The sequence below is a fragment of the Ambystoma mexicanum genome, chromosome 10 (assembly GCF_040938575.1).
Source record: "Ambystoma mexicanum isolate Mex_15411 chromosome 10, UKY_AmexF1_1, whole genome shotgun sequence".
In the NCBI taxonomy this organism is placed as follows: domain Eukaryota; kingdom Metazoa; phylum Chordata; class Amphibia; order Caudata; family Ambystomatidae; genus Ambystoma; species Ambystoma mexicanum.
Window position 1 is genome coordinate 530,775,373 of NC_090932.1, and position 920,111 is coordinate 531,695,483.

General features: G+C 48.3%; 1 protein-coding gene across 2 annotated transcripts; it reads left to right on the top strand.

Moving 5' to 3' along the window:
* Positions 1-83,906: 83,906 nt before the first annotated feature.
* PPP1R7 (protein phosphatase 1 regulatory subunit 7) lies at positions 83,907-819,444 on the top strand. 2 transcript variants are annotated; one of them, XM_069618102.1, is made up of 10 exons: positions 83,907-84,042; positions 208,709-208,831; positions 232,474-232,529; positions 244,362-244,427; positions 348,395-348,525; positions 430,506-430,668; positions 430,816-430,932; positions 587,923-588,027; positions 646,568-646,654; positions 817,885-819,444. In XM_069618102.1, the coding sequence occupies exons 1-10, from the start codon at positions 84,036-84,038 to the stop codon at positions 818,059-818,061; spliced, it is 1,032 nt and encodes a 343-aa protein (XP_069474203.1). In that variant the 5' UTR covers positions 83,907-84,035; the 3' UTR covers positions 818,062-819,444. The 2 variants fall into 2 exon arrangements, with proteins under 2 accessions (XP_069474203.1, XP_069474204.1); XM_069618103.1 differs by lacking the exon at positions 208,709-208,831 and having other exon boundaries at positions 83,930-84,042.
* Positions 819,445-920,111: the final 100,667 nt, after the last annotated feature.

The window sequence follows — 920,111 nt, forward strand, 5'->3', positions numbered from 1 at the left end:
TTTATTTTAACCCTATGTTGTGCAGGGAAGTGCATTAACCCGTCAGAAAATGCTTTCTGCCGTCAGAAAATGCTTTCTGTTCTACGGGGCAGGGGCAGCTGTACATTAACCCTATGTTTCCACAGGGCATATTATTTATTTTAACCCTATGTTGTGCAGGGCAGTGCATTAACCCGTCAGAAAATGCTTTCTGCCGTCAGAAAATGCTTTCTGTTCTACGGGGCAGGGGCAAGGGGCAAGGGGCAGGGGCAGCTGTACATTAACCCTATGTTTCCACAGGGCATATTATTTATTTTAACCCTATGTTGTGCAGGGCAGTGCATTAACCCGTCAGAAATGCTTTCTGCTGTCAGAAAATGCTTTCTGGTCTACGGGGCAAGGGCCAGGGGCAGCTGTACATTAACCCTATTAACCCTATGTTTCCACAGGGCATATTATTTATTTTAACCCTATGTTGTGCAGGGCAGTGCATTAACCCGTCAGAAAATGCTTTCTGTCGTCAGAAAATGCTTTCTGGTCTACGGGGCAGAGGCAGGGGCAGCGGGGACAGGGGCAGGGGCAGCTGTACATTAACCCTATGGTTCCGCAGGGCATATTATCTATTTTAACCCTATTTTGTGCAGGGCAGTGCAGCATAACATTAACCCGTCAGAAAATGCTTGCAATGGCATTTTTTGACAGTGTTTTTTGTAGCCAACCATATGTTGTACGGAGCAGTCAGCATTAACCCTATGTTAGCAATTTTGTACCCTATGGTACATCATTTATGGTGAGATTGCAAAATCAGACGGCAGCCTAAGCAAATTCTGACGGCACATAAAATGCAATTTTCTGCTGCCCTGCAAAGCCGCCTGTGAGGAATTGTGCCAATATAACCCTATGGTGGCTTGGCGCCGTCCTTCCCGGGCAACTGGAGCTGTGCCTCAGCATTTTTAACCCCATGTTGCATCATTTCGCCAGCCTAAGCAAATTCTGGTGGCGAATCCGCTGTGGAATCGCGGGTATTGAGTCCTTTCATTTTTTCTTTTGTTCTTTTAGAGTATTAAGGCTGTTTTTGCTTAGAAGTTTACACATTTTACTGTTAATGTGATGATTGTTTTGCAAAGGTAAATTTTAACCAAACACAATAAAAAATGTTTTTTTTAAAAAATGGAGTCATTTCCTTTCCCCAGCTGTACAACCTGCAGGCTTGTCTGGGCCCATTTTTAATTCCAAGGCCCCCCCCCCCACACCTTTTGGTGTTATCTATTGTGGCGGTTGCCCTCCCCGGGCTTTCATTTTGCCTTAAAGTTTAGCCTCCCTGGTGATTTTATTCTGGTTCTGGGCCTCTCGGACCCCTCTAGCCTCTAGACAGTGCAGAACAGCATCATCTGATACAACATGCAGCTCTTTTACTTAAGCACTTAACCAAATTCCCTACTTCATGTTGACCAGTACAAGTCCTGTGCAATTTGTGTTTCTGTATAAAGCCTTCAAGCATGAATGGGCTTCAAGATCTTAAACCAACAATCACTTTGCCTGTATAGTGTTCTTCACTTTTATTCCAGCAATATTTACCCTAAATATATATTTTCTATTGGAAAACAACCTATTTATTATGTCCTTGATTTAAGGACTGAAAAGGGCTGTTTTGTTACGGTAAGAACCAAAAAGGTAAAAATTAATGATTTATACTTTGTACTGAATAAATTGTTAAGATGCATTTTGCTACAAAGATATGGCACAAGAATTCACTGTAAACCCAAATAGTATAATTTGTAGCCAATGAAAAATGGACGAGGAGTGTTTATCCAGTTTGTGTTTCTGGATAGCATTGCAAATGGGTATATATATACATATATATCTATTTTGACTACAAAAAAAGTAAAACCTAAAAGAATATCTCCCTTTTGTGTAGAACCCAAGAAACCAATGTTTTATACACCTAGGGTCCCATATCCGCCACATGATCAAAAATATTGTAACAGGAGCGATTAACATGTAACCTTTTCTGTCCCTTCTGTCTCTAAAAGAGTTAAACCTTATAATTCTTCTTTTAATATAATCTGGGGAGAAAATCCATTCTAACATCCTGTGAAGAAGATAAATAACATTTTTCTAAATCATTCTACAAGTCCCAGAATCACTCAGGGAAGAAGAAGAGGGCTTAAGAGACAGGTAGAAGTCCATGTCAGGCAGGCAAGCCTACTGACTCTAAACAAGGCCAGGCAATAAATCTTGAGGGCCTGCGCCTGAACTTAATCAGCCCACCTGAAAAGTATAAAAAGCTACCTGAGAGAAGCAGTAAAAAGAAGCTGGGGCAGGAGCTGAAAGGTCGGAGCTGGCAGAAGCAGAGCACTGAGACAACATTCCAATTGCAAACTGAGTTGGTCCTGTGCTCACAAACCCTGAATAGCTGTGGCAGCACTGGAGAGGAAAAAAAAAGCAGCAAGCAGTCTTTCCAGGCGCACCTCATTGCTGTAATTGCAGTTGTTCCTAAGGCCTGTGTGCAGAGTCAAGCCGAGGGAAACTGGAGAGTAAGAGGCTCTTCCTTAATGAGGCTGGATCGAAGACACCCGTGCAGCAGAGGGGTGTGGATCCCAAGCGTGCCTGCAGTGCTAGCAGGAGAAGAAGCAATGTCTGGAAGCCGCAACAGACGGCATGCTTTATCATTGGGTGTCAGAAAAGGAAGCTCTGTACTCCTGAGAAGCAGACATTCCTTGCCGGTAACTGTAGCCAGCTTTCAATCGCTCTCACATTGCAGTACGGGCGAGTAGAAATCAACTGCAGAAGTGGAAAGTCGTTTTATCAATGGGAGAGTAACACACGCTTAACTGAAACGCTCACGTGTAATGAAAAACCTCTCTTTCCCTGATAGCAATAATACTTTGTTGCCGAGCGTTTGCGTGTCTCAGGTTAACACAGAGAACACTGCCGGTAGCACAATTAAAGCTAAACAGACTTTTCTGAAGCGTTGAAAGTATTGTTAAAGGGACCGGGTGCATGAGACAATGTTTCCAGATACCCTGGAGGCTGAGAGCTGACTGAAATGTGGGAACGCGTCTCTCTTTGAAGTGGCAGCTCAATACTAAAATGCAGTCGCGTGTGCCTAATTCTGATTCCAATTGAAGACACACATGTTGCAACACATCAAATGATGAAGCAGAAGATTGTAGAAGTAGCTCTTGGTCACAGGAAACAAATGCTTGATATATTGCGATGACCAAGAATTCTCTGTTAATACATCGATTCAGGTATCTGTTTAGCTACTCTCTCTGCTCATTGTTCTCGCTATGGTGCTAAAATGGTTTGTTTCTACGGTGTGATATTTGTATGCATTTTGTAATGGTTTTATGGATTGTTTTTAAATGCAAATCTAAATAAACTTGGTAATGATGATGAGAAGTAGTAGACGAAGTCAGAACAAGCATTACCCAAGCACATAGAGGGATATCTATGAAAATGAAAACGCATGCATATAAGAACTGTATACTGTGAGGAACTCATGGTGACAACATTACAAATGGACACAAGTGATCACAGTTCAAGGGTGTTTATTGAACGATGAAGTTTGTATGCAGGGTGGAAAAACACAAAATCTAAACCTAAATCTAAGATGGGAACAGGCGTCGACCATCAAATGAAAAATAAGGCAGTCCTAGTGGCATTGCTTCACAACAAAAAGGCCTATACTGCGAGGGCGCTGTTGCGCCGAAGCAAGATGGCCGCCTAACAGCAAAGCTCCGGGCTGGGAGAGCACATAATCTTTGAAAAAGACCCCATAAATGCGGCTATCCTCCTCTGCGCCAACGTTGCTCCTTTGAGAACACTTCCGCTGCTGCCCTGTGGATTTCTGGACCGCTCTGCCCTCTGGGGACCGCGCTGCAGCCCTCTGATCTCGCCGGGACTGTGTGAGCCTGGCCGCTCCGCGGCTCCAGCAGCTGCGGCTCTCCCTCCCACCTGAGCGTGCGGCGCTGCAGGCTGCTGTGGGGGAGGGGTGCCGGAGCCCTCCTTGGCGACCTGGGCCTGCCGGCTCGCGTGGTCGCCCTGCGCTCCATCAACCACCCTCACTGCTCTTCCAGAGGACCCCACGACCATCTGCTTCTACGGGCTCCTGTGGCGCTTGAGACGCCAGACTTTCCCGCTGCCCTGTCTCGCGCCGCGGAGAGCGGAGACATCACCGTGGACCCCCGCAGCCCCACACCACATGCCTTCCGTCCTCCGCCGCCCCCCTCCTACGGTGCATAAGTCTTGATCCACGATAAGGTAGGGGGGAGCGGGGCCATTTGGATCACCCGGCTCCTGCGATCCTGGGCGGTCGTCCTGGCAGCCGCCATTGACCCGACCTGAATTTAAATATATACTGTGACCTGGTCTGGCCCGGTGACATCGATATCATTCTCCTGATCGTTGCCCCCCCCCCCCCCGGATTTGAGTGGACACACATGGTGGCCTGACCACCTAGCCACCCCTCTCTGGTTCTTGTCACTTGTTGTGGTCCCATCGCCCCGCTGTGCTGCATCGCACCAGTAGCTACTACCTGCCATATTCCTCTGTCACAGGGGCAACGCACATCAAACCCCTCTGGGCTCCGGGGCTGGGGTCAGCGGGGCTGCTCTTACAGGCGTGACTCCACCAACCGCCTGGCCTGCTGCACCAGTTGCAGGTGCGGACCCCTCGTGGCCCTACAGCCGCGTGGGGTGGATATTTGGCCCCCAGAGTGACCCCGCACCCCCTATAACTGCACTTACCACTTGGACATCACCTGCAATCCCCGCCTGGAAGCGACCCCTCTGCCCTGTTCGTTGTGACCAACTCTGCTCATAGCTCCCCACAGAGCTATATTACCTACATTTGGAGTCTCGCAGACCTCGCCCCAGGGGCCCCTACAGCCATCGTCCCGAGTGTTGGTTCTCCCCCCTTGTGCTTCTCTGTTCACACTGCTCTTGAAGACATCAGACCCACAATGCTGGGTTAACACACAAACCTTGCAGACACCGGCGGATATATTGGTGCCTTGGGGTGCTGGGGGTCGCTACACAGGCACTGCGTCAGCTGAGCCTTATCACCACTCACCTGGCGTTCCCACCCCCCCCCGGGCAGTCATCATCTTGGAACCCGTTCCCCTTGACCGCTGACGCCGAACATTGCCTCTTCGCCTTCTCGCAGCAGAACAGCTACACCAAGCCTCCTTCGGCTGTGCCCCCATTGTTTTCAAATAAAGAACACCTCGACTTGCAGCTCTGCTTTCTGGGGCCTCCTGCCACCTCAACTATACTGGCCTATACCCGTGTGCCCACTCGCCACCCCACTCCTGTGCTAACTGCATATATGTTCCACGCCCCATGACCTAGTGTGGGTGGCCGCGTTGGCACCTAGTTTACCTTCTTCAGCCTCCCCGCAGAGGCTGGAGTGCCTCAACCTGGACTCCACTGTACCTTTGCACAGCCTACCCTTCAGCCAGCAGCCTGTACCACGTCCTCTTGCGTCACATCACCGATTCAACGATCCAGTGGCAACATCACGTCTGGTCTACCCCTCCGGTCCCCGTGGCCTTGCCGTCTGGCTCGGTGTGCTCTGGTGGGGACCCCTGGAGTTCCCCCCAGCCTCATCAACCGCTTTCCACACCTTGCTGTCCTCCCCCCCTGGGCACTCGGCCGGGCTGCGATTGGAGGGCCTCCCGCTATATCTATACTGAGCCCCGGTCGCCGGACGCAGCCTATAACCATGACTAAGGGAGCTGGGTATAGCAAGAAGCAAAGTTCACTAAATATGTTCGCAAAGACTCCCTCCAAGCCGCGAATGGACCCTCCGGAGGAGTCACCATCCACCATGGCACCCTCAACCTCTGATGACTCGCAGAAAATGCTTGAGTACATGCGAGAGGGCTTCTCTACGCTCCACACAAAGTTAGACGATATGAATGGGACCATCTCGTCCATAAAAGCCCATATTGAAAGGACAGACAGTAGGGTTGCCGAGATCGAGACAAGGGTTGGTACCACGGAGGACGACCTGGTCTCCTTACGCGCCGCTGTGACCAGCCTGGTCTACATGGTTGAAAAGAAAAATGATGACCTCGAATCCCGCTCCAGGCGGAATAACCTCTGCATTGTTGGTATACCGGAGGATAACATTAGGGAGCACATGGAGGATTACGTGGAACATACCCTTTTAACACTCCTGGATAACCCCAAGCTTTCGGCACAATTTGCAGTCGAGAGAGCTCACCGTTCCTTAACTGCGAAGCCCAGGCTGGGTGCCCCACCCCGCCCCATCATAGCCAGAATCCTCAATTTCCGTGACTGTGATGCCCTGCTCCGGGCGGCCAGGGCCAAGAGGGAGCTGCATCTTGGGGCGGCGAGGGTACACTTCTACACCGGATTACTCTGTGGCTGTGCAACAAGAGTGTAAAACCTTCCTTGCGGTAAAAAAGAGACTCCGAGACTTAGGAGTCAAGTAATCCAAGCTCTTCCCCGCCAAGCTGAGGATCGAACACTCCAATCAAACATACTTCTTCACCATCCCGGAAGAGGCTTCGAAATTTCATAGACGAACACATTCCTGGTTGATTTAAACAGTGTTAATATAAGTCTCATGTTTTTCAATATTGCCATCATGCCTGGCCGCGGGGCTGGACCGCCACGGCGCTTCCTCCACCACGATGGCCACCATTGATCGTAGTTTATTGTTGTACTTGTTGCCAATATTGCTCCATTACCATTCTGTGTAGGTAATGTTTCGCGCCATGCTGTTGCATCGTAGACTGTGATATCCGTTTCTTGTTGGGTTCCCGGCTCGGAGCTACCCAGTACTTCAACCCAGCCACTTCTGTGATTATGCCCCGGGATCCTGCCCCGCCCGCAATAGGACCACACCCAATTCTTCGATGCCGTGCAGGGCACACGGCTGCACCCCATTCTCCCATGGGACCTTGCTTATAGATCTGGTCCCGATGTAACCCACACCCACTCTAAACGTCCCGCTTTATCCTACTACGTAGCATAACTCACCTTACGCTCTTCCCAGTCCGGCCCGCCATCGCCCGGCTGCTAACAGACCCCCAGGCGCTGATGCCTAAAAGTTTGTTTGTTTTGGTTTTGTTCGGGTTTCGTCCCTCTGATTGGGGGAGGGATGTGGGTGGGGGTTTGGAAGGGAACATTATTGTTTTTCAAAAATGGCTGGACAACCTCCAGAGGCGCCGCAGGCACCGTGCCCAATCAATTCATATATGTAGTCAGGCGACCGCAAACACCTAGTGTACACGCCTTTCATTTCACTGGAATCCACTTTTACTTATTCCACCACCACCCCTTTAAATATGGCTGACACTACTCTGACCTTTATGAGCTGGAACGTCAGGGGATTAGGCAACCATAAAAAGATGAGACAGATTCAGCTCCACGCTGAACACCACGGAGTAAAGATCCTATGTTTACAGGAAACCCACGCTTGCTCGGAGCAATGTAAACGATTCGCCAAGCAATGGGGCCCCCAGAGGTATTATACTAATTACTCCACTCAGGGCCGAGGCACCCTTACCCTAATACATAAAAGCCTCAAGTTTACTTGTCAACACTCCCACATAGATCCACTTGGAAGGTTTGTGCTCATCACTGGTATATTACAGCATCAGGAGATAGCCATCCTGAACATATATGGTCCCAGCGTCGACGACCCTGACTTCTACCTTCACCTGGCCACTCTACTTGAGAGCTACCCCCGATTCCTATTTTATGGAGCGGGGACTTCAATACGATAATAGATGTCAACCTGGATAGATCGGGTTCTCGTCCTCGCCAACTGTCTAAGGCAGCATATTCTATCCTGACTTCGCTCCCCCGCCTGGCACTGGTGGACGTTTGGCGCCTGATGTATCCTGAGGACCGTACATACTCCTTTTACTCCTCAGTGCATGATTCCCACTCCAGAACAGATAGATGGCTCGTCACAGACATACTGATTAGATGCGTAACCCACTTAGCCATTCTCCCCAGGACACTATCAGACCGCTCACCGGTACTCATCTCCTTAAACTGGGGATTAGACGCTAACAAAACAAGACAGTGGAGGATGAGTCCTCGTGCGCTTCATGACCAGGTTTTTGCCTCCAAGCTTGAATCCTCCATTGAGGAATATTTTTATCTTAACAAACTCTGTCTCAACACAAGCTGTGCTCTGGGAAGCCTTCAAAGCACACAGGAGAGGGGTCACCATCTCCAAGAGCAGCGGCATCCTGAAGAGCATCCGTGCCGACATCACTACCAGCGAATCAGCCCCATCTGTCTATGAATCCCAGTATGCTGTGGATCACTCCCCGGCTACTTTAGCGATGCTGGGTTCTGAGCTGGACAGGTTCCGTGGCCTTGCCGAGCGCGAGGTTAAGTTCCTAGACTCCCCTCGATCGGCGAGGAAATACGGCGAGGGTGAGCGCCCCCGCAGAATGCTAACTAGGCTGCTACGTCACAAATTCAGTGCCCCCAACATACCGGCCATTGCTAGACCGGATGGCACACTCGCCACCTCCCCCCAAGACATCAATTCTGAGTTCCTCGCGTTCTACATCACCCTGTACTCAGAGGTTGATAGTTCCCAGATTTCTGTAATTGATTCCTATTTAGATAACCTCCCTTTGTCAGTCATGTCAACCGACACTAGCACCTCCCTCGAGAGGCCCTTCACCCTAGAGGAAATTGTGGAGGCCATTGAGTCACTGGCATCCGGGAAGGCTCCCGGGCCCAGATGGGCTCCCGATGGACTTCTACAAACTATACAAGTCCCAACTAGCGCCGCACCTCCTGACCCTGTGGGAGGAATCGTGGATAGGGGCATTCTTCCACCGTCCCTCCGGGAGGCATTCATTACAGCGCTCCTTAAACCTGGTTAAGACCCCCATGCAGTGTAGCTCATACCGACCCCTCTCACTGATTAATAGTGATATTAAAATATTTGCAAACTACTTGCCAACCGCTTAGCCCCATTCATGTCCCACATTATTCACCCACACCAGGCCGGCTTTGTCCCTGGTAGGTCCACCTCCCTAAATTTAAGAAGACTCTTCAATGTAATCAGCAGAATCGACCCGGCCACACAAGCAGTGGCAGCCACATTGGACATGCAAAAGGCATTTGATTCAGTTTCCTGGAAATACCTGTGGTGTGTTCTTGAGAAATGCAAATTCGTCCCTAACTTCCGCACCTGGATAAAGCTCCTTTACACCGCCCCGTCAGCCGAGGTCCGCACGGAAGACGGGTGCTCCTCCCCCTTCCAGATATTTAGAGGTACACGCAAGGGATGCCCCTTTTCCCCACTCATTTTTGCTATAGCCATGGAGCCCTTCGCTGACATGATTCGGCAATCACACTCGCACAGGGGGTTGCGCACATCAGGCCAGACCGATATAGTCTCTCTTTACGCTGACGATACCTTGCTGTATGTTCGATCCCCTGAAGTCAATCTTTCACCTATACTGACAGATGTGGCTCGAGTTGGTGACATATCCGGTTTGAGGGTTAATTGCTCCAAGTCTACATTATTTCCACTCACAGATTTGACACAACCCCCCCCCCCCCGATCTACATGGGTTCAACTGGTCTCCTTCGAGCTTCACCTACCTGGGGGTGGTGGTCTCCCGGCACACGTCACAGCTGCGTGACGACAACTATCAAACTTATCTAACTAACCTGGAGGCTAAAACCTCCGGCTGGACTAAACTTCCCCTCTCGCTAGCAGGCAGAATTGGAATACTCAAAATGATTGTATTACCTAAATTACTGTACCGATTTACCAATCTGCCTCTGTGGCCCGGGGATACCTTTTTTCAAACACTGTGCAGCATATGTAACACCTTCCTCTGGCACTCTGGGGCCGTCCGCCTCAAATTATCCACACTAACCGCTCCTAAGGCATTGGGCGGTTTTAGCGCACCCGATTTTATCAGATACTGGGTGGTGGCCCAATCACAGTTTGCTGCATACTGGTTCAATACCATTGATCCCCCCCTACATGTTTGCCTCGAGAAGCTAACTGTGTGACCGAGTGATCGGATCCCTGGTCCTCCAACCAATCTCCCCTGACTTAAACTCTGCGAATCCTGTAGCCAGTACATCCTTGGCTCTTACCAAATTTGGTCCATGGTCGACACACCCCACCCATTCCACAGGGATTTTCCCTCCCGATGTTCCACACATTCCACTTTCGGTGGTCACTCGCTGGGCCGCTGCTGGCTTCCTGACGCTGCGCGACGCCTTTGAACAGGGAAACTTTATAGAATGGTCTGACCTTCCTCCCTCAGGCGCCGACCCTCTGTGTGGCTACAGTACTCTTCACTTCGCGCACATCTCAAGTCCAGATATTCAGACTTCCCCGCCTTGCCCACTGATGAACCTATAGTGGAGCAGCTCTGCTCCTATCTCTCCTTCAGAGGCAAGGTGTCGAGGCTCTACTCCTTACTACAGACTAGAGCGGCCCCCCACTTCACCGAGCTGAGACGCAGATGGGAGGACGACATTGGTTCTGAGATCACCGAAGAGAGGTGGACTCGGATGTGCGCTCCTACCCACGAGGTCTCCTACAACACTAAATTTAAACTCGTCCAGTTTAAATTCTTACCCAGGTATCATCATACACCTATGAGACTCCACCGTATGTTTAACGCCAACTCCCCCTCCTGTCCTAGGTGCGGCGCAGATCAAGCCTCCTATATACACATGTTGTGGCTCTGTCCCCGACTGTCCCAATTTTGGTTAGACATTTGCTCTAAACTGTCTGACATTCTGGAACACCCAATCACCCCTACCCCACTGCACTGCGTATTCCATGACTTCCCGCAGTTGCCCCGTGATTCTAAGAAACTGGCAGGTCTCTGCATGCTACTGGCAGTTCGCTGTATATTACTCTGTTGGCTCCACCCTAGAGCGCCTACCTATACACAATGGCTCAGATCGGTCACATGGGCTCACGATACGGAGCAGTCCTGGAGTGCGATGCAACATCCACACTCTAGGCCGAGGTACATCTGGTCGAGATTCCGAGACTATATCTCTGCCATGGCCTCACCGTCAACTTCTCCCTCTACTTCCCCAGGTGGTTCCCCTTAGATAGTGACCCGTTATGGTATATGTATCAAAACCATGTATATTGCCTTTTATAAATCTGCTACATTTTACGCAATATGTATTATCATTCGCATTGCTTGCTTTTAGCGCTGGTGCCATGTGGCTCCCTCAGTTTCTTTGTTGTGCTGTCAAGTCAATAAAAAGTTTAAAAAAAAAAAAGGCCCATACTAAGAAACCTATTGCCAAACCTCACAACTAATACAAAAAAGGGTATGGGATTGTTTTCAGGAAAAGAAAGAAGTGTTTGTAAATAATATGTCAGGATGCGGTAAACTGGGACTACCTTGCCCACGTTTTCTGCACAGGGTAAAATGGGAGTCTGGAGCACAGCAAACACTTTAGCTTTCCCAGCACAAGTTAACAGTTTCAATGGCAGCAATCGGAACCGTTGATGGCCAAGTCTTGTTTCTCCTGAAAGTCAATTGCCTTTGAGGGCCTGATGTATCCAATAACAAAACACACAAAGTTCTCTTTCACAGTTCACATTGGGTGCTGACTTCACCCCTCTGTCCCCCTCTTCTGGATGCTGACTCTTCACTCACAAATATCAATGTCTTTTCAAACAGTTCCGTGCACATCCGTTGTTCGAGTTTACCTTTGTGAGCACCCTGTTTTTCGGGACTTTAGACCTTGTCCCCTTTTTGTTAGCAACCCTCTTATGGGTTTAATCTCACATTCATTTTGACTCTCAATGTTCACGGGATTCACTTCCCTTACTTTCTCAAATGTCTAGATCAAAGTCTTTCGATTGCACAAGGACTGTACTAGTCCTCCAGTATGACCACTTTGACCTCTTCTGGCGGCTCTCCTACGGCCTTCTGGTTTCTGTAGTTTCACTGAGTCTCTCAGAGTGACACCCACGCGCTGCTGGTTCCCTCTGCAGCTGGTCTACCCTCAGAACTTGTACAGTTCTTTCCAAGTTCGTTAAACTAAGTTCAAATTTGCCACTTTGCTTGCTTGTTTGTTTGTTTGTTTTATTAATTTATAATGCGCACCAGACCCGAGAGTAAGAGGGCGCAGCAGTACAGGATATGCAAGGCTTAGGTTACATAGTTACACAAATGCTAATAATATATACAGGCCGTGGCAGAAATACAGTAAGTTATAAACAAGATATATTACAGGTTACATATACAGGTAAATATACAATAGATATATCAGTAAGATGATGGGGGAAGGAGGTACTGACTAGATGCTCGATTGCTTCAAGTGGTTGATGTATTTAGCCCTGAATTTAAGGTAGGATTTCTCCTCCGTATAGTGTGTGGCAGAGAGTTCCATACTTGGGCCGCCCGGATGGGGAAGCTGGCGCCTCCGGCCTTGGTCAATTTAAATCTGGGAATAATAAGTGTGTTGGCATTGGAGATTCTTGTGGGTCTGGAGGATCTTCTTTCTACAAGCCTATAGGTTAGATATGGAGGAGCCGCATTGTTCAGGGCTTTGTGTATAATTGAGGCAACTTTCAGTAGGATTTTGTCTTGGGTTGACAGCCAGTTGTTATTGCGCCTTATCTTGGAGATATGTGATCGTCAGGAGATACCAAGAGCTGCCCTCAAGGCATTATTTTGTAAAATGTGTATTCTGTGTGGGATATATTTGTTGGCCCCAATATATAAGGCGTTGCAGTAATTGAGTCCAGATAGAATGAGAGCTCTAGCTAGAATCATGCAATTGTCGTCTGAGATAAAGTGTTTACCTACTCTGAAAAGCTTACATATGTAAGCTGTAGCTGAAGCCAGTGACTTTACCTGTTTGTTAAAGGAGAGGGTGGCATCTAGATGGAAACCTAGAGTCTTCACTTCCTTGGCTACCTTAATAGTATTCCCGTCGATCTCAAAGGCAGAGTAATCCTGGCTTAGTTTTTTAAGATTAGAATGTGTGCCCAGAATGATTAGCTCTGTTTTGTCATCATTCAGGCATAGACCGTGAGTTGCCATCCATGCCTGGATGATGAGATACACCCTATTTACCAAGGCCAAATCCTTCTTGTAATTCCCTGAAAGTGGGAGGAGGATCTGGGTATCATCTGCATAGTTAGTGTAGGTGATACCAAGAAGGTCCAGATCATTAAAAAGGGGCTTAGTAAATATGTTGTATAGTGTCGGAGATACACAGGAGCCCTGAGGAATGCTGCACAGGATGGGGATCGGGTCTGCCGCGTCCGATGGGGAAAACACCCTCATGATCCTTTCGCTAAGGAAGGATTCCACCCATATTTGTGCAGCAGAGTTTAGGTGGTTACAGAGGACTTTGTGATCTGCAAAGTCGAATGCGGCCGAGAGATCCAAGAGTAAGAGGAGGGCTGTTTGACCTTTGTCTCTTAGCTCATCAATTTGGGCTTTCAAGTCGATGAGAGCGGTCTCGGTCCCATGTTGAGGACGGAAGCCAGACTGCCTTACTCCTAGTCGTTTGTGGTCTTCTAGGAATTTTTGTATTTGGCTATATGCAATCTTGTCCAGGATCTTTAGCAGGAATGGGACTGTCGTAATGGGGCGTAATTGCGCTCCTCATTCAACACAGCCCAGCTCTTATCGGTTCTCCCCTCGACTCACCGGCTGTGATCAAACGCTTGTCTTGCTGCTTTACTGGAGTCAAGGCTGGTACCACGGTAGCAGGACTTTCCCTCGCTTCCGCTTATCAGCATCGACACACTCTGTGTACCGTTGACCTCTGCTGCAAGACACTTGTGCTATTGTCCGTGGCCTTAGGCTCTACTCCACAAAGGTTCTGCGAGTCTGATATGAAAACGGCAAGGTCACTCTCTCCTCACCACCCTCTCGCTTCCTGCCACCTTTCTCCTTATCTTGAACTGCCGTGCTGGATTAGCCATCTCGTCGTGCTGTCTGCTGTGCTCGTAGTTTGCTTTCTCGCTCCACCCTTTATCCCTGTGGGGAAAGGAAAGGGCCGTCAAGTGTGTGCGATTCTGGTTAATTGCCTGACCCTTGTATTGGGACATGTCAGGTAACCAACATTAACATTAGTTCATTTTCTATCACAGTAACAAAAAGTATTTGTATTGGAAAAAGAGGGTGTAGAGGTTTCGAGTGCCCTACGGGTAGGATGGGGAAAAGGTGTCACAAGAAAGAAAATGGTTGGTAGACTAAGAATGACGAGATGGGTAGGATTTGTGGGGCAAACGACCTACGTGGTAGGATGGGGAAAAGATGTTGAAAGAAGGGGGATACCGTGTCTCACCCGTCGGTGCCCCACCCCCACTCCCGGAGGACCTCCCCATCCAGGTGTTCGTCCCCCACTCGTCCAATTCCAGGATCTGGATCCAATAGTGATGGGAGTGTCCTGGGCACCTGGATGACAGATCCCTGGGACTAGCTAGGGAGACACCTTCAGATTTCTAACAATACCAGTACTTTGGAGCTGAGGAGTGTATTGTTTTGGAAGAGTCTTCATCCAAAGTTGGGAGTGTGTGCTGCAGCCACTTTGGGGTAACTATAAAAAGCTGGGGAAGGGAGCTAGGTATTTGTTCCTTAAAGCTTTTTGCATTGTCTGCATGTCAAAAACTGTTTAAAAGAATGAGTAGCCTAGAAGCCTGAAGCAGATTCTATGGTAGCTGCAAGACAGGCAAAGAGGCTGTTATTTCTTAAGGATATAAAGAGGAGTGGCTTGCCAACCCTTGGAGGTAGAAGATGTCTTGCAAAGTTGCCCATACTTGAAGTTGCCATTGTAGCAGTAGATTGCAAAGCAGTAGAAGTTGTAGTAGTAGTTGCAGGACTGTGGCTGTTAGTATTGGCCAGAACTGTTGAAGCTAACTGTGGAGCGAAAGACCCTGTTCTCACAGTTGCAGCTTAGAAGGAAGTTGCTGAGAAAGAGAGGTCAATCTCAATTGGGAACATCCTGACAATTTTTATATAAGACACTGCAGAAGCTGAAAGTAAAGAAGTTGTCGTCAAAGTGAGAGAAGATACTTTTGTGAACTTCATCTATGCTTTCTTGGAAGGAAGTCACCCACGAAACTCATTTGGCGCTCTTGATTCTTTGTGGAACTATAAAGCAAGGAGGTTTTCACCAAACAAAGAAGAGACTTTGACCAGTGGATTTTATTTGTGTGAATTTTGTTTCTTTGGAACTTTTCAAGACTTTGGTTAATATGTTTTGGTCCTTAGAGAAAATGACTTTGGGACATTCTTGGGGGAGCAAGATCTGCACAGGATCACAAGAAGTCATCCAAGACACTCTGTGTTTGGTAACCTTTTCTTTGTGTTGTACTTATGTTGTTTTGAATGTTTGTATTCTTTAAGGTGAGGGTTATTTTTGTGAATGCTAGGAGGTTTTCCCATAGAATGCAGAATAGGTAGGTAATCCCATGGGAGAGTTGATTTTGTTAGGATTTCTGTTATTATATTTTGTGTGTAATAAAATGGCAAATCCTGCGAAAACTCAATACAGTCATGAGCCTCTCATTACTGACCCCTCACACCTGACAGAATTGGTTCGAGAGCCGTTCTGCCATGGGGCGCAGATGGGCGTGTGAAACCAGGAAGAAGCAGGATGTCTTCACCCCTAGTAGCTGCATGGCTTTCCGTACTGTTATCCAGCGATTGGATATATACTGAGGTATCTGGAACAGGTTTTGAACCCTCTCTTTGGAAGGGAAGACGAGACAGTTTTCTGTCCGCATTAGTGTTCCTAGAAACTGTTTGACTTTACTGGGGACCAGACTTGACATTTTCTCATTGAGAATCCCAGGTTGTAAAGGAGATTTACAAGCTTTTGAGTGTTCTCCAGACACGTAATGTACGAGTCTCAAGTTATGAGCCAGTCGTCAAGATAAGGGTACACTGGAATGGATTGCCTGTGCATGTGAGCTGCTGCCACTGCTAGTACCTTTTTATACCATTGGAGCTGAGGAAAGGCCAAAGAGGAGTACCTTGAACTGAAAGTGAGTGTTCTCTATCTTGAACCTGAGGTACTTTCTGTGCGCTGGCAACATTGAAATATGAAAGTATGCATCTTTCATATCTAATGTGGCCATGTAATCCCCCTGTTGTAGCAGGCGGATTACCCCCTGTAGAATTGCCATCCTGAACCTCTGATGTTTGACGCAGATCTTAAACAGGGCGCATGGTTAGATCCTTTTTGGGTACAAGGAAGTACATTGAATAAATATCCTTGTTTACCTGAAGACGTGGGACGACTTCGATTTCTCCCTTTTGTAATACGATCTGGACCTCTTCTAGCAGGATTTGTAGATGTTCCGATGACAGCCGTCTGCTCTTAGGTCAATATCGGGGCAGTTGCAGGAATTCTATGCAGTAACCGCAGCTGACGGTTTTGAATACCCACTGATCCGAAGTGATGCCCTCCCATGCATGGGTAAAAGATGTTAATCGCCCCGCTAATGGGGAGACATGGCAGAGGACCTGCACCGCTGAGTCATTTGTTGGCTGGGGCAGTGGAGTGGGATGAATCATACGGATCCATCACTGAAACCCTGCCTAAAGTTTCCTCCCAAGTGGCCAGGGAAAGGCAGACACTTCCCGATCCTGACCTTGGGGATGATGTACAGAGGGAGGATCCGCTGGGAGGAGACAAGACCCAGGGTGGTGAGGAGATCCTGTGGGATGAGACACGGTATGTGCCCTTTGAAAGGGAACATGTTTCTAAATTTCCAAAGCAGGTAATGGCTTATTGCCATTATAATATATCTGAGCCACACATCAAATCTGTGCCTCTGGGCACAAGTACTATAAAATCTGAACACCACTTACCCACAGAAAGACCCTTTCAAGTATTTAAGGATAAACACCCTCCTTACTCCCAAAAGTATAATGGAAAGGAATATAGAAGTATTGCCTTAAAATAGACTCTCTTCCTCTGTAACTACAAATTCTAATGATGTATCTTTATTATTAAAACTTTATTCAATGGTCATGTATTCAGCTCATACATTTACAATTACAAACATTTGGTGCATAGCGTAATATTAATAAATACAGCAGCTGTTTCATTCAGAGGGGTGCATCATCAGGGGCATCAGTACCTTCGGTCTCAGAGTTCGTCTCGTTCAGATATAGTCTGAATGGAGCACAAATATCTTTAGGGCGGGATGCTGAGGATACGGACAGGACACTTTTCTCTTCACACTCTTTCACATATGCTAATTCACGCAGCCATACCTCAAAACTAGGAGCATTTTTCGACTTCCCAACACATCAGTATACATTTGTTCACAACTATACAAGCAACATTAAACAATCTCCTCGTAGTTTCTGCTGCTTTGCCAATATCCCCACCTTACCCCAAAATTTCAACAGTGGGGAGCATGCCCAATGCATGTCGAAGGCGTCTGCCCTCGGCCCTCCGCACTTCAGGCATTCACCTGTGAAACCTGGAGTTAACATAGCCATTTGGGCGGGGGTGTAATGTAATTGGTTCAACACCTTAAATCGGATCAATCGCAGCCCAGCATTGAGGGATACTGATTTGGTTAATAGACAATATTCGCTAAATTTTTCATCCCCTATGGAGAGTCCCACTTGTTTTTCCCCACTCTTCCTTGACAGTATTGTGGATGGGCAAGTGTGTTTGTATCAATTTATATAACCTAGACACTCCACATTTCGTGCCATCATCTCATACCAAAGCATTGATACAGCTGTGTGTCTCTGGCACTACCGGGAAGGATGGCCACCTCCTACGTAAAGCACCTCGCATTCGATGGTATTGAAATACCCTCAGCTGACCTCCCCACAGGGTATCAATACATTTGGTCTGGGATACAAATCCTCCCGCTGGGTACATATCCCCAATCTTCATTTGTCCCAGGGGATCCCATGTTCTCTGTAGCATTTTATCGAATGTGGAGGAAATGCCCGGATATGGCCACAATGGACTCTCTCTGCTGTAGGTTGCCTCTAATCCAATTTTCTTTATATATTCTCGACCATGCCTTGACAGTTGTTCTCACAGGGTCGAAGGTGCACGAGTCGACGTATCCATCACTAAATATAACTGAGTGAATCTCCTTCGGGGACGCCCTATATTTCTCTAAGGGTATATCTACCACAGTGTCTCCTTCACGATACACGTGTCGTGCGATTTGAGCTCTAATGATGTATCTTTAAATAACTTTAAGGGGACTACATCTACCCTTATAAGTCAAAAAGTTATTTAAAATAACTAACTTAGTTGTTGGGGACTACTAATCCCATAAGTACTGGAACAAGGAAGAGGGCTGAAGAGGTATGTTGTAGCAGGAGTCCGGCAATTAAGCCTAACAGCCGACACCTGAAGGAACCTGTGAGGCATAAAAGGCACGTTCAGATCCAGGCAATCAGAAGGAGCTGGAACTGTGACTCGAGTGTGTGCTGTAGGAGCAAAGGTAAACAAAAGGGAGGGCCCTATGTATTGGGAAGGTCAAAGGAAGGCCATCAGAATGCTGTTATACGGAAGGAGAACTGACCTACCCGGACAGATAGTTACACACACTATTACTTTACGTGTGATTGCTTTCAAATAAACGAGGCTCGTGACTAGTTTGCCTCTAAAAGCACCAAATGTGGAACCCAAGTGCTCTGGATATACAACTCGTTCTATATCTCAGGCTGCCCCGAAGAGTCCAATGTTACTGGTCTGGAGCAAAAGAACAATTGTTCAAGTGGACTACTGCTGTGACATTTTAGCCATTTTTAATTTTGGCAATTATTATAACGAAAGCAACATTTTTCTCAAAGAGAGGTACTGCAAAGGTTACACTTTCAGGGAATCACCAAGTATTGGTGTGCTTTATGAATTTCATCAAACAGTAGTGTACATACAAACAAATGTTAGCAAAGAAAGAGCATTTTCAAACAAGGACCATTCAGAACATGTATAGCTGGATGTGCAGTCTATCCAGTACAGAGGTAAAAAATGGAAAAAGTAAAAGCCCCACACGTTTTAGTTGTGTGTGGTGTAAAGGGGCAAAACATCGGTAATTGTATTCCTGCTGGTTTAGAGGTGGGCCGTATTACAATTACGTGTCCCATAAGACGTTTCGGCGGGCAGTAAAGGCTACCTTCATCTGGACCTACGGATGTCGCTCTGGAAAAAGGGGGTGGCTCCTGTTCTCAATGCAGACAAGTAGAAGGCCCGCACAAAGCGTGCGAGGGCGCTGGGTGAAGCTGATGCAGCATAAATCGGGGTCCAGTGCAGCGCAGAGGGGGGGAAAGAAGTTGGGACCCAGTTCCTCAGAGCTAGGACGACTTCAAGCTGGACACCTGTCATGATCTCTGCTTCCAAAAGGCCAGGGTTTTCCCAACTCCCTTGGAAGCAGATCCATAACCCAGGTTCCGAGTGCCAACCAGTCCCAATTGGGACCTTTTGGACCCAGTCCTGGCGCCAGTGGCACCAGGCTCATAAATATGCCCAGTCCCAGCGTTGGAAGCGCCGGGCTCATAATGCTTGGGTGGACTTACCTGCAGCAGACCATGCTGCTTACTTGCCTGCCAGTTGAGCCTCTGATCCTCTTCTGTTTGGAACTACTTTTCCTGTTGGGTGGGGCAGGAGCCACTCCCTAGATTCAGAACACTGGAACTCTTCTGGAAAGCAGGAACTCTTTTCTTACCTAGGCGTGGCTGTGAAAGGAGACACCTAAGCACTACAGGAGGCTATTTGAACCACACCCGATGGATGAATCTTGCTTTGCGTTATTCTGCATCCTCTGCAGCAGAACGCTCATCGTGTCTTCTGCATCTGATCCTGGGCCTAAGGAAAAAGGCTTACCATCCTGAATCCAGTCTTCAGCAACACCTATAAAGACAAGAAAGAACAGGTTAGCATTACGGTCTTCAGTGACAGCTCTTCACTTACCTGGTCCATCGGCTGTCACCAACGCCTCGCGCTGCATTCCGGCATCTGAAAGACTAAAGCTTACCAACTCTTTGCACGCTCCGGAGGCCTTCGGCGCTGCATCCCGCATCTGAAAGACAAAACAAGGTGCGTTTAAAGACATTGGGGAACTTTAATACTCACGTGCCATTACTCCTTTCCACATCTAACCCAGTGGGTATTCCGGCACCCTGCAGCCGCTCCGAACTTGTACCTGCAAAATAAAAAGACAGTTAGAGCGCATCGTGAAGCAGGCAACAAGCGCTTACTTACGTGCTTCCAGGCGCTTCTATTCATCACACGGGCTCCATCTTCAACTCACTTCAGCCCGTCATCCGCCATCGCCGGAACCCTGCAAAACAAGAAACATCATTACTAAAGACTTTAAAGACATTAGAATTACTCGAAACTTACCGTTAGTGCAGTAAACGACAGACAGCAGTCCTCTGAAGTCAAGAGGCCTGCTCCCCTTATCCAGTGAAGAAACTGGTTACAGCACCCTGCCCCGAGGCAGATGGAGAGCACGGCGTTCACTTACCTAAGGTGAGAGCGTTAACCTTTGGGGTTCTACGGGAGAAGAGAAAGGGAAGAAGAGAGAGACATTCAATAACCCAGTTCCTTAATCCCATATTTTCTATCTGCAGACATCTTACCCTTCAAGTCAGACATACAGTGCACAGAGGTCCAGCCCAAAGAGCCAGCCGTGTTTTACACATCACCTTTGAAGATACGGTATACGCCCAGTCAAGACCGGCGCCTCTACGGGAATCAGGTGAGCGTTACAACACCACATCTGCAGCTAGCATTCACATGATTCAGAAGAAAGGGTGTGGGACAGAAAACACCCAGTGGGGGATCAAATCAATCCAGGAAGGGCATCAGATTGCTGCTGGAACTTCCATCTGCTGGTGGCACAACGGTGGTGCTTCTAACGAAAGGCAAGGTCAGATGTAGTGTGTCGGTCCGCGTCCCGAGCTGTAGGAGCAAAAGCAGGCACAGAGCTGGCAAACCAAGCAGAAGTGGGAGAATCAGAGGGACACTGGAACGTGGATGCAGCAGATTTCACCTGCTTGTTATGAGAGGGTCCTGTTCCCCCAAACTCTGAAGTGCAGAGGATGCGCAGCGGAAGACGTACAGGAAGGCTGTCTTTCCCCATGTGAGCCTGATTGCTGTGGTTGCTGTGCAGAGAGCGCCCCGCAGACCGAGGCGAGGAGCTGTTGTCAAGCCGTGGGTCTCAGGAGCGACAGGGGCTCCAAAAACATATGGCCGTACAGGAAACACTTTCAGCAAGGAAGGGTGTGGGTCCCCATGAAGCCAGAAGCAGGAGAAGTTGTGGCAGAAGTTGTGCAACCAGCAGGACATGGGTCGAAGCCATTGAGTGACACCTGGCATTCCAATTTCTTGCGCGAGCACCGCAGACAACAGTATCCAGTTTCCTATTCACTTGAGTATAGTCAGAAGCGAGCTGAAGTTATTAATTGAAGCTTTAATAAGGGAACAATGGAAAAGTAGCACTTGCGTGTATTGGGTAATTCGCATGAAGAGCAAACGCTGCTAAAGACCATTGTTAAACCCTTAAAAGACTGTAAACCTTATGAAGAAGTGGTCGCGAGCCTCTCATTATGAAGAGTACATGTTGCGAAGGCCATTGCTGAACATTTAACGTTGCTAAGACCATTGTTAAACCCTTAACCTTTCAAAACTACATAAAGAAGTGGTCATGTGTGCCTAATTGTACTTTCCAAAGGAAGACTGAACTCTATCCTTTATTTCACTCAGACATTAATTTCTTATAAAAAAGAAGTTAAGCAGTTAAACATTGTATCTACAATTGAAGAGAAGAACAAGCATTGCCCACGCCAAGAGTCTACCATTACTAAGATTGAAAGCAGCCTTTCTCAGTGCCAACAATCAATCCAACTCTTCCAGTGAAGCCAATAACAGTTCAACCTTGCCTAAAATACAACAGTGCAAGCATTACCTAAGATCAACAGAGTGGCACCAAGGCTTCTGGGCAATTACTTGGGCTAACCGTTGGCAGAGAGGTGAAGGCAAAGTTGGGGAAGGGGAACTTGTTGCTTGCAAAGATGATCTGAAGTTGACACAACGTATATTGCCAAAGACTGTGAAAGAAAGTGAGAAGTGTGTCATAAAGGCAAACCTAGGTTGTTATTGCGGCAGACATACACGAAAGGCAACAAGGCTGCCCCTTTTGGGGAGAGTATTCAGAGGAAGAGTGCCTTGACTACTTGAAGTTGTTGAAGTACTTTAAAGTGAATCCTGTCAAAACCTGTCTGGAATCCCAAGTTACTGAAGCTGTGGTAGTAGTCCAAAGTACTGAAACTGTAGTGGTATATGTAGTTGTCCGTAGATGCAACATTTCAGTAGCCTAAACAAAGTGGAGTACTATGAGGCAAAGGAGACTGTTCTCATGGTAAACCTGAGTAGAAGTGAAGTTGTTGAAGTAGAAGCAGCAACACTGTGAAGTCATCCTGACAAATATACCTATTGTGAATCCTAATCCTGTAACTAATTACATACTGACTGTTAACCAAGAGCTATGTTTAACTGACAGTGGTAGAAGTTGTACTTCCTTTTGAACTGTGGCAAGCTTCTTGGATTACTGAAAGTGGTGGCAAAGCATTGTAGCTGGGAATACCATTAGTGAAGTGGAAAGTTCATCTTTTACCAAGGAGAAGAGACTTGCTATTGTTGGAACTTTGGTTAACAAAACTTGACCTTGACATTGAAACATCAAGAACTGATTTGAGACTATTCTATCTTCAAGGATTTCCTTGTTTCTTTTTATGTGTGAACATTGGAGTGGCGTTCACTTTGAATCCTGGGCAAGGGAACTCGCCCAGGATATTGAAAGGTTATCAAGAAACTGTGAATGTTGTTGATGCTATTTGAATTGCCATATCATTTTCTTTGTACTAGATATTTAGTGTGAGGGCCAGACATCTTGTGTTAGAGTGCTTCCCTTTAGTTTTGATTAGGCAGGAAAATCCTCAGCAGAGTAGGGATAGTGAGGCATTTAATATTATACAATCAGCAAACAGTTGTCACCCTCGCATTGCTGACCCCTCACATGAGCCTCTGGCTGCAGAGTTCCTCCCTCTACCTTTTCCTTGCTGAAATCCCTGTTGTTTAGTGGTCTGGAAACTGCTGGAAGTGCAGTAACGCTCACCTGATTCCCACAGAGACGCTGACCCGAACTGGACTGCTACTGTTTCTTCTATCGTGAGGTGCAGGGCCCGGAAGATGCTCTAGACGGGGCCTCCGAATTTGGATTGCCTAGCTTGTAGAGTAAGTTTTCTGCAGGTGGAAGAAAAGGGATTGATTACCAGCTGGGGTGGATATGTGTTCCCACCAATCTCCCGTTTCTCACTCTTCTTGACCCCCAACTTGGTTTCTGCGAGCTCTCACCTTAGGTATTGTAAAGATGAGCTCTCCATCCTGCTCCAGGTGCAGGGGTGCGTAGAATCCAGTTACGTCACTGGATGGGGAAATAGTTGCGGACACTGTGTCCTTCGTTTCTCCTAAGGTAGACGTAAGTATGAGTGTCTTTTCTCCACAGGAGCCGGGGCCCAGAAACCTAAAGCTGGTAAGTCTCTTGGTGAGTATTTGTTCTCCGTGCTTAGTTAGTGCTCACCATGTATTCCTCTTATGCAGGTGCTGGGATGTAGCTAGCGTTGTAGCCGCGGTGGAGGAAGGTAAGTGAAAGAAAAGCGACTGCTTACTTCTAATGATTGTCTTTTTCTGCTTACAGGTGCCGAGATGCTGCCGGCGTCGTGGCCGCGGTGGAGTTCGGTAAGGCCACTGATGGGTAAGGCAAGGCGGCGCGGCTGCGAGCGTTTGAGAGCGCTGCTAATCTTGTACCTTTCCTTTGCAGGATCGTCGGAGGTAGGATTGCTGAGGCCGGATTCCGGTAAGTAATTTCTAATGCTCGCCTTCTCTTTTCTTGTCTGTTTGCAGGTGTTCTGGGTGCTGGCGGGCGTGTCAGGAGCCAGGATGCAGGAGCTGACTCGGTGAGCGTCCTGCTGCTGATGCAGAATAACGCGAAGCACGTGTATTCCATCGGCGTGGTTTAAATAGCAGAGAAATGCTTCAGGTGTGTGTTCTTCCACCGGCCCCACCCAGGTAAGAAAAGAGTTCCTGAATAGAGGAAATAGTTCCTCCCAGCCCTGATGGCTGGGGACTTCAGCCAGACTGGATTGTTCTGGGTAAGTATGCAGCATGGTGTGCCTGAGGTAAGTCCACCCAAGTATTATTACACAGTTTATCAATAAGCGCCGGTACTGAAGTCCTTTATGAGCCTGGCGCCAAAGGCGCCAGGACACGGTCCAAAGGGCCCCTGTAGGGGTCTGCTGGGTCCGGAGATGTGGAAGAAGGGTCTGCTTCCGAGGGCGCTGGGCCAGTCCTGGCTCCTCGGGAGTAGTGCTCATGACAAGTGCCTTGTCCGGAATACCAAGGAGTCCCTCCTGTTCCATAGTTCCCTTGAGAGGAGCGGGAAAAGGATTGCCCGTGAAAGGACCAGCGGGTGTTAAAGGTGGCTCATTGGACAAAGGGCTCGGCTGAGATCAAGTTCAGCGATTTCACAATCTCATGCTCTTTTTTAGCGGTCTCAAGGGCCTCATCAACCGCCTTACCAAAGAGAGCAGAGTCTTCTACAAGCTTGTTTATGAGAGAAGCCTGTGTTTCTGGCTTAAAGAATGAATTTTTGAGCCATGCATGGCGCTTCAATAAGGTCCCCTGTGCGAGAACACGTCCCGATTTCTCAGCTGAATTCAGGGTATTCTTGAGAATGATATGCGTCACCTGACACCCTTCCGTCACCACTGCTAAATGTTTTGTACGATTAGGCTTTGGAAGGTTTTGGGGGCCCTCCTGCACAAGTATTCATTGGACATCGCTATAGCTCGCCAGGAGCGTGGCACTATTAGCGATCTGAGTGCTGAATGCAGTCCAGGTGGTGATCTATTTTCCCAGAGCATAAAGCTTTTTACAATCCTTGTCCGGAGGAGACACAGATGAGGATAGGGATAGCCCCGCCTGTTTTCTGGTGGTTGTAACAACCAGGGAGTCTGGAACAGCATGACCTCTGATATAGAAGGGATCCAAGGGCACTGGACGGAACATCTTCTCAACTCGAGGTTTGACGGCCCGAGTAAGTGAGGGTGTAAGTAAAGAGGGAGCAAGGTGTTTCTTTACTGAGTGCAGTAGAGGAATTGTCTAACTAACTGGGACGTTTTCTTTGAGGATATCCTCAACAAAATCTGTGTCAGGTATGGTCTCCTGGGTTATGATTTTGAAATGGTCAGCAGCCTTCTTAAGGAGGTTATTGAAAAGCATCTGATCGTCAATAGGTGATGAGTCCCGGGTCTGAACGACAGGAAGAGTATCCAAGACAAATGTTGTCTGGGTCAGGCTCATGGACCGGGGTAGTGGGCCTAGTACCCTGGCATTCAGCAGGGTCCCAGTTATCTGGGTCTTGCAAGATATGGTCCTGTGAGACGTGATCTGGATCTGGGACATAGTAGATGTCGTCATCAGATTCATCCTGGTCTTCCTGGAAGACATCCACAGGAGTTGCGAATGGGTGTGGTCTAGACGGGGATGCAAACTGTGCACCTAGAGAATGGAGCCATGGGGATTTAAAAGATATAGGGCAAGCGTCCAAAGGCTTAGGTCTCTTAACCACATCATCAAATTGCTCTGCAAACATAATCAATTCAGACATCCTCTCCCATACACGACTCGAATCTCACCCTAGTCCACCCAGAGGGGGAGGAGGATGATTCATCAGGGTGGGCGGTGAAGCAGCTGAAGCAGGATCCTGTTGCAGGGCCTGAAATAGGGAGGGAGAGGCTAGCGAATATCCTTCTGTTGTATCCTTCACTTATCCATAAATGGGCTGTGCAGCCCGAAGGGTTTATGCTCAAGTCTTATCCAGTGTAGACTCATGTTGTAGGCATACCCAGTGGTACTTTCGCACATGTACACCTTGATCCCATGTCGTGCTCTCTTGCTCGGAATATACTGCTTGAACAGTAGCCGACCTATGAACAATACCAATGATTGATCTATGGATATGTTCTGGCTAGGCACATACACCTCAGAAAATCGCTAGTAAAGTGCTTCAGAAATGGCAGAATTTTGAATAGCCTATCACAGTTTGGGTCAGTTCTGGGTAATTATTATTATTATTTATTAATGTGATACAGTTTTAAACAAATGTAAAAAAACTTTACACATAAATTAACATCAAATATCTCAAATACAAATTACAATACAATAAAATACAATACGATTTCGAATCTTAATAAAATCCTTGGTTCCATTTCTGGATAGTTAATTTATAAGGATTTGAGTCTAAATCTAAGAGAAATGGGAAAACGTTTTAAACTGAATCGTACTAAAAATACAATATTTCATATTTACACTACAAAACACAATAACATTTACTTATCGGGGAAAGACCCCCTTGGGATTAATTTCATGAGAGCGGCTGCTATTTGCCATACCTGATAAAGTGCTAAATGCAGTTTAGGGTTGTTTGTGTTAACGCATTGTTTCCAAAAGTCTGCTTGGCCCATATAGTCTGTATTGTGGACAAATTTGCCCAGATACTTATTGTATTCTATTCTCATCTTACCACAGCTTGTCAGCACATGTTGGGCCGTCTCAGGTTCATTAGGAAGATCACAGATCCTGCAGTATCTTTCTGCCAGGTTAGACCCCCGTGCAGGGCCCTGGGTAGATAGAGTCGGCAGGTAGTTAAGGCGCATTAATAGGATAAACCGCCTCAGATGCTCTGATGGGCACTGATTTAGATAAAGTTGCGCTTTTCCATAGGTATAAAGTCTGAATAAAATAAGGCTATAGCTTTTCAGGCTATTAAGGTGTTTAAAATTGTTCTGCCAGTCCCACAGATTAAGGCGATTGCGCATGCTGGTAATCAGGTCTTCATTTTCCCTGCCCCATTCGGGAGACCAACTGATTTCTTCAGTTAGGGACCGAATCTGATTTTCAAATTTAGCCTGTCTACCAGCCGCACAATCTTCCCTGATCGTCTGAAATAGTTTATTTGTTGGTTTGTTGTTGAGCTTAATATGGAATTCCATCCTCTTTCTTATTACCATGGCTCTGAGGGAAAAGATTCCCATCTCAAGCCTAATAATAGCCATGGGAATACATTGCGGAAGGCCGAGGATTTTCCTCCAGAACTTACCCTCTATCAGTTGTAACCATCCTAGATTCATATTTATAGGGGGTCTAAACCATACGTCACCATAGGAGCCAGACATTGAATATATAGCTGACGTGCTGCCCATATTGAGAATCCACATTGCTCACGTGTGAATTTATAAACTAAGGCTGTAAGTTGAGCAGCTTTTGTTTTGCGCTCCTGGATGCAGGTAAAGTAGTTTCCTTTGTTATCGAATTCCACCCCCAGATATCTATACATATGCGTGTATTGAATTTCGTTCACTCCCAGCATCATTCTTGGTCTAGCCACTCTGCCAGCCGTATATAGCAACAACTTGGTCTTACTGTTATTGATAACTAGTTCATTGCTTTCAGCATAGTTCCATAACTGTTTGGCTGATCTCAGGATACCACTAAAAGTGTGGTCCATGATCACCAAGTCGTCTGCATAAGCTAGTAGTGGACAGTGATAGGAACCTATCTTAGGCGGACAATTATTAGTCTCTAGGAGGCATTTAGGTATGTCGGAAATAAACAAATGATATAATGTTGGAGCAGTGACACAGCCTTGTTTTACTCCTCGCCTCTGAGGAATGGGTTTGGTCACCGAACCCAGATTGTCCAGCCTAACTTGGACTGTGTTATTTGAGTGTAATAGCTCCAGACAGTACAATAGAGGTTCAGGGCAGCCTAGGTTCCTCAGTTTGTTCCATAGAAGGGAGCGATTGACCGAGTCGAAGGCCGCCTTAAAATCAATATATAGTGCACATAGAGGGGGATTAGAGCGAGATAGCGCCTTGTTTCTCAAAGTATCCATAATAAATATGTTATTGGAAGTGGAAAAGCCTGCTCTAAAGCCACTTTGGAATTGATCTAAGATCCCAGCTTTCTCTACCCATAATAGTAATTCTTTCAGAATGAGTGCTGCAAACAGTTTCCCAGAGCAGTCCAGCATAGATAAGAGCTGGTAATTCGTAGGATCGGCCCTGCTACCTTTCTTGAAAACAGGTATGATGATGGCTGTCTGCCATGATGTCGTTATATTACCTTCATGTAATATTTTATCAAACAATATTTTCAAGAGGTTTGCCCAAAAGGGGGGTTTACTCCTCAGCACTATATTAGAGAGGCCATTAGGGCCTGGAGCACGAGAGGTGTTTAAAGCCTTGATTCTTATCAGCAAGTCCTCCTCAGAGGTAGAGAATGGAGGAGTGAGGGGTTTGCTAGCCCTGGGGATGTCGGTCACATAGTTGCTTCCCGTATTTCTTGTTTCTAGAAAGGAGATCCATTTATCTTCTCCTAAAGGATTAATCATACTAGGTAAAGTTTTCCCCTTCGCCTTCCCCAGTATGGACCAAATTTTGCGAGTGTTCTTACTACATAGTGTCCTGACTGTATGTTGCCACCTTTCTAACTTCCTTGTGTTTTTATGTATTTTTAGCCATATTTGGTAGGTGGCCTTCAGCTTTCTTATTTTAAGGGCAATCTCCTTCTTAGGATCAGGGCCGTTTCTTATATACCTCTTATCTCTTCTAAGCTTACGTTTCCTATCTCTGATCGCACGGTCAAATTCGTTAGCGGCCTTGCCCACCATCAGGCCCATTTTACGAGAACCATGTAGCGCAGAGAACTTACTTATCCACCTTTCTATTTGTTCCGGTGACTTGTGCATAAACATATTTAGTTGTTTGCTACCCCACTCTTCAGACGCCCTTGTGGCTTTTAGAATGTTATTCGTTGACCAGGAGATGCGATTTAGGGAATGGTTAGTTACAAGATCTCCCAGGTTTACCAATTCGGCATTCGGGTGGCTAAGTCCCAGTGATAATATCAGAGGGTCATGATCACTCCATTTGTATTCGCACACCTTCATGTCTTTGACAATTAATGCGATCTCTACACTAGTATAGATATAGTCTAAAGTGCTCATACTGCTCCCGTTCTTCCATGTAAATTTACCCGGGCTATCGTTTCTAGTACGACCATTAATTATTTCAAGGTCCCAGCAGTCAAAAAAACCCTTCCAGCACATCCCTTCTATGTCCGTAACAGCCTGATTCCATATACTGTGACTTGTTAGAAGCTGATTATTACTACTGCCACCACCGCTATTGATTCTACAATTCAAGTCCCCAGCCACAGTAATAAAATCTCTACCGTTGGTTACATTCCAATCACTAAGGAGCTTATGCAGGTTATCCTGTATACTTTCTCTGTGTTTTGCGCCCGGGGGATTATATATATTAATTAGTAATATTTCTTCCCATCTTGCTTTAATCCTAAGGGTAAGAGCAGCAGCACATAGATAGTCACTATCCACTGGGACCATTCTGCTTTTCAGCTTATTTGAGATCCCTATCGCTAGACCTCCATATGGTCGTCCACGTATGCCTTTCTTCGCAAGGGTATGATAAATAGTATACCCATCCATGGCTGTCTGCTGTAGCAGCCATGTTTCTTGTAATAGAAAGATGGGGAATTTACTTATCATTGATAGAGAGCCCTTGTTAGTGAGGAAATGCTGGTGACCATGTGTGTTCCAGCTTAGGAGGGTTTGATCTCATGATTGTTGTAGGACTAGGGGCAGCGACTCTGCCAGCCATTTCAGAGTATTTTGGATGTCTGTCATCTGCACGTTCTTTCCCGTTTTTTGTGGGGGTGTATCATTCTTATTTGTGGCTGTTGTTGGTTCATCACTTGGAAGTAGCGGATCTTCCTTCTCTTTACAGGCATCTACTTCCACCCCTACCTGTAGTAGACATTGTTTGTGTGATCGAATCAATTGGGTAGATGCCAGAACACAACAATGGAGGGCTGACACATTGGGGTTGCGAACAGAGAGCGGTTCTACAAAGGAGAAATCCTCCGAGCGGATTACCCGCAATTGTGGGATCAAATGCAGTTTATTTAAAACCTCTGTTCTTGTCAACCACTTATCCCTCTTCTTTTGATTTAAGTTTTTGATGATACATATTTTACTTGTATTAGGGATATCGATTTCAATTGTTTCCAGTGGTGTAGGAGGTCCCTTGTTGTCCACCTTATGCTGCTCGTCTTGGTGTACATATATAGAGTCTACTTCAGCTGAGTTAGTTGAAAGGTCAGGATTGGAATCTTCTATAATCGTGCTGGTGATTTCCTGTGTTATATCCGGGATAATCCAACTTGTTAGGGTCCCCATCCCTTTCTTAACATTATTTTTAGTTTTCCGCTTCTTACGTTTAGATTTTTTTGTACGTATTGTTGGAACGTTAGTGGCAGGTAAAGGGGAGGCTATTTCCGCAACCAAGTTTTTTGCAGCTAGGCTTCTTTGTTGACGTCGCTGTCTTTTTGTCAGGGGTATTACCAAGGCTTTCACTGTAGATTTTTCCAAATTATCAGGTATCTTCTGTGGGTCCTGTCCCTCATCTCCCATAGAGGGATGTTGGTTGGGTAGATCTTGCCCCATAGGAATGAGGGGATTGGAAAGCCCCAGCTGTATTATTGAGTTTGCATGGATCCTCCCGCATAGTTTTAGCAGAATTTTCATAGCAAATTGGAGGGAGGCTACTGAGGCTTGCAGATCTATAATGGCTAGATTGTTACCAACTTCCAAGTTTCCATTATCTCCTTTGTCCATATGTTCCGGATCATCAGAGCTTATATACAGATTTGGGGAAGTTGATAGCCGTTCTTCTGCCAGAACTACTGGGGAGGTAGGGGAGGGGCGCATGGGGAAAGAGCCCGATAAATTTGATGTTGAATTACCAGGTTGCCTAGGGCTAATAGGACCTCCAGGCTTTTGCTGTCCCCCCTGAGCTGTATTTTGAACCTGTTCCTCAATCACAAGTGGATAATCATTAAAAACTGTGAGAGGACTGTTTAGTGGGGCCATTGATTTTTGAATTGATAGGCATAGATCTAGAAGAGAATTGTTATCAATGTCATTGAAGTTAGTATTATCCAAAGAGATACTGTTGTTATGCATTACTGGTGGTTGAGGGTTACTGGCTTCTGTTCCTAATTTATCCCCAGCGATGGTAGTCTTGGTGTGGATTTTCCCAAACATAGCTGGGATAGTTCCTTTGATCGATCTGCCCTCCTCCTCAGTAGTATTGATGTTCTTATTAGTTTTCTGTTGAGGAAGGTCCCTAGATCCTTCTTGGCTCTTACGCAGGTTATAACGAGTTTTGTTCTGCCTGGTTTTGGCCATGGGCTTTGATAGTTTTAGTCACCCTACTCCTAAGTAAGAGGTAGTAGATGAATAGGTACAATCGGGTGAATAGTGTCACGCTTCAGTTGTGTCAGGTTCCACCATATATGTGGGCAGGAGTACACTGAGGCACTACTGTATAGATTTATAGTATAAATAGCTCACCTTTGCAGGTTCCAAGCTGTAAATGGCGCCACAGCACCAAACAGTCACAAAACAGTCAGCGCCCTTCACCCCTGTCGGGCTTAACGCCGCAAGGGTGGTAGCCTGAGTCTTTTGGCTGCTCCCGAAGTCACGTGATGGATCACGTGCCGTGCGTAGCTCCGCCCCCTCCAGGAAGCGTGTGGCACGGCTGACGGCGGCAAGAGTCGAGGAGCGACTCGCAGTGCCGGTCAGTAAGGCAGCGCTCCAATTAGCTACAATTCAGGGTCTCCAGGAAAGGCACAATAATTCTGGGTAATGCTGCCGAGTGGTCATTGAAATGCAACATACGTTGCAGTGCTTGGAAATGATTTCTACTCATCGTTGCTGGAAAAAAAAGGGTTTTAAATACTGCTTCAGTAGACCAGAACATTGAGATAGACAGATTCAGTGATATCCCCATGGGCAGAATGAGACCCCAACGTTTTCTCATCTCAACATTGGTAGTTGGAACCCAAGTATGTGCTCTGGAATGGGGTTTGAGAGTGGGACCCTGTGACCTCAAGAACTGTTCAGCGTACAAATTGGTTTGGTCAATCAGATCTGAAATTAACCCACCATGCACAAAAAGGTTGGAAATTCAATAGGCTAAAAATCATCTGTATTCTCTGTGCACCCTGATATTCCAGTGAAAGGTGGCACAACAGGCTGAGCCATTACTGGAGGCACCCAGTCCGACTCATCAGCCATGTCATGATCTGGCACATTCCTTGCACGTCCTGCATATTCCCTCAACCTTGTAGGTAACCTGTTTGTGGGAAGTGTTAGAAGAGGTGCATGTACTCCTTCATTCTCTTCCTCATCAGAGGAGGAGGAAGTGGAACCAGCCTCAACCGAAAACTCACTTCTTGAATCAACTGCCTGCTCACCCTCAGAAGCAGATTCTGTTTCAGATTCCACATCAGACATCTGACAAGAAGCCATGACTACTGTCGCAATGTAACCCTTTACTGCCCAAAGAACAGATAAAGACTGAAACAATAAGTATCTTTGCTTCTCAAAGTATGGAATCTAGTAGGGTAAGTGGTATTGAATGCCACAGACCAAGACCACACAATTAAGCCAAAATGTCCACAAACTGTAGAAGCCCTCTGCAATGTGATGTACTTTCAGCACACTACAAAAGTAGTACTCATTTGTTAACACTCACGTGAAATGCAAAGGACCAACTCACTGCTTACTTACAGGTGGTTAGATGGCTACAACACACCTGCACCTACAACAAAGAGAACAAAAAATCTAAGCAAGATGTCATCTTCAGCTATAAATTACACAAATATAAGTGTGGTGAAGAGGATGGAACCCCCACTACCATTTAAAAGACAGCCACTGTGCGTTGAACCCTCCACTCCCCATGCAGTGCATGTGGATGGGAAATACAGGTGAGAAGCAACATTGCAATGTATTTGTGATTGGGTGAAGTGGAAAGGCAGAGGCGCACTGGACGCAGACAGGGAAGATGAGGAAAGTACATGGCAGGCCCTTCAAGACAATTGCTGGCACACTTGGCAAAAAAAACTCTTCACATAGGGTTGTGTGTGAAGGGGGGGGGAAGGTCACAAGGACTGAACGCCTACAAGGGCCAGCAAGTGGAATTAAGCTGCTAAATGTGGTGATGCTTTGCAAAGAAATAGGCAGCACTGACATATTGAATACATTGACATTCCACCAAAACAAAGTACTAGGCAATTGCTAGGAAATCAGAGTCTCACTGCCAACAGATTTAGTCATCATTTTATTTTCATGCCACACAACCCAGTAAGTCCATTAATTATTGGGATCCCTCCCCCCAACATAACATATGGGCAAAGTTCATAATGTCCTCAATGAAAACATCCATGCCACTCTTAGAAAAGGGCACTCCGTCTCGGTAAAGCATCAGTTCACCTTTGATGAAGCCATGGTGAACTGCTGAATTCTGTCATTGTCTTTGGTCAGTCTTGCCAGCTCGCCATTTCCTCACCGAGGAGTTGATGGCCTTTTCCTTCCTAGGAGTTCTCCAATCCCTCCTGGGAATCATTTGTGACCAAGCCACCACAGTGTTTGGGAAGCTTAATGAAATCCACTCCAGTTCAGCATCAGTAGCTCTCGTACCCCTCTCTGTCCCATAGAAGCCATATAATGTCCTCCTAGATACACCACTATGAGGAAAGGAGGTGGAACATCTCCTTTTGCCTGGGCATCGCAGATGACTCTCTTAACTGATGAATAGCGTATGCCTCCCACGCCCTCCCGACACCAAACCAGTGCACAGTCACACCATCCCTCTGAGACCCAGGTGTGCTTGGGCCTGAGAAGTATGCTACAGCCCTTTGGATGAAAGAGTGCCTGACAATCCATACAACCCTCATCCTCACTAGGAATTGGAAACATGAAAAACTAACATGGATAGGGCCAGCCGTACAGTTTATCAATTAGCACAACAAGTGCATTAACACATGTCTCTTGCAAAAATCCCAGAGGCACACTTCCCCCCAATCTTACATGCACTTCACATGAGAGAGAACAATAGGTCATTACGTAATTGGCACATACTTTTCAGGGAAAGAGGTGAAGGACACATTATGTCACCTTGTGCCAATGACAGTTGTGTAGGCACAGCTATAAGTGAAGGTTTCATTTCCTGTGGCCCACCGTTTGTACTGCACAGTGGTAAGAAGAGTTGCACGTACTGCACCGTGATACTGAGGTATCAGGGGAGGTAAATGGGTGCGAGATTCCGCCAGAAAAGACGACTAAGGCTCAGTGAAGTCTACATGCCTAGCATTGCTTAGGGCACTGTACAATACGCATAATTCTCCCAGAACCTACCTACTTGCCTTCTTTACACCGCACACAACACAACACTCCTTACCACCATACGCTTCACACAGTGCGCCCAATAACTTCCACACCTCCTCAAACAGCAGATCACACCAGTCCAACCTGCCTCCAAACTTTCCACTACAGCCCAAGCACAAACAATAAAACTGTTCAATACCTTGCACACATGTTGGCAGGGTGACTGTTCTGACAGAGGAAATGAGTTCCACAGCAAGAGTGTATTGTAGGCTCTGTCAATATAGGCACCCTGACAGAATGTGTGCCAATCATCACGAATTGATACAATTTTGGACAGTTTCATAGTGAGAGCTTTGGCCAAAGCTCCAGGACGGCCGGGGATACTGTCCCTGGCCTTGGACATCTGTCTCCAATTTCGGTTAACCATCCCCAAGTTGAGCAGTAGTCCCACGAAGCCCCGGCAGGGTCCATATCCCTCCTCAGAATGAGAAGCTGTAACGCTGCTGCACTTGGGGATGGTCGACCAACAAGGGAGCTCTGGCTAGGCTGTGTTACAGCTCTTCAATCGGAGAAGGGATGGGGACCCTGCCTGGGCTCTCTGAGACCGCTGCTGAACCTGGGGACGGTCGATCAACAAGGGAGACAAGCGCCCAAGGCCAGGCACGCCACCCCTGACCATTCTAGACCTCTGGCTGGGCAGCGTTACAGCTTTCCCGGCCATGAAAGAATAGTGACCCTGCCAGGCCACCCTGGGACCACCACTGGACATGGGGATGGTCACCCTGCATGGGAGACAGGCACCAAAGGCTGGGGAGGGGACATCATCCCAAACCACCCTGAAGTTCGGGCTGGACGGGCACCCTGCAGGGGGTCCATGGGACCGCCACCGCACTTGGGGACTGTTGGCCAACAAGGGAAGCAGGCAGCCAAGGGCGGGGCCATAACCCCCAACCATCCTGAACCTCTGGCTAGGTTGTGTTACAGCTGTTCACTCATGGAAGGGATGGGAACCCTGCCAGGCCTCCCTGGCACCGCTGCTGAACTTGCGGGGAGGATCGACCCAAGGGCAGCGATATCACCCCCTGTTATGGAGAATTATCAAGTATGTGCTAATTTCCCTTACCTTTTGAGACCCCAGCAACTTTGATGAATTTCTAGGATTTTATGTTTTACCTGGGAAGAGTGTGAGCTTTTTTCCCCACTCTTCCATGTATTTTGATGTGCGTTTTACTTTTGTATTCTTTTGGTTATGGAGTTTTAAAACGACTCCTGAAGCAACATCTTTTTCTGTGTGTCACACAGCACCTTCAGTGCAGTTGCACAGGGATGTCTTTCAGACTGCCCAAGGTTTACATACGCTCTCTGGGACCGACTACTGTCTCTCAGCATGTAAAGTTAAATTGACTATACTAGTCTCTTTAAATTTACAGACCCAGCACCCAGTATCTTCCTATAGAGTGCTGGAGGGGTTGCCTAGCATCCCCTGAGTCAAAACACTAATTTAACAGACAAATGTTGCCCTTTCCTACTTGAAATGACAGGTGGCAGTGGTTTAGATCACTACCATGCTTTTTCCCAAACACGAACAACGGTAGCTAAAAATAAAATCTAAAATATATATATATCGGGTCAGCCATGTTTTTCAATAATGCGCCCAAGAACTATCTGTAAAAACAGACTCCGGTCGACTTCTTTTTCGCCATTTCTTTTAGGGAAGGTCCTTGTGTTTGTCTCTGTGCACCAAACCAGGTTTGATCCCTTTGTTCATGGCCTTTGGCGGGCTTCAGTGCTGAAGCCCTCCTCTGGCGCCCGAGTGTCTGGGATGGACAGGATGTGAGGGAGGTGCCCGAAACTCCCTGTGCTTAGTCTCATAGGAGACCTGAATGCACTCTGGCGTGATTGGCCGGCTGGCTGTCCGGCAAGGACAGCCACCCTGCTGTGTGAGTGACAGCCAGGCTGGAATGAATTGAGGGAAAACTGTTTAAAAGCAGGTCTCTGGGACTTGGAAAGCAGAGTCGACCACTGGTGCGAAAGAACCGAAGACGAGCTGAAGGAAGAGGACTGCTGCAACTTCTGGACGACTGGTGAAGCCCTGCTGCAGGTCCGAATTGCCTGAAACTCCATCGACAGAGATGCCCTTCAAGGTTAACTTCTTCCCTTGAGTTTGGTGGGAACAACCAACTCGCAAGCCACCTGGACACCATCCCCATCCTGGTCGAATTTTCTTCAGAGTGCTGTTGAAAACCAGATAGCCAGGGGGAAGGAAACCAGCTTGTGGACTTTAAGGAACTCGCACCTTAAACCAACCTTTTGCCAAGCTTGTGGCCTCATCCCTGGGCAGTGCAGGAACCTCCCGACGTCGTCGTCCTTGTCCCCACGACTGAAGCTCAGGAACAGCGAGATCTGCTCGAACTGCCAGGAACAACTGCCTCAGCTGCAGCTCTTCTTTACTTTAAAAGGTACTGTGCAAACGCAGACCGGAAATCTTTTAGGCCACAGTGAAAGTTTGTGAAATTTTCCCGACTTTGGAGGCTTGTTCTTCCCTAAACATTAGTCTAACTTTTCGCCTGACCAAATTCTTCTAAGATCCGTGGCAAAGAGTTCACTGTTTACTACCAGAATTGTGCTATCCTATACAAAGACTCTGAACAATTGACTTTGGCTCAGGCCTATGAACTGAATTGCTGGTTGCAGTTTACTGAAACCCTTTGCCCTGCCTATGAAAGTATTTGTACTATTGATTTTTAGAAGCTTGTCTTTGTACCCCTTTTTAAAATATCTGAAGTGCCATTTTGCTCCCACTTCAGGGGAGCTGAACTTGTTCAGTAACTTATTGGGTGTGTATTTGTAGTATATTAGTATATGGTATTGAGCTGCTCTTGCTAGTGTAATGTTTTCAAACTGACTGTGTAAATAAATGAATATTCTTTTACCAAGAAACCTTGAGTAAGTGTTTGTTTGAATCACTGTATTTGTTGGCCCTTTATGTAACTTGTTCTACTGCTCACTCATCTCTTGAGATAGGTCTGGCTGCTCAGCCACTGCTACCCACGAACTGTGTAGTACAGGCCTGTACCAAAGGTGAAATTGTATTGACACTTGTCTTAATTACATGTAGTGTTCCCCAAGGGTACTGCATGTGATTCTGCCTAACACCCCCTGACTGTCCTGGACCTCTGGGGGGTCTGCGTTACAGCGTTGGCCTTTGGAATAGGACAGGGACCATGCCGGGGCTCACTGGGACCACTGCTGGACTTGGAGATGGTTGACACAAATGGTGACCTTTTTAATAAAAGGAAAGGGCTCCATACCAAGTGTGCATTGCATGCTCAGAAGAAATGAACATCTGCATTGCTATCGCAAACATGTGTAAGAAAGTGGCAGTCATTATGTTTACTAAAAATGTTTTCATACAAAGCAGCAAACATCCTCCATTCGGAGCAAAACCCATCATTCAACACATTACCTCCGCACCACCCATACCACTGACACTCCAGCCACAGTCCCACCCACCACACTAACAATCCACCCCACAATGACAATGCTTAATAACAAAAGCACATTTTGTATTACTTACATAAGTCAGCGAAAGCTTTCGATTAGCCACAACTGCAAAGGAAACAACATTAAAAATACATTTTAAAAAAAATATTACAATCGGTATCCAGCCAACCAATAACGCATCCAAACTTTCAGGCTGCTATCTGCAAACTTTCCATAACTTGGGCCATATACATGGGACATACCAGTCATCTGCCACCAAGGAAGAGTAAACTGCAAAGTGATAGGTAATGCGAATAAGGCCAATGGGCATATGGAAACCCCCACCACAAAAAATAAATTGTCCAGATGGCCTAGTGCCAAATTGCCCTCCCAGGGGAACAGCACTGTTCTGCTGATATGGGGGGCAATTTTTGGCCTGACCCTGCAAGTGTGTCCCAGCCCACCACATTAACTCCCCTGAGCACCCACTCGGACCCCCAACAATCCTGCCCCAGTCCCTCCCACCTCACTAACAATCCGCCCCCCGGCATAATATACAATGTTGAAATAACGCAAATTCAATATTTACATAACAAAAGGAGAAGCTTGAACTGCACTAGACCTGTAAATGGGTAAAAACACATTTATTATCAGTGTCAGCCCAGCAAAAACCAAACTGCCTTGCTCCCATCTTCAACTTGCGCTACGGAGCAATGGGGAGTAGTCACAACATTAATTCCTTTAAAACGCCCAATGCACACTTATTATGGTGCTCACTTCCCCTGTCCAAATACTGTGCACAGGAAGTAAGCACCACACCAATGTGTAATGCCATTGCTAGGCGCAGATCCAGCAATCCACAACGAGCAATGCACTTGGTTTTCTTGCAAAGCAGCCAGCGCCCTTCTATTCCTGGCCACACTCATTCCTGGTGTCTAGTGGCCCCTCCACCCCCAGTAAAAACAAACGTACTCCCCTTCCTAGGGGCAGATCACACTGCCAACTGCCCACAGGGCAGGCCTACTTTACATGCCCTATTAATTTGGGGCAGGAGTGGCAGAGTGCCACTGTTAGGGAGAATTCTCCAGAATGGCTAATTTCCCTTAACTACTGAGTCCCTCAGCAGCTTTGCTAGATTTCTAGGATTTAATTTTTTCACCTGGTAACATTGGGAGCCTTTTTCCCCACTCTTACATGTGTTTTGCTGTTTGTTTTACATTTTTATGTTCATAGACTGTGGAGCTCACCTACTCCATAGGCATCCTATTTTTACTGTGTGTCTCACAGCACCTTTAGTGCAGTGACACAGGGTTGTCTTTTTCAGACTTCCCACTTTAAACTCCATTTTCTGGGACTGACTACTGTCTCCCAGAACATGTAAAGTTGCCATTGACTTTATTAGTCTTTTCAAATGCACAGACCCAGTATAAACTATCTTCCATAGTGTACTGGAAAGGTTTAATAGTTATCCCTTTTTGTCTGTCTCTCATGGAACATTATTTTGTTCCCCTTTCTTTAAGATTTGGCTGGTGGCAGTGGTATCTACCCTTTTTTTCCTACTGCGGTCTATGTAAATAGCCTTGGTACTGTTTTAGGCTAAGTTAGTAGCCTCAAACTTAAATTCGCTGGACCCCATTTACTTTTATTTGGTTCCAGCTGGGTTTTTTGACCATATCTTTTTGTAAAGGTCTTTCTCGTGTTTTACTCTGTGCGCCAAACCAGGTTTGGTTCCTTTTTTCGCCGTCCTTTGGCGGCCTTCTGCACAGAAGCCCTCTTTAGGTGCCTGAATGTCTGAGGGGGACAGGAGGTGAGGCAGGGGTTTGAGACTCCCTGCACAGGGTCTCCTTGGAGACACATGTTGCACTCTGTATGATTGGCTGTGGTGACTGTCCTGCCAGGACAGCCACCCTTGTGTGTGATTGACAGCCAGGCTGTATGAATGGGGGAAAACTGCATAAAAAGCAAGTCTCTGGGACTAGGAAGGCAGAGTCACCACTGGATCGAGAGAACCGAAGAGAAGCTGAAGGAAGATGACCACTACCACGACTGAACCTCCTGGTGAAGCCCTGCTGCGGGTCCGAATCTCCAAACTTCGACAACAGAGAAGATCTGCAAGGAATCTTCTTCCTTTGAGCTGGTGGGACCGACAAGTTCGCCAAACACCAAGCAAGGCCCCTCTCCTCCTGTCGAATTTGCTGTGCATCGCTGCAGTGAACCAGATAGCCAGGAGGACCGGACTCGGTTTGGGTTTTAAGGAGCGCACCTTTTATTCATTGCTTTGCTCTGCTGCTGGTTTCTTCCCTGGGCAGTGCAGGACCCTCCAGTCTTCCTTCGTGTCAGTCCGACAGTCGCTTCAGGAAACGTGAGCTTGCAGGATCTGCCAGGAAATTCTGCCTTAGCTACTGCCTTCTTCTCCATTTAAGGTACTGTTCTAACTCGGTTGTTTGTTCCGTCCTACCGCGGTCAAAGTGTTTGAAATCTTTCGCCAATCTGACGGCTTGTCCTTCTCTACTCTTTTGTAACTTTTCTTCCGACCAACTTCGTTTCAAACTCTTGGCAAAGACTTAACCGCGAACTACTCTGAACTGTGTGATCCTCTGCAAAGACTCTGAACAATTAACATTGGCCCAGGCCTATTGATTTGAATCCTCATTTTAGCAAGCCTTCTCTAGATTGCTCTGCCTACTTACTTGTTAGTACTGCTTAATTTTGTCCAACTTTGTCTTTCCCTCCCTTTTTAATTGCTGATGTGCCATTATGCTCACACTTCATTTTGAGCTTAACTTGTCCAGAATTCATTGGGTGTTCTGTAGTATATTCAGAGTGTGATTTTTCTGCTGCTTTATTTAGTGAACTGTTTTATAAATGAATGTGTAAATAAATGTATATTCTTTTATTCAGAAACCTTGAGTCAGTGTTTGTTTGAACCATAGTAATTGCTGTCTTTTGTGTAACTATTGCTACTGCTCACTTTACTCTTGAGATAAGTCTGGCTGTTCAGCCATCGCTACCACTTTTACTGTGTAGTACAGGCTTGTACCAAAGGTGAATTTGTACTGTCACTTGTAGTCTTAATTGTGTGTGGTGTTCCCAAATGGTACTGCATATGATTCTGCCTAACAGCCACCCCCACCCCTTTAATACAAGCCATCCCTGGTGGTCTAGTGACTCCAGCCCCCCATGAAAAACACACTGCCCCTTCCTATGGGCAATCTGCCCCTAGGAACGGCTAAAAGACATTGCCCATCCACTTGGGGAGGGGGCAACTTTCCCCCTTCAAACAACCCATCCCTGGTCATTTAGGGACTCCCAAACCCCAATTACGACAAATAGGGGCAAATCGGCAGCCTACCCTACCAATCTACCCCCGGGGGGGCTACTTGGCATGCCCTCCATCCATTTTGGGTGGGGGGTTGGGGAGGGCCAGCTCCCTTTCATTGCAAAGTTCCCTGGTGGCCCTCTCCCCTCACCCCAAATGGATGGGGGCATCTCATGTACCCATTCCTAGGGACAGATTGCGCTAGCCCCATTACACTACAAATATCCATTGTGGTTTAGTGTGCCACCCCACCAAAAACATGTTTTATTTTTGTTTTTTGCCCCTTGCCTAGGGGCAGATGGGCACATGAGTGTGTCCATCTGCTCCCAGGGTGGGCAAAATGTACTGCCCCATGCTTTGGGGGCCAGGGGGAGGGGGAGAAGGCCGCTTACGAAGCACCTCCCTCACCCCCCCTCCATTTAAAAAAACAGATCCCTAGTGGTCTAGTGGCATAATACTTAAAGGAAGGCATTGTTGGGGAGCGTCTCCCCTTTCCAACGACACCTCCCTCGATCTAAATGGCACAATAATGCCAGAGATCGAGGGAGAGAAAGGTGGAAACCTACCTTCTCTTTCACCGCCGCAGCCAAAAATGGCTGCATTCTTCAGCCTAGAGCATATAACAGGGTGGCTAACAACAAAGTCCCCTCCCTTTTAGTGGGCTGATTCTGCAGCTGATAAGTGTGCACCTTTTTACCATGCTGAACTTGCATTTTTACCACAATATTCACCCCCTTTATTGATTTATCAATAACTAACTTTTTCTTCCTCCAGTTCCCACTCTGCTGCTCTCTTTTTAAGGATCAATACTCTTTTTAACCTACTCATGTCACCTCCATTGTCTTCCCATTCTTCTAATGGTCCCTCTATCAGCACACAGCCCTGCCCATGCTTATTAATAAATAATAATAATAATAATAATAATATTAGATTAAATCCAATAAGCATCATAGTTTTCTATATTTTCTGGTGGTATTGTAACCCAGTCAACTTAATCATCAACCTTTTCACCTTTGGTTAGTTTGTTAATAGGCTTATTTTGTATAATGTATCCCTTTAACATTCAGGGGCAACATACATTTATTAGTATAGAGTCTCAAAATAGTTTTGCCGATGCAGAAGGTGACTAGCATGAGGACCAATGCGGGGATAGTCACTTTAAATACTCATGAAAGCCAAGCAGGCACCCAGGCGAAAAGTGTGCCCACCCAATTGTTTAATTTCACCCCATAAGCTTAATTTGTCAGCTTCTCCTGGAGTGTCTATTTCATAAATAGCTGCTCAAGGTTCCACTATGGTACAACAGTTGTTCCGGATCTTGGCACAAACTCCTCCCTCTAGGGCAGTGAGAAGGTCCAACACGTACCTATTCTGGTACTTAGTGCCCTCAGCTCTTCCTTTTACTGCATTTAGTCCCTTTGCTGTTGAGTTGGCCAGTTGCAGTAACTCGTATCTGGTGAGCTGCTGCCACTTGGCATGATCTGCACTTTGCACTCCTGGAAGCAGTAAAGATACGAAAAAAGTGGTTGCCTTGTTAAACAGTCGAAACTCAGAAGGAATTGCTCCCAGATTTTCTGCACTCTTCTAGGACCAATAGTTTGCCCTCTTCTTTGTTTATTTTTTTTATTGTGTTTTTAGTTACCAAAGCAACCTTACACAAAAAAAAGAAACATAGTGAAACAAAGCAGATTCAAGCGAATAAAAGATACATTCCTCATTAAATGAAAAAAGAGAAAAAACAACGCCATTTCACTACATAAGAACAGAAATGCATAATACCAATTGATACAACGATAAAATGAGCGAAAGTTTGTGTCCCCACATTAGACAAGACCAAAAGAGGTTAAATAGAGAAATCATCTTCCCCTGGACATTTAGTTTGAAGAATCGCTCTCTATTTCCCTGAAAGTACGGACAGACAGTTACCCAGTGCTTGAGGGTTTCTTGAGCATACATGCCATCACAAAACCTACAGTGAATGTTGTCAAGTAAGGGACCTTGGCCTTTCCAGTGTAGAATACGTTCCTTGGAATTGAATGGATTAAGGCAAATATGTAGGTAATCTTCTCTGACTGCTACAGGGAAGCCCCTGTAGATATTGCGGGATGCGTTCAACTTTGTGTGCAAATTTTGCATATTCAGTATAAGTACTGTAAAGTCCAATAGCATCAACTTTATCAACCCAATCTAGTCTGCACAATTTAGGCTTAATGCATCCCGGGCAATATACTAGTTCCTCTTCAGTTCACCCAATACAGATCAAAATATCATTCATACTCTTAATAAAGGAATTCACAGAGGGAACTGTGGCTTCCGAAGCAATATTGGTGTTGAATAGATCCATATACAAACTATTAGGGGATGGGCAGAGAATCTTTCAATAGGAGGCCAACATATGCCAAGTGTATCGTGCCTTGAGTGAAATGAGACAGAGCTCATTACTCACAATACAATTGCGAATAGCACTGGAGAGACCCAAAACTTTTTTCCACAGTTTACCTTGAACCACATTGAGAAAATCCTCCCCATGTCCAAAAGACAAAAATCCAAACCATACAAGAACACAGGTTCAACCTTTGCCAGATAGAAGCACCTAATGGGTAGAACAGAGAACTTACATACCCTTCTATACAAACATTTCATTTTCGAGGTCAAGGGAGAGAGTCTACTTTTAAGACAAGCGTTCCAGATTACACATGAAGACCGGTTGGACAGATTATAGCCCAAATACCTTAGGGAGTCCACATAATCCAATCTCTCCCCACCCAAATTCCAAGAAAAGTGTTTGATTCTCTTACATCCCTTAGAAAAAAAAGACAATTTTTGATTTGCTCCCATTAGTGGATAAGTTGTTATTGATACAGTACTGAGCAAAAAGGTTAAGTTTGGTTTGCAGGCCCCTCGGGGTTCAATCAAAAAGAATAAACTCATCAGCGAAAGCTACTCAATCAAGTCTAAGACCACCTAATCTAGCCGTTGACAACATCTTCCTCCTCCACAGATGTTCAACATCCCGCACATAAGGATTGAAGAGTACTGGGGCAACAGTACAGTCCTGCTTCAAACCAACCCATGTACAAATGTGTGAAGACAGGGAGCCCTCCATGTAAGGCGCACCCTCAAAGAAGTGCCTGTACGGAGTAGTGCCAAAAGCTGGACCATTTTTTTGATACACCCCAGCTGAGCAACTTGTTCCACAATTTAAATCTTAACACACAATCAAAGGCACTTGAAAGATCTAGGGATGCCATATTCACCTCCCCCAATTCTTTGTTATGTACATTGGACAAAAGATGTGCGAGTATAGTGGCCTTAGTGGCATTGAGTTGGGTGCCCATGTGTTTCCTAAACTCAACCTGATATTTCGAGAATAATCCCAGATGCCCAATATGATGGTCTAGATCCCCAAGGAGAAGAATGGAAAATACTTTGCAGGAGCCCTCAATAAGGGCAATTGGTCTATAGTTAGCCAGGTCCGCAGGCTCGCCCTTCTTATAGATTTATATTACCAATCGACTGTACCATTGACAGCAGGATAATGTGGCAAGAAAACATAGCATCAAAGAGTGGCTTAAGTAGGGTCGCCCATACTGAAGGAGAACTAGTACAAAAGGGGGAATCCCATCCGGACCAGGAGGCATAGAGGGTTTAAGACATTCAATGGCCCAGATAATATCTGACACCTCCCATAGGCATGCCCCCAACTCCATTGGATCCAGGTCCAGGTCTACACACAAGGCCCCATCCACCATAAGCAAATATAATAAGCAAATATCTGCTTCCACCACAGGCAGATATTTGGGCTTATAAAAAAGAAAAGAAAAAAAAAAGCCATCCAAGTGTCCTCTGAAATGAGTCTGTATTAGAAGTTCACACCCCAGCCACAGAATTGAGACACGCCAGAATGTAGCCTCCTTACCCACACATATGCTATTCACCATACGCCGATTGTCTCTTTCGTAAGACTCGATAGACAATGATTTAACAACACTTTTATGAGTACACAGCCTTCTTTCTAGCAGATAGGTAATCCTCAGCATTTAGTCCCAGTCTCTTGAGCCCACCGATAATATGCTGTTTGGCTTGCTTGGAGGCCAAAATCCTAGCATCGAAGGTATGGCGTTTTCTCCCTGCAGTTAAAATAACCTTGCTATGCCCCAGGTCAGCAAGACATTCACTAAGAATGCATTGTATAATGTGGACCTGCTCGGCAGGAGTTTCCAAAAAGAGTCCCCCATCCCTCATTTCGTCACACCTCTTGACAATGTGTTGCATAAACCTGGAAACAGTCTTATAATTCCAAGTAACTGCGTCTACCGTTGTCCGGATGGATTAAGGCCAAATCCAGCCTGAATTCCAAAGAGCAAATTAAATGTCCAACACAAGTGACTAGAGTAGATGGTCACCCAAACCGAGATCCACAGGGGTCAAAAGACCACATCAAGTTCCTAGGGTTGTGACAACAGATATAAATCAATACTAAATCAAAGATTCACCCTGTGCCATGTGTACTCCAATTCAGAGGTGGTCAGATCCTCCAATAGAAACATACCCCATCCACTCAGGAACGAGTCCCATTTAAAGCCCCAATTAACATTAAGTGAGTGGAAATTTGCATCACCATTGAAGTTGTTCAGCACTTCTCCCTCGCGACAATTCAAGTTAAAATCCCCAGCTAGAATAATATGGGCACCATTGCCTTTGGCGTACCAGTCCTCAAGTCATTGCCCTAAGCAATTGGTCAGATCCACAAAGGTCACCCTAAAAGGGTTCCAGTATAGGTAAGCATCCCCTGTTCCAATTTGCATGATTTTAAAAGCAAGGAGCCATTCTGATAATGAAAAAAGGTACCAGCTTAAGTCTTAGAGCAATGACCACTGCAAGCCCTCCCCCTGGACACCCCAAGCCAGAGCAGATGGCTGGTCTAGTAAAGGTCCGATAGCCATACATAAATAAATCGAAATGTGCCGTAGACATGGTTTCCTGTAGGAGTAACATTTTGGGGCCCTTCAAGTTGTCTGAGGTCAAGCCAAAATGTACGCAAATTGGTCAATCCACTGACATTTCAGTTTATCAAATGTGCACCAATATTGCTAGGAATGTCCCAATCCTTGTCTAATTAGATCAAAAGTTGTGAGGGCCAGCCCCACCCATGACCAATCGCTGGCCGGCCGTCTGTAGAAACTTAGAGACAATAACCTTAGGTTCGACACCCCGTTATACCCTGAAGTTTCCAGAGCCCCAGTTGTAGATTCAACAGCCGTCTCTGGTAAGGTGTACTCCACAAAAGTCTTAACCTCTTTGTCAACTTGTAGAGGCCATAATTCATAGCTAAGCCATAATTCATAGCTAATCAACATAAAATTGGCCCTCTGATCCCATACCATGTTGGTCACAATATCTGAGTGGAAGCAACTCACCACACGCGAGTTATTGACTAGTGGCATGGTAACACAGTCAATATCATCTGAGATAAACAATCTGTGGTGTGGGATCATTCTAAAGACATCCAGGATGCGTGATCTATTCAAGGATGTTATTCCATCAATTGTCTTGCCGACCACCCATCCCATAAGAGTTCCACAGATTTCATCCTTCTTACTTCCACCCTTTTTAATCTCCGTATTACCCACTTTAACCCCAGCTTCTAAGTGCCCAGGATGTGCATTTATTGGGATACCTCCAATTGCCACAGCCAAGGCCCCACCGGAGTCCATCTGAGTAGTAACAACATTACCCCCCCATTACTTTGTTAGTATTTTTAGCCCCTCTGAGGTTACGTTTTTCCTTCCCTCTTGCCAAACCATTCCCTTCCACAACCACCACATCAGCCCTACTTCAGTTGTGTTTTTTCTTTCTCTTTCCTTTTCCCAAAAACTCCTCCTCCACAATCACCATGTCATCAGCCCCACATAGTTGACACGGCAGACCATTTGTCTCAAGGCAGGCCATTGCCTCCACAAGACAAGAAGGGCTATCCGGTGCAACCAGCCGTTCAAGAGGAATTGAGTCCATGTCACAGTTGGTGTTAGGAAAGATTTCGTAATTGTAGGGAATTTTCCTTCCATGTGGCAACCCCTAAACTTTTTGCTATTGTTTTTAACCTTGTTCTTGACTTTGCCAGAGAAGTACAGCCTTCTGCCGCACTTCTCTGGGCTTTCGCTCCTTTTCTTATGGGGAAACTGACATGCCCTTAAGACAGTCAGTACCGGGGAACGCTGTTTCCCGTAGTTTCTTCTATCGTGTTGCGGCTTTAGTGCAACATGACACAAGAGGGCACTGTAAGCTAAGTTACAGCTCTCTTGGGTCTCTAGCCTTCTACAGACCCTAGATACTCTTTTAGGATGGTATTTGATCGGTGCAAGTCATTCAGGGACTCGAATGGTGGCAGCGATCGTTTTGTTTATTTTGAGCTCCTTTTGGCGTTCTGAGCACGTTTTTGCCCTGAACCCAAAATGGTGGCCTGGCTCCCAAAATGGCCAGGCCGCGAGGCTCCTTTGTCTTGTCCACTGACCGTCTTGCTCCCTTCACCTTCCCCAGGTCAGACGACCCGGGGCCTTCCTTATTTGGGCATGTACTTTCCCGCGAAACGTGGTTGCTTTCGCGGGCTTCTACATGTCGTTTGTGTGCCTCCAGGGTGTGGGCTGGGATGTCTGGTCCCAATACACATCCTGGGTGCCAGAGAGTCTGGGGTGGTGTGAATGCCTGGGACCACTGTGGTCCGTGATTGGTCCACGTATGGTATGTGTTTTGATGAGCGGATCTCCCATTGGCTCCCCTCCGTTTTGGCGCGAAGGGAACCGTGGATAAGAGGGAGCTGGAAACACCACTACCATGTCGATCTCCTGAGTTCTCACGAACGAAGGAATACAGGAGCCAAGTATCCTGCAACTACGAGGCTGGACCGAGGAATCGCTGGTGACCCGCTGAAGGAATCCTCCTTTGCACTGCTGTCGTCCGGAGAGCCCCTGTCCTCCTTTGATCGAACCAGAAGGCCTGTACTGGTGCTTCGACCTTTGGAATAGCAGGAACAGCTATTCCCGGCATCTTCAACCATCTCCTGCCAAGTAAGCCTTCGGAAGCGTCTCTGGGCCATCCAGTTGACTGACCAGCTTACAAAGGAGTTTGGCTCTGCAACCGCCGCCAGGTTGGGTTGTATTGCGAGTCCTTGTCCCTCTCCCACGCTTCGTACGCTTGGCGTCCCCAGGTCTGAAGGGAGGAGGGTTCATTTGGCTCGAGTACACCCGGCCGCTCCGTTGTCCTGTGCGGCAACAAAACTGTGCTGGTTTCGTCGATTGGGACGTCTTTTTGCTCTACACGACTACGAGGCGTTCCCTGCTCTTCTGAACCTGCCAGCTGCTGAAACTATCGTGGAGAAGCCTGGGTCTGCTTGCTTCGGGGACCGGTGAGTAGTATATCTAGGATCTGGTCGCCCTCCTGCAGTATCCCATTGCTTTTCCCTGCTGTGTAAAAACAGCACCCTTTTTGCCGCGCTCGCGCTCTGCTTCTGCCCGCTGTGGAGGCTGCGCTTGAGTTGCGGAACCTGTTCTTCTTCTGCTGTGCACTAACGTGAACCGCCTGACTTCCTCCGAAGAGCTTCCCCTTGTGCCCGTCGGCACCGGCGTGGCAGGTACTTTGAGCACAAGGCTCCACTCTTCGCAGGGCTCGGACTTCCATCTAGTTAGGTGCCTATGAAGGCGAACTGAGTCGAAAGCATTATCGCACTGCCTGTTTTCCTTCCCTGGCAGGTGGACTACATATTTCGTGCTTTAAACACTTGCGACTGTGTATTTGTATATATATTGTGTTGATATGGTATGTGTTGGTTTAATATTGTGATATTGTGATTTTCTCGCTACGGTCGTTGTTTTAAAGGCCTTATAATAAATGTGTTTATATTTTTGATATAACAACTGTTTGGAGTAGTTTGTAAGCGCTCTTGCTTTGTGTGCTCATTGCGGGCTTTCAGTCACCCTCACCCCTCTTGAGACCTAGTCTTGACCGCCGCGATCGCTACCTTGATTGGTCTGGCTTGTCCAGAGGTTACCCTGTTCCAAGTAATTAGGTTGGCCTTCTGAACTTCTGCGCCACCAGGACAGAGTTCAGAAATCCGTCTTAACAAATTGGTGGCAGCGGTGGGATACGACTGAAGGTATCCAGTGTTGCGCTCGAACTAAGGCATTTCAGGTTATTCCAAACAGTACACGTAGTGAATTGTTGTAATATAACTTTAAAAAGGCCATAGTCCTATCAAACAGTATGGAAACAAATACGTTGTTAACTTTAAATGCTTCCAAATCAGAAACGCTGAAAAAGATGTGTGCGGAGAGAGGTGTTTCCTCTCAAGGCACAAAATTGGAAATGATCCAGAGAATCGTGGCGTGGCAAGAAGCGCAGCTTGACGCTATAACTTCCGAGGACAGTGCAGAAGGTGGTGGGGCTGCTCTCACTGGTAGAACCGACGGTTCTGCCGCTGCACTGATCCATCGCGACCACGAGGACAGGGAGGATGTAATGTCTAATGTTTCCTCTGCCAGTGCTGATGGGGAGGCTATGCTTGAATTCAAGAAGCAAGAGCTGCGGTTTAGGCAGCAGGAGCTTGAATTCAGCATAGCCAAACTAAAAATCGAACAGGCAGAAAAACAGAAAGACAGGGATCACCAGTTGGAACTGGCCAAGCTTCAGGTTGCAAATGGATCCAAGGGTCCTAGACATGGGTCTGGGGCTTCCTCTCATCCACGGTTTCCGAAAGATCTGCTCAGTGTGTATGAAGAAAGGAATGACATTATGGACTGGCTGAATGCGTTTGAGTATGCATGCGAGGTTCAAGAAGTTGACAATGCTGATAAGATTGCGTGGTTGCTCAGTAGACTGCCCCATTCTGGCTGCAGTGCCATTATGGAAATGTCGAAGGCTGAGCGGGCTGATTTCGCAATGTTAAAGCAAACTCTCATTTTAAAGTTTGGGGAGACTCCGGCCCAATATTTAAAGCGTTTTCGAGAGTATAAGAAAAAGGAAGGTGGTACTTGGGTATCTTATGTCGCTGAATCTTTGAAAAACTTAACTGGCTGGGTTGAAGGTTATAAGGTTTCTACCTTCGAAGGCATGATCAATCTGGTCATGCTGGAACACATTTTTGCTTCTTCTTCCCCGGAGCTTAAGCAGCATTTGGCCGATTCGAAGGAGATAGATCCTAAGAAGCTGGCCATTGCAGCAGACTTATGGGTGTCACATCGAGTGTCCCATAAGGACAAAACTCATCCTGGTAAGCAGGAGGAAGGGAAAAAGTCCAAAGATATGGAGGGTGGGGAATCTGCTAAATCTTCTTCCCATAAGGGCCACAAAAAGAAAAACAAGGGTAAGACACAAGAGAACTCACAGGGTAGTGGAGGTCAGCCTCCAAAACAGAACTCTGGTTACAATAAGCCTCCCTACGTAAACAGACCCACTGGGGCTTGTTTTTCTTGTGGAGCAACTGACCATGTGAAGGGGGATCCCCGTTGTAAGGTTAGACCTTTGGGGGTCCACTCCGCTAATCTGGCCTTCTCCTCCTACGAGGAAGAAGAGATTACAGGAGCATCCTTCTCCTCAGACTCATTTCCCAGCGGAATAGAGGCTGAGGTAGTTTTAGTGTCCCTGGGTTCCTGGGAGCCTAAAGTCGCAGAGGCTTATGCTAGGATTCCGGATAATACCAAGCATTACTTTAAAGACAGTGTGCTGATCAATGGAGTGGATACTCCAGCTCTTAGGGATAGTGGGTGCAGTCGAACTGTAGTGGATTCTACCTTGGTAGACTCAGAGGAAGTTGCCAGAGCTACTCTGATGCCCACTAAGTTGGCTGACGGCCCCCTCCGTATGTTTCCCGTGATCCCTGTAAATCTTACTTTAAATGGTACAGCAGTCAGGATTCCAGTGAGCATTCAGAGAAACGTCCCGGGAAAGGTCTTGTTGGGCAATGATCTCAGAGCTTTAGGGCTCGTAGGAGACACTGCCGAAAGACCCTACACACGGTCTCAAGCACGGGCAGCATTGGCCAAGTCCAATACGCCGCCCCAGCCGAAGGGGAAACCCAAGGCGAAAGGAGTTTACAAGTCAAGACGAGGGAAAGAGAATATTCCCCCGAGCTCACCTACCACTGCGGTGGAGGAAGTTGGTCAATCGCCCGGGCCTGACGAGGAGGTGGCGATGCCTGAAGTATTCGACCCCAACGATCATCCTGAACTAAAAGACTTGTTAGTTGAAGGAGGTCCTGATAGGGACGAATTCAGTAAAGGCCAACGAGAGTGCCCATCTCTGGAAGGCCTAAGGAGACAGGCCTGCTCCCAGCTTGAGGGTGAACCTCCTGGGAAGCATAGGATTTATTGGGAAGGTGGACTCCTGTATAGTGAGCCCACAGAGTCTACAGAAGGAGACCATAGGAGGTTGGTGGTTCCCCTTGCTGTTAGGCCCTTCCTCCTGCAGTTGGCGCATGAAGTTCCCCTTGCTGGTCACCTTGGTATGAAGAGGACCAAGCAAAGGTTATCCATGCACTTCTACTGGCCCAAGATGGGGGTGCAAGTAGAAAGTCACTGCAGGAGTTGCGCCTCCTGCCAGTTGTCTGGTAAGGTTGGCGCGACAATCCAAGCTCCGTTGGTACCGCTCCCAGTTGTGGGGGTACCATTTGAAAGGGTAGGGATCGACATCGTCGGTCCCCTTGACCCGCAAACATCCTCGGGCAATAGGTTTATCCTGGTGCTGGTCGACCATGCAACCAGGTATCCTTAGGCCATCCCATTGAAAACTGTAACTGCCAAGTCAGTTGCAAAAGCTTTACTCGGCATATTTACTAGGGTTGGCTTCCCTAAAGAAGTTGTGTCAGATCGTGGCAGCAACTTTATGTCGAAGTATATGCAGGCTATGTGGAAAGAATGTGGGGTCACCTACAAGTTCTCTTCTGCATACCACCCCCAGACCAATGGTCTGGTGGAACGTTTCAACAGAACGTTAAAGAGCATGATTGGGGCTCTGGAGGAGCCCCAGAGAAGAAAATGGGATCTTCTTTTACCATGCTTGCTGTTTGCCTACCGAGAGGTACCACAGGAGGGGGTTGGCTTCAGCCCCTTCGAACTTCTGTTCGGTCATCCCGTACGGGGACCCTTAGCCATCGTCAAAGAGGGATGGGAGATGCCCACTCCCCCGGTCACTACCAATGTAGTTGACTATGTGCTAGGGCTCAGAAAACGGATGGTACTTATGATGGGCTTGGCTAGTGATAAATTGAAGGCAGGGCAAGCGCTGGTGAAACATTGGTACGACCAGAAAGCTTCCCTCATCAACTTTACACCTGGTCAGCAAGTCCTGATCATGAATCCAATAAGGCCTCGCGCTTTACAGGACAAATGGTCAGGCCCTTACACAGTGGTGGAGCCCCTGGGTGAGGTGAACTATTTAGTGGACCTTGGAAGGCCTGGACAGGCTCCAAAAGTGTTTCATGTGAATAGGCTGAAGGCTTTCGTCCCAAGAGTCGAAATCGCAGCACTGCTACTGGCTTCAGATGTTGAGGAAGAGGAGTCAGAACCTCTCCCCGACCTGTTCCAGAGCGGTCCTTCAGATAGCTCCGTTGAGGGTGTCCGAGTGGCCCCTCACCTGACTTCTGATCAGCAGGCTGAGGTGAGAAGTTTGCTTAGGCAGTTTTCCCCCCTGTTTTCACAGTCGCCTGGTTTGACACCTTGGTGCAAACATAACATTGACACAGGAGACAGTGTACCTACCAAAAGTAGGGGATACAGGATGTCGGATAAAGTACGGTCTTATATTAAGACCGAGGTCAACAAGATGTTAGACCTTGGGGTGATTGAACCCTCTAGTAGTCCTTGGTCCAGTCCAGTGGTTTTGGTTCCAAAAGCAGGCACTTCTGAATTGAGGTTCTGTGTGGATTACAGGGCTCTGAATGCTGTCACCAAGACAGATGCACACCCCTTGCCTCGAACAGATGAGCTGGTGCATACTTTGGGTGCCTCCAAGTACCTCAGCACGTTTGACCTCACTGCTGGCTATTGGCAAATAGCTTTAGCAGAACATGCCAAGGAGAAGACAGCATTTTCTACTCCAGACGGCCTTTACCAATTCCGGGTAATGCCGTTCGGGTTGAAGAATGCACCTGCCACTTTCCAGAGGCTTGTGAATCATGTGTTGAATGGGTTGGACGAATTCTGCCTTGCATATCTGGACGATATAGCAGTTTTCAGTGCCACCTGGGAAGACCATGTGAAACACCTCAAGATTGTGCTCCAGGCTCTTCAGAAAGCCCACTTGACCATAAAGGCTAGTAAATGCCAGATTGGACAAGGCTCAGTGGTTTACCTTGGACATGAAGTAGGTGGAGGGAGGATACAGCCTCTACCCAGTAAAGTACAAGCAGTACAAGACTGGCCTACCCCCACTACGGAAACCCAAGTGAGAGCCTTCTTAGGACTCACGGGGTATTATCGCAATTTTGTGGCAGACTATGGCACCATAGCTGCTCCTCTGACTGCCCTCACAACTCCGAAGAAACCCAAGAAGGTAACTTGGACCGACGAGTGTGAGAAGGCCTTCAATGGCTTAAAAGACTCCTTGTGCCAGGCCCCTGTGCTCAGGGCCCCTGATTATCAAAGACCTTTTATCGTGCAGACGGATGCCTCTGACACTGGGATAGGAGCTGTACTATCACAAGTAGATGAGAAGGGTAAGGAACACCCTATCGGTTTTATTAGTCGCCAGCTTAAGGACAGAGAGCTCAGATGGTCCACGGTAGAGAAAGAATGTTTCTCTGTTGTGTGGGCCCTAAGGAAGCTGAGGCCCTACCTCTATGGGACCCACTTCACTGTGCAGACTGACCATAAGCCGTTAAAGTGGCTAATGAACATGAAGGGGGAGAATCCAAAGTTGCTTAGGTGGTCCATAAGTCTACAAGGCTTCGACTTCACTAATGAGCATAGGCCAGGTGTCCAACATAGCAATGCTGATGGGTTGTCCAGAATGTTTAACCGACCTGAACAAGAGACTCATCCAGGGGTGGATTAGTTCCCCCTGTCCATAGTCTGGGAGGGGCGAGTGTTAGGAAAGATTTGGTAATTGTAGGGAATTTTCCTTCCATGTGGCAACCCCTAAACTTTTTGCTATTGTTTTTAACCTTGTTCTTGACTTTGCCAGAGAAGTACAGCCTTCTGCCGCACTTCTCTGGGCTTTCGCTCCTTTTCTTATGGGGAAACTGACATGCCCTTAAGACAGTCAGTACCGGGGAACGCTGTTTCCCGTAGTTTCTTCTATCGTGTTGCGGCTTTAGTGCAACATGACACAAGAGGGCACTGTAAGCTAAGTTACAGCTCTCTTGGGTCTCTAGCCTTCTACAGACCCTAGATACTCTTTTAGGATGGTATTTGATCGGTGCAAGTCATTCAGGGACTCGAATGGTGGCAGCGATCGTTTTGTTTATTTTGAGCTCCTTTTGGCGTTCTGAGCACGTTTTTGCCCTGAACCCAAAATGGTGGCCTGGCTCCCAAAATGGCCAGGCCGCGAGGCTCCTTTGTCTTGTCCACTGACCGTCTTGCTCCCTTCACCTTCCCCAGGTCAGACGACCCGGGGCCTTCCTTATTTGGGCATGTACTTTCCCGCGAAACGTGGTTGCTTTCGCGGGCTTCTACATGTCGTTTGTGTGCCTCCAGGGTGTGGGCTGGGATGTCTGGTCCCAATACACATCCTGGGTGCCAGAGAGTCTGGGGTGGTGTGAATGCCTGGGACCACTGTGGTCCGTGATTGGTCCACGTATGGTATGTGTTTTGATGAGCGGATCTCCCATTGGCTCCCCTCCGTTTTGGCGCGAAGGGAACCGTGGATAAGAGGGAGCTGGAAACACCACTACCATGTCGATCTCCTGAGTTCTCGCGAACGAAGGAATACAGGAGACAAGTATCCTGCAACTACGAGGCTGGACCGAGGAATCGCTGGTGACCCGCTGAAGGAATCCTCCTTTGCACTGCTGTCGTCCGGAGAGCCCCTGTCCTCCTTTGATCGAACCAGAAGGCCTGTACTGGTGCTTCGACCTTTGGAATAGCAGGAACAGCTATTCCCGGCATCTTCAACCATCTCCTGCCAAGTAAGCCTTCGGAAGCGTCTCTGGGCCATCCAGTTGACTGACCAGCTTACAAAGGAGTTTGGCTCTGCAACCGCCGCCAGGTTGGGTTGTATTGCGAGTCCTTGTCCCTCTCCCACGCTTCGTACGCTTGGCGTCCCCAGGTCTGAAGGGAGGAGGGTTCATTTGGCTCGAGTACACCCGGCCGCTCCGTTGTCCTGTGCGGCAACAAAACTGTGCTGGTTTCGTCGATTGGGACGTCTTTTTGCTCTACACGACTACGAGGCGTTCCCTGCTCTTCTGAACCTGCCAGCTGCTGAAACTATCGTGGAGAAGCCTGGGTCTGCTTGCTTCGGGGACCGGTGAGTAGTATATCTAGGATCTGGTCGCCCTCCTGCAGTATCCCATTGCTTTTCCCTGCTGTGTAAAAACAGCACCCTTTTTGCCGCGCTCGCGCTCTGCTTCTGCCCGCTGTGGAGGCTGCGCTTGAGTTGCGGAACCTGTTCTTCTTCTGCTGTGCACTAACGTGAACCGCCTGACTTCCTCCGAAGAGCTTCCCCTTGTGCCCGTCGGCACCGGCGTGGCAGGTACTTTGAGCACAAGGCTCCACTCTTCGCAGGGCTCGGACTTCCATCTAGTTAGGTGCCTATGAAGGCGAACTGAGTCGAAAGCATTATCGCACTGCCTGTTTTCCTTCCCTGGCAGGTGGACTACATATTTCGTGCTTTAAACGCTTGCGACTGTGTATTTGTATATATATTGTGTTGATATGGTATGTGTTGGTTTAATATTGTGATATTGTGATTTTCTCGCTACGGTCGTTGTTTTAAAAGCCTTAAAATAAATGTGTTTATATTTTTGATATAACAACTGTTTGGAGTAGTTTGTAAGCGCTCTTGCTTTGTGTGCTCATTGCGGGCTTTCAGTCACCCTCACCCCTCTTGAGACCTAGTCTTGACCGCCGCGATCGCTACCTTGATTGGTCTGGCTTGTCCAGAGGTTACCCTGTTCCAAGTAATTAGGTTGGCCTTCTGAACTTCTGCGCCACCAGGACAGAGTTCAGAAATCCGTCTTAACAGTTGGGCACCCCCTGCAGCGGGGAAACCGATTGTGGCCCTCACCTCCTTACGAACCATACTTCATGTAGACTTAGTTGTCAACAGATCAAACACAATAGAGATTGTTTCGTCCAGCTTGACTAGCCTTTTTTCATTGGCATCTACCATTTTAGCAATACCACCCCATTCATCAGATTTGAGAAAGGAGCCCCAACAAAAGCCCTCCAAGTAAAGAGGCTGGGTAGACAGATCATTAAAGGCAGTTTGTTGATCCACAAGCACACCGCTAATCAAATCCTGTTTTTCAGCCAACATTTTAAGAGCCATATTTAGACTACTATGCTTTTTTTTTTTTTATTTGTTTTGGCTTTACAGTAACCTTTACAAAATATAAAAATCAGATAAGAACATGCATAAAATTGCATTACATAAAATTTCATTACATACGATCCAATACATACAATATGACAAATCCTAATTTTTACAGAAAAGAATAAATGACTTGTGCAACAAACTAAACCACAAAAAGAGCATAGAAATACTAGTTATCTGAAGAAACCTTCATTCACGTCCAGGCAACCTCCTATAATTCACATTTAACTTTTAAAAAGCATAGTACCGCCAATTGTAGTTTAACCCTTGAGCCGTACAGCATATCATTCCAGAGGGCTTCCAAATCAACACACTCTAGGTTGGGCACATACTTAATAAAATATTCAATGCGTGCAAGTCTTAGTCCTGAACATTGTGTCAGTAAATGTTGAAGAGTTACTTCGCTTAGGTTTACCTCACAAAATAGACATTTAGCTGTGAGAGTAAACAGACATTGCCTTATGCTCATAATTTGGCCCGTTGCCAGGACATTAAAGCAAAAACGCAGGAATTCCTGTCTATGCCCTTTGCTGGGGAATCTTCTGAGATAGGGTTCTGTTGTAGCAATTTTTTTATGATTACCAACCAGAAGCGCGTATAGTTTTTTGCTTTGTATTAGGTTAACTGTAAGATTCCAATCTGCATATTGCAGAAGTATCTTCACCTTGTTTGGATTGCTAATAAGCAATTCTTTGAGACCCCTACTAATGCCAGTACTTCATGAACCTCCTTTTCCAAACCCTGCACTACCACGGAGGATTCCTTACCAGCGACCAGGCACCGTCCAAGGATTCCATACAGGGTGGATTCCTTGCTCACAAGCAGTTTCCTTAACAGCGATACTCTACGCCAAACGATTACACTAGATAGGGAATATAGCCCAAGTTCGAACCGTATTGCCACTAGTGCACCCAGAAGTACTGTTTACTGGGGTGGCGGGTTGCTATCAGCTGGCGCTGGTGATCCTTTGAAGTGTTGTGATCCTTCTATCCAGCAGGACGACTCGAGGGAAAACCACTTGAAAACCTTCTGGAGGACGTCTTTCTTTGATGCACCTGGCTGCCTGGACCTAAACAAGATAAAAAAAGGTGACTGTTGGCACTCGCGCACACGTTTGTAATCAATTTCGTGCATGTTAGGAATTACGTTGCACGTTTGGGACCGTCTCTAGAGACTCTGTTTTTTCCGTCTATGGTCCTGATACTGTTTTTTTTGTTGTGCATTTCGTTTTGATAGGTCTGGCACTGTGATCTTGGCTCCGCCCCCTGGGCATCTGCGCCGTCCTCCTGCGTGGACATAAGCCCGCTGACCTGCGCACCCAGAAGTACACACAAGTACTGTTTACTGTTCACGGTGCGCGGCGTGGGTCACGGGGGGCTACTTTGGGGAGGAATTTTACAGGGCAATACTGGTATAGGGCAAGCCTTGTTTGAGAGGCCTTCGGGGTAACCCTTGAAGCCTGCATTTACTTGATGAGAAAAGTTTTCTTTTTGGCGAGTGCTGTTCTGGAAGCTTTATGGTTAGTGTCTTCTTGTGGGCATAATGGGGCATCTTTAATGTGCTTTCTGCATTTCTGCTTCTTCGTTTTATATTTTGAATATGTACTGCAATTGCAGTATGGAGGAAATCTACACACCTAATAGGCACAGGAAAGTGCTGGATGTACCCTATTCCTCCGTGAATTGTACGGAGTGCAAGCAGTTTATTGCTTCTGTGGGGGCTTATGAAAATTGATGCAGGTAGCAAGGTCTCGCCTTCCCTGGGGATTGTGCTGCCCTAGTATTTAACTGAGTAAGATCAGTTCCATTGCTTTCATGTTGGAGTATGGTTGGTACACTCCGAAACGGAAAACTGGTAAGACCCAGGCAAGTAGTTAAAAAAACCTACTCCTTGGCAAAACCGGTCTTTGTGTTTAAAATGGATAGCCTGTCGGCAGAAGGTCCACAGTCTGATCCTACCCCAAAAAATGGCCTTAATGGTGATTGTAGACCAGATGAAGAACTGCCCCAAGCAAAGGGCATGGTGACATGTATGGGTGCTACCGCCTCATCTCAGGAGGAAGAAAATTCAGGGAACAAGCACTTTAATTGTTTGACTAACTGTACGGGTATTGTCTTTTCATCCCGGGTAGATGACATTTTGGGAGATAAGTATTCTAACACAGGCCCGCTAGCTGCTCTCGCACAGAAGAGTTTGTCATACACAAATGAGACTTCCCGAAGATACTCCTTGGGGCAAATAGAAGAAGGAGCAAAACCTAAAAGAGGGGCCGATACATCACTTCTGGCGCCTGTGGTTCGGGCAGAACTTGACAGGAGGGTCAGGTTGTCAAAGGAGCCATCTACACCCATTAGACCCAGAGCTGGGGGCTTTGACAATGTCCACTTACACGAACCCACTGAGGAGGCTCCATTATCCCCCCAGCCTTTCCTCACGTTCGAAAAAGAAAATGTGGACATTGGTGGTGGGGCCAAGGAGATAGAGTCACATACAGGGGATTGTGGGGGGCAGGGTGGTCCAGTGGCAAATCAGATAAAATCCTCTAGTCCAACCTCCCTTACGTTCCCCCATATTGAAATCAGTCTTTTGGAACTATTGATCCCCTCACAGGACCGCTATTTGATGGCATCAATCAAGAGGACACGGCCATGACATATGCCACGTTTCCTGTATTAACCAGGATTTTGAATCTTCTGGACAAGGGCCACGAACGAACCCATTTAGATATCCAGGAACTCAGATCCATGTTACTGGTTAATACAGAAAAGATCTGTAAAGTTGAGGGCTTCCTTTTGGCAATGGAAAGATGTGCACTGATGGGGGGGCATGTTAAACCTCAAATTTGTATAGTCTCCCACGATCAGACAGTGCAGACAGATTGTGAGACTGAGGTTTGTTCTAAATCCTATGCAGAAGCCCTCACCCAAGGAAACAATGACTCATTGGCTGCCCTGCTGAGTGGTCTGGCAGAACGTAAAGTTTTGGTGTCCACTAATGGTACTGAGATTATGAGTCTAAGGGAGAAGACCAAATTGGTTCATTCAAACTTCACAAGACTAGATGAGAAGCTAACATCTAGTGTAAGCAACTCAGAGGTTCCATTGAATGCTCCCGATATGGATAGTCCATCTGTATTACTAAGGGCTCTAGAGGAGGGAGGAGGGCCTGATGGTGAGGAAGGGGGTGCCTTAGATGGGGACACCACCTTAGAATGTTCAACTAACCATAATTCACCGCTATCTCTAAGAGAGAATAAAATGAGGGCCAGGGCCATTAGATGTAGGTGGCTAGGACAAATGGCAGTGTTAAAACCAGCGAGAAAAAAAAAGTAAGAATTTACCGGCAATAAAAGTCCACAATACCAACGCTAACTTGAAAGATATATGTGGATTGGCTGTTGAAGGCTGTATTGACCTGTCTCAACTTGATGATGAAAGCAAAAAAGCCCTAGAATTGAAAAACTGGTGACCCCAAAAAAAGCTAATCAGGGAGAGCCTGACCCTCAAACTCAGTCCTTCAAGCTCATTAGAAATTGTAGAAGACGGTTATGGGGAAGCATCTGATACTCTGAATGGTGCTATGACCCATAAGGAAAAGGCACAGGTTCGTAAACCAGTAATAAAAAAAAAAAAGAAGTAAATAAAAATGAACAAGCCCCTGATAAGAAACTGAGGGGAAATCTGTCCAAGGTACTAAAAATGGCACAAAAAAAATCTAACTGTAGTAAGAAAGCAAGGGTTGCAAACGACAAGATGGAAATCAAGCTCTTTTACACCCCAAAAATTAAAAATGGCTCTCTTAACAGTGTGGAGATTAAGAGTTGTTCACCAACTCCCAAAATTACTCCTTTAAAACAAGGAATTAAAAATCCACCCCCCGTTGAGCAAGAGAAGAAGAACATTGAGAATGTAACCATTGAAATGCTTAGGGGTGTGGGGCACCCTATTAACACTGGGGGGAAAAGCTTGGGAGGGGACGCCCACACTTCTGAAAACACGATGGCCGAGATAAAAACATCCTGACTCAGACTCGGGAGACCTTATAGGGCAAGGTGAGGAGGCAAATGCTCCACTTTCTCACCCGGCATTTGTAACCCTACCCGGCCTGGAATCCGCCAATCGGTCACCCAAAGCATGGATGAATTTGGTACAAGCTGCACATCATTACGAGGGGGGAAACAGCAAGACGCATTTGACAGAGGTACGGGTCCCCGGTAATGAACTGCAGAAAGAGGTGGAGAATAATACACGCGCCGAATACTTGTCAGGGAGGGAAAAATACAACGCTCAGAAATCCACTAAACAAGCGGCAGACAACAGGTGGCTTAATAGAATGGATTGGAGACCTCCTGCCTTCACTGGTTGTCCTAGCATTATGCTTTACTCCATGTTTCGGCAAGGGGGCTCCACCTCTTTGAATCGGCATAGAATCTTAACTTTATTCAGCGAAGTCCGAGGATTTCCATGATCTCTTCAGGTGATATCAAACTGGTTGATTTTATGAATCCCTTGAGACTTGATTGTGTTAGACTGGTATTTTTTTCCCAGGCTATATTATCTCCATGCAGAATCTAAGATAAGGGTACGTCTTAATACTGAGGGAACTCTTTCAGAGGAAATTAATACATGAAATGGTCTTAGACAGGGGTACATATTTGTGCCTACTGTCTTTAATTTGTATTTGTCAGATTTTGGCCCGTTCCTGGAAGAAGCATCTTTTGCTGCACCAAAAGTGGAGGGTACGAGGATTGTGTGGACTGCATATGCAGACGACATATTATTGTTTGACTTAACGCCTTTGGGCCTGCAACGTGTTCTGTCGGCTTTCAAGAAATACACGGTGGAAAATGCATTAGTCATAAATCAAACAAAAACTTTTATCATGCAACTGAGCTACAGGAAAAGGTTATCCAAATTTGCATGGTTTTTGGATCACGTGAAACCAAGAAACGGTTTAATTGCCATTGTTATTGTGATATGAACAAAATATCATTTTTTATATCGTTTGTGAATGTGATGAATGCATGAAGAAGTTGTGAATGAAGTTTGTTTGGAGGGATGTGTTTGTTTTCTAAGTTCAAAGAGCCATATTTTATATGAATATATTTTTCATTGTGTAATTTGACATATGGGTTGTTGCAAAATAAATAGTTAACGATTACAATTTGAAAGAGTAATCAGTTGTCATCTCTGGTCTGGATGGTCTAATTTTCTTTAGTGCTATACTCAGCATCCTTACTTCCTCTTTCTGTTTAGTACCCCTCGCATTGTTTGCTCCTTGCTTTGCTGCACCACTTTTTCCTTCAGCACAATTGACTGCTCCTTTACCGAAAACTCCATGTAGTTGTTGCTTCGGGGCACCACCAGTGCCGGGCAGCGTAACAATCCCACAAACCCCATTCCAATCAGGAGGAAGCTGGGTCTAGGCCTTCGATCCACATGCCCACCACTGGTCCACTAGGACGGCTCTGTCCCCTTCATCAGCGCCCCAATCCTATTCACCTTGGCATAGCTGGTGTTAGTTCCCAAATGGATGGACCCACTGGACCTGAAACACAGAGGAAATCGTGTAAAGCTCTTTATGTAAACTGGCTGATGAGTTTCACCTATCCAAGTCAATGCATGTACAGATTTCCAGTATCTTTGTAAACCTCTTCCCCTTCATCCACCCACTGGACAGAAACACTTGTTCCCTAAAATAGACGACTGGTTTTGCAGAGGGATAGGTACATTGGTCATCCTGCTAGCTCATATGATACAGCCTGAAATCTGAAAAGCTTGTACGCCCCCCCATTACGCCTGGGATGAGTGAGCAGACGTAACAATGTGCCTGTAATAGCGTGGAGCTGGGAGACATTGGTGCCTCAAATAATAGTTATTTATTCATGGAAAAACAAGAAACAGCACAGAACCGGGTTGGGTCAGCCGTTGTCTGTATCAGAAGTCTTCTATATGGGTGGATTCTCGTCTGGTCATTGTCGGTTGTTCTAATAGGTCCACTGGTATCCACTATTCCCCAGTTGTTCGTACTCTTGTTCCTTTCAAAAACCAAATGACAATGAAACAACGTATCACACGGAAGATCAAAAGAAACATCCCTTTTAGTTCTTAACCAATCTAATACCCCCATGCATGACGCCGGACGTGGGAAAGACCACCTGACTTGGTTCCCTCCCCCAAAGGGCGTTCTTCCGCACTTGATGTGTTGCTCTTCCAACATAATGTTTTGGTTCCGTACTGTCACTGACAGGCAAACAAAGCAGCTTGGGAGTATACGGAGCGAACAAGGGTAAGGAGGAGCCCTTTCCCCCCATTTGTCTTCATGTATAGGGGTATGCTGTAAATCTCTTGTTTCGTTGATTCCTTGGTGTCCAATACGTCCAAGATCAACCCGCTCTATTCTGTATATACGCACTCCCTCTATTCAATAGGTTCGCCCTGACCACATTCTCACAGTGCCATTCGCCCTTTCTCCTCCCACATGTAACATTTCATTGTACCAGACGTTTCCAGCTAATGAAAGCTGATGTATGCTCCCCATCACTTTGCGCTGTGCCTCCCTCTCTCCAGTAGGAGCTGGCGCTTTTGTACCTGTTTACATCAGTGATGTGAATCCATCTTAGATCATTATAGCCAGTCCGATAGCACAGCAAGTAGAGCGCTCGCTTTGACATCTGTGCAGAGCCTGCTAACGCAGGTTCGAATCCCAGCAGAGCCAAACTCAGCCTTTGATCCTTCTGAGGTCGATAAATGAGCACCACATCCCGTGGGTAATAATAAGCAGCGCTCAGATAGCGCTATATAAATGCTAGATTAAATTATTATCCTCTGCGACCTTCACTGTTGTTGGTGTTGAGTAGGTCACTGTGTAAGGGACTAGTAAAATGTTCTTCTTTCAACTTTCTGATGTGTTTTTTTTATAAATACTTTATCTCTAGAGTAGAGAAGTGCTGTTTGCAGAAATACCCTTGCATGCTCGCTTCTGTTTATTTTGCCTGCTTGCTCGGTCTGTATTCTTAGATTTGTCTGTTGGGATATATAGGCAAGTTATCTTGGAAGTTCTGTGAGGTACATATAAAACTCCTCCCCCAAAATGTTAGAAGAGTTAGAATCTGCAATTGTATGTGCCAGAGAGATAGGCGCATGCATTCTCTGACCAGTAAAAATTTCATGAGGAGTGAGGTGATGGTCTCCTTCAGGCGAATTGCACAAAGCAAAGAGAGCAAGAGGTAAGCAGTGCAACCATGTCTTACCAAGCGTCAGTGATAGCTTATCCAAGCGATCTTTAAGTCAGCCATTCATTCCCTCAGCCACACGGTTGATGGTAAATGGTACATAGCTTGTGCTGTATTCTCAGAAGAGCAGTTATTACCCCAATAAAATCATTGGTAAAATGCAGACCATTTTCAAGAGCGTATTTCACCTGGGATTTCCCCCTACCTCGGAAATACCTCCCTCACCAAAACCTTTCCCGCTGAGAGGGCGTCATTACGGACCCTTGGACCAGCCTCAATCCAACGTGAAAACGGACATACAACAGTAAGCATGTATCTAGAAGAGGTACATCTGTTTTGCATATCAACAGTCTATATGCAAGTGCCGGAAGGGCCTTTCCGATCGCTGTAATGTTCCTTGTATCAATCTCAAAGTGTGTCATGACCCACTTCCTGAAACCCCCCCATCCCCGGCAGGCCCATGGGCCAGGAGGGGACTCGGCTCGGGCCCCCAACAAGCTTAGGCATCCTTTGCCTAGGCCCTCTTGCGGCCAGTCCTGGCGCCTTTGGCATCCAAGCTCATACTTAATGAAGACTTGTGCTTGGGAACTACTTTATTTCAATGCCAATCAACATGGAGGCATCCACATAGCTTGGCTCCTTGGAACCAAGCTATGCGGTATAGTGTTTTGGGTGTGGTAGCCTAGGGACCATTTTACCTGAACTACTTTCTTGATGCCATTTAAACCACACCCGACTTGGAGAACACGCTTCGAGTTACTTTGCAATCCTGCAACGTGACGCTCATCGTGTTCAGCAGCATCTGGGAACCTCGGAAGAACAGCACCTGAAAAACAAAAGGGACATCGTTATTAGCAGCAGTTTACCTGTGATTCCACCGCTAGCTGCCCTCTGCTCCTGCAAACAGCATCCAAGGAACAGCGAGCCTCCCGGACCGTCGGATCTGCAAAAGGATTGATTGATTGATTTGTTTATTTATAGAGCGCTTTACACCAAGGCGCTGTACAATGGAACAACTCATACAATTAATAACAATAAACATTGGGAGCAGAATTACATAATGAATCATTCGACAGCAAAACAGTGCAAAAAGCAATTAACTGGGGGGAGGGGAAGTGGAGAAGAGGTAGGACAAGTGAGGTGAGGGGGAACAGAGAAGGATAGAACAAGTGAAGAATAGAAAGGTGGGAGAATGAAAAGGGAGTGGGGATTGAGGAGTTAGAAGAGGGAGAGAGGGGGGATGAAGAGAGAATACGGAGGTCTTCAAGGAGGAGAGTGGAGGAGAAGGGATTTAAGGGATGTGCGAAATGAGGGAAGGGTCGTGGAAGAGCGGAATGAGAGAGGGAGTGAGTTCCAGTGAAGAGGAGCAAGGAGTTGGAAGGAGCGGAACCGGGAAGAAGCACAGGGGGAAGGAGGTACAGTGAGGAGGAAATGGTCAGCAGAACGAAGAGAGCGTGAGGGGGAGTAAAAGGTGAGAAGGGAGGAGAGATAAGGAGGAGCAAGACCATGTAAGGATTTAAAAACAAGGCAGAGAAAGCAGAATTTGAACTGTAAGTGGAAGGGTATCCAACAAAGATGAGAGAGCGAGGAGGAGATGGAATCACGGGAGGTAAGGAGACAAACAGTACGAACAGCAGAGTGGTAAATGTATTTAAGGGGGGTAAGCTGGGATGCAGGAAGTCCAAAGAATAAAGGGGAGCAGTAGAATAGTCGGGGAAAGATGAGAGAGGAGATAAGGAGTTTGGTCGCATAGAATGTGAGGGAGGGACGGATTTTGCGAATGTTGTATAGGTGGTAACGGCAGGAGCGAGAGGTAAGTGAAATGTGTTGTGAGAAGGAGAGAGTGGAGTCAAATATAACGCTCAGATTACGAGCATGGGAGGAGATAGGGAGGTTGGAGGGGGGAAAGTGGATGAATGGGGGAGGAGAAGGAGGATGAAGTGAGTTAGAAGGGAAGAAAAGGACTTCCGTCTTATCAGTGTTAAGAGAGAGGAAGCGGGAGGACATCCAGTTCTTGATAGCTGTGAGACAGGAGGAGAGTTTGAGATGGAGGTCAGGTGTGAAGGAGGAGAAAGAGAGAAAGTTGTGTATCATCAGCGTAAAAGTGATGGGAGATGTCAAAGGAGGAGATAACAGGGGCGATGAGTGAGGTATAAAGAGAGAAGAGGAAAGGAGAGAAACAAGACAGACATTTACAATTGTGCCAGCAGCTTAGCTCTGAAGTCGCCCATCGACCAGCACCGCCTTGGGACTTCTTGCTCCGGGTAAGCACTGCAACCTACGGGAACAAAAGACAACAGGTTAGCAAAGGCAAGGCATCATAGCGCTGCACATAGCACCTACTTACCGCATCAAGGCGCTCTCGAAACACCATCACCTACCGGTGAGTCCAAATTCAGCCAACGTTTCACAGCGAACTTCCGCGCACCTAAGGAGAGAGAAAAGACATTGAATCCAAGAAAAGCTTACAGTGTAACAGTAATAAGACCTACCTGAAAGACTCTAAAGGGCAGCATCAGTGAAGTAACTAGATCGCACTCGCCCACAAAGGACAACGCGCCCCTGCCAAGAAGGCAGGACGGATAGCACGCCAAAATCCATAACAAGGTGAGGAAAGTTCCGGGGAGAGGTTGCGGGCATACTGGGTGTTGGGAGGCTCTTACCCCAGTTGCCCAGTCTTGAACATTGCCCACCTGTTTTCCAGGCAGAACTTCCCCGCTGATTATACCAGGGAGTGGCTGAGAAGGGCACCAGAGTCCCTGCAGCTGGGTGGCGTCCCCGTGGATACCAGGTGAGTGTAACAAAGTGTGGCTGGAGAAAAACTTTTGACAAACTATACAATTGTTCACAAATTCAGACACACATTCATGTAAATTCAGCTCAAACTAATCCTCACTTATCCCTGTAGCCACATGCTCTTTGGATATGTAGGCAGGGTAGTGAAGCTGTTCCGGGGCCACACTCAACTTTCTTGGCATTACCAACTTGCCGCTGCTTTCTTGCTACCAAATCAAATCTGTTGGAGACAGAGAGCAGCCCCTTTTCTTGCAAAGCTCATTTTCATCATTGAGTGCTTCTCCCTGTAATTACATTATCTGCATTATTGGTGTTGCATTAAAGCCCTCTGGCAGTGCATTTTGTTCTTTAGTTGTTTAGTGCTTCAAGTAATGCCACCAATTCTGCCGCTTGTGCGGAGTAGTGTGCTGGCAGTCGTGTTTGGGAGAAAACTATGAACTCCCATTGCTTGTGTATTTCCTGTTTGTGTCCTACTACTGCTGAATCTGAATGCCTCTGTCCCGAATATGGGTCAATTATTAAAGACCCATTAATAAAGATCCTTCCCCCACCCCTCACTCAACTACTACTTCTTTTACCAGGGGGTTCCCTTTGTTCATGTCCATGCATGCCACACATTCATGTGTATATTCTCCCTCCTTTATTAGGTCTGCAATGAATTCTGCTGAATTTACCGTCCTGCATCTTACAATTTCTATTGCAGGGTTTGTCTGTATAATTTCATAACCTGATGCTCTCCAGGTTTTCAATGTTGATTTGGACCTTTCCAGTGCTGCAAGGAATGCATGTTCCACGTACAAAATTACTGGGCATCCCATTAGGATTGTGGATGCCTTCTCAACTGCAAATGCAACAAAGCAAAGCTCACAAGGAAAGTGTCCCTGCATCACTGGGCCTAGTGACCCACTATAATATGCCAGTGGGTTACGTCCATGTTCTTCTTTTGTATCAGTACGGCTGTCTTTATCGTCTTAGTGAGAAAACAAATTAAACTTCTCTTTGTAATTGGGTGCGGCCAACAGTTGTGCATGTGCCAGCTCAATTTTGAGCTTTTCTAAATTTTCATTCTTCTCAGCTGTCCATTTTATGTTGCTTTCGTTTTTCTGAGCTTCCTTAAATGCTTGGAGGAGTGGCCTGTTGTATATGATGTAATCAAAGACCCATGCTCTGCAGTAATTGCATAGACCCAGGAACTGTTGCATTTCTTTCACTATCTTAGTTTGGTGTGTTTTACGCATTTCTTTAACCCTTTAGGGTGTTATTTCTCTCCCAGCTGCTGATACAATTTGCCCCAAGTAAACCATTGCTGTTTGACAATACTGCAGTTTTTCTTTGTCCGCTTTTTACCCCTCGTCAACCAGCAACGTTAGTAGTGTGACCGAGTTCTCCCTGCACTCATCTTCTGTTGTGCGAGACACTAAAATGTCATCCACGTATTGGATCACTGTACTTGCTACTTGCAAATTGCTCACGTCCCTTTGTATTACTCTTTTAAATATGCTGGGTCCCTCACAGTACTCCTGGGGCATTCTTGTGTGTTCAAATCTGGTCAGCAATACGTAAACGCGGTGAGATACCTGGAGTCTGGGTGCAGCGCAATGGAGAAGAAAGCATTCTTCGAATCCACTACTGTGAAGTAGCGTGCATCTGCTGGGATGCTGCAAAAAATTGTCACAGGATTTGGAACTAGTGGGAATTCCGCTTCGATGACATGGTTAAGAGGGCAAGGATCCTGGATGAATCTCCATGCCCCACCCTTTGGTCATTTTTATCGGATAGCTCGCTGTATTGCACGGTGATGTAGAGTACTTTATATTTTACTGCCATAAGGCATGCAAAGTCTCATATATGCCTTCATCTGCTTCTTGTGAGAGGGTACATTAATTCACTCGCAGCAGCAGTGCTCCTTCATTCATCTTAATGCACACTGCTTCTGCCTCTTTCAATATTCTCACGTCATGGGTTCCTTTGGTCCATACATTCTTTGGAGCTTTTTCCATGTCCTCCTGCATGTATTTTGTCTCTCTTTTAACCATTTGTGTCATCAGGGGCACTGCTCTTTCCTTTATCTGTAATGGACAGGGTATGCTCAACTGAAACACTATCTCTCCCTCCTCTTCATCTTTTGTAGCGAACGACTGTCTGTTACTCCGGTCAGTGTTAGTGTGGGATCGATACACAGTACTGATCACCACTCCATGTTATCGGCATCTGTAGCAACCAGTTTAACCATATCTTTTCTCACTACTACTTAATCTAGGTATAGCAGTGTGCATGTGCCTGATATGATGGTTGAGGCGCACCGTGGTCTGAATACAAATTCATTGGACAGTTAAAAGACCTTTCCTTGTACCCCTGGGACCCTTTCCTAGCAGTATTTGCACTCTATACAAGAACATCTGTGTGTGTGTGGATATCCCTCTCAATGTTCTGTGTGCAGGGTATGCTTGTATCAACACTGCCACCCTGGCTGATAAAATCCCTGGTGTGGCATGCACCATCCCTTTCTCAGAGAAATTGTGGCATTCAATTGCTTAACAAAGCTCTTCCTAATATGTTGAAATGTGTATCTTTTGAATACAATAATGGCTACAATGTGTTGCATCCCGATTGTCAGTGGTAAATCTTTTGTTAGCGGAACCGCTTATATGGTCCCCGAAAAGCCTTGCATGTCCAATTTCTTGTTGGATAATGGGACCCCCCTCCTTCTTTTATACAGGATCTAGTTGCTCCAGTATCTATTAGAAAGGAAAAGTCCCTCCTTCCTATTTGAACTGCTACCTCGGGCTCCCCTTCAGGGTCTTCATTTACTGCTAGGACAGGACATTCTGTCCCAATATGGTCACCATCTCTTGTGCGTGTGTCTCCGCTGATGCCTGTAGTACGCTTACAGTACCCTGTGATCCAGCTACCATTCCCCCTTGGGCCGATACTTGTCCCTGTGTTGGTATGACAAGTCTGTATATATGCTGCAGCATCATTTGCATTTGTTGAGGTTGTGTGGATGTCTGCATGTATTGCTGCTGTGGCTGCACACCTCCTTGCTGTTCTGTTTGTAGAATTTCCGCAAACAAAACACTGTCCCCCAAACCTGGGCCCCATACCCCTATATCCATCTCCCCTTGGATAATATCCCCTTCCTGTCTGATTTGTCCCAGGTACTAGTTTACTCATCCTGCATATGCAAATCCAGGCTGGTGTGCATTTGTAAATCCGGGCTGCTATTTCATCTGTTGTACTCCCCATTATGGGTAATGTGGTGCTTGTGTATATCCCGTTGCTGTGCTACCGCTGTTAATGGAAGCCCCCCTGTTGGGCCGGTGGAATGCTAACTGGCCCCTTCCATGCTTAATTTGGCCAATTGTGTTCTGCACAAGTTTATTTTCTGCTTTTACTGCCTCCTTGTCTTTTTCCTGTTTTCTTTTACAATAATGTACGATAGTCGCCTGTATCTTGGGGCATCCTTGAGCTTCTATCCCTACTACTTTTCCCAAGGAAGCCTGCACATCGATGAGGCGCCCACTCACTAGATTGTGATAGAATAAAAAGGTATTTTATCTTCCCATGACTGTTTATGCTCTGGTGTGCATATTTCTTGTATTGATCGTATGTATTCTGCAGGGTCCTCATCTGGCAACATTTTGCATGCTAATATATCCGACGTATCTGGATACAGCTCTCTCAGAGCTTAACACACGTGTACTCAGTAATTGTTAAAAGGTGCCCAGTCATGTATGTTGGTGCCTAATTTTACCCCTGTATACCCTTCTTGCTGCCATATCTTGCCACTTCATTCCTCGACCAGGACTGCCAATAACCTCTTAATGACCCCTATGGCCAGTGCCATCCCTGCTGTCTCCTCTCGAATACATATATCCCACTTGCTGGCCCCTGCCATTAGTGTAGGTACATTTTAGACCAAATTATCCCTGTCCATCATCTGCCAGGGTATGTAATGTACATCCCCCTTTGCCTTCTGTAGCCGGGACAACTGAGTTTGTGCTCTGGGTTTAACTCTTTGTTGCTGTCGCTACTGCCATCCTTACTTTCCTGTTTCAAAGCCTAATTCCCAAGTTGTTTGTTCCTCTCTTTCTTCTTCTTCACCTTCTTCTACCTATCGCAAGCCTCAAATTGGTCATCCCAATTGTCATGGTCACTGCTGTCCTTCCAGTCTGATGCAGTATTATTACTTCTGTATTGTCTGGCTCATTCTCTTCCATGTCCTGTGCCCAATCAATTTAAATTGTATAGGTCCTGCTGTCCATCCCTGCTGGCCCTCTCCCTTTCTTCTCTATTTCCCTCTCCATTAACTTTTCCGCTTCTCTAATCATTGAGTCCAGTTGCTGTTGTGTACTTTCCTTAATGTTGCTAAATATGTTTTATTCCCTTTCACCGTCTTATCCTTCGAATGAGATTCTGGCTCTGCCTTATTTTTCTTTGCCTTCTCCCTGTCTGGAGAGGCCCGCCTGGGATTTGTATATTCTGCAGTCGGCTTTAATAGTGGAAACGATCGATAGGGAGGGATGGAACACTAGCTTTCTCCTCTTCCCCTTCTCCCTTCTTTTTCTCTACTTTAGTTTCTACGTAAAGTTTCCAGAGACCTAAAGTGTCCCTTTTTAAGCTTTGCACCGTTATAGGTTGCTAACAGATATGAATGCATACTGTCAATTATATCATTTTGAAATGTTCCAACTCCGGACCATTTCTGACAACACATTCCACCTGTATCATTCATCTACTGAAAGTGTTATTTTACTATTTTATCACGATATTGGGGCCCGTGTTTGCACATATGATAAGGGGTGAGTCCCTATAATAGGATGACATTACTGCGCCCTTTCCCCAATTTTCAGAGTGCTCATTTTGCCCCCTTTTATTCTTGCCCCCCCTTACTCTCATCTCAAAATACTGTTGCCCCTTTACTCACTCACTCAATCTTATACTTACCGTCTTACTTGTTCACCCTATTTTATTCACACTAGCATTCTCCCCAGGCCCCGGCCTTTTGCACCCATTACACACAACTGGCCTTCTCCACAGGCCTGGTACTTAACAAATATGCCCTATGTTAATGTGCCTAGGGTTTGGTTGCTCCTCCCTCCGCTCAACCGCGCCCCCTGCAAGTGCTACAAAGCTCCTCCATTATTTACATACTGGTTCAGCTCTGGCCCTTCTGCAATTTCCACAGCAACAATAAACATCAAACACAAAACTACTACTGTTTCCAAAAAAACACCAACGCTTATGCCCTTTCTCCTTGATATGATAGTCTATTTATATAGCGCCTATACACAATGTGTTTCAAAGTGCTTCAAGGCAAGGGAGGGAACAAGGGAAAATACAATGTCATTCTTACAGACCATGATCAGTAAGGATATGAAATTAACTATCGTACTCGGCCTGACGACATTTCAGATAGTGCAAAAGCTAAGACATAGATAAGGAAGGGAGGGGGAGAGTGGGAAGGAAATGGAAAGGCGACTACCGCACTAGGCCCAACAACATTTCTGGTAGACCTATTTGCATCTACACTGTCAATTGTTTTATACCCACTTACTCTGCCTTGCAAGACTGTTACCGTTCAGAACCTCAAGGGCTGTGAATGGCTGTTTTTCTCCCCTTGTTCCCTCCCTCCTTGAGCGCTTTGAAACACTTAATAAACAATACCATACACAGAGATGATCCCTAACTAAAACTGTCCAGCCCTAAGTTGCCTGGGGCCTTTTGCCCAACAGTTAAATTTACAGTTCTACAGAACTTAGGATGCAGGGAAAAATGCAGGTATGGTCTCTGGGGTCCAGTGAAGGGTTCAAGTTAGACTAATGCCAAAAAGTTGCCCCAACAATCCGATGTCTTGCGCAAGCAAGCAATGGCAAATCCAAAAGTGTTAGAAATAAGCTTTATTCTAAGTCAATTGACTCACTTCTAATGGGACTATAGGGGTAGGTTAGAAACTCTAACTTCCCCCCGTACTCCGATTCCTCCCCAGACTTGGCAGAACAAAGGAAGATGGTCCGACGTTGCTTTGTCTACCAAAAGTCGAAGTCCTCAATTCCCATGGGCTGCAGGTTCGAGCTGATCTCTGGTTGGTGTCTTTTACTGTTGCAAGGACTCTCGGTCGAAGAATGCAGAAAAAAATATATTAAAAAACAATGAAATCGATGTAGCACCCATCTCAGGACTTAACTTGACGGTGGTCACTGCGCAGAGCGACGCAAAAGGACTCAGTAGCCGCCATCGGACTTTCCTTCCTATCTCGCAGGAGGTAGTCTTGCAGGGCCAGCTGAGGATCCCCCAAGTTTCAGGCCAAAACTCGGTACGGTGACGCCGGCAGCACGGTAGCCTAAAACCAAAGCTGGTCAGCCACAGACGGTTCCAGGGCACTTCCGAACGCTTTCTTTGGCAGGTCATCGAGCAGACGTCAGGAATGGATAGTCCTTCCACACCAAGGGTTGTAGCGTCTTCGCAGGACTACTAAAGATCACAAACAAGACAGGGCTCCTCCAGGACAGCAGCAGAAGTTATTTGCTAGGCCTCCTTCAGTCAGGCCTCCGGTTTCTACCCAGATCTCACAGCTGGACAGGATACCTGGCTCCTTCAGGATCTCTGAAGAATGGGTGCAGGGGTCCTCTTATCCTAAAAGCCAGATAAGAGCTGCTGCCTTCACTAGCCAATAACAGGACTAGCCCACACACACACACCCCAACAGTGCTCCATTCAGGACCATTGGCGGAACATTCATGCATACCACTCAGACACACTGAAACCAGTTTGTGGATTGGGGTCAGACAGACGCAGCCCACATTCTGCAAGCAAACACACACAGCCCTCCAGTAGCTCGCCAAAAGCTCCTGCTTTTCCAGGCACTGGAAGTCCTTAAGGATTTTCCTGGCCTCTTAGGCCAGGAAGACGGCTAAAGGATAAGATGGCATAAGAACAGGTGAAAAATCTTGTGGCACGGCCATGTTTGACCAGTAGCCACGGTCAGTAGCCAAATGCGGTAACGCAGTGAAAATCCCCAAAAAGTAGGGAAAAGTCACTGCTGCCACCAGCCTATCCTCTTAGCACACCTAGAGTAACCAAAAATTCTCTGACTGTTAGTCTATGGTAAAACAAAAATGCACCCCATTGTACTGCAGTGTAAGCATATTGTACAATGATAAAAAGTTATCACAAGTGATACAAAAGTAACCAAAAGTAGGAACACAGTAACACGACTAAGGGAAACAAGGTTTTTCCAGTACTGACAGCCTGAAGGACTTATCAGTTTCCCCAGAATCTTAAGGCTTCACTGCACTGCAAAAAGTACAGGTCAGATTCAAAAATAAAAGCAAAAAGTTTGGGGTTCCATAAAGATGGAAGGAATGGTGCAGTAAAGAGAAATCTTTCCTAACACTCCACAAAAATAAGAATAGGGAGTACAAATACTCTCAATAAAAAGACATGTAGAATATTGCACCCCTGCTTTCACCCTCACAGCTCCATGTATAGGTTTGGACCAGTAGTGCATGTCGCGCCACAGAAAGAAACTATTTTAACTGCCCTATTGGAAGAAATAAACGTGTATTTCAATGTGCATGTATAACTAGGTGCAAAAAAAAAAAATTACTAAAACATTTCAATTTTTCAGTTACTCGCTTAGAAAATATTGGGAATTTTACTCCCATAAAAAATAATTTTACTCCCAATTTTTAAAAACAGGGATTAAAATGCTCCCACTTCCAAATCTTACATGGAGCACTGGATCTAGTATTCAAAAGCATGATCTTAAGGTGATGCATCTCACTACCTCCTGGTTGATCATCTTTACTTGACCCAGTGTCCGTGGTTTGTGGCCTCTTGTCTTCTTTTCTCCCCGACATGTTGCTGTTATTGGTATTACCAAACTGGCTACTTAAAGGCAGAGGCTCATTTATTTCTGTGGCTGGTAAGACAAATGCATCAGGACTCATGTTAGTCTGGAACGGTGTACCCCTTTCGGGTTCCGAATGTCAGCCTCCGTGGCAAGTTGTTACTAATAAGCATGTTGCTCAAAGGATGGCTACTGGGAATGGGAAGGTCCCAAGGCTCTGCCTTGATGCTCACGGGTTCAGCTATGCCTGGGCTGTGAGTACACATGACTGTTTGCAAGGTAACTTTCCCAGCTTCCTCCAGACATCTCTGATCTATATTTAAGGCACAGGCCGCCTCTCCAGCACAAGCAATGCCATTCTCGCCCATGAGAAGAGGCGGGGGCAGCCCGATTTCCACCCCAATTCCCTCCCATGAAATTATGTGAATGGGCAGTCCCTGTGATGCCTATTGCTCTTACTTGTTCCTGCTCGGGCCTCAAAAGCCCCCTTTCAATTCCATATTGACTTGTTGCTGTACCTCAGCCCGTGGTGCTAGACCCATTGGGTACAACGGTATTTCATCGCCCGTTTCTTTTTGCCGAACAATTTCGGCCGGGGAAAAAAAATGAAAATAATAAATGAATAAATAAATAGACAAATATGGGGGCGTGAGTGTGATATGATATGGCAATGGTAACGCGCCTTTACACAAGTGTTTCAAGGCGCGACGAGGCAGGGGGAGGGTCAAGGGGAGACAGACAACTTTGTAAGGGCATATAAGATCTAGGGGTGGTGCGAGGAGTGAGAATAAATCAAAGTGAATGTGGTTTGGGGGAAACCCCCAAAATAAAAAGAAAATAAATTTGATGATTTTTTTTGGCAGAATCATGTCTGCAAAAAATAATCTTGGTGTGATGTCACATGTTTCGCGGGAGACCGGGGTCACGTTCTGGGGGCGGGACCAGAATAATAAAGGAATCACCGGAGCTGCACAGCAAGTGTCAGTCCGGATGTATGCACTATACGCACTGGTTGGGTCCGATTTATTGCCTCACCCCAGCTGACACGCCCGTGCGGGCATATGATCATTAGCAGGCCTCCAGCACTAGCGTAGGCCGACGCGGTCCTCCACGTCCGTGACAGAACACTGGCGACGAGCAGCATGTCACACCACGTGTGCCTGATCAAGGTCTCAGGCAGCCGCCACCACACGGTCTGGAGCAGAGACACGCGACCTGTCACAGCAATCTCCCTGAAGCTGTCCGAACGCTCCGGAAGGCCAACCTCTCTCCGTTAAGCGTTTCGTTTCTTGGGGGCCCCTCTGAGTAACACACAGTGCATGCGGGCTAACTCGCTAGGACACGGCCAGCCCCAGCAGTCACGCCTGACTGAACGAACGTTCCAAGGCCATCGTGCACGTTCCACTACCAGCACCAGAAAATCACGTCAGACTGCATGTAGCAGACATCCTAGTGTTTTGGGACATTTCGAATCTCACGCTGCCACTGTGGAACACCTCTGTACTTGCCTGCACATGCCTATTAGACAGCACAACCTACCCTGTCAGGATCTGGATATAGCAAGGCCTACCGGCTGCACAACCCTAGCATAACACGTGCGCGCACGTGCCACAGCCGGCTCATCTAACTGAGGAGGTGCAACACACGCACGCCACGACAACACCATGTGCAGCACAAATGCAAGCCCAACCAGGTTAGGGTCAGGTGCCTCGGACAGCAGAAGCATCAACCTTAACCCTGATCGTCAGGACCCTGCACAAACCACCCTCATGGGGCCATTCGACCCGTTTACCACAGGAGCCGCAGTTCGGTGGGGCATCTGGCTCCAGCAGTTAGAGGCCAGAGAAATCACAGAGAACAGGACAAAATGCACACTCCTTCTGCTCAACATTGGGTCAGTAGCCCTTCGGCTCTTCAATACGCTCCCCAACAACGGCACCGCTGATGACTACGCCACAGCCAGGGCGGTACTGACCAACAAGTTTAAACCAGACCTCAATCCGGACTACGAAAGATTCCATTTCTGCATGGCCAGACAGCGCGAAAATGAAACCATGGACAATTTACACGCAAGGCTGCAAGAAATGGCTGTCGGATGCGAATTCCCTGATGAAGAGTTTGGGATCCGCCTCCAAGTCATTAACGGACTATCCTCTGAAAAACTAAGGAGAGCCATACTGTCGGAGAAAAACATAGCACTGTCGCGCATCCTTGAGGTGGGATGCCTGCAGGAACGCACAGATGACCAAGTGGCCGTCATAGAAGCGTCAATCCAATGCCTGCCTCTGGACAGCCCCCAGAAAAGTGATGAAATCGCAGCCACTAGGAGATGACAACCGGCCAGAGGACAATGGGGAAAAGGCCCAAACGCACCCATGCCTAACCAGCCTCCGAGTCAAGATGAAACATGCAAATGGTGTGGGGGCCGATGGCATCGAGGAGAAACATGCCCCGCATGGGGCTCGATGTGCAGAAAAAGCAACCGCCTCAACCATTTTACAGCGGTCTATCTACACCCGCCCGGCTGGAAGGAACGCAAACAAGCATCACAACCACAGAAGATTCACCCCCAAAAGGAACCTTCCCGACAACAAAAGGGGAGAGGAAGGGCGAGAGCAGTGGACTGCCCACAAAGGTCACCGAGCAGCAGTGAAAGCTGAGAGAGCGAGGAAAGCGTCTCACCAGACAGATACGAGAAAGAAAGGCAGAAAAGGTCAAGCAAAAAAGTACACCGGGTACACCTAATATCTGCAGTAGAACCACAAAAAACCAAGCGAGGGAAGAACAAGTAACAACGAAAGCGACCTTCCTGCACCGTCATCTCGGACGGTAACCCAATGAAAGTGGTCATAGACAGGGGTGCAACTGTCAACGTGATGCCAATACAGGCATTCCACAAACTCAACCCGAAGCCAGCGTTCCAGGACAGAAAGGTTCAACTATTTGCATATGGCTGCAAGAAGCCTCTGCCAGTCCAAGGGTCCTTCCGATCCAATCTCTCACACAATAACACAGCATGCCGCACAAGAATCTACGTCGTGGATGCCGGATGCAAGACTCTCCTGAGCTGCAGGACAGCAGAGAAACTGCGTCTGATCCAGTTCGCTTTCAGCATCCAGCCCACCAAAATCGACCACCTCATCAAAAAGCACAACCACGTTTTTCAAGGCATAGGATGCCTTCGGGGCAGGTCTATCAAGCTACAAATTGACCCCACCATTGAGCCCAAGGCAGTACGGCATCGCCGGGTCCCTTTTCACCTGAGGGAAGCCGTTGAGAAGGAATTGGACAAACTCAAAAAGGGTGGCATCAATATCTGGACCAACCCCCTGGGTGTCGCCCATGGTAGTGGCACAAAAGCCAAAACAACCATATGCAGTGAGAATCTGTATAGATATGAGGCTCCCGAACGCAGCGATCGGAAGAGAGCGGCACATCACACCAACCATTGCTGAACTCATCGTCGACATGACCAGACCCAAATTGTTTAGCAAACTAGAACTCAGGGCGGGGTGGCACCAACTACACCATAACGAAGGAGTCGAGATACAACACCACATTCTCCTCGCACCTCGGCCTAATAAGATACAAACGCCTAAACATCAGAATATCTTCCGCCGCCGAGGTGTTCCAAAACGAAATATGAAAAGGTCCTGAACGGGCTGGAAGGCACAACCAACATAAGCAACAACATCATAGTATACGGGACCAATGCAAAAGAACACCACACGCGCCTTGCAGCAGTTCTGCTGCGGCTTGAAGACACTGGACTCACGTTGAATGCAGAGAAATGCGAATTCTGCAAGGAAGAACTCAGCTTTTTCGGCTACATCTTAAATTCCAATTGAGTGTCACCGACCCAGCAAAGGTGAGTGACATCAAGAACACCAGAGCCCCAACATCAGCCACCGAGGTGAGGAGCTTCATGGGAATGGCAACCTGCTGCACGAGGTTCATCCCTGACCTCGTCACCCTCGCAAGCCCCCTGCGAGAACTGACCAGAAAAGATCAGAAATGGGAAAGGACAGAGCAGCACCAGCAAGCATTTCAGCAAATCAAAGACTTGCTGTCCAGCTCCACAACCATGGCGATCTTCAACATTGAGCGTGCAACCAAGCTCCCAGTGGTTGTTTTAAGCCCGGTAGGCCTAGGGGCAGTCTTAACCCAAACCGACAGCGATGGCGGCGTACACCCCATTGCTTTTGCCAGCTGTGCACTGACCAAAACTGAACAAAACTATGCACACATTTAAAAGGAGGCACGGCCAATCCTCTGGGGGTGCCGCCACTTCAAGGTCTAACTGCTGGGATAGAAAGCCAAAGTCCTCTGTTACCACAAACCCTTCATCCCCATCTTCAACGGCTCAGCACCACATCTCCCCGCACATATTGAAAAATGGATGCTGCAGCTGCAACCTTACAACACCGATGTAGAGTACCGAACCGGGGAAGGCAACCCTGCAGACTACCTCTCCCACCATCCGCGGCCAGCCACAGAGCGGGAAGAACGTCATGTGGCGGAAACAGAGGAACACGTATGCCACGTGGTCGCGTGCGCAAGGCTGAAGTCCCTCGCCTTACAAGAAATCGCAGAGGAAACGAAAGCAGACAGCTTGACACAGAACATGCAAGCTGTACAGGCAGAAAGTTGGAAGAACTACCTAACCACTGTAGCGCAACGAACACCATCGGCTCAAGAAAAGCTAGAGGCCCTATTTGGGATCCGCCACGAACTGACGATAGCGTCCGAAGGAGTGCTACTAAAGGACACCGGATCATACTGCTGACAACGCTGGAGGAAAGAGCACTCAAGCTAGCCCACAGCAGTCACCAGGGTATCGTCAAAACACTCTCCTATCTAAAGTCCAGGATGTGAATTCCCCGCATGCAACAACGCGTAATGAACCTCATTGTATGCTGTGCCTCCTGCCAGTCTGCGAGGAAATCCGCAGCACCAGAACCACTCATCAGCATCCCACAGAGCAACACACGATGGGAGTCCGTCAGCATCAATTTCTGCACAATTGCAGGGGAAGGATATCTGCTGGTCCTAGCGGATGAATTCAGTCGCTATCTAGAAGTCGAGCACATGAAATCCACCAACGCTGAAACCATGATCATGGCACTAGAAAAGATATTCGCCATCTACGGAATACCAGCCAAAATAAAGAGCGACAATGGCCCGCCTTTCACCAGCCAGGAGCTGAGACAATTCTTCCAAGACCTGAGCATAAAACACAGGAAGATCACACCATATTGGCCACAGGCAAATGGAGACGTGAACGGTTTATGGGGTCATTGACAAAGAACAAAACCACCCTTGGTTGACCGCCATATACTGGTTCCTACTGACTCACCGTCAAACCCCACACACCTCAACAGGTGTCAGCCCTGCAGCACTCATGTTTGGTGTGCCTATCCAAACTGGGTATCCCCGGAACCGGACATTCCTCTCATAGAGGCGAGACGAGCAAGAAGAAATGAGCAGAGAGCCTAGCTCGCAATGCCAAACATCGAGAGTTACAACCAGGAGACACAGTGCTAGTGAGAAATTGGGCTCCACCCAAGAAGATGTCATTGAACTTTGAATCCAGACAATGGACAGTACGTGACGCTAATCATAGCATGATTACGGCTACCAGAGACAACAAAGCAGTGACCAGGAACATATCGCACTTCCAAAAAGTCACTGCAACGATGTGGGAAGAAGGAACAGGAAGCCCCGGAAAGGAGAATGAACCACCCGGCCGAGCAGAAGCCACAGGATGGGCCAGGAAGGACAAAGCGACCCAGGACTCCGGAGAGGTGACCTCTCGCTCAACAGACACCATGCTCAGCCCGCCCCCGTGATGAAGGAGCTTACCGGGCTCACCCTTGCTAACATCTGAGAGCAAGACCGCAGCAGTCATCCCGCTTTCATGGGTACGTCGTACAAGGCGTGTATCGCTTAACGTGAAGAGATGGGACATGATCAGGAGAAACTAGAATATAGTTAAAGAGTTATAAACTTGTCGCTGGGAAAAGCATTCTAGGTTTGGGAGGAATGTGATGTCACGTGTATCGCCGGAGACAGAGGTCACGTGCTGGGGGTGAGACCGGAATAATAAAGGAATCACCGGAACTGCGCAGCAAGCGCCCGTCCTGGTTTATGCACTATACGCACTGGTTGGGTCTGATTTATTGCTGCATCCCTGCTGAAGTGCCCCCGCTGGCACATGATAATTAGCAGGCCTCCAACACCACCGGATGCCGACGCAGTCCCCCACGACAGAACACTGGGGATGAATGAACATAGACCCACCCAGGGATAAATAGTGTTGAAGTATGTTGTGTGCATTCTAAAATGTTGGCCTTGCCTTAATGGGCAGCGCCTCATGAGAATAACAAGCCATTGGATCCCTATTATCCATCCCAGGTGACCCAAGCAGCAGCGCTACATGAGGAAAAAATAAGACCACACTGTGTATCCGTATTCAACCTGTAGCACAGACATCCCGGTGTCCAGTCGCAGACTATCACAAATGCGCCAACACAAATGTGCCGTTGACGGAATGAAATCCCAGACCCCTGCTGGGAACTGTAGTTCTGAAGAACTACCAACGGGTTGCCACGTGTCCAATCACACTAATTCTTCCTGCAATCAAGTTAGAAAGGCTAACCAGTGATGAAAAACTGGTCAACTCGATCTAGGTAATAAATTACAAAGTGTTTACTCACAAAACAGTTTGTTCTAAAAAGCAGTAATGGAAAAACTCATGTGTGCTAGTGATAACGTGTGCATACAATGCTCAACAAAAGGTTCTAGTTTCCATGGTTATTTGGGGCCCTTAAACCAGTAGTCCCTGCGAGTTAATCAGGCCCAAAGTTTTCAATACAACGCTCTTCTTTGGTGACAGCACAGGGATTGTAGTACGAGGGTATTGTGGGCAGATTTTATTCAACCAAGGATCTCTGGCTACATTATTTCAGACTGGCAAAGTGTTCATGTTTGACATTTGAATGCAACCAGAAGTCACACATTTAAATTCCAGCAGGGTGGTCTAGGCCTTTTATCCTTCACAAGTAGATAAAAAAAAGAGTACCTTGAAGATCCTCCTTCTTTCTCTCTTAACAAAAACTATGGAACTCCATGCCCAGGTAACTCTGCAAAGAGGATGATTATCTACTCTTTAGAAAATCTCTCAAAACATGGCTGTTCACTAGACTGTAAAATACAAGCCTGCACAGCACCCTTAAAAGACTGGATCAAGGAGTACTTTTGGACCTCTAACTTTCAACCTATAACCCCATCCCATGCTGGGACTTTAAGACCAACCACAATCACTCGGATGAACCAGCAGGGTCGTGCAACTCCCAAAGTATTGACCACTTGGATATTTGCAACATAATAGCCATCCCACATCTGGACACAAAGACTGATCAGAGCACTATACAGGACAAAATATGGACTCTCCGACATGTGCAATACACCTCTGCACAAAACTTAAAATCATGAACACCTTGGAGATAGGAACCGTTGTGCAAGCCTTCACAACCTTTTCTCCCAACACACATAAGACACTAACGCCACCCCACAACCATAAAATGGAACCCATAACAGTACCAGCACCTCATGAAAATGGATAACAACACAATTTGAACTCTACGGATTCAGTCTATCTAAAATTCTAATGGGACTTCTCAGGAGCCTCAAATCACCTCCCGTTTCCACAACCTTTCAGTCTACTATCACTGTTAACCTGGGACTATAACAAACACATCAGTTTTATGACTGCTAGCACCATCCCAACCACAGGAATATTGGGGATCAGCTCAGAACTAATCACGCAGCCTACTACATCTTTAGCTATATCACATACTGTGCTCTGCCAGGGGTTCTCTCAGTGTTGTTCCTAATAGATAGAACACACACTCAAGTGTTATGCCCACAAACCACCATAAAACCATTTGGGACTCTGGGACTTCTGGACCACACTCATCAATGCCACATGATTAGTACCTGCCTCTCTCTTATTACCAACCCTCTTTTTTGGCAAAATCACACAACACCAATTGCAGAGATGCACTATACAAGACTACTTTAAGTTATACAACATTACCATTCATTTGGATATTTATTGCAGCACTTAGAAGAGAGAGAGATCTCTATAATGTAGACTAGACAAAATTGTGATAGTATCAAACATGAAATAATGTACCAGGGTTAGATGGATCAATGTCATACATTATGTTTAAAGCATTGAGAGAACACCTTAAGGAAGGCAGTTGAACTGTGCAGTTCGAATTGTAATATGTACATTTGTCTGGGATGCCAATCAGGGTGCACGGGGTTGGATCTTGAAGGTACCTGATCAAAGGGAAAAGTGGGTGATGGTGTTTATTTCAGACTTAAATGTATCCATTGCTTTAAAGCTAAGCAACAAATGATAAAAGGTATTCCATGAAAAATATACAGTAAAACACTTGTTAGACACATGCTTTTGAACGTTTTTTTTTTATGGTCTTTTTCAACTGTTGAACAGGAGTTACATTTTTAGGGTGGATATTAGCACACTTGCCAACATTCTGTTACCAAAAACATGTAAGATTTTTCAAGTTTGAAAAATAATTCCCTTAACAATGACGTCACAGGAAAATACAAAACATACAAACAGCACAACATGGAAAGATGTTGAAATGTTAATGTATAATTCTGAATGCTAACACTAAATTGTCGGCAGATGTTGTGTGATTGTGTTACACTCTGCCACTCGCTTTAACTGCTGGTTCACCTAAGGCCTGTCCCTGCAAGAGTGCAGGACAGAGCAGCTGACAGGTCAGTGGATTGGTCTGAGTGCAATCAAAGTAATCACCTACCAGTCCACGTATAGACAGACTAATTAATGTGTTGCATGCTCTGTCCTGGAGCCTGCCTTAGAATCACATAAATTACATGCCACTGTAAAAAGCACTAGGGTCTGTCACTGAAATCTGTAGGTGGTAGGGCTGATTCAAAAGCAGTAGCCTACTACCTAAATCTGTAGGGTTGGTAAGTATGTATTAGTTTGATTCAAAACTTTTATTGTCTTCAACTAACGCCCACCTTCCCCCCTCCTTTAGTACATTGATTTCTAGTGACGCCATGGCGCACAGCACTTTGTCTAGAAACTGCCCCGGTCACAAGTCTCAATGAGTAAAGTGGTCTACTGCAAATGTACCTGAAATTCACTTTGCACTGCAGAGAAAAGGCCCTGCAAACACGGTACTAACTCGCCCCGAAGCCATCCTCCCTACGCATCTAATGATAACTTGGTGCTGGAAAAAATAGGATGGCCTCCCCAGATTTAATTTTCGCGCTTCTGTAGTCACGTGGTGCTTTCGGTCGCAAGCTTACGAGGTAGCGTAAGACGTACATTTCATGAACGTAACGTGGGACATTCGATATGGGGAGGAGGCGGAGTATTGTATTGATTGGGTCTATTTCTCAGATGGGAACAAGACTCTATTTGCAGGGAGGCGTCTGAGGGTGATCGCGAGCAAGAAATGGAAGGTAAGCCGGGGTACTAGTAAGGTGACGCTATCATTTTGCTGTAAATAAAAACCAAAGCAATAAGAAGCAGTATGCGATGGCGGTCTAAGGAAGATAGGGATTTCAGTAACGGGAAGTGGGCGTGGGCAAGAGCAAAGGGTGTTCATGCTTACTATATGATCTATTTGGTAGATTTATCTGGTCGCTTTCCTGTAGTTATATGAACGGAGCATTTATTTTATTACCTGGAATGGCCATTCCAAATTCGCAGCAATACAAACAGTCCGTACGTACTAAACTATGAAGTTGAATAAGATCCAGGTTTCGTCACAATTTTAGTATTTCTATTCCAGCCCTGGTGCTAAAATTTTTCGAGCATTGTGTTTTGGGGATTCTAAAATTAGCCTTCTTTTACAATGCCCTAAATTACACAGAAAATGCGCCATTGCAAAAACCACCACTGGGTTACGAGTAGAACACTAATTTCAGACCAAGTTTAGTTGAAGGCACCTGCTGCGTTTTCAGCCACCGCCTTCTGAAAAGAGGGCAGAAAAGGACCAGATACTGTTTTAATTCATGCTCCCCTCCCCACCTCAACGTTACAAGTCACAGTTTCCAAGGGAAGTGTACCTATACTAAACTTGATGTGTATAGCATTAGTTGCGGGGTCATACGTTATAGGCATTTGCGTCCACATACCTCTATTATGCAGATAATGGCATCCACCCGCAAAGCAGTCCATGGCATAGCCCAGGAGAGATCTTCGGTCAAGGACCCAGGAAATTCCCACCCTTCTAGGCGACCAACTTTTCAACGAACAACCTTATTGTGTTGGATTCGCAGAAGGCTGCCTGACAGCTTAAATTAAGCCTTTCGTAGATGGTAGGGGTGCTTCTGCTCAGAGGCAAGTAGCTTTTTAGAAACGTATCTCCCCCCCCTAACCCATGTGTCTGTAACCCCTATTGGCGCTACAAAGCGGTAACCCATTCTGTTTAGTCACTGTCCCCGGCTAGAGATGTTTTCCTAAGCACAGGCTATCTAAACTCCCTTGTGGACTATCTAGCTGTCCATTCTCTAACCATGTTTATCGTTCTATTGGGAAATACTGCCTTACACTTACTCAATTGGATTGAGGCTGGTCTGCTCACCTCTTTTACTCTCTGTGCAGCCATGCTTTCACTCCTCCCACCACTCTGCTGCCCCTCCATGTTATCTCGGCTCCACCCTTTGATCCTACTACACTCCTCCCACTACTAACTCAGATGCCCTCCTTCACCCTGCACCAGACTTCACGTTCACTTCTTCACACTACCCTCTCTACTCGTTTCGCATGCACACTCGCACTGCAGAACCAGTATCTCATCTGCTCCATACATCTTTTCTACAAGGTGCCCTGCTCCCCTCCCCCCTCTCCCCCACCTGACCTTGCCCAAAAAAACCCACACTACCTTGTTTCCTGTCCACTGCTTAAATACGCCTGTCCTTGTGAGGATTCGTCAACTTTACCTGCCCAATCTGACCCTGTCTTTCCCACCCAAAGAATGCATGTGCAAGCAAGTCTTGAAAAGGTGGCTGCGCCCGTCCTTTTCCTCCATGTGGGCTCACTGTGCAACAAAGATTGCAACGCAGAGTCTAAAGTCCAAGCAATTTTATGGTTTCGGGCCCCTTTCCTGTGGGGCATTTAGGTAAACAGGATCCCTTTGCACTGCTTTGTCCCTGATAGTCTAAGGGACCTTTCACAGACTCTGCTGGTCCCTCATGGAATCTGTGCGCATCTGGTGTGTCTCTCGCTGGGGTTCTGCTGCGATCAGGTTTCTGCAGGCTGTGGCTGTTCTTTGCAGCTCTTCCCTTTGTGGGGTGCTAATGTTGGTTCGCTTGCTTGGCCTTCCCTGTTGTCCTTTTGCACCGGTCTAGGGTTCACTTAAAGCGAAAGCAAACACTGGCAAGTTTCTGAACCATGATGCATTGCTGGAGATTAGGGTCTGCAAACAACATGCCTGCACAATGTGGGGGGCCTGGAATTTGTGCCCTTGTTGCAACATTTTCTTCGGGCTAGGGCTTACACTCGATTCCTCCCTGCACCTCCCACCACATGTGACTCTTTGGATGAGGACTTGGACATGTCACACTTCAAAACTTAGTTTGATCAAAAATCTCTTAGTCAGGGAGACATGCCACAACCATTTGTAGGACGGCAGCATTTAGGTCAAGTGATGACCCTTTCACTGCAGAAATTCGGAACTTCCTCTAATCCCATCTGTCTGGACTGAGCCCCTTGGTCAACTGGCCACTTATCTAAATGATTTGTATTCACTTTAAATTTGCGATATCACTTGGTTCTAGCATTCAACATCGTATTTCAGGACCTGAGATGCCTTCTGGGTTGCTCTTTTGTTCAGTTGTGTGGATCTTCAGCTTGCGGGACACCTTGCTAGACCTCATTAAAGTTTATGTAATATATGTCTCCCAGCAAGAACTAACTTCCCCTTGCCTTGGGCATTCTGAAGACTATTACCCATTGAAATAACCTTCCCAGCCCCACCGCTTCGCTGTGGTGCTGAGCAGACTGAAAAGCAAACCTACCCACTAGCCAAAAACCCCACTTCTGGGCTTGGACACACAACATGCTTAGTCTTTGTGTCTTACCTTCTGGGTTACTGACTCTCGCCAGAGATTGGGCCATAGTCCCCAGCAGGCTGGCCCTCAAACTTGTCTCCTGAATTGTGTTCCTAAGGCCAGGTTCACGGTTCTAGCCCTCCAGTAGGTTTTCTGTAGTGTTATTCTTGTTGTGCGATTTGTCACAGTGGCTGAAATATAGCTTGCACTAAACTGTGACTCTTAATTTTCACCTTTACTCCTTCTGCACCTAGACAGCCTTTCTGGATTGCCATCCAAACGCCCTAAAATCCTGATCTCTATTCCTGATCTACTGCTTCACTAGTGTCTCAATAATGCCTCAGCTTGGCCAAGCCATTTGTTCGTGCCTTTGTTGCGCCTTTTTCCCCCATGTGTTTCCCCTACTTTCAAAATGGTTAACACATTGTGTTGAACGGAGGATAGCACAGGGGCAACGCACTGGGCTTTCAAGCAAGACCACGCAGAGTAACAGAGGCTTGAATCACGGGTCCGCGTTTAGAAAGTAAACACGTGGGCACGTTATTTTAAAAAAAAACAATTAGATAAATTCCACTTACCTTCTATGACTGCAATCATTTGATTGGCAATTATGGCACAGGCCGATGGTTAAGAGCTTGCTTTGCTTTGTTGTCTTGGAGTCGGTCATGGTGTCAGTTCAGCTCTGCAACTTTGCTCCCTGTGCTAGCTGTGAACTCCTTTTACCCCTCTGTCTCCTTTTGCACATGCAGGCTCTGGAGCTGCTTTTAACTTGTACTGCCTGTGCTACACGCTCTTGAATCTTTTGGACACTAAGATATGCAAACTGTTGACCGCTCCATGTTTCCTGAAGTAATGTAATTTGGTGTTTTTAACCTACCTGGATAATTCATTGCAGTGGATTATGTGGAGGGGAGGAGGGCCCTGGAGATCGTCTTGTGGTGTGGGCTGCTTTCCCTGGCCTCCCCTTGTAACAATAGTTAACTGCACAGGTGCTCTGCAGTCTGGTGCTCCTCTAGTTAGTTCAGAGGAGTTTCTAGTCCGGCTCATTGTGTTTGAGACTCTTAAGGTTTTTCTGGGCATACTGTTAGATGCCTGTCTGCAGTTAGTGTAAGGGCTGCGCTAATCCAATTCATTGTGCCCGACTGATGGTCAAGGAGCTGTGCAAATGGATCTTCATGATGGTACAACTAAAAGCTAATGACGTTGAGGTGTATATGCCGCTCAGCAAGGAGGCACATTCATTGTGTAGTTGCAGTCACCCTTTTTAATCACAGGTATTCGTATAGGTTGTTGCCATGTGTTGGTGATATGATTGAGAGACCAAATATTTCTGAACAGCTGATGTAGAATAACAGACCACAGCCAAGGATCTAAAGAAGATCACATTAGCTAAGCCATCTGGGCCTGGCACAAGCAAAGTTTTAACTTTTTGACAATTTCGTATAGGTCTTCAATATTTAAATTGTTTGCTTCTGCCTGTAAGCACTTTCTATAATCTGAGTAATGACAAAACTTATAATGTGGTTCATTCATGCTTTTTCCTCAATTTGGTTTAATTTCAGGTTATGCAATGGGAATTTCTCCTCATTGATGCCATCATGCTTTTTTTTATCATAAGTTGCCAGCGTACCGTTTTAAATGAGATTTTGTGGGTTCTTGGCCAATTCTGGTATGAAGTTTTGACATGTTGTATGCACTTTATATACTGCTTGCGTAAAGGGCAGTCATGAGCAGGAAACTGTTTTTTAATATCTGGTTAACCTTCTCATGAGAAATCTTCTAGATGCTATAGCAGCATCATAATGTGGATATCTAACCACGCTGCCTCCTTCTATCTGTAATCGCCAGTGGAGGAGCTGCGTAGGCCCATTTTTAGTCTATATGCTTCATACCATTAGTGGATTCGGGGGTCAAATTTGTGGGCAACTAAGTTTCAATGTGGCAATTGAACTTGCTTATTTTAGTATCTGCCCACATAATTATGTACCCATTAAAGTAACATATGCTTTCTATAACAACTTTCATTTTTATGAATGGAAGTGCTTGACTGTCTAACATTCTAACATTTTTAAATAAAGTTAACTTGTACTGGTCTTTGCCATCATATAGATAGCTTAATAAAAGCATCATCCTGATTACTAAAAGGCCATTGGCACTTTGAAGAGTGGAGGTGAGTATTACTGCTGCATTCTCTCTCCATTAGCCCCTTTTGAACTGCAGGAAACGGAAGAGAGACTGGGGCAAGCAGGTAATGCATGGAGAGTTGTTTTCGTTGAACAGGGTAATTTAAATCGCCAGCTGTGCTACACAAGTGTCAATTTAATTAGCAAACCTACAGAATTGCATATCAAATTGCTATGCGACACTGCTTCTTTTATGCCTTGATGTTTTGCCCGGACTGATGTCTGTTACTGGGCAGAAGTGGTGCAAACGTCAGTTTGAAGGGTGCAGGTCCATCCTATTGGATGGCTGGGGTGATCCCCCATATTAAATTTTGGATGAGAGGAAAAGGTATGGCTCCTTCATTAGGCCATCTTATAAATTACTTACATCGACAGGAGCCAAGAATCTGGAGAAGACCATGCTGAGAAGACGAGGGGAACTGCAGCAGAAGCAACAGTCATTGCCAAGTCAATCAGTTGTGGATCATTTGCCTAGACGTCCAAAGCCATTACCGTATAATTCACTAGGCAACCCCAGGCAGCAAAGGTAGAGGCAGGATTTATTTCCACAGCTGTGCAGAAATTGACAGGGAAACTTGCATATTGGGCCTGGCCACTGAGCACAGAAATGTTGTTTATTTATTTTTATTTTTTTTAAACTCTTCTTATTGAATTTTACTGTATTGAACAACAGGTCAAAACAAAGAAAACCGAGAAAACAGCCCCTCACCCCCAAGTGATAAGCAAGTCCACATCCTCCTCCTCCTCCTTCCAGACAGTTCCTCCGCTCTATTGTAGCTCAAGCATTCTCGGGCGCTGCGGGCACCACATCTCTATAGTCATCTCCCCCCAATCCGCAGCAAAACTTTGCACTTTATCTTCCATGGCATAAGTTGCCCACTCCAAGGCCACTATGTCCCAAACTTTCGGTAGCCAATCTTGTTCCAAGGGGATTTCGGGGCTCTTCCACCTCAGCAATCAACAACAAAGCCGCAAGAGCCAGTATTACTTTTGCTTTCTCCCTTCCCCTTATTCTCCCCTCACCTGGGTCCCCACGAATACCCAAGAGGATCTGCATTGGAGATCGAGTTTCCCCCGGACCAAAGGCCTGTTCCTGCGCCCTTTGTACATCAGCCCAGAAAGTGTAATCACTTCCACCAAACATGGTCAGCAATGCCCGCCAAACCATAGCCCCTCCAACAACTGCCCGACTTCGTGTGAAACATCTTGTGGGGCCGGAGTGTAGTGCCACCCGAGTATAAGCTTATACCATGTTTCCTGGCGCTGAGACACTCTAGCCTCTTTCACATTTCTGCATATAGGCCCACTGAGGCTCCGAAAGTGAGCAATTCAAAATCTTTTATAAAGATTGGAAATGAGGCCTTTTGTACCGTTGTTGGTTAATAGAAATCTTTCAAACTAGTTGCTGCCTTCCTGACTCCCAGGTCAAGTACCCAATGTCTTATCTGAGCATATCTCAGCCTTCTCTTGTATTGCAAAAATGCGTTTACAATGTTCGAACGACAGCAGTTCCCCATCTCGAAACATGTCCCATAACTTTCTACACCCTCCCTCCTGCCCCCTCACAAAGGCTCCCATCTCTAGGCCCGGGGTAAAGTCACTGTTACCAAAAAGCGGTGTAAATGGGGATGGTTATGTAGTGATTGCCCTAGCACTCACCATATTATCCCAAATATCTGCCATTAATTTAGTTGTAGTGCTTTCGTAAAGGTGTCGAGGTCTATGCTCTTTCGGGAGCCAAAGCACCTCCGAGATTGCAGTGAGCCACCGCCCTATCCATTCTCACCCAGATTTTCTCCTGCTGACTTTCTTGCCCCTTCAACCATGTTTCGCAGCTAAGTTGCTCGTGATATCGCCGAAAGTTAGGTAATGCTAGGCCCCCTTCTCCCTTGGGAGCCATCAATAAACTCACACTCACCCTTGTCCTCTTCCCTTCCCACACAATATCCTTAGACAAAGTCCCCAGTTCTCTAAAGAAACTCGAGGGAACAGGCTGCGGGATCGCCTGAAATAAATATAACAAGCGCGGGAGTGTTACCATCTTCACCGCTGTTATCCGCCCTAACCAAGATACTCTAAGCCGTCTCCATCTTTGGTAATCCCTCCCGATTGCTTTGAGGAGAGGAGGAAAATTTGCCGAGTACCACCCAGCTAGCGTCGCCGTGATTCTCACCCCTAAGTATCTAATCCCTCCCGGGCTCCATAGTAGCAGCGTACTATTCCTTAATTGGTCTCGTTCCATTCCCCTAAGCGTTAAGTTTAGGACCTCTGACTTCTTAGCGTTAACTTTTAGCCCCGAGGCTTCCCCAAACTTTCCTAACAGAGCCAAGGTAACTTGAATAGATTCCCTTGGCGCCAACAACATGAGTAACATGTCATCAGCGAAAGCTGCAACTTTCTGTTGTTCCTCCCCCGCCCCCCCCCCCACTCGATGCCCTTTATTTCCGGCAGCTCCCTAATCGCTTGCAACAGTGGTTCTAGATAAATCGCGTACAGAATAGGAGATGATGGGCAGCCTTATTTAGTTCCCCTCTGTAGTGTAACCCTTCTGGTGGCCCTCCCATTCACCATTCTTCTAATCTACGGGGCTTAGCCTCGAAAGCCTGCAATTGTTTCACACGAAAGGTGGTCGCTGCTTTGAGGTCACCCCTGATAGTAGCTTTAAAAACATCCCACCGCACCTCCTCTCCCGTGTCCTCCTTCCTATTAATCTCGAAGAAAACTTCTCTTCGATGTCCCCCCGAACTTCGGGTCTCTCAGGATCGCCATTGGGAACTTCCAACCCCATACGCCCCTTCCCCTTTTATCCAAGACTATCTTATGGTCAGCTATTCCAATCGGACCCGCTTGCACCTCGCAAATGTCTCCCACTAATGCCCCCGAGACCCATATGTAATCTATCCTGGATTGCGACCCATGGACCCCCGATATGAATGTGTAACCTGCTTCTTCCCCCCCCCCCCCCACCTCTCTCCACACATCCCTCAGACCCAGCCTACCAATCTTTTCCTTCAACTCAGCCGACATCACTGCCCCGCCACCTCTCACACTTGGACCATTTCTGTCCCTCTCCCTGTCCCATGTGATATTTGGGTCTCCCAACAGAACAATCTGCCCCAAGGACTGTTCCTCTAGCAATTTCAGTATACGCAGCAAAAATTGTTCCTGACCCGAGTTGGGGCCATATATCACAGCAAGAGTGTAAGGGGTGTCGTGAAGCTTCCCTCTGACCACAATGTATCTTCCCCTCTTTATCTCTCGTGACTGCTTCTACTCTGAAGTCACCCATATTTCTAATGGCTAGCGCTACCCTCTTCGTTCTGCTTTGTCCTGAGGAATGCAGAATCTGATCAAAGCCCCTCAAGTTTAACCGTCCCTGATCCCTGGATAACAGATGCGTTTCCTGGAGGCCCATAATGTCGGGTCTTTCCTTCCTCACAAAGTGCTCCAACTTTTCCCTCTTTAGTGGGGAATTCAGCCCTCTCACATTATGCGTTACGCACTTAAGGAGTCAGAGAATAAAAGAGCTTTTCTATGAGCCACTGCTCTCTCCTCCCTCCTCTCCTTGAATGCTTCGTCCCCCCCTGAATTCCTGTTTGGACATCGTAACCTGTTCCTCAATTGCTCCCTGAATGAAGTCCGCTCCAGGCTTCTCTCGAGCCGACCCGGGACCTTCCCCCGAGGTGTGTACTGGCCAAATTGCAGGTAGTGTGCCCACTGCGTCGCCTGCAGTTTGCGCCCCCTTCCCTCCTTTGCTTTTGGGTTTAGTGGACATGCTGCTCTTTGCCCTAATGGTCGCTCCTTTGTATGTGCTCTGAAAGGCGGGTCGTAGGTAAGCTTCAGTCCGCTGCCTCCTCACTCCGACTGGTGAGGTAGAAAATTGACGCCACCAATGGATTATGGCAAGAGCCACCGCTGCCCTCTCTAGGAGGGTAAACCGCAGAGTGCCGCTTCTCCTCCCCCCCCCCCCCTCAGCTGGGTTATCAGGAAAACACCAAGCTTTACCTTGCACAGTGCAGTACTGTCCCCTTGTTTGCTTCCACCTGATGCAAGCAGTGGATTTCCCATGTCCCTGCCTCCCTCTTGTCAACTGCAAAGGGGAGCCAGGGCACTTGCTTGTGTCTATTCTCAAGTCCCCTTCACGGCCGCAGTGCCGGACAATCCACCCCCTGCGCGGCCCTCAAACTCTCCTCCAAACACTGCGAATTTCCTCAATGTTCTTGTCTCTGGTGGGAGTGGAATTCTACCCCCCAGCCTCGGCAGCTTCCCCACTCCTCCCTCGCCCTTCGGGCCTCAACCCAGACTCTGGCAGACTCTCCCACCTCGCCAGCTTCCTCCTGCGCCGTCTCCACTCACTTGCTTGGGCGTAGATGGGCGGCCCACGGCGACCGGTCCCACAACCCGGAGAGCTGCCAGGCCAGGGGGCGGGTGCGTCTCCACAGTCCCCCCCCCCCCCCCCCCCTCGCCCGATCCCTCCTTTGGGCCCCCGCACCTCTCCGGGGCTCCTTCTTTCTCCTGCAGCGCTTCACTTCAGCAGGTGGGGGGGCCTTGGAGGCGGCCTGCTAGATCGCCTCCGCGGGGGCGCTCACGCCCGCTCCCTTGGTTCCGAGGGGCTTACTGCTCACTCCGCACTGGCACCCCTGCTTCAGAGTGACCCCTTCCCGGCCCTTCACATCGCTGCGGCTCCTCCGCTCTCACTCCTCCAGCTGGACACAGTCCCCTCACCCTTTTCCGCAGCTCAAAGCACCAAACGCTGCACCGGCCGCCAGCCCACGCCAAAACGCTCCCTGACTCTTCCACACTCGCCGGGGTCCTAAACGGCCGCGGATGACACCTATTGATGGGGCGGTGGGCATCGCGCATCAAACCGGGTCCTGAGAGCGCCGTCGGCACGTCTACTCGGTGCTGGCGGCCATCTTGGAATCCGCAGAAATGTGTTTTTATTGGGTTTTGCACAATGAGCCTTTTAGAGAAAGGGTTAGTAAGATAGCTTTAGTTGGTTACATTGACAATTGGCTTCTTAATTGACATCCTCCGACCTTGGAGGGCATGGCTCTGCAGTACCATTTGATATGGGAATATTTCTGCTCTGCGTACCCACATGGCATAAACCATTGCCTCTGGTGGATTGTTCCATTACAATTAGTCTAACCGGACCAGGCGCCTAGCTCCCACTTCACCCCTATTCTGGTCTCAGATTGCTAAGCACACCTTCATGTGATGATTTGAGTCATTCTACTGGGTGTACCTATGCCTCTGACGGAGGTTAATGTCGTCCTGGCCTTATGGATCTTTATTTGCATGCCAACCAATGAAACCTCTCACAATGCCACCACCCGAAAATGGCAGTGGTCTCTACGTCCTTCTTTTAAATTTGTTTTTTTAAATTTTTTTTATTTGTATTCGATTCAAAGAAAACTTGAACTTTTACAAAATACAGTTATTACTCGTTCCACTTAAAACGAAACAAAAAATTGGGATTTAGCTAATGTCGTTTTATCCTTGTAAAATAAATTAAACTATTTACACATCCTAAAATAAAGACAAACCGCCTTCAAACACCACATAATAACTCATGTACCGCAAATTAAAACAAGAGAAATCAAACTTGCAAGAAAAAGAAAGTAAAAGAAACCTCATCGATTCTCATATTGGGTTATTTCACTTTCAATGTAGTTACAGAAATTCACAAGGGTGTATATTAAAGGTCTATACTCCCCACTCATCATTCTTGCCCAGAGTGTTTCAGGGCAATGCTCATAGTTTGTATCAGTGAATTTCATTAGTAGGATGGTTCTCTTGACTTTAAAATAGGAACAGTATAAAATTAGGTGTTTCAGCGTTTCTCTTTGTTCTACACGCAGGAAAAAACGACATTTTTCAATCACTATATCCCCATTGTCTTTGTTTAGTCCTTTCTCGAATGTGATACAAATTAAATTTTAAACCACATATACTGCTTTCTGTAATGACAGGGAAAACTCTCAATGCACACGTTTCCTAATGTACTTGCAATATTCCAAATACATTTTGTACTTTCCTATAGCTGCAATAGTTTTACACCAGTCAGTCTCATGTAATTTTTTCTTAGCATATGCTGGTCTTCGACATACGTCTTCAGTTGTAATAAGTTCTGCAAGGGAATCTTGCATTTCACAGTGAAAAATGTTGATTGAAGGAGTATTAAGTAATTGAATATGTTTTCAAATCGTGATACAAGGAATTATATTGGGGGAACACAATTTTGGCATTGTTACAGAGTTGACGCCATTTCCTTCTTGAGGACAAAGCAATAAGGCCCATTTTGCGTCTAAGGACACAGTTTGGAAGGCTCAGTGGAAGGTTCATTGCAGTTTTCAACAGTAATCCCTGAAGACTGTCTAAGCAATTATCCATTGCAACAAGACAATTATCCCAGGAATACAAAAGAACACTTTCAATTTCTAGGGTAAAGAAGTCCATTATCAGTACCAAAGAATGTTTGCAATATTTTGCATGAATTAACTTCAACTGAGAGAGCAAAGGGCGGCTTTTAAGTTTTAATAAAGCTGTCCAATTTTTGAGTGAATTAGCCTCACTTATACTATAACCCAGATAAATTGTATTTTCAAGCAATGGTAGAGGTGTTTGCTTTAAGTATCATTGGTAGTTTTTTAGTTTTAGAATTTATATTTGCACCAAATTTCATTATGGCTGTTTTTGCTGGGTTTGGTGATAAATTATGCTCTCGTGCAAATTCCTCAAATAAATGAAGTTTATTTTGAAGACCCATTGGAGTGGGATCGAAGATAATTATATTGTCTGCAAAGGTGAGCCATTGCAGACGTAGTATACCTAGTTTTACCAAGAACAGACTTCTTTCAGACAAAGAATAATCCATATCTGCGATGTACAAATTGAAGAATGAAGCAGCCAGATTACAGCTTTCCTTCAGGCCTAGTGTGGTCTATATCTGGGCCGTTCTCCCATCAGCTGAGATGCATATCTTCTATGATGTGTTTGTGTAATTTAATGAACCAGTAGAATAGTCCACCAGGAATACCCATTTTTACAATTTTTGCCCTCAATAGGTTGCGTACAACAATATCAAAGGCTGCAGACATGTCAATCATGGCCATATACACCGGGTATGAGTTCTTAACCTTTGTCCCTGCTTTTATATGAGCAATGATTGTCGCATTTAGGATGGTGCTCATTTCTTTACGAAAGCCTGTTTGGAATTTAGAGTATAATACAAGGTTCCTAATAACCTTTTCTAGCTCAAACGGAAGTAATCTGGTAAACATCTTTGCTTCCTTGTCAATAAGCAAAATAGGGCCATCATTTTCTGGTAAGGAAGGATCGCCCTTTTTAAAAATGGGAATAATGTTGGAGGCTGTCCATGATTGAGGAATATGTCCGGTCGCAATTATATTATCAAATTTGTTTTTTAGAATGAAGGACCACAGATTTACGTCGGTCTTAGACACATAGGGGGGAGGGGGGGTAACCCATTGGGTCCTGCAGATTTTGAATAGGATAGATTATTTATTGCCCATTTTATGTCAACGTTTATCCATTGGTATTGCACAAGGTCACTATAGCACACAGACGTATTTGGGAGGTTCCTGTATGCTTCTGGCAATTGGAATTTACATGTGATATAGTCACACCACAAATCTTCTGGGATGTAGTTCGTAAGTGGAGGTATCGGGTGATTATCGATGCTTTTTATAGTTTGCCATATTGCTCTTGCCGTGTCTGCATATGACCTTGCTTAAATTGCAATTCACTCTGTTGTAGCTAAGGATTCTCAGGTGTCTAAGGTTGTTTTTATATTTCACTATTTGTTTGCGCAGCTTCTGATAGTTAATGGAGTTAGTACCTCCATTCCTTAAATTTCTCAACTCTTTCTTCCCCCCCCACCCCCTTCTTTTTAAATTTTAATGGATGGGTCAAAAGGGTGTACATCTACTTTAGGTTTGCACTTCTCACGAAAATATTCTAGAGCAGTTTGAACTATCCTAGAACAAATTCTCTCCATATTAGAAATTATAACCTGGTCTTTAGTGTTATGTTCCGATACGTACCTAGAAAATTGTTTGCATAGGTTCATATTCCATCTAAGTGAGATATGGGGGAGATCAATTTCAGGATGGACTAGAGAAGGGTCTACTGGTAAAAGGGGACAGACACTGGCAAACTCAATGTGCCCCCTCTGTCGTTTGTAGTGGGTTTTAGGGTGTGTTACATTTTGAGCAATACCAGTTTTAATATATGCATGTACTTCTACCTTTTTGATATGAACTTTGTGGGGAAGATATGAAAGCTGTTATGTGCTCAGACAACCATATCGAATGTACCCTCATACTGAAGTGCAAAAGGTAGTCTTCTGACACCACTGAACTAGATGTAAAATCTGACAGGTGTAAAGTGACGTCATGAAGAGAAGAGGGGTGGCGCTAGAGAGCCTGACCAAGATGTTGGTCTCCTGTTCCGCGCAAGGGCTCCCATAAATCCTGAAAATGGCGATCCGAGTCAGCCTCAATTATCCACCTGGTGTATGCAAAATGCAGTGTGCATCCGCCCCTCCTGCCTGTATTTGAAGGTCCTGCTACGTTCACACCGCAGACTCGGCCGCAACAAGGGACCGCTGTGGGTGTGGGTCCTGGGTCGGCTTCTCCCGCTAGAGTGACTTGAGGTAATTCCCCCACCCCCCCCACAAAACCCAGACGGCGAAGTAAGGAGGCGGGGTCCGGTTTCTCCTGCTGAGGGAACGAGGTGGCGCTCCCCCCAACCCCCCTTTGAACAAGGTGAGATTGGGGGCAGCTGGGAGAGAAGCGCTGCAGAAGTCGTGCTGTGGAGCAGAGGCAGTATGGAGCCCGATGCCAATGACATTGCCCAAGGATACCGGAGCAACAGGACAGTGAAGTAAGGGACCTGGGAGCACCAGGTGAGACGGGGGGCCTGGCCATTGCTGGAGGGATGACTGGGGTGGACTCCCACCGGTGAGCTGGTGGGCCAAAAAAGAAAAGCGGGAAGAGGTGCTGCAGTGTATCGCTTAATAGCCAGGGGGAGGAGGCAGTTTAGAGCCCGCTCCTGGCGCAAGGCAGCGTCAGCCAGGGCTGCCGGTCAGATTTCTGCTCCCCGCACCCCCTCCACCCAATCCGGATACCAGGGAACGTGGGAGGTCAGCTCTCGGACTGCCTGGGAGGCCGCCCAGAATGTATGCCAGCAGATTAAGTGGACCCGAGCAGAGTTGGGGTGCTGATTGGCTCTGGGGAGCGGGGCTCAGGTGGAGCTGGGTCTGGGGGCCAAAACTCATGCAGCCATGGTCCCCTAATGATGGGCTCTCTGTAACATCTTGTCGATAACGCGACTCAACCACAACCTTGGCACAGTCAACTTTGAGGTCACACAAGATAAGGAGCCTGCCTGGGGACGATGGTGCGCCTCTGCTCGGGCTGGGGCAAAAAAAGAAAACACTAAACCCTGAGGGACCATCTGTCCTCCTGCACCTTCAGATGAGACCAGGCACCAGCTGACACAAATATCTCCCAATGAGAGTGGATGGCACAGGGACGAGGCGCAGCTCAAAATTCTCTTTTCTTGTGTTAGGGGGGGGGGGGGTCAGCTTCACCACTGCATTTCTACGTCCCTTGTGGCCACACCACAACACCAGCGGAGGTCCTATTGTCCCATGCTTCTGCCAGACTAATCACACATCTGCTTCACTGGAGCACATTGCATAATCCGTGCCCTAGGCGAGTGTTTCGGTGGTGGCCGCAGTCTGTCCTCTTAATATCGCTGAGCCCGGCGTAGGACCGTCAATACCCTGAGATCGGGCCCTCTGACAGGACACACTTCACTAGTAGCCTGGGTTCTGCGGTGGGCCTCCCTCAATAAGGGGAAATCTGACAAAATGCAACGAAAGCTTAACTTTGAAGGGGGGACCTCCTCCAAGACGTCCAAACCACAGCACCAGGTGGAGACGCCAGAACCGATGGAGGCGATGACAGACTGAGCCGTCCAGATCCCAGAAGTGGACATCAGGGAAATGCTGCTGGATCTCAAAGGTGGTCATTGCAGGGCTGGACTCTAAATTTGACTCCCTCTCCGCCAAGGTCAACCTACTGCTTCACTGACTAGACAAACATGGTGATCGCTTAGGTGAGGTGGAACAGTGTCCCTGGGCTGGAGGATGGGTCGGCTTCATCGTTTCCAGGGTGTCCTTACTTGAGGTATAGATTAAGTCGGTGACTGCCAAGAATGAGGAGCTGGAAGGAAGCTCCCGGTTCAAGATGGAGGAATTTTTAGAAAGTTTTTGTGTATGGAGCTCTTTGGCGGATCCAAGATTCCCACCCTCCCCCACCATCCCCCCCCCCTCGTTTTTTCATGTTTGTTTGTTTATTTATTTTTTTTTTTTTTGTGGTGCAGAAGGCCCACCTTATACAGCAACTCGATACCTGGCGCAACCTCTTGCCCCGCCATTGCTCGCCTTGTGAACTATAGGGACAGTACGACGGGGGCAAAATTCTGATATACCTAGATTTTTCAGCTGTTCCCTGCAAAACTCCAAATTTAGCATGACCGGAAGACACAATTATTACTCGCCAGAGGCAGCAAGGTGTGTGTTTTTTTTTTTTTTTTTTTTTTTTTTGAGATCGGCAGGCGTCCTCCCTGTACTAACCCAAAATGGTATTGGAGGCCGAGGCCGGGGGGGGAGGGGTCGAATGCACCATTGATGTTGGGACTCATATAATGGTTGCAACGAAATAAAGTATGGAGGTTAAATAACACTGGGCGACCACTGGCTTCTTTGTCTTGTAGACCCGGCTGCCTCAGTTATTTGTGTACCACCTACAGGTGGTGGAGCCTTGCAAGATTGGCAGGGCAGTAGCGCCCCGAGCACAGCATTATTTTTGGTTCATGGTTTTGGGGAAGAGGGGGCGGGGGGTCCAGCGAGTGGGTTGGGGGTTGCCTGTGGGGGAGGAAGGACTGGGAGGGTAAGGGCAGGGTAAATGAGGGGGTGTTACAAGGGGGCCCTCTGGCCAGTTGTGGGTGGCTCATGGGGGCAGGTTGTGGGGGTGGTTAGGAGTTAGTTCAGGAGGGAGAGGGATTACTTGGCTTGACGGGAGGGGGGAGAGGGTAGAGGGTTAAGAGTTTTTGTTTTTTGTTCTGTTTGTCAGCAATACAATTCTCAACCCGGCATTTCATCGGCATGTCCTTCAATCGCAGCACCAGTACACATAACCAGCGATGGATGCATGAGTGAGAGGAGGCTGTCTCCAACAATTGAGAACCCTTTCAGCAGATGGCATTCCGGGTAGGAACATGGAACACTGGGGGAGGTGGGGCTGGAATAACCCCTCCAAGTCCAGAAGGTTGCACTATACCTTAGAAGACATCTGGTAGAGGTGGCCTTCATCCAGGAGAGCCATCTCACCCCCTCCTCTGAACACAAATGGGGCACCCATTGGGGATGTCACAGGTATTGCTCCTCCTATGTGAAGGGGGGGGGGGGGAGTGTGGCTATTCTGATCGGTACGTTTCTTTTGGTCTCAAAAGCAAGAGGATGAAGGGAGGGCCCTGCTGGTGTGTGACTTTTTGAGGGTGTACTGGTGGCTCTGGTAAACTTGTACGGCCCCAACGTAGATGATCCTAATGCATTCAATTGGGTCATGGTGAAACTGGCCGGATATCAGGGCGCCACCTTTGTGTGCGGCGGGGGGGATGGGGGATCTAAACACAGCGATGGACCCTCTTAGATATGGATCCAGGTCAGGGCCTTGTGACCATGGAGAGTTTACAGGTGCAATAAACCTGCAAGACATATCTCAGACAGTTGGCGACATCAGCATAGGGACGAACGGGGACTACACCTTTCACTCCTGGGTTCACAGATCCAGCTCTAGGCTGTATTACCTACTGGTATCTTGCGAAGGAGAGTTTAAGTGGGGTGATAGCTGGATACTCCCTCGAACACTGTCTGCCCATCTCCTGTGCTCCTGGAGTGTGTGCTTGGTAAGGTGGAGAAAGGGGGGAGTCACTCCTGGCGATTCAAACCTGACGCACTACTGGACCAGGTGTTTTGCCAGGAAGTACGAGAAGAAATTCAATCTTCCTTCGAATCAATTGGGGCTCTGTCTCCTTGGTCGGGGTGTTTGGGAATCTCTTATTAGAGTGGTGTGGATGGCCAAAGAAAATGGGATCCTCTGGGGTATTAGAAGGGGACCTTACAGAAAGGCAATCCCGGATTAAGGATTTGGAGGCAGAACATGCATTTGCGGCAGAACCCCATACCCTAGCGAAGCTCAACAAACTTGGGGCAAATGCTGACCAGGAAATTCGATTCTTGTGCCAAGGTCATCCGATATGTCCATACGGGGAGGGGGCAGAAACCAGGGGCCCTTCTGGCACGATTGTAGGTGGCTGATAGGCGACCCCCACATGTGGACTGCATCAGGAACCCCCAAGATAGGCCAGTTCATAAAGAAGAGGGTATTGCTGTGGAATTCCAAGCATTTTACAGGAACCTATACGGCATTATCCGGGGGCGGTGGAGCTATACTTGGTGGAGCCATAACTCTGTGCCTCTTAATCTGGAGGTATCATTGGAAGAACTCATAGCGGTAATTGGAGAGCTCCCGGGATCAAAATCACCATGGCCTGATGGTTTAACCGGGGAGTTCTATAAGGCATACGCTGACGTTCTCGTTCCGGTGCTTCTGCGGGTATATGAGGAATTGTTGGAGGCTGGGATGCCCCCAAAACCTCCATGCTGCATGAGGCAAACATTGTACTTTTGCACCAACTGGGGAAACCACCTGAAGATAGCACTTCATATCCGCCAAATCTCTTTAGCAACTATTTTGTTGCCCACATTAATTAAAGTCTTAGCCAATCGACTGCTCCCATTGATAACCGGCATGGTGCTAGCAGACTAGGCTGAGTTTATCCCTGGAAGAAGGACTACGTATGGCCTATGTCGTCTCTTTGGGGCTATAGAGGCACTTGAACATGCATCCCAGGTGGTTGTCTTTTTTTTTTTTTTTTAGATGTAGAAAAGGCCTTCAACCTTTCAAATGGCCCTTCCTGTTTGCAGTGCTCTATGTTAGGGCTTGGCTCCCACTTCATCAAACTGGTCTCTCTCCTGTATGTTAACCCCTGGGTGCAGATTGTCGTGGGGCGAGCGAGATTTGATAGCTTCGAAATGGGAAGGGGAACACGGCAGGGTTGCCCGTTCTCCTCACTCCTGTTTGCCCTTGCAATGGTACCATTGGTGCTGATCCAGCGTGAGCGACACATTCAGACGGGACTGAGCCTTGGCCCGCACAAGATGATGATATCCCTGTGTGCCGTGATGTGACCCTCTTTGTCGACAACCCAACAGATATTTTGAGCCCCGTGATTGGGAGGTGCTGAGGTTTGGGGAATTTTCAGACCTGAAAATCAATCATAGCACATCTGTGATGTTCCCACTTAAAGAGGGAACAAGGAGGATTGACGATGAGTTTGGCCTCGGATGGGAGACTACCGGTGTCCGCTATCTGGGAGGGGGGGGGGGGCTAGTGTCTCGCATTCGAGGCAACCTGTTTCGTGATAACTATGCAAGGGCAATTGGGGAAACTACAGGAAGCGGTAACAAGATGGCGATCACGTATTTCCATTGTTAAAATGATCGTGCTCGCTATATTCCTGTACTCATTTATTTATTTATTTATTTATTTTTATTTTTTATTTTAAAAAAAAATCTTCTCAATGTTCCCTTGCTAGTGTCGTGTAGCTTCTTCCAGCGTCTGTGCGGGCTCATCTAGTTGATATGGGCCGGAAAGCCCAGAAGGCTGGCATACACAATACTGACACAATCTATGGTAAAAGGGGGCCTAGCTTTACCAGATCTTGAGTGGTGCTATTGGGCAGCACAGGCTCACTTTCTTGGACAATGGTACACCACAGACTTTATAAAACCACATGTACAGGTAGAGAGGGCGCCCTGGGTACACCCCAATACCATGAATATTGTCAAGATTAACTGCACATCTCCATGGCTATCTCCAATCTCCACTTTGTATTCGCCTTTCCTCCCAGCACTTCATATACCCGGGCTAGCCATAAAAAGTGAGCGCATCTATTTATAGTGGGCAAACAAACTTGGTGTCGTAACACTTGGGGATCCGTTATTTAGTGGGGTATTTCTCTCGGTTCAGTGGGCAAGGGTGCGTGGTGATGACTCTGCGCTGAATGTTTTTCTTTATTTTCGCTTAAGACATGCGCTTAAAGCGCTAATCACTTCACTTCCTGCAAACCCTTCCCACCCCCCCCCCCCCACTCCGATGTGGCCGTTGTTACAAGGGGTGATCCAGTCCCAGGGAGAGGGAAGCTTGGCTTAACGGATATATAGTAGCATCATGTTGGCTACGCCGTGGGAGGGTGCGACCCTGAGGAGATGGTGGCAGCCCTGGGGAAAACTCTACAAGAAGACTGGGCATATGTGCCGAGACAAACCCCGAAAGTATCTTTAAACTCCAGATTCAAGCTAATACATTTAAGCTTCCTACACAAGATCTATCGCGCTCCAGGCAGGCTCCATCGACATTTCCCTACCACTCCAGCTGCCTGTGCTTAGTGTGACTTTGCTCTGGTAGGATTTCTCCCTTTGGCCTGGGAGTGCCCGCGGGTTTCCAAATTCTGGGTAGAGGTATTGACCAAAATCTCCTTAATTATTGGGAAACACTGGAACCGGACCCCGTCTTGGCTCTATTGGGATGTACAGGGGCCCATGTACATGAGGCGCTTAGCGGGCCTATTGATTGTGGTAGGTCGTAGAAGGGTGGCCATGGCTTGGAGGAAGGCCCCCTCCCCGGCTGTTTAGGGATGGCTTCAAGATGTTGCTTACTGCCATGATGTAGAGACTGCTTTTACTCTGACTTTACCATGGCCTGCCTGCCAGCCCGTCGGAGTTATCTGCGGCCCATACATCCATTACTTGCTGGCAATGGTAGATTGACAATGCAGAATGGACTATGATAAAATCAATATACCATGTGTCACGAATGTGCATTCGTTTTATGCTGGGTGGACAGGGGGTGAAATTGGACTTCTTGTATGGTTTTTTTTTTATTAAATGAAGAGGGTACACAACGCTCTGAAATGATGTAGAATGCTACAAGAAAGATGGTGTGACTGAAGTAGTAAAGTAGTCGAATATGTAAATGCGAAGAAATCCGACACTAAGAAGAAGAGATGCCTTAGATGTATATACACAGGAATGCAAGGTAGATGAGCTATGTAGAAGCATGATACAGTAGACATTATAACGTGGGTAGAGCAGCCATGATGAAAAGATGGACGTTGTTTCGTATAATAGTAAGCTAAAAACCCCAAGGAGAGAGACCAAGGCTGCAGAGCTGACTGGCACGGAAATACAAATTCATGTAAGAACAAATATTTGTTTGTTTGGTTTAGGATCAAGGATGCCGGAGTGAAAAGTGACTGCAAGGTACAAAAGGAGTCCGAGGATAAGCCATGTACGTAAGACATATATAACTCTTTTTATAAAAGGAGTTAAACCTTTGCGAGTGCCACCTATTGGAAAATGAAAGATGCATGAAGTATAAGTAAGACGGAGCAGCCAAGTCTCTATAGGCCAAGAAGAATAATAGCACCCAGTATAATTTAATCAAATGGCACTAAATAGGAGGACAAAATGGTTTCTTTATACATGGCGTAAGACCAGAAAACGAGGCCTATTCATAACACTCCAGACAAAGATGGCAATGTACCTTCACTCCAAAGTTCTGCATAAAAGAACCGTTGGCGACGTCAACTACAAAGAAGCGGCTTTGGTGTAGGGCCGAACTGATGGGAGATGGTAGGCTAATTGTGCAAGTGGGCAGTTGTCCGATGTTCTACGGACCTGGGTTTCGTTCTGCTTGCATGCTGCTAACGAGCTGAAGTCCACGGTTATGATATGATAGTTTATTTATATAGCGCCTATACACAATGTGCTCCAAAGCGCTTCAAGGCAAGGGAGGGAACAAGGGAAAATACAATGACATTCTTACAGGCCATGAACAGTAAGGATGTGAAATTAACTATTGTACTCGGCCCAACAACATTTCAGATAGTACACGAGCTAAGAAATGGGTAAGGAAGGGAGGGGGGAGAGTGGGAAGGAAATGGAAACAGTACCGTACTAGACCTGACAACATTTCTGGTAGAGCTGGAGACAACCAAAAGGTGAGGGAGAGGGGTGTAGAAAGGGGGGGGGGGAGACAAAACAAGTCACTATCGTTCTAGGCTTAATGACATTTCAGATAGTGCTGGAGGGGGTACGCGGGGGTGGGGGGGCAGACTAGGTTGCTATCATAGTAGGTCCAGAGACAATTCTGATGGAGTAAGTGCATAGAAGAAAGTAAGGGGAGGAGATGGGATAAACGAGAGGAAGAGAGAACCGAGTAAGCAGTCAAGTATTATTATTTATTATTATTAAGAGTGGAGAAGCAAGAGGGGAGTGCAAATACAATTGCAGAAGTCTGTAGGTACATGTTAGGCGGAAACCTGTGCAGTTCCCTCTAGGACCACTGCAAAAGATTTAGGACTACAGGTGCTTGGCAGTACCACACAGATTCACTTGGTAGCTGTGGCTGAGCAGTCAGACTTCCCTCAAGAAGAGTTAGGCAGTATGTGGAGTATACAATATAGGGCAATCTACACAGTAGAACAAGCAAACACGGAACAAGGCTTCGGTGTAAAGATATAAAGTTATTTATTTCTAACAACACATCTATAGAAAACACTCTGGCACTAATACGGCAAACAACTTCAATCACAATTACTATGCGAAGAAAAAGATCAATCCCCCTAACAATAGTTCGACAAGTCTAGGTTCACCGGCATCACTTATTTGCAGACAGAGGTGTATGCTTTAACCTAGATGGCACTCTAGTATTCGTTAGGACGGGAGAGAAAAATAAGGCAGGTTATGAAATCAACTTGGTACCAATACTTTACGGACAAATTCAAGGCAAGTAAGGCAGGGTATACTGCAGATCACAAAGTTCAGAGGCCAGGCCCACTCGGAGAGAGGCAAGGCGATCTGTCCCAAAAAGTGTCTCAGTGGAAATGCGCTTCTAGTCTTTATAGAAAATTGTTATGAAAGATTGGACCAGTTCAGAACAACACGCTAAAGAAAGCTTGGAGGCGACCCAATGGAAAGGCGAGGATTAAGACACCTCACTCTAAGTCCGGTGCACCACCAGGGAAGAGACCAGCCGCGGAGTGCTCCGTCACAAGGCACCACCTTTTGGTCTCGGCCGAGGTGCTCTGCACGGGCAATTCGACCACTGCGTCCTGGAGCGAAGAAAAAGCAAAGGGGACTGGTTGTTCCCACCAGTCAGGGGAAGAGACTCTTCGGCAGGGAGATCTCCTCTGTCGTCGGGAAGTGGTGAGTCTGTTCCGCAGGGCTCCATCGGAGGTGTCGTCGTTGCAGGTCGGCTCAGCTTTACCCTCGTCGGATTCTTGGGTCCTGTGGCGACTTCTGAAGATCCAGTCCCAAAAGCCCTGCTTTTATGCAGAAAACCCCCATTCATTGTTGTTTGTTTGTTTATTTAATATAGCGCAAAACCAAACCCGCAGGTAGCCGGGCGCAAACATTACAAGAATACATTCAGCCTAGCTGTCACTCAAACATGCTAAGTGGTGTGCTGGGCGGCTCACCACTTGGGCCAATCACACTAGAGTGCGACCGGAGTTGGCAAGGCAACTCGGTCCAGGGTGCCTAAACCCCCTCCCACACCCCCTGTGGTAACCCAGACAGAATGGCATCACTTTGGAGGGCCTCTGTACAGAGCCCGCCAAAAGTGGAACAAAGGGCTCAACCTTTGGTTTAGGAGTCACAGAGACGAACACAGACGCCATTTTAAAAACTGAGTTCTGGCAGAAAATACCATCCGATAGACTTATTTAAGATAAGTAAATAGGTGGTATGTTAGAGATTAACGAGGAAAAGTATCAATCTCCAACAATGGGAAGAATCGGGTTATATTCGGGGTCGACTATAACAAGTAGTTTCCACTGCCACCAGCCAAAACTCGACGAGGGGGGATGGGACAGTGCCCCCTCGAATAACAGACCTAGGAGTAATCGAATTACCCCTACTAGTACGTCCACAATAGGATGGTGTGTACTAGTTCTGTTAGTAAATTTGGGTCTAGTAAAGCCAATGGTGACTTTACATGCCCGGGGAGACAGTAGTCAGTCCCCGGGTATGGAGTCTATGATGGAGGTCCGATAGGACGCCCCAGTGCTACGGCACGGAGGGTGCGTTGTGACACACATAGCAAAACATATGAGACCCTATGGAGTAAAAGACCCCATAGCCCATAGGACACTGACATTCAAAGGAATTACACACATTCATGTCCAAGAGTGGGAGAAAGTCTCACTCTTGGCAGGATGGAAAAAAAAAAACTGCAGAAATCCAGCAAAGCTGCTGGGGGACTCACTAGGTTAGGAAATCCAGCCTAAACAGAGAATTCTCCCTAACAGTACACATAATGTAAACCAGGATACAAGATGAAGATGGGAACCGCATGATTCAGGGCTACCATGAATGCAAGATGCAAAGGAAGTGCAGCATGACAGTTGAGAAAGGTTGACGCATCGTGAATTAATGAAGTCAATAAAAGTCAAATCCAGCATTGGCCACAAGATAGTGATGGTGAAACCAGAATGGATCTGGACAGCCTCCTGCAGAAGTAGGCTGGAGGGGGTGGGGTGTGGGTTGGGAGCAGGGTAGAAGAATCGAGCAAAACAGGCAACACCTGTGTGCGAGAAGGGTGGGGGGGGGCACAAGGGAACATCACGGGGGGTGGAAACCAGAGGTGGTGGGGATAGCATGTGGGGACCGAGGGAGTAAACGCATGTTGGTGCATGCTTACCTGCTGTCTGAGCAGGGAGTCGTCCCCCGGGTCCAAACAGGAATTTCCCTTTTCTTCATCTGCCCTTCGCGTCAGACGCCCGGGCGAGAGATGCTCTTGATCTAAGAGCAGGAAGGAAGAGGCAGGGCTAAGAAGGTGGGTGCGGTTTAGGCCAGGCGACCTACATCCACTTGCACCTGCTCCCTATCTGCAAAGGAAAAGCGGCTGGAGGGCTCCTTAAGTTGGGAAAAAGAGCAGCAACCAGGAAGGCAACAGGTGGGCGGGGCTTGCTAAGTGGGGGAAAAAGAGCAGCAACTTGGAAGGTGCCAGGTGGGCGGGTCTTAGGCCAGGTGACCTAGATCCACTTGAACCTGCTCCCCATCTGCAAAGGCAAGGTTGGAAGGGTGCCAATACGATCAGGATGGCCTATGGGATGGTGGACCACTGTAAGGTGCAGGGTGGCCATCGTAAGTGCAGGGTGGCTGAGAGGAAATGGAGGGCTTCTTCACCTTCTGACAAACTGGCCTGTCGCCTACTCCAAAGGTAATACCAACTCTGTCTATGCTAAGAAGAGAGCCCACATCCAAGCGCTTGTCTCTTCAAAATCTGCAAGGAGTTGGGCAACCCTGCCGCAGTCTCTACCTCTACTGCTGCCTCCCAGGCCCTTTGCACGGCCCTTGCCTCTCACTTCATCGCTAAAACCCAGGACATCTGTCCACCCCTTTGTCCCCTGCCCCTCTTCACCCTTCGTCTGCGAAGTCTGGCCCTCCTGCAGCTGCCCGCCACCCTCTTTCTCTTCCGTTGAGCTTTTCTCCCCTGACAAGGTTTCTAGACGAAGTCTGATCTATGAAAGTATCGTCAAAATCCATTCCTCAAACGGTCAAGGACCAAATTGAAGCCCTTGCTCCTGCCCTGGCCGGTTTCTGCAACCTCTACTTCACCTCGGGAGCCTTCCCCACCTCCCCCTGAAGCACTCCTTTGCACCCTTTTCTCTAGAAACTCACAGCGGACTCTTTTTAACCGGCAAACTATTGCCCGATCTACATCACACCTTTTCTGGGAAAACTCTTGGAAAAGCTTCCCATCTCGCAGCTTAACCTCCACTCCGATTCTGTTGGTTGTCTCCATGATCACCAATCTGGCTTTAGAGCTGCCAGAAGCACTGAAACTGCTCTCCGGGACATCCGTCAAGACCTACACTCTAACATCCCTTCCGTCCTCATCCTACTAGATCTCTCTTCTGCCTTCGACACAGTCAACCATACCATCCTGCTGAACCGTCTCTAACAACCTGGGTATCACCGATCGGGCTCTGGCCTGGCCGACTTCTTTCCTCTCTGACCCTCCCAGGCCCTACTTGGGTCCTTACTTTCCTCCATCTCCCTCTCTACCTGCGGTGTTCCCCAGGGGTCGAACCTCTATACGTGGCTTTTCAACCAATACCTGGCAGCTCTCGCCCATGGCATTGCCTCTCTTCTCCAATTTTCAGTGCTATACAGATTGACACAACTCCTTTTCAGGCTTCTCTCAGCCACCTCTTCTCCTTCTCTCATCTCTGACTGCCTGTCTGCTATTCAGGTGGTGTGCTGCCAACGATCTCTGCCTTAATGCCAGTAAGACGGAGATCCTTCTCTTCTGCACACCTTCACCTTCCTTTCCTGTCACTCTCTGGCCTGCCTTCCTTGGCCGCCCTCCTACTCCCACCTGTGAGGCCAAGAACCTCCGGGTCATTTTCGACTGCACTCTTTCCTGTTCTGCTCACATCTCTGATGTCTCTAAAAAGTCAAACTTCCAACTGCACCTCCTCAGAGGTTTTCTGCCTTTCCTCTCCTTTCCCCCAGAAGCTCACCGTATCTCGAGCCCTGGTTCTCTCTAGGCTGGATTACTGCAACAGCCTTTCTAAGTCTACCTGGTTCTACTCTCCACCCTTTGCAACTAATCCAGAACAGGACTGCGAGACTTGCTCTGGGATCCTATTTCTCGAGCCCTGAAATCTCTCCCTTGGCTCCCAGTGGCTGCAAGGATTAGATTCAAGACCCTTTGCACTGTCCACAAGGCTTTCTCGGGCCTGGGTCCAAAATACCTTCAACTCTCCCTCTGCAAATACTCCTCTCGAATATCTAAACAGTTCTTTCTCAAATAGCTTTGGGTGGTGTCTTTCCACCCCTGGATCTCCCTCTGTCTGGTTCATACCGCTAGGTCTCGCTCTGCCAGGCTTGGACCCCAAATGCAATGCTTCTTGCTTTCACAAATCTTCACCAACATTTCCTCATGGGCCTTTTAGACTTTGCCCCTTTCCATTAGCATCCCTCGGCTGGGTTCATTCTTGCTAATCTTCACGAAACACACTTAACATGTTGTTTTTCAACATGCGGGATTCACTTCCCTTAGCTTTCTCTACAGTTTCTTAGGTCAAAGGCTTTTGACTGTACAGGGATTTAGCTTGACCGCCTGTGTGACCACTTTAACCTATCTTGGCGGCTCTCCTACGGCCTTCTGGCATTTTTAGTTTAACTCAACAGGGGATTGACCAGTCTCTCTCGAGTCAGCACCCGAGTGCTGCCGGTTCCCTCTGCAGCTGGTTTTCTCTTTTTACAATTCACAGTTCTTGGAACTGTCTTCAAATGGCCACTTTGCGACTTTCATTCAGCACGGTTCAGTTCTTATCGGCTTTCCCTTCGACTCACCGGCTGTGATAAACCGCTTGGCTTTCCTTGTATCTAGAGTCAAGTGCCAACGGGCAAAAAGGGGAGTCTCTTCGAGGGAATCAGGCAGTTCAGTTTAGTGCACAAATGAAGAAGAACAGTTCCGCGACTCAAGCGCAGCCTCCACTGTGGGCAGAAGCAGAGCGGGAGTACGGAAAGGCGTGCTGTTTTGACACAGCAGGGAAAAGCTATGGGCTCCTGCAGGAGGGCGACCAGTTCCTAGCTATGCTACTCACCGGTCCCCGATGCAAGCAGACCCAGGCTTCTCCGCGTCAGTTTCAGTCGCTGGCCGGTTCAGGAGAGCAGGGGACGTCTCGTCGTCGTGTTGAGTCTGCAGCAGCAGAGTTGAGTAGAAGACGTCCCAAACGAAGTGGACCCGCACAGTTTGTTACACACGGCCGCTCCGTTGCCCTGCTGTGGTATCTGAGCCAAATGTACACTACTCACTTCAGACCTGGGAACGCCAAGTGTACGAAGCGTGTGAGAGTGACCAGGACTCGAAATACTACACAACCTGGCGGCGGTTACAGAGCAAGGCTCCTGTGTAGGCTGGTCAGTCTGCTGGATGGCCCAGAGACGCTTCCGAAGGCTTACGAGCAGGAGATGGTGAAGATGCCGAGAATAGCTGTTCCCGCTATTCCAAGGGTCGAAGTACCAGTACAGGCCTTCTGGTTCGTTCAAAGGTGAAAAGGGTTTCACAAGGCGACAGCAGTGCAGAGGAGCAGTCCTTCGGCGTGTCACCAGCGATTCCTCGGTTCAGCCTCTTGGTTGCAGGATACTTGGCTCCTGTATTCCTTCATTCGTGAGAACTCAGGAGATCGACATGGTAGTGGTGTTTCCAGCCCCCTCTTATCCACGGTTCCCTTCGCGCCAAAACGGAGGGGACCCAATGGGAGATCCGCTCATCAACACTCGCACCATACGTGGACCTATCACGGACCACGGTGGTCCCAGGCATTCCCACCACCCTAGACTCTCTGGCACCCAGGATGTGTATTGGGACCAGACATCCCAGCCCACATCCTGGAGGCACACAACAGGCATGTAGAAGCCCGCGAAAGCATCCATGTTTCGCGGGAAAGTACATGCCCAAATAAGGAAGGCCCCGGGTCGGCTCGACCTGGGGAAGGTGAAGGGAGCAAGACGATCAGCGGACCGGACAAAGGAGCCTCGTGGTTTGGCCATTTTGGGAGCCAGGCCACCATTTTGGGCTAAGCGCGAGAAACGCGCTTAAAATGCCAAAAGGAGCTCAAAACACAAGAAACGATCGCTGCCACCATTCCCGTCCGTGAATCACTTGCACCGATCAGTTACAATCCTAAAAGAGTATCTAGGGCCTGTAGAAGGCTAGAGACCCAAGAGAGCAGTAACTTAGCTTACAGTGCCCTCTTGTGTCATGTTGCACGAAAGCTGCAACATGATAAAAGAAACTACGGAAAACAGCGTTTCCCGGTACTGACTGTCTTAAGGGCATGTCAGTTTCCCCGTAAGAATGGAGCGAAAGCCCAGAGGAGTGTGGCAGAAGGCTGCACGTCTCTGGCAAAGTCGAGAACAAGGTGAAAAACAAAAGCAAAAAGTTTAGGGGTTGCCACATGGAAGGAAAATTACCTACAATTACGTAATCTTTCCTAACACTATTGTCCTTGGTTTTATGTTTCCTTCTGCAGAGGTTTTGCGGTTCTGCATCGAAAAGGGCAAGGTAGTGTCTCTCCTCGTTAGCCTCTCGCTATTCGCCGCTTTTCTCCTCCTCAAGAACGGCCGGGCCTGGATAGCTGTGATGTTGTGTGGTCTGCCTTGCTCATACTGTGCTCTTTTGCTCCACCTTTTATCCATGTGTGGGAAAAGAAAGGGCTGTCCGGAGTGTGATTTTGGTCAATTGCCTGACTTTGCCTGACCCTGGTATTGGGACACGTCGGGTGAACAGCTCTGGTGTTAGTCCGTTGTCTTTCAAGTGCTTGTGCAAAGAAAGAGGGCGGAGGGGGGCAGCATTTTTGAACGTCTTATGGAAGAGGATGGGGGAAAAGGTGTGCAAAGAAGGGGATACTGCATCTTGCATGTCAGTGTCCAACTTCCACTCCTGATGACCCCCCATCCAGGTGATCCTCCTTAACTGATCCACCCCCAGGAACTGGATCCAATAGTGATGACTGTCCTGGCCACCGGGATGACAGAGCCACGCGGTTTAGCTAGGGGGACACGTTCAGGTTTCTCACACCATACACTGTTGCAGAAGCCAATCCTCTGCTATTATTCTACTATTATCTGTTTTATACGCCGATGGAGGTAGTTCCAGGCCTACTTACTTTAAAAGGGGTAGCCAATAATGTTACTAACACCTAAATAAGTTGTCGGTATACTTGTTCCATTAACCAATCCCTCCGCCTGATAGGTTTTTCTATTTCCAACGTAGGATAACATAGCTGACTTATATTTAGATTTGAAGTCTTTGTATAACTGAAATGTATTCAAAAGTGTGTAAACTGTGACATGTTATGTTTTCCAGATTTTCCTACTTTATTGAACTGATAATAAAGTAGTACGTTGCCATATTCTTTGAATCTGTCTGGTTATTTGGGCCTGAAACTAGTTATTGTGTTAATCCCGTCCAGCACTTGATACGCTCCAGGTGCTGGTGCACAACCTGCTTGGTAATTTATGGTTCATCTAACAGCAGCTGCAATCTGGTAAGCGCAGCATCATAACCAAGACTGGTGTTCAGCTTGGCACCACATGAACTGGACTTGCTGGATGTGGTGGTCTGGCACAGATTAACAGAAGGTATTTGGAGGGTGGGGGGTGGACTCGGGGCTGATGCTCTTTGATTCTAACCTGTCTCTTACACTCTGTGCAGGTGTCCTCCAAGGCATGTCTCGTGTGTGTGTTTTTTATTTTTTTTTTAATTGCCAAAGTGCACTGATGAGTGTGATGCAGCCAGCCAAGGCCATGTTTTGTGCAGCATGCAGCGCTACTGTCCACTGCACTCACGATTTTAAAGGGTGCAGAGTTCGACTTACATGGGGGCAAAGTAGCTGGGCTATTGGCCAGGACCCTGATCTCAATCCCGCCCTCCATTCCCTTACAGCCGGAGATAACAATTTTCAGTTTGTCTGTGCGAGTGTTGCACTTTTGCAGGCATAAAGATTAACATGTAATGCAGTTACATTGAATTTGAGCAATATCGGGGGATCCGCTCTTACACAAACCTTTATTTTTGGTTTGATGTTGGTGAGTGGTAAGCGAAAATAATGGTAGCGCAGCAGGTTTAGTAACTGTTGATTAGATGACCGTGCTTCTACCTACAGATTGGATTCCAGGCATTTTCCAGTCAATCTGGGTAGGTATCATCCTTCTTCGGTTTGTTTGATTCCGGAGTGGAGGTATTTCTGTACTGCAGTGAAAAAACGAGTTGACCCTGTAGTTGCGCCCTTTTTTTTTTGAATGTTCACTTCACGCACTATTTCTCTGAGATGATTACAATGAGAAAAGCTCCAATTTGAAGCGGGTTTAGCAGTGCCTAGCCTTCTATGCTGAAGCATATTGCTTACATCTGCCATTGAAGTCAACCCTTAATCTTGCAGTGCACAGATGGACTGGCACTAACTCACAGAAGGTATGGGGAGGGACGGAGCTGGTGCTTCTCGACTGTTTCTCATGTGCACACCGATGCCCTGCCTGGCATTTGTCTGTTTTTTTTATTTGTGTCTCACTTCTAAAGTGCCCTCATGATTGCACCCCCCGCCCCCTGCTGTAGCATTCAATTCTACAAAATATACTTTTCAGAGCCATCATGAGGGACGACCTGGGGCAAGTGGTGTCTTCTGTGCCTGAGCATGCATGCAAACTAGCCAGACTATTAAGCCTGGGAACCTCGCTGTGCCCCTGTAGAGAGCGACTAGATGTTTAACAGTGTTCAGTTCCTGGTCATAAATGAAGTGATCTGTACCAGTGTAAATTTCACTTGAGAGATCAAATTCTATTGGCTTTAAGTCCTATAGATGAACTTCATGATTGCAGTGATTTTGAGCAGTATCGGGGGAGCCACCATCAAAACACACACACAGACACACACGCTGCAACCCCACCCCCAAGTTGTTTTTGATAAGTGAAAAGCTGCAAGGTAGCGCATCGGGTTTGATAACTGTTAAGATGTCAGTACTTTTGCATGTAGATTTTAGGACATTTTACCCCTCCCCATTCCATCGGAAAAATGTGCTATAAAATGCACTGTTTCAGTCTGTGTAGCGGTCAGGCTTCCTCTATTTGAATACTCTCCGAAGGAATTCTGCCTCATAGTGAAAATCCAATGTTGGCACTGCAGTTGCACCCGTCTTGAATGTTGTGTCCCTTCATCAGAGATTGCCATGAGGAAGACTCCAATTGAGATCAACTTTACCATTGACATCCTACAATTGCTGTTGAAGCCAAGCTCACAGTGCTCGCTCACAGTACACTTTTATTGCAGCAGGGGTGCAGGCTGGGCAAGCTAGTTTTTTTTTTTTTCTTTTGTTGGTCGTATTTACCCTGATGATTTGCGTACTCGTGCAGTGCGTAGTTATTCTCAAATGAAGCTTGTGCCTTTATAGGTTCGTCAGCCTTTGTAAAAGATCTCTGCTAGATGCTCCTTTTTATTTTCATAGCTTTACATAGTGCTTGGGGTCGACTCGACAGTGTTTCAGTCAGACCTGTTGGGGAATCCAGTATGAAAAGAGCTGCTAGTACATATAAAATCATGGCTCCCAAACACATTTAAGGAAGGGGAGGTGTCGCTGTCTGTGCTTTAGAAATGACTGGATATAACAGGTCTTGACAATCCCATTGAAGGCACTGCACACATGGACACTTCAGGGCCGACACACAGTATTGAGAGAAGATGTAATTTACTTCATATCATTTTATATCTTTGTTAGCACCGCAGCCAAACACTGACTGCAAGCAATTATTGTGTATGACGGTGGCACACCACAGCGTGTGAAGTGTAGCAGTGATCAGTAGGGTGTACTAGAAGTGGTTGTGTGTCCACTAGTGTCTGCACGTACTATATCGCTATAACGACGGTATAACACGCTTTAATATTGAGATCATCACACCGTCAAAAAATCAATACCGTGACACCCCTACTTCTGACCTAGTCGCACATCTACTACTGGTTCATTGTACAGTTACAAACATTGCAAGATGCCATGAAGAGAGCGGCGTATCGAAAAACGGAGTCCTGAAACAGCGAATCTGGTGGACGATAAGGTGTGGCTTTCGACTCATAACTTGCTATAGCAGGATTTAAACAAAGTTGGCACCCAAGTAAACTGGGTTGTTTTGCATTGTGCCCCGCATTTCCCATGTGGCGTTTCATCTCTAGCTGCCCGACTCGTAGTGCATTCTGTTTGTCACATGTCCTGAGTCATCCGGATCGTTTTGCCCGCACATCATATTGTCCCAGACCTGTACTGGTCTCCAGTGCGCCGAATGAGGTCCACTGCATCTGTGATTCTTGCCCATGGAGAAGGCATCTCTTCTACCTGGTGTACTGGAAAGGCTATGCTGCTTGTGAGAGTTCTTGGGAACCTGCTTCTCGCGTCCATACGCCTGCTTTGATATTTCTACCTGCACATTATTTATTGTAAAACTTGAGCAGCCGCACGCCTATGTGTCTCGGGGCGCTCAAGGTCCCAGGGCTTTCCCTTGTCACCCCACACCTGCTCCACCTCGTGGCTAGAAGGTCTGTCCGCGCTGGTGGCTGGGCAGAAAGCACCGTTGCTTGGACACACCGACGCACGTCGTATCCCTGTGATAGCGGGCCGTCATGCTTGAGGCTACACGCATGAATGGGGGAAGGCCTCAAGATAAGCATCGTAATGGTACTTTTTTTTAAATCGTGTAAATAAGGACACCTGTTATCGTTCTATGCATACCGTTTACGCACCACTATAGAGCATAGTGCAATACAAAGGGCAAGTGACTTTATGGAAACAAGAACATCTCTTTTGATTCTTATGTGCACGGATAAAATTGAAATCCATGTAGGAATAGTTCCGAAATGTTTCTCTGTGATGCACGCACAGAGCCAGTCAGAAACGGCACACAGTGAAAGGAGGAATAGTTTCTTTCTGTTACATTTCTGTTGTTTTGGGTCTGTAGATGCTCATGGAAATTATGCATTTCATAATGCATGCATATTTTCGTAGCTTTTTAGGATCATGGCAGCAATAAAATGGACAACTTAATACATTTGGGGAAGATTTCTTTGAACACATTATTGTTTTTAGTGAATACTTGCATTGAACCAAATTATTTTTTCAGAGTTTCTGTGTTTTGTGCATTTAACATCCATTATAATGGCAATGATGTTTTATTAGATAGGGCTGTTGCCAAAGTGCTGTGTATATGGAACATGTTTATATGCAATTCACCCAGCCGTAGTTGATACTCATTTATCGACCTCTGAAGGATGAAGGGCCTAGTTGGCCTTGCTGGGATTCAAACCTTCGACCTGCGGATTTCTGACATCACAGCGAGCGCTCAACCTGCTGAGATCTTACTGGTGCATGACTCATCAAGATGCATCTATGTGGTGTGTTCATACATATTAGTGTGTGAGCGAAGGTTTTTCACTAAGGTAATTATTACTTGTTTGAAGCTAGGCTGTTTTACTTGTGTTCTATTCATTTTCTACTTTAATAATGTTCTGGTTGCATTTCATATACTATGCCTACGGGAGGATAGCTCGGGGCAACGCGCTTGCCTTGGAAACAAGATGGCATGGAGCAACACAGGTTTGATCCCCGGGTCAAAACCTCCTGGGTATTAAGCGCTTTATAAATAACAAAGTATAATTACATTTACACTTTCTCCATGTAAAATTATTTGTACTCTTACAATTTTTAATTTACAATTTTATTAAATCCGTGTATACATTTACTGCCACCTCAAAACCTGTGTGTGTGTGTTCGTTTGTTCACCGGCCACGTATATGCATCTAGTGTGGTATTGCCCACCCAGTTTTAGCTTCTGAGGTGGGGGGCGGGGGGTGTTTAAAATATTAGGCTTAATCACTAGTGAGCAGGTGGAATCCTAACCATTAATCACAATCTTGGGATATCTAAGGAATATTTTGGGGCATGTACGAAGCCTAGCTGGTTTCTTGGATCTTGCGAAGGGGCAAGTAGCAATGGCTTGGGGACGTGGGCACCCACCTACATTTGGTAACTTGTAGAAGGACCTAATGTACTGCCATGATATGGACGCAGACTACATACAAGCTTATAGCTCACCCGAGTGCGAGACCCAGGGATATATGGGGGCCATATAAACACTATTTGATGACAAAAGCACTTGTAGCCTCTGAACAGTCTGGTTCTGACCCAGAAAATATGTAATACTTGTAATGCACATGGGAAGGTACAATTGATACATTGCTGTCTATTTGATGGGTTGCAAATGCTGTTGTATAAAATAATAGAGAAGTAAAAAATGTGGTAAGTGGTCAACCGCATCAGATCGTCAAAATTACACTTTAAACATTCAAAACATGACTACAGTCATTGCAAGCAGTGTTATAAAACAAAAATGAAATGGTTATATTTGTAATGAAATGGTAACTCAGTAATTCAGATAGGTATTTAACTGTTTTATGCAGCGCTTCATGCAGGGTTCCTTCAACATCTAAGCAGTGTGATTTATTACCACCTCAGTCGATATTTTAGTGACCTCTGAAGGGTTTAAGGGTAACCCGGGCCAGGCAACATTGAACATGAGATCAGACATAGATTTTAGCATTGAGCACTTACCCCTCTGCACTATCATATCCCAACACTGACCTATCAACAAGTAGAACTAGTTCTAGTAAATGTAGACTTTAATCATCAGACAATTTTATATATACTCAAGACATTGTACTCTAACAGTAACATGTAACCTTGTACCAACTACTAAGCACAGAATGTTCTGTAAACACTAGAGCTTACGACAAATCAAATAAATACACACACATATAATACAAGTTATGTTTGCTTTACTGTGTAATTGGCCAGGTTTGGCTGCGTCTTGAAAAGTAAAATCTATACAGAAGCGATCAAATGTGCAGGAAAACAGTCGTATTGAGTGACTGATCCTCATGTAATATTGGCATCCCCTTCTGCAACATGCTTTAGGGAATGAACCAGCTTTATAGCGACTGGGAATTGGTACACAAATCGTTTGTTGTTCAAAGGCTGAATTCCTTCTAATTATGATTTACTAACTTTTTGAAGCATTTAATCTAGTAATTACCAATGCTATATTAGTTCTATCTGTGAGGCGCTTGCTCTGCACAGGCAACTCACTGTTCCTGTTCTATGTTGGTGCTGCCCCGCTGCTAGTAAGCTATTCCTATTCTGTGTGAGGAGAGCTTGGATCACTGCTGGACAAGTTCTTTGTGATGGGAATTTGGACTGCGTAGGCCTATGCTGTTCCCTTTCTATGCAATCTAGCTTGCATTTGGGGCCCTTCATTTACCTTTTCAGTTTGGCGGTGCTTGCACAGCTCCATCCCATATAGCTTCATCTCTATGCAAGTGGAACTTCTACTGCCTTCTCTGTGCTAATTAATCTTGTATGGTGGAGACCCACAACATTCCTGTTACATGTGAGTAAAGCATGATCTACTGCGACCCATGGCATACCTCTTCTATATTGGGGAGTGTGCCCTCCTGACAAATGTTGCACCTGTTCTATGTGAAGGGAGCTTCTACTGCAGAGAACCATTCCTTATCCGTTCTGTGTGGGTACCTCCTACCCTTGCTTTGCCTTGCATGGCTACATTTCACCTGTCCTACATGCTCCTGCATTTTCAGCCTTCTTGCATTAACAGAAGCCAAAGGGTGTTGGGGAGATTTCTCACACAAGTGCTTAATTCCCTCTATCTTAGAGCCCTCCAGCTCTTTTGCTATATTTTGGGGCTTTGAACTTTTCATTTTCATTGTGCTTTACTTTTGTGTTCTTTGGTTATGGAGTTTGAAAACAACTACATGGGCCTCACCGTTTTCTGTGTCACACAGCACCTTCAGTGCAGTGGCACATGGGTGTCTTTCAGACTCCCCAAGGTTTAAATCCCTTCTCTGGGACTGACTACCGTCTCCCAGAGCATGTAAAGTTAAATTGGCTTTACTAGTCTCTTTAAATTTACTGACCCAGCACACACTATCTTCCTATAGAGTGCTGGTGTGGTTGCTTAGCGTCCCCTGAGTCAAAACACCATGTAACAGTAAAATGTTCTTTTCCTATTTTAAATGTCAGCTACAGTGAATTTTCCCGACCGCTAACAACGGTAGCAAAAAATCGGGTCCGCCATGTTTTTCTATGTGGCGCCCCAGACCTGTCTGTAAAAACAAGACTCGGTTATCTTTTTTCGGCATTTCCTTTAGGAAAAGTCCTTCTTGTGTTTGTCTCAGCGCGTCAAACAAGGTTTGGTCACTTTATTTGTTGGCCTTTGGCGGGCTTCAGTGCTGAAGTCCTCCTCTGGCGCCTGATTGTCTGGGGTGGACAGGATGTGAGGGAGGTGCCCTAAACTCCTGTGCTTAGTCTCCTAGGAGACCTGAATGCACTCTGGCGTGATTGGCCGGCTTGCTGTCCGGCCAGGACAGCCACCCTGCTGTGTGAGTGACAGACAGGCTGGAATGAATGGGGGTGGGTGGGGAAAAGCAGGTCTCTGGGACTTGGAAAGCAGAGTCGACCACTGGAATGAAAGAACCGAAGACGAGCTGAAGGAAGAGGACTGCTGCAACTCTTGGACGACCGGTGAAGCCCTGCTGCAGGTCCGAATTGCCTGAAACTTCAATCCACCGAAGCCCTTCAAGGTTAACATCTTCCCTTGAGTTTGGTGGGAACAACCAACTCGTAAGCTCCCTGGACACCTTCCCCCATCTGGTCTAATTTTCATCAGAGTGCTGTTGAAAACCGGATAGCCAGAGGGAAGGAAACCAGCTTGTGGACTTTAAGGCACTCGCACCTTAAACCGACGTCTTACTACAGCTTTTGGCCTCATCCCAGGGTAGTGCAGGAACCTCCCGACGTAGTCCTTGTCCCCACGACTGAAGCTTAGGAACAGCGAGATCTGCTCGAACTGCCTCAGCTACAGCTTTCTTCATTAACAAGGTACTGTGCAAACGCGGTCCAGAACTATTTTCGAGAGTGCGTGAAACTTTCCTCAACTTCGAAGGCCTGTCCTTCTCTAAACATTCGTCAAACTTTTCACCTAGCCAAATTCTTCTAAACTCTGTGGCAAAGACTTTACCGTTATCTACCAGAACTGTGCTATCCTGTACAAAGGCTCTGAACCATTGACTTTGGCCCAGGCCTATGAGAAGAATTGCTGGTTGTATTTAACTGAAACCCTTTGCACTGCCTATGAATGTATTTGGGCTGTCAATTCTTATAACCTTGTCTTTTTATCCCTTGAATATGTATCTGAAGTGCCATTTTGCTCCCACTTCACAGGAGCTAAACTTGTTCATTTACTTACTGGTTGGATATTTGTGGTGTATTAGTGTGTGATATTGAGCTGCTTGTGCTAGTGTAATGTTTTCTAACTGACTGAGTAAATAGATGTATATTCTTTTACCAAGAAACCTTGAGTGTTTACTTGAATCACTGTATTAGTTGGTCCTTTGTGTAACTTGTTCCACTCTCGATAAGTCTGGCTGCTCAGCCATCGCTACCACTTGTGTATTACAGGCTTGTACCAAAGGTGAAATTGTGCTTACACATGTATTCTTAATTGCCTGTAGGGTTCCCAAAGGGTACTGCAGGTGATTCTGCCTAACACAGGGCCTGCTCCTTAGTTTGACCCAGGAAGATCGCCTGTCGCACCTGACCACGGTGCCTCCTGTTGCAATCTGTCATCTTCGCATCCTAGGGGTTGTCAAAAGATGCACAGGACACACAGGTAGGTTTGGGGGTGCTATGCTGATATAAGGGGGCAGGCAAATGCATACAGCAGGAGGGAAAAAAAAAATAAGGAAGAACAGACCAGGTAAATTGGAGGAGAACGGGAAGAAAGGGCAGACCTCGATGGTTAACAAAAAAGGATGGGAACCATGTATTGGTCAACCAATGTGGAATCCCACTGTGGGTGTACACCAGTTGGGCTTGAGACTACCCACAAAAATAAGGGAAGCTCAATGCCGCTGTCTAAATTGTCTTACAGGTACCACACCCTGCATGCCCACGGAAGGGGGCAGCAAGAGTGAATTCAGTATCTGGATTCTAAGGCACAAACCAAGCGCGGGAACAGAACGCCATGCACTGTTACATGAAATGCACTAAAAACTGCAGGTAAAATGAGAATAAGGAAGGGGTAGAGATTTTCTCCTATGTTATAGGACAAAAGATTACACAAGGCACGTGTGGGGAACCCATAAAGACACTTGAGCCCCAAAAGGGAAACGAGTTCAGAACAGAAAAGCGGGAACTAGGAATGCAGAAAACTGTAACCTAGAGCCAGTACCAGGTAACTGCGTCAAGGGGCTGGTACCAGGTAACAAAAGCTGGCAGCAAAACTGTACTGGAAACACAAACTATACAAGGCAAGACTGGAAAACAGGACTAGAAATAAGGGAACAGTGGCAAGATAAATCGAGACCGACTAATACAATAAAGCTTGAGACTAAATCGACCTGAAAGCAAGGGAAGGACTCTCTGGTTCGACAGGTTGGTCAATTACAATGTCTATACCACTAGCCCACTCCTCACCTGATGATTCCGTGTGGGACTCGGAAGAACTCTCCTCCTTCTCCAGGCTGTTCTTGTCTTCTTGGTGAGGGTCTTGCCCTTTCTCTTGAAGAGATGAGGACGGGCTCGCCTGGAGGCCACTTTGCCTATAAGGCTGTTTGCCCGGAAGCAGGGACTCCAGGGATCCCACCGCAAACCAGGGAAAAGCCGGATTGAAAAACCCTGGTAGGTCTTGTTGAGGTAGGTTGCGGTTTGTGAAGTTCATGGAGTAATCCAGCAGGAGAAATGGTGCAGGTAAGTCTGTAGTTATTGCCTTCAAATACCAGAATGCACTGGTATGTCGCAGTAGAAGAAAGCAGCAAAGTCTGAGGAGTAACTACAATGACCAGCATGCACTGGTTCCACCAATGCTTGAGCAAAGCTCCAGTGCTCACAGCAGTAGTCCTGGGGAAACACTATCGGATGCTAAAGTAGTATCCCGGGAGGCTTGTGGATAAAACACGGTACGAATCACCCGATAGTGAAAGGAGGGGCCGTGAGTGAGGCACACACGGTAGCGGCGCCAGACGCCGCACACAGAAAACAGCGAAGGCTGGAAATCCGCCTGGAGTGGAAGAAAGCACAGCAGAAGCCGCTCGAAAGTGGAATAGGAATGCCACTGACGAACAACACAAGGGAAAACGGAACAACACACAAAGGTATTGGGAATAACGGGCAAGGACACGGGAAGGAGTGTAAGCAAACTCACTGAGGTAACAAAGTAAGGAAGTTGCAACGCACAGATGCTTTTCATTAGCAGATATTTAAAGCAGCTACTGAAGGAAGACTAGAGCGCACCGTGCGTTGAAATTGAGTAATTAGTCGTTTTTCCATATCGCCCATCTTCTCCATAGCTTCCATGGGCGATATGTGACCAGGATGGAGCAGAGGAGGAGACTGAATTGAAACAGTGCAAGTAACAGAGGCTGAAAGCTACAGGAAATCAGGACAAGCAACAAAGGTTGATTGCTGCTTAAGAGCTACAGTACAAAGGGAAGTGAACGTAGGGTGTTTCACTGAGCCTGGAAGGCAAGGCTTTACGAATTAGAACAAGGCAGTGGAGTAGCAGGCCAGAGTCGCAGGCAAAGCACAAGGCAGAATAGTCAGCAAGGCAGAGAGGGATTCCAAATGGGTTGCAGCTGCACAAAGTTCAGAATGCAGTTCAAGAACTGGGGGCTTCAGGGTGTGGCAGCTTATAAGGAGTGCTGGCAGGGAGAAAAGTGTGGGTGGAGCTGCATGATTAGGCTGCACGCAAGCAGTCACTGGTGTGGTTACTGGAAATCCCTAGTCTGGAGTTTGGAAGAGGATCCAATGCTGACGTCCAGTAGTTTTTGTATAGAAACCAAAGCACAATCATTTGTGTGGAGTTTTTGTTGTAGTCCATTGAAAGGTGTCTCTTTCCAGTCATGATGAAACAAGTGTGCATGAAGCTCTATTTCAAAATATTTACGGATTAGGCTGCTGGGGTTTCCAGATATTTTGCAGGTGCATTCTAGGAATGGAAGTCCATGTTTGCAGAAAAACAGATGGTGAAAGGAAATATAAATATATTTTCTATCTTTTATTGGCTTTTACATACACTTCAACCGGGGTGTTACTGTTTCACCCACATCTCCTTCAGTGAACTGGGTTTATAGTAAGCTTTACATCCCGCCAGTTCCTCTGTGCCCTCCTCCCTGCCCCTCCCCATCCCTCTTCTCCATGCATCTGATTCCGCCTTGCCCCATCCGTGCATGTCTCTCCACCAATCTTCGATTTTAGGGTCTTTTAGAGATTTCCATGCCATAGCAATCCTGCGTTTTTAGCCAGGATATACACCAAACCCTTCAGTTTGGTAACCCGTCTTCCCCTCTTTGGGTGTGAAAATTGGCCCAACAAGCAGGCCCCCGGGGAAAGCGCATCTAGCTCCAACCCCCCTCTGTGTAGTCTATTCGACACCTCCTGCCAATATGCCCTTGTTACTGAGCAATCCCAGAACATAAGCAGCATCCCTGCATCTGTTGACTTGCATCTGGGACACCTCTGCTCACTCGCCCCCTGGAAACCGCAAGATTAGCTTTGGCCTCATGAATGCTCTGTGTCACCAATAATTGTCTCATCTGCAACCTCGTGTTCCAGGACACTCTCTTGTGATATCTTAAAATCTCCTTCCATTGTGCCTCCGTAAAAGCCACTCCCAAATCCGCTTCCCATTTATCCTTTATAGCCAGAGGGGGAACATACTAATTCGCCAGCAATAGGGCATATATTCATGGTATGGTATGGCATGGCTGTCCCCCTTATGTCATATAACACATCCACTATTTCGTGTTTCGCCATTAACTCGCTATATGCGGGCCAGCAGCGTGTGATCTTGGGCTTCAAAATGCCATGTACCATATATTGACCTACTTGAATGCCTGTCTGTTCAGCCAATTCCACGGTGTATGTATATGTTGTCGTGCAGTAAATCCCCTACCGTGGCCACCCCACAGGTTTCCCAGTAGCTCTGTACTGCTGTCTTTGCATGCGCCAGGTGTGGCACTACCTGAGGAATCTGTGTCAATATAGGATCGGCCAGTCCCAACAGTACCATGGCTCTATCCCGCACCTTCACCCCCAAAGCTATCAGGTGGGACCACTTCTACCATCTAGGCTTACCCAGCCACGTTAACTCCTGGAAATAATAATTCTACACATTGGCTTGCAGCATCCTCATATCTAGGTTTGGATCCTCTGCCATCCAGTCCACCACGAATTGCAGCTGCCCTGCTATGAAGTATATCTCGCAGCATGGCACCCTGATTTCCCCCACTTCATGCGGCCTGTACAAGGTTTTTTTTTTTTTTAAAAATATTTTTTATTTTCAAAATAAAACAATACAAACCAAACTTGCAGCATTATACAATACAACCGTAAACATCAGTTAATCCCATGTTACTGCACTTCAACCACCCCCCCCCCAAGAGCTTATCAACCTTACAGTTCTGTGTACACTTGGTGTGGCTGGGCGTCGCCTCCCTCAGAAGCAGCAGGGTCCATTTCCGTGCCAAACAGTCCCGTAATTAACATCCTCCAAGCCGCTAGGTTGCCCACATCTTCTTCCCCGCAATTGCTACACGCTTCCTGCCATACCACGGTTTCATCCTCCGCCCACTTCTGCAGGTCCCGCCACCATATCTCTATTCTTGGCCCATGGCATTGCTTCCAACTCATGGCTATCCTCCTCTTAGCAAGTACATACGCCAGGTCTCTCAGTTTCCCGAGATGTTTGGTGTTCCGAGGTTTGGGGAACCCTCCCAGGAGGCAGGCCCAGGCCGTGTCAATGCGTAGCAGGACCCCCTTATCTGCTAATTTCTGTGCCACTTCACCCCAAAAGCCTTCAATCACTGGGCAGGACCAGAACATATGTGTCATGTCTGCGTCTTCTTCATCGCATTTCGGGCATGCTTGTCTACCTGCGTTGGCAAACTTGGCTATTTTCTTCGGGGTCATATATGCTCTATGCGTAATGTATAGCTGTATTTGCTGCAATCTAGCATTCCTGGACACTTTCTTATGGTATCCCATGGCCCGTTCCCACATCCCATCAGTCAGCTGCGCCTCCGCTTCCCAGTCCAGCCTCAAATCCATCAAGTCCTTCCCCACCCGGGTCATCACCACCTCATATAATCTAGAGATCTCATGTCCGCCCTCTGATATATCATATATCGTTCCGATCAGGGCGTCCGGATCTTCCGCCAGCACCGTCTCCGGCCAAGTCTTACGGATGATCTGTACCAACCTTAGGTACGTAACATATTGGCCCCCGTGCAGCCCTGTTTCTTCTCCCAGGTCTTCGAATTCCCTAATGGCCCCATCCTGCCATATGTCTCCCAATGTGGCCAGCCCAACTGATTCCCAGTATGTCCTGATTATTTTCCTAAGCTGGCTGTCCCCCATAGTTAGGGCGACCAGTGGCACCTGTGGGGAACACGGGCACGGGCTCTCTATCAACTGGCACGCTCTGCGCCAAATTCTCCACCCCAGCAGCAACATACTTGGGCGTCCGATCTAGGGACCCAGACAATCTCTTTTAGGTAAAACGGGGCGCAGTCCAGCCCAACCAGCCTAGACTCAGGAGTTTCCTCATCAGAGAGCCATTTAGTCACGTATTGCAACTGGCTGGCCACATAATAGGCCTCAAAGTTCGGCAGCTTGATGCCTCCCCTATCGTGGAAATTTTGCAGTTTCCACAGGGCCACCCTGTTGCGGATGCCGTGCCACAGGAAGTCCCTGCATACACTGTCAAGTTTGACAAAGAACTTCCTGGGTATCAGGTATGGTATGTTACTGAAAAAGTGCAAAAGCCTAGGCAGGACCACCATTTTGAGCATCGCCCCCCGGCCCATCATTGCCAACAGCAGCTTCTCCCAAAACTGCATAGTCTCGCGGATTTTCTTCACAGCCGCCTCGGTATTGTGCAAGTGTTCTTCCTTCACAGTATGATATACATCAATTCCGAGGTAGCGGAAAGACTCAGTTGCCCAGGGCACAGGCAACACCGGCAATCGTTCCAGAGGGACTCCTGCGAAGCTCCCCAGTGGAAACATGCTCGATTTACCGGGATTAACCGCTATGCCGGACAGCTCCGCATACTTTTCCATGACCTCTAAAATGTACTGGAGGTTTTCCTCCGGATACTTCAGGTACAATAACAGATCATCAGCATATAGGGATATCAAATGGTTCTCTCCTCCCACCTCGATGCCAACCAAGTCATATTGTTGTCTGAGGTACACCGCTAGGGGCTCTAGGGCCAATATGTACAACATCAGAGACCAGGGGCATCCCTGTCTGGTGCCTCTACTGAGTCGCCACCTTTTGGATATCACTGATCCCGTGCGCACCCTGGCCAGGGGCTCGCTGTACAGCAGTTTCGCCCACCCCACGTAGCCAGGCCCAAACCCGTACCCCTCCAGGGCCGCCAGCAACCACGGCCACCTCACTGAATCAAATGCCTTAACTGCATCTAGGGACACTACCACCATCTCTTCATCACTTCTGTTCCCCTCTTCAATCACCCGGTGGAGTCGCCTGTGATTATGAGTTATGTTTCTATTGGGGACATAGCCTGTCTGATCCGGGTGTATCAGTTTACTGATGACCCTTCGTAGCCTATTGGCCAGGACCGCCGTCAGGATCTTGCTGTCCTGGTTCAGCATCGACAGCGGCCTATACGATCCACAGCTTTGTCTCGGTTTGTTAGGCTTGGGGAGCGGCACTATCAGCGCTTCTCTGAGCGTTTCCGGTAACCGACCCTTCTCGAAAGATTCGTTGAACATCTCTAGCATCGGAGGGAGTATCTCTGCCCTATACACTTTATAAAACTCACTCGGGAGTCCGTCTGTGCCCGGGATCTTACAGGTGGGCAATCGTTTCACTACCTCCTCCAGTTCCTCCAGTGTAATAGGTGTGTCCAGCTCCTCCCTCTCTTCATCACTAATCCTGGGCAGTTCTATGTCTTCCAATGTGTTTCTGATCTCTGCCTGATTTCCTCCCCCTTTGTCCTCATACAGTGCTCTATAATAATCAAAGAAGGCTGCATTAACTCCTTCTTGGGTGTCTACCTCCTCCCCGTCCTCTCTAACTATCATCCTGATCGGGGGCCTAGGGGTTTCTCTCTTATATAGCCATGCCAGTAGGCGACCAGTTTTGTCTCCACCCGCATGCTGCCTCTCAACATATTTTCTGTAGTTAAGGTTACAGAGCCTCTCCCAAAGCTCCAAACACCGCTGCTGCAGCTCAAGTACTAAATCTGCGTCCCCTCCTGCCTTGCTGCATTTGCGCTCCAGTTGTCTCTCTGCCTTCTCTAGCTCTATCAGAACCCCACCCTGCAGGCCCCTTGACTTGGAAATGGCGTCCCCTCGCAACACAACCTTGAATGCCTCCCAAAGTGTACCAGCCGAATCTACACTGCCCGTGTTAACCTCAAAGTACCGCTGAATCGCTTCCCTGATGTCCTCCCTGAAGACCGAGTCCCTAAGCGCCTCCGCACGGAGGCGCCATGTAGGTATCCGCGCACGAGGGCGGCCATACTGCCAGGTCAACACCAAGGGCGAGTGGTCCGACAGGACCCTCGCTCTATATTCAATTTGAGTGGTCGCCATCACCACCTCTGACGTGGCAAAGAAGTAATCCAATCTCGTGTGTAGGTGCTGTGGGGCAGAGTAGTGCGAATACTGCGAGGTATCAGGGTATTTCAGTCTCCAAACATCCGCCAGCCCAAAGTCGCCCAGCAAAGTCTGTAATACTCTGGCCGCCAGGGTGGGCCGATCAATCTTACCGTCGGACCTGTCCGCCCTTGGGTCGAGAACACAGTTAAAGTCCCCTCCCCAAATAATCGCTCCCCCCACACATGTGCATAGGGTTCTGAAGTATGCAGCAGCATTCTGGTTGGGAGCATGTGTGTTAAAAATGCAAACCTCTGTTCTCTACCAGGGCTCTGAGCATGACCAGCCTGCCCTCCGTGTCCACCTCCTCCCGTGTAACTCTGAGCGGAACGTGCGGTGCTACCCAGATTAGCACTCCCCTGGCATAGGCAGAGTACCGGGAGCCCACCACCGTGCCACTCCACTTTTTCCCCACCAGTTCCAGCTTGTGCCGGGTCAGGTGTGTTTCTTGCAGTAGTGCAATGTCAATCCTCTGTCTTTTGAGGTACAACATGACTTTGTTCCTTTTTAAATAACTATTAAGTCCCCTGACATTCCAGGTGACAATCTTAAGGTCTCCCATGGCAAGTACGTTTCTTCCTGCCTCCCATGTAGCGATTCCCAACTGCCCACGTGACACAGATGACGTCTCGGTCCAGTAGCTCCTCATATAAGCTCAAACTCCCTTTAACTATACACACAACAAAACCCCTGCTTCCCTCCCCCCCCCCCCGTACCTTCCCCAACATCGCACACCCCAACTGCTGCCCAGCTCCAGCCTCAGAGCTCAGGCACCCCCACATCTAGCTCCGCAAGCACCGGTCGGTGCACGGAGCCCAGTAGGGTGAGGTCACCCTAGTGGCCACCCAACTTAAACTATTGTGGGGTAAAGAGTATCGCCCTGTAAGGCTCCCGGTCAAATAAACATTAATCACAGTGTCCTTGACAAATAGTGCAATCATCTGACCTACTTTACCGAAGGTGTCACACCGACTATATTCAAGTCCCACGAACCACGCCATCTTGCGACGCCATTTTACGCTTCCCGTATCTCTTCCGAGCCCTTTCTGGGCCGAACTTCTGATTCCTGGGGGCATCCTTGCGCATCGAGCCATCCATTGGCATCCTCCGGGGTCTCAAAAAACAAAGTTTTATGTGCATGAATAACCTTCAATTTTGCAGGATAAAGTAACATGTATTTGTGGCCCGCTTCTCTCCGCCTCCGCTTTACAGACCCAAAATTCATGCGACTACGCTGTACAGTCAAGGTATAATCTGGATAAGCCGTGATGTTTGCCGCTCCTCTCGTGATCGTCCCTCCTTTACGGAAGTATTCCAGTATCCTCTCCCGGTCGCGGTAGTTGAGGATTTTGGCGATCATAGGCCTAGGCGGGTTCCCCGGAGGCGGCCTCCTCGTTAGGGCTCTGTGTGCTCTTTCTACTGCAAATCCTTGAGATAGGGCCCCTCCAGGTATCTCCTGTAAGAACATGGATTCGATGAAATCCGTAGGGTCACGGCCCTCCATCCCCTCCGGTAGGCCCACGATGCGGATGTTGTTGCGACGGGCTCGTCCCTCTGCCTCCTCCGCTCTCCAGGTTGCCCACCCTTTGTGTCAGGGCGTGCAAATCGGCCTTATGGGTGGCGCAATCTGCAGTATTCGGGCCAACTTCTTTTTCGAGGGACTCCGTGCGCTCCGCCAGGGCCCTGACATCCTGTCGTAGCAAATTAACGTCCTCTTGGACCTCTCCAACCTTGCGGTCCAGCGCCGTTTTTAGTTCAGTGACGGCCAGTTCCAGCTTTGATTCCCAGGCCGCCCTCAGATCCGCAATCGCCGCCAGGATTTCTTGGTTGGTGCACGAAGACGTCACGCTACTCGCAGCCAGCGCATCCTTACTTTTGGTAGTGTCCTGGCTCGGGGACGTCCTAGTGAAGTCGTCTAAGGTGCGCTGTTTCACCTTCGATCGCACTGGCTTGCTCGACATGACTCAGGGAATCAACCGGCTGCTCAAGTAGCAAGTGTGCATACAGTGCACCTTCACAGCTGGGCCACCGTGCAGCTCGCTTCTATTCCTGTCCCGGGCCCTGGTCGGCCATTTTGAGTCGCCCTTTGTTCCCGGCGTCTTTTAACTCGTCACCGATCTCCGTCGCCGTTAATCCTGTGCCCTCCAGAGGTTCACAGTGCGTGGCCAACACCTTCACACACCAGCATGTGTATCGTCGGTGGTCAGTGGTCCGTCGTACCGCACATATTTGCCCGGATCGTTGTAGGATCTCGGGAGCTCCTCCAGAACGCGTCCTCCTACATGGCTCTCGTAGCCACGCCCCCATGCTGCCTGTACAAGGTTGACTGCGCTATCCTATTCCTCCCGTACATCCATAGGAAAGTTCTACAGATACCCTCCATGGCCTTGAAGAAGGATCTCTGCATAAAAAATTGTACGTTAACGAAGTAATGCAGCAATCTTGGTAGTACTACCGCTCTACCCATCATAGACGAGTGTAGCTTAGCCCAGAATTGTATCGCTCCCGTGATCACCTGCAAGGTCTGCAGTGTATTATGCATGTATTCATCCCATGGGTTCCTGGTATACGTTGATCTCCCAGATATCCAAAAGTACGCACCGTCCATTGCAGAGCTAATACCGGCAGCTTGTGTTCGTTACTCCCACGCAGTCTTGCTAATGGTAATGGCGCTGATTTGTCCACGCTAATTGTAATTCCCGACTACTTGGCGAACTACAATGTTTCCAATAACTGTTCTAGATTATCCTCTGGGTTCTAAATATATAAAAGCGTATCATCCGCATAAAATGATATTAAATGCCTATCTCCATCTATTTCAATCCTGGCCTCTTTATATTCTGCTCTCAGATACTGGGCAATCTGTTCCATGGCTATGATGTACAATAATGGTGATAACAGACAGCCCTGTCACGTACCTTTACCTAGCTCCCATGCCATGGAAATGTGCTTCCATGTCTTGACCCTTGCCATTGGCTTAGTGTACACCAGTTGGAACTGATTTAGGTCGAAACAACCAAAAGTTATAAATATGCTACCACCAAAGGATCGAACACCAAAAGTTCAATCCTTTGGTGGTAGCATTGAAAAAAAGGCTGTCCGTGTTAAAAAAAAAAAAAAAAAAAAGACCCTGCAGAACTGGTTCCCCATCACGGAAGTGAAAGGGAACTGGTGTTGCAGGAACCAGTGTAAAGATGGAGGTAAGTGGGGTTTGTTTATGCTGAGGGTGTGGGTGGGGGGGTGTTATGATGTGTTGTGTGTGTTTTCGCAAATTATCAGGGCTGAAATTTCCGAAAACAAAGTGTATGAACTTTTGGTCATTCGAGCACTTTGTTTTCAGTTATTTCAGCCGCGATAATTTTGCCTTTGTTAAAATCACTTGGATTTGTCGCAACCATTTAAAAACACCTGGCCAAATCCAAATCTCTTCAATGTTGCTTGTAGCCAGTCCCAGTTCACTGAGTCGAACACTTTAACTGCGTCCAATGTGGCTATACCCAGGCCGCCGTTTTAGCCAACACATGGTAGCCTCCTCAAGTTCCAGGCCATGCTGCGTCCTTGGACATAGCCTGTCTGGTCTGGATGCACCAGCTTAATTGCCATTTCTTTCAACCTAGTTGCTATTATGGAAGTTGGTATCTTGCTATCCTGGTTCAACAACAACGAAAGTGGCCTCTGAGCCACAGTCCAACGGGTCTTTATGGGGCTTAAGGAGTAGTATAATTATGGATTCGCTTAAGCTAAGGGGGAGAATCTCCCTTTTATAGGTTTCCTTGAAAGTAGCTAGCAGGTGAGATGCCAGACCTTGCTCGTTTTCTTTATAAAACACTAGGTAGCCCATCGGAAAATCTGGTGTCTTACCCGTCAGCAATCCCTTGATAGTAGCTTGTATTTCTTCCACTGTGATATGCCCCTCCAATCGGGCCCCATCATCCTCGCTCAGCACTGTGAGCTCAATCTCTCCCAGCACTTTTTTCAATGGAGAGCCTAGCACCTGGGGCCCGCTCTGATACAGTTGTTAGTAAAACTCGAGAAATGCATCATTAATCCCGTTTTGAGCGTGACCTGCTCCTTTCTGTGATACATTTATAGCATGTATGGGACTCTTTTTTTTAACCACGCTAGCAACCAACTAGGCTTATCACCCTCTATATGCTGTCTTTCAATATACTTTGCAAAGCTATGTTTACCTAGTCTATCTCAGCAGCCCACACATTTCTGTTTTAATTCCTTCCTCCTTGCCTTATTACTTGTATCTAGCGCCTGGTTTTGTCCTATTCTCCTCAGTTGTTCCTCCTCAGTTGTTCCTCCGCAGCGGACAACTCCTTAGTTACATTGCTTGAATACTGCTGGACCCCGCTACGGCAGCCCTTCTGATCACTACAGAGCTTCCCAGAAAACTCCAGCCCTAGTTACACTACCCATATTCAATACATTATAGCAGATGCTATCTTTGATACTATCCCTGAATACAGGATCTTGCATCGCCTCGCTGGCACAAGTCCAGCCTGCCCTCCTATCCCACTCAGTCACTGGATGTAATGCCAACCCTTCATCCACAGCTGCTAAACAAATACCTGCACGGCTGTTGCCTCCTGGCCAATGAGGTATATGTTCTATAACACTCTTCTGCAGGAGCTGTGGCCTCCTCCCCCCTTCCTGTCTGCCTTCAACAGGGGTATAATGGCTTTTGTCCGAGGAACCAGGAAATTAATGCAACACTGCTTATCTTGTATCTCTTGTAGCAATACTGGGACAGATTTTCGATTGTCCCGTCTCTATATCCAAAGACAGATTTTCCCCAGTCCACCCTACGTCTGCTAATCAAATGTGGTCTTGAGTTTATCCTTGATGCACCTCACGGCATGGATTCTGCTGAGTATGCCCCTCACCGTCCTTGACTGCAATCTGAATGTCTGGTTCTCATCAGCGCAGCGGTTCCTGCTACTGCCACTTGCTGGGGCTGCTATTGTTCACCCGTGACGGCTCAGGCTCATCAGATGCAGCATGCCGAATGCCAAGTGTCTGAGTTGCGCCCTTTTTATTTTTGGTATTTATTTAATAAAAAAAGTTTACTTCCGTTCGCTGGCCTGTTGAACGCCGTCCTTGCGCTCTGCGGGTGTGCAGCTCTTGTTCTTTCGCGCCCTCCCCCTGTCTCACATTCAGTACCTTTCTGCTCTGTAATACGGATGGGATCTCGGGCTAACCACAGGGTTAAACACTGCACTTGCGTGCAGTAGTCTTTGTATCCCGGCCACCCGGCCCGCCGTGGTCTGCTTTTACAATCTCCTGACCTTCACCTCCTGCACACTGCTGTCACGTCGGTCCTTGCCTGCAGCAGTCACTGCCACTTCCGAACTGCACCCGTTTAGCTGGTGTCCCGGGCACTGTCCTCAGATTCTTTGTCTCCTTCATCCATACAGCGCCATCTTGGGTATCGCAGCTGCCCACCATCTAAATGATCCAATATCTCTGCGTTCTGCAGCTCAATCCCCTCTGCGTTTCAGCTGGGCTTCGCTGGGACCTTTACACACAAGGTCTTCAGTTTATAGGCAGTATCACACTTCGTGAAGCAGTGGTTTATGAAGGGTCATCGCGGATCAGATGGGCTCCCACGAAGAAGCCGCCTTACACCATCAGCTGATGGACACGTCCCCACTCCTAGGAAATGACTAATGATTTAGGGGCTTCTCTGGTGATGGTTGACATCCCACGTGTCTACAGACGGCGCCACCAGAGACAAAGATGCAGAGACTGGTTGAGGTTGCCTGCATCGCAGACTTCTTAATCTTTTCTTTGTTTGGGTTTTCTGGTGGAAGGTGTCTCAAACCAATTCTCAAGCACTCCGACTGACAACTTGATGCTGTCTCCGAAATGTACCTTTGCAGCAACTCGACCGGGCCAAGAAAGGAAGACTGTCCCCAAAGAATTCTGGAAACTTAGCAGTTGTGTCTGGAGAAATCTGAGGCGCAGGAGTGGTGGGGGGCAGGGGGGTTTACTTAACATATCTGTTCCTTCTCCCCACCCCGTTGTCCATGCGGTTACATGGGCGTACAGTGCTGTCCCTAAACTGCCCATTCCTGACGTTTGTTGGCAAAGTCCGGGTCATGGATACCTTCCTAGGCCTATGCTAGTGATTGTGGCTAATCTAGGTCTCTATAGTGGATTTGATGCATGTAAGTACTTGGCTGTGCTTCACTGGTTATTGAAGTATATACTTTTTCTTCTCTTAAGGGCGAATATGTATTTCTGTTTTATTGTAAGTTTGTGACATTTATGATGATAGGAAAGGTTTTCTTTTTATACCTTTTGTGCTAGTTTTGAACTCTGTCCTTACGTTTATGAGGTCAGTAAAAATGTTGGCTTTTTATGGATTCTTATGTCGAATTGTAAACCTTGGAGTGAAGTGTAGTTAGTATACTTTGTATCCTTTAACGTTTTATAATAATGGCTTTTAGGATACTTTTGACAATATGCATAAGTCCAGCTGCACTAGACTAGAGCATAGTACAAAAAATTATACACATGGTAATTAAACCTAGTGATGGACAATCCTTTCAAAACCGTAGCCAAAGGCCTCTTAGAATTAATGAGACATTTTAGAAACTGCTACCTTTGCAGTACACTTGAGGGACAAATATTTACAGTCAGCAAAATTAGTTACATTGTGTCAATACGTTCACAATGAGAGACGTGCAGAACGTAACTTTAAATCTCTAGTTCTTGGCCCAGAACTCCCTCAACCCCTTATGGGTACAGGTGAAATATCCACAATGATAGGGTAGTTAAGTACCCCAGAGTCACTTATGGGGTGTTCCAGTATAGGCAGAAAGTTATATACGCATCAATTGGATACAAAGTGGCCTTTCACTTTAATGAAGGTAAGTCTGGTCTACCCCACAGGTGCAGAGTCCATGGCAAACAACCCTAGGAAGGACCAGAGAAGACCCACACGAAGACGCCCAGAGGTTGGAGGACAAACCAGAAGCGGCAGGAGTAAGAACCTTCTCCCCTCCCCCTTCCAATATAAGGCTATGGGAAATCTGGACCCTGCCCCTCGAGTAGGAGGATCTATAATAATCACCCTCCCTAGGACGTAGAGGCAAGTACTCGTGTCAGTTTTGATGAAAACATCTCCAGCAGGGTGAAACGACCCGGCTACGTGCCGGCTTCTTTACAAAGTGCTGTTTACAGGATCTGATGCCTAGGGCCTTGCATCCTGAGCCAGCAACTACCCTCATGTCCCAGAAAATGAGCAAACCGCCTTCAAAACATCAATCCTCAAGGCTCGGGACACGATTCCTGAGGGGAAGACTTTGTGAAGTAGAGGGAACCTGTGAAGTAGTATTCCTTCAGCTGGGTGCACAGCAGAAAATAATCAGAGGGCGCAGGTAATGGCTGGAAGCATCTTTGGACATACCAAGCAGCTGATCGGGTGTGGTGTTGGGAACCTTCTAGGCGGTGGTAGCGACGTGGAGCCAAGCAGATCTCAGCGGTATGCAGTGGTAAACGGCCCCGAAAAAGATCCAGCATTGAGGAAGCCTAGAGTGGACCTCGAGAGGCAGAAAACCTTAATTGGGCTATGCCCAAACCCAATTTACCCAGCCAGTATGGCCAGGTAAAGGTTACAAACCGCGGGGGTGGGGGGTGCTTAAATCACTGGAGGTGCCTGGGTGCAAAGAGTCAGATGACCAACCATACTGATTGGTGAGTAGGACTGCCACTCCGCCTCAACCACCCATATGGTAGAGATGGAGAACCTACCCCAGGGTTTGAAATTGAGGGGAGTTGGGAGCTAACCCCCCCCCCCCCACCCCCCCTCCCCCCAGTGCTACACTCTTCTTGCCATGCCATGGTTTCGGCTTCTGCCCATTTTTGCAAGTCTTTCCACCACACCTCTATCTTCGGCACATGGCATGACTTCCATCCCATGGCAATCCTTCTTTTTGCGAGCACATAAGCCAGGTCCCTCAGCTTACTTGCATGCCTGAGCTTCTGTGGTCTGGGGAAACCCCCACCAGACAGGCCCACACCGTATCCACTACTATCTTAACCCGTCTTTCTTCTAGTTTCTCTTTCACGCCCCTCCAGAATCTCTCTATGATCGGGCATGACCAGAACATATGCACCATACCCGCGTTCTCCTCATCACACTTGGGGCATGCTTGCCGTCCTGCATTTTCAAACCTAGATATCCTCCAAGGCGTCATAGGCCTTGTGTGTTATGTACAGCTGTATCTGTTTCAGCCTCGCGTTTCTGGACACCTTTTTATGATACCCTTGCACCCGTTCCCACATCCCATCCCCCTTTGGGGCTACGACCTCCATTTCCCAGTCTAGTCTCAACTGCGTGACCTCCTTCCCCACTTTAGACATCAACATCTCATACAGTCTGGAAATCTCGTGGCCCCCCTCAGCTATGTCATATATCACGTTTATGGTGGCGTCTAATTCTTCCTCCAACACAGTTTCAGGCCATGTTCTCTTAATCCTCTGTACCACTCTGTGATACGTGATGTACTGGCCTTCGTGCAACCCAGTTTCTTCCTGCAGCCCCTCAAAAGTAATACTTGAGCCCTCCTGCCAAATATCACCCATCGTTGCCACCCCAGCCGGTTCCCAGTGGGTCTGGAGTATCATTCGCAGCTGGGCATCTTCCCCCGTCAATACAACCAGTGGTATCTGTGGTGAGCATGGGGACGGGTCCTCCATTTGGCATGCCCTGCGCCACACCTTCCACCCCAGTAGCATCAATTTAGGGCGCCCCACCATCTCCCGAGCACTTCCAGAATGTACTGGAGGTTTTCTGCTGGGAATCACATGTACAGCAGCATGTCATCTGCATATAGGGAGATCAAATGCCGCGCCCCTTTCGCCTCGATGCCTATGGTGTTGTATTGCTGCCTCAGATAAATCGCCAGAGGTTCCAGGGCCAGTATGTAGAGCATAGGAGACCACGGGCATCCCTGTCTAGTACCCCTGCTGAGCTGCCACCTCTCTGATATCACAGATCCTGTCTTAACTCTAGCCAGCGGTTCGCTATACAAAATTTTCGCCCACCTTACATATCCAGGCCCTAACCCGTAGTGCTTCAGGGCCGCCAGCAGCCATGGCCACTTGACGGAGTCGAAGGCCTTGATCGCATCCATGGACACGATTGCCATTTCCTCATCACTTTCTCTGCCAAACTCAATGATTCTCTGGAGTCGCCTATGATTATTGGTAATGTTTCTATGAGGGACATAGCCCGTTTGATCCGGATGTATTAATTTGCTAATGACCCTCCTCAGTCTATTCGCTAGGACAGCAGTTAATATCTTGCCGTCTTGATTCAGCTTTGACACTGGTCTAAAGGAACCACAGTTGCGCTCAGGTTTATTAGGTTTAGGGAGAGGTACTATGACAGCCTCTCTGTGACTCCGGTAAGCGTCCCATCTCGAACGCTTCGTTTATCATCTCTACCAGCGAGGGGAGGACCTCTTCTATGTATACTTTGTAAAATTTGCTTGGGAGCCCATCTGTCCCTGGGGTTTTACTAGTAGGCAGCTGCCTCACCACCTCCCCCCAATTCTTCCAGGGTAATGAGGGTGTCCAATTCCTCTCTCTCCTCCTCGCTTATCTTGGGCAGCCCCATATCCTCAAGCATTTCTTTGATCATTGCATGGCTACTTTCCCCCCTCTTCTCCGTATAATACTTTATAATAATCCACAAACGCTTGATTAACTCCCTCCTGGGTGTCCTCTATGCTACTGTCTTCTCTCTCTATAGTTCGGATTGTGGCTCTGTGGGTCTCACTCTTATATAACCACGCCAAAAGTCTCCCCGATTTATCACCTCCCGCATGCTGTCTCTCTATGTATTTTTTATAATTAAGGTTACACAATCTCTCCCAATATTCCACACATTTTTGCTGTAGCCTAAGTATCAAGTCTAGCTTCTCCGCTGTATCGTCTCCGGCCTTTAAGGCCTCTTCTAATTTTACTTCCGTCTCCCGCAGTTCAGCCGAAACCCCACCTTGCAGGCCCTTGGATTTTGCTATGGCCGCCCCCCTCATGACAACTTTTAAGGCCTCCCATAGTGTTCCTGCAGAGTCCACGCTCCCAGTATGTGTTTCAAAATAGTTTACGATCTCCTCCCTCAGATCCTCTCTAAAGAAGGGGGACCCGCAATGCCTTCGCTCGTAGGCACCATGTCAGGATCCTCGCTCTTGGGGGGTGGGGGGGGCGGGGCAGTATTGCCACGCAAGAATCTGGGGCGAGTGGTCCGAGAGGACCCTGGCCCTATACTGTGTGTACAATCTCCGCTATCATTTCAGGTGATGCGAAGACATGATCCAGCCTCGTTGATAACTGCTGTGGGGCACAATAATGTGAATATTGCCTTTCCTGGGGTGCCACACTCTCCATGCATCTTCCAAACCAAAGTCATCAAGCAATGTCAGTCTATCCAATTTCCCTTCAGATCTGTCCACCCTCGGGTTCAATACGCAGTTGAAGTCCTCTCCCCAGATCACCGCGCTTCCTACACATGCGCTCAGGTTCGCACTCAATGTCCTAATGTACGCCGCTGTGTTCCGGTTCGGGGCATACGTGTTAACAATACTTATCTCCCTGTTCTCCACCAGTCCCCTCAGCATAACCATCCTCCTGTCCGTCTCAGCCACCACTTGCAATCGCTGAAACGGGACATGTGGCGCCACCCATATAAGTACTCTTGCGTAGGCAGAGTACGATGAGCCAACCAACACCCCCTTCCACTTTCCCGCAATCATGTCCATCCTCTCGCGTGTAAGGTGGGTTTCCTGCAGCAATGCAATATCTATTTTCTGCTTACGCAGATGCAACATAACCTTTTTCCTTTTTTTAAGTAACTATTATGCCCCCACACATTCCATGTGAGTATTTAAGGTCCCCCATGGCCTGTTGTAGTCCCATTACCTCTCCTCCAGGTGCAGTTTGACTTTGAATTCCAATCCAGTCTGTATAGGCTCGCATCCCATCCTAAATTCCCTTTAACCAAAAACACACCAAACTTCCCACTCCCCCCTCCCTCCCACCTCCCGTCCCTTCCCCAACATCACACCCCCCAACTGTTGCCCAGCTCCATCCCTGGATCTCGGGCTCCCCCGCATCTAGCTCTTTCTGGCAATCGCCTGTACTCGAAGCTCCACAGGGTGAGGCCGCCCTAGTGGCCAACCTACTGCAACTGTAATTCGGGGGGTGGGGGGGGATAGGGTGCTTTCGCCCTGCCGCTCCTATAGCACATCGGCTAACTACACATTGCTATACAATTTAAATATATGTACCCGCCACTATATTCCAGTCCATTACAATCAGCAGTATTTTATTGAATATCAGCCTCCTACAGCCGCGCCCATTGTTCTTAGCCTGCGCCCCTGGGATGTTCACATGCCGCCATAACAGTATGCATACTGTATCCCAGTCACTTATCGCGTCCATCTTGGGTCCCTTCCGTGTCTTGTTCCGGGCAGCCCTGCAGATCCAGCCATGTCGTTGCTTCTTCCGGAGTGTCAAAAAAATGCATTTTGCTCTTGTGCACCACCTTCAATTTAGCAGGGTACAGAAGCATATATTTCATCCCAGCCGCCCGCAGCCTCCTTTTGATGGTTACATAGCTGTACCGTTGCCTTTGGACCAGCATAGTATAATCCGGGTACGCCGTGATGGTGCTCGAGGCCCTTTCGATTGTTCCGCTTTTTCGGAAGTACTCCAATATTTTCTTGCGGTCTTTGTAGTTAAATATTTTGGCGATTATCGCTCGTGGAGGGGCCCCTGGTCTCGGCTTCCACATAAGGGCTCTGTGTGCGCGCTCCACTACAAATCCCTGCGAGAGTGTGCCGGCCCCAATTCCTTGTAGGAGTAATTCTCGATGTAATCAGTCGGGTCCTGGCCCTCTTCACCCTCCGGCAAACCCACCACGCGGATATTGTTTCTCCTCGCACTCCCTTCCGCTTCTTCTGCTCGAGACTCCAAGTTGGCCACCTGTTGCTTAAGGACATGGATCTCCTTTGCATTGTCGGTGCTGGTGTCCGTGTTAGTTTTCACCGCACCTTCCAGGCTGCTTGTACGTTCCGCCAGCCCCCTGACATCTTGTCTCAGCAGGGGGACTTCAATGCCCATGGCTTCAATTTTAGCCTCCAGGGAAGTGCGCAGGTCCAACATCGCAACCCCCCCAAGAGTCTTTCAGCTCCGTAATGGCCTCCAAAATCTGATGATTATCAGCCGCTGTGGTGCCCTCAGATGGTGCCATCGGGCCTTTGGGTGCGATGGCCGCAGGAGACCGTTGTGTTTTAGCAAAAATATCCATTTTGTGTTGTTTGTTCTTATTCTTGCCCACGGCCCACTGCGAAGACTTTTTTCGGCCTTTCGTTGGGCCTCTCTATCGCGATTCAGCGTCCGCGTGTCTCCCCAACCGTCTTTTCCACTCTTATCGGCTGTTGTGGTGATCTTCAAGCAGTTGCGACATCCGCCACCTCTCGCCACTGCTAGTTGCTTATCAATGCCGAGCGAGCGCTTCTCGTGCCTGTCGTGGTGTAGCCTGTCTTTTCACACCTCCGCTGCCCTCAGGCTCCTGCCGTCCGGGTCAGCACCCAAGCCTTCGCGACCCAAGGCTCACCGCCACAGGGGTTTTGCTCCGTCTCCATTCCGCCATCGCCATTCTTTCCCCATGGCCGCCGCCTCTATTCGTCCTCTTCGGGTGCTCTAGTTTTGTTTCCTTTGTCGTCGGCCATCTTGTGTGACAATGGACCAAACGTCGTTCGCCGAGCAGTTCCTCCAGAATCCCGCTTACGATTCTCTCGGTCTTTATACAGTGAGCAGAACACACGTTCCTGTGCATGTGATCAATTCTGGAACCAGTGGTGCGTTTTTAAAGGTAGTTTTCACGGAACATCTGTCGGATCCTCCGGAGCTGCACGGGAAGCACATCCTACTCCATGGCTGCCCAAGCCACATCCCGTATCTTTTAATATGCATGAATAACTAGGTGCAAAGAATCATTATTACAAAAACATATCCTTTTTTCCAGTTAAAACAGATGTGTATTTGCATATAAAATACTCCCATTGGGAATTGGACTTAACAAAAACATATGGAGCACTGGGGGTAGTATAGTCCTTTTACAGACATTATTATTTTTTTATCTGCTGGTTATCTTCGGCTCTATAAGGATATGACTCCCAAGTACCGGTAACATTCCACTTTTTCAAGCATCTCTAAATTCACCATACACTTAAGTTGTTAGACCAGGTTTGTTTCGTATTTCTCAGAAAGGCCATCACCTTAGTTTTTGCAATATTAATCTTTAGCCCATTCTTTTCTGAGAATTGAATCTGAAAATTTTGTGTAGCCCTGCAGGCGTGTAGTCTAGCAGGACCAAGTCATCAGCGTATCCTAGCCATGGGAGATCTGTCATACCCATCTTCACTGGATTGACCATTCTTTCATCTAACTTGCTCATGCAATCGGCCAGATAAAGATTAAACAGTGTGGCTGCTAGCCTACAGCCTTGTTTTACTCCACGTATTGTGGGAATTGCTTGCGAAAGACGTCCTTCTCCGTCCAAACGTACTCTAACAGAAGTGTCAGAGTATAGTAGTTGTATCATATATAGTAACTCTTCTGGTATCCCCACAGCTTCAATTTGTTCCATAATTCCTCTTACCACCGTATCAAACGCGGCTGAGAAATTTATGAACACCACATACACTGGTAACTTGCGAACATTCCACGAGTATTCAACTGCTGATACTAAATTGATTATATTGTGGGTAGTAGAGGATTTCGCTCGAAACCTGATCAATCGGCAGAATCTTATTCCCCTCAATCCATATATTTAGATCATCCAATAATACTTTTGTTAATATTTTTGCTGGAATGTCCAGCATAGCCAACATTCGATAATTTTTAGGGTCTTTCCATTCGCCCTTTTTGTATATAAGCAATATATTTTCGTGCCATGTTTTGGGATCATCCCATTCATACCGATCCATGTGAACAGTATATTAAGTTCTTTTGCCCATACTTCCGGTGCCAGCCGTAATGGAGCATTGCAGGTCCCATCAGGGCCTGTGGCTCTTGAGGAATGCAATTTTTCAATCATGGTAACCAGAGAAGTTTCCGAATAATTGCCGACCCGTGTTGCCTGACTTATCATCAACCCAACTTTTTTAGTCTCATCAGAGCCCAAGGTGTTTTTACATGCATGATCCAATCTTTTTCCGGCACATATCAATTGGAAGAGTTTTTTTTTTTAAATTTATTTTTTTATTATAAATCATTTCTTGCTCTCCACATCCCCTGCTGATTATTACTTCTCGCTTGTGCTGCAATGTTTAGCCATGTTTCACATGCTTTATTTTTTTTATGGTTTTGTAGCCACTTCCTATGTTGTTTTTTTAACCATTTTATCTGTTTGGTGGCATCATTACTCTTGTCTTCAGCAGTTTGCTTAATAGCTTTCCTAAGCACATGTTTAGCTTTATTAATTGCTGGATCATAAGATTTGTGCTTGCCGTGTGTAAGATTCAATTTTTCACGGTTGCTGGAATACTTCCGCTTTTGGGAGGCAGCTTCTTTGATCTTACTTATGACCACTTCATATTTTCATCTATCATATCCCACCACTATTGTAATTCATTAACTGCTACCGCATTCACGTTTTCTAATTTTGTGGGATTCCATGTGATCTGATTTGCGGCTTCATTTACTTCTATGTTTCCAGCCATGTGATAATCTGCCTCCTCTTTCGGTATTCCAACATTACAATTAGTGGTAAATGGTCACTTTCTTTTGTTTCTTTCGCCATATCAATGAAACTATTGGCCTTTTCATTCACAATAATGTACACTATACTTGCAAGTACACAGACCCAAGTATAGACCTTATTTGAAGTACCTAACAGTAGTTCTAGGGAAGTCAAAAACGTTGCATACGCCTTCAGTTTAGGTCAAGTCTATTCTTGGGGAGCAAAAACCAATGGTTACTTTTTACAATTACATTCACTAATGCAAGAGCAGTAGACCCTTCCAGTTGTATAATGATTCTCAGTACAAATCACTTTCGAGGGGATTGTATCCTCCGACGTATTCCACATCTATGACCGTAATGACCACTGCTGTGCTGCCTAGGAAATGTTTTCGGCGTCCTGCATCGATGACGTCGATACACTGTCCTCGATGGCCTCCGTCGAGGGTCAACGTCACTGGATGTTATATATAGGGCGCCCGTAGGCTCGGTTCTGTTTTTTCCACGAACGTGTTCGCTTCGGAATCGCGGCACGCTCGGTTCTTCTTCGATTTGTGAAAATGTCTTCTACCCCGGTCAGGCTTCAAAAAGTGTCGGGACTGCGGTTCTAAAATGTCACCCGCACAACGTCCGTCTCTGGTGCCTCAGGGAAAGCCACGCCAACGACTACTGCGAAAACTGCCAGTCCCTGTCGTCGAAGGCCTTGCAGGAGCGGAAGAAGTTATCGGTAGGTAGGGTTTCTAAACCCCGTAAGTCAAAATCTACTGGGCTTTCAAAGGGCGACTCTCCGCATCGGCGTAAGTCCATGGGGGGGGGGGGGGGTCTTGGTCTCAGAGTGGTTTCCGCCATTCCTCTGCATCTTCTAGGCATTCTCGGAAGCGTCGTCACTGGTCGCCTTCCCCGTCGAAGGACTCTGCCAGATGGCGGGTTGCTTGTCCCACCAAGCATTCATCTCCGGTGGAATGGGACGCATTCCGCAAGGAGATGATGGCAATTTTTGAATTGCGGGCACCAGTCCGTGCGCGCCTTCGAGAGAAGCCGGCAAGGAATGAGCTAGAGCCACTGCTCGCACGCCTTTGGGCTCATGTGGTCGGCTGATAATCTGGGGAGCCGTCTAGGTCCCGATCGGACAAAGTTGATTCGCCATAGCCGTGTCAGGTCCAGGTCCCGGTCCCAGTCTTAGAGACCGTCTGAGCCTGTGAGGTCTTCTAAGAAGGCATCGATGTCGTCAGCGCCATGTCCGTCGAGGGACTCTCTCGAGGCTCCGGCCTTGAAGCAGTTGTCGAAGTCATTGATGCCTCGGTTGACGTCTACACAGATTCCATCGGTGCCCTAGATGCTTTTTTGAGGAGAATTTGCCGGAGGTGCCCAGGAGGACGGTGGAAACTTGGAGGAAGGCCGTCTGTAAGTCAGTGAGGCCTGTTTTTGAGCCCTTCTCTGGTCACCCCAACCCTGCCCCCCCCCTCCCCCCCCTTCCACCCTCCCCCAGGATGGATTTATTCCAGCCTTTGGATTACATTTCAGAAATGTAGGAAGGGTCGGATGAGGAGGGGGTTGTGCCTCCTGAGGTTCCTGATTACCTGTTGTCTGGTCACAGCCAAATGGAAGACCTACGTCTGTCCTTGCATGACGCCAGTGGTCTGGACACCTCTCCGGAGGTTGAGTTTGGTACACATGCAGAGTCCTCGGACAGGCGTCTTATGTCGAGGGTGACTGAGTACTGGGGGTGGTCTGCTCCACCTGTTGATTTTCTGCAGGATGATCTGACAGACATCCTGGACCAAGGTCCACCCACTGACCTGGTGTTGCCATTTCATATGGCCTTACAAAGAAGGGTGGCCGCGGCTTGGACTGCTTCGGAGAGTCTAAAAAAATACCGTCCAGCCAGTGGTGACCCCTGCTACTTGTCTACGCACCCCACTCCGGAGAGTTTGGTGGTGCAGGCGGCTACGGTCCCAACGAAGCAGGCTGCGTACCCTACCATCCATCCTGATAGGGATGACAAGCGCTTTGATGGTTGGGCGAAGAAAGTATTTTCATCTGGGGGTATGACTTTAAAGGCAGCCAACTCCGTTTGTGCCTTGGCAAGATTCACTCACACTGTGGAATTGTGCATCTTTGGAGGCTGAACATATTCCCGAAAGGGAGGAACGGGATGTTTTTCTAGCCCCCGTTCAAGATGGCAAGGATGCCATGTGTGAATCCGTTCAGTCGGGTCTGAATGTGGCAGACTGTGTCAGCCGGTTCATGGCGGCGAGCACCGTGATGCACAGGTTTGCGTGGTTGTGGAAGTCTGGGTTTGCTCCAGATGCACAGTCCCGGTTTCTCAACATGCCCTTTGATGGTGTCTATCTTTTTGGCAGCAAGGCTGACGAGAGCCTTGAGAGGTTGCAGAACTCCAAAGCTGCAGCGAAGTCCTTGAGCACTGCAGTATGTCAACCTCTGCCTTTTTGTCCTAGGGGACAGCAATGGAGGGGAGGTTCCCAACCTCCGACTTTTCGTCCTAGGGGACAGCAATGGAGGGGAGGTTGCTTTCGATACTACTCTTCCTTTGGTAGATCAAGAGGAGCTGCCAGTCAAAGGGGCCAACGTAGGAGTACCAGAGGTGGAAAACAAGGTAGTCTAGGTGCCAAAGCCGCTCGGGCCGTTGCCTCCTTGCCCGCAGGCACTTCCGCAGCCGCTTCCGCTCAGTCATGAGGCCATGGCACATGGTTCGCCGGTTGGGGGGGAAGGCTGGCGCAGCATCTTGTAGAATGGCGTGCCATTACTTCAGATTTGTGGGTTCTGGAGATCATAGCCCACGGCTACGGTCTTCCTTTCCAGCAGAGGCCTCACAACAATTTACCGGGGAAGCGCTTTGAAGCGTCCGGATCCACTCCTTGCGCAGGAAATCCTATCCCTGCTGGAGAGACACCATAGAACTGGTGCCTTGAAGAACAAGGGATGGTATTCCCCATATTTTTGGATCCCGAAAAAAGACGGAGGATTGAGACCCATCATGGACTTGCGTTGTTTGAATAAGCTCCTCAGGGAGGACAAGTTCAAGATGCTTACTCTTTCTCAAGTCCTCCAGGCCCTTCAACATCAGGATTGGTTGGTGTCTCTCGACTTCAAGGATGCTTACTTTCATGTGCCGATTCATCCCAAGCACAGGAAATACTGTAACGCTCACCTGATTCCCGCAGAGGTGCCGGTCTTGACTGGGTGAATGCCGTATCTTCAAAGGTGATGTGTAACACACGGTTGGCTCTTTGGACTGGACCTCTGTGCACTGTATGTCTGACTCGAAGAGTAAGATGTCTGCAGATAGAAAATATGGGATTAATGAACTGGGGTTATTGGGTGCCTCTCTCCTCTTCCCTTTCTCTTCTCCTGTAGAACCCCAAAGGTTAACGCCCTCACCTTAGGTAAGTGAACGCCGAGCTCTCCATCTGCCTCGGGGCAGGGTGCCGTAACCAGTTTCTTCACTGGATAAAGGTGCAGGCATCTTGACCTCAGAGGACTGCTGTCCGTCGTTAACTGCACGAACGGTAAGTTCTGGGCACTTCAAATGTCTTAAAAGTCTTTTGTAATGATATCTCTTGTTTTGCAGGGTTCCGGCGAGGGCGGATGGCGGGCTGATGAGAGTTGAGGATCGAACCCGCGTGAGGAATAGCAGCGCCTGGAAGCACGTAAGTAAGCGCTTGTAGCCTGCTTCACGATGCGCACTAACCGTCCCTTTTATCTTGCAGGTACAAGTTCGGAGCTTTAGAGAAGCTGAAGGGTGCTGGAATACCCACTGGATTCGGCGTGGGAAGGAGTAATGGCACGTGAGTATTAAAGTTCCCCAATGTCTTTAAACGCACCTTGTTTTGTCTTTCAGATGCGGGATGCAGCGCCGAAGGCCTCCGGAGCGTGTGAAGAGCTGGTAAGCTTTTGTCTTTCAGATGCCGGAATGCAGTGCGAAGACCTCCGGAGCATGCGAAGAGTAGGTAAGCCTTTGTCTTTCAGATGCCGGAATGCAGCGTGAGGCATTGGTGACAGCCGATGGACCAGGTAAGAGATGCGCTGCCACTGAAGACCGTAGTGCTAACCTGTTCTTTCTTTGTCTTTACAGGTGCTGCTGAAGACTGGATTCCAGGGTGGTAAGCCTTTGTTCCCTTAGGCCCAGGATCAGAAGCAGAAGACACGATGAGCGTTCTGCTGCAGAGAATGCAGAATAACGCAAAGCAAGATTCATCCATAGGGTGTGGTTTAAATAGCCTCCTGTAGTGCTTAGGTGTCTCCTTCCACAGCCACGCCTAGGTAAGAAAAGAGTTCCTGCTTTCCAGAAGAGTTCCAGTGTTCTGAACCTAGGGAGTGGCTCCTGCCCCACCCAACAGGAAAAGTAGTCCCAAACAGAAGAGGATCAGGGGTTCAACTGGCAGGTAAGTAAGCAGCATGGTCTGCTGCAGGTAAGTCCACCCAAGCATTATGAGCCCGGTGCTTCCAGCGCTGGGACTGGGCATCTTTATGAGCCTGGTGCCACTGGCGCCAGGACAGGGTCCAAAAGGTCCCAATTGGGACTGGCTGGCACTCGGAACCGGGGTTATGGGTCTGCTTCCAAGGGAGTCGGGCAAGTCCTGATCTCTTGGAAGCAGAGATCATGACAAATACCTGAGGTTTGCGGTTGTCGACTCACATTTTCAGTTTCGGGTCCTGCCGTTCAGATTGACCTCCGCCCCGAGGATCTTCACCAAGCTAATGATGGTGGTGGCAGCGCATCTCCGGAAAGGGGGGGGGGGATTCACGTCTACCCCTACCTGGACGATTGGTTGATCAGAGCGTGCTCTCCAGAGCAAGTCCTGCATCACCTGTACGTCACCTGCCACTCCCTTCACAAGCTGGGCTTCTCCCTCAACTTAAAGAACATGCCCAGAGTCTCCCGGCGTTCAAGTTCTTGAGGTTGCTGGGCCTCTTGACATCCTGCATTTTTACTGGTGCCAGAGGCCAGGCTACGGATGAGATCTTTGCAGTGGGCACAGTTATCCGGCAGGATGTCGGATCACGTTCAGATTCTGCGCTTGGTCGCACAGGATCTTCTGTGGTGGGACGTCGAAGGAAATCTGCTGAAGGGTGCTCCATTTTGGCAACCGTGGACGGAGGTGACGATCATGACGGACACATCCCTCACGGGTTGGGGGAGCTCATGCCAACAAGCTGACAGCCAGCGGTCGTTGGTCTCGGTCGGAGTCCAGACTCCACATCAATCTGTTAGAGTTGCAGGCTGTCAGGCTAGCCCTGAAGACTTTTCTGCCATCTGTGCGGGGGAAGAATGTCCTGATTATGACAGACAATATAGTGGCCATGCACTACCTCAACAAAAAAATGGGGGGCAGGGTCACTGCACTGTGCGAGAGGCAATGCAGCTCTGGTTCTGGGCCATCCAGCAGGAAATTTTGATCTCGGCAGTTCATCTGGCCGGAGACGAAAACGCGGCGGCGGACACTCTGAGCAGGCAGAGCGCGGTCTCTCACGAGTGGGAGCTGGCTCAGGAAGTTCTTTTGGAGATCTTCGCCCTTTGGGGGACCCCACAAGTGGATCTCTTCGCCACCTGTGTCAACCGGAAGTGCGAAAAGAATCTGCTCGTGGGAATTTCCTCCAAGAGGAGCCTTAGGGGACGCGTTCGTAGTGGAGTGGTCCTTCCTACTGCTGTACGCGTTCCCTCCAGTCCCCGTAATTCCACAGGTGTTGCAGAGGTTTGGTTCCCGGATGATCCTCATTGCTCCGGCATTGGCCAGGAGAGCGTGGTACCCAGACCTTCTAGACATGTCCATCTGCCCTCCAAGCCATCTTCCCTACCGAGATGATCTACTCTCATGGGAGGGGGGTCGAGTTCTCCATCCAGAGGTCAGGTCTCTCAGCCTTCGTGTTTGATATCTGAAAGGCTGAGGTATAAGGATTGGGACCTCCACGAGGACGTGATGGAGGTGTTGCTTTCGGCCAGAATGCCCGCAACAAAATTCTGTTGCCGTTGGAGAAAGCTCTGCGACTGGTGCAGGGTACAGAATGTGGATCCTTTCCAATGTTCCATTACTTTGGTTCTTTTTTTGCTTTCGTTAGCCCACAAGGGCCTGCAAGTGGGTACCATTAAGGGTTACCTGGCAGCGCTGTCAATGTTTAAGCGCTTGTCTGAGGAGTGTTCTTATTTTAAGATACCTTTGATTTCTCAGTTTCTAAAAGGGCTCACTAATGTGTTTCCACCGTCTCCTTTCCAGGTGCTGGGATGGGATTTGAATTTGGTTCTAAAGTTCTTAATGGGAGGGCCATTTGAGCCCTTGCATTCTTGCCCGCTGAGACTGTTGGCTTTTAAGACTGTATTTTTAGTTGCGGTTACTTCCGCACGCAGAGTGAGTGAGTTGCAGGCACTTTCCGCCAAGCCACTTTTCACGGTGTTCCATAAGGACAAGGTTGTCCTTAGGGTTCGTCCTTCTTTTCTTCCGAAGGTTGTGTCGGAATTTCATTTGAGCCAGAAGGTAATTCTTCCGGCGTTTATCCTTCTCCGCATTCTGGTAAGGAAGATTAGAGGCTCCATAGGTTGGATCCTAGGAGAGATTTGAGTTTTTATCTCTAACGGATGTCCCGGGGTCAGAGTGGACGATCAGCTCTTTGTTGGATACGCTGGAAGGCATTTAGGTCAAGCTGTTGCCAAGCAGACCTTGTCCAAATGGATCATTTTGACCCTCTCTGAATGTTACCGTTTGGCAGTTAAGGACCCTCCAGTAGGCTTACGGGCTCATTCTACTAGGGGTGTGGCTGCCTCCACTGCTCTGCAGAGGGGTGTTCCCCTTCGTAATATTTGTGAAGCAGCCACAGGGGCCTCTGTCCATACTTTTGTGAGACACTATTCCCTGGACTCATCCATGGGCAAGATTTGGCCTTTGGTAAGGCAGTTCTCTATTCAGCAATTTTATTGGGCATTCTAAAATTCTAAATTCTTTTTCCCACCTCCAGGTGTTGGTACTGCTTTGGGAGGCTGTCATAGATGTGTAATACGTCGGAGGACACAATCCCCTCGAAGAACAAGTTACTTTCTTACCTGGTAGCGTTCTTTCAATGGGATGTTCCTCCAACATATTCCACATCTAACCCTCCCAGCCTGCCCCTCTACAGAATTTCTTATGTGATTGCAGCTTACGTTTCCGCAAGGCTTTCTGCAGTCATACTGGCAGGAGATTGGTGCCACACGTTCTGTGGAAAAAAAACTACAACTGAGGCTAAGGGCGCCGTGCGTTTTATATATAACATCCGGTGACTTCGACCCTTGACGGAGGCCCTCGAGGACAGCGTATCAACGTCATCGACGCAGGACGCCTACGCCGAAAAATGTTCTGAGGCAGCTCTGCTGTGGTATTCCTCATCTATGACAGTAATGACGTTGGAGGAACATCCCAATGAAAGAAAGTTCCCAGGTAAGAAAGTAACTTGTTCTACTCAGTCAACTGGACAATATACTTTTGGTGAATAGTGACACACTTATTCTAAGTGCAGTAAAAACCTAGAACTACTTTTGTCATAACACACAGTTTTACTAGGTGAGTAAAACCTAAGGATGTAATCTACAATTACAGGTGCTTTTTAAAATCCGGGAACCCCAGATTGAGCTAAACACAAGATAAGTAAAACCCACATACTTTGTTCCCCTCACAATGGAGGGGGAAAGTAAAACTCTATGTTAAACTTTACTGAATAGTTATTCTAGGTAGGCAACAACCTAATGCAGACTTGAGGACAGGCTAGCAGCAAGTCAGGGGAAGCAAGACCCAGTTGGGGGACACGCATACAATTATCCTCAAGGGACTATCTGGTGATACCAGCACTTGCTTTTTGGGAAAAGGCACAATCTAATCACAGAGTAAAATACCTACATATCTATTTATTTGCATTTGTATAGCGCACTTACATCCCTGGGGCATTGAGGTGCTGTTGCATGAAGTCTTACAAGAAAGTTGGATTTGAGCGTGTTACAGGTGACCAAAATTGGTCTCTTGGGTACAAGTGCATAAATGTAGTTTATTAAGTACATGACAGTTGGGTGACTTAATAAAGAAAAAACATAATCAAGTGGGTATGCAGTAACTCAAGGATACACCAGCAATAACACGTGAGGGAGTTGGACGCCAGTTATACAAAGAGCTTGGTTTTAATGGATTTCCGAAAGGCTTGGTGGGACTCGATCAGTCTATTGATTCTACTTTCTATTAGACTGGCAAAACAGTGGCTAAGGAAGAAAAGATGTCAACCATACTTTTAAGAATAGTGCATCACACATTCAAGATCCGTAAGAACTTTTGTAACTGTTTACTCTTAGAATTACAGTTCCCAACCAACTCTTTACAAGTAAGTAACTTTTAAAACACTTATTTTCTTTTCTAGGCAGGAGTCCCAATCCCCTGACAGTTTATCCCTTATTCTTGAAGCATGAGTGTTTTCGGTGGAAGAAAGGGGTGTGGGGGGGCACTAGGACTAGTGACCAAAAGGCAGTGTCAGAATAGGTTCTTTAGTAGCAAAAATCAGAGTTCCTTAGGAAAACTGGGCAAACGGGTAAGTACTTCACTTTAGAGTTAGAAGAGGGTCCAGGGGCTCTGCAGAAGACCTAGCAGTGGGACTGGGTGTACTGGACGAGGGACCTCTCAATCACAGAAAACACCACATAGCTACATAGAAATCCTAACAGGCTTAAGGTAAGTACATACCCAAGCCAACACAGTACCTCAGCATTCAAGAAGATTTTGCAGCACGAGAACTTCAGGGTCTTCAGCCAAATACCCGGTCAGTGGATTCCTTGTCGTGGAGACTGAAAACAAGACCTCAGAAGCGACTTTGCTGCAGGTATCGATGAAGAAGGCTCTAGGCAAGGGTTTCCCTCGTGGTTGAATGCGGTTCTGCAGATTTGGTGCCTTTTCAAGGAGCACAGAGGAAGACAGAAAGTTTTAAAGGTCCAGCGCTCTGGTGAGGGGACTTTTTGGACTTGATTCGTGCCTCTGGATATCCACCAGGATGCCCACAATGTTTTAGCGAGATTCGTAATTCGTTGGACCGTGCACTGCATGGCTTCAGGTCCCAGGGTATTGGGGGTATTGCAGCAACGCAAGGTCGCAGCAAACTTGTGGGATGGCTCGAAATGCAGGTCTTCTTGAGTCTAGTGGGTCTCACCAGGCTCTGGGTCGGGAGCGTCGTTTTCGGAGTCCACAGTGCGATTGGAAGGAAGGGCTACAGCAGGCTCTCCGGTCGCTGGAAATCTTTTCCGCCACTTTAACTTTGTCATCCTTTTCGGTTTAAGTTCCAGTGGTCGACATATCTTCAGCTTCCAGGTTCGCAGTATTTATCAGGAATTACAACACAACCTCTGCATTCTCTCCCTGCATTTCACAAGAAGGGGCAGTCTGGTTGTCCAATCAGGACAGCCAGCCCCCCAATGGGATTTGTCCCTGTTCCAGCAAATCGTAAGACAAAGGACTGGGGAGGTTTGGACTCCTCCCTCACTTCCTGCTCTCCCAGACAGACTGCCATGGCAAGAAGTCCAGGGGACTCCTGCCGAAGACAAAAATCACACAAAGGAATTTCCCGCCCTGGATGTCGGGGGAAGGAACAAGAAAAGACAAACGCTAAAATGGCAAAAAGACTGGGGCCATTTTGGTAAAAATGGACACCCTTAGGTCCCTTTACAGCAGCTGTGAACACAGCCCACAGTAAAGGTGCACCACATTAATACAAGGTATCGCTGCCACCAGCCATTGAATGTAAGCTTGTCATTTTAACAGAATTGTTAGTTTTAGTGTGAAAGGGGATACATTGCATCTCCCCAGCACTCCACTTAAGGTAGGTTGTGCTGGTTTCACTAAATAAAATGTAAAAGGATCCAAAGATCTGGTCTACCCATGGGAACTGTGGTTCACCCAAGGTTAGCACATGAAAGTTAAAAGGGGAGCTCCTAGGGCAACCCAGCAACAACAGGCACTTATTGCCAATAAGTTGTTTAAAGATGCTAACTTTAAAAAGACCCTATGGAGAGTCTTAAACATGACACTCCTAAAAAGAGTTACAGATTATGTGAGTTTGGAAAAAGGTTCCCACTCACTGAGGTATTAATGAAAAACATTCCACTAATAAAGCAAAACGTTCTGGGGTTGAACCAGGAAAGGAAGATCTACTAGTTCTGTGGAAATCTTAACTAACACTTAGTTTACCTTCGAGTTTAATTTGTGACTTTATTAAAATATCTTTTTTTTTTTTGTTTGTTTTTTTTTGTGATGTATTTTCTGGAAATGTGTGTTGACTAGGTGTAACTTTTTCCCAGCCTGCTAGGCCTGAAAGTGTAGGCAGTTACGCTGTATTTGTATGTTTGGCGATTTTTGCTTTTTCTTTTTCTCCCGCAAAAAATTGCGGGCATACCCCTCGACCCTACCACACCCCCTCTATACACTTTACCGTCTATACCTTTGTGGTGGAGATAAAGGGCTAAAATTGCCAAGAAATGCTATCTGGCAATTGTGAGTAATACCCAGTGTGAAGCCTTGTCGCTCTGTTCATGTTGCCTATGTTACAAGTGGTTTGGCTTCCCTATCTTATCAGGTGTGTAGTTGGCCTATTGCGGTTAGGGGTTGTAGTACCCTTAACGGAGGTCGGTACAAAAACTGCCTTAACCGCGTTCTAGGAAACGCTGAGTTGAGCTGTAAAATGTAAGGTTGGTGCTTGAGGTTGGTCGTAGCCCTTCCCATTCTTTATTCTTTGGTACTACATTTTCATATCGTTTCCTTGCACAGCTTTCGGTATACTTAATGTTAGCCCACTCTTGAGTTGGGTGCTCCCTTTTCAGTTGCCTTGTGCTATCATCATTTGGCATCCGCTCTGGCAAACCTTACAAGCTGATGTCACTTGTCAATAGACGCACTCGATTGCACCAGGAAAAACCTAGATAGTAGGTTACCAAACACTCACAGCATTTGCACGATTTCCTCACAGCTACACCACTAGATTTCTCCTTCACCATGCCCAATTTCTAATCTTCATAGTGCCTTATTCCTGTGTTCATTCTCTTTTTTTTTTTTTTTTTTGGAATATCTATTTTTTTTTTTTTTGGAATATCTATCTTTGAGAAGAAAGTATTTCTCATCTGAGCTACTGGCGAGCAAATAGACAAGTATCCCATCAAGCGGCATTCTGAGCATGGTGATATACAGGTAGTTCCTCAATTGGCACCATTGCTGGCCTGTAGTGACTGCATTGGATTCAAGTGGGGACATCGCTGTACCACAAAGCTGTCGGTTGTCAGCAACACCCGAATGGGAAAGTTCACCTAAATGAAACGGTCCTTCCGGTGGGTCTCTGGAAAGGATGATTCAATGCTACAGGTTCCTCTTGGACCTGCGAATACATTCCACAACTTTGACTAGCTGTTAACAGCAGTGCAGTATCACGTCAACCACTAGCTGGATATTTCTTCAGCTCAATGGCGGAGCCTCTTGTAAATGAATCTGTCTGCCAAATACAGGATTAATACTTGTTAGTGGGTTAGCAGTGCCTTGTATCCTCATTTTTGCAGTTTTGTATTTCCGAGCACCATTTTGTCTCCACCGCTTTGCCGATTTTGAGTGACGGCAGTGGAACCTCTATTGAATGTTTAGTACTTTATAGAGGTCTTCTAAGAATTTTCCTGTGACATGCCTTCCCCGGTCACTTAACTGATTAATCCAGGGAATTTGTCCCCCTATCCCCAAGGGGGGGAGCCATTTCCTTTGGCACTAGGGAGTAGACCCTATGGGACAGGGCAAGTGGGGTCCCACTGGGGGTGTGCTGCCCCCCCCCCTTTGGTAGACGGGCAATCCCTAGATGGGTATGTTACCCCCGCCCCCTTATCTTGAGAATAAAATAGGTTTGATGGATGGGAATTGACATATGCTATGAGTTACCACTTTAAATTGGTATGGTTTCTAACCTGACCCAGAGAACAATATAAAAATGCACACCCTTCCTGCCTCGAGGGAGAGGAACTCGCCCACATCCATGAAAAGCAGGATACAGGCCAACAGAGTCCCACAGGAGAACCCCCTCCTCATGGGCAGTGTAGCCTGGAGGAACAAGCCTGAACCCAATGGGAAGAATGCAGTACATTGTGCAGAGAAGTCACAGCACAGAACCAAGAGCTCAGGGAGAGGAGAGGAGGCCCAGTGGAGGGAGCTAAAGCTGCAGACGAGCTGCTCCAGCAGAGGTCGAAGGAAGCCCGCGGAACAAGACTGCACCACATTCCCAAAACGACCATCCAGATTAGCGCTGCTTGAAAAGAAAAGGTACGTGGACCTCAGGAGAACCAGGAGGTGGGTGGTAAAGTCAAGAACTGCAGCAAGGTGGGCCTGAGCATCAAACAACCCCAGGGTCGGGGCAGCGGTGAGAGCCATTCAATGACTCGATGGCGAGGTAAGAATAATTCAAAGTCTGGTCGAAGAGACAACGCGCAGGTTGGCGGCACACAACCCGAGACCCCAGGGAATTGCAACTTGAGTGGAGAGCAGATTATCTGCATCACTGGAAAGTGAGTCTAGGGGAGCACCCCGAGCTTGACTTCAAAGTCCCAGCAATCCTACGTGTATCACATGCCCGTGAATGGTACAAAGTGTCTGGCAAACCCAAATCAGGAATAAAAGTCTGAAGTGGAACAGGTGAAGACATTCAATGATTTCATCCAGACACTTCTGTTTTTCCAAGAAGCAGCAGTAATGGCCAGAGAATTCCCCATATAAATAACTGACCAAAATTGGTCAGCGAGAACCATTTTAAATGTTGCAGAATCTGCTATACCCCTCCTTGTACTGGAGAAGGGAAACTTCGCAGTCAGTAAGGATATGATGAGCTGTTCTGTGTGAGCAAAACCTAGCTTACACTTACGTTTTCCTCTTGGTATCCCCTTCCACATGCAAATATATTATTGCACTGGCAGTATATTCATACGCAGATATAATCTAGATCTGCGCAGCTTTATACTACTCCATTTAGTGACGTAGCTCACTGGGGAATTCAGTGGAAAACTGCTTTTACATATTCAGGATATCTGTTTTTCTCATTCAGTTCTATATCTTCCATCTCATCACTGTGTGCTGATTTCACTTTGAACTTTACCTTAAAATGCTCTGTGTCCTCTGCATCTGTCGGAGGAATACCCACAGCATTACAGTGCAATTGTGCAGTGGTTCCTTAATAAAATGGGAGTGTTTGATCAATGCCCCATGTAACTAACTTCTCTGATAGATGTGCTCTCTTTATCCGGTCCAATGCACAGCGTTTTCCTAATCTCTGCCAGCATTAACTGCATGTCCCATATGCTATGTGTAGTGCTACAACCACTATGAAAACCTGTTGGATTCATGTCAGGCAATCCTCTGCCCTCACACCATTTATTGAGTTGTTTTAAAATAATTTTCGCAAAGATTTTGCTGCTAGTATCCAGCATTGCCAGCAGTCTAAAAATCTTCGGATCTGCTCTTGAACCTTGCTTAAATACTGGTATGAGAATAGAGTATCGCCAGCTTTCCGGAAGTTTGCCACTCTTTATAATGTCCTTAAAAGCCCTGATGAAAGAACTTTGCCCATAACATATATATATCCATCCATCCATTTGATCTGGGCCTCTCTCCCCTTGACCAATTTGAGTTTTCTCAGTTTTTGCTAGGTCTTTCCAATAGATATTATATCATTAATATATTGTACCCAAGAGTCTTCCGTTATGTTGGTTATTTCTCGGTGTTCACTTTGCGCTATGTATGAGCGGTGTCCTTTGCTATATTGCACGCTTGTGTCAAGGCAAGAGTTCGGCTATCTGTGTTTACGTGTAGGTATCGGAGTTGTCCGTTTTCATTCACTTCATACTCTGTATGTACAGCATAATCAGAATTTTACTCTTTTGTATTCTTCAAACAGGATCCCTCCACACAATACTCTTTGAGTATGATGATGCAACCTCTGACTTGACGTGGCATATTTTGAGTGATGCTGTGGGTAACAAAACAATCCTGGGACTTCCCATCTATTTGAGGTGGCAAAAGTGATGGTGTATTGAACACTGAACATTTTGATAGGGTTACATTGGTTGACTTCAGTAATGGCTCGAATTTAATTAGTCTTTATGCTGGCAAATGTTTTTGTTTTTGGATAACCTGCAATTAGGGATATGGGTCGTTTGACCGACGTCAACAAATTAGCGGGGGAATTGACGGTAGTCGATTTTCGCCGCAAATCAATTTGACCTTTGGCAAAATCCCTGGCCTGCCAGCAGCCCTATATCCATCCCTCTTCCCCTACTTACCTTATTGCCGTCCGCCGGTGCATCTTACACCCTGCAACGAGGGTCGGATATAACCCAGCAATGTCCCATTTTAAAAAGTCCCCCGCTTCCAATGTCCCGTAAGCAGGGGACACCCCCGGAACCCCTGTTCCCATTATAGCGAGCAGGGGACATGGCTTAGTTGAGCGAATTTTTGGATGTACGCTCATTTTGTACAGCCTAAATTTGGGCAACTAAGCCATACAGTAATTTTATTTTCGGTCAAATTGACCAATTCTGCAATTAACATATGTTAATGCACCAATACGGGATGATCTAGCACTAGGTACTCTGGGACCTCTACTAAGATGGCACCAGTCACTGACCGCAAACAGGGTGTAAACCATGTCATCACATGATGTAATGCTATAATATTGTAAGTGATTGAACAATGTTTTATCATTCATGCATCATAGTCAACCCTCTTGATCACATTCAGGGAGGCGTTGAATTGGACTTCAAAGTTTTTCCCGAAGTGTTATTCAAAACAATGTTTTTAGCACACAAGAACACTTATTGGGGTCCACCTTTTCAGTGTGGAGGCTGATCCTTATTTTGGTACCATTTAATGGGTGACCTCAGAGGATGGATTTCACAGAAGATTCCTCATAATGTATGGGGGCGTCCTTAGGCATGGGGTGCCTGGGGCTGTTGCCCATTTCAGAGACAATTGTGTGGTTTCATAAGAACTTGGGGCCACATTTCAGTGAGGAACTATTTTTACTTTTTATTCGACCTTCATAAGAAGTATGTAGTCCCTGAGTTATACGTCACTCGGTAATTCTTCAAGAGTGAGGTTTTTGTAGGAAAAATTTAAAAGCAACGAACTTCGTCCATAGTGCAGAGTTATATGGTGTTGTTCACAGGGTATCCCGGGTTGGTTTTTGGGATATCCTTAGTTTAAAAAGTGGTCGACCGGTTTCGATGAATTTAATTGATCGTCTTCTTCAGGACCTTGATTTTGGCTTGTCTCTATGAGATCAGGGGTATGGAAGGGGCACCGTCATCCCTTTTACCTTATATATAGTCGCTCACAGCCGGGTCTTTTTTGTATCATGCGTGACTCCAGTCCGTGTGTCACGAATGCTTGCTGGTGTCTGTGAGAAGGCTAAAACTGAACAACTCCTTCGTCTCACAGACACCAGCAAGCATTCGTGACACACGGACTGGAGTCACGCATGATACAAAAAAGACCCGGCTGTGAGCGACTATATATAAGGTAAAAGGGATGACGGTGCCCCTTCCATACCCCTGATCTCATAGAGACAAGCCAAAATCAAGGTCCTGAAGAAGACGATCAATTAAATTCATCGAAACCGGTCGACCACTTTTTAAACTAAGGATATCCCAAAAACCAACCCGGGATACCCTGTGAACAACACCATATAACTCTGCACTATGGACGAAGTTCGTTGCTTTTAAATTTTTCCTACAAAAACCTCACTCTTGAAGAATTACCGAGTGACGTATAGCTCAGGGACCACATACTACTTATGAAGGTCGAAGTAAAAATAGTTCCTCACTGAAATGTGGCCCCAAGTTCTTATGAAACCACACAATTGTCTCTGAAATGGGCAACAGCCCCAGGCACCCCATGCCTAAGGACAGGAGTCCCCATACATTATGAGGAATCTTCTGTGAAATCCATCCTCTGAGGTCACCCATTAAATGGTACCAAAATAAGGATCAGCCTCCACACTGAAAAGGTGGACCCCAATAAGTGTTCATAGTCAACCCTGCATAACGCATATCCCTGTTCATGACCATACTTAACAGCTTTTGGTAATTGGGTCACCAATGTGCGGGTGCAGTGGCCAAGGCTTGTTTTATTCCTATGAAGTCTTTCTCTGCATCCTCTAACCGATGTAATGGTTTAGGTATGTGGTGTTTCTTGGAATGGAACCACTCTTGTGGTATAACCTAATGAGTTGCATGTGATTATAACTAATGCAATCATAACCAATGAATACAAATAATTCCAAAAAGAAATTCGTTTTTGTTGTTTTTTGGGGGGGAAGTTCCCCCCCAAACTACCCACTTTTTAAAAAAAATAATACTGCCCCCCCCCCCTCCAACACCACTATTCCCTCTCACCCCATTTTAGTTTTTTTTCAAAATGAGTTATGTAGGTATTAGTAGTTTTTTCATTTGTTATTTTTTCATTAGTTTTGTATTTGATTTAAAATCGCTGCATACCATCCTAATGTCCACTGACAAAAATACCTTGTATTCCTCCCAAAAGGATCTCAAGTGGCTAATCTGGTTTACTTGGGCTGTTTTTAAATTGTATTCCCTGAGCAAGTTTGTGCTTTTTCATGTGTCCTAAATAATGCACCTTTTTCCTTGCATAGCTGTAATTTCCTGTTTGGATGCTCATGTGCATGGATTTGTTTTGGGGACGTTTATTCCTTTTTCAAATGACTAATCAATTCCGACTGAAATGCCTTATTCTGCCTCTGCCTTTAATAGATATTAGAGTTTTCTTCCTAGGGGCTCAATAGTATCAACTTGATTACACACTGGTTCGACTAAATATCTGCTGAGATGGGGCCAACTGACAGTAGTAAGGATTCTGTTATGGGATGTATCACTGGGTTATTTTCGATAACTACAGCTTGCACAATTTTAGAGGTAAATGGAACACTGGAACACATGCTAAATCTTTGTTACATTGCTGAACAGTTTGTCCCTGTGTATTTTATACAGTGCATTTTTCCCAATTTATTTCATGCTACACAAAGGGCACTTTGGTCTACTGGAACCAATGTCTGTAGAGAAGCAACTTTTTCCTCGACATTCCATATTGTTTTGTTGCTTAGGCTGCGGCTAGAAATTTTTTGCGATCCCGTTTGGAAAAGGAGAGGCAGAGACATCAGCTCCTGTGACTTGGAGTTTAGGCCGATTTAGGTAATCCAACTTCCTCTGTCCCTTGTGTCTTCAGTAGTGTTGATCAGTACTATTTTGTACCACAAAAATAGACTACATACAAGGACTGGATAATGATGCACTTATTATGAATCAATGAGCAGATGGAAGATCAGCATTAATAGTGTGTTCTGGAATGTAAAATGTAAGGTAATTGCAAATGGTTGCAAGCCCCTGAACTCTAGATGACTGAGAAGTGACAGGTTGAAAAGCTACTGTGAATCTGATGGTGCCATCACTCCTCCTCCTTTGGTAGCCTTTCCCCATGTGGCCAGGGGACGACAGCCACTACCTGATGCTGACTTTCTGGACGCCTATATGAGGGAGGGCCACATGAGGGGAGGGGGATGTGGAAGGTGATCCTCGGGGTGTGGGTTGGGGGGCATCATTGGAAGAATGCACATACTCCCCTTTCCCTTTTAGGGATGGTAATGCTGTCTCTCAGGCTTTTATGGCTTATTGTGAAAGTTTCCTTACACTGCCCACAAAACCTGCTAAAGACCTCTTTTTAGTATTATGAAAAAAGAAAACCTAGGCAAGCCCAACATTTCCATATATGTATACTGAGACGAGGAGGCTGAAGGTAGCAATGCAGATCCACAATGCTGAGAACTACAGAACGCGCTCTAGTAGTTGCGAGTGCCTGACGGGTGCTGGGAGATTTAGAATGCAGAACCTGAATGAACACTGTTAGAGATACCTGGAGAAGTCGCATCTGCTCTGTCGATCGAGGGACTGCTGCGCCGCTGTGTAGGGGTCCGTGGAGCCAGCCAGCTTAAGGTTGAAGGAGGAAGGCTGCAGCAACTGGTGTGCCATGCTGGGACCGCACCAGAGGAAGAAGGCAAGCCTGGTCGGCGGCCGTGGCATGCAGGGAACTGCGCCTCTACGACAGGAACACAGATAAAGGCTCAACCACCAGGCGTGAGACACAAAGGACGTGGAAGCCGGCGAATGAGGACTGTGAACCTACAAACTGGAGGCAGAGCACAGAGATGCTGTGCCCTGCTCACCGCGAGGGAACCGAAGAGCGCTGAAGAAAGCCTGAGAGTCCTGGAGAGCGAGATTGGGACACCAGGGCTTTTCGGCAATGATACCGAAGAAAGCTAAACAATTGTAAATGGAATGAAAGGGGATCATATTGGGAGGCGAAACCCGAGAGTGGTCAAGGTGGGAGAAGAAAATCCCTCACCTTGTGAACCTTTGCAAAACTGCAAGTGTGTGTAAAGTAAAGCACGTTGAAACCTCTGGCAGGAGAGTATACCACGTCAAAGCTAATGTTTGCAGTTGTAGAAAATAGACCACCCAAATAAGTCCTGCCACAGGAATACACCAGGTATATCCAAGAACATGAGAGAAGTAAAAAAGAACCTGGCAGGGGAGTACCCAGGTATCCTGTATAATTGGAACTTCAATCGAAAAATGTTTTGGAATACAAAGTGTTGTTGTTTGGAGGTTGAGGAATCGTGAACAGCAACCTGGGGAACTGATAACATTATCCATAGTGTTCTTTTTCTGCTGGAGTGCCTTTATTTTTTTCTGAACATGAACATTTGTGCACCTTTCAAGACTAGAGACATTACTCCATTGCGCAGTAGATTTACTTTAGAATCTGAGGGCAAGGATAGAATTTCATACAGAGGATAGTTTTGCTTTGGACATCTTGACATTGGGCAGACCCTTAGTTTTTGTTGCAGTAGGGAAATAACTCTTAGAAGTAGGGACAGAAGGGGATCCAAGATGGCAGCCAAGCTGAGAGTTCACGGCATACCGAGCTCTGTGCCCCATAAGAAGCATTTAATTCTTGGTTGTTACTCTAGAGTTTGCTCATAAACCCATACTGCCCATAAAGGAAAAACAGCACGCCTTTTGCTTGATAAAGCAATGTTTTTATATCAAAAGTTGTCCTTTTATGATGACACGTGTTTCGACGGATGACCGTCTTTTTCAAATCAGTGCTATGTTTACCAAAAGAAATTATGTTGCCAATATATAGTGATTTCAAAGTAAATTAACATAAGAAGCAATCAATGTGAATGGTGTTGAGTTAGGAACACTCTGCGCATCTTAACAACAATGTCAAACTACATCAGTTCTGGAGGCGAGATGCTGCTGATCTGGGGACATTTTGCCCACTGTCGTTGGAGGACGCGAGCTGCGCCGAAGTTGATTCGGCCCCCTGTGGGACGGCACACGGATGCAGACAATCTCCGGATGTGAGCAAAGTGAATACGCAAGCTCCTCTCATGCTCCCGGCACTGCAGCGAAGATGGGAGGAGAGAGTTCCTTTAATGCGACCCCGGTGAGGTTTTGAGGGACCACACCTACGAGCAGCGGGAGCCCAGGGAGTCTTACTGGTTGCAGTGATCCTGGCCAAATCCTTTATGGCATCGGGTGAGTGATCTCCCCACTTGTTATATTACCTGGCCCAGTTATAAGCCCCCAGAGACAACACTTTGCAGTAAAGCGATCAGCTGAGCCACAGACCATATACCACATTACTGCTTTTGTTGAGTACTTTAGGCCGTTGTGCTTAACGGCACGGTTCTCTGAAACACTACATTGTATGGAAAAGACACAGTATGGTTTGAGAAATGGGGCATTTATTGATAGCGCAAAGTGCTAAATTTAGACCTCTGGAGAGACGACTCGTATGTTAGAAATGTTATAGGGAGAAGACTGCTAGGCAGTAGGAGGATAACTCCTATAACTCCAAGTTTTTTTTCTTCACTCCCATGATGCCAATAGGTGTGACCCACCTATATTAACGGCGCCTGAAAGAGCAGTAATTCAGAAATTAGAAGTACAATTTTTTTTTATAGAGTTGTTATCCCCTCATTTGATTTGTGCACAACTAAAGGCAACAACACTAATGGGGCAAAGCTAAAAGAGAGATGAGAATTCTGAAATTCAGGTTGATTCGGAATCAATACCACCATTAACAGGATAATCCTGAGCACGCACATGGTCCGTGTCAGAACCACTTCCTCCTATTGTCAATCCAGTTTGGCAATTGCTGGCTCCTGACAGGCGGACCTGTAAAGAATCTGGAACATAAGGTTGAGCTGGACAAAGCACACCAGGTCATCCCAGACAGTGGCCTCAAAAGATGTGACAAGCTGGCAGCTTCTTTGCAAACACAATTTGACAATTTTACAACAGAATTCAAATCCTCCCTGGCAGACATAAGAAAAGATACTGCATCTCTGGAGGAATGAACTGCTCAAAACAATCGGGCATTACAAGATTTAGCACAGGAATCCACGAAGTAAGAGGTGCTCCTGGAACAATTGGCACGGACAACATATAATGTGGAGTAGCAATGTGAGGATCTGGAGATGAGATCTATGCTGTCCAATATTTGCATATGGAACATCCCGGAATCCGTGTCGGACTCTGCTTTTAAAAGAGGTGGTCACTGGGGTCTTTAGGTAACTTGGAGGGTAAAGTTGTGGAAGGAGGCGGGTGGGCCTGTACACGGAATCATTATCAAGAGGAAAGAAGGGAACGGACGGAACAGCATATTCAAGCAGGAGGCCATGCTGTAATGGTTTTACCCCTGTGTGTTTTGACACTTAATGGGCTGAATATAATAGAAGTGGCTGAATTACCCCTGTAAAGAGGAGGACATTGGAACGGCTATATGCACCAGCCTGATCTTATAGCTTTACAGGAGATGCATATTACATTTCTGGACCGTATATGCCCCAAACACAGGCCAAGAGGGTTTCCTGAAGTTGGCCCTGTCAAACTTGGAACAGTTTGGTCAGGGAGAAATTCTAGTGATGGGGGGCGTTTGAATATTGCGTTGGACCCTTCACGGAATAGAACCTCTAACACCACACACATACAACCTGCCCTCAGACAGAAATTTGAGCAATTGACTCTCTGGGACACGTGGCCTTTGAAGGGAGGTGAATGCGCATGCACATTGTTTTCCCACGTTATCAAATCCTTTTCCAGGATATTATTTTAGGGCTACAACTGGCTTGATAGGAAGGGTGATGCAGATCAAAACACATGCAATTACCATTTCAGATCATGCCCCTCTAACTATGGACCTTAACCTTACATTAGCACGACGCAGCTTCTAGAGCTGGAAATTTTAGAAGGCGTTAATTTCCGATCTTCTGTGAAGACATAGAGGGGAAAATTGTGGAATATTTCGATTTGGCTGGAAATGGAATTCTAGACCTGGTTTGGCACGCTTTTAAAGCGACCCTGCGGGGGAGCTTATCACGATACAGGGGGGGAAGCTTAGGCGAAATATGGACAATGAGTTGGAATCTGAAGTAAGGGAAACTGTAAAACAAATGGAATCGGACACATCCCTGAACCTTTATTGCCGATACTGAATAGCTATGGGTAAACTAGATCTAATGCACACCAAATAGGCAGACAAAACCTTACTATATCTAAAGCAGAGGTTTTATGTTAAGGCAAATCGGGCAGATACTATGTTAGCCAGAAAACTAACAGAAATTAGCGTCTCCGATAATTCAAGGGATGGAAGATTCAATGGGAAAAGAAAGTAACAGTGACGGAAGACATTATAGCCCAGTTTCAAGTATTCTATTCTAGGCTCTATGAATCTGATTCTCCAGATCAGTCGGCACAAAATTATCCAGAGGCGAGCCAACTGGAGAGAATTTTCGGAACAAGATGGAGGGAATTTAGATAATGATATCACCCAAGAAGTAGTACTGTCAGTTATAATTAATCTCCCAATAGATAAAGCGCTGTGCCCGGATGGGTACGCTGCCTCTTTCTATAAAATGTTTCGAGTAACTTTGGTCCCTAGGCTAACGGAACTCTTAATTCCTTTGCTAGAAGCGTTAAAATCACAGCGTCAATCGAATAGGCTAAAATAATTTGAATCTCATAGCCAGGGAAGAATTTAGCTAAATATGGCTCATATCGCCCGATTGCGCTCATGAATATTGATGCAAAAATATATACAAAAATTCTAGCAAACAGGCTTAATGACCTAATGCCTAGTCTTATACACCCTGATCAGACAGTCAGACAGGATTTATTAAAGGGCGACAAACCCATGACAATATACAATGAATTTGTCACCTAATTAAAAAGGTGAATTAGAAAGAGGTGAGCGGTCCTGGTGTCATTAGACGCCAAAAAGACAATCGACCGGGTAGAATGGTCCTTTCTTTTTAACACTTTACAAATCATGGTGTTTGGTTCTAAAACGATGGTCCCGGCTCGCTATGTGCATCCCTCGGTTAGATTGCTCATCAATGGTCAACTTTCCCCTAAGGTTTCTCTCTCCAGAGGTACGAAACGGGGATGTCCCCTTTCACCTCTTATATGCACTGCATCTGGAACCTTTACTGGCACAGCTTAGACAAGTGGAGCTAGTAGAAGGTATATCCTTTGGGGAGAGACGCACATGTTGATGACATGCTCCCAGCGATCTGCAACCCGAGTAGATCATTACCTGAGGCCTTGGCTCAATTGGAAAGTTTCGGAAGAGCTGCAGGGTCTCAATGGTACAAATTCAGAAATTTTGAACCTAGGTCTTAAACCAGGTGAATTAACTAAAGCGATGACTGATGCATTGCTTCGATGGATGCCTCAGAGTATGATATGGCATTTGTAACGCGCCTATACACGAGTATCCAGGTTTTAGGACTGAACAGAACACGCTCACTTGACAAAATATACTCTGCAAACTTTTGCCACTTCTTAGATGAAATCAAAGTTTCTCCAGGCCTGGTGTCATTGCTTGGGCAGATTTACTCAATTAAAATGGTGATTTTACCCAAGGTGCTGTATTGGTTTCAAGCTCTCCAGATCCCGGTCGCCCTCCTTCCGAACGCTACTTAAAACCATGTCAATCTATATATATATATATATATATATCTCTGGCGGGCATGTGGGACCCAACCCAAAGAGCATACAAAAAAGCACAACAGAGGAGTGAGGACGCTAATCATAGAGGCATGGCTGACAATAGGCCAGCACTGGAAACAAAAGAATCCACCCACTAAATTTGACTGGCTCCAAAAAGTGTGGAAATTCGTCTCTATGGAATGGATGACGTGCAAAATCCAAGGAATCCCGGAAGTCTTTCGCTCAGTGGGGTAATATCCTTTCATACCTCCAAAGCCACTATGTGCTCCAATGGTGCCCGCACAATATCGCAATCCTGGACATTTTGTGATCTTAAACGCAGCAATGTTCTATGGAGGGGGGGGCTGGAAAAGAGGTGGGGAGTTGTTGATGGTGATATGAAAACATGTAAAAACCAATATTTTTTATAAATATATATTCTCCCCTAGGACAGCATTGAGTACTCTAATGCTTCCTCCACATAAAGGTGGGTTGGGTCTGGAGTATTATCGTTCAGCTGCATGTTATCAGGGATTGGTGTTGCGGGGACGCAAAAAAGGTGGAAGCAGATGGAAAGTGCTATTGTGGGTCCTAGAATGGGAGAGAAACTATGGTTACCAGACCCGACGGACCTCGAAATATTTGCTGTAGTATGATCACAGGGGTAGTGGGGGATACATGGGATCAGACTGTCCAACAACACGTAATTACATAATTTCCCTCCCAGTTTATTGCTCACTTCGCAAACCCACGTTTCACCTGGGGATTCCATGCTAGTTCATTCCCCGAATGGAAAAGGGAGGGATGCATAAAGTTTCAGGATATGTTCTTGGACCAGGAGATTAAGTAAGTATTTCACGTTGTGTAAAGAGGAGTTGGCCCTCCAAGAGAGGCATTGCTTCCAATATTTTCAAGTCAGCCATTGACTGTTGGCTCCACCCAACAAGTCGGCAGCGTTGAGACCACTTGGACCTTTCGAGCAATTTGTATCTTCTAGCTCCGGAGATAGGCGCGTGATATCCAGACTATATAAGCTTCTAATTGATGAACCTCCACCAAAAGTTCCCACATTTTAACTGGCTTAGGCAAAATGTTGGGGTATATGCCTACTAAGGAAGCATGGTCCCGTTTATGGTTGGACATCCTGAAAATGACGAGATCTATACAGGTCAGGGAATTTTGAGTTCAATTAATGTAGCAATGGCATTAGACCTGGGAAAGACTACATAAAATAACCTCATCGATTTCGGTTTTGCATTAGAGGGGTTGTGGGGAGAGGGGTGATTGGGTGCATATATGGTTGGGTGCATATATGGTTGTCATGTTCTAAGCTATCACAGTTTTGGGAGGTGGTGCAGAACATGAAGGTAATGTTTGGGTGTAAGACAGCAAGACCTCTTGGAGAAATTCTTTTGGCCCTGGCACAACAAGACTATGAAGAGTGGCCGAAATATCGGAGGAAAGCATTTGATCTCCTTCAATTGGCTGCACTATTGGTCATAGCTCAGAAATGGAAGTAGACAGATCCTCGACATATACAAGACCGGTATTATAAATTATGGACTGTCGTGTTATTGGAGCGGATTAGATATACAATCCAAGGGGAACAAGCTAAATTCTGAAAGCAATGGGCCCCGATTCTTCTGAACTTTCTTCATGGAGACTTTACGGAACAGCACTGTCTGCAGAACCTGTGCATTCTGACTATTCTTTGACTTTTATTTCTCATGCAATGTTAATATTCAGTGTACATGGGATAGTTGGTGGGTGTGTGAGGGTTGAGGTGACGGGGAGGTTAGGGGGATGGGTAGAGATATGGGAGTTGGTTTTGTATATTTTCATTTCTGTGGTGTATATTTTAAAACCCAGTAAAAATAAACTTTAAAAAAAGTAGGGACACAGCAGCATTTTCCAACCCCTTATTTAATAGTCTGCAACCACAAATGACTTCTGCGTCTCATTCTTGACTCCTCACACTACTGATTGACACTAATAAGAAGTGTCTCTTTATCCAATCCTCCGTATGTAGTACGAACAGAAGGAGCATACAAACATCTACACGTTTACGCTGTGCTTGACCAGGAACGGGAATCATATTAACTCCCCCCCCCCCCCCCTCCCCCCCCGTAATTGTAGATCTTAGCAAACTGTATTGGTCCTGAACAATGTGGTGATAATGTGATGAAAAACTGCTGAAACCAGCCGACCTTGGAATCTATGAGTGAACCCATGGGATATCATTCACTTAGGATTACCTGGCTCACTCTATAAATGTCTTTTTTAATGGCTCTTATTCCTTGATATTTCAATATAACAGATGAGGGGGAGTAATACAAGTTAATTAACTTCCTACCTGTTTGAACCCTGCATCATAGGCAGTAGTTTTGTAATGGTATTATGTCATGAAGAGTGCTCCAGATAAGATTTGGAAGTGGGAGTATTTTAAGTGGCAGTAAGTAAAAAAAGATTTTTTAGGGAGTCAAAATAGAAGTCAAGTTCCTAATCAGAGTATTTTATAAGCGAGTAAAAGTATGTTTTAACTGAAATGTTTTTAATTATTTCTTTGCATCTAGTTATTCAGGCACATAATAAAACCGGTTTACTTCTTCTGATCAGGTAGTTATAATAATTTCTTACTGTGGTGATACATGCATGACTTGTCCAAGGATATCCATGGAGCTGTGAGGGTGAAACCAGGGGCACAAGATTCTACATATATCTTTCCTATTTTTTGTTGCCAGTATTTTTACTCCTTATTATTTTTGGGGAGTATTTGCTTATTTTTAGAGTAAAAGTGGCGGATACTCCCCTTATTTGTTGGGCTGGTCATGATGGTTGTGGTCTTGTGCACATGCAAAGAAATATTGATGTACACATGCCTGGGAGTTCTATGAATGTACATATTATTCAAAAAGGTCAGCTTCTCTGATCTGCCGCCTATTTTTTTGGCTAGGGGGCCCACCAGCGCTTTCTAGGGAAAGTTTATACAGGTAGGATGACCTAGCCTTTCGTTGGGGAAACCTAGCCACTGACAGGCTTTGAAACTGAGGAAGAATAAATATGGTGGTTCTTATTTTTGTGGTACATATATATGTGAATTGGGGAGAACCTGTTGGCTTGTTGAGACGGCCTCCCGAAGTGTGCGTACGTACTCCATATTACTAAAAACCAGTCTGATTTATTTTGTGGTTTGTAGACATTTTCCAAACCTCTAGCCCTTCCCCCTGATCGTCCAGTTTCTTAAAGTCGCTGTCCCCTGGCCTCCAGATAAATGTCGTACAATGCTCTTTGACTCATTAACTTGTAACTATGACACCTTTTTACCTTTCTATGTGTGCAATTTGTGCACCAGTTGAGGGCAGTTAACTTAACAGAAATTGGAACGCATATTTTGCTTCTTATCTGCATGGTTAAAATTGCAGGAGTGGTTCAGACATTTGTCTGAGCTCTGTGAGCTGAGCCTGTCTGAAACACATCACACAATGCGATGAGGAGTAGGTTCTTTCTGTTCAACTTCTGCTGTGTTGTCTGTAGATGCTCGCGGAGGAGCATAATACATGCATATTAATTTTTATAGGATTTTAGGGTTGTACCAGTAATGAGATGGAAAACGTAGTCACATTTGGGAACATTCATTTTAACCGGCAAATAAAAATTTTTCATTGAATGCTTGTTAGCATTGCACAAAGATATTTTTGGGAGTTCCTGTATTGTGTTCATACACATTAATGTGAAGAACTTTTTCCACAAATGTAATACTTTGTTTGAAGCCCGACATCTTTGCCGCACAACTGTTGTGGTTGTGTGTTCTGTTAATTTTAAAGTTTAATTATGTTCTGATTGTCTGTTGGATACTTCTTACACTCTAGCTGAGGCAAATTATTTTTACTCTTACTATTTAATTTATACTGTAATTATTAAAACCGTGTGTAAAATACTCTCACCTCCAATATCTTATCTGGAACATAGATGGAGTCAATGTGGTAATTGGGGAGTGACTGTTATTACACCAATCACAGAGGTCACAGCCTTTTCAAATCTTAAAGACGACACTTAAAACATTTCTAAAACCGGACTGTAGCCAGTTCAAGCGCTGTTGCAAATCAGCAATGAAATGGTTGCATTTATAAATTAAATAGAAACTCGGATAAACCTGTCCTTGTAGTGGTATTTAACATTTGTATGTAGCGGTTCATGCAGGATTCCTCCAACTTCGAGCGGCCTGCGGGAGGACGACGCTGTAGCCCGGACCTTCGTTCTGGTTGAGCTCCCGACCAACGGCACGGCACAGCACACAAGCCGGATACTGGGGGTGCCATGGCCCAGACCGCAGGGAGAAGGTAAACTGTGCTCGGCATTGCCCCCCCCCCCCCCCCCCCACTTGCTGGTGAGCCGGGTGGAAGAGCGGTCCATGATCCCAAGCCTGAGGCAGCAGTAGGTAGTTTGGGAGGGCCTGTGGCCAACCTTGAGCTCGCGGGCGAAGTGGTTGAGGCCCTGGAGATTGACGGCGGGGTCCCAACCTTGAGGACAGGAGTGACTGGTGCCCAGGGAGACCCAGACCGGCAACAGCCTAGTGTGGACTCTTGGGCTGACTGTACCCATTACAACGGCAGTATGAAAAATGGGTATAGGTCCATAACATTGGAAAGGAAGCATTCTGTTTTTAGCCTATGGAAAGGGCTCCTCGACTTCGAAAATTATAGGATATTAGTACTCTTAGATGTCCTGAGACAAGTGTTCCCTGGAGCTCCACTAAGCAAACAATTGAATTGTTCAACACAATAGTAAATATCTACAATGTAAAGAGACTGAGCTGGGCATTCTACAGCAAAGACCTGTTTGACTCGTTCCCTGCTCACCTGTATTGCACTCATTCAACTGAGGTACATTTTATGCACCTTTCCTAATGCTTGCCACCCATTGTGGCCAGTAAATGAAATTCAGTGTGGGCAAATAATGAGCAGTGCAGCAGCGATCGGCGGAGGGCGCCATGGGGCCAGGACAGGCCCTTGACCCACAATAAAGTGCAGGCCACGCGGGATGGTGGTCTGAAGCCTAGGTACCATACAGACCATGGAAGGTGTTGGGAAGACAAGACCCTGCTGCCAACAGAGCTAAGGACTTGGAGGACCTTGCAAAGCATTGCCCTGGGGCAATAAGCGAGAAGCGCTAGATACCCACTAGGGTTGTAGGGGCCCCAGACTCTACCCAAATTCGTGAGCAGAAAGCGGAGGCATTTCTTGAAGACCGGAGGGGATCAAGACCCCTAAAGACAAGGTGGAGGGGGTGATGGAACTCTGGGGAGGGCTGGAAACTCATGCAAGAGTCGACGGACTTCTAGGAAAAGGGAAGCTACAGCCCTCAACATCTCGGACAATGCGGGTTGGAGGAAGGGAGCACTATGGTGAAAGTAAAAGGGAAGAAGGGACCTCTGCAAGCAAAAATGTGCCTTTTACTGCCTACCCCCACCTCCGCAAGGAAACCGCAGCCTGGGCCTGGGCGCGGAGTGGCTACTGGAGGAGAGGAGGTGGGAGCGCCACCTTCCATGTGAATAACGGACTCCAAGACCTCGCTGCAAAGAAAAGTAGACACGGTGGGAGCGGAGGTGAGTTTCTTGAGGCAGGACATGCCAAAGGTATTGGCCTGGGTGGGGGAGGCAGAGCAAAGATTTTTGGGTATAGATGACACTCTGCAGCCCATGAAAAAAAGATATTCAGGAGCCTCAAAAGTGCTGGAAGACAGAGTGGAGAACACAAAAGGTAGGGCCTGTCGGAATAATATCCTGGTCCTGGGCCTTAATAAAAAAAAAAGTTGTCTGTGGAACTGTACCTAGAGAAGTGGCTGACAGAGTGGATGGCACAGACGGACCTCTACAAATTCTTCTCTGTGGAGCACGCACACAGAATCCCCAATGGGGCGATACGGGGGGGGGGGGGGTCCAACCAAGGCCTGTCATACCTAAAATATTGATTTATCGAGACCGGGATGCGATCTTACAGGCATCCAGAAGGAAGGGCCCAGTAATACTCCAAGGGACCAAAGTGACAATGTAAGACTTCACAAGAGCGTCCAGAAGGCGAGGCATTCATTTGAGGAGGTTTAAAAAGAATGAGCCAAAAAGACTATTTAAAATCCCGAATGGGAGATTTGGCCGAATTTGGCCGTTTGAAAATTCTGAACGGCCAAAAAAAGTTAGACCAAATCCCCCATTCGGTGGCAAGGGCTGCGGGAGTGTCCCCTGCACCCTTGTTCACTATACTGTGAGTGGTGGTTGTGGGGATAACCTGTAAAAAGTTAAAGGAAAAATAGAAAAAAATGAAAGGACCCAGCGGCGCCGGTTCCTGATCACGGAAGTGATAGCGAACAGGCGTTGCAGGGACACAGCGAGTCGGCGGCACACAGTGAAGTGTGCGGCCGCAAGGCAAGAAGGGGGTGGGAGTATGGGTGTAAGCGCAAAGTATGACATGTTCGGGGGTGGGGGCGGTGAGAGCAGACCGAAAGTTATTTTCAATAACTTTCGGTCTTTTCTCCCTTGAACATTTCAGCCACGGGCTTCAACCTAAATTCTTTAAAGAGACTGCGAACAGTCGACATGAAGTATGCCATGCTCTTCCTGGCCACCCTTTGGGTGGTGGGCCCGGGAGGGGTTTAATTTTTTCAAAGCCCGATGTAGTTCTGGGACTGGGCAGACCAGGGGGGCCTAAACTAACAGTACAAAGACAGTGGAGGAAAGCAGGCCCCACTGATGGCCTAGAACAGGATACCAGTGAAATGTCTTTGGCTCGGAGATGTTACACGAGCGAGCTGGGGTAAAGCGGGGCCTTGTTGCAAAATACCTAGCACTCCAGCAACCTGATATTGTGCTGCTACAAGAAATTCATGAATGGGCCAATGTGCAAGTTCCTGGGAAGGGGTCGGTACACGACAGTGGAGCAGGCAGGATTCACTAGAGGATCCATAGGGGTAGCAGTTCTAGTGAAGAAATAACTACCTCTGGAAGGTAGATGCATAGAGAAAGACCGGGGGAGGGCGCGGAGGGTACCCTGTTTGCTGTGGAGGGAAACGATATGCCTCATCTGCGTGTATGCACCTCTGGTATTACAGGGGATATGCTGTAGTTCGGCCAAACCTGGTTGGCAAACTATCAAACTATTGGGGGGGGGGGGTGGTCATCTCATTAGTAGGGGGGGGGGAACTTCAACGACAGTGAGGCCCGAAGTAGACAAGCTAGCGTACCAGGGGGACATTCCCGCACCAACCACAGAACATTTATGGAGGCTACAGGGTTGACAGATGTATGGTGGGACCTACACACGGTTGAGCAGGGCTTCTCGTTTTATTCAAACGCACACTCAGCCCAATCCCAAATAGACTAAATGTTTCTGCCCCACACATTGGCTGGTGGAGCCGTTTTGGCACAGTCTCCCCAGAAGGGAGACCACTCCCCACTGATAGTTAAGATGAGGGAGGGGGAAGGTGCAGAGTGAAGGGTGCGTCTCAACGCATTTTACTTGAAGGAAGTGAAGATTTCGGATGCAATTTGGTAGGCATCTGAGCAATGTATTTTGAATACAAGGGGACTGTGTATAAGAACTCCACCCGGTGGGAGGCCTACAAGGCAGTGGTTGGAGAGAAGGCTATGTAACTGGTCAGAGAGAGAGAGAGAGAGAGAATAACTATCCTAACAGGCAGTTTTATTACAAGTCGGACACATAAAAGACACTGGCAGCCTATCTCCCAGGCGTCTACTAACCAGGTTAGAACATGCACATATGCATTCCAACACTCGGGTATAAACACTCCACATGACATCACAACATTCCTTCTGCAAAGCCAAGCCATACACAAGTTCCAGTGTAAGGGGGGGGAGGCAGGAGCTAAAGGGAGTGGAAACGAGAAGAGACACATGGGAAGGGGAAACTGAGTAGGAAGAGATCGGCAGATCGGAAGGAGCTGGAAGGTGTGTAGAATGAAAGGGGAGAGGAGAGATGAGGGGGAGCAAGATCATGAAGAGATTTAAAGACAAGTCAGAGGAAATTAAATTTCAGTTGGGAGTGAAAGGGAAGCATGTCTGGTACACTGCAGGTACACTGCTTGGGTGTGAGTGTTTTCTCCCAGAGCGGGCTGGCCGGGTGGAAGCGTTTGTAAAGGGAATGGGGAAGGGGAGGGTTAGCGGTAAAGTTCCCATGTATTGTACCTGGTAGCATGGGGGTAAAGGTGTTACGGGGGAGGGATACCGCATCGTGCCATCCGGTGTCCCATAACCCAAAGACCTCTCACCCAGGTGATCCTCTCGCACTGGTCCACCCCCAGGAAGTGGATTCAAAAGTGATGGCTGTGTCCTTGCCACCTGGATGATAGATCCCCGGGGACTAGCTGGTGAGACACCTTCTGGTTTCTCACAATACTTACTGTCTAGCTTGAATTAAGCTCTATGTGAACTCATTGTATACCTAGACCACACTCGCACCTTTCCTGAGACTAATCCTGGACTGCTCGCTCACCTGCCTTCGTTGAGTTTTGGCAAACTTCTCTACCATAAAGAGGATGGCCTCCAAAAATTCTCCCCCCACTTTCCCGGGAGCTTATTTTGGAAATCCACCTTCCCAAATTCCTTGATTTTTGTTATCTGCTAATAGGTTGAGCACAAGTTGCACAGATGAACGAACCCAGCAGGTCACAGAACTAGGTTTGCCATCAAAAACCTTTGGCAGTGTGATTTTCAAAAGTGTTCACTTGTCAATATGATGCTCCTTCCTTAACGAAATGAAATATAGTTGACACTGAAATTTAGATACTGTAAGGTGTCAAGAGTAAGACTCTGACACAGTGACATGTTTTTAGGCATGTTTTTAGTTTTGGTTAGAACCCTTCTATTGTCAAAATGAGAGGTTGGGGGAATCCTATCTACCCCTAACTCTGAGGGGTTTCCCTGCTTCAAGAAAACGAAGGAACGTCTGTTACGTTAAACAAAACCCGTCTTCAGTCCTGTGTCCAAACTCCTAAACTGACCCTTACACTCTAATTTTAAATACAAGGTGAAAATCGGGATGTGAAACTTCAAGGGTAAACTTTAGCTCAAACATAAAGTTCTGAGGTGCACTAGGAAAGGGGACTTCCTTCTCTAGATTTCGTTTAGTGGATTTTGCACAGGTTTAATGTTACTCTACAAAGTCACAATCTTTAAGGAGAATGACTTCCCCTTTTCGCTCCTTCAGTTTGTCCTCTGCTGATGGATTTCATACTAGTAAAAAAAAAAAAACAGGGGGGGGTGGGCGGGGAAGGGGGGGATTGTTTTCCTCTTTGCCCCTTATTCACATTCAATGTTCTCTTTTCTCTCTGTATGTTTTGAAATTATTTCGTCACGGCTCATCAAAATAACTCCTCCCTTTTGGCTCATCAAAAGTACAGTTTTCTTGAACCACAACCGTTCTCTTGAATCACACCATAGTTCTTTTGAATCTTTAAAGGGGTAGAACTTTCTCTCTTACACACATACATTTTGACCCCTGAGTTTTCTCAATCCATCTTCCTTTCCATGGTTTACTCGTCTGCCAGGGTATTGTCACTTTCTTGCTTGGGTGTGAGTCCCAGTCTCACTGTTTGCCTGGTTTACTAACCTGCCGGGGCTTCTGCACTCTGTTCTGTTTCTCTTTTATTGAGCTCAAAACACTTCTCCAATATTGGGTCAGCGACCTTTTCTCATTAACTCCACTGCCTTTATTCAGGTTTTTTAAATCAACAATGTTCGTGTCTGCAATAATTTCACTGCCTTTTGCTTACTCTTTCTCTCAGTAATGTTTGTAATAATTGCACTGTTTACTTGGGCTCTTTCATTGATCTCAGTAATAATTTCAGTGTCTTTACTCGGGCTCTCTAACGTAGGACGCGGTGCATGGCATTCGCCCAGTGGCCCCATGGTAACCCACTCACTCGTCTTCAGCGTTCCTTGTGTTTCACCAGCATCTGCGCACCTGGTCCATTGACTGGAAGTGCGCCTTGTGAGTTGTTTGCTTCCCTCTTTGCCTTCCTCTGTGTCCGGCATCTGTCTGGCCGAAACAGGAAAGGAGTGAACTTCTGACCTGGCTCCTCTGCACCCCGTGACCGTTGGCCTCTGCGCTGCACTCTTGTTTGCCTTCAGCGTCCTCCTCTGTGTCTGCATCCATTAGGTGCATGTCCAGTCCCTGGCTCTCTCGCTCTTTTTCCATTTCAGTTCACCTGTGTCCTTTAAATGTCCCAGCTTTACTCTGCAGAATGCCCAGGTCCTTATCTCCAGTTTCCAATGACTGGAACGCAACATTGGCTTACCGCGTCCAGTCATCCACATGACTCCATCCTTCTTCCTAATCTCAGTACCAAAAAGGGGCTGGGGCGGAGATAAATGAAGTTCAGGGCTAGAAAAAACCTGGGAAGTCTCACTCTATATTACAATAAGCCATGTAGGGTGTTGCAATGACACATGGTTGTCAGTAAAAGTTATGACTGAAGTGTTATCTTGTCTCGATCTTTTCCTGTCTACCTTTAGCTTGTCCTCTCCCACGTGGTCCTCCCGCATAAAGTCACCCCCAGGGTCTGTCAGGTAGCTTCTGCCTTTCCAAGGCCATGTAAGAGAGGCTTCCTTCCAGGTAATCGGTAACAAGGTTGTTAGATTCGTCACAATACAATAATCTAAACTTAACTGAAAAACATGGAGACCATGCAGTGTTTTAAAGTAAAAATAGTTTAATTATTAATTATCTAAAAAAACTTTTTAAGAATGGAATTTCAGGACTGTCTTTTAAATAATTTAACACATTTGTATTTGCCAAACGGAATACAGTTAGCTTAATAAAAGTATCATCCCGATACCAATTATTTGAAAAGTAACTTTTTTCTCGTAGCAAGCCCACACAGCACTTTGGCACTTTCAGATAAGAGATGTGTATTGTTGCATGCTCTCTCTCTCTCTCTCTCCCTCCCTTGGCTGCTTTTGGAAATTTCAGTGAACAGAGAAAAGAGGGAACTCTGCAAGCGAGAGGAAAATGCAGGGTGAGCTGGACGTGCATTGAACAGGGTAATATAAATAGCTGGCTGTGCTACACAAGTGTCAATTTAATTGGCAAAACTACAGAATTGCACAGCAAATTGCTATGCAATACTGCTTATTTCATGACTTGAAATTAGGCTTTTCATTTATTAACGGACAATTCCATCAAACCTCAAAACACATACTAGTTATGTTTGCTTTACTGTATAATTTGCCACGTTTTGTTTGTGTCTTAAAAATTATAGAGGGAGTCAGATTATTTGTGCCCCTATTGCTAGTCAGGCTTGCCTTGCTTACTGCATTTGTTGCTGTTAGCCTTATTTAAAATGGTAATATCGCTGAATACAGGTAAGGAGGAGAAAAATTAAATCTGCTAAAAGATTACTAAACTCATTGACAAGGCCAATGAGACGACTAATGAAATTGCTAGTCTTTTGTATGACATTGACGCCCCACGGTGGATTGAGCTTTCTGGGACTCTGCGTGGAACTATGAAGTCTAATTGTGTTGTAAATCTAACCAATCAATTACTGGCAATGGGGCCAGTAGCCCCCCAGGAGGGAAGCAGATGTGGTAACAGTAGGTAGGTGTGTGTGGGTTGGTGTACTGAACAAAAGTTATGCGAGCGCTGGCAGGAGACATTAGAGAGGAGGAAGTTTGCTTACTGGCCCTCCTGCTGGTGGGGCAGATTCTCTTGGCTATGAGGTGCCAAAGCCAGTTAATCAACAAAAGGGGAAATATCCCTGTTGAGGTTGTTAGCAAGGCACCAGGCGTTGCAAGTGCAATGCTTTTGTAGTTATTCGCTCCCCTTGGAAGATGTGGCAGTAACGTTGACCCTTCCCCATACTACTCTTCACCCCCCACTACTCTTCGCCTCCATGCACTCCACACCCCTGAGTTTACACACAGTAATAGGTTTGACCCTCTCCATACAGTTTACGCATCTGGTGAGTCCCATCGGTAGGTGGGGGGGGCTGGAGATTGTAACATGTCAAATACCACACTTGGATGGTGTTATCACACCTAACATGCAGTGTGAGGGGTGCAAGATGCTATACTCTATGATGGCACAAGAGCTAAAAATGACTCCTTGCACAGGAATCTGGAGGTACTTGGCAGAAGATCACTGAAATGAAGGGATGCATGGGTAGGGGAACATCAGATGTTAGTCCTCCAGAGGCTCAAGAGCCACGCATTTGGTACAGCCGGGAGTAAGGTGGTGGGTCCGGTGAATGACATTGAAGAAGTAAATAACAAGTTTATGTTCTTAAACGCCCCAAGTCACAGTAAACACCTAGGTCTTGGAAACTACTCTGGCAGTAGTCTGTTGAATAACCAACTGGTGCGCTCATTATTGCAGAAGAAGTTGGGTAGTGGCCAAGTGGGTAGGAAGTCGGTTTTCCTAGTGAATGTCCTCAAGTTGAACAGCAAGTATCAGGAGCCCAAGGAGTGTGGGATAATGTTCAATTGAAGTTCACAGAATATGTCAAGGTGGTATGGCTGGGTCTCCCTTCCCCACGTTAGAAGCACGGGACAAGGCGGGACTTTTGAGCACCTGGGCTTTGACAGAACGAGGTTCACAGTTCAGTACGACAGTATCAAAAATCCCTTCAGAGACTAAGTCTCTTTCCTTAGAAGGTTTGCTGATTCAAAGTAACAAACAAGAAAAGGTTCCTTAGGTACTCTTGTACCTTAGGCGATTGCTCTTCACTCCATGGATCTCCCTCTTCCGGGCTCAGATACCTCTTGCAACTTGGTCCTCCCTCTGTCAGGGTCACTAAACCTGTTCTGATATTGCTTGTAATATTCAAATGCCCTTTTTAAACGCATTCCCACTGCGGACAACCCTGACCGGGTTCCCCCTTGTCTGTACAATATTCACGGGTGTATTACTCTTGATTCACAAACGACAAACAAAAGTGCTCTCTGTGGTATTGTACCTTGGGCGATTGCTCTTCACCTCTAGGATCTCCCTCTGCTGGGCTCGGATCCTCCTTGCAAGCAATTTGACGTGACCCTTGTCACTCTCTTCACGCCACCCTTTCCTAGAACCTTGTGGTTCTAGTAGTTTCAAAAACGGGTCCCGGTCAGAGCCTTTCGATTGAGTGCCCACCTGGCGAAGGACCCCTCTGAACTTTAAAGAAAGCCCATTTGAGGTCCAGGTGCAAACATACACACCCGTTCCTCTTGTAAATTCCTTGCATCCAAAAATGTTGCTACTTGCAACCATGGCTCAACACCGTTCGGTTTTCTATCAAGTTTCCTCCGACTCGCTGCCTGTGCTGAACCCGTTGGCTTCTTTGTTCCCTGGAGTCAAGGATAGTACCACGGTTGCCAGCTTGCCACTCCGCCTGCGTTATCAATGCGGGAGGCCATCTGTGTACCATTGACCTCTGCTGCTCCGCATGCCAGATGTAACTCCCGTCTTATGATTGCCCTTTCGGAAGCTTCGCTGGTCTGAGTTGAAAAGGCCAAGGGCAAATCCCCTTCGTCATCCTTCTCGGTCTTTCCTCTTTTCTCCTCCCGTTGTACTGCCGGTTTGGTGTAGCTGTCTCCTTGTGCGTTTAGCCTTGCTCAAAGTGTGCTTTTGTGCTCTGCCTTTTATCCCTTTGGGGTAGGTAAAAGGATGTCTGGTGTGCGTGATTGTCAATTGCCTGACTCTACCTGACCAGAGTGTTGGGACATGTCCGGTAAACGGCTCTGCCGTTAGTCCGTTGTCTGTTACCGTGTAAGAATGTGTTTGTGGGAAAATGGGGTTGGCGGGGGGAGGGGTAGAGCCTCCAAATATCTTACAGGGCAGGATGGGGAAAAGGTGTTACAGGGAAGGGGATACCGCATCTCAACCCTCAGTGTCCTACTGTCTCTCCTCGTAGACCCCTTTCCCAGGTGATCCTCCCCCACTGGTCCACCCCCAGGCCCAGGAACTGGATCCAATAGTGATGCCAGTGTCCTGGCCACCTGTACAACAGATCCCCGGGGACTAGTAAGTGAGACACCTTCGGGTTGCTCACATCTTTGGGTTATTTTCCACCTTTGGTTTACATTACTGATCCTCCATCTGTCCCTCGTGATGAAAGCTTGTATTGCTGTTACCTTGATTGTGTGAGGGAAACCTGAATGTCTCCTACTTGTGCTGAACCAGCCCCACAGATAGGGGGTGTATTGGCCACTTTAACTCCCAAAAAATTGGCTAATTACTCCCCCAAAAAAAAAAGTAAAAGTACGCCCAACTAAAAATGGGAAACGCAGCTCCATGGATCCGTTTGGACCAATAGTGCCACGGGAAGAAACTACTATTGTTACTGCCAGATTCAAATGGGTAAATCTTGATCTTTTAATGTGCATGAATAACTAGGTGCAAATAAATATTTAATACAAAACATTTTGGATTTATAGTTAAAACTTACTTTTACTCGCTTCTAAAATGCTCCCACTGGAAATGGGACCTACTTTTTACTACGTAAAGTATAATTTTACTCCCAACTTCAAGAAGTAGGGAGAAGGAGTAGGGAATAAGGAGTTCAAAATCTTATCTGGAGCACTGAGCTGTAATGTTCTGTGTAAGGAAAGTGTTAAAGCTTCTAATGTGTGATGGTGATGCTCGGTGTTCGTGGTCATCTGTTCCGTTTGTGAGAGGTTTTGTTCTACAGAGCAATGTTCTTGATCTGTTGTGAGAAGTCTGCTTTTCTGTCCTATGGACCGCAGCCGCTTGAAGAAAAACTTCCGTGCACTTTAACTTTTTGCAAGTGTCGGCTGGATGTTACATACTATTTACACCCTTGTGAAGAAGAAAACATGTTTTTACTCCATTGAAATCACATTTACTCTGTCTTAAAATAGGAGTGCAATTCTCCCACCTCAATCTTATATGCATTCACTGCATTCATAAACAGTCAACCGGCTCCTGTGCTGCTGCTGCTGGAAAGGTTGAAATCGAAGCGCAATAAGCTTTCTTTAATTAACTTCTTTACTTTAATCCTAATGAGAAACACAATTTTATTTTTGAGTTTTAGAATGCGCTAACTTGCTGATGTTCCCCCTCAAAGTGGCAGAAAGAACAAACGTACATGCATAAAGAAAAGAGCATGGGATGAGTTTACTCACCCAAGTAGTCTGCTGAATTACAAACTGTATAGGAGATTTTAGTTATCGTTTTCAATGTGCCAATCTGCTTTCTATTGGTTTGGCGGAGTAACCTAGTAGTTAAGCTTTCCATAGGAAAGCGGCTAAGTTTATTAACTACAGCGCTTTGGGTCTGGTTATTCACTTGTATGGGAAAATGTGATGGGGATAAAGAGGAAAGCTAAATCGTGGCTTGGTTAGTGTTAGGCTAATGGATAGGCTTGTAGCAGCCATCTATAGCGGGTAGTTTGGGCTGTAGTGCAGTGTAAGCTGGTGGGATATCTTAGATGGGAGTCTGTTAGTCTGGGTAATGCAGGGGATAAGGCCTTACAAGGCAAAACAACCACACCCTTCCATCCGGCAAGGAATTATTCCTGATGAATTGAGAAGCAGAAAAGAGGGAATGTTGAGTGTGGATGCCTCAAAGTGCAGCACCTTTGCCTAAAATGGTGGCGTGATATGATACGATAGTTTATTTATAACGTTCCCATACACAAGTGTTAAAAGGCGCGACGAGGCAAGGGAGAGAACAAGGGGTGGGGACAAGACCACAATCTTACTAGGCCAAGTGACATTGAGATCACGTAAGTGCAGGGGAGAGGAAAGGGGAAAGTGCCAAGGGAAGGGGAGGAGGAGAAGGTGCAGGACATAGGATTTAACAATGAAAAATTGCAAGAAGTATGGCCAGCAGCTGGCAGTGCAAGGTTAAGTGCAGAACAGCTAGTGCTAGGTAGTTCAGGTAGGGAGACTGTAAGGTTACAGATACAGCACCAAGTGCAGGGTTGCCAGGAGGCAGTGCAGGTGTGCAACTAGGAGGCCGGGACCTTGTCCCATGATAGAAAGGGTAGCCAGGTAACCAGTGCAGTAGCAGACGGGAGATGAGCAGCGAAGAGGAAGAGACAAGACGGAAGCAAAGAGGAAAGTCTTGAGCTGCTTCCGGTGGCTGTTCCAGAGGGATGTGCCCGCCGAAGAGAGATCTGCCCCCAGCTCGTTGCTTGGAAAAGCGACTGACCTTCAAGGAGTTGGAGGAGCAAGGCCTCTAATAGAAAGATACTTCTGAAGGGAAAGCTGGAGATATTTTGGTCCCAGGCCCCAGAAGGACTTGTGGACAATGCAAAGGGTCTTGAACTTGATCCTTGCAGCCACTGGGAGCCAATGGAGAGATTTCAGTGCTGGAGAGATACAATCCCTGGGCTTGAGTCTAAAACCAGTCTCTGGATTAAATGTAAGGGCGAAGAGTAGAGGCAGGCAGATTTAAAAAGAGGCTGTTATAGTAGTCCAGCCTGGAGAGAACAAGAGCTCTAGAAACTGTGAGCTTCTGGTGGAAGGAGAGGAAAGGGAGAATACCTCTGAGGAGATGCAGTTGGTAGTTTGATTTCTTGGAGATGTGAGGAGAGAAGGAGAGTGTGGAGTCTAAGATAACCCTCAGGTTCTTAGCCTTGCGTGTGGAAGGTGGAGGGCAAGGGAGGCCGTCCAGAGAGTGAGGGGTAAGGAGGTGCAGGTGCGCCGATGAGGAGGATCTGTCTTGCTGGCATTTATGCAGAGATCATTGGTGGTGCACCAATCTTGGATTGCAGAGATAATCTCCGTGATGAGAGAAGAGGTGGCAGTGGGGAGCCTGAAAGCGAGTTGGGTATCGTCTGCATAGCACTGGAAGTTGGTGCAAAAAATCAGCAATACGGTGGGCGAGATAACCCAGGTATTAGTTCAACAACCAGGGAGAAAGGTTAGACCCTGGGGGGGGTGGGGGGGTGTGGCACTGCAAGTGGAGCGAGGGAGAGAGACCGAGAGACCGAACCCAAGTTGGACCTGGGAGGGTCGGTCAGAGAGGAAAGAAGTAAGCCAGGCCAGAGCCTGATCGGTGATACCCAGGTCATCATGGAGCTGGTTGAGCAGGATGGCTTGGTTGACTTGTGTCAAAGGCAGAGGAGAGATCAAGTAGGATGACGACAGAGGGGAGATTAAAATAAAAGTTAGAGAGCAAGTCTTCACAGATGTTCAGGAGAGCAGTTTCCATGCTTCTAGCTGCTCTGAAGCCAGATGGTCGAGGATGATGGAGATCGGGCGATAGCTAGCGGGAAGGGAGGGTCCGACTGAGGGCTTCTTGAGAAGAGGGTGCACAAGAGTGCTTCAGGGGGGAGAGGGGAATGTTCCAGAAGCGAAGGAGTGGTTGCAGAAATCAGCCAAGGCTGCAGCAAAGTTGTCAGTGTGGTCCTTGATGGCTTGATGGAACCGCATGTTGGTAGTGACGGAAAGGGGTTTTGGGCAGAGAGGTAGTATGGACCTTCCAATGGCAAACTCGAGATTGAGGTGCTGTCTCTTTGACCCCTTGCTAGCTAACGGTCTCGAGTGGTGGCGGCATGGGGATTCCCTTCCAAATTAAGGAACCGGGGGCAAAAACAACCCCGCTCTAATATAATCTCTATCCCCTTTTCTCGTACCTTCACAGCAATACAACCATGTCCTCCTCCGGGATCTCCTTACCCAGCAACTTTTCCCAGTCCATCCTCGAAGACATTGCAGACGGTGACCTGCCCTCCGACCCCTTTGCATACAGCTCTGAAAGCAATCTCTGATCCAGGTCTCCTCACCACCCTGTCCAACAGTTCCGCCACCTGAGGCTGCTCAGGAAAAGTCGGGAAGAGCCGCTGCAGTGCCACCCGGAGCCTGTAGTACAGAAATACATCCAGCGCCGATAGAGCCCCCCCCCCCCCCCCCACCCTTCAGCTGAACAATTGTGATAAAGTTACCCCCTGGGAACAGATCTGCAAATTTGGCGAGACCCATCCGCTTTGTCATGGCAACATGGCTTGCTTCACTGGTCACGGGCACCCCAGGGATAAATTTAACCAGGAGTTAAGTGTACCATCCCCGGACGCATGCTCTAACCAAGACCAAGCTCTTCACGTCAACTCCACCAAGTTTCGAGCGAGCCCGGACCGTTAGAATAACTGACCTCAACAATGCCGGGGATGCAATTGACTGCTCCACCTCAACATACCTATGTTCAGCCGCCAGCCCATACCAGTACCTTAGATGGCTAGCCTGAGCCACATAGTAATATAATTCAAAGTCGGCAGTGCCAGACGCCCCCTGCAGACAGGTGCAGTGAGCTTATCCCATGCAACTTGCGCCTGCTTCCCAGCCCAAAGGAATTGAGTCACTGCTGATTTGAGTTCTTGAAAGAATTTGTTAGGTACCCGAATGGGGACATTGAGAAACGCGTATAAGAATCGGGGCAGAATGGTCATTTTAACTACCGAGACCCTGCAAAACAGGTTAAGCAGGAGCAAAGCCCACCTTTGCATCGCTTCCTTAGCCTGCTGCAACACCGCTCCATAGTTGCTGCAGGACACCTCATCTTCAGACCTGGCCAGGGTAATTCCCAAGTATGGAGTACTATACATATCCCACTGAAACCCCCACCCATCTTGAAAACGAACCAGCCCTTCCGTTAAAGGAAATATGACCGACTTAGCAGGGTTCACCTTCAGCCCCGAGAGTTCACCAAAGTGCTGAATATCGAACATGACAGGGTTCAGATTAACCACAGGGTGGTGCAGAAATAAGACCATATCATCCCCATACAGTGAAATCGCCACTCGATGGGTATGTAATTGAATCCCTGCTATGAATATGAAACTCCCGCACACTCTTGGCCCAAGATTCTATCGATAGAGCGAACAATAAGGGGGACAGAGGGCACCCCTGGCGCGTTCCCCTTTCCAATGGAATAAATGCGGTCATCTGCCCATTAACCCTTACTCTGGCTTTTCATATAAAAGAGATACTAAAGCCAGGAAGGCCCCCCCCTAGACCCAATCTATGTAAGACTTCGAATAGAAATGGCCACTCGATAGAATCAAAAGCCTTAGTGGCATCCAACAAAACTGCGGCAGCTGGGTCCGTACATGGCAGAGAAACCATCAGTCAAAAATTTGCCTCAACCCGAACTATGTTGAACGTCCAGGGATAAAGCACGCCTGATTGGCCCTAACCAGTGTAGGCATTAGCAGTGTTAAACGGGACGCTAGGATCTTGGCCAGGATTTTATTATCCAAGTTAATCGGGGATTTCGGACGATATGAAGAACAATCCCCTTCAGGCTTTCCTGGCTTCAATAACACCACCACTAAAGCCTCTCTGAGAGATTCCGGTAACCGACCTGCAGTCACTGCCTCTCGTTATACCCGCTGTAGATAGGGAGCCAATTTATCAACAAAACATTTATGAAACTCTGAAGTAAACCCGTCCAGGCCTGGGGATTTCCCATTAGGCAGCGACATTATGGCCTCCTTCACCTCAGCTAAAGTCACCGGCTTGTTCAGCCACTCCCTCTGTTCCTCCGAGCACCAAAACAAACCCACCTGATCAAGGTATGCCTCGATATCCGCCTGTGAGGCACGGGACTGGGCAGCATACAGACGAGTATAAAATGTATGGAACTCACGAAGTATCGCCTCATCCTCGAAGTGATTAGTTCCCAGCTCATCCGTGATTACCGCCACCCTGCCTCACGAAGTGCTCAAACGCGTGACCTGAGCCAGCGACCTACCTGGAGCCTGACCCTCACCATATCTCCGAGGGGCTGACCTGTCCCAGAGATAATTAACCTCCCGCTGGGCCAGAGTACGGAATTACTGAAGGTTCCTCATTATCTCCCCTTGCTGAAGTTTAGAAGGGACAGGAGCGGCCTCCTGCAAGGCGCGCATCTCCTCCTTTTCCACCAAATCCTTATGCATATTTTTCAGCATACCTGCCTCTTGGGCAATACACCGCCCCCCCTCCCACCCCCCCGTATCACACATTTAAACCCTTCCCACAGGATACCCACCGAGGACACCGTTCCCTCATTCACCTTAAAGTAATTATCGATGGCCTTCCCCAGCTCCTCCCTAAACTATATCCGTAAGCTTGTCACTTTTAAATCTCCACAGCGGCTTCCACCTCGGACCGCCCCCTCAACCGGACAGCTAATGCAACCAGAGCATGATCAGAGAGAGTGCGAGCCAAAATCTCCACCACGGTCGCCTGCCCCAGAAGACTATCGGACACCAAGAAATAATCCAGTCGAGCAGCCAAATTGTGTGTCGCAGAGTAGTGAGTATATTGGTTCACCCCCGGATTCCTCGCTCTCCAAACATCTGCCAATTGCCACACATCCTGCATGCCCCGAAGTTTAACAGAGCACCTACTGTATAAACGCGGATGCTGCCCCGTCCGATCCCGTGCAGGGTCCAGCACCGCATTGAAATCCACCGCTCATAGTACCTCCCCTGCAGGCATATCCACCAATGGCCGTTCCACCCGCTCCAACGATCCAATTGTGTCCTGATTAGGGCCATAGTAGCAAATAAACGTATAGAGCCTCCCTTCAATAATCCCCTGGACTAAAAATGCCCTCCCCTCCTGATCTCTCAGCACCTTAGACAGTCGGAACCCTACTGACCTGTGCACCAAAATGCACACCCATCTAGAGAAGGAAGAATATGAAGAAAAATACCTGGTGCACCCCCAACATTTACCAAACATTGTCTCGGAGTCCACCGTCAAATGTGTTTCCTGGAGAAAGGCCACCTCCACCTGATGGCGCCGCAAGTATTGCAGCACCTTTTGGCACTTCGGCGGATTAAGGCCCCTCGCATTCCAGGTCAAAAGTTTAAGTGTCGCCATTATCAAACCTCCCAGAGCCTACTGTGCGTGTACCGACCAACCTCCCCCAGACTTGTGTTTCATGTGCCATTGCGCCCCCCCCCCTCCCCCTTTCAACAACCCCAATCCCCCTACGGACAACCCCCTCCAACTTGTCGGTGCCATTCCAACCCCCCCCCCTTCATGCCAGACACCCCACACCCCAACCCTCTGGCAATACAATCACCCACAACATAATCGGACAGCTTTCGCGCTGGGGGGGGGGGGGGAACTATCAGCCCGACCCTCCGGCACCCTATCGAAGGTTCCCCGACTCCTCCTTCAGAATCCAAACCCAGAGGTCACGGCAGCCCCAACGTTCCAGGACCAAATGTATTTTGGCCCCCACATCCATCAAATCAAATTGTTGCCTCATGGATCAGGTTCCACCGGCAACATATCCAAAAAGGATGCCGCTTCCCCAGGAGTTTGAAAAAAAGAGCGACTTGCCCTTATGCTCCACCCAGAGTTTGGCAGGATATAGCATGACATATTTCATGTTCTTATCTCTCAACCGCTTCTTCACATCCCAAAAAGTCTTCCGGACAGCCTGCACCTTATCCAAAAAATCTGGGAAAAACCGGATGACGTCCCAAGTCACCGTGCTTTTCTCCCTCGCCTTCCAGAGCATGGTGTCCCTGTCTTGATAATTCAGCAGGCGAGCTATCAACGGCCTCGGCTGGGTGCCTGGAACCGGCCGTCTTCTCATAGGGATCCTATGAGCCCTCTCCACTACACATTGAGGAGAACCCTTCTGAACCCAGCGCCTCCTTCAGTATATCTTCAACCAGGCCTTTCATGTCCCTCCGATCCACCGATTCTGCCAGGCCCACAATCTTAACGTTATGCCTCCTCGACCTCCACTCAGTCCTCCTGCTTCTCCCTAAGCTCAGGGCCCTCTGCACCTCAGCCATTGCTTCTGACACTGAGTTTGCAGTGTCCTCCACACTGGAGATCCGCCCCCCTGCCTCGTCCAGCCTCTCCCCATGTCTATCCAGTCGGACCTGCATATGATCCACCTTGCAGGTCAACGTGTCCAACTTCCCATCAAGGGACTGTATGCCGGATTGCAGCTGCGTGAACATGACCTTGATGTCCTGAAACGCAGAGGAAGTGTCTGTTCCTGACGCCAGAGCACACTGCTCTGATAAATCCACCATTGCTCCGCTGGATTTAGCCTGGCCCGGGGCCTCAAAATGCAGTTTAGTTGGGTGCTTACTACTCTTGCCTGACTTCGACATAGTGCATAAACTGGGAGAAGGGGGAGGGCAAAGGCACAAGCGGCGGGCAGTTGTGTTAACCCGAGGATCTCTCCTGCGTCGCCAGCTCCACCACAGTGCCACCTATATTCTGGATGGTTCTTCCCTCATCCAGACCCGAAGGCCCATCCACTCGCCGGGGGGTGGAGGGGGGGGGACAGACGCGAGGCAGCCACAGCACCACGGGTGTATAGTGCCCAGTCTGTGGGTACAGCAATGACTTCAGACACTAAACATTCCCCTGAATGAGAGTCCACAGGCCCAGCTCCCCCAAGTCCAGCCTACCAGCCCAGGACGGCCCCGTCAAGATCAATCTATGCGTACACAGCACCCCCGAGCACTGGGGAGCACCAGGGCCCCACCTGCCTCAGAGCCTGAACTGCACAAAAGAAACAGAGCCCGCCGGGGGCCCCCACTGATCGCACCGGCGCTCGCATCTCCCCGCCGCAGACAGCTGCTCTCAAGGCCTCCAGGAGGGGAGCGCGGCACCAGCCCCCCGGGCACCGGCCCGTGCCTCCAATGAGGACTCACTGCCCGAAAGCTCCTCCACACCAGAGAGCTTCACAGACCTGCAGCCATATTGGTCGGGCTCTCGAGTGCCCCCTCCCCCTCTTATCTATATTTAAAGGGATGTTTTGTGAAGGGTATGGAGTTGGGTGAGATTAGCAGATGTGCAATGTTACCAAAAAAGTATATTATGCTATGTGACAAATGGAGAGTATTCGGCCCTTCTCCCCCAGGGAGGGGAAGACACCTGCTTCGAGGCTAGGGGGGCGAGCCTGTTCCCCAAGACTCTCCCTAAGGGTCTGGGCAAGTGCGTCCTCACTGGGAGTAACTCGCATCTAGGGGACAGGATTGCCTTCAATCACAAGTAATGTGCCTTCATTTTGCAATTTTGCCACAATTTGAATTCGATAAAACAACCCAACATGTTTAAACGACCCAAATTCAACCCCCTACTTACCTTTTATTCTGGCTGCCACTTCTCCTATACCCCTGCAGCATCAGGTCTGTACCTCTAACGTGGGTTGGATTTGACACAGCTGGGTTCCTTGTTCATTTTGTTTTCCATTTTTTTTTTCTTTTTGGGGACACCCCAGCAACCCCCAGAGCCGAAAATACCAAACATGGGGAACGGGGGGGCATTGTGTATTTTCGGCTTTGTATGAATGGTACTGGCCAAATTCAGTCCGATGTACCATTCGTACAAACAATTCGGGGCGGAGAAGTGTGAAGTCTGTGAAGGAAGGAATACCAGAGGAAGATGCCAGAGGCCTGTTGCAATGGACAGTGGGTAAACCTCTGTCAGGACGGAATTTTGGAGATGCATAGGTGTGACCATGGAAAAGCTGTGGTGGGTCTGGGGCCCGATCACTGTCGAAACATCACGTCGCTGCCATACGCCAAGCACACCAACCCAGTGAGACGGAGAGGGAGTCTGCAGTGGAGTTGAGAAGGAGACAGTCGAGGAAATACACCAGTCCCGATGCCAAATCCCATAACTCCGCCCAGCACAACTGAAGGTCCTGGGGTGGAACAGAGAAAGAGGAGGCAACCGGGCCTAAGTGAGAGAAGTAGCCAAAGTTGTAATAGTGATTATGGGGAATTGAGAGAGCCTGAGCATACATATTGTAAAGATGCCAAGGAGAGTTGTATCCAATATTGATTGTGAAGCCTTCTGAAAGCCTGAGCATACCTATTGGGAAACGCCCAGGAGAGTTGTAAGCCATATTGATTGGGGGGACAGAGAGAACACGAACAGAAGGGCTGGCAGATACCAATGAAGGATATCCTCCAACATTGACTGCAAAGCATTAAGAAGTATGAATGTGTGTATAGGGAAAGGGGAGAAAATTACCAAGTGGAAGTGTGGGTCAACAGTGGAAGCCATTACAAGCATCGCTAACGAAAATCAAAGACTGTGAGAAAAGGGAACTCGGTAGAGATCTTCCAGGACTGGTGGTGTCATACCATTGTTGCGGTATACCAAACACCAACCAAAAGAGCATCCAGTATAAAGAGTCCTATACAGAGGAAGGAATGTAAAAGACTGTATCCAGAAAGACCGAAAAAAGGGTATTGATGGGTCTCATATGGTCTGGCATAGCCGACTTATGAATATACAGCAGGTACTGCAGGGGCTCATGAATGACACTGGGAACCAAGATCGGTAGTTTCTACTAACTTATTTCCATTCAGTGGCAAAATAAGGCTTGTTTCAAGTGAAAAAGCTATGAAATAAAACCCCAAGACGTATGGCTAAAGGGATGGTGGCAGAAGATCTAGATTTTGGCAATCTTTAGTTATTCGTTTTGATGGTAGGGCCAGATAGAATTAGTTTTTGCACGGAGGACATTCTTCTATGGACATTTTGATGACCTACTAACGCCTTTTAATTAGTTTGGTTAGTTAGAGAACATTTTCGTAGTAATAGGGTGAGTTGGACATTTTTCTTATTTAACCAAATGAGTTCAATGTCCAACTTGAGTCAGACTCCATATGCCTTGCCACAGCTAACAATGCTGTACATTGGATTGCACCCCTGGTGAAGTCGACATTAAGTTACAGCTGCCACCAGCCTACCCCTAAAACCAATATAAGCCCCTCAGGACCATATACTTTTAAGGAGTGATAAAGGGTTGCAATGTTAAGACAACTTCAATAGAAGACCCTCAGTCTACCAAAAATACAGAGGGTGAAAACAGAAATTCAAGGCAACCCTAAACGTCCTACAGAATTCCCAAAAGGGAAATTATCTTCACACCTAGGAATGCTCCCACCATTGAAGAGCAAGTCCAGCCAGCAAGTATGACCAGGTGGAGGATGAGTAACAGCCCCAGAAGGACGCTCCACAGCTGAAAGAAGAAACTGAGCAAAGTACAAAAGACCCAGCCAGTATTGCTAAACCGGGCTGCAAGTAGTCCCCCACCCCCACTTACCTGGAAAGGTAAGTAGGGGGACTGAGGGGGAAAGTGGGGGAGTGGTGCAGGGATGAGACTGTGCAGCATTGTAGGGGTATGGGCACAGAGACGTCTGGGGACGACTCCGGCAGCTGACCAGCAACAACTCCAGTGAAGTCTCGGCGAAGCCTTGCTTCTTTAACTGATCAAGAAGACCCTCATTGGTGCTTCGACCCCTGAACCATTCGACCCCTGAACCAGTGGGAACAACCAGTCTTGACCTCTGCTCGAGGATCGTGTCTTTGGAATTGTCTCTGGACCAACCAGTGAACTGACCAGCTCTCTCCTGGACTACCTGGCTGCATTCATCGCACTTCCAAGTGCATCCATTGAACTTGGAGGATCTTCAACTTGTACTACAAGACTTCTGCCCCTGCATTTTCAGCCTTCTATGAACGGAAGGCGTGCAGAACCTGCTCCTTTGTTCTTCCATAGATGATCTCTTGACGCTGCCTGATCGTGTGACTGCTGTTGCAATCCATCTTCTTCGCTTCCTAGAGGTGTCCTGCAGTCGCTGCTCTGCAGAAGTCGACATCTTTTCTTTGCAAGGGTGTTCAGCTGGAAGGTGTCTGGAACTGAGATCTAAGCACCATGACCAAACTGAGTAAATCCAGCGTCCGAAAGAGACCTCTGCCCCTGCAACTCCTGTCTTCCTTGACTGGACCAAACAATGAAGATTTTGTCCCCAATGGATTCCAGAACCTCAGCAGTGGTTGTTAGGAAAGATTTCTTAATTGTGGGTAATTTTCCTTCCATGTGGCAACCCCTAAACTTTTTGCTGTTGTTTTCACCAGGATCCAGACTTTGCCAGAGAAGTGCAGCCTTCTGCCGCACTCCTCTGGGCTTTCGCTCCAAACGTTGTTTTCCGTAGTTTCTTTATCATGTTGCAGCTTTCGCGCAACATGACATAAGAGGGCACTGTAAGCTAAGTTACTGCTCTCTTAGGTCTCTAGTCTTCTACAGGCCCTAGCTACTCTCTTTAGCTACTCTCTTTGGATTGATAATGAACGGTGCAAGTGAATCACGGACGGGACTGGTGGCAGCGATCGTTTCTTTGTGTTTTTGAGCTCCTTTTGGCATTTAAGCGCGTTTCTCGCGCTTAGCCCAAAATGGTGGCCTGGCTCCCAAAATGGCCAGACCACGAGGCTCTTTGTCCTGTCCGCTGACCGTCTTGCCCCCTTCACCTTCCCCCAGGTCGAGCCGACCCGGGGCCTTCCTTATTTGGGCATGTACTTTCCCGCGAAACACAGATGCTTTTGCATGCTTCTACAGGTCTTGTGTGTGCTCCAGGATGTGGGCTGGGATGTCTGGTCCAAATACGCATCCTGGGTGCCCGAGAGTCTAGTGTGGTGTGAATGCCTGGGACCACCGTGGTCCGTGATAGGTCCACGTATGGTGTGAGTGTTTTGTGAGCAGATCTCCCATTGGGTCCCCTCCGTTTTGGTGCGAAGGGAACCGTGAATAAGAGGGGGCTGGAAACACCACTACCATGTCGATCTCCTGAGTTCTCACGAACAAAGGAATACAGGAGCCAAGTATCCTGCAACTACGAGGCTGAACCGAGGAATCGCTGGTGACCCGCTGAAGGACTGCTCCTCTGCACTGTCGCTTTGTGAAACCCTTTCTACCTCTGATCGAACGAGAAGGCCTGTACTGGTACTTCGACCCCTTGGAATAGTGGGCACAACTATTCTCGGCATCTTCACCATCTCATGCACGTAAGCCTTCGGAAGTGTCTCTGGGCCATCCAGCAGACTGACCAGCCTACCCAGGAGTCTTGCTCTGTAACCGCCTTCAGGTTGTGTTGTATTCCGAGTCCTAGTCACTCTCACACAATTCGTACACTTGGCATTCCCAGGTCTGAAGTGAGTAGTGTACATTTGGCTGAAATACATACGGCCGCTCCGTTGCCCTGCTGTGGTAACAAACTGTGCGGGTTCACTGTGTTTGGGACATCCTCAACTCCACTTCTGCTGCTGCGGAATCTACACGACGCCGAGACGTCCCCTGCTCGTATCTGAACCTGCCAGCACTGAAACTGACGCGGAGAAGCCTGGATCTGCCTGCATCGGGGACTGGTGAGTAGCATCGCTAGGAACTGGTCGCCCTCCTGCAGTTGCCCATAGCTTTTCCCCGCTGTGTCTAACAGCACGCCTTTTCGTACTCGCGCTCTGCTTCTGCCCACAGTGGAGGCTTATCTTGAGTCGCGGAGCTCTGTTCATCTTCATTTGTTCATCGAACTAAACTGCCTGATTCCCTCGGAGACTCCCCTTTGCCCGTTGGCACTAGCGTGTGCTGGTACTTTTGAGCACAAGGCTCCACTCTTCGTAGGGCTTGGACTTCCTTTTAGTTAGGTGCCTCTGAAGGCGGACTGGGTCTAATTATTATCCGTACTGCCTGTTTTCCTCCCCCATCTAGGTGGTCTACACATTTCGTGCGTCTAACTCGTTAGACTCGTTTGTATTTGTGTATATATTGGATTTGATTGGTATGTGTTGGTTTACTTGAGTTTTACCGTGATTCTTTACTATGGTCAATGTTACAGAGGCCTTGTAATAAATGTGTCTATAGTTTTAATATAACACCTGCTTGGAGTAATTTGTAAGTGTCCTTGTTTTGTGTGCTCATTGCGGGCTTTCAGTCACCCTCGCCCCTCTTGAGACCCAGTCTTGACTGCCGCGATCGCTACCCTGATTGGTCTGGCTTGTCCAGAGGTTACCCTGTTCCAAGAAACTAGGCTGGCCTTCTGAACCTCTGCCCCTCCAGGATAGGGGTGTCACGGTATTAGTTTTCTGACGGTACAATAACCTTCTTGCCAAATGACGGTATATCATGGTTATTGCGGTATAGCAGGTGGAGTTAACTAATCGTAACAAATATTTTCTAAAAGGTCATAAATTGATTTATCATCACAAACAAAACCGGACACCCAGGGCCAGTATTGGGCATTTCAACATACTTTCCACTGAAATGGCTTGCTTCCACCAAACACAAACACACGTGTGGAGAGGGGGGGGGGGCTGCTGCAACTGGCAAAGCAAACTGAATAGCTTTTTTTGTGGTCATTTAGGCGTTTTGATCCCCCACTGGCTACAGGTGAAAATGAACATGTTGCCGTCTTGATAACCTGCATGCCACAGATCAATGGAGGATGATGGTAGTATAAGCTTGTACACACACGCGCACTCGCACGTTCACACAACACGTTACAGCCTTTAGTTTTGGTACGGCAGCAGGGAATACCGACAGATGAGTGAATTTCGCAGTGTGACTTATTATATGTAAATACAATGATCGAACCAGGGAAATCCCCCATTGCCATATGTTTAGAGAACATTAGCCATTATAAATATATAAACCCAAAAGCCGCCACCCCAAAGTAAACCCTTTTCCTTGGCACTGTATCTATTCTTCCTATTGCTAACATATTGATTTTGTGTCGGGCACGTGTGGTTTATGGAATGGCATTAAAAACTGCTCTAACTGAAACTACTTGGCAGACGGCACATCCAACAGTGCAAGACCAAGACTGCGCAGCACTTGCTTACTGCAGCCTTTCCAAATTAGATTGAAAAATCACACTTAACGGTATGACGGTATAAACAATGTGACGGTTGTTATTGTTCAATTAAGTGGTTCACGGTATCTTTAACGGTATACCGTTATACCGTTACATCCCTACTCCAGGACATACTTCAGAAATCCATCTTAACAGTGGTCTCTAGAGAAATCTGAGCCTGGGGGTTACGTTACATACCTGTTCCTTTTCCCACCCTGTTCTCCATAGTGTTACATGGGTGTAAAGTGTACTGTCCCTAAATCACTCCTTGATTTTGGTCCATGAAAGCCTGATCAAGGATCTCCTCCTATGCCTATGCTAGTATTTAGGTTTGAGTGAGTTTACTTATCTGAACTTCACTCACTTTTTTGAAATTTGTATCGTAAACACTGGTCTCATCCAATCACATAGTAAATCTACCTAAAAAGTATAGCTTTGGAACTGATGCCCTTGGGGCACAAAGCCCATATATCTTAGGGATGGACCTACAAAGTGTTAGGGAATTGGTTTATAGTTACATAAAGTTCTGTAGAAATACTTTATAAAGTAACTGTGCACTTAACTGGTTACACTGGTTATTGAATCAAATACTTTCTGTTTTCTCCTAAGAGTGAAGGTATATATCTGTTTTCTGCTAAGTGTGACAATATTTGCTTAAGGTTTCATTTTTGTATTTTGAAGGCCAAATAGATGATTGTACATTTTTGTATTTCCTGTCTAACTGGAATTATTGATGTTTGTGTGTAGCTCAAGAACACCTCTTGCAGCCCTCCTAGTATAAGCCTTGCCACTTTGCTACCTTACCTTGATTGGGTAGACTTCGATGTCTTCCTTTTCACTTTAATAGGTTGGCCTCCCAAAATCCATCCCAGGGTGGATTTTGGAAATTCATCCCAACAAAGAGCAGACAGAAAACCGTACAGCAGTCTATACATACCAAGCCCACAATGTGGCCAGCACAACGCCAGCGCCAGCCAATGCACAGAGAGCTCGAGCTTAGTTTAAACACTTCGAGACATTGTACGGACTTGCAAGGAGGCCATATGAGTATTACTTACCAAGCCGGCATCTCTGGTTGGGAAGCCCTTGTATGACCGTGGACACTGAATGCTTTGGGCCACAGTTCCCTGAGACTGGAAGACCTGTGTATAAGAATGGGGTAGGGTGCAAGATGCCGTTTGTATGTGCTCTTGTCTGCAACACTTGAATTGGAAAAAGTGGAGTCCATAGTTGAACCTGTGAACAAGCTGTAGGAGAAAGCCAATGGAGGGAGGTTTGATAAAAGGGAGGACTGGTAACAGGAAGGTGTGGGTTATTCTGTAGACCCGAGAGACCAGACAAAGTAAGGAGGAGCAGAGTAGCGTGGAGAAAAATTGCTGAAGGTCAGGTGTTGGCTAATGGGTGAAAGTGGTTCTTTGGGTTGTGTGTGAAATATTAATAGGGAGCAGTGAGTGAATGAAGAGGTGACGGGATTGAGAGGGTGATTGTGGGTGGTGGAGTGAGATTTGTAGTGGTAGAGTGGAAATGGGAGAGTAATAATGGAGTGGAAGCATAGTAAGAGGGGAGAGGTAGGAGTGTGATGGTCAGTGTAGTAGAGCGGAGGAGGACGACAAATCTTACTTTCACAGGAGATGCATACTTTAATTTGCCTATTGTATGATCCATTATGTTTAAATGTGTACTAATGTGTCTTTATTCACATTCTCTAATACTCCAAGTTAATGTCACATATGCATGTTTGTAAGGCACCAGTTGGCCTGGGAGTCAAAGGTTGTTTCTCTTATCTGTTGGTTTCAAGCTAACCAGGGTCTCCAAGGCTTGAAGACTCTACACAGCTCTCAGCAATTTCGAACCATGTAGCAGGGAATGAATGAGTGGGTGGAAGATAGTTTGTGTTTCAGGAGAAAGGGATTGGACGGGTGATGAAAGCTCAATTCTGAAAGCTCAATTCTTACATTTTGTGTCTGTGAAAGGTAGAACAATGCATAGGCTTTCGAAGCTCCACAAACCACATCTTCTGGTGGTGCATAGTCAAAAATTCTCTAAGCGAAGGAAGGAAAAGAATATTTTAATCTTTTGGCAGAAGGAACCGTATGCATGGAGTGCAGGTCTGGAATTACTTGTCTAAAAGACTAAACTACTGGAGCAGGGAAAACATAACTGTTTGAAAACAGTCCACATTTATAGTTGAGAGTAGCATTTTAAGAGAATATTTCACATGTAACTGTTAAATGTAATGCATTTTAAAAGTTAGGCATAGGCAGTCTTTAAGACTTTCAATTGAAGGATTACACACATTTAAGGACCCTCAAGTTACCTGCTGTATTGGTGGTAAAGATGGAGGGCACATTTTTGTGATTGTATGCTGCAGACGCTTCTTTGACCTGTCCCTTAATTATATACGGCAGTACAAGCTCTAATGACCGTGCATCACCCTTCAGGATGTAGAGGAAGCAATGGCTTCTTCAAAAAATGGCAAGGCAGCAGGCCCAGACTTCATTCCATCGGATCTGTACAAGGAAGAGGCTCTCATCTGGGCTGCTATATTGGGGCATGTTTTTAATGCAGTATTGCATTTGGGCAGGATCCCAGACTCGTGGCGTAGGGCAGTTATCATCCTGCTATATTAGAACAGTGTTTGGGACAGTCCTGCTAACTTTAGACCAATCTGCCTGCTAGATGGGGCTGAGAAACAATTCTGAACCCCCTCCAATTATGGGTCAAAATAAATAGGGTCATTGGTGTCCATCAGGCAGGGTTCCAAAAGGGTTCTGTGACAGTGGATCAGTGTCTCGTGCTATGTCTCATTTTTCAAAAATACTCGGTCCTACAGAAAAGATAGCTGTATGTATTGTTTTTGTCTCTCAGGACAGCATTCGATTCTGTTTTCCGAGAACAATTATGGCAGGTGCTGGGAAAGCGTGAAGTACCATATTTGATTAGTATCATATCATCACTCTATTCAAATACTGTGTCCGCTATAATATGGGGTGTGATCAAACAACATACTCTAGGTGTCAGGCAGACCCTCCCTCCCCTCCTATTTAACCTCTACATACAGGAGATCATTGTGATGGGGCCCCTAGGGGACCTTCGCGTATGGAAACGAGGCACAATCGCCACACACACACAAACTGATACGCCACACACGAGGTTCAATTACCAATATCTAGGGTTTATTGCAAAGCAAATGGTCTCAGTCGGCCGACAGGGTCTCGCATCCCGCAACGTGTCACCCAGACCTCGTGGGGCGCAAGAGAGCGAGCATTTTACATCACATATATACAAAATGATCATCCTGTTATCAGTAGTGACGCATTCAAAACCGCCCATAATGTATCTTTCTTTGCAATGGTTCGATGATTGACAATTATGACGAATATGACGCCCTTCAGACATTTATTCAGCAACAGTTGCAATTTGCAAAGATGCAGGCACCATTCTTTGTTTTAGGGAACATAATGCTCTTGTTCTTACATGGAAGCTGCGTTCAGGGGAGAGACGCACATTCCAGGCCTCAATATCTTCAAGTTTCTATTCGTGGGCTGGAGGTCAGCTCGATCTACAGGGGCTCAGTTGGGGGGGCGGGGGGAGGGCCCCGCAGGAGAGGGCCCCGCAGGAGAGGGCCCAATTCAGCCTTTAACTGTTCATTTCTACAGTTTCTGCCGCTCCAGCGAGACTAGCTGGCACCTGTGTAGTGATTTAAATGCCTTCTGCTTACTTCCAAGGACTTGTGAGGGAGGGAACCGGGGCATTGCTGTTCTGGGCTGTCTGGGCTAGTTTTTCAACATGCAACTTGTGGCCTTGCTCTGTGCATGAGAAAAATGAAATAGAATTCACTTACAACAAAGCAGATTAAACAAATGCAAGAAAAGCAAAAATTACCAAAATGGCAAATTCTATTCCATACAAAATCAATGCTATATGGTTATGCTAATGATTCTATACTGGCGATGCTAGATATATGATGCGGTTGGTTTTAGGCCAACATAATAATCCGTTTATGCTATGGAAGGGTATTTTTTCTAGACTCAATTGAACTATTAAGGGGTGTTGCGGAGGGTCGGGGGGGCTTTCGGACTGCCCTAAGCTGCCTACAACTAAATAGCCGGCATTATTACGCTGTCGCAATAGCAACACAACCACAGAGCCTGAAGGAATCCCTATCCATCTTTCTAAGGAAATCTAGTGAGCTGGATCTCTGAATTAATGCTGCAAAAACAAATTTGAGGGTCATAAAGCAGAAATATGGAAAGAATGTCTCGATCATTTTAATTGAACAAGTTGATAGCTTTGACTATTTAGGAGTGAGATTTCAAGCAAATCCAGATTGAGCCCATCAGATAAATAGGGCTGCCGTCACTTTGAATACTTTTAGTGGGGTTATTTTAACCTTTTTCACCTATGGGAGTGGTGCAACTTCACCCTCATTAGAAATGTATCAAAGGCAGGCGGTTTCAGCCGCCCTTTATGGTTCAGAGCTATGGGGGGTTTGAGGATGTTGAGCCGATTCTAAGAAGGGAAAACAATTTCTTGAAGAAATTGTTATTCCCACCCAGTGCTCTGACTGCATTTGTTCATTTGGAATACGGCACCCTCTTCCTGAGCTCTGATATTATGTTTTGGCCTGTCTCGCTCGGGTCAGTCTGGTTAGAACCAGCTCTGGAACCATGCAGGGACGCACTCTCACATATCCTGTCCCTCGAAGGAGCCAGCGGCCTGAAATAGCTCTCCCATATAAAAAAAAATGTATTACTCTGTCTGAACTTGGGTGAGTTTTGTAATGACCCTTGAAGCCGTGCTTCGTGCTACAGCCAATTTAAGCGTCTTGTAAGGCGGAGAGCAAGGGACTTGCTCCGCCTCGAAGCTTCAAAGTTAAAGCTGGGCCCAGACATCTGGATAAAAGGCACATGGAGGGCTTCAAAGCCAATCTGGATCGGATCAGGCCTGCTATGCTTGATCACTATACATGAGGCTTAGGATCCTGCCAATTACCGCTTTTACTTCCGAATCTAAGAGCCCTGATACAACAAGTTGCCCATCGTGCAGGACCACCGAGGAGCCAATTGCACATTTCCTATAATTTTGCAAGCCCTACCAGTGGCTAAGGCAGTTATATCTGAGACCTGTAGTGCTGGAGGCAGGTATTAAGTCTGTGGCAAGCCTTAGAATTTTTGGTCCAAGGCACCAACTCCCCAACAGCATGCTCTGTGGCCTGCTACTTGCACAGAGCATGTTTGCTGAGGAGAAAGAAGGCAGCACTTTAACCGGGCTATAGGCTGAAAATATTTCTCTCCTGGCGCCAAACTGCTTTTGGGTATGGTTCTGCCAACTTGTTTGTTATAACTGAGGCCTTGTGTTGTTGTTGCAACCCTTTTTAGTGATACATTCTAGAATTTTATTCAAGTTTTTTGCCGTATGACTATTTATGCATTTTACCCATTTTGGAATGTATTGTGACCCGATGACTGTGTGTTGAATAAAGGTGTTGGGATAATGGATTTAAACATGCATAACTGGAAAGGAGGGTCAATATTGCCTTTTTCACAGTCTAAAAATGTGTTTTGCAGCTTCTACCCAGTGTCGGGACATTGTAGTGATTTCAACACAGCTGCAAGGTTTCCCGGCTGTTGCACAATGTGACACTAAAATATGCTTTTGAGGTTTCGAGGTTGAAATGGTGCAGTCTTCAATGGTACCACTGTGTGCCACTAGCTTTACAATGGTCTTCTGGCTTGCATACAGTAAGGCAAATGCAAAATGTGTTACCCATTTTTTTAATGGTGCAATGTCTGCTGTTTTTCAGTGTATTTAATTCATGGAAATGAGTGCCAACCATTGGCGCTTGGCTGCCTAAGATTTCTGTTGATCTGTGCGCTCTCCCATTAGGGTTCCTTAACTGTAGTGTCCAACAGCTGTTGGGGAGAGATGGTATTGGAGAGTTGTCTCCAGGGCCTCGAAGTTGGCCACACCACTGGGTATCATGGATGTGTGTATATGTATATATATATTTCTGATGTTTGTTAATCTGCTTAGAATCACATGCTGTGCATAGGTCCGACATCCAGTGGTCACTGCGGAGTATTGCATTTTGTTTTTCGTAGTCGAAAAAGGGGACGTCGACAAGGCGTGTCTGAAACACTATCCCTATAGTGACGTGCGTTGTACCCACAATCCCTCATGCGTCGAGGTCCCTCAGATTGTTTTTTTCCGCCCAGCTTCTGGTCGCCTTCACGCGGAGCTCCTCGAGAGACATTGCAACTCCTCGACCTTTGGTTGTTTTTTTTATCATAATATTAATAATACCTCCCTCGACGCAGTGTAAGCTGTTCTCCGCCGAGCAAGATCTTCGACGGAGGGTCGAGCGGAGGAAATCCTTCGGCGCAGCCGAACACGTGGCCTGGCCTCGCAGGCCATATACAGTAGGGAGAGTGGGGTCGTGGGACATCTCTGGGTCTTTCTGAGAATGCCTTTCCCTTTCCTTTCCCTTGGGGTGCTTATCGCGATTTATTGCCTCGGCTATGGAGAGGACTCCCTTTAGGTTTTGCCCGCTTTGCAAAGGCAAATTTACTTGGAAGGACAAGCATTCACGGTGTAACCGCTGCTTGCCCCTCGATCACAAGGAGGAAGGTTGCGCGGCTTGTCGGCTTCTTAAGCCTAAAACTCTAAAAGACCGTAGGGTTAAAAGGTGGGCGGCCTACGCGATGTCGAAGGCCGAAGGTTCACCCGCCGCTGCTACCACCGACAGTGACGAGGAACGCGATAACACGACCTCCGCTACGGAGGTCGAAACCCCCTCTAAGGAGCGCTCGCGCGCTTCGTCGTCTGTCCCCGGCCCCGACGGGCTCGGCTCACGCCCTGCTTATGGGGATGAACACCCCGGCGACATTGACGCACACAAAGACTCACATAAGCACACAACCCACGGCTCTTCTTCGTCTAAGATGAAAAGAGCTTCGGCGCCCAAGGAGACGCCGGTTCCACCGGCGGCCTCCTCAGACCGTTCGGGTTCGAAGCCCCTCTCGCAACCGCAGCCGCGACCAGCGACTGGGCTTTCGGCAAATAAGGGCGCCGCCCCCAAACCATCGGCCGGCGCGCATCAACAGAAGGCGCATACCGCCATAGAGCGTTCGACACCCATAGCGTCGAAAACGCACGCTTCCGCCGACAAACGAGTCGCCGAAAGCTTGGCGAGGATCGCTGTAGCCGACGCCCACAAGCGTACGCCGAAGTCGAAAGACACGCCGAAAAAGGCCGAGGAAAGGCAGGGACTACCCCCTTCTGTCGGGGGATCACCCAGCACACCTGAAGGCTTTTCGGAGGGCGCCGGGACACTTTCCTCGACGCTTTGGGAGAGGTCGAGCCGTTTCCAGTCAGAGGACCCTATTTTTCCCCCGCCAGACCGCTCTGGGGTACCCCATGAAACCATGGAAAGACTCCACCTCTGTATGGAGAGGATGGAAAGGTTAATGGATACCCAGACCTCTCGAACTCCCAAGAGGACTAGAGAAGGGCCTCAGGAGGACCCCAGGGCCAAAAACCCGAGGCTAGTCGATCCCCAGGTGGACACAGCCTCGGACTTCCAAAACGTATACGACCTCACTGGGGAGGAAGAATACTTGGAGGAGGAGGATGATTTTATAGACGATCAAGTAGGACAGAACCGGGAGGAATGTCTGGAAGACACGCCAGACATTATAGAAGAAGGCTTCCGAGAAGACTCTGAAGAAAGACCTTCGCACCCCTGGCAATCCCCATCAGTGTATTCCGACACTGATGTCCTAAACCTAAATCCTCCTGACAATTCACCGGTTAGGAACACGTCTCCGATTGACGATCAGCCCACTTTCAATGCCCTGTTGCGCAGAGCAGCAGCACATTTCGAACTGGACACTGGGGAGCTCTCTCCAGAATTAGACTTTGTGGAACAAGTAATTAAGGAGAAACCCCCGGTCAGCCAGACCATTCCCCTCCTAGCTTCAGTAAAGAGAAGAATCATCCCTTCACTGACCACTCCCGCATTGATCAGAGGGGTCAATCCAAGAATTGAAAAACTTTTCACTCCTTCTCCCTCAGACCCACTCTACATTAGGGGTCATTCCATTCCGGATTCCCTAGTAGTATCTAATACTAGAAAGAGGGCAGGGGTACCACTTTCCACCAGTGAGGCACCCCCTGACAAGGAGGGCAAAAGGCTTTATGCCCTTGCAAAACGAGTAACTTCCTCGGCTGCCTTCTCAGCAAGAATTGCGAACAACAATTCTTTGCTTGCTAGCTATGCAGACGCGCAGTGGGCCAAACTGCGCAAGGACGCCGAGGAAGCACCGGAGCCTTTACGTACACGCCTACTTTCAACTATTGGCGAAGGAACCCAGGTGAACCAGAGCATTGTAAAAAACTCTCTGGACGCGGCTGAAACAGCGGGACGTTCCCTGGTGCAGGGAATACTTTTAAAACGCCATGTATGGCTGCGCAACTCAGGGTTTAAACCGGAGACACAGGCGTCTTTAATAAATAAACCTGTGGAAGACTCTAACCTATTCGGAAAAGCGGTGGATGAAGCTTTAGAGATGGCGAAAAAAGAGTTCGATACTATCAAGACTCTTGACCAAATCTCTAAGCCCACTACCAGACGCGGCTATGGCAACAAACGCTTTTTTCGTGGCCAACAACAACAACAGAGTCAGCATCAACAATACCCTGCCACCAATTACCAGACCAATAGTGGGCAGTACAGCCAAAGAGGCCAACGCCGGGGTAAGGGGAGAGGTCGGGGATCCACCCCCAGAGGCTCCCAAGCCCCCAACATCTCCAAGTGACGCGAAGATTCGCGTCCCCTCCCATGCAACACCGGTCGGGGGCCGGATAACATCCTTTCTTCCTGCATGGGAGGAGATAACGTCAGACCGTTGGGTACTTTCCACCGTAACCCACAGATACTGTATCGAATTCAACAGTACCCCATCTTACAGACCCCCGAGGGGACGTCGCATGACACCGGAACATCTTGCCATCCTTCTCCAAGAAGTACAACAACTGCTGGAAAAAGGAGCCATAGAGGTCGTGCCTCCATCTCAGGTAACGGAAGGTATTTATTCAGTGTACTTCCTTGTACCCAAAAAGGATCTAACCATGCGCCCTGTATTAGATCTGCACCCAGCGAACAAGTTTATCAAACCCCAAAAGTTTCGTATGGTAACTTTACAGGAAGTGATCCCACTGCTATCACAGGGAGATTACATGACAACATTGGACATGAAAGATGCATACTTTCATATTTTAATGTTGCCAGCGCACAGAAAATACCTCCGGTTCATGATAGAGGGCAAACACTACCAGTTCAAAGTGCTACCCTTCGGCATAGCATCAGCACCAAGGGTATTCACAAAGGTGCTGGCAGTGGCAGCGGCCCACCTGCGCAGGTTGTCCATCCCAGTTTACCCTTACCTCGACGACTGGCTCATAACAGGGGATTCTTACGAAACATGCTTCTCCAATACCCAAAAGACTGTAGACCTTTTGTTCCAGTTGGGCTTCTCCATCAACGAAAAGAAGTCCAGCCTAGACCCCAGCCAAATCAAACAATTCCTCGGGGCTCTAATTCAAACAAAGGACGGCCTCGTCTTCCCCTCCAAAGAGAGGGTCCAAAACATGCTGTTTCAAATCCCTCAATATGTAACCGGTTGAGAGGTGACGGTACGCAAAGCAATGCGCCTACTAGGTATGATGGCGTCGTGTATTTATTTGGTACCTCACGCGCGCCTGCGCCCTATGCAAGAGTGGCTCAACAGCCAGTGGTGTCAGGCCAGCGGACTATGGGAGGATCTAGTTGTGGTCTCGCAAGCCTTGGTTCTCTCGCTACGGTGGTGGACAAAGGAAAACATGGGAAAAGGGAAACCCTTTGCCACACCCGCGGCGGAAGCCACTCTAACCACAGACGCATCCCTCACAGGATGGGGGGCGCACCTATCCCATCAGACTGCTCACGGAGTGTGGACTCCGAACGTAGCATCCAAACACATAAATCTTCTGGAGCTACTAGCTGTGTTCAAAGCGCTAAAAGCCTTCCAGAAACACCTACAAGGCAAAACAGTAATGGTCCTAACAGACAGCACCACAGCCATGTACTACATCAACAAGCAAGGGGGCACCCACTCTCCAGGCCTGTCCAAGCTGGCCCAGAATATATGGAAGTGGGCTCTCAAACAGGACATGTTCCTACTATCACTACATGTACCCGGGGAACTCAATCTGCTGGCAGACAGTCTCAGCAGAGATTTCCCCCTGCCCAAAGAGTACGAATGGCGCCTGCACGAAGACATCGTCTTCGACGTCTTCACACAATGGGGATTCCCAGAAATAGACCTGTTCGCAACCCTGGAAAACTCTCAATGCCTAAGTTACGCCTCCAGGTACCCCCAGAACCAATCCAAGGGGAACGGTCTGTCGATGCAATGGTCAGGGAAATTTGTTTACGCTTTTCCCCCCAACTCCCCTTCTCAACAGAGTGGTGCACAAGATGCACCAGGAACAAGTGACCATGATACTAGTGGCCCCAATGTGGGCACGACAACCATGGTTCGCTCACTTGATGGAGATGTCTCTATCCCCCCAGTAAAACTCCCCTGCCCGTACAACATGCTGTCTCAGGACAAGGGCAGGACTCTACATCCATGCCCCCAGAACATGAATTTAGCAGCTTGGCTCCTGAGATCATAGAGTTCGGACATCTACAACTCCCGCAAAGATGCATGGACATCCTCAGGGAAGCCAGAAAACCGAACACTCGCCACTGCTATTCTAGCAAGTGGAAAAGATTTGTCATCTGGTGCAGGAGTAAAATCATCAACCCTATTGACTGCTCTCCCACACATGTAGTCCTATACCTGACCCACCTATTGGATTCAGGTCTAGTGTTTAACTCCATTAAAGTACACCTAGCGGCACTTTCTGCATACACCACTTCCCAACTCAGTGTCGTGGTGGAGGATCCCTGTTAAAAAGGCCTTCATGGAGGGAGTAAAGAGAATACACCCCCCGATAGCTGACCCAGCTCCCGGATGGGACCTTGATGTGGTACTTACCAGACTCATGGGCTCTCCTTTCGAACCCATGCACAAAGCATCTCTTAAACACCTCACGCTTAAGACTGCTTTTTTATTAGCTATCACCTCCATCAGGAGAGTAAGTGAACTTCAGGCTCTTTCTATTCTAGACCCCTTCGTTACAGTTCACAAGGATAAAGTGGTTCTACGCACTCACCCTAGGTTTGCTCCAAAATTTATTTCTAAATTCCACGTAAACCAATCTATAGAACTACCAACGTTCTTTCAAAATCCTTCCAATTTGGGAGAAAGGACTCTGCACACACTAGATGTTCTACATGGAAAGAACCAGACCACTGAGAAAGACTAATCAGTTCTTCGTCTCGGTGGCAGCAGGAAGAGAAGGAGATGCGGTTTCAAAATCCACTATTTCTAGACGGATTGTCCAATGCATCACTCTCTGCTATACTCTTGCTAAGAGAGAACTGCCCTTTAGGCCAAGAGCACACTCTACTCGAGGCACGGGGGCATCCATAGCATTCATTGCAAATGTTCCCCTTGAGTCCATCTGCAAAGCGGCTACCTGGAGTTCTGTGCACACCTTTACAAAACACTACTGTCTAGATACACACTCTAGATCTGACTCCCAGGTGGGACAGGCAGTATTACGACACCTTTTCTCTACTGTTCCTTCTCATAACCCACCGCCAACTCCGGGTACTGCTCGCTAGTCTATGCACAGCATGTGATTCTAAGCAGATTAACAAACATCAGAAGAGAATGCATTACTTACCGTAAAAGCATTTCTGATGGTTGTATCTGCTTAGATTCACATGCGCCCACCCTTCCTCCCCGCTCGGATGGAAGGAACATAGACTTCCTTTATATATCTCTCTCTTTTCTGTACTCACTCACGTCTAGAAGGCTCCCTCAGGGCAGAAAAATACAAACAGAGGGACCTCGACGCGTGAGGGATTGTGGGTACAACGCACGTCACTATAGGGATAGTGTTTCAGACACGCCTTGTCGACGTCCCCTTTTTCGACTACGAAAAACAAAATGCAATACTCCGCAGTGACCACTGGATGTCGGACCTATGCACAGCATGTGAATCTAAGCAGATACAACCATCAGAAATGCTTTTACGGTAAGTAATGCATTCTCTTATAATGTGTATGTGCTCATACCTCTGTCTTTTAGGCTAAATATCTTCCGGTACTTGAGAGCTCCTTCATACTTCTGTGTGTGATATTTGTGAGGTCACCTTTTAAAACAATCACTGATTGCAGAATGTATGTGTAGTGTCGACCCATTGTTTGTGTTTGGATTCGAGATGGTGCATCTGGTTAGTTTCATCCTTTCACACATATCTTTGCTAGTCTCCTTTACATACTTTCCTTGCATTGAATGATCGAGTCTACATTGCCTGTTCCTTTTATCTGTATTCTGTTCTGTACAGTTGTTGGGGCAGATCCAGTGCAGATGTGTTGGCACGTTTTGCATCTCCTGACTTTGCATGGTTATGTTCCAGGTCTTATTTGTTCTTGATATAGTGGAAATGTACTTCTGGTCAGAGTGACTGATAGGTTTCTTGGTTGCTTGTGCAAAATTAGGGGAGCAGCTTCGAAGAGGTCTTACAGCGCATGACTACTGCTAAATGTTGGTTGTAGGTTTAAAAAACATTTAAAGGTTGTCATTTACAAAACATCATATTAACAAATTATATCACACATAAGAACCCTTCCACACACTGAGGTTTATACAATTGCACTCCAATTATTTAGCCAAATCTACATCATTGTGCTGGCAAACAATTTAAATATATCCTGGATTAAATATCCAAGAATCTTTCCCAAATTTGTTCAAATAGATTTCTCCTATACAAGATCGCCCTCTCGAACGTTGACATTTGCTGTAAGTATCAATCATGCAGAGACCGAAGGCATTAGTTCACTCTTCCAGTTTCGTAGGTTCTTAACAATCCTATTTTGTTGTGTAGGTGCTAGATGGTAGGTGACACAGATATATCGTTTCTGTATCCCTGCTGTCTCTGTATTGTAGCAGGTTGTTCTGGGTTTTTTTAAATGCACAATCAAATTCCCTGTCAATTTGTCTGGCTGAGTGATCCTTTTACAAGAAGGGTGTAGGGAGTGTGGCATGTTGGTTGCCTCTTGCATTTCTGACTGAGTATATGTGTTGGTACTGGATGGCATGGCTGTGGATACGTTTTGTGTGGATTTGATGGAAACTTACCCTTCACAGGTATTTGATCTTGTCCATGGGTTTATTGTATACCACAGTTTCGAGATGGCCATTCATTATAACAGGTATTTCGAGGAAGTGCATGCTTTTCTTGGAGTATTCCATGGTGAACTTAATGAATAAGCGGAAGCGATTTTAGTGATTCCGGGAATTGTGTTCGAAGAGTTTTTATGGTCTTTCAGATGAGACCGCAATTCCAGACCTTTCCTTCGCTTTGTGAATGAATTATGCAGTGGGTTTTTCTTTACCAATTATTTCCCTCTGCACCATCTGAATAAGAGTTTTGTGGAACTTCAAAAAGCATAGCTTTGTTCGATCTTTGCATAGTATTTTCAGTTGGACTTATGAAGTATCAAAACCTGCATGTTGTATGATTTCAAAACTGGACTAATACGACACAAATCTTGCAAGTATAGGTGAGGTTATCTGTGGGGTGAGAAGATCAGAGACAAGGAGAGGCAGGAGACCTGAACTCTTGTTCGAGATGTGATTAGTTTTAAAGTGTTTAAGAGGCACGTATTTAGCTGCCACCTCTATTATTGTTTCATTTAGTTGACAAGAAAGTGGAGTCCGAAGATTCGGGGGATGAAGAAAGCAAGAAACCTATTAATCAACTGGTAACGCTTCACATCCGACAGAGAAGTCATGATGATTTAAATGGAGACATCACTCCAGGTACTGCTTCTCCTTGCTGAGGTGCAGGGATTCTCTTTGGATTAAGATATAGGTATAGGGTTTTGTAAATGACGACAATGCAAATCGTTGAATGTTCAGACATTTTAACAGGGATTTAATTGTAGTTTGCCCAGAGCTCATGGCAGAAACTGGGCCCAGGGACATTGGAGGTGCAAGTATCTCATTTGTATATTACCTAGCATGTTTTTATTTTATGCTGGAAAATGTCTTATGTACGGCTGTCAAAGAATACTAACGTATTTGTTGCCAAGAAAAAAATATATTTACATATTTAAAGTAATAATGGCCAATCTAAAGTGAAGAAAAATCAAAGCTTAACAAATTCAAGATTGAGTCAAGAATCTGTAAGGACTAACCAGTAAGGCTACAGTAAGAGCCTTTTTCTTTTGAACTAGGAATGTACCGCGGCTATAAGGAGGCCATTCTAAAGTAAATCCTTTTTCTCTTTTTCTTTTTTTTTTAATTGTAATTTTTTTAACCTTTTTGTTTATTGATTATTTTTCCTCTACCAACGGTGTCTGCGACCTGCAGGTTTACAGATATTTGGAAATGGCGCTCACATGTTCCCTGACCATTTATTATGAGGTCTAAGGCTGATGGGAGTTGGAAAAAAATCTCTGAGCCAAAGTTGTGCAGCCCTGTTATACGATGTCTAACAAACGGGCACAGAGTGAAGACTGGTGTCTGTTTTCCTTTACCTCTTGCCCCCCCCGTCATGCTTTGTTTGCTAACGTTTAGTGATAAAACCACAAATGTCATTTTGAAACTCTAGTGACTTGGAGGTCCCAAAATGGCTGCATGTGGCATGCAAGCCAGATGCTGTGCACCATTGAATTGCACTATGCTGCAATCTGTGTTCTCCTATATTGTGATGCATAGATTAATTCAAAATGATGTTTTGTGACATTGCATGTCACAGTTCAGTTACAGCTATAATGCTCACCATTTAATTGAGCGCAGGGATCCATTCATTATAATGTATTTCATGCTTCAGCTAAAAAGTTTCATAGATTAGAAATTAACAAACTGAAAATAAACGCTGACGGAGCAGACACACCAGTCACAATTACATTACAAGCATGTCATACCATTCCAATATGGCAGTAAGTGAAACAACTGCTTTAGCAAGACTGCAAAGGCCCAATGAAAGAGTCTGTATTTCAGAGTAGCTGAATGGTATTGAGAACCTGTGTATTACATGATTTAACTACACTTACGGTGGCAGCCATGTAAAAATAAAAATATACCAATCCTGAATAGACCAACCAGTATAAAAAACTAATATCGCAAAATAAATGTAATGCCTGATACAGTGTTTAAAAAAAAAACCACCAAGTTGCATGGAAGCAAAGGAAACTCTTGAAAACGAGACCCGGCAGCTTCCCCCCCCCCCAACTTAAATGGCTCCACTTGATTTTACAAAATGGCTGCCTCTATAATGAAGGTTTCACAATGGTACTCTCGTTATGTATCACAAGGTTCCTCGTATCTATATCTTTATAAACTCTGGCAGCGCTCAAGCTTTCTAGCTAGACCTAAAAATTGATTTCTGACTAAACGGGTAGGTAGATTCCCTAACCAGGCGTTGGGTTTAGAGACTGCTTCGACACAATTGACGGTGGCTTTTTCATATACAAAAGGGTTTTTAATTCTTTCAGATACATTGTGCTACTCCATGGAGACATTGTGGTCATACTAGGAATTACATATGCCTGCCAACCGACCTTGGTCCAGAGGGTTTGGAAAGGATTTACATGCCCACCTCTCAGGGACGTCATTTCACCAAAATGCCAGGGGTAGTGGAAGTGACATCTTATGACAGTTGACCTCTGGCATCACAGGAAGAGATGTCATTTGACCTGCACCCAAGTGATATCACAGGAAGCGATGGAACACGACAGTTCACCCCTTGACAAAACAGGAAGTGGTATCCCATAGCATTGTTCCCAAGTAAAGTACGAGAAATATGGGTCCAATACCACTATAATGTGATATACATTTCATACAAGAATGGATCGCCATATGTATCGTTAAGAGCAGTGTGTATAGGCCCATATTACCAACTTACTGTAAATGCAAGCAGACGTCCATGGCCAAATGATAATGTGTTATAGCACCTACGCTTAAACGCTTTATATAGATTACATATAATATCACCCAAACTGTGTTGGTATTGATACTCATTTATCTACTTCCGAAGGATGAAAGGCTGAGTTCAGGCGTTTAAGAACAGACTAAATCAGTGACTCACCCCCTGAAACGTGCCTGAAATAAACCTTTAATGAGTCTAGCAATTATTTTATAGAATTCCAAAAAGACAAATTATTTGGTATTCAAATTCCTTCTTATTTAGGGTCACTGCTGAAAGTGTTAGACTTGTGGAAGCCCTGTTCTTCTTCTTTTTTTTTTCTTTTTTTTTTTTTTTTCTTCCCATTGCTGAACAAGAAAGCCAGCCACTCCAGAAACAAAGAGCCACATGGCGTTGGCCACAGCCCAGGAGTCTTTTGATTCAGTTTTTATTTTATTTTTTAGGGGTAGCAAGGGAGGCCTCGGGGGTCACAGTTGCGACCCCCTAAATGACGTCCCTGCCACCTCCTGCATTTTTTCTTCTTCCTGAACATATAAATATTCCTTTTTTCCCTTCAAGTATACTTCAACCCAAGTGATAACGTGATGAGATGTGTTATGTTAGCAATAATTGTAGCACAGCTATCACCCAGAGGTATCTAAGCACTATGACCGGAAGGGCCCAGACAAGTCACCTAAAGGGAAAGTACTACAAAATACAGAAAGCAAGAAGTTATGCTATTTAGGATAGAGAAATGTGTTAAGATCCTTTCAGAACCTGGGATAATCATCCATCAACCTCAAGGCTAAGGGTAGAGCGCTCCAGAGGGGGCGGGGGGGGGGCTGAGACTGAAAAAGCTTGGCCCCCCCCCTACAGTTGTCGTCTTGGCCTGTGGGACAAGAAGATGATTAGCTGAACGAAGGTCGGTAGCAGGTACATATAGAAGAATAGTCTCCCGAAGATAAAGGGCCACTTGACCATGTAATTTATTTTTTAAGTTACTTTATTGCCATTTTCATAGTAACAACAACAAAAAACCAGGCCACAAACAACCCATCCCCCACCCCCCCAACATGACACGAGATATTCCACAAACCCGAAATCAGGCCGAAGTGCATAGGAGTAAACCACATAGTACAACAATGCAGAGTTTATATACCATTCCGCGGCATGTCTCTAGGCACATGCATAATGAGGCGGGGGACACAAGACAGTACAACCCCTCATTCCCCCCTAGTGGACCACCAGTTCAAAGTCATAAAACTGTCCCGTGTTGCCCACAGCAGGCGGACCTCTCAGCTCCGTGACGGCGAGGCCATAGGTGTCCGTGGTGTAGTGGTGTCCAAACGCCCATCACTCCCATGAAGGAGGTATGACGTATATGCGTCCCACATCCTAGTATCCCCCCAGGTGTTCCCCTTCATCACACCCCATCTCAGTTCCATATCGTTGCAGTACATGATATCCCCAGACCATTGGGCAATTGTCGGAGCCACAGCACTACCCCAGCCCATAGCAACCCTCCGCTTGGCTAAGATCAGCAGGAGAGTAACCAACTTCATAAACCCTTTCGGTACCTGGGCAGTGTATCCCAACAAGCCCATCATCGGATCCGGAGGGTACCGCTGACGCACGATATGCCCTATCACATCAAACACCCCTCCCCAGAAGCGGCCAAGTGATGCACAGTCCGATGCCACATGGAAAAACCCTGCGGGTTCATACCCACTCCTATTACAGGCCACGGACCTGTGGGGGAAATAACGATGTAAACACTCCGGAGAGTAATAGTATTGATGTAGAAATTTGTAATGTACAAGCTTGAAATTGGTGTTAATAGCCCCCTTCCGCGTGCCTTCACAGCAGTATAGTCACACGTCTTCCGAAACCTCCCTTCCCAACAGCTGTTCCCACTCTACATGCAGAGATGATACAGACAGCGATCTGCCCTCCAGCCCCGCTGCATAAAGCTGCTTGACCAACCCTCGATCCAAGTCTCCCTTGACCACACTATCTAACGGCTACGCCACCGGGGGTTGCTCGGGAAAGGTCAGAAAGAGCTGCTTCAGCGCCACCCTGAGCCTGTAATATGTAAAGACATCTAACGCGGACAGAACCCCTTTGTTTCGCAGCTGATCAACGGTAAGGAATGTGCCGTTCAGAAACAAATCTGCAAACTTAACGAGACCCAACAGTTTAGTCATGGCAACATAGCTTGCCTCACTAGTCACAGGTATACCAGGGACAAATATGACCGGGAGCTCCGGCGATTAAAGTATACTATTCGCAGGCGCATGCTCCAACCGAGACCAAGCCCTACACGTTAACTCCACCATGTTTCGCACCACCCGCGAGCGCATCGGAGCCGTCCGAATAACCGACCGGAGCAAAGCAGGGGACGCAATGGATCGTTCTATCTCTACGTGTCTATGCTCCGCCGCCAGTCCATACCAATACCGTAAATAACTGGCCTGAGCCACCCAGTAATATAATTCAAATTCGGGCAACGCTAGGCCCCCACGACGGACAGATGCGGTGAGCTTATCCCACGCCACCCGCGCTTGTTTCCTGACCCAGAGAAATCGAATCACTGCCGATTTGAGGGCCTGAAAGAAACTCTTAGGTACCGGTATGGGAACATTAAGAAACGCATACAAAAACTGGGGCAGAATGGCCATCTTGACCACGGAGACTCTCCCATACAGATTGAGCGGAAGGGAAGCCCACCTCTGCATCGCTTCCTTAGACCGCTGAAGCACCGCCTCATAGTTAGAACGAAACACCATATTCCTAGACCGAGCCAAAGTAACACCCAGGTACCGAGTACTGAGCATATCCCATTGAAACCCCCACTCATCTTGAAAGCGAACCAGCCCGTCTGTCAAAGGAAATATCACTGATTTACCTGGATTCACCTTTAGCCTGGAGAGCTCCCCAAATTGCTGAACATCTACCATAACCGGGTTTAAATTGACCTCAGGGTGGCGCAGGAACAAGACCATGTCATCCGCGTACAGCGAAATTACCACTCTATGGGAAAACAACTGAATCCCGCGGTGAAGATGAAGCTCCCTCACTCTCTCAGCCCAAGGCTCTATGGCCAAAGCGAACAACAGAGGGGACAAAGGGCACCCCTGGCACGTCCCCCTTTCGAGCGGGATCCGCGCAGTAACCTGCCCATTGACCCTCACCCTTGCCACCAGTTTTTCATATAAAAGTGATACCATGGCCAAGAAGCAGCCCCAAGACCCGATCTGCGCAGGACCGTAAATAAAAAGGGCCCTTCGATAGAATCAAAGGCCTTAGTGGCATCCAATAGGACTGCCACAGCTGTATCCGTACTCGGGAGGGCGGCCATCAACCAAAACATCGGCCTCAAACAAAACGACGTCGAACGCCCCGGAATAAAGCCCGCCTGATCTGGCCTCACCAGCGTGGAGATCAGCGGTGTTAAACGGGACGCCAAGATCTTAGCCAAAATTTTATTATCTAAATTTATCAAGGAGATCGGGCGATAAGAGGAGCAATCTCCCTCCGGCTTCCCTGGCTTTAAGAGCACTACCACCAGGGCCTCTCTCAAGAACTCCGGCAACTGACCCGTAAGTACTGCTTCCTGGTACACCCGCAGCAAATAGGGAGCTATTTGTCCGCAAAACATTTATAAAACTCGGAGGTGAACCCACCGGGCCCGGGGACTTCCCATTGGGCAATGACCGCATAGCCTCCCGCACCTCCTCAGACACCGGCCAATTCAGCCACTCCCTCTGCCACTCCGAGCACCAGTACAGGCCCACCTGATCGAGAAATGCATCAATATCCGCCTGCGAAGCGTGCAGGTGGGTATAAAACGCGTGAAACTCATTAAGGATCGCCTCATCCTCAAAGTGATTTGTCCCATCCCCGTCCGTGATGACCGCCACCCTGCCCCCCGAGGTATGCAGCCGCGTGGCCCTAGCCAACAGCCTACCCGGAGCTTGAACCTCGCCGTATTTCCGAGGTGCCGACCTAACCCATAAATACTGGACCTCCCGCTGGGCTAGGGTACGAAACTCCTGAAGACCCCTCATTATCTCCCCCTCTTGGGCTCTGGAAGGAACAGGGGCAGCCTCCTGCAACGCATGTATTTCCTCCTCGTTCCTCTCCAAATCCCTGCGGATCTTTTTCAATATACCGGCTTCCTTAGAAATACACTCCCTTCCCCCCCGTATCACGCACTTAAACCCCTCCCATAGGGCACCCACAGAGGACACCGAACCCTCATTCACCTCAAAATAGTCAATAGCCTTCTCCAGTTCCCCCCAAAAAACCTCCTCTGTAAGCTCGGCACCCTTAAACCTCCACAGTAATGTCCCCCCATCCGACCCCTCAACCGGACATCCATGGAAACCGGGGCATGATCGGAGAGAGTGCGAGCCAGGGTCCAAACCCCTAACCCCTGTCCCAAAAGAGCCTCAGACACCAGGAAATCTAGTCGCGTGGCCGCATTGTGTGGCTCAGAATGAGTGTACTGGCATACCCCGGGGTTTCGCACTCTCCAAACATCCGCCAATCCCCAAACCTGTTGCATGCCCTGAAGCTTAACGGAACAGACTGTGAGAGTGATGCCCAGTGTGATCCAAAGAGGGGTCAAGCACTGCATTGAAGTCCCCGGCCCATAGTACCTCCCCCGTGAATATCTCCGCCAATTGCCGCTCAATCCATTGCAGTGACTTGCAGGGTAATTCATAGAATTTTGCACAAAAAAATGGCGCACGCGGCTGGCGCACAGTGTGTGCGCGCGTGAATGTCTGCGCCAGCCGCGTGCGCTAAAATCGATTTCCGCGCAAAGCGTATTCATGGATTTTAGCCTCCAAAACCAGCCATGGCGCAGCGACCCTGTAGCAGCGCCAGTTACGCCCCCAAGAACTTGCGCAAGGAAAAGCCATCAAAATTCCCAATTCATTGCAAAGGGCTGCGCTAACCCTGGACCAGTTTACAGGGCTGCCAAACAGCAACCGCCAAGCGGGGAACGTGTATTACTGGGGTGCGGGGAAGTTCCACACGGGATTTCAGCAGGGTACATGTATTTCTGGGGTGCGGGGAAGTTCCACACGTGATTTCAGCAGGGTACGTGTATTACTGGGGTGCGTGGGAAGTTCCACACGCGATAGGCCCTGTGCGAGTGGGGTACGTCTATTTCGGGGGTGCAGGGGAGTCCTACACGTGAATCGGCAGTGTGGGTCCTCCCAGGTGTTCCCTCTACACCCTCCATGGCCCCTGCAAGCAGACCACACCACAGGGGACTACCCTGCACCCCTGGTCATGTCCCGCAGGCAGCCCATCCACCATGGGCATGCCCCCCCCAGCCAAGCCACATGTCACCTTGCACTAGTGATCACCAACGCATTATCCCCTTGCACCCCCAGCAGTGTGGGGCACCTGCCAGCAGGCCCCCACTCATGTCCCCCAGTACACCCACCCCCCAGCAGTGTGGGGCACCTGCCAGCAGGCCCCCACTCATGTCCCCCAGTACACCCACCCCCCAGCAGTGCAGGGCACCTGCCAGCAGGCCCCCACTCATGTCCCCAGTACACCCACCCCCCAGCAGTGTGGGGCATCTGCCAGCAGGCCCCCACTCATGTCCCCCAGTACACCCACCCCCAGCAGTGCAGGGCACCTGCCAGCAGGCCCCCACTCATGTCCCCCAGTACACCCACCCCCCAGCAGTGCGGGGCACCTGCCAGCAGGCCCCCACTCATGTCCCCTTGCACACCCACCCCCCAGCAGTGCGGGGCACCTGCCAGCAGGCCCCCACTCATGTCCCCTTGCACACCCACCCCCCAGCAGTGCGGGGCACCTGCCAGCAGGCCCCCACACATGTCCCCTGCACCCCCACCCCCCAGCAGTGCGGGGCACCTGCCAGCAGGCCCCCACACATGTCCCCTGCACCCCCACCCCCAGCAGTGTGGGGCACCTGCCAGCAGGCCCCGACACATGTCCCCCAGCCAACACGTCATCACAATCTAGATCCCTGGCCCTTATGGCCAGCCTCCACATGCCAAAGACCCACCCAAGTATTGCATCCACCCACATAGAAATGCCAATTACATGATACAACCCCAATAGCAAGTATGTAAATGAACACCTGTCCGTCGCACACAACCAATGGGTGCAAGTGAATGTCAAAACCCATATCATGACATGCATGAAACCAATGAGATGATGACACAAATGGAAGTATAAAAAATATATATTAAAGATAACATGAACGTAAATCAAATTAAACACACAACAATGGGAATAACAAAAGAAATGGTCCATGTCTGATAAATTATGAAAATCAAGAAAACATAAGCAAAAGAAATCCTAAAAGAAATGTTGTCCTAAGTCACAGTTCAAAAAATAAATCCAAGGGAAAATTAAAAAGTAAAAACCATTGCTCCATGGTGAACACAAAAAAAATATTAAAGATGAATCCAATGTAGAACTATCAACAATTGAAGAATCCAGGGTCCATGAGCCCAATTTAAGAAATGAAACCTACAAAAACTACCTAATAAAAAAACTATATACAAAAATGTGGTCCATTGTCCAAGCGGTCCAAAATAAAGAAAAAACTAAAGGAAACCTAATAGTAACTATTTACAAGGGCAGCGGGCAAGTCCAACGGGTCACATGTTGATGACCCGGGCCAGGGTATCATGGAACTCCTGCTCGATGTCCCGGAGGCGGTCCTCTTCCATGGCCCTGAGGGTTCGCAGGGACGATGACAGCTGGAACTCCAGGTCCCTGCGAATGGCCTTGAGGCACTCGGCCAGCCTCAGGGCCCTACGCATGGAGTTCTCCGCCCTGACCATCGTGAGCCGTGCCTCTTCCGCCCGCTGCCGCTCCGCATCTATCGCATGGCCCAACAGCTGCCAACCGGAAGACACTTCCCGTCCAGGGTCCTCCTGCCCTCCGGCCGATGCCTGACCCTCCGATGTTGATGGCCCCGAGCCATCATTGCTCCCACCTACAGCCTGCTCCTGCTGTCCATGTGCCCTGTCCGATGGTGCCTGCACATCCTCCATCTGCTGGTCTCCAGTTGTGGTGTCCACCCCTGCTGGACACCCAATTCCCGACAGGCAGGGATGGGATCTCCACCAAGCTGGCTGTGTTGGTCAGGCCTGGTCCACAGGGGGCCCTGGTGGAATCTGGGCCGGAAGAAGATGTGGAGAACGACCGGCACATAGCCTCCACAGAGGAGGAGAGGTCCGCCAGAGTGTGCGTCACATGTAGGAACCCACCGACCAGGGTCCTCCCAGCAGTGCCACGTCACGACGCTGCTCTTCGTGATGGCGTGCGGTCTCCGCCCAGGAAGAATGCACGTCATCACAAATGACACGCGTGTGCAACGCGACACCCACCAGGACGGATCCCATATGGTCGCGGGACCCCTCGCCTGCAGGTAGTGGAGAGGCAGGTGATATGGCACTCTTTCCCCCCCCCCCCTACCTGCGGACGGGCCTGGGACTGGGCCTCACTGCTGGTGCATGATGGTGCAGTCACAGGGTCAAGGACGGCGACATGCAAAGGCCCCTCCGCGGTGACCTGTGCTGCCTCCTGACCCTGGCCCTGGACTGCACCACTTGCACCAGTGGTACTACCCCCCCCCCCCCCACCAGGCCCCATGTGCGGCTCAGTAGCGGGCTCCTCCTCCTCTGTGGAGACCACCAACCTGGATGTCTCCACACCGTCTTCCGCCATTGGAAGCCCCTGTGGGGGCTCACCCGGCCCTTCCGCCACAGCCGTTGTGGCAGACGCAGCACCAGCCCCCTTGCTCCCGGATGATGGTAATTCCTGGGAGGTTGGCTGGGCCATGCGTCGCCGCCCAGTGGAGGCATCCCCGCCGCTTGGCTCCACAGGGCCGTCTCCGCCCTCTTCTTCACTTGACGCTGCGTAGAGGGAGACATGGAACGCAAGCATCAGGGTACAGCACAAAATACCCTAGACAGGAAGCAATAACACATGAGTGGCACTGTCAAATGTCGCTTCCATCCTGTCCTTCCACAAGACATGGGTCAATGCATGCAACAGACATGCAGAAACACTCCCGGCACCTGCACTCAACATCAACACCCCTGTAAACCAAGATGTTGCCTTCAAAGTCACATGCAGCCATGGCGTTTCATAGTGAAACACACACTTCTCTGGCGCACACACATGTGCACCATACATGTATATGACATCAGCACCCATTCCTCATTCCCCCTCCATGTCCAGGAACCGAGACTGGCATACTTTCAGGTGTGCATTCTGCATAGAGGGCCCCATGTTGCATGAAAACACATGCACCTACCATGTGGTTCACAAATAACTGGTCCCACATGCATGACCATGATGTCCCTGCACACACATATCCATACATGGCCTATGTCACACATACAGGCAAGTATCAGACTGCCAGCACACTGCAACATGCCCTGTCTCACCCAGCAATGCTTGGCCACTTACCGCTCAACTCCAGACGGGTCTGCCTCTGAAGGATCTGGGCATGGAGCGCTGGGCCTACACGTTCCAGGACCCTCATCTGGATGTTGCTCAGGCTGACCCGGCCCCCCTCCGCGAGGCGCCGGGCCTTGTTGAGGGTCCTGGACCTGAAGTCCTCTCAGCGCTTCTTGACATGATGGAATTTGCAGACTGACACCCCCTCCGCGTTGATGGCAGTCATGATGTCCGTCCAGATCCTGGTCCGTCCTTCCTTGTTGGCGCGCCTTGTTCCGAAGAGGGCATCATAATGCCCCAGGACATGCTCCACCAGGACACCAACTTCGGTGGCAGTGAAGCTGGTGGCCCTCTGCCTTTCTGGCGGGGGGTTGCCAGTGGTGCCAGATGGTGTAGTGCCCGACATGGCAACCCCAGCGGCAGGTGTGGGTGGGCAACTGGGTCCTGGGGCTGGGCTGTGGAGCGATGGAATAGCAGTCGGGAGTCTTCGGTTCCAGCAGGGGTGGTCACAGCAACAGCACCCCTGGCTGACGTGCAGGCAGCAAATGGCAGGGCACGTGGGCAGCAGGCAATCGGGCAGCAGATGGCAGGTGGGAGCGTGCTCGGGGCTCTGGGGGGGCAGTAATTCGGCCTTCTGGGCAGGAGCGTGGTCTTCTGTGTGTGAACGCATGGCCAGCTTGATACGGAGTGATTTGGCACGTGAAAATCTTGCACGTCAGCGTGTAATTCGAGGAAAGGCCTTTAGCGAGTCAGCGCACGTACACGATTTCATTGGACCAGAAGGCCCTTAGCGCATAAGGGTGTCTGTGACGTGACACGCGCAGGTGTTTCCCTCATAGCACGTGATGACAGAGCACACGTGGAAAAGCTGCACGTCCGAGTGTCAGCGTGTGTAATTTGAGGAAAGGATGCATACACGCATAAGTGACGTGTACGTGTGAGCCGGTTTAAAAGGTACGCGTAGAACGCCATTTTCTTGTACGTGCTTTTCGTGGAGAGCGAGTGGGTGAATTCTGTACTTCTTGTCGGTTCACACGCGATTACTTTACAGCGTTTCTAGTTCGTAGTTACCTCTGACAACTCATTTTTCTACTTTTTTTGGGCCTGTTTCCTCAAACAGTGTTCACTTCTTCTTTTGTCCTGTCTCCTCAGACAGAGTACAATTCTTCTTTTGGCAGGGGTGTTGCCAACGCGCGCACGCGCGTATTTTTCACGTTCTTATTCCAGGCAGACGGTGAGTTCTGCACGTACTTAGCAACTGTGCTTGCCCCGTGTCTCGCACTCCCCTTCAGAGGTCATTGCAGGCTGCGTGTATTACGCGTACGCTTATTTTTGTTTTTCTGGGTGCCACAACGTAGTGCGGGTTCATTTTTCCACGCACGTGGTCTACGAGGGGTTGCGTGCACGTTTATTTTTGTTTTTGGGCTGCCTGTGCGTTGCATGACCCGTCATCTTCCCCCAGGGGTCACAGACCGCCTTGTTAGAGCACTAGGGTACGAATTCCATCTAGTACCCTGCCCCTTTGACCCCCAATCGCCCAGGACAATAGTTTACTGCTACTCCCATATGCACAACATCAGTGCCATGGTTGGGAGGCGACCAAGCGGTAAGGGAGGCAAAGGTGGCTGACCTTCAAAAGGTGGACGTGGTGGGCGCGGTAGGGGACGTGGCCAGGATTTGCTGGGTGCCCCTAGACCCCCATGTGTGGAGGACCAATCACGGACAACCATGCTCCCACACCCCCCCCCCCCCCCCCCCATGGTTGAGGGGAAACGTGGCTGAGACCATCCCAGATCAGCCCCTGTTGGACCAGCCCATTGTGGCACCTGACCTGGCACAGGATGACTCCCTGGCTGACTTCCAGGTCAGCAAGTCTAGGCCACGTGTGGCTGTGCAAGTTGTCAGCAAGGCACGTGGATCTGGGACAGCTATGTCATCTGCTGCCCCAAGTATGCAGGGTGGTGAGGCTGCAGGGGCAGCTGCAGCTCCATCAGCCCCAGGTCTGACACTCCCAGCCAGGACCGTGTCGGTCCTGGTCCATCATACTGATGTTCCCCCTGCCAACATCACACTTCAGACAATGCCTGCACCAAGTCATATGGTCAATGTGCATTCGTACACTCCAACATCCCAGTCAACCGGTGATTCTGCCCCTACTGACCAGAGTGCGTTAGCAATTCTGGCTCCGCTCCACCTTCTAAAAAGTGGAAGAAAGGTGCTGTGGCACGACAGGCTGAGACCCCAGGCACGGCTACACACTCCGGCACGTCCAGGAAGCCTTGCTTTAATGACGCGGAGCTTAAAGCACTTGTGAGCTATGTGTCGCAACATAGCCACGAAATGGTAGTGACTGCAGGGTCCAAGACCACACCTGGTCAATGTAAGGCACACTGGCAGACCATCGCCAACCACATAAGTGCCCTCGGATCTGTGAGGCGCTCAGCTGATGATTGCTACAAGCGGTGCAACGACCTGAAACGCAGAGCAAAGGACAAGCTGGCCTCAAATCATGCCGCTACTCTGGTGACTGGCGGTGGGTCTCCACAAGAGGACAACAAACTCACTGAACATGAGTCTCTTGCTGGGACCTTTGTCACAGAGGAACAGATCCGAGGTATGGGAGAACTACCTGATTACGAAGCATTGTCCGGTGAGTGCCCATGCGTGTGTGTAGTGCATGTGTATGTATTTTGGGTGACGGGTTCTGATTGAGTGCCAGGTGAGGGTGTGTACTCCAGAGTGTTATAAGTCACCCATTTCCTTCCTCACATGGGATCACGTGCCTTGTATTTGGCTATGACTGCATCCCTTCTGCCCACAGTATCCTATTAGGTCCACAATTGTGCAGTTGACCTTGTACTGCCATCTTGCAACTACATTGGTCAGAATTTGTAAGTGTGCCTTCAGAATAATATTTTCCACTCTCCCCTTTTTTGCTAGACATTTATCAACCATATTGTGACATATGTGATATGCTTCGGTCATTGTTTACTGGCCACACTGGGGCAATGCTTTACCTGGTTATGTACACAATGAGACCATTCAGGCTGATGGAGTATTGGCCAGCACAAATGTTTAGATGAGTGCCTGTTTGCATGTGGAAAATGACAGATGTTTCCTGCGATGTCAATGTGAGGGAAAATAGATCAGCCAACTATTACTGTATTCTTGTACCTTGCATGTGTTGCAGTGAGTGGCACATGTGTACTTAGTCCCAGTATGCAGCATTTTTCATGTCATCATGTCCATCTCACATGGATGGGTGACAGTACTCAATCACTGACATATGGCTGTACTTGTCAAATGTTCCATGGCTATGCTAAATGCCATCTGTGTGCTGCCATGTGTCATGTATGTGTATTGGACATGCCACTCACAGGCCAATGTGTGATGGCAGTGCTACCCAGCATGCAGCAAATTTGTTGCTCTCCCATATTGGTGTCATCAGTGTCTGCCTTTTGCCTCCCCTTACTACTCAGTGACAGTGCAGGCATGGGAGGGTTATAGTCATGTGGGACATGTGTGACATGTGTGACATGTGTGAATGATGTACTGGTTCTGTAGCTTGACAGGCCTATTTGTGTGCTATGGTGCTAATGCCCGTTTCCATTTTTTCTCTCATGTTTTTGCAGGGGATGACGCACTTCATGCCGTTGAGGTGGAGGAGATGGTGCAGACCCAGGAGGAATCCCAGGCACGACCGGGCACCAGCGGGGGACTTGGTGTGGTGGTGGGTGAGAACCCAATCCTCCTCCAGACCATACTTTCGAGGGGTGTCTTTGGGTGCACCTCCCCAGACCTCTATTCAGGTGCTGATTCGGATGATGAGACCTATGTGCCGTCACAGGTAAGTGTTTCTCGCAGGGATTCTGTTCTGGGCAACCCACCTGCACCAGGGGTAGATCCCTCTATGGAGATGTCAGTGTTGGTAGAGGCGCCTTTGGCGGTTACGGATGCAGGGTCACACTCCACAGCATCTGATCCTGTTCCTAGGCCAGCAGATCAGAGGGGGAATACAGTCCTGCAGCCTCAGGCGTTGCCAGCACAGCAAGGTGCACATCGCCTTGCCCCAAACAGGTGTGGTGCCCGTCGATGCAGTGGCCGTACGCCACCAGGCAATAGCGTATGGGAGAACTCCATGTACGCTATGGCAACCCAACAGTCGGCATCAGTTGAAATTATGGCTCAGGCAATGGAGAGGGTGGCCACTTCCATTATCCCCCCCTGAAAGGCAGATGGAGCAACTGTAACGCTCACCTGATTCCCGTAGAGGCGCCGGTCTTGACTGGGCGTATACCGTATCTTCAAAGGTGATGTGTAACACACAGCTGGCTCTTTGGGCTGGACCTCTGTGCACTGTATGTGTGACTCGAAGGGTAAGATGTCTGCAGATAGAAAATATGGGATTAAGGAACTGGGTTATTGAATGTCTCCTTCCTTTTCTCTTCTCCTGTAGAACCCCAAAGGTTAACGCTCTCACCTTAGGTAACTGAACGCCGTGCTCTCCATCTGCCTCGGGGCAGGGTGCTGTAACCAGTTTCTTCACTGGATAGGTAGCGCAGGCCTCTTGACTTCAGAGGACTGCTGTCCGTCGTTTACTGCACGAACGGTAAGTTTCGAGTAATTCTAATGTCTTTAAAGTCTTTAGTAATGATGTTTCTTGTTTTGCAGGGTTCCGGCTATGGCGGATGACGGGCTGAAGTGAGTTGAAGATGGAGCCCGTGTGATGAATAGAAGCGCCTGGAAGCACGTAAGTAAGCGCTTGTTGCCTGCTTCACGATGCGCTCTAACTGTCTTTTTATTTTGCAGGTACAAGTTCGGAGCGGCTGCAGGGTGCCGGAATACCCACTGGGTTAGATGTGGAAAGGAGTAATGGCACGTGAGTATTAAAGTTCCCCAATGTCTTTAAACGCACCTTGTTTTGTCTTTCAGATGCGGGATGCAGCGCCGAAGGCCTCCGGAGCGTGCGAAGAGTTGGTAAGCTTTTGTCTTTCAGATGCCGGAATGCAGTGTGAAGACCTCCGGAGCGCACGAAGAGTAGGTAAGCCTTTGTCTTTCAGATGCCGGAATGCAGCGCGAGGCGTTGGTGACAGCCGATGGACCAGGTAAGTGAAGAGCTGTCACTGAAGACCGTAATGCTAACCTGTTCTTTCTTGTCTTTATAGGTGTTGCTGAAGACTGGATTCAGGATGGTAAGCCTTTTTCCTTAGGCCCAGGATCAGATGCAGAAGACACGATGAGCGTTCTGCTGCAGAGGATGCAGAATAACGCAAAGCAAGATTCATCCATCGGGTGTGGTTTAAATAGCCTCCTGTAGTGCTTAGGTGTCTCCTTCCACAGCCACGCCTAGGTAAGAAAAGAGTTCCTGCTTTCCAGAAGAGTTCCAGTGTTCTGAATCTAGGGAGTGGCTCCAGCCCCACCCAACAGGAAAAGTAGTTCCAAACAGAAGAGGATCAGAGGCTGAACTGGCAGGCAAGTAAGCAGCATGGTCTGCTGCAGGTAAGTCCACCCAAGCATTATGAGCCCGGCGCTTCCAGCGCTGGGACTGGGCATATTTATGAGCCTGGTGCCACTGGCGCCAGGACTGGGTCCAAAAGGTCCCTATTGGGACTGGTTGGCACTCGGAACCTGGGTTATGGATCTGCTTCCAAGGGAGTTGGGAAAACCCTGACCTTTTGGAAGCAGAGATCATGACAGCAACTACAGCAGGCAACAGACTCCATTTGCCAATCACATAGGGAAGACATGTTGGCGTCCAACAGGGACCGACGGGCGGCACTGGAGACTCTGCGCCAATCCATCTCAATTGAGTCCCAGGCACACAGGGAAGCCCTGTGTGAAGAACTCATAACCTCAGGCAGACTCTTCTTGAGCTTGAGACTTCCGCTAATTTTATGGCAGAACAGCGGCTGGAGCACCTCACAAGTACGCTCTAAGCTGAGATGCGGGCAACTCGGTAGGAGATCCGGGCATCATGTCAGGTGTTGCATGGGGATCTCTGCACTATAATCCTCCAGAACGAGACCTTCCACACTCACATGCTTGCTGCCATGGAGGACCATACCAGGGCTTTGCGTGGGGTGCCTCCCATAGCACCACCACCTCCTGATGCAGCAGCAGATGGTCATGAGAGCGACGGCGGCAATTCTCCCACATTGGCATAGCCATGCAGGCCATGAGCCCATGAGGTGTTTTTTTTTTCTTCCCAACATCCACACAGGTGGCTGTTAGTGCGCACCCTGTCCTCGGACCTCCTGGGTGGCCTCCGCCCCTGCCCCCCACATGGCCATTTTTGATTTTTAAAAAAAATCATTTGACAGTGTGTTGCCTTGTGTGGCTCCCGTGGGCATCCACTGTATTCCGGCTGGACACATGCAGGCTTGTCCTGAGTTTGGGTTAGATGCTTGGGTTCATGAGACACACACCCCTCCTGCTTCCCGTTTCCATGGGCTTGCAAAGGGTATGACCAAGGGACAGTGATGTACACAGTGACGTTGGGCTTCCTTGAGCTGTGTGGGCAGTCTGTAGTCAATACTGTGTAGACGTTCCTTGTGTATATTGTTGTTGTATTGTACACTGCATGGTGTATTAATGTATGATTTTGCTTCCATGTCTCCCTCTGAATTTGCAGGTTCATTCCTCATGTCTTCACAAGGCCGTCTACTTTGGAGATGGAGTTCATGTTGTATGCAGTACACAGACCAATTTTGAAGGCTGCAAGACTACAGTTTGAAGGGGGCGATGTGGTGGCATATTCAGGTTGTATGACTACGACTACTTTAACTTAGTACTGTCATGTGTTAGAAATGTTTGAACTTGTCTAGATGCATTGTTTAGTTGGTAAGTATTTGGTCATGTGTGGTGTTAGTTCAACATTACTAGGAGCATATTGTGTGTGGCCAGTTTCCATTAAGGACACTGTACTTTGTGACACTTGTGTCAGGTTTTTGGGATTGCTTTGTTTGCTCTCACATAGCATGACATGCCATGGTGTGTTAGGTGGCGGTGCTGGGGAGGGGTTGGGTGACATGGCACTGTTCTCATATTGTATTTTGCAAGGGGGTCATGCATTTAGCAGCAAATGTGTCTTTTGATGACACAGCATTGGTGGTGTTTCTGTAGGTAGGGATGCACACATTGTGACACTTCCAGGTGACCAATCTCAGGATGGTATGGTTGTGACAGTTGACTGTCCCTCATGTCATCGATTGTCAGCTGGTATGTGGCAGGGCTGTGTGCACTCCACAGGGGTGTGATTCTAAGTGAAGTAATTAGCCACCAGCTGTGTTCGGGCTGCCTCACCCCGTGCCCTTCCCCTCCCATGCGCAGCGGGCGTGCATGTGGTTGGGGATGTGGGGGCACCACCATGTCCACCGGCAGGCCCCGGTGTGTTGCAACGTTGTGCAGGACACATGCTGCCACTATGATCCTGCACACTACTGGGGGAGCGTATAACAGCTGCCCACCAGAACGGTCAAGGGAGTGAAAGCGTGACTTGAGCACTCCGAATGTGCACTCCACTATGCCCCGGGTTGCAAAATGGGCTGTGTTGTATCTTACCTCGGGTGGCGTGGTGGGGTTCCGAATTGGCGTCATCATGTGGGTGCTCAGAGTAGGCACTGTCCCCTGGGGAGGTGGTGATGTGTATCATTAGTGGGGTTGTGACATTACTCAGTATCTGGCATGCATGCATGTGCTGTGGCATTTATACTCGCCAAGCAGCCATGTATCGCCATGCCGCCCAGCTTCTAGGTCCCGGTTTAGGGTTGACATTCTGTAAATGAAACTGTCATGGGTGGACCCTGGATAGTTGGCATATACTGAGGTGATGATTCCCTTTGCATCACATACTACCTGCACGTTGATGGAATGACAGTGCTTGCGGTTTCTATAGATGTGCTCTGATGCCCTGGGGGGGACGTAGGGCCACATGGGTGCAATCAATGGCACCTAGGACTTTGGGGAATTGTGCCACCCCATAGAAATCCTGGACGACAGCCTGCCTTTCTGCAGGTGTTCTGGGCAGGTATATGTGCCTGCGCACTGATGGGCGTGCAGTCATGATGGCCAAGACCTGGTGTAGGCAGCGTGACTGCGTGGCCTGTGACACACCCCCCACTATGGCACTTGTCCTCTGAAATGAGCCGGTGGCCAAAAAGTGCAGTACATTGAGGACCTTCTCCAGGGGGCTGAGTGCTTGGGAGCACAGGGTGGGTGATGTGAGGTCATCCTCCCACTCACTGACCAGGTCGAGTATTATGTGAGGTGGAAACCTGTACCTCGCATACACCTGGTCATCAGGCATGCCAAAAAGGCTTGTTCTGGGTGTGAAAATTCTGGGCCTGACGATCCTCCTCCTCCGGTATCCCATGACCACTGCTGCTAGGAACGGTATGTTCATCCTGGCGTCTGAGCTTGCTTGTTGTTTGCGCGCACTTTTAAGCTGCGCGGGTACACATACGCCTGCTTCCTGCTGGCGTACGTGTTTCCGGATTAGCACGTCTTTTTTTTGCGCATGCGCGTTCTGCACATTTGCTTCCTGTACTTCCCCGCCCACCCAAGATTTAAATGTACCCCGCTCGCCCAGGCACAATCGCGTGTGTGAAACTGCCCGTGCACCCACGAAATACACGCTGTTGTTGACACAGCGGGTGTCCGTGTTTGTCGCGTACCCCTTTGCACGTCATTTGTCCTGGAGGGCCACAGTATGGGAAATTGATCAGAGCTGTATATACGTGCTTTTTGATAGCGCACATTTTTTTAATGCGCAGGGACGCTACCGCCTGCCTTCGTGTGGGGACATGTGTTGATGTACATAGTAGACTTTTGGTTTGTGTCATGGAATCGCCATTTCACTGCTGGGGCGTGGGGGTGCAGGGGAACATGCGTTGTTGATCATATTGCAAGGTGACATGTGCCTTGGCTGGGGGGCATGCCCATGGTGGATGGGCTGCCTGCGGGACATGACCAGGGGTGCAGGGTAGTCCCCTGTGGTGTGGGCTGCCTGCAGGGGTCGTGGAGGGGGTAGAGGGGACACTTGGGGAAGGGGGGGGGGACCACCACACTGCCAATTCACGTGTAGGACTCCCCGCGCACCCCCGAAATACACGTTCCCCGCTCTGACAGCAAAATCGCGTGTGAAACTTCCCAAGCACCCCAGATTTACACGTACCCCGCTCGCCCAAGGCCAATCGTGCGTGAAACTTCCCGCGCCCCCACGAAATGCACGCTATTGTTGACACAGCGGGTGTCCGTGTTTGTCGCGTACCCCTTTGCACGTCATTTGTCCTAGAGGGCCACAGTATGGGACATTCATCATGGCTGTATATACGTCCTTTTTGTTAGCGCACATTTTGGCGCACATTTCTTTCATGCGCAGGGAGGCTACCGCCTGCCTTCGTGTGGCGGACGTGTTTGGCCTGTGCGCGTCTTTGCCCGTGCGCTGGTTTGCCCTATTCGATTCCATGAATACGTGTTGTAGGCGAGCTTGTGGGCGTTCTTCCCCCCGTAACGCTCTAATTTTCACGCGTTGTTCCCCATTCCGCGTGTCACGGCCCGTGTTAAGCCTACTTTTGCGGTGTGTGCCACGTTATGTGCACTTTCGCTGTGCGCTTAGCGAACGCGGTTTGAAGACGTGTGCGCCACGCAGTATTTTGGCGCACATCCTGGAATTTCCTCGCGCACGTACTTCCATGAATCGCTGTGCGCGGGTTTCGCTGCGATTTTCGCCCTGGCACTGCGATTCGCTGAAAATTTCAGCGCACATTATTTCCATGAATCGTCTGTCGTGTCCTGGTTAGGGCCATAATAACTAATAAACATGTACAGCCTCCCCTGAATAAGCCCCTGGAGTATAAGCGTCCACCCCGCCCGGCCCCTCAGTACCTTGACCAGTCGAAATCCCACCGATCTATGCACCAGAATGGCTACCCCCCGGGAAAAGGAGTACGACAAGTATCTGTGGCACCCCCGCATTTACCAAACTTCGCTTCTGAGTCAACTGTAAGGTGGGTTTCCTGGGGGAAGGCCACATCCACCCGATGATGCCGCAAATATTGTAAAACCTTACAGCATTTCGGCGGAATATTAAGGCCCCTCACATTCCAGGATAAAAGCCTAAACGACTCCATCACCGAGCAACCAAAAACTCATGCAAACAGCCATCGACCTCCGGTGGCATTGTGCATCCCGTGTCACGACCCACTTTACCAACAACCCAACAACCGCCCAGCCCCCCTCCCCTACCGACAACCCCCCAACTTGTCGGTGCCACCCCTGCGCCCTACCCCCAAACGCCCACCCAAACATCATGTCAGCGACAATGTAGCGAACCAAACACTTCTCGCCCCCAAACAAGCCCAATGTAGTGCCTCACTGGCCAGGCTCCTCCGGCAACATATCCAAAAAGGAGGCCGCTTCCCCAGGAGACTGAAAGAACAGCGCTTTGCCCCCATGCTCCACAGGAAGCTTAGTCGGAAACAGCATAGCATATTTAATATTCCTGGCTCTCAGCCGCTTCTTCACATCAAAAAAGGTTTTTCGAACAGCCTGCACCTTATCCGAAAAATCCAGGAAGAACCTAATGACATCCCCCTTGTAAGACACAGTACCCCTCTCCCTTGCCTTCCAGAGAATAGTATCCCTGTCCCGATAGTTCAGGAGGCGAGCTATCAATGGTCTCGGTGGGGCTTCCGGAACGAGCCTCCTACCACTAGGTATCCTATGAGCCCTCTCCACCACACACACCGGAGAGAAGCCCTCCGAGCCCAGTGCCTCCCTCAAGATGTCCTCTACCAGGCTTTCCATATCCTTCCGGTCCACCGACTCCGCCAGCCCAACAATCCTCACGTTATGCCTCCTCGACCGCGACTCAAGTCCTCCTGTTTCTCCCTGAGCTCCTTCAGGGCCCTCTGCACCTCCGCCATCACTCCGGACACTGAGTTCGCAACATCCTCCACCCCGGAAATCTGTTCCTCTGCCTCATCCAGCCTCTAACCATGCTTATCCAATCTGACCTGCATATGATCTACCTTGCAGGTTAGAGTGTCCAGCTCCCCATCAAGAGACTGAATCCCGGATTGCAGTTGCAGAAACATGGCCTTGATATCCTGAAAAGCAGAAGGATCTGTCCCAGCTGTCAGGACTCCTTGTTCCGAGGAGTCCCCCATCGCCCCACCGAGTTTAGCCTGAATAGGCGCCTCAAAGTGCAGCTTGGCTTGATGTTTCCCACTCTTTCCCGATTTTGACATGGCGGACAAGGGTGGTCGGGAGAAAGGCCAAAGGTCCCACAAACAGGAGTGCACCCGGAGCAGAGCCCCCCCCCCCTGCACCCCAACAGGCCCCTCCTGGAGTCACCAATGTACCGGTTGGACCTCTCCGCCACCAGGCCTCCGGCCGCGAAACAAGAGGAGGCAGGCGCAAGGCAGCCCCAGCACCACCAACCAATGCCCTGTAATCCGTGGGCAATAGGTGTATTCCGGGCACACAAGTCAGGTGTATCGAAGAACACAGTGCAGCTCCCAGGCCCCCCTTCAGCCCCCGAGGTCACTCGAGCAATCTGCACCCCGAACCCGCCAGGACCTCCAGCTGCAGCAACAGTCCTCTCCGGCATCCACGCTCCTCGGCCGCGGGGAGGGGATCAACAAGGGAGCGCAGCCACCTCCCAAGCAGCGCCTCCCCAAGCTCCTCCAGTGCAGAGGTCCCGGCCGCGAATCTCACCAGCAGCGCCACGCCGCTGTGCCCCCGCTGCGGCCAGGAGAGTCCACCCCACCAACAGCGCCACCTTGGCGGACCTCCTCCCGGGCCGCTCACGCCGCCGCCTCCACTCTTCACCGCGGTCGCGGCGTACCCGCCCAGCTACCTGGGTGCCCCTCCGAAGCTCCTTGCGGCTACACCGGCACACCGCAGCCGCCCGCCAGCACAGGACCGGGACCTCCCTGCCACAGCCAGCGACTCTCCCGCACGGCAGCTCCACTTCAAGGCCGCTCGGCTTCCGCGCCGGAGCCCTGGGCGCCAGTCCAGAACTGCGCCCCTTCCCACAGACCAAATCAGTGCCAGCAGGGGCCGAACAGGATCAGGCGCCGACACACTGCAGCAAACGGTGAGAAACCTCACAAGTCTACAGGATATCTTGCCGGATAGCCGGGGGTGCCGAGGAGCTTCACAGACCCTCGGCCATATTGGTCGGGCTCTCGAGCGCCCGCCGACCATGTAACACTTGATTCACCAGACAAAGGGCCTGGAACTTGACCCTGCCCTCAACCGGCAGCGACTATAGTTTGTTATTAAAAACTGGGGAAACTTGAGCATACCTTGGTAAACCAACAGAGCTACTGAATTCTATACTATTGACAGTATTTTCAGATAATATTTAGGCTGGGCCAACAGGGTGGCATTACAATAATCCAGGATTCCCTTTATGGCATACGAGACCACAGGCCCTCTCAAGTAGAGAGGCAGAAAAGGAATTCCCTTTTTATGTTTTAAAACAAAGCTACATCTGGCGCAAACCTGGAGGTCTGTGAAAGGGAGGCCGGATGTTTGAACCCCAGATTCTTTACAGAATCCACCAGTGATGGAAGTACACCCAAAGAAGGGGGCTGACAATCCGTGGACCAGGTGCCTGAGAACAGACTAGTAGGACCTTGTTTCTGTCGCCGTTAAGTTTTAACCAGTTGTCATTCATCCACGTACCAATGTCTGCTAAACTACCCTGCAAGCGCATGGTTGAAACCCTGATTGATGGGGTTTGAGAATAGAGGCTTCCGCGGCTGAGGAATGTGATAGGGAAACCTTGTTTCACTTGGTAAAGGTTAAACCTGTTTGGCAGAAAGAAAAGCTGCTATTATGACACGCAAAGAAGATGCCCTTCTTTTTTTTAGTGATAATGAACACATTTTTTTATTTAATGAAGCATCACATGCTAGTAAAATCCACTTTAGGGCACTTACCTGTCCAAAACAGTCTCCTTCGGAAGTGGTTCTAGAAGTCTATGCATTTCCGTATATAGTTTCAGCCTCTGCTATTTTTATATGCTGAATGAAGTTTTTTAAGTCGTCTCTTGTTGTAATGTAGCGTTTGTGTTTTTCAGTTGATCATCCTGCACAAGTGGACGCAGAGCCCATCCATCTGGACCCCGAAGCTGAGGTAATGGGATCATTATGGGGGTAAACTTCAAGTGATCTCTGCTGGATGTATCCATTTGTGCGTGGTCCTCTTCCATTTAGAGATTTGGCCAGATTTTCTCACACAGTTCTAGTGTTACACGTGGTCTGATAAATAGCAAGTAGACCTATCCACTCCAGGTTTCATTGCTGATCTCGGAAAGCTTTGGTTCTTTAACGTGCTCGGGGTCACTTAACTGTTTAATGAAGGATATATAGCTTGCATTTATATGGTCCCATGGGGCAAGCTCATCCAAGGAGCAGGTAACTACTCAATAAGGCATGCACTCCTTTACATTTTTTTTTTGTTTTTTTTGTTTCAACATTCGGAAGCTTAAAGTCAAGAGAATTCAGATATGGTATATTTAGAAAAATACATTTTCTTCTGCATGTGAGTGTATGTGTATGTGTATGCGCGCATTTGGAAAGTGGATTTGTCTGCTGTCTCGCTGTCATGCTTTTTGGCTGTGTTCTGCTGTGACATGCTGCCGCTGGGCTAAAGAGGCTGGACTTGGTGTTTGAATACGTGGAGAAGCGCTGATTGGACTGTACTAATCCCGCCTCTAAAACCTGAAAACAAAAAAAGGAAGGTGTGCACGTGCATTTGGAAAGTACATTTGTAAGTGGAATTGCCTGCTGTCTCGCTGTCTAGCTGGAGAGCAGGGCGTGTGGAGTAAATTCTACTTATACAAAGTAAGACACAAAGTGTAAAAAAAAAAGGGGGGGGTCTTCATTGTGGGCTCTAATATTATAGATTAAAAAGGAAAAACGGGTGATTGAGCACTGACCAGGAGCATCAAGTACAAGGGTAAGAGGTATCTGATATTGCTGCTTTACTGTGTACGAAGCAATAGGGAAGCACATTTTTTACCTAAGTTTGAAAACACCCTTTGGAAGCATACATTGCTAAGTAGCTTGATGCTTTTGTTATAAAGTTAAGTGTATTCTCAAGCAGACTAAAGTGTGTTGGTTTCATATCATTTTACAGTGAAAGAGGCCATTTGGTGGCGTATACAAGTGAATAGTAGGTTCTTAACAGTGCTAAAATGGAAAAGGGACCATATACTTTGAAATCTGGCATGCCGGTTGTGAATATTTCATTATTTAAAGAAGGAACCACTTTGAACCCAAAAGACACTGTGGTAAACCCGCACACACCAATGCACTGACCGCTAAAGAAAAAGGTGATAGCTCGCCTAGGTGATAGGAAAATGGTGAATAAAAACAGGAATCGTTTGACTTTGAAGGGGTCTGACATCCGCTTATATTATAATCAGAATGTGGGCCTGGGGTATGAAACCAGTCAAACGCAGCAGATGAAAAGTAGTCTTGCAAGTCAAGACAAACTCCTTGAGTTGAATACCCGACTTGACATTGAAGCAGCCGTGATTAAAGCCAATGTGCCAGCGATGTTACGTTCGGGAGTTGGTAATATGATATCAGACACCACTACGGAGAACGAAAGTAAACGTTGTGAGGATGATAAAGTACTGACATACAAAACCCTTGAAAAGATTGTTGAGTCCTCCCAAACTCTGTTCTGTGGAGTCACAACGGACTAAGAGAAGCCTACCAGCATTTGCATATCACAGGACAAGTAGATGAGAAAGCGATCAATTTCATGAATTTGATCTCTGCCTCTGTCAATGAAGAGGAAGTTGTATTTGTCCACTCTAACACGGGGGACTTAATGCAGGTAGATAATCTGTCACCAATTCAAAGGCAAAATCCCAGCAATTCCATCATGCCGAGATTTGAGGAGGAGAACGTAACGGAAACACAAGTGAGTCGAAAGACCAAAACCTCCTTGGACTTTTCCGAGTGTTCAGAAGAAGCTTTTGTAAATTCACTTTTTTGTTCCCCCAACTCCCAGGCAGCCGACAAAATCTTGTGAAGGATCTCGATCATTGAGGTCTGCTGAAAATTATGCAGAGGAGGCCATAGGCTAGGCAGATGCGAGTACGACTTTATTGGCCATGAATACAGCTTTATCTTTAGCCAAGTTATACGAAGCTATGGATCAAAAGCTAAATTATCAGACTGTACTACTAACTAAATTAACAAATCAAAATAATGGCGTCCAGGCAATGGGTGAAACAAGAGTGTCGACCGCAGTATGAGATATTTAGACACTGCGGGTCAAAAGACTCGGAGGCTCGGACTGAATTTCTACATGAACAAAGAAATAAGACATTACTGCAGTTGAAACAGTTTAACTTCAGTGGGGTAACTCTCCTTAAAGAACATGTGGAAGCTTCAAAATTACAACCACAGAATGGTGTAAATTGTGATAGTGGTGGGCAGCACAAAAACAATATAAATAGAGATAATTCTTGAGGATACTATTAGTGAGAAACAAAATGAGCTGCTTAGTGTACCCCTAAAAATGCATAAAGGGCATAACCACCACACTAAAGAGAGGCAAGCACCGTAAAATAAGACAAAAAGGGCAATTGCCGCTGAGAAGGCCTGTAAAGTCAGGGTAAAAAATACACATTTTGAAGATGACAAATGCTGCAAAAGTAACTACTGAAAAGCCAAAGGTGGGCGATGAAAGTAGTGGTCAATTGTTACTTCTGGCTGAAAGTAACAAAGATAGTCGCCCCTAGTTTGTTTTACAAACCATTAAATGATCTAGTGGCTGAAGAAGCTGCTATGAGGGAGAAAGAAAGACCCTAATCCCAGATACCCCTGATTGTTGAACCTTTAGAGCCAAGGCTGAGTGGGTTAACTGAGGATCAAATGAGAGATGAAATAAATATGACTGTAGAACGATACATGGCCAATAGGCTAAATCAGAATACTCAAATTGTAATGGAGAAGGAGGCCCAAAAAAAAATCTGACATACTGTTCCTCAGTGGGAGGCCCTAAACCCAACTTGACAACTTCAAGTAGGAAGCCATTGGATACCGACAATATGAGGTAATCCTTGCAATGGAAAAAAAATATGAATACGATTAAAGATTACAAATTTATATCGAGAGCAGTTGCACAAAACAACCATTGCTTCCTATTGGAATGAGACCACCCATTCCAACAGTTTGATTTGAATTGATCAAGTATTATAAAAATCTGTAAGGAGATACCCCATTTGAGGAATATAACAGCGTCAGATATCGACAGAGTGGAGTTTTTGGACGATCAAGAGCTTTCTCGATCCCAAATCTACATCCGTTCGACATTTGTGGACCAATGTTTGGGAAACTCTTCTGATGATTCAAGTAGATAACTAGAAATAGATGACAATGTAGAGGTGTCTCGTGTGGAAAGCAAGCATTTGCGTAATGAGGCGCATAAGCGCCAATTATGTAGGGCAGATAATGAAATTAGGCCCAATTCATATCGCATCATCACCCCGGGAATACATTGTGGTAGACGCATAATGGCACGCTAGAATTTGGATTCTATTAAATTAAGAAATCCAGAGGGAACAATTTGCGTTTCTAAGCCATAAAGAATAGTTGGGACAACATTTTGATTACAATATACGAGAGCTGCTTTAATTGAAAATTTGCCATATTTGGCAACAATTATTCGTGTTTGACAGATTGCCAGAGATAGCTTCTGTTCTTATTCAGCTGCGACTATAATGTAGGACAACCGTCAAAAATAACGCCCAAATAAACATAGTTTGGAACTATCTTTATGGGCGTTCCCTCTATTTGCCATTCTAACAAATGCTTGCGTAGACCTTTAGGGACAAACGTAACAATCTGTGTTTTAGCAGTATTTACTACTAATTCATTTTCTTTGAAGTAGCAGCAAAGTACTGACAACAGATTGCGTAAGCCACTGGGTGTTTTTGACACTAGGACAAGATCATCCGCATACCATAATGCATTGATTTTGACACCGTTTAGTTTCGGTGCATCAGCCATTATTTTGCTAAAATTCCAGCGTACGTCATTAATAAAAAAGTTAAACAGGGCTGACGCTAAACTGCACCCCTACTTCAACCCTCTGTGCGTGTAAACTGGAGATGTTAGAAGGCCCTCAGCATTTAATCTTACAAAGACCTTGGTTTTTGAATGAAGAGCAAAAATGATATCAATAAGAGTAGAGGGACACTCCGCCTTGATTAATTTATCAATGAGTTTTGGTCGTGATACCGAGTCAAAGGCTGAGTTTTAAGTCCAAAGCCAAGTGCAATTTCTGGTATGACTCCGACCTAGCAGAGCTGAGAGGAAATGGATGACTTCTTTTCCATCCTCTGACAAACTGGCCTGTCGCCTGCTCCAAAGGCAATACTGACTCTGTCCTCACCAAGAAGAAAGTCCACATTCAAGCCTGTGTCTCTGCGGCATCTAACAACTCGGCCAAACTCTTTAAAATCTGCAAGGAGCTGGCCAACCCTGCTGCAGTCTCTACCCCTCCTGTTGTGTCCCAGGCTCTTTGCAGTTCCCTTGCCTCTCACTTTATCTCAAAAACCGAGGACATCCTGTCCACCCTCTCCTTCCCTACCCCTCCTCTCCCCTCTCTGTCTGTGCTTGCTGATCCTACTTCAGCCACCCCCCACCCTCCGTCTCGTCCTTTCCTCTTTTCTCCCCTGATGAGGTCACAAGTCCGGTCTATGAAAGCCTTGTCAAAACAGGTTCATCCCTGTTCCTCTAACACCATCAAGGACCACATTGATACCCTTGCTCCGGCCCTTGCCGATTTTTTTTCAATCTCTCCTTTGCCTCAGGATCCTTCCCCTCCCTTCTGAAGCACTCAATTGTGCATCTTCTTCTCAAGAAACCCACAGCTGATCCTTCTTGTCCGGCTAACTATCACCCAATTTCCATTATTCCCTTTCTGGACAAACTGCTGGAAAAGCTGGCCATGGCCATCTCTCAGCTTAACCTTCATTCCGATTCTGTTGGCTGTCTCCATGACCACCAGTCTGGCTACAGAGCTGCCAGAAGCACGGAAACTGCTCTCATGAACATCCGTGAAGATCTGCTCTCCAACCTTGACTCTAACATTCCCTCTGTTCTCATCCTACTTGATCTCTCTTCTGCCTTCGATACGGACAACCATACCAATCTGCTCAACCGTCTCTGTGATAACCTGGGTATCACTGATCAGGCTCTGGCCTGGCTGAACTCTTTCTCTCTGATCGACCCTCCCAGGTCCAACTTAGGTCCTTCCTATAATCTATCTCCCTCCCTACCTGCAGTGTTCCTCAGGGGTCTAATCTCTTGTCCTGGCTTTTCAACCAATACCTGGCAACTCTTGCCCACTGCATTGCCATTTTCTGCTCAGATTTCCAGTGCTATGCTGACACAACTTATTTCAGGCTGCCCTCGGCCCCCTCCTCTCCTTGTCTCATTGCCTAACTGCCATTCAAGATTGGTGTGCCGCCAACGATCTTTGTCTGAAGGCCAGCAAGACGGAGATCCTCCTCATCGGCACACCTTCACCATCCTTTCCCCTCACTGTCTGGCTGGCCTCCCTTGGCCCTCCTGCTAACCCACTTGCGAGGCTCAGAACCTCGGTATATTTGACTCCACACTTTCCTTCTCCGCCCACATCTCTGATGTCTTTAATCAGTCAAACGTCCTACTGCACCTCCTCAGAGGTACTCTTTCTTCTCCTTCCCCAAGAAGCTCACTGTCTCCCAAGCTCTGGTTCTCTCTAGGTTGGAGAATTGTAACAGCGTAACAGCCTCCTTCTAAATCTACCTGCCGCTACTCTCTGCAACTAATCCAGAACAGGACTGGAAGACTTGTCCTTGGCCTCAAGCCCTGGGATCGTATCTATCCAGCTCTGAAATCTCTCCATTGGCTCCCAGTGGATTTAAGGATTAAATTCAAAACCCTCTGCATTGTCCACAAGACTTTTGGGGGCCTGGGTCCAAAATACCTTCAGCTATCCCTCTGGAAATACCTCCCCTCTCAAGCTATTCGCTCCTCTAACTCCCTCAGGGTCAGTCGTTTGTCAAAGAAACCAGCTCGGGGTAGATCTGTCTTCGGCTGGGTCCTCCCTCTGGAACAGCCTCCCTGCCTCTCTGAAACTTGAGGAGAACCATTTCTGGTACCCGAAGCACCCCAAGACCTTCCTCTTGCTACTGCCTTCGCCCCCCCCACATCTCCCCTGCTGATCTGTTCTCTCTCGGCACCGTGCACCTGGCCACCCTCTGTCCTCTGGACCCAGATACCTGCTCACCCTGCCACCCTCCTGCACTGCCTCTGGCCCACCCCTTGCACTGGGGTCTGTATCTGTACCCATACAGTCCCTGCCCCCCTTTTTTCTTCCTGCACTGATCAGACCTACTCTGTCTGCTGCCTTAAACCCATCACTTGCAGGCTGCACTACCACTGCTTGTTGCCTTTATTATTTATCTGTTTCTCCTTTGCTCCGCACTTTCCACTTCTACCCCCTTCCATGCACCTTTCCTCTCTCCCTCCCATGCACTTGCGCGTTCTCATTGTCTCTGGGCCTAGTAAGATCATTTTTTTGTTCTCCCCTGTCCCCCTCCCTTACCGCGCTCTGAAACCACTTGTGTACACGCGCGATAGAAATAAAATATCAATTGAATTAAATACTGATCTCTGAAGACCCTCCATGAGTGCTTCAACCTTCTGGACCGCTAGGTACAACTGGTCCCGACGTCTTCTGGTACCCAAGCAAGTTGGAGCCCCCTGAAGTGTCCCTGGACTAACCAGCCCCAGATTGGGCTACCGCGACAGAAGCGCTGACTATCCGAGTTTCGGTTCTGAACTCCATGGGTCTTCAACGTGTGCGATAAGAGGTCTTCCTGCGTAATGTATGCTCCCTGCCATCGACCTGAGATAGGGGGCCTCATTCGACCGCAACAACTGTGACTGGTGTCCCTGTAACCTGCTTTCCTGCGCCTGCTCTAGTGCCCAGAAAAGTACAGCAGTGGTGGTTCTTGCATTGTAGCTCGAAGAAGTTGCACCAATCTTCCATCCACAGCTGGAACTCTTCGTGCACACTCTGCTCCTGGATACCAGCGACTGGAACCAAACGTGGGGAAGCTTACCTCGGGTGACCCTCTGGCGACACGCCAAGTCTGAAGAGAAACGAGTATGAGTGGTAAGTTGTAGCGATTCTCATCTGCTCCCCTATCTTCTCCCTTGAAAAGTTTGCATAACCTTTACACTTGTTTGGCTTTGGCACATCTTGTTGCTAAAAGCCCTCAGAAAGCTGGGACCTGTTTTATTCACTAGAATACTACTTCATCTAACTTTTGGACCCATCTTCAAGTCCCCGGGACCCGTCCTATTTTTTTTCTCAACTCTTAACTACTGGAAAACTTTGAAACTTTGGGCACAAGGCATCATACAATTTTGGACTTCTAAAGTAAGATTGTGAATATTGTGGACAATAGGTGCTAACCTAATCGCTTGCCTTCCTATACAGGTATTGGGGGTGGGTTTGTTTTATTTTGCACCAACTACAATGACTATGTATGTTTTATAGTGTTTAGTATTGTGTGATATTACTTGCCAATAGTAATTTTTAATATTTTTTCGAGGTCTATAATGTGTTATTTTTGTATAACTGTTTAAGTGTAATCCTTGATGTTTCACTGTGTGGACTCATTGGGAACCCCTCCCATCCCCCCCTCCCCCATTCGCCTCTCCCGAGATTTAACCTTGGCCTCTCTCCATGCTTTCTTGGTAGGTTTGGCTAAACTCCCAGTTCACAATAACAAGGGTGGCCTCTTAAACATTTGTCCACCAGGCCAGAGTTTAGAAATCCACGTTAACAATATTGCTTTGCACCTAGTTACTCATGCACATTAAAAGATGGTTTTACCCCTTCAGATCAGGCAGTAGTTTTTTCCTGTGGCACTACGAGTGCTACTGGTCCAAAAATAATCATGGAGCTGTGGGAGTGTAAAGATTGGACATGTTCCAATGTATCTGTTTAATATTTTTAGTTGGAAGTGTTTTTATTTCCTATTCTTTTTTTGGCAAAATGTATCTAGTTTTAGGCAGCAAAAGTGGCTACACCCCTTATCTCTAGGGCTGGGATTCAATTGAAGTCCATGGAGAAAAGTTTTACATTGTTTTGCCTAGCACCCTTGTTAATTAATGGTTTGTTTTGATTATGCAAGAAATAAATGTCTTCTCTGTCCACTGGAACTGGATGAATTGAAGTGCTGTTTAAAAAAATATCGACTTGGAGGGAGGTCAAATAAACCAGCATTGCTAAAAGCAACAGTTTGGGTGCTTTTGTGTTACACTGCCGTAATGATACAGCCTAGCCACAAAATGTTAACAGATTGCACAATGGTGCGATTATCTGATCATGTGATAAGTGCCTGGCAAATGCTTATACTCTAGCCAAAAATGTTAGCTTTGTCATTGCTGCTTTTAACAGGACTTCAGTGCAAGAAAGGCACACTTGGTTGAATTATTTTATTAAACATGTAGCATATTTACAGCTGTGATTAAGCCATTAGCTCTTAGCAAACGGCATAGAAATAATAATGACATGCCAGAGTTGCTGTTAGATCCAAGGATGTGTTTGGGGCATATGGCGGGCGTAGATGGCCATGGGCAGTTAATGGTTGGGAAATTACCAAATACCCACAAGCTATATGTCCCTCAGGTCATCTCTCTCCTGTCTGTACTCTTATATAACAATTCAGCTTATAAGTGGCTCTTAAGCATCACATAGTAGCAAACACACAAAAGGCAGGGGGAAGTTAATCATTTGGTTTGCATTACTCCAGAATCTTGCACACCAGATTAGTGTTTTCTGATCATTTTGAGACGTGCTTCATAAACGATTGCTGTAAGGATGTTGCTTGTAGTATTTTGCGATGGGCATAAAGCTGATGCCGCTCCACTGACCATTGGATGGTGTGTTTGATTTGTGTTTAGGCTTTTTTCTTTTTTTTTTTTTAAAACCATAAGGCATAGGATGATGCAGAGGCTTGCCCCCTCGGGGCAGGGCAGCAAATAAGTGGCGTGCCATGTGTACCATTCCGTTGGTGATTATACGAAGTCTCATTGCATGGACTGTTTGAGGGAATTTTCTGGATTCCCCCTTCATGGACTAGTGAATTGAGGCTTATTTTCTCATAAGCGCACAGCCAGTGTCCTTGATTCCAGAGCAAGTTAGGATGGCTTGATGTGATTGTTAGGGGGATATATCAGTCTGATGCTTAATACCCTTTCTTAGAGAAATCCCCAGCACTTTTTCTGAACTTCTTTCATGTTCTCCTGAATGAGGGGAGCCTTTTTTCCCCTCATTAATTTCATCTTGCTCTGATCATGGGAACCCTGTTCTTTGTGTTTTACTTTGGTTTATGGAGGCATGATTTCGTCCATATTTTTTTTTTTTTTGAGGCATCTGTATTTCACTTTTGCAGCACACACTATATACTTGCAGTGTTGCTGGGAGCCCTTTAGGTTCTCCTTTTTATATTCTTTAATATTCCTTCAGAACTACTGTTCTTAAGGTAAGGGGGATACTTTTTATCCTTAACTTTTCATTTTGAGAGATCAGCACACACCACCCTGTGTCGAGGGTTTACCTAGTATACCTTTTCTCTCGGATCCTGTAACAGATCTCTTACAGTAACAACCCTATAGTTATGGCTGGTTGCAGTGGACGTGTTCTACTGACCTTTGTGCTATTGTTACCCGCAGACTGTATTCACAGCTGCGGCAATGCCCTGGTGCATTGTATTTGTTCCACCATGGTGGCGTGTTTTTTTAAAATTTTATTTATTTATTTATTTATTGCAATTTCCTGTGTGGTTGTTCTGTCTTAGTCCTTGTATGATCCTGGGAGGGGGAGGTCCTGATTTGAGTTTTGTCCTCAGCAGGAATGTTTGTGTAGCTTGCTGAGGCTCCAATGTGTCTGTGAGGACAGGAAGCACAGAAGGATCTTGAAACTACGCTGTCCTTTGTCTTCTAATGTGCCTGAAAGGAACCAGTTGGGGACGGGGGGTGGGGGGGAAATCTGGCTGTCTGTCCTAATTGGACAGCCACCCTCCTCTTTCTGTAAACTGCAGGGAGAGTTTGCAGTGGATGAGTTTGAAATCCTAATAAAAGGTGAAATTCCTGAGGCAGAAGCCAAGTTGACCACTGGAACAGAAAATCTGAACAAGACAACCAGAGAGGCCTGCAGCCCTTTCCAGTAACTTTGAAGAGACAACTGCTGTCCTGAAACCATTTCTGAAAAGACTGGGGAGCTCCGAAGAGGACTCCTTCCCTTTGGCTGGTGGAACCCATTGACCATAAAACAACCTGCAGAACGAGCTATCCCTCGACGTGAAGTGACCTTCCTGGGCTGCAAACCGCCAATACCAGGGGATCTCTGACCCAATTGCAGTGCATCTTCACATGCCTGAATACTTGCAGAACTTTGGTGAGCTCCAGCTAGACCTCCAGAGACCAGATCCCAGTCCTCCAAGTCCCCTCAACAGGGTGCAGGACCGAAGAATCAAGGCGGAATGACTGGGTGGTAAACGTTCATCATTGGAGCTTGTAAGAAGGTGCCAAAACTGCAGACTGTCGTGGTAGTATGAAGAATTTCTTGCTGTGTCCCTTCTCTCAAACTCTGCTGCAAGATCCCTTCCAGAGTATCTCCATTCATCACCACGACCAAGGAACAGGAGGCCGATTCCACCATGAAAGAATCTAGCTTCATGTTCTTAATCAGTCCTAAGGCACTGTAGGGCTTGGGGTACTACTTACTTGAAGCCGTTTTCACTCCTGTTACTAGAGTGCTGATTTTGGTGTTTGGGTGTTCACCCATACCGTTTGCCCAGGCCCAAGGCTTGTGCGCCTATAGGAAGCCCTTTCAAAGGTCCCTGATAACCTTCTGACCAACAAAAGCATTCTATTAATTTATAATCTGAGTATCCTTTGGAACTTTACCTTGTCTGCATTCCCTCCAAACTGACTCTGAAGAACTCGCAACTAGTTAGGGATGGACTGCTAAACGCCCTGTAGCCCATGAAAAGTATTATACGCTTATTAAAGTATTTAACTGCTATTGCTGAATAACCCTTTTTATTCCTACAACAGAACATTTCTTGAGTGACTATAATCAGTGATTTTACTTATCATTGAACTGTGTTCATAACTGGTGCAATTCATTGCTATTGGTTTACTCGCCTGAAGTATTGCTGAGATTTTCTATTGTGTTGATTAGTTTAAATAGCAAAATACATGTCTATTTTACTAGAACTATGTGTGTGAGAGCTTCTTTGGGCCCATGTATTTACTGAGTTCTTTGTACCTTCCTACAGCACACGTCCTCCTCCTAAAATAAGCCTGGCTGCTCTGCCATTCTACTGAACCTTTGGGTAGTACAGACATATATTGAGCGGTTGGGCCTACATAGTAAGGGATTGGTTTATAGAGTCTCACCTGTTGGTAAACCCTAAGAAAACTCCCTTAACACTGCTTCATTCATGAATGTTAAGGGTGCTGCACCATAATACACCAGAGCAATCCAGGTCATTGGAAGACGCAGTAACCCTGAAATGGAAACTGTTTGCCATAAAGATGTGTGGTAGACTGAAGGCCTCCTGTAGTGTGATGGACTGGTTTTAATTTATTTTTGTCCTGGTATATAGCAAATGGGAACTGTAGGATGGATTTGGAGAGGATCTGCTTTTTGGGTTTTGCATTTGTGGCACTGTCTGGTCCTTGCCATTCTTCACTTAAGCAATTGAGGGGTCCCTTGGAGGTGTGCACTTGAATTACCTCTTGCTTGTTTGCCTGATGGAATAGTCCATGATCTTGTTTCCTCCAGATAGGCCTGGGATCTTCAGAGTGGGATATGAGTGACTGATCCCTTACTCTTCTACATGATAAAATGCGTCCTACTCTTCTGTTTCAGGATGTCGACTTAAGCCACTTGCAGATCGGAAAAATTGAAGGTTTTGATGTGTTGAAAAAAGTTAAGGTGAGTAGGGCAACATTAACCTGGAAGTGTGGGGGAATAGTTGTTTCTCAGTAGATATTTCCAAATGTAACCTTTGATTGCAGTTAATTTTCCCTGCACATTTGGCCCTTTGCCGTTTCGGAAAGATCACCTTTATTGCAGTAATGTACTTATTCCTAAGCCTTTTCCACCTTGACCTTTTATAGGGCTTCCTGATGGGTGTGAAAGCAGTACATTTTCCATGTACATGTAAGTCTTGGTTTAAGAGAGCTACTGTAGGGGATTGATCTGAGATGACCATAATTCAGACTTTAGACATTCAAATCTGATAATCGCCCCTGTTGCCTAGCCTCAGTAGTCCACAGTAACATTTTCTACTGCTATGCCCTTTCCCTTTACCCAGTCCTTGCGGGCATTAATCTGGTCTGATGCTAGATCCCGATGCTCATACTGTAACTGTCCGATTGAAATGGTTAACTTTTTACTCTTCCACAGTAGATGCACATTTTTTTTACTGCTGGTGTTAGGCTTGTTTTGTGTTCGTTGGTGGGTGAGCGCACCAGTCAAACATTATTTTTAGAATCAATCTTTGGCCAGATTCTGAGGGGCCACCCTATTCTGGTGAACAGGACGGTTAGGGTAGATTTCTCTTTGTGAAATCCAAATTCCCTGCGAGACGACTCGCACATTTTGCTGGACACCTCAATTTTGGGACTGGGTGAGTCGGAGCCATTTCCCACACTTGTTTCTCCTTTTACTCTGATCTAGGGACCCTTTTTGGCTCCTTTTTGGAGTTCTGCTTTCCTCCAATTTATTAATCTTCATTTTTTTAGAAACACACAGCACCTTCTGTGCAGTGTTGTCAGAAGCCCCAGAGCTTTTCCTTCATTTTTTTTGTTTCCCTGATTAACTCTTGTAGTTACCAGAGCAGAGGGATACTTTTTTAATCCTACCTTAGTTTTCTTTTGCGAGATCAGCACACGCCACCTTATCTGGAGTACTGACTGGATACTGTGGGCCTCATTACAAGTCCGACGGTACCCTTGCCGGTAAAACAGTAGTATTTACTGGCACCATAGAACTCAATAGGGACCACTGAAGCACTGGCACCATCAATGATGGTGCCAGCTTTTCCGTGAAACGCTGCGGCCGGGTGCCGTTCGGCCAGCCAGGTCATACCCTGGCGGGCTGGACGGAATCTAGCCTCAGGGTTGTAGTGTGCCGGTCTGATAACTGTGCCGGTAGGCATACCAGCACAGCTGTTACCAGACCGGCACACTCGTAATGAGGCCCTATGTCCGTTTTCTCACCTCTCCAGTAACAGTGATACTGTGACAAGCCCATCTGTTCAGGCAGTGTACTTTCTGCACAACTTTTTTTGTACTCGACATCAGAGGCTGCTATCGCTGCTCTGAGAGGGTACATAAGGCACACCATACACCTAAAAATGGTGCCTTGTTTTTGAAGCCCTGAAGAAGATGGCTTGTCTTTTACAGTCTATGCTTTTACCATGCAAAGTGAGGGAGGGCCCCTTTGCCCTCTGTCTTCGCCGGGCTTCTCATGGAACGCCTCTGAAGCTTCCCTGCTTTTCTGGCAGGATGGGAAGTGAGTGAGGTCGACCGAAACTCCCCTGCCTCTCGCCCTGCAGTGTGCTTTTATAAAACCTGTTCAGCCAGGGAGACTGGCTGTCCCCATTGGACAGCCACCCCCAAGTTTGAATGGTACATGATTGGTGGACTCGGCCGGTGTGCCTGGATAAGTTCTGAGGTACTGGAGCAGAAACTCTTGTCGATCCCTGGGAGAAGAAGATTCTGAAGAGGAGGACAAAGGACGTTGCTAATACTTCCAATACCCGCCATAGCCTGTTGAGTCGCAGCTGCTGTCTAAACCTAGTCACTCCACTTGATGGGAAAGATCTGAAGACGACTTCTTCCCATAGACTGGTGGGCCTATCGATCTTGAGACAAAGCTACAATTTGCGCCATTCCCAGAAATGCTGCGACCTCCTTGACCTGCAAACCTCCAATATCTGGGTTCCTGTGCTGGATCGCTGTGCAGGTTCTCTCTGAAGTGCAGTTTCACATGCAACTTCGAAGGCATCCTTAGATGGTCAAGTGGCACAGCGAGTAGAGCGCTCGCTTTGACACCCGTGCAGAGCCTGCTAACGCAGGTTCGAATCCCGGGGGGGCCAAACTCAGCCTGTCATCCTTCCGAGGTCGATAAATGAGCACCACACACCGTGGGTAATAATAAGCAGCGCTTAGATACCTGAGGGTTTGTAGCGCTATATAAGTGCCTAATTATTATCCTTCCAAGTCTGCAACAACTTGACTTGGCTCCAGAGAGTCCCGTCACCAGAGACGAGGACCAAGAAACTGAGTAGAGTTGACCGTCGCAGAAGGCACCAACAAGCCATCACCTGGATAATCACTGTGGGAGGTTCCCCTACACCAATGCTGTCGCTAGAGCCACCAAGGTGACCCACCTCCAAGTCGCCAAGAACGAAAAACAGGATATCTGGTCTGCTGTCACTTCTTCGCTGGAACCGTCCTAAGGCAACTGCTTCTTCATCTAAAGGTACTGTTCACCCCTGGTATAACCTTCCTGGGCAAAAAACAAGGGGGTCCTGGTAGTCCCTCTGCCGGACATTATTCCCGGTTACGAGAGCCTTACCTATCGGAGGGACCCCCCCCCCCTATTTTTTGCATAACCTATTTGGGGCCTGCTTGAGTGATCTTGTGACTCTGGGGGGGGGGCTGCAAATAGCTTGTATCTTGCTACCTCTCAGGTCTCTATAGAGTAACATGGGGGTGGGGGGACGACAACCCTTTGTACTCTTATAGGTAAAACAGCCTGCCCTTGGGGCATCCATCCATTCAGGTGGTCATCCTAATCTCCCTGAGCTTATTTGTAACCACCGTTTTACTTACAAGCAACTTTAGGGGGTCCCTCCTGGACCCTAGAACTCTGAACACTGTTTTGCTTCTTCCTGCCTTTTTCTGGCCATCCTTCAGCCACTGGTGGCCCATCTGAACTTTGAGAGACTCATACTAGACTGGGGTTGGACTATTAAGACTGGATTGGGTTGAAGTTATGGAAAGTTATGAAGAGTTTGGAAAGTTTTCATATAAGTTTCTGGTTGGTTTACTATGTGATTTGTTACTGTAAAAGCTACAAAGTGTATTGCTTGAAGGTCTTTGTACCGAACTACAGCCCTCCTTCCTGATAGGACTAAGCCTGGCTGCTCGCCACTCTACCATACCCTTGGGTAGTTTAGGCTGAATGTTAGAGGTGTAACCCTTTTCATCCTTGGTGGGCTTTCCTAAATCCTGTCCCAACAGTGACTTTTGAAACTATAAAGTTAGTGCGACGGAGCAGTAAGGCTTAGACTTAGCAGCGTGTGGGGTTTAGTTAAGCAATCCGTTATGCAAAATGTATACAAATATAGTCCTATATTACAGTAAAAACAGTAACAGGTGAGTGACTTTGTTGGAGAGATTACATAAACTAATGCAAAATGTTTTTGACTATCTGTGTGTGTGTGTGTGTTTTTGTGTGCGCTCTCTCAGATTGGGCACTGGTGAGGATCTTCTCTGTGATAATTAGGAGGAGCAGGCTTTCTCTGTGTCGAATCCCAGTTTGGTGGCTCCCCGGCTGCCTCACATGGCGCCCTCTTATGGGATATTGTGATGAAAACAGGTTTTAGAGCTGTAAACGGAAGATGGCAGTCTGTCTGCTGTTAAGTGTTCAGTGAAAGTCGGCACGGTCAGGCAGTGATGGGCGATTGTCCCTGAGGCAAACACAGAAGCACCCCCTTGAAGTGAGATGGCTGAAAATGCAGGAGCAGGTCTCTTGTGACATCAACTGAAGATCTGGACAGTTCCAAGGCTCTACTCAAAACTATGCCGACTGCAGCGAGGTAGGCCACGAGACATCTGGTCAGTCCACAGGTTGGTCCAGGAACACTGTCAAACAGAGTTTGAGACAGTTTGTTACCACCAGTCTAGGGGTTGTTAGGATGATGAGGCAGAGTCACGTTACCGTTGGAACAGTCTTTATTTATAAGCTATTAAGCATAAAGACCTCCAGCTCAGCCAGTGCAGCCTCAGAAAGACCTGCAACCCTCCAACTGCTAAAACATGGAATCATCGCAAATATAAACAACAAACCTTGAAGCCTGGCAACACTCTACATGACCAAGGAACATTCAGTAGGACATCGCCATGTTCCACCCAAGCCACATTATAACGGGGGTTAAAGCACCAACAAGGGTTTCTCATCGGGCAGGAGAGCAGGGCGTCATCGGGCCAATCACTGGCGCCAATGCTGGTCAGCTCCAGGGGTTGTCCTGGGGTCAGCGGGTTGCTCGTCTTCAGAGAAGTCTTGGCAACAACGGTGATCTGAAGAACAGTTGCAGGAGTCCCCCTTTTTATGCCGTCTGAGTGCAGGCCCAAGCCCACTAATGGTAAGGATCTGCACCATTCAAACAACCAGGATTTGCCAAATCCTTGACAACTACTGGTCACCACATCTGCACAGTAACAGACTTTCATGAGGAGTGGGCGTGGCTTAGCAGCCATGGGATAGGACGTGCTTCGAGCGGTCTCCTGCCAAGATCCTGAGATCTACATTCACTTAAGCATTATTTTTTAAAATTTTTTTTATTGTATATGGTTTGCAAGAAACCTTTACAAAAAAGAGACTTTAAGAAGCAAAAAGACATTAATTACATTTAAATTTCAATTATACTAATAAGCATTAAAACATAGATCCAATTTCCAATTAAAATTTCCGGAGAATAAGGGACCAATTTAAATTTAGATTTGAAAGGTTCAGTGCAGCATTCAAAAATATACCGACTTTAAAATTTTCAAAATTCTAATAGAAATAAACCTGCAGGGGAAAAAAAAAAAACATTTCATAAAGACGAGCATAATCATAACAGGCATAATCATAGCAACGGGGCATATAAATCTAAAGCTTTGATAAAACCAGCCACAGCAAGTCCATCCTTAGTATTTGAAATAGAGAGACACTGTGACCAGATCAGATTGTCCGCCCCCATTTGCCCCATTACATTAAAACGACCTAAATATTTGTCCCTTAAAGATGTCAAAGCAGTACAGTCTAAAAAGAGATGCCGAGCAGTTTCAATCACCCCCAGAGTTTTGCAAAAACGACAGATAGGATCTAAATCAGAAAACTCCTTCCTTTTTATGTAGAACTTCCCGAGTCGGAAGGAGATTCCATCTGAGTTTAATGAGAAGGGAGCGATAATATCTGTTGGGAAATTGATTCAGAATAAGACAGCAGGCCTCTTTTCTTATGGTCAAATTGTAAATCTCTAAAAGAGGAATACGAATGTAATTTTTCAATAGTGTTATTCCAGTCATGACTGAAGACACTCCTTGACCTTGTTGGGATTCGTTAGTAGGGTGTACCTATCAGATGAAATATCCAGCAAGGTCTTGTCACAGAGATCATTAAAAGCGTTAAGATATAAATTCTGGACTAGAGGTCTCTGAGAAGAAATCATGTGGCCCACATCAGCATAGAGAGTATCAGGTTTAGGAGAGAGCAAAGCTGAAAAAAGTGAAAGAACCCTCCAGGGAATCCTGGCTCGGAATGAGACTAACCCTAGTTCATACCTAATAGCCACTGTTGGAATGGAATTTGGCAGTTTCAGAATTTTCCTCCAATAGATACCCTCTAGAGAGTCCCAGAAAATCAAAAGTGCCGAGTAGTGGAGTTCCATTCCATACAGAAGCTTTGGAGTAACCTTACCCTTAAAGAAATCTACTACAGGCTTAAGGGAGAACATGTCATATTTATTGTCTAGTCTAAGGGATTGGGAGATGAGTGGGAGCAATTTGTGTCTAAGAAATCGTCTAAGTTCGATCGCCGAGGGTTGGGCCAAAATCAAATAACCAAGGTAGACTATTTTATTTGCTTTGATTATATTTTCACCACCTATTTTCCATACTTTGTTATTCCCCATTCTCCCCTTTGAGAAGACCATAGTACAGGTTTTGCTCGGGTTAATCTTAAGGCTATTAAGAGTGGCATATTCTTCAAATTTGCAAATGAGCCTCTGCAGGCCCACTTTAGTTTGGTCAAAAAGAAGAAAATCGTTGGCATAAGCCAACCATGAGAGCCTCACATCCCCTAGATTAGCACTCACCATGCCTGCATTTCTCAGTCATCAACATCAGCCATATAGAGGATAAAGAGACCGGGAGCTAACGAGCAACCCTGTCTCGCCCCAATACGTGTCCTTATCCTTCTGGAGAGGTTTCCTGCCAGGTCAAGCCTGATATGGACCCCAGAATTTTCATACATAGCCATGATAAGAGTTAAAAGCCCGGCCGGAATGCCCCATTTAGTTAATTTTTCCCATAGTCTAGACCTGATAACCAGGTCGAATGCATTTGACAGGTCGATGGACGCAACGTAAAGAGAGCCATCATATTTACCCCAGGTGGAAGTCTGCAGGGCGCTGAGAATAAGACCATTGAGATTAGTTGAGTGGCCTGTCCTAAAGCCTGTTTGCTGTTTGGGGAGAATATGATTTTCCCTGATCCAAATGTTAAGGTGTGAGAGCAACAAGGAGGCAAAAAGCTTACAATGCGCATCAATAAGCGAGATAGGCCTATAATTTTTGACCTCATTACGCAAGCCTCTTTTAAAGATTGGTACAATATGAGCAGTTTGCTCTTTCAAGATGTCGTTAACTCTGGGAAGGTACCCATTAGTTGGCAAAGAAAGAAGGTTAGTCCAGAGATCTGTCTCAGCTTTAAATGTATTGTTAGTGAGGCCATTAGGCCCCAGAGCCCTAGATTTATTGGCTTTGGAGATGAGTCCTAGTACTGTCTCGGAATCAGTAGGAGGCTTCCATGAGTCCCTAGAGGGGTTGTTCCCCAGCAGACAGGAAACTAATCCCTCACCCCCAATGTCAAAGAGTTTAGTGTAGTGCTCAACCCATTGAACCTCAGGGATGGCATTCAGCTGGTCGGCCACCGCCGCATTGTCTAAGCTAGATACCGTAACCCAAAATGCCCTTCGATCTCGTTTTATGAGCACTGCAAGCATATGCTCTGCGTCATTTTGTAGCATAGTAGCTTTTCTAGACTTAAAATAATTTTTATATTTTTGGCGAATAGTTTTAATTTTTGTTTTTTTGTCAGCCCATTCAAGATCTAGGGCTTGTATATCTCTAATGAGTTTCCTAGTGAGACCCTTTACATTGGCCAATTCTGGGTCAAATCTATGAGGGTGAGATAATTTAGAAACACTTTTCCTGAGCTGGCCATGAATACTACACTGGAGAGCATTGAGAAAGCTATCAAAATGAACTGTATTAAAAACTGCTAATTTCCAACTGAGAGAAGTATGGTTAAAAGAAAGAATCAGTTTACGATTAAGTACACTGATATGAAGAGGAGTCCAACGTACCCCTGTCCCTTGTCCCACAGTTTGGAGATGGGTAGGGCCCCCTACGGGCAAAAACTTAGTGGGAAAGGGACAGAGAAATGAGACCCGGAGGATACCATGATCACTCCATGAATTGAAAGAAACCTCGACATTAGAGGAGAAAGGAATAAGAGTGATCTACAAACACGTAGTCTAAGGTAGATATTGATGGAGATCTACGCCATGTGGGACGAGGTAAATTAATAGCGTCATAAAAACCATTGAGACAAGTTAGACCCACTGAATCCAAGGCGAGATTCCAGCGGCGACCCCGTGCGAATTTCAGGCCTAGGCGAGAATCATCCTCCATAGCCAATCCCAAGTCGTCATATTTGGATTCGGAAAAGATGGAGCAATCCGAATTAAGATCACCTGCCAGGATCAGTTTACCTCTGGGGTACAAAGATCTCCAAGAAAGAAGCATATCCGTTAACTCTTGCAGAAACGGCTCAAGAGGAGAGATTCCCTTTTGCCAGTATACATTAACTAGAAGTAGAATAACCGTTAGATCAAGAGAGAACACCTCCAGGGCCAAGATACCAAAAGGCGTGTCCACAAGCACCTTAGTCCTAAAACCTAAAGAAATTCTTAATCCTATAAGAAGACCACCCAACGGCCTTCCTCCCAAGCTGGGTTTAGCATTTTGAGAAAAGATATCAAACCCATCTAAAACGGGAGTTGAGAGCATCCAGGTTTCTTGGAGAAAGAAATAATGTGAAGCCCTAATCAGAGTGACAGTGTCTAGGTTCGTAAGGAGGTGAGAATTACCTCTAGAATTCCAGGAGAGAAACCCAAAGCTATTCACAGGAGGAACATCTGGAGAGAGTTCTGAATTAATCAGAGGGTACTCATTTCCACAGACCTGCGGTAACCTTTGCCCAGTTGCGAAAGTTTCCATTTGATTTGGGCATAAATTGCCTGCGTTGGGGCTGTGGGGTTCTTTCCGGATGATATATCATAGTGAGATTACCCCTATATTCTGCACCCCCTCCATTGTTACTGGAGAACTGAGTGGGTTCCAGTAAATTTGCTTCAAAGCCAAGTTGCTTTAATCCTTCCCTATGCCCCATGATCAAGTCCAGAACCACTCTTGATTTAAGAATATTACTTACATCTACCCGATCCTGAATGGGGAAGAAAATGCTATCCATGTCATAGCTACAGATGAGCGAGCGAAGTTGATGAAAAATCTTTAAAATATTACCACGATTTAAACAGATTGGCGTATCTTGACTCCAAAGGCTGGTAAGCTGTATAATGTCACAAGGAACTTTCGATTCTGATAAGTCAGGTAGAGAATCGGAGATCTTTTTAGTAAACGGAGTTAAAGAATCAACCGCCAAGTCGGGGCCCCTAGCACCTCTTAGTATAGTCCTATTTTGAATAACATTTGGACCCACAGGAAATCTTTCACATAACTTGAAAGGAGTGTTGTAATGAACAGAGTCGGGCCCAAAGGGGACACCTTCACGGCCCATAGTCGGGGCCCGCAATAGGCAAACTTAAAGAGGATGGGTTAAAAGAGAGGGGCAGACGAATCCCTCTGTAGTTGAACTCCCGTGCCACCGTCCCTCGTTATAAGATCAATATTAGCAGAAGGACCCTCAGTAACAGAAATGAGCGTTGGCACCATAAGGTAGGGGCGGGGTAGAAGAAGCCCCATCCTGGGACGGGCATATATTGGGCTTAGGCACTGCCCCACATACAGTTTTAGGAACCAGTATCTCCCCGAATAAGTGTTTGACCATATCAATGTTAACCAAGTTTGCTGTAATTGTTGGCAGAGTAGTCTCTGAACGGCTCTGATCTATCCCTGATATCCAATTAGAAGGAATAATAGGGAGTACTACAGCAGAAGAGGAATCCTTTGCAATGATATTGGTGGTTAGCACCGTAGAGGCATTGATGGAGGTCGGCTCTAGTGGAGTTGGAGCTGTTATCAAAGTACTAGAAGCCACAGAGTCCACTGCCCCCTAATGTTAGGTCCCACTACTAGAGAAGGAGTGTTGTTAGTCGAGGGACCATCGGCCAAACCATCCGGTAAGGGAGATAGAGCTGCTGTAGTGGGAAGTAAGTCGGCAGTGGCTGCAGTAGCCACCATAGTAGGAATAGGGGTCAGAGAAACCACTGGTTCAACAGAATTCCCGGTCCCCTTTGGAACAGCAGTCGTAGATGAGGAAGCTAAAGTATTTGCCAGGAAGAGATTTTTGAAAAATTGGTTCGTATATGAATTTAGATTTTTCACGTTCTTCTGATTTTTAGTTTTCTTCATTTGCTGAGTAATTTTCCTTTTCCTTCCTATACAGGGCAAAACTTTTTGATGTAAAATTTCTTTGATGGGTTCAGTGGAAACGGATGGATTCTCTAAAGTCGGAATAGATATGAATTCCGATGAAGAGGCGTTGAGGGCACCCTTAGAAGTATCTACTGGTTCTAAAGACCTACCCACAAGGGGAAGACCTTGAACAATAAGATTAGGAAGCGGACCAACCGATTCCTCTTGAACTTTCTCCTCCATAAGTACCATAGTGAGTTTGGTGTGAGGGGTAAGATGTACTGCCTTCGATCCAGTGACCTCTCGCATACCCTCGGGAATAGTTGTCAAAATCATAGATGGATGGCTACAGAAATCCAAAGCTGGGCCTTGAGGGACCGTAGGAGCCAGGCCCTTAACTAAAACTACATCTTGTATACTTGGCGTGGTCGCAGTGAGCCCTTTATGTACGATATGGGCTTCATACGGTAGTTGATTAGGAGGAATTGGGTCGGGACCGTGTGTGGTCAAAAGTGGATGTTCTTCCTTAATAATTTTAACTAACTCTTCAAATCTGTCAAGGCCCTCTAACCTAGAATAGATTTCCGATAGGAGGAGAGAGTGAGATCTGACCTCAGACCATATATTATCATTCTAACTCACAAAGGAACTCAGAACCATATTAAAAGCCGAGATAGTAGGTTGAGAGTTTAATTCTTTCATCTGCCTCTTTAAGAGTATGATGTAAGATAGATTTGCTGCCCTGATCCTTTTTTGAGTCTGGGATTAGACCCCTTTCTTTCAACCAATTTTGTTTCTCTGTGTATTCATCAATACAATTGATGAGATCAGAAGGAGAGCCTGCAAAGGAATCATCACAGATTTGCTGGGTGACATTATTTGTAATATTACAATTGGGGCCCAGGTGACTATCAGCAATTGCCTTGTCTGCACATTCTATAATGCTGATATCGTCAATATCCTGAGCTAAAGGGTCTTCAATCTCCAATTTCTTAGCTACATCGACTAGATTAGTGTGGTCTAATGAAGACACTGTTGGAAGTGAGTGTAGAGATTTAACAAGGGTACTAGATGTAGTCCTCTTTCCAAAGAAGTGTGAAATATTTTTCCCTTGAATTGGTTTCCCTAGGGTACCCAAATTGGATTTTGTTTTGAGGATGGGATTATGGGTTTTGTTGAATGGAGTTTTGAACAAATTAGGTATAGACTTCCCTGTAGGAGTGTATGGAGTTCCAGCCACATTAGTAGATAGATTGACATGAATAGTCGAAGTATGGTTAATGCCCCTAGCTGCGGAATTAACCTCTGGCGAAGGTTCAGTGGGAGGAGAAACAATGTTCCCATTGACCGTCACCATAGGTAATGCAGAGGCATTAGCTACAGAGTCAGCCGCCATAACAGACAATATAGGCGTCCTGGGATGAGGGTGGGCAGGTGTTGACAGAACAATATTAACCATACTGTTGTTAGAGTAATCCAAGTGGCCCTTATCCTTTTGAAGAGTAGCAGCTTCCGCAAGATTAGAGGCTAAGGTAGCTGCTAGACGTTCTTCCTGTGTATCTATCGAGATATCATGAGTTCCATTAAAAATGCAGCTATTGTAAGCTGTATTGCGTGGAATAATACCCATAGCATTGAGTACCTCAGACCTATTGCTGACATGAATTTGAGCCTGGGCCAGGGTTTTAAGGAGTAAAGGGTTATAGGGGACAGCTACAGGAACATGATGTAAATTCCCCAGTATAGCCGGGGAGGGAGCATCTAACAGAGTAGTAACTGGTGAAACAGAAGGTAAATTAATAGTAGCGGACAGAGTTGAAGCCAGTGAGGCCTCCATAGCTGTCTGACTTTGCAGTCCCTTACGTGTCATTCAGAGAGAACCAAGACCCAGGAGGGAAATACAGGTGACTTGAGAAAATGACAATGCTAGGCTAGGCTAAAACTAGATCTAAAATACAATGATTAATTTTTTCCTTAAAATACACAAAAACAACATGCACAACAGTCGATAAAATTATGAACACTGCGCTCTAAAAATATAGCACTAAAAAACCAGAGGCAACCTCAGGCAAAAATGACAATTGTCCCAAGAACACTCTTGGATTAAAAATACAAAAGGAAATGGATCTATGCAGCCCCTCCACCCAAAAAAATAAAAAGAACAGATGTATTATGAACTAGAGTTGATAATGTTCTTAATCAATACATAATCAGAATATATTGATTTTTAGGAATAGCCACAATCGTCAAAAAAACCAAGAGGAGCGCTCAGTCTCAGAGTAGGGAACGCCCGACAGCTTGTGGAGCTGCCAGAGTCCGACTCTCCACCCTAAACCCTTAGAGCTGAAGAGGTGCTTGAGAATTAATTATACAGCACAAGACCCAAGTTCCAGTTACTCACAGGTCACAGCACAACAGCGGCTCCAGCCCTTACTGCCTCCAGGGCTTAACGCTGCAAGGGTGGTTAGTCCGTAGTTAAAAGGACCTTCAAAGTCACGTGGTCCGCCACGTGACCGCAGTCGGGTCCGCCTCCTCCAGGGAACAGAAGGAACGTCGGCAAGAGCTTCGCTCGCAGTGCCGAGTAAACAAAAGTGCTGCAAATGCTGCCGTGGAGCACAAACGTTCTGGCAGACAAGCGCTCCTTCCAAACCATTGTATAAGCATTATGCAAATGCACCTGGAATTGTATTAAACTATGGAACATAGGAAAAACGCCCCCTAGAAGCATACCGAACCATTACAGAGCAGTTGTGAGAAGAAAAGCGGCAAGCGTACACTGCAGTGGTTCTGGGGAGAAAAAATGGTGTCCTGCTCCGCCTAAGAACAAAGTACGGTGCAGACTGTTAAGTAGTGAGCCAGAGACAAGTAGGTAAGGTAACAAATGAGGTTTTATTTGTGCAGACCAAGGGTAATCAGTTCGGGTATAACCGGTCGTCTCTTCCAGAAACTTCAGCAGCGTAATAAGGCAAAAAAATAAAAAATGGGTCTTCCAGGCTGCTCGTAACACAAAACTCAAGAATGGCAAATTCCTTCTTCCAAAAATGACGATTATAACGTGTAGCTTAAACTTACAGTGTTCTAAACTAGATGCAGCTCATAACGTGGAAACACACACAGGACTGGTAGCCTTCCTTGCCTTTCGTTCCTTGCAAACCATCGGAGTAAAAGTCCTCCTTGATGCAACATGTGTTAGGGGTTCAAGCGTTTTCAGTCCACGCTTGAATGGTTCAGAGCCTCTCCTCCACGCTCTGCTGCAGGTTCCTGGACACAGCCGTTTCTGCGCTGTCCTCGGCTGCAATTCGCTAACTAAACAAAACTTTTCCCTTTTTCCGCTTTTGAGATTCCTTTCTCGTCAGGCGCCTTCAGCAGCTGGGCAGTCGGGAGTGACTGCAGGATCGGTACGGGGCACTCCGGTGAGAATTCCTTTTCCTTCTAATATGCCCACCGATATGGGTTAATGGTCTCGTCCCATTCAGAGCCCACTCCGTCAGCCTCTTTCCACTCCTGCAAAGCGAGAGACAAAGTAAAACGTTTTTGGGTGCTTTTAACCCCGATGTGCCTCCTCCCAAGTAATTAGTGTTGTGCCGTTCTAGCCCGGGGCTCTTCACACCTGATGCTAATGCCTCTCCTCCCGGCTTCAACCTTATGGAGTCAGTTTCGTTTTTAACCCCTGATTGCCCAGAACCCCCAGTGTATGGAAACGTGGCTTTTCGTCTTTTCTGTCTGTTGCCTATTTTCCTTTCCTGTCTTTCATTTTGGTTATGTGTGTAGTGGGACGTGCTGTCATGTATTATTGGTGTCTTTTCTTCTCCCGTTTTCCTTATTTTTGGTTGTGCTTTGATTAGTCTTACATTAGACTGTTGAGGCATTCTGGGAGATGTAGTCTCTCGCTCATTCATGTTCTTCAGTCGGTGTATTACATGAATTGGGTTGATAATAGATACCCCCTCGTCCCTCCTGTCTTGTTCAATAGTGGCCGCTACTATGTCCTCATCACACAGACCCTTGACAAGACTAACCCACTATGAGGGCGTCATAGACCATGCCTGTGGCTGTGTGCTAACGCGGCATACATCAGGAGATCAACGGTGGAACACACCCGATGGATCTACAGTGAGCGGAAAGTACGGAAAGAGCATGGAGGCCGTTGTGTGAAGCGCTGGACCGGGACACATTACGTACGGCGCAGCGCTTGGAGGGATGCAAGGTTTGCTGGTAAACAGCCGGGGGGAGGGGGGGTCGGTCGGCCCACAACAAACAGTCCCAGTGAAGCACGGATCCGAAGGTGGACGCCAGTGTTGCCAATTTAGCGACTTTCTCGCTATATTTAGCAACAAAGTATGCCCCCCTAGCGACTTTTTCATTGAAAAGCGGCTAGCGAGAAATCTAGCTACTTTTTTCAATTGGTTTGGAGATTTGCTCATTTATGCAAGTTTCCAAAACAATTGAAAAAAGTGTGGTCATTCGCCTGTTTTCTAACGGGAGTAATGCAAAAACACACTGATAACTTAAAAGGGAGGTGTTAAAAGGGTAGGGGGGGCCACAGTAAAAGCCATAAATCGCAGGGGGAAAGTGGAGGTAATTATGCAAATTAGGCAGTGACGTCATCTAGTTACTTCTGGCGACTTCTAGGGGAGCCAATAGCTACTTTCTTCACTGAGGAGTTGGCAACACTGGTGGATGCTTAGAGCGGCCCCTAACACGTAAGGGGACAAGAGCGATCCGCCACTCTAAGACAGTGAAAAGGAAACAAAAATGAAAAGCCGCGGCTAATGAGGGCAGCAATGTAATGCATGCGATGCTCGGTAACACCCAGCCGTATTGTTACAACAAAGCAATGTACGGCCTGGCATTGTGCTCGAATGCTGGAAATTGTGTGGACGCCTGTAACATCCCAATTAATTGGTAGCTGTGAGCCCGCAGCTCCAGAAAAGCGAAGTATCTCGCGTGCAGGAATGGGCATAGTCAGCCCACATCAATGTGCTACCCGCTGTCTGCGCCTAATTGCACTTTAACTGGATCCGAAAGCAGTGAAACTGAAGAGGCATTCAGTCGAGCGGGCCAGAAGTGGAGGGATAATGGTTACTAGCACAACTCCGGCTAGTACAGTTACACTATGGAGATGGACCCTTGAAGGCAGGCACAAGTTAGTGACCCTGCAACGCAGCGCTCCCAGCCCCTGCAGTGTGCCAAAGCAAAGCAGGGAGGGGGCTAATAGGGCCTCCCAAATTACAGGGACAGGTGCTAACAGAAAACATTGCCCAGGTGACCTGCCAGCAGAATTTGGTGCAAGGTGAGGTAAGAGTAGTACTACACACATGGACAAAATAGCAGTCAGTGACTGTAGACTTGCATGGGTCGGAAGGGAGCAGCAAAAGGAGGAGGAAGCAGACCAAGTGGCTGGCACGGTACCCCACGGCCATTATTGGTAATAGCTGGACATCAGGGGCAGCGGAAGGCCATTGGCGTGAAGGTTGAAGGGCCCTGCAGGGGGAATAGAAGCAGACGCGAGTACACGCCAGCTGCGACACTCGGCCACCATCTTGCTCCACTGTATATCCAGTCTAAGACTAGCAAACTAAAGGCAAAACAGCCAATTGACATCTTTGCCAAATCCATCCAAGCATCAGCTGACACAAATACTCCGGAGCAACATGCACCGGGAGAGGCAATCCCGACGTGGGACGATGACCAGATCCTAGCAGCTTTTGCGGAACTAAAAGCGTCATGGGGATCCAAGTTTGACACTGCAATCGCAGAATTGAAGACTATGCTGGAATCCAAAATAGAAGCCGTTGGTGTGGACGTCAACCTCCTTAGACAAGACGTCCGAGCTATATCTGAACGCACCAGAGAACTGGAGAAGGAGATGGAAGCAAACACGACCACTTGCACCACGAACGCTAAAGAGGTTCACGTACTGCAGCAACAAGTGCGCCACCTGGAGAACAGGGCAGAGGAAGCAGTGGGACGGGTGTGTAGAAATAACGTGCGCATCGTTGGTTTGCCAGAGGGAGCTGAGAACCTGGACCCGACGAACTATATAGAAAATATGCAGCTACAAGAAATGGACGCCGGGGTGCTCACCTAGGGGTTTACCGTAGAGAGAGCCCATCGAGCCCAGACCAGGAGGCCGCCACTGGGAGCCCCTACGCGTCCCATCATTGCAAAAATACTGAATTATAAGGACAGCGAGAAGATTCTCTAATACTTCCAGAAAGGAGGGACTATAAGCAGGGCATCAGCTGATATCACGGCGTACCCTGAGTACACCTTCCTGGTACAGAGGCAATGGCTGAGCTATGCATCGGTGAAGACGAGGTTGCGCGCATCCGGATTTAAGTACATGTTGATATATCCCATAAAGCTGAAAGTATTGTACAAAGATAAAGGAAGCTTTTTCGACTCCCCGGAGGAAGTGACCAAATGACGGGATACGTTGAACTGCCCAGCAGGTGCAGATGACCAGGCAGACGAGGGCCAGCAGACCGGATAAGTGAATTTGGGTTTCTCCGGAAGATACTGTAAATTGAATATGGGTAGAGACGTCACACTTTGCCATGTGGACTAGAATATAAATCGTAGTATGGGGAGTTTAGAGACTGGATTACAGCATCAGTATATGGTGGAGCCGGGAGAAAAGTCACGAATAAAGATGTAATCTGAGCGGCAGACGTTGGCATAATGCAGGAGACACACGTGTGGCGTAGTATAATCGGCGCCAAGAGACACGCTATCACCCCCATAGGTAGTTTAGTCGAGATACTGGTAGTATGGTAAACTCCTGCTGAACTTCGAGTAGCGGTTACACCGAGAAAGGGCTAGATGTGGGATAGCCTGAGATCCAGGGATGGAACTGGGCAACAGTTGGGAGGGGTGGGGGAGGGAGATGGGATAGTTCGAATGAGTTGGGTGGGGGTGGGAAGGGAGTTGGAAGGGGCGTTAAAAGTTGGGGAGCAAGCTTATGCCTATACACCACTGCACAGGGGACAGAAGGAGGGGGGAGTTGGGGAATTTGACGGGGGGGTTATTGTTTGGTGAGAGAGCTTGAATCTACACACCACTGCTTTTGGAGCAGAAGACTACAGAGGACTTGGCATGAACTGGGTATGGATGGAATGGGTGACCTCAGAATAGCTACCTGGAACGTCAGGGAGCTCAACAGTTACTTAAAAAGAAATAGGGTCATGATATATTTAAAGAGACAGAAAATCGATATCGCCTTATTACAGGAAACTCACTTAACAAAAGAAAAGTAGGATGTGGTGGCGAGGAAATGGAGAGGGACCACCATAGGGGCAACATACTCAGCGTACGCTGGGGGGTGGGGGGGGGTTATCACGTGGATAGCACCACATGTCCCCTTTCAACTGTTAGTCTACCATAGACCCGGATGGGAGGATGGTACTGATAAGGGGCTTGGTAGAGAACGGAGTATCATCAATACATATGCCCCGAACCAGGATACCGTGGATTATTTCAGGACCTTATATGGCAAGATCAGCCCATACATTGGGGGAGCAGTTATATGAGGGTGGGGGGGAGACTTTAACTACATTGGACCCCGGGACGGACAGATCAGACGGGAAGAAGGGGATTTCCCCCCACTACCCCTGCAGCTAATGCCCTGAGGACCCTATTGGAGGATTTTAATTTAGTAGATGTATGGAGGATGCGCCACCCACAAGATGGGCAATACTCACTATTCGGCTCCACAGGAACTACACACAAGGTTAGACTATCTATTTGCTACTCCAGAGTTGACAGGGGAACTGATGAGATCGTCCTCTCAGACCATTCGCCACTGTTTGTAGCATGGCAATATACACCACCCAGACAAGAATCCCGACGTGGAGACTTGGAGCTGAAGCTCTAGAGCGGACTTAACAAAGAAATGGTAGAATACTTTAAACACAATACCGGGAGTGTGGAATCAGCTGGCTCACTGTGGGAGGCATTTAAAGTGGTGGTGAGGGGAACAGCAATCTCTAAATCCAGGAGTCTACAAGGAGGGATAACACAGGAGTTACACGAGGCAGAGGTGAAATTGGAAGCATTCATGCATAGAGACAAACACTCCCCTGAGGAGGATAGTACTATACGCCAATTGCAACGGGACTGTGGAGAATATGGGAGATTGTGTAATCTGAATTATAGAAAATATGTGGAAAGACAGCATGCGTGAGGGGATCAGCCGGGCAGGCTATTGGCCTGGTTATATAAAAGCGTGTCACCCAGACAACCCATTGGAATGAGGGGCAAATACTTGATACTCAAGAGGGGGTGACCAAGGGCTTTGCAGAGTTTTACCAGCAATTGTATGAGGATACTGGGAAGGGAGATCAGATTGATGCGACAGAGACCTTAGAAGTTATTGGCCTTTCCAAATTAGATACGGTGGAAAGGAAGAGCTTTGAGGTCCCAATCACCCTGGAAGCAGTGATCAAAGTCTTGCCCACTAGTAAAGCTCCAGGGGCGGATGCACTCGCCAGCGAGTTCTATAAAACATACAAGGCTGAACAGCTCCCACCCACTGCTAGCGTTGCTTAATGAAGCTTTGGATAAAGGGGTACTACCAGAATCTGAGGGAGGCGATCATTATTCCACTGCTCAAACCCAACAAGCCACGCATGGTTTGTGGGTCATATAGGCCACTATCCATGCTTAATCAAGATAGCAAAATACTCACGGCAGTGCTTGCGAACAGGCTGAGACCGGTTCTTAATAAACATATACATCCCGATCAGACCGGGTATGTTACGTGCAGGAGCATATCCGACAACCTTGGACTCCATTATATCATTGAACAAACGGACGAAGACCCACAAGAGGCTGCAATAGTTTCCTTAGATGCAGTGAAGGCCTTTGACTCTGTTAAGTGGCCATGGTTGAAGGCGGCCTTGAAGGAATATGGGATTGGGCCTACATACTTGAGGTGGGTACAACTGTTGTACAGTACACCACTGGCCTGAATTAAGACGGGGGGGGGGGGGCAACCATTTCAGATCAATGGCAATTAGAGAGGGGCACTAGGCAGGGATGTCCATGGTCCCCAATGCGATTTATCCTAGCACAGGAACCCCAGGCGATATACCTGAGGCAGCAATTCAGAGAGGTGGGGATCAACACAAAACTGGAACCACACCTGATATCTATGTATGCTGATGATATGTTGTTGTATCTAAGGTATCCTGAAGAGAATTTACAATATATATTGTAATTAATGGAGCGATATGCGATGGTCTCTGGCATAACCGTAAACCCCAAGAGATCATGTATATTCCCCCTGGGTAGATATAGAGGGATACCTCAACAGGAACTTCCAGTATTACAGATACAATGGGAGACTGAGACCTTTAGATACCTGGGAATTGATGTATATCACGCAGTTGAGGTAGAATACATGAGTAACACAGAGAGGGTGGTGGCTAACATTGCAAGCAGCATGAAGTTTTGGGCAAAGCTCCCCCTGACCATGATGGGGAGGGTAGCATTGATAAAGATGGTGGTACTACCCAGGTTGTTGCACCTTTTGGGGAACATACCACATACGATACCCAGGTGATTCTTAAACTCCAAAGTATGTGTAGAGGATTCATATGGCACAACACTAGGAACAGAATAGCACTGTGGAAATTGCAGAACACATATGACCAGGGTGGCATTAATTTGCCCAATTTCGAGATTTATTTCCTGGCCAGTCAGTTGCAATATGTGGCTAGGTGGTTGTCGGACGATTCAACATCAGAGTCTAGGTTGTTGAAGGCTGAGTGTGCCCTATTCTTCCTGCGAGAATGTATATGGTTGCCCAAGTCACAGCAGAGGGGGCGCACAAAAATGTTAGTTGTGATGGAGAATCTGGCAAAGGGCTTGCCGGGCCATGGAGTACCCGGCTCCGTGCTCCCCACAGATGCCATTAGTGGCACTGACTGGAGCAGATGAGCAGTTGAGGAAAATGATACGAAAGCATTGGGAATCGACTGGCATAGCTACACTTGGGGATATATGGCAGGATGGGAAAGTATTGGAATTTGACACACTGGTAGATGATACCGGACTACACCGAGGACCGTATGTCACTTGTGCTCGGCTGGCTCTGAAGGTTAAAGACACATGGTCAGAAATAGTGTTGGAGGGCCAGCCCGACGTGGCTTTAGAAACGATTTACGATGCATCAGACGGAGGCCATGAAGTCTCCCGAATTTACAAACTGTTAATGTCTAGGGTGGGGAAGGAGATCCTCCATTTGAGACAAGACTGGGAAGAGGAAGTTGGAGAATCCATGAATGATGGGTTGTGGAGGAGGGTTCCGAGATACCACAAAGTGTCCAGGAACGCTAGATTGCAACAAATCCAATTATACGCCCTGTGGGTGATAAATATGACCCCTCGGAGGATTGCACAGTTCAAGAATGCAGGGTTACAAATATGCCTGAAATGTGGTGAGGTGAACGCGGGATTGGTACATAAGTTTGGGGCGTGTCCGGAAATTGGGAGATTCTGGAGGGAAGTAGCCCACCGTCTGACTGAGAAGGAGATTACATTGGAGGTGGAATCCATGTGGGCGTGCATGTTGGGGGAGGGGGGGGGGGAATTGTCTAGGCCATGTATATTGAAAAGACTTGGCTTATATACTTGCCAAGCGCAGAATTGCCATGGGCTGGAAAGGTAAAACTAGACCAAAGGTGGAAGTGTGGTGGTAAGACCTTCAGAAATGGGTAGACGCGGAGACAGCGGTATGGAGCGAAGCAGTCAACAGAGAGGGAGTTGAAACGGGGGAGACATTCATGGCTTGGGGACATCTAGTGGCCACACTGTTTGGGTCGGCCCAAACCTGCTCTGATGATTCCTCGATAGGCGCGGACGGGCAAGCACCCCCAGAGATAATGATAGATTATGGTGAGGTAGTGTAGGCTTGTGTTTGGGCAGGGGTTACGGGGAGTCAGGGGTTACTTTGTGATGTTGTTGGTTTGTTTTTGGCTGTTTCTGTTTGTTAAAATCAATAAAAATTGTAAAAAAAAAATACTTTCAGGAGCCAGTGTTTGTGAATTGTGATTTAGAATGTCCCAGCACCTCCTCTGGCTTACAAACCTCCTTAGCCTGTGAAACTACAGCTTTCCCTGGGAAAGGGATTTCAATATAAGGCATTTCGAAGGGATTGTGTCCTCCGACGTATTCCTTATTTTTGATATTTCGTCTCCAGTTTGCTGGCCTCGGAATTTTTTTCTCTGTAGAGGGCGCTGCGCGTCGGCGTCCGCCTAGTCGATGTCCCTCGACAGCCACCGTATCAGCACCGACGTCACCATGCCCATAAATAGCCACGCGTGGCGTCCGTCGCTCAGTTCTGTTTTTCCGCGCTTCGTGGGGCCTCGGAATATCGTTGCTCAGTTCAGTCAGATAAACCTTCTACATTTACTCGAATATACCAACTCGTTCTCGATGGCTTCTTCATCGGAACCGACAACGCCGCGATCCGGCTTCAAAAAATGTCGAGACTGCGTTAAAAAAATGTCTGACGGATCCACACAGGATCTGCTTGTGGTGCTTGGGAGCCGAGCACCATTGTTCGGAGTGTGAGGACTGCATGCCCATGACGGCGAAAGCCTTGAAGCAGGGCAAGGGGAAGCTTGAGAGAGGTAAGTCAGTCAAAACCTCCTCGAAAGTTTCTTTGGCTGAGTCGAGGCATTCGTCTCCTCGCCGTCGAAAGCATTCCCATTCTAGATCTCGAAGTAGCTCCCACCATTGGTCGAGATCGAGACACTCAAGAAGGAGACGTCGAAGATCCCCTTCCTAGTCATCTTCTGTTTCCCCAGAAAGGGTCTCGTGCCCCACAAAACACAGCTCTCAGGCTGAGTGGGAGGAATTCAGGAAGAAAATGCTAAGCGTCTCCGAGAAAGCGGCCTCGACAGCCACCCCCCCCCCCTCGAAGACAGCTGAGGGTGATACCCCGGGTGAAAAACCCAAAAAATCGAAACGCCGCTAGTCACTGCGCCCGCCGAAAGATTCACCCGAGAGCGCCACGGGCCATCGGGTAAGAAGGCACCGTCTTCGCCGTCGTCTAAGATCCCTTCGACGCATGGATCAGCGCCATAGACGCCGTTGTCGAAGGGTTCTTCGACGCATTGGTCGATCGACTCGACGCCATCATCGACGCCTATGAAAGAGAAAACCATGACTACTTCACAGCCAAAGGTGATACCAAGAGCCTCCGGCACGGCGCCGAGACCGTCGACATCCTCGAGTAGGATCCCGATCCTCTCGAGTTATTCAAGGTCTCCAGTTTTCTCGGCGCCTTCGAAGCCTGTCACATCGGCGTCGACATCAACGTTTTTTTTGGCCCAAAATGATGAGCTTGACTCCTTCTGTCTTCGAAATGGGGTTTACACCATTTCCGAGGTCAGAGTACCCTGGATTATCTTCAATCTATGAAGAAGGAGGATTCTGACCAGGAAACCTTGGGTTGCAGAGGACCACACTACCTGTTTCGGAGGATTTTACCTCTGAGGAAAGAAGGTTGAAAGACCTACAGGAGTCATTACATGAGGCAAGTGGGCTGGACACTTCCCCAGAAGTGGAATTTGTTAAACCAGACCCAGGGGAACATGCTGAAACACCCTATAGAACCTTGATGGCAAGGATTATTGAAATTATGGGTTGGTCTGCGCCTTCACCTGTTTATCAACAGGATGACCTGACAGACATATTAAACAAAGGTCCACAGGAGGATCCTGTGGTCCCCTTCCATGCAGCCTTACAAAGAAAGATTTAATCTCATTGGGAAACTCCTGAAGTTATCCCTGCAGTCAATAAAAGATTGTCAGCCAAGTATAGGGTAGCGGCTGCTGACCCTGAATACTTATCAAAACACCCGACTCCAGAGAGCCTGGCGGTTCAAGCGGCAACTTCATCAAGCAGCAGGTCCGCTTACCCTACTGTCCCACAGGATAGAGATGACAAGAGGTACGATTCTATGGCAAAGAAAGTCTTTTCTGCTTGTAGTATGGCGTTGAAGTCCATCAACGCCACCTGTACGCTCGCCAGATTCAGTCACACACTGTGCGAGTGTGTATCAGCGGCTGACTGCATACCCGAAGTAGAGGAAAGGGAAGCCTTCCTTAACATTATTAAAGATGGCAAAGATGCCATGTGCGAGTCACTTCAAACTGGCATCGATTCCGCTGACAGTATCAGCAGGGCCATGGCGGCAAGTACGACAATCCGCAGGCATGCGTGGTTTGAAAGTCTGGCTTTGCTCTAGATGTACAGGCCAGACTTTTGAATATGCCCTTTGACGGCTCTTCTTTATTCGGTAAAAAGGCTGATGACAGTCTGGAAAAGTTGCAGACATCTAAAGCAGCGGCAATCTGCCGAACTCCTTTTCGCCCCTCAGGAACCTTTGGAAGAGGAAAGTCCTTTCCCTATTATTCCGCATTCTGGAAAGGCAGAGGACAGCCGGCTCAAAGAGGCCAAAGGAGATCCACCCGAGGTGGACGGGTCAAAAGTACTAAAGCCGCAGCCGCCGCAGCAGCAGCAGGTGCCTCTTTACCCTCGGCATCTGCATCAGCCGCCCCCAAACCACTCTGAGGTCTTTCCACACAACACCTGTAGGGGGAAGGTTAACTCACCATCTGACGGAATGGCAGGCTAAAACGTCAGATGCTTGAGCATTGGAGACAGTTGCCCAGGGTTACTGCCTACCCTTTCTACACATCCCTCAGTCATCCACCGGGGCACAGCTCTCTAAAAGTTCCAGATCCGCTCCTCTTGCAGGAAATTATAGACCTGCTAGAGAAAGGTGCCATAGAACCAGTACCTGTAGCGGACAGGAACAAGGGCTGGTACTCACCACACCCACTCACCCCTACTTTCTCATACCAAAGAAGGACGGAGGGCTGATACCCATCCTGGACGTACGAGAATTGAACAAGTTCCTCAGGAAGGACAAGTTCAAGATGGTAACTCTCTCTCAGATCCTTCAGGCCCTCCAGCTCCAGGACTGGCTGGTATCTCTGGACCTTCAGGATGCTTATTTCCATGTGCCAATCCATCTCAAACACAGGAAATACCTGAGGTTCGCAATTGGCGACTCATTATCAATTTCGAGTTCTGCCATTTGGGCTGACCTCCACCCCGAGGGTCTTCACCAAGCTGATGTCGGTAGTGGCTGCGAGTCTAAGAAGGGAAGGGATCCACGTCTACCCCTACCTGGATGATTGGCTGATCAGGGCTGTATCTTCAGAAAAAGCTCAGATCCAGCTAGATTATGTCTGCCACTTCCTTCACAAACTGGGCTTCTCCCTCAATTTAAAGAAGTCACAGATGATACCATCACAGAGACTCCAGTTCATTGGAGCGGTCCTGGACACTTCCCTGGGAAAAGCCTCACCACCAGAGGTGAGGGCTCAAGATATTCTGCAGATGGTCAACAAGTTCCAAAATGCCCAACGTCTCCCAGCCTTCGGCTTTTTGAGGTTGCTAGGCCTCATGGCATCCTGCATCTTCCTTGTGCCAGAGGCTCGCCTGAGAATGAGATCTCTTCAGTGGGCACTGAGAACTCAGTGGTCGCAATTCTCAGGGAGAATGACAGATCTCCTCCGGATTCCGGACAAGGTAGCCCACGACCTTCAATGGTGGGCCTATCCAGAGAACATTGAACTGTTTTGGCAACCATGGCCGGAGATAACCGTAGTCAGACGCCTCACTCACGGGGTGGGGAGCCCATGCCAACGACTTGACCATCAGCGATCGTTGGTCTCCATCGGAGTCCAGACTACATATCAACCTATTAGAGCTGAGAGCGATCAGACTAGCGCTGAAAGCTTGCTTGCCATCAGTACATGGGAGAAATGTCCTGATGACGGACAACACGGTGGCCATGCACTACCTCAACAAAAGAGGAGGCGTAGGGTCACTGCCACTGTGCAGAGAGGCAATGCAGCTCTGGTTTTGGGCAATTCAGGAAGGAATCTCTGTCGGCAGTCCACCTAGCCAGAGAGAAGAACTTGACAGCGGACGCTCTGAGCAGGCAGAGCACAGTCTCCCACGAGTGGGAGCTAGCTCAGGAAGTCCTTCAAGAGATCTTCGCCCTTTGGGGAACCCCTCAGGTGGACCTGTTCGCCACAAGCACCAACAGGAAGTGCGATCTGTTCTGTTTAAGGTAATTTCCCCCCGAGAGGAGCTCTAGGAGACGCGTTCGTAGTGGACTGGGAGTTCCCACTCCTTTACGCGTTTCCAGCAGTCTGTTATTCCTCAAATGATCAGGAGGTTGAGAAGATTCCGGAAAACCATGATCCTAATTGCCCCGGACTGGACCAGGAGAACGTGCTACCCGGACCTTATAGATATGTCCATCTGCCCTCCAATCCGTCTTCCACTCAAAGAGAATCTTCTCTCGCAGAAGGGAGGTCGGGTTCTCCATCCAGACATCAGAACCCTCAACCTTCATGCTTGGCTTCTGAAAGGGTGAGGTACAAGGATTGGGACCTCCCTGATGACGTCATGGAGGTGTTGATTTCAGCCAGAAGGCCAGCAACAAAGTCTTTATACCGCTGCTGTTGGAACAAATTTTGCAGCTGGTGTAGAGAAGGGAATATCGACCCTTTTTCATGTGGTACACCAACAGTGTTATCGTTTCTACTCTACTTGGCAAACTCAGGCTTAAGTTGGCACTGTAAAAGGCTATCTCGCAGCGCTTTCAATCTTCAAGCGCACTGCGGAGGAACCATCGTATTTCAAATTACCTCTAGTAATACAATTTCTCAAGGGATTAACTAATGTTTATCCTCCAAGACCATTCCAAGTTCCCTTATGGTACTTAAATTTAGTCTTAAATTTCCTAATGGGTACTCCATTCGAACCACTCCACTCTTGTTCGCTGAGATTTCTCACTCTTAAAACTGTTCTATTGATAGCACTAACATCTGCTAGGAGGGTGAGCGAGCTACAAGCTCTCTTGTAAACCCGCCCATACAATTTTACACAAGGACAAAGCTGTCCTACAGGTGAAGCCTAATTTCCTCCCAAAGGTGGTTTCTGAATTTCTTATTACTCGGAAAATTACCTTACCTTAATTCTATCCTCCTCCCCATCTGGGGAAAGAGGAAGAAAGGCTACATAGGCTGGACCAAGGCGAGCTCTGAGCTTTTACATCAGCAGACTGGCTAGGATTAGGCAAGCAGACCAACTGTTTGTAGGATACTCGGGTCACAAGTTGGGACTACCCATAACAAAACAGACCATTTCCAGGTGGATTATTTTGGCCATTCTGGAATGTTACAAACTGGCAGGGAAAGAGCCACCCCAAAATCCGAGGGCTCATTCAACCAGGGGTATCGCAGCCTCTTCGGCCCTCCAAAGAGGGGTACCGGTCCAAAACATATGTGCGGCTGCCACATGGTAGTCTGCACATACGTTCACAAAATTTTACAACCTGGATTCCTCCGCTGGTCAAGAGACCAGATTTGGAAAAGCCGTATTACATGCGGTTCTGTCCTAAAAGGGATAAATGACATTATTACTCCCACCTCCAATTACATGCCACTGCTATGGGAGTCTATCAAAGATGAGGAATACGTCGGAGGAACATCCCATTGAAAGAACGTTACAAGGTAAGAAGTAACTTGTTCTTCCTGACTATAGAAGACCTAAGAATAATATGGCTAAATGAGCTGAAAATGTTGTGACCCGGCCATCTTCAGGTGCTAGACACCTTTTAGTAGCCCTTTGCAGTAAATGGACAAATGCACAAGTAAAATATCACAAATATTTTTATTTTTTTTTAAATCACACGGCTGGGGAGGGCGTGACTAGCCGGGAACCCAGGAACATGCTCTATAAGGCCCTTTAGCCCCCCCCTCTCCCCAAGGTGTCTGTTGAATATTAGCATATACGCACCCACAGGACTGCCGCAAAGGGGGAGAAAGCATATTCTGAAACACACGTGCAACTGAAACCTAGCGGGCAGAACAGGTGCTGCGCCATATGGGTGAAAAGCACCCGGAAATAAACAACCGGTGTAATAATTGGACTCGGGCGACCGTGAGTAGCACGAAAGAAAGGCATGGATCACGTAACACAGAGCCCATTAAGATGGAGGAGATGAATACAAGCTGATGGAACAGCATTGAGCATGTGAGTACCCAAGGCACTTTTTGGATGGGAAGGACGAAAAGCGCATATGACGTCATCAAGCATAAGAGGGAAGCAGACTCCTCAACATATTAAGTGGAGCCTGCACCTTCCTTAAGGGGAACCACTCAAATCATACATGGCAGGCAACAAGAATACACTATGAAACCCTGCAAACCCAGCAAGAGCTACACTACGCAATTGTGTAAAACACGTGCTCAACGGGAGAAGCACGGCAACCCATATAAAGAGGCCACCCAGAGCATAAGCAGCTGGCAACAAGAGGATATCCAGAAACCCCATGCTCACAGTAAGCGGCAGGCTATGTAATTGGGGGGGGGGGGGGTAGATTTTCAGTGACAGAACAACGCTTCCACACAAACTAACAACATTGGTGAAAGGCACATTCCTGGGAGCAAGCACCCTCAGAACAGCCCACAAAGCTGTCAACATTGGCAAGTCCTGCAGTAAGTGGTGAATACCCCTCCTCATCCATTCCATCTGAAGTACTGGGGCGGAATAAACACTAGAAGCAGGGTGCAACGGGGGGATTACAAGTAGGGAGAAGGAAGATAATAAAGGATAAATATTGAAGGAAGGTAGAAGTGAAACGGGAATCCTTGAAGAACATGGCAAAAAACACAAGCAAAACAAAAGCTCCTCTCTCAGGGGACATACAAGCTATGGTGCAGAGTCGAGAACAGACAAAGAAACAAATACAGACCTCAGTACAAATCCACTCACCAGCGAGGTCGGATTGTGCAACAAACGGAGGATCCACCTACGAGATGATCAGACCTACAAGATATGCTGGCGGAAATCAAAAGAGAAATTAAGTACTGCGCCATAGGCCTCAACAAATCCATTACGGAGCTGTAGAACAACAAATGGACTGGGCGGTGGCCAGGCAAGAAGATGGAGAAAATAGATCACGGAGGAATAACATTAGACTTGGAGGCATGCCAAAGGCTATCTTGGAATCCGACTTACAGGAGCTTGTCCAGGTATTGGACAATGCAGGAGGCAAACCGATCATCCTAGACGGAATGCATAGGATATATAATGCCTACCAACAAAATAATTACCTGACCTCCGACGTAATTACAAGAGTGCATGTTGGGGAGAATTCTCTTAGAAGTCTGATTTCCCAAACCTAGTGAGTCCCCCAGCAGCTTTGCTGGATTTTTTTTTTCTCCTGCAAAGAGTGATACTCTTTTCCTCCCAGTCTTGGGCATGATTTGAGTTATGTCTTTGACTCTTTGTGTGCTTATGGGCTATGGGGTTTTCTTTTTACTCCATAGGGTATCATCTGTTTTGTGTATGTGTTACACAGAACCCTCAATGCAGAAACACAGGGGTGTCATAGTGACCCCCAAACATAGATTCCATACCCTGGGACTGACTACTGTCTCTTAGGGCATATAAAGTCACCATTGACTTTACTAGTCCTAAATTGTGAACAGAACCAGTACAAACCATCATATTGTGGTAGTACTGGAAGGGGTTAATTCGATTGCCCCTGGGTCTGTTTCCAAGGGGGCACTGTCCAATCCCCCCTTGTCGAATTTCTGCCTGTTGGCAGTGGTTACCATGCGTAATATTCCACCGGAATATTTTCTATGGGATTTTCCCATTGATTTTAAACGCATCACTTTTTGATGCAATGTTAAAGCTGCCGCCGGTTTATTTCATTTTATAACGGTTGGGTCTTTTTGCCAGCACTCTTTTCTAAAATGGCGTTTGTGTCCGTCTCTGTAACTCTGACCAAGGTCGAGCCCTGTGTTCCACTTTTTGGCGGGCTTCTCCACAGAAGCCCTCCAACTGGTGCCACTCTGTCTGGGTTCCACAGGATGGGTGGGGAGGGGAATTGGCACCCTGGACTGCGTTGCCTTAGCAACTCGAGTCGCACTCTGTTCTGATTGGGCCAGTGGTGAGCCGCCCAGCTCACCACTTAGCATGTTTGAGTGACAGCTAGGCTGTTGAATGGGGGTTTTTCTGCATAAAAGCAGGGCCTTTGGGACTGGAACTTCAGAAGTCGCCACAGGACTTAGGAATCCGAAGAGGGAAGAAGCTGAGCCTTCTGTAACGACAACACCACCGGTGGAGCCCTGCTGCAACAAACTCACCACTTTCCCAACGACAAGAGAAGATCTTCTGCTGGACGAGTCTTCTTCCTCTGAGCTGGTGGGACCAACCAGTTCGCCCCTTTCGCTTTCCAAAGACGTCTCTTGGTCGAATCGCCCGTGCCAAGCAACCCGGCGGCCGGATAGCCAAGCTTCACCACTTTGACCGCAAATAAAAGGAACGCACCTTTTTCGACGAACTCCGCGGCTGGTTTCATCCCTGTGCAGTGAAACGACTCCACGTTTCCTCCTCGACGAGATCCTCTCTTCCTCTGGTTGAAACAACGAACTGCAACCACTGCCGGTGTTAGGGATAATTCTCTGTTTAGGCTGAATTTCCTAACCTATTGAGTCCCCCAGCAGCTTTGCTGGATTTTCTGGGTTTATTTTTTTCTCCTGCCAAGAGTGAGACTCTTTTACCCTCCCTCTTGGACATGTTTGAAGTGTGTTTCTTTGGTTTGCCTTGTGTTGAATGGGCTATGGGGTCTTTTACTCCATAGGGCCTCATGTGTTTTTGTGAGATGGGTTACACAGCACCCCCAGTGCCGTAACCCAGGGGTGTCCTAGGGACCCCCCAACATAGACTCCATACCCTGGGACTGACTACTGTCTCCCAGGGTCTGTAAAGTCACCATTGACTTTACTAGTCTCAAATCCTGAACAGAACCAGTACAAACCATCATATTGTGGACGTACTGGCCGGGGCAATTCCATTGCCCCGGGGTCTGTTAGTCGAGGGGGCACGTCTCCGTCCCCCCTCATCGAGTTTTGGCTGGTGGCAGTGGAAACTACTTTTTATATTCAACCGCGAATATTTTCCTATGGGATTTCCCATTGTTTTAGGCTAATATCTTTATTTATTTATTTACGGTAGCCTTGAACATACCGCCGGGTTATTTCTTTATTATTATAACTCCGGTTGGTATTTTTTGCCAAAACTTGATTCTAAAATGGCGTTGGTGTTCACCTCTGTAACTCTGACCCAAAGTGGAGCCCTTTGTTCCACTTTTGGCGGGCTTCTCCACAGAAGCCCTCCAAAGTGGTGCCACTCTGTCTGGGGTACTTAGGAGGGGTGGAGAGGGAATTAGGCACCCTGGACTGAGTTACCTTGGTAACTCAAGTCGCACTCCGTCCTGATTGGCCCAAGTGGTGAGCCGGCCGGCTCACCACTTAGCATGTTTGAGTGACAGCTAGGCTGGGTGAATGGGGGTTTGCTGCATAAAAGCAGGGCTTTGGGGACTGGAACTTCAGAAGTCGCCACAGGACCTAAGAAGCCGAAGAGGGAGAAGCCGAGCCGACCTGCCAAGACGACACCACCGGTGAAGCCCTGCAGAACCGTCTCACCACTTTTTCCGACGACAGAGATCTCCCGCCGGAGAGTCTTCTTCCCTTAACTGGTGGGGACAACCAGTTGCTGCCTTCTTTTCGCCGTCCCGAAGCATCTCGTGGCCGCCTTGCCTGTGCCAAGCACCCCGGCAACCGGGATACCACTTTTTACCTCAACCGCGAAAGAGGGGTAAAAATCCTTTGTGACCGAAGAACTCCACGGCTGGCCTCATCCCTGGTAGTGCAACGACCTGCAGCCTTCCTCCCCGTCGAGATCACCTCTTCCTCGGGACGACGCCGCGACTTGCACCCACTACCAGGAACGACTACCACCGCTGGAGGAATCTTTCCACTTTTAAAGGAACTGTGATCCGCCCGGCCTCCCTTGCCACCGATTGTACGGGGTAGATTTAGCCCTCGGCTCTCGAACCTGGGTAGGCCTGGGACACGCTAACTAAACTTTTCAGAACCGTAGTAAAACCTTTTTCTCTCACCTGCAAAGACTGATGACATTGTGTGATCTTGGGCACATTTTTTCGCCTGGCTCCCTCTAAAGCGGGCCCCGAACTAATTCTCCTTGTTCCACCATTGACTGCCTTTGCTAACCTTATGTGAAAAGTGTTTTGCCTTACTGCTCTCTTTATTTCTGCCTTTTCCCTCCCTTTTGGTAATACTTGTTGGAGTGTCATCTAACGTTAAGCGCTCACCTCTGTTTGGAAATAAGTGGTGTTAACTTAGAATTGACCAACGAATGATTAGGGATGTACATATGAGTAATAGTAACTGTGTTTGACTTTCTTATCTTTTCTAGTGTGCTGGTGTAATTTATGAGTGTACCTTTAATAAATAAGTTTATACTTTTACACCTAGCTCTGGTTAGTGTTTGCTTGTGCTACTGTGTCTCTGTACCTATTCTGTATTCTCTGTATACTGCCTAACTCTTCTTGAGGGAAGTCTGGCTGCTCAGCCACAGCTACCACAGTGAATCTGTGCGGTGCAGACTGCTACCAAGTGGGTTTACTGCCAACACCTGTAGTCTTAAATCTTTTGCAGTGGTCCCAGAGGGAACTGCACAGGTTTCTGCCTAACAGCCGGGAACAACTTCCACCGCTGGAGCTTCCTCTCTCTTTAAGGTAGTGTCCTGCCTGGCCTCCCTTTCCTGTTTGCCCAAGGTGACCCTTAAATCCTTGGCTTGCCAACTGGGTTGGCCCCAGACATTCTAACTTTACCTTCTTGAATCACCCCAACCTCTTTTAACCATTCTTCTAAGACTTTTAGTGCATTTTAAACCGTGTGATCCTGGGCACATTTCGCTTTGCTCCCTGTAAAGTGGGCCTGGCGTATGAACTTTGGCTCTACCGTATATACTGCCTTTATTCCCTTTCTGAGAATTCCTAAAAGTGTTGGGGCCTGTTCTATTTCTATGCTCTGCGTTTTTCTCTCCCTTTACCTGAACTATTGGAGTGCCATCAGGTTATGCGCTCACATCTGTTTAACAAATCGTGGTGTTTTAACTCTGACTTGTCTGATAGTTATCAACAGAGGTGTGTATACTTTACCTGAATGTGTTTTTAACTTGCTTTTGATTTAGAGTGCTAGTATATTGCCTAAAGTGTTTTAAATAAATAATTATATACTTTTTTATACAAAGCTCTGGTCAGTGTTTGCCCTACTTTATTTTTGGCCCTATTGTATATACTCTATATACTGCCCTACTCTTCTTGAGAGAGGTCTGACTGCTCAGCCACAGCTACCAGGTAAATCTGGGTGGTGCAGACTGCTACCAATTGGGTTTACTGCTTACTCCTGTAGTCTTACACTTTTTGCAGTGGTCCATAAGGGAACTGTACAGGATTCTGCCTAACGGTGCATTTCTACCAAGTGAAGGAACGGATAATGAGGGGGGGGGGGTGGCAATTCTACTCGGAGCCTCATTGATGTTCAGGAGGCAGTTCTGTTATAAAGACCCCAAGTGGGGATTCTTTGTCCTTAAAGGCACATTGGGATCCCCCACATGTTCACCGTGATAGCGCTGTACGGCCCAAATGACAAATGGGACATCTTCCTGAATACAGTATTGCAAAAAATAGGTAGCTGGTGTGAGGGCCAGGTAATGGTTGGAGGAGACTTTAATTATGTGCTGGACCCCAACCTGGATAAGACGCCCCAGCCCCCTTCTAATAATGACGAGAGGAACCGACCGGCCCTGGGGACATTTTTCCGTGACCTTGATCTAATCAAAACCTGGAGATTTTTTTTTCGTAGCAATGACTGGGAATATACACATTACTCAGCGGTACATAAGGGTTTTTCACGTGTAGACATGATTTTAGTTTCAGCCACTGTCATACCCCAAATAACAGCCATAAACATTGGAATAAAATACCTCTCAGACCACGCCCCAGTAATAGTCCAAATTGAAGTGCAGCCAGATAACCGGGGCAAAATGGAGTGGAGGCTCTACAAGTTCATTCTGAAAGACACAGCCCTAAGAGCCCACGTGGAAGAAACAACTATTTTACCGAGAAGGATACCGGGAAGGTTGCCTATAGGGTGGTATGGGATGCTGGGAAAGCAGTGATGAGTGGTGAATTAATCTCACAAGCAACCATATACGCTAAAAATAGAGGGGTCACCTGAATCGAATTGGAAAAGGAATTAGAAAAGACAGAAATGCAACATAAGACCAACTAAACGCGGAACTCACTACAAGAACTGCGGAAACTGAAAGCCCAACTGGAAGCACACACAGCCGAGTGCTCGGCACAATCCCAGTTGAATACTAAACAAATTAACACTTAAGGAGGTAAAGCTAATTGATTACGTGCAGCAAAACTACAAAAGAATAAAACCCGTAATCATATTGTACAGTTAAAAGAAGAAAAGGATGACCTACAGGTGGTGGAGGAAGATAAAATAACCATTTATGGAAAGGTTTCATGCAACCCTGTCAAAACGAGAGGTGTTAGACCCAACACGTCAAATTACATACATTAGAAATGTGGATCTACCATGGCTGAACGAGGAAGAGAAAGAAACCTTAGAGAGGCCTATTGCAGCAGAGGAGGTCAACGAAGCTATAGCCATGTTATGCTCCAATAAAAAACCAGGGCCAGACGGGTTCGTTAATGGCTATTATGAAACCTTCAGAACGCAACTGCTACCTCCCCCGACATGCTTATATAATACAATCAGAGAGGAGGTGTTGGTAACCAAGGACATGGGCAGATCCATTACCGTGCTAATCCATAAGACCGGTAAAGATAAAACGGAATGCGCCAATTACCGCCCAATCTCCTTACTAAATAGCAATGCAAATATATACGCCAAGATACTGACAAGGGGACGCGCGTTGGTACTACCAAGGATTATACACGAAGACCAGGCAGGCTTTATATTGGGCAGACACGCACAAGACGATGTCAGACGAGCTTTAGACCTGATAGACCGAGGCACAAGGACAGAACAGAACACAAATTCTCAATAACGGCATTAGACGCGAGAAGAGCATTTGACAGCCTGGATTGGGGGTTTCTAGAACAGATGCTGACGAAATTTGGCTGTGGACCAGCATTCAGAAGCATGATATTGGTAAATTTTCAACTGCCATCCACAAGACTCATGGTGAATGGGGAAACCCACAGCCCAGATAATAATTCGGAGGGGGAACCGCCAAGGCTGCCCATTGTCACCGTTAATTTTTCGCTATGGCAATGGTGCCGTTTGCAGCTACAATTAGACAGGATCCACAGATTCTGGGGATAGAAGTCAAAGGAGGGACGCATAAACTAGCCCTTTATGCAGAGATCTTTCTCTTCCTGAGGGACACAAAACAAACCCTACCGCGAATAATGCATAGACTGCAAGAATTTGCAGAGGTTTCGGGGTTAAAGATTAATTTCAACAAATCTAAGGCCCTTAATATTACGGATAATCAGAGCGAAATCCGGGAATTAAGCAGGGATCACCTGCTGTCTTGTAAAGACCAAACACTAGAGTACTTGGGGATTCAAATTAACAAGGAGCTATGAGGCATTATATGGGGTAAACATTCCCCCCCCCTCTGGAAGGCGCTTAGAGACGACCTACATAGGTAGGATGCACAGGAACTCTCATGGTTGGCTAGAATAGCCGCAGTTAAAATGACCATTATAACTCGGCTACTATGTCAGTAGCTCTCTCCCTATAAACATATCGGCCAAAATGATAAAAACCTTACAAAATGAGATTACCTTTATCTTGCATAAAAAGAAACCCTGGATTCCGACAACTGTCCTACTCCGACCATTGCGGGAGGGGGGGGACTGGGAGTCCCTGATGTGAAAAGGTGCATTTTAGCAGCCCAGATTGCACCCATGCTACGATGGTCAAACCCAGACTTGCATCAAGGATGGAGTAAGATGGAACAAGGAGTAACCACTATCCCCTTGGCGTGTTACAATCGGTACGTATCCAGAACAGGGCAGAGGGAGGTCAATTACTGAAGGCAATGATGGAATCACTGCGAAAATTGGGCGCAGCACTGAAAGGGGATGGGGAGGCATTGGGACCACACAGCCCAATGTGTTAAAACGCAGATTTCTCCCCATGCAAACAGAGAACCCTACTGGGAGAGGTGGGAGGGAATCGACACATTGAAATTAGGAGATTTTTACCAGGAGGGTAACCCGCTCCTCTTTGAGAATGCAACTAAAAATCTGCATAGGGGAAGGCGAAAGATACAAATATATTCAGATCAGACACTGGATCTCTCAAAGGGAGGTGAAGAAAGCTGTTAAACGAACCCCGGTGGGACTGGAACTGAATAATCAAGAAGGGATATTTGCAAAAGGGATCTCGAGGATATACAGACTGTTGGATAAAACGCAATATTCAGAGGACCTTCCATACATGATCAAATGGGGTGAAGAGTTGGGGTTTGACATCACGGAAGAAAAATGAGGGCAGATTTGGAGGAGGGCACAAACATTGTCAAAATGCACAGCCAAAAGTGTTGGCCTATAAAATATGCCACAGGTGGTACCCGACACCCCAGAGACTGAACGCAATGAAAAAAGACCCTGTGCTGGAGGGAATGTTTGGAAATAGGAACATTGGGACACATGTGGTGGACATGCCCTAAAATATTTAGGAAAGATCCTGGCTCATATTAAAATGATTACAGGGGCGCAATTAACTGAATTTCCTGTGGTGGTACTTCTGAGGGCAGAGGTGGAAGGGGTGTACGCAGTTACGGGAGGAAACGCTACACTTATTACTCACCTCTTAACGGCAGCCCCCATGACCCTTTTCCAAAACTGGAAAACACCAGAAGGCCCTATAATTGCATGCTGGTGGGTTAAGACCTGGGATGTACTAACAATAGAGAAGGTGTGGTCTCAAAGCTGGGACATACCAAACATTTCTGGAGACCTGGCTTCCCTTTCATGAATACGTCTGGGATAGAGAGCATCATCTTCATAAGCCACGCATGCTTGGAAATATAAGTGTAATTAATGCACAAGACCCCTGCTTCAACTACACTTCCCCTCGCTGAATCAGAGCCTTGATCTCCATGCAAAACACCCTACAGGGAGACCTGAAGCCGCAACAAGTGCCTTTTTGTCATTATGAAATGGCCGCCTCATTGTTAAGCACACGTTGCCAAGCAGTGCTTATCGGCTACCCCAACGCGCTCCCATTGGTCTGCAGTACACCTTTTTACACCAATCTGGTGTACCGGCAGGCGGAAGACGGCCATTCTAAAAGGCCAAGAGCCTGTCTGGCCCGTAACAGAGCTGTGGAATCTAACACTGCCTGCAATCATTACGATGTGCCTCCACATACCTCGGTAAGCTATCCGAGTTCTGCCACTCATTCACTTGGTCAATGAGATCCACGGCCCTTCGCCATAGCAACCCTTTCACATGAACTCGATCTACTGACAATCTATGTAAATTTGTGATTTAATCTTTGTACCCACTTTCATATCTTGCTAGTATTCCATATCATGCTCACAAACAACTGTCCAGTTACTAGCGTTTCCACACCTTTGCCCTTACTGTGTCACATTTGCCAGCCTGCTGTAACATTAGATTAGCTAGCTCTCGTAATAACTTCTGCATCTGTGACTTGAACCTATTGATCTGTTGCCCGTTTTACATGTATTATGTCTATCAACTGTTATATTATGCGATCTGCACAATACGAATCGATGTCTGCAAAGAAATGTAACTCAGCCCTTGACATTGCCAGACAGGCTGGCTTCTGTTTGCCTCTTTGTCCCTCGCACTTGCCAGCTACATCTGCATCTCGCAATCCGGCCCAATTTACCTGCCACCTGCTAACCTGTTTAACAACTAATATCGGCCACACCGCATAGACCACAGAGTGCGCCTTTCACTTGCTAGCCCTTGTGTTATCAAACAAACGGTGCTGAAACAGTTATATATTATATTGAAACCGCCATACAACTTTTTAAATTGTGCTGAAACTGTTTTTACACATGTGCTGAAATCGCCACACACAGGATAGAGCTAACAGATTTTCTGCGCAGCACGTTAGCCTATGTTCACATCTCCAGTCATGTACAATACCCTGCCCATCAGAGCGTCTAACCAACATAGTTTTAAAACTTTGCAAATACTAAATACTAACACTAATAATCAACCTAACTTCCTACCTACCCTATTCCCTGACTCGAGACAGCACTCCTGCCACCAGTGTGCCTCTCACCCACAAATTTAGGATCTCTCACCATGAGCCTTACACACTACCACAGGCAGAGCTCATTCAACCCACCCCATTCCTGCCACTGTGCCCATCAGACCCTCCTAACACCACACAGCATCACATCCTACGGAACACACTGTCTGCTCATTTCCAAAGCCCACTCACCAGCCCAATGGATTCAGCGATATGCTACCAAACCCACGCCTAACCAACGTTGCTCCGTCAGCGGTAGGAATTCCCTGCTCCGCTCCAGGCTCTTCACTGCCCCTACAACGCCACCTATACATAAAGTTAATTTCGAGTCAGACCCCAAAAAGAAAGTTACACCGAACTCAAAATCCCCCATTAATAACGTACGCTCCACCCTCACCACTCCAACACACAACCAACCAGACCACCCCACATCAAAGGAGCATTAATAAATGCCAGACCCATACCTGCCCACGCCCTAGACATTGCCGACCTCATCGCCAACTAACTAGATTTCCTAGCAGTTGCAGAAAATTGGCTGCACACTGCCTCAACTTCACTTCACTTCCCTTCCTGTGAACTCCTCAAACTGCCCCTTTCACCTTTAAGTACCATAACAGTTCATCTCATCTACTGCCCTCCTGGCCCCATCTCATTCTTTGAGGAAGATTTTACATCCCTGCTCTCGTCTAACACCAAGCCCAACTCTCAAATCATCACACTTGGAGATTTCAATGTCGGCCTCCACGACATCAACAGTACATCTACTCTAGCTAACATTATCACTGAACTCGGCTTTACACACCGGATCAAGCTCCCCACACCCAGTAAGGGAAGGACACTAGACTGGCTTGCCGATTTCATTTGTGATACCGAGATTACCTCCAATGAATAATGCTCCTGTACTGACCATCACTTTATCTCCTTCACCCTCTCGGTCAAACCCTTAATCAGTCTTTTCTCCCAGTGCACCAGCTGAACCTATACGCATCACCTGTGGTGTCCCACAGGGATCGTGTAGCTCACCAAATCTGTATAACATATTTCTCCAGCATTGGATCTTTCATGGATTCACATGCTTAGAATATTCCCCGTCGTCAGACTGGGACCCTCGGTACACATATATAGCCTTTTCCTATAGGAAAACTTCCGACACTTTTGTGTCCTATCTACGTCCTTTTAGGACCCGCCTACGCATACTCCGTAGGCCGCCCCAGTATAAGAGGCCCGCCCCCGCGGCTCCCCTTCAGATTTCAACCGTCTCCAAAGTAGTGGGATCTCCTCGCGTCGTCTTACTATTTTGTACAAGGTTGTGTACCTGGAGTTGGAGTTCGAGGAAATTTTTCCTCAATGGCAGGAAAAACGCTGTTCCGTCCATGCGCGACGTGCAGCTTGAAAAAGGTTTACGAGGGGGACGGACATATGGATTGTATATACTGCCTCCACCCTCATTCGGCTGATAACTGCGACATATGCAAAGGGTTTTCTCAAAAGACCCTCAAAGACCGAAATCGTCAGCTGGTGGCATGGCTGAATGATGGAGCGGGGGCATACCCCCCTTCAGAGGTAGGCTCCACACAATCGGCGAAAACATCACACCGTGCTGCCTCGTCGGAACCACCGGCGAAGAAATCTCGACCGACGGAAAAAGAGTCATCTCGGAGTCATTCAGCTAGAGAGTCCTCGTCGAAAAAATCGTCATCTTCATCAAAAAAGTATGACCAGGAAAGGCCGAAATCCTCCTCGGGCGATCACCATAGATCGACTTCGAGTCGAGTAAAGGCAGGCCAAGTGTGGAAAAGGCAGGACCGCCTAAACCACCTGCTAAGTCACCGTCGTCGACGGCGGTCCAGTCATCGGCCACCCTGCCACTGACTCATGTGGTATCCACCGTCCCACCGTCAACGACTGCGACAGTGGCCTCGTCAATGGGGGTTCTACAGGAAGCCTGGAGGCCTGAAGTTTTTGATCCGATCCCCCCGGATACTTTACTGCAAGAAAAGGCTGTGTCGGTGTCCTCAGGGGAGGACGAGAGCGGGAGAATAGCTGGCCCGGCAGACCTAGGGCTACGAGTGGTTGACAAGTCGTCGACTAGGGGATCCGGTATACCGGTATCTGCCCCTCTTCTCAATCCTCAATCTGTTTTGTTGTTGGAAATTCTGTCCACGCTTCAGTCTTTGGTACAGTTGTAGGACCAGAGACTACCTCAGGCAAACCTGCCACAGTCACCCGTCGCCGGGCCGTCCCGTCCGACGCACTTACGCACGCCAATCTCAGCACTGGCACCCCAAGAGGAAGGTGAGCTGCCAGATTCGGAGTCTGACAGGGGAGCCATGTCGGATATCTCTTCATCCCCCTCCAGGGATCCAACCTGGGAGTCAGAGGTGGAGTTAGAAACCCCAAGAAGCCCAGCTCACCCGTCCCCTCCGGACGACATTGCATCATTCCATTCTATGATGGAGAAGGCGTGTAAGGAATTTGGTTTGTCCCAGGAAGAACAGAAAAAGGACTGTTTTTTGTTCGACCACATGGGTAAGAGAAGGAGGTCTGTGTTCTCAATACCAATACTAGACCACGTGTGGAAGGAGGGGTTGCAGACAATGCGTCACCCCTTTTCGGAGCCGGCAGTGAAAGGACGCCTCGAGAAAAAATTTAAGGCTCCAGAGTCTACCCCCAAGTGTTTATCCTCCCAACCAACGCCGGAATCGGTGGTGTCGGCGGCAGCGGCGAGGAAGGCGAAGGCCCAGCACAAGTGCACGACTCCGCCTGAAAACGAAGCAAGACGCCAGGATGCCTTTGGCAAAAAAGTGCTCTCTGTGGGAGCAACCACAGTAAAGGCCGCAAACTCTCTGACTATTGTAGCCAGATACGACAGAGAGATGTGGCACAGGCTGGCGCCGTTGCTGGATCATCTTCCGGAAGAGCATAGGAAGGCAGCGATGTTACTTGTCCGAGAGGGTGAGGAAGCCTCCAATCACGCAATAAACAATGCGGTGGACCTCGCTGAGTCAGGCTTCAAGCAAGTCAATAATGGGGTCGTATTACGACGACAGTCATGGTTTAAGTGTACCTACTTCAGACCAGAGGTACAATACAAAGTTTTAGATATGCCTTTTGAGGGAGACCTTCTATTCGGAGAGAAGGTAGATGAGGCCCTAAAGGGAATGAAAGAGGACTTGGACACGGCACGTTCATTGGGTGTCCTCCAGAGTGGCCGAAGATACAAGTCTTTTCGTCCCTTTAGAGGGGCTTCAGGTAATTCCAGATTCTCTGCGTCTGGAGACAGATCCTTTGGCAGGTCGGCTTAACCCTCCCAGGGATACAGGCGTGCTTCCCAAACGGCAAACCGACGCCGGAACTTCCAGACATCCAGGAAGAGACCATCCTATTCGTCGTCGAGAGACCAGCAAAATAAAGATCAGCAGTGACAGACAACACACCGTTCTGGGGGGAAGAGTGTCAGCATATGTCGACGAATGGGAACGAATAACGACGGATCAATGGGTGCTGGACACTATAAGAAACGGGCACTCTCTACAATTCAAGCACAGCCCTCCGCACATTCCACCTGCGTTCACCGCTCATTCCCATCTGAGGATACTGCAACAAGAGGTAACTCTCATGTTAGCAAAGGGCGTGATAGAATTAGTTCCAACATCACAGAGAGGTCAAGGAGTCTACTCAAGATACTTCGTCGTAAAAAAGCCGAACGGCAAATGGCGTCCCATTTTAGACTTACGCGATCTCAACAAGTCTTTAAAGAGCCTAAAATTCAAAATGCTCACGCTGCAGGAAGTGATCCGCGCCGTTCAAGAAGGGGATTTTCTAGCGTCCCTGGATTTACAGGATGCGTACTTCCATATTCCAATGTGTCGGAAACGCAGGAAATTCCTGAGATTTGTAATAGGGCGGACTCACTACCAGTTCACGGTTCTTCCCTTGGGGCTCAAGACCTCCCCCAGAACGTTCACAAAATGCCTGGCCCCAGTAGCGGCCTGGCTAAGGAAGCAAGGCCAGCACGTATACCCATACCTCGACGACTGGCTGGTAAGGGGATCCTCCCCAGCGTCGACCAACACAAGTTTGCAAGCCACCATGCAGCTTCTACAACAGCTGGGATTTGCCATACACTTTGAAAAACCCACTCTGCGGCCATCGAGAACTTTGGTGTTCCTGGGAGCACAGTTCGAAACCCAGTTAGGGCTAGTGAAGCCTTCTCTCGACAGAACCTCAAAACTCAATCAGCTGGCGAACCGATTACGACAAACCAACGGGCTCTCAGTGAGGAAATACGTTTCGGTCCTAGGGGCCATGGCATCCTGCATCCATCTAGTGGCAAACTGTCGCCTATTCATGAGGCCAGTCCAGGAATTCCTCGCGGACCGATGGACGCAGGCCCAAGGATCGTGGTCAGACAAGATAACCATCGACGACGACGAGCTGCTTCGGACCCTTCAGTGGTGGCAGAGTTTCCACAATCTGAACAACGGTGTACCCCTACCGGAACCGGAGTTTCAGCGAACCATAGTAACGGATGCGTCCCTGACCGGATGGGGAGCTCACATGGGTACTCTTCAAACGCAAGGTCGCTGGTCTCCAACGGAGTCACTCCTACACATAAACGTGTTAGAGCTCAGAGCAGTACGATGGGCCTTGAAGGCATTCCTATCACACATCAAGGGATCGCGAGTACGAGTACTGACCGACAATATGACGGCCATGTTTTATTTGAGAAAACAAGGAGGGACGCGATCAAGAACTCATTCCATGGAGGCCCAGAAAACATGGCATTGAGCATTAAAGCACGAGATTTCCATCGTGGCTCACCATCTCCCGGGAGTGAGGAATTCGCAGCAGATTCCCTCAGCAGAAGCATGGCCCAGATACACGAATGGGAAATGGAAACAGTTCAGCTGATAGTCTTCGAGAAATGGGGTCACCCCCCTCTGGACGCTTTCGCAACCAAGGACAACAAGAAATGCGAGCAATTCGCAAGCAGATTGCCTCAGGAGGGTTCCATGGGGGAGGCATTCTCCTTCCCATGGACGGACATGTTCCTTTATGCTTTCCCCCGTTCCCCCTCATACGGAGGACAGTACAGTGGATACGCAGATACAGTTGCCGGGTAATTCTAGTGGCACCGTACTGGCTGCGGCAACCGTGGTTCTCCGACCTGCTTCACCTCTCGCTGGAACATCCAATAGCGTTTCCGAGAGTCCCGAACCTACTATCCCGGGACAAAGGCACGGTGTGGCATCACGACCCGGACAGTCTCAACCTTGCAGCCTGGCTCCTGACTTTTCGGAGTTCGGTGCCTTAGACGTTTCGGAGGATTGTCAAAAAATTCTGCAGGCGGCTCGAGCCCCTTCTACCAACAAATCTTACACCTATAAGTGGCGGAGATTCTGTGAATGGTGTCGAGGACAGCAAGGCCTACAACCGTTGACGGTGACGCTGGAACAAGTTCTACCTTACCTGCTTCTCTTGGCGGAGAGGGGTTTATCCTTCACATCGATAAAGGTGCACCTGGCGGCCATCTCGAGGTTCACGAGGAAGAGACAGTCGTCTCCTCTATTCAGCGACAGACTTGTGAAACACTTCATGAGGGGTTTATTTCGAACTTTTCCCCCGGTAAAACGTTGCCCTCCAACTTGGAGTCTCAACACAGTGTTGGCAGGCTTAATGAAACCGCCCTTTGAGTCTATGGCCACGTCGGACATGAAATTCATATCGTGGAAGTTGGCATTCTTAATTGCTATCACATCAGCTAGGAGAATCTCGGAACTGCAAGCGCTGGTCGTAGACCCGCCATACTTAAGATTCTTTAAGGACAAGGTGGTCCTGGCAACTAATCCTACGTTCGTCCCAAAAGTTCCGACAGTGTATCACAAACACTCGTCCATCGTTCTACCTACTTTCTTCGCGACCACATCATCGGCAGCAGAAAAAGCTCTTCATACCTTGGACGTTAAGAGGGCTCTGAAAATTTACCTACATCGTACACAGGAACTCGGGTCTACTCGACAACTGTTCATCGCATATGGTCCGTCGACGAGGGGAAAAGCGATCTCTAAACAAGGATTGGCTCGATGGGTCTCATCGACGATTGCGTGTTGCCACTCCAAGGCCGGAAGACCGCTGCAAGGGCATCCTAGAGCCCATTCTACAAGATCAACGCCTCCTCAGCAGCATTATGGGCAGGAATTCCGCTAACGGGTATATGCCAGGCTGCGGCATGGTCAATGCCCCACACGTTTACCCGCCACTAATGCCTTGCCAGGCAGCTTGCGAACGAGGTGCAGATGGGAAGAGCTGTCCTGCGCCATCTGTTTCAGTAAGGTAAGCTCCCCGCTATGGAGAATCTGTTTTCTACCTTCTGATGACAGTATACTGTATGTGGGGAAGGTTATATGAGTAAACTTATTCCTGCGGTACATATGCATTGTGTATTATGGTGAGGGTATATTACATTACATTCTCACCGCCGTTTCAGGTGTTACTGCTATACAATCTATTCTAAGCATGTGAATCCATGAAAGATCCAATGCTGGAGAAGGGAATAGTTTCTTACCTGTAACTCCATTTCTCCAGCATTGGTATCTTTCATGGATTCACATGCGCCCATCAACCTCCCCGGAATGCAATTTATTTGCGTGATAAGTTTAACCCTTCCTACTTTGGAGGGGCAGAAATCTGAAGGGGAGCCGCGGGGGCGGGCCTCTTATACTGGGATGGCCTACGGAGCATGCGTAGGCGGGTCCTAAAAGGACGTAGATAGGACACAAGTGTCGGAAGTTTTCCTATAGGAAAAGGCTATATATGTGTACCGAGGGTCCCAGTCTGACGACGGGGAATATTCTAAGCATGTGAATCCATGAAAGATACCAATGCTGGAGAAATGGAGTCGCAGGTAAGAAACTATTCCCTTACTAAGCCCGTGGTTGACGCCCTTGACAACCTGGGGGTCATCTACAGTAACTATGCAGATGACACCCCGTATCACATTGGCAAGAGCATTGATTTTTATCAAAACTAGACTATTGCAATGCATTATATCTAGGTTCTAGTAAATGCAACCTAACCAAGCTCCAGACCTTACAGAACAATGAGCTAAGAACTATGTTCAATATTCCTAGAACGCAACATATTTCAGCTATCGGATGCAGCACCAACTAGCTTGCAGTCAGACTCCAGCTCAAATCCCTGACTCTCACACACAAATGTCTAGCCAACTCTGCGCCTACATAGCTAGTCGACAAAATTCACTAGAGAAACGTCAGAACCCCCACTGAGATCTTTGCACTCAGATTGCCTAAATGTACCCAGGTATAAGCTACAAAAAGCTGAATGCGGCAGCTTCCCAGTGATGGCCGCTATAATTGCGAACTCGCTCCCCATCGACCTCAGATCTGAAGCCTCATATTTCAGCTTCAGAAAGAACACCACATCCTGGCTAATTGCACAAGATTCATAAATTCTGCTCTCCACCCAGCCAAGAACAAGCAATTGAATGTATCTCCTGCTTATTTGTAATTACCTTGTAAAAATTCTCGTGTGTGTGTGTGTGTGTGTGTGTGTGTGTGTGTGTGTCTACTTGCCTACTTGCCTGTAACTACCTTTTTGTAAATACTTTGTCTGACTGGTTTATGTAGACAGTCTTTTGTCTACATAAACCACAAATGTATGTACTTTTGCGGTTTATGTAGACAGTCTTTTGTCTACATAAACCACAAATGTATGTACTTTTGCAACTTGTAAAGCACCTAGATACCTCCAGGGTTTTGTGCGCTCAATAAATAAACAATCTGAATTTATACAGAGGTGTCCTATGAAACGTAGCTAAAGAAATGTGACAGTCGGAAAAACTTGTAATGTTCATTAGACTGTTATGTTGGGGGGGGGGTGGTGGGTGGGACAGGGGCCAGTTCACCTATTTTCTAACTTTTTTTTTTTAACATATTATATTGATAACAATTGATGAGTTAATTGTTTGAAATCTGGTTCATTGGCATCAATAAGACAAAAGAACTCTATGCACTATGATGAGACACCTTCGAGGAAGCTCAAAACCTGAATTCCTTGGAATTGATGTTATAATGGTTAATAATGGAGCATATCTATGTAATGCTGTAGTAAATGTTGATGCATTGAGTACATAACAGTGATATTTTTTTTTTTTTTACAAACTACACTGATACCCCCAGCTTGTCTTAGGCATATTGTATCCTTATGAAACTTTGTAGATAATGGCTTTTTGGTTACTTTGACAAAGTATCCTAACTGCACGGTGATGTGTGCAATTGTAAAGATACAAGAATTCATAAAGGGAGACCAAGTATGTGTGATGAATCTAGTTATGTCCTCACTACTTTCCTTTAGGCTGCTTCCTCCTATCTGGCCAGGAAACGGAGGCCACTACCTGATCCTGACCAAGGGGACGTCTACACGAGGGAGCAACCCCTTGGGGGAATGATGCGGCATGGTTGAGGAAACCACATACCCCCTCCTCCCCCCATCATTTTAAGGATGTTACCTCGATTTCCCCAGACCATAACAGCATGTTGTCATATCCCTCCTCAAACCTTTTAGTAGGTTAACTTCAGCCCCCCTCCGCTCAGATCCGATTAAGGACCACAAACTAACATGATGAGGTAGAGACCAGGAGTACAAAAGATTACTCCTAATGAAGCTCAGCAGTTACTCCGTCGGTGCCATCCAAGAATCGGGTCCATGGGCCCCTGACACGAGCAAGAACAGAGGAGTAATGATTACTAGGACCGAAATAGTAAACTCAACGGTCTAGTTGTTGGAGGAGTAATAGAATTGGGAAGTTTTAAATACAACCTGATAAGCAAGGGAAGGAGAGACGAGAGAAGGAGAGCTGAGAAAAGGGCAGTCTGGGAGGAGCGAAGAGAGCTGCAGATGCAGGTCTGCCTGCTGGTTGGGAACGCAGCTGAAAACTAACTGAAGGGAAGGCACGCTCTTGCAGACAGCAGAGACACCGACCTGACTTCGGAGGAGCGAGAAGTTGTCGGTGGTTCACGGCGAGGAAAGGAAACGCTGCTGGAACCATGTAACAAAAAAATCGACACAGAAGCAAAACTGCACTTAACAGGGCACACACGAGCCAGTGCTGAAAAGCAGACAGAGGTGAAACGGCGCCAAAGGCAACCAGTAAGCCCAAGAAAAGTAAAAGGGTTGCTGGTGCACCAAAACCATTACTTAGACACTAATCGAAAGGAAAGTGAGGGGAAGCCTGTAACTAATGAGGAACGCAAGATTTATGAAATGGAAGCTGGATGGTATAATTTATTCGAGGGAATTGGGTCCTCCGACGTATTCCATATCTATGACAGGTAATATCCACAGCTGTGCTGCTTCGGAAAACTGCGTCGATGCGCGACGTCACCCGATGTGATAAGTAGGACGCACGACGCCCATAGCCTCATTTCTGTTTTTTCCGCTAACGTGTTCGCTTTGTGAATCTCGGTACACCTCGACTCTTTGGAGTTTGCGGTTTTCTTCTCAGTTGGTTGAACCTGTTCGGTTTTTTGTGAAGACCTGTTCGTGGGGATGTCTACTTCGTCTTCAATCCCGCGTTCGGGCTTCAAGAAATGTAAGGACTGTGGGTCCAAGATGTCGGTCACGGACTCGCACGACTCCTGCCTCTGGTGCCTCGGGGAGGCCCACGATACGGACGACTTTGTCGACTGCCAGTCGCTCACGGCAAAGGCATTGCAGGAACGCAAGAAGCTGATGGTCGGTCGGGTGTCTAACCCCCCTAAGTCTGGGTCTGGGGGGCTTTCGACGGATGACTCGAGGGGCGACTCTCCGCGTCATCGTCGGAAGTCCAGTGGGTCTCCTTCCAGGAGTCGGTCTCGCCACTCCTCCGCCTCTTCGAGGCATTCCCGCAAGCGCCGGAATTGGTCGCCTTCCCCGTCCTCTTCTGAGGACTCCGCCCGTCAGCGGGTCGCTTATCCCTCCATCCAAGCGACACCGATGGAATGGGCTTCCTTCGGGAAGCAGATGCTAGCGATTCTTGAATCGCAGGGCACCGGTCCGTCCGCGCCTCTGAGTGGGGTCGGTCGGCACCGGTTGAGAGACACCGCTCGTACGCCTTCGGGCTCGGGTGGTCGGCACGGCTCGCGGGCGATTTCCCGCTTGGACAAGGGTAGCTGTTCTCGCCATGCCCGTTCCAGGTCCCGGTCCTCAACGCGTTCGAGACAGTGTGATCCTGTGCCGTCTTCGAAGACGATGTCGACGCCTGTGGCGCCGAGGTCCTCGACTATTTCTCTCGAGGCTCTGCCTCCGAGGGGGTCGTCGGCGCCTATGTCGTTGAGAGACACGCTCGGAGCTCCGGCTTCAAGGCCTGTGTCGATGCTGGCGGCGCTGCAGCTGACGTTGACGCCGTTTCTGTCGACGCCGACTCGTTCGGTGCCCTCGACGTCTTTCGAGGCGGTGGTGTCAGAGAGGCCCCGTGGCCTGGGGTTAGTCCCTAGAAAGGTTCAGGCTAAGGTCAGGCACTGCTTTGGTCCCCAGAGGTCTTCCTCTCCCCGCCTGGAGTACATTTCAGAGGGTGATGAAGGCTCTGACTGCTTGGTTCCGGTTCCAGATGAGCTTATCTCGGGCCATAGCCAATTTGATGACCTGAGGCAGTCACTGCATGATGCCAGTGGACTGGACACCCCTCCGGAGGTGGAGTTTTGTAGGCCGGAGCCTGGCACTCCTGCCGATTCTTCATATCGGCGCCTTATGTCTTGGGTCACCGAGTACTTGGGTTGGTTAGCTCCCCCAGGGGAGTTTGTTCAGGATGATCTCACGAACATCCTTGATCTTGGTCCCCCCTACTGACCCGGTTTTGCCGTTTCATATGGCTCTGCAGAGAAGGGTGGCTGCGGCTTGGACTGCTCCGGAGAGTCTCCCGGCAATGATCGGATGAACCTTGATATTAATGAATTCCAATCGAGTTTGATTGGAAAAGATAAAGAGGCCTCTAATAATGATGTCCGCTCTGAGAGCATCAAACTTGATGCACCATCTTTAAGTCCCGATTTACCTGTCTTATCTAGAATTCTCAACTTACTGGATAAGGACCATGAGCGCTCCCACTATGAAATAGGAATCATGAGAGAAGCTATCGCTGACTTATCTAACAAAACTAACAGAATTGAAGGCCTACTGTTTACTTGTGACGCGGTGGCTGCTCTAACTAACAGACTACCCAAGAAAAAGGATATGGTGGATAGTGCCATTCAATTTGATGGCATATTTAACATACCTACGCAGAAAAGATGCTCTTATGCCAGTTCTGCTATCCCCAGATCTTTGAACTCAACCTGTACACAGACTGATGTTATTGTTGACGACTTGTGTAAAGTTCTGTCCACTGTCCAAAAAATTGAGTATCATCTGGATAAAATGCATACAGTCTTCTGCAACTCAAGCAGTGATCTCTCCTGCTGTCACCGGGGTTGAATACATGAACATATCCCAAAGTCCCGACAGCCCATCCCAGCTGATGGATTTAATTGATCTAGCGGGTGAATGTTCCATGATGGGAGACCCTAAAATGTCAGAAACTAGTAATGGTGATCTCCCACTGAAACCTATACCAGTTCTAACCCGAAGAGAAAAAAGGCTAGCTGGCAGGGCTTTGAAAAGGAAAGCTAAAGCGTCGGCCTTGGCAAAGAAACATGGGAGGGCCGCGCTAAACGCCCAAACTAAAGCTATGCCGGTTATTCCTGAGAACGACGCGGTGATTAATCTTTCTCAACTTGATGACGAATCAAGACTGTTACTTGATATCAAGCCCCCTAATAAAAGCAAAGAAAAAACAAATGGGGATAAAAAACAAGAGTATCCAGGAAATTGTTAATGTAAAAAGGAATGGTGTAAGGACTGATTGTTCCTCGAACCATCAATCCAGTCCACTCCCCTCAGGCATCTCTGGGGGTGGGAGGCAAATGTCACTTTCTCAATTCTACCCGATAAGCCATAAACAAACTTCCGTCTGCAAAGGGAAAAGTAAGGTTACGATACCCAGGGCTTGTCCCTCTCAGCCTGCTGACAACAACCTTCCAGAGGGTTCCTCTACTGAGCCATGGATGTTTGGTGTATTGGGTAGGGATCCATTAGGGTCTCTGGGAGGTTCAAAGATCTTAAAAGTTGACATAGGGCCTATGCCTCCACCGCCTAAAGTTATGTCCTGTAAAGAAAATGAAGCTTTAGCACCAACTGAATTAGTTGACTTCAATGTGGCGAGTTGTTCTAATAGCAGCCCGAAAGCGGACAACAATGAGTTTGAGTCCATTCTTGATCCACCGTACATACTTGGTTGGGAAAGTGACCCCAATGTTAACGGCAAATTAACTTTGAATAGGTCATCCCTCTTAAAAGCATTTCACACAATACCCTGCCTGAGAACCATAGTATCAGATGATATTGATTGGGTAAGACTAGCTAACAGATACAATAACAGGATGACATGTAAATTCTATTCCAGACTTATTATGAAACTTGTTTGGGAACAAAAAGAAAACTTTGAATTTATTGGATTGACCCCCTTTTTATTAGTCTGATTCGGATGATAGAATGTTCCTTGATAAACCACTTGCTTCCATAGTCACCAGTGACCATAATACGATGCTACTGCAGCCTCTCCAAATCAGTGGTAATGTGGTTAAACAGTTATTAGCAGTGGCTGCTGTATTATCGGGTTTAAATACACTTCCTCATTCTACATCGGCGACTATCGGTGGTGCCACCCTAGCCCTGCGAATTTACAATCAATTGAATGTTTGTCATGGAACTGTTGTGGGTTGGCTAACCTGAAAAGATGGTGGGGATCCACCAACCCAAGTGAACTTCCGGCTATTTTGCTATTACAAGAGACAATGCATGCCTCCCAGCTGTTGTTTGATGGTTTTGTTTGTTACTCTCAACCTGCAACCCAAGGAGTAAAGGGTAGACCGTCGGGTGGTCTTGCAATTTTAATAAATAATGCTTGTAAGTATCTAACGGAACTTGTCTATAAGGATCCGAATGTATTAGCCATAGAAATAGCACCAGTTTCTCCGCAAGGAAAATTTCTCATCCTGTTGTGCATATATTGGAATAGATTGACGATAACGTTTAATGAAATCACTGATATTCTGGATGCTATCTTAGAAGGTGTTTTTGCTCGACACAAGGAGGTTTGTGTAGTGGTTGGTGGCGATTTCAACTCTTCATGCTTATGGCAAAAGCTTTGTCCGGGATACCAACCCGCTCCTAATGCGCCTAGTTCGGCTAGGAACGGGTTGAATTGGATAGAGTTTTTCCTTAACTGGGACATTCAGGTAATTCCTACTAATTCAATGTATTATGCATACACTTGGTCTAGGGGAGGTTGGTATTCACACATTGACCACTTTTTTACATCCTCGAATACTTGCCTCTTAGCCGACAATGTGAATATCAAGAATCTGGGATTTGGTGATCATAATGCTATTTCAATACAATTGAAATTAGAGGGTTGGGGTTTTACCCCATCTTACTCTCTAAAGTTGGTCGAGAATGATCGCCCAGGTTTAACGGTCAGATGGAATCCCTCGGTATGCTTCCAACTTACGGAGCGTATTAGAGATGAATTGGGGTTGATCAAATGTTTGAATGTTTCTCTCCAGGACCCTGCAGGTGTTGACCAGCATATCTCTAAAATGATTGAATTCCATCTGCTGGAAATGTCCAAGTATAGAAAACCGCTGCTGGTCATTAAACCACACCGCCACAAATTTAATATTGAAATTTACCACCTTAAGAAGACCAGAAATTATAAGTTACATAGATTATCGAAGTTGTTGCTTGATCCAACACAATATCTCATGCAAAGAAAAACTATTCTAGCTACACATAAAATTGCTGTGAAAAATCTAAAAACGCAGCTATACATGAATGACAACTATAATATGCTGTATCACATCTTGAAAAGTGATACACGTAAAACTTGGGCTTTGTTAAGAATGATAAATGGTAACAATGAAGGGTTGAAAGAAAATGCTATCTCAGCTGATCGATGGGTCAGTTACTTCAGGCACAAATATGAATTACCCACAACGTTCTTAAATTATCCTTACCTAGTGACCCAGAATAATATACCTATGTGCTCCCCTTGGAGCCTAGATGATATTTCCTGGGCCATTAAGAAATCTAATCCCTCTAGGGCCATGGGCCCTGATGGAATCCCGCTTGTCTCTATAGATCAGATATACAGTTGTGGGCCATGATCCTGAAAAATAAATTTGATGCAGTATTTACTTCTCAAACTATTCCGAGCTCATGGCGCTCCGCTAATATTATACCTATATACAAACATGGCCCTATTGATGACCCCAGTAACTTTCGCCCCATTGCGCTAACCGACGCGTCCTCTAAGGTATTTTGTCTACTAATTCTGGAAGAACTCCAAGTATTTATGAAAACTAATGCCACCCTTTCTAAATTTCAGACTGGTTTTCGCCAGCAAATGGGATGCACTCTTAATGCTACCATTATCGCCCATATTGAGTGGACTTCCAAGCATAATCACTCGAGCAGTTTACATGGCTGCTCTTGACTTGTGCTCTGCTTTCGATACTGTGGTAAGGGACCTTCTGTGGCTAAAGATGAAGGTGTTGGGCTTCCCTGGATATCTAATACCGCTTATACACCTACTCCATATTGATACTACTTACAGAGTACGCCTCAATAAGGAAGGTATGCTAACCGGACAGATACCATCTAAAGTGGGGCTAAAAACAGGGGTGTACTCTAGCAGCCGTATTGTTCAACTTGTATACCTGTGGTATTGAGGAATGTTGGTCAAACGAAGTGATTTATCCAATTCGTATAGGTCGAACTAAATTGAACTATATTGGCTTTGCGGATGACATCCTTATTTTTGACAAAACTCCTTTTGGCCTACAGCACAAACTTAATGCTTTCAGCTCTTATGCCAATGCCCATAATTTGAAAACTAACCATTCCAAATCACACATTTTGATCTTTAAAGACGGCCATAAAAAAACTTGCACCTACACATGGTTTACGGAAGATACTCTGATTGCTATAATTCAAGAATTTAAATACTTGGGGTATCCACTTTCGAATTCATTTTCAAAGTTTTGGTTGAGAAATAAAATATGTGAAAAAATTAAACCCCTCATATCCCAAATGAGAGTAATAATGGGTAAATACTGTGGGTTTTCGCTCTTGCCCGTTCTTCAATTTTACACCCTAAAAGTGGAACCTTCAATTCTTAAGACTTAAATGAGCATCTTGCTTTGGGTTGCATGAAATCTTTGTCAAAATACGCTGAAAAAATGAATGATCTAATGCAGTGGTATTCAAACTGTGGGTCGCGACCCCCTAGGGGTCCGCGGGTGCATCCCAGGGGGGCCCTGAGAGCTCCGCATGAAAAACATTTTTTTTAATTTTTTTTTTTTTTTTAGATTGGAAGAAATGGGCAGGGGTGGCCCACATGGGCGGGCTGAAGCATGAAACTGTCTCAGGCAACAATGAAAAAGTGGCCCACAGTTGTAAATGGATATTCATTCCTTTAGTCACAGACTGGGCCTCATTACTACTATGGCGGACCAGTAACAACGGTGCTGGTAAGCTACCGGCACCGTTGCTACCGTTCCGCCATAGTAAGAGTTGTGCTCGTGGGTGCTTGACAGCCCCCGCCAGGTCTGACCTCAGCTCGTCGGATGCACCGGCACCGTTATTAACGGTGCCGGTGCATCCGAGCTCCCCCTTCCCATTTGAGCCATATGGGGCTCAAATGGGAATGGGGATCTACCGGCACCTTCGAAAGGGCAATTATCATGTCCGCCTAACTCGGCATGACCTAGTAATTGCCCATTCGCGGGTGCCAGACCCGGATGCAACTCCAGTGGCAGCCGTGCCGGTTTTACCGGCACAGCTACCGCCAGAGTAGTTATGAAGCCCACTGTTTCAATAGTACCCAAAGGGGTGCTTTGTGTTAAAATGTAAGTAAATTGTGATATATTCAGCAACAATGGTCAACATTACTAACTGCATAGTGGCCCCTCACCCATTATGGAGGAGCTAAGGAGCCAGCCCAGTGAAACAGTGAGCACTCCCTCAGCTGCTTTATCCAGCTAATGGAGTGCTCCTGGGCTGGCTGAACACTGTTTCCCTTTGACAGTTCAGTTTAGTTCCCCAGCCGCACATGCTCACTGAGCCATGCAAGTGCTGGGGCGTTTTGCTTCGCCAGCATTGCATAGCTCATTGGAAATGCTGGCTGGGGCACTGCATGTCTGTATGTCCGAGGGGGAGCTCCTGCGCCTCCTCGCACATACGGACAGAGCAGCTGGAGCAGCACCCACACACAGGCCAATGCAGAAGGTACGTTTATGTTCATTGTTTTTATTTAAACATGTGTATGGATGCGTTATGAGTGAGTGTATGGTGATGGATGCTCATGTGAATGATAGAGTGATTGCTGTATGAATGTGCAGCGCCTTGCATATACACATAATCATGTTCATTGTGTTAGGACCAGTGGGGCCCAGGGGACAGGGATGGTATCTTTTTACCGGACATCTATCATTCAAAACTCTCTGCCTTGTCCACAAGGCTTTCTGGGGCCTCGGTCCAAAATACCTTCAGCTATTCCTCCGCAAATACCTCCCCTCTCGAGCTCTTCACTCCTCTACCTCCAACTCCCTCAGGGTCAGTCGTTTATCAAAGAAACGAGCTGGGGGTAGATCTCCGTCTTCGGCTGTGGCCTCCCTCTGGAACAGCGCCCTGCCACTCTAAAACTTGAGGAGAACCATCTTTCTTCCTGCACTTATCAGACCTACCCTGTCTGCTGCCTTAAACGTAGCACTTGCAAATTGCTGGCTGCACTACCACTGTTTGTTGCCTTTATTATTTATTTATTGTTATTTATCTGTTTCTCCTCTGCTTCGCACTTTCCACTTCTCCCCCCTTCCATGCACTTTTCCCCTCACACTTGCGCGGTCTCAATGTCACTGGGCCTAGTAAGATCGCTGTTTTATTCTCCTCTGTTCCCCTCCCTTGCCTTGTCACGCTCTGAAACACTTGTGTACGAGCGCGATAGAAATAAAATATCAATGCCTGCCCCCTGGACTCCCAGCAACAATTGCAAACTGTTTGGCTATTTACCCATTTTTTGTTAAAAGTATGCTCTACAATGCAACATTTTAACCTATTATTTAAAAAAAAATTCACAGGGGGAAACCCCCCCCGAACCTCCCCTTAATGCCCCTCCACTTAAAAAAGATTCACCAGCCGCCACTGGCCCTCAGACTGTGTTGGGAACGGGATGGGGGAACCGAGGGACTATGGTGGGAGCACAATGGGCGGGAACCATGGGATAGTGATGGGAGCAGAGTGGGGAGAGCCCTGGGTGTGTGATGGGGTGGGGAGAGACCAGCGACTGGGTAGGAGTGGGATGAGGGAGCCCAGCGACTTTGATGGGAGCAGGTGACGGCGCGCAATATATACTGTCCATTTGGCATTTCTGGTGGGTCCCGACCTGCCCAAATTTTGCTCAGGGGGGGCCCTGGCCAAAAAAGTTTGAAGACCACTGATCTAATGGGTCTTCTTGGAACCCTGAAGGAGGATCTAATGTTAGGTCTTCCTAGTTGCAAACAAAAATTATACCTGTACTACTGGAGCTGCCAGGCTGATAGAATTGGGTCCTATCGATCTTACTATGAGTATGCCCGGTTCAGAAGAAAAATGGGTGAGCAACCAGGATATATAATGCAGTTTCCTTCGGCCTTGGGTCGCAACTCATACCTAAGATTTAAACTTAAATTTGTTTTATACTAATGAAAGTTTGTGTAAATGGGGTACTGGTGAAACTGAATTTAATAATGGCAGCTGTCGATTTTGCAAAGAAATGACCATACTTGAGACTCTTAAACACCTACAGGCCGATTCATGGAAATAATGTGCGCGGAAAAACCGGCGCACGCGTGCGAAAACGTGCGATTCGCAGTGCCACAGAAAAAATCGCAGAGTATCGCACAGAAAACAGCGCACATCCATTCATGGAAGCACGGGCACGAGCAAAATGTGGGATGTGCGCTGAAAAAGTGCGCGCCGCATGCTAGCGCACAGGTCATCTAACGCTGTGCGATAAAGCCACAGCGAATTCGCACATAGCGCGGCGCACATCCCAAAAGTAGGCGGAAAACGGGGCGTGACACGCGGAATGGGGAACAACTCGTGAAAATGTGGGCGTCACAGGGGAGGACCAGGAGGCAAGTGCGCGGAACGGCCAGACGATCGCCTACAACAGGCATTCATGGAATCGAATCGGGTAAAACAGCGCACGACCAAAGACGCGCACAAGCCCATACCCGTACGCCACAGAAAGCAGGCGGTAGCGTCCCAATACATGTGCGCCAGAATGTGCGCTTAAAAAAATACCGTATACACAGCTCAGCGATTGTGCCTGGGGGAGCGTGTGCGTGCATTTCAGGTGTGTGTGCGCGCGTGCGAAGTCATACACGCGTTTTGGCTGGGTGCGTGTACATCATGGGTGCGCGAGAGGTTTCACACGCGTTTTGGCTGGGTGCGTGTATTTCAGGGGTGCGGCAGACGTTTCACACGCGTTTTGGCTGGGTGCGTGTATTCCAGGGGTGCGCGGGAAGTTCCACACGCGATTCAATCAGGGTACGTGTATTTCAGGGTGCGCGGGAATTTCCACACGCGATTGGGCCCGTGCGAGCAGGGTACGCGTATCTCAGGGGTGCGCGGGAAGTACCACACGCGATATCAGCAGGGTACGTGTATTTCAGGGTGCGGGGGAAGTTTCACACGTGAAATCAGCAGGGTACGTGTATTCCAGGGGTGTGCAGGAAGTTCCACACGCAATTCCATCAGGGTATGTGTATTTCAGGGTGCAGGGGAAGTTCCACACGTGATTTCAGCAGGGTACGTGTATTCCAGGGGTGCGCGTGAAGTTCCACACGCGATATCAGCAGGGTACGTGTATTTCAGGGTGCAGGGGAAGTTACACACGTGAAATCAGCAGGGTACGTGTATTACAGGGGTGCGCGGGAAGTTCCACACGCGATTCCAGCAGGGTACGTGTTGTGCAGGGGAAGTTCCACACGCGATTCCATCAGGGTACGTGTATTTCAGGGTGCAGGGGAAGTTACACACGCGATTCCAGCAGGGTACGTGTATTACAGGGGTGCGCAGGGAGCACCACACGTGAATTGCACGTGTGGGCCCTCCCAGGTGTTCCCTCTACACCCTCCACGGCCCCTGCAGGTGGCTCACACCACAGGGGCCTACCCTGCACATGTCCTGCAGGCACCCCATCCACCATGGCCATGCCCCCCAGCCAACCCACATGTCAACTTGCACTACTGGCCACCAACGCATGTCCCCCTGCACCCCCAGCCACCAGGGGCACCCTCCACCAGGCCCCGACCCATGTCTCCCACCACCCCCACCCCCCCAGTCACCAGGGGCAGCCTCCACCAGGCCCCCACCCATGTCTCCCACCACCCCCACCCCCCAGGGGCAGCCTCCAGCAGGCCCCCACCCATGTCTCCCAGCACCCCCAGTCACCAGGGGCAGCCTCCACCAGGCCCCCACCCATGTCTCCCACCACCCCCACACCCCCCAGTCACCAGGGGCAGCCTCCACCAGGTCCTCACAATCCCCAATCATGTGCGTTATGGTCAGCCTCCACAGCCAATAAGCCCTACCAAGTAACCCATTCACCCACATGGAAATTGAAATTACATGTTACACCCCCAATGTCCATAAAGCAAATGAACCCATGTCCGTCACACACAATGGTTGCAATTGAATGGGAAAACACCCAACATGACATGCATGAAACCAATGAGATGATACCACACAGTGAAGTATGAAAACAAAATTGTATTAAAAAAAAAAGCAAATGAAAAGAAACTACAATGTCAATGAAAAAAAGAGAAGCTGCATGTCCGTTTAAAAAAAAAAAAATACTACAAATCCAAAAAAAAGTTGTCAAAAGTCACATCAAAAATAAAATCAATCCAATGAAGAACTATGTACAAAACATCCAAGGGTCCATGAGCCCAACTGAACAAAGGAAACCTACAAAAAAGCCTAACTAAAATGCAACTATATACAAAAAGTGGAGCAGTGTCCGTCGACTCCAAATCATAATAAGAAAGAAAGGAAACCTAAAACTAAAGAACTATATACAAAGGCGGCGGGCAAGTCCAGCGGCTCACTCCGTGGTGTTCCGGGCCAGGGCATCATCGAACTCCTGTTCGATGTCCCGGAGGCGGTCCTGTTCCATGGTCCCGAGGGTCCGCAGGGACGACGCCGTATCCTCCTCCAACCCCCTGCGGATTGCCTCGAGGCACTCGGCCCGCCTCAGGGCCCTCTGCATGGAGTTCTCCGCCCGGACCATTGTGAGCCGCACCTCTTCTGCCCGCCGCCGCTCCGCACCTATCTGCTGGCCCAACCGCTGCCACACAGAAGACACACCCCGTCCTGGGTCAACCTGCCCTCCGGCCGATGCCTGCCCCTCCGATGTTGAAGGCCCCGAGCCTTCATGGCTCCCACCACGTTGCCGCTGCTGCTGTGCCTCTGCCCGTGCACTGCTGCCTGCACATCCTCCGCCGGCTGGGGTGCAGTTGTTGATGTGGCCAACCCTGCTGGACGTCCGACTCCCGACTGTGGCAGGGATGCCTCCTCCACCAGCCTGGCCGCACCGTCAGAGGCAGCTCCACAGGGCACCCAGGTGACTGATGGGTGGGAAGATGGCACAGAGGACGACTGGCGCGTAGGGGGTCCAGTTGAGGAGGGGGTCGGAGCAAGCCCCATCAGACGGAGGAATCCGTCCTGGGTGACCTGTCCCAGCAGGCTGACGTGGTCAACGAGCCATTCGAGATGACGTGCAGTCTCTCCATGAAAAGACTGCAGGTCACCTCGCATGGCCCTTTGACGCAACGCCACACCAGCCAGGACAGGCTCAACCCGGACCTGGATAGCCACGTCCGCAGGCAGAGGAAGGCCAGTTGACGTGAGCTCATCCCCTGCCTGAAAACTGGTCTGGACGTAGGCATCTCTGCTGGTGCAAGATGATGCAGGGATAGGATCGGGGACAGGATTGCACACAGGCACCTCCGCGGCGGCCTGTGCTGCCTCCTGTCCCTGGTCCTGCACTGCACCACTAGCACCAGTGGGATCCCCACCTCCAGACCCCGTCTCTGGTGCTTGCACGGCCTCCTCCTCCACCAAACCCCCCACCAACCTGGATGACTCCGTGCCATCTTCCCCTGTTGGGCCCTGTGGGGTCCCAGCTGCCCCTTCTGCTGCTGAGGAGTCCAACTCCAACCTCCGCCTCTTGGACCTCCCCCCGGCAGCTGCGGCCTGGGACGCGGCACCGGACTCCTCACTCCCCGACGAGATGACAACCTGGGAGGGGAGCCGGGCCTTGCGTCTCCGGCTGGCGGTGGGATCCCCGCCGCTGTGCTCCACAGCACCTTCTCCGCCCTCTTCATCAGTTGACGCTGCAGACAGGGAGAAACAAAACACAGGCATCAGGGCACTGCACAATGGACACATACACACATGACAGTTGCACATGAGTGGCATTGGCAAACCTCAGACATGTAATCACAATCCCCAACACACATGTCATTACAACTCGCACACATGAGCCATACCACAGCCATATCGCAACTGCCACCACCATCCACACACATACAACAGCATGAGCAGCCAAAGGTGAGCCAGACATCACATGCAACACAGGAAGTGCACCACACATGTACACACACCACCACACTTGCATGCATGTGTACACCTCTGCCAAGTGTCGCACTGTTCAGACGGGCATCCATGTCACATCTGCCAATCAGGCTTCCACATACCGCTGTCACATGCATCCATGTTGCATCACTGTTGCACCCTTGTCAAATACACACACATGCACATGTACACAGTGCTGATACATGCAGCCGAAAACAACATGCATGCGTGACATCACGGACATGTCTACTTACATACACATTCATCCAAACATGTGTGCCCACACAACTGCATTTGGCATGCAAGCCTACACACACAAGCACCATCCATGTCTCGCACATCACAGCCCTCGCATGTGTTAGCTCCACGGCCCTGTACACCCCCACCCATACTCGACCCCATACAAACAGATGTGCAACCTGCACACTACTGAATAATCACCACACGCACTGCTCACAATCAGGATGCATGTACACTCACCGCTCGACTCCAGACGGGTCAGCTTCTCTAAGACCTGGACGTGGAGCGCTGGGGATATGCATTCCAGGACCCTCATCTGTTCTTCCGACAAGTGGCCCCGGCGCCCCTTGGCATCCGCTGCCTTCAAGAGGTGCCGGGCCTTGTTCAGGGTCCTGGACCTGAAGTCCTCCCAGCGCTTCCTGACATGTTGTAAGTCGCAGACTGCCACCCCCTCCGCGTTGATGGCAGTCATGATGTCAGTCCAGATCCGAGTCCATCCTTCCTTGTCGGCGCGGCAACTTCCGAAGAGGGCATCATACTGCCCCAGGACTTGCTCCACCAGGACACCAACTTCGGTGGCACTGAAGCTGGTGCCCCTCTGCCTCTCTGGCTGGGGGTTGTCAGTGGTCACAGATGGTGTTTGGCCCGACATGACAACCCCAGAGGCAGGAGTGGGTGGGCAACTGGGTCCTGGGGCTGGGCTGTGGAGCGATGGAATCCCAGTCGGTAGTCTTCGGTTCCAGCAGGGGTGGTCACAGCAACAGCACCCCTGGCTGATGTGCAGGCAGCAAATGGCAGGGCACGTGGGCAGCAGGCAGTCGGGCAGCAGCAGATGGCAGGTGGGAGCGTGCTCGGGGCTCTGGGGGGCAGTAGTTCGGCCTTCTGGGCAGGAGCGTGGTCTTCCGTGTGCTTACGCGTGGCCAGCTTGATACGGAGTGATTTGGCACGTGAAAAATCTGCACATCAGCGTGTAATTCGAGGAAAGGCCCTTAGCGCGTAAGCACGTCTGCACGCATACGCATTTCCATTGGACAGAAGGCCCCTCAAGCGCTAGAGCCCCTGTGGCGTGACGCGTACAGACGTGCATGGCCATTTCAGCGCGCGTGAAAAACTGCACGTCCGCGTGTAATACGTGGAAATGGCCATGCACGTCTGTACGCGTCACGTCACAGGGGCTCTTGCGCTTGAGGGGCCTTCTGTCAAATGGAAATGCGTATGCGTGCAGACGCGCTTACGCGCTAAGGGCCTTTCCTCGAATTGCACGCTGACGTGTAGATTTTTCACGTGCCAAATCACTCCGTATCAAGCTGGCCACACGTAAGCACACGGAAGACCAGGCTCCTGCCCAGAATGCCGAACTACTGCCCCCCAGAGCCCCGAGCACGCTCCCACCCGCCATCTGCTGCTGCCTGACTGCCTGCTGCCCACGTGCCCTGCCATTTGCTGCCTGCACATCAGCCAGGGGTGCTGTTGCTGTGACCACCCCTGCTGGAACCGAAGACTACCGACTGGGATTCCATCGCTCCACAGCCCAGCCCCAGGACCCAGTTGCCCACCCACTCCTGCCTCTGGGGTTGTCATGTCGGGCCAAACACCATCTGTGACCACTGAAAACCCCCGGCCAGAGAGGCAGAGGGGCACCAGCTTCAGTGCCACCGAAGTTGGTGTCCTGGTGGAGCAAGTCCTGGGGCAGTATGATGCCCTCTTCGGAAGTTGCCGCGCCGACAAGGAAGGACGGACTCGGATCTGGACTGACATCGTGACTGCCATCAACGCGGAGGGGGTGGCAGTCCGCGACTTACAACATGTCAGGAAGCGCTGGGAGGACTTCAGGTCCAGGACCCTGAACAAGGCCCGGCACCTCTTGAAGGCAGCGGATGCCAAGGGGCGCCGGGGCCACTTGTCGGAAGAACAGATGAGGGTCCTGGAATGCATATCCCCAGCGCTCCACGTCCAGGTCCTAGAGAAGCTGACCCGTCTGGAGTCGAGCGGTGAGTGTACATGCATCCTGATTGTGAGCAGTGCGTATGGTGATTATTCAGTAGCGTGCAGGTTGCACATCTGTTTGTATGGGGTCGAGTATGGGTGGGTGTGTACAGGGCCGTGGGGCTGACACATGCGAGGGCTGTGATGTGTGAGACATGGATGGTGCTTGTGTGTGTAGGCTTGCATGCCAAATGCAGTTGTGTGGGCACACGTTTGGATGAATGTGTATGTAAGTAGACATGTCCGTGATGTCACGCATGCATGTTGTTTTCGGCTGCATGTATCAGCACTGTGTATTTGACAAGGGTGCAACAGTGGTGCAACATGGATGCATGTGACAGCGGTATGTGGAAGCCTGATTGGCAGATGTGACATGGATGCCCGTCTGAACAGTGCGACACTTGGCAGAGGTGTACACATGCATGCAAGTGTGGTGGTGTGTACATGTGTGGTGCACTTCCTGTGTTGCATGTGATGTCTGGCTCACCTTTGGCTGCTCATGCTGTTGTATGTGTGTGGATGGTGGTGGCAGTTGCGATATGGCTGGCTGTGGTATGGCTCATGTGTGCGAGTTGTAATGACATGTGTGTTGGGGATTGTGATGACATGTCTGAGGTTTGCCAATGCCACTCATGTGCAACTGTCATGTGTGTATGTGTCCATTGTGCAGTGCCCTGATGCCTGTGTTTTGTTTCTCCCTGTCTGCAGCGTCAACTGATGAAGAGGGCGGAGAAGGTGCTGTGGAGCACAGCGGCGGGGATCCCACCCCCAGCCGGAGACGCAAAGCCCAGGCTCCCCTCCCAGGTTGTCATCTCGTCTGGGAGTGAGGAGTCCGGTGCCGCGTCCCAGGCGCAGCTGCCGGGGGGAGGTCCAAGAGGCGGAGGTTGGAGTTGGACTCCTCGGCAGCAGAAGGGGCAGCTGGGACCCCACAGGGCCCAACAGGGGAAGATGGCACGGAGTCATCCAGGTTGGTGGGGGGTTTGGTGGAGGAGGAGGCCGTGCAAGCACCAGAGACTGGGTCTGGAGGTGGGGATCCCACTGGTGCTAGTGGTGCAGTGCAGGACCAGGGACAGGAGGCAGCACAGGCCGCCGCGGAGGTGCCTGTATGCAATCCTGGCCCCGATCCTGTCCCTGCATCATCTTGCACCAGCAGGGATGCCTACGTCCAGACCTGTTTTCAGGCAGGGGATGAGCTCACGTCAACTGGCCTTCCTCTGCCTGCGGACGTGGCTATCCAGGTCCGGGTTGAGCCTGTCCTGGCTGGTGTGGCGTTGCGTCAACGGGCCATGCGAGGTGACCTGCAGTCTTTTCATGGAGAGACTGCACGTCATCTCGAATGGCTCGTTGACCACGTCAGCCTGCTGGGACAGGTCACCCAGGCCGGATTCCTCTGTCTGATGGGGCTTGCTCCGACCCCCTCCTCAACTGGACCCCCTATGCGCCAGTCGTCCTCTGTGCCATCTTCCCACCCATCAGTCACCTGGGTGCCCTGTGGAGCTGCCTCTGACGGTGCGGCCAGGCTGGTGGAGGAGGCATCCCTGCCACAGTCGGGAGTCGGACGTCCAGCAGGGGTGGCCACATCAACAACTGCACCCCAGCCGGCGGAGGATGTGCAGGCAGCAGGAGGCAGTGCACGGGCAGAGGCACAGCAGCAGCGGCAACGTGGTGGGAGCCATGAAGGCTCGGGGCCTTCAACATCGGAGGGGCAGGCATCGGCCGGAGGGCAGGTTGACCCAGGACGGGGTGTGTCTTCTGTGTGGCAGCGGTTGGGCCAGCAGATAGGTGCGGAGAGGCGGCGGGCGGAAGAGGCGCGGCTCAAAATGGTCAGAGCGGAGAACTCCATGCGGAGGGCCCTGAGGCGGGCCGAGTGCCTCGAGGCAATCCGCAGGGGGTTGGAGGAGGATACGGCGTCGTCCCTGCGGACCCTCGGGACCATGGAACAGGACCGCCTGCGGGACATCGAACAGGAGTTCGATGATGCCCTGGCCCGGAACACCACGGAGTGAGCCGCTGGACTTGCCCGCCGCCTTTGTATATAGTTCTTTAGTTTTAGGTTTCCTTTCTTTCTTATTATGATTTGGAGTCGACGGACACTGCTCCACTTTTTGTATATAGTTGCATTTTAGTTAGGCTTTTTTGTAGGTTTCCTTTGTTCAGTTGGGCTCATGGACCCTAGGATGTTTTGTACATAGTTCTTCATTGGATTGATTTTATTTTTGATGTGACTTTTGACAACTTTTTTTTGGATTTGTAATATTTTTTTTTTTTTAAAACGGACATGCAGCTTTTCTTTTTTTCATTGACATTGTAGTTTCTTTTTATTTGCTTTTTTTTTTAATACAATTTTGTTTTCATACTTCACTGTGTGGTATCATCTCATTGGTTTCATGCATGTCATGTTGGGTGTTTTCCCATTCAATTGCAACCATTGTGTGTGACGGACATGGGTTCATTTGCTTTATGGACATTGGGGGTGTAACATGTAATTTCAATTTCCATGTGGGTGAATGGGTTACTTGGTAGGGCTTTTTGGCTGTGGAGGCTGACCATAACGCACATGATTGGGGATTGTGAGGACCTGGTGGAGGCTGCCCATGGTGGCTGGGGGGTGGGGGTGATGGGGGACATGAGTGGGGGCCTGGTGGGGGCTGCCCCTGCACTGCTGGGGGGGTGGGGGTGGTGGGAGACCTGAGTGGGGGCCTGGTGGAGGGTGCCCCACAGTGCTGGGGGGTGGGGGTGCAGGGGTACATGAGTTGGACATGAGTGGGGGCCTGCTGGCAGGTGCCCCACAGTGCTGGGGGGTGGGGGTGGTGGGGAACATGAGTTGGACATGGGTGGGGGCCTGCTGGCAGGTGCCCCACAGTGCTGGGGGGTGGGGGTGGTGGGAGACATGGGTGGGGGCCTGGTGGAGGCTGCCCCTGGTGACTAGGGGGGTGGGGGTGGTGGGAGGCATGGGTGGGGGCCTGGTGGAGGCTGCCCCTGCACTGCTGGGGGGTGGGGGTGGTGGGAGACATGGGTGGGGGCCTGGTGGAGGCTGCCCCAGCACTGCTGGGGGGTGGGGGTGGTGGGAGACATGGGTGGGGGCCTGGTGGAGGCTGCCCCTGCACTGCTGGGGGGGTGGGAGACATGGGTGGGGGCCTGGTGAAGGCTGCCCCTGGTGACTGGGGGGGTGGGGGTGGTGGGAGACATGGGTGGGGGCCTGGTGGAGGCTGCCCCTGGTGACTGGGGGGGTGGGAGACATGGGTGGGGGGCTGGTGGAGGCTGCCCCTGGTGACTGTGGGGGGTGGGGGTGGTGGGAGACATGGGTGGGGGCCTGGTGGAGGCTGCCCCTGGTGGCTGGGGGTGCAGGGGGACATGCGTTGGTGGCCAGTAGTGCAAGTTGACATGTGGGTTGGCTGGGGGGCATGGCCATGGTGGATGGGGTGCCTGCAGGACATGTGCAGGGTAGGCCCCTGTGGTGTGAGCCACCTGCAGGGGCCGTGGAGGGTGTAGAGGGAACACCTGGGAGGGCCCACACGTGCAATTCACGTGTGGTGCTCCCTGCGCACCCCTGTAATACACGTACCCTGCTGGAATCGCGTGTGTAACTTCCCCTGCACCCTGAAATACACGTACCCTGATGGAATCGCGTGTGGAACTTCCCCTGCACAACACGTACCCTGCTGAAATCGCGTGTGGGACTTCACGCGCACCCCTGAAATACACGTACCCTGCGGAAATGGCTTGTGGAACTTCACGCGCACCCCTGCAATACACGTACCCTGCTGAAATCGCGTCTGGAAATTCCTGCGCACCCCTGAAATACACGTACCATGATGTAATCGCGTGTAGAACTTCTCGTGCTCCCCTGTAATACACGCACCCAGCCCATTCGCGTGTAGGATTTCTCGCGCACCCCTGTAATACACGCACCCAGCCCTAATGCGTGTAGAATTTCTCGCGCTCCCCTGAAATACACGCACCCAGCCCTAACGCGTGTATAACTTCTCGCGCACCCCTGGAATACACACACACAGCCCAAACGCGTGTGATACTTCTCGCGCACCCCTGAAATCCACGCACCCAGGCCGATTGCGTGTTACCACGAAACCCGTATTACATTTTCCCCGCTTTGGCAGTCCGGTAAACTGGTCAAGGTTTGGCGCAGCCCTTTGCGATGTTTTAGCGATTTTGATGGCTTTTCCTTGTGGGAGGGCGTTCTTAGGGGCGTAACTGGCGCTGCTGCAGGGTCGCTGCGCCACTCTGCACCACGGCTTGTTTTGGAGGATTAATCCATGAATACGATGTGCGCTGAAATGGATTTTATCGCACGCGGCTGGCGCAGACATTCGCACGGGAACACTCTGCGCCAGCCGCGTGCGAAACTTTTGACTGTATTTCCATGAATCGGCCTGCTAGTGATCTATTGCAAATATTTTGAAGACCTGAGACATATCAGGTTTGGTGACTATATGATCACCAACTCTGTCCTGTCTCGTGAAACTTTATGGAGTAGATGTATGCTGGGTGAAAGCACAAAGTTAACATTGAAATTATTATCGGTTTTAACGACCATTGACTCGAAACTGATGGGAGTGCATTGAAAGATAAGATGTCCACTCAGTCAATGTATTTGATATGTGAAGGATTGGATTACTACTATGCGAATTTGTGTGATATCTTTTGTTATGGTATTTTAATGCGCAAAGAAGAATGTTTTGTAAATAATGTATTTGTAAAGGTTTTAAACCAAACGCAATAAAAAAACGAAAAAAAAAACTTGGGTGGTATTTTAGGAAAACTCCCCAAACAATGACCCGGCAAGGGAGTGGTAGCGTTAGGACTTTGAGCCTTTTAAACCGAATAGAAGGTTTGGGGAGAGTAGAACTAAGCATGTAAACTCGCCCCATGAGCTTAGATTCTGTCAGAAAGCACTTCGAGGCTTCTGCATTAGCTGCAACACTTTGCTTTGTGTCCTAGTTCTGTTCGAGAGGGACACTGGTGTAGAGGTCCATTTCTGCATCTGGATTTAGGTCTGGCTTGTCGGCAGTGTCTTGCGCTGGTGAGACGGTTCCTGAAAATAGACAGCTGTAAGACCCTGGTACAATGAAGAGCACCACAATGATGATGACCTCCAGGGACCACAGGACATAGACTGAAGGCAGATGAACACTGCCATCAGGTGACAAACAACCGTTGGGGTGGAGATAAAAAAAAAAGCGGATCCTGCAAGGCATCTTTGTGCTGCAGAGCTGCAACTGTACGGGATGTCCTTGGTTCACAATGTTTAGTCGCAGCACCTGACGCGACAAAGTCCAGGTGGGAGCTGGTAAGTACACAGGGTATTCCTGAGACACCTCTGAAAGCTTATACAGGTGCGAGACTGGGACTGTTCCCACCATTACACTGGATAAATCACTGATGAAGGCCTTCTGGGCATAAGACGAAGGAGCAGGGCTTCACTAGGACAGTTGCTGGAGGCAATTCTGGTTGGTTGCAATGATTATCCACTGGTTTTTAGTGGGATGTTCCTAGTCCAAGAGGTCTTGGTTCCAATGACTATCTGAAGAATGGCTGCAGGAAGTCCTCCTTTAATCCAAGCAAAAGTAAGGTTCTCCAGCATTGGATCTTTCTTGGATTCACATGCTGTGAATATTCCCCGTCGTCAGGCTGGGAACCTCGGTCATTTTAATTTAGTGTTTTCCTATGGAAAACCATGACACTTTAGTGTCCTATCAACATCCTTTTTGGGTGATTTAGACCCCAACAATAGGACGTAGGGTATAAATAGCCCTGCCCCCACAGCTTCCCTTCAGATTTCAACCGTCTCCAAAGTGTTGGGATCACCTTGTGGTTTTGTGCACACGCTTGTGCTATGGTGTTTTGTGTTGTCTTCTGGTCCGAAGAAGTCTCTGTTCTGGCCCTGTGCGACTTGTGGGCTGAAGAAAGTGTATGAGGGGGACAGGCATATGGACTGCATCTACTGTCTTTACCCTCATCACTCTGCTGAATCTTGTGAGATTTGTAGAGGTTTCCCGCAGAAGACCCTTAAGGACCGCAATCAGCGGTTGATTTGTTGTCTTAATGATGGCACCTACACCGCTTCCGAGGTGGGGTCGGTGAGGAGCTTGTCCTCTGAGCTGCCTGTACAGGTGGTGGATCATCGCCGGGCGGCGTCGGCTGGGCGCCAGCAAAGAAATCTCGACCTGCTCCTGGGTCAGAGGTCGGGATGAGTGGTGGAGCCTCTTAGAGTAAGCACCTGTCGAAGGGGGCTGCTTCGTCCAAACAAATAGTCGGTCGGACCATTCCTGGGTGTCGAAGTAGGCCCGAGAAGTCCCGCTCCGGCAAAGGGGCGTCTCAGGACAAGGCCAAGAAAGACTCTTCGTCGAAGCGCTCATCTTCAGGGGACCATCACAGGTCGTCCTCTAGCCGAGAGTCCTCGAAGCACCGGTCCAGCGTTGCTAAGTAGGCCGATTTGCCTGGATAATCTGCGCCGCAGGTGGCGGTTGCGACGACGTCCTCGTTGATGGGAGTTCTGTTGTCATCGGCTCCGGTTACAACCGGGTTTGATAAAGGCCTTTATTTAGGGTGGATACGGAAGAATTGGTGCCGACTAGTGGCGCCTGGCAGGCTTCCGCGTTTCCGTCGCTGATGCCAGACGTCATTCTGCATCAAGAGACGGCTGCTGTTTCAGTGTACTCGGAGGTGGACGACGACCGGGAGCCGGTGTTGCAACCATCGACCTTGGGGCTGCAGTGTGTTGGATCTTCGGGGGCTGTGGGGGCTGGTCCGGCTAGTTACCCACTGGTGAAACCCGCAGGCTATGTTATCGCTCCAGGTTCTGGCCACATTGCAATCCTTGTTGGGCCAGCTGGATTTGAGGTTACCCCCTCTACCTGTGGTTCCGGTTGGCCTGGTCATGGACGCGGCTGGTGTTCCTCCGCATTTGTCAGCTACGGCGGGGTTGCTTGGGCCTCTGCCGGTGAGTGAATCATCCACAATCCTACCCTGAGGATGGTGAGCTGCTGGAGTCGGAATCGGACAGTGTGCGTTGTGTGTCCATGTCTACTGGCTCGTCGTCATCGACGAGGGACGCAACATGGGATTTGGACAGGGAGGCGGAATAGCCTCGTAGTTCGTTGCAAGCGTCCCCTCCCGATGATGTTGGGGCGTTCCACGCCATGATGGCTAAGGCGTGTGTGGAATTTGGTTTGACTCCTAAGGAAGAGCGCAAGGAGTGCTTCCTGTTCGACCACATGGGCAAGAGACGGAAATCTGTATTCTCCGTGCCTATCCTGGACCACGTGTGGCAGGAGGGCCTGTGCACGATGAGACATCCCGTCTCGGAACCGGCTGTCAAAGGGAGGCTGAAGAAGTTGTTTAAGGCCCCGGGCTCTACTCTGAAGTGCTTAGTGTCGCAACCCACTGCGGAGTCTGTGGTATCGGCGGCGGCCAGTCGTAAAGCCTGGAGTCAGCACAAGTGTGTTACCCCTCCGGACAGTGACGCCAGGAGACGGGATGCCTTTGGGAAGAAGGTTTTGACTGTTGGGGCGACGACGGTGAAAGCAGCCAATTCCCTGGCGATCATGGCGCGCTATGATCGTGAGATGTGACATCGGCTGGCATCTATTTTGGAACATCTGCCGGAGGAGCACCGCAAGTCTGCCATCCTTTTGGTGCGTGAGGGGGAGGAAGCTTCCAATCACAGTATTAATATTGCTGTGGACCTAGCGGAATCCGGCTTTAAGCAGATTAACAGAGTTGTGCTGCATCGCCAAGCCTTGCTTAAGTGCATGGACTTTCGCCCTGAGGGGCATTATAGGGTTCTGGACATGCCTTGTGAGGGGGAGCAGTTGTTTGGAGAGAAAACTAATGAGGCCCTCAAAGGTATGAAGGAGGACACTGAGATGGCTAAGTCGTTGGGAGCTTTTCAGAGTGGGCGCTCCTTCCGCTCTTTTCGTCCGTTCCGAGGGGCTTTAGGAAATGCCCAGTTTACTTCCACCAGGGACTGAGGTTATGTTCGATCTGGGTATTACTCCCAGGGGTATAGGAGATTGACGCAGTCGGCGCAGAAGATTCAGGACTTTCAGGCCTCGAGGAAAAGAGATGCACAGTCCTCCTCCTCTAATGGGAGACAAGCTAAGCCACAACAATGACTGTCTTCAGGGAAACCTGCTGGGGGAGGGTGGCACTGCACATGGACGAGTGGTGCAAGATTACGTCGGACTTTTGGGTGTTGGACATAGTACGTCTGGGCCACTCCCTGGAGTTCAAGTGTTCCCTGGTTTCCATTCCTCCAGTGTATGCCGGGCAACCTCATCTTCACATCTTCACATCTTAAGGCAAAAAAGAAAGGGGCTATAGAATTGGTTCCAGTGGCCGAGAAAGGTCAAGGGGTTTATTCCTGTTTTGTCGTGAAGAAACCCAGCGGCAAGTGGCGGCCCATTCTGGATCTTCAGGCGTTGAACAAGACTCTGCAACGCCAGAAGTTCAAGATGCTCACTCTTCAGGAAGTCATTCAATCAGTGCAGTCGGACGAGTTTCTGGCGTCGTTGGACTTACAGGACGTATACCTCCACATTCCCGTGTGTCGATGGCAGTTCCTAAGATCATTACAAGTTTCGGGTACTCGCGTTTGGTTTAAAGTCGTCTCCCAGGATGTTTACAAAATGTTTGGCGGTGTGGCTCTGACGGGAGGGGCATCATGTATACCCGTACCTGGATGACTGGCTGGTGTGGGGTTCGTCGCCCGGGAAAGTCTCGGCGCTACCATGCAGCTGTTGCAACGGCTGGGCTTCGCGGTAAACTTCGAGGAGGTCTTTTCTGTCGCCTTCCAAAGACTTGGTGTTTCTGGGGGCAGAGTTTCAGACTCGTCTGAGACTTGTGTGAAGCCTTCGGGCGAGAGGGTGATGAAGCTCTGGCAAAGGGCGGCGGAGTGGAAGACTGGTGCAAGGGTGTCGGTGTTGGGGGGGGGTTTACCTCTTGCTCCTTGAGCCTTTCCTTTCGTATTTCCTTTCTTTTCCCGGTCCATCTCCGGTCCCCGCCTTCAGTACTCTTCCTCCTTCCTCCTTTCACTCCTTCATTCCCGGCTTTCTGCTTCTTGTTTGTTTACCATCTTTTCCGGTGTTGCTGGAGTTTATGTATCCCGGTGCTTCCTGTTGCTGCCTTCTCCCATCTCTCGTCCGCTTTCCACGAGCCCAGCTCGCCTATTCTGGCTTTTTTCCCCTTTTTTGTCCCTCCTGGGACACGGTCAGGGCGTATTTACACGCTCTCACTGTGGCTTCCTCTTGTGGGAGACACGCTCAGCCTGGAAAAAAAAGAAAAGGACTACACGGCACACCGAGCGCTCAGCCCAGTAGAGGAGGATTTCGACTCCACAGGTGAGGAGGTTGAAGAGATAGAGGGGAACTAAAATTGTATTAGAAGCCGGTGCTGACAGTTTGCTTCGGCCTCCACCCCTACAGAACGGGCTTTGCATTTCCTGGATGTGAGGAGGGCGTTTTAAGTTTTATTTGAAACGTACTCTAGATTTCAGACAATCTAGACAGCTGTTTGTGGCTTATGGGCCGTCCTTCAAAGGGTGGGCAAACTCCAAACAAGGACTTTCTCGTTGGGTGTCCTCTATTTCGTTCTGCCACACTAAAGCTAGAAAGCCTTTGGGAAAGACTCTTGAGGGCACACTCGACGAGGTCTACGGCTTCGTCGGCGGCATTATGGTCGGGGATTCAGCTGGTGGACATTTGCTAGGCGGCCTCCTGGGCGGTGCCACATACCTTTACCCGACATTACTGTCTGGAGCAGCAGCATGGTGAGGATGTGCAGGTGGGACGGGCGGTCCTGCAACGCCTGTTTCAATAAGGTAAGCCCTGCAGCTTTGGGGTATTTGTTTTGAACTTGATCACTGGATGAGTTTCTTGTCTCATGTATGTGATTCTGTTTCTGTATCGGTTTGCCTTTACACTCCATCATGCATGATTGGTACTGCTATGTAATCTATTCACAGCATGTGAATCCATGAAAGATCCAATACTGGAGAAGGGAGTAGTTTGTTTTTTATTTTTTTATTTTAAAAACATCTATTTATTAGCATGTCACCAAATACAAATCATATCAATATGATACAAGGGTGTTTAGATTTTAGCAGAAGCATAAACACTAACTACATTTCAATAAGTATATAATGCAAAGCAAACATTACAATCCAACACACCCCCTTAGACACACTAAATCACTTTGTGTATGTAAACAACAACATTCTCAAGAAAAATGTAACCACCCCTCCTATCAGAAGACATACATAGACACGACTCCACGTAGACCAACACCAAACCAATACACTAAAAAAGAGTGCAAAGAAGAAAGATAAGAAAAAGTAGAAAGAGGGAAGAAAAGAGAAAGAAGAGAAAAAAAAAAAATTCCCACTCCTCAATATTAACCACACCTTAGATATTTAACCATATAAGGCATTGAATGGCCGCCACATCGAAATGTATTCCTCCTCCTCCTCCTCCTCCTCTCTCGCTTCTAATGACATTTTATCATAAGTAGACAGGGTCTGCAACTCCATTAACCAGTCCTCGGTTGAGGGCTTCTTCCTGGTTTTCAAACCCGAAGAATCAGTCGCATCGCAACTAACAAAGCTTTATCAATCCAATTGTTATATTTCATAGAATCTCTACATCTACCCCTATGTAGAAGAAGGATTATATTAACTGTTGATCTCTGCAAAATTACTTTTAGTGTCAATTCAACTCTATCAATTACTTCATTCCAAAAGCTACGAACTCTCGGACAACTCCAAAAAAGGTGTACCAATGTACCCCTGTCTGTCCCACACCCTCAGCATAAATCTGTCTGTAAGTTCAATTTATACATCTTAACCAGCGTCTAGTATACTCTACCTATTATCTTCTGTCTGATCATACGTAGATTTAAGTCCGCTCCTAGACTGGCACCTACTCTTAATATATCTCTCCAATCTCTATCCATAAAGTCCACATTCATATCCCCTGACCATATCTCTCAATTTTCCCCAAGCTTCAACATGTCCAATTTCCAATTGCATAAAGTTCATATATGTGCGAGCATTATACTCTTGTCCCAAAAGTAGCTGACACAAATCCGGTTTAGTTCCCATGCAACCATTGAGCATGCCTTTCCGACAATTAGTGTGACTAGATCCACGTATCTGTTTCTTTCTCTAACATGCAGACCATATTTTCTCTGCATCTCCTCAAATGACAGCAAATGGTCTCCATGAAGTAAATCCCCTAAAGTGAGAATACCCCTCTTCATCCAACTTTGCCAGTTAAGGCATCTATTGAGTTTCAGCACCTCATTATACCACAGAGAGGTTTCCTCACCAAATCCATACAACGGTTTATTCTCTCCAAACCACATCCCAAAAACGTGTCTACTAGCTACTATTGATTTTAGCTGTATTCTATTGGTCGACAAATTTCCCATGGTATAAAGGCTTTTTAAACGATACGGACTGCAGATATCTTTTTCTTTACCATGTGCAACCTAAAATCATCATCTCTATAATAAGAGCCTTTTTTAAGCAAAAACGCCTTACAGTATTTATGTAAGTCTGGATAGCCAAACCCCCCCCCCCCCCCCAAATCAACCTTCTGCATCAAAATATACCGTGGGATTCGTGTTCTTTTATCCAAACCCCACAAAAAACTTTATAAAACCTTATCAACCCGCATAATCTGCTTTTTACTGATTAAAAATTGATTTGACTGAATAATATACAGTACTTTTGATAATAAGACCATCTCAATGGCGTTGATTTTTGCCCATAAAGAAAATGTATATCTTTCCCATCTTCGTATAGAGTAAGATATTTTGTCTAATACCCTATCAATGTTGTTCTGCACAATTTCGTTTAGATCCCCAATAACATAAACACCAAGATATTCAACACCCTCGGTGAACCATTTACAATTACACATATTCTGAATTTCTCTTATGAATTTTTGACAGCGGGAAAATCTCAGTTTTGTCCCAATTCACTTTATGTCCAGATAGTCTACCTACTTCCTCAAACATCTGTTTCAGTAATAACCTACAAACATCTGGGAAGGATAACAGGACCACCATATCATCTGCATAGGATAAGATTTTAACCTCAAGTTTCCCAACACACAATCCCTTTAATACTTTCACATTAACTAATATAAGCAGCTAATGGTTCAAGTGCCAGATCAAATAAAAACGAGGATAGAGGGCATCCTTGTCTCGTTCCCTTAGGCAGTGGAAAACACTCAGAAAGCAAACCATTCACAGACACGCTTGCCTTGACCTCATGATGAATACATCTAATCATGCTCATAAAAGTTGGCCCAAAACCCATCCTCCACAAGGTATATTCCAAAGATCGCCAATTAACCCTATCCACTGCTTTTTCTGCGTCAAAAAACCCTATGATTCCTTTTGAAACCTTATTATAATGCTTTCCAACAACATTCAATACCGTCCTGATGTTATCATAACCATGTCTCCCTGGGATGAAACCCACTTGGGATTCATCCACCAAATCTTCCATATTAACCGTAAGCCTATTTGCCCATATTCTTGTAAATATCTTAAAGTCCACATTTAGTAATGAAATTGGTCTATAGCTCCCACATTTTTGTGATCCTTAGTAGATTTTGGAAGATTATAGCATCCTTCATTGATGCACATATAGTACCAGTCAAAAAATAATTAAAAAGCGTGCACAGAATAGGCGACAACTGACCAGCAAATTTCGTATAAAATTCTGAAATGATCCCATCAGGCCCCTGAGATTTCCCCTCTTTCAACTGTAGGATAGCGGCATTAACCTCCGCCTCATCTATCATAGATTCAAGTAACACATTTTTATCCCCTCTCAATTTATTAAGATGAACTTTATCAAAAAAAGCTTGCAGATACGTATCCTCAGGATGCGAGTCCTCTTTATATAACTTCTCATAATATGATCTGAACGTTTCACAAATATCCACACTCCGGTGAAACGATTCCCCTTCATCATTTTCAATGGTAGAGATGCACGTATCGGTCACTAGAGCTCTAAGCTGATTTGCCAATAACTTTGACATTTTTGTCACCAACCTCGCAAAACAATTGCTTGTAAAAAAACAACCCTTTCCCTGTGCGTGTCTGCTCTAAATTTCTCAGTTTTCTAGTTTTTTCTATTTTAATTGTTTGAACTCCAATTCAGTACGTGCACAACATTTCTGTAGTTCCATCGCTTCTTTTTCTAGTTGCTAAACTCTTTTCCTTTTTTTTTTTTCATGCGAGGCTCTACAAATCATTTCACCCATCAAATCATTTCAGCCCTCAACACTGCCTTAAACAATCCCATACTATTTTGACATTTGAAGTGCCAACATTTTCCATAAAATATCTTAATGAAAGCATCTAAATCCTTACCTATTAATGAATCTTTAAGGGCATTCGCTTGCATTCTCCACCTGTTATTTATCTTACCCATATTAGCCAAATTAATGTTCAGGTCTATTAACGCATGGTCTGAGATAATCCTCTCGTTAATACTAGAGTGTCTGATCAACCAATTTGTCACTTATTAAGAAAAGATCTATACCTGAATACAAATTATGAACCAATGAGTAAAAGGAGTATACAAGATTGTACTTGGACGCAAACCGTTTCAATTCTGTACTAAATCGCTTACCATTGTACCTGCAGTCAGATCTCCTGTCCAGATTAATATCCATTACTAAATTAAAATCACCGCCCAAAATTACATCTCCCCCCTCCATTTCATTCAAAAGACTTTCAAATTGTCTAAAGTTTAAAGTTGGTGTACATGGAGCATATACTGTCCCAACAGTTATTTTCCTCCCATTATATACCACATCAATTAATAGAATATTTCCCTCTTCATCTTTCAATACCTTTTCAATTTTAATTGGCAATCCTTTTCGAAACAATATGCTACTCCCCTAGATTTAGAGTCGTAGTAATTTGAGACCACTTGTGGATATCTAAGATTAGTCAAATATTCCCCAATTTGCTCATTTAAGTGTGCCTCTTGAAGAAATACCACATCCACCCCACCCCCCCACACTCCTCCAAATTCGGGGCAGAACTTTACGCTGTTTGATCACACATCCAATGCCCTTCACATTCCAAGAAACAAAAGTTTAACGGACTAATATCTCACTATACAAGTACTGCAATGTTTACCTGCCAAAGTAAATGATCTTTAATATGCTTAAACATCCCCAAAAACCATTGTGAGATAGAAGCAAAGCTAAAAGTATTCAACGAGGAGTGGGAATGGAAAGTAATGTGAAAAGAAAAAGAAAAATAAGACGAAACACATTACACCCACACACACAGAAACAACAAACATACAAAAGCATTTATCTAATCCAAAAGTCCAACAACCATCAGACTTGTAGTAAGCAGATTTATGTACATCCAAACCTTCATTCCGAACTGTCCTCACTAGTCACCGCAGACCATATTGAACACATCATATTTCAAGTCCTTTCCCTACTTCAAACAAGAATTACCTTAAAACTACCCCTATTTAAGTAATTAAACCCAAAATTTAAATAAAAAGCTCTGAACAACCACTTTTCAATACAATCCATCAACAGACCTCGTCTTATTGCTGATCACCAAAAACCACCCACACAAACATATACCCATACTCTATCAACGCTCCCAATAGATTAATCACACTTTTAATGTCCATTTGCAGAAGACAAATTGATATTGCATAGGAATTCAAAATCCACTACTACCCCTTTTCCTCAGAGAACTGTCTTTTATCAATGTCAACCGCCCCCAAAACCAGCTCATACAGAACTGTAGCATATTGATATATGCATCAAAAAATCTTCCAAGCGCAAACCCTGCACGCTAACTAGTCCACATGGATGTAAGTACCTCCCAACTACCAAAACATCCACAGCAACTATAGCCACTCACTCATATATTCCCTATTTTATCCATGTTTCTAAACAATAACCACTTTCCACACTTATACACACATTTCCTGAAGTCACTCAAATCCTGAACTATCATTAATATGCATCACAACCCATGCAGTTTAAATTCCCCCAAAATAAGACCGTTGACTCATTTCAGTATATAAAGGGGGTATACACATCCACTGCCAAACACACTGACAAACAAAATCAATTTAGCATATCCTTCTTGCCTCGTATAGGCTCCATAAAAACCTCAAGAATCACAACACTTAAAATTACAATAAGTCACACTCATATTGAATCATACTAATAATCTGTAATGCACCACTCCTAACATCCTCACATGAATGTTCTAATTCATTATCTGTAGTATAGACGCAACAAGTACACTTTCTAACCAAATACAAACAGATGCTGCATGTACTTGAGAACGTAAACCTAGCAAGCTTAACATGAAACTGATTTACAGCTGCGAAATTGTTAAATGCGCTTATTCCATTGAGTCATCACGAAAAATTGTGTTCAGTTTTTTTCCTTTTAGAAATACATCTCTACCCCAACATCAAGTAGAATAAATAGCCAATTCAAGTTCTACAGTCATTCTCCAATATCAAGTTATCCAAACGCATGCACTCAATTGCTTCTCACACACCAAATTCATAAATGGCATTGAAGATGGCATCTCATCCTGTCTTGGGTTCAATTTTACCTTTGTTAATTGCCATCACTATATCCTTTTCATATGGAGCATGGAGCAGTAAGTGCCTTCCACCAGCATGAGACTACTCTTGGTAACTCTCAAATCACCGGGCGCTTCCCTTTAAACTATATTGCTGTCAGCTCATTCCATTCCGATGTTTCCAAACAACTCGTCCATAGATACCCACCAAACACATAATAAATGAAAAATATTTAGCCGTACTAGCACCGTAGCATTTACAGTGCCGGTTAAAAAAAAACCATGCCAATGGGATTCTGCCCCCAAGTACCACCACACACACAAACTGACAGGTCTAGACACCAGTGTGTGCATCTTTCCACTATACTCAATACATACTCATGCAATAAGAAATTAGTCAATTTTAACAGAACCAATAACTGTGGATGAATGTTTGAGAGAATCGACCTCCCCAGTTATGACATAGGTAGGTGTCCATCCACACATTGCGAAAGAAGCTGGAAACTGTGTCCCTCTTCCTCCACCCACGTCCCCATTAAAAAATACCATGGCGTTGCACCACCTAGATGGCGTCACTCAACAAAAAGAGTACGTTATTTAGTTTCTCTCCTCTCCAAGGGCTGGATTGCGCAAAAAAAACTGCCCCCAGCAGTGTCAGGTCACTGGACAGTACTCCAGTTATGAAAAGTTTTGCATTTAGTGTTCTGTGGGAGACACATCTGCGGGACCCAGAGAACCCATATGCCACCCTGAATCCTGCCGCATGACTGACCTTACGCATCTCTCCCCAATGCAAATCCGGCACTGCAAGGTCAAATCATTTCCGCAACGGAGATGCAGCTATATCTCAACCCCATGCATTGCTATCAAGCCACTGGCTTTCCAACTTTCTTGTCAGATGGAAGGGAACTCCCCCCCCCCCCCCCACCCCCCCACCCCCCCCCGGTCAAGGGTTGTGTATGTGTGCGCCTTCACCTGCCAGCTGGAGCTCTGCCAGAAAGCGCACTGAGCAAGGGGTAATGCCAAGGGGCAGGTGGAGTTTACCAAAATGTTGGACAGGTGCCAGGAGAAGGCATTTTCGTAATAAGACGGTACGATGCTGACGATGAAGCGCCTTTAACTTCAATACGAAAGTTATGCACCATCATCACGTTATTGGGCAGACTTACTCCAGGTCATCAGGAGCACCTCCGCTGCACGCTTCAGTAACAGACCGCAGGCAGCCTCTAGGCATATTCATCCCACTGTTTCCATAACATGGCAGGCAGCAATGATCAAAATATCCTGCGGCCTCTCCCCTCTGCTGTGAACTTCCTCATTACGTTCAGACGCACGCGTTGCAGGAGGAAGGTTCTTTTTTCAAATCGTTCGATTTTCAAGCTAGGAAGATTAAGTAATGCATACATAATTCCATATCCTCACGTTACGAAAGGAAAAATTCCAAACAGTCAAAGCAACGGGCAAAAGGTGGCAGCCATTTTAATTATCAAAAAAGATATTAAACTAATTAGATATTGTGGTCAAAATAAAGAAATTAATGCAAACCTTAAGTCCATGTAACCCAGACCTTGCTTTCTTCCTCGTATTTCTGTTTGTAGGTTTAAAGTCAGATGAAGTGCCCTCCAGTGGATCCAGATCTTAATCCGTTAAAAATGCCTCAGCTGACTTGCATTCACTGAATGAATGTAGTTGCCCCTCAACCACAACTTTAAAAATGGCAGGATAGACCACATAATATTTTAGGCCTTTTTCCCGTGCCTTCACTTTCGCCTTATCAAATGTTTTCCTTCTTTCCAGAACATCTTTGCTGAAATCCACAAACACCATAATTTTGTTTCCTCCCCGGGCAAGATCCTTCAGTTCCCGGCTTTCTTTAAAATAAGTTCTTTCACTGGGAATCTTACGAACTTTACAATAATATGCCTAGGTCTCTCACATAAGGAGGGTTTGGGTCCAAGCCCTCTGTGCTCTCTCAATTTCCAAGTTGATGGCAACGTCCAGCTTCAGTATTTTTGGTGAATTCTTTTGCAAAAAGTCCTCTGTGTTGCCCCTCTCAGCATTTTCTGGAAAGCCAGCCCAGACTGAGGTTATTACTTCGGGAACATTTTTCTTGTTCTGACAGTTTCAAAGTGATCTTTTCATTAATTGTCTAAGTCTCTAATTTGGTCCATTAATTTCAGAGTCCTTTCATCCACAACAGTCAGGTGTTCCTCAGCTGGAGAAATGGAGTTACAGGTAAGAAACTACTCCCATCTGCATCATTCAAACTAGCAGGGGCTGTCCAAACATACAGGCTCTAGCCACCACATCTGCCCAGCAACACGCTCTGACCAGGATGTGGACTGGAACCTGTGTCCCATCCCCCACATCTTGCCACGAAAACATAACACTGCTTTGCCCAGCAACAGGCTTGCCTTATATGGAATGTCCGACCCTAAGATGGCAGTAAAAATTCTAGAAGACAGATGGCCATAGGACAAGGAGAATATTGTAACAAAGCTATTTTATAGTATATGGTACTCTAAAAGGCATTCTGCAGTAAAATGTAAAAGTGCACACATGTATAAAACACAGTGGAAAAATATCTTCTGCCACCAGCCGTCCTGGACACACCATGCAAGTAATAAAAATTAGAAAGGTAAACAAAATACCCCTACAGCTGTCTGCCCGCGCCCTGGTCGCTTTGGCAACACTGGAAGTGCTGCAGGCCAATCTCAAGAACACCTGGATTATGTTGTGCATACATTCTCACGCCAAGGTGGCACCACGCATTTGTTTCTGCAGAGATCCTACCATCTTAAGCCCTCAGTTAAGATGGTGCATCGCAACACTGTTGCTCTTGTGCTACTTCGTTTGCTCCTCCAGTGCTTTGTCCTTCCTATTTCCTCTTTGCCATTCCGCTCCTGTTCTTGTGATTCTTACCTCCTTTACCTGGTTCTCTTTCCTTTTTGCCTTCGACTTCCCGTGTGCTTCCTATGCTCACTTGTTTTGAGTTCTCCTCAGACTCCCATGCTCTGCCGAGTTACATCTCGCCTCCTGTACCAACTCTACTTCCTGTGCTTTTCCACCTCTTTACAGCAGTCCTCCATATAAACTTGAAGTTTTTCCCCTTTGAGGTTTTTCCAATGTTCCGGGTCTGATCCGCCAGGACAGCACCTGCCCTCTGTTCACATCAGAGACTGAGATGGCTGCCAGTAGGGACCGGCCATATCTTTCCTCTGCAAAGACGTGTGTTCTACCCCAGGTAAGCTGGTCACTGATAAGATAACCGCACCTCACTGTAATGTGCACAGTTGTTGGGAAAGATACATTTTTTGCAACTTACCCTCCATATTCTATTAAAAATGTTTGCTTTGTTTTAGAACTTGTCCTGGCATTTTAGGGGGAAGTGAAGCTTTTAGCTTGCCTTTTGCTCATTGCGTTATGGAGAAACTGATCAGTCCTTCAGATTATCGGTACTGGGTAACTTATCCTTTTCTCTTTTTATTTTTTACACTTTTGATATCCTTTTGACAGTGCGCAAAGCATCTTATAATGCAGTGCAGTGGGGATACTTTAGACTTTAACACTAGGGATTTTTGTTTACTTTTATATGTGCCTAAAAAGAGCAGGTGACAGCAGATACCTTTTAACCCTTGTTGCGTTATTTTTAGTGTGCACATTCGCATTTACCCCATATGGTACCTTAACGTGCCTAGTGCCCCAAAATGGCCAAGCCACGAGATCTTTTGCCTCCTGTCTTCTCAGGTCACGAAATCCTTTATATGGTCATGCATTTGCCTGGGAAAGCTGCTGCTTTCACGGGCATCTGCTGGCTTGGTGTGTGTGGACCCCAGATGGTGGTGGGACTGTCTGGTCCCATTCCACCTCTTAGGCGCCAGAGGCTAGGTGTGGGTCATGAGTGAAGTCCACAGTGGTCACATATTGGACCACTGCTGGCTGTTGGAATGGTGTAGATCCTTAACATTGGTGTGCTTGGACTTGACTGCAGCCAGGATTTAGGATAAGGGAACTCCTGCAGCCATTTCTGTAGCTCAGCTTTGGAGCCAAGTATTCGGTGTAGAAGAGCAGCCGAGTGAAGATCTGTGAGTGACTCCCGAAGAGGCCTGGCACCCCTTCCTGCGTTTGGTTTGGTGAAGCCCTGCTGAACTACCTGATCTGCAAAGGCCCTGAGCGGTGCTTCAACCCTTGGACTGGTTGCACCAACCAGTCTTGACCCATTCACAAGGATCCATCTGTACGGGGCCGTAGGAAGCGTCTCTGGCAGCTGTCCAGTGGGTTACGTTGGTAGAATCATCATTGCAGCTTCATGTTGGCTAATTTACCATAAAAACGCATACAAATTAAATGGCAAATTCATTAAAATGCAAACATAGATTTCCCTATTACATTCCTATAAAAGCATCCCATTTGTATAGTACATTAAAACAACCCTATCGAAACCTAAAAAACAAGGCTGAATTCAATGAAAAAAGTTTAAACACTTCATACAGAGGATACAGATAATCAAAGCTAAAATACATATATGCCAAAATGCTCTGGCACACAACAATTTCTCTGAGGCCTGAAGAGGACATCATTATTAAACACGGACATGCCCTCAAACCTACTATTGTAACATTTTAAAAAATCTGTCTGAAGAAAAAATCATGAATGGGAAAAGATTCATTGTTTGCAAGTGCTTAAATACACTGAGTTGAAAATCAATTCTCCAACCCTTTTGTGCAATTTAAACATCTATGCTAAAATCCCACCTAGGCCCAATTAGGAGGCATTCAAAAACTACATGGGGGTTTAAGCAGGGACTCAAAAAATATCACATCCAAAGCTGAGCGACAAATCTCTTGTCCCTCTCAGGAGGGGAGGGGCCAGCTTCAGATTAGAAGCATCAACCATAATAGATTCACTGTCTCTTGACTACAGCATTTTCCAAATTCTTAATCCCACAATTCAATCGTGCCCAAGCTTTGAAGAGTAATCTTAACATGCGATAAACATTTTAAACTCTTGCCACCCTCCAAGGCCATAAGATGGAGCAGTGCATCCCGGTTTTTCTCTAGGCCATGTTTCCACAATCTGGCCCAGAAAAAATATGATTTGGCAATAATCTGAAAAACGACAAGGCACTAACAAGCTCCAGATAAACCAGAGCCGAGGGAGCACTTTGGGGAAGCAACAACCATTATTTTCATAAATCCTCAATTTAGTAACATCATAACCCCACAATTTTGAACCATACAGTGCAGCAGGTAGGGCTTGCTTGTGGTAGAGGTCCTAGGCTGGTGAAACAGCACCACTACCATGTTTTATATAAAAAAGACAGAATTGCTGAACTTACTTTCTCCAATGTGATAGATTTATTTCTGTGCTACCCAGCCACCGGACTCCTGAAATCTCACCCCCAAATAGTGGACATAGTCAACCTGCTTAATAGGCAAACCCTTGACGTCCAACCCCAGACTTGCGTTTGGAGATTTGTGGTTTAAATACCATTACCTTAGATTTATCAATGTTTAAATTGAGTTGCAATTTGTTGCATTTATTCCAAGGTAGAAAAAGATTTCCTCAAACCTTGCATATTAAAACTGCATCATCCGCAAAAAATAGTCCTGGGTATTTCTCAGATGCCAATTTAGTGCAGTGTAGGTACTTAATAATGCATCTATAATCTCTTGGATATAAATATTAAGAAGGAAGGGGGCCAAGAGGCAGCCCTGTCTAATATGCCCATATTGACATTGAAGGATTGTCAACTCCCCTCCTTGCCCACAGTGTACCCTAGCTTTACTTTCTGAATATAGCTGACAGATTATAGAGATCAGATTGATTGGGGGCCTTACGAGTTCGGATGCTCTGCCAGAGTGTCTCTCTAGAAATAGTCAAACGCAATCCTTCAATCTAAGAATACCACATAAAGGTACATTTCTTTAAGACTGTATATTTTTGAATTAACAGGAAAAACATAACACTGGTTTTTCGTACCCCTGCTTTCCCTAAATCCAGCTTGTAAATCACTGATTATACGTTTCCCTAACAGCCCATTTCTGAAGATGTTTTAAAATAAAATAACTTTCCTGAATACCTTTCCAGCACCATTTTAAGAGGGACATTGGACGGTAATTGCCTGGGAGATATCTTCCACCTTTTTTGTACACTGGTAGGATCACAGCTGAACGCCAAGATGTTAGCATTTCCTCCTTACATAGAATAGCATTGAAAACCTTACATGGCACAGGTAGACTCAGTAGAATAGTCTGCGTTCTTCGCTGGAACTCTGGTGTTCACCAGTCTGTCACAAGTCTCCTTCCTGCAGTGTTTCAGCTTCCCATCTTCAAGAGATCCTGCTCTGGAAGGTAATCTCCGACAGCGACTGGAGAGACGCCTGCCATAGTCTCTGTGCTGTGACAGTCAGTGGAAGTCTTTTCCCTATGTCCTTTGAGGTGTCCAGAAGAGTCCTTCATCAGTGAATACTGGTTTCCTTCTTCGCCAGGGGTGCATTCAGAACCGGCAGCAGACCAGAGAAATTCTCGTGCCCACAACTCGTAGATATCCTGCACCGGAACAAACCGCATGATAACCTACCTCAAGCAATCCCCAGTCGACCCATCTACTCATCTTGCAAAATCCGAGTTGGTGGTGGGGGGGTGGGGGTGGGAAGGTGTGGGGGGGTGTAAATAATTGCAACACATTCTCCTCCTCCTGTTCTCTGTAGAATACACTTTGGTTATTCCATTGCGTCACTTTTTGCTGGTCTGATGTAAAAGCTTGTATGTAAAAGATGGGAATATAATTTTACTAACCTGTAACGTTGTTGAATATCTTAAGGAACATTTCAACACCACAAGAACTCCCCCCTACGTTAGTCCCCTCTCCTAAGAAGAAGCTGTGTGACTTTTGGGCAAAATGCTCCATACATCATATGGATTGGACTTGTAAAGTTGGGAGTATAATTCTTGTTTTGGTTTCATTCTGTTGCATCACTACTTTACCTTCTGTTGTGTAAATTATTGATTGCATTTCTAAGAACCTGAACGTGACTGTATATATGTTTGATAATTGAGTATTGTTGACATTACTGCCTACTTATTTCATTTTATATTGTGTGTTCTGGGCCAATAATAAATTAGTATTTTTGTTTTTGCGTTTCTAAGTGGAATTATTGTGTGCTTCGATGTGTTTAGTTCAGTTCATTCATTTGTAACACGCACCGATCCAGAAGGCATCTGGGCGCCCAACTTGCATGTTGCGACAAATTATAGCAGACATTTACACAGCATGAAATGCACGTACAACGAATGATCCATACAGAATAAAATATATACAAGAGAAACTGAATATGATACATTGTTAGTTATATCACAGGCAGGCGATTACTGGGTTTGGTCAAGAAGACCCATGTTCAACGCGGGACAGAATTATGCGGTCGAATTGGGGTCTTGCTCCTGGAGCCAAACTTTGATCTTTTTTCGGAATATAAGGTAAGAAAGTTCCTCTTAGGAATAAAGGTAGGGTATTCCATTTCTTGGCAGCGAGAACTCTGAAGCTAACCCTGCCTTCTCGGTGTTGCTTAAATCGTGGTATGTTGACGCAGTGTATGTGCTGTTATAGTGGGCCGTGTCTTGAGATGCTGTTGGATAGGTATGATGGTGCATGATTAGATAGGCACTTGTGCGTAAGGGACAGTGTTCTGAAGGCAATTTTTTGGTTAATGTTGAGCCATTTCAGAGTGTCTTGTATCCGAGATGTGTTGATTTCTAGGGATGTTAAAAGCAGCTCTGATGGTGCTATTTTGCATGACTTGCATTTTGTTGAGGTTTTGTTTTGACGTGCCTAGATAGAGCGCATTACAATAGTCTAGTTTGGATAGCCAAGTGCTCTTGCTATTGTGAGACAGTTGGGCGTTGACAGGTAGGGACGGCAGGCAGTGATAAGCTTGCACGTGTAGGCAGATGAAGAAGCTAGGGCGTTTGTCTATTTAAATTTAAGGCAGAGTGGGAACTCATTGTGGGAACTCATTGTGGGACCATGACCCCACTCAGTCTCCTGAGAATAGCATTGACCACTCTCCATGCTTACCTTGATTTGGTTTGGCTAACCTCTTGAGTTTTTCTCTTAACTATAACTAGGTTGGCATACTGAAATCGCTCTACCAGGCCAGATTTTAGAAATCCATCTTAATAGCAGTGTCAAATAATTTCGTAATGTGGGACATGGTCCCCTTGCACCGAGGCTATGACTACTGGAGTAACACATTTCTGTTTGTCTGATGTACTCATGCCGGCAATCCACACAGCAATTTCATGCTGATAGTGTGTCACGGAATAGACCTTTTGAGACCATTTGTCTCCATGGCAACGCTTGCAGTGTCCCACCATACTGACTATGCAAAATAATATTGGGAAGTGTACTTTTCACAGCCACCGCACTCCAGCCCCGGCGATACCAGTTTTCTACACTAACATTTCCATTTTATGATTTTCTCATACATGGAGCTGACTCAAGTCCTGCCGATGCACAGATTGATTTCACATGGAACAGCACCAGTTTCCCTCATCCAACCAGGGACTTGTATTCAGTCAATTTTTTGATTTGATATAATCCCATTTCCCACTGCCTCCCCCTCCCCAACCCCGCACCATCCCCCACTGAGGCTCTCTTGCTTGGAGTTTCTTCAAATGGGTCCTGTATTCAGCCCGACGAAGGCGGTTAATCCTAATCAATACCGCCGAAACGTGGAAGTTTGGGTATTCTACTTGAATGGCATAAATAAGACTCACCCGGATACGTCTGTGATTCCACACTCAGATTTGTAATTGGATATCCTGCGTTTTATCGATACACTATTGACGCAATTTATTAACTATTCTCTCTAGCCTCTTTGCTCAAATAACCATTATTTTTTTGGTTTCTTCCTCTCAATTACCCTGCACCTCTTCAGTGTCTTCACTGCCTTTGGGTCAACTATCCCTTGAAAATGTCTCTTTTGTAAATGTATTTCCTTTATGACCAACAAGTTGATCTCTTATAAGATGAATTTCTTAACTGTTTAAACATGCCTTATTTATGAATACACATTGCTACATTTCAACAATCTGTGTCTAATCATACTATATAGATGTCCAGCAGGTGCCTCAATTTAAGAACCTCTTTTAAAAATAGCATGTATGATTCAAACTAAGCGCTTATTTACCAGTGGAATATTTTTGTTTCCCTTGCACTGAGAGCCTTGGGTACTGATCACTACCTCTCAAATAGATGTGCTAAGCAAGATAAGTAAAAACAAAGAAGCTTTACTTGCCTTCAAAACAAAAGCAAACCGTTGATTGGGGGGGGGGGGTCCATAAATATCTATGGAGTGAAAGTAGCAAAAAGAGCAGCGTTCCTAAAAACCTTGCCTTATAAAATAAGGCCCCTATCACTTGGAGTCTTTACCTGGTATGGTAAGAGTCCCAAGTAAAAACTTGTTACAGTGAGTTGGAAGTCTGTCAAGTGAAGAAACCAGTATTGACACAGCCAACAGGCAGGTCAAATGTTCCAGATGTGAAACAAAAGGTAGTTCCAAAATCCCACCACTGTGTGGGAATCCTGGGAAGCAAGCCTAGTCCAGAATGGCAGCGATCATGGCCAGTCAGGGAGAGGACTTCATCTGTACAACCCTATGGTGGTGGGGGATGTTGATGAGCTGTATCATTTGTATGCTTCATCCCCACTTCTAATGAAACCCCCAGCACTTTTGCTGGACTTGTGGACCTTTTTCTGGAATCCTGAATGAGTGGAGCCTTTTTCCAATCATTCATTCTTATGTGCTCTGTCTTTTGGAACTCTGTTCTTTGTATTGTACCTATCCTATGGAATCTATTTTTCTCCATAACTCTTAAAGGCATTTGTATTTTACTATTGCAGCACACAGCTCCTTTATGGGCAGTGTTGCTGAGGACCCTTGGGGTCCTCCCTTGAGATCCTTTTTCTGTATCATTGAGTCACTACTGTTCTTAAGGATACAAAGATTCTTAGTATCTCTTCAAAAACAGTCTGAGAAATTGGCACACATCACCTTATGTGGAGTGCCAAAGTGATACCTAGTATCCCATTTCTCTCAGTATCACGTAATATCATCCCCAGCAATAAGGTCACCATATATATGGTCGTCTGGAAAGGCCATAGACTACATTATTGATGGGCTTAATGTTGGGTTTAAATGGGAGCGAGGGTTACTGGGGTGTCCCCAGCTCCCTTTAAAATGAATATAGGGGTTGCAGTGGTGTACCCCGCAGGTTACATGGGTTAATATCGCCACAAAACACGACACCATTCTTGTATGCCGATATTTCTGTGGGGATATTAACACATGGAACCCTTCTCCCTGCTCCTGTGACTTTTTGGTCACATAGACAATCTCCTAGTTGTGGCTGGTGGCAGTGGGCGTGTTCTTCTAACTATTGTGTGATTTTTCTAGTGCAGGCTATGTCCATAGCCTTCACAGTGCACAATAGGGGCACCAAAGTACCAACTTTGAGGCTCCCTTCTTTGACCATTACTAGGGTGTTTGTTCTTTGTTAGCCCTTCTACCATTCTGGGAGGGGGAGGACTGTGTGTGTGTTTTGCCTTTGGCAGGAGCACTTGGGTGTCCCCACCTAGGCCCCAGAGTGTCTGGGCAGGCTGGGTATGGAAAGGGGGGGGGGGGAGAGTCATCACCCCCCACCTCCCATCCTTTGTCCGCCAGAGTGCCTGAATGGGGCCAGGTTCCACTGTGGGGTCTGATTGTCCTGATTGGACAGCCAAACACCGCTTTCTGTAAACTGCTGAGGAAGATTGCAGAGAAGTGAGTGCTGGAACTGTATGAAAAAGTGAGGCTCCTGGAGTGAAAAGCAGGACGACCACTGAAAGCAGAAATAACCAAAGACTAATGGAGACGCCTGTAGACACTTTGCAACACTGTTAAGCAGTCACTGCTGTCCTGACCCCATTTTCTGTGCGACAGAGGAACTCAGAAGAGGACGACTCTTTGCCTTTGACTGGTGGTAACAACCAGTCACAAGATGAACTTTGATTTGAGCCATCTCCTGAGGTCCTGTGAGTTTTCAGAGCTGCAGAACCCCAATACCAGGAGACATGCCAATTTCTAGTGCTTTGTCGTGAAGAGGCCAAATCTGTCCAACTCTTTGCTGAACCTGTAAGGACACTCCAGAGACCCAATCCTACTCGACCAGACCCCCTCATCAGTGTGGTACTGCAGGAACCGAAGACGGTTGACCAGGCAAATCATGTCTTTTTGTTGGTGCTGCAGAAAAGGCTTCAAAACCGCAGAGTGACCAGAGTAGTTATGAAAGCCGTGCCAGAGGTCCTCCCTCAAGACTGCTGCAGCACAAAGGTTTTCTTCAAACCAAAGCTACTGTGAGGAAAAAAGTATTGCTTACCTTATTCCAGAAAGTCGCTCCATAGCGTTGGAGTGCATGTAGAGGTGTCCAGGGCAGCCCACTCTTAACTCTTACTCAAGCCGCAGCTTTTGTCCCTTTTTTAGGTCTCCAACATTATGATATGGCATTTATTTATTTTTTTAAAACCTTTATTTTTGGTATTTCCAACAGGTCATACAATAACAACACAACAGGAAACGTCATAACATGCGCCTTAGCATCCGCACCCCTGCCACCCGCTCCCTCCCTCGCCCTCCCCCGCCGAACCGGATCTGCTGCGTTTTTCAATCAGTGGCCGATCTCATCGCCGTCCCGATCTGCAGACTGGGCATTCTCGTGGGTGGTGGGTCCAGGGTAGTCTTGGGAGGAGTTGTCCGAGGTGGACATTAAGTAGGTGATGTATGGGCCCCAGATATCAGGGGGTGGGGGGGGGGGGGGGGTCGGGCATGCAACGGCAAAAGCCTGATGAAGTTCGATTCCATATACTGACAATGTTATGTCTTTCAGCCGCTGACGTACTGTTGGGGGACCTTTTTTCCCATGACATTGCAATCCTCCTTCGAGCTAGTATCAGTAACTGCCTGCACAGTTTGCGCACTGAGTGTGGCAAATGTTTAGTCAATCAAGAAGTGTGGTTTTTTTTTTTTTTTTTGGGGTCGGGCTCAAGGGGTGTGCCTATGATTGCTGCCGTCTTCTCCAGTACCGTTTCCCAGAATTGATGTATGGTCGGGCACGACCATGCGAGATGGATGAAATCTGCCAATGGGGCGTTGCAACGGCTGCACGATGGCGGGATAGTGGGGTGGTGGGAGTGTTGTGACGGGGGTGTGATATGCCTTGTGTACGCATTTAAGGTGTATTTGTTTATATCCAGTGTTTAGTGATACTTTCTGTGTTTGGGCTAGGATGTAGTCCCAGTCCTCATCTGGTATTGCCGTGTGTAGGGATTTCTCCCATCTTGCCCTTGGTGCTGTGGGCTGTAGGGTCGTATCAGATAGTAGGGTTTTATAGATAGACGACACAAGTCTGGCCTCCCCTTGTGATTGGATTACACCGTGCAGAAGTTGCCATGTTGGTGGTGGTTGTGGGATACCGGGGATTCATCTTATCGGAAGTAGGGGGGAGAATCTGACCTGGATGTCGCATCTGTGCCATTTTCTTCCAGATTGAAATGGTGGATAGTACAGTGTTTAGAGTAGTGTGCGGGATGGTTGTTTGGCCGATGATAACTGCTCTCAGTAGATTAGGTGATGCGAGGGCTAGTTCGAGCTGGACATGAGGTCGGATAAAATGAGTGGCGTACCAGTGGCCAAAAAACTGGGCCTGTGCTGCCCAGTAATATCGCTCTAGGTCAGGGAGTGCCACCCCCCTTTTGTCACTGGTTGGATCAAAGCCTTGTACGCTATTCTAGCTGGTTTGCCCGCCCAGAGTAGTACCAGGACCATGCTGCGAATGTGTTGGAGGTACTTTTGGGGCACTAGTAGAGGGAGGTTCCCAAACAGATATAGAAGTTTGGGGAGGATTACCGTTTTGACCAGCGATACCCGGCCCCAAAGGGTGAGTGGTAGTGTTTTCCATCTGTTGATTTTATTCTTGGAGCGCCTCTGTTACTTTGCTGTATTTATCCTGGAAGAGGTTCTGGTGGGTTCTGGACAGTTGAATGCCCAGGTACCTGACGTTAGTGTGTTCCCATTTGAAACCATAGTCGTCTGGGAATTCTCGGGTCGCTGGGTTAGGGGGAATATTATCGACTTGCTGTGGTTTATTCTCAGGCCTGAGAAAGTGCCAAATTTAATAATGTCGTCTCGCATTACTGGATTTAGATTCTCAGTAGGATCACGTATGTAGAGGGCGATGTCATCTGCGTATAAGGAGATTAATTTACGAGGGCCAAAGGAGAGGCCTCTGTGTATGTGTCGGGCACGAAGGTCTGAGGCAAGGGGTTCCATCACTAGCGCAAATAAAATGGCCGACCTGTCTGGTCCTGCGCTGCAGGTCTATGGGCGCTGATCTGGTTTTACCCAGGGTTATGTGTGAACGGGGTTGGTTTGTACAGAAGGGCGGCCAGCCTGATGTAGTGGTTACCAAGGCCCATGCGCCTCAGGACCTCGAAGAGGAAGGGCCATTCGATGGAATCGAAGGCCTTTTCTGCATCAAGGAGTGTCGCTACCGCTTGGTGGGATGGGTCTAGTGCTTCTATGACTCCAAACATGCGCCTTATACCATATGACGTATTCCAACCAGGGATAAATCTTTCCTGGTCAGCGAGTACCAGTGCGGGCATCAGGCGAAGCAGTCTAGTGGCAAGGATTTTGGCTAGGATCTTATCAAGATTGATCAGTGAGATTGGTCTATATGAGCTGCATTCTTCTCGGGGTTTCCCAGCTTTGTGCAGCAGTATCATATTCGCTTCTCGGAGAGTCGGGGGGTGGGGATAGGGATCCCGTCTCGAGTGCCCCCTCAAAGACCTGCAGTAGTGTGGGGGCAAGGAGGGGAGCAAATGCTTTATAGAAGTCACCGATCTGTCCGTGTGGGCCGGGGGGCCTTGGTGTTCGGGAGCTCTTTTATTGCTTGAAGGATTTCCTCTGGCGTGATGGGTTGGTTCAGTGGCTCTTAGTGTGGCATTTACCCAATAGAGTTCAATCTGTTGAGCGCTTCTGGGCTGGCAGTGTATTTAGACTTGTACTTAGCAGCCAACAGAAAGCCCCCGGCCATAGAACAGATATCAGTCTTGCAAGAATGGCACCCGGTTTCTGCCCCTCCCCATATTGCCGGATACGGTGACCATGTGATAGGAATTTTATTTCGCAGTCTGCTGCCGCCCTTAATTTGTCCAGTTCTTTTTTCAGCTCTGCAGTTGTGTGCGGGTCGGTTGATGCGGAGTGTTGCCGTTCAAGTACTTTCAGGAGGGTTTCACTTTGGGTAAGTTCTTGTTTTGAGTTTCAGCATTCTGGGTTCTTTGGTTATGCATACCCCTCTGATGTAACATTTCAGGGCTTCCCCGAGCATTCCAGCAGATGATAAAGATCCCTGGTTGAATTCAAGAAAAGAAATGATCTCAGTACGGAGTTCGTCTGCAAACACTTGGTGCTGTAGCGCTCCCGGTTTGAATCACCAATGACGTCTCCCCTCCGATGGGTCGGGTGGGGTGCATTCAAGAGTAACTGCAGAGTGATCTGATATTGTCCTTGGGAGGATATTGCACTGGTTCCATTGCAGATGGCTACGAGTTGACGCCAGGAAGTAATCGAGGCGTGAACTTGTTTTGTGGACCCAGGAATGAAACGTGAAGTCATGGGTGTCTCCCTGTTGGCGTCTTCCAGGCCGTACGCCCTGCAGATTTCTTGAATTTGAAGTGCTGCCTTGGGGATAGGTGCTACTGTTGCCTGGGATTTATCTTTGGTGGGATCCAGTATGGTATTCAGATCACTGCCCCAGATAATTGTTGCTGACTCTGTTCCCGCCAAGTGCGACATTACCCAGTCATAGTAGTTTGCCCCGTCTGTGTTTGGGCCATAGGAGTTTACAAGGATGACCTCTGTTCCCTCCACGATTCTATGTACTAGAATTGCTCTGCCGTCTGTCCTTACTGGACAAAAGTAGTTTGAATTTCAGTGTTTTATCATGATGGCCACCCCTCTGGAATATGAGGAGTATGACGAGAAGTATCTGTGGCATCCCCATTCTCGTGCCCAGTGATTCTCTGTTTCGGGGGAGAGATGGGTTTCCTGAATCAGTGCGATATCCACTTTTTGCCTCTGGAGATATTGGGTTACCGTTCTTGTTTTGGCCGCGTTATTGCCCCCCTAATGTTCCAGGTGGCTAGCTTGAATGTGCCGGGCTAATGACTTGTTTGTGCGGTGTTAATATAAGTTGTATTGGACCTCTGATTAGTTTATTGGTGTGTGGGAACCGTTATCATCCGGCCAAGAGCTTCTTCGGTGCATTCGTCGGGAGACAGTGAAGGCGGGTGGCGTGGCGCAGACCTGTTGCAGGCACGTTTCCTGAACTTCAAACAACTTCCTCCCCGGCACAGGCAACCCTAACATGCCTGTGAAATTTCCCCTGCCTGATCCCCGAAACAAAAAGGAAGCTGTGCTTGGGGCGCTAGTGTCCTTCCAAGGTCTAGAGCACCCTATACCCTATTCGCACTTTTTTAAATTTCCAGGAGGGCAATTATTTAGTTTGGGGCTGTTGTTGACGCACAGGAGAAGGAGTCACAGCGGGTCTCTTCCCACCTGTCGTGTCTGGGGGGTCTCGGGTTGTTGACAGCTTGTCCGCAGCCTATACTGTCAAGGAAGGAATTTGCCTCCTCAGGCGTGCTGAAGAGTTGGGGCTTTCCGTCGTGCTGGATCTGGAGTTTGGCTGGGTATAACATAGAGTACAGCATTGGAGCTGCCGATTTACTCCGGTAAAAGTCTTGCGTTGCGCCTGAACTGTTGGGGAGAAGTCTGGGAAGAACTGTATGTTGTCTCCTTCGTAATTCAGGGCTCCTTTCTCCCTTGCCAGGCGGAGGATTGTGTCGTGGTCCTTAAATTAAGGAGTTTGGCTATGATTGGGCGGGGGGGCCGCACCTGGGATGGGGCGGCTGGTGGGGACAGCGCGGAGTCCCCAAACATCGTTTTGGAGGAGGTTTCAACAAAGTCTTCCAGGTTTTTTAGTATGGAATTGTGTTCTTTACCCTATGATCCTAATGTTGTTGCGGCGGGAGCACCCCTCGAGGTACTCATTTTTAGCTAGAACGGCCTTGATTTGGGATTCTGGTGTTGACATCCTTGTTGACAGTGTGTGTTGTCGTCCAAGTCGGAGATCCTCTGTTTGGCGGTGTCCAGCCTGTCTTCATGCTTACCTAGGCGGTGTTGCATCTGATCCACTTTGGTGGACAAGGTGTCGAGCTTGCTGTCTGTTGCCTATACTGTTTTTTAGTTCGAGGAGGTTCCCCATAATGTCTATGGCTTGATCGGCTATGCTGTTGTGGGCCATTGTCGCCTCGGGGATGTCCGGCCGGTCGTTTGCTTTGGGGGTCTTGACCACAGCTCCTGCTTCAAATGTTAATTTCCTCTGTGATTTGTCCGATTTTCCCATCCTGGGGGGTGTTGCCGTCCGATGTCCATTTATTCACCCTTGTTTACCCTCTCCTGTGGGTGGGTGGTGGTCGGGTGGGGAAAGCCTGGAGGATGTCACCTGTTGAAGGAGTCGTAGGTGGACACTGGTCCTCGGCGAGCTCCACCGGACCCCGACCATGGAGGCGTCGCTTTGAAGTTGTTGTAGATGGCTGCGCACACGAACCGGGCTGTATTGGTTATTGGCCAGAGGGCCGCCCGCGTGGTGTCTGCTGCGATGGGGGGAACCCCAGGCGTCGGTCCGCAGGCCAGAGTGCTCTGGTGGAAACTATGGGGTGTGCGGCGACACGCTGCGGTATGAGTCTAATGCGGTTTGTGGCCCAATAGTGGGGTCTTATCTGTTCCCTTATGGTGTTTGACTTAAAAGGAGTTGTTTGGTTAGAGGGCCTATGGGTCTAGGCTGGGTTTGCTGGCGCAGCCCGCTGGACTACGTGGGCTTGTGACCTGTTTGGTTCGTTCAGATGGGGCGGGGGGGTCTCAATCCGAATCCCCTGCGCCAGCCCGCCTCCCGGGTTCATACTGCGTACCCCCTCAGTTGTCGTGAGCCGGGGGTAGGAGGCGCCCGGACAGTCTCACCTTAGGATATGTTGTCGCCTGGTTGCTTCCCGGTCGGTGTCCGCTGTGTTGAGCGGGTGTTGTGGGCTGGTGGTGTGCAGCGTGACGCAGCTGCGCAGTTGTGTTGAATGGGAGCCGCTTGTCCCCTGGCTCGCCTCTGATGTGGATGCTTCCACCGCTTGTCCCCACGCCACCTGGCGTCTCCTGTTGGTGCCTACGCCGGTGGATGTGGGATGTGGATTAGCTCACTCCTGCCAGCACGGGGCCGGAGACTGATCACTGCCGGAGAGGCCGACGGCGCCAGGCTCTTCCCGCGGCCTCTCAGGTCGGGTGCTGCAGACGTAGTCTCCCACCTGCCCTTGCTTGGCCCGCCGGCTCGTCCTCCGGGGGGGAAGGCACGAGGGGGCGCAGGGCACCCACGGGACTCATCGGTCAGTTCCCCGTGTGTTAGGGAGAATTCTCTGTTTAGGCTGAATTTCCTAACCTAGTGAGTCCCCCAGCAGCTTTGCTGGATTTTTGGGGTTTATTTTTTCTCCTGCCAAGAGTGAGACTCTTTTACCCTCACTCTTGGGCATGATTTGAGTGTGTTCCTTTTGACTCTAGATGTGTTTAATGGGCTATGGGGTCTTTTACTCCATAGGGCTTCATGTGTTTTTGTGATGTGTTACACAGCACCCTCAGTGCAGTAACACAGGGGTGTCATAGTGACCCCCCAGTATAGACTCCATACCCTGGGACTGACTACTGTCTCCCAGGGCATGTAAAGTCACCATTGACTTTACTAGTCTTGAATTCTGAACAGAACCAGTACAAACCATGATATTGTGGATGTACTGGCCGGGGGCAATTCGATTGCCCCGGGGTCTGTTAGTCGAGGGGGCACGTCTCCGTCCTACCTGATCGAGTTTTAGCTGGTGGCAGTGGATCCTACTTTTTATATTCAACCGCAAATATTTCTCTATGGGATTTTCCCATTGTTCGAGGCTACTATCTTTATTTATTTAATTACGATAGCCTCGAACATACCGCCGGTTTATTTATTATTAATTCTCCGGTTGGTATTTTTTGCCAAAACTCGGTTCTAAAATGGCGTTTGTGTTCTCTTCTGTGACTCCAACCCAAGTCGAGCCATTTGTTCCACTTTTTGGCGGGCTTCTCTACAGAAGCCCTCCAAAGTGGTGACACTCTGTCTGGGGTACTTAGGAGGGGTGGAGGGGGATTTAGGCACCCTGGACTGAGTTGCCTAGGCAACACAAGTCGCACTCCGTCCTGATTGGCCCAAGTGGTGAGCCGGCCGGCTCACCACTTAGCATGTTTGAGTGACAGCTAGGCTGAGTGAATGGGGGTTTTCGGCATAAAAGCAGGGCTTTTGGGACTGGAACTTCAGAAGTCGCCACAGGACCTAAGAATCCGACGAGGGAGAAGCTGAGCCGACATGCTACGACGACACCACTGGTGGAGCCCCCTGCTGAACCGTCTCACCACTTTTCCCAACGACAGAGGAGATCTCGCGCTGGAGAGTCTTCTTCTTTGACTGGTGGGGATAACCAGTTTCACCGTCTTTTCGCCTTCCCGATGCATCTCGTGGCCGCCTTGCCTGTGCCAAGCACCCCGCAACATAATACCACGTTTTACCACGACCGCGAAATAAAGAGTAATGCCTTTAACCGGAAAACTCCGCGGCTGGTTTCTTCCCTGGCAGTGCAACGACCTTCATCTTTCCTCCAAGTCGAGATCTTCTCTTCCCCTGGACGACGCCGAGACTTGCACCCGCTGCCAGGAACAACTGCCACCGCTGGAGGATCCTTCCCACTTAAGGTACCGTGTTCCGCCTGGATTCCCTTGCCACCGACTGTACGGGGTAGATTTAGCCCCCGGCTTTCGAACCTGGGTTAGCCTGGGACACCCTGGCTAAACTTTTCTGAGCCTCTGAACTCTTTTCGAACTCTGCAAGACTTTCAAAGCCTAGTGTAACTGTGTGATCTTGGGCGCATTTGTGCTCTGCTCTCTCTAAGAGTGGGCCCAGCCTATGGACTTTGGCTCACAAGTGACTTTTGCTCTTCTGCCTTGCTAAAAGTGTTCCTAAATCTTAGAGTGGTGTATCTTCCCATATTCTGTCTTTTTCCCTCACTTCTTCATGAACTTATTGGAGTGCCATCTATAGTTAAACACTCACCTCTGTCTGGAAATAAGTGGTGTTAACTAAGACTTGTCTGATAAGGAATAAGGGTTGTATATTTTATAATAGTAACTATGTTTAGAGTGTTTTACAATAAGAGTGCTGGAGTGTTTCTAACAGTGTGTTTTTAAATAAATAATTATATACTTTGATACCAAAGGTCTGGTCAGTGTTTGCTTGTGCTATTGTGTCTGAGTGCCTATTGTGTATACTTTGCATACTGCCTAACTCTTCTTGAGGGAAGTCTGACTGCTCAGCCACAGCTACCAGGTAAATCTGGGTGGTACAGACTGCTACCAAGTGGGTTTACTGCTAACACCTGTAGTCCTAAATCTTTTGCAGTGTTCCCAAAGGGAACTGCACAGGTTTCTGCCTAACACCATGCGGGTCTGTGGAGCGCCAGATTCCCCTGGTAACTTGGAGGGCTGGTGGCGTGCGGCGTGTCGCAGCAGTGCAGTCGATTTGCCTGGGAGTGCCTTGGGGGTCCCCTTGAGGCTCGCCGCCGTTGTTGAGGATGCCTCTGCCTGTCTGCAAACCACCAGCGCGTCTCGGGGGGGGGGGGGGGGGGTCTCCTGCTGGTGACTGTGCCGGCGGATGTTCGCGCATCAGATGCTGTTGGGAGCAGCCCGCTCCTGCCGGCGCTGGGCTGGATCTCGATCTCTGCTGGAGAGACCAATGGCGCCAGGCTCCCTTCACGGCCCCCTGGTCTGGGCGATGCTAACTTTATTTCCCCGCCCGCTTCCTCCTGGGCTGTCGGCCCGTTCTTCGAGTGGTAAGCGCAGGTCACCTGCGTGTTCCTGCGGTTAGCCCCTCTGTGTGCCGGGCTCCATCCGGGTCTGTGGGGCAACGGTTTCTCCCACCTCAGGGGATCGCCGCACTCGTGATGGGCCTCTTGCGGTCTGGGCTGTCGGGGTGGGTCTCCGGCATCGGAGACGGGCGGATCACTGTGCCGGGTGCCCACAGATGCGTTTTGTGCAGATGGTCTGAAAACAGTATTTTCAGGATTAATTGCGGGTGCTCTATTGGAGCTCGCGAAGTAGCGGCCATCTTGGTTGGCACTCTAGCGCCCTGATATGGCATTTATAACGTGCCTATACACCAGTGTTTCAAGGCCCCACAAGGCAAGGGAGGGGTACAGAAGGAGGAAACACAACGATCCTACTAGGCCAGGTGTCATTCAGATTGTGCAAGTGTGTGGGAGGGGGCAGGGACAGTGCAGTACATGGAATAGATAAAACAATAAGTAACGGCAAGCAAGTGCATGGATAAGTGCAGACAACTGGTATCAAGGGATGGTAGGGGGGACTGTAGGGATACAGAAACAGTCCCCAAGTGCAGGGGTTGCCATGTGGGCAGTGCAGGTGAGTAACGCTGGCGGGGGAGGGTCCTGGGCCCAAGATCAGAGGGTGACCAGGTAGCCAGGGCAGTTCCGGTTACAGTCGGGAGGTCAGGAGAGGAGGAGAGAAAGCAGAAGCAAAGAGAAAGGTTTTGAGGTGCTTCCGGAACCGGAGATGGTTCTCAAGTTTAAGGGAGGCTATTACAGAGGGAGGTACCAGCCTAAGAGAGATCTACCACAAACTCGTTGCTTGGAGAAAAGACAACCTGGGGGTTAAGCATTCTTGCTTCTTCCATCCAAGATGCTAGAAAGTATCCGCAGGAACTTTTGATGACTTCTGCTTTTCAAGACTTTAAGCCTCTCCAAACTGCCTTTTAGCTATGGTTGCGTTTGGGACCTTGGGAAACCGCCTCCAGAACCTAAAGCTCTGCCAGGATAACACTAACCAACTATTTTTCTTCCCAAAAATCAGTATCTTATGTGTATGGTGACTAAATACAATTACTGTGTGGGTGTGCCTTATTACCGATAGTACGTTAGACCTGTCAAATTCCTGTAACAATTGTGTGCGTTCAGCAACTAGCAATTAAGAAGTGGCCTTTTTTGAAATTATTGTAAAGTAAACCGACGTGTGTTGGTTTCTTGTGCTAAGTATTTAACAGTGACGCTTGTGTAAATATAATCTATATTTTAACATAAATGCATGTGCAAGTGTTTCTTTGATGTGCATTACTAGCTAGGTTCAGTGTACTTACCTACTGCTCAGATCTTCGTCTTAAGATAAGCCTGACTGCTCTGCCACTCTACCAAGGTCTCTGAGTAGTACAGACCGATATTAAGAGTTAGGGATCTACAAACCACTGGGATAGTTTACTAAAGTCTTGCCTCCTAGTGGGACTTAATACTCCCCTAACGGGGGGACGAAGTGGAAACTGGCATGCAAACTCACCCCCTTACTCTGTCATCAGAAGCCACCCCTAGGGTTCCAACATTCGCTGGGCCCACTTAATTTGATCAACGTTTCCTTTGCAAGGGGTCCAGGTGTTGCAGGTGCAGAGGTTATTTTTGGGATCTGGATTGGGTCCGGTTAAGCGACAGTTCTAAACTCACAGAATGGATCCTGATGTTTTGCAGCTGGATGACCAAGGCAATCCGAGATGCAGGCCTCCTTGAGTCCTACGACAGGAATAGACTGCAGCGATCAACAACGCACCCAAGCTGCGGTAGGCGACTCGCATGATTGACACCAAAACTGCTGCAAGAAGGCCTCTTTTGGAGAGAACCAGCTGTAGGACTGTTATTGGATCATAAAATGAAGACCTGCAGATTTCAATGGCAAAACCCAGAATGGGAACCTGTTAGGGAGATGTATCCGTTTTATGCTTAATACCTTCTCCTTGTGAGACCCCCAGCACTTTATGCTGGACTTCTGGACCGTCTTCTTGCTCTCATTCAATCTATTTTGCTCTGATCATGGGAACCCTATTCCCTGTTTCACTTTATTTGATGGAGCCTTGCTTTCCTCCATGCCTTTAAAAATGTATCTGTTTCACTTTTGTAGCACACAGCACCCTATGTGCAGTGTTGCTGGGGACCCTTTGGGTTCTCCTTTTTATACTGTTTTAACTCCCATGAGAACTACTGTTCTCCAGGGTAGAGGGATACCTTTTATCCTTCTAAGATTTCCTTTTGAGAGATTGGCACACACCACATATGTGGAGTGCTGAGGAGTTACCTAGTGACCCCCTTCTCTCTGCTCCTGTACCTTTTTGGTTACAGTAACAACCCTATAGTTATGGCTGGTGGCAGTGGATGTGTTCTGATTTTTGTGGAATTTTCCACTGAAGGCTGTATTCACAGCTGCGGCTATCCAAAGGAAGATTACCTATGTTTCCAACATGGTGGCTCCTTTATTTGTTTGCCATTTCTTGTGGTTGTTCTTTCTTGGTCCTTCTGCACTCTGGAACTGGGAGGTCCTGATTTGAATTTGGTCTTCGGCAGGAGCCCTTTGTGTAGCACGCTGCGGCTCCAGTGTGTCTGTTGGGGACAAGAAGTATGGGAAGATCCCGAAACTCTATCCTTTTGTTAGGATATGAATGTAAGGCTCACAACAATGTTGTAAGTCTGAACCCTTTATTTTAAGCAGCAAGTTCCTTGGCAGCAACCACCAAGCACACTATATTGCAAACCATCTTCCACTGGAACCTCTGCCCACTCGAGAGGTTGCAGGTTCTGTATGTGCTGGGCACCATGCTGTCCATTATGTGCAATGCCATGAGATGTTCAACATTAAACACTAACTGTAAAGTAATAACAAATCAGAGAGCGCACTCCTAACACCTCCCTTCTTTCCACTAAATGAGTCCTATCCCTTTTTCTGATAACAGCCACTCTCCTTGGTCCACACTTGACCATGACTGATGCACCGAAATCTTTGACAACTTCCATCCACTTGTCAATGATAAATCTTCTTGACCTGTGTCAACACCAGAACATTTTGCTGGACTGGTAGACTATTTTTCCTTATACCTCAGTGAATGGGAACCTTTTTCCACACTCACAGAATATGTTAATCTTTTTATGGGTGTAATGTTTAAAACTCTCCATAGTGTCTTTAAAAGTTATACTCTTTGACAACTTTCTGGCAATAAGTGCCTATTGTTTCTGGGTTTCCCTAGGGGCTCCCCTTTTAACTTTCTCTGGCTAACCTTGTGAGAACTACAGTTCCAAAGGGTAGAAAGGATCTGTGGATCCCTTTTTCGTTTTGCTAGGTAGCACGCCCAACCCTATGTGGAGTGCTGGGGAGATACCATGTATCCCCCTTTTCATTCTATAAAACTTTTGTTACCAGGACAAACTTAAGTGGCTGGTGGCAGTGAACCTTTTTACCAAATCGGTGCACCTTTACTGCGGGCTGTTCACCCAGTAAAGGCACCCATGGGTGTCCTTTTTACCAAAATGGCCAGTCTGTTTTTTTTCCTTCTTTTTTAGCATTTCTTCTCCTTTCTTGTTCCTTCCCCCTTCCTTTGTGTGATTTTATTTATTTATTTTTTTAAATCTGCGGCGGTAGTCCTGTGAACTCCCTGCCTAAGCGAGGGAGGAGTCCAAAACTCTATAGCCCTTTGTCTTCCAGCCTACCTGTGAAAATCGAGTTCAAACTGAGCAGCTGGCTGTCCTGAAAGGACCGCCAACCCCCCGCCCCCCATGTTTGACTGTTGCAAGGCTGTTTGATTGGCTAGGTTCCTGCATAAAAGTCTGATCCTGGAAGCTGAAGCGTTAGTCAATCACTGGAACTACAACTGAAGAGGATGATGAAGAAAACCTGGCTGAGATGATTTCCAACGTCCGGAGAGCCTGCTGTGTAGAGTGACTGCTGTTACCCTTCCTTCCAATCGACCTGGGGGCTCAGAAAAAGACGACCCGACCCTGGTGATATTCACTAGACTCGTGAAGATCTGCATTTTGAGGCATCCCATGCCGTGCTGAGACCTTGCAGGGCTGCAATACCCTGGAACCCTCATGCCATTGTGCGGTGCATGGTCTTCTGAATAAACTTGCTGAAACTTTGTGGGCATCCTGCTGGACCTCCAGAGATGTGATACGAGCCCCCTCATCATAGTGCTGGTCCTTGAAAACGACGAGAATCCTACCAGCGATTTTCTGTCTACTGTGCTCCTGAAAAAGGTGCCAAATCCACAGAGCCGCATCTAGCTGCGAGGAAAACCTTGCCAAGAGCCTTCTCCGTGATCCCTGCTGCAAAGGTCCTTCCAGTGTCCTCTCTTCTTGATGAAGGAATTCAACAACTGGGTTTTTGGCTGCAGATCCTGGAGCCGTCCTGCTGCAAAATCTTCTGTGCGAAGGTTACAGTGCTGGCTTGGGTATTTACTTACCTTAAGTCTTTATTGATTCCTGTGTAGTTTTGGGGTGTTTTCTGTGATTGGAGGTCTCTCGTCAAGTTCACCCAGGCCCGCTGCTGGAATCCTCCTAGGGTATATTCTATGAAGTCCCTTGACCACCAACTAACTCTAAAGTAAAATATTTAATTTTGTTTGAACGGTCTTCCTCTGGAACTCTGAGCTTTTCCTGCAACTGAACCCGATCTCACCCTGCCTACAGCTGGCTCCTAGACCACTATGGTCCCTGTTCTGCCTCTGAGCAAACTTGTGTACTAGAATTGGGAATGGCTGGATACTTAATATAAACAACCTTTTACGGTTTCATAAGGACAAGGTTGTCCTTGGGGTCAATCCTTCATTCCTACCCGAGGTCATATCCGATTGTCATTTGCAACACAAGATTTGACCTACTTTCTACCCTCCACCTCATCCTGGCAAGGAAGAGGAGAGGCTGCACAGACTCGACCCACGTGGGGCTCTGAGTTTCTACATTTCAAGGATGTCCGTTTCATCTGGATGACCCAACTCTTTATAGGAAACACTGGTCATAGGTTGGGACAGGCTGTATCCAAACAGACCTTGTCCAGATCGATTATTTTAGCTTTTACCGAATGCTATAGGCTGGCCGGGAAAGATTCCCCCCCCTCCAGCCCCCCAAAGGCTTGAGCACATTCCACTAGGGTTATGAACACTTCTTCTGCTCTGCAAAGTGGTGTTCCTATAAGAAACATTTGTGAGGCAGTCACCTGCTCTACAATTCACACGTTTACAAAGCAATACTGCCTTGATTCCACCTTAAGTCAGGATGGAAGCTTTGGGGAAGTAGTCCTCCGTTCCGTTCATGATAACCATTGATTACAAAACTCTTGCTCCCGCCTTCAAAATAAACACTGCTTTGGGACTCTATCAAAAGATGGTGAGGAATACATGGGAGGACACAATCCATTCGAAGGACAAGTTACTTACCCCTGGTAATGTTCTTTCGACTGGATGTTCTGCCCACGTATTCCTCATCGCCCCTCCCAGCTTATCCAGCAGTAGAATGTCCATGAGCTTACGCCCCTTCAGAGCCTAGTATGGTCTAATGTGCTTTAATGCAGGTATTTCTACTTAAGAATGACACAAAAAAACAGAAATGAAGCCATCGGGCGATGCGCGTGCTATATACTTTTTTGATGACATCCTTGAAACGGAGGCCCTCAAAGGACATAGTCAACCACATCGACGCACAGCGCCCTCTTCCGAAGCAGCTGAAGCTGGATATTGGAGATGTCAAAAGATGAGGAATACGTGGGAGGAACATCCAGTCGAAAGAATGTTAATATGTTAATGTAAGTAACTTGTTCATTTAAGTGTTGTGTGATATTACCTGCTTGATTAATTATCCTAGTGTTTCGGGGTCTGTAATAAATGTGGTGTTTTTGCACCTGTCCTAAGTGGAATCATTGTGTATTTCACTGTGTGGACATATTAAGCCTTGACCACTCTCTACGCTTACCTTGATTGGGTTTGGATTACCTCTCAGGGTTCCCCAGTTCACTGTAATTAGGGTGGCCTCCTGAAATCTGTCATCCTGGCCAGATTTGAAAAATCCAGTTTAACAATTGACAAATGGATTATAAACCCAGAAGGTAGGTGAAAAATAATTCTTAAAGAATTATTTTAAATGTGTACTGGCCATTGAAGAGTGATAATGTAATATTGAGTAAGGAATGGTGTGCTATGTGGAGAACTGGAATTCACAATGGGGGCCATTTGACAGGTTTACTCCTGCACACCATAAAAGAATAGTTTGATTTTAACAGTCCTACAGAAATAGTATCCTTATGTTGTACATGTGGAATCCATATTCTATAATAGAATTCTGTGCCCATTATTTTAAAGTTGGTGTTGCGCATTAGACCATGCCCTAGTGTTTGTTTGAATCACCCCTCCAAAAACGCTGCATCGTATTGCAAAAGTAACTGTCACATTTACCATTCAATATTTTTCTATACATTTTTCAGCCTTCAAAAAAAGCACTGAACAGCATAAAACACATTTCTGGTGTGAATTGTCAAAAATAAAATTAGAAAGTGCAATACTTGATTTGTAACACAACATTTGTAGAATATGAAAAGTTTCTTGGCATTCGAAAATCCTGATTGTGAACACTACACAAATGATAAATGGAAGCAACTGAGCCCCCTTTTTGTTAGATAAAATTATAATCTAATTTATTATGACCAGATTAAGAAGAAAAAAATGATCTAAGGATACCAGACCTATTAAAAAAGAAAAGGATGTGAACATAGCGGAAGGACTGCATGTGTTATTTATGCATGTAACACAAAGATGGGACTCGGTTTTGAATAGCAAAAAGGTATCCATTTGTAGGCAAGTATTTGCCACAAAGGCGTAAAAATATTAGTTTTTATATATTGTCAAAATAGTAGCATTTCCATTCGCCGTTGAATTTTCCTTAACATATTCTCAGTTGATTTGCACAATTCCGGCAGTGCCCCTATGCACAGTCAGCTAATTTTATGCCACATGCAACACTGAAGGCAACATATTTCAAGACTCTGAGGAAGTTGGATGTCATTAACACGCAATGCTTTCAACAATGAAGTAGTGGTTTCTATATATTACAAAATTGAGTGACCGAACTACAGGCTGATACATGGGCATGTTCAGTATTACGTCATTTCTTCCCTGAACAGTAGCACAAGGTACATCATAATATTCGTTGAGCGGGAACAAAAATCAATACTTGCAGATCTAAAATGCCCCAGTGAGCCTTTCGCACACAATGGGTGCATCTACTGATGGAAGAGGTCTCTTCTCCACTCACAATTCTATGCTGTTCTCTCATTCCAGATCCTGTGCCTGCGTCAAAACCTAATCAAGCATGTAGAAAACCTGGAGCAGCTGATTACTCTTCGAGAGCTGGACCTCTATGACAATCAGATCCAGAAAATCGAGAACTTGGATGCCCTGACACATCTTGAGTGAGTTTAGTTGATAGGCCATGGTTTGTGTGGGTAAGCAGATGACCTTCCTTACTGCAGTTATGCAGAGGCCAAGTGATTCCTGTGGGTCAATATGCGAATGGGATTGTGGTGCTTGAGCAGAAAAAGGGAGATATTGACTGACGGAGCACCAATTGGGCATGATTTTGATTGGGTGCGATGGGACCACCATCTGCAGGAAAGATTAAGTGGAAAGACTAAAACCATCTAGTGTGGATGTTGGAAAGTGAGAGATGGGGCAATCTCAGATTGGACGACTTGAGGAAGCGTAGCACGTGTGGGAGCCTTGCAAGACAAAAGGATGGAAGCCTGTGCACACAAAATGTATTAATCTGTGAAAGGACATTGACAAAATGGATAGACCTCATAAGGGCCTCCACAAAAGCACTGATGAAAAGGACTGTTAGGAAATATTTTTTTTCAGGTCAGGAAATGTGATGTATATGGAAAGCCCTTTCCCAGGTAAAGCCTCAGCAGTGTTAGGAAATATTTTTTTGTTACTTACCCTTCATAGCATCTATGGTATCCAACTTGATGATGCTGTTTTGTGCCTGTCTCGACATTTGGAGGCAAGTGAAGCCTTTTTACTTCACTTGCCTTGCTCAGCACATCGGTGTTGATCAGTCCCAATGGCTCAGTGCAGGACAGCTGTTCTCCACTGCACTCTTCACTTTACATTGAGGTACGGTAAGGATGCTTGGTGTCCCTATAGCTTGGTTTGTCATACCTGTATGGTTACTTGCACGATGTATTCAAGCCAGGCTATTGGCAATGGGTCTTTTTCTACTGTGTTGCTTTTGTCTCATGCACGTTTGCTTTTTATTGCTTCGTTTTGCCTTTTTATAGTACCATGTTCAAACTGGTTCCAGCCAGTCCATACCTTCAAAGGCCAGAGATGTTTCTGGCTCCTCCCTCACTTTCTGCCTGAGAATACACTCTGGGGCCTTGGAGGGCTTTACAATGGAATCCTGGCAAAGTGGAAACTGAAAGAGGACCCACCCCCACCTGAAATGTTACAAGGATCAAGAAGGAACACAAACTAGAAATGGCAATAAAAGAAGACTGGGGCCATTTTGGGAAAATGGTCACCCAAGGGTGCTGTGCTGCAGCTGTGGAAGCAGCCTGCTAGTAATTTACACAGCAATAGTAGAAAAATGTGTCTGCTGTCCTCAGCCGGTTTGGTTTGTATGTTACTGTAACTAAAAAGTCACAGGAGCAGTGGGAAAGAAGTTACAATGTATCCCCTCAACACTCCCCATAAGGTGGTGTGTGCGGATCCCGCTAAAGAAAGGTAGGTAAAATATAAAAATCCTACTATCCTTGAACAGGGAATCCTGGGAATACTGCCCACACTTGCCCCTCGAGCTGCAGGCCGCTAGTGTCATCCACCAAGATGCCCACAAGTCTCCAAGTTCCCACCTCCCTGCAATGCCTGCTCATCGTGCCAGGTCCCAATGCTCCACCTGCCGCGCACCCCAATACCAAAGCCGCCCCGTTTTTACTGCCCACTATTGTGAACATGTACTTCACGCTTTCTGTTCCCAAAATTGATTATGACCTAGTTCATGAAATTGTTGAACGTGAACTTTAACCATCTTATGCCTGAGATCATACCTGACCTTTTGCCGCTGATCATTGATAAGCACCTTAATCATCTTGTGTCTAAAGCTGCTCCTGCCTTATTGCATTTGATCATAGACTTGCATTTCATCCATCTCTTGACAAAGATTACTCCTGATAAACTGCCCATAACTGACAGGATGCATGTTAACCTTTCTCTGCCTAGGTTTGATCCGGATTTTCGAGCTATTATCTTTGATTTGCATTCTTACCTTCACATGCTGAATGCCACTCTTGTCCTGCCACCTATTCCTGCCACTATACATACCAGCTAACCTGTAACGCAAACTGTCATAGATAACCCACTCACCATTACTGCCTCCACCCCTGATCTTCCTGTGTCTTCAGATGACCCCATTGGAAAGTAACATAAAATAAAAAGGTGAGTTCAAGGGACTCCCATGACACTGCACATATAGTGCTGTGGGCTGCATAAATCAATTCTAGATGTCTGTAGTGAAATACATGGAGTAAATCATGACTCCATTAAAGTATACAGAATTGCAGTGGCAGTACAACAGCGGTTTCATGTCGTAGCAAAAAGAATTGAGTGGCAAAAAGTTACTCACTCAGGAAAACGAGACTTAAATAAAAATCCCAGAGTCCAGCAAAAGTGCTGGGGGCCTCTGGTTGAGGGGAATTGGCACTGTTTGGGGAAGTTTTCCTAAAGTCCTACTGTTGGCAAGACTTTAGTCGGCTATCCCAGTGGTTTGTTGCTCCGGGAGAAGGACAATTGGATCCCTCACCTTTTGACAGACATTCGCAAATACAAGGCCAGTGACTGAATATAACTGGACCTTCCATATAACCTAAAAATTAACTAAAGGAAAATCACTCTAATAGTAAACACCAAGTTTGGCAAAAGAATATGAAACTCTCCTGATGATCCCTTTTGACTATAAAAATGGTGAAACATGTGTAGAGAGTCTTGAAACATGAGAGATTGGAAATATTTTGAATAAAAAATCCTTTATTTTGAAAAATAGAATAGCGTGGAATCCCAATCTTTTGGCTCTCACCTACTAAAGTCTAACACTCTGTTGGTTTGGCGCAACTGGGAGTATACTCAAAACTGAATCCCAACTCAGGACCTTGATAGAGTGACAGAGCAGTCGTGCTTATCTTAAGAGGAAAATGAGAGCTGTAGTTAAGTATACTGAACCTAGTTAGAAATGCACACCAAAGAAACTCTTAAATTTATAATTTGTTTTAACATATCTTTATTCGGCTTAAAACCATAAAAGCATTTTAACATCACAAACCTATAAAACCTAGTAGCACCATAATCCTTCAAATACATTTCTGCTTAGCACCGGACTAATTTCATATACTATGCAAATAGAGATGTTTTAAAAATGTTTAAAAGCCTAATTATTTCACACTATAATTCATTGATAACATGATTTCTGATCAGACTCTAGCTTTGCACTTTTACTCTTTGTAGCCAGGCTCTATGGAGGTACTTGGAGACAAAATAAAAAAAACTGAGTTTAAGTCCACAGCACTTTTACAAAATGTAACTGCTGATTCAATCGATCTAATACCCCTCAGACCAAAAAGTGGCAGCAAGTAGTATTTCCTCAATCTACTGTACCCTGGACAGAATAACAAAAAATGGTTTATGGATTCCTCCAGGTTCCTGCACACTTTATATTGTGCATCTGTTGTGTTTGACCATTTTGCTGTAAAAACCTCTGCCTTCAGGATATTATTGCACAGTTGAACAAATACGGCTTGTGCATATGCAGGGGACCACACAATACAAGTAAGGTTCAAAGCCATCTAATTGCTTGGACATATATGTCAATACTTTAGACGTTTACACTAGAACACTTAGGAATACTTGAGAATACACTTCAAAGGCCACTTTCACTTTTGTGTTTGTTCGCGGTTGCATTTGTAGCAACATTAGAAGGGGAAAAGCCAATGCTACTGTATTATCGGTTACTACGCATTCATGCGGTTTCCAGCAGTTTAAACTGTAATGCATTTATTCGAGGGGATTGGGTCCTCCAACGTATTCCCTATCTATGACCGTAAACGCCACAGCTGTGCTGCTTCGGAAATTCTTTCTGCGTCCTACGTGGATGACGTCGATACGCTGTCCTCGAGGTCCTCCTCTGACGGCTGACGTCACCAGATATAAGTAGGACGCACGACGTCCGTAGCCTCAGTTCCGTTTTTTCTGTGAACGTGTTCGCTTCGGAGATCTCGGCGCGTCTCGCCTCTTTGGAGTTTCTGTTCTTTCAGTTCATCGAACCTGTTCGTTTTGTGAAGTATTATCGGGATGTCTTCCCCTTCTTCCACCCCGCGTCCGGGCTTCAAGAAGTGTGGGGATTGCGGGTCCAAGATGTTGGTGACGGACTCGCACAACGCCTGCCTCTGGTGCCTTGGGGAGGCCCACGACATGGATGATTGTGTTCACTGCCAGTCGCTTACATCCAAGGCCTTGCGGGAACGTAAGGAGAAGCTGTCGGTCGGTTAGGTGTCCAAGCCCCGGAAGGCGAGGTCCACTGGGCTTTCGATAGACGATTCGAGGGGCGACTCTCCGCATCGTAGTCGTAAGTCTAGGGGGTCTCGTCCTGGAGTTGGTCCCGCCACTCATCTGTATTTCGAGGCACTCCTGGAAGCACCGTCATCGGTCGCCTTCCCCGTCCTCATCAGAGGACTCCGCCCATCGGCGGGTTTCTTATCCCACCAAGCGTTCCTTTCTACCTTATTCAATGCCCACTTTCCAGCCTATGGATTATTTTTCCGAGGTGGATGAGGGTTCTGAAGATGGGCTGGTTCCTGACACGGTACCAGATGAGATTCTTTCTGTTCATAGCCAGATTGAGGACCTGCGTCAGTCCCTGCATGACGCCAGTGATCTGTACACCTCTCCGGAGGTGGAGTTCTGTAGGCCTGAGCCTGGCACCCATGCCGAGTCATCGTAGGGTCGAGCGTCAAAGACTACTTGGGGTGGTCGGTGCCACCAGTTGATTTTGTGCAGGATGACCTTACGGATATCCTCGATCAAGGTCCGCCCACTGACCCGGTACTGCCATTCCATATGGCTCTGCAAAGAAGGGTGGCAGCGCTTGGACTATTCCGGAGAGTCTCCCGGCAGTGGGGTAAGTCTTTGCTGCAAAAATACCACCCAGCCAGTAGTGACCCCTGCTACTTGACCATGCACCCCACTCCGGAGAGTTTGGTGGTGCAGGCGGCTACGGCCCCAGCATTCTACCATCCCTCCTGATAGGGACGACAAGCGTTTTGATGGCTGGGCGAAGAAAGTGTTTTCTTCAGGGGGTATGGCTCTTCAGGTGGCCGCCTCCGTATGTGCCTTGTCACGGTTTACGCACACTCTGTGGAACTGTATTTCCTTAACGGCTAAACATATTCCCAAAGGGGACGAACGGGATGGTTTTCTGGCTATTATTCAGGATGGCAAGGATGCCATGTGTGAGTCCGTTCAGTCGGGTTTGGACATGGCAGACTGTGTCAGCCGGTCCATGGTGGCGAGCACCGTAATATGCAGGTTTGCCTGGTTGAGGAAGTCTGGGTTCGCTCTTGATGTGCAAGCCAGGCTCCTCAACATGCCCTTTGATGGTGAACATCTTTTTGGCAGCAAGGTTGACGAGAGCCTTGAGAGGTTGCAGCACTCCAAAGCTTCAGCAAAGTCGTTGGGCGCTGCAGTCAGCCAACCTCTGCCTTTTCGTCCCAGGGGACAGCAATGGAGGGGAGGTTCCTTTCGTTATTACTTATCCTTTAGTAAAGCGAGAGGAGCTGAAAGTCAAAGGGGCAACCGTAGGAGTGCCAGAGGTCGAAAAAAGGTACTCTAGGTGCCAAGGCCCCGCGAGCATTGCCTCTTTGCCCTCAGGCAACGCCGCAGCCGCTTCTGCACAGTCATGAGGCCCATGCTTCACCGGTTGGGGGAAGGCTGGCGCAGCATCTTGTAGAATGGCGTGCCATTACTTCAGATGTGTGGGTTCTGGAGATCATAGCCCACGGCTACTGTCTTCCTTTCCGGCAGAGGCCTCACGACAATCCACCAGGGAATTACTTTGAAGAGTCCGGATCCGCTCCTTGCGCAGAAAATTCAATTCCCTGCTGGAGAAAGGCGCCATAGAACTGGTGACTGTAGCGGAGAGGAAGAAAAGATGGTATTCACCTTATTTTTTTATTTTGAAGAAAGACTGGGGATTGAGACCCATCATGGACTTGCACGGTTTGAACAAACTCCTCCGGAAGGACAAGTTCAAGATGGTTACTCTCTCTCAGGTCCTCCAGGCCCTTCAACTTCAGGACTGGTTGGTGTCTCTCGACCTCAAGGACGCTTATTTTCATGTGCCGATTCATCCCAAGCACAAGAAGTACCTGAGGTTCGCGGTTGGCGTCTCACTTTCAGTTTCGGGTCCTGCTGTTCGGATTGACCTCCGCCTGAGGGTTTTCACCAAGCTCATGGTGGTGGCAGCTTATCTCAGGAAAGGGGGATTCACGTCTACCCCCTGGACGATTGATTGTTCAGGGCGCGCTTTCCTGAGCAAGTCCTGGATCATCTGTCCGTCACCTGTCACTCCCTTCACAGGCTGGGCTTCTCCCTCAACTTAAAGAAGTCCCACTTGACGCCAACTGAGCAGCTCCAGTACATCGGAGCAGTGCTTCACACATCCCTGGGGCAGTGTTTTCCTCCCCAGGTGAGGGCTTGCCACATTCAGCAGATGGTGCACAAGTTTCAACATGCCCAGAGTCTCCCAGCGTTCGAGTTCTTGAGGTTGCTTGACCTCGTGGCATCCTGCATTCTTCTGGTGCCAGAGGCCAGGTTGCGGATGAGATCTCTGCAATCGGCTCTCAAGCTCCAGTGGTCTCAGTCCTCCGGCAGGATGTCGGACCTCGGTCGCCCAGCACCTTCTGTGGTGGGCCGACCAAGGCAATCTGATGATGGGGGGGAGGGCTCCGTTTTGGCTACCCTGGCTGGAGGTGACAATCGTGACGGACGCATCCCTCACGGGATGGGGAGCTCATGCCAACGAGCTGACAGTCAGCGGTCGTTAGTCTCCGTCGGAGTCCAGACTCCATATCAATCTGTTGAAGCTGAGGGCCGTCAGGCTTGTTCTGAAGGCTTTTCTGCCGACTGTGTGAAGGAAGAATGTCCTGATCCTGACAGACAACACTGTGGCCATGCACTACCTCAACAATTTTGTGCAGGGAGGCGATGCAGCTCTGGTTCTGGCCCATCCAGCAGGAAATTTCGATCTCAGCAGTTCATCTGGCCGGAGACGAAAACGAGACTGCGGATGCTCTGAGCAGGCAGAGCGTGATCTCTCACGAGTGGGAGCTGGCTCAGCAGATTCTCCTGGAGATCTTCGCCCTTTGGGGGACCCCTCAAGTGGGTCTCTTCGCCTCCAGTGTCAACCGGAAGTGCAAAAGGTTCTGCTCGCGGGAATTTCCTCCAAGAGGAGCCTTAGGGGACGTGTTTGTTGTGGAGTGGTCCTTCCCATTGCTGTACGTGTTTCCTCCAGTCCCCGTCATTCCGCAAGTTCTGCGGAGGTTGGAGGTTCGGTTCCTAGATGATCCTCATTGCTCTGGCATGGGTCCGGAGGACGTGGTACCCGGACCTTCTAGACTTGTCCATCTGCCCTCCACGTCGTCTTCCCTACCGAGACAATCCCCTCTCACAGGAGGGGGGGGGGGTGTCAGGTTCTCCATCCAGAGGTCAGATCCCTCAACCTTCACGCTTGGCTTCTAAAAGGTTGAGATATAAGGATTGGGACCTCCTTGAAGACATGATGGGAGGTGTTGCTTTCGGCCAGAATGCCGGCAACAAAGTCCCTGTACCGTTGTCGTTGGAGCAAGTTCTGCGACTGGTGCAGGATTCAAAATGTGGATCCTGTTTCCTGTGACATTCCTGTCGTTCTCTTTTTTGCTTTCTTTGGCCCACAAGGGCCTGCAACTGGGTACCATTAAAGGTTACCTGGCGGCGCTGTCTATATTTAAGTGCTCGTCTGAGGAGTGTTCTTATTTTAAAATCCCTTTAATTGCTCAGTTTCTGAAAGGGCTCACTAATGGGTTTCCTCCATCACCTTTCCAGGTGCCCGGTTGGGATCTGAACCTTTTTCTCAAGTTTCTAATTGGTGCTCCCTTTGAGCCTTTGCACTCTTGTCCTTTGAGACTGTTAACCCTTAAAACTGTATTCTTAGTTGCCGTTACTTCCGCACGCAGAGTGAGTTAGTTACAGGCACTTTCAGTTAAGCCACCCTTCACTGTGTTTCATAAGGACAGGGTTGTCCTTAGAGTTCGTCCTTCTTTTCTTCCAAAGGTGGTGTCGGAATGTCATTTAAGCCAGGTTATTCTTCCGGCATTTCATCATCCTCCACATCCTGGTAAGGAAGAGGAGAGTCTCCATAGGCTGGATCCTAGGAGAGCTTTAAGCTTCTACATTTCACGCATGTTCCGGGTCAGATTGGACGATCAACTCTTTATTGGTTACTCTGGAAGGCATTTGGGACAAGTTGTTACTAAGCAGACTTTGTCTATATGGATTATCTTGGCAATTTCTGAAAGTTGCCGCTTGGCGGGTAAGACCCTCCGGTAGGCTTACGGGCCCATTCTACCAGGGGTATGCCTGCCTCTACTGCCCTGCAGAGGGGTGTTCCTATTAGTAACATCTGTGATGCAGCCACCTGGGCTTCGGTCCATAAGTTTGTACGTCACTACTCACTCGATTCTATCAGTGGGCAGGATCTGGCCTTTGGTAAGGCGGTCCGTTACTCTGCAATTTGATTGGGCATTCTAAATTTGTACATTCTAAATTCTTTTCCCACCTCCTTAAGTTGGTACTGCTTTGGGAGTCTGTCATAGATATGGAATACGTCGTCGGACCATCCCATCGAAAGAACGTTACCAGCTAAGAGTAACTTGTACTTTGTTTACAGTGGTTCCGGTCACGATCGGCTTGATTTTTTTAAAATACAGAGGATAGTCTCTTAAGTTTCTTTTAGAAGCAAATAAACCTGTCGGCATCTCTCCTGATGAACCATAGGAACCACTATTGGGGAAACACGTGTTGAGAGATGAATGAACAAGTGTATGAATAAGCAATTGAAGAAAGTAAATTGTATGAAACTAATACAACATAACTGAAAATAAATGAAATAAACACTAATAAGTACAGAATTAAGCATGTATGTGGTTTCTGAAGATAATTTTCATCTTTGAATTGTTAGCGCACAGTCCAAAAGTAGCAGACACAATTTAGCTGTAGTGCATTTACTCTGCAAACACATATTGTAAAGTCACTTAAAGGGAGGAAAATGGTTAGTATAACGTGAGCTTGGTTCAAGGTTCTAGAGAGGGTTTCTTCACCTAGTAAGTCTTTCAAGTCCCAACATGCAACCCTAGCTAAAGGCTATTCGGAGCGGGCTCAAAGCCTTGACAAGCGGATGAAATATGAAGAGTTCCTGTGGCTCTCTTCCAGTCTCTAGTGTTATCGAAGCAGCAAATTAACAACTAATAACGGAGACCCAACAAAGGACTCTAGGAAGGGACACAAGCAGCAGCGTGGGGCAGAGTTAAGAGGGGAATCCTTGGTCTATTCACTGAAGACGGGACAATGGATGGGATTGTTAGGCAAGATTGTATGCAGTAACTCTGTCTGAGACTACACCAGTCTTGTCCTCTTGGGTATTAGGTAACCCACCTATTGGTATACGTCTGTACTACACAAGTTCGTATAGTGACTGAGCAGCCAGACTTCTCTCAAGAGGGGTAAATGTGAGCTGTAGATGTGTAGCATCGAAATCCACACATACAAGTGTCCAAATAACACTTGCACTATAGGTTTTCTAGTAAAGTAATTATTTAATGGTCAGTTTTAAAAGAGCATTCTTAAAAAAGGGCAATGTATAACAAAAATACACTTCATAACACAATCTCAGAATCAAGATAAGTAGATACTCTTTAGAGATGCTTCATACACACTTACTACACCCGGAGGTGACTTCAATTACTAGGACAGGTATTGGCATTTATATATCACTTGTTATACTCTGTACAATTCTGAGGTTGTATAAAGGAATAGTTAATGGAAGGAAAAAAGGTTAACCGGTTCTCAAAGCATGTGAGCACTTTTTAGAATCCCACAATGAAGTCTAGATGGAACTGTTCCCAGCAATACTAGTTAAAAACCAATGTACCACCCATGAGGAACAGTTGGAATCGGTCAATGGGTCAGAAGAGTCTACAGGGAGCCAGGACAGCCAAAGTCAATTTGAACAATGTCTATGGAGCCGAGGCACTTCTTAGATGGCACACAGTCTTGCACAAAGTTAGAGAGTTTGTAGAAAATCACTGTTGGGCCACAAGCTGGTAGGCTTGTGAAAGTCAGAGCTGAGATCAACCCTATAAAAAGCAGCTAATGCAAGCTACAGACAAGAGGTAAGTACCCCTTAGTCAACACAATACCTTAGTTTAGAAGAAGAGGATCCAGCTGGCTTCTGTTCTGGTTGCAGGGTTGCAGATCCTGGGTTCCTGGGCCTCAGTCGTGGGGACAAAATAGTAATACACAAATAGACTTCAATACAGTACACTTAGTTTCTAAATCAGTAAAGGCCCTTTTGGGATGACCCACAGACACAACCTCAGGTGACTTCCATTGCTAGGGTGCTGGGGACATTAAGATCTTACTGTTTGCATTTAGAATACTCTTAGAAGTTGGTAAAAGGAAAAGGTTATTGGAACAAGAGACCGCAAATCTTCTTAAGCAGGCAAATACTTTTGGATCCCCTAAGAAGAGCCATTCAGTACAACAGGCTAAGCCAAAGTCCATGGTCAAAAGTCTTATATAGGATGAAGCACTTCTGGTAAGTAAAGTCTTTGCACAATGTTAGAGAAGTCTTTGAAGAAAAGAAGAATCAAATGTGGCCCACAAGCTGATTAGACTTGTGAGAAGTAGAAGATGCAAGCAACTCTACAGCAAGAGGTAAGTTCTCTCAAACTTTGTACAGTACCTTTTGTATTGAAGAAAAAGTGCAGCAGATGACTTCTGTTCGTGTGCAGCTCTGCAGATCTCACTGTTCCTGGGTCACAGTCCTGGGGACAAGAGGGAGGACTCCTGGGGACTCCTGCACTGCAATGGGACGATCACCGCTTGCAACTGGCAATCTTCAAATCGGTGGCTGCTCAGTGTTTCAGCTGCTCACGTCTACTGCAAATAGCAGCACCGTGGTTCCTGGCTGTCGAGATGGACTTTCCTTGCTTCTGGGCTCCTGCACTCTGTTGAGTGGGCTCAGGCTCGGTCAGTCCTGCTTCCTGGGAGTCCGGAGGATCTTCATGGAGCTCTAGGCCAGCTTAAAAGCAACGCACACAATCTGGTGTTCCTCTCCCTGGCTATACGGTTTCCAGCAGCAACTCTGTGGAAATGCAACCAGCTCCGAGATTGATGTCCAGGTGGCTTACTTTGGAGTTGAGTGCTCCCACCAACTCAAAGGGAGAAGTCGTCCTTGCAGGGACTTCTCTGTCGATACGAATTTGGAGTTTCAGCACAGCAGCAGGGCTTCACTGGGCAAACCAACGGTCCAGGAGTTGCAGCAGGCGTCCTCTTCAAGTTCTTCTTCGTTTCCTTCGTCCAGTGGTCGACTATGCCTTCCAAGCCAAAAGCCTCGCCTTTTATTCAGTTCTCTCCCATTCATTCCATCCTAGCTGTCACTCACCCAGCAGGGTGGCTGTCCTTTCCGGACAGTCAGCCGGCCAATCACTACAGAGTGCATTTGGGTCTCCTAGGAGATTAAGCACAGGGAGTTTCGGGCACCTCCCTCACTTCCTGCCTTCCTCAGACAAATGGGACCAAACCTGGTTTGGCGCGCAGAGTAAATCTCAAGAAGGACCTTTTCACAAAGAAATGGCAAAAAAAGACTGGTGCCATTTTGACAAAAATGGCACCCTTGAGTGCTTTACTGCAGCTGCGAACGCAGCCTGCGGTAAATGCATACCACGGTAGTTACAATGAAACCACTGCCACCAGCCTTTCAGTGAGAAAAGGGTAACATGAAAATGTTACATGAGAAGCTAGACAAAGGGGATACTAGGTAACCCCTGCAGCACCCTATTGTAAGAGTGTGCTGGGTCTAGAAAGTTACAAATGTAAGTAAAGTCAATTTCACTTTACTACTCTGGTAAACAGTAGTTTATCCCATAGAAGGTATATTAGCACATTTCTGAGAATTCTCCCTAATGTGCACCAATGGGACGTCCAGTATAAATAGCCCTGCCCCGCGGCTTCCCTTCAGATTTTAACCTCCCAAAAATGTAGGAACCCCAACGTATGTTTGCCTCAAGGGGGCGGGGGGGAGGCCAGAGGGCGCATGTGAATCCATGAAAGATACCAACGCTGGAGAAATTTGATTTACTGGTAAGAAACTACGCCCTTCTTCAGCATTGGCTCTTTCATGGATTCACATGCTGTGACTAGACTACATAGCAGTAAGGTGTAACAGTGGTGCAGAACAGGCAAACACCCATGCCCCAGGAAATCATGAACCACAATATACAACCATGCGTTTGTAGTAATTAAGACTGAAAGCATCAGTAAAACACAACCCCAGAAGCTGCAGGGCTTACTTTATTGGAACAGGCGTTGGAGGACCACACTGTTGGAGGACCACACGTCATACGCATGCTGTTGACCCAGACAGTAGTGTCTGAAGGTGTGCGGCACCGCCCATGTTGCTGCTTGGCAATGTCACTGAGTGGAATTCCTGACCACAGCATTGCCGACAAAGCCGTGGAACTCATAGAATGGGCCCTGGGTGTCGCCTGCAATGGTCTGCTGGCCTTGACGTGACAAAAGGAAATCGTTAAGACACCCAACGGGAAAGACCCTGCTTCAAAATCGGCTTCCCCTTGTTGGATGGGCCGAAAGCCACAAACGGCTGTCTCGAAGGCCTGAAGGACTGTGCCCTGTCCAGATAGAACTTCAACACCCTTTTGACATTTAAGGAATGTAGTGCTATGTCTGCTGGAGTGGAAGCCTTTGGAAAAAAGGCGGGCAAGGCTAACGTTGCGTTCTTCTGAAACTCCGACAGAATCTTCGGAATAAAGTGAGGATTCGTGGATGGGGGAACCTTGTCCCTGATGAAACGCAGATACAGTGGGTCGATCACCAAAGCCTGAAGTTCGGAAACCTGCCTGGCAGATCTAATGACCACCAAAAAAAGCAACCTTCCACGTGAGAAACTTCACCACTGTCGTGCACATAGGCTCAAGCAGCGGTTTCATGAGGGCCGAGAGTACCAAGTTGAGACTCCAGACTGGGGAAAACTTCAGGGGAACCGTCTTGAGAAGGCCTTTAAGGAAATGCTTAATCAACCTGTCACTGTTCCGAGGAGTAGAGTTGCACTGCCTTGTGAACCTGGAGATGGCCGCCAAGTGGACCCTGATTGAAGACCACGCCAGCCCCCCCTTTGCCAACAGCAGAAAAGGCAGAGGTTGTGGGGGAGAAACCTTCAAGGGCTGTAAGTTTGGGTGCTGCAAGCACAAGGTTCCAGCAACAGCAAAGAAGCACAGCCTGCAGGGAGAGGGGTTTCAGTCGTTCGTCTTTGGGTCAGTTGGTCCCACCAACCCAAGGGAAGAAGTCATCCGTTCCGGGCTTCTCTAGACGATACAAAAATTGGAGCTTCAGCACTGCAGCAGGGATTCACCGGGCAAACCAACAGTCCAGGAGCTGCAGCAAGCTTCTCTTCCAGTTTCCTTCTTCGGTTCCTTCGTCCAATGGTCGACTCTTCTTCCTTGCAAAAGACCTCGCCTTTTATGCAAGTTTCTCCCATTCATTCATAGCCTAGCTGCCACTCACACAGCAGGGTGGCTGTCCTCCAAGGACAGCCAGCCAGCCAATCCCCTTTGGGTGCATTCCTGTAACCAAGGAGATTAAGCAAAGGAAGTTTCAGGAACCTCCCTTGCTTCCTTCCCTGCTAGACACGCTGGAGCCAGAGGTGGGCTTCACCAGTGAATCCTGCCAAAGACAAAATGGACAAAGGGACCAAACCTGGTTTGGCGCGCAGAGTAAATCTCAAGAAGGACCTTTCCAACAAGAAATGGCGAAAAAAGAAGACCAGGGCCATTTTGACAAAATGGACACCCATGGGTGAAATACTGCAGTTGAGTATTCAGCTAGCGGTAAAAACACATAATGGTAGGAAAAATAAATAGCTGCCGCCAGCCATTAATTGTAGTGAGGGTAACATAAAAATGTTACAGGAGAAAGTCGATAAAAGGGGATACTAAGTAACCCCCCAGCACTCCACATAGGATGGATGGTGTGTGCTGGGTCTACAAAGAGAAAAAGGTAAGTAAAGTCAATTTCACTTTACTACTCTTGGAAACAGTCATTTATTCAAGATAATGTATTTAAACCTTTAGAGAAGTCCAAAGACTCATCTGTGTCACTGCACTGAGGGTGCTGTGTGTCACAATGCAAAAAGATGATGCCTATGGAGTTTGTCCGACTCCAAAACCAAAAGAAACGGAGTCCAAATCAGTTAAAAATACAAGCGTGAGAAAGATCTCGCTCACTCCAGGATAACAATTAAAAGTCCTAAAGTCCAGCAAAAGAGCTGGGGGGTCTCCAAGGTAGAAGGGAATTAATACAGAAATGAGAATACTCCCTAACAGTGTTGGGGAGAATTTTCATTTATTGTGCCCGTCAGGGAGATGCATATCATTTTTATTCTTCATCCCCCTCTCCTAGTGAGACCGCCATCACTTTTTGCTGGACTTCTGGAACTTTTTCTTACCTTTTTGTAGGAGAACACTCACTATGAGTTAAAGACACTCCCCTTCAGCATTGCCTCAACTCCGAGGGTGTTTACAAATGCATAGGCAGTGACAGCAGCTCACTTGCACAGGCAAGCCAAAACTGTGTATCCTTATCTCGACAACTGGCTCATAAATGGAGACTTGCATCAGGCATGTCTGGAGAACACCCAAAAGACTGTAGATCTTCTTTTCAATATGGGGTTCTCCATCAATGAGAGAGTCAAGTCTGGTCCCCAGTCAAGTCAGACAGTTTCTAGGATCACTAATTCGAACAGACGACAGACTCGTCTTCCCCACCGACGAGAGGGTTAGAAAGATAATCCAGATCCCTCAATATGTGGCTAGTGTTCCAATTACCTTACGGAAAGCCATAATCCTGCATCTTTTAATTTGCACATGCCCGTCCTATGCAGGAGTGGCTCTCGAACCAATGGTGTCGGGCAAGTGGGACGATCAAGTGGTTGTCTCAACTGCCCTTGTTCAATCTCTGCAGTTTTGGTCCAAGGAGAACTGTCATGATGCCCACCCCCGGGGACCCAGACCAAGTCCAGCAACCCTGGAAGCAGGCATCAAGTTAACCCAAGCAAGCCCAACAACCCCTGCTAGGGGCTATTTGGGTGCAGTCCTGGCGCCTATGGCGCCAGGCTCATATGGAGTCAGTCCTGGCGCCATATGCCATAGATTAAAACTTACCTGATGCAGACCATGCTGCAAGAGCTCCAAGCCAAGAGGCTTGGAAGGGACTACTTTACCTAGGGACTATTTTTTTACTCGGGTGGGGCTGGGGAGGAATACTTACTTGGGACTACTTTGGAGGCTATTTAAACCACGCCCGAAGAGCAGCACACGCTTCGCGTTATTCTGCATCCAGCAGCGTAACGCTCACCGTGCCTGCAAGTCTGCATCCAGCCTTCTGCCACGCCCGACTCGAGTTTGGAGCTCCTAGAAAAAGGGAGAAAGAAGGAGAAAAGGTTAGAACAAGAGCAATACCTTTGATCCTTACCGGAATTCCCAATCGATCGCGCCTTCGAGCTGGAAGAAAAGTGATTTTATGCGCCTTGCCTGCTGCAGCGCCGCGCTGAACTCACCGGCCCCCGCAGCATCTTGACATTCCACCGCATCCTCCTGCATGTTCCCGCTGCACTCTGGAACCTAAGGAGAAGACGAGAACAGCAAGATGAGCCAAGGGAATACACAGAGGAATATTAGTTACCCCCCATAGACTTACCTGATTTTACCACAGGGGTACTATTCCTCTTCACGGGTCAGCGCAGCTTTCCACTGCATCTTCAACGAACCCCAGCCCCTAAGGGGAAACAAAAGGACAGCAAGGTGAAACAAAGGGACCAACAAGGGGAACCCTCCGCACCACAATAGACTTACCTGATGTTACCGTCGGAGGTATTATTCCCCGAGACTTCATACTTTCTCTCGGTGCCTGAATAAGGGAGAAAGCAACAGGTTACATATTGACATTATTTTATCGAACTGTGTTGGATAATATAAATCCTTACCAGAATATTACCGGTTGCCACGAGGAACTCTTCACTAGGGTCAAGCTGAAACCTGCAAGGAATCGGACAAGAGTGAAAGTCAGGCATTTGAACTCTTACGAACTACATACTTACGCCGTCTTGCTGGGAATCTCGGAGTCAATATTCTGGAACTCACCAATTCCTTTGAGCCAGTGAAGCAACTGGTCATCTACGCACCCCTGCGCTCAATTCAGGATGAAGAGTTCATCTTTTCAAACCATCAGGTGAGACTATAAGAGGGGACATCAAAGGTGATCAGTGGGGAGAACAGCGGGGGTGGGGGAATTTACGCTCAACTCCACGAGTGGTTAATTCCCTTTCTCCATTTGCAGAAGAATATTCCTACGGGCCAAGCAAACAAAGGTAGGTGGGCCAGTCCAGTCTGTCATCTCGGCCCTACGCTTCACATTGGTGGAGACCGCAGTTGTCCAGTTCAGATCGATGCCTCTGTGGGAGCCAGGTGAGCGTAACAAGAACCTTCTGAAAGGGAAACCTTTCACCACCCCTGCAGTGAAAGCCACTCTCACCATGGATGCATCCCTGTTGGGATGGGGAGCACACCTCCAAGAAAAGACGGTGCACAGCATGCGTTCACCATCAGTAGCAACCACACCTATCGGTCTGTTGGAACTACTTGTGGTGTTCAAAGCCCTAAAAGAATTTCAATCACACCTACGGGGGGGGGGGGGAACTGTTCTGGTCCTTACAAACAGCACCACGGCCATGTATTACCAAAACTAACGAGGGGGCGCTCACTCTCCAGGACTATCCAAACTGTCACAGAACATTTGGAAATGGGCACTCAAACACGACATGTTCCTCCGCTCACGGGGAACACAATCTTCTGGCAGACATACACAGAAGAGGCTTGCATCTATCTGTAGAACACGAGTGATGCTTGCAAGAACACATTTTACACAATATCTTTGCATAATGGCGTCCTCCAGACATCGACCTGTTCGCAACGCACAATGCCCAGATTATGCCTCCATGTACCCTCAAACAGTCCAAAGGGAACGGTCCCTAGATAACATGGTTAGGGAGATTTTCCTACGCTCTCTCCCCCCCCCCCCCATCCGTTACTCAAAGGAATAGTTCACAAGATGCACCAGGTGCAAGTCGCACTGATCCTGGTGGCACCATTGTGGGCTCGACAGCCATGGTTCTCATCTCATGAGAATGTCAGTCTCTCCACCCAGGAAACTGCCTTGTCCATACAACATGCCTTTACAAGACCTTGGAAAAACACGGATCAGGGTTGAAAGCCAGAGATGGAAATGTTAGAGGGAGAAAAGACCGAAGATTATTTTTCCGAAATAACCTTCGGTCTTTTCTCCCCTGAACATTTTCGACCCCACCCACACCTCCACCATATTCCCCCCCCCTGCACCCCTGACTCGCTGTGTCCCTGTGACACCTGTTCGCTTTCACTTCCATCATCACGAATCGGCGCTGCAGGGACGAATCCTCACCAAACTTTGCAAAAAAAGTATATGGGCCACTCTGAATTTTTTTGCAAAGTTTGGTGATGTTTGGTCCAGGGTGGGAAGAGTTATAGGGGGGAGGGGTCCCAAAACGTCTTTTTTGGCCATAGACTGAATGGGGGAAAATCTTTGCGCACGCCCACAGACCAAACCGCTGGATTGATTTTCACCAAATTTGCGGCAGGAGCTTGGTCCCGAAAGCGTGCTTTTGTAGATTTGGTGCCAATCCGTCTATTAGTTTTCTTTAAAACGACCAAAAAGTATGTCTCAAAAAATGTGATATCTGTCTGCTCCGCGGTCACACTTCCCTGTTCACTCTGCAGACAAGATAACGATTGGCTAATGGGCTCGTGCCATGACTGCGGACACGCGAAGTATCCGCCGATTGGCTGGAGTGAGGCGTGATGTGCGTCAGATTGTTTGGATGCACCCGACATCTTGGATCCGCTGACAGCGCGGTGCCGAACAGAGACAAAATGCTGTTTTGGGGAGTGTTTTGGTGTGTCAGTGCTTGGGGAGGTTTAGAGAGTAAGATGGGTGAAATACTGTATTTGTTTAGGCGGCAGGTGCTTATGATGAATTCGCAATGCCTGTGCTGTCCGGGATGTTTGTAATTACTGAAAATGAAGGGTCTCATAAGGATAATATTTCCATCCGTGCAGTGCTCAGGCAAGTTGAAACTGTTCTAAGGTCACGCGTGGTGTCAGCAGCCATCAAAATTGAGTACATGCCACAGTTAAAATTTTTGTTTCTATGGGTGTGGTACTGACTTATAAGCAGTCATGGGTGTGATATGCTGCGGTGGTTGTGGCCAGAGCCTAGAGTCTTGGGTACATAGCCGTAGGCCATACACCCAAGACTCTAGGCCCTCCCCACAACCACTGCAGCATATCCCAGCAATAGATACACCCGTAGTATCGAATATCTATTAGGTGGTTGTGGGGAGGGCCTAGAGTCTTGGGTGCATGGCCAACGGCCATGCACCCAAAACCAAAGTTAAAAGTACTGAAGTTATAAGCCACTATGGGTGTGATATGCTATAAGGAGTAACATTATAAGCCACCATGGGTTTCATATACTTCAGTGGTTGTGGGCAGGACATAGTTTTGGGTGCATGGCCGTAGGCCGTACACCCAAGACTCTAGGCCCTGGCCACAACCACCGCAGCATATCACACCCATACATGACACACAACATCGAATATCTATCTGGTAGGTGTGGGCAGGGCTTAGAGTCATGGGTGCAAATTGAGTATATGCTGCAGTTAAAATGTGTCATTCTATGGGTGTGCTAATGACTTATAAGCCACCATTGGTGTGATATGCTGCGGTGGTTGTGGCCAGGGCCTAGAGTCTTGGGTGCATGGCTGCAGGCTGTAGACCGTAGGTTATACACCCAAGACTCTAGGCCCTGGCCACAACACCACACCATATTACAGCCATAGATCACACATATAGATTAGAACTTGTATGAAATGTTTGAAATTATACTTACTGTTTCATTTGTTGAGATTCAATATATTTTTTACATGACTTAAGTACTTGGAGGAAATATTCTTTTTTAATTTCTGTGATAAAAGAAAAGAGCATGTTAGTCTTTGTATTTTATAAAGACTTCTTACATTGCATAGTAGACATTTTAGCTTTTTTCCCCCTTCATAATTAGTTTACAAACCAGTGTACTGTGCATTTTGCTCAGTTTCTGTGTTTGTTTTTCAAATCATTGGGTCTGGGGGAAATCCTTGTCGGATTAAAAAAACCTTTTCTTTGCTATGCTACAAACTATTTGTTTGTTTCCTTTGAGTGTTCACTTGTTGTTTCTGGTTAATGTTCTATCTGTTGGCTTGTTGTAGATTTTTGAAGCAGTTCGATACCTGTTAGCATATTCTAATTCTTTATGGTCTTTTAATTGCATTTTTGTTAATGTTGAAGTACAGATTAGTTATTAAATTTTAGCTTTAAGAAGATTAAATAAGCGTTTAAGATTTGCTGGTAATCTCTGCTTTAGAGTAATGGTACTATCACTACATTCGAACCATCCACATTTCTTTTTAATATATGCAGTGTAATGACCTGCATTGGTTGTGGCTCCTTCGTGGTAGATTATACCTTTTTGTTGTGAAGATTTTCTTACCAATTGACACTTGAACGTGTGAGAGTCCAGTGAGCTTGCAGTTGTTTTTGGTACCATCTGCATTGTAACGTAGAAGCATTATTATTACTTAGTTAATATGTTGTTGTATTAGTAAGGTGGAGCGATTATTTGAATTGCAGATAGTACATAATCTGCAATGGTTTGCATTTTGTACAAGTTGTTGAAATGGAATGGATTCACAATTGGGTATGGATACATATACAAAGTGCTCATTAGGAATTTGTTCCTGTGTCACATTGTTGCAGAGAGTGCATGTATGTTTCCACATGTATGAAATCTGGAAGATTTCATTTATATGTATGTTTTGGTTTTCCAGTACTTTTAGTAAGTACATTAGAAATTCTTGTGGATCTTGTGAGTTTATAGTGTACCTCACCATTCCAGCACAGTAGTCCAATTCTTGTCTTATTCTGTGAACACTATACGTGTTGTCAGGATTGTTTATTGCGTTTCTATGAAGGACTAACATTTGCAAACACAATTGGTCTGTACTGTGTAAGTTAATGTTGTCAACAATTTGTCAGCAAATGAAATAGAATATTCATTGCTACATTTGCCTAGCAACTTACACCAGTTACATTTGAAAATTTGAATGGACCAGATGGTTCTGTGTCCGAGTCATTTTTTCGGAGTTTGTGCTTGCTTCTTTGAAGAAGTACCGGAGTTATTTTCAATAATAGGTTCTTCTTTGGTTGTGGTAATTGATGAAGTATTAGCTTCTTTTACTCTCTTTGAAGGATTTGCAGTCAGATCCTGTTGCATTTCTGTTTGAATTAGTTTTCTTTTGTTTTCCTTTTTGTGGAACAGGAAATGATTTCAGATGGGGGGGGGGTGTACAGTGAACGTAGTCTATTGTATTCTAAAATGCAAGGAATATCAGCGTTTACTTTACTTGCATCAAAATTGATTAGAAATACAGTCAAGTGTACGTAAGCGAGATAGTGCTACGTAGCTCATGCCTTCTTTAAAGACCGTGTTCCCAATACCTATCAATGCTTTGTCTAGGGTAAGACCTTGGGATTTATGAATGGTGACTGCATATGCAAGAGTTAGAGAAAATTGTCTGCGTACATACATGTCTTTGAAGAGAAGGAATCGAGCTGATGAGTGCCCTATCCTTTTTACTTCTGAAAGTTTGTCAAAGAGAATATTGACGAAGTGAATGTTGCTGTCACGTAGGTATGTTTGAAAGCCAAAAACTGTACCCAGTGCTCCATTAACTAGTCCTTGCTCCACGTCAATGTAACGTATAAGCATTACTCTACAATTTAAGGATAATTTTAATATTTTTGCCACTCCAGCTGTGTTTGATATTGAATTTTCTAAGGTATTTAGTCTTGTTGTGGCTTCTTGACACATGGGTAGTGTCATAACATGTACGTCCAGTTTGTCTGTGGAGCAAATTTCAATTTTTGGTTGCATTTCTTTTTTTTAACATTGTTTCATTGAATTTGGAACAGCTTGCAAGAGTTGGCATCAAGGCCATACAATTGACATTTTTGTGCACTAATTGTTATATAACATCAGTAGCACATGCGTTATCGCCATAAAGTGAATGGATGTGCCGAGTTTTCGGTATTGCTTGTGTTTCTTGAGATAGTACACCAACTCTAATACTTTTTAAAATGTTGGCGTAAGTGAGGTCTGCAGATTGACACATGTTTTCTGTTAATTCTCTGTATTGGAAATGTTGCCAAAGGTTGACATTTTCTATGCTGCCAACAGTTTTACGGCACAGTTTGTGTCATAAGGTTTTAAAAATAGATTCATCTTTCACTGGTGTCAATTGCAGAAGATCTCCGAAAACAATGTATTTTCCTCCAAAGAGTTCTTCGTAGTTTGTTTTAAGTTCTTCTTGCTATCTGAGGTGAATCAAAGCCAACATTAGGTTGGAGACCATGCTCACTTCATCTATTAGTAGCATTTCCATTTGTTTTAATACTCTGCGTAGTTCCATTGCAGCTTCTGTAGAAAGTTTGTAATAGTCTAATTTGTTTTGGTGTTGTACTGGAAGGAGCAGTAATCGGTGTAAAGTGACACCGCCTATGTTGTAGGCAGCTAAACCTGTGGGGCAGTTACAACAGCTGACAGTTTGTTGTTTGTCAATTGTTGAAGGAACTTGCTGATGATTTTGATAAAGAATGTTTTGCCTGAACCAGCTTCACCATTGACGTACAGCAGTATAGGTTTGTAATTTTGGCAGGTACATTCTTTATTTTCGTGTTGTTCACCATGTGCAATTTCTTTTATTACTTCTTCAAAAATGGTGCGCTGGTAAGTTTTGATTGTAGTACAGTTAAGTCTTCTGTATCTTCTTCATAGGGACACATGGTGTTTTCTACTTCTGTCATAGCTAATTCTGCCTCATTTGCTATTAGTGGATGTCCTAGTGGTTCTTGGCTTCCTGTTACAGAAGGTTGACTACTGTCAGCAGTGTCCTTATCTAGTTGGGCCTGGAGTTCTTCTTCGTGTTGCTGTTCAATGTGCAACATTGTGTACTGCATAAAGTTCACATCGATGATGGTGCTTTGAAAGCGTCTTTATAGCAGTCAGTTATCTAGTATCTCCTTCTTTTCTCCATGGTTTAAAAAGTTGTAGCAGGGACATGTGATATAGTTATTTCTGCTGAGGAGTTTTTAATGACAATTTGACATGATTAAACTTTGTTTGGTAAGTTTCACTAAGCTGCCTTCACAATCTGTCACTCTATATCTCCCTTTGTTTTCATCTGGTTTTATATTATTTTTGTATGCAAAGTTTTGGGCTGTGTGATATACACATGGTTTCCAAAGTGGTACTCCTGTTTGGGTAGTATGTGTCTAGTAAAAGCAGTACCGGTTATACGAACTGCATCTTCATATGCACCACATTCTCAGGGAGCATTTTTATGCCTAGGCTGTACAATATCTGAGATAGTTTTGTCTGATAAGTCATTTCAGAGGTCTTGAAGCTCTGTTTTTTTGGCTTTTGTTAAGTAGGCTGTAACATATCGTGCAACTGCAGTGGAATTGTCTGCAATGTACTGCACATCTGTTTGCATTCCATAAGAGGGCAATGATTGCATTGTAATCATTGATATAGTTTGATTCTTCTGTTCTTTTTATGAAATACGTGTTCTTAGGTGATTTACCATTAACACTATGTCGAACTGAAGACATGAAGTTGTTCACTTCACCTGTTTCTGTAACTGGTCTAGGGAAACCAAAGCGGCATTTGGTGTAGTATTTCCCTTTGTTTTTGTATTTGCGATGACAATATTTCCCACATTTGTGTCTTTGAAATTGTACAATTTATCCATGAAGGTCACTATGTCTTGTTTGTGAAGGGATTTCACAAGTGACCTATTATTGGATGAACTGCAAAACAGTGGCTTCACTTTCCTGACCAAATTTAGGTGCACCTTGAATCCGTAAAAGCATGTGGATATGTGATGCTCCTCTGGCTTGTTTTTCTTTTCTCCAAAATAAGAGTTGCACTTCTCCGAGCGGAGGAACAGTTTTATTACAAATAAAGTGTAGCATAGCAATGAAACGATGGTGGAAATATCTTGAAACATTAACAGGATCTAGAGAGTAAAGTTCTCCAGGTGTTAGTATATCTATATTGGTTTTGTTTTTGTTTGATATGCGTAGGAAATTATGTAAATCTTACCATGCATATTCTGCACAACTTAATGTAACAAACCAAGTGGGTGGTCCAAGGTTTCTGATCATACAACTTACATCTCTGTGATGTCGGAACCAGTATTCTTTCGTACCACGCATGTTTGCAAACAGATTTGTTATGCTTGATTGTAAAACATCATCTTTTTCTTGCACTTTTTGTATTAATTGCGTAGCTGACATATTTTGAAAGTGGGTTCCCGATTTCAATATCTGCAATTCCGTAACACAGGGTTGCTAGTTCACTTTCAAAGAGTAGGTGGAATATGTATTCCCAGATATAGACAAAATGTGGATCTTCAGAATACATTCGTAATGAGCAGTATTCTGATGCTGTTATCTGAATGGGTCTATCATCATATCTTCCTCCTTTGCCAGTAGGAAATAGTAGAGGAAAAGCACATGCTTCTATACTGTTTTCCCATATGCTCGTTGGTTTGTCGCATTTGGTAAGTTTCTAGTGCATCTATGCTGTCATTAGAGTGCAATTAATGAATTGTATAATGGTCCAAAAGAGTGGATACTGCAGCAGGATCCAGAAGTTCAAATTGACCAGTTTCTGATGACTTTTGAATTATTTCAGTTGTTTCCCTTAAGCTTTCTTCAATATTTATGTCTTTGTAGTATTCGTTATTGTCTTTCAGATATTACGCCTGTCTAACTTTATGTAAGTCCACGAGTTGTGGCCAAATATTTTTGTCTTTTGTTGGTACACCATTTACTAAGACAATTAAAGATTGCTCTATTGGACGTTGCACTCCTAGAGTGTGCACATTTTCTGTCAGATCTAAAGGTAAATAAACTACTTTGCCACGAATGCCTTTCACCAATTCAGAGGGAGGTAATTTTGCTGTTTTTGGTTGAAGGCGTATTATTGTTTGAATTATGATGCTCTCATGCAAATTGAGTTGTTGCAGGGGTTTTGGTAGTGGGAATAATTCCAAGTTATTTGTGATAGCACGTGAAGGAGTTTGGTTGTTGTCAAGCTTTATAGTGCAGTAACTGCAACATATTAAGGGTTCACTGATTTCATATTTGTTTTCTGCTAGAAGGTAGAGAGCTAATTCAAACCATTTGGAATCTTCATTGTCTTATATTTTGTATGTTATGTCTATAGATTTTGTTACATTTGTGTAAAGTTCTGCAGTAACACACCAAAAAAATGGTTTGGTACTTCAGCGGAGGTACTTTTTACATTTTCGTATTTCTTTTTTGTATGTGTGTAGTAGAAGGTTGCCATGTCCAGAATTGTTGCTGGTCTCTTCTAAAGCTATTGCATTTTGTAAGTGGCTTTCACTTCCAAAATATTTTCTCTGGATACGGTCTATTTCTTCTTGTAGGTATTTGGGTGTACCATGCAGAAGAATTATTTAAATTGGCTAGTTCTAAAGCAGGACTTTTAGCATAGTACAGATTATACACTAGATTTCCTACATTTGAATGATGTTTTGATATCATTTTAATATCATGGAAGGTGCTTTTGCAAATAGGTCCTGAAAAGCAGGCTAATGAATGTCCTTGTAGTCCTGTGGATTTGCGCACTGGACAGGTATCTATATTTTGCAGCACTTTCATTTTGATTTTGTCTTTACCTTTCACATACTGATTGAGGAACTGGCGTAAAGATTTGTTGGGAATGTTACACATTGACGTGCACGGCCATTTGTATACTGGACATTCTGGTTCAGTCGAATGGAGAGGTCATTCTGAGTTTTCTGGGGATACTTTTGTAAGTAGTGTTTCGAAGGGATTGTGTCCTCCGACGTATTCCTCATCTTAGATATCTCCTTCCAGCTCTGCTGGCCTCGGAAAATTTTTCTCTAGAGGGCGCTGCGCGTTGACGTACTCTGAGTCGATGTCCCTCGACAGCCGCCGTATCGACTTCGACGTCATCCTGCCTATAAAGGCCGCGCGCAGCGTCCGTTGCTCAGTTCCGTTTTTCCACGCTTACTCAGTGCCTCGGAATACCGTTGCTCAGTTTTGTCAGGTTAAACCTATTTACCTCGAGTTATTCGATCCGCACTCGATGGCTTCTTCGTCGGAACCGACAACTCCTCGATCAGGCTTAAAAAAAATGCTGAGATTGTGGGGAAAAAGATGTCGCTGACTGACCCTCACAGAGTTTGTCTGTGGTGTTTGGGAGCTGAACACCATTGTTCGGAGTGCGAGGACTGTATGTCCATGACGGCTAAGGCCCTGAAGGAGCGTAGGGGGTAGCTGGAGAAAGGTAAGACTTTTAAAGCTTCTTCGTCGACGAAGTCGAGACATTCGTCTGCTCGTCACCATTCGCGCTCCAGGTCGCGGGGTGGGTCCCATCACTCCTTGAGATCGAAGCACTCGAAGAGGAACCCCAGATGTCGTCCCGGCAGTAAATAAAAGACTGTCTACAAAATACAGGGTATCCTCTACAGACCCGGAGTTTTTGTCTAAACACCCATCCCCAGAAAGTCTGGTGGTACAGGCAGCATCCTCTACCGATGTCAAGACGGCTTATCCTACCGTCCCACAGGACAGGGACGATAAAAAATATGATGCTATGGCAAAGAAAGTTTTTTTCGGCATATAGCATGACGTTAAAATCTGTGAATGCTACTTGCACCCTTGCTAGATTCAGCCATACACTTTGGGAGTGTGCTTCTACAGCGGCTGACTGCATCCCGGAGGGAGAAGAAAGGGAGGCGTTCCTGAATATCATACAGGACGGTAAAGACTCTATGTGCGAATCCCTCCAGACGGGCATTGATTCGGCTGACAGTATCAGCAGAGCAATGGCGGCAAGTACAACAACCAGGAGATTTGCTTGGTTGAGAAAGTCTGGTTTTGCCCCTGATGTGCAAGCCAGGCTCTTGAACATGCCATTCGATGGCTCTTCTTTGTTCGGGAAAAAGGCGGATGACAGTTTAGAGAAACTGCAAACTTCAAAAGCAGCAGCAAAATCCCTAGGCGCTGCAATCCGTCAGACACCTTTTCGTCCCACAGGAGCCTCTGCGAGGGGCAAGTCCTTTCGCTTCTACTCCGCATTCGGAAGAGGTAGAGGACGACCGGCTCAAAGGGGACAAAGAACTACCCGAGGTGGACTGGGTAGATATTCAAAAGCCGCAGCAACAGCAGGTGCTTCTTTACCATCGGCATCCCCATCAGCCGCCCCAAAACCGCTCTGAGGAGTTCACTCACAGGACACCTGTAGGAGGCCGGTTGACTCAACATCTGGCGGAATGGCAGGCTATCACGTCAGATGCTTGGGTATTGGAAACAGTTGCCCAAGGTTACTGCCTGCCTCTCCTACGCATACCTCAGAGTGGATCAGCTCTCAGAAAGCTCCAGATCCGCTCCTCTTGCAGGAAATTTTGGACCTGCTAGAGAAAGGTGCCTTAGAACCGGTACCTGTAGCGTAGATGAACAAGGGCTGGTACTCCCCTTATTTTCTCATTCCAAAGAAAGACGGAGGACTGAGACCCATCTTGGACTTGCGAGAATTGAACAAATTCCTCAGGAAAGACAAATTCAAGATGGTCACTCTTTCTCGGATCCTCCAGGCCCTTCAGTTCCAGGACTGGTTGGTATCTCTGGACCTTCAGGATGCTTATTTCCATGTGCCTATCCATCTCAAACACAGGAAATACCTGAGGTTCGCAATTGGCAACTCACTATCAATTTCGAGTGCTGCCATTTGGGCTGACCTCCGCCCCGAGGGTCTTCAAGTTAATGTCGGTAGTGGCGGCAAGTCTAAGGAGGGAAGGGATTCACGTCTACCCCTACCTGGACGATTGGTTGATCAGGGCTGTCTCTTCGGAACAAGCTTAGATCTAGCTAAATCACGTGTGCCACTCCCTTCACAGACTGGGCTTCTCCCTCAATTTAAAGAAGTCACAAATGATACCATCGCAGAGACTCCAGTTCATAGGAGCGATCCTGGACACTTCCCTGGGAAAAGCCTCGCCACCAGAGGTGAGGGCTCAAGATATTCTACAGATGATTACCAAGTTCCAAGATGCCCAACGTCTCCCAGCCTTCGACTTTTTGAGGTTGCTAGGCCTCATGGCATCCTGCATTTTCCTAGTGCCAGAGGCTTGCCTGAGAATGAGATCCCTCCAGTGGGCACTGAGGACTCAGTGGTCACAATTCTCAGGGAGAATGACAGATCTTCAGGTTCCCGACAGGGTGGCTCGAGACCTTCAGTGGTGGGCCTGTCAGGAGAACATTTTGAAAGGAGAACAGTTTTGGCAACCCTGGCCGGAGATAACAGTAGTCACGGATGCCTCACTCACGGGGTGGGGAGCCCACGCCAACGACTTGACCATCAGCAGTTGTTAGTCTCTATCGGAGTCCAGACTACATATCAACCTGTTGGAGCTGAGAGCCATCAGACTTGCGCTGAAGGCGTTCCTGCCAGCTGTACAAGGGAAAAACGTTCTGATAATGACGGACAACACCGTGGCCATGCATTACCTCAACAAAAGAGGAGGCGTAGGATCACTACCCCTGTGCAGAGAGGCGATGCAGCTCTGGTTTTGGGCAATCCAAGAAGGAATCTCTCTATCGGCAGCTCACCTAGCCGGAGAGAAGAACTTGACAGCGGATGCTCTGAGCAGGCAGAGCACAGTCTCCCACGAGTGGGAACTAGCTCAGGAAGTCCTTCAAGAGATCTTCGCCCTTTGGGGAACCCCTCGGGTGGATCTGTTTGCCACCAGCGTCAACAGGAAATGCGATCTGTTCTGCTCAAGGGAATTTCCCCCGAGAGGAGCTCTGGGAGACGCGTTCGTAGTGGACTGGGAGTTTCCGCTTCTGTACGCGTTCCCACCGGTCCCTGTCATTTCTCAAATGATCAGGAGGTTGAGAAGATTCCGGAGAACCATGATCCTAATTGCCCCGGATTGGGCCAGGAGAACGTGGTACCCGGACCTTCTAGACTTGTCCATCTGCCCTCCAATTCGACTTCCACTCAGAGAGAACCTACTCTCACAGAAGGGAGGTCAGGTTCTCCATCCAGACATCAAAACCCTCAACCTTCACGCTTGGCTTCTGAAAGGTTGAGGTACAAGGATTGGGACCTCCCTGATGATGTTATGGAGGTGTTGCTTTCGGCAACGAGGCCAGCAACAAAGTCTTTATACCGCTGCCGTTGGAACAGATTTTGCAGCTGGTGTAGAGAACAGAATATCGACCCTTTTTCATGTGGTACACCAATGGTTTTGTCCTTCCTTCTATATTTGGCGAATTCAGGCCTTCAGTTGGCACCATTAAGGGCTATCTCGCAGCGCTATCCATCTTTAAGTGCACTGCGGAAGAACCATCCTATTTCAAGTTACCCTTGGTAATACAGTTTCTAAAGGGGTTAACCAATGTTTATCCCCCAAGACCATTCCAAGTTCCCCTATGGGATTTAAACTTAGTACTAACTTTCCTGATGGGCACACCTTTCGAACCACTCCATTCTTGTTCGTTAAGATTCCTTACCCTTAATACTGTTTTATTAATAGCACTTACATCTGCTAGAAGGGTGAGCGAATTACAAGCTGTTTCTTGTAAACCCCCTCACACAATATTTCACAAAGACAAAGTTGTCCTGCAAGTGAAGCCTAATTTCCTCCCAAAGGTGGTTTCTGAATTCCATATCACTCAGAAGATTACCCTACCATCTTTCTATCCTCCTCCTCCTCCTCATCCGGGGAAAGAGGGAGAGGTTACACAGGCTAGACCCTAGAAGGGCTTTAAGTTTTTACATCAGTAGACTAGCCAGGATAAGACAGGCAGACCCGCTGTTTGTAGGTTACACAGGTCACAAGTTGGGGTTACCAATAACTAAGCAGACCATTTCCAGATGGATCATTCTAGCCATTCTGGAATGTTATAAACTGGCAGGGAAAGAGCCCCCTCAAAACCTTAGGGCTCATTCGACCAGAGGTGTTGCAGCTTCATCGGCCCTCAAAAGAGGCGTGCCGGTTAAAGACATCTGTGCGGCCGCTACATGGTGGTCTGTCCATACCTTTACACGATTTTACAATTTGGATTCCTCCTCCAGTCAAGAGACTAGGTTTGGAAGGGCTGTACTGCATTCTATTCATCAATAGAAGACAGCGTGAAGTCAGTACTCCCTCCTCCAATAATAGAATACTGCTATGGGAGCCTATCTAAGATGAGGAATACGTCGGAGGAACATCCCGTCGAAAGAACGTTACAAGGTAAGAAGTAACTTGTTCTTCTTGTTCCATGATGGTATTATTAATGTTTTCATATCCTCGATCACTGCTATGGATGGCAATTGTTTGTTTGGTCTTGTTTGTATGCTTCATTAAAATATGGTTCTGTGATCGTCGTGTGACTCCATTCACCTCCACAGATATTTAAGAAGTTATTTTTGTTGACTTTCCGTTTATTGAGAGGTTTCTTTTGTAGTTTAGTACTTAGTTTTGTTAGTGGTTTCATCCTTTTTAAAACAAAAAATAAATAACTTCCTTTTGAGAAGGATTGCACTGTCTACGAGAGCTTCTAGGATTAATTTTCTACGGTAGGGTTTAAGGGTTGTGGATGATTTCGCTACTCTTCCTTTTAGATTCTGAAGGACTCTGTGGCGGAACATTTTTGCTAAAATACTTTTTTTTACTATGGTTTCTTGCTACTATATGAGGATTTATAGGAGCCGTTTTAGCAGTGGTGGTACCCGAATTCTTGTTAAGCATTTTCTGTTTCGTGCCACATTTTGATAGAGAAGGCAAAGTTTTTGTAGTTGAAGCTTCTTTTGTTTCGCTAAATGACTGCATTACTTGTTTTGTTTGAACGTTTTGTACAAACTCTGGTAGGGATGGATGCTTATTTTGGACACTTATTTTCATTTGCTCTATTTCTGCGTTGCTTCCTACATACTTGCTTTTTGGTAGGCATTCTTTGGGGTCTGTTGAAAAAAAAAAGAAGGTATGCGTTGGTCTGTTTTACAATGTATGTGTGCTGTGTGTGCATGAGTTTGATGGGCAAGATGTTTGTGGTGGTGTGTGAATGTGCATTGGGCAGTTACAATGAGTTGGGAAGGCTATTTTTCTGTTTGTATGTTACTACTGTGCTTCAGATGAGAGTAGAAAGTGAGCTAGTGGTGAGGAGAAGCATTAATAGTAAATGTAATGGTATAAAATTAAACAGTTATTTGTTTTGTAGTACTAACATTCTAAGGCTTGAGTATTTTATTTGTGTTCCAATAAAATGGGGATTTGTGTGCCATTCTGCCTGTTAATCTTTGTTTAATAAATGGGGATTTGTGGGCAGAATGGTTCAACAATCAATGTTTTTGGTGCGCAAATTACATGAATGAACCATACAGTCTCTTTGAGGAACAGTAAGAAGATAAAGGTAGTAATGTACTTACATTTTTTGTGGAATGAGCAGGTTTCTTCGGATAGGTTGGTAGTTTAGATGCTGTTGATTTTCAGGAGAGTGGTCTTCGTTGCAATTGTAAAAGGAAGAAGTTAGTAATTTTGTGTGTTTATAGCACTGATGTTAATGTACACGTTGATTTTTATGCGTTCGTGGTAGTATTCTCGTTTGATATCTGAGCATAGTGTATGTGTGCATTTCATTTGACTGTGTGCAGCCTTTGTTATTTGCAGTATGTTCAACCTGCTTCGCAAATGAGTAGAATTTCAAGTTCATGAAATTCCCTTGTTGTTTTGCAGATGTGTTGTAGCTAGCAGAGAGGTTTGTAAGTGATGGTCCATTATAGTAGATGGGAAAACTTTGAATAATTTCATATTATAACTAGACATGCGAACAATCGGGAGCACCTGAGAGGGAGATTTCACCACAGCAATCGTGAACGTTTATTTTTCTCATACGTTAGCATTAATTTAGGCGGGAGACAGTAAAAAAGTGTGACACTTTTTTAATGAAATGAGTTTTGCACGTAAATCCGGAGGGTTGGCATGTATGTATAGGTTATGGGGGAGATAGTAAAAAGAAGTGCATTTTTTCAATGAAAAATCGGGAGTCTCGCGCTTAAAGCGGGAGCGTTGGCATGTATGTATTGGCTATGCAGATTTAGTGGCCTTACTTTGTTTATATGGTATCATAAGAGTTGTCCATGTACTCTGAATAAAATATGCATACTTGTACTTTGTAATCATGCATGTGGATCTGCATGGAGCTGTAAGTAGAAATCTTCGACTTGCACAGTAGTTTTTGTAGTAGGTGCTTTACAATGATATGAGACTTGTATTCAGAGTGATCAGCAGTACATTTGAAGTGCGGAACTCTGATGGAGTTAGATGTAGAGGTCTTGGATGTGATTGGTGGATGGATGTGTGATTGCTTAGCTGTGTCCAATGAGGGAATGGATTTGCGAGTAATGTCGAAAGGGTAGAGGGGCTGGCTAAGAGTTACGTGCCGCACGGACACCACGCCTGTCCGCGGGTAGGGTGTGGCACATACAGGGTTTTACAGCAAATACAGCATGGAAAGGGGACTGTAGGGATCAGCAAATCAAATGTTGAAGTTGTTGATTTGTGTAGAAAGAGAGTGTGTAGTGAAGATGGCAGAGGTGGAGACAGTCAGGGTGTTGGTGCTCGGAGATATGTTTGTCCATGGTTTACAGCACTATTCTCAATGCAGGCATGTGGCAAACAATTTCGACGTTAGAGGAGTGGAGGTGGTGTAGAGCGCTGCGACTGACTGCAGCTTAGAGGCAATTCTCCAAGTTTGCAGAGATATGTGTAGGATGAACAGTTCCCATGTGGTAGTTTTGCACTATGGTGCTTTCCATTTGGGCTACCTGAGTTCCCCTACTTTGTTGGGAGATTTGGAACAGTTGATTCAAGCAGGAATCAACATCCTTCCAAATGCGATTACTTCCTAGAGCAAAATGGGATAACAGTTCTGTTTTTTTGTCCTGATCAAAGCATTGCTACGTGTGCAATCAATCGCGGCATGCGTGCTTTCATGCTAAGAGCTGGTATGTTTGTCTGTAGCCACGAGAACATTGTTTCGAGTAATGCAGCTTATTTCGAAGCAGATGGTGTTTCTTGATCTTTTTTTGGAAATGCGGTGTTCTTTTTGCAAGGCTTGCTTTGGAACAGGTTATGTGGTGATTTTAGGAGTAAACTAAGAACCCCCTCCCAAAATACAAAATAACAGGTGTCTTGTCAGGCATCTGCAAAAAATCCACAATAAACGGCTCTTTTCAGAGCCCACCTTAAAGGGGAAATGGAGAACACTATTTAAATGTACATTCGCCACGCTCAGATCTTCTACATGTCCGCGGACATGGCCGTAGTCTGCGGACAGCGCGTCTTACATACAGGGATTCTGGGGTGGAGAGGCATGCTAATGAGAATGAGCGGAGCTGGGGATTGATGAGTAAAGTTTAGTGGGTGTGTTGTGTACGGAGAGATTTAGTGAGGACGTCTTTTTCCTGAGAGAACAGACCGCTATGGCTGTGTGCTCAGATTATCTGGGTTTTGGGAGACTCATGGATACATTGGTTGAAGGTGCATGCAGAACGTTGTGGTATATCTGCAAACCTTGGATTCCCTCATGTAGAAGTGCACTGGTATGGAGTGCGTGGAATGAAGTGGCTGGACTTGGTACCTCTCTTTGCTACTTTACAGAGAGCATCATCCAGACATAATTATATATCATTGTGGAGGGAACAGTTTAGGACGTGTGTCTGGAATTTCTTTGCAATTTGCAATGATGGAAGGACTTGAGAAGGTCATGGACATGTTTCCAAATTGCCAAGTAATTTTTTCTCATATTGCGCAAAGACAAATGTGGCTGCGTTCTTCATTTGGTCCACAAATGGAGAAAGCGAGGCACAATGTCAATAAGGCTTTTTGTGCCTTTCTAAGAGATGTTGGCATGTCTTCTTTCCACAATGAAAATATTATGTTTCATAGCACATTCATTTTTCGTAGAGATGCAGTCCATCTTACATATTCTGGCAATCAGATTTGTATTCGAAATGTACTAAATGCATTGCGACCTTTTTTGGTATTATAGTCATCTATTTTGCATTACATGTTGACGAATCCCAGTTTCTCAAACACACACCACCACCAAAAGGCTCTTTTCAGAGCCACCACTTACTCTCAGAGAAAAGTACAATTGGTTTTGCTAGGGTTGCACCCCAAAATGTTATCTGTCCTAGGACTTTTAAAAAAAAATGCGCAGGGGCCTGCGCCGTTTACTTGATAGTTTTATTTTTAAACTGAGACAGGCGGCTCTGAAAAGAGACTTTTTTTATTTATTTTTTTAACTTTTTGTTTTATATATTTTTCGACACACTAGGAGAGGAGGGGATAGGAGGGTAAGGAAGGGACACCAACCCCGGGGATAAGAAAGGACAGTTGGAGAGAGGAAAGTGTAGGGTGGGTCTTATTTAGGTAGGTAGCAGCTCTTCTGGTGCTCGGTGACGGTAGTCTCGAAAAGCACTACACAATATTGTGACCCTCGAAAGGTAACGGTCAACAGCATCGCGAATGGACTGTGAAGCAGTTGGAGGGATGCGCTCTCGCACAGGAGTGTCGCTTGTGGTGAGAGGATCGGAAACGGAGGATGCTGCGGAGGAACTCCACCGACTACGTTCTTTACATGGTACGATCTTGCGAATGTCTGCACCTTGGAACGAAGTTGGGTATTGGTTCATGGTTGTCGTACCAAAGCTGTACGAACCACGTCTCCCACGACTCAGCACCAACTTGCACTGGTTACAGGTGACCTTGTTCGCACGTGCTTTTGGTACGTTACCATGAATGGTAAACAACCGCCACACCCACGACTCCCGGTGAGTGCTGGTAGTAGGGAGTTCCTCATTCTCTTCATCCTCGATCTCTACATCCTCAAGCTTATTCCCCTTTGTAGGCCCTTGGGGAGGTGGTGGAGGGTTTGGGGGTGGTGCTGAGGCTGATGTAGCAACAGCAGCCATGGATGCCATTAGGTTTGGTGAGGTAATCTCCGCTAGAGCACTAAAGGCAGCAAAAGTCAATCTCCAATGGCCAGAAGTGCAATGAACATGAGCTCTGGGGTGTGGCCTTTTATAGGGGTGCGCCTCGTTACCATATCGAACACTCAAAAGCGTTGAAAAAGTTACAAAAAATATGTGGAAAGCTAGGGCCATTGTCTGGGACATGTGAAATGGTGTTTTTTTTTTTTTACTGTAAAATAATTTGGATTGTCTGGAGAAGTTCTTTTAAAATGTTGGGGAAGCGGACAAAGTGCGCAAATAGGGACACACGCTCAGTGTGGATGTGGTCACATGATGTCGTCGTGAACAGGCCTGCGATGGAAATGGGTGTCCGCAGGACACCAAATGCACAGGAATGGTTGTGCGCATGCGTGCGGGTGTTATACGGACAGTGTTCGGGTCCTGAAAGTGCGACACAAGTGAGACGGACAGTTACGGACAGGCGCGATGTTCGCAGGACTTACGGGTGTGGTGCGCATGTGCGTGGATGTTCTGCAGACTGTACGGCCAGGTATAGTGTCCTTAGGACACCCCCACTTTATTTTACGGACATGCCGGACACCTAGTGTTCTAAGAACAGTTTCATCTTGGTTGCGAATGGTATGGATAGGTGTAGTGTCTTTAAGACATCCATCTTTTGTTAATTATGGACAGGCCGGACAGGCGCTTTGTCCGCTGCAATTTTAACTGTTTTTAAAAAAAGAAATTGGACACAAACAATTTAATTAAAACTAATATATCATTTATTTTATTATACACATATACAGCAATTAAGAAAGCGACAGGGAAGCAGAAACTGAAACAAATATAGGGGGATTGGGGGTTTAAAGAGGATGGTTGTGAGCGGGTGAAGGGATGGAAGTTTCGTCAAAACGTTTTGTTCTTTGTGAGGGTTTGGGGATACTTCACTGGGACATGGAGAGGCGGGACAGGTACAGGTAGTACAGTGGTATCTACTTTTTCCTTTGACGTACTCCTCCACAAATTACCTTAAACCATTGAAATTATCTTTCAGCATGTCCACTTTCTGTTCTCTGCGTTGCAGGGTGTCTTGTATTGTCTTTTGGTGGAATTTCTTCAATTTGATTATGCAGAGAAGTGTGTACCATTATTATCGCTATCTTCCGACATTTTGTCACATGGAAAATTCTCCTCGAGCCACTCCAAAGTACTGCACGTTTCTGTGTGAAACACACAATTACATTAATTGTTCTGTACCTCATACAAAAAGTATACAAATAAATAAGAAAAATGAAGTATACTTACTAGTTTCTGGGAATTTGTATTCGTTGAGTTTGTGTACTGTCGCTCCTAGCTCTGCAGTTTCTGTGAGGTAATTATGTTGGAGGAATTTCTTTTTTGTTATGGTATAATCCATTTAATTACATATGGTATTTAAATGTATGGTTGATGTGTTGGACGTGTAGGTTCCACTGCTTATTTATTATTAATTATGTGTTTATGTGCTGCTTTTTAAACTTGTGCAGTTTTTATATGGTATGATAGAACAATTTCAGATACCCCCTGAGTGTTTGGGTAGTGTTGATGTCGTCATTAGCAGGGCGGTTCAGTATGTTCTATGTTATATGTATATAAAGTAAGTGAATTCTAGTAAACTTCTCCCAAATTTTGTTAAAGGGATGCTATGGTTAAGTTGCGCTGCTAAACACCTGTGAAATTCAGTAAAAAAACTTTGTTAAAGGGACATTATGGTTCCAAGTTAAACTGAAAAACCCTTGAAATTCACCAGTTATTTACACCAGGGTGAGCTAAGCAACCATAACTCGCGCCACCACTGTGCACTGCTAAGACTAACACCCAGGACATCATAGATGACATCACAAATCTTCGGTTCCTGCAGTCGGTCTGGATGAGTTGGATTGTGTCTCTGGAGTGTCCTTGTGGGCTCAGCAAAGGCTTGGATGAATTCGACCTTTGCATGACAATGCACTCAAAATGGGCAGCAGGTCTCCTGGTATTGGGGGTTCCTCAGCTCTGGAAGCTCACAGGACCTTGGGTGATAGCTCAAATGAAAGTTCGTCTTGGGACTGGATGTTCCCACCAGTCAAACCGAAGGAGTTGTCCTCTTAAGAGTTCCTATGTCGCACAGAAAACCGGGTCAGGACAGCAGTGGTTGCTTCACGATATTGAAAAGGGTCTACAGGTGTCTCTGGTAGTCTTCGGTTAGTTCATCTTCCAGTGGTCGACTTGCTTTTCACTCCAGGAGCCTCGCCTTTATCCAGTTCCAACACTCACTCCTCTGTATCTTCCTCAGAAGTTTACAGAAGGGGGTATTTGGCTGTCCAATCAGGACAGCGAGACCCCCAGTGGGTGCTGTTCCCATTCAGGCACTCTGGCAGACAAAGGACAGGGGGGTGGAAAACTCCTCCCCCCACTTCCTGCCTGCCCAGACACTCTGGAGCTTAGGCAGGGACACCCAAGGGTTCCTTCCAAAGGCAAAACACACACATAGGCCTCCCCCTCCCAGAATGGTAGAAGGGCTGACAAAGAACAAACACGCTAGTAATGGTGAAAAAAGAAGGAAGGCCCCAAGTTTGTACTTGGGTGCCCCGATTGTGCACTACCGTTGTTATGTACATAGCCTGCAGTGGAAGAATTGCACAATAGTTGCTAGAACAAGTCCACTGCCACCAGCCATAACTAGGAGATTGTCTATGTGACTAAAAAGTCAAAGGAGCAGTGAGAAGGGGGATACTAGGTACCCCCTTGGCACGCCACATGAGTTGGTGTGTCAATCTCTCCGGCTATAACATTTTAGGACCGATTCCTCCAGAGGCTTACCTTCTCTAGAGCCCTGGTTCTTTCTAGACTGGACTATTGCAACAGTCTTTCTTAATCTTCCTACATTAACTCTCAGACCATTACAACTCATCCAGAACAGAACTGCAAGACTTATCCTTGGCCTCCAGCCCAGGGACCGCATCTCTCCGGCACTGAAATCCATCCACTGGCTCCCCGTGACTGCAAGGATCAAGTTCAATACCCTCTGCATAGTCCACAAGGCTTTCTGGTGCCGGGGCCTGCACTATCCTCCGAGTGAGCCGATTCTCAAAACGGAGATTTTGGGGTAGATCTTTCGTCTGCAGGCGCTTCCAACTGGAGCAGCCTCTCTTCGCCTTGAGCTAGATCCCCTTATGGTCTGGAAACTCCTCAAGACGTTCCTTTTCTCTTCTTCCTTCTCTCCACCTCTCCCTTGCTAACCCCCCCCCTCCCGAGTCCTGCCTACTTCCCTCCCTCTCTCCCTAACTCAGCTCAGTTTTCTGACTTGTTGCCTGCTGCACCTCCAGAGCCACACAGGTCTCGGCCTCCCCACCAGTCCTCTCACTTGCCCTCAGGCCTCTGCACTCCACCCACCGCTTTCTGCACTTCCTTACTCATTCCTTCAGAAGGGTAACCTCTCTGCACTTAAATCACGACCGTGGACTGGGTGAACTTGTTCTCACCCCCCCACACCCCCCCCCTTCATTCCGTGTCTAGTATGCATTGGACCTGGTACGCCAGGCTTAGTATGGTAGTTTTTGTTTCTGTTTGTACTTCTCCCCCCACTATCGCCTTAGCATCAATCATGCACTTGTACTATTGAAACGTCGTTGGCCAAGTACGGTAGCTTAATGAGTGTTCTTTTCCCTCTCCTCCCCCTGTGCTCCTTCCTTGTCTTACACCGCACTTGTAGTAAGGCAGTCGGGCCAAGTTTGCTAATTTATTTTTGCAAGATCATTCGGAAATTTCAAGGCCTAAGAATGTCTTTGGTCCCCTGTTCCCTTCTCACCTTGAAGGGCTTTGAAGCACTTCACCTGTGTATAAGTGCTCTATAAATTTACAATTGCTAAGTATCCTTGCCGTTGTCCAAATTTGGCTCGAGTGCAGCCATCAGAGACCGCCCATGGCTGAAACTGCAGCATCCTTCTCCCTAGCTAGGACTGCCCCATAACTCCGCCTGTGACAGAAACAAGAAAATGAGCAACCTTTACAAAAGCATGACAAAACCTAGAAACGTACACACTTCGAAGTCTGCTGAAAAGCAAAAGAAATCGACAACCTTAAATTTAATGAGCGAACTAGAATACATAATAAGCAAACCTAACCCTTGCTTGCCTATCACTGGAACAAAAAACCCAGAACTGCTCCGTAACTTCCATCGGCTCCGGGTATCCTACAAATTGGCAACCGTTAGAAAAGCATGAACAAAACAATCTGGAAACTTCCTCCCAACTGCAGCCAAGATGACCTGGCTGGGCCCAATGCACACCTGGAGGAGGGCCCCTTGCATACTGTGAGCCCTATCTGCTTCCCCCTTTCTCCCGTGAGGTTGGGCTGCCTTCAGAAGCATTGTAAACATTTTTATTTCAAAAAAATGTATTTGTCTTTTTGCAAAATAAAAATTTATTTTTGGGTGCCCCCTGTGTGCAGCGACCTCCGCGCTCCTCCTGCTGCCCATTAAACATACTGGGGCATCGTGCATGGTGCCAAAGGGGTGACTGTTGCATCTGTGCCCTTTTTTTTTGGGCTGCCTCGTGGCTACTCCATCATGGCCACCTAGGAAAAGGCTTCCTTGGAGAAAGCTCATAGCCCTCCCCCACTCATCTTCTGCATCACCATTGGCCCGTGTGCCTACCTTGTGAGCCTGTTGGGGACCGGTGGGTTTTAGCCGGCCCCCTCACCAAAGGCCCACATCGAAGGCCCCTGTCTGCTGCCCGTTCGGGGCGTGAGGTCTCCTTGGACCCCTCTCAAGCACTTTGAGGGTATTGCTCACATTTTCCTGGAAACCTGAACTACCGTGGCAGTATCACCTCTGCAACCATGGGATAGTCACCCCTATCACGACACTCTACACCCGACTCTTCCTCCTTCACCCCATCTCACCCTTGTTCCCAAATTGCCTGTGACTGGACTGTGTGTGGTACCATTTGCTGCTATCTTAAATTTGGTTAATACCATCTGCTGGTATTTTGAATTTAGCTGTGCCCAGTGACTACCCTTTGGTGCCCCACCCTCCCTCCACTACTCTTTTCTTCACCCTTCTCCTCTGTTTCTCCATTGACTATCCTAACCTTCTCACTAAGTCTGCTAGGAAGAAGTCCAAAAAGGATATCTTGGCATCTAACCCTGATCTCCCTATCGCTGACAACTACTCTGGCGCTTCCTCCAGACAGACCCTTACCAACAGCCTTTTTCTCATTCCTTTGCCGGACCTTTGGACTCCTCATATGGTCTCTGTGCTTTCTCCCTTCTTTTCCTCGCACATTAATGGTGGCACCCGATGGGAGGCACTACTAGACCCCATCCTCTCCTCTAAGGTTATCATTAATGTCTACTTTAATGGCACCGTCATGGTCCAAGGCCTTCAGGCCAACCTTCTCCTCTTTGACCTACTCTTCCTACACCTCATCAATTTCCTTTCTTCTCCTGCTGTCCCATCTCTCCCTTCAGCTTCCTTGCCTCCCGCCTCTGCCTCCTCCTTGGCTACCTTGCCCTCCCCTCCTTCCCCTCGGGCTCCTTCTACACCACTGCAGGGCATACCTCTGATTTGTATCCCTCCCCAGAAATCCTTCAATGATGGCAACCTTCTTCATATTGCCACTCTCAACTCAGCTGTAAAACTCATGACATCTGCCGCCTCCTTGAAGAATTTATCCTTGGTCTCACCGAGACATGGTTCCCGGCCCGCTCTGTCACAAGCTTTGACACCCTCATCCCTGATGGCTACAAGATCCTCTCCGCGCCCAGACCCAACAGTTCCAGAGGTGGTGTAGCCTTGATCTTCCCGGAGTGGATTCCTGCCTCTTGTCATTCCTATGCAGGCCTACTCCTCTTTTGAATGCCTTGTCTGAGGGCTTTCTCTCTCTCTCCTGGCCACTCTTACCGTGACTACTGTCTTTTGGCCACCTGGTCAGATCTCCTTCCTCTGAGTGGGCATACCTCTCTGCCTCCCTCCTGGCCTCAACCACTCAACACCTCCTTGGAGATTTCAACATCCATCTGGATGCTTTCTGTCCCTTTTCTGGACTCTTTCACAACCTCTGTGACTTTGTATTCTCCCCTCTGGCCCGACTCAGTCTGCAGGACACACTGTCCATGCTCTGATCTTTTCAGACCTCCCCCTCTCTTTCCCTCTGACCACTCCTCTCTCCTACGGGGGATCACTTTCTCCTTTCCTCCCATCTCTCCCTCTCTACGCCTCAGGCCAAGCCAACTCCTACACTGCCACCTACCTTCTCGATCATCCGACCCATGAAGTGTGTATCAGTTGAGGCTTTCGCTACCACTTTTTCTCCCTCTCCTCCACCTCTGGCTGACTTGCATCCTGACACAGCCCTTTCCATGCTCTACTCTTCCATCTCTGATACTCTTGATGCTCTTGCCCCTGTCATGAGGATCCGCTTGAAGCCCAAAGCCAAGTGCAACTCTTGTAACGACTCTAACCTAGTTAACCCTTATGCAAGTTTAGGGTGGCTGAGAGCAAATGGCAGTCTTCGTATGCATCCTCTGACAAACTGGCCTGCCGTCTTCTCCAAATGCAATACGGACTCCTTGTCCACACTAAAGAGAGAGCCCATATCCAAGCCTGCGTCTCAACAGCATCTAACAACTCGGCTGAACTCTTTAAAATGTGCAAGGAGCTGGCCAACCCTGCTGCAGTCTCTACCTCTCCTGTCACCTCCTAGGCCCTCTGCATGTCCCTTGCCTCTCATTTCATCAAACAAATCCAGGACCTTCTGTCCACTCTCTCGTCCCCTCCTCTTCCCCCTTATCTCTGATGCCTCTGGCCGCCCTGTAGCCACCTCTATGCCCTCTTATCTTTTTTTCTGTTCTCCCCTGACGAGATTTCCAGACAAGACTGATCTATGAAAGTCTCGTCAAAACTGGTTCTTCCTTGTTCGTCCAAAACCATCAAGGATCATATTGTCACCCCTGCTCCTGCTCTGGCCGACTTCTGCAACCACTCCTTCGCCTGTGGAGCCTTCCCCTGCCATCTGAAGCACTCTTGTGCACCCTCTTCTAAAAAATAAAAACACAGCCGACACCTCTTGCCCCGCTAACTATCGCCTGATCTCTATCACTCCTTTCCTGGGCAAACGCCTGGAAAAGCTGGCCATCTCCCAGCTCGACCTTCACACCGATACTGTTGGTTGTCTCCATGACCATCAGTCTAGCTTCAGAGCTGTCAGAAGCGTGGAAACTGCTCTCCTGAACATCCGTGAAGACCTGCTCTCCAACCTTGATTCTAATATCCCATCTGTCCTCATCCTACTTGATCTTTCTTCTGCCTTTGGCAGTCAACCATGTCATCCTACTCAATCACCTATGTGATAATCTGGGTATAACTGACCAGGCCCTGGACTGGATGACCTCCTTCCTCTCCAACAGATCCTCCCAGGTCCTACTTGGGTCCTTCCTTTCCTCTAACTTTCTACCTGTGGTGTCCCCTAGGGGTCTAAACTCTCTCCCTGGCTCTTGAACCAATACCTGCCACTGCTCGCCCACTGCATTGCTTCTCTCTGTTTAAACTTTCAATGCTATAAGGATGCAACCCAACTTGCTTTCAGGCTCACCTCTGCTACTTTTTCTCCCGCTCCCATCTCTGACCGCCTGTCTTCAATCCAGGAGTGGTGCGCCGCCAACGACCTCCGCCTTAATGCCAGTAAGACAGAGATCCTCATCGGCACACCGGCACCTTTCTTTCCTGTTCCTCTGTGGCCGGCCTCATTTGACCCTAAAATTGTATATCTCCAGCCCTGACATCTCGTAATTGGCCCCCAGTTGCTGCAAGGATTAAATTCAAGACTCTTTGCTTTGTCCGCGAGGCTTTTTGGGGCCTGTGTCCACAATCCCTTCAGCTCTCCCTCCTGAAATACATTCCTACTCGAGCTCTTTGCTCCTTCACCTCCAACTCCCTCAGGGTCAGTCGCTTCTCCAAGCAACGAGTTGGGGGTAGATTTCCTCAGCTTGGGCCTCTCTGGAACAGCCTCCCTGCCTCTCTGAAACTTGAGAACCATCTTCGGTTCCGGAAGCACCTCAAGACCTTCCTCTTTGCTTCTGCCTTTGCGTTTCCTCTCCCCTGCTAATGTGTCTGCTTTGTCACCAGGCACCTGGTTATCCTCTGATTTTGGGCCCTGATCCGTGTCCTCCCAGCCACACACTGCACTGCCTCCTGGCAACCCCTGCACTTGAGTCTGTATCTGCAACCCTACAGTCCCCTTCCAGCACTTATCAGACACCCGTTGTCTACACCTTATACTCGCACTTGCCACCTTCTGGCTGCACTACCTGTTCCGTCACGTGTTCAGCACTTTCCACTCGCCCCCACCCTCCTGCCCCTTGCACTTTCCTCCTTCCATTGCCCCTGCACTTGTACGTTCCCAATGTCACTGGGCCTAGTAAGATCGTTATTTTGTCCCCCCTTGCCTTGTTGCGCTCTGAAATACTTGTGTATGGGCGCGATACAAAGATAATATATCTATCTTTTAAGCACTGTAGTCCCTCTAGGATAAAGAAAAAGAATCTCAAAGGTGGACCCCAAGGGTACCCAGCAACACTGCCCATAAGCAATCGTGTGCTGCAATAGTAAAATACAGATGCCTTTAAGAGTGATGGAGGAAAATAGGCTCCATAGGACAGGTAGAATATGAAGAATATAGTTCCAGAAGACAGAGCCTTAAGAATGGATTAGTGGAAAAAGGCTCCACTCTTTCAGGATTTCAGAAAAAGGTCCAAAAGTCCAGTAAAAAGTGATGGCGCTCTCACTAGGAGAAGGAATGATGTATATAAATTATACATCTCCCCACTCTAGGGGAAAGGGGGCTGGCTGAACTTGGTACAGCAACCCGTGCAGTGCTTTAGAGCCCAGTAGAAAGCTGGTCAGTTCACAATGTGGCGCAGGGATACCTCCGAAGGCTGAGCACACGCACCCTAGAGCAAGTGTATGAAGGACACACAGGCCCTTTTTTACGCCCAGGTCCCCCACTACAGCCATCCTCGCAGAGGGGTGAGGGCAGGAGCCTGCCCAGCCCAGCCCAGAAGCTGATCCGAGCACTTGCAGTGCTGCAAGGCAAGCTGCCTCGACGTAGAAGGGCCTGCCTGTCTTCATACTGTGCCTGACTCGCGCATGCCGGGCACTGCGCTGCACGATAACGAGGCTGAACCTCTTTCTCGACTCGAAACATCCGCCGGTAGGCGGAGTCGCCGGTGGCCAGCCACGAAGGCCACACAAAGGCCCTGTTTTGCACCCGTTCGGCGCATGGGAGGCACGGCGCGGCCCTTTCCCTTGTTCCTGTTCTCCATAGATGCTTCGTAAGGAACCGTGCCCTCTTCTATGACTATGATGGGCCCCCACCACCACGGTAATCCCTTGGGCTTTATTTTGTACCTTCAGCTGGAAAGTTAAAAATCTGCTAATTTAGTTTTTTCATCCATTGTCGCATTAATGATAAAGGGCCTTTCTGTAACCCTTTTTGTGCTTCTGCGAGCAGTGCAGATTTAACTCTGCCCACTATCCCACAGATTAGACAGTCCTATAGCACAAGGTTCTCCATTCCATAATGGCCGCTCTTCCTCACTTAGGTGCTCCTCACCTGTGCTGAAACCAGCCTCTACAAGGCTGCTTAGGACTGCCTACTACAGCTCAATAGGGATCTATAACGTGCTTTCCCTCGCGCCTAGCCAGTGATCTGGCCAGTTTGTAAGACTATATGATTGCTGTATGCCAGTTTCCCACTGCCCACAAACGTCGCAACCGAACTACCACACCCACCAACCAGTCACACGTTTCACCTGGTACATCCTAAGTCACATGTATGCACTGTTAAATTCACTAATAGTACTAGTTATCTCATATGTTTGATCTCTTATGGTCCTGTGGATACATTTCTTCTGCTCATGCCTCTGCCCTTGCTTTTGCCTTTGTTGCCTGCACTGTGCCTATGCTATTTGTAATGTAATCATTATAGACTATTGTGCCTATGTAATTCAGTCATTGTAGCCCACTGTGCCCATGCTGGACTTTGCCTACTGTGCCTCGTGTAATTCAGTCATTGTAGCCCACTGTGCCTATGCTAATTCTGCTCATTATGCCCATTTGAAGTAGCCGTTTCCAGCTTAATGTGCCTATTGGAACCTAGATTCACATAATGAGTAGCACACCCTGCGGCCTGCTAGTGTACTTACTCCTCTTAATTATCACCCACCAGAGAGAGGATTGTAGGTTCTCCAGAGCTCTAAACCAATCTTCCATGACCTCACCAGCTGCCGGTACCACTATGGAATACCAAGATCTGAGTCCCTCATTTGAGTTTCCTAGTAACCCATGTAGTCTACTCCTCAATTTCCAGGCTCCGAGCTAGACTCTCGAGACTTCATGAGCCCCTGACTAGACCCTTACCTCCCACCAACAAAAGATCTACCATCCAGAAGGCTAATATTGTCCATCTCAATTGCCTGAGGCCTCTACCCACACCTACCAAAACAGATCCGTCACATCAGACTGCCTCCCCTCTCAAAGGAGGACTAATAAATGCCAGATCCCTGACCGCACATGCTAGACATCTGTGACCTGATAGTGCTCCATAACTTAGACTTCCTGCTATCAGAGTCATGGATGTATGACTCAGCAGGACCCCTACTCTCCCTAGCAATCCCGGAAGACTATACGATACTTTGGCAAGATAGAACCAATATGCGCGGTGGCGGCATTGCCATCATTGCAAAGACTAGCTTAGGTATGAGAACCACGCCTACCATAGTATCCGATTCATGCGAAACGCTCACTATCAAACTCCCATTAGCTAGCTCCCAAATACTGACTATCCACCTCATCTATAGACCACCTGGAGCCATAGGGACATTTGAGGAGGACCTTCACAACCTACTTTCTAACAACCTTAAAACCTCTTCCCAACTACTTGTCCTAGGGGACTTCAACTTGGGTTTCAATGACCCTCTAGATAAAAATGCCACCACCATTGCCAATTCTCTTTCCAACCTGGGTATAACGCAAAAAACGCCAGAACCTACTCACAATAAAGGGAGAATCCTTGATTGGCTAGCAGACTACAACTGCACCGCTAATATCAAAGCCATTGTCCCTCAACCCTGGACAGACCACTTCCTCCTGTCATTTCAGTTATCTACTTCCAGACCACCCCTGCCACTATCTATCATAGCCCCGCCATGCCCAACAAGAAATAAAGAGCATCCCCAGAGATAGTGATCCTGGCGATTCTACCCATCCTTAAACGCTTAGATCATTTAGACCCAGAAACATTAGTCAACGAGTATAACAAAATTATGTTAACCACCCTTGACAATATCGCGCCTCTGAAACTCAGACCAAGTAAACCTAAATCCCACCTAAACAAATGGTTTACCCCTGAACTAAAGGATCTGCGACTACTTAAGAGAAGTTGCGAAACAGCATGGAGGCTTACCCCCCTCAGAAGACCATAAAATGAAACTAACAGAAATCGCTTCCCAATATAAAATAAAATCCATTTGGCCAAGCAGAACTCCTTCAATAAGCGTATATCCAATGCCAACTCAAGTTTGAAGGAACAGGTCACCATCCTTAAGGAACTAGTCACCCACCCCCACTCCGGATATATGGTCCAAAGACAAAACTTGGTGCTGTGATATTCAACAAGCCTTATCGAATAAAATCTCCTTACTCCAAACGAAAATAGCCAAAAAAAGCCTCCCTCACACAACCATCCAAGACTTGCAACCCAATTATAGACCGTGCTCCTAAGGAACAGGACCCAGCTACACGATTTATGTTCTCTAAAACCTTTATCCTTGAAGTGGAAGGAGGGAGGGGCGTGGCTTGATGGCTACGTGAGAGGACGTTCCTTGGAGGAGCTCCCGATGATCCGATCCTGATCCTGGGGAAAAAGTGATGGTTTTTGGCGGACTTTCGAGTCCACGGTGCATCTAAAGGCGTATGAAAGTGGGGGGCACACGGTGTGTGCCCTCCCCAACGGCGAGACTGCATATTCACGGGACTAGACCCCGAAGAAGGTGGCGGTCGCGCAAAGGAAGGGGAGCACCCAAGATGGCCGCCAGTGGACAAAGGGCCATAAAAGGTCCGACGAGCTGAGGAAGACCAGCTTGGTCGGAACGTGGGCGAGCCCAACCAGATAGATGGGTCGCATGTGCCTCGGGCTGAAAGCAAGAACATAAGGGCGAGCCCCCACTGCAGAGGCCATGGGTCGTGGCGGGCTATCAGAGTGAACCCAGGTTCAGCGAAACCTTGCTGAGAAGGGGCCGGCGAGCGAACCCCGTGAGGATACAGCTGGGCGCGTGGGCCCAATCGACGCAACAGGATGTCTTCCAATGTTGTGCGACCCCGGATCAAGCAGCCTACGATGGAGACCTATGCTAGGTCGCCCTCGGGCAGGGGTAAGAGCAAAGAAACCCCTGCGGCAGCGACGGACCCACTGGGTACCATCCAGGAGGTGCTGGCAGCAATTGTTGACCTGAAGGTGGTCTGGGAGACGAAGCTGGGCCTGGCCATGAAAGAGTTGCAAGAGGGCCTAAACCTCAAGATAGGAGCGGTCCGAGAAAAAGTGAACCTGTTGCGCCAGGATGTGCGAACGATCGCGGAGCGCACTGGGGAACTGGAGAAGGAGTTGGCCCCGACCGTGGAGGCGTGCAATACACACGCCAATGAACTTCATGCCCTCGTGCAGCGAGTGGGCAATTTGGAGGACAGAGCAGAGCAGGCGGAGGGGCGCGCCAGGCGCAATAACATTTGCATAGTGGGGGTACCGGAGGGAATGGAAGGATCGAACCCCACGGATTTCGTTGAAACCATGATTTTGCAGGAGATTACAGGCAGAGAGCTGACTCAGGGGTTCGCGGTCGAAAGGGCGCACAGGGCCCTGACAAGGAGACCGGCCCCAGGAGCCCCCCCGCGGCCGTTGATTGCAAAGATCTTGAACTATCGTGACCGCGAGAAGATTCTCGAATTTTTCCGGAAAGGGGGCACGATAGAAAGGGGGTCAGCAAATATAACAGCGTATCCGGATTACACGCTGCTTGTACAACGGAGTCGAATGAACTTTGGAACGGTGAAGAGGAGGCTCAGAGAGGCAGGCCACCGCTACATGTTGCTCTACCCCGCTAGGTTAAAGGTGATTCATAAGAACAGATCCATCTTCTTTGAGACGCCGAGTGACGCGATGGAATGGCTGGATATGCAAGGTCAACCACAGGAATCGGATGCCCAGACAGAAGCGGATGGAGATAAGTAGCACGCTGCAGAGGCACCCGTGAGGCCATAGCTATGACCTTGGGACTAGAATATAGTTTGTGCTTGTGTGGGGGAAGTCACAGCATCTGCCGGCGGGTCCCGTTGAATTCACTTCTCCTAAATAGATGACTGGGAGCTCCTGGGGAGCAACCTCTGCACCCGATGCTGAAATGATATATGGCATTTGTAACGCGCCTATACACAAGTGTTTCAAGGCGCGACGAGGCAGGGAGGGGGGAACAAAGGGAAGACAGACAACGATCCTACTAGGCCAGGTGTCATTCAGACCGCAAGTGCAGAGGTAGGGGGAAGGGAAAAGTGCAAGGGGAAGGGGGAGGGGGGAGTGCAGTACAAATAGTAGAATAGAAATAAAATAATAAATAAATGGGGCCAGCTGGTGGCAAGTGCAAGCTAAGTGCAGACAAGTGCTGGGGAGGGGTGGGGGGGCTGTAGTGATACAGAGACAGTCCCGCAGTGCAGGGGTTGCCAGGGAGGCAGTGCAAGTGAAGAGTGACTGGGTCCAGGACCGAGGTCGGTGAGAGTGGCCCAGTTGCAGAATCAGTGCAGTTTTGGTGAAGAATTTAGCAGGGGAGAGGGAGAGAGAAAGCAGAAGTGAAGAGGAAGGTTTTGAGGTGCTTCCGGAACCGGAGATGGTTCTCCTCAAGTTTCAGGGAGGCAGGAAGGCTGTTCCAGAGGGAGGCACCTGCCGCGGAGAGAGAGATCTACCCCCAGCTCGTTGCTTCGAGAAGCGGCTGACCCTGAGAGAGTTGGAGACGGATGAGCGTAGGGCTCGGGAAGGAAGATATTTAGGAAGAGAGAGTTGAAGGTATTTAGGCCCCAGGCGGCCTTGTGGACAATGCAGAGGGTTTTGAACTTAATCCTCGCAGCCACTGGGAGCCAGTGTAGAGATTTCAGTCCTGGAGAGATACGGTCCCTGGGCTTGAGGCCAAGGACAAGTCTCGCAGTTCTATTCTGGATGAGTTGCAGAGGGCGGAGAGTGGAGGCAGGCAGAATAAGATAGAGGCTGTTACAGTAGTCCAGCTTCGAGAGAACCAGGGCTCGGGAGACAGTGAGCTTCTGGGGGAAGGAGAGGTAGGGAAGAATACCTACGAGGAGGTGCAGCTGATAATGCGACTTCTTAGAGACGACAGATATATGAGGAGAGAAGGGGAGTGTGGAGTCGAAGATGACCCCGAGGTTTTTTGCCATGCAGGTAGGAGCAGGAAGAGGGCCAAGAGAGGCTGGCCAGAGAGCTGCAGGGAAGGAGGGAGTGGGTGTGCCGATGAGTAGGATCTCAGTCTTCCTAGCATTAAGGCAGAGGTCATTGGCAGCACACCAATCCTGGATAGCAGACGACAGTCAGAGATGAGGGAGAGGAGGAGGCCGAGGGTAGCCTGAAAATGAGCTGGGTATCGTCCGCATAGCACTGAAAGTTGGGGCAGAGGGCGGCGATGCGGTGGGCAAGGAGTGCCAGATACTGGTTGAACAGCCAGGGAGAGAGATTAGATCCCTGGGGAACGCCACATGTGGAGAAAAAGATGTCAGAGGAAGGACCCAAGTTGGCCCTGGGAGGGTCGATTGGAAAGGAAAGAGGTCAGCCACGCCAGAGCCTGACCAGTGATACCCAGGTTATCACGGAGACGGTTGAGCAGGATGTCATGGTTGACAGTGTCAAAGGCAGAAGAGAGATCGAGCAGAATGAGAACACACGGAGTGTTGGAGTCGAGGTTTAAGAGCAGGTCCTCACGGATGTTCAGGAGAGCAGTTTCCGTGCTTCTGGCCACTCTGAAGCCAGATTGATGGTCATGGAGACTGTCAACAGCTTCAGCATGGAGGTTAAGCTGGGAGATGGCCAGTTTCTCCAGGAGCTTGCCCAGGAAGGGAGTGATGGAGATTGGGCGATAGTTAGCCGGACAGGAGGGGTCGGCAGAGGGTTTCTTAAGGAGAGGGTGCACAAGGGAGTGCTTGAGGGGGGATGGGAAGACTCCAGAGGCGAAGGAGTGGTTGCAAAAGTCAGCCAGGGCAGGAGCCAGGGAGTCGATGTGGTCCTTGATAGTTTTGGAGGAACAGGGGTGAAACTGTTTAGACGAGACTTTCATAGATCGGACTTGTCTGGAAACCTCGTCAGCAGAAAAAAGGGGAAAGGCAGAGAAGGAGGGAGGAGTGGTGGCTGCAGAAGGGCCAGAGGAGGAGCAGGGAAGAGAGGGGGGGAGGTGATAGGAGGAGAGTGAGGACAGGATGTCCTGAGTTTTAGAGATGAAGTGAGAGGCCAGTGCAGTGCAGAGGGCCTGGGAGGGGACAAGAGAGGTAGAGACTGCAGCAGGGTTGGCAAGCTCCTTGCAGATTTTAAAGAGCTCAGCCGAGTTGTTAGATGCCGCAGAGATGCGGGCTTGGATAAGGGCTCTCTTCTTGGTGAGAACAGAGAGACGGTATTGCCTTTGGAGCAGGCGGCAAGCCAGTTTGTCAGAGGATGAACATGAAGCACGCCATGTCCTCTCTGCCACCCTGCACTTGCGTTTTAGGGTGACGAGATCCGAATCATACCAGGAGTTACATTTGACTTTGGGCTTCAGGCGGATTTTCATGACAGGGGCAAGGATATCAAAAGTATCAGATATAGCAGAGTGGAGCAAGGAGAGGGCTGTGTCAGGGTGGGAGTCAGCCGAAGGGGGAGGGGGGGGCCGAGAAGGTGGCAGCGAAAGCCGCAACTGACACGCACTTCATGGGTCGAATGGTGGCAATGATGAGGGTGGCTTTGCCTGTGGGGTAGGGAGGGTGAGGTGGGAGGATAGGAGAAAGTGATCACTCCAGGAGAGAGGAGTGTAGAGAGGGACAGAGAGGGGAAGGTCAGAAGAGATCAGAGCATCAAGAGTGTGCCCTGCAGAATGAGTAGGCCCAGACGGGAGAATAGAGAGTGAGAGAGTCGCGGAGGTCACAAGAGTCCAGTGGGGGGACAGGAGGCATCTAGGTGGATGTTGAATACCATATCATATCATACCAAGAAAGAGGAGTTGAGTGGTAGAGGACAGGAGTGAGGAGGAGAGGTCAGCCCACTCGGAGAGGAAGGAGGAAAGTTGACCAGGTGGCCGATAGATAGTAGCCACGGTAAGGGAATGGCTAGGAGAGAGAGAGAGAGTCGGCAGACAAGACATTCAAAAGAGTAGGTCTGCGTAGGAGTGACAGTGGCAGGAATCCACTCGGGGAAGATAAGGGCTACTCCCCTCCCTGCACGGTTGGGTCTGGGCAGGGAGAGGATCTTGTAGCCATCAGGTAGGAGTGTGTCAAAGCTGGTGACAGAGCTGGCCGTGAACCATGTCTCAGTAAGACCAAGGACGTCAAGGTCCAGTTCCTCAAGAAGGCGGCAGATATCAGAGGAATGCCTGATGGCAGAGCGAGCGTTGAGTGTGGCAATGTGGAGAAGGTTGCCATCCTTGAAGGATTTCCGGGGAGGGGTACAGATCAGAGGTACGCCCTGCGGCGGTGTAGAAGAGGGAGGTGAGGAAGGAGCAGGAGAGGGGGCAGGGAGGGAGGGTAGAGGCAAGGTAGCCGAGGACAGATGAGGGGGGACAGCAGGAGAGGAAAGGAAGTTGATGAGGCGTGGGAAGCGTCTATCAAAGAGGTGAAGGTTGGCCTGAGGACCTTGGACCAGGACAGTCCCATTAGCGTAGACATTAATGATGGCCTGAGAGGAAGGAGGCCAAGAGGACATCCCAACGGGTGCCACCATTAATGGGAGAAGAGGAGAAAGGAGAGAGCACAGAGACCATATGAAGGGTCCATAGGTCAGGCGAGAGCACGAAAAAGAGGATGTCGGTAAGAGTTTCCTTGAAGCAGGCACTAGTGTAGGTGTCAGCGATAGGGAGGCCTGGGTTGGAGACCAGGATGTCCTTTTTAAACGTTTTCCTACCAGATTTAGTGAGGAGAGCAGGATAGTCAATAGAGAAGCAATTAGAGAAGATGGGCGAGATAGAGAGCACCATGGAGTAGGGGCGGAAGGGGGGGGAGACAGACGAGACAAGAGCTCACAGGCAGGAAGTGAGCGGCAAGCCCAAGTTTACCACGTTTAGACAGTGAGTGCGTATTAGGTACAAATGCCACCTAAGTTTGAGAATCCTGCGAGGGGGAAAAAAACCAAGTTTACCACATTTAGACAGTGAGTGCGTATTAGGTATTAGTACATTTAGTTAGGTCATTGTTAGATTGGTGACACCCCGCGGGGTCCTTGTTCTTGGTCACGAGACGGGTCCAGACGCGGGTAGGCCTGAGATCCAGGGATGGAGCTGGGCTATTGTTGGGGGTTGGTGGGGAGGGGGGGGGGGGTTGTGTGCAGTGGTGGAAGGAGGGGGGAGGGGGGGGCACGGTTCGTTAACAGAAGGGAAGGAGCCAGGAGAAGACCCTACATGGGGAACATTATGGGGAGGGATGGGACTGAGATAGACCGACTAGATGGCATCGGGTAATCTCAGAATTGTGACCTGGAATGTACGGGGCCTCAACAGCTACCTTAAACGCAACAAAGTGATGATGTATTTAAAGAGGATGCGCATAGACATAGCCCTGATGCAAGAGACCCACCTCACTAGGGAAAGGCTGGAGGTGGTCGGGAGGAAATGGAAGGGCACCGTTGTGGGGGCGGTGTACTCAGCGTATGCCAGAGGGGTTGTCACTTGGGTGGCGCCCCACGTGCCGTTTCGAGTTCTTGATTCTACGGTGGACCCGGAGGGTAGAATGGTGGTGGTAACAGGTCTCTTGGAAAACGGAGAAATACATATCATAAATTTGTACGCCCCCAATAACGATACAGCGGCTTACTTTAGGACCCTCTACAGTAAACTTGGCCCCCTGGCGGGGGGGTACGGTAGTGTGGGGGGGGGGGACTTTAACTGTACCGTAGACCCCAGTATGGATAGGTCCAAGGACAGGGCAGGAAAAACGGCACCGGCGGCTAAAGCGCTGAGTACCCTACTGAAAGACCTAGGCCTAGAGGATGCGTGGAGAAGGCGGCATCCCACGGATAGACAGTACTCACACTACACAGCGCCACATGATCTGTACACAAGGTTAGACTACATGTTTGTAACAGCCGGGATAGTGAGAGAAATAGACGGCGCAGAAAGCAAAGCCCGAGTGCTGTCGGACCACTCGCCCTTGGTGGTAGACTGGAGACACCAGCCCCCACGCCCGCAGATCCCTACATGGAGACTTAGGACCGAGGCTCTGCAGGATGAGGGGTTGCGGAAGGGCCTGAGGGACGCCATTGAAGAATATTTTGATACAAACACGGGAAGCGTAAGCTCTGTGGGCACACTGTGGGAAGCGTTTAAGGTGGTGGTGCGTGGGGTAGCTATTTCCCAAGCTAAAGGGCTACAGGGGGGCGTCGAAAGGGAGCTCCAGGAGGCGGAAAGGGAGCTAGAGGAGCTCACGCGTTGCATGAGCACCGCTCATGATAACAGAACCAAAGTAGAGGAGCTACAGTTGTCCTGCAGTGCACTCTGGGATAGACTCTGCAGACTCAGCCACAGGAAATATACGGAGAGGATACACGCAGGGGGCGATAAGCCGGGCAGATTGCTGGCTTGGCTGTACAAGAGTGAGACCCCCCGTTCGGTGATTAGTGAGATTCAGGGCGAAGGAGGTAGCATATGCAACACCCAGAAAGAGGTAAATGAGGAATTCCTTAAGTTTTACAGACACTTGTATGAGGACACGGGGGAGGATATGGGCCAAGACATACTAGACACATTGGGGGACATTGAGCTGCCCACCTTAGATGATCTAGAACGCTCTGAGTTGGACGCACCCGTCACCTCAGATGAGCTGGAGGTAGTGATTCGGAACTTGCCCACTTGCAAGGCGCCGGGTTCGGATGGGCTGCCCAGCGAGTTCTACAAAACATACCAGCAAGAGTTGCTCCAGCCACTGCTTGCCACTTTCAACGAGGCCTATGAGAAGGGAGAACTCCCGTTGTCCCTCCGTGAGGCTGTAATCATCCCACTCCTGAAACCAGGCAAGCCGGCCGTGGAGCGCGGGTCTTACAGACCGTTGTCCATGCTCAACTAGGACAGCAAAATACTCACGGCGGTGCTGGCTAATAGACTGAAGAGGGTGATTAAGAAACTGATACACCCAGATCAGACGGGATATGTTCCGGGCAGGAACATCACCGATAACCACCGGAGGCTACACCATGTCATAGACCAAACTGAGGAGGACACGGGCGAGCTGGCTATAGTGTCGTTAGACGCGGTCAAGGCCTTCGACTCGGTACGATGGCCCTGGCTGAAAGCGGTCCTGAAGGGGTATGGAGTGGGACCCAGATAACTCAGATGGGTACAGTTGTTTTACAGCACCCCGATGGCGAGGGTCAAGACAGGGTCCACGGTCTCAGATTCTTGGCAACTGGGCAGGGGGACCAGACAGGGATGTCCCTGGTCACATATGCTATATATACTGGCATTGGAGCCACTGGCAATATGCCTGCGTCAACAATATGGGGAGGTGGGCATAAACACGGCCAGTGGAGAGCATCTGATATCATTATATGCGGATGATATGCTCCTTTATTTAAGCTACCCAGAAGAAAACCTACAGTACGTCCTAGAGGTGATAGAACGGTACGCCATCCTCTCCGGTATATCGGTGAACCCTGGAAAGTCCAGCCTGTTCCCTTTGGGCAGATATAGGAATGTCCCGGTGCAGAGGCTGCCTGTTCTGCCAATACCATGGCAGCCCGTAACATTTAGGTATTTGGGAATAAACATTTACCACAAGATCGAGACAGAACACAAGCACAACACGGAAAAGGCGATAGAGGGGATTAAGAACAGTATGGTATTTTGGTCCAGACTGCCCCTGACCATGATGGGGAGGGCGGCCTTGCTCAAGATGGTGGTCCTGCCTAGACTCTTGCACTTTTTTATAAACGTCCCGTTTCTGATACCCAGGAGCCTATTCGCGAAACTTCACAGCGTGTGTAGGGGTTTTGTGTGGGGCAGCTCTAGGAATAGGGTGGCTCTGTGGAAGCTCCAGAACCCGTGCGACAGGGGGGGGATAGGCCTGCCTAACTTCGAACTCTATTACCTGGCGGGGCAGCTGCAGTATTGTGGCCAGGTGGCTCTCGACTGAAGATTCGGCGGAAGCTAGGCTCCTGCGCAAAGATACAGCCCCATACTTTCTGATGGAAGTGGTGTGGTTGGGCAGAGATAAACTGGTGGGCAAGGGGCGGTTACTGAGGTTGGGCTGGGAGATCTGGCACAGGACATGGAAGATTGGGGGGGACTTGGAACCATACTCCCAGCAGGCCCCTTTGGCGGCTGTGTGTGGGAGCGACTCAACTACTTGAATCGGTCCGCAGATACTGGGAACAGGTAGGCCTAGCCACCCTCGGGGACATGTGGTAGGAAGGGGAGGCGGTGGACTTTCAGCGGCTGCAGGAAGAGACAGGAGTACATGGTGGCCAATATATAACCTACACTAGGCTGGTGAAAAAGACTAGAGAAAGATGGCCGGAGACAGTGCTCGCGGAGGATCCAGATGCCTCCCTGGAAACCATGTATGATGTATCGGAGGGCGGGCACGAAATATCGAAGATATATGAGCTCCTGCGAGCAAGGGCAGGGAAGGAGTTGCTCCAATTGAGACAAGATTGGGAGGAGGAGGAGGTGGGAGGACCGATGACGGATGGGCAGTGGGAACGGGCCCAGAGGTACCATAAAAGGTGTCCCGTAACGCGAGATTCCAACAGCTTCAATTGTATGTTACCCACAGGGCTTATTTAACCCCCGGGAAGATTGCAAAGTTTGGGGGATCAGCTATACAGCAATGCCCCAGGTGTGGGGAGGTGAACGCGGTACTGCTACACATGTTTTGGGCTTGCCCGGAGGTGCATAGATTTTGGAACGAGGTCAAGACGAAAATGGCTGGTGGGGGGTGGTGCTTGGATTTGGAATCAGCCTGGTCATGCTTGCTTGGACTATTCCCTAGACCCCGGCATTTGAAACACATAAGCAAGATGAAGGACCTGACCTATGTCTTGGCCAAACGTAGGATCGCCATGGGCTGGAAGGCGGCCCACAGACCTAGGGTGGAGTTATGGTGGACAGACCTCCTTGAGGTGGGCGGAAGCTGAATCCGTAGTCTGGTTTGAAGCGGTCACCAGGGGGGGGGGGCGAAGAATAAGTAGGGCCCTTGCTGGCCTGGCAGCAATTGGTGGCCTCGTTGGCAAACCCTCACCAGGGTGACAACGAAACAGAGGACCCGGTTGATGGCTGTCTAGGTAGTGTGCCACCCAGTTCCCGTAAACGATATGTGAGAACCGGCTCTAGTTTAAAGGGGGAGGGGGGAGTTGGGGAGTTTGAAAATGTGTTGAAATATGATGCTTTCTATGTTTTGAGACAGTTGTAGTGTGTTTGTTTGACCTTAAAAAATAAAATAAAAATATATTAAAAAAAAAAAATCCTTGAAGTGGAGAAAGTCATCCTCTCTCTCAAGCCTTCAAATTGTCAGGGCGATACTTGCCCTGCCCAGATCATAAAAGATGCCGCCAGGGATCTTTCCCCATTTATTGCAAAACTTGTCAACTCCTCATTCACGTCTGGCACTGTGCCTACTAATCTAAAACAATCTTGGGTACTACCACTGCTTAAAAAGCAAATGTTTATACCCGCAAACTACCGTCCCATCACAACAGTTGCCTTTCTGCTTAAAATCATGGACAAGATTGCTTATAATCAAATCCAAAGTTTTCTGGAACAACACAAACTCTTAGAGCGTCAATCAGGATTCCGTCCCCAACACGGCACAGACTGCCCTTATTGATCTGAAGGCACAGATAGATGAACTAAGAGACAAATGAAAAATGGCTCTCTTCCTGCTGTTGGACCTTTCGGCGGCATTTGACCTCGTGGACCATGAGGTACTTTGCAGCCATTTAGACTCAGCTGCACATTTCTCCAGAGAGGCCATAACTTGTATTGAATCCTTTCTTGGCGACAGGACCATGAGCGTGTTCTTCCCATCGGCAGCGGCTGTCCCGATCCCCATCCTGTGTGGAGTTCCTCAGGGCTCTTGTGTCTCCCCGACTCTATACAACATATTTACTAAGCCCCTTTTTGATGATCTGGACCTTCTCGGTATCACCTACACTAACTATGCAGATGATACCCAGATTCTCCTCACACTTTCCGGGGATTATAGTAAGGATTTGGCCTTGGTAAATAGGGTGTATATCATCATCCAGGCATGGATGGCAACCCATGGTCTATGCCTGAATGATGATAAAATGGAGCTTATCATTCTAGGGACTCATGCTTACCTCAAAAAACTAAGCCAGGACTACACCTCATTTGAAATCGATGGTAATATCATCAAGGTGTCTAAAGAGGTGAAGACACTTAGCTTCTATCTGGATGCCACCCTTTCTTTCGACAAGTCTCTGGCATCGGCCACTGCTTACACATGTAAGCTCATTAGAGCGGGCAAACACTTTCTCTCTGACAGCAACTGCCTTATCCTCTCTAGGCTCGACTATTGTAATGCCAATTGGCGCCAATAAATCCATCACCCATCGAATTCAAATTTTACAAAATAATGCCCTGCAAGCTGCCCTGTGTTTCTAAAAGATCGCATATTTCAAAGATCAGGCGCCAAAACAACTGGCTTTCCACCCAAAATAAAGTTCATTTAAAAGTAGCATCCCTTCTTCACAAAGCCTTGAGTAATGCTGCACCGAGCAATCTCACAAACAAACTTACCTAAAGAAACCATACATGCCCAGCCAGAACCTCAAATGCCATCAGCCTCATACCAAGATTTAGGTTAACTAAGGCGGGGGGGGGGGGGGGAGTAGCAGCTTCCAGGTTTGAGCGGCCCAACTATGGAACTCTTTGCCCCACCCTCTACGTGAGGAGCAGCCCTTTCCGAAATTTAGATCGAACTACATTAATCTGCTGCGGTTCGCCAATGATTAGCCCACTAGTGCCTACTCATCCCCACGAGACCCTTGTATATACATTATGGTGGTCAGTCAAAAAACCGAAAACAAAATCTCGAACTGCAAAAATATCGAATCCAAAATCTCGAAAAACAAAAATCTCGAATTATTTATTTATTTAGTTATATGTGTTTTTGGGGTCAGGTAAGTAAAAAAAAAAGGGTTAAAATAAAAAAATAGAAAAAAAGGGGGGTTGGGGGGGAACCCCCCCATTTCGAGATAAAAACGTATTAAAAAAAAAATTCAAGTTTTTTTTTTCGAGATTTTGAACTCGAGATTTTTTTTTTGAGATTTTGTATTTCGGTATTATCACTATAAACCATACATTATCTTGGTCTTGCTTACCTTTCCTCTTTGGACCCCCTCACGCTGCCCATCTGGCAGATGAGCTAATATCCATCCAGTGCCTGTACATTTACTTTCCTCACTGTACCCTGTACTCTCCATGCCTGCTTGTAAACTGCCTTCGCCGTCTACCTGTAATATACTGTATTGTGTATCCTGTATTCTGTATGAAAAAACAGGGACTCAGGCTACCCCACCTATCTAACACTGGTCGGGTATGGATCCAGCACACTTTAAACAGAGCCCTGCAAGTGGTCTGTAAATCGGAGAACACCCAGGATACTTTCAACACAATATATTTTATTCATGTGAGTTTAAAAATAGCATAACAAAGCTATCTTCCGAAACCTTTTCATTGCCTGTAAAAGACTGGTTATGCATTGTTTAGGACATCTCAAAAAACAATCTCATGCATTGATTCTTTGCATACAATCGTTTGCAGTGTGGGTTAGTTCATTGGGTGACTTTAGAATGTGGTCAGGTTGACTACACTTCTGTCTAGTCGACACTAAATGGTGCTTCTGGCACAGAGTCGGTGGCTTGGGTTCTGGTGCTGTCTTCAGGACGAATGTAGTGGACTTGGTGGTGTCACCGATGTATCAGAGTTAGGACATCTAAAGGTAAGGAGGTACAAATTAGAACATGGGTGTGTCTCTGCCGGGACTATGGTGCCTGGAGAATGTGCTGGGTAGCATCCTACCTGAGCCTTTACTTTTCAGTGTCACAGGTAGGTGAAGAATCTTGCTCGGATACTTCACTCCAAGTGCCTTCTGTGCACTGTATCATTTGATCCTGTGTATCTAGGATCTGGTCTGCAGCTCAAAAGGCTGTTTAACAAAAAGATAGTAAATATCTGGTGAGACATAGCGTTGACAAGTGGTGTCTACACTGGTATACGTGTTTATTGCACCTGTGCTGGCTGTGATATTGGCCGACTAACAGTGCTCGCTATTTGGCCGTGGTGGTCTATGAGCCCAAACGGTATCTGTCCCATGTATTCATGCTGGTCTGTGTTGGATCCATACCCGGTCAGTGTTAGACAGGTGGGGTAGCCGGAGTCCCTGTTTTCATGTTTCTGAACCCCCCCCCCCCTCCCCCCCACATGACTTGGGGGGGGGGGGGGGGGGGGCCCCCTCTAACAAAAAAGAGGGCTACATACTCCACCTATATTCCGAACATCCTGTATGCTGTATGTAATCCTTGACCCTACCCTGTATCTTAAGCTTTGCATTTTTCTGTACTGTTGCGCCCAGCTACCTTCGGGTTTGGTGCGCATTATAAGTGAACAAAAGAAACAAACACGTTACTGGACAGGTTTTTCCACCAGTCCAAGGGTCCAAGCACAAACTAGGGTATTCTGGAGATGCATAGCGAGGATCTGGACTTTGCTGAAGGCTGCAACAATTGTCCTCTGGTTGTCAACTGGCTAAACTTCTTCATAGGAGTCTTGGTTCCAACGATGATCAGTCGAATGACTGCAGGAGTTTTATCTAGGATTTAGACTAATCTCCCTCAAGCCCACTATTAGGAAATATTTCTTTTTTGTCATCTTCCCCGCCTTATTTGTTGCTTTCTTTTTTTAATTTGTCCTGACTTTTTACAGGGAAGTGAAGCCTTCAGCTATACTTCCCCCAGCCCTTTGCTCTTATTGTTATGGAGAAACTGAGTCCTTCGAACAAGGTTTCCCTTTTATCCTTTACTTTTTTTGGTAACTTTTTAACAGTGAAGACCGCACCTTGCAGTGTAAGGGTAATACTTTTGTATCAACCTAGCTTTATACACATGGGATTTTTGGTTACTTTTATTTGTGCCCTACAGACAAGCTGTGGTTAGCAGGTATCTTTATAGAATTGTTGCATTATTTTTGGTGTGTACATTCACGTTTACTGTGTTTCGCTACTAAATGTGGCTATTGCCCTTAAATGGCTGTGCCACAACAAATGTGCTTGTACTTTGGCCATACTGTAGTTTTTCCTTCTTCCTGCCTTCCCAGGTAAGGAAACTCCTTAGATTTGTCCAGAAAAACTGCTGCTTTCGCGGGCCAGTGATGCCTTTGTGTGTTTGTGGGACAGGAAGTGGATGGGACTGTCTATTCCCCATCCTTGGAGCCAGAAGGTCTAGATGTGGGATAAATGTAAAATCAGCAGTATTTGTGCCTGACTGGACAACTACTAGCTCTTTGAATGGGCAGATCCTTACTACTTGTTTCGAGATCTGATTTTGTATAGGAAGAGGACCTACAGTATTTTCTTCAGATTATCGCTGGAGCAACGAATCCCTCAAAGAGCCTCCTAAAAAGAGCCGAAGATGACTCCTGAAAGGGCTCAGCATCCCTTCCAGTAACCAGCTACGTGAAGCCCTGCTCCTCTGCCTGATCTCCGAAGACCCTGAGCAGTGCTTCAGCACTTGGACTAGTGGGACTAATTAGTCTCTACCTTCTCAAGGATCCTGCCTTTCTAAGCCTTCAGAAGTGTCCCCGACAATTTTGATGTGATGGCAGGAAATCAGCGGGACATCATCTCCATGTTTAAGATAGATGTTGGCTTAACATTAAAGCATTGCAGCTCGTCTCCCTGCTCCTAATAGGTTTCCTTAATAAGGGGCTCCCCATTGCTTGGGTGCTTTTTAATATTTCATGCTAGCAAAATTGTCTCCTGAAGGCTTGTTAATTGGTAAAAACTGCCTCTCCAGGTCCTTGGGGTTTCTCTAGCTGTTTAAAAATATCAAACGGATTCCATGAATTGTTATCAGGCTTCTCTATTTGATTATTTAAACACTTTTTTTGTTTCGTGAATTTCTGTTTTGTATTCTTTCTCCCATCTCTTCCATTCCTGTTTGTTTTCGCTAGTCTTGTTTTTTGCTCATCTTTCAGATTTTCTTTAATTTTTTTGAGGGTGGTGTAAACCAGTTGTTTTGTTATGGTTCAGCACAAACAGATCTGGTTTTAATAGGGTCAACTCTATTCGGAAGTGGCTTTATGTGCCTAGCATATATTTCCACCAATTTTGAGGGCATGTCTTGATCAGAAGAGTCTTTAATGATTGTATCTAAACAATCCGCTAAATCTTCTGCCTTAAGACTGTCCTTTTCTGCTTCTCTACTTTCTTTCAGGGGGAGGGATTATTATTATTTAAACTAACTGAAGACTGTCTTCAGGCTGGTTATGCCCATGGAACTTCCCTGTCAGTTCAAAAACTGGGCCGGGACAGCAGCAGTGCTTCTGCAGTTAGTGTAGGTGCGGCAGGCATCTGTGGTCATCTTCAGAGCTACAGTTCCAGTGGTCGACTTAGCCTTCTGTCCCAAAAGCCTTGCCTTGTATGCGGACCCCATTCATTCAGTCCTATGCACCTGTCAATCACATGAGGGTGGCTGTCCAGGCAGGACAGCCAGCTGGCCAGTTCAAACTGGTTCCAGCCAAGCATACCCTAAGACAAAGGTCAGGGAGGTTTCGGCTCCTCCCTCACTTCCTGACTCGGCAGACCCATTGGAGCCTAGGCAGCCTCACAAAGGGATCCTGTCAAAGGCAAAACTCAGAGCACCCTCCCCCAACTGGTATGGTAGAAGTGCCAACAAAGGACAGACAAATGGAAAATGGTGATAAACGAAGACTGGAGCCATTTTGGGAAAATGGTCACTCATGGGTGCTGTACTGCAGCTGTGGAAACGGCATGCAACAAAAATAGAAAAAAGGTATCCACTCCCACCAGCCATTTAGGTTTGTCTGTCACTGTAACTATAAAGGTTACATGAGCAGTGGGAAGGGAGTTGCAAGGTAGCCCCACAGCACTCCACATAAGGTGGTGTGTGCTTATCCCACAAAAAAGGTAATATTTTTAAAGAAATAAATACAAAATAAATCTCTGCATGCAAAACAGTCGAGCTTCAGGTGGAAACATGGGACTGAAAACGCACTCCTCGGTCGGCAAACGCAGGTGTTTGGTACTATTGAGGAAAGTAAAGCCGGGATGCTAATCCTATTGGGATTATCTGCGGCATTAGATTTACTTGACCACAGATGCCTACTACAAAAATTGTCAGGTGCAGGAAACTGTTCCAGAAACACCATCGAATGGCTGAAATAATTTCTGAGTGATAGAACTTCAAGTATTAAGTGGGGCGGGAGGGGGGGGCGTGGGTGCACGCTACCTCGGAACCAGTTCAAATAGAATATGGTGTACCTCTGGGTGTGTGCTTATCTGTGCTTTTTAACATCTGTATAAAACCACTGTGACCAGATGGGACAGATGAGCCTCGTCTATACTAATTAAGCAGACGACATCCAACTGGTGAAGGACCTTAGTGGATGATCGGAAAAATACATGGAAAAGCTGGTTAACATATATGGCTCCTATTAAGAATTGGATGCAGAACAACTGGATGTTTACTCTGAACAGTTAAAAAACTCATGTTATGGTATTTGTTTCAGCACAGGCCAGGGCTACATTGGGCCCAGAATACAATGTTTTTGACAGGGACGCTCAATCCCTGTGTTAGTCAAAACTTTAGGGATCCACGTGGACTCTTCAGTGGGTGCCACGGCCCATGTTGATGCTGTGAAGAACTCGCATTATTATCTACGTCTTACAGCAAGTTCAGCCATTGGTGACGCATACAAACTGAAACGCTAGTAAGAACTATGATAATGCCAAGGCTCGACTACTGCAATGACCTATTGGTAGATGTTGGCTAAGATTTTCATATCAATGATGCATCTTCCTGACCCGGCAACCCCAGACCTTTTTACCTTGTCCCTAGGTGAAGAGGAATTTTTTCTCCCCCTTTCACCTTGTCTTTTACTCTTTTATGGTTAACCTTTTTATGGCTATCCATACTATATGGTTGAAATTTATTTATTTGTATTGCGCCGATAGCCCTTGGGCATCAGGGCGCCACATAAAGACGCCATTCATGAAAGACATAGAATGACTGGACAGTTGTCATTTGAGTTACGGGAACAATTATGTTAAGCTGGTCTTTTTGTGGCCTGTTAATTTGAAAAGAGAGTTACTTTTTTTTCCGAAAACAAATGAGATTGGGTTCTAATCTCAGATTCAGAGGTAGGTTGTTCCATTTGCCGGCAGCAGCTGATGGAAAAGCTCTGCCTAATCCATTTGCTTTCTTATATTTGGACACCACAATTTGGCCCGTTGTTTCCGATCTCGGGGCTCAACCTGGCATATATCGAGACATTTTGGATTTAAGATAAATCTGGGCTTTCCCGTGGAGACATTTATAGACCAGAGTCCTTGCTTTAAACTGTACCCTGACTTCCACCTTTAGCCAGTGTAATTCTCTTCTAGCATTGCTAAGGTGGTCGGTCTTAGATTTCTGCTTGACGACTCTGGCAGTATTGTTCTGAATGTGCTGGAATTTAGCAATGCATTTTTTATTGGCATCAAGCAATGGGGCTTTCCCGTAGTCGAGGCGTGAGAGGATGATTACTGTCTAGAGCGGCACAGTTCTCCTCACTTAAGAGTGGCTTAATTACTCTTAGAAGTCTTGAGTAATATGAGCAGTCCTCCAAATATATTCCCAGATTCTTAACTTTGCCCATTACTGGGATTGGGAGATCTTTAATGAGGAAGGACTCATATTGGGGTGCTAATTTCGCTCTCGCTTGGGAAGTTGGTTCCCTACAACTTTTGGGCTTAGGCTGGGTTGCCCCTTTGGGCTCCCCTGTTAATTTCTCTTTCATGTACTTGGGTGAACTACAGTTCCCAATTAGTAGAGGGATTTTCATCCCCCTTTACATTTTCTATAGTGAGCCAGCACACCCCATCTTATGTGGAGTGCTGGGGGGGATACAAAGTATCCCCTTTCTTGCGCACCTGGTAACATTTTGTTAAAATTGCAAGTTTCCTTGAATGGCTTGTGGCACTCTAACTACTTTTATGACTTGGTGGTCTTCATTACTCGCAGGCTGTTATTCAGCCTCAGTAATGCACAGAAGGGCCACTATTTTGCTAAAATGGTGAGTTTTTTTTTTTTGTGCTTGCTGTTTGAGGTCTTCCACTGTCATTATCAACCTCTGTGGCTTTTTTGTCTTTGGCGGGAATCCTGTGGATTCCCCGCCCAGGCTCTACAGCGTCTGGAAAGGCAGGAAGCAAGGGAGGAGTCCAAAACTCTGCAGCCCTTTGTCTTCCACCTTGCCTAAAGAAAACCACCCCCAGTGGGGGGTGGGGGACTAGTTGTCCTGATTGGACAACCAGACCTCCCCTAACTGTAAAATGAAGGGAGAGAAAGCAGAGGTTGTGCTGTAGTTCCTGATAAAAACTCTGAACGCGGAAGCTGCTGATAAGTCCACCATTAGAGCGAGAGCCGAAGGGGAAGATGAAGAAACACCGGCCGTTGTGATTTCCAGCGACCGGAGAGCCTGCTGCGTAACTGGTGCCTGCTGTTAACCTTTCTTCCAATCAACCTGGGGATCCTGAAACAGACGATCCAGAGCCTAGTGGGATCCAGCTGGCACCTAGACCACTAGGATCCCTTGTCTGCCTCTGAGTGAACTCCTGCAGTAGACTAGGGAAGGACTGGATAAGTAAAGGATTCCGTCTTGGAAAGAATAACACATATTTGAAAAGTACTAACTTGTGAAGGCGTTAGTTGGTAACTGTAACTCAGAGTGAACAGTAACAAATGTTCTTGCTTACCTTAAATGTTTTTTGCCATTCTGAAAAGTATATGTAAGGTTATTTTACTCACCTGTGAATTGGTTATGCCTCTTTCCCAAAAGTAATGCTGTTGGCGTCACTAAGGATTTCTTTCAGAGTATAGATGTATGTTTCCCAACTGGGTCTTGCTTCCCTGAACTTGCTGTAGAGCCTTTTTATAATAGGTCTGCCTTCGGTTTACCTACCTAGAATGACCTTTAAGTTGCTGGTAGCTCCTTTAAAAAGTATATAGGTTTTACTTGCCTTAAGTTAGCTGTGTGCCATCCTAAAATAAGTTGGTTATTGCTTACCTCAGTTTGTGTTCCATTGATCTGAAAAGCAACTGTAATAGTATATTACAACATTAGGTTTTACCTGCCTAGAATAGCTGTGTGCCTTTCTTGGAAAGTGTTCTTTAGGTGTAGCTGACCTTGGTCTGCCTGGTGCAATCCTAAGTGAGTGGTAAATGTTCTTTCTCATCTTAGTCTGTGGTCCACTGAGCTAAAAAGCAACTATAATTGAACGTTACACCAAAAGGTCTTACTCACCTACTAGAACTGTGATATTATAAATGTAGTTCTAGGTATATACTGTTCCTTGAATCTGTGTTCCACTTTTCAGAAAAGTATCCTGGTTACAGGGTTGGTTGATTGTGATTTCTTTGCTGAGTGTCACTACAGAAAAATATGAACACCTATAATACTGTCTATATTGACAGCCAGACTTTAATCTACTGGTCATCTAAGAGTCGCTATAAATTCTTCTCAAAGAATCATTCTTTAGGCAAAATGTTCATAAGTGACATTCATATTTAATAAAACATAACCATACACAATGTTCCCAAAAGTATGTGTCAAACATAAAAACTGCTCACTGTGTTTCCGGAGAAACCCTTCTTCGGGAGCTGATTTGTTTTTCATCTTCAAAATTCAATATTATCTAAAGAATACATTAGAATATCATGATCAATATTTTCAAAGTTCAGGTAACTTAAAAAGATAAAGAATGGGATCTAAAAAATCAATACTTGATAAGGCACACTCACATGTCCATAGTTTTATGATCAGGGTGCTTCTTGTAGATACAGATGTGGGTTCATTCCAATTCTACTTGTTCAATGGTGGATACTCAATCTTCATGATATCGCGTGATCTGGTAGAAGATTAGTGTTCATAACAAAATATATCTCTATGTATTTATGGAAGGTCTCTTCTATCATTTGCTTCCAACACTAGTATGCAAGGTGGTTATAATCTAGGTAAAACGCTTACCATCTCCAGGTTTGATAGTCGTTGGACGCCTTCTTCCTCATGTGAGTTCAACCGCTGTCCAAAATGGGCGCTATTAATACTGCGTCACGTTGGACACTGTAATGCGATGTCATCACGTTTGTTTACAGAGATGACGTTACGCATCCTGTCTTTCCGCAGACATCCTATAAACAGTGCTACCACCTTTTTAAAGGTGTTATAAATTGAGTCTGAAAATTAAAGCTTTTATGTGCAACTCATTGATGCTCAATGTGTAATATGTATGTTAAATTAAAATGGGTGTCCTCAGTATAAATTTGCTGATCAAAAGAATTATATCTGTTAACAAGGTAAATTTAACCACAGAAGAAATATTGAACTGATTTAAACAGAGGGGATATCCAGATGGGATATTGATCAGAGCCAACACAAGGTGCATGTCCCAGAACAGAGATGCCTTGCTAGGACCAAAATTGCATGAACAGACACCCGAATTGATTCATAACATTTTCAAGACTGAGTAACCAAATAAACAGATTACTCCCAAAAGACTGGACGATTACAAAATTGGACCCTCTACTGAACAAACTTTCATAAACCACTGATGGTAATATATACAAGAGGGCAACATTTGAAAGACAGCTTGGTAAAAGCAGAGCGAAAAAAAATCTAACCATTTTTGCCGAAACCAAAACCGGGAACATTCCCCTGCCTACATTTGGGACACTGCAATAACATCCAAAAAGGAGATTACATTAGGCACCCAAACACAGGAAAGAAGATAATGTTAAGAGATTATGTGACATGCGATTTAAAAAAAAAAGAAAAGGGTTCTAGGCTCGGATTTGTCCTTGTGGGAAACTGTACATAGGCCAAACATCACGTAAAATAAAGGAACGGAGAACGGAGCATAAATCCAATATTCGCACACAGAATGTTAAATCTCCAGTGGCCAGATATTTTACATCAATGAATCATGCCATATTGCAACTACGATTAGTAATTTTGGAAACTATCAAATCGCCCTCCTGAGGGGGGTATTTAAAAAATTTGATGTTGAAAAGAGAAATGTTCTGGATTCATAATTTAGACACAGTAGATCCAAAAGGGATGAATGAGGAGTTTTCACCAACACCATTCTTGTAAAATGTGAATACCAGAATAGAAAGTCACTGTTTGAGAATAATCATACACTGGTAATGAATTTAGCATTGAAATAATTGTATTAATGAACGTTCAAATTTATATGAACCACCTTTAGGAACCGGTGAGAAAGAAGAAAATATAGCATGTGTCTACAATGTCAAAAGGAAAGGAAGCGGATAGAGGATACAATAATGTAACACCGTATTTATGTAATAACTTGAGTCAAAGTTTGACATGAGAATGATTACATTGCACATGATCAGAAAATGTGGAAAATGGGTGACTTAATGAACCATTTCAACTCATTGAGACATGAAACTCCTACTGTGGCAGTCAACTGTAAATGTGGGATATGGGGAAATTTGGAACCTGCAAGGATGAATGCCATGTTGCGTTTATCCTTGTTGGGTAAGATTTTCATAGTAATGATAAATCTTCCTGACCTGTGCCAACCCTAGAACATTTTGCTTTTACTGGTTGATTATTTTTCCTTATACCCGAGTGGGAATCTTTTCCCACACTCCCAGAATCTTTGACTCGTTTTATGGGTGTCATTTTAAGACTCTCCATAGTGTCTTTGAAAAGTTATCCTCTTTGACAACATTTTGGCAATAAGTGCCTATTGTTGCTGGGTTGCCCTAAGGGCTCCCCTTTTAACTTTTTATGGCTATCCTTGTGAGAGGTACATTTCCCAAGGGTAGAAAGGATGTTTGCATCCCTTTTACATTTTATTAAGCGAGTCCAGCACCCCCCACCTTATGCAAGTGTTGAGGAGATACTGAGTATCCACTTTCTCAATTTAAATGTAGCATTTATGTTCCCTTTAATGGCTGGTGGCAGTGAACTTTTTTATCCTGTGCACCTTTACCGCCGCTGTTTGCACAGCCCCGGTGAAGGCATCCATGGGTGCTCATTTTATCAAAAAAGCCCCTGTCTTGTTTGTTTGCCATTTTAGTGCTCCTTGTCCTTTCTTGTTCCATGCCCTGACATCCAGGGTGGGAAATTCCTTTGTGTGATTTTTAGCTTCGGCGGGAGTCCTGTGGACTCCATGCCCAGGCTCAAGAGTGTTTGTGAAGGCAGAAAACGAGGGAGGAGTCCTAAACTCTACAGCACTTTGTCTTCCAGCCTCAGTGCAAGATTCCAGTTCAAACTGGAAGGCTGGCTATCCTGAAAAGATTGTCAATCCCACAAGTTTGAATGTTGCAAGGCTGTTTGATTGCTGGGTTCCTGCATAAGTGTCTGATCCTGGAAGCTGAAGAGGTAGTCGACCACTAGAATCAAAACAGAAGAGGATGATGCTCCGAGAAAGATTCAGGCCCCAGGATGTCTTTTAGAAGGTGTTCTACCCGCCGCTCCATGTCACCCTTGCCAAAGGTCTCTGCAACCCCAACAATCCGGATGTTTTTTCTACGGGATCTGGATTCCAAATCCTCGCATTTACTGAGTTTTACAAAGATCTGTTTTGAGTTGGGCTATGTCTCGGCCATGTTCAGATATTATGTCCTCGCTTGCACTGATTCTATTCTCCGTTTCCGTTATTTGTGAACTCTCCTTCTCCACTCTGGCCTTCAAGGATCCGATTGTCGCCATTATATCGTCCAGCTTGACGTTGACAGCCATGAACGCGTTCTAGACCATCGTCGCCAGGCATTCTAAGGGATAGTCATCCTGCTTGTCCAGGGGTTGATGCGACCCACCAGGCACCCTGCACGACTGGGAGTTAGCGAAGGAGTCCATTGGGCCAACCTTTTTGCCTCCTGCACCATTCTTTTCAGTGCGGCCCATGTAGGTAGATGGGTGGCCTTGGAGTGGGCTGTGTCCTCCCACGTAATGAGTCGTTGACGAGGACCAAACAGTATGGGGCTCTGTGTCTTCCACACCCACTACTGGGCTCGGATATCTGCTCACCTCCGCTTGTTCCCCCCCGTCTGAACGGGTATTGCAACCAGGCTGACCCACCCAAGGCACTTAGGATGTCCAGTACACTTTAGTCCTTAGCAGGGCGTCAAATTGGTCCACCACGGGAAGCCAGCCCAGGCCTGAAATTGCTGTGTCCACTCAGGGTATTGATGGGTCTCCCGGGTCACTGCAGGGTTGATTGTGGAGCAGGCGGCAGTGTTTCACCTCTCCCCTGGGTGTGCAGGGTATCGGTGACTGCGCGGTCCCAATATGGTCCCTCCGGATCTCCACGTTGTTTCTACACAACGTGGCTTCCGCCGTGTTTGCCGGGCCGCGTATTATGCCCGTGGGAGGGCGGGGGTGGTGGGGGTTCCACTCACTTGTGCCGCCAGGCCGGCCGTGTCTTTCCGCCCCTTAACCAGGCGCCCTGGTAGTAGCAGGTCCAGTCCCCCAGGAAGACTACGCTGTCGCGGCTCTCATTAGTCGGGGCCCGGGGCTCCAACAGTACGCCCACAGGTATTCCCCCCGCACGCTCGAGCAGCAGGGCTATCTCCGTGTGCTAGCCCAAGGAAACCGGGTCACCGTGGCTCCTCCAGGAGGCTCTGCACCACTGCGCGCACAGCCGCGCCCCTCCCCCACTGCGGTTGGGTCTTCCGCGTTCCTCCTCCGGCCTCCAGTGATTGTTTCGCAGAGCTGCTGGGCGGCGACGCAGCTTACCCCTTGCCAGCACTTCTTCCGGACAGGATATCTCAGCAGTCCAACTATGGATTTGCCCGATTTTTGGAGGGTATATGCAGGAGACCCCGACACAGGAATCTTCTCTTCAAACGTGCGCAGAGCAGCGCAGGAAGGATATTTATGCACAGGATTTTTGTATGAGCCGGAGCTCTCCCTTCAGGCAGCCATCTTCGATGCGCGCAACAGCGCCCCCTCAAAACAGAAGAGGATGATGGAAAAGTGGCTGAGATGTTTTTCAGAGACCGGAGAGCCTGCTTTGTAAGGAAGCCTGCTGTAGCCCTTCCTTCCATTCGAACTGGGGACTCCGAAAACGACAACCCAGAGCCTGGTGAGACCCACTAGACTCAGGAAGACCTGCCTTTTGAGCAATCCCATGCTGTGCTGCAACCTTGCAGGTCTGCAATACCCCAATATCCTGGGACCTCAAGCCATTGTGCTGTGCACCATCTTCTGAATCTCGCTGAAAGTTCCTGGGCATCCTGCTGGATCTCCAGAGGTACGATTCCAGTATGAAAAGTCCCCTCACCCGAGTGCTGGACCTTGCAAACAACGAGAGTACAACCAGCAATATTCTGCCTCTTTCTGTGCTCCTGAAATATACAGAGCCACATCCAGATTCGAGGAAAACCAGCCTAGAGCCTTACCTGTTGATCCCTGTTGCAAAGTCCCTTCCAAGGTCCTGTGTTCAGTCAAAATGACAAGGAATCCACTGACAGGATTTTTGGCTGCAGATCCTGAAGTCGTCATGCTGCAGAATCTTCTTCTGTGCTGAGGTACTGTGATGGCTTGGGTATTTACATACCTTAAGTCTCTTGTGAGTTCCTGTGCAGTATTGGGTGGTTTTCTGTGAATGGGTGTCCTCTCAACCAGTGCACCCATGCCCACTGTTGGAATCCTCCTAGGGTATCTCCTGTGAAACCCTTGGACTCAACTAACTCTAAAGTAAAATACTCACCTGTTTTGAACAGTCTTCATTAGGAACACTGCCTGTTGGACACTAGACCCCAGGGACCCCTTCTGCCACTGAGCACACTCGTGCTCCAAGAATAAGGGAAATTGTTAATGGATTGGGCCTTTTGCCTAGAAAAGAGAATAAGTATTCAAAAGTTACTTACTTGTAAAATAGTTGGTTGGTAACTTTAACTCTGAGTGAACAGTTATGAAAGTTATTACTTACCTTAGAAATGTTCTGCAATTCTGAAAAGTAGATAAGTGTATTTTACTCACCTGTGAATTGGTTGTGCCTCTCCCCCAAAAGTAATGCTGTTGGCTACACTGAACTATTTCTTTCAGAAAATTAGTGTGTACGTTTCCCAACTGGGTCTTGCTTCCCCTGACTTGCTTTGCTGTTGGCCTGTCCAGAATAAGTCTGCATTAGGTTTTACCTACCTAGAATAACTGAGCAATTCATGAAGTGTAACACTGGGTTTTGCTTTCATTTGTCTGTTTTAGACAGAGACCAAAGAGTCTTAGGTTTACACCTGCCTTTAAGGTGCTTAAAGCTCCTGTAGAAAGTGTATAGGTTTTACTTACCTTGATTATAATTGTTATCCTATAATACGTTATTGCTTCCCTTAGTCTGTGAACTGAAAAGCAATTGTAATTGAATATTACAGCCCAAGGTCCAATTCCCATAGAATAACTGTTATCCTGAGTCAAAGTTATAGGTTTGTACTGTTCCTAGAATCTGTGTTTCGAGTGGATTGTGTCCTCCAACGTATTCCTCATCTTAGATGTGTTCCATCCAGCTTTGCTCCTCTTCAGAATTTTTTTCAGCCGAGGGCGCCGTGCGTCGATGTCGAGTTGATAGTCCGTCGAGGGTGACGTAATCGGGTGTATAAGTAGCACGCACGGCGCCCGTTGGCCTTAGTTCCGTTTTTCCGCAGTACGTTGCTTCGGACATTCGGCGCGCCTCGAGTTCTGTCAGGAAATATAATATTACGAGAAGAAATAATGTCCTCATCATCGACGCCGACCACGACCCTGAGATCGGGTTTTAAGAAATGCAAGTCGTGCGGCTCAAAAATGTCGATCACGGACCTGCACCGCAAGTGTTTGTGGTGTCTCGGGGAAGGCCACGACATGGAGGCCTGTTCAAAGTGTCAGGCGATGACGGGAAAGGCCTTGCGAGAAAGGAGAGGAAAGCTACAGGTAGGCCGTAAGGATCGGAAAGCCTCTAGCGTTGAGTCGAGACCACATGGGGAAAAATCTCTGACGCGAAAGGCATAGATCCAGATCTCGAAGCGTTGCTCATCGCTCATCATTTTCGTTGAAAAAGTCAAAGAAACGACGCCATAGATCTCCCTCCACCTCGTCATCAGACGAGTCTCCGAAAATGAAATGCCCCACAAAACATTCGTCTTCCGAAGAGTGGGAAGCATTTAGGGTCAAAATGATGGAGGTGTTTGAGAAAGCGAAGCCTCGTTCCGCGCCTTCTTCGGAAGCCGGCCGGGAGCGTCATTGCTCCGACACTCGCGCGCCCTCTAGCCTGGGTAATCGTAAAAGGAAGGATGGAGAACCTTCCAGGACGCCGATCGAAAAACGCTTGTCGACCGCTCGAGGTCACCAACGCCGTCCGAAACCTTCCACATCTCGAAGGGGAAACTGTCAAAGGCTGCCTCGACGCCCTCGAAGCAGACCCTGTCGATGACCACGATGTCATCGACGCCTTTATCGACGTAGACACCGAAACCTTCAGCGCCAAAGGCTCCACCAAGCCAGGGCAGCTAGAAAAGGAGAAAACTGCAAGACATGTATCTTCTTCAAAATCTAGTATTACACCTCCTCCTCCTCCTCTCCCTCTCCCAGAGAAGGTTTTGAAGCCTCTCCTTAGGAAGGAGTTTTTCAAATCCTTGACCTCAATTTTTGAGGATCAGGAGAGATCCGAAGAGGAAGATGTACCTTTTGGGTTGGAATATGGCACCCAAAATGTCCCAGAATGCTTATATCGGAAGAAAGCAGATGAAGGATTTGGTGGAGTCCTTACATAATGCAAGTGGCATTGATACCTCTTCTGAGAATGATTTTGGTAGACCAGATCCAGGAGAGCATGCCAGTCCATCTTATCCTCAATTAATGACAAAGGTGGTAGACTACTTGGGATGGGCTAAACCACCAGCCCAATTCGTCCAGGACGATTTGACGGACATATTGGACCATGGTCCCACTGAAGACCCAGTTTTACCTTTTCATGTAGCCTTACAAAACAGGGTGGTCAAGAATTGGGGAAACTCCGGATTGTATTCCTCCGGTGAATAAATCCCTAGCATCAAAATACCGCCCAGCCAGGAGCGACCCCGGCTATCTGTCAAAACATCCAACTCCTGAGAGTTTGTTCATACAGGCACCCACAGCTTCCAACAAACTTGCGTACCCGTCTATCCCTCCAGACAGGGACGATAAGCATGTGGATGGTTGGGCACGGAAGGTATTTTCAGCCGGGAGCATGGCATTAAAATCTGCCAACTCCACATGTGTCTTGGCAAAATCTTCGTACACTCTGTGGGAGTGCATCGCAAAGGTGGCGGAGCACATACCAGAAGGGGAAGAAAGGGAAGGTTTCCTAGCCATCGTTAGAGATGGAAAGGAGGCCATGCAGGAATCCCTTCAATCTGGATTGGACACTGTGCATAGTGTAAGCAGGTCCATGGGCACTAGCACGGTAATGCGCAGGTTTGCGTGGTTACGGAAGTCAGGTTTTGCACCGGACGTACAGAACCGCCTCCTGAACATGCCTTTTGACGGGTCTCACCTTTTTGGCAACAAGGCTGACGAGAGCCTTGAGAGGTTGCAGACCTCAAAAGCAACAGCCACATTTTTAGGAGCTGCTATTGGGCAACCTCAGCTTTTTCCTGCGCAAGGACAATAATGGAGGGGATGATCCTATCGTTATTATACCTCATACGGGAAGACTAGAGGAATGGCCAGTCAAAGGGGCCAAAGAAAAGCCACTTGTGGTGGATGAGGAAAACGTGCTAAGCCAGCTCCAGCTGCAGCCTCTTTGCCATCAGCGGCTGCAACATCCGCCACAAAACCACTTTGAGGACTTGCACCACAAAACACCTGTAGGAGGCAGGCTGTCGCAGCATCTGCAAGAATGGCGAGCCATTACTTCAGATGTTTGGGCTCTAGAAATAATAGCCCAAGGCTACTGCCTTCCTTTTCTAAAGCAACCTCAAAGCAATCCACCAGGGAGACACCCGTTGAAGTTTTCAAATCCGCTCCTACAGCAGGAAGTTCTAACCCTGCTGGAGAAAGTTGCCATAGAACCAGTACCTGCAGCGGAGAGGAACAAGGGTTGGTACTCCCCTTATTTTTTGATCCCCAAAAAGGACGGAGGACTGAGACCCATCTTGGACTTAAGAAGCTTGAACAAGTTCCTCAGGAAGGACAAGTTCAAGATGGTTACTCTTTCTCAGATCCTTCAGGCCCTTCACCTCCAGGACTAGTTGGTGTCATTGGACCTCCAGGATGCTTATTTTCATGTGCCGATTCATCTCCGGCACAGAAAATACCTGAGGTTCGTTGTTGGCGACTCACACTATCAATTTGGAGTCCTGCCATTCGGGTTGACCTCCGCCCTGAGGGTCTTCACCAAGTTAATGGTAGTGGTGGCAGCGCACCTCAGGAGAGGGGGGATTCATGTCTACCCCTACCTGGACGACTGGCTGATCAGAGCGCGCTCTGCCGAGCAAACTTTGGATCATCTGAAAGTCACCTGCCACTTCCTCCACAAACTGGGCTTCTCCCTCAATTTCAAGAAGTCACAAATGACACCTTCCCAACAGCTTCAATACATAGGAGCTGTATTAGACACATCCTTGGGAAAGAGCTCGCCTCCCAAGATGAGGGCTCAAGACATTCTTCAGATGGTTTCAAAATCTCCAGGCTTAAGACTTTCTACGGTTGCTCGGCCTCATGGCATCCTGAATTCTTTTGGTGCCAGAGGCACGCTTGAGGATGAGATCCCTTCAATGGGCCGTAAAGACTCAGTGTTCCCAGTTCTCGGGTCAAGTGACGGATCTTCAGATTCTGAACAAGGTCAGACAAGACCTTCTATGGTGGACCTGTGCAGAGAACATCTTAAAGGGAGAACACTTTTGGCAACCATGGCTGGACGTCACAGTAGTGACGGACGCCTCACTCCTGGGGTGGGGAGCACATGCCAACGATTGGACATTAAACGGTCGCTGGTCTCCATCGGAGTCCAAACTACATATCAACCTTTCGAGGGGATTGGGTCCTCCGACGTACTCCATATCTATGACATGTAATCACCATAGCTATGCTGCTTCGGAAACTTTTTTTCGGCGTCGATGCGCCGTCGTCGAGGACCTCCTCCGACGTGATAAGTAGGACGCACGACGCCCGTAGCCTCAGTTCCGTTTTTTCCGCGAACGTGTTGCTTCGTGAATCTGGGTTAACGCCTCGACTCTTTGGATCGTCTTCGACCCCGCGTCCGGGCTTCAAGAAGTGCGGGGAGTGTGGGTCAAAGATGTCGGTGACGGTCTCGCACGACGCCTGCCTCTGGTGCCTCGGGGAGGCCCACAACACGGATGACTATCGACTGCCAGTCGCTCACGTCCAAAGCCTTACGCGAGCGTAAGAAGAAGTTGTCGGTAGGTCGGGTGTCCAAGCCCCGGAAGTCGAGATCTGCGGGGCTTTCGACGGATGATTCGAGGGGTGACTCTCCGCGTCATCGTCGGAAGTCTCGTGGGTCTCCTTCTAGGAGTCGGTCTCGCCACTCCTCAGCCTCTTCGAGGCATTCTCGGAAGCGCCGACACCGGTCGTCTTCCAGGTCCTCTTCGGAGGACTCTGCCCGGCACGTCGCTTACCTCTCCAGCCGTGCGACGCCGGAGGAATGGGCTTCCTTCGGGAAGAAAATGCTCGCGATTCTTGAGTTGCAGGGTACTAAGCCGTCCGTGCCCCCGAGTGGGGTCGGTCGAGACACCGCTCGCAAGAGTGGTAGGCACGAGTCACGGGAGAGGTCCCGTTCGGACAAGGAGACTCGTTCTCGATGTACCCGTTCCAGGTCCCGGTCCTCGACGCGTTCGAGACCGTGTGCACCTGTGAGGTCTTCGAGGAAGACATCGACGTCTGAGGCGTCGAGGGCGTCGACAGGCTTTCTCGGGGCTCCGGCTTCGAGGGCTGTGTCGACGCCGCCGATGCTGGCGGCGCTGCATCTGACGCCGATTTCCTCAACGCCGATCCTCTCGGCGCCGATGCCGATTCGCTCGACGCCTTTCGTGTCGGAGGTACCTCGTGGCACGGGGGAACCCCCTAGGAAGGCTCTGGTTAAGAGCAAGCACTCTCGGGTGCCTTCTTTTCGCCACCTGGAATATATTTCAGAGGCGGATGAGGATTCTGATGGCCTGGTTCCTAGTCAGGTTCCAGATGAAATTGTCTCAGGCCATAGTCAGTTTGACGATTTGAGGCAGTCGCTGCATGATGCCAGTGGACTGGACACCTCTCCGAAGGTGGAGTTTTGTAGGCCTGAGCCTGGCTCTCATGAGGATTCCTCGTACCGGCGCCTTATGGCTTGGGTTTCTGTGTACTTGAGATGGTCTGCTCCCCCAGGGGAGTGTGTGCAGGATGATCTAACGGACATTCTTGATGTTGGTCCCCCAACTGACCCGGTACTGCCGTTCCATATGGCTTTGCAGAGAAGGGTGGCGGCGGCTTGGACTGCTCCGGAGAGTCTCCCGGCGGTGGGCAGATCCTTGTCGCGAAAATACCGTCCAGCCAGTAGCGACCCCTGCTACTTGACCAGGCACCCCACTCCGGAGAGTTTGGTGGTGCAGGCGGCCACGGCCCCGGCAAAGCAGGCGTCGTACCCTACCATCCCTCCTGATAGGGACGACCAACGTTTTGATGGCTGGGCGAAGAAAGTGTTTTCTTCTGGTGGTATGGCGCTTCAGGCGGCCAACTCCATTTGTGCCTTGTCTCGTTTCACACATACTCTGTGGAACTGTGTTGCGTTAGCGGCTGAACATATTCCCGAAGGGGACGAACGGGATGGTTTCCTTGCTATGGTCCAGGATGGTAAGGATGCCATGTGTGAGTCCGTTCAGTCGGGTTTGGACTTAGCTGAATGCGTCAGTAGGTCCATGGCGGCGAGCACCGTGATACGCAGGTTTGCGTGGTTGCGGAAGTCGGGGTTTTCTCCTGATGTGCAGTCCCGGCTCTTCAACATGCCCTTTGACGGTGAACACCTTTTTGGCAGCAAGGCTGACGAGAGCCTGGAGAGGTTGCAGACCTCAAAAGCTGCAGCTAAGTCGTTGGGCGCTGCAGTTCGCCAACCTCCGCCTTTTCGTCCTAGGGGACAGCAGTGGAGGGGTGGTTCCTTTCGCTATTACTCGTCCTTCAGTAAAGCGAGAGGAGCTGGCAGTCAAAGAGGCCAACGCAGGGGTACCAGAGGTGGACGACAGGGTACCCGTGGTGCCAAGGCCGCTCGGGCAGTTGCCTCTTTGCCCTCAGGTAACGCCGCAGCCGCTCCCACTTAGTCATGAGGCCATGTCCCATGGTTCGCCGGTTGGGGGAAGGCTGGCGCAGCATCTTGTAGAGTGGCAAGCCATTACTTCAGATGTGTGGGTTCTGGAGATCATAACCCACGGCTACTGTCTTCCCTTTCGGCACAGGCCTCGCAACAATCCACCGGGGTACCTCTCTTTGCAGAGTCCGGATCCGCTCCTTGCGCAGGAAATTCAAGCCCTGCTGGAGAAAGGCGCCATAGAACTGGTGCCTGTAGCGGAAAGGAACAAGGGATGCTATTCCCCTTATTTTTTGATTTCGAAGAAAGACTGGGGATTGAGACCCATCATGGACTTGCGCGGTTTGAACAAACTCCTCAGGAAGGACAAGTTCAAGGTGGTTACTCTCTCTCGTCCTGCAGGCCCTTCAGCTTCAGGACTGGTTGGTGTCACTCGACCTCAAGGATGCTTACTTCCATGTGCCGATCCATCCCAAGCACAAGAAGTACCTGAGGTTCGCGGTTGGCGACTAGCACTTTCAGTTTCGGGTCCTGCCGTTCGGATTGACCTCCGCCCCGAGGGTTTTCACCAAGCTCATGGTGGTGGTGGCAGCGCATCTCGGGCAAGGGGGGGATTCACATCTACCCCTACCTGGAAGATTGGTTGATCAGGGGGAGCTCTCCCGAGCAAGTCCTGGATCATCTGTCCGTCACCTGCCACTCCCTTCACAGGCTGGGCTTCTCCCTCAATTTAAAGAAGCCCCATTTGATGCCAACAAAGCGGCTCCAGTGCATCGGAGCAGTGCTGGACACTTCCCTGGGGCAGTGTTTTCCTCCCCAGGTGAGGGCTCTTCACATTCAGCAGATGGTGCACAAGTTTCAGCATGCCCAGACGCTCCCAGCGTTCGAGTTCTTGAGGTTGCTCGGCCTCATGGCATCCTGCATTCTTCTGGTGCCAGAGGCTCGCCTGCGGATGAGATCTTTGCAGTGGGCACTCAAGATGCAATGGTCGCAGTCCTCCGGCAGGATGTCGGACCCGGTGCCGCCCTCGGTCGCCCGGGACCTTCTGTGGTGGGCCGTCGAAGGCAACGTGATGAAGGGGGCTCCATTTTGGCTTCCCTGGCCGGAGGTGACGATCGTGACGGATGCATCCCTCACGGGATGGGGAGCTCATGCCAACGGGCTGACAGTCGGCGGTCGTTGGTCTCCGTCGGAGTCCAGACTCCATATCAATCTGTTGGAGCTGAGGGCCGTCAGGCTAGCCCTGAAGGCTTGTCTGCCGACTGTGCGAGGAAAGAGTGTCCTGATCCTGACGGACAACACAGTGGCCATGCACTACCTCATCAAAAAGGGGGGGGGCAGGGTCACTTCCTCTGTGCAGGGAGGCGATGCAGCTCGAGTTCTGGGCCATCCAGCAGGAAGTTTCGATCTCGGCAGTTCATCTGGCCGGAGGCGAAAACGTGACGGCGGACGCTCTGAGCAGGCAGAGCGCGATCTCTCACGAGTGGGAGTTGGCTCGGGAGATTCTCCTGGAGATCTTCGCCCTTTGGGGGACCCCTCAAGTGGATCTCTTCGCCTCCAGTGTCAACCGGAAGTGCGAAAGGTTTTGCTCGCGGGAATTTCCTCCAAAAGGAGCCTTAGGAGACGCGTTCGTGGTGGAGTGATCATTCCTGCTGCTGTACGCGTTTCCTCCAGTCCCCGTCATCCCGCAAGTGCTGCGGAGGTTACGGAAGTTCGGTTCCCGGATGATCCTCATTGCTCCGGCGTGGGCTCGGAGGACGTGGTACCCGGACCTTCTCGACTTGTCCATCTGCCCTCCATGTCGTCTTCCCTACCGAGACGATCTGCTCTCACGGGAGGGGGGTCAGGTTCTCCATCCAGAGGTCAGATCCCTCAACCTTCACGCTTGGCTTCTGAAAGGTTGAGGTATAAGGATTGGGACCTCCCTGAAGACGTGATGGAGGTGTTGCTTTCGGCCCGAAGGCCGGCAACAAAGTCTCTGTACCGTTGCCGTAAGTTCTGCGACTGGTGCAGAGTTCAGAATGTGGATCCTTTTGCATGTGACATCCCCATGGTTCTGTCCTTTTTACTTTCTTTGGCCCACAGGGGCTTTCAAGTGGGTACCATTAAAGGTTACCTGGCGGCGCTGTCCATCTTTAAGCGCTCGTCTGAAGAGTGTTCTTACTTTAAAATCCCTTTAATTTCACAGTATCTGAAAGGGCTCACTAATGTGTTCCCTCCGTCACCTTTCCTGGTGCCCGGTTGGGATTTAAACCTTGTTCTTAAGTTTCTTATGGGTGCTCCGTTTGAGCCTTTACATTTTTGCCCTTTGAGGCTGTTAACTCTGAAAACTGTGTTTTTAGTTGCGGTTACTTCCGCTCGCAGAGTGAGTGAGTTACAGGCACTTTCAGTTAAGCCACCCTTCACTGTATTTCACAAGGACAGGGTTGTCCTTCGAGTTCGTCCTTCTTTTCTTCCGAAGGTAGTGACGGAATTTCATTTGGCCCAGAAGGTTGTTCTTCCGGCGTTCTATCCTCCTCCGCATCCTGGTAAGGAAGAGGAGAGACTCCATAGGCTTGATCCTAGGAGAGCTTTAAGCTTTTATGTTTCACGCATGTCCCGGGTCAGAGTGGACGATCAACTCTCTATTGGTTACGCTGGAAAGCGTTTGGGGCAAGCTGTGACGAAACAGACTTTGTCTCGCTGGATTATTTTGGCCATCTCGGAGTGTTACCGCTTGGCGGGTAAGGACCCACCTGCTGGCTTGCGGGCCCATTCTACCAGGGGTGTGGCTGCATCTACTGCCCTGCAGAGGGGTGTTCCTATTCGCAACATCTGTGATGCAGCCATCTGGGCTTCAGTACATACATTTGTACGTCACTATTCCCTCGATTCCATCCGAGGACAGGATCTGGCCTTTGGCAAGGCGGTCCTTTGCTCTGCTATTTGATTGGCTATTCTACATTTTGATTCTAAATTCTTTCCCTCCTCCTTGCTCTGGTACTGCTTTGGGAGTCTGTCATAGATATGGAATACGTCGGAGGACCCAATCCCCTCGAAGAACAAGTTACTTTCTTACCTGGTAACGTTCTTTCGATGGGATGGTCTGACGACGTATTCCATATCGCTCCCGCCCTGCCTTCCCCGCTGCAGAATTTCTTTTGCGATTGCAGCTTACGTTCCGCAAGGCTTTGTGTCTGACTGGCAGTTGACTAATGTCACACGTTTTGGGGGGGAAAAACTACAACTGAGGCTACGGGCGTCGTGCGTCCTACTGATCACATCGGATGACGTCGGACGTGGTCCTCGACGGCGCATCGACGTCATCGACGCAGACGCCGAAAAAAGTTTACGAAGCAGCACAGCTGTGGTGATTACATGTCATAGATATGGAATACGTCGTCGGACCATCCCATCGAAAGAACGTTACCAGGTAAGAAAGTAACTTGTTCGTCTCAATGTCTTCCTATATTTGGTGTCTTCAGAAGTGTCTCTGGGCCGTCCAGTAGGCTGACCAACTCCAGTTTGGCTACTGTGGTAGAAGCATTGCCGTTCCGCATTTCAACTCGGAACCTTGGGTCTTCAGCTTGTCCTGTAAGTAGCCTCTGTGAAATTACAGCTTCTCTGCATCCCCAGATAGAAGGCTTTCTTCACTGCAACATCTGTGATTGCTGTTGCCTTGCATCAGTAACAGTTACTGAAACTGGCTTTCCCGCTTCTGGTCGAGTGCCTAAAGGAGGCATGCATCAGTATTTGCTGCATTCATCCACAGGAACAGGTTGCACCAGCTCCTGTACCTGACCAGCACTTCTCTTCAACCCGCAGCTCCTGAGCATCTGAGACCAGGACCAAAGGTGTGAAGATGTTTATTGGGCGACCCTCAACAACCCACCAAGTCTGAGGAAAAATCGCAGTACGGGTGGTAAATTACCCTTTTAAAAATGTGCAGAACTATTACATTGTTTTACAACGCGTAGCTTTGGCAATACTTGTTTCCTGCTTCCCTCCAAAAGCTAGTAAAGCTTTTAATCGCCAATGAATGTCTTCATCTCCTTTTGGACCCATTTTCACATCCTCTGGATACTTCCCCAACTTTTTCCTAACTTCTAAAACTCTTTGGAAAAACTGAACCTTTAGGCACAATCCCGTTCAATTTAAGGTTGGACTTATAAACTAGGGTTGTAATTCCTGTAGACTGGTGGTAGGTACTAAATATAATTATGCTATTTGTATAATTCCCTATCTGTGTAATCCTTCATTGATTCACTGTCTGGACTCGTTGAGTCTTGGCCTTGACCACTCTCCATGCTACATTGATTGGTTGACAGGCCAGAGTCTAGAATTCCATTCTAACCGATTGGTGTACAGCGGTGAGGATCCGGTCTAGGATACCCCAGTGTTGTCCACTGGTGTTTTATCTGGATTATACCTACACAGAACACTGAGATTGTCGTCTCCTAGAATTGAAATCCTGCAAACAGTCACTGCATCCACTTTGAATGCATCGAAAGTAGATCAATTGAGAAAGTTGTGTTTTGAAAGTGAACTTCCATCCTCTGGAAACAAAGCTGAACTGATACAGAGGATATTATATCTGCAAGTAAGATAGTTTCTTTACCTTCATGTATGACTCTTGAACCCTGAAAAAACATTGATAAATTACTTCCATGTGATCTGCACAATATTTTACTTGCCATCTCAGAAGATGAGCTGTTACGTTTAGAACACCTTTGTCTGGAAAGTCACTTATTGAATGTTGGGAGTGTTTCTGTACCTTAAACCACTATGCTTCTATCCAGAGTTTCATCCTTGTTTGCTCAGCCACCACTAGGTGAACCAAGGACAGGTTAGGAGGAAACTTGTTGCTTAACTGTGTCTCTGCACCCCTCACCCTTGAATAGAGCTGAATGATTCAATCCCACCAAAAGCATTAAAAAAAATGGTAGACCATATTCCTTTGCTTACTCTGCCTTTCCTTTTTCTCTGCCCCCAAAACCACCACTCCTCCCGCCCTAGGATTCTGGACTTCTCTTTTAATCTCCTGAGACAAATAGAGGGCCTGCAGCAACTTACCCAGTTGAAAAAGTTATTTTTCGTCAATAACAAGATAAGCAAGATTCAGAATGTGGGCCACCTCCAGCAGCTACAGATGTTGGAGCTGGGTTCAAACCGGATCCGGGTAAGGACAAGTGAGAAACATAAAAAGTACAGCAATGTTAAAGGCAGTGATTTGGACAATGAGAGGGTGGGAGAAAAGACCTGGACTTGTTAAACTGAAATTACTGTATGTCATCAGCTAACTGCTTTTGCTTTGTTTATATCTTAGGTCATTGAGAATGTGGAGACACTAAAGAGCTTGGAGAGCCTGTTCTTGGGAAAGAACAAGATCACACAGATCCAGAGTATGGATGGGTTAACGAATCTAACTGTGCTGAGCATACAGGTAACCCCTCACATTCCCCACCCCCCCCCTCCCTGTCCCGGTTATAATTAGGCAATATCTGCAACTTAAGGGACTATTGGCAGCACAGGAACTTTGTACACACAGTGTCTCACAGACCAGCTCATTGAGTCCAGTCCTCAGATTTTATTCATTTGGGCCATTTGTTCATCAAGCACTCGAAACAAGCTGTCCTCTAATAGGTAAGATTTTGTGAAGTTCAACTGATGTGGGACTTTACAAGACGTATCTGCTTGGTATTAGGGACCCAACTTTTAACATAGGCCTGTACTACACAAGTTGGTGGGGTGGCTGTGCAGGCAGGCTCATCTTGGAAGGGCTACTGTGAGCTGTAGAGCAGTACAATGAAATCAGTAGAGACCAGTAGACAAGTAAACACACACTTTTAAAGTTATACTAAAATAACTAATAGTAACATCAAGCAGAATTTCAGAATCAAGTTATTCAAGTAGTCATAATGCAGGTGAATACATTCTGTGTACTAAAACATTTCCAGCACACAGACACCAGTTAAGGTCAGTAGTAGCATGTATAGTTAACCATACAATATTGAATTTGGAGGGGAAAAGTTTGAGTAGAATAAAACACTGTAGCACTGTAACAATAGTCTTTTCTCCCAGAGGGATGTAGGAAGTATTTTCCCCAGCAATAAGAGTGTAAAACAATTAAAAGCTTTATAGGTAACAAGCACTGCCAAAGCCACTAGGGTTCAGAAGGCAGGTGCCTTTAGGGTGCCTGGATAGACAAATTCAATATGACCGTTCTAGTTCTGGTGCAGTCTTCTTAGAAAAAGTTAGTTGAACAGTCAGTTCATTAAAGAAAAATCCAGGAGCTCAAGAGAGCCTACCTGAGGTGTGCAAGCTGTTAGCCCTGCACAAGTGAATTACAGAAATTCAAGAGGATGGAAAGGAGCACTCCCCAAGCTAGGAAGTACTAAATATGGCTAAAGGTGGTTGAACCCAGAGCCACACAGTAGCTTAGAATTGAAACAGATGTTCCAGCTGGCTTCCTTCTTGATGCAGCGATGCAGACCCTTGTTTACTGGACCTTGGTCTTGGTGACGAAAAGAAGGACCTCTGGTGGGCTTCTGCGGCAGCACTCTTGACAAGGACTCTGCAGCAATGGATTCCACTCATTTCAGCGGCTCTTTCGAGTTTTGCTGCCTTTTTCTCAGCGCCAAAGTGGAACGAATAGCTCTTGTTGGAGTTTCCTTGGTCCCTGTGTCATGGACTCTGTTGAGTGGACTCTGGTGAGTGGACTCTGGATGTAGAATTTCTGCTCCTGGAGGTCCTTGAAGATGGCAATGAAGTTTTGGCTGGATTCATTCTCGGGAAGATGTTGCACTCGTTGGTGGTCCAGGTACACTGGGTATTGAGAAAATGCAGCCCAGGGAGGTCGCAGGGACCTAGGGTTTGGCACAGAACGAAGCAAGTCTTGATGCCAGTTGGTCCCACCAGTCTAAGGGATGAAGTTGTCCTTGCCGGAGCTTCCTTGTCTATGGGAAAACAGGGTCAGCGCAGCTGCAAGGCTTCACCGCTGCTTTCGTGGCCCTGGAAGTTGCTACTGGTGTCTCTTTTCATCTTCAGATTTGGTGTTCCAGTGGTCGACTCTGCCTGTAGTCCCAAAATCCTCGCCTTGTATGCAAAATCACATTCGTTCACAGCACTAAGCTGTCAATCATACGGGGGCGGGGGTTGTCCTCTAGGACAGCCAGCCGCCCAGTTGGAACTGGTTTTGGCCATGCATGCCTACAAAGGCCAGAGAAGTTTCTGGCTCCTGCCTCACTTCCTGCCTTCCCAGACACTGGAGCCTGGGTGGGCTTCAGGGCTGAAGCCTGCCAAAAGCAAAACGGAGGTTAAAATCAAAAAGTTCCCAGATTCCAGCAAAAGGGGGGCGGGGGGGCTCCTAAAGGGAATAAGCACAGTAGCTGACAATTCTCCCCTCATCCTCTGCATACTTTTTTGTTTTGGTCCGTTGGTGGAAAAGATTTTCTTTTTGCTGCTTTATTCTGACTTCTATGGTACACCCTTTCTTTTCACTTTGCTGTGAATGCTGACCTGACTTTTTGGAGTGCAGTTAGCCTTTTGCTTTACTTCACTTGTTTTTTTATCATTTGTATGGGGAAACCGATTAGTCCATAAGACTATCAGTGCTGAGGCACTATGTCTCTTTATGGATTTCTTGTATTTTTAAAGTGGTTAGGAAACTTTGTATTTTTAACCACAAAGTAAAATAAAAGTTAAGGATAAAATGTGTCCATGATGGGCTGGCGGCAGCTGATATGTTTCTATAGTGTTCAAATGTTTTCGAATGCACTTTTACAATTACTGCACATGGCTACTAAGAGTGGCTAGAAATTAGATGGCCGTGCCACAAGATTTTTGCTGGTCCTTTGGCCACATTTTATTTTGGCCTTTTTCCCGCTCTCTGGTCCTGAATAGCCATATACGGTAAGCCCTTTCCTGGTAAAGCTTCTGCTTTCCCGGGCAAAGTGGTCTGTGTGCAAGTCCTGGTTGTTGGTCCCAGTCCACATCCAGGTGCCTAAATGTCTGTTGCTTGGTAAATTGTTTGGCCTGTGGATATCCATTATTAGCCACTGCCCGTTTGAGTGGTTTAGATCCTTTCTGTCCATATCTTGGATAAAGGGAGGACCATACGACAGATCATTGTTGGAGCCAAGACCCCTAAGAAGTGCAGCCCACTGATAATTCTTTGGTGACTGTTGCAGCTGTCCAGCATTGCCTCAGACCAAGTCCTGGTGAAGCCCTGCTCCTCGGCCTGATCTCAAAAAGACCCTTGTTGGTGCTTCGCCCTCTGCATTGGTGGCAACAACATGTCCTGACCCCTGCTCAAGGATCCGTGCCTGCTGAGCCTTCAGAAGTGTCCCTGGGCCAACTGGTGTACTGACCAGCTCTCTCCAGGGGTACCTCACTGCAGCCGTCGCTGTTCCGAGTGCATTGTTGGAACTTTGAGGATATTCAACTTGTGCTTCAAGACACCTGCTCCTGCATTTATTAAGTCATCCATGGCCTGCTCTTTTGTCCGGGCAATTGAAGATCGCCTGTTAACATCGATTTCTAAAATCTACCCTGGTCGGCAGATTTTAGGAGTCAACCCTAGGTATGGTGAACAGGGAAACTCGGAGTTTAGCCAAAACCCATTGAAGCTAGCGTGGTGAGCAGTCTCCGGCGAGTGTGAGCATGGTCAGGGGCCTCAATGAGTCCACACAAAATAACACTCAATAATTCATCTCCGTCAGCTATACACTTGGAATTGTTAGTTAAGGCCTTTAGGACACACTAAGGAATGAAACTAGTAGGTTGTAATATCACACAAAACCATGTAACGCCAATATTGACATTCATCAGTAAGTTCCTTTACAATGCATCTCTAGATATTTCTTTTAGTAACTTTCCTCCATAGTTCTATGGACACCCAAATGTGTTCCTTTTGGTTTTTGAACCTGTCCTGACCTTTGACAGGTAAGTGAATCCTTCACTCCCCTGGCCGTTTGCTCATTACCCTGCGAGTGGATATATGAGGGAGGGGATCACATGGGGAAGAGACAACCTCTGGGAGTGGCAGTATCCAAGGACCAGTATTCCCCCCCCCCCCCACTCCCCTTTTTCCCTTGCAGGATGAATCGCCCATACACAACACCTTAATGGAATATTGTGATTCTTTCCCTGCTCCCTCAAAGGAGAGTTGAATTTCTCGAAATCAAATCAACAAAACAACTTTCAAACATTGACTTGCCCTCAGAACATACCATTGCTCCAATGTTTTCATGCAAGTTAGCTAAAAGGAACAACTATTCACAAAAACACCATGATTCTGCGACGAGGAACGTGAATTGGGGAATACAGAACAGAGGAAGCCTCGAGCACAGGCAACACTTTAGTTTTTGGCTGCATGTACCTGTGCCCGGTACGTTTAAAATGGGATCACTAGAAGAAATGGTAGACTGCTGGTGGGAGCGGGCTACGGTTGTTCTTGCTACAGCGGGATCGACAGAAAAACTTTGGAGACAACCAGCTCATTCATTGACCAGAAGAAGGCTGTGCAAAGATGCTTCCATGCACAAACGCCAGAAGCAGGTGCAGGGCTCCTGGGCAATTGCCGGTGGAAAGAAGCAGCACGAGACTCACCTGAAACCCATGAGGAGAAGAGGAGCCCAGCTGGGACCACGGGGAAACAGGAAAGCCAAGCAGCGCGATGAAAAAAGCAACCAGCGGCTGTCATTGGCAGGTTGCGAGCATACCGGGAAATGCCACAAAGAGCTGGTGTCTCCATGCTGGGACAAAGGTAACACTGGGGTGTATTGGTGAGCATGCCGCATGTTAAAAAAATGAACAATACAAAGCTGGTGAAGGAAGGAAACCGTTTACTTGCGCTGAACGCGAGAAAGTAAAGGTACATTTCCAGCAGAAGGGAATCTTTTGAAGTTTGCCCTTATGTGCAGAGAATAATACAGTAATTTAATTTCGAATGGATTGTGTCCTCCCACTTATTCTTCATCTTTTATCTCCATTTCCAGCTTTAGCTCCTTCGGAATACCAGCAGGGGGCTCTGCGCGTCAGTGCCTGTCATCGATGGTCTATACTGCGAGCAGCGACTGTTGGCTTCAGTTCCGTTTTTCCATGAGAGCTAACTCTTGGATTATCGGGGCACTTTGGTTCCTTGACTAAAACCTTTCGTTTAATGAAAATGGCATTGTCGTCGGCATCAACTCCGAGGTCGGGGTTCAAAAAATGTCATGACTGTGGGGTGAAAATGGCCCTTACGGTCCCCCATCGGGTCTATGGTGCCTGGGATACTCTCATTCAACTTCGGAGTGTGGGTCCTGCCTATCGGTGACAGCAAAGGCACTGAAAGCACGTAAAGAGAAGCTAGCTGCAGGTAGGCCCGATAAATCCCCTTTGACAACCGCTTTGAATAGGTGATCCTCTGACGAGTAGAGATGACTCTCCTTGTCAGAAGAAAGCTGAAAGGTCCCTATCACGCAGTGGCTCACACCACTCGTCATCTTCCATCGCTGCAGTCGAAAAAAATGCGCCACAGATCGCAATCTTCGTCATAGAGTGCCTCCCTGGAACGGTTCTATTGCCTGATCCAATCGGCCTCACCAGCCTAGTGGGAGAAGTTCAGACTAAATAAGCTCCAAGTATTTGAGAAAGTGGCCTCAAACCCTTCGAAGAAAGATCAGAGCCATGCCAGTGTTGACAAACATGACAAAAAGAAGGCAAAGGACAAAACCTGTGCACCCTCGGTGTCGAAGAGAACTCCTCAGAGGTTCCCTCTAGTAGAGACAAGACTCTTTCGATGTCAGAATCATCAGCGCCGAAAGACTCCACGTCGATGCCTACAAAAAACCCTTGACGCCACAGGCGTAGAAGCCCTCGAAGGATGCTGGGAAAACAGTCACTCCACTGGCAAGGCAGGATTCCCCAATTTATGAGGATGAACCATCTTCAGATGAAACACGGTTGCAGTATGGGACACATGTTCCAGAGACCTTAATTTCAGAGGACTCGAGAATAAAAGACCTACATGACCACTTGCAATCTGCAAGTGGGTTCGACACTTCTCTAGAAATAGACTTTGGCAGACCAGATCCCTCGGACCATGCTAAAGGATCTTTCATACAACTGATGTCTAGAGTGAGGGAATATCTGGGACGGAGTAGGCTTGCACCACCCTTTTGAGCAGGACGACCTGACTGATATTTTAAACAAGGGACACCATGAGGACCCTATTCTACCATTCCATATAGCTCTGCAAAAGAGTAAATGCCAACTGGGAGATGCCGGAGTTAATACCAGCTGTGGCAACAAACTGACAAGTACTGTGCGTCAAGTAGTGACCTGTACTAGGCATAAAATAAGCAGTGTTGCATAACAATTTGCTATGCAATTCTGTCGGTTTGCTAATTAAATTGACAATTGTGTAGCAAATTTTGGCTATTTAAGTTACCCAGTTCAATGAAAGCACTGCTCACCCTGAATTCCTCTCTGGCTCTCAAGGCTCTTGCCATCCTCTTCTCTGTTTGAGAGGGAAGGGGGGATGGATGGAGGGAGGGAGAAAGGGAGGGAGGGAGGGAGGGACTGAGACTAACTATATCCTCTTTGGCAAAGACCGGTATATAACTTTATTACCAACAGTCATGCAATTTCATTCCTAACAATTTAAGTTGTTGCATAATGCATAACTACAGTATTGCTTCTGTGAAACACTGCATTGTCTCCATGATTTACACACAGTAAAGTTTAGGTTAGTGTATCTAAATTTCAGTGTCCACTAGATTCTGTTTTGTTGGGGAAGTTGTATCACATTAAGTGAATGTAAATGATCCCATGGCCAACTGCTTTTAATGGCACATCTAGTTCTGTGACCTGTTTGTTGCATTCATCTGCAACTGGTGCTCAACGCACGAGAGGTTTTATACAAATTACCCTAAAAGTGAGATGGCAGCAAACTACAATATTCCACCTAGTTTGACCAATTATCTGCCTGCTATACCATCTACTCTACTCTGCTTAGTCTTACTTTCTTTCCTCTAACATAATGAATACACAACGCTAACTAGATGTTTAAGCCAAAAAATGATCAATTGTTCCATCCAAACTGTATATCGAAACATCTACTGCAATACCACACACTGTAGTTAGCCTCCAGAGCTCACTTTGCTCTAGGATTATGATTGCATTATATATTGGCACCTGTGGGAGAGAGCTGGCCAAACTCTTAAGAGCCTTTTTATCGTATCTTTTTTTCTTACACCGAACCTTTTACAGACACTCAGCCAGAGCTTGCAAAGTCCACTGGCCCGCTCCCATTTGCAGGGGTTGTTTGAAACTTATTTAACATTGACTTTTTTGCAGTAAATGTCAAATGTTTCACTGCGCTTAGCTGACAGCAGTGTGCCAAACATAAAGTGAGTTACTAAGTTACTTTATCTGGAGGTCTACTATTGGAATTTTAAAGAATTTGCAAAGCCTGATTCGTCTCACTAATAGCTTACTTCAGTGGTGCAAAAAAATGCTGTATTGATGCTCATTTTATGTTTTGGGTGCGAATAACTTTTGGTGACATCAAAAATATTAGTACAAAATTGCTAATGAAATGGGTGTGTTTGCTAATCAAGAATATTTTCATTTGCAAACTCTGCTAATCAATTTCTGAAAACTAATTTATGCCTTGATCTAACAAAACATCCAACTCCTGAAATCTTGGTAGTTCAGGCTGCCACTTCTACATTCAGACAACGGGCTTACCCAATCGCCCCTCCTGCCCCCAGACAAAGATGACAAGCGTTATGACGCTTGGGCCTGAAGGGTTTTCTCTGCAAGGAGTATGGCCATTAAATCGGTAAATGCCACGTGTGCATTGGCCAAGTTCACTTTCATTTTATGGAACGGTATAGCAATGGTGGCTGAACATTTCCCTGAAGGGGAAGAACGAGGCAGCTCTTTTATTTTTTCCAATAAGTTTTTATTAACAAATTTTCAAGGAAACAAGAGCAATAAGGTCAACAGCCTAGCCCCTAAGCCCCCTCAACTACCCCATCACCCCCCCTCCCTCTCCTCCCGTCCCCTCCCAGAGGTTCAGAGATAGCACAAAGTCAACTTGCGACATAAACAACAATCAAGGTAGGTTCACAAATCTGATTCGTCTTGAGGGCAAATTATGCCCAGGAGTTCCATCGCTTTGGGGAACCAGGCACGGCGTGCACCTTCCCTTAGAAATGATAGAAGACTGGCCCAGTCTGTGTAAAAGCACATATGACACCCCTGGATCGAGTAAGTTAACCATTCCGTAGCGACCAGTGACCAAAGCTTCGCAAACCACTCGTGCGCCTGAGGTGGGACCCTCGAATTCCACCTTCTAGCTAAGACCAGAGCAGCAGACAGCATCATTATCACATAGTTTACGATCCGCTTTAGAAGACAGATCGGAGAAGACCGCGTTTAAGCCCTACAAACTTCTACCCCTGTCAGCAGATTCCCGAAGCCCAGCACCTGGGCCGTAGCCCGTTGAACCTGTGACCAGAAAGCATCAAGTTTCGGGCACTCCCACCATATGTGAGACCATGAACCCACCTCACCACATTCCCTCCAGCATTTCTCTGAAACCGTGGGGAACATTTTATGTAGCCTAAGGGGGGTGTGGTGCCATCTTAGTAGGAGCTTCACTCATCCCTCGTGAATTTGAATAGACTTTGCAAGTTTTGGGATTTGGGACCATAGCCTAAGCCATTCCTGTTCCTCTGTCTAACCTGAGATATTGCGCCCATTTACTCCTACAGTTCCTAGAGTGTATCGGTTCCTCACGTTTTATTAGTCTGTAAATGGAGACAATTAACCCCTTATCACCCGACTCCGTATCTAGAAACTTTTGAAAATGGGTAAGGGGGCGTGAACCCGCCTGCTTTATTGATGAATGGGAGAGCCAGTGCCTGATCTGGAGATACGAGAATCTCTGCTTGTCCCCCACTCCAAAGTCCTTCTTACACTGCTCAAACTGCTTCACCTGCCCCCTCTTTAGCATATCACGAGGCAGCTTTTTTAACATCGTCAAGGATGGAAAGATACAATGTGTGAATCCCTCCAGACTGGTCTCGATTCTGCGGACAGTATCAGCACAGCAATGGCGGCTAGCACTGTAATGCAGATTTGCCTGGTTGAGTCTGGTTTTGCTCCAGATGTACAGTCTAGACTTCTTAGCATGCCCTTTGACGGCACTCATTTATTCGGCAGCAAAGCTGACGAGAGCCTGGAGAAGCTGCAGACCTCCAAAGCTGCAGCCAAATTCCTTGGCGCATTAATCAGCCACCCACCTACTCTCCCCACTGTTACAGCTTGGAGGGGCAGGTCCTTTTGCTATTACTCCTCAGTTGGAAGAGGGAGAAGACTGTCGAATCAAACAGATCAGAAAAAATTCCCCCGTGGTAGACTGGGAAGAGGTGCTAAAACCGCCCAGGCAGGAGCTACTTTACCATCAGCCACCTGAAAACCACCTCGAGGCCTTAGTCCACAAGACGCCGGTGGGAGACTCTCACAGCATCTGAAAGAATGACTGGCTATTAATTCAGATGCTTGGGCATTGGAAACTGTGACCCAGGGTTACTGCCTTCCCTTTTTAAAAAGGCTTCTGGATTATCCACCTAGGATCTACTCTTTCAGAGTTCCAGATCTGCTCCTTATGCAGGAAATCTAAGCCTTGCTAGAGAATTATGCTATAGAACCGGTACATGTAGCGGAGAGGAACATGGGTTGGTACTCTCCTTACTTCCTAATCCCCATGGACGGAGGATTGATACCCATCTTGGACTGAAGAGACTCAAACAAGTTCCTCAGGAAGGACAAGTTCAAGATGGTTACCCTTTCTAAGATTTTTATTTTATTTATACTGCACACCATTGATCCTAAGGCATGAGGGCGCCGACAAACAAATACAGAAATTAATAGCCCGGATACAGAGCACACAATATAAAACACATGGGAAAGATAAACATGATCAGAGAGATGAATAAAAACATACAGGAGTAAACCAATCAGTTCAGAACAATTCTTCGCTTAGTGGGCAAGGGCATGTCCTGCAGTTTTGTAATTCTATTCAAGAACAGAGGCAAGCTACTGAAACAACATCCAATAACGGTACAGTCAGTGTTGTCAATGGAGCACCAATTATTAATTTGTGTTCTGCGGAGGACTTTCAGGTCCTGAGTTCGAACACAGTTGGGACCCACTTTTTGGTTAAGCCAGGCTAGAAGTTTGTTCTTAAGTGCCTCCCTTGATTTCATATTGTCTAGGCTTGTCTATATTAGTAATGATATTTCTGGAACACAAAACAAAGCTCCTTAAGCTAGAGTCCATACTTTTAGCCATTGTTGATTTCTTTTTTTTTTTGTCGGATATCCTTGGAAAGTGAGGGAGCAGATAATGGAACAGGTTTAATGGGAGGCAAAATGCCATCCGAGGGAGCTGCACCCCCCTGGGCAAGGAGCAGAGGCGGGGGGCTACCTTTTCCTGCAAGGATGAATCTATATTGGGAGACTCAAAAAGGTCTATTTGGCAGCCCTGATGAAACACATTATGAAGGGGAGTTGGGGGGCTGGGGGGGATTGGGAGGAATTATCCATTCCTTTTAAGTTCCGTTTGTCTAGGCTTCTGCGAGTTAGACAGATGTGATGAAAACATTTTTGGACCAACAGACCACCCAGGACTGAAGTTCCTCGAAGTTTATGTATGGCGCAAGGTCCTGCAGCATGTGTTCCTTTAAGAAGCAGCCAGTTTTCTGGTGCCTTGGGGTCACCCAACCCCCTCTCAGTACTTTCTACAGTCTCTTCTCCAGGTTGATTTCCCCCCCCCCTTTTTTTTAATTGTCTGAGCTGACAAGAACTGGGCGCCCATATGGAACATGGCCTTCTGATTTGTTGGGTTCCTTGGCCTCGAACAGCGCCCCATTTATCCTTCCATGGGCATCATGGAGATCAGGTACCTTTAACTGTAATTGCAAAGGTGCAGGTGAAAGGGAACAAGCAGCACTGGCATCACTCTTGAAATCTTTATTAATAAGCAGGAGATTAGAGAGCAAGAGATGTTCTTTCTGAAGCTTTTGTCTCCTTTTAGCACGTAGTGCTAAAACTTCAAATAAACAGCTATCACTCCTGTGGAAAGCCGGGGATGGCGATTGTAGGGAAGGTTCCACCCTGCCCACGGCATCAGACTGGTTACTGGCAGACCCCAAGCTAGAGGCAGTAACCGGTTCAGGTGAAAAGGTCTGTACTCTTTTTCCTGATAGCTATTGTCTGCATTGATTGCAACCTCGTAACTTGCATGCCACTAAAGAAAATGGTTTTAGGCTCCCAAAAATGAAACGAGGCAAAGCACAGTTAGAGGCAGGGAGGATAACGGGCGCTTACATGCACATACTGCCCGGAGCCCGTCGGAGCACTGAGCACGTAGCTGGGAAAAGTGCTCAGAAAAATGCTACCGAAGCTTCCTCTGGAATGCCAGGACTAAAAACCATGCCATGACTCAGACATCAGACCCTCCAGCTTCAGGACTGGATTCCATCATTGGATTTTTATTTTCTGTGCTCGTGATAGATTGGCACGTGAAAGTACCTGAGGTTCGCCTTTGGCAGTTCTCATTTTCGAGTTCGGCCATTTGGGCTGACCTTCGCCCATGGGTTTTCACCAAGTGGATGGTGGTGGTGAGTATCAGGAGAGGGGGAATTCATGTCTAGCCCTACCTGGACGATTGGCTGATCAGGGCATGTTCTCCCGAATGGGTCCTGAAACTTCTCTGCTCCGCCCGTCACTTCATTCACAAACTAGGCTTCTCCTTCAACTTCAAGAAGTCCCACATGATGCCATCTCAAAGGCACCAATTCATCGGGGCTGTCCTTGATGCATCTGTAGGGGGGTTAGGAGGGGGGAGGGAAGCCACGCCACCCGAGGTGAGGGCTCAAGACATTCTGCAAATGGTCCAAACGTTCCAAAAATCCCAATCTTCCGGCCTCCAATTTTGAGGTGGCTCGACCTCCTGGCATCCTGCATTTTCCTGGTGCTAGAGGCTCGCCTGAGAATGAGATCCCTCCAGTGGGCTCTCAGGACTCAATGGTCATAATTCTCAGGCAAAATGTCAGACCTCCTTCAGGTTCCAAGCGGAGTAGCACAAGATCTTCTGTGGTAGACCTACCCAGAAAACATTCTGAAAGGAGAACCTTTTTGGCAGCCATGGCCAGAGATAATCGTAGTGACGGACACCTCACCTCCGGGGTGGGGAGTCCACACTAATGATCTGAGAATCGGCGGCCGTTGGTCTCCATCGGAACCCAAACTACACGTCAATCTTTTGGAGGTGAGGGCGATCATTACGGGGAAAGAATGGCCTGATGATGACTGACAACACAGCGGCCATGTACTACCTGAACAAGAGAGGAGTCGTAGGGTCACTACCACTGTCCAGAGAAGCAATGTAGCTCTCTGGGCAATTCAAGAAGGAATCTCTCTATCAGCAGTTCACCTACCCTGAGAGGAGAACACGGTGGAGGAAGCTCTGAGCAGACAGAGCACAGTCTCCCACGAGTGGGAACTAACTCAGGAAGTCCTTCAAGAGATCTTTGCCCTTTGGGGGGAACCCCTCAAGTGGATCTGTTCACGACCCAGGCCAACCGGAAGTGCAAACTGTACTGCTCCAGGGAAGTTCCCCCAAGAGGAGCTCGTGTTTCCACTCCTGTACATGTTTCCTCCAGTCCCCGTCATTCCTCACGTGATGAGGAGGGTTGAGAAAGTTCAGGGAAACCCAGGATCCGATTTGCTCCGGATTGGGCGAGTACGACGTGGTACCCGGACTTTCTGGACATCTGCCCTCCAATGTGTCTGCCACAAATAGGGGACCTTCTCTTGCAAGATGAAGGTCGGGTTCTCCATCCAGAGGTCAAGACACTGCATCTTCATGCATGGTTTTTGAGAGGTTGAGATATAAGGATTAGGGCATCCCGGACAACGTAATGGAGATTTTGCTTTTGGCTAGAACAGCAACGAAGTCCTTGTACCACTGCCCTTGGAACACATTCTCCAGCTGGTGCAGGGATAAGAATGTGGACCCTTTTACATGCAGTACACCTATGGTGTTATCGTTCTTGTTAGACCTGGCTAATCTGGGGCTCCATGCTAGTACAATTAAAGGGTATTTGGCAGTGCTATCTATTTTTAAGCGCTCCTCTGAAGAGGTATCTTTCTTCAAAATTCCACTGGTCATACAATTCTTGAAAGGATTGACAAATGTCTGTCCTCCGGTCCCTTTTCAAGTCCCGGTTTGGGAGCTCAACCTAGTTATAAAATTCCTAATGTGTTCCATTTGAGCCTATCCACTCCTGTCCATTAAGATTGTTGACTTTAAAGACCATTCTTTTAGTGGACCTTACATCAGCCCAAATGGTCAGTGAACTGCAAACCTTGTCCTGGAAGCCTACTTACAGTCTTCTTTAAGGATAGAGTGGTCCTTAAGATTAAACCTACCTTTCTACCAAAGATTGTGTCTGAGTTTCATTTTACTCAGAAAACAAAACCTTTCTGCCTTCTTTCTAACCCCCACCTTATCCGTGAATGGAAGAGGAGAGGCTTCACAGGCTTGACCCAAAATGTGCACTAAGCTTTTATATTTCCAGAATGTCTAAATGAAGACAGGACGGTTAACTTTGTTATTGGATATACGGGCCATAAATTGGCTATGGCGGTTTCAAAAGAAACCTTGTCTAGGTGGATCATTCTTGCAATCTCCTTAATGCTACAGGTTAGCTTGAAAAGATCCTCCTCAGGGTCTCTGGGCACATTCGACCAGGGGCATGGCTACTTCCTCTGCCTTAGATGGGTGTCCCAGTGCATGATATTTTTGCAGTGGTCAGATGGTCCTCAGTCCACACATTCACCAAGCCCTATAGTCTGGGCTCTTCCTTTGGTCGGGAAGGTCGTTTTGGGAAGGCATTGTTACATTCTGTAAACACAGGCCAATAGGAACGCCTCAATTATAATTCGAAACTGAAAATTCTGACTCTCTCCTGCAGAAATACAAATACTGCTTTGGAGTCTATCCTAAGATGAAGAATACATGGGAGGAACATCCACTCGGAAGAAGGTTACTACAGGTAAGTAACGTGTTCATTTACCAGACAATGTAAATTACCAATCGGTGAATTACCAAGATTGGCAGTGTGGGCAAAATACTATCGTGGCAATACACTATGAACACAAGGAATTTACCAAAAGGGCTAATGTGATTAGTTACCAAAAAGTGTTTCTCAAGGGTGTGAATACAAGAAGCCCTGGCATGAAGAGTATACCAGGCAATCACAAGTGTGTGAATCTAGGGGAACAGAAAAACCCTGGCAGAAGAATTTACCGGGTATCGTGACAACCCAAAGCAAGTTATACAGGATGTTGGTTGTATTAACCAAGAGGAAGGACCAGTACTGTTGTTGTCAAACTTTGAAGAAGAATCTGGGGGAAGGGAAGGGAGAGACACCCTCTGGATTTAGGTGCAATATTCTTGAGAGACTTTGTGTTGGAGTTATTTATTCCTTTTTGGTCACTTTTGGAACACTGGAGGCCAAAGACGTTATCCTTTTCACTTATGATCTATTTCCTTAGAATGTGAGGGTCCGAATAGTACTTTGGACATAGGACAGGTTTTGTTTTGGACATTCTGACATTAACAGATCCTTAGTTTCGCGTTTAGCTAGGGAAACACTGCTAGTGCAGGGACACTGAGGTATTTTAACAACCCTTTGTTGTGCCAATAAAGGTGTTTAGTCAAAACCATGTCTAAAGTTTGTCCTTGTTTGATTCCGGACTCTATACACACCCTAGTCTTTTAGACATGGGCTTTTGGTTACTTGCTGTTAGAGTGGATTTCCAAACTCTGGCCTAGGGACAGAGTTTAGGAGGCCACCTTAGTTATAGCAAACAGGGAGCAATGTCTGGGAGTTTAGCCAAACCAATCAAGGTAGCATGGAGAGCGGCCAAGGCTAAATCTCGGGAGAGTTGAGTGTGGGGTCAGGGGTCCAAAATGAGTCTACACAGTGAAGCATGCAAAGATTATACTTGGACAATAAGTTACACTAATTATTTTTACTATAGGCCCAAAAACACATTGAGAAAACTATTTTGGAACAGGTAATATCACTGTTGGGGAGATTTATCATTGTTATGCTTCATCCCCTCTTCTAGTGAGACCACCAGCACTTTTTGTTGGACTGCTGGACCTTTTTCTTTCAATCCTGAATGCGTGGAGCCTTTTTCCAATTATTCGTTCTTGTGGGCTCTGTCTTTTGGAACTCTATTCTTTGTCTTCTACCTGTACTACAGAGTCTGTCTGCTCCAGAGCTACCATTGCAGCACACAGCTCCTTGTGGGCAGTGTTGCTGGGGACCCTTGGGGTCCTCCTTTGAGATTCTGTTAACATCCTAGAGGAACTACCATTCTTAAGGATAGAGATACTAAGTATCTCTCCCAAAACTCTATAGTCTGAGAGCCTTGCACACACCACTTTCAGTGGAGTGCCAAAGGGATACCCATCCCTCTGCACTTGAGACATTTTAGTCACATAGACAATCACCTAGTTATGTGGGGGCAGTGGACGTGGTCTACCAACTATTGTCGTTTTTGTACAGCATGCTATGTGCATAGCCTCGGTAGTGCACAATAGGGGCACCTAAGTACCAACTTGGGGCCGCCTTTCTTTTTTCACCATTGAAGCAAGCCATCTCCCGAGGTCCTAGGAGCTTCCAGAGCTGCGGAACCCCAATACCAGGCGACGTGATGCTCATTTTGAGTATCGTCTTGGAAAGGCTGAATCTGTCCAAATCTTTGCTGAACCCATAAGGACCCACCAGAGATTCGATCCAACTCGCCCAGAACACCTCACCAGAGTTTAGGACTGCAGGAAGCTAAGAAGATTGACTGGATGAGCCAAGTCCTTTGTTGTTGCTGCAGAAAAGGTGCCAAAACAGCAGAGTGAGCCAAGAAGTTGCTGAAAGTCATGCCACAGGTCCTCCCTTTTAGACTGCTGCCGAGAAACACCATCCATTGTCCTGCCTTTCGTCATCAGTCCAAGGAATCCGGAGGTCGGGTTTGGAGCTGCAACATCGCGGAGACTCCAGCACAAACATTTTCTTCTAACCTAAGGTACTTTGGGGGAAAAAGTTATTGCTTACCCGATTCCAAGTAGTCGCTCCAGACCCTTTAAGTGCACATAGGTGTCCAGGCAACCCCCTCTTACCTCTGGCCCCAGCCACGGCATGTGGCTTCTTCTCAAGTCATTTTTTTGGTCTCCTTTGTTGGTTGCTAACTTGCTGTTTTGATAACTCTAGACACTGGAAGAAATACACTGGAACTCTTCATAATTTGCTGTTCTGTCAAGACTTCAAGCCCTCTCCGAACTGCCTTTAGCTAGGGTTGTGTTTTTGGACTGAAGACTTGCCAGGCCAAGAAACAGTCTCTAGAACCTTGAAATAAGCTCATGTTGTACTACCTAACCTTTTTCCTCCCTTTTTTAAGTGACTTTTCTGTGTGTATTTGCAGAGTAAATGCATTACTGTGCTCAATGACCGATAATACGATAACCTTATTTTTTCCCTTTCTAACGTTGCTACAAATGTAACCGCAAACAAACGCATGTGAAAGTGCCCTTTAAAGTGTATTATCAAGTGATTCTAATTGTTCTAGTATAAACATATGAAGTATTTAAGAGGATTCTGGTGTAAATCTATATTTGTTTTATATAACTATGTGGAAGTGCTTCTTTGTTGTGCCTGTCTTGCTAAGATTCAGTGTACTTAGCGTGAGCTCACATCTTCCTCTTAAGATGAGCTTGATTGCTCTGCCGCACTACCAAGGTCCTGAGCTAGTACAGACTGATAGTAAAATTTGGGGGCTCTACAAACCACTGGGATAACTTACTAAAGTCTTACTGCCAGTAGAACTTTATGAAAACTCCCCTAACAGACACGTCCCTTTAGACTCGATGGGACATCCGATGTAACACTGACTATTTTGGTTTCAAGAGGATCAAATTTTATCACGTTTTCTGAATCGGCATGAGTATTTCATTAGGCTAGTGAATTATCAATATTGATGTCTCAAAAATCCATATTTAGTCCTCCTGTCCTGAAGAAGTCTGGGCTGTTTAAGTTGGAGCTCATTATTTCCAGTCGAAACTACTAGAGTTGACAGTTGTCTGAACAATTGTCTTATTTTTTTCAAGATCTTTTGTTTCTATTGTACTGAACAACCGAGCATTGATTTACTTGGATATCACAGATTATGATTGAATAATCATTTTACATGCAATGAAAGGTTATGTGGTGTACGTGTTGACGCGTGCGGCTCGATGTGTTCAAAAAGGTTTTTTTATATTATGTTATGGGCTCTTGGTGTTCCATTTCATTGTTGTGCATAGTGTCTTGGTATGCGGGTTTATTTCTTTAGTGCATTTTGTTTTTGTCTTTGGAGAAGGGTTTCACAGGGGGTTCTGGTTGTAATTTGAAGTAGTTTTCAGGTTAGAATTGTTGTGTAACTTGTGCTGTTTTTGCCATTCTTGTTTTCTTAATGCTTTTTTAAATATGAATACATTGAAAATAAACAGTGTTCATAACTAATCACTTTGCAATATGAAGTCTATTTTTGTGGGATAACATTCTGTTCCATCAACATGTGCTAATGTGACGCTGTCTGAGCTTTGCTCTTAACAGAGACCCTCCTTTCTTTGGATGTTGGACTTGCTTCCAGGCAGAATTTTGCATAACATGATGTTAGGACAGTTTTTCTGAAGTCCAACTAAGGACATAGTAAAACCGTACAACTGAGACAGCACCAACTCTTAGTATAAGGCTGTACTACCTGAGTATTTGGGAGCATAGGCAGAGCAGCAAGGCTTATCTTAGGCGAGAGAGAGGGCTGTAGGAAGGTACAAAGAACTTGTTGTATTCCAAGGATTCAACAGAAACACTTAAAACCAGAAGTATTATAAAGATATAAAGCTTTATTATAAATACAATTAGGCCAAGTTAAGTCTTGGGGAAAAGAACTTTGTCATCGACATAAACACATTCTAAAAACACAACACAAAGCTTGAAGGTGCACAGATGAAAGCATAAACCTTCAGAATAACTAACAGTATTTCGAGGCAATTCAGACCTTATCAAACACATTTAGTATAGGACATTCATGGGGAGTAAAACCATAGGTTAATTTTAGATTACTTAAAAGTAAGTTAAGGGTAGTAGACCCTGCCAGGCATGCAGTGACACTCTGTTTAAGAAATCACTTATTAAACCAACCCTGTTACCAGGATACTTTTCTGAATAGTGGAACACAAATTCAAGCAACAATAGAAACGTATAACTACACTCAGGATAACAGTTATACTAGGTGAGTGAGACATTGTGGTGTAATATACAATTACAGTTGCTTTTCAGATCAGTGGAACACAGACTAAGGTAAGCAGTAACTCTTTAACTTATTTTCGGATGGCACACAGCTATTGAATGTAAGTGAAACCTAAGGCAGACTAATTCTAAACTGTATCAGGTAATATTATCCCCACATTATTTAGGGGGATAATATATGGGGTAAATGGAGCGGTAGTTGCAGGGGTGTCCCCGGCTCCATTTAAATAAAATGTGGGGTTGCAGGGGCATCCCCTGCAGGTTCCATGTGGTCATATCGTCGCCAGAAAAAGCACCATTCTTGTATGGCGACTTTTTTGCGGGGATATTATCACATGGAACCTTCTAAATGGGCTAAAAAGCAGGTCTGGGGAAGCAAGACCCAGTTGATATGCCTTTACATTTATATCCTAAAAGAAATGGTAAAGTGAAACCAACAGCATTACTTTTGGGAAGAGGCACAATCAATTCACAGGTGAGTAAAATAACCGTATATATACTTTTCAGAATGGCAACACACATTCAAGGTAAGTGTGAACTTTTGTAACTGCTCAACTCTGAGTGACAGTTACCAACCAACTCTTTCACAAGTACACTTTTAAACACTTATCTTGTCTAGGCAAACAGCCCAAACTTTAGAAGTCTTTCCCTATTATTGGAGCATGAGTGATTTCAGTGGCAGAAGGGAGGGTCACTAGGTCTCTAGTGTCCAACAGGGAGGTCAGGATAGGCACAGAAGTAACAAAAGGCAAAGTTCCTGAGGAAGACTGTTCAAACAAGTAAGTATTTCACTTTAGAGTAGTTGAAAGGGTCCAGGGACTTCTGTGAAGACACCCTTGGAGGATTCCGGCAGTGGGCTAGGATGAACTGGATGAGGGGCCTCCCAATCACAAACACCCCAAAGTTATACAGACATCACACAGGTTTAAGGCAAGTAAATACCCCTGCCAAGACAATACCTCAGCACAGACGATTATGCAGTGGGGGAGGCTTCAGGATCTGTCGATTGAGTTCCTTGTCATGAAGACAGTACTCTGGAAGGTATTTTGCAGTAAGGATCAACTGGAAAGGCTCCAGGCAAAGGTTTCTTCACGGCTGGATGCAGCTCTGTAGTTTTGGCACCCTTTTCAGGATCCAGGAGAAGACTAGATATCGCTGGTTGGATTCTCGTCTCTAATCTGGTCCAGCACTCTGGTTAGGGGACTTCAAGGACTCATATCGTATCTCTGGAGATCCAGCAGGATGCCACCAAAGTTTCTGCTCGATTCGTACGACAGTGCACCGTACAATGTCTCGAGGTCTGAGGGTATTAGGGTGTTGCAGCCCAGCAAGGTCGCAGCACATTGTGGGATGGCTAAAAATGCAGATCTTCCCGAGTCTAGTGGATCCCACCATGCTCTGGGTCGGGGTCGTCGTTTACGGAGTCCCCAGGTCGCTTAGAAGGAAGGGCTACACAGCAGGCTCTCCGGCTGCTGGAAATCATCTCGGCCACGGTTTCTTTATCTTCCTCTTCGGATTCAGGTCCAGTAATCGACTAGTCAGCAGCTTCCAGGTTCGGAGTGAACAGCAACTGCAGCACCAGTTCTGCAATCTCTCCCTGCATTTTACAGAAGGGGGGCTATTTGGCTGTCCAATCAGGACAACCACCCTTCCCTTGAGACTGGGCTCCTTTCAGGCAAGGTGAAAGACAAAGGGGTGCAGAGTTTTGGACTTCTCCCTTCCTGCTTTCTCAGACACTCTGGAGCCTTAGCGGGGAACAAAAAGGATTCCAGACAAAGACAAAACTCCCACGGAGGTAATTTCTGCCTAGAATTACAGGGGAACACCTCAAACTAACAAGCAGGCAAGAAAAGGAGAAACAAGGAGACCACCATTTTAGAAAAATGGTGGCCCTTCAGTGCATAACCGAGGCTGAATTAACATCCTGCGAGTAAAATTGACAAATTCATAAAGATAAAACCTCTGCTACCAGCCATTCAAGCAAACTTGTAATTGTAACAAAAATGTTACAGGTAACTAAGAAAGGGGATACATTGTATCCACCCAGCACTCCTCATAAAGAGGGTGTGCTGGCTCACTATATAAAATGTAAAGGGGGATCAAAATCCCGATTTACTACTTGGGAACTGTAGTTCTCCCAGGTTTAGACAGATAACATGTAAAAGGGAAGCCCCAAAGGGCAACCCAGCAACAATAGGCTATGCATGACAAAAAGTTGTCAAAGTGGATAACCTTAAATAGTTACCATGGAGAGTCTTAAAAATGACACCCATAAAAAAAGTAAAAGGATATGCGACTGTGGACAAAGGTTCCCACTCAATGAGGTATAAGGAAAAAGAATCCACCAGTCCAGCAAAGTGAGGGCAATAACCTCAATCTTACCCAGCACCCCCTGACTCGGATTTTACCAGATTTGGGGGCGAGGAGGAGGAGGAGGAGGAGGAGGAGGAGGAGGAGGAGCAGGAGGATGACCTTCTCCTGGTATTAGTTGTGCGAGAACATTCCTTTTGAACACTATCAAAGAAGCAGGTGAAAGGAGCCACTCTCCTTAAAGAGGGAACTTTCTGTTAGTTTAGTTGTAGTGTGAGATGTTAGAAGTAGGTTTTCACACAGAATGGTGGAAATTACTTTGAAGGACATTCTGACAGGACCCTTTAGTATTAGTTTTGAGGCAGTGAAACCCCTCTTGGAAGTTTGAGATAGTGAGGATCTTTTCTTGGTAACACTACATAATATCCCCAACAAAAATATAGCCGTAGATATGGCAGTTTGGTTCGCCATAGGCGATCTTTTTGTTGGGGATGTTATGTGGGAGCGGGGGTTGTCCCCCACACATTCAAATATGATGCTGGGGTTGCGTGGGTGTCCCCCGCAAGGTCCATGTGTAAATTTTGCCGCAATACTATGGCGATATTTTTGCATTGCAATATTTTTGTGGCGGAATTAACACATGGAACCCTTTTCTTATCCAATTTAAAAGTCTGTAACCAAAACCATACCAACTTTGTGTCAGCTTCCTTCTTTGACACCCATTCATTAGTTACCCCCCCCCTCTCGTCCCCCGACTCTGATTCCTCCCAGGGGTCACAATGAATCATAGAAGTTGCTAGGAGCATAGCCCATTCTTTGTTCTGGTGGGACATGCCCAGTGGTTGCAGGTTCAAGTGCTTTTCCTGTCTGGTTCAACTGCATTTTGCAAGCACAGTCGATAAGGAAATGCAGACATCGTCCGGTAACTTCACAGGATTGAGGAAGACCAATTCCAGTGACGAACACCTTTTGCAGGTGACGACACGCGTCCTTCCAGTCGCTGGTCAAAGAAGCCGCTCCAGAACAGGTTCCCCTGATGCTAGGAAGCGGACATTCCGGAAGACTGCAGCTTATGGCACAAGTTGGCAAATGCCAAAGTTCCAGACTAGAACCTGGAATGGTGATGATGCTATTGAAGTTGCCGACGCGGGAGCTGGTGAGTTCACAGGGCAGTCCAGGGACACATCTGAAAGCTCTATGGACATGCAACCTTGACGTTGAGACTTGTTGGTTCCACCAGTCCAAGGGTTGAAGCACAGATGGGGGTCTTCTGAGATCACTGAGGGCTTCACCGGCCGGTAAACTGGAGGGAATTGTGGTTCACTGCAGAAGTCTTCCTTGCGTCGTCAACAGGCTGCTCTTCTTTGAAGGGCTCTTGGATCCAACGTAGATCTGAAGAATAGCTGCAGGAGGAGTGCTCTTAACCAAAACTGTAGCTGAAAGCAAGTCCAAGCCCACCAATGTAAATAATCTGCACCATTTAAACCGCAAGTAGTTGTCCAATCGGGAACAACTACTGGTTTCACATCGGCCCCAGCAGCCGACTATGGCACCAAGAAGGGGGACTTGGACTAGACAGCCTCTGCCTCCTTTCTGTGGCACATACACAAATCATCACTAGCTCACGAAAGCAGCAGCTTTCCCGGGCAAGTACATGCCTTATATGGGATTTCCTGACCTAAGAAAGCCAAACTAAAATATGGCCAATGATCAAGCAAATATCTGTGGCATGCCATTTTAGGGCACAATCAACTTTCAGTAGCCATACAGCGTAAATGCGAATTGGCATATAAAAAATGTAGCACAAACAGTAAAAATGTAACTACTGTCACCATCTTGTCTTTAGGCACTTGTAAAAGTAATCAAACATCCCTAATGGGAATTGAGGAGATGAAAAAGTATACTTGTTACATTGCTCTGTAAAGGGCTGTGTGTAATTTAAAAAAATGCAAGAATTCAATGGGAAACCAAGTTTCTCAGTACTGATAGGCTGAAGGGTGAGTTGTTTTCCCCATAACAAATGAGCAAAAGGCAAGTGACTCTGAAGGCTTTACTTCCTTGAAAAAGGCAGGGCTGGATCAAAAACCAAAGAAAAAGAATGGGTGAGAGTGTAGAAGTAGGAGACTGACGCAGAGGTGGCATATTGTTGCCTATAGACTTTTTTTTATTGTGTAAAATAAAAGAGCAAACCGTATCTGACCCTATTACTAAGAGGGGTTTCACGGTCTCAACCAAATACCAAGGACTCTGTCAGGATGATCTTATTGGTCCAGACGAATGGCTGCTTTCTTCTGGTTGATGAACCAAAGTTAATTTTCAGGTGATGAAAAAGAAAATGTTCATCAAACAATTAAAACAATCTTTCACAAGCTTTCTTGGCTTGGTACTGTATAAACGCACACGAAAAAGAAAGTCTTGTATCTTGGGTGTTAAGGAGGGAATTTCTGGGTAGTAGATTATGGGCCGCTTTGCGCAAGTCAGACCTCTGTGCATTCCCACGGGTGTCCTCTTTTGGGAAATACATGGGGTTCCCTGTTTTCCTTGCTGGCTTGGACACCCTAGGCCTGGGGTCCCCAACCTTTTGTGTGCAATGAGCAAAATTGGCATATCAAATTAAATGGTGAGCAACATCAATTTTTCGACTGAACATATCGGCGCACAGTTGGCGGACAAATTGTTTGCAACACAAATTAGAAATGTAACAAAGTTAAAACTGTGTATAGAACATTTCATTTGGAGTACTTAATAGTTATCTGGACCATGTGTTATTCTAGTCAAGGAAATACGGAAGGCCTTTAACTTCATTTGACGTTTAGTGATTTACAAGAAATGTTGAGGAGATTGAGTGGTCAGTAGTACATTTTTAGACAAATAGGACCAGTCCAGCTGTTCAAAAATAGAGTAGGAGTAAGTAAACATTACCAGGGGTTTCAGGTTCCTGAGCAAAATATTAGTGCAAATGTATGGACAGTAAAAAGGGCCACAAACGGGGCACTGATTTTTCAGGTCTACTGAGATTCTGCCTAGGAATTTATGGGATCTTTAATGGCAAATGGTGCATTCCTAAGCATACGAGATCAGCAATACTGTTCCACAGTCATTGATGACTGTATTGTGGATGTTTTCTTTCTTCAGGAATGTTATGAAATGTTACTTCTGATGTTTGTTAATCTGCTTAGAATCACATGCTGTGCATAGGTCCGACATCCAGTGGTCACTGCGGAGTATTGCATTTTGTTTTTCGTAGTCGAAAAAGGGGACGTCGACAAGGCGTGTCTGAAACACTATCCCTATAGTGACGTGCGTTGTACCCACAATCCCTCACGCGTCGAGGTCCCTCAGATTGTTTTTTTCCGCCCAGCTTTTGGTCGCCTTCACGCGGAGCTCCTCGAGAGACATTGCAACTCCTCGACCTTTGGTTGTTTTTTTCTCATAATATTAATAAATACCTCCCTCGACGCAGTGTAAGCTGTTCTCCGCCGAGCAAGATCTTCGACAGAGGGTCGAGCGGAGGAAATACTTCGGCGCAGCCGAACACGTGGCCTGGCCTCGCAGGCCATATACAGTAGGGAGAGTGGGGTCGTGGGACATCTCTGGGTCTTTTCTGAGAATGCCTTTCCCCTTCCTTTCCCTTGGGGTGCTTATCGCGATTTATTGCCTCGGCTATGGAGAGGACTCCCTTTAGGTTTTGCCCGCTTTGCAAAGGAAAATTTACTTGGAAGGACAAGCATTCACGGTGTAACCGCTGCTTGCCCCTCGATCACAAGGAGGAAGGTTGCGCGGCTTGTCGGCTTCTTAAGCCTAAAACTCTAAAAGACCGTAGGGTTAAAAGGTGGGCGGCCTACGCGATGTCGAAGGCCGAAGGTTCACCCGCCGCTGCTACCACCGACAGTGACGAGGAACGCGATAACACGACCTCCGCTAAGGAAGTCGAAACCCCCTCTAAGGAGCGCTCGCGCGCTTCGTCGTCTGTCCCCGGCCCCGACGGGCTCGGTTCACGCCCTGCTTATGGGGATGAACACCCCGGCGACATTGACGCACACAAAGACTCACATAAGCACACAACCCACGGCTCTTCTTCGTCTAAGACGAAAAGAGCTTCGGCGCCCAAGGAGACGCAGGTTCCACCGGCGGCCTCCTCGGACCGTTCGGGTTCGAAGCCCCTCTCGCAGCCGCGACCAGCGACTGGGCTTTCGGCAAATAAGGGCGCCGCCCCCAAACCATCGGCCGGCGCGCATCAACAGAAGGCGCATACCGCCATAGAGCGTTCGACACCCATAGCGTCAAACGCAAGCTTCCGCCGACAAACGAGTCGCCGACAAACGAGTCGCCGAAAGCTTGGCGAGGATCGCTGTAGCCGACGCCCAGAAGCGTACGCCGAAAAACACGTCGAGCGCTACGCATAAGTCGAAAGACACGCCGAAAAAGGCCGAAGAAAGGCAGGGACTACCCCCTTCTGTCGGGGGGTCACCCAGCACACCTGAAGGTTTTTCGGAGGGCGACGGGACACTTTGCTCGACGCTTTGGGAGAGGTCGAGCCGTTTCCAGTTAGAGGACCCTATTTTTCCCCCGCCAGACCGCTCTGGGGTACCCCATGAAACCATGGAAAGACTCCACCTCTGTATGGAGAGGATGGAAAGGTTCATGGATACCCAGACCTCTCGAACTCCCAAGAGGACTAGAGAAGGGCCTCAGGAGGACCCCAGGGCCAAAAATCCGAGGCTAGCCGATCCCCAGGTGGACACAGCCTCGGACTTCCATAACGTATACAACCTCACTGGGGAGGAAGAATACTTGGAGGAGGAGGATGATTTTATAGACGATCAAGTAGGACAGAACCGGGAGAAATGTCTGGAAGACACGCCAGACATTATAGAAGAAGGCTTCCGAGAAGACTCTGAAGAAGGACCTTCGCACCCCTGGCAATCCCCATCAGTGTATTCCGACACTGATGTCCTAAACCTAAATCCTCCTGACAATTCACCGGCTAGGAACACGTCTCCGATTGACGATCAGCCCACTTTCAATGCACTGTTGCGCAGAGCAGCAGCACATTTCGAACTGGACACTGGGGAGCTCTCTCCAGAATTAGACTTTGTGGAACAAGTAATTAAAGAGAAACCCCCGGTCAGCCAGACCATTCCCCTCCTAGCTTCAGTAAAGAGAAGAATCATTCCTTCGCTGACCACTCCTGCATTGATCAGAGGGGTCAATCCAAGAATTGAAAAACTTTTCACTCCTTCTCCCTCAGACCCACTCTACATTAGGGGACATTCCATTCTGATTCCCTAGTAGTATCTAATACTAGAAAGAGGGCAGGGGTACCACTTTCCACCAGTGAGGCACCCCCTGACAAGGAGGGCAAAAGGCTTTATGCACTTGCAAAAAGTAACTTCCTCGGCTGCCTTCTCAGCAAGAATTGCGAACAACAATTCTTTGCTTGCTAGCTATGCAGACGCGCAGTGGGCCAAACTGCGCAAGGACGCCGAGGAAGCACCGGAGCCTTTACGTACACGCCTACTTTCAACTATTGGCGAAGGAACCCAGGTGAACCAGAGCATTGTAAAAAACTCTCTGGACGCGGCTGAAACAGCGGGACGTTCCCTGGTGCAGGGAATACTCCTAAAACGCCATGTATGGCTGCGCAACTCAGGGTTTAAACCGGAGACACAGGCGTCTTTAATAAATAAACCTGTGGAAGACTCTAACCTATTCGGAAAAGCGGTGGATGAAGCTTTAGAGATGGCGAAAAAAGAGTTTGATACTATCAAGACTCTTAACCAAATCTCTAAGCCCACTACCAGACGCGGCTATGGCAACAAACGCTTTTTTCGTGGCCAACGCCAACAACAACAACAAAGTCAGCATCAACAATACCCTGCCACCAATTACCAGACCAATAGTGGGCAGTACAGCCAAAGAGGCCAACGCCGGGGTAAGGGGAGAGGTCGGGGATCCACCCCCAGAGGCTCCCAAGCCCCCAACATCTCCAAGTGACGCGAAGATTCGCGTCCCCTCCCATGCAACACCGGTCGGGGGCCGGATAACATCCTTTCTTCCTGCATGGGAGGAGATAACGTCAGACCGTTGCGTACTTTCCACCGTAACCCACGGATACTGTATCGAATTCAACAGTACCCCATCCTACAGACCCCCGAGGGGACTTTGCATGACACCGGAACATCTTGCCATCCTTCTCCAAGAAGTACAACAACTGCTGGAAAAAGGAGCCATAGAGGTCGTGCCTCTATCTCAGGTAACGGAAGGTATTTATTCAGTGTACTTCCTTGTACCCAAAAAGGATCTAACCATGCGCCCTGTATTAGATCTGCGCCCAGCGAACAAGTTTATCAAACCCCAAAAGTTTCGTATGGTAACCTTACAGGAAGTGCTCCCACTGCTTTCTCAGGGAGATTACATGACAACATTGGACATGAAAGATACCTACTTTCATATTTTAATGTTGGCAGCGCACAGAAAATACCTCAGGTTCATGATAGAGGGCAAACACTAGCAGTTCAAAGTGCTACCCTTCGGCATAGCATCAGCACCAAGGGTATTCACGAAGGTGCTGGCAGTGGCAGCGGCCCACCTGCGCAGGTTGTCCATCCCAGTTTACCCTTACCTCGACGACTGGCTCATAACAGGGGAATCTTACGAAACATGCTTCTCCAATACCCAAAAGACGGTAGACCTTTTGTTCAAGTTGGGCTTCTCCATCAACGAAAAGAAGTCCAGCTTAGACCCCAGCCAAATCAAGCAATTCCTAGGGGCTCTAATTCAAACAAAGGACGGCCTCGTCTTCCCCTCCAAAGAGAGGGTCCAAAACATGCTGTTTCAAATCCCTCAATATGTAACCGGTCGAGAGGTGACGGTACGCAAAGCAATGCGCCTACTAGGAATGATGGCGTCGTGTATTTATTTGGTACCTCACGCGCGCCTGCGCATGCGCCCTATGCAAGAGTGGCTCAACAGCCAGTGGTGTCAGGCCAGCGGACTATGGGAGGATCTAGTTGTGGTCTCGCAAGCCTTGGTTCTCTCGCTACGGTGGTGGACAAAGGAAAACATGGAAAAAGGGAAACCCTTTGCCACACACGCGGCGGAAGCCACTCTAACCACAGACGCATCCCTCACAGGATGGGGGGCGCACCTATCCCATCAGACTGCTCACGGAGTGTGGACTCCGAACGTAGCATCCAAACACATAAATCTTCTGGAGCTACTAGCTGTGTTCAAAGCGCTAAAAGCCTTCCAGAAACACCTACAAGGCAAAACAGTATTGGTCCTTACAGACAGCACCACAGCCATGTACTACATCAACAAGCAAGGGGGCACCCACTCTCCAGGCCTGTCCAAGCTGGCCCAGAATATATGGAAGTGGGCTCTCAAACAGGACATGTTCCTACTATCACTACATGTACCCGGGGAACTCAATCTGCTGGCAGACAGTCTCAGCAGAGATTTCCCCCTGCCCAAAGAGTACGAATGGCGCCTGCACGAAGACATCGTCTTCGACGTCTTCACACAATGGGGATTCCCAGAAATAGACCTGTTCGCAACCCTGGAAAACTCTCAATGCCTAAGTTACGCCTCCAGGTACCCCCAGAACCAATCCAAGGGGAACGGTCTGTCGATGCAATGGTCAGGGAAATTTGTTTACGCTTTTCCCCCCGACTCCCCTTCTCAACAGAGTGGTGCACAAGATGCACCAGGAACAAGTGACCATGATACTAGTGGCCCCAATGTGGGCACGACAACCATGGTTCGCTCACTTGATGGAAATGTCTCTATCCCCCCCCAGTAAAACTCCCCTGCCCGTACAACATGCTGTCTCAGGACAAGGGCAGGACTCTACATCCATGCCCCCAGAACATGAACTTAGCAGCTTGGCTCCTGAGATCATAGAGTTCGGACATCTACAACTCCCACAAAGATGCATGGACATCCTCAGGGAAGCCAGAAAACCGAACACTCGCCACTGCTATTCTAGCAAGTGGAAAAAATTTGTCATCTGGTGCAGGAGTAAAAGCATCAACCCTATTGACTGCTCTCCCACACATGTAGTCCTATACCTGACCCACCTATTGGATTCAGGTCTAGTGTTTAACTCCATTAAAGTACACCTAGCGGCACTTTCTGCATACACCACTTCCCAACTCAAAGTGTCGTGGTGGAGGATCCCTGTTATAAAGGCCTTCATGGAGGGAGTAAAGAGAATACACCCCCCGATAGCTGACCCAGCTCCCGGATGGGACCTTAATGTGGTACTTACCAGACTCATGGGCTCTCCTTTCGAACCCATGCACAAAGCATCTCTTAAACACCTAACGCTTAAGACTGCTTTTTTAATAGCTATCACCTCCATCAGGAGAGTAAGTGAACTTCAGGCTCTTTCTATTCTAGACCCCTTCGTTACAGTTCACAAGGATAAAGTGGTTCTACGCACTCACCCTAGGTTTGCTCCAAAATTTATTTCTAAATTCCACGTAAACCAATCTATAGAACTACCAACGTTCTTTCAAAATCCTTCCAATTTGGGAGAAAGGACTCTGCACACACTAGATGTACACAGAGCGGTCATGTTCTACATGGAAAGAACCAGACCACTGAGAAAGACTAATCAGTTCTTCGTCTCGGTGGCAGCAGGAAGAGAAGGAGATGCGGTTTCAAAATCCACTATTTCTAGATGGATTGTCCAATGCATCACTCTCTGCTATACTCTTGCTAAGAGAGAACTGCCCTTTAGGCCAAGAGCACACTCTACTCGAGGCACGGGGGCATCCATAGCATTCATTGCAAATGTTCCCCTTGAGTCCATCTGCAAAGCGGCTACCTGGAGTTCTGTGCACACCTTTACAAAACACTACTGTCTAGATACACACTCTAGATCTGACTCCCAGGTGGGACAGGCAGTATTACGACACCTTTTCTCTACTGTTCCTTCTCATAACCCACCGCTCGCTAGTCTATGCACAGCATGTGATTCTAAGCAGATTAACAAACATCAGAAGAGAATGCATTACTTACCGTAAAAGCATTTCTGATGGTTGTATCTGCTTAGATTCACATGCGCCCACCCTTCCTCCCCGCTCGGATGGAAGGAACATAGACTTCCTTTATATATCTCTCTCTTTTCTGTACTCACTCACGTCTAGAAGGCTCCCTCAAGGCAGAAAAATACAAACAGAGGGACCTCGACGCGTGAGGGATTGTGGGTACAACGCACGTCACTATAGGGATAGTGTTTCAGACACGCCTTGTCGACGTCCCCTTTTTCGACTACGAAAAACAAAATGCAATACTCCGCAGTGACCACTGGATGTCGGACCTATGCACAGCATGTGAATCTAAGCAGATACAACCATCAGAAATGCTTTTACGGTAAGTAATGCATTCTCATTTCTTATTGAACAAAGAGTAAACACAATCCTATGGAGTTCATTTTCCAATGGCCAGGGTAGGCACCACAAAGAAGATATCTGACAGCCAGAGCGGCTGGTTGGCGATGCCTACGCTCAAAAAGGAGGCATTGGAAAGAATTACTAATTCACAAGAAATAAAGATATTCTCTTAAAACTGTTGAACAGTTCAGAGGCCACAAAGGAAAGCGTGAGTTTGAGTCTTTAGGAGAAACTATCCAGGACACAGCTATTGGCAAACCATGCCCCCAAGTTTAGGAGCTCCAGGTTATAGAAAGGGATGCACCATGGTTCGATGCAGAATGTAGAATCTCAAAAAGAAAACTGAACCATGATTTAATGAGGGGTGTGTACACTGCTGTTCAGATTTAGTTTCAAAATGGCATAAAAAATTGCCTTAAGTTAACAATAACTTAATTGGATTGTAATACAGGGAAAATTAATTATGAAAAATGTGGGCATGCATTTCCGTATCTGCCCATTAACCATGTGCCAGATGGGCACAGTATCAAACGATTACCATTTTCCCACTAGAACACTATGTAATATAAATACAGGTGACACCAAAATGAATGTTGTCGATAAATATGGTGGCATCAAACACAAACCTCACTTGTACAGAAAGTGTGCTTGCACATTATTTAATAAAGGAAAGTTGGGTATGCATACCACCTCCTTGTCCACTATGTTCATACTAGCTGTACCAAGCAACGGAATAGGCCAATTTTCTCCATGATACAAACATGGTTCAAATAATTTACTCATTAATACATTTATCAGCTGGGCAAAGTAACTGGAGATGACAGGGTTTTAGCAATGAGTCTACCATAACTAGTAAGGACATTTACTGTAAAATTATGTGCATGGTGGCACCAAACACAAATCTTGCATGTATAAAAATAAGCCAGCTGGAAACACAGCGGCTCATTGGTCAACATTCTTGCACAGTCCGGGACTCTGTACTGACTACAGTGCTACTGAGGTCTCATCCATTCAGCACCTCCTTCTAGGCCTCCACACAATGGCACAGAGCAACTGACGAGCAACAATTTAGGGTGCCGCGAGCAACATGTTGCTCCCGAGCTACACGTTGGGGATCCCTGCCCTAGGCCCAGATCTGTAGGTTGCCCACATGAACAAATTGTGCTGTGGCGAAAGGCTTGGGGTTACCAGCGGGTTACCCTTTTCCTTTTGCGCCCCAGTGGGTGCACCCACACATGAGGTACCTTTTTCGTCGGGAGACCTCTGTTGTTGGCGACGTGTTTCGGTGAGTGGACACAGGGAAATGTCACTGAAATTGGCTGGAAATGAAGACCATTCTCAGACATTTCACTCTGGCCACCCACCGAAACACACTGCCAACAACACATGGCCTACCTTCCCGCGTCCCCACACATGTCCCGATGAAAACTGTACCTCACATGTGTGGGTGCACTGAAGGAAGTGGAAGCGACACAGACTTGAACTTTGGAGTCCTTTATTTACGGAGCTCCCTGGAGCCCTCAACAGCTGCTCCTCTCAGATTCGTATCTCGCGTCCTCAACCGTCTCCCCGTGGTCACGCGGCTCTTCGCTCCGAACACTGACACAGAGCGCGCGTGACCACCGCGAGCCGAAATCAATACATGCAATTCCCTACACATCTTCCCCTTTATAATAGAATACAAGATTTTAACCACACAAAGAAGAGACGGTCAACAAAATAACTAATGTAACTGATCAACCTGAAAACATAGGAAATGCGATCACTCCAGGTAATAATTAAAATGTTACTACTAATCTTGCATTTGCATTACCCTTTCATGTAATGAGATCAAGGTATTTTAAGTTTCATAATCCCTCATCCACACAGGTTTTGACCTGGTCCTATGCGACCCTCCTTCTTTAGCTCTCTCCTCATTATCAATTTCGACATTTTTTTCCGTCTACATCTTCTTTCCTCACCCTTCCTAACGTACTGTATCCAACCTTCACCACACCTTCCCTCATTTTCTCATCCGACCTACTGACATTCACATCACCTACTTTCGCCAACCTTCCTTTTGACCACACTTCACCTCCCTCCAAAATAACCACATTACTTTTTACTGCACTTATCTTCTTCGGTCCCAGGAACTTACTTTCCACACATTTGTTTACTAATCTAGGATTCTTAACATACACCTCTTCACCAACTTTCCATTCCTGTTCTTTCACCCTCCTCCTGTCATCAAACAATTCCTTATTTCTCTCCTGACTCAATGTAATAAGTTTCATAATGTGTTCCCGATCAACATTTACCACTTTGGCCATTCCCAACCATCCTGGACAAAGCCTTGTCCCAGGTTCCCTGCCTTTCAGTGATACGAAAGGAGACACACCCGTCACAGAGTGTGGCGTGGTGACGTAATTCCACGTCAGTAACCTTAATACTTCCCTCCACGGTTGTCCCGAATTCATGGCCATCTGCAGACCCCCTTTTATGTACCTATTTATTCTTTCAACAAGACCATTTGCCTTAGGATTATACAACGCTGTCCTTGTGTGTTTAATGCTATAACCTGCAAGAAATTTCCTCATATTCTAAGATACAAATTGTACCCCATTATCCGACACAATTTCACTAGGCACCCCTTCTTTAAGGAACAGTCTCTCTAAAAAACAAATCAACTCCTTGGCTGTAACCTCTCTCACCGCTTCCCACTCAAACCATTTAGAATGAAAATCCACTGCAACAAATAAAAACTTCTGGCCACCTCCCAGCCCTGCTACAGGCCCCATAATGGCCACCGCCAATTTGCACCAAGGCTGGTCTGGCACCACACTTGGTATCAAAGGGGCCTCCCTCACTACTCTGCACTTCTCACTCATTTGACAGGTCATGCAATCTTTGACAAACCTTTCAGCACATCTATCGATTCCCGGCCACCAATAATTTTGCCTCAATTTTCTCTTCATGGCAGCCTCTCCCGGATGACCCTGATGAGCCAAACTAACCAGCACTGACCTGATAGACTGCGGAGGAACAACAAATCTTCCTCTTCTTAGCCTGTCCCACCTTATTGGTGGTGCCCCGGGTTCAGCCAGGAACGGTGGTGGGGGTGCCATGCTAGCTGCAGCCATCTTTATGTGTGTCTAGGTGCTTTAATTTCTCTTAAATGTCACTTAGTTCACAGCTAGACAACATTTTTCACTTCTTCAGGTGCACTAATCTCCCAGTGATTAAGCTGCACTGTGGCACTTCATTAATTATATATTCATTTCCCCCAACACCATCCTTTGTTCTGCCGCCTCTTTGCCTTTCCAAAGTCTCAATGTCTCAGTGGAGACGCCCCCACACTGTAATAGCCAATTATTGTCCACCTTTCTGGTGAGCCTCCCCCTCTGGCTGTGCCCAACCTCCCTTCTCCTTGCTCCTCACCTCTTTATCCAATGAGCCAGGGTGGGCGGCACCAACCAGGAACTAGCTGTTTGCTTCTTACAGCTACTCGGAGCAAGAGAGAGGAGGGGAGACTGTCCCCCTGCAGCGCTCACTTCCCAGCGCCGCTGAGACAGCCTCTGCAGCCCCCCTCCCCTTCACCTCGGCTCCTCACACGTTTGTAGAGGCCCAATCTCCTCGCCTCTGACGGCAGCGCACTTTCTTTCCTGGCTGTAAGGAAGACGTCACCAGGCTCCGCGGCGAGCTCCGTGTGTGTATATCCTCGTCGCCACTTGAAGGAAGTGGAAGCGACACAGACTTGAACTTTGGAGTCCTTTATTTACGGAGCTCCCCGAAGCCCTCAACAGCTACTCCTCTCAGATTCGTATCTCGCGTCCTCAACCGTCTCCCCGTGGTCACGCGGCTCTTCGCTCCGAACACTGACACAGAGCGCGCGTGACCACCGCGAGCCGAAATCAATACATGCAATTCCCTACATGCACCTACCGGGTGCGCAAAAGGAAAAGGGTAACCCACTGGTAACCCCAAGCCTTTCGCCACTGACCATTTTGTTCATGGGGGCAACCTACAGATTTGGGCCTAGGGTGTCGAAGCCAGCAAGGAAAACGGGGAACCCCATGCATTTCCCAAAAGAGGACACTTGTGGGAATCCACACATGGCCAAATTGGAGGGGCGGCCCATCTTATGTAGCCCTACCCATGGGCAGATAAGGGGGGCGGGGCTGTCCTGCACTCCTCCCTGGGCTCAGGCGTCCGTTCTTAGGAGCAGATATCTGGTCCCAGGGAGGGCTGCATGACATGGCACCCACTCCATTGCGGCTGGGAGGGAGGGGGTCAACGTCCCATCCCATTAGAAAATTCCCTGTCCCTTTGGGGTGCCCCACAGCCCCCTCTAAAATGCGTTCCACCATTTTCCATTTTTTTCTTTTACGAAACTTGCCTTGGCGCAGACGGGCACATTGGTGTGCCAATCTGGCCCCAGGGTGCCCAAACCTCCTCCCCACCCACTGGGGGGGCCTGTCCCACCATTTTTGGGGGCCCTCTCCTCCTCACCCCAAATGGGTGGCGGGGGCACCTCATGCAGGCATCTCTGGGCCTCCTACAAACGGCTGTGTGAGGTACACCCCCCTCCATTTGGGGTGGGGGGGGAGAGGGCCCCCAAAAATGGTGGGGCAGGCCCCCCAGTGGGTGGGGCAGTAAGGTTTGGGCACCCCGGCGCCAGATTGGCACACCAATTTGCCACTCTGCGCCAAGGCAAGTTTCGTAAGCAAAAAAAAAATGGAAAAGGTACACTACATTTTAGGGCGGGCTGAGGGGCGCCCTAAATCGCCCAGTAATTTTCTAATGTACTGGGGGGGTGACCCTCTACCCCCCCCCCACACCAAATGCACCAAATGCTGGGGGGCATCTCATTCAGCCCTCACTGGGGGCAGATGCCCCTTCCTAGGAGCAGATAACTGCCCGCAGGGAGGGCTACAAGGGATGCCCCCATTTCCCCTTGGGGTGAGGGGGAGAGGGGCACCCCTCTTTTCTGTAAAATGTCCCTGGTGGCTAGAGGCCCCCCACTCCCACCCAAAATCCCCTATTTTATTTTTTATTTTGCCCCCTTCCCTGGTGGCAGATGATCAGCCACATGCCCCTAGGGGGGCCCATAAACTGCAGGCCCCATCCTTTGGGGGTGCCTGCACACTTCTTCCTGGTGGCCATCGCCCCCACCCCCAAATGGATGGGGGGGCCACCTCATGTACTCCTGCCTGGCGGCATAAATCTGCCCCCAGGGAGGGCTACAAGGGGTGGACCCCCCTTTCAACTTGGTGTGGGAGGGGGAGGGCCACCATTTCAGGGGGGGAAAAGTCCCAGGGGCCAACCCCCACCACCACCACCACCCTCCATCCCGTTGCTTTATTTTAATGTTTTTATTTTTTGCTGCCTTCCCTGGGGGCAGATGATCAGCCATCTGCCCCCAGGGCGGGCCTAACCTGCAAGCCCCATTCTTTGGGGGGCCTGCACTTATTCCTGGTGGCCCTCCCCCCCTCCAATTGGATGGGGGGGGCCACCTCATGTACACCTGCCTGGGGGCATAAATCTGCCCCCAGGGAGGGCTACAAGGGGTGGACCCCCCTTTCAACTTGGTGTTGGGAGGGGGAGGGCCACCACCCTTTTGGGGGGGGTCTGCCCCCAGGGTTCTTTATATCTGTGCCCCTATGCTTTGGGGGGTGGGGGGGAAGAGGGCTGCTTACTGTCACAAACGTTTCCCTGGTATCTAGTGGGCATTGCTAGGCACGGATCGAATGCCCTGTGCCCGATCCGCGCCCAGCAATGCTGTCACAAAGGGCGTCGTTGGAAAGGGGAGAATCTCCCCTTTCCAACGTCACGCACGCCGACGTGAACCTGAAGGTAATCTAGCCCACTGGCAGTGAGGGGGGACCTCCCCCTCACATAGCCCGGGGGTTGGATTACAGTTGTGTGTGAACCCTGCTTTGCAGGGATCGCACAAAACAGAGTGCCTGAAAGGACGAGCTATCTCGTCCTTGGCAACAAGGAGGTAATCCCAAGGACGAGATAGCTCGTCCTTGGCACTAATGAGGTTAAAGACCAGAAGACGAGCATTATGCTTTCCTTCTTTATTGCCACCAATCCGGCATTTCAAACATCAAAACCTTTAAACATATATTTTTTTCTGTTTGAGTAACAAAAAAGAAGACATTTCCAGTTTAAAGTTTTAACATCAGTCTCTAAGGCTCCATCCTGCCTAAAACTGCCCATCCCATGAGCCTCTCCTCTCCTGGTTGTCCAAGGCTAGCCACTTTCCACCTATCCGGTGATAGCTTCCCTTATAAGAGACTGCAGCTTGAGGTCCATTCCTCTTTCTTGACTGCCATACGACAACTTTCAACTCTTAAACGAACCAAAGTCTAACAACCACTGGAAGGTAACGCTCCTTCACGGTCTCAGCCTGCCATGGTCCAACGGGACAACTCGCTCTGCTTCATCCTGCTGTTTCTGTTGCCATCAAGCGGGCTTCTGCTCGTCTCCTAAGATAGAAGAACATAACATGAGCGGGCGGGAATGCTACTACACGCCACAGATGAATACACATCAGCAAAACCAAGCCTAATGGTTGCATCGCATTCAGCTGGGTGGGATATAATGCTCGCCTCCTTGTCTTTCATAGAATCAAGACTGACCAGTGCAGTTAGCATGGGCAATCTTCATTCTATGTCAAGACGGAGGCGAGCATTATTATGCTTCAAAGCTCGCCACCACTCTATTGGTCAAGTCTGACACAGGTTTAAAGTAGAATGTTTTAAACGTGGACTCAGAGGACCAATCGACTGCTCTCATATCTTACAGGGTCACTCCAGCCGAGAAAGCTCTTGAAGCAATCACTCCCCATACAGAGTGGGCGCCAAACAAGGTTAGGTCTATGCCTGCCCATTGCATTACTTCCCTCACCCATCTGGCTATCGTCGCTGTAGCTATTGCATGATAGGGTTTCCTACGCACAATCAGCAATTGAGTGGCGCCTGGCGGCCTAATGAGCGCTGTCGCTGACTTGTAGTCTTTGATGCACTGTGCCACACACAGTTTTTTATTGTCCGGGAAGTACGGGTATGAGATCACTCTAGAATTTGTCTTAGTCCTCTGCACTATGGTAAACGCTACCCCTTTCTGGTAAAATATCTTCCTGTCTATCTCTAGGGCTTTCACATACGAAACCCTTCGACACGTCGTCAGAGTAATCTTTCTAGCTTCCGTGAGAGCTGAGAAGGTGAGATTTCCGAGAATCCTAGCGAAGACAGCAGGGAAAAGATCTAGCGGACATGCCTGGTCAGGGAGCTCTTGTCCGCCCCTAGCACTCGCATGTCATCTAGGTATATTATCCGTATTCCCCTCTTATGGCTGCGGCTCCTGGACGCATCAACTTGGTGAAGGCCCAAGGTGCCGAGGTGAGCCCGAAAGGTAGGCACTTGAAGCGCCATACCTCTGTTCCAGCGGAAGCGCCGGAATCTGATAGGCTTCCGCTATGGGTATTGTCAGGTAGGCGTCCTTGAGATCTAGACGTGCTAGTCAGTCTCCTGTGCGTGGCAGGTCTCTGAGGAGATGGATACCCTCCATCTTGAAGTGATTGTACTTTAGCCATTCGTTCAGGCTTTTCAGGTTGATAACTGTCTGTACTTTTTATTTTCTGTGCACCAGAAACATGTTGCTGATAAATCCACGGCCAGCTTGGGTCTCTCGCTGTATCACGCTCTTTTGTTGTAACTTCATTAATTCGCTCTGGAGCAGCGCCGCTTCTAGAGATGACCTGTGAATCGGCTGTGGCTCACGCTCTTGGATACGGTCACCCAGGAACTCTATGCGCAGCCCCTCTACCGCGTGGCGCGCCCATGCATAGCTGGATAAGGTATACCATGCGCTCAAAAATTGAAGGGTTATGCCTCCTACTTGGCAGTCTGATGTACTCGCCACCGGCGGCACCAGGGTGCCGATATGCTCCTCTTTGCCTGCGGCCTCTCAGGATTCGTGCCCTTGAAGGGAAAAGGCCATCCTGCTGCCTCCCTTCCCAGTATTGTGCACAATGGCCTAGGGGTCTGTGGTGTGAGGCAAAGCGACTCGACGACCGACCCCTCTGACGTCCGGTCCCTGAAAAACCACGACCTGGGAAGATCCTGCAAATCAAACTCTGCTTTCTCCAGAGCAGAGTAGGGTCCCACAAATTGTGCCATTTCTTGGCGAAGGCCTCCCCAAATAGCAGACCCTTAGCGCCTTGGCTGGCTTCATACGACGCCAAGTCGCTCAGCTTGGAATCGATCTTTAAGAGAATATCTCTCCTCCTCTCCGAAGAGAGGGCGCTGTTGGCGTTACCCAACAAGCAAACTGCGTGTTGCGCCCAGTTGGCTAGAGCAGTGGGGTATATCGGGGTTCCCGTGTCTTTGGCCTTCTCTGCAAGGTCCACGATTTTGGCCAAAGGCCCGGCTAAGTCGAGAACTTTGTCCTGGTATCCCGGCCAAGCCCTGTCTACCCCTTTCTGAATGTCTCTGGAAGCCTTAGTCACAAATGTGACCATCTTTGCGTCTAAATCTGGGGGATCCGACACTTTATTGGGCCAATCCGGGCAGGGGCATTCTGCTCTCATGCGGGAGCGCACCTCTTTGTCCAAGGGCTTCGTCAAATGCTGTGTCATGTAGAGCGCCCCTCTGGGTGACGGCACCCATTCGGCTGACTTGGGATGCTGGATAGCATCTGGATCGAACATATCGTTCGTACCTTCCTCTAGGGTCGAAGTGTCTAACGTTGGGTTCCCGGGGAGGTGGTCTTCTCCTCCCTCATCGTCGGGCGAGTAGCCCTCATCAATGTCCCCTGAATTGTTCACCCCTGGGGTAGGGGGGTCTGAGCTGGCAATCGGTTGTTTCTGCCAAGAAGGCCTTCTTTAGACGAGTGACAGTCATCCGCCTCTTGTGGGTCAGAGTCAACGTTTCTTTCCTTGCTCGGGGGGTCAAAGAGTCTCTGCTCTTCTGAGCTGTACGCCCCTTTTCAACCCCTTCCTGGGGGTGACTAGCCGGCGTGCCTTCTCCCGGGCTCAGCGCCCTCTTCTTTCTGGCGGATCTTGGATCTTTCTCAAGCATCCATGCTTCTAACATGTCTAGCCTGCTTGCAAGAGGCTGAACTCCTTCTGAGACAGTGAATCCCCCACACTTTCTTAAAGCGGAGTGTGAGCTCTGTTTCCTGCTGGGAGGGTTCCATCTCCCATTCTTCTTCACTGTACTCCGGTGTGGTGGAGTGATCCTCCTCATATCTGGCCATTATCCTTGAGTAAGCTTCGCTAACAGATTGAGTGTCGGCCGATTGGCGCACCAACATTTAGCAGCTGTGCTCTGTAGCTGCAGGCCTTCAATATGCAGTAAGACTGCGGCTTACAAGAGATAGATCGCTCATAAACAGGTGTTTGTCTGCGCTGTGAGCGCTGTATCTATATTATTTCCAGTTGAGCCTGATATGCCCTCTGGTCGGCTCGTGTTCACTTTTTCCCTTAATTTTTTTTTTTTTTTTTCCACAAACACTCCCCAGCCCAAGCGCTCTGCTTCACATTCGAATGGTAGCGCGTATCACGGGAGTCACAATAGAATACCGCCCAGGATCAGACAACCCGGCAGATTACCTGTCCCGCCATCCGCGGCCAGCCACTGACAAGGAACAACACCACGCAACAAAAACAGACGAACACGTCTGCCAAGTGATAGCGTGCGCCCGGCCACGAGCAATGACACTGCAAGAAGTAATACAAGAAACTGCAGAAGACACGGTCCTGAAGCATACAACAGCAGCTATTCAGTCGGGCAACTGGAAGACATACCTCATGTCAATGTCTCACCGGACAACCGCAGCCCAAGCTAAACTCAGAGCGTTGTTCGGCATCAGGCATGAACTATCCGTAGCACCAGAAGGCGTAATACTGAAAGGTCACAGGATCGTATTGCCAGAATCCCTCGAGGCCAGGGCACTCAAGCTGGCCCACAGCGGACACCAAGGGATCGTCAAGTCAACCGCCTACTTAAAATCCCGGATGTGGATGCCGAACATGCACCAGAGAATGGCAGAAATCGTAGAATCCTGCACAGCATGCCAAGCATCACAGAGACCAGCAAACCCCGAACCTCTCAGCTGCGCCCCCCGAAGCACAAAACGATGGGAGGCCGTCAGTATGGACCACTGCACCATCGCCGGAGAGGGGTACCTGCTAGTAGTAATAGACGAATTCAGCAGATACCCAGAAGTAGAGCATGTAGCCTCGACAAACACCGAAACCACCATCCTCACACTAGAGAAGATATTCGCAACTCACGGCATTCCCAAGAAAATCAAAAGTGACAACGGCCCGTCGTTTGCCAGTCAGGAACTAAAAGAATTCTTCAAAGAGGTCAACGTCAAACACCAACGCATCACCCCGAGATGGCCTCAGGCAAACGGTGACGCAGAGCGTTTCATGGGATCACTGAACAAGATCATCAGGATCGCCAAGAATCAAGGACACCCCTGGCTAAAAGCTGTATTCCGATTTCTGAGGACACACCGTCAAACCCCTCACTCAGCCACAGGAGCCAGCCCAGCGGCCCTTATGTTTGGAGTTCCAATCCAAGCGGAGCTACCGATACACCCGGACTGGACAGCACCTGACCCAGACATCACCGAGATGGAAGCAAGACGAGAAAGACACAATGAGCGGGAAAGCGTCGCCTGACGAGCACAACACAGAGAAATAAACCCGGGGGACACAGTCCTCGTCCGGAACCGGGCAACACCGAAGAAAATGTCCTTAAACTTCGAAGCCCGCCCGTGGACTGTCACGACCACCAACCACAGCATGATCACAGCAACCCGAGGAAAAGAGACGGTGACCAGAAATATCTCCCACTTCAGGAAAGTACCGCAAGACATGTGGGAAGAGCAACAATCGCCCCAGAGATATGAAGTAGCACCCTCACCCCAAGCGCACGCACCACAACAGACCACTGACGCACCGGAAGAAACTAATGGTGAAGAAGAAGCTGCCACGGAAGACGCGCCAGGAGAAAGAAGCACCCGGTACTGCCTGAGAGACAAGCCCAGGCCGTCTTCCCGCCTTCAAGGATATGTCGTGAATGAGATATACCGAAGGGAACGGCAGCAAGGACCGAGACTCTCACCTATTCAGAAGTAAGACTCAAAGCCAGAGATAAAAGATTAAAAGAAGGGGGAAATTTTGACTCTAACTTGGGGAGGAATGTGATGTCACGTGTCCTGAGAAGCAGGGTCACGTGACAGACTGCCGCCGGATATGAGATAATAAAGGTATCACCGGAACTGGCGTCTCAACGCCAGTCCGGGTTTATGCAACTACAGTGGCAGTCGTGTGAGTTATTGCTGCGCCGCCCCCGCGCACCGCGACTCCAACAGGGCCACGCGCGCAGGCCGCATCTCCCAGCTGTCCTGCCTGCAGAGGCCTGCAGGTTTACACCACACCCGGGGGACGCCGGGAAGGCTGACCGCCCCCCCCCCCCCCGGCTCCTCTGGGTCCTAGAGCGCGTTGCCTGTAATATGTGGAGCGGGGCTGGCTGCCTACTGCCAGCGTGTGGCGCTCCTGCCCCGTCTCCACAGAATCTCAAATACAACTGCGTGTGCGGCCGCAGTCGCTCAAGAACACTGAAGGGTGGGGTGGCGTAGGTGCCTCATGTCGGGCTATCACTGTTAAGATGACACTAATAATATTATAATAAATATTATATTAAAATATATGCCTAGTTAGGGATATTAATACCAGCGCTGAAGCGCAGCCTTAATAGCAAAATTGTAAAACAAGACGCATGCGCTGCGCCCTACGAAGAGAGCTGTATATAGGGGTAAAGAGGTGAAGCACTTAACTGACTGGCAACAAAAAGAAAGGGGAATGGACCTCGAGCTGCAGTCTTTTAGAAGGGAAGCTAGCACCGGATAGGTGGAAAGTGGATAGCCTTGGACTACCAGGAGAGGAGAGGCTCATGGGATCTGTAGTTATAGGCAGGATGGAGCCTTGGAGACTGATGTTAAAAACTTTAAACTGGAAATTGCTTCCTTAAAAAATGTTGATTAAAGGTTTTGATGTTTGAAATGCTGGATTGATGGCAATCAAGAAGGAAAGCATAATGCTTGCCTCTGTCTTGCCATAGACTGACCCCCTTCCCCTGGTCTTTCTCAGGCTCTTCAAAACGCCAAGAGAATGGCTCCCTTCTATTGGCTTCTCTCACAATTTCATCATACACCAAGGGGGTATGGCTCCCTAACACTGGCTTTTCTCAGGCTTTGTGTGTCAAGCATAACCCGCTGACTTGTTTTGGGCACACCTGGTATACTCTCCTGGCAGGTACTGCCCCGAGGAAGATGCACATTGGAGGAAGTCTTTCCCTTTTCTGTGCATCCCCTATACCTGGTTCACTATCCTTTAAGTTATAGGCGTTTCCCCATTTCTTCCTCTTCCTCTTTCTTCTCTTTGGGCCCGAGACCCTCTCAGAAGCTTCTTGATCTGTACTATTTCTGTTCGGGTCCCAGACCTCAGTTTCTCTTCTCAATGGACTTGGGATATTCTTATGCCAAGTACTATGACGATGGAGCAAGTATTTGGAATCCTTATACCCGTACTGTCGTTGCCTCCCGTGTTAGCTTGCACCTGATGGTTCCTAAACATTGCCTGTTACTGTTGGTGTATGCTGGGTGCTCAGCCAGTTGTTGCCGGGGTCCTCTTCTGCTCTTCCTTCGTTGTGCAGCGTCTGTTTCCGTTGCCTGTCCTTGCTGGTTCTCTGGCTCTGTTTCGTTCTGGATGGTGTCAGTGTTTGTCCCGTTCACCACAAGGCAGCTCCCTTTTTTCTGCTGGAATTTGGCAGCGTCTTTGGGAAAAGTAATCCTGCAATACCGGGAGTGAGCTGCTCTTGGCCCTCCCTCGCCAGCTTTCCTTTGCACTTCCTGGGTTTCTCAGCGTCTTGCAATTGGCTGCTGCTTCTTTCTTATGTTCTCCTTCATACGTTTTTATACTCTTACAATGTCCATATAGACTCGGATGCTCACTTTGGTTCCCCAGAGCGTTCTTCATAACTCTGCACATCTTCTTCACAGTATAATTATGATCACTCTGTTGAGTTTGCTGGACTCTTCCTTGTCCCCGTTTTACAGCATACTTTGGGCACATAGTCCCTACTCCTCCTCGTCTCAGTGGTTTTCACAAGGGTTTGACTGTCTGCTTGACACAAGTATATGGAAGTGGGGGGAGGGGGCCTAGTTTATTATGTCGAGGGAATGAGGGTGAGGGAGGTTGGTAGATGTATTATGAACATACCGTGTACTCCCTGAGAAGTTGCCCTAGTTCTACAGGGGGGGTCCTGCCCATGATATCCTCCTGCCAAGTACACCCCCATGGGGAACCATCAAATAGTGGCCACACCTCTCTGGCCCCATGGGAAGGTACGAAATCCGAGGATTTGTCACAAGTTCCATAGAAAAATATGAAGGCAAAGTTACAAAAAGAAAATCTTTCCGAATGCCTATCGCCAACTGATGGTGTTGATTTCCATTGCAACCAGTCTTCACTCCATGGAGGTCTCTGGAGTTCTCCTGCTCTGCAGAAGATTTGTTCCTTTGGTCTCAAGGATGCTCTGCTGAAGTCTGCCTGCAACTGTTTAAAGAGATTTCCAAAATTGGCCATGGTGGCAGGATTTTGAGAGGCCACCCTATTATGATGAATAGGATGGACACTGAGGGGTTAACCACAACCCAATCAGTGAGTGTTTTTGGAAAGATTTTATTGTTGCACCTTTCCCTTCATAGATTACTGTTCCCAGTGTTCTTGCTTGTTTTGGAAACCTTTTTTTTTTTGGGTTTTTTTTTTTTTATTTTTTAGGTCAGTGAATCTTCTGCTGTAGGGAAACTGGCTTGTCCAGAAGACTGTCTTGTTAAGAATCGAGCGTATCGCTCACTAAAACCATTCCTAAAGTCTCCTCCCCAGGTGACCAGGGGAGGGCTGACTCTGCCTGATCCCAACTTTGGGGTTGGTGTACTGCAGGAGGGTCACCTCGGTGGAGACGGGGCCCAGGGTAGTGAGGAGATTCTGAGGGATGTGACAGTATTTCTCCTCTGAAAGGGATATTTTTACCACTGTGCCAGAAGAGGCTATGGCTTATCGTAATTTTAAGATCTTTTACCGCCTGATAAAACTGAGGTTAAATCCTAAGGTTGTCGCCATTACAACATATTATACCAGAAGAACAAATCTTTACTATCACAAATGTCCTCCTCAATACCAAAGGTACACTATAAGGAATGGCGGAAATGTTGCTGTCTCTATATCTTCTTCCTCTAATAGTTAAAACCAGAGGCATGAAAGGCTGCAGCAGTTGGGGGAGGAAAGGAGAAGACGCAGGAGCTGGAAGGCTGGCAGAAGAGCACGAGACTGGCAGTTTGTTAGGACAGTGTTTTAAAGTCCCAACTACGGGCCACATAAAACCATACATCTGAGGCTGTACATAAGCTCCACTCTTAGTATAATGATATACCACCTGAGAATGTGATAGCATGGACGGAGCAGCCAGGCTTATCTTAGGAGGGACACAGGGCTGTAGCATGGTACAAAGAAATTGTAATATATATTTGGTGAAATAAAGCAGTTAGAGCTGCGGAGGCCTCTTTTTTAAGGGGCTGTGTGGCAAAAGACTAATATAAATCTATAAGGCAAAAAGAATACCACAAAAACAGCTACCCGCCTACACACGTGCCAGGTGTGTCTAGTTGCACAACGGCTACCTTTCATGTCGGTCAATTATTTGCGACAGAGAACATAGAGAAATACATATTTTAATTCATGGATACAAAACACTTAGAAAAATTTATAAGAAAAATTTATATTAAAAACAAGAGGGACAAAAATTCACATAACATTCCATAAAAGAACCTATACTGAAAAACAATTATCTTGACCAGTTGGTTTTAACTGAACACATTCGTCAGATACTGGTGATGTAGTGAGGTTAGTAAACAAATAAGGTGACATCCTATTATTAAATGAAACCTCGATACAATTCACTATCCTTGACTTTGTCAATTTTTCTGTCCTTGACTTTGTCGACACCAAAGAGTGTGTATCTGGGTCCTGGCAAAAGGTGGTTAAACAGGCTCAGTAGCTAGTTATTTAATGCTATCAGGCATGCGTCGGACCCGTCTTCAGGACTTGATTTATATAGATCTCCCAAATTGGAATTTCAGAAATAGTTCATTGGTAAATTTCCTAAAAACCAAACGAAAAAACCGTGTTGGTAACAAGATAAAAACAAAGTGTAGTGTCTCTGTGTGTGCACATGCAACTGATTCAACTAACCTTTTCGTAGTTTATTTGGCGTGTGTGGCCTTGATTTTAGAACAAATGCGTACAGGATTCACTGGTCCCAACTGTCATTTCTTTTCAAAGATTTGGAAACTGCAACAAACGAAGATTATTTTTATGAAAAGTTTGTTTTCTCTTTTGCGCTACATTCACTATAAGGCAAAAGTTCAAAAATGACTGGCAATAGAGCCACCTAAATGAGCCAAATAGAGTTCATATTTAAAGCGGTACAGACTGCCTTTGAGTGTTTGTCTTTTATATTACATTCGTTAGAAAGCAGGAGTTCAAAACGAAAATGGAAGTGAAATAGCAGCGAAGCCCACTAAATGAGCCAAGTCAAGTTCGTATCTAAAGTGATCCAAACTGCCTTCAAATCAATTATGTTGCACTATTGTTTTGAGCATTTTTTAATAAAATACTACATGTTTTGTTGAAAAGGGAGGAACATACCTCTTGATCCAAGCGGAGATATTCTACGATATAGCTTCATTCGCGGACACACATGTCACGCATGTGGCGTTTTTCGTATTGTAAATTGAAGTTTACTTAGTTTGTTAAAGGAAATACGGAGATGTAACGATCCGTATGTAGCTAACAAAATAGTGCTCTTTGCATATCACAAAAGCGCGATATGAGTACTTACAATTGCTGTTTTTCAGGGAACTTGCTTGATCACAAGTGTTGTTGCTTCCACTCGAAACAAACGCGGGTAGTTACTGCCGGGTTCGCTTTCACTCGCGTTAGAAAAAGGCTAGACTCACTGTATTTATAAATTCATCTAATCGCGACCGCCATCTTGGAAGGAACAATGGCAGACGCGGCCAGATTACTAAAGGGAAACGGGCTGCAATGACTTAATGGGCTGAGAAAAAGTATGCTGCACAAGAATGAGGCATCCTAATTGCAAACATTAAATAAAATTGCTTAATTGTACTTTGGTAATATTCTATTTGTTATTTCAAAGGGAATGTGGAAAAAATGGTCAATACATATTGTGACATTTCCACCCAATATTGTGCACTGAGGGCATTAAAAAGCTGTGTTGTAAGCATGCATATTTGATGGCTCAGCATGCACTAATGAATGTTTTACGTGTGCTTCATGAATGTCACTTGCGCAAAAGAGTTACTTGTGTAAAAACAAACTCCATTCAATTCCGATGTTGAGGCCAGCCTGAACAGTGTTTAGATTGTAAATCCACTTCTGTTCAAGCTGCCTCAGCTTTCGGTCGCGGTCTCCCCCACGAGGGTGTGATGGAACTGTTTGAATAATATACCACTCAATATCCTCACAGGTGTGTTTTGCTTTTACAAAATGAGCAACTAAAGGTTTCTCCGGAACTGAATTTTTAACACATGACCTGTGCTCGCAGATTCTCTGCTTTACAGGTCTTTTTGTCTTCCCAATGTAAATTAATTTGCACGTGCAGATGATAGCATAAATTGCCCATGTTGTATTGCAATTGGTGAAGGCTTTTAAGTGCCATATTAGACCCTTTAAGTTGACAGTTTTCACGTTTTTTGTCAAACGACACACCGAACAGTTACCACATTTAAAGTGACCGCTCACTGGCGGCAGATGCCACAGTGTAGCTTGTTGTTGTACTGTTGTTGTTTTTGGCAATTGGTATGTATGTACCAATTTGTCTCGTAAATTGGGCATACGCTTGAACGCAAATCGGGGTTTGTTTATAGAAAAGTCTTCAGTTTGAATTAAAGACCAGTTTTTTAGGATCCTGCGACGGAGGTCGTTGCTAATTGGGGAAAACGTGGAGACACATGTTATTTTGTCGTCTTGTACTCTATGGCGTTTCTCCAGACATTGGTCTCTGTTTGTGCTCCTTGCTCTTTTAAGTGATCGGCGGATCACGTGAGATGGATATCCTTGTTCTTTTAGTTTTTGCGACAGGTGACTACTATGCAGGTCAAAGTCTTCCTTAGTGGAGCAATTACGCCTAATGCGTAAGAATTGACCAAAGGGAAGATTTTCCCGCAGTGATTGCGGATGAAAACTTTTGTATGACAACAGTGTGTTTTTATCTGTTGGCTTTTTGTATAGAGTGGTTCTTAATAAGCCTTGAGATGTTTTATACATTTCTAAATCTAGAAAGGCTGTTTTCTGATGATTGAAACTCATAGTGAAATTTATGCATGGGCTTTTTGCGTTTATCCACTCAAGAAATTCTGTCGGTTGTTTCACTTCCATGCCATAAAAGGAACACATCATCTATATACCGATGCCAAGCTTTGATGTTTAACTGGAAAGGGTTGTTTTCATGATACACAGAATTTAATTCTAAGTTGTCCATAAATAAGGTCGCTAAATCGGGAGCAAAGGTAGCACCCATGCTTGTTCCGTGTAGTTGTTGGTAAAATTTATCTTCCACCATAAAGAAGTTATTGACCAGCGCTATTCGAATGCATTCGCAAATGAACTCAGACGGGACTGAAAGGTCTTCTCTGGTTTCGAGATACGAAAAAATAACTTGAATGCATTGTAATGGTGGAATACTGGTGTAGAGCGACTCTACATCTAGAGTGACCAGAATATCGTTTGTGTCCTATTGAAACCAGCCTTCTTAGTAAAGGCTTATCATTTGTGCTTACTGATAATGCTGATCTGTTTAAAACAGAAACGGAGATGCGCAACTTCTTTCGCATTGTAAGACTGAAATACTTTTTCCGTGACAAAGAATCCACATCGGACAAGAGATCGAGTGCCACTGGTCTCAAACCTCCGTCCTCCTTCATCCCACCAATCTCAATGATTTCGCCTGAAATCATCAGTTTCGAGAACAAAGTCCTTTGAGAGATGAGAACTCTAGTTAAAACTAAAAACAGATGCACCAATAATCTATCAAAAGAAGAAAAGCTAGCTCTTGCTAATTTAGAAAATAATGACCTATTCGTCATTAAGCCGGCGGATAAAGGAGGAGGTGTGGTACTGTGGGACACTCAACAATATAATAATAAAGTTCATAAACAATTGACAAACAAAAAATTCTATAAACAGCTGCCAGGCAACCCCACTAACACCATACGGGATGAAATCAGCAGCCTTCTGTCTCATGCACTACACGAGGGATGGAAGAAAAAGCTTTTCTCACTAGAAGTCAACCCACCACCCCAACTTTATATTGTTTGCCTAAAATTCATAAAGATGCCAGTCAACCACCAGGGCGCCCCATAGTAGCCGCCATTGGTTCATTACTTGAACCATTATCAATTTACACAGATTCATTTCTTAGACCCTTTGTATTAAAAATGAGGTCGTATGTTCAGGACACCACGAACATGATTAAGATCATTGATGAACTTGCCACGGACACAAACGATATTCTGGTCACCCTAGATGTAGAGTCTCTCTACACCAGTATTCCACAATTACAATGCATTCAAGTTATTTTTTCGTATCTCGAAACCAGAGAAGACCTTTCAGTCCCGTCTGAGTTCATTTGCGAATGCATTCGAATAGCGCTGGTCAATAACTTCTTTATGGTGGAAGATAAATTTTACCAACTACACGGAACAAGCATGGGTGCTACCTTTGCTCCCGATTTAGCGAACTTATTTATGGACAACTTAGAATTAAATTCTGTGTATCATGAGACAAATTGGTACATACATACCAATTGCCAAAAACAACATCAGTACAACAAGCTACACTGTGGCATCTGCCACCAGTGAGCGGTCACTTTAAACGTGGTAACTGTTCGGTGTGTCGTTTGACAAAAAACGTGAAAACTGTCAACTTAAAGGGTCTAATATGGCACTTAAAAGCCTTCACCAATTGCAATACAGCATGGGCAATTTATACTATCATCTGCCCGTGCAAATTCATTTGCATTGGGAAGACAAAAAGACCTGTAAAGCAGAGAATCTGCGAGCACAGGTCATGTGTTAAAAATTCAGTTCCGGAGAAACCGTTAGTTGCTCATTTTGTAAAATCAAAACACACCTGTGAGGATATTGAGTGGTATATTATTCAAACAGTTCCATCACACCCTCGTGGGGGAGACCGCGACCGAAAGCTGAGGCAGCTTGAACAGAAGTGGATTTACAATCTAAACACTGTTCAGGCTGGCCTCAACATCGGAATTGAATGGAGTTTGTTTTTACACAAGTATCTCCTTTGCGCAAGTGACATTCATGAAGCACACGTAAAACATTCATTAGTGCATGCTGAGCCATCAAATATGCATGCTTACAACACAGCTTTTTAATGCCCTCAGTGCACAATATTGGGTGGAAATGTCACAATATGTATTGACCATTTTTTCCACATTCCCTTTGAAATAACAAATAGAATATTACCAAAGTACAATTAAGCAATTTTATTTAATGTTTGCAATTAGGATGCCTCATTCTTGTGCAGCATACTTTTTCTCAGCCCATTAAGTCATTGCAGCCCGTTTCCCTTTAGTAATCTGGCCGCGTCTGCCTTTGTTCCTTCCAAGATGGCGGTCGCGATTAGATGAATTTATAAATACAGCGAGTCTAGCCTTTTTCTAACGTGAGTGAAAGCGAACCCGGCAGTAACTACCCGCGTTCGTTTCGAGTGGAAGCAACAACACTTGTGATCAAGCAAGTTCCTTGAAAAACAGCAACTGTAAGTACTCATATCGCGCTTTTGTGATATGCAAACACCACTATTTTGTTAGCTACATACGGATCGTTACATCTCCGTATTTCCTTTAACAAACTAGGGAAACTTCAATTTACAATACGAAAAACACCACATACGTGACGTGTGTCCACGAATGAAGCTATATCGTAGAATATCTCCGCTTGGATCAAGAGGTATGTTCCTCCCTTTTCAACAAAACATGTAGTATTTTATTAAAAAATGCTCAAAACAATAGTGCAACATAATTGATTTTGAAGGCAGTTTGGATCACTTTAGATACGAACTTGACTTGGCTCATTTAGTGGGCTTCGCTGCTATTTCACTTCCATTTTCGTTTTGAACTCCCGCTTTCTAACGAATGTAATATAAAAGACAAACACTCAAAGGCAGTCTGTACCGCTTTAAATATGAACTCTATTTGGCTCATTTAGGTGGCTCTGTTGCCAGTCATTTTTGAACTTTTGCCTTCTAATGAATGTAGCGCAAAAGAGAAAACAAACTTTTCATAAAAATCTTCGTTTGTTGCAGTTTCCAAATCTTTGAAAAGAAATGACAGTTGGGACCAGTGAATCCTGTACGCATTTGTTCTAAAATCAAGGCCACACACGCCAAATAAACTACGAAAAGGTTAGTTGAATCAGTTGCATGTGCACAAACATAGAGACACTACACTTTGTTTTTATCTTGTTACCAACACGGTTTTTTCGTTTGGTTTTTAGGAAATTTACCAATGAACTATTTCTGAAATTCCAATTTGGGAGATCTATATAAATCAAGTCCTGAAGACGGGTCCGACGCATGCCTGATGGCATTAAATAACTAGCTACTGAGCCTGTTTAACCACCTTTTGCCAGGACCCAGATACACACTCTTTGGTGTCGACAAAGTCAAGGACAGAAAAATTGACAAAGTCAAGGATAGTGAATTGTATCGAGGTTTCATTTAATAATAGGATGTCACCTTATTTGTTTACTAACCTCACTACATCACTAGTATCTGATGAATGTGTTCAGTTAAAACCAACTGGTCAAGATAATTGTTTTTCAGTATAGGTTCTTTTATGGAATGTTATGTGCATTTTTGTCCCTCTTGTTTTCAATATACATTTTTCTAAGTGTTTTGTATCCATGAATTAAAATATGTATTTCTCTATGTTCTCTGTCGCAAATAATTGACCGACATGAAAGGTAGCATGTTGTGCAACTAGACACATCTGGCACGTGTGTAGGCGGCTAGCTGTTTTTGTGGTATTCTTTTTGCCTTATGAATATATATTTGGTGCAAAGAAACACTATGTATTGTAAAAATAAAGGGTTTGTAAATAAAAATAGACCAAGATAATGCTTGGCTAAGTAAGTATTATAACGTCATATACACAATCCTAAAATCCAACTCCATACCTATGGTATGCAAACAAAGGTATAGCCATATTTAGAGTAGTCGGAAGCTAGTCAAGGTGAGTCTAACCCAAGGTTATACATCCAGGATTGTAATGTATCATCTTTTGCGAGGCAGACCAGGTTAGATATACTTTTAGAAAACAATCAGTATTTCGATAGTCGTTGACCCCGTCAGTCATGCAGTGACAAGTTATGAAATCAAACCAACCCTGTTACCAGTATACTCCTGGCAACATTACATTTTAGAACTCGGTTCGGAACTAGTAAATCCACTCATCCTTTCTGGAGGGCCCTTCAGCTACTCCATGATAAGTATGAACACTTGACAACTATTTTAGAATGCACTAAGCAAATTGGGGAAGCAAAGAGAGACACAATGTATTTCAAGGTAAATAATTGACCTATTGGTACATCAGCAACCTAATAGTTAGTTAAAGCCAGTATACGTTCAAGAAGTGTATAATATAGTTTCTAAGGTAAGTAAGAACTTTATGAAACTATTTTAAAATAGCACCAAAGCAATTTAGGGAAGCACAACCCAGGGTTAAAGGTTTAGAAGATCATCAGCTAATCAAGTTGTGTAAGACCTATATACTTATAAAAGGGGTTGGAAACCAGGAAGTGGGTTGGGACTGTCTGGTCCCAATCCACAAACTGGTTTCAGTATGTCTAGGGTGCATGCGTTAGTTTGCAGACAAAGGAAGACCGATGGACCCGTCCTGAAGAGGCCTGTTGACCAACTTTTGCTGCTGCCCCGGTGGAGCCCTGTCTTTCTGGCTACTGATTTTAGGAGGCCCTCTTTGGTGCTTCCATTTGGATTGGTGGGAACAACAAGTCTAGATGTATTCTTGCTTCTTGGTGCCCTGCAGTTTGGAGTCTTCGGAAGCGTTCCTTCCCCATCCAGTGGACTGACCGAATCCAATTTGTGCTACCATGCCACTGCATTAGTCTTCTTCTGATCTTCAGGCTGTGCTTCTTCGAGGGATTGTTGTCTCCAACGATGTGAAGATGATATATTTTATTCATAGCGTGCCTAAACACCAGTGTTTCAAGGCGCGACGAGGCAGGGGGAGGGGCACAAGGGTGGGGGGTGGACAAGATGACGATCTTACTTGGCCCAGTGACATTGAGATCGTGCAAGTGCAGGGGAGAGGGAAGGGGAGAAGTGCCAGCGGAAGGGGCGGAGGAGCAGGAGCAAGACATAAGATAAAACATTGAAAACAAAAAGCGCGGCCAGCAGGGTTAAGTGTAGAAAACAAGTTTTAGATAAGTGCAGGTAGGGGGGGATTGTAGGTTTGCAGATAGAGCCCCAAGTGCAGCGTTGCCAGGAGGCAGTGCAGGTGTGCAACTGGGAGGGCAGGGATCTGGGCCTGTGTTTCAGAGGATATTCAGTTGAACTAGTGCAGTATCAGACAGGCGATCAGCAGGGAAGAAGAGAGAAGGCAGAAGCAAAGAGGAAAGACTTGATCTGCTTCCGGAACCGGAGATCGTTCTGCTCAAGTTTCAGAGGGGCTGTTCCTGAGGGAGGCACCAGCTGAAGAGTGAGAGATCTGCCCCCAACTCGTTGCTTGGAAAAGCGACTGACCCTGATGGAGATGGAGATGGAGGTGGAGGAGAGAAAAGCTTGAGTAGGAAGATATTTCAGAAGAGAAAGTTGGAGATATTTGGTTTTGAGGCCCCAGAAGGCCTTGTAGAAAATGCAAAGGGTCTTGAACTTGAACCTTGCAGCCACTGGGGGCCAATGGTGAGATTTGGAGAGATACGATCCCTGGGCTTGAGGCCAAGGACCAGTCTCGCAGTCCTGTTCTGGATAAGTTGCAGAAGACCGAGTAGAGGCAGGCAGATTTAAAACGAGGCTGTTGCAGTAGTCTAACAAACACTGGTAAATACACTTGCACACCAAAAGTAAATGTAGTTCAGAAAAAAATATATATGTAAGCAAATATAAACAGAATATTATATAGTTCAAGGTGCAGGGGAGAAAGAGACAGCCTTGGTATCTAGGCTGGATACATACAAAGAACAAAGAAGGAATCTAATGAGGATAGCTACGTCTCCTGCACACTTTCTAAATGGCCAATAATGGCCTAATGGAGATTAAGTGAACAATTTGGAAAAATAGATACAATCTCTTAACTTTTCATATGAGGGAATTTATAAAAAAGAATTCAATCAAAGGTTTGAATTTCTACAAAATAGTTTTTGCTTTTTATTAATATCTTGATAGGCCCAAGGCGTTTCGAGTTGTGAACACTTCATCAGGGGCAGCATATTACATAATTATAGTCTACAAAAAGAGAAATTACATACAATATTGTATTAATTGTAAAAACAATTTTGGTGATTCAATCAAGCAACAATAGTCAATCTTTGTACATCAATCTAAATTCAATATGGCTACAATTTTGTGAAATCAAAAAATCATCATTAGTAAGGCACTCCAGTCTTTTAGACAATCAAATCCTGTCTTCAATCTTCATTAGTAGCCCATTGTTAACTCATCGGAAGAGCAAATGTGAATGTTGAATGGTATTCATATGAGCATTCTGATAAAGTAGTATAACATTTCTACACCTATTTATTGATGGCATAGTGTTACAAACTTAAGTACTCCATATGTGGTCAAGAGAATAGTTAGGTGCAGGGAGAGGTTTAAAAAAAAGGGTGCACAGATTAGAGGTGATGCGTGTATTAGATATGGCGATATCAAGTGTCAAAAACGTTGTAATCTTACCGATAAAATTCTAAGTACAGCTGAAGCTGAAAAAGATGAAGCTGAAAAAGTGGCGGATAGAGGCTGATGGATGCACTCAAAGCGTTTTAGCAGGTGCGGAAAGTATAGAGAGAAAAATCTGTTTTTAGAAGATCGTATATCCCTAGAGAGAATTAATTAAAGGTTAAGGAGACATCTAAGTATTTAGGTGGTAGCAAATAGCTGCTGGCTAGAAAGGTACTTACAAGAGCTGCACCGGTAAGTAGAGGCGTCCAGTAGCGGTCAGGAACCGCGGATGAATGAGATAAGTGACTGTGCGTTCTGTAATATGTACTAATCGCGGCTATGACGTCAAAGGAAAATAAGCAAAGGAAGAATACCTGAGGAGTTGCAGTTGGTAGTTTGACTTCTTAGAGACGTCGGAAATATGAGGAGAGAAGGAGAGTGAGGAGTGGAAGATGACCCTGGGGTTCTTAGCCTCCCAGGTGGGAGAAGGAGGAGGGCCAAGGGAGAGCCGGCCAGACAGTTGCGGGAAAGAGGGGTGCAGGTGTGCCGATGAGGAGGCTCTCCGTCTTGCTGGCATTCAGGCAAATATGATGGGTGGCGCACCACTCCTGGATTGCAGACAGACAATCCAGGATGAGAGTTTGAGAAGAGGCTGCAGAGAGGAGCCTGAAAGCGAGCTGGGTGTTAACTGCATAGCACTGGAAGTTGGAGCTCAGAGCAGCAATGCGGTGGGCGAGAGGGGCTTGGTATTGGTTGAACATCCAGAGAGAAAGGTTAGACCACACGGGAGGGAGAGAAAAAAGAACACACACCTGGGAGTGTCGGCCAGAGCCTGATCATCGATACCCGGTTATCACAGAGCCGGTTGAGCAGAATGGCATGGTTAACTGTCAAAGGCAGAAGAGATATCAAGTAGGATTAGGAGAAAGGGGAGATTAGTATCAAGGTTAGACTGCCTGTCCACTAGTCTTGGTGAGCTGCAAACAACCTCTGCCTCAATTCCACTAAAACTGAGATTGTTTGCATTGGGACCCCTACTCCCACTTTCTCTCTCGCCGGCCTCCCTTGGCCCTGCGCCCGCACCCACCTGCGAAGCAAGAAACCTTGTGGTCCTCTTTGACTCCACTCTCTCCTTCTCCACTCACATTTCAGACATCTCCAAAAAGTCTTAACTATCAGCTTCACCTCCTCGGAGGTACTCTACCTTTTCTCACTTTCCCCCAGAGGCTCACTGTCTCCAGAGCCCTGGCTCTCTTCAGGCTGGACTATTGCAACAGCCTCTTCCTCAATTCTGCCCTGCGCCCTATGAAACTCATCTAGAACAGAACCGTAAGACTTATTCTTGGCCTCAAGCCCTGGGACTCCATCTCTCCGGCGCTGAAATCCCTTCACTGGCTCCCCATGGCTGCAAGGATCAAATTCAAGACCCTTTGAATTGTTCACAAGGCTTTCTGGGGCCTACCTACCTGCAACACTGCTTATCTAAGTACTGTCCCTCAGGAGCCCTCTGCTCATCTACCTACGAGTGAGCATGTTCTCCAAGCAGATTTGGAGCGAGATCCTTCTCAGCAGGTGCCTCCCTCTGGAATAGCCTCCCACCGTCTTGAGCCAGATCTCCTTAAATTCTGGAAACTCCTCAAGACTGTGCTCTTCTCCTATTCCTTCTCTCTCCCCCGCTAACACAGTTCTGTTCTTTACCTTTCTCCCTTACAGCGTGCTGACTGGCCGCCGAGTGTACCTCAGTCTCACTGGTCCCCGGCATCCCTGCCATTCCTTTCTCGCACTTGCCCCAGGGCCCTATACCCCAACAACACTCAATGCACTTGAGAAATTAATCGCAGAGTGGCTCTCTCTGCACTTACCCCAGTCTCAACTGACCAGGAGCACTTGATCCTCTCCCCTCCCTGTCACCCTCTGTGCACTTGCACGATCCGTACGCACCGCGCCTGAAGATCGCCTGTCTGTTCTCCCTTGTCTTCATTGCACTGTTAAAACTGCAGTATCGCTGTCAGGCCTATTTGCTGTCTCCCAAACTGTTAAATTTATTTTTTACGCACATACTCTACCTGTGCAGACTATTGTCTCAGAATTTCAAGGGCTCTTACTGTTCCCCCCCCCCCCCCATGTTCCCACCCTCCTTGAGCGCTTTGAAACACTTGCCTGTGTTTAGGTGCTATATAAATAAACCATACCAGAGGGCAGGTCTTCACAGATGTTCAGGAGATCAGTTTCCGTGCTTCTGGCTGCTCTGAAGCCAGACTGATTGTCAAGGAGACAACCAACAGATTCAGTGTAAATATTAAGCTGGGAGATTGACTGCTTTTCCATGTGTTTCCCCAGGTAAGGAGATCGGGCGATAGTTAGCCCAAAGGGAGGGGGTCGGCTGAAGGTTTCTTCAGAAGAGGGTGCACACGAGTGCTTCAGGGGGGAGGGGAAAGTTCTGTAAGCAAGAGTGGTTGCAGAAGTCAGCTAGGGCTGGAGCGAGGGTGTCCATGTGGTGCTTGATGGTTTTGGGAGAACAGGGAAGAACCTGTTTTGATGAGGTTTTCATTGATCAAATTTGTCTAGACACTTTGTCAGGGGAGAAGAGAGAGGGAGGTTCTACGGGGGGCTGGAGGAAGAGGAGAGACTGGAGGGAGAAGCTGAGAGGGTGGACACGATGTCCTGTGTTTGAGATGAAGTGAGAAGCCAGGGCCGAACAGACGGCCTGGGAAGGGACAGGAAAGGTAGACCCTGCGGCAGGATTGGCCAGCTCCTTTCATATTTTAAAGAGTTTGGCCGAGTTGCTAGATGCCGCAGAAACACGGGCTTGGATGTGTGCTTATTGAGGACGGAGTCTGTATTTCCTTTGGAGCAGGCGGCAGGCCAGTTTGTCGGAAGATTTGCAGGATGCCAACCATTTCTTTTCAGCCACCCTACACTTGCGTTTAAGGGTGACCTGAGTCGTACCAGGAGTTGCCCTTGATTTTAGGCTTCATGCAGATCCTCATGACAGGCGCAAGTACATCGAGAGCATCAGAAATAGCAGAATGGAGCATGGAATGGCTGTATCGGGGTGCAAGTCAGCCGGAGGGAGAGAACAATGCAGCGAAAGCTTCAACTGACACTCGCTTCATGGGTCAAATGAGAAGGTAGGTGGAAGTGTCGGGGTAGGTTTAGCCTGAGGGTTGGGGGGGCGTAGGGGGGTAGGGAGGATGGGAAAGTGAATTGTAAAGGTCGCAAAAGAGTCCTGTGACGGGACAGGGACCATCAAGGTGGATGTTGAAGTCTCTAAGGAGGAGGAGTTGAGTGATAGAGGCCAGGAGGGAGAAAGAGAGGTCTGCCCACTCGGAGAGGAAGGGGGTGATCTGACCAGGTGGCCGTAGATGGTAGCCACTGTAAGAGTGGTCGAGAGAGAGAGAGCCTACAGATCAGGCATTCAAAAGAGGATTAGGCCTGCTTAGGAATGATGGAGGCAGGAATCCACTCTGGGAAGATCAAGGCTACACCCTCACCGGAACAGTTGGATATGGGCGCAGAGAGGATCTTGTAGCCATCAGGAAGGATAGTGTCAAAGCTTGTGACTGAGCTGGCCATGAGACAATAGAACAATTGACCTCAGAAGGTGAGATTGGAGACACTTTTACATATACAACATCAATGTGGCTAATATCGCAAAATGTATTTATTAATACACTATTAACAAAGCTTAAACATTGTTTATTCATATAGCATACCTCTTCCTTCGTAACCTCTTCACATCCACTCATCTATACTACCACTCGTACCACTATTCAATCATACTCATCAATTCATATCTATACACAGTATGGGTTATAGGAGAACCCTGCAGCACTCATACAATCAAAACAATTCCTCACAACTATATCCACTATACATGGGTTTTCACAAGCAAATCAAATAGCATTCCGCTTATTTAATAACATCGACATGTGTTTCTGTCGTCTGGTGGCCACTACTAGGGCCAAGGTTTTAGGGTGACCTTGAGGATGGGTAGGTAATGCATACAACCAAACCCCCAACGTGTCATCTGGCGGGGGATGTCATCTAGCAAACATCTAAACACAAACAATATTTCATATAGTATCTCCAATCTCCAATTTTATCGACACAGTTTACGTTTGTGTGTGTATATATCTATTAGTGCATATACTAGCTGGCACTCACTGCCAATGGGCAACAATGGAGGTAGTGTCAACTCTGGAGTGTGTCCTCAATGCTCCTGGGAATAATTTTTGAGAAGCTTGAAAGAGGAAAGAAATTGAGGCACAAAATGAGCCCCATTCTTAAAGACTGGCATGTGGCCTGATGGAGAGATCAAAAAGGCACCCTTACCTGATCACGAGGTCAGATAGGGTCCTTCAGATCCCTTGACATCAGACATGGCATCAGCTAGAAGTCCGATAAATGCTATTGCCTTCGATCACTTGGCTAAAAAGAAAAAACACACCAGGGGACGTGTTAACACCAAATTAAGTTAAGGGGACGCATATCCACTCAATCGTGTCACAATATAACTGTGTAAGGAATGGGCTCTGTACTTACCCGTATTCATGGCTCTTCTCTGCGAAAACATGACTTTCATGTTTGACCTCAAAGGCCCCGTATTTACCGTGGCGTCTGATTAATCCAATAATGGCTAGACGGTATGGATAAAAGAATCGATTATTGCATGCCCAATGCAGAATGGATGCTACCAAAGCAGAGTAATGGGCATGCAAGGGGGTTCAAACCTCCTGCTGTTAAGATTTCGGCCCGACGCCTCTCAAAGTAATGTCAGCGCCCGTAATCTCATGGGTGCACTATGCTCATGAATTGAAACGTAAGCTATTTGACGAGGCACCCCAGTTTAGTGCACAGCACGTGTTCTCTGTCAGGGTGAGTCATATTACTAAACAAGGTGCTGTGCACCAATAATACGATTAAGTTCCATGAAATGTTTGCGAATACTCACGGAAAAAGGACATCAATCCAATGAATGAATCTGGAGAGAGTTGTCTCAGTGAATGGTCAACACACCAAACACCTGTAAAAGAGGGGGTGTGGCTACGTCACGCTCTATTAGTAGGGACAGTGAAAGAGGACTACACGCAGTGCACCCTAGGCAATGAAGTCATGACTTCTGACCGTCCTTGCCTATGTCCCAGATCATCTGGAATGGGAAACTTGAATATATGGTACTAAAATGCAGTGTAGAGTGAAATACACTTATATGCTCGGTCAGCGGGAACCCTCAACCATGCAGTCGAGAGAGGATCCAGCGCCCCCTTCAGTTTAACGTAAACAAAGCGCTCCTAGTGCACCAAAGCTATATAGTGGAGCATATAAAGACGTCTCTGGACGGTGCAAGCCTCCTAACTGCTGCCTTGTGAAAAGGCTGTCTATCCATGCCACGGTAGCCTAGCGTGTGGATCTAATAAGGGGCATTATTCAGAGTGATGTATAAACATAGTATGGGGCTGATACCATACTGACATGCTGCCCTACATTGAGGGCCTAAGTATATATATAAGGACAGCATATGGGTGTCTACTGGGCCCGCCAGATTGCAGAGCTGTGCTCAGCCAGAGGGGATTTTTTTATTTATCCGATGACCAATTTGTTCCATTCATTGGACTCATTCAGACCCTTTTTTCACTGTGTCCAAAGAGTGGATCCATCTTTGTTCGACCCTGTGTAGCATTGCCGACATATCCCCTCCTCTGGTAGGCATTTTAATAGTCTGCAATACAAACCATTTAATCTCTGTATCAGTGTGTCCCATCCTCTGTGCTCCACCATAGGTTTTTCATGTACTCTGTTCCTGATACATGATCGATGATCCGAGATTCTTTGGCGCACTTGTCTAGTGATTTTTCCAATGTATAGTAGTTTACAGGGGCATGAGATCACATAAATGACATTTTTGCTGAGACAATTTGTGTGCCCTTTTAACCCTTTAAGTGCCATGGGTATCCCCCCCCCCCCTCCCCAGTGCCAAGGCCATTTTTGGTGATTTCGGTATGTGGCCATTCAATGCCTTGTAACTTTTGTTACATGAGAGATCTAGGCAATACTTGGCTCCTTTTTTCTCCCCACATGTAGGCGGTCATAACACCACCCAGAAATCCTAGGTTGCTGTAGGGGGGGTGAGAGAAAATAACCAAAAAGGGCGAATATTTTGTTTTTTCAAAAAGTGTGAATAAAATGATTTACAAAGAAGCCTGTGGTTGGTCCTTGTAAGAGCTAGGAACAAATGGTTTGCTGTGCTGAATTCCCCAATTTCCTGGCTTTCAAGAACAGGTTGAGTGGAAACAAAAAAACATTATCTTGATGTGGTTATCGACCGTTTTGAGAGAGGTAGGCGATTTTGGCCATTTTTGCTAATTGGACATGCATGGACGGAATGGAAGAAAATGGTAGGAAAACCGAAATGGAGGACAGAAAGGCATATATTTCCGAAAAGTAGACAAAATTCCAAGTTTAGGAAGGGTTGATTTGCATAGGTCGGGCAACAACTAGGTAGGGGAAAATGCCATAGATTGGGGGGAAAAGCGGGAAAATGACCGAAAAAAAGGTATGTGGTGGACATGGTTGGCTTGGTATGGCAATGGCTTCTATGAATTTTGAGAAAAACAATGCTCCGCTACATTCCCCTGACTCTTGCAGTTAGGAAAGCACACATTTTTTGTAGTTTCACAAAACAAGCATTACCACAAGCCAAACACTGAGCCATGATACACAGGTGTTTTATGCTTACGGCCTGAACAGACGTACTTAGCATGTGTAAATACGGAAAACCAATGTGGTGACGAACAGCAAGAATACATTTTTTGAAAGAGCACAGGCAGACCATTTCAAGGGTAGTTGACTTGTGCAGGTTACAAAAGTAACCGCACAAACACAACAAATGTCATACCTTCCCGCTTTCCCACACGTGTCCCGATGAAAACGGTACTTCACATGTAGGTGCACCCACACATGTGCAGTACCATTTTCATCGGGACACGTGTGGGGACGCGGGAAAGTAGGCCATGTGTTGGCGGCGTATTTCAGTGAGTGGACACAGGGAAATGTCTCTGAAATTGGCTTGAAATGAAGACAATTCGCAGACATTTCGCTCTGGCCACCCACCGAAACACACCGCCAACACATGGGCCTACCTTCCCGCGTCCCCACACATGTCCCGATGAAAACGGTATCTCACGTGTGTGGGTGCTCCGGGAGCGCAAAAGGAAAAGGGTAACCCACTGGTAACCCAAGCCTTTCGGCACAGCACATTTTGTTAATGTGGGCAACCTACAGATTTGGGCCTAGGGTGTCGAAGCCAGCAAGGGAAAACGGGGAACCCCATGCATTTCTTAAAAGACAACCGTGGGAATCCACAGAGGACCGACTTATGCAAATCGGCCCATAATTTATTACCCAGAACCCCTGGCAAAGACCCACATGGGGAAAGGGTGCCCAAGGCCAGGGATATTACCGCCGACTTTGCTGGAGCCCTGGCTGCCGTGTGTTACAGCTTCTCCCCACCAGGGAGTCCCAGAAGTGTGTCAATACCTCCCCGAAGGGAAAAGCTGTAATGCAGCCCAGCCGCAACTCCAGGACAGTTGGAGGAGATGTCCCTGGCCTTGGACATCCATTTACCATGTGGGTGTACAGTCCCCTAAGCACAGCAGCAGCTCCAGGTAGCCCCGGCAGGATCCCCATTCCTCCCCGGAGGTGACATCTGTAACATAGCACAGCCAGAGGTGGAGCCTGGGCTTGCAGATAGACAACCCACATGAGAGGGATCCACTCCCAGGAAAACGCCAATGTTCTGCTGGCATGGGGGGCAATTGGTGGGCTGGGACACAATTGCAGGGGCAAGCCACAAACATATCTGCCCACACGACCCATTCCTACCCACACCACCACCACCAACAATCCAGCCCCAGTCTCACCCACCCGACTGACAGTGGGCCCTAACCATAGAATAATAAAAAACAGTACTCGCATAACGTTGCGGCTGCTTGTGTAGAAAAAGCTGTAAAAAAAAAAACATGTTACCTACGGTCAAACCAGCAAAAACAAATCATTTTCAAACATGCCCCCCCCCCCTGCAAGCCCCCCAGTGAAACCCCATTTGCCCCTTCCTACGGGCAGATATCTGCCTCCAGGCAGGCCTGCATGAGGTACCCCTGCCACCTATTTTGGGGGCGGGGAGGAGAGGGCCCCCAAAAATTGTGGGACAGGCCCCCATTGGGTGGGGCAGTAAGGTTTAGGCACCCCAGGGCCAGATTGGCACACCAATGTGCCCCTCTGTGCCAAGGCAAGTTTAGTAAACAAAGAAAATGACAAAATGGCAGGTTGCCCTTTAGCGGGGGCTGAGGGGCCCCCTACACCGCTGGGGAATTTTCTAATGTGAAGGGGGGTACACCTCTGCACCCCCACCCCAATTGGAGGGGCAGCGCATCATATATAGCCTTCCCCCGGGGGCAGATAAAGGGGGGGGGTGTCCTGCACTCCTCCCTGGGCTCAGGCATCCATTCCTAGGAGCAGATATCTGGTCCCAGGGAGGGCTGCATGACATGGCACCCACTCTGTTGCGGGTGGGGGGGGGGGGTCAATGCCCCATCCCATTAGAAAATTCCCTGTTGCTTTCGGGTGCCCCACTGCCCCCCCTAAAATGCGTGCCACCATTTTAACTTTTTTCCTTTGGTAACCCAACTCCCCTTGGTGCAGAGGGGCACATTGGTGTGCCAGTCTGGCCATGGGGTGCCCAAACCTTACCACCCCACCCACTAGGGGGCCTGTCCCACAATTTTTGGGGGCCCTTTCCCCCCTCAGGGGGGGCAGTAAGGTTTGGGCACCCTGGGGTCAGATTGGCACACCAATGTGCCCCTCTGTGCCAAGGCAAGTTTCGTAAACAAAGAAATGGAAAATGGTACACTACACTTTAGGGCGGGCTGAGGGGCACCCTAAACCGCCAGGTAAATGTTTTATGTAATGGTGGGTGACCCTCTGCCCCCCCCACACCAAATGCAGGGGGGGCATCTCATTCAGCCCTCCCTGGGGGCAGATAAGAGGGGGGTGTTAGGCAGAATCCTATGCAGTTCCCTTAGGGAGCACTACAGAAGATTAACGCTACAGGTATATGCAACAAATCCCCTTTGATATCAGTCTGTAGCACAAAGATTTAGTTGGTAGCTGTGGCTAAGCAGTCAGACTTATCTCAAGAGGGAGATGAGCAGTATTCAGGGTTTACACAATAGGACTACAGTACTATGGAACAAGGAAACACTGACCAAAGCTTTGTATCAAAATGAATATATATATTTCTTTTACACACTTAGTTCAACACACACATCACTATCATTAAAGCAAGTTAAAATGTCAATAAAAGTATACACAACTCCCTATTTAAATTGTAGACAAGTTTGAGCAAGAGTGAAAATTGAGCGAAACGTCAGTGTAGACCAAGTAGAAATGGGACTCTAGCAATTTCTTCAGAGGGAGCGAAAGGACAAGTTATACAGGGTTAGACTCCTAAATACACCAGCAACACTTCCCAAGTGGATTGTGAAAAAATTAGGCAAGGCAGTACTTTAGCATCAGCAAAACTTAGGTGAAAACCGAGCAAAATGGCACTTCAAAATATATAAAGGGGAAGGAAAAGGTGGTTATAAGAGTTTAGGTGCACCAACACATTTCTTGATGAAAAGCAATCTAGAGAAGGCAGTTGTAACAGAATTAGCCAGAGTCAATAGGCCTGTGCCAGAGTCAGTGGTACAAGGCAAAGTGCCCAGGTTCAAAAGGTTCTAATAGATGCAGTCAAGTCTTTGTTTAGCTGTAGAAAAGGAAGGTGCAGAAGCTAGAAAGACAATGGTGATACGGGTGGCCAACCCTGGAGGTAAGTAAAGGATTTAAAACCCCTTTAGCAGTAGCGAACGAAACGGGAGGCCTGGCGGAACAATGCACCTTGAAAGTGGAAGAGGCTCCTGCGTTGGCTGTAGTTCGTGCAGTTCGGGAGATCCAGCAGAGGAAGAGACACTTGTCGTGGAGGAAGGTTCAGGTTACTGCACTGCCCAGAGATGAAACCAGCCGCAGAGCTGCCAAAACAGTATAAAAGGTAAGCTCCTTTTAAATTGCGGTCGTGGTGGACGGGTGCCTGGCTATCCGGTCTCCTAGTGCTTGGCACTGGCGATTCGACCAAGGCAGGTCCTGGAAGGCAATTGGCGAACTGGTTGGCCCCACCAGCTCAAGGGAAGAAGACTCTTGCAGGTGAAGATCTTCTCGAGTCGTTGGAGAAAAGTGGTGAGGATCTGCAGCAGGGCTTCACGCGTGGTTCAGTCATTGCGGGTGTCTTCATCTTCTCTCCTCTTCGGGTTTCTTAGTTCCTGTGGCAACGTCTTGTCCTCCAGTCCTCAGGTCCCTGCTTTTATGTAGAAAAAACCCCATTCATACAGCCTAGCTGTCACTACCACAGTGGGGTGGCTATTCTGGCGGGATAACCCCCCAGCCTATCGGGGCAAAGTGCAACTTGGGTTGCCTAGGTAACCCTGTCCAGGGTGCCTATTCCCCCTCCCACACCTCCTGTCTACCCCAGACTCGGTGGTGCCGAGAGGAGGGCTTCTGTGTAGAAGCTCGCTTAAAGGACGAACAAAGGATCCCTGACCTGGGTTAGGATTTCAGAGAAAGAAATATCAAAGATCTGGCAATAAAAAGCTACCGGAGTAAAGTTAATAATAAAATAAACCGGCGGTATGTTAGAGGCTGTCCGTAAAAGTGGTAGCCTCGAACAATGGGAAAATTCCATAGGAAAATATTTGCGGTTGAATATTTACGGTAGTAACCACTGCCACCAGCCAGAAACTTTGGAAAGAGGGACTGGACGGTACCCTCTCTAAAATGAACACCAGGGAAAAACTATTAAACCTTTCCAGTACTTCCATAGTAAGATGGTTTGTACTGGTTTTGTTCATAACTATTGACTAGTAAAGTCAATGGTAACTTTACATGCCCTTGGAGACAGTAGTCAGTGACCCCCAAACATAGACTCGATACCCTGGGACTATGAGACCCCTTTGTTACTGCACTGAGGGTGCTGTGTAACACACAGGTAAAAAGATGGTACCTATGAAGTGAGGAAAAACTCCATAGCCCATAAGCACAAAAAATGGGCTGAAACATGCAGCAGAATACAGATAAGAGTGTGAAAAAGAGTCTCACTCTTAGCAGGAGTAAAAAAAAAAACCTGAAATCCAGCAAATTTGCTGGGGGACTTTATAGATGAGGGAAATTAGCCTTTTAACAGAATTCTCCCTTACGAGGGTATCTCATGCAGCCCTCCCTGGGGTCAGATGCCCCTTCCTAGGAGCAGTTATCTGCCCTCAGGGAGGGCTACAAGGGGTGCCCCCATTTCCCCTTGGGGAGAGGGGGAGAGGGCCACCACCCTTTTCTGTAAAATAAATCCCTGGTGGCTAGAACCCCCCCCCCACTCACATCCAAAATTCCCTTAGTTTTTTTCGTTTTTTAGCCATCTGCCCCCAGGGGGGCCCTAACCTGCAGGCCCAATCCTTTGGAGGGCCTGCACACTTATTCCTGGTGGCCCACCCTCCCACCCCCATAATTGGATTGGGGGCCACCTCATGTGCTCCTGCCTGGGGTGTAAATTTGGCCCCTGGGAGGGCTACAAGGGGTGGCCCCTCCTTTCCACTTGGTGTGGGAGGGGGAGGGCCACTACCCTTTCAGGGGGGCAAACCCCCCCACCCCACGCACCATTGTTTTTCTTTTTATATATATTTTTTTTATTTTTCCCCCTTCTCTGATCAGCCATCTGCCCCCAGGGTTGTACACATGTGCCCCCATGCTTTGTGGGGCAGGGGGAGGCGAGGGCTGCTTACTTTAAGCAGCCCCCACCTCCCCCCGCATTCAAAGACATCCCTGGTGTCTAGTGGCCATTGCAGCCCGCGCATCGAGCACCCTGTGCCCGATCTGCGGGCAGCATTGCTGTCACACAGGTTGTCCTTGGAAAGAATCTCCCCTTTCCAAGGACACCCTTTCTGAAAAAATCCCTGGTGGCTAGGGCCCCCAAACCCCCTTCCCATCACTTTTTTTTTCCCCCCGTTTGTTTTTTCTTTTTTTTCTTTGTCCCCTTCCCTGGGGGCAGATGATCAGCCATCTGCCCCCAGGGCGGGCCCTAACCTGCAAGCTCCATCCTTTGGGGGGCCTGCACTTATTCCTGGTGGCCCTCCCCCCTCCAATTGGATGGGGGGGCACCTCATGTACACCTGCCTGGGGGCATAAATCTGCCCCCAGAGAGGGCTACAAGGGGTGGACCCCCCTTTCCACTTGGTGTGGGAGGGGGAGGGCCACCACCCTTTCGGGGGGGGGGCAAAGAAATCCAGGGTTGTGCAACTGTGTGCCCCCATGCTTTGGGGGCTGGGGGGAGGGCTGCTTACTGTAAGCAGCCCCCCCCAGTCACAAACTTATCCCTGGTGGTCCAGTGGCATTGCTAGGCGCGGATCGAGCGCTCTGCGCCCAATCGGCGCCCAACATTGCTGTCACAAAGGATGTCGTTGGAAAGGGGAGAATCTCCTCTTTCCAACGAGACCTCCCTCGATCTCTGGCTTGAAATACAGCCGGAGATCAAGGGGGAGAAAGGTGAACACTCACCTTTTTATTTTCATCACAGCAGCCCGAAATGGTTGCTGCGGTGAAAATTACTTACTTACTCCGGTGAAACTGAAGGTAATCCAGCCCCCTGGCATTGAGGGGGGACCTCCCCCTCACATAGCCAGGGGGTTGGATTACTGTTTTGAGCGATCCCTGCTTTGCAGGGATCGCTCAAAACAACGTGCCACGTCCTTGGCATTCTGGAGGGAATTCCAAGGACGAGATACCTCGCCCTTGGCACTTAAGGGGGTAATAGTCACTTTCTGTTACCATACTCAAATGTTGTTCTCGTTTCGTAAAACACAACACAGTGACCACATTTATAGTATCCTGTGTTAGCTATCAAACCCCATTGGTTCCTGATGGTCTGATCAGGGTCAGTTTCAGTATAAGTGTGAACCAATTACTGTCTTAAGTTGATGTTGCGTTTAAATGCAAACATGGGCTTGTTGGCCAAACTTCCTGCTTGTTTTACTAGATGGCAATTTTTATTGACCCACTTCTTGAGAGCATTACTGATTGGTGAGAAAGTAGATACACAAATCAATTTTAGCCTTCTCTTTCGTCAAACATATATAGCAATGCGTGTTCAGAGCACGTTTGTAGTTTTGTTTTACCAGTTTTTTAGGGTATCCCCTATCCATGAGTCTCCCCTGTAATTTAGTGGAGTGATTAACAAACTCTGCCTTGTCAGAACAGTTCCTTCTAATCCAAAGGAACTGTCCACATGGTAAATTCAATTTTAATCCGGCAGGGTGAAAACTGTAAAAATGCAAGAGTTGTTTTTCTGTAGTGTCCTTTCTAGATGTGCATCCTTTTTAAAGATCAATAGATCAAGAAAGCTTACTTGAGTCTGATTCCATTCCATGGTGAATTTTTATGTGAATCGCACGCGTTCAACCCATTCAAGAAAGGCTAGCAGGGAAGCAGTAGATCCTCTCCATATGAGAAACACGTCATCGAAGTGTTTTCATACCACTAAGTTGTTTCTGAAGGTTTGTTGGTCCAGACCCTTGTTTGGCCCTAAGATATATTCATTCTTGAAGTTTGCCATATACGAATTCGCCACGTCTGGTGCAAACGTGCCACCCATGCTGACACTGCCAAGTTGTTTATACAGGTGTTTTATTAAGAAAAAAAGTTTTTGCACATAGCTAGACGTGCACATTCAAGTATGAACCCTGTTGGAGGAGCAAGGGGTCTCACGCTTATCCAAAGTAGTTCTCAGTATCTCGAGACTGCATCTGCAGAATAGAAGTGTACATTGATTCTACATCCATGGTAACAAGAATGTCACCAGGTTGTATAATGTTATTAATGATCTTGATCATGTCTGTCGTGTCTTTGATGTATGCAGGCATACCTTCTTCGAATGGTTTAAGAACATATTCAGTGTATATTGACAGTGGTTATAATAAGGAATCAATTGCAGAGACTATGGGTCTTCCCGGGTGGATGCTCTGCATTTTTTTGCACTTTCGGAAGTGTATAAAATGCGCCTTTTATAGGATGTCTTGCACAGAAATGCATGTTCTTCCTTACTTATCCATTCCTCCTGCAAGGCATGTTTCATTAGGTTGGAAATTTCATCTTGGAGAGCTTTGGTGGGATCTTGTTCCAACCTTCTATACGATCTCTCCTCCAAGGAGTCTCAGGCATTCCTCATCATATTTTTCAGTGTCTATTAGTACGATACCATTACCTTTGTCAGCGGGTTTGATTGTAATATGGGGATTCTCGCAAAGTTTCTTCAGTGCTTCCCGTTCGACTCTCTTAGATTATCTTGATGGTAATTTTTATGGCATCCTGGATCTGTTTCTTCACAATGTTTTCAAATGCTAGAATTTCTGTCGGGCACACATGTGGAGGAGGTGTAAAATGTGATTTTTATTTTTAGGCTGTGATGTTTTTCAATTTGTCATCCACCATCTGGACAACCGCTGAGTTAGATCTATTATCCAAGGGCCTCTCGTTTGTACCAGTATCCAAAGTGGATCCATTCACCTGCGAAATTGAACACTATTGTTTTTTTCGTGAGATACGACTGAAACACTACTTTGAAGTATTTCTCCCTAGTCTGCACACAGGGAACAGCAGGACCTGCAGGGAGCCAGAAGAAGTGAAACATCACATGCCTAAAAATGAAACCACATTTTACACCTCCACATGTGTGCCCGCCAGAAATTCTATAGACTTTTTGTTAAGTGTATTAATAAATATATTTTGTAATATTAGCCATGTTGATGTTGTATATGTAAATGTGTCTCCAAACTCACCTGCCAAGGTCCATTGTTCTATTATCTCATGGTACTTACCTTACCTGGAGGACTGGCAGCATTACACGTACCCTTATTTCTGAATGTGAGCTGGCCATTAGCCAGGTCTCGGTGAGACTAAGGTAGAGTTCTTCCAGGAGACGGCAGATGTCAGAGGAGTGTTTGACAGCTGAGTGAGAGTTAAGCATGGCGAGGTGGAGAAGGTTGCCATCCTTAAATGACTTCCGGGGAGGGGTACAAACCAGAGGTACTCCCTGCAGAGGTGTAGAAGGAGCCCGAGGGAGAGTAGAGGAGGTGGGAGGAAAGGGCAAGGTAGCCGAGGAGGAGGAAGAGGGTGCCAGAAGTGGCAGAAGGTGAAGGCAAGGAAGCCAAAGAAGGGCGAGTGGCAACAGCGGGAGTGGAAAGGAAATTGATAAGGTGCGGGAAGCGTCTACCAAAGAGGACTTTGGCCTGAGGGCCTTGGACCAAGACGGTGCTATTAAGTTAAAGGTAAACATTGATGATGACCTTGAAGGAGTGGAAGGAATGGGAGAGGAAGATTAAGGAGAGAGCACAGAGATCATATGAAGGGTCCATAGGTCTGGCGAAGGAACGATAAAGAGAATGTCAGTGAGGGTCTGTCTGGAGGAAGCGCTGGTGTAGTTATTGGCAATGTGGAGGCCTGGGTTCGAGACCAGGATATCCTTTTTGAACCTCTTGCTACCAGACTTCGTGAGACGGGTAGGATAGTCAATAGAGAATCATCTGGCGAAGATAGGGGAAACGGAGAGCACCATAGGTGCTGTGGAGGAGGGGGAAGACGAAAGAGGGGGTGAGAGAAGGGAGGAGGTGGGGGATGGTGGAGACATTGGGGAGAACACAGGGCGGGGTGCAAGCCAGAAAGACTGAACAAGTCGAGGAGCAACAGGACAGATGAGAGCACAATGCAGCCACTGGGCACAGCAAGAGGTAATGAGAATGGGAGTCCAGGTGAAACGAAGTGAGGGTGGAACAGTCAGAATTGTAAGAAGTGCTACAGGGAAGTGAAAGTGTCAAAATGTTTTCAGTGGGCGCTGAGGAGCCAGGGTCACATCAGCTGCCTTGTATTAATGTGGGGTGCAGAGGAGGACCCCAGACCTGTCAAGGCAGCGGACAGGGAGCAGACAGAGCCATAGATGCAGGCCATTGATTTCCTGGGCTGGCTCTCTCCTCCCGGTTCGTTTTATTTTTATTTATTTTTTTTTAAATCTTTTTTTATCTTTCTGGAATGTTTTAACTGGATTTTGATATTAGCTTTTATTTGTCGAGTGTTATTCTTGTAGCGCCCTCAAGCCTTGGGGTCCATGGCCGCGCTTTATAAGTAAAGTAAAGATTGGCAGATGACTGATCTGATGAATGGCTGCAGAGTTCCTCTTCTTGCACAAAATCGGAGCTGGACAAATGGGGAGTAGTCTGTTGGGATTCAAACACCTAAATTTTGTGTCACGTACATGTTGCTAAGGAGCTGAAAGTCCAAGTTAGGAATAATATGCCAACCAATCAGTGGGGTTGGGGACAACCTGTTAGGCAAGATTGTATGCAGTGCCCTTTGGGTGTACTACAACAACCCTGACCTCCTGGCAATAGGAACCCAACCTTTGGTATAAGTCTGTCCTACACAGGTTGGTAGCGTGTTGAGCAGACAGGCTTATCTCAAGAGGGGTCATTGTGAGCTGTAGGGGAGTTACAGAGATTCACAGTGACAATTATTCAAATAAACTCTTACTCACAAGGTTTCTTGATTAAACAATTATTCATTTATTTGTCAGTTAGTGTAAGCCTTCTTCAGAAGGGGGCAATATAATAGTAACACACAGATACACTCCAAAATACACAGTCTTCGGTTCTAAATCAGTAAATACCCTTTTGGGAAGGCACACACACTTCCTGCACCCTCAGGTGACTTCAGTAAATAGGACACTGTGGACATTAATATACCACTGGTTGCATTTAGAATCAGAATCAGACTTAAGAGTATGTCAAAGAAAAAGGTTATTGAACAAAACAAGAGATCACGCAAATATTCTGAAGCAGGTAAGTACTTTTGGTAACCCCAAAGCAACGTTAGTTATCCCCTTCCTGTAAGGAAGGCCAAACGCAATGTCAGAGGGCAGAAGAGTCATTCAGGGAACCAGGCTAGGACTAAGTCAATTGGGCAAAAGTCCAGGTGAGCTGAAGCACTTCTTGCAGGTAAGTAAGTCTTGCACAATGTTTTAGAAGTCTTTGTAGAAAAGAAGTCGTCAAAGTGGGGCCATAAGCTGTTTAGGCTTGTGAAGTAAAGAAGCGGTCAGCAACTCTACAGAGCAGCCACAACACGTCTCACCAACAGAACAAGTGCCATTACACGACAAGAGGTAAGTTCTCTTAGACTGTACAGTACCTTTGGTTAGAAGAAAAAGGGCTTTGGCTGGCTTCTGTTCCTGTGCAGCTCTGCAGATCCCATGTTCCTGGGCCTCAGTTGTGGGGACAAGAGGGAGGACGTCTGGAGGAATCCTGCACTACAACGGGACGATCAGTGACAGAAAAGGACCAACTTCTATTCAGTGGCACTTCGCGGTTTCAGCTCCTCGCGTCTAAGCAAATGGCAACACCGTAGACTCTTGGCTGTCGAGATGGGCTTTCCTTGCATCTGGGGTTCAGCACTCTGAGGTGGCTCAGGCTCGGTCAGTCCTGCTTCCTGGGAGTCCAAAGGATCTTCCTGGAGCTCTTGGCCAACTTAATTGCAACGCATACAATCTGGTGTACCTCTCCCTGGCTATTCGGTTCCAGCAGCAACTGCAGTGGAATTTCAACCAGCTCTGAGACGATGTCCAGGTGGCTTGCTTTGGAGTTGATTGGTCCCACCAACTCAAGGGGAGAAGTCGTCCTTGCAGGGCTTCTTTAGTCAAAACAAAATGTGATTTTCAGCACAGCAGCAGGGCTTCACCGGTCAAGCCAACGCTCCAGGAGTTGTAGCAGGTGTCCTCTTGAAGTTCTTCTTCGGATTCCTTCGTCCAGTGGTCGACTCTGCCTTCCAAGCCAACGCCTCGCATGCAGGTTTCTCCTATTAATTCCAGCCTAGCTGTCAGTCACCCGGCGGTGGGGGGGGGGGGGGGGCTGTCCTTGCCGGACAGCCAGCCGGCCAATCACCTAAGAGTGCATTCCTGTCTCCTAGGAGACTACGCACAGGGAGTTTCGGGCACCTCCCTCGCTTCCTCCCCCACCAGACACCCTGGAGCCAGAGCCGGGCTTCACTCGTTAATCTCTGCCAAAGACAAAACGAACAAAGGGACCAAGTCTGGTTTGGCGCGCAGTGTAAATCTCAAAAAAGGACCGTTCCACAAAGAAATTGCAAAAAAACTGGGGCCATTTTGACAAAATGGCACCCTTGAGTGCTTTACTGTATCTGCGTACTCAGCCCGCCATAAAAGCACACCACGGTAGTTCTAGGTAAACCACTACCACCAGCCATTAATCGAGGAAAGGGTAACATAAAAATGTTAAATGAGAAGCTAGACAAAGGGGATACTAAATAACCCCTCCAGCACCATATTGTAAGATGGTGTGTGCTGGGTCTAGAAAGTCGCAACTGTAAGTAAAGTCCATTTCACTTCACTGCTCTTGGAAACAGTAGTTTATCCAAGGGAAGGTATTTAAACCTTTGGAAATCTAACAAGACTTCCCTGTGTCACTGCACTGAAGATACTGTGTGACATAATATAAAAGATGATGCCTATGGAGTTTGTCAGATTCCATAACCAAAAGAAATGGAGTTCAAATCACATTAAAAATACATGAGTGAGGGGGGAAAAAGGGTCTCACTCTCTTCAGGTAAAAAGTTAAAGTCCTAGAGTCCAGCAAAAGAGCTGGGGGTTTCTAAGGTAGAGAGAAATTAACACATTTCTGAGAATTCTCCCTAACACAACCTAACGTACAAAGTTGCAAGAGCCAATCCCCTTATGTCTTGTCCATCATAATCAGTACCGTATGCGTTTAGATGTAGTTCAAGGCATGCCCTAAAGACAAGGAGTAGCCATTGAAGCACTTATATATTTTATAACTAGATATGTTCCCTTAACCAATCCCTCCGTCTTAGATGATGTATATTGGGGTTTAGTACCCAGCGAAAGTCAAGCAGAATGCAACACGCATTCTGATTGGCTCTGGCCGGGTCCTTACCCGGCCGAGAATCCTTCGATTCTCGGCCGGGATTCCAGCTGCCTTGTCCTCGGCAGGGGGCGTGGCAGCCCCTCAGCCAATGAGGAGGCTCAAAGCGGGGCCATCCCCGCCCCGTGCCTCCCCACGACTGGGAGGCTGCCTTTGTCCCCCGCTGGGGACTCGGGTAAGCCTTTTTTTTTTTTCTTTTTTTCTTCCCTTCCCTCCCTCCCTCCCCACCCCACCCCACTTACCTGCTTGCTCCTGCATCCCCGGTGGGGGACGATAGCAGCCTCGAGCAGTGTGGAGACTATGAGCGGGGCCACTCCGTTTTCCCTTTGCATGGTGGCCATTTTCTTGGTCGTTTTTTTTTTTCCTGTCCCGAAACGCCGCAGCGTTTCGGGACAGAAAAAAATGCTTTTAGTGCCCCGGTCACGCACATAATGTGGGCCGGGGTACTAAAAGCTATATGACCCTCGCGGTGGGGGCATTACCGACTCAGGTAATGCCCCAGGGCCTTCGTTAAGGCCCTCGCGATAACTATGGGCCCCGGGGCATTACCTGAGTCGGTAATGCCCCCGCTGCTCGGGTCATATTGCTTATATAAGACCTCCATGTAATCCAGTTACTGAGTGAGTGTGCAAACATCAGTCTGATTTCTGCCAGATGATCCTGCTTTATTCAACTGATAATAAAGTATTACTTTGACATATTCTTTAAGTCTCTTTGTTTATTTGGTCTAAGATCTATTATTGTAATTCCATATAGCACAAAAAAAAAAACTTCAAGGTGCTAGATCACACAAACCAACAAAGACGATTTCGTAGATGCAAAGGGCGGGGCAGAGTTGGAGCCTCTATAGACTCAGCTACCCCCACCAGGAAATAACGCTCCGATTCACGTACCCTCCCTTGCTTTCCTGGTAGGGAGTCGCATATACTCATTCACCCACATATGGAAGGGGATAACGTCAGATCACTGGGTGCTCACAAACGTGGCAAAACGCTATTCAATCAGATTTCTCGAAACACTGCCACCATCCTTGTACAAGAAGAATGTCAACAGAACATTTCCTAATTGTGGAAGAGGAGTTTTGAACTTTACTGCAAAAAGGAGCTATATGGTACATGTTTAGTCACTGAGACTTCTGGAGTATGGAAGTAAATGTCTTGGGAGCCACAGATCTAAACGCCCTCAAACCCAACAAGAGCTCAGCTGCTGGTAAGGTAAACACTAGAGAGTACACCTCGCTAAGTGCAGGAGTGCTACTTGATGCACACCCTTCCTGAAGGCAAGCAAGGACGCCATACGCTGGAGCTGGAAGGGGTGACAAACGAGCTGAATAAATAAACCAGGTAGAGGCAGAATGAAGAAGGTACAAACACAATCGGGTTATCAAGGCTTACTTGGGGAAGATGCGTGTCCTGCTTGAACCTGGAGTCTTGAATTTAAGGAGTAAATGATCCTGAAAGAAGTCAATTAATTCTATGTACCTAACTCTAAATACTTGATCTGTAGACCAGAGAATTCAGGAGCATGAGGATACCGTAAGGGTTTACTGGTGGCTTGAGGGTTTAGCAGAGTGCTCCGTTACACAACCGTTGCAAGAATAGTGGGTCTAGCAGTGTGAGAGGGCTTAAGTAATGCCCATTGACTGCTATTCTGGCCCCGGAAGCGGCGCGCTTTGAGTAAAGCACCCAACCGCGTGGGTGCGCACCACGTCTGGGTCGAAATAGCAGATGAGGAAATTCAGCGTTCGGAACTTTGACGGTGGACCACTGCATATTCCCGGAGCTACCACAACAATCTGTGCTGCAGCAGAGGCCGGTGCTCCTCTGTCACGTGAGGTTGCAGCGGTGAGTCCTTAACATTACCACCCCTAAAAGAAAATTCAGGTGTTTATTCAGTGTACTTCCTTGTTCCAAAGAAAGATCAGATAATGTGACCAGTTTTAGACATGCGCCCTGCAAACCTATGTCAAGCCACACAAATTCAGGATGACTATGCTGCAGGAGGTCATTTATTTGCTAAAACAAAGTGATTACTTGGCAACATTGGACATGAAAGATACAAACTTTCAGATTTCAATGTTGACATGACACAGAAGATACCTATGATGAATTGTGGGAGACTAACACTACCAGCTCCAAGTTCCTAGCAGTAGTGACCGCTCACTTACAAAGGCAGTCCATTCCAGTGTACCGTTACCTAGACGACTGGCTAATAACAGGCATCACCCCTCGAATGTGTCAACAAGACTCAGCAAACAGTCAACCTACAGTTTCAATTGGGCTTCTCCATCAACACGAATAATTGAAGTCTATTGCCCAGCCAGGTAAAATAGTTTCTAGGGGCACTAATTCGAACATACTGCGATTTAGCATGGTTTGTACCCACGTTGGAGGGGAAGACTTTCAAATCCCTCAATAAATAGACGGTCGTCAAGTAATTGTGCGAAAAGCAATGCGCCTTTTAGGAATTATGGATTCCTGCATTTACTTAGAACAACATGCGCATGTGTCTTATACAAGTGCGGCTGGCGAAACAATGGTCACAAGTAAGCGGTTTGTGGGATGATCTAGTTGTGGTTTTGCAACCTCTGGTTCTATTGCTGCAGTAGTAGTGGTCTGAAGAAAACCTTGTAAAAGGAAAACCTTTCAACACACCAGCTATCAAATCCACTCGCTACAGACGCATCCCTAACAGGATGGGGCGCACACTTTCTACATCACACTGCGCACAGTGTGTAGACACAAACTTAGACCCAAGATTTAACCAGAAAACACATCAACCTTCTGGAACTGCTAGCAGTCTTCAAAGTGCTTCAAGCTTTCTAACCTCACTAGTACAAAAGACAATCCTCATTCTAACACTGCACCGCAGCCATGTTCTATATAACAAACCAGGAGGGACACATTCTCCAGGGCTGTCCAAACTAGCCACAACATTTGGCTGTGGGCACTAGAACTCCTACAATAAAAATAGGGCAAATTATACACTCTAAAACATACTCCTCAATGTTACTGGGGGTTAGTAGTGGGTGACTTGTACATCAATATTTGACATCACATGAATATTGTCAGTGCTCCAGTATTCAGTTTTGTTGGTATAGTATATGATCTGAGATTCGTCTGATACAAGTCAAGTGGTCACTGAACTTCTAACAGTTCTTGGTATTTAAAGATGAAAAAGAGAAAAGAGACTTATAATGGAGTCTTGTCGTCAACACATGTTCCGGCCTTGGGCATATAAAAAGATTGAGGAAAGTTGACCATCAAAATTAACCCTAAAAGGGGTGCCCAGACTATAACACAAGAATGGGTGAGTGTGGAAAAAGATTCCCACTCACTCAAGTCTGGGGGGGGGGGGGGGAACCAATAGTCCTGCAAAAAGTGCTGGGGGACTTGGGTGGAATTTCCATCTTGTGTAATAGCCTCCTCACCCAACAGCAGTGCATAGGAACCTGTTATAGGCAGCTTCCAGTAGAAGACCCAAATGGGGAAAGATGAAGACTTATGCATTGCAGACCTTCACAGGATTAAAGAGTGCTGCAATGGGAGTCGCCACGGTAAGGTGGTGGCATGCGATCTTGAAGCGCGAACACTGGAGCAGGCCCAGCACAGATTCCTTTGCAGTGAGACGGCTGAAAATGCAGGAGCAGGCCACCTGTGGCGCAAGCTGAAGATCTGCAAAGTTCGAAGGCTCTGCTCTGAACGATGAAGATTGCAGCGCGGTTGCCCAGGAGAGCGTATGTCAGTCCACCAGTTGGTCCAGGGACACTTGTGAAAGCTTAGAAGGCATGGTGTCTCAAGCAGGGGTCGATACTGGTTGTTCCCATCGGTCCAGTAGTCGAAGCACCAACAATGGCCTTCTTGCGCTCCGGACGGAGGAGCAGGGCTTCACCAGATCAACACTGGAGTAGATGCTGGTCAACTGAAGGCATCGTTTTCGGGTCATCAGTGGGCTGGGCTGCTCTTCACGGTAGAAGGCTTGTTTCCAGCGATGAACAGTCGCAGGAATTCCCCCCCCCCCCCCTTATCCAAGATTCAGGCTGTGAGCAGGCCTAAACCTGCCAGTGGTAAGGATCTGCACCATTCAAACAGCCAGTGTCTCTACAATAATGGATAGACACTGATCATCACATCGGCCCAGCAACCGACTCTTTGGCACCAAAGATGTGGCTTGGGACTAGACCATCCTGGTCCCCTTCCCTGGTTCACACACAACACCCCTTAGCTTGCAAAAACCTATGCTTTCCCCTGAAAAACTATTTCCATACAAGGAATTTCCTCACCTGAAAAGGTAGGACTAAGGCCAAGGAACAATATGGCCAAAAGTGAAAAATCTCATGGCACAGCCATTTTAGGGTGCTAGCCACCTTTAGTAGCCACTCATGGTAAATGAAAAAGTGCACAATTAAAATAACACAAACGGTGCAAATTACACAGCTGCTGTCAGCTTCTATTAGGCACATTATCAAAGTAACCAAAAAGCCATTATGATATAACTTTATTTCGGCTTATTGCCCTAAAGGTTTTTACAACAAAGCATACATTTCAAATAATATGTAACCAAACCCTTAGACATGGGCACAGTAAGATGACATGGAGCAAGATGCTCTTAGTAGTCGAGTAACTTCTTTACACAATGTGTTGAATTCTTAGACTAAATCGAGCCCTGTCCACCGCAATGGGCCGTGGGTGGAAAAGGCCCAATAAAGCTTTATCCCAATGGGGCTGCATTTGCTCCAGTCAAACTCCCATGTGGCTTTGTACCCCAAGAGTATGGGCTCACTGTGATTGCACTGTTTGTTTATATCGCGTGCCAGACCCGAGGGTATCCGGGCGCGTGTTCAAGAATACTTTAAGCTTACATATTACGGTTACACATTTCAGGAAAGTTACAGGGTGCATTTGACAGTAAGTGATCACAATATACATGGTTACATACACTGGTGATTGTACACTGGTGATTGTACACAGGGCTGTATACACAGTATACATTGAGAGTCGAGGAGCAAAGGTGGATTAAGCGGGGGTGATGAGCAAGGAAGTAAGCGTTTCGCTGTAGATTAACAGGTGGGTCAGGCGTGAGTAGTCCTAGTGTGCTTACAAGGGGGCTAGTAGTCCACTGCTTACAAAGGGGTTAACCGAATGAAGTCTTCAAAATGCCTGTAGTCCTATTAGTATCACAAAGCTTCGTCTCATTCAAATTTATCGTCGCCTGGGTTTGAAGTCCTGAAACGGTGTACAACCTGCTCCCTGTGTAAAAAAAAATGACAGCCCCTCACTCAGCGGAGCCAATGAAAACATTTGTTCTGTATTGCTTCCCTTATTTCAAGCCGCTTTATGACCAATTTGGGTACACTGTGCAGAAATACAGTGCAGGATGCAAAGGCCCCTCTGGGCCTAATTGGGTTGCAAGGTACATTTGATGGATTTTCATCCTTGGCGTTTATTGGCTTCCCCAGAATCCTATTGGCCCTGGGGATTGTTTCCTTGTAAGCTACAGATTTGCCCCAACGGGCGTGGGGCTACTGGGCGTGAGGACCTTGCGGGCGCGGGGCCTGGTGGAATTGGGTGGACCCTTTGCCCCTATGGGCATGTGCCCTGTTTGAATTTGCTCTGCTCGCTTTACAGTGCTTGTTCACTCCCTTGCTTGGATCCAGTAATTCAGTGCAAGGATCCAGCTGACTGTGCATCATTTGACATGATCATCGCCCTTTTGCCTGCCCCCCTCATCTCCCGATATAACCTGGGGTTCCTGACTTTGGCTATCATTCCGACAGCTTCCATTAGGGACGGGAGCACGTTTTTGACGGTCAACAGTTTGGAGCGCACAAGACTGTGGCCGCAACAGCAACACTCCTTTGGCCCTGGGCCCACCTCCCCTTTTTCTACAGGGATGATGATGGCTTCTCCTTTTGTGGTTGTTGATTGGGTCTGCGAAATATCCGGCAAAACTACATTGACAGCCCCTGGTGCTTGCACCAAATTCTCCCCTAGCACATTACACACGCGTGCATCCTCTGGGCGGGAAGACTGAGGGAGCAGCCCGTGAGGAGTGGGGGTGGAGGTGGGAACAGTGGCAGGTTCATTCAGCCTGCAACCACGGTTACTGTAGGCAGGTGTAGGTGATGGTACAAAGAGCTCAGCAATGCTGTTAGGGCCCCCTAGACACAGTTGTTGGGTGTGTGGGGTTTGTATAGCAGGCCAGGCCCCCTCCATGCACTCCATGTTGGGGTCAGAAAAAGATGGACAATTTGGGGTAACGAATGTTATGATGTATGGTATGATATTTTATTTATATTGCGCGAATTGGATGGCAGGTGGAATATCTGTTGTTTTGGCAGTTGTTTTGACAACAGGGTTATGATAATGTTCTCATTTTCATTTTCAGGGACAGTGTCAAGACTAAACCCCCCCTCCTCACCCCGCCATGTAGCAGGCTACCCAGAACACTGGCATTCCTGCAGGGGACAATAGCTTCAGTTACACCCAAATCAGTTGTCACAACAGCAGATGAAGAAATCAAGGTAGATGGCTTAGTGATTTGTAGCTTCCTTTTTAGGGTCAACATTTTCCGTTGGGGACCCTGGCCATCCCCGGGTCCAAACAGAGCCCTGGCCCATATACAGGGAGTGATAGTGGAGTCTCCACAAGTTCCAATGTATTTCCCTGATCCAGCTCCCAAACCAATGGCGCTGCCATAATGGGAGTATATGGGGTGTGTCGGTGGCTAAGAAGAATAAAGTTCAGTTGTTACCATAATACAGTGTGTCCTGACATTAGGCGACAGCCAACAGTTATTACGTTTTCCGTAGTTGATCCACGTTGTGAGCACCATGGGGTGATCCTCGGAGTAGTTCCAGGAAGTAAGGGGTGCAGATCCCCCTTGGTCCGCTAACACCCCCGGCGAGACTCCAACACCCTGTGCCCTTGACTCCCTGCGGGCTTCACCCTCGCGTGGGAGGCTGGGAGCTCTTATGGCAGTGAGCAGGCGGGAGGGGCTTGCGCCAAACAGCAGCAGAAATGGCGGGGCCAGCTAGACGCCAACACCCTGCCCCCTTGACTCCCCGTGGGCGTGAAAGGGGATGTTCAGAGTCCAGCTTTTAGGTCACACTACAGAAACCGCCTGAGGGATGGGGCACAGAAGTACAGGAAGGGAAGAAAGTGGAAGAACAATATAATGAACAAATGCCTTTTTAATAAATATCCAGAACAAGCTAGCCAAGAGCAAAACACAGGTTGGCTGACTCTTAGCAACAGGTTTGATTAAAAAAATGGTTTAAAAAAAATTAAAAACAAACCTGGATTTTTGCGTTTTGACTATGTCCTAACTCTCAATTGAAACACGCGTGTTCACTATTGTGTAATGAGAAATTGATTGCATTATGAACCGTACACCTTACAAAGGGGAAACTTGGAAAATGTTGCACAAGTCCTCTTGTTCTGATCTATACACACCATTGCCAGCACAGTTCCACATGTGATTCCTACAGCACATGACCGCCAGGAGGTGCAGGGATGTAAGAGTAGGCCAGTCCAGTGGATGAATGGAGCAGCTTTGGGTTTGAGGGGCTCATCTGTTAAATAAAATCAGTTTGTAGGACAACACATTGGAAATGCTGTGCACAGTCAGGAATTTGAGTCCCCCAAGCCTAGGAATACCATTTGAACGCTTGAGAAAGGCAATGTACCTACTTGGGCATCCGACTATTTAAAAATTGTCTTAGATTTACAAACATGCTTGGGGGAAAGAAAGTGTATCACACCATACATAAGTACAATATCTACTAGCAACATCAATTCAGATATCAACGTAAAACAAAACACAGTTGCATAGGTACAAAAAATATTTTAACACACCTTCAATATTTCATGATTAAACACTATTTCACAAGGTTTATCTGTGGTTGAAACAAGCCGGCTGCATCCACCCGTTTCATCAGCATCACATGGAGTGCTATTCTGTCTTTACCGTAGGGATGAATTGGAAAAAGGGGGTGTAGAAAAGTGTGAGCACACCAGTGGAATTGAAATTCAGCAGCAGAGGCGTTGCTATGGGGGGGCTGAAGGGGCTACAGCCCCATGTCTTTCGGTTGTAGCCCCAGATAAAAGCTCAGGGACTACACCCACAAGGCTATAGAGTCTCGCCAGTCAAAACATTAGCTTAGCCCCTGATATTTCCAGACCTAGCATCACCCCTGTTCAGCAGTATGCATCATGCCTGGAATGGACAAAAGCAAGCACTGTCCGCTGACACGTATAGCACATACATATATTGACAGAAGGCAACTTGAATTCTGGAAAAGACTGACAGACCAGCTTGGAAAAAAGTTTTCATGCTCCAGGATTTCGAGAGGATTCCTCTTAAACTAGGATTCTCCAGGTTCACCTTCCATTGTGCGCACAAGCACATATAGTTCTGCCAAACCAACCACCGAAAGCCACAATGACAGCTGACATCAGCTTGTCTGCCTTAATCTGCTAGAGCATCATATCGGGTGAGCTCCTGGTTGTTGACATTCCGCGTAATCTTGTTGTACTCATAATTTGCAAGATTTGCCTTCAGTTTTTCCAAGTGGGTCAGAAGTTCTGGATTCCTTGTGGGTTTCACCACCTCCTGGAGATGGAGCTGTTTGTCCTGCAGCAGCTCGTGCAGGTAGGTATACAGGAGAGCCACTATCACTCTGCATCCCTCACATCTCCCGCAGGGCTTTAAAGGACACCAGGCTGGGTCTGTCTCCACTCAATGACGACTCCAGTTCTGTGGGCAGCTCTGGGGAAAAGGCAGGCATTGTCCTCCCGCAAAAAGCCATTACATAAAAAGTTATAAGCTTACAAAGTAATTTAAGTGCACATCACTGTAAGGTGATGTTTCTTTATACATGATGTGCAAATACAGTATTTCATAAAGAGAAACTTATTCTCTTAGGACTGACAGTCTTGGGGACTAGTCTGTTTCCTCTGTGATGAATCCGATGGAGTCATCGCTGTTTTCCTGGCTGTGACCTCCTCCCATGTGGCCAGGGGATGGCAGCCACTACCTGATCCTGACCCTGGGGGCAGCTATTTGAGGCAGGAACACATGGGGAGGGGGAAGACAACCTTCAGGGAAATATCATGACTCCATCGGATGCGACATTGTCTCTTGAGGATAACCCTTCAATACCCGATACCCTCATGTCAGTGCCATTCGTCTCCTCATCCATCTATGAAGGGTATTAAAAACCTTTCCCCAAGACCCATAGGCCAACCTTCAAACCCTGATCTGCCTTGTGAAACATATGAAAACACCTTAGATTTCACATACAAATCATCCAGGACTGACTTGCCCTTGAAAACCATTATGAATACTTATCCAGGTGTATCATGCAAATAGTCAAGGGACTTCAATCCCATAGCTATCAAAATACTGGGTTGAGGAAGAGAAATCGAGTAATGCAGAACAAAGGAGGCCACAGGCCCAATTGGCACTCTAGTTGTTGTGCATGCACATCTGTGGCCGGGAAATGTAAAGAGCAGAGGCAGCAAGTGGAAGTGTGCTGCAGGTGAGCAAATACTGCTCTCCTTGGTGTAGACCTAGAAACTGAAGGGCTGCAACACAGACAGTGGAGCCGACCGGCTCGAAAGCCAAGAAGCATCAACCTGTCGCAGGAAGACAACCCGCTGTGGGAACGCCAGGAGCCATTGGAAGACTCCTGGGCTTTCGCAGGTGGTGAGAGGCCACATCTGATTTACTGGAGCTTGGAACGAAGCAAGCCAGCCCAACAGAAGCAGCAAGATACCGGATCACCAAGAGAACGCGACCGTGAGAAAAAAAGCACTTAAAGACTGTCACGCTGCCCACAGGAGGAACCAGAAATGCCATCAAAAACTGGCGAGTCCATCCAGGGACAGTGGGGACATCGGGGCTTATCGGCGGCAATGCCGAATGCAATCGATTGTAAATAAAGAGGCTGAAAGAGAGAGGAAGAGCTTTTTGTTGAAAAGGGAAACTAATCGCAAGTGAAAAACTTTCAAGTTTGTTAGTTTATACAATACAGATATTAGAAAACCCAGACAGGATAATATATCAAAAATATACATTCTCAAACAAGGGAAACCTGCGAATCGGAAAGTGCGATTACAAAAATCCCTGATTGGAGAGTGAAATATCTTCTCACACCACTTTTGTAGTTTTATGTTTATTTAAGTATAGGATTAATAACCCACCGGTAACATAAACAGCTTCATAACTGAGGCTTTCCTGTGCATCATGCCTACAACCAATACATTCTAACATTCTAGTATCCTGGCTTCCCAGTACATTCTACATTCCATACCTATAGCCCATCTGTACATATGAATAACAATGTAAAACAGAGCACTATTGAATTACTAATGATTTACACAATAAAATACTACACACCTCCCTTCTTTACAGTGACTCAACAATAAATGTAACATCTGTACAGCAAAATATACACCTTATGTTGAAGTATTCAGATTACTTAACAAGTTGAAAGTAACTTAGATATACAATGCAGTACCTGACGGAGATGTACAGAATAACATGAGATACAATTTCAACTTGCATTCTTTCAGATACAATGGTCTTGTACATATACGTTTATTGCGATCATTCTTACAAACTTGAATGTCTGTTTTGTTCCACTTCCTTTCTAACCTTAACTTGTCTTTTCCCATCATTGCCTTATTTTGAGCATTTACATACTCTATTGAGATTCCACACACTCCCATCTGATACCTTTATGGCACCATGAAATATTTTAACTGTTTGAATGGGATCAGACCATTTGATCAAACCTCTGGCATTGACCCCTGGGAGTTTTATTCTCACCCAATCACCAACTTTAATTTGGGACTCCCTAACTTCATTTCTCACATCATACTGCTCTTTATTATATTCCTGCCTCTGCAACACTTTTCTGCTCACTTCTTCACAATCAATGCTCTGCCCAACCATGCTGGACACAACCTGGTACTGGGTTTCCTACCCCTTAATATCTCAAATGGTGAAATCCCTGTAGTGAAATGTGGTGTAAATCTATGAGTAACTATGGTATCTTCTACCGCCTTTTTCCAAACGGTATTGTCACTTAATGCACACCTAATGCTGTTCTTAATAGCCTTATTGAATCTTTCTACCATTCCATTACTCTGGGGATGATGGAGCTTGTCCTGTGTTCAAATCCATTCTCATTAAGAAACACTAATTTCTTGTGACAATAATTGTACACCGTTGTCCGTGATAATCATGGTTGGATATCCCTCGCGTTTGAAAATGTTATCCAAAAACGCCATCACATCTTTCAAGCAAATGTTTTGCACCCGCTCAATTTCTGCCCACCTCGAAAACATGTCTACGAGTACCATGCAATATTTCAAATTGCCCTGACTTTGGCATAGTGGGAATTGAGGTTATAGTAATCGGAATCTGCCTGGTTACATAGTCATTAGCTGAGTCTTCACAGGTACAACAATCACGAAAGAGTCTTTCCACTTCCAGGCAAGAATAAAAGATATCTTGTACCTACAAACCCTGCAGCATTAATTGCTTTGCATAGAAACAATTACATGAGGGACAATTTTTTTTAAAAGTCCCCACTTTTGGGAGCCATGATGCTAAATATCTATTGAACTATTACCAGGCATCTGTTTCTTTTTGCATCCCATCATTTGCTACATATGTTTTTTAGTGCATTAACTAAATGACATTGCTCTCTTGTTTACTGTTTCTGCTTTTGCCATATGTTTGTCTCACAACATTCCTTTGTACTTTTTGAATTCTTCACTGTATGTACCATGTGGATGTATTTATTTCCTTTTATGCCCATGGTTGAGATTGTAATCGCATAGATTTTTTGTTATACCGTTTGCTAAAAATATATGATTTACACTTTTTATGAATTTTAGAGTTGATTGTTTTTTTTTTCCTATTCTTAGTGTTTTTTTACCTGTTAACAATTGTCATTACCATTTAAATGCTTGTCGTTGAAACATACAGCAAGTACACTTCATGAGTGGAAATTTCTGAATTGCGGCTGATTTAGTCTTAGGATTTCCGTATTATGGAAACTTTACTGTGTTAAGGTTAGCTGACAGATTTATAGAATCAGATATCTGTTCACCCTACATGTCTGTGTTGCTTCTCTTAAAAGAACTATTCTTAGTATGGGTACATTCCTATGTGTGGAATTAAGCTCGGAGACAGGTGGATGCTGAAACAATATTTTTAATCACTGGTTGAAGGATAGCGTTATGTTTAGGGAATTATTCTCAAGTCCTCCCGGTTAACTTCACCGGTGTCTTGGCCTTCCAAAATATAACGACGTTAGTCCTGGTCTGGTCTTATCTTGAGGTGTCCGGATAGGCCCACCACTCTGGTTCTCCCCTCTCTCCTTTCTCTGTGTCCTGTGGAATGAGAGCAACCCATTAGTTTGGTTTGGCGCCCTTTTATCATAACAGGAGGTTTCAAACCCCCTCCAATCACTGGGAGCCTGGGCTAAACCCCTTCTCATTGGTTCCTGGGACGTTGTCCCGCCTCCCTTAAAGGTTGCCGCCCTGGGCTGTCGCCCTTCCCGTTTCCCTTGAGGTGGTGAGGGTTCACGTTGGCCATGCAGCCGTGGCCGCGTGGTGTAAGGACGCATCCGGACGATGGGCGTCCTTCTCCAGCCACATGAAGTCCTGGCTCCATCAGAAGGAGCACGGAGGCGGCGATCCGGTCGCTGCTCTCCTGCGTCCCGGCACCACCGCGAGCACGGCTCCCCGTTCCCCGGACCGGAGTGGAACCCAGGTGAGTGTTCCGCGGGCCCGCCGCGGCTGTCCGCAGAGGCTTCTCTCACGGCTTCGCCGCGGATGTCTATAGCGGCTCTTTCCGCAGCGTCGCCGCGGCCGCCAGCAACGCGGCTGTCCGCGGCGGCTTCCCCCTTCCTTGATACACCGGGAAGGGCGGGCATGCCGCCAGGGTGTCCAGCGTCTCCGGGCTCGTGCGGGTTGAGTGCACGCTGCGGCACCACCCGAGGCATGACTCCACACTATGTTTAGATGTCTCACCTTTGGCCACGTACCCTTTCTAGCAAGGCCATCCCCTACTAACCCCTAGTGGGGTTTTCTTGCTACCACTTGCAGATCAACAGCAGGCCACCAACAATCCTGTCCAACTCTCTGCTTAGTTTTGATCATCCCTTGATGTCCCTCATGGGCTATTTGTAATAACGTCTTCCTCACTCCTTCAGGAGGAAATAATTTTCCATTCCTTAACACCAAATCATCCTGTAAATGTAACTCATCAAATGCATGTCTCACTGCATCTGGCAATACACCTTTCCTGATCTCACTACCTTCATACCACGTTTTAGTAATTCCCTCACTTTAGTGAGAGTTGCATCTAGATTCATTGCGGTCAACCATTGCTCCTCAGATGGAATATCTTGGCATATACTCAAAATGTGGTCCTCATCATTACTCTGCTGCTTATCATCCACACTTTCAACCACATTGGTTAATCTCGACAGACAATCAGCTGATTTGCTTTTTACTCCTTGCACAATTTCAACATCAAAATTGTATTCTTGTAGACTTGCTACACCTTTCCTAATTCTGGATGACGTCTTGTAAAGTCCCTTAGTAGTGAGAATTTCCTTAAGGGGGTTGTGGTCAGACCTAACCACAAACTTACTTCCCCATATACATTTTCTACATTTTTCAACAGCCCATCTTACAGCTAACAACTCCTTTACAATTGTGTAATAGTTTGTCTCTGCTTGTTTTAGCACTCTTGACACAAACGCAATGGGAAACTCACTTCTACCATCTATTTGCAACAAAACAGCACCAAGACCGTGATAACTGGCATCAGTTGTAATAATACTAGTTTTGTTTGGATTGAAAGTTGAGTGGGTGCAGCATTCAAATCTAACTTGATATTGTGGTTCTCATTTTCACATAACTCATTCCAATCAAATCTCATTTTTTTTTTTTTACTAACTTCCTCATTTGAAATGTCTTACTGGCTAGTTCAGGAATAAACTTTGCGTAATACTCAGCCATCCCTAAAAATGAAATAAGTTTCTCTTTGTTTTCTGGACTAGGAAAATTCAGGATGTTATTAACTAAATCCTCTTTAGGTCTAATTCCCTTTTCTGATATGTCATGACCCAAATAAGATATGGTAGATCTATTTGAATTACATTTATCTTTACTCAAGGTAAGTCCAGCATCTTTAAATCTATGTAATATCTTGTATATTCTATCATCCTGTTCCATTTGATCTTTACCATAAATCAGGACATCATCCTGAAAACACAAAATTCCTTGCATTTGATTAAAAAGATGATACATCACACGTTGGAACACCGATGCCGCTGATACAAGACCAAAAGGCATCCTTTTGCACAGAAACAAATTTTGACTGGTAATGAATGCCGTATATTTCTTGACATAGGATGTAACCTTATTCGGTGGTAAACTGACCTTAGATTTAACGTACGCATAATCTTAGCATTTCCAATGGTACCTAACATTTCAGCTATATTTGGTAACTGGTTGCTAGGAAGAATTCTCATTCAATGGCTAATTTCCCTTACCTAGTGAGTCCCCCAGCAGCTTTGCTGGATTTCAGGAGTTTATTTTTTTTCACTTGGTAAGAATGTGAGCTTTTCCCCCACTCTTACCCATGTTTTGCCATGTGTATTTCATCTGTTTTTGTGATTGTGGGCTCTGGAGTACACCACTTCAGTAGCCCCCTGCTTTTGTGTGTTACACAGCACCTTCAGTGCAGTGACACGGGGTTGTCTTTTAGACTTCCCACCAACTCCATTTCTGGGGCTGACTACTGTCCTCCAGAAAAGGGATAAAGTTGCCATTAACTTTACATAGTCATCTAACCACAGGTCCAGTACACCCCATCTTACATGGAGTATTGTAAAGGGTTAATTCTTAGCCCTTTTTTTATCTGTACCTCCAAGAGCCTTGTTTTGATCTTTTACCATTTAGACTTGGCTGGTGGCAGTGGTACCTACCTTAACTTTTCGACCGCGTTAATACTATATAAACGCGGTACTGTTTTAGGCTATTATATTAGCCTCGAACATAAACCCGCTTGACCAAATACTTTTTCTTTTGGCTCCGGTCGGGTTTGCCTTCTTTGTCCACTGTCTTTTGGCGGGCTTCTGCCAAGAAGCCCTCCTCTAGGCGCCTGGGTGTCTAGGTGGGCTGAATGTGAGGGAGGGGTGTAGTCGTACCCTGCACAGTGTATCCTAGGAAACCCAAGTCTCACTTTGCCATGATTGGCTGAGGTGGTTGTCTGGGCTGGACAACCCCCCCCCTGCTGCGTGATTGACACGCTCTGTGAATGGGGGATTTTTGCATAAAAGGCAGGACTCTTGGGCTGGAAGTTAGTCGCCACTGGAACTACAAGGAACCGAAGAGAAGCGGAGAAGAAGCCGGCTGCTGCAACTATCCTGTTCCGGTGAAGCCCTGCTGCAGTCCTGAGCGATCTACCCTTCGACGACCAGAGAAGATCCAGTCCGGAGTTCTCTTCCCTTGAGCCTGGTGGGGATAACCAGCTCATCTTCTACAGCCAGAGGATCCTCTTCTTGGTCGAAATCACTGCACACTGCTGTAGGGGTCCAGATAGCCATCTGAAGAGCCTCTCCTGTTTTTAAGGAGCGCACCTTTTATTCACCGTCGCTGCTGCTGGCTTCATCCCTGCGTAGTGCAGACCCCCTTCAGACGTCGTCCTTCTTGCCGAAGCTCCAGGAACCGTGGGTCTGCAGGAAACTACCAGGAACAACTGCCGTGGCACCAACTTCTTTCTTGAATAAAGTACTGTGTTCTGCTTCGAGGAACTAGGGTGAATCCCTTTTCTCCTCCTCCAGGGCTTGTCCTTATCTTCCCTCTTTCTTATAACTTTTGCTTCCTCTGTTGACAATATCTAAGTACGCCTGGCAATGTTGAATCTTTAACTGTCCGACTGTGTGATCTTTGACAACAGGAACCCGGTTCCACCTGACACTGGCTCCGGCCTATTGACTCTTGAATTTGTCAACTAGTGTTCTCGGATTCTGTTTGCCCTGACAAAAGTATTGCCTATGATTTTTGCCCCCAACTCTCTCTGGTTAACTCGGGTGCTAAGTGTGTTTTTGCCCCGGTAATATTTCTTGCTGCAGATACGCACATTTTTCATAAGACCGAACTGTCATTACTGTCAAAAAGTGATTGTATATCTATTCCCGGTAACGTCTTTTGTTTCACAACACCATTCTCTTAAAACATAGGGTACTTACCTTGAGTTATTCTCTACCAAGTGAATTGTTTGGTTGTAGTGTATTTTACGTGTGGTTTTGAATTAATAAAAAAAAGTGTTGTGTTTATAACAAACGGTTTAAAAATAAATGTACTTATATTTTTTACCTGAAACCTTGAGTCAGTATTTGCTTGAGTCACAGTAATTGTGGTCCCTTTGTGTAATCTCTGCTACTCCTCATATACTCTCGAGATAAGCCTGGCTGCTGTGCTACTGCTACCACTTTAACATAGTAGTACAGGCTTGTATCAAAGGTGAACTTGTATTACCACTTGTAGTCTTAATTGTGTGTAGAGGTCCCTATGGGCAATGCACAGGATTCTGCCTAACACTGGTGCCTATCAGGAATCGCACATTTATTGACACTTCTAAGGTCTATGCACAATCTCAATTTTCCATTTGGTTTGTACATTTTCAACAAAAGTGATACCCATTCTGAAGAGTCTTTTCTCTCAATCACACCATCACTAAGCAATCTTTCAAGTTCTTCCTTTACAGCTGGCTTTACATTCAATGGAACTGGTCTCAATTGCTGTACTACAGGTATTGCATCATGCTTCAATCGATTTTTGTGAGAATCTTTTAACACACCCAGTTGTACTCTAAATACTATATGATCATCAAAAGTCTTTAAATGTTCTGCTACCAGTGCCTGATCCACCGCATAAACGGATTCCTCCGCAGCCACATCCAACTTAATCTTCAATCTAGCCTGGTGAGACAGCTTAGTAGTGGTTGCATTCCTTTCACTGTAACATATACTTTTCCTTTTGCTGACCTGTCCTTAAATATCATTTCTGCCCAAAACCACACAATAAGATCAATTCGCTTTCCTCCATACGCCACTGGGTTAATGTCCATCACATTTAGGTTTACACTCGTTCCAAATATTTTCTCAAACATATAGTTAGGCAATAGGGTATATTTTGTACCAGAATCAATTACCATTTCCAGTTTCTTACTATTCAATTATATCGTAGCCATGGGCCTTTCCTTGTCAGCATCCTCATCATTCTTGTCTCACAATGAACAACCTCTTCCACCGAAAATGGTAATTCTTCAGAACTTTCACATAGTTCTTCCAAACAATTCGTTTTCCTTTTTAGTTTTACAAAACTTGCTGAGATGCCCTCTCCTATTACATCTCTTGCATAACTCCTTTATGGCTGGGCATTTATCACTTGAAGCTAAATAAAACCGGCTATTGCACCTGTAACATCGACGTGTGTCATGTTATTCTCCTTTGTCTTTAGTCTTTATATATTTCTTCACGTTCATGATTTCTTTCTTGATAAAACCTTTTCTTTGTATAGTAATTTCCCTCCATAGCCAATACTTCTGGAATCTGTGCCATTTCCTCTCTTATTATCATCATCAGTTCTCCTTTCAAGTTCTTTCACACTTATTGGTATGCTCCACCTCTTTTGCAACTCTAATTACTTCTTCTATAGAAGGATTTCCCTTTGCCCAAAGAGCTTCTCTTATTTTGCTATCTTTGCATTCTAACATGAACTGATCATGAAGTCTTTCATTAAGTGTAATCCCAAAATCACAGGATGTGGCCAAACCTTGCTAAGTAGTGATATATTGCTCAACGGTTTCATTCTCCTCTTGATTTCTCTTACCAAAATGATATCTTTCTAGAATGATGCTGACTGTCTTGTCATAATGGCGATCTAATATTTCGATACATTTTTCATATTCAGTAAGTCCAACAGCATCTTCTTCAGAAAGTGCTGGTAAACTCTCAAATTGTTCTTGCCCATAATTACCCAAACAATGTATCAACAGACATTTTATTAGAAAAGTTTAATCCATGGGCAGCAAGAACATAATGATTGAATCTTTTTTCCATCACTTCCATGGAATGTTTGGTTCACCCTTTGTATTCATGAAATAATCGGGAGGTGGTATACCTTACATAGTGTCTAGTTATGTTTCTTTACTTGGAAGAATTATTTTTCAGTACATATATCTTGATGTTTGTTATTTATGGCTTACTCCATATACCTTTTATGTATATTATGTCCAATTGTTTCAGCAGTTCTGATTTAAAATTGTTCACTTTATCATTGTGATTGTTTCCTTATCACCTTGATTTCTTGTAGAAGGTGTTAATCTTCATATGTTCCTTTCATTCTTGCATTGTAATTATATGGGATACAGCAAATTTTAAATGTCATTTTCGAGGGGATTGTGTCATACGGCATATTCCACATCTATGACAGTAATCACCACAGCTGTGCTGCCTCGGAATTTTTTTCTGCGTCAATGACGTCGATGTACTGTCCTCGAGGGCCTCCGTCGGGGGTCGATGACACCGGATGTTGTATCTAAGAGGCACGGCGCACCCGTAGCTTCAGTTGCGTTTTTTCCGTGAACGTGTTTGCCTCCGAATCTCGGCGTGCTCGATTCTTCTACTTCGTTTGAGAAAGTTTGAGAATGTCTTTGTCTTCTTCTACCCCGAAGTCGGGCTTCAAAAAGTGTCGGGACTGCGGTTCCAAAATGTCCATCACGGACCCGCACGACGTCTGCCTTTGGTGTCTAGGTGAAAGCCACGCTACAGACTACTGCGATGACTGCCAGTCCCTGACTTTGAAGGCCTTGCGGCAGCGGAAGAAGTTGTTAACGATAGGTAGGGTATCTAAACCCTGTAATTCGAAATCTGCTGGGCTTTCGACCGACGATTCAAAGGGCGACTCTCCGCATCGGCGTAAGTCCCGGGGGGGTCTCGCTCTCGGAGTGGGTCCTGCCATTCCTCTGCCTCTTCTAGGCACTCTCAGAAGCGCTGTCACCGGTCGCCTTCCTCGTCGGAGGACTCCGCCAGACGGCAGGTAGCTTGTCCCAACAAGCATTCATCGCCGGAGGAATGGGACGCATTCCGGAGGAGATGATGGCGATTTTCAAATCGCAGGGCAACGATCCGTCCGCACCTTCGAGAGAAGATGGCAAGGAACGAGCTAGGGCCACCGCTCGCACGCCTTCGGGCTCGGGTGGTCGGCGTGATCATCGGGAGCCGTTGAGGTCCCGATCGGACAAGGTTGATCGCCATAGCCGTGCCAGGTCCCGGTCCTCGACACCGTCAAGACCGTCTGAGCCTGTGAGGCCTCTTAAGAAGGCATCAATGCCGTTGGTGCCATGTCTGTCGAGGGACTCTCGAGAGAGGCTCCGGCGCCAAGGCCGTCTAAGGACACGCTCGGGGCTCTGGCCTCGAAGCCATTGTCGAAGTCGTCGGTGCCTCGGCTGACGTCGACCCCTATTCCATCGACTCCTTTTGAGGAGGATTTGCCAGAGGTGCCCAGGAGGACAGTGGAAACTCTGAGGCAGGTCCTCTGCATGTCAGTGAGGCTTGTCTTTGAGCCTTTTTCTGTTCCCTCATCCAGAGTGGATTTATTCCAGCCTTTGGATTACATTTCAGAGGTGGAAGAAGGGTCCGATGAGGAGAGGGTTGTTCCTCGGGAGGTTCCTGATGACCTGTTGTCTGGTCACAGCCAGATGGAAGACCTACGTCAGTCCTTGCATGACGCCAGTGGTCTGGACACCTCTCCAGAGGTTGAATTTGGCAGGCCTGAGCCTGGTACACATGCTGAGTCCTCGTACAGGCGTCTCATGTCGAGGGTGACTGAGTACTTGGGGTGGTCTGCTGCACCTGTGGATTTTCTGCATGATGACCTGACCGATATATTGGACCAAGGTCCACCCACTGACCCGGTGCTGCCATTTCATATGGCCTTACAAAGAAGGGTGGCGGCGGCTTGGACTTCTCCGGAGAGTCTCCCGGCAGTGAATAAGTTGTTACTGAAAAAATACCGTCCTGCCAGTGGCGACCCCTGCTACTTGTCTACGCACCGCACTCCGGAGAGTTTGGTGGTGCAGGCGGCTACGGCCCCAGCGAAGCAGGCTGCGTACTCTACCATCCCTCCGGATAGGGACAACAAGCGCTTTGATGGTTGGGCGAAGAAAGTATTTTCAACCACGGGTATGGCTTTAAAGGCAGCCAACTCCATTTGTGCCTTGGCAAGATTTACTCGCACTCTATGGAATTGTGTATCTTTGGCGGCTGAACATATTCCCGAAGGGGAGGAACAGGATGGTTTTCTTGCCCTCGTCGAGGATGGCAAGGATGCCATGTGTGAATCCGTTCAGTCGGGTCTGGACGCGGCGGACTGTGTTAGCCGGTCCATGGCGGTGAGCACCGTGATGCGCAGGTTTGCGTGGTTACGGAAGTCGGGGTTTGCTCCTGATGTACAGTCCCGGCTTCTCAACATGCCCATTGATGGTGTTCATCTTTTTGGCAGCAAGGCTGGCGAGAGCTTTGAGAGGTTGCAGACCGCAAAAGCTGCAGCGAAGTCGTTGAGCGCTGCAGTACCTCAACCTCTGCCTTTTCTTCTTAGGGGACAGCAATGGAGGGGAGGTTCCTTTCGATACTACTCTTCCTTCGGTAGCTCGAGAAGAGCGGCCAGTCAAAGGGGCCAATGTAGGAGTACCAGAGATGGAAACAAGTTACCCGAGGTGCCAAAGGCGCTCGGGCAGTTGCCTCCTTGCCCCTCAGGCACTGCCTCAGCCGCTTCCGCTCAGTCATGAGACCATGGCCCATGGTTCGCCCTTTGGGGGAAGGCTGGCGCAGCATCTTGTAGAATGGCATGCCATTACTTCAGATGTGTGGGTTCTGGAGATCATAGCCCCCGGCTACGGTCTTCCTTTCCGGCAGAGGCCTCACGACAATCCACTGGGGAAGCTCTTTGAAGCGTCAGGATCCGCTCCTTGCGCAGGAAATCCTATCCCTGCTGGAGAAAGGCACTGGTGTCTGTAGCGGAGAGGAACAAGGGATGGTATTCCCCAGATTTTTTGATCCCGAAAAAAGACTGGGGATTGAGACCCATCATGGACTTGAGTGGTTTGAACAAGCTCCTCAGGAAGGACAAGTTCAAGATGGTTACTCTTTCTCAAGTCCTCCAGACCTCTTTCTCAAGTCCTCCAGACGCTTCAACTTCAGGATTGGTTGGTGTCTCTCGACCTCAAGGATGCTTACTTTCATGTGCCGATTCATCCAAAGCACAGGAAGTACCTGAGGTTCGCGGTTGGCGACTCGCATTTTCAATTTGGGGTCCTTCTTTTCGGATTGACTCCGCCCTGAGTGTCTTCACCAAGCTAATGGTGGTGGTGGCAGCGTATCTCAGGAAAGGGTGGTTTCATGTCTACCCCTACCTGAACGATTGGTTGATCAGGGCGTGCTCTCCCGAGCAAGCCCTGGATAATCTGTCACCTGCCACTCCCTTCACAAGCTGGGCTTCTCCCTCAACTTAAAGAAGTCTCATTTGACACCTACCCAGCGGCTCCAGTACATTGGAGCAGGACTCGACACACCCCAGGTGAGGGCTTATCACATTCTGCAGATGGTGGACAAGTTTCAACATGCCCAGAGTCTCCCGGCGTTCGAATTCTTGAGGTTGCTCGGCCTCATGGCATCCTGCATTCTCTTGGTGCCAGATGCCAAGCTGTGGATGAGATCTCTGCAGTGGGTTCTCAAGATGCAGTGGTCGCAGTCCTCTGGCAGCATGTCGGATCCCTTTCAGGTGCCACACTCGGTCGCCCAGGATCTTCTGTGGTGGGCCGGCAAAGGCAATTTGATAAAGGGAGCAGCATTTTGGCTACCCTGGCCGGAGGGGACTATCGTGACGGACACATCCCTCACGGGATGGGGAGCTCATGCCAAAGAGTTGACGGCGGTCGTTGGTCTCTGTCGGAGTCCAGAATCCACATTAATCTGTTAGAGCTGTGGGCTGTCAGGCTAGCCCTGAAGGCTTTTCTGCTGTCTGTACGGTGGAAAAATGTCCTGATTATGACGGACAATACAGTACCCATGCACTACCTCAACAAAAAAGGGGGGCAGGGTCACTCCCACTGTGCAGAGAGATGATGCAGCTCTGGTTCTGGGCCATCCAGCCGGAAATTTTGATCTTGGCAGTTCATCTGGCCGGAAGCAAACGCGGCGGCGGACGCTCTGAGCAGGCAGAGCACGGTCTCTCACGAGTGGGAGCTGGCTCATGAAGTTCTTTTGGAGATCTTCGCCCTTTGGGGGACCCCACAAGTGGATCTCTTCGCCACTAGTGTCGACCGGAAGTGCAAGAGATTCTGCTCGCGGGAATTTCCTCCAAGAGGAGCTTTAGGAGACACGTTCGTAGTGGAGTGGTCCTTCCCACTGCTGTACGCATTTCCTCCAGTCCCCGTCATTACACAAGTGTTACGGAGGTTCGGTTCACGAATGATCCTCATTGCTACAGCATGGGCCAGGAGAGCGTGGTACTTGGACCTTCTCGACCTGTCCATCTGCCCTCTACGCCGTCTTCCCTACTGAGACTACCTGCTCTCACAGGAGGGGGGTCGGGTTCTCTATCCAGAGGTCAAGTCTCTCAGCCTTCATGCTTGGTTACTGAAAGGTTGAGGTATAAGGATTGTTACCTCCCTGAAGACGTGATGTAGGTGTTGCTTTAAGCCATAAGGCCCGCAATAAAATCCCTGTACCGTTGCTGTTAAAGTTCTGCGACTGGTGCAGGGCACAAAATGTGGATCCTTTTCAATGTTCAATTCCTGTGGTTCTGTCTTTTTTGCTTTCATTAGCCCACAAGGGCCTACAAGTGGGTACCATTAAGGGTTACCTGGCGGCGCTGTCAATATTTAAGCGCTTGTCGGAGGAGTGTTCTTATTTTAAGATTCCTTTGATTTCTCAGTTTCTAAAAGGGCTAACTAATTGGTTTCCATCGTCACCTTTCTAGGTGCTGGGATGGGATTTGAACTTGGTTCTAAAGTTCCTAATGGGAGCTCCGTTTGAGCCCTTACGTTCTTGTCCATTGAGACTGTTGTCCTTTAAGACTGTATTTATAGTTGTGGTTACTTGATTTGTAGGCACTTTCCACCAAGTCACCTTTCACTGTGTTCCATAAGGACAGGGTTGTCTTTTGGGTTTGTCCTTCTGTTCTTCCGAAGGTTGTGTCGGAATTTCATTTGAGCCAGAAGGTAATTCTTCCGGCGTTGTATCCTCCTCCACATCCTGGTAAGGAAGAGGAGAGGCTCCATAGGTTGGATCCTAGGGAAGCTTTTTAGTTTCTATATCTCAAGGATATACCGGGTCAGAGTGGACGATCAGCTCTTTGTGGGATACGCTGGAAGGCGTTTAGGTCAAGCTGTTTCTAAGCAGATCTTGTCAAGATGGATCATCTTGACAATCTCTGCTACTGTTTGGCAGGTAAGGACCCTCCAGTGGGCTTACGGGCTCATTCCACTAGGGGTGTGGCTGCCTCCACTGCTCTGCAGAAGGGTGTTCCCCGTCGTAATATTTGTGAAGCAGCCACATGGGCCTCTGTCCATACTTTTGTCAGACACTATTCCCTGGATTCAATCCATGGGCAAGGTTTAGCCTTTGGTAAGGCGGTCCTCTATTCAGCAATTTGATTGGGCATTCTAAATTCTTTTCCAACCGCCATACGTTGGTACTGCTTTGGGAGTCTGTCATAGATGTGGAATACGTCTGAGGACACAATTCCCTCGAAGCACAAGTTACTTTCTTACCTGGCTACGTTCTTTTGATGGGATGTCCCTCTGACGTATTCCACAACGCACCCTCCCAGCCTGCCCCTCTACAAAATTTCTTATGCAATTGCAGCTTACGTTTCCGCAAGGCTTTCTGTAGTCATACTGGCAGAAGATTGGTGCCACATGTTCTGGGAAAAAACTGCAACTGAGGCTACGGGCGCCGTGCGTCCTAGATATAACATCCGGTGACGTCAACCCTTGATGGAGGCCTTCGAGGACAGCGTATCGACATCAACACAGGACGCGTACGCCGGGAAAAAAAATCCGAGACAGCACAGGTGTGGCGATTACTGTCATAGATGTGGAATACGTCAGAGGAACATCCCATCGAAAGAACGTTACCAGGTAAGAAAGTAACTTGTTCTTTCATTTGCAGCATGTTTTTCAATCCATACATTTATTGGGAGTTCTGTTTGCTGCTAATGAATTGTATAGCTGTTCGATGTATCACTTATTTATGAAGCTCTTTGAATAATGCTTATCATGTGTTTCAAATAAGGCAACTTCAGCTATATGGTCTGCAATGGTGCCGTATGTGGTTTTTGTTCACAATTAAACCATCTTTAATATTGGCACATATGCAGTATTTCGAGTTTTCCTCCACTGGCACACATTTATTTTCTTCTGAAAACATAAGGCGTGTGTGGTACTTTCGCATTTACTCCATTTAAGTAACATTAAACTCACATGAGAGATCCTTTAAGATTGAAAACTGCAACTCCAGTAGAGATATTAAATACAGGCACGGCTCAATCTCATGCCTATTCTATGTTTAAAACACACACACTCTGGATATCTTAATACAATGGGGATACTAGTTCACTGCAAAGTGCCTGACTGACTTTTTCTCAGTGAAGCTTCTCTTTCTCCAGATGTGCCTCTTTGCCAAATCCAAATTCCTCCATAAACAAATGAAGCAGTGTAGTTACAGAAAAGTCTTCCCACATTTCCAAGACACTTCTTTCTTCCTTAAAATGCGTAATCTTCCTGATAATGTTTTATAAGCAACGGCTACTCGTGGGTTGCCTTTTTTGAAGTATCCCATCCTCGTTGCCACGGAAATATCTTCTCACACCGCTTTTGTAGTTGTATATGTTTAAGTATAGGATTAATAACCCACCGGTCACATCATGAACAGCTTCATATCTGATGCTTTCCTGTGCATCATTCCTACAACCAATACATTCTAACATTCTAGTATCCTGGCTTCCCAGTACATTCTACATTCCATACCTATAGCCCATCTGTACATCTGAATAACAATAGAAAACAGAACACTATTGCATTACTAATGACTTACACAATAAAATACTACAGAGTATACCAGGTTATTGCAAGTGAGAGCACATGAAGCCCTGACAAAATTAAATACCAAGCAGTTTCAAGTATGTGTGCAGAGAAAGCCCTCTGGGGTGTGGGGGGAAGGGGCTGTACCAGGCAAGGATGAACTGGACAGTGTACAGAAAGTTCTGAAGCTACAGAGGTCCTGAGAAAAAGGATTGGTAACCAGGAGAGGAGCAAAACCTGGCAGGAGAGTAACCCAGGTGTCCTGACATGACAAATGTAGGAAACAGTTTTGTTTATCAGTGTGGTTGCTGGACCAGAAAGGCGCAAGAGACCGCTACTTGTGGAAATATCAGAAAGTAAAGATGAATCCAAGGGAAGGGAACCACTCGCTGGAACAAGGATCCTTATCCTTCAAGAATTTTTACGTTGGAGATGAATTATTTTGAACACTTTTCTGAGAACACTCATGGACTGTAACGCTCACCTGGTATCCACATGGACGCCACCCAGCCGGGTTATTCGCTGGTATGCTTCTCAGCTTTGCCCTGATGTGGTCTGCGGGGAAGTTTCTGCCTTGTGGTAGAATTAGGCGTGCTCTCCGTCCTGCCTTCTTTGCAGGGGCGCGTTGTCTTTCATGGGCGAGTGCGGTCCAGTTATTTCATTGACGCCGGCCCGTTTGATATTGTTCAGGTAGGTCTTATTGCTGTTCTTTAGTTTTGTTGCTATCCTGCATGCCTTTCTTTGTTTAAAATGTCTTTTTTTTCTCCCTTAGGTATGCAGAGCTTCAGTGCGGCGAACTGGCTTGGTTGAGCACCGCTGGTAAATGATGGCGCATTAAGAGCGCTATGATGCGGTAAGTAAGCGCTATGCGCAGCGCTGCGAAGTCTTGCCTTTGCTAACCTGTGCTTTCCTTCCCTGTAGGTCGCGATGTTCTTCAGTGCGAGTGGAATGTCCAGAGTGGTGCCAGCCGAGAGGTGACCAGCTAGGTAAGCCTTTTGAGCAGTTCGTAATTTGTAAATGTCTCTACTGCTTTCTTTAATGTTGCCTCTATCTTCCTCTTTCAGGTTGTTCTGTCCGGGAGGCGTGCAGATTCGAGGAAGCTGTTCTCAGTAGCTGTGAGTGCTTCTCCAAGGTTCGATGGAATAGCTGGACACGTTGAGCGTCACGTTGCAAGCTGCAAAGTAACGCGAAGTGTGTTGTCTTGCTCGGGTGTGGTTTAAATAGCTCCAACAAAATAGTCCAGGTAAAGTAGTCCCTAGGCTACCACACCCAAAACACTAGACCGCATAGCTTGGTTCTTAGGAACCAAGCTATGTGGATGCCTCCATGTTGGCTGATAATACAATAAAGTTGTTCCCAAGCACATTGTTTTTCATGGTGTAAGAGCCTGGCGCCATGAGGGCTTTTGAAGAGGATGCCTGGCTCTAGAGGCCCGAGTCCTGACTCCACCTGGCCAATGGGTTTGCCAGAAGGGGTTTTGGGCGAGGGTCGTGACATGGACAAAGACATTATGCTTTTCACCTTTAGAACTTAATTTATTAGTGTGAAGGTCAGAACAGAACTTTGGACATTCGGACACTGACGGATCCTTAGTTTTTGTTTCAAGTCGGGAAACTCCTCATAGAATGGAGTCTTAGAGTTGTTTTTCCAAACCCCCCCTCATTATTTTAAGAAGTCTTTGCCCAAAACCGTAAACAGGTGTCTGTGTTTCATTCCTGACTTATCACACCCTACAAATAAGCATAACTGGCATGGGAAGTAAAGCAGAAGGCTTTATTGACCTCCAAAAAGTCAGGACAGGGTTCAAAACAAGCAAAGTGTGGAGGTCCCATAGGGAACATTGGAGAGAAAGGTGCAAAAAGCAAATCTTTCCTAACCGTAAGTGTGAGACTGTATTTGACTAGGGGTTTTACTTGCTTGTTTTTTTTTTTGTTTTTTTTTTAAATGCCAAATAAATCATTGTATATCCTGTCTAACTTGATTTATTGCTGGTGTTTGGACTCATTGTAGCCCTAGACCATTCACAACTCTCCAGAGACTAAGATGTGCCGCTCTGCTACCTTACATTGCTTGGTTTTGGCTAGTCCTCTGCATATTTTCACCATAATAGGGAGGCTTCCCAAAATCCTCTCCCAGGGGTGATTTTGGAAATCCTTCTTAATAGGCAGACTGAAGGCACGGTAGTGGGAAATAAAAGAGGGGGAGAAAGCTGCAGGAGAAATGCAAGAAGAGAATAGTGCAGGGGTTGAGCCGGTCTAGAAAATAAAAGGATTGCAGGAGGTGAGAGTAGGAGAAAAAAGGGAGAGCTGCTAAACGTAAGGTGGTAAAATGGATTTCTAGTATCTGGCCTGGTGGACATATTTTTGGAGGCCACACTAGTTACAGTGAACAGGGAACTCGGAGGTTAGCCAAAATCCAATCCAGGTAAACGTGGAGAGCAGTCAAGGCTGTTGGGGAACATTTTCATTTCTTGTGCCAATTCCCCTCAACCTGAGGACCCCCCAGCACTTTTACTGGAAGTCTGGGATTTTTTGATATATTCTCCTTAGTGAGTGGAACTTTTTATACCACTCACTGATTCCTTTTGCTCTGACTTGCAACCCTATTTTTCTGCTGCTGTAATTATTTTGACTTTTAATGGAGTCATGCTTTCCTGCATGCATTTCCCTACAGGCACCTGCAATGGATTGTTCTAGCACACAGCACCCTATGTGCAGTGTTGCTGTGGAGTCTTTTGGGCTTCACTTTCTATCTCTTATTACTTTTCCCTGACTACTGTTCCCGAGGATAGTAGGATACTTGTATCTTACTTACCTTTCTTTTTGTGGGATCATCACACACCAGCTTATGTGGAGTGCTGAGGGGGCTATACTGTAAAACCTTTGCCACTGCTCCTATAACTGTTATAGTTACAATAACAGACCAACCTAAATGGCTGGTGGCAGCGTATACAGTTTTTATTTAAGCCATTTTTGTCAGTTACTCGCAGGCTGTTCTCACAACTGCAGTCCAGCACCCATGGGTGGCCATTTTGGAAATGGCCTCAGTCTTCTTTTATCTCTGTTTTTCATGTTTGTTTCTTCTTGGCCCTTCTTCTACTGTTCCAGGTGGGGGTGGGTCCTCTTTGAGTTTTGCCTTTGCTGGGATTCCTTTGTGACGCCTGCTAAGGCTCCAGTGTTTGCTGAGGCAGGAATTGAGGGAGGACCCTGAAACTTTGTATACCTGGCTGGAACCAGTTTGAACTGGGTGACTGGCTGTCCTGCAAGGACAGCCACCCCCAGGTGATTGACTGGTCCATGGGACCGAATGAATGGGTTCCTGTGTAAAGGTAAGTGGGACAGAAGCTAAGTCCACCACTGGAACTGAAGCTCTGAAAAAGACAAGGCCCAGAGACTCCTGTAGCACCTCCAATAACATATATAATGAGTGGTAATGACACAATTTTTTGTTGTCGGGGGAAGAATTCTCAAATGGGTAGATTCATAGAAAGCAGGAGTGCCGAAGCACAGAGAATTAATTACCCCTCTACCAAAAAGATTCTTATGTTTCAGGATTCCTTCCTCGCCTATGTATATGATGTAAATGTACTCTAAGGAAAGTATTGTAACTTTTTTTGTTCCTGAGTGACAGTGAAGAAAGGCACCTGGCTTAGATGTCAGTGAACTACAAAAGAGGGAGGTACACAGGTGATGTCATCAGTGATGGCATCAGTGACATTTGTCATGTCATCTTTGATGTCCTGGGTGTTAGTCTTAGCAATGCACGTAGGTGGAGCGAGTTATGGTTGCTTAGCTTACCATAATTAGCGAATGTCAGGTGTTTGTCGGTTTTACTGTAAAGTATAACATCCATTTAACAGTTTTTTTACTGAATATACATATATATATATATATATATATATATATATATATATATATAGCAGTGAACAAAAACAAAGGGGCTAAACGTGATGTCGGTGATGTCATCAATGACATTTGTGATGCCATCTTTCATATCCTGGATGTTGGTGTAAGCAGTGCAGAGAGGTGATGGCAGGTGTGGGTGCTTGGCCAACCATAACTGGCGAATTTCAGGGTTTTTTTGGTTTTACTTTACACCATAATGGCACGTTTGAAAAAGTTTTTTAGTGAATGTTACAGGTTTTTAGTAGGTCAATGTAAGTATAACGTCTTGTTAATAAAAAAAAAATGTTGTACTGAATGCCACAGATTTTCAGTAGGGCAACGTAACCATAACGGTCCTTTAGCAAGGGTCTTTTGCTAAAAAATCTAGACCTTGCGAAGAAGCCACATCACAATATGCGGGCGTACAGCACAGTAACATGTCCCAGAATCAGTACACACTTAACAGTAAGATCTATGCCTCGTGGACAGTGTGAAAATACATTTGGTATTGATGTAGGAACGTCCACCTTCAACATTTCCCTTACACAACGCCAACACGTATTGGTATGCAGCGATTACCAATGCACTACACATTATATATCTTTAGCTGAAGTTGTACTTATCTGAAAGTGACATCAGCTAAAGGCATCCTTCCTCCCTAAGAAACAGTACCATTGCTGTGATGAAGAAGCATGAGAAACGGTGCCTTTACCTTGCAAATAACAAACGCAAAATTTATCGCCGTACATGTACTGACCCATATTACCGTTTCCTCTTTGCTCATTGCCGTTTGCAAATTGCCTTATTAGCTGCTGTACCAAAAAATAGTCATCCGTAAACAAAGTTAAGAATGCGTTAACGGAGGCGTGGCTAGCAGCACGATGAGGAGGACATAGCTGTCCGTCGCTCCCGCGATCGCCGCATGAATCCTGATAAATCGCCTGATATCGCTAATTATAAAACTTAAAAATTACCTCTATGCTTAGCGGGAACCGTGGTGCTCACTCGGTCCAGGAACGAACATACGTCGAGGCGAAGGTGGACTAAGAGTCGCCTGGCGCTCTCCTAAGATGGCCGCCTGAGTGAAGAGACTTAACGAACGGCACGCACTGGGTGACGAGGTGCTACGACAGTCTCGCCGAGGAAAAGACAGCGGAAGGAGCTGGGCGCTCCTACGCGAACCTTAAGAGGCGGCCTCATGACGAACCGGACCCGGAGCTGAGCGGTACGGCGGGGGAGGTGGACGACTCGCCCCGGCCCTGAATATCCAGGCCCGGGCCTCGCCCCGTGTCAAGGCGGCCGAGGCAGGACCCTGCAAACGAGTGCCTCGGGCGCTCCTCTTCCCCTCCCCCCGGGACGCAAACTGGTTTCCCCACCCGCCATATCTGTGAAGAGCCGGGCCTCGTCGAGAGCGGCTCCCGGGTCTTCCCCATTGATCCGCTCCAATGTGCAGTGGATCCGGCGAATTGGCCACTGGAGGAACGGGGTGGCCTTGACGAGCGGAGTACAGATCCTGAAAGAACTCGCTGTACCGAGGCACCAACTCATACACTACTTGCACGTCATGCCTTGCATTGCAGAACCAACGCTCGCAGAGGGGGTCCCCCGAGAAGAAGAACCGGCAACATGGGCCTAGACGTCAGGCGCTGAGACCACAGCCCCGGGACACGGAGCACACAGAGATGGGGTGGTACACAGTCGGGAAGAACCCAGCGGCGCCGTGGTTGGAGAGCAAGAACGTTTTAAATCCCGAATCCCGGCATGAGTACACCCGGAGGCCCAAGTCACGGTACACATCCTGACACATTTTAAGGGCCACGAAGCTGCAGATGCCCACTGAGGGGTGACGTCACCTTGGCAGGCGGTGGGCTCTGCCCAACCACACCACCTTTCTCCCTGCAGGAGGCCGCAAAGACGGGAGATGGACCTCGTACCGCAAATCTAACGAGACCGCTTCTCGGCTTTGCCACGGCCCGACTGAGACGGGATCGACCCAGCGAATACCACCGAAGGCCCTTGGTAATAACACTGTTATCGAGCTACTGCCCCAGGATCGGGGTGCGACCATGGGGAAAGAAAAGACGAGGAAACCCAGCATGCAGAACAGAATTGAACAATATACTGTGCCTTCATCACAACAGACGGATTCCCTATCACTACATCCTGACGGGATGGAAACTGAACGGGCGCTCTCGCTTAAAGACATCATGGCGGCCATTGCAGATTTCTGCTCATCTATAGAGCAGAAGATAGACCGCATAAGCCTCGACGTCTCCCTCCTTAGACACGACCTCCAAAAGCTGTCCGCGCGCACTGGAGAGGCAGAACAACGGATTGCGACGACAGAAGACGGTCTACACAATGTGCAGCAACAGATCCATGGAATCTCGGCCACACTCAAGACGCTGGGGGCCAGGGTGGAGGAGAGCGAGGGAAGGTCCAGACGCAATAACGTTGGCATCCTTGGTATCCCTGAGAAAGAGCCCTGCATGGAACTCTTTTTGGAACAATTTTTAACAGACCTGTTCGACTTGCAATCCTTTTCAAAGTTCTTTTCCATCGAGAGAGTGCACCGAATGCCCGCAGGTAGACCACTGCCCGGCGCTCCCCCACGCACCGTGATCGCGAGGTTCTTAAACTATCGAGACTGGGATGCGCTCTTAAAACTCGCAAGATCCAAGGGCACAATTACATTCAACGGATCTAGACTGGCCTCCTTCCCCGACTATACCAGGGAAGTACAGAAAGCGAGACAGTCCTTTGGGAAGCTTAAGAAGCAACTGCAGACATTGGGAGTCAAGTACGGCCTCCTGTTTTCCGCACAATTGAAAATTTATCACAGAGGCACGATGGTCCACTTCGATGATCCTGGAGAGGCATGGCGCTGAGCGGAGCAGCACATTGAAGGAGACTGGTCCGCACCCCGAGGTAACAATAACAGACGGGAACCCCAGACCATCACCGGAGCAACACCCCAGGCCGGACTGGCCACCACTACCAGACCCGCTAGAAGATGGGGGTGATGGGCCACCGTCCTGAACGCGCCGAGGGCCTCGCCCACGGGGTACCCACTCTGTGGTCACTGACAAAACGAAGCCATGGGACTACCGAAGGCAATTTCACACTCTTGTAATGCGGTAAGCGGGGGATCGCTGCTCTCCCACTTGGGTGTTTAAGAGGGGGTACAACACCATCACAACCCCCCCCCCCCGACTTTCTAGTTGAACTTTAATAAGGGCAGTTAAAGCTGACAATCTACTTTTGATTGTCAGCAATGTTGGGTCGACAGGTACTTCAAGTTGGGGTGGAGTATAGGGAGGGGGAGGGAGGAGTTAGTTGGGGAACTTTTTTTGTTATTTCAGGACCGACCCTCCCTGGTAGTTCTCCAGGGATGGTGGAGTTCCTGGCCAGTTGGGACCGCACCACACAGCAACAGCGCTTCAGACCTCAATCTTTATCTCTCTTGCACCGCATGTTCACACACCGGGGCTGCACCCTCGGGGGCAGCCTGCTTATCCCTCTTAAACCTCTACTATATGCCACTTGACCAATCTCACCCATCCATGGCCACGCGCCCCAGCTCTCTCAAGGTTCTCACCTGGAACGTGAATGGGATGGGCTCCACGATCAAAAGACGTCTGGTCAAGCAGCTACTTTCCAGATACTCCCCCGACGTGGCTTTGCTCACTGAAACACACCTTGCGGGGGCACACTGTAAATTATTTCTACGCACCAATTACAAGACCGCCTTCCATGCGGGAAATACCATGGGATCCAGGGGCACCCTCATTCTCATACATAAACGGGTCCCGCTTGTCTTACATGCACTAGAGCAGGACCCTCGCGGACGCTACGTGATGGCGCTTGGGACACTCCGGGAAGAAACACTGGGACTTGTTTCCATTTATTCCCCACCTGGGCTGGGGCAGGAACTCCTTGATGACCTGACCTCCTTGATGGGTAGGCACCAATCGGACAAGTGGTTCCTGGGAGGCGATTTCAATGACGTCATGTGCAACATCTTAGATCGCTTGCACCTTAAACAACGCAACCCGAACCTCCCCACGAAGCTGTTTAACTTTGTGTCTGCCCTGGGTCTTGGTGATGTATGGCGGGTACTGCACCCGGGAACCAGAGGCTATTCGTTCCACTCTGGGGCCCATGGATCTCTTTCTAGGCTTCATTACCTATTGTTCCACACACAGACCTGTCTAATATGCTCTCAGCAAACTTGCTCCCCCGGGGGGTTTCGCACCACTCGTCTCTCCTGGTGGAAAAGCGACTTCAGGGAACACCCCTCCCCCCCTAGAATGTGGCGATTGAACACTTAATATTTAGGCAGCTCGGATTTGGTGGACCGCCTTACGGAGGTCTCAACTGAGTACTTCGAGATTAACGGTTCTGATGAAACCGACCCAATGGTGCTGTGGGAGGCCTACAAGGCTGTGCTGCGGGGAGAGATAATCTCTTGGACAGCGAACAAAAGAAAAGAGAGGCTCCGGAGGATAGCTGAGGCAGAGAAGGAGGTAACCCACAGAGAGAATGAGCATACCCTAGACCCTACCCCCAGACCCACATGTCCCTTCAACGCGCCATTGAATGCCCCCGAAACCTTACGCTAGACAACGCCAAAGAGGCCCACTGGGAATCCAAAGCCCGGATATATGAGCTTGGGTATAAAGCTGGTAAGCTGCTGACTTGGCTTGAGAGGAGGGATGAGGGTCGGCCTCGGTCTGTGAGATCACCCCCCCCCTGAGACCCCCCTCCCTGCAAGGCGAGATCTGTTGGTCAGACGCCGAAATAGCAGAAGCCTTCACCCTATTTTATGCTGAACTATACCATGCCTCGGAGCTACCGCTGGACCGGACCCTCCTTGATGGGGTGGTGCTCCCCACCCTATCGGCGCAGCAGCGCGAGATGCTGGACTCTGATCTTTCTGAGGCCGAGCTGGTAGAAGCCCTGGGACAGCTGCAACCGTGGAAGACCCCTGGTCCAAACGGATTCCCCATAGAAATATGGCAGAAACTGGGAGGTAATAACGTAGCACCTCCCCTGCATCAGATGCTGCTGGCCGCGCTAGAGCGGGGCTCCCTCCCGGACGACCTGTGTAAAGCCACCATAGTGGTCATCCCCAAGCCGGACAAACCCCAAGAGCAATGTGCGTCTTATAGGCCGATCTCGCTAATCAACGGCAAAGCCAAGGTCCTGGCCAAGCTCTTGGCTAACCGATTTCAACGGGTAGCGGACACACTTATACATCCAGACCAGTGTGGCTTTATGCCTCATAAATCAACCAGGATGAATCTGCGCCGACTCCACCTAGCGCTAGAACGTGCCCCCATCCTTGATACCCCATTAGCACTGCTGGCAATAGATTTTGAGAAGGCATTTGATTCTGTTCGTTGGGATTGCCTTTGGGAAATCATGGCCCGTATGGGATTTGGAGACCGCTTCCTAGGTTGGGTAAAATTGCTTTATACAAACATCCGGGCAGAAGTTAGTGAATGGATGGACCTCCAGAGCCTTTCCCTTAGGTAGAGGCACGCGGCAGGGCTGTCCCCTTCCCCTCTCCTCTTCGCCCTCGCCATTGAACCACTGGCACTGTGGCTTCGTCAAAGCGGGGCATGGAAGGGATTCAAGTGGCCCGAAGGGCATGAAGACCGCATATCTCTCTATGCAGACAATCTTCTATTATACCTGGCTGACCCAGTTCGGAGCTGCCCCATAGTAACTCAAATGCTAGTCACTTGCGGGGAATTCAGTGGGTTGAAAATTAATTGGAAGAAATCCGTAATGTTCCCGGTGAAGGGGGTGGGGTTGGGGGGATGTTGGGGGGGGGGGGGGGGGACCAGGCCGAGTTACCAAATTGTCCATACCGGCTTGAACGGCAGGGCTTTAAATATTTGGGGATCTGGCTAACGCCTGACCTCACTAGATATGCAAGACACAACCTCCAGCCAATCATGGATAGGTTGGTCAACGACGTCCACCACTGGAAATTCCTCCCTCTGACCCTTATGGGGAGAGCCGCACTATTTAAAATTGTCATTACCAAGATTCCTCTGTTTTGCAGAATGCCCCGCTTGCGATCCCTGCCCCTGAATTCAATTGTATAGAAACCCTTCTTAGGGAACTCATCTGGGGGGAGGCCGTTCACGCATTGCATTAAGTACCTTGCAGAGGTCAGTCTGGGAGGGGTTGGGGATAGGCGTACCCCGTCTCCAGACTTACTATTGGGCTTCTCAACTCTCGGTGGTCAATGACCTGCTCCACGGGGACCGGGCGCTACCTCACATTAGGGCAGAAGTGGGACCCATGCAGGGTATGGACCTGCTGCAGGAGCTGTACCAATCTCCCGGTCGCCCCCCTCCCCCGCCGCTCACAATTAAGGCTGGCTCACATTACTACGATTTGGAGGCAGGCACACGTGTTTGTTGGGTGGGAAGACAATATAACAGCAGCACAACCCCTATGGCACAACAATCTGAAGGAAATTGAGAAACTTGAACCATGGCCGCGCTAGGTAAGAGCGGGAATACTTAGAATTAAAGATATCCTAAAAGATGGGAAATTAACCTCATTTGAAGACATCCAGGGTAGATTCCAACTGCCCAACACCAAGCAATACCACTTCACGCAATTGATCCATGCCCTCCGAACCCATATACCCCCAGGTGATTCAATCCCCGACTACACTCCGCTCGAACGCAATATGCTACCCGAGTATATCCCCAGCAAATGTACATCCACTCTCTAACGCTATCACCTCCTTCGCAACTCCCGAGCTATTGGGGTTAAAGGCCAAATGGGAAAGGGAGGTGGGGGAAATAGACCCTGAGGACTGGATCCAGGTCCTAATGCACCCACGGGAGGTAGCTATCTCCTCCAGACTTAGACTGGTGCAACTTAAAATCCTGCATAGTGTACTACCTTCGAACTTTTAAATGGCTGGAAGAGAGTAGTGAGTCCGAACTGTCTCCATTGTGGAGAAGAGGAAGGCATCTTCTATCATATCCTCTGGACATGCCCTCGGATCCGTGACTATTGGACTGCATGCTGTACGGAATTGTCCAGAGCCCTCACTTGTCCTATCGAACTAGATCCGAAGGTCTTAATATTGGGTGTACCGGACATGTCTGAATCTAATAAATGGGGGGAAAACTGCTATTGAACACTGCGATGGCCCTAGTGAAACGCAACATTGCACAAAAATGGGGAGAGTGCCTGACCCTCCGACACTGGAACAATGGATACTCGACATGGACTCATGTGCCATGACGGAGCACTGAGTCTATGGCGCAAGAGGATGCCCGAATAAAGCATCCAAGATATGGGGGAAATGGGAAGAAACTGGGCCTTGACGTCCTGATGCAGTGGTGGCCTCCACAAGAACAGAAGGTGGGTGGGACGGGGAGCCCGTGACCCATGGCGATGAGAGATAGTACAATACTATGTAAACACGTGACTGAAGATGCTGTACTGGAGTGCTTATAATTTGTTGTCCCCTTTTTTTCGTTGTTTTGTTGTTCTTTGCCCCCGATTCGGTGGCAGTTTTGGTTATGTCAAAATACAATAAATGTTTTATCCAAAAAAAAATTCGTTGACATTTCAGTGTAAAAAACATTTTGTTTAAAAATTGCATACACTTCAAGTACTGCATATTTCTCAGTAAAATACATAGATGTAATAGTCTAAATTTGCAAAGCAGTAACGTGTGCTACTAAAAAGGAGGATTACATGTTATAATCCGGGGCGGTTTTGGCGGGTCAGATTACAAAAGAAAATCCTTTTTCAAGGACGTGACGTGACGCAGGACCTGCAAATAAACATACAGCGACGTACAACCTAATAACTTAATTTTCGAAATAATAGACTGGACTGTAAAAGAAAATATGAACATTTTAGAGTTATAAAGTAGGTTTATTTAACAAACTGTCAGAGACCATCGGAGTAATCCCATTTTCAATGCAATGATACCAATGGTTGTAAGGGCGACATTGCAAATGTTGAAGAGGAATACGTTGGTGGTTTTGCATACAAACATTTTTGGTTCTTGGTTAGAGCAGCCGCTTTTACACAGTGATTTCCAAGAAGGCGCCATGACCTTGAGCCTACAGCACCATAAATGATGTGATGTTGCTCCGAATAGCGAGATCAGCATACGGACAGAGCGGGCTTAGGGTGTCATCCCACATAATTGTTATGGACAGGCAACCGCTCACGAGCAGTTGTTTTTGCTGGCCGAAAAAGCCCTCACTCGGCATCTGGAAACCATGGCACGGATAATACGGCAAGATGTACCTATGCGGAAAACGTAACAGAAAATGTCAGTAACCAACCTCTACCAAACATTTTTTTAAAAGACACAAAAAATGTGCAAAGTAATACAGAAATGAAAGTGGTCAAACATGACCTTTTACTGAAATGTTACTAATGACCATGTGTAACTGTAGTAACAGGCTACAAACGCTGAGATTATGCATGCACCGTAAGAGAAAAGAAAAAGCCAACTACACAGGAAGACGATAATGCAGTTATGAAAACAAAATGAATGGACAAATAAAAAAATATTACGTCTCGTGATTTCAAAGAAAACCAAAATAACATGCAAACTGATACACAAAGCTGTGTGGGCAAACATAACGTTTCAAACAAAAAGATTAATGTTAACAAAGGATGAGTCTAGTCATACTCTACAAATGTGGAACCTGTGCACTCTGCAGTATTGCGGAAAGATAATAAGTCAGTTATATTTGCACAATTACATTTTCGGTAATGTAAAAATAAAGGGTGGGTCGCTGTAGAGTGGGGGAAAAGTAAACGTACATAATATTCACTGCCTCCCTTCTTTTTCTGCAAGTCAGCCACCAATGTGTTCGCATCAAAGAATCTTTGTGGACTGATATTGCATGTCCCTTACAAACTTTTTAAAACCTAACTTTATCAATTGCTATTTTTTTCGACCCTTTCATTCCGTGAATTTCTTCAAAGGTTTCCCTTTCGCTCAAGGTAAAAAACAATTGCCCCTTATACGTTAACTCGGATGCGTGGGCGTATTGAGCGTCCAACCAAAAAAACTCATGTGACCTTCATTCAGTAGCCAAATACATTCTTACTTTGCATCAACATATTGAAATTCAATTATGAGAACCGCTACTCCCATACACCTCCAGAATCGCTGTTCCCAGGAAAGAGTGCAGATGGTGGCCTTAGTTTTGAAAACTTAGGACGCAAGTCTGACGGCAATATTATTCCAAAAACCTTTTAACCCACACGCACTAATTCGTAATAGTACAGTGAGCACGAATTTAAGATAGGGGGAGCACCAAAGAAAGGTAACGTACTTAACGCTGTTCCACAACCAATGAGGGAAAGCGCCACATGTTCGCGGGCACAAACCTTTTCCCCCATTCAGTCTAAGGGGAAAAGAGACGTTTTGAGAAAACCCCCGCCTTATACCTCCCCCGCCCCTGCACTAAACATCACCAAACTATCCAAAGAAATTCAGAGTCTGATATATTTTTTTTGCAAACTTTGGTGAGGAAGCGTTCAAGTGGAGCAGTTATAAGGCACCCAAAAAGTGCTCTTCCTGTGCAAACATCAACTTCACCATAACAACACAGCCACTAACGTGCCTGTCTAATATGCTGCAGTGGTTGTGGGCAGGACCTAGAGATGTGGATGTCGGGCGCATCCACACATTCTGACGCACATCACGGGTCGCTGCAGCCGATCGGCGAAGACTTTGCGTGTCTGCGGTCGTGATGCCACCCCCTGGCCAATCGGTATCTTGTCCGCGGAGCAAACAGGGAAGTGTGACCGCGGAGCGGACATAGATATCACTAATTTGTTGAGACATATTTTTGGGTCGTTTTAAAGGAAACTACTGGACGGATTATCACAATTTACAAAAGCATGCTTTCGGGACCAACCCCCTGCCACAAATTTGGTGACAATCCGTCAACCGGTTTGACCTGTAGGCGTGCGCAAAGTTTTTCCCCCATTCAGTCTATGGGAAAAAAGACGGTTTGGGACCCCCCATAACTTTTGCCCCCCTGCACCAAACATCACCAAACTTTGCAAAGTAACTCAGAGTACCCCATATACTTTTTTTTGCAAAGTTTGGTGAGATTGCATTCCTTTTGACTTTGGCATTGCTGGTTCCCTTACAGTAAATCTTCCAAACCTCTTGGCTTTGGCAGTGCTTGTTTGGCAGTGCTCGTTTACGCTCCAATACCTGAACTGAAGAACTCCTTTCTAGTTGGGGGGGGGGGGGGGGGGGGGGGACTGCCTAAATCTTATAAGAGTTGCTACAGTATTACTTGCCTGTGATTGTTGCTCTTTGCATTCTTGAACTTCCTTATAACCTAATAATAGAGTTAATTCAACAAAGTGCTTTTACTTACCCGACTGAAATCACTGTGTGTGGATATGAAAAGTACATAACTATGTACTAGCCTGCTTTATATCTCCTTACTATCCTGATGTACGTTTGATGTTGCTATTTGATACAATATTCCTTTAGTTTATAATGGTCTTGTATGTGTATGTATGTATGGATTACACGGCCCGCACTAGCGGCCGTGTTATTGTTAAGTTGCTAAACCCATAGGAAGAGCGCTTTTATAACTAACTTTGCACCCCCTGGACGAATCCTCACCAAAATTTGCAAATAAAAGTATATGGCGGGCTCTGAATCTTTTCGCCAAGTTTGGTGAGGTTTTGTGCAGAGGGGGCAAAGTTATAGGGGGGTCCCCAAAAATCGTTTTTTCCCATAGACTGAATGGGGAAAAAACATTGCGCACGGCTACAGGCCGAACGGCTGGTCAGATTTTCACCAGATTTTTGGGAGGAGCGGGGGCTTGGGTCAGAGCGTGCTTTTGTGTGTTGTGGAAATCCGACCAGTACTTTTGTTAGAAAGGACTGAAATGCATGTCCCAAAAAATTAGTAATATGTGGGTCCGCTCCGCAGACCCATTTCCCTGTTTGCTCCGTGTACAGAAGTCTCATTGGCTTGCGGTACACTGTGCTGTCGGCGAACAGTGGACGCGGCCGGTGGTTGGCTGGAGGGAAGTGTGCTGTGCGTCAAAGGTTTTGGTAAACGCAGCCATGGTTTATCAGAGGACAGTGCGGCGGCGGAAGGGTCTGGAAAATGTACTGCACGCCATGGGTTGGCCGGAAGAGAGGGAACGTGTCGGTGAGTGAGAAGTGGGTCATGCAACATATGTACATAGGTGGAAGAAGACGGAGGAGTGCCTGCAGTTTTCGTGCGTATTGCGTCAATTCGCCGGTACCTAGACCGGCTAGTACTTTGTGTGGTGATTGGAGGCAGCTGTCTTAACGTCCCGATAGCTTCTGGCGCAACCCCGTTTGCAGTGACCTTTTCGTGGTGAGTGGTGGCAGGTGATTTTTAGAAGGGGAGTGAATTGCACATGACATCTGTTGGGCGGGTGGGATGGCGTTATGGCTGTACTCTGCGGATGGAATGCGCTAGTTGGGCACTTATTGGCATGTATGGGTGAATGAAGTAGCGGTGGGTCTGTGGAAGTATTGTGTGCAGATTGGTTGGAGTAGGGCCAGTGTTTCAAACAGAATGTGGGTAGGTTGGCAGTGACGCAGTACTTTGTGAATGGAAGTGGGTACGCCCATAGTATATGAATGAAAGTACACAGGGTTGCATAAGAGTTTTTTCTATCTACATTATGGTAACTGGTGCAATTTGTTGCTGCTTACCTCTATGGTGGTGCGCAGGTTGGGTAGGAGTGCTGGTAGCAGTGGTGTGTATGTGGATTGTCGTAGTTGGTTACATGGTGAAATGCAGGGTAGCATTACGTTGCTGTGGGTGTGTTCAAGGCCTAGACTATTGGGTGCATGGCCATAGGCAACGTAATGCATCAGTTAGAGGGTGGTGGTCTGTAAGGAATTGTTGTGGAGCACATTTCAGACTCCGTAGAGCAGCAGAAGTGAGCTGCCATGTGTGTATGTTTGGTTTTGCAGGTGAGGTCACTGTTACAACATGGTAAAGTTTTTTGTTGATGTGTGGTTGGAGATGGTGCAGTGCAAATTCATGCAGTGTGGGCACAGGGTGCATTGTTTGCATACTGTCAGTATGGAAGAGGGTATGGTTGAAGTGCAGCTTTTATGTGCTTGGTTACTGTGCTGTGTACAGATTTGTTGAAGTAGGCCCAATGTTGTGAAAATGTGAATGGCTGTGAGTAGGGGTGATGGTATGTTTGTGGATTCTGCTAAGTGCGACCTGTTTTCGTGAATGGGTTTTTTAGGGTGTGGGGGAGTTGGGGTGAAGTGACGCTATCTACGTATGCTAGGTTTGTGCATAATGGTAGCTGCCCCCATGGGTGCATGCACGGATCTATAGTGTTGTGCTGGGTGTGGGCAAGGGTGGACTGTTGTGTGAATGGCCAAAGGTGTGCTGGTTGCGCGTTCGGATCTTTGTGGGTGCAGAAATAGTGCATCCTTTAGCAGAAGTTTCTGGTGTAGGGGCTTTGGAAGCAAAGGCACCGTGCACTGAGAGTGTTTAAAGGTAAATATGGAGTGGTGTACAGAAATGATGGTGTACAATGTAGAGGGTCGGGATGTGATTTTTGCATGCGTGTTTGACAATTTCACAGCAGCCAATGAGGGAGTGTTGCAAAAATGCCAGTGCAAACGGAAGAAGAATTGTTTGCTTTACTGGGGCGTGGCCCGCGCTGCAGGTGGGAAAGTGCACATGGCACATCCTGCCCAGAGTATGGAGCCTTTGCAAATGGAACTGTGGGGATTCTCCAATGAGGTGTGGAGGGTGTGGTTCACAGGAAGGGGCGGTGACATATTTACCCACACTTCGATGCAGTGATGTTGGCAGGGATGGATAGGAGCTGAGTTCTGATAGTGGGTGATAATTTTGTGCACGATCTGCACAGGTATGCCGTGGAAAGGAGTGCAGGCTTTTTGGGGCACAGTGTATGAGTGGGGTTTCCTTTGCAAATGTGTGGCCTCTGTCGGTACTGTTGTTGTGGTGGTCGTACATTTTTGAGCACTCCATTTGGCGTACATGCTGTGCTCAGGTTTACTTGCGCACCTAAAGAAGTTGACAGCAATGATGTAGATGTTTCCCACTGCAAAGGTGATTTTCTCATCAATAACACCACGAGGAGCATGGGACCATGGCAGTGCAATTTGTCCACAGCCAGAGGTCAGGAGATGTTGGATAAACAGAAGCATGTGTGACTTTGTGCCGTGATGTTCTGCACCGACTATGAAAGCATTAATGACCAGCAAGATTTCCAGTGGTTTGAAGGAAATTGTATTTTTTGTACCTCCATTGGCAATGGTGTTTTGTTTGCCACTCTGCGCGAAGCGTTGCAGAGAATCCTGTAGAAATGTAAGAGAAGCATTCATCTTCACTCGAGAGAAATGTCAGGAGGAAAAGCAAAGGCAGTCGGCAAAAGAGAAAACACAAAAAAATGTATGCACATAAATAACAAAAACACGACAAAGTGTTTTTGAGACTACTAAAGACACCATCCCCTACCCTGTTTTACACCCGCTCTCCCTTCCTATTACGACAACTCTGTGGATTCCGCAGTACGTTATGGATTAGACATGCCACATCTCTCTTTTGGATGGCAGCTATGGCATTGACACTGTGGAGGCTAAGCCATTGTGCAATGTGGTTGCTGGTTGTGGTGTGTACGCAAGCACTATGTTTGTACAGAGAAATGTAGGAGGCTATGGTGAAAGTGTTCAAGATAAGGGGCAGGCACCCTGTTTGTATGCATGCGCTGCACGCACTTGGTTAACGTTGCTAACATACATACCGTGCTGCTTTTGTGGGATCACTTTTCCGACGTTTGTAGTACATGCATTACAGTGGAAAGACCATTTTGTGCAGTCTACAAAGTACGTGGTAGGCATCCTGTTATGAATGCACTGTGTATCATATGATATATTTTATTCTGTGGCATTTGTACGGCACCTACAAAAGTGTGTGAAGGCGCGATGAGGAAAGGGAGGCGGAACAGAGGCCACACAGACATTGATCTCACTAGGCTAGGTGACGGAGTGTGCAAGTGAATGGGAAGGTGGAGGGCAAAGTGAAGTACATGGGAACAACAAAAAATAGCAATATGCGCACCTACGGCCGGTGCTGGCAAGTGGAAGGATATGTGTAGACATGAAGTGGTGGGTGGACTGTTAAGCTTGCAGAAAACAGTCCCCAAATGTGGGGGTTGGCAGAAAGCCACTGCAGGGGTGGAACTGTTGGGAGGGAGGTGGCCTGGAGCACAGATTATAGGGTGGGTAGGAAACCAGTACGCAATCATTTTTAGGCAGGAAGTGAGCAGGGAAGAGGAGGGGAAAAAGAAGCACATGGAAAGGTTTTGAGGTGCTTTCAGACCCTAAAATGGTTCGCAAATTCCAGGGAGGCAGGGAGCCTGTTCCAGAGGAAGGCCCCAGCAGAAGGAAATCTACCACCAACTGGTTGCGTGCAAACCCAACTGAACCTAAGGGAGATGGAGACAGATGAGGGAAGAGCTGGAGCAAGCAGATATTTAGGAAGTCGGAGTGCAAGGTATTGAGGTCCCAGGGACCAGAAGGCCTTCTGCATAATGCACAGGGCTTTTATTTTATTCTTCACACCCACTGGGCGCTATTGCAGACATTTTAGCCCAGCAGAGATGTGATTCCTGGCATTCAGGCCAAGGACAAGTTGCGCAGTCCTCTTATGGATGAGTTGCGGAGAGTGGAAGTTGGCAGATTTAAAAAGAATTGTGAAAGGCAATGCTTACCGCAAGGAGAAACTCAGCTTCAGTATGTGCAGGAGGAAGATATTTATTAAGCGTGTCCCATGCGGCTATAGTACTGTTCAGTGCTATTATTTACTTTCCGAAGATTCTGCTGTTTGCTTACTTTTCTTAACATGCACTACTATGTTAGTGACGAAGCCGCACCATCTTTGCCATTTCACAGACTCACTATAAAATGTCACACCTGCTGTTAAATGTTATCTCCAACTCTAGGACCCGCAGGGGAACCCTTCACACATTCCGGCATGGTACTCGGTGCAGCTAAGCTGTCTGTTTTACGGGTCATGAAAAGGCCCGCAGCACATTCATCAAACTAGTGACATTTAGCAAGCCCACTGTAAACTCGAGGTTGGTGTTCCTTGTTTTCCAGTGGGCCTCATACAGGCAGGCGTGGTGCAGCGGCAAATTGGTAGGTTTGCAGAGCAACCCACGTAGTCGTGAGCAGTAGTTGAAATTCGGTAGCCTACCATGTCAATCTGTATGGGTGGCGACAGAGGAGCTCTTAACAGCACTCAGAAGATGCCCTAAGCATGGACATAGTTCTAAAACGGATAGACGTGCGCTCCCACAAGTAATTAAGAGATTTACAACATGCAGCCATGTGATTAGTACTGCAGTCATACTGATACCTGCATTGTGATTTCACATACGGCGGCCACGTGCAGTGTGCATAGGAAACCTCCACATTACTTACCTGCAGCTATCTCTGCAAATTACATTTGTGATGTCATCTTTGAGGTCATGGGTGTTGGTCCTTGCAGTGCACAGTGGTAGCGCGAGTTATGGTTGCGTACCTTACCATAACTGGCGAATTTCTGGGGTTTTTTACCTGTAACCATAACGTCCCTGTAGGAACGTTTTTCAATGAATTTCATGTTTTCTTTTTTTTTTTTTTAGTAGTGCAACTTAACCATAACGTCTCTTTAACAATGTTTTTTGGGTGAGAGATATATTTGATGAAACTATATTTGATATAACTAAAAGTGTGGGTTTCTTTGTGTCTATGTACGTTCTGATTTCTGTGTACTAATATACAGCTCACCTTCCTCCTCCTAAAATAGGCCTGGCTGCTCTGCCACTCTACCAACCTTGGGTAGTAAAGGCCTATATTAGAAGCTGGGGCCCTAAAACCTAGGGATAGGTCTTGTAGAGTCCAATCCCAATTGGACTTTAGAAAAACATACCTAACAAAAGCTATCCAGTAGAGTACGAGTGGGGTTAAATGCACTCCATGAGTCCACAAAATAAAATGCACAATAATTCAAATTGGACAGAAATATATAAAAATACAATACTTATTCTAGGCCTTGTCCACACAAAAGAAAATAGCAGGTTATATTATCACACAGTACTCGATTTTAAACATATAGACATACATTCACCATAGTTTCTTAAAATGTATTCAAATTACTTAGTCAACCCAGGAGGTAAGTAAATGAATGTGGTAAAGTTGAACCAAGTCACAAGTGAATTCTCCCAAACTCAGCAGCCCAATCCCCAAGAAGAATGGGGCCTTGTACCCTAAGGTCACAGGAACCACAATGCTTCTCCCCAGAGTTTAGTCTCTGTAGTGACGTCCTAATTTTACTTGCGTTGATGATTGTGCAAAGAAGATATTCAGCAAGGTTACTAGGTAAGTAACTTACATTCTTGCAGAAAATGCCACCCAGATTCGACCAAAAGGCAGTGTAATGGAAGATTAGGATACAAAGGGATTGGTTCCCAATGTTACCCTATGGAGGACAGGAGCAGGGGAAAAATGCTTCGCATTTATTTACCCTACTGACTCCGATTTGCCCAAATGAATTGATAGGTTGACTTGGGGTCACTGGAGGTTGGATTTCCCACTGTTGGTTCCAGTGAGGAGTGCCCAGGAACTGCGGGTGCAAGAATTCTTCCGTCTGGTCCAGCTGCAACCTGCAACCCCATGGGATTAAAAAAATATTCAAGATTCACAGATGCAGGCCTCTTCTGTACACTTCACAGGACGGGGGTCGGGTGGGTGTTCCAGTGCAGGCCACTTAACGGGCAGCAGGCATCCTTGCAATCATGGTTGAAAAAGCTTCTCTAGGACAGCATCCCTTGACGCTTGGCTGATGCCATTCATAGGGAAGGCACCTTGTACCACAAGCCTGCGACCACCAAAGTTCTGGGTTCAACCGCAGAATGGCGAGGCTTCTGGCGAGGTAGCCCACAAGTGAGTTGGTAAGTCCATGGGGTGGTCCAGAGACTGTTCGTAGGCTGAGGACGACTGGATCTTCGAAGGCATTAAGACCAGTTCGTCCCACTAGTCCAGGGTCTTCGGAGATCAGGTAGTCCAAAAGGGCTTCACTGGGCCAAATGCAGGAAGGGATACCAGGCCTCTTCAGGAGTCTTTTTTTGGATCTTCAGTCGGCTGTTCGTCTAGAAGGGATTCTTGGCTCCAACGCTGATCTGAAGAAATGGCTGCACGAGCCCTCTTATCCAAAATCCAGAAGCAAGTCCAAGCACTCCAATGGTAAATATCTGCACCATTCAAACAGTCAGTAGTTGTCCAATAAGGGACAGCTATTGATTTCACTCATGCCCCACACCTAGACTCTGCAGCCATTTTAGGGCAGTAGTCACGTTTAGTAGTCATACGCGCACTAGAAATAACGCATACATATATCTGCTGCCACCAGCTTGTCTGTTTTTTTTTTTTAATATATTTTTATTTTATTTTTTGAGGTCAAACAAACACACTACAACTGTTTCAAAACATAGAAAGCATCATATTTCAAAACATTTTCAAACTCCCCCCTCCCCCTTTAAACTAGAGCCGGTTCTCACATATCGTTTACGGGAACATCACTGGGTGGCACACTACCTAGACAGCCATCAACCGGGTCCTCTGTTTCGTTGTCACCCTGGTGAGGGTTTGCCAACGAGGCCACCAATTGCCGCCAGGCCAGCAAGGGCCCTACTTCTTCTTCGCCCCCCCCTGGTGACCGCTTCAAACCAAACTACGGATTAAGCTTCCGCCCATCTGAAGAGGTCTGTCCACCATAACTCCACCCTAGGTCTATAGGCCGCCTTCCAGCCCATGGCGATCCTACGTTTGGCCAAGACATAGGCCAGGTCCTTCATCTTGCTTATGTGTTTCAAATGCCGGGGTCTAGGGAATAGTCCAAGCAAGCATGACCAGGCCGATTCCACATCCAGCACCACCCCCCCCGCCAGCCAGTTTCGTCTTGACCTCGTTCCAAAATCTATGCACCTCCGGGCAATCCCAAAACATGTGTAGCAGTACCGCGTTCACCTCCCCACACCTGGGGCATTGCTGTATAGCTGATCCCCCAAACTTTGCAATCTTCCCGGGAGTTAAATAAGCCCTGTGGGTAACATACAATTGAAGCTGTTGGAATCTCGCGTTACGGGACACCTTTTTATGGTACCTCTTGGCCCGTTCCCACTGCCCATCCTTCATGGGTCCTCCCACCTCCTCCTCCCAATCTTGTCTCAATTGGAGCAACTCCTTCCCTGCCCTTGCTCGCAGGAGCTCATATATCCTCGATATTTCGTGCCCGCCCTCCGATACATTATACATGGTTTCCAGGGAGGCATCTGGATCCTCCGCGAGCACTGTCTCCGGCCATCTTTCTCTAGTCTTTTTCACCAGCCTAGTGTAGGTTATATATTGGCCACCATGTACTCCCGTCTCTTCCTGCAGCCGCTGAAAGTCCACCGCCTCCCCTTCCTGCCACCTGTCCCCGAGGGTGGCTAGGCGTACCTGTTCCCAGTATCTGCGGACCGATTCAAGTAGTTGAGAGTCGCTCCCACACAGAGCCGCCAAAGGGGCCTTCTGGGAGTATGGTTCCGAGTCCCCCCCAATCTTCCATGTCCTGTGCCAGATCTCCCAGCCCAACCTCAGTAACCGCCCCTTGCCCACCAGTTTATCTCTGCCCAACCACACCACTTCCATCAGAAAGTATGGGGCTGTATCTTCGCGCAGAAGCCTGGCTTCCGCCGAATCTTCAGTCGAGAGCCACCTGGCCACGTACTGCAACTGCCCCGCCAGGTAATAGAGTTCGAAGTTAGGCAGGCCTATCCCCCCCCCCCCTGTCGCACGGGTTCTGGAGCTTCCACAGAGCCACCCTATTCCTAGTGCTGCCCCACACAAAACCCCTACACACGCTGTGAAGTTTCGCGAATAGGCTCCTGGGTATCAGAAACGGGACGTTTATAAAAAAGTGCAAGAGTCTAGGCAGGACCACCATCTTGAGCAAGGCCGCCCTCCCCATCATGGTCAGGGGCAGTCTGGACCAAAATACCATACTGTTCATAATCCCCTCTATCGCCTTTTTCGTGTTGTACTTGTGTTCTGTCTCGATCTTTCGGTAAATGTTTATTCCCAGATACCTAAATGGGTGTGCAGTCATAATGTCGACATCAATAATGTCGACAGTCAAAATGTCGACAAATTAATGTCGAAAAACAATAATGTCGACAAACAAAAATGTCGACATTTTTCGATATTTTTTCGAAATTTAATTTAGTGTATGCATAAATAAATATATATATGATGTGTTGAGTATGAGGGGTGGTTGGGGGGGTGTGGGGGGGGTGGCAGGGGGGGGTTGGGGGGGACACCCCCATAGTAAATACAATTTTTATTTATTTAATTAATAAATAAATAAATAATTGGTATGTGTTGAGTATGAGGGGTGAAAGGGTGGTTGGGGGGTGTGGGGGGGGGGGGTGGCAGGGGGGTGTTGGGTGAGGTGTTGATAGTTTTAAGGGTTTATAGTCATAATGTCAAAAAAAAGTCGACATTTTTTTTCGAAAAAATGACTTTTTACTTTATAAGTATAGGATGTCGACATTATTATTTTCGACATTTTTTTTTCGACATTTTTGTCTGTCGACATTTTTTTTTCGACATTATGACTATAAACCACCTAAATGTTACGGGCTGCCATGGTATTGGCAGAACAGGCAGCCTCTGCACCGGGACACTCCTATATCTACCCAAAGGGAACAGGCTGGACTTTCCAGGGTTCACCGATATACCGGAGAGGATGGCGTACCGTTCTCTCACCTCTAGGACATACTGTAGGTTTTCTTCTGGGTAGCGTAAATAAAGGAGCATATCATCCGCATATAATGATATCAGATGCTCTCCACTGGCCGTGTTTATGCCCACCTCCCCATATTGTTGACGCAGGCATATTGCCAGCGGCTCCAATGCCAGTATATATAGCATAGGTGACCAGGGACATCCCTGTCTGGTCCCCCTGCCCAGTCGCCAAGAATCTGAGACCGTGGACCCTGTCTTGACCTTCGCCATCGGGGTGCTGTAAAACAACTGTACCCATCTGAGGTATCCGGGTCCCACTCCATACCCCTTCAGGACCGCTTTCAGCCAGGGCCATCGTACCGAGTCGAAGGCCTTGACCGCGTCTAACGACACTATAGCCAGCTCGCCTGTGTCCTCCTCAGTTTGGTCTATGACATGGTGTAGCCTCCGGTGGTTATCGGTGATGTTCCTGCCCGGAACATATCCCGTCTGATCTGGGTGTATCAGTTTCTTAATCACCCTCTTCAGTCTATTAGCCAGCACCGCCGTGAGTATTTTGCTGTCCTGGTTGAGCATGGACAACGGTCTGTAAGACCCGCGCTCCACGGCCGGCTTGCCTGGTTTCAGGAGTGGGATGATTACAGCCTCACGGAGGGACAACGGGAGTTCTCCCTTCTCATAGGCCTCATTGAAAGTGGCAAGCAGTGGCTGGAGCAACTCTTGCTGGTACGTTTTGTAGAACTCGCTGGGCAGCCCATCCGAACCCGGCGACTTGCAAGTGGGCAAGTTCCGAATCACTACCTCCAGCTCATCCGACGTGACGGGTGCGTCCAACTCAGAGCGTTCTAGATCATCTAAGGTGGGCAGCTCAATGTCCCCCAATGTGTCTAGTATGTCTTGGCCCATATCCTCCCCCGTGTCCTCATACAAGTGTCTGTAAAACTTAAGGAATTCCTCATTTACCTCTTTCTGGGTGTTGCATATGCTACCTCCTTCGCCCTGAATCTCACTAATCACCGAGCGGGGGGGTCTCACTCTTGTACAGCCAAGCCAGCAATCTGCCGGCTTATCGCCCCCTGCGTGTATCCGCTCCGTATATTTCCTGTAGCTGAGTCTGCACAGTCTATCCCAGAGTGCACTGCAGGACAACTGTAGCTCCTCTACTTTGGTTCTGTTATCATGAGCGGTGGTCACGCAACGCGTGAGCTCCTCTAGCTCCCTTTCCGCCTCCCGGAGCTCCCTTTCGACCCCCCGCCCCCTGTAGCCCCTTAACTTGGGAAATAGCTACCCCACGCACAACCACCTTAAACGCTTCCCACAGTGTGCCCACAGAGCTTACGCTTCCCGTGTTTTATCAAAATATTCTTCAATGGCGTCCCTCAGGCCCTCCCGAAACCCCACATCCTGCAGAGCCTCGGTCCTAAGTCTCCATGTAGGGATCTGCGGGCGTGGGGGCTGGTGTCTCCAGTCTACCACCAAGGGCGAGTGGTGCGACAGCACTCGGGCCTTGTATTCTGCTCCTTCTATTTCTCTCACTATCCCGGCTGTTACAAACATGTAGTCTAACCTTGTGTACAAATCATGTGGCGCTGTGTAGTGTGAGTACTGTCTATCCGTGGGATGCAGCCTTCTCCACGCATCCTCTAGGCCTAGGTCTTTCAGTAGGGTACTCAGCGCTTTAGCCGCCGGTTCCGTTTTTCCTGCCCTGTCCTTGGACCTATCCATACTGGGGTCTACGGTACAGTTAAAGTCCCCCCCTGCCCCCACACTACCGTACCCCCCGCCAGGGGGCCAAGTTTACCGTAGAGGGTCCTAAAGTAAGCCGCTGTATCGTTATTGGGGGCGTACAAATTTATGTGTATCTCTGTTTTCCAAGAGACCAGTTACACCACCATTCTACCCTCCGGGTCCACCGTAGAATCAAGCACTCGAAACGGCACGTGGGGCGCCACCCAAGTGACAACCCCTCTGGCATACGCTGAGTACGCCGCCCCCACAACGGTGCCCTTCCATTTCCTCCCGACCACCTCCAGCCTTTCCCTAGTGAGGTGGGTCTCTTGCAGCAGGGCTATGTCTACGCGCATCCTCTTTAAATACATCATCACTTTGTTGCGTTTAAGGTAGCTGTTGAGGCCCCGTACATTCCAGGTCACAATTCTGAGATTACCCGATGCCATCTAGTCGGTCTATCTCTGTCCCATCCCTCCCCATAATGTTTCCCATGTAGGGTCGTTTCCTGGCTCCTTCCCTTCTGTTAACGAACCGTGCCCCCCCCTTCCCCAACCTCACACCAGTGCACACAACTCCCCCCCCCCCCCCACCCCCCCCCCCCCCTCCCCACCAACCCCCAACAATAGCCCAGCTCCATCCCTGGATCTCAGGCCTACCCACGACTGGACCCGTCTCGTGACCAAGAACAAGGACCCCACGGGGTGTCACCAATCTAACAGTGACCTAACTAAGTGTACTACTATCGGGTGCAGAGGTTGCTCCCCAGGAGCTCCCAGTCATCTATTTAGGAGAAGTGAATTCAACGGGACCCACCGGCAGATGCCGTGACTTCCCCCACAAAAGCACAATATCAAACTATATTCTAGTCCCAATGTCATAGCCATGGCCTCACGGGTGCCTCTGCAGCGTGCCACTTATCTCCATCCGCTTCTGTCTGGGCATCCGATTCCTGTGGTCGACCTTGCATATCCAGCCATTCCATCGCGTTGCTCAGCGTCTCAAAGAAGAGGGATCTGTTATGAATCATCTTTAACCTAGCGGGGTAAAGCAACATGTAGCGTTTGCCTGCCTCTCTGAGCCTCCTCTTCACCGTTCCAAAGTTCATTCGACTCCGTTGTACAAGCAGCGTGTAATCCGGATACGCTGTTATATTTGCTGACCCCCTTTCTATCGTGCCCCCTTTCTGGAAAAATGTGAATCTTCTCGCGGTCACGATAGTTCAAGATCTTTGCAATCAACGGCAGCGGGGGGGCTCCTGGGGCCGGTCTCCTGGTCAGGGCCCTGTGCGCCCTTTCGACCGCGAACCCCTGGGTCAGCTCTCCGCCTGTAATCTCCTGCAAAAGCATGGTTTCAACGAAATCCGTGGGGTTCGATCCTTCCATTCCCTCCGGTACCCCCACTATGCGAATGTTATTGCGCCTGGCGCGCCCCTCCGCCTGCTCTGCTCTGTCCTCCAAATTGCCCACTCGCTGCACGAGGGCATGAAGTTCCTTGGCGTGTGTATTGCACTCCTCCACGGTCAGGGCCAACTCCTGCTCCAGTTCCCCAGTGCGCTCCGCGATCGTTCGCACATCCTGGCGCAACAGGTTCACTTCTTCTCGGACCGCTCCTATCTTGAGGTTTAGGCCCTCTTGCAACTCTCTCATGGCCAGGCCCAGCTTCGTCTCCCAGGCCACCTTCAGGTCAGCAATTGCTGCCAGCACCTCCTGGATGGTACCCGGTGGGTCCGTCGCCGCCGCAGGGGTTTCTTTGCTCTTGCCCCCTTCCGCGCCCGAGGGCGACCTAGCATAGGTCTCCATCGTAGGCTGCTTGATCCGGGGTCGCACCACCTTGGAAGACATCCTGTTGCGTCGATTGGGCCCACGCGGCCAGCTGTATCCTCGCGGGGTTCGCTCGCCGGCCCCTTCTCAGCGAGGTTTCGCTGAACCTGGGTTCACTCTGCTAGCCCGCCACGACCCATGGCCTCTGCAGTGGGGGCTCGCCCTTATGTTCTTGCTTTCAGCCCGAGGCGCATGCGACCCGTCTATCTGGTTGGGCTCGCCCACGTCCCGACCAACCTTGTCTTCCTCAGCTCGTCGGACCTTTTATGGCCCTTTGTCCACAGGCGGCCATCTTGGGTGCTCCCCTTCCTTTGCGCGACAGCCACCTTCTTCGGGGTCTAGTTCGGTGAATATGCAGTCTCGCCGTTGGGGAGGGCACGCACCGTATGCCCCCCACTTTCATACGCCTTTAGATGCACCGTGGGCTCGAAAGTCTGCCAAAAACCATCACTTTTTTCCCAGGATCGGATCATCGGGAGCTCCTCCAAGGAACGTCCTCTCTCGTAGCCATCAAGCCACGCCCCTCCCACCAGCTTGTCTTTAGGCACTATGGCGGGGCAGGAGGAGTCAGACTCAAGTTGGACGTTTACTTGTTTATTTAAATAAGAAAAAATGCATAACTCGCCATATTGCTATGCTATGCGAATGTTCCCTACCTAACCAAACTAAGGGTGCTCAATAAGATTCAATGGTTGTTAGTCTGTGCTTGCCAGCGCCTCCCTGTATTTGTAATTTGTCTGTTTCTTTTATGCCTTACTGATCAGTATTGAGTGGTGCTCCTCACTGGGGAAGGCCAACAACCTAAGCCTTATAGTAAAGAGTATGTAAGAAGTGACCCCGTTTTCAGTGTTCAGGTCATGCGGTTTATATATTCAAATTCATGTGCAAATTCTGTTTCATTACATCACAATTTGCAGTGGGTTAGTAACTTTAACATATATAAATATAGAATCGAAGCAGAGCACTGCAGGATATCAACAATGATGGAACAGAAGAATACAAGAACCTATAAATCCTGAAATCTACTAGGGAGTGAAATTTTAACTAGACTTCAAACAGGGATGTAAACGTAAAGAATACACCAGATTTAACCAATGAAGGTCTAGAAGATGTATTATTTACAAATCACCTTGAAAAAGCCAGACGGGCAAATCTTTTTGGCCATTAGTTAGTGTCACACTAAACCAACATTTCAGGATGTTGGTCACAAAATTATTAACCCACTGCAATTTGTGATGTAATGAAACAGAATTTGCACATGAATTTCGACAATATAAACCGCATGGCATGGTATGGATTATTTGAGTTGCGCTGATAACTGCAAATCTTCTTGCCTACTTCTATCTGATCCTACCACTAAAACGAATAACTAAAGATTGCCAAAAGCTATATCTTCTGGCACCTTCCCTTTAGCTGTAGGTCTTGGAGCTTTATTTCTGGGTTATTCCACTTGCAACCAGTCTGATTTTGCCACTGACTGGTAACAAGTTAGTAGAAACTATTGATCCTGGTTCAGTGTCTTTCATGAGGTTCTGTAGTTCATGCTGTATATTGATAGGTCGGATATCCCATGGCATGCGAGGCCGATTAATGTCCTTTTTCTCTTTTCTGTATATAGTCTTTTTACATTCCTTCCTCTCTGTTTTAGTCGTTCAGACGCTTCACAGGTGAGCCTCTTTTGGTTGGGGTCTGGTATACACTTAACGATGGTATAATACCATCAGTCCTGGGGCCTCTGTTGCATTCCCCTTTATTTGTCTTTGATTTTCGATATTGATACTTGAACTTAACGCTGCCATTTCCACTGTTCCTCCACAATTACACTTAGTAACTTTCTCGCTCTTTCCCCATATATACATTTGTGCTTCCCTGTCAATGTTTCGGGTGGCCCTCTTTGGGATCTGCTAGCCCTTATTTTCTCACATTCCCCCAATTAATATTGGTTACTGGTAGAATGGATTTGTAAACTCTGGCCTGGTAGACACAGTTTAGAAGGCCAACCTAGTGTGAGGAACTCATGGTGGCAACAAGGAAGACAGACACAAGGATCACAGTTCAAGGGCGTTTATTGAATTCTGTGTGCAGGTTGGAAAAACGCCTATACTAAACCTAAATATAAGATGGGAGCAAGCTTCGACCATCAAATGAAAAATAAGGCAGTCCTAGTGGCGTTGTCAAAATAAAAGTGCCTATACTAAGAAACCTATTGCCAAACCTTACAACCAATACAAAAAAGGGTGTGGGATAGTTCTCAAGAAAAGAAAGAAGTGTTCTCAAATAATATATCAGGATGCGGTAGTCTGGGTCTCCCTTCCCCAAGTTTGCGCACTGGGGAAGGGTGGCTTTTGGAGCACAGTAAAATTTCGGGCTTCCCCAGCACAAGGCGACAGTTCTAATGGCAGCCCTCAGGACCATCGATGGCAAAGTCTCATTTACTTGAAAGTCTCTTGCCTTCGAGGACCTGATGTCTTCCAAATAATATAAACAAACTTTCCTTGAACAAATGAAAGTTCGGTGGGTGACGGGTTCACCCTCGTCTCCATTTTCTGGGCACTGACCCTTCTCACATATCTTATTCCACAAATTATATGGCAGTTCTTTTCTCGAACTTTTGGTGGATGGCTTCACCCCGGATCTCCCTTGGTCGGGATCGGACCCCTCTCTTCTATGCAGCTGGATTTCTCTTCCCTTTTGTTTCTTTCCTTTCACTGCGGGATTTACTTCCCTTTCTTTCACTTAGTTTGTAGATCAGTCTTTCGATTGTACAGGAATTTTGCTTGGCCCTCAGTATGACCACTTTGACCTATTCTGCTGGCTAGCCTATGGCCTGCTGGTATCTGTAGTTTCTCTCATATGGGGCTCAACCAGAGTCTCGAGTTAGCACCCATGTGGTGCCGGTTTCCTCCTGCAACTGGTTCCCCTTTACAACTGGTTACAGTACTTTCATAGTTCATAGATCTTGGTTAAAAAAACTTGCCACTTTGCGATTCTTACTCAACACAGCCCGGTTCTCATCATTTGCCCTTTCGACTGGCAGTGATGAACCGCTTGGATTTTCCTCTTTGCAGTCCATACCGGTGCCACGGTCGCGCAAGCTTTCCTCGCTCCTGCTAATCAGCGTAAGCTTGCCCTTGGTACTGTTGACACCTGCTGCAAGACACTTGTGCTATTGTTTGCGGTCTTAGGCTCTCTTCCATGAAGGTTCCGTGGGTCTGGTGCAAAAAGGACAAGGTCACTTCTCCCCTTGCCACCCTCTCGATTCTGACGCCTTTCTCCTTCGCTTGAACTGCTGCACTTGATTAGCCGTCTCGTCGTGCTGTCTGTCGTGCTCGTACTGTGCTCTAGGCTCCACCTTTTATCCCTGTGGGCAAGGGAAAGGGCTGTCTGGTGCGTGTGATTCTGATCAATTGCCTAACTTTGCCTGACCCTTGTATTTGGACATGTCGGGTAAACAGCTCTGGTGTTAGTCTGTTGTCCTTTGTGTTGTGCGAAAGTGTTTGTGTTGGAAAAGGGGAGGGCAGTGGTTTTGAAAGCCCCGCGTGAGAGGATGGGGAAAACGTGTCAAAGGGGATACCGTGTCTCACTTGTCGGTGTCCTACCCCCTGAGCTCCCCCATCCAGGTGATCCTCCCACACTGGTCCACCCCAGGCCCTGCATCCAATAGCGATGGCCGTGTCCTGGACACCTGGATGACAGATCCCCGGGGTCTAGCTAGGGAGACCCCTTCAGGTTTCTCTCACTAGTTATAGTGAACAGGGACAACTCTAGGACCTGTAGCCAAACAAATCAAGATAGCATGGTGTTAGTGTAGATTTATCTTTGTGTGAAATTCCCACTTCTTGTGAGTGCCCCATCATTTTTTGCTGGACACCTGCATTTTTCGACTAATTCTACTGGGTGAGTGGGAACCTTTTTCCACAATCGCCCCTTCTTTTACTCTGGGGCAAGAACCTATTTTGTCCCTTTTTGAATTTTCTTTTTGTAGTTCTGCTTTCTTCAGATTTGTAGGCATCCACTTTTTAGTGAAGCAACACACAGCACCTTTTGTGCAGTTTTATCCTTTGTGTCTTTTCTTTCTGTGACTAACACTCGCAGTTACCAGGGCAGGGTATACGGTTGATCCTTTCTGTGTTTTCTCTTGCAAGATCAGCACATACCACCATATGTGAAGTGCTGAGGGGGTAAAGTGCGACCCTTTTCTTGCCTCTCCAGTACCCTTTTGTTACTGTGGCAAGCCAGTCTGTTTTGGATGGTGGCAGTGTACCTTTTGCACAACTTTCTTTGTACTTTTTATTGCAGGCTGCTCTCGCAACACTGATAAGGCACACCATATACCAAAAATGGTGGCCTTACTTTCTTAAGCTCTGAACAAGATGGTTTGTCCTTTCTGGACTCTTCTACCATTCTGGGTGGGTCCTTTGTCTTGGTGGGCTTCTCATCAAAACCCCACGAAGGTTCCCGGAGTGTGTGTTAGGACAGGAAGTGGAGCTGGATGACCAAAACTACCCTGCATCTTCACTTGCAGTGTGTCTGGCTGAAACAAGTTAAAACTGTGAGGTTGGCTGTCCTCCCTGGACAGCCATCCCCAAGTCTGAATGGTACGTGATTGGTCGACTCACCTGGTGTTCCTTTTCTCACCTGGATACATGTCGAGGTCATGGAGCAGAAATGCAGTTGACCACTAGAACAAAGTTTCCAAAGAGCAGGACAAAGTACGTCGCCAGCACTTCTGACAACTGACAGAGCCTGTTGAGTCACAGCCGTTGTCTGGAACTTGTCACTCCAATCGACAGGGAAGATCTGAAGAAGACTACTTCCTCCCATATACTGCTTGGCCTAATCAGTTTTGAGAGAACCTACAATTTGCGCCATTCCCCAGTGGAGCTGCGACGGCCAGGGCCTGCAAACCTCCAATGCTTGGGGTCCTGTGCTGCATGTCAGTGCAATGTCTCCAATAAACGCAGTAGACCTGAGCGCCACCACAAGTCTATCCACCGAGCCTGCTGAAGCCACCAACCAGGGCTTCCGCCTGTGCGAGTGCTGTAGCAGGATCCACCAAAGTACCCCCCCACCCCCATCACCAGGGCAAAAGAACAGGATACCGGGCCTGCTGGCGCCTCACCTCTGGAACCGTCAGAGGGATCTGTGATTTTACCGAAAACCTTATATTCAAGGCTTTTTTATTTTTTTTTTTACAGAAACTAATTTACTGAAAAAAAAATCATTTGGGGGGCGATGGAGCTCACCCCCCCCCCCCCGAAGCACCCGCTTTCCCCATGTTTTAGCCCCTCAACCCCTTACCCATACATATATATTATTTTAAAAAGATGTATTTTTCGGTAAAAATGCCTTGAATAAAATGTTTTAGTTAAAATTACTGGATACTGTCCTGCAGCAGCGACTTCTTCTCTTCAAGGTACTGTTCACCCCTGGTATAATTTACCTGGGGTCTACTTATTCTGTGACTCTGGGGGCTACCGATAGTTGGTATCTTGCTACACCTCGGCCCTCCTTCTAATATCATTGGGGGGGACAACCCTTTGTGCTCTTAGCGGTAAAACTGCCTGCCCTCGGACACTGGTCTTTGTGGCACCCATTCAAGGGGTCATCCTAACCTCCCTGAGCCGAATGGTATCCACCGGTTTTAATTACCTGCAACTCTAGGGGATCCCTTCTGGGCCCTAGTACTCTGAACAATGTATTTTGCCTCCTCCTGCCATTTTTCTGCCCAACCTCCAGCTACTGGTGGCCTAGTGGTTCATCTGAACTTTGAGAGACTCCTGCTAGATAGAGTTGCATTATTAAGGCACGATTATGTCAAAGTTTTTAAAAGTTATTCAAAGTTTGAATAGTGCATATATGTTTCCTGTTGGTTTACTATGTGATTTACTATACTGTGTATGTTTTGGTTTATAATACTTACCTGAACTTAGAATAGCAGCAGTATGCCTTAGAGCATGTCTATTTTGTTAATATCTGGTCAGTGTGTAAGTGTTTTCTTGAACCAATGTAGGCTCTGAGGTCTCTGTCCCCAACTACATCCCTCCTGCCTCCTTAGAATAAGCCTGGCTGCTTGCCACTCTACTATAACCCTGGGTACTTTAGGTTGACCACAAGAGGTGTACGTCTGTTCAGCGTAGGTGGGCTTTCCGAAGTCCTGTCTCAGACAGTGACTTTTGTAAAACTCCCTAACAGAGTGGTCAAGGCTAAATCTCAGAAGTGAGTGTGCTAATGGGTCTACAATGAGTCAAAAACAGTGAGAAATCAAGGATTACACGTAGACGGGCAAGTATACAAATAATCAGTTTATTTATGGCCGAAGAACACACTATGAAAAATGACTAATAACAGGTAGTACTATCACCTAATCCTAAATGGTAAAATACATAAATGCAATCGCAGTGAGTTGGGCTAAAACATTCAGTTCACTCACAATACCTGAAAGGGAAGTTATACTTAATAATTATTAGACCAATGGTCCACAGGCATATCAGACCTAATTTTAAAGGTCCATTCCTAGGTTGTGTGGGGCCTTGTGCCCAAAAGTTCACTCAGTTTCCAATAGTTTTAGGTAGGGGGATAAAGTTATGAGGAGGTTCCTGTGGGTGTGATGCAGGTTCCAAATGTCAGGAGAGGACATTCTGGTGAATAAAGCTGTTTCCAGCTTTTGGAGAGCTTTCGGCAACAAGTTTTGTCAAAGCCAAACAGTTGTGAAACTATTTAAAAGTTAGCAATCTTTAAAAGGATAGAGTTAGGGGTTCAGGTAAGTACCTCTGTAACGTACCGCCCCTTCCCGTACTCTGAATTTTCTCCAGACTTGGCAAGTCAATAGTGAGTCACCTGAGGTCACTTTTCCCACTGTTTGTTCCAGTTGCTGGTGCCCAGGAGCTGCAGATGCAAGAAAAGTTCTGGTCGTGTATAGGAGCTTGGTGCAACCTCTTCTTGATACATAATGCAACATGCACCAGTGCAGGACTCTTCAGGGCAGTCAACCTGATGCAGGAAAGCTGGTTTCGGTGACCATCACTGATGCACAGCGAAAGCAGGGGGCACAGATTTCGCAGTCAGTCATCTGACCCTGTCGATGCTAGGACGCTGAAATGCTGCAGGAAGGACTCTTGTAGGACACGCTGATGACCCTCCCCAGAGTTCAGAGCCGAAACATGGAACAACTCTTCTACCGCGGTAGCCCGAGCTGGACAGTCCACTGAATAGTCCAGTAACCATTATCGAAAACTTTATTTCGGTTAATAAACCATAAAAGTACATACAGATAAAAAGGATTGGTGTAATTTGACCGTGGCAGAATTGTTAGAGATGAAATTGACAGTCCATTTCGCTGCAAAACCAATTTTGCCGCGGCAAAGCTCCACAAATCTATGCCCCTCCACACCCTCGCCCTCACTTAAATTTTGCACGTCCGTTTCCTTCTGACCCTGCGGCGTCAGATCCGTCCCTATTGCCCGGGTCAGGTTTCAGACACCGCAGGGTCCCCTTTATTTTAATTTTTTTCTCCCCACCTCCAATCCTCAGGAAGCGGGGGACACCCCTGATACCCCTTACACCATCACTACTGGTAATGGGGATCGGAGGACAACCCCTGATACCCATGTTCAGTAATGGTTACCCAATTTGAATCGAGCAAATGGTACTGGCCGAATTCGGCCACATGTACCATTCGATCAAATTGGGTAATACCGATAAAAAGACAATTCATGATGAAACCAAAATCGAACGTGATAAAATCAACATATAGAATTTGGCATGTCCATAAACATTAAAATCCAACTAGACCAAGGGTAGAACTTTGCTAAAAAGTGCATGTGCTTTACATGAAATCAAATTTTGTATGCAAATAAAACAGCATGGAGGAGCGTACGTTTCACAGCCTCATCAACCAATTACAACTACCTGATACTGGGCTTGTGTATTATACATAAGATTTTGCCCTAAGCAACCATGCTCTATGAATATAATGGGCTGTTGCTGGAACAACCTGCATGTATGTGCAGTGGCTCAGGAGTCTCACAGCACTGACCAAGTGCCTCTTTGAATATTGGCTTCAAATACATTTTCCTCAGCTTAAGGATTCTATTACAGAACAACAGAGTGCATAACTGTCTCATTGCCCTCGTCGCACAATGGGCACTTAATCATATTAGTTGGTAGCTAGTTTTGTGTAAAGGAGGCCACCGGTAGACTCCAGTAACACTTCTGAAGGTGAATGGTTGTTCCCACCACTTTTATGTGTCGAAGCACCGTTGAAGGTCTTCTAAGAATACTAGCCAGACAAGGCTCCACCGGAACTGCAGCAAATGTGGTCACCAGGCCTTCTCAGGATCGGCCCACAGGTCTTTTGAAGTCTTCACGGCTATTCAGGATGCTTGGCTCATTGCAGGACCTCTGGGGAATGGCTGCAGAACTTCTCCTCTTATGGAAAAACTCAAGTGAGTACTGAAACTCGGCCCAACCAATGATCTGCCATTCACACTCACCCCAGCAGTGGTCCAATCCCCACTGTTGGTGAAACCCATGCATACATTCCAGACTTTGAGACACCAGTTTGTTTATTGGGACCAGCCAGTCCCAACCCACTTCCCGGCTTGCAACACACATGGCCTCCAATAGCCCGCGAAAAGCAAGGCTTTACCAGTGAACTACAGTAACCAAAGAAATGGATTTCCTGACCTTGCAAGGCAGGAAAAAGACCAACAAACAAAACTGGCAAAATAACAAGCGGAAACCTTGTGGCCTGGCCATATTAGTAGCCAGACGCAGTCTACTGTGTAAAGCTAAAATAAAATACAGTAAAAATTGTGAAAAAGTAACTGCTGCCACCAGCTTGTCTAACCCAAAAAACCAAGTGTAATCTGGGGTCATACATAAGAACCCCCATTGCACTACATTTGAAGATGCATTGTACAATGTTAAAAATGTACCCAAATGGATAACACAAATGAAAGGCTAAGGAAATCCTAGTTTCTCAGTACTGACGGGACAGGGGACGGTGCAAACAAAAAACTTGTTTCCTAACATATGGTAATCACTTTACTGGTGAAAGCTGCTGATTTCTGTTAGGAAGGTTTTCCCTCAAGGGACTCTGTTGAGCCCTTCAGTAAGAATCCTCTGATTCCAGAGCAGTCTACACACACCAAGCTAGCCCAGACTCTCTAATTGGTAGCATCGCTGAGCAGTAGCCTTTACTCTCAGGAAGGGAAGTAGGGTGAACCTATGCTGTTAAGAACCAGAAGTACAAAGCAGGGCAAGTCCACACTGCTGGTCATAACAATAGTGGTTTATTCTATATGAAGACTGAGCAATATGGGTATGCACAATCAGAATAATAGATTGTTATTCCTTCACCAACACTAGTACATAACATTAAAACAGTGTTGACCCAGTATGGAATTGGAGTCTATATACATTTATGAACAAGTAAGCAGCATGTAGAACATACTTTGTAGGGTAATGCCCAAATGGCATATTGAAAGGCACTAGGCCGAAGAATATTTCAGCAAAGGTAATTGTGACACTTTAACAAGCAAATCAATCCTGTGTCTTTAATTTCTTTAAGTCCCCACAGGAGAACAATGCAAAAGGTTACAAATTATGCAGTTCTGTTCTACAAGTCATCTTTAACAGATGAGTAATCCTCCTGTTAAGAGCCTAAAAACAGGTTACCCAGGGAAGAGAAGAGTATAGAAACAGCAGTTGCATTATACATGTACTGACCGGTAATGCACCTTTTTCCTACAAGTACCAGACCCTGCAGTAGTAGTTACAGCTATGTAATGTACCTAACAATTTCCAGTAAGCCATCTGGAAGGTCCAGTGTCACCCTTAAAGTATTGCACAGGTGCTAGGGCACCTAGATGCCTAGGAATAAAAAGTAGTGAAGATCCCAACAAAAAGACCTAGTGGTTTAGGAGACCCTGAGACCTAAAAAGCATTTAAAAACAAAAATACTTAACACACTCCAGGATGGAGAAAGCAGGTTATTTCAGTATTGGAAGTCACTGCTAATAGTTTCCACGAATAAAGGTATTTCAACCTAACCATTACTAAAATAGAATTGTCCCAACTGCTCCAAAGGCAATACAGACTCTGTCCTGTCCAAGAAAAGATCCCACATTCAAGCCTGCGTCTCTGCAGCCTCAAACACTGCCAAAATCTTTAAAATATGCAAGGAGCTGACCAATCCTTCTGCAGTCTTCACCTCTCCTGTTTCCTCCCAGGCCCACTGTACGGCTCTGGCTTCTAACCTCAACACTAAAACTCGGGGGATCCTGCCCTCTACCTCTCTCTGCCCCCCCTGGCCACCTCTCCCTTTCCTCCTTTCTCCTTTTTATCTCCGATCACACCTGCCAATGTTTCTAGACCAGTCCGATCTATGAAAGTGTCATCCTGTCGTGTAGATCTCTGGTCCAGCGCAGAAGCAGCACAAACTCCTACCTCCCCTTAATGGTTTTGGTGTCTGGAACTAAAGTGCACAGACCTCCGCAACCATCACGCGGAAAGAGGGTTAGGGTCCACGGATTGGATGGGTAGAGGGTTGCAGGAGGACCGGAAAGAGGGTTAGGCAGAGGTTGTGGACGGAAAGGGGATTTCAGGGAAAACATGCTCCTAGGCTCTTGTTCCTTGAACCTTGGAACCTTATCACACTTTGCTGGCTTTGTGGATACTCCTAGGACTTTGTTCAATTACCCTCTCATTGAACTACCTTGTAGTTTCCACTCACACATATGCACTACATGGAAGACATTTCACCCAGTTGGAATGCACTGAGTTGCTTCCAATCTTTAGAATTGCTCTGACCCTCTGACACTGATTCAGGAGCTTAGAGCATTTGTCAAGAAACAGCCTACCTAGGTATCACACTTGACCAGAAGAATGGGAGACAGGTTAGCAATAAACACCAGACCCCAACAGTATCACACTCTGAATAATTGATACATAGAAAACGAGAAACTGGATTCCCAGTAACAGTGCAAACACATTTGCTGTTTTCACCAACCCCTCTGCTATGATTCTCCCAACATGGAATGCACTTGCATGCTAAATAAACAAGCAACACTTAGCTCTGGCTGTTGCCTTGAAGTCCGGTGCTCGAACCCGGTTTCAGCGGTGTCCGGAGAGAACAGAAAACACACAGCGTCTGTCAGAGGAAAACACCATTAGTACGCGCCCAAAGCATAACGTGTTTAGAAGAGTTAATACACTGGGATTAGTTTTTCTGGATGCCGTGCATCACCGCTGACATGCGTTATTAGTTTCCACACTGGGTTAAGGTAATGCGCTGCTGCGAGAGAATTTTTTGTTCCAAAGCACTTTACAACAATGCCCCCGTGCTTCACCACGACTCGGCTGTGCTCGTAATGTCAACAACAAGCACGCTTTCACTCGCTGCTTCCGAATCGGCTTTCACACTAGATAAACACTTACCTTTAATATCGCGGGGCCTAAGTTGTAATCTTTAGGCGAGGCGTGGCCCCGCAAGAGGTTTCTGCCCAACTGGAGCTTCAGGGAATGCGTCCGCCCGGAGGAACATCAGAGCGTGAACAAATGTCCCGTGTTCGCGCAGACGCTGGGGTGTTGGCGAGGGCGTTCCCAAACGGGTTTGCAGGCTCCGTGTGCCTGATCCTGTTGCTTTGGGTGCGTGAGGACAGCTGGAGGCGCTCAGGATGCTGGGCAATGTAGTTTCTGGCCCCCATTTGCTGCAATGCAGGTTTCCGTCCAGCAGATGCCATCTTACCCCACCTGATGATCCTACAGGAGGGACAGAGGTGGCATCTGCTGGAAAAATATGCCCCTAGAACAGTGCTGGCCACAGTGTGTCTCTTAACAGGTTGGGGCTTTATGATCCATCCAAACAGGTGCTCCCCTGCTCCTCCAGAAACATCAAGGACCACATTGACACCCTTGTTCTAGCCTTGGCTGATTTCCGCAATCACTCTTGCCACTGGAACTTCCCCTCTCCCCTCAAGCACTCCCTTGTGCACCCCCTCCTGAAAAAGCCTTCTGCCGATCCTACCTGTCCGGCAAACTACTGCCAGATCTCTATCATTGCTTTCCTGGGCAAACTCCTAGAACAGCTGGCCATCTCGCAGCTTTCTCTCTACACTGAATCTGTTGGTTGTCTCCATGACCATTAGTCTGGCTTCAGAGCGGCCAGAGGCACGACAACTGCTCTCCTGAACACCTGTGAAGATCTGCTCACTAATCTCGATTCTAGCCTCCCTTCTGTCCTCATCCTCCTTGACCTTTCCTCTGCTTTTGACATGGTCAGTCACACCATCCTGATCAATCATCTCCATGAGAACCTGGGCATCACGGATCAGGTTCTGGCGTGGATGGCCTCCTTCCTCCTGTACCGACCCTCCCAGGTCCAACTTGGGTCCTTTCTCTCCACCACCTATATCCACATGTGGTGTTCCCCCAGGGCTCTAACCTCTCACCATGGCTCTTCAATATCTACTTGGCCCCTTTGGCCCCCCTCGTCTCTACCTTCTCTTACTTTCAGTGTTAGGCGGATGACACTTGGCTCTCTTTCAGGCTCCCCTCAGCCTCCTCTCTCGCTCATTCCTGACTGTCTATCTGCGATTCACGATTGGTGCTCCTCCAATCATTTCGGCCTTAATGCCAGTAAGACTGGATTCCTACTCATTGGGTCCCCTTATCTCTCCCTCTCCCCCCTCCTTGAGCCCTCTTCCTTCGCCTTCCTGTGAGGCAAAAAAACTTGGCATCATCTTCAACTCCACTCTCTCCTTCTCTCCTGACATCAGACTTTGTCAAGAAGGTCCATTACCAGCTGCACCTCCACAGAGGTATTCTTCCTTTTCTCACTTCCCACAGAAGCTCACTGTATCCAGAGCCCTGGTTCTCTCTAGACTGGATTACTGCTACAGTCTTTCTCAATATGCTTTCTTCTACAACTAATCCAAAACAGGACTGCAAGATGTGTCCTTGGATTCAAGCCCAGGGGCTGCATCTCTCCAGCCCTGAAATATCTCCATAGGCTCCCGGTGGCTGCAAGGATCAAGTTCAAGACCCTCTGCGTCGTCCACAAGGCTTTCTGGGGCCGGGGCCACACTACATCAAACTCTCTTCCTAAACACCTTCATTTTCGAGCCCTTCGCTCAGCCACCTCCAACTCGGTGGGTCAGACTCTTCTCCAGGCAGAGAGTTGGGGGGGGGGGGGGGGGTCAATCTCTCCTTTAGGTGCCTCACTCTGGAATGGCCACCCTGCCCCCCTCAAACTTGAGCCGGACCACCTAAAGTTCCGTAAGCAGTTGAAGACTTTCCTTTTCGCCTCTGCTTCCCATTTTTCTTTCATGATGACCTACCTGTCTGCTGCGCTGACTGGTTGCCTGGCTACCCTCAGAGTCTCACTGAGCACCAGACTCCTTCACTACCAGTAGCCCTTGCACTGCCTCCAGGTCTACCACTCACTTGGGGGCTGTTACTGGAACCCTACAGTTCCCTCACTCCTTGCATTTAACCAGAGCTGCACTGCCTGCAGTTACTCAGATCAATGCTGCCATGATAGCACTTCCCACTTCCCTCCCCCTGGCCCTTCCTCTCTTCATCCTTCCCCTGCTCGTTGGGTTTTTGCACTTGCAAAATCTGAATGACACAAGGCATAGTAAGATCGTTTGTTTTCCCTCCCTTTTCTTGTCCCGCGTAGAAACGCTTGTGTACAGAAGCGTTATAAATGACTTGCATCATTCAATAGGCCGTAGGCTAACATGGGGTTTACCGGTTAGAATTTTGTGAGTTTGTGAGTCCAAGGGCCAGTCAAGAGCAGGATGCAGGTGAGTCTGATTCTGTGCAGTGCTTACCGTGAAGAGGCCCTAAAGTGAATAGGCTTGCACAGGAAGTGCCAGAGCTGCAGCAATCCACAACAAAGGAATAGCTGAGCCCAGAGAACACTCTGAGGACTAACACAAACGGTAGAATTACTACAGACTAGCAACAGCAGAGGATGCAGTGTTCCAAGAGGGTGTCTGGTTTCGTAGGCCTGCTGTCCGTGAACAAAGGCCCAAGGGAGATCAGCAATCTCGTAGCAGGTCAGGATAGTCCCCTCACAAGGAGCAGCAGCAAAGATCGAGGGGATAACTCTCGGGAGGAATAATCGGGGTCAATGCCTTCACCTTGGAAGCAAGACGATGCAGAGCAAAACCGGGTCCGCGCTTAAACCTCTGGGTATTAAGCGCGTTATAAATGACCAATTAAATAAAAATGTAATTGTAAGGATGGCACTAGTGAGGCACATATTGGGAGTTTTCCCAATACCCCTAGTCTTTGGACTGGAAGGGGGCCTCTGCTCCACAGGCAGCCCCTGCTGTGCTCTGCCCAGCATCTCTAGAGTTTGTCGGGACAGGAGACCAGCACATAGCAGCACCCAATCAGGTTGTGGGCTTGGTTAGCACCCCCAACACCCCAATTCCCAAGGAAGAACAGCGGCAGCTTCCATTGAAGTTTCGCCCACATGGAAGGAGGATCTACAGCGCATTGAAGGAGACCCAGAGTCTTCTCCCAGAATCCCCTCCAGGGATATCCGCAGCTGTTGTACGTGCCCCAAGGGATATCTTGCAGTGAAGAGGACGAAGTACTTGGCTGTCCCTGCCAGGTGCGGAAGGGAGCACCTTTGCAGGTTCCCTCTGGTCGAAGAAGCAGGAAGCAGGAACCTGGAACAGCAGATACCTTGAGTATGCAGAGGTTCCAGGAATTCTTCAGGATGCCTACTCTCAGTTCAGCAGAAGCAGGACGAAATCCAGACCATCGACCAGTTAATGGCTTGGGGTCTTCATTTTTCTGCACATTTTGACTTGCACAGGAGCAAGGAGTGTTCGCCTCGTCCTCCAATCTCACACCATGCACCCATAGTGTGGTGTAGGGCTGCTTTCCAATTAGAGGAAAGCATCCCACAGACTAACATTTGCAGGCCAATCCCCACCATATAGCCAGGATTTTCTTTCCTCTCTGAATGCATATACCCGGTTTAAACCAGTACATACTGGTCATTGGCTATGGTGCTGTGCCTAGCTGGAGATGCATGCAATGGGAGAGGTTGAAGTCCCTCAGGACTTCGAGGAGAAACCGGAAGGGGATTAACACCATTTTGTCCCGTTCAGGGTGTTCCCAAACAGTTGCGTGGTAAAATGACTGGGTAGCTATTTTACACAACGCGTTAAAGAACCAATCTGCCACCAGTCCTTTTTATTTCCACCCATCTTATGAGAAAGGTCGCCCTGCGATATATGCAGAGCACCAAAGGGTCCCCCCACCCTGTGCTCCCCAAGGGTGCATCTTAAAAAGTGCCTACTCATCAAAAAAGTGAGTTGTGGTCCCTCGTGAGACTATGGGTTTATTTTCATTGGGGTTAAAAAATAGTTGGAACACTTTTTTGAAAGATTTCTCTTTAGGCAACTTTCCCTCCATAGTCTATGAACCCCAAACTTTTTTCTTTGTTTTTTTTTAACCTGTCGTGAATTTTTACAGGGAAGTGAAGCCTACAGCTTCACTCTGCTGGACGTTTGCTAATTTTGTTACAGGGACACTGATCAGTCCTTCATACTATCAGTACTGGGAAACTGTTTCCGTTTTTGTCTTTTTCCCTTTTTGGTAACTTTTTAACGGTGTACACCGCATCTTGCAGTGCAGTGGGTATACTTTTGTATCACCCATGTCTTTTACACTTGGAATTTGTGGTTACTTTTATAAGTCCCTAAAACAAGCTTGAGTCAGCAGATACATTTTTACAATTTTTGAGTTTTTAGCGTGCACATTTGCATTTACTGCATCTGGCTATTAGTTGTGGCTAGTGTCCTAAAATGGCGTCCTAAAGAGGTCTGCATCGGTGTGTTCAGCATTTCTGCTTCACAAAGCGTTGCACTTTGCTCCTCGAACTTACCAGAAGAATCCTTGCACCCTCAGCTCCAGGGCATTTTCTACTGGATCAAATGGCAGGGAATCCCTACCTCCAGTGTCTCTGGTTATATCATTCCACTGCTTTTTGATCATAGGATCTAAAAGCTTGCATCTGAAAGATAGAAATAATAATTTACATCTGTTACTTGTTGAATATCTTCTGGAACATTTGCACCTCCAAAAGAACTCTTCATACGTCTGTCTCTGCTCCTAAGAAGCAGCTTTGTGACTTGTGTGCACAAGGCCCCATAGATCATAGGGATTGGACTTGTATTCAAGGAACTGGTTTCATTCTACTGCAACACTACTTGCCATATTTTTAGGTGTCTGTTATTATATGCATTCCTAAAAACCCAAGGTGACTGTGTATATATTTAATACTGGAGTATTGTGTGATATTGCTACCTGCTTGATTAGTTTTTTCTGGTGCGTTTTTTGGGCCTGTAATAGAGTAGTTTTTTACGTGTCTAATTTGAATTGTCTGCTTCACTGTGTGGACTCATTGTGGACCGCTGCCCCTACTCCTCCTGAGAATAAGCCTTGACCACTACACACTTATCTTGATTGGGTTTGACTAACCTCTGAGTTCCCCTGTTCCTTAAAACAAGCGTGGCCTCCTAAAATCTGTGTACTAGGGCAGATTCTAGAAATCCATCTCAAGACCCAAAAAGAGAAATTACCAACAATTGCCAATTGAGTCTTCAACTTTACCCCAACTTTGTGAGCTGTCTAGTAAAGTGGAGAAGGGTTTCCAAACCTAGTTAAAAAAAAAATAGGGAAAAATGTGAGGCCACTATGGGGACAGAAAATTTTCTTTCTGCCGAACACTTTTGTGAGCTTTGCGTGTGTGAGCCAGAGGAGGGAGCTGGGACTGTCTTGTCCCAGTCCATATCTTCTGCCACCCGGAAGTATGTTGCTGGATGGATGTGATGACCAGTGGTTGTCCAGGATTGGACAACCCTGGGTTGTTTGAATGTTGCAGATCCTTACCATTGGTGGGCTTGTACTAGCTCCAAGCCTGAATCTTGGATAAAAGGAGGGCTCCTGTACCTATACGATAGATCGTTTTAACAAACTTTTATGAAGAGGAGCAGCCAGCTGACAACCCCCTGCAGTTGACCAGCATCGACTCCAGTGATAGGCCTGGTGAAGTCCTGCTCCTCTACCTGCCCTAAAAACTCTTCACTGGCTCCTGGTTGCTGCACGGATTAAATTAAAATCCCTCTGCATCCACAAAGCTGTCCGGGGCTGAGGCCCACACTATCTACAACTTGCTATCACTAAATATTCTCCCTCTAGACCTCTACGTTCCACTGGTATCAACTCTGTGTGTGTGAAGCGTTTTGCTGATCATAGGGCCGGAGGCCGATCTCTTGCTTCAGCTGGTTCCCTCTTGTGGAACAGCGTTCCTCTTCGTCTTGAGCCAGACCCCATCAAATTCCGGAAGTTCCTCAAGACTTTTCTTTTCACTTCCTCCTTCCCTCCCCTCCGCTGCTAACCTCAGTTGCTATGATTGGTGACCAGGGCCCTTGTGTCCTTGGGCTCTGGCCACCCACACCCAATCGCCTCCGCTTCTGACTAAAACACATCACTTGCCTCAGCACCCACTGGCCTATGCCATTGTAGACCTGTACTTACCCACTTATTGCAGCTCAACGGGCCCTTGCACTTACTATACTTGGTACTTAGATCTGCTGCTCACCGACGAGCACGGGAACTCCAGCACCTATATCCCTCTTCTCTCTCTGCACTTGCATGTTTGAATACTCACAAGACCTAGTAGGTTCGTTTTTATCCTCCAGTGAATATATTGTTTTCATTCCAATGTTCCCTTCCTGCTGCTATGTGGGTGCTTTGAAACACAATTTACTTGTTGCATAAGCGCCTCACAAATGCACAATAAATCAAATAAATAAATCTCAGAAGACCCTTGTTGGTCCTTGGACCAGTGGGAACAACCAGGCTCGACGCCTGCTCGAGGATCTGTGCTTTAGAAGCCTTTGTAAGTGTCCCTTGACCACTCTGGACTGGGCAGCTCTATTTTGGGCGACCTTGCTGCAGCAGTCGCCGGTCCGAGCACAGCCTTTGGACTTATAAAATCTTAAATTTAATGCAGAAGTCATCTGTCCTTGCCTTCTCAGCAATCTCATGACAAGGGAAGATATGCTAGGGCTTCTAATGTGTACACTGCTGGTATAATGCATGTTTCCGCCTGCCATGGTGACCTCCACTGGAATCCGCCTTCTGCAATACCGCAAGGTGTCCTGAAGTGTCTGCCCTGCCAAAGTCTCCATCTTTTCTTCATTTGGGGGTCTTCTTCAAGAAGTTGCCTGGAACCATCGGGTGAAAACCACAACCAGCTCTTGACACAGTGACTTCCACAACCCCAAGGCTCCTGTCACCCGAACAAAGGAAAAACTATTGTAGTCACAGCAAATTCCGAACGCACCTGCAGTGTCACCTGGAAGAATCTGAATTGGAGGAGGAGGTATGTAAACATACCGGTTTCAGCCCCATCGCACCCTCTCCCTGTCTCCACTAGGTATTGTCGCGCTCTGCCCCAGCTTCCAGTGCTATGTGGATGACGCTCAGCTCATTTTCAGGATACCCTCAGGCACCTTTTCTCCCCCTCTCATCTCCGACTGTCTGGCCGCCATCCAGGAGTGGTGTGCCGACAATGATCTCTGCCTTAATGCCTGCAAGACCAAGATTCTCCTCATCGGCACACCCACACCCTCCTTTCCTGTCGCACGCTGGCTGGCTGTTACGCTCACCTGGCTCCCACAGGGGCGTCGGTCGGGCCCGGACAGCTGTGGTCTCCACCCACGTGATGCGTAGTGCAGCGATGACTGACTGGATCTGCCCTCCTAATCTTGTCTGCATAACCCGTAGAAATATTCTCCCTCAAGTGGAGAGATGGATTTAGCCACTTGTGGATTCAAGTGATGGCACCCCCACAGTCCTCCCCAACTAATCACCTCCGAAATGCCCTCACAGCAATCTCACCTTATATTCTTGAAAGATGAGCTCTCCATCCTGCGTGGATTTGCAGGGGCGCGTCGATTCCAGTTAATTCACTGGTTTGAAGGCTCGGGAGAGTTCCGCAGAGTATTGACTCTGAGGTTCCTGGTGAGGACCAGTAAGTATTAAGTTCATAGAGTTCAATATGACCGATGTTCACTCTTGTTCCCCCCCCTTCCTTTCTTGTCTTGCAGCTGGCTCGTGAAAAGATGCTCTTGTGGCAGCTGGTGGTGCTCTGGTAAGAGTCTGTATTACCCGGCGCTGTCCGGTAAATGTTGCACGAGGAAAACGTGTTGTCTCTCTTTACAGATGCGGCACGTCAAAATATGGAGAGTCACAAAAGGATGCCTCCGGTGGTAAATCGGGTAAATCTATGATGGTAAGAATTATTTGTTGGTTCCCTCGGCTCACCTTGTGGTTTTCTTTTGTCTCCTAGGTGCCGAAGTTCGGTGAAGAAATGATGGAGGCAGCGCCGACCCGAAGGATGCTGTGAAGACTGGTGAGTATGGCGCGGCGCGGCGCTGCAGCTGGAGGTGCGGCGAGTGCAGAAATGATGTTCTTTACAGGTCCGGAGACCAGATGGCTCCAGAATCGGGTGTGGAATAGAAATAAGTTTGTTTTCTAACCTTGTTCCTTTCTTTCCTCTTTGTTTTAGGAGCTCCGGATTCGTGGCGGGCGTGGCAGAAGACTGGATGCAGGCTGCAGGCACGGTGAGTGTTACGCTGCTGGATGCAGAATAACGCGAAGCGTGTGTTGCTGGTCGGGTGTGGTTTAAATAGCCTCAAAAGTAGTCCCAGGTAAGAAGTCCCTAGAACCACACCCGAGTAAAAAATAGTCCCTGTAGAAAAGTAGTCCCTTTCAGGCTCCATGTTGGATTGGAGTAATTTACAGCATGGTCTGCCTGAGGTAAGTAATGACTATGAGCCTTGCGCCTAAGGCGCCAGTACTGCTTCCTACTATGAGCCTGGCGCCTAAGGCGCCAGGACTGAACCCAGATAGCCCCTAGCCGGGGCTGCTGAGGTTTCACTAAATGTCTAGATGCCTGCTCCCGGGGCTGATGGGCTTGGTCGGGATGCCTGGGGGTAGGCATCATGACACCGGCCTCTCTTGGCCCTCTCCCTGCTCCCACCTCTGAGGCTAAAAACCTCGGGGTCATCTTCGACTCCACACTCCCCTTCTCTCCTCACACCTCATGTCTCCAAGAAGTCACACTACCAGCTGCACCTCCTCGGAGGTATTCTTCCTTTTCTCTCCTTCCCGCAGAAGCTCACTGTCTCCAGAGCTCTGGTTCTCTCTAGGCTGGACTATTGCAACAGCCTCTTTCTAAATCTGCCTGCTTCTACTCTCTGCAACTCATCCAGAACCAGACTGCAAGACTTGTCCTTGGCCTCAAGCCCAGGGATCGTACCTCTCCAGGACTGAAATCTATCCACTGGCTCCCAGTGGCTGCGAGGATTCAGTTCAAAAACGCTCTGCATTGTCCACAAGGCCGCCTGGGGCCTGAATACCTTCAACTCTCTGTTCCTAAATATCTTCCTTCTCGAGCTCTTCGCTCATCCGCCTCCAACCCCCTAAGTGTCAATCGCTTCTCCAAGCAACAAGTTGATGGTACATCACTTTCTTCGGCTGGGTCCTCCCTCTGGAACAGGCTCCCTGCCCCCCTGAAACTTGAGAACTATCTCCGGTTCCGGAAGCACCTCAAAACCTTTCTTTGCTTCTGCTTTTTCTCCTCTTCTCTCCTGCTGATTTCCTGGCTGACATTAAAACTGCACTAGTTTACCTGGCCATACTCTGATCTAGGGCCCAGGTCCCCTCCTCCGCCAGTCGCACACCTGCACTGTCCTCCTGGCAACCCCCGCACTTGGGGACTGTTTTTCTGTATCCCTACAGTTCCAGCACTTGACACCTGATGCCTGCACTTACCCTTTACCCTTGCACTTGCCACCTGCTGACCGTACTTTACTATTGTTATTTATTCTATTATCCCATGTATTGCACTGTCCCGCCCCCCTGGACTTTCCCTTTACCCTTCCCCTTTCCCATGCACTTGCGCGATCCGAATGACACCTGGCCTAGTAGGATCGTTGTCTGTCTTCCCTCTGTTCCCCTTCCCTTGCCTCGTCGCGCCTTGAAACACTTCTGTATAGGCGCCTTATAAATGCCATATCATATGTCCTATCATAACATTGGGTGAAGAGCCCTTGTCCCTAAACTCCCTCTGGCCTGGCCTTTGGTTGTCAAGCCTGGGCTACTTATCTTTCCTAGGAATTGCCTTGGAAGTAGGTTAGTGTGTTACTTGCCTAACATGAAGTAAATACTTTACTTTAAAGAACTTTCAAATCACCACTCCAGCCCAGTGCATCAGTTCTCAAATAATCTCTAATAATCGCTCTGCCTTTAGAAGCGCTGGGGCTCAAATTGGGTATAGCGAGAGATATGCGTGGGTGCCGGATGTGTGGTTCCCGCCAGATTGAATCATTGCCCCACTTGGTACTAGAGTGCCCCCTTTTCCTAGCAGAGGGAATTATCCACTTGGGGAGGTTTTTACATTCTACAGCCCTGGTCCATACTAAAAGCCTATGGAAGAGGCTAATGCTTACTGCTAACGCGGCATTAATAGTTGATTTGACCTCATTTTTACAAGAAGTATTCCATTGTTTGAAGAAGATTTAGGACTAAATATGTACATTGGTTGTCGAAGTTGCATCGAAGTCATTTGATGAATTGTTTTATGATTTGAGCAAAGTTGTCATTTTTTATGTTTTGTTGTGTTATTTGTTTGCATTTGTTCCTATTTTAGTCTAAATGTTTCATGGAAAGTGTAAAACACTTAAATAAAAAAAGAATGTTAGGCAGATTGTTCAGTTCTCCAGAATGGGGTCTATCATGGATTCACATGCTCATGAATATTCCCCGTCGTCAGGCTGGGAATCCTCGGTAAAGAAAAAAAATCAGTATCAGTTTCGTTTCTGATATGTCTTTCTTAGTAGTAACCAATCACTGGTCTCTGGGTCATACTGCCCCCAGCCAATGACTGCCCTCTCCCTAAGCCCTTCCCCCGGCAGCCATCCTCAGATTTTTACTGCACATTCAAGTGTTGGGAGTCCTCGTGCTATAGCTCTCGATTTTTTACGGTGTTTTGCGTTTTTTCAAGGAGTTTTCTCATTTTTTCGGTCAATCGAGCCTCAAGCTCCACGGTTTCCACTTCTGTTACGCTTCTTGGAAGATTCCAGAAGATCTGAGGCCTACCTCGTGGACATGGCCCAGGACAAGGGAAGCTCGACACCCGGATCCAAGCTGTTCAGGAACTGGCCTCGATGCGGATTACAGAATGTTTTCAAGGAGGATGAGCATTCGAGATGTCACTGTCTTCACAAAGACAAAACGCACGTGGAGAAGGACTGTACGTTTTGCAAGAACTTGTTGGAACGGACTATGAGTGATCGTCGGATCCGCCTCGCCGGCTGGCTGGAGAGGGGCCCAGCAGGTGAGAACAAGTCCGAGCGGTCTTCTAAGTCCTGTGAGGGCGCCCAGGGGACGGGGGCCCAACAGAAGGCAAAGCACCGGGAGCGCCGTAGGGTCAGGCTCTTCGGCTGCCAAGCAGGGCGCGCTTTCACAGACGCCATCGACCACGAGCCAACGCTCTGGCTCGGGAAAGAGGAAATCCGAGAACCCGGCTAAGCTTCTGGAGATGCCCCAGTCCAGTCAATCTTGAAGGAATCAGCCGAGGGGGAGTGAGGCAGTGACCCCTCCCCCAAGGTGAAGGTCTCAAGCGCGCCCAAGGTGGTGAAGGCCTTAATTCACCAGGAGAAGGCCTCTATCGAGGGAGTCGCAGCGGCCCTGGCGAAGCCTGTGGAGGCTAACCCAGTGGAGGCGACCTCAGGGCCCAGAGATTCCCTGCCCCCACGGTGGGAATCCTCTTTCCAGCCCGTCGATAAGACCCCGGTGGAAAAAGCGGGGGGGCGGTGGCTGTCACGGACATGGATACAGCCTCTGAGGAGGAGCTGGTTGAAGTCGTGCAGGGCCTCAACAAGAGGTTCGAGGAGGTCCGGTCCCACAGGGGGGAACCCCGAGGAGGTGGACGAAGAGCGGCGGCGCCGACGAGACTCCCGTGTAGGAGGAGCAACCGTCGCAGCCGGGGCCCCAGCCTCAGGACAATTCGGTGCCCATTTTGATGGCAATCCAAACCTTATGCACCGAGATAAGGACGAGATTGCCCTTCTCCCCAACGGATGACCCAACAGAGCCAGGCCCGTTGAGAAGCCCTCTGAACAAGCGGAGGAGAGTTCATCCTCCCCCGCCTTTCCAGCACTCGCGGCCCGCTCGGCCTTCTTCTCCTTCCCCCTGTCCCGGGGGATGACACAGGAACGGAGATGGCCACGACGGGGACGGATGACGACGGTGGTGACGACGGGATGGGCCTTCCATCACCATTCCCTGGGGCCTCCCCGCCTGACGAAATTGGCTCCTTCCACGCAATTATTGCCAGCGCATCCAAGCTTTTTCAGCTCTGCCCTGAGGAACCGAAGGAAGGTTTCCTCTATCAGCGGCGCGAGGCCAAGAGGAAGACGGTCCTCGCGGTACCATTGATTGACGACATCTGGGAGGAGGGACTTGCTCTCCTAAAGAACCCGCTCACGACACCTGCCAAGAGGGATCGGTACGAGAAGTAGTACCGGGTCCCCGATTCTGCCCCTTTGTGCCTCAGGGCACAGCTGACCCCGGATTCTGTCGTTTCGGCGGCGGCCAAGAAGAAAGTGGCGGGGCGTCATCCTCAACTTCGACCTCCCCCCTGGCGGCGAGGGAAAGAAGCTGGACCTGGACGTCATTGGGCCGACAAGTCATCTCGTCTGCGGCGATGACAGTTAAGGCGATCAACACTAGCGATTGTGGCCCGCTACGACAGGGAGCTGTGGTACAAGATTGCTCCCCTGTTGGACTTCCTACCGGACGACAAGAGTTCGGAGGCCCTGGAGATCCTGCAGGAAGGTGAGGTGGCCTCGGACCACGCCATAATGGTGGCCACGGATATTGCTGACACCAGATTCCGCCAGTTGGGCAACAGTGTTTGCCTTCGACGGTGGGGATGGCTCAAGGCAACTGATTTCCACCAGTACGTGCAAACCAGAGTTTTAGACATGCCCTTCGACGGGAACAACCTGTTTGACTCATCCACTGTTTTTCCAATCAGGCCATCAAGACCGACACAGAGATGACTCGGGCCTTGGGAGTGTTGCAGCAACGACGGCTGCCCTTTCGGAACGCCGGAGGCAGACAGGGTGCCTCCAAGGGATCCGGCGGCAGCTCATCGACGTACCGCCAGGCGGCCCGTTCCTCGTCGCAGGAGGCCTACAGAGGACGCGGCAAGTCATGAGGATCTCCTTGTCGTCGCCAAGGTGGCAAGTCCGCCTCCAAGCAGGACTGAACCAGCCATAGCGTCGTGCCCCCACCTGAGCACCCCGGTGGGAGGCCGGCTGGCGAAGTTCGTCAGAGTGTGGGAGTCCATCTCCACCGACCGTCGGGTGCTGGATGCCCTGGCCCACGGGCACACTCTCGAATTTCTAAAGAAGTGTCCTTGCATTCCTCCCATGGCCAGGAAGGAAAATCATGTCCCTCAACTGCTGTTGGAGGTAAGGGCGATGCTCAGGAAAGGGGCCATCCAGCTCGTCCCCAAGAGGCTCCGGGGCTCCGGAGTATACTCTAGGTTCTTCCTCGTCAGAAAGAAGACGGGCGGTTGGCGCCCCATCCTGGACCTGCGGCGGTTAAACATGTACAGCAAGGCGCAAAAGTTCAGGATGGTCACCCTCCAGCACGTGCTGGGACAGCTGGAGGAGGGCGACTTCCTATCGTCTCTGGACTTGGAGGATGATTACTCCACATCCCCATTCTAAAAGGACACCGAAAGTTTCTCAGGTTCGTAGTCCAGAGGCGGCACTACCAATTCAAGGCCCTGCCGTTCAGGCTGAAGTCGGCACCCAGGGTGTTTACCAAGTGCCTCGTACGAGTGGCGGCGCGGCTGTGCCTGCGGGGGATCCACGTCTACCCCTACCTGGACGATTGGCTCATCCGTGCAAGGACAAGAGAGCTTGCCGTCGAACACACAGCGGAGACCGTCCAACTCCTCATGGACCTGGGATTCTCCATCTACTCAAAATCCCACCTGGTCCGGTCGCACTGTTTCTGAGAGCCAAGCTCGATACAGTGGCGCGGTTGGCCTCACCGTCAGAGGAAAGGACGAAGGCCATCGTGGGCAAGGTGCAGCGCCTGCTGGGCCACGGACGTGGCCAGGATGAGATCCATCAAGTCCCTGCTCGGAATGATGTCCTTGTGCATCTACCTGGTGCGCCTGTGCAGGCTACGGATGCGTCCTCTACAAGGAAAGGATCGTATTCAAAGCCTTGACACTGACCCATAAGTGCTTTCACCTCACTGCTGCTGCATACCTCTCACAAAGGATCCACCCCGTCTCCTCTACCAGGCCAACTATATCGCCGTACACCAACATGCTCTCTGTGCCACTAGTAAAGAGTCAAAGCGGGCGGATCCAGCTTCCCTTATCTCGCGCCCACTCACTGGAATTCCCTACCTCCCACTATCCGAGGTGAGGCCTCCCTCACCACCTTCCGCAAAACTCTGAAAACTACCCTCTTCACATAAGGCCCGACACATCAGCACGAATACTTATATAAGTTGTAATATATGACCAAATGCAATATCTGGAACAGTATGATGTCTTGTAGTATTCATAATGTGTCAACAATTGCTTTCATGCCTGTACCCTGTAACTAAGTTATTGCAAGTAACAGCGCCTCAATGCCCCTGGGCTGCTTGCGCGCTATATAAATATCAATAAGAGTTCCTTGACGCCCGTTGGATACAAGCGACTGGCAGCTTCGAAGACAGGATCCCGCTCAATGAGGCTTTCCACCAAGCGATCCGATGGTGGGGCACCCGCACGCATCTCATGGCGGGCAAGGACTTTCAGACCCCGGTACATCAGGAGACGGTGACGACGGACGCCTCCCTGGAGGGATGGGGAGCGCACATCAGAGATCTGCACGCGCGATGCTTTTGGCTCCCGGAGGAGAGGTCACTCCACATCAACATCCTGGAGCTACGAGCAGTGTTCTGGGCCCTCAGGTCGTTTCTCCTATCCCTCAAGCGCAAGGTGGTGAGGGTCTTCACCGACAACACCACCACGATGTTCTACATCCGGTAGCAGGGAGGCACCAGATCCCCAGCCCTGTCCAAGGAGGCCCAGGATCTGTGGCACTGGGCCGTCGACCCAGGGGATGTTTCTGGTGCCCTTCCATCTAGCAGGAATAAAGAACGTCATCGCCGACTCACTCAGCAGGGAGCTGCACTCGTGCCACGAGTGGGAGCTGGGTCAGGATCAAGTGGATCGACTTTTCCAACGATGGGGCAAACCCCAGATCGAACTGTTTGCGACGTCGATGAACTCCAAGTGCCAGAGGTTCGCCAGCAAATTTCCCCAGCCGAGGAGCATGGGCGATGCTTTCTTGTTCCCCTGGGACGGCTTGTCCCTGTATGCGTTCCCTCCGTTGCCGTTGCTGCTCCGACTCATCAACCAACTCAAGAGGTCCTGGTGCAGGATGATCCTTGTCGCACCGGCGTGGCCGAGACAAATCTTTTTCCCGGACCTTCTGGACTTGTCAGCGTACCCCCCTCCCCCCCCAGTCAGACTGTCGACGGACACAGATCTTCTCTCCAGAGAAGGAGGCGCCATCCTCCCTCACGACCCGGAGTCGCTGAACTTGCAGGCCTGGCTCCTGCAGCACTAGAGTTGGGAGGGTACGATATCCCGGCGGACTGCAAGGAGGTTATTGCAAATGGCAGGGCGTCCTCAACTCTCAAGTGCTACGGACACAAGTGGAAGAGGTTCTCTGTTTGGTGCCGTGCACAGAAGATTAACCCTCTGCAAATTACGGCCCCCTCAAATGCTGCCGTACCTGCTGTCGCCGGCTGAGGCGGGGCTAGCTCACGCTTCCATCAAGATCAATCTTGCAGCGATTTCCCGTTACACCAGAACTACGGGACGGTCATCCCTGTGGTCTCATCGCCTGGTGAAGGAGTTTATGAAGGGACTGTTCCGATCGTTCCTGCTGGGGAAGGCTCCGGCCCGGCGTGGGAGCTGAACGTGGCTCTGACCAGGCTCATGGGGCTGCCATTCGAGCCTCTGCATTCAGCACCGTTGAGATTTCTGTCGTGGAAAACGGCGTTACTTGTGGCCTTCAACTCTGCACGACGAGTGGGTGAGATCCAGGCCCTATCCTGCAAGCCTCCATACTTGACTTTCCACGAAACAAGGGTGGTGCTGAGGATGCACCCCTCCTTCATGCCCAAGGTGCCGTCGGAGTTTCACCTCAATGAGCCCTTGGTTTTGCCAGTTTTCTTCCTGCCGCCTTCGTCGCCGGCCGAGAGGACTTTGCACTCGCTGGATGTAGCTAGAGCGCTGAAGTTCCACGTGGACCGCACTAAGTGTTTTCGGAAGACATCACAACTGTTTGTGAACTTTGGACCTGTGAATCAAGGGAAGGCCCTCTCGAAGGCTTTCCAGTTCCAGGTGGCTCTCCGGCTGCATCATGCACTGTCACCGGTTGGCAAACCGACCGTTGCCCAGCCGTCCGAGAGCCCATTCAACCAGAGCGATCGCTGCTACTATGGCGTTCTTGTCTGGTGTACCCCTGCTGGACATCTGCAGGGCTGCTACATGGAGGTTGACGCACACCTTCACGAAATTCTACTGCATCGACCTGGATTCCAGGGAGTCCAGAGTCGGCCAAGCAGTTCTGCGCAACCTGTTCGCCTGAGGGTGGGCCTGGTGAGGAGGTACGAGTTGCTTAATGTTGAGTTTATGTAATGCTTGATGTTGAGCCTTGCCACCTCCCGTGGTTGTGCATGTGTATAATTCTATGTATGCCTATATTCATGAGCATGTGAATCCATGCCAGACCCCATGCTGGAGAAGGAACAAGTTACTTACCTGTAACCGTTGTTCTCCAGCATGGGTCTGGCATGGAGTCACATGCAAACCCTCCGTCCTTCCCCTCTGCGGCTCTTCACTTGGTCATACTGCCACTTTACGTGCTACCAAATCTGATGATGGCTGCCAGGGGCGGGGCTTAAGGAGAGCACAGTCATTGGCTGGGCGCAGTATGACCCAGAGACCAGTGATTGGTTACTACTAAGAAAGACAGATCAGAAAAGAAACTGAAACTGATTTTTTCTTTACCGAGGATTCCCAGCCTGACTGGGAATATTCATGAGCATGTGAATCCATGCCAGACCCGTGCTGGAGAACAACAGTTACAGGTAAGTAACTTGTTCCTTTTATGTTTAATCCGCTCTCCTAGTGAGACTCTTCTCCTTAATGATGGGAGCCTTTTTCCCCTCATTCATCTTTTGCGCTAACAATGGGAACTTTGTTCTTAATATTTTACCTTATTTTATGGAGTCTTGCTTAGGTATCTGTTTCCCTTTTGCAGCACACATCATCATATGTGCAGGGTTGCTGAGGGTCCTATGGATTCTCATTTTATATTCTTTCATTTTCCTTAAAAACTACCTTTCTTAGGGAAAGAGACATACTTTTTATCCTTACTAAACTTACACTTTTTGAGAGGTCAGCACACTACACCCTATGTGGAGTGGTGAGGGGATACCTAGTATCTCCTTCTCTTTGCTCCAGTAACCTTTTGGTTACAGTAACGGCCATATAGTTATGGCTGGTGGCAGTGGATGTGTTCTGCCGACTATTGTGCAATTTTCCCCTGCAGGCTGTATTCACAGCTGCGGTTATGCACAAGAGGGTTACATATGTTCCAATTTGGTGGCTCCCTTCTTTTTTGTTTTTTGCCATTTCTTGTGTGTCTGTGCTTTCTTAGCCCTTCTGCCATCCTGGGAGGGGGAGGTTTTGATGCGAGTTTTGTCTTAGGTGGGAACCCTTTGTGTAGCCCGTCAAGGCTCTAGTGTGTCTGCGAGGACAGGTAGCATAGGAAGAATCCTAAAACTCTATCCTTTGTCTGTTGGTGTGCCTGAATTGAACCAGTTACCACTGGCGAGCTGGCTGTCCTGATTGGATAGTAACAACTGGAATGGATTGTCGCACACCTTGATTCGAGGGGACTGGGTCCTCCGACGTATTCCATATCTATGACGGGTAATCAGCACAGCTGTGCTGATTACCTGTCATAGATATGGAATACGTCGTCTGACTATCCCATTGAAAGAACGTTACCAGGTAAGAGTAACTTGATCTTCTTGAATGAAGTACTGATTTTGTACAAGTTGAGAACAAATATAGTTAGATTTTTCGGGTGCAGGGGAGAAAAAAGACTGACACCACAAGTCATCAGATCAATGGCGACAAAACAAAGTATCCTCAGTTGACAGGCACTTCTCCTGCTCACCCTTAATGCTGGTAGGAACATATGAGGCTTTGTTAGGGGCGTTTTCCTAAATTCTACCAGCAGGTGAGATGCTATTAAAACTATCCCTATGTATACAGGCCTCATCTCTTAGTATACGTCTGCACCACCCAAAGGGTTCGTAGAATGGCAGAGCAGCCAGGCTTATGAGAAGGATGTGTGATGTCGGTCAGTACAATTAACTCAGTAAATATATAGGCCCAAAGAAACTCTCATAGACTTGTAGTTATAGTAAAATATTCATTTATTTTGTATACTCCGGGCAAGGTAAGTAAATACTATTTAGACTAACCAACACAAATGGAAAACCTAAGCAACACTTTCAGCTGAATGCTTCAATAGTAGTGGCTTGTACCAGCAATGAACACAGTTCACAGATAAGTCAATTGACTTTGTAAAGTCACTCAGATAATGTTCTGTTTTAAGGAATACAAGGGTTGTTCAGCACTAGCAACAGCAATTTACTATTTTGTAATACTTTTCAATGATTCCAATACTTATAAATGTATATAAATTAATATTTTACTATAACTACAAGTGTGTGAGTTTCTTTGGGCCCATGTATTTACGGAGTTCATTGTACTGACATACATCACACATCCTACTCATAAAACTGGCTGCTCTGCCATTCTACGAAACCTTTGGGTGGTACAGACTTATACTAAGAGTTGTGGCCTGTATACCTACCTAGGGAAGTTTTATAGAGTCTCACCTGCTGGTAGATTTTAGGAAAACTCCCCTAACAAAGTCCCATACATGTTGGGGCTGGACTTCATAAAACCGATTGAACTGGGTTCCTGATTATTCAAACAAATCTGTTTTTCCTGCATCTATTTACTCACCTGTTGAATACTTAAGCAATATAACCCAAGCAGGGGGCACCCCTCCCTTACAAGGGTTATATTGCTATTAGTATACTGACGCGTTGTGCCGCGATATTAAGTGTGGTTTTTTTTAAGTTGAGAAACCACGTGTTTGCTGTATCTCAACTTTAAAAAAAGATGTCCGCCATGCACCGGGGAGAAGGGAACTACACATATTCTCTTCTCACTTTCCATGGCGGCCATTCACGTGTCAGGGATGCGCCGTTAACACTACTGTTCTCGGCGCAGGCGAGGGACCCTGCTGCGGCATCGAATTGGGGTGGGGGGTTGGGTGTCCTGTAGCCAGAACATGTGGAGAAACGGGGGTGAGAGATGGTGACCCAGGGTGCGCTTACCTGAGACACGGCAGTGGAAGATGGCGGCCTCCAGCTCCGAGGAGGCTCGGAGCGGGGGCTTTACCATGTGGTAAAGCCCCCGTTCTGTGCCTCCTCATTGGCTGGGAGACCGCAACCACTCCCCCGCCAGGTACTAATGGTATTTAATGAATATGCAATCTTATTTCTAAGGGTGAAAGTATATATATGTTCTATATGGTTTGTGATTGATTACATTACTTAACTGTGTTTTTTTATGCTTGGTGTGTTGAGAAAGGCCTAATAAATGTATTTTGTATGCTTGCTAACTTGTATTATTGGTGGTGGTCTGTGTGGACCCATTGTAGCCCTAGACCGCTCACACCTCTCTTGAGACAGCCTTTATTGCTCTTCCACTCAGCCCTTTAATGGGTTTTGGCTAACCCCTGTCTTCCTTGTTTACCATAAATGGGGTGTCCTCCTAAAATCTTCCGCCCAGGGGCTGATTTTAAAACTCAAACTTAACAGGGAGTTTTCATTAAAAACAGCTCTTTTGCATTGCACATTCTGTGCAACCCTTCCCATTCAATTTATATACTAGAAGTGTCATTCTCTATTTCTGAGTATGTTAAGATGCAACAAATTTGATTTGGTAGTAGAACTAGAGCATTGTGCATTGTAAAATGCATAAAGGTGGTCACGCTGTGCATTTATCAATTATTTGCTTCTTTACATCGTTCAAGATTTCTCCACTGCCAATTTCTAGATCATGTTTAGCTGTCAGTCTTCTGGAACGTGACAACTAGATGCCATTTTGGGAGACTTTGGCCATTAGCAGCCACCTTAATTAAAGAAGCGTTTTTCTCTTCTTGCTGAGTCGCGTTTAATACAGGCCACAAAATGTGCCATTGCCATTGACTAATGGTAATTGATTCTTGGCAAGTAAGAAATGGTATGCAGTATGCATTTGTGAACAGAGCATGCTAGTGAGTTTTTATGTCTGGCTAGTAGCTTTCAAACTGGAATTCTACCCCTGATTGGTAGAGTGCAGGAGAAATGTTGAGAATCAGCTTTTCTACATGTAATATGCACAGTTGCGTTGAACACATAGTGACAATTTGTCTCTTCTAGAGTAACCGCCTGACGAAGATGGAGGGCCTGCAGAATCTGGTGAATTTGCGAGAGCTGTACCTGAGCAACAACGGCATCGAAGTCATTGAGGGACTGGAGAACAATGTGAGAACGGGGAACCTTTGTATGCAATTGGTTGGACTGTTTTGTGTAAAGGTTTTAGCTACTGTGGTTTCACGGTGTGTGTAGCTCTTGTATGTGTAGTGTAGGGAAGTGTAGAAAGGCATAGGTAGTGGAAGCGTAGTTGCTGCATAGCGCACGTAATCCCTGTAGGCATTGTGCAGCCACAGAGTGTACTTGTTTAAAACCTATATATCCTGAAGACCTTTTTTTTCAAGACTATTAACAATACTGTTGCAGGGTGTTGGGTAAGATTTTCATATTAATGATAAATCTTCCTGACCTGTGTCAACCCCAGAACATTTTGCTTGGGCTTGATTATTTTTCCTTGTCTGAGAATCTTTTTTTCCTCACACCTAGTGTTCTTTTTATGGATGACCTTTTTATGTCCCTCCATAGTGTGTTTATGGATTTATAGTTCCCTTTAACTTTTGGGCTTAGGCTGGGTTGCTCCTTTGGGCTTCCCTTTTTAATTTCACTCATCTCTTTGGTGAACTACTGTTCCCAAGAAGTAAAGTGGGATTCCTATCACCTTTGCATTTTATATAGTTATCCAGCACACCCCACCATATGTGGAGTGCTGGGGAGATGCACTGTAGCCCCTTTCTCACTTACCTGGTAACATTTGTTTTACAATTACAAGTTAACTTGAATGGCTGGTGGCAGTGAACCTACTTTTACGACTTTGTCGTTACTTGCAGGCTGTCAAATCAGCGATAGTGATTCACAGGAGGGTCACCATTCTGTTAGAGTAGTGGGCCCCTTCTTTTTTCACCATTTCTCTATTTGATTGATGTTTGAGGTCTTTCTCTGCCGTCTTAGGCGGGAAAGATCTTGGATGATGTTTTGTCTTCTGTGGGAATCCTTTGTATTCCCCACCAAGGCTCCAGAGTGTCTCTGAAGGCAGGAAGTGAGGGAGAGTCCAAAACTATGCAGCCATTTGTCTTTCACCTTGCCTGAACGGAACTAGTTCCTACTGGGGAGCTGGCTGTCTGGATTAAACAGCCAAACTGCCCCTTTCTGTAAACTGCAGGGAGAGGGAGAATTTGCAGAGGCTGTGCTGCAGTGCCTAATGAATTCTACGATCCTGGAAGCTGCTGAAAAGTAGACTACTGGAATCCAATCCGAAGACGAAGATACAACGGCTGTAACTATTTCCAGGAACTAGAGAGCCTGCTGTGTAACCGTAGCCTGAAGTAACCCTTCCTTCCATTAGACCTGGGGGTCCCGAATGTGACGGCTCCTACCCAGAGGCTCATGAGATCCACTTGTCTGAAGAAGACCTGCAAAAAGAGCCATCCCTTGACATCATGTGGCCTTGCTGGGATGCAAATGCCATTATCCAGGGACCTCGAGCCAGTGTGTGGTGCATGGTCTTCCAAAGTCAGAATGTGTCTAAAACTTTGGACTCCTGTTGCACCTCCAGACACACGATTCAAATCCTTTAAGTCCCCTCACTAGAGTGCAGTACCGAGAGTGAAGAGAATCAGACTGGTGATATTCATTTTTCATCGGGTACCTGTAAAAGGGCGCCAAATCCAGAGCTACAAGAATCCTTTGTTGGAAGCCTAACCCGTCAATGACTGCTGCCAGTTTTTCTTCAGTGTCCATTTCTTCATTCTCCAGAAGCTATTCCTTTCAAATGGATTGTGTCCTTTTATTTCTCATCTGCTGAATATATCCCTATTCAGCTTTAGCTGCCTCAAACATTTTTCAGCATGGGGCGCTGCACGTCAATGCCACGACTCTATGCCCCTTGAGGGCCTCATCCCCATGTTGATGTCACCACTGGTACATATAGTGCATGCAGCGACTGTTGGCTTCACTTCTTTTTTCCGCAAGAGCGATCACTTCGGAAGATCAGTGCACTTCAGTTCCTTCAAGAAACCTATCGAGGAATAATGGCATCTTCGTCGGTATCATAGACTCCAAGATGGGGTTTAAAAAATGCCACGACTGAGGTCAGAAGATGTCCCTCTCGGACCCCCATTGGGTGTGTCTGTGGTGTTTGGGATTCGATAAGACATCAGTGTGGATCCTACCTTTCTATGACGGTGAAAGCCCTGAAAGAACGTAAAGGGAAGTTAGCGGCAGGTAGGACACACAAATCCCCTTTGACTAATCCGTCGAAAAAGCGGTCCTCTGACAAGTCGAGGGGCGACTCTCCTCGTCGGAAAAAAGCCAAAAGATCTCGATCCAGGAGTGGGTCTCACCACTCATCTTTGTCTTCACGACGAATGAAGAAAAGGTGTCACAGGTCGACGTCTTCGTCATGAGTTCCTCCCCGGAACGGTAATGTACCAGACGAAACGAAATCTGCTTCACCGTCTCAATAGGAGAGATTCAGACAAAAAGTGTCTCGTCTTCAAGAATGCAGCCCAACCTCATCGAAGCAAAAGAGTCGGAGCCATGCTCCTGTCGAGGAAAAACCTGACTAGGAAAAGGCAATGGACAAACTCTGTGCGTACTCGGGCCCAGTTGTCCATGAGAAAACTCCTTGAATGTTCTTTCGAGCGAAGCACCTGCTCCGTCGATGCCAAAATCTTGGACACCTTCGACAACAAAGGGTCGGCATCCCTAATGGGTAAATCTTCGCCATTGTCATTGAAGCCCTCAACGTCGACGAAATCTTCAACGCCATCATTGACGAAAATGACATTGTCGAAGAAGGTTGAGAAAAATAAAGAATCCTTCACTGCACTACCAAGACAGGAATTTTTCAAGTCACTTTCAGCAATATATGTGGAGCATGAGCCATCGGAGAATGGATATTACGTTTTGGCTTGGAGTATGGAACACTAGGCGTTCCAGAGGCTCTAATATCAGAAGTCAAAGATAAAGGATCTGTATGAAATATGACAGACAGCAAGTGCGATAGACACAGCCCCAGAAATTGAATTTGGCTGACCAGACCCCTCTGATCATGAAGATGGGTCCTATAGACAATTAATGGCTAGTCATAGCATTTTTAGGGTGGGGCAAACCTGCACCACCATATGAACAGGATGCTTTAAAAGACATTTTAGACAAGGGACCCCAATAGGATCCTATTCTTCCCTTCCATATAGCTTTGTGAAGGCGGGTCAGTGCAAACTGGGATACGCCAGAGCTAATTCCGGCCATTAATAACAAACTGTCGTAAATACAGGACCTCCCTTTTTATCTATCGAAACATCCAACTCCAGAAAGCCCAGTGGTACAGGCCACCACATCTACTTCAAAACAAGATGCCTATCCGATTCCTCCAAACAGGGATGACAAACATTGATTCCTTGGCAAGAAAAATCTTATCGGCTGCGAGTATAGCCCTTAAGTTGGCAAACGCCACATGCTCACTTGCTCACATTTACCCTATGGGACTGTATAGCAAAGGCAGCTGATCATATTCCCGAAGGGGAAGAATTAGACGGATTTTTAAACAACATTAAAGCTGAGAAGTAGGCTATGTCCGAGTCCCCTCAAACTGGTCTCGCCTCTGCGGACTGTATCAGCAGAGCAATGGTGGTTAACACGGTGATGCGCAGATTTGCGTAGCTGAGAAAGTCGGGGTTTGCTTCTGATGTGCAATCAAGACTCCTTAACATGCCCTTTGATGGCACACACTTATTTCACTGCAAGGATGAAAGTCTGGATAAGCTGCAGACCTCCAAAGCAGCAGCCAAATCCCTTGGTGCTGCAATCGGACAACCGCAAACTCACCCCCGTGGAACAGCTTTGAGGGGCAGGTCTCTTCATTTTTATTCCTCAGATGAAGAATGAGAGGACTGGTGAGTCAGAGGGCGCAAGGAAGATGTCCCCCATGGTGGACGAAGAGAGGTGCTAAGACTGTCCAGGCAATGGCTGCTTTACCCTCAGCCGCTAGATCAACCGTCCACAAAACCCTGGTGGAGGCAGACTCTCACAGCATCTGCAAGAATGGCAGAGTATTACTTCAGATGAATGGGCATTGGAAACAGTAGCCCAGGGTTACTGCCATCCCTTTCTAAAAAGGCCTGCAGATCATGCACCAGGGAGCAACTCTTTCAGGATTCCAAATCCGCTCCTTGTGCAGGACATTTTGACCCTGCTCTAGAAAGGTACTATAAAATCCATACCTGTAGCGTCGAACAAGGGTTGGTACTACCCTTGCTTCCTAATCCCCATGAAGGACAGAAGATTGAGACCCATCTTGAACTTAAGAGACTTGAACAGGTCCCTGAGGACTTCCTCAGGGACTTGTTCAAGTCTCTTAAGTTCAAGATGGTTACTTTTTCTCAGATCCTTCAGGCCCTCCAGCTTCAGGACTGGATGGTATCATTGGACCTTCAGAATCCATACTTTCATGTGCCAATACAACAGAAGCACAAAGTACCTGAGGTTCGCGGTTGGCATTCTTAATATCCGTTTCGAGTTCTGCCTTTTGGGCTGAACTCCTGTTAGGCAGAAACCTGTGCAGTTCCCTTGGGGGCCACTGCAAAAGATTTAAGACTACAGGTGTTTGGCAGTAGACCCACTTGGTAGCAGTCTGTACCACACAGATTCACTTGGTAGCTGTGGCTGAGCAGTAAGACTTCCCTCAAGAAGAGTTAGGCAGTATACAGAGCATGCAAAATAGGTACAGAAATACAGTAGTACAAGCAAACACTGACCAGAGCTTGGGTGTAAAAGTATATAATTATTTATTTAACACACTCTTATAAAACACACTAGCACTAAATTGCTAAGATCAGTTCAAAACACAATCACTATTATCATATGTACATCCCTGATTACTTGTTGGACAAGTCTTAGTTAACACCACTTATTTCCAGACAGAGGTGAGCGCTTAACGTTCGATGGCACTCCAACAAGTTAAATAAAAAGGAAGGGAAAAGCAGAATTATGGAAGCCTACACACCAAACACTTTTTAAAGAACCACAGCAAGTTAGGAAGGCAGTCTACTGGTGAGCAAGGAAGTTTAGGTGCCAGGCCCACTTTCAAGGGAGCCAGGCGGAAGATGCCCAAGATCAGACATTTGCACAGAGTCTTCAAAGTTTGTGGAGGTAGTTCGAAAAAAGGTTTAGTTCAGTGCAGGAAAGTTAGCTAAGGTGTCCCAGGCTAACCCAGGTTCGAGAGACAAGGATTTAATACACCCCGTTCAAACGGTTGCTAAGGAAGCCAGGCGGAACACGGTACCTTAAATGGAGAGGATCCTCCAGCGGGAGCAGTTGTTTCTGGCAGCGGGTGCACGTCGCAGCTTCGTCCGGAGGAAGAGAAGATTTCGTCGTGTAGGAAGGATGAAGGTCGTTGCACTGCCAGGGAAGAAACCAGCAGCGGAGTTCTCCGGTACAAAGGTACTACCCTTTCGGTTCGCGGTAGTGGTGAAAACGTGGTATCCCGGTTGCCGGGGTGCTTGGCACAGGCAAGGAGGCCACGAGATGCTCCAGGAATGCGAAAAGTAGGTAGACTGGTTATCCCCACCAGTCGAAGGAAGAAGACTGTCCGGGCTGGAGATCTCCTCTGTCGTTGGGAAAAGTGGTGACGGTTCAGCAGGGCTCCACCGGTGGTGTCGCTGTTGCAGGTCGGCTCAGCTTCTCCCTCCTCGGATTCTTGGGTCCTGTGGCGACTTCTGAAGTTCCAGTCCCCAAAGCCCTGCTTTTACGCAGCATACCCCCATTCACTCAGCCTAGCTGTCAATGAAACATACTAAGTGGTGAGCCGGCCGGCTCACCACTTGGGCCAATCACACAAGAGTGCGACTTGAGTTACCGAGGTAACTCGGTCCAGGGTGCCTAAACCCCCCTCCCACACCCCCTGTGGTACCCAGACAGTGGCACCACTTTTGGAGACTTCTGTGGAGAAGCCCGCCAAAAAGTGGAACAAAGGGCTCAACTTGGGTTGGAGTCACAGAAGAGAACACAAACGTCATTTTAGAATAGAGTTCTGGCGAAAAATGCCAACTGGCGAATTAATAAATAAATAAACCGGCGGTATGTTCGAGGCTATAAGAATTAAATAATTAAAGTTGGTAGCCTCGAGCAATGGGAAAATCCCATAGAGAAATATTCGCGGTTGAATATAAAAAGTAGTATCCACTGCCACCAGCCTAAACTCGATCAGGGGGGACGGAGACGTGCCCCCTTGAACAACAGACCCCGGGGCAATCGAATTGCCCCGACCAGTACGTCCACAATATGATGGTTTGTACTGGTTTCTGTTCATAATTTGGGACTAGCAAAGCCAATGGTGACTTGACATGCCCTGGGAGACAGTAGTCAGTCCCAGGGTATGGAATCTATGTTGGGGGGTCGCTATAACACCCCTGTGTTACGGCACGGAGGGTGCTGTGTAACCCACATCAAAAAAACACATGAGACCCTATGGAGTAAAAGACCCCATAGCCCATGGAAAGTTAAAGGAACACCTCAAATCATGTCTAAGAGTGGGAGCAAAAGAATCTCACTCTTAGCAAGAGAGAAAAAAATAACCCCAAAAAATCCAGCAAAGCTGCTGGGGGACTCACTAGGTTTGGGAAATTAGCCTTACAGAGAATTCTCCCTAACAACTCCGCCCGAGGGTTTTCACCAAGTTGAATGCGGTGGTGACAGCGAGTCTCGAGAGTGGGGGGATTCAAGTCTACCCATGCTGGACAATTGGCTGATCAGGACTTGGTCTCCCGAACAGGCCCTGGAACATCTCAGTGTAACCTGCCACTCTTCTCCACACACTGGACTTCTCCCTCAATTACAAGAAGTACTACATGATACCATCTCAAAGGCTCCAATTCATCGGAGCAGTCCTGGATGCATTCTTGGGAAAAGCCTCGCCACCCGAGGTGAGGGCTCGACACATTCTGCAGATGGTTACCAAATTCGAGTGCCCAGTGTTGGGGAGAATTCTCATAAATGTCCCAATTCCCTTCACCTTAGCGACCCCCAGCAACTTTGCTGGATTTTGAGGACTTGATTTTTTTTACCTGGAAAGAGTGTGAGCCTTTTTCCCCACTTTCATGTTTTACTCTTGTGTTCTTTGATTATGGAGTTTTAAGTGAACTCCATAGGCATCTTTTCATGTGTTACACAGCAACCTCCGTGCAGTAACACAGGGATGTCTTTTTAGACTTCCCGATGATTTAAATACCTTCTCTGGGATAAACTGTTTCCCAGAGAATGTAAGGTTAAATTAACTTTACTAGTCTTTTTAAATTCCTAGACCCAGCACACCATATCTACCTGTAGAGTGCTGGAAGGGTTACCTAATAGCCCCTATGTCTAGATATTCATGTAGCAGTCCAATGCTACCCTTTCCTCTCGAAATGGCTGCTGGCAGTGGTTTTACAACGAACTAGGACAAGGACAACCACTCTGCTGGGTGAGTGGCAGCTAGGCTGCAATGAAAGGGAGAAAACTGTTTAAAAGGCGAGTCTCTTGTACTGGAAAGCAGAGTCGACCACTGGAACGAAATGACCGAAGACGACGACTGCTGCAACTCCTGTATTGTTGGTTTGCCCGGTGAAGCCCTGCTGCAGGTCCAATTGCCAAGTTCATCTCGACAGAGAAGCCCCTTCAAGCACGACTTCTTCCTTTTTTAGTTGGTGGGACCAATCAACTCGTAAGCCACGTGGATACCATTCTCAGAGCTGGTTAGGATTAACCGGGGAGAAGGACACCAGCTTGTGTGCTTGACGACAGCTACTTGAACCAAAGATATTCCATTTTGCCAGCTTGTTTGTATTTGTTAATTTATAAAGCGCCTTACGCCAAAGCGCTGTACATGGAACAACAAAACATGAAACATGAACGATATAACAGTGAAGCAATTACAATATGAATCGATCAAGCAATAAAACGGCGTGAAGAGCAATTAACTGAGTGGGATAGGGAGGACGGGGAGAGGGACAGGGTAGGGGTGGAGTGGAAAAAGAGGGAAGGAGGAGGAAGGGGGAGGGTGGAGGAGGGAAGGTAGGAGAAGGGAGGGGGGAAAGTAGGGGATAAGAGTGGGAAGGGGGGGGAGGTGGAAGGGGGAGGGATTTCAAGGCGGAGAATGGAGGAGGAGAGATTTAAGGGAAGTGCGGAATGAGGTGAAGGTGGGGGAAGAACGGATATCAAGAGGAAGGCCGTCCCGGTGCAGTGCAGGAGTCCCCTGAGGTCCTCCCGCTTGTCCCCACGACTGAGGGTCAGGAACAGTGAGATCTGCAGGAGCTGCCAGGAACCAATGTGTTAAGCTGCATCTTTTTCTTCATACTAAGGTACTGTGCCAACCTGATTGAGAGAACTTGCCTCTCGCGGTGAAAGTTTGTGAAATTTTCCCAACTTGCAGGCGTAATCAGCTTGTCACCCAATATGATTCTTTTGCGTACAAACTACTTCTGAGAACGTTGGCAAAGACTTTACCGTTTACTACAAGAACTGCTCTTTCCTATTCAAGACACTAGTCCAGTGAATTTGGCCTAGGCCTACTGAACTGAATTGAGTCCTCTAGTGAACTGAAACTATTTGCACTGCCTAAGAAAGTATTTGTGATCTATTCTATTAACTTATGCCTTTTTACTCCCATTCAAAGTAACTGAAATGCCATTTTGCTCCTATTTCAGGGGAGCCTAATTTACTCAGAAATGTATTGGTTTGTATTGAAGTGTATTTGTGTATTATAATAAGTTGCCACCTTCTAGTGAATGTTTTCTAAATGACTGTAATAAATTAAGTGTTGTACCAAGAAACCTTGAGTGTAAGTGTCTACTTGAACTATTGTGATTGTAAGACCTCTCTAACATCCTTGTACTGCTCACATTCCCTCTTGAGATAAGCCTGGTTGCTCCGCTCGCTACCACAAACTGTGTAGTACAGACTTATACCAAAGATTGGTCTTTGCTTACACCTGGCCTTTGACTTTTTGTGGTTGTTCGGCCTCATGGCATTCTGCATTTTTCCGGTGCCAAAGGCTCGCCTGAGAATGAGATCCCTCCAATGGGCTCTCAGGACTCAATGGTCCCAATTCTCAGACCGGATGTTGGACTTTCTTAAGGTTCCGAGCAGAGTCGCACAGAGTTTTGTGGTCAGCCTGTGAGGACAATATACTGAAAGGGGAACCTTTTTGGCAACTATGGCCGGAGATAACCGTAGTTATACGCCTCGCTCACGGTGTGGGGAGCACATGCCAACGATCTAACTACCTTTAGGAGCTGAGGTAAATCTGACTAGGTCTGAAGGCCTTTCTGCCCTGTTTGGGTACAGATTGTTCTGATAATGATAGACAACACAGTGGCCATGTACTACCTTATCAAGGGAGGTGTGGGGTCACTACCAATGCGCAGATAAGCAATGCAGTTTTGGTTCTGGGAAATTGAAAAGGAATTTCCTTATACGCAGTTCACCTAGACGGAGACTAACACGGCAGCGGACGCTCTGTGCCGGCAGAGCAGTCTTGCAGCAGTGGGAAGTATCTCAGAAAATCCTTCAAGAGATCTTCACCTTTTGTGGAACCCCTCAAGTGGAGCTGTTCTTGACCTTCCAAATGGAAGTGCAAGCTTTACTGCTCCAGGGAATTTCACCCAAGAGGAGCTCTAGGAGACGCATTCGTAGTGGACTAGGAGTTACCACTCCTGTACATGTTTCCTACAGTACCCGTCATTCCTCACATGATCAGGAGGTTGAGAAAGTTTGGGAAATCCATGATCCTAATTGCTCTGGATGGGCCAGGAGGACGTGATTCCCAGACTTTTATCAGCCCGTAGTGTGAGTGAACTTTGAGCATCCTTATGCAATTTTCTTCAAGGAGGTCCTTAAAATAAAAACCCAAATTTTTGCCCAAAATGTTGTCAAATGTTCATTTAACACAGAAAATTATACTACCTTCTTTTTATCCACCACCTCGTCCTGGAAAGGAGGCGAGATTGCACAGGCTTGACCCTAGGCGAGCACTTAATTTTTATATTTCTAGATTGTTGAAATTGCAACAATCTGTTAGTTGGTTATATAGGCCATAAATTGGGGATGGCAGTGACGAAAAATAACTTATCTAGGTGGATTATTTTAAGCATTTTTGAGTGTTGTAGACTAGCTGGAAAAGATCCTCATGAGGGTCTGAGGGCTCATTCGACCCGGGTCATGGCTACATCCTCTGCTTTACAGAGAGGAGTCCTAATTCAAGATATTTGTGTGGCTGCCACATGGTCTTCCGTTCATACTTTTACAAAGCATTAATGTCTGACTTTTTCTCAAGCCCGGAAGGGGGATTTGGAAGGCGGTGTTAGTTTCTGTTCATAGAAACCCATAAGGAACTCCTAAATTCGTACTAACCCCTCCCCCCCCCCCCCCCCACGAAAATAAATACTGCTTTGGGAGTCTATCAAAAGATGAGGAATACGTGGGAGGACACAATCCAGTTGAAGAACAAGTAACTAACCCCTGGTAATGTTCTTTCGACTTGATGATCCTCCCATATATTTCTCATTGCCCCTCCCAACCTACCCCGCAGTAGAATTTCTATTACACTGTTTTTTCAAAGCAGAATATTGTCTTTCGCAAGGTAACACCATGAAGTATTGTGGGAACGTGAAAGAAATGAAGAACGGTTGCTGCACCCGCTATATATACCAGTGGTGGCATCGACATCTGGACCGAGGCCATCGACTGACATGGTCGACCAGCATCGACGCGCAGCACCGTTTGCTGAAAATGTTGCCGACTATGGATATATCAAAAGTTGAGGAATATGTGGGAGGAACATCTAGTCGAAAGAACATTGCCAGGGGTAAGTAACTTGTTCTTCTGCTGAGGTACTGTGTTGGCTTGTGTAATACTTACCTTAAGTCTTGTATGAATCCTGTGAGGCTGAGTGGGTGATTTGTGTGGTTGGGAGTTTAGTTTGCCCACCCCATTCACCCAGGCGTAATGCTGGAATGCAAATAGGGAGTCTTCTGTGAAGTCCCTGAACACTTTCAACTAACTTTAAAGTGAATACTTACTTGTCTGGAGAGATATCCTCTGGAACTCTGACTTTCCTGTAACAGAACCCTATCTTGCCCTGCCTAAAGCTGTCTCCTAGACCAACAGGACCCCTCTTCTGCTGCTGAGAAAACGCGTGCTATAGATTAGGGAAGGACTTTAAAAGATAATGATTCTGTCTTGAAATGTTAACAAGTTTGAAAAGTACTCACTTGCTAAAGAAGTTAATGTGGTAACTGTATATCTGTAATAGAAGTTACAAAGTGTTCTGAAGTTTATACTTCGCTTTAAATTGCTGGTTGCTCCTTTAAAAATGATATAAGTTACTTTGAATGGTGCTCCCCCCACACTTCTAAAAAGTAGTGTTGGTGCGGTTTTATCATGCCTAAAGTGAATGACTGTAAAGGCTTACCAATAGGGTTTACCTACCTTGAATAACAGATTGTCATTCTTAAAGTGTGTTATTGGGTTTTGCTTTCCTGATCTGCTTTATTGCATTTCTAAAACAGTCTTTGAGTTAATACTAGTCTTTCATTTGCTTGTAGCCCCTCTTAAAAGTATACAAGCTCTTACCTATGAATTGCTGGATGCCCTTCTTGAAAGTATGATAGGTTCCTTACTTACCTTGAAATACGTTGTGTTTCATAAAGTGTATAATTGGGTTATGCTTTCCCTGAACTGCTTTAGAGCACTTCTAAAATAGTCATTAAGTTCTTACATTAGAATTGTATCCTTCGGAGATCCAAGATGGCCACTGGGGTAAGAACACTGTGATAACGGTGCCCCCCCAAAACCCCACCACCAAAAGGAGAAAATCACTGCTAAAACCCACTCCCCGGGCATAGTTTTAGCAACATAACAGGCCAGTGAGAGGAGCGGTCCTCCTGGGTACCCGCCGGAGATCAATGGGGACATTGAAAGTGGCGAACCTCAGCTGAGAGACTGTGGCGGCATCAATCATAGAGAAAGTAGCCACGGGGTGACTGCCTCGTAGGCCACAAGGGTGCGCCGGTGGAGAGGTGCACTGACATCCGCGCAGCGAAGGGACTCCAAGCTGGGGAGACAGTGCACTCCACTGAGGGGCAGGCGGTGCAGACAGCAGCGCACACAGCCCCTGGGGAGGAGAGGTAGACTCCATTGAGCTGTCCGATCCGGAGCAGTGAGACGGAGGGGGAGCTGTTGACGGGTCTGGAACTGGAGATTGAGAGCGATGACCTGGCCCGTGGCAAGCGAAGAAAAGGAGCCGGTGCAAGATCGGGACCTGCTGGAGGCGAGGAGAAGGCTCAACCCGATAAGCAGCAGGAGCCACAGAGTGGGTCCAGCGGAGGCGAGGTGAGGGAGAAAGTTCCACCAGACCCACGGCAGGAGCCATCTCCGGATCGGGTGAGGCTGGAGGAGTGGACAAGGCCGGCGCCAAGGGGAGACGCTCAACAGAACATTGCGGAAGACTGGGTGGAGAGAGAACACCCATCCAGGGGAGGAAAGAGCAGCAGTAACTGGGAGGAGGCCAAGAATCTGGATCAGAAGCGGCGCGGAGGAGGAGCCCTGAACAGCACCACGGAAGATAAACCAGAAGCGTTGAGAGGGTCGGCCGCAAGGAGCCTGCACAAACAGACGGTAAGCGGGCAAACTGAAGCTCGGCTCTCCCCTAGTATTATATGGCTCCATACAGAGCAAACAAAGTGGTCACCAAAAGGAGGCCAAAGGAGGACCCGAAGGGGGCATGAGACTTGCACCTAGCTGTCAAGGGGAGCCAAGACCTGCATAAGGATATCCTCAGATCCCCACAAGAGGGGCCACACTTGTGAATATGCGGACCCCAATTCAAGGATATAGCAGGAACCGCATGAGTCCCCATCGGGAGCCAGTGTAATGGAGGAAAGACAGGGGAAGCACCACAGCGGGAGGACTCCAGGAGACTGAGAAGAGGAGTCACAGGGCCCCTAAAATAAGATACAGGAGAGAGCGGAAAACACATCACCCACCACAAGCTGCAAAGGCACTCTCTCGGGAGTGCCCCCCTGAAAATAAAATAAGGCCACACCGGTGGCATACCAAGGGAGCCGGAAAGCATAACTCGCGGAGTAGCACAATCTCATCTGCCGGACGGTCCCGAGAGGAGGCGAGCATGTCAAAAAATAGGGCCAAGGTTCCTCCGGCCGGCGCAAGGGGAGACCAGAAGAACTCTGAAGGGCTGCTGCAAAAGATGTGGAGGAGGAACCCCAACTCGACAATGAATCGGGGGCGTATAGGAGTGAGGAGGAAAACTCCCAAGGGTAAGAACAAGAGGAAAGAGGGGTCACAAAACTATTCATGGAACAATGCTTTCAAAATCTCGGGGATAGAATGGCAAATGTGATGCAAACCCAGCTGGATGAAATGAAGGAGGAACTTGCAGGGGCGCTAAAAGTAAAGCACGATCTCCAGGCGCTGGAAGCAAGAGTGGACACAATGAAACCACATTGCAGGAATTGGCGGACGATGCTCATAAGGTAGAAGATTTGATGGAACACCTGGCCAGGGCCACGCATAACCTGGAGATCCAGGCTGAAGACCTTGAGGATAGATTGTGAAGGGCGAACATAAGGGTCAAGGCAATTCCTGAATCAGTGGGGGATCCTGAGCTGCGAAAGACAGTGAAACAAATATTTGCAATCCTAAGTGACATTTCAGACCCCAAGGAGATACTGGTGGACAGGGTTCACTGAGTGGGACCCAAAAGGAACAAACCAGGAACAAGGCCAAGGGACGTTTTGGTGGCAATGCATGAATATTAGCAAAAGGAAAAGGTTGTTTTGGCTGCAAGACGGTCGGACAACCTTAATTTTAATGGGGTCGCGATTCAGCTATACCATGACCTCTTGCAAATCAACCTCACCAAGAGAAGACAGATGCACCTGGTAGTTCAAGAGCTAATGAAACGAGGCATCGGGTATAAATGGACTTTCCCATTCGGCCTCCTGTTTGAAGTTGAAAAGATTCAAAGAAGGATCACCACAATAGAAGAAGGGGTGGAGATACTTGGAATAGAGGTCGACGAGACGGGGGCAAGAGTCACTAGACACAGGGAGGGAGCTCCTGAAGAGGAAGGCGTGGGAGTGGTCAATACAGGAGTCAAAGAGAAAGTCAAGGAAAAGGAGGGGCCTGTCAGGCCTGAGACTCACGCCGAAAGACTTGCCTCTGGAATCGGAGCCCCGGACCAGGAGCCCCAACTTATAAACAACCACGGCTCGAAGACACAGGGAGGAAAAGAAAAAACGGTCCTAATAAAATTAAGAAGGCAGAGGGGAAGAAAGATCAGACCTCCAATCAATTAAGAGGGAATTTGAGAAATACTATGGGGGAGTGTACCGGGTAGATGGCCCAGACGAGAAAGCCCAAGAATGGTTTTTAGACAAATGCAAGTTGCCAGAGATAACGGCTCTAGAGAGAGAGGAACCGGAGAACGAGCTATCGCGAGAAGAGGTGCACAGGGCAACCGCTGCACTCCCATCTAACAAAGCCCGGGGCCCAGACAGTTTTACGTCTGACTTCTATAAATTGTACAGGCACATCTTGGCCCGCCTCTGCTAGCTCTGTTTAATGATTTTGGGGGTAGGGTGGGATAACACGGTCGATGGAGGAGGCAAAAGTAGTGCAACTGCCCAAGGCAGGGAAAGAACTCGCAGCATGCGGCTCGTACAGACCAATTGCTCTTATTAACCGAGACGCAAAATTGTATACCAATATCTTAGCGAATAGATTAGAACCTCTCCTCCCAGGGCTAGTGGACACCGACAAATCAGTATTCATGCGGGGAAGGCAAACGCACAACACTAGGAGAATTGGCCACATTATAGAAAAATTTAATATAGCATTTACCGCGTACATATTGGTCGCGCTGGACGTGGAAAAGGCATTCGACAGGGTGGAGTGGCGGTTCCTTTTCTGTACAATGTGCAGAATGGGTTTCGGGGAGGCGTTTATGTCCAAAATAGAAGCCAATTACAAAAACCTGTTACTACGCCTACTAATTAATGGGGAACTCTTTGATCCGGTAGCAGTGTCTAGGGGCACAAAACAAGGATGCTCCCTTTCGCCGTTATTATATGCCCTTCATTTAGAACTGCTCCTGAGCACGATTTAGATCTATCAAGATATCAAAGGGGTCCCATTTGGTGGGAAGATCCACAAAGGTGCTGCATTCGCAGATAACGTGCTGCTCACGCCAACAAACCCAAAGGAGTCCCTGGAAGCAGTAGACCAGGCCATGTCTGAGTTTGGATAGGTAGCGGGGCTGAGGATAAATGAGAACAAATCGGAGGTGCAGAGTCTACAAACATCAGCGGAAAAGGAAAGGGAGTGGAAAGCCGGCGCAGCGTATCCGTGGGCCCCAGATAAAATACGTTACTTGAGTATATACATATCGAAATCCATTGTTCAGCTATTCAGGGCTAACTTACCCCCCACCCCCTGCTGGAGAAAATCAAGGAAATGCTCCACAGCTGGGGCCCCTTAGCCATATCCTGGATGGGGTAGGATTAATGCCTTAAAGATGGTAATCTTGCCAAAACTATTGTATGCGTTTCTGGAAATCCCCGCTAAGGTCCCGACCTCCTTAAGAAAATTATACAGATACACAGATGCTTACATTTGGGTTCAGAAAAAAACAAGAATATCACGCAAGATGATGCAGCAACTTGGGGGCAAGGGAGGAATGGGGGAACCAGACCCGCTAACTTACTATCGAGCGACGCACATCAGGGTGTTCAGAGACTGGGAGAAAACTGACGTGGGGGGGGGGGGGACGGAATTGAGGGAAAAGGACAGAGCAGTGGTGGGCACATTTGGAAAAGGTATTATGGGTTCCACGGGAAGATGGGCCCTGTAATATGTACTGCAGTGACATAGAGGCTTTGGTAGGACACACATGGGACGAAGCAGTAAGGGGATCTAAAATCACCACTTTCCCATCGCCTTTTCCCGTGATCTTCAAGAATCTGCAATTCTTGCAGGGTCAGCCACGCCAGGATTCAGCAAATGGCAATAAAGGGGATGTCGGATGTTAAGGGACCTGTATGAAGGGGTGGAGGTGAAATCCTTCCTCCAATGCAAAAGCGACTTTGGAGTAGGGGAAGGGGAACGATACTGATACCGGTACGCCCAGTTAAGGCACAGGGCCCAGCACCCTAACATAAAGAAAGCAGCAACGAGACAGTTAATGCCATTTGAGAGGTATGTTTCAACCACCACAGGGGATAGACACCTAGTAGGGGAGAGTTACAGGCTCCTCAAGGAAGGCGAGGGGTTGGGAATGGAAATTCATGGGCAACTGGGAAACAAGTCAATCTGGAAATAAGCATGGACCAATGGCAATAGCTGTAGGCACAATAGCTGTAGGCACATACACCCAGACTGACGAACTCACTGCAAATCCAAGAAATGTGGGCAAAGCTGATGTACCAGTGGCACCTCACTCTATGTAAACTGGCAAAAATATATCGTGAGGCATTCAAGGCTTGTTGGAGGGGATGCAGAGAGGAAGGTTCCTGGGGGCACATATGGTGGCAATGCCCAATAATTAAACTTTTAGGGGGGTTGATCCAAGGTGCAATAAAAGACATTCTGGGACTGGAAAGGGCGACAGATTTTGGACTGTTATATTGTGCCTGGATGAGAATCTGGATAAACTGGCCGCGAAGGCCCAAAGGAAAATATATGTAAATCTAGTGCTGGCACGAGCTTTGCTGGTGGCCCACAAATGGAAAGCTAAAATGGCACCCACGGAACACGAATGGATAGGGAAAATACGGACATTAGCAGCCATGGAGAAAGTCACATACTCGATGGGGGGAGTACACCAGAAATTCCTCTTGGACTGGGATTTGGATTTGTAATTCTTAAGGGAAGATGCCAGGAGAGTGCCCAAGGAATATGAAGCTTCTGGGGCTGGGATAATGGCGATATCGGATAAATTGAGGTGGAAAGAATCTTATAATGAGCAGAAAAAAAGAGGGCAAGGTCACCAACACTGAACAAAAAAGGAGAGAGCTCATACAGTACATACAACAGGGCCAACCGGCAGTGGCAGGGAGACTAGAAGGGAAGCTGCAGCGTGCAAGACTAGGTGGAAGATAAAGAAGGAAAGGACTCTGACCTGGGAAAGGGAGGGAGCGAGATGGAGGCAAGTTTGTTTCTAGAAAAAGAAATGCTAATAAAAAGTTAATTGGGAAAAAAAAATTGTATCCTTGACTTCAGGGAAGTATCCTTGGTATGCAGCTGTTAGGTAGCGGATGGGTCATATACCAATAGGGTTATACTGACCTTGATTAGCTGTGGCTCTTCTTAAACGGTGTTGCTTCCCCTGAATTGCCTAGTGCACTTCTAAAATAGTTTACTGAGTTAATACTTGTCTTTGAGTTGCTTGTACCCCCTCCCGAAAATGAGTTCATTTATTAGCTCTGTACTGTGTTCTTAAAAGTAATACTGGTAGTGCAACTGTATCCATTCTTATTAGAAACAAGTTACATGTGTTGCAAGAGATCCTTATGACAGTGTTGGTCTAATTAAGTGTGTCTACAACTGAATAACACTGTATATTCTGACCAATAGGGTCTACTGCCCTTGAATTACTTATTGTAACCTAAAATCAACTAATCTGGTTTTATTCCCCAAGAATAGCATATTGCCTTTCTGAATGTATAACTTTAGGTTTGACTCACCTTGAACTGTAGAATGCTATACTTAATAGGGTTATACCTTGGTTTTTATACCATAGGTATTGTGTTGCTTTTATAAATGTGTTTAACCTTTGTGAATAGTATTTATTTCCCCAAGATTTATCTTGGCCTACTGCATTTATTTTTACAATACTTAGTGTATCAGTGTTTCTTTAAACCATATGTATACTATTTCTTTGTACTGACCTACAACCCTCCGTCCTTCCTAAAATGAGCCTGGCTGTTCTGTCCATGCTGCCCACATTCTCAAGTGGTACAGCCTTATATTAAGAGTGAAGTTATACTTCCTCAGATATGTTTTTTATGTCTTGGTAGTACTTTAGAAAGACTGTCCTAACAAAAGGTTATACAAAGGTTACTGCCTACTTGGGAAAGCCCACCTTGGGTGAACCTAGGTTTGGCCTGAACTACCCAAAGGAATGGTAGCAATAGACGAGTAGCCAATCTTAGTGTAAGGAGGGCTGTAGTAGGTACACAGAACTCTGAGCGCACTTTGGTTCAAGAAAACACTATAACACTGTAGAGTTATATAAACACGTAGATATTATTTACACTAAGGCATACCGCTGTACTTCTAAGTTCAGATAAGTGGAAAAACATATATTCACAGTAAAAGATCACTTGCAATATTTATAATAGATATAGCACAGGTAAGTATGTTCAGAATAGCTTTTAAGATAACAAATCACATAGTCAACTAACTTGAAACATATATGCACACTTTTAAACCTCTTAGTAACTTTAACTTTGTCCCAAACCTGTATTAAGAGGCCAACCCTATCTAGTATGAGTCACTCAGAGTTCAGATGGGTCACTGGGCCACTAGTGAAGAGGGGTTAGGCAGAAGAAGGAAGGAAGGAAGTCAAAGTACAGTGTTCAGAGAAGTAATATCCAGCAGGATCTACTACTGTTGCAGTTAAGTGAAAACATTGGTTAAAAAGAAGCTCGGGGAGGTTGGGTTGACCACCCCTAAAGGATTGCCCCAAGGACCAGTGTCCTAGGGCAGGTAGTTTTACCGCAAGAGCACAGTGGGTTGTTCACACCAATGTAACCCTATGGGGACCTGGGAGGGTGCAAGATAGAAGTTATCTGCAGCTCAAAGAGTCACAATGGACCCTTCCATCGGTGAGGTGAAAGCAGAACTGGTCACAGGTTTCTCGGTCTGGGCAACAGGAGATGAGGACTCGGTGGATCTGGTGATGGCTCTCGTGCAGGCTCTCGTGCAGACAGAGCCCCAGCAAAGGATATTCTTGGTTCTGGCTTGTTGGCACCTTTTTCATGCTCAGTGGAGCAACAGTTGTTGCAGCGGTCCACTGTTCTGTTTTGTGGTCCTCGCTACTGGTGAGTGGACTTTCACGAACCAAATCAATTCGATGCAGGTCTAGGAGGATGCCCTCGAATTTACATGTGAACCCGCACTTCTGGAGATGATGCACAAAGGAGCATCACAAGGCCCCGGGTAATGGGAGTTTGTTGGCCGTGGATTTCACAGCTCTTCCAAGGTTGACGCAAGTTGTAGATCATCTTGGGACTGGCTAAGCCCACCAGTCCATAGGAGGAAGTAATCTTTGGATCTTCCCTGTCGCTTAGATGGAGTTCAGTAGAGCAGTGGTTACTCTGCAGGCTCTGGCGGTCATTGGAAGTTGCTGGTGGTGTCTTGCTTCATCCTTCTTCGGAATCTTCTGTTACAGTGGTGGACTCTGAGTTTCAACTCCAGGACCTCGCAATTTACCCAGAAACACCGGCTGAGTCCACCAAGCATGTCTCATACACCGTTCAAATTGGAAGATGGCTGTCCAATGGTGACAGTCAGGCTCCCAGTCTGAACTGGTTTCCGTCTGGCACACTGTAGGACAAAGGACGGGGTGTTTCGGTGACTACCCCCTACTTCCTGTCCTGCCAGTCACGCATATCCTTCACAGGCTTTCCTTGGGAGGCCTGGCCAAGACAAAGGGACAAGATCATCCTCCCCACGCAGTAAGGTAGAAGGGTCCAAAAATGACATGTCCTCTTGTTCAGGGCTTATAAAAAGTAATACCATCATTTTGGGTGAATGGTCTACCTTGTGTTGCGTACCGCAGCTGCAAATACAGCCTGCCATAAAAGTTCACAAAAGCTTGTGCAAAAGGTACACTGCCACCAGCCTGAACAGAGGATCTTGTCACAGTAACAATTTGTTACTGGAGACTCGAGAATAGGGATACATCGTCTCCCCTCAGAACTCCACTAAAGGTGGGCTGTGCTGATCTTGAAAAATAAAACGCATAAGGGATAACCAGTATCCCCTTGCCCTGGTAACTTTAGGAGCTAATCAGGGAAATAAACAATGAGGGGGAAGCTCTAGGAGCTCCCAGCAACACTGCCCAGAAAGTGATGTGTGCTACTTTAGGAAATTGTAGATGCCAGAAAGTTGGAGCAAAGCATGACTCCAAATAGAAATACCAAAATGTGGTCAAAAAGGTTACATACACCAGAGTAAAGAGTGAGTGGGGAAAAAGGTTCCCACTCACTTAGGGGAATTAGCATAACATCCAGGTATCCAGCAAAACAGTGCCTGGGGGGGATTCACAGAGAGGAGAGGGTGATTTTAATTTTTTGTGTGAAATCCCCAAACGAATACATATTTTATTAACAATATTAATACTGCAGAAAACATTTGTCATCTATTGGTCTACTATCATGTGATATTGCTTTGATTGTGGTGCATCTTGGAGAGATGTTGATATTTAGCTAGGAAAAAGCACAGTAAAGTTTACAAATGGGGGAAATTTTATTTTTGTTCTTGGTCAGTAGGGGCATTTATGGCGATGTTTGCAATGTTGATGTTGGCAGAGCGTTTATCTTGGATCATGCTTATGGTAGAGTTGGCCATAGACAGTTCAACAGGTGTGCTTACGGATGGTAGACGGTGGATGTTCAATACATGCTTGTTGTCGGATCCTGATTTTGTCAAGCATATTGATTCTGAGATTTTTCTGTTTCTGCAGGGAATCTATAGATAAGTTATCTACTGTCTGGGATGCTTTGAAAGCCTCCTTGAGGAGTACAATTATTAGTTGTGTCCTTTAAGGAAATAAAGGGTGCAGAAGAGATTTAAAGGTTTATATAGGTTGGCAGAGGAATGGTATAGCACAGTAAAGCCTTCTGCACCCAACACGTCTGTTATGTTGAATGCTAAGTGCACTCTAAATGGCGAGTTGCATTCAAGAGTTGAGACAGATTTGTTCTTTACTAGACAAGGCTTTTGGGAGCATGGCGAAAAGGCTGGTAGGCTTCTGGCAAGTCGGTTGACAGGTAGGCAGGTACTCTTTGTTGCAAACGATGAGGGTGCTCTTGTGAGAAAGAATGAGGACATTTGTGAGGCTATGCTGCAGCTTGATGAGGCTCTGTGTACGGATGATGGATGTATCTTGGAGTCTGAGGTGATGGAATATTTTTCTCTGGTTGATCTTCCTGGTTAGGGTGATTTTTATAAGTGTTTCCTTGAAAAGAAGATTGACCCTCGAGAGGTTTCGGAATCCATTAATATGATGTCTATTGGGAAAAGGCCAGGGCCGATTGGTTTCACTTTTAATTTTTATAAAACCTTTAATCGCTCTCTTGTGCCACTCTTGGCTAGGTTGTATGCTGAGATCATTGACGGCGGTTCACTTGCGGATTCTATGTGGACTGCTCTAATTGCGGTAATTCCAAAGCTGGTTAAGCACCACTCCCTTTGTGGTCATTTCCGCCCGATATAACTGTTGAATGCTGATGTTAAGCTACTGGCTAAAATCTATGCTTTGAGGGTTAATAGTCTGCTGCCGAAACTGATTCATAGGAACCACACTGGCTTTGTTCAGGGAAGGAATAGTTAACATAATCTGAGGGAATTGCTAAATGTGATCCACCTTAAGGGAACCTCAGTTGATGCTTATGCAGCGGTTAGCATTGATGCCGAGAATGTGTTTGACGGGATGAGTTGGAAGTTTCTCCGCTGGGTATTGGTTGGAGTGAATTGTGGTCCCTACAGCTCTTTAGTGCTTTGTTCAATGGAGCTGAGGCTGCGGTGGCTGTTAATGGTTTTGTATCTGAGTGCTTCCCTATCGCGCAACGTACGCATCGAGGGTTGCGCTTTGTTGCTGCTGTTTGATTTATTTATGGTACCGTAGGCTATCATGATCAGGGCAGATCAGGGTGTTGATGGTATTCAGCTTGGTGAGTGAATTTCCAAAGCTCTTTTGTATGCTGTGCGAAGGCATCATGAAGCAAGACAGACAACAGACTTGTATTTTGAACTAAAGCACTTTATTAAATCAAATGTCAGGATGGTTGAAGGCCTCTCTTGCTCTATGCTAAGGTGGGATTTCCCTATCGGAATAAAACTAAGGAAAGTCTGAGCCAAATAGTTCCGCTTGTAAGTCGGTCTGTGTCTACAACCTATACTTGCCCTCACCATTTAAACTAACAATGTGTAGGGATGTTAATAACTAAAGAAGCAAAGTTCATTGCAAATTGAGGTGATTCTTCCAGCTCTCCTCTTTATTTCCCCAAGTTTAATATAGTCCCACAGTCTTAAGATCACCCTTCTCAAGCTCCAAGTAACATAGTTAAAGATGATCCTCAGGGTTCTCTTCCCCAGCTCTCATGCAACACAATTCCAAACAAAAAGGGGCGGGTCTTGAGACCTCGTTCTCAAAACTTAAACTGTTTTTTCAGTCTCGGGCTCCCTTCCCCAAGACTTCAACTTCAACTTTTGTAGTTCGTTTTCTCCGTCTGTTTTCCCAATATTCCGAGTGCTCAGTATTCAGGGTTCACTGGTCTAGGCACAGTTGTCAGACCACAATGGCCACCCATTACAGGTCACGCAACCAGGATCTCTGGGGTCCTTGGCACCTTGCTGACTCCTGTGCCGCACAGTGTGGCTCTTGGCACTTACTCCTATGCGCCAATGTTATTGGCACTCGCTCTTGCGCACCAAGGCATTTCTGCTTAATGTCTTTAGGGATGAGGGAGATGACCCCTGTTCCTCTTTCCTTAGATCATTTGTTATGGTGGCTGATGCTTTGGCCCCTATTAAACCCCATTTTGGTAGAACAAAACCTACAGAAGCCTGGTTTACTCCAGATCTCAAAAGTAGTTGTGCTTTTGTCTGGAAAGGACATAGCGGCTGCGTTATGATGTGGCGACTCGTAATTTATATAAACAAGCACTGCTTTGCTATCATAAAATGATTCAGGTTAATAAATCAAAACACTACGCAAATTGGATAACAGAAGCATCCTGTTCCACTAGGGGACTGGTTTTAGTGGCAAAAGTACTGTCAATTGGCCCTTTTAGGAAGTAAAGATAAACTGCCAGATACGCAACTGCAATGTAATGCAATTAGTAGGTTTTTTGCGACAAAATACAAGATGTTTGTAAAACCATCATAAGCAGCTAAACGGCTGTGGAGGCGGAACAGCTCCAGAAGCTGCCCGTAATGTAACTTCATTCTAGTAGATACTTTCAGTTTGCAGCCTATAAATGATGATGCTATACTTAATGTTCTCCATGGCCTGAAATGGGCCTCTCCTTTGGATGCTGTACCTCTCCGTATCTTGAAAGCCCGCCTGCTGATGGCCATTAGTATGTTTTACAGATGCATTACAGCACTCATTTACTTTGGGTAAATTTCCTGCTGCTCTGAAACTGATGGCCAACTATAGGCCTATTTCCCTTCTCCCAGCCATGATGAAGCTGTGATCACTCGAGTTTTCTATCTGTTTTTCGACCTACAATGGGCACAGAATCAGTTATCTCACTGCTAGATTACCTAGCTTTGCTCCAGGACCGCGGAGAGGCCACAGTGCTTATTCTCCTGGACCTCTCTGCAGCATTTGATATGGTGGATTGTGACATTTTATTGACCCGGTTGTTGCAAGCAGGGGTTGCTGAACTTCTTTTGGCATGGTTAAAGTCTTTTCTTGAAGGGCGCTCCCAGATTGTCGCCTTTCAAACCTGTTATTCTAATTGTGTCCTCCTACGTATTCCTCATCTATGATAATTGTATCTCCCAGCTTCGCTGCTTCAGAAAAAATAATTTCGGCAGAGGGCGTTGTTCACGAGGACGAGGCGTCGATGCCCCTCGGAGGTCGCCGTAGCGTGTCGATGTCACTTGTGGTACAAATAGCTTGTGCCATGCCTGTTGGCTTCAGTTCTGTTTTTCCGAACTTTGCTTCAAGACTGGGCACGTTTTTTTTTTCCTCAAGAGAAAATTCCATCTTCATCGACTCATTCTACCCCGTTATCGGGGTTCAAAAAGTGTAAAAATGGTGAGGCAAAAATGTCTATCAGAGATCCTCACCGAGTTTGCCTTTTGGTGCCTGGGTCCCGACCACCGGACCGGCGACTGTGGCTCCTGTCAATCGATGACTGAGAAAGCTCTTCGCAAAGGTAAGCTAGTGGTGGGTCAGGATGCTTCGAAGGGCTCTTCGAAGAAATTCAAAAAATCTGAGGAATCTAAAGATTCTGCTCGACAAACGCCAGAAGAGGTGTAGCTCGAGGAGTCGATCGGAACATTCTTCGTCTTCTTCCAAGAAATCAAAAAAGAGACATCATAGGTCTCCCTCTTCCTCAGACTCCTCCACAGAACTTGTTCGATGTCTGACAAACGGATTCCCCCAGAAAATGGTAAGCATTTCGAACAAAAATGATGCAAATCTTTGTGAACGCGGCTTCGACCCCCTCAAAAGAGCCTCGCAAGAGCATGACCCCGGTTGCTCCCCTGGATGACGCAGGCAGGTCAAAAGCTACCCCGGCAAGTAGCAAGTCGGAGAAACTACATAGTCGACTTGACGCCAAGGCGTCAAAAGTCTTCGACTTGAGTCGAATACATCTCCAACCTTGTCGAAGAGACAAAAAATGTCGACCTTGACGCCAAAAACCTCGACTGTTACTGCGCTATTGAGTAAACCAATGGCGCTCTCGATGATTCCGTCGAGTTCCAGGAAAATCAAGGAAAAAATGTACAAACCTGTATCTAGGTCTGACTTTTTTAGATCTATGTTCTCCATATTTGAGGAGGAGATTGCTGCATAAGAAGTTTCTCCTCGGGGAGTCGGGTATGGCTGTAGGGATGTGCCTGAAGAATTGATTGACCCCGAGTCAAAGTTAAAAGATCTCTGCTACTCCCTCGTTCAACCGAACAGGCCCAAGAACACCTGCCACTTCCTCCACAGACTGGGCTTCTCCCTCAATTACAAGAAGTCCAATATGATACCTTCTCAAAAGCTTCTATTCATCGGAGCAGTCTTTGACACTTCCTCGGGGGAAAGCCTCGCCACCCGAAATGAGAGCTCAGCACATTCTGCAGATGTTAACACAATTCCAGAATGCCCAGCATCTGCCGACCTACGATTTTCTGAGGTTGCTTGGTCTCATGGCATCCTACGTTTTTTCTGGTGCCAGAGGCCAGACAGAGAATGAGGTCCTTTCAATGTGTCCTCAGAAGTGGTCCCAATTTTCAGGGAATATGTCAGACCTTGTGCAAGTTCCGAGCAGAGTGGCTCAGGACCTTATATGGTGTACTTGCAAGGACAATATCCTCAAGGGAGAATGTTTTTGGCAACCATGGCCGGATATAACTGTAGTGACGGACGCCTCACTCATGGGGTGGGGAGCCCACACCAACAAACTGACAATCAGCAGTCTACATTTTAGGGCTACCTAGTTATTTACCAAATCCCATCATATTACATGAGTTGGGACTCTACTCTTTAGCTGACAAATATCTTTGGAGGAAGGTAAATGCCTTTTGTAAAGTTTTAGTGCCTCCCCCAAATTCACTCTATGAGGAGTTTCAGATAATGTTGGAAAAACATTGCCCGGCTTCGGTTCGGGAAGCAAAGGAAGAAATAATGGAGACTCTGGCTTCACTTAATATGACTGTGACAGATTTAATTAAAACCCCTGGTAAAGTTAAAACTCGCTTCTTTTGTAACTCTTGGGCTCTAAATTCTGACAAGGTCGGGGGCTACTCCTCCTTTGCGACCTATGCGATGTTTAGACATGCTGTTATTCCAAGGTTGCCCTATATCCTATGCTTTCCTGAAAAAAGGGCCAGACAGACTTATATGCGTTTCCGTTTAGATCTTATCCACACGGGAGCGCGTATTCGGTCTTGGGCCGGGTATGGGGATTTGGCAAGGAGGTATGGATGTCGATTTTGCCTGAACAGGTCTGAAAATGAAACGCTTGAACATCTATTTATCTACTGTATATTTTTTGCGAAGCAAAGATTGTGCTGCTTGGCTTCTCTGTTCTTTTCTTATTCGAGCTTTGAAGCCAATTTAGTATGGATAAGATGCATGCAGGGCTCTTCGAATGCCACTATATTAGCAACTGTTAGACTGGTTACATTGATCGAAGAACAGCTGTTGACGATGAATCATGCAAGTTTTAACAGCATTAGTTTGGCTCACTTGCATAGGCAAGAAAATGTTAGGCCAGTATAAGTAGTGGGTCTCTGAACTTACTGCTGTATTTGCTTCTGTTTTGTTGTGTTAATGAATTTCGATTGATTGTTTGTTGCGCCTTCCTTCTTTCCCTCTGCTCCTGTGTCCTATATTCTGTAAGGGGGTCTTTGGGTGGAGGTCGGCCTGTTATGAGGTACATGTTTACAGTATATTGCAGAGGTCTCATGTCTGCAAACACTTTGTCTTGTATACTTGAAGGGTTTTATCACAACGTCTCTTTTAGAGGAAATGATATTCCGTTGTATTTGTTTTATGTACATAATAGGTTTTTTTAATGTATTTTAATGTATTTCTATGTTTATAAATTTTGTAAAGGTGTAAAGTAAATTTACTACCGAAACAATAAAGGAAAAAAAAAAAAAATAAATAAAAAAAGAAAAAAAAAATAAAAAAACTGACAATCAGCAGTCTTTGGTCTCCAAACTACACATCGACCTTTTAGAGCTGAGGGCAACTGACTAGTGCTGAAGGCCTTTCTGCCCTCTGTATGGGCAAAGAATGTCCTGATAATGACGGACAACACAGTGGCATGTACTACCTCAACAAGAGAGGAGGCGTAGGATCACTACCACTGTGCAGAGAGGCAATGCAGCTCTGGTTCTGGGCAATTCAAGCAGGAATCTGTCAGCAGTTCACCTAGCCGGAGAGCAGAACACAGCGGCGGATGCTCTGAGCAGGCAGAGCACAGTATCCCACGAGTGGGAGCTAGCCCAGGAAGTCCTTCAAGAAATCTTCACCCTTTGGGGAACCGCTCAATTGGATCTGTTCGTGACTGGTGTCAACCGGAAGTGCGATCAGTACTGCTCAAGGGAATTCCCTCCAAGAGGAGCTCTAGGGGACGCGTTCATGGTGGAGTGGGAATTTCCACTCTTGTACGCGTTTCTGCCAGTCCCTGTGATTCCTCTTTTAACCAGGAGGTTGAGAAAGTTCAGGAAAACCATGATCCTAATTGCTCTGGATTGGGCCAGGAGGACGTGGTACCCGGACCTTCTGGACATGTCCATCTGCCCTCCAATACGTCTTCCACAAAGAGAGGATCTTCTTCCGCAAGAGGAAGGTCAGGTCCTCCATCCAGAGGTCAAAACACTCAGCCTTCACGCATGGTTTCTGAGAGGCTGCGATATAAGGATTGGGACCTTCTGGACGACGTAATGGAGATTGTGCTTTTGGCCAGGAGGCCAGCAACTAAATCTTTGTACCGGTGTCATTGGAATAAATTCAGTAACTTTGGCAAAGACCAGAATGTGAACCCTTTTCAATGTGGCATGCCCATAGTGCCCTCTTGCCTACTACATCTAGCCAATCTGGCACTCCAGGTTGGAACAATAAAAGGATATTTGGCAGTGCTTTCGATCTTCAAGCGCTCCTCTGAAGTGGTCTCATATCTCAAGATCCCGTTAGTAACATTTTCTAAAAGGGCGCACTAACGTGTTCCCACCAATACTATTTCATGTCCCAGCCTGGGATTTAAATCTTGTTTTAAAATGTCTAACTGGTATATCTTTCGAGCCTTTACATTCCTGTCCATTACGGCTCTTGACATTGAAAACTGCCCTTCTTGTAGCACTAACATCAGCCTGCAGGGTAAATGAGTTGCAGGCTCTTTCATGTAAACCACCTTGTACTACTTTTCATAAAGACAAGGTAATACATTAAGCCATCCTTAACGTTAAGCCATCGGGGTCACACCGACCAGGTCTTTGATCCAGCTCTGGACTTCCGCCCAGTATACCTAAACGGACGGTCACTCCCACCACATATGGTACCACGTTACTCAGTGACCACACTCCCTTGGGCAGTATGGGGAGGATCCCACAAACATTTTGGAGTCTCACCAGGGGCAAGTGCCAAGAGTGAAGGATTTTAAAATTGGGTTCCATGACTCCCGGGTACCCGCAAAGATTAACTTAAAAATGTTCCCATATCTCTTCTCCAGCCCTGGTCTCCCAGCATTGTCTAACATTCTGCCTTCCCTCTAGATCAGCCGTGACTAATACCCTATAAATTCTGGACAGAAGCTCCTTTTCTTGTAGTGGATTCAGAGAATTTTCCCAAAGGGTGTGAGGGCTCGGAAGGTCTTAATATACCACTTTGGGTCTGTCAAGCTACCTTTCAGGCAAAGATATTCAAGGACATTTAAGTTATTTGTTTCCAGTGCCTCAGATAGTACCACATACTCTATGAAACAGTTCCCTCTGAACAATTGGGCAACCCTCTCTAGACCCTTATCTGGCCACTGCTGCGTATTGTGAAAGCCCTTGTTACCTAGCTCCAGTGGGGGGCCCTACAACAAACTTTGGGGAGAAGACCAGGAGGAGAGGACAGAGTTGGCTTTATTGCATTTGCACAGGCCCCATAGCCATGACTGGGCAGGATGATTTCTAATGTGGGGTGGAATCTCCTTGACCTGTGTTCACAGGAGGTCTCTAACTTTTTTGGGGGAGGGGGGTGTCCTCAATGTAGGTACAGTGGGTGCCCATGTCATCCCGCAGGTGTTCCAGCATAACTCGGAGCTGCGCTGCCTTATAATATGGTCTGAAGTTGGGGAGGCCGAAGCCCCCCCCAAATCTCTGGGGAGGGGTAGAGTGGCATATTTAATTCTGGGCCTCTCATTTCCATATAAACCGGTGCACCATAGGTTGTAGTTTCACGAAGAAATTTTCGTGGAGGTGTCTGAGTACGGCCGTGAATTGATCAAGAAGACTGGAGAGGATATTCACTTTCACTGATACCATTCGGCCAAACCAAGAGAGTGCGGGGTGCCCAGCGCAGAAGGTCTGATCTTATTTTTCCTAAAATAGGAGTGTAATTGGCCTCTACTATTTTTGTCAGGTCTCTAGGGAGGCAGATACCCTGTTATGGGGAGGACGAGTCCTCCACTCTCATACCACCTGCCGTCTTCCTACCACAGGCCATCCTTCACTATCGGCATCACGCTCGATTTTAGGAGATTTATTTTCAGGCCTGAGAACCTGCGAAAGGATTGTATCTGTTTTAGGCGTTCGGCCAGAGATTCTGAGATATTCGTCAAATAGCAGAGAATATAATCGGCAACCAAGGAAAGCTTAAATTGTACAATTGTACTTCTCCCACCCAACACATTGAATTCTTGTGATCCCTTGGTTTTCTCTAATAGCAATTGCTAGGGGCACCATAGCCAGGGTGTACAGCAAGGCGGAGATGGGACAGCCCTGCCTTGTCCCTCTAGTGAAAAGGGAGGAAGAGACAGTGCCGTTGATGGCCACTTTTGCCGTAGGACTGTTATATAGTTTTGCTACGCACCGCCTGAAGTTCCCACCAAACCCCATCTTCTGAGAGATTTTACCCATGAACTGCCACTTGACTCGGTCAAAGACCTTTTCCGAGTCTATAGATGGCAAAAATGCTCCCAGGCCCCTTCTTGATTTGTGCATTAAGTTTATGGACTACTTATATTATCTGCTTCGTGCCGACCCGGGATAAATCCCACTCGATCTCCATGAACCAGTGAGGACATATGCAAGTCTGTTGGCCAACGGCTCCGCCATTATGATATCCGTGTTCAAAAGGGAAATGGATCTATAAGATTGGCACAGGGCATGATCTTTCCCCTCCTTAGGAATCGCTTCTATCAGGGCTGCAAGCATGGATTGCGAAAGGGAGCCCATCTCCAACGCGCTGTTGAACAGTATGACCAATAACCGGGCCAGAGTGGAGTGAAACCTTTATAGAAGGACACAGTAAAACTGTCTTCCCCATTGGTGGTCCCTCCCCTTCATACCACTAATTGGATCGATAACTTCCTGGGCGGTGATGGGGACTTCCAAGGGTTCTGCCTTTTTAGGTGGGAGACACGGGATCATGAGAGTCCAGAAAGCGGTTAACATCTGACCCCTCTCCATCGTATTCTGAGGTGTAGAGTTTCATAGAACACTCTGAAATCCTCTATCTGCAGATCTTCATGTAGCTTTTAACCTCCTATGGGACGGATCATGTACACCCTCCTGCTATTTTTCAGTTCTCTCAACCTCCATGCCAATATTTTGTCATCCTCCTCCCCTTTTTCCATATATTTTTGTTTCAAGGACAGTTTTCTTTGTTTTGCCTAACCATGAGGGCCTTCAGCTTAGCTCTGTACTCTTGCAGCTTCCAAATGTTCCCAGGAAAGTGGTTCCCTGGTAATATTTGGGATCTCAGTTTCCCCCCTGGCTGGATGGACTAGATTTTTCTCTCCAAGAACCCTCTCCTCGAGAGCCCCCTCTCTTTCTCCTTGACCCCATTCTTATCAGAACTCATCTTATCGTGGCTTGAATACTTCCCAGACCCCTGCAGCCCCCACCTCCCCATTGTCATTGATCTTGAAATATTCTCTGATCACCTACAGGAGCGCTTCAGCTAGCTGTTTGTCCAGTAGCCACAGGTCGTTAAACAACCATCTAGAGTTATTACGCTCTCGCAGGGGCACCCCAATTTGGATCCCCACTAGGTCATAGTCGAACCACATGCGAATTTCTACAACAAATTCGCTCACTCGGACAGAACAGACAAAGTGGATCGAACGGATGGGGGAAGGATGAGGGATAGAATGGATGTAACGGTTATAGTAGATGGAACAAATAGAGTAAATAAAACTGATACAGTAAATGGTACGGATGTAGTGCTTGGTCAATGGTGCATTACGGATAACCACTGTATCACACTACTACGCTTACTCTCTCCTATACACCATCACTCGACTAGAACACAGCTATACTATGACACATTCGGTATAGCTGTTCTCATGCTAACATGACCCCACAAACTACTCCTCATCCTAATTAAACACAGCTAGCTCAGCACATACTGCTATCTTATGGGTCTCCTCAGGCCTAACGCAGCCAGAACGGTCTGGGTGTCCACCCTCCAGACTGAACACATCCAACTGATTTCTTCACCACCACACCTACTGCTAAGAAGCAGCTATAATGCAACTACCACACCGGCTGCACACATCTGGTGCACCCACGCACTGTACAACACTCTCTCTACTGACTTGAACTGCGGTTCCCGAGGGCGTTAAACCTACTAGCGCTTTGAGATCATACCATTGATACATAAGGCGCTATATAAATGCCAAGTAACATAACAACTCGTTCCAACACTGGGGGGGGTTCTACTAGGATGTAATCTATCCTTGCGAAAGGATTGTGTACCTTTGAATAGTATGTGAATAGAGGATCTCGACCCTGCCCCCTCGTGTGGGCGTCTGTCACGCTCAGCTCCATGTTAACATTGCAAAAGCGAGCTGCGGTCCTTCGTTGTGCTTGGGTTTCGGAGTAGGGGCCCACTCTTTCTGTCACTCTGAGTGTAGAGCTATATTAAAGTCCCCTCCTATTAATCGTGCGCCCTCTGCAAAGGTTTGAATTTTTAATCTAACTGATACCCAGTACTGGTCTTGGGCTTCATTTGGGCAATAAATTGAGACCAACGTAAAAATTGAGCCCTTGATCTCCACCTTAACCATCACAAAACGGCCCCCTCGGTCTTTGGATTGTGCCTTTAGCGTGAACTGTAGGCTGCTGCATATCAGGAGGGCTACACCTTTTTATTTTAGTTGGGGCAGACGCATGGTAAACCTCAATTAATGACCTAGTTTTCAGGGCCAGTTCCCTCCCCCTTAGCCAGGGCGTCTCCTGTAGGAATATTAAGTGCAGCTTTAACCGATTTGAATTCCCGAAGCACTAGGGACCTTTTGTGAGTGGAGTTCAAACCTCTTACATTTAGTGAACCCAGCACCAGTGTATTCATTATGTCATCCATTGTGTGGACGCAGCTCTTGTGTCTTATAGATTTGGCACCCCGATGTGCGGACCAATTTTACCTCTAGGTGATTACGACACATAAATCCCCCCCCTCCCCCCGGACGGAACTGGTTATTGGTAGCTTACAAAACTTGAGACTCCCTTCGATAAGCAACAAACCCCCAACTTCTCCCCTCACCCTGCCATTTATCTTGTTGCAGGCCAGGCGGCTGTGCTTGGCCACTGGGTCCTTTTTTTATTTTATTTTTTTTGTCCCCCTCATTGGACTCTCCCAGAATGTGAAAGGGCACGAGAGGAGAGTCAGGGCTGTGGGTTGCAGCTACTGCCAAACCAGGATAGGGCTCAGAGAGGGAGCTGGCCAAGGGAGTGGGGGGGGGGCAATTCATGCAAAGGCTTCTCAGGAAGGTGGGCGGCCTCTGTGCGGGGCTCGCCGAGTTCTTGAGCCCGCTCTGTGCTACTTGAGCCACTAGCTCAACAGGGCTCCACATTGCAGTTTCCTGGAGGGGGCCGGTGGCTCCTGCCCTTTTCCCCCGTAGGCTGGCTCCGATGCTCGGCCTCCACTGGGCGGCTCTGGCTTGCGTGGAAGCTGGGGGAAGGGGAGCGCCTCCCAGCAGTTGGAGGTGTTGGGAGGTGCGGGCTGCTGTAAGGGTGTCCCGAATTATGCTCACACCAGAATAAATACACCCCTCTACGGGAATAAGGCCAAAAAGCGTTCTTGTAAGGATAACAAGTTTAATCTTAGAAAAGTGAGGATGGTAGCAAAGGACTCTGCTCCTGTCCCTCTTCCGTTCCTTCGTGCCAAAGTGGTTTGAGGCAGGTGTTTATATAGTCCTGGCTTGCTATGGTGGCGTCACTGGATATGGATCATGGCTTCCTCCTCATCCGTCCTTTTTTCCATAATAGGGATGCTCCAACACCACCTTCCTTCATTGAGTGTTTTTTGTCAGGGCATCCTGTTCTACATTTGGCTAGCTCTGCACAAACGCACTGTAGCTCAGGCTTTCCTCCTATGCAAAAACACACTGCAGCTCTGCAGACTTTTACAAACCCTGAGGCCTAGCCGAAGGGAAAAAAATGAACATTTTTATAAACAATTTACATTAATTCTATCTATATTTCACTCCTGCTAATGTTATCTAAGCCCTGTAATCTCTTTCACATTTTATTTGTATAATTTGTCTCATTCTGCATTTTGTCACACAGAATATGTAATTGCTATTTTTAACCAGCATGGACCCCTGACTCTCAGACAGATGCTGAGTCAGTTTGTGTGGTGCCAGTGCTAGCCATAGTAACAAACACTGCGTAAGCGCCTGAGGTCAATTTTTAGAATCCCACAGGCCACATACTAAGATTTTACAATGCCTAGGATCTGACATTACAAATCTATACAGCTAATAGTTAATTGCGCCTTCTATTTAAACAATAATTGCCTTCTTCAGTGCCTGCCCAGGTCTGTGTATGTAATTGTATTTGCATGAGAGCCTTCCCAGTACCCCTCTCTTCCCCCCCCCCCCCCCCAACCCCTAGTCCATTACAGCGCCTAAAAGAGGTCTTGCCCAACTCTAAAGCTTTTGGTGGTTCGGGAGGACCCTGGTTCCTTCCCAATACCGCCGCGCTGGGCACCACTCCCAAGCGTCCCCAGTCTCACTCGGCTCGCTTCGGTCTCTTTGCAGTGTACAGGGGACTTGATGTATGTGGCGTGCTCAGCACCACTGAGTTCTCCACTGCGGAACGGGCCGTGGGGGACAGCGCACTCGCCTCACAGCAGCAATGCACCTCCTTCTGGCCTGCCAGGTGCTTCAGGTTAAAAGGTGGTTGGTGATCCGTCGCGCAATATTCTTTAGAGGTGTGGTATCTGGCTCTGTTCGTGTCTGCTGCAGAGGTTCTGCCCAGACTCTTCAGCCTCACGTAGTTTCCCCTGGATCCGCAGGACGGTTTGTTATGAGTTCCTCCACCCACTCACGCGCCGTGTATCCGGTGTGCCGTGGGCTACGGTGCCCATTCTTTTACGCACTGTGCCCGGACTGTGCTTGGTGGGGGGCCTCGGTCTGTTCAGTTCAGCTTTCTGGGGGCTAAGCTCGGGAGGGTGGGGGTTCAACTCCCTTTTTAGCCTTGGTGGAGGGGACCGACGCAGATTTGCTAGCACATCTCTGCGCCCCCTGGTGGCCAATCGTCTTTACTTTTTACCTGTTTTGGTAACTTTTCTAACAGGGCACACAGCATCTTACAATGTAGTGCATGGGGATACATTTGTATCACCCTAGGTTACTTTTATATGTGCCTAAAGACAAGCTGATGGCAGCAGTTACATTTTTACAATTTTTGCATTACTTTAGTATGCACATTCGTGTTTACTAAACGTGGCTAGTGCTTAAAAATTGCTGTGCCTTGAGATTCTTTGCTTGTTCTTTGGCTGCATTGTGTCTTGGCTTTCTTCCTGTCTTCTCGGGTCCAGAAATCCCTAAAATGGTCTGGAAAGCTGCTGTTTTCATGGTTTAATACATGCCATTTTTGTGTGGGCCCAGGAAAACAGTGGGACCGTCTGGTCCCATTCCACAAATATGCTGCTTGAAAGTCTGGTGTGCATGCAAGAGTGAAACCCATAGTGGACCCTGATTGAACCTCTTCTGGCTGAGTAAGTGGTGCAGATCCTTGGCAGGCTAGTTTTTGCCATGAGCCGGAATTTGGGTTCAGAAGGACTGAGCCAAGTATGCTGTGTAGCTATGCAGCTGATTGAAGACCTGTGAACGACTCCTGAAGAGGCCTGGTGACCTTTCCTGCAATTGTCCCGGTGAAGCCCTGCAGGACTACCTGATCTGACAAGGCCCTATGCAGTACTTTGACCCTTGAATTGGTGGGACCAACCATTCTCTACGTCTTCTCGCACTCCTGCAGTTTTGAGCCCTCAGAATCGTCCCTGGACCACCCGGTGGACTGACGAGCTTTGAATTGGGCTACCGTGTCGGAAGCATCGATGTTCCACATTTCCGTCAGGAATTTTGGTAGTCTCCAGCTCATGCTACAAGTCACTTTCCTACCAAGTTTCTGCTTCCCAGCATCAAGGGATCCTGCCTGGGAAGGACTTCTTCGACTGCAATTAGAGAGACACCAGCTGTGTACTGTGTGCAGTGACTGTCGCCAGAACCAGCTTTCCTCCATCCGGTAGTGTCCTGAAAAGGTCTGCAGCAGGTTCTGATGCATTTCTACCTCGGAAAGGGTTGCATTCGGCACCTGGAACCAACTGGAATCTGCCTTGCACCCACAACTCCTGGGCTTCCTCCACTGGATCCCATGGCGGGCAAACCTACCTACAGCTACTCCCAGTCGACCTGCCTAGTCACTTGGGAAAATCGCAGTTTGGTTGGTGAGTAATCCCAATAGTTACAGCCACCCTTGTGTCCCCCTAAATACACTTTAGAATAAACGTTTGTTTATTCTATTCCATTGCTTTTTAAACTTTTGTTCTAAGAACTGTTCTAAAAGGTGGAAAAAGCCTCTTACCTGTTATAATATTGAAGTCTTCCCAGCATTTTTCATCTGCACAAGAACCATTCCTATCTTCGTCCTCTCTCCTAAGAAGAAGCTTTTCTGACTTTTTGGCACACGCCCACATTCAACATAGGGATTGGACTTAGAAAGTTGGGGTGGTAGTCTTGTGAATTGCTTTTCCTTACTGCATCATTACTTGCCTTCCTTTCAGGTGTTCAAGTGATTTCTGCAAACCAAAGGTTACTGTATACCTGTTTTGATAACTGAGTGTTGAGTGATATTACCTACTTTAGTTTTTAACAGTCTAAGCGGAATATTGTGTGCTTTTGTCGTGGCTCCAGCCGTCCCTCACTGCCATGCAGTTGGGACTGTTCTTTCCCAGACGTGTTCCGGTACGGGCATTATCGATCCAGTGGCCTTTTATTCACATAAAGTTACCATTTCAGAGAGGAACTACACCATCACAGAGCGTGAACTACTGGCAATCAAAGGTGCCTTCTCTGAATGGCGCCATGTGTTGGGCACCTGTCATAAAGTGACTGTATTCACTGATTATCAAAATCTGCTCGCCTTAAAATCTGTGAGGTGTTCCTCTGCCAGACAAGCATGTGGGCATTTTCTCTTTTCCCCTTTTGACTTTGTCATAACCTACCGTCCCGCAGCTCTTCACGCCAAAGCAGACTCTGCATCTCGCCTGGGGACGGAAGAGTGTTTCGACCATGACTCATCCCTTCTTGCTTCCACATCAGGTAGCATGTGCTTGCGCGCTGCATGCTTCATTATGGTTGTGATGCTGGAAATGCATTGGAGGGACAGGGCCTCCCCGTCCTTGTCCTGTAGTCCTTTTTCATTTGTGTTCTGTATTGTTTTCTGCCCAGGAGTCCATGTGGGACTCCTGGCAGTGCAGCTCTTCCTATTTTTGGTTTGGTGTACAGACCTTTGGAATGCCCTTATGGCACCCATGGGTGGGGGTGCAACCCTGTGCCCCTAGTGTGTTTTTGGGCACCTTTTTGTGGCCCACAGAGCAGGGTATGGGCTGGTGGCAGCTCCATGCTGAAGTTGACGGGTGCTCTTAGTATCCTCTATTTTGAGATACCCAGGCCCTGCCGTTGGAATCAGTTGATTCCTGATAGAAAACAAGATGGCCCCTGTGGCCTCTTGCTTTCAATTGCCCGTTACCTTGTTTTTCCAAAGTCCTGGGAAGCCCTGACTCTGTCCCTCCCCCCTGACTGGCTGTTGGGTGGAAGTTCCATATATGGTGCTGTTGTGAAATCCAGGCCAGACTGGCTGGAGCTTTCCCAATGACTATGTTGTGGGTACACCCTGTGGGTGGGACCTTGGTGAATGGAGTGTGTGACCAATATGCAATTCTTGTTGGGGATGTCTGGTTTCTAGTATGAAACACAATGACTGAGACAGCCCTGCCCGAAACTGGTACGAATGCAGTGTGTACTTTTGAATGACTTGTCCCAATACACATTCCTTGTTGTGAGTGAGAGGGAAGAGAATGGCCTGAATCCAATGCACTGTATGCCTGATTGGCTGAATGACTGCTGAATACCCTTCTGAGTGATTGGTTGCCCGAGTGTGACCCAGCAGAATGAATGGGAGATCAACTAGTATATCTGGGGGCCTCTCACTGCTAGAATCCGTTCAGAAACTGAAGTTGAAACTGACACTTAATCTTGAAGCCGAGCCTGAAGAAGATTGACTGCTGTCTCCCTTCGCCAAAAGCCATCGAGACTGTTCCAAGAGAGGACCTGGTTAGGCGCCCTCTTCCCGTGCTCCGAGGGACCATCGAGCACGCTAACCTTCACCGAAGCTCCCTGGAAGTCCGACCATGTGATGCTTGAGCTAAAACATGGCGCTGATGCGCAGTGCATTCTGGTGGCACTCAGAGCTATAATGGATATTTATTCCATGCCTCAGTGAAAACTGCACATGCTTTGCTAAAAAAACATGTCTTCAATGTTATTCGTTGCTGAGCCTAGTATGCAGGCCTCAGCCAAGGACACAGCACTGGGAAAGCGAGAATCCACAGGTGCCGGCTGGCACCAGATATTAAAAAAGGGTTTTATGTCTTGCTATACTTGCGCCAAGGTCTCCAGGATGAGTTATGGAATTGTTTTCTGTGGTGCGTTAGAAGAGGGAAGCTTTGCTCCTTGGGGTTGCTGTCGGTTGACCCGGCCGGCAACCAACGGTCACTTATCAATGCGCAAGCGCTAATACCAGAAGGTTCGAGAAATTGCCACCCCTTTTTGAGGGGGCATATATGCGAAGCTCTGGAAAGGTCAGGTGGAAAAAACAAAGACCTCAGTCGGAGGGAGGGACGCCTTGTTCCGACCTTCCTGTGGGCTGTTGTGCTCTCTACCTGGCTGTTACCAGGGTCTTCCAGCCGCTTCTGGCGAGATGAGCGATTCAGTTATGCCCATGGTGATGTATTCTCTTTAATTCTCTATCTTTTTCTGTGATTTATTTCTGTTTTATCACTTGTTGCTTCTTAACTAAGAATAAATAGCTGTATAAGTACTCATTATCCGCTAACTGAGTGTCTGGCTGCGAGTTATTGTTCCGTCTACCTGCGTATTTCCTCTGCTCTGCAAATGTACTGGTGATAAATGACTGTCCGTGCACTCTTGGCGAGCAATACAGACCACCGAAAGGCTGCTGACCGGAGACTGGGACCGCCGAGGAGAACGAAGATAAGCACCAGACATTCCGTCCACCACCGTCGACTAGGGTTCGCAAGTCTGCTGTAACCGCTGGAGGCCTGTCGAAGCCGCGTTGCCCAGAAGCGGGGACCGCTTGGCGCTGTGCCAATGACCAGAGCCGCACAATCCTTTGCCTAAGACTTTTGATTCACGGACGCGCTCATCTGCACCGCCGCCTGCCTTATCCTGCTGGATAAGGCCAGGCTGTGGACGCGCAGAGCAGCATCCGCCAGTGGGTTTCCCGCCACCCAAAGACCGTAGAGATGCCGGACGACTCAACGCCCTTCCTGGGCCACAGTTCGTCACAATCTCTTTGCGGTCCTGAACTCTCGACATCGAGGTGCCCCGCACGCCTCTTCCTTGCAGGACGTCTTCGACTCGTCGTCGACTAGCACCCCCAGGACCGAAGCCGCTGCCTCAACATCGTCTAACTTCCATCGAGGATTCTCGAAGCAGAGTTCACTTTCTTCGAGCCCATCGACGATCCGTGGCTCCTGCTTTAAAGGGAGTCTCTCGAAGTATCCCTGGATGCCTCCTCAAGGAACTCTGCTATTCCAGGTACATTGAGGTGGTAGAAACATTATAGAAGGAAATTAGACTTGTAGAACAAAATATTGACTGGGCTTGTGATATATCTTTACTTTACAGGTGCCCAGGTGGGGGGGATCTCGACACAACTTTGTCTAGTGGTAGGGGCCAGCATTCTGCCATTTGTTGTAACCAACTGCTTTACTCCTATGTTTATTGTTGGTTACCTTTATTAATTTATTTGTGTGACATTTAACCAGAGTACAGTTGATGCACTTTAATGAAATCTGATAATTGTGGTACCACTTAGAACTGTATTTCTGATGTTTGTTAATCTGCTTAGAATCACATGCTGTGCATAGGTCCGACATCCAGTGGTCACTGCGGAGTATTGCATTTTGTTTTTCGTAGTCGAAAAAGGGGACGTCGACAAGGCGTGTCTGAAACACTATCCCTATAGTGACGTGCGTTGTACCCACAATCCCTCACCCGTCGAGGTCCCTCAGATTGTTTTTTTCCGCCCAGCTTTTGGTCGCCTTCACGCGGAGCTCCTCGAGAGACATTGCAACTCCTCGACCTTTGGTCGTTTTTTTCTCATAATATTAATAAATACCTCCCTCGACGCAGTGTAAGCTGTTCTCCGCCGAGCAAGATCTTCGACGGAGGGTCGAGCGGAGGAAATCCTTCGGCGCAGCCGAACACGTGGCCTGGCCTCGCAGGCCATATACAGTAGGGAGAGTGGGGTCGTGGGACATCTCTGGGTCTTTTCTGAGAATGCCTTTCCCTTTTCCCTTCCTTTCCCTTGGGGTGCTTATCGCGATTTATTGCCTCGGCTATGGAGAGGACTCCCTTTAGGTTTTGCCCGCTTTGCAAAGGCAAATTTACTTGGAAGGACAAGCATTCACGGTGTAACCGCTGCTTGCCCCTCGATCACAAGGAGGAAGGTTGCGCGGCTTGTCGGCTTCTTAAGCCTAAAACTCTAAAAGACCGTAGGGTTAAAAGGTGGGCGGCCTACGCGATGTCGAAGGCCGAAGGTTCACCCGCCGCTGCTACCACCGACAGTGACGAGGAACGCGATAACACGACCTCCGCTACGGAAGTCGAAACCCCCTCTAAGGAGCGCTCGCGCGCTTCGTCGTCTGTCCCCGGCCCCGACGGGCTCGGCTCACGCCCTGCTTATGGGGATGAACACCCCGGCGACATTGACGCACACAAAGACTCACATAAGCACACAACCCACGGCTCTTCTTCGTCTAAGCCGAAAAGAGCTTCGGCGCCCAAGGAGACGCAGGTTCCACCGGCGGCCTCCTCGGACCGTTCGGGTTCGAAGCCCCTCTCGCAACCGCAGCCGCGACCAGCGACTGGGCTTTCGGCAAATAAGGGCGCCGCCCCCAAACCATCGGCCGGCGCGCATCAACAGAAGGCGCATACCGCCGTAGAGCGTTCGACACCCATAGCGTCGAAAACGCAAGCTTCCGCCGACAAACGAGTCGCCGACAAACGAGTCGCCGAAAGCTTGGCGAGGATCGCTGTAGCCGACGCCCAGAAGCGTACGCCGAAAAACACGTCGAGCGCTACGCATAAGTCGAAAGACACGCCGAAAAAGGCCGAAGCAAGGCAGGGACTACCCCCTTCTGTCGGGGGGTCACCCAGCACACCTGAAGGTTTTTCGGAGGGCGACGGGACACTTTCCTCGACGCTTTGGGAGAGGTCGAGCCGTTTCCAGTTAGAGGACCCTATTTTTCCCCCGCCAGACCGCTCTGGGGTACCCCATGAAACCATGGAAAGACTCCACCTCTGTATGGAGAGGATGGAAAGGTTCATGGATACCCAGACCTCTCGAACTCCCAAGAGGACTAGAGAAGGGCCTCAGGAGGACCCCAGGGCCAAAAATCCGAGGCTAGCCGATCCCCAGGTGGACACAGCCTCGGACTTCCATAACGTATACGACCTCACTGGGGAGGAAGAATACTTGGAGGAGGAGGATGATTTTATAGACGATCAAGTAGGACAGAACCGGGAGGAATGTCTGGAAGACAGGCCAGACATTATAGAAGAAGGCTTCCGAGAAGACTCTGAAGAAGGACCTTCGCACCCCTGGCAATCCCCATCAGTGTATTCCGACACTGATGTCCTAAACCTAAATCCTCCTGACAATTCACCGGTTAGGAACACGTCTCCGATTGACGATCAGCCCACTTTCAGTGCACTGTTGCGCAGAGCAGCAGCACATTTCGAACTGGACACTGGGGAGCTCTCTCCAGAATTAGACTTTGTGGAACAAGTAATTAAAGAGAAACCCCCGGTCAGCCAGACCATTCCCCTCCTAGCTTCAGTAAAGAGAAGAATCATTCCTTCGCTGACCACTCCTGCATTGATCAGAGGGGTCAATCCAAGAATTGAAAAACTTTTCACTCCTTCTCCCTCAGACCCACTCTACATTAGGGGACATTCCATTCCGGATTCCCTAGTAGTATCTAATACTAGAAAGAGGGCAGGGGTACCACTTTCCACCAGTGAGGCACCCCCTGACAAGGAGGGCAAAAGGCTTTATGCCCTGGCAAAAAGAGTAACTTCCTCGGCTGCCTTCTCAGCAAGAATTGCGAACAACAATTCTTTGCTTGCTAGCTATGCAGACGCACAGTGGGCCAAACTGCGCAAGGACGCCGAGGAAGCACCGGAGCCTTTACGTACACGCCTACTTTCAACTATTGGCGAAGGAACCCAGGTGAACCAGAGCATTGTAAAAAACTCTCTGGACGCGGCTGAAACAGCGGGACGTTCCCTGGTGCAGGGAATACTCCTAAAACGCCATGTATGGCTGCGCAACTCAGGGATTAAACCGGAGACACAGGCGTCTTTAATAAATAAACCTGTGGAAGACTCTAACCTATTCGGAAAAGCGGTGGATGAAGCTTTAGAGATGGCGAAAAAAGAGTTCGATACTATCAAGACTCTTAACCAAATCTCTAAGCCCACTACCAGACGCGGCTATGGCAACAAACGCTTTTTTCGTGGCCAACGCCAACAACAACAACGTCAGCATCAACAATACCCTGCCACCAATTACCAGACCAATAGTGGGCAGTACAGCCAAAGAGGCCAACGCCGGGGTAAGGGGAGAGGTCGGGGATCCACCCCCAGAGGCTCCCAAGCCCCCAACATCTCCAAGTGACGCGAAGATTCGCGTCCCCTCTCATGCAACACCGGTCGGGGGCCGGATAACATCCTTTCTTCCTGCATGGGAGGAGATAACGTCAGACCGTTGGGTACTTTCCACCGTAACCCACGGATACTGTATCGAATTCAACAGTACCCCATCCTACAGACCCCCGAGGGGACGTCGCATGACACCGGAACATCTTGCCATCCTTCTCCAAGAAGTACAACAACTGCTGGAAAAAGGAGCCATAGAGGTTGTGCCTCTATCTCAGGTAACAGAAGGTATTTATTCAGTGTACTTCCTTGTACCCAAAAAGGATCTAACCATGCGCCCTGTATTAGATCTGCGCCCAGCGAACAAGTTTATCAAACCCCAAAAGTTTCGTATGGTAACCTTACAGGAAGTGCTCCCACTGCTTTCTCAGGGAGATTACATGACAACATTGGACATGAAAGATGCATACTTTCATATTTTAATGTTGCCAGCGCACAGAAAATACCTCAGGTTCATGATAGAGGGCAAACACTACCAGTTCAAAGTGCTACCCTTCGGCATAGCATCAGCACCAAGGGTATTCACGAAGGTGCTGGCAGTGGCAGCGGCCCACCTGCGCAGGTTGTCCATCCCAGTTTACCCTTACCTCGACGACTGGCTCATAACAGGGGATTCTTACGAAACATGCTTCTCCAATACCCAAAAGACGGTAGACCTTTTGTTCAAGTTGGGCTTCTCCATCAACGAAAAGAAGTCCAGTTTAGACCCCAATCAAATCAAGCAATTCCTAGGGGCTCTAATTCAAACAAAGGACGGCCTCGTCTTCCCCTCCAAAGAGAGGGTCCAAAACATGCTGTTTCAAATCCCTCAATATGTAACCGGTCGAGAGGTGACGGTACGCAAAGCAATGCGCCTACTAGGAATGATGGCGTCGTGTATTTATTTGGTACCTCACGCGCGCCTGCGCATGCGCCCTATGCAAGAGTGGCTCAACAGCCAGTGTTGTCAGGCCAGCGGACTATGGGAGGATCTAGTTGTGGTCTCGCAAGCCTTGGTTCTCTCGCTACGGTGGTGGACAAAGGAAAACATGGAAAAAGGGAAACCCTTTGCCACACCCGCGGCGGAAGCCACTCTAACCACAGACGCATCCCTCACAGGATGGGGGGCGCACCTATCCCATCTGACTGCTCACGGAGTGTGGACTCCGAACGTAGCATCCAAACACATAAATCTTCTGGAGCTACTAGCTGTGTTCAAAGCGCTAAAAGCCTTCCAGAAACACCTACAAGGCAAAACAGTATTGGTCCTTACAGACAGCACCACAGCCATGTACTACATCAACAAGCAAGGGGGCACCCACTCTCCAGGCCTGTCCAAGCTGGCCCAGAATATATGGAAGTGGGCTCTCAAACAGGACATGTTCCTACTATCACTACATGTACCCGGGGAACTCAATCTGCTGGCAGACAGTCTCAGCAGAGATTTCCCCCTGCCCAAAGAGTACGAATGGCGCCTGCACGAAGACATCGTCTTCGACGTCTTCACACAATGGGGATTCCCAGAAATAGACCTGTTCGCAACCCTGGAAAACTCTCAATGCCTAAGTTACGCCTCCAGGTACCCCCAGAACCAATCCAAGGGGAACGGTCTGTCGATGCAATGGTCAGGGAAATTTGTTTGCGCTTTTCCCCCGACTCCCCTTCTCAACAAAGTGGTGCACAAGATGCACCAGGAACAAGTGACCATGATACTAGTGGCCCCAATGTGGGCACGACAACCATGGTTTGCTCACTTGATGGAAATGTCTCTATCCCCCCCAGTAAAACTCCCCTGCCCATACAACATGCTGTCTCAGGACAAGGGCAGGACTCTACATCCATGCCCCCAGAACATGAACTTAGCAGCTTGGCTCCTGAGATCATAGAGTTCGGACATCTACAACTCCCACAAAGATGCATGGACATCCTCAGGGAAGCCAGAAAACCGAACACTCGCCACTGCTATTCTAGCAAGTGGAAAAGATTTGTCATCTGGTGCAGGAGTAAAAGCATCAACCCTATTGACTGCTCTCCCACACATGTAGTCCTATACCTGACCCACCTATTGGATTCAGGTCTAGTGTTTAACTCCATTAAAGTACACCTAGCGGCACTTTCTGCATACACCACTTCCCAACACAAAGTGTCGTGGTGGAGGATCCCTGTTATAAAGGCCTTCATGGAGGGAGTAAAGAGAATACACCCCCCGATAGCTGACCCAGCTCCCGGATGGGACCTTAATGTGGTACTTACCAGACTCATGGGCTCTCCTTTCGAACCCATGCACAAAGCATCTCTTAAACACCTAACGCTTAAGACTGCTTTTTTAATAGCTATCACCTCCATCAGGAGAGTAAGTGAACTTCAGGCTCTTTCTATTCTAGACCCCTTCATTACAGTTCACAAAGATAAAGTGGTTCTACGCACTCACCCTAGGTTTGCTCCAAAATTTATTTCTAAATTCCACGTAAACCAATCTATAGAACTACCAACGTTCTTTCAAAATCCTTCCAATTTGGGAGAAAGGACTCTGCACACACTAGATGTACGCAGAGCGGTCATGTTCTACATGGAAAGAACCAGACCACTGAGAAAGACTAATCAGTTCTTCGTCTCGGTGGCAGCAGGAAGAGAAGGAGATGCGGTTTCAAAATCCACTATTTCTAGATGGATTGTCCAACGCATCACTCTCTGCTATACTCTTGCTAAGAGAGAACTGCCCTTTAGGCCGAGAGCACACTCTACTCGAGGCACAGGGGCATCCATAGCATTCATTGCAAATGTTCCCCTTGAGTCCATCTGCAAAGCGGCTACCTGGAGTTCTGTGCACACCTTTACAAAACACTACTGTCTAGATACACACTCTAGATCTGACTCCCAGGTGGGACAGGCAGTATTACGACACCTTTTCTCTACTGTTCCTTCTCATAACCCACCGCCAACTCCGGGTACTGCTCGCTAGTCTATGCACAGCATGTGATTCTAAGCAGATTAACAAACATCAGAAGAGAATGCATTACTTACCGTAAAAGCATTTCTGATGGTTGTATCTGCTTAGATTCACATGCGCCCACCCTTCCTCCCCGCTCGGATGGAAGGAACATAGACTTCCTTTATATATCTCTCTCTTTTCTGTACTCACTCACGTCTAGAAGGCTCCCTCAGGGCAGAAAAATACAAACAGAGGGACCTCGACGCGTGAGGGATTGTGGGTACAACGCACGTCACTATAGGGATAGTGTTTCAGACACGCCTTGTCGACGTCCCCTTTTTCGACTACGAAAAACAAAATGCAATACTCCGCAGTGACCACTGGATGTCGGACCTATGCACAGCATGTGAATCTAAGCAGATACAACCATCAGAAATGCTTTTACGGTAAGTAATGCATTCTCATATTTGCCATTGTAGATTTACTACAAAGTGAGTTCTTGTGATTGTGTTTATAACCTTGAACCTTAATTATGTAAAGACTGTGTTTTAACTAATAGTGTGTGAACATTCCTTTGTGGGTACTTGGGGACTTACTTAAGAACCAGCCTGCATCCGCTCCTGAGAAGCTAGGCCTTGATTGCTCGTCCATTGCTACCGTAATAGAGAATCTTGGCTGGGGTCCTCTGTGCCTCTCCTCTACCATATAGAAAGTAGAGGTACAGACCCTGGTTCATGATTTCCATGGATTTCATAGTTGAACTCCCACCTGTCCATCGACATGACTCCATATGGGTGATGATTGATTTTTTTCACTAAATTGGCTGTATTTGTGCTGTGTATTGGGTTGCCTTCTGCCCCTGCTTTGGCCAGTCAGTTTTTGAAACACATTTTCAGTTTCTTTGGGCTTGCGTCGATTATCAATTTACCTCACGTTTGTGGCAGGCATTAACTTCCTCTATTGGCATAGAAGACGATATTCCAGTACCTACCACCCCCAGACTGATAGCCAGACTGAACGTCTGAATGCTACTCTGGAACACTCTCTGTGCTGCCTCTGTCTGGAGCACCATGAGAGCTGGTTAAATGCCCTCTTCTTTGTGAGTTTGCTTATAATAATTCTCTTCACTCCTCCACTGGTTCGTCCCCTTTTTATGCTTTATGCAGTCAACAGCCACGTTTTATTCCACTTGCCGCTCCTATACCCATGGAGAATACATCTACCAACGCTTCTATTAGAGCGCTTGTGGCCCTGCAGACTTCCGTTAGGGGAAATCTTGTGTGGGTGCAGGAGCATAACAAACCGTACGCAGATTCTCATCGCGTCCCCGCTCCGGCTTACCGTTCGGGTATGATGGTTTGGTTGTTGAGAAACCTAAAATTGTGAGGTGCCTGCAAACTCCTGCGGTATTTTGTTGGGCCCTACAAGATCCTTAAGGTGCTCAATCTGGTGGCCCACTGACTACAGATGCCTGGTTCTTGACGGATCCATCCCGTATTACATGTCGTTTCTTTCCGATTGAAGTGGGTGGAGCCGAAGACTTCTAAGTGAACGTGATTTAGGACTCAAGACTTCAGAAGGGTAAAGGGTTCCATCTGGTGGACTGGAGGGGCTATGGTCCGGAGCACCGTTCCTGGGAGCCTTTGGTTAACATTTATGCCCCGCTTTTCTTATCTCTTTTCCATCGCTCCAGGGGGGGGCGACGCTTGCTTTGGGGGAGGATACTGTCAAGGTTCCCGCCGTTTCTTACTGCCATCCCTCACTGCCATGTCCGGGACCGAAGCTCTGCCGCTGCATGCAGGATCGGCACCCTGCAGTTTCTCAGTGCACGCACATGGCCGGCACGAGACGCTGGCGGTTGTCATGGCGTCTCCATGAATATCCCGGACCCAGATGACCTGACTGTCGGCGGCCACGTCCCCTTCGGTTCCCATGATCACTGCTACCCCTGGACACAGCGCACTCGCGTAATCAAGAGGCATTCATGAGAACGACTAAATACGCTCACTATTCGTTTGGTTGTGCTTCCGATTGCAGCATTTCTACGCTTCATGTTTCCTGTCTTTCTCTGCTCCAATGACCTGATTTCCTGAACCTCGGCTCTGGTACTCTCGACCCTGCTATTAAATTAACCCCTAAATGTACAGTGCTTTCCTGTTTAACTCCTGGCTCTTGACCTATTTTTTTTTGTTATAAATAAAGATTGTTTTAATATAACAATCCCAAAAACAAATCAACAAAAGAACTGTCATGGTCATTCACAATCAAAAGGTATTATACATTTATCAACAATTAAAAAGGCCTTCAAAGTGAATACGGTGGTATGTTGGTCGTGCCCATACCACATGTGAAAAGGAGTCTTAGGTCACCACTTCTTCCCACCTATCCCATATTTTCAAGGATTTATTGGGTCATCCCCTTGCTGTGTAGATCCTGTGCTCCATCAGGGCGCATGTGTCCATATCCGCCTTCCATTGGCTCAGTGTTGGGGAGTCGGGGGCTCCCCATTTTTGCGCTATATTACGCTTGATTAGCCTCGTAACCGTGTGGAGGAGCAATCTCTTCCACTTGGTAGTCTCAACTTCATAGGGAACTCCTGAGAGTAGGGTCTTTGGATCCAGTGGTATATCACGGGCCAGGACCCTGGAGAGTTCACCAACGCATGCTTCCCAAAAGGTTTGTATCCGGGGACATGGCCACAGGGTATGTATAAAGGTTCCCTCCTCGCCGCACCGAAGACAGTTTGGGTTTGAGGCTCGTTTCCAACCGTAAAGGCGTGTCCTTGGGTAATAAACCTGGTGTAGTACTTTCAGCTGCACAAGACGAAGTCTGGAGGAAATGGATATTTCTCGGCGGTGCATAAAAACCTGTATCCAGTCCTCTGGGTCTATTCCACCCACATCTACCTCCCATTTCGCTTTCAAACTGATCAATTTGGGGGTGACAAAGGATGTAATGGCGTTGTATAGAATAGAGGTGCATTTGGCAGGGATGTATGCTTGCAAAATGTTACGCTCTATGGGAGTGTGTTCCGGAACACTAGCGCCTGCAGGTTTGTGGGCCTTTAAGACATGGGCCAGGCGCATATAGTGATATTGTTCTGTGCTCGGGATCTGGAATCGTGATTGCAGGGAGTCAAATGAAGCCAATTTCCCATCTGTCAGAATATCGCCCACTCTCAGGTAGGGATGTAACAGTATTACGGTATACCGTTAAAGATACCGTGAACCACTTAATTGAACAATAATAACCGTCATATTGTTTATACCGGTATACCGTTCATACCGTTAAGTGTGCTTTTCAATCTGATTTGGAAAGGCTGCAGTAAGCAAGTGCTGCACAGTCTTGGTCTTGCACTGTTGGATGTGCCGTCTGCCAAGTAGTTTCAGTTGGAGCAGTTTTTAATGCCATTCCATAAACCACACGTGCCCGACACAAAATCAATATGTTAGCAATAGGAAGAATAAATACAGTGCCAAGAAGGAAAAGGGTTTACTTTGGGGTTTATATATTTATAATGGATGTTTTCTAAACATGTGACAATGGGGGATTTCCCTGGTTCTATCATTGAATTTACATATAATAAGTCACACTGCGAAATGTACTCATCTCTGTGGGTATTCCCTGCTGCCATACCAAAGGGTAACATGTCCCTAATTACTGAACACCTTTTGGCCCGCAAGTAAACTTAAGGCTGTAACATAAAGAGAGAGTGCGTGTGCGTGTGTATGCGCACAAGCGTATACTACCATCAGACTCCATTGATCTGTGGCATGCAGGTTATCAAGATGGCAACATGTTCATCTTCACCAGTGACCACTTAAGAAAAACTATTCAGTTTGCTTTGCCAGTCGCAGCAGGGCTCACCCCCCCCCCCCCTCCTCCTCTCCACACGTGTTTGGTGGAAGCAAGGGGTGGCATTTCAGTGGAAAGTATGTTGAAAAGCCCTATTCTGGCCTTGGGTGCCTGGTTTTGTTTGTGATGATAAATCTGACAATTTATGACCTTTTAGAAAATATTTGTTAAGATTAGTTAACTTCACCTGCTATATCGCGATAACCATGATATACCGTCATTTGGCAAGAAGGTTATTGTGCCGTCATAAAACTAATACCGTGACACCCCTACTCTCAGGGCCCCAGCCCTCACCCATTTAGGCCATGGCTCAGATTTCCCGATTTCGGTCAGGTTGCAATTTTGCCACAGGGGTTGTGCGGTGGTGATTTTGTTCTCCCACCCAATGAAGTGGTGTGCTTGTCTCCAGGCCATAATAAGGTGTGTCACGGTTGTGGGTGGAGAGGGTCTCGGGAGGGGTCGGTACAGGAGAGTTAGTGGATTTGTGCTATGAATAGCCGCTCTCTCGGCCCGTATGTGAGGCAGGTCCTGATCTCCATGTAGCAGGTCATTGACCACTGCCAGTTGTGAAGCCCAATAATAGGTTTGGAGACGAGGGACCCCTATTCCACCCTCCCAGATCGATCTTTGGAGTGTGCTTAACGCGATCCATGGCTGACCTCCACCTTCCCGCCCCCATATGAGATCTTTAAGAAGTGCCTCCACCTGGTGAAATTCCGAGACTGGGATCCCGAGCGGGGCATTCTGAAGAACGTAGAGGAATCTTGGAAGGGTGATCATTTTAAAGAGCGCAGATCTGCCCATGAGAGTCTAGGGAAGGAGCTTCCAATGTTGAACGTCGATGGTGAAGCGATCCATAATCGGCCGGAGATTGATATAGATACCCCGTCAAATCCCCCGATATCCGGATCCCGAGGTATCGGAAGCCTTGATGTTCCACTCGGTATGGACAGTCCTGGGGGATGGCCTGTGTTCCCCCCCTTCACTGGGAAGAGAACCGATTTTCCCCAGTTGATTCTAAGACCTCTAAACTCTCCAAAGCGGACGAGCACATGAGTCACAACGGGGCAAGACCAAATTGGATCCCCCAGGTATACTAGGAGATCATCTGCATACAAAGATGTCCGGTCGTCGTGGCCCTCCGGCCAACTAGACCCTATCCAGGCTGCGTTCTGGCGGAGCCAAAGAGCGAGCGGCTTGATCGCAAGGGCGAAGAGAAGGGGAGAGAGCGGGCATCCTTGTCGCGTGCCTCTACAGAGAGGGAAGGATCGGGAGGACCAGCCATTTACTTTTACCTCTGCCTGGATATTTGTGTAGAGCAGTCGTACCCATCCCAGAAAGGCCTCCCCAAGCCCCATACGACACATGACCTCCCAAAGGCTGTCCCATCTAATTGAATCGATTGCTTTTTCGAAATCAATTGCCAACAGAGCCAGCGATCCGTCCATAACTAGGGATCGCTCCAATGCCAAGTGGAGACGCCGTAAATCATCGGGGTCGATTTGTGCGACATAAAGCCACATTGGTCCGGGTGGACCAGGGTGGGTGCAACCAGTTGTAATCGATTTGCTAAGAGCTTAGCGAGGACTTTAGCCTCGCCATTAATCAGTGATATGTGTCTGTAGGAAGCACAGTTGACCGGGGGTTTGTCGGGTTTAGGGATGACCACAATGGATGCCTTACATGGATATGGGGGGAGGGTCCCTTGCTCTCGCGTGCCGAGGAACATTCTATGGAAGGGGGGGGACCCATCCTGTCACCACCCAATTTCTGCCAGATTTCCACTGGGAATCCGTTAGGACCCGGCGTTTTCCCTGTTTGTAGTTGGGATATTGCTTCTGAAATTTCAGCTTCAGATAAGGCGGAGTCTAGTTAATCCTCCTGTTGCAGGGAGAGAACTGGTAGTGTTATGGTATCTAAGAGGGAGGTGTCAAGCGGTAGAGTGAGGGCTCGGTACAAGTCTTCGTAAAACTCGGCAAAAGCCGCTTCCACTATCTCGGCATCTGATTGGCACCTATTGCCCTGAGAATTTACTATTTCCCAAACGTGGCGCTGTCCCTCATCTTTCCTCTCCAGCCAGGCAAGCATTCTGCCCGCCTTGTCCCCAAGTTCATATATTCTCGCTCTAGATTGCCAATGGGCCTTCTTAGCGTTATCCATCGTCCTATTCCGAAGGCGCTCCTGGGCGCGTTGCAGGGATTGGTGAGGCTCGGGGATGGGGTCAAGAACATGTTTGGTCTCCCAATTACGCACCTCACCTTCGGCTTCTAATATTTTCTGGAGTTGAATTTTTCTTTTATGTGCCGTCCAGGAGATTACCTCTCCTGTAAGCACCGTTTTATATGCCTCCCAAGTTGTCGCAGGGCTGTCCACCGATTCTGCATTGATTTCAAAATATTCGGTGGACACCTCAACAAGGCGATCAGTCAGTTCGGGGAACCCAAGGTAGTAGTTGTTTAATCTCCAAGTTCTAGGGGGAAGATCACCTTGCATACGTATTTCCATTGTCAGTGGTGAGTGGTCCGAGATGCCTCTGGGAAGCAGTTCTGCGGACATCGCCCTGTGGAGGTCGATATTTGGTCAAAAGAAGTAATCGAGCCTGGACATGGACCCGTGGACTCCCGAGTAGAACAAGTATTCTCTAGTGCCGGGGTGTAACTCCTGCCAAACATCCCGGAGCCCCAAAGCGGATGTGAAGTTAGCCAGTTTGGTAGGGGTATCTGGGTTCCGATTCCTAAGGTGGGAGCGGTCGATGCTGTCCATGGCATCATTGAAGTCCCCCCCCCCCACCCCCCCCCCAGGATGTATGTGTCAGGTTGATGTTGCCCCATAAGGGTGGTGAGGTCCCCTAGTAAATCCTGCCCTAGCCCGGGTGGAGAGTAAATCGAGGCGATGCGCAACTTCTCACCCCAAAGCGTCCCTAAAATGAACACGTAGCGTCCCCTAGGGTCCTGTTTGGTAGTTTGCAAGGTGAATGGAATACGCTTATGTATTGGGATAAGGGTGCCCATGGATCCCATTGTATACCCCGCATGGAAAGCAAGACGGTAGTTGGTTCTTTGGAAAAAGGCACATCTTGACCCCGCCAGGTGGGTCTCAGTTAAGAGGGCCATATCGTGAGAATTTCTGTTTAAAAATTGCAAGATAAGGGCTCTTTTGATCCCTGATCCCATCCCATTCACATTCCCAGTGACCCGTTTAAGAGATCTGGGATGTCGTACGGGTGGTGCTTGGGTACCCACAGATGTCATTTACGGCGCATTATGGAGGTTCTCAGGATACTGCGAGCAAATAGGGAGTGGCGGTATTCCTCCATTCAGTGTAATGTGAGAGGAATTCCTATGTGAAGAGATGCAAAGTGGTCCAGGTGGGGGACAGTGGTCAAATCGACCTGTGAACATGTAATAGTCCCGAAACAACATGAGAAAAGAACTAACTTTCAATCTATCCCAACCCGCCCCCTCCCCATTCTCCACCCCAACACGAAGTACCTGTTGCCCAAACATTGCTGACACTCAAACTGAGGGTGCCAACTTGAAATCCCAATGTCTGGATAGAGTTCAAAAAGCGAAGGGGGTTCACCGGGGGGGGGGGTGGATCTGTCCTTCCCGGGGGCCCCTTCTCTAGCGCCAAATGTTAGCTTCTTTCATGGTGGGTTACATCTTGTGACTGAGCCGGAGGCGTGAGTGCGGTGCATCCATGTGCTATGGCAGTTCATTTAGACCCTCCATTGCAGGAGAGGGATTTGTTCAATGTTCGTCCTGTTCCGCAGCTGGCTCTAGGGCCTCCTGTCCCAACCGCTCCAGGTTCCTCCCCGGGGAGGCCCGCCGTGGCCCGGGTCGGGGTCTTCCTCTTTGTCTCCTTGGTCTTGTGGTCCAATCACCCTCAATATGAACCTCTTCCCATTTCCGGACCTCTTGTGGGTCCGTAAAATGAACTGTAGATCCCTGATGGTAAATCTTAAATTGGGCCGGGAAGAGGAGGCCGTATTTCATTCAATTGGGCCAGTTGCTTTTTCAGTGGCTCAAAGGATTGCCGTACACGATTACACCTCTTAGGTGTAATCGGGGAGGCGGAAGGCTATTCGTGACCCATTGTGCGTGATCGTCCCTTGTGAGCGCGACATCTGCAGGAGTGTCCCTGTTGCGATAATTAAGCAGTCTGGCGATTATAGTTCGAGGCGGAGCTCCCGGGATTGGTTTATCCGAAGGCATTCTATGGGCCCTCTCTACGGAGAAAAACTTTGAGAAGGAGTGGGGTTCAAAAGTGTCCACGAGCCACTGTTCCAGGAACAATTCCATGCATTGTCCCTCCCCCGCTGGCAAACCAAGAATACAAACGTTATTGCGGCGGGACCTTCCTTCTCCCTCATCAACTCTAGATTCCAGAGTTTTCAGGCGCTTTAAGGCTTGACAGCTGCCTATTAATCCCATTGATCTTGTCCTCTGCTTCGGAGATCCGGTGCTTGGCCTCGCCAGTTCTAGAGGTCAGCTTTTGTAAGTCATGCCGCAGGAAGGAAACATCCACCACGATGCTATCCATTTTAATCTCCATGAAGGAGCGGGAACTGGCGATGGCAGCCATGACATCCCGCAAGATGAGAGGTTTTTCACTTGTACGGGAGTTTGGTTGTGTTGCCAGGCCCGCCGGGGCCGGGGTGGTAGCGACCGCAAACTGGTCCATGCTGCTTTGGGTGGACGCATTCTTCTGCCTATCCTTTCCCATCTAAATAAAGGCGGTGAGTTTTGATGCTGCGATGGAGGGATCAGTACTGTTTGACCCGGCCCTGGAATGGCAGACAGGGCGTGTGGGGGTCCGGCACCTCCATTAGCGCCAATTCCTGATGGCCCTACCCACAGGGTGCACTGTGTTATGGTCTTTCCTCCATGTGGTGGATCAATCGGGTGGTGCTTGTGTCTTAGGTCAATTCCCGGTTGGGGGCGGGAGTATTTCCCCGCAGTGGGCCCGGTGACAGTAGGGTCAGGACACAGCAAGAAGGGCCCTCAGCCGGCTCCCGGATTCCCCTATTGGATTCTTAACTGTTAGCCAGCAAGGGCCTTCAGCACCTCTGTTCACCCTCCCCGGTGGGGAGAGGCCACCCCTTCGCTTTGGGTATTTGGCAGTCCGGCTGTTAGCTGGTGCCGGGCACCGTTTACAAGAATAGTTCAGGGAGGAGGGGGCCTACTTACTTGCAGTGCTTCAGGCCGCGCCTGGCCCGAGTGCAGGTCTCCCTTTCGCGGGCTTCTCGGCGCCACAGCCCTGGAGCACACCGCGTCCCGGAGCCCGAGAGGCAGGACACACCCTCGGCGGGCGGTGCACGGATGCAGGGGAAAGGAGCCAAGTGTCAAGCCGGGATCGCCGCAGGCCTTCTCCCCTCTCCTGGCTCCTGCACGGACCCAGCTCCGGTGGAGCGGCTCTGCCCGGGCGTCCTCCACTCCCTCGGGTCCGTAGCTGGCAGGCCTCCGTAGGTTCGGCAGTCCACGCCCCTCAGCCCTCTCAAGCGTATGTATCAGCTTCCTCATCCAGGTACGCAGCGTACGGCCATCACAGGCGGCTGGATGAAGTCTGATCCCAGGCGCCGGTGACCATCGTGGACGTGGGCCGCGGGGATACTGGCCCTCGGTGCTTGCGGATTTCCTCTGCTCCTCTGGCCAGGTAGACGTTGTAATCCTGCTGATCAGGACCCACCGCCTCACGGGTTCGCTGAGTGTGCTTGGTGATCACGAATGCCCCTGAAATCAGGATGTGAATGGAGTATTATTATGGCGCCAGCGGGAGCTCACCAGGCTCACGTCCGCATCGTTTGTCTGCTGGCCATGCCCCCCTCTTGTCCTATTTTTGTATCGGACTGTTGATTCTGTGCTTGTGAATGAGGATCTCCCTCCAAATCTTTGCTTGGAGAACCGCGTCTCACTCGCAGAAGGTTGGAGGTAGATGAGCGGAGGGCTTGTGATGGATAGTATTTAGGTAGGCAGCGTTGCAGGTAGGTAGATTCCAGGCCCCAGAAAGCCTTGTGGACAGTGCAGAGGGTCTTGAACTTCATCCTTGCAGCCACTGGAAGCCAGTGAAGAGATTTCAGTGCCAGTGAGATGCGGTCCCTGGGCTTGAGGCCAAGTATAAGTCTAGCGGTTCTTTCCTGGATGTGTTGTAGAGGGCGCAGGGCAGAAGAAGGGAGGTTGAGGAAAAGGCTGTTGCAATAGTCCAGCCTAGAAAGAACCAAGGCTCTGGAGACAGTGAGCCGCTGGGGGAAAGTGAGCAAAGTAAGAGTACCACTGAGGAGGTCTAGCTGATAGTTGGACTTTTTAGAGATGTCAGAAATGTGAGAGAAGGAGAGAGTGGACTTGAAGATGACCCTGAGGTTTTTTGTCTCGCAGGTTGGCGTAGGGCCAAGGGAGGCTGACCAGAGCGAAAGTGGGAAAGCGAGAGCAGGGGTCTCAATGCGAACGAGCTCAGTCTTACTGACGTTGAAGCAGAGGTAGTTTGCTGCACACCATGACTGAATAGCGGACAGTCGCATATGAGCGAGGACGAGGCAGCGGCTGAGGGTAGCCTGAATGAGCTGCATGTCATCCGCGTAACACTGGAAGTTGGAGGTGAAAGTGGCAATCGCATGTGCCAAGGCAGCCATATAGACGTTTAAGAACCAAGGGGGGAGGTTAGATCTCTGGAGAATGCCACAAGTTGAGAGAGCAATAGTCTAGAGAATGGCTGAGTTGCACCTGAGATGGGAGATAAGAGAGAGAGGAGATTAACCACGCCAGAGCCCGATCTGTGTTTTCATGGGTGTCAGAGGCATACGATCAGGATGGTGTGGTTAACTGTCAAAGGCAGAGGAGAGGTCAAGGAGAATGAGGACAGAGGGAGTGTTGGTGCCAAGATTTGAGAACAGGTCTATCTCCAGGGCTGCTATGTGGAGGTTGACTCTCACAAGCACCAGATTCTGCTGTGTCGACAGGGATTCCAGGGAGGAGTCTTGTGTCGGAAAAGCGGTGCTTCACAACCTGTTGGCATGAGAGGAGTCTGTTTCAGGAGTAACTGTATTACTTGAACTATTACTATAAGACCCCATTACTTATCTGTAACTCATGTTCTCCAGCATGGTTCTTACATGGATTCACATGCAAACACTCCCTCCTTCCCCTCTGTGGCCCTTGGTTCCTACTGCCACTTTGCATGTGCAGCCAAATCTGAAGATGGCCACCAGAGGATGAGCTACAAAAAAGAGGACAGAGTGGCCTGGGAATTGCCTCCCGATCTCCCTAATGGATTGTGTGGGGGAAGATATTTGGGATGGTAATCCTCAATCGATAGCAAAAATGGGTTGATGATAATGATGTGCTGAGCGACCTGCAAGGTGGTTTCCATGCTAAAAGGGGCACAATTAACCACTGTTTCTTATTGTTCAGTGATCCAGAAATATACTGTATTACGCAAAATGAAACTATATGCCCTATTTCTGGACCTATAAAACATGTTTGACAGTGTCAAGGAATTCACTATGGCAGATTGTAAGAAACCTTAACATCCCCACTCAACCTCTGATCTCCATAATGCTGCTATCTGGGGAAAACCAAGCCCCTGAACGTTATGGCTTGGGGGCGGGAAGGGGGGAGGGGGGGTTCAGACTGACGCCTTCTGTTAACAAAGGGGTTAGGCAAGTATGTGTCCTTGTCCCCCTCTCATTTTGCATCTACATTCAGGAGATAATAAACGCTCTGGTGAAGGGCTGCTTTGACCACCCAAAGATGGCATCCCTGGAGATCCCTGCTCTCTTCTATGTGGATGACACTTGCTTACTGGACACTACACCGTTGGGCCTGAAACATCCTTCTGTCAAAATAAAGACTTGCATCTCGAATTGAATGCAGGAAAAACAAGTTATGGTGTTCAAACCACATTCTGCCGAGTACTGCTTCATGCCGATCCAAGTCGACAATGTCAAGCTGGAGCAGGTTAAACATTTTGAATATCTGGGTGTAAGATTTCAACACTCGGGGGCATGGTCAAAGCAAATCCTCAAATATGGGATTACGCTGGAAAAATACAGTGGGGCAATTCAACTATCCTACAGAAGGCATGGAAGCGGTGCAATATCCCCGCTTTTGAACTATACAAGCAATATCTGCAGCCACATATGGTTCTGAACTCTGGGTATATGCCAACATCAGGAAACTAGCAAGTATAAAGCACACATTCTTTCAAATAACGTGTCCTCTTGCCGGCTAGTACTAATCACTGTTACAGCTTGAATTTAATGCTTAATGTTGCCCCGCTATGCGATTTATTCGAGTTCAGACGAATTGACCATCTATCGCAAAGCAGAGAACCACTTGTTATCTCTGAATGGAGTGTATACGGTTAAATGGGTCACACAGCTGAAACACAAATTGAGTGTGGTAGGAATAAGTGACGTGAGAAACCAATCTAGCTCCCGCTCAGATATAAGGTCACAGAATTTGAAGGAGACGTTAAAAATAAGAATCAAAGAGATTAATGTGGAAAGCCGCCATGCTAAGGCTGGGCCCAGATTATCTGTCTTGTGGCTGACTGGTGATCAGTACACCTGCCTTGACCACATTCCGCCTCCTTTCGAACAATCATACATTCACTTGAAACTTGGGATCTGGTAGATCGCATTGTTCACTAAAGGGTGGCACGCAAATGCTTCTGTGCTGTGCCTGATGTGCAAATTAGCAGAACATTTTTGAACGCACTATGTATTGGCATACCCCTGCTCAATCAATTTGAGACCATGTTGTCTGAAGCCAATGCTAAACGATCTGAGGATTCGCCGCACAATTGATGCTGTCAAGCTCCTGAGAGTCTCTGCATCCACATGTCATTTTCTAACTGCCAGAAATACCCGCAGAGTGTGGTTGCACAGATTAAAAGCTCTAAAGACTCCAGGCGCAGGAGTCTAGCCTACTTAGCATTATGGTACAACTATCTGGGCTGCAAGTTTACTCTCCGTGTTAGCACCTACTTGACTAGTGGTGATGAGTTAGGATCCCTGGCCCACCTTAAGCAAGACTTGGTCTAGGTTTTTATTAATTTTACCTGGCATTTGGTATTTATTGTTGCTGTTTTATGAATTAAGGTTTTTATCAGACGATATTGCATATTCTTTTCACATTTTTAGCCAACTGCATATTTATAATCTTAACCATGAAAACTGTATTGTATTTTTGCTACAGGTAAGTAACTTGTTCCATATTAAATAAAGGAACAATGGGTTTTAATAGTTCGGAAGAGCTACATTGACTATTGTGTTCAGTGATTTCAGCATCATAACCATTGCATGTTGATTATTGCTAATCTATTTTCACAAGAATGTGGATAACTATTTCAGTGATATTTTGAATACTACAAATTTAAATTGTGTTATGTAATTTTGATATCTGGAGGCTACATTTATAATTGCATCCGTTTTTAGAACCCTGTGATCAGGAAAGAGTGTTCCATGTTAGAACTAGGAATTGCTAGTGAAAGGTGAAGATGCAGGTCAGCTTATGAAGAAATTTTTCTTGTTGCTAGCCGGATTTTATTTAAGGTTTTATGTCATTGTTTGCCTACCTGAAACATGAACATTGAAAACGTCAACCATGAATCCCTAGCCTACTTTGGAGAATGAGAAATATGTCCCCCAAATGTTCACTGCATATGGCTGCTGGACATGTTGCTGCATTTTTTGCGCATTTATTAAGGGGAGTAGTGTGGAGGAGCACAGAAAAGGGGCTTTTAGAGGTGCGAAGTTGGGGTACCTTTTCTCATAAAAATTTTGCAAAAAATAGTGAAATGTTGAAGATCTGCAAAAACCATCTATTCTTGGAATCAGTAAAAATGAAATTTGATAAAGTTACCATAAGTCGTGGAAGAATAATCTAACCTATATATCTTCTTTTTTGTTTGTTAGAATAAACTGACAACTTTGGATATAGCTGCCAACCGGATCAAAAAGATTGAGAACGTCAGACACCTACTGGAGTTGCAGGAATTTTGGGTAAGGAGCTGACCCCTTTATACCTTCCCCACTCCCCCCAACAGAAACAAGTTAGGGGGAGTGTTTGACAAGTTCACTACATCCATTTCTTGAGGCAGGTTTGAGGCCATTGGCCCCAGTCACAGTTTTCAGAGGTGTGATGCAAGTAATATTGGTCTACAGGAGTACAGGGATGAGTAGTGGCTAAACCACCTATTCTGGAATCCCTGTTGATTTGATAGCAGTATGGGGCAATCATAACGGGGAAACGGGCACAGCTTATGTCCTTGGTACTTTGTTGTATTTCAGGCTGATGGCAGGCTGTACTTTTAAGAAGGGGATGTGAGGTGATACCAGTAGCAATCCAAACAACCTAAGTAAAGTGGTTACAAAATACAAATGTTTGATTAAATTATTTTCATCAAACAATAAAATGAAGGCAATTAATCCAAAAACACTAGAAAAAAAATAGTACCGACTTTTGTAAAAGGGCATTCTGGTTCGATGACTTGTGTGTTCAGGCAGTAGGTTGGGAACAATGTTGCTATTCAAGGATATGCATGTGAAGTAGGTACAGAAGGAGGGCTTAATAGTCAATGTGATAACTTAAAATGGACCACAGTGGAAAGGGCCTCCTTCAATGCTTTTTTGTTGTGTCCTTGTGGCTCAACAGCATCAAGCCAGGCTTCAAGATGCTATGAAAGGGGGATTTGGTGTTGGGCTCAGGTGCCGGGCGAATGGGTTCAAAACACAGTGCAGTTCACAAGTAACAACTTTCCATGGCACAAAGAAGGTTGGGACAGGCAAGTCACTGTCTGAGTCGGTGTAGCTCACAAGCAGTTTGATGTGGGAAATCAGGGCCCGCGCTAATCCTTTATGCCTGCGTTGATAGGGGAAGCTCAATCCATGTACTCCAGGGAGAAGGGAAGCCCTTCACCTCTGAGCTTTCACTCCAGAAAGTTGGCTAACTACAGGAAATCCTCCACCTCCAGGGCAGGGTCTTGGTTCCACTGCCACAGCCAGCATAGAGGCAGGATCTTGTCCATGGCAGTTCACTTGTAATGTTCCCCTATGGAATAGTTTGGTGACAGAGCTCTCCTAGTGCTGCTTCTCTTCATGCCAATTGGAGAGGGCTTTGGAATGGATTGCACTCCCAACGGTGGTCTAGTGAATTCTTCTTGTGATACGAGTCCAAAGATGAATCCAAGAATGAGGGTGTGCCTCTCTGCTTTTACAGGCAAAATACCACAGGCGCTTGGTCCAAAGCAAGCCTGTTGTAAGGAGTTAAATCCAGATGGTCGTAACAAGTGCCTCTTACCTTGTGGCATCTTGCCCAGAGTACCTTTCATGTAGGAAATGGATGGGGCATGAAAATAAGGGAGCCCCAACAGAAACCAAGGTAGTGGGACCCTCCTTTCAACCCACCTCTCCTCTATGGCTACTCTAACTCTGTCCCTGCTGGTTTCAAAGGTAATCCAGTGAGCAGCACCCTGGTTTCTGAGAGGCTTTGTCAGTGCTGCCTCTGAAGCACCCGTTCACATGAGACCACCTGGGTGCGAAATTGGAAAATGCCCTGGAGGAATGTTACCCAAGTGGCAGTATCCTGGGTGTTGTTCCAAATAACAGCTATGGTGACATTCAGGCCAGATGGTAATATACATCAGTCCTCCTAGCTGGGCCCTGCTTAGAGCTGAGGAGGGTGATATCAAATTGCTGTGGCTGTATAATTGTGTGCTCTTGTAAGTAGTTGAGATGGATTTCTAAAATTTTGCCTGGTGGGAGTTTAGTCAAACCCAATCAAGGTGAGCGTGGAGTGTGGTGAAGGCTAAGTCTCGGGAGAGGTGAGAGCGAGAAGGGCCAGGAGTCCAGAGTCCACACAGTTCAATATATGAAATGCATTACTAGCCGCTTTCTCGGGGAAAGTGCATGCCCTTATTTGGGATTTCCTGACCTGAAAGGAGGCAGAAGCACAAGCAGAAATCTTGTGGCACTGCTATTTTAGGGCACTAGCTCTTATTGGATTTCTGTATTCTCGCCTGGTTGACTGATGTATAGGCGGCCAATCTAGTTAGTGAACAGGGACAATTCTGGGAGCTGTAGCCAAACCAATCAAGGTAGCATGGAGAGTGGTCAAGGCCAAGTCTCAGGAAGTGGTGAACCTGGCAGAGGATTCGCAATGAGTTCACAAGGTAAGTAATCCAGGATTACACTTAGACAAGTAGTAATGTTATCACACAACACTCATAATAATATTTCTGAGGCTTGTGGAATCTGCTTAGATCACATGCTGTGCATAGGTCGACATCTAGTGGAAGCTGCAGAGTATTAGTTTGTTTTTCGAAACTCAAAGGGCCGTCGAACCAGGACGTGCCAGTAATACTATCCCTAGTGTGACGTCCCCTGTACCCATGATCCCTCACGTGTGTAGGACCCTCAGATTGTTTTTTCCACCATACTATTCGGACGCATGTTGCGGAGTTCCCTCGGCTCTCAGCCGTTTTTACTTACAATTTACCGTTAAATACTTCCCCGTTCATTTCCACCATACGCTGAAGATCGACGCCAGTGAAGATCAATACGTGCAATCTGTGTCTCCCACAAGACCATCCAGAGGCTACCTGTCGAGCTTGCAAGCTCTTCAAGCCGAAAACCCTTAAGGAGCTCTCCACTAAACGCTGTGCCCCCTACGCCAGGCAGCCAGAGGCCATGGAAGTGGAGTGCACATACAGCAATGGCAGCAACGCCGCCCACTCAGATGGCGAGGGCAGAGGGGTGACTTCGGACACCCACGCTAGGCCCCCGACCCCGAAGGACTGGCCGGCGGCCACGTTGTTGGGACAACACCCGGTGGCAAAATCGCTACACATTCTACCTCCACTAAGCACATCACCCCCGGCTGTGACACCAAGAGAGCTGTCCAATAAATCTGTGTCCTCTGGGCATTCCAGTTCGCCTCATGACAAAGGCCAACCGTCTTCGGTTGATAAAGGTGTTGCACTATTCCGCCCTCTATCCTCCACAGCCAAGACGCGTAGCGTCTACACCCGAGATTCAACGTCCTTCCTCCAATACCACCTCCGAATCTCGATGCGAGGCGTCAAATCCCTCGGAGGCCCCTAAAAAAACAGGAAAACACTCTAGTCATGGGAAGGCGGATAAACAACGTAATAAGTCCTCTTCAGAACACCAGGTTCATAAGCAGAAGCAGAAAACCCCTAAATCAATAGGGAAGCCCAAGGTCTCAGATCCTACCACTAAAAGTAAACTCATTCCTCCCACTGCTCACGATATGGGCACTGATGAGGAACCAGAACATGCTATTCCTAGCTCTAAAGAATGGAACTCAGCAGACATTGATGGGGTAATGAGAAGGATGTAATTCATGGCTGACTTCTATGAAAAGGACCCTAATTATTTTCATAGTTACTCCAACACCCCTGCTACCTCTGCCCATTCGGGGTCTAAGGCAAAACCTAGTCCCTCTCAGCCTACTCTTAATAAACTCCGCTCTGACACCCCGGCTCAGGGCTTGGTCACAGACTCCTTTGTGATTGAACCTTACCACCTGATTTATATTGTGCTGAAACAGATCCTCAATTGGTGGATGACCAGACAGGGGTCTCTTATTATGGGGATGACGACGACGAGGAGGAGGAGGAGGTGGTGGTGGATGAGGCTGAAGCCAACAATCTTGACTCCCGATTCCTAAAGACCCCCCCGGTGCATGACTCGCCTGTAGATAACCAACCGCTCCTCAATTAGGTATTGGCTAAGGCAGCTGACCATTTTCATATCGACACACAGGGTGTCCAAGAAGACATGGATTTCGCTGAAGAAATCCTAGGAGACAAGAGAGCCATTACTCAGGCTATTCCTCTATTAAGCGTAGGATTGACCCCTCGCTAGTAACCCCGAATCTCACTCGAGCGTTTAATCCGCGAGTCGAGAAATTGTTCTGTGCCACACCATCGGATCCCCTGTACATTAGGGGCCCATTAAAACCGGATTCCCTGGTTGTAACAACCACCAGAAAGAGGGCAGGTACACCACTTGCTTCTTCGGAAGCACCTCCTGATAAGGAAAGTAAGACTATACACTCTGGGTAGAAAGGTTGCCTCCACGTCTGCCTATCAGGCACGAATTGCCAACAGTGCCACCCTTTTAGCAGGCTACAATTGCCATCAGCGGGAAGAGGCATCCACTTGGGTATCCTCTGCACCCAAACCCTTAAAGAGCCAATTGGCTCAACTGGCAGCAGATGGAAGGTCTGTATCAGGCTGCATGCTAAAAAACAAACTTTGATGTAGCAGATAATGCTGGAAGGTTAATCGCCGAAAGCACTCTTATAAAGCGTCACGCTTGGCTGAGGCAGTCAACCTGAAACCCAAGCAACCCTCATAGATATACCTGTGGAGCCGGACATACTATTCAGCAAGGCAGTAGAGGAAGCTTTAAAGATGGCAGAGGACGAGTATGAGACCCTAAAATCTCTTGGCCAACTCGCCAATAAACCCTGTGGATAGAGGGGAAACAACAATTTTCGCAGCTTTCGGGGCCAAGGTTCCCAAAGGGGTTCAAACTATTACCAGAATCAGGGCACCTCATGGGGTAACAATCCATCCCAATCCTCAAAGGGCTTTGCCAGACAGCGCAGGAGCCGCACTAGGGTTAGAGGCAGCCCTGCCAGAGGTGGTACGCCACCAAACAAGCAGTGATGTTCCGCTTCAGGTCCCCTCCCATGCATCCTCCACCTTCACCCACGTATGGGAGGGGATCACTTCAGACAGATGGGTGCTGTCCAGTGTCCGGAAGATACTGCATAGAGTTGCTAGGACGCCCCCACGATCATCCTTCGCGACAGAAGATACACTTGCTGGAACATCAGAAGATCCTCCTCGAGGAGATCGCTGTTCTGCTAGCAAAGGACGCCATAGAAGTCGTCCCAGTCAACCAGGAGTATTTATTCAACCTACTTCCTTGTGCCAAAAAAGATCTGACAATGCACCCAGTATGTCAAGCCACAAAATGTCCTCATGACTACACTACAAGAGGTAATCCCTGTACTAAAAAAAGGGGGAATTACATGGCAACATTGGATATGAAAGATGCCTATTTTCATATTTCAATGTTCCCAGCGCACAGAAGGTTCTTGGTTTCAAGGTAGACGACCAGCACTACCAATTCAAGGTGCTGCCCTTCGGAATAGCCTCGGCTCCAAGGGTATTCACCAAGGTACTGGCAGTGGTGGCGGCACACCTACGCAGGGAGGCAATCCCAGTGTACCCTTATCTGGACGACTGGCTCATTACAGGGGAGTCCCCCTTAATTTGCAGACTTAACATCCAAATAACAATCAACCTCTTCCAATTGGGCTTCTCAATCAACGAGAAAGTCAAGCCTGGTGCCAAGCACCTCAAAACAGTTCTTAGGAGCTGTCCTAAATACCCAAGAGGGGTTGGCCTTTCCATCAGAGGAAAGCATTCAAATTTGTTGCTCCAAATTCCTCAATATCAGGCCGGTTGCCAAATAAGGGTGCGCAAAGCTATGCGTTTGTTAGGCATGATGGCATCTTGCATTTACCTGGTTCCCCACACGCGCATGCGACCCTTGCAGGAATGTTTGGCGAAACAAGTGATCTCAAGCAAGTGGTATTGGGACGATCTAGTGGTCGTTTCGCCAACACTAGTACAGAGTCTTCGCTGGTGGCCAAGAGGGAATCTTACGAATGAGAAACCCTTCTACGATCCAGAGATACAGGCCGTCGTCACAACAGACGCCTCCCTGGCAGGGTGGGGAGCTCACTACCTTCACCACACAGCTCAGGGTCTCTGGTCTCACACAGTGGCCCAGAAGCACATCAATCTGTTGGAACTTCTGGCAGTCTTCAGAGCGCTTCGGGCATTCGAACCCCTCCTATCCAACCACTCAGTGCAGATCCTAACAGACAGCACAACTGCAATTTTTTACTTAAACAAACAAGGGGGCACTCGTTCTCCCAATCTGTCCAAGCCTGCCAGAAAATTAGGAAATGGGCACTCAAACGGAAGATTTACCTGTCATCCCAACATTCTCCAGGGTAACTCAACTCGCTAGCAGACGCTCTGGGCAGAGATCCCCTCCCAGAGGAACACGAATGGCGTCTACACGAAGAGGTCATAGGAAACCTCTTCTCTCAGTGGGGTTTCCCCACTATAGACCTATTCGCCACAAGCGAAAACAGACAGTGCCCAGACTTCGCAGCCAGGTTCCCCCAGCCAGGCTCCAACGGGAACGCCCTATGGATGAATTGGTCAGGGAGATTTGCCTACACTTTTCCACCAAACCCTCTGATGAGGAAAGTGGTGAACAAAATCCACAGAGAACCGATGACGCTCATCCTGGTTGCTCCCATGTGGGCGAGACAACCATGGTATCCACACCTACGCAAACTGGCGGTGTGCGACCCCCCCCCATCAAACTCCCGTGCCGGTACAACCTACTCTCCCAGCACGAGGGGATAACGGTGCATCCTCAACCCAACTCGATGAAGTTGGCAGCATGGCTCCTGAAGCCAGAGGTCGGACATCTCCATTTACCTCCGAGATGTATGGATGTCTTGAAGGAGTCAAGAAAACCAAACATGAGGCACTGTTACTATGATAAATGGAAGCAATTCGTTATTTCGTGCGAGAATAAGCAAATCAACCCCGTTGATTGTACTCCTTCTAATGTGGTCCCCTATATGCTGCACCTATTGGATGCAGGGTTAGTGTTAACTCACTAAAAGTACACCTGGCAGCTTTATCAGCCTACACCACTTCCCATAACAAGGTGTCATGGTGGAAGGTGCCAGTTGTTAAAGGATTTATGGAAGGGGTAAAGAGACTCCACCCTCCAATTTCTAACCCACCACCAGGTTGGGACCTTAATGTGGTACTTGCTAAACTCATGGGACCTCCCTTTGAGCCCATGCACAAGTCTAGTCTCAAACACCTGACTTACAAAACTGCCTTCTTAGTAGCCATTACTTCTAAAAGAAGGGTCAGTGAAATGCAAGCTATGTCAGTGCAAGATCCTTTCTTTATTATACATAAGGACAAACTAGTTTTACGCACTGGCCCTAGGTTCTTGCCTAAGTTAATTTCCAAATTCCATGTTAACCAGTCTATTGAGCTACCAGCTTTCTTCCAGGAACCCAAAAGCTCTGCTGAGGTGAAACTCCACACACTAGATGTGAGGAGGGCGGTTCTCTACTACATAGACAAGACCAGACCACTAAGAAAAACAGATCAACTGTTCGTCTCCATAGCGCCAGGCAGAGAAGGAGATTGCATCTCTAAAAATGCCATCTCTAAGTGGATAGTCAGATGCACCCATCTGTGCTATTCCCTTTCAGACAAAACACTGCCTTTTACGCCAAGGGCCCACTCTAGAAGAGGTACTAGAGCTGCTCTGTCTTTCATTGCAAATGTTCCATTAGACAGTATTTGCAAAGCAGCTACATGGAGCTCTATTCACACCTTTACTCAGCACCTACTGCATTGACACTCATTCCAAGACAGATCCACAAGTGGGACAAGCGGTTCTAAGACATTTGTTCGCTCATGACCCTTCTCACATCCCACCTCCTAACACTGCTCGCTAATCTATGCACAACATGTGATCTAAGCAGATTCCACAAGCCTCAGAAGGGATACATTACTCACCGTAATCGTATTTCTGATCTTGTATCTGCTTAGATTCACATGCGCCCGCCCTGCCTCCCCTCTGAGAGAAGGCGCATGGATGCTTGTAGTCTTATCTATCTTATCTGCTTGGATACTCTGTACTCATGCTACTTCTCATGCTACCTCGTGTCAGAAAAAATACAATCTGAGGGTCCTACACGTGTGAGGGATCATGGGTAAAGGGGACGTCATACTAGGGATAGTATTACTGTCGCGCCTTGGTTCGACGCCCCTTTTTCGGGTTTCAGAAAACAAACTGTAATACTCTGCAGCTTCCACTAGATGTCGGCCTATGCACAGCATGTGAATCTAAGCAGATACAAGCTTCAGAAATACAATTACGGTGTGTAATGTATCCCATATAAATACAGCCTGTGTAGTCGGTGCAATAAAACCACACTACCCCCACAATACTGAAAAGAAAGGTGATGGTTAGATTTGCAATAGCAGTAAACAAGAATAAAGCCCCAACTTTAGACGTGCAACCCTAAGTTGACTGGGACCTTGTGCCCTGAAAGTTCCAAGTAGTTTTTGGATCTGGGAAAAAGTTAGGAGGAGAGTCTTGTGAATGGAAAGCAAGTTCCAAAAGTCGGTTGATTATCTATCCTAGTAAATAAAACTGTCCCCTGCTTTCGGCAACAAGTTTTGCCAAAGCAAAACAAAGTTCAAACTTAAGTGTTCAAACCTTTACAGATAGAGATAGGTGGGGCAGGTAAGTATGGCTACAGCTCACTCCCTCTGACCCCCCCCCCCCCCCCCGCACTCCCACAACCTACCTGGGCACTCCGGTTTCTCTTCAAACTTGCCAGTAAGAGATGTCCCTGTTGGACGCAGCAGCTGGTGCAACCTGTTCTGGTTGATGAATGCAACTCACACCAATGCAGTACTCCTCTAGGCAGTGGACCAGATGCAGGGAAGCAAGATTCGATGTTTTTCACCCATGGGTGGTGACACAAAGGGACACAGCTGTTTCAGTCAAAGTCGGCCTCCTACCTTGGGTCCCATTGAAACTAGAACGCTGTAATTCCGTAGGTGAGACTCTTATAGCATACGCTGAAGGTTCCCAAAGTTCTGAGCTGAAACGCGCAATCAACGCTTCAATCGCGGGAGCCTAAACTGCAGTTGGTCAGTCCACATGATGGTTGCAGGAACACTTCCAAAGACTCAAGATGGCTGGGCACGAGCACACGTTGGAATGGTTGGTCCTACCTCTCCAAGGGTCGAAGCACCACTGAAGGCCTTCTGAACATCTTCAGACAAGGCTCTGTCAGGACTGCAGTAAAAGTTGGTTGCCAGGCCTTCTTAGGACTGGTCTATGGTCTTCACAGCTGGTCAGGCTACCTGGCTTCTTGCAGGATTTCTCAAGGATCTCTGAGGCATGACTTCAGGACTTCTTATCCAGAAACTCAGGTGAGACAAACTCAGTCCACCCAATGGAAGATCTGCCCCTCACATACACCCCAGCAGTGATCCAATCAGGAGCACTGATGGTGAAATGCATGCATACACTCTAGACGTACAGAAACCAGTGTGTGGATTGGACAGTCCCAAACCACTTCCTGGGAACGAGCACGTGCACGCGCGCGCGCGCACGCCTCGTGGCACAGCCATGTTAGGGCACTAGCCAGTTAGTAGCCAAATACTGCAAACATGGTAAGACTAACAGAATGTTTGCAAAAATAGTCAAAATGCAACTGCTGCCACCAGCCTATCTTTCACCACATCTAAAGTAACCAAAAAATTAATTTGAGTCTAGTGTCATACAAAAGAAACCCCAATGCACTGCATTGTGTAGTGATAAAGTTACCCACTAAATAGATGCCATGTATCAAGAAAAGGGAAACCTAGTTTCCTAGTAGTAACCTTAAGGACTGGTCAGTTTCCCCATAACAATGAGCAAAGTGGTGAGGAGTGAAGGTTTTACTTCACTGGAAAAAGTCAGGACTGTCCAAAATTAAAGCGCTTAGGGGTCCGTAGAAATGGAGGGAAAGCTGCTAAAATGAGAAAACACTAGCCACTTTTAGTAGCCATACTAAAAAGAATGCCAACATTGTAAAAATGTTTCTGATGCTTGTGAACCTGCTTAGAATCACATGCTGTGCATATAGTCCGACACCTAATGGTAATCGCGAAAGATCGAAATTGGGCGCGATTTTAACACTATCCCTAACGACGTGCAGTGCACCCCAAATCCCTCGCGCCTCGAGGTCCCACAGATTCTTTTTTCCACCTACCTAGTTGGTTGCACATAATGCAGAGCTCGTAAGAGTTTATATTGTTGCTTCATTGGTCTTCAGTGGTTTCGCTTGCCTTAGATTACGTGACGGCTGTTGGACTGGTCCTGTCCGCCGACTTTCCATCCTGGGCTGATTGGTAACTGTTTTCCACGTGGCCTTGGCCCTCAGACCCAGCCTTTACAGTAGTGGGAGGGGCCCTGTTAAGTTTGTCTTCTCTTGAGAATGCCTTTCCTTTACCCCTTCTCTGCATTTTCTCTTGGTCTGGCTGCCACTTCTCTCAGCTATGGAGAGCACGCCTTTTAAATGTTGCCTAGCAACGGCAAGTTCCCTTGGAAGGACACTCATCGCTGATGCAATCAGTGTCTCCCTCGTGATCACGACGAGCGCTCGTGTGAAGCCTGTGAACTCTTTCGGCCAAAAACCCTGAAAGACAGGCGTGCGAAACGGTGGGCGTCCTATGCCATGCAGTCTGAGTCTCTCTCCCCCACCGTCGCCTCAGACAAGGAATCTGTCGGCAGCAGCAGCTCCGATTCGGATGCCGTTGACCTTATTGTGGAGCCCTTGCGCTCCCACTTGTCCGTCCCAACACACATGCTACTGGAAAGCCATATCTTGGCTACAGGGACACCCACACACCACATGCTTCTAACCACACAACCCCTAAGCATTCCCCAGCAGATCAGTCAAGGAATGTTTCCATGCCCGCAGGCCCATCAGTCTTCAACTGGGCCTTCCAAAGCTCGCGTTTCAGCGACCTCTGTGCAACCGCGTCAGCGGTCAATGCAAGGTGCTAAATCTTCTGCTGGGGCGGGTGCTCCCACTAAATCCTTAGCTTGACGCAGTAGCGTCAAACGGCACAGTCGCGGCAAAAGACACTGTAGCACCGAAAGGCACATGAAACTGGTCCACTCGGCGAAGACACTTCGGGAGAAGCTTTCTAAGACTACCTCACCAGTTTTGGACCCCAGGAAGGCCTCATCTTAGCCTGAGGACTATTCTCTGACCTCCCCTCCTTACCCCCTACAGATCTTTCAGACTCCTCTGAATTGACCCAAGGGCAAGTTTGAGGCCTGTATGAACAAAATGGCTGAGCTGATTAATTTCTCAGGCCCATTTGAGGACATTTTAAAGAGGCATAGGCATGTGGACTCTTGCCCCATCCCACTTAAGTGCCAGAGGCTCCACTCTCCCGGTGCCCAATTCTCCTCCTTGGAGGAATCCCCTCAAGACCCACAAGTGGATGTCTTTATGGATGACCCAGATGATCCTAGCAGGATGTTTATGTCCAAGACCAGGGCCAGGTAGTCAGGATCTCCCCCATCAGGACCCAGACTGGAACCCTGCGAATGACCAGGGCACATGGCGTTTCACCCTGCCACATGACACTGGCCATGGCATTTTTCTGGATGCGCCTCTCGCCTCCCAGCTTAGAGGCTCGTCGCCTATAGACGACCAGATGATGTACAACAAGCTTCTAAAGAAAGCTAATGATCACTTTAAGATTACCCCACACACAGCTGTACCTGGTTCACTTTGTGGAAAATATCCTTAAGGAAAAGACCCCAGTCAGCCATTCCTTTGTTGAACTCGCATCAAGAAGTGCCTGGCCCACCTCATTGCTCACACAATCATTTACAAGTGCAGTAAACCCCTGTGTGGAGAAAATGTTCTGCCCAGCTCCTTCAGACCTGCTGTTAATCAGGGCCTACACCATCCCAGACTCGCTGGTTGTCGCCACTACTCCGAAAAGGTGTGGGTGGCGCTGTCCTTGCCCGAATCCCCTCCTGACAAGGACTGCAAGAAATGATATGCCCTTGGCAAGCATGTCACCACCTCTACTCCTTGTCAACCATAGTGACGTTCAATGGGGCCTTGTCCAGAACGGCCTTAAGGATGTCCCGGAATCTACTTGCGCCTGCCTTTTGGCTGTGGTTGCGGAGGGCAGACCAGTCACCCAGAATATCCTTAAAAACACCTTGGACTCTGCCGAAACTGCAGGGTGTGTCCTTGCCCAGGGAACCCTTCTCAAATGCCACACCTGGTTGAAGAATTTGGGGTTCAAACCAGAGACTTGGGCGTCTGATAAACCAGTGGAGGAAGCCAACTTTTTCGGGAAAGTGGTTGATGGTGCTCTGGAGATGGCTAAGAAGGAACATGAGATCTTGAATTCGCTCAGACAGATCTCAGCCAAGCCCTTCGTCCAGCGCAGCAACTCCAACGCCTGCCGGTCCTTTCGAGGGCAGCCCATCTCCCGCTCTCCCCATGCACCGTAGGTCTCTGGAGGGTCCAACCGGGCCCCCAGACAGGGCTCGTCTGGTAATTTACAGTCTCAACTGAGGTTTTCGTTCGGGGGGAAAAGGCAGGGGTGGAAACTTTGCCCCAGAGGCTCCCCGCCCTCAGCCTCCAAGTGACTCGACCCTACGGGCTCCCTCCCCCTGTTCCCTAGTCAGGGGACGTCTAACAAAGTTTGCCCACTCATGGGAGGGGGTCACATCAGATCAGTGGATAGTCAAGACTGCCGCCCACTGGTAATGCATAGAGTTTGTGCGGCCACACCGCTACCATCCACCCGGAAGCAGACGACTGTCACCGGACTATCTGTTGAATGAGGTCCAGGACCTGCTGGAAAAGGGAACCATCAAAGTCGCTCTTCATCTACAGGTAAACAAGGGTATTTATTCAGTGTACTTCCTTGTACCCAAAAAGAATGTGACAATGTGCCTTGTTTTAGATCTGCGTCTTGCAAACAAGTATGTCAAACCTCAAAGTTCAGGATGACAACTCTTCAAGTAATCCCACTGCTGCGGCAGGGAGACTACACGGTCCCATTGGACATGAAAGATGCATACTTTGATTTTCAATGTTGTCGGCGCACATAAAGTACCTCAGGTTCATGATAGTGCGTGTCCTCGATCAGTTCAAAGTTCTCCCCTTTGGCATTGCCAAGGCCCTGAGAGTGTTTACAAGGTTCTGGTGGTAATGACGGGTCACCTGCACAGGCAGTCCATCCCCGTGTATCCCTACATCGATGACTGGCTCATAACGGGGGACTCGTACGGAACGTGCCTAGTGAATGCCCTGGGAACAGTAGATCTCCTATTCAACCTGGGATTCTCTATCAACGAGAAGAATTCAAATTCAAGTCTGGTCCCCAGCAAAGTCAAACACTTTCTGGGGGCTCTGATCGAGTCAGAAGACTGGCTCATCTTCCCCTTCAACGAGAGGGTTCAGAACATGCTGTCCCAGATCCCTCACTATGTAGCAAGTCACCGGGTAACCGTTCGCAAGGCCATGCGGCTGATGGGGATAATGGCGTCCTGCGTCTTCCTAGATCCTCACACTCATATGTGCATGCGCTCCATGCAGGAGTGTCTCCCGAGCCAATGGTGTCAGATCAGCAGGACGATCTAGTGGATGTCTCGACAGCCCGCGTTCAGTCTCTGCAGTGGTGGAAACCTTCTGCTGGGGAAAACCTTCACCACCCCCGCGGTAGAGGCCATTCTCACCGCGGCCACATCTGACTGGGTGGGGACTCATCTCCTTCACCAGACATTGCCCAGTCCCCATCGCTGGCATCCAGTCGCATCCATCTGTTGGAACTGCTTGCAGTGTTCAAAGCCCTGAAAGCGTTCCAAGCACACCTTCAGGGGAAGACCAATCTGGTCCTTTACCTGAACAAACAGAGCAGCACTCCCTCTCGAGGGCGATCCAGACAGTGTCCGAACATCTGGAAGTGGGAACTCAAACACGATATGTTCCTGATCTCACAACAAGTTCCAGGGGAACACAATCGTCTGGCAAACATCCTCAGTGGAAACTTCCCCCTACCCTTAGAGCACAAGTCTTTTCTCGATGTTCTACTCAACGTCTTTGCAGGGTTCGGTCATTTCCTAGCCAGTCATTTTTACGACTGGTATTTTTATTTTTGGGGGGTTGCTCCCCCACCTATTTTTAACTCTTCCCAACACCCCCAACCCCTTATCTGCCCCCCCCTCTCCCAGCCCCCCGCCCAAAAACCTTATATAAATTATTTCAGCAAAGTGTACTCCTAAAAAACGACTGTCGATGAAACGATGGTATACCCTTTGCAGAATGGAGATTCCCAGAGATCAACTTGTTCGCAACTCTGGAGAATGCCCAATTCCCAGATTACACCTCCAAGTACCCACAGAAACAATCCAAAGGGAAACTGTCTCTGGATAACATGGTCTGGGAGATTTGCCTATGCCCCTCCCCCCATATACCCTCCCCCAAATTACCCTTCTCAACAGGATAGTGCACAAGATGCACCAGCAACAATTAATGATGAGCCTGGTAGCACCAATGTGGGTCTAACAGTCTTGGTTCTCCTACCTTGGAAATGTCAGTCTCCCCTCCCAACACCAGACATTGCTACTCCAACAAGTGGAAGCCCTTTATCTGGTGCAATACTAAGAACATCAATCCCATTGACTGCTCCCCTAAAGATATGCTTTTTCCAACACACCCATTGGACTGACTTTTTTTCAATTGCCTCAATGTCTACCTGGCCGCGCTCTGTGTATACTATGTCCCAGAGCAAGGTTTCATGGTGGAAAATTACTGTAATTAAGGCAATCATGGAATGGGTGAAAATAAGTCATCCCCCTATTTCCAACCCAACTACCAGATGGGACCTGAATGTTGTCCTTACCAGATTTATGGGGCTTCCTTTTGAGCCCATGCACAAGGCCAGCCTTAAGGCCCTCACCTATAAGACTGCCGTCTAGTGGCCATTACCTTAATAAGTACAGTTGGTGAACTGCCGACCCTTTCAGTTCAGAATCTCTTTTTGACTATTCACAAAGACAAGGTGGCTTTGCGCACAGACCCACGTTTTGCACCTAAATTCATCTCGAACTTCCTTGTAAACCAATCAATCAAACTTGCCACTTTCTTTCAGAACCCCACTAACTTGACAGAAAAGAAGCCTCCACACTGGAGGTGAGGCGGGCAATAATCTACTACCTTGATAAAACGAAGCCACAGAGGAAGGCGAACCAATTCTTTGTCTCTGGGGCAGCCGGTAGAGAAGGCAACCCTGTTTCTAAATCCAATATTTCCAAATGGATTGTAAATTGCATCACAATGGGCTACTCTCTTGCCAAGAGAGATCTACCCTTTACACCTAGAGTTCACTCTACTCTGGGCACAGGGGCTACCATAACATTCATTGCAAATGTTCCTCTAGAATCCATTTGTAAAACAACATGGAGTTCTGTTTGCACTTTCACACAACATTACTGCTTAGACGCACACTCAAAGCCTGATTCTCAGGTGCGACAAGCAGTACTGAGACATCGCTTTGCTAATGTTCCTTCACACATCCCACCACCATCTTCAGGTACTGCTCGCTAGTCTATGCACAGCATGTGATTCTAAGTGGATTCACAAGCATCAGAAGACCTGCATTATTCACCGTAATCGTATTTCAGATGATTGTATCTGCTTAGATTCACATGCGCCCACCCTTCCTCACCTCTTGGAGTAGAAGGAACTTGGACATCTTACACTGTCTCTCTTCTGTACTCACTCATAAATTCTGCAAGGCTCCCTCACAGCAGAAGAAAAACCGGTGTGACCTCGACACGTGAGGGTTTTTAGGTACACTACACGTCACGTTGGGGATAGTGTTCCAGTCATGCCCATGTTGATGTCCCTTTTCAATTTTCGAAAAAAAAATCCAATGCTCCGCAATTACAACTATATGTCTGACTATATGCACAGACTGCAATATCCCACAGAACAGCTTCCTTCCTTTCTGTTATTAGTGAGTTCTCAAATGCCCTTTGAGATAGTCCTGTCATACCCTTTCATCATAAATGAGGGCAAGTAACCATGGATTATCACAAAATATACTCATGTTTTAATAGTTAAATTAAAAAAATCAATAGTACATATATTTAAAAACACAATGACATGGTCATAATTCATTTTTGCATGAGCATACACACTTATACATATAACACATGTGACTCATATGGCAAAGAAGCCTTAAATGAGAGGGCAAAAACAATGTTTGTTTTTGCCCTCTCATTTAAGGGGGTTTCATTATGTAGGATTCCAGTAGAGCTATTAAGTAGCTCATGGCTAAGATCTAAAAGGGGCTTAATTAGAGGTGCTTCTTTGCCATATGAGTCGCATATGTTATATGTATGTGTATGTTCATGCAAAAATGAATTATGACGTCATTGTGTTTTTAAATATATATACTATTGATTTTTGTAATTTTGATAAATATTAAAACATGAGTATATTTTGTGCTGCTTTGGAAAATCTTTCAGCGTCGATACGCCGCCCTCGAGGACCACCTCCGACGGCCGACGTCACTGGATGTTATAAGTAGGACGCACGACGCCCGTAGCCTCAGTTCCGTTTTTTCCGCGAACGTGTTCGCTTCGGAGATCTCGGCACGCCTCGACTCTTTGGAGTTTGTTCTTTCGGTTCTTCGAACCTTTTCGGTTTTAAGAAGTTTTCGAGATGTCTTCCTCTTCTTCCACCCCGCGTCCGGGCTTCAAGAAATGCGGGGACTGTGGGTCCAAGATGTTGGTGAAGGACTCGCACAACGCCTGCCTCTGGTGCCTCGGGGAGGCCCACGACACGGATGATTGTGTCGACTGCCAGTCGCTTATGTCCAAATCCTTGCGGGAGCGCAAGAAGAAACTGTCAGTCGGTAAGGTGTCCAAGCCCCGGAAGTAGAGGTCCGCTGGGCTTTCGACGGACGATTCGAGGGGCGCCTCTCTGCATAGTCGTCGTAAGACTAGTGGGTCTCGGTCCCGGAGTGGGTCCCGCCACTCCTCTGCCTCTTCGAGGCACTCCCGGAAGCGCCGTCATCGGTCGCCTTCCCCGTCCTCGTCCGAGGACTCTGCCCGTCGGCGGGTCGTTTATCCCACCAAGCATGCGACTCCGGAGGAATGGGCTTCCTTCGGTAAGAAAATGCTGGTGATTCTTGAATCGCAGGGCACCGGTCCGTCCGCGTCTGAGTGGGGTCAAGCGGGACCATACTAGAGACACTGCTCGTATGCCTTTGGGCTCGGGTGGTCAGCACGATTCGCGGGAAAGGTCCCGCTCGGACAAGGGGAATCGTTATAGTCATGCCCGTTCCAGGTCACGGTCCTCGACGCGCTCGAGACCGTTTGCACCTGTGATGTCTTCGAAGAAGACGTCGATGCCTGTGGCGATGAGGTCGTCGGGACTCTCTCGAGACTCCGCCTTTGAGAAAATCGTCGACGCCATCGGGGCCCAGGCTGTCAAAGGACACGCTCGGTGCTCCACCCTCAAGGCTTGTGTCGACGCAGTCGGTGCCGCATTCGGCGTCAACGCCGATTCACTCGCCGCCTTTCGAGGCTGTTTTGACGGGGTACCCTGGGGTACGGTGGAACCCCCTAGAAAGGCTCTCGCCAAGGCCAAGCATTGGTTTGTTCCCCATTCTGGGCCCACTTTCCACCATCTTGATTACATTTCGCAGGTGGATGAGGGCTCTGATGATGGCATGGTTCCTGATACGGTGCCAGATGAGATTATCTCGGCACATAGTCAGATTGAGGACCTGCGTCAGTCACTGCACGACGCCAGTGGGCTGGACACCTCTCCGGAGGTGGAGTTTTGTAGGCCTGAGCCTGGCACCCATGCCGACTCCTCGTACCGGCACCTTATGTCAAGGGTCACGGAGTAACTGGGGTGGTCTGCTCCCCCAGGGGATTTTCTTCAGGATGACCTCACGGATATCCTCGACCAAGGTCCACCAACTGACCCGGTGCTGCCGTTCCATATGGCTCTACAGAGGGTGGCGGCGGATTGGATTGCTCCGGAGAGTCTCCCGGCAGTGGGCAAGTCTTTGCCGCGAAAATACCGCCCAGCCAGTAGAGACCCCTGCTACTTGACCACGTACCCCACTCCTGAGAGTTTGGTGGTGAAGGCGGCTACGGCCCCAGCCAAGCAGGCGTCATATCCTACCATCCTTCGTGATAGGGACGACAAGCGTTTTGATGGTTGGCCGAAGAAAGTGTTTTTTTCAGGGGGTATTGCTCTTCAGGCTGCCAACTCCGTATGTGCCTTGTCACGTTTCATGCACTCTGTGGAACTGCGTTTCCTTAGCGACTGAACATATTCCCAAAGGGGACGAACGGGATGGTTTTCTTGCTATGGTCCAGGATGGCAAGGATGCCATGTGTGAGGCCGTTCAGTCAGGTTTGGACATGGCAGATTGCGTCAGCCGGTCCATGGCGGCGAGCACCGTAATACGCAGGTTTGCGTGGTTGCAGAAGTCGGGGGTTTGCTCCTGATGTGCAAGCCCGGCTCCTCACCATGCCCTTTGATGGTGTCCATCTTTTTGGCAGCAAGGCTGATGAGGGCCTCGAGAGGTTGCAGACCTCAAAAGCTGCAGCAAAGTCGTTGGGCGCTGCAGTTCGCCAACCTCCGCCTTTTAGTCCTAGGGGACAGCAATGGAGGGGAGGTTCCTTTCGTTATTACTCATCCTTTGGTAAAGCGAAAGGAGCTGCTAGTCAAAGGGTCCACCGTATGAGTGCCAGAGGTGGAAAACAAGGTACTCGAGGTGCCAAGGCTGCTCAGACTGTTGCCTCTTTGCCCTCAGGCAACGGCGCAGCCGCTTCAGCTCAGTCATGAGGCCATGTCCCATGTTTCGCCGGTTGGGGGAAGGCTGGCGCAGCATCTTGTCGAATCGCGTGCCATTACTTCAGATATGTGGGTTCTGGAGATCATAGCCCACGGCTACTGTCTTCCTTTCCGGCAGAGGCCTCACAACAATCCACCAGGGAACCTCTCTTTGAAGAGTCCGGATCCACTCCTTGCGCCGTAAATTCAATCCATGCTGGAGAAAAGCGCCATAGAACTGGTGCTTGTAGCGGAGAGGAACAAAGGTTGGTATTCCCCTTATTTTTTGATTTCAAAGAAATATGGGGATTGAGACCCATCATGGACTTGCACGGTTTGAACAAACGCCTCAGGAAGGACAAGTTCAAGATGGTTACTCTTTCTCAAGTGCTTCAGGCCCTTGAACTTCAGGACTGGTTGGTGTCTCTCGACCTCAAGACGCTTATTTTCATGTGCCGATCCATCTAAAGCACAAGAAGTACCTGAGGTTCGCGGTTGGCGACTCGCACTTTCAGTTTCAGGTCCTGCTGTTCGGATTGCCCTCCGCCCCGAGGATCTTCACCAAGCCCATCGTAGTGATGGCAGCGCATCTCAGGAAAGGTGTGATTCACGTCTACCCCTACCTGGACGATTGGTTGATCAGGGCGCGCTCTCCCGAGCAAGTCCTGGATCATCTGTCTGTCACCTGCCACTCCCTCCACAAGCTGGGCTTCTCCCTCAACTTAAAGAAGTCTCACTTGACGCCAACTCGGAGGGTCCAGTACATCGGAGCACTGGTCGACACGTCCATGGGGCAGTGTTTTCCTCCCCAGGTGAGAACACATCACATTCAGCAGATGGTGCACAAGTTACAACATGCCCATATTCTCCCTGCATTCGAATTCTTGAGATTGCTCGGCCTCATGGATTCCTGCATTCTTCTGGTGCCAGAGGCCAGGTTGCGGATGAGATCTTTGCATTGGGCACTCAAGCTCCAGTGGTCTCAGTCCTTCAGCAGGATGTCGGACCCCGTTCAGGTGCCGCCCTCAGTCGCCCAGGACCTTCTGTGGTGGGCTGTCAAAGGCAATCTGATGAAGGGGGCTCCATTTTGGCTACCCTGGCCGGAGGTGACGATCGTGACTGACGCATCCCTCAAGGGATGGGGAGCTCATGCCAACAAGTTGAGTCAGCAGTCCTTGGTCTCCGTCGGAGTCCAGACTCAATATCAATCTGTTGGAGCTGAGGGCCGTCAGGCTTCCCCTGAAGGCTTTTCTGCCGACTGTGCGAGGAAAGAATGTCCTGATTCTGACGGACAACATAGTGGCCATGCACTACCTCTACAAAAGGGGGGGGGGGCAGCGTCAGTTCCTCTGTGCAGGGAGGCGATGCAGCTCTGGTTCTGGGCAATCCAGCAGGAAATTTCGGTTTTGGCAGCTCATCTGGCCGGTGAAGAAAACGAGATGGCGACGCTCTAACCAGGCAGAGCGCGATCTCTCACGAGTGGGAGTTGGCTCAGGAGATTCTCCTGGAGATCTTCGGCCTTTGTGGGACCCCTCAAGTGTATCTCTTCGCCTCCAGTGTCAACCGGAAGTGCAAAAGGTTCTGCTCGCGGGAATTTCCTCCCAGAGGAGCCTTAGGAGACGCGTTCGTGGTGGAGTGGTCATTCCCACTGCTGTACGCGTTTCCTCCAGTCCCCGTCATTCCGCAAGTGCTGCGGAGGTTATGGAGGTTCGCTTCCCGGATGATCCTCATTGCTCCGGCATGGGCCAGGAGGGCGTGGTACCCAGACCTTCTCGACTTGTCCATCTGCCATCCACGTCGTCTTACCTACCGAGACGATTGCTCCCACAGGAGGTGGGGGGGGTCAGATTCTCCATCCAGAGGTCAGATCCCTCAACCTTTACGCTTGGCTTATGAAAGGTTGAGGTATAAGGACTGGGACCTCCCTGAAGACGTGATGGAGGGTGTTGCTTTCGGCCAGACGGCCGGCAACAAAGTCCCTGTGCCGTTGGAGAAAGTTCTGGGACTGGTGCAGGGTTAAGAATGTGGATCCTTTTTCATGTGACATTCCTGTGGTTCTGTCTTTTTTGCTTTCTTTGGTCCACAAGGGTGTTAAGAAAGATTTCTTAATTGTAGGTAATTTTCCTTCCATGTGGCAACCCCTAAAATTTTTGCTGTTGTTTTTCACCCTGATCTAGACATTGTCAGAGAAGCGCAGCCTTACACCGCACTCCTCTGGGCTTTCGCTCCATTCTTACGGGGAAACTGACATGCCCTTAAGACAGTCAGTACCGGGAAACGTTGTTTTCCGTAGTACTTTTGTCATGTTGCAGCTTTCGCGCAACATGGCACAAGAGGGCACTGTAAGCTAAATTACTGCTCTCTTGGGTCTCTAGTCACTCTACAGGCCCTAGACACTCTCTTTGGGTTGTTAACGAAAGGTGAAAGTGAATCACGGACGGGACTGGTGGCAGCAATCGTTTCTTTGTGTTTTGAGCTCCTTTTGGCTGTTTAAGCGTGTTTCTCACGCTTAGCCCAAAATGGTGGCCTGGTTTCCAAATGGCCAGACCACGAGGCTCCTTTGTCCTGCCCGCTGACAGTCTTGCCCCCTTCACCTTCCCCAGGTCGAGCCGACCCGGGGCCTTCCTTATTTGAGTATGTATTCTCCCGCGAAACACAGATGCTTTTGCGGGCCTTGTGTGTGCCTCCTGGATGTGGGCTGGGATGTCTGGTCCCAATACACATCCTGGGTGCCAGAGAGTCTAGTGTGTCTTGAATGCCTGGGACCACCGTGGTCCGTGATAGGTCCATGTATGGTGTGAGTGTTTTGTGAGCAGATCTCCCATTGGGTCCCCTCCGTTTTTGCGCGAAGGGAACTCTGGATAAGAGGAGGCTGGAAACACCACTACCATGTCGAGTTCGTGAGTTCTCACGAACGACTGATACAGGAGCCAAGTATCCTGCAACTAAGAGGCTGAACTGAGGAATCGCTGGTGACCCGCTGAAGGACTGCTCCTCTGCACTGCTGTCGCCCTGTGAGACCATTCTGCCTCTGATCGAACAATAAGGCCTGTACTGGTACTTTGACCCTTTGGAATAGTGGTAACAACTATTCTCTGCATCTTCATCTCCTCCACGTAAGCCTTCGGAAGCGTCCCTGGGCCATCCAGTGGACTGACCAGCCTACCCAGGAGCCTTGCTCTGTAACTGCCGTCAGGTTGCTACTGTATTCTGAGTCCTTAGCACTCTCACACGATTCGTACACTTGGCATTCCCAGGTCTGAAGTGAGAAGTGTGCATTGGGCTGAAATACACGCAGCCGGTGCGTTGCCCTGCTGTGGTAACAATCTGCGCGGGTTCACTGCATTTGGGACATCCTCAACTCTAACTTCTGCTGCTGCGGATTCTACACGACGCCGAGACGTCCCCTGCTCGTATCTGAACCTGCCAGCACTGAAACTGACGCGGAGAAGCCTAGGTCTGCCTGCATCAGGGACCGGTGAGTAGCAACGCTAGGATCCGGTCGCCCTCCTGCAGTAGCCTGTAGCTTTTCCTCGCTGTGTTAAACAGCACGCCTTTTTCACACTAGCGCTCTGCTTCTGCCCACAAGTGGAGGCTGCGCTTGAGTAGCGGAGATCTGTTCGTCCTCATTTGTTCACCGCTCTGAACTGCCTGATTTTCTTGAAGAGACTCCCCTTGGCCCTTTGGCACCAGCGTGTGCAGGTACTTTTGAGCACAAGGCTCCACTCTCCGTAGGGCTCGGACTTCCTTCTAGTTAGGTGGCCTCTGAAGGCGAACGGGGTCTGACGAGTACTTGCACTGCCTGTTTTCCTCCCCATCTAGGTGGTCTGCATATTTCGTTTTAACTCTTTAGACCCTTCAGTAATTGTGTATATATATTGTATTTGATTGTGATGTGTTGGTTTACTTGAGTTTTACCGTGATTCTTTGCTATGGTCCATGTTACAGAGGCCTTGTAATAAATGTGTCTATATTTTTAATATAACACCTGTTTGGAGTAATTTGTAAGTGTCCTTGCTTTGTGTGCTCATTGCGGGCTTTCAGTCACCCTCACCCCTCTTGAGACCTAGTCTTGACTGCCGCCATCGCTACCCTGATTGGTCTGGCTTGTCCAGAGGTTGCCCTGTTCCAATAAACTAGGCTGGCCTTCTGAACCTCTGCCCCTCCAGTACAGAGTTCAGTAACCCATCTTAACAAAGGGCCTGCAAGTGGGTACCGTTAAAGGTTACCTGGCGTTGCAGACAATATTTAAGCGCTTGTCTGAAGAGTGTTCTTATTTTAAAATTCCTTTAATTTCTCAGTTTCTAAAAGGGCTCACTAATGTGTTCCCTCCGTCACCTTTCCAGGTGCCCGGTTGGGATTTGAACCTTGTTCTCAAGTTTCTAATGGGTGCTCCGTTTGAGCCTTTGCATTCCTGCCCTTTGAGACTTTTAACTCTTAAAACTGTTTTTTTAGTTGCGGTCACTTCCGCTCGCAGAGTGAATTACAGGCACTTTCAGTTAAGCCACCCTTCACTGCGTTTCACAAGTACAGGGTTGTACTTAGAGTTCGTCCTTCCTTTCTTCCGAAGGTGGTGTCGGAATTTCATTTAAGCCAGAAGTTTATTCTTCCGGCATTTTATCCTCCGCCGGATCCTGGTAAGTAAGAGGAGAGGCTCCATAGGCTGGATCCTAGGAGAGCTTTAAGCTTTTATATTTCACGCATGTCCCGGGTCAGAGTGGATGATCAACTCTTTATTGGTTACGTTGGAAGGCATTTGGGACAAGCTGTTACTAAGCAGACTTTGTCTCGATGGATTATCCTGGCAATTTCTGAATGTTACCGCTTGGCGGGTAAGGACCCTCCGATAGGCTTGCGGGCCCATTCTACCAGGGGTATGACTGCCTCTACTGCCCTGCAGAGGGGTGTTCCTATTCGTAACATCTGTGATGCAACCACCTGGGCTTCGGTCCATACTTCTGTACATCACTACTCCCTCAATTGTATCCGTGGGCAGGATCTGGCCTTTGGCAAGGCGGTCCTTTACTCTGCAATTTGATTGGGCATTCTAAATTTCTATCTTCTAAATTCTTTTTCTCACCTCCTTACGTTGGTACTGCTTTGGGAGTCCGTCATAGATATGGAATACGTTGGAGGACCCAATCCCCTCGAAGAACAAGTTACTCTCTTACCTGGTAACGTTCTTTCGATGGGATGGTCCGACGACGTATTCCATATCGCTCCCTCCCTGCCATCCCCGCTACAGAATTTCTTATGCGATTGCATCTTACGTTTCTGCAAGGCTTTGTGCGGTAAGACTGGCAGAAGACTGGTGCCACAGGTTCTGGGAAAAAAACTGAGGCTACGGGCGTCGTGCGACCTACTTGTAACATCGGCCGTCGGAGGAGGTCCTAGAGGGCGGCTCATCGACGCAGAAAGATTTTCCGAAGCAGCACAGCTGTGGTGATTACTGTCATAGATATGCAATACGTCGTCGGACCATCCCATCGAAAGAACGATACCAGGTAAGAGAATAATTTGTTCTTCTAATGATTGTAGGTCATCTGTTGTCAACAGCTTGTCTGTAGGCACATATAAAAGTAACCAGAAATCCCAAGTGTAAATGTATAGAGTGATGGAAAAGTATCCCCACTGCACTTGCCAAAAGAGAGATGTTGGCTAACTGTCTGGTCAGCGATTGCTCTCCGCCCCCCAGCTTACTCATGAGTGGCGGGACATGGAGAGAAACTTGTAAGAACTCTACTAAACTTTGTATTCAACTTCTGGAACATTTGCTCACAACTGTTGGCTTTGGTAACTCTTGTTTCCGATTCACATAGTAAATCATCCTTCAAAGTACATATTGTGTAATGTGTGACTTTTGGGCACTAGGCCCCAATTCTTAGCAGGGCTGGACTTAAGAACTAGGGATCTTGTTTTAGAAGAGCTGTTTCGGTGGAGTGGGCAGATCTCCTATTTGATGCTGGGGAAGAAAGGAATGAAGATCAAGTCCTGAAGATACTTGATAGACTAATTCCAGTGTTGGGAGGAAATGAAGTGAAATAGAATGGAAGTTAGCCGGAATAGAAGGATCAAGAGCGTTTTTTTATAATCCGAAGAATTGGTGAATGCTTAAGGTCAATAGCGAAAACAGCAGTATGAAGTGATGTAATAAAGGAAGTCAAAGGCAGTAAAAGAGAATATCTTTTAGTAATGACTAATGGTAAGGGGCCAGAGGGGGAAGCTGTAGGGTGAGCATGAGAGATGGGAAGCAGCACAAGAATCAGAGTTATTTAGTTGGACAGACAAAGGGTTATAGAGGAAGTAGGACAACTAAATGGGAGAAAAGAGATTGAAGCAAGTAGCAGAGTAAATTTATTGGAGAGAAATTGCAAAGTCAGCAAGGGAGAGCGAAGTGGGAGGAATTGGGTGAAGGAGGAAGAGTTTAAACAATACAGGGATGTGGGGGGAGTAATAGAGAAGGTCAGAGAATTTGTGCTTTTTGCAGTTAACCAGGAGAAATCCTAGGAGAACTGTAACAAAAAGAGAGAAGTAAGATCAATCGGGGAGCAAGATTTCTTTCCAGCAACATTCTTCACGGTGCAGGGAGGAGCAGATGATCACGTTTGAGCCAAGGCTGAGTGAGTTTACTCGGATGGTCTGTTAGAGTTTTTCTAAAGTCTAACAAAGGGCTTCATAAAACCATAAATCTGAGGCAGTACATAAGCTCTACATAAGATCCACTCTTAATATAAGGTGGTACCACCTGAGTATGGGGTAGCATGGACACAGCAGCCAGGCCTATTTTAGGAGGGCTGTAGCTTTGTACAAAGAAATGGTAGCATTTTTTTAAAAAACATTTTTATTGATTTTAAACAATAGAACTTAGACTTTTATATCCATATTTACATGACACTGTCCAGCCAGTTTCATCTGTATATTCTCCCACCCCCAGCCTATTCCACATACTTTGTTATAACCTTCCATCAGCCTGTTAGATATATACATTTACATTACTCAGCAGTGTAGGGCGGGGCCTTTATTATTCATCAGCAATCAGTGTGCGTTGAGGCCACCAACTCATGCACCATGTGCTTCCAGGAGTCTAGATCTACGTTTTGTTCACCGGGGCCAAGCAGGGTCGCTTCCTGCCACACTGAGGTTTCTGTGAGCATCCACTTTTGAAGGTTGCTCCACCACAGCTGCACTACTGGACTCTTGTGCGCTTTTCACCCCATTGCTATTCTACGTTTTGCTAGGATATATACTAAATCTTTCAACTTACTGACATGTCTAGCTTGTTGCGGTCGCCCAAAAATGCCGAGCATGCAGGCCGCGGGGGTACCTGTGTCCATTGTTATACGTACCTTGGTTAAGGCTTGCGCTATCCCTTCCCAAAATTGCTGGATATTCGTAAAAGCCCAGAACATATGTAACAAGTCCACATTACTAAGTCCGCATTTCGAGCAGGTCTGTTCCGTTTTGCTAAATTTCGCAATCTCCTTCAGGGTTAGGTTTGCCCTATGGGTTACATACAGCTGTATTAACTTTTTAATTTTTTTTATTGTATCTGGTTTATGTACAATAAACCTTTACAAAACCAACTAAAACATTTTACATTTAAAATACCGAAGCATATAAAAACAGAAATATTTAAAAAGAGAATGAACCAACAAAAAGAATAACACTTTTCACATTCATTAAATGCATTTGATTCCCCCCCATTCAAATATCTATCAGGCCTCTTGTTCAAATTCAGCAACATTTTTTCTTATTGCTGCCAAACCACACACACTTCTGTTAGAAAGTTCACACGGCCAATTTAAGTACATTTAGTTTCCCGTGCAACATGTACCACCATAGTGTTTCAATCAAGAACCTAGACGGGGTCATAGACGAATCTACCAAAAGCCACTAGCCGCTGTGGGGCAATTGCTTCACACTCCAATAATAGATGTTTAAGTGATTCACTAATTGTCCCACAATGACAAAAGCGACAGGGGATTTGTTGGCTTGTTCCAGATCTGATTTCCAGTATTTCCCCCGTAAGGAGAACATTGAAACGAAATCATAAGTAAACTGCTCTCCTTACTGGGTCTGGAAATGTAATCGGATAAGATTCCAACATATCTAGTTTCTTTCCCTCATAAAATAATTGTTTATAGATCTTTGATGCGGCACCACTTCCATTGTTTTCATCCAATCCAACCATTGCAACCTTTTGTTCACACCCACAGGGTTAGAGATCAACATTTCATGCGAGAGGTTAGTGACTTCAAGGAGATTTACACATTCTCTCTGTAATTTCAGCAACAACCTCGATTCGGTGGTACCACTTCTCAATCGACTTCCCAATTGGGCATATAGTGAATCATTCTTAGACACAATAAGATTCCGGTACAATGACATTTTTTTCCACAAGACTCTCATATTGAGACCTGGCTCGTAGTGTATTGCAGCTATGGGGACACACTGTGGTAAGTAATGAATGATTTTTCGCCATATTTTAGATTCCATCTTCTGCACCAATCGGGAGGATTCAAAGGGTAAAATTTCAAGACCATATATTAATTTTGGGACTACTTTAAGGTTAAAAAATCAATGGAATTATGGAAAATTTACAGTATTTGTTAGATACCTTCCTCATTTGGAAAATAAGCTAATCCTCCTTCTCCAGATAGAAATTCTAATACACATAGATATTAACACCCCCAAAGACTGGGAAGCCCAGGTAGCATAATGATCTTACTTTTGCCAGAGGACATCCATTGATTTTCCACCTGAAATTTATATTTTTCTTCCTATTGGTAAAAGATTACCACCGATTTATTTTCATTTATAACCAGGGCATTTTCCTCTACGTATGCAGTCGGGGCCATAAGATTTCGTTGCAGACCAATGGGGGTATTATCGACCAGGAGAAGATCATCAGCGTATGCGCTCCAGCATACTATTATGCCTTCTATTTTAGGAGAGACAAGGGAGGAAGTCGTCAGGGGAGCATTGACGTCTGAGGTATAGAGATTAAACAGAGTGGGAGCAAACAAGCACTCTTGTCTAAGACCATTGCTTGTTTGAATTATTTTAGAGAGATCACCAGACATATTCAATCTTACTTGAATTCCTGAATCCTCATGGAGATTAATGAGAATAGCCAAAAGTTTGGAGGGCAGCCCCATTGAAAACAACTTTGTCCAAAGTCTCACCCTATCCACCTTATCAAAGGCAAGCGAGAGGTCGATTGATGTCAGATAAATTGGGGTTGCTATTTTCTTACAGGCCTTCTCTAGTAGACAAATAATCAACCCTCCTATTTCAGTGCCCATCCCTTTTCGAATGCCAAACTGTTGGGGAGGTAGAATCATATTGGTGTCAGCCCAGTCCACGATTCCCTGTAATACCAACCCTGCAAATATCTTCGAGTCAGCATCCATGACGGAAATCGGGCGGTAGTTAGTCGGGCAGGATCTATCCCCCTTTTTATAGATAGGGACAACATATGATATCCTCCAGGACTGTGGAACTACCCAGGACTTTATGATATCGTGAAAAAGAATATATAATGCTTTTGCCCAATGTTCAGAATTCCTCTTTAGTGTGTTATTTGTCAACCGATTAGGTCCAGTCGCCCTTGAGTTGTTTGCCCTCTTAATCTGAGTTTCGATGTCTCGTATAGTGAAATCCCGTTTCCAGGGCCCCTTTTTGATGGCCACCAATTTGTCATTTCCGATTTTCCTTTGTAAAGTGTAATGAAGTATTTTTCCCAAATATCTTCCTGCACATTGGCCAATTGTATCATCACCTAGCGTTTTTCCATTGCATTTATCATAGACCAGAACTCACGACCCGAGGAGTCTTAGTGCCTCGAGCATGTTGGTATTGTCATTATCCAGCAACACCATTTTATGGTTTTTCAACCAATTTTTTTTGGCCTGTTTAATTTGCAGGATTTGTGTCCTTTTTTCCGTCTGGTCTAAGTTAGATTTCAATATTGCTCTAATTTGACGGTTTGCCAGATTTTTTTGTTGCCTTACCAAAGGATCATGAGCATGATAAGATTTCATAATACAATGTATACTTTGTTTCACAGACCTGTCTATCATAATCCTTAACATATTCCATAAAGTTAGATACCGAAAAGCGGTGCAATCTAGTTGAAAAGGGCATGCTATGATATTCATGTACAAAAACTGTGTTAAATTTGTTTACATTACCCTCATGCCAGGTAATGCGATTTTCCCCCACAAGAAACTGTGGATTTCATCTGAATTACTCCTTGGTTAGGTGTTCCAGTATTCCACACCAATTTAATCTCCAGGAATCTATGATCGCTCATGTTGGTTTCATTTATGTGGAATTCCAGACATCGAGCGGAGAGAGTTTGACATAAGTATGATGAATATGTGATTTATGGACACCATTCAACCATGTATGCTCATTAGCAGAGGGGTTGAAAAGAACGTTCATGTGAGTGAGGCCCCAGTAGTCAAATAGGTTTCTCCAAGTCTGACCGTTAGTTATCCTGTGTTTCAGGGCAAAAGGAGCCCCCTCAGTGTGCCCCATATTCGACATAGGTCTTATCACTGAAGCACCCAACTTTTTACAATTGTGTCCATATTTAATTTCAGAATTGAGATCCCCCGCGATTATAATATCTAATCCTCTGTATTTGAGCAACATGGACGATACGCAATTATTTATATATATTGCCCAGCGGTTCAAGAGGATTCCAGTAGACATTCAACACAAAAATCAAACTAGGGTACGGAGTACTTCCATATTCCAATACAACACCCAGAGAAAAAAAATCAATAATTCCACTGATTCCAGAACTTGTGTACCAGATGCTATTTTAACCGCAGTGAGTAAACCTCCTGCCGGTCTACCACGGAGCCCCATTTTAGCATGGAGATGTTTACATTCAAAACCATCTAGCTGTAAAGGAAAAGTGAGTCAAGTCTCCTGTATACATATCCTGTATACATATAAGGTCAAAGAAATTAAATTTGTCACGTAGTACCCCTGAATTAATTAAATCCGAATGGCCCTTGAATTTCATGTTAGTAGTCGCCAGTGGTCATTTTCTTTAGTGTGACTAAAGTTTTTTTTGCATATTTTGAATTTAAGAGATAGATTCTTAAAAACTGGGCAAGCCAACTCCAGTCTTGGTCCTCTCCCCCCTTATGAGCCTTATTAATATCTTTAGATCTATGTACTTCCTCCCTAGGTATGTTGGAATTTGCTTTCTGATGCGTCTGAGCATTACCATTCTCCCATCCATTACTAAAAATCAGGATGTTATATCCCATTATGTTAAATTGCTCTGTCTCCTGTATTATCATGTCCAATATCTTTTGAGAATTCAGAATGATACGGACATGATAAAGATGGGTGGGATGGATAAAGTACACTAGACAAATGTCTGCCGATGAAATCCGCCTCAGGCGGGGGACCTCATTAAAGAGTGACAAAACACAAGGTCTATTCAGAGAAGATGGACCTCCAATATCACACAGGTTATAGAGAAGGATGCTCGGGTATTCCGGAGATGAAACATTCTGCCACATTGTGTTCCTCAATTCACTATCCTTAATATGAAGGGCCCTAACCGATTCATATTGTAATGATTTCCTTGATTCCTGAGGACCTTTGGATTAGGTCATTACATGCGATTTGGTAAGTAGTATGGGCGGGGGCCCCCCATCCCTAACAGGTTCCCCCCCTCTATCCCAACCGGTCCCCATTCATGTGCTGTTTTTCTCTCCCCCCTCCCATCAGCTTGGGATTAGTGGACATTTCACTTTGGGCCCCGATGGAGTTTCCATTTTGTCAGTCTCTACCCGCCATAGCCTTGTTTGCAAACAATGCTAGATCGGGTAAGAGATCCATTATAATTCTTTTAATGGTATGCAGGAGACCCTGGTTTTAGAGGGGATTGGGTCCTCCGACGTAGTCCATATCTATGACATGTAATCACCACAGCTGTGCTGCTTCGGAAACTTTTTTTGGCGTCTGCGTCGATGAATCTCGGTTAACGCCTCGACTCTTTGGAGTTCTGTTCTTCTCGGTTCTTCGAACCTGTTCGTTTTTGTGAAATCCTTCGTGTGAAGATGTCTTCTACTTCGTCTTCGACCCCGCGTCCGGGCTTCAAGAAGTGCGGGGAGTGTGGGTCCAAGATGTCGGTGACAGACTCGCACGACGCCTGCCTCTGGTGCCTCGGGGAGGCCCACGACACGGATGACTATCGACTGCCAGTCGCTCACGTCCAAAGCCTTACGCGAACGTAAGAAGAAGTTGTCGGTAGGTCGGGTGTCCAAGCCCCGGAAGTCGAAGTCTGCGGGGCTTTCGACGGATGATTCGAGAGGTGACTCTCCGCGTCATCTTCGGAAGTCTCGTGGGTCTCCTTCTAGGAGTCGGTCTCGCCACTCCTCAGCCTCTTCGAAGGAAGCGCCGACACCGGTCGTCTTCCAGGTCCTCTTCGGAGGACTCTGCCCGGCACGTCGCTTACCCCAGCAGCCGTGCGACGCCGGAGGAATGGGCTTCCTTCGGGAAGAAAATGCTGGCGATTCTCGAGTCGCAGGGTACTAAGCCGTCCGCGCCCCCGAGTGGGGTCGGTCGTGAGAGGTCGAGAGACACCGCTCGTAAGAGTGGCCGGCACGAGTCACGGTAGAGGTCCCGTTTGGACAAGGAGACTCGTTCTCGACGTACCCGTTCCAGGTCCCGGTCCTCGACTCGTTCGAGACCGTGTGCACCTGTGAGGTCTTCGAGGAAGACATCGACGTCTGAGGCGTCGACAGGCTTTCTCCAGGCTCCAGCTCCGAGGAAGTTGTCGAAGCAGTCGACGCTCAGGTCGTCGAAGGATACGCTCGAGGCTCCGGCTTCGAGGGCTGTGTCGACGCCGCCGATGCTGGCGGCGCTGCATCTGACGTTGACGCCTATCCTCTCGGCGCCGATGCCTGTTCTCTCGACGCCGGCGCCGATTCGCTCGACGCCTTTCGTGTCGGAGGTACCCCGTGGCACGGGGGAACCCCCTAGGAAGGCTCTGGTTAAGAGCAAGCACTCTCGGGTGCCTTCTTTTCGCCACCTGGAATATATTTCAGAGGCGGATGAGGATTCTGATGGCCTCGTTCCTAGTCAGGTTCCAGATGAAATTGTCTCGGGCCATAGTCAGTTTGACGATTTGAGGCAGTCACTGCATGATGCCAGTGGACTGGACACCTCTCCGGAGTTGGAGTTTTGTTAGGCCTGAGCCTGGCTGTCATGCCGATTCCTCGTACCGGTGCCTTATGGCTAGGGTTTCTGAGTACTTGGGATGGTCTGCTCCCCCAGGGGAGTTTGTGCAGGATGATCTCACGGACATCCTTGATGTTGGTCCCCCAACTGACCCGGTACTGCCGTTCCATATGGCTTTACAGAGAAGGGCGGCGGCGGCGGCTTGGACTGCTCCGGAGAGTCTCCCGGCGGTGGGCAGGTTCTTGTCGCGAAAATACCGTCCAGCCAGTAGCGACCCCTGCTACTTGACCAGGCACCCCACTCCGGAGAGTTTGGTGGTGCAGGCGGCCCCGGCAAAGCAGGCGTCGTACCCTACCATCCCTCCTGATAGGGACGACCAACGTTTTGATGGCTGGGCGAAGAAAGTGTTTTCTTCTGGTGGTATGGCGCTTCAGGCGGCCAACTCCATTTGTGCCTTGTCTCGTTTCACACACACTCTGTGGAACTGTGTTGCGTTAGCGGCTGAATATATTCCCGAAGGGGACGAACGGGATGGTTTCCTTGCTATGGTCCAGGATGGTAAGGATGCCATGTGTGAGTCCGTTCAGTCGGGTTTGGACTTAGCTGAATGCGTCAGTAGGTCCATGGCGGCGAGCACCGTGATACGCAGGTTTGCGTGGTTGCGGAAGTCGGGGTTTGCTCCTGATGTGCAGTCCCGGCTCCTCAACATGCCCTTTGACGGTGAACACCTTTTTGGCAGCAAGGCTGACGAGAGCCTTGAGAGGTTGCAGACCTCAAAAGCTGCAGCGAAGTCGTTGGGCGCTGCAGTTCGCCAACCTCTGCCTTTTTCGTCCTAGAGGACAGCAGTGGAGGGGTGGTTCCTTTCGCTATTACTCGTCCTTCAGTAAAGCGAGAGGAGCTGGCAGTCAAAGAGGCCAACGCAGGGGCACCAGAGGTGGACGACAGGGTACCCCTGGTGCCAAGGCCGCTCGGGCAGTTGCCTCTTTGCCCTCCGGTAACGCCGCAGCCGCTCCCACTGTCATGAGGCCATGTCCCATGGTTCGCCGGTTGGGGGAAGGCTGGCGCAGCATCTTGTAGAGTGGCAAGCCATTACTTCAGATGTGTGGGTTCTGGAGATCATAACCCACGGCTACTGTCTTCCCTTTCGGCACAGGCCTCGCGACAATCCACTGGGTAACCTCTCTTTGCAGAGTCCGGATCTGCTCCTTGCACAGGAAATTAAAGCCCTGCTGGAGAAAGGCGCCATAGAACTGGTGCCTGTAGCGGAGAGGAACAAGGGATGGTATTCCCCTTATTTTTTGATTTCGAAGAAAGACGGGGGATTGAGACCCATCATGGACTTGCGCGGTTTGAAAAAACTCCTCGGGAAGGACAAGTTCAAGATGGTTACTCTCTCTCTCTCTCTCTCTCGTCCACCAGGCCCTTCAACTTCAGGACTGGTCGGTGTCTCTCGACCTCAAGGACGCTTACTTTCATGTGCCGATCCATCCCAAGCACAAGAAGTACCTGAGGTTCGTGGTTGGCGACTCACACTTTCAGTTTCGGGTCCTGCTGTTCGGATTGACCTCTGCCCCGAGGGTTTTCACCAAGCTCATGGTGGTGGTGGCAGCGCCTCTCAGGCAAGGGGGGGATTCACGTCTACCCCTACCTGGACGATTGGTTGATCAGGGGGAGCTCTCCCGAGAAAGTCCTGGATCATCTGTCCGTCACCTGCCACTCCCTTCACAGGCTGGGCTTCTCCCTCAATTTAAAGAAGTCCCATTTGATGCCAACACAGCGGCTCCAGTACATCGGAGCAGTGCTCGACACTTCCCTGGGGCAATGTTTTCCTCCCCAGGTGAGGGCTCTTCACATTCAGCAGATGGTGCACAAGTTTCAGCATGCCCAGACGCTCCCAGCGTTCGAGTTCTTGAGGTTGCTCGGCCTCATGGCATCCTGCATTCTTCTGGTGCCAGAGGGTCGCCTGCGGATGAGATCTTTGCAGTGGGCACTCAAGATGCAATGGTCGCAGTCCTCCAGCAGGATGTCGGACCCGGTTCAGGTGCCGCCCTCGGTCGCCCGGGACCTTCTGTGGTGGGCCGTCGAAGGCAACTTGATGAAGGGGGCTCCATTTTGGCTTCCCTGGCCGGAGGTGACGATCGTGACGGATGCATCCCTCACGGGATGGGGAGCTCATGCCAACGGGCTGACAGTCAGCGGTCAGGAGTTGGAGTCCAGACTCCATATCAATCTGTTGGAGCTGAGGGCCGTCGGGCTAGCCCTGAAGGCTTTTCTGCCGACTGTGCAAGGAAAGAGTGTCCTGATCCTGACGGACAACACAGTGGCCATGCACTACCTCAACAAAAAGGGGGGGGCAGGGTCACTTCCTCTGTGCAGGGAGGCGATGCAGCTGGAGTTCTGGGCCATCCAGCAGGAAGTTTCGATCTCGGCAGTTCATCTGGCCGGAGACGAAAACGTGACGGCGGACGCTCTGAGCAGGCAGAGCGCGATCTCTCACGAGTGGGAGTTGGCTCAGGAGATTCTCCTGGAGATCTTCGCCCTTTGGGGGACCCCTCAAGTGGATCTCTTCACCTCCAGTGTCAACCGGAAGTGCGAAAAGTTTTGCTCGCGGGAATTTCCTCCAAAAGGAGCCTTAGGAGACGCGTTCGTGGTGGAGTGGTCATTCCCGCTGCTGTACGCGTTTCCTCCAGCCCCCGTTTTCCCGCAAGTGCTGCGGAGGTTACGGAAGTTCGGTTCCCGGATGATCCTCATTGCTCCGGCGTGGGCTTGGAGGACGTGGTACCCAGACCTTCTCGACTTGTCCATCTGCCCTCCACGTCGTCTTCCCTACCGAGACGATCTGCTCTCACGGGAGGGGGGTCAGGTTCTCCATCCAGAGGACAGATCCCTCAACCTTCACGCTTGGCTTCTGAAAGGTTGAGGTATAAGGATTGGGACCTCCCTGAAGACGTGATGGAGGTGTTGCTTTCGGCCCGAAGGCCAGCAACAAAGTCTCTGTACCGTTGCCGTTGGCGTAAGTTCTGTGACTGGTGCAGAGTTCAGAATGTGGATCCTTTTGCATGTGACATCCCCATGGTTCTGTCCTTTTTACTTTCTTTGGCCCACAGGGGCTTGCAAGTGGGTACCATTAAAGGTTACCTGGCGGCGCTGTCCATCTTTATGTGCTCGTCTAAAGAGTGTTCTTACTTTAAAATCCCTTTAATTTCACAGTTTCTGAAAGGGCTTACTAATGTGTTCCCTCCATCACCTTTCCTGGTGCCCGGTTGGGATTTAAACCTTGTTCTTAAGTTTCTTATGGGTGCTCCGTTTGAGCCTTTACATTCTTGCCCTTTGACGCTGTTAACGCTGAAAACTGTGTTTTTAGTTGCGGTTACTTCCGCTCGCAGAGTGAGTTACAGGCACTTTCAGTTAAGCCACCCTTCACTGTATTTCACAAGGACAGGGTTGTCCTTAGAGTTCGTCCTTCTTTTCTTCTGAAGGTAGTGACGGAATTTCATTTGGCCCAGAAGGTTGTTCTTCCGGCATTCTATCCTCCTCCGCATCCTGGTAAGGAAGAGGAGAGGCTCCATAGGCTTGATCCTAGGAGAGCTTTAAGCTTTTATGTTTCACGAATGTCCCGGGTCAGAGTGGACGATCATCTCTTTATTGGTTACGCTGGAAAGCGTTTGGGGCAAGCTGTGACGAAACAGACTTTGTCTCGCTGGATTATTTTGGCCATCTCGGAGTGTTACCGCTTGGCGGGTAAGGACCCACCGGCTGGCTTGCGGGCCCATTCTACCAGGGGTATGGCTGCATCTACTGCCCTGCAGAGGGGTGTTCCTATTTGCAACATCTATAATGCAGCCACCTGGGCTTCAGTACATACATTTGTACGTCACTATTCCCTCGATTCCATCCGAGGACAGGATCTGGCCTTTGGCAATATCAGGGCTCCAGGAGTCCAGGCGCAGGAGTGGCACGAACCAACCACCCCCTCCAAGGTTTTGGCGCCTGCAAGCGAAAGCTTACGCGGACATCCGCAACCCCAGCGGGGAAAGAGGGTTAGGGAACGCTGGTTGGATGGGTACGGGAAGTAGGAACACCGGATTGAGGTTGCAGGATAAAGTATTGGATAGGACACGGGAAACATAGGGAAAAAACATTCAAAACCAAATTATGACATTACATACATCCATGCATTGCCACACCCATTTGTGGAGTGACTCCAAATAAACAAAACAATTGGGCACTTAACTCTGGGTTTGAGTGCTGGCCACCTGCCTGCGCACTCCAGGTCCGGTCGGTATCAGAAGCGATCAATCGCTGTAAAAAGAGCAAGAATTAGGCAATGCTCCCTATAGCTCTGAATTACAGCGACACAGCACCATTTCACTCATGCATGCACATTGTCCCATTCTTTGGAACACGAAGTTAGTGTGTAAGCCACGCGGGGCCCCTGCCTTGTCTTGATTCCCCCCTGACTCTCACACCAGAATAGGGCTCATAAGGTTGAAGCGTCCTCACGCCTCAACAAGTACTGTTTTGAGCCGGCTATGTTTCCTGGTCGTCAACCCGTGCGTTTAAAAAGAACCGCACATGGTTAAAGACGCTCCGGCATTGTTTTGGGGTTCTGGGCGTGACATGCGGGAGCCGCACGTGGCCTACGATAAACTGCAAGCGCCGTTAGTTCACACTCGTATGGGTTAATGTGAAAACTCAAACAATAACGTTGCTTTCTGAATTAAATGTCATCCAGTGCAACTGTGCACAGAACTTAACTTAGCCATACGCAGGGGGGGCTTAAGAGTGTGGGCGTTAACCCCCTGCGCGTGATTCCCCATTAACTCTCTCTCCCACAGCTGGGCATACATGCGTCACTTATCTGAGAGCCTCGAGGGGCCTGGCTGAAAGGTCCGTGGGGCGTGGCCCCTCGCGTAATCCCCTCAGGCTGGAGCTCCGGAAGATGCGACTGCTCACGATGAAGTTCTGAGCACAAGCCCCGTGCTCGGAGCTTCGCGCATGCGCGCTGGCTCGCCACACCCCATGTGGCTTGAGAAGTGTAGTTCCTGCCGCCGGGTGTGCTGGGAAATGTGGTCCTGGAAGGCTTCTTCATATGGAAAGGATGAAGAAGCCTTCTGTAGGGCAAAACACTATCCCCTCGCACGCTGGGCAGTCTGTACTTCTGCCTGGCACTTCTGGTACCCTGACAGGCAAGGCGGTCCTTTGCTCTGCTATTTCATTGGCTATTCTAAATTTTGATTCTAAATTCTTTCCCTCCTCCTTGCTCTGGTACTGCTTTGGTAGTCTGTCATAGATATGGAATACGTCGGAGGACCCAATCCCCTCGAAGAACAAGTTACTTTCTTACCTGGTAACGTTCTTTCGATGGGATGGTCCGACGACGTATTCCATAACGCTCCCGCCCTGCCTTCCCCGCTGCAGTATTTCTTTTGCGATTGCAGCTTACGTTCCGCAAGGCTTTGTGTCTGACTGACAGTTGACTAATGTCACACGTTCTGGGGGAAAAAACTACAACTGAGGCTACGGGCGTCGTGCGTCCTACTTATCACATCGGATGGCGTTGGAGGAGGTCCTCGACGACGGCGCATCGACGTCAGCGACGCAGACGCCGAAAAAAGTTTCTGAAGCAGCACAGCTGTGGTGATTACATGTCATAGATATGGAATATGTCGGACCATCCCATCGAAAGAACGTTACCAGGTAAGAAAGTAACTTGTTCTTCTACCTCAATCCTAATGGGGGGCTGATGCGCTCCGTTCAGGAATGATGTCGGTTCCCTGGCCACCGCCTCATCATTCACAAACTTTACAGATTTAGGTTCCATTTTCCCCTCTGTTCCATCTGAGCTCTGGATTTTTTAACCTCTATAGGTAAGGGGACTTGGATTAAATCTACGGGTTTGGAGGAGAAGCCCAATCTATTTGATTCGGTAGAGGTTGTGGGATATTCAGCCATCAGGCTTGAAAGTTCCTGTGGCAATATTTGGGGAGAGGTCGATTTCTCCAATACTTTATAAAAGCTAGAGAGTTGGAGTCGTTTTATTTCCTTATTCCCCCCCCCCCACACCCATTTGCTGGATAGTTGGTTTCCCATTATCAGTTCCTTCTGCCTTTTCTCCATTGCCCTGTCTCATAGCACCCTCCTGCACTTACTTTGTATTTTTCGTTTTCTTCAGATTTTTGTTTTGTTTTGTTTCCCGGGGAAGGATTTGTGGTATCAGTATTATGAAGTTGTAAGGCCATCCTACTTTCCTCGTTTAATTGTATTAGATCCAACAAAGCAACTTCCTTTAATGGAGCCTTCGATTCGTTTATTGTGATTTCTATCTTAACAGGCTTTGATCCTTTCTTCATCATCCTCATTTTGCTTTTAGCGTCAGGCGTTTTTGCCCCCTTGAGAGGAAGTAACCATCTCCTCCTACACTTCCAATATCCTCCTGTTTTGTAGATGGATTGTCTCGCCCCCCATGACCTTCAGCAGAGTTCATAATATCAATTAGAACAGATGGGCTATATGGGGTCTTACTGAAATTAGTTTCCTTTTCCTGAACCGGCAACACGATCCCCAATGGCATTCTCGTGGTGGAGTTCCCAATCGGGGTTAATGGGCCTTGTTCCAATTTGGTAATTTTCAGTGATAACTCCTTGACTGCCTCTATAATCCTTTTCTCCTTCTACTTCTAGTTTCACAGCACTATTTTCATTTTTATCCTTGGTCATATTCATCCCGGTCCCCAGCGATATCACACTCGCGAAGCTAGGTCCCTCCTTTCAAGTAACCATAGTTTGAGATCCTTGTGATTTAGTTATTGGATCTATTAGTGCTGTGACCTTCTTCTCTACGGGATTCATGGCATCTGCTTTACCCATAAGGAAACCTTCCACTCTACTGAGTTTTAGTTGGGAGTCCAATACGATCCTTTTTAGGTCTCATCTCCCAATGGGTAAGCTCATGTCCCTTGTAAAGGAGATTCAGTATCCTTGATCACTGGGAGTGATTCCTCAAATTTATCATTTTCAGTTATCGGGGAGCTCGTGAGGGAGACCCTTAGAATAAGGGGATTAGTAGCATGTGGGGGGGCAGGGCAGTGCTGACCAAATTCTCAGGTGGTATTTGTCCTACCTTTTCTTCCATATCACTTTTATATTCCCCTCACCAGATTTCCTTTGTGTCAGTAAAGATTAAGGCCGATGTTAAGGGGAATCTCGCATTTGCTGAGCACACTCTATGGGGCGTTGGGGTCCTCATTTGTGGTAGTGTGTTAATTCCATTCCGTGCAGCATTAACTGGCGTGGATGGAACCCGTGAAAGACTAGTACTCTTCCCCAGTTCCATCTTCAATGTTTGACCCATCATAGAGACATCAAGGTTTATATCATTTGTCTCCTTATTAACTTACTCAATTAGTTGTTGATTTTGTGGCTCTTACACTCAGGAAACTAGACTGAATGGGGATCTGCGATTCAAATGACAAGCCAGCAGGCACAAAGGATATATCTTCCTCCACCAGAGATTGCACCCCCATTTTTGTGTGCATTTGTGAGTGCATATATGAGACTTCCACCTCTTGTTTAATGTCGGCCTTTTTTTTTTTTTTTTTTTCCCTTTTCCTCAATATTCAAATCCCAGGTACTTTTCTTCTTCAGTCATAGTATTTATTGTGTGGACCTTAACTTTTTGGCCATCCGCCCTCTCCTCAATCTGAAAAGTTTCGTGGGATTCCCTAAAGGATTTTACCTCGATCCCTACACAGGAGGGAATCGAGTTATCTAAGGTCAGTGCCTGGCCTGGGAGCTTTAATTAACATACGTTCCCATTCCGCAACACAGTTGCCATTTTGTCTAGGAAATGTGTTTTTCCCTGAATGTTTAATCTAGATCATTCAATATTCACACTCCAACTGCACCCACTGACCCAAACAGCCACTTTGTCTCGCCCTTTTCGGAAGCACACGCGCGGATGCGCGTGCACCAAGCTATTAGTAGGAAGTGGCGTGGGTGGAGGCAGGCTGGGGGCTGCGCGGGAGACTGGGCTGAGTTGCTGGAAAGAGAAAAAAAAAGAGAAAATAGGTTCAAGGTAAATGTGGGCGGGAGATGCTTGGGAAGATCCCTTAAGCTGCGGCAAAGCCGCAGCGGGCACAAAAGAGAAAGGAAACTTAAGTCCAAATTACATGTAGAGAGTAGAATGAAAGTCTAGCAAGGGCCGCGTTACGGCAGGCAGGATTCCTCTCGCCGACGGCGTGTCCTAGTAGAAAACACAGAACAGGAGGGCGCTGTTGAGCAGCCCAAGATGGCTGCTTAGCTCTTTGGCTCCGTGGAACGCCGGCTTTCATCCGTTTGCATCTGCGGATTTAGGAGATCCTGTCGCCCATAACTTGGTCCAGCTGCTGTTTGACATTCCTGCCCTGCGAGTTTGGTCCAGCTCTGTACACCGTGGGGCTGCCGGCGGCTGGGTCGGGCCCGGCCCCCTGTGACATCCTCGCGACTGCTGCCTGCGGCGCGGCGGCGACTGAAGACCGGCAATCCTCGCCTGTGGCCCTGCGGTGGGCGCTGAGGGGTCCTGCGAGCCTGTGGGGTGCTGCCCCCGTCGATGCCGGCTGGGCTGCAGTGCTGAGGGACGGCGGCTGTGGCCTGCGCTGGAGCGCGGGCCGTGTCTTCCCCCCCGCCCCCCTTCCTCTACCACACGCAGCCGAGCTCCCGCTTTCTCCGGGATCGAGAGGCTGTTCCCTGATCTGGGCTCAACTGTGGCCCGGCCATCTGAGGGCGGGCGTCCCTGCGGCCCCATGCACCTGTGGAGGGCCCCCCTACGGCGACATCGACTGGGCCGCTGTGCCGAGGGACGGCGGCCTGCCCTGTGCTGGTGCGCCGGCCGTACCTCCCCCCCCCTTTTCATCTGCTAACCGCGACGAGGCTTCCGCTGCTGCTGTGTCCCGGCTGCCTCCGGAGGCCACGATGCAGTGTCTGGCTGCTCCCCGTTAAACCAGGTGAGGAGGTGGGGGACGCGCTCTTCGCCCCTGGCGGCTGCGGCCGTGGCTACATACTGGAGGGCCTACCGGGCCTGCCGCGGGGCTAACAAAACTGATGGTACCTACCTGCACTGTGCCCGCCTGTGGGTGATCCCGCTCCCATCATCCGACGGTTAGCGCACTGCACTACATTACTAGCTAATCATACATATGTCAATACGGGACTGGCGTGGTCCATCTGGGTATTGCGGCCTCATCACTACTACATTGCACATCTGCCTAGCAGCGATCACTTGCCTCCACTGAACCCCCATCCAATATTACCAATCTACGAGGCTATCTGCTCTGCCGGGGTTGTGACCATCTCTCCACTGCCTCCTCCAGCTGCATCCTGTCCGCCTGGCCTCCACATAGCTGACTGCGGACTCTACCCATATACAGGGCTGAGTGGTGTCCGGTCCAGTGCCTGTGGCCCTTCCTAGGTCCCCCCTTTGTGGATCATCACACGTAGACCTCCTGCATCACCAGCCTAAGCATATAATGTCGAGCAGAACCAAGGGGGCTAACAAGGGGGGAGCCATGGAGAGGTTTGCTGAGTCTGTCCCGAGGGCCGAGGCTGACCGGGTGTCGCCCGAACATGAAGAGCCTGAGATCGCCCCTCACCCTGCTCCCCAGCCGCCGGACCTCACCACATTGATGGAATCAATGGCTAAAAACTTTGCTGCCTTTCATGAGAAGTTAGACGACATCAATGCCAACGTCGCCTCGCTCAGGGCACGAGTGGACCAGGCCGGAACTAGAATCACGGAGGCTGAGGCTAGGATATCGTCCAATGAGGATAACATACACGTACTACAGGATACGGTTGCATCTCTGACCCGCGACATGAAAAATGTGAAAGCGAAGTGCGAAGATTTGGAGTCGCGCTCCCGCAGGAACAACCTGCGCATTATCGGGGTCCCTGAAAATGCCCTTAAGGGACGCATGGAAGACGCCGTCGAATGTCTACTCAAAGATCTTCTAGAGAACCCCTCCTTGTCACCATATTTTACAGTTGAGCGAGCGCACCGAGCCTTGTCCCTGCGCCCCAGACCTGGCGATATTCCCAGACCCATCATTGCCAGGATCCTTAATTATCGAGACAGAGACCTTATCCTGCGCCTGGCGAGAGAGAAAGGTGACTTGCGTTGGGAGGCCCATACGATCAGAATCTTCCCGGATTTCTCTGTCGGAGTGCAGCAAGAGAGGAGGCAATTCTTAGGCGTCAAACTGCTTAGAGAGCGCAATGTTCCCTATGCCATCCTGTTCCCCGCGAGACTCAAGATTACTCACAGCGGAAAACTGTTCTTTTTCACTGTACCTGACGAGGCAACGAGATTTATCGAGGCGCAGATCCCACTTCCTAATCCAGCGGGGGCCCGCGCCAATAATGCATAAGCATACCCCGGTCTAATTGTCTACGCTGAACCCTATCTGGTGATCCTATCTACCCAACGTGACGATGGCAACACCGTTCTGTAATCATCAAATGTTGATCCCTGTTGCTAATAACTGGGCTGCTGGCTCTTGCCCCAAACCCTTAAACACATACTGTCATTTGTCCTCATGGCGGTTAATCGGCCGTCTGCCCTAACCACAACTGCTTCCGTACTCTATTCACTTGGATTGACACACAGACTTCAGGGATTATGCACTGGATTCGCCCACCGCAGAAACCCAACTTGGGCAGTATTCTGTCCACTTTCACAGTTTACGACGCCGACCACACGGCAACGGCGTGCCTCTCTGCAGTTGCAATGTTATTTTTTGTTTTCACCTTGTTGCCACTGTTTTTGGGCCCCCTTTGGGCCACGGTGGGGACACACCCCCGTTGGGTGCTGCCCGCCGACTGTTGTCTGGATGCAGCCTCTGGCTCCGCTAGGGACGCCTGGACGAGGGGAACTGATGGCACTTGTGTTTGGGAAGGGGGGGTCTACACTGCAAATTGGGGGTGGGCAGTGAGGGAGGGGGTACTAAAAAAGGGGATTATGTTAATGGAAAAGGCATGGAAGAGGGGTACACGATTGCAGCACTATGTGTGTTTGCCGCAGTGGGCTCTGTTACACTGCACATAGGAGCCTATCGCAGCTGGGATGTTCCATAACACCGCCCTATGTCTATTAACATTATGACATGGAATGTTCGGGGGCTGAGCAACTTTACCAAGGCACGTAGAATTACTGCATATGCCCAGAGACATGGAATTAAAGTACTCCTTTTGCAGGAAACACATGCTTTAGGGCGTTTAGCGGCTTGTCTTGCCCCTAGCTGGGGTGCTACCAGTTACTATACAAAATACTCCACTCAGTCTAGAGGAGTACTCACTTTGGTTCACAAATCAGTCCAGTTCCTGCTGTGTACTAGTCACATTGACCATGAAGGCAGGTATGTAATACTCCACTGTCTACTTGCAAATAGGGAATGCCTTTTGGTAAACACATATGCCCCTAACTTCGATGCGCCAGACTTTTTTGACGCAATCACCTCCGTTCTGTTGAAATATGCAGGGGTCCCTATCATATGGGGGGGAGACATGAATCTGATACTAGACACCGTCCTGGACAGATCTGGGAGTGCTCGTAGGGCTGTCACACGCGCGGCCATTAGACTGCGCACACATATGGATGCGCTAGGACTCAGAGATGCATGGAGAGTCCTCCACCCACAGTCGAGAGAGTATACCTTTTATTCCTCGGTGCATGACAGTCTATTGAGGATAGACCTATTCCTCATATCGAGCGAATTGGTAGGCAAGGCTGCAAATATACAGATACTCCCGCGCACACTCTCGGACCACTCCCCAGTAACTTTGCGAATCACACTGGAGCGTGACCAACCCTCCCGCTCATCGTGGCGATTCAAATCTGAGGCCCTCCAAGATATAGGGCCTCATTACACGTTGTGCGGTAATGGAATACCGTTACCGGTAATGATTTACCGGTACCGTTAATTCCCTAAGCAAATCACGACCCGGATCCACCGCTATCTGCGCACCCGTTAATTACGGTGCCACTAATAGCGGCAAGGCCGCGGGCGCGCGACCCACATGCCGGAATTAGCGCCATGGCGCTAATACCAGGCCATCACAAGCCATGCGGACATGGTATTAGCGGCATGTAAAACACCCAAAAACCCCTTACTGGCATGGCGCTAATAACGGCATCGAAAAGCACCCGTTAAGAGACCTGAGCAGTGTACCCATCAACTACAGGTGGACACAATCAGCACAGGTGCATGCTATGGGGACAGGCAGCACAAAAGAGCACACCACACCCCTACCCACACCAAGATGGTCCCAATAGCAGCAGCATGACATGACAGCCTTGACTACATGATAGCAGTGCAGCACCTACAACAACAGCCAGCACCAGAGGTGAGCCGTAACAGGCACCCATTACCCACACCATACAGGTGAAGACAGCCATCCACTGAGGAGGTGGCTCCTAACCCCTGTACGGAACCCACAGAACCATCAGGAAGAGGACAACAATATAGTACATCCTTCCAATGACAGTGCTCTGCTGCCTAAGCGGCCTGGGTGTGGCACTCCTGTACGGCCGTGTCAAAGTGGCAAAGACAACCATGGCATGTGTAGAGCATCACAAAATGTGCATATGATGGAATGTGCCTATGCCACTTGAAATTGACATGCAACCACCAGAAGAGTATGATTTGGCTGGGGATGAGTGCGGGTGGAATGCCCCAGCAGGACATGAAACAGGCAGTGCCAAGGAGGCACACGATGTGCATCAGCATCTGATTCTGTAATCTCATCATGCACCAAGGTGAAATAGCATGGACGTAGATGGGAATTGTTGCCCTGGTGCATGTTTCGAGGCCCACAAAGGACCCTGTCCACAATGAATGACACATACACAATAATGGAGACCACGCTTGGGTTTCAAACTCTGAACAGTGTATATTGAACATATCGTGGTACTAAAGTGCATAACCCAAACTCCCAAAATACACCCTTACCCCCCTCCCCCCTCAACACACCCAAATACACCCTTACCCCCTCAACACACCCAAATACACCCTTACCCCCCCCCCTCAACACACCCAAACACACCCTTACCCCCTCCCCCCTCAACACTCCCATGTGAGTCTCATGACGTGAATGTGTCCATTGCCACATGTGGCACACGAATCCTGGTGGCCCTATTTGCCAGTGCCTGCATCGTCATCTGGTGGCTGTGAAGCCGTGCGCCGCAGGTTCCGCATAGACCGGCGCACGGGACTAGTCTGGCGTGAACTCCCAGACGAGGAGGGGCCTGGTTCTTCCTGGGCCGGGAGTGGGCACCGACGCTCAATAGCGTCTGCTATGCGGTTCATGGCCTGCCGCAGTTGGGCCATTTCACTGCAGATTCGGCTGGTGCATGCCTCCATGCCCTCCCTTGTCTGCTGTGCAAGTGTAGCAATGTCCTCCCTCAGGCGGGCTGTCTCTGCCACATGTTGACCTACTAGGCCACTCATCTCGGTCTGCCTCTGGTAGATGGACGAGAGGTCATGTCGCATGGTGGGTGCTGGTGGGATGGCTGATGCACCTGGTCCCATTGCACTTGCATCAGGAGAGGATGTCTGGGGGCTCCATATCCCTTCAGGGGTGGGTGAATCTCCATGACTACCCGGACCTGAGGAGTACCTCGGGCTTGCCAGTAAGGGGCTTGTTGGTCTGGGGCTCTGGCTATCGGCATCAATGGCAGGTGTGTCCTCCTCATCTGAAGGTGGGGCCGTGGCTGCTGCTTCACCCGTTGAGCTGGTGGCAGCAGAGTGCATCCCCTCGATGTTGCCCTCACCTACTGGGAGACACACTTCCGTGGGTGCCACAACGGGAGCAGCCATGGCCTGTTGATGTGTGCAACTGGTGTTCCGGCTGCTTTTGTCCCTGTGGTCATGGACACTCGTCCTGGCTGCCCTTGTGGATGTGGCGGTGTCCCCTGTGGCATCCCTCCTTGCTTTTTTGCTGGATGTGAGAGCGGGTGTGGAAGTGCGTGCCTCCTCAGTGTCAGTGTGTGAACCTTTAAGGGTGAGAAATGTTGACAACCATCAGTAATGGGTCGACCTGCCTTTAGCAAAATGAATACCTCATGCTGTTCTATGCATTCCGGGCTCTTTAGTGTGGATGCAGGTAATGGGGATGTTGGGTGGGTCATGCATGAATGGGTCTGTGTTGTACGGGCATGTGGTGATGCATGCATGCATGTCTGTTTGTGGCTGGAGACACGGAATTCATATGGACACATGATTGGGGGGAACATCACACTTGACTGTGCATTGTTTGATGCATACACTCACCTCCATCGGACGAAACGGCCACGCCATACTCCATTTGTCCAACTCCCTCAATGCATTCCACCCCGATGGTTGATGCACAGGTCTCCTCCCACTCAGTGAGCTTGAGTGGCGATTCACTGCCTCCTCCTGTGCCCGTAGCCATGTTGCGGTTCACGGATAGAATGTTCCGCACACGGAGCCGGAGGTCATCCCACCTCTTTCGGCAGTCTTTGACTGTGCGAGTTGTGGTGCCTACCGCACTGACCTTGTGGGCTACCTCTTCCCAGATGGCCGCCTTCTTCACAATGGTCTCCCGACGCATGTCGTTGTTGAAGACAACATGAGCATTGTCTGCTAGTGTCTGCATTAGCATGAGGAGCTCCTCCTTGCAAAATTTCTCCTTGCGTTGCCGCTCAGGCGATTTCTTAACGGCCTTGGGCATCTTCACGGTGTCCTTGGTGTTTTTCCCAACGTGGTTCCTGGTAAGGTGTCCTGGATAAGGAGGATGGCAATGGATTGTGTTTTTAAAGATGGCCGCTGTGCTCTTTCCCGTTCCGGTGCGATGACGCTATTTCCGGTTCCGCAATATTACGGAAACCGCTATTTGCATGTGGCGGCAGGTCGGAAGTGCTAACAGCGCTTTCGAGGATGCCGTTAAGGGACTTTTTGGGGAGTTTAGCGGCATGGCGGTAGGCTCATTACCGGCATGGCGGTAGGCTCGTGCCCGCGATCTCGTAATGGCATGCAATTTGCGGCCTCTTGCGAGGGCGGACACACCAATAACACCATGCCGGTAATTGCCGATTTTTACCGCCCACCGTGTAATGAGGCCCATAGTCTTCAGAGCCGAAATTTTGGCCGACATCAGTACCTTTTTTGAATGTAACAGACATGATACTTCCGATGGAGTGCGCTGGGAGTCCTTTAAGGTCTTCATTAGGGGGGGATGTGTGTTTCCAGGGAGGCTGGGGTCCTCAAAGCCATCAGAAATAACCTACACCGGTCGGAGGGGAAGCTTAAGGACCTCGAAAAGCAATATGCCTCCACCCCTTCCCCGATCATACTGGCACAAATCAGGTCGGAACTTGAAACATTCGAGGCCCATGCCCGAAGTGAACTACAGTACCATACCCGCCCGATGGCTGCCCGGAAGTATGGCGAGGGGGACAGACCCGGGAGGACACTTGCCAGACTGGCCCGTGCAGAGTGTGGCAGAACACGCATAGACTGTGTCCATGATGCTTCCGGAGCTCTGGGCTGGTCTGACCAACACATCCTAGAAACTTTCACTGCATTCTACACAGCCCTATACGGCCCCCAACAAGAACACAGTCTGCAGGACACTGACCTCCTTCTTGATCAAATCCCCATGACCCTCCTCTCCCACGACACAAGGAATCAGCTAGAGGTCCCGTTCACTCTTGATGAGATAACCACCGCCATATCGAGCTGCCCCAAGGGCAAAGCACCTGGCCCTGACGGTCTCACCTCGGAGTTTTACCAGGAACATGTAGCCATCCTGGCACCCAGACTCCTTGAGGTCTAGAATGAATCGCTCGAACTAGGTACTCTGCCCCATTCTTTACGTGAGGCTGTTATAACCATACTCCCCAAACCGGGCAAGCCACCAGATGAATGCGGGTCTTGTAGACCCCTTTCTTTAATAAACACAGACACAAAAATATTTGCCAAAATCATTGCGAGCAGGTTCCTCCCGATAATGAACCTACCTGGTCCACCCTGATCAGAGCGGATTTGTTCCCGGCAGATCCGCGTCCCTTAACATTCGCCGACTGTTCAATGTCATGTCCAGAATCGACCCCGATGCCCATGCTGTGGCAGTTACTCTTGACGCCCAGAAGACGTTCGATATGGTGTCATGGCAATACATGTGGGCAGTTCTCCACAAAATGGGAATTGGCCCGCGAATGAGATCATACATTAAGCTGTTATACACAGACCCGGTGGCTAGAGTTCTTATCAACTCTAAAGTCTCCCCCCCCTTCGCGCTGTATAGAGGCACTCGCCAGGGTTGCCCGTTCTCCCCAATACTTTTCGCACTTGCTATCGAACCTATGGCCGACAGTGTCCGGGACAAACATGCTCGGAAAGGCATACGTATGCGAGACACCCCAGAGATCATCTCATTGTATGCAGATGATGTACTCCTATACATCAGAGACCCAGCTGCTCACTTAGACCCCATTCTCCGAGATATAATTAAAATAGGCACATTCTCAGGCTTCACAATCAACTATACTAAGTCCGACATCTTCCCAGTCACGGCGGCGACCCCCCGACCGGATTGTGAGTTCCCCCTTCGTTGGTCGCCTGAAGGCATCGGTTACCTTGGAGTGCGGGTTTCCCTCGGTAGGCCATCATTGATAGCTGACAATTATACAGCTGCGGCGCACCTGGTGGAGTCCCGGTTGTCGAAATGGCGTGGTCTGCCGCTGTCCCTGTCGGGCAGGCTTTCTCTGATTTAAAATGGTTATTGTCCCTAAGTTGCTTTACATCTTCGTGAACGTGCCGATCTGGCCCGGAAGGCGATACTTCAGGGACCTCCACACCGCCTGCGCCGCTTTCTGTGGCATGCGGGAGCGGTGAGGAAAAAGTGGCAGCATATGACTCTCCCTTATGAGAAGGGGGCCTTCACTGCCCCGGACTTCACAAAGTACTGGACTGCCACACAAGCACAACATGCCTCACACTGGTATACATTTACGGACCCTCCCCCACATGTGAAACTAGAGAAACTGGCATGTGAGGAAATCAACCCTCTATCCCTTATTCTACACCACACATTCCGAGCTGATGCCCCTGCCGACCCCGTAGCTGCCACAATCTTGGCTTGGAAGTGATTACTGCAGGCAAACACCGGCCACCACCCATACTACAAATGGCTGCCCATCTGGCAGTTCCCGGGGCTCAGCCCTACTTATGATAAACTCCTAATAGAACGCTGGGACAGCCTCGGCTACCGAGTGTTGACCGACCTTTTCCCTGATGGGAAGTTTATTACCCCGCAGACGTGGAGACCCGGTCACTCCGGCTCGGCACTCAAAATGCTGCAGTACTTCAGGTTAAGAGCAGCAATTCGGGCTTGGTGGCCCTCCTACCCAGATGAGCCCCCAGACTCCCCCGAAATTCAATATATAGCTAACTCGGCTGGGGCTAGAGGCATAACTTCATCGTTATATAAATCACAAATGGCTAGCATTAATGAGGCATTGCAACCGGCGCGTGACTTGTGGAGTGATGAACTGGGCGTCCCCCTTTCAGATGTATTGTGGAACAAGATGTGTTTACACACACGTAAAAACTCCCTCAACGCCAGATATAGATGCATGCAATATAAACTCCTAAACCGCCTATACTACACGCCGCACAGGGTGGGACGGTTCACACCTGGCCAGGCTCAGTCGTGCCCTAGATGCAAATCCACTGCTGCCGATCACATACACATGTTTTGGTCCTGTGAGGCCCTGGGCCCGTACTGGGAGGCCATTATTGCAGCGTTATCTGAAATAATAATGACCCAAATCTCTCCTGCACCTCTTGCTGTTCTGTTCGGTGTGTGGGACGAACCTGAGGCTAGGAAGATGGCTAAGTTTCTGAATGTTGCTACCATGGTAGCTAAAAAATCTATCCTACAATGCTGGAAGCGCCGCTCTCCCCCATCATTCGAGATGTGGCTAAAGGCCCTTACCTGGACTCAAGTGTGCGAGGAGGACTACATTAATACCCTCCCATTGACTTCCCGCCCCAAAAACGTATGGTCCGAGTTCTGTAGCTACCTGAACAACAAGGAGGACACTGAACTTGCATCATCACCTCTACCTGATGAGTTAACCCCTGCTACCAATTGAATACTCTGTATTGTATGCATGAGAGCTCAGCTCCCTGTTTGATATTCGCAAGATGTGAAGTGTCATACATGTAACTGCATTACCAGCTGAGGTACACGCTGTGTTAGTAGTCTGTACTCTTTCTATGCCAATAAAGAAAAGTTAAAAAAAAAAAAAAGAAAACACAGAACAGTCCACAATCCAAGATCATGAAGTCCAGGGGGACCGACAGCCAAACAGCCACTTTGTCTCGCCAACTTCGGAAGCGCGTGCGCGCACCTAGCTATTAGTAGGAAGTGGCGTGGGTGGAGGTGGGCTGGGGGCTGTGCGGAAGGCGGGGCAGAGTTGATGTAGAGTAGAATGGAAGTCCAGCAAGGGCCGCGTTACGGCGGGCAGACAGTATTCCTCTCGCCGACGGCGTGTCCTCTCTGTGCATCCATCATCTTCCAAGTGCAGCGCCACCGCTGTGACCCACACACGCCAATGAGCTTAAGAAAACCTTGTATTAACTGGAGCTTCATGTTACTCTAAATATTTTTATGATAGGCTAGTGCTCTATTCCAGGCTGCATCTGTTAGTTGCACTTTCAAGTCTGCCTCCCCCTTTCCCTTGGTCTGTACCAGCATGTCCCCCTTCTGAGACATTAATAACTCATATATTCTTGACACTGCATGCCCGCCCTCTGAGATATTGTAAAGTGTTTCTATTGTGTCCTTCATGTAGTTCTCCATCTATACCGGGCCATTTCTATTTTAATCTAGCGAGGAGTGAAGCGTGCATTAAGTGTTGCCCTTTGTGTATGCCTATTTCCGAGATGTGCTAAAGTCCATCGCTCTGCTCTCGCGAAGTAAGTCTCCCACTGTCACTACCCCCATTGGCTCCCAATACTTCCTCACGTTTAACCTCAATTATGAATCCTCCGCCTTTAGCGTCACCAATGGGACCTGGGGGGAGTAGGATGGCTGCTTCCCCAGGAAGCGACAGGCCCTGTGCCATAGCGTCCGACTCGTCAGCAGCAGCTGGGGTCTCGCAGCATGCAGTGCTGCAGTCCTTATCTCCTCCTTCAAATAAAATGGGTGCATGATAGCTGCAGCATCAAGGTGTCCTGAATCGGTTCACCCGACAGCCAGTTTGTGACAAATTGCAGCTGACTTGCCACAAAATATGCCTCAAAATTGGGCACCATCCCCCTGGTCATACGGCCTATGCAATTTTGTTAGTGCTATCTGGCACATTGAATTGCGCCATAAGAAGCTGCAACATTTAGTGTTAAGTCTACTAAAAAAGCCTTTGGGGATGTTGTACGGAACATTAGAAAAGAAATGGAGAAGACTTGGGAGAACCTCCATTTTTAACAGCGCTGCCCTGCCCGTCAGTGAGAGCGGCTATCTGGCTCAAAAAGACTTGGACTTTTCTACTTTCTCTACCGCTTTCAACGTGGGAAGACACTTGATTTCTGTGCATTAATTGTAATGCCAGATAGGTCTTCATAGCGCACCAGCACATCCAGAATGTACTGTAAGTTGGTTTCTGGGTGTTACAAGTATATGAGCATATCGTCTGCATATAGTGAAATCAAGTTAATATTGCCCTGTATGACTGACTATTCCCTCTGCCTGATATTCCTTCTGAAGATACACAGCAAATGGCTCAAAGTCCAATATGAATAGCATAGGAGACCATGGACAGCCCTGTCTGGGTCCTTTACTCAACTGCCATTGATCTGAAATCTGGGTGCCTGTCTTAACTCTAGCTGTTGGGCCATTGTACAGTAACTGTACCCATTTAATGTATGTTGGCGCCATACCAAAACCTCTCAGCACTGCTAATAACCACTGCCATCTGACCGAATCAAAGGCTTTGACCGCGTCAAGCGAGGCTACTTCATATTGACGTGTACTAGCGTGGGTGTGGTCAATTACATGGTGTAACCTCTTCAGGTTACACGTTATATTTCTGTCGAACATGTGCTGATTGATCTGAGTGTATATGTTTGGCTATTACCGGCTTTAGCTGATTGGCCATTAAGGCTGTAAGAATTTTCCCAGTCTTGGTTGAGCAACGACAGGGGTCTATAGGAACCGCAGTTGGTGTCTGGTTTCTTGGGTTTCAATAATGGGACTATAATGGACTCCCTGTGACCCTGGTAGTATGCCCATGTCCAGTGCTTCATTCAACATAGCCAACAGCGGGGGCGCCACATCTGCAATTAATCCGTTGTAAAATTTGCTAGGCAATTCGTCCGCAACCGGGGCTTTGCCGGTTGGCAACCCTCTTATTGTGGCTTCCAGCTCCTCGATGGTTATGGGAGCATCTAACCTATCCACTGCATCTGCATCTAGCTTGGGGAGATCTATCTGTGCCTGGGCCTTATCTGTTTCTACTGATGGCATTGCAGATGTTTCTGAATATAAATCCTTATAATAATTGTAAAAGCGCTTATGCTTTCTTGCATCACACAAGCCTCACCACCGCCTCCTGCGATCTCGCATATCACCTCCCGCTTAGATTCACTTTTATGTAACCAGGCCAGCAAGCGTCCTGGCTTCTCGCCTTCAGCATGTTGTCTTTCTATGTATTTCTTATAGTTTAGCTTACCTAATCTTTCCCAGTGTATTCAACATTCATGCTGGAGGCGGGCGACTTCTTGAGCCTGATCTCTGGACAAGTCTCTGGAGCCTTCCATAGCCTCCAGTTTGATTTCAGATTTGCATAAATCGTTCTCCATCATAGCTTGCATACCTTTTGCCTTAGCTCTTGCCATCGCCCTAATCACCACCTCAAAGGCTTCCCACAGTGTGCCTGCTGAGTCTACACTTCCTGTGTTCTTAAAATAGGCCTTCACTCCTTCTCTCATATATTCCAGGAAGACTGCATCTCTGAGCGAATCCCTTCTAAGCTTCCAAGTCGGGATGCGTACCCTAGGAGGGCGGTTCTGCCACGTGACCTCTAGGGGAGCGTTATCTGATAGCACCCGAGCTCTATATTCCGCTGCCTTAAATTCCTTTAGTGTCTCTTCACCTTTGAATACATAGTTTTATCTACTATATAGATCCTTGAGAGCGGTGTAAAGAGAATATACCCCCGGGCCTCTGGGCGTATATCGGACAACTTGAACACTCGCAATAATATATTTAAGGCTTTGGCTGGCAGTCCTGGATGGACAAATTTCTCATCTGGCCTGTCTAGTAACGGGTCCAGCATACAGTTAGTCTCCTCACCATACTACTTCTCCATCCCTATGGGATAAAGCAAACGGCAATAGGCGGCTGTATTGCGCTTCGGCGCATATGTATTGATGGTGCAACGCGCTCTCTGCTCCACACGTCCCTGAACTATTAACATCCTACCATCATCATCTCTAATAGTCTTTAGGACCTTAAATGGTACCGACGGTGCCACCCATGTCAACCCCCCCTTGCAAACGTTGAGTATGGCGAGCCTAGAGTTATGCCAGTCCATTTTCTCGCCCGAGCGGTGTCTTTCCTTCGTGAGGTGCGTCTCCTAAAGAAGTGCCATATCAATTCTCTGGTGCTTCAAATACATTATTCTATTACGTTTGATATACCGATCCACAAGGCTATTCGAAGGTCCCCCATCTAGCCTAGGCATTTTCACATTCCTCAACAGTCTGATGCGCATATTGTACATTCGCTCTGTGGATCTATAGTCTAACTTCCCACTAACTACCCCAACTCCCTTACCACCCCCCAACAATTGCCCAGCTCAATACCTTGTGCTCAGGCATCTATGCTTCTCACCCATTCACCAGTTACTTGTCCTGGTATCCGGAGTGCAGCAGCTGGACACCCGACAACTGGTATCCCAAAAACAAATCTACTCGTGAGTGAAGAACGCCCCTCTCCAGCGCATTTACTGGTGGAATGCGCACTTCAGGCTCCTGTTCATAATTTTTTTAGTTCCTGAATAGTGTAAAAGGTCACCGCCCCTGGTAGTCTGCAGGTGCTGCCGGGGTCCTCCTCGCGGGACCCTGCGAGCTACTCAACGAGTCTTTCTCCTGTCTTCTGTTGTACCATTTCAATTGGCAAGCTTTATGTGTCCATCGATGTGTTTGCGTCCTCAGGAGTGTTAAAAAAAAAAAAAAGCTCTGCCTTTATTTAAAAATTTCAGCCTCACTGGATAATGTAGCATATACTTAAGGTTCCCCCCACACAGCCTCTTCTTGACATATATAAAGCTCGTCCTATGTTTCTGCACCTGCAAGGTATAATCCAGGTATGCTGTTATATTGGTCAACACTAGCTCTATTGTGCCACCTCCGAAAGTACTGAAGGATCTTTTCCCTATTTTTGTAATTTACTATCCAGGCTATGATGGGCCGTGGAGGGGCTGCTGGTGGCGGTTTCTTCGACCATGATGTATGAGCCCTTACCACTGTGAAGCCCTGAGTGAGGGTGCCTGGGCCAATTTCCTGTAACAGCATGTTTTCTATAAAGTTGGTGGGGTTCGCGCCCTCTTCCCCTTCGGGGAGTCAGATAATCCTTTCATTGTTGTGTCTGGCTCGCCGTTCTGCATCTTCGACTGTACCTTAAAGATTCTGCAATTGCTGCTGTAATGTTGGCGCGTCTTTCGAGTTGTCCTTCAGGCTGATTGCGTTCGCTGCAACTTCTTTTTCCAGTGTTCCTGTGCGCTCTGCGAGAGCACGAACATCTTGCCTCAACAGATTCACATGCAGGCTGATGGCATCCATTTTGGCTTCCAGTGCAATCTTCAAGGCTGCCATCGCCTTCAGAACTTGCTGGTCTCCTTTCGCTTGATTTTGTTCTCCTCTTGGTGCTAAAGTCCCTGGTGTAGCGCTTTCTGCCAAATTCATGGATTTCATGAAAGCGTCCAATGTAGGCTGCTTGGACTTGGTTTTTTGGGACTTGAATGCCATAGATGGTTCTCGCGGTGCCGGCTATACCCCTCCCCTTTAAAGATACTTTTGCTACTAGTTTCCTGCATGTCGCCTGCTGTTATTACATGAGAGCTGTCGGCTGTGGTCAAGGGGATCTGTACTGCTTTCTAGGTGTCTGACGTGTTACACTGTTGGATGGCACCTCTTATAGCTCATATTAATAGCGTTGGTGTTCCGCTTCGGGAGGTGGCTGTGTGCACCACCTATGGTCTGCCCGTGATATTGTTAACCTTGATTTACCTCTCGCAGGGTGGCATTTGTCTGCAGGCCTCGCTTTGTATATGTTCCGCTGGTGCATGTCTATGTAGGCCCCTCTTGGGATCTTCTATGTCTAGTGGAGGCCAACCGTTATCCCATGCACAACTGTGTTGGCACTGCGTGGGCTAATCCTCAAGTTGTTGGCTCTTGAGCAGATGTGCCTGTCATTAAAATGTGCACTCTTCCCCCAATCCTGGAGGCATTGCACCCAGCTGATCACTATTCCACAGGGATGGCCAGACTTATTGCAACTTGTGCTGCTTCCTGGGGTATGCTGTCTTATATGGTGCAGTTACATGTCTGGCGTAAGTCCCAGATCATTTGTCATTTTGTGGATATGTGCATTCTGTTTCTGCGTGCTTCTTTTGCTTTGCCCCTGCTACAGGGCCGTGTCTTCATGGATGTGAATTTCAGTGCATCAGGGAGTGCGAACTATAAATTATTTTGAATGTATATGCCCCCTTAAGTGCTTCAGTGGACTGGGCCAGCCTTCTTTCCTGCCCTCCTGATGAGTTGTCGCAGGCGGTTCCTGCTACTTATGTTTGCCGGTTGTCAGCCCTACTGGCGGAGAGCCAGGTGTTGGTGCAGGGTCACCACCACATCAATGTGCACAAGGGCTTGCACGTAGTTTCCAATGTACTCTCCAGCGCTGCCGTGCACCACGCAGCTTGTCCTTCCAGTGACCGCTGATGCACTCTGCCATACTGTCTCGCTGGCGGTCCCTCCAGCAGCTCTGGGGGCCGCTGACTTTTCCTTTCTGGTCCGGCTCCACAGCCGTCCCTGCACTGAATTACTCCGCTGCATCTATTGCAGCCCCTCCGGTAGCTTCAGCTGCCTCTGCTGCTGTTCTTTCTGGTCCGGCTCCCGGGCTCCTTTATCCACTCGATGTGTACAGCTAATTTCAATCCACCCCTCTGCTTGCTGCTTCTATGGCAGCTACGGATGCAGTTTCCCTATGGTCCGGCACCCGGGACCCGTTACTTCCACCGCGCGGTGCTGTCGTTCATAGATCTTTCGCTTAGCTTGTAGTTTCTATCGCAGCCATGGCAGCCACGGATGCCACTTTCCCCTCTGTTCCGGCTCCCCGGGTTCCTTTGCACAACCCGGTGCGGCTTCTCAATACCCGGCTGGTATCATTTCCCTTTCAGCCCCCGCCTGCCAGCCTGAACTCCTCCGTGGGCACAACGCAGGACCCGGCCAGCCACCGGGATATCCAATATCTCCCACTGCTTCCTTTATTGCTTTGTGCTTTGCAGACCTAGACTACTGCTGCACGTCTGCCATCTTGTCTCAGCTGGCCGGGTCACTTTCTCCACACAGCCGCTCTGTAATCTGCGCACCCACAATCTTCTATTTGCACTAAATTATGCCCCAGTGGTTCATCTCTCTGGTGTAGCGTTTATAGGGATCCACACAAGCAGGGGCTGCTGGTGCATGCCAGGATCATACCGGATTGTCTGGAGCTCCATGGAAAGCGCCCATTCTACATGGCTCTCTAGCCACGCCCCCCACATTGTAGCATACATATGGTCCAAAGAAACACTGAAGCACTACGTATTTTAAAAATAAAGGGTTTATTTAAATACAAATAGACAAGTTAATTCTTGGTTAAGTAAGTACTATAATATTATATAAACATAATCGTAAGAACCAACTCAATACCTATGGTATGCAAGCAAAGGTATAACCTTATTTAATGTAGCCAAAAGCAAGTCAACATGAGTCAACCCTAAGGCTATACATTCAGGATAATAATATACTATTCTTGGAGAATAAGATTAAGTTAGGTATGCTTTTAGAATACAAACAGTAATTTAAAGGTAGCCGACCCTGTCAGTCATGCATTGACACTCCGTTACGAAATCGCATGATTAAGCAAACCCATTTACAAGTATACACCTTGCAACATTATGTTTTAGAACTCCGTTCAGAGCTATTAAACAACTCCTACTTTCTGGAGAGGCCTTAAGCTACTCTGAGTATGAAAGCACTAACTATTTTAGAATATAACTAGCAAATCAGAGAAAGCAAAATTCTATTACACTTTAAGAAAGACACTATCTATTTTAAGTTAAGTAATTGACCTATTGGTACATAACAATTAGTAGTTTGCAGACATAGGACTATTCTGTGGCAAACCCCTGAATTTCAAATAAACTCACTTTGGTGGTGTTGTGGCTGGTTCAGCCTTAAAGCTGCGTCTGCCCAATGCTAAACATGAAAAAGGTATACATAGGCTCACATCCTGCACCAGCACACTCCGTTATCATGTATATTGGTACATAACTATACGCTAGCTAATAGCTAGTTATACCCAGTGTACTTTTAATTGTATAATACAGTTTCTAAGGTAAGTATGAACTTTATGAAGCTATTTTAGAATAGGACCAACACAATTCAGGGATGCACAACCTAGGGTTACAAGTTTAGAAGACCAGCAGCAGGTGAGTAAAACCTATATACCTTTAAGAGGGGCTGCAAGCAACAGACTTTTTTAGCCCTGTATAAAGCAGAGCAGGGAAAGCAAACCCTGATGATGCACGTTAAGAATGACACAAGTTTATTCAAGGCAGGTAAACGCTGTTGGTAAGCTTTTAAACTAATTTCGCTAAGAATACTTGGAGTACCAACACTTATTACTTTTCAGACCGAGGGAAAACACAATTCAAAGTGCAACTTATATACTTTTTAGAGGAGCACAATGCAACTCGAAGGTAAGAATGAACATGTCCACTTTATAACTTCTTCTTTCACAGAGATAGTTACCACACTAACTTTACCAAGTAAGCATTTTTACACGTGTTTATACTTTCAAGGCAGAATCCTTTTCACAGTCCTTCTCTAGTCTTTTGCATGAGTTCTCTGAGACAGAAGGTGCCAGCTGTAGGCAGGTTGAGATATGGTTCTGTTGCAGGAAAGGCAAAGTTTAATAGAAGATCTTCTTAAACAAGTAAGTATTCACTTTCAGAGTTAGTGTTCAGGGAGTTCACATAAGGTTCCCTATATGCGTTCCAGCATTAGGCCTTGGGCAAGTGTTATGGCCAAACTCCCAACCACACGAATCACCCACTCAGCCTCACAGGATGCACACCAGACAGAAGTTAAGTTATTACCCAATTACACACAGTACCTTAGGAGAAAATAAGAGCTTCGGATCGGATGCCAGGGACGTCATTCAGGGGTCGCCAGAGGTCGCAAGAGTGACCTCTGCTGATTGGCTGGCGACCTCTGCCAATCTCTTGTGACCTGAGTGGGCGTGGCTTCTGAGGGGCGTGGCCACAGCAAGCACGGTGCCGCGTGTGGGTTCCGTCCATTTTGTCTCACAGCAGCAGCATGTCATTCACTGCTGAAACACAGTAAGCGGGTGAGTCGGTGAGAGTGTGTGCTATGCTGGTTGGGTCCTCTCGTGTGGTGTGTGGCGTGCTGCTGACTGCTGGTGGTCAGTCACAGGCTGCTGCTCCTGCCTGCAGGGCCTGTGGCGCCGGCGGTGGCTGCCCAGGCAGGTCAGCAAGGCATACGTGTTTAAGATTGATGCTGGTGGCCTCGCAAAATTGCCTGCCGTTTTGTGGTGGAATGTCCTTGCGGGTGGCCAGTCTGGCATACATGTGGATATTTCTCGCTGAGATGTCTAGTCGGAACAGAACGTGGATTTTTGGTCCAAATATTCAATCGAGTGCCATTTTTTTTTGTTTTTTTTTTCCTACAACGTGGCTGTCTTTCCTCTTGGCTTCACAACGTTGAGCTTGGGCATGTAAATGTTTCAATGAAAACTAGTTAAATTAAAAGGTTCTCTCCTGTTGGCGTTCGTGGACCTTGCCGAGTTGTCTGAGGCTTCTGTGGCCCTCTGATGGTGGCACGGATGGCATCACCAGTCCCTGTCGTGGTGGTGGCAAATTGGGAAGCAAAATATGAGCTGAAGCTTTGTGGCACCCGAGGCAGCAGCTCTCGGCCGGCTGTTCCCTCGCCACTCTGCCACCCATGCCTCTGGCTCTGGCAGGGTGCCGTGCCACTGCCACAGGTCAGAAATGAGGTGTGTTGTCAGAGCTGCATGTCGTTCTCAGTACTAGAGTACTGGGTGCTGGTTGTCTGGGATAGACGCCTTTGGTGTGGGGTGGCATAATTCAGGATTGAGGTGCACGGACAATTTTGTGTTTTGGTTTTAAATACCGTAATCCTGGAGTGCAGTAGGTAAGTGTTCAGCTGATTTCACAGAGCTATGTGTGATACTGAGTGCTGGAATAGTTGGTGCAGGGCTGGATTGAGTAGCACTAGCCGAGCTGCGTTTGGTTTTTAGTACTGGAATAACAGGAGCCTGAGGAATGATACAGTGCAGGATTGGACTGCCCTGGCAGAGCTGGCTGTTAATAGCAGACAGGGCGGCAGGGCAGGCGTATGTGTATTGGTGAAGTTGCCTTTGGTACAAGTTGTGTTTCTGACAGGTTGCAATGTGCTGTGCTTACTCTTTGGAAATATTTTAGTAAATGGAGACGTCAAGGTGAAAATGTGTAGAATGTTTTATTTAGGCACACCATCCCACTGTTAGCCCTGAGTTCATAGCTTTGCTATCAGCAGACACCTCATAACATAATTGCACGTGACGTGATGGCCCTGTGTTTCAGCTCCACGCCTCCACCTTGCTGGTTTGAGTATCAGAAGACTGGTGTGTATGTCGGGGTGCACACATTTCCGCTGTGCACCTGATCTGTGGATGAAAAGACCATTTATCTGTGAGGAGTCTGTGCTATCAAAGCAAAGTGTGTCATCCCTCACGGGAAGGCTCTGTGTGCCTGGTGTACCATACTATAAAACTAGGGCACCCCTTTGAGCTTGCATTAATTAACGGACACGCATCTCCATTCATTACTCTTCCACAATACGATAGTTCGGTGAGCATAGAAGTTGTGCACAGTGCACTTGCTTGACTTGACCAGAGCGGATTTATTAAAATCCGCCTGTTACCAATGACTTGTAACAGTCCTGCGGTTCCCTATTTTCTATGACCGGGCCGGGTGAAGGCAACCTTTACATCCACACAGGGATTGGTGGAGAGGCAGCGCTGTTGGGCCTCTACCCGGCAGCACACCGCAACTGCAATTGATGGCCTATTTACTCAAAATGTTGCATTTGCATTCAGGGCAAGTGGAGATAAGATACCGAAAACTTTGCCTATAAATTGCAGGCTTGCAGATCACCCATGTATCCCGCAAGGCTTCTTGAAGAATTTGCTGCTATGCTTCTTCTGGGAGAGCATGCATGGGGCTCGGCATTTGCATGCTACTTGACCTGTGTGTAGGTTGCAGAAACGGGCCTGCAGGCACATATGTGGCACAACATCCAAAAGATTGTGAAAGTACTGCGGCTGCAGCATGCACAAAACTTAGAACTCTTTGCACCACACATTCCTGCTTGGATACCAGTGCTGGCACGTCAACTTCAAATGTAAGCATGTTTCCATCAGTGCTGTGTGTGTGAAGATTTAGTGCAGAGGGTCGGGTTGCAGAAAGTCATGATAATGAAAAAGCAAGAACATCGTGGTCTCCAAGCCTTCATGCTGACTGAGTGGGCTGCATTTCATCCTAGAACCACACACACATTAAATGTATAGTAATCAACACATAGGGCCGTCAAATTAAAGAAGGCCATGCCGACAAGGATTCGGGGAAGCAGGCCACTCTGAAAGCTTTTCCCAGTCGTGTGTGTGTGTGTGTGTCTCTGTCTCTGTCTGTCTCCCTCCGTCCGGCCCTTGTTTATATTCCAGATCACTATTTACAAATGGCTTTTACTGGATTGAGTTGCTCACATATGGCTGCCTGTAAATCGCCTGAATTTCTAACAAGAAAGGGCTTGTGATTTTATTGCGGCAGGTGAATTTCATTATACAAATCCATATGTTTCAATTGGATCCATTTCTTAGTAGTCAAAAGAAGCTGCACTTTCATCGGCTACTCATAGTGTGTGGCAATGATGTGGACACAGAGGCAAACCCACCTTATGGGGTTCCTCTGCTAACCCTGGGTTTTGTGCACCTAAGGGGTTGCCTTCCACTCTTGAATAACTCGATGGTAATGCACAGGCGCCTTTGGGGAGTGAGCGAAGATCCCAATCTTTGTTTGGACATGTCTTCTTATAGTATCATTACTGGCATTAAAGCCAACATCAGTATGTTCATGTATGGGAACACGGCACATATTTGTGCAGCCATCATGGACCACACACAACTGCTTATGAGGAATGTGGGTTTGTGCCATGTCCTTGGCTCATTATGTTGGCTCAGTCTCCATGTGATCTGGAGCCAAAGGGGAGGACACGAATGACAGTCTCTCTCTCTCTCTCTGCATTCCTTGCCACAAACGCAATGTGACACCTGTAAATATATATAACCTGCTACAATCTATTTGTTTTTTTGCATAGCCCATCAGGGATAACTGTAGATTTGCTTGGTTCTGGCTCAGTTTCTAAGGGTTGAATTTGTTTACACACCTTCTTTCATTTCATGCAACAGCCACATGTGGTTTCTTTCCATTGCATGGCATTGTTTAGCCTTCTGCTTACATTCAGTAATTTGGTAAACTGGGTTTATACACAGATATTAACGCTACATATGGTGATCAATTCTTGTATGAAATGTATATCATATCAGTGATATTGCAACCGTATTTTTCTTGGGTTACTGGAACAATGCTATGTGATGCCACTTCCTATTTTGTCAAGAGGTGAAAGGTCATGTCCCATCAATTCCTGTGATATCTCTTGGGGGCAAGGTCAAAATACATCACTTCCTTTGATGTCATCGGAGGTCAAGGGCCATGTGATGTCACTTCCGCTACCCCAGGCATTTTGTGAAATGACGTCCCTGGTGGATGCCTTAAGGATGCAGCAGCACAGGCCCTGGTTCCTGGATTCTTGGTCTGGAGACGAAAGAACTGGACACTGGATGAGAACTTGCAGCAACAGTCGTCAGAGGAGGCTTCCAGCAAAGGTTTGTTCACGGATTATGGCGTCTCTGTGGATTTTGGTGCCTTTTTCCAGCAGCCAGATGAAGAACTAATATCACTGGTCGGATTCTCTTCACTCTGTCCTGCACTCTGGTGAGGGGCCTTAAGGGATTCGAATTGTGTCTCTGGAGATCCAGCAGGAGTTTTGGATGGATGCATACATCGGAAGACCACCCACTCAAGCTCGAGGTCCCATGGTAGTGGTGGTTCGCAGCCCAGCAAGGTCGCACCACGTATGGGATGGCTCAAAATGCAGGTCGTCTTGAGACCAGTGGATCTCACCAGCCTCTGGGTAGGAATAGTCACATTTGGGGCCCCCAGGTCGATTGGAAGGAATTGTTGCATCAGGCTCCAGTTACGCAGCAGACTCTCTGGTCTCTGGAAATCGCCATAGATGTCTTTTCTTAATCTAATCTAATTCTGCTCCAGTGGTCGACTTGTCAGCAGCTTCCAGATTCAGAGTATTTATCCGGAACTACAGTACAGAATCGAATTATCTCCTGCAGTTTATTTATTTTATTGTTGGCTTGTTTACAGAAAGGGGCGTTCTAGCTGTCCAATCGGGACCACTGGGATTTGGTTCCTTTCAGACAAGGTGAAATACAACGGGCTGCAGAGTCTTGGACTCCTACCTCGCTTCCTGCCTTCTCAGACGCACTGGAGACTAGGCGGTGAATACAAAGGATTCCTTCCAAAGACAAAACTTCCACTGAGGTTGTTCCTGCCTAAAATGGCATGGGAAGACCTCCGAAACAACACAGATACTTAAAAAAAGGCGAAAAGCAGAAACCCACCATTCTAGCAGAATGGTGGCTTTTCTGTGCATTACTGAGGCTGAATTAACAGCCTGCAAGTAATGTGACTAAAAGTCACTAAAGTAAACCACTGCCACCAGCCATTCAAGTAAACTTGCAATTGTAACACAAATGTTAGTTAAGTAAGCAAGGGGATACATTGTATCCCCCAGCACTCCACCTAAGGTGCTGGCTCATTATATACAATGTAGAGAGGATGGAAATCCCCCTCTACCCCTTGGGAACAGTAGCTCACCCAGGTACATTAAAGAGACATTAACAGGGAAGCCCAAAGGGGCATCCCAGCCTAAGCCCAAAATGTATAGGCAACTATAGCTCCAACCAATCACTATTGAGAGACTTAAGTCACCCCTAAATAGAGTAAGACTAGGTAAGAGGGGAAAAATATTCCCACTCATCAAGGGACAAGGTAAAATAATCACTAAGTCCAAGCAATACGTTCTGGGATTGACACAGGTCAGGAAGATTTCACTGAAATGAAAATCTTACCTAACGGGGTCGAAGGAGGTGAGCAGGGTGAAGAGAATCGGAGAGGTCCCCAGTTTTCAGACGTGTAAGAAAAAAGTCCACAGGAAGGAGAGATGATTCCAACACTGGGTGCAGTGGAGACAGAACAGAAAATAAAGATGGGTGCATCAAAAGATCTGAGATTCCGACAAGCAAATATAGGAGAGACATTAGAGACCGAGCACAGCAGTGGGGAGGACAATGATGGTATGAAATTATCATAGGAGAGAAAGCGGGTACCAGAAACAGATGAAGAGAAAATTAGAAGACTAGTTCCAAAGAGAAGCCTGCAATATGAGAAGCTAGGGGTTTTGAAAAAGATGGTATGAATCAAGAACTGGAAGAAAAGGAGACCATTCAAGAGTAGTAGAAATATGGAGATTGAAATCACCAAGAAGGAAGATTGCTGGGTGGTTTGAAGAGATAAAGGTAGTCAAGGTCATCGCAAAAATAGGTGAGCTCCAGGGGGAAGGTTAAACTAGAAATGAATAGGAGTAGGGTTCGGAGCAGGAGGTAAAGTGATAACAAAGATAAGGGAATAGACTGGGCCTATGCTAAAAGATTAATGAGAAAGAACACCAGTTCCTTCACCCCCTACCAGATTGACACAGGGAGTGGGAAAAGTTTGAGAATAACGAGTGAGGCCAGTGGAACTGATGGTATTGGTAGGGTGAATCCTTGTTTCAGTTAGGCAGAGGAAGTGTACATTTATATTAAAGTTGACAAACTGAATGGGAATCGTTAGATTGGGCGTTTATGTAAGTCAAATAGAAGTGATGGGAAAATGAGAGGTAGAAATTAAATTGGAGACCTAAGAGGGTGGGCCTCTAATTACATGGTAAGTGCTTTGAGGTGGAATGAGACTAGACATCAGAGCAAGTCATAGATTTGAGATGGAAAGAAAACATTTGAGGTTGTAAAGTAGGTCGCACATTGATGGAAAAGGTTTGAAAGGCCCAGTGAAGAGTAGGCAGATTGTGACAAGGAATTGAGTGCTACTGCAGGTGAAAGTAATGAGCCAGCATTTTACACTTTTTAAATCCTTTAATAGGATTGGTGAGCTGGCAGAAGCCAACCCCTGCAAGTTGAGATGCATATCGGAGAAAATATTTTCCTGTACCCAGTTCTTCAGGATTTTTGGAAAATAAGTTTGGCTTACTTGCTGGACGATTTTCTGTCAAACCGCTGTAGCTGATTTTTTTAGACCCGATCTTGTCAGACTGGTGTCTCTTGCTTGTGCTCCGGGTTAAATTTTTAGTTGCTGGGTGTCATTCCTTGTTCTTCATCGTCCTGCTACTGGTCAAACTCATCTTCCTGAGCCAGGACTCCCATCCTGGGATAATTTCCAGGCTGTTTTACAACTTGTTTAAAATTATTTTCTTTTTGTTGCTTTTCCTCCAGACATATATGCCTCCCACCTCAGCCCCCCCCCCCCCAATTACTGCTGTATTGAACCAGACTTATCTTTTAGAGACAAGTAAAACATTTTTGCTTTACTAACATTGCTTGGCTCATCTGTTGGGGGTCACAGATCAGTCCATATGGCTCTGTGCAGAAGAACTTCGTCCTTCATTGTGAAATTCCCCATTTGTTTTTCACTGCACACATCACCTTACACTGAAGTGCGGTGGAGATACTTTGTATCGCTTTCTCTTTGTTTTTCGTAGACGTTTGATTACCTAGGTGGAAATATGCAGACCCAAGTGGAAATCCTATCTGGAGTGGCACCTACAATGCTTACCAATAACTCACATTTTAGAAACTGGCATCCCTACTTCGACAACCATCCCCCCCACCTTTCACCCTCCTCCACCCCCTTCCACTCATCCCAGTTGTTTTTCCTCTCTGATTTTGCTCATTTTAATGTCTAGTTTCTCTTTGCTATCACCGACTGCCTGGCGACACATGGCAGGGTCACAATATGCCACCTTTCAGACAAGGCCAGGCGATGTAAGCACGAACGGTGGTGATGGTCACAGTATAAATATTGCATAACATTTGATATGGCATTTATAACGCATCTATACACAAGTTTTTCCAGGCCTAACATACTAGCTCAAGAGGGGCAAGTAAATTCCAGACTGACATCCCTTGCGCGGTGAACACCTCTCTTCCAGATATCGCTCTATTCAGCGCTGCGCCCCATAGGATACAGTTGAATCACACTTTTAGGAAAGATTTTCTTTTTGCACCTTTCCGTCCATAAATTCCTATGGGACCCCCCCCCTGTCATTTTTGTTTATTTTTATTTTTTTTAACGATCCTGATTTCTGGAGGTCAGTAAAGCCTTCTGGTTTACTTCCCTTGTATGATCTGATAATTATAGGGAGACTGACTAGTCCCCAAGACTGTTGGTCCTGAGAATGCTTATATTTTTACAATTGCACACATCACCTTACAGTGAAGTGCCGTTGGGATACTTTGTATCCTTTTTAACTTTTTACCTGATGGCTTTTTGGTTACTTTGATGTCCTGAAGGCAAGCTGGTGGCAGCTGTAATTTTCAGAGTTTGTGTGATATGTCTCTTGTGCACTTTTGCATTTACTGCAAATGGCTACCAAAAGGCGGCTAGCCCGCCAAAATGAGTGCTGCGAGATTTTAGGTCGTTCTAAGGTCATCTTGTTCTTTGGCCTTCTTCCTGCCTTTTCAGATCAGGAAATGTGATATATGGTAACCGCTTTCCCATTGAAAGCTGCTGCTTTTGCAGGCAAGTGGGCTTTCTGTATGTGGCACATACTAAAGTGAGGGGGTCTTCTCTGGAAAGAAGTGTATTCATATTTCCTTTCTCGCTTCTGCTGCTAATTGACTTTCTACATGTCAGTATTTAAGGATCTGGGGAATTACTTTGACATGAACCTTCTCTGAGGTCTATTTTAATTGTATACTAGAATGTTCATATTTTGTATTAATATTAATTGCTTAAAATGAAATTGATTTAAAAAATGGTTTTCATGTACTAGTATTAAGCCAAACTGACATTTATCCATATTTTAGGGGCTACATTTAGACTGAGCTACATTAATTGGATACTGCTCTAGATGAGATGCAAATATTAATGCACTTCTTTTCGGCGACTTCTCTGTGCTATTGTTTGTGTGTTGGCCAGAGGAGGGGACTGGGATTGTCTTGTCTCAGTCAACATCCTCTGGCGCCCAAAAGTCTGATGGATTTTAGGAAAGTTTCTCTTTTAGGCAACTTATTCTATGGACCCCTTGAATATTTTGCTTTTGTTTTTACAACTTATCCTGGCTTTTTACAGTAAAGTGAAGCTTTCAGCTTCACTTCACTGGCCTTTTGCTCATTTATTGTGGGGAAACAGACTAGTCCTTCAGCCTGTCCGTACTGGGAAACTGTTTTCCTTTTTGTTTTTTTTACTTATCTGTTTTGGGTAACCTTTTCGTATTGCACAATGTATCATCCGATGCAGTGCAATGGGGGGATACTTTTGTACCACCCTAGACCTACACTCAAAGGTTTTTTGGTTACTATGAAATGTGTCTAAAGACAAGCTGGTGGCAGCAGTTACAATTTTTACTGTATTTTGAGTTGGCTCTCACATTTACCGCATTTGGCTACTAACTGTGGCTAGTGTCCGAACATGGCTGTGCCATGAGGTTTTTTGCTTGTATGTTTGTTTATTCATTTATATTGCGCGCCAGACCCGAGGGTAAAGGGCGCAGGAGCAGCAAGGTTATTCTCAGCTTGGTTACAGTGCTGTACAGTAATTTACAGTGTGTACATTGGTTAAATCAGTTGCGATAGATGCAGTGATATTCAATTTACAAGTATACATATTTACATAGTTTACAGAGGCAAGGTAAGTTATCAGTCAATTAACGGTCAATGTTCTTTATCCATTGAATGTAGTTATGTCTAAAGTGGGTGTAAGTTTGAGGTGTCCTTAAGGAAGGTGGTAGGGAGTTCCAGTGTTGGGCTGCTTTCACCTAGAAGCTGTTGCCGGCCATTTTGGTTCGTTTGAACCTAGGAACTGTGAGCAGGTTTGCATTGGTAGTTCTGGTGGGCCTGTTAGAGGTGTATCTTTTTATTCTGTCGGCTAAGTAGCGAGGGGCTGCATTGTTGAGGCATTTGTGCATTAAGGAGGCTACTTTGAGCAGGATTTTGTCAGTAGTGGTAAGCCAATTATAGGTTCTCCTGATGTTGGCAATGCGTTCTCTTGGGGATGCGAAGCGCTGCTCTGAGAGCATTGTTTTGCAGAGTCTGGATTTTGTTAGTAACCTGTTTGTTGGCTACTACATGAAGGGCATTGCAATAGTCCAGTTTTGATAGTACAAGGACTATGGCTAGTGTAATGCAGCTCTGGGTGGATAGGAAAGGTTTGGCTGCTCTTATTAGCTTACATGTGTAGGCAGTGGAGGAGGCCATGGAGCTAACCTGTTTGTGGAAGTAGAGGGAAGAGTCTAGGTAGATTCCTAGGGTTTTCACTTCCTTGGCTACCTTGATCGAGTTGCCGTCTATAATAAAACTGGTGTAATTGTGATCCAATTTGATTAGGTTAGGGGTGGAACCGAGGATGAGGAGTTCAGTCTTGTCGTCATTCTGGCATAGACTGTGGGAGGCCATCCATGCCTGGATGATGAGGTACACCCTGTTCACCAAGGCCAAATCCTTGTTGTAATCTCCCGTCAACAGGATGAGGATCTGGGTATCATCGGCATAATTAGTGTAGGTAATACCTAGACGGTCAAGATCGTCAAACAGAGGCTTTATGAACACGTTGTACGGTGTGGGGGAGACTCATGATCCCTGAGGGACTCCACGTGATGGGGTCAGCGGAAGCTGAGGTGGAGAAGACACACATAGATCTGTTCAGAAACTACTCGATCCAGCCGATGGCTTCTTGGGAGAAGTGGGCAGCTGAGTCCAAGTGATTGCATAGAATTTTGTGATCTTCTAGATCAAATGCTGCCGAGAGGTCTAGAAGGAGCAGTAAAGCAGTTTTCCCATTGTCTCTCAGGGTGTCGATTTGAGCCTTAAGATCGATGAGCATTTTCTGTCCCATGTTGGGGTCTAAAGCCTGATTGCCGGATACCCAGGAGATGGTTTTGTTCCAGGTATTTTTGGATTTGTAGATATGCTGTCTTGTCTAATATTTTGAGCAAGAAGGGGATGGTGGTAATGGGTCTGTAGTTGGTGGGTATAGAAGGGTCAAGAGAGGGTTTTTTCGAGTAGAGGGAGAACCCAAGACACTTTGAGATTGTTGGGGATGATACCTGAAGAGAAGGAGGCGTTAATGAATTTGGTGATTAACGGTGAGAGGTCTCTTGCTGCATCTTTAATGATTTGTCAAGGGCAAGGGTCGCCCTAGCAATTTGACGGTTTAAGGCTGAGGATGAGTTTTTTCACTTCTAACGTGGAGACTTTGAAAAAGCTGAAGCAGGTGAGTGGGTTGGGTATAGGATACTGGGGTGTGGGCAGTGGGGGAGTGTTAGTGGAGTTGGTAGAATTAGTTATGGATTCTTTCTTGTTGTTAATTTTAATTTGTAGGCCTGCGACTTTATTGGACAGGGCATTTTGGCACTAGTGCACCATTGTTTGTCTTTCACACATGTCTGGGACTAGGACAGGTGTTTCCAGCTCTTTAATGATAGTGAACAATTCTTTAGTACTAGAATTGGCTTGTGATATTCTCTGGTTGTATGATTCTTGTTTAGTGATTATAATTTATTTTTTTAAGTGGAGGTTATTTTATTGAGGTCAGTTTGTTATTGTCTGTAGGTGATTGTCTCCAGGCTTGTTCCTTTTTGCGTTTCTCTAATCAAAGCTTTTAAGTGAGTAGAGAACCAAGTGTTCAAGTGTTTTTTCGGCTTGCATTTTCTCAATTTTAGCGGTGCAATAGAGTCTAAGGCTGAGCGCATGATTTTGTTGTAACCTTCTAGGAGGTAGTGGGGGTTGGAGGTAGCTGGGAGTTGGTTTAAAGTCGGGAGAATGAGGGGAATGAGTGTTGCCACTGATATTTTTGTTGCTTCTCGTAGGGATAGCTGTGGCTGTAGTTTTTGATGATGGGGCTTGAGGCTTCAAGGACGAAGGTGAGGAGATGGTCGTCAGACCATGGTTGAGGGGAGTTTGCGGTGATGGAGGCCACACAGTTATGGTCTGCTACCCAGTCAAGGGTTCTCCCTTTGTTGTGGGTGGGGGTGGTCACTCTTTTGGTGAAGCCTAATTCTGACCGTGTATTGTTAATGAGAGTGGCCAGGGGGTCTTTGGGGTCTTTAAGGCCTAGGTTGAAGTCTCCTAGGAGGCGGCTCTGGGAGGTATTTTTTAGGTTGTTGGTAAGGAAGGTGGTGAGGTCTTCCTCGAAGGAACCTAAGGGTCCAGGAGGTCTATGGAATAAGTGAATGGAGATAGTTTGGGAATTGGCAGTGGGCAGCTTAGCTGTGAATGATTCGCATGATGGGAGGTGGTTTGAGGAGTCAAGTCTAATGTTGAGGTGTGTTTTGGCAATTATCGCGAAGTCTCCGCCTCTGGATTCTGTTCTGTCCGCTCGGAGGATAGTATAGTCGTCAGGGATGGCTAGCGAGAGAGCTGGGCCAGCGGCTGCATGAAGCCAAGACTCAGTAATGGCTATGAAATCTAATTCTTCTGCTAGAATGAGGTCTGCTATATCTGTGTCATGGGCTAGTACAGATCACACATTAATTAAGGTGCCTCTTATGGGCGGGGCGATAATTTTAGTGTGGGTGTGGTGGCTGTGTTGTGAGCCTTATGCTTGGTTGTAGTATTGGTTGGGCTGTGCTTGAGTCTATCCAAGGGAAGGTTGGTGGGAGTGATCGTGTGCATGGGTGGGGTCCCGTTAGTCATTTTAGACTGGATGTAGTCCCTGGCTCGAGGCTCATATAGTTTAGGTAGTCTGGAACGTAATCTGGCATTTCTAGCGGATAGGGTACATGGCATGGAGGAGTGGGGCAGAGTGGGTGTGACGTAGGGCTTAATGGATGGTGATGGAGTGGTGCCTATGGAGGCAGCGCTAGAGTTAAAGCTAGGATAGCTGGAAGAGTTGATAAGGTGGAGAATTACTCAGCAATACTGAGTAGGTGCCTGGTAGGTACATTCTGTTGGCTGTAAGTGAGGTGCGAAAATCAAATGGCTGGGCAGATCTGGGCTGAGTACAGCAAGGGTGCTGAGTGTCGCAATCAGGTGGCAGTGCAACTAGATGTTAAACTAGCTATTGGGTGGCAGAGCGACTAGGTGCTGGATGCAGCAGTCAAGTGGAGGGCGGGTGGCTACTAGGTACAGCATAGATGACAAAGTGATAATCAAAAGGCAGGGCAGCTAGGTACAGAATGTAGTAGTCAAATAGCAATTGGCTGGCAGTCAAAATGGCCGGGCAGGCAGCTACTAGATGCAGCATATATGCAGGTGCACGCCATAAGCGGAATCAACATTGGCTAGGGTGCAAACAATAAACGGAATCAACATTGGCTAGGGTGCAAACAATAAACGGAATCAACATTGGCTAGGGTGCACACAGTAAGCCATTGTTAGTTTGGCCATTTTGTTCTTTGACCTTCTTTCTGCCTTGCCAGGTCAGAAAATTCCTTTTATGGTCATGCACTTGCCCGGGAAAGCCTTGCTTTTGGTGGGCTGGTGCAGGGCATGTGGGTTGGAAGCCAAGAGGTGGGTTGGGACTGGCTGGTCCCAATCCACAAACTCGTTTCAGTGTGTCTAGAGTGTATGCATTAGTTTGCCAAGAGTGTCTCCTGATTGCACTACTGCTAGGGTGTGCTTGAGAGGGGCAGATCTTCTATTGATTGGGCTGAGTTTCTGTTCTCATTTGGACTTTGTGATGAGAAGAGGAGTCCAGTATCCTGCGTACCTATGTCGACGAGCAAAGACCCCTGGCAACTAACTCTTACTGCTATCCCGGTGGAGCCCTGGCAAGAAGAATCACTGTTCCGAGGTGACTCTGAACTTCTGGGGTCTTCAGCTTGTCCTGCAAGTAGTCCTTCTGCAAGATTTCGTCGTCCCAACACAAACTGGTCCCAAGATGGGCTTTCCTTGACCAGAACTACTGTGACGCCTGCTGTCTCCGTACATCGGTGACCATCTCTGAAACTGGCTTTCCCCATCTCGAGGTCAAACCGCTGTAGCTGATTTTTAGACCCGATCTTGTCAGACTGCTGTCTCTTGCTTGTGCTCCGGTTTACATTTTTAGTTGCTGGGTGTCATTCCTTGTTCTTCCTCGTCCTGCTACTGGTCCTTCATTAGTTTTCTGCATTGTTCCACCGGAAGCAGTTGCACACAGCTCCTGGCTCGACCAGAACAACACTTGCACCCACTGCTCCTGAGCATCGTTGACCGGAACCAACAACCGGAAACCCTAACTCAAGTGACCCTCCTTGGACCTGCCAAGTCTGAGGAAAAATCGGAGTACGGTTGGTGAGTAGTAACAATAATTACCAGTGCCCCTATCTCCACCCCTTAAGTTTGTGTAGAACTTAGATTTGTTTTACCATACTTTGGCTTTGCCAACAGTAGTTGCCAACGCTTCCCCACACCCCCAAAAGCTAGGAAAGCAGTTTACTCTGCCGTAAACTCCTTGTACAACCTTTCAATCCACATGACCCTTCCCCTAACTTTTTCCCAACTCCTAAAACTATTGCAAACTTCGAACTTTTGAGCACAGGCCGACAATCAATTTAGGGTTGGATTTTATAAGTTAGATTTAGTTTTCCTGTGGATTGTTGGTGTTCTAACCAATTACTTCCCTTCCTTTTCAGGTGTTGTGGGGGTGAATTGATTATTTTACACTGACTAACTGTGCAGGTTTATGTTTTAGATTATTAGTATTGTGTGATATTAACTGCTTTAAGTCATTTTTATAGTGTATTCATAGTGTATTATTTGGCCAATAATAAATATAATTAATTGTCTAGTTACCTGTCTCAGTGTAATTCTTGATTGCTCCTTGTGTGGACTCATGTGAAACCCTGACCCACATACCTCTCCTGAGACTAAGCCTTTTCCCTTTTCACCATAACTAGGGTGGCCTCCTAAACTCTGACATCTACCTTTTACTAAAGTACTTCACAAATCTTTCTGTGCCCTGTTACCGGAAGCTCCTTGAGCTTCCACTGTAAATGTGTCTTTATTTTTTCCTTGGTTAACACACTGTTACCAAGGCAGGGGGATACTTTTGTATCCTACCTGTACTTTTTTTTTTTTTTTTTGCAAGGTAAGCCCACCCCACCCTATGTGGAGTGCCGAGGAGAAACCTTGTCTCCCTTATCTCACTTCTCCAGTCGCTCTTTGTTACTGTGACCAGTCCCTCTTTTCAGGCTGGTAGCAGTGTACCTTTTACATGAGAGGGAATAACTAGCTCAGGTGCAACGTGTTTGTCTTGGAAGCAAGACAGCGCAGTGCAAAACAGGTTTGAACGCCGATCCCACGCTTTGTAACCAATCTCTGGTATGAAGTGCGTTATAAAAGAATAATTATAAATATGACTTTTAGTGAACTTTTATTGCAGGCTGTCATTGCGGCAGTTGTAGAGGACACCAGGGTCACCATTGACCCAAAATGGTAGCTTTTTTATTTTTTTTCAAAGCACTGAACAAGATTGCTTGTCCTTTATTAGGTGGTCTACCTACCTGGTATGCAAAACAGAGGGGGTTCTGGGAAACTCTCTGCCAGCACAAATACAGCCCATTGACTTGTTCCTGGGTGGATGGCCCCTGGGAGAGTCTCAACCAAGTCCTTAGCTTACGGTTCTTTTCGCAGAGGAGAAATGTCACCGCATATCAGTCTTTGTCCTGCTCAGGGGCTCTCCAGCACCGAAATCCTAGGCAATTCTCCTCTGAACAAGAGTACCACAGCAACCCCATACACGTGTTTCAGCCTAGGATCTTAAGCCACGGCCTTGGCATGGATGAAGACCGTCCCGTCGGGATGGATCCCGATGCAGGGTGCCGACGGGGCCCCTGATCGCCCGTCGGATTCCCCTCTGCCAGCGCCGCAAGACAACTCGGCGGCCATTTTGTTGGCTATACAGTCCTTATGCTCAGAGATAAGGACGAGACTACCGTTGCCGACGGAGGAACCTCTCCCGTCGGAGGATCCTGAACCGGGACCTTCGGGTGTTCCCCCGCCCAAGAAAAGGAGGATTCACCCTCCACCTCCTTTTCAGCCGTCGCGCCCCGTCCAGCCCTCCTCCCCGTCCACCCGAGGGGATGATACAGGGACTGACACGGCAGCGACGGGTACGGACGACGAGGTATACAACGAGGATCTGCCGTCGTCACCTCCCACCAGGGCTTCTCCGCCCGACGAGATTGGATCGTTCCACTCCATGATCGCCAGGGCATCCGAGCTTTTCCAACTCTGCCCTGAGGAGAAGAAAAAGGAAGGATTCCTTTATCAACGGCGCGAGGCCAAGAGGAAGACGGTCCTCGCGGTGCCTCTACTGGATGACATTTGGGATGAGGGCCTCGCCCTCCTCAAGAACCCTTCCACGACGCCAGCTAGAAGAGACCGGTACGAGAAGAAGTACCGGGTCCCGGACGCGGCCCCCCTGTGCCTCCGGGCGCAGCCTACCCCGGACTCCGTCGTCTCCGCGGCGGCCAGGAAGAAAGCGGGGGGGGGGGGGTGCGGCCTCCACATAGACTTCCCCACCGGACGGCGAGGGAAAGAAATTGGACACTATGGGACGCAGGGTCATCTCGTCTGCAGCGACGACGATTAAAGCGGCCAACGCCTTGGCTATCGTGGCCCGCTACGACAGGGAGCTATGGTACAAACTGGCTCCCCTGCTGGACTTCCTACCGGACGACAAGAGGGCGGATGCCCTGGAGATCCTACAGGAAGGTGAGGTGGCGTCGGACCACGCCATCACTATTGCGACGGACATCGCCGACACTGGGTTTCGCCAGTTGGGCACCGGGTGTGTCTTAGGCGGCGTGGATGGCTCAAGGCTACGGACTTCCGTCAAGACGTACAGACCAGAGTCCTGGACATGCCGTTCGATGGGAACAACCTGTTTGGGAAAACAGTGGACGATTCCCTTCAGGCCATTAAAGCGGACACTGAGACGGCCCGGGCCCTTGGGGTTCTGCAGCAACGACGGACGCCCTTTCGGAGCAGCGGAGGCAAGGGCGCCTCCAAAGGTTCCGGCGGCGGTTTCTCCACCTACCGTCAAGCGGCCCGCTCGTCGTCTCAGGAGGCCTACAGAGGACGAGGCAAGTCTGGCGGACCCCGCCGTCGTCGCCAAGGAGGTCAAGGCGGCAAAGCCTCGTCGAAACAGGATTGAACCTGCTGTGGGGTCGGGCCCCCGCCGAAGCACCCCGGTGGGAGGCCGGCTGGCGAGCTTGGTCAACGTGTGGGAGTCCATCTCCACCGACCGTTGGGTGCTGGACGCCTTAGCCCGGGGCCACGCGCTCAAGTTTCAAAGAAGGTGCCCACGCGTCCCCCCCCGTGGCCAGGAAAGAGCTTCACGTCCCTCAGCTTCTCCTGGAGGTAAAGGCGATGCTCAGGAAGGGCGCCATCGAACTCGTCCCAAAGAGGCTTCAGGGCTCCTGAGTTTACTCGAGATACTTCCTCGTGAAGAAGACGACGGGAGGATGGCGCCCCATCCTAGACCTGCGACGTCTGAACAAGTTCATCAAGGCGCAGAAGTTCCGGATGGTCACCCTCCAGCACGTCCTGGGTCAGCTGGAGGAAGGAGACTTCCTGTCGTCGTTGGATTTGGAGGATGCCTACTTCCATATTCCCATCCTAAAGGAGCACCGAAAATTCCTCAGGTTTGTGGTCCAAGGGCGTCACTACCAGTTCAAAGCCCTCCCGACTACGGTCGGCACCCAGGGTATTCACCAAGTGCCTCGCACCGGTGGCGGCGCAGCTGCGCCGCGAGGGGATCCACGTCTACCCCTACCTGGACGACTGGCTCATCCGAGCCAAGACGAGGGAGCTCGCCGTGGAGCACACGGCAAGGACCGTCCAACTTCTCACGGACCTGGGATTCTCCGTGAACTACGCCAAGTCCCACCTGGTACCCGCGCAAAACGCACTGTTTCTGGGAGCGAAGCTCGACAGTGTCCCTTCTGGCCTCCCCGTCGGGGGAAAGGACCAGGTCCATCCTGGGCAAGGTACAGCGGATGTTGGTTTCCGACGCGGCCAAGGTGAGGTCCATCAAGTCCCTCCTCGGAATGATGTCTTCTTGCATCTACCTCATTCCCATGTGCAGGCTCCGGATGCGCCCGTTGCAGGAGTTCCTGGACGCGCGCTGGATCCAAACGACGGGCGGCTTCGAGGAGAGGATCACACTCGACGAGAGTTTCCGCCGAGCGGTCTGGTGGTGGGGCACCCGCGCGCATCTGACGGCGGGCATGGACTTCCAGACCCCAGACCACCAGGAGACAGTGACCACGGATGCCTCCTTGGAAGGGTGGGGAGCGCACACCGAAAATCTGCACGCGAGAGGCCTTTGGCTCCCGACGGAGAAGTCCCTCCATATCAACCTCCTGGAGCTCCGTGCAGTGTTCTGGGCCCTCAGGTCCTTCCTTCCGGCCCTCAAGGGCAAGGTGGTGAGGATCTTCACCGACAACACCACCACCATGTTTTACATCAGGAAACGGGGCGAAACCAGGTCCCCAGCACTGTCCAAGGAGGCGCAGGACCTGTGGCATTGGGCCGTCACCCAAAGGATGTCTCTGGTGCCGTTTCATCTGGCAGGGATAAACACCATCGCCGACTCACTGAGCAGGGAGCTGCGCTCGTGCCACGAGTGGGAACTACGGCAGGATCTAGTGGATCGCCTCTTCCGACGGTGGGGCACACCCCAGATCGACCTGTTCGCGACGGCGACGAACTCCAAGTGCCGGAGGTTCGCCAGCAGGTTTCCCCAGGCGAGGAGCATGGGCGATGCTTTCTCGTTCCCCTGGGAGGGCCTGTTCCTCTACGCGTTCCCTCCTTTGCCACTGCTAATCTGGCTCGTCAACCAGCTCAAGAGGTCACGGTGCAGGATGATCCTCGTCGCACCTGCGTGGCCGAGGCAGATATGGTTCCCGGACCTTCTGGACTTGTCAGCGTCCCCGCCAATCAAGCTGCCGGTGGACGCGGATCTACTCTCCAGGGAAGGAGGCGCCATCCTCCACCACGACCCGAAATCGCTGAACTTGCAGGCCTGGCTCCTGCAGCGCTAGAGTTTGGAGGATACGACATACCGGCCGACTGCAGAGAGGTTCTTGCAAAGGCCAGGGGTCGTCCTCGACTCTTAAATGCTACGGACACAAATGGAAGAGGTTCTCTGTCTGGTGCCACGCACAGAAGATTAACCCTCTACGGATTACGGCTCCCCAGGTACTGCCGTACCTGCTGACGCTGGCAAAGCTGGACTGGCACACGCGTCCATCAAGATTCATCTTGCTGCGATCTCCCAATACACCAGAACCACGGGCCGGACGTCCTTGTGGTCTCATCGTCTGGTGAAAGAGTTCATGAAGGGACTGTTCAGATCGTTCCCGCCGGTGAAGGCGCCGGCCCCGGCGTGGGAGCTCAACGTGGTGCTGACCAAGCTCATGGGACCTCCGAGCCTCTGCACTCGGCCCCGTTGAAGTTTCTGTCGTGGAAAACAGCGTTTCTTGTGGCCATCACCTCCGCACGACGGGTGGGAGAGATCCAGGCCCTTTCCTGCAAGGCCCCGTACTTGACTTTTCACGACACGAGGATAGTGCTCAGGACGCACCCCTCCTTCATGCCCAAGGTACCGTCGGACTTCCATCTCAACGAACCCTTGGTGTTGCCTGTGTTCTTCCCGTCGCCTTCGTCGCCGGCTGAGAGGACTTTGCACTCGCTGGATGTGGCTAGAGCGCTGAAGTTCTACGTGGACCGCACGAAGTGTTTTTGGAAGACGTCACAACTCTTTGTGAATTTTGGACCTGTCAATCAGGGGAAGGCTCTCTCGAAGGCTTCCATTTCCAGATGGCTCTCCGGCTGTATCATGTACTGTCATCGGTTGGCAAACCGACCGCTGCCTGGCCGTCCGAGAGCCCATTCCACCAGAGCGATTGCAGCTACCACGGCGTTCCTTTCTGGTGAGCCCCTGCTGGTCATATGCAGGGCTGCTACGTGGAGGTCGACGCACACCTTCACGAAATTCTACTGTGTTGATTGGGATTCCAGGGAGGAGTACAGGGTCGGCCAAGCAGTGCTGCGCAACCTGTTCGCCTGAGGTGAGCCTGGTGAGGAGGTAAGATGCTTAATGTTGAGTTTGATGTAATGCTTAATGTTGAGCCTTTGCCACCTCCCGTGGTTGTGCATGTGTGTACTGCTATGTATTCTTTATTCATGAGCATGTGAATCCATGCCAGACCCCATGCTGGAGAAGGAACAAGTTACTTACCTGTAACTGTTGTTCTCCAGCATGGGTCTGGCATGGATTCACATGCGAACCCTCCCGCCTACCCCTCTGCGGCTCTTCACTTGGTCATACTGCCACTTCACGTGCTTCCAAATCTGAAGATGGCTGCCAGAGGCGGTGCTTAGGTAGAGGGCAGTCATTGGCTGTGGTCAGTATGACGCAGAGACCAGTGATTGGTTATTACTACGAAAGACAGATCAGAAACGAAACTGATACTGGTTTTTTCTTTACCGAGGATTCTCAGCCTGACGGGGAATATTCATGAGCATGTGAATCCATGCCAGACCCATGCTGGAGAACAACAGTTACAGGTAAGTAACTTGTTCCTTCTGACTGGGAGGCTGGCTGTACCCATTGGATAGCCAACCCCAAGTTTGAATGGTGCATGGAATATGATTGGTGGGCTCAGCATGTTTTCCTGCATAAATCCTGAGGTCCTGGAGTAGAAACGCAGTCGGCCGCTTGAACAGAAGAATGTGAAGAAAAAGCCAGAAGGAAGAAGACTCTAGTGACTGCCAGAGCCCGCTGAGTTACTGATGCTCTCCCTACCTCCACTTCTGAGCTGCAGGGAAGATTCGAACAAGACTACTTCCTCCCTTGGACTGGTGGGCCTGACCAGTCCCAAGACCAACTGTATTTTGCGCCATCCCAGGAAGAGCTGCAACCTCCATGGCCTGCAATTATTCACCAATATACATGGTCCAGTGCCAATGTGCTGTGCATAGTCACCCGAAGAACGAATTTGCCTGGAAGTTTGTGGGCATCCTTCTGGACCTGCAGTGACACAAGCCAGCTCCCCAAAGTCCTCTCACACGAGATGAGGACTGAGACAAGAAGTCTACCGCTGCGACATCTGTTGTTCAACCGATCCTGTGAAAGGCGCCAACAAGCCAGATCTGTGAAGATTTTTTGCTGTCTGTCTGCATGAGAGCTGTCTCCAGATCCACCAAAATCCCATTCTGTTGCCAAGTCTGAGAAACCTGTGGCCAGGTCTGTCGCCTCACTGTGGGGACCGTTCACCAGCAACAACTTATTCATTTGAAGGTACTGTCCTACTCCCTGTAAAACTTAACTGGCACTTTACTTGCTGATCCTGTATTCCTAAGGGCTGCAAATAGCTGCATCTCGCACCCCTCCAGAGCTCCCATATAGATAGATTGTAGTGGACAACCCATTACACTGTCTCCTGACCTAGAGCACTGGTCCTTGTGGAGTTGCTTCAAGGAAACCCCTAGACTGCTTCACTTGAAAATCCTAACATTACCTACCTGCAAACCCAGAAGCAATCCTACTGGACTCTGTCACTTTTGAACCTTGAACACTGTATCCTGGCTATCGTGCTCAACTCCTAACCTCTAGTGGCCTAGTGCCCCTTTGAACATTGCGAGACTCTCATAAGATAGAGTTGGACTTGTTAAGACAGGTTGGAACAAAGTTATAAAAGGTTATCATAAATTGAAAAAGTTTGCACATGTTTTAGATGGTTTTACTAAGATTTGTTACTGTAAAAGTTATTCTGAAAGTTACTACAACTATGGTCTATTACCTTAAGAATCTTGCAAATTGTGTTCAACATGTGTTTAGTACGTGCTTACCTTAATATTCAACAGTGTGCCTTACTGTATATAATATTTCTATAGAACTTTACAGTTATAAGTGTTTTCTCAAATGGTTGCATGCTCAGAGTTTTTGTACCTTCCTACAGCCCTCCTCCCCTCGTAGACTAAGCCTGGCTGCTCAGCCATTCTACCAAACCTTTGTGTGGTTCAGGCCAAACCTAAGAGTTGGAATCCTGCACATCCAGTGTTTCTAAGTTATGTCACAGGCAACAACTTGTGTAAGACTTCTTAATAAAGTGTAAAGTATAAAAAATACTTTTATAGGCCCAAAAACATACTAAGACAATGAACCAAGCATGCAATATTATCACACAACACTTTAAAAATGCAAAATATGTGCAGTCACCTTTTGGATATAGCAATGCACACAATTCACCTAAATACCTGAAAGGGAAGGTAAGTAGTTAAGCAATTAGATAACCAGTCCCCAGGAATAGGAACACTGATTTTCAGTCCAACACGAAGATGAATGGAGCCTGTTAGGAAAGATTTCCTAATTGTGGGTAATTTTCCTTCCATGTGGCAACCCCTAAACTTTTTGCTGTTGTTTTCACCATGATCTAGACTTTGCCAGAGAAGTGCAGCCTTCTGCCGCACTCCTCTGGGCTTTCGCTCCATTCTTACGGGGAAACTGACATGCCCTTAAGACAGTCAGTACCGGGAAACATTGTTTTCCGTAGTTTATCATGTTGCGGCTTTCGTGCAACATGACACAAGAGGGCACTGTAAGCGAAGTTACTGTTCTCTTGGGTCTCTAGCCTTCTACAGGCCCTAGATACTCTTTTTGGATTGTAACTGATCGGTGCAAGTGAATCACGGACGGGAATGGTGGCAGCGATCGTTTCTTGTGTTTTGAGCTCCTTTTGGCGTTTTAAGCGCGTTTCTCACGCTTAGCCCAAAATGGTGGCCTGGCTCCCAAAATGGCCAGACCACGAGGCTCCTTTGTCCTGTCCGCTGACCGTCTTGCTCCCTTCACCTTCCCCAGGTCGAGCCGACCCGGGGCCTTCCTTATTTGGGCATGTACTTTCCCGCGAAACACGGATGCTTTGGCGGGCTTCTACAGGCCTTGTGTGTGCCTCCAGGATGTGGGCTGGGATGTCTGGTCCCAATACACATCCTGGATGCCACAGAGTCTAGGGTGGTGTGAATGCCTGGGACCACCGTGGTCCGTGATAGGTCCACGTATGGTGTGAGTGTTGATGAGCGGATCTCCCATTGGGTCCCCTCCGTTTTGGCGCGAAGGGAACCGTGGATAAGAGGGGGCTGGAAACGCCACTACCATGTCGATCTCCTGAGTTCTCACGAACAAAGGAATACAGGAGCCAAGTATCCTGCAACCACGAGGCTGAACCGAGGAATCGCTGGTGACCCGCTGAAGGACTGCTCCTCTGCACTGCTGTCGCCTTGTGAAACCCTTTCTACCTCTGATCGAACCAGAAGGCCTGTACTGGTACTTCGACCCTTGGAATAGCGGGGACAGCTATTCTCGGCATCTTCACCATCTCCTGCACGTAAGCCTTCGGAAGTGTCTCTGGGCCATCCAGCAGACTGACCAGCCTACCCAGGAGTCTTGCTCTGTAACTGCCGCCAGGTTGTGTTGTATTTCGAGTCCTTGTCACTCTCACACGATTCGTACACTTGGCATTCCCAGGTCTGAAGTGAGTAGTGTACATTTGGCTGAGATACACACGGCCGCTCCGTTGACCTGCTGTGGTAACAAACTGTGCGGGTTCACTTCGTTTGGGACATCTTTAACTCCACTCTGCTGCTGCAGAATCTACACGACGACGAGACGTCCCCTGCTCTCCTGAACCTGCCAGCACTGAAACTGATGCAGAGAAGCCTGGGTCTGCTTGCATCGGGGACCGGTGAGTAGCATAGCTAGGAACTGGTCGCCCTCCTGCAGGAGCCCATAGCTTTTCCCCACTGTGTCAAACAGCACGCCTTTCCGTACTCGCGCTCTGCTTCTGCCCACAGTGGAGGCTGCGCTTGAGTCGCGTAACTCTGTTCTTCATTTGTGCACCAAACTGAACTGCCTGATTCCCTCGAAGAGACTCCCCTTTTTGCCCGTTGGCACCAGCAAGTGCAGGTACTTTTGAGCACAAGGCTCCACTCTTCGTAGGGCTTGGACTTCCTTTTAGTTAGGTGCCTCTGAAGGCGGACTGGGTCTAATCATTATTTCGCACTGCCTGTCTTCCTCCCCTTCTAGGTGGACTACACATTTCGTGCATCTAACGCTTTAGACTCGTTTGTATTTGTATATATATTGTATTGGTTTGGTATGTGTTGGTTTACTAGAGTTTTAATGCGATTTCTCGCTACGGTCATTATTGCAAAGGCCTTGGAATAAATGTGTATATATTTTTAATATAACACCTGTTTGGAGTAATTTGTGAGTGTCCTTGCTTTGTGTGCTCACTGCGGGCTTTCAGTCACCCTCACCCCTCTTGAGACCTAGTCTTGACCGCCGCGATCGCTACCCTGATTGGTCTGGCTTGTCCAGAGGTTACCCTGTTCCAAGTAATTAGGTTGGCCTTCTGAACTTCTGCGCAGCCAGGACAGAGTTCAGAAATCCGTCTTAACAGAGCCTTGTGCCTAGAAGTTCACAAAGATCCTTTAGGAGATGAGACAAAGTTTTAAAATATTCTTATGGGTGTAAACACAATGTTCCAAAAGACTTTTTAGGACTCTTGCAGTTAAGTACTTTTACAGTCTTTTAGAATATCGTTTTAAATAAACATTTAAAAAGCAATGGAATATAAATTAAAGTTCTTCACAAACTTTATAATGGATGGGGCACTGCAAAGTATCGTGACTACTCCCCGCCCTTACTCCGATTTTCCCAAAGGACTTGGCAGGTCGAATGGGGGTCGCTGGAGGTAGGTTTTTCCAGATCCAGTAGAAGATTCCCAAGAGTTGTGGGTTCAAGGAATTGTCCGGCCAGGTCCAAGAGCGAAGTGCAACTCTTTCCTGTGAATAAACTCAGCAGGCACCTATGCAGGACTCTCCAGGACACTCTACCAGATGGGGGATGGCTGGTTCCAGCAACATTCGCTGAACAGAGCGGCAGCAGGCGTCTCTAGTTGCAAACAAAATAAGCCCTCCAGAACAGGATCCCTGGATACTATGATGCTGAAACCTGGCAGGAAGGCGACTTGTAGGACTAGTTGGTGACTACCGAAGTTCCGGGCAAAAAAGCGGAACAGCGATGCTTCTGGCACGGTAGCCCAAAACTTAAGTGGCCAGTCCACTGCGTGGTCCAGGGACACTTCCGAAGGCTCCAGGCTGAAAGATCGTCAGAAGGCATTGAGACTGGTTGGTCCCACCAGTTCAAAGTGTCAGAGCACCAGCAAGGGTCTTTTGATATCGGGTAGTCCAGCAGGGCTTCACCGGGACAGCAGCAAGAATGGTCGCCAGGCCTTTTCAGGATTCGTCCTCTGGTCTTCCATCGTCTGCAAAGCTACACAGGATACTTGGCTTCTCTTCTGATCTGCTAGAATCGCTGCAGGACTTTCTTATTCTAAATTCAGGTGAGTGATCATAGTCGTCCCTCCAATAGCAAGGATCTGACCGCTTATTCGCAGCAGCAGTGGTCCAATCAGGGACCACTGTGGGGCTGACTCATGCATGCACAGTAGACTCACTGGAACCAGTTTGTGGATTGCCACCAGACGGTTGCAGCCCACTTTTTGGTTCCAAACACATTGCATGCACTAGCCCACGAAAACAGCAGCTTTCCCAGGCAAATACATGACCATAAGAGGGAATTCCTGACCTGAGATGACAGGAAGAAAGCCAATGAACAAAATGGCCACAGAATATGCAAAATCTCATGTCGCAGACATCTTTGACCACCAGCCACTGTTGGTAGTCAAACGTGTTGAACTCGAATGGGCATACTATTAATAAAGCAAAGATTGTAAAGATGTATCCGCTGCCACCAGCTTGTTTTTAGGCACATTAAAATTTAACTAAAAATCTATTTGGTAAAAGTCTAGGGGATACAAAAGAATCCCAATTGCACTGCATTAAAAGATGCTGTGTGAAATATGAAAAAGTTACCCAAACATGTGACGTCTCTGTAAAAAGTCAGGACAAGTAGTAAAACAAATCATTTGGGGAGTCCATAGACTATGGAGGTATATGATATGTTATTTATAGCGTGCCTATACACAAGTGTTTCAAGGCGCAACGAGGCAAGGGAGGGGGAACAGAGGGAAGACAGACAACGATCTTACTATGCCAGGTGTCATTAAGATCGAGCAAGTGCAGGGGAAGGGGGGGGGAGGAAAGTGCGGGTTTGTGTGTTTGGGGGGGTGCAGTACATAGGATAATAAATAACAAGATAAATAAAAGAATGGCCAGCTGGTGGCAAGTGCAGGGTGAGTGCAGATAAAGTGCAGGTGGTGGGACTGTAGGGATACAGAAAAGTCATCGAGTGCAGGCTTGCAACCCGCAGGGCATGGGCCCGAGATCAGACTGGTGGCCAGTAACCCTGCAGTTACAGTATCAGCAGGACTTCAGCAGGGGAGAGGGGGAGAGAAAGCAGCAGCAAAGAGGAAGGTTGCCTAAAAGAAAAATATTTCCTAGCAGCCATTTGGTTCCTGCCCTGTGGTCCGTAAGTCCCATATATTGGAAGCTATTCCTGTGGAAAGCTGCTTCTTTCACAGGCAAAGTAGCGGTCTGTGTGTAAACCTTGATGTGGGGATGAGACTGTCTGATCCCAATCCACATCCAGGTGCCCGATTGTCTGTTGCTGTACAGATTGTGTGGCCAGTGGCTATCCATGATTGGGATAGCCACAACCAGTTTGAATGTTACAGATCCTTACCACTGGCGGGTGGTATTGTACAAAAATGTCGTCCTCATTTGTGCGCCCCCGCAGTCACTGCGACTTTAGAGGCGCACAAAATGAGGGTGACATTTACTGTGCCCAAGCAGAGCAGGGGTTGCGGGGGTGTCCCCTGATCTACCTGGGCGCAGTAATGGAGGTTGCGGGGGTGTCCCCCGCTTACCATTTCGGAAAGCAGGGGACATGCAAGAAAAAAAAAGCACCCTGGAGCGTCGGTCTAACCCACGTTAGTGGGAAGAGCTGACGCTGCAGGGATTGCAGGGGGCGGGCGGCACACTTCTGCGTGTGCCGCCCTAAAGTGGAGTGGGGGGGTATGGGAGGGGTAATGTAGGCCGGGGAAGCAGGCACAGTGATCCATGTGATCACTGCGCTGCGCCGTAACTGCCGTCGCCATTTTAGGCCGTCGCAGTTACGGGGGCGCAGTGATCACATAGATCCTTGATGGACCAGGGTGAGCTTTCAGTCTTAATCTTGTTTAAAAGGAGGATTCCTGCAGCCATTCGACAGATCATTGGAGCCAAGACCCCCTGCAAAAAGTGCAGCCCACTGATGACCCGATGACGACTGTTGCAGCTGACATGCATTACCTCCAGCCAAGTCCTGCTCTTTTGTCCTAATCTCAACAAGGCCCTTGTCTGTGCTTCGAACCATGGACTGTTAATAACCAGTGATGACCCCCTGCTGAAGGATCTGAGCCTTCGTAAGTATCCGTAGACCTGGTGATTGATATTCTATTTCTATCGCGCTCATACACAAGTGTTTCAGAGCGCGCAAGGGAAGGGGAACAGGGAAGAACAAAAACAACAATCGTAATAGGCCCAGTGACCTTGAACGCGCAAGTGCGACAGGGGAGGGGGTGAAGTGCATGGAGGGGAGAAAAGGAGAGTGCGGCGCAAGGAGAAAAACAGATTAATAATAATAAATAATAAAGATAGTGCAGCCAGCAAGTGACAAGTGCTGGGTTTAGGGCAGCAGGCTGTTTAGGTCTGATAAGTGCAGGAAGAAATGGGAGGGTGGGGGGAAATGTATGGGTACAGATACAGACTCCAGGGCAAGGGGTGGCCCGGAGAGCAGGTACCTGGGCCTGGAGGACAGACGGTGGCCAGGTGCACGGTGCCGAGGGAGAACAGAATCAGCAGGGGAGAGGGGGGGGTGAAGGCAGAAGCAAAGAGGAAGATCTTGAGTTGCTTCCGGAACCAGAGATGCTTCTCCAACTTTTAGAGTGGCAGGGAGGCTGTTGCAGAGGGAGGCCCCAGCTGAAGACGGAGAGCTAGTTTCTTTGAGAAACGGCTGACCCTGAGGGAGATGGAGGTAGAGGAGCTGAGAGCTCGAGATGGGAGGTATTTGCGAAGGGATAGCTGAAGGTATGTTGGACCCAGGCCCCAGAAAGCCTTCTCTACAATGCAGAGGGTTTTGACTATAATCCTTGCATCCACTTGGAGCCAATGGAGAGCTTTCAGAGCTGGAGAGATATGATCCCAGGGCTTGGGGCCAAGGACAAGACTTGCAGTCCTGTTTTGGATAAATTGCAAAGGGCGGAGAGTAGAGGCAGGTAGATTAAGAGGCTGTTGTAGTAGTCTAACCTAGAGAGAACGAGAGCTTGGGAGACTGTGAGCGTCTGGGGGAAGGCGAAGAAAGGCAGGGTACCTCTGAGGAGGTGCAGTAATATGTTTTACTTTTTTGAGACAGCAGCAATGTGGGGGGAGAAGGAAAGTGTGGAATCAAAGGTGACACTGAGGTTGTTGGCCTCGCAGGTGGGGATGGGAGGAGGGCCAAGGGAGGCCGGCCAGAGAGTGGGGAAAGGATGGTGATGGTGTGCTGATGAGGATCTCTGTCTTGCTGGCATTCAGACAAAGATAGTTGGAAGCACACCAATCTTGAATGGCAGTGGTGGACTCACCTACTCTCTCCTGAGCTACCTCGCTGCTGGCATCGACAATCTGATTGAATCCTTGGAACTTGGAGGACCTTCAGCTTGTACTACAAAACACATGCTCATGCATCTTCAGTCTTCTCCCAACGGAAGCTTGCAGGGCCTGCTACGTTGTCCATTTCAGATCACCTGTCGCTGCCTGATTGTTGTAATTTCCGTTGCAACCCATCTTCTTCGCTCCCTGGAGGTGTCCTGAGAACACCTGCTCCGCAGAATTCTTCATTTCTTCGCAAGTGTATTCACTTGCACAGTACTTACAAATGAGAATCCGGTACTATTTTCTGTGTAAGAAAATTACCTCTGCACCCGCGACCCCATGGGCTCTCGACCACACCGAGCACAGAATAACATGTCCCCAACGGAATCCAGAACCTCAGCAGTGGTCTCTGGATAAGTCAAAGTAAGGGGAGTACATTAACATGCCTGTTTATTTCCCCCGGTCCGTCATAGGATTACATGACGGATAGGGTGTTGAGGACTGTTGCTATCTTTCCTTAGATGACCAGTGATATAGTCAATGATCCATTCCGTACCCTAGTGTACGGGGATTGAGAGCGCTTTACCTAAGCTTTCCTTAACTTTTTGGAACAAGGCGCAACATCCAATCCTCCTATAATAAACCTAACTGAAAGGTATATCTTTTGGAACTGATAACATAAGGGCGCTAGGCCCAAAGCCATCCCAGGGCTCGACTTAAGAGCTAACTGTGTTAGTGTGGCTCTAATATGTTTCTACGGCCATTACTGCATCTGACTCCTTAGCTGTGTTGCACTGATTTTGAATCATGTTTTTTTCTATCTTCACAAGAGTGAATGTATATTATATTAAATGTGTGGGCACATTTGCCTAGAGGTTCCATTGCTTAGTGAGTACTTACCGGTCTAACTGGAATTATTGTGTTAATATATGAACTTTAAATTACACACTACGCAAGTAAAAACATCTAGGCAAATACTGTAACCGATATATACATTCTCCAGCATTGGATCTTTCATGGATTCACATGCTTAGAATATTCCCCGTCATCAGGCTGGGAATCCTCGGTAAGTTATATAGACATTTTCCATAGGAAAAATTCCGACACTTTTGTGTCCTATCCACGTCGTTTTGGGCCGCGCACGCCAGCGCCACTAGGACGTAGGGGTATATATAGCTCCGTCCCCGCGGCTCCCTCAGATTTCAACCGTCTTCCAAAGTGGTGGGATTACCTCGCGTATCTATTTGGTTAGGCTGTTCTTTCTACTTCTGCGACTGTTTGGTCTTTTCAAGAGAATGTCTGGAAAGGCGTTGTTTCGTCCATGTGCTACGTGCGGCCTTAAGAAGGTGTACGAAGGGGATGGTCATATGGACTGCATTTACTGCCTTCATCCTCACCACACGGCGGACACTTGTGAAATCTGTCAGGGTTTCTCCCAAAAAATCCTCAAAGATCGTAAAAGACGCCTGGTCGATTGGCTCAACGACGGAGCGGGTGCGTATCTGGCATCGGAGGTGGGCTCCACGGCCTCAAAAAGTAAGTTGGAACCCCCGACGAAGAAGGCACGTGCTACCGAAAAACTAACCTCGGAGTCGGCGGAAAAACGACCCTCGGAGAAACATTCGAAGGCCTCCTCCTCTTCATGCAAGGCGCCGTCTTCTTCCTCCTCATCTAAAAAGGAGAGAAAAGAATCCTCTAAATCCTCCTCAGGAGACCGGCATAAGTCTACCTTGAGTCGAGATGCGGCGGCCAGCAAGTCGGCCCCAAAAGCGGCAGGAACACCTCAAGGCCCTGCGCCATTGGCTTCGCCGAAGGCCCGCTCGTCGACGCCTGCGTCATCGGCGGCTCCTCCCGCATGTCACACTGCGGTGGTAGGAAACATATCGTCGACGGTGGTCCCGTCGATGGGATGGCAGCCGGAGGTTTTCGATCCCGTCCCGCCGGAGCCCCTGCTTCAACAAGAGGCGACTTTCTCCATCTCGTCGGCCGACGAGGAACGCGACGCGGTCGCACGCCCAACTGATCTGGGTCTGCAGCCGACCAGCGCAATGTCGCTCTTGGGTGTGGGTTCCATCTCTACTACCTCGTCATTACTGAACCCCCGGCGGTTCTGTCCTTGGAGGTGCTAAATACGCTACAGAAACTATTACAGCGTTTGGACACGCAAATACCTCAGCCTGGGGCCCCGACAAGGATACAGTCTACGCCATTCATCGAAGAGCCGGGCCTGGCTCCTCGCTCGGCGACCAGGTTTACGGCCGCTTCCCACGCGCCGGAATATTGTCCTACCCTGCAAGAAGAACTACTACAGGACTCTGACCGTGAGGGATCAGGTTCAGCCATCTCACTTTCCCCCTCAAGGGACCCAACTTGGGACTCTGAAGCGGGGATGGAAGCTCCGAGAAGCCCGGCTCATCCATCGCCTCCTGACGACGTGGGTGCATTCCATGCCATGATGAGTAAGGCGTGTTCGGAGTTTGGCCTAGTTCCTGAAGAGGAGAAAAAGGATTGTTTTCTTTTTGATCATATGGGCAAGAGAAGGAAATCCATATTTGCCATCCCGATTTTGGATCATGTCTGGCAAGAGGGCCTGAAGACCATGCGGCACCCGTTCTCTGAACCGGCAGTGAAAGGTCGTTTGGAGAAGAAGTTCAAGGCTCCGGAATCGACTCCCAGGTGCCTGACGTCTCAACCTTCGCCGGAGTCGGTGGTATCGGCGGCGAGAAAGGCCAGGTCTCAACATAAATGCACGACCCCTCCAGACAATGAGGCCAGGAGACAGGACGCTTTCGGCAAGAAGGTGCTGTCCGTCGGCGCGACTATGGTTAAAGCAGCCAACTCCTTGGCGATTATGTCTAGGTATGACAGGGAAATGTGGCACCGACTGGCTCCCATCTTGGAGCATTTTCCCGAGGAACATAGAAAGTCCGCAATGTTGCTAGTGCAGGAAGGAGAGGAGGCCTCCAACCATGCTATAAACATTGCCGTCGACCTAGCCGAGTCCGGTTTTAATCAAATCAATAATGGCGTAGTTCTACGTAGACCAGCCTGGCTCAAGTGCACTACGTTCAGACCGGAGGTGCAATATAAAGTCTTGGATATGCCGTGTGAAGGGGAGCAACTGTTCGGCGAAAAAGTTGATGAGGCCTTGAAGGGCATGAAAGAGGATACTCACACGGCACAGTCACTGGAGCCCTGCAGAGTGGTAGGAATTTTCGTTCCTTTCGTCTTTTCAGAGGGGCCTCCCGGTTTGGGTCATCACTCGCCCCAAGGCTACAGGCGTGCGGCCCAATCCTCTCATAGAGGAAGAGACTACCAAACCTCCAGACGACGGAGTTCCTACCCTTCGTCGACGAAAGATAAACAAACCAAGAACCAACAATGACATGCTTCAGGGCGTCTTGGGGAGTCGAGTGTCTCGTCGCATCAACGAGTGGGAGCGCATAACAGACAGATGGGTTTTGGACACGATTCATCTGGGCCACTCTACAGTTCAAGGGCAAGCCACCACACATTCCACTGGTGTTCTTGGCCCAGCCCCATCTTCAAATACTACTACAGGAGGTGGCGCTTATGCTGCAGAAAGGGGCAATAGAACTGGTCCTGGTGGCAGAAAAAGGACAGGGAGTGTACTCCCGATACTTTGTCGTCAAGAAACCAAATGGAAAATGGTGTCCCATTCTGGATCTATGAGCGCTCAACAAACTGCTCAAGAATTTAGAATTCAAAATGCTGACGCTTCAGGAGGTGATCCGATCGATACAACCTGGAGATTATTTGTCGTCACTAGACCTTCAGGACGCATACTTCCATATTCCGATGCATTGACGGCACAAAAGATTTCTGCGGTTCGTCGTTGGACGAACCCACTATCAGTTCAAGGTCTTCCTGTTCGGCCTGAAATCGTCCCCAGGACGTTCACCAAATGTCTGGCTCCAATAGCAGCCTGGTTAAGAAAGGAAGGTCACCATGTGTACCCTTATTTAGACGATTGGCTAGTGAGGGGACTGTCTCCAGAAAGGGCACAAAGCCTAGATGCCACCCTGTCCCTCCTGCAACGTTTGGGATTCGCAGTGAACTTCGACAAGTCCTCGTTAAGGCCTTCAAGGACCTTGGTCTTTTTGGGAGCAGAGTTCCACACACAATCGGGACTGGTGAAGCCATCCCTCGAAAGGATTCAGACTGCAACAAAAGGCATCAGAATGGGAAATCGACACCAAAGTGTCAGTACGAAGGTACATGTCCCTGCTGGGGACCATGTCGTCCTGCATATCCTTGATAAACAACTGTCGCCTCTTCATGAGGCCTCTTCAGGAATTCTTGGCGGATCGATGGGCACAGAGTCGAGGACGCTGGTCGGACAAGTTGACCATCAACGGCCAGCTCGTGCAGGCGCTTTAATTGTGGAGAATCTCCATACACCTAACTAAGGGAATGCCCTTACTGGAGCCTGCATTCCTGAAGACAGTGGTTATGGATGCTTTTCTAACCGGTTGGGGAGCTCACCTGGACTCCTTACAGGTTCAGGGTCGTTGGTCATCGGAAGAGTCCTCCCTCCACATCAACCTGCTAGAGTTGAGGGCGGTGTGTTGGGCCCTGAAATCCTTTCTGCCACAGATAAAGGGCTCAGTGGTGAGAATGACAGACAACACGACAACCATGTTTTAACTAACGTAAGCAGGGAGGAACTCGCTCCAAGAGCCTGTCGACGGAAGCCCAGGAGATCTGGCATTGGGCCCTACAACACGAAATACGTCTGCTGGCGTTCCACTTACCAGGAGTCAAAAATGTGCAAGCCGACGCTCTCAGCAGAGATGAATGGTCTACACGAATGGTAACTGAAAGATCAGCAACTGCACCGGGTCTTCGCGGAATGGGGTCATCCGGCCCTCGATCTCTTTGCGACAAGAGACAACAAGAAATGCTCCCAGTACGCAAGCAGGTGGCCACAACTAGACACGCTAGGGGACGCGTTCTCCTTCCCGTGGACGGGCAAGTTTCTGTATGCCTTCCCCCCCATTCCCTCTCATCCGTCAGACTATGTAATGGATCCACAGATATCCTTGTCGGGTGATCCTGATGGCCCCGTATTGGGCCAGACAAGTGTGGTTCTCCGATCTACTTCACCTCTCAGCGGCAGAACCAATGAGGTTCCAGAAGATCCCCAACCTTCTGTCTCAGGAGAAAGGGACCGTTTGGCATCACGACCCGGACAACCTCAGTCTGACAGCCTGGCTCCTGATTTCGCCGTGTTTGGCGCGTTAGCGATTCCAGCGGACTGTCGTATTTTGCAAGCTGCAAGGGCACCTTCTACGAACACTTCATACACCTACAAATAGAAATGGTTCTGCATCTGGTGCGCTGATCAACCAGGTCTGGTCCCGCGGGCGATCACACCGGAACAACTCCTACCATACTTGTTGCTCCTGGCAAATAATGGTTTATCTGTTTCATCCATAAAGGTGCATCTAGCTGCCATCTCGAGATTCACTCGGAAGAGACATTCCATTCCACTCCACTGTTCAGTGACCGCGTAGTTGAACACTTCCTTAAAGGGTTGTTTCGAACCTTTCCTCCCAAGAAGAAATTTCCTCCGATCTGGAGTCTGAACTTGGTCTTGGCAGCCCTGATGAAACCCCCTTTTGAACCAATGTCGTCGACATCATTGAAATTTTTGTCTTGGAAATTGGCTTTCCTGGTGGCCATTACTTCAGCTCGACATCTGTCAGAAATACAAGCTTTAGTGATCGACCCTCCGTATTTGAGGTTTTTCAGTCATAAAGTTGTGCTGGCCACTAACCCGCATTTCATACCTAAAGTGCATTCCATGTTCCATAAACACGCTTCTATAGTGTTGCCTACATTTTTTCCAACACCGTCTTCAGTGGCAGAGAAGACTCTTCATACATTGGACGTGAAAAGAGCTTTAACATTTTATCTCCATCGGACTCAAAGCTTCAGAGACTCGAGACAACTCTTCGTAGCCTATGGGCCTGCGGCTAGGGGTAAAGCGATTAAAAAAAAAAAAAGGACTATCCAGATGGGTGTCTTCGGCCATTTCTTATTGTCATTCCAAGGCCGGAAAGCCGCTAGAAAAGCGTCCAATGGCCCATTCGACGAGATCTACATCGTCGTTGACGGCTTTGTGGTCTGGAATCCCGCTGGGGAATATCTGCCAGGCGGCTTCCTGGTCGGTACCACACACGTTTAACCGGCATTACTGTCTCGCACAGCAACATGCTGAAGATACACGGATGGGGCGGGCAGTACTACGTCACCTGTTCCAATAAGGTAAGCCCCAAGTGGGTTGCATACTTCGGCAACCAGGCTTTAATGTGTCGTGTCTTTTACAGTTAACATGATATAATGTAATGTGTTGCCATAAGTAAGTGAGCACTGTGCTTGTTGTGATGTTGGTTTGCATACACACCTCCAATGTTGGGGGATACTGCTATACAATCTATTCTAAGCATGTGAATCCATGAAAGATCCAATGCTGGAGAAGGGAATAGTTTCTTACCTGTAACTCCATTTCGCCAGCATTGTTATCTTTCATGGATTCACATGCGCCCGCCGGCCTCCCCTGAGCATGCAAACCAGAGATTCCCCCCCCCTTACTCCTTTGGGGGCTGAAATCTGAGGGAGCCGCGGGGGCAGAGCTATATATACCCCTACGTCCTAGTGGCGCTGGCGTGCGCGGTCCAAAACGACGTGGATAGGACACAAGTGTCGGAATTTTTCCTATTGAAAATGTCTATATAACTTACCGAGGATTCCCAGCCTGACGACGGGGAATATTCTAAGCATGTGAATCCATGAAAGATACCAATGCTGGAGAAATGGAGTTACAGGTAAGAAACTATCTCTTCTCCAGATAACACTTCAGGATGAACATAAAACCGCTTCTCTAGCTCTTATAAAGTCCATCCCTAAAATTTCTTTGGACCTTGTACCCAAAAGTCACACATTCTAAAGCATATACTTCACAGGTAGGTTTATGAAGAGATTGGTGATGCCAGTGGTCATAATTAATGGTAATAGGTTAGATGGAGTCCAGGGGGAAGACCTCATTTTTTTCGGAAATGTACAAAACATTCCATAAAAACAGTACAAAATATAAAACATATTTAAGTACAGTACAAATTACACCCTCCAAATGTTCATCGCATTAGATTAGCAAACATAAGTCTTCTGTTCAATTCATATTTCTAAGCCGACATTTCTTCATATAGAGTGAAGATTTCAAATATGTTGGCAAAGACCAGTCCACCCATAGTAAATAAATTGGGGCAGGTCAATACGGCCCTAAATCATTTGCCGCCCCTTCAAACAGGCCATCATTAACCATGAAGTCCAACCCACCAATAAAGCAGACCTAATCATAAATGAACCGCTGCAAGGCTCCCTGGGTTCGAGCCATAAGCACGGTGTCATCCGCATATATAAGGACCGGCCGAGACCATCCACCCAGCTTAGGCACATCAGGATAAGAATTTAAAAGAGCTTTATGGAGACCACTGATATATAGGCAGAAGAGAAGTGTGGCCAGGACACATTCCTGGCGCACTCCAGATTCCACCACAAAAGACCCCATACAGTGTCCATTAGCCCCACTTCTAACACTAGCCTGTGTTGATTTATGCTGTCTAGCTGAAAGCCCCCTAGGGCAGTTCATTGATCCGGGCACGTCCCACAGCTTAGCACGATTCACTTTGTCGAAGGCCGTGCTCAGATCCATGCAAGCCAAGTAGATGGGTTCCTCCTTAATATAAATGGAATGTGCAGCTATCAGATAAACCCAAAGTAAACAAATCTGCTGGGACATTAACAGGGCCTGGTGCCTGATTGGACCGTTGGCACCCCATGGCTATCCTGATCTCATCCACCGAAAATACAATCCCAGTCCCATCACCCCTTGTATCCACGCCAGGGCCTCCTGGGTGCTCGGGGAAGTCCTTCCACTTAATCCCAGGCACTAGAACCGGCCTAGTAACGGATCCTTGACCAGGCCTCCACAGACGAAAGTCAGGAAAGAGTGATTTCGGGACAGGAATTTATGCTCCTGTAGCTCTATAGAGGACACGGGTGTCAAACGGGTATGTTAACTTACCCTGCTGACGCCAATTTCTCCAGACACCACTGCTGAGGTTCAGATTCTGTTGGGCACGGTCCTCTGTGATTGGTCCCTTTGAGGGAGGCCCAGGCTTCGCAGGTGCACAGGTCACTCTCTGATGCAGGATTTCGTTTTTTGTTAGGTCATGGTGCTTAAAATTCAGCTCCAGACAGCTTGTAGAAAAACACCCAAATTAAGGAAAGATGAAGACTTCTGTGCAACAGACCACCACAGGACACAGAGAGGAAAAAAGATGAATTGTAACAGGAGTCTCCACTGTCAGGTAGTGAAAGGCAATCTTCAACTGACTAACCAGGGAGCAGGCACAGGACAGCTTCCGTTTATGCAAAAAGGCTGAAAATGCAGGAGCAGACGTCTTGTTACACAAGTTGGAGACTCTCCAAGTTCCAAGGATGAACTCTGAAGGGCGATCGCTGCAGCGAGGTAGTCCAGGAGAGAGCTGGTCAGTCCACCATTTGGTCCAGGGACACTTCCAAAAACAGACCTTTGAGCAGGGGTTGGGCACTGGTTGTTGCTACCAGTCCAGGGGCCGAAGCACTGATTAGTGTATTCTTGGGATCAGACCGAGGAGCAGACTTTATTGGGATTTTACTGGAGTTGGTGCTGGTCAGCTGAATGAGTCGTCCTCTGGTTGTCGGCGTCTTACTCTTCTTGGTAGTGCTCTTTCCTCCAACGGTGATCTGTTGAATAAATTGAGTGCTACTGCAGTCATTCAAGAGTCAGGCTTGGAGCTTGCCCTAGCACACCAATGGTATGGATCTGCACCATTCAAACAGATGGTGGCTATCCAATTATGGATAGCCAATTGCCACACCTGCCCAGCAACAGACATTGAGGGACCAGGATGTGCACTGGGACCAGACATTTAAAGCCCCCACATCCAGGTGTGCACACAAACCGCCCCTTTGCGCTTAAAAACAGCAGCTTTCCTCGGGAAAGGGCATTCCGTATATGGCAATTCCGGACTCCACAGGGCAGCAAAGGAGCGAATGGACTATATGGTTAAAGAACAGGTTAAAAACCTAGTGGCGCGGTCATTTTAGGGCGCGAACCACCTTTATTTATTGGGTTTTTAGCATGGGCCTATACACAATGTGTTTCAAGGCCCAACAAGACGGAGGACAGGGATGACAAAAACGGTCCTACTAGGCCTTGTGACATTCGGATCATGTAAATCCAGTTAACCAAAGTGCAGGGGGAGTGCCGGAGAATTAGGAGAGAGCCAGGGGCAGCCAAGTGGACAGAGTCCAGGGGCAGAAGGAATGGAGCTGGAAGGCTCAGGGGGTGCAAGATCAGCCATGATGGGGAAGGGAGCTCAGAAGGGCAAGTGCAGGTTGGGGGTCAGAAGATACCAAGGGGTAGGCTGGTAGGGGACGGCTTGGTGCCCTGTAAGAATCTGAAGGAACCTGGCAGCCAGTCAAGAGGCAGAGGGGGGAACATTAGCTGGGGAAGAAGAGTAAAGGAGGGTCTTGAGAAGCGTCTGGAAATTAAGGAGAGCCGGTTAAATTCTCAGAGGCAGGGAGACCATTCCAGAGGGAGGCACCTGTGGAGGAGAGATCTACCCCCCACTCTGCTTGGAGAAGCGTCTGTTCTGCAGTGAGTTGGAGCTAAAAGACCAAAGAGCCCTAGCTGGGAGGTATTAAGAGAGAGAATTGGATGTAGTGGGGTCCCAGGCCCCAGAAAGTCTTGTGGGTGATGGAGAGGGCTTTGAACTTGATCCTTGCAGCAACAACTCTGTAATGTCTGGAGAGATGCAGTCCCTGACCTTGAGGCCAAGGATAAGTCTCATTGTCCTATTCTGGATTAGTTGAAGGGAGGAGTTGGGTAGGTTGAGTAAGAGGCTGTTACTGTAGTCCAGCCTGGAGAGGACCAGAGCTCTGGAGACAGAGTTTCTGGAGCAAGGTGAAGAAAGGGAGAAGTCCTCTTTGGAGGTTCAGCTGAAAGTGGACCTTCTTGGCAAGGTCCATGATGTGAGGAGAAAAGAAGAGGGGGAGTCGAAGAGGACACCAAGGTTTATTGCCTCACAGGAGAGTGAGGGGAGAGGGGCCCATGGAGGGTGGCTAGCGTGTAGGAGGGAGGGAGGGAAGGAGGGAGCTTGAGTCCCAATGAGAAGGATCTCAGGCTTAATGGCATTAAGGCAGAGATTGTTAGCAGAGTATCATGCTTGAATAGCAGACAGTCAGGAATGAGCAGGGGAGAGGAGGAGGGAAACTTGAAAGAGTTGCATGTTGTCCGCATAACACTGGAACTTGGGAGAGAAGGCAGAGATTAAGTGGGCTAGTGAGGCAAGGTAGATGTTGAAAAGCCAAGGTGCGGGAATAGAGCCTTGAGGGACACCAGAGGTGGAGAGTGGGGTGGAGGTTACATTACGACATATCTTAATTGCATTTTACTTTAGTGTCTGGTCTGCAGGAAGTTTGGATGGGGTACAGGAAGTGTGTATGGCTTAGGAGTTTCCAAGATGTTGGAGCCATTCTCCTTGATGCAAGTTGTCTCCTGGGCCACTCTAAACTTCCTCCTCTCCTATCTCCCTTACAGAAGAGACTACACTAATTATCCTGGTCTTGTATCTCCATTGTGCTGAAGAGCTCTACTTTTAAGTTGTCAACTCCCACCCTACCTGCTGAGGGCATGTACTGTCCTCCTGGAAAGGTGCAAACCCTTCCCAGAGTGAAAGGAGCAGCCTAGGATAAACTCCTCCCTCTGTGCGGAATCTGGGGTGAAGCCACCAGCCCTAGACAGAAATACAAAAAGTCCTTGCATCTGCAGTAGTCGCAGGAAACCAGCTGTCTCCTTAACAAAATATCTGCCACCAGGCTTTTGTGATGTACAGTTATATATATTATTTGCTCATGAGAGCTTCCTATTAAGGCTGGCCCGTGTTTGTTGGAATTAATTTGGATTCCAGGAGCTTGTCAAGAATGCACTTGTTAATCTAATGGCCAACTCGCCAAACCACATAGCACTTGCTAGGGCGTCAGTGGACTGGTCCAACATTGATGCATGTTTGAACTGTCCTTTTCAGTATGTAGTTTGTGTCCTGATTAGCAGGACTCCTTTTTCTGAGAGAATTTCCAGCATCATTTTGCAGTGTGTAATAATAAATAATCAAGAGTGTAAGGTTGCGCACGCGCCAGCCCAGATGGCATTTTGGCACGCATATTGTTACTTTGTATTTTTGTCTACCCATATCCTCTCCTGAGAGCTAGTCTTGATCACTGGGTTACTACTACCAGTAGGTGAGCCAGGAAAGCTGACGGACAACCAGTTTGGCTTAGGGGATTCTTCCTAACAGTACTGATCATTGCAATACTGCTGTTATTTCTAGCAATCACTAATCTTTTGAACTATAGCCGTGATTTCTATCCTTCCAGACTTCCCTGTGCTATTCATCCTTCAGTTACAGTAATACAACTAATATTACACAAGCTGTTCTCGGTGTAACATATGCCATTCTAGCATATATTCAAGATCAATATTGGTCGGTAATTCATAGGGCCACTTCTGCCCACCTTCTTAAATATCAGAATTACCACTGATCGCTTCGAAGGTCCAAGTGACTTATACATTTTAATTGAAAAGGCTAAACGTATCTGATGGTATGAGGTTTGCGCGGTATAAGAACAGTATGTAAGTTCCATCATTCACACGGGCCTCTGTGTCTTTGTATACGCGAAATTGTCAACCCTGTTCAATTGGAGTCCCTGTGATAGCATAAGATTCCTTAGTAGACAAATTGCAGCTGTTAATTTTAGTTCGCGAGGAGGCATTTGTCCTACAGCGTTTCGCTCTTTAGAGGCTGAAACTTTGAGCTGGTAACTAACTGTTCATTGACACTGGAACTGCTGTGCGATGTGGGGATGGAAAGAAGTAACTTGCAAATGTTTGAGATGGTGGAAGGTGAAGGTGACTGCGTAGAACCATGCTCATTCTGTTTGTTGAAATGGTAGCGGTTGTTTAAGTTGGTGCACTTTGCCACTTGTACAGCAGAGGGAAACTGAACACTGATCAATTACATCGGCTGAGTACGCAAACATGGATTTGTAAAAAAAATAAAAGACTTGACGCTTTGATATTGGAAATGACAAACTTTAAGGATGACACCTTGAGAGAACTGGTCCATAGAATGAATAAGGATTTCACAAACTTCTCACATGGAAAAAGCCTTCAGATACACTCAAGAGAACTATTTTGAATTGGTACAAGCAGACAGCAACCTGTCAGGAGGACCAAAAAAAGTTCAATTTAGAAACACGTAATTCAGCTCAAGCAATGGCAGCTCTAACGGCGACCCCATTCCAAGACGAGGACAAGCTAACCGTCGACCCAGAGGCTCACGCAATAATTGAGGGAGGAACAACTCGAATTGCGGTAATTATCAAAACAAGACAGCAACCGTGCAAAATCCCCCTCCTTTTTTAGAGAGGAACCCGGAGCACTGGGACTTCAAGCCCAGAGTAACTCAAAGCATGCAGGTGTTAAGGTGAACTTATCATACATACCGACGGAAGATGAAAAGAAGGTAATTGAACGAGGAATGGGGTTTGTCCCCACCAACCTACATGACCCTTTCAGTTTTCGCCACGAGTTCTTTACCTTTTATGAGAAAGATCCATCTTTTTCAACATTTCCAAGGTACTAACCAGAGATATCTGACAGAGTTGCACAATAGATCCACCTACTGTGTACCTAGCCAGGCACAAAGTGTGGAGGCTAAAGTATTCCAGACAAGTGTACTACACAACCTGGAATTACTTGAAAGAAAGACGAGGGGAAATCCACTTTTAACAACATTAGCACCGGAGAAAAGAGCAATGAAAAATCTCCTGGACAAAGAGACCATCATAATCCCCAAAGCGGATAAAGGCGGAGCAATTGTCCTACAGGACAGGGAGAAAAACATTTGCGAATGTAACAGACCACTTCTTGACCTCAACTGTTATCACCACTTGGAGAACGACCCCACCATTAAGACCAATAGTTTCTTTGAGTTTAAAGTTGAAAAGCAAGACAGAGGGGCTAGATCACATCCAAAGAGGCGGATTTTCTCACAAAAGAGAAACTAAGAATACCCCAATTGTACACTTTACCTAAGATGCACAAGTCATTATCGGAACCACCGGGCAGGCCAATAGTCTCAGGAGTTGAATCTGTACTAGAACCCCTGTGGAGATTCGCTGTCTCTTTTCTCCAACCACTAGTTCGCCAAATAGCTTCATATGTACAAGATACCGTGCAGATGATTAAAGAAGTCGAAGGTGCTCCCTTCAGATTTAGAGATTCTTGTAGGCCTCGATTTGGTGGCGCTTTACACAAGTACCCCCCAGAGAGCCTCTATAGAAATGCTTGAAGAAAAACTGCTGTGTATACAAACAATAGGTGTGCCCCGGTGTGCATGCATGGGCGGGGGCAGTATATACATTCAAAACAAGGAACCCAAGAAAGGAACCCACGCCAGAGACAGTCCTGAATTCTGTCAGTGATTTAAGGTTAAATCTCCATATTATTATGAGGTATGTGCTTTCAAAGAAAGTCAGAGACAACAAAACCAATGGAAAAACCTAGGAGTACATGAAAATAAATTTATTATACAGAAAAACCTATTCTTTAAGAATTTCAAGGTGCTTCTTACACAAGTTTAAAAAACATAACAAAAAATGAAAGAGCAACAAAGAGCATAACATGTGTACATTGTAATTTCATTTAGGATATTGTGAAAAAACAATTGATAAAAGGACGAAGGCCCAACAGGAAAACAGTTGTACCTGTGGGTTGGATTTTGACCAGGGTGTATAAAAAATTACCCTGGTTAGTACAGAGTGAAATCATTCACAATCAACTTATGACGTATGGTTATTTTGCCATATCATTAACTGCCAACGTGTATGAAATATCGTAGATTTGTTCCCAAAGGTGCTTCCAGAGGGGAGTGGAACACAACACAGGGAAAAACACGTTTCGGCGGGCCTAAACAGGCTAATGTGATTGAAGCCTTCCTCAGGGCAGAGTTGATGTAGTACAGAGATTAATCCCTAAAGGGGGCAGAGAAAATTAAAACATGATTGGTCAGACTAGTACTCCATAGGAAAAATTACAAAGGAGTGTTGAGGTTGTATGATACTGTTGACAAACGGACGCGAAACACTCACCCTATGAATGCATGGAGGACAGGGGAATGTCGCGTGGCTGCTGTCCCAGTGTGTCGGAACTCTTGTACTGCTTATGAAAATGGACCAGGCTAATGCCAGAACTTCTACTTGTTGTGCCGGAAATCCAACAGCTGTAGAAGTAAGCACATAAAAGGAGTAGATCTCAGAATGGGGAGAGGAGGGAAAGTCATGAAGTTATGTATCATGCACAAGTGCATGCAAGCGTCAAGGATTCAAAAAATGGTGTTAGATAAAACTGCAGTGTATACACCATGTGTCCATGACTGCCTAGAGGGAGAATACAGGTACAGAAGTGACCATATACTGCAGAAACGAGTTAAGAACAAGGCAAAGATAGATGTGTGAGAGAGGCTGGAGAACGGCAAACACAATGACAGGTTCCATGTGCAGAGTGGCAAGAGCAGAAGAAAAAGGGGAGATGCGCAACCCATACATAATTGGTGACCCGTGTCAACACAGGTCAGTCCAAGAGAAGCTGGTGTGGCGCGGATGCGGTGTTGCAGTACAGAAATAAATGTAAAACGAAAACAAGAGGCGCCCGAATTGAGCGGGTATAAACGTTACTTATGTGGTCATTTTATATAGGTGGCGAGACCACCAGTACAGACAATGTAGTTACAGTGCCTGTAGGAACTGGAAGGTGGCCTCATGATTTCATAATAAAATGGGGGAAGGGAGAAGAACTGGTACGTGGGAAACGCGGTGTCTATCGTGGAGCCCACCGTAAATATCCCTCTGCTCGACCAAGCTGGGTATGCTTACATTGCGCACTGGTGCAGGAGTATAGAGAGTTGGGAATTGAAGCGCACGGCAGAGCGTGAAAATGCCTTGTCATGCGGGAGACTCGCAACAAAGGAGCCTGCACCCGGGGAGCAGCTGCAGCCGAATGATGCTGCTAAGCGTACTCGAGTGAGGGTTGTCATGGCAACCTGTCTTCAAGTAGCTAGAGCAGGGGTGTGGTGGGCTCCAAACCGTTCCTGCTGCTCCTGATGGGAGCATATCCGGTTCCAACGTGGCCAATGGCGCGGGAGGTGGGGCACAAAGTGTCACAGTGCTGCAAGGCTATTGGTGCAAGAGGCAGAGCAGCTGCCTCGTCAAGAGCGAGCACGGAGAGACTGTGTAAGTGCAGCCCTGTAGCCCCGCAGCCCTGAAGAAAAACTGCTAACAGATCACACAGTAGGTTAAACACCCATCTCATTTATCCTATGGTGTGCTGAAATGAGCCTGCAGGAAAGTTATTTTCACTTCAATGGTGACTTTTATCAGCAGATCCAAGGGACCGCAATGGGTGCTACACTGGCACCCAGCATCGCAAACTTATATATGGAACTATTCGAGCTGACGAACCTCATGCACAGCGACAATCCCTTCTTTAAAAACATAAGAAAATTGCAGAGATACATCAACATTTTTGTCATTTGGCATGGCACAACAAATGCGCTCACTGAATTCTTGGCCTGGATTAACACCCAGAAAAGATTTCTCGAATTCACCTTGAATTTCTTGGACATCACAATCTCAGTAAATGCCATGTCAAAAGCTCTGTTTGTCAAATCCTATAATAAATCCACCAATAGAAACTCTGTTGCACTACGAAGGCTTCCATCCCAAACACGTCAGAGATAACCTTCCATTGGGCCACTTTTTAAGGCTTAAACGGAATAGCTCCAATAAGTTTGACTTTTTGGAGGGAGCGAAAAAGATGCAAGATAACCTGACAGGAAGAGGGTGTTGGGGGGAATTATCTGTTTAGGCTGAATTTCCTAACCTAGTGAAGCCACAGAAGCCCTCCAAAGTGGTGCCACTCTGTCTGGGGTACTTGGGAGGGACGGAGGGGGATTTAGGCACCCTGGACTGAGTTGCCTATGCAACTCAAGTCGCACTCCGTCCTGATTGGCCCAAGTGGTGAGCCAGCCGGCATGTTTGAGTGACAGCTAGGCTGAGTGAATGGGGATTTTCTGCATAAAAGCAGGGCTTTGGGGTCTGGAACTTCAGAAGTCGCCACAGGACCTAAGAATCCGACGAGGGAGAAGCTGAGCCGACCTGCCACGACGACACCACCGGTGGAGCCCTGCTGGACCGTCTCACCACTTTTCCCAACGACAGAGGAGATCTCCCGCCGGAGAGTCTTCTTCCTTTGACCGGTGGGGATAACCAGTTTCACCGTCTTTTCACCTTCCTGACGTATCTCGTGGCCGCCTTGCCTGTGCCAAGCACCCCGGCAACCGGGATACCACGTCTTAACACGACCGCGAATTAAAGGGTAATACCTTTAACCGGATAACTCCGCGGCTGGTTTCTTCCCTGGCAGTGAAACGACCTTCATCTTTCCTCCAAGTCGAGATCTTCTCTTCCCCTGGATGACGACGCAACTTGCACCCTCTGCCAGGAACAACTGCCACCGCTGGAGGATCCTTCCCACTTAAGGTACTGTGTCCCGCCCGGCTTCCCTTGCCACCAACTGTACGGGGTAGATTTAGCCCCCAGCTTTCGAACCTGGGTTAGCCTGGGACACCCTGGCTAAACTTTTCTGAGCCTCCCTAAACTCTTTTCGAACTCTCTGCAAGACTTTCTAAGCCTAGTGTAACTGTGTGATCTTGGGCACATTTGTGCTCTGCTCTCTCTCAGTGGGCCCAGCCTATGGACTTTGGCTCACAAGTGACTTTTGCTCTTTTGCCTTGCTAATAGTGTTCCTAAAGCTTAGAGTGGTGTACCTTCCTATATTCTGTCTTTTCCCTCCCTGCTTCATGAACTTGTTGGAGTGCTATCTATAGTTAAGCACTCACCTCTGTATGAAAATAAGTGGCGTTAACTAAGACTTATCTGATAAGGAACAAGGGTTGTATATATTATAATAGTAACTGTGTGTAGAGTGTTTTACGATAAGAGTGCTGGAGTGTTTCAAACAGTGTGTTTTTAAATAAATAATTATATACTTTGATACCAAAACTCTGGTCAGGGTTTCCTTGTATTGTTGTATCTGAGTGCCTATTGTGTATACTTTGCATACTGCCTAACTCTTCTTGAGGGAAGTCTGACTGCTCAGCCACAGCTACCAGGTAAATCTGGGTGGTACAGACTGCTACCAAGTAGGTTTACTGCTAACACCTGTAGTCCTAAATCTTTTGCAGTGTTCCCAAAGGGAACTGCACAGGTTTCTGCCTAACAGAGGGTACCCAAGGGAAGTGACTAACAAAGCCCTGAAAAGAGCCAAGAATAATCATTGTGAGGCCCTTTTTGAATATAAGGAACACAACTCTTCCAAAGCACGTCAAGACATACTGGTTTTCGTCAATACATACAGCAATATGTCCAACAGCATCAAAAAAATCTTCGAGGGGATTGGTTCCTCCAACGTATTCCATATCTATGACAGGTAATCACCACAGCTGTGCTGCTTCAGAAGATTTTCAGCTCCTGCGTCGATGACGTCGATACGCTGTCCTTGAGGGCCTCGGTCGAGCCAACGTCACCGGATGTTATAAGTAGGATGCATGACGCCCGTAGCCTCATTTCCGTTTTTTCCGTGAACATGTTCGCTTCGGATATCTCAGCGCGCCTCAGTTCTTCGGAGTATATTCTATCGGTGTTCGACCTTGTTTGTAATATGTCTTCGTCGTCTTCTACCCCCGCGCGGGGTTTCAAGAAGTGTCAGGACTGCGGTTCCAAGATGTCGCTTACGGACCAGCATGATGCCTGCCTCTGGTGCCTCGGTGAGGACCACGCCACGGATGATTGTGACGATTGCTAGTCATTAACATCGAAGGCCTTGCGGGAGCGGAAGAAGCTTTCTGTCGGTAGGGTTTCCAAGCCCCGAAAGTCGAAATCCGCTGGGCTTTCGACCGACGATTCGAGAGGCAACTCTCTGCGTTGTTGGTGAAAGTCCAGGGGGTCTCGGTCCCGGAGTGGTTCCCGCCATTCCTCTGCCTCTTCGAGGCACTCGTGGAAGCGCCGTCACCGGTCGCTTTTCACGTCCTCGTCCGAGGACTCCGCCCATCGGCGGGTCGCTTGTCCAAACAAGCACTCCTCCTGCGGAATGGGATGCATTTCGTACGGAGATGATGGCGATTTTTCAGTCGCAGGGCTCTGTTCCACCCGCGTCTTCAAAAGAAGCCGGCAGGGAACGTGCTAGGGCCACCGCTCGCACGCCTTCGGGCTCGGATGGTCAGCGCCTTCGAGGTCCCGATCGGACAAGGTGGATTGCTCTAGCCATGCCCGCTCCAGGTCCCAGTCCTCGATGCCCTCGAGACCGTCGGAGCCGTGAGGTCTTCGAAGAAGACTTTCGACGCAATCGGTGCCATGTCCATCGAGGGACTCTCTCTCGAGGCTCCGCCTCCGAGGAAGTCATCGGCGCTGAGGCCGTCGAAGGACACGCTCTGGGTTCCGTCCTCGAGGACTGTCTAAGCCATCAGTGCCACGCTCGACGCCTTTCGAGGATGCTTTATCGGAGGTACCCCGTGCATCGGTGGAAAACTGAGGAAGGCCCTGAAGAAGTCGGTGAGACTTCATTTCTGCAGGATGACATGACAGATTTCTTGGACCAAGGTCCACCAACTGACCCGTTACTGCCATTCCATATGGCTTTAATGAAGGGTGGCGGTGGCTTGGACTGCTCTGGAGTCTCCCGGCAGTGGGTAAGTTGTTGCCGAATAAGTACCGCCCAGCCAGTGGCGACCCTGGCTACTTGTCCATGCACCCTACTCCAGAGAGTTTGGTGGTGCAGGCAGGTATGGCCCCAGGGAAACAGGCATCATACCCTACCATCCCTCCTGACAGACGACAAACGTTTTGACGTTTGGGCGAAGAAAGTCTTTTCTTCAGGGGGTATGGCTTTGAAAGCAGCCAACTCCGTGTGTGCCTTAGCACGTTTCACTCGCACTCTGTGGAATTGTTTCATTGGCGGCTGAACATATTCCCAAAGGGGAGGAACAGGATGGCTTTCTTGCCCTTGTACAGGATGGCCGGCTTCTTCCTCTGCACTGGCTCCCAGTGGCTGCGAGGAAGAAGTTCAAAACCCTCTGCATTGTACACCAGGCCTTCTGAGATCTGGGGGCCGCAATACCTTCAACTCTCTGCCTAGATATCTTCCTTCTCTAGCTCTTCGCTCATCTGCCTCCAACTCCCTCAGGGTCAGTCGCTTCGAGCAGCGAGTTGGTGGCAGATCACACTCTTCGGCAGGGGCCTCTCTCTGGAACAGCCTTCCTGCCTCCCTGAAACTTGAGGAGAACCATCTCTGGTTCTGGAAGCACCTCAAAACCTTCCTCTTTGCTTCTGCTTGTCTCTCCTCCCCTGCTGAATTCTTGACTGATATTGCACTGGTTACCTGGCCACCCTTTCTGATCTCTGGCCCAGGCCTCGTCAATTGCCCACATGCACTGCCTCCCTGGCAACCCCTGCACCTGGGGACCGTTTTTCTGTATCCTACAGTCCCCCCTACCAGCACTTATGTCTGCACTTCCTTGCACTTGCCACTAGCTGGCTCTTTTATTTGTCTTATTTATCTTTTATTTGTCTTATTTATCTTATTATTCCACTTTCCCATGTACTGCACTTTCCCCTCTCCCTTCCCCCGCGCACTTTTCCTTTCCCCCTTCCCATGCACTTGCGCGATCTGAATGACACCTGGCCTAGTAGAATTATTGTATGTCCTTCCTTCCCCCCCCCCCCCCCTTGCCTTGTCGCGCCTTGAAACACTTGTGTATAGGCACGTTATAAATGCCTTATCATATATCATGTGAGAATCCGTTCAGTCGGGTCTGGACGTGGCAAACTGTGTCAGCCGGTCCATGGCGGCGAGCACCGTGATGCGCAGATTTGCGTGGTTGTGGAAGTCGGGGTTTGCTCCGGATGTACAAGCCCGGCTTCTCAACATGCCCTTTCATGGTGACCATCTTTTTGGCAGCAAGGCTGACGAGGGCCTTGAGAGGTTGCAGACCTCCAAAGCTGCAGCGAAGTCGTTGAGCGCTGCAGTTTGCCAACCTCCGCCTTTTTGTCCTAGGGCACAGCAATGGAGGGGCGGTTCCTTTCGATAATACTCTTCCTCTGGTAGATCGAGGGGAGCTGCAAGTCAAAGGGGCCAACAAAGGATTACCAGAGGTGGAAAACAAAGTACTCGAGGTGCCAAGGCCGCTCGGGCAGTTGCCTCTTTGCCCTCCGGCACTGCCGCAGCCGCTTCAGCTCAGTCATGAGGCCATGTCCCATGGTTCGCCGGTTGGGGGAAGGCTGGCGCAGCATCTTGTAGAATGGCGTGCTATTACTTCAGATGTGTGGGTTCTGGAGATCATTGCCCACGGCTACTGTCTTCCTTTCCGGCAGAGGCCTTACGACAATCGACCAGGGAATCTCTCTTTGAAGGGTCTGCATCCGCTCCTTGCGCAGGAAATCAAATCCCTGCTGGAGAAAGGTGCCATAGAACTGGTGCCTGTAGCAGAGAGGAACAAGGGATGGTATTCCCTCATTTTTTTTTATTTCAAAAAAAGACGGGGGATTGAGACCCATCATGGACTTGCGTGGTTTGAACAAGCTCCTCAGGAAGGACAAGTTCAAGATGGTTACTCTCTCTCTCTCTCTCTCTCTCTCTCTCTCTCAAGTCCACCAGGCCCTTCAACTTCAGGACTGGTCGGTGTCTCTCGACCTCAAGGACGCTTACTTTCATGTGCCGATTCATCCCAAGCTCAAGAAGTACCTGAGGTTCGTGGTTGGCAACTTGCACTTTGTTTCGGGTCCTGCCGTTTGGATTGACCTCTGCCCCAAGGGTTTTCACCAAGTTCATGGTGGTGGTGGCAGCGTATCTCAGGAAAGGGGGAATTCACGTCTACCGCTACCTGGACGATTGGTTGATCAGGGTGCGCTTCCCGAGCAAGTCCTGGATCTGTCAGTCACCTGTCACTCCCTTCACAGGCTGGGCTTCTCCCTCAACTTGCAGTCCCACTTGACACCAACCCAGCGGCTCCAGTACATCGTAGCAGTACTCTACACATCCCTGGGGCAGTGTTTCCCCTCCCCAGGTGAGGGCTCATCACATTCTGCAGATGGTGCACAAGTTTCAACATGTCCAGAGTCTCCCGGCGTTCGCGTACTTGAGGTTGCATGCATTCTTCTGGTGTCAGAGGCCAGGCTGCGGATGAGATCTCTGCAGTGGGTTCTTAGATGCAGTGGTCACAATCCACCGGCAGGATGTCTGATCCCGTTCAGGTGCCGCCCTCGGTCGCCCAGGGTTTTCTGTGGTGGGCCGTCGAAGGCAATCTGATGAAGGGTGCTCCATTTTGGCTACCCTGGCCGGAGGTGACGATCGTGACGGACGCATCCCTCACGGGATGGGGAAATCATGCCAACGAGTTGACAGTCATTGGTCTCGGTCGGAGTCCAGACTCCATAATCGATCTGTTAAAGCTGAGGGCCGTCAGGCTTGCCCTGAAGGCTTTTTTGCCGACACTGCGAGGGAAGAATGGCCTGATTCTGACGGACAACACAGTGGCCATGCACTACCTCAACAAAATGTGGGGGGGGCAGGGTCATTTCCTCTGTGCAGGGAGGCGATGCAGCTCTCGTTCTGGGTCATCCAGCAGGAAATGTCGATCTCAGCAGTTCATCTGGCCGGAGACTAAAACAAGACGGCGGACGCTCTGAGCAGGCAGAGCGCGATCTCTCACGAGTGGCAGCTGGCTCAGGAGATTCTCCTGGAGATCTTCGCCCTTTGGGGGAACCCACAAGTGGATCTCTTCGCCACCAGTGGCAATTGGAAGTGCGAAAGGTTCTGCTCGCGGGAATTTCCTCCAAGAGGAGCCTTAGGGGATGCGTTTGTTGTGTAGTGGTCCTTCCCACTGCTGTACGCGTTTCCTCCAGACCCCATCGTTCCGCGAGTGCTGCGGAGGTTCGGTTCCCGGATGATCCTCATTGCTCCAGCATGGGCCCTGAGAACGTGGTACCCGGACCTTCTAGACTTGTCCATCTGCCCTCCACGCCGTCTTCCCTACCGAGACGATCTGCTCTCACGGGAGGGTGGGGGGGTCAGGTTCTCCATCCAGGGGTCGGATCCCTCAACCTTCACGCTTGGCTTCTGAAAGATTGAGGTAGAAGGATTGGGACCTCCCTGAAGACGTGATGGAGTTGTTGCTTTCGGGCAGACAGCCTACAACAAAGTCCCTGTACCGTTGCCGTTGGAGAAAGTTCTGCGACTGGTGCAGGGTTCAGAATGTGGATCCTTTTTCATGTGATATTCCTGTGGTTCTGTCTTTTTTACTTTCTTTAGCCCATAAGGGCCTGCAAGTGGGTACCATTAAAGGTTACCTGGTGACGCTGTCTATATTTAAGCGCTTGTCTGAGGAGTGTTCTTATTTTAAAATTCCCTTAATTTCTCAGTTTCTGGAAGGGCTCACTAATGTGTTTCCACCGTCACCTTTCCAGGTGCCCGGTTGGGATTTGAACCTGGTTCTAAAGTTCCTCATGGGTGCTCCATTTGAGCCTTTACATTCTTGTCCTTTAAGACTGTTAATCCTTAAAACTGTATTTTTAGTTGCGGTTACTTCCGCTCGCACAGTGTGAGTTTCAGGCACTTTGTTAAGCCACCCTTCACGGTGTTGCATAAGGATAGGGTTGTCCTTAGGGTTCGTCCTTCCTTTCTTCCGAAAGTGGAGTCGGATTTTCATTTAAGCCAGAAGTTCATTTCTCCAGCATTCTATCCTCCTACGCATCCTGGTAAGGAAGAGGAGAGGCTCCATAAGTTGGATCCTAGGAGAGCTTTAAGTTTCTAAATTTCACGCATGTCACGGGTCAGAGTGGACGATCAGCTCTTTATAGGATACGCTGAAAGGGGTTTGGGACAAGCTGTTACTAAGCAGACTTTGTCTAGATGAATTATCTTGGCAATTTCTGAATGTTACTGCTTGGCGAGTAAGGACCCTCCGGTAGGCTTACGGGCCCATTCTACTAGGGGTGTGGCTGCCTCTACTGCTCTCCAGAGGGGTGTTCCTATTCGTAACATTTGTGAAGCAGCCACATGGGCTTTCGGTCCATACTTTTGTAAGACACTGCTCCCTAGATTGTATCCATGGGCAGCATCTGGCCTTTGGCAAAGCGGTCCTTTATTCTGCAATTTAATTGGGCATTCTAAATTTCTAAATTCTTCTCCCTCCTCCATACTTTGGGAGTCTGTCATAGATATGGAATATGTCGGAGGAACCAATCCCCTCGAAGAACAGGTTACTTTCTTACATGGTAACTTTCTTTCGATGGGATGTTCCGACGACGTATTCCATATCTTAACTTCCCAGCCTGCCCCGCTACAGAATTTCTTAAGCGATTGCAGCTTACGTTTTCCCAAGGCTTTCTGTGGTCATACTGGCAGAAGATTGGTGCCACACGTTCTGGGAAAAAACTACAACTGAGGCTATGGGCGTTGCGAGTCCTACTTATAACATCCGGTGACGTCGGCTTGACTGAGGTCCCTCGAGGACAGCGTATCGACGTCATCGACGCAGGACGCAAACGTTGAAAATTTTCCGAAGCAGCACAACTGTGGTGATTACCTGTCATAGATATGGAATACGTTGGAGGAACATCCCATCGAAAGAAAGTTACCGGGTTAGAAAGTAACTTGTTCTTCTGATGCTTGTATCTGCTTAGATTCACATGCGCCTATCCTTCCTCCCCTTGGAAGGAAGGTGCATAGATGTATTAAAGCTGATATGATCAGATAAAGCTCATATGAACATCTTTACTCGCACTACACTTCATGCTACCTCATGTCAGAAATGAAACAATCTGAGGGACCTCGACATGTGAAGCACCACTTTGCCATAACATGGAAGTTTATAAAATATAAACACAGCAGAGGCAGGCCAAATAGAGGGACAGGGTCCTAAAAAATAAATATATTTTTCCGAGGCTTGTGGATCTGTTTAGATCACATGCTTTGCATAGTCTGACATCTAGTGTTCGTTGCAGAGTATTAAAAGATTTGTTTTCCAAACTCAAACACACGTCGACTGGGCATGTTAGTAATACTATCCCTAGTGTGATGTGCAGTGTACCCATAGGCCTTCACACGTCGAGATCCCTCAGATTGTTTCTTTCCGCCATCATAGTCTGTCGCAAGTTTCAGAGTTCCTTTCAGGCTGATGCCTTTGATTAGTTAGTTCATTTGTAGACTTCTTTTCTTACTGTCTGCTTGTTGCCGTAGCATCATCCAACTGCTCGACGACCCTCGGCGAACAGCTCCATCGTTGACGACGCCGGACTGACTTGACGACCTGACATGGCCTTCATTGGCCTCGCCCCTTGCAGTAGGGAGGGGGGGGTCTTGTATATCTAATCCGTTTAGAGAATGCATATTCTCCCACCCCATTTTCCCTTTTGTCTCCAAACTGCCCCTTCCATTTATTATGGTAAACACCCTTTTTAAATGTTGCCCTTCCTGCCATAGGAAGTTTCTGTGGAAGGATGTGCACCGAGGCCCCCGAAGCAGAGGCCAAAGTCCGTTTGTTTCCAACACCACAAGCAAATCAGGAAAGTCCTCTGGTTCTGGCAACCATGCGTCGAAAGACACGTCGACGGCCCCTCTAAAAATTCAAAGATGAGTGAACCTATTAAACACGTCCGACACCCTCGTCAAAGCTAAGTCGTAGAAAAACTCAAAATCTTTGATGCCCCTACCCTCAAAATCACATATTTCAAGGGAGGAGTACTCTGCCCCTAGGGACACCCTTTCTGGGGCATTGCACCACAAACGGCCCCCTGCTCCAGAGCCTTTGCCTGCACCTGCTCCCACAGGGTAACCAAGCTCCTCCCAATGGGTCCCGGAACAATTTATGGGGTCATGAGGAGAATATCTAGTTTCGTTGATTTTGTGGATCAACACCCAGATCAACTTGCCAACCTCCAGGGGCCCCATCAAGGCAATGCAGCTAACAAGCAGCCTGATGCCAAAAGAGCCTGACTTGACCCAACACAACCTAGTACATCTATCGGCACATGTCTGACCTATACTATTACGACACTCGAGGTACCCAAGGCCCTGGCTCATTAACGGACAAAGGGGACATGGAGGATACAGATCAATACTATGACGACAACGACGACTATGTATACATCATCCAATCCCCAGACTACTCTGACCAAACAGTGGCTGATTCCCCTGTAGACAACCAGCTGCAGTTTAATGATCTTCTTTCAAAAGCTGCAGAACACTTTAGAGTAGATACCCAGGAGGCACTAGTCGATAAAGACTTCGTAGAGGGCATCCTCTGGGATAAAAGATCTGCAGCACAGTTCATTCCACTACTCCAATCAGTCCAAAGGCGCATTCAGCCATCTCTACTTACCCCCAATCTGACAAGGGCAGTCAACCCTCACATTGAGAAGTTGTTTAGACTGGCCCAGTCAGCCCCATTGTACATCAGGGGGGCAGCTAAAGCCCCACTCTCTCGTGGTCACCACCACAAGGACAAGAGTGGGCACACCTTTAGCCTCGGCCGAATCCCCTCCTGACAAGGAAAGCTAATATTTACACCCTAGGCAGGAAAGTAGCCTCCTCGGCTGCTTACCAAGTGAGGATAGCTAACAACACTATGCTACTGGCAAGCTATAATTGCCACATGTGGAACAACCTATTGCAACAGATAGACTCGGTCCCAGAGCCCCTGAAAACACAGCTTTTACAAATAATAGCTGAAGGTAAACAGGTGGCAAGCTGCATCCTGAAAAACAATCCTAACGCAGCAGATGATGCAGGCCGGATAGAAGCTGTGGGTACCCTCCTCAAATGCCATGCATGGTTACGCCAATTAGGTTTCAAGCTGGAAACCCAAGCCACCCTTTTAAATATGCGAATTGAGCCGAACGCCTTATTTGGTAAAGTGGTCGAGGACGCACTGAAGAGTGCTAAAGAGGATTACGAGGCCCTCAAATCCCTGGGACAACTCACAAACAAACCCTTTGTGCAGAGAGGTGGGTTTAAGACACGCCGGTTTAGAGGACAAACCTCCCAGGGGTCGTCCAACTAGAACCAAGGCGGACAAAATTAATCTTGGGGTTCCTCGCAGGGGCAGTCCTCCCAACTAAATGTTGAAAGGGGGCACCAAAGGTCCAGAAGTAGAGGCAGATCCGCCTCCTCCAGAGGAGGCTCCACCCCACCAAAGCAATGTCCACCTGCTATAGGTACTCTCCCACTACCTCCCGAGTAGTAGGTCGCATTTCTCAGTTTATCCACGCATGCGAGGGGATCACATCAGACAAGTGGGTACTTTCCACCGTGGCTGGAGGCTCTTGCATAGAACTCCTACAAACGCCAACCAACCACCCTCCAAGACCAACAACGCAGGAGGAACAGCGCATTCTGATGGAAGAGGTCAAAGCACTGCTACTAAAGGATACCATAGAAACCGTTCCGGCAAACCATGTAAACAAGCATATCTATAAAGACCTAACGATGCGCCCTGTACTAGACCTATGCCCTGCGAACACTAAGTCAAGCCTGAGAAATTTCACATAACAGCGCTACAAGAAATAATCCCACTGCTAAAACAGGGGGACTTCATGGCAACCTTGGACATGAAATATGCTTACTTTCATATTTCAGTGTTCCCCGCGTACGGAAAATTCCTGCGCTTCCAAATAGCGAATCAACACTACCAATTCAAGGTGCTGCCCTTTGGCATAGCCTTTGCTCCAAGGGTATTCATGAAAGGTACTTGCAGTAGTGGTGGTGCATCTATGCAGAGAATCAATCCCAGTGTACCCTTATCTGGACGACTGACTGGAAATTTGAGGGAATTCCCCTGTTATCAAACAAAATACCCAAAGAACAATCAATCTTCTGTTCCAACTGGGATTCTGAATCAACGAGAAAAAAAATCGTCTTGTTCCAAGCAAAACCAAACGGTTCTTAGGAGCTATTATAAAGAAGGGAGAGGTGCTAGTCTTCCCGTCCAATGAAAGAGTACAAAACATACTGCTGCAAATACCTCAGTATCTAGCCGGTTGCCAAATAACTGTACGCAAAGCAATGCGCTTGTGTCACGACTCCCGCACCGAGTGCATCTCCTACAGGTGCTCTTTCTCCGCCCTCGGTCTCCGTCCCTCCCACTACCCCACACACGTACCCTGGCTCACGTAATCCCTTGCCCTTCGCCCATCCTGTTGGATTGCAGCATGGCAGACCCGGCGTTTATCGCCCCTCCCGTTCTTGGCAGCTGAACTGGAGGATTTCATCTCGCCATAACGCCAAGCGTTGCCCACGGAGACCCGCGCGTCACGGATCACGTGATTTTCCACCACGCAGCAACGCTTCCGTGTCACGTATCACGTGACTCCTGACTTTGTATAAAAGGCTTCCGGAAACAAGGAGCGTTGCTTCACAGCTGTTTTCCTCCTGGATCACGTGACGCTTAGTTCTACGTTTTTTGGCCTACGGATTGTTTTCCTTGACCACGCTTTGTTCCACGGATTGCTTTGCCTTACCCTTTTTACAAATCGAACTTTGGACCTCCCGTTGCCGAACTATGCTTTGCCTCACCCTGCTACTGTTCGAACTTTGGACGTCCTGTTGCCGAACTACGCTTTGTCCCACGGATTGCTCTGCCTCACCCTTCTACTGTTCGAACTCTTGTTGCCTGACCACGGTATCGTCCCTGGATACTCTACGGATCACGTCTCTCTGTCTTGGAACCTGGCCTCAGGCCCCCACGCTAGGTGTTTACCTGTCCATAACTCCTGACCTCATACAGCTCCTGCCCTGGGGTCCAGTCCTTCCTCGCATCTCTGGGCAACCTTTTCGTACACATAGGTAAGCAGTGCTGAGTTACCTGTGTTCTTGTGTTATTCTTCTTGTTCTGTGCATAACCTCATAACCCTTTGCCTTACAGCGTTCAAGGGGTTCTTCTGGCTGTTCCTGAATCAGGCCCGACGGACTACCACCTGTGGCCTCAAAGACCGCACAGGCAGTATTTCTGGTGTTGTCTGTGTGGTACTTGGGGACGGAGGTATTCATACTCTGCACGACCATCAAGTCCGTAACAGCTTGCTCGAGATGATGGCTTCATGCATTTACCTGGTTCAGTACAGAATGGTTGTGCATGTGCCCAAAGAGTGGTTAACGAAACAGTGGTCTCAGGCAAGCGGTCAGTGGGATGATCTAGTGATTGTTTCGCTAACCCTAGTTCAAGTGCTACGATGGTGGATAAAGTAAAACCTGTTCAAGGGAAAACCATTTCACAACCCTACAGTGCAAGCGATTGTTACAACAGACTCCTCGCTCTCCAGGCGGGGAGCGCATTACCATCACCACACAGCGGAATGGCCTGTGGGCACAATTCACAACCCAGAATCACATAAATCTTTTGGAGCTGATAGCAGTGCTCAAAGCTCTACAAACCTTCCAAGTGCATCTAACAAGTCTAACAGTACAAGTCCTCACAGAACGTGCCACTGACAGGTTTTACATAAACAAGCAGGCAGGCACACACTCCAAGTCTCTCCAGGCTAGCCCAAGCAATGTGGAAGTGGGCCCTCAAGCGGAACATGTTTCTAGTGTCTCCAGGTTCCAGGGGTACTCTGTTCTCTTGCAGACTCGCCAAGCAGAGATCCCCTACCCGAAGAACATGAGTGGCAGCTCAAATGAGAAATTGTAGACTTATCTTCTCTCTGGGGCTTTCCTCCTTTGGACTTGTTCGCTACAAGCCTAAACACACAATGCCCAGGCTTTGCATCCAGGTTTCCCCAACCAAGAGCCAAGTGGAACGCGCTGTGGATGAGCTGGTCAGGGAAATTTGCTTACGCTTTCCCTTTAACCCCACTCCTGAGCAGGATAGTCCACAAAGTGCACCAGGAGCAAGTAACTCTAATCCTGGTTGCTCCTATGTGGGCGAGACAACCTTGGTTTCCGCATCTGCGAAAACTGGGGATGTGCGATCCAATCAAGCTCCTGTGCGCCTCCAACATGCTCACACAACACGGGTAGGGGGCGACATTACACCCACATCCTCAATCTATGAACTTGGCAGCTTGGCTCATGAAGTCATAGCTTGGTCATTTAAAACTTCCTCAAAGGTATACGGAAAACCTCAGAGAGGCACGTAAACCAAACACCAGACACTGTTACTTTAACAAATGGAAAAGATTTGTAATATGGTACCAGTCAAAAAATGTAAACCCTATTGAATGTCCTCAATCACACATTCTTCATTACATGCTCCACTTACTAGACTCTGGCCTAGTGTTCAACTCCATCTAAGTTCACCTAGCAGCTCTATCTGCGTACACCACTTCTCAAAGCAAGGTGTCCTGGTAGAATATCCCTGTTAAGGCGTTCATGGAGGGATTAAAAAGACTTCACCCTCCCATTTCAAACCCACTTCCAGGGTGGGATCTCAATGTGATACTTTCAAAGCTCGTAGGTCCTCCCTTTGAGCCTATGCACAAATCCAGCCTTAAACACCTAACCTATCAAACGGCTTTTCTGGTGTCCATCACCTCCATAAGAAGTCAGTTTACTACAAGCTTTGTCAGTACAAAACCCTTTCTTTGTTATCCACAAAGACAGGTTGGTACTAAGAACACACAAGTTTTCCCCTAAATTTATATTCAAGTTCCATGTTAACCAGTCCATTGAACCTACCCGCTTTCTTTCAAAACCCTTCAAACTCAGCTTGGAAAAAACGCCATACACTAGATGTAAGGAGAGTTCTTTACTATGTAAACAAGACAAAACCGCTAAGGAAAACAGACTAAATATTTGTCTCCATAGCACCTGACAGGGAAGGTGATCACATTTAAAAAAATATAATAAAAAAAAATGCTCCATGTCCAGATGGATAGTGAAATGCATACAGCTCTCATACAAAACTCTGCCTTTCACTCCAAGAGCTCACTCTACCAGGGGTAAAGGAGCTACTTTGGCCTTTATTGCAAACATCCTGCTTGACGCAATTTGCAAACCAGCAATATGGAGTTCCATACATACTTTTACTCCGCATTACTGCATTGACACACATTCTAAAGCAGATTAACAGGTGGGACAAGCAGTGCTAAAACATTTATTTGCTGCTGTACCAACTCACAACCCACCAACTTCTCCAGACACTGCAGAGCACCTTTCCGTCCGCGCCTTCGAGAGAAGCCGGCAAGGAACGAGCTAGAGCCACCGCTCGCACGCCTTCGGGCTCGGGCGGTCAGCGCAATCATCGGGAGCGGTTAAGGTCCCGATCGGGCAAGGTTGATCGCCATAGCTGTGCCAGGTCCTGGTCCCGTGAGGCCTTCTAAGAAGGCATCAGCGCCATGTCCGTCGGGACTCTCTCGGGGCTCCGGCCTCGAAGCAGTTGTCGAAGTCATCAACGCCAATTCCATCGGCGCCCTCAACGCCTTTTGTGGAGAATTTGCCAGAGGTGCCCCGGAGGACGGTGGAAACTCAGAGGAAGGCCCACTGTGTCAGTGAGACCTGTTTTTGAGCCCTTCTCTGGTCATCCCCCAAGGATGATTTATTCCAGCCTTTGGATTACATTTCAGAGGTGGAGGAAGGGTCTGATGAGGAGGGGGTTGTGCCTCCTGAGGTTCCTGATGACGTCTGGTCACAGCCAAATGGAAAACCTATGTCGGTCCTTAAATGAGGCCAGTGGTCTGAACACCTCTCCGGAGGTCGAGTTTGGCGGGCCTGAGCCTGGTACACATGCCAAGTCCTCGTACAGGCGTCTCATGTTGAGGGTGACTGAGTACTTGGGGTGGTCTGCTCCACCTGTTGATTTTCTGCAGGATGATCTGACAGACATACTGGACCAAGGTCCACCCACTGACCCGGTGTTGCCATTTCATATGGCCTTACAAAGAAGGGTGGCGGCGGCTTGGACTGCTCCGGAGAGTCTCCCGGCAGTGAATTGCTTCCGAAAAAATACTGTCCAGCTAGTGGTGACCCCTGCTACTTGTCTACGCACCCCACTCCGGAGAGTTTGGTGGTGCAGGTGGCTACGGCCCCAGCGAAGCAGGCTGCGTACCCTACCATCCCTCCTGATAGGGACGACGAGTGCTTTGATGGTTGGACGAAGAAAGTATTTTCATCTGGGGGTGTGGCTTTAAAGGCAGCCAACTCAGTTTGTGCTTTGGCAAGATTCCCTCACACTCTGTGGAATTGTGCATCTTTGGTGGCTGAACATATTCCCGAAGGGGAGGAACGGGATGGTTTTCTAGCCCTCGTTCAAGAACTGGCAAACTGTGTCAGCCAGTCCATGGCGGCAAGCACCGTGATGCGCAGGTTTGCGTGGTTGCGGAAGTCAGGGTTTGCTCCTGATGTACAGTCCCGGCTTCTCAACATGCCCTTTGATGGTGTCCATCTTTTTTGGCAGCAAGGCTGACGAGAGCCTTGAGGTTGCAGACCTCCAAAGCTGCAGCTAAGTCCTTGAGCGCTGCAGTACGTCTACCTCCACCTTTTGGTCCTAGGGGACAGCAATGGAGGGGAGGTTCCTTTCGATACTACTCTTCCTTTGGTAGATCGAGAGGAGCTGCCAGTCAAAGGGGCCAACGTGGGAGTACCAGAGGTGGAAAACGAGGTACTCGAGGTGCCAAAGCCGCTCGGGCAGTTGCCTCCTTGCCCTCCGGCACTGCCGCTTCCGCTCAGTCATGAGACCATGGCCCGCCGGTTGGGGGAAGGCTGAAGCAGCATCTTGTAGAATGGCGTGCCATTACTTCAGATGTGTGGGTTCTGGAGATCATAGCCCACGGCTACTGTCTTCCTTTCCGGCAGAGGCCTCACGGCAATCCACCGGGGAAGCTCTCCTTAAAGCGTCCGGATCCCCTCATTGCGCAGGAAATCCTATCCCTGCTGGAGAAAGACGCCATGGAACGGGTTCCTGTAGCGGAGAAGAACAAGGGATGGCATTCCCCATATTTTTTGATCCCGAAAAAAGATTGAGGATTGAGACCCATCATGGACTTGCATGGTTTGAACAAGCTCCTCAGGAAGGACAAGTTCAAGATGGTTACTCTTTCTCAAGTCCTCCAGGCCCTTCAACTTCAAGATTGGTAGGTGTCTCTTGACCTCAAGGATGCTTACTTTCATGTGCCGATTCATCCCAAGCATAGGAAGTACCTGAGGTTCGCGGTTGGCGACTCGCATTTTCAGTTTCGGGTCCTGCCGTTCGGATTGACCTCCACCCGAGGGTCTTCACCAAGCTTATGGTGGTGGCAGCGCATCTCGGAAAAGGGGGATTCACGTCTACCCCTACCTGGATGATTGGTTGATCAGGGCGTGCTCTCCTGAGAAAGTCCTTGATCATCTGTATGTCACCTGCCACTCTCTTCACAATCTGGGCTTCTCCCTCAACTTAAAGCAGTCTCATGTGACACCTACCCAGCGGCAACCAGTACATCGGAGCAGTGCTCGACACATCCCTGGGGCAGTGTTCGCCTCCCCCGGTGAGGGCTCATCACATTCTGCAGATGGTGGACAAGTTTCAAAGTGCCCAGAGTCTCCTGGATTTCGAGTTCTTGAGGTTGCTCGGCCTCATGGCATACTTCATTTTACTGGTGCCAGAGGCCAGGCTGCGGATGAGATCTCTGCAGTGGGCACTCGAGATGCAGTGGTCACAGTTCCACGGAAGGATGTCGGATCATGTTCACATTCCACCTTCGGTCGCACAGCATCTTCTGTGGTGGGCAGTCGAAGGAAATCTGCTGAAGGGTGCTCCATTTTAGCAACCGTGGCCGTAGGTGATGATAGTGACGGACGCATCCCTCACAGGTTGGGGAGCTCATGCCAACGAGCTGACAGCCAGCGGTCGGTCTCCGTCGGAGTCCAGACTCCACATCAATCTGTTAGAGCTGCGGGCTGTCAGGCTAGCCCCAAAGGCTTTTCTGCCGTCTGTGCGGGGGAAGAATGTCCTGATTATGACGGACAATAAAGTGGCCATGCACTACCTCAACAAAAAAGGTGGGGGGGGGGCAGGGTCACTCCCACTGTGCAGAGAGGCGATGCAGCTCTGGTTCTGGGCCATCCAGCAGGAAATTTCCATCTCGGCAGTTCATCTGGCCGGAGACAAAAATGCGGCGGCAGACGCACTAATCAGGCAGAGTACGGTCTCTCACGAGTGGGAGCTGGCTCAGGAAGTTCTTTTGGAGATCTTCTCCCTTTGGGGAAACCCACAAGTGGATCTCTTCGCCACCAGTGTCAACCGGAAGTGCGAAAGATTCTGCTTGCGGGAATTTCCTCCAAGAGGAGCCTTAGGGGATGCGTTCATAGTGGAGTGCTCCTTTCCACTGCTTGTACGCATTCCCTCCAGTCCCCGTCATTCCGCAGGTGTTGCGGAGGTTACGAAGGTTCGGTTCCTGGATGATCCTCATTGCTCCGGCATGGGCCAGGAGAGTGTGGTACCCGGACCTTCTAGACCTGTCCATCTGTCCTCGTGATGGAGGTATTGCTTTCGGCAATAAAGCCCGCAACAAAATCCCTGTACTGTTGCCGTTGGAGAAAGTTCTGCGACTGGTGCAGGGTACAGAATGTGGATCCTTTCCAATGTTCCATTCCTTTTTCTGTCTTTTTTGCTTTCGTTAGCCCACAAGGGCCTGCAAGTGGGTACCATTAAGGGTTACCTGGCGGTGCTGTCAATATTTAAGCGCTCGTCTGAGGAGTGTTCTTATTTTAAGATTCCTTTGATTTCTCTGTTTCTTAAAGGGCTAACTAATGTGTTTCCACTGTCACCTTTGTTAGGGAGAATTCTCTGTAAGGCTAATTTCCCAAACCTAGTGAGTCCCCCATCAACTTTGCTGGATTTTTGGGGTTTATTTTTTTCTCTCCTAAGAGTGAGATTCTTTTTGCTCCCACTCTTAGACATGATTTGAGGTGTTCCTTTAACTTTCCATGTGTTTTATGGGCTATAGGGTCTTTTACTCCATAGAGTCTCAAGTGTTTTATGTGGGTTACACAGCACCCTCCGTGCCGTAACCCAGGGGTGTCGTAGCGACCCCCCAACATAGACTCCATACCCTGGGACTGACTACTGTCTCCCAGGGCATGTAAAGTCACCATTGACGTTACTAGTCCCAAATTATGAACAGAAACCAGTACAAACCATCAGATTGTGGACGTACTGGTCGGGGCAATTTGATTGCCCCGGGGTCTGTTGTTCGAGGGGGCACGTCTCCGTCCCCCCGATCGAGTTTTGGCTGGTGGCAGTGGATACTACTTTTTATATTCAACCGCGAATATATCCCTATGGGATTTTCCCATTGTTCGAGGCTACCAACTTTATTTATTCTTATAGCCTCGAACATACCGCCGGTTTATTTAATATTCGCCGGTTGGTATTTTTTGCCAGAACTCGATTCTAAAATGGCGTTTGTGTTCTCTTCTGTGACTCCAACCCAAGTCGAGCCCTTTGTTCCACTTTTTGGCGGGCTTCTCCACAGAAGCCTCCAAAAGTGGTGCCACTCTGTCTGGGTACCACAGGGGGTGTGGGAGGGGGTGTAGGCACCCTGGACTGAGTTGCCTTGGTAACTCAAGTCGCACTCTTGTGTGAACCACTTAGCATGTTTGATTGACAGTTAGGCTGAGTGAATGGGGGTGTGCTGCATAAAAGCGGGGCTTTGGGGACTGGAACTTCAGAAGTCGCCCCAGGACCTAAGAATCCGAGGAGGAAGAAGCTGAGCCGGCCTAACGACGACACCACCGGTGGAGCCCTGCTTGAACCGTCTCACCACTTTTCCCAATGACAGAGGAGATCTCCAGCCCGGAGAGTCTTCTTCCTTCGACTGGTGGGGATAACCAGTCTACCTTCTTTTCGCCTTCCTGGAGCATCTTGTGGCCGCCTTGCCTGTGCCAAGCCCCCCGGCAACCGGGCTACCACGTTTTCACCACTACCGCGAACCGAAAGGGTAGTACCTTTGTACCGGAGAACTCCGCGGCTGGTTTCTTCCCTGGCAGTGCAACGACCTTCATCTTTCCTTCACAACGAGATCTTCTCTTCCTCTGGACGATGCTGCGACTTGCACCCGCTGCCAGGAACTGCCCCCGCTGGAGGATCCTCTCCACATAAGGTACCGTGTTCCACTTGGCTTCCCTTGCAACCGATTGAGCGGGGTGTATTAAATCCTCATCTCTCGAACCTGGGTTAGCCTGGGACACCCTAGCTAACTTTTCTGAACTAAACCTTTTTTTCGAACTACCTCCACAAACTTCGAAGACTCTGTGTAACTGTCTGATCTTGGGCATCTTCCGCCTGGCTACCTGGAAAGTGGGCCTGGCACCTAAACTTCCTTGCTCACCAGTAGACTGTGCCTTCCTAACTTGCTGTGGTTCTTTAAAAAGTGTTTAGTGTGTATGCTTCCTTAATTCTGTTTTTCCCTCCCTTTTTATTTAACTTGTTGGAGTGCCATCGAACGTTAAGCGCTCACCTCTGTCTGGAAATAAGTGGTGTTAACTAAGACTTGTCCAACAAGTAATCAGGGATGTACATATGATAATAGTGATTGTGTTTTGAACTGATCTTACCAATTTAGTGCTAGTGTGTTTTATAGTATGTGTTAAATAAATAATTATATACTTTTACAACCAAGCTCTGGTCAGTGTTTGCTTGTGCTACTGTATTTCTGTACCTATTTTGTATGCTCTGTATACTGCCTAACTCTTGTTGAGGGAAGTCTGACTGCTTTGCCACAGCTACCAAGTGAATCTGTGTGGTGCAGACTGCTACCAAGTGGGTTTACTGCCAAACACCTGTAGTCTTAAATTTTTTGCAGTGGTCCCTAAGGGAACTGCACAGGTTTCTGCCTAACAACCATTCCAGGTGTCGGGATGGGATTTGAATTTGGTTCTAAAGTTCTTAATGGGAGCTCTGTTTGAGCACTTGCATTCTTGCCCACTGAGACTGTTGGCTTTTAAGACTGTATTTTTAGTTGTGGTTACTTCCGCACGGAGAGTGAGTGAGTTGCAGGCACTTTCCACCAAGCCATCTTTCACGGTGTTCCATAAGGACAGGGTTGTCCTTCGGGTTTGTCCTTCTTTCCTTCCGAACGTTGTGTCGGAATTTGATTTGAGCCAGAAGGTAATTCTTCCGGCGTTTTATCCTCCTCCGCATCCTGGTAAGGAAGAGGAGAGGCTCCATAGGATGGATCCTAGGAGAGCTGAGAGTTTCTATCTCTCACGGATGTCCCGGGTCAGAGTGGACGATCAGCTCTTTGTTGGATACGCTGGAAGGCGTTTAGGTCAAGCTGTTTCCAAGCAGACCTTGTCCAGATGGATAATTTTGACGATCTCTGAATGTTACCGTTAGGCAGGTAAGGACCCTCCAGTAGGCTTACGGGCTCATTCTACTAGGGGTGTGGCTGCCTCCACTGCTCTGCAGAGGGGTGTTCTCATTCGTAATATTTGTGAAGCAGCCACATGGGCCTCTGTTCATACTTTTGTGAGACACTTTTCCCTGTATTCATCCATGGGCAAGATTTGGCCTTTGGTAAGGCAGTCCTCTATTCAGCAATTTGATTGGGCATTCTAAAATTCTAAATTCTTTTTACCACCTCCAGACGTTGGTACTGCTTTGGTATTCTGTTATAGATGTGGAATACGTCGGAGGACACAATCCCCTCGAACAAGTTACTTTCTTACCCGGTAATGTTCTTTCGATGGGATATTCCTCCGACGTATTCCACATCGAACCGTCCCAGCCTGCCCCTCTACAGAATTTCTTATGTGATTGCATCTTGCGTGTCCGCAAGGCTTTCTGCAGTCATACTGGAAGGAGATTGGTGCCACACGTTCTGGGGAAAAAACTACAAATGAGGCTACGGGCGCCCTGCGTCCTATATATAACATCCAGTGACGTCGACCCTCGACTGAGGCCCTCGAGGACAGCGTATCAATGTCATTGACGCAGGACGCCTACGCCGAAAATGTTTCCGAGGCAACACAGCTGTGGTCATTACTGTCATAGATGTGGAATACATCGGAGGAACATCTCATCGAAAGAACGTTACCAGGTAAGAAAGTAACTTGTTCTTTTGTTTTCGAAACTCGAAAAGGGACGTCGACAGGGAGTGCCAGTAATACTATCCCTAGTGTGACATCTACTGTACCCATGGTCATTCAGGCGTCTAGGTCTCCAAGATTATTTTTTTTCCAATATCTTAGTCGTATGCGTATCGCAGAGTTCCTCTTGGCTGACGCCATTATTTAGAAAGTTTAATTCTAGTATTACTTTCTGTCCTTTCGATATGTTTACTGCAAGATCTTCGGCGATGGCTACGAAGAAAGTTTTCAATCTGACGATCGCAACACCCGTCACACCGATTCTTTGTCTACGACCTCTGAAGGCTCCACCGGGCCTTGGCCCTGCACAGTAGGGATAGCGGGGGATTGGGGGTGGAGTTTGACATTCTAGTCTCGTGAGAATGTATATTCCCCTTTGCTTCCATCTATTTCGTCAGGCTGCCACCCCCATTAATCATGGAAAACACACCTTTTAAACTTTGCCTTTCATGTAATAATAAATTCCCCTGGAAAGACTTGCACCGGGTGTGCAGTCTGTCTACCCAAGGATCATGCCGAGGGACCGTGCTAGTCTTGCAAACTCTTCAGGCCTAAAACCCTAAAGGACCGCAAGACCAAATGCTGGGCCCACCACTCTTTGCAGACTGAGACCACCATGGACGTTGAGGGAGCCTCCAGCGACTGCAGCATCGACGTCTTAAGTGATACCGAGGGCAATCGGGATCCATCGAACAGTAAGGTCAGTTTCTGACACCGTGTCTAAATCTACAGTCCTCAGGCACTGAGGACCGGGCGTCAAGATGTGTCAACAGCCTCCAGAAAAAAGCACAAAGAGCTCGAAGATGAGCGAGTTAATCATAAAGCACATCCCCAACACCCTGTTAAAGGGCGGTATGTCGAAAAACCATAAATCTTCGATGTCCCAGGGGGAAAAATCCCAAGCTACTAAAAGCAGATATTTCACTACCCTGGGTGGCACTCTTTCAGTGGCTATGCACCATAAGAAAACCCCCGCCCCAGAACTCCCACCTACACCCACTACTCCTATTCCTGCTCCCTTTGTACTGCCAAGCGCCTCACAGTGGACAACAGAACAATTTGATAAAGTTATGAGGTGGATGCCCTGTTTCATTAATTTCTTTGACCACCCCAAAGTCCTCCAATCTTCAGGGAACAACACAGAGCGGGGCAGCAGCCACTCAGCCAACTGCCAAAAAAGCTCACCCAGACTCAACACAGGCTTCCGCCTCGCATCATGACCTAGGGCAAGACACTTAGTATTATAGCATGCAAGGCTCCCAGGACCCTGGCACATAAACTGACCCAGATGATGAAGGGGGCACAGTGGACGTGGACCAATATTATGACAACAATGAGGACGTATGTAATCCAGTCCCCACATCACACTGAACCACCGGTAGCAGACTCGCTGGTAGACAACCAGTTACAATATAATGACCTGCTCCTAAAGGCTGCAGAACAGTTCAAGATGCACACAAGAAGCCCAAGTTGACAAAGACTTTGTGGAGGACATCCTCTGGGATAAAAAAAAATCAGCAACCCAATGAATCCCCCTGTTGCAGTTGGTGCGGAGGCACATCCAACTTAACACTGGCAGTCAATCTGCGCTTCGAGAAGATGTTCACACTAGCCCCTTCGGACTCCCTATATATTGGGGGCAGTTAAAACCCGACTCTTCGGTCACTACTTCAAGAAAGAGGGCCGGGACCCCTCTGGCCTCTGCCGAAGCCCCTCCTGACAATGAGAGTATGAAACTCTACACCCTGAGCAGGAAGGTAGCTTCCTCGGCAGCCTGCCAAACAAGAATTGCTAATTACACGCTATTAGCCCGTTACAATTGTCCCAAGTGGGATGAAAACACTCAACAGATCGACTCTGTCCAAGAGCTCCTCAAAACACAGCACTCGCTCACCATCGCAGAGCGGAAACAAGGGGCCAACTGCATTCTCAAAAACAACTTGGACGCAGCAGACAATGCAGGGAGAATCGTGGCAGAAGGCACACTGATGAAACGCCACGCATGGCTACGGCAATCGGGCTTCAAACTTGAAAGACAAGCAATACACCTAAACATGTCCATTGAACCAACGCTTTGTTTAGCAAAGCAGCGGAGGATACAATCAAAAGCGCAAAAGAGGACTGATGCCCTCAAATCCCGAGGGCAAAACGCCCATAGGGCCTCAAATTAGTCAACGTTGCCAAGGTTCGTACTGGGGTTCATCACAGGGAGAATCTTCACAGCAGGGCTTTCAAAGAGGCCAAAGAAGGTCTCGAAATAGAGGAAGATCCTCCTCCTCTAGAGGGGTCTCAATCCCCCTTAAGCAATGACCACCCGCTACAGGGTGCCTGCCATGTCACCCCAGTAGGAGGTCGTATTTCACACTTTACCCACTACCCACACATGGGAGGGGGATCACTTCGGACAAGTGGGTACTTTACACCATGGCGGGTGGGGGTATTGCATACTTTCATATTTCAATGTTCCCAGCGCACAGAAAGTTCTTGCATTTCAAAATGGTGAACCAACACTACCAATTCAAGGTACTACCCTTCGGCATATCCTCCGTTCCAAGGTATTTTCCAAGATACTAGCGGTAGTGGCAGGGCAGCTGCGCAGATAATCAATCCCAGTGTACCTTTTATCTGGACAACTGGCTGAAAACAGGGGAATTTGCAAGCAAAATACCCAGAGAACACTCAATCTCCTGTTCCAATTGGTATTCTCAATCAACGAGACAAAATCAAGTCTCGCCCCAAGCAAGACCCAACAGTTCCTAGGAGCTGTCATAAGAACAGAAGAGGGTCTAGTCTTTCCGTCAAACGAAAGAGTGCAAAACATACTGCTGCAAATACCTCAGTATCTAGCCGTTCCCCAAAAAAAACGTACTCGAAACAATGCGCTTGCTTGGGATGATGGCATCATGCATTTACCTGGTCCTGCACGCACCGTTGCGCATGCGTCCAATGCAAGAATGATTGGCGTAAACCGTGGTCTCAGGCAAGTGGTCAGTGGGACGATCTAATGGTTGTTTCGCTAACCCTAGTACAAGCACTACGCTCGTGGACAAATGATTTTTCACAACCCTATGGTGCAAGCAGTTGTCACAACAGACGCATCACTCACCGGGTGGGGAGCCCAATACCTTCACCACACAGCGCATGGCCTGTGGACACAGATCACAGCCCAAAACCACACCAACCTTCTGCAACTGCTAGCAGTGCTCAAGGCACTGCAAGCTTTCCAAGTGCACCTCTCACGTCAGACAGTTCAAATTCTCACCGACCGCATAACTGCCATGTTTCATATAAACAAGCAATGGAGCACACACTCCAAGTCTGTCCAGGCTAGCACAAAATATTTGGAAGTGGGCACTCAAGCAGGGCATGTTCCTAATCTTGCAACATGTTCCAGGGGAACTCAATTCTATGGCAGACTCATTAAGCAGAGATCCTCTACCCAAAAAGCATGAGTGGCAGCTCAACAAACATATAATAAGATATCTTCTCCCTTTGGGGGATACCCCACTATAGACTTGTTCGCCACAAACTAAAACACGCAATGCCCATACTTTGCATCCAGGTTTCCCCAACACAGGTCGAAGGGGAATGCCCTGTGGATGAACTGGTCAGGGAAATTTGCCTACGCTTTTCCCAAACTCCGCTACTGAGCCAAGTGGTGAACAAGATGCACCAGTAACAAGTGACACTAATCCTAGTTGCTCCTGTGTGAGCGAGACCACCTTGGTTTCGACATCTGCACAACTGGCGATGTGCGATCCACTCAAATGCCTGTGCCCCTGCCACATGCTCACACAGCACGGGGGGGACAAAGTTACACCCGCAACCTCAGTCTATGAACTTGGCTCCTGACGTCATAGAATGTGGCCATTTAAAACTACCTCAAAGGTGTATGGACATCCTCAATGAGGCACGCAAACCAAGCACCAGACACTGTTATTTTAACAAGTGGAAAGGATTTGTAATATGGTGCCAGTCAAAAGAAATTAACCCAATAGAGTGTACTCCATCACACATTCTCTATTACATGCTCCACTTACTAGACTCAGGGCTAGTTTTTAACTCCATCAAGTTCACTTAGCGGCTCTATTCGCGTACACCACCAAGATCCCTATCATTAAGGCATTCATGGAGGGAGTAAAGAGGCTCCACCCTCCCATTTCAAACCCGCCTCCAGGGTGCAACCTAAATGTGGTACTTGCAAAGCTCAAAGGACCCCCCCTTTGAACCGATACACAAGTAGAGCCTTAAACACCTTACATATAAAACAGCTTTTCTGGTGGCTATCACCTCCATAGGAAGTCGGTGAACTACAAGATTTGTCAGTGCAAAACCCTTTCTTTGTTATCTACAAAGACCAATTGGCACTAAGAATGTACCCTAGGTTTTCACCTAAATTTATATCCAAGTTACATATCAATCACTCCATTTAACTACCAGCTTTCTTTCAAAACTCTTCAAGCTGAGCCGAGTTACTACATATACTAGATATATGGGCTGCAGTCCTTTTTACTATGTAAACAAGACCAAACCGCTAAGAATAACAGACCAACTGTTTGTCTCCATGGCTCCTGGCAGGGAAGGTGACCAAGTTTTTAAAAAAACGCCATTTCCAGATGGATCGTCAGATGTATACTGCTCTGCTACTCTGTCAAATAAAACTCTGCCTTTCACACCAAGAGCTCACTCTAACTGGGTTACAGGAGCTACCATGGCCTTTTTCGCAAACATCCAGCTGGACGTCATTTCAAAAGCAGCTACATGGAGATCTATCCATACCTTTACTCAGCATACCTGCATTGACGCACGTTCTAAAGCAGATTCACAGGTGGGACAAGCAGTGCTAAAATATCTATTTGCTGCTGTACCTTCTCACAACCCACCACCTTCTCCAGACACTGCTTGCCAAACTATGCATAGCATGTGATCTAAGTAGATTCCACGAGCCTCAGAAGGGATACATTACTCACCGTAATCAAGTTTCTGATGCTTGCATCTGCTTAGTCACATGCGCCCACCCTTCCTCTGCTGTGGAGTAGAAGGTGCATAGATGTTTTTTTGGTTTCATCTGCTAAAATCTGCTTTATTACACATGTACTAGCGCTACACTTCATGCTACCTCATGGCAGAAACACAACAATCTGAGGCACCTCGATGCATGAAGGACCATGGTTACCGTCAATGTCACACTAGGGATAGTATTACTGGCACGCCCTGTCGACGTCCCTTTTCGAGTTTCGAAAACAAAAACTGTAATCTTCTGCTGCTACCACTAGATGTCGGCCTATTCATAGCATGTGAATCTAAGCAGATACACGCATCAGAAATGAGATTACAGTGTATTCTGCCTAGAAAACGCAGGACCCCAATATTAAATAGGATGATGGTGACCAATTTGTTTTACACATTACTGTTATTCAAAAAACTTTATTTTAAAACACTGAAAGCAGAGTGCTCGCACGAGTGCTGTTGGCTGTCCGCTGGACCATTTGGATTTTCTTTACACATCTTGTGGATATTGGGATCTTACCAAAAGGAATACTACATATGGACATGGACATTGCATTAGACAACTGAAAAGACCTTTTAGTAACTAATGTCACTTATTTTTTACTGTTTTCCCATAATGTTTGTGAGAACACCCCCCCCCCTTCACCCAGAAACTGTATAAAGACAGCGAGCAAGCTTCAAGCAGAGTGCTCACACGAGTGCTGTTGGCTGTTTGCGGAGTGCGGGTGAGGTAGGGTGTAGTATAGTGTAGGGTAAGGGAAGGCTAAGTGAACAGTTTGGCAGAGCTTAATCGCCTCTACACGGTTGGACTGGACAGCTTGTTCTGTCTGCAATCGCCTGCCTGTGCCTACTTGGAGCTGCTCTACAATCCACTAGCTCAGCCTGGGAGCTCGGCATGGGCTGGCTTGCAGCCAGGATCACACCCCAATAAAAACTGGAGAAAAAAACACGAAGCGCAAGTGAAGGCTAAGTGAACGGTGTGGCAGTTTCGGAGTGAGGAGTGGGGTGAGTTGACAGCCTGAATACCCAACCAATTTATTTCTTCTGGACCGTATTATTATTTTTTGGTAAACTTGGAATATTTGAATCCTGACTTTTTAAGAGCTATTTATGTAGCAAAATATAATGGGCCCTAAGCTTTGCTTACAGAACATAAAAAGAAAGAAAAGAGATCCAAGTGTGGCGTCCATAAATTACCTCACCCTCTCGAGCTGTACCCAAAGGAAAAAAAGGGTTGTGGGGATAGGATGCACCAAGAACTTGGGGAGTGAGAAATCAGTAATGGAACAACCTAAAATGTCAAGCTTTATGACAGTACCACAACTAAGAGAAAGGGAGGTGGCTAGTGAGGCAATGAACAAGGGAGGCTCAATAACACTAAATAACAGCACTGTGGTTGATAACTCACTATTATTCATGTGTCATGAATTTAGGCTGTAATCTTTGGGGATTACAGCAGTGTCTGTGAATACTCTTACAGACAGAAGTATGGAATTACTGGGAAACATGGATAATGTTATTGTATCCAATTTATCTGGGGCGCCGGACTTGGCGCAAATGGCACATGAGGATTCAATTATGGAAGATTAGACCAATTCTTGGGCAGATTCTAAAATAATAACTGAAGGGTCAATGAACACCGCAAGTAAATCGGAGGCAATAGTGGCAACTTTGAATGCTGTGTTTGGCTTCTGCTCTAGCCTCATTAAGGAACATCAGGTACTAAACACATTGGTGGCATCGATTGCGGATAATATCCAGTACAACAATCAACAAGTAGAAGATTGTACATTTAAAAATGTGGCCCAGGAGGGGGAATTTGAAGATGGTTTGAGTGAGCTATGCTTGGCTATAGCAAAAGATGAAAGGGGTGTTGTGAACGAAATAGCGAATGAGGAACAAATCTTTGGTTAGAGCCTTGATAATGTAGCTAGTAGCTCTGAGGGCGAGCAAAGTACCTAGCATGGGAGTAAAAAAACACTCTCCATAAGCATAATAATAAAAAATAGGCAAAAAGTGTAAATCTGGTCAAATTGGTAAGGAAAATTCTACTAGAAAGAATAGTGCCTCATTGGCGGAGATGGAAAAGAAGCATGTGATGTGTGACTAAAGGTAACGTTTGATTTGAGGGTGCCCACTAATGATCGGAATGAAGTAAGGCAAATCCCAGGTGATGAGTATGGGCTGATGGCTAAATGGCTGAATGGGATGGAGAGTGAACCTAATAAGAACGCATCAGTACCAGATACGCACATAGTGGATAGACCAAGGGGTGAGGACATAACGGGAAGGCAAGTGAGCTATGTGAATATAACCACAAACAAGCTGATAGAATCGCTCTCCTCTAGGGCAAAAGAGATTTTTACGATTGAAATGGAAAGATTAGCTATGTGTAATATTAACAATGATTATATTGGGTCACAATTGTATGAAAAAACAATGCTTTGGTGATGAATTTGGGCAAATCTATGAAGATTATAGAGATAAATACATCTGTGTGGAGACATTATTTAAATCGGAAGTGGATTATGGAACGTCTATATACGGTTTCCAAACTCTGTTGCATAACATCCGATATTGAAATAGTGACGCTTCCCGAATAGGGAAGTTGGGAAAATTGGGCTATCGTCCAGTGTCTCGCATGTCGTTGTTGAGCTCATTAGTGCATACTCGGAGCCACTGTGGAAGAATGGTTATAAAATTGCAATTTGTAATAGTCATGGGTAATATGCCTAATAAAGGAAGACCAAGTTATAGCAGCCTGAATAAAGGCCTGGTTAAGCAAGGGAATAGGATTTGGGATATGTGGATCCCTGATGGGGATTACTTCGAGGAGAAATGAGAAATGGGGCTCGGCCACGAGCCGGTAGTTATTTCCTGGAACACTAGAGGGTTTTGCTCCTTCTTTCATAAAGATGGTAAGCACTTTGAGGAAAATTGCAATATATTTGTATTCCAGGAGACCTGGGTAAGTGGAACCATCCAAATGAATGAGTACAATATATGAATGAAACCTGCAGTTAGCAGACGGGTTGGAAACCCGGCAGGGGGACTTTGCATTGGCGCAAAGTGTCCTGTGATTATTGGGGAGTATGATAAATTTGGCAATTCTCCTTTTTGTCTTATGTGCCATTGTAAAAAGTTTGGGAATATTCAACGAACTATTGATGAATGTGTATTCTCATCCTGGTTGGGGGGGGGGCCTCATGTGGAGGCAGTGGTTAAAGTTAGTGATCTCTGATACCATTGAAGGCGAGACAATGGAGGCACCCAACTCTGAGTTCATGATAGTAGGAGATTGTAATGCCTACTGCGATAAAGCCACAAATATTGTGGCTGAGTGGAAATAATTATTTGGCGAATTTGATGTAATAGTACCCCCAGAACTGGGTAGAGGTGGGAAATATAGCACCTCACTTATCCAAATAACCAATGGAATTAAAGGGGCATGGCTTGGCAGCCATGGAGTAGGCTGTGTTTCATGAGAGCTCCCCTACTGCCTATATTGATCCTGATGCACGCGTCGTGCAAAATCGGAAACTGAAGGAAACAAAAGGTCTGGCGGTTATTGGAACGTGTTGAGCCCATGTTGAAAGCTCAGAAGACTGGAGAGAAGCTGTGAAACAGAAGTTGAGGAGGTGAAGGATGGCCTATATAAAATGGCGGGCGCCCTAAAACAAAGGGAGATGTTGTAACGCCAAACTGAACGAGGACGGAGCTCGTGGGGCGCTCGAAGATATTAGTGAAATCTGCTGTGACACCGCAACACATATCTCGGAGTGGCGGAATGGATCAACTTCAAGGGACTTGTTTGTTCCAAACCTGTGGGGATACATAGTGGCAAGACTTTACACTCCCAGGCGGACATGTCCTCGCAAGGCACAGTCATGAAACCAGGAAGAGAACGGGACTGAGCGTTCAAGGCTTGGTGCCGGGCTGCACTGACACGGGACCCGACCCAGCACGATCGTGGGTACAGAGGTGTGAGGGCCCCCACAGCATCGACCAAATAAGGAGGAGCTGACGGTCGCTGGAGAGCTACGAGGACGCACCGTGGAGGGTCCCTGATCGGGAAGGATCTACGGAGCATTTGAGTGAAGGGTGGCTGGCGGTTCCCGCCCAGACCCACGCAGGATGGGGGCAGCCAGGAACCACTGGACAACCGGAGAGTAACGTGAGAATAGGACGCCCCAGCAAGCGGCGCACAGGCTAGTAAAGGGCCATTGCGGGAATCGATCAGCCGAATAGAGGGCGAGGACGGAGTGAATGCAGATCGGAAGCCCACAGATGGGGTGCTTCAGCCGTGGGATACGGGGTCCGCTGACGCACTGCGGGAGAATACACCCACAATTAGCTGGGCAGGAAAAAGTACAGGGGACGGAGGACACGCAGAGGAAGAGCCGGATGCACAGTAAGGAGTGGTTGGTGGAGGGGCCCCGAGCAAGACCGTGTACCAGGCCCATAACGAAACAGAGTGCCCCACCATCCCCATTCCTAAATAATCAACACCACGCATAGCGTCTGGGGCCTCAGATTGGCACTAGACCCAGTGAACTTTCACCAAAGGACTGGTGCGCCTCTTTAGGCACAGAGCAAACACAGGGCGCCTAGGCCTGGAGACTCCATGGGGGGGACACACAGAGGCGAGCCTGATCGGAGTGGTATGTGGCCAGCACCAGATAGGAACACACAGACTTGTTGGGAAACATGAGGGGCACGAGGACATGAACATGAGTCGCCAGGCGAAACTGGAGCATGAGTGATTAGAAGGCGGGCGAGCAGGACACAAAGCCAACTGTGACTGAATTGGCATTAAAGTGATTAGGAAGGCGGCCCCGGCCTTATGCCTGCACATGTGTCGGCGAGTCGGATGCATGGCGAATGTCACCTAGGGCACCCCCAGACGGTGCCCTGGTGTCTGATTTGAAGACAGAGATTTGTTCGATGAGTGACTCCGGTCCCTGCTAAGCAACAACCAGGCTGGGGAGAGATGGATAAAGTCCAGCCTGTGGGCACAGGGGCGGGCAATAACCCACTGGCTTAGGCGAAGCGGGCCGCTGCATTTCTTGGGGGGGACACTCAGTTATCCAGGGTCATGATCCAGCCCACCTGGGGGCAAAGACCGGAGCGGGAGCCCGCATAAGACATCCCGCCGTACAGTACAGCGTTTGACAGACGATAGCGGATGTAGCAGTGGCACCATCAGACCCTGTGGAGCAGGCGCCACAGATCAGAGAACGCCGGGAGAAATGGTGCTCAAGAGTGGTAAAGTTAAAGGGAAACAGCCCACAATGGACATCTTCGCCAAGACATCACAATCTCCAAACATGTCTGCAAAGGAAGACGTACTAGGGGTTGCAGCCTTGCCACGAAACGACCACCTGATCTTCGATGCCATAACGGAACTGAAACTCATGGGGGATTAGGATTGACACAGCCATAGCGGAGCTGAATACGGTGCTGGAAAGCAAGATCAACGCGGTTGGGGTGGACATTAACCTCCTACGACAGGATGTGAGAGCATTGGCCGAAAGAACGAGTGGCTTGGAAATCGCGGTGAAAACAAACACTGTGGTTAGTACCTCCAACGCCAAGGAAGTCCACATACTGCAACAACAGGTGCGCCACTTAGAAGATCAGGCGGAGGAGGCGGAAGGATGGGCAAGGAGGCGGAAGGATGGGCGAGACGCAATAACATTTGAGTGGTCGGGCTGCAGGAAGGGGAAGGAGGCTTAGACCCGACGAATTACGCGGAGAACATGTTGATCCAGGAAATGGGAGCTGGCAAGCTCACACGGGGGTTTGCAGTTGAACGAGCGCATAGGGCGCAGGCCAGGAGGCCCTGCCCGGGAGCCCCTCCCTGAGCAATTCTTGCCAAAATATTGAACTACAGGGATAGGGAAAACATTCTGGAGTTCTTTCGCAAGGGTGAGACGATACATAGAGCATCAGCAACCGTCACCGCATACCCGGATTACACCATGCTAGTACAGAGGCAACGCCTCAACTATGTGGCGGTGAAAGGACGTCTGAGCGCATCTGGCATCAAATACATGCCCTTGTATCTGGCGAAACTCGAGGTCCTACACAAGGGCAAGGCAATCTTTTTCGAGACACTTGAGGAGGCAGTGATGCTCAGGGCTGCCCAGCGGACGCAGAAGTCTCGGAGCGGGGGGGGGGGACACAGGATAAGTGAGCCTGCGTGCAGGACTGATCACGTAGTCTGATTATCAAGGTAGTAGTAATAAAAATCTGGAGGGATACAATGGGCAAGAAGTAAGCAATGTGAAGATATTGACTGTTTGCACAATCAACACGTGAATATATACGTGAGCAATGCCAGGCTTAGGGTAGTCGTGGGCAGCATACTGAAGTATTATATCGGGAGACAAAGGGAGTACGACCTTAACCCCAGTTGGTAGATTAGTTGCATCACCAGTAGGGTGATATCTTCCCGCTGTGTCCCGTGTACTGGCAGTGCCAAGAAAGGACTAGATGTGGGATAGCCTGAGATCCAGGGAGGGAGCTGGGCACCAGTAGGGATTGGGTGGGTCAGGGGGGAGAGATGGAAGTTGGGAGGGGGTTGCACAGTTTGGGCAGGGCTGGGGGGGGGGCGGGACAGGAGTTGGGAGGTTTGTTGTAGTATTGATAGTCCGGGTACGAGCTTACACCTACACACCACCACGCTTGGAGAGGCTGACAATGGAGGGGGGGGACAAGTCTGAATACGGATAAGATGGGGGGGGGGGGGGCTGAGAATAGTTACCTGGAACGTCAGGGGACTCGATAGTTATTTGAAGAGGAACAAGGTCATGCTGTACCTGAAACGACAGAGAATAGATATTGCTCTGTTACAGGAGACCCACTTAACGAAGGGGAAGCAAGAAACTGTGGGTGGGAAATGGAAGGGCACCACTATAGGAGCAACATATTCAGCGTACGCCTGGGGAGTTATTACATGGATAGCATGTCCCGTTTAAGTTGTTACAGTCCACCATAGAAGCAGATGGAAGAGCGATACTGATAAAGGGCCTCGTGGAAAACGGAGAGCTGAGTATTAACATGTACGCCCCGAACCAGGACACAGTGGGCTACTTCAGGAATTTATACAACCAGATTAGCCCATATATGGGAGGGGCAGTTATATGGGGGGGTGACTTTAATTGCACGTTGGATCCCACCGTGGATAGATCAGATAATAAGATTTTGAAGCCTGCCCCAGCAGCCAAGGCCCTGCTAACCCTGTTAGGGGATTTTCGCTTAATAGAGATATGGAGAATGCGTCACCCAGAGGACAGGCAATACTCCCACTATGCACCCCCACAAGACCTATATACACGGCTGGATTATGTGTTTACCACGATGGAGCTGACAGGTCAGCTAGTGCGCTCAGAATATAAAGCTAGAGTCCTATCAGACCACTCGCCACTGATCGTGGAATGGCAGTATTCGCCACCCATAGCGCAGATTCCGACCTGGAGGCTTAGAGCGAGGCATTGAAAGATGCAATGTTTAGAGAAGACTTGAAAAAAGAGATAGTAGAATACTTTAAAAATACTGGGAGTGTGGAGTCAGCAGGTACATTATGGTAGGCATTTAAGGTGGTAGTACGGGGAGCAGCAATATCTAAATCCAGAGGACTGCAGGGCGAGATCACTAGAGGGCTACATAAGCAGAGAAGAAACTGGAGGAATTTATGCGGAAAGATGAGTACACCTCGGAGGAATCCGAGGCTATTAGACGGCTGCAGCAGGATTGTGAGGATTACTGGGGGAGATTGTGTAAATTGAAATATAAAAAATACATAGAAAGACAACTGGCAGGAGGGGACAAGCCGGTTAGGCTGTTAGCATGGTTATACAAATGTGAGACGCCTAGGCAGACAATCAGGGCAATATGGGGCACAGATGGGCAAACACTTGACACTCAAGAGGAAGTGAACAAGGGGTTTGAAGAGTACTATCAGCGGCTATATGAGGATATGGGTGGAGGGACGGAGAAGGACAAAATAGAAACATTGGAAGATATTGGCCTTCCCAAATTAGAGATACCCGATGGGGAGAATTTGGAGGCCCCGATTACCTTAGAGGAGTTGGAGGAGGTGATCAAACTCTTACCCACCAGTAAGGCCACGAGGGCGGATGGACTCCCGAGCGAGTTTTATAAAACATACAGAGCGGAACTGCTCCCCCCACTGCTGGCAATGCTAAATGAAGCATTAGAGAAAGGGGTGTTGTCACGACCCTCGCCCAAAAACCCCTCTGGCAAACCCATTGGCCAGGTGTAGTCAGGACTTGGGCCTCTAGTGCCTGGCATCCTATTCAAAAGCCCTCATGGGGCCAGTCCTGGCGCCTATGGTGCCAGGCTCATACACCATGAACAACAAGGTGCTTGGGAACTACTTTATTGTATTGTCAGCCAACATGGAGGCATCCACATAGCTTGGTTCCCACAAGAACCAAGCTATGCGGTCTAGTGTTTTGGATGTGGCAGGCCTGGAACTACTTTCCCCGGTACCACTTTACCTGGGCTATATAACCCACACCTTGACTGCAGAACATGCTTTGTGTTACTTTGCAGCTTGCAACGTGACGCTCAATGTGTCCAGTTATTCCCTCGAAACTCGGAGAAGCAGAACCTGCAAGGAGACAAAAGGAACATCATTAGCAGCAGCATATCACCTGCAGTCTTCATCTTTAAACACTCACAGCTACTGAGAACAGCTCCCTCGAATCTGCACGCCTCTCGGACAGAACGACCTGAAAGAGGAAGATCGAGACATTAAAGAAAGCTGTAGAGACATTTACAAATTACGAACTGCTCAAAAGGATTACCGGCTGGTCGTCTCTCGGCTGGCACACTCCCGACATTCCACTCGCGATGAAGAACACCGCGACCTACAAGGAAGGAAAACACAGGTTAGCAAAGGCAAGACTTTGCAGCGCTGCGCATAGCGCTTACCGCATCATAGCGCTCTTAATGCGCCATCATTTACCAGCGGGGCTCAACCAAGCCAGTTCACTGCGCTGAAGATCTGCATACCTAAGGGAGAAAAAGTAGACATTTAAAACAAAGAAAGGCATGCAGGATAGCAACAAAACTAAAGAACAGCAATAAGACCTACCTGAACAATATCAAACGGGCCGGCGTCAGTGAAGTAACTGGACCGCAATCGCCCATGAAAGACAACGTGCCCCTGCAAAGAAGGCAGGACGGAGAGCACGCCTAATTCTACCACTAGGCAGAACCTTCCCCGCAACACACATCAGGGCAAAGCTGAGAAGCAGACCAGCGAGTAACCCGGCTGGGTGGCGTCCCTGTGGATACCAGGTGAGCGTAACAGGTGTTGCCAGAATCTCTCTGGGAACCGATTATCATCCCGCCCCTTAAGCCCAATAAGCCGAGCATGGATTGTGGTTCATATAGACCGCTATCCATGCTTAATCAAGATAGCAAAATTCGTACTGCGGTGCTGACGAATAGGCTGAGACGAGTCATTAATAGACTCCTGCATCCCGATCAGAAAGGCTATGTCCTGCATAGCCATATATCAGATAACATGAGGAGGCTCCATCACATAATTGAACAGACGGCAGAGGAACCACAAGAGGTCGCAATAATATCACGATGCAGTGAAGGCCTTTGACTCTGTCAAGTGGCCTTGGCTCATGTCAGCCTTGAGTATGTGATGGGGCCGGTGTATTTGAGGTGGGTGCACGTGCTGTATAGCGCACCATTAGCTCGAGTCAAGATGGGGGCAATTATCTTTGATCAGTGGCAACTCAGTAGGGGCACCAGACAGGGATGCCCGTGGTCCCCGATGGTGTTCATCTTGGCACTGGAGCCCCAGCGATATACCTGAGGCAACAATATAGTGAAGTGGGAATTCCTACAAAGGGGGGGGCGACACCCGATATCCATGTACACGGATGACATGCTGTTGTATCTGAAATACCCCTAGGAGAATCTACAATTCATTCTGGAAGTGATGGATAGATACGCAGCATTCTCCGGTATAACAGTGAACCCCAAGAAATCATCTATTTCCCCTGGGCAGGTACAAAGGGATACCATGAGAGGAGCTGCCAGTCCTCCAAATATAATGGGAGACAGACCTTCAGATACTGGGGGATTGATGTATACCATATGGCCGAGGTTGAACACAAACATAATATAGAGAAGGCAGTGACTAATATCGAACGCTGTATGAAGTTCTGGGCCAAGCTCCCCTTGACTATGATGGGGAGAGTGGCATTGCTAAAAATGGTGGTGTTGCCCATGTTGTTGCACTTCTTTGGGAACATACCTTACATGATACCCAAGCGGTTCTTTGTCAAACTTCAAAGCTTGTGCAGGGGGTTTATATGGCACAATACTAGAAATAGGGTAGCGCTATGGAAACAGCAAAACACATACGATAGGGGAGGCATTAGATTGCCGAACTTTCAGATAAACTTTTTAGCTAGCCAAATACAATATGTGGCCAGGTGGATATCGGACGACCGTACTCCAGAGTCCAGGCTACTGAAGGCGGAATGTGGCTCGTTCTATCTGAAATAATGGATTTGGTACACCAAGATCCCAGCAGAAAGGGTGCACGGGGATGCTGGAGTTGGGAGTAAAGATATGGCAGAGAGCGTGCCTGACTATAGAGTGCCCGGCACTGTGTTCCCCACAGACACTGTTGGTGGTCCTGAATGGGGTAGATGTGCAATTACGTAAGGTAATCCAGAGACACTGGAAGCCGAATGGCATTGCAACGCTAGGGGACATATGGCAAGATGGGAAGGTGGCGGAATTTGACATGCTGGTGTAGAATACCGGATTGCATTGGGGGCAATATATCACTTACACCAGGTTGGTGCGGATAGTGAAAGGAACATGAGCAGACACAGTGCTAGGTCAGCCCGATACGACCGTAGAAACGATGAACGACGTGTCAGACGGAGGCCATGAGGTCTCCCGGATTTATGAACTTCTCATGTCCAGGATTGGTAAAGAGGTGCTCCAGCTGAGACGGACTGGGAAGCGGAAGCCGGGGAGCCTATGGGAGACTGGTTATGGGCGAGAGTCCAGCGGTATCATAATAAAGTGTCCAGGAACGCGAGATTGCAGCAAATCCAGTTGTACATTACCCATGGAGCATACATGATCCCTCAAAGGATTGCAAGATTTAAGAAGGCCGGGATACAAACATGTCCTAAATGTGGGCAGGTGAATGCTGGATTGATACACATGTTCTGGGCATGCCTGGAAATCAGGATATTTTGGGGTGAGATAGCCCAGCGATTGAATGAGAGAGGGATTCAACTGGAAGTGGGATCTCTGTGGGCATGCATGGTGGGAGGGATCCCCAGACCACGCAAGATGAAACGCGCGAGTAAACTAAAGGACTTGGCCTACGTACTAGCCAAGCGTAGAATTGCCATGGGCTGGAAAGCTATCAACAGAGAGGGTGTAAATGTGGTGGCGTGACCTCCAGAAATGGGTGAACGTGGAGACAGTGGTGTGGAGCGAGGCAGTTGGCAGAGGAGGTGACGATCTGGGTAGACACTGATGGCCTGGAGGCATTTGGTCGCCTCACTGTTTGAGCCGGCCCAAACTGGCTTAGGGGGAGATGATTCCTCGACAGGCGCAGGAGAAAACACACTTATAGAAGATGTAATGGAAGATGATGTAGGGGAGTAAGCTTGGGAGGGGGCGGTAGACCGGAATGATGGACAGGGCATGATAAGGCTGTACCTATGACGGTTGTTAATTGTATGGGGGTGTTGGTTGTTTATGATGTTTAAAACCAATAAAAATTCATAAAAATGAATATGGAATTCATTGGTTGGAACTGTTTGAAAATTGGGGACTATATTTAAATCCGGATAGTACAGGTGAACAAAAAGCTACGTGGACAAATGGAAAAGTTGGCTATCAAGTAGGCTATATCGCTAGTCAGGGTATATGTGAGCAGTTGAAACAATTCAAACATACCCTGACCCCCCTCGGAGACCACACAGTGCTTAAATGCAGACTAAATAAGTTATTTAATAAAAAGACTTCTAAAACGGGTGAGAAAGTGAATATTTAGTCTAGGGTTATATGGCCTGACGGAAATGTAGTGAAATTTGGTGATATGTTAAATCTACTCCCCATTGACACCGTGGAGATGGCCCGATTAGGGTTGAAGGGTTTTGGTGATATGCTTGACATGATCTTCATGACTATGAATAGTTAGTGTCCTAAAACAAATAGGGAAGAAGCATGCCAATACGTATGATGGAGATGTATATAATGAGAAAAAAAAGGATGAATGTGGAAATAGGAGAATAAAACATGCTATGGGGATGGATTGGGGACCAGAAACAAAAAATGGAAGCAACCTTATGTATGAAATTCAGGAACTGGCTGAACACCCATAAGCATGATATTCAAAATGCTAACTATGAGAAAGATTTTTAAATTATTGAAGACCAATGATTCTAAGCAATTCTGTTATTTGTACAGACATTTAATTTAAGATTGTCATAATGACATGAATGTGATACTTGTGGAGGAATGGTTAAAGTATGTTGGACAATTGTATTATGTGGAGCATAAAGAGCACTGGTTGACTGTAAAGCTATGAAGATATTCTGAGGATAATTGATAAAAATGAATAAGTCTATAGCCCCTGGGCCAGATAGGCTACCTAATGAAGCTGTTAAACGTAATACAGCTAAATGGGCAAAATTATTTCTGAAATTGTTCTCCTCTATTTGGCAAAATGGCGCAATACCTGAGAGCTGGCGTAAAGCTATTTTAGTACCTGTCTTTAAAAAGGGACCTAGAACCAGTCTGAGTAATTATCACTTGCTGGCCATGGCAGACACAAGTTGCAAGGTTTTTTCCACCCTCTTTTTGAAAATGATCAATGTATGGATTAGTTAAAATAACTGATCACCTCAGCAAACTGGTTTTAGGCAAGGATTCAGCACACTGGATAATAGGATTAGGCTGAAACCACATCATCTCTGACACGGTCGGGTGTAAGGGTAACAGACTTGTATGTATGCTTCATTGATTACTTCAGAGCCTTTGACTGTGTTGACGAGGATAGGCTCTGGGGTAAAATGCAGAGCTGGAAAGTGTGCCCTATAGTATTGCACTTCCTAAAAGCTATGTACACTACCGTGACCATCTGCTTGGACAAGGGTGCCATTATGAACCGACCCCCCCACCCCTCTCTGGGATTACTAACAAGGGCTTGAAACAGGTGTGTGTAGCTTCACCGGTATAGAATTTGTATGTTGCTTATATGAAGGAATCCTTTGAATCTGTACATAGTTACATCCAAAAGTTGCTAACACTGAAATAAGAAGGATGACGTATGCAGACTATCATTATGGATAAGACTCTGATTGGGAAAACGGTAAATGTTCCACAATCGGATGCGCTGCTCGCTCAAATGCATTATGCATATATAGCATTAAGCCTCCTAATAATCATTCCATCTACAAAGTATATTTTGGTTGAAACGTGGATAGATTTTGGCGTTTTTAATTGTATTCATAGTCCGTAATCCAACACCAGATTTGTATGCCCAGATGACAGTCGTATGCCAACACGTGTTTCGACCTCCACAGGTCTTTTTCAAGGCAAAACTCTGCTCCACAAAAGTAATTTCCAACATTTAGGTACACATGTATCACCAAATAACAGGGTCAGACAATACAGGAAACAGACCATAAAGTAAAATATACATTACCAAGTACATGATGTCATAAGTGACAACACAGCAACATGTCATCAGAACATCAGCAGCACATAAAAAGGAATAAAAGTAAAAGTGGGAAACTTCAAACTGAAATATACAATGCTAGATCATCTGATGTACTATCAATGTGTCATCTAAATATTTGCATTGCCATAACTCATGCAGTGAATTCATGCGTGCCACCGCCTGGAGCCCAGTGTCACCAGCTAAAACACCTGTTCACCGCACCCATAGAGCCAAATGTGTGTGTGTATGTATGTATGTATGTATATATATATATATATCTCCAACTAAAGGTGATCGGAGTACAGTCATCTCAAAACCGCTGTGCAAATAAAGATTCCATTTCCACAATGATCATGCTGTACCACAAAGTATCAATTCAACAATTACCCGATTTAAGGTCTTACTGATGACTATCCACTTCGAATTGTGCGCAAAATTGTCATTTAATTAGAGTTGGTGTCCTATATATGAAGAGAAAACAGAGTCAATGTATATAAGACTCTGATTGGGCTGCAAAGAATGCTCAATGCGCCACATACATTCGCAATGAACAATAACATGTGTATTAATGCATACAAAAAATAAGATTGTGATCATTGGGACATGGGTGCTCAAAAATAAAAAGCAAAGATTTAATTGGAAGATAGATAAGGAGGTATTGGAAGTAGTCAGAATCTACCCTTCTCCAGCATGGGGTCTGGCATGGATTCACATGCTCATGAATATTCCCCGTCGTCAGGCCGGGAATCCTCGGTGTAGAAAAAAATCAGTATCAGTTTTGTTTCTGATCTGTCTTTCTTAGTAGTAAGCAATCACTGGTCTCTGGGTCATACTGCCCCCAGCCAATGACTGCCCTCTCCCTAAACCCTGCCTCCGGCAGCCATCCTCAGATTTTTACCGCACGCTCAAGTGTTGGGAGTCCTTGTGCTATAGCTCTCGAGCTTTTGCTGCGTTTTCACGCTTTTTCAGGAGATTTTTCTCATTTTTCGGTTAAATAGAGCCTCAAGCTCCACCGTTTCTACATCCGATCAACGGGGATCCGTTTCGGAGTTTCCTACGCCCCTCAAGGGTGAAGATTTCGTCGAGTTACGCATTTGGAGGATTCCAGAAGTTCCGAGGCCTACCCCTGGCCCAGGAGAAAGGAAGCTCGACGCCCGGGAATCTGTTCAGGACCTGCCCTGGATGCCAGCTTCAGAATGTTTTCAAGGAGGACGAGCATTCGTTATGCCTCTGTCTCCATGAGGACAAGACGCACAAGGAGAAGGACTGTGCGTTTTGTGGGAACATGTCGGAGCGGACCATGAAGGATCGCCACCTCAGTCTCACCAACCGGCTGGAAGGTAAGAGCCCGTCAGGCGAGAAGAAGAAAAAAGTCCGAGCGGTCTTCTAAGTCCTGTGACGGTGCCCCGGCGACGGGGGCCCAACAAAAGGCGAAGCACCACGAGCACCGGGAGCGCGTAACGGTCGGGCTCCTTGGCTGCCAGGCAGGGCGCATCCTCCCCGGCGCCATCAACCACGAGCCAACGCTCTGGCTCGGGTAAGAGGAAGTCCGGGAACCCGGCAAAGCTTCTGGAGAGGCCCCGGTCGATCTCGAACATTCCGGCAGAGGGGGAGCGAGGCTCGGACCCTCCCCCCAAAGTGAAGGCCCCAGGCGTCCAGAAGGTGACGATGGCCTTAGTTCGCCCTGCTATTGAGGATGTCGCCGCGGCCCTGGCTCAGCCTGTGGAGGCTACACCAGTGGAGGCGCCCTCAGGACCCAGAGTCTGCCTGCCACCGCGGAGGGAGTCGCCTTTCAGGCCCATTGAGAAGACCCCCACGAAGTCCTCGTTGGAAAAGGTGGGGGAGGGGCTGGGGGCCATTGTGGATACGGACACGACCTCTGAAGAAGAGCTCATCGAAGTCGTGGAAGAGGCCCAGCCCATCGGGAGGGATCCCGACGAGGGCGACGACGAGAGCGACTGTGTCGCCGACAAGGCTCCTCGAGAGCCCTCGCGCCCGTCGTTTACGGTGCCGCAGGACACCTCGGCGGCCATTTTGTCAGCGATTCAGTCCTTATGCTCGGAGATAAGGACAAGGTTGCCCCTTCCCCCGACGGAGGTACCTGAGCCAGACCCGACGGGGGAACCGGAGCCAGGACCTTCGGAGAGTCCACCGCATAAGAGGAGGACGCATCCTACGCCAGCTCTCCCACCTCTGCGGCCTGCTCTGCCTCCCCCCCAGTCTACTACCCACGGGGATGATACAGGCACGGACACGGCTACGACAGGTACATATGACGCAGATGACGCCGCCCCCTGCTCGGGCGTCCCCGCCCGAGGAGATTGGATCCTTTCATGCCATGATTTCCAGGGTATCTGAGCTTTTTCAGCTCTGCCCAGAAGAAAAGAAAGAAGGGTTCCTTTACCAACGGCGCAAGGCTAAAAGGAAGACGGTCCTCGCCGTACCGCTTCTTGATGACATCTGGGATTAGGGGCTCCCCCTCCTCAAGAACCCTGCCACGGCGCCGGCAAAGAGGGACCGGTACGAGAAGAAGTACCAGGTCCCCGATGCTGCCCCCTTGTGCCTTCGGGCACAACCTACCCCGGATTCGGTCGTGTCGGCGGCGGCAAAGAAGAAATCTGGGGGGGGCATCGGCCTCGACATCAACTTCCCCGCCGGACGGCGAGGGCAGGAAGTTGGACACGATGGGACGACGGATCATCTCATCCGCAGCGACGACTATCAAGGCGGCCAACGCCCTGGCTATCGTAGCCCGCTACAACAGGGAGTTGTGGTTCAAAATCGCCCCTCTGTTAGACTTCCTTCCAGACGCCAAAAGGGCTGAGGCCCTTGAAATCCTACAGGAGGGGGAGATTGCTTCGGACCACGCCATCACGGTGGCAACGGACATCGCCAGGACCATTCTGGGCAAGGTGCAGCGTCTGCTGGCCACGGACATGGCCAGGGTAAGATCTATCAAGTCCCTCCTCGGGATGATGTCCTCCTGCATTTATCTGGTGCGCCTTTGCAGGCTTCGGATGAGACCCTTACAGGAGTTCCTCGACCCCTGCTGGATCCAGTCGACGGGCAGCTTCAAGGACAGGATCCCTCAACGAGACGTTCCGTCAGGCGATCCGGTGGTGGGGTACCCGCTCCCATCTGTCGGGCACGGACTTTCAGATCCCACCTCACCAGGTGACGGTGACGACGGACGCCTCCCTGGAAGGTTGGGGAGCACACTCCCGAGATCTTCACGCGTGAGGCCTTTGGCTCCCAGAGGAGAAGTCTCTCCACATCAACATCTTGGAGCTCTGCGCGGTGTTCTGGGCCTCAGGTCCTTTCTTCCATCCCTCAAGGGCAAGGTGGTGAGGATCTTCACCGACAACACCACCACGATGTTCTACATCCGGAAGCAGGGCGGAACCAGGTCCCTGGCCCTATCCAAGGAAGCCCAGGATCTTTGGCATTGGGCCGTCGCCAAGGGATGTTTCTGGTGCCTCTTCATCTGGCAGGAATAAAAAAACACGATCGACTCACTCAGCAGGGAGCTGCGCTCGTGCCACGAGTGGGAACTACGCCAGGATCAAGTGGATCGACTCTTCCGACGATGGGGCGAACCCCAAATCGATCTCTTCGCGACGGCGACGAATTCCAAGTGCCAGAGGTTCGCCAGCAGGTTCCCCCAGCCGAGGAGCATGGGCGATGCTTTCTCGTTCCCCTGGGACGGCCTATTTCTTTATGCGTTCCCTCCGCTTCCGTTGCTGCTCCGGCTCATCAACCAGCTCAAGAGGTCCCGGAGCAGGATGATCCTCGTCGCACCGGCGTGGCCGAGACAGATCTGGTTCCCGGACCTTCTGGACTTGTCAACGTCCCCACCAGTCAAGCTGCCGACGGACGCAGACCTTCTCTCCAGACAAGGAGGCGCCATTCTTCACCACAACCCGGAGTCACTGAACTGGCAGGCCTGGCTCCTGCAGCACTAGAGTTTGGAGGGTACGACATCCCGGCCAACTGCAGAGAGGTTCTTGCAAAGGCCAGGGTGTCCTCAACTCTCAAGTGCTATGGACATAAATGGAAGAGATTCTCTGTCTGGTGCCGTGCACAGAAGATTAACCCTCTGCGGATTACGGCCCCTCAAGTACTGCCTTACCTACTGTCGCTGGCCAAAGCTGGACTGGCTCACGCCTCCATCAAAATACATCTGGCTGCAATCTCCCGATATACCAGGACGACGGGTCGGGCGTCCTTGTGGTCTCATCGCCTGATGAAAGAATTCATGAAGGGACTATTCCGATCATTCCCGCCGGTGAAGGCTCCTGCCCCGGCGTGGGAGCGTAATGTGGTGCTGACCAAGCTAATGGGGGGGGGGGGGGGCCCATTAGAGCCTATGCATTCGGCGCCTTTGAAGTTCCTGTCATGGAAGACAGCTTTCCTCGTGGCCATCACCTCCGCACGACGAGTGGGAGAGATCCAGGCCCTATCTTGCAAGCCTCCATACTTGACTTTTCATGACACAAGGGTGGTGCTGAGTACACACCCATCCTTTATGCCCAAGGTGCCGTCGGACTTCCACCTCAATGAGCCCTTGATGTTGCCAGTTTTCTTCCCGTCGCCGGCCGAGAGGACTTTGCACTCGCTGGATGTAGCTAGAGCGCTGAAGTTCTACGTGGACCGCACAAAGAGTTTTCGGAAGACGTCACAGCTGTTTGTGAACTTTGGGACTGTGAATCAAGGGAAGGCTCTCTCGAAGACTTCCATTTCCAGATGTCTCTCCGGCTGCATCATGCACTGTCACCGGTTGGCAAACCGACAGCTGGCCGGCCGTCCGAGAGCCCATTCGACCAAAGTGATCGCTGCTACCACAGCGTTCCTGTCTGGTGTGCCCCTGCTGGACATCTGCCGGGCTGCTACGTGGAGGTCGACGCACACCTTCACGAGATTCTACTGCGTCGATCGGGATTCCAGGGAGGAGTCCAGAGTCGGCCAAGCAGTGCTGCGCAACCTGTTCACTTAAGGTGAGCCTGGTGAAGAGGTAAGAGTTGCTTAATGTTGAGCCTGTTGCCACCTCCCGTGGTTGTGCATGTGTGTACTGCTATGTATTCTCTTATTCATGAGCATGTGAATCCATGCCAGACCCTATGTTGGAGAAGGAACAAGTTACTTACCTGTAACCGTTATTCTCCAGCATGGGTCTGGCATGGATTCACATGCGAACCCTCCCGCCTACCCCTCTGCGGCTCTTCACTTGGTCATACTGCCACTTTACGTGCTACCAAATCTGACGATGGCTGACCGAGGCGGGCTTTAGGGAGAGGGCAGTCATTAGCTGGGGGCAGTATGACCCAGAGACCAGTGATTGGTTACTACTAAGAAAGACGGATCATAAACGAAACTGATACTGATTTTTTTCTATACCGAGGATTCCCAGCCTGACGACGAATATTCATGAGCATGTGAATCCGTGCCAGACCCATGATTGAGAACAACAGTTACAGGTAAGTAACTTGTTCCTTAACTAGGCATTCCTAAAATTAACTCCCTTAAAACATTCTATGAAAATATATTAAAGGAAAAGATAATGAAAAAGTGGAATGTCGATACATGGCAAGAAACGGGAGGTACTCGATCTATAAGGTTAGCTGCCATATGAGGCAAAAGAAAACATTGCGCGCAGTGCGCCATTGTGAAGTATTCTTTATTGTAAAGTGCATTTGAAAGTACTACTAATTTAGAATTGAAACAGTCACTTTCTGTGACTTTAGCTATGAACAGTAACAGTGTGCTTTGAATTGAAATTAGAAAGTACTAAGTTTGAAGGCTGGCATTCTTGCCATTAATTGTGACTAAGAGGACTTGCGAACCGAATTTCAAGTGAAACTGAAAACTGCTTTTGTTAGTGTACATTATCTAGGTCGCCATTATCATTGTGATCTATTGTGAATACTTTTGTGCATTACTGCGATTGCCTACTCCATTGGGCTTACACGTAGGCACACTTGACAGGAACTACAATTCCCAGAGTGCCCATGCGTCGCCTTAAGGAAACGTCAGGCGCTTCAGTGCCGGTGCTTCCGCGACGAAGCCGGTCCACTGCGTACCACGGCACACGGCACGAAACTCTGCCAGACGTACTTCCAGCAACCTTGGCATCTAAAATACAGGTATGGGGTTCATTAAACTCTGCCAATTGATGAACCATGCCACCAAACTAAGGCAACTAGGGCTAGTCCAGCACTATATAAGCTCTAGACCAGGTCCGCTTGAAACTGGCTCAGCACTGTGCGACCGCAAATCTCCAGCGTTAGTTCACCAGACAAAACAAACCTCAAACTACTAAACCAAAAGCCCCAGAATCTCCAACTCAAAATTGCTCTACTTAACACCAGGTCACTGCCCAAGCACGCTCAGGAGATCCATGATTACATCATAGACGATAAACTGGACATTCTATGTCTAACTGAGACATGGTTACAAGATCCAATAGGTCCCACCATAGATATTGTAGTGCCAACCAACTACAAACTATACTTCAAAAACAGAGAAACTGGAAAAGGTGGAGGAGTGGCAATAATTGCCAGACAAAACCTCAAATTCTTTGCCGCACCCATACAATGCACGGGCTGCGAGATTATACACCTCAAACTAACACCTACCAATAAAAACTGCTTGAACATAATAGTTATTTACAGGCCACCGTCCCTAACTTCAGAATTCAATGATGAAGTTATTATTGTCCTTCACAACCTTACATCACCTAATGCGGAAACTATTCTACTAGGCGACATCAACAGATGGAGGGGTAACCATAAAGATCCAGAGGCCATCAGCTTAGAGGAAGAACTAGAGAACTGTGCCTTCACAATAGCCAATAAAGGCCCCATGGCGATCACAGGGAACCCACTTGACTGGATAATCACAAACAAATCCGACATCACACTATCGGGTACCTACCCATGTATCTGGACTGATCATTATAAAATTGAAGCCCTACTCACTCTAAAACAAGAAAGGGCCACAATAATCAACCCACCCAAAACTGTACTCTATGGGAACTTGAAAAAAATTACTAGCATTATGCTATCAGAAGGAGTAAATGAAATCATGTCAAACACTACTGACTATGACCCATGTGAAAAAATCATACTAGCTTACAACAAACACCTAAAAAGCATGCTAGACCTCCACGCTCCTTTAAAAAACAAACAAGTCAGGACCAACTTAAAACACCAAAAATTGTTCAATTCGGAAGCCAGTGAACTAAAGGAGGAGAAACGAAACTTAGAAAGGAAATGGTTAAAAGACCCCTCAGAAATAAATAAAACAAACTGGAAAAACGCTGACTGTAGATATAAAACCAAACTCATAGAAATCAAGAAAAACCATTACAATGAACATATAAACAAGGCATCCAACTCTACAGGCAAACTCTTTCATATCCTTAAAGCGACCGATAAACCTAAAGCACTCACCCCGCCATTCCAACCAACTGAATTAGATGATGAGAAAGTTCAAACGACCTTCCACAACAAAATCATTAAGGCCAGACGAGCAATTACAAACTGCCAGAACAATAGCCCTCTTACTCCAGAGACACCAAGTATAATCAAGCCTGAACCCACTAGTTCTAAATTTCAATTCACACCAATAACACTTGATGAAATGAAGAAAACACTCTCCAACACAAGATGCACCTCATGCACAGAAAATGTTACCAGCAAAGCTCATACTTGAAAACATTGACATACTCTCTCCCTTCTCTAGAAGAATGGTAAATGCGTCATTCAGGGATCGGACTGTACCCTCTCTAATCAAAACAGTCACGGTTACACCATTACCCAAAAAACCAGAACTAGACCAACAGGACCCTGCAAACCTTAGACCAATAACCAACTGCAACTTTTTGTTGAAAATATTGGATAAGGTTGCCACTGAACAACTCCAGAACTATGTGGACACAAACAACCTTCTGCACCCCCAACAATCTGGTTTCAGAACAGCCCACAGCAGTGAATCGGCACTGCTAGATCTGCAGACCGAGATGTTGGGTATATTGAACAGGAGCAAATCAGGCCTCCTGATTTTGTTAGACCTCTCGACAGCCTTCAATCTGCTTGATCACAAGAAGCTCCGAGAGGCCTTAGAAACCTCAGGAAACTGCTCACAAGAAGCAACAGAGTGGATATCATCATTCTTACAAGACAGACAATCTAGGGTATTCTGGAGAAAACAGGCCTCCAAAACCAAACCAGTAGACTGTGGAGTTCCACAGGGAGCCAGTTTCTTGCCCCTGTTGTTCAACCTATATGTGTTGCCTTTATACTATGCTGACACAACTAGGCATATTCTTCACTAATTTCGCCGACGATACCCAATTGGTTTTTGAGCTAAGTGGCGATGACAAACAAGATAGTGAAAAATTGCCATCCATATATAATATCATAGAAGGCTGGATGAAAGAAAAGTGGATGTGCCTTAACGGTACCAAAACTGAACATTTGATATTTGGATCAGCACATGCCAGAAAAAAACTCAATCCATCATATTCTGCCTTCAGTATCAAAAACACCCAAATACCAATATCAGAAAAGTAAAGACACTGGGAGTTTACTTGTGGCCTCACTAGGAGCTGAGGCCCATACAAATTACTTGAAAAGAAACTGCCAGTACTACCAAAAACTACTTAAAAAAATGAGACCCCTACTCAATCAGAAAAATAGTGCCACCATAGCCAGAGCCACAATACTCTCCAGACTTGACTATGGCAATTCCCTGCTCCTAGGAGCTAGTAGCAAATGCCTGAAGCAATGTCAAGTGATACAAAACAATGCCATCAGGGCCATCACCAGAAAATCAAGAAGGAAGCTTATTACGAGCGACAGGATAGATCTGCACTGGCTGGCAGTCGAGGAGAGAATCACATTCAAGTCCCTCACCATGGTCCATCTATGCCTATATGGCAAAGCCCCAGCTTCTCTAAAGAAACAATTTAACTGGCATGAACCAACTAGAAACCTTAGATCATCTAATAAAGGCCTCCTCCAAGCTACTCCAGCTAAAAAACAGAACGGTCTTGGCAAGGCCTTTCCGGGCAGAAGCATCCTTAAATGGAACAAACTACCTGCGACACTGAAATTGGAACCTAACTATATACAATTCAGAAAGAAACTTACTTAAGACCCTCCTATTCAAATAAGCACCCAACCAGCCCACAAAACCTAGCCCTCAGAACTGACTTTTATTGTGTTTTTGTTTCTAGTTTTATGTCCGTTTAGGTCCTGTCTCATTCGAATGCGCTCTGATGCCTGTGGGCTTTAGCGCTATACAAATAAATAATATCGAGTGCTCCCTTGAGATCTATAAAAGCAGTATTGTGCCTGGCATACTATATGCTTTAGAAACGCTTGAGCGCAAATATCTGCCTAGTTTGATAAAATGTAGGGGAAACTATTGCGATCTGTTTGAAGATTACCCAAGTCTATTACCCAAGTCTGTACCAGTAGAATCCATTAGATGCGAATTAGGCTTAGTATCCCTGACCACGCTGTGGAAGATGCACTGTAGTAAACTCTACATTAAGATAAAGCTCTCATAGCGGAACCAGGATAATCTACGGAATGTGATCGCCATGCATAATAGCAAAAACAAAATGATCTCCTGAAAAATTTACAATCAACAATAATGTCCTTTTTTCAGGATATTTATTTGTCCGTGCCTAGGGAAGAAATGGAAGTAATTGATGTGCATAAACGCCTAAAAGTTTTTTTTTTTGTTTTTTTTTTTTTTTTAAATGAAGTGGGATATGGCAAATTTGGTGACTAAACACAAAGAAGCGATACGTACAATACATTATGCAGCGATTTAAGATGGCAAAACCCCTTAATTATTTACTGAAAATTCTTCGTTTTAATATTTTACCCTGTTACAAGTATGTGGGGGGGCTTGGTCTTCTGTCCCATATGAAGAGTGTGCCGACTCTGCAAGCAAGAGGTGGAAACGACCAGACGCCTCTTAACAGATTGTAATTGTTTGCAGGAATGTTCTAATAAGGGCTATAGGGACCTGGTCACTGATTATAAATTGGTAAATACAGACCAATTCTAGTCGGCATTCTCACGGCAGAAACATTCGAGAGCTGCATATTAAATTTGGAAAATAATCCTCTTTATGATGCAAGAAAGAAGATAAAGGATGAATTGAATAGTATTTGATTAGAAGGGCTTTATTATTATTAGGAAGAGTTTTTATATATTAAAACTATTAACACCAATATGTATCATGATTTTATTCAAGTTCTCCAGCATGGGGTCTGGCATGGATTCCCATGCTCCTGATTATTCCCAGTCGTCAGGCCGGGAATCCTCGGTAAAAGAAAGTTTCACTTTCACTTACAAACTGTATTTCTCATCTAAACCAATCATTGTAAACTGTATTTCTCATCTAAACCAATCCTTGTACTCTGGGTCATACTGCCCCCAGCCAATGACAGTCCTCTAAGCCCCTCCTGTGGCAGCCATCTTCAGATTTTTAGTGCACGTTCAAGTGTTGGGAGTCCTCGAGTTTTGCTTTGTGAGCTACTTCTACAGTTTTTCAACTGGAAATGTTTCAATGTTTGTCAAAGAGCCTGTATGCTCTTCTCACCATCTGCCGACAGTGGGGATCCATTTGTCGGTGAATTTCAGCATCCCTCAAGGGCAAGGATCGTCAAAGTTTCCAAAAAGCCATCTGGCCTATTCTGATACCTCCGACCAGGATGGAGCAGAAGGAAGGAAGATCCCTCTTCAAGCTCAGCACCAGATGAGGACTATGGAACATGTTTGTGGGGCACTAACACCGTCAGTGCCTCTACTGTCTTCATCTGGACCACAAAAGAGAGTGCAAGATCTGGCTCGGCTTCTTCAAAGAAACTATGAAGGACCAACACAGTAGACTGGAGACGTAGCTAAACGCCAAGGCCTCTGCCCTGTGCCCCGTGCCCCAAGCAGGGTCATGCCTCACCCAGGACTGGCTGGCCCCAGGAGTGCGCTTTAAGTCCTTTGAGGGTGCCTAATCGGTGGGAGCCGAAGATTAGACCAACCACCACGAGTCCGGTTCCATCAGGGTCGCTGCGTAAGCGGGTCCCGCGATGGGTAGGGCGTGATCAACATCACCATCCGCCTCCATCGCCAGCCATTGATCTACCTCCTCCTCAATGAGGACATTTTCCCACCTGGCTAAGCTGCGGGAGAAACCAGAGAAGCCCAGGACGGAGGAAAAGGCGGCTGACCTGCCCAAGAAGGCCCAGGCAGCGCAGGAGAAATCTTCGACGATTGAGCTATAGTGGCAGCTGCTCTCTCGAAGGCCAACAGGGCTGACCCTGTGAAGATAACCCCTACTGCGCCCCGGTTGTGTCTGCCTCCAAGGCGAGAGGTCTCGGCAGGGGCGGGGTGGCAAAAACTGCTGTTATGCCGGAGAAGAGGATGCTGTCATTGTGCCTAACCCCTCAGGGTGCCAAAAGAGGGCAGGGGGGACGATGAAGTCCCAGGCCAGCCACAGTCAGTGCCACAGGCCATGGACGTTTCGGCCACAGATGACGACCTGAGTCCCTGCACAGGGTCCATGAGGATATGGAGGACGCCACCGACGATGGCGCAGGGCCTAGTGTTCCGACCACGCCAGCTCAGCCGAGAAATGCATTCCAGGATAGCGTATTGATCCTACACACATTGGTGTCAGAAATCCAGAGAAGGATGCTGCAGGCCCCAGTCCCTGCGGCCCGCGATCAGCCAGCCGCTAAGAGCAACTGCCCCCGGATCAACCTCCACAGCCGCTTCGGGTGCGTCACCCCCGGTAGACACGGGGACAGACACAACAATGGACAACATAATCATTGCAGGCGGATCTCCGCAGCCGAGGGCATCCCCACCGAATGAGGTGGTTGTTTCATTCCATGGTCGCCAAAGTGTCCAACCTTTTTTTTTCTTTAACAATTTTTATTAAGTTTATTTCAACCAACATTACAAACCAAACTTGCAGTGCATATAATAACATATTGAATTTATCACTCCTTCCGTGTCCACTGCTTCCCCCCCCCCGTTCGAGCCTACCCTCCTTCGTTAATATTTCTTCATCTTGCAGTGGGGATTCCTCTCTTGGTCTCTGCTGGGTCCCGATCACTTGACCGGTCTTGCGTGGGCCCAAATAACGTAGCTGTCGGATGCTTTCAGGCTATCGAGGTTTCAGCCTCCTCATCTCCTCCAAAATTACTAGCTTCCTGCCATACTATAGTTTCAGCTTCCGCCCCTTTTGTAAGTCTTTCCACCATACTTTAATTCTTGGTCTATGGCATGCCTTCCATCCCATAGCTATTCTTCGCTTAGCAAGTATGGATGCCAAGTCTTTTAGTTTACTTGGATGCTGAAGTTTACGTGGTCTGGGAAATTCCCCCCCACCCCCCAACAGGCATGCCCACGCTGTTTCCACTACTATCTTGATCCCTTTTTCTTCCAGCCTGTGTGCCACGTCTCCCCAGAATCTCTCAATAACAGGACATGACCAAAACATGTGCACCATTCCAGCATTTTCTTCGTCACATTTGGGGCATGATTGTCGTCCTGTATTTTTGAATTTGGCTATCCTCTGGGGTGTCATATAAGCCCTGTGGGTTATATATAATTGTATCTGTTGTAACCTCGCATTCATTGCCACTTTCTTATGGTACCCTTGGGCTCGCTCCCACATCCCATCACTCATTGAGGCACCTACTTCTTCCCAGTCCTGTCTCGGTTGTACCACTTCTTTCCCCACTTTGGACATCATCAGCTCATATATTCTAGATATCTCGTGTCCCCCTTCTGCTATATCATATATTGTATCTATGGTGGCATCTGGTTCATCTTCTAGTACTACTTCAGACCATGTCTCTCTGATTCGCCGCACCACCCTGTGGTATGTAATGTACTGTCCCGCATGTAACCCCGTTTCCTCCCCCAACATCTCAGTCTTTTATACTCCCCTCTTGCCATATGTCGCCCATTGTTGCTATCCCTACCGGTTCCCAATGCTTCCTGATCATCATTCTTCGTTGCTTTTCTTTTCCCGCCAGTGCGACTAGAGGCACCTGCGGGGAGCACAGGGATGGGTTCTCCATTACCTGACAGGCCCTACGCCACATCTCCCACTCCAGTACCATCATCTTTGAGCGCCCTTCCATATCCGATCTGGGCAACCACATCATTTCTTTTAAGAATAATGGGGCACAGTCAAGTCGAAACAACCTGGACTCTGAGGGCGGTTCTTCTGAGAGGCATTTTGCTACATATTGTAGCTGATCGGCTATGTAGTAGATTTCATAGTTTGGCAGCTTTATACCTTCTCTCTCGTATGAGTTCTGTAGCTTCCAAAGGGCTACTCTATTCCGCATCCCATGCCAAAGGAATTCCCTGCATATGCCATGTATCCTAGCAAAAAATCGCGTTATCAGGAATGGGATATTCCCAAAATAATGCAGTAGCCTTGGCAGGACCACCATTTTTAACATTGCTCCTCGCCCCATCATTGCCAAGGGGAGCTTTACCCAGAACTTCATGCTGTTTTCAATACCCTTCATCGCTTTCTCCGTGTTATTTTGGTGTTCTGCTTCTACCATGTGATGTCTATCCCAAGATATCGAAACGTGTTGACCTCCCGTGGTATTTGTAAAACGGGTAATTGATCTAATGGGATCCCTTTGTATCTGCCCAGTGGAAATATACAAGATTTCTTGGGATTTACTGCTATGCCAGACAGCTCTGCAAATCGATCCATCAACACCAGAACATAATAAAGGTTTTCATAAGGGTAACGTAGGTACAACAACATTTCGTCTGCATACAAAGAAATTAAATGCAGTTCCCCTTTTATTTTGATGCCCATTATATCATACTGCTGCCTCCGGTATATCGCCTGGGGCTCTAGGGCTAAGATATTCAGCATGGGGGCCCAGGCCATCCCTGTCTAGTACGTCTGCTGAGTTGCCGAATCTCTGATATTACTGCTCCCGTTTTTACTCTGGCTAGCGGTGCGCTATTTCATAGTTTGATCCATTTGAGGTACCCAGGTCTTATTCCGTAATTAGTCAGGGTCACAATCAGCCAGGGCCATTTGACTGAGTCAAAGGCCTTTATTGCATCCAACAATACAATTGCCATTTCGCTCGAGTCCGCGTGCTCAATAACTCGATGGAGTCGTCTGAGGTTATTAGATATATTCCTATTAGGGACATAACCGGTCTGGTCGGTATTCATTTATTAATAACCCTTCTCATTCTGTTGGCCAAGACCGCTGTTAGCATCTTGCTATCCTGATTCAACATTGACAGCGGTCTATATGAGCCGCAATCATTACCAGGCTTATTGGGTTTGGGGAGCGGTATGATAACCGCCTCTCTGAGACTCTGGTAGCCTTACCACTTCATACGCCTCATTTAACATCGCCAAGAGCGGGGAGAGCACCTAATTTCTGTACATTTTATAAAACTTGCTAGGGAGTCCATTGGTTCCCGGAGTCTTGCTGGGGGGCAGTTGCACCACTACCTCTTCTAGTTCTTCTAGAGTAATTGGAGCATCCAGCTCCTCTCGCTCCTCTGCACTCATTTGCGGCAACCCAATGTCTTCCAGTGTTTCTCCTGTTTCCCTGCAATCGCTTCCTCCTTCGTCTCCGTACAGGTGTCGGTAGTCTGCAAATTCTTGATTTACGCCTTCTTGGGAGTCCGCTATGCGGCCATCTTTCTTTGTTACTATTCTGATTGTAGGTCTGGGGGTCTCGCCTTTATATAACCATGCCAGGGCCCTCCCTGGTTTATCCCCTCCTGCATGCTGTCTTTCTATGTACGTTTTATAGTTAAGATTACACAATCTTTCCCAGTGCCCAGCACATTTTTGTTGCAGCCTGAGTATTGCTTCGTTATCCTCTTTGGTATTGCCTTCTCTTCTTAGCGCTGCCTCTAGTTTTGTTTCTGCGTCTTGTAGTTCAGCTAATATCCCTCCCTGTAGTCCCTTGGATTTAGCTATGGCTATTCCCTCAATACCACTATAAACGCTTCCCAGAGCATACCTAATGTCTCAACACTGCCAGTGTTGATCTCAAAGTAACTTATTATTTCATCTCTCAAATCCTCCCTGAAAATTGTATCTTTCAACGCTTCTGCTCTGAAGAAGTTGGTATCCTTGCTCTCAGGGGTCGATACTGCCATACTAATACCAGCGATGAGTGGTCTGACAGGACCCTTGCTTTGTATTCTGTCTGCACTATTTCTACCATTAGCTCCTACATGGCAAACATGTAATCTAGCCTAGTATGTAGGTTTTGTGGGGCCGAATAATGTGAATACTGTCTGTCCTGTAGATGACGCACCCTCCATACATCCTCGATCCCGAAATCCGTTAACAGTGACTGCAACGTCTTGGTGGCTGGAGTGGGTCTATCTGTTTTCCCATCTGATCGGTCTATTTTTGGGTTTAGTGCGCACTTGGTCTCCTCCCCAGATCACTGCCCCCCCCCCTAAGCACATGTTGAGTTTATTGTATAGGGTCCCAAAATATACCGCTGTGTCCTGATTCGGGGCCTATGTATTTATGATGTTTGTTTCCTTATTTTCCACCAGCCCTCTTATTATAACCATCCTCCCGTCCGCTTCGACTGTAGATTGTAATAGCTGGAATGGGACATGCAGTGCTACCCAGGTGATCACTCCTCTAGCATAGGCCGAATATGTTGCATCTACGACGGTCCCTTTCCACTTCTTCCGGACCATCTCCAACTTTTCTTGTGCGAGTTGAGTCTCCTGTATCCGAGCTATGTCTATTTTCTGTCTACACAGATGCATCATAACCTTATTCCTTTTTAGATAGCTATTGTAAGTACAGTCCAGATCTAGGTTTTTCCCCCTTATTTGTAGGCTCGATCTCAAACATAAACCTCCCCTAACTATACACACTTCAACTTCCCCAACTGCCCTCCCTCCCTCCGCCCTTCCCAACCCCAACACACTTCTCAACTCCCAGCGTTCCCTTTTCTCTGCCCACTCCCCTTCCCCAACACCCCTCCCTCCTTTCCCCCGCCCCAACTCATCCCTCAACTTCCTCTTATCTTTACCCCTCCCCAACTGTTGCCCAGCTCCATCCCTGGATCTCAGGCACCCCCACATCTAGCTCTTTTCCAGCATTTGCCTGTACTCGCGGATCAGCAGGGAGATATCGCCCTAATGGCGGTCCTACTACTCTAACTCCTGGGGATAGGTTGTCTCCATCTTGTAGCTCCTGTTTTGCAATCAAGCTGAGCGCGCTTGATGCTGCCCAATTACTTTTTACAATTTATATTCTAGTCCAACAAGTTCCCCATGTTAGTTTCCCATTATCTGGAATGGATTCACATGCTCATGAATAGAATATTCCCCGTCGTCAGGCTGGGAATCCTCGGTAACGAAAAAATCAGTATCAGTTTCGTTTCTGATCTGTCTCTTAGTAGTAACCAATCACTGGTCTCTGGGTCATACTCGAAGTGCCTCTACTGCCTTCATGAAGACAAATCACACGTGGAGAAGGACTGTGCGTTTTGCATGAACATGTTGGAACGGACCATGAGGGACCGTCGGACCCGTCTCGCCAACTGGTTGGAAAGCAAGAGCCCAGCAGGTGAGAAGAAGAAACCCGAGCGGTCTTCTAAGTCCTGTGAGGGCGCCCCAGCAACGGGGGCCCAACAGAAGGCAAAGCACCGCGAGTCCGCGGGCACCGGGAGCGCCGAACGGTCGGGCTCCTCGGCTGCCAGGCAGGGCGCTCCTTCACCGACACCATCAACCGCGAGCCAACGCTCTGGCTCGGGGAAGAGAAAGTCTGAGAACCCGGCTAAGCTTCTGGAGAGGCCCCGGTCGACCCCGAAAGGGGTACGAGGCGGTGACCCTCCCCCTAAGGTAAAAGCCTCAAGCACGCCCACGGTGGTGAAGGCCTTGATTCACCCAGCCAAGGCCTCTATTGAGGGTATCGCTACAGCCCTGGGGAAGCCTGTGGAGGCTCCACCAGTGGAGGCAACCTCGGGGCCCAGAGCTTCTCTGCCCCTGCGGGGGGGAAGCCCCTTTTAAGCCCATCGAGAAGACCCCCGTGAAGACCCCGGTGGAAAAAGAGGGGGGGGCGGTGGCCTTAACGGACACGACCTCCGAGGAGGACCTGGTCGAAGTCATAGAGGAGGCCCGTCCCCACGGGAGGGATCCCGACGAGGGGGATGACGAGAGCGAGGGTGACGACGACGAGGCTCCGGAGGAGGAGCAACCGTTGCGTCCGTCGCAGCCCGGGCCACAAGACAACTCGGCGGCCATTTTGACAGCAATCCAGGCCTTATGCACGGAGATAAGGACCAGGTTGCCCTTGCCTCCGAGGGACGACCCGACAGAGCCGTGTCTGTCGGGAAGCCCCCTTAACAAGAGGAGAAGGATCCATCCAACCCTGCCTTCTCAGCCCTCACGGCCCTCTCAGCCTTTGTCTCCTTCCCCGACCCCGAGGGAGGACACGGGGACGGATACGACCACGACGGGGCGGCGGCAGTGGTGGTGACGACAGGAGATCGGGTTACACGCCATGATCGCCAGGGCATCCGAGCTTTTTAAGCTCTGCCCTGAAGAGAAGAAGGAAGGCTTCCTTTACCAACAGCGTGAGGCCGAAAGGAAAACGGTCCTCGCGGTGCCGTTGTTGGATGACCTCTGGGACAAGGGACTTGCCCTCCTTATGAACCCGTCCACGGCACCTTGCTAAGAGGGACCGGTACGAAAAGAAGTACCTGGTCCCCAACGCCGCCCCTTTGTGCCTTAGAGCGCAACCGACCCGGATTCGGTTGTTTCAGCAGCAGCCAAGAAGAAAGCGGGGGGGGGCATCGGCCTCGACCTCTACTTCCCCGCCAGGCGGCGAGGGAAAGAAGCTGGATGCCATGGGACGACGAGTCATCTCGTCGGCGGCGACGATGATTAAGGCGGCCAACGCCCTAGCGATCGTGGCCTGCTACGACAGGGAGTTGTGGTACAGGATTGCCCACCCTGTTGGACTTCCTCCCGGACGATAAGAGGGCAGAGGCCCTGGCAATCCTGCAGGAGGGTGAGGTGGCCTCTGACCACGCCATAACGGTGGCCACGGACACTGCCGACACCGGGTTTCCACCAATTGGGCAACAGTGTTTGCCTTCGACGGCGGGGGCGCTCAAGGCGATGCATTTCTGCCAGGATGTACAGGCCAAGGTTTTGGACATGCCCTTTGACAGGAACAACCTGTTTGGGAAGACAGTGGATGAGTCCCTTCAGGCCATCAAGACCGACGCGGAGACGGCTCGGGCCTTGGGAGTTCTACAACAACAGCGCCTGCCCTTTCGGAAACTCCAGAGGCAAGCAAGGTGCCTCGAAGGGATTCGGCGGCGGCTCCTCAACGTACCGTCAAGCGGCCCGCTCCTCGTCGCAAGAAGCCTACAGGGGACGAGGCAAGTCAGGAGGACCTCGCTGTCGTCGCCAAGGCGGCAGCCAAGCAAGACTGAACCGGCCGTGGTGTCGGGCTCCCACCGAAGCACCCCGGTGGGAGGCCGGCCGACACGGTTCGTCAGAGTGTGGAAATCCATCTCCACCGACCGTTGGGTGCTCGATGCCCTGGCCCAGGGGCACACACTCGAATTCCTAAAGAAGTGTCCCTGCATTCCACCCGTGGCCAGGAAGGAAAACCACGTCCCTCAACTACTGTTGGAAGTAAAGGCGATGCTCAAAAAAGGTGCCATCGAGCCCGTCCCAAAGAGGCTTTGGGGCTCCGGATTTTACTCAAGATACTTCCTCGTCAGAAAGAAGATGGGTGGATGGCGCCCCATCCTGGACCTGCATCGACTGAACAAGTACATCAAGGCATAGAAGTTCCGGATGGTCACCCTCCAGCACGTGCTGGGACAGCTGGAGGAAGGCGACTTCCTAACGTCATTGGATTTGGAGGATGTGTACTTTCTTATCCCCATTCTAAAAAGGGACCGAAAGTTCCTCAGGTTCGTGGTTCAAGGCCCTCCCATTCGGACTGAAGCCGGCTCCCAAGGTGTTCACCAAGTGCCTAGCACCGGTGGCGGCGCGGCTGCGCCTGCAGGGGATCCACGTTTACCCCTACCTGGATGATTGGCTCATCCAGGCAACCAGGGAGCTCGCCGTCGAACACACGGCGACGACCGTCCAGCTGCTCACCGACCTGGGATTCTCCAACTTCCCCCAAATCCCACCTGGTCCCGCCGCAGGTCGCACTGTTTCTGGGAGCCAAGCTCGATACAGTGGCGTGATTGGCCTCGCCGTCGGAGGAAAGAACAAAGGCCATCCTGGGCAAGGTACAGCGTCTACTGGCCACAGATGTGGCCAGAGTGCGGTCCATCAAATCCCTTGTCGGGATGATGTCCTACTGCATCTATCTGATGCGCCTGTGCAGGTTTCGGATGAATCCTTTGCAGGAGTTTCTCGACGCCCGTTGGATGCAAGCGACAGGCAGCTTCGAGGACAAGATCTCGCTTAACGAAGTATTCTGCCAAGCTGTTCGATGGTGGGGCACACGCGCGCATCTCGCGGCGGGCACGGACTTTCAGACCCCAGCATATCAGGTGAAGGTGATGACGGATGCCTCCCTGGAAGGATGGGGAGCGCACACCGGGGATCTTCACGCGAGCGGCCTATGGCTCCCGGACAGAGAGGCCGCTCCACATCAACATACTGGAGCTCTGGGCGGTGTTCTGGGCTTTCAAGTCTTTCCTCCCGTCCCTCAAGGACAAAGTGGTGAGGATCTTCACCGACAACACCACCACGATGTGCTACATCAGGAAGCAGGGAGGAACCAGATCCCCAGCCCTGTCCAAAGAAGCACAGGACCTGTGGCACTGGGCCGTTGCACAGGGGATGTTCCTGGTACCCTTTCATCTAGCAGGGATAAAAAACACCATCGCCGACTCACTCATCAGGGAGCTGCGCCCGTGCCACGTGTGGGAACTACGCCAGGATCAAGTGGATCAACTCTTCCGGCGATGGGGCAAACCCCAAATAGACCTGTTTGCAAAGGGGACGAACTCCAAGTGCCAGAGGTTTGCCAGCAGGTTCCCCCAGCCGAGGAGCATGGGCGATGCTTTCTCGTCCCCTTGGGACGGCATGTTCCTATATGCGTTCCCTCTGTTGCCGTTGCTGCTCAGGCTCCTCAACCAACTCAAGAGGTCCCGGTGCAGGATGATCCTCGTTGCACCGAAGTGGCCGAGACAGATATGGTTCCCGGACCTTCTGGACTTGTCAGCGTCCCCACCAGTCAAACTGCCGACGGACGCGGATCTTCTCTCCAGAGGAGGAGGCGCCTTTCTTCATCACGACCCGGAGTCGCTGAACTTGCATGCCTGGCTCCTGCAGCACTTGTGTTTGGAGGATACGACATCCTGGCTGACTGCAGAGAGGTCCTTGCAAAGGCCAGAGCGTCCTCAACTCTCAAGTGCTACGGACACAAGTGGAAGAGGTTCTCTGTCTGGTGCCGTACACAGAAGATTAACCCTCTCAGGATTACAGCCCCTCAAGTGCTACCATACCTACTGTCGCTAGCCAAAGCTGGGCTAGCTCATGCTTCAATCAAGACACATCTGGCAGCGATTTCCCGATACACCAGAACTACAGGGTGGTCATCCCTGTGGTCTCATTGCCTGGTGAATGAATTTATGAAAGGACTGTTTCTATCATTCCCGCCGGTGAAGGCGCCAGCCCCGGCGTGGGAGCTCACCGTGGTGCTGACCAGGCTCATGGGTCCGCCATTCAAGCCGTTGCATTCGGCCCCGTTGAAGTTTGTCGTGGAAGACCGTGTTCCTTGTGGCCATCACCTCCGCACGACACGTGGGAGAGATTCAGGCCCTATCCTGCAAGCCTCCATACATGACCTTTCACGATACAAGGGTAGTGCTGAGGACGCACCCCTCCTTCATGCCCAAGGTGCCGTCTGACTTCCATCTCAACGAGCCCTATATGTTACCTGTTTTCTTCCCGTCGCCTTCCTCGTCGCGGCCGAGAGGACTTTGCACTCGCTGGATGTAGCTAGAGCTCTGAAGTTCTACGTGGACCGAACAAAGTTTTCGGAAGACATCACAGCTGTTTGTGAACTTTGGACCTGTGAACCAAGGGAAGGCTCTCTCGAAGGCTTCCATTTCCAGATGGCTCTCTGGCTGCATCATGCACTGTCATCGGTTGGCAAACCGACCGTTGCCCGGCCGTCCGAGCCCATTCGACCAGAGCGATCGCTGCTACCACGGCGTTCTTGTCTGGTGTACCCCTGCTGGACATCTGCTGGGCTGCTACGTGGAGGTCGACCCACACCTTCACGAGATTCTACTGCGTTGACCGGGATTCCAGGGAGGAGTCCAGAGTCGGCCAAGCAGTGCTGCGCAACCTGTTCACTTAAGGTGAGCCTGGTGAGGAGGTAAGAAATGCTTAATGTTGAGTTTTGATGTATTGCTTAATGTTGAGACTTTGCCACCTCCCGTGGTTGTGCATGTGTGTACTGCTATGTATTCTTCTATTCATGAGCATGTGAATCCATTCCAGGGCCCCTTGCTGGAGAAGGAACCAGTTACTTACCTGTAACTGTTGTTCTCCAGCATGGGTCTGGCATGGATTCACATGCGAACCCTCCCTCCTACCCCTCTGCGGATCTTCACTTGGTCATACTGCCACTTTACGTGCTACCAAATCTGAGGATGGCTGCCAGGGGCGGGGCTTAGGGAGAGGGCAGTCATTGGCTGGGGGCAGTATGACCCAGAGATCAGTGATTGGTTACTACTATGAAAGACAGATCAGAAACAAAACTGATACTGATTTTCTCTTTACCGAGGATTCCCAGCCTGATGGGGAATATTCTATTCATGAGCATGTGAATCCATGCCAGACCCATGCTGGAGAACAACAGTTACAGGTAAGTAACTTGTTCCTTATCTTTTCTAGCCACGCGCCTGTTATCTGTTCTACAGTCTCTTCCCCAGGCCCCCCGCTCCCCGTCTCTTATCATGCGTGCTGTTTTTCCATCACTTATGTTCCTCGCGACCTTGCTCCTCGTCCCGCTCTGGACAGCCCTGCGCATCCAGCTATGTCGCCACGTCTTCTGGGGTGTCAAAGTGCGCTTTGCCTTTGTGTAAGATTTTGAGCTTCACGGGGTACAAAAGCATGTATTTGATCCCGGCTGTGCGCAGTCTCCTCTTGATCGCCACATAGCTATAGCGCTGTCTCTGCACCAGCATGGTGTAATCAGGGTATGCAGTGATGGTCTCAGACGCCCTTGTTATTGTCCCTCCTTTCCGAAAGAATTCCAAGATCTTCTCTCTGTCCTTGTAATTCAGGATCTGCGCTATAATTGCTCGGGGGGAGGGGGGGGGGGCCTCCGGGTTGTGGTTTCCTCATCGGGGCCCTATGCCCGCATTCAATTGCAAATCCTTGGGAGAGCTTGCTAGCTCCCATTTCCTGTAGAATCATGTTCTCTACATAGTCCGTGGGGTCTTGGCCCTCCTCTCCCTCCGGCAGGCCGACCACACGTATGTTATTGCGTCTCACTCTCCCTTCGGCCTCCTCCGCTCGGTTCTCCAAGTTGGCCACCTGTTTCAGTATGTGGACTTCCTTGGCTTTGTTTGTGCTGGTGTCCGTAGTAATTTTCACCGCACTCTCTAGGCCACTCGTTCTTTCCGCCAGCGCTCTCACATCTTGTCGCAACAGGTTGACATCTATCCCCACTGCATCTATTTTGGTTTCCAGTGCGGTTCCGAGGTCTGCCATCGCTATTCCCCACGAGGTTTTCAATTCCGTGATGACTGTTAAGATCAAGTGGTTGTCTCTCGGCGAAGCCGTGTCTGCGGCAGCCATACCTTGTGCTGGGGGCCTGTTGCATCTTAGCAAAGATGTCCATTGTGGGCTGCTTGCCCTTTGTTTTGCCTCCTCTTACCGACATTGTCTTCTCCCCCCCACCCCCCCACATTGCGTGTCTGGCCCCTCCTCCTCTTTTCTCCGTCCGTTTTCCTCGCTCCCTGTTAGGCAGAATCCTGTGCAGTGCCCTTAGGGACCACTACACACAATTAAGACCACAGGTGGCAATACAAGTTTTACCTTTTGGTACACGCCTGTAGAGTGGTAGAAGTGGCGGAGCAGCCAGGCTTATCTCAAGGGTATATGAGCAGTAGCGGAGATTAAACAAAGGGACCACAATTACTGTGACTCGAGCAAACACTGACTCAAGGTTTTAGGTAGAAAAATATAAGTACATTTATTTTTAAACCATTCGTTATGAACACAACACTTCTATGAAACTTTAACAAAAACCACACGTTAAATATACTACAACTAACCAATTCACTTTGTACAGTATGTTTCAAGGTAAGTACCCTGTGTTTGAATGAACCGGTGTTAGGCACAAAACACGTTACCGCGAACACAATTGCGATCACTTTTTGACAGTTCGGTCTACTAAATAAACACGTATCCGTGACATGAAATGCTACCGGGGCAAAAACACACTTAGCACCTGAGATGCCCAGAGGGAGTTGGAGGCAAAAATCACAGGCAATATTTTGGTTAGGCAGGCAGAATCGAGCAACACTTAGAGACAGGAGTTCAAAAGCCAAAGGGCCGGAGCCAGGATCGAAAGACACCAGGGCCTGTTGCCGAAGATCAGTCAGACAGTTCACGATTCAATGTAGCCAAAAGTACTTTGATATTGTCAATGTTCGGAAGCAAAAGTTATAAGGAGGAGGGAGGACCAGGGCAAGCCTTGGAAATGAAGAAAAAGGGATTCACCCAGTTTCCTCAGCAGAACACAGTACCTTGTTCCAATGGGGTGGCTGGTGCCCTGGCAGTTCCTGGTGGTTTCCCGCAGACCCACGATTCCTGGAGCTTAGTTGTGAAGGACAACGTCTGAAGGTGGTCTGCACCACACAGGGATGAAGCCGGCAGTAGCGACAAGGAAAAAGAAGGTGCGCTCCTTTAAAAACAGGAGAGGCTCTTCAGGTGGCAATCCGGACCACTACAGCAGCGTACAGCGATTTCGACTTAGAAAGAGGATCCTCTGGCTGTAGAAGATGAGCTGGTTATCCCCACCAAGCTCAAGGGAAGAAGACTCCGGACTGGGTCTTCTCTAAGTCATTGAAGGGCAGATAGCTCAGGACTGCAGCAGGGCTTCACTGGGATGGGGTAGTTGCAGCAGCCGTCATTCTCTCCGCTTCTCTTCGGTTCCTTGTAGTTCCAGTGGCGACTCTCTGACTTCTAGCCCAAGAGACCTGCCTTTTATGCGAAAAACCCCCATTCACACAGCCTGGCTGTCAATCACCCAACAGGGGGGTTGTCCACCCCGGGCAACTACCTTGGCCAATCACGACAAAGTGCGACTTGGGTTTCCTAGGATACCCTGTGCAGGGGGTGACTACACCCCTCCCTCACATTCAGCCCACGTAGACACAAAGGTGCCTTGAGGAGGGCTTCTGAGCAGAAGCCCGCCAAAAGACAGTGAACAAAGAAGGCAAACCTAGTTTGCCGCGCAAAGTGAAACACAAGAAGGACTTCAGCAAAAAGAAATGGCGAATAAACCCAACTGGAGCCAAAAGAAAGACGATTTGGTCAAGCAGGTTTATGTTCGAGGCTAATATAATAGCCAAGAACAGTACCACGTTTATCTAATATAATCGCGGTAGAAAAGTTAGGGTAGATGCCACTGCCACCGACCAAGTCTAAATGTTAAGAGCGAAACAATGCTCTAGGAGGTGCAGATAAAAAGGGATACGAATTACCCCTTTCCAGTACTCCATGGAAGATGGGGTGTACTGGATCTCTGGTAGATTAACTAAGTAAAGTTAATGGTAACTTTACCCTTTTCTGGGGGACGATAGTCGCCTCAAAAATGGAGTAGAGGGAAGTCTCAAAGACAATCCTGTGCCACGGCACTGAAGGTGCTGTGTGACATACAAGAAGGGGGCTACTGAAGTGGTGTGTTTCAGAGTCCACAGTCACAAAAACAGATAGAAACACATAGCAAAACGCAGTTAAGAGTGGGGGAAAAGCTCTCACTCTTACCAAGTGGAAACAAATAAACTCCAGAAGTCCAGCAAAGCTGCTGGGGGACTCACTAGGTGAGGGAAATTGGCCATAAATGAGAATTCTCCCTAACACTCCCCACTGTGGGAACGTTCACTGTGGGGGGGTGGGGTGGGGCGGGCACCACGACAGCACAACGTCCCGCCTGAGGGGCCGCGCAGTCTAAAGTTCCTACTTTACATGGGCTTATTTACGTCCTTATCATCCCCAGCAGCCCTTGAGCTCCCGCCGCCCGCAATCTCGCCCCCCCCCCCCCCCCCCCGGCTCTCCATGCAGCGGCGGGCGCCTGCACCTCGCTCCGACCTTGTAATGTTTTGCTTTCTGCCCACCGGCTCCTGGGGTCCGCAGCGCACTGCGCTTCCCAGCGTGCCGGCGGACTACTCCAGTCCCGACTCTTGCCCCTCAGTCCTGCTCTGGGTGCTGGAGGGATCTCCTCGGTGCCTGCAGAGGCACCCCAAAACTTTCTTCCTTCTTTTCCCGGTCCTGGGCACAACCGCGCCGCCGATGCAATGCGGGCAAGCTCACGGACAGCACATTCCAGTGTGCACCGTTCCTTTGCAGCTGCCACTCCTTGCTCAAGGGCGTCAGTTATTCCATCTTCGCCGGCCCCCGCTTCAGCGTCAGTGATGGTTTCTTTGTTCGGTCACTGAGCGGCCGCCATTTTGTATCCAGCCAAGACCTTCGCCGCGAGCAACAATGTTGCACAAGTCCGTCAATATTCAATCGTTTTCCGCACGGCCTTGCGCATAGGAGGCTCCTCATATTCATGCTGCCCTGGTATCTTTTTGGTGTTGGATTTCTTGCTATTATTTGGCGTGCTTCTTTAAATGCTTCTTTAAATGCAGAGGAAAACCATCTTGGCAGTTCCCCTCCTGGACGACGTGTGGGAGGAGGGCCTGGCCCTCTTGAAGAATCCTTGCACTGCCCCGGCAAAGGACGATAGACTGGAGAAAAAGTACTGGGTGCCTGAGTCCGCACCCAAGTGTCTACGGTCACAACCATCGCCTGTGGTTTTGGCAACAGCGAGTAAGAGGTCGTCAAACCCTTCTTCGTTGGCCTCCGTCCCTTCGGACAGTGAGGGGAAGAAGTTGGACGCCATGGGGAGGAATGTTATTTACACCGCAGCGTCGACCATCAAGACGGCCAACTCACTGGCGATCCTGGCCAGGTACGACAGGGAACTGTGGTACAAGCTGGGCACGATTCCTTCTTGACGACAAAGGGATGGAGGTGATTGCCTTTTTCCAGGAGGGAGAAGTGGCTTCAGACCATGCCATCACAGTGGCGCTGGACATCACAAGACACAGGGTTCCGGCAGATGGGTAACAGTGTCTACCTCCACCATAAAGGCCAGCTGAAGGCCACGAATTTCCACCAGGTGGTCCAGGCAAGGGTACTGGACATGCCTTTCGGTGATAACCTCTTTGGGAAGGTTGACCACGAGTCCTTGCAGACCATCAAGGCGGATACGTTGACAGCCTGTGCCCTGGGTACTCTCCGGCAACACTGCTCTTCCTTTCGTGCCTCCAAGGGAAAGTCAGGCAGGTCGACAAAAGGTTTCTCCTCGTTGTACCGCAGCCCTCCAGGTCCACGACCCAAGAGGCCGTTCCAACGCTTATGATGGAGGTGGTCAGCATCGCTGTCGCCCTTGAGGCAGGACGCCTACCCCTGAAGCAGGACTGAACTGGCCAAGACATCTGGGCCCCACCCATGCACCCCAGTGGGAGGCCGGCTGACTGGATTCGTCAGTGAGGGGGAGAAGATCTCCAGCGACAGATGGGTGCTGGATGCTCACGCCCACATACTCTGGAGTTCCCATACAAGTGTCAGCCAATCTGCTGTACCCGGAGACGGTCACCACGGATGCTTCCCTGGAAGACTGCAGAACCCACCCCGGACGTCTGAATGTAAGAGGCCTGTGGCAGGCGGAGGAGAAGGATCTTCACATCAATATCCTGGAGCTGCGGCTAGTGTTCTGGGCCCTCAGGTCATTGCTTCCGTCTCTGAAGGGCAAAGTGATGAGGATCTTCACAGACAACACTACCACAATGTTCTACATCAAAAAGCAGGCGGGCTCTTGGTCCCCAGCACTCTCCAAAGAGGCGCAGGACTTGCGGCACCGGGCTGTAGGGGCAAGACGTGTTCCTCGTCCCCTTTCACCTGACAGGAGTCAAGAGCACCATCGCCGACTCCCTTAGCAGGGAGTTGCGCTCCTGCCATGAGTGGGATCTTCGGCAGGACCAGCTGGACTGCATTTATCAATTGGGGCAGGCCCCAGATCGATGCGTTTGTGATGGCTGCAAACTCCAAATGCCAGCAGGTTCCATAAACTGGGGAGCATGGGGGGCGCGTTCTCCTTCCCGTGGAAAGGCCTGTTTCTGTACACGTTCCCTCTGTTGCCCCTCCTACTGCGAGTCATCAATAAACTCTGTGCTGATGCAGGATGATACTCGTTGCCCCGGCGTGGCTGAGGCAGATCTGGTACCCAGACCTTCTCAGCCCGTCTGCGTCGCCTCCGGTCAAGCTAACGGTGGTCTCAGATCTACTCACCAGAAAACAAGGCGCAATCCTGCATCACGACCCAGGATCGCTGAACTTGAAGGCCTGGCTCCTGCAGCCCTAGAGTTTGGAGGATACTAATTGCCGGTGGACTGCAGAGAGGTCCTTGCCAAGGCCAGAGCGTCGTCGACTCTTAAGTGCTACGGTCAAAAGTGGAAGCGTTTCACTACGTGGTGCCGATCGCAGATGATCACCCCTCTGAGGATCACAACCCCACAAATTCTTCCATACTTGTTGTCCTTGGCGAGAGCGGGACTGGCACACACCTCTATCAAGGTGGATCTGGTGGCTATATCCTGCTACACCAGGTTTCCAAGAAAGAGCTTCTCTTTGGTTCCACCGTCTTGTCAGTGAGTTCCTCAAAGGACTGTTTCAATCTTTTCCGCTGGTGAAGGCCCCTGCCCCAGCGTGGGAACTCAGCGTCGTGCTGACGAGGCTCATGGTGGCCCCCTTCGAGCCTATGCATGAGGGCCCTCTCGTTCTTCTCGTGGAAGACCGCTTTCTTTGTGGCCGTCACCTCTGCCAGGAGGGTAGGTGAGATCCAGGGCCTATCCTGCAAACAGCCTTATCTAACTTTCCACAAGTCGAGGGAGGTACTGCGGATGCACCACTCTTTTATGCCAAAGGTTCCGTCTGAATTCCATCTCAACTTACCTTTTGGGGTCACCAGAATTTTTTCTGAAGCCTTCGTCACCGGCTGAAAGGGCCTTGCACTCGCTGGAAGTTGCTCATGCCCCGAAGTTGTACTTGGCACGCACAAAGAGTTTTCGGAAGAGATCTCAATTGTTTGTGAACTTTGGTCCTGTGAACCATGGAAAGGCCTTCCTTCTCCAGGTGGCTCTCCGGCTGCATCACGCACTGGCATCGATTGGCAAACCAACTGCTGCTTGGCCGTCCGAGAACCCACTCCAGCAGAGCGATCGCTGCGACGATGGCGTTCCTGTCTGATGTGCACCTGCAGGACATCTGCAGGGCTGCTACGTGGCGGTCCGCACACACCTTCATGATATTCTACTGCATCCACAGGTATTCAAGAGAGGAGTCCAGTGTCTGCCTAGCAGTGCTACGCAACCTTTTGCTTGAGGTGAGCCTTTTCAAGAAGTAAAGGTGATTGCTTCTGTTAGGACTTGCCACCTCCCGTGGTTGTGTATTGTTGTACTGCTATGTATTCTTTCCATGCCAGACCCATGCTGGAGAACAATAGTTACAGGTAAGTAACTTGTTCCATGTTATGTAATATGATGTGGTACAGGATATGTACTGAATAATGATTTTAGTTTATATGAAATGTGCAAAAGGTTTTAATTAACCAATTACACAATAAATAAAATTAAAAACACAAACGCAACCATTTGTTGCCAATTCTTTGCTCATTTTTCTTGTTGGCTTCACAGATGAATGACAATCTGATTGACAACTGGAGTGACATAGATGAACTGAAAACAGCAAAGAAATTGGAGACGGTCTACCTGGAAAACAACCCTTTACAAAAGGACCCACAGTACAGACGAAAAATTATGCTGTCACTCCCATCAGTCCGGCAGATCGATGCAGCCTTTGTCCGCTTCTAAGTCTTCTGCGTTCCAATTTGCCCTCCTGCCTCTTCTCCAAACATTCTCATTTCTGTTCTGGGAACTCCTTTATGCTGCTCCAGGCACCCTTAGTAGGTGTTAAGGAGATTCTTCTGGTGCAGTTGGCTCAGGCTTAAACCATTGCAATTTATCCTCGTAATCAAGGTATCCAGGGCTAAGTGTTATGAAATGTTGATTTCTTTAAAGCACTGTTCAGATTTCTGCAAGATATGTAAAGCAATTATCTAAATATTCATTGTTCCTGCTCCTCCACCTGCTTTATACTAATTCCTGTCCTCCATTCATTTCATCTCCCTCTTCATCACATTTTTCCAACCAAAAACCATCGCTTTCTCACTTACCTTCATCACTTCTTCCAATATTTACATCCCCTATTTTTAAGTTTCCATCTTTTCCATCCATTCTTTCCCATCTCTCACCTCTTCCGAACTCTTCTCTCGCCTCTGACCACCCCTTCTGCCCCTATCTCTCATCCCCTTCAGCCTTGTCTCTCTCACTGACTCCTGCCCCACCTTCTTCCCTTGTGTCATTCTGCCCCTCTTTCTGGCCCTGCCTTGTGTGCCCCTCCCAGTTTCTGGTTCTTCCTTCTATTGTCTCTTCAATCCTGTTTGGCACTCGCTCTGTCTTGCTTCTTCTCTGTTGTGTCCACTTCTCTCTGAATCTACTTTATCCTTTCTAAGTCCATTTTTGAATCTCCTACCGTCATGCATTTTTTTTCCTTGATCCCTTATATAACTCTCATAAACTCTGTCCTTCCACCGCCCTTTCCCACTTCCACCATGCTCTTTATTTCATCTTTTGCTCCCTATCCTGCATGTTGCTTCATGCCCTTAACCTGACACTATCCTATCATCCTCCCGTTTATAATCCTTCCAATCTCACTTCATGCTTTCATCTCTTCTGCCAATCCTTCCAGATCTACCTATTCCTTCCACTGCCCACTCCATTTCATCCACCTACAGTTTATCATATTGCCAGCCAGTCTCGCAAACAATCGGCACACCATCATACACAAATTTGAACGGGCCAAAACAGACTTACCCATACTCTAAACATTGACTTACCAAGCACAAATATACTTAATAACATAAATGAACCTTTGAAGTGCACAGAAGCACCTGCCTATCAACGCTTACATCATTTAATTGAACATATATACTAATCACCAAATGAAATGCACATTCACTGTCCTCGCTCAACCACAATACAAATGAAGACCCGCATACACCCCATATTCTATTCTTCACCCTGCCACACACACACCTGACAGACAAAACAGTATGTTGTGTTTCAGATTGTATTATGTTTTAATATGAAATATTGTTCTTGTTTTTATTATTATTAAAGCTTAAGAGATGCTAATTCATTGTATTGCTGTATGTTTTATCCATAAACGGGATGTAACTGTCCAGATTCTCTTTGGATACCGTCTTCATTCTAAGGCCGCAATGAAGAATGTCTGACCATCCTGGGGGACAGTGGGTGAAACACGATTGCTACTGGGTAGATAACCTGTGTGCCAAATTGTCGTTATTAGTTAAAGGACATCTATTCTGCAGGGATTGAAATGAAGATATGACCAGCAAGAGTTAAAACCGTCCATGTGTATCCGGTGTCAAACTGTGAATGGAGCCACTACTGTAGAAATAGCATATGAGTGTACCATAAATATGACTTCCACATGAGTTGCAAACTGACTGTCTATTGCATATGACATATTATGCTTTAAATGTCTTCTGGAGGTTTTCCAGTAATTGCAACTCCTCCTATGTGACTGTGTGATGGCAAACATCCACAGCCATATCCTTAACCAGGAGGCCACTCTGAAGTCCCCCCCTGGAAGATCTTTGCATCTCTCAGAATCAGTTGACGGACAGGGTGGTATTTTGACTGAACGTTTCTTTATTGGAACACACAAGGCCTAAGCTATCCATAAGACTACTTTTCTCTGCCCTCCTCTATAAAAGAACTGCTTAAAAGGGGGCTCGTTGGAATATCTTTCAAAACAGAAAAGTCCTTGGTCCTCAATCCTAGGCTAACCTACCACTACCAATAGGAAAAACATAAATTCAACCAAGGTACAATGGGGGCCCTTAACGAAACGAAAGAATATTGTCTGGTTCCTGACCCCCACCCTGCTGTCTGTCAGTATGTGCTCCTCACCCAGATGCACAGTTCAAGCAGGTACACTGAATTTCTCTTCAACTAATCTCCTTGGGTTGGTTTTCGATCTGAGGATTATCTTTCTCTCTGGTCTACCATGGGTTTATGGTAAATCTCTTGTCTTCTTTCCCCCTTGGGAACCCCTGGCTCAGGTGCCAACTTTGTGTTCTTGTGTTCCCCACCAAGGAATCTCCTGGTGCTCTCTTCAGTTGGGCACCTCCTGGACGTTACCCTGCCTTGCGGGTTTGTTCCTTTCATCTTGTTCAAATGGATTTCTACAATCTGGCCTGGTGGACAGATTATAGAAGGCTACCCTAGTTCTGGAGAACAGGGATACTCTGATAGTTTGAGAAGTTAACGAAAACTGTGTGTGGAAAGCGGTCTGCAGCAGAGAGTCTGTCCCTCATTTTGGTACTCTGTCTACAGTCGTCATTAGAAAGAAGGTGGGTCTCCGCATTGGCATAGTAAAATGCACAAAAGGCTCGAATGCACGCTAAGTGAAGCAGGAAGGTAAGCCGCCTTTGGCATTAACATCAAGCCCGGTAAAGCTCCTTGTAAGAATAGACATAATCTGTGCAAATCAAAACCATATGGTAAATCAAATGGATACAAACTGGGCAGAGGGACACAAGGGCAGGCCTGGAAACAAAGGAGGCACTGATTTGTCTTACGAACCTGCAACATCAGTAACCAAAGAAATTCCCCAAGAAACTCAATTGGCAGGCTACATCACTGCCTGTTTTAAGCCCGGGGAAGAACATGGGAGGGTGGGGGGGAGCGACCCGGTAAAACTGATGTGCCAGTTAGAGCAGAAAATGGAATAAGCATAACGTCATGCGCTTCTCTGGGAGACATAGATGCTAACTCACTATTAGACGTGTACAGATGTGAATGTAGCCGGAGAAGTCCTATTCCCAAAGGCTATTAGCTACCCTGATTCTGTTTCCTGCTAAATCAAACTCCTCGCCTCTACTGCGCTTAGAGGTGTCATTAGCTCAGGCTATTGACCAACTCATTGCAGGTGATGAAGAGGTACCTCCTGAAATGCATGAAATGGGAGCTGAAAATTCCCTTCTTACAGGCACACAAATGTCAAGTGGGATTTTAAACTTTGCAATACAAATTCTACTAAAATTGTGTGATTATATTTACCGAGACTCAGTCAATTAGACATTTTAAGCTCCCATCGGAGGTCCAATATACACGATGGAGCTTCTCTAGTAAAGTCGGAAAGCATGGAAAAGTGGAAAGCCTGTCTCCGATTGTCATCAACACCCAGGATGAGGATGACAGGAAAATACCTACAGAAAGCCTGATGGGTTCCCTTCCCCCAACCCCCCTCACATATCTTTTACACAAATGACATAAGAAAAATAAATTACAAAGAATGAACGAAAAAAGAAACCAGGATTTTAATCCCACTAGGCGGCGGCTCAAACATTAAATTCAACAATTACCTCAATCATGCATTCCCGTCAGAAGACAGACGCAGAAGAGGGAAAACAGGAAAAAGAAATACTGACACAGGAACTTTAACCTGCTGGTTGCTACAAGTTAATACCAGTAAGGTCAGACTGCAGGAGTCTCTCCCCCCCAAACAAACAAGCTCACATGAGCACTCAGAGGATCAGCAACTTGGCTAATTAAATCATAAGAACACTTGCCTGCAGGCACATGAGATGCCGGGTAACAGGCCAATCAACCAGATAAATAAGGGAGACGCATTACGACCTTTAGATCTGAGAGTTCTTATCAGCGAAAAAACCGACCTAACATCTAGAAGACACATAATCAGATCAGCACTGATCTGGATATTCGCAAAGATTCCTATCCTTCGGATCCTGAACTCATGTGACTTGGATTTTATAGAACCTATAAAGAAAGGGTTTGTAGCAGTGTCACCTATCCACTGTGTACTACCAGTGGTTGCTTCATTAATTCAGAGTCAACATGAATCACTGAATTATCTAGGTTATGACCTAGATAAAGAAATAATAAATGTGCCGACAACGTCCTACTGTGAACATGTAGTACATAAAAGCTAAAAGAATTAAACCATGAAAAGTCAGTGACTGCAACCACTGAAGGACTAGATAACTTAAAAGGCTGGCATTGGTTGAAATCCTTAATGCAAATCATGGATGGCACACAAACATTAGAATTTAAATTGGCCTTGTGGAATACCAGGGGCCATTCACATTTTGTTTAAAGAAAGCTCCTTCACTAAATGCGCTTATATCGTACCTAGTGTTTTGTTACAAGAAACATGGTTAATCAATAATTTCCATTTAGATGGTTATGTTGTACACAAGTTGAAAGCTAAAAAGGACAGAAGCATGGGCCCTATGGAGGTTTGATCATTAGTCAACCAGGAGTTTATCTCCATTACGGTAGACCCTGCCAACTCAAATGACAATGTGCTGGCACTTGAGCTCAACTTTCCTAACATACTGGTGGTAAATGCATAGGAACCCCCCTCCCCCACATAAAAACCTCACGTGATATCAACGAAACGATAACTAAGTGGAGCATGTTGCCTGATAACAAAATTATATTGTTGGGAGGTGAGAAGGTGATTTAAATGCAAGATGCAGTGTCACCACTCTAGAAGGACTATATCAAAAGATAGCCACAATAAACACTTTTATTTGTGACAGATCCAATAGTAAGGGAGTGGAATGTCGCAAGTTTATGGCGGAGTGTGACCTAGGGATCCTGAATGAAAGGACCATTAGCAGCACACCAGGTAGATCTACGTGATCAACCAGTGAGAAAAATGCAACATTCGACTACCTTTGTGGTAATGCCTCCCTCTGTTAAGGAGAATTCTCTGTAAAGGCTAATTTCCCAAACCTAGTTAGTCCCCCAGCAGCTTTGCTGGATTTTTGGGGTTTATTCTTTTCTCCTGCTAAGAGTGAGACTCTCTTCCTCCCACTCTTAGGCATGATTTGAGAATGTCCTTTGACTGTAAATGTGTTTTATGGGCTATGGGGTCTTTTACTCCATAGGGCTTCATGTGTTTTTGGTATGTGTGTTACACAGCACCCTCAGTGCAGTAACACAGGGGTGTCATAGTGACCCCCAAACATAGACTCCATACCCTGGGACTGACTAATGTATCCCAGGGCATGTAAAGTCACCAATAGCTTTACTAGTCTCAAATTGTGAACAGAACCAGTACAAGCCATCATATTGTGGAAGTACTGGTAGGAGTAATTCGATTACCCCTGGGTCTGTTTTCCAACGGGGCACTGTCCAGTCCCCCCTTGTTGAGTTCTGGCTGGTGGCAGTGGATACCACACGAAATATTCCACCAGAATATTTCCTATGGGATTTTCCCATTGATTTTAAACGTACCACCTTTTGGTGAAATTTTAAAGATACCGCCGGGTTATTTATTTAATATTTATTCCCCGGTTGGGTCTTTTTGCCAAGACTCGCTTTTAAAATGGCGTTTGTGTTCGCCTCTGAAACTCTAACCCAAGTTGAGCCCTTTGTTCCACTTTTTGGCGTGCTTCTCCGCAGAAGGCCTCCAAATGGTGCCACTCTGTCTGGGGTCTACAGGATGTGTGGCAGGGGGATTAAGCACCCTGGACTGAGTTGCCTTGACAACTCAAGTCACACTCTTGTGTGATTGGCCCAGTGGTGAGCCGCCCGGCTCACTACTTAGCATGTTTGAGTGACAGCTAGGCTGTTGAATGGGGGTTTTTCTGCATAAAAGCAGGGCTTTGGGGACTGGAACTTCAGAAGTCGCCACAGGACCTAAAGAATCCGAAGAGGGGAGAAGCTGAGCCATCTACAACAATACCACTGGTGGAGCCCTGCTGAACAAACTCGCCACTTCCCTGACAACGGAGGAGATCTTCCAGGAGAGTCTTCTTCCCTTTGAGCTGGTGGGACCAACCAGTTCGCCTTTTCCGCCTTCCTGGAACGTCTCGTAGTCGAATCGCCCGTGCCAAGCATCCCAGCGGCCGGATAGCCACGCTTCACCACTACCGCGAATAAAAGGGTCGTACCTTTTAACCAGGAAACTCCGCGGCTGGTTTCTTCCCTGGCAGTGCAACGACATCGAGCTTTCTTCCTCGTAGAGATCATCTCTTCCTCTGGTTGAAGCCACGACTTGCACCCGCTGCCGGGAACAACTGCCACCGCTGGAGCTTTCTCACCATTTCAGGTACTGTGTCCCGCCTGGTCTCCCTTGCAACAGATTGTCCAAGGTGTCCCGTAAATCCTTGACTTTCTAACTGGGTTGACCTCAGACCTGCTAACTTTGCCTTTCTGAACTCATCCAACCTCTTTTGACTTTTCTGCAAAGACTGAGTGCATTTCCACTGTGTGATCTTGGGCACATTCTGCCTTGCTCTCTCCAAGAGTGGGCCTGGCCTATGAACTTTTTGCTCTACAGTAAACCCTGCTTTTCTTGACTTGCTGTGGTTTCTTAAGTGTTGGTACTGTGTTATTTTCCTACTCTGCCTTTTCTCTCCCTTTTTAAACAAATTATTGGAGTGCCATCTACGGTTACGCGCTCACCTCTGTTTTGCTAAATAAGTGGTGTCTTAACCTAGACTTGTCGAATAATTAACTAGGGAGGTGTATATACTTATAGTGATTGTGTTTGAACTTGCTTGATATATCAGTGCCAGTGTATTTTCATAAGTGTGTTTTTAAATAATTATATACTTGTATACCAAAGCTCTGGTCAGTGTTTGCTTGTTCTACTGTGTCTCTGGCCCTATTGTGTATACTCTATATACTGTCTAACTCTTCTTGAGAGAAGTCTGACTGCTCAGCCACAGCTACCAGGTAAATCTGGGTGGTGCAGACTGCTACCAATTGGGTTTACTGCTTACTCCTGTGGTCTTACACTTTTTGCAGTGGTCCCTAAGTGAACTGCACAGGTTTCTGCCTAACACCCTCCAACATGTGAAAGACTTTAAAATCTATACCCCCCTGTTTAGCGATCATGCTGTCCTTAGTATGCACTTAGACATGTATATGGGTAAGGCGAAGGGCTGACACCCAATTTAGGGAAAATCACATAAAATAGTCAGCTGTGAGTATTGCCAAGATGTATTGTGAAACGTGGCCGATTTTTAAACGAAATACTGCATGCACTGACAATACTCGCATGCAACAAGATAGCTGTGGTTCAAGAAGCTATCCATCTGTGTTGCAGTGGCAAAAGTAAGGTCTTTGACTGTCACAAGAAAAAATAATCACAAACATTTTGACCTTGAGAACCTAATTACGAAATGAATTACGCAAGGTTAAAAGGAATGAAAAGTCACTCAGTAAGAGAAGTATAGAATGTAAAAGGTAAGCAAACCAATACAGAAACTGGATCAAAAGAAAGCAGAAATGGAGATTGAATAGCAAATGGCAGAACATGATGGGGGCCTTTAAAAGACAACTCTAGTTCCAGCATTTGCTCGGGCGCTCTACATGAGGCTAAGCCTGGGTTGGCTGCCATTACGAGACCTAACTAAAAAGTGGACGGGGTCAGAAAATTCACTGTCTGCTGTGCGAAAATGGGGTGGAAACAATGGTGCACTTTTTATTATTCTGTGAGTCATTGAAAGACCTTGGAGAAATGTACCTGATACCCCTATTTCTCCAGCATTGGATCTTTCATGGATTCACATGCTTAGAATATTCCCCGTCGACAGACTGGGAACCCTCGGTACACTTATAAAGCCGTTTCCCATAGGAAAACTTCCAACACTTTTGTGTCCTATCTATGTCGTTTTCGGGGCCGCCTACGCATGCCCCACTAGGACGAAGCGGTATAAATGCCCCGCCCCCGCGGCTCCCTTCAGATTTCAACTGTCTCCAAAGTAGTGGGATCACCTCACGTAGTCTATTTTGCCATGGTTGTACTGTTGGAGTTTTGTCCTGATGTCTGGGAAAGCGCTGTTCCGCCAGTGCGCTACGTGCGGTTTGAAGAAAGTGTATGAGGGGGACGGGCATATGGATTGCATATATTGTCTACACCCTCATCATTCGGCAGACAAGTGAGACATATGTAAGGGCTTCTCCCAAAAAACACTTAAAGATCGAAGTCGGCTAGTGGCATGATTAAACGATGGCGCGGGGGCATACCCGCCTTTGGAGGTAGGCTCCATGCGCAGCGTGGCCTCAGCGTCAAAATCTTCAGGGGCCCCGCGCCGCTCGACATCGTCGGAACCCCCGGTGAAGAAATCACGACCGGCGGAGAGTCATCAAGAAGCCATTCTAAGGAGTCCTCGTCAAAGAAAGCCTCGTCATCCTCATCTTCGAAGAAAGACAGAAAAGAAAGGTCGAAATCCTCCTCGGGCGATTACTATAGATCGACCGCGAGTTGAGAAGCGTAGGTCAAATTCAGAAAAGGCGGGAACGCCTCAAGGACCTACACGACCACCACCGTCGTCGTCGACGGCAGGGCAGTCGTCGACCCCTTCTCTACCATTGACACAATTGGTCTCAACTATTCTTGGACCGCAGGTGGTGACGGCGACAACGACGGGGCCAGCTTTAGCCTCGTCGACGGAGATTCCGCAAGATGCCTGGCGACCAGAAGTATTCGACCCGGTTTTGCCGGAGACCCTGCTGCAGCAAGAGGTGGCCTTGTCGGTGTCCTCGGGAGATGAGGATGTGAGAGTAGCTGGCCCTGCAGACCTCGGGTTATGAGGATTTAGCAAGCCTCTCTCCGGGGGAGCCAGCATTCCGGGGTTTACCCTTCTTCTTAATCCGCAGTCACTCTTATCGCTGGAAGTTTTATCCACGTTACAGACCTTGTTGAAGTCATTAGCGAGAGGCTACCTCAAGCAACTCTGGCCAGGTCGACCATCGACGAACCGGGCCCGTCTCGTCCACCAACTCTGTCAATCCCCACCACAGTGCCAGCAGGTGAAGACCTCTCAGCTGCACGCCACAAGGAGGGAGAACTGCTAAATTCGGACTTGGACAGGAGGACCCTATCAGATTTCTCACTATCCCCCCTCCAGGGATCCAACCTGGGAGTCGGAGTTAGAACCCCCAAGAAGCCCGGCTCAGCCGTCTTCCCCCGGACGACATTGGGTCATTTCACGCCATGATGGCCAAAGCGTGTACAGAATTCGGGTTGGCCCAGGAAGAGGAGAGAAAGGACTGTTTTCTTTTCGACCACATGGGAAAGAGGTCGATGTTCTCGGTACCCATCCTGGATCATGTGTGGCAGGAGGGGTTACAGACCATGTGTCACCCTTTCTCGGAACCGGCAATAAAAGGTCGCGTAGAGAAGAAATTTAAGGCCCCAGAAGCTACCCCCAAGTGTCTGTCCTCTGAACCAGCCCCTGACTCAGTGGTGTCAGCGGCGGCGGCGGGAAAGGTGAGGGCCCAGCACAAGTGCACGACCCCCCCCCCCCCCCCCCCCCCCGTAAAATGAGGCCAGAAGACAGAATGACTTTGGCAAAAAAAGTGCTGTCAGTAGGCGCAACCACAGTGAAAGCGGCCAACTCTCTGGCTATAGTAGCCAGATATGACAGAGCGATGTGGCGCCGGCTGGCACCTATGCTGGAGCATCTTCCGGAAGAACATAGGAAGGCGGCGATGTTACTCGTCTGGGAAGGTGAAGAGGCCTCCAATCATGCTATAAAGATCGCGGTGGACCTCGCGGAATCGGGGTTTAAACAGGTGAACAACGGGGTGGTTCTACGAAAGCAAGCATGGCTTAAATACACCAACTTTAGACCAGAGGTGCAATACAAGGTGCTGGATATGCCCTTTGAGCGAGACCTTCTGTTTGGGGAGAAGGTGGACGGGGCCCAGAAGGCCATGAAGGAGGACTCTGACACGGCGCGTTCCTTGGGTGCCCTCCAGAGTGGTCGAAGTTTCAGGTCTTTTCGTCCCTTTAGGGGAGCATCAGGAAACTCCAGATTCTCGGCATCGAGAGGCAGATCCTTCAGTAGGCCGGCGTACCCCTCCCAGGGATACAGACGGGCTTCTCAAGCGGCAAAACAACGCTGGGACTACCAGACCTCCAGGAAGAGAACAGGTTATTCGTCGACGAGAGATAAGCAGACCAAGGACCAGCAATGACGGGCGTCGGAACGTTCTGGGAGGCAGAGTATCGTACTGCATCGACGAATGGGAGCAAATAACGGATCAGTGGGTGTTGGACACAGTAAGGTACGGACATTCCCTGCAATTCAAAAGCAACCCTCTGCACATTCCACCGCGTTTGCAGCTCAACCCCATCTGAGCGTGTTGCAGCAGGAAGAAGCACTTATGCTACAAAAAGGGGCTATAGAATTGGTTCCGTCATCGCAGAAGGGTCAAGGGGTTTATTCTCGATACTTTGTGGTGAAAAAACCAAACGGAAAATTGCGTCCCATTCTAGACCTGCGCGATCTCAACAAGACGTTGAAAAGCCTAAAATTCAAGATGCTCACGCTCCAGGAAGTGATCCGATCAGTTCAAGAAGGGGATTTTCTGGCGTCTCTGGACCTGCAGGACGCGTACTTCCACATACCAATGCGTCGGTGACACAAAGTTCCTAAGGTTTGTGGTAGGTCAGACTCACTAGCAGTTCACAGTACTTCCCTTTGGGCTGATACCGAAATGTTTGGCCCCAGTGGCAGCCTGGCTGAGAAGGCAAGGTCATCATGTGTACCCGTATCTCGATGACTGGTTGGTGAGGGGGTCCTCCCCTATGTCGACTCACACAGGTTTGCATGTCACCATGCAACTTTTACAATGGCTGGGGTATGCGGTAAACTTTGAGAAATCTTTGTTGATGCCGTCGAGAAGCTTGGTGTTCCTGGGCGCACAATTTGAGGCCCGGTCAGGGTTAGTGAAGCCATCCCTCGACAGAATCACCAAACTCAATCGATTGGCAAGTCGGCTGAGAATCAATACCAGACCATCAGTGAGAAAATGTGTCGATTCTGGGCGCTATGGCGTCCTGCATTCCTCTAGTGGGCAACTGCCGCCTGCTCATGAGGCCGGTTCAAGAGTTCCTGGCGGACCGGTGGATGCAGGCCCAAGGGCTCTGGTCGGACAAGCTGACCGTCGACGAGCTCCTGCTAGCTCTTCAGTGGTGGCAGAGCTTTCAATCTATCCAGAGGGGTATCCCTACAGGAGCCGGAGTTTCGGCTAGCCATAGTGACGGACGCATCCCTGACAGGCTGGGGAGGACACATGGGCACTCTACAAACGCAAGGTTGATGGTCCCGGAGGGCGTCACTCCTGCACATCAACGTTCTGGAACTGAGAGCAGTGCGCTGGGCCTCGAAGTCTTTCCTGCCGCACATCAGAGGGTCAATAGTGAGAATATTGACCGACAACACGACGGCAATGTTTTACTTAAGGAAGCAAGGGGGCACGTGGTCCAGAACCCTTTCCATAAGAGGCTCAGAAGTTGTGCCATTGGGCTCTGAAACACGATATATCCATCGTAGCTCATCTCCCTGGAGTAAGGAACGAGCAAGTGGACTCAGCCGAAAAATGGACCGCATACACGAATGGGAGATGGACAGCATTCAGTTGTCGAACGAAGGTCTTCAAGAAATGGGGGCAGTGGATACGCAGGTACAGGTGCCGGGTCATCCTAGTGGCACCGTGTTGGCCGAGGCAGCCGTGGTTTTCCGACCTGCTTTACCTGTCAATAGAACAATCGATAACGTTTCCGAAAGTTCTGAATCTCCTGTCCCGGGACGAGGGGGCAGTGTGGCATCACAATCCAGACAGTCACAATCTCACAGCTTGGCTCCTGACTTTTCAGAATTCGGTGCCTTGAGCATTTCGTCGTATTGTCGGAGAATTCTGCAGGCAGCACAGGCCCCTTCCACCAACAAGTCGTACGCATGTAAGTGGAGAAGGTTCTGTACGTGGTGTCAAGGGCAGCCAGGAGTGAAACCTCGAAGGGTAACTCCGGAGCAACTTCTACCGTATCTGCTACACCTGGCGAAGAGCGGGTTATCTTTTTCATCAATAAAAGTACACCTGGCGGCCATCTCTAGGTTCACGAGGAAGAGGCAGTCGTCTCTCTTGTTTAGTGACAGGCTGGTGAAACACTTCATGAGGGGTCTGTTCCGAACATTCCCGCCGATTAAACGCTTTCCACCAACGTGGAGTCTTAATGTGGTGCTAGCAGGGTTAATTAAAGCACCCTTTGAACCAATGGCCACATCGTCGATGAAGTTCTTATCATGGAAGTTGGATTTTCTAATAGCTATAACATCAGCTAGGTGGCTCTCAGAATTGCAAGCATTGGTCGTAGACCCGCCGTACCTAAGGTTCTTTAAAGACAAAGTGGTTCTGTCAACTAATCCTCATTTCATCCCAAAGGTTCCTTTTGCTTATCATAAACACTCGTCCATTGTCCTGCCTACCTTTTTTGCGACCCCCTCATCGGCTGCGGAAAAAGCCCTCCATACCTTGGACGTGAAGAGAGCTCTAAAATGTTATCTTCATCGGACTCAACAACTTGGATCTACGCAGCAACTCTTCATTGCATATGGTCTGTCGACGAGAGGAAAAGCAATTTCAAAGCAGGGACTGGCTCGATGGGTCTCGTCGACGATTGCCTTTTGTCATTCCAAAGAGGGAAAACCGCTACAAGGGCGTCCGAGAGCTCATTCCACGAGGTCAACTTCGTCTTCGACGGCGTTGTGGGCAGGAATCCCGCTGGCAGACATTTGCCAGGTGGCGGCGTGGTCAGTGCCTCACACGTTTACCCGCCATTATTGCCTCGAATGGCAGCATGCAGATGATGTACAAATGGGAAGAGCAGTCTTGCGCCATCTGTTTCAATAAGGTAAGCCCTTTTCAGGAAGGGTCTGTACATATATATATATATATATATATATATATATATATATATATATATATATATATATATATATATATGATACAGATATGTGCATGTACATTTGTGTATCATATATATATATATATATATGATACAGATATGTGCATGTACATTTGTGTATTTATACGTTTGCAGTTATATGCAAGCATGGTTATGTATATGTATGCTTAGGAGGGTGTTGGATTGCATTCACACCTCCCCTTTTTCAGGATCACTGCTGTACCTTCTATTCTCAGCATGTGAATCCATGAAAGATCCAATGCTGGAGAAGGGAATAGTTTCTTACCTGTAACTCCATTTCTCCAGCATTGGTATCTTTCATGGATTCACATGCGCCCTCCGGCCTCCCCGGAATGCCATGTATTTGTATAACTAGGTTTTCACCCCATTCTGCTTTGGAGGGGTTGAAATCTGAAGGGAGCCGCGGGGGCGGGGCATTTATACCGCTACGTCCTAGTGGGACATGCGTAGGCGGCCCCGAAAACGACATAGATAGGACACAAAAGTGTCGGAAGTTTTCCTATGGGAAACGGCTTTATAAGTGTACCAAGGGTTCCCAGTCCGTCGACGGGGAATATTCAAAGCATGTGAATCCATGAAAGATACCAATGCTGGAGAAATGGAGTTTCAGGTAAGAAACTATTCCCTTAGACAACTTGTTGCCTGAACTGTTTGCGAAGCTACTCACGGATTTGAACATAGCTTTGTCGATAAGTATATTCACAGAGCATGGCTAAGGAGGAACAAGGTCACCGTGGCTATCTTGTGAAGGTCTATGAAATGGATGAATCTCCACACCTAAACTGTGCCCCTGATGAAGAGACCAATGATCAGGGTTTATGGGGATTTTGCTTGATAAAATGTATCGTTTATTATACTTTTATTTTCTTATCAAATGTATTTTAGAGCTGGTGAATTGATGATTACTAATATGTATTGTTGGGATGCTGTGTGATTCTTGTTGTGAAGCTGACCAGTATGGCTTCTGTCGAATAAAGGTTATTTTGACTCACTTGAGTCACAAAGAAACCCAGGTGATTTAGATCGATATACGGCCGAGGTAAACAAACTGCATTTAAAGATAAATTGGTCCACTGCCATGGTTCGCTGTAAAAACTACGATACACTGAAGGTGGTGTTTGGAGGAAGACTCAGGAGGTGGGATGGGTTTGCAGTTATGATCATTTTAATCTGGCTGCACAATTTTGTGCAGGCAGAGGAATTGTGCTTACCTATTTGCGATCTCAGTTGTGCCTCCTAAAGTGTCCAGATCCAGCTGTGAGTACATTCAGATTACTTCTGCGTGCAAATCAGCTCCCGGTGACAGCAATATGGGGAGGAAAATGGAAACTGCCAAAAGGCAAAAGAACATGTCGAATGTTTGTCTAGTACACATTTTGAGACAGCCAGGGATGTATTAACGAAGTGTCCTCGTTTGGGTCCAACATACATGACCCAGTTTGATAGATTTGTACATAATTATGGCACGATTAACCGGCCCCTGGGGGAAGCGGAAGACGGCAGAGGGCTGTGCAGCTCACGGACATTACCTGGGGGTGCTGGCCGGTCGGTAGTACTGCCTCCACTCACCCAGCAACCCAACAACAACGATCATAGCATAACACGCTGCAGGGGGCCAAATGTAGCTGTATGCAACACTACTCGGCGAAACAAAGTGAAAAGAGTGGCATACCCAGGACTAGGCTCAGAGAGCCCAGAGAAGACACAGCATACTAAAGTGGTAGAACTAAAACAGCTGGGGCCAACGTTGGTGAACTGCAGTAACAGCAGTGGGCCGTACACAAACAAGAGACGCTATGTGATAGTAGGGAGCAAGCTGTATTGAGTGCACAATTAAGCTGCACCCACAGCGGAGAGGATGCTACAATGGATTGTTGTCCATGAGCAGGGTATGATAGTCTCTGGACACCAGCACTGCAAATTACACCAAATACCAACCTAGTGGCCCTAGCAAGAGAAGTGAGCAGAGAAGGAGCAACATAGCCAGATCAGACATAAAACCGGCCTAAAAGAAGGTGCGTACTAACAGACAGGACTATCCCAGCCCCGAGACCAGCACGAGAATCTGCAAGCTGAGCACCAAGGAGGAACACTTACTGGGCTGACTCGAAGAGCTAGACAAGGTTTGAAAATCTGAAGATGGCGTCAAAAGGCAATAAGACAAAGAACAAACAAACCACGATAGAAACATATGCAAGAGAGCAAGCAAGCTCTGCTGATGCTGGGAGCGAAGGAAAGAAGGGAGGACCCACTTTGCACTCTATAGAGCCTTTGGATGCGGGAAACCAGCAGATTCTAGAGGCAATTTCTACACTATAGGCAACACTGGAAGCCAAGATCGACACAGAAGGAATAGATGTAGGCCTCTTGAGGCAGGATGTCAGAGCCTTGGCAGAACGCATTGGCAAGTTGGAAGAAAAAGTCTGAGAAAACACTACCACAAGAGTGCAAACATCCAGAGAAGTCGATGCTCTGCTGCAAAAAAGTGAAATTGCTTGATGATAATGTGGAAGACTTTGAGGGACGGGCACGGCGGAACAATATCAGGATAGTGAGCCTGCCGGAGGGAATGGAGGGGTCGGACCCCACCAACTGTGTCGAAAATGTGAGGCTGCAGTAAATTGGAGCAGGAGACCTAACACAGGGGTTTACCATCGAGAGGGTGCACCATTCCCTTATTAGACGACCGCCACTGGGAGCTCCGCCCAGACCGATCATTGACAAGGTTCTAAATTATAGAGACTAGGAAAAGATCCTGGTCTTTTCCAGAAATGGGGGGACTATACAGAGCCTCTGCACACATCAATATTCCCGGACTACACCTTTCAGGTGCAAAGGAAAAGAGCCCAATTTATTTAGACGAAAGTCAGACTAAAAAAGGCAGGTCTAAAATATATGTTGATATACACCGCAATATTAAAGATCCTACACAATGGCACGGTTCTCTTCTTTGACACGCCGGCCGAGGCGCAGGGCTGAATGGACAGCGTGCAGATCCCGGATGTTGAACTGGGTTTGAGAACACAGTTGTGAGTCAGTAGATGGTTAGATGAACGCTGTTAGAGCTGGGTCTGCTACGAACATATACCAGATCACACAGGGTGAAGACAACAAGCAAGCTGATAAGGGGATCATCGACACTAAGTCACCGAAATTGAAGCTGCTGTGACAGTTAGCTATGTAGCAGGAGTAATACGGTATAGTCACAAAAGCCTAGTAGTGGGTATGCAGTTTCCAGACCCCTCTACTACCCCCCATTAGTTGTTTCTAAGGTACTGAACAGTGCCTAAAACAAAGCAAAAACCATACGTTTCTGTACGGTAACCCTCAAATGCACTCTAAAGGGCTCGTACAAAGCCAAATACGGTAAGATAGTCTGTGGATGGGAGCACCTCAAACCTAATCGCTGGTATCCCTAAAAAAGACTTACAAATAATTGTCACATATACAAGATTTACAAACACAGTCAAACAGAACAATTCAGATAAAGAACTGTATTCCTCATTAAAAAAAAAAGTTTTTTGGAATGACCACATAAAATTTTAAACATCAGTAAGTACATAAACCTCCTGTACATACAGTCTTAGATGCAGCAAATGTTATACATAACTTAAGCTCAATTTTATAATCAAATCAAAGTTGCAGGAAAACCCAATTTCAAGAAAAAGCAAAATTTCAAGAAAAACATATATACTGTCACTGACTTCCGTTCCCTCGCTTGTGGTGCTTTTTTATTTGCAGGGGCAACTCAACAGTGAATTGTCCTTTTCACAATTATCCAAAGAAGCTCCTCAAAATGATGATCAACAGCCAACGCGTTTCGGATTCAAAAATAATCCATCCTCAGGTCAAGGAAAACCTATTTGTTCAGATTGGCGTAACACCTAAGTGAACCTAGAATAACATAAACAGCCCCATGTCAGAACGTACAATCTCACATTCAACAGTTATTATGGCAATATTCAAAGATCAAAGTGCACTATCCTTCCAACTTCAAACACAGAATTCGAACGACAAAAGAAGCCCTATTCAGAGAGAGAGCGCACATGTCAATATACACTACGCTACAATGGTGAGCAAAGATATAGCACCGCACTACAAGAAGTGGGTAAAGCTAATATACGCCCAACCGACAGCTGGGGTCAGGATGAGTGCCACATACTCAGACAAAAGTGGCAGCTACAAAAAGGGAGGAGACAAAGTTGTCCACTGTCCCCTATGTTATATATCATTGCGGCAGAGCCTATTGCTGTATTCTTAAGACAGGAATATAGTGACGCTGGAATTGACATTGACCGAGTCCGGCACATAGTATCCATGTATGCAGATGTCATGTTATTATACCCGAGTAACCCCTAAGTGAACTTACCGTATATACTATAGGTGCTCGCCAATTTTGGCACACTGACCGGGATTCAGATAAACAAGAGTAAATCATGTCTCTTCCTGCTAGCAAAACTGGCTACGGTTGGAGAAGACGAGGTACCAGCTCTCCCTCTGCAGTGGGGTAGGCACACTTTCAGGTACTTAGGACTGAATATATACCACAACCCCAGGCAGGAACACAAATTAAAGACAGTAAAAGATGGAGGGATTGGTCAAATCTATAAAATTTTGGGGCAGGCTGTCGATGGCAGGAAGGGCGGCATTACTGAAAATGTTGGCCCTACCTAGGCTTATGCACTGTTTTGGAAACAACCCATACAATATTCCGAGGACGTTTTTCCTAGAACTATACAAAGTATGTAGGACCTTACTATGGTAAGAGGGGATGAATAGAGTTACACTGAACATGTTGCAAAGGCCCTATGCGCAAGGAGGGTTGAAAATCCCTAAATTTGAGTTATACTACCTCGCATGCCAGCAACAAGATGTAGTGCAATGGATGGCAGATGACCCCACGGGGGAGACTGCCCTCCTGCAGCCAGCAATAAAACAACTTATCTCAGAAACGTAATTTGGCCACTCCCAAGAGAGAGGCATGGACAGCCACAGTAGGTGAAGTTGGGAATACAGATATGGCAAAGGACCTGCAAAGCTATGGGACTTAGAGACCCGATATCACCACAGACCCTGCTAGCAGCAATAATGCCAGACACACAGGGATTTAGAGCAATGGTGAGAGCACATTGGGAACCTTGTGGGGTGGCCACAACAGGAGACTTGAGAAATGAGAATAGGTTGCTGGAGTTTAATGAGCTGCAAGATTCAACTCGCATACACAAGGGTCCATTTGTACTACATAGGACTGTGCTGGGTGTATTAAATAATAGGTGGCCTGATGTTATGCAGGATATAGGGTGCAAAGATATGAAAACAATCATAAATATCTCGGAAGGGGGGCACGCTATATCTAGGATATACGGGTGCTGATGGATGGAAATTTGAGAATAGTGTTGAAGTGCAGAGGCAGATGGGGGTGGGGGAAGAATTAGGAAGACTACTTAAAGATAAAGAGTGGCACGCTTTAGCCCTGTACCATAAAGTCTTAAGAATGTGCTGCAACTGCTACAACTCTACATTACACAAAGAGCATATCTGACGCCAGCTGCGATTGCAAGGTTTAAAGGTGCGAGCAATCAAGTCTGCCCCAAATGCAGGGAGGAGAATGTAGGCATGATTCACGTGTTTTGGGAATGTCACAAGATACAGGAGATTTGGAAGTATGTGGCAGATGTAGTGGCCCTAGATGGCATTAGCCTCGAAATTCAATCCCCGGAGGCATGGACGTTGGGGCTCTTCAAGGGGAACACTAAGCACAAGACCATGGGGAAGTTAAAATACCTGATCTATGTACTGGCCAAACGCAGCATATCAATGCAGTGGAAAGCCACTAATGGACCTAGTATTGCTAAATGGTTGGAAGACATTAGGAAATGGGCAACAGCAGAAACGGGAGTGTGGGAGAAAGCTATTGGAGAGCAGAAGCAAGAGATTGGTACTGACATTCTACAGTGGAACTACAACATTATTTGAACAAAGGGACGGTGAAATGGGTTTACAGACTACACGAGTCCAGGCCAGGGAGAGTGTATGGTGATATGGAATATAAAGTTGGAACTATATGCAGGCAGTTTAGGGGTGGAGCCAGGAAGTTAGAGGGAATAATTGTGAGAAGATCTGGAATATGACTGTTTTATATCACTGTGGTGTTAAGTTGCATGTTAAAAGAATAAAGATATTTTTAAAAAACGATGGCACGATTAAACGCATGGAATTTTGGTTATACTGTTTAAACACTGAGTTGGGTGCGATGCACATTGCACTTTTTAGGGTATGGCAAAAAGTACTATTCCTTTTAGAGAAAAACGCAGAGACCTTAATGAACTCAATGAATTTAATGACTTTGTATTGTATTGTTGATTGAAGATGTAAAGATTTATACGGTTTAATGTTGTATTACATGTTTTGTAAGAATGTATATAAATTCTCATTTGTAAAAATTCATATTGGACTAAACAAAACTATAAATATAAATAAATATTGGGCAATGGCACACTCCTATATCACACATGCTCACTGGGTCTTGGGCCGGGTCCAATGGTAATTGGTGCTAGCCATGATGAATGGCATGCCTACCCTGTGACTAGGAAGCTTATCCACACTGTGCCTTTCGCGAGCCGTAAGCTTCTTATCATCCACTGGGAGGCGGACACAGTGCCGAACAGGCTGGCCTGGCTGTCCCTATCAACTAGGTTGTGCTCATTGGAACGCTCAGTCCTCAAATGCCAAGCCAAATATGTGCTAGCAGATTGCTCTCGAGAATTAGCAGAGGCCTATCACTGATCCAGAGGTGGGGGGAGTTTGCGGGGCGGTATGCGCTCCCAGTATGGGCTAATTACGAATTAGAAGGGGGCGCTCCCCCGACGAGGGTCCCCTGGGCTGTAATCACAATGACCGTGAGGCAGGGCTTCATATGGGAAGGGTGATGGCTCCTCTGGCTTTGTATATGCGGTCTCCGGATTTGGGCATGATGTTTGTATCGCTCCTACCTTTGGTATCAGCATTTTTGTGAAGGCCATAAGGACATTGGCATACATATGTGGGGGAGGGGAGGGGCGGGGGGGAGACGTGACTTCATGTGGCACGTTGTACGATACTCTGTTTGGGCCAAATGGTCATGTCATTTGTTATACGATTGAAACTTCTAATAAAAAGATTTGTCCCCAAAAAAAACTCAATCAAGGTAGCAATGGAGAGCACTCAAGGCTAGTCTCAGGATAAAGTGAGTGGGGACAGGGGTCCACAATGTGTTAACACAGTTAATCACACAATAATTCATTTTAGACGGGCAAGTTGAAAAATACTCTATTTATTATAGACCCAAAAACAAACTAAGAAATTAAATAAGCAGGTGGTACTATCACACAACACTCAATTATAAAACCTATATACAGTCACCTTTAGGTTTGTAGGAATGTATACAATAACGTATTCCACACAAAAGAAGGTAAGTGATGCAGTAGAAAGAAACCAATTCATAAGAATGATACCCTAATTTTAGAAGTCCAATCCCTGTAATGTTTGGGGCCTTGTGCCCAAAAGACTCAGTGTTTTCTTGTGAGAGGGGACAGATGTAGGAAAAGTTCTTGTGGTGGTAAAAATGTTCCAGAAAAAACTTCAACAATGTTACTAGTCAGTAAAATTATTTTCATATCTTTAAGGACAGCTTTTAGATCAAACGATTAAAAAGCAATGGAATGGAATAAGCCAATGTTTATTCTGAGGTTTATTATAGGGTAGACGGGGATGGGGGAAGTACTTTCCTACCCCCTCTCCCCCCCCCCCTTTCTTTGGGGGGGGGTCTGAGGATTTCTCTGGTCGGCTACTGGTGCAGGACGCAACCCCTGGTGAAGAAAGCAAGCATGATTCAAAGATGCAGGACTCTTCTGGACACCTCACAGGACCAAGTGAAGCGACTTCTAAAAGAACAGCAACGATGGCAGGCATCTCTCCAGTCACGGGTGAAGACCTTCCATGACCGGATCACCTAATGCTGAGAATCTGAATCTTGGCAGTAAGGCGATGTGTGGCACGATCGGACAACCACTGAAGTTCTGGGCGCAAATGCTGAATGGCTGTGCTTCTGGTGAGATGGCCCACTGTAGAGCTAGCCCACTGTAGAGGCAGTCCACCGGGTGGTCCAGGGACACTTCCGAAGGCTCTGGAGGCCTGGCTCGTGGAGGACGTTAAGGCTAGTTGGTCCCACCACTTCAGGAGCTGAAGCACCGCAGAGGCCCTCCACAGATCAGTTAATCCAGCCTGGCTTCACTGGGTCAAACGCAGGAAGGGATGCCGGGCCTTTTTGGGAGTCGTCCATGGATCTTCAGTTGGCTGCTCTTCTACACTTCCATTGCTGATCTGAAGAAATGGTTTCAGGAGTCCTCTCTTTATCCTAAATCCTGAGTAGAAGCAAATTAAAGTCCATCAATGGTAAGGATCTGCACCATTCAAATAGCCCGCAGTGGTCCAATAAGGGACCACTGTGGGTTGGGACCAAACAGTCCCACCTACTTCCTGGGTCCACACACACCAGGCTAGCAGTAGCCCGTGACAGTCACTGCATGGCCAGGGATTTCCTGGCCTGAGAAGGCAGGAGGCAGGTCAAACATGGCCACAGGACAAGTGAAAAACCTCATGGCAATGCTAGGGCACGAGCCATGTTTAGTAGCCAAACGCGAATGTGCACACTAAAAAGAATCCAAAAATGGTAAAAATGTATCTGCGGCCACCAGCTTGTATTTAGGCACATATAAAAGTAACCAAAAATCCCAAGTGTATGTAAGACTAGGGTGATACAAAAGTATCCCCATTGCACTGATTTGTAAGATGCTTAGTGCCCTGTTAAAAAGTTAACTAAGCAAGTAAAAAGACAGAAGGGAAACGAACAGTTTCCTAGTACTGATAGTCTGAAGGTCTGATCAGTTAGTTTCACCATGATAAAATGAGCAAAAGGCCAGGGGAGTGAAGGTGAAGCTTCACTTCCCTGTAAAAAAGCCAGGGCAGGTTAAAAAACAAAGTAAACATTTTGGGGGTCCATAGAATATGGAGGGAAAATTGCCTCATGAGTAACCTTTAACACACCCCTCCTTTCGGTCTTGTTTTTCTACTCCTGCCTGGGTCTCTCTTCTCGCATCCCACCTTGCGGGTCTCTCTTCTCTCATCCTGCCTTGGGGGTCTCTCATCCCGCCTTGTGGGTCTCTTCTCACCATCCTTGGGGTCCAGGTTCTCTCACCCTGCATTAGGGTCTGGTTTCTCTCACCCCGCCATTGGGTCTTGCTGCCCTTTTCCCAGTTCCGCAGAGCAACGGTGTACCTCCTGGTTTCCAGGTGGTGCTCCTATGGAGTGTCTGTGTATTCATCCGTCTGGGACTGCTTCTCCTTCCAGTGTTCCGCAGTGGGCATGGCTTGCCCCCTCTTCCCACTTCTATTCCGCAGGGCTATGGCTGCAGCTTCTCGGTATGCCGGTTTTCCACCTCTTGGTCGGTGTCTCCTCCTTGGTAAGCTTCTGTACCAGGTGCTTCCAGCTCCTGGCCCGCCAGGGATCAGGAGCTTCCATGTGCTTCCAGCTCCTGTCCCACCGGGAGCTGTGAGCGTTCTGCGGGCTTCTCCAGGGTTACGTCTGCCAGGGTTGGCAGACTCACTCTGTCTGGCCACACCTCCCAGGAGGAGGTTCCCATGCTTCTCCAGCTCTGCAAAGCGCTCTGCCCTTTTCCAGATCCGATTGGCTCTTTATCCCCCCACTCTTCTAGGGGGTGGGGGACTATCCCTTGTTCGTCCAACCCAGGTGAGGACAGCGCTTACAAAGGGTCAGAAAACATATGAGCAACTATTACAGGAAGTTTCAAATTATCATAGTTTAACTCCAATGTATCCAACAAAGATATTGGGATTTTGAGATAAGGGAGGATAACATGTATCCCTTTATAGCTATTTCCTGTCCCCTGAAGGGTGTGGGGGGGGGGGGGTCACCCCAGTGGGATCCTACTTGCCCTGTCCCCTTGGAGGTGTTACATTTAGCGGGCTCACCTCTGAGAATGGATGAATCCTCCTGGATTCATCACATAGGGTTAAAGACTCCTCAAGTCCTCAGTGGGATACACTTCTTTGTAGTGGTCTTGGCTTCAACAATGATCTGACCAATGGCTGCAGGAGTCCTCCTTTTATCCAGTATTTGGACTGGAGTTGACCACAAGCCCACCAATGTTAAGGCTCTGCACTGTTCAAACTGGCAGAGCTGTCCAATCATGTAAATCTTCTGGCTTCCACATCTGCCCAGCAACAGACGCACTTCGACATGGATGTGGAGTGGTTTCAGGCAGACCCAGACCCCACATCCGGCCAAACACACACAGCTCCTTTGCCCAGGAAAGCAGAGGTTTTGCCTAGTAAACAGCTTCCCAAATATGCTGTTCCAGACCTAGGAGGGCAGGAAAAAGGTTAAGATACAAAAGACTACAAAGAATTGTGTGGCACAGCCATTTATTAGTATAGGGTATTCTAATTGGCATTATTCAGAAAAGTGCACAAGCGAAAAGTAAAATGCACAGTAGATAAATATCCGCTGCAACCAGCCCATTCTAGAAACATTGTTTCTGTGACAGTAAAGTTGCTGAAGAAAATGTTATAGGGACACAGAGTATACTACTCGCACTTCACGGTAAGGTGACGGTGCAGTTTTGAAATAACAAGAATTCCACTAAGGGAGATTGTGTCTCGCAGTGCTGATAGTCTCAGGGACTGGTCAGTGTCCCCATAAAAAGTGAGCAAATGGAAGGTGAGTGAAGCTGAACGCTTTACTTACCCCCAGCAAGTCTGGTCAGAGTGCAGACAATAAAAGATAGGGTGTCCCATTGAAGTATGTGGGAGGAAAGCAGCAAAAATAAAAAAGTTCCCAGCATTGGTCATAACTCTTATGCTGTAGAGGATGATCTGCAGACTGTTCACGAACTTAGAAGATGCCAAACCAAAGAAGACCAAAAGGAACATATGCTGCTAGACATTATAAATATCAATATAACCGCCAAGCCCTGCTTGGGTCTCCAGGCACCAAACTGAAATAATTTCTGCCACAATATAACCTCAATTTAACAGTATGTCCCGTGATGTCAGCCCTCTGACCCCATCCCCTGTCATGGAGGGGTCTGTCACCCAGGAAAGACAGCCTACCAGTATTTAAATCTGAGCTATGAGCTTCCTCAAAGTATAGAGTGATCGAGACACCCTCCATCTAAAGGGCAGTGTCCTGACTTAAGCAACCGGACCACCGAGCTAGTTGAAGCAGCGTGTAGTCCTACACAGCTACTATATCATCAGTACCATGGCCCCGATTCTCATACAAAGGAGCTTGAGGATAGAAAGGAATATTCCCTGCAGTGGCACTATACGCTTTGGTATTCTTTGCCCCCTACTGCTAGAGATGTTTTTCCACAACCCTCTGAGTGGTGTGGAGAGACCTACCGTGAAAGAAGGAATAGTATGTCCAACAAATTGGACAAATGTTTTTCAATGAGTAATGTAGCATAGATGGGGGAGGGTGTGGGGGGGTAGGCTGGTACCAAAATACAATTGGCCCCATAGCCTACCAAAATACAATTGGCCCCATAACCATGCACCGTAAAATGCACTACACATAAATTATTGTAAACATGCATACACTGTCATAGATGGCACATGAATCACCCCAAGTAACAGATGGTTCAATGCTTTATTGTCCTCTTTGTGTGCCCTAGGGCCAGCCTTCTCTTTCTTTCTCCTCTTGTAATGACCTTCCTCCCTAACCCAGGCGTCCGTAACCCCTGTTTTTTGCTATCGAATGTTGACCACTACTATGTAAAAGCTGGCTTGTGCTAGAGATCATCTAAGTGTAGGCTGTTTAAACTCCCTCAGGGACTTTCTAACTGTCCCTAGTATATCCAGTTCGTTTTCGAATGGGATTTGGGACAGTGCTTTATAATTACTCGGTTTGATTTAGGCTTTGTCTAAGACGCTCAAACTCGCCTCTCCTTTTTCTCCTCTGTCCTCTGGCCCCCTCTGCCTCACTCCTCCCAACAATCTTCTATCTCTTCCATATTCTCCCGGCTCCTAACTCTTACCTCCACTCTTTGATGTTAGTTGTCCTTCTGCTGCTGTTACTACTGCCACCTTCTCGTCTTTTCTACTCCCCTATCCACACTATTACTGAAGAACTATTCCTCTCGCCACACCACTACTCTAGTCTCCAAAACACTACACAAGCGCCCACCTTTCGCTCAGTACCAGTTGCTTCACAAACACTTAAACTACCTTGTTTACCCATTTGCCACACAACCATGCACTCACACTGCAGAACAACTTCCACTGCCGATACTTCACTTGTTCCAAAAATCACCTCCACACTCCAGTGCTCCTTCATTCCTCATGCTGGTATCTTGGTCGTCCTCCACTTTTTCACACTTCCTGTTTTTATCTCTGTATGCCAGCATTGGACCTTTCTCCCTGGCCTATTAGGCCTGTCCTCCCCACCCAGGGCATGTGTATGTGGCGAAAAGTGATGAGTAGGGGGACAAAGCCCTGCCCATTTTCTCCATGTGGGCTTGCTGCATATTGAAGCTGGCGGCTCGGAAGTTTCAATCTTCATGTTTGTGTTTGTGTTCCAGGACCCCATTCTGAGGAGTTTCCCAGTAAGTCTCTTGGAGCAGGGCAGGGGTCCTCCTTCCCCTTCGGTCCCTGGGGATTTAGGGTACCTTGCGTGGGTTTCTCCTTTTCTTTTCGGCAGCTCTGTGAGGTCTGTGGTGTTGCTGCATATGCCAGCTGGCTCTTTCGCTCAGTCACCATTCATGGCGGCATCTCTGTGGCTGTTGAAGCACCCCTCTCTGAGGTCACTCCCGTTTGCGGTCGAATGGTTGTGCAGTTCTTTCTGGGTGGGTATTGTACCAAAATAACAAGGACGAACACAGAGAGACAAAAATCGAACTCTTTTAATCGAATGTTATCAATTTTCAAAAAAATAGAGCAGATGTTACGTTGGGATATTATTTAAAGTGAGGGGATGTTGGGGGAGGCTGTGGGGCACTCCCACTGCCTTTCCTTTGAAGAACTGTGGCAAAATTAGAAAACAAAATTAAATGTGTTGTGACTCGCTGTTCATTTTTCGTTATTTTACCATAAATCCCTCTGGGTGCATGTCCTGATGGGATTTCTCTTTTTGCGTCGATGGTTTAAAAAAAAAAAAAAAAACTATGTCAAAAAGCGAAGACTGGAGAGCAATTTGTTGAGACATTTTAAGAGGTCTGCACAGACATATTTTGGCACAAAGGGGGTGGGACAGGTATTGGAGGCCCTCAATTGCCACCTTGTGCCTCCGGAGTAGGACTGGCTCTGGATTTCTCCAGGGTAGCTCTTCCCCCTGTCCCCCTGTCTGAGAGAAGGTCTGGTCCCCTCCTGACAAGGCCAGTTTACTGGCCTTGCGACAACACATTTAGTTAGTATTGTATTAGTATTAATACTCTGCCAAATATGCACTTTAAAATAGCCAGCAACGCAAGTATGTTGCAAAAACCCTGTAAAGGTGTAAGACGCATTCCATACAGTAGGGTACAACATTGTTTCACACGGTTTCCTATAATGCTCTAAGGGCCAACACAATAAGCAGCAGAATTAGTACACCAATAATGGCACGGACTAGGTCTCCGTTCACCCCTAGAAACCAATACAAACAATGTAAGCAATAATGGTTACTCTAACCCCATTGCTACATACGGCAGAGTGAATTATAGTGATTGAAATCTATAATACATCTTCTAAAACAACAGTCTTTGTACTATATATGTCCGCGACCCTGTGGGAGAACAGAGAAAAAGTATTCAGTTCTGGTAAATACCTTGGTGTAAGTCACTTTGCAGTTTAAGAAGTTTCCAAAAGTTCTCCCAAAGGAAGGGAATCAATATAACATATGCCAGATGTCTGCTGCAGTTACAGGGACATTTAATACGGTTTCCTTTTACTCCAAAGGTGCAGCATGAGAGAGGCAACCATCTTGCAGGGCAACCCAGGTGACCCTTAAAGGATAGTTCCGGGACTTTTTTTTTATTGTTCCTATGGTTCGGCCATGTGTTTTTAAGCATAAATCGGTAGATCGTAGAAAACCTTCCTATGGACCTTACCCGACTTTTCGTCCATTAACGCACTCGAAATCAGCCGCCATTTTCTGATAATCCTATCATTTCCCCCCATCGCCCTGGCTCACCTGCTTTTGCGGCACTAAATCAAATCCCCCGCCCCTGAGCCTGACATCAGCAGACGCGTACCGCCCATTTCCCAACGCCAAAGCACGTTTCGTGTCAACAATCGCTGCGCCTCAGCTAATGAAGTGTCGCCATGGAAATGGCAGGACGCCTCTTTCCTCAATAAGTATAAACACACCGTTTCACAACACACAGCAGCAGATTTTCGATTCCATTCCTCTCTCTGTGTTACTTTGAGTATTCTGTGACTCGTTTCTGTGCTCTGGTCAGCTACCTTTGCCGCTTCTAGGCCTTGTGAACACCTGTACCATCTCTGTAAATTATTTTACTTTCTTTACCACACAATGGCTACAATAATGCCGTATATGTACGAGCCCGAGTACACCGAGGAGGAACTACTGGAAAGGCAAGCACGCGGAAACGATGGGGATTCGGACGGCAGTTGGGAGGACCAGTCAACGGATGAAGAGCCTGGACCATGTCGCATGGACGGCCTCTCCACCTGGTGCACGTGCAATCGGTGCGAGCTAATGCCAACTGAGGAGAACTGCTGCTGCCGTGAAAATTCCGGGTGCTTGGCCTACATTTCGGAAGGCGAGCCAAGTCTGCAATGCATCACCGAGCTGCCAGAGTTCAGGGAAGCCTGCCTCTCACGGACCGTGTTGAGGATGATGATGGTGCTTATGCATGAACTTCGCGGCACTGTTCGTCCGCGTAATCCGAGTAACGAGTAAGTATACTCTGGTTTTGATGTCAGTGATGCCACTACTATGTCATGGTCGTCTCCCACATATAAAATTACACCTACATATCATTCGAATGCATGTAAATTGGTTCCATATTGTGCATTTTCTAGATAGAATTTTTTTCAAAGCAGAATGACATTTTTTACCTGAATCGACAGTGATAAGAAAGTTTTGTCATTTCAATACAGTTTGCATCTTTCATTTTCACAGGTGGTACAGGCTGGTGGCCTATCGTTGCTTCACTTGGTGGCTTCACGGGAGGCTCGGACACCTCGTTCGGAGAGTAATACCTGCCTGTGCGGTACTTGCCATTAGACAACATTTCCCCAGCGACAGTGGACAATACCGCGGATTTTCCCTGGATGTGCTGCAACCGGAACTTTACAATGTGTAATGTTTATTATTTATGTTCAATTGAAATTAAGATCTAAAATAAAACCCAACATATATTTTAACAATGGTTGTTTTGATTTTTTAAATGAATCTAGTGTGTCTCCATTGAATAGTCTTCCTGTTCCTTGTCTTGTCACACCACATGTCTCCGGCCAGCATCCTCCCTCACGCAGGCCGCCCACCTTCAATCCACATAACCGTTGAACCCATATGCAGCAGACATACATATGTTATTTTGCGGGTTGGCATCAAGCCTCCCGGCCTTGCCTCCTCCCCCAAAAGTACTTACCACACCACTTTGTTCAAGCGTTGGCAATAAAAGGCCGTTGGATTTTATTGACACAAAACATGGTTATAGGTAAATAATCAATATGGTTGATCATAATAAATCATCCTTTTGGTCACCGGGTACAGAGATGACCCCCTCTGGCCCGTGCCGCCTTGCCACCACAGGCCAGCCTGCTGCTGACTAACTGCCTAGGCATCCAGGGTCTCCAGGGTGAACTGCACCCATATAATCTCCTGGGAGGGTGAGGTATTTATAAACTCACCCCCTGCCTTCCATGTACTAGATCCTGCAGCCTGCCTCTTACATGCAGTTAGATGGCCTCTCCTTGGTGAGGCCCTGCGGCAAACGAGTCTTGTCTGCACGACCACCGCCCCAATCCACACCCCGCCCTATCAAAGGCAGTTCGCACCGGGGTACTTGTGCTGGCAAGTGGAGCTGTCAGGGAGCGATAAAGGCCAAGAGGTGCCAAAGACCATGTACACTTCAAAGTGGTCTATAGAGCATGGGTTGTTGTTCCCATGTCTACCTCCAGACCCCGTGTCTCCTGCCAAGCATCCCCCCTCACGCTGGACGCCCCCCTGCAAACCGCATAATGCCACGACATATACACGTCATTCATTCACAAACACACCCCTGTTTCGAATTCTTTATAACCCACTTCATATTTCTAATGAGCACTTCTTTGCGCTTTGCTAGTCAACCCGTGAAGGTGCTGGTTATCTGCTCTTCGTCTCTGTGAACTTCTGTGACCACTTCGAGGAAACTCCTCAGTTTGCAACCTGTGAACTGCTCCCTGTTCTACGACAAGAAACTACTCTGATCCCTGCATCTAACTGTTTGTTCGTCAAGGTAAGGCCATGTACCATAATCATTTTGCGTCCAATTTCTTTTCGTTCAAGACAGTACATGCAAGGAACTAGTCACATGTTCTGAGTTTACATTGGTATTCATAGAGAATTGTTGATCTTTACTTTTCGGAACTTTCCACAATGCCTGCCTGTTCCATTGGCGGTTGCCCTTCGAAGACCCATAATAAATCTGAAGGTACTATAATGCATGTTTTCCCTAAGACAATAGATCAGATAAGAGAATGGGTCCGATATTGCGGATATCCACCGTCTGAGCTTGAAAGTAGAGTCCTAGAAGTCTTTGCGGACAAGAGGGGTGATCGATACCGCATCTGCAGCAGGCACTTTACCTCTGACATGTACTCCACATCATTGCTAATAAAGAAGAACACACCGCGAGCGAGGTGAAAATTGCTCTCAACCACTATTCCCACTCTATTCGTCCACATCTCTCCACTGGTGAGTCAAGTTTACGTATTTATCTCTCGGCCTTGCGGTAGTGTGTAGCATTAGCTAACAATAATTTCCCCATTTATGTATCCACTCAATGTGAAGGCGGAAGATTCTCCATCCGTGTCGTTATTGCAGTCATCAGCCACTTCAAGCGCCTATCGGGTAATCTTACTTGGCTATTCTGCCACTGACTTGTTTTAGGCATGTAAATCAATAGTTTTAATTTATCGTGTAATTATTTTACCTAATGGTACACCCTTGTACTCGTCCTCTAGTCTTTCTTTTCAGTTATAATTATTGTTATCCAAAATAATGCAAGTACTGTCTTTCAGGGAGATGCTGAGGAGTCCAACATATTGACGACTACCGTTGATGTCACTCAGATGCTCGAGGTACGTTTCCGGACAGTTCCATCGATGGAGATCATCAGATCTTGCATTCTTGTAGCGTGATTGTTACACACAATGTTTCTTTCGTTTTTAGCCATTGATATGTCCTTCTGTCGTCGCCCTCCTATGTGTCTTCTTTTTTCAATATTGTGTTCATTACTAATGAAAGTCCTATGTTTCAGGGAGTCGATGGAGCATTAGTCCAAGAAGAAGGGGGTGCATGCAGTTACGGGTCGGCGCAACAGCTTGCAGAAGTGTGCACCGCAGTTACATCGTCCCTTGATGTTCTTATGCATTTCGAGGTATGGATACTGACAGTTCGATCAAGCGAAATCATATGACGTGATTACATCCGCTATACTTCCTTCTTTATTAACGCAAGTACTATGTTTCAGGGAGATGACGGAGCTTCTTCTACAAGAACATCACCCCTAGTAGCTGATGCAGATCTCTGGGTGGTGACACTTCCAACGATCGAGCAAATCGAATCATATTTACATATCCATTATTTATTTTAGACAACTGATCATTTGTGCAGGTCTATTTAGATGAGCCGTTGACGCCTGCACAAAGTTTCTGTTCTTTTTATCAAAATAGAAAACCATACTAATGCAATTACTGTGTTTCAGGGAGTTACTGAAGCATCATCTTCAATAATATCAATGGAAGTCTATGAGGAGCACAAGGTATGGATCTTGACAGTTCCATCTAACTAGATCAACTATGCGTGAATAATTGTCGTTTGAATGTTCTACACAAAGCGTTCATTCGTGTTTTGCTATTGAGATGTACGTGGGTATTGGTCCCCAAGTACATTTTGTGTTTTCGATATTATTATACATACTAATGAAAGTTCTATGTTTCAGGGAGTCGATGGAGTGTCAGTGCGTGACGGATGTGCTTATCATGAAAATATAGTCGTTGCAGCGCAAGAGGAAGTGGAGACATGCACACACGAGTCGGAGCAACAGCGTCCTGATGTTGAAGTTCGAGGCAAGAAAGTTTCAAAGAAAAGAAAGTAAAAGAAGGTTAGTGTCCTGGTCACTATATTATGTTGTTTTTCACTGTTAATAGTTCAATACTGTAAGTTGTGTTTAAACTGAACATCCCTTTTCCAATCTGTCCTCTAGTTGCGAGTGGGTGTACGAACTAGATCTACACAGACAGTGAAGCGAACGAGAGATGTTGCTTGTCAAACCTTTTGGCAGGGACTTGAGACTGGAGATGCATCGTGCCAATGGGAAGAATATGAAGTGATTGACAACGGAGCTATACCACCACCAGCCATTGATAGTGAATGTCCTCCTGGTAGTTCGGATGCAGTCGGAGATCAATTCACAGAATCCACACCCGCAAAAACTAAGACCGCGAGAAAGTTGAAGAAATTGTCTTATTCACCCATCGCCGGAGAAGAATGGAAGAGAATGAAGTGGACTACAATGAAACACCATCAATATCACTGAACATATCACTGAACATAGCGGAAGACGATATCAGAGATACTACCTTTCATGTGAGTGACATGTCCTCAACGTTACAGGCCGAACCAGCTGGGATGCAGAGTGACAGTATAAGGAAAGAGGCCAAATTCATTGTATTCGATAGTTGTTTGATATTATTATTCGGTTGAAATGTGGGCATTCGGTAGGTGGGGAAGTATGTGGGGAGCCATCGATTAATGTGACTCGTGCAATTGGAGGCACTAACCTTAAAATACATGCCACCTGTACAAAATATCATCCTTTCTCATGGTCTGCACAACCCATGCTGGGACAACTGCCAGCAGGCAATCTACTTTGTGCAGCGGCTGCACTTTTTAGTGGTTCAAGTTTTAAAAAGTTAGTCTTTCTTTCAGTTTGTGGGAATCCATTTCATTGCGAAAACTCAGTTCTACAAATACCAAACCGATTATCTATTTCCAGCCATTAGCAAAGCTTGGAGAATGGAAAAAATGTCTATTGATAGTACATTCGCGGGCAAACGGTTCAGGCTAGCCGGTGATGGACAGTGCGACAGCCCAGGATTTTCAGCCAAGTACTGCACCTACCACTTTCAGGACATGGAAAGTAAGAAAATTGTGAGTTCGGTGGTCGTGCAGGTGTCACAAAGTACATCCTCAGTGGCCATGGAGAAAGTTGGCTTTGTAGCATCATTGCAAGAACTACAATCGCGGGGAATGGTGATCGACCTGATAGCCACGGACAGACACGTTTCAATTGCCAAGACAATGAGAGAAGAGTACAAAAATATAAATCACCAATTTGACGTTTGGCATCTTGCAAAAACAATCAATAAAAAAATGTCGGCTGCAGGTAAAAAAAAAGAAATGCAAGGTATTTCACAGTGGTCCAAGTCCATCAGCAACCATCTTTGGTGGAGCTCAAAAACATGTGGAGGGTCGTTGGAAATTCTACTGGAAAAATGGCGGTCAGTAATGCTACACTGTACCAACGTTCACCGTTGGAACACAAACCAACATTTCCACAATTGTGAACATGGCCATTTGTCCACAGAGGAGGCACGGAAGAAGAAGTGGTTGATTCCTTCATCATCCACTCACAAAGCCATTGAAAAGATTGTATTTGATAAAACTATAACAAGAGATTTGAGGGGACTCACGGAATTCTGCCACACAGGAGATTTGGAGGTGTTCCACAATATGTGCCTAAAGTACAGGCCAAAACGATTGCATTTTGGCATGGAGGGCATGATAAATCGGACTCTTCTAGCGGTCTTGGCACATAACCATAATGTTGGCCATCAACAAAGTAGGACGACCGGAACTTTAGGGACGCTTCGCTACAATAAGGCCTTCACTAAAAGAAGTAAACAATGGGTGATCAAACCAGTGTTTGAGGATATGCAATATGAGTTTGAGAGACTTATTGTTGACGTCCTAGATAGGCACATAAATGGAGTTGTGAACGAACCTGTGCAGGGGACAACTGCATTGCCACCCAACATTGCCTCTGTTCCATGTCCACCTAAAGAAGAGCTCATTGAGAAATACACATCACGGTTTAAATGATTGTAATTTGATTGTCTGTTCTCTCGAGTCTCCTCATGTCGCAGGCCCATTGAATGTGTATCTATGTAATGTGTAAATAAAAGTGATTGCTCAGTGTACATGCAATGTGTCTATCCAACCTTGTTCATTTGCGCATTAAATTAAACCAAACAGTATTATAAATCATTTTTCAAAAAATATAGAATGTCTCCGTATTTATGGTTCTCTGGGGCTGCAAAGCACGCAGACAAAATGCAAAGATGGAGTGTAAATTTCAAGTCCTGTGAGATGGCCTTACACTGAATGTAGCTAACTAGGAATGTGTGCTCGTTCAAAGTGAAGGTCAGCTGCTTTGATTTTTTGCTCGGGTGCCGGAATGGCCCACGACTCACTATAAGGTTCTATTGTTATTTGACCTTGACAGGCCGGGACCATCCCGAAAGACTTCTTTTTGGGGGTGTGGGGCAATAACGTAAGAAACGATAATGAATATAATTTCAGAAACGAAAGCCATTTCATGTTCGTCCATTAGAAGAAATAACGTTGGCATAGGAGTGGTATTTCGGGGCTGCCCTACGCACAGACACAATGGAAAATGCAAATATAATGTAAGTAACTCTTTAGATGAGTTTATACCGCAATTTAATTACTATACAGTAGCTTTAAAGACGGGTAAAGTTGTACTTGTTCGTTCTATGTGGCATATTGTTTTGTACCGCGCACTATCTTGAGGAGAACCATCTCCTTTTACGGAAGCACCTCAAAACCTTCCTCTTTGCTTCTGCTTTCTCTCTCCCTCTCCCCTGCTACAACTGGTCCACTGTCTGCGACCTCGGTCCTGGGCCCTTCCTTTCTCCACCTGCACTCCCTGTAAACCCCTGCACTGGGGGACTGTCTCAGTATCCTACAGCCCCCCCTTGACGTATAATACCCAGTTGCACTGTCCTAGCTATGAAATAATTTCCCGGAACTGCTGCCGTCAGCAAAATATTAGTCTGAAGACAACGGGCATGCTGCGGTGCTGTTATAATCCGTTTCAGCGACGTTGGAAAAATGCATCCCAGATGTCGACGTTCTGCAAAACGAGGCACAAGGGAAGCTGTAGAGAGGGAATTCTAGTGCGCTTTCCGGGTGTGGGGAAACGCTACATCAATGAAACCTACTTTTGCGTGTTGAACGAGACTGCTTGTTCTCTGCCCGGACGATCGCGTTCCATGTAGGATGCGTCTAGATGGTCATGTGATCGCCTTGACGCCTTTTGAATGTTCACGCGCTAGCATCGGCGTGATGACATACTATTATGATAATGGCCTGGTGGTAGAGTTGAAATACAAATCGAACCCTGGTGTAGCCAAAACTAAATCACAGCTTCCACCAGCCTATTCAACAACACACTTTCAAGGTGATAAACACATCTTGGAACTATAGCGGTGTTCCTAAGAAGCACTTTTTCCCTGGTAATCATATGGGCCACTAAGGGCTGAAAACCAGAAAAGGCTTGTAGTGAAAGGGGTCCTTCCCTAAAGGTCCTGCTAAAGACAGAAGTAAATTAAACAACACAGAAGCCCGCAAAAAAATTAGAGGACCCAGAAAGTTAAGGACCCAGCACCCCAAAAATGAAATTCTGCCCTAATTTATATTGTTTAAAGTGCTGGCCTAGCTCGAGAGCAGCGGAGCACTGTAGAGAGTGTGGGTAGCCAGCATTTGGGCTGGCATCTTAACAGTAGCACAGTACTGAGTTGAGGGCATTAAGGTGTTATGTTCGGCTCTGGGTTGTGGGGGGCAATATGTGTTTGCTTGTCACATAACGTAAAGATAAATGCACACAAAGACAGATGGCCTCAGCTTACACCCGCACAATAGGTTACTTCTATCGTAGTGGTAGCGGACTCATAGATACATTTATAACTAGGTCATTTTGTTGATCCTAAATCTTGGTCAATTATTTAATTTTCAGGCCTTGCTCTTTGCTCATTTTGCTCCTGGGTAAACTCACCGCGCACGTCTCCCCAGGTCAGTGCTTTTGCCTTGTTTAATGCGTCATTGCTACAGATAACGAGTAACTCTGTGTCCATTGATCTATAGATGTTCCATACACTAGTTGTAGCCTGCGTTAGAGATTTTGGTTACCCTGTTACAAGCACTGCATTATGTATGTGTTTCATATAGGCTCAACGTTGAATCTGGACAATGACATTCCCCAAATGTGTTGTGCTCTAGTACCTTCAAGTGCTAGATGGAATTACCAATAAAATGTCTCGGGCCAAATAACCGGACAGACACAAAGATGATGGTAAAAATACTGCTTTTATCTCAATGAAGGAAAGCGGGGTTAATCCTCATTCATCAAATTGAGTATGCAGGATCATATGTTTTCTTGATTACACTTAGTTTATTGTTAGGTTTATGGCTCAAAAGAGATTTAGCATAACTCACAAAATTCAATTTCAAGCATATTCAATTATACATAATCAACACTTAAATAACTACAGTTATTCATCCAAATATCACAATTTGCTTATTCATATAATTTCGTTATCATTTTCATATAATTCTAGTTTATCTCGAGTTCGAAACATTTGCATTGAAACATTAGCTTTTAAGACTGATGCGTAGACATAGTAAACTGTGGTAAAATACAATGTTAGAGCACATGATCAAGATTTACCAGTAATCAAGTGTAGCAGCAGTCATCACAAGACTACTTTTAAGCTCAGGACATTATTCCCAACTTAGCCTATTTTGAGAATGGCCTTCCAGATATTTAAATAAGGCTATGTGCATAGTTTTGTGCCTGGAGTTCAGGCAGTAGAGCCGGAAAGAATCAGATTTGATGGTGTTATGGTCGGACACAAAGGGGCCAAGCATCTTTATGTAGAGGGGGGGCATGATCTCTACATTCAGTCAGAATGTGTTGGGCAGTCTCAAGTTTGTCCCTAACACCACATGATCGGCAGATTCTTTTTTCTTTGGGAATGCCTAGTGCTGGACCGACTGTGGTTAGTAGGGGTTATTTGCCGATTCTGCGCAGGATAAACCTGCGCAGTTCAGGTGAGGGGGACCATTTGACATAGCCTTGCTGGGCCATAAAACTGTGGGACAGTAGATTAATAAAGGGCTGGAATCTGCCAAGTGAAGAAAGGTGCATATAGTTGGCACACCAGTCCCACTTAGCCAATTTAACACTTGACATCCTGATCAAAGCCTGTAAATTGTCTTCCCAGTGTGGTCTCCATCCCATGGTAGCAAAGCCTGTTAGGCTCACAGTGTCAGGGAGACAAAGGTCTCACTGACTGGCAGCTGTCCCAGAAGGGCAAGGAGGGGACACGTTGGTGACTTACGGGCCTTTAGGAGTAGCAGATTTCTTCTTTTGCATGCCATTGATGCCAGATACATAAGGCCCAGTTCTAATTGAGTGATTTCAACAGGCACACCAGAACCAAGAGCAAGCATTTTCTTCCAGAATATTACCTCTAGAACATTAAGTCAGGAGAAGTCCTTCATGGCGACGGCGTCGAGCCCATACATTAGTGATGTGCAAAAGCATTGCTTATATAACGTCAGTATCCCATGGAAGCTGAAGCCAGATGGCGCCTTGACACATCTGTGTAGCATGATTAGCTTTGTCATACCCTTCCTTTTCCTGGCCTCCACCAGTCAAGCATAATCAGACTCCGTATTGAATTCAGCACCCAGGTATTTATAGCTATCAACCCGGCTCTATGGTGTTCCCGTTGATAACTAGAGTGGCTGTTTTGACCCGTTTGTTGGAGAAAAAAATGACCTTAGTTTTTTCATTACTTAATTTTAGGTCATGCTCATTAGCAGAATTTAACAGTGTCGCCATGGATCTTTTCGGGCCAGCAAAGGTATGGTCGAACAAAATGAGATTGTCCGCATTTGAGAGGCAGTTTCTTTTTCCCCCATTATCGTGGGCAGACAGTTATGGGCCTTCTCAAGCATGCGTGGTAATTCGGCTAGATAAATGTTAAAAAGAAGGGGAGCCAATGAACATCCCTGTTTAAATCCACTGTTTTTTTTTATTGGTGCCGTTACCATACCCCTACTGTTAAGCCTCACCAGGACCAATGTGTTTTCGTGTAGGCCTATAGATGCCATCAATGGATCACGCAGGTAGCCTAATTGATTCATTTTATCCCATAGTTTTCTCCTGTTTACTGTATCAAAGGCTGCCTGGAAGTCTATCATGACAAAATATAATCGAGGCTGCCCCTTACTTTTTGCCTTGTGTTTTTTTTAAACAATTTTATTAATTTTAACACACAAACACAACAACCAAAAGAGACCAAACAGTGAATATCAATCATAGCTTCCAAATGTCATATGCAATATCTTATTATATTCACTGCTGTCCCGTTACCCCCCCCCCCCCCCCATCCCGAGCTTACTCCCCATCACCCCCTTCGACCGCCCTATCTTGGGGTATCGTCCTCCCTTCACCCTCCAAAGAATCCTTGTCATCAAGGCTGGTCAGGGTCGACTCAAAGTAGCTACCAAGTGCCTCCAGGCCCTCAGTGTCTCTACTTCTTCTCCCCCTCTATTGGTTGCCTCACTCCACACCACTGTTTCCGCATCCACCCATATTTGAATGTCATGCCTCCACCCTTGGCCTATTACTTGCTTTCCAGCCCATGGCAATCCTGCGCTTGGCCAGTATATAGGCCCAGTCTTTGAGTTTGATTACATGTGCTACCTTGCGCGGCCTCAAACCCTCCCAACATGCATGCCCACAAAGATTCTACCTCCAGTTTAATCCTTTCTCGGCCAAGAGATGGGCCACCTCCCCCCAGAAGTTCCTTATTTCCAGGCACGCCCAGAGCATGTGTATCATTCATGCGTCCACCTCACCACATTTTGGACATGTTTGTATTCCAGCATTCTTGAATCTTGCAATCCTCTGGGGGGTCGTATATGCCCTGTGCGTAATATATAGCTGGATTTGCTGCAACCTCTTGTTCCTAGATACTTTTTTATGGTATCTCTGGATCCTTACCCACAATCCATCACTAATAGATTCCGCGGCTTCCTCTTCCCAGTCTCATCTCAACTGGAGCACCTCCTTCCCCACCCTTGACATCAATAGTTCATAAATCCGGGAAACTTCATGGCCCCCTTCTGATATATAACGCTGATGACACCCAGATCCTTATCCCTCTCTCGGGTAATTATACGGATGACACAGCTTTAGTAAACAGGATATACCGCCTCATTCAGGCATGGATTGCATCCCATGGCCTCTGCCTGAATGACGACAAAACGGAGATACTGATCCTAGGATCGGAAACCAATATCAAGAAACTTAATCCTAGCTACAGCTCCTTTAATATTGATAACAACACTATTAAGGTGATGCCTGCTGTTAAGACTCTAGGTATCTATCTTGACTTCTTTGACATTTACGAAACAAGTGAATTCACTTGCATCTACCACAGCCTACACATGTAAGCTTATCTGGGCCTGTAGACCGTTCCTATCTACTATAAGTTGCATTACCTTGGCCAATGCCCTCATAATGTCTAGATTAGACTATTGTAATGCCATGCACTCGGGCGCTAATAAATATGTCACTGATAAATTGCAAAGACTGCAAAATAACACACTAAGAGCAGCACTGAACATCCCCCTTAGAGAACAGATTTCTAAATTTAGAGAAGACATCCGCTGGTTAAAAATAACTGTCAGAATCCTCGTGAAAACCATCTCACTTACCTCCAAATGCTTGAACAAACTAGCACCACCCTACTTGGCCAATAGGATAAACAGGAGAACCTCTACTCGCCCGACAAGAGCTGCCAACGCTCACACCCTTGAGATCCCTAGATTTAAACATACTACAGCTGGAGGCACTAGCGTCCCAGTTAAGGCAGCACAATCATGGAACGCGCTCCCTACTGACATCCGTATAGACCAACCATACCCCACATTTAGACGTAAGGTACTCAAATGGATTGGAACAAATGACCTCTAACTTGACTACCTACTGACCTCCTTCATTGTATCTTCCTTGACTTTATCCATTAAGCTGTAACATGACTTGCCAATTGCCTTACCACTACACTGTAACCAGTAGTGCAGTAACTATACATTACCAGTATGTTATATGTATGTATATGTATTTATCTGACTCTCCTTTGTAACCAGTCTTAAGTTATCTTGTCCTACTGCGCCCAGCTACCTAAGGGTTTGGCGCGCATTATCAAATAAATAAACAAATATCATAAAATGTTTCTATGGCCGTATCAGGCGGACCCTCTAGCACTATTTCTGACCAAGTATCTTTTCTTCCGCTCCAGCCTAGTGTGAGTGATATATTGTCCCGGGTGTAGACCGGTGTCCACCACAAGTGTCAAACTCCACCACCTTCCCCTCTTGCCATATGTCTCCTAGCGTGGCTATCCCAATCGTTTCTCAATGCTTCCGGATTATCCTCCTCAATTGCTTGTCTACTCCTTTAACTGCCACTAGCGGCATTTGTGGGGAACACTGGGTCGGATTCCCCATGACCTGACAAGCTCTTCGGCAAATCTTCCATCCTAAGTCTAGCAGTCTCGTCCTACCATCTTGCTGTGGCTTTGGCACCCATATCCACTCTTAAGAAAAACGGGACACACTCAGCCCTCAACAATCTAGACTCTGATGTAGAGTCTTCTGATAACCATTTAGCTACATATTGTAGTTGGCTGGCCAAATTGTAAATGTTGAAGTTGGCCAATTTAATGCCCCCTTGGTCATACGTGTTTTGCAGCTTCCATAATGCTACCCAGTTTCTAGTATTGTGCCACACGAACACTCTGCATATACTTTCGAGTTTGACAAAGAATCGCTTATTATCATGTATGGTATATTCACAAATACTATTTGCCCTGTGTTGAGGAGAATTCTCAGAAATGTGCTAATTCCCTCCACGTTAGAGACCCCCAGCAACTTTGCTGGATTTTGAGGACTTGATTTTTGTTTAACCTGGAGAGAGTGAGACCATTTTTTTCCCACTCTATCATGTATTTTAATGTGATTTTGACAAACTCCATAGGCATCATCTTTTACTTTGTGTCACACAGCACTTTCAGTGCAGTGATACAGGGAAGTCTTTCAGATTACCCAAAGGTTTAAACACCTTCTCTGGGATAAACTACAGTTTCCCAGAGCAGTAAAGTGAAATTGACTTTACTTACATTTGTAACTTTCTAGACCCAGCACACACTATCTTACAATAGAGTGCTGGAGGGGTTACCTAGTATCCCCTTTGTCTAGCTTCTCATGTAAAAAATGTTATGTTACCCTTTCGTCGATGAATGGCTGGTGGCAGTGGTTTACTTTTAACTACCGTGGTGTGCCTTTACCGTGGGCTGCGTTTGCACCTGCAGTGAAGCACCCAAGGGTGCCATTTTTGTCAAAATGGCCCCGGTCTTCTTTTTTCGCCATTTCTTTGTGGAAAAGTCCTTATTGAGATTTACTCTGCATGCCAAACCAGGTGTGGTGCCTTTGTTCGCTTTGCCTTTGGCGGGATTCACGAGTGAAGCCTGCCTCTGGCTCCAGGGTGTTTGGAGTAGGCAGGAAGTGAGTGAGGTGCCCGAAACTCCCTGTGCTTAGTCTCATAGCAGACCCAAATGCACTTGGTGATGTTTGGCCGGCTGACTGTCCGGCAAGAATAGCCATCCTGCTGGGTGACTGACAGCTAGGCTGGAATGAATGGGAGAGAACTGAATAAAAAGCGTGGCTTTTGGCTTGGACGGCAGAGTCGACCACTAGACGAAGAAACCGAAGAAGAACTTGAAGAGGACGCATGCTGCAACTCCTAGACCGTTTGTTTGCCCGGGTGAAGCCCTGCTGCTGTGCTGAAACTCCAAATTCGTATAGACAGAGAAGCCCCTGCAAGGACTACTTCTCTCCTTGAGTTGGTGGGACCAATCAACTCCAAAGTAAGCCACCTGGACATTCTCTCGAAGCTGGTTGCATTTCCACAGAGTTGCTGCTGGAAACCGAAACACCAGGGAGAGGAACACCAGATTGTGTGTGTTGCTTTTAAGTTGGCCAAAGCTCCAGGTAGATCCTCCGAACTCCCAGGAAGCAAAACTGACCAAGCATGAGCCCCCTCAACAGAGTGCGGGACCCCAGAAGCAAGGGAAGTCCATCACGACAGCCAGAAACCGTGGTGTTGCTATTTGCGGTAGTCCTGAGGAGCGAGCAGAAACACTGAAGTGCCACTTGTTGGAAAGATTGCCGGTTGCGAACAGTGACATCCCATTGCAGAGCAGGAGTCCCCAGAAGTCCTCCCTCTTGTCCCCACGACTGAGGCCCAGGAACAGTGAGATCTGCAGAGCTGCACAGGAACAGGGGTCATCTGCTGCACTTTTTCTTCAATACAAAGGTACTGTTAAGTCTGAGAGAACTTACCTCTCATTGTAGAGTTGCTTGCATCTTCTACTACTCACAAGTCTAATCAGCTTGTGGCCCTACATTTGATTCTTCCTTTCTTCAAAGACTTCTAAAACATTGTGCCAAGACTTTTCTACTTACCTGCCAGAAGTGCTTCATCCTATATAAGACTTTTGCCCATTGACTTTGGCTTAACATGTTATACTGAATGAGTCTGCTTAGCGGATACAAAAGTATGTGCCTGCTTAAGAATATTTGTGGTCTCTTGTTTGTTATAATAACCTTTTCCTTTTACCAATTTCTAAGAGTATTCTAAATGCAAACAGTAAGATATTAATGTCCCCGACACCCTAGCTATTGATGTCACCTGGGGGTGTAGGTTGTGACTGTGGGCCATCCCAAAAGGGTCTTTACTGATTTAGAACCTAAGAGTGTAAAGTTGTGAAGTGTATTTGTGTGTTGCTTTTATATTGCTCCCTTCTGAGGAAGGCTTATTCTAACTGACTAATAAATTAATAATTGTTTATTCAAGAAACCTGGTGTGTGTTTATTTGAATACTTGTCACTGTGAATCTGTGTAACCCCCCCCCCCCCCCTATAGCTCACATGGACCCCTCTTGAGATAAGCCTGGCTGCTCAGCTACAGTACCAACCTGTGTGGTACAGATTTATACCAAAGGTTGGGTCCCTATTACCTGTAGGTCAGGGTTGTTGTAGTGCACCCAAAGGGTACTGCTTACAATCTTGCCTAACACTGATGGCAGGCGGTGAGGATATAGTGTAGAGTTGTTACACTAAGAATTAGCTTTACTTTTGTTAAACTAAAAACCTCCAATAGAAAAGCAATTGTAACATGCCAGATATGGATAACTTCAGGCAGGAAGCCCTGATCATTTTAACAGTGGAGCAACTGAAAGAAATGTGTAAAGACTAGAATCTCCCTGTTAAAGGAAAGAAAAATGAACTGATTGCAAGATTGTTGAATAATCAAAGTATGGGTAGTAGGCCTGTCACACCTATTAACCCAGGAAATATGGAAAATTATAATGAGGATGATAATTCAGAGTCTAACTCTAATATTGTTGAAGAGTCGGAAGAATCAAAGGAGTCTCAGGAAGAGGGCCCCTCTTTACCTCAACAGGTCCTTTTGCCTCAATCTATATCCACAGAGACCCCACAAGGTCCATCAGAGTCCAGAATTTGTGTCTCTTGAGAAAATGAGACCTGAGTTAGAGTTCAAAAGATTACAAATCCAAGCTGAAACCAAACATCAGGACATCACACTAAGGAAAATGGAAATGCAACATGCTCTTGAAATGAAGAAGTTGTCTCTTGAAAATGTTTCTATCCCAGAGACTTCTAGGTCTTCCAGTCCAAAGAGACCTTGCATGCCTAAAGAAGCAGTGAGTATGTATGATGTGAAACTTGATATTTTGGATTTGTTGGGTGCTTTTGAATAGAACTATGGGATTCAGGGTTTAACAGGGAATCGGCTGATTCTTTGGCTTTTGTCTAGGCTCCCCCAGGTTGCAACTGATGCTGTAATGGAGGTGGGGGAACTTGAAAGATTGGAGTATGAAAATGTGAAGCTAGCTTTGATAGATGGATTTGGGAAAACACCTTCCCAGTACCTTAAGAGGTTTAGGACCCTCAAAAAGACTGATGGTACCCCTTGGGCTACCTGGGTGTGTGAATGTTTGAAAAACATAGATGGTTGGGTTAAGGGTTACAGAGTGAACCCTTTTGAAGGAATGAGAAATCTATTTTTGTTGGAGTCTATTTTTGATGCCTGCTCTCCTGAGCTGAGACGGCACTTGGCTGACTCAAAAGAGATTGACCCCAAGAAGCTATCAAAAGCTGCTGACTTGTGGGTTGCCAACGGGGCTACTCACAAGGAATCTGGGGCTACTCGCAAAAAGGATGAGTGGAAGCAGCACAAGAAAGATGACAGAGAATTCTAAAACCTCCCATCCAAAGGAGGGCCACAAACATAAGAAGGGTGCGCCATTTGGGAAAACAGGTCAGTCTAGTGAAACCTCTGGTGCCAAACCAGAGGGAGGTCAACAGAAGCCCCACTTTGTCAAAACATTTGGAAAATGTTATGCTTGTGGGTCAACTGACCATGTGAAAGGGGATGCTAGATGCAAGGGTAAACCTTCGGGGGTCCACACTGCCTCCTTAGCCTTCATCCCTGAGGGAGACGTTCATATGGCAAGTGGAAACTTTCAACTATTTGCTGAAGACCCCATTGGACTCTCTGCCAGTGTTTCTTTAGTGTCCCTGGGTCTGTGGGAACAGCAGAATGTAAATGTGTATAACTCTATACCAGAGTACACAAAGGAATACTACAAAGACAGTTTACTTGTAGATGGTCAGGAGACCCCTGACATTAGAGACTCTGGGGCCAGCATCACAGTGGTGGATGAAACCTTTTTCAAACCTGAGGATGTTGCTTAGGCACCCAAAGGCCCCACTAAACTTGCTGGAGGCCCTATCCAGATGGTTCCAATTCTACCAGCTCTCATCCAGTGCAACAATATGACTGTAAGAATACCTGTTAGTGTACAAAGTGAGGTGCCTGGGAGAGTCCTGCTGGGGAATGACTTAACACCTCTTGGAGTTGTATCAAGCACCCCCAGGCCTCCCAGTAAAAGGAGGCAAGAGCAGACTTGGAAAGGCAGAGAGACTCTCAATGGGTTGTTACAGAAGAACCTATAACACCCAGTCCACAGGAAGAGCCAACGTCTATTTCCAGGAAGAGACAGACGAAGGGAAAACCCAAGGTCTCAGGAAACGAGAAAGATAGCACTCCTGTGCATCAAACCATGACATCCCCGAGAGGACAGTCCAAAGTCACACCTGTGACTACTCCACCAGCTGAGGCTGAGTGTGAGGTACAACCAGAAGAGGTTGAATCAGCTACTGATGACACAGAGCTGGAAGAAGACCTTCCCCCTGTTGGAGTTCTGGATCCTGAAGACCATCCTGAGCTGCAGTCTTTACTGGCAGAAGGTGGCCCCTGTAGGGCAGACTTCAGCATAGGTCAAAGAGAGTGTCCTACTCTTGAAGGACTTCGCCAACAGGCAACTTCCCAGCTGGACGGGCAAGAGCCAGGAAAGCACAGGTTGTACTGGGAGGATGGCCTCCTCTACAGTGAACCTATTGAGTCTACCCCAGGAGGCTACAAAAGACTTGTAGTAGCTCAGGAGGTGAGACCTCTGTTTTTACAGTTGTCCCAAGAGATTCCTTTAGCTGGCCACTTAAGCTTTAAGAAGAGCAAGGAAAGGATTTCTCTTTATTTCTACTGGCCTAAGATGGGGTCTGATGTAGATACATTCTTTAGAAGCTGTCACACTTGTCAGACTTCTGGCAAGAGCGGAGCCAAGAATGTGGCACCTTCGGTGCCTCTCCCAGTGGTGCGAGTCCCTTTTGAGAGGGTAGAAATTGACATTGTTTGTCCCTTCAACCCTCCCACATCTTCAGGCAACTGATTTATATTGGTTGTGGTAGACCATGCTACCAGGTATCCTGAGGCCATACCTATGAGGACTGTTACTGCTCAGGCAGTGGCTAAGGCTCTACTTGGTATTTTCACCAGAGTAGGTTTTCCTAAGGAGGTTATCTCTGACAGGGGATCCAACTTTGTCCCACTACATGCAAGCCATGTGGAAAAACTGGAGTGACCTACACGTTCTCAACAGCCTACTATCTCCCAAACCAATGGGTTGGTGGAGAAGTATAACAGAACTATGAAGAGCATGATAGGTGCTTTAGAAGAACGCTTTAGAAGAAAGTGGGGCCATCTATTGCCATGCCTTCTCTTTCCTTATAGAGAAGTCCCTTAGGAAGCGGTCGAATTCAGTCCCTTTGAGCTTCTCTATGGTCATCTGGTTAGAGGTCCCTTGGCCCTAATCCAGAATGGGTTGGAGAGTGCTCCTTCCCACAAGCCAGTGAGAGTCCATGAGTATGTGTTAGGTCTCCGAAGGAGAATGACACAAATGATGACGGAAGCTTCAGATAACTTGAAAGCAGGTCAGGCTCTGGTGAAGCATTGGCATGACCAGAAGGCCAACATGGTTGAGTTTACTCAAGACCAGCTAGTTAGTAATGGTACCTACAAGGCAGAGGTCCTTACAGGACAAATGGATTGGACCCTTCAAGTTTGTGGGAAAACTTGGAGAGGTCAATTATTTGGACTTAGGCAACCCTAAGGACGCCCCCAGGGTCTTTCACACCAACAGCCTAAAGGCCTATATCTCTAGACCAGAGCTGTGAGCTTTGCTTCTAGCCTCTGCTCAAGAGGAGGCGGCGAGTGAACCTCTACCTGACCTCCTCAGGGGACAACCTTTAGATGGGAAGATAGGAGTTCATCTCTTCTGATCTGACACTGGAACAACAGGAGGAGTGCAAAGCTCTGTTAAATCAGTTTGCCCCTCGGTTTTCACTTTCACCAGGCTTGGCCCCTTGGGCCAGCATGAGATTCTCACTGGTTTACCTGTTAAAAGCAGAGGTTACAGGATGTCAGACCATGTAAGAACCCACATCAAGCAAGAGGTCGACAAGATGCTTGATCTCGGGGTAATAGAGCCCTCTACCAGTCCATGGTCTAGTCCTGTTGTGCTAGTACCAAAGGCAGAATCCAAGAAGTTGAGATTCTGTGTGGACTATAGAGCTCTTGGTGCAGTCACCACGACTGAGGCCCATCCTTTACCTAGGACAGATGAGCTGGTGGAAAAACTTGGTTCAGCCAAGTACCTCAGTACACCTGACCTAACCTTAGGCTATTGGCAAATATCTCTGACAGACCATGCCAAGGAGAAAACTGCATTTTTGACCCCGGGAGGCCTCTACCAGTTTAAGGTTATTCCTTTTGGACTAAAGAATGCACCTGCTACATTCCAAAGGATGGTGAATCATTTTCTGAATGTGATGGAGGACTTCTGCATGGCATACTTGGATGACATTGCAGTGTTCAGCCCTACTTGGAAGGAACATATTGACCACTTAGGATATTTATTGAAGGCTCTTGAGCAGGCCAATCTGACCATAAGGGCAAGTAAATGTCAAATTGGTCAGAGTAAAGTGGTCTACCTTGGACATGAGGTAGGAGGAGGTGAAATAAGTCCATTGCCTAGCAAAGTACAAGCTGAACAAGTCTGGGCCACCCCTACTACTCAAACCCAAGTGAGAGCCTTTCTAGTTATCACAGGTTACTGTAGGAACTTCTTTGAGAACTATGGGACCATAGCTTCGAGGTCAATCGTGAAAAGGTCAATTAGTATACAACCAAACCTATGAACAATTTAATGAATGCCAAACTAAATGAAAGCCGGTACCTTTTGAATACCGATCTGAATGAAAATGAAAGGAAGCATTTTTGAATATTGATACGAATGAAAGTGAACCTTTTTGAATACCGATTTGAAAGAAAGCATGCACAGTTGAATACCGATTTGTTGAAAGCAGTTTTGTGGAATTTCCTGATATAAGGAACTGTGTAACACTGAGAGAACAAGCATTGGCAAGAGCCTTAACGAATATAGAACTGTTTAACATTGAGAGAACAAGCCATATGGCCAAGAGCCATGCCAAATATGAGGAACTGTGTAACTTGAGTGAACAAGCATTGGCAAGAGCCAGGAGAGCATGTGAAAGTGCAACAGGTGAATGGTGGTAAAACAATCAATGATAAAGCGTCATGAGGATGTGAAATGAGAATGAAACGAGCACCACTGTAAAGCTGAAGCAGTGGTAACGTGTATATGAAGAAGCAAGTAAAGTGTGTCGGTTGCGTGACCTATAATAGGTGGACCATGTCGTCCGACAACTGCGCCTCGACCTAGTACACCCATCTATGAAAAAGCCCCTGAAAGCACTCGCAAAGAAGCTTGTGATTGAAAAGAAAGGAAATCTTGAGTGATTCAAAATTAAGGAACTGAACTATATGAAATTGATGAACGGTAACCAAACCAGAAGAGCTGGGAAGTATCCCAAGGAATTGTGTTTTGGAAAGTTGAAAAGACTTGAAAGCTTGGGGAAGGGAACCCCCTGTTGGAAATGTCCACTATTTCCGATCCTTGTGGAAGGGAAACCCCTTTTCAGCCCAGGAGCTGGAAGCAGCTGTGAACTTTCATTTGAACACTCTTAATTTTGATGCTGACATCCCTGCGCATTGTATACCATTAGATGTGAGGACACGTATGGGTTTTGGACACAGACATTTGCTTTGGACTTCCTGACACAGACTATCATTAGTTTCATTTAGGTAGGGAAATCCCACCTTAGCATATGGAAAGGTAGGCCTTTTTCCAATCCTCCTTTTTTATTTAATAAATGTTTATAGCCTAAACATTATTCAGTTGTCTGTGTTTACTTCATGATGCCTTCACAAATGGTGTCAGGGTTGGGATGTGGCTCGACCAATACAACTTGTGAAACCCTAAAGTTTGAGAAGTTAAGTCCCAAAGCATTAGACCCGTCAGTAGCCACAGAAGACTCCATTGGGTTTGACATCTGCAGCAGTAGGGAAGAAATCATTCTCCCAGGTGAAAGATGACTAATACCCACTGATTTGGTTTTGATTCTACACCCAAGAAGGGGTTAACATGGAGATTTGGAATTGATGTGTTAGCAGGGGTTATAGATCCAGACTTCAAGGGAGATATAAAGGTGTTCCTACAGAACCATGGGCATGATCCCTTCCATATCTGTCAGGGGGATACAATTTTACAAGGGGTGCTCGAAAGAGCAATGTTTCGTAGGGTAAAGGAAGAGGCTGGGAGGGAAATAACAGATTGAGGTGCCCAAGGCTTTGCGGAGGCTGATGACCCACCTGATACCCAACAGAAACCCGAGCCCAGAAGGGTCATGGAAGAAGCACCAGAAACTCTTCCCGACCTAGCCTTTGCCCAAAAGAATGACCCACTGTTAGCTGAAGCCTTCCTGCAAATCATACCCGAACAAGAGGGCTGGGAGGAAAGGGGGCCCTTTTTCTTTCTGAATCGTGGGTCGAAGTACCAGGGAGAAACCACTTTAGAGGGCATGGTAAGAACACAGTCATACCTAAAAGTCATAAACAAGTTGTCCTGGAAATGGCACATTCCCATCTAATGGGAGGTCACTTAGGGCAGATAAAAACCCAGGAACACATTTTGCTGCCCAGGAATTCATGCAGACATTAAGACCTATATGCAGATTGTGCAATTTGCCAAAAGACCAGCGCTCATATGCCCCCACCAGTACCCTTACAACCACTCCCAATCATTGAAGTTCTGTTTTCTAGAATTGGCATGGACATTGTAGGACCCCTGGAAAAATCGGAGTTAGGGAACAAGTACATATTTGTGATAGTAGAATATGCCACACAATACCCAGAATCCTTTCCCCTTAGAGCCAACACCACCCAGCAGATCCTGAAACATCTCCCCCCCTTCATTTCGAGAGTAGGGTTTCCCAAAGAAATCTTAATGGATCAGGGCTCTACATTCATGAGCAAACTCATGGGGGAAGTCAAACAACTATTGCATATTACCACCTTAAGAAGTTCAGTATACCACCCACAGACAGATGGCCTTGTAAAAAAGTTTAATAAGATCCTGAAACAATGTTACAGAAGCTAGGGGAACAAGACCAAAGGAAATGGGATCAGATGGTACCTTGGGCCTTATTTGCTGTTAGAAAGACCCCCAGGCTGCTACAGGATTCTTCCCTTTTTGAATTACTTTACAGACGGAAACCCGAGATAGCCTGTATCTGTTGAGAGAGACCTGGGAGGAAAGGGAGGAAGCCCCAATTCCACTCTCCCAAACCGCCCACCATCTTAAAGAACACATGACTGTAGTAAGATCTCTAGTCCAAACCCATATGGCCAAGGCACAAGAACCGCAGAAAACCTCATACATTGGAAAAGGCCACCTTAAGATCTTTATCAGTAGGACAAAAGGTGTTGGTGTTATTGCCAACCACCGAGTATGATATGGCATTTATAACGCGCCTATACACAAGTGTTTCAAGGCGCGACGAGGCAAGGGAGGGAGAACAGAGGGAAGACAAAGATAACAATCTTACTAGGCCAAGTGACATTGAGATTGCGCAAGTGCAGGGGAGGGGGAAATGGAAAAGTGCTGTGGTGGAGGGGGGTAGGGCAGCGCAGTACATAGGATCAAAAGTAAATAAATAAGAACAATAGGTAAAAAGAGCGGCCAGCTTGTGGCAAGTGCAGGAGTAAGTGCAGACATCAAGTGTCAAGAGCTGGTGGGGGACTGTAGGGATGCAGAAACAGCCCCCACGTGCAGGTGTTGCCCGGGAGGCAGTGCAGGTGTGCATCTGGCGTGGGAGGTGACCTGGGCCTGATTTCAGAGGGTAGCCAAGTGACCAGTGCAGTTTCAGTCAGGAGTTCAGCAGGGGAGAGGAGGGGAGAAAGCAGAATCAAAGAGAACGGTCTTGAGGTGCTTCCGGTACCGGAGATGGTTCTCCTCAAGTTTCAGGGAGGGCCCAGCCGAAGATGGAGATCTACCACCAACTCGTTGCTTGGAGAGGCGACTGACCCTGAGGGAGTTGGAGGCGAATGATCGATGAGCTGGAGAAGGAAGATATTTAGGAAAAGAGAGTTGAAGGTATTGAGGCCCCAGTCTCCAGAAGGCCTTGTGGACAATGCAGAGGGTTTTTAACTTAATCCTCGCAGCCACTGGGAGCCAATGCAGAGATTTCAGTCCTGGAGAGATACAATCCCTGGGCTTGGCTTGAGGCCAAGGACAAGTCTTGCAGTCCTGTTGTGGATGAGTTGCAGAGAGTAGACAGATTTAGAAAGAGGCTATTGTAATAGTCCATCCTAGAGAGAACCAGAGATCTGGAGACAGTGAGCTTCTGGGGGGGAAGGAGAGGAAAGGAAGAATAGCTTTGATGAGGGGCAGCTGGTAGTGTGACTTGTTAGAGACGTCGGAGATGTGAGGAGAGAAGGAGAAAGTGGAATCGAAGATGACCCAGAGGTTTTTAGCCTCACAGGTGGGAACAGGAAGAGGGGCAAGAGGCCGGCCAGAGAGCAACAGGAAAGGAGGGAGCAGGTGTGCCGATGAGGAGAATAAACTAACATCCAAATTGCACAGGCCTTATGAGGTGCTAGAACAGATAGGGCCCAAAAGTGCATTTCCCAACCTGACCATCGATTGAAAACCCAGGTATACCATATCAACCTTTTAAAATAATGGAAAGAAAACCCTTCGGAGTCCACTACCATCATCCTGCCATGTTTATTTCCTGATGACTCTGATAGAAAGGTACTTATCGCAGCTGAACTTAATAATAACCAGAAACAAGACCTCTATGGCCTACTCCTCCAATTTACTGATGTATTCAAAGAGGAGCCAGGAAGAGCTAAAGGAATCTACCATCATATCCGCACCACTGAGGGCAGTGGTACACATAAAACCTTATAGACTACCAAGGAAAGTGACTATCATCCAGAAGTCAAGAAGACTTTGAAGCTAATATTATTGACCCATCTAATAGCACCTGGTCTTCCCCCTATTGAATTAGTGGCCAAACACTCAATGCAATATCTGCCTTTGATGCAATGTACTGATGATCTCATTGATCGGCTTGGCAACACTGTGTATCTCTCTACCATAGACCTTACAAAAGGATATTTGCAGGTTCCATTGTACAGTCCTCATAAAGAAAAAACTGCCTTTACCACACCCCTAGGTCTGTTCCACTTTAGAGTCCTCCCATTTGGCCTACATGGGGCTCCCACAACATTCCAACGGTTGATGGATAACATCTTATAATCCTACTCTGATTTCTGTGGTGCCTATATAGACGTAATTGTGATACACAGTAGGATCTGGGAAGATCATGTCGATACAGTAATGAGAGTCTTGGGAGCAGCGGGTTTAACAGCTAATCCTAACAAGTGTAAATTGTCTCAATACCCAGTAAAGTACTTAGGATTTGTTGTGGGGAATGGCATGGTATAGCCCCAACAGGAAACAGTTAAAGAAGCACTAGACACCAATACACTAAGAACAAAATAATTATTCAGGCTTTCTTAGGACTGGATCAGCTATTATCGCTGGTTCAACGCCAATTTTTCGAGTAAAACCACTAGACTCACTGACAAGTTGAAAAATGCAGGACCCCAGAAGATCAGGTGGAATGAAGATCATAAATGTTATACAACCTTGAAAGAAGCCCTCTGTCAGAACCCCATCTTAAAAGTGGCCGATAGTTCGAAAGATTTCATCCTTCAAACTGATGCATCTCTAGCAGGACTAGGAGCTGTCCTTTTCCAAGACCACAACGGCCTGGAATATCTAATACTCCACATAGGTAGAAGGCTATTCCTGAAAGAGAAAAACTATTTGGTTATCGAACTAGATGCCCTTGCCATCAAATGGGCCATTATCCACCTAAAATACTATCTGTTGGGGCAGAGGTTGAATTGAACTGATATTGTATTTATATTGCGCTCGTACACAAGTGTTTCAGAGGTTCAGACTAATCGTGGACCAATCACCTCTAGTGTGGATTGGCCAATGGACAGAGACAAATCCAAGAGTTATGCAGTGGTATTTGGATCTTCAACCATACTGTTTCACTGTGTAACACCGGAAGGGTTGAGATCATGGAAATGTTGACTTCCTTTCTTGGTTCCTCTCTGAAACATCCAGATCCAACCTGCATAGAGGAAGGCTATATGAGGAATCTGAAGGCATCATTACTTCTTTCACCACTATATCCTTATCCCAAGTGGCATGGGAAAGTCCATCGCTATCGGATCCTGAACCTGGGGGTGGATATGCAAGGTAGCATAACCTAGGTATGATATAGCATTTATAACGCGCCTATATACAAGTGTTTCAAGTAGAGGAGAATGGGGAGTGGGGATGAAGCTCCCTTAGGTGAGACACCGTATCCCCCATTTCCTTTTTGAGACCGACTTTCCCCAGGCCTTTGTCGGATATTAGCACACCCTTCCCTATTTTTCCAGTAGATCATCTCCCAGTAAACACCAGTCAGGTACTGGGACGAGAAAGAGACAAACCATAGTCTCGCTCTCGCTCTCGCTCTCTCTCTCTCTCTCTCTCTCTCTCTCTCTCTCTCTCCTGGGACAAGGAGGAGGCCAGCAGGAGCAATGCAGGACGCCCGAGTCAGCAATGAGTGGTCTAGTTCTTTTTTTTTTTTTCTTTTTTTTTTTTTTACCAATCAACCTGGTGGGAAGTTTGAAAGCGGGAAGAATGGTGAGAATGAAGTCATCTGTGGAAGCAGGTCTACTGACTGCTGGGCAAGAGTGGACCTCTCCTAGAAGGCGGCATGGCAGACTGAGTGCTCAAGGACCCCTTGAAGATACAGAGTGTATGATATGATAGGTTATTTATAATGCGCTTAATACCCAGAGGTCTCTAAGCGCGGACCCGCGCATCGAACCTGTGCTGCTCTGTGTCGTCTTGCTTCCAAAGCGAGCATGTTGCCTCTGAGCTATCCTCCCGAGACAGCAGCAGCATGAAGGATGCAGCAGGAAGCGAGACTGAAGCAAGCTGGAGGCCGGTGGATGATCGCAGAAAGGGAACCAGCGTGACCAGGCAAAGCTGCAGTGTGAGGCCCGAGCTGCAAGAGAAGCATTGGTAGTGTGAGTAAAGCCACAGAGAGCCGTTGGGGAGACCGAGTGAGGTGCCACATGAGAGAGAGTGAGTTTGTGGCAGCTGGAGGCCTCGCTGGAATGCTGTAAGTACCGACTGGTGAGTCAATCCAAGCAGGGGGACAGCGGGAGGCCAGGTGAGCATGTAAAGCTTATGAACACTTTAATGATTCTGCACAAAATGAAAGCCAGTACTTTTTTAATACTGATCCGAATGAAAGTGAACCTTTTTGAATACCTATCTGAAAGAAAGCATGCACGGTTGAATTCCAATTTGTTGAAAGCAGTATTGTGGAATTTCCTCATAAAAGAACTGTGTAACATTGAGTGAACAAGCATTGGCAAGAGCCAGGAGAGTATGTGAAAGTGCAATATGTGAATGGTGGTAAAACAAGCAATGATAAAGCGTCATGAGGATGTGAAGTGAACATGAAACAAGCACCACTGTAAAGCTGAAGCAGTGGTGACGTGTATATGAAGAAGCAAGTAATGTATGTCGATTGCGTGACCTGTGATGGGTGGACTGTGTGGTCCGACAGCTGAGCCTAGATCAAGTAGCCCCTTCTATGGAAAAGCCACTGAAAGCACTCACAAAGAAGCTTGTGATTGAATAGAAAGGAAATCTTGTGTGATTTAAAGTTAAGGAACTGAACTATATGGAATTGGTGAACAGTAACCAAACCAGAAGAGCTGGGAAGTCTCCCAAGGAATTGTGTTCTTTTGGAAAGTTGAAAAGAATAGAAAGCTTGGAGAAGGGAACCCCTTGTTGGAAGGATTTATTTTAAACTTTGTTTATTGGCATTTTCAAAAAGACAGTGTAAACAGTGAGTTTCGATAGTAAAGGATGAATACAAGCATGTTTCTGCTACTTCTTATGCCGTGTAGTAAGGCCAATAAAACTGTTAACTAAACAACAAACGAACATTCCACACAAAATCAAACCGTTTGCTAGTTAGGAGCGGGGTGGTCTGTTAGTTCAGGATAGTGGCAGAGCTGGGGGTGTTGGTTCCTGCAAAAGACGTATCAACCAGTAATGCTTTCCTGGGCCAAGGGCCATGTCCACCCTATTAGTATTGGGCTTGTTTATTGGTGCTTACATAGTTGGAGCCTGGCAAGTACAGCAAGTTCCAGACACAAGGCCAACGGTTAATTGCATTTCTGTGCTTGAATGTAATAACTTAGAAGACCTGTGAGATGGTTAAGCCCAGCGATGCACAACACTTTGTATAAGGTTAGGTTTGTTTACTGGGCAGGTGTGGGGTAGTTCTCTTGTAGGATTCTTGTTGAGATTCAGTAGCATGTGTTTGGCAATTAGGGGGATCCCCAGCAGAGTGTTCTGAGGGTAGGAATCTCAGTTTTACGTTGTGTGCCGTAGTGTTGTTGCATACTTCATGGCGGTTCGTCGTCTGACGGATGAAACATAGCGCCCACCAATGCTTTCTGGGCCTCCAGGGTGCCAGCGAGGCTGGTATCTTGTGTCGATGTTGACTTTGCCAAGCCCATGTCTCTGGTTCACTCCAAATTTTTAAGTCATGTAGACAATGTTTGTATTGGGGAGTTTTAGTCGATTCCCATAGCATAGCGATCTGTCTTTTTGCAAGTATGCATGCCAGATCCATAAATCTAACTATGTGTGTTTACTTTGTCTTGGGTAAGCTCCCAGCAGGCACCCCAGGGGGCTCCAGGAGTATCTAACAATTCCTGCCGTCCTAAAAGCTAGTTCAACTTGGGACCAAAAGCTCTGTACTTTAATGCAGTTTCAAAACATATGTATAAGATCTGCCTCCTCTTGGTGGCATCAGGGGCACCGGGAAGAGGCTTCTCTGTTAAATGTTGCTACCCTGCTAGGGGTCATGTATGTGCGGTGTAGCACATTAAGTTGGAGCAGTTTGAACCTGGCATTCCAGCATACTCGTTTAGGGTAGTTAAGTGCCCTTTCACACTCTGGGTCAGTGATAGCAGAACCCAGGTCCGCCTCCCATTTCAGTTTGGAGTCACTGGCACTAATCTCCTCTATTAGGAGGTTATATAGTCTGGATACCAGTCTCCAGCCATCCTCCAGTAGGTACATCAGGGTCAGTTCTCCAGTCACTTTCGGTTCTTCAGGTCACCCTTTCCATTTGCATCTTGCTACATGCCCTACTCATGTACTGCAAGAATTGGCCTTTTGGCACGCCTGACTGCTGTGACAGATTTTCAAAATCTCTAAACGGACCATCCTCGTACATGTCTCCCCACTCTTGGCTATTATTTCTTCCTTTGGTCTTTGTCATCACTTCTATGCAGATGTTACTCAACTTGTTCTGTCTTTCTCTTCGTTTACTCCTGAAATTCATCACACTGTCACTGCTTGTCTTACTACTATTAAATCATGGATGTCCTCTCACTTTCTCACTCTTAACGCAGGGAAGACTGAGGTTCTGTTCTTCCCGGCTAACACTCTTCCTCCCCATCCTTCACCCCCATTCATATCCTTCCCTCCCTCTATTCTTGCAATCTCTACTACTGCTCATAATCTTGGTCTCCACTTTTGACTCTAAACTTTCCCTTTCTCATATTTCCCTCATTTCCCATTCATGTTGTTTCCACCTTCATAATATTCATAACGCTCGCCCTTTCCTCACTTTCCAGGCATCTCTAAACTCCTAATATCTTCACTGATTTTCTCTTGACTCTTTTATTGTTCCACTACTCTCTTTGGGCTTCCAAGTTCTCATCTCGCCACACTCAAATCAGTCTTTAACTCCTCTATTCGTTTACTCTCACTACTTCCCTATCGTGACTTTATTCCTTCTTCTCTTGCTAGACTTGGCTGGCTTCCTTTTTATTCTCAAATCAAATTTCACTTTTTCCACCTTGTTTTTAAATACCTATACGGACATGCCCCGAACTACCTTGCTGTCCTTGTATCTTTCTATATCCCGGCTCACTTTCTCCGGTCCTCTTCTCTTTTCAGACTTGTGGTCCCTCGTCCTCCATGTGCCCAGTCTTGCTTTCAATCTTTTCAACTTCTTGCTCTCCTTAACTGGAATGCCCTTCCTCTCTCACTTCGCTCTATTACTTTCTACTCTCTGTTTGGTGCTTCCCTGAAAACGTATCTTCTTCAACATCCCTGATTGAATGTAACCTGGATTTGATCATCAAATTGTCTAACCCTTTTTTATTGTACTGTATTCTCTTTTAAAATGTTCAGCACTTTGGATTAAGGTGCTCTATAAACTACAAATAAAATACAAATGTATAGACCCCCATTCCTCCCAGAGTCTGGCACCTCCATGTCTGATCTGTTTGTGCATATGTCTGTGATCATCAGAACATTAGGTGAGTATGGCTTGTATATGTTTAAGAGCTTCATTGTCCTGTGCCATATCTGCCTGCCCAGTCTAACCAACATCGGGATAGTGTTTGTGTGCCTCCCCGGGAGCCAGAGGATTTGACTTAGTCTGGCTGGGGACAACTGCTGCAGCAGCCACGATTCTGATGTGGCAGGTTCCGCTAGCCATTTTGCAACAAAGCTTAATTGGGCGGAGAGGTAATAAAGTTTGAGGTTAGGTAGCTGTATCCCACCATCTTTGTAAGGTAGTTGCAGCATTTGAGGGCCAGTCTATGGTGACCCACACCATATTATTATTGAATCCAGATGCTGAAAAAAGGCTGTTCCTATGTAATGGTGGACGTTTGTGAATCTATAAAGAAACCTCGGGAGCACTGTCATTTTGATGATGGCAGTTCTTGCCATGGCCAATAATGGCAGTTTGGACCAGGAGGACATAGACTTTCCCAGACCTCCCAGTATCCAGAGTGTGTTGCAATTGTGTGTTACTATGGCTGTGTGTGCGATCCGGATGCCTAGGTATCTGAAAGACTCATTCGAGGGGATTGGGTCCTCCGACGTATTCCATATCTATGACAGGTAATGTCCACAGCTGTGCTGCTTCGGAAAATCTTTTGGCGTCTGCGTCGATGACGTCGATGCGCCGTCCCCGAGGACCTCCTCCGACGGCCGACGTCACCCGATGTGATAAGTAGGACGCACGACGCCCATAGTCTCAGTTCCGTTTTTTCCGCAAACGGGTTTGCTTCGTGAATCTCGGTACACCTGGACTCGTTGGAGTTTGCTGTTTTCTATTCTCGGTTCGTTGAACCTGTTCGGTTGGTGTGAAGACCTGTTTGTGGCGATGTCTTTTTCATCTTCGACCCCGCGTCCGGGCTTCAAGAACTGCGGGGACTGTGGGTCCAAGATGTCGGTCACGGATTCGCACGACGCCTGCCTCTGGTGCCTCGGGGAGGCCCACGATACGGACAACTGTGTCGACTGCCAGTCCCTCACTGCGAAGGCCTTGCGGGAACGGTAGGTCGGGTGTCTAAGCCCCGGAAGTTGAGGTCTGCGGGGCTTTCGACCGATGACTCGAGGGAAGTCCGGTGGGTCTCCTTCCAGGAGTCAGTCTCGCCACTCCTCCGCCTCTTCTAGGCATTCCAGGAAGCGCCGGCATAGGTCGCCTTCCCCGTCCTCTTCCGAGGACTACGCCCGTCGGCGGGTCGCTTATCCCTCCATGCAAGCGACACCGGAGGAATGGGCTTCCTTTGGGAAGCAGATACTAGCGATTCTGGAATCGCAGGGCACCGGTCCGTCTGCGCCTCCGAGTGGGGTCGGTCGGCACCGGTCGAGAGACACCGCCCGTACGCCTTCGGGCTCGGGTGCTCGGCACGGCTCGTGGGAGAGGTCCCGCTCGGACAAGGGTAGCCGTTCTCGCCATGCCCGTTCCAGGTCCCGGTCCTCGACGCGCTCGAGACCGCGTGATCCTGTGCCGTCTTCAAAGAAGACGTAGACGCCTGTGGCACCAAGGTCGTCGACGATTTCTCTTGAGGCTCCGCCTCCGAGGGGGTCGTTGACACCGTCGGCGACCAGGTTGTCGAGAGACACGCTCTGAGCTCCGGCTTCGAGGACTGTCGACGCCACGGATGCTGGAGGCGTTGCAGCTGTCGTCGACGCCGATTCGCTCGACGTCGACGCCTTTTCTGTCGGTGCCGGCTCGTTCGGCGCCCTCGACGCCTTTTCTGTCGGTGCCCTCGACGCCTTTCGAGGCAGTGGTGTCGGAGGGGCCCGGTGGCACAGGGTTTGCCCCTAGGAAGGCTATGGCTAAGGTCCGGCACTGCTTTGGTCCGCAGAGGTCTTCCTCTCCCCGACTGGAGTACATTTCAGAGGGTGATGAAGGCTCTGATGGCGGTCTGGTTCCGGTTACGGTTCCAGATGACCTTATCTCGGGCCATAGTCAGTTTGATGACCTGAGGCAGTCAATGCATGATGCCAGTGGACTGGACACCTCTCCGGAGGTGGAGTTTTGTCGGCCAGAGCCTGGCACTCATGTCGATTCGTCATATCGGCGCCTTATGTCTCGGGTTACCAAGTACTTGGGTTGGTCAGCTCCCCCAGGGGAGTTCGTTCAGGATGATCTCACGGACATCCTTGATCTCGGTCCACCCACTGAACCGGTTTTGCCTTTTCATATGGCTCTGCAGAGAAGGGTGGCGGCGGCTTGGACTGCTCCGGAGAGTCTCCCGGCAGTGGGCAAGTCTTTGTCGCGAAAATACCGTCCAGCCAGTAGCGACCCCTGCTACTTGTCTAGGCACCCCACCCCGGAGAGTTTGGTGGTGCAGGGGGCTACGGCCCCGGCAAAACAGGCGTCGTATCCTACCATCCCTCCGGATAGAGACGACAAACGTTTTGATGGCTGGGCGAAGAAAGTGTTTTCTTCTGGGGGTATGGCGCTTCAGGCAGCCAACTCCATATGTGCCTTGTCTCGTTTCACACACACTCTGTGGAACTGTGTTGCATTAGCGGCTGATCATATTCCCGAAGGGGACGAACGGGATGGTTTCCTTGCTATAATTCAGGATGGCAAGGATGCCATGTGTGAGGCCGTTCAGTCGGGTTTGGACTTGGTGGATTGTGTCAGCCGGTCCATGGCGGCGAGCACCGTGATGCGCAGGTTTGCGTGGTTGCGGAAGTCTGGGTTCGCTCCTGATGTGCAGTCCCGGCTCCTCAACATGCCCTTTGACGGTGAACACCTTTTTGGCAGCAAGGCTGACGAGAGCCTTGAGAGGTTGCAGACCTGCAAAGCTGCAGCAAAGTCGTTGGGCGCTGCAGTTTGCCAACCTCCGCCTTTTCGTCCTAGGGGACAGCAATGGAGGGGAGGTTCCTTTCGCTGTTACTCCTTCAGTAAAGCGAAAGGAGCTAGCAGCCAAAGAGGCCATCGTGCCAGAGGTGGAAACAAAGGTACTCGAGGTGCCAAGGCCGCTCGGGCAGTTGCCTCTTCGCCCTCAGGCAACGCTGCAGCCACTACCATTCAGTCATGAGGCCATGTCCCATGGTTCGCCGGTTGGGGGAAGGCTGGCGCGGCATCTTGTAGAGTGGCAAGCCATTACTTCGGATGTGTGGGTTCTGGAGATCATTACCCACGGCTACTGTCTTCCTTTTCAGCAGAGGCCTCACAACAATCCACCAGGGAACCTCTTTGAAGAGTCCGGATACGCTCCTTGCGCAGGAAATTCAAGCCCTGCTGGAGAAAGGCGCCATAGAACTGGTGCCTGTAGCGGAGAGGAACAAGGGATGGTATTCCCCTTATTTTTTGATTTCAAAGAAACACAGGGGATTGAGACCCATCATGGACTTGCGCGGTTTGAACAAACTCCTCAGGTAGGACAAGTTCAAGATGCTGACTCTTTCTCAAGTCCTCCAGGCCCTTCAACTTCAGGACTGGTTGGTGTCTCTCGACCTCAAGGATGCTTACTTCCATGTGCCGATCCATCCCAAGCACAAGAAGTACCTGAGGATCGCGGTTGGTGACTCGCACTTTGTTTCGGGTCCTGCCGTTCGGATTGACCTCCGCCCCGAGGGTTTTCACCACGCTCGTGGTGGCAGCGCATCTCAGGAAAGGGGGGATTCACGTCTAACCCTACCTGGACGATTGGTTGATCAGGGGGAGCTCTCCTGAGCAAGTCCTGGATCATCTGTCCGTCACCTGCCACTCCCTTCACAGGCTGGGCTTCTGCCTCAATTTAAAGAAGTCCCATTTGACACCAACGCAGCGGCTCCAGTACATCGGAGCAGTGCTCGACATGTCCCTGGGGCAGTGTTTTCCTCCTCAGGTGAGGGCTCTTCACATTCAGCAGATGGTGCACAAGTTTCAGTTTGCCCAGACTCTCCCAGCATCCGAGTTCTTGAGACTGCTCGGCCTCATGGCATCCTGCATTCTTCTGGTGCCAGAGGCTCGTCTGCGGGTGAGATCCTTGCAGTGGGCACTCAAGCTCCAGTGGTCTCAGTCCTCCGGCAGGCTGTCGGACCCTGTTCAGGTGCCGCCCTCGGTAGCCCGGGACCTTCTGTGGTGGGCCGTCGACGGCAATCTGATGAAGGGGGCCCCATTTTGGCTGCCCTGGCCGGAGGTGACGATCGTGACGGACACATCCCTCACGGGATGGGGTGCTCATGCCAACGAGTTGACAGTCAGCGGTCGTTGGTCTCCGTCGGAGTCCAGAGTCCATATCAATCTGTTGGAGCTGAGGGCCGTCAGGCTAGCCCTGAAGGCTTTTCTGCCGACTGTGCGCGGGAAGAGTGTCCTGATTCAGACGGACAACACAGTGGCCATGCACTACCTCAACAAAAAGGGGGGGGGGGGCAGGGTCACTTCCTCTGTGCAGGGAGGCGATGCAGCTCGAGTTCTGGGCCATCCAGCAGGAAGTTTCGATCTTGGCGGTTCATATATCCGGAGACGACAACGAGACGGCGGACGCTCTGAGCAGGCAGAGCACGATCTCTCACGAGTGGGAGCTGGCTCAGGAGATTCTCCTGGAGATCTTCGCCCTTTGGGGGACCCCTCAAGTGGATCTCTTCGCCTCCAGTGTCAACCGGAAGAGCGTAAGGTTTTGCTTGCGGGAATTTCCTCCAAAAGGATCCTTAGGAGACGCGTTCGTGGTGGAGTGGTCATTCCCACTGCTGTATGCGTTTCCTCCAGTCCCCGTCATCCCGCAAGTGCTGCGGAGGTTACGGAGGTTCGGTTCCCGGATGATCCTCATTGCTCCGGCGTGGGCCCGGAGGACGTGGTACCCGGACCTTCTAGACTTGTCCATCTGCCCTCCACGTCTTCCCTACCGAGACGACCTGCTCTCAAGGGAGGGGGGGGGGGTCAGGTTCTCCATCCAGAGGTCAGATCCCTCAATCTTCACGCTTGGCTTCTGAAAGGTTGAGGTATAAGGATTGGGACCTCCCTGAAGACGTGATGGAGGTGTTGCTCTCGGCCAGGCGGCCGGCAACAAAGTCTCTGTATCGTTGCCGTTGGAGAAAGTTCTGCGACTGGTGCAGAGTTCAGAATGTGGATCCTTTTGAATGCGACATTCCCATGGTTTTGTCTTTTTTGCTTTCTTTGGCCCACAGGGGCTTGCAAGTGGGGACCATTAAAGGTTACCTGGCAGCGCTGTCCATATTTAAGCGCTCGTCTGAAGAGTGTTCCTATTTTAAGATTCCTTTTAATTTTGCAGTTTTTGAAAGGGCTCACTAATGTGTTCCCTCCGTCACCTTTTCTGGTGCCAGGTTGGGATTTGAACCTTGTTCTTAAGTTTCTTATGGGTGCTCAGTTTGAGCCTTTACATTCTTGCCCTTTGACGCTGTTAACTCTGAAAACTGTGTTTTTAGTAGCGGTTACTTCCGCTCGCAGAGTGAGTGAGTTACAGGCACTTTCAGTTAAGCCACCCTTCACTGTGTTTCACAAGGACAGGGTTGTCCTTAAAGTTTGTCCTTCTTTTCTTCCGAAGGTGGTTTCGGAATTTCATTTGAGCCAGAAGGTTGTTCTTCCAGCGTTCTATCCTCCTCCACATCCTGGTAAGGAAGAGGAGAGGCTCCATAGGCTTGATCCTAGAAGAGCGTTGAGCTTTTATATCTCGCGCATGTCCCGGGTCAGAGTGGACGATCAACTTTTCATTGGTTACGCTGGAAAGCGTTTGGGGCAAGCTGTGACAAAACAGACTGTCTCGGATTATTTTAGCTATCTCCGAGTGTTACCGCTTGGCGGGTAAGGACCCTCCGGCTGGCTTGCGGGCACATTCTACCAGAGGAGTGGCTGCGTCTACTGCCCTGCAGAGGGGAGTTCCTATCCGTCACATCTGTGATGCAGCCACCTGGGCTTCAGTGCATACTTTTGTACGTCACTATTCCCTCGATTCCATCAGAGGGCAAGATCTGGCCTTTGGCAAGGCAGTTCTCTATTCCGCAATTTGATTGGGCATGCTAAATTTGTATTCTAAATTCTTTCCCACCTCCTTGCTTGGTACTGCTTTGGGAGTCTGTCATAGATATGGAATACGTCGGAGGACCCAATCCCCTCGAAGAACAAGTTACTTTCTTACCTGGTAACGTTCTTTAGATGGGATGGTCCGACGACGTATTCCATATCGCTCCCTCCCTGCCTTCCCCGCTGCAGAATTTCTTTTGCGATTGCAGCTTGCGTTCCGCAAGGCCTTGTGTATCTGACTGGCAGAAAACTGGTGGCACACGTTCTGGGAAAAAACTATAACTGAGGCTATGGGCGTCGTGCGTCCTACTCATCACATCGGGTGACGTCGGCCGTCGGAGGAGGTCCTCGGGGACGGCGCATCGACGTCATCGACGCAGGACGCAGACGCCAAAAGATTTTCCGAAGCAGCACAGCTGTGGACATTACCTGTCATAGATATGGAATACGTCGTCGGACCATCCCATCGAAAGAACGGTACCAGGTAAGAAAGTAACTTGTACGTCTCCCAACGGAGTCCCAACTTGGGTAGTGCAGATGGGACCGTGTCACGGAGGCCAGTTAGTAGGAAAATGCTGGATTTACATCTGTTAAATGCAATCCCAGATCATTCTGCAAATCTATCGAGTACTTCTAGGATAATGGGGCAGTTGTCGTGGTCACAAAGGTAAAGTAGGGAATCGTCTGCATAAAGTGATATTAAGTGCTTAGAGCTGCCTATCGTTATGCCTGCTTCTTAGTATTCCTGGTGTAGGTACGCCGTTATGGGTTCCATGCCCAGTATATATAGCATAGGCGAAAGAGGGCAGCCTTGGCGGAGTACCAAGTTGGATATTCCACTTTTGGGATATCTGCTTGCCCGACTTTAGTCTAGCCATTGGGGATGCATACAGGAGCCTGACCCAGCGGATGAATATTGGGCCAAGACCGAGATATTCCAGTGATGTGAGCAGCCACTCGCAGTAGACTGAGTCAAATGCCTTAGTGGCGTCAAGGGACGCCACTACGCACTGTTCTTTGCAAGTGTGTGTTTGGTCTATGACGTGTTGGAGTCTTTTGAGGTTCAGGGCTGTACTACGCCCGGGGACAAATCCTGTTTGGTCTGAGTGAACTAGTATTGTAATAACTGTGCGAAGGCGGTTAGCTAGTGAGGGTGGCAGTATAAGCTTTGTAGAATTCCTAGGGGAATCCGTCTGTACCTGGGGTCTTTCCGGTAGGCAAGTAAGTTATAGCTTCATTCAATTACCCAATCGAAATGGGCAGGTCCAGGGAAGCTCGCTGACTGTCCGAGAGTTTCAGAAGGCATTTCTGGGAGAACACCTCATGCAGGTCATTTTGAGGGACTGGAGCATCGTGTTTGTACAATTGCGTATAAATGGAGGTAAAGATCTCATTGATCCCGCATTCGTCATAGAGCAAGGGGGTTTGCGGTCTGGGTTGCTCACGTCAACACAGCCATGCTAGTAATCTTCCGGGTTTATCCCTTCCCATGTGTGCTAGGGTGGTCTGGGCAGTATAATCGAATTTGGATAGCTTCTACCAGGCATCATGGCACCTGGATCGTGCCTCTAACAGTTTTTCCTCTGTGGACTGCAGACCTGGGTATTGGGTCTCTAGCATTTTAATTTCCTCTTCTTTGGATTACAAGGTGGCACGTAGTGTCCGACGCATAGCCCCAGCTATAATTTCAACTCTGGTCACTACCTTCATGGCTTCCCATATGGTGCCCCAACTCCTCATGCTTCCCATGTTGATTCTCGAGGAAGCTGACTAGGAAGTCTGATAGAGACTTGTTAAATGCTACATCAGTTAGTGCTCGAAAGGGTAGACTCCATGTCAGGATAGGAGGTCTAGGGTATTCGAGGCACCATTCAATCACCAAGGGGGAGTGGTCCGATATTGTGCGGCCCACATATTACATGCTAATGATCTCAGGGAGATTGAATGACGCCACAAAGAGGTGATCGATTTGCGTGTGCAGTTTGTGAAGGGAGAGTAGTAGGAGTTACCGCTGGTGTTTGGGTGCATTTCCCTCCAGACATCCACTAGGTCAAGGTCTGTTAGCATCGTGTTCAGTGTGGTAGAGGCTGGGGAGGGGCTGCTAGTCAGAGGGGACGATCGGTCCAGTGCAGAGTTTCGTATACAGTTAAAACCTCCGCCCCATAGGACAAGGCCATCGCTCCTCGTTGCCACCAGTTTATGTAAGGTGTGTACATGTGCCGGGATCCTGTGGTTCGTAAAGTATGAGTTTATGATGCAGATCGCCCTATGTTCGATGTATCCTCTGACAATCGGTTACCTCCCCTCCTTGTCAATTTCTACGTCTAGCAATTGGAAGGGTAGTGTGTTGTCAATACAGGTGAGCACTCCTCTGGCCTATTTAGAGTAGGTGGCATTGTACGCCGTCCCTCCCCTGCGGGATAGTAGCACCTCTTATCCTTCTGAGAGTAGGGGTCTCCTGAAGCAGTACTATGGATATCCTTTTGCCTTTAATATATGATTTTACTCTGTTCCTACGGAGGTAGGATCCAAGGCCCCGCACATTCCAGGACATTATTCTTATGGCGGTGGACAGTGTGTTGTGTATTGGTTGGCCCTCTCGTGACCCGTATCACTATACCCCAGGAGTAGCACAGTTGTCTTGTTTTCGATAGTCCATTGAGAGTGCGATACAGAACCCAACAGAGAACTTGTGTCAAAATATACATTACAGATATCCCAGGGCACCAATTTAAAGGCCCTTCCTCATGCCACACGGGAGCCCCCAAGTGTTGATTTGTATGGATAACATGTAAAAAAAACAAATGCAAAACTTGAACATGGCGCCCAACAAAGCAAGGTTGATCAGGCAACCTGGTACCTACAGGGCTTGGTCCAGCCATTGTGTACCAGGCTGGAGACCTTTGTTCACTCTGGGGTAAGTGGTGAAAAACCAATCGAGGGTAGCTGGGCTCTGCCCCTGCTGGTGGTGACAAACAATAGTGGTGGCAATGGCACCCTCCTTGCATAATTGGGGAAGTCCGGTTAGCCCTGGATAGTGTTTGGTTCTCACCGAGGAGTTAAGCGAATGTAATGGATTGGTGACAATTGTTTATCTGGCGTTAATAGTACTCCTATCGAGACCTGAGGTCCCAGTCTCTCGGTTGTTGTGGAGAGCTTTTCACCTCTCGTTAGTCACTTTTGCTAGACAAGTTGTTGTGATCCATCCACATGGTAGCTACCTCGGAGCTCTCTTAGAAATTGTGCTTTTCCTTAGTAGAGGGCTTTGAGCCTTGCAGGGTACAGAAGCTTGTATTTTAGGTTTAGCTGTCTCAGTCTTACTTTTATAGGGATAAACGAGTTCCTGGCTCTTTGGACTGTCAGTGTATGGTCTGGGTAGATGGTAATATTCGTGCTACCCCGTATTATCTCACCCCCTTCTCTAGAGTGTTGCAGAACAACTTCTCTGTCTTGAATGTTAAGGATTCTGGCAATCATCAGTTGTGGATGTGATCCGGGCGGGGGACTTTTTTGGAGTGATCGATGAGTCCTTCCAATTGCGAACCCTTGGGAAACCTTGCCTGGTCCAATCACCTGGAGTAGCAGGTTTTCATTGTACGAGGTGGGGTCCGCCCCTTCAGTTCCCTCCGGTACACCAAGCACCCTTACGTTGTTTCTGCGTGATCAGTCCTCCACGTCCTCTGCACGCTTTTCCAGTGCGATGTTAAATCTCTCGAGCTCCTTGACCCTTCTGTTCAGGTCCATCGTAGCGTCTGTCTCTTGCAGGAGGGCTTCTTCTGATGTGACCATCTCAGCTAGCTGTCTGACGTCTTGTCGAAGGACTTGTATGTCTATTTTGACCTTGCCTATTCTTGACTACAGAGACGTACGTAAGGCTGCTATTGCTGCGAGAACTTGATTTTCTTGTGGGTCTTGCAGGGTCACAGGAGTCGGTTGCTGAGTCTGGCTCTCAGCTTCAGTGGCATTTCTGTTTTTCCTTTGTACCATGAAGGATTCCATTGTCATGGATTTATTCTTGCTTTTGGTGGGCGATATGGTGTGGCAGGGTTTGGTGGGTAACGTTGGTTATGCTGTGTTTTAATGTTCTGCCGGGAGCCCCGCTGTGTCTGCCGGATACCCCCCTGGGAGCCCAGGTAGGTTCTTCCACAGTGGCGTGGTTTGTAGTGTAGCGATCTGCTCCTTGTTAGACCATCAGGTGGGCCCACCGCAGAGGCGCAGACAATGGGTTTCCAGAGAATAGGATCTGTGAGCGGGAGTTCAGTGATTTGCGTAAGTGTATTAGGTCACATAGGATCTTGCTATTGAGCATGTAGGATTCTGTGTTCAGTGGTTCAATTAAGTGTTTTGGCTTCGTTGTAGCCGCCCGCTCCACTGGGCATTAATTTGGAAGGATCAACCCCAGCGGTTCACCTAAGTGGGTTTGTGGCCCCAGTACCTCGTGTATGCCCCTGCACCCTGGGCAATGGTGACTAGAGTAGCCGGGCACCACATGCGCAGTAATGAAAGGTAGGAGGTGAGGGATAGGCGGACCAGACGGGGACTGCCTTGCCTTATGAGTTTTGTTCCCGTGGTGGGCCGTAGCTTTGTTGGGGCCACATAAGTTTATGCGGGCTGTAACTTCTGGGGTAGTATGAGGACAGTCAACACCCACCGAGTGGTGTTAGGTTGTGGGACCCGAGCCAGGCACTGGAAGAACGTTATTCCCTTGTTAATGACGTTGCTGCAGTAGCAGACAATGCGCTTTAAATAGTGAGCTGAGGCAAAGCGAGAAGAAAGGAGTGCCACTGTTGGTCTGTCTAGCCCATATATGGGGGGGTTATAATGAGCAGGGGCAGGCCTGTTTAATTATTGGCGGAGGTCGTGGGGTGTCCAGGTGAGCGCTTGCTCTTACCGCACAATAGCAATTGGTAGGCTGGAACCTGGCAGCAGGTGTCAAGTCCCAGCAGTGTCCTTTGTCAGGGCTGACAAAAGCCACAGGCACCATTGTTTGTAGAGGAGGTTGGGTGGTGCTGCGCGATCTGCAGTAGCTCCTGGTGGGGTGGATGCTGCTCTGGTCCATTCCCGAGTTGGTCGTGAGGGCCAGTGATGGGTCCTGACGGTTGATGGACCAGGTGTTGATGCAGTTTGATGCTTGCTGGTGGGCCAAAGGGTGAGCTGGGATTTGTGGGTGGTTGTAGTCAAGCTGCAGGCGGCTGTGCTGTTAATGCCTGTCCGTGCAGTCACCATCTTGGTGCGCAGGGGGACTCCTTTAGTGTCTTCATTTGTGGTGTTTCGGGGCTCTGATTTTCTTCCAGAATGGAGCAGCAGTAGGGTGCCACTTTTCCAGGTACAGGAGTGTATTTTTAAATGAAACCGGACGGTCTTTGGTTGCCGTTACAGGGATCTCGGCGGGAGCTCCATGCAGCTCGGTCCTAACGAATCAGGTCAGGCCATGCCCCTCCCCCTTGTTGGAAGGATAGCTCAGGGGCAACACGTTTGTCTTGAAAGCAAGACAGCGCAGCACAGGTTTGAATCCTGATCCTACGCTTAGAAACCACTCGCTGGTATTAAGCGCGTTATAAAGGAACAACTATAATAATTATAACTGTGAACTATTTCTGAACCTTGGGGAAGGTAAACCCCTTTACAGCCCAGGAGCTGGAAGAAGCTCTGAACTTTTATTTGAACACTTGTCATTTTGATGCTGACATCTCTGCACATTGTTTATAATTAGATGTGAGGGCAAGTATAGGTTTTGGACACACAGACATTTGCTTTGGACTTCCTGACTCAGACTATCATTAGTTTCATTTAGGTAGGGGAATCCCACCTTAGCATAAAGCAAGTTGGATCTTTTTTCAATCCTACTTTTTATTGAATAAAAGTTTATAGCCCAAACTTTATTCAGTTGGCTGTGTCTACTTCATGATGCCTTCACACTGAACAGTGGAAGACGTGTTGGAGGAACAGTTTTTCCCCATGTCAGCCTCAATGCCGTGGTTGCTGAGCTGCTGTCATGTCGAACACTGAGGCAAGAAGCACTTGTCAAGTCGAGGGTCTTGGAAGCAGAGGAAACTCCAAGACGTGTGGCCGGAACGGAGATACCTGTTCAAGAGAAGGGTGTGGGTCACCAGCAAGCCAGAAGCAGTGGAAGTTGTAATTGAAGTCGGGAAAGCAGTGCAACCCTCAGAGCAAACGCTTCAGAAGCCGGTGAGTGAAGCACAGCATTCTAAAGCATTGCGCAAGCTTTGCCGGTAATAACCAGCTCATTTGCTACTCGCGTAAGGCTTTCAGCGAGTAGACGTGAACTGCTGTATTCAAGATCCCTTGAACAATGGAAATGTAACACACACGTATAAAGTAAAAAGGTCTCTTCCTTGCGTAGGAAGCGAATGCTGTTAAACCCATTGTTGTCATAACCAAAGACTATAATTGTTCAAAGAGTGGTTGTGTGTCCTCAATTTAGGAAAGGGAATGCTCCGAAGACCATTATAGAACACTTAACGCTGATAATCTCAAAGTTACCATCTTTACCATGGGATAACTACATTAACGGATGGTCAGGTGGGCCTAATTGTGATTCCCCAAGGAGGCCTGAACTCTATTCCTTGCTTCTGGGAGTACAATTACACAACCACTTTCAAAGCTCAAACTCCATCAAAGAGTGGTCACGTATGCCTAATTGTTGTTTTCCCTGAAAGACTGAATCCTATACTTTATATATTAGCATTCACAAGAGTATAAAAGACTGAGGAAGAGAACAAGCATGGCCTAAAGCCAAGACGTATCCCATACTGAGAGGGAAACTGAGCCTTTCTCAGAGTTTAGAACAACCCAGCAATACTGAGAAGGTATTAACAGTTTGTTATAAACCAACAAGTATACAACTGTTACTTGAGTCCTAGAGAGTGGAACTAAGGCTTCTGGGTAATTGTTGTGCTGAAAGCTGGCAAAAAGGTGCGGGCAAAGTTGGGGAAGAGGAATTGGCTGCTTGTAAAAACATTTTTTTAAAAAAAAGTATATTCAACCTTTAATGCTCAAGAATGCGGAGGCCAGAGAGAAGGGAGTCTTGGGGGCAAATACAGGTTACCATTGTTGACAGTAAGACAAGAGTTTGAGAGGCTGCCCCTTTGAAGAAAGTAGTTTGAAGAACGATTGTTTAGCCTATCTGAAAAGGTTGAAACATTGTAGAATAAATCTTGTAAATCTGTCTGTCATTGAAGCTGTAGCAGAAGTCCAAAGTTAAGAAGAACTATAGTAGAAGCAGCAGTATTCAGAGGTCGTCCTGACCATATATACCAATTGTAACTGTTGAAAGCATAATCCTAACTGTTTACCAGGAACTTTGTACCATTGGCGAAATTGATATTGTATTTTTCTTTTGAACTGTGGAAAATCTTCCTGTGGGATTGACAAAGCATTGTGGCCAGGATTACCATTGGGTCTATTTTGCCTTAAGTGAAAAGTGGAACATTTCACCCAAAAGGAGAATTGTTGCTAGTGGAACGTTTGGTAAAAGGAAGCAAATTATTACCAGTGGAACTTTTTGTTGATGAACTTTTGCTGTGACTTTAAATCTTGGGGAAGGAAAATCACCCAGGACTTCAGAAGGTTATTTAGGAAGTTTACACATTGTTCACGTTATGTTGAATTGCCATACCTTATATTTGTGGTTTGTTGTTTAGAGTGAGGGCCATTTATCCAGTGTTAGTGTGTTCCCTTAGCTTTTAGAATAGGCGGGGAATTCCTCAGAGTAGGGAAAGTAAGGAATTTTGAAACATTTTCCTTTAAAATAAAATGGCATATTTTGAAAGATCTTAAAACAGTTGTCCACCTCGCATTATTGACCCCTCGCAGGATTCCCCAACTTATCAGTTGAGCTGCATACCAGTCCTGATACCATCTGTGAAGGCGCCATGAAGCAGACACAGACACGAGATATAGTTTTGGCTATACACTTATTAAAAGGAAAATGGGGTTGGGAAAAGGCCTACCTTGCCCTATTACAAGTGGGATTTTCCCTACCTAACTCACACTAAGGTCAGTCTATGTCCGGAAGTCCAAATCAAATGTTCGGTCTGTATCCAAACCTATTCCTGCCCTCACATACTACTTGGATCAAAATGTTTAAGGGTTGAGTCTCAAAACGATGTGTTCAACAAATGTTCCACTGGCTCTTTGCAGCTCATGGCTTAAGAAGGGATTCCCTTCCTCATGCTTTCAGGCACTTCAGAATGACAAATACTTGCTCTCCCTTGGCTCTTAGCAATGCTTGCTCTCTTGTTTGTTTGCTTATTCATTTATATTGCGCACTAGACCCGAGGGAATCGGGGCGCGGAAGTTACAGGAAGGCTCACAGCTTTGTTACACAGGCAAAAATACATTACACAAACTGCAATACAGGGAAGTGCAGATTATACAGTGAGGACAAGCAGAGAAGAGGACATTTACAAGTCATGCTGGTGAAGGCAATCAAATGTTAAGGACTGTGGGCTGGTGTCTGGCCTTATTGGTCAAGGGCTTTTAACCGATTGAGTTTCTGACTGAACTGGAGGTATGGCTGGTCTGCTCGTATCGTAGGAGGTAGAGAGTTCCATAGCTGAGCAGCATTTACAGGAAAACTACAACCCCACCATTTTGGATAGGTTAGTTCTTGGGACAGTGAGGCAGTTCGCATTCGCTGATCTAGTGGGCCTAGTTGAAGATTTTCTGCAGAATCTCTCGCAAAGGTAGTGGGGGCGGCGTTATTAAGACATTTGTATGTGAGTGAGGCAGTTTTGAGTTAGATTTTGTCGCTCGTCGAGAGCCAGTTGTTTTGTCTTCTGAACTCAGATATGTGAACTCTCTTGCAGATGCCCAAGGCCGCTCTAAGGGCATTGTTCTGAAGAGTTTGAATTCTCTTCAAGATGTATTTATTGGAGCCAATGTAGAGAGCGTTACAGTAGTCTAATTTAGACAATATCAGGACTCTGGCGAGGGTAGTACAGCTACCCGTAGAAAGAAATGCTTGCTCTCTATAGACTCCTGGCAATGCTTGCACTCTCTTCACTCCTATTTTGGCCCTTGGCCCTTGGCAATACTTGCACTGGGTTTTGACAGTTTGATATTCATGTGACTTGTCTGCACTTCGTTTGCTCACATGCGAGTGAACTGATCTGCACGGTACACACAGACAACATTGGAGCCCCCGGGAGTCACTTGCTTGCCATAAACTAACCAGGTAGGTTGTTTCTTCGTGTTCCGGTGGGTGTGCGTAGGATCTCAACCTCTCTCGGGGTCGCTGTTGCTTCCTCCATGCTGGATTAGAGCCACCTCAGCTCCTGAATGTCCCCGGTGCAAACCGGCCAACGGGGACAACTCGGCTGCTTTCACCAGCTTGGCCTACCGCTGTGCAAGCTCTGCAAGGGTGACAATGACCCTCTCAGGACCCTCAGTGGTCACAGTATCCTCTTGCCTCTCCAACCCTGCTTGGAACTGCTTCTCCAGCTTTTCCCGCTCATTCCCTTCTCCCGCACCTGAGATGGATATTCATACCGCCCAGTCTTTATCAGGTGAAGGCGATCTCCACTGATTATCATGATCCTGGTACTAAGTATCCCTCTTCTTTGTTTCAGTACCAAAGTGGTGTTTTGTCATCTTCTTTTTCCCCAGTAGCAAAGTGGCGTGTGTGCCTATGGTTGTCAATGGGGAAAACAGGGAAGGGACTTACAATAGCTCATGAAGACATCATGGCAGGGAAAAGGGGAATACTGCGTCTCATCTTTGGGCACCCCATCGTCTCTCCCAAGGTCTCCTCCCCTCAGGTAGTCCTCCCTTGCAAATCCACCCCCAAGGTCATGATCCGGCAGCTTCGGCCTTCCCCTGGCCACTTTGGTGGAGGCTGGTTTTGAGAAAGGAGTGAGGATGCCCTTTTTCCTTTCTGCATTAAATTTCTTTTTTTCATTTCTGCATTGACCAGTTTGTGCAAGTATAACCTTTTTTCTTTCTGTATTAAAATTTCTTTTTACAAATACATTCTTTCAAATTCTTAAAAAGGCCTGGTTCTTTATTACATTGCCCTATTTATTATTTGTAATAACACACATCGCCTGTTGATTTTTAAAAAATTATTCTATTCAGAACTGTAACGATATGGGGTACAGAAACAGTTTCTATGTTTTTAATCAGGCTGTGTACGTTAAGACACAAAGTCGAACTATCACTCTGTTGTTTCAAATGTTGGATTTTTTATTTTTGCAGTTTACGCTACAACTCTTAAAACCCTCCTTCCCTACCAACACCATTTTGTCATGCTATTTTTTAGACAGCTTCATGCCCTGACATGTTCACTCCTTAAACGCTGGACAAAGACAAAACCAGGTATTATAAACAATAGGTTTTTATTAGCATTTAAAACAGCAATTTGTTTTCAGATTTTAATCGCATTAAATAGTTTGGGATATCAGATGCTGCACGACGATCCTTTCTACTACAAATTCTGCAGTATCAGCAATTACTTCATACACAGGCTGTCTTTCACTGCGTTGATAAGCAAACATGCATAATAGAGAGACGGTTGACAGAAATTCATGAAGTTCCCTGTCAAACAGCCACAGTCCTTTAACACATTGGAAACTCTGCTGCATGTTGGCCGCCATCAGTCACAGTGAGGGCTCTACAGGCAAACTTAAATCACTGAAACCCCCTTTGTGGTGCTTTTTCCAGTAGTTGTCCAGTAGCGGGTGGCTACTGTTGGCAAATATGTTTGATACATAAAATATTGTTATATTTACATCTGTATACCTCCTGTGGTGTTTCCAGATAACACAACATCCTTGGACATATAGTACTCATATGCTCTTTGTAAATCCAGCAATAATTATTGTACACATCCAATGGCGGGTTTCACATTAAATTGATCGCTTTCCAGCAGGTGTTAATTTTGTATTTCCTGCAAATAAGCGCAAATACATATTATATAAAGAAGTTTATTTCGGCTGACATCACAATAGCCATAAAAACAGCAAACCGGTAAAACCATCACATGAGCTTAAAAGCAGAATCATTGACCTTCATAAAGATTCTCTTTATAAGGCATGCTTTAAAAACATTCAAACAGCTCCCCCGACCTGAACAGAGTCAACCCATAACAATTAAAGTAATGAAGGCTCGTAGCGTCACAGGCCACGGCCCTGCAAAATGGGTTTTAATGTTTGTTCCTAATTGTTGAGGAGGTGGGGGCAGAATAAGAATAAATGTGCCACATCTTCTTTGAGTGCCCGGGAAAGGAGACAAGACTGGGCCGTTCTCTCTTTGGGCCAGACCGACATCACACCTCTCAGGTGTATGCAAACAGGCCCTTGAACCAGGAAAACGCTGAGATGTATGGTAGCCCAGCATAGATATGTTTGAGGGCCAGAGGACGTAATCAGTGAATGTGACCTATTAGCAGGCTTCACAGACTCTGGAGGCACTCTTCAAAAAGAGCTATAGCACACTTGTTCTTGTAGTGTTTATAATCTTAGGAGGTAACCAGGATGATGTATAAAAACAATGACCCTCCATTTCATCGGCCAGCATCGCCTTCACATGCCTAAACCAGGTAATGTATGAATAAGAGTCTATGGGCACCAAATAACTAATTAGTTCCTGAGTCAAGGAAGCTCTAGTGTTTCTCCAAATTCTGAGCCAGTGAATGACCAGTAAAGCTACAACCAAATCGCCCAAGAACCAACAGCCAAGCTCTTTATTGCCTGCAAAATTAGGAGCTGCCCCAGGCAGCACTGGAACGCTCTTTAAAAAAGTTGTTCACAGCCACCTGGATGGACTCCAACCTTCCAAGACCCCACAGCTCCATACCATATCTTGCCACAGACGCGGCTTTTCCATGGTAGACTTTTAGTACCAATTCTGGCGGTTTCGCTTTAAATGAACCCGGAGCTCTGGATACTCCCCCTGAAAGCCTGCTTAAACCTTTGTGACTGCTTTTCAACATGTGCCTCTGGCCCTAGGTTTGTAGAGAATCTTACCCTGAGATAATCAAAATGGTTAACTCTTGGGATTAGCTCTCCTTTACAAAAGATAACTAAAGAGCTAGGGGGGCGTTTTTTTCTGCAGCAGGCCATAACAGCCGATTTCCGGCCATTTACCTTGAGCCCAAGATTATCCATAAAGCCAGAATAGTCGTCCACCAAACTCTGTAGTGATCTGGGGGTGTGGGCAATTAAGACCACATCATCAGCGTGGGAAAGTCGGAAGGTGAATTCATTAAGTGTTCATATAGGCCGTTTGTGTAAAGACAAAAAAGGAGGGGAGCCACCCCTCACTCCACTTGTAAATGTTCAAAATATTTTTCTTTGGCTTTATTGTTGTTTAATTCACAATTGCCCTATATGCTGTAATTGTTTCTGTACAGTTTTATTGAGTGTATAGTTTAAATGTGTACATGAATGGATTGAATGTGTTGTATGGGTTGAATGACTTGAACTCCTAAATGAATAGGTGCATTGTGTTATTGATTGCATCTTGCATGACATTTTAGAAATATAAATAAAAAAACAGATTTTTACTTATGTCAATAATTTAAAAAAAATTTAAGCCATTGTTCCAGATCTCACTTTTTCAGATATTACGATAACCTTTCCTGAATATGTTAAGCCATGCAATCAAAGGAGAAACGGAAATAAACAAAAGCCAAACATTGGCTACAGTAGGTTTTATAAAGAGCTGGGATAATTTGCTCCAAATACGATGGGCGCAAGATTGTTAATTCTCAAGTCTTGTGCATATTAAGTTTTACAAGAGCATTCAGCACAGTTAAAATGACTTCAGGCTCATAATCATGGACATTCCTATTCAACTGGAACCATAAAGGCAACAAAGAGACAGGATATAACTATTTTAAGTTCTCTAATAAAAGCACACTTCAATCCACCCTAACTTCTTACATGCAAACATTTCTCCCAGCTAGAGCTGGCTAGATACGTGGTCAGGAGCCTAAGGTGCAGATTGGTGCACAAATCCCAGCTTCACCACTTACCTAAAGTGTGTGATCCTGCGCAAAATGATTCTCACTGTGCCTTTTCTGCGAAAATTAGAATTTCCTAGACTTCATTTGGGTCACAAAGTATGGCACTATAAAAAAAAAAAAGCCTCACTCATAGTATTGTTCCATATATACACCTTTTGGGCGGCTTATAACTTCGCTCCCCCTGGACGAATCCTCACCAAACTTTGCAAAACAAGTATATGGCCCGCTCTGAATTGTATTGCAAAGTTTGGTGAGGATTTGTCCAGGAGGGGAAAAGTTATAGGGGGGGGGGGGTCCTACAGCCCAAACCGCTGGACGGATTTTCACCAAATTTGAACTAGGAGCAGCGGCTTGGTCCCGAAAGCGTGCTTTTGCAAATTTGGTGAAAATCCGTCCAGTAGTTTTTTTTTTAAATGACCAAAAAGTAGGTCAGAAAAAATTAGTGATATCTGTGTTTGCTTCGCGGACACACTTCCCTGTCCTCTCCGCGGACAGGACGGTGATTGGGCAAGCAGTTTGCGTGATGTCCGCGGACATCTGACGTGCTTTTCTATTGGCTGTTGTGAAGCGTGCAGTGCGTCTATGTTCAGAGACGCCTGCCATCTTTGTTTATCGGAGCGAGATCTGCTGACTGCACAGTGCAGATGTGGGCTGCGTCAGCCACGAAAAGGCGGTGAGGCACAGGCCCTCGTGTCTCTCTTGTTCCCCCCACCCCGCGCTCATGGCCCGTGTCTCCCATGTTCCCCCTCCTCGCTGATTCTCTGTGTGTTCCTCCCACCCCCCGCTCATGCTCCGTTTCTCTTTCCCGTTCCCTCCGCTCATGTCCCGTGTCTCCCTCCTTCCCCCCTCACCCCCCACTCATGCCCCGTGTCTCCCCCACCCCCGCTCATGCCCAGTGTCTCCCTACTGTTCCCCCCACCCCCCTGCTCATGCCCCATGTCTCTTCTTGCCCCCCACCCCCCACTCATGCCCGTGTGTGCGCCCTGTTCCCCCACCCCCGCCCTGTGTGTGCACCCTTTTCCCCCACCCCCGCTCATGCCCCGTGTGTGTGCCCTGGTCCCCCGCCCATGCCCCGTGTGCGCCCTGTTCCCCCCACCCCTGCTCATGCCCCGTGTCTCCCTCGTGTTCCCCTCCACCCCCGCTCATGCCCCGTGTCTCCCTCGTGTACCCCCTCACCCCCCGCTCATGCCCCGTGTGTCTCGTGTTCCCCCCCACCCCCGCTCATGCCCTGTGTCTCCCTAGTGTCCCCCCAACCCTCACTCATGCCCTGTGTCCATCGTGTACCCCCTCACCTCCCGCTCATGCCCCGTGTCTCCCTCGTGTTCCCCCCACCCCCCGCTCAGGCCCAGTGTCTCCCTCGTGTTCCTCCCCACCCCCCCACTCATGCCCCGTGTCTCCCTCGTGTTCCTCCCCACCCCCCGCTCATGTCCCGTGTCTCCCTCCTTCCCCCCCTCACCCCCCACTCATGCCCCGTGTCTCCCCCACCCCCCGCTCATGCCCAGTGTCTCCCTACTGTTCCCCTCACCCCCCTGCTCATGCCCCATGTCTCTCTTCTTGCCCCCCACCCCCCACTCATGCCCGTGTGTGCGCCCTTTTCCCCCACCCCCGCTCATGCCCCGTGTGTGTGCCCTGGTCCCCAGCCCATGCCCCGTGTGCGCCCTGTTCCCCCCACCCCTGCTCATGCCCCGTGTCTCCCTCGTGTTCCCCTCCACCCCCGCGTCTCCCTCGTGTACCCCCTCACCCCCCGCTCATGCCCCGTGTGTCTCGTGTTCCCCCCACCCCGCTCATGCCCTGTGTCTCCCTAGTGTCCCCCAACCCTCACTCATGCCCTGTGTCCATCGTGTACCCCCTCACCTCCCGCTCATGCCCCGTGTCTCCCTCGTGTTCCCCCCCACACCCCCGCTCAGGCCCCGTGTCTCCCTCGTGTTCCTCCCCACCCCCCCACTCATGCCCCGTGTCTCCCTCGTGTTCGTCCCCACCCCCCGCTCATGTCCCGTGTCTCCCTCGTGTTCCTCCCCACCCCCCGTTCATGCCCCGTGTGTCTATCCCCTTCCCCCACCCCCCGCTCATGCCCCGTGTGTCTCTCCCCTTCCCCCCACCCCCTGCTCATGCCCCGTGTCTCTCCCCTTCCCCCACCCCCTGCTCATGCCCCGTGTCTCCCCTTCTCCCCAACCCCACTCATGCACTCATGCCCCGTGTCTCCCCTTCCCCCACCCCCCACTCATGCCCCGTGTCTCCCTCCTTTCCCCCCACCCCCGCTCATGCCCCGTGTTTCCCCTCGTGTACCCCCCACCCCCCACTCATGCCCTGTCTCCTTTTGCCCCCCACCCCCCGCATCTCCCTTGTGTTACCCCCCACCCCCGCTCATGCCCCGTGTCTCCCTTGTGTTACCCCCCACCCCTGCTCATGCCCCGTGTCTCTCTCGTGTTACCCCCCACCCCTGCTCATGCCCCGTGTCTCCCTCGTGTTACCTCCCACCCCTCCCGCTCATGCCCCGTGTCCCCCTCGTGTTCCCCCACCACCCGCTCATGCCCCGTGTGCGCCCTGTTCCCCCCACCCTCGCTCATGCCCCGTGTGCGCCCTGTTCCCCCACCCTCGCTCATACCCCGTGTGTGCGCCCTGTTCCCCCACCCCCGCTCATGCCCCGTGTGCCCTGTTCCCCCACCTCCGCTCATGCCCCGTCTCCCTCATGTTCCCCCACCCCCGCTCATGCCCGTGTCGTCCCTCGTGTACCCCCTCACCCCCGCTCATTGCTCATGCCCCGTGTGTCTCGTGTTCCCCCCACCCCCGCTCATGCCCCGTGTCTCCCTTGTGTTCCCCCCACCCCCCACTCATGCCCTGTGTTTCCATCGTGTACCCCCTCACCTCCCGCTCATGCCCCATGTGTGCCCTGTTTCCCCCACCCCCGCTCATGCCCTTTGTCTCCCTACAGTTCCCCCACCCCCCGTTCATGCCCCGTGTCTCTCTCGTGTTCCTCCCCACCCCCCGTTCATGCCACGTGTCTCCCTACTGTTCCTCCCACCCCCCGCTCATGCCCCGTGTCTCTCCCATCCCCCACCCCCCGCTCATGCCCCGTGTCTCTCCCCTCCCCCCACCCCCCGCTCATGCCCTTTCTCTCCCCTTCCCCCCCACCCCCCGCTCATGCCCCGTGTCTCTACCCTTCCCCCCACACCCGCTCATGCCCCGTGTCTCCCTACTGTTCCCCCACCCCCGCTCATGCCCCGTGTCTCCCTACTGTTCCCCCACCCCCCGCTCATGCCCCGTGTCTCTCCCCTTACCCCCACCCCCGCTCATGCCCCGTGTCTCTCTCCACTTCCCCCCCACCCCCCGCTCATGCCCCGTGTCTCCTCTGTTACCCCCACCCCCGCTCATGACCTGTCTGCCCTGTTACCCCCCACCCCCGGCTCATGGCCCATGTCTGCCTTGTGTTACCCCCCACCCGCAGCTCATGCCCCGTGTCTCCCTCCTTTCCCCCTGCTCATGCCCCGTGTGTCTCCCCTCCCCCCGCTCATGTCACGTGTGTCTCCCCTTCCCCCCACCCCCCGCTCATGCCCCGTGTCTCTCCCCTTCCCCCCCACCCCCGCTCATGCCCCGTGTCCCTCCCCCCACCCCCACCCCCGCTCATGCCCGTGTCTCTCCCCTTCCCCCCACCCCCGCTCATGCCCCGTGTCTCTCCCCTTCCCCCCACCCCCGCTCATGCCCGTGTCTCTCCCCTTCCCCCCACTCCCCGCTCATGCCCCGTGACTCTCTCCCCTTCCCCCTACTGCCGCTCATGCCCCTCTCTCCTTCCCCCCACCCCCCGCTCATGGTCTGTGTCTCTCTCCCCTTCCCCCCACCCCCCGCTCATGCCCCGTGTCTCTGTTCCCCCCACCCCCCGCTCATGCCCCGTGTCTCCCTTGTGTTACGCCCCACCCCCGCTCATGCCCCATGTCTCTCTCCTTCCTCCCCACCCCCAGCTCATGCCCCGTGTCTACCTACTGTTCCCCCACCCCCAGCTCATGCCCCTTGTGTCTCTCTACTTCCCCCCACCCCCGCTCATGCCCCTTGTGTCTCTCTACTTCCCCCCACCCCTCGCTCATGCCCCGTGTGTCTCTCCCCTTCCCCCACCCCCCGTGTCTCTCCCCTTCCTCCCACCCCCCGCTCATGCCCTGTCTCTCCCCTTCCCCCCACCCCCCGCTCATGCCCTGTCTCTCCCCTTCCCCCCACCCCCTGCTCATGCCCCGTGTGTCTCTCCCCTTCCACCCCACCCCCTGCTCATGCCCCGTGTCTACCTACTGTTCCCCCACCCCCAGCTCATGCCCCTTGTGTCTCTCTACTTCCCCCCACCCCCGCTCATGCCCCTTGTGTCTCTCTACTTCCCCCCACCCCTCGCTCATGCCCCGTGTGTCTCTCCCCTTCCCCCACCCCCCGTGTCTCTCCCCTTCCTCCCACCCCCCGCTCATGCCCTGTCTCTCCCCTTCCCCCCACCCCCCGCTCATGCCCTGTGTCTCTCCCCTTCCCCCCACCCCCTGCTCATGCCCCGTGTGTCTCTCCCCATACCCCCACCCCCGCTCATGCCCCGTGTCTCTCTCCACTTCCCCCCCACCCCCCGCTCATGCCCCGTGTCTCCTCTGTTACCCCCACCCCCGCTCATGACCTGTCTGCCCTGTTACCCCCCACCCCCGGCTCATGGCCCATGTCTGCCTTGTGTTACCCCCCACCCGCAGCTCATGCCCCGTGTCTCCCTCCTTTCCCCCTGCTCATGCCCCGTGTGTCTCCCCTCCCCCCGCTCATGTCCCGTGTCTCCCCTTCCCCCCACCCCCCGCTCATGCCCCGTGTCTCTCCCCTTCCCCCCCACCCCCGCTCATGCCCCGTGTCCCTCCCCCCACCCCCACCCCCGCTCATGCCCGTGTCTCTCCCCTTCCCCCCACCCCCGCTCATGCCCCGTGTCTCTCCCCTTCCCCCCACCCCCGCTCATGCCCGTGTCTCTCCCCTTCCCCCCACTCCCCGCTCATGCCCGTGTCTCTCCCCTTCCCCCCACTCCCCGCTCATGCCCCGTGACTCTCTCCCCTTCCCCCTACTGCCGCTCATGCCCCTCTCTCCTTCCCCCCACCCCCCGCTCATGGTCTGTGTCTCTCTCCCCTTCCCCCACCCCCCGCTCATGCCCCGTGTCTCTGTTCCCCCCACCCCCCGCTCATGCCCCGTGTCTCCCTTGTGTTACGCCCCACCCCCGCTCATGCCCCATGTCTCTCTCCTTCCTCCCCACCCCCAGCTCATGCCCCGTGTCTACCTACTGTTCCCCCACCCCCAGCTCATGCCCCTTGTGTCTCTCTACTTCCCCCCACCCCCGCTCATGCCCCTTGTGTCTCTCTACTTCCCCCCACCCCTCGCTCATGCCCCGTGTGTCTCTCCCCTTCCCCCACCCCCCGTGTCTCTCCCCTTCCTCCCACCCCCCGCTCATGCCCTGTCTCTCCCCTTCCCCCCACCCCCCGCTCATGCCCCGTGTGTCTCTCCCCTTCCACCCCACCCCCTGCTCATGCCCAGTGTCTCTCCCCCTTCCCCCACCACCTGCTCATGCCCCGTGTGTCTCTCCCCTTCCCCCACCCCCCGCTCATGCCCCATGTCTCACCCCTTCCCTCCACCCCCGCTCATGCCCCATGTCTCTCCCCTTCCTCCCGACCCCCGCTCATACCCTGTCTCCCTACTGTTCCCCTCACCCCGCTCATGTCCCGTGTCTCTCCCCTTCCCCCCACACCCCACTCATGAACTGTCTCTCCCCTTCCCCTCCACCCCCTGCTCATGCCCCGTGTCTCTCCCCTCCCCCCCACACCCTGCTCATGCCCCGTGTCTCCCTACTGTTCCGCCCACCCCCTGCACATGCCCCGTGTCTCTCCCCTTCCCCCACCCCCTGCTCACGCCCCGTGTCTCTCTCCCCTTCCCCCCACCCCCTGCTCACGCCCCATGTGTCTCTCCCCTTCCCCCCCGCTCATGCCCCATGTCTCTCCCCTTTCCCCCCACCCCTCGCTCATGCCCCGTCTCTCCCCTTACCCCCACCCCCCGCTCATGCCTCGTGTGTCTCTTCCCTTCCCCCCACCCCCGCTCATGCCCCATGTGTCTCCCCTTCCCCCACCCCCGCTCATGCCCCGTGTCTCCCTCCTTTCCCCCACCCCCGCTCATGCCCCGTGTCTCCCTCCTTTCCCCCACCCCCCGCTCATGACCTGTCTCCCCTGTTACCCCCAGCTCATGCCCCGTGTCTCCCTCATGTTACTCCACCCCCGCTCATGCCCCGTGTCTCCCTTGTGTTACCCCCCCACCACCCGCTCATGCCCCATGTCTCCCTTGTTACCCCCCACCCCCCCGCTCATGCCCCATGTCTCCCTTGTTACCCCCACCCCCGCTCATGCCCCGTGTCTCCCCCACCCCCGCTCATGCCCCGTGTCTCCCTCGTTTCCCCCTCACCCCTGCTCATGCCCCGTGTGTCTCTACCCTTCCCCCCACACCCCGCTCATGCCCTGTGTCTCCCTACTGTTCCCACACCCCCCTGCACATGCCCCGTGTCTCTCTCCCCTTCCCCACCCACTGCTCATGCCCTGTGTCTCTCCCCTTCCCCCCCACCGCCCGCTCATGCCCAGTGTCTCTCCCCTTCTCCCCGCTCATGCCCAGTGTCTCTCCACTTACCCCCACCCCCCGCTCATGCCCCGTGTCTCCCTCCTTCCCCCACCCCCTGCTCATGCCCCGTGTGCCCTGTTCCCCCCCATCCCCCGCTCATGACCTGTCTCCCCTGTTACCCCACCCCCCGCTCATGCCCCGTGTCTCCCTTGTGTTACCCCCACCCCCGCTCATGCCCGTGTCTCCCCTGTTCCCCCCACCCCCGCTCATGCCCCGTGTCTCCCTCCTTTCCCCCCACCCATGCCCCGTGTTTCCCTTGTTACCCCCACACCCCCGCTCATGCCCCGTGTCTCCCCTGTTCCCCCCCACCCCCGCTCATGCCCCGTGTCTCCCTCCTTTCCCCCCACCCATGCCCCGTGTTTCCCTTGTTACCCCCACACCCCTGCTCATGCCCCGTGTCTCCCCTGTTCCCCCCACCCCCGCTCATGCCCCGTGTCTCCCCTGTTCCCCCTCACCCCCGCTCATGCCCCATGTCTCCCCTGTTCCCCCCCACCTCCCGCTCATGCCCCGTGTTTCCCTCGTGTTCCTCGCACCCCCCGCTCATGCCCCATGTTACCCCCCACCCCCCGCTCATGCCCCGTGTCTCCCTCGTGTTACCCCCCACCCCCGCTAATGCCCAGTGTCTCCCTCGTGTTCCCCCCACACCCCGCTCATGCCCCTTGTCTCCTGTTCCCCCACCCCCGCTCATGCCCCATGCGTGTGCCCTGTTCCCCCACCCCCGCTCATGCCCCATGCGTGTGCCCTGTTCCCCCACCCCCGCTCATGCCCCGTGTGCCCTGTTCCCCCACCCCCGCTCATGCCCCGTGTGCGCCCTGTTCCCCCGCTCATGCCCTGTGTCTCCCTCGTGTTCCCCACACCCTGCTCATGCCCCGTGTCTCCCTCGTGTTCCCCTCACACCCTGCTCATGCCCCGTGTCTCCCTCGTGTTCCCCCACCCCCGCTCATGCCCCGTATCTCCCTCGTGTTCCCCCCACCTCATGCCTCCTGTTTCCCTCGTGTTACCTCCCACCCCCTCCCGCTCATGCCCCGTGTCCCCCTCGTGTTCCCCCCACCACCCGCTCATGCCCCGTGTCTCCCTCGTGTTCCCCCCCACCCCGCTCATGTCCCGTGTCTCTCCCCTTCCCTCCACCCCCCGCTCATGGTCTGTGTCTCCCTTGTTATCCCCCACCCCCAGCTCATGCCCTGTGTCTCCCGTGTTACCCCCCACCCCCGCTAATGCCCCGTGTCTCCCTCGTGTTACCCCCTGCTCATGCCCCGTGTCTCCCTTGTTACCCCCACCCCCGCTCATGCCCCATGTCTACCTACTGTTCCCCGACCCCCCGCTCATGCCCCGTGTGTCTCTCCACTTGCCCCAACCCTCGCTCATGCCCTGTGTGTCTCTCCACTTGCCCCAACCCTCGCTCATGCCCCGTGTATCTCTCCCCTTCCCCCCACCCCCCGCTCATGCCCAGTGTCTCTCCCCTTCCCCCCCACCCCCTCCTCATGCCCCGTGTGCCCTGTTCCCCCACCCCTGCTCATGCCCCATGTGTCTATCCCCTTCCCCCACCCCCGCTCATGCCGCGTGTCTCTCTCCCCTTCCCCCCCACCCCCCGCTCATGCCCCGTGTCTCTCCCCTTCCCCCACCCCGCTCATGCCCTGTGTCTCCCTACTGTTCCGCCCACCCCCGCTCATGTCCCGTGTCTCTCCACTTCCCCCCCACCCCCCGCTCATGCCCCGTGTCTCTCCACTTCCCCACCACCCCCTGCTCCTGACCTGTCTCCCGTATTACCCCCCACCCCCCGCTCATGCCCCGTGTCTCCCGTGTTACACCCCGCTCATGCCCCGTGTCTCCCTTGTTACCCCCAACCATGCCCTGTCTCCCCTGTTACCCCCCACGCCCCACTCATGCCCCGTGTCTCCCTTGTTACCCCCACCCCCCGCTCGTGCCCCGTGTCTCTACCCTTCCTCCCCACCGCCGCTCATGTCTCGTGTCTCTCCCCCCCACCCCCCGCTCATGCCCCGCGTGTCCCTCCCCTCTCCCCCACCCCCGCTCATGCCCTGTGTCTCCCCCACCCCCCGCTCATGCCGTCTCTCCCCTTCTCCCCCACCCCCCGCTCAGGCCCAGTGTCTCTCCCCTTCCCCCCACCCCCGCTCACGCCCCGTGTGTCTCACCCCTTCCCCCACCCCCCCGCTCATGCCCCGTGTCTCCCTCCTTTCCCCCCACCCCCACTCATGCCCCGTGTTTCCCTTGTTACCCCCACACCCCCGCTCATGCCCCGTGTCTCCCCCCACCCCCGCTCATGCCCCGTGTCTCCCGTGTTACACCCCGCTCATGCCCCGTGTCTCCCTTGTTACCCCCAACCATGCCCTGTCTCCCCTGTTACCCCCCACGCCCCACTCATGCCCCGTGTCTCCCTTGTTACCCCCACCCCCCGCTCGTGCCCCGTGTCTCTACCCTTCCTCCCCACCGGCGCTCATGTCTCGTGTCTCCCCCCCCCACCCCCCGCTCATGCCCCGCGTGTCCCTCCCCTCTCCCCCACCCCCGCTCATGCCCTGTGTCTCCCCCACCCCCCGCTCATGCCGTCTCTCCCCTTCTCCCCCACCCCCCGCTCAGGCCCAGTGTCTCTCCCCTTCCCCCCACCCCCGCTCACGCCCCGTGTGTCTCACCCCTTCCCCCACCCCCCCGCTCATGCCCCGTGTCTCCCTCCTTTCCCCCCACCCCCCACTCATGCCCCGTGTTTCCCTTGTTACCCCCACACCCCCGCTCATGCCCCGTGTCTCCCCCCACCCCCGCTCATGCCCCGTGTTTCCCTTGGGTACCCCCACTCATGCCCCATGTCTCCTTTTGCCCCCCCACTCTCCGGTCATGTCCCGTGTCACCCTCCTGTACCCCCACCCCCCACACTCATGCCCCGTGTTTCCCTCCTGTACCTCCACCCCCCCGCTCATGCCCCGTGTTTCCCTCGTGTTCCCCGCACCCCCCGCTCATGCCCCATGTTACCCCCACCCCCCGCTCATGCCCCGTGTCTCCCTCGTGTTACCCCCCACCCCCGCTAATGCCCCGTGTCTCCCTCGTGTTCCCCCCACACCCCGCTCATGCCCCGTATCTCCCTCGTGTTCCCCTCACACCCCGCTCATGCCCCGTGTCTCCCTCGTGTTGCCCCCGCTCATGCTCCATGCGTGTGCCCTGTTCCCCCACCCCCGCTCATGCCCCATGCGTCTGCCCTGTTCCCCCACCCCCGCTCATGCCCCATGCGTGTGCCCTGTTCCCCACCCCCGCTCATGCCCCATGCGTGTGCCCTTTTCCCCCACCCCTGCTCATGCCCAGTGTGTGCCCTGTTCCCCCACCCCCGCTCATGCCCCGTGTCTCCCTCGTGTTCCCCTCACACCCCGCTCATGCCCCGTGTCTCCCTCGTGTTCCCCCCACCCCTGCTCATGCCCCGTATCTCCCTCATGTTCCCCCCACCCCAGCTCATGCCTCCTGTTTCCCTCGTGTTACCTCCCACCCCCTCCCGCTCATGCCCCGTGTCCCCCTCGTGTTCCCCCCACCACCCGCTCATGCCCTGTGTCTCTCTCCTTTCCACCCACCCCCGCTCATGCCCCGTGTGCGCCCTGTTCCCCCACCCCTGCTCTTGCCCCGTGTGTGCTCCCTGTTCCCCCACCCCCGCTCATGCCCCGTGTGCCCTGTTCCCCCACCCCTGCTCATGCCCCATGTGCTCCCTGTTCCCCCACCCCCGCTCATACCCCGTGTCTCTCCCCTTCCCCCCACCCCCCGCTCATGGTCTGTGTCTCCCGTGTTACCCCCCACCCCCAGCTCATGCCCTTTGTCTCCCGTGTTACCCCCCACCCCCGCTAATGCCCCGTGTCTCCCTCGTGTTACCCCCCGCTCATGCCCCGTGTCTCCCTTGTTACCCCCACCCCCGCTCATGCCCCATGTCTACCTACTGTTCCCCCACCCCCCGCTCATGCCCCGTGTGTCTCTCCACTTGCCCCAACCCTCGCTCATGCCCCGTGTGTCTCTCCACTTGCCCCAACCCTCGCTCATGCCCCGTGTCTCTCCCCTTCCCCCCACCCCCCGCTCATGCCCAGTGTCTCTCCCCTTCCCCCACTCACGCTCATGCCGTCTCTCCCCTTCCCCCCACCCCCGCTCATGCCCCGTGTGTCTATCCCCTTCCCCCCACCCCCCGCTCATGCCGCGTGTCTCTCTCCCCTTCCCCCCACCCCCCGCTCATGCCCCGTGTCTCTCCCCTTCCCCCACCCCGCTCATGCCCTGTGTCTCCCTACTGTTCCGCCCACCCCCGCTCATGTCCCGTGTCTCTCCACTTCCCCCCCACCCCCTGCTCATGCCCCGTGTCTCTCCACTTCCCCACCACCCCCTGCTCCTGACCTGTCTCCCCTATTACCCCCCACCCCCTGCTCATGCCCCGTGTCTCCCGTGTCTCCCGTGTTACACCCCGCTCATGCCCCGTGTCTCCCTTGTTACCCCCAACCATGCCCTGTCTCCCCTGTTACCCCCCACGCCCCACTCATGCCCCGTGTCTCCCTTGTTACCCCCACCCCCCGCTCGTGCCCCGTGTCGCTCCCCTTCCTCCCCACCGCCGCTCATGTCTCGTGTGTCTCTCCCCCCCACCCCCCGCTCATGCCCCGCGTGTCCCTCCCCTCTCCCCCACCCCCTGCTCATGCCCTGTGTCTCCCCCACCCCCCGCTCATGCCGTCTCTCCCCTTCTCCCCCACCCCCCGCTCATGCCCAGTGTCTCTCCCCTTCCCCCCACCCCGCTCATGCCCCATGTTTCCCTACTGTTCCCCCCCACCCCCTGCTCATGCCGTGTCTCTCCCCTTCCCCCACCCCCCGCTCATGCCCCGTGTCTCTCTCCCCTTCTCTCTCCCCCGCTCATGCCCTGTGTCTCTCTCCCCTTCCCCCGTTCATGCCCCGTGTCTCTCTCCCCTTCTCCCCACCCCCTGCTCATGCCTTGTGTCTCTCCCCTTCCCCCTCACCCCCCGCTCACGCCCCGTGTCTCACCCCTTCCCCCCACCCCCGCTCATGCCCCATGTCTCTCCCCTTTCTCCCCACCCCCCACTCATACTCCGTGTCTCCCTACTGTTCCCCCCCAACCCCTCTCATGCCCCGTGTCTCTCCCCTTCCCCCCCACCCCCCGCTCATGCCCTGTGTCTCCCTTGTGTTACCCCCACACCCCCGCTCATGCCCCGTGTCTCCCCTGTTCCCCCACCCCCGCTCATGCCCCGTGTCTCCCCTGTCCCCCCCACCCCCCGCTCATGTCCCGTGTCTCCCTCCGGTACCCCCACCCCCCGCTCATGCCCTGTGTCTCCCGTGTTACCCCACCCCCAGCTCATGTCCTGTGTCTCCCGTGTTACCCCCACCCCCGCTCATGCCCCATGTCTCCCTCGTGTTACCCCCCCACTCATGCCCCGTGTCTGCCTTGTTACCCCCTACCCATGCCCTGTCTCCCATTACCCCCCACCCCCGCTCATGCCCCGTGTCTCCCTTGTTACCCCCCAGCCCCGCTCTTGCCCCGAGTCTACCTACTGTTCCCCCACCCCCTGCTCATGCCCCGTGTCTCTCCACTTCCCCCAACCCTCGCTCATGCCCCGTGTCTCTCCCCTTCCCCCACCCCCGCTCATGCCCCGTGTGTCTCTCCCCTTCCCCCACCCCCCGCTCATGCCGTGTCTCTCTCCCCTTCCCCCCACCCCCCGCTCATGCCGCGTGTCTCTCTCCCCTTCCCCCCACCCCCGCTCATGCCCCGTGTCTCTCCCCTTCCCCCACCCCACTCATGCCGTGTCTCCCTACTGTTCCACCCACCCCCGCTCATGTCCCGTGTCTCTCCACTTCCCCCCAACCCCCGCTCATGCCCCGTGTCTCTCCACTTCCCCCCACCCCCCGCTCATGCCCCATGTCTCCCCTGTCCCCCCCACCCCCGCTCCTGACCTGTCTCCCTATTACCCCCACCCCCGCTCATTCCCCGTGTCTCCCGTGTTACACCCTACCCCCGCTCATGCCCCGTGTCTCCCTTGTTACCCCCCACCCATGCCCTGTCTCCCCTGTTACCCCCCACGCCCCACTCATGCCCCGTGTCTCCCGTGTGTTACCCCCCACCCCCCAGTCATGCCCCGTGTCTCTCCCCTTTCTCCCCACCCCCGCTCATGTCCCGTGTCTCTCTCCCCCCCACCCCCCGTTCATGCCCCGTGTGGCCCTCCCCTCTCCCCCACCCCCGCTCATGCCCTGTGTCTCCCCCACATCCCGCTCATGCCGTGTGTTTCTCCCCTTCTCCCCCACCCCCCGCTCATGCCCCGTGTCTCTCCCCTTCACCCCCACCCCCTGCTCATGCCCGTGTGTCTCTCACCTTCCCCCCACCCCCCGCTCATGCCCCATGTCTCCCTACTGTTCCTACCCACCCCCTGCTCATGCCCTGTCTCTCTCCCTTTCCCCCCACCCCCGCTCATGCCCTGTCTCTCCCCTTCCCCCACCCCCGCTCATGCCCGTGTCTCTCTCCCCTTCCCCCACCCCCGCTCATGCCCGTGTCTCTCCCCTTCCCCCCACCCCCGCTCATGCCCGTGTCTCTCCCCTTCCCCCACCCCCGCTCATGCCCGTGTCTCTCCCCTTCCCCCCACCCCCGCTCATGCCCGTGTCTCTCCCCTTCCCCCCACCCCCGCTCATGCCCCGTGTCTCTCCCATTCCCCCATCCCCCGTTCATGCCCCGTGTCTCTCTCCCCTTCCCCCACCCCCTGCTCATGCCTCGTGTCTCTCCCCTTCCCCCCCACCCCCCGCTCACGCCCCGTGTGTCTCACCCCTTCCCCCACCCCCCGCTCATGCCCCATGTCTCTCCCCTTCCTCCGCACCCCCGCTCATAATCCGTGTCTCCCTACTGTTCCCCCCAACCCCGCTCATGCCCCGTGTCTCTGCCCTTCCCCCACCCCCCGCTCATGCCCTGTGTCTCTCCCCTTCCCCCCGCTCATGCCCCGTGTCTCCCCTTCCCCCCCACCCCCTGCTCATGCCCCGTGTGCCCTGTTCCCCCACCCCTGCTCATGCCCCATGTGCGCCCTGTTCCCCCACCCCCGCTCATACCCCGTGTCTCCCTCGTGTTCCCCCACCCCCCGCTCATGCCCCGTGTCTCCCTCGTGTTCCCCCCACCCCCCGCTCATGCCCCGTGTCTCCCTACTGTTCCGCCCACCCCCGCTCATGTCCCGTGTCTCTCCACTTCCCCCCCCACCCCCTGCTCATGCCCCGTGTCTCTCCACTTCCCCACCACCCCCTGCTCCTGACCTGTCTCCCCTATTACCCCCCACCCCCTGCTCATGCCCCGTGTCTCCCTTGTTACCCCCAACCATGCCCTGTCTCCCCTGTTACCCCCCACGCCCCACTCATGCCCCGTGTCTCCCTTGTTACCCCCACCGCCCGCTCGTGCCCCGTGTCTCTCCCCTTCCTCCCCACCGCCGCTCATGTCTCGTGTGTCTCTCCCCCCCACCCCCCGCTCATGCCCCGCGTGTCCCTACCCTCTCCCCCACCCCCCGCTCATGCCCTGTCTCCCCCACCCCCGCTCATGCCGTCTCTCCCCTTCTCCCCCACCCCCGCTCATGCCGTGTCTCTCCCCTTCCCCCACCCCCCGCTCATGCCTCGTGTCTCTCTCCCCTTCCCTCCACCCCCGCTCATGCCCTGTGTCTCTCTCCCCTTCCCCGTTCATGCCCCGTGTCTCTCTCCCCTTCTCCCCACCCCCTGCTCATGCCTTGTGTCTCTCCCCTTCCCCCTCACCCCCCGCTCACGCCCCGTGTCTCACCCCTTCCCCCCACCCCCGCTCATGCCCCATGTCTCTCCCCTTTCTCCCCACCCCCCACTCATACTCCGTGTCTCCCTACTGTTCCCCCCAACCCCACTCATGCCCCGCGTCTCTCCCCTTCCCCCCCACCCCCCGCTCATGCCCTGTGTCTCCCTTGTGTTACCCCCACACCCCCGCTCATGCCCCGTGTCTCCCCTGTTCCCCCACCCCCGCTCATGCCCCGTGTCTCCCTCCTGTACCCCCACCCCCCGCTCATGTCCCGTGTCTCCCTCCTGTACCCCCACCCCCCGCTCATGCCCTGTGTCTCCCGTGTTACCCCACCCCCAGCTCATGCCCTGTCTCCCGTGTTACCCCCACCCCCGCTCATGCCCCGTGTCTCCCTCGTGTTACCCCCCCACTCATGCCCCGTGTCTCCCTTGTTACCCCCTACCCATGCCCTGTCTCCCCTGTTACCCCCCACCCCCGCTCCTGCCCCGTGTCTCCCTTGTTACCCCCCAGCCCCGCTCATGCCCCGAGTCTACCTACTGTTCCCCCACCCCCTGCTCATACCCCGTGTCTCTCCACTTCCCCAACCCTCGCTCATGCCCCGTGTCTCTCCCCTTCCCCCCACCCCCGCTCATGCCCCGTGTGTCTCTCCCCTTCCCCCACCCCCCGCTCATGCCGTGTGTCTCTCTCCCCTTCCCCCCACCCCCCGCTCATGCCGCGTGTCTCTCTCCCCTTCCCCCCACCCCCGTACATGCCCTGTGTCTCTCCCCTTCCGCCACCCCACTCATGCCCTGTCTCCCTACTGTTCCACCCACCCCCGCTCATGTCCCGTGTCTCTCCACTTCCCCCCACCCCCCGCTCATGCCCCGTGTCTCTCCACTTCCCCCCACCCCCCGCTCATGCCCCATGTCTCCCCTGTCCCCCCCACCCCCGCTCCTGACCTATGTCTCCCGTGTTACACCCTACCCCCGCTCATGCCCCGTGTCTCCCTTGTTACCCCCCATGCCCTGTCTCCCCTGTTACCCCCCACGCCCCACTCATGCCCCGTGTCTCCCGTGTGTTACCCCCCAGTCATGCCCCATGTCTCTCCCCTTTCTCCCCCACCCCCGCTCATGCCCTGTGTCTCCCCCACATCCCGCTCATGCCGTGTCTCTCCCCTTCTCCCCCACCCCCCGCTCATGCCCCGTGTCTCTCCCCTTCACCCCCACCCCCTGCTCATGCCCGTGTGTCTCTCACCTTCCCCCACCCCCCGCTCATGCCCCATGTCTCGCTACTGTTCCTACCCACCCCCTGCTCATGCCCTGTCTCTCCCCTTCCCCCACCCCCGCTCATGCCCTGTCTCTCCCCTTCCCCCACCCCCGCTCATGCCCGTGTCTCTCTCCCCTTCCCCCACCCCCGCTCATGCCCGTGTCTCTCCCCTTCCCCCCACCCCCGCTCATGCCCCGTGTCTCTCTCCCATTCCCCCATACCCCGTTCATGCCCCGTGTCTCTCTCCCCTTCCCCCACCTCCTGCTCATGCCTCGTGTCTCTCCCCTTCCTCCGCACCCCCGCTCATACTCCGTGTCTCCCTACTGTTCCCCCCAACCCCGCTCATGCCCCGTGTCTCTCCCCTTCTCCCACCCCCACTCATGCCCCGTCTCTCCCCTTCCCCCCGCTCATGCCCCGTGTGTCTCCCCTTCCCCCCCACCCCCTGCTCATGCCCCGTGTGTGCCCTGTTCCCCCACCCCTGCTCATGCCCCATGTGCGCCCTGTTCCCCCACCCCCGCTCATACCCCGTGTCTCCCTCGTGTTCCCCCACCCCCCGCTCATGCCCCGTGTCTCCCTCGTGTTCCCCCCACCCCCCGCTCATGCCCCGTGTCTCCCTACTGTTCCGCCCACCCCCTGCACATGCCCCGTGTCTCTCTCCCCTTCCCCCCCACCCCCCGCTCACGCCCCGTGTCTCTCCCCTTCCCCCCACCCCCCGCTCATGCCCCGTGTCTCTCTCCCCTTCCCCCCACCCCCTCTCATGCCCCATGTGTCTCTCCCCTTCCCCCCGCTCATGCCCCGTGTGCCCTGTTCCCCCCACCCCCGCTCACGACCTGTCTCCCCTGTTACCCCCCACCCCCAGCTCATGCCCCGTGTCTCCCTCATGTTACCCAACCCCCCGCTCATGCCCTGTCTCCCCTGTTACCCCTACCCCCCGCTCATGCCCCGTGTCTCCCTCCTTTCCCCCCACCCCGCCTCATGCCCCGTGTCTCTCCCCTTCCTCCCCACCCCCCGCTCATACCCCGTGTCTCCCTACTGTTTCCCCCATCCCCACTCATGCCCCGTGTCTCTCCCCTTCCCCCCCACCTCCCGCTCATGCCCCGTGTCTATTCCCTTTCCCCACACCCCGCTCATGCCCAGTGTCTCTCCCCTTCCTCCCCACCCCCTGCTCATGTCCCGTGTGTCTCTCCCCCCACCCCCGCTCATGCCGTGTCTCTCCCCTTCCCCACCCCCGCTCATGCTGTCTCTCCCCTTCCCCCACCCCCCGCTCATGCCCCGTGTGTCTCTCCCCTTCCCCCCGCTCATGCCCCGTGTCTCCCCTTCCCCCCCACCCCCTGCTCATGCCCCGTGTGTGCCCTGTTCCCCCACCCCTGCTCATGCCCCATGTGCGCCCTGTTCCCCCACCCCCGCTAATGCCCCGTGTCTCTCCCCTTCCTCCCCACCCCCCGCTCATGTCCCGTGTCTCTCCCCCCACCCCCGCTCATGCCGTGTCTCTCCCCTTCCCCACCCCCGCCCTGTGTCTCTCCCTTTCCCCCACCCCCCGCTCATGCCCCATGTGTCTCTCCCCTTCCCCCTGCTCATGCCCCGTGTGTCTCCCCTTCCCCCCCACCCCCTGCTCATGCCCCGTGTGTGCCCAGTTCCCCCACCCCTGCTCATGCCCCATGTGCGCCCTGTTCCTCCACCCCCGCTCATACCCCGTGTCTCCCTCGTGTTCCCCCACCCCCCACTCATGCCCCGTGTGTCTCTCCCCTTCCCCCTGCTCATGCCCCATGTCTCTCCCCTCCCCCAGCCCCTGCTCATGCCCGTGTCTCTCCCCTTCCCCGTGTCTCTCCCCTTCCCCCCCAGCCCCCGCTCATGCCCCGTGTTTCTTTCCCCTTCCCCCCAGCCACCGCTCATGCCCATGTCTCTCCCCTTCCCCCCAGCCCCCGCTCATGGCCCGTGTCTGCCTTGTGTTACCCCCCGCTCATGCCCTTTTTCTCCCTTGTGTTACCTCCCACCCCCGCTCATGCCCGTGTCTCCCTCCTTTCCCCCTGCTCATGCCCCGTGTGTCTCCCCTTCCCCCCCACCCCCCGCTCATGTCCTCTATGTCTCCCCTTCCCTCCCACCCCCGTTCATGCCCCGTGTCTTTCCCCTTCCCCCCCACCCCTGCTCATGCCCCGTTCTCTCCCCTTCCCCCCCAGCCCCCGCTCATGGCGCGTGTCTCTCTCCCCTTCCCCCCCACCCTTGCTCATGCCCCGTGTCTCTCTCCCCTTCCCCCCACCCCCCCGCTCATGGTCTGTGTCTCCCGTGTTACCCCCCACCCCCGCTCGTGGCCCGTGTCTCCCTTGTTACCCCCCACCCATGCCCTGTCTCCCCTGTTACCCCCCACCCCCGCTCATGCCCCGTGTGTCTCTCCACTTCCCCCAACCCTCGCTCATGCCCAGTGTCTCTCCCCTTCCCCCCACCCACGCTCATGCCCTGTGTCTCTCTCCCCTTCCCCCCACCCCCCGCTCATGCCCCGTGTCTCTCCCCTTCCCCCACCCCCGCTCATGCCCGTGTGTCTCTCCCCTTCCCCCCACCCCCGCTCATGCCCCGTGTCTATCCCCTTCCCCCCACCCCCACCCCCGCTCATGCCCCGTGTCTTATCCCCTTAACCCTGCTCATGCCCCATGTCTCCCCTGTTCCCCCCCACTCCCCGCTCCTGACCTGTCTCCCCTATTACCCCCCACCCCCGCTCATGCCCCGTGTCTCCCTTGTGTTACCCCCCACCCCCCCGCTCATGCCCCGTGTCTCTCCCCTTCCTCCCCACCCCCGCTCATGTCCCGTGTCTACCTCCCACCCCCCGCTCATGCCGTCTCTCTCCCCTTCTCCCCCACCCCCCGCTCATGCCCAGTGTCTCTCCCCTTCCCCTCACCCCCCCGCTCATGCCCCGTGTCTCCCCTTCACCCCCACCCCCTGCTCATGCCCGTGTCTCTCACCTTCCCCCCCACCACCCGCTCATGCCCTGTCTCTCACCTTCCCCCCACCCCCCGCTCATGCACTGTCTCTCTCTCCCCTTCCCCCCACCCCCGCTCATGCCCTGTGTCTCTCCCCTTCCCCCCACCCCCCGCTCATGCCCCGTCTCTCCCCTTCCCCCACCCCCGCTCATGCCCCGTGTCTCTCTCCCCTTCCCCATCCCCCGTTCATGCCCCGTGTCTCTCTCCCCTTCCCCCCACCCCCGCTCATGCCCTGTGTCTCTCACCTTCCCCCCACCCCCCGCTCATGCACTGTCTCTCTCTCCCCTTCCCCCCACCCCCGCTCATGCCCTGTGTCTCTCCCCTTCCCCCCACCCCCCGCTCATGCCCCGTCTCTCCCCTTCCCCCCACCGCCCGCTCATGCCCCATGTCTCTCCCCTTCCTCCCCACATCCCACTCATGCCCCGTGCCTCCCTACTGTTCCGCCCACCCCTGCACATGCCCCGTGTCTCTCTCCCCTTCCCCCAGCCCCTGCTCACGCCCCGTGTCTCTCCCCTTGCCCCCACCCCCGCTCATGCCCCGTGTCTCTCTCCCCTTCCCCCCGCGTGTCTCTCCCCTTCCCCCACCCCCCGCTCATGCCCCATGTGTCTCTCCCCTTCCCCCACCCATACCCCGTGTCTCCCTACTGTTCCCCCCACCCCCGCTCATGTCCCGTGTCTCTCCCCTTCCCCCCACCCCCCCGCTCATGCCCTGTGTCTCTCCCCTTCCCCTCCACCCCCTGCTCATGCCCCGTGTCTCTCCCTTTCCCCCCACACCCCGCTCATGTCCCGTGTCTCTCCCCTTCCCCCCACCCCCCCGCTAATGCCCTGTGTCTCTCCCCTTCCCCTCCACCCCCTGCACATGCCCCGTGTCTCTCTCCCCTTCCCCCCCACCCCCCGCTCACGCCCCGTGTCTCTCCCCTTCCCCCCCACCCCCTGCTCATGTCCCGTGTGTCTCTCCCCTTGCCCCCACCCCCCGCTCATGCCCCGTTTCTCCCTCCTTCCCCTCACCCCCGCTTATGCCCCGTTTCTCCCTCCTTTCCCCCACCTCCCGCTCATGCCCCGTGTCTCTCCCCTTCCCCCCGCTCATGCCCCGTGTGTCTCTGTTCCCCCCACCCCCCGCTCATGCCCCGTGTCTCCCTCGTGTTCCCCTCACACCCCGCTCATGCCCCGTGTCTCCCTCGTGTTCCCCTCACACCCCGCTCATGCCCCGTGTCTCCCTCGTGTTCCCCTCACACCCCGCTCATGCCCCGTGTCTCCCTCGTGTTCCCCTCACACCCCGCTCATGCCCCGTGTCTCCCTCGTGTTCCCCTCACCCCCGCTCATGCCCCGTATCTCCCTCGTGTTCCCCCCACCCCCGCTCATGCCCCGTATCTCCCTCGTGTTCCCCCCAACCCAGCTCATGCCTCCTGTTTCCCTCGTGTTACCTCCCACCCCCTCCCGCTCATGCCCCGTGTTCCCCTCGTGTTCCCCCCACCACCCGCTCATGCCCTGTGTCTCTCTCCTTTCCACCCACCCCGCTCATGCCCCGTGTGCGCCCTGTTCCCCCACCCCTGCTCTTGCCCCGTGTGTGCTCCCTGTTCCCCCTCTCCCGCTCATGCCCTGTGTGCCCTGTTCCCCCACCCCTGCTCATGCCCCATGTGCGCCCTGTTCCCCCACCCCCGCTCATACCCCATGTCTCCCTACTGTTCCCCCACCCCGCTCATGTCCCGTCTCTCCCCTTCCCCCCACCCCCCGCTCATGGTCTGTGTCTCCCGTGTTACCCCCCACCCCCAGCTCATGCCCTGTGTCTCCCGTGTTACCCCCCACCCCCGCTAATGCCCCGTGTCTCCCTCGTGTTACCCCCGCTCATGCCCCGTGTCTCCCTTGTTACCCCCACCCCCGCTCATGCCCCATGTCTACCTACTGTTCCCCCACCCCCCGCTCATGCCCCGTGTCTCTCCACTTGCCCCAACCCTCGCTCATGCCCCGTGTGTCTCTCCACTTGCCCCAACCCTCGCTCATGCCCCGTGTGTCTCTCCCCTTCCCCCCACCCCCCGCTCATGCCCAGTGTCTCTCCCCTTCCCCCACTCACGCTCATGCCGTGTGTCTCCCCTTCCCCCCACCCCCGCTCATGCCCCGTGTGTCTATCCCCTTCCCCTCACCCCCCGCTCATGCCGCGTGTCTCTCTCCCCTTCCCCCCCACCCCCGCTCATGCCCGTGTCTCTCCCCTTCCCCCACCCCGCTCATGCCCTGTCTCCCTACTGTTCCGCCCACCCCCGCTCATGTCCCGTGTCTCTCCACTTCCCCCCCACCCCCTGCTCATGCCCCGTGTCTCTCCACTTCCCCACCACCCCCTGCTCCTGACCTGTCTCCCCTATTACCCCCACCCCCTGCTCATGCCCCGTGTCTCCCGTGTTACACCCCGCTCATGCCCCGTGTCTCCCTTGTTACCCCCAACCATGCCCTGTCTCCCCTGTTACCCCCCACGCCCCACTCATGCCCCGTGTCTCCCTTGTTACCCCCACCCCCCGCTCGTGCCCGTGTCTCTCCCCTTCCTCCCCACCGCCGCTCATGTCTCGTGTGTCTCTCCCCCCTACACCCCGCTAATGCCCCGCGTGTCCCTCCCCTATCCCCCACCCCCCGCTCATGCCCTGTCTCCCCACCCCCCGCTCATGCCGTCTCTCCCCTTCTCCCCCACCCCCCGCTCATGCCCAGTGTCTCTCCCCTTCCCCCCACCCCCGCTCATGCCCCATGTTTCCCTACTGTTCCCCCACCCCCTGCTCATGCCCTGTCTCTCTCCCCTTCCCCCCACCTCCGCTCATGCCGTGTCTCTCCCCTTCCCCCACCCCCGCTCATGCCCCGTGTCTCTCTCCCCTTCCCCCCACCCCCGCTCATGCCCTGTGTCTCTCTCCCCTTCCCCGTTCATGCCCCGTGTCTCTCTCCCCTTCTCCCCACCCCCTGCTCATGCCTTGTGTCTCTCCCCTTCCCCCTCACCCCCGCTCACGCCCCGTGTCTCACCCCTTCCCCCCACCCCCGCTCATGCCCCATGTCTCTCCCCTTTCTCCCCACCCCCACTCATACTCCGTGTCTCCCTACTGTTCCCCCCCAACCCCGCTCATGCCCCGTGTCTCTCCCCTTCCCCCCCACCCCCGCTCATGCCCTGTGTCTCCCTTGTGTTACCCCCACACCCCCGCTCATGCCCCGTGTCTCCCCTGTTCCCCCACCCCCGCTCATGCCCGTGTGTCTCTCCCCTTCCCCCCACCCCCGCTCATGCCCCGTGTCTATCCCCTTCCCCCCACCCCCACCCCCGCTCATGCCCCGTGTCTTATCCCCTTAACCCTGCTCATGCCCCATGTCTCCCCTGTTCCCCCCCACTCCCCGCTCCTGACCTGTCTCCCCTATTACCCCCCACCCCCGCTCATGCCCCGTGTCTCCCTTGTGTTACCCCCCACCCCCCCGCTCATGCCCCGTGTCTCTCCCCTTCCTCCCCACCCCCGCTCATGTCCCGTGTCTACCTCCCACCCCCCGCTCATGCCGTCTCTCTCCCCTTCTCCCCCACCCCCCGCTCATGCCCAGTGTCTCTCCCCTTCCCCTCACCCCCCCGCTCATGCCCCGTGTCTCCCCTTCACCCCCACCCCCTGCTCATGCCCGTGTGTCTCTCACCTTCCCCCCACCACCCGCTCATGCCCTGTCTCTCACCTTCCCCCCACCCCCCGCTCATGCACTGTCTCTCTCTCCCCTTCCCCCCACCCCCGCTCATGCCCTGTGTCTCTCCCCTTCCCCCCACCCCCCGCTCATGCCCCGTCTCTCCCCTTCCCCCACCCCCGCTCATGCCCCGTGTCTCTCTCCCCTTCCCCATCCCCCGTTCATGCCCCGTGTCTCTCTCCCCTTCCCCCCACCCCCGCTCATGCCCTGTGTCTCTCACCTTCCCCCCACCCCCGCTCATGCACTGTCTCTCTCTCCCCTTCCCCCCACCCCCGCTCATGCCCTGTGTCTCTCCCCTTCCCCCCACCCCCCGCTCATGCCCCGTCTCTCCCCTTCCCCCCACCGCCCGCTCATGCCCCATGTCTCTCCCCTTCCTCCCCACATCCCACTCATGCCCCGTGCCTCCCTACTGTTCCGCCCACCCCCTGCACATGCCCCGTGTCTCTCTCCCCTTCCCCCAGCCCCTGCTCACGCCCCGTGTCTCTCCCCTTGCCCCCACCCCCGCTCATGCCCCGTGTCTCTCTCCCCTTCCCCCCGCGTGTCTCTCCCCTTCCCCCCACCCCCCGCTCATGCCCCATGTGTCTCTCCCCTTCCCCCACCCATACCCCGTGTCTCCCTACTGTTCCCCCCACCCCCGCTCATGTCCCGTGTCTCTCCCCTTCCCCCCACCCCCCCGCTCATGCCCTGTGTCTCTCCCCTTCCCCTCCACCCCCTGCTCATGCCCCGTGTCTCTCCCTTTCCCCCCACACCCGCTCATGTCCCGTGTCTCTCCCCTTCCCCCCCACCCCCCCGCTAATGCCCTGTGTCTCTCCCCTTCCCCTCCACCCCCTGCACATGCCCCGTGTCTCTCTCCCCTTCCCCCCCACCCCCCGCTCACGCCCCGTGTCTCTCCCCTTCCCCCCACCCCCTGCTCATGTCCCGTGTGTCTCTCCCCTTGCCCCCACCCCCCGCTCATGCCCCGTTTCTCCCTCCTTCCCCTCACCCCCGCTTATGCCCCGTTTCTCCCTCCTTTCCCCCACCTCCCGCTCATGCCCCGTGTCTCTCCCCTTCCCCCCGCTCATGCCCCGTGTGTCTCTGTTCCCCCCACCCCCCGCTCATGCCCCGTGTCTCCCTCGTGTTCCCCTCACACCCCGCTCATGCCCCGTGTCTCCCTCGTGTTCCCCTCACACCCCGCTCATGCCCCGTGTCTCCCTCGTGTTCCCCTCACACCCCGCTCATGCCCCGTGTCTCCCTCGTGTTCCCCTCACACCCCGCTCATGCCCCGTGTCTCCCTCGTGTTCCCCTCACACCCCCGCTCATGCCCCGTATCTCCCTCGTGTTCCCCCCACCCCCGCTCATGCCCCGTATCTCCCTCGTGTTCCCCCCAACCCAGCTCATGCCTCCTGTTTCCCTCGTGTTACCTCCCACCCCCTCCCGCTCATGCCCCGTGTTCCCCTCGTGTTCCCCCCACCACCCGCTCATGCCCTGTGTCTCTCTCCTTTCCACCCACCCCGCTCATGCCCCGTGTGCGCCCTGTTCCCCCACCCCTGCTCTTGCCCCGTGTGTGCTCCCTGTTCCCCCACTCCCGCTCATGCCCTGTGTGCCCTGTTCCCCCACCCCTGCTCATGCCCCATGTGCGCCCTGTTCCCCCACCCCCGCTCATACCCCATGTCTCCCTACTGTTCCCCCACCCCGCTCATGTCCCGTCTCTCCCCTTCCCCCCACCCCCCGCTCATGGTCTGTGTCTCCCGTGTTACCCCCCACCCCCAGCTCATGCCCTGTGTCTCCCGTGTTACCCCCCACCCCCGCTAATGCCCCGTGTCTCCCTCGTGTTACCCCCGCTCATGCCCCGTGTCTCCCTTGTTACCCCCACCCCCGCTCATGCCCCATGTCTACCTACTGTTCCCCCCACCCCCCGCTCATGCCCCGTGTCTCTCCACTTGCCCCAACCCTCGCTCATGCCCCGTGTGTCTCTCCACTTGCCCCAACCCTCGCTCATGCCCCGTGTGTCTCTCCCCTTCCCCCCACCCCCCGCTCATGCCCAGTGTCTCTCCCCTTCCCCCACTCACGCTCATGCCGTGTGTCTCCCCTTCCCCCCACCCCCGCTCATGCCGCGTGTCTCTCTCCCCTTCCCCCCCACCCCCGCTCATGCCCGTGTCTCTCCCCTTCCCCCACCCCGCTCATGCCCTGTCTCCCTACTGTTCCGCCCACCCCCGCTCATGTCCCGTGTCTCTCCACTTCCCCCCCACCCCCTGCTCATGCCCCGTGTCTCTCCACTTCCCCACCACCCCCTGCTCCTGACCTGTCTCCCCTATTACCCCCACCCCCTGCTCATGCCCCGTGTCTCCCTTGTTACCCCCAACCATGCCCTGTCTCCCCTGTTACCCCCCACGCCCCACTCATGCCCCGTGTCTCCCTTGTTACCCCCACCCCCCGCTCGTGCCCGTGTCTCTCCCCTTCCTCCCCACCGCCGCTCATGTCTCGTGTGTCTCTCCCCCCTACACCCCGCTAATGCCCCGCGTGTCCCTCCCCTATCCCCCACCCCCCGCTCATGCCCTGTCTCCCCACCCCCCGCTCATGCCGTCTCTCCCCTTCTCCCCCACCCCCCGCTCATGCCCGTGTCTCTCCCCTTCCTCCCCACCGCCGCTCATGTCTCGTGTGTCTCTCCCCCCTACACCCCGCTAATGCCCCGCGTGTCTCTCCCCTTCCCCCCACCCCCGCTCATGCCCCATGTTTCCCTACTGTTCCCCCACCCCCTGCTCATGCCCTGTCTCTCTCCCCTTCCCCCCACCTCCGCTCATGCCGTGTCTCTCCCCTTCCCCCACCCCCGCTCATGCCCCGTGTCTCTCTCCCCTTCCCCCCACCCCCGCTCATGCCCTGTGTCTCTCTCCCCTTCCCCGTTCATGCCCCGTGTCTCTCTCCCCTTCTCCCCACCCCCTGCTCATGCCTTGTGTCTCTCCCCTTCCCCCTCACCCCCGCTCACGCCCCGTGTCTCACCCCTTCCCCCCACCCCCGCTCATGCCCCATGTCTCTCCCCTTTCTCCCCACCCCCCACTCATACTCCGTGTCTCCCTACTGTTCCCCCCCAACCCCGCTCATGCCCCGTGTCTCTCCCCTTCCCCCCCACCCCCGCTCATGCCCTGTGTCTCCCTTGTGTTACCCCCACACCCCCGCTCATGCCCCGTGTCTCCCCTGTTCCCCCACCCCCGCTCATGCCCCGTGTCTCCCCTGTCCCCCCCACCCCGCTCATGTCTTGTCTCCCTCCTGTACCCCCACCCCCCGCTCATGCCCTGTGTCTCCCGTGTTACCCCACCCCCAGCTCATGCCCTGTGTCTCCCTTGTGTTACCCCCACACCCCCGCTCATGCCCTGTGTCTCCCCTGTTCCCCCACCCCCGCTCATGTCCTGTGTCTCCCTCCTGTACCCCCACCCCCCGCTCATGCCCTGTGTCTCCCGTGTTACCCCACCCCCAGCTCATGCCCTGTGTCTCCCGTGTTACCCCCACCCCTGCTCATGCCCCGTGTCTCCCTCGTGTTACCCCCCCACTCATGCCCCGTGTCTCCCTTGTTACCCCCTACCCATGCCCTGTCTCCCCTGTTACCCCCCACCCCCGCTCATGCCCCGTGTCTCCCTTGTTACCCCCCAGCCCCGCTCATGCCCCGAGTCTACCTACTGTTCCCCCACCCCCTGCTCATGCCCCGTGTCTCTCCACTTCCCCCAACCCTCGCTCATGCCCCGTGTCTCTCCCCTTCCCCCCACCCCCGCTCATGCCCCGTGTGTCTCTCCCCTTCCCCCACCCCCGCTCATGCCGTGTGTCTCTCTCCCCTTCCCCCCACCCCCCCGCTCATGCCGCGTGTCTCTCCCCTTCCCCCCACCCCCGCTCATGCCCCGTGTCTCTCCCTTCCCCCACCCCACTCATGCCCTGTCTCCCTACTGTTCCACCCACCCCCGCTCATGTCCCGTGTCTCTCCACTTCCCCCCACCCCCCGCTCATGCCCCGTGTCTCTCCACTTCCCCCCACCCCCCGCTCATGCCCCATGTCTCCCCTGTCCCCCCACCCCCGCTCCTGACCTGTCTCCCTA

Excerpts from the sequence above, each read along its gene's own strand:
- PPP1R7 (XM_069618102.1), top strand. Across the intron at positions 348,526-430,505 it reads GATGCCCTGACACATCTTGA|GATTCTGGACTTCTCTTTTA; the intron begins GTGAGTTTAGTT and ends CTCCCGCCCTAG. Across the intron at positions 430,669-430,815 it reads TGGGTTCAAACCGGATCCGG|GTCATTGAGAATGTGGAGAC; the intron begins GTAAGGACAAGT and ends TTTATATCTTAG.